Source organism: Cylas formicarius, unplaced genomic scaffold, assembly GCF_029955315.1.
Source record: "Cylas formicarius isolate icCylForm1 unplaced genomic scaffold, icCylForm1.1 PGA_scaffold_7__23_contigs__length_41026272, whole genome shotgun sequence".
Taxonomy (NCBI): domain Eukaryota; kingdom Metazoa; phylum Arthropoda; class Insecta; order Coleoptera; family Brentidae; genus Cylas; species Cylas formicarius.
Window position 1 is genome coordinate 21827779 of NW_026844352.1, and position 1153433 is coordinate 22981211.

The 1153433-nt window shown below is 33.3% G+C and overlaps 27 protein-coding genes, 1 long non-coding RNA gene, 1 other non-coding gene and 1 pseudogene across 50 annotated transcripts; 12 read left to right on the top strand and 18 right to left on the bottom strand.

The window, feature by feature from the left end:
- Positions 1-2044: 2044 nt before the first annotated feature.
- LOC132705751 (ATP-binding cassette subfamily G member 4-like) lies at positions 2045-49930 on the top strand. 2 transcript variants are annotated; one of them, XM_060676618.1, is made up of 12 exons: positions 2045-2266; positions 29338-29455; positions 34144-34333; positions 34402-34547; positions 34660-34783; positions 36806-36920; positions 38379-38531; positions 38798-39064; positions 39117-39217; positions 39270-39425; positions 48556-48768; positions 48831-49930. In XM_060676618.1, the coding sequence occupies exons 2-12, from the start codon at positions 29400-29402 to the stop codon at positions 49008-49010; spliced, it is 1701 nt and encodes a 566-aa protein (XP_060532601.1). In that variant the 5' UTR covers positions 2045-2266; positions 29338-29399; the 3' UTR covers positions 49011-49930. The 2 variants fall into 2 exon arrangements, with proteins under 2 accessions (XP_060532601.1, XP_060532600.1); XM_060676617.1 differs by lacking the exon at positions 2045-2266 and adding an exon at positions 11350-11488.
- Positions 20614-26232, bottom strand: LOC132705230 (G protein-coupled receptor kinase 2). Its single transcript, XM_060675702.1, has 2 exons — positions 25328-26232; positions 20614-25191 (listed from the first exon to the last, which is right to left on the bottom strand). The coding sequence occupies exons 1-2, from the start codon at positions 25693-25695 to the stop codon at positions 23805-23807; spliced, it is 1755 nt and encodes a 584-aa protein (XP_060531685.1). The 5' UTR covers positions 25696-26232; the 3' UTR covers positions 20614-23804.
- Positions 49931-50085: 155 nt separating the features above from the next.
- LOC132705752 (UDP-galactose transporter senju) lies at positions 50086-53958 on the bottom strand. 3 transcript variants are annotated; one of them, XM_060676620.1, is made up of 5 exons: positions 53556-53954; positions 53143-53506; positions 52105-52222; positions 51860-52046; positions 50086-51720 (listed from the first exon to the last, which is right to left on the bottom strand). In XM_060676620.1, the coding sequence occupies exons 2-5, from the start codon at positions 53225-53227 to the stop codon at positions 51085-51087; spliced, it is 1026 nt and encodes a 341-aa protein (XP_060532603.1). In that variant the 5' UTR covers positions 53228-53506; positions 53556-53954; the 3' UTR covers positions 50086-51084. The 3 variants fall into 3 exon arrangements, with proteins under 3 accessions (XP_060532603.1, XP_060532602.1, XP_060532605.1); XM_060676622.1 differs by having other exon boundaries at positions 51101-51229; positions 51583-51720; positions 53143-53958; XM_060676619.1 differs by having other exon boundaries at positions 53143-53954.
- Positions 53959-53992: 34 nt separating this feature from the next.
- Positions 53993-56705, bottom strand: LOC132705753 (aurora kinase B-like). Its single transcript, XM_060676623.1, has 6 exons — positions 56424-56705; positions 56182-56373; positions 55992-56126; positions 55280-55530; positions 55080-55219; positions 53993-55030 (listed from the first exon to the last, which is right to left on the bottom strand). The coding sequence occupies exons 1-6, from the start codon at positions 56558-56560 to the stop codon at positions 54935-54937; spliced, it is 951 nt and encodes a 316-aa protein (XP_060532606.1). The 5' UTR covers positions 56561-56705; the 3' UTR covers positions 53993-54934.
- A 581-nt stretch (positions 56706-57286) lies between these two features.
- LOC132705269 (uncharacterized) lies at positions 57287-62318 on the top strand. 2 transcript variants are annotated; one of them, XM_060675759.1, is made up of 7 exons: positions 57287-57358; positions 57514-57676; positions 57813-58007; positions 59121-59630; positions 61715-61768; positions 61859-62084; positions 62134-62318. In XM_060675759.1, the coding sequence occupies exons 2-7, from the start codon at positions 57597-57599 to the stop codon at positions 62239-62241; spliced, it is 1173 nt and encodes a 390-aa protein (XP_060531742.1). In that variant the 5' UTR covers positions 57287-57358; positions 57514-57596; the 3' UTR covers positions 62242-62318. The 2 variants fall into 2 exon arrangements, with proteins under 2 accessions (XP_060531742.1, XP_060531741.1); XM_060675758.1 differs by having other exon boundaries at positions 57311-57676.
- A 1891-nt stretch (positions 62319-64209) lies between these two features.
- LOC132704933 (uncharacterized) lies at positions 64210-89563 on the top strand. The gene is made up of 9 exons (XM_060675275.1): positions 64210-64443; positions 77264-77474; positions 80410-80540; positions 81159-81384; positions 82242-82427; positions 82508-82651; positions 82704-82885; positions 83100-83261; positions 86006-89563. The coding sequence occupies exons 1-9, from the start codon at positions 64261-64263 to the stop codon at positions 86294-86296; spliced, it is 1716 nt and encodes a 571-aa protein (XP_060531258.1). The 5' UTR covers positions 64210-64260; the 3' UTR covers positions 86297-89563.
- A 6317-nt stretch (positions 89564-95880) lies between these two features.
- Positions 95881-114016, top strand: LOC132704261 (uncharacterized). The gene is made up of 9 exons (XM_060674123.1): positions 95881-96230; positions 100062-100272; positions 100509-100639; positions 103823-104048; positions 104100-104285; positions 104405-104548; positions 110625-110812; positions 110937-111098; positions 112486-114016. Exons 1-9 carry the CDS (start codon positions 96024-96026, stop codon positions 112780-112782), a joined length of 1752 nt encoding a protein of 583 aa, XP_060530106.1. The 5' UTR covers positions 95881-96023; the 3' UTR covers positions 112783-114016.
- Positions 114017-116048: 2032 nt separating this feature from the next.
- LOC132704262 (cullin-3) lies at positions 116049-119095 on the top strand. The gene has a single exon (XM_060674125.1). It carries the CDS (start codon positions 116431-116433, stop codon positions 118741-118743), a length of 2313 nt encoding a protein of 770 aa, XP_060530108.1. The 5' UTR covers positions 116049-116430; the 3' UTR covers positions 118744-119095.
- Positions 119096-119534: 439 nt separating this feature from the next.
- LOC132704263 (leucine-zipper-like transcriptional regulator 1) lies at positions 119535-126145 on the top strand. The gene is made up of 11 exons (XM_060674126.1): positions 119535-119851; positions 119905-120057; positions 120451-120724; positions 120889-121049; positions 121226-121400; positions 121475-121605; positions 121671-121894; positions 122073-122247; positions 122986-123262; positions 123313-123522; positions 123584-126145. Exons 1-11 carry the CDS (start codon positions 119739-119741, stop codon positions 123998-124000), a joined length of 2310 nt encoding a protein of 769 aa, XP_060530109.1. The 5' UTR covers positions 119535-119738; the 3' UTR covers positions 124001-126145.
- Positions 126146-128097: 1952 nt separating this feature from the next.
- On the bottom strand, positions 128098-129009 carry LOC132705086 (uncharacterized). The gene has a single exon (XM_060675516.1). It carries the CDS (start codon positions 129007-129009, stop codon positions 128098-128100), a length of 912 nt encoding a protein of 303 aa, XP_060531499.1.
- Positions 129010-133541: 4532 nt separating this feature from the next.
- LOC132704694 (uncharacterized) lies at positions 133542-165213 on the bottom strand. Of its 5 annotated transcripts, none has more exons than XM_060674867.1 (5): positions 164983-165213; positions 146360-146492; positions 142372-142452; positions 141837-141860; positions 135068-136332 (listed from the first exon to the last, which is right to left on the bottom strand). In XM_060674867.1, exons 2-5 carry the CDS (start codon positions 146486-146488, stop codon positions 136072-136074), a joined length of 495 nt encoding a protein of 164 aa, XP_060530850.1. In that variant the 5' UTR covers positions 146489-146492; positions 164983-165213; the 3' UTR covers positions 135068-136071. The 5 variants fall into 5 exon arrangements, with proteins under 5 accessions (XP_060530853.1, XP_060530850.1, XP_060530849.1 ...); XM_060674866.1 differs by lacking the exon at positions 164983-165213 and adding an exon at positions 146979-147108; XM_060674868.1 differs by lacking the exon at positions 164983-165213 and adding an exon at positions 146972-147083.
- A 6290-nt stretch (positions 165214-171503) lies between these two features.
- Positions 171504-206920, bottom strand: LOC132704939 (uncharacterized). 3 transcript variants are annotated; one of them, XM_060675286.1, is made up of 11 exons: positions 206890-206920; positions 206618-206819; positions 195127-195575; positions 192257-192424; positions 185875-186249; positions 185537-185593; positions 180760-180822; positions 180623-180706; positions 180491-180553; positions 173992-174102; positions 171504-171630 (listed from the first exon to the last, which is right to left on the bottom strand). In XM_060675286.1, the coding sequence occupies exons 3-11, from the start codon at positions 195286-195288 to the stop codon at positions 171517-171519; spliced, it is 1197 nt and encodes a 398-aa protein (XP_060531269.1). In that variant the 5' UTR covers positions 195289-195575; positions 206618-206819; positions 206890-206920; the 3' UTR covers positions 171504-171516. The 3 variants fall into 3 exon arrangements, with proteins under 3 accessions (XP_060531269.1, XP_060531270.1, XP_060531271.1); XM_060675287.1 differs by lacking the exons at positions 206618-206819; positions 206890-206920 and adding an exon at positions 197524-197593; XM_060675288.1 differs by lacking the exons at positions 195127-195575; positions 206618-206819; positions 206890-206920 and adding an exon at positions 193829-194551.
- LOC132704969 (cytochrome c oxidase subunit 3-like) lies at positions 175495-176347 on the bottom strand (annotated as a pseudogene).
- A 4841-nt stretch (positions 206921-211761) lies between the features above and the next one.
- Positions 211762-256151, top strand: LOC132704269 (uncharacterized). Of its 4 annotated transcripts, none has more exons than XM_060674140.1 (7): positions 211762-211892; positions 230734-230844; positions 239318-239449; positions 239536-239799; positions 243251-243502; positions 254200-254367; positions 255253-256151. In XM_060674140.1, the coding sequence occupies exons 2-7, from the start codon at positions 230758-230760 to the stop codon at positions 255316-255318; spliced, it is 969 nt and encodes a 322-aa protein (XP_060530123.1). In that variant the 5' UTR covers positions 211762-211892; positions 230734-230757; the 3' UTR covers positions 255319-256151. The 4 variants fall into 4 exon arrangements, with proteins under 4 accessions (XP_060530123.1, XP_060530124.1, XP_060530122.1 ...); XM_060674141.1 differs by lacking the exon at positions 211762-211892 and adding an exon at positions 227592-227816; XM_060674139.1 differs by lacking the exon at positions 211762-211892 and adding an exon at positions 227592-227766.
- Positions 256152-259331: 3180 nt separating this feature from the next.
- Positions 259332-280029, bottom strand: LOC132704268 (arylsulfatase I-like). The gene is made up of 8 exons (XM_060674138.1): positions 279722-280029; positions 278397-278556; positions 278158-278334; positions 268058-268357; positions 266906-267212; positions 260222-260364; positions 259900-260167; positions 259332-259843 (listed from the first exon to the last, which is right to left on the bottom strand). The coding sequence occupies exons 1-8, from the start codon at positions 279842-279844 to the stop codon at positions 259678-259680; spliced, it is 1644 nt and encodes a 547-aa protein (XP_060530121.1). The 5' UTR covers positions 279845-280029; the 3' UTR covers positions 259332-259677.
- A 3735-nt stretch (positions 280030-283764) lies between these two features.
- On the bottom strand, positions 283765-296554 carry LOC132705403 (arylsulfatase B-like). Of its 2 annotated transcripts, none has more exons than XM_060675980.1 (9): positions 296423-296554; positions 292978-293137; positions 292750-292926; positions 292390-292695; positions 288249-288431; positions 288054-288180; positions 287897-287997; positions 286013-286274; positions 283765-285932 (listed from the first exon to the last, which is right to left on the bottom strand). In XM_060675980.1, exons 1-9 carry the CDS (start codon positions 296528-296530, stop codon positions 285776-285778), a joined length of 1581 nt encoding a protein of 526 aa, XP_060531963.1. In that variant the 5' UTR covers positions 296531-296554; the 3' UTR covers positions 283765-285775. The 2 variants fall into 2 exon arrangements, with proteins under 2 accessions (XP_060531963.1, XP_060531961.1); XM_060675978.1 differs by having other exon boundaries at positions 287855-287997.
- A 3450-nt stretch (positions 296555-300004) lies between these two features.
- LOC132705087 (uncharacterized) lies at positions 300005-301174 on the top strand. The gene has a single exon (XM_060675518.1). It carries the CDS (start codon positions 300005-300007, stop codon positions 301172-301174), a length of 1170 nt encoding a protein of 389 aa, XP_060531501.1.
- A 7516-nt stretch (positions 301175-308690) lies between these two features.
- On the bottom strand, positions 308691-890872 carry LOC132704399 (teneurin-m). 7 transcript variants are annotated; one of them, XM_060674368.1, is made up of 20 exons: positions 890558-890872; positions 608418-608493; positions 500878-501090; positions 348161-348337; positions 341319-341487; positions 338723-338865; positions 334664-334816; positions 333455-333667; positions 331644-331921; positions 331371-331587; positions 331068-331262; positions 330666-330875; positions 329997-330332; positions 327430-327637; positions 325513-325539; positions 324415-325217; positions 324107-324356; positions 317071-319099; positions 315252-317012; positions 308691-311424 (listed from the first exon to the last, which is right to left on the bottom strand). In XM_060674368.1, the coding sequence occupies exons 2-20, from the start codon at positions 608431-608433 to the stop codon at positions 310681-310683; spliced, it is 8142 nt and encodes a 2713-aa protein (XP_060530351.1). In that variant the 5' UTR covers positions 608434-608493; positions 890558-890872; the 3' UTR covers positions 308691-310680. The 7 variants fall into 7 exon arrangements, with proteins under 7 accessions (XP_060530351.1, XP_060530350.1, XP_060530354.1 ...); XM_060674367.1 differs by lacking the exon at positions 890558-890872 and adding an exon at positions 766155-766378; XM_060674371.1 differs by lacking the exon at positions 608418-608493.
- Trnak-cuu (transfer RNA lysine (anticodon CUU)) lies at positions 790949-791021 on the top strand. The gene has a single exon. It is a non-coding gene; the product is annotated as a tRNA-Lys (tRNA).
- A 61465-nt stretch (positions 890873-952337) lies between the features above and the next one.
- Positions 952338-954359, bottom strand: LOC132705302 (uncharacterized). The gene is made up of 3 exons (XM_060675800.1): positions 954251-954359; positions 952661-952820; positions 952338-952601 (listed from the first exon to the last, which is right to left on the bottom strand). Exons 1-3 carry the CDS (start codon positions 954312-954314, stop codon positions 952364-952366), a joined length of 462 nt encoding a protein of 153 aa, XP_060531783.1. The 5' UTR covers positions 954315-954359; the 3' UTR covers positions 952338-952363.
- A 1720-nt stretch (positions 954360-956079) lies between these two features.
- LOC132705064 (uncharacterized) lies at positions 956080-961837 on the top strand. Its single transcript, XM_060675496.1, has 3 exons — positions 956080-956180; positions 956856-957036; positions 961565-961837. Exons 1-3 carry the CDS (start codon positions 956123-956125, stop codon positions 961788-961790), a joined length of 465 nt encoding a protein of 154 aa, XP_060531479.1. The 5' UTR covers positions 956080-956122; the 3' UTR covers positions 961791-961837.
- Positions 961838-977621: 15784 nt separating this feature from the next.
- Positions 977622-981558, top strand: LOC132704980 (uncharacterized). The gene is made up of 3 exons (XM_060675348.1): positions 977622-977779; positions 980674-980839; positions 981281-981558. The coding sequence occupies exons 1-3, from the start codon at positions 977716-977718 to the stop codon at positions 981501-981503; spliced, it is 453 nt and encodes a 150-aa protein (XP_060531331.1). The 5' UTR covers positions 977622-977715; the 3' UTR covers positions 981504-981558.
- A 21844-nt stretch (positions 981559-1003402) lies between these two features.
- Positions 1003403-1017206, bottom strand: LOC132705695 (uncharacterized). The gene is made up of 3 exons (XR_009619490.1): positions 1017156-1017206; positions 1016823-1016982; positions 1003403-1003676 (listed from the first exon to the last, which is right to left on the bottom strand). It is a non-coding gene; the product is annotated as an uncharacterized LOC132705695 (long non-coding RNA).
- A 1585-nt stretch (positions 1017207-1018791) lies between these two features.
- LOC132704922 (uncharacterized) lies at positions 1018792-1020590 on the bottom strand. Its single transcript, XM_060675255.1, has 3 exons — positions 1020436-1020590; positions 1020218-1020374; positions 1018792-1019089 (listed from the first exon to the last, which is right to left on the bottom strand). Exons 1-3 carry the CDS (start codon positions 1020491-1020493, stop codon positions 1018843-1018845), a joined length of 462 nt encoding a protein of 153 aa, XP_060531238.1. The 5' UTR covers positions 1020494-1020590; the 3' UTR covers positions 1018792-1018842.
- A 5465-nt stretch (positions 1020591-1026055) lies between these two features.
- Positions 1026056-1032714, bottom strand: LOC132704916 (uncharacterized). The gene is made up of 3 exons (XM_060675244.1): positions 1032576-1032714; positions 1029327-1029465; positions 1026056-1026737 (listed from the first exon to the last, which is right to left on the bottom strand). Exons 1-3 carry the CDS (start codon positions 1032628-1032630, stop codon positions 1026503-1026505), a joined length of 429 nt encoding a protein of 142 aa, XP_060531227.1. The 5' UTR covers positions 1032631-1032714; the 3' UTR covers positions 1026056-1026502.
- A 3851-nt stretch (positions 1032715-1036565) lies between these two features.
- LOC132705088 (uncharacterized) lies at positions 1036566-1038486 on the bottom strand. Its single transcript, XM_060675519.1, has 4 exons — positions 1038251-1038486; positions 1037122-1037287; positions 1036749-1036984; positions 1036566-1036696 (listed from the first exon to the last, which is right to left on the bottom strand). Exons 1-4 carry the CDS (start codon positions 1038318-1038320, stop codon positions 1036566-1036568), a joined length of 603 nt encoding a protein of 200 aa, XP_060531502.1. The 5' UTR covers positions 1038321-1038486.
- Positions 1038487-1051872: 13386 nt separating this feature from the next.
- On the bottom strand, positions 1051873-1064587 carry LOC132705473 (uncharacterized). Of its 2 annotated transcripts, none has more exons than XM_060676062.1 (3): positions 1064467-1064587; positions 1052420-1052570; positions 1051873-1052138 (listed from the first exon to the last, which is right to left on the bottom strand). In XM_060676062.1, the coding sequence occupies exons 1-3, from the start codon at positions 1064534-1064536 to the stop codon at positions 1051904-1051906; spliced, it is 456 nt and encodes a 151-aa protein (XP_060532045.1). In that variant the 5' UTR covers positions 1064537-1064587; the 3' UTR covers positions 1051873-1051903. The 2 variants fall into 2 exon arrangements, with proteins under 2 accessions (XP_060532045.1, XP_060532046.1); XM_060676063.1 differs by lacking the exon at positions 1064467-1064587 and adding an exon at positions 1053419-1056431.
- A 12511-nt stretch (positions 1064588-1077098) lies between these two features.
- Positions 1077099-1082644, bottom strand: LOC132705528 (uncharacterized). The gene is made up of 3 exons (XM_060676149.1): positions 1082508-1082644; positions 1080735-1080903; positions 1077099-1077388 (listed from the first exon to the last, which is right to left on the bottom strand). The coding sequence occupies exons 1-3, from the start codon at positions 1082575-1082577 to the stop codon at positions 1077145-1077147; spliced, it is 483 nt and encodes a 160-aa protein (XP_060532132.1). The 5' UTR covers positions 1082578-1082644; the 3' UTR covers positions 1077099-1077144.
- A 998-nt stretch (positions 1082645-1083642) lies between these two features.
- LOC132705585 (uncharacterized) lies at positions 1083643-1086004 on the bottom strand. Its single transcript, XM_060676254.1, has 3 exons — positions 1085922-1086004; positions 1084280-1084445; positions 1083643-1083920 (listed from the first exon to the last, which is right to left on the bottom strand). The coding sequence occupies exons 1-3, from the start codon at positions 1085983-1085985 to the stop codon at positions 1083683-1083685; spliced, it is 468 nt and encodes a 155-aa protein (XP_060532237.1). The 5' UTR covers positions 1085986-1086004; the 3' UTR covers positions 1083643-1083682.
- Positions 1086005-1090763: 4759 nt separating this feature from the next.
- On the top strand, positions 1090764-1095505 carry LOC132705628 (uncharacterized). Its single transcript, XM_060676334.1, has 3 exons — positions 1090764-1090889; positions 1092092-1092135; positions 1095198-1095505. The coding sequence occupies exons 1-3, from the start codon at positions 1090787-1090789 to the stop codon at positions 1095420-1095422; spliced, it is 372 nt and encodes a 123-aa protein (XP_060532317.1). The 5' UTR covers positions 1090764-1090786; the 3' UTR covers positions 1095423-1095505.
- The last annotated feature ends 57928 nt before the right edge of the window (positions 1095506-1153433 follow it).

Sequence of the window (1153433 nt, forward strand, 5' to 3'; positions counted from 1 at the left end):
GACGCTTCTTTGAAAACAAGATTCGTTTCTAATACAGAACTACCGACACTAGATAGCAGGTTAAATTAGTTTGTAAATTTGGGAAAAATAACAGAAGATGGATTTTACTAAACGGGACTACATGCGGAGTATAAAAGAAGCCAGCGGGGCATCCAAACACATTTTATTTAGATGAGACATGTATTAATAATAATAACAATACAAGCTTTGGTAAGAAGAAACTGTTAAAAGTCAAAATTAAGCTTTATGAATGAATGAATGTTATAATAATCTTACCATATCTACCAAATTCTTACCCCCTACCTACATACGCATGATGTTGAGTCGGTTTATGTTGAAAGCAATATCAACACAGTAGCGAATTAGCGGTCAACAAATAGCGTGAAGTAGTGTGAAACAGGTTAAATTGTAGTTGTTTAATGGAAAATTTACTAATGCATAATAATGAGATTGATCTCTGTTATAGTCAACCAAAACTAATCCCAAGGCTAATCCAGTTAAAATCCACAAATACGTTTAACGTTTTTGTTTTTCTTCAAAGGTTAGATAGTTAGTCACGAGTTTGTTAATAAACCATTGTTTGAAGAAGTTTATTAACATCTGGCGCACCATACATTTCCTACTTAAGAAAATTGTAAAACACAGAGGGTGGTCCATTTATTATATATAAGAGCATAGAAGAATTGGAAGCTTAACTAAAAAGTAGCACATTAATCAACAGTTTGCGTGAATCTCACTTGCATTTTTCACCTACCCTTAACCGAACTATACCTACTAGTAAATACAGGATGTTCAATTATTTTGAAATATACAGGGCAATTCATAAATATGTGGGAAACTAAAATGTATATTATTGAATTAGTAAACACTCCCTTTGATACTCAATCGCCCAATGTAGCGTTGTTACCGAGTGTTTTCGGATTTATGGGCATTTTTGACGAACACGATATTTTTGACGGCATTTTCGACAGCTGTCATTTTATTATGCCAACAATTTTATAAAGTAGTACTAGTCATTTATCCAATACTTGTCTTGAGGTTAGTTTGAATACTTTATACAAGGTGATTTTTTTGGTCCATTTTAACAAGAAAACTTCATGTGCACATATGCTGCCATATTAACGATATTGTTATCACCATGCAGAGAAGAGGTTTTCATTTTTTAAGCGAATTGATTGACAAAAATCAAAAAAATATTTTTTTTAGAAATGGTTGGAAATTGTGAGAATAATTTTTATTTAAAAAAAATGTATTAAAAAAAAGTAGTACACTAAATAAATAATAAATAAATGTCATTGAAGTATCGAAAGTGGTATTACAGATATTAAGCAAATATATTTTGAAAACTTCACAACCCTGTATCTCAAAAGTTATGACGTTAAGCATAGGTTCATATGAAGTTTTCTTTTTAAAATAGACCCAAAAATTATTATTTCAATTTATTACATTTCTATCAATTACTTTCAATTCTATTCCCTATCAATAAACTTTTACAAAAAATTACTTTTCGAACCTTGCAAAAATATCACAAGAGATCGAGAACAAAATAACTATTACCTGAACGTGAAAAGTCTACAGAGACGAATTAAGTTTAATTGTTAACTGCTCAACTTTGGAAAAAAAAATTAAACGGCATTTTACGCTAGAAATAATATTTGAAATTATAATATTGCTAATAGTTCCTGAAAAAAAAACACTTAAAAACTAAAAACAAAACTGCAATAAAGAACTGTTTAATTAAGTTTTATTGTATTTATTGCTCGAAATGACTTTGAAATTAATTAATAAATAATTAAGTTTTGTATTTAAGATTTTTCTCAACACACTATTTGGACATCCTGTATATTTGAACTAGTTTTATCCAAATATGTAAATAGTTATAATTATTTAATGTTTTGAACGGTACTGATTTCGGCATCAATATCAAATGCGCACGGCTGACGTTCAGATTGTTTGTGTCATCAATTATGAATTCACCCGATGTCGTGTTCGAAATCTTTAAACAATACGATCGATGCGGTTTTCAGCGTTACCACTTACAGTGTCAACCGCATCGCAATTTTAGATTTTACATTCGGTTTTACAACACGTTTGGTTCCAAGAAATGTTTGCCGTTTAAGTCGGGGAATAGATAATTTTTGTAATCAGAAGTAAAATAATCAACACTAGCTAATGTAATTCAATGAACACATTTGCCGAGGTGTACAATGAAAAGCGAGTGGCATTGAGAATCCATGGACTCGCGCGGAGCTTGATGGTTACCCAGGTGATACGTTTATTAACGTTCAGTGTTAAGTAATTTTTGTCATGACAACTTTTCATATGTTTCATAGTCTCTTTGGCTTTTGCTTTCACATAAAAACAGACCATGTCTCCCTTGGATATTAAACACAGGTCGAGAAAAATGCCCATGCATCTCTTGTCACTTTGGAAAAAATTGTGTCTGTGCGTTCTCTGTTCCAGGGTTTTTCGACGATAACCTTCGAACGGTTTGAGCGACAAGCTTCAAATTTTTTTGATAGATTAAAACAAGATTGCTTTCGAAAAATCGTAGCTGGGAGGGGCAAGTTCGTCGCAAGTAGGCGCTTCGCGGTTTCTTATCCTAGAGGGACACATTGTTTTTCTATCGTGCTCCTGCGGACCAATATGGAAGTTTCGCAAAATTGATGTAATTATATTGTGCATACACCCTATATAAAGCGTCTTTCACGTATCGCCGAAATTGTACAAGTAATAACGATTTGTCAATGATATTTTTGCAAGTATCTCGTGCACCCTGTATGATAGACGAAACCTGAAACTCTCTCAATACAGTTTATGACACTGTTTATACCAAATTATATTTTGTTGTTTTATAGTTTTTTATTTACGGCTAATAATTTATCCACGAAAACGGCAATTTTCAGGGTCTTTTAGATATTTCTACCCAAAATCGACACACCTTGTACATAATTGAAAAAATAATAATAATTGAAGAAATGGAGGTTATGCTTTTTGAGCAAATAAGTTAAACCATGTGAAACCATGCAGTGCGCCGTAATAATCAATGACGTCATCGCGTCTTGACTGAACCCGAGTACTACTGATTTTCATATGGATTTATTTCAAATAGAATAAAATCTAAGCGGCGTGTGTGCCAGATGAAAACCGCAAATTCAAAAATTGTAGCTCTTGATGCGACCTGTGACACTGTTTGAACCAATTAGCCATATTTTCTACGACTTTTGATTCGCCGTAAAGAATTTACTCTAAGAAAAGAACAATTTTCTGGGACTTTTAGATTTTTGTTGATTTAATCGATTTTCGAAAGTAACTGGATTGAAAATGGAAAATTGAAATGATTGAAAATGGGGGGGACTGGGGGGTCGCGAAGTATTCTAAAAAAAAAAAAATCGCGTGTGCAAAGGTCTACAAAAAAACAAGGCCAAAAAAATTCTTTAACAAGAAGACTCCATAAACTTTTATTTTTGACAATTTTTCAAAAATATACAGGGTGCGCTGCAAATTCAAAAAAACTGAAAAATGGGTCCCCCAATTATTGAAAATTGATTATAACTGAAAAACTATGATTCAAATGTCACTTTCTTTTACAATGCATAGACAGCTAAAACTTTTCTATTTAAAGTTCTCACCTATTGTACAGGGTGTTCCCGATATTCGCTGCTAAATAAGAAATGTGTTAAGTGTCCCAAATTCGCAGATATCAACTTCAAATTTAGCAGAGAAGTAAAGGTCCGTGACCACATTTAAACAATAGGAATTGGGCGCAATCAAATTTTAGCAAGTATTTTTTAAAAACTTTTGATTTTTTTTTACAAATTTTGGATTCCAAAAAATATGTTTTTCTCCAATAATCGTTCACCCGATCGGCAAAATTCTATATCCAGCAGACGCGAAAGATCCAGTGCAATAATATTTAATTCAGACATTTTTTCGATTTTATACAGGGTTTTCAAGTTATAGTCAAAAATCTAAAATACCTAGAAAATTATTCTTTTACAGAGTAAATTATTAACGGAAAATCAAAAATCGTAAAAATATGGCTGATCGGTTCACACAGTGTCATAGACCGCATCAAGAGCTACAATTTTTGTAATCGTGGTTCTCGTGTATCACACACGCTGCTCGCGATATTTGAAAAAAGCCAAATGAAAATCACTAATTCGGGGGCTCAGTCAAAACGCAATGACGTCATTGATTATTACGGCGCACTGCATGGTTTCAGAAAAAAACTAATTTTCTCGAACCCTGTATTTTTTTGACATACAAAAAAAATTTTTTTCGACGCTGATTTATCTTTATTTTTATCGTAGAATTGAAAAATGAAACGACAACTATATACCCGGTCAATAATTTGATCCAAGCGCGTAAAAATATTTGCCCATTGATCATAGATAGATATTTCGGACGAACTAAAAATCTACTTACTCTCGATCGATTTTTAAAAATCTCGCCAAATCCTGTAAAACGTGACGGAATAAAAAAAAACGCGGTTTTATTGAAAAAGAACGAACCACCATCCGACCGCAGGAACGTGCTTCAACAGGTGCTCGAAAGCGCGTTTTTTCGTTTGTAGGCATTAATAGTTAGAAAAATAAGGTTATTATCCCCTAACATCCGCGAGTAAACACTGCTACCTGTTATATTCGAACGCAAAAGTTTTTCTCCTAACGAAAAGTTTATATGCACCGTCGTAATGTATTGTATTACACCAGTCCAAGCCCCTAAATTAATTAGTGTAACAGTGGTCAAAGTTTATGCCGCATTTGAGAACAACTTAGAAAACTTTGCGTTTCTTTTCCAACGAGATGTTTCCACAGTCTTTTTAACTAGAGCCTTTCGGAAGTTTTCCTTTTGATGCTGCACTTCGAAAATTCGGAAAGATCCCACTTTCCGGGAATATTTCAATAGCTTAAATTTAGAAAGCCGTAAAAGCGGTCACATATACGTCGGGTTATGACCGACCAACTATAGATTGTTGAAATGATGAATTTTGTATTCAATCTCAAGAGTATCATTTGTCTCAAATCGTATCATCTTGGCTTCCTACAGATCTCTTGCTGTGGATTTTCCCTACATTTATAATTTCGATATTTTTCTCCCTTCAAGGCAAGTCCCATGCAGCAGTTCTCTTAATGGTTGCTATAACTTCTGGCTTCTTATGCGTCTCAACACTTCCACATTGTTTACTGTCTCTATCTCGAGCTTCCTTTCCATAATATAACAAAATTCCACAAATAGAACATGAACATAACATCTCATGAATACGTAAATTACCCTAAAAAAGTACGTTATCATTAAAAATATCATTCTTATTCGCTCTTACAGTCTTCCAGATTGTCGATTGTTTATATATCCGAAATAATATTAAGAATTTTAGGAATAGGAACTTTTTAATTGTAAATGCTTATCTGGAACACGTTTTTCAAGTTTATGAACAAACGTTCACCAAACGCCATTATTATCACCGGTCATCGCGAATATGTTTATGAACGCTTTTGAGAAGAAATCCCCAATCTAAAAAAAAATAATAAAACGCTACGTTGATGATATTTTTGTTATTTGGCCTCAAGAACCTCTTCGAAATTTTCTTAGTCATCTGAACTCTATACACTCTAAAATACATTTTACCATTGAATTAGAAACCAACAATAATCTCACATTCTTAGATATTCTTACAAATAGAAAATCAGACCTAACATTGGATCATTGTTTACAGAAAATGCACACAGACCGGTACCTAAATCCATTGTTACATTAACAACCGCCCCAAAAATCATCGGTTATCAACTCTGTTATTTATAGAGTCGTAAAACTATTTTTTCTACTCCCGTAGAAAAAACCTAATTACCTATACCTAAAATACCTAATTACGCACCGATCTAGCGTGCGGGAAGCGTCGCTTTACCACGTCAGTTTCGTTTCCCACTTCGGACATTTCCGGGATTTTACCGCACGGGTTTGGGAGCAATCGGATGTTTTCGGAGATATTTGCCACGCTTTGAATTTTGACGTTTGTCAATTCTAACAGTCATGTCAGTGAATGTATTCGTGTTTTGCGAAAATGTACCCAAAAACTAACGGTCGTAGAAAAAGTATAATATGCAACACGTTCGGTAAACTTTTTGACTCACTCGTTTATTAAACACTCACTCCGCTCGTGTCAAATAAACTCGTGAGTCAAATGCCGTTTACCGCACTTATTGCATAATATACTATTTTGTATACATATACTATTTTGTATACAAAAAAATTATGCTGATCTGTAGACATAGTTCCTAGTATTCGTTTTTGTTTCATTGCTGATTAAATTACGAATAACTGGTGAAATTGCTTTATATAATCTTCTTATTATTCTAGAGTTTATTCAGGGTCCGAAGAAATAGAAAATTAGAACCTCTTATTTATTTATAAAAGCAAAATAAAATAAATTAAATCGCGACAATCGCTATCGTATATCGATCGATTGGTACTCTCGGGAAGCTGGAATATGTACTTATTAGCAAAGAGTATAAGATAGAGGGGAAGGCTCCCATCCTGAAAACGGAAAACGCGCGGGACGTACGGTTCAATTAAATTTAAAGTTTCAAAAAAAATTATGTCGAAATAGTTTTAAAAAAGTGCTGTTATCCGTTACCAAGTACTGTAGTACTTTCAGTGTGACGCATTACTTTAAACCGCCATGACAGTACTTTAGTAATTGGACAAAAATAATAGATGGCATTCCTAACAGTATACGCGACCTTCCCCTCTATCTTATACTCTTTGCTTATTAGAAGGATCTTACTAGAACAATACATATCACCTGAGGTTATAACAAACGCTTCTACTGATTCGAAAATACGCCGCAGTACCATTTCAGACAAAACCTATTTAATGCAGAATAAATATGTGTTGGGATGGGTTTTACCACTGTCCTGCGAAGGTCTGCGATGAAGGTACCGTAAAATACTTAAAACGTCAAAGCAATAAATGCACTATATTTTTGGTCTTATTGTACATCGCCGTCTTTCTGTCCATCGTTCCGTTTTTCTGTAGTACCCTTTTCATCGGTTACGCAACATTATGTAAATTGTTATGTAATTTTGTGGACACCGTTTGGGTTCGCCTTTAGTTCACCAAATAAATAAATAAAAACAATAAAAAAACGCAACCATCTCTAATATAATCTTAAATGTACTTTAAAATTGACCACTCTGTTTTAGTAACGACAATAATAAAGTATTTTTTTTGCGCCGGTCCTATAGAAAATTTCCGTGTAATATTTCAGTATCTAAACCGACATTGTCTATAATCTCAGATAGTTGAAGTCAGTGTCCCGCCGCCACACAAACAGCCTGCGAGAATGTATTGTTTGATGATCCTTGAATTTTACGCAGCAGATATTTAGTTTTTATTTATTAACTGCGATTGGTCATGACGGACATATTCGGACCATTTTTTTTGTGCTGGCCAATAACGATTACTACGTGTACCCGGTATTAAATTACTTCACACTTCCCGCAGTTACTATTAGAATCGCGAAAGTGACCATTTGGAGTGCACGAAAAATTTGGTAGGACCGAGGCAAAAAAAAAGCATATATGTATGGGTTAGTAAAAGGTTCGGGAACGCCTTAATATCTCCAAAATTGCCAAATCTGGAACGATAAAATTGAATATCGGGAGGTCCTTGAACATGAAGAATTCAACAATGCTAACAGCAATGTTGTCAGATTTACCACTCATATATGACACGTCATAATTTTGTTATTTTTATTTTTTTTCTTGCAATAAATTGCGCATGTCGAACTTAGCATTATCTCTTTTTTTTATTAATTGTTGACTAACTGTCCAAAACCAACCCAAACTGCCAAAACTGAAACGATAAAATTCAATAACTGAGGGTAGAGGGTAGAGAGTAATAAAAAGAATCTTAGTATCTCAGAATTTTGGACATTGTTTGCAACCCCCACGCACAGCTTCGGCAGTTTTGGAGATATTTAAGCTTTCCGGTATTTTTTAGTAACACGGTATGGTCGTACCTTGCCGAAGATATTGCCTATGACCGGGATCCCTCAAGGGTCTATGCTGGGGGCACTAACTTCACTCTCAATCACTCTAGTATTTCTCTCTTTAGGCTTTCTATTTGCAATATAAGAAAATCCGTAGATTTTTATTTATGTGCATAAAATACATAGGGCTTGATGAGGGTGTTGTCGAGTTTATGGGGAACTACTTACAACTTCGTACACAAAAAGTGGTTCTAAATGGACAGCAATCAGACAGCCGTGCTATAATATCGGGGGTGCCTCAAGGCTACATTCTGCGGCCAATTTTATACTGTATATATTCGTCCGTGTTTCCTAGTTTCATACAGCATTGCAAAACCCAAATGTATGCAGATGATACTACACAAGTTTATTACTCATTTTCAGGAGATAAACTTTTGGAAAGCTGTCAAATCATAATGATCTAGAAATCATTAACAGGATGTCCCTAGAACATTCACTCCATCTAAATCCAAAAAAATCTATCTTTGGATGGATGGATGTTGATCGATCGATCTCAACTAGTTGAAATAAAAATATCTAATGTGTGCATTCCTCTGAAAACGGAGGCTAAAAACCTTGGGCTTTAATGGTCATCCATTGCCCACTTAAAATGCTTATATGCTTCTAAAATATTTTAAATCAAGCATTAAAAAAGGTCCTGTGTGATTCGATGGTTTTATCTTCTTTTAACTACTGTGATGTCGTATATGGCCCATGTCTGACAGCGGCTGCCTCAGAGCGGAAACGCGGCAGGCCTGTTAGTCATAAACTGAAGGAAGTCCGATGGCTTAATATGAAAAATCGACGATATCTCCACACATGTAATCTTTATCACAAAATTATAAGATTAAAGTCTCCACGTTATCTTTTCAAAAAAATCAGCTTTCGCTTTCATAATTTAAATTTAAGATTTAAAGGCCTGCTCACCCCTCCACGTCACACCTCTGGAATTTTTGAAAGGTCCTTTACATATGACATGGCTACAACATATAATGCATTGGATCAGTCTCTTAAATTGCTAAACGATACCTTTTCCACACACCTTCGTGAAGTATTATTATTAAATATTTAAGTAATGTCTACTGTAAACTATTTCCAAAGTGTTAGTCCCTCTATTTGCACAGATCGTAATAGATATTTTTTTATGTGTATTTTTCCTGCCTTCTTAGGATATGTTTAAAAACGGAAGCTCAAAATATCTTATTTTGTTCATCTGAACCGTGTCCTATTCATTGGATATTAACACGTGAATAAAATTATTATTATTATTACTATTATTATTATTATATGATATGTTACTTCGGAATATTAAAAATTAATATGTTCGAATTCAAAATAAAAAGGTGTTTATAAGAATTTAAAATATAGTGTGCCACTTATTACTTACTCTAATTATTTTACTTTCTTATTATTAATTTTAAATGTCTAATTAATAGTAAGTGATAGTAGAGTGAGGAGGTGGCACTTGTTTTGCCAATATCTTGTGTACACTCCTCTCCTAATGCCAGAGACATAGACTAGATATCACTGTAGAGTTCTCCAAACAATATACCGTTTTTACGACATAATCCTGTATTTAACTTTGGTAAATTTTTATCAAGGTCTAAGCGCAGGCTTGCCTTGCTTGCGTTTCTGTTTGTAACCCTCCATAAATAGATTCGCAATTCCACAATGACGTTGCAGAACCGTACTTCGGTACTCCGTGCGTACAAATGCTGAAAGCTGACGGATTTGTGCAGAGTTTCATCTGTGAGATTCCTCGATTATTATTAGTCCATGCAGTGAAAAATCCATTCCAACTTTAAAATGTTTATTATAAATATAAATGAAGGAGTAAAGTAAAGCAATATTAGAATATTTATAAAAAAAAGTTATTCTACATCAAAATTATCACTATCGTCACTGTTAATTCTGGCACTAGTCGACTTCTGTAAACATTTTCTTCTTCGATGACATGTTCTACACACTTTTTCCAATTCGACGCAGATATTTTTTCTACTTCACTACTTCACTAAATTTCAGCCAGAGGTGTTCTTTTTTTCTTCAACTTCGAATCCCTACTCCATGGCCAACTTGTCCACATTATAGTTCATATCAAACGTTTCCGTGTCAAGCCAGGTCTCATCTAAATATATGATGGAGACGTTGTTAGTCATCTCGGACGTTAATTTTATTGCAAAAACCTACACAAATCAACCAATAGCAAACTGGGAAAACATGCATTATAAATCAATTATCTACATAAGATTGCTTTCATAAGAAAATATTTTAGGGTCATTATGTTAGACCTTAAAAATTTAAATCGGTTTGAGCTTTCTAATGTGAATTTAATATAGGAGATTAACCCATCTAATAGGCAAATTCAACTTGAAATCGAGCTACCTCAAATAGAGGTAACTCATCCCGAAGTCAAAACCATAAAAGGTTGTATAAACGGTATATGGTTCGGTGAACTTTACCAATCATGATTGTTAAGGATCCCGAGAGTAGCAGGTACACTGACTGGTAGTTGATCTACATGTGCCTTATTTTTGAATTTGTTACTGAGAAACAGATTAGTATAACTGCGCTTTCTAAAAATCGAAAAATGATTATTCACAATTGGTTTTTCGCTACCAAAACTCGACATTCGGAGTTGCAAACTTTGAAATGTCTTCGAATATGACTGGAGTTGGGCAATCAACAACTTGTGCACGAGGATAAACGCGATCCCTTTAGGTCACCAAAGAAGAGTACAGGATGAAAAGGAACTGTAATAAAAAAAGATGTACTTAAAAAATAAATTCCACGTTTTGGGAAGAAGAAATTGTAGAAAACTTTCAAATGTTCGTTACTTATCTGCAGGTCTGAATACAGAAAAAATATATGTTATTATGTTATTTTTGCAATGTTGCCTATTGTATATGGTTTTTCCTGGTACTTTGCATTTAAGTGGTCCTTTATGAGATAAAATAAAAAGCGGCGGCAGTTCCGAGTGAAAATCCGCAACATTGACCAAAATGCATACCGCTAAAGTGAAAGTACGTTTAAAAAACGCACACCGATAATACATCACTCGGGTCGCAATTTTTGCCCCACCATGTAAAAGCGTTGAACCAAATTCAGAAATCGTAAGGTAGCATACCCGCGTTTTGTGAAAGCATTATCAGTCTGCCTGTCGGATCGAAAGATTGTGTTCAGGCGCGTTTATTTTTTATGTCGTTACGCGCGAAAAATCGTTCTCAGTACCAAGTCTGCTTACTGGTTTCTTGCTTCCGGTATCGATTCGTATTGATCGTTCACTATTAAAAAATTGCCACTCTTGGTCTCGCCATAGCATGGAAGACTCATCAGTAAGGGTGCCTCTGAGGAGGGACCTGCCTCTGAAACATTTAAACAGAATCGCTAAGAGACCTCCCGTAGACATCGAATTTCAAGATTTGATATACTCCGTCAGGAATTCTGCTTCCCAAACTGGTAAGCTAAGCAAGAATATCATTTAATTAAAATCACATGAGTGATGTTAGAACTTACAGTTTTTTTTTACTTCCAATTTATTATTATTTATATTAATTTTTCTGTAAGGGCCAAAAATATATTAAATTATTTTTACGTATAAATCGATATTGACTACAACATTTAAAATAAATTACCTACCTTTAGTTTTGAATTATTTTTTCGTACAAATAAATAAGAGACCTGCTTATCTACGAAGGGCCACTTTGAAAAAGTAATGATGGAATGAAAAATAAATTATACTAAATAGATTGCAGTCCATTTATATTAAAACTCTTTAAATTCAAGATATATAAAAGAACACACTAGAATAGATACCGTCTCCCTAAATAGTTGCAATTATTTATTGATTGTATCAAAATTTTAATTGCGACTGTAGTGGGAGTATTTTGGTCTAGTATAAGACCTCTAATTCGAAGAAAAGCTGACATAATTAACGAAATTATAGAATAGAATAGAATAAAATCGTTGAGCTCGCTTAAGATACTAAACAGCAATGAATAAAAATAATAGTTTCCTTTTCGTATCGATTCAAACCTCTGTACTGTCCGAATTTGATTTTTTTTATTTACACACCGTCAGGCATTCTGATTCTAAAACTGGTAAGCTAAGTAAGAATATCATTTAATTATAATGACATGGGTGATGTTAGAACTTACAGTTTTTTTTTTAATTCCATTTTATTATTATTTATATTAAACTTAACGATTTTTCTTCCTCAGTTAATGCAAACAAAATCTGTCCGAATACCTTTCCATAAGGGCCAAAAATATATTAAATTATTTATACGTATAAATCCAAATTGACAACATTTAAAATAAATTACCTACCTAATGGTCAATAAGACTTATAAATGAGCTCAAAAGGAATGCGAATACAACCCCGTTAAGATCGTCTCCATAAAAAATCGACATGGAATAAATTGTAGTTTAGTTTTGAATTATTTTTTTCTTATATAAATAAATAAGACATCTGCGTATCTACGAAGGGGCACTAAATAGATTGCAGCCCATTTATATCAATATATTTCAATACATTTATACAAAAAAACACACTAGAATAAATACCGTCTCCCTAAATAGTTGCAATTATTTCTTCATTGTACCAACATTTCAATAGCGAGTGTAGTGGGAGTATTTTGGTCTAGTATAAGACCTCTAAGACGAAGAAAAGCGGACATAATTATCGAATCGTTCCTAATTAACGAACTAGTAAAATCCTTGAGCGCGCTTAAGATACTAAATAACGACGAATAAAAATAACAGCTTCCTTTTCGAATCGATTCAAACCTTTGTATTGTCCGGATTCGATTTTTTTTTAAAATTATACGGGGGAAAATTGCGTTCCGGAAATATGGTTAATAATTGAAAGTATAGTAGGACGGTACTCACGGTTATTTAGGCGATCTTTTTATCGTACGAGTAATTGCGGTTGTCGGGAATTCAACAGACTGTCCGAGGACGAGAAACAAAACATAAATCATGTAAACAAATTTCCGATAATGAATGGAGAACAATGTCAATGGCAAACGGAAATTTCTCGGACATTTTCCGACAAACGAGTTAGTTAATTTTTAGCACAGTAACGTTATTTTGTGCTTTTAGTTACGACCGGCAGTTTTCCGCACGGTTTACTGCAGAACGTTGTGGGATAATTTTGGTGCCCTCGCAAAAAAAATGCATTTTTCGCATTGATCAGCGACGGGCGTTTTTTTTTTTGTATAGATTACGAAATCGCGTTTAACGAAAAACGTGGTCTATTCGCTGACAATGGCGTTTTAATTTCTATCAGGCTTATAAGTTTCACAAAGCTTCATAAATGTTGGCTATGAATTTTAAACAAAATAAGTGTTGAATTTTAGAATCGTTGAAACCAATAGTGGGGAAAAACTCTGTTACTTTAATAGCGTATCAATTTCAGCAAATATAAAGGACGTCCATAAACTTTGAATTATGTTTTCTCATATAAAATTGATTTTGTGCTTTTAAGGAGAAAAACGTATAGGACATATATAATAATAGACATATTTTTAGCAAACCTTAAATGAAGTTTTTGTGAATCCCTGGTCCTCTCTAATTTCAATTATTCTGATTTTGTCTATGGTGTTTGTTTGAATCAGGAAAGTAAGAATCCTCTTCAGATTGTACAGAATGCATGTATTGGGTATGTCTATGGTTTGAGATAATTTGATCATGTATATATATATGTATTATATGTACGTATACAATATAATAAAATGGCTCAAAATGAATAAGAGCAGAATTCTACATTTCTCATTTTTTCAGATTTTTGTTTAATGTGATAAATAACCCTAATTCGCCAATTGTCGTAAAACAAGTTCTAATATTTAGTAATAATGTCTACAACATTAATATTAGAAATAATGCCAAACTAACTATGCCACATCACAACGCCGTAAAGTATTTCAACTTAATTCCCAACCAGTTCCTTGACATGTCATTACATAATTGGAAAATAAAATATAAAAAATACCTTTAAATCTCTATTAATGGGCTTAAACTAAAATGACTATCATAGTACCTACATATCATCGGGTTCAAAATGTTATAATAAACCAAAACCAAAAACCAATTAATTCTTCTCTAATGTTATAACCTAAAAATTGCTATAATGTATATATTTGTTTTTTCTTTAACTTATTTCTACAAGCATAGTTACAGTAATTTTTCTAGATATTTTTTTTATAAGATTAATATAGTAACATAACATAGGATTAACATAGTAACTATGTTTGTCTTTGTTTGGTTCAGTAGATTACCCAAAGGCTAGATTTGTGCCACAATTGGACAGCTAAATGAAATTATTTCTTTGTAATAACTTTGTCACATCATATTGTTCAAATAAAGTCAGTAATCTTATTATTATTATGATTATTTTGTCGCAAGAAGAAACTACCTTTTCAACTAGAAAAATAATCTATTTTTTGTGACCCGACAGCCGAATTCGAAATGTTATATACATATCAATGTACCATTCGAAATATGTAAAGCTTAATATTTAGGGACATTTTCTCGATAATTTTGACAGATTTTAAAAATTTTCCCAATATTACTAATTCAGCAAAAATTTGGAATTAAATAGAATAGAATAGAATAGAATTTATTTCCCTACTTCAAATAAGCACGTCAACAAAAACAACAAAAGAAAATATAAATGTTATAATTTAAATATAAAGAATGTATAGTTTACAGCACACACCAAATAATGTAAAAACACAAATAATAAGACAGAAATTATTTCTGAAATATCTGATAAAAATTCTGCAGCGAGTAGTAGCAGTTTTTGAATGAGGAATGCCTTTACTTTTGCTTTCAATTGAGAAAGCGTGAGGTTTAAATTTAACCACCAGGCCATCAGTTTTTAAAGAATGTCCATAATTCGTGGGTTTTGCTTACTAACAGATAACCTTGAGAATGGTTGAAACTTGGTTTAATTTATTTACTTTGTGTATAATAATTATTAATTTCGCTGAAGATACAAAGCAAATACTACATGAGGTTTTTGATTGACCATGATGCGTATTAAGTGTTTTTTTCACTAAACAAGCCACAGTGAGCTATTGCGCGTCCGAAGTATAAAGGCTTCAGACCTTCGTTTGAGACCGCTAGGTTTTGATCCAGTTTTATTTCTATGTCACCTTTGCTTCTCTCTCGGCCCTAACTAAAAGACGATAGTCCAATAGTCTTGTTTTTTCAATAAATATGTAAAATTTGTGATTTGGTGGAATTTAATGTCAAACTCGTTTCCGGCTTGTGTTACTTCAGATTTAGAATTGTTTGGTACCATTTGAATCGTCAGCGTAAGTTGCTGGTAACCCTATTCTCTCCATTTTAGTAGTATAGTCGTTTATGTAGACAATGAATAAAGTTGGCGAAATCCATGAGCCTTGAGGAGTGCCCTCAGAAACATTTAGGGAACCAAAAAACAACAATGTAGTGTTCCATTGACACCCACTTCCGGTAAATCTGGCTGTGCCGCCATTTTTCCAGAAAACACCAACGACGTTCCCGATGAGACACCATGTATATGTTTAGATAGGTAAATATACCAAAGCCGTATCTTATTTATTGGGTCTACTTTGGGTCAAAATAAAAACATTAAAAAAAATTAAATTTGTTTATTGGAAACTTGACGTAAAGTTTTAAGAATTACTTGTTTACCGGTAGAAAATGACGTAACGACAAACCTACTTGTTCATTTTTGCACTTATTCGTCAATACCGAATAAATATTAGATAATATAGTAGCAATAGCAGTGTAAAAATTGATGCGACTCGGTAGCTCTGATATTTTCGTAGCGGTGGGAACCTATCGAATTGACGAACTGTCAGCGGCCATGTTGGTAGTTAAACGCGGCTAGGTCTTATTGGTTGAAAATGACCGAGCATGCGCATATTAGATTGCAAATCTCTTTTTTTTTCATCAATTCTAATAGCTATATGGTCAATACAATCAAAATTAGTCTTAAGACGTGGTATACATTCGTTTAGTAGGTATACATAATTATTAGCACAAATATTTATGAAATTTTTAAACAAAGAATAATTAAACAAAACAAACAAAACGGGCCACATTTTGTCTAACACGTTTGTTTAATTTTAATTAATCTTAATGTGTATCAAATAACGTGCAGACAAATAACCTATATTATACATATTGTTATCTTGATACAAAAACTATTGAAATGTTAACGTCTGACACAAAATTTCCATTAATCGTGAGTTTAACTAAAATTTAAAAATTTACGCTTCAATGTTCATAGCTATATTGTCATTGACTTTAACCACGAACCAAATTATTACGAATATCATTAATATATAGTTTTTCACCAAAATCTGGGACCACATTTCGATGAATTGACGAGTATACAGCATGAGTCGAAAAGATGAGTCTTAACTGTCTTCATGAAAATATTGGGACTGTGAAGGCAGAACGTTAAACTTTATTTAACACTTTTATTTTTAAATCTTGCAGTTTGTCAAATATTTTTCAAATTTTCAGGTTACAGCATACTGCAAAACAAAAAAAGAGGAGTATGGTAACAAAAATTTATTTCGTTTATTAAACTTCTCACTTTGTCAAAACAAAAATCAAAATCAATTCGCAATATGTCAATTAAAAAGTTGACATTCACACCTGCTTGACGTTTCGGACTAAACTGAAAGTAGGTTTCTTTTTTGTAGAATTGGTTAATACTTAAACAGCATCTATAAAAATGGGAAAAAGTAAATATAAAAAGAGTTATTTTTTTAGTTTAGCCTTACTTATTTTTATTTAACCGTTGGTCAATTAAGAACTTAGATATCGTCTTCGGTTGTATGATTATTTTAATAATACTTATTTAAAAACCCTTCAGGCTCAACGTTAAAACAATATTTTATACGAAGTACTAACATTATTTTCAAGACACAATTTGTGCTCTGGTTTACTGCGAGGCACCTATTCAAATCGACACCGACATTCGAACACTGTTTTATTGGGTTTAATGTTAGTTAAGGCGTTATTAATTAGACCTGATAAATCATTCTCAACTGTGCCACTTTGACCTTATTGCCTACAGTTTTTTCCTTAATTTAATTTCAATTGTTTGCTCGGGCTAAAATAACGAATGCAAAGTTTCTACATTACTACATTTATTTTATAATGGATGCAGGTTAGACAAGGTAGATATTTTAAGAACGCAATTTTAACATGTTTTGACAAAATACTGCCGCATTCAAACTGAAAACTGTGGAATTAACTAACCGTCAGCGGCCATGTTGGTTGTCAAAAGCCGCTAGTTCTTAATGACTATAAGCGTGATTTGAAATGACAGTTCTTAATATTTTTTTCATCGTGGCTCTATACGTACACCCTGTGCTAAATAAAATGACCCACTATACAATCTGGAATCCCATAGGAGATACGAAAAAAGCTTTTTACAAAAGTTTCTTGGACTCTCCCGAAGATTTAAAATATTTATTTATTTATTTATCAACGGGCCAATATAACATATGATTCACATAAACAAAATAGTAAACAACAAAATAAAATAAAACAACATTAAAACAGAATGAAATAGATAGATGAAGACCTTACTCTAATATGACAAACATTGGTTTTCCAAAATATTAAATATTGGTATAGTTAGTCGACACGACAGTTGTAACAGTAGCGAGGCACCAACACAATACCATTGCGAAGAAAAGCGGGATAGTTTTACCGACAGCCTTTAAGTTCTTTCTTAAATATTCTTGCACTCTGGAAGCAGTCAAGTTGGTCAGAAAAGCGATTCGCTAGTGCAGCTGACGTAGTAAGAAAAGAACTCTGCCCATAGTTAGTACGACGGAACTCCACCTGGAAGGACTGGTTTAGCCCCATCTTACATAACAGCTCAGATCCATGGGAATTTGAATGCAGTAGATTATAAAAAAGAGTGAGGTCCCTCTGCATACGACGAATCTAAAGAGTTGTACGTTGGAGAGAGTTTTCCAATTCAGAGTAATCAACGTCCTCAAGTCCTTGGTACTCCTTAAATGCTATATACCGCAGGAACCTATGCTGCACTCTTTACATGTGGATGTTATACGAAGGTGATCACACACAGGAACAATAATCCAGGTGTGGACGCACGAAGGAGCAGAACAGTAATCTGAGAGACGGAAAACTCTGGAAGTCCATTTAATAAACCCCAAAATCTGAAGCAATTTAGACACAATAAACGAAACATGGTGTGTGTAAGTGAACTCAATATCGAGTAACACTCCAAGATCCCTTATTACGGAGGCCTGCAAAATGTATGGGGTTTCTGCTCCGGTAAAAGTTCATTTGTTGGCATTTATTAATAATTAGTTCCATTCCATTCAAATCGCTCCATAGCGATAGGTGATCTAAATCGGACTGGAGTTTTATACAGTCATCAGCATTGTGGACTCTCATATAGAATTTTAAGTCGTCAGCAAATAATAGGATACATGCGTGATGAAAACATGAGGCAATAGACACATCCTTGAGGAATACCAGAAAGCACTCTAATTTCGACGGATTTGAAGCTCTGGACGCGCACAATCTGCACTCTTTTTTTCCCTGGATTCCAATGTTTCGCAATTTTTTTATTAAGATTTGGTGATTTACTAGATCAAAAGCCTTTTAAAAGTCTGTGTAAATGGCATGAACCTGTGACCCCCCCTCCAATGATTCCAACAGAAAATCTGAGAATGTGAGCAATTTTAGCTCAGTGGAGCGATGGGGGAGCAATGCAAATTGTCGCAAACTAAACTTTCGAACACTTTAGGAACTCAGGATACTGATGGGCCTATAATTGTTGACTTGCGAGTTATCGCCGGATTTTAGGATAGGGGTAATGAAGCTTGATTTCCAGTAATTTGGAAAAGTTCCCGCTTTTAAAGAATGGTTAAAGATTATATAAAGTGGTCTGGAAAGTATGAAGCTGCATTGCTTAATAAGATATGGTGGGAGGCCATCGGGACCGGATCCTTTGTTTTGTCTAGAGTCAACAGTTTCTCGTAAATAGATTAAATCAAAATGTTCAAGTGTGAGAGGTTATCTACAGAAGGTAGTACATCTTCAGAGACACATATTATAATTTTGTTAATATAGGATCTTCCAAATGTGTCCCCTCCGACATAAACATTGTTAATTTAAAAGGAACACTCTGTATATATCGACATTTTTGGAATCCTTGGTTAAAATAAAGGCCACTTTCTTAAGAAATTCCTATTCGAATTTTGCAACGAAAATTTAACCACACACTAAGGAGATGATGCACTACTCAATCACTTTGACAGATGCGCCTCAGCTTATACAGGATGTCTCAGATAGGTGGAGCCGTCTTGGCGAATTTAATTAACAAAATCTCAAGATTTTCAAATGGAACACCCTACATTTTTATTCAGATATCATTCTAGGACAAAAAACAAGGTAAGTTTGTAATTTATCTAATATTTAAATTTTACTTACTGTTTGAGATATTCGAGGTTTAAGATAGCACCTGTACAAATTCTTGTTGGTTTTGGTTAACCTATAAACTTTAATTATTTAGCTAGATTGTTTCTTTAATTATGAATTCTGAAGTTTTATTAAATCTGTTAAAGTACGTAGTATAGAATCGATTTTCTCAAAATCTCCACGTATTAATGGACACCCTGTATTGTTAGAAATAGGTTTTATTCATCTGTCTGCAGTATTACATCTTTAAAATAAATAGTATCGCGTCTTTGCTATTTAAAAAATACCTAATATTGCCAACAAGTGAGCTAAAGTGGGCAGCTTTAAATTTATTAAGAATAAAGAATTTATAGGGGTGTTATCTTAAATCTCGAATATCTCAAAAAGTAAGTAAAATTTAAATATAAGATAAATTACAAACTTATCTTGTTTTTTGTCCTAAAATTGATAACTGAATAAAAATATAGGGTGTTCCATTTGAAAATCCTGAGATTTTGTTAATTAAATTCTCCAAAACGGCACCACCTATTTGGGACATCTTGTATAAGCTGACGCGCATCTGTCAAACTGATTGAGTAGCGCGTCATCTCCTTAGTCTGTGGTTAAATTTTCGTTGCAATGCCTGAATGAGTAGCTTCACAACACAATTTTATATGGTGCAAACAAAATATGAAAAAAAAATATCCTCAATTTCTGCCTAAACTTTGCAAAATTCGATAGGAATTTCTTAAGAAAGTGACCTTTATTTTAACCAAGTATTTCAAAAATGTCGAAATATATAAGGTATTCCATTTAAATTAACAAAGTTGATGTCGGAGGGGACACTTTTGGGGCATCCTGTATCATCAAAATTATAATATTTTAAATTTTTAGGAGAGTCCAAGAAACTTTTTTTTTTTTCGTATCTCCTATGTGTTTCCAGATTGGATAGTGGCTCTTTTTATTTGGCACACGGTGTACATCAACTATATCTATATGGTACCGCAACTGCTCTTTTCACGCGTTTAAAAGCTCCTAACAGGATGGGGTTCTATGTTGACTAAATGGGTTGATAAAAACACAGAAAATCTTATTTGATACGTTTTAATTGAACAATTTTATAAACAAAATTAATCAGTTTTATAAATTTCACAAATAACGACGTACAATATTATCGCGCATATGTTAGCGTATCCGGGCTAATAGGACGAGAAAAATTTGTCATCTACAGCCAACAGTAAACTCGTCCAAGATATTATTGGAACCGCAAATAAATGATAACATCCCCCCCCCTTGTACATGTTGATTTATTTTGGTTATTGTGGATAGTTTTTGGACTAACCCTATACTGCTTGCGATACTCGAAAAGTGCATGAGGTTAAGTAGTTTATTTTTAAGATATAATTGGCTGTCTTTTTTACCTACTTTAGCTTTTAAAAAAATATACAAATGCAACATAATAATGCTCTTGTTTTTCTACGCAAGATGTATCTATAAGTACTATTTTCTGCTTTGAGCTCAAATTTCATTTGTCACACTATAATCTAATAAAACATTTAAAAAATCGACATTTTGCCACATTTCGCTCTGTTCCAATTCCAATAGTTCAAATAGAAAGAAATAGCTGACTTTGGTGTTAGTAAACAAACTATTCAGTCAACGTACAATCATCATATTTTACATTTGCAAAATTCGCCAAATATATTCGAAACAGTAGACAATTTAAGTCAAATACTAAAAAATATGCAAATGTTAAGCGTCTGAGATTTTATTTTATATAAACATTGTTTACTCTGTACCGATAACTATATGTCTATTTACATGTTTTCTGTACCAAAATAATCCACATATTCGGCAGGTATTGAACCTGAAAAATGTTGTAAATCGCTTAAACTACAAATAGGTTACTACGTTTTCCAAGAACAAAAAAAAAGTTATCGAAATAAGTTTTTATTATTTATTTATTCTAATAAATAAAGCAAAATAAGAAAAATAGAATTGTATGAAAATAGTAAATAGGATACATTATACTATCACAATAAATACATCAATATTAATTTCTACTATTCTTGCTAAAAACAAAAATATCTACAGGATGTAAAATGTATACATGTTGTTTGTGAGATACAATGTTAGACAAGCGCGGAAGGAACATAACTAAAAATGCAACGGCAAACCCAGTAAATACTTGGCATTTACTTTAAACGCCACTATCAACTTAAAATACGTTCTGATAAAAACATCACCAAATGGTGATTTAATTCAGAACATATACAGGTATTTTGTGCGTCAGTCTCTTTTTTTACAGCAACGCTTCCTATATATAGCCTTTCATATTGAATATAGGATAGATGTTCCGCCATGCAAATCATATACTGTACATGTCTGAATCGCCATCTGACTACTAATTATTCATATTTTTGATCGATTAGTGTGCAGTTAATAAAAGGCAATATAACTGACTATTTGTTATTATGTGCGACTGACATTGTCATTGTAGCAGAAAAAAAATGTAAATAAGAGAAAATTTCAAACGATAAACAAGAATACCCTCTAGCAGGCAAGAAGATGGAGTTAATCCGTTGGATGAGTATACATTTTGGATCAACAATTGTATGTGGAAAGTTTAGTGACTCTGCCATCTACAGATGGATAACTGTACTATTTAAATTTGTCTAAGCAAATGACGGAACATCCACACCGGCATAAACGAATTTAAGTTGCCATGAATAGATTGGGCTAGTTATTGATATAAGTACGTCTCCAAAAATTTAGAAATAAAAGCCCCACAAAATCGATCGCCATTGTGTATTAGAACTGAAAACGTTAAACATTACACTTTGTACATAGGTTTGGCGCTACTGATATAAATATATTACTTTAGTAGTAGCAATCCAATTAATATAATCATGTACCAGCTTTAACATCAAACTTCAAAAGTTTCAATCTAATGCGACTTATAAAAGTAAACTTTCAAAGTATAGCGTTCCAATAAAACATCAGTAAAATGAATTTAATATTAATAAATTAGGTACTTTTGTTTTAAATATTTTAATGATAAATGTAGAGCATGAGCAGTTAGATGTTAGAACCCATAAGCTGGGACACCCTGTATATCGAATGTCGAACATTTTCTATTTTTTCTTTAATTAATTCTTCTGCTTTGTATCCTCACATCCTCCTTTTAGCTCAGTATACTGTTCATGATATGATTGAAGATTTCAAATAAATCAATTTGGTGGACAATAACAATATGTTTGAGAAGCACTTCTATGTCTTTAAGAATTACATATCTGATAACTATAAATACAGGATTTATTGAGTACATTTATACTTGAATAATCAAAATAAACACAAAACAAACAACTGAAAATAAGTACCTGTAGAACAACATTTTTTTACTAAAGACGAAAAATGTAATTTGTGTAGTGTTTAGTAAGAATAATAATAAAAAAACTGCTTTTAATTTTCAGCAAGTATAATTTGAACGGAAGACTAGTGACAACATTATTTTTCCTTCTGAGATTCAGCAAACAAATCACTTAAGTAACAAAAATATTAGGATACAAGTAGCTATATTAGATAAAATGGTAAACATGCAATATTATCTTCATGCAGACATTAAAAATTTCGCTAAAAAATTTACATCATTGTTTTTCACATACTATTGGTGAATCTTGCAAGTTAGGCACTAATCAATTGACAGTACCAAGTCACTACGTTTATCACAAAAGATTGTTAAAAACAGATATATTAAATGGTTATTACCGATTTTTTTAAAATAATTAATTTAACTGCCCACATGCAATTTGGAATTGTTTTCACCAAGAAATTTTGTAGCCATTTATTACAAAATTGGGAATATATCCCAAGTAGAGAAACATTCACACAAACCTAATTGTTTCAATGAAGGCTTTGCAAATTTTCTCTTCGCCTCCATTCTTGAGATAAAATATTCTCCCATTCACCATTTGTGGCTTTGTTTATCAAATAACATAAAATATGTTGTTGTCTGCCAGTAATTTATATGCTAAAATTTCTCATTTGATAATAACAATCTTTTTGTAAATCCCCAAGGTGCTAGTAATAAATGGAAGGGTTATATTGATCATAAGTTAGCTTTACCATTGTGCCATGTCAGGGTAAAAAGTCTGAGACTTTGAGTATCAATGTTAACAGATGCAACAATTGTATAAAAATAACATAATTAGTGAAATATGCTGTAAGCTTATTTTTATATATATACAAAGATAGGTTGAAAAGTGCTAACACGACAAAAATGATAATTTAAAATCTTATATAACTACAATGACACAATTAACAGAGTTATATCAGCTATCAATCACCTGAGACAATAAATTAGGATTAATAGGTACTGGTTGGGACCTCGGAAGTTGTTTTTTCTTCCGTCGGAATGGAAAACAACCTTTATTATCTATTGCGGCCGCTGGCTGTAATATCAAATCTGGCGATCTAGTGTTATTAATCCCAAACACATTCAATTGCCTAAAACAATCAGTCTCTATCATTTCTGTCTGCCAGGGTATCGACACACATCCCGTATTGAATTTGCTGTAAAAAGTGGTATCACTCTCGTCTATATCTACACCTTTAACTGTTGAAAATTGTTCAATATCTAAGACATCTTTTGCATAGACAGCATGAGGATCAGGAACAAATGGTGGATCTATCAGGCCCGCTTCTAATCGTCTCCAATTTATAGTCTGAAAAAATGGATGTTGCTTAACCTGAGCGGCACCATTTCTTCCAGCTTTTCCTCCCAGTCGTTGAGACGGATTTTTTGCTAGCAGCTGTTGGCACAAAGTCTTGCTGTCTTCACTAAACTTATTTGAATACTTCTCCTGTACAGTTTTTACCCTACGATCTACTTCTTCCCGTTTAACCTTTTCTTTTCTAGCCCTGAATGGTGCTTGACCTTCGATCATTTCATACAACAAACAACCAAAACTAAACCAATCAGGACTGAATGTATATCTTTCATTATCTATAACCTCCGGCGCCATATATCCTACTGTACCAACTCTACCTCTAACTGATTCACCTTCCGGAATTTCTACTGCTAAACCTAAATCTGAGATCCGAACATGACCTTCATCATCTAGTAATATATTTTCTGGTTTACAATCCCTATAAACAATACCCTGTTGATGTAAGTGTTCAAGACCACATATCACTTCAGCTGAGTAAAATCTTGCTCTGGTAATATCCAAACCCGGTTCGCTACCCATATTGTAAATGTGGAACTTTAAATCACCTCCATTCATTATAGTAAGTACTAGGCACAATACATCTTTGGTTTCGTAAGCATAAGATAAGTTTACAACAAAGCGTGAGTTGATTTTTTGCAAAATTTGTTTTTCAATCAATACCATTGCTTCACCCTTTCTCTTCTTAATGCGTTTTTTTTCCAATTTTTTGCAGGCATACATCTTACCTGTTGCTCTAACTTGACAGGCACACACTTCACCAAACCCACCTTTGCCTAAAACACGATACATTCGAAAAGTCTTGTAGGTAACTGGTTGAGATTCTAGCCATTTCCATTGCAAGTAACGATGAAAATACATCGATTTCGTAAATTCCAGAAAAGGGTCGCCCGCTAAATAATTCCTGACAGCCTGAACATACTGCGTTAGCAAGTCCTTGTCTTGATTGTTAGCAAGCCTGTCTCCAATGGCCAAGTCAGGGATATTAATTCTAGAAAACAAGAATACAAATAATTGGAAATGAGTATATCTATAACAAAGCAACTAAGAGTAAAATAATTGTAGCACAATGGTGCAGATTCTAACTACAGCAGCACTGAATTTGTTGTAACTATGTTGGTGCTTACCCTAACATTATACCCTCTGGACCTTCGGCACTAACCAAAAATTCTTTTTTGAGAACACTGACCAACTCTTCTTGTTGGTCATCTGTCTCTAGTTCATATCGTTTAACAGCATCTAAGAAACGTAAACGCTGGTGACATTGGGGTCCCTTAACCTCGCACCACTGCGCGAACAACAGTTTACCAATTGGTTGTTGTTCAATGACATAATCATACCGAATATCTATTTGATTTACTAGATCGATGCACTGAGATATGTGAGGAAACTGCAAAATCTTCCTCCACTTTTTGCTTTTACCTTTGTTGGTATCTGAACCACCCTCCCTCGCTTTTAGGTAAACAGTGTTGGCCACAATATTTTCTAATTCCATGAGTTCCAGTTTGATTGTGTTTGTTACCCGGCTTTTCGGGCCGAAAACGACCCGTTTCCATTAATTTTTGGGTCAATTTGTAAAAATGATAAGAGAGGTTATGACTTCCTCTACAGAGCCGTGGCACTGCACTGAGAACTTATTTGGAACCTCCGCATCCACTTTCATAGAAAACATTCGTGTGGGAGCAAGTCCTTGCTTCAATATGGTTCAAATACTCTATTAAACGATTCTCTACGCCACGAATTTTGCAAAATTTGTTTACAATTAACATTATTCCTCACAAAAATTCGATAAACACGAAGTTTTAAGGCGTTTTTATTATTTTCTAGGATATGCCATTGACATGTTGCCAGTTGCTCCGCATTGTGCTGCTTATTCTGTGTTAGAATAAATTTAATGCAAACCTTTTGTGAACGATAACGATAAATACAATCAGTCCATTGATATTAATTATAGTTTCGCTTCCCATAAAGTTTACAACCTAAAATTAACAGTGGAATCAAATTAATTACCCTAAAATTATGGGCAACCTTCATTCCAAAATAATTACTACCGACAACGTTGCGTGTTACGTCTCGCTTTACGTCAGCAACCGTCAATTCGCTTATTACCTCGTACATTTGAGCTACTTTCAAACGAACTACTATACGTGCGGCAGGTCCGGACTTCACTAATTCCTAATATTTTTGTTATTAACCCACACGAAAATGTTTTTCTACTTAGGTTTTTGCTTATAAAAATAAAAACAGCTTACTAATCAAAGTATAATAATTAAAAATTTAGTGCATGTATGCAGAGGGCGCTGTAACTTTCTGTGTATAAAGTACACACAAACGCAATTTATTAATTTATCGAAAAGCTAATAATCGTAGGTTTGCTAAGAATTTAGTGCCGTTATTGGAATAGGTATACGAAGTGAATTAAAATATATTGGACCCCAGTTCATTTTTTAAATAAAACACGCTGTACATTGGGCGTAATGGGTATTGCATAATGTGGACTTTTCAAACATATGAAGTTCACGTAGGTATAGTTATTAAAAAAAAACAACCTTAAGATTTAGACTTTTCAATAATTCACTAGACATGGCTGATTTAATTTAAAACACAAAGCTAAATACCAAAAATGGGCCAACTTCTTAAGCTTTGATTCCTTGGAAAATTTTTGTGGCTGCACCTACTCCGAATCTCTCGATTTTGTTTTGTTTCTATGGAATTTTATGCAAAATAGGATGTGTACAAGACACAACTGGAATCTGTCTGGATGTCTGTTCAGTTTTGATTAGTTTGGAATGAAATTTTCAAAAATATACACTTGATATAGTTATTTAAACCCAGGATTAAAACTAAATATCTTTAAAACTGATATATTTTTTTTAAATGGTATAATAATGTAGATAATTCTTCAAATTGAGATAAAAACTTGTTTTTAATCTTCTACTACATATGTTTCGCCTCAAATATAAATAAAATTCTTAGGTACTGGGCATAAAAAAAAATAAACTACATTAGATAAAACGAACGTACATATTTTGCTCAATCAATTTTCAATTAAAAAATAAATTAGGGTTAGATTACTTTTTGACCCTACCCCGTATATCTATTCTGACACCCCCACTTTTTATTATTGCATTCGAGTCATGTCAAATTTATAAATAAATAAATTTTGTATCAAATAGTCCGATGCAATTCAGAAGCGAAAATTACTGGTTTCGCTTACTATTGACGTAAAAGACGTAAAAGGTTTCCATCTTTGATTTTTTTCGATAGCTGTTAATCATTACTATTACTTCCCGGTTTCAACGTCCAAAGAACTGAACTGTGAACATCTGAATAATTTTCCAGTTCGAAATAATTATCAAATAAAATTAACGATATGTAAAAAAAATCCTTATTGCGGAAATTTCAGTTTCGCAGATGAGACGAATATGATAATTTATTAAAGGATTGATATCTAATATCTATATATTGCAGATGGAGGTGACTAGAAATGTAGAATTAAAGTCGCACAATCAGTTCTCAATAAACTACTTCAAACATTTTGTAACGTTAGTCACCCACGGCATATAAATTAGTTAGTTTTGGTTAGTTTCACTCATTATTGCGGATATCAGGGTGTCCCCAAATTAGTGAACGAAACTATAGGAGCCTAGTCTTCGTCGGGAGATATTAGACACCAAAATATTATGATTGAGCCCAAACGTATAATTACAAAAAATTGGCAGATGTAGATATTGAGGTAGATGATGGAAAATTCCAACACTTGAGTTCAAGTTTTTTTTATTACTATTACCAAAATTCTTATTGTTAAATATTGTTTTTTATTACTTCCCGTACGTTTTCTTTTCTTTTAATTTTTTTTTAATCGAAAAAGATAACTTGAATTTTATAAATGCAAATGAGCCAAAAAGCGAGAGATTAGACAGCATATGAAAAAATGTACCTTCTTTTAGATTTTCATAATGTTTCTACCATTACCTTTATAAGATACCCTGAGGATACCTGTGGTATTGTGTTGAATTTTATTCATTATTTTTTTATTTGTTATTTTTATTTCCTGCTAATAATATACCTAAGCGTTCACAACAAAATAATGGAAAATATAAAAAATGCAGTTACATAACAACTGTTACTCGGAGAAAGTCGATGCCTGGCATGGTTTTTGTCTACCGCTATCGGAAGTAAACAGATTATTGCAAAAGACATTCCTTAACCTTGTTTAATGTATGCAGTAACAACTAATGAGTAGGTTGCTAACCATTTTACAGGGTGACACATGATATTGATGGTGAAGGACAATACCTAATGTTTAAAAATTCTTTGTTATGTACGAAGAAAATTCTAGAAACGGGTGACTAAAAAAATTTTGCCTATTAACCCACCAAATTGTAGTTATTTGAAATATTATTATAAAGAAGAAAAAAATAACAAAAACAAATGACCTAAAAGGGCTCACTTTTCTCATTTTTTTTTCCTTTTTTCTTTTTCTTATTTTTTTTTTGTGAGAATTGCTTGATACGTAAAATTTTTGCTTTCATTTTTCGATTCTTCGCTGGATCTTCATAAATACAGAAAATAATGCGCTCCAAACAGCCATATTCTGCTAAGATTAATTTTGAGTTACTATTTTAAGTAGCATTTGATCTAAAAGTTTAGTTTCAAATTGATTGATCTTTAACTAAACCAAAAAATATAGGTTTAGACTCATTGATTTCATTTGAGTATTGAGGCACATGGCGCTAATTATTAAAAAAAACTGTATACATTTTTATTGAAATTGATCAGCAATTTCATTTGAAGTGATCATTTTGAACCACATTGAATTATTAAAAATTATTAAATGTGACGATTCATGAAGAAACGAAAAAAGGCTTAAAATTTTATGAAACATAAAAATTCTAGACGAAATTCAATCAACTAAAATCGATCCTTGGGCAATGTTTCAAATATGCCGTTTTTGCGTCGCATATAAGCAGTTTTGCTAAACACAAAGTCACTTCTAGTGAATTTGTTTGGACCTTATAAAGCTTTCGTGTTTATTACACCCTTATCTACTTATTTTCTTCTGCGTTATGTATGTACTTCCCCGGCTTCTTGCTTTTAATTAAATTAGTGACTAAATACGTTGTAATTTTTGCAGGATGGAGAAATCTACTTAAGTCCATCAATGGAAAATTCTGTTCGGGAGAATTGACGGCCATAATGGGTCCCTCTGGAGCGGGGAAAAGCACATTACTGAATATCTTAGCAGGATACGTGTGAGTAAACTGTATAATTAAAGTATTTAAAGCGAAAGTATAATTAAAACCGAGATTTTTAGTAACTGTTCTGTATTTAACGATAAACATGGACCACGTACTTAAAACTTCAGGATATTGTGGATAATTTTGGATGCAAAGAAAATCGCAAAATAGTAAATGTCAGTGGAAATTATATTTAAAACTTGCAACTCACTCAAATACGCTAAGCAAATTTGCTTTCAAAATTTTCCAGTGCTTAATACAAATTATATAATAATTAGTCGGCAATGATAAGTGTATTCTTTCACGTAGATAAACTAATTGATGTAGGTATTCGATGACTTTACGGAACAATATTTTGTTTGTTTTTACGATGCAATAACATTGTGTTCCCATAATCACACAAAAATTCTCTCATATTTAAATTAAATTACCTAACATGTTAAAAATTGTTGCTCCAAGCTCATAAGGCTTGCAGGAAGGGATAGAAAAGACCACAAAGTAGACATTACAGTTACTTGCACCAAATAACAAACTTAATACACGGAATGTTTGTGAAAGTCTGAAGGGAACTTAACCTAAAATATTAAAAATATTAAATACTAGGACTCTGGGAAAGCATAAAAATTTAAACAGGAGTAAACAAAAACAAAATATTTTTCTTACATGTTTATATAAAAACAATTATTTTACTAAGTGTGTAAAACTGTTTGACGTAGGGAATAATAATAATAAACTAAGAGCAATTAAAGAAAAATAATTAATTAAATTGATTAAAAATTACAAGAAGACTTTGTGCACTAACCCGACATTCTACTACTTATAACATAAAAGTGCGGAAACACCGCCTCAACTATAGCAACCTAAAGAATTCGCAAACATTTGCTGATCATACGTTATTAGAGTGCATGCAGCAAATAAGTTTTGTAACAAAATTAACAAAAACGCTAACCGTTTGACTTTATTATAACTCACAATATACGTAAAATCCCGGATCCATTAAGATTCCTGTTAGAGATTAAAAATATTGTACTAATGAATTCTTAGAAATATATTTTGCGTTGCATAACTTCTGAATACAATTTAGGTAGGTAATTAATTGTTAGTCTATTAAGTTCGCATTTTTTTCATAAACTCGAATTAAGCATCGATTCGGATCTATGAGGAGTTTCCACTTTGTTGTTATTACTATTGCGAAAATATTTAGTCCTTTTACAGGGCAGTTTGTTATATAAACATTTGGTCGAGAGCCAACCATTGGGGAGAGGTTGCGCTACAAGTATGGCGGCAAAAGAATGTTTTTATTTTTTATCTTAAAAATGAAAATTGATAGTCCTATAATTTCTTTACATTTTTTTTTTAATTTTATGTTTTAGCATGTTTATCCAAACAAAAACATATATTCTAAAGCAATAAATAATGAGATAAAAAAAAATAAATAAAAAAGACAGTGGGCTGCTGTCACGCCTGAAAGCGTGTCGTCAATTGAGATAATTAAAAAATTAGTCTACACTACACCAAAACAGGATATTTAAGACCTAAAAAATATACTACATATATATATTAGTTTACACACGACTAGATTATTAATTAAAAATAAAAAAATACGCAGAAAGTGAATTTTTAAAATAGCAATACTTCGGTAATATTTAATTTTTCTATTTTTGTTTTTAGGATAAAAAATAAAAAAAAAAATTCCGCCATACTTGTATATCTCCCTTTTGACCTGACGTCTATATAACAACCTAACCTCTATTTTAATTTTTTCGTATTTGTTTTGAAACACCCAGTATAGCAAAAAACAAAAAAAAAACAAAAACTATTATATATAGCGCGGAATCTAGTCTTAGGATCTCAAAAAATTTCGTGTATTTAAAAGAAAAGAACCAAAAATTGTGTTCCTTCTTTCTTACTACCTTAATATTTAGATAGGGGGAACACGTAACTCAGAACCTTCTTTTGGCGGTTATAAATGGGTTTAAATGGTTATTCATATTGTTTTTAGAAAAAACAGTCTTTCTCGGTTAAACTCATTTGGCTTTCAATTTTACTTTTAGTAATACTATTTCTTTAACACTTAGTATTGTTAATCTACTTTATATTATTGTTGTTATTTCCCATAGAAGAAAAGATATGTGAATAACAAATAGCTTTCGCTGGAGTATACTTAGTATATAGTGTATAGCATTGATGAAGTCGAGACTTGGGTGTTTTCTTGGATTCTAAACTAAGTTTTGTGACACATTTTGCGTAAACAGGTCCATGCGAGTTCTTGGGTTTGTTGTACGTAATAGTGGCCAACTTACTACACATTGCTTTAAACTCAACTATATTTCTTTGGTTCTCTCTAAACTGGAGTATGCATCTGTGTCTCCATATTATACCTGCCATATAGATAACATCGAAGCCGTTCAGAAAGTATTTATCTTTGGCTTCAGTGGCATTCAATATTGATACTGTAGAAACCTGAAAATTCAAGACCGATTTATTTTTTCTCTTTAAGTTTTGAATGGTTGGTATTATTGTCCAGCTCTTTTATATAGCATACAATTAAACTCAATGTTTCGCATACCTTACCATAGTGCAAATTATGGAATTTATTCACCCCTTACTAGAATGCTGAAAGCGTGCAACTGATATCCCATCATGTCAAAACCTTATCCGCTTATAAAATTCTTTGAAAATCTAGTTTTGCTTTACTTCGAGAAAGAATTCATCATTCCCGTAAAGAAATAGACCAAATCAATAAGGCTTTTCTGTCTCTACACCTTGAAATTGCTTCCATCTTGTCCCCATCCGAGTTCTATACCCTTTCATATATAACTCATGAAAAAGCTTTAAATCGTCGTTCATCTTCTATCCAAAATCACATTCAGAAATTTGAAAAACTAACGTCAATACTAGGAAAACCATAAAACTCCTTTCAACTACCAAACACTATAATAAATGTATAATCGCATCAGCTTTCGAAAACGTAAAAGATAGTTCGTTCAACAGGTTCCATCTTCGTCCTTGCGCCACGTATTATCCCAAAAGAGGAAATCATTTGAAATGTTGAGTCTATCCTGCCATCTCAAACAGCTAACGAAATTCGATTTTAAATCGCAAAAATCCTTAAAAAATCAAAACCTCCTAAATCTAATATTGCGAAACCTGAACGCATTGCCCTAAAATCTCTAAAATATAATTCAGACATCGTAATCCTAAAAGGAAGAGATAAAGGAAATTCTACGGTGGTCAACACAAATTAATATCAGGAAAAGATTCAAGATATTCTTACATACGGATAATATTGTCAACTTAAAAAAGATCCTTTGTCATCTATGGATCGCAACCTTAAATCTGTTATTATTATTAACTATCAGAAAACCTGTTACCTCCCCATTACTTTAAAATTCCTCGTCTCTACGAACTCGCAAAGAACCATAAACCAGGGTTACCCCTTCGACCTATTGTCAGCACCATTGGTTCTCCAACATATTCTCTAGCAAACTATCTAACTTCCTTAATAAAACCCCTTAGAGGGAAAACTGATAGTTTCGTACTTAATGCCTTTCACTTCATTGAACAATTAAAAAGCATTACATTAGATACACAAGATATTCTAGTTAGTTTAGACGTAGAATCCCTCTTTAATAAAATCCTATTCTTGAAACTCTCAACATCATTTCAGATATGTTAAAATCCGAAAATCTGGAACCAAACCTTCTCACCTTAATTGAAAAATGCTTGTCTGGAACATATTTTTCTTATAACGGTCAAATTTTTGAACAAACGTCAGGAACAGTTATGGGTTCTCCACAGTCATCGCGAATATATTTAGGCCTTTGAGAAGAGAGCTCTCGACACCTTTCATATAAAACCAAAATTATGGAAACGCTCGTCGATGATACTTTTGTTATTTGGCCTCATGGTCAAGAAATCCTAGTACATTTTCTTAGACATTTAAACTCTATACACGGTAACAAACGTTTTACCATTGAGTTACAAAAATTCCATTCTTAGATATTGTTATCAATAGAAAATCAGACCTAATATTGGTTCATTGTGCTTTACAGAAAACCTACGCACACAGACCGATACCTTAATGCATGGTCACATCACCATCCGGCCCAAAAATCATCGGTTATCAACTCTCCTGTTTACAGAGCCGTAAAACCGCCCGAGTCACTCAACGTTAAGCGTTCCATAAAAAAAACACTCCACCACAACCTTCCAATAGCAATGATGCCGAAAGCAATCCTATACTTTCCACTGTGGCCCTTCCTTGCATTCAAAACACCTCTTATCAAAAGTTCTAAAAAAGTATAAAGTCAAAATCAGATTTACCACTTGTCCAAAAATCTCTCAACATCTTCGACCCGTCAAAGACAAAATTCCGTTGGATAGGAGGAAAAAGTAAAGAATACATTGGAGAGACCGGACGAAAAATATCAACTAAGCTCAAAGAACACCAAAGAGTCTTACGACTAAGACAAATAATCATATAATCAATTATTCTACCAACGAAAATCTAGAATCCATAGAAATCTATAAACAACTTAACAATCTTAACGGCGAGTCAGGTCTTTATCTGTCATCAATATGGGAATCAGTCATTCGAGACGGTGTTTATGCCCGTCATTTCTGCAGTCTTTCTCTCGACGATTTGTTTTATATTGATCTTCTAGAAATATTTGCAATTAACAATGAAAATTCCTTTACAGAACCGCCGGTGTAAAGGGAATGATTAAAATCAACAATCGACCTAGGGATATGAAAATTTTTAACAAACTTTCCTCGTACATAATGCAAGAAGATATAATTCAGCCACGTCTAAGCGTCCGAGAGGCTATGATGTTTGCCGCTAGACTAAAGCTGGGGTCCGAAATCGGTGATACTGAAAGGCAATACGTGGTTTGTAAAATATTATTTAGAGCAACCGCTTGGAATTCAAAACATTTTTGATACACTATCGGTTGCAGGTAGACGAAGTAATCAAACTATTAGGATTAGAGAAATGCTACGATACAAAGAGCGAGTATTTATCTGGGGGACAAAGAAAACGTTTAGTCGTTGCCTTAGAGTTGGTTAATAATCCACCGGTTATCTTTTTAGATGAACCAACAACGTAAGTATTATATTTTTGACGAAACCTTGTTCTCTAGGACTCGGTTTCAATGTAGAGCTAAATAATATGTTGCTTAGAAACCACGATTTGTAATCAGTATGCCCCCTTTCAGAGGGCTTGACAACGTAGCAATTAAACAATGCATGGAGCTTTTGCAAAAAATTACAAGATTGGGACGGACTGTCATTTGCACGGTGCATCAACCTCCTGCTTCGCTGTTTCAAAACTTCGATCAGGTAATAATTTATCACACACCCTCAAAATAGTTTAGTCATAGACGTAAAAACAAAGCACACATTGTAGTATTGCGCCAAATGAATCTGTAAAATATACCAAATGTTTCATTTCCATAATTCAGACCTAAACAACGAACGCGTAATAGAATATTAGATAGGGAAATGTTATTCGCTCAGTATTTGATTGGTACTATCTAGGTTATCAAAACGATCGTCCAAAAGGTTGTGGTTGTAATCTCAGTATTGTATAAACACAACGGAGTTTTATTTAAAAAATACATCAACCGATGGATAGAGACATATCCTCCTCCTATTCTCTTACGATGTTGGCAACAAATATGGCAAAGTCTTCCCTAATGAAGGCTTGATCTTACCATTGGTGTGTGTTCAGTCTCTAAAGTTTCTGAGACACGATTGCTTCTTTCTGCCTAGTTTTCTCGTACCCTCATTTTTGCATTCTATGATTAGCTGTAATTATTCATACTGTTCATGGCGCATTATGTGTCCAAGGTAGGAAGTTTTTCTAATTTTAATGTGATCAGCTGGAGAATTTTCACTCTCGTTACAACTTCTTCATTGGTTGTCCTAGATATCCAGCTGATTCGAAGCATTCTACTGCGCATCCAAAGTTCTAGTGGGTTAAGTTTTTTCATGTCCTCTTGTTTTAATGTCCATGCTTGAATTCTCAGTCGAACTGGTGTAGACAGCTTGAGGTGGCATAACAAGTTACACATGTTCAGGAATCCAGGTCTTACGATCTCAATTCTTCTTCTTATCTCTTTTGAGTGGTCTAGATGGTTATTCATTTCTCTGTCCAGATATATGCAGCTCTTAACATTTTGAAGAATTTCGAAATTGAGAGTTGTCTGCGTATTGACATGACCATCTCTAAATCCCATCTAACACTATCTTTGGTCAGTATGTTCATCAATATTTGTAGGTGTTCTTGCGCTTCGGCCGTAATGTTATCGGTCTAATGTTATTATCGATTTTGGCGTTAATGCTTGCGCCTTCTAGTCTAAACAGCAAAGGATATAAAAGACAGCCTTGGCAGACTCCTCTCTCTATATTGATGTAGTTGGTGTTACCCTTTTCAAGTTGAACACAACCTTGGTGGTTCCAGTAAATATTTTGGATGATTATAGTATATAGTATAGTGTTCATTCATTTTTGTTGTTTAATAGAGACATATAGCTAATAATATAGTGGCCCTACCACGGTAAAATAAGATATTTTCTTAGAGGAGGGAATGGCTTTTTGCGCATGCTTCAAAATTTCACCCACTAATCTGCACTTTGTGCTCTTTTCTTTCCAAACAACAATTTCTGCACACTCAACTCGTTTTGCCAGAACATTTAACGAGGTCTCAGCATATTTTAAAAGATACTGCCACCAAAAAAACTACATATATACTGAAACCTGTCGAATTAACCAACTGTCAACGGCCGTGTCGATTATTGAACGTCGTACGTCGTAGAGAGGACCCCTAGTACATGTATGAGTAAATATTTTCAATGGAAATTTTATTTCGTTTTATTCGAAACATACTGAACAGCTTTATCGAGTTGAAAGCTTTACGGTTTTTAAAGAATTATTTAATGGTAAAAACAGCATTTCAATGCCTTCCCAATCCACCGCTAGCAAGATTTCTTGAATAAAAGCACTTTTTTGAGTCATTTGCAATGGCCTAACAGAATTTTTTCTTTATTTCCCGTTTTCTGAAAAATGAATATAATGTTAGTAGTTTACATAAAAGTCATAGTGGGCTATAATCTTAAAAAATGCCAGTGTTGAACCCTTTTCAATCATGTTGGTATCCGTCATAAAAGATGGCGGAGATATAAGGCATTACCTACGCCTATACCTACAAATTCTATTAGAATTTATTTTAACTAAACAAATTTTTTTTTAAATATTTATGACGTTAGGTGAAAACCGATTCATGTTTGGTTTAAAGAAATTGCAAATATTGAATACATATATAGGTAAATGCGAAAATTTATTAAATATTTGTTTTTAAAGGTTTATGTGATCGCAAATGGTTATTGTGTCTACAACGGATCTCCAACGCAGCTAGTCCCATTGCTGGCAAATGCTGGGTGCCCTTGTCCCTCTACTTACACACCTGCAGATTATAGTAAGTGTGAAAAATGGTTTTTTTCTTAAATATTACTCAAATGTGGATGGTAATACATTTTATATAAAATTTATCTTTTATTTATTTTATTTTATTAATGTCATTTTATAAAATATATATGTTTAGAACAGTGTTAGTAATAAAGTCAGCCAAATTTTAAACGGAAGCATAGCATATACCAAATATAATAAAAAAATAGATAAAACTACTGTTTGATACACTTCTATTGCAACATTAATTTTAATGCGGCCTTAAAAGTGCGCAACCATTTCCTTGTGTATATTTTTCAAGTTTGCATTTCTTTTCATAATTTTGATTTATTGCTTTTCAGGGAAAAACTAGTCATCATAAACCGCTATCTATTCTATCTATTCAATTATACTTTATACAATACAATACTATATACAATATATTCTTCTCTTTTCTCTACTTCAGATGGATTTTGCTGATACTTGATATTAATGAATTGTGATAAATACCGTAACATGTTTCATAAACTGAACTGTTCAACCATTGCTAAATTGCCGATCTATTTGAAAGTAAATTGTTACACTTCTTACAAAACTTCTGGATTCCTCCTGTGTTGGTTTTTGTTCAGACGTTTCAGAACGTTTCGCCAATCATCCTGTTGGCTTCTTCAAAGCTTGACTGAAACTGGCTCTCATTTTACTCTCTACCTGTTTATATAGATTGTTTGAGAGGAGCGGAGCTAAATGAGTGGCATAAACATCGTCTCGGATGACTAAATCGCATATTGGTGACTGGTAAAGACCTGAGTCACGGTTAAGATTGTAAGTTTGCATATAGATTTTCAAGAATTTCAGTTTTATCGAATAAAAGTGTATGTCCGGTTTCGTTAATAGTTCTTTCAAGTTCTTTGAGCCTAATTGATATTTTTCGTCTCCAATGTATTCTTTGCCGCATATGCATGGAATGTTGTAAACTCCTGGCATCTCAATTGGAATGTTGTCTTTGACGGATCGAAGATGGTGAAAGATTTTTGAACAAGTGATAAATCTGGTTTTGACGTTATATTCCTTTAGAAATTTTGATATGTGGTCAGTGATGTTTTGAATATAAGGGAGGACAATAGTGGCAAGTGTGGGATTGCTTTCAGCTTCATTGCTATTGGAAGGTTATGGTGAAGTGTATTTTGTGATGGAAGGCTTTAATATTTTTAATGTGGACATTATTAGAGAGAAGAGCAGATGGGAGGTGTTTTAATTCTGGATTCAGTGACTCAGACTGAGGTAGTTTTACGGCTCTGTAAACAAGAGAGTTGATAACCGATGATTTTTGGGCCTGATGGTGATGTGACCATGCATTAAGGTATCGGTCTGTGTGCGTAGGTTTTCTGTAAACACAATGACCCATTGTTAGGTCTGATTTTCTATTGATAAGAGTATCTAAGAATGGGAGGTTAATGTTATTTTCTAATTCAAGTTTTTTTTTAAATAGTTATAGAAATAGTTCAGTCGACTCCAGATACTGTCAGTGTTTTGAGCAATCAAATTCAAAACGGAAAAATCAACATGCAGGAGAAGAAAGAAAACAAATTTTCCACAGCGGGCATGGAAATTTTCGAAGTTTATCAAGATACTGCGCGCACTGGTACGTTTTAGCTCACCGCTCTACTGATTCTTATAACAATTCATGTTTAAGTTTATTTAAATTTTGTACCGATATATTATTTCATAATTAGCTTAAAAATTTTGCCTATCCACTTGTCGATTCTAAACTAAAATGTAAACTATTGAGAGGAATATCAATTAATTAAAATTAAGAACAATTTAAAATTCATTTCCGACTTAAAGCGGGTTTTTGTAAAATTTAATTGAATTGAATTGATACTTGCGTCTACTAAATTTGTTTGATAGCAATAACCAACGGCAGAGACTTGATGTTCCCTCTCCCGTTCAGCGGACAACTTCACATCCTCTTGGTGCGAATGTTCCTTCAGATGCGAAGAAATCATAGCGCCCTCTACATCCAGTTTTTTCACCATTTTTTATCGGGTTTGCTGGTCGGCGGAATTTACTTCGGATTGGGCAATGACGCTAGCCAAGTCATCGCCATGTTCAAATATGTGCTGAGTATTAACGTGTTCTTTATGTATACGTATGTGATGGTACCCGTATTACTATGTAAGTAACATTAAACTTCTGCAGCTTTACGACATTTTGAAAAAAATTTCAGTTCCTTTAGAAGTGAAATTAATGAAGCGCGAATATTTCAACCGCTGGTACAGTCTGAAGGCTTACTACATAGCGCTAACCATTGCAACTTTGCCGCTATTGGTGAGACTTTGCTTTATTAAATGACTGGATTCTAAATGTTATAATTTTTCAGATCGTATTTGGATTTATGTTTTTAAGTATAGTGTACCTTCTCTCGAATCAGCCAATAGAACTAAATAGATTTTTGTGGTTTGGTGCGATCGGATTGGCAGTGGGACTTTGCTCGCAGGGTCTGGGTTATGTTATCGGATCCTTGTTTAGCATTACCGTAAGTACATTGTGTCTCAAATGTAATGTAATCAGGGTTTGTCGGTAACCAGCATTGAGAGAACCTTCAGGTTCTCGCGAAACTTTGAATTGAGCAATTTTTGCACTCTTTGGGGTTGTCTCATATTTCTGACACCTGGTAAGATAGAAAAAAGGTGAAAACTACCACAGTGGTGTAATCAAAACAGAGCGTATTTGAGATATATCCCAAGCATAATATTTTTTAAAACACCCTGTATTTTTGGGTCCCAAAAAATGTTTCTCTTTAAACTGATCTATCGAGCTTCTAATGTAGACTAACTGTTATTAAAGTGTCCACAATCAAAATTAAAAATGCATCTTAGTTACACCTAGTTGCCAATAATAAAACATAAATTTGCAATGACAGGGGTCATGAAACAGGATGACCAACTTAACAGATTAATCGTTTAAGTTCAGATAAATTGCAATCATGGTGTTTTAAATTCCGTATTTCAGTTTTTAAGTCACACCAATTTGCATATAATAGAAAGCCGAGATGAAGAACATAACAATTTATATAGAAAATGTTTCAAAGAAACTTCCACATGCAACTCTATAATACTATTTACAAATTTTCGGGATTCCTCCTGAGTCGGTTGTTGATGAACTGAGGTTGCCGACGTTTCGCCAATCATCCTGTTAGCATCTTCAGTTTCAGTTAAGCTCTGAAGAAGCAATATGATGGGCGAAACGTCAGCAAGTTCGATTCATCAACAACAGACGCAGGACTCCAGAACATTTGTAAATAGTAACTTATAGAGAATTAAGAGTGATATGAAAATAGATACATTGTAATAAATGTAATTTATAAATAATGTAATAATGTTATTTAAAAATCTATTATTTACAATACAACTTCATTTGTAAATTTTGGTCATGTTCTTGTTAGTACGATAAACTATATAGTTGTTGAAGTCATCAGCTTCCGTTCTTCTATTTCAACAAAATGATTTTTCGGATTTTCTTAAGTGGCAGCTGGCATTACCCATGACTATAATAGACTTACAAAGAACAGGATCTAACATTTGCTAGAAGTAATCATGCTTTTTACAAAACTTCTGGATTCCTCCTGCGTCGGTTTTTGCTTAGTCGAAATTGCTGACATTTCGCCAACCATCCTGTTGGCTTCTTCAGGACTTGACTGAAACTGGGTCGTATTTAACTCTGTACCTGCTTATATATTGTGTGAGGGGGGGGGGGGGCGCTAATGAGGGTTATAAAACCGTCTCGGATGACTTATTCCCAAATTGGTGACAGGTAGAGACCTGAGTCGCGATTAAGATTGTTAGGTTGTTTATAGATGTCTATAGACTCTCGGATTTTTCGTTGGTAGAAGAACTGATTACATGCAAGAATTTTAGTTTTATCAAATAAAATTTTATGCCCGGTTTCATGAGTATGTTCGGCATCAGCTGATGAGTTTATTTGTCTTAGACGTAAGGCTCTTTCGTGTTCTTTGAGCCTAGTTAATATTTTTCGTCCGGTCTCTCCAATTCTTTTCCGCATATGCATGGAGTGCTGTAAACTGCTGGCGTTTCAAATGGAATTTTGTCTTTGACGGACCGCAGATGTTGAGAGATTTTTGGACAAGTGGTAAATCTGGTTTTGACGTTATACTCTTTAGAACTGTTGATATGTGGTCAGTGATGTTTTGAATGTAAGGAAGGACAACAGTGGAAAGTGTGCGATTGTTGTCGGCCTCATTGCTATTGGAACGTTGTGGTGAAGTGTATTTTTTGATGGCACGTTTATCTTTAATGTGAAAATTATTGGAGAGAAGAGCAGAGGTAAGGTGTTTTAATTCTGTTTTCAGTGACACGGGCTGAGATAGTTTTACGGATCTGTAAACAAGAGAGTTGATAACCGATGATTTTGATGTGTGATGTGACCATGCAGGTATCGACCTGTGTGCGTAGGTTTTCTGTATACACAATGACCCAATGTTAGGTCTGATTTTCTATTGATAAGAATATCTAAGAATGGCAGGTTATTATTAGCTTCCAACTCAATGGTAAAACGTATGTTATGGTGTATCGAGTTTAAATGTCTAAGAAAATCTACTAGGGTTTCTTGTTGTATGGTCCGACCATATAGCTACTCGGGATAGAGCTGATAATAATAATAAATAATAATAAGGGATTTTATTGCCCAACAGCTCACACAAATTACAGGACAATTTGTAATAAAACAATCACAATAGAGAATTAGAATACACTGAAACGCAACCTATATATAAGAAACGAGAAGGAAAAAAAGAGAAAAAGAAAAATACAATAACACAATATACACATAAATTAGGCATTTAGATGAATGTTAAGCCCATAAATTGGTTCAGGAATTCTTAAGCTGAACGTCTATATAAAAATACTAGACCAGCCGTGATCCAAGATTTGAATATCGACAAAATTTCACCATGAACATCCCTGTCTGGGTAGCCATCATCCACTCTAAAAGCAAGAAACTTTACAAAACGTCTTTGAACATACTCGAGAGACCGAATATGAGTTAAATAAATTGGTACCCAGATTACGGAAGCATATTCAAGCTTTGATCTAAAATTATTTTGCTCACACCACTTATAAACATTAGTGGGCTTTCACACCAAAGTAACTTGCGACGTGCGACTTGCTGGCAGGAAGCATGCTACTTGTTTTAAAACCTATACAAATGTATTGATGGTTTCACACCGAAAAAGCGCCGCAAACATGCGACTTCGCAACATGCAGCGTGAGACTCGAATATAAAACGAAGTCCTATAATTTTGATACTTTGCGACTTGCTTCCAAGCCGTGCAGACATTGTTTTGACTTCGCGACCAAATTTCTGGTTGTTTTTTTTCGTGATGTCTAGCAACAAATGTTTACTAGACGATGAACAATTTAATATAGGCTTTGTTCAGACTATCGAGATGTACCCATGTCTGTATGATCACACTTTAAAGGCGTATAGCATCAGATGTGAACAAGATAAAGCGTGGAACCAAGTTGCTGGGAAATACTTTTCTAAGTTCGTTATTTTAAATCATTTGAAAAATGGCCTTTCCTTTTCCATCCTGTAGAAGTTTTGAAATTTTTGAGGATGAACTTGTAGCTGCTGCGATACAATAAATGGGCTATGTATATCAGCATTATCTTTTAAATACGGATGAATCCACACTTTTCTTTTCTTCTTCCTCTTCCTCCTTGCAATCACAGCAGCAATCAGTGCAATATTGTCTTCTTCCGACGACATCTTAAACCAACATGGAATGGTCAATGCGGTCAAAAGCCTAAGCTACATCCAAATACACTACATTAAACTGAATTCTCCTGTCGAGCGATTCTGCAATATACTGCGTCAGTTGGAAGTAATAGATCGTCCTGTTGATTAAGCGAAAGAAGTTTAATGTGACGAGCCAGTGAGCACAAATCAGTTTTTCAAAGGCTTAAGCAAAGGTTGATAGGATCGTAATTGGCTGATAATTTTTAATATGACCGGGTTGGTAGCCATTTTTCATTACGGGAAAGACTCTAGTCAACTTTCAGCATTCTGGAACAGTACAGCATTTTATAATCCTGTTAGAAATAGAGAGAAGACGAAATTTTGAGCGCTATCCCTAACAATAAAGCCCGGAACCCTGTCTGCAAGTTTATTCCGCATAGGTCACAACTCTCTCAATAGCTCTTCCTCCGTAAAGCTATCAAAATGAATTGACCGTCTCGACGTACAAGTTCGTGGGAAGGTGATGTCACTTTTAGGACTATAAACACTACTGAAATACTCTGCAAATAATCAACGATGACCTGAGGGGTGTCAACAGTTTCACTATTAAATCCAAGCGGGATTGGTATCCTAGAAGTACTTCTTCAGATTTTATATGTCTGTTCATCGTACAGAATTCCTGATAATAGTATTGACTATTAGTTAGCCTCAGTTTTCTGTAATCAAAAGACTTTAACTTTAAACAGTAAACTATATCCCGCCGACGTTTGTTACTACGAAAAATAAGAACTGAACCGTCAAACGCAGTATAGAATTTCATAAAATGCTTGACACGTACGAGGTGTGTTCAAAAAGTAAAGAGACTTTTAAGTTTTATCAAAAAATATTTATTTATTCATGAAAATTAATGTTGCCCCCTTGAAAGTAATCTCCCCCAGATATGTGCCAACATTTTTTCCAATCCTCGAAGTACTTTTGGTAAGCACTTTCTGGTATAGCCTTGAGTTCTTCCAGCGATTTTTTCTTTATCTCCTCAATCGTTCCAAACCTCCTTCCCTTCATGGGTTTTGTGAGTTTTGGGAACAGGAAAAAGTCGCAGGGGGCTGTATCTGGTGAATATGGTGGTTGAGGTATGATTTTAATTAATTAATATCATTAAACAAATTGCACTGAACAACGGCTACAATCCGTCCATTATAGATAAAATTATAAATAAAAAACAAATACAGACAACAGTAAACTCTATTTATCCGAAACCTAATACAGAACACGAACAATTTAAAACAATTACATACATAGGAGAACCTAGTGAAAAAGTTTCAAAATATTTGTCAAAATGTGGTTTAAAATTAGCTTTCAGAACTAACAACACAATAGGAAAATATTTAAAAAAACAATAAAACGAAATGTCCAAAATCCCAAAAATCAGGTGTCTACAGGTTGAAATGTGGATCTTGTCCTAAAATGTATATTGGACAAACAGGTAGATCCTTCAAGAAACGCATTATCGAACATAAAAGAGCGTTTAAAAACAATAGTCTAGATTCTAATTATGCTACACACTTAAACACAGAAAAACACATTTTTGACGACAATTTTGATATTTTACATACAGCTACAAAAAGTAGAAAATTAAATGTATTGGAAGCCATGGAGATTAACAAGATGAGACATTCAAATGTATTGCTTAACGGTCAATTAGATTTAAATACCTCTCCTTTATTGAACTTAAATTCTCTCAACAACATTAATTAATGTTTTATGGTCATTTTTTGATTTGTCGAAACAATTGTCATGTCAAAAATATATAATTTCGTGAATATCTGAACTTATATTTACTATGATAATGATGAATGCTCGACGAACGCGCACTGTGTGGCAATTGCGCGTTTGAGAGTTTTTTCAGTCATGTGGAATTTGCTTATCAAGATTATTAACACTATACCGGCCGTTTAGAAATCCTAATTACGTACGGCGCTTGCCGAAACATTGTCCTGATACCTAACTACCGAATACCGTCAATGCTCAGTGATGTTGTTATAGCTGAGAGCCGGCATATTTTATTTTAAAGTAGGATATAATATTAGGGCTATTTGATTTCAATTGAAAAAACCGGTTTTATTTTTTCGATGGGGGGCAGGGGGGCGAAGTCGGGGGGGCTATCTCGGAAACGGTACGACCTGGGGGGTCGGGGTTCTCGCCATCGAATTCAGAAAAAAATCTCGAGGAGGAAGCGACCTCAAAAAATCGCTTTTGAGGAGGTAGCCCTTTTTCGGTTTTTCGAGGTTTTCGGAGTTATTTGAGGTCGGATCGGGGCGCGGACGGTATATTCGCGTAGAGGGGCCCGAGGCGCACCGGAACCCTCAAAAAGGACGCCCCTCAAAATTGAGGAGGTATTGAGGTTAGGGAGGGTCTCGTCTCCTATGGGACGGATCGAAAATTCGAGTACCTACGTCGACGCGCCTATACCCGGGCGTCGTTCTGAAGGCCCATGTCCTATACCCGTCTGTGGAGTTTTTTTTGAGGGCGCCTCCTCAAAGTTCAAAAAGTTTGCTATCTCCGAGGTTTACCGGCCGAATCGCTTCGAAACCGGCACGGGGGGGTTTCTCGGGTCGGAAACGCCGGATCCGCCCTCAAAAATCTCCTACCTCAAAAACTCAAAAATATGACCTTTTTCAATGTTGTCGTTGAACGCGTCGATTAAGGTCGCGTTAGGTCCGGCCGGGTTCGGATCGATACGGGAGGTGGTCGAAGGAACGGCCTTTCTTACGATACCCTCCTCCCCGATCTCCTCCCAAACGGGGGGCGACAAGGGGGGATCAAAAAAAAGGACCGCGTTTTTCACTTTCCCAAAATCGGAAATCGAAAATTCCGACCTCGGGGCGTGAGTGAGGTCGCGGAGGGGCGTCGAGCGCCGCCTTGCCCTACCTCCTCAAAAATTCCTCAATATTGAGGTAGCGTCGGATTTTTGAGTATTTGAGGTCGGGGGCGGACCCGACCCGGACGCCCCGAAAGCCCTATACTCAGGCCACGCGTCGAGCCCGAGATCGACAATTGGCGAATTTTTTTGTTGAGGTTTTGAGGAGGTCAAAGGTCAAAAAGTTTGCTATCTCCGAGACCGTCGTTCCGATCGGGACCCAACTCGGTAAAGTTCTGGAGGAGGTCGGGGGAGGAAGTACCCGACCTCCCTCCTCCTCCCTCCTCAAAAAAATTTTTGAAAATTTTTCGGCGGCGTCCCTTTCGAAAAATTCCCCCTCCCGCCCTATGGGACCGGGAGGGGCGCCGAATTTTTTTTAAGTAAAGGGAGGACGGGGCTTTCGCCTGACGCGGTCGGATCCGAGGTCGGTCCCATAGGGAGGGAGTGCCTCCCACAAAAAAAATGCTCAGTGATGTTGTTATAGCTGAGAGCCGGCATATTTTATTTTAAAGTAGGATATAATATTAGGGCTATTTGATTTCAATGCTACATATTTCTCAATTTTAGGTTTTTGTAGTATGATAAAATAGTTCACTCGGTTGCTAAGATGGATAGAAATATAGTTCTGTGCAGTGTTTCGATTAATAGATTTTAAAATATTTAATCTTAAAAAAAACAAGAAAAAAATACCAACAAAAATTATTTTTATTATATATTGATTTATTATTTAGATTTAATAATTTTTTTTTGTGTGATAATCCTCAAAACATTTTCCCATACATAAAGGAATTACACAATATGAGCACATGAAACAGGTTTCCTTCCTTTTTCCGTTTTTTTTGCAAACTCTGCAGCGCTTTTGAGGAAACTTCTTATTGCCTGAACTAGTAATTTTCACAATTTTATGTTGTCTCATGTCTGCAGAAAGTCTCATTGGTGCATCTTCGCGAGAAACTCTCTTGGATACATTTCCTGGACTCTCTGAATGAACATATCCTTTTTCAATCCAGTTTTGCGCAATATTTTTCAAAAAAGATGAAAATTTTATTTTTTTTCCTGGATTCAGAACCTTGAAGACAACAAATGAATTGAACAGTGCAGTATTTAATATGAACATAAAAGCCTTCTTTGTCCATTTCACAGTTTTTCTTATAATAGGATTATAAGCAAGGTATTGGTCTGCTATATCAACTCCCTTCATGTACTTATTATATTCCAAAATTGTTTCTGGTTTTTGTATCAGATCGCCAGTTTTTCGATTTATTTTCTGGGTTTGTATCATTCGAGCCTGGTGTATTGTTGAAATCATTCTTACAACTCTTTTATCTTTCCAAATATGTATTAGAATTTCACCTTTTCTACGGAAGTTGTGTTGTCCTTGTTTTAAAGTAATTTTTTTTAGATCGTGTGGTAGCCCGCGGTTCTCTCTTATAGTTCCACAAATTCTTATCTTTTTGTAGAGTAACTTCTGTGCTAACTGAACACTGTTGTAGTAATTGTCCATGTAAACATGGTGCCAAATATTTCCATAACCATCTAAAAGGTTTACGACCAGGTTTTGCAATGTTTCTCCATTGCCACTATATAATTTAAATTTGCATATATATCCAGTGTCGGATTCACACAACATTCTCACTAATAACCCATACTTTGTAATCTTTCCTGGGTTGTACACTCGGAAACTTACTCTACCTCTGCAAGGAATCATGGCTTCATCCAACGATAGATTTTGTTTTGGTTTATAGACTTTATCAAACTTCTCTATAAAGTATTGCATTATTGATTCTACTTTAACAAGTCGACTTGCGTCATCAGGGATTGCACTATTATCGCAAAAATGTAGTGATTGTAGTATTTGCCTGAATCTATTTCTAGTCATGATTTTACCAAAAATTGGTGTTTCCATGTACGGATCAGTAGTCCAATAATCGTTAACATTATTTTTTTTTACTTGTCCCATCAATATATTCAAAGCTAAAAATTTCTTGATTTCTGTTATCGTGGTATCTCGCCACTGCTTTGTGCTTTTTACACGTTTATATTTATGCATGTTTTGCATATAATATCTATTTGTCTCTGTTACTAATAATTGAAAAAAATCATCATCTATAAACAAATCCACCACGTCTGAAATATTTTCTGCATTTCTTGGGAACACTTTAACCCCAGAATTTCCCAAAAATGGGTTTACTGTAATATCGTTATCGATTTGGGACCAATTTGATGTTGAACAGTTCTGTTCGTTTTCCAATATCGTGTCTTCTGAATCGCTGCTTTCAGATTCACTTATAATTGGCAAAACATTTCTTTTTCTGCTACTTTCTGCTAAATCTGTATCGTCGCTGTTACATTCTTCATCATTTTCAAACTCAGATAATATATCGGCACATACCTCATTACATTTATTAATTAATTCAAAGTCGTCTTCTTCCATGATATCGCAGGGCAAACAATTAAATTAATATATAAATTACTTAATTAATCAGTCAATTCGTAAGTTAATTATTGCAGAACACAAGCTAACTCTTAAATTATCAGTTATAATGTGACATTTACTATGACAACAAAAAACGTACTACTACGTCAACGGCGCCTAGATTTACAACCAAAAATAACGTACCACTACGTCCACGGCACCTAGATTTGTCACAATTAATGACGTATTACTACGTCAACGGCTACAAGATTTTGGATGAAAAAAACGTATTAATACGTCAACGGGCACTAATGTGTTAAGTTAATCAAGTTGAGAGTGGCATAGTGTTGACTACACCACTGGAGTCTACGTAAAAACATTTATGCCAGTTTTTACCTTCTACTCTATCTTACAGGATGTCAGAAATATGAAAACACTCCAAATGGCGCAAAATTCCTATTTGGTCCTATACGTCGGGAACGAAATAATTTCGCATAATTGTGTTTGCTGCGTTCAAAGTTTTACGAAAAACTGCCACAGGCAGAAGGAAGTCAAAAATTAACGAATCATATTTAGAACGGATCGGTAGTAGGACCGTCGACTCTGGCACCGTTATTGGCACTGGCGTGTTACGGGATGGGTTACAGATCAGCAATTGAACCATTCATGAAGGTTTTGATGGGATTTAGTTACTTGAGATATGGAGTAGTAGGACTCACCAGCAACCTATTTACCGACAGACATTCCATGGACTGCGACGAGATATACTGTCATTACAGAAATCCCGAGGTACCCATCCTTGTATTTTTATGATGTATAGAGATCAAAGAATTCACTGCGTTATATTTTAGCTGATGCTCAAGGACATGGGGATGGAAGGCGAAGATTATAAGTACCAATTGCTTTACATTTTAGCTTTTATGGTGTTCTTTAGGATAACTGCTTATTTGACATTAAAGTATAGAATGACCGCAGAACTTTCGAATAAAATAGTATATTACGCTACAAAAATTGTTAAACAGAATCAGTAATATTAGCGGCAATTAGCTGACGGGTAAATACGTAAATAAAATCAAACTAACCAAAAGCCACCATAGTTCGTCGGTGTGGCACGTACATTAGTGGTGGTGTAAATGATTACTTTCTTGAAATCATTACAGATACCTTTCGGTACTGAATACAAATACCGATCATAAGTACTGGTTCCAAACTAGATAGTAATAACAATATCCACATACAATTGTATGAATACTTTGTTTTAGAAGAAGAATATACTTAGAATGTGAGTTATTTATATTGCACAGTTTTTTAGAATGTACTAATCCTTAACTTAATATTCTATTTATTCGCTTGGTACACTCTGCAGAATTTAGCTTAGGAACATATTTAGATCCTGAGAACTCAAACAAAATAGAAGATCTTCAAAAAAAAAAATTGTGGCGTTGAATCAATTAGTAATTTTATCTCTTGTATATTCAGATATTTTGCAAAAGTTAAAATAATTCATTGTTGCAATTTATTTACTTTTTAAAATGTTAATCAAACTTCATTTAGGAAAACGTTGATAATTGTTCAATAAAAAAAGAAACCTGCCCATAAAATTTGTCCAGACAACAAAAAGTTGCCCAATAAAATTTTAATTAGTTTCATTTATGTTCATTGAAAATGAACATTTTTAAATTCTGTTTTAGATTTTGGAAGAAATGCAATGAAAATGGTTTAAATTCCTTCATATCCCCTCAAGTTTCCAGATTTCAACTGATTATCTCATATTGTATGACCAAGTTTAACACAGCCAGTATTTTACAATATGAACATCGTTCTCATCACCAAAAATTACATAAATTACGACATGCACCTACTCAGACAATAGGTTTATTGAATAACTAGGTATCACAGGTAATATTTGACAATGATGGTCATGATCTGTTTAACTTGCAAGGTATAACTTACATGAAAAAACACCTTCCTACCTTCAACAAGCAAAAACTTAAAAATACCTTCCATTTTGAAACACATGCCGCGAATATATACGCGTCTCAGACAAAACTGAGATTGCCACCACAGACAAACTATTATCACTATATTGGTTAGTTGTTATGCCCGATAAAGTCTAGTCAATTCATAACATTTTATAACAAAACTAAAATTTTACAATTTTTTGTTTTACTTAGGTTCAAGGAAGAACCTCAGTCAGTTGTTTGGTAGTAGTAGTAGAATCATGATTATTTTATTCCTTCCCAAATGTATTTCATGTAGAAGACTTTTCCACCCGGTAGAATACGTAATTACAAATGTCAATACGAATATACTTCGCACATTCTATAGACCTATATATCTAAGTATGTGACGTACATTGGGTGGGTACCTTTAGTACTTATTATTAAAAACGCAAAGACAAATAAATATATTTTTTAAAGTACTCGAATGATATTAACAATATTTGTTTTCAGTATAACACAAAAAAAGTTAAAATCTTTTAAATTATTGTCAGTTTATCCAGTAAAACAACAAATTCCTGTAATCAGAATTTTTAATCATCAGTTATCATCACGATTAGTGACACTGAAAACTCGACACACCTCTAGTGTACGTGTAATATACTTACTTATTTTTTAAAAGATTAGAATAATTTCTGACTAGATAGGACAACACATTTAAAAAAAGTTCCTAGAGACTCTCTAAACCTGTTTTGGTTTGCTAGAGCCAGGCCAGTGGAAACAGTAAATTAGCAATTACAATGTTATCACGTAGGTTGTTTCGTTAAGTGTTGATAATATTATAACTGATTTTTTAAGTGTACTTTATTGTTAGAAAATAAATGTTTTTTTTATTAGCATGTGTATATCTCTGCGAATACATAAAAGAAAAATAGGTTACAAACTGTGAGTGTGTTTCTAACTTGCGGTTATCAGAACCAAATGCAAAGTGCTATTTGTTTATTACCAAATACCGGTGGGCAAACGATTTCCACAAAACCGATTTATAAACAAACGAAACAACTTTTTATAGGTTATGTCAATTTATTATATATCACAATAGGCGAAATATTTTAAACAGAACTTATCACTCTAATTAAAATCACAGAGGTTAAGGAATTTTTTATCACACTTCCTCCATTTGCAAAATTTCAACTTTATCCGAATTTTTAACATCTTTTTGTACATTAGATACGGGATTTTGCGAATATAAATATATCGCGTACATCACAGTCGCAATGGCAAGAATCGTATTTAAGTGAACCGGAATTCTAAAAAATATATAAGAAAATATGGCCGTTAGGACTAGTTCCAATGCGCTAGCGAACGTTTTCAATATCGAATTTAGGGTTTTTAAGAAAAAACTGGTTACTATTCCGACAGCGGCGTTATTAAACATTACAATAAGCACCTTCAAATGGAACACTTTTTCAATGTTATCATACAGAAATGCGTTTTCGAATGATCCATTTAAAATTAACAACAATATATTGCATACTATCGAGTCTAAGTACATGAAAACGTTTTGTACAAAAATATTGACGCTGGCACCTTTTCTCTTAAGCAAATATTCATTATATACACCCGCAAAACAAGAACAGAAAATTTGAATAAAAATAAATACCGCGTTTATAGATAACCCTAAAGATTGCGATTTGCCATCGTGGGATCCACTGAAATTCATCTGCTGTAACATACATCCCGCTGTTAGAATGACTAAAGAGAGCCATTGTTTCCTGCTGAGATATTTATTAAATATAACCTAAAAAATAATTATTCGTGTTATTATTAATTAATTAATCACTTTTCTTGGCAATAATATAAAAAGTGCTCCGTGAAAGTGAATAAGTGAAACTGTTTACGTATTGCATTATATGAGAAAGTACTAATGGCATATTTACCTGAAAAAGTATACCAGTTACAACAACTCTTAGCTGTAGCAAAAGATAGTAGGTGGTAGGATCAAAAGATGATAGATTGATAAATGATAAATTATTATATAGGCAATATAAAAATGCAGGTACCATATAGAGCAATAATACTTTCCAATGTTCGAATAATTCATTAATAAGTTGTAGAGGTCTATGTCTGCAAAAATAATTAATGCAACAAGGTCTAACAGGAAGCAGTTACATAACATTCTCACTTATGACAGTATAATATTGATGAGATAATTAATTTAAGAGCCTCAGTCAACAGAACCACAGTTACAATATTGTAATCATATTTGTTATTAGCCTCTTGCGATGCAGTTACCAAAATTCCTAAAAATAAAAACCTACTTAGTGATTCCTTCAATGAGTTTACTATGGATCAACAATATGTGGGAACAATAAGGGAAGTTCATGGGCAAAACCTAACTAGGATTTTGGCGCAACATTATTTTTGCAGCTTTTTTCGAATTCATTTTAATTCTAACCTTCTTGTGTTGAGTCGAAACAAAGTGCCAATGAATAAAAAGATCCAAAATAGGGGGGGGGGGGATTGAATTTGAATTATCCTGCGTTGTTTTTCTATAAATTCCTGTACACTTCTCAGACTTGTTCTATAATTCTAAATTCTATTAGTTACTGTTTGTGCATAACATAAATAAATAATAAATCATGCGAAATAATGGACATCTCCTTACCCTTACAAAATGTTTAGATTCTATATATTCAAAGTCAATAAATCTATATTTTCTAAAAATAAATTATTCTGTTAGTAATGGAAATAAAAAAAGATCCTCCTTAATCATTGAAAAAAGTTTCATTACCTTTTTTTGGGTTTTTTATTTTATTTTAAACGGGATAATTCAGTTCAAAGTGATATTAATCTCTTAATAAACAAATTTAAACATACATCCAGAGTCAACACAAGTAATACTTTATTTGAGTAATTTTAATCCAAAATCCCTGCGCAATGTCACCTTCATGATATATGCAGTTTTTATTACTAAGGTAACTTAATCTTTTTTCTGAGCAATTAAAAAACGAAAAATTGGCTCTTATAATTATAATTTTAAGTTTTTCTAGTGCTCATTTGTTACAAAACTGCCAATATCATTACTTATAACTAAGAATATTGTATTATGATTCAAAAAGATTAGTTATAACGAATATAAAAATAATTTAAAAATTTCTGAAAGTCGTGTTTCTAATTAAAAGTAAACTAATGCTCATAATAATAGGTATTGTTTTCTTACCTTGGTTAACAAACAATAATACATAAACAACAAATATAATTCCACTACCCGTTGAAGGAAATAGTTCACCCCATTCGGTTGTCATTTTCAATACTTCTTATTTACGTTGCCATTCTTACGAAATGGGGATATTATAATATCACCAATTATCACAAGCATAGTATATGCTCATAGTTCATTTTACAGCATTAACGAAATTTATTTTAAGAGAAAGTATTAAATAATTTTTGAAGGTTTATAAATATCATTTAATTTTTAATGTCAGAAAAGACAATCACACACAGGGTCTTTCAAATTCTGTTGTTCCATTTTAACCACCAGCACTCGATACGATGGTTTCACATTTACGGGAAACAAACATAACCTACAAAAATCTTGAAATTACAGACCACTAAAAAATGCACATAACGCACAAGGAATATTTCCTATCGATATCGGGCGTGATTACCATTTCGGCTTAGTAAAACCAGAAGCGTTTTATGTGCTAGTGTACTAGTGGCATACGTGGTAGTTGACAAAATGATCAATATAATGGGCTTGCTGGAAGAGACGAGTGCCCTTGGCCAAAAGCTCATAAAATATTGTTACTTCATATTGGTGGCAAAGATTACTATGTGGTTGTTGTATGCTGTGTATTTGGGATGTTGTGTGTCCTGACAGTTGACAATGGCAGGCGGCGCCATTTTTAAAAACCGTATAGAATAGACTGTTGTGAAGGCCCCGATATTTCCATTAATTCAAAGAATTATTTTTATTGTATTTGCAGCAAAAGCGTTGTTTGTTGTACTTTTTTACTATAATTACAAAATCTAAAAACTAGAAAAAAAAAGACGATATTATCATATAAACTTTATAAGATTTAGAAAATTTTGTATACAACTCAGAAAAAGGGTTTATTTAAATAATTATGATTCAATGAAGAATTAGATGAAACATGTAGTTGCTTTCAATTACTTTTTAAATCCAGCTTCCTTAAGCACCTGCCTTGTTACATTGTTTTTTTTTCTGGGACGAAAAAATCTGAAGTTTTTCTTTTTTTTTATATTTACAGGTTCCTTTGGAGTAAGTTGCCAATTATATCTAAATGACTTTCAAAATTACTGCATCATCATATTTTGTCAGTACTTTGCAATTTGTTCATTGTACTTAGAAACAATACAGTTTAAAAAATGACCTTTATCAAAGACTATTTATTCAGATTCTGACAATTTATGTTATTTGGACCAAAAATAACTACAAAATGAATGTGTTTGCATATAGAAAAATATAAAAAACCAATAAAGGTATATATGTGGTAATAAATTCCTAAAGTTTTTTGCTTGGCAAACAGAGTACTGACTGATTTTATGGCATTTTGGTTTGTCTTAAAACGAAAACCATCTCTGCGAGATGAAAACCAAATGTAATTGAAAGTTTTAAGTTCTAGTTTTATCAATAAATTTTTAATTACAAAAACTAACAAGGTCCGTTAATTTTATAAAACAAAGGACTATTTTGCGTATTTACCATAGAATAATCAATAAAACGACATTATAGAAATGACCAATCAAATTCAGCCTGACAATTTTTAAAAATTAAAATCCCTTAAGTAAATAAGATGATATAAAAGTAATGATGAAAAGTCTTGGCATGTAGAAAATATTTTTTCAACTTTCTTATTAATACATAAATTAATTTCCTAAATATTAAATACAAATACAAATACAAAAACAAAAAAAAATCATACTAAAATATAAAAATAAAATTGCATTACAATTGTTTAAGAGCTGACAAAGTCTACCTTTTAGAATGTTTAATTTCCCTTGGCTTCTTTTTTGTGGTTTATTACCCAGGGGTGTTTCATGACCTTCACTAAAGACATTCTTTTCTCACCTTTAAGTACTACAAGCTGCAAAAAATGTTATGGTCATTTTTTAAACAAAATTATCTCTACCTACATTTGTTATTAAATTGTGTGCTCCATCTGAGATAAAATCTGCAAACTTCAAGTTTCCTGATTTGATTCGCTGATGAGTGTCCTCCTGATCCTTTCCCTCAAATGGAGGATATCCATGAAGAAATTCATAACATAATATTCCTTAAGCAGAAATCAAAGTTGACTAGTTAAATAATTAATGAACCAGATATGGGTACTTGCCTAAACACCAGTTGTCAACGTGGTGCCTGTAATCTTTGCCATCAACCATCTCAGGAGGTAAATAATCCAATGTTCCGCACAGGGTATTACGGTGCATTGATGGTGAGTGAACCGACCAGCCAAAATCTGCTAGTTTAACGTCATTTGTTATTGTCAACAATAAATTCTCAGGTTTGATATCTCTGTGTATCACTTGATTCTGATGGCAATATTCCAAAGCGTCAGCCACTTGATATATATATTTTGCTGATCTAGAACAAAATAAATGTTAAGACCAAAACTGGCGGTCCTAGAAAAAATATGGTTGGCAACAGGTAGATAAAATTTCCTAAGCACTCCTTTATTTATATATTGTGTAAAGAGAAAAAATAATGTTAACCTCCAAATGGCTGCTAAATAAAATACCAACACAAATGATGTAGCAAACCCAACAAGTCATTCATCAATGGAGTAGAATGGAAAATAGTGATTGAAATTCATTAGAACAAGATATTTTCAAATGATCATATCATTGTTTTTAGTATTGCCTTTATAAAGAAATTTGTGTTCCGCACTTTAATAGGACACAATAATACTGATACATGATTTGCAAAGAAATGAACTTAAGGTCCAGTGCAAAATCCTTTTAAAATTAAATTAAATATGATATTGCAGAGTTTTACCCCAGAATAGAATTTGTTTTCATATCAATAATCTAATCATTGTTACTTACATAGATTCACTAAATCTTCCGCCGGGTGAAGACTTCAGATGACGGTAAAGTTCACCTTTCCCTGCAAATTCTAAAATAATGTAAATTCTATGTGAATCGTGGAACCAAGCAAGCAGTTGTAGAATATTTGGATGCCTAAAAATATTTACTTTAGTCACTTGTATTTTATGTATACAAATGATGATTTTACTTTAAATGACTTTGAATTTCAATTTCCCTCATTGTGAGTCTTTCTACTCTTCCCTTTACTATCTCCTTCTTTACTAAAGTTTTTAATGCAACCAGATAACCAGTCCTTTTTTCTCTTGCGATAAAGACCCGCCCAAACTTTCCTCTGCCAAGGCGTTTGCCAAGTTCAAAATCGTTCAAAGACCAATTGTAACTAAACAAAGAACGCATTAGTTAAAAATTTGCTTAATTACCTAACCATACCTGGGATTATTATAAGCGGGATGCTGCATCATATTTTTGACCAACTCCCTCGTCGGTTTTTCGAATCCGTCGGGAATCTTTAATTTTTGTAAATGTTTGTCGACTAATTTGTCAATACTTTTCGATGTGCTGCTCATGTTCAAATTAGAAGTAAAAAATATTAATTTTAATAAATATGAAAACAAAACAAGTCTATTTCCACTTTGCTGCCTGTAACCGTTATTTTGGATCAAATTTAAAAATCACAAATTGTCCCATAGATCTACTTCTTCTACTTTCTCGTTCAACAGAACGTTAAGCAACATCACCATGATTATTCGCCCACAAGTGACGTTCGTCGAAGTTGTTCGATAGTTCTGTAGCGAAGCACATGTCTAGGTCGAAATAAGCCACATACAAGGATTCTGTGGTGGAGCATTGCACGAGGCGGTTTAACCTCCGTTCGCTCCCGACAGAATCCCTTGTATTCGTCCTCAAAAGTTTGATATCGGTTTCCACTGTGTGGACTTAGTGTTGTTAGTGTTCAGTGCATGTTTTAAAGTTATAATCGTCGTCGGCCCCGTCGTTTTTCCCCGTTCACGCCGGTATGGAGGCCGGATGGGCCCGGATGGTCCGCGGTAGGAGCGGGGGGTGTCGGTTTTTTTTGGTATCGGTCAAATTTGTTTTTTTGCTAGTTGAGCAAATATTGGTTATATGTCTTCTTTGTACGTGTTGGTCAATGACCAAAAGCGAAGATCCTCGACGGAAGTCGGCAATGGGCGAATGATCCTAGCAGTCGAGCCCAACATTTTTTTGTGAAACGCATACTTGAACTTGAACTTGAAGCCACATACAACATACAACCAAAACATCAGCGGATTAACCTTTTGATTTTTATCTATGCTTCTTATAAGCGTATTGAATAATAAAACGAGATGATAAACCTTTTTCTTTTGGTGAATATATTTATAATTAGGACCAAAACGGAACACAAGTTTTCAATTATTTTCTCAATCAAAGAATAGTTGGCGCACAGAATAGCATATGCTTTTGTTTATTTTTGAATTATTATTCTGTGATTTTGATTGTTTACTGTAATTATTATTTACAGGCAATTGCGATTCCGGTCTTGGTACACTCTTCGGGTTAATTGGGGGTTTTGAGGTTTATTTTATATCTCACAAATTATAGACAATGACGAAGTGGAGAAAATGTTGTTTATGTGATAAACGAGAAGACACTGAAGTTAATGGGGAAATCATCTCTTTCCACAGGTAATGCTATGGAATGCTTACTTGTAAAGTGAAGCAGACACAGTGAAGAATTTGTTTCTCTTTGTTTAGTTATTTTTGTTTGAATTTTCTTCACATAGATGTAGAATTTGTTTTTATTGTCAATGTTCTTTTTTAGTTTTCCAACAAATCAAGATAAACGAAATATCTGGCTGAACTTAATTGGCATAGAGTCTATGCCAAGAAAAACATTAATGCTTTGCTCTGATCATTTTGATCCTAGTCATTTTTTTTATACAAACCGGGGAAGTAGAAAACTTAGACCAGATGCGACCCCCAAGCCAACCTGTGCCAGTAGCACATCCTCTAACACGTAAGTTTAATTGACATCAATTGTATATGTATATTCTATCTACCTTTGTAAATTTCATCTTTATGAACTAGTGAATGAAGTAGGCAATCTTGTTCACAGAACTGGAGAAAAGACAGAAAAAAATGGAAGTTTTCAGGAAGTACACAAAACAACGGCACATTAATGGGAAAACAAACTAGAATAACTAAAAATGAACATGGAAAACATCTATGTATTATATTTTATTGGTTAATGTGTAACCTTGTTAATTGATAAATATGAGACACATCATGTTTGTGAGATGTTTAGTTTTAGTGTTCTAGTCTATTTTACCTTTATTAGCTAAAAAAACGCGATTTTTTCTAATACAAGTTTATATCACTCTGAGATTGGGTTACTAGTTGTTTCAGGTGGCAAAATGCACAGAAAATATATTGTTCTAAACATTCTAAAAGTGAAGTTGTCTTGTTGTCCTGTCTGTATTAAATTACTTGTTAATTTGTGTTTATGTTTCATAGTTCTTTTTTGTTCCCAATGTCTAATCAACAAATGCAAATAGTCTCAATATATGATAAAATGGTGTGCATAGTTTTAATTATATAATGATTAAAACACATGTTGTGGACAGTTATATTTGTGTTTTATTCTGCTTTATTTAAAAACTTTATACTCTTTTCAATTCCCTCCTCTGGTGAAGGAAGTTACGTTTCTTTAAAATGAAAAAAAAAAAACACTATTTGTCATAATTTACAATTGAGTAGTTTTTCGTCTTGTTTTTATTTATTTAATTATTTATGTTATTCATTTTACTTTGGCATGTGCTCATTTTAGTTACCTTTATCGTCCCATTATTTTCTCCTTTGTTTTTATCATTTTTCCAACCAAGTATATTGACATTAGTTGTTTCCTTGTTTACAATAAAGAAAAAGAAAGCATACCAAGTTTACTAAGCCAAATTTGGTTTTGGTAAATTCCACAAATTCAACCCTAAAGCTGAGTTGCTGAAGAGTTTAACACATTGAAGAGTAAATCTGATCTTAAATATGTTTAATCAGTCCATATTTTTGAATACCTTGCAAAAAAATTTGTATGAAAAAGATTTGTTTGCTTCCTTATACAAATACTGTTTTCTAGAAATAATTCAATGGGGTTATTGCCTGCTGCAACTATAGAGTCCACTGAGTATACCCAAATTAAGATTGAAAGTAATGACACCTCCGATATTACTATTGAATATAATAAACTAATTCCTATTGCTGGCGGGCATGACATCCCTATGGATTTTCCCTCTTTTGTGAAAGTGGAGAAGGATCAGCCTGACTCCCCTCAATACGATAAAGTGAAAGTAGAAGTAGAAGATATGGATTTTCGTTCGTGTGCTACAAATCTAGGAATAAAAGTTGAATGCGATCAAACTGATTATGTGAAAAAAATTAAAGTGGAAGCGGATCTGTGGCCAGATTCTAACTTAATTGAAATGTCAGATGATGCACATGCTGGCGGTTCACTTGGGTCTGATCCAAATGAAGGTACAAAAATTAAAGTTGATGAAGATGAAATTCCAAGATTTGTAATTGACAACAATCAAACAAGTGATGGTTTGGATATTTGCAGTGGATCTGGTAAGGAACCATCAAAATTAAGGTAATGATTTCATGAATGCTAAAAAATTTTCATTGCTTTTTTTAAAAATCATTAAGTAGTTATTCTAAATGGTAAGCGAGTAACATTGATAATTTTAGAAGTTGTAGTCTTACATAGTTCTGAGTAGAGATTATCTTTGTTCAATATAATATTACTTAGCAGGAATAGAGAAAAGTTTGTATTGCTGAATAGATCCGCTAGGGGATGCGGCAAAAAGTATCTGACAACATATATAGGTCACGAAAAGGTACAAATTATTAATTGGTATTTCTCCCATAGTTCGCCCCGAGAAATTATTGGCAGATTTGCATTGAAAATATTCTAATTCCTGCCTATTGCACATTTTTACGAAGAATTAAAAATTTTGTTTACTGATGAGCAACCTGTTTCTGAGCATCCCTTAAACGACCAAAGGGAACGTCGCCAGTTGAAAGTTTTTGCTTTAGCAAATGTAAACTTTCCCTGTAATAGTACAGTCTAGAAACAAGTAGGAAATTTTACCAGCAGATCATGAGAAATGAATGAGCAACCCAATTAAATATTTTTTAGCGAATAACTTTTTATTCCAATTTTAATCTTCATTTAATTAATTAATTTAATCACATGTCCATTCCTTTAAGGACTCAGTATCCGGAAAAGCTCAACATATGGGGTGGTATTTTAAGAAACCATACCATTGGTCCTTTTCCTTTGATGGGAATTTAAATACAAACAAATATTTAGATCTTTGTTCAGGCTCCTAATATCCCTGTTCATAAAATTTGGTACCAACAATGCTAGCAGACTTCAGGATTTTCTGAATGCAACATTTCCTAAGGGGAGCAATCGAATGGCCACCTAGGTCCCCAGATCTAGCACCAAAGGGTTTTTTTCTTTTGGGTTACTTCAGACTTCAGGATTTTCTGAATGCAACATTTCCTAAGGGGAGCAATCGAATGGCCACCTAGGTCCCCAGATCTAGCACCAAAGGGTTTTTTCTTTTGGGTTACGTCAGTGGCACTATTTAAAGGCACACATACGATCGTGCACATTATTTAGCTGAACTTCACAGTAAAAAAAAGTCCTTTTAGCAATGTTACTGCAGGAACACTGGCCAGAGTTCGACAAGTATTTTATGATAGGTTGGGATATTGCCTGGACAAAACTGATGGACTTTTTAAACCTTTTATAAAATAATAAGTTTTAGTTTTATTTTTAGACCTTCTTTTATATTTTTTTTTTGACTTTATTAAACGTATTCCGGTTTTTTTAAATAAAATCAACATTTTTATTTTGGTGCAAACGGCACAAAGAACCATAAATCATGAGAATTGAATTATACTAAAAAGTTATCCTAGTCTACAATCGTATGAGCCCTATTTTATTGGAACTACGGCGACGTTTGGCAATATGGCAAAATATTTGCGTCTTCGATGCTTTTAAAATCTCCGTTTAACTTTGTCATACTAACGATAACATTAGAACCGAATAATATTTTTCGTGACCTGTGTAGTAAAGCATTAAGATGCGGTTTCTTGGCGCGTGACGTCAGTCTTTAGTGATCCTCGCTCTACTCTCTACTCACAAAACATTAAAAACAATTTTAATAAAAAATCGCGAATAATGGAAAGAAAATAGGACTACCAATTTATGATAAGGCATCCTGTTTTTTGAAGTCAGTCAGGAAATAAAGTAAAAGATACAATAGGCAAAATGTGAACGGCATTTTTGTTCTACTAGAAAAAAGAGGTGATGAAAGTTTCGTAGGCTACACAAACAATTTTAATCTCGCTGGAAGGAGCTTGTCCAAGCTAATGTGTTGGGTAGAAGTTATGTATAAAAGCCTAAATTCAAGAAATGGAAGTTTCATCAAGTTATTGCTTTGCTTAGATTATACCATTTCCAAAGGTTGTCAAAAGTTTTGTATTGGTTCGAAAGATTGATGTAAATGATTAATTTTAAACTTCTGGTTTTTGGAAGGTCGTTCAATATAGGAAACCTTATCCTAATGTTGACGTGATATCACTTGACTATTAGTTAATGCCAATAATCTTTCGCTAATATTGATGTTATAGCACTATATTATTACTCAATGCATTTTTTAGAGAAGAAAATGTAGCGTCCAATCTTGATAGAATGTACCACATTCCGAAACTAACGTAAGTAAGTTTTTTTTGTTTCGCATTTGTTCAAAGGTTATTAAAGTAGGTTTAAATGTTGCTACATTTGGTGCTTATTTTTCGGTATAGGGGTATCGAAATCGATAAGTTGCGGCCGGATGATTTTCAGGATCCCGGACTGGCAGAATATTATTTAACTAGCATGAACGCTGAACTTAATAGAAATACTGACGAAATACAAGTGTTAGAAGGAGTGGTGAAAAGTCTTAGACTAAAAGTCAAATCGTTATTGTCACTTCGCCGAGAACTGAAAGAAAAAACTCTTATTAAAGAGAAAAAGGGTGCTGCCCTAAAAGTTCGTGGTTTGCTGGATCGCAAAGGCGTTGTTTGATTTTTTTTTGCAGGCATCCTTTCGCAACGCTTATCGCAGGAAACTTAAACAACAGAAAATTGATGCATTATTGGATGACATTTGCACTAGTGATGACAGGATAGAATTGGTGAAGGAGTGAATAGAATATTTAGTAAATACTGTGATGTAAGAACAATATTTTTGATAATAAATTGTGATGAATACTCTTCTTGAACTAACGAGTTTTAAATATATTCTGGTAGGTTTTAAATATTATTGGTCGTTTAATTTCACCTTTTTTCTTCTAGTCGCTCATTTGCATCCTATAAAAGCACATGACAAAAAGTTTTTTGCAAAGATAACACTGAACAACTGAATAACTTTCTTTCTCTAGTATCATTATTTCGTGATTATTGGGATGTTGTTTGGACATGAGGTGAATAATCGTGTTATAAAAAATCAGTGGAAGTGCTCTAGCAAATAGTTGAAAACTTGGTGTTATTAACTATAACTCCATACATAATTATTTTTGCAATTTCTCAAAATTTCAAAATAAATTTTGTATATGTTGTCCTAATTACTCTAGCAACTTTTATAATCTAAAAATCCCAACTTGTAATAGATCTCTAATTTTTTAAAGATTATTTGCCACACAATGATACTTTTAGTCTTCAACTTCTAAAAATGAAAAAATTTCATTAACTCCCATTTTAGAAGAAATAGTGAAAGGAAGGTTGGTTGTTTTAGTTTAAATTGACTTTACTAGGTAAGAAAAATTTATATTATGATTTCAAAAAAATATGAGCTATCTTTAACTAAAGTTAAATATAGCAATTTTTAGAGCTAAGAGTACAGAACTTCAAACGATGTAGACAATTAAAGAAGTGTATTAGAGTTTACTAGTTGTTAGTAGTAAGCAATAACTGCTGCGGAACAATTTTCTTATCACTTATCCGCTATAGAATAGGTGATACTATAAATCGAAATAAAATTTCTTAAATCAGTGCACAGGTTAAAGGTTAATCGCAGAAAAAGTTTTTTTTTTAAATAAATGCAACGATATGATTTTTAAATTTTTTTTTATTAGATATAGTCAAATAAGAATCCAACATATGAAACTTATCGTTAAATTGCTCGATTTTACTAGTTGTTATTGATGTCTAATAATATAGAATTTGAATTGAAATGCTATTTTCTCTTTCTTTTTGCAGAATGTGATTTTTTTTTTTGCGATAAAGTTCACCTGGTGGCACTCATGCGTAGCCCGATTGATAGCCTGGAGAAAGTTCCTTTTAAGAACTCCAAGTTTAATAAAATGTATTAAGCCTTTTGGACGATCAGACATTTATTTAAAAAAGCATTTGAACGTATTTTTTTTACATTTGAACTTTTTTTTCAAATTTCTAGGACCTTCCTTTTCCTTAATAGAATCTCATTGGGATACACGGTATAACATCAAATAACAATAGCATAATCATAAAATTTGATAAAAATGATAAAGATTTGATAAAGACACGGTGTTGTCGAAACAATTGTCATGTCATAATATATAATTTCGTGAAAATCTGAACTTTTAGTTCTTATTTATTTTGATAAATGGATTTTCATCAAGTAAAAGCCACCTCAGTTCAATTCGTAAAGAGAATGTCAACTAAATTAATAATTTTATTATAACAATTTAAATTATTATTTTAATATATTCCCGGCATGTGCGATTCACGATATATTAACTCTACCCTTCACTATATTAACGACAGGTGTAACGATTGAAAAAAAAAGCGCTTCGGCATTTTCGTGCTGCACTTTTTAAAAACACTCTCCATTTCACAAGCCGTTTGGCGTGTTTTATCCAAATATGGCGGTTATTCGCAACTAGTCAACTCATTGTAGCTTGGCTGGTGTCAAGCCAGCCGCCAATTTTTTCGCAACCCAAGTGAGCGCCAACGTTAGTTTTTATGACTTTTGCGACTTAATAAATGCTAAATTGATTTAAAATATTTATAACAATAGCGTTAATTGCGACAATCACGGTATAGGTTTTTTTATTTTGCTACAGAAACCTTGAAAGTTGAAGAAACGATTTATTCAAAAACTAATTTCTTGGAGCGATTCAGTTTGCGAAGTACTTTTTAAAAGATCGGATTCTGAAGGCTTACCGAGAGCAAATCTTTGATCGAACATGTTAATATCGTGGTTTCGACGAATTCCGAAAAGTAGCCGTGTCGTGGGTGCCAGAAATTTTGGCGGAAGTAGCCCCAAATATTCGAACGTTCTGTCCGGTATACAGATGGATATACCGAACATGAATTTTCACGAATACCTTTTTTCGAAAAATGAAAAATTCTACGGATTAACGGCCTACGTAAGTGCAAAAGAGTTTTATTTGGAATTTTCCATGTTATCCATTGGCAATCAGCATCTAAAAAAATTGCGTTATTAAAATTGCGAATAACTTTTTTCTAAAAATGAAAAATTCTACGGATTAACGGCCTGCGTAAGTAAAGACCGAAAATCAGAAACTGGCACGTTTTTTTCTTTTACTTTAGCGGTTTTACTTGTTATTTTTTTTTAACATTATCAAACTTTTAATGACTAGTACCAAACTGCTTTTTGTATTTATTTAACTTCAAAGTTTTTTTTCGGTGTGCAAATAGTATTATTTGGACTTTTGCATATTATCCAATGGCAATCAATATCTAAAAAATTGCGTTATTATAATTGCGAATACCTTTCTTCTAAAAATGAAAAATTCTAATTAACGTCCTACGTAAGTTAACACGGAAAATCAGAAACTGGCACGTTTTTTGTTTTGCTTTAGTGGTTTTACTTGTTTTTTTTTTATAATATTAACAAACGTTTAATGGATAGTACTTTTTGTATTTATTTATGTTCAAACTTTATTTTCGGTGAGTAAAGGAGTTTTATTTGGACTTTTCCATATTATCCAATGGAAATTAGCATCTAAAAAAATTGCGTCATTCAAATTGCGAATACGTTTTTTCTAAAAATGAAAAAGTCTACGGATTAACGGCCTATGTAAGTTAACACAGAAAATCAGAAACTGGCACATTTTTTCTTTTACTTTAGCGGTTTTACTTGTTGCTATTTTTTTATAACATTAACAAACGTTTAATGGATAGTACCAAACTGCTTTTCCGTGTTATCCAATGGCAATCAATATCTAATATAAATTTATAAAAAAAAGAGTTTTTAACATTGCAAATAACTTTTTTCGAAAAATGAAAAGTTCTATAGATTAATGGCTTACGTAAGTTAATATTGAAAATCAGAAATTGTCACCTTTTGTCCTTTACTTTATTGGAATATTTGTTGAGCTAATTTGATAGACCACCATTGTTTGAAAATTTATTTTACTATTTTTTTTATAACATCAATCCAATGCCAATCAGTATCTAACTGCTTTTGGAATTTATTTATGTTCAAAGTTTATTTTCGGTGAGCAAAACCGTTTTATTTGGACTTTTATTTAGGATATAACAGGGTTATTAGCATTGCGAAATAAAAACTTAATAAAAAAGGCGAATATTTTCTCTATTCTTTTTTCGAAATATGAAATATTCTATGAATTAACACTGAAAATCAGAATCTAGCACGTTTTTGATTTGCTATATTATTATTACTTGTGATATTTTGGAAAAGTGTTTGGCTATCTTCTTTTTTAATAAAATCAAACAATTTTTCGTGGTTCGTACCACATAACTGCTTTTTGTGTTTATTTATGTTCAATGTTCATTTTCGGTGGCCGCAAGGAATTTTATTTAGAGTGCCCATACAATTCGCGTTGTGGAATGGCACCAGTATCTAATAAAACGGAGGCGAATATTTTCGCAAACTTAACCGGATATAATAGGTTCAACAACGACTAGAACATACGCGGGCACTGATATTAATCGAATGGTGTCATAAATTACAGAAAATGCCAAAGCATTACGTGCACATAAATCGTTTTCCCCTATTAAACTTAACAGTAAAAAGTAGATTGTCTATTAAATCTTTTTTTTTAAATTGAACTAACATTTACCGGGTGTTAAATACAAAAGTTCTTTATTATTATTAACTTTGCATTTTTAAACGCATTACTCTATATTTTACAAAAAAACAAAAGTAACTTTCATCAAACATTTAAGATTATTTGACTTCTTACTTTCGAAAATCGATGAAATCGAATTTTCGAAAGTATCTGCGTTCGTATACAAATTTTATATCTCGGTAACGGTGGGTCCTATGGGATCGCTGTTACAGAAATGATCACTGTCGAAAAAAAAAATTTTTTTGTCCGTTCTCCGTTCTGGTCTTTTGGTTTTTCCTGAATAACTTTCGAACCGTTGGAGTTACAAAATTGAAATTTGCCTCCTTTTTAATCCTCCGCGAGGCACATAAGCTTGTGAGAAATGGCCCTGATCCGACCCCGGTATCCATCTTTTTTTCGCGATTTTCGACTGTTTTTTGGACCTTGCTATGAAACACGATAAGTGTCCGAAATTTGAAGCAATCGACTTAATATTTGGCACATATATGCAGCTTTACCCCGTGACGGAATCTATTGAAAATGAGGGGTCCGTGGGGTCGGGAAGTATTTTAAAAAATTAAAAAATCGCGTGTGCAAGGGTCAACAAAAAAAAATTTTCAAAAACTATTTACATGACCAAAAAAATTCTTGAACCAGAAGAAGCAGAAGATTCGGCTCTATAAACTTTTATTCGAGACAATTTTTCAAAAATATACAGGGTGCCCTGCAAATTCAAAAAGACTGAAAAATGGGTCCTCCTATTATTGAAAATTGGTTATAACTGAAAGACTATGATTCAGATCTCACTTTCTTTTATATTGCGATATAGCCCGCATAGATAGCAAAAACTTTTGTATTTAAGGTTTTCACCTATTGTACAGGGTGTTCCCGATATTCCGTGCTAAATGAGAAATGTGTTAAGTGTCCTAAATTTGCAGATATCAACTTCAAATTTAGCAGAGAAGCAAAAGTCCGTGTTCACATTTAAACTGCAGAAATTGGGTGCAATTAAATATTACCAAGTATTTTTTAAATATATTTGAATTTTTATTTTTTTAGTAATTTTAGCTTCCAGAAAAATACGTTTTCCTCCATAATCGTTCATCCGCTTGGCAAAATGCTTTAACCGGCAGACGTAGAAGATCCAGTGCAATAACATTTATTTCAGACATTTTTTCGATTATATACAGGGTTTTCAAATTACAGGCAAAAATCTAAAAGACCTAGAAAAATCAAAAATCGTATAAAATTGGTTCAAACGGTGTCTAGGCCGCATCAAGAGCTACAATTTTTATATTTGCAGTTTTCGTCTGTCACATACTCTGCTCGGGATATTTGAAAAAATCCATATTGAAATCGCTATTTCGGGGGCTGTCAAGACGCCATGACGTCATTGATTATTACGGCGCACTGCATGGTTTCAGAAAAAACTTATTTTCTCGAAAACCATTTACTATTTTCAACAAATCCTTGAACCAGGACGCGTTGAAAATCCAGGGTTACAACCTCTACTTCGAACAATGATTGTATCGTTTATGGGCAAAAAATCTAAAATATCCTAAAAATTTCCGTTTTTGTGGCTAAATTATTGGCGATAAATGAAAAACAGTTAAAGATGGGATATCTAATTTTATTTGAACAGTATCGTAAATCGTGTCGTGAGAGTTTCAGATTTTGTCAATTGTACAGGGCGCGAGATATTTGAAAAAATATCATTCCACAACGCTATTATTTGTGCAAATTTTGATATTTACCGATGTTTGCTGTAACTTTGAAGTGAACGACATTTTATACAGGGTGCATACACAATTAAATTACATCAATTTTGCGAAAGTTCCATAGTGGTCCGCAGGAGCATGATGGAAAAACAATGCGTCCCTTTACCACACGAAATAATAAAAAGCTGCTTCGCGCTACGCGCTACGAACTTGCTCCGCCCAGTGACGATTTTTCGAAAGCAATCTTGTTAATAATAGTAATATTAAAACTAATATAGCATTAACGATTATTTATTCTTTTGATTACCAACGTAAAAACATTTCATCTTGTATTTTGAATTCGATCTTCCCACTTTACTCTTTCAAGCATAATTGCAACTTACCTATCTAATTACATGATTGACGAAACCACCTTAACTGGCATTTTATTCCTTGATTTCGAGTCCTATATTAACAAAACAATAGTAATTAAGTTTCCGAGAAAAGTGACTTTTAGTCAGCAACTGCAGACTTCCAGGGAAGAAAGCCTGCTATAGAATGTTCTAAAATAGGGTATTTTAATTTGATAAAATTTACACTTTCTGCGTATTCGTCCTTATAATCCAAAATTGAGTAATCTCAAAATTACCTTAAATGCAAACAACCTTGTATTCAAAATTTCCTGGTAACAATTACAGGGTTTGAGAAAAGTATATGTGTCACTTTTATGTGTGACACCCTGTACGCATTCTTTACGTTCTGAATTTGGTGTAACCACCGTGTAACCATAGTAAAAATTTGGTCTGTCTATCTCCCTTATATTTTAATAGCAGTTGCATAAAATTAATATTTAAAACAACATTAATAATTCTCCAGTGTGTTTCATGAGAGCGTGGTAATACAACACAAACTCCGAACTAATTTTTCTATAATATTCGTTTTTATTAATCATTTAGAAAAACACGTTAACTTACTTCTACTAGAAGAACTAAGAATTTGAATAACTTTTTTTTACTCCCTTCTGTAAAATACCTAATTATACACCGATCTAGAGTGCGGGAAGCGTCACTTTACCACGTGAATTTCTTGTCCCACGGATCCGAGCCACTTCGGAAATTTCCTGGATATTACTGCCCGGGTTTAGGGGCAATCGGATGTTTTCGGAGATTTTATCGCACGGCTTGATTTTTGACGTTTGTCAATTCTGACGGTCATGTCAGTGAATGTATTAATGTCGTTTTGCGAAAAAAGTATGCAACACGTTTGGTAAACATTTTGCATAATATACTATTTCCAAAATGTGTGTGTGGAAATTTGAGTAACGATTTCGGAAGCAGTGTTAAACTGGGAATTCAATAAGGTAGTAGGACTAATGAACTGACTACTGATTACTTGATTATTGATTTTGTGTATCTAATTAATGAATATCCTTCTAAAGCGGCTTATTTTTGTAAACGACTAAGAAAAACCAATAATATGGAAAACATGGATCAATAGGTATAGGGACACTTTAATGAAAGTGTTAGAGGTGATAACGTAATTAGTTAGAGGGTGTTCCTTTTAAAAAATCACAGAAAAAATACTTTAAAATTCGACAAAGGTGGCAAGACACCATGTGAAATAATTACTGAGACGCTCAACTAATCTAATATTATCACAACATTTATCAAAACATTTTTTCTAAATAATGATTAAATAACGGAGCTATAGTTCCCTGTATGTAACAGAACTAAATTGACACTGTTCAACACAAGGAATCTGCTATTTACTTGAATAAAAATTGAATTTGATAATAGAAATATTCCGTTGATTGGTAAAGTAATGCTGTTCAATTTATTACATTGACGAGATAAATAAATCATTGTAACAGTTAAATGTATCAAAATTTCCGCAGTACTGGCAACTATTCAAAAATAAATAAGCTAAATATTTATTTTTTTATTGTAATTTTTAATTAGAGATGAAAACAAAAAGAAAATGAGGATTAATGTTTACCAATATTTGCCATCAGAATTCTTCTTTACGTTATAAGTCGTGGTAAAAATAAATAAATAACTAATAAAATCAAAAGAGAAATTGATATATAATATAATGGACAATTATAAACTTAATCTTTTTTCAAACCATTCATATAAAAATAACGATATGCTTTCTGACTCAAATCTGTGACTTAAGACCTCTGGCCTCAAGATTTATATTAATAAATTAGCAGTGCTCGATGTAGCACTAGTGCTAAGTTTATCTGGGAATATTACGATAGTTTTTGCATTTTCCTAGATATATACTTGTGCATTCTTGTGTTGTGATTATGAATTTCGATAATCATTTTAAAAGTTAGATCTTTATATGAAAAAAAAAATGCGCAATAATGTTGATTGATTACTACTGAGTAGCATATTTTTGTAAGACAAGAATTAAATTTTTTTTTCCTTATTTTGTATTATTTTTAAAGTTGTACCGAATATTAAGTTCAGTGTTTGAGGAAAATAAATACTTCGAAGCTCTTTCTTTAGAGTTAAGAACTAAGAAATGATTTGAGAACAATTATTGCATCTTTTGGTCCATGACGTTTGCTTCAACGAGACAGTAAATGGAATAACGTCAAAAGAAAAACGAACAAAAGTCGTTTAAATCCATTAACAATTTTCTTAATTGGAATTCAAATTGTTTTTTTGAATTAATATTTTTCAAACTTAATTTCGAACCATTCGGTGTACTCATAATGCGGTGCTTTCTGAGAAAATAACATAACATAATTGAGTCCTTAGATTTCGGGCAGTTTAAAAAAAATATCCGCATATTTAATTCTGTTCCTGTTAACAAATTAATTAACTTTCAAAACGAAGGTAAGCAGAAACATTCTAAAATGTAATATGTAGTAAATCTTATTCATAAATTATTAATGTTCTCGAGTTAATATTGTTGTTGTCTGTCAACTCGAACGTAAATAAGAAACTCAGATGTGAATAACTCATCCAGTTAAATAATTATGAATAAAAAATGTGGTTGCATCGTTTTGACCTTACCAGTACGATAAAAATTAAAGGTGCTGGTTCTTAAATTCCCCCGTTATTATATAATTGCTGTTGATAAAACTCTAATCTAATTTAAACAATTTGATAAAAAAATTCCGATTTTGTGAGGGTCAATGGCATACGAATCATGCAAGTTTTCGGCCATGTACTGGGATCTAGCCAAAGATCTGTTTTTTTTCGAGGTTTTCCGTGTTTTAGTAAAAATGTTAGTTATAGTGTAAAGAATGGCATTGTCAGCGGGGTTGGAAGAGCTGAAATTCCAAACTGTAATATGATCGACTACGCATTCTCTAAGTATGAAAAATTCAGCAGCAAGTATACAATTTTTGTAAGTACAGAAATAGGAATAGGTTTTACAAAAATCTTACATTTTAATATTTGCAATATTTGAAAAATATAAAATATGTCCGCTAAATATATTATTAAATTATTATTAAATGTGTTGCATCAGCTTCCAGGAAGCCAGAATTTGGCCCTCGTAAAAGTGTCGCACTTTTAAACCTACAGAAAAAGCAATTATTAAGAGCCCAACCCACCCATTCAAAATGGGTATTGCACATATTTCAAACTGTTTGTAGGTCACCTTAATACTATTGCATTTGTCGAACACTGACTATCACTTTTGCTCTCTAGCTATAATAAATTTGTCTGGATAAGATTGCTTAAATAGTTCAGTTTGTGGCTGAACGTTTTAAAAATAACCATGGTTTGCAAATAAAAAAACAATAATAATATTTATCAACGAGTTAAATTATCAACAGGTAAATCGTTTTGACTTTGGTCTCTTTATATCCTTTAACTTGGAATGAATTTAATATCGAATCGATCAGATTCGGATTTAACGGTCCTTTTTCCATATCTAAAAAAATTCTTACGGGAAACAAGGTGGGCAGTTTAAAAATTTGTCATTGATGTTTAAGTTTTTGGATACCAAATTTTTTTTAAAACATTTTTATCTATTCTTAAATCATTCTTCAATTCAAAGTCTAGTCAAATTTTAAATATAAATAAAATGTGCATAAATTTTTTTTGTTTATTTTATTTGTGTTAAACACCACTATACTTTGTACACAATAAACTTCCGCCACCAGTCAATATAATCTCAAAAATTCAAATATCTTAGTCACAGTGGAAATTTGTAATCTAATTAAAGGCTATTGGCAAATATACAAACCATATAGCTTTTAGCTACTAACCTGCCCTTTGCTTCATTTTTTTTTTTCACACAATTAACACGCGAACTTATTGATTGATTAATTAAAAATAAATAAATAAAGGCTTTGTTTGCAAACAATACAGGGTTTATCAGTACAAGAAAAGCATATTAATATTTTTGCAAAAAGGGACAGAAATCAATTTAAATAAGATCAAAGTTCTAAGCTCGTAAATGACTGTATTAACAACAACAAAAATAGAGAAGGAGCAAGAACAAACACAACATAAACAACAACAATTTTTGCCCGAAAATTAGATAAGATTATTTGCAATGGTGTAGGAGTGTTTTATATATATTTTTAAATGTCTGTGAGCTTGAACGTTTCAAGGTATTAGGGTACCCAATTGTAATAATATTTAAACATTGAAAGTGAGTGATCTTTTATATATTTTTGTCTTATCGTATTTTAAAACTCAACTCAAAATCAACTGCTATGACAATCTATCATAAACTTTTCTTGCTTGTTCTATTTTGGATAAATTTAACTACAATTCCACCATTTGCGAATATATTGTTTGTTTATTACTCCCAATCATTCCAATTAATAATGTAACGATTATGTATTTAAATTTGCAGTAACAATAGGTAAACTAATTGTTAATTCAAAGCATTCATTATTTAATTTAATAACGAATTGAGACAGGAATATGAAAGGTCGTAGGCAAATTGTTTATTTATCGGTGATTCATTGATACGGATAGACGCTTACTTTGTTCTTATTAGCTACGACATTTTTTTTCCAATTCGTGTAACAAAAATTATACACAACTTATTTATTTCCATTTAAGATTATTCATAATCCCCCGAGATATTCGATTAGTGATGCTTTGATTGTTTGATACGTTTGCTAAAAATATACGCAATTTGATTTACTTATTTATTTCTGTTCAATGATAATATGTTAACAAAAAAAGCCCATAATTTGTAAGCTATGCACAATTACAAAAATGCACATTTCAAACGATAATTGGTAAGAAAATTTTCCAATAAAATGGTGTCCTTAACGTTCGTGATGAATGATGATCGATCGATGATCAAGGGGTACAAATATAAAGTAAAGTCTGTTCATAGACATAAGAAAGTGACTAACTGATACGAATTAAGGAAAAACCCGGGCATGGTGTAAGAATGAAACATGGCCGAATAGGTCCATACTTTGCTTAGAATTTAATTATTTGGGGTTTTGTTAGGAAAGATACTAAACAATGTTTATTTCTTTATGTATGTATTTATGTTTAAATCTAAAATAAAATTACATTTTTTTTATACCTACTTAAATTACTTAAAATTATTCACATAATATATCCGTATCACTATCGCTATCATCGCATGTTCTAATTATTATTTGTTCTATATAAAAATAAAAATAATAATATTTGCAATATGGATATACGATTGTTCTGCTTTTTCTATATATTTAACATTATTTTCCCAACTTTGTGGAGGGATGTTAAAAACTTCGGTTTCTATAAGTTTGAGGATATTGGAGTTAACACGGGAAAAAACATTGTTACGACGATTGGCAGATTTCAGTTGGTGCCAAACATGTTCAATGGTATTAAATATACAGTGGTAAGGTGGAAAGCCTTAAAACTGTATGCCCTAGATTTTTTGCATAATTTTCACAGACGTATTCCTTTTGTAGGTTCAAGCTTTGTAGAACCTCAATTAATTGCTTTTTGGTATAATCTTCGTAAAAATAAATGTCGTTATTATACATGTAGTTTTGGATTGTTGCTTTTTTGTCACATGAGGAAGGGGTTTTAGTCAACTGTCTACTGTGATAACTTGCATTGTCAATTACAATGACGCTATTAGCAGGAATGTTTGGAACTAGTTTGTTTTTAAACCAACTTTCAAATAAATCAGCGGTGGTGTCTTCATGGTAATCCAGAGAAGAATCTTTAATATTTTTCGCAGACAGAGAAAGTCCATTTGGAATCCAACCATCTTTAGAGCCAGCATGCAAAATAGTTCTTTTACCTCTTTTTGATGGCGCGTTTGTCTTACACTTATCAGTTTAGTTAACCCAACCCTTTTACGGGGTATCATAAGTGACGAACCAGGTTTTATCCAAGTAAACGATTGGCCTTTGTTGTTCTCTGTAAATTCTATTTTTTTATAGATATCCCAGCCGCAATTTCCGAATTCTAAAAGAATCCATTAAAACTTGCCTTTTGTCAATTTTTTTAAATCTAAAACCCATGTGTTGAATACACTTCCATAAGGTAGTTCTGCCACATTTAACACCGGTTTCATCTTTTTCAAGCCTCCTAATTAATATTTCTAATATAGGCACGTTTTGTTCCTCGTATAACTGGTAAATTTTACGCCGGATTATATCTTCATCACTTTCATCTACACTCGAGAAAATGGGATTATTCACAATTTTCCATAGAGTTGATGTTGGAATTTTCGTCAATATGGCCGTTTCTTCTAAAGATGCTTGCTTGCTGGCACCACATTCAATGAGAGTCAAATAAATATTGTTTATAACTTCCTTAGTCTCAATAGAATAGTGTTTTCTACATTTGAGCGGGAGCATCTCCTGAGATACACTAGACTCGCACATATTTTGCATAATTCGCACACGATTGAAGACTGTATTACACACGAAATAACAATAACTAATAAACTTAAACTAAGTAGTATACCAAACCAAAGAATATTTAACACAGGTAGGTATAAAATTATATTCTATTACGAACCACAATTTTACCTGAAGTCAAATTCCTAAACTTTAGGTAATAATCTTGTTGCATTGTATGTTAAAGACCACCCTTGGTTTGTTGGTTGGTTGTTTGCCATTTTCCTGTATGATGTTGGCCAGTGCTTTTTACATGCTTACTCCTTACGCAAAATCGGCTCGCTCGGCGGCAGACTACGTATAGCTTCAGAGAGATTTGTCAAATTTTGAACAATATTGTTCTCTGGACAGATTGATTGTTAACCCTGAGAAATGTCACAGTGTTTTGATTACCACAAGTACCACAATTGCCAATTAAAAGTGATCTCTACTTAGGTAACCACAAACTGAACTTTTCGGACCCTGTAAAAGACCTGAGAACTACATTGGATTCGGCTTGTTCAAAAGGCTCTAAAGAGTCTTAGATTTATTTTACGGATAAATAATGGGTATAACAATAAAAAATCTTTAACAATACTTTTTACAGACTTGTCAGGCCAGTGTTGGAATATACTACGCCAGTCTGGAATCCAATGTATTTTAAATATATCGAAGGCTGGAGGTGTACAGAAACATTTTTTTAGTTATAGTGAAAACCTGGAGTTCTATTGAACAATTGAAACAATTTGATTGAATCTCCCCGTTTTGGAAAAAATATACTTTAACTTTAATCCCTACATTCTTCGAAACAGGCACTCTCCAATTATCAGATGTACCCGTTTTTATAACAGGGTAGAGAACGCGTTTCCTATTTGTTCTGAACTTTGAAGCTTTCAAACGACACTTAAGACGGTATACCGATTCACATACTGTACTAAAAAGCTGTAATTAGTTCTTCATTAGATTTAACTGGTAAAAAATTATTTAAAGTAAAAAGTGCTTTCCTTTTATTGGACAGCTTCTTTGTCCGATAGAATTTCTTTTTCTCTCATTGATGACCAACAAATTGATTAATCAAACCTGCTCAAACTAGGTGGCTATGGTTAACTTTTGTTACCCAAACACAATGCGGAAATTCTCATTTAAAATACGTAATTTATTTGTAGCAGTACTGGCGTTAAGTCCCCTGTTAAGTCAAGAATTATAAATCATTTGCTTGGCATCGAGATGCTTTTCCTTTAACGAAACAGCGTGCTTAACAATAGGAATATCTTCTCGCAGACAGAAACATAACGATATTTCTAAAATCAATATTTGACAAAACAACATCGTTTTACTACAAAATTAATTCGGTACATAAAGTTTAGTTAAAAATGTTCCTCTAAAATGCTCGTTTCAACTGGCACCAAAACAATAAATAAATATCAAAATATTTAAAAACGTAGTTGGCTATGACATCACGATTTTTTTTTTGGACGCACTAAGGTATAAACAAACTTTGACATTTCCGTTTGTTTTTATTGATTTTCATATTTCTATTTAAAAAGTTCATAGTTGTCAAGTTTTTTGTTAGTATATATTTTATTTGTATTTTAAATAAGTTATAGTTTTTTGGTTAACCTATAAACTTTAATTATTTATTTGTGTTAATAGGCAATCAAGCTAGGTAATTAACTATTAAGTGTTTCTTTAAATATGCATTCTGAAGTTTTATTAAATCTGTTAAAGTGTGCAGTATAGAGAGTCGTTTTTTCTCAAAATCTCCACGTATTAATGGACACCCTGTATTGTTAGCAACAGGTTTTATTCGTATATCTGGAGGATTATATCTTCAAAAGAAGTAGTATCGTATCTTTGCTATTTACAAAATATCTAATATTGCCAACAAGTGACCTAATGTGGGCAGCTTTAACTTCAACAAAAATTTATACGGGTGTTATCTTAAACCTCGTATATCTCCAAAAGTAAGTAAAATTTAAATATAAGATAAATTACAAACTTAGCTTGTTTTTTGTCCTGGAATTGACATGTGAATAAAAATATATATATTTATAATAATAAATATATTTGAAAATCTTGAGACTTTGTTGATTAAATTCTCCAAAACCCTGTATAAGCTGAGACGCATCTGTCAAAGTGATTGAATATAAATATAAAATATGAAAAAAAAAAACACTTAACCTCAATTTCTGCCTAAATTATGCAAAATTCGAAAAGGAATTTTTCAAAAAAGTGACCTTCATTTTAACCAAGAATTCCAAAAATGTTTATTAAAATGCGGTAAGCATTTTAATATTCGACTTGCGGAAATAGAGCAAACAACATTTAACTTACTGGGATCCCAGTATATATAAAAAACATTTACCGTTTGTTAAGATGACTATGTTCAACCTCTTCGATTGTTTCCAAATGTTGTTTAATGAACCTTCTTGTAACGTATCTGTATAGTGGTTGTTTTCAGTTACAGATTGCCGTTGTAAGAAAAAATGTAACTCACCTTTGTAACCATCTAGAATTTTTCTCCGTTGAAATTGCGCAGAAACTGAAAAATTTAAATAAATTATTAAAAATTATTTTTAAAACCTTTTTTATCGCGATTACTGAGCGATTACTAAGTGACAGACATTTTTCTTTGCAGGAATGTGGCGTTACTGGGCGAAAATACACCTACGACGATGTCAGAATCATGTCGAGAAACTTAAGCAAAAATCTCAGGAAGAAACTTAGATTAAACAGGGGCGATGTCGTCGCGATTTTGTTGCAAAATATTCCCGAGTATCCAGTGGCGGCGTACGGCATTTACGAAGCGGGATTAACAGTAACCACGATGAATCCGATATTTACCGCAAGTAAAACGTTATTTCTTTTAACAGATGACATAAAATATCTACTCAATAGCTGTAAATTAATTTAAGTGACATTGCTTTCCTGGGTTTCGTATAAGGATTTTATAATTGATTAATTTATTATATTAGAAAGAGGGTGTAGAAATTATATTTCAAACTCACGGTGCCCAGTAATCTACATCAAGCCACCGAAGATGAGATGAGCCAATCTCCCTCCCTACTTTTTCGCACTCTTCAGTGAGACTTACTAGCACTCGGTGGGAACAAGCCAATACTTTTATGCGTGTTATAATAGTGCGTAATATAAACGCAAAAGCAGACAAGAAACGGGAGATCCACCTCTTCGATACCCAAAAGATAAGGTTGATAAGATGAGGTATTTTTGTAGTTGTGACAGTTTTTGTTAAAAACTATGGGCAATTGTAGTTTCTGGCTAATTATTTAAAATTTATGAGGTCCATTGTTTATTTAATAATAATTTTTATTTTAATAGTTTATAATATGAACTAATTTCACTTTTTTTTTTCTACTTCCTTCCGTAATTATATACAGCGTGCGGGAAGGGTCACTTTACCACGTGAGTTTCTTGTCCCACGGATCTGAGCCACTTCGGGGATATTACCGCACGGATTTGGGCGCAATCGGATGTTTTCGGAGATATTTCCCATGCCTTGAATTTTGACGTTTCCCAGTTTTGACGATCACGCCAGTGAATGTATTCGTGTTATTTTGCGAAAATGTACCCAAAAACTAACGGCCGTAGAAAAAGTATAGTATGCAACACGTTTGGTAAAATTTTTAAGTCAGGCGTTTATTAAGCACTCGCTCCGCTCGTGCCAAATAAACTAGTTAATTCAAATGCCGTTTACCACACTTGTATAATAAATTATTCTAGACAAAAAAAGCTACTTGGGTATCTTGGAAACAATATATATATATATATATATATATATATATATATATATATATATATATATATATATATATATATATATATATATATATATATATATATATATATATATATTAGATTAAGTACCTAGGTAGATAAAAATATGAATAGTACTCTGGACATCTAATAAATAAATAAATGTAGTAAATTGAACAGTATTCGGCATGACATAAGTCAAAATGGTTTTCAAAACAGCCTGTACGGGTTTTGTTTGATAAAAGAACATCTCCATGCATCGCAGTTTGCCAAACTCTTCTCACCTTCGTGTAGGATAGTTTTCTTGTAGCATTTCTAGTATTGGGACAATTAGGAACCACACAATAGCTAATAGGCACCTTCTTACTTCTTTTGGAGCTATTGGTGGTATTGATTCTGGGTTTGTGTCTTCTAATTATATTAATAAACAATTTGGTTCTAATTCATTCCGTTTTGCTAAAGTTTACCCTGAGGAAGTTAATAAAAGTTTAATTAGTATTAAAACTAACGCTCATGTCTCAGACAATATTGATATAAAAATTATTCTTTTGACTACTCCACATTTAGTCGATCATATCACTTTCCTTGTTAACAAGTGTCTGCTGACCGGGTTTTTTCCTGACTCATGGAAGCAGGCTGAAGTTATACCCGTCCCAAAGAGAGAGTGTCGAAGTAGCATTAACGATTTTAGACCAATCAGTTTGCCACCAACCATCTCAAAGATTATTGAAAAAATTGCAGCTAAACAATTTCGTCAGTTTCTATGCAATAACAAAATCCTCCCAGACACTCAATCTGGTTTTCGGCCTCTTCACAGCACTTTTTCTGCCTTGCTTCATGTTACTGATGATTTATTTAGAGCAGCGGATTCTAAATTAAACTCTTGCCTCATACTCTTGGACTATAGCAAAGCGTTCGACACCTTGAATCATTTCTACTGTACTAGATACTGCTCTTTCTTTTTTTTTTAATTTTCTTGGTCAGAGATACCAAAGGGTAGTTATAGGAAATACTCGTTCTAATGCCATTGCTTTGGAGAAGGGTGTTCCCCAGGGGAGTATTCTGAGCTGACTTCTCTAATTTTCTTAAATTTTGTAAATCTTATCTTATCTTATGTTTTTCTAAGCACGTTGGCTCGGTGTTACAAAAAAACTTTTATGAGTTGAGGACATTGTATATTCATAAATGTTTTCTCATTAAAGAAGTCAAACTTAAACTCTGTGTCTATTGTCTATTGGCCAGCTACACTTAATCGAGATAAGGAGAGATTCCAACGACTTCAGAATGCTTGTATTCGTTTTAGTTACAGTCTCAGAAAGTATGACCATATTTCAGAATGCCTCTCTGATTCGGGTTGGCTCAAGCTGGAGGAGCGATATATGGTTCAGTTAGCCACTTTTGTTTTTTTACTAAACTCCAATAAGACTCCTTCGTACTTGTTTGATAAACTTTGCAGAGGAAATGATATTCATAATCGAGACACCCGTCATTGTTTAAGATATTGCATCCCTAGACACACTTCGGTAACTTTCCAGAGATCTTTTAGCTATAACGCAGTTAAATTATTTAATGAAATTCCTATACGCTTACAATAAAGTCCTTCAAAAAAGCATTAATGTTGTTTATTAGACCCGCCCGTAACTAGCAAAAGCGTATGACTTATGATGTGACTCTATTTCTTCTGTTTACGATGTATATACGGGTGTGTATTTTTTTGACAATTATGGTGTTGGTGCTGTTGTTCTTGTGGTTACATGGACGAGCGCAAATTGCGAATGTCGCCACTCTTGTATTGTTACTTATATTGCGTATAATGTGTTCTAGTTTCGATTTCCAAATTAAAAAAAAAAGAAATAGTCCCATTGTATATTGTCAATTGTTTTTATTTTAGAACGAAATAAATTTTTGGTTTAGGTTAGTTTTCGCTACGTTTTTTTTTTGTAATAGTGTGTTGCGTCGGACCGTCTGTTTTTTAGTTGACAGTAACTGATTCAATTTTTCAACTTTTAGACGAAATATTTAGGCAACTCGCAAGTTCTTCTACCAAAGCAGTGATTACAATGCCAGAACACTTCGATAAAGTTAAATTGGCTGCTCAACATATCAAAAAAGATCTACCAGTCATATGTGTCAAGACCAAAGTAAGTCTACCCGCTCCTGTTATATCATAGATGTAAATATTTAGTTTCCTTGAAAATTCTATGCGAGTTTGCTTTTTGAGTTTTTGCAATGCATAACTGAACAAACTGATAAAAAAATTGCAACTGGAAAAATTTTAACACGTCTGCCTAACTTTTGATCACATTTTTGTAATAAGCAAAATCAAATTAACAAGAAGCTCAAAGTTCTACCAAAAGTATTCAAACAATACGAACTAAATACCCAATTGGAAACCAAAAGTAAAAATAACTTGATTTTTTTTGATTAAATTAAATTAAATTAGAAAGTATTTAAAAAAAGTACGAGGTCGCAAATGTATTTTTGGAAAACATTACGTTAAATTTAAACAATTTTATACCATAAAGAAACAAATTTCAGATTTTTTGATATTAATATTTTATTGATGGTGTAAAGTAAATTCTGTTTTCAACTATCAAACGTTACGTCAATTGTTTTTATTTTCGAAATATTTTTTATATAAATATATTATTTAATTAAAAATATAGCATTATCTTTTTGTGTGTTTAAAAATTTTTTACGAATGATTTTGAATGTACCTTTCGGATTGGAAGAAATGATGCAATTGTTATTAATTTCAGAATGGAGAATCGCTTCCGCGTGGTGGAATCGATTTTTTTGAATTCACTAGTACAGACCTGGATATGCCGAGTATTCAGCCTAGCAATATGGACGACGTATGCACGATTTTATATTCCAGTGGCACTACGGGCCTTCCGAAAGGGGTAGAACTCACTCATCGGAACTTAGTTGCAGAACAGAGTCAGTTCTGTCACACAGACGTATTGATGGTCCAACCACCAACCGGTACACACTATTAATTTGCTTTTTCTACTCCCGACTGTAAAATACCTAATTACCTACCGATCTAGCGTGCGGGAAGCATCACTTTACCACGTCAGTTTCATTTCCCACGGATCCGAGCCACTTCGGACATTTCCGGGATTTTACCGCACGGGTTTAGGAGCAATCGGATGTTTTCGGATATATTTCCCACACCTTGAATTTGACGTTTGTTAATTCACTGGCGGCCATGTCAGTGAATGTATTCGTGTTGTTTCGCGAAAATGTACCCAAAAACTAACAGTCGTAGAAAAAGTATACTATGCAACACGTTCGATAGACTTTTTAAGTCACTCGTTTATAAACTCGTGAGTCAAATACCATTTAACGCACTTATTGCATAAAATACTATTCTCTGCAATGTGAAAGAAAAAATGGAAAACGGAAAAATCTATTTCAGTTGCTTAGAGATCGCCGAATAAAACAAAACATTTCTGATTTCGAGATGTATATGGTAGCGTTGATTATTCAATTCATTCAGGAAGAATTTTGCGAACAAATTGGCAACTTTGTAGCCCCCATGCTACTGATAACCTTTTCAGTAGGATCATTTGACTTGAAAGTCTTGAGTTTGAATTAAAAAAGTTGAAAAACTTGGTGTATTTTTATTGATTGTTTTTTTTTTATCTAAATGTACTGAAAGTTCGTCAGTTATCCATAAACTGAACACACAATATGCGAAAACAAAAAAGATAACTTAAAAATTATGTTTAGTTTGAATAAGTCCAATATATTACTGCAGTCAGTCTTCCATACTTCTGTTGATTGTTATTTGTTGATTTTACTATTTTAGTTTTTTGATAAAAATTCATAATTTCTAGAAACCACGCAAGAAGTAATACCGGGTGTTCTTCCTATGTACCATTCGTTTGGATTTTTCATAATGAATATATTTATGTCAACCAATGGAGTCAAAGTGGTCACGATTCCAAAATTTACACCCGATTGGTTCATATCAACGTTAAGGAATCACAGAATGAGTGTGATGGTAGTGGCTCCTCCCCTCAGTAAGCACTTTGAAATTAAAATTATAGACTCTTTATCGGCACTGGAGCTTTTAATTTCACCAACGCCTCTTATATTGTAGTTTCATTTCTTACGAATTATCCAAACGTCAAGGACGAGTACCTAAAAAGTTTAAAATTTGTCCTAACTGGAGCAGCGCCACTATCAAAAGAAGATGAAGAACGGTTCCTCAAAAAAACTGGACCAGACACTTTTATTAGTCAGGGTACAAACTTAAAAAAAAACATATCGAAATTGTTGATTTACTGATTTTTCAGGTTATGGTCTAACCGAATGTCCATCGATTGCTTTAGTAACCAAAGGAGCAAGCAAGAGGAATGAGAATGCAAGGGGTTCTGTGGGAATTCCTCACGCCAATACGCAGATTAAAGTTGTCGCCGTAGATGACCCCACCGGCACTCCATTGGGTCCGAATCAAAACGGAGAAATCTTTGCCAGGGTAGGGACAAAATGTAGTTTCATTAAGATTTTTTTAAGAAAATGCAAATTGAAAAAGCTATTTCGTTCTTTGTTGGGTTACCTGTTTGTCTGAAAATTTTTCTGTTCTTCATTATCAGGATAGGTCGGTATTATATGGAAGTAATTTACTTACTTACTTTACTTACTAAATTAAAATATTTACAAATTGTTAAACTACTAATTTGTAATTTTAGGGGCCCCAAATGATGAAAGGTTATTTAAATAATCCAGAAGCGACGAAAAATGCATTTGTGGATGGATGGTTGAAAACTGGCGATATCGGATATTATGATGAAGATGGATTGCTTTATGTATGCGATAGATTGAAGGAGCTTATTAAAGTCAGTGGATTCCAGGTAACGCTTTTCTCACCTAATAAAGTTATAATGAATTTTAAACCATTTATCGCAAATTTAATGAACTATTTCATAGTAATGCGTACAATGAATCTTACCGTGTTTATTGAAATGTTTGTATACAGGGTGCTTAAAAAAAAAGGGTGTAATGCGGTGGTTTATAGAATATTAAGTATCAATAAAAACATCTTAAATTGGTATAACGCGCACATGCAATACATTTTATGCAACGAGGTGAGAGATATTTAATATACAGGCCGATTCACTGTAAATAATTTTTTCTACTCCTGTCTGTAAAATGCCTAATTGCCCACCGATTAAGCGTGCGGGACGCTTCACTTTAACACGTCGTTCGTTTCCCACGGATAAGAGCTTCGAACATTTCCGGGATTTACCGCACGGGTTTGGGAGCAATCGGATGTGTTCGGAGATATTGCCCACGCCTTGAATTTTGACGTTTGTCAACTCTCAGTCAGTGAATGTATTCGTGTTGTTTTGCGCTAATGTACCCAAAAACTAGCGGTCGTAGAAAAAGTATAGTATGCAACACGTTCGGTAAACGTTTGAAGTCACTAGTTTATTAATAATAACATTAATAAACTCGTGACTTAAATGCCGTTTACCGCACTTGTTGCATAATATACTGTATACATTTACGAAACAGAAGACATGGGATTGTTCTGAAAATTGAGTTGCTTAGGTTTATATATATATATATATATATATATATATATATATATATATATATATATATATATATATATATATATATATATATATATATATATATATATATATATATATATATATATATATATATATATATATATATATATATATATATATATATATAAATATTATACCATTAGGGAGATTCATTTGGCCCTCTCTGAACCGGTTTTGTGATTCTACCTAATTGTAGACTTAACGTAAAAATCTAAGTATTCAACACAGTCTTAATCTAAATAATATTTTATTGTAAGACACTTAACGAAGAGACATATAAACATAAAAAATGTCATAGTAACTAATGAGATACCGATACCCAGTCTAGAAAACATAAAAATTTCGAAATATAAATATCTTGCTGTTTTAGGACCTATAATCTACAATATAGAAGAAATTTGAGCAGCAATTTTAGGAGTTGATATTCAAATATAATTTGCATTGATTATTGTTATTTAAAAAAAAATGGTTATTTTACTGGTGATATGTGCTTGATATACTTATCAAAAACGAAACTTGCAACTTAACATTGTGGCAATTTTCATCATTTTAGGGTGAAAAAACACAAATGTCATCATAAATGACGTAGCCAAATTTTATCAAAATCTGGCAAAAAATATTTTACGTATTGTAAAAAAGTCGTTATTTTTAAAATTTAACACCACGTATCTTGAAAACAAAGCATTTCCGGACCTACGTTGCACATGGGCGGATGGGGATAAAATCTCAGAAAAAAATCCAGCGCCAATAATTCGAATAAAAAATAAGTTAAAATTAAAACAAATATAGATCATTAATAACCATACACTTTTTAATAATTTTACTGCAATCATTGTACAAAATGGCCACAATTTGTAAACTATATCAAAATAAATTAAAAAATAGGAAAAATGAACCCCCTTCCTCGCTTAATCGATAAAGAATGTTACTAATATGTCTAATAGCAGCTGAACATAGTAGGACTAAAATAAACTAGTAACTAGTAACTAGTATAGTATATAGGTTCTTCGAGCAAAGCTAAACCTTCTGTTTGATATTGTTACTGTTACTTTTTGCAGAATTATTTTTCATATTAGTTTAGTAATACATTTTCTGGCATTATCCTTCTACCTTTTAATTGTACCAGTAATTCCTGAGTGTTATTATATCAATTTTTCAAAGAAACCTCCACTGGCTACTGTAATACTATTTACAAAACTTCTCAATTCCTCCTGCTTCGGTCGTTGTTGAATCGAACTTGCTGACGTTTCGTCAATCATCCTGTTGGCTCTTCAGTTTCAGATAAGCTCTGAAAAAGCTAACAGGATGATGGGCGGAACGTTAGCAAGTTCGAGTCAACAAAAACCGATGCAGGAGGAATCTAGAAGTTTTATAAAAGGTAGTATTATTCACAATTCGAAATTTCTGAGGTTTTCTATTCTGAACATATTAATTTTTGCTGAAAAGATGGAAAAAATAAGTACCAAAAAAATATCGAAGAAAAAATACGGACTTTGCTTATCGTAATCTAGTGTTTTTGAAGACAAAAATTACCGCAACTCCGCAAATTACGGTAAGATTAATGAATCCAAATTTTCTTAAAGCTCATTGAATATAAGGTGGTCTCAAGCAAAAGTGAAAAAATAAGTACAAAAAAAATACTGAAGAAAAAATGCGGACTTTGCTTATCGTAATCTAGAGTTTTTGAAGAAAAAATTTCCCGCAACTCCGCAAATTACCGTAAGATTTGTAAATTCAAATTTTCTTGAAGTTCATTGAATATAAGTATTATTTATGAAAAATTCATTGCCAGAGAGGTCCCATTGCAGCTGTCAAGATTTTTATAAGAAACGAAGTCTGAAAAAATATTGAAAAACACAGATTTTTATCCTAACTCAGGTTGCCATTCCTTCTGCCATTTTTCGCCAGGATTTCACCAAAATCCGCCTTCCTACGTTGACCACCAGACTAGCGTTGGACCATATTTTTTTTAATCACCACGTATCTGCTAATGCTAATCATGGTATTTTATAAAATAGGTGGCTCCTGCAGAACTAGAAGCTGTATTAAGGGATTATCCTGCTGTTGAGGATGCGGCAGTAATAGGTGTCCCTCATGAGAGATACGGCGAAGTACCGAGGGCCTACGTTGTACCGAAAAACGGCAGCAAACTATGTCCCGTCGAACTCAACAACTATTTTATGGAAAAAGTCGCAAAGTATAAGCGTTTAATGGGCGGCATCGAAATAACCCATACGATACCGAAAAGCGCTTCAGGGAAAATCCTGCGAAAAGAACTCAAAATGCAGTACGACGGAGGAAGGAGATAATTTTTTTTAATGCAATTCGCGAGTCAGCCTAAAAATGTTGTAGGTCCTCTCATTTGTTGTAAATATTGTTTTTTTCCTAGCTTATGTTTTTATTCTTAATGCTTTCGATTAACGATTATTTTAATTTTTACCCAGAATTTTACAAATTCTTTTAACAATTATATATTAAAATGGGCGATTCACGTTGAGTGTCTTATAAGAAGTTCTGGAAAACTTAATTGACTTTGTTTTCAAATTTGGTATATGTGCAATGTTCTATCATTTTGAAATTTTTACACACCTGCAGTATTGCCGATTAACCTTGAAACAAACAACGTTGAAAATTCAAATGGATGCCATGTATATTCGTGCGTTTTCCGGTTTTGCGTAAAATACTGGATAACTTTTGTTAAAATTTACTATTCCAACGTATCCACTGTACAACATTATCCGACTACGCCGACTTGCTTTTCAAAAATCTCGGAGACCGCATTAAAATCACATTGCCATTGAGAAAATAAATAGTGATAAAAAGTGTTGGAAGAAATATGTAAAAAGATATTACTAGTTTTCTTACAGTATTATAAAGCAGAACTAAAGCGATGCTTTAACTTTTTCTTGAATGTTCCAACTGCATTATAACTAAAAGATCTCTAAAACATGGCCGTTCTGTGTCTAGGAACATTCAGAAAATATCTCTGCCTGGGCCTATAATAAACATTAAAGCCTCTGACTTGCTTAATAAATACAAGGGCTGTTGTGAAAGCGTAGTTTTACAAATAAATGTACATAAATGCAGCCGAAATCGAGTTTCCACTGTGAGCCAATAAGAATTTGAATATCAAGCAAGGACGTGATCAAACCGTCTCAATCCATAAAAAACCTTATACTTTTGTAATTTTTGGAGACTTTCTCTGTCTCCACGAAGAAGAGCGGGCCAACGTAGATAAAATAATGGTGTCAATTCAATTTCACTGAATGGGTAAGAAAATTCAAATGTAAGGTCTTGAGATTACAAGAACTTTGTTGAACTTGATAAGGCACGTGAGGTCTTATTAAATTATCTAAAGAATTATCGTTGCTATTTGCAAACAAAACGGACTGAGCTTTAAAGTTGTTAATTAAGGTGAAGATAATGATCCCAAAACACTACCCTGGGGAACAGCTCGAACCACGAAATCGGAGGCTAGCACTAGATGTGGAACAACTGCATAATCTTACACCTAGAGCCGGGTTTAAAACTTGGCTCCTTTAACAATTATGATTAAATAATAAATTTACTTTTGCTTTTTGCCTTTCATATCAGTGACGTTTTGTACGTAGTAACCTTTAGAGATCCTTGATAGCAACAATGAATAATAATAAGAGTGAAAAAGATTGTTGTACAAAAAATTTTGTCATTTATCTAGGAGTCCATGATTTATGTCCTCAGAACTTCTAATAGGCCACTCAACGTGATTCGCCCTTTATAGGGGATAAGTTGTGATTTGTGGTTCTTTAGATGCAACACATATCTATACGATAATAATAGCAAGAATAGCAAATACGGTAAAATTAATAAACATCGGCGTATGCACCTAAATTTCACACACTAACCTGCAATGTTCAGACTACGTCACCTATATTTATTTTAAATATGTTCAAATTTTGTTAAATGTTCTGTGAAAAAGCGAAAAGTCTGTGAAGATTGCTGTTAAAGAAAGCCGCAAAGTTCAATTAATTTTACCAGATTTACGACCCCTATATTATATAATGGTATCCACAATTAAAATTCTTAAAATAACTACAATAAATATTTTATGGAATTTTAAATTTAACACGACTATAGGTTCATTGGAAGTGTTTCGAAATGTCGAAAACCTACTCAAAATGGCTCAGTTGGTATTTGACGTCACTCATTGTCAGATTGGCTATTCGAGAAGCCTTTTTGAGGACACTTCAAATGATTTCTCGGTGCTTATGTAGTGTATATTTTTAAACCCATAGGTATATATATGTATATATATAAATATGTATTTATATATGATATTGATATGATACCAATATCTATTTCAAGAAATCTATAGCGGTCCTTTGTATGCCAGAAAAATAGTTATGTACTTCTCACAGTCACAAAAGAATACTGAATTTGGCGCGATTATAAAAAAAATCGAGTTTCTGGAAATTTGTTTTTCATTTCACTTTTCTTTAAGGTCATCCATTATAATTTTCTCATTACTCTCTTATTACATTATTTAACTATGTCAAATTAAATTCCTGCTGTGGATTATATGTCCCTTCATTTCTTAGGAATGGTTAACAGAGAGAAAAAATAACATAAAAAAAACGTTTCATAGACGAAGGTCGGAGTTATTTGGATTATTTAAGTTTGCTGTCGGCAAAGAAATACTCGAGCAGCGTTTTTGAATGAAAAAGTTCGTTATAAGTTGATTTCACTTGTACATTTTTTTCATTGATAAATTAAAAGTAAAAATAGGCTTTTTTGCACCATTTGACTTGAGAGCGAGAAAAAAAAATAGTTTATACAGACGATCAATCAATTTTAAATTTAATAAAAAAATAACTTGGCATACCTAGTTGATTTACATATGTTATTGGCTTTTTTGGGACCAGTTCTTGGGGTTTGTTTTACCTCCAACACCCATGCTTAAGTCTGGAAAAGTTCTACACAGGTAATTCCTGAAAATTATATAAATTGCCCATTCGTTGATATCGTTCCTTTAAATTATAGCATTATTATTTGTAATCCCACGTCATTATTGTAAGTATATCTAATGGCATCAAACGAAAACAACATTATTTTGATGACGCACTGTATGTATGTATTCTAAGTCTTCTTTAAAATTAACTTTGTAAAACCTGTTGCTTATTATAGCATTTTTATTGGTTTATCGTACTTACCCTTAAGGTTTTTCAAATAAACTAATCTAATTTTAAGGTTAACGACAATTTAGTCACGACTTATGTAGACACCGACATTCACCGTATGGCGTTTGCGTGCAGAACTGACATTAATCACGGGTTGGAAGCAAGGGGATGTTTGGCGTAGATTTAAAACACTGACGGTATTTTGACGTTTAGTCAAATTGCTTAATGCATCTGCATTCTTCCAGGCTTTTATAAAACAAACTATCATATCCCATTTATTTGAAAAATCACGCTAAAACTCAAAAAATCCCAAGCCAGTGAAAATCTCATTTTAGCAACTACCAAAACGCATTTATTTTCTAGTTGCCTATTTAGAATAGAATAAAATAGAAGATTGAGAATAAGACAATAGTTTCGATATCCGCCATCCGAATTAACCATGACTTCAATATTACAACTAAAAAATCTTGGGCTTGACGAGCTATGGCTCGGGTAAGCACAGACAATTCTCAGGTATTCACTGCATTGCTTATAAACTGGGAAAAGGACAGCTACAGTCAACTGCACAGATTCTGTGCATTATCGTCATGCGATAATTCTTGAAAAGCACTAGGTGCAAGTGTACAGGGCGGCCGGTTTAAGAGGGGCCTATACCTTATCTCTAAATTTATAGTTATAAAAAAAGTTTGAATACTAAAATTTTGAATTTTTACAAAATTAAAAATATGACTTGCAATGTTAAATCGCATTTAAGGGATTTAATTTTATACATCTTACTAAAAAGTTGCCATTATTAAGTGTATAATATGACTTTGCTTACCTTAAAAGGACTTAGGTTACTTTCAAAATAAAAATTTGTTTTGTTACAAAAAGTAAAAGAGCTTAAGTCCGTTACATATTACTTAGAAAATAGAAAAAAAAAACATTTAAATTATATTTTTAGATAATAGAAATAAATTTAGTAACAAGTTATTCGTTAACATTCTCAGTATGCGGGAGTGATTTGAAGTAGTTATGGTGTTCCGGAAGTATATAGCGCAATAAGTCCATCATGTGTCGGTATTTTAGTCATGTGATGCTTCTTATACTTTTATATAACGATGGCAATAAAATATTCCCAAAATTTTTAGGTCTACCCCGACGTGGCAATAAATCAAGAATTTTAAATTCTGCGTTCTCATCCGTGGTTGTTTTGTATAAAATTTTATATGGTTCATTTCTTAAAAATCGCATCCAGCATATTTGAAGCCAGTTTATTTTTTCTCCCTTTGTATTTTTGGATCTTTTGTAAACTTCTTCTTCTGCTTCTTGTTGACATAAAGTCCTCTTGTTTCATTTCATTTAGTATGAAAGTATTACATTTTTTAATTATATTATAATAATTATGTGGCACTAATTTCTTTTTAACAACATTTCTATAACGCCAAAATCTCTGTAATTAGGTAAAAATGAATTCCCCGATATTAAAAATTTGTGGTCTATGATTTCGACATCATTTCCCATCGATAGAATGTTTAACCATATTAACGATATTTTGATGTTTCTGTTTTGTCCTCCACATACTTCTTGGGAACCTCTAGAAGCTTTTATTTCATCGCAAACGTACATGTGTACATTATCGTTGTGAAAATTGTGTATGCCTAAATTAAAAATATACATGTTACATTTATAATAAGCTAATGAAGTAGTTAACTTTACGAATGGTAACGCTTTCTGCAAATCGAATGAAAAGCCAAAATAATGAGACCGATTACTTGATACTCGCTCTTGATCTTGTTTTAACGCATTTCTAGCCGATTCTGCTAGCTTCAAATAAATATCATGTTCTTCCATAAGTTTTTTCTGATCTTCATGGTTTTCTGATGCTTTGATTTTAATGTTTAATAGATCACATCTTTGACATGTGTCTTTGCGCGGTTGGTTATTTTCTTCACAGTGAAGCTCATAAAAATTAAACATTTTTTTTATAGTCATTTCAGGATGAAGATATTTTCTGTCCCTAGTATAATGGGATTCAATTTTCGGGAAACTGTTAATATGGTTTTGAACAATCATATTTGCTTCATCGCATATTTTTCTCGACGATCCAGGCAAACGCCCACGTAAATCGTTGCCAATGTTTCTAGATTTCAATACACGTTTCAATCGTCCTTCGCTTATTTAAAAAGTATCTAAAAAGATTTTTTTACAAACAACAACTTTGTCTGTTTTAGAATTTAACCAATACGTAAAACTTTCATTTCTACATGAGCCTTTTTCGTTTCTCTGACGACTTAAGCAATATATTTTGCTTATTAAAGTCTCCTAAGTTCCAAAACATTTCGAAAATACGTTTTCTTTCTGTTTCATTAAAATTTTTCAAACAGTCTTTTCGACATTGGGAATCTTCATTTTGAAAAACTTTGGCAGGAATAATTTTTCCCGATTGTGTATCGCATCTTTTCCCTGAATTCCGTTTAATTTTACGAATTTTCTGAATTTTGGGGGACCACTTCTGAGTTCTCTGAATTCTTCTTTGAAGGTGCTGTAAATTCTCATTCTCAATTACTTCCTCTTCCTCTGTTGAAGAAAAATTCAATAATATTTTTTAAATTTCATTTTAATATCAAAACGTAATTTAAATTACCTTCATCCCTGCTTTCAACATTTTGGGCCGCACTTTTTGACATCTTGAATAAAAAGTGGGCTTAAGTTATTTTCAAAATTAGGATTTTCAGTATTCATATTATTTTGAAAATGTACGTGATTTAAAATTTTCAAATGTACTAAGCATATTTCAATAGCGATTTATTTTTTTTGATAGTTCCGCATAAATTATAAATGTCACAAGTGCCAACTTGATAAAAGATGAAAATGGTCTTAAGCCACTTTCAAAATAAACGGCTCATACATAAATATCTATACTTCGGTCTCTAATGCATCGTTATTAGCGAATATCCTCGGGATTTAAGTTATGTTGGAAAGATTTTTGTTAGATTGCATATTACCTTTTAAAACCTTGTATATTTCTACATTTATGATATATATGAACATTGGTCTACGATGCTTGGTTTTGAATGTGTTGATAATTTTGATCAATTAACACAATTAACATTAATTTTGAAAGCGCGTCTAACCTTTTTTTATAAAATAATTATTTCGATAAACATTTATGTATAATACTGTAAAATTAACTGATTATTTTATTTTTAAAACAGTAGCATTTGTAAAACTTTTCAAAAGTATATATATGATATATTTATATTAAAATTTCCACATGTTAATTGCATCCCGAATTTGTTGTTGTAATGCAAAAACTTCTATGAGCTTATTTTTGTATACTATCCCTTTTAAAGTGCCCCACAAAAAGAAAGGAAGTGGGTTTAAATCAGGGCTCCTCGCTGGCCAGATGGTTTCATTTTGTCCAATTCGTTGTCTAAAATTTCCATTTAAATATTCACTGATATCAGCACGATTATAAGGAGCGTCATCTCAATATTATTTCATGATAAACCTAAAAATCGTACTACTATCATTTTTTTTTCAACAATTCGCGCGAAATTCTATCCCTTCAAATACCGCATCACACTTTAACCCATCTCTCCTTCTACCTTATTTATTTGTCTCAAATTCACAAAGTTCATTTTCGGAGCTCCAGTGATTGATAAAAATTGTCCATAAATTCGAAACGGTGCATCGAAGGCCGATGTTGACATATATCGTTGGAGTCGTATTTTAAAGAGCTATCCGAAAATGGCAAAATATACAGGACGTTTGATTTAAAAAAAAATGAGAGTAGTAACATTTTGCAAAACATCGCAACACCCAGTATTTGATAAAAATATTTCAATTTCGAATATTTTTCGAGTAATATTTTTCAAACTATATTATGTAGAAAAATGTTTTAAAAGTTAATGTGCAACTTAACAAAATTTATAGATTTATAAAGATATATATCGTTGAATTCGTCTTGTTTCATTTTTAAAAATGATATACTTGAGTAACAATTGAAATAATATAAGACTTTTACTCTCCATCCGTAAACCAGTCACACTACAGAAAACAGGTAACACAATGAAATGCCTTTTGCGGTTTTTGAACATAGTAATCTTTAGAAATCTGACAACATTGCGGTTAGCATTTTTGAATTCCTTATGTTCAAAAACCCCCAGATATTGAATTTTATCGCTTTGCTTTCGTAGTTTTGGAGATATTTAATGGTTCGGGTACTTTTTACTAACTCGGTATACAGCTATCTACACATACCCATCGAAGAAAGCCTCTTTTTTTATGAATACCTACCAATTTCGCGACCATCTGTAAATATACTACCCACAGAGTCAAACCTCTGACTTCAATTGATTCGAAATCAATTCTAATAACTTCAGGGTCCAAAAATTATACGAAAACGATTACTGTTTTGCAAAAATCGTTGAATTAACTGATCCAAATTTTTAAAAAACACTTCATTTCCGAAGAGATTAAATGGTGTGGGCTTCGAAAAAAAAACATTGGATCATAAGGCACTAGCAAACTTTCGGACAGTTTTGCTCACTTTGGAGTTTTCCCAGAAGCTCGCTACTAATTGTCATTGTAGCAGCATCTTTATAGAAAAGTTCTCTGTTCTACTGTAATAGCAGATAATAATAATAATAATAATAATAATAAGCAATAATAGTGACTTAATTTTTCTAGTTTCCGGCCAGATCCAAAGTTCTTTTCTGAAAAAAGTAAGTAAATTCCAGTTAATAAATTTGTTATGGAATAAATTTTTCATTCTAGGGAGGCAAGTGCGAGCAATTTAAAAAAATTAAAAAATGAAAATATTAAATCAACTTATTTTATTATTATTAATATTAGTTATTATATTAATTATTATTTTATTTATTATTATATTAATTATATTAATTACAATCATGATTCACATAAATTCGTGTTTTTGCTATACAGTATATTTTAAAAAACAATGTAACAGCTCATATAAACTTATGGTATTGAAATATAGCCAACATTTTTTTTTATTTAAAAAAAAATCTTTTCTAGTTTTGTTTTCAAACTTAGTAGATATTATTGCAACTTATAAACAAATTTATACCATAGATAAACTTATTTTTGGTTAACCAGTAATCAATTTTTTTCCTAAAATAAAGCGGTTTCTAGAAACAGAAAGTTTGTTTGCATGTGTACCTAATTAGCTTAGCACTTTTTAATTATTTAAATTAATTGAAATGGTCTCACGAATACCTAAAAGAAACAAGTTTATCCATGATGAATTTGTTGAATCGTTGTGGTAATAATTCCTACGAAATTTGACCTAGTGCAAATTATGAAAAATATTTCTTTTACTGCCGTCTGTAAAATACCTAATTACACACCGATCTAGCATGCGGGAAGCGTCACTTTACCACGTCAGTTTCGTTTCCCACGGATCCGAGCCACATCGGTCATTTCCGGGATTTTACCGCACAAGTTTGGGAGCAATCAGATGTTTTCGGAAATATCTCCCACGCTTTGAATTTTGACTTGTGTCAATTCTGACGGTCATGTCAGTGAATGTTTTGAGAAAATGTACCCAAAATCTAACGATCGTAGAAAAAGTATAGTACTCAACACATTCGGAAAACCTTTTAAGTCACTTATTTTATATATTTATCATTTTTACACTCTTTAAATCATAAATATATATACCCAGATTTATCACAACAAAAAAAAGCGCGCAGGTTCCAATCCTGTTAATCCAGTATCTAAATGTTTCAACAGTTTAATTGATACAATTAGATTTCCAAATTTTTTTTCTACTCCCGTCTGTAAAATACCTAATTACCTACCGATCTAGCGTGCGGGAAGCGTCACTTTACCACGTCAGTTTTATTTCCCACGGATCCAAGCCACTTTGGACATTTCCGGGATTTTACCGCACGGGTTTGGGAGCAATCAGATGATTTCGGAGATATTTCCCACGCATTGAATTTGACGTTTATCAATTCTTGCGAAAATGTACCCAAAAACTAACGGTCCTAGAAAAAGTATAGTATGCAACACGTTCGGTAAACTTTTTAAGTCACTCGTTTATTAAACACTCTCTCTGCTGCGGTCCGCTCGTGTCAAATAAACTCGTGAGTCCAATGCCCTTTACCGCACTTGTTGCATGATATACTATTGTTTGTTAGAAAATGTAAATTAAGATGTGAAGAAATCTAAACAAAATCAAATTATTTATATTATTATTATTATTTGTAAATTAGAAAAAAGTTGCAAAATGTAAAGGTTAATATAACGTGCTGTTGAAATTTGCTGATTTCGTTTTTATTTGTTTCTGGTGTTATTTAAAGAGATATAAAAAAATAGGGTCACTTTCCTTTTGAGAATTTTTGAGCTCTAGAAGATAACGATGACAGATTTTAAGTACGACTTTTTGTTTCGGCGAAATTATCATCAACTTTTTTTTGTCGGTGAAAAAACTATACCATGTATTAAATAGCATTTTTTATTACGAGTACAAACCCGAGAGAAGAAAACTGAGTACAAAAAATTTCGGAAGATTAACTACAAACTACTACAGCGATTCAAATCCCATTCTATGATTTTAATAATTTAAAATTCCCGTACCTACGTAGGTTTAAACATTACATAAAATTATTAAAAAGCCCTAATCATTATTAAACGTGAAAAAACTCCACTTATCAGTTTCGATAATAACTTGAACGCAGTACCTAAGCATTTAAACTCGACCAATTATCGTCAGTGTCGCATTTGGTTCTAAAACGAAACGAAAGCGGTCCTGCAACATTTACAATCAGCAAGCGTTGTGCGCAGGTACGACTAAATAGCGTTTGCAAACAATTCAGGCACTCAGCTGAGCAGTATTCCCGCTTGAATTCGGGCGGCAGCTAGCACCAGAATGTCTACTAATCCGATGCGAAACGTGCTAGTGAATGGAAACAAACTATTCAGGACTTTCAACGCCGCGAGAGGTTTGAGTGTGTCCCCAAATGAAAGTGGAACAAAGATCCTTAAATCGCCCCGAAGAGATGTAGAAATACCAAAACAAACTATACCGGAATACGTTTTTCAACGGATGGAACAATTTTCAAAGTACATCGCTTTTGTAAGTAACCATATAATCTGGTTAAATCGTGAAAATTCTATGGTCTGGGGTAATCAACCTTACGATGATGATGAACTTAAGATAGTTTCGAATAAAGCAATCTTTCATGGTCCAATAATTAATAGAAGAATAATATTGTTCAAAAGTCGATGTAAAGTAGTCCCACTGACGTATGCTCGACCACAACTTATAAAACATGTTACTTGGGTTACTGTTATCGGCAAAAGTACATAAATACAACCTCATTGTGTGATAAACGGATTGTTTAAAATTTATATGATAATGTAAAGCAAGTATACAGAGTGTACCAAAATAAGCCCTGGTTTTCTATATAAACATATATACACCAGCGCCCCCTTGCCGAGCAATGGATCCTAAAATTAATGGGTTTCAAAATATTTTTTTATTAACATTTTGAAGTTGTAGCGTTTTAGTAATTTTTGCGTTCCGAATCTGATTCCAAAAGGATGTGTTCTGTTACAAGAAACAGGTATACTTGATTGATGGACCGTTTTCGAGGAAAACAGATTTCAAAAATGCATTGTTTAGCATATAATCATCAAAAATCGAAAAGTTGGCCTGGAAACCGAACTGATAGGTTTGTTATTTGTCCATTTTCACTGACTAGCAGGCTATTTTTATGAAAAATAAAATAAAATTAACCATTAAGTTTAATTCATAAATCCGTATTGACTAACAATTGGCTAACAATGACAAATCACTAATTTACATAAAGTTCATATTTTTATTACTTTGAGTGCATATAGTCGCGATCTTATTCTAGCGATTGTACCTAATTTCGTTTCCAGTCACATTGATTCGCCTTAATAACTCTGGTGGACAATCTACTTCTGTGGCATAAATAGAATTACACACATTAATTTAAATTTTGTTCTTTTAGATAGTGGCAACGATGTTGTCCTTACATTTGGGCCATTCTACTAAGCTAAAAATAAGTTTTTGTACTCCTGTCTGTAAAATACCTAATTACACACCGATCTAGATTGCGGGAAGCGTCGCTTTACCACGTCAATTTCGTTTCCCACGGATCCGAGTCACTTCGGACATTTCCGGCATTTTACCGCACGCGTTTGGCAGTGATCGGATGTTTTCGGAGATATTTCCCACGCCTTGAATTTTGACGTTTGTCAATTCTCAGTCAGCGAATGTATTCGTAGTATGCAAAACATTCGGCAAACTTTTAAATCACTCGTTTATTTAAACACTCGCTCCGCTCGTGTCAAATAAACTCGTAATTCAAATACCGTTTACCGCACTTACTTACATTAGATACTATTATTATTAAAACTGGAAAATACTACGAAACTTCTTTTTTCATAGTAATTTATAGAGAAATATCGATGTCAATTGTTCTATAAATATATGCTAGCTGTCTGAATGCTATTTAAAGATTTTCCGAACTTCTGTTTAATCATAATTTCTCATAAGGCTGCTCCTAAGATCGAGTGAACAATCCATACGTTCTTCCACGTATGTTGAAATGTGAAAATGAAAATATTCCCCGATGTGGTTGTCGTTTTTTTGTACTCCCGTACAGCGACACAAGTATTACCACTGCAATAACCCTAAATAGAATGAATATCTCCTAATTATCTATTGCTCCATAAAAAACCAAATTAAAAAAAAAAGAACAAAAGACAAAATAAATGTCAAACTGAGAACTAAATAATAATCTTATCAATTCAAAGTGTATTCCTTAAATCCATTCATCCCGAAAACGGTTCATCTTAGTGATATCAATCAAGTGTACTTTTCTCTTATAACAAAAGTAAAATAGAGAGATTTAATTAGACCTGTAAACCTAACTTACTAAAATAAATTTCGAACTTGATTTAAAAATTAATTAATTAATTAATTATTAATTAATTAACTGAAAAACTTAAGTTGCAGAAATTACAGAGTATTCTATATAAAATAAGAAAATTGTAACTTGTTATACGAAAACAGAAACACCCTTCATATATAATAAAATAATATACTAATAAGTTTAGGTTTTTACTTCATATTTTTTAAAGTTGACTTACACGGCGCCCCAATTTTTCGGTATGTACATCAACTTTCCAATTTAAAAGGGAACACCCTATATTTTATTGCTTTTTTGAATGTGATTATTTGATTTCGGTACGGTTTAGATTATATTTAAGGTCATGTGACTTGTCATCAAAAATCAGGGAATTAAGATGTTAGGACAACTATAAATAGTTGCAAAAGGGACGTACACAACGAGATATAGGTTTAAGGAATTTTCCTGATTTTCGAATCTATAATTAGATCGGATTGTACTGTGTGAGTTTCAAAATTTGTAAATACAAGGATCTCATTTTATTTAATGACATACCTTGTATTTTGTATTTTTAGTAGGGCGCCTTTTTTTGCGTATTCTGCTTGGTGAAAAAATAAACTTGCACAGCAATATTTGTAAGTTAGTTTCAAAAAGTATGTGGTTTAAAATTAACGAAAACTGTAAAGAGGTGAGGAATGTGTCATAACAAGAAAGATTAACTTAACAAAAACACTACTAAATTATTTTTATGCTAGATAAAAATACTTTTCAAATTTAAATGCTCTAATTTATATGATTGGGTGAATAGTTAATTTGCCAATAACAACTGAATTTAAATGAATCAGAAATTTTGGGCTCTACATGCCTTTTTCAAATAATAAATATTGTCCTTCACGAGAATTCTGATACAGCTTTTCTGATCATATCAGGATTAATTTTCCGGATACATAGCGTCACAATTTCTTCCAACTGATCAGTATAACGAAATGATTTGTGCTAAAATCTAGGGGTGTAACGTCCGGTGACCTAGGTGGCCAGAGTACTTCTCAACGGCGCCCTATCCATCTGTGTGGAAGTTCTGTCCAAATGTTCGACAAGGAGTTCCATCATGCTCATATCAAAGAAACTGTTAATAAAATCAAAAACTTCGAGTCTTAGGAAATTTAAGTTAACCTCACTAGCAATATTTCGGCCAAAAAATATGTAGCCATTATTTGAATATTTAAAATACCGCAAACATTCGTTTCGAAATACTTTTGATCACTGCACTTTCCGTAAAGACATAGAGTAAAAAGGTTTTTACAAAAGAGATTCGAATTTACCTCTGTTGTAAAATGACACACGCTTTAGCCATCTTTAGTTAGTTCTGAAATAAATGTTTTCCGCACCTCTCCACCACTGTTAGTTTTAGAGATATAGCCAACGTCTTTTGTCGGTTTTAAACCCGGTACATTTTAATATGTCTAGTATATAAATATCTGTGTTTAAATTTATTTTCTCACCAAGCAGGACTTTTTAGGAAAAGGCACTTTTAATAACAAAGAACTTTCCCATTTGGCAAGAACTTCTGAAGACACGCTGTAAATAGGTATAGAAGGTATACGCGTTCTACTTTAGGTATAATTAATAAATGACGTTTTGGCATTTACAAATTTCGATTCTCATACAGTAAAAAAAGACACTCGGTATAACTCTAGACTACAAAATCACGAAAATTCATTAAACCTAGATCTTGTACTTTGAACTTGTGCATAACGTTGACCATTTTTTAAACCATGAGGAAATCAAATAGGTCCGCCTTGGTTTTTACCACTAACTCCAAAAACGTAATAAAATATAGGGTGTTCCATTTAAAACTCCAAGGTTTATGTTGATACCGAAGAATTGGGACACCCTGTATAATAAAAACATAAATAATTTTTGTATTTAAACTTGATTAGTGTTATAGGTTTTGAGAAAAGTCTATGGGTAGCACTATAAAGAAAGAAGTGAAACAATTACTATGTTTTCATCTTTTGACTTCATAGGAATGTTCGATCACGAAGAGAAACTACACGTTTGGAGAAGTCAGAACGAAATGTAGGAATTTGAGCAAAGCGTTGCGGAAAAAATTAAAGCTTCAGAAAAGAGACACTGTCGCTCTGTATATTCCTAACATTCCCGAATTTCCCATAGCTACGTTGGGATGTTTGGAAGCAGGTTTGGTAGTTACCACTATAAATGCATTATACACACCAGGTAATTCAATGAAATTTATACTGTATTTTTCCGTATATCGAGTGCAACGAGCGATGTCATTTCGATTTGAGAGTCAAATTATTGCATTGGCATTGACAGTTTTGATAAAAATTATGGTTATATTGTTATCGTAGGTAAATAATCTTTCATTTTATATCGTTATATTTTGCTAAAACTAAAACGGTTTTGTTCCTTTCCAATTATTCCAATTTAATTTTTTCCTAATGATATTACAGATGAAATATCTAGACAATTAAAAGATTCCTCGACAAAAGCGGTGATAACAATTCCCGAAATGTATGAAAACGTAACCGTGGCGATAGAAAAACTACAAAAGAAGCTGCCTATCATCTGCATCAACACTCAGGTACGTCACAAATTTTGTACCATACGCTCAGTTTCAGCGACGATCAAATCTCATATTACATTAATAAGCTTCGTTTTTGTGAAAACTTACCGTTTCGTTTCTGACTGTGGTGAAGTTGAATATTACAAAGAAAAAATAGTTAGTGTTCAAAGTAATTGCCATACTGTACGAGAAAATTGTGACTAAATATTCAATACCATAAAAATAGCGATTTCACTGCAATCACAATAATTATTCCTTATATATCGAAAAAATTTTAAATTGTATTTATTTTTTTATCAGGTGAATAGGAGTAACGTATAATCGAGTTTAAAACATTGAAAAGGTAGTAAGCGACTAGATTAATAGCATATTTAGAATAACATTGAAAAAAATATTGAACAAGTTAAATCATTTCACCCCATCACCGGTTTCTACAAAGGATTTTAAAATTAACTTTTTTTGCTCTATCTCTGCAGCACCGAAAAAGTTATTTCTCAATATATTTAAATTAAAATATGAATAAAAAAAATTAGCACTCAAAGAAACGTTTGATTTTGTAAAACATTTCAAATCAAAATAACATGTTACTATTTGTTAATTTTTCATAGAAACTTCCACAGGTTACTGTAATACTTTTTACAAAATTTCTAGATTTCTCTTGAGTCGGTACCTACTTATATATTTTGTTTAAGAGCGGGGGGTGGGGTGGAGCTAAATGAGGGGCATAAACTCCGTCTCGGATGACTGATTCCCATATTGGTGATAGATAAAGACCTGAGTCGCGGTTAAGATTGTTAGGTTACTTACAGATTTCTATAGACTCTTGGACTTTTCGTTGGTAGAAGAATAGAATAGTTTTATCGAATAAAAGTTTATGTCCAGTTTCGTTAATAGTTCTTTCAAGTTCTTTGAGCCTAATCGATATTTTTCGTCTCCAATGTATTCTTTACCGCATATGCACGAAATGCTGTAAACTCCTGGCATGTCAAATGGACTTTGTCTTTGACGAATCGAAGAGGTTGAGAGATCTTTGGGCAACTTTTGATATGCGGTCAGGGATGTGAGCGGCAAGTGTAGGATTGCTTTCGGTCTCATTGCTATTGGAAGGTTGTGGTGAAGTGGATTTTGTGATGGAACCCTTAATATCTTTAATGTGGAATTTATTATAGAGAAGAGCAGAGGTAAGGTGTTAAATTCTGGGTTCAGTGACTCGGACTGAGATAGGTTTCCGATTCTGCAAACAACGTTAGCAAGTTCGACTCAACAAAAACCGACGCACTAGGAATTCAGAAGTAGAATAGTATTGGTTATAATAAATTTTATAATAGAATAATACTGATTATTTCAATACACGTTTTAACACTTAAATACAATAAGTATTGAAATGTAATATTTTCATCTACTGGATAGTTTTAAAATTAAAAAAAAAAAAGTAAAAATAAAAAAACATATTTTGGTTTTAAATAATATCGTTTGGTATGCTAAATAATGATTTTTTTGTTTATTTGGAAATTCTGGAAAATTTGACCTTAATAACAACCCATAAAATAGATTTTTTTTCCAAAATCCAGCTTTAATTGAACGTTAATTTCTTTTTTTGCATCTTTTAGGTTAGGATATAGATATTGAGATATTGAGACTAACCAAAACTATGCTTAACATCAGAAATTCCTTTCGACCATTTCAGTTCTTTGTGCATATGAAATCGTAAATGTCGATAAGCTAACATTATGAACGATCCAATTGGGTCATAATAAAATTTAGTAAATAAAAATTGTGGAAAATGTATTTTTTCTGAAATATATATTTTTCTACCATTTTATTAGTAGTACAGTGACAATGCTTAGGGTTTATAGTTCCAACATCGTAATCTGTTGGATTTATAGTTTCAGTCTTAAAATAATAAATAAGAAATAAATAATAAGAATCGTTTTTCGAAACTGTTTAATCAGTGATCTTCACGCCGTGGTGTGTGTGTGTGTGTGTGTGTGTGTGTGTGTGTGTGTGTGTGTGTGTGTGTGTGTGTGTGTGTGTGTGTGTGTGTGTGTGTGTGTGTGTATGTGTATGTGTGTGTATGTGTGTGTGTGTGTGTGTGTGTGTGTGTGTGTGAGTGTGTGTGTGTGAGTGTGTGTGTGTGTGTGTGTGTGTGTGTGTGTGGGAGTGTGTGTGTGGGCGTGTGTGTGTGAGCGTGTGTGTGTGTGTGTGCGTGTGTTTATAGGAAATAATTTTTTATAATAAAAGCTGGGTATTTTTTGGATTTTTTCTTTTTTCTCGATCTTCATCTATTTAACAGACAGAATTCAGAAAAAATTCTTTTGTAATTTTTTTTTTAAACTTTGGATGAAGCCTATATATAGGGATTTGTAACTAGACATTCTGTACCTATCAATTCAATCAGAAGTCGATGATAAATGAATGACTCAACTTATTAACAATGGGAAATGCGAAAATGAGATAGACATCGGAAAGGAATACGAGCTCAATGATACTTGTTACATATATTTTTTTGTGATTAGATACTAGGTCCAAAATTCAAAAATGATGGACTACGATCAAGGTTCGTTTCGGTTGTACAGTTCTCGAATTTATAATTTGATTTTGATCTATTTTTTGACATCAAGTTCGACTAATCGACTAGTGAATTGTAAATTAAACGACTGTTTTTCCGGTGTGAACATATGTTTTTCTTATAGTATTTGTATATTACTTTTCGATTTTTATTGCTTCATTAATTTCTTCAATACATAGTAATACATAGTATTTCCTATGTTTAATATTGTTATGTCATTATGTTCCACGCTGATTTTTTAAAAGGGTAATAAAATTATATTTTGCTACTATTAGTATTCTGTGATAAACTTCAATAGCGTTTTAAAAACCTATCGTTGCATCTGTTTGGAAGGGACTTTCATTAGTATTCTTCGATATCTTCAAAAATTAAACAAAAATTTTTGACTACTTTGATATTCGTATAAATTTGTTTTTATAACACAGCGCAACTCTACCAGAATAAAAGTTGCGTTTTTTTAGATCCATTTGCACTTAATAAGGTTGATTGAACTTAGTAAGCAAAGGTTTTGTTTTTCTCATAACTGAATTACTTCTTGGAGTTTAATTTTGAATAACAGCGAAGTTCAAAGATTTTACTCTGATAACCACATTTGAGCAAAAGATTTGCAAATTAAATTGAAATTATTTTAGTCTGGTCAGTCTCTGCCGCAAGGCGCGATAAATTTCAATGAATTCGCGAACAATGTAATCGACATCCCGGATTTTGAAAATGCAGAAGCCAGTGACTTGGCTTTTCTACCCTATTCTAGTGGAACGACTGGGCTTCCCAAAGGAGTGGAACTGTCCCATTCCAACATAGTATCAAATTTAGCGCAATTTAATGTCCCAGAGATAAACTTTATGGAACAGACAACAGGTACGAGGATGAAATATTTGAGATGGAAAATTGTGACCGTTATTTTTGTAGATAGCTTTCAAGAAGTAACACCGGCCGTTCTTCCTATGTTTCACATATACGGCTTCACAGTTACGACGTTGAATATGTTGGTCAATGGGGTGAAAGTTATTACGTTACCAAAGTTCACTCCGGAATTGTACGTTGATGTTCTGAGAAATAACGATGTGTCAATGTTGTTTGTGGCACCCCCGTTACGTAAGTTTTTGTCTTCCGGTTCCTTCAGACATAATATCTTGTTTTTCATTTAATCGAATTCCAATTTGTTATGCTGTATATTTTATAGTTCAATTATTATTTCAATGTTTCCTTTGCAGTTTTATTTTTGAGCGAAAATCCGTCAGTGAAGGAAGAATACTTCAGATCTTTGAAAGTAGTTCTATGCGGTGCAGCGCCTCTGGGAGCGCTGGACGAAGAGAGATTCATTCATAAAGCAAAGAAGAATGTATATTTACTCCAAGGTACTATTTATTAATATTTTTATAACCAATTAGGGACTGTGCGAGAGTGAAATTTCTATTTATAGAATAATTAACCTCAATGGGTCCTACATTCTAAAATAAGATAAACGTTTTGAAGGTCAAGGAAACTTGTTACTTTCGAAAAGTCGAATTTTTCAAAAACCATTTACAGGATCGAAAAAATTCTTGAACTAGACTAATACGGCTCCATAAACTTTTATTCTTGACAATTTTTCAAAAATATACCAGCCGCAAATTAAAGAAAACTGAAATGGCCCCCCCCCATTTTAGAAAATTGGCAATAATTTAAAATCCGTGCCCCAAATTTGCAGCTACCGACTTCAGACTTGGGAGAGAAGTAGAAGTCCGGACCCGCATTTAGACTCTTTAAACTGGGAGCAATAAAATAACAAGAAGTTTTTTTTTAATTTTTGAATTTTTGTTGGTTATTTTGGCTTCCAGAAAAAACATATTTTCCTCCAAAACCGATCCGATCAGAAAAATATTACAACTGTAATACGTGGGAGATCCGGCGCTATAACTTTTGTTTCACGCATTTTTTCGATTGTATACAAGGTGTTTTCGTTATGGACGAAAATTTGAAAGACCCTGAAAATTGTTCTTTTAGGGAGTATTAATATCATTATTAATCTGTTCGAATGGTGTTATAGGCTGTGGCAATAGCTACAATTTTTGTATTTACGATTTTCGTCTGTCATGTACGCTGCTCTAGATATTTGAAAAAATCCATTTGAAAATCGCACTCAATCTAGACGGGATGACGTCATTACTGTGTACTGCATGGTTTCAGAAAAGAGGCATTTTCTCGAAAACTATTTATCCTATTGAAAAAATTCACATACCGGAAAACGTGGGAAATCTAGGGCTATAAATTTTACTTGCGATATTTTTTGGATTATGTACAGGGTAAAAAAACAAAGAGATCCTGAAAATTGCCGTTTTCGTGGGTAAATTATTAGCTGTAAATGAAAAACTATAAAACATGAGATAATTTGGTTTAACAGCATCGAGAAAGAGTCTCAAGTTTCGTCTATGATTCAGGGTGCGCCAGATATTTAAAAAAATATAATTGAGAATCGCTATTATTTCTAAAAATTTTTGAATTTATCCAAGTTTGCCGTAACTTTGAAGTTCGCAAAGATGTGAAAGATCTTCACACAATAAAATTAAATTCATTTTACGAAAGTACCCAAGACCATGTTATTTTCGGCAAAAAGAAAATCAAAATAGCATGCCACTCGTCTCCATATTATTACTCAAGTGTCAAGTTTTAATAAATGACGGTTGGTGTTTTTAATTTATCCGGTTTCAACCGCTTTTAATAAGTTACAGCCATCTGCACTGGTTTTAAGCACATGTAATCACTTATCTGGTGATACAGATTACTTATTTTTGAATGTTTTTAGACGTACCTAAGGCGTATTGTTGTCTAGATAATGAATTAAATTGGAATAGTGTGGACATGCAAAAAATAATTAATATCCTATTTGCGAAATTGGAAGCAGATTGCAAGAGTAACAGAAGATAATAGAAGAGTTAGACTTGGGCAGCACATTATGGTGAAAACAAACACATCATTAAATATGCAGACGATATTTACTTCATGATTGGAATAGATTAGAATAATTTCAGGTTTAATATTGAAGGTGTACACCAATATACTTGTGTTTAGCATTAAGTACTTGAAGGCGTTTGTATGGGTGAAAATCTTGATTGATCATCCCATATAAAACATTATCAAAAAACCCTATTTGCTATGGTATGCGAGTTATTCGCCAATTTCGAATCTGTTTTTAAATATGCCATCATATTTTGGACAAGAGATAACTTGATACGAAATATTTTTATTATACAAAGAAAGAAAATTTGGGTATAATAACGGTTCAATGCAGTGTTGAGTTTTTCTTTTTAACAATAAGTTTGATTTGTTTGATTATGAACATGGCTCTAGTACAAGACCCACAGAACTATGTAATGCATAGACTTGCTTTAATTACAACATGAAAAAGGATTTAAAACCATATGCGATTTTGTTCCAATTTGCAAACTGTTTTTGAAGTAATTTCATTTCGTGTATGGTTGTATCACATTAATTTTTGTTTGGGAACAGCATTGAGAAAAGGAAATGAAATGTGGTGAAAGTGATGTGATTCGTGTCTATAAAAATAGTATATCGGAACGATAAAATTGAGTATCTGGGGGTTTTCAAAACGCAAATGCAATGTTGTCAGATTTACTACTTTTACGTAACACATCATAATTGTATCATTTTAAATGGAATGTCCTATTTTTTTTAGTTGCAATGAATTAGATATGTCGAATTTAGTAAGGACTAATAATTTCAATATTTGGTTTTTATTAATTACACAGTTGTGGCAACACCACTTTTTCAGTAAAAAGTACAGTAACTCATAAATATCTCCAAAACTGGCAAAGCCGGAATGATAAATTTCAATACTTGGGGGTTCTTGTACAGAAGTCAAAAATGCGATGTGTCAGGTTTAGCGATGATATTTACAATTCAGGTAATCTTTCACTGACACGCTTCTGAAGTTTCCTATGTTCAAAAACCTCCGAAATTGTGTAATGTTAAGATTTTTTTATTAATAGTGGTAAATCTGACAACACTGCGGTTAGCATTTATGAATCTTTTATCGTGCTTTCTGCCACTTCCATTATGAAATGATGGATTTATTTAACGTTTACTGATTGTTACACAAAAAAAGAGACATCTGCAGATGCACTAAGCAGTACTTTACTGTTATTTAAAGGAAATGCATTTTTTTAAATGACATGAACAATATAAATAAATTATAAAATTCCAATTTATGCCGTGAGACTCGCATTGACATATGCTCTGGAAAATATTCCTTATACCTATATTATAAACTATTATAAGTTAAGTTTATACTAAGGTCTCTTAGGGTCATAAATTTTGTAATCACTTTGTCATAAACATTTTCTATTTCAGAGGTAAGCTGTTAAACGATCTTCGGTGATTACATTTCTCAGAAAAGTATTAATTTGATTTAATGTCGAAAAACTTCGTTTCTGCTGTTGTCATGGGAGTTGTCACAATTTCTAATAATTTAATGTCCTGCAATCATTTCTTAGATAACAGTAGAGAGTTCAGTTCGTAATCGGGATTATAGAAATATGCTGAAGTGAGTTTATCGTCAGGAAATTTACTGCAATAGTCTCCAAAGTATTCCGAATAGAAAAGTGACGCCACTACTAGATGTTCTTTAAAATACAATCGATTTTTGCATAAATTCCACCTCTAAAGCCGAAATCCGGTGATCAAATCTGCTGTTAGATGGACATCGGCGTTTTTCTGTTGGTGACTCATTACTTACTATATCCGATGCTTCACCGATGTTATCAATATTATTTTGAACTGCTGCCCCCAAAGTTGTCAATAGCGTCTTTTACCAGAATGGGTTCAATTTTTCTCCGTTGCAATTGGATCATTTAGCTGATGGGCAGGTCCTATTTTCGTACTGATATTAACTTTCCTACAAGTTGTGGATCTTCCTGTTCAAAATCTTGCTTAGCACTCCCACTCGTTGGGGCGAATTACTAAAAAAGCCAGGAATGTCTTGTACATTTCCAAAAAATACACGTACATAATAAAATTTAGCTGATGCGCATAGCAATGTACAGGGTAGGCCGTTTATCTTGGGACACTACCTTATCTAAGAAACCATAGGGGATGGAGCTAAAAGTTATATACAAAAGTTAATTGTAATTACAAATCTTCAATTTATTTGAATGTTGTGTATACAGGGTATTTCACTTTTCGAGGGCAAGTAAAAACTTTCTTATTTTAAATAGAACACCTGGTATATTACTTTATTTTTGAATTCTATATAAAATTCAACACATATTTTGTTTATAAAGTCTTATACCTAAGACTAACCGTTTTAGACATTTTTAATTGTATATGCGAAAAATGAAGTTTGCGAGACGGAAAATATCTGCAATTTCTTCATTTGGAATCATTTATTGTTTCAGTTCAGTAAGTTTTGTTGTAGACAATGGATTCGAATAGCGGATTGCAAAAGAAATTTCGATACGTATTAATGTAGGGCACGTGAAAAATAAGATTAAAAATAAAATTAAAAAAAATTGCCAAAAAACTTTTTGTTAAATGCCTATTTTTATAATGTCATATTTAGCATTAAAAATTAAGGCAATTTTATACAAGGTTGTATATGCCTAATATTTTTACCTTTTGAATTATTTCCTTTTAAACATTTGGCAATAACAAATAATATGCTATTGCCATATAAGTTCAGTCAGTGTAAGGTGGCTATGACGGCGTTTGAACAAAACAAGTGCTAAAGTGCTGTCACTATGATTTACCATTTCATAGTTGACGATACGCTTATGATGAAAGATTGTGAAAATGTATGTATGTATTATTTATACAGAATAAGACCAAGGATACGCGGTAAATATTTTATTAACGAACCATGAATAAAAAATTAATAGCTTACAAAGGATAATAATTATTGCTAACTAACAGTTGTGTAATATGTCCTCTACTTTGAGCACTACATGTGGTATAAAGGGTCTCTAAATACATAACAGATTCAGTTCTATTTAAATATCCGATACCTTATTTTATACGATGTTTAAATTCGTTGGCAGTTGACGGTTTGTTTGCATAGAAAAGCTTTAAATGTCCCCTCCCCTCTTTGTGCATTTAAATAAGTGCAAATTTCTTGACTTCTGTAATAAGGAGCGCCATCATGTTGCCAAATTAAATTTAGTCGTTTCCTTTCAGGCAATTCATGTTCAACAAAGGGATGGATAATATTTAAAAGCTCTAAGTAGCGTTGGGAGTTGAAGTGCTCATCAAAAAATACTGGACGTATTATTCTGATCCTCCAAATTATGCACCATACTTGGACAGAAGTTCTATCTGATCCTGTAACTTCCATATGTTTTGTATTATTCTTGTGGCTCCAGTTATCGGTAATTTTAGTTGAGGTTGTCAATATGGACTCATGTATCCAAATAATATTAGCAAACATATTTTCTGAAAAGTGTCTCTCCACAAGATTGTTGCAAAAATCTAACCTGGTGTTGTAATCCCGTTGCTCTAATTTCTGAACTGGACAGAATTTATAGGACCTCCAGTTGTTTATTTAAAGGCACGTTCCAAGCGTCGTTCTTTTAACACCTAAATGTAAAGATGCATTTCGGGTTGAATCTTCTTGAATTTTAAGTTGCTTTTCATTATTCAAAATATGACGACGTCTATTTTTTCTTTCTTCAAAGCTCCATATATTCTCAAGTGTTGGTAAATCCTACCGTAGATCTTTTTTCTAGGCGCCTCCTTAATGGAAATTTTCTAATATAATCTCTAAGAGCCAGGGTCCGGTTTTTATCATTCGATATACAACTTTCTAACATATCAATATTTTCCTCTGTGGTAAACATGACACACAAGCAAGCAAATAAATTAAGTTTATAAACAATAAATAAATAAATCAGTAATGTGTCAAAAAATATTTGAATTATGACAGTAATCAACAATAAAACACACGTCCAAGCAGGCAGCGTTCTGTTTGTTTAAACGCCGTCATAGCCACCTTACACTAACTGAAATTATATGGCACCAGCAAATTATTTGTGATAGAAATATTTCAAAAATGTTGTCTTAATCGTCTTAATTTTTAAAGCTAAAGCTAAAAGGAAGGTTATAAAAATAGGTAGTTTCCATTTAATTAATATGAATCGAAATTTCTTATGAAATCCGTTTGTCTACAATAAAACTTACTCAACTGAAATAATAAATGCTTCCGAATAAAGAAATTGGCAGATATTTTAGGTCTTGCAAACGTCATTTTGCGCATAAAAAATTAAAAATGTCAAAAACGGTTAGACTCGTGGTAGTTGCTAGTGAAACTGCGAAATTTTTGGAAAAAACATTTTTCACGTGGAAGAAGCTACCTACTAGTTTTGAAAATGATTCAAGACAAGCAAGACAGCAAGTGGCTTAGAGAGAAATATGTAGAATTTTCTCAATAGACAATATTTTCTGTAGGTTACGGTCTGACAGAAACATCGCCGGTCATTGCAATGACTACGCGGGACATAAAGGAAAAATTACGAGAAAAGACAGAAGGTTCTATAGGAGTGCCACTGCCTAATACACAAATAAAAATTGCGAACGTGAACGATTTATCCGGAAAACCTTTAGGTCCGAACGAATCAGGGGAATTACTGGTAAAGGTAGGTACAATCTAAATTAAATACAATATTCCATTTTCTTTAGACCGATTAGGCGGTTGCACCAATTGATTGTATTTATAACGTGCATTTTTTAGTTAGTTAGTTTATTTTTTTCCGTCATCAGGGACCCCAAGTGATGAGGTGCTACCACAACAACCCAAAAGCTACAGAAGAAATTTTCTTAGATGGTTGGCTGCGAACGGGCGATTTGGCCCATTACGACGATTTCGGGCTGCTCTTTATTACCGACAGAGTGAAAGAGCTGATTAAGGTCAAGGGTTTTCAAGTAAGTCTCGCCAAAGCACACATTTTATTCAAGAAGCACCAACTCATATTAGAAAAATAGAACGATCGCTATAAAATGTCGTATCCCATGATTTGTTTGAACTATTTTATTATCTAAAAGTTAATTGCTCTTGAAGAATATTGGATCACTCTACTAAGTATGAGTGTCCATGACTGTAATGAAATTAATGAAGCAATACGTCACTGTTTTCATTGGAAAGTTGTAACGAGAATGACTCTAGTTTAGATTAGTTAAATCTAAAATAAATGTTTTCAAGAATAAAACCAAATTATCGAACTTGTTACTTAGAAGTCAATGTATTTCAAACCCAAGTAATTGCAAACTATCTTTAAACAGGAATAAACATATCTTTAATTGTTACACAGCCCTACAAAATTAAAGTTTTTAACAGGTGTTTTGGTTTTGAAAACTGATTTTATATTATTTTGGTAGGCTGATTTCACAAATTTAAAGTAAAAGTAAAAAAGTGGAATACTAGTTAAAATAAAAGTGGAAAAAAGAGCTTTACTCGGACTTTTTTGAGTGAAATCTTCGTCTTTTTGCCCGTTTTAATATCCAGCAGCAGTCGGCCATCATCGTTATGCTCCAAGTGTGAAAACAGGAAATTCACTTTCAAACTCATATTATAATCTAGACGATGAAAGTGTTGTAACATATTTTGAACAATACTTCCGTAGTTTTAGTATATTATGCAACAAGTGTGGTAAACGGCATTTGGCTCACGAGTTTATTTGACACGCGCGGAGCGAGTGTTTAATAAACGAGGGACTTAAAAAGTTTACCGAACGTATTCATTGTCATGACGAGAGATTTAAAAAGTTTGCCGAACGTGTTCACTGTCATGACCGTTAGAACTGACAAACTTCAAAATTCAAGGCGCGGGAAATATCTTGGAAAACATCCGATTGCTCCCAAACCCGTGCGGTAAAATCCCAGAAATGTTCGAAGAGGCTCGGATCCGTGGGAAACGTAACTCACGTGGTAAAATGACGTTTCACCCCATATGCTGCTCATACATACAACACTTGTGCGATGTATTATCAATGATGATGTACTTTGTTCTACTCCCTACTCTAAAATACGAAATTATGCAATCGTGATTATGATCTTGCGCAAAGTATCACTTTAAAACTTCAGGTTCATCAGTCGTTAAGCATTTTTTTTACGGTCGATTATAAAATTTGCTGCGAAATATACTACAGGTGAACGGTTCCCGTAAAATTTGAAATTCATGGGATATGACATTTTAAAACCATACCGTCGATAACTAGAAATAGGAACTTTGAGAATCCCTATCACACGTCACCTGTCCATTAGACCTAGATCGGAAATTAAAATATAAATTGTTCAAATTTTATTTCTGCAGGTAGCCCCAGCGGAACTAGAAGAAGTAATCAGAGATTTCCCTACTGTCGGTGACGCGGCAGTAATAGGAATACCGCACAAGGAACACGGGGAAGTACCCAGAGCCTATGTGGTACCGAGAACCAAAGACGACAACATTAATTTAGAAGAGTTAAATAGTTTTGTAAACGAAAAAGTTGCAAAGTACAAACAATTGAGGGGAGGTGTGCAAATAGTCAGTGAAATACCGAAAAATGCCGCCGGAAAAATATTGCGAAGACAATTAAAACTTAAGTTTCAAAGTGAAAACATCAAGTAGAGCTTCGTCGGGTGATGGCACCCAACATTATCAAGATAAAAAGGGACACTTTCAATCTCGTCTTTGGATCTAACCCCATGGCTATTAGATGAATTCAATAGACACCTTATCAGCTACTTATCGCCTTTATCGCTTTATGTTTTCGTTGCACCGACGCCTAAACAAAGTTGATCTGACAGGTTTTGCACTCTAAAGTATTAATTAAACTGAGGTGGCTTTTACTTGACGAAAATCCATTTAACAAAATAAATTATATATAGTCACATGACAATTGTTTGAATATATATAATTTCGTGAAAATCTGAACTTTTAGTTCTTATTTATTTTGTCTAAAGCATTATTTGAATAAGAGCATAAAATATTTTTGGGCATTTCGGAAGTAACTACTTTCTTTCCATTATTGTCCTTACCTATGCTGATAGTAAAGTAAGTAAAAATTACTAAATAACATATTAATTCGTTTTTTATTTTGTCAAAACCTGTTTATTGTATTCATATTAAACTGGTGTGTACGTTTTTCCAATTAAAGTCTCAAGTGGCCCAAAAATATTTTTTGTTTGGGTTTTTACCATACAGGGTGTTAAAAAATTATCCCCTTGGATGTACGAAATATGAAATACGTTTATTACTATAAAAGTACTTTAAAAGTGGTTCAAGAAAAACTAATTTCCAGCGGCGTGTTTTAGGAACTTCGTTGGTCCACGAAAAAAAATTGTAGCAACTTGTCATCTTAGTTTTTCGTGTTGTGTCTTATTTCAAAAATATTCTCCACATTTTCCCGGGCGCCCTGTATAAAAACAAATATCAAATATTTTAACAATTTCTGAACGTTCAATTTTTTGCTCCTTAGGGCAACGAAAATAACCTGAACCGATAGCAGAAATATTAATTGCCATAAAAAAATTGCCTTTGGAGCATCGAAAAAAATTACTTGCCATTTCTTAGTATATTTGACCGATGCCCAATATACCTGTTAGAGCAAATACCACGTTTGTCATCACCAGGTGTCACGAAGTGTCTGGAATGAATGAGGAAAGAGTTTTACAACGTTCAGAGTAGCATCGAGAGTGTGCGTTTTTGACTTGTTAATGTTCGGTGTACTGTCAATGCATATGTGCTAGAATAATGTATACTAAAAAATAATTTATTTTTTTGAATTTCTACCTTGGAGTTGTAATTTGTGAATGGGTATAAATAAATTTGTCGATTTAGTAACGGATTTTAATGAAATAAAATGTATTTAGGGAGAAATTTTTTTTTATAGCCAGATTTTTTGGTACTAAATATTATCTCGTTAAATTAAATATCTGAACCTGATTGGTAGTAGCATCAAATAGTACTTTAACGACAACTTTTGTAAACGGCACTTTAGTCACGAGTTTAATTTCGCACGACCGGAGCAAGTGCAAACGAGTGTCTAAAGAAATTTATAAACGTGTTGCATACAATACTTTTTCTGCGACCATTAGTTTTTGCATCCAATTTTGCAAAAAAATACGAATTTATGTGTATGTTTTTTTTTTAAATAACTATGAAAACCTCAAGTCAAAACGTTATTCGGTACAGTCTAGTTGCGGACAAAATAATCATATCGTCAACTAAATGAAAACCATAGATAAAAACAAAGTTGTCGGTCAATCAAATTTCTCAAATTTTTTATTTCATTCGTCTTCGTGTTAAAGTTATTTGAAATTTTAAATTTTCAGTAAGGGAAAACCGCACGGTGGGCCACAAACCTCTTAAAATGCAGAAACATTAAGCTAGGTTTAATATTTTTGTTGTTGTAATGCGCTTAAAAAAACCTTGTTTAAGTAATTCTTGAAATATATTTGAACCTAGTCTGAAGTTTGTATATAAAAAAGTTATTCTTTCAAAAGTTTTAGATACAAAGGAAAATCTAAAACTATTGAAAAGTCACAGATGTTAGCTGCAATAGGAGTAAGAGTAGAGTACCCTTAATTTAAAAAATATACAAAAATGTATTTTAAAAACATTGTTCAGAATTCAATTTCAATTAAACGTAAAGGAAGTCTGAAGCACCCCATATGAACATCAAACTAATAAGGAGATCTATGATTGTGGAAATCCTGTCAAATTTCTGTTTCTGTTCTCTGTAGCTCCGATATTTTTTGTTCGTTGCCTCTTGGACTTCCTCGGAAAGTTGATCATTTATGTATTTATCGACATTCCACGCACAGTTCTTGAAAGAGTTACTAAGCCACTAATTAAATGGTTGATGAAAATTATACAACTTTGCAGGAACATAGAAATCTAACCGCCTGTCAAAAATAATTTAAATAATAATAATAATTTAAACCTGGCGTGAACGTTATTCATCATAAAATATTTTGTAATATGTGGGCAACTTTGGCAAACTTTTGTACATGTTTACGCTTTTCCATGGCAACGTATCAATAGGATCGATTGTTTTGGGTGCTACAGTGCCTAGTTTAGCTTGATAAAAGAAAATTGGGAAGATACTTGAAGTTTCATGTGTTTGAATTATTCACTATTTTAAGAGGTTTCATTTGCCTAGTTAATTATTAAATTTATCGGAGACGTCTACAGGAAATATATATTATATAATGCACTGATTACTGATGAATTTAAAAATACAGTATATAACCCAGCGAAACCGAAATAAACCATTTTAAAGCCATTTTTTGTTTTGGTTCACTTTTAACAAATATAACCATAGAGAGAATTATTAGTTTTCTCTGTGAATAAAACTGACTAAAACTAACCATTTTTTCATCCAACCGGACAACAACAGACAATAGTTATGCGCAGCGAACGACATGGTCATGACGTCACCTAGCCAACTCCGATATAGTTGGAATATGTGTATAGGAGAATCGATTAGTTTTGCATTTTGAACCTCTTTATCGGCTTTTAATGCTATAAATTTCGCTTCGCATGAAGGACAAATTTCTGTCACAGAAAAATGTTACCAAATCCATGCATCAGAGGCATAGTACGTCACACATCTTTCTTTGCAGTGGGTCTAATCTGGCGAATGTTGACCGCATTACTGTACTACTTCACAGTTGCCCATAAAAAATAGTTTTTTTGTTACACTGGAATGTTGATTTATTTTTATAGTTGAAATCTAGTTAATTTGTAAAGGTTGAGAATAGGAAAATTGATTGTTAATTCAACACAAAGTTGATATTTGTTAAGCATCCACCGTTAATTCAGGTTTCAAAATAGGGACTTTTAATCACTGCTGGTTGGTTTCTCTTCACTGAATTTCTTGCCATCTTTGCAATTGTATGCTGTGAGCTGTGAAGTTTATTTTATTAGTGTACGAGTCATAAACGTAAAAGCAAAAATTGCACTAATTGTGAATACGAAAATAATTTTCGGAAAAATATGATAATAAGCTTTGTGTTTTGTACTAAGCATATATTCGGCAATCAGCTAAAGGTTTTTACTTTGGTTGGTGTCCATCCAAATATAGTAAGAAGTTGATAATACATAAAGGATTTCATACAATAAATGACTGTGTTGATGTGTTGTGAATATTGACACTGTCACAGTGACTATTGTGGGTTGATCAAAAACAGGCCGAAATTTTTGGGTGAAAGTTATGATTTAATTACATTTTGTTTGCCTACTGGCAAGTGTACAACAAAATAAATTGGGGCAATGTCAGCTATGAAGAGTGGTGGTTTGACAAAAAAGGAAGGCAAAATGCGGATCCGGGCCTTTCCAATGACTATGGATGAAAAGTATGTTGAAAGTATATGGGCCTTGTTAAAAAATGCTATCCAAGAAATACAAAAGAAGAATAATTCAGGTCTTAGTTTTGAAGAGTTATATCGAAATGCCTATACTATGGTGCTCCATAAACATGGAGAGAGGCTCTACACAGGGCTTAAAGAAGTGGTTACCCATCATTTAGAATTTAAGGTTAGAGAAGATGTGTTGAAGTCATTACACAACAACTTTTTAATGACATTGAACCAAGCATGGAATGATCATCAGACTTCTATGGTTATGATACGTGACATTCTAATGTATATGGACAGAGTGTATGTGCAACAAAATGATGTAGACAACGTATATAATTTGGGACTTATTATATTCAGAGACCAAGTTGTAAGACATGGAGGAATTCGCGATCATTTACGAGAAACATTATTAGACATGGTTATGAGAGAAAGAAAAGGAGAAAAAGTGGATCGCATCTCCATAAAAAATGCGTGTCAGATGTTAATGGTACTAGGTATTAATTCAAGAACTGTTTATGAAGAAGATTTTGAACGTCCCTTTTTACAACAGTCTGCAGAGTTTTATAGAGTGGAGAGTCAGAAATTTTTAGCAGAAAATAGTGCTTCAGTGTATATAAAGAAGGTAGAGGCAAGAATAAATGAAGAGTCAGATAGAGCAAAACATTATTTGGATCAATCGACTGAACCTAGAATAGTAGAAGTAGTTGAGGAAGAACTTATTAAAAAACACATGAAAACCATAGTTGAAATGGAAAATTCTGGTGTTGTTCATATGCTGAAACATCAGAAGACTGAAGACCTTGCTTGTATGTATAAAATATTTGGTAGAGTTCAGGATGGACTAAAAACTATGGCAGATTGTGTGAGTCAATATTTGCGAGAACAGGGCAAAGCTCTTGTTCAGGAGGAAGAACATCAAGGAGGAACAAATGCCATTAATTTTGTTCAATCTTTATTGGATCTCAAGGACGGATTTGACCATTTTCTAAATAACTCTTTCAATAGGGACAAAATATTTAAACAAATGATTGCCACAGATTTTGAGTATTTCCTTAATTTGAATCCAAAATCTCCCGAGTATTTATCATTGTTCATTGATGATAAATTAAAAAAAGGTGTCAAAGGAATGTCAGAACAAGATATTGAACTTGTATTGGACAAATCAATGGTATTGTTCAGATTTCTTCAAGAAAAGGATGTTTTTGAGAGATATTACAAGCAACATTTGGCAAAGAGGTTGCTTTTAAACAAATCCGTGAGTGATGACTGGGAGAAAAATATGATTTCAAAATTGAAAACTGAATGTGGATGCCAGTTTACTTCAAAGTTGGAAGGAATGTTTAAAGATATTACTGTTTCAAATACAATAATGGAGGAGTTTAAGGAACATATTACTAAGACAGATGCTAGTCTAGGTGGTGTGGATCTTTTTATGCGTGTCTTAACAACAGGCTTTTGGCCGACACAAAGTGCAACACCTAAATGTCACATTCCTGCAGCACCTTTAGCTGCTTTTGAGTATTTTAGAAGATTTTATTTGGCAAAACATAGTGGACGTCAGCTAACATTGCAACCTCAGTTAGGTAATGCAGATCTGAATGCCGTTTTTTATGGGCCTCGCAAGGAAGAGAATGATGGTGCCTGTTCATCTACCAGTCTTGTAACCAGTTCCCGTGCTGGATCTCGTAAGCATATTATACAAGTATCTACATACCAGATGGTGGTTCTTATGTTATTTAACAATCATGATAAACTGACATATGAGGAAATATTGAATGAATCTGATATTCCAGAAAGAGACCTAATTAGAGCATTACAGTCACTTGCCATGGGCAAAGCAACACAACGTATCTTAATTAAAATGCCAAAGACTAAAGAAATTGAAGCAAGTCATGAATTTTATGTCAACGATTCATTTTCGTCGAAACTTCATCGTGTGAAGATTCAAACTGTGGCTGCAAAAGGCGAGAGTGAACCTGAACGTAGAGAAACACGTAGCAAAGTCGACGAGGACCGCAAACATGAAATAGAAGCTGCCATTGTGCGTATTATGAAATCTCGTAAGCAAATGCCGCATAACATTTTAGTTACCGAAGTAACAGACCAGCTGCGTAGTCGTTTCTTGCCTTCTCCTGTAATTATAAAGAAACGAATCGAGGGACTTATAGAACGCGAATACTTGGCTCGTACACCTGAAGACCGGAAAGTTTACACATATGTAGCTTGAATTTGCTATATGAAGACAGTTTGGTGCAATTTTGTGGTTTTCCAGTAAACACTCCAACATTAAATTTTGTTAATAATATTAATTGTTAATAACTCAGATAGACAGTACTTTACTGTGAAAATGACCTCTTGAAAGTGTGGTTTAATTAAATAAATTAATGTTATGGGCCTGAATTTCTCTGTTGTCACATTTTTTGATATAGTAATTATTTGCATTGGATAATTTGTATGGAGTTTTCGTAAAATTAAATTTGAGTAAGTGCTTATTTCTATTCATTAAATGTTTCCTCTAATAAGATATATTCATTACGTGGTAAGATATCTTAATATTTTTTACGTTGAATATTGTTCTGTTTGTTCCAATTTTTGTTTATTTAAACAAGCCAAGAAACTGGCAGATAAATTCAGTTCATATCTCTTCGAAGTAAAAGGTGTAAGTAAAAAAATAATTCAACATTATGCATTATTTTAAATAAATTAAAGCAAATGTGTGTCTTTTGGGTACCTAATTTTGTTCAGTCAATATAAATTTTGTTTTTTACAGTTGAAAGTGTTTGTTTATTTGATCAATATGGGTTTACTTGGAGGGGCACGCGCTAAAAATTTGGAAAAGTAATTTCTAACTTCCGTCAAACATTTAAGTAGTGTCATACTTATGTCCAAATGCTTTTAGGATTCACCCAACTCTCAACGGGTCCACTATTCAGTATTCCGTGAAATTGTAATGGTTTATTGACATTCTTTGTCTATGCTTAATCTATGCTATTATTTTTTTAGGGTTAAGTGATTTGATATGACATTTGAAAAATTGTATTTTGCGTAGGAGTCCTATACATTATGAAATTAATTTCAAGCTTTTAACAATTCCAGAATATTGAGTGCGGAGCAGGCTAATTGAGTTTTTTTGAATATCCATTAGTCTGCATAAGTAAATACGCAAATTTTGACTTACGGTACTCCATAAGAAATAAAAATAATTGGAAAATCTATCTAAAAATGAGCAATTTGAGTTCTGGAGAGGCTAGTGCCTTGACTCTAGAAATAGGACCTTTTGAAACAGTCCATCGCTGGAAGCGAATGCCCGAATGCGATGAATTTGTGGGCGCTAGGTAGTGATTATTATTAAAGTTCATAATGGATGTTTTTCCCACATCTTTTCTAGACGAAGTAAACATACTGTGGTTGCTTATAAGGATGCTATATATGTATTTGGTGGAGACAATGGAAAAAGTATGCTTAATGACCTACTTCGATTTGATGTTAAGGAGAAAAGTTGGGGAAGAGCATTTGCCACTGGGACACCACCTGCTCCAAGGTTAACAAATGTAGCAATATAGATCAGCAGCTGTTATACAGTTTTTCCACATTATGTGGGCATTTGTCTTATTTTTTTGTATTTTGAAGTCAATTTACATTGAATTATTTTATATTTTTGATCAGTTTTTACATGGTGTTATGGAATTCCTAAAATAAAATTTAATAGTGAATCTCAGACTCAAGGAACACACAAACACAACAATATTTTAGTTTTGATTCAACCTATCTATATTCAATTTTATTATATATTAAATATACCCCATTTTAACCATATTTACTTATAGCAGAAACTAACTAAATGGAGTAGTTTGCCCTTCCTGGTTTATTATTGAGTGATTGTGAAATTCTGAATGCTACTGGATTAGTTTTTTCAAAAGACTCTTGTTGATAGGTACCATCATTCTGCTGTAGTTCATAATACATCAATGTACGTTTTTGGTGGTTATACTGGAGACATTCATTCCAATTCAAATTTAACAAATAAAAACGATCTATTTGAGTATAAATTCAATTCGGGTCAATGGGTGGAGTGGAAATTTGCGGGTCAAAATCCAGTCCCACGATCCGCTCATGGAGCAGCGGTATACGATAACAAACTCTGGATATTTGCTGGATACGACGGAAATGCACGCTTAAACGATATGTGGACAATTTCCCTCACATATGTAAGTTGTGAGGAAATAGCTGGAACTATTTTGGAAATAATTTTTCACATTTTTTAAGAAATAATTTATTATTTATAGTTTTAAAATGATTCACTATAAAATTTTCACATTTTGCAGTTATAATTTTCTTATAATAGATCGATTATTGTACTTATTTTTTACAGGGGGAAAGGACATGGGAGGAAGTTGAACAGAGGGGCGAATGCCCCCCGACATGTTGTAACTTTCCCGTTACTGTTGCTAGAGAATCTATGTTTGTATTTAGTGGTCAAAGTGGAGCAAAAATTACAAATTCTCTATTCCAGTTTGGTTTTAGAGACAAGGTGTAAGTAACTGAGCAGTTGTTCCAAGTGTTTGTTACATATAATAATACGCTTTATAATACAACTTTTTATTCATATTTCTGTTTCCATAATTAGTTAATTATTTGAGGAATATCGAGAACTATCCATCAAACAAAAATTTACCATAAATTTGTATTCATTGTTACTTAATTATTAGATGGACTAGAATTTCAACCGAAAGGGTTTTGAGAGGTGCCCCACCGCCACCGGCAAGAAGATATGGTCATACAATGGTTGCATTCGATAGACATTTGTATGTTTTTGGAGGCGCAACAGATCCCACTTTATCCAATGATCTACACTGTTTTGATTTAGACTCTCAAACATGGGGGGTTAGTATTCCTTTGACTAATTGGCAGTAATGTTATCATTTAATTTAATTATAATCATTTTTAATTTTATTTAGGTGGTTCTACCCGATGCAGAGTCTTTTCTCCCATCTGGTAGATTGTTTCATGCAGCCGCGGTTGTGGGCGATGCCATGTTTATTTTTGGTGGCACTGTCGATAATAATGTTAGAAGTGGGGAAATGTATAGGCAAGCATTCTATTTATTTTGGTTATCAGGGTCTTAGTTTGACTGTACCCTACATTTTTTTTCAGATTCCAGTTTTCTAGCTATCCCAAATGCACTTTACATGAAGATTATGGAAAACTGTTGACAAAACCTGAGTTCAAAGAATTTTTTGATGTAAAATTTGTAGTTGGAGAAGATGAGGAAAGAGTGCTCGGGCATGTAGCCTTAGTAGCTGCTAGATCCGCCTATTTAAGAGATAAAATTAGACAAGCTAAAGAAAGTAGGGATAAACATTTAAAGAAGCTGTTTGGTGGGTTTATTTCATTTTATTTGTTTTATCACAAATGAAGTTTCAACAGCACATCTTCAGGAGGTTTCATTGTCATAGAACTAAGTGATCAACACCTTTTCTTGAAGATGGCCTTTTTTAATAGCCGTTAAATTACGTCTGCATTAATTTATGGTTGGGTTAATATGTTATTTTTTAGGTACTGCCAAAGTACCCTTTACAGATATTCCTCTTTTGGAAGTGTGCCTACCAAAAGCTAATTCTGACGCCTTTAAAATGGTTTTGGATTATATTTACATGGATTGCATAGATCCAGAAAAATACGCAAAAGTTTCCAAGGAAGATTCAGATCCAGAAAAAATTATATTAGTTCGGTATGTATGTAGGGCATATAAGTTCGAAACCAAGAATTGTAGAAATTTGCGGAAAAAAAATTATAACTAAAGTGACAGAAAGAAAATACTGAAATTAGTTCTGGTTTGAGAAGAAACCTTGCTTATTCTGAAAAAAAATTACCTGTGACAAACTGGTTTTTACTATTGCTCCCAAAACATTTATAATTTTCTCCTAAATTTCAAAAAAGTGATCTAATTATTTTAACAGAAACGGAAAGTAGACCAAATTTAGAAAAAAAAATCTTGAAATCGCATAAACACATAACTTCACACATTTAAGAGTTATTGCAAGAAGAACTTTTTTTAACATTTGAAATTAACAATTGTTCCTGAACAATGTTAAACTGAAAGAAGTACAAAATTATAAATTTTTAGGACTAATCTTAACAAATATACTTGAGTGGGACAAACATGTGAACCAAATCATAAAAAAAAAATGCTCCTGTGGTTGGTGCCATAAAATGATGTACAAACAGTTTAAACCAAAAAATCTAGATTTTTACTTTACAATAGTTTCATTGCACATCATATAAGGTACTTAATTCCATGCTGAGGTAGTCTTCCTATATATCTGCAAGATGAATTACAGAGAACTCACAAGACAGCAGTAAAAACCATATCTACAATAAACCGTCTCACTTTCATAGTCTATGAAACAACAAAAATATGGGACATTAAAAAAATATATAATTTTTTTTACCGCACCTTGTGTTATAGGATGATGGACGTGTATCAGCTGGCGGAACAGTTCAAAATGGCGCGGCTAGAACACCTTTGTGTACAATATCTAAACACCACAATATGTCTTAAAAATATAATTGAAGCGCTAAAAAATGCCGAAAAATTGAAGTTAGATTTCATAAAGGAACATTGTCTACGATTCATAGTTAAAGACACTAACTATAATCAGATTATTATGAGTCCCGATTTTGAAACATTGGATAGTCAATTAATGGTGCAAATCATTAGGCGGAAACAAATACCATATTCCAAGGTCAGTTTTGGGAGGAGGGGTCATACAAAAAAATAACTAAATTTTTTAAGGTTAACAACGAAAATAACTTCGATTTAGCTGGGAACTCCCTAGAACAAGACATGAATAACTTTCTTCGTTCAACTGGCAGAGAATTTTGTGATGTTAATCTTATTTTGGACGGGAATGTAATACCCGCGCATAAAGCTATTTTGGGAGCTCGATGTGGATACTTCGAAGCGATGTTTAGATCATTTATGCCGGTTGACAGCACTGTAAATGTAAGTATGCCAATGATTATCCCTACCTTTACTAATTTGATGTTTTTAATTTTGTTTTTAGATAAAAATTGGCGAGCTTACTCCATCCAAAGAATCTTTTGACTCTCTCTTGAGATACATTTATTATGGCGACGTGAAGATGCCGCCCGAAGACTCTTTATACTTGTTTTCCTCGGCATCATTCTTTAACTTTACTAATGTCCGTTTGCAAGCGTTTTGCAAACAGAATCTCGAAATGAACGTTACTTTCGAAAACGTTATACAAATTCTGGAAGCCGCCGATAAAATGCAAGCAACCGACATGAAGAAATATGCGTTAGATCTGATTGTTCACCACTTCACCAAAGTGGTTAAGCTTCCGAGATTTAAAATGCTCGACAAATCGCTAATTTTGGATATTCTGGACGTCCTCGCCGAAAGTATGGATATCAATCAGCGCAACGATGTCAGCAGTGTAGGGTTTAATTTGGAACCATGACTAAGGAGGATAATCGAGAATAAGTGCATTTGCAAACTGTGCTATTCTCGTAAGGTCTTACTACTTCACGGATGATTGTTGCATATTATGGCGTTTTTTTTGGCGTGGAGATTGGACGAGGACGGTCTGTAGCGAAATAAAACAATAAGGTTTTAGAAGAATTTCGGAAAAAATAAGATCGTAAGATTTTTGTATTGCCCATAAACTCCTCCATATTTTTCCCGTAGTTCTATTTACAATTTTTAATTTCTGTGGATATTTCCACAGAAATGTAGCTTACATGTCAGGTCTTAGCACTCCCAAATTTTAAGGTTAGTATATACAGGGTTATTTATGACTTATGGTAAAAACCAGAAATGTTGGTTACTTATGAAAGCGAATATGAGCTACCTATGTAAAATATTTTCGGCCATGCGGTGTTGCTAGATACACTCGTAACTTATATCAATTTCCGTTTCTTAAATGGAGCACCCTGTATATTATTACATTTTTAGATTTTGCGAAACGGACGGGAACTTTTTTTGTGTAACCTGTATTGAACATTTTCGGAGATAAAAAAATACTTTTTATGACTTACGTTTAATTTCAACCTGTTTTTTTATGATAGATAAGAAAAAAGATTTTTGTATCTGCAACGGGAATTTCAATAAGGGAAAATATCTGAGTTGAGCCCCGGCTCATTGCACAAATAGAGTAAGTAAAGAACTTACAATCATGTTTGAAAACTGACGAATATGGCTTGTAGGTTCGTGGACCTGACCACCGCATTCGCCAGATATTACACTGGTTAAAGAAGGAGTGTATAAAACTCCAGTTGGAATAAAAGACTTGTCAGACAGGCTTTTCAACAACTTGTTCCAAATAAAATTCAAAGAGCAACAGTTTCCAGTATTATGAAATCAATCCATAGGCGTCTTAGAGCAAATGTCTAGTTTCAAGCATAATGTCTAGTTCTATGTAATTAAAAACAAGTTAAAACCTTTTATTAGCCTTGAATATTTGTTTTGTGTATAACAGTTTCTATGAATATTATTTTTTTGTTGGCATATGCATTTCCTTCCAGTTTCATTGTTACAATTACTCATCTGAACATAACTAATAACGGAATATTAAGCTTAATTGAATATTTTGGTTTTTTGCTTATAACTCGAAAACCAGTAAAAATAGATATACCATAGTTTGGTACTTTTAGATGCCAAATTAATTGCTCATTTATGTGCCATTTAAAATTCTTATCTTATCTTATCTTATGAATGCCCTCTACGCGTTAAGTTAATTCTCATACTATATTATGATAACGCAATTTAATATGAAAGCGCAACCAAAAATTCAAGTATACGGGTGGCGAAAAAAATATTATGTTTGTTGCTAAATTTCTTGAAAAGTATTTTTTATCTTCGAAAATATTCAAGGTAGGTATAGTTCGTACATGTTACATTAAAAAGTTTCAGAACGTTTCACAGAATCTGAAGATGTAATAATATACAGGGTGTTCCATTTAAAAAACGAAAGTTGATATACATTACGAGTTTATTTGGCAATACAGTTTGGCCAAAAATATTTTACATAGGTAGCTCTTATTTGCTTACATAAGTAACCATCATTTCAGGTTTTTACCGTAAGTCATTCTGCATAAACATCTAATAGGACACCGTGAATAACCCTGTATACCAAAAATAGCTATTATTCAGAAAGGCATGAATTTTATCCATTAGCTCTCAAGAATCTTAATTCGAGTGTTCATTAATTACTTTATTCATCTGAATTTACTGTATCATTCACATTTTGCGTCAGGGAAGGAATTATTAAATCATAATAACTGTTTATAATGTTATCCAATTTAGAGAAAAACAATTGTTATTATACTTGTAATATTTGTAAATATTCTTCGTAACTTGATAGGGTGCGAAAATTGCTCCCTTCAAGAAGACTTGCAAAACTGTCAGTCCTGCTACTGTTGTATGTACTTACCTGTGAAAAACTTGTCTAGAGACATCAAAGTTGAGTCTGTTTAATGTTGTCATTTAATTCTATCATTTCAAATGACCTATTAACAATTATTAAATCATTTAAGACTCTATTGTAAAATGTGATGGACAAATAAAAAAACTAAATTGTAAATTATCTTTTTTTCTTTTTCAAAAAATCCTTCACGTTTTTTAGGCGGTCTATTAATATTAACATGTCATATTTTGAAAATAATACGCACATCAAATGGCGGAATAGACTGTTGGGCCCCGCCTCCGCTTTGAACGGTTAGAGAAGGTGACTAAAGGAGTCGTTCTCGACGTCATCGAATGCCTTGCGATTGAACGATGACGTTGAATGTGATGGTTCGGCAGTTGGGTTTGATGCGGATGCCGTTTTGCCGCAACTGCATTATTTCGAAATTATTTTTAAATTATCATTATATTTTTTAAGAAAATATTGTTTGATCATGAAAAAATAATATGTAAACTATTGTCGATGTCGATTAATAGCCCTTTTCTCCCATTTATATAAATAATCACTAGCAGTCTTTTTCTATTGTAAAATTCGTCTCACTTTTCTATTATATCAGTAGTATTCCAGTTTATCTCAAATTTACTGTTAAAAAGCGCCAATGGTAACGGTTACCATTTCCGGCGCAGGGTATAAATACCGCACGCACCACCGATAACCTCCCAGTGTTCGAAGTGTTTTCCCCAATTCCCTCCGTGGACACCGTTCTGTACGCGCTGCACACTCTCAGTGATAGCTTTCTTTGTAGTGTTGATAACACAGCTATTAGTCTCTTATTCTCGGTAATCTTGCTCCAGACTGGGGCCCCATACAGTATCTGAGAGTGTACCACGCTCGCTAGAAGTCTCCGTTTGGATGATCTTGGTCCACCTATGTTTGGCATTAGACACAACAGCGCAGAAGTCGTTTTTTCTGCCTTTTGCTCAGTTCGCTTTACGTGCTCAGCGAAACTTAGCTTTCTGTCAAGCCACACTCCCAGGTATTTGACAGCGTCACTCAAGCCAATCTCACTACCCATAACATCGAAAACAACGTGGCCTATCTTCCGTTTTGTGGTTAGCAACACTGCTTTGGTTTTCTCCGGCGCTAGGGCCAACCGTCTCTGCTCGAGTCATCGCGCAACTCTCTGTAGCGCCGTGTTTGCGTTGCACATCAGGAGCTCGTCGTTCTTTGCTACCACAATCATGCCGATGTCGTCGGCAAACCCTATTAGTATCACTCCGTTTGGCATCTCCAACGCAAAAAGCCCATCATAGAGCACGTTCCACAGTGTGGGTCCAAGGACCGAGCCCTGTGGTACGCCGCTTGTTATGCCGATCCCCTTTGCCTGTCCCTGTGCCTCCAGTAGGATCTCCCTGTCAGAGAGGTACGACGCTATTAAGTTTATTAGGCCTTCGTCCATTTGGCGCTTTCTTAATTCCTCCAGGATTAATTGCCACGAGGCACTATTAAAGGCATTTCGGACATCAAGAGTTATTATAACCGCCAGTCTACGATTTGCATGCGCGAAATTTGAAGCCTTGTTGGAGATTTCAATAACCCTTGCTATGGCATCAACTGTTTGTCTACCGCTCCTGAAGCCATACTGCCTAGCCGACAGACCACCAGTACGCTCTTCCCTGTGCAGGCGTGCAATCACTAGTTGCTCATAAAGTTTTCCCTCTGCATCCAGCAGGCAGATTGGTCTATAGGACGATGGGTTCTCCAGCGTGTGGTCGCCTTTCCTCAGCAGGATCATCCTAGTTGCCTTCCATTCTGCTGGAAAGCAGCTTTTTTCTGCTAGCTTATTATAGGTGGCTAATACATATTCAGGCTTTGTCGCCACCAGCTCCTTAAGGATTTCGGCCGGGACCCCTCCAGGGCCTGCCGCCTTCTTGTTCTTAAGTTTCGCAGCAGCGTTGCTTAGTTCATCCACGGTGAATACTACAGGCTTCGCACCATCGTCGCGAGCAAACGATACCGCGCCATGACACGGAAATAGATGTCGTACGATCTTCTCTGTTGCTTCCATGCTTAGGTTAGGTCGTGGCGGAAATCCAAAAAGGCTCTTCATCGCGATTTTGTAATCATCGCCCCAGATGTCACGATCAACGTCGTCAAGGAACCGCGTCCAGCACTCTTTCTTTGCCTTCTTGATTTTGTCTCTGAGCGCTATCTTGCTTTCTCTGTATTCCTCCCATGTTCTTAGTGTATCTCGTTCTTGTGTATTTCCGTCGCTTATTTATACAGTCTCCACGAAGTTCCGCTATTTCGCTGTTCCACCAGTACGCAGGCTGTTTGTTCCTGAAAGTCCTTTTCTTTGGCATTGAGATATCACACAGCTTTGCCAACTCTTCTGAGAAATCTCTTGCCGATGGTCCGTCTCCGCCAAGCAAGCCGATTGCATTGTGAAGCTTATTCCTGTCAAGTTTTTTGACTTGCCAGCCTCTGCATTCTCTTTGCCGTACCACTGTCGGGTCACTATTTTTTACTTCAAAAGTTATGTAGTTGTGATCACTTAACGTTTCTGTTTCAACTACTCTCCATTGTCCGATTTTCATCCTGATGCCTTCAGTCACTATGGTGAGATCAAGAATCGAACCGTAGCCTTGGCTTTGAAACGTTGGCGAGTTTCCCTGGTTTACAGTGATTAAGCCGTTGGCGGCCATCCACTCTGTGACCATTTCGCCCCTCGCGTCAGTATGCGTCATACCCCACTCCGTAGATTTGGCATTAAAGTCCCCAGCAATGATAGCCTTTTCGTTGTTGCCTTGCACCATCCTGCCGATTTCAAATAGGGCCTCGTCCAGTTGATCAATCTCGTCGTTGCCGGAGAAATAACAACTATAGATGGTAAAGTCTACCGTTTCTATAAAGCAATATCCGGAACCGCTACCCTGCCTTTTAATTGCTATGTTATTTCCAATTACTTTTATGGCAGCTTTGCACTCGTTATCCTTAATCCAGTCCTTTCTATTCTGAATGGCGATTCTGTTGGGTTCGCTTACTATCAACACTTCTGCTTGCATGTCTATCGCGGTTGCCAGCGCCAGATCTTGGGCTGCGCGAGTTCTGTTGGTATTTATTTGGAGGAATCTGATGATTGTGTGGGTGCGGTTGCTTTCTTTGGCGCTACCGCTGCCTGCACTTTTGATGGGCATCTAGGGGAGCCGGTTTGATGGCCCTCTGCTTTACATTGGAGGCAGAATGGTTTATTCGAGCATGCATCTGCTTTGTGGCCCTCGTGCCCACATTTCCGACATAGTTTTTCTCTATCTGGCCCTTTACATTGCGACTTGACATACCCTAATCCCCAGCATCTGAAGCATCGGTCTTCTCTCTGCCTTTCGTAAATTCGGCAACTAGTCCAGCCGATTTTTATCGTCTTAAGATTGATAAGTTTTTCTGCTTTCGCCTCGCTTACAATTAGGGTGGCATTTTGCCTGCCTCCGTAAGCTGGTCTGAGAGCTCTTACGTCTACATTACTGGGGTTGGTGCCCGTTGCTTTAGAAACAGCCTCTTTGATCTCGTCAGTTGTAGTAACTTCATCCAGGTCTTTAACGTGGAGAACTTTTTTGCTTTTTAGCAAATGTGCAGTGGCCCCGGGTACCTTTTCACCAATTTCCCTTTTTAGCAGTTCAGCTCGATCGGATCCATTATTAACGGTAAGTAAGACTTGACCGTTTCTTGTTTTTCTAAGTTGTCCAATGTCGACGCCTATGGCGCTAGGATCTACAGCAGTTTTAACGGCCTTAAGGAGGTCCGCAAAGCTTGTGTCTTTCATTTCTATCAGCAGCGCATCTTCCTTGGGTTTCCTCGGATTCGTCTCTTTGTTGCGTTTTATATGCTGGCTTGGCTGGTACTGTTCTCGTCGAATTTTTGCAATACGTACTGGCGTATCGCAGAATAAGAACTGCAGCATTCGTGTCATTATGGTTCCGGTGATCTCATCGTTATCGAGAATCGCTATATTAGTTCTATCCTGTTTTATAACTTGGATTTTGATCCTGCGTAGAGCCTCGAACATCTCTGAGTCGCCCACTTCTGACTGAGTGGATTTTTCGCTCAAGATAGGGTAGAATATCCACCTAGTGGACTGCACTAATTTTCCACTAACGTCAGGAAAGCTCACGGAGTGCACCATGATGGCAACTTCACCTTCTCTCTTGTTTTGAGACGTAAGACCATGTTTGGCCCCAAATTTGTCGATTGTTCTATTGATCTCTTTGTTGCGCGACTCCAATTTAGTATTACACGGCAGAATTAGGTACCACTCCGTTGCGGTGTCTTGCGCTGGTCCGTCGATACTTTCCAAATCGTAAAATACGTTTTCTTCCCAGTCCTCTTCACTGATGGACTGGTAGCACTCGAAAGTCTCCTCTTTTTTGAGCTGCTGTTGTCTCAAGACTCTTTTCTCCGCCCGTGCACACGCGTCACATTTTATAGTCTCTGATCTCTCTTGTCGTTTGTCGTTCTGTTCCGTTTTCATAGCGTGGCATTCATTCGCAGTTCATCATTTTCTAGACGAAGTTTCTTTTCTGCTTCAGTATTTGTACTCACATCATGCAACCATTTTTCGATATCCATCGCACGGAGCTTCTCTGTTAAGAAGGATAGTTTGCCACTGATCTCACAGTACTCCTTTTTTGGTTTATATGCTTCTTTGATTATTCTTTCCATAGTTCTTACCTGTGCGAATACTTTGCCTAAGGTGTGGATAAGGTCCTTTTGTTATATATATATATATATATATATATATATATATATATATATATATATATATATATATATATATATATATATATATATATATATATATATATATATATATATATATATATATATATATATATATATATATATATATATATATATATATATATATATATATATATATTTTTTTTTTTTGTATTTAAATGAGATACACGTTTTTGAAGGGTTTAACAAGAGGGATTAAAGTACCTACAAAACCCCTGTTTCGTTCTGCTGTATGTAGTACTACTTGAAATCAGAGCTGCTGGAAATTGCCAACGCATGCAAAACTGAGCATGAATAGACTAACTAATAGATGTTTTACTTTTAACATACACTGTGGAGCATAACCCTATCGAGATGCTATGGAATCAAGTAAAGCGATATGTGCCAATGAACAACTCCGATTTCAGTACGTTATGTTCTTCATGTCATAGAAAAAAAACATAAAGGAAATGTCCGCTGATAATCTCCAAAACAACGTGGATGAACTTATTGTAAGCGTAAATTCTGGCGACAGTTCTGATAAAGACAAATTTGGCCCCGAAATTTGTTTTAGACCGGACCTGATTATTGTTGCCACCAATGCTAGAGTCTGTCTCAATAAAGAAGTGACATCATTGTTCGATACGCGAAATAAGCTCTCCCTATCGCGTTCTTTATAGTGTAGGTGGAGCAGTCGCCGCACTTATTTCGATTACGTGTATTTTACTGTTCAATGTCCGGCGCTTTCACCAGATATATATACTATATATTATACCCACAATGTTTATTATTCTAGTACATTGCGTTAACTTTAATTCGTTATAACTGAAAATTTTGTTGGGTAAAGGTGTATAGGTAATAATTAACATATTGTTCTTTTCAATTTGTTATTGCTGCGAAGAATACTTAAATTTTTTATGAAAAACTAAAACAATTAAATGAACTAAACACAATACAAAGGTAAATATTACTAAGTCAAGGTTTCTAGAAACTTTCGGAGGCTTTTTTTGGAGAGTGCTGTATGAGCAACTGGGGTTGCCTGCAACTTTTAACGTTTCTTTTAAAATCCTTTTGTTGGTAGAGAGAGAAACCTTTGTAGCTGCTAAAGTACGTTCTCTGAAAAGTATACATATATTATTTTAAGGCAACAAATTTTAAAAGAGACGGATGTTTTAATCACATCTGACATTTAATTTTTTTTAAAGGAATATTAATATATATATTATATATATAATATATATATTATATAATAATATTAATATTTCTTCTGCTTCCATATGCATAAAATTCGATACATTGGCCACAATTTCCCTTCCCTTACTATGGACCTTTCTTCGAAGTTTCTTCGGCGACATTTAAAGAAATAATCTAAAAAGAAAACATATGTTTACTCACTTCATATATAAAAACACTGCCTTCGTACATCAATATGTAAAACAGGTACTTAAATTTAATAAAAAAAACTCACAAAATTACAAATTACTTCAAGCACTAGTTCAGGGTTATGTTTTAAATTTATTTATAAAGAAAAACGTATAATATTTACTTCCAAATTTTAAGCAAAACGTTTATACTACTGCCAATAATTACATCTTTGTGATAGAAAATTTAGCAAATATGATTGCCTGACTTATTCAATTTATTATATTAAAGTAGTACCGGTTTGGCGCAAATAATATTATTTCATTAAAATGCCTTACCTTAACAAAGATAGAACCAAAACGAAAATAATAGTTTATAAAAATGAAAGAAATATAAGCACCCACAAAACACAACCTCGAAACGTACACAATCGGAGCTATTTCATCCACGCGAATGGCGGCCGCATATTCGAACGACAGCTGATGCCGTTTCAAATTCGTCTTCTGCGCATCTGACGTCACTGGGCTGTTCTCTTTTGAGATTGACTGTACGACTGGCGACGGTGCGCTTGATAAGACTACCCACTGTATTCTTAGTGTGACATGGATTCTACTTTCAATCATTGATTTATATTCCTCATTATTTTGTTAAAATATTTTGATTTTACGCCAGATTTTGTAGTGTTGTCTCCACGTGTCAAGTGATATTGATATTTATGATGGATGTGTAAGGTGCACATAAAAAGAAAATAAAAGAATCTCTGCGAAAATAATTTTAGATCCTTTTTTTATTTTCGCGTAGAAAAATTCAACGGGACCAAGATTTTCTCGATTAAGAAATATTTTTAATATATAAATACGATCCAATGGATAGTCAGGTAAGTGCACTATAAAAGTAATGACAGGCAAAGCTGACATCGAAAAACAAAATTAAGTCTAAAAAAAAGCTTTAAAGAAATGTCGGGTTGAGGAAAAACATTTTAATTAAGAAGAAAATAATTAATTCTGTAACAAAAATGCTACCAGCATTCCGACCGTACCATAACATTACAGCTAATAGTATCCATATACTTATACTTATATATCCATATATATATATATATATATATATATATATATATATATATATATTTTTTATATATTTATATATATATATATATATATATATATATATATATATATATATATATATATATATATATATATATATATATATATATATATATATATATATATATATATATATATATATATATAAAAATGATCAGCTATGCTGCTGTATACTTTAAATAGTTAAATAAAAAAAAAATAGAAAAATCGTTTATTTTAAAACTCAAAACGAAATGTTTTCCAAACAAGATCGGGCTTTTTCCTGCGTTTTCTTTGCAAAAAGTATTTTAACAATGTGATTGTTAAAAAAATTAAATTTAATACAATGTGTGTGTGTTTGATAATAGGTACGGCAAATAAGAAAACGAAATTTATTTGACAGTCATTTAATGAATAAAAAAACATTTAACTACTGATCCGCTATATCGATGTTATGAATATTTTCTAATCTATTTTGTTCTCATTTGGATCAGAAAAAATTGGCTTGTCAGTACTGGCCTCTATTACAATTCCTTTGGCTCCGAAAATTCCTCTTAAAAATGGCCTCATAGATTCCAACAACCTTTGGGCACGCAAAGCAGAGTTCTGAGAAAAAAAGTATCGATTATTACTAAGTCAAATTGATTCGTTATCAACTGCACTTTTATGACCCATTACAACGGAAAATACGGCAACTTACAATCATGAAGTCTCCGACTGTATTGGACAAATTGGTAACTAAAGTAAAGGAAGACCCGAAGAGCTGATCCGGTACTTGCAGCGATACCGGTTTTCCGGGTTCGAATATGACGATATCCTCCGTTGTGGTGGGTCCTTTAGGCGTCGTGGTTCTTGGCTTGTAGCGGGGTCTGTCCCATGAGAATCCACTTGATCTTTTCTGAAAGGCAACGTTTTAAAATTTATTTTTATCAATGGTGGAATTGTCAATTGATTATGGCTTTATGAGTTTTATTCGCAATCATGCATATAATATTAACATCACTGGTACTATGTACATCGGTTATTTCAACTCAACTGAGCCCCATAAATATAAAGAACTAGGATCCCCCATTTTGCCTCGGGGAGAACAACTCTGTCTGGGCCTGCTAGGGTTTAGCAGTAGTAGCAGCTCATAGTTTTCATTCGTAGTAGGATATAGTCAATGCGAAATCAACTGGAACCGCATAGAATACAGCATAACAGCAGAATCTCAGGTTATAGGCGACATTTTCTTTAGGAAGATAATTTTCATACTCCCATCTACGCGGAGTCATATTATTTTATTTTAATAATTAACAACAGCCATGATAGAGCTTTGCAAATGTTCACCGACATTTTTATCGTAATATTTTCACGGGATATATTAAGAAATAGACTGTGTTGAGCATTGAACATTGAGTTGAGCAAACTTTTCAGAAGTCTATATGTGAAAAATTACTACATAATTTAGTAAACGATAAAGATCAGATAACAGAAAAAATGAAAGTCAAATTTAAAATTATTATTATTATTATTATTAAAATTATTATTATTATTATTATTAAAATTGTTATTATTATTATTATTAAATATGTATATTGTTCGTTCCTCATCCTTTTTACTTATTAGTTTTTGTAATTAGTTTTAAAATGTGTTTAACTACCTTGACTTTGCTCTATAATTTGTTGAATATTAAGATAATGTTTAAGCAGAGTAGAGAACCCAACCAAAGCTAAGGTCGAATTTTATACTATATATAATTTTTGATTAGAGATCAAAAAATAAAATTTACATGTAACTAATAGTGGGTTAATTGTTTTATATGTAATTTAGAATATTTGAATTTCCATAAATTTTAATTTATTCAATTTACCTTATTTGTTATTGGATTGATTGGATTGCACCGACGATTAAAACACAGTTTTTTATAAATATGAGTTTTAATAAAAACTTATATGTACAATATCTACAAAACAAAGATCTAAAAAAATTGCCTATTTAGATTTTCAAAGATTTGAAATTATTTACAAAACTTATAATCTCAAATAAAATATTGCGGAAGCATATGCATATGCATAAGCATATACGATAAAATTAATCCAAGAGAGCGTAACAATTGTTGAAAATTCCTAAAAGTCATGAGAAAATTGAGCAAAAACAATAAATAAAAGGGCACGCCGAGAAAGTAAGACAATTCAGATAATTAAAGATTACAACAAAGACTGTACTGAATAAGAAAAGGCCCTTAGCACCAGTTTGCGTTCTAACATGCGATATTAAAACTCTACTAAAATTTTATAAAGGGGAAACGCGTGATTTAATGACGTTTTGCCAACCATTATAAGCACCTTTAGTGAAAAAGTGCGGACTAGAATATAACTCAATAATTATCTTCTACTTTCATTTACATTCTGAGTAACATACACCGGGTGTATTTTTAACCAGTTTGCAAACGCTAAATTATACTTTGCCGGTAACTAATTAACACTAATTGTGGTTTTAATTGCTTTGTTGTAATCTTTAATAATAAACGAAGACACGTTCTCCAAAAAAAAAAAACATTCAGCTAATAATTTGGAACGTCGTTTAGGACACTGGGAGATTATATCACCAATTGAGTAATAAAATACGAAATAATTGTCGAACGGAAAGCTCTGTTAACCTAAAAAGTGTCAATGTACTTAAAGCAGAAAGAAGAAGAAGAACCATAGTAGCAAAAAGACCGGAATCGATAGTATTGGTTGGTGCTGGGAAAAGTCAATAGGAAAAAAAACAGGGTTATAACTAAGTAGTCGGTAGGTGCACAGACGTGAGTGTGAATGGAGCTTGAAGGCCGCAAAGGTGTCCAAATATATTTTTATATAATCTCCCGTTCTTAACATACTCCGACAGTGCCCGACGAAGCAAAGACTATCTACAACTTCGCTAATGTCCGCCGACCAAGGCGCCCAAATTGAACCCTCCTCCATGGTTGGAGCCTGATCCGCCACTCGATCCGCTTGCTAATTTGTGGAGAACAGGAGCAGCGGCCTCAATTTTTTGACCAAGGAAACCCGAGACCAATGAAGACAATTCCAATTTGGGATCCGCAGGAGGATATATGTGCTGAGCTTTGTTCTTGAGAATGTTTTGTTTGTCCAACTGTGCGACCCAGTGGGTCTTGTGGTCGATGAACTTGTTGATTTTCTGTGGAGGCAAGGCATTGTTAACACGGCGAGATGACGCATTCGATGAATTAGACAACAATGAGTATGTTACGTGCGAGTAAAGGATGATTGAAGCGATCTGATGTTATTATTTTTTGTACAAATTTGCTTGCGTGTTAGTAACAGATTCTCAGAACTGGCTACATATTTCAAAGCATTCTATAGTATCTCCCAACCGCGTTTGAAGATACTATTGGGAGTGAGTAAATGCTGGAGGCGTTGGTAGTAGGGTTCTAAATAACCAAAACCGACCAAATCTGGTTTCAAGTTATCTAGTCCAGTGACGTCTCGAAAAGTTTATTCTTTACCAATGTTATTTATAAATAAAGTAAAGAATTCGCTATAAATGTACAAAAAGGAGAAAGTGTAAGCTATATATTGGTGAAAAAATCTCCCTAGACGCCACTGGACTTGTTTGCCCTAAAATTAGACATAATGTTTAACGAAATTGGTAAAGTCTACTTGAAGTATCTAATAATAAACAAGCTGCATTTTGTGAATGAACTGAAATACCCTTTATAAATTCCTAATTTTGCAGATTTCTAATGAATCTTTTGCTTTGCCCATTAAACGTTAAGTCGTCTTTTATAAAATTTTGTTCGCATAAACCGATGACAGCTTCAAAATTGACTTTTGCGTATTTTGGCGCTTGATTGACATCCAGGTTTTGCAGAAATATATTATGCCTTATTTGCTTTAGTTCATATACTCCATTGTGGGTTTCTCAGTTTTATATTTTATATTTTACTGGCAATTCTTAAAAACGCAAAAATTGATGTCGGAGCAGCATTTGCGGAACTGAGAAAATGAGTTTAATTGTTTCTCGTAAATGGATTTTTTTGCATTTTTTGTGGTTAATATGTTATATTTTATCATTTGTTTAATCGTGGTTAAGGTAGTGCAGTATGTGCCAGCCCCTATAAAATACTAATGATACATCACACTGTTAGATTTTTTCAGAGAGGGTCTCTAACAAATTAGTTATTTAGATCAGTTGAAGCAACGGAGCCGTTGGTTATTATAAGAACAGTATCTCAAGGCTTAAGTTTTATAAAAGTCCCATTTGAACCAAAAAATCGAAGACTATACATGGTGCCCGCTACTGATTTAACTCATGTTTGAAAATATTGCAATTTTAGTACATTTTACTGAATATTAAAGGAAATTTCTCCAAGAATAAATTTTATCTGAAATAGTGAAAATTAAAGTTTTTTAGAATAGATATGCTTATTTATCTCGGAAAAAATTGAAAAGCAAAAAACCCCTCTAAATTGAACGAGGTCACTCAATTTAGTAGACGAAATATATCGTCCTATTAAGAAAATGTTTGGGCGAATAAAGCAGCGACCACCCCCAAAAATGCATCACCCTTTATATTTTTAAATTTTCGGAAATACCTAAAATAATTATCTTCTAGCAGGTATTAACTACTAATTAAAGTGAGAGATATTGTAAATAATAATAAAAAAATAAGTTTATCCCACTGTAGATCCGCTACCGACGAATATCGGGCTCATGTTTATATAAACTTTTTTGCTTAAAATGGTGAGATCTATCACTCCTTCCAGTTTATACCTTAAAACCAGAATCATCCCTTATAATAAGTTTTAATCAGCGGAATAAAAAATGCAAGTTTAAAATCTCTGTTGGCTGTTTGACCCCATTGCCTTAATTCTTGTAACGAGCTAGTTTACAAGGCAATGTCACCAATTTTAATGCCTAGCACATTCGCGTATCCACAAGACACGACGCGCTGATGTGTTTAAAAATTCAATCCTGTTTTTAATTGTCAGAAAAATTTCTTAATTGGTTATTACATAAGTGTTTCTTAATTTTTTAAAAATAAAATTTATTTTATTTAGTACCTACCTAACCTACATTTTGGAGGCCGTTTACTTTGAATGCGGTGTCATCACACTCGTGTAATGGAAATGTTTAAAATTTTATAAAAATAATTTTACAAATAGATTCCTGAGATGAAGGTCTTGGGGAATGGCGAGGAACATGTTCTTTAAGAGCAAGTTTAAATTTTAATTAGTTTTGAACCGTACCAAACGATTTAAGATTAAGTAAGTGTTTTTGTGAATAATTTTCTAAACCTATTATTCATTCACTGTCTTAAATAAAACAAAATGAAACAAAAGCGTACCAGATTGTCAATTAATAATCTCTTAAAGTTAGTAATGTTGGAAATTATTTTGAAGTTCCTAGAATGACCGCCAGGGGCCGTAATTGCATTCTTGAATTTTAAATCTCGTTTTTCGGTATCGATAATTTGGATTCTTTTTTGTTGACGGGTTTTTGTTCTATTTATTATAGAAAAACGCATTTCCATATCTTATACCTAACCTATAATATAAGTAAAAGAAATAATGACTCGAAATATTATCTAATTTTTGGGAATATTTTCACCATTTCTGTCATTATTAAATCCCAATTTTTATTTCATAATCAAAATGTATATAAATTTACTGTTAAAATACAAAAAAAAATATCTAGAATTATTAATACTCATTCAATATGATTGAATATTGGACATCTGTCGATACAACCTTCGAAATTTTTTGCCTTGGAAAACAAAGTAGCAGCCGTTTTGTTTAAGTGTAAATCATAGTAAGATGGCAGCAGCCTATAGTGTATATTGATGGATGGCCCTGTTTGTAAAAAAATGTCTTTTTGACCTGTAGAAGTACTTGGTATTTTTTTCTGCTAATTTTCAAAACATCGAAAACGCGACTCTTTCTCTTCTATGGGATGAAGTATATATTAAAATATAAAGTTTTCATTATTAATTATTATTGATATATTAAATATAATGTTAGGGTTTTAACAGTCAATTTATATACATATTACTAAAAGAGAGAATTTTAGTATTTAATATTGATATTATAGATAAGCAAAGACATATTGAAATGTGGTTTTCACTGGCTTATTAGATCGTTACTTGGCCAGCTTTTGTGATAGCGTTGCATTTATTTTTTGAGAAAATAAATTCTATTTTTCAAATAAGTTAATTTGTTCAAAGTGGTTTTGATAGCCCAAAAGAGCCATTTTTCCTTAAGTACTAAAGCCAAGAAAAACAATCGAGTTTATTCCCACTTTAAAACCGTGTTCACTTTTATCATCTGAAATGTAAGAAAATACGGGGTTTTAGAATTCCAGAATGCGATTACGCCCACTGACTGCCATTCTAGTAAATAAAAAAAAATAAGTTTTTTAACCCAAGTGTTTATGACAAGTAATTTTATATGTCATATTATAAATTAATGCTGAAATTCGAGATTTGAGAAACACGGTGTCAAAATTTTATTTTCATTTTTGGAGTTGGACATTTCCAACATTTACTGTGAGTTTGATCCAGATTTTCGCCTGGTATTCGTCTGATTAATGTTTTTTGGAAATAATTTATATTGTTTAAAAAAGTTATTTTAGAAAAATTGTTCCACCAGCCAACCAAAATATTTCGAAATGGACCCTTTTCACGTAAAAGTAATTGAGTAATTAATTTTTTTACCAAACACATACATACCAAACACCAACATAAATATGATATGATAATATGATATGATAGTGAGAAAAGACATTAACCCATTTTGTCCCAGTGGTGCGTTAATGCACCACCAGGAAATATTTTTGCACATCCATTTAGACATTTTATTATTATCATTACTAAAGGATATAAAATCGTAGAAATCGCTATTTTATGTGTAAAGGGAAGATTTTATATATGACTTCACAAGTTAACAAAAGCGGTACATAAATTTGTATCATATTTTCAAGTAAATCCAAAATAGTAAAAAAAAAGTATTTTGGATTTGTATCGTCATTTTTGTTAAGTCTATAGCATGTAGATCGCATCGCAGAAAACATTCACTGGAAATATTATATTGATTATGCTTTATTTTTTTGAAAATATTTACTGGTGCGTGAATGCACCACTGGTTTTATCTGTGAAACAAAACTTTGTTATTGCAAGTCTAGACAAGTCAGCACATGTAGAATAAACATACAAAAATTAGCGTGTTCTTTAGGATTAGTTTGTGCCTTGTACAGTGAACGTTACAGTTCGTGAAATATGGCATTTCCGAGGTATTTGACTCAAAAGGAATTAGAGGCGGCTATGGAGGAGATCGTGATGGATGAGAACAATAACAATGAAAGTGATAAATATTATTTGGATTTACGTATTCTTATGTATTGTGGCATGCCATTCCTTATAAATTTATGCTAAAAATAACTTGAAAAAATATATACAGAACATATTGACGCGGTCTATATTCCACCCGACGTGGACACCTTTGACTGACGAAGAAGATATGAACGAATAACATAAATCTGGAAGAGTTTGGGCAACCAACTGATATAGTTGAAAGAAATGTTGCAGCTGTCGTAGATGAAGTGGGTTATGGTAATCAAGGTCTCATGATCGTTCATGGTAATAAAGTCCGAAGGAGATGTAGAATCTGCCACAGCCACACAATTTACGTTTGTAATAAGTGTAATGTGCATTTACATACTTCATGCTTTGTAAAATATCACCAAAAATGAAACAAGATGCTACCAGTGGTGCGCTCACGGACCATAAAATATTATGCGTTTTTTTGTATCAAATCAGGTTCTACTTGGAAAACAATCTAGTTTTAGTTGTCTTCTGCCGAATTTGAACTTTCTTCTTTCTTTCTTCTTTACATCTTATGTGCCCCAAAACATTATTTAATGTTTTTTCCCAGTGGTTCGTTTTCGCGCCAGTATCTTTTTGTATATTTCGAGTTTTTATTTTTTTTTGACACATGTAATGTATTCTTAATTGCAACAATATAAATAATTTCAGAGCAAAAAAGTATTTTTTTTATTCTTGGCATAATATGGGTTAAGAACAAATTAAAATTTTTTATGTTAAAGAATCTCCACGTACCGATTTTCTTGCTGAAATTTTGAAAAAAAAAAAAGAAAAGAAAACTTTGGCGACTTGTGAATCAAATCACGTAACTTTTTACCTTAAAAGTACATGGGAAATTACCCTGTGGATTATCGGCCACTTATTAAATAGAACCCAATAAGACCTAGCGACGTTCAAGAACCAAAATGCCGGCTGACAGTTTATCAAATCGAAGATTTCAGTTGAGATGTATCATTTTTACAGAAAATTACCAAAATATTCCCAGATCTCTTTAGATGTTCTGAGAAACCGATTTAAGTGAGTGGACATCACTGTTTAGAAAATGGCCCAAAGTGTAGGTTACTGTGTGAACGAAAATGCTATCTCCGCCTGAGGGGCATCAATTTTTGACTCCCTTAGGCCACTACATTATCTAAAAGCTACATTACGTTTTTCCCAACATCCCGTATACGAGCAATTAGTTCTATATCGGATATTACGCAGTACATGCAGATTTAAAGTTATTTAGAGTGTGAAGAATGTATTCGATTTGCATTATAACGACCAAGGTACCAGAAATGGTGATTTAGTTAGTGTATACCTACTTGTTTCGCAATTTTTTTAAGCAACTGTAAAAGAAATTGCTTGTTAAAAATGATAATTATTTACACACATATAATATCGCGTCAACTGACCACGTAAGCGTTTGAAAAAAAAAATACGCTAGGAAATCATCAGCGGTACACTAAAGCAATTATTCGCAATTTAGCATTATCTGAAGCCTTTTCCTCGAACCTAGTTGAGGAGCATTCATAATAAAACCAGACGTCCTCGTAAATTAATTTCGACAAAAATTTGAAACATTTTTGGGTACGTATTTTTGGACTGAACTTTGAATATTTACAATTGAAATTGATTTTTATTTTATGTAAAAAATGTAGATGTCTGGTTTTGAATGGACGCTCTTCAGATTTTAAAACAAAAATGGTTAAAGCCGTTAGTCCTACATCTAGGCGTTCGTCAATATTTCAGTTAAATTTTGTGTTTAAATAAAATGTAAGTGTGCTTATTCTTGAGTAAAGGTGTCTGAATATTTTCTAAAGCAGTTTTAGTGTTAGACTATATTTTATTCATACTTACGTCGAATACGAATCCTATCAGTGCATTTTTCACTCCAAACGTAACTTCCACTTTCTTTTTGTCTTTGTATTTGTCTAGATCCTGTAAGGCATTTTCTTTTAAGATACGTTCGTATTCAGTATTACACAGTCAAAAAAAAAGGAAATAAATAAATAAAACGGTCGTTAAATTTCTGTAGTCTAATGATTTACAAAGTTTTCACCTACATGATCACTTTTCATGTTTCAAAAACAAGAATTTACAGTATGAGTGGGTTTCTTGTTTTGCTTATATTTAACATAAGTATCTGAGAGAATGGATCAATTTTTCAATTTTATTTTCAATATACATTTAATTTATTATCCTGGAAACACTTCGCAAAATTAATTAAGATATGAAATTTGGCTAGCTTCCGTACAGGTTAAGAAAATGGCGACTTAGTTGATAAAATAAACGTTTAATTTATTAACATTATTTCAGTTACGCACAGATGATTGATTTTGTGAGCCCTGGCATTTATTTTACGGTTATCAGGTAATTCCAAGGATTACTTTTGCTTACCTTTTTCGCAATATTTGTCGAGTTTAAGATTTACAATATAATAACGATTTATTGGACAGTCATATAATTATTGGAGAGATATAACTTGTTAGTAAATTTTGTTACTTTTCTAACGGTGTTATGAAATAGTATATTTTTTGTAAGGTGTTAGAATTTTTTTTTTTGCTTAATCGTTTTAAAAGTTTGATGGGACTCTTTACATTATTAGATTGCTTTTCTAAAAATAAATATAAAAATGACCGGTTTTAGATAAATTACACACAGAGTGTCCACTATGCGTTAAAACGGTACAATCTACCGAAAAGGAAACTTATTGTCCAAAATATCCCCATAGGTTCGAAATAGATTGATATTAATCACATAATTAATTTCAAATCATTTCAATTTGAAAATTAAATTCATACTTATAATGAATTATTTTGTTTTGTTCTCATAACGTTTGTTAATTATTAAATTTCCTTTTTATTTTCAATATAGATTCACTTGTTGCCATCGCTAACAAGCCAGGGGTATCATAAAAATTGGTAATTTCCCGTCTTCCTGTCTTGCAGAAAATAGCCGTTATTTTAGAACATCGATTGTAACATTGGAACAATTTGCATAAATCTGCGGCAATTAAATATATTACACCCGCCGCCACAAACCTCGCACTTTCTATACAATATAGCTGTTTCGGCATTAGCGCTATTTGCTTCTTTAATTAGCCATCCAGTTCTTTGCCATTGCGTAAGGTTTATGTCCCTCCCATGCTAGTACCAACCGGAGCTGCATGATTGCCCTGTATTTGCATTATTTTAATTATGTATTTTAGATCGTAACAGCCGTTTTAACGTTCTTGAAACTCGAAAGTAATAACCTTCAAAATGTATTGTTTGCGCATAACTCCTAAATGCATGTAAAAGGCGGTGCAACAATTAAGAGAAAAAAAGCGCATAATATGTAACTCGATCGGATAGAATGAACTGTGCGGCAACAGTTTAAATGTTCGCAATACGTCCAATTAACATATCCATAAAAAGGCACAAGTCTAAGCTTGCGGTTTACCCAGGAATTACTTTGGTAACGGATAAAATGGCCGCCGGCAGCGATTTGAACGTATATTAATCTGCTCTATTTATTGCGTAATTTGAAATTCGCATTAAATTCGTGAGCAAGTTTTGGGTAAGCTGCTAATACCCTAGTGATCGGGATCAGTTAGATTTGATCATGAAAATTGAAAAGGAACACTGTTAATTTTTAATTGGTTTCAGTGGTGTACCAAAAATAACGGGTGAGGAAAAGTCTCTTATGCTCGTCAGACTATTTAGAGCAAAATTTTTTACAAGCTTTGGCAAATACCAAAGAATTCTAGAAACGAAGTTAGATTTAGTATGGCAGGACTTCTTTATAACTCGAAATTGCCTTGAACTTAGCAATAAAGTAGCATTTAGCATATCATATTTATTTGTTATTGCTTTTGGTGGTTTCCTAAAAATAGCAGATATAATTTTTTTTTGAGGAAAAGCAAATTGTGCTTGTTGAACGATTTAAAGCAAAATTTTGGAAACGCTATGACAAATACCAAAAAATCTATAATTGAAGTTACAACTAGTGTGGTATGCACCTTTGGAACTGTTTTTAATCAGTCAGTTCATTGATGCTATAGATCCCATCTCAATTTTAAATTGCCTTGTACTTAAGGAATAAATGCTGAAAGTAGAGTTTAGAATATCAATGTAGAAAAGGAATACTATTCATTTTTTAATGCGTTCGGTGGTGTACCCAAAATAGCGGACTAGATTTTTTTTATCGAGCTATGTAGAGCCAAATTTTGGAAACCCTTTGGCTAATGCCTAGAAATTCTGTAGAAGTTTCAAATAGTATGGTATAGTATAGTATAGTTCGAACTGTTTTTAATCAGTCAATTCATTGATGCTATAGATCCCATTTCAATTTCAAATTGCCTTAAACTTAAGGAATAAATATTGAAAGTAGAATTTAAAATATCAATGAAGAAAAGGAACACTGTTCATTTTTTATTGGTTTCAGTGGTGTACCAATAATAGCCGATAGGATGTTTTCCTGTGGGGCTATTTATAAGTTATACCTCGTATGTTATACATATTTGGAATGTTTTTTGATGATTCTATTCATTGGTGCTATAGATCTCATTTTAATTTCAAATTGCCTTGAACTTAAGGAACAAATAATGAAAAGCGAATTAATGTTTATTTTTTAAGGCTCCTTATGGAGCTGTTCTGAGCAAAACTTTTAAAACGTTTTGGTAAATGTTACAAAAGCTAGACCTAGCATGCTATGCATATTTGGAATGATTTTTTATTACGCACTATATCGACGGATCCTATGTCTCCTTTTAATTTCAAATTGCATCTAATTAAAGGAGTAAATGATCAAAAAGGAATCTAAAATTTCAATGTGAAAAAGGAGCAATGTATTTTTTATTGCTTATGTTTACCAGGAATTCTAGAGCAATTTTATCTATTTTTATTGTTGTAGAACACCTGAAATAAAATTATGGCACTGGTTCAAAAATAAAAGAAGCCTGAAGGAATTGTATGGAAGGAATTTTGAAACTTATGGAGCCCAATTTAGAGTGCCAAACTTATAATTGAAATAAAAGTGTAAAAAAGTAAAAAAAAAATATATGACAAGTTTTGAAAGGATTCTAGTGGAAGTAACATTTAATTATTTTTTTATAGATATTTTCTTCACCGTTTTCGGCGTCCGAAAGTATTCGGGACCGTGTTAAGCGTGATTCAATCCATATATTATAAGAAATTGATTGCGAAAGATGCTAATCGGAACGCAAACAATCAGGAAGAAACCGCGAAGAATGTAAAAGTGCTGACCGACCGATTGGTGACGTAACGATTGTCGAGTGGGCTGTACAGTTATGAAGGTATCTTCCGAATAAGCTACCATCCGTTAATATCAACACAGAGGCGCGCATAAGTCTGCGTAATCTTTCCATGTAACAGCGACGAGAACAAACTTTGTTTTCTGCCTATTAAAGGATTCCATTTTATCTAGTCTAGACATATTATTTTATTATTATTTATATGTTAATTATATATGTTTTTTCGATTGAATTTTCGTTAGGTTCTACATAATTTTTGTTTTGCAATACGCCTTTTTTACGTTGCATATCTGTCTAAAAAAGTTACACTAATTTAAGAATAATTTGCAGATATTGGAATTTCAGTTAAGAGAATTATTCGGTAAAGTTTGCCGACCTCTAATGGCTACAAGCACAATCCGTTGTAGTTTCAATCCTGCATTCTTCGGTCAATTTAATCTAGTAATTAACTTTTTTAATTTAACTCTGACCGACGCCAATCAGAGAAACTTGACCTTTAAAGCAGATCGAACTGAATCGATTTTTGTTACGTGGTGCGATTAAGTAACCGTTGAGAGTCTTCTACTATTTTCGAAACTACGAAATACTTACTACGTGGTGGACCTCCCCGTGTTCGTACGCCGACGCGTAATTGGCTTCCCTCTTTGATAAGCTTTTACTTTCGGCAACAGTCGCCAAAAAGCAGACCAGTACGGCCGAACACCACAGAATTTGCCTCATGTTTCTAGAACAATAAGAAAAAACTTGTCACAGCAATCTTGACTTGATGGCGGATGCGCGGTGCATGCAATATCAAGGCATTAATAGTGTGCTTGACCGCGCACGCCGATGAACGAGATCAACCAACGGCGACTTCCTATCTCTATGCAGTGCAGCAAAGCAAAACCCGTTTTTAGAAAGTAAAAGTGAAGCACATGCACACACACACACTATACGACCGCTATACGACCACTATTATTATTATGAACGGCGTATTGAAATCTTATATGGTATACATGTTTAAAATATGGACGATACAAAATTGGAAAATTAAAATTGAAAAAAAGCGTGACCTCACGAAACCACAAAACTCGTCACAGCCGACGGACACTTGTTACGATGCGAGGAAATGAGGTATCGGGAAAGATCAAGTTTTCAAAAGCAAATTGTTAGGTTAGGAAAAAAGCGTGTTATTGTTATCGGAAAGCAAAAAAAACAACGAACTTCTTACACTATACGTGGTTGGACATGAACTGGTGAATGCAGCGGAATGTTAAAGAGCTTCTTATTTCAAAGACCGTATGTAGGTCGGACAAAGTCGAGAATGCTGGCGAGAATGGTCGATTGAAACTGCGGACCATCGAGGTCAAGGGAGGTAGTGGACGGGGTTGGTGGAGGATTGAATGATGGTGATGGTTGAGCTGTTCGCACATGTTAATATTGTAGGACACGTACCGAAAATGGTAATGAATCATGAGTAAATTTGTGGTAGGAAGAATAAGCTAAAAGTGTACAAAACAAAGTATACAACTTTCCTTTTTTACGTATGACATTTCGTCGCTTTGCTGGTGAACTATTCTAACCCACATAAACAAAAACTTGAGCTGGCGCGCTTTTAAAAAAGTCTGTCATTAGAGAGAAGGTTATGATTTTTACTTGCGTACTGTAATTTTTCGATTACATACATTATTTAATATGTAAATGTGGCTCAGCTCCATTCATTACAACAGTTTTTTTATTACGTATAAAAAATAAAAATTCTGCTAATCACAAATTATCCACAACAAATACCAACATAAACAAATAGAATTAATAATAATAAAAAACTTGAGTTTTCATCGATATCACTTTCAGTTTGAACTTCCATGCCATGAGAGACAGAGTTTATGGAGTCAGCTTCACAAGGTTTCTGTAGGCCTGTTAGTTGTCAAACTAAATAAGAACTAAAAGTTCAGATTTTCCCATGACAATTGTTTCGACAACACAGTGTATTTATCAAATTGATCAAACTGATAAAGACACGGTGTTGTCGAAACAATTGTCATGTGAACATATATAATTTCGTGAAAACGTGAACCTTTAGTTCTTATTCATTTTGTTAAATAGATATTGGTAAAGGCGCGATGTACAGATGTAAGTAGGCTATGAAATGCAAATAAATTACTATTATTATTAAATATTTTATTTAATAACTATAAATCACCATAAATTATATATTTAGTACTAATTTATTATTTTAACTTAAAAAGTTTTTCAAGAAGTGTTTGTATCCGTTTTTTCTATTTTCCTCTTGCAAAATTCTAGTCTTCGTTGTTGGTCCCCGGGATGCAAATTAAAAACTAGCTTAAATTTATAAGGTTTTTTGGATTTTGGAACGCCTACACTATCCTCAATTTTTCTAGAAGAATTTGTAGAAGTTGTTCTTACTGTCGCCAAAATATTAATTTATGTTATTATGCGTTTTTGGTCGACCTTTACGAAATGATCCAAAATTAAATAGGTTGGTTGTAAGCCTACCGGATATTCTTTTATTGGGCTGTCTTTGTTCTGGAAACTTTCAATATACATTTATCAAAGTTACATAAAAGTAAAACGTACTGTATTATACCTTATACATTTCTAAAGCCTTCTTTGACAGCTATAATATTTAGAACAATTTAATAAGACGGTCTAAGCAATAGTCAGTACTTTTGTAACATTAAAAATTCGACAGACAAAGCGTTTTTGTTTCGGTCAGAGCCAACGCTCTAAAATTGCAATTTAACAAATAAAATGCAATACAATGACGGAAAGAATATTCTGTCGACGGCATCTTTCGTTTCACAAAAAAGTATCAACATGACCAGTTTAGTTTTACTCATAACCGAGATATCGCGAATGACAACGAATTTCGGACACTGTTCATTTTTATTTATTTTTGAATGAAGAAACTTATTGGTGTAATGGTAAATAATGATGATTATAAAAATAAATAAGTATGAAGGCGACAAAAGTAAAGCAACATATTGTATGCAACGGTATTTTGTTGTATTTTATTTCAACGAAAAAATTAACATTAACAATTGAAAATAATACGAATAAGTAGTAATTGATAGAATATCCATTAATATCAATTATTTTCTGACAACGGCGTGGCATTAAAGTAATCTTCTTCTGAATGACAATTTCAGGAGTACTTGTCCAAATTTGACTAATTTTATTTATCAAGGATTGTTTATTTGGGAACATTTGGAGATTGTGCTGGCAAATCAATGTTGCACAGCTTGTGATGTATCCACATGAGGAACAGCCCCATAAAAATACAACCTTCACCATGTTTAATTGTAAGTGGTACGTTTTCAAACCTTATATTGATTGTTCACCGTTACGTCTCGTTCCATCAGAGTTGGATATTTTATAGCGCGTTTCATCACTGAATAGAACATTTATCCAGTCATCGGGCTTTATAGCTGACGTCTACTAAATACACCTCAATCTACTAACCTTCTTTGTACTGTTCGTAGACTAACCGTAATTTTAGGAAATTCGACAATAATTCTAGATGCGGATTTCTAAGGACCAATTTGAGCAATGCTTTTGACGCATCATTACTGTTGTTTCCTTCTCAGCTTCCACCTTTTAGCAACTTCTCTAAGTGTACTCTGTCATTATACGATGAAATTATTTTTGATATACTGTACCGGGGTAACACAAACTGTTGTAAAATATCGGCTTGTTTGTTACCTTTTGAAATTGGTATTAATCTTGGCATGACCATGGGTTAAAATATATAATAATCCTCACACAATTACTTTGGTCCTTACATTCGCTAAACCCTTCCTTTTTTGTACTTTTGACGCGTTACTATTAAACATTTAAAACTAAATGTAAAAATAAATTCATTTGTTTTGTTAGCGAAAATTCTTGCTGTCACCGATAATTATGCATGAATAATTATAAAATTAAATTAAAAAGAACATACCGCAAAAGGTAAAGATGTAGTTTTACTTCCTCGCTTAACGCACACTTACTTTTTATTATTTATTTAACATGATAGGAAAATATTACTCAGTAACATTTAAGAGTTAACAGTTAAGCCCGTACAATATATAAATTAAAAAGCATAGCAATACAAAAAAAGAAACGAAAATACATGTCAACATGTACTTATGATTATTTATATCAATTTATTTATATAAAAAATCTATATAACAAAAGCGATTTCAGTTCAGGTGCCTACCCATTTACGGCTTTTCTAATGTTGTAGGAGGTAAAATTTTATGACCACCAGAAACTCTGGTACAAAAACGATCCCATAAAAACTGATTTTTATGAGAGGGCGATATAATGTGTTTATACTTTAAGTCCAAATTATGAGCAACTAGTTACCGGAGCTTGAGAACTTTACAATATTTTGTCCATTTTTTTTTTCATTTTTCTACAAGATTTTCTATTAAAATAACGGATACATAATTTTTTATTTATTTTTTATTTTAATATTTGTGTCAACTTATTTGAAGCTATTGGTTACGTTTATTTTTATATTGAAATTAAATCAACCATAAATTATAATCCGCTTGGTTCTAGATTCATAGTCTAACCAAATCTAATTAGCATCCCATTTTCATAGTCATTAACGCTCCACCAGAAATTTTGCATTTTTGAAGCAAAAGTGAATATCTACAACGCAATTCTAGTATTATATGCATAGTACAGGTCCTGAATGGTCAATTGGCACATCGTTTTGCTATATTTTAAGTGATAATGTTTGTTTTATAATTTATTTTCAGATTTTCCGATTTTAATGTCAAAACTTCAATAAAAAATGTCTAATTTGCTGGTGAGTAGTAAGCATAATTTATTTCTGCATTATAGGAAACTTTCCTTACTAGTCCAATTTTTCCTTTAATTATGCGGAATGACTTTTAAAAATCTGAAAGTGCTGCTTTAAAAATAAAATAAATTATGATAATTTTAATCTATTTTGTTTAGCATGCTTACGTAAAGTAAAGTAATTATGACTATTTGCAAATTATAATAACTATTTTTGCAAAGTGTCTGCAACGACATGCAAGGTGTTAAAAATTGGCGAAACCTTTATGAAATATGTAATATTGACAAGTATGTGGTGTTGGCGTAAATAAATATGCGTCATTTACTTTTGGTTAGTTAGGCAACGTCATGAACCTATATGTTGTTGAAATGTATTTAAAGTTTGGGAGTACAGGGTGGTCGTAAGTGTATTGTTGTACCAGGAGAAGCATATTTTTCTATAATTCTGCGTTTTCTTCTTTATTATAAGAAATTGATTGTAATTTTGATGATATTAACTTATTATTATTGAATATTTTATTATTATTATTGAATAAAAAATATTAAACAGTTCTTGGACTTTGTACTTTTCATTTAAGTTATTTTTAATGGGTCTTCGGTTAGATATAAATTAAAGTATTTATTGTTTTGATTAATTGAGCATATTATTTCGGACACGCTGTATATTTTTCAACTGGTTCGCTATTTGCTTGTTCTCTACTGTTACCGTTTTGTAACAAAATAATTATTAAATAACGTTCAAAGACAGTCGATAAATTACAATTCATAGAAGCAGTGAGATAAGACCGATTGTTGATATATTTGCAAAATAATTATCAACTTATAGGATAATTAAAATTAACGTTTATAGTTCATTTACATGCACGGGATTTTTTTGTCGACAATTTTTTTCCGGAAAATCGTACCGCTTTAAAGGTCGTTTTATACTTTCAATTTTTTTCCCATCGGCTAAACGTTGCGAAATATAGGTTGACTCAATTGGAAAAAAAGAAAGAAAGTAATTAACCCTTTTTATCCATTCTGATACTTTAATAAGCAGATTTAGATAACCAATGTTTCAATGTTAAATTTAAGTGTTTATGAAAAGGTTTTAATTAATTAGGGATAGTATTAATTAAAACATACTCAATCTGTGTGTGTGGAGACGTAGTTGCAAGATTCAGAATTGTCATTTCTTCCTATTGGCTGAGTTTTAAGAAAATTTTACATACAGAGACATTCACGACATTCCTTTGCAATTTGTTCCTTTTCCAATATTTTCCAATACTGCTTTGGCACCGTTCTTGCTAGTTAGTTTCGATGCTAATAAAAAAATGATGAAACAAAATTAATGAAAAACTTTGTTACCTAATGGGGAAACGTCATTATTATGATGGGTATAATGGACCCGGATATGGTAACCTAATCCATCGCCCAAATATATTCGATTATGTAATATTTAAATAATCGTCTTGTCTAGCGCGTCTGATTATCGCTGTAGTTGTTTTAGTCACGTCTCGAGAAAGTTAATGCTCAGAGGTTTGTAAAAACATCATATAAATGGAGCGGAGAAAAGACAGCTGGAAATTATTTTAAAATTCGCAATTCCGAGTGTTCGAGGGAGCAAGTGCTCTGAAGAATGTAAAACTCAAACGATAATAAACCAAATTATGCTCTTATGATCTGAATACCGAAGCCTAAGAAACCATTGAACTTAATTTATGTTTAATAACTGGATATATAACAGCTTCACCTCATTAAAAAGAGACTACAAAGGTCCCAATACTGTCCAATACATCAATACGAAATTTTAATTAAAAAAAAAATTAAGCTCTAAGGAGAGTCTTATTTAAATAACCCCAATTCATATGCGATATTTATTTAAATAAAAACAAATTATTCTTTAGATATTGGATATTATAATAATTTTAACTTGATTTTAAAGAGTTGAAAGTTCAGATTCATTTCAATTTACTTCGCGTGTAACACCTTTATACAAACAGTATACGAATAAATTCGAGAATTCAAGTCTTAGGTTAAGGACAAGGTTATCTCGTTAAAATAATTTTTACATTATTATATTATATATGCTATTAAATCTTGTATAAAATATTATATTATGTAATATTTGTATATATTTTAACTATTGTGTTATTAAAAGAAGAATTAGTAAAATGAAAACCTACCAAACAAAACTGAACAAAAACATGGAAATGAAAGATATATCGAGTCATTCAACGAAGACTATAGTAATACAGTAGCTTTGAAAAAAACAAATTTAAAGTATTTGATTTCTTACTATCCATTAATATTTTCTCTATTAGATAAGATGACGCAATTTTGTTTTATGAGTTTTCTAGACATAGTTCGTCTTTAATAAAGAACCGCAAATAATTTGTTAGTAACTCTAAAATCGTCAAAATTGAGTTACTACATTCTTTGTTCCAAGAGTCGATGAACTGTTCGATTTACGAAGTCTCATATATTTTCTTTTAGTAAAACCAGAACCTAATTTAGGAAATAAATAACGAGGCTGCTCAGTTCTTCTAATGCGCTCTGTTTGGAAAAGTGTTCGGCCAGAGCCATATAAAGAATTACGGTGGTAACACAACGATGCAAAATATTCTTTAAAAATATATAAGTGCTATCATGCCGAAGGTAAAAACAGATTTAAAGGTTTTCTATTGCGTTATTCTTATATTAAACTTTTAAGAGAAGAAGCAAATAACCAAAAAGTAAGGTGACTTAAGTTTTATCAAAAAATATATATTTATTTATCAAAATTAATGTTGTCCCCTTCAAAGTAATCCCCCCCAGATATAATAGATTTGTGGCAATTTTGTTTTCCAATTCACTTTTGCTAAGCATTTTCTAGTATAACATTGAGTTCTTCCAGCGATGTTTTCTTTATCTCCTCAATCGTTCCAAACCGCCTTCCTTTAATGGCTTTCTTCAGTTCTGGGAACAGGAAAAAATCGCAGGGGGGCATATCCGGTGAATATGGTGGTGGAGGTATGATTATGGTTTTGTTTTTTGCCAAAAAGTTAGACACAAGCAACGATGAGTGAGTAAGTGTTTTATCGTGATGCAAAATCCATGAATTGTTTTCCAACAATTCCGGAGGTTTTCTCCGTATTTCTTCTCGCAAACGGCGCATAACTTCAAGATAATACTCTTTATTAACTGTAAAACTTTGGGGTATGAACTGTTGATGTACTGCGCCACAATAATCAATGAAAACAGTAAGCAAAATCTTGACATTCTTTCATCGAACTTTACGTGCTTTTTTCGGTCTGGGCGATTCTGGGTTCTTCCATTGGGGTGACTGAGCTTTGGTTTCCACTTCAGAACCATAAACCTATGATTCGACACCAGTTATAACCTTTTTGAGCATACCGATATGCATCATTGACGTGGTTTAACAGCTCTTGAGTGATGCTCCTTTGACGGTGCTTTTGTTCAAAATTTAGTATGTTTCTTGCCCAAAACGATATTTCATTACCATTTGTTTCACTGCTTCAACGTTTTTATCAGTTATTGACTTGCGGGGGCGTCCAGAGAGAGGTTCGTGAACGGCGTCTTCGCGGCCATTTCGGAACAGCTTGTACCACTTATAAACATTTTTTTTTGCTGAAAGTAGATTCACCATATGCCGTTGTCAACATTTCAAGTGTTTTGGAGCACTGTATTCCATTTTTTACGCAAAATTTTATGCAAATTCTTTGTTCCATTTTTTTGGCAGCAGAAAATCGCCGAGCATACAAAACACGGCTCACGCTTCTGTCTCACAAAAAAAAATAAACGTGCACACTGATTGAAACAGCGAACATATGTAAGGCCCATGTGTACCAATAACAAAAAAAAAAAAACTTACTTTTTGAACACACCCCGTATATCTACAAAATATAAAGTAGTTTCGGAACAAATATATTTCCACGGAAAATTATTATGACCTAATATACCTACTTATACTTTCTTTCGAGAGGCTTTGGAAGAGTAGTCGGCAGGAATCTTATTTAACGGTAGAGCAATAAACAATATTGCATACGCCGATGACACTGCCGAAGGGCTGCAGCGACTGGCGGACAAGTGACAATCAATCAACAAAAATGTTAGTAGTGGCCAAAATAGGAAATAACCAAGGGCAATTATTTATAGGACAGCAGACTGTTGAGCGGGTGGCGCAGTTCAAACACCACGGAACAATTATAAGTCAAGATATAAACCATAGATCTGAAATACTATCAAGAATAGAACAAGCTAGGACAACATTTATTAAGATGAACAAACTTCTTACAGCTAGAGATTTGTCGCTATCTTTAAGAACAAGGATGGTAGAGTGCTACGTGTTCCCGGTACTGTTTTATGGCCTATAGGGTTTTGGACCTTAAATAGCGAAACTTCAAAAGGATTAGAAGCATTTCAAATGTGGGTCTACAGACGTGTGCTGAGGATTTCGTGGATGGATCGGGTCACGAATCAAGAGGTTCTCCGTAGAATGAATAAATGACTTGAAGTCTTGTTTAGTATAAACAAGACTTCAAGTCCGTAGTCAATTCCGTGGTCACATCTCACGGGGCTCAAAATATGATCTGTAGCAGCTCATAATGCAAGGAAAGATCGCAGGTCGAAGAAGTATAGGTCAATGTAGGATATTCTGGCTGCGCAACCTGCGAGACTGATTTGGATTGTCATCGGTTGAACTGTTTAGCGCGGCCATATCGAAAATAAGAATAGCCATGATGACCAGCAACCTCCCAGGGAGACGCTCAAATCAAGAAGAAGAATACTTTCTGTCCATGCCTATATGTTTATGTACGTACAAAAATACGTTCACCGTTTAGTTAATTATATGATAATTAAATTACTCTAGCGCATTATTTGCAAAAGAAACTGTCATCGGTGCCACGACAAATTTTTGAACCGATTAAACATCGACCTTTTTATCTTCAGTGATTGACAAATAACAAGAATCTGCTTCCTCTTAGTTTTCATTCGAGTAGAAAATTTAAATTTAAAATTATTAAAAACTCATTTGATCACAAAAACTGTGGTTATATTTTCATTGAAGCATACGTTTAGGTTGGTTTAAATTATATAGTGATATTCACATCAAAATAATAGTATTTTGAGGTGAACTGAATATAAAACCTGTGATAACATCAATTCTTAACTTCTAATTATGGCAGATATATTTGATTGAATACATTTCAACTTTTAGAGGAAAAAAATTAAATATCTACGAAAAAGTAAAATAAATAAATGATCTCTTTATACAAAATAGTCAGAATAATTTTGCCTATACAGTATTTGGGGCTGGCGATAGTCCTATTCAATACGCTATTAGTATTCAAATAATAGTGAAAATAAAAAATACATTCCGAATCAGCAACAACGAATTATTAATTATGAATTAAAAACACAACTAAAATAGCAATAAAAATTTTAACCAGATTTTTTTGTGTTGGGAGATTTTGTTAAAATAATAATAATAATAACAAACTTGCGTATATATGAACTTTGAAGCCTTCGAAGGCTCTCTTTATACTTTTTTTCAATTTATTTATTGTCCGGGAGTTTTTGTTCAAACACAGATTTAATGAGCTTAATAATCAGATAGGAAAGAGCTTTATTTTTTTATAAAACTTGCGTAGTTCGTAGTAACGTATACATTAGTATTGAAGTTTTCGAAGGCTCCCTTTATACTGTTTTTTAAATTTATTTATTTTCTTTGGAGACTTTGTTGGAACACAGATTTAATGAGCTTAATATTCAAAAAGGAAAGAGCTTTATTTTTTTAATCAAACTTGCGTACTCCGTAACAACGTTAACATGAGCTTTGATGCATTCCAAATCTCCCTTTAAACTTTTTTTTTTAATTTATTTATTTTCCGGGACATTTAATATATTTTTTTTATCAAACTTGCGTCGTCCGTAGTAGCGTATACATTAGTTTTGAAGTATTCGAAGGCTCCCTTTATACTGTTCTTTAAATTTATTTATTTACTTTGGAGACTTTGTTAGAACATTGATTTAATGAGCTTAATAATCAAATAGGAAACAGATTTATTTTGATCAAAATTGCGTAATCCGTAATAATGTATATATGATTTTTGAAGCCTTCGAAGACTCTCTTAATACTTTAAAAAAAAATATATTTATTTTCCCGAAGATTTTGTTATAATACAGATTTTTTTATCAAACTTGCGTAATTCGTAGTGCATGAAATTGAAAATGCCTTCGAAGGCTCTCTTTATACATTTTTTAAAATTTCTTTATTTTCCGAGAATTTTTGCTATAACGCAGATTTAATGAGCTTAATAATCAAATCGGAAAGAGCTTGTATTGTATTGTATAGCTGACCAGTAAATTACTCCACATATAGCGACTTGGCAGAATATAAGACTGTTTTACATCTGCGTTTAAAATATGCAAATATTTCAGAAATATTTAAACACTATAGCAATGCGTAACTTCAAAGTAGTTAACGTTTATCTCTCTCGCCCACTTTAGTTATAAGAGTTTTTTTTGTGCAGCCTTACTAAGCTTTAACCGTTTTCGAGAAACAGCCACTCCTTCATCGGGACACCCGGTATTAAATTATAGTGATATAGTACGAACGATTTTGCAACCTTTTTTTAACAGTAAAATGAATATTATGCGAAGCGTGGACGTAACATTTCGCGAAACTGGAGTGATTCAGTTCGTTTCGAACACACAATCTTGAAGATAGTTGACGTCGATGAAGCACTTTTAATTTCTTCGGGTTACGTAAGAGCGCAAACCGGAATATACAGCGGGATCTCGCGTATTCCAAAATTTCCATCGACTACGTTATATAAACGCATTACTTGCCGGAGATGGCAACCATCTTTAATTTTATATGACTTTGGATATTTCGTTGCAATAGGTACGTTGTCACTTTGGGCGAAAACCTTAGTCGAATTTGGACTTTATAGTTCGTTGGGGATCATCACTGATACTATTTCTAAAACTATTAATGTATGGCACCCATTAGATGAAGGATGAAGGAAAACTTGAACCTAAGTTAACGTTAACGTAACTAACCATAAGTATAAACATTTTTTCCTTGTGAGCAATATTAGAACCATTCCTGGTATGCGTTTTAGTTGAAACTAATTTGTTTGGCTTCAATCAAGTACTATCATCATCATTATCTTGCTATGCCACATTTTTTAACAAAATTGAGTTTCTTTAAATGACGTGGTTCGCTTTCATTGGTTTTAGTATAAATTTCGTGGTTTTTCAAAACAACTTTTTAAACCCTCATTATCATTATGTATAGCTTCATGCTTTATTAAAGTGTGCGAAGAGAAGATTTCTAAAGTATCTAATGTTCAGGAAGGAGGGTTTCTATCCTAAGAGGGGAGTTAATAATGATCTTCTACTGAGTAGATTCGCTGTTTTACCTCTGAGCTTATGCAGCGACTTGCGATTTCTATCATTTCCCTACAAGTCAGTTTATTACTGATCCATTGATTTCGGAAAATAAAAATTTCCGTAATTCCGTATACAAGAAGGAGAAAGAATCGGATAAAATTGTAAAAATAGTTCCCATTTGAATAAACTGACTTTTTTCCTTTTTTTGTAATTTAATTTTTGTATTTCCTTTTTGTTCACCATGTATCGAAAATATCCACTCAATACATGACCATTGGCCCCAATCCACAAGAAATATATCCGAAATTACATAATTAACGCTCCATTATAGGAAAAGTTGTTAGCTTTAGGGTCTGCAAACGTCATTTTGGAGATACAATTCAAGATTTGACGATAACAGCTAAACTTAGGTATATGACGTTATTCATGAACTAGATCTAGATTTTCCCGGAGAATTCACAAATGCAATAATTGAAGGGCGTTCTATTTAAAATAAAAAAGCTGGTATTTACCTCAGATAAACGAAACAACCTGTATAGATGAAAATAAAAAACAGATGGAACTATGCAACTTTTCTGTTTTTTTTTCTTATCGTTCGTCGTTTTTTAGCTAAGGGGATTGAGAACCTGTATTTTAGTGCAACGTATAAGTAAAACTTGAATGTGTAGAAGTTGCTTTAAAGCCAAAGAACAATATTTTACTGCTTCGTTAATAATCTAATAACGCCGAGAAATTTCTAATCTTCTTTGCTGAATCACCAGTTTCACTTTCTTCCACTTCCTCAGTGCCCATGCCTTACGTAATGTCCAAAATTGCACTGTTACCTTATTAGCACAGCATTTAGAATGAGCGTGTTGCAATATTCGAAATGTTCGAGCAAAATTAACAATTCGACGAATAACTTCTAATGGCTTCCGGATTGTCGTCGAAAAAAGTGTGGCATGTCACTTGGAAGTGACTACTAATGGCAACCAAAAATATCGTGGTTACAACTAGATACAACTAGTGTTGTTGTTTTAACGCTTAAAATACAAATAGTAGTTTGATTTACTTATTTGTTTAGAGAAAAAAAAGCTTTTAACAAGAAATTCTCAGCTCATACAAACCGAACGATCGAAAAGTAAGAGGAATTTCGAAGGGACCTTAATTTTTGGTTGTGCGTTTAAAATTTGCACTTAGAGATTATTTCTAAATTTAATATTTCAGTTAATAAATAATACACACCGAAATATTATTTTCATATTTTGGTAGATATTATTTGTCATGTGTATTATATGATTAGTACAATTTTATTTTTTCGGTAAAAATCATTGGTTAACGCTTTCTCTCACCTCAAAGTACTCAACGTTAAGCGTGATTTAAACTTAAAAGACTGGAACCTGAAACGTCATAGTTTATATATTCGCGTTTTAAAAGAATCGCCATTTATGATTTGCATTTAAACTAAAAAAATAAATTATGAATTTTGTGAATTATTCTTAAAAAAACAGGACCTTTTGTATAAACTTTTTCTCATTGTATGGTATACACTTAGAGAATTATTTCTTAAAATTACGTAGTTAGAAATGGGTTATTTATACCCACGACTTCAGTCGGACATACTCAGCAGAATTATTTAAATAGCGTGAAGTAAATTAAAAACTGATTGAATATGCATTGCCATTTTATATGAAGCTCGCAGGAACATATCATACAATTACAATTGTAATTTAAGTCGCACTGGTGTTTTTATAGAGACTTTGTGAAATTATGTAATATATATTAAATACCAGAAATGAAATAATGAAAAATATATATAATATAACAAACTAACCAAAACAAATGCGATAAATCTAAAGGGGTGATTCTTTGTTTAATATGAAGATTGTTATGCAAACGTTGGGTCAAAAGCCAACTAATAGGGAGAGGGAGCGCTACAAATGTGGTGGAAAAATGAAGTTTTTATTTTTTATATTAAAAATTATTATTACTATTATAAAAACCCATTTTCTTCATATTTTTTTAATTTTTTTAGTTAATGCGATAGAATTTAATTTAAAGAAAAATTTAAATTAAAAAAAAAAACAAAATTTAAAGAAAAACTTTGCCAATGACATTGAAAAAATAAAAAATAAAAGAAATTTTGATAGACCGGTTTATTAGATTTTGTTTCAGGAAAACTTTTCATAAAACTTACCAGTTTCCTAATAAAAAAAAATCAAGATAATTTAGCTTGGTGCTGTCAGACAGATTCTTTTTGAGCAAGATTTATCACTTATGTTCGACATAATTACATTTTTTTATAGTAAGTGTTAACAATGAGATATAATACATGCATTTATCTTACGCATCATTGAGTCCCTAATAAACAAGACGCAACTTTTAGGTCTTCTTCTTCTTCTTCTTCATCTTTTTACATATCCCCAGGCGGCCAGTGATAAAGCCCACATATGTACGATTTAAAAGTCTTCCCACATTATTAAGTAAAATATGTTTTCTGCTTTAGAAGTACTCTCTGAAAAATGGCACAAACTGATACAAATTTCATAGGGTCTGTTTTACAACATATTTAAATGCAACTGTGTAAAAAAAACTTAGATTGTAAGTTAACAATACAAATAAAACTCATAATATATTTGTAAAATACATCTAGTTTCACAAAAATATGCCATTTATTAAAAAAATATGTCATATAAATAAACAAACCGATTAATATTTTAGAAGAATTTAGTTTATGTGTTGTTATATTTTTTGTGAACATTTCTTAATAATTTTTTCAGATCCCATGGCACTCAATTCTAGTTATCTGTGTTTCATGACTTTGTCCCAATCATTTCTGGCTCTTGCATATTTAAAGTATTTACAAATACTCTTGATTGTGAATAATGAAGATACTGATAACAAGTAATCAACGAAAATAAATGTCTTTAGCAATAACGCATTGCAGAAAATGAACCTAATCGACTAGTTAATTGACTCTATTGCAACGTTGGTCGAAAAATTTGTTAATAAATTATCAAAACGGCTTATTTAAACCGTGATGATAATTTGGTTACTCAAGTTTTTGATGTGTTAAATTTTTGGGGTTTCCGTAATGGTCGAATTGGGTTGAAATAGTTGATTGCCAAATAAAATCAATAAATAATGCAACAGGAAATCATGAAAATTTGTCGTATGCTGGTTATTAAAAAAAAATGACTCCGATGACGTTTCGTTATGCCTTTAATCTGATAAAATTTCGATAAAAATTGGGCAATCTTTAAAATCGATGGTTGTTATTTTTGTGCTTTTTCGAATCATCTAGACCGTCTTGCAAAATACCTTTCATGAATTTTAATGACTTTTATTTACTGGGTCAAAGCGGCGAAGGTGAGCGTATTTTTTGTTTGCTCACATAACATTCATGGAAAATTTTATCAACATGTGTTTGTCGGATGGGCATTTTTTCACGTTTTGCCTTATGTATTCGTCCAATATACAAGATGATTTACCTTAAGAGTCTTATTAAACGCTCTGGAGAACTAGATTAGAGGATTGTGTTAAATTCGGTATTCTGATTATTTAATAGTTTCATAAATATTTTCGAAATGAAACCTCTCCTAGACAAAAAGTAACAATTACACTTCAAATACCAAATTTGAAATACATTTAACATGTTTTTTAGATAAGATAAGCCTATGAAGTTTTTTGTTGTTCTGCGGTGTCTGCAAAAGTTGAAATGGACATTAATGGTAATTTTCAAATTGGATTTTTTTTGTATAAATATGGGAAAATTAGTTTAATTTTTTAATTAATTTTTTATGTCACTAATTTTTTGAGATAATTTGATTACTTTCTTCTAATAAGCATATTATTCAACAAAACAATTGTATTTGTGTGGCCGGGTTTTTGCGTGTGACATTGCTTTCACATTTTCCAATAACGTTACAGCAAAATTATAGCAAATTGCTGAAAAATAGGCAATATAATTTATAACCGCGAGTGTCCCACATTTATTTTTTTAAATTTCATGTTATGCGCCAAGAATTTTGTATATTTGCGTTGTTTTAATATTCTTCGTTCCTGTAATTCCTGTTTGATTGGCATTACATAACTAACAATTAGTGACCTTTTCGTATATAAGTTGTCCGAAGTCTTACTTTGTTTTTGACGAAAATATCGATAAAATATCCAGCAAGTGAAGATCAAACGTCATCGCTGTATGTAGATATTGATTATGAAATTTAATTAACTGGTATTCTAAATCAACTGAAAGATCGTATTCCCTCGTCCCTCAAAATTTGTGTATCTAATTCCGAAAATCCGTTCCTTGGTTTGAATCGATAAAAAATTATTTGTTCCGGTATCGGAGAAATCGGAGAAATTAAAAATTTATTTAAATTGAATTTGCAAATGCTTATTTTAGTTTATATAAAACTACCTTCGTTTTCTCTACCATCAGAATACCCGTAAATTTAGTTTAAAAATACCTTTTAGATATGTGTATTTGGTTAAATTACAATTTGTTTTCATGTAAAGGGTGTGACATTAAGCATCACATTTAACAATAATTATAATGAATACACCTTCATCAAGAGAAAAAGGAACCACTAAATAACTAAATAACTGTGAATATTATTATTAAAATAAAGGTAAATGAAATGACGCATTGTAAATTCAAATTCAATTAGATTGAAAACTACTACCACTACTAAACTACTATTTGCTACTATATACTTATTGCACTTACTTACTTATGATAACGGTTTTAAAGGTGAAAGATCTTCAAAGCAAAGTACTCGTGATTCTGAGTACTTCAAACACTCAGTCAGTCCCTTAAGAAAGTTGGGGATATTTTATTAACAAAATATTGATTAGAATGATCCTTAAACATAGAACTCTTCTGGATTCCATGTCCAAGCATTGTAACCTTTGAATGCGACATTTAAATTCATTATCGACCAAAAAACTAGAATCTATATCAATAGTTTATAGCTAGTTCATAGTACAAAATAAGCGAGTCTGTCTGTTACTGTATAGTTTGTTTCTGGAGCGCATAGTTTTTAGCTTTATTGTATAAGTAGCTTAAACATATTTTTATTTACAAATAATATTGGATTAGATTGCGATGAGTTTTCTGGGACAAAATTTTGAATATTTTAAAAGAACAAGCAGAGTTCTCAGAATCTCAGAAAAAAAAGTGATATTAGCCAGCAGAAATATACAAAGGTACTGAACAATTTCTTGTCTGTGACTTGAATAATATCGCTCTTTGTGAGAGCGGATACAGTATTTGATTTTCTTTTGTCTCTATCTGATTAATAGTTTACAAAAAGTTTATCCTTGTTTAGCTAATAGTTATCCAACTAATAATCTTGATCATATTTGGTTTTATGATTACAATTTTCTGTATTCTGAAGCACCTGCCAAAAGAAATGTCAGAATTGAACCCCAAAATTATTTAATTTACGTGGATAGTCCAAATGTTCTACGGTTATTTATAGTATACAATGAATCCAGATATGCCCACCTTCTTTTTCTTCTTATATTCCATCGCATTACAGTTAGAGTGAAGTCAAACAACATTAAGCTAATTTTTAGGGAAATGTAACATTAAAATACATCTTTAGTGTGGTTAATAGACTTGTCTGAAAACACAACCTTCAGAAGCTAATGGGTTCTGTAAAGGAGAATCCAAAAAACTTTTTTTTATAAATTAAATTGAAATGGTCTAAAGTTAGACCATAAATATCTCTGATATGGTCATAAAGGTTTGCGCTGACTAAAAGCAACTTAAATTTTTTTTGAAATATTCGTACTTCATGGTTGTTTCTAAACGATCATTATTCTCTGTATTTAAAATTACTTCAAATAATTTATCAATTCGGTTACTTGCCAAAATTTCAAATAACTTCAAAACGAGATTTTTTTACTTTGTGGAAAACTGTTTCAAAAAAATAATATTTTTGCCCAAAAACTAAAAGCATTCTTATAAAAAATGTGGGACAAAATAAGGGGCATAAATTATTTGAACAGCAGCAGCTCTTATGACACAAAATATCTTTTTTATTATCAGGAATATCAATCCAATACTTTCGATATACCCGTTTTAGAATGAAATAATTAGATTAACGATATAAAAAATTACATATTTCGCATAAACTGAAGCTTTAGCACATATTTTTAGTTGTTATACATAAAGTGAAAATTTTCTATTTTTCGAGCATAAAATCCCATATTTTTCACCCATTCCTTACTTTATTAATGGGATTTTCTAAACGGATAAGATTAAAAATGAAATCTATCTGCGATATTGTGGATTTTCTATTTATAGCTTTGTCCCTTTTCTTGTTTGACGCTTTTATCTAATGTGATTTTAACACCCTCTTCTGAAAATTATCGCTGATAGCGCTTGTGATTGAATGAAATACATTCTCTTCTTCTTCTCACTCTTCTTTTGAAATTTTCCAAGCATTTTAAACATTTTGTGTGCTGTCCGAGCGTCCGAGAGTAAACTATCATTGAATTCAAAATGACGAAAGTGAATTATCATTTGGTGTCTTTATACTCCTAATTAAGTATTATTATTTTTTTTCGTTGTATGACTATTCTGTCCTTGATTTTCACTAAACAATATATGTAAAAAATATAAAAGCACATAGATTGTAGAAAAAAGCATATATTTGACATATTTTTTGGAAATTTTTGGCATATTTATGCCCATATTTTATAGAAGAATTCAATCTTTCACAAATTATTCATTATCAAAATTGCCACACTAGTAGATTTGAAATTAAGTTTATCTGGTTTTCAATTTTCCTCCAGTATCAAACCAACTCTTTTTTCTATTCGACGCCCCTAATTGTAGTGGGGGTGAGAGGTCAAGGGAACGTTGGAAAGATCGCTATCGCCTTATAATTAAACGGTCCTCCCATTCTCAACTAGAATGAATTCAAAACTAAACAATGAAACAGAATTTTTTTTACTGGTACACTGGACTGCCATATCCACCCAAGTATACGGCGTACCGCATTCAGAATTACGGTCGCCATTACTGCTCTACATTCGTTTGTTTTATGGCCTACCTTTTACTCGCTTGTCCGCTGCCTATGTCGTTTATAAACCACTCGTAAGATACCGGGCGCGTAAATGGTCCATTTACGATTACGAAAAACGGAAATCGCGGCGGAGGAAAACTAACAACGACGTATAAATCGGGAAAGAAAATTCATTATCACAAAAACGACGACGTTGGATTTTTAACGACACGCCGCTTAAACTCTCACTTTAAGTTTCAATGTCGTCGACGAGTAACGACTTTCGTTCTTATTTGATGTTAACTGCTTGAATTTAAAGTGCTCGGTAGATCGTTAGAAATTCACTCGAGATACGCCGACGAGTGTTATCGACGAGAAGGTTTTTAGAAAGAACTTTTTCAGTTGAAATAATAAAAATAACTCTTTATTTCAAATCACAATGAAACGATGTCACAAAAAAAGAACTATTTCATAAGATTGCAAGTTTCGCTCCAAAAACTCTGTCTCTTCGTATGGTTCTATTTTAATAAGTAAGTCATCCTAAACCCTTACATTACTTGCACATTTGATTTGTTTGTGTCAAGAAATCTATTATATAACTCATACAATAGAGGCTATTTTTAGTCACCATTAATCGATGCTGTGGAATTAAAAGATTTTTAATTCTTGCGCTATACAAGTGAATTTTTAGCTCTTCAAATTCAAAATTGTACCTCATTCCTTGACACCGCTTTAATTTTCTTATAATTCTTTTTTTACATATGATTATAAGATTTTGAATATTAAGGTATGACGACACTATCTCGAAGTTCCAAACTTTAGGCATAAAGGGTGAGTTTTACCACTTTAGTTTTGTTTCCCACGGATCTAAACCACTTCGGACATTTCCGGGATTTTACGGAAATTGGTAGACTGCTTTGTAAAGATAGCGGAAATTTTCACCAAACAACAAATTTAATAAAAGTCAGTCAAAATACAACAAAAGTTTCCGAGGAAAAATTTAAAAAGTTCAAACCTCAGAGTTCAAATTGAAAAAAGTTTAGTTTGGTTTTAGTTAGACAATTAACTAGAGACAAATACAAATTAGTTTCTTGCTTCTTACTATTCTGATCGTTTCGTACTTTATAAATGATGTATGGAATTAAGTTTTATTTTTTAGGGAAAGCCGCGTAGTTTTCATGTTTCAATAGTTACGTCGGTTGATATGATTGTTTTTAATATATCTGTCCAAACAAGCCGTTCCTTCTTGTACAAGTTAAATTCTTCCCCTTAGCAATGGGTCAGTATAATTCAAATGGGTCGTTATTAGTTCTATAGTTCACTGAAGAAGAAAAGAAGTAAATATCATTAATGAACAACTCCACAAATATAAAATACGAAGAAATTACACACCGATCTAGCGTGCGGGAAGCGTCACTTTACCACGTCTGTTTCGTTTCCTACGGATACTATTTTCCTATTATAAAAAGTTATTTATTAAATTTATTAAGTTTAGGCTATGGTAGAGTAAGTTAATTCTATATTTAATCTTATTACGACTCTATCTGCTTTTTCTTGTATTTCTAGAAATACGGTACGTGATATCAAAAGTGTCATCTGCATAATTCGTTATGAAGTCATTATTCTCTAGCACAATTACATCGTGGGTATAAATCATGAATAAAATTCGTAGAGTGGTAACCCTATTTTTTATTCCCAACCTTGGTCTTCTCTCCGAGAGATATTTACCTAATTTATGCAAAAGTAATTTTCTATCAATAAAATCGATGGCCTAAAATCGCCTGATAGCGACTACTTAGGAGATTGCAACTTTACACAAAGCCCAATCTTGATCACCTATTTATTCTAAAAACTTTTGAAAAACGTGCCAATAAGGTTATTGGTCTATAATTATTGAAGTTCGCGTTAACAGCATTTTTTGGGAAGTGGTTTTATGTTAGGTAACTTATAATCAGTTATTTATATTGAAAATTAAAATTTTAGAATTGAACTGATAGGATGTATGCTAAATTTGTGAAATTTCTGCCTATTAGTGGACGTGGACTGATTATTTTTAATAATAATACACTGAAACGGCACGACTCTTATTTTTTAGGAGCTCTGGCACTGCGGTCACTATATTCTCCACAAACAGTTATTTTTATTATCGGATGTTTTACTTTTATGGTTAAAATGATTTTACTTCTCTGTTTTTAAAAGCGTATCAAAGCCATTCCTTGTTTCGTTGTAAAATTGTTTTTATCTAATTCTTACATTTCCTGATTTGTTATGTTATCAAATATTTGCATGCATTTAAACAAATATCAAATATTTGTTTAAATGCAACAATTCTAGAAACGCACCCCAAGCTTGTTATTATTAATATGTTCAGAGCAAACGCACTTAACTGCAAAATTATTTTCACTTTGTATGGTATGGCATAGTCAGATAGATATATGAGCTTCTATAACTTGAGCCTTGCCCTTTTCGCTATTTAAGTTATTAAAAATATTATTTAAGCAACTACTGCTATTACCAATTCTAGTATTCTCAAAGACTGTAGTCCTCATGTCCTACAAACTCAAAAATCAAAATGCTTCTCACATTATAGCTGGAAACAGCAAGTAGGGAAACCAAATACATAAAAGACAAAAGTAAAATAAAACTAAGTTACTTACTTATATAGGTAATGATGCGTTTTTGTAAAATGTTACGTAGTTGTGTGTAAAATTTCATTAAAACTACACATGTCCAGACAATAATTTTTACATTACCACAGTTGATAATGATAATTCGATGGTTATTTTGGTAAAACAAGAACAGGAACATTAAAATTTATATGTGACAGAAATTTATTTTTTCTACTCCAGTCTGTAAAATACTTAATTACACACCGATGGAGCGTGCAGGAAGCGTCAGTTTCGTTTCCCATGGATTCGAGCCGCTTCGGACATTTCCGGGATTGTACCGCACGGGTTTGGGAGCAATCGGATGTTTTCGGTAATTTTACCGCACGGTTTGAATTTTGACGTTTGTCCAAAAACTAACGGTCTTAGAAAAAGTATAGTATGGCAACACGTTCGGTACACTTTTTTTTCTACTCCACTTGTTGCATAATATACTGTTTTTCTATTCCCTTCCGTAAAATGCCTAATTATACAGCGATCTAGCGTGCGGGAAGCGTCACTATACCACATGAGTTTCTTGTCCTACGCATCCGAGCGACTTCGGACATTTCCGGAACATTACGGCACGGGTTTGGGTGCAATCATATGTTTTCGAGATTTTGCCTCAAGGTTTAAATTTTGACGTTTGTCAATTTTGTACCCAAGACTAACGGTCGTAGAAAAATTATAGTATGCAACACATTTGTTAAACGTTCCAAGCCACTCGTTTATTAAACATGTGATTTTGTTAACAGTAAAATGAAAGTAGAGAAAAACGTGATAACAACTATGTGTCCCAGTCAGGTCAAGTCAAGTCAAGATGAAGCCAGTTTTACTTGTACGAAATAAATGCCTCTACCTTCAAGCCGCTTACTCAAGCCCGCCTGAAAACGTCGACTTAAACTTATTAATATGTAATATTCGACTATGGAATTTCAGAACCAATGATTCGGCGTAAAATCGTATTTGCTATCTAAATCTAAGAATTATCTAGTAACTAAATATTTTCTTGTAGGCATTTCTTACCTCTCAACTTCAGGGTTGTGAAAAAGAAAAGCATTAATTAATTAAATTTCATATTTAATAGTGAGGTAAGACAATGCCCAGGCTAGCTCACTAACAAACAAGAAAATTTAATAAAGTAAAAAAAAAAAAAAACTAAATAGAAGCCCAAGTTGAAAGGCGGTGAAGGGTAACTCGGTTAGTGCCGGAAGGTGGTAGGTAGGCGCCACATGATTCAAAAAACGGTACACTTATTAACCCGAGGAAATAAAGGAAATAAACAAATGAATCACGAACAATAATTTATTTCCTCCAAATTCCTGGTAAAGGGTAACAACAGTCAAAGGTGTAAATGAAGCAAAAAGGTATATAAATCTCTACCTGGTGGTAGGTGTGAGTGCGTCAAATCTCACCTTCAAGTTTTGGCGGTGCAAAAGAATGTAAGGCACTATAATTCAAGAATATAAGTTCCGCAAACCGTTCTTGAAGAGAACAGGTCACTCGATTCGAGGGTTTTCTGGAAATGTGGGGCAATTACAATTGTTGAAAAAGATTCCCATTCCAAACAGAAAAAAAACTATGGTAAATCTAAATCTAAATTTACAAATCCCCCTCTTATTGTGGTAGCACTACCGGCTCAAAAAAGAAATCAGTCACACAAAAAAACCTGCCACAGCCCCAAGCTTCACTAGCGAGCGTACCAAATGCCGAACGGTCAGACATCCAATTTTTTTAAAAAGGCTAAACGGGCACAAAAAATTACGGGGAAAACGCCACTCTTGCCAACCTAGTCGACGGTACGCCACCAGTAGATCGAATAACCGAAATTTATCTGTGGTGTTGACCGTATGGCCCGTGCCAAAGAATCGAGGTTGCGTCAATGAGATCGAACTACCCGAACGCCAGCTGTGGTGGCAACCGGACGGCCATTCCCAGAAAATCGGGGAACAATGGGTTAAGAAAACAAAACAATGTTTATTAGGCCTAAATTTTGCTATTGAAATCTGAAACCGTCACACATTAATATTTGTTCATTAGAATTCTAATAACTTTTTAATAAGTGTGGAAATGTAATGTATACACGCTCGATTAAGAAAATAGCTATGCTGAACCGCGTTGACTTGAAAATTACAGTCGTTTCTATTCTATTCTGTCCGATATGCTATATATAGCTGTTTATGATTTGTTAAGTTTTGCAAACCTCCACAATTTTCTTTAGCTATATGACATATTTTAATTGTCTCCAGTCAATCGGGATTTGGAACGGAACATTCTTGCGAGACTGTGATGGCTAGTACCTGTGATGAATTTGTTGGGGCTGTCGATGACAATGGTTTCGGTCTGGCTGTCTTTTTGTTTTGTGTCTGAGTCTATCTTGGTGGATCATGGGGTACCACAGGGGACTGTTTTGGGGCCATTATTGTTTCTTCTTTATTTTAATGATCTAGCTCGAGTTGTGAAAAACAGCAAAATTTCATATTATTTGCCGACCATACCATGATATATGTCGTTGGTAAGAATATAGAAGAAATGCAGCGAGATATCAATGATGACCTGTATCGAGTGTTTGTATGGCTGTGCAATAATAATCTTAGCATTAATGTCATGAAGTCGAAGTTCTGTTTGTATGGCAAAAAACATAGATTGAGTGGTTGGATCTGAAGAGTGTTAATATTAACATAAATGGCGTTAATTTGCAGTATGAGAAACATATAAAATATATGGGAATTATATTAGATCCACAATTAAATTTTGATGCACATTGTGATTATATAATGAGAAAGTTCTCACAAAAGGTGGGTTTTATATCTAGAGCAGGCAAAAATTTAACAAGTCATACAAAATTGTCACTTTACAATAGCTTGGCGGCGCCACATCTGCAATATTGTTCAACTTTATTTTTTAATATACCTAACTATAGACTAACGGAACTTCAGAAAATACACCTGTGATGACTATGTTAAATGTTACAAATATTAACTGTAAAGCAAAAAGTAATGTTTGATGTCATATATTTAAGATAAAAAATAAAATGATGCGGCCATACATTGGCAATAGGGTTAATTACTTTAAGAATGTTCATGACTATAACACTAGAAACCGTACTGATTTCATCCTAGTCAATCGATGTAAAACTACACATATGTTGAACACCATTTTAAATAAAGGTTTGTTAGAGTTTAATAGGCTGCCAAACAATATTAAGGAGTGTGATAATTCAAATGCTTTTAAAAGATTAATTGAAACTTATGTATTGTCTGAAATTTTAATCTGATTTTTCTTTTATAATTGTTCTGCTGTTATAGACTTTTGTTTTGTGTACTTTTGTACTTTTGTACTTTTATACTTAATTAAATTTTCCTATTTTGCTACTGGCTCGTATATTTAATTTATGCTAAATAAATAAATAAATCAAAATTGAAATCCTTAAATCATTTATTTGGTCTATCGTTTAGTCTGCGGAGTTCGCTTTTGATTGAATATGGATTTGTGTGGGTTACAGTCTAAGCAGGAGAGACCAATCAATAAATTCTGATTTCTTAACTTTTCTCCTGGCAAGTCTTCAAACTGATATTTGTAAATCGTGTCAAAGGTAATGATGCACATGTTAAAAGTCAAAACCAATCGACTATTTTCGGAGGTATGCAAATAAAATTTGAAATTGTTATATATTTTCGGAAAATCGGTCTACAGCAGAAAAAAAATAGACGTTTACTAAAATGTTTATGTATAAATAGCTATATATCGATAAATTGATTTGGTGTTGACATTAAAATATATGGATTGCGTCATAGTAATAATAAGGATAACTGTTAATGTGTACTTGGAATGATTTCTTTACCGAACGCTTTAGTATAAGTACGGAGGGTAAGGACATAGGCGCAACGCACAAATAAAACTTTAAGGTTAAAAAAGTTTATTTTCAATAATATTTTTAGTTCCAGTCTGACTTCGAAGACAGGGAGGATGCTGCCGTGAAGACTCCCGTAACGAGGGAAAATAATCCTTTCACCAAATTGTATTTTGAGTTCCTTCCTCCATATCCATTCTGAAACGAATAGGTAATCATAGGTGATACAACAGTTAACAATTCAGAATTCACAGGTTCTCCCAAATTTACTGGCGAAAACTAACAAAAACTGCAATTAATTTTTCAAAGAAACTTCCATAGGCTACTGTAATACTTTTGGATGACCGACGCAGGAGAAATCCAGAAGTTTTGTAAAAAAAACTGCAATTACTTTTTTGTGGTTTGGTTTTTAGATTTTTTTGTTATCAAATCGGAAAGGTTGTGTTCTGTTAGAAAAAAAGAGCGCTAAGATTTTCCAGGAAAATGGATTTCCAAAATTCTCTGTTTAGGCATGTCATTTATTACAAAATTATAAATAGAATTGATAAGAGTGTTGACGGTTTGACGCTTGATAACAACATAGGATAGTAGATTGGCCGAACGTGGATCGTTTAGTAGATCTGGAAGACAAGGAAGGCCTATGGGAAATTATGAATATGAGAGAGTGCTGAGCAGAATTCTCGAATAGCATTAAGACCGTTGTAGAGACCACCAATATTCCTAAAACAAACAAGGTTTAATCTCGTCACATTTTTTTTTCGGTTATTTACCAGTTTTATAGGGCAGGTAAAAAATTTTTTAGCTTGGTAGAATGACCCAAATGCAAGGACTACATCCTTGCCATTTTATAGTAGTACCGAATTTAAGATCCGAAGATTTTTCAATTCTCAACCATCAAGATATTTTGGACAAAATTTTATGGCCGTTTAACACTCACTACATTTCTGGAGTGAGGGTTATTTTGAAGAATTAACTTTCAATAGTATATTATGCAACGGTAAACGGCATTTGACTCACGAGTTTATTTGACCCGAGCGGAGCGAGTGTTTAATAAATGAGTTCAGTTTATTGAACGTGTTGCATATTAAACTTTTTCTACCACCGTTAGTTTTTGGGTACATTTTCGCAAAACACGACAGAATTGACAAACGTCAAAATTCAAAGCGTGGGAAATATCTCCGAAAACATCCGATTGCTCCCAAAGTTGTGTGGTAATATCCCGGAAATATCCGAAGTGTGTGTGTGTGTAAAGTGACGCTTCCCGCACACTAGATAGGTGTGTAATTAGGTATTTTACAGACGAGAATAGAAAAAATTCATTTTCTATCAATCCTTGGACAAGTATCGTAGATAATACGTTAATCGCTTCTTTTATTGTGTCAAACAAATGATTTGACCTAATGAGTTAGTGTAGATAATAACATGTTTCAAATTAGATCTCTAGTTCCGAATGCAGTGTAAAACAAAAATATAACACAAAGCCTTAGCGCCTCTTTAAACCTTTCAAAAAAATTTGTCTCTCAAAGTGTTTTCTGAAGGTTGAAACAAGATAATGGAGCAAACTCTCAATAACACCAGTCAGACTAGTCGATTTTACACAAAACAAATATTTTAATTGTGCTTCAATAATTTCAATTATTTGGAATGAAAAATAATGAAATAAAATTTTATATTGAGTTAAAAATATGAAGTTTCGAAGTCCGATCTCGTGCAAGAATTAGTTGGCTATTGAATCATCACTTCTGTAATGGTATATAATAATAAAGTAAATTCATTGTTAATGTTATTGTATTTTAATTTGGTGCTTTCACGAGTGTACTGAGTCCAAAAAAAAATGGCATTCAATTAATTTTGCAAATTCATTCGGTTTATTCTTTTTTAATAGAAACATTTATAATTGTCGTTGGTTTTATAAATATTAGTTAAAAAAGAATAACCAATAGGGACGAAAAGAAAAATAAATTTCAATGTTCAGATTCACTGCCGTCCCTTTGTTCGCCACGTTTCATATTCTTAGACTTCCGCTGTTGTTGTGACTCATAATCTGTGCACAAAACAATACTATATGGATTGTTATAGTATAAAGTGTATATATATATATATATATATAGCCGACCATGCCTTAATCATCACAACTGAATTATACACTATATATCTTCCCAGCATTTGTGCTTACGTTTAAATTTATACATTACAATTTTATTTTATTGTTTTTTATTGCAAGTAATTGAAATTATTGAAAGACAATTAAAATATTTTTTGTTTGAAATTATTTTGGAATATCGATATATATTGAGTGAAGACCCTACGCGTAACTATCATTTTAGAATTTTTGAAATCCGTTTACCTTAATATCGATCAAGCGTACCTTTTTCCCAGTAATTGCATACAGGTTTTCCGATTTTATAAGCAAAAAAGTATAAAAGTCAACCCATAAAAAAGTTTGTGTTATCTGTAGCCTTCAAACCAACCTTTGACATTTGACAATTTCAAAAGTTTCTGTCAATCTGTTTCCGAACTATTAATTAATTAGTAATAAAAAACTGCGATAATACTAACCTGAGTGGAGTTTCCTCCGCTATTAAGTAAAGTTTTCAAGAAACCTGTCAAAAATGATCCCGAGTCCAATTTAGGTGGATACTTCGTAGATGTCTCCCCTTCCGTGGTGGCCTGCAGGATATTCAAACGGATATAGTGTCGACTAAAAGGTTGAGTTTTAATAATAAACCGCAGAAACAATTATTTACTTCGGTCATATAAAAAATATTTAGCGGACAGTATTAATAATTTAGAAAGGGTAATTCAAAGTCATAAAACCTCGAACCAGGATTTGGTAATCTGCGTAAACACGGTCGACGTAACTGTTTAAGTGAACAGTGGAACTGGCATTTCCCCGCATGGTCTGAAACGGAAGCTTTCACTGGTCATACGATCGCCTTTTTGAAACTTTATATCCCGTCCTTTTTCATTTGTCAAATTTATTTCACTTTTATTAATAATCTGACCTATTTAAACATATTTTTTTAAAAGACCAAGTTGCTGTAAGGTTATAGCTGAATTTTATTGGTTTATCTTTCCTGAAATATTTTATACAGGGTGTTCGGAAATTGAGTTCGGAAACTTGGAAGAAAGATTCAACATTGTACAATAATGGCAGTAAGTCATGCAACAAAAATTCGAAATTTTCCGAGTTATAGATTGTCAGAATTATTTTTTTTTAATTTTATTTTTAATGCAATGGGCTTAATTCTCAGAAATCTTTTTCATTTTCCCTATATTTTATTTATTTAGACTGATATTGCAAAATAGACCACATTTCCTTAAGCAGAAGGACAATTCCTCAAACATTTTTACTCTTGTATGTATATAAGTGTTATCGTTTAGCCACAAATCGATTTTTTATTCTCGCCTCGAATTCTACATGTAAACGTGATTTTACATGAAATTTGAAAAAGTCATTGTCACAATCCGACAAAAATTAGTTTCTATTAAAAGAGCTTATTTTCGAACTGCTACTGTGATAACCCATCAGGAATATTCAAATACTGAATATCGCGATATATGGAAATGCAGATTAAGCACGACGGCTTTATATCGAGGCTTATCCCAATAGAAACATCAACATACACAGAAGACTTGGTGAGAGAGGATCATTCAAAACTGATAATATAAATAAACCAAGTAAAAGAATAATTAAAAAAAAACTAATAGAGTAGAATAACCTAAAAATGTTAGAAAATTTTAATGAGAAGATAATAGGTAGAAGCAATGTTAACTCAATATCAAAAATTAAAAAAATTAAAGCGATTAAGAAAAAATGTAATGAAAATGGTATTCGAGAGTTATTATTTGGGTCAAATCCACATTCATAGGGACTACTTTTTTCACGATCAATCAATGTTTTTATAGATAAAAAATTAATTAGAATTACTAGTATCAGAGTAATTATTAAGATTATTAATGATAAATAAACAATTATGATTATTATTTATACTAAAGTCTAGATTTTTTGATTGGAAGTCAAATATAATAATTTATATTATTTAAATAAAATTATCTTCTTCACCAGTAGATGGTTAAGTATAAAAATAATCATACTACATCTACGATGTGTCAGTATCATGCAGGAGCCTCAAATCCAAAGTGATGATTTGAAGAAAAGTGCCTAACGAATAGACGAATTATTATAATAAAAAGAAATGTAGTACCAATAATAACGTGAAATCCATGAAATCCAGTTGCTATAAAAAAGCAAGTCCCATAAATAGAGTCTGAAAGTGAGAATGAGGCTTCATAATATTCAATAGCTTGAAGAAGAGTAAAATAAATTCCTAGTCCAATGGTTCATAATAGTCTTTGAAATGCTTGGGAATAATTATTCTCTATTAATCTATGATAAGATCAGGTTACTGTAATACCTGAAGATAATAAAATTAATGTATTTAAAAGAGGAATATTTATAGGATTAAAAGTATGAATTGATTTAGGGGGTCATATTATTGCTAATTCAATATTAGGGGAAAGGCTATTGTGAAAAAACCTTCAAAAAAATGAAGACCTAATTAAAGTTTGAAAGAGTGTAAGCCTTGGAATGTTCTTTCTCGTGTGATATCTCGTCATCATTGAAATAAAATTAATAATATAGAAATTAATCTAAAAGTTAATAGATCAATTTGATATAAATGAAATCAAGAAATAAGTCCTATTAATAAATTTAATAAATTAAAAGAAATTAATAGAGGCCAAGGCCTTGTTAACCCAAAATGAAAAGGATGATTTTGAGTTGTCATTAATGAATTTCTCTAGCATAAAGAGTAATAAGAATAGAAAATACATATGCTTGAATTAGACTAACTGCAGATTCTAAAATTAATAATAAAATTTGAATAAAAATTAAAATATTGATTGTTAATAAATTTATATATTGACCTATATTTCCTAGTAGGGTTAAAAGTAAATGTCCTGCAATTATGTTAGCTGTTAATCGAATGGCTAATGTTATTTGACGAATTAAATTTCTAATTAATTCAACAATCACTAAGAATGGTAATAAAGGAGCAGGAGCTCCCATAGGCACTAGATGGGCTAATATATTTATAGTATGAAAGGTAATACCAAAGATTATAAAAGTTAATCATAATCTTCAACTTAAACCTAAAGTAATTGGTATATGACTGGTTCTAGTAAAAATATAGGGAAATTAACCTAAGAAATTATTTAATATAATAAAAATAAAAATTCTTAGTAAAATTAATGATGATCTTTTTATATTTTGAGGGAGAAGAATTTTAAACTCTTTATGAATTCTATTACTAAGGATAATTCAAGATATATTATAGCGTGAAGGAACAAACCAAAAAAAATATGGTAATTGGACTAAACTTATAAGAATTCCTAATCAATTTAAGTTAAATAAATTTGTAGTAGGATCAAATGAAGAAAATAAGTTTATTATTATTTTCAGTGAATTTTATTGGATAAATTTAAATTTTTAAAGTGGATTTTGTTATTAATTTTAGGTAAATAAATATAATAAGCTAAGATAATAATAATAATAATAAAAATACTAATTGTATAAATGTAAAGAAATGATTAATTTAAAGGAGATATTTGAGGGAGGGAGAAACTCAACGAGTACGAGACAACTTGCTGCTTAGGAATGAATTGCTTGATCTACAGTTTGAGAAGTGTTGTATGAGGGTGATGAGCAATTGAGAGTAATTTTATGCAATCAAATTTTAGGAAAAATTCAAAATTACCCGCAAAAAATCACTGACGAGGCTGCATTCAGTCATGATGGCATTTCAAATTTTCGAAATATGCATCAGTGGAAGAGTGGAACATCAGCGCCTGTTTTCTTTAGATATATGGGCAAGGACTATAGAAGGTAATCTTATAGGACCTAATTCGGATCGCTTAATGGGGAAATGTATTTGCAATTTCTCTAAGAGGAACTACCACCTTTACTAGAAGACAGTGGAGACAAAACATGTGGTTAATGCAAAATGGGACTCCACGCGAAAACGAAATTTTTATTTTTCATCCATAATCGAAAACGAAAAACGGTTACCGGTTTTAACCGGTTTAATGACAATATTTTTGTAACCTTCTCCTAGTAGACACATCGGGGATGCAAGGGTCTTCTATTCACGTTGGCCCTTGAAGCTCCCGCTTCTATTTCCCACTACGTTACTGAAGATTCACGGATATCTACTCGCGTTCAGCACTAGTGCTCCGCTATAAAGTAGGAGAACCGAAGGTGACGTGATGGAAAACCAATCTCTCGCACACGCAGGCTATTCCCATATTATTGTTTCCATGCGATCGTCCAATATTTTCTTACACAAGTTCGTTACATTCAGTTATCGGTATCAATCTGTATTGTGTTTTTGCTTGTGTATATTAATCTTGTTAAGTTGTTATTATACATATATAAATGTAACATTTTAAAATAATAATATAATTTAAAGTTAAAATATTTTTAAGCCTTTTTATAATTACATAAAGAAATTTTTGACGTCGTTGCTGCAGGCTCATCATAACCATCCTTGTCAAATTCATCAGCAACAACTAAAAAAAGGCGGCTAAATATCCAACCTACCTTAGATGATGTCGTTATAAAACCAAAAACCAATATTTCAGTTAACATTACTCCTGATTTGTTGAAGGAAGCATGTACAAAACTGTTAACAATTTACGGCCGTCCATTCAGCATATTAAATGATTCGGGTTTTCGAAAAATTTTAGATCTGATAATAGCTGGACTAGAAAATAAAATGGCAAATGGAAAATATAAAAAAAATGTGTCGTTAAATGCTTTGGGTTTTTATAAGAAAAAATAACGACAGAATTAGAGGGGAAGTTCTTATCTTTCAAAGTTGATGGAGGAAGATAGAAGTATATTAGGAATCAACGTTCAATTTATTGGCAATAATAACTGTCTAGTTTTAAGGACGTAGACGATGCGGGAATTGAAGGAAAGATATGGTTCCTCATACATACAAAAATAATATTGGCTGTATTAAAAGAATATCAGGATAACAACAGACAATGGGGCAAATATGCTCAAAGCGCGATATTATTAGTGACGAAGAAGAAAATAAAGAAGAAGAAAATAAAGAAAAAATATTGAAGTAATGCAATTATTACGAAACTAGATCCTTCCATAGGTCACATTGCTACAAATTCAGGCTACTCATACTTCGCAGCTTTCCATGGATTATGTGTTAAAGTTAAAAGGAGACTGTATCCCAGCGAAAAGAAGTAGAGCTAGAAAGGTGACCAAAAGATAAATGTTTTAACTATAAGACAATAAGACTTAAGAAACTTATTATAGATTGTGCAATACGATGGCACAGCACACATGATATGTTGGAAAGATTCTTATTATTGAAAGACTTTTGAAGAAACATGGCCGAAAGCATTGAAAAACTATATTTAAGCGAAAATGATTGGTCAGATATACAAGATATCTGTAACGTTTTAGATCCTGCAAAAAACAGCAAAATTATTCCGAACAACGCATTTGTTGGCTGGAGATTTTTATTCTGTCTGGCTGAAGTGTAGAATGGAAACAAGTACAATTTGTAGCAGACTTTCAACAAATTTTGTGGAATCACTAAACGAAAGGGAAAAAGCACAATTGAATCAAGATGTGACCATGTCAGCAATATTTCTTGATCCAAGATTCAAAGTAGTTTTATCTACTTCACAAATTGACAAAAAATATGAATGGAGGTAACAATTTCGCTGAAGAGTCATCTCTAAACTCAACTTCAACAGAAGAAGATAAATTTTTAAAACAAAAAGAAAATATTTCTTCAAAATGTCATAATACAGCAGATATTCTATGGTTGTTAGATCGTCATTATGAAGAATCGCGCGAAAAGCGAGATACGTGTGTCCCAAAATTTTGGGCAGCAAAAGAAACGTCTTCAAATGAATTGTATAACGTTGCAAAAGAAAGTATTGGTTTACCTATGACACAAGTGAGTGTTGAACGAGCATTTTCAGCACTGAAATATATTTTAAATTGTCAAAGGTTGAATTTAACAGAATATTTATTGGAAGGTGTCTTGCTTCTTAGTTAAATAGTTTCAATTAATTTTTATACAAATATATTCATATATACAAAAATTAATAATTATCATGTAATTTAGACCACAATATATCTTTAGTTTAATTAACAATTTTTTTTATTTTTTGCTCAATTATTTATATATTATTATTATTATTATTATTATTATTATTATTATTATTATTATTTATATACTATAAAATAAATATGTTAACAATTTTTTTCTCTTATTTTTAATAATAATAAATTTAACCATGCCACAAAATTAAAGTAAAAGTTAATTGAAACAAAGCAAGATCAGAGAGAAAAAAACAAATATTATTATTTAAAATATGAAGCAAAAAAAAAAACAAAAACAAATCCCTGGCATACCACTAAACTGCATAACAGTTTGTGCGTGGTTTTCAAGTAACAAAATTTAATGGGAATAAATGAAAGAAACTAAGACAGATTCGTGTGTCTCCAATACAGAAACCCTCCCAAACAATTCACTCTAAACTTTATTTTTAATATTAATAAAAAGCACAAATGCCATCACCACTTAAAAAGCAGTTAATTGAAATTTTTAAAATTTATATTCTTACAAGCATAAATTTTATGTTAGTAATTTTTGCCAGTTTTGATTAAAATTATGACATGTGCCAAATATATATATAAAAAAAAGCATGTTGGCACACTTTTAATAGTAAAAAACGGATTTAACCGTTATTTATGTAGAAATTTTGTAAACACAAATTTGCCAAAAATGTTATCAGCTTTAATAGGCTTCTATCATTTAATATTGAAAGATTGGTAAAAGCTCAATTTCGAGGGGTTCTGCTGTAATCGATTGGCAAAGAAACACATAATTATTAACACAGTTATTAAACCAAATGACTGCGTATTAATTATTGCAATGTTAATGCGTCACCATTACGTAAACGGCGGCGCAAAGGCTTAAAAAAATGTGAACCTACGATATTTTCTCGGTACCATACTTACCGGTCCACTCAAGGCTGGTAAGAGACCGGCCACTACCTTTCCTGTGAAAATCCCGGCACCTTTCTAAAAAAATGAAAATGAACGAATTAAATCGCAATGTGCTGGTGACAAAAATATCAATAAAAAACTTACGCCACCCGGTGGGTTAGCAAATCCTCTTATTACAGCTCCTAGAATTCCACCAGTGAAGGCCCCAACATCTGAGCCTCCTTCACCCTAAAATGCGAAAGTAATCGGCTGTGGATTTTTTATATTTCATTGGTTCATACCCCGAAAAAGCTTCTGAGTAGTTCCGTTAGGCCAGAAAATTCATAAGTGCCATCTGGATTTTGCTGGAATTAAAGTCGGTTAATCAGGAGCAGGAATTTAACAATCGATAGCAGCATAAAACTCAAAAGAAACGTTAGGTAAGTTAAATGGGTTAGGAGCTGTTTATTTACATGCCTAATACCCTAATAAAATGAAAAAATCAAATGTAATAAATATTTTAGAAAAACTAAATTCTTTAATTTTAGTATTTATTTTCACTTCTCCAAAAAAAAAAGGTATGCCAAAGTAGTAGGCTTATTTTATAAAATTTATAAAGAATATCTTCTTAGAGTACTATGCAACTTCTTGCGTCTGCGTCTCTCATATGGTCCTGTCAATTGCAGCATTTTGGAAATCTTGAAAATAATATGTCGCAACTAGGATATTTTTCTACGCTTTATTACTCCGTAAAGCTCACGATCTTTAATTGTGCTTTTCGAACAATTACATGATTTCTTATATATTCGAGATATATATATATATATATATATATATATATATATATATATATATATATCTCGAATGCTTCTAATTCATGTGTAGAATTTGTTTTTAAGGTCACACCATACAAAAGAACTGACCAAACGTAACTTTCAAGGGTTCAGCATCATAGTTTAAAGTTTAGATTTTTATTTAACGATTATATCTCAGTATATTTCTGAGACCATTGATGAAGGTTCTCAAATGGACGTCATATATCTTACTTTTTCAAAAGCGTTTGATCGCCTAAATCTCAAGCTCCGGGCCTTTGAATTGTCGCTTGTTAATTTGTTTTTCTCATGTCTCTATGGTCACACTTCCTGTGAATACATTGGTTCCTCAGGCGTTCCTCAAGTTTCAATATTGCGGTCATTATTATTCAACATTTTCGTTAATGACATTATATATGCAGTGTCTTTTTATATGCGGACGACATAATTTTTTTACAAAAATCCGGTGTTCAGAGGATTGTCTTACTATCCACGAATAGGGAACGGAAACAAACAAAAACAAAAATTTTATGAAAATGTGACTAACCAGATAACACCTTTTTTAGACACAAAGGACAACATAAATATACATTCCAAAATATACGAGGAGATAGATCATTGTTAGACTATATCTTAACAAATTGGGAAACACATTACACACAAATACTAGATATAAGATATCTATGTTCCGTTAACGTAGGAAGAGACCACAATCTTCTTTTAGGGAAAATAACAATGAAAATAAGCAAACATAAAAAAACTAATAACAACAACGAGAACAACGACTAAAGTAGAAAAACTGCAGCATGGATCAATAAAAAGTCCCTATCAAAGAAGATTGGAAAACAAAATAAACGAAAACTCAGTAATAGAAGAAAAAGATATAGAAAACAGCTCGAGAAAGATTCTAGAAAATATCAAAAACGCAACAAAAGAAGCGCGTGGAAACATAAAATCGACAGAACATCAAAAAGAATAAAAAGTACACCTTGGTTTTCTTGCGAAGTAAAATTAAAATATCAATAGAAAACAAGAGCTCAAATATAAGTCTACAAAAACAGGAGAAGACTATGAAGAATATAAAAGAATTTGCAACGAAGCAAACACACTGCTAAGGAAAAGATAATTGGGAAAAATTCTCAAAAGAACACTTTTATGGTTTGCAAAAAGAGATTTGGAGAATGATACGTGGACAAGACAAGAAATGAAAAAATTGTAGGTAGAGGTAAATTATATAGACAAAGAGACATGGACAAACCATTTAAGACAATTGTACAATACGACGGAGAATTTAAGAGCATAAGGATACCACTTTTTAGAAAGGGGGAGAAAACTGATCCAAATAAATATCGAGGAATTAATCTCCTATGCACGACTTTGAAACTGAAAACAAAAATTATTACCCACAAAATAACTCCACTGTAAAACTCTCTGAAGAACGATGAGGTTTCAGAAGTGGAAAATTTTGTAATGACGCAGTATTTGTAATTAGACAAATTATGGAAAAATCAGTTGAGTACAATTGGCCAGTGTTTTTATGCTTAATAGACTTAGAAAAAACATTTGATAGAGTGCAGGTACAGCATTTGATATAATAAAACTAATCGAAAATATACAATATACAAATACAAATAAAATGTACTAAAGAAATACAATAGAAGCAAAGTAAATTCAGAGCTAACTATCGATGTAACTACAAATACTAGGCAAGGAGACTCACTAATCCCCTTACTATTTAACATTATATTATATGAAATAATTAGAGAAGTAAAAACAAGAAAGGCTATAAAATTGTTAAGAAACACGAATGTTGTGTGTGTGCCGACGATACTGTATTGGTAGCTGAGAATGAAGATGATTTGCAGAGATTACTACATCAGTTTAATATAAATCCAAAGACATTTAATATGAAAATATCGGCCAAAAAAACTAAACAATAAATTAAATAATAAATAAAACTTGATACCCAAATTATAGAGCATCAAATATTTAGGAATCAGATTATCATATGATACCATAGAGGATGAGATAAGAGAACAAACTGCAAAAGCCAATAGAATAGCAGGAAAATCTCGCATATATAAATCTGTAGTTCGATTAGTCATGACATATACTGCTGAAATAAGACCGGAAACATCTATGACTCAGAAATGCCTTTAAAGAAATGAAAACATATTGCACATATGTGGAATTGAAAACATGAACACCTGGACAAGAAATAGAAAGCAAGAATGGAATGAATATATAGACAGAAGTCTCAACAACGGATAGTGAGGACAGCACGAGATAAATCGCCTGCCGCTCGGAAGAGTATAGGACGCCCACGAAAAAGATGGAACAACTTGTGATAAAAATTACATTGAAGTAAAACAGGCAGATGTGCCTAATGTAAAAGAAGAATAAGATTAAATTAATAGAGCCAAGTGTAATGTTGTCTCTTTTATTATCTTTTTGATAAAACTCTCCCGTTCTAACACTTTTTATGACTTGGGAGTAATATTCGACTCGAATTTATCCTTTTCCCTCATGTCAATAAGATAATTGCAGAAGCTTCAAAAAGCTATGGATTTGCACCACGAACCTTAAAAATACAGAAGTGATAAAAATATTATGTAACTCATAAGTCAGATCTAAGTTGGAGTATGCATCAGTAGTTTGGTCTCCATGATCATCATTATTTAATGATTTTGTTTAGAATTTTAAATAGCTTGTTTGATTGCTCTGACCTATGACATATACTAAATTTTCCTACATTTTAGTTGGGCTTCATGCCTGTTAGGTAGACTACTTCAAATAAATAAGTAAATAAATTTGTAAAAAAATATTTAGTTTAAGGAAGGTTGTTCTTGATTGTTCTATTCTAGTTCCCAGTTTTAATTTAACATCTCTGATCATCACTTGTTTAATATTAACCTTACTAGCATTTTGAAACCCGGAATATCAGTCCTACTCACGACCTTACACTTATTTAGTTTTGTATTAATTTTGTGCTTGTTTTTTTTACCCGATTCAATAGTTCCTGAAGATCGATTGCATTAACCCCGATTAAAACAGAATCGTCTGCGTGTCTAAAGTTGTTAATGGGTCTCCCATTGTTCGAGACCGACCCACGAAACACTCTTTTTAAGTACAGATTATGCAGGAACGGTGATAAAAATGCAGCACTTTTTTCATATCAAACTGATCCGTTGTTGACAAGTCGCTCATTCGGATATCTGCTTTCGGATTCCAGTACAAATTGCTAATTAATCGTATGTCTTTGCCATCTAGCTCCACATCAATTAGGTACGATATCAGACGATCTTGAAACTGTCTTTTCTCTGGTCCTCATCATTTTGTACCAAGGTTTGTACGCTGAATATCGCTTCCATTGTTCCGAAAATATTTAAGAGATGAGAGTTTTTGAGTTTTTAAGTTCCTTATCGAGAAATAATCCGATTCTATTTTGGTAATTTGGGTCGTCATTATTGCTGGCTGAGTAGCAGAACACCTTCTCTCTTGAGTTAGGTTTCAATACAATGTTGGGAATAAATATGCTTAGAAGTAAATACTAAAATCAGTTAATTTGGGTTTTTTCAAATATCTCTTAGCTAATTTTGAGTAGCTTCACAGTACTATGCATCTAAGTACACCGTAATTTAATGTTTTGCAAAGTAACCTATATAAACCGATTGGACACCCCTTATTCCGGAGCACTAAAATATATAACATTGAAACTAAGAAAAAAATTAATTATGATAATGAAAACGACTTTATTTTTTAATTTTCTTGGAGAAACAAGTGGTATGTCATCGATTGTTCGTTAATCTGGCATTATTTTATAAAAACAAAAAACAATATGAAAATGAAACGTCGGTCGACCATTTTCCAAAACATTTAACCATTCGTGAAATTTTGGGTTCCGGCAACTACAAATTAAACTGCCATTCGTCCATTCACGTACGTTAAAAGAAAAATCGGTTTCGACGTCAAAAATTGCCAAGAGACTTTTGAGTCTTGTAATAATATTTTGAAGCAGTACCAAATTTTCTTAGTAAGTTAGTTTTTCTTTAAGAAACGTTTACGTAACTCGTAGTTTTTAATTACTTCGGGTTAACTGGAATTATACATCAAATATATTTTGGTGTTTGTTGTTTTTGTTGATTTTAAAACTACACTTTATTGTCAACTTAATGCTAGAATAAACATGCATAGGTTTATCCACGATAATAGTAATAATAATAATAATAATAATATTAATATGAATGTCTGGTTAACAAATACCAACCGTGCTCAAGCTTCCAAGTAGACCGATGATTGCTTCTACATCAATGCCCCCTTCAGGCTGAAATTTTGCAATAAGAAGTTTATTTAAGATCGTATAGTACATTCACGATAAGATACACCTTTATATTTTTATAATTTAAAAATTTAATTTAACTGACACTATGTAAATAGTAGTTTTAATTTAAAAAAAATCGGAAATTTTGTCGTTTAGGAGATTTTCACGAAAAATCTAATGAAATTATTGTTCTTATGTTTACGTTTTAAGTTCATAATATATAAAACTAGGTGTTGCTAAAAAAATAAGCAAGTTCAGTTGGGAAGGATATTTAATTTTTTTACCGTACTAAGTCCGCTCAGAAAGGATGATATTAGCCCAGTGACCATGTTTCCTTCTTCTTCTTCGCTGCTTTCTTCTTGTGAAGCGTTTTCCCTCGAATCGTTTTCATTTTTTGAACCGTTTTGTTCGTTCGAGTCGTTTTTCTCTTCCGAATCTTGCCTCGGAATCCTAGTTTCGTTAAGAGTTGTAGGATTATTAGCGATCGGGTTGATATTGCTTGTGTTCGAAGAGGCAGGAGTTGTTACGGTTTCGTTCGATGGAGATGATTTCGTTAACGTCCTGTTTGCATTCGTTTGCACATTTTTCGGAGAGTTACCTTTTAAAATTCTGGGTGTGGTTTTGTTGTTTTGTTTTTGTTCTTCTGGCGATAAATCGTCCTGAAAACACGTTGGTTCTTTGACGTAACTTCATTTCACGCATTTTATTTTATCTTGACGTTTTGGTTAGTTGCTGATGCTGATTGCTGATGCAATGCAATTATTTGAAAAATTAATAAATTTTAAACTAGGTTCTCGTGTTGTTGATTTTGATTAATTCTTTAATAGTTTCAGAATTTGGGTGAGTTTTGGTATTTTATGTACAGGTGTTAAAAGTTGGCATTAAAACCAGTAGTGAATTTTCCAGATTTTCAGAATTTTTGTACTTGAACTTCACACAAATATTGACAATCTAATCTCTGCCTAAGGAATTTGTTTTACTTTAACTATTTTTAATGGGACCTGATAAACAATTACGACTGATATAATGAAAACGAAATTTCTTATGCATCTAATTAAAACCGAAAAAAATATTTTACTAACAGCTTTAAAATATTATTTGAACCAACCATTTATTGCGATAAATTATTGTTTGTCAAACGTGCGAAAAATGCAGCGTCGTCGCTTGAAAATCATAATGATTATGAAATAATGATTATGAAAAATATCATCGATGGGGGATTTTGATGATAAATTTAAACACGCTCTAGTTAATTTCTTGCATTGAATTCTATATAAGAAGCTCTTTTTTAGCATATTTTAAATTGCCGTATGATCAAGAATGTTTTCGAAACGTTGCGATTTTATCTCACATCATCGCAAATTTTAACAAAAGTGTGTGGGACACTTGAGTAAACAATTGACAGTCTTCGCGAAAGTCGCTAATATTAAGATATAACTGTTTTAGAGTGCAAATATTACGTGCGGACTGTTACTTTAGATAAAATTAGTTCAAATTGACCATGAAAATCGTTTAATTGTCTCATTTTTAACATAAAATTTCCATACTGTTTGTATTATTAAGCAATAATAAATAAATAATAACTGAAACCACCGCAGTGCCATGTGAATTGCAAATCCTTCAGAGTTTGCGTTTAGTAATAGAAAAAAGATCACTTTTTGCGTGAATTTCAAATGTGACTACGGCAGTATAGTATAGTCATCATCGAAATGTCATTGCCATGTGAGATTGAAAAATTAAATATTTAAAAACATCCCAAGTAGCACATAAATTTTGTTCTTCGACTAAATAGTTATATATTTGCTATATGGTTAATTGTAAATAGTCTAATAAAGCTCGCCTTAGAAACTGATATAATTTATTAAAGTGCTTTTATAGCCGTTGATGAGACTGATTAATAAAACATTTCTAAAGACGGTTAAAATCAATACTTATAAAACTATTTATGCTTTAGCTAAATTTATTTTATAATTGTTTGAAACTTTATTTTTTGTAAGATCTTTATAACAAAATTTTATAGTTATTCTGGAAATTTACGTTGAAAGTAATTTTCCTTTTTGGCGTTCAAGACCGCGTTAATAAAATTATTTTACTATTATATTTAATGACGCTTGTAATAAAATAATTAAATCATCTAACAAAATCGTTTTAAGTGACGAAGAAGATACCACAGAGCTGTCCGAAAGCTGTAAAAAATTAAGGTGAATCAACGTTTCCGACTATGGCCTACTTCCTGTAATATTAGTTATTTTGCATTAAATGAGATAATAGCTGATGATAACCAGCTATTATTAAGACAGTAAACTCTACAGGAATTGATGATTGCACAACAGTACATCAGAGCCTAAATTTCTCAAAATAACTGACTAAAAAAACAAAAAGGCAATAATTTCCATACAAAATATAATTTATACAATATAATTCTGACAACTGAAATGAATAGAAATATAAACAAATTTCAAGCACAGTTTAATTTTATAGGTATTTCGTAATGGATAAAAATGATTTAATTCAAATCGCCCTGTCATAAATAAGAAAAATCACATTAATATCAATAAATTTTATTTAAAGCCACATTAAAAACAAATTTAAATTTTGTAAATATGGGCAATTTTGAAGCGCTTTAGAATTAGTGCTACAAATAAATTCGTATAATATCATTAAAGTTCACAATCAGAGGCGCAATATTGTCCATATACCTATTCAATTTAAGCGAAAGCCTGTGAATTTCACCAATCCGCCGTTAACCAAATAATTTGGGAGAGCATCATAAGGGCGTTTACCAAATTATCATTATCTAATAAAAATAAAAATAATTTTGGTCGTGATTCTTGCAAAAATGAAAATGTCATTGCTAAGATGTTAATGACCAATACAACAGAGATTGTTTACAATTGAAACGTTTTCAAAGCTTCTATAAAATTATTTTATAAGTATTTTGTAATGCTGTTTTACTGCGAATAACCTTTTGAAACGAGAATAATTTTATATTATTGTCAAAGAACACAGAAATGTTATTTAAAACCATCCAGGATTTCACTCACAGCTCTGTTAAAAAACTGTTATGTAACGTTTTTGTAAAATGGTAAAATGGTAAATTAAAATTGATCTCTACTACAAACTGAACTATTTGGACCCTGTACATTGGATTCGTCGCTACTTTTTGAGATACACCTAGAAAACATTGTTCAAAAGACTCTAAAGAGTCTTATATTTGTTTTACTAATGGCTAATGACTAATGGTTTTAATAATAAAAAATCTTTAAAAACACTTTTTTACAGTCTTGTCAGACCCGTGTTGAAATACGCTACGCCAGTCTGGAATCCAATGTATTTTAGATACCTCGAACGGCTGGGGAGTGTAGTTATAGTGAAAACCTTTTTTTCTATTGTATGCAGTCTTTGGGAAACCGTAAAACAAATTTTGATTTACTATTTCTTTCTAAAATTGGAAACGATTTTGTAATAAATATACTTTAATTGTAATCCCTATGTTCTTCGAAACAAGCAAACAGGCAAACCCGTACTTATAACAGATCTTGAAACGCTGTAATTAGTTCTTAATTAGATTTAGTTTGTAAAAACTAATTTAAACTAGTCCACTGACAAAGTATCTCTTTTTTGTGACATTTTCTGCTTTCCTTTTATTGGACAGTTGGGTCTGTTTGAAGGAAGGACTTGTTTATAATTAAATAAATAAATATTGTTATATAATTATCATGGGCGATCATTGTATAACATCTGTTAGATACAATTGTTTTACAAACTTGCGCCTCTTGCATTGCTATAAGCGCCATTTAAAGGTTACTAGTTATTTAAAAAAAAAAAAGAATTATATTATAAGTTGTGATATAGTATGGTATATGACAATTTTCTGTGCGGTTGTACTTCTTGGGAATTCCTTTAATATTTAACATTCTTGGAACTACAACTTTGGTGATACATCGTTAGCAAGGGAATAATTGCAATGAATATAACAATAAAACCTTTGCTGAAGGTTAAAAAAAATTGAAATAGTCATTTTAATGATAACCTACTTCTAGAATTAAAAGCAAAAAATTACTTAACCCTTAAACACACATTTTCAAAATCTAGTCTGTATCTTCATACTGGTTTCCGAATATGAAACGTTCGGTGCATAATTTAAGTTACCGCTAATTGTCCATGGATCGCAACATTAACGCAACATTGGCAGTCATTATCGGTAATGCATTATTTCCGCTGGGCATTATTATCTTAAGAACAATTGACACACAAAAATGCATTTTGAAATTGCACATAACTAACTAATCTAAATTACAAATTCATTTTTTATGTCGAAAATTGCCGAGATGTTCATACGCCCCGAAGTTTCCGATTAATAATATACGCGTAACGGGTGGTTTCGAAATTCGACGAACGGTTAAATTTTTCGAGTTAAATGTTACAACACGAGAAATTGCTCGGTTATGTTAGACAATTATTTTCAATACAAATACAGACACATGGGCGTAAATTATATGTCTGGCGGCAGCTTAATGTTTAGCCATATTTTTAAGTTTAAAACTTACGTAGAGCCCAACGTGTCAATGACTTTGTTAGCGATTTTAATAGCTACGAGATTAATTTTATTATCCCGTATTACAAACGTAACATTTTTCCTGCTATGTTCTATTATTAAGTAAGTAATCAACAGGCTTGCGCCCAATAACATATTACAATCATAAAAGAAATAAAAACAATAAATACTTGCTTAAATTAGTTAATACTTTGCCGTTAATTTTAGCGCCAATTTACCAAAATAGAAGTATAATAAAAAAAAAGGAATTACAATTTGTTAAAAATTTTTGTAGGAAAGCTTTGAAATTCAAAAGTAAAATTACTTCGCCTAAAATAAAAAGGTATATTGTATTTCATAATGTTCAAACCAATATTTTTATCCTTACAAACCATAATTAAGTTTTGGTTAGTTAAGACAGCAATGAATTTTGTTTTTCGCATTTACTCTAGAGTTGACAGCAATAGAATTACCTTTGACATTATTATGAAAATGTCTTATTAGATATTATAACAATTCAAAAACCCAGCGTTCGTACGATGACTCAATTCTATTTTGCACTAAAAATTTATAGAATAACTTTATATTGGGCGTCTGAGTGTCTTATGCTGTTGTGCAAATGTGAAATGTCAATTGTTCGGTCATAACGTCACTTTTCAGTTGCCTATTTATTTGTTCGTGTGTATATATCGACAAAAGTTTAAATTGAGTGTTTTGTAGGTATAGATCTCCGTCTTCTCGGGTTTAAATGAATCAGAAGTAATTGTCATAAAACATCCTACTAACCGCATTATTGTGGGAGATATAAACTTAAATGTTTTGTGTAGTAGTGTCAAATAATTATAAAATATTCAATAGAAATAGAAAATTGGTCTTGAGTATAAAAAAACCAGTAGGAGGTTTAAGCCCAAAATCTACATAGAAAATCTAAATTACTGCGCATACTAGATGTAATACGGGAAAAAATAAGGCCTATAAGTATTAGAAAGATTTTCTAATAACGAAAATGTCGTCAAAAAACTGAAAATCTTAAAAAATACATGAAATAGACCTTCGTTCTTTAAAAAGAAATCTCCCATTGGCTGACTCAAATTCTATAAAACAGTGAAACGTGATTAATTTGTTCATTAGAAATAAAGCTGTAGCAAAAAAAGGTTAGAAATAAATGTAAATGATATTAATAATAATTAATCATTGTATGTACAGCGCAACAAATTTCAGTATTTAATTTGACAAAGCTGAGATGGTTATTGGTGTGTCTGTGGGTTTATAGAAAGCGTTCGATGTTATTGGAGAGCACATATTTGCGGATGACACAGTAATGACATATTAAGGGGGTGTTACATCAAAACCTTAAAATTAATTTAGAGAAAAAAATAAAATAAAATTCCCCCCGAAAAAAGAAACAATATTCATGTAGGTATTGCTAGAACAAGCCAAGCTCTCTATAATCCTATGAGTGCATCCATCACATTTAATGATCTCCCTGCGATGATAACAATTTAAGTGTTTTTAAACTCATTTTTTAATTCAGTTAGAAATTAGTTTAATAAAAAAAAACAGTGTAACTGTTTTGGTTAGTTCAGTTCAGTGTAACTGTTTTTTTATTGTGCATAAATAAGCAACCAAGCCACAAAAAGAAAGTGTCTTTTGTTTTCTATAATATTCACATGCCTTAAAATTATTCAAACGAAAAAATCTTTGAAAACACCGTCTTTGACAGTCGTTCAAGGTACATGGCAGTCCAGGTTTTATATTTAGCTGTAAAATATTTATTACGTTCATTAAAATTTATAAAGAATTTGTGAAGTATTTTATAAAAAATATAAAAGGTTTTTTTTAACCTGAAGTAAAACAGCAAAGGCTTTATAGATGAAATAACGCGAAAGCGTTGATTTCAATTTTATGGCTTAACGGATTATTGTTAATTCCCATCTGATCAAACCGATACTTTCTACATGCTTAATTCTTATATAAATGGGTATTTTAAAGAAGGAAGTAGAAAAAATACTTAACCCTTCTCTGCCGTCATGTTCATGTAGGCTTTTCTGACCTCAATATTAGGTCGGAGAATATCAGTTTCGAGACGGTTTATGGTTATTATTATAAAATCTCGGCCCTCTACCCACCTCTTCAGAAAAATTTGTCGAAAAAGGAATGATTTGTTCCGTGTAATTAGCCCATTTCCATTCCGTACCGTCTTCCTGATGCACGCTGTTATCTTCTACACTTTGTGGGGCCAAATAAGTTAAACCATCAAGGTGTTCATCGTATCTTGGAAATCTGTTGTCACCCTCCTACAATATTTTGACGTTTATCTAATGTTAGTTATATACAGGCTGACCACAAATTAAAGTTCAAAGTGGTTAAATGAATTGGTGATTCAGTTAGATTGATAGAAAATTTATTAACAAATACAGTACAGTGGATGTTTCGTCAGAAAACAATCACATAACAGATTACAACTTAGTATATAACAAATCGGTATACCCATTATCTTTAAAAAATGTATATCGCCTAGCACTTTGACATAAAAAAAATCATTTTGAAAAGAAAACGTAGATCAGGCTGTAGAAAGCGTTGGCTGACAGGAGTCTCTTGATACTTTTTTAAAAATGCTTTGTTGATAAATTTTTTAGACTTGGAGGAAGCAAATTATAATACTTTGGTGCTGCTTAATTTACTAAGCGTTTATAAAACGTTGTTTCAATAACTGTTCTCCATTACGACTAATAGAGTAAGTAGCCTCTTTTGATGTATAGGATGACCCGGTATACAATGTTATATAAAATTAGTGGCCTTTCAAGAAACAAGTTTCTAATCGTTAATAACGCAAAGAAACATTTTTTTTAGCTTACTGAAGACACTATCATCGACATCTATGTCCTGATCGCACCTCAAAGAACCGTCAATATATGGACTAAGAAACTGTGATCTTATGTCTAAAGACAATTTAGCAGAACTAAATGATAAACCTGTTAAAGGTTTGGTATAACGGCCACTAAACTCAACCACAACTGGCTTCTCCAGTTCATTCAAATGTGTAATGACAAGAGGGACACCATTCATAAATCCTTCCAAATTCGTGTCATCATCACACAAAGACACGACCGTCACCGTTTAGAAATGTGGACAAATCAAACAAAAATTAACGGACCCAAAATTCATATCATATATGAGAAGATCCATTCGTTGAGAGGTCCTCGTATGCCTAGCTTCTTTGCCATAATGTCGAAGTTTATATGTGTTTAGAATACTAATGAATTAGTTAAAAATTACCTTTTACATAATGGCGTTAGTTGATAGAGAATTCTCAAAATTTACAGATAACCATTGTTTTAAATAATTTTGTATACGATTAATCTAATTAGAACAAAAATATTCAATAATCGTTTTATTTAAAGATATTGTGGTTAGGGTTGTATTAATAAGGTATTATTTTTCTAAATGAATTATATAAATAAGTACATGGCCTTAAACAACTAATTTCATTCATTGTGGAAAATTCCATTTAATACTGGGTGTCCTTTCCTTGCGGACTATAATTATGACTAATATAACTGTAGCAGAGTTTTAATTGTATTTTTTTTTGATTTAGTATTGTATATGTATCCCATTTTTCAATATTTCTTTATCTTACGTCTTTATCTTGATCACAGTCAGTGTGATTGTCTCCTTCAAAATAATGATTTCGATATTACCGTTAGTGGAATGTTATCCGCAACTTTATCTATCCAAAGAGATGGCAAGGCAAACACAGCGCTAACCCAAAAGATACACCGTAAATACATCGCTTCTACTGCACATAACACAAATCACTAATCAAAATGTCTACTGCATCTACGCACTGCTCCTGCCAAGTTATCCATCAAACTAACAAAAAGAAACAAATGAAATTACAAAAAGGATGATGGGGCAACGTCGTTAGAAATCTTTAAATATTGTCATTTTTCCTAATTCTACCTTTGCCGGTATTTAGTAACAGAAATATTAAAACCAAATTAGAATGGACCGAATTAATACACGCGTGCATTGTCCGCCGTCGAATTTTCGAATTTTATTTGGACGCTTGTTTCCTACATTAATAACGTATAATTTTTCCCTTCAATTGCAGTAAAACTGACGAAAAGGAAAGTATTTGCGTTCTCTACTTGAATGACTACGTTATTACGTTTCGATATCGATGATACGAGGTGGTGTCAATTAATTTAGATTTTTTTCGTCGGAATCATTTGAAATCCAGTTTTAATTTCATGCTGTTGTCACTCATTCTGTCGAAATCTTAGAAGATTAGTGCCGAAGAATATAAAATTAAATATTATGTTAATTAATAAGCTTAGCATTCATCAAAATTATTAAAAAATGTCAGTGAAACTTTTCTTTTTATAAGTTGCGGTAAGATTTTAAAAAAATAAATAAATTTCGTAGTCACAATATAGTCAAATCTGCAACTGCTTGCCGAATGACATCTAATCCAAACTATGAACTAATGCAGCTTCATGAGCTTGTTGTACTAAAATAATTTATAATGGAAAACTTCTACTAACTTCCAAAGAAATTTCACGAAATATTAATTGGCGATTAGACGAAGAACCTTGCTTATATAGGGTGACTCATAGTAGATAAATATTTAAAGAGAAGGGTGGAGTAATCCTCACTAGGTTCTGCTGCACAAATTAAAAAGCAAGTATGTCAAAAAAGTTAGTTTTCTGCAATTAAAACATTTCTTAGTAAAAATTGTTTCCTTGAAAAAGGATTTGACACAGGGCTTTGATTTTTCTCACACGCTATAATAAGATCATGATACATCAATTGGCAATGAACGTAACAGTATTTTGAAAAAGGCATGAAAAAAAAATTGAATTATACAAACGAAATTAAAACTAAATATATATTTCTAAATTACTGAACAAAAAGAGTTCATGTAGGCTTAAGCATACTAAGAACATTTTTTCTTAACTAAACTAACATTAGTAACTTCATTGACTTAAGTACATACATTAATCAAGTACCATCTCTTCCACGACTTTACTAAGGCCTTCCGATACAATAAAAATCGGAAGTGGTCTCCAAATATATTGTTTTTTGGGCGGCATTTCACTAACCAACTATTTAATAATTTTTGAAATTTAAATCTTGTCTTCCCTCGTTTGCCAATCATTCACTTGTCCTCCTTCTATCACATCCTTCCTATCACATTTTACAATGTGTTTTTCTAAAATTCTTGCTGAACAATCGGTTCTCTCCAAATTAAATTTGCTTCATCATCAATTCTTTGTAAGCATTTCTGCCTACAAGTCGCCTTATATGGTGGTTCACGTGAAGTCTCTTAGTTGTGGACAGTGGTCATCATGCTTATTTTCAGTGCAGCTTCATTTGCACTATCGGATCTTAAAGCACCAACGCTTTGTTGCGAGTCAAGATTTTTGGAGGGCATTTTCGTTACATCTGAAAAAACAACTGAATATGTGATGGCTGAACCAAATTTCTATGCGGCAAGGAGTCAGTCGGGAGTATAGTCGGGATCTTTATATGAATCATTTTCAGGTGATTTGAAAGAGGAGACTTACTCAATAGATGCACTATTTAAATAATAAAAAAGGAAAAAAATATTGTTTAGTGCTATTCGCTGTATTTCATTGTGAGCATTATGTAATATTACTAGTCTTCGTTTTGATTCAATGTTAGGCATTTATCCGCTGATGTGATCAATTTCGTATATACTAGTAGAAACATTGCTTGATTATACTCCTTGCTCGCCTAATTTGCCAGCGAACAATAGTTCAAATTAATCACGTATTGTAGTGTATATTCTTTGTCGACTTACTTGCTTTTTAGATTGCAAATTTCACAGAATAGTTTTTAACAATTTTTAAACTGTAGGCGGCTAGATCTTCCTTTGCACGGCAGAGATACCTGAATTGAAGCTAGTGGTGGTAATAACAATAAAATTAATTAAAAAATTTAAATAGATTTCCTGTGTATCAAAGGGGCCAAAAAACAAATGTTCATAAAAATACTTCCTGTTAATTTTCATGTTTTTTATTTATTCTCTCGAAAACTACTCAAAATTGCAAAAACGAAATTGTCGTATATCTCTTTGACAATACTATTCATCCCTGGACGGCAATATAACAAATGATGTTGCCAAATTTTTAAAAAACCGTGCAAAAAATATTTTCGGAAGACGCCAAAATTTGTATCAGACTCTTGTTTTGTAAGTTGTAGCAAGTCATAAAAATAAAATTTTAATACAGATGAATTGAATGCAATAAGGATATTTACGTAACTGGAAGGTTTTATGTGAAGTAGGTACCCTCTTGGTAAGGAAGAATTGAAATTTAAGGTGACAAAGTCGGAAATTATAAGCCGATGTAACCGAAATCATCAGAAGTTGTCCCTATCAATGTGGGAAGTTTTCTCTTAATTAAGCAGTGGATACTTATTTTTCTTCTAGTATATTGTAGTTTGCAGTATTACTCCAGTTGTACTTTTATATTTTGGAGCTCCTATAATCCAATATCCCAAAACTGAATTAAAAAAGTATTTCGGGCAAATTTTTTTGAAAAAAATTAATTAACTCTGTAGTACTGTTTGGGTTTAAGTTGTACATTTTTTATCGGCAATAGTCGTATGATTGAAAATTTAATAAAGAAAATATTTGTAGCGATTTAATCAAGAAACTTTAATGGACGATAAGACAGCGAACCTCTTTTATATATCTATTATCTCTCACTTTGAAAATTGACTTTGTGGTTGGTGGAATGTTTCTGGTAGTGTTTAATTTCTAGTTGTACATCGCGTGTTTGATATAGTTCAGTGGATAGTCCAATATCTCAAATTTGAAATAAAGAATAAGCCTACAGCAATATAAACACTTTAATGGACTGTCCGACGACGAACCACATTAATGTTTTATTTCCACTAAATGTACTGTTTAGAACGCTGTTTCGCGGTTATAAATTTGCCCTCTTAACTCTTAGATCTGGTTAGAAGTGAACCTAACCTAAGCAAATAATCGGCAAATTCCTTTAGTGTAGGTAAAATAAATAGTGTTATTGTTGTATATTTGGTCTAATTATTGATTTTGAATGTTTCGTTTTCGATCGATTGTTGCTTTGTTCATCATAATATTTAAGGATATTAATTTATTTGGTACATGGAAAAATTTAGTTTAAATTTCCACCAAATTAACATTTTTGCTGGGCCAGTACTCTAATGAAGCTTCGCCAATTTTTGTGTCTTATAACAAACTAAATTTCGAGAAGTCAAACCGCTGAAACCGTCTCCCGTGACACTTTCTGTCCGATTACGTGATAATCGAAAGCCTAATAAAAATCAAGGTCGTACTAATAATAGTGTCACTTTATCCTTTAAAACGTTGCATTTTTTTTACCTCGTTCTTCGCTTCACTTCCCCTTCTGCCCGCAAAAGTCTATTTTTCTTGTATCCCTTTCGATTTGCACCGACGGTTCCAGGCTACGGTCTGTACCGTTGGTCAATGATTGCACTTCAATGCAAAATCTGTTAGTTATAGTTCTACACGTCGCCGGCAGTGTCGTACCGGATGTTTTTGAAAGTTGCAGATCACATCAGCGACAGTATCGAATTCAATAAAAATATTCTTGCAATTAGTATTAATATTCATATTTCAATTTCGCATGTATTGGAATACCTAAACAAATCAGTAAAAATATCGTCTTATTTGCATTGACTTTTGACGGTCCTCTATACTCAATAAAAACTTCATAATTTATATCGCAACAAAAAATTAAAATTTAATAATGAAGTTTTAATTTGGACAACCGCAAAAATAAAATATATTCAGGCTTATCTCACCATACGAAACTGACTATAAGATGTTTCTTTGCATCAAATGTGCTTTTGTGCTGATTATTGTTTTTAACACAAAGTAAAATTTTTAAAATCTAATAACTTCTTTTTCCATATTATTTCCTTCTGTCCATTTTAATGAAACATCACAGTCAAATCAAAATTGCTAACCGCAGTGACTTCTTCGTTTAGAAAATAGTTATTTTAGTTTTTTTATCAGAAAAAGAAAAGGAAACAAGAAATAAGACATAAAAAAGCATAGTGGTGTGGGATGTTTATGAAAATATCATTTAGAAATATATAGAACAATAGAATATAGAAAATTGGAAATCTTATTTAATCGGTTTTGAATTAATCCTTTAGTAAAACATAGAAACCTGACAAGATAATGACATGATTTTTACGACATCCTGCAATGGCGAATAAAATAACACGTATTTAACTAATAAAACCGTCTTATTTCGCGCATATCATGGAAACTTTATAAACAAAAATGTATTTGCAACCTGTAACGCAGCCGTCAAAGTGACATTCATTCCGCTCGTGACTTCCCAACTTTGCAACGTTTTCCAAACTTGTTGCATAATTTATTATTGTTGGCAAATATTGTTAAATTTTTCAAGAAACGCTTTGAATGAATATTTTTTATTTGCCTGGTGTTTTAATGAACTCCCGTAAGGAGTTGATTATTGATAAAGTTGAGATTTGAGTTCAGATTCTTGGAGAGAGAAGATTTCACTTTGTCGCTAACTAAACTCAATGGCGTTAGAAAAGCTAAGATAAGACCGACTAAATTCCAACTTGTAAGGCCGAGGTTTTTAAGAAGTAATAGAATTTTAAAATGGCACCCTGAAGGATACGCCGCTGACTATCTCCTACAATCGTTTACACGGCCTTTGGCACTGATCTAAATTTTCCATCAATCCGTAGACGCAGTTTATTCATAATACCAGCCATTTGAGTATTAATTCATAATGCACCTAACTTTCAGTTAAAGCGTCAAGGCCGTAGGAATTGTTTTTCCAACAAATTATAACGCTCCGCGCTGTGCTAATTAATCACACATGTGAATATAATATTTTGCAATGCGACCGTTGTTTTTTTTTATGGCGAGTGAGTGAAAAGTCCGACGCGATCGAGATTATCGAAAGCAGCGATCATCAGACTGAAACGCGCCTGCGTGGGCGATTGTCTGGGATAGCTCGAACAAAAAGTGACCTACCGCAGAGTTGGTTGCTTTATGGACGGGATATTTTAATAGTTTCCAATAGACATTCACAAACGAACCGACTTTTTTCAAACTCACGTAGGTTTCGAAAAACGGTTAAATGAAAGCAAGTAAAATATAAAAAAATTGCAATTAATAATAGCTTATATAGAAAAAAAACATGTATAAACTAGATTTGGTTTATGTCGATAGCTAACCAACATTTATTGCTTTATAATCGCAACTGTTACATTTCGATTATTTATTTTATAAAACCTTGGAACCTGTCAATAGTTATCGAAATGTTTTAGTTCCTCTTATAGAACCGGTATAGCACTTAAACTTTTACTCCCAATTTATTTATAACTGAGAAGTGGCTGTTAACTTTATAAACCATAAATAAATTGTATAATTTCAAGCCCACTGTTTATAAACACCAAAAATGGCGCTCCTTATTGCTTTACTTGTTTCTATACAATTTCTTTACGATATATTTTATTTCATGTATTCATTTTATTTTGATTTTAACTCTAAAGCAGTGGATTGTTACTTATTGTTATCAATATATCTTAGTAAATATTATAACAACTCCAAAATTCAACTCAACTTTTCCTACGATGAGCTAAATTTATTTGACCCGAAAAATTTATGGAAAAACTTGGGTAAAACTGAAGCGCCCTAATTTTAAGCATTTCAACACATAATGTTGGTAAAGTTAAAGTTATGTCTTTATTAAATTAAAGTAATATAAATAAAATACAGAACATATTTTAGTCTCATATTTTTAAAGAAATATTTCCAAAAGTTTCAGTAATATACTTTTAAAACCCTAAGTTTTTTGAATGGATTTCCAAGTAATATTGAACACCATCGAAACTTTGACAAAACAAAACTATGTGCCTTGTGGCACAATTGTTCTTGCATAAACTGATATTGGAATACTTAAAGTTTTAAAGTTTAAACTAACCAAAAAGTTATTTATAAAAACCTTTGTACCCGCTGTAAAACTAAAAGTAACCTAAAAAAAAGAAAACTTTCGCTGACTCGGATTTAAAAATTTTCAAATTTGAGAACTTAAGAATAATTGTCCTAGAAGATAATAGATCACACCCCACAGATATGTTTTGACAACCTATCAACAAAATATAGTCTTGATGAACTTCTTCATTTTCTATTCTATTTTAGATTTTCTTAGTTTTGGAGCACTTTGCAAAATATTATCGCCGGTTTTGGTACACTTTCTCTAAAAGCACTATATATAATTTTTTGCTTGTTTCGCTTAGCTTTTGACATCTTAAATAAAAGAATGATTAAACATGATAACGTCAAAAACATTGGAGTCTATTTCTATTTATAAAGCTTGATACTAGACCATAAAGTTTAAAGCATTTTTGTTTCATGCCTCAAGATTTATAAAGATGTGTTAAAGCGTAAGTTATAAAATCCCAGGTTTTATAATAAGTTTTATAACAACGCCATAAAAGCTAGAAAAAAAATTGAAATGATTTGGATGCAATATTGTAAAGCTAAAACTGATTGCATATATATTGGAAGTGTTTCAATACTTGTAACATCTGCGGTGTCATATAAAATAATATTTTTTTTATAAGAGCTAAGGTTTCTAATAAATACTCGTTACTTTATAATGAAGTAAATAAAGTCATGTGTCTTGTATTACAAAAATCCTTATGTTGGAAAATGCATTTGTATTTTTTTATATTACGATTGTGCCACACTAGATAATAATAATGATAATAGTAATAATCGGGTTTTCTAGAATAACTTTATAAATTATATGCATAATTTAATAAAAATTGAATAGGGTGGGATGGTATTGTAGGAACTAATTAGTTTAATTTAGTGATTTTTGTACTTTGAACTTGACACTTCAAATTTATTGTATGAAATCGAAGTTGCACATTTAGTCAAAAAGAATTGTAATATCCAACATGTTACGTGTAAAACTATTTGATCGATTTAAAGCTAATTTTCGTTTAATAACCTTTAAGTGATGATGTGATTCGAGTTATATTCGTATCTATTCGTGCGTTGGGAAAAAATCAAGCGACATAATCCTGCACTTCAAAACTTTTCAACCATTTTTCTTGAATTATTCATGAAGAAAAAAAATTGGAAAAAGAATAATCTATCGAAATATGATTGGTTATTATTATTAAGCAAATTAAGTAAGTGATTCATCGAAATCGAAGAACCAGAATGCCAAACTTTTTTTTGTCATTTTTACGATTTATATAGAAGGTCTGTAAATTTCGAAATAGATCTATCGTCTTAAACGCACTTTTAAAAATAATATTCTTTAAGAAGCTGTAATTTTTTAAAACTGTAGTGGTGAACGCAATTAAAGCCTTAACATGGTTCAAAATGAAGGATATAGTCAACGTATTCAAAGTCATACACGTAGCAGTGGACATGAGACAAGCTTAATAACAATTAATTGCCTAATTTGTCATTGTATTATTATATTAATGCGTAAGAAAAGGAATAAACGAGTTAAACTAAAATTACTGCAAATTACGTATATAAGAGGCAATGAAACGTTTGTTATGGTTGGTTGATAAAATAATTAGGAACGTTTTTGAAGAAAGGTACACCAAAAACTTTTGCTTTGTCTTGTTTCCTTGTTTTGAAATAAAGATTTATTATTTCACGCTCGCGAGATTTACTTAAATGATGCCATGAAAAAATATCGCCCAATATACAAATATTTTAGGGTACAAATTCATGTTTCAACGATATTTAAAATTTAATTTTCCTTCGTGTTTCTCTTCCGTGCGCCTCTGTAAATCGAGGACTCACACTAATATGTATATATATATATATATATATATATATATATATATATATATATATATATATATATATATATATATATATATATATATATATATATATATATGTATATATATATATATATATTCTCACGTATTGATTCACGGATGGAAAAATGTGATGACACTATATTCCGGGATATCATCCGTTCGCTCGTTGAACTCCGACTGGAATCCTGCATCCGACTGGAATCCTGCAGTGTTCGAAGTGTTTTCGGAGCGCGAGCATTGAAGATGCCAAGTGAGATTTTGGCGAAACGTCTGCAGGATTCCAGTCGGATGCAAGATTTGCAGGATTCCAGTCGGATGCAGGATTCCAGTCGGAGTTCAACGAGCGAACGGATGATATCCCGGAATATAGTGTCATCATATATATATATATATATATATATATATATATATATATATATATATATATATATATATATATATATATATATATATATATATATATATATATATATATATATATATATATATATATATATATATATATATATATATATATATATACATATATATATATATATATTCTCACGTATTGATTCACGGATGGAAAAATGTGATGACACTATATTCCGGGATATCATCCGTTCGCTCGTTGAACTCCGACTGGAATCCTGCATCCGACTGGAATCCTGCAAATCTTGCATCCGACTGGAATCCTGCAGACGTTTTGCCAAAATCTCACTTGGCATCTTCAATGCTCGCGCTCCGAAAACACTGTGTTCGAGTGTTCGAAGTGTTTTCGGAGCGCGAGCATTGAAGATGCCAAGTGAGATTTTGGCAAAACGTCTGCAGGATTCCAGTCGGATGCAAGATTTGCAGGATTCCAGTCGGATGCAGGATTCCAGTCGGAGTTCAACGAGCGAACGGATGATATCCCGGAATATAGTGTCATCATATATATATATATATATATATATATATATATATATATATATATATATATATATATATATATATATATATATATATATATATATGTATATATATATATATATATATATATATATATATATATATATGCGCCTCTGTAAATCGAGGACTCACACTAATATATATATATATATATATATATATATATATATATATATATATATATATATATATATATATATATATATATATATATATATATATATATATATATATATATATGTATATCTGGTTTACAAAATATTAGTCAAAAGATAAATTATTTTTGAAAATGGACATTTTTTAAAACGACCCCCGTAAATATTTGCCAGAAAAATCTTGACTAATGTGTAGGCAGGGGTTTCAGTCATTTGCATTAACTGAAATGCTATATCACGTTATGTACAGGGTGTCTCAATCTAAACACCGCGTGTACTTAATAAATAAACATATTGTGTGACTCACATTATACTTTCTGCTAATAAAAACTAAAATGTAAATCTTTTGTTTATAAGCAATCACTTTTTTTTTAAACATGGGAAATTTCATTGAAAGTGTAAAAGCGGAAACAAAAAGTACACAATTTTTTAAAAAGATAAGTCTAATTTCCAGTTACTCGGAGTTTTTCTGCATTTGTTAATAATTTTTATGTGCACAGTTTAAAAAATGGCTAGTGCTTATCTAACAGTATATATTCCTATTAATTCTGTGTTTGAATATTCAAATAATAAAATACTTTCTATTATTTTTTGTCCGATTTAAATTTATTTGACCTCCAGAGGGGATACACGGCACAGTTTTAAAAGTTTTATTCATTTGCACTAAGCATTGATACTAATTTTAAAGCGTCTATTCGTAGGTAAATATTATTGTTCAGTCGATCCCAAACCAGATAATCTTAAAATTCCGCAAGTAGTTACTTAATATTAGGAAAAAGGCGGATAACTCTTGAATATTGTGTGTCTCTATTAGTAAAGTGCAGTAAAGTTTAATAAAAGGCAACTGTTTGATTCCAAAATTCGGAAATTTGGAATCCTCATGCTGTAAAATATAAAATAAAATCCAACATGACTAAATGAAGCCTTTTGCTTTTAAATTGCGTAAAAAGTAATAAATTGATTAAAGTTGCAAGACCCGCGAAATCTAAGGTCTGCGTAATTTTTAATTGTTTGGCAAATGTCCACAGTATCTCAAAATTTGTCAATCAAGACAACATACACATTTTTCAATTGTACTTTCTCAATCAAACACTTCGTCATTGAAAGATAAGCTTCTACGCAATCCAGTGTTAAGAAATCATCGTTCATTTGCATATCAACGTAGCGGCATCATTTGACTCTAAGCAATTAAAAATAAAAATAACCTTTAACGATATCCCCTATTCCGCAAGAATGGTACAACAAACAAAATCGAACTCAGCGCTTCCTTTAATTTAATCAATTAATTCTATTAATTTCCGACATTGTAATGCGTTTGTTGGGAAACCAGAATGCGGACAATTTGTTTCACATTAACTACTTCCTTTCTCATACTTGGTACAAAATCAAAAATAACATAAAAATATGTAAATCGTTACGAGGTGAACAAATACAGCGTAACATAGTTACAAAATATGTCACTTTATACGTGAAACAATTACAAATCATCTCTTAAACGATTTAACAAAATGGAATCGCCTTTTTTATATTAACATGAATTGTATTCTTGGCCATAAGTTATATGTGCAATTCGCAAATTGTGAAACACGAGCAGAATCTTTTTTCTGTGTTTGGTATTGTATATAAAATAATATTCCAAAACATCAATATAATTTACTAAAAATAGTTAAAAAAAGCTTTGAAGTAATACTGGTTTTTGAATACAACTGTAAATCCCAAAATGTGCCCCTCCTACAACTATCCAAAACTGGGCAAATAAATTGTGCATCTTTTTACTACATTTTTTTTATTAGTAACCGAAATGACAGAATTAAAATTAAATTATTCAGTATACCCTAGGAAGCTTCCATTTTTGAAAATGCTGGAAATGTAGTAACAACTGTGAGCATGTGTAGCCCTACCTTCTTTATTAATTCATAAGTGGCGAATAATAACCACAAGAAATTAAAAGCTTCACTTAAAGATTTTTTTAATTACTTTTTATTTAATGCTAAAATTCTCAAACTGTGCATTTAAAATGGGTGAAGCGTTTGATGGAGATTTGAATTTGACCATCCAGTTTCCTAGTTATTTTTTTTTAATACTTATTCAAAAATATCAAAGGAAATGACCAGGGAAATCAAAAGATTGCTTCGGGTATTTAAAAATTGCGAATCAATTATTTTGACTTTTCTTTACTAAAAATTCATTTATAATCCCAGGCTGCGCACCAAGCAATAAAAAATACGAGCATTTTGTATTTTAAAAATGTCCACTTGGTATAACTCTTCAACTTTCATCCTTTGAATATGTAGTGACTTAAAAAAATAATATGGCTGCATTTATTTTTATTATCAGAAAACCGTTTTTTCTTTTTTCAGTTTTTTATTTCTTTCTAACTTCAAGGTAAGCAATTCATTTATTTAAAAAAATATTTGAACACCCCCACCATTTTCTTTCCAGAGATAGAGCATATAGTTTTAGAACAGTACTCACGAGCTTTTTAGATTTTAAAAATGTCCACTTGGTATAACTCTTCAAATTTCATACTTTTTTATTTTTTAATAAATGACTGTTTTTTTTTTAAATTCGGGAAGTGTAGTAAAGTGTACCTCAAACTGTGCCGTTGCTCTCGCAGTTTTTAAGTTTTATGTCCTTTTCTTTATATATTAGGCTAGGTCGAAGATATTGAGATACGGGTTACATTAACTTAACGTAACTTAACAAAATAACTTAATAAAATAATATCGCTGCATTTATTTTTATTTTCAGAAAAGCAATTTTTTCTTTTTTCAGTTCTTTATTTCTTTCTGACTGCAAGGTAAGCAATCCATTTGCCATTAATATTTTACGAAAAGCCGATTTTAACGATTCATTTATCCCTAAAAAATTTTAAACACCCCCACCATGTTCTTTTCAGAGATAGAACATAGAACAGTACACACTATAGAGTCGGAACGATTTGCGATGGCATAGTCGATCTTAAAACCAAGAGAAAAGGTATTTTACATGCTTCCACTCGTTCCACTCATTAGCCAGGAAGTGGTCTAAAATATGTAAAAAATTGTCAAAATTTACAATACAAACAAGATTGCTTCCTCTGCATTATAAATTTAATGCCATAGAATTGGTGTGGGCTCAGTGCATTATATTTTTTAATAAAATTATTGTAAATGAGGTAAGGCACGAGAGACTGCGGTAGGCAGCTCTCTACACAGTTACGGAGAAGAAAAAGAGAATTCGCTTGTTATAAATGATAATTTTCTGGTAGTAGCAGTTCCAATTTTGGCTCAATATCGTAAATGGTTTACTTGTATATTTTCCAATTTTTTTTGGTATTGTTTTAATTTTTGTTGCATGGGCAGGGTTTGAGGACAATAATTTTTTTAATCAATTATCAACATTTTTTCACCTTCTTAAACATTCGCATATCGTAAAGGATCTGAATATTTTCAGAGAAAATAAAAACCTCAAAATCTACTTGAGAACTATTAAATACTTGAAAAGTAAAGGCAGTACCGCATCCACCAGAAGAACAATATTTACCTTGATGAGACGTGGGTAAACGTGTATTAATGAATATTATGATGTACCAAAATGTGGCAAGATATTATCATTGCTGGCGAAACTTTCAAGGAAAGCTGATCGACGGGTATTTAAGTACCTCTTGAATAGACTATGACGAGGGAGTTAATGCTGACGTTTTCCAGGATCTTCCGACAGACTCAGTAGTAGTTTTGGATAGTGCCTACAATCATTCACATGCATAGAAAAAAATTCAAAGTGATATTGGAGAGAACCAGAGATTATCAACTTACCAGAAAAGAATGAACTGTTAACCATGGTTAGTAGATCGTCTTTTTAAATATCCTGGAAGAAGGAAAAAATATTACTAATCTTACTATCTCCACCTCTAAATTAAAGCTATTAAAACTGAGCCCAAGTGATTAGGTCAGAGGAAGCCCGACATTTATAAAGTGAGAAAAATTGACCTAAAAAGTGCAGCAGAAATTAAATTTAACTCGAATTAATATACCAATAAATTATCCGAGTATATTTTTCATTTGGAAAAGGATGTTCTTTATACCTACAAACACATAAGGCTGTCACATTTCAAAAAGGAAAGTCGGAGACGGGAAGAACTTCTGAGGAATCAGGCACTCGGCTTAGCGAAACATTTTGAAACAATCACAAACCGCCGTCTTCATTAACCAGTAATAAAAGTATTTTATTTTTATATTGGGCTATGTGTTTAACTCGAAAATATACAATACATAACCAGATGTCATTTAATTTTCTCTTTGGCTTTTAGTTAATGTGGTGAAAATTAGATTGTCTGCTGTGACCAAATTTGGAATAAAAATGAAAATGATAAACTCTTATTACGTTAATATGTTTAATATGTCGACATCAATATTCAAAGCAATTCCAGTTGTAGCTTTTGACGGCAAACAACTTATTAAGCAATTTCAAAAAAGGCAAACATTTTAGAGTTTCAAATATAAATGGGCTTAGTGTTCAAGGTTAATTGACGTAGCGGAAAATTAAAGACCGCATAAAGACCCTTTTACCCATGAATTCTATAATTTCGTGTGTGTCATTAACACGTTCAATAGGCAACGATCAAAGTTGTGGTGTCATTGTTCAGAACCACTGTGCAAATAGTGGGAGTGTTTATAAAGCAACCTGTCACTCAAGCTTGCTAATTACCATATTACGTATTAGAAAATACACCAAGAAATCTTATTTGGGCTTTACCACTATGAACTAAGCTTAAGAAGAAGTCAAACTATAATCTAACAAATTGAAATAAGTGATATAATATTAAAGTAGGATTGTCCAGTAATTTGAAATCGAACTAGCTGAGCAATATTTTTGAACAGAAACTTAATAGATAGGTCGAGCGGTCTTGGCACTGGGCATTTCTTTGTCATGGTCGTTGTTTTGGAAGAAGTCCGTGCTTATGCGATATTTACAAGTATATGAAAATAATGTGCTTTGAAATTGGCTAAGTAATAAGGAAAAAAATCAGCAAAACGATGGACGAAATCCCAACAATTTTCAGTTTAATTATAAAATGTTTTAAAATTTAAATAAAAACAATGTTCAATTTTTGTCATTTCTCACAGCACGGCACTAACGGGAAATTAAAGACTGCTGATTTGTTACTACATAGAAAATACATGAATCCATGAGTTTAGGCGTACTAGTTGAATTAATAAATGCAAAGTACAACCGATTCTGTCTCTCCTACTCCCATAATTGTGATCGTTAGTGATGACTGTCTTGTGTACTGTACTGTACTGTAGAGGAAGCAAGACTTTATTCTGGCGTTTTATTGCCGACTCAGACATCACAATTTGTACCGTTGTGAACTGTTTCTTTAATACCACACTTCGTTACTGGGACACCCGGTATAGCACTAATCTACGTGAATGTGAATTGAATTTTAAAGTTTGTACCGTACACGAGCACTTGGGCAGAACCGAAACCAAACAATTTTTTGTTTTTTCTTACCATTATAGGCAACCAAGAGATTCAACAAAATCTATCACTACTTTTCAGTAAGAGGACATACGTTTCTGCCCTGCGACCGAGATTTCAGATGTGCCAAACGGAATTTCAGAAAACCGAATTGATACTCCAGAAGAATGTGAGAATTTAATATTGACTTCCAGAGAAAGGCATCCATTTACTGATTTTAAGAACTGGTGACCTAATTACTATAAAAAAAACGTGCAACACCGGTTTCAATAAGGAAACGTTTGCTCTATCAAACTATCCTCAGTTCCTGTAAGAAAGTGCTAATCCAGGATATGTTAAAACCTGGGAGTATATAGATGGTTTACACTCCCATATTTTTAAATTACTCAAAGAACATAAGAGCAGCCCACCTCTGCCCAGTAATAAGGCATATCAAGGACCCGAACCAATTAACGAAAAAAAAAAATAGTGAACATCAAGAAGGAAACGACTTATACCCACGGTGAAGTCTTGGAGTTCTATTAGCACATCACATCATGAAATACCACAAATGCAGAAAATAATTATTGAGATGTCTGTTTTGCTGATAATAATAATAATAATAATATTTCTTTATTAGCTGGGGATGCTACATTCAAAACCAAATGTTTACAAAGTTTTAAAAAATTCATGAACAAACAAAACCAACAAACAACACAACTATAACCAGAAATCAACATATAAGCAAAATTAAGATGAAACAGTGATTTGTACTAAAAATCTAGACATCACATATTCCCTCAACATAGTTTTAAAGTTATTGACATTATCACAATTTTTCAAGGTATTTGGCAGTTTATTATTTTCTAAGAGACCCTTATGCAGAATAGAATTTGTCATTTGGTTAAAGCAACACCTATCTACTAAAATAAAACCATTGTGGTTTCTTGTATAGTAACTATGCACGCTGTTAAAATATTTCACTTTATCACAGATGTAATCAGCTAATAGTTTATTTCTTAACTTATACATAAAAATATTTGCATTATAAATACTTCCTTGTTTAACCGTCATGACATTAACATCATTTGACATTTGACAATTTTTGTTTTTTCCCAAAAATACAAAATTTAGACTTTGACGTATTAATATTAAGTTTGTGTTTACATAACCATTCATATATTCGGTTCAAATCACTGTTAATACTACGTTTGTATCGTTGTTATGTTTGTATCATCTGTGAATAATTCAATTTGGTATCGTTAATTACCTTAACTATGTCATTAATATACAATAGGATTAATAGAGGCCCCAGTACAGTTCCTTGCGGCACTCCATACATTTTATCGACAGTATCAGACACACTATTTTTAAATCTAAATTTTTGGGTTTTGTTATACGAATAAGATCTGAACCAATTTAAAACTGAACCTCGTATGCTTAGCTTTTCCATTTTTGTTGACAACATAAATCTATCAATAGTTTCGAAAGCTCTCCTAAAATCAAAGAACACAGCCCAAATAAGATTATTACTATCAACAGCTTCGAGGAAATTGTCATATATATTAATTTAACATAATTTTTATCACAGAATGTAAGCAGTTTCTCTTTGACGACCATTTCCAATATTTTTTCATAAACCGGAACAGTGCTTATCGGTCTAAATTCTACGTGTTGATTTGTGTCTTGAACCTTTGGAGCTGGATCACAGTCTTCTACTCGTGCGGAAATATTCCGGTAGAAAGTGAAGTATTTATAATGTCTAAAAGAAGGTTGAATTTCAAGACATATCTGAGTACCCCAGTCGAGAATCCACTCGTCCCATCACCTACATTTTTCATACTATAAACATATTTTTTAAAAACTCTGTATAGGTAGGAATTTCTGCTGTGATATTTTCTAAGTCATCGAATTGTGCGATACTGGATAGAATCTCTGCAATACTATTTACAAAGTAGTCACTAAATTTATTGGCGATTTCCAATGTAATGTAATAAAAACCGTACAAATCCATTCTCTGTTTTTATCTGCGATTCGTAGTGCATTTTATTTTTTGAAAAACTACCATTAAAAATACATCGCAAACCAAGAGACCTAAAACTTTCCTATGCAAGCCGAAATCATATGTCGACTAGTTTCAATGTTAAAAGGTTTTTATTGATTTTCCGGAAACGTTGATTTTGGACTTGTACGGTTTTCGAAGTCAGTTGTAATCAGTGGTGATAAAACAACACTTCGGATTCATTTTGGAATAAGGATTAGGATAAGTCAATAATCATAATAATTGTAATACTTTTTTTCTACTCCCGTGTGTAAAATACCTAATTACGCACCGATCTAGCGTGCGGGAATCATCGCTTTGCCACGTCAGTTTCGTTTCCCACGAATCCGAGCCACTTCGGACATTTCCGGGATTTTACCGCACGGTTTGGGAGCAATCGGATGTTTTCGTAGATATTTCCCACGCTTTGAATTTTGACGTTTGTCAATTCTGACTGTCATGTCAGTGAATGTATTCTTGTTTTGCGAAAATGTACCCAAAAACTAACGGTCGTAGAAAAAGTATAGTATGCAACACGTTCGGAAACTTTTTAACTCACTCGTTTGTTAAATACTCGCTCCGCTCGTGTCAAATAAACTCGTGAGTCAAATGCCGTTTACTGCACTTGTTCCATAATATACTATTACAAAACTTCTGGATTCCTACCGGATTCCTTCTGGATTCCTTCTGGAGCTTAACTGAAACTGAACCCTTAAGAAGTCAACAGGATGATTGGCGAAACGTCAGCAAGTTCGACTCAGCAAAAACCGACGCAGGAGTAATCGAGAAGTTTTGTAAACAGTATTACAGTAGCCTGTGGAGGTTTCTTTGAAAAAAGATCTAATGATTGTAGTTGTGACTTTCATATGCTTAATTGTTTTCTATTAGCAATTGTTTATTTTGGTGTGCACGTGTTGGCCCAGAGATGATGGATTATAATTTTTTTTTTCGTTTTTTTTTGCGCAAAGTTTTAATTGCAGATTGGCGAATTAGAACGCTGGTACCGATTTCGACACTGCGTCGTTACATAAGAGTACCTTCCTCGCTATCAAAAAGATACCTTTAATTGCGCTCGCCACACGCGACCGTAAAAGAGGTGTCAAATGTACCAATCTTCGACCAGCGGCTAGTCGAAACCATTTCACTATCACCCGGTGTGGGGTGTTTCGGAAAGTGAATGGCGGGAGGCGTACGTACCACTCGGCAAGAACGTTCGTTTAGAAAACTCTGTCAATTATTCCGATTCAGTTTAGTTGTTTTCCGTGCCTCAGCGCAACGCGGTTCTTTAGTGTTAAACCTTTTTTATATAATAAAAATGTAAGTGTCAAAATACCGTTTGGATTACACCTGCCTGTCGCGCAAAATAACCAGCACGCTTTATTACTTGGGTAAACGGAAGCTTGTCTCGCACAGATGTATGACCTTGGATTTTTGTCAGTTGCGATGAGAGTGATGCACGATAACGATATTTTGCAAGCCGAGCGTTAAGAGAACGCGGTGAAATTTTTTAAGGAGCGTCGCAAGAAAGTGTTGTTTGTTTCCGCGTTGAGAACCCGACGCCCAATTTAATTTCGGCATATTGGCAATTGCTAGATCGCACTGTATTTATTTAAAGTATCGTTTATTGTTGAATTTCGTTATCTTAGCCTTTTTAACTTGATTTCTGCACGTATTTTCGGAAACAGACGCGGTGGTGGGGCACCCGTCCATCCCCACCAAAAAAAAGTGTTCAAGTAAGGACTTTTTATTAAAGACACGTTTTAAACATCATATTATTGAAAATCAGGTGTCCTAAACCATTGCAAATACTTTTAGCATTTTTGCTGCAACTTACTTGCCGCCAATGGCGTTATAACCAACAAAAACCTGTGTAAATAGTGGAGCATTAAAAAGATGAGACTTTGTTTTATTGCATTCAATTAGGAGAGTGCTGTGAACATTGTTTTATTTAATTTTTAAAACATTTGAAAATTTTTGGGGTTTCTTCCATCGTTTTGCTGATTTCTATCCTTACTACTTAGCCAAATTGCCAGCACATTATTTTCATATAATTGTAAATATCGCATAAGCACGGACTTCTTCCAAAACAACGACCATGGCAAAGAAATGCCCAGGGCCAAGACCGCTCGACCTATCTATTAAGTTTATATTCCAAAATATTTCTCAGCTTGTTCGATTTCAACTTGCTGGACTACCCTACTTTAGTATTATATCACTTATTTCAATTTGTTATATTTATAGTCGTCTATAACGTTAGGTAATAGTCAATGAGTCATTTTAAACGACAGTTGTAGAACTTAGTCTGATTTCCTTAGTTTTCTATTCTAACATTCTATTCAGAAAATGTTATCAACGCCCGGAAACCAGTCTGCTCTTCTGCATCTACAATTTTGCCTTCTATACGATTTTTCAATAAAAGTCCATACTGTCTACCAATAGAAGATGTCATACTTATCTCCCTGTAATTTTCGCATAAATTTTTGTTTCTTTTCTTATGAATTTCCACTGAACCGAAATTTCTCATACGGTTGTTGGTTCTTGGTTCTTTCTCATACGTTATGCTTCTGAATTCATTTCCGTTTTCTGTTAGTAGTAGTTCCTGATAATAGGCTTTCCATATAATTATTCCAATAGGGTCTATTATTTTTGTCTCCTTTTTGTTGGTCTTAGGAGATCAGTTTTCCAAGCATGCTTTGATTTCGAGCTTCCTATGCTTCTGTCAATTTCATTGAATATATCCTCCCATGACTGGTTTTTGGCTTGCGTTATTTTTTGCTTAACTTCGTATTTCATTCTATTGTATATTACAACTATAACTATAATCTAGAAAAAAAAAATGAGGTAAAGTATATACTTTACCTCGTTTCTTTTGCTACATTATAGTTTGACATCTCCTTAAGCTTAGTTCATAGCGGTAAAGCCCAAACAAGATTTCTTGGTGTGTTTTCTAATACGTAATATGGTAATTAGCAAGCTTGAGTGACAGGTTGCTTTATAAACACTCCCACTATTTGCACAGTGGTTCTGAACAATGACACCACGACTTTGATCGTTGACTATCGAACGTGTTAATGAAACACACGAAATTATACAATTCAAAATCCTTTTTTATTTGGAACTCTAAAATGCGTGCCTTTTTTGATGTTACTTAATAAGTTGTTTGTCATCAAAAGCTACGACTGGAATTGCTTCGAATATTGATATTAAACATTTTCATTTTTATTCCAAATTTGGTCATAGCAACCAATCTAATATTTACAGCATTAAATAAAAGCCAAAGTGAGAATTAAATGACATCTGGTTATGTATTCTATATTTTCGAGTTAAACACATATCCTAATATAAAAAGTACAAAGAACAGCCTTTTCCAAATGAAAAATGTACTCTGATAATTTTTTGGTTTAAAAAAGTAAAAGTGGCACGTATTTCTTTTCATCAAATGGCATTATGAACATTTCGGTTTTACTTCAATTGTAATTTATAAATGTCGTGTTTCTTCTGGCCCAATCACTTGGGCTCAGTTCTAATAGATTTAATTCAGAGGTGGGGGTTGAAAAAACGATCTGCCAACTATAGTTAATAGTTCATTATTTTCTGGTAAGTTCATAATCTCTCGTTCTATCCAATATCATTTTGGAATTTTTCTATTTATCGTGAATGATTGTAGGCAGTATCCATAACTACTACTGTGTCAGTCGGAATGAATATCTTGGGAAACGTCCGCATTAATTTCCTCATAATAAACTTCTGTTCAAAAGAATGTAAACGTAAAATTCTCTTTTAGATATACCTCTTCGCTACCAACGTGTACAATTATTTTTTCTGATGGCAATCAGCTATGGTTGGGATAATCATTATTACATCGATTTATAGCTTAAAAGTACGTATTACATACCCCATGTTCATGGCCTATGTGAAATATTGCCCAATTTATATAGTTTTTTGGGTTACTTTTCTATCTAAGCCTATCGACGACTCTCAAATTTGATAGTACCGAACGTAATCCCGTGAAGTATTACTTCACTCTACTTTGAGTTGCTAACTACTTAACTAATACAGTGGGATTCGCATTGGGTGTTCTATTAGAAGTTTTAGAGAACCATGATATCTATTCCTCTGAAATATTTACGCACCTGCAGTGTTGCCAATTCAACTGATTTCGCCCATAATTCTGAGTAACTTATGTTAAAAAAGCAAATTAAAACATATTTTCTTTTTTTTTTGTAGAAAAACATCCCTTCATTAAAACCTAATATCTATTCGAGTAATTAACCAAACTTTTCTAAAATTTTATAGGTATTAGCTGATATGTATTGTTGAATATCCAGGATGTCATTTTGATGGATGGTTATGCAGGATGTGTTAAAAATTTAAATATCTGATAAACAAATTGTAATTTTAAATTATGCAACTCGACATATGTGACATTACCGTCAAGAGGTTTTATAAATTATATACGAAATCTTTATAGATAACCCTATATCCGTCGTTAACTGTTAGTAGGACCTTGTATGGGATTTTTTTTGATAAATTATTGCACTATCAAATGCGTAAGGTGGCACTTTGAAAAAATGAATTTTTGCTGCAATTTTTAAAATTAAATCAAATGTTTCGTTTTTCTAACAAAAAAAACAAAATTAATTTTTTCTGAAGTAAATCAATGGGGAAGTATGGATGCAAGTTCTTTCACTAATTTGGCGCAAAATCAGAGAACGCACTAATATACACGGTGTCCCATTCGAATTGTCTTCGTCGTCGATGTTGTCGTTTGTTTCGCGTGGAATTGGCAAGGCTGTAGGTGTGTAAATATTTAAAAAAGACACACCGTAGCAATATGCCAAATTTGGGAAAGGAAAGCTGTTTAGTCTTCCAAAACATCCAATAGGATAGTCAACGTGAATCATCTTTTATAACATGGAATTTTTTTAACGCTTTTACCAAATAATCTGACGTTTTCCATTAGCGTTATGTAAAATGAAGAACGTTAGCATGTCGATATGCAAATATTTTCCCCAATTTTCGTTACGTAATATTAATTTTATAATATCGCAAAATAGAACCATTGTTTCAGCAATCGATATATTAAGAACAATGTAATTCGTCTGCTCCACGCGACACCGTTATAATACGCCGAAGAAAAGAATGGTAATAACGCAATCGATGATGATTCGTGTTGGTATTGTGGCAGAGGTTCACTTTCTTCGAAATACTTTTACTTTATCGGCGTGCTTCAGATTGGGACTCTGTTCACCCATTGACGCGCCTGGCATTTTAGAAACAAGCTTTGCAATTTTTGTACACCGTGTGCCAAATCGAACGATCTGGAAACTCATAGGAAATACGAAAATAAGTTTCTTGGACTCTCCGGAGGATTTAAAATATTATAATTTTGTTGATACAGGGTGTCCCAAAAGTGTCCCCCAAACATCAGCTTTGTTATTTTAAATGAAACACCTAATATATTTCGACATTTTTAGAGTCCTTGGTTAAAATAAAGATTACTTTCTTATGAAATTTGTATTCGAACTTTGCACACTTTAGCCAGAAATCGATGTTAGGTGTTTTTTTTTCATATTTTGATTGAACCATATAAAATTGTGTTGTGACGCTATTGATACAGGTATTTCAACGAAACTTTAGTTCCACACTAAGGAGATGATGCACTACTCAATCAGTTTGAGAGATGCGCCTCAGCTTGTACAGGGTGCCCCAAATAGGTGGTGACGTTTTGGTGAATTTAATTAACAAAAAATCAATATTTTCAAATGGAACATCCTATATTTTTATTCAAATATCAATTCTAGGACAAAAAATAAGGTAAGTTTATAATATATCTTATATTTAAATTTACTTACTTTTTGAGATATTCGAGGTTTAAGATAACACCCGCATAAATTCTATTGCTAAAAATACAGGGTGTCCATTAATACGTGAAAATTTAAATAAATCTATAAAAAAAAACAGAAACAAATAACTAAAAATAAAAATAAAATATGATAATAATAATATTGTAATATATTTTCAATATATTGTCCATCCTCTGCAATACACATTTCATTTCTAACAGCATCACTATTATTTAATGCAAGAATTTCTTGTCTAATTTTTTCCTTAAGGTCATCATGGCTATTTCTGCGATTTATACACACCATCCTTTAAAGTCCCACAAAAAAAATGTGTAAAATCGGGACTTCGCGGTGGTCACGCAATGTCAAAATTTTTTCATTATTCACACTTAAAAGAAATTCATGTCGTTCCATCCCGTACAATACCACACCACACGTTAACACTCCGATGGCCCTGCTTTTTTTTCATTAAAAACTTATTCTCTGTTGAATAATAGTGGCAATTTTTTTTATTGTGAACAACATCATGGTGAAACAAAAATTTAATTTCGTTTTATCTTAAATCTCAAATATCTCAAAAAGTAAGCAAAATTTAAATATTAGATAAATTACAAACTTATCTTATTTTTTGTCCTTGAATTGATATCTAGATAAAAATATTGTGTGTTCCATTTGAAAATCTTGTGTTTATTGAATTCGCCAAAAAAGCACCATCTATTTGGGACACCTTGTATAATCTGAGGCGCATCTGTCAATCTGATTGAGTAATGCATCGTCTCCTTAGTCTGTGGTTCAATTTTCATTTCAGTACCTGCATCAGTAGCGTCACGACACAATTTTATATGGGGCAATCAGAATATAAAAAAAAAACATAACCTCAATTTCTGCCTAAGCTATGCAAAATTGGAATAAGAGTTTTTTAAGAAAGTGACCTTTATTTTATCCAAAAATGTCGAAATATATTGGGTGTTGAATTTAAAACATCAAAGTTGATGTCGCGGAAGACACCCTGTATCAACAAAATTATAATATTTTAAATTTTTATTAGAGTCCAAGAAACTTATTTCCGTATCTCCTATGAGTTTCCAGATCGTATCATTGGTTATTGTTTAGGGAAATGTTTTTAAATATTATTAACCATTTAACCATTTAACCATTAATTTAAAGAAATTGCAATTATTGTAGCAAAGAAAGCCAAACGCCAAAGCAAACCAAGAAGAACTAATTCGTTTTAAAAGTAAAGATGACATAATTTTATAAAAATTAAATAATGAATTCATTTGGGCGAAAATTCTAACTGCAGTGAAATAATCTCATTGAAAAATCGACTATTCGTATTCCTGTTCCGATGTCTTGGAAGTTCGTCCTTTCCTGCAAAATTATTTATCGCTTGAACAATACTGTTGCTTTCAAAACGCATTCCAGCTTAAAATACTAGCATTAAATTTAAAAATGCTATTAAAATATAATCTCGTCCTAATATGTATTATTAATTCATGTGATCGTTACTTCGACATTTTCTCTTTTTACCACAGCCACAAAAAATTTAAGTAATACCTAGTACAAAGCTACTTTTCAAAATTCAAAATTTGTTTTAAAGTAAATATTTGAAAATAAAATATAGATATTTTTTAGTAGTAGTGCAGTTATGTGAAACAAATTTAATTCATAATGGTTCTACCATTCTACCAGGGGCGCACCAAATTCAAATATAAAACTAAATAATAATAATAATAATAATAATAATAATAATAATAATAAAATAATATAAAATTGTGTGCTGACAATTTAGTTGAAAATTTAACAACATATCGCTATTTAGAATAATTTGCCACTATTTAGACAATTAATAAGACGCGTCTTGAATTTAGAATTAGTTGTAGTGGATTCCAAATTTCAAGAATTTGTAAGTAATTATGCAGCATATCCCAAATTTCATACGACGTCATCGGTTATTGTTTTAAATGACCACTCTAATTTGTTTATATTTATTTTTAAAGGGTAAATCAAGTTAGACATGGGTACCAAAGCTTAAATTTTTATTTCTTGCCATATAACATGCAACTAAACCAATTTATCAACGTGTTGAATATTATTCTTTTTCTACGACTATTAGGTAAAATTTCTGCAAAACCTCATTAGTACATTCACGTGATGTTTCAATACTAAATTCTATTCGTGGCTTAACTTTACCGAAAACATGCGATCGCTTCTTCTTAAATGACACTTTCTTGGACGTTGGACGTAGACTGACATCGGAGATGGAAGGACCTCTGAAGAAGCTCGCCACTCGTGCTAGCGAAACGTTAGGAAGTAATTCCAACCGACGACAGCCTTTAAACCCGAATCAAGATAATAGCTTAATTATAACATTGTTGTAAATTTAAACAGTTTTTCTTGATTATCTTGAAAACGTAATTTTAGCACATACCTCCTTCGGCTTCAGCTGTTTGACGAATCGTTTATAGGCGATAAATTGGTAAACGTTGAAGATAATCCTTGTCGTAAAATCATAACTTCCATTATAAATCGTCGTAGTTAATAAAATTCTATTCCAAAATCGTATGGCGTAAAGAAAGTGGAACGTAAAATTATAGGTTGCCGAAACTGTCGGTTTTAGGCAGTCGAAAGTAAGTTGCGTGCGACCAAATTGATTTGGTTAGCTGAATTATACGTTGAAGTTAAATATACTATTTTAACAGGCGCGTAATGCATATCATTGTTTGTTAAATTGCTAACGTTCAGAATTGGGTTTGATGCTTGTCAATTCGTCTACGAAAAAACGCTACCATCTGATCAATATTGAGAGAATTTTCTCATTACGACTGTATTAATTTTCCAACAGACGTTGAATTAACTTTGGCGTAACACCCAGTGGAGCATTAGGCTAGAAAGGTTGTGAAACGTCGGTAATGCGGTTTTGGCGTGTCAATTGTCAAGGATGAATCTAGTGGTATATTTCTTCGTGTGTAAAAATTACATCTACAACGGCTATAATAAAATTGTTAATTTATTGTTAATTTCGGTGGCACGTATTGAAAGCCTGCTAATATCTTTATATTGGTAACTCCCATTATCCACAAATCTATTGCAACCATGAACGATGTCATACCGATGGTTGTGTCTTTAACAATTGCCTCATTTCATTTTTAATTAATTTTTGTTTTTCTATTTCCAACTTATTTTCCAAGTTTTTTCCATTTTTTGCATAAAATCTTTGAATTTAATTCAAATAGTTTTTTTTTTCAAAGAAATTTCCACAAGCTACTGTAATACTATATACAGATCTTCTGGATTCCTCCTCGGTTATTGATGAACGGAACTTGCTGACGTTTCGCTAATCATCCTGGTGACTTCTTCAGAGCTTAACTGAAACTGTTTCAGTTTATACTTGCGTTGCTAATTATACCATAGAATAATAGTGCACCCCATGTACGAGCCTTACTGAGATAGTGCGGCAAACGGCATTTGACTCACGAGATTATTTGGCACAAGCGGAGCGAGTGGTTAATAAACGAGTGATTTATACAGTTTACCGAACGTGTTGCACACTATCATTTTTCTACGACCGTTAGTTTTTGGGTACATTTTCGCTAAACAACACGAATACATTCACTGACATGACCGTAAGAATTGACAAACGTCAACATTCAACGCGTGGGTAATATCTCCAAAAACATCCGATTGCTCCCAAACCCGTGCGGTAAAATTCCGTGGTAAAGTGACGTTTCCCGCAGGCTAGATCGGTGTATAATTCGACATTTTACAGCCGGGAGTAAAAAATTATTGTTATCATTTACTATTTTTACTTATTTTATATTTGTGGAATTGTTCATTTCTGATTGGATTTACTTGTTTTCTGTTTCCAATGCTAAGAGGAACTAATTTAACTTGTACAGGAATGAACGGCTTGTTTGGACAGACATGTTAGAAACAATCATATCAACCAACGCAACTATTGAAATATCAAAACTGGGCGGTTTTCCCTAAAAATCAAAACTTACATCCATTTTAAAAAGTCCATACATCATTTACAAAGTACGAAACAACCAGAATAGAAACAAGCAAGAAACTAATTTGTATTTGTCTCTAGTTAATTGCCTAACTAAAAGCAAACTAAACTTTTGTCAATTTGTGATTTGAACTTTTTACATTTTTCCTCGGAAATTTTTATTTTATTTTGATTGACTTTTATTAAATTTGTTGTTGGTGAAAATTTCCGCCATCGTTACAAAGCAGTCTACAAATTTCCGTTTTACTATTTCATGTGTTTCGCTTTCTACCAGGCATATGAAGCCCAACATTGCAGATTTTGGTTGCTGTATTTGAAGCTTTTTCACTTTTAAGTTTATTTTTAATATCACGTCACAATCATTTAGTTCACACAGATCGAATAGTGTAAATCCATCCAGGCTTGAGTTAGATTTGCCACACGAATGCTGTATTTTTGTTTGATAATACTTGGAACCGTGCTTGGAACTTTAAGGCTCTTTTTTCTTTGAACGACTATATTGTTTTCGTGGTGAATTGACAATAAACACTTTTTTACAAAAAATTAATATTTTAATATTTGAAAAAAAGTTTAATTTTTTTCACCAAACAATGTCAAAAAATGCACAGCAAATATCAAGCGGCACGATTGCGAGGGAGTAGGTGTTCTTGCAAGTTTTTACAAAAAAAAAGCTGATGAATATAGTAGGCGTTGCATACTGACCGCACCTTCGGAACGTGATGGAGAGAATGTCGTATTATGTTGGACATGAAGTATGGCGTTTCTTCGTGTTTTTATTTTATTTCTTATTACTCGACTATATTAAATGGGGTAGTGGCCTATAGACAATAGGCTGTTGAAAGCGCTGCACTACGGAGAATTCAATTATTATTTTTTTAAAGATTATGAAGTGGAAAAGAATTCATGCTTTTTTTTTGGTAGACACAGGTGAAATATCATATAAAAGTACTATTTACAAATCTTCTGGATTACTCTTGCGTCAGTTGTTGATTTATCGAACGTTTTGCCAATCATCCTGTTGACTTCTTCAGAACTGAACTGAAATTGAAACTATCAATTCCATGCTACAATATATTTTGGTGATACATTTTGATGATAAAAAAACTGAGATGCCTGTTTCAGATGGTCTAAATATTAAACTGATTGAACTTTGTTGTCCCCACATTTGTGAATTCATTGTTCACATAAACACTGTTTTCCTGCATGCTGGAAGCAAGGCATTGTTTTACCCGTTCCTCAAATAAGTAGTCCTACTGATTACAGTTATTTTAGGCCTGTTAGTGAATTACCCACCAAGTCAAAAATATACACTCAGATTCTTGGGCAAGTTAATCAATTTTTTCTATTGTCGTAAAAGTAACCTGGTTTTCGAACTGGCTATAGCTGTATAGCTGCAATGATATGTTTCGTGTAGGAGGAATCTAGAAGATTTTTAAATAGTATTACAGGCTGAGTTTCTTTGGAAAATCATATCAAAGTGATTAAAATTTGGTTTTGCACTTATTGATTTTATCTTTATAAACTATGATCAAATTGTAAGTTAGTAGTAAGTCCATGACAAGATAACTAGAGACCAATACAAATCATTTCTTTGCTTCCTACTAGTCCGATATTTTCATACTTTGTAAATGATGTACCTATATGAAAAATATGTCTAATTTTAAAACGCTCCATTATAATAATTAGATTTTTTTAAATGGATGTAAGTTTTGCTTGTTATTGAAAACCGCGTAAGTATTTTGGCGTCGTTTTGAACAGTTTGGTTGGTTGAGATGATTATGAAAGTGATTAAAATTTGGATTTACATTAGTATTAATATCGAGTTTTTTACTTATTGATTTAATATTTACAAGCTATGATCAAATAAGTATAGGAGTTATTTATTCTGATAATTTTGACGACAAAAGCCAAAATAATTAACGCATTTGCGGCCTAAAATGACTTTTTCTTGAACTCAACTATATTGAACCTTCCCTTGGACGCATTGAACCTTCCCTTACTCCCATTTACTCTCGTGGAAGTGGATCGAATTCCAAAAAGAAAAAATAAAAATAAAGCGTCTGTTTCAGACGGTTTAAATATTACACTGGTTGGACTTTGTTGTCCTTCACATTTGTGAATTCGTTACTCACATAGTAAATGAGTGTCTGAAAAATCACAATTTTCCTGTATGCTGGAAGCAGGCCATTGTTATATCCCATTCTAAAATAAGTTATCGTACTGATTACAGTTATTTTAGGTCTGTGAGTGTACTGCTCACCATGCCAAAAATAGACACTCAAATTCTTAAGCGTATTAATCAATTTTTTCTATTACCGGAAAAGCAATCTGTTTTTCGAATTGGCAACAGCTGTACAACTCTGGTATTGGTAGATTTCTTAAAAGCTTTTGATTTTTTAAATTATGCGGTTGTAATCGTTTTTTTACCTCATATGGGTTTTGGCAAGAATCGATCCTTTTTAAGTAATAGGATCGAGCAAGTTAAAGTGGATAGCAATCTTTTGAATTGTCGTAGCCACTGGAGTTCCACAAGGAAGTATATTGTGCCCATTGTCATTTGGTATTTACACATCTTGCTTTCCTCAATGCCTTTTTTGTCAGCATCATCTGTCCGCAGGTGACACTCAAATCCATTACTCGATTTTGCCCTTTAACTATAGGACAGCAAAAAATAACACAAAATTAAATTTGGGTGTATCATTCAAATTTATGGAAAAGCCCGTTAACAATAGCATTTTTTTAAAAATCGTTCTCATCATATTGAATCACCAACTAATTGACTACTTTTGACATTTAAAAAGAAATAAAAAGAAACTTCTGTCAGAAAATGTGATCTTCTTCTCCTTACTGTAGCAATTCCAGTTTTTGAGTTTTCATCTCTCTATTATATGATTTTTCCTTGTTCATTCATTCATTCATTATTTAAAATTATAGAAAATTATTGATGAGATCCTTGATTGATTGATTAATTATTCTTTGTACATTTTGTTCAACTAGTTTGTTAGTTAAGTACTCTCGTGTATGTAGAACAGAACTTATCTTGCGCAATAACCTAATACACCGGCAATTAGTGTTTTTCTTGTTGTATTTTATGTTGTACCATAAATAATAAACGTTACTATAAATTACCATTATATCCAAAAGTAAGGAAAATTTAGTGAGCACACAAACGATGCATGCTCGGGACGAAAAATATTTTTCAAAAATATTCGTCATCATTGCGGTTACAACCCAAGTTGGATTATAATCTGAACGCAGAACAAGTTGGCCACCCAAAAAGCTGTTTAATTTTAACCAGCTATAACTGTAATTTTTTTTTGCCGGTATTAAATTTTTAGCCAGTTGGTGGTTGGTTTATGCGTTGTATCAGAGTTTAAACGATAAATTGCGTTGCTATGGAAACGTGGCCACTTTATCAAATTTTGTTTTTATTTTAAAATTGGGACTACGCAATAACAAACACCGTTTAAACAGAATGAAGTTTTAACTCGAAAATCAGCATCGAAGTTATAGATATTCGTAATTAGGCAAATTTTCATGAGCCGTTTAATTAAATTAAATGTAATGGCTCATTTGATTCCACCAAATCACCGCGAATTTTGTTGCCACGCTTATTTCTTGACACAATGGAGGATGCTTAGCTAGAAGTGATGTGATATTTTAGGACGCGTTCCTAATCATCCCGCTCCAAGCAGATGTGAACATTTCCTTGTTTTTTTTTTTTTAATTTTATTAGTATTTAATTATTTTAAATTTATAATTAAAATAATTTAATAATATCTTTCAAAATATAAAATTTCGTTTTTGCGAAACTTTATTCTTAATTTCTGTATTAAGATAACTAAAAAAATAGAAAGAAATATATTACCATTTCTCAATAATGGTAATAATTGTGAAAAAACAGCATAGTTCATGTAATATAGGCTAACTATACTAAAACTTGCAATGATGATAAAAAATTATGGAAAACATGAGAAAGATTTTTTTGTATTAATTAGATGATCAAGAACATATTTCATCGGATTTATATATAATATAATTTGTCATTCAGAATGAGCCTACAATATATAAGCTGAATGTCAGTACCGTATCATTTCCATTTCTACAATTTATATATAAAATTCTTATTTATTTTGTCGCAATCAATGATTTAAACCACATTTTGGTTAATGTTTTAAGTTATTATTCCGGTTCAATAACTTTTGTCTGTGGAAAGTACGTCATCTGAGTACTGTTTACAAACATGGAGTTGATGAAATAATGTTTATGATTTTTGAACTCAAAATTATTTTATCACAGCGCCGCGGAAGTTTGAAATTTGATATTTATTTGAAATTGTAGTAGACTCCTTTCAGGTTTTTATTTTTACAGTAAAATAGGTGAATAATATGGATAAAATTTTTTAAAGAAGTTTTAAAATCTTAGAAATGTTAACTGAAAAAGTAACAATTACAACGGAATCACCCATATCGTCAGAAATTTAACTTTCGTCTATTGTTTTGTATATTCTCGTAATACTTCAGAGACTAGAGATTTTTTCTTCAAAATTCCTGTCTGTGTCTTGACAGATAGTCTTCTTTATTTCCAAGGGGGTTCAGTTCCTGGCTATTTAAAAAAGTTTAGTTACAGAACGACTTTATGACCCATTTTAGCGATTTGTCTTCTTCATCTTAGCCTTCCATATTTTAAAGCAAATGAAGATGGTTCTGAATACGTTAGTATCGCAGCGATGGGTCTTTTTAGGTAGAAAATTCATTATTAACTTACATTAATTTAGCATAACTTATATTAATTTAATATTATGTTGTGCGTTTTAATAATATGCGCTGCAACGTTAACATTAAAGACACACGAAAATTGTTTTACGTGTAACCCAGTGCCGAAGCAGAGTAGATTGTTGCATTATTTGCTTCGCAATTAAAATGTTACCCGTTAAATTATTCGAAAGACCTAAATTACGCAAAACCGGGTATTAATCGCAAAAATGAGTCAATACTGTTTCAAGAGACATTATCGTAGTAGACGTTGAAAGTGATTGTGTGAACCACCTACCTACATGCGATACTGCATTAAACCCTTTTACTTTGGCCTGGCCTTTGTCCGAGCATTTTTGTGTTATACCGACAACAATGACCAATAAAATTGTCTGTGTGTCAATAAATAAATCATTGTGCAATTTGTTTAATAGTCTATCGCTTGGACGGTTAAGTCCGCTTTGCAATAACATTGAAATACTTAAGAAAATATATGGAGCTAAATTTGAAAAAACATACAAAAACACAACTTTCAGAACGTTGCATAGTAGAAATAAATATAAATCTATATATAATCTACAAATCGCAACAACGTCTGCATAGATATTTAAAAAAAACTTGTCCAGATTTATCAACAAAGTCACATTTAACTTTGACGTAATATTATGGGGAAAAGATAAACAACTTTCCATTAAACTAACTAAAACTATTTTGTAGTGGAAATCAAGGAGATAATCTCTCTGTCATTAGACAGTAATAATATAAATTTAAAACAATCTGCCAGAAATTTGGAATTTATTTTTTTATTTAAAATTGAATTTTGCTAATCATATTGACATTTGTTTAACTAGGCTCGTTCTATTTGAAAATCCCTTTAGCCACATGAGCATTACATGAATAGTAAAACTACAGTTATGATCTGTGATTCCTTGATATTGTCAATTCAGTTTCAATTTTTTCCACCATGGTCCGTTTTTAATTGTTTTTAGCAATCGGAGAATACAAAAAATCCAAAACTCGTGCTAGAGCTTTATTTTTTGAATACGTAGATATCAGAGCGTGTCTCATATAGTTTGCAATTTGCATTGGTTGAACATGTTCAACGGAAGAATATTTGCTTTGCATTACAAAACACAAGAAACCATTCTTTAAGAAGATATTTTCCTACCTACCTGTTATATATATTCGTTAATAAATACCAAATTTTTGAATTTGATCAGTCATACAGATACTTTGAGGAAACAAATTAAAACAGCTGTTACTTTAAGAGTTTATTAGATATTACAGATTTCTACCAGTTATGATAGAAAGCAAATATATATATTTTTAGTTAAATTAGATAAATGCTGAAAACCTGGCGCTTTATTCTATAAATAGTTTTATTATTTTTATAATATTTATTATTTAATAAAATAAATATTGAATAAAACTGCATATGCATATGCATCAAAATTTATAATATATTAAATAAGAATTGCTTTTACTGGAAGACATTAAGATTTTGCAACACAATATGGATAAGAATAGATAACAAAAAATGGCATTAAACCTTCTAATAAAACATATTGAGAAATAAAACACTCAAACAGTTTTTTGCATATATTTTGAAAGTGGAAATTTCTCAAAAAATAAAAATGCAAAAAAAAATGCGGTACATATAAAATTTATAAAAGTGATAAAGATAAATTGAAAAAAACCAAAGGAATCTGCTATTTGACAGTTTTCAATTCCCTTCGGGCATAAAATCTCCTGTGTCCCTTATAATCTGGGACACGCTGTACATTTTTGTACAATAAAAGCGCGTCAGGATGGTATTTACGAGAAAATCTGCATCACGTTGGAAGTAATTAATGAGCGTATAATAAATTCTCTTAATAAACATATGGCCGTTAACAAGACATTTAGTGAGATTTTGTGGTAACAGGGAAATTTTTGCTATAGGTTTTTGTGTAGATCGTAAAGAAAAAGCTTAATTCTTTAGAAACTATTTATAGTTTACTCAGAATTATTTGCAGAATTTAAGGATACACTATGCTTAAAAAACCTCAAAAAAAATCTTCGAAATAAACACAACCTTTAGAGTGTTAGAAAATGTTTGAGACCTCTTTGTTCTAGTTCTAAGAAATATGATAAACATTTTTGACTAATAAAATATATGTAAATTGGTCAACATGCCCAGATTTTTTTAAAAAATCCTTGAAATTTAAAAATAAGGCTAGAAACAGTTCGTTAAGCTCATCCAATTAAAATTGCCTAAACAATTATCATAATGTAACTTAAATGTCATAATACGAGACTACATATATTTTTAATGGGTCTAGGTCCAATAATGTTTCAATGAAAACTTCTTTTCACCTCCACTTCGAGCACATCGCACGTTGTGCGACTATTTATGAAATTTTAGTCGAAGTCATTCGACAGTTTTTATTTCGTACGGTTGTTCTGGCCGGCTGCGCATTAAATTCACGTTCACTTTTTTATTTGTTCAAGCAGCAATTGTTTAGAGGTTTGACGACAAAATTTTTGGAGTTGGAGTAGGAAGAGGCTGCATTTTGTCAGTCCAAAGCCAAAAATTTTAGGTGATATTTGTCAAGTGTGGTGAAAATTTGTGTCAGTGTTAGAAATTAAGGCAAGGGAAGGATCTGACAGGACCATAGGTCTTATGTCCTCTTGTATACGTTTAGTATCATCACCCCAGAATTACAGCAGTGTATACGACAACCTACGCTACTAAGACGTTTTTAGTTTTTCGGCAGCATTAAGAAACCCATTTCAAAATACAAATTTTAATAAATGATATCGTGACGATTACTTGAAAAATATGGGGTGCGTTTGTTCTGTCTAGTTTAGTGTCGTTATTATTTCATAGTTTAAGCAATGTTTTTTTTCCAACATCTATGGAATTTATTTCTATTTAAATCAAATTTTGATTCTTTACTTCGTTAAGGGGTTTAATTTTTATCGGAACTGCCTACTACTGCTTGCTGGATTTCTCATAATAATTCTGATGAGTTTATGGGATCGTTTATCATGACATGTGTGGGTTAGGATTACATTCAATTTGCGTATAAAACACAAAAATTAAATTAAAACAAATTCAGTTAAAAAATTAAATTGATGGTGTAATTTTAATTTTTATCTAAATTTTTAATTAAATCATTTATTGATATTCGATGAATTTTATATATTAATTAACAAATTTAATTAAAGAAATTAAATAATTCTGTGTTTGGATTAAATGATTTATTGAGGTTCGCAGCAATATTAATATTTTTTTAGTTAATAGGCTAAATAGTTTAAATTAATAGTAGAATTACTTTAAATAGTTACAATTGCATGCTCATCTGAGTTCTTAGTATCCCAGAAATTAGCCAATTTTTTAGGCAATCAAAAATATTATACAAATTTCATGGTTATTTCGCAACAAGGTTATCAGACTTTTAAGCATTTATCTTTACAATTTCTGATACGCTCGACCATTGTGAATTGCAGTAAAATAACGCGTAATTTCCTAAGTGGAATTCTTAATTAGATTTAGTTGTAAACTTCACAAGCGGAATTGGTTAATTACTTTTTTTTTGGGAGGATATTGCAATTAATTCCCATTTTAGAACGTTGAATTTCATAGAAACATATTTTTGTCGCCGTCTTCTATGCATCACCGATTATCTACGCTTTCATTTCGCAAAGATGTCAGTATTTTTTTCCACCAACCAGAGAAATTTCTGTGGTTTTTGAATATAGCGACCTGCATTTTTAGAGTGAAGGTTATTGTCTTTATATGAATAAAATATTTTGATATACTTTCTCTTAGGGTATTGGGAAATTTGAATGCGGACGGCCTTTTACTATAGAAGGATTGTGCCGCAGTTAGCAGATGCAGGACCGAATTAGAGAAGAAAATGTAAATTTTGGAGTTAATTTGCAAATATAAGCATATTCATAAATACAGCCTGCATTGTAATTGTATAGTCTAAAATTGGAAAAATTTGTTTTATAGAGTATTACAATTATTTTATTCTGACAATGCACAGGGTGGTTATTTATGACCTCCAAATTGATCAAAATAGAACTTCACAATTACTGCACATAAAAGTGCGTCTTTGTGTCATCATTTAATAAAATTTATAAACTCAAGTTCAATTAATTATGATGATATGTTTTCTATTAACTTTGGATGTAAAAGTTTATCGTCAAAAATTTACAAAATCCTAATTCGCCTTTGCGCTGTCAGATTGTAAATAAAAATTCTTAGTAATTAAAGAAATTTAAATTTTTGCCCTTTAAAAGCCTTTGCAATCATATAAGAATAAAAAGAAATCATCAAGAAATGTTCACTTTCCGAACTTTGGAATAACCGAAACCAGTAATATTAGAACTGAAACTAGCCAAATTCCATACAAATTTCTGAATATAATGAATTATCGTGTGGAAAAAAGTTATTCCAGAAAAACAAGGGTTCTTTTTCTTTATTCGTTCGCTTAAAAATTGAAAAATCAACTCACGTCAAGCGTTACTCATAACTTACAAATTTTTTACAACATCAAGTATTTTAATATTAAAAACAGGAGTATTTTGACAACAATCAACACAGACACCTCGTGACTAAAGTGGCGTTTATCAAACTTATTGAGTTATGTAATGTTAAGATTTTAGCTCAGTATTGGGTTATATCAATTGCCTCCACAGTATATTGTAATTAGGTTATCTAGATTATAAGAAAAATTACATGGAGTTTGGCAATTATTTTATTGAATGTATATTATATTACGTAGACGTATTTCTGCAGGTTTATATTGCTTACCTAAAAAGGAAATGACTCATTTACGCAGGAACATTTTAAAGTTTTTATGTTCAGAAAAACTTTTAAAATACAGAGCAAACATCAGTTCCATGGAGGTTTCTAAAGATGAAATTACAATCTTTATTTATATTAGAAATCGGGGGTAAAAGTAAATCGTAGAAGATTCTGGATCTTGGATCTCTATTTACGAATCCTTAAAAAAAAGTTAAATAAATAAAAATTAAATTAAATTAAATAAAAATTTAAAAATATAATTAAAAGTATAGTAAAATGTATGAAAAGATTTTAGATTTAACTTAAGAAACATAAATTAATTGACATCGACGTATATGGAATGTTATAAAGTTTTCATCGTATTAGATTTTATGAGTCTGAACGAGAACAATGAGAAAATAATGATATTTTTTTGTCGAAAGTGTTATTTTTTATTATCAAACAATGACATTTAACTTAAACAAACATTTCCTTAGTATTATCAATTGGCATTGTTGTTGCTCACCTGGTATACGAATTAGTCGCAATTCATTAAGTACGGACATTAAAATCGGATTAGCCGAAACGTTAATCGATATGTAAATGAAAATGAAAATGTTAATGCATCCGATGCATGTATGTTTCTTAAATTAAAAAAACATTCGGATATATCTGACGGTCATACATCGACTTCCATGGTGCAGGGAAGACTATGGGCGAAGGGTTATTTCAAGGTTCCCATTTTTAATTGATTGTTTTTCTTTTGCAGAACTATTAACCCAGTCTAGTCAATATGAAGTGTTTCGTTAGTTCCGCGTGTGTTTTAAGTGTGTTACTGGCCACAGCTTGCGCAGCGCCTTTAGTTTCTACTGGACTCCAGGTGAGTTTACGCCTCAGATTTTAGCTAATAGTGTTCATCTGGATACAAAAATTTCATTAGCAACAACAACAACCTTTTAATCTTAATATGTTATGACAATGTGGCTACAATTAAATTGAAGATATTTTAGCTTCTTGCACAATTCGTTCCCAATAAAATCTCTAAGGCTGCAGCATATAAGCAAGAGAAAAGCAAAGTGCTGTATCGCATAATGTCGATAAGGCATCCATTGTAATCAGAAACTTGTTTAGCTGAGTTACAACGCTTTGATTTTTACCTGCTTGCTCGTTTGCTTTGAATCATATTTTTCTGAATTTGTTTATATACAACATGGCGTATATCAGAATAATTATTGTCAAAATAATTGTTAGTATCGAATGTTATTCTTAGTGTTGACTATTTCTTCTGTGCATCCTATGTTGCAATAATTTTAAAATCCCCGTTCAAAAGGCATTGTTATTTTTTATATGTAGTATGTACGCTCTTGTTATATTTGTTTCCCAATAAACAGTAAAAAAGTCGTGTCTGTTTCGCACACTATGCTTATGGGGTAAATTAGAAATTTCATGAAAAGCTAGAAAATTTGGAATTCTTAGTAAATAGTTTCTAAATCTAGTCTTTCAGTTTTACATTATCATTTTTATTAGAGTAGAAATATTTAGGGTCAAATTGATGAATATATTTTAGAGGACGAATCCTTGTTAAAAAAATGTAAAAAAGGTTTTTCAAGACACTGAAACTGAAAAAAAACTTTTTTATTAATACAAAAATATTCACTTCATATTTATTTTTTATTTTAGCCCTAATAGATTAAACTTATCAAGTATATATCAAGTATATTGAAGATGCCAAGTGAGATTTTGGCGAAACGTCTGCAGGATTCCAGTCGGAGTTCAACAAGCGAACGGATGATATCCCGATATATATATATATATATATATATATATATATATATATATATATATATATATATATATATATATATATATATATATATATATATATATATATATATATATATATATATATATATATATATATTCGCACGTATTGATTCACGGATGGAAAAATGTGATGACACTATATTCCGGGATATCATCCGTTCGCTCGTTGAACTCCGACTGGAATCCTGCATCCGACTGGAATCCTCCAGACGTTTCGCCAAAATTTCACTTGGCATCTTCAATGCTCGCGCTCCGAAAACACTAATATATATATATGACGAAAATCCCCATGTCTAGGTACAATGTTGCCACCATGAACAATTTTATTTACATGTAACACTGGGTATTGTTGGCGACAATGTAATTATTCCTTTTTTTTAATTTTAACAACAAACCGCGAATCCTACTTAGCGTTTCTTCAACAAGAATTGCCCGTTCTCTTATAAGATATTCCTATGTGCACCAAGAAGCACCTCTTTATTTTAGTTACAAATCATTTGAATAACGGTGAAAATTAGATTATAAGAGGCGAGCAAATTCACTGGCCATCTAATTTCCCTGACTTAAATCCGGTGTTTCCAGAATTTTACCTTGAGTTGGTAGTTTAATAATTCGTCAATTGAGATGGTGACATTTCCAACATTTCTTCTAGCGTACTTTGTGTTATGGACGCCAATGGACTTGATAATTTTAGTCTATTGGGGCTAAATTTCCCTTTTAATACATCAAATAACAAATATGTAAATTTGTTCAGATACGTATTAACAGAAACATTTTTTTTCAATTTAGCCCTTTGAAAAAACTTTTTTCATATTTTTTATCAAGAAATCACTCTCAAACAGTCTGTACATATATTTTTGGAAAGTTCCTATAATTTAATTAATTCATTCATTTAACAACTTTTCGTCCTCATTCTGTATAGTTATTTTGAAAATTAAACTTAAACAGGTATGTAAGGAGGAGCTATTAGAAAATATAAAAGGAGCTACCTAAAATAAGATTCAACATTTTCTTCCATCTTAAAAGTAACATATGAATGCGAAAGCAGCATCTTTTTATTTCTAAAAATAAATGATCCAAACTAAAATGTGTAGTTATTGATTGGGTAAACCTACATCGTAACTGTTTCCAGTGGTTACACAATATCAATTCAGTTTCTTACAACAGTAAGTAAGTAAAAAAAAGTAAGATGTATTTTGTACTGATGATTTGAATTGAGGTGGCTTTTACTTGATCCATTTATCAAAATAAATAAGAACTAAATGTTCAGATTTTCACGAAATTATATATTTCGACATGACAATTGTTTGGACAACACCGTGTTTTTATCAAATGATCAAAAATCTGAACTTTTAGTTCTTATTTATTTTTACTGAGGATTTCCTTTTCTTACGGATATTTTACATCAGGGTATAATAATGTTAAGTGATATGCAATTGACTCAATTCGAATCCTCTGACCACAATCTAACAAATGTCGGGGTATATTGAAAACAATAAGATCATACGTTTTTATTCATAAAGGTCTTGTTCGTTCGGTTCGCAAGAATAAGTATTTCGATATCAATGGTTTACTTTTGCGTCGTTTCTGGGAAAATGCGTTTATTGAACGACTACATGATTTGTTATAACATTTGTTGCATTGCGAGTGTGGCGTAATTAATGCATAAAGCTGCAATGAAAGTAGGTTAGATAATGATTGGGTTTTTCTCGTGCAAATCGAATTCCTTTATGCTTACAACTAATCGAAAATTGCGTTTTACCTGGAAAGTGGAAACTGATGAACCTGACCACCTTAGAGTTAACTGAGTTATAAAAACTGTGTTGTTTTATTTGGAAATATATTCATGATCATCATCATGTTTTGCCAAATACGGTAGGTGGTTGGTCCACCTACCGTAGTATATTTAAAAGAGCAAAAAAAGAAATCGTTATTTTAACCCAATCTCGAAAAAATATGGAATTCGTATAGAACATGAAAAAATTACACAATCGTTTCCCAATTTTTTTTGGCCTATAGACCCTTCCTATTGAGATTCGCAAATGACGGCCGCTGTATACTGGTTTTCCTTTAATAAGTTTATTTTTTCTCCCTACTGTAAAATTTCTGTGCACCGTTTAAGCGTGCTTAAAGTGTCACTTTAAGATATGAGTTTCGTTACTCACGATCTCGAACCACTTCTGACGTTTTCGGTACTTTGGCCACGGGTTTGGGAGCGATCGAATTTTTTCTACAGATTTTAGCCACAGATCTTGTTTTGACGTTGTGACATTGTTTCTCGGTGAATGTACACCGTGTGCCAAATCAAACGATCCACTATAAGATCTGGGATCCCATAGGAATTTCTTGGACTCTACTGAAGATTTAAAAAATTATAATTTTGTTGTGTCTCCCGACATCAACTTTGTTATTTTAAATAGAATACCCCGACATTTTCGGAATCCGTGGTTAAAATAAAGGTCACTTTCCTATTTGAATTTTGCATTTGCAGTTTGGGCAGAAATTGAGGTTATGTGTTTTTTTTTCATATTTTGATTGCTCCATATAAAATTGTGTTGTAACACTGCTGATTCAGGTATTGCAACGAACATTTAACCACGGGCTAAGGAGATAATGCACTACTCACTCAGTGTGACAGATGCGCCTCAGCATATATAGGGTGTCTCAAATAGGTGGTGCCGTTTTGGCGAATTAAATTAACAAAATCTCAAGATTTTCAAATTTAATAGAAGTTTTTAAATTATCATATATTTAAATTTTACTTACTTTTTGAGATATTCGAGGTTTAAAATAACACGTATACATTCTTGTTGAATTTAAAGCTGCCCACATTAGCCCACACGCAATATTAAGTATTTTTTAAATAGCAAAGACATGATACTACTTCAAGATATACGAGTAAAAGAATACAATAATAATACTATAATTCGAATAAAAGAACACAACAATACAGGGTGTCCATTACCGTTAGTTATTGGGTACATTTTTCCATGACCGTCAGAATTGACAAACGTCAAAATACCAGGCTTGGGAAATATCTTGGAAAAAAGTGTTCGAAGTGGCTGGGAAATTAGGCATTTTACAGACGGGAGTAGAAAATTGTTAATTATCCAGCTTGATTGAAAATAAATAATTAAAGCTTAAAGGCTAACTAAACAATATAACAAATTTGAATAAATAAATCTTTTCATCTATCAGCACCAGATAAAACCCGTATAAATTCTTTTCGAATTTAACGCTGATCACATAAGGTCACTTGTTGACAATATTAGGAATTTTTTAAATAACAGAGACAGGATACTACTTCTTTAAAATATATAATACGTGGAAATTTGGAAAAAATCGACTCTATACTACACAATTTAACAGATTTAATAAAACTTCAGGATTCATATTTAAAGAAACATTTAATAGTTAATTATCTCGATTGAAAATATCCAATAACAAAAATAAATAATAATCAATATAAATAAATAAATAATGAATAATTGAACAAGGTAACAAATTTGAATAAATAAATCTATAAAACAAAAAGTTAACTAAAAACAGTTCGATAATTCGGTCCCTAAAGTTTAGTAAAAATGTTCTTCTTAAAATGATCGTATCATCTGAAATCAAAGCAACAAAGAAATATTAAAATATTTAAAAACGTAGTTGGCTATGACATCACAATCTTTTTTTTTTGACGCATTAAGCTTTGACATTTCTGTTTGTTTCTAATATTTCTATTTAAAAAGTTCATAGTTGTCAAGTTTTTTGTTAGTATGCATTTTATTTTTATTTTAAAGAAGTTACAGTTTTATGGTTGGTCGCAATATTCTGCTCAGGAACGGCTAAAATTTTATGAATGCTACCGGACCAATCGTAAAAGTGCATCCTTAGTATTAAATGAGTATCAAAGTAAGTTTTTCAGGGCTAAAATAACACCCCTTTTACTGAATTTCCCGAAAATTCTTTGCGAGCCCTACGACGTATTTTAAAAGTCAATAAAATAAAACCTTATAAATTTCTACCATTTAATTTTTATTTCACCATGATTTTGATCCCAGACGAAACTTCTGCATGGTCATGATGGACGAACATTTTGAGAGGGACATTTTAAAAAAAAAATTATGGCTAAATGAGGTGATTTTTAGGACGTCTGGCACGCACAATAAAAAAAATGCCACTATTATTCAACAGAGATTAAGTTTTTAAAGAAAAAAAAAGTGCCATCGGAGTGTTAAAGTGTAGTGCGAGATTATATTATTATTTAAACGGACAGAATTTTTTAATTTTTAATTCCAAAATATAATTGGTGAAATGGTGACATACCGTGGCCGCCGCGAAGTCATGATTTTACACCCATGGACTTTCTTTTGTGGGGCACTTTAAAAGATCGTGTGGATAAATCACGAAATAAGTTAGAGTTACAGTTGATCACCTTAACGAAAAAAATAGACAAAAATAGAAACTTTTGTTGGAAACTTTTTTTCGTATCTCCTATGGGTTTCCAGATCGTTTTATTTGGCACACGGTGTACTATTAGTAGGCAAATTGTGACTAAATTTAAATTTGATAAATTTTATGAAAATATAATATGATGACCACAACGATCAACCAAATGGTATCCTTGAAACATATTTTGCTTGTGTACCAGGGGTATAACAAAAAAATGTATTTTTGGGTAGCTCGAGTATTTAATTCAACGAATATAAATAAAATGGATCATTTTTGGTTAGTCAGTTAATGTTTTATTTTAAAAAATACAGCATTTTTTAAATTGGTGTGAGGTAATACTTTTTGAAAAATAGATAGAAAAACAATTCCAAATAAGGTTTTGTATGTTAAAATTCTGTAGGATCAAAAAATATAGGAACTTGCCAAATTCTGTTTTCATTCTAACTAACTGAGATAAATAATGAGATTGTCTACTCTTCAATCATTTCCATTTCTATTCATTTACCAAGTTGCTATTTGCCTACGACATAGCTATTACATAATATATTATAATTGTCTAGTAAAGTTTATCGAATCATTTGTATGGATGTGACGTTTGCGGTGGCATTGGGGATATGGTTTTCGCATGCCGAATCGCGCAGTATTGCATATTAATATCACTAATGAAGGAAATGTACAGGGACGAGAAGAAGAGGTACAGACAGAGATCGTAAAAGTAGCGCGTTGCTTAAACTAATCTTTCCCGTCGAAGAGGCGCGTTGCAAAGTAATTCTTGAAGGTGCTTCGGAAGGTCAAAGAAAGTAGGTGAAAGTGAAGCTAACTAGACGTTCAATACTGTTCGTTATGTAAGAAACGATGTTTAAAATGATTAATGTCAACAGGCGTTCCTAATTAAATAGCTGAAATAGCAAAGTTTTTTGGTTAACCTTTATAATACGTCGGCTTTCAATTTGATAAAAAGTCAATGGAAAATACAACACACACATCATTGTGGCAATATGAAGTCAAAATCATATTTGAAATATTGTCACTTTTTGTTTAGTATATTATATTCATGTACTTAAATGGCATCCATATGGAAGAAAGAGAACTGTAATAAGAACCTTTAAAAAATAAGTAAGTTGAAACAAAGAACAATACATTTCGAGTAACCCGATGGCATTTCTTAGTCGGATGTAGATTTCAATCACGATGTAAGGTATTTTTGTGACATTTTTGTTATTAATAATAATTTTTGTTATTCAGAATTAATATCTAATGGGTTTTCAATATTTGAATTAGATTCAGAGGGTAAAATTAATAATAAATAAGCAATGAAGATGATAATAATAATTTAGCAATTTTTTTTATGTCTACTATAAAATGTGTCACTCCCTGTTTTATTTTTCTGAATTTACAACACAGTTTTCCTAGCTCCAGATGGTACGGTTCATATCCTAGGTAAAATTACAATTTTCCTATTTTGATCGCCCAATATTCGAAAAATGTGGCCAATAAGCGTTATGCATTAGTTACATATTTATTAACATGTCGATCCTAAGTCGATGAAAAGATTTCATTAGACTTATTTTAGTGCTTTGTTGTTGAAAATCGGTGGTCGATCCTGAAATATATGCGCTGTTTTATTCTTTCCAACTTTTGCGGATTATCTCGACTTATTGGAATTTTCGCAGACTTTAGTTTTATATAGAATATTAAAAATTTGCCGTTATGGAATGCTATTCGGATTTCACCGGCTATCTGTTTGAACATGTAAAGGGTCTTTTTTAAGAGGTATAAAACTTTAAGTTAGCAACGCCTTTTTAATTGGATGCCATTTTGTCAGCTGTCAACTGATTTTTGTTCAGTTTGGTTGGTCAGTCTGTTGTTGTTTGACAACAACAGCAGACTGAGGCTTGATCAATGCTTCCAAATTGTGCAAAATTAATTTTGAAAGTCTTGGTTCTGTTCTTATAGCAATTAATTCGACCAACTACGGAACGTTCTCTCACTACGTTTGCTCTAAATGATAATAAGTGTCCACAGGGATGTAATACATTGCGTGCAGAAGAAGTCGTTGTTGCTGTAGAGCGTAGCGATCTTGCACAGGAATTGGATATGTGGCCTTTCACTTTTTGATAGATTTTGTCGAAAGGTTTTGGTTTGCGTTTTTACAAAATCCAACTCGTCCACGAATTGAAGCGACACGGTTACCTGGCAAGACGTAGATTCGGTGACCAAAACAAGATTGCCGTTGATCCCTTTTTTTTGATAAGCGAATTTGGTTTAGCGAAGAAGTTCACTTAACGCAGGAGGAATCCAGAAGTTTTGTAAAAAGTGAAGACGCTCACTTTTGGTTTAACGGATATGTCAGTATACAGAAGTGACGTATTTGGATTGACGATGATCCTCAAGTATATGTTGAGCCACCGTTACATCTTGAAAAACTGATTGTTTGATCTACTTTATGGGCTAGTGGCATAAGTGGCAGTACTTCTTTAAAAACGATCTTGGATCTTCGATGGTGATCGCTACAGAGCCATCATTATTGACTTTTTCTTTCATCGATTGAACAACTATGATGAGAACGTTTGGTAACCGCATAGTTTGACGTTTGGACCTGTGAATTGGCCTCCAAGATCGTGCGATTTAACTCCGCTAGACTATTTCATGTGGGGATATTTGAAGTAAATAGTTTACGCCGAATATACGGCCACAAATGTTGGGAAAAGTCATTGAAAATTTGACCTCCAGAATAGACTATGCCCGAGGAAGCCATGGAATATGTGACAAGTCATATTTAAATTAAAATGCCAGAAGATTTTCTTTCGAATAAAGTAAATTTCATGTCAATTAAATTTCAAAGTTGTATACCCTTAAAAAGAACACCCGTTAAAAACAATGTCGGGTAAGATTGTATTGCGCTTGGAAAATTTATAGATAAACTAATATTAATCGACATAACCCGCAAAAGTGTTGACAAGTGAACAGTAGATTATTATGTACTATAGTGTTAGAGAATAGTCATTGTATTTATACATCTGAAGGTCTTCGAGCATTTTACTCATTGACGTCGATTCTCATATTTAATCTAAAAACCCGAAAATCAGGTGTCAGGTGGTGCTTCGACGGGAGGAGGTGGACTCACCAATATACTATCAAACATTGATTTACCTGGATTATTACAAGGAGTCAACAGTCTAGTAAAATTGGTCGGGGCTTTCTGTCCGCCTCTATCGCAGGTAATTATCACTTTCTTTCATAAATTTCAAATAAAAAATATTGCGAATTAATCAAAGTACTACGATAGTGAACCAGTGTATTTTAGGTACTGGATAATGTCGTCCAAAATGTAACCAGTACGGCATTCAGGGTGTTTGGTAGAATCATTTTGAGGAGCGGAGGTTTGGGTGGCGGAAGCGGCAATAGCGGTGCTAGCGGCAGTGGCGGAGGACAAAGAGTAAATGTTGTTCTCCCAACTTTCCCACCAGATGACGACGAAGATTACGATGACGAAGATAATGCCTCGAGTACTGTTTCTTCTTCCACCGAAACGATCAATCCCGTTACTGCTGCGGTAACTCTCTACACCGTATGATCATTTATGTGTTTTCTGCTCATCGGGAATGATGATTCGCTTGGAAACTATGGCGGCGGTGTATTTTGTGAATGTGTTTGGACAGTCGCACGGCTCTGAATGAATTCGAATTAAAGTTCCAAAATAGGCAGTATTGGAAAGTGAAGTACAAAACTTTTGTGATATCATGAACTCTGGATATCCGCGAAAAAGGGGATATTAATTCTTTTTACAGTTAAGATAATATGAATATACCTATCAGAAATGATAGAGGAAAAGGCAATATGATTTAAAGAGTTCTTTAAAGATAATAATTATCTTTTTGGTTTAAGGTTTTATTCATTTCCTCGTTAGAATCTCCTGCTCCTCCTAAAGCCAAAACATCGCTCCAGTTGTAAATGGGCATTAGAAAAAATAACATTACTATATCTAAGATGCTACATCTGGAAGTGCCATGGACTCTGGATACCTGCAAAAAAAGGGATGTCAATTCATTTTCCAACTAACATAATATGTATATACCTATCAGAAATGATAGAGGAAAAGGCAATATGATTTAAAGAGTTCTTTAAATATGAATCTTAGATGCACTAATTTTGGATTATGTTGATGCTGAGCGAGAGGTTTAAGTTTGAAAGTTTTGGTTTAAGGTTTTCTTCACTTCCTGGTTAGAATATCTTGCTAATCCTAAATGCAAAACATCGCTCCAGTTGTAAACGGGCATTAGAAAAAATAACCTTTCTATATATAATATTTCGGGAAAATTGAATTTTAAGTAAACGACGTAGACTTGAAACGAAAGTGACTGCAATGGAAGTAAATGGTAACTAAGAAATTTACTTTCGTAAAAAGTGGGTCAGGCTGCATCGACGTCGTAATACATACCTACTGGAATTTTTATATGCGAGGAATAATCTTGAACTACATCAAAAACATGTCTGCAATTACAATTACTTCGTTAATCTCAAAACAAAAAGTTCATCTCTACCCGCCTTAAAATGATATAACGAAATATATTACAAACTCACGTGTTGTTTCTTGTTAGGAGACGACACATTCACAAAAACAACCGTTTTAAAAGTGACTAATTGAAATATCTACAACTCTTCATGTTATAACTGAAGACCGAGATATCATCCCGAAGAAGAACTTAAAGGGACCCTGCCACTTTTCTCCGCATACCTGAAATATCCATCAAAATATTCATTACGACTTCTTATATTCATTGTAGTAATTGTTTAACATAATTTAGTGTAGTTTGACGTGTAGTTGTTTTTTTTATGTTACGTGTTGTGTTGATGGTGACGGCTGTTTGGTAAACTCTTGTTGTTTCATTATTTTGCGATTATCTTTGTTAATTTTGTTATATACTTGTGAAAGATATATAATACAAATGGGATATTTGTTTAAATTCCTTGGGATATCCGAGCTGTTGTGTACGTAGAAATTTTCAGGTAAATAATTTGATCTTCATCTTCATAGACGGGGAAATGTAATATTTATGTTAAAATGTGTTTTCAGATAAAGCTGACAATAAAATATAAAATTTCGGTAAACAAGATTGTAAATTTGTGATAAGAGGTGCCGCACATTGGAACGATTTAGTATAAAATTAGGGATGGATAGGGTAGATTAAGTTTATATTTTTAATTTCTAACTTGGTCTATTCTTCAGAAAAAAATACAATTATTATTACATTTTTGTAATTTCCGTATTTGGCTAATTTTTTTGCAACCTTGAACAAGAATTTCAATTATTTTTCAATCTGATACAGAAAACATACAAATTCTTTTAATGTACAATTCCGAAATTAATTAATGTGACCCAAATTTTAACATTACGTAAGTAAGTCGGCAAATAAGTTAAGCTAAGGTAACACTTATCTGCTAAGTTCTGTTACAAAGGTGACTAGGATAATTAAGTGTTGAGGGAATAGGCAAAGCAGCTTTTTTGATTGATGATTACATCAGTAGATTTGCGAATGCTCCTAAATTAAAGGATTGGTAAGATATTATCCGAATATGTTAATATTAATAAGGGACGGTGCAATATTTTTTTAAGATTGTTAATAACGGATTATGTTAAAACGAACAATGACTTATTTTTGTTATTTAAAAATGCCAACCGAGATTTCATTCAATGAATTTGAATTGAAATTGAAATTACATTACATTACGGGTTAAGAATTAATAAAACCAAATCATATATTATGTTCTTTGGAACTAATACGGATCGTTTACAGTTTACAAATTGTGTCAAAAATGTTGGTCTAAGAATTAACACAGATTTTTGTTTGAGAGAGCTAGTTGGGTAGTATTTACAAACGGTATATATCTCTTTAAGGTAGCTCCATATATTGTGTAAAGTTCAAAAAATAAAAGTAGCAGTTTTTTCAATGTTAAGTTTCTTTAACTATTGTGACATTTTGTATTATCCATGATTAGATAAAATCTACACAATGAGAATTGAGAGAGTACAAAAAAACTGTCTACGATTTATTTATGGTATAAGGAAATATGATCCAGCCTCGCACGAACTACAGGATGCCAAATGGTTTCCATAACATTATTTTTAATAACAGTCCACCTTACTTGACAAATAAAATGATGTATAGGACAGATGTTCACAGTTTAGATTTAAGGGTCTTATTTCTGCACCACGAAAAGAAAAAGAAACTTTTCCTACAATATTTAAGTTTCCAATGCCATTCCTGTTTCTTTAAAAGTCTTATCGCTATTACTTTTCAAAACTAACCAAAACTAAATTTCGAGTTCGAAATTTTCTAGACTATTTTTGTTTTTTTTTCTTTTGTTTATATTATATTCCATAATATTCTACAATGATTGTGTGTTACTCAAGCGAATTAATGGTTAGTAGTAGTTGTTATGTATCGTTTGATAGGGGTTTAATTTTGAACAATTTTGAATTGCTTTCATCTCCTTTTCTGCAATTTAATTATAATATTTTATTACATTGTATATTGAATACAACAGAAGAAAATGTATTATTATTATTATTTGAAGTGGAGCTGAGTAATGCTTTCTTGAACAAAACAAGAAGTGTTCAAACCACACCTTTTAGAGTCCGTTCTAATGTATTTAGTTTTATTGTTAGGTGATGAATTTGTGAAAGCAAGTAGTTCTTTAAGTGAGTTAAATATGTCCGAAATTTTCCAAAAGTGCGTGCAAGTATTATTGCGAAAAAACAATTTCGGTCAAAATTTACGTGAACAGAAAATGTCCAAAAAGCGATAAAAATATGAATGTTTTCGTAAACGTTCCATTGTGCGACGTAGCTTTTATCGATAAACTCACTGTATACTGTAGTCGTTTTTAAATCCAGCTTTCTGGTTAAAAGAAATACGTTTCAGCTATAAAAACAATGTTTGTAGTCGTTTCTAATTTAGCGTATTAAGATTTGAAATCGTGTCTTGATTAATGTGGTTTTCCCTTTTCTTCTGTTACAGTCAGCCGGTCTCGAAGATGAAGCTTCGAACGCGATAGCGAAACGTCACGTTCGAGTGGTTCGCGAAGCTGAAGCCGAAGCCGAAGCGGAAGCTGCGGAAGATCAAGAAGGCGCGGAATCTGCCCCCGAGCCTGGTGAAGAAACCGCCGAGGCTGACGATCAAGATAGATTGAAACGTTTTCTTCCTTGGGGCGGTGGCGACGACCATGGTCACAATGCCGGTTCGGGCAATTTCTTGTTCGATATCATCAGGGTAAGCGGTGGTTCATAATGTCTGAGACGATTGTTGTCCGATGAACTGTATTTTGTCATACAAAATAGAGCAACGGAAGAGTCATGTTATACTGCTTTTTTTACTGTGTCGAACTAAGTAAAAAATATGGTTATTTTGTAATAAAAATTTTAGGAGTCAATATTTTATTTTTCATTTGGAAAATGTACTGGACTTTGTTACAGGAATTTATTGCAGCATTGCGATATTGTTGACAAAATTCGAGATTTTCACAAATTTTGCTTCAAGGAAGTGTAAAGTTCTATTATGGTAACTCTTTAAAATTACTTTCATACTATACAGGTTGTCCCAAAAGTGGTAACAGGATAAATGTTTTTTATTTAATGCAACTCAATGTATTTTAAAGCATTTTTGAATGACGTTTATTTTTGAATTTTGTGAAAATGCAACCTAATTTTAATTTCTCAAATACGTAAGAAACATTTAATGTATGTAGGCTACATCTACAGTAAAACGCAACCATAGACCCTCACTTATAAAATGCTTTACATATCTCATATTTTTAGCTTAATTACAGGTCCAAGCCAATTCTTGGCGAAATTATTTGGTCTTTAGGAATGACAGGTAATTTATTGTTGTAAAGTCAAGTAAGTAAAGTATCATTTATTGATCACTTTCTCTAGAACTTTATCATAACTTGACCCTGATTCAAATTCTATGTTTGAAAACCAACGGGTGCAATAACTAGGTCCTGAAACAATAATATGGATAATATCAGTTATTATGTATGAGATTTTTAGAAACGTTATTAAACTTGATAGATAATTTGTTATCCAGACTATAACCTCAAGAAAAACTAACCAAAACTAAAGATAAAATAAAAATGAAAGGAAAACATGTGTGCAATAATTTTTTGAAATTTTTCATTTCCATATACCTTATCGTAAGTGCGTGTCAGATAGCTTATGAATCATTTTGATACATAACATTATAAACAGTCCTAATTTGTTGGCGTATACTACTGGTGTACTTGGGTATTGGTATACCAAGGTTAAATTCGCACACTTAAGGCATTTTCGCTATTCTAGGGTTAGAACAAATGTGTTAAAATAATCTCCTTCAAACGTACCATGTTCTAATTGTAATAATTCTGTTTGAATTGAAAATCGTATCAAACGTTCTGGCGAATGATAATTTTGGAAAATTAATTATGCATATTAAAAATTACATATTTCTTTCAGAAAACTCCTCCGTTAGTAAGTTCAATATTTACACAGTGAGCAAGAAATATCCTTTTTTTACATGAAATATTGATGAAAACTATATTCTTTTAACACATCTTATATCTTATTATGCCTCGGAATAGACCTTAGCCACAATATTTTCCAGATTCCATGCCCATCTCCTCACTGTTATTGAGATACGTCCATTTATTATGAGCAGTTTTAGTAAAAACGGAAATACTTATTGAAATTAATCTGGAATTTTCACTATTTATAGAATCCGGTGAAAGTCCATATGTTTGAGGCACAATCGAAGAAAAAAAAATGTCTTCTCAAGAACCACAGGAGATAGGCATAGGTGTTTCGCTTTTGTGGAAAAAGTAATTGATATCCATACTTATTAAATATTTTTCTTACTATATTGTTGTCTAAAACACGACAATGATTTCAAGACAAAACAAATTTCGGCTTAAACTATTTTTATCCGTTCCACTTTGCAAAAAAGGAGAAGGGAGAACATAAACTTTCCTGATTCGCTAAATCACTTATCACTTCTCCTAGGTCTGGATAAATGGTTCTATATAGACCATATAGACTATATTAAGAATAAGCTTTAAAATATGGAAAAAATTTAATTTGAAGAATTTTCAATTTATTTTTTAAGATTAGCTTGTAACAACTGCAAAATCTAAAATTTTATTATAACTAAATTTTTACTTCAAATTATAGTGCATCATTGGTTTCCTGATCATTAAGAAGAAAAATTCTCGGAATTCCGTAAACAAATTCATTACGAATAGACTAATAACAAAAGGATTTTTTTTATAATCATTTTACGCAGATGTAGGACACATTTAAAAACGGTAACACAGTCAATGCGAAGTTGATAGGTTTTCTGTGTTGAAAATATGGAAAGCTTGTGCTGTTTTATTGCAAACTTGCAAACGTATACCATACTTTTCGTATTTTATGTGTAGGTCACCAACTGTAATGTAAAATATCAGTCAGTTTACATTAAAATCGTTTTACGCAAGTATCCGTTTAAATTCTGTTGCTTATTTATTTCTTTACTGTTGTCAATGAAATGTATGACATAATATGTTGCTGATAAGTAAAATGAAATGGCAGAAATACAAGATAAGTACTCGCCAGTAATTCACTAAACATTGATTTGACTTTTTGTTAACAATTATTTTCTTACTAACGTATTTGTTAAGTTATTAGTTTCTTAGTTTGTTTCAAATCTGTGTGTACAATAGATTTCATTAAGTATTTAATACCTTACCGATTAAGTTTATCAAATTCTGTGTTCCACTTCAAACGATTATGTCTAATACACTTTTGCCATTTTAGACGGTGCCTTGTAATAAAAGACGATAAAATCGCCATTAAGTATAAAGTTCTCTCAATTTACATGTTATTTTTTTATTGCTAAACGGTGTGGCAATTTGGTCGATAATAACGATTTTAGCGGCCTACAAGGTCTAAGCGTTTGAAAACTAAGGAGCCCCGTAAAAGATCGCTTAAGTCTTGTAATCAAAAACATGTAAATTTGGAAATAGTTATAACTCGATTTTTTTGGTGACGCTAATATTAGGGGCATTTAGAATTAACCGTAAGGTAGTATTCTAACTGATCTTGCGCTTTAATAGTTAACAAAGTCAGTTCGGTAAGAAATTTATTTAATTCACGAATCTCCGAAGTTTCTAGGATAGGGCGTCGCCCCGATTTGCTACATTAATAGAAACTTTGGGACACATTCTCTCTGTTTGTCCTACAATTTCATTTATCTTTTCTAATAAAGAAGAGTATTTGTCATAATATCATTTCCCTCTATGTATCGTTAAGCATTTAGTATTTGAAAACCGCGAGGAAGAAGGGTTGGGTTTCCTTACCTAGAGCGCAAGTAAGCAAATTTCAAAATCTCAAATATCGCGTCTGAAGTTCAATAATTTGCAATGTCTCCGGTGGTGATTTTTCGAAAACCAGCCAACCAAATGTCAGATTCAACTTTCCCTGCTATCAGAAACTGCGGTTGGAAAGACTGATAATTTCCTGATGATAGATCATATCTCCACAAGATTTGCATTACTTAAAATACCTTTATTTGAAATTGTTATTACTTTATACGTGGTATAATTTTTGATATTATTATTATCTTTCTCCTCTCTCTCTCTCTCTCTCTCTCTCTCTCTCTCTCTCTCTCTCTCTCTCTCTCTCTCTCTCTCTCTCTCTCTCTCTCTCTAAATCAGTAAAGGCACAGTTTCAGTTAAGCGCTGAAGAAGCCAACAGTCAAATGGAAGTTTCTTTGAAAAATCAGTCAAGGCATAGCATTTCTTCCCTAAATTAAATAAGTTAAAATTCGCCAATTCACTTTGCATACACACCATCGAATTACATTTCCCAAAGTTCATACCTTATTCAGAATAGTTATAGCCGGATTCCATAGAAACTATAAATTATTCGGTATATAATAATACAGGTTTCGCTCTTTGTAAATAAATACCCTAATTTTTCATCGTGAACTGGCAGTCAATATTTTTTATCGCCCTTTTAAAATGGTGTTTAGTTTCAGAAAAAAAAATCGCCAGGTTAACCAAACTTAATTTTTAAATAATAAAATACTAAAAACAAAAACTTTTCCAACTACTTAAAACACTTCTGTTTGAAATAGTTATTATTTTATATATCGTATTATTTTTGTTAGTATTATGTTCTTTTATTCCTTTTTCTATTTTTCGAAGCAGTCAAGGCTTTGCTTCCCTAAATCATTCAGAATAATTATAGTCGGATTCCATAAATTATTCGGTATATAATAATACAGGTTTCGCTCTTTGTAAATAAATACCGTAATTTTTTATCGCGAACCGGTGGTATTTTTTTTATCGCGACGCCGCTATACGCCCTCTTAAAACGGTGCTTAATGTCAGGGAAAGCGTTGTGTTTTACCAAATTAACCACACTTAATTTTACAAAAATTAAAAAACAAAAAAACAAAAACTAAACAAAAAATCACAAAATTAATATATAGCGGGGAATTTATGGTAGATTATTTTGAAGTTTCCTCAGCTCCCTTCGGATTAGAATGTGACATATTAATAATTTAATAATTCCTCATGGCCATTTTAAATGTATTAAGTTATCCTAAATCCGAAAGCTCCTTGACTAGATAGGAGGCAAGAATTGACCATATTGTTTGACTTCATGATACGATATCTCTGAGGCACGGTCAAAAATCGACATTCAATCTTCTAAAACTAAAACACAAATGCTTCCCCTTTTGCTAGTTTTTGATATATCTCTCGATTTTATTTTAAAATGTCATCAAATGCCATCAACCCGTTGCACTTCGAGCAGTTACATTATTGCCATCTTTCAGCACTTATTAGCTTAGTTTAATTTAGCTTAATTTGCAACGACGAAAAAAAAAGTTTTATAGTTTCTCAGTAATAATTATGTTCTGTGTGTTCTTCTACGCGACTTAAATTGTAAACGAAATTACACAAAGACTTTAAGTTTCAGATACACGATTCTATAATTAAAATAGATGCAATAACAACTGGTGAAGGTTATTTTAGGGTTAGGTCTTTGTTTTCGGAGGTCTATATCTATGCAAAACTGAAAATAGATGCAGAATACGTCTCTTATATTAACTTTTATTAACTTGATATATCATGGGGAATAAATAATAATAATCGATTTGGTGAATATTTGGCTAGTAACATATGTTATATGGTATGCGTGTTTAGTTCTAACCAAAAATTACCTAGTACTAATGCGACTATGATCAAGGAACCAGACAGACATCTTTACCTCACTAGGACTGATCACCGTTTTGAAAGAAAAACAAATTAAACAGTACCAAAAAGAAATAAAAATAAAACGTTTTGATGTAGTATCTTCTGGTAAAATTTTTTGCGAATGAGCCTTTTGAGTCATGGTATTAAAAGAAGAATATACGACCGAGCAAAGCGAAAACATATCACAAAGTTTTTTCTTCGAATGCCATACCTATATGAAGATATACCGACCTGAACGATTAAAAGTGTTTAGAATACTGCTGACAGAGCCGCTAGGACAGTCGGTACCGTCTACAGGATGGTCGCGGGAACGGAAAATTGGTTGGGGGGCACCTCAACGACGGCAGACACTCCAAAGACGTTACAGACTGCAGCCTCTTCTTTGATACCGACCCAGGTACTACCCACAAACTATGCAAGCCTGAACTTCCTTACCTTACTTGTACATTGACTTTCTTCTTGGTTGGCTTCGGAGTGTGGAAAACTTTTTGTATATAGACAGTTGATCCTGGTGGACTTGTACATACGGACTGTAATTTATTGTAGATTGAGCGGCTTTATATTCAAGAATTATTCTTAACCTAAAGTACTCCCAAAAATTGGAATTGTTCGAATTTTTTCTATTGACTCTGAATTATTTTCGGTGCTTGAGTCAGAGAGTTGACAAACAAGACACAGAAAATTCTAGTCTTCACAATTTGAGAATTCTTTCTCCGTGTTAAAATAGACCTGGATTTATTTCGTACTGTACATATTTCCAATTGTCATCGAAATCTACTGTTCTTGTTTAGTATCCTTGAAAAAAAGTTTATCCATTATGTAGAGTGTTTCAAAACAAATGATAAAAATTGAATGTGGTGATTTCTTGTTCAAAATCAAGGGTCTTAAAAACGAAAATGGAACTAGAAAATACTGCCAGAGTATTATTACTATTATAAAAACACACTTCCTGATATTTTTTTTATTTCATTCTTCTAACTAAATTTATCTCAAATCTTATGCTTGTACTAAGAAATGTTTTTTTTTATTTTATGTTTTATTTAGAAAATTGTGACTCCTCCAATTTTTTCATATTACTATTTCGTCTTTGTAAAAGAGGAATTACGTCCTTGCTAGAAATGTACGCCTGTTTGGTTTATTCTATCTGGGAACATTTTCCATTAGATTGGGTACTCCAGGATGCGTAGGATAAATGCATGCACTATATCGCAATTTGAATATACGCTATAAAAAATTATTTGTTTTGCTTATTTGGTGTGTTTTTATTGGAGTTATATTATTTAAGAAAAATGTTTACGTTTTAATGTTTACACGTGAACAGATCAATTAGTTGCAGAAATTTTTATTACTAAATCCTTTTTAAAATCTAATTGTTTCGAAGATAATTGATAAATATGAAATACAACTGTTTGACACCACACGACTAAAATATTTTTTGAAAACAATTATTTTTAACATACTATGCTTTACTTTTTATTTTTTACTTTATTTTTATTGAAATTTTAAATTATCATTATTTTTTCGCTATTTCACCATTTTGACTCAACGTTTATGTAATAAACTGTTAAACAAGGAATCGCCCCCCTTAAGTTTTTCAAATTTGTTTTAAAACACGTTATATAGGGTAATTTTTTATTTATGATTATGAATCCAAAGTGAAAAAAGTTGATCAGTTTAATATTTTGTTTAAATAGCAAGCAATCAATCCTCATGAATGAATTAACAAATCCGAGGAGAGTACCATAAGAATTGATTTTGCACAATATAAATTGGGTAGGTCTAGTGAAAATTCTCTATTTCAAACTGTCTGTCTATACTCCATACTCCTACGACATGAAGAAGAAAACTGTTGCACACCTAATGAAGAGAAAAGATGGAGAGATTTTACCAATTGAAGGACTGTGATATCGAAATGGATACCACATTCAGCATAGCGCCATTTGAAACGGTAATTGTGGATAATAAATGATAATAAAGAAAAATTGCATTTTCATTTTCATTGTTTAGGTAATTACCTTAAATATTTCTTGAGTTCTTCCCTTCCCTTTCGGCTAGTTTTGGTTAGACCTAGATTTTATGGGGCGACTCTGATATAACCAAACCTGTTAGAAACTACTTATGCATGGCTGATAAATTGTTTTTGCCTGTGCAACTAGCTGAGTTTTGTAAATACGGACATGTGGTGAACAGCAAGCATATAAGAAACAAAACAATTTTTAATGAAGCGCTAGTACCGTTCAAGGAATACATTACTAGCTACCTTTCCCTAGCATCTGTAATAAAAGTATATTATAATTAAATTAAATATGTATATATTCCACATAATTCTAAATAAAAAATATACTGCTGTTCTAATTAAACATTAATGTATAACAAATATCTACAAAAATATTCCTTGCTAGTTCAAAACTTCTAGCGATTTTGCTGCAACCAAAAAATATGTAAGAGAAGTTTAAGTGTGAAACAGTAAAATTTAAATTTTAACCTCTGGTAAAATATGCGGTAAAAAAATGTATTTTAAAAACAATACTTTCAAACCTCGTAAATTAAAATCAATTTCTTCGCCATAGGCACCATTTGTAGCTGTGCTTGCATATCGTAAATAATCGTACAAAAGCTCAACTTCTAAATTTTCTTTTCAACAATAATAGTATAATAACAACAAAAATTATGCAACATTTATTTGTTACACGCGCGACTAATAATAAACGTGTTAACTGGAAAACTAATATAGGTACCTATAATATTTTATGTATATGTATGTCAACCTGGGGAACAATTTGCGTCAATGAGTGGTTTTAACCTGTTTTTAAATCACATTTAAATGCGAGAACACGTCAAACAATATTCGACTTACGTTTTCTATTGAGAATTTTCAGACATGCATCGTCTCAGTTTAAGAGAGTCTTAAACAGTGATCGTACTACTTAAGACAAAGAAGAAAATACCTACATAATTAATACACGTCATAAAATCTTTTGCACTTGCAAATTTCGAGGACGAACTCTTTAGTCACATGCTGTGATTTACAAAAAATTATACATACGTAACTATCGATATCGATTTTAACGGTTTACTATATCGGTCACGGACCACCTACTTTCACTTACGTCGGTTCTAAGTATATCAAAACATATGCACCAAGCGGCGGACCGTCGACCTACGATTGGCCATCCAAAAGTATTACAAAATATAATTTAATTTGATTGAATTTATTTCCATATTAGTATTTGTTATAGAGAAATTGCGTCAGTAAATTTGAGTTTTTGATAATGTTTAACACCTTGTTGTGGTTCGATTAGATGCCCATGCATTTCAATGAGGAATATTTAATACAAATGCGTGATGCACCATCTGTGGCCTAGTAGTTGAAATTCAACTTATATATATATATATATATATATATATATATATATATATATATATATATATATATATATATATATATATATATATATATATATATATATGATAATACTATAATTGAAGTACATAATAAATTTTCTCTACGAAGCAGCACGAATGAACGGAAACAAAATTTCATATTCATTTGTGAAGCTGTAATTTGGCCCCATATATGTAATACTTTTCTAGTTTCTTGAACTTGGTGAGTAAAAAGACCTTTATTTCTCAAATACTCGCGACTAATGACAATCAAGGGGTATAACAGCTTTCAAATGCTGTATCTACACTGCATGTGGTAAAACGAATCATGAATATGGGCTAGCCCGTCTACTTCCTTACGAAAAGACAATTATTTGTATATATCTTTGTTTATCTATTTTTAACGATGAACAAATTTGAAAAACGGAATCATTTTTTCCAAAGTGCAGTTCGATGGCGATTTTCTCTATATTCCCGATTTTTAATCTAACGCATTAGCATTTATTTTCATTTTATTGATTTAAGACAGCATTCAAAATCCCCATAAAAAATGAAGTTGATTGTCTTGTAATCCTGTCAAATTAATAACTTTTTTTAAAATTAACGATCAATAAAAATATTTGAAAATGTTGTTGAAACTGACATTTACCAATCGTTTTTAAATTTTAACTTGGTGAGTATATTTCCATTACGTAACACATATAATTTTTTTCGCTGTGTAGGAGTTGGAAAGTGGGTTTTAAGAGTTACATGCTTAATAGGTTTTCGTAAATTGCTTTTTTAAGTCTGTGACATGCATGTAGATGATCACCTCCATTCTGGGTGTTGTATCGAATATGTTAAATATAGTGGAATGGAGTTCTAAACTTTTTGGTTGGGTACAAAATGAAAATGTTGGGCCCATTTTATATTTTCAAATAGAAACTTATAATCGACGTGCGGGAGCATTTTTCTTGAAATTCAATATCTGATTTTCAAATGAATTTTATTAAAATACTTCAAAAAATCGAATATGAAATACGCAAACTCTGAGGTGTATTTCTGAAATCTTTATAATTATTTCTTATCAATATAGTAGGCTATGTCGGTAAGAATGATTAATTCTGGTGTCAAAGCGTTTGTTTGACAGTTGTTTGACGTCAGTTTTTAAATTCAGTTTTTCGCGTCGTATTAATGTGGTGTTTAAAATATCCGAGCATTGTTATTTTACAAAAGAACGGGCCAGTTTACTAATGAGGAGTAGGCAGATAAGCATTTTATATAGTTTCTGTGTTCTACTTTTTTCAAAAAGGTTATTAATTCATTAATAAGCAGTTTTTTTTAATAAGAATCGTTTATTATCGTACTTGTTGGTAGTTGGTAAATAAAAACTGGATATCTTTTTGGATAGATATTTTATTTTTTAGAAAAAAGTTCTCGATTTACCCAGCGCAGTGGCGACGTAATTAACCAAAATATAATTTGTCGATAGATGGTCAGTGGCACTCCCCTGATTTCCTTAAAAACATAATGCCAAGTATCTCAAGAGTTAAGACGTTTAGGACGTCTGTTCATATGAAGTTTTCTTTTTAAAATGCACTCAATAATCGATCCCTTAATTATTGACATTCATCACACGTGTAAATGAATGTCAACAATTAAAAATCACCCTGTATATTTCTCAGAAGCTTGTAAAAAGTATTTTAGTATTATTTTTTTGATTTTATAGATAAAAGGCAGTGGCTTTAGGTGAAAGCCTTGCTGCTTCATCTAGCTATTCTCCAGTAGTATTTGAAAATACAGTGCAGTGTCAAGGAAGCATTCTATTTCTAATAATAATTTAGATAATCCGAAAAACACAGGAACGGGAACATGTACACGCAATTTAGTGATTATATCCTAGGGTGTGCTCAACTTTGTTTTTTTTTATCCAAAGCGTTGGTATGCAAAATTTCAAAGCATAAATAAATTAAAGTCAGTGAAAGGAATGTTTTTATTGTCGATTTTGATTGCAATTGCCTATATACAGACGCTAATTTGAATTATTCCGTATTCCAAATTGTTTGCGCTTGAAATATTTGGTATGCCGGAGAATAGATTGATATTGCTCATTAGGCGCATATTAAGGATAACTCGCTCAGGAATCATCAACAATCCATTCTGGAATTTAATATTTAGGCTTAGGTAGAGTAATTTTTGCATAACTGTACATATAAAGTAGTTAAAATGACGTTAGAATTAATTTGGTCTCAGGTTTTATTATTACATTTTTATATTTACATTTGTTATCGTATTTGGAAAATTTTTAACGTAATGCATTTTATTTTCGCAGCTAGTAGCAGGTTCTGGGGCAAGCGAAGGTTCCGACGAGCACGATCACGGAGGTGTTGCCGAAATTGACATCAAACACGACAACGGTGAAGGTATTCCTGGACCTATCACCAGGTTTTTCGTGATTGCTAACCGCGGCATTGCCAATGTAATACAAGACCTCATCTTGGTAAGTTATATTATTTCATGATTCAGCTGTAATTCTCTTGACAATGACGCTCTGTTACGGTCTGTACTGTGACATACTTTGCACACATAACTTTATTTTCATCATACAATAAATTATTTAGCTTATGCTTAGGCTTTTTTCTAGCTTGATCGACGAAAAAATTACTCTTGCGCCTTCACTGGAATCAATGGGTTCCTCAGGGTTTAGTTGATAATATTTTTCTGCTTCTTACAGTGACGTTTGGTTAACTCAATTTGTTAATTTATATGAGTCTTTTTGATTTGTCGGTGCAGACCCATTTGCCATTATTTCTCCATGCGGTATCAGCAGAAATTTTATTTCATAGATGGATCTGGTTGAACAAGAAACTAGTTTTCTCGAAACATGTAAACATTAAAAAATTGATTTGAATTTAGGGATCGGGCAACAAAGTACGTAGCAAACTGAAGCTCCTGAAGGCAATATTTGGTTGAATCCTAATTTTATACATACGGACAGACGAACAGACAGACAGACTTTTTTGTACGTTACAATTGAGGAGATATGCAGAATTATGTAAGAGATATTAAATTTAAAATTTGTCCTTGCCTTTCAACATCACTCGTTGGCAACATGCAGATCCACTTTCCGTTAATACGCATGCATTTGGACATCTATTAGGAGCATGTTTATTTTTTGACTTAAAAAATTCTAAAATCTAAACTGAAGAAGTTTTGTTGTTCAGTTTTCGTACCAGTCGGAATAGAATTATGCTAAAAACTTTCTTGCTTGTGCCTCTTGCCTACTTCTATACCTGTTTGCCTACTTATTTTGATATCGCATGTTTGTAAATATACGCATATGCCGACTGATCTTGGATTATTAATGCAATTTCTTATTTTGCAGCGTCTCGCCCAAACCAGCGAGAGATTAGTGAACTTCAAGGCTCGTTTGATCACATCCCTTATCTAAGCGAACACGTTGCCATCAAACACCAGTCAAAACTTAGGACTCTTCGAGACAATTTCAAAACGACATCGACAACAGGGACATTTCTTTTTGTTAGACTAACGGATCAAATTTGTCTTACAATAATTGAAAAATTTCGTTATATTTTATTATTTAAAACACGGTTTGTTGTAAATATTCTAGCTCTTATTTTTGCGTTTCCACTAAGCAATTTTTTCTTGCCATTATTTCAACTTTCTGTCACTAATTTTCAGGTTCTATTTGAATTTGGTTTTCCTTTGAAAACGGCTATTTGTAATATTTTCGCTTTGAATTGTGATTTGCTTCCAGCACCGCTTTCTTCGAGTCTAATTGGTAATGCAAGTTTTTAAGTTCCAAATGAAATGATCTAACTAGTTAACGGGCAATTTTAGGTTGTATAGTATTAATTCCTCTTCACTTCCTTATATTTATTTTAGTTCCTATTGCTTATGGCTTCGGATTATAATTTCAAACTTAAATAGGTACTCTAAAATGGCTTTTTTTCTTTTAATAATTGAATTGAGAATTATCGCTTCGTGGAACTTAAAAATTTTGAGAAAAGTGCATTTTGTACATAACCTGAACAATTGCTCACCTGTAAAATTTTCATGAAATCCTTAATTGTTGTATATATGAAAAGATTTCTACATCGAAATGTAGGAAAATTTTTCTCTCTTCTCTTATTCTATATAGTAGTTTTAGTGTAAATAGATCGGACAAAATTTAAGAATGCAGTCAGGTTCATAAGAATGTGTTGTTAAAGATAAGTAGGAAATGTATGTTTTTTAAATTAAGTTAATAAAATGTAGTTAGGATTTCGTTTTTGTTTTTGTCGAATGTCCTAATAACACCAACGATTTTTAGTTAAGAATACATTTCAGTATTAAGTTGATAACGACAAATATTATTGGCTGACAATTTAACCTTTTTGGAAGTAATAATAAAATCTTGAGATGTGTTGCGGTATTCAAGTTTCTACGTCCGCTGACGCATCCCACATTTCGACCTCCATTTTTTCCAATTTCCCCAGTCATCCTCTGTTATCGGCCTATCTTTCATTCTTCTTCTTATGCTTATTCTTAATGTTGTTATTATTCTAATCGAGGAGATGCCTTAATAACAGATTTAAGTTTGTATTCCGTAGATGTCGTAGGATCTTTTTTACATTGACGATGGGATCCGTCTGTAATAATATCTTGAAATTTTCCCTTATAGTCAGTTGACCACCGTCAGTCATGACTACCGCAGTATAGTAGTATCTTTTATAGTTAATTTTTCACAGGCTACTGGAATACTTTTTACAAAACTTCTGGATTCCTCTTGCGTCGGTTTTTGCTGAGTCGAAATTGATGACGTTTCGCCAATCATCCTGGTGGCTTCTTCAGAGCTTGACTGAAACTGGCTCATATTTTACTCTGTACCTGCTTATATAGTGTTGAAGGGAGCGGAGCTAAATGAGAGGCATAACCACCATCTCTGGTGATTTCCATAATGGTGACAGGTAGAGACCTGAGAATTAAAACACCTTACCTCTGTTCTTCTCTCCAATAATTTCCATATTAAAGATATTAGGCGTTTGATCAAAAAATACACTTCACCACTTAACCGCAACTCAAATCTCTAGCTGTCACCAATATGGGAATCAGTCTTCCGAGACGGTGGTTATGTCTCTCATTTAGCTCCGCCCCCCTCAAACAATATATAAGCAAATACAGAGTAAAATGCGAGCTAGTTTCAGTCGAGCTCTGAAGAAGTCAACAGGATGATTGGCGAAGCATCAGCAAGTTCGACTCAGCAAAAACCGACGCAGTTCCTCTAATTTCGCCAACTCCCATTCTTCTTCTGTTTGTTGGTTCATATTCCATCACTGCCTTTGGTCATCTTTCGAGGTTAGTCATCCTTACGTGGCCATATAACAACAGTAGCTGTACTCTTCCTATTCGTCCTCTTATTTCCTCATTATATGTATGTCCTATTCCTGAATGTTCTACAACCTCTAAGGTAAAAATACCATTTCAACTATCAACAACAAATCTTTTATTAAAAGCCCAAATCTATAGACTTTAGAGTCCCTATAGAAAGCAAAGTTTTTTTTAATTATTTTTATTACTTTTTTATTATTTATGGGGTGCTAGCTGTCTCAATAATAGAACTATCATTGCAAGATACTAATATGTGGATTTATAGTTCGCTTGAGGAGAGAGTTAGACTAAAGTAAGACACATTTAATGCCTTTATTAATTAAAATATTTATTTGCGACAGTTGCTTGCCGACGTTTTCATGATTCCCAAGCGAAAGCAGCTCCCAGTCATGTTCATATCTATTGAATATGTATGAATTTAGTGATCGCAAGCGTGCACTTACGAGTTTATTTGTTTGTGGAGGCATATAAAACTAATATAACTCATGTCTTGGATTTGCTATTTCACAATGGAAATATGAACATTTAGTCCTATCAAACCTAAGAATTGTATTTCTAAGTTCCATTCGTAGATAACACTTCTTTTCTGGTGGTTTCCTTTACCAAAGCTCATATTACTGCTTGAGAAGATCTCTTGTTACTTTCTTTAACGAGCTTAAGTAATTTTCGTCGAGATGGTTCGCCTACAGAGGGCAGTGCAGCATATTTAAGCTCAGACTATGGCACGGTGTTTTCAAAATGGCTCAGCGTCCGTCAGTGATGAATGACGAGATATAGTGAATTAATTAAGCAAGTTTAATGGAATATTTCTAACATTCACTAACAATGGAAATGGAAAAAACATGATAAAAATTAATAAAAATGTGATTTATTTTGTTTATCGAAAAATGAGTTTTTTTGTTTTTTTGTCTCATAAACCTTTTTTGAGCGATTTCATTTCTTAATTTTCGTAAGACGAGTAGACTTTAGTATTCCACTTCATTTTCTTCAGCCCATTGAATTACGTTGTTAATTGATTTGATCGCACAGTCAATTGTTATATGTTGCCTTATTACTTTCACTTCTTACCGTCCTTTATCTTGACCATTTTCACCCCTTTATCCTCCAAAATATCTTTATTCCAGTCTTCTATATCCATAGTATTAACTTCGGGAGTGAAATCTTGCAGTAAATCAATAATTTGTGATCTTACTGCATGGATCTTCTTATTCCTTATTCGACTTCTTAGGACACTTAAAGTGCCAATAGTTTTCTATAACTTCAGGTTTTTCCACGCCAGGGTCAAATTCAATTTTCTATAATGAACAGGATAGTTTAAATTTTGGAATTATCGGGGATATTTGGATTTTCCAATCACTACTGCTTACTCGCTCAGGTTGTGATGACAATTTTTCGCCTAAAATCTTTAAGTAACGTATTCAAAAACGCCTTTTATATTTTTGCAACCAGCCGCTTGCATGAAAAAAGGAGATTCACGGTCACGGGAATATTTTTCTTTCTTTGTTTTAGAAACCACTTATACAGAACCTTTACCATTGGTGGACACAGAATTTCTTAAAGTTTTCGTTTTTCCTGGTCCGTTGAGAGTATTAATGCTTTTGAAAATATTCCTTAGACACCTTTCTTTAGGTCTACTAATATATTTGCGTTATCACCTAGGCTTAAATGTTTTCTATTCTTTGCCATACTATACTCGCAAAACGACCTGATGCAAGAAACTGCTGTGATAAAATTACATAAAAGGAAACAAATTGTTTAAAATCCTTTTCACTTTGTGCACTCTATGGAATACAATAACAAAAAATTGTCTGTTCTCTGTTTCGAGTAGTTCACTTTATAGCAAATTCACTATACCACGAGTCTACTGTATTAATTTAAGTGAGCGAGATTTAATGAAACACCATTACGCAAGGAATTGTTCAAGAATACCAACATTTAAATAACGTTATCGATAGTAGGTAGTAAGTTTCTCTATTACCTTTTGTGGTAAGTTCTTTAGATTTGTGTGTGTGTGTGTTTCAGAGTCAACAGTCTTTCTGTTATGGGAAAATTGGAATATATTCCTAACTTTAGAAGTCAAATTTATGGTGTGGTTGTTTAAATAATCCAGTTACGCCATATACCTACAAACCAGGAATTATGCATTGTGATATTATTTAGATGCTCTTAAGAAAAAAAGTGTATATCAATTTTCATTGATCCTTCATTAGATATTCTGTTGATTGAACAATTTTTTGGGAGAAAATTAAAACAACAACATTAAAATTTGAACATGGCGCAATACACAAAACCAATTAATCAAAAATCAAATGTAATACGTTTTAATATATTAAAAAAGGTGACTAGATTTGTAATAAACTTATTAAAGTTACTTCCATTATTAATAGCAGCGAGCAGAATGAAAATAAAACTTCGTTTTTTATATGGTCCTGCAGTGGAAAGCATCTTCATCGCCAAAATTAGTAAACACATAATTCCAGTTCTTTGGATCTCCTCTGGGGTCTAACGGTAGATTACCAGGTGGTAACGCAGTCTTATTGTAACCGGCAAGAGTATCTTGCAGGTCGCGCAAAATGTCCTCATACCTAGAAAATAGATAATTATTGTTTAAAATTCAAAAGGAAATAAAATAATTCCTTACACATCGGCGACATTGTTGTCTTCGCAAGGATCGTCGACGATGTTAAACAAACAAGGTGCTTTAAGCGGATCACATTTCGCTTGACTGATCTTATTACACTTCACCAAGGCTTGGCCGCGAAGGATATTCATTTGGTCAACAGTGGCACCCCTGCCAATCGAAAGTAAGGCTTTATTTACTTGGCTTTCAACGACGAGGCTCACGTTGTAAGGATATTCCCGTCCCGACGGTCCATACCAACCGTCCCAAGCACCACCGTAGGTTGTTCCTAAAAGGTACACTTAAGCAAATTAAACGACTCAATCAATAGATTTGCCGAAACCTGTTAGTAATTTCCATTGTCCGACTGTTAAAGCTGCATTTCCGTAAATGTCGTCAATGTTGTGCAATATTTCGTTTCTGGGTGATGTCCTATTTTGTGACAATGCCTCCCATATGCTCAAACCGTCTAAGTTACGTAGATTACTGCCAACATGATAATAAAATTGAATGATTTGAAAGGAAGGCATAAAAATAAATTGACATAAAGTTCATCAACAATCTTAATTTGCATTTTAGGGGACGTTAATAGACTTAAAACAAATATATTAACAACCAGAATTAAAAAAAAAAAATACAAACAAACCAAATGACAGTATATGTCATAATTGGTCTCACCGTTACCTTATAAACTCTTAATTTAGTTTCCACTTTGATATTTTTATTTCGCCATATCGTGTCATTGAGGCATCCTGCTATTCCTGTTACTTTCGAAAATCGATGAACGAATTTTCGAAAGCATCTGCGCTCGTATACAAATTTTATATCTCGGTAACGGTAAGTCCTACGGCATCGCCGTTGGTACAGAAATAATCACCGTCAAAAAAAAATTTGTTTGTCTCCGTTTTCCGTTCTTCGTTCTCGTCTTTTGGTTTTTCCTGAATAACTTTCGAACCGACAGAATTGAAATTGGCCCCCTTTTTAACCCTCCACGAGGCACATAAGCTTGTAAGAAATGGCCCTGATCCGATGCCGGTATCCATCTTTTTTTCGCGATTTTCGACTGATTTTTGGACCTTGCTATGAAACATGATAAGTGTCCGAAATTTGAAGCAATCGACTTCAAATTTGTCACATATATGCAACTTTGCCCCGTGACGGAACCTATTGAAAATGGGGGGGCTGGGAGGTCGGGAAGTATTTAAAAAAAATCGCGTGTGCAAAAGTCTACAAAAAAAACCCTTTTCCAAAAACCGTTTACAAGACCAGAAGATGCAGAACAAACGACTCCATAAACTTTTATTCTTGACAATTTTTCAAAAAAACACAGGGTGCGTAGCAAATTCAAAAAAACTGAAAAATGTGTCCCCCTATTATTGAAAATTGACAATAAATCTGTGTTTTAGATGTCAGTTTCTTTTACATGACGATTTAGTCCATATAGACAGCTTAAAATTTTGTATTTACCGTTTTTAAGTATTGTACAGGGTACTCCAAATTTGCAGCTACCGACTTCAGACTTGGGAGAGAAGTTGAAGTCTGTATCCGCATTTAGACTCTTAAATTGAGAACAATAGAATAACGCGAAGTATTTTTTTTTTAATTTTGATTTTTTTTGTAGTTATTTTGGCATCCAGAAAAACAGCTTTTCCTCCAAAGCCATTCATCCGAAAGGAAAAAATTTACATCCGTAATACGTGGGAGACGCAGCGCTTTTGTTTCATGCATTTTTTCGATTATATAGAAGGTGTTTTAGTTATAGACAAAAATCTAAAAGACCCTCAAAATTGTTCTTTTAGAGAGTAAATTATTAACCGTAAATCAAAATTCGTACAAACAATAGCTAATCCGTTCAAACAATCTGATAGGCCGTATCAACAATTTTTGTATTTACGGTTTTCGTCTATCACATACGCTGTTCGAGATATCAAAATGAAAATCACTATTTCTAGCCCTCAATCAAAACGCGATGACGTCATTTAATATTACCACGTATTGCATGGTTTCAGAATACAAGTAATTTTTTGAAAACCATTTACTCCATTGGAGAAATACGGATACGGAATTATTGGCGATACATGAAAAACTTTTAAAGATGTGATAATTGGATTTGAATAGTTTCGTAAACTTGTTTCGAGAGAGAGTTTACGGTTTCGTCTATAATACAGGGGTCGCAAGATAATTGAAAAAATATAATTTTAAATTGCAATTACCAGTAAAAATTTCAATATTTACCGAAGTGTGCCGGAACTTTGAAGCTCGACGAGATGTGAAGGACACTTTATACAGGGTGTATTCACAATCAAATTACATCGATTTTGCGAAAGTTCCATAGTGGCCCGCAGGAGCACAATAGAAAAACAATGCATCCCTCTAGGACAAGAATCCGCGAAGCGCCTTCTTTTTAAAATGAAAAGGTGATTCGCGCTATTTGCTGCGAACTTGCTCCACTCACCGACGATTTTTCGAAAGCAATCTTGTTTCCTTTGTTGCTCGTTCTCTCACCTCCGCCTCAATATCACCTGAGATTCCACCTTGCATCTGGTACTTTTGATACGTCGTCATACATTTAGTTTTCTGGCAGTGCAGTTAAATCGATGTAATGGACACTGTAAATCGTTTTCATTTTCGGAAACTAATACGGCATCGCCGGCATAACACAGAATAGTAATTTCCTGATCGCCTATTGTGTATCTCTTTAGTAAGTACATTTCTTATTATTTCATTCATAATGATGTTGAAAAGAAGGGGACTAGTCAGGGAGTCGAATACCTCGACCTACATTTATTGGTTCGGACAGAATCCCGTTTAATTTTGGCTCGAATTTGATTCGCTTCACATTTGTTTTTTATTACTTACTGGCGCTGTTGTTTCGTTTCGGAATTTTTTATATATTTCGTATGTTCGTATTGTTTTTTAGTGTCTCCCAGGAGTTGTTCATGTTATCTTCTGCTTTTATTGGGTTTACTTGAATTTTTTCTGTTAGTCTTTTCTCGTAAAGCTGTTTGATCGAGAAGTCCCATAGGGATTCGATGTTTATTTTTGATTCTTGAGATACTTGTCCTATTTTCTTTTAAGGTTTGAATTTTAATTTGATTTTTGCAAGTAGCAGAAGGTGGTCGCTTTCTATATCGGCTGAATTAAGGGTTCTGACATTCAATATCTGGAGCGGGTGGATATATCTGTTTGTGATAATATAGTCTATTGTAGATCTCTGAGCTCTAGTGTTACCGAATGTGAACTTGTATTGCTTGTTATGGTCGTAGAACGTGTTGATACGTACGAGGTTAGCGCCAAAATTTCCCAGCCTGACATAAATGCAGCTCCAGTATCTCGATAAAACTTTGTCTTCTTTTAAATATATATCTTAGTAGGCTGCGAAAAAAAAAATTGAAGTCTTGCGTCAAATAGTTTTTTATTGACAGCATTTTAAACAAGACGTGTCCGAAGAAATGTCGCAAATAATGCAAATTGAGTATAGAGCAGTCATCAAGTTTTTGACAAAAGAAGGGTTAGCACCTAAAGTTGTCATTTGTATTCTGTAGTGAAAGAATGGGCAAAATGTTTTCGAATGGGGCAGGAGTCCCTTGAAGATGATTCAAGAACAGGCCTACCAGTAGGGGTCATAACGGAAAACATTGTTGCGATTGTGGAAGAGGTGGTATTGAGTGATCGACGTTTAAAGGTTAAAGAAATCCCAGAAATTACTAAGTTTTCTGATACAAGTGTTCGTCGAATCCTCCATGATCATTTAGGCAAGATGGGTGCCTAAAAACCTTTCAGCTATTCAAAAACAACGCCGTGTCAAGTGTGCGCGATCTTTTTTGGAACTCTGTGGGTCGGAACCGAAACCTGTGATGAAACTATTGTGACGGGAGATGAAACTATTGTTCTCTTATGACCCTCTATCGAAAAAAAAATCAATGAAGTGACGTCGTAAGGGTGAAGCACCTCCAAGAAAATTCAGAGTCTGCCAGTCAACAAAAAAGGTGATGGCCACGATCTTTTGGGATTGTGAAGGAATTCTTTTGACAGATTTTAAAGAAACTAATACCGCTGTCAATGGTAAATATTATGCAATATTATTACAATAAATTACGAGACTGCATACGTGTAAAACGTCGAGGAAAACTGACCGTGCGTCTTTTGCACGATAATGCACCTGTCCATACTGCTGGTGTTGCACAAGCTGCCATTTTAGAGTGTGGGTTCCAACAGATAGATCATCCTCCCTATAGTCCAGATATAGCTCCCAGCGACTATTATTTGTTTGGATATTTGAAAATGGACTCACGTGGACGGCGGTTTAATGACGAAGTTGAGTTAAAAGGGCTGTCTTAGCTCATTTTGCAGACAAACCGAAAGAATATATTATTTAAAGGATTGAGTTGTTAATAAAGAGATGTAATAAGCGTATTAAAGTTAAGGGGGATTATATCGAAAAATTAGGAAAAATTGTTACTTTACTTTGTTTCTTTCATATTCTGGCCGGGAAATTTTGGCGCTGCCCTCGTAGCTCATTGAATGCGCATAAGTCGATCATTGTTGTTCAGTATATTTTCATTGAACTTTTGCTTAACTCCAGAGATTATTTGATTTCCGATATGTGGCATTGAAGTCTCTAAGAATTATTATTTTCCATTTTTACAACCATGATACGCGACGATACATAACTGCAGTCTTTTATATTGGTTTGGTACTTTCTTGATAATGTGATTGCTACTCCTTCTTTCCCTATTGTTTACTTTTCGACTCCGCTGTAGATCAGTAGATAGTCATCGTATTGAAACTGAACTTTACCCTTCTTTTTGGCCATTATCCTTTTTTGTACCTGGGTTGTCATCAATTAATCAGTCATTTCCGAGGCAGAAATTCGGTTCTATAAGCTGTGGTTCTGTTTTACGTCGGGTAGGGAGCTAGCCTGGCCCGACAACCTTCCTCCTTTTTCCAGACTTAGGACCGGCAACAGAGATGTTAATGATGTTACGTGCATGCCTGCACTTTTTACCCTTTACTTTCTAAACAGCGATATCCACACACTCAACTTCTTTTTGTCCGAAGATTTAATGGGATCTGCACATATTTTGATTAAATAATGCCTTAAAAATGCTACATTCAAAATGATTGACTATCTATCAACGGCCATGCGGCTTGTAGAATGCCGGAATAGAAGATTTGTTTTTATCAGCATAACCACTACTCCTACAGACACCAGTAGAGATACGGAAAATTGGTATTTTTTTGCAAACGATTAAAGTACCTAGGTAGAGCTCAACAACTTTAAGAACACTGCGCTAAGATATATGTTTCACAAGCGGACGTTGTCAAACGACAATACCAACAAATCAGGAGGCCAGTTCATTTCCTTAAGATGTTAGCTTATACAATATGATTCTCAATATTCATAGATATTCTTGAACTCAATAAACTATGCCACCAATTATACGCTTGTCTACTTTTCTACCATCGTTGTGGAATTTTAATCAAGTTTGCTCGCAATTGCGGAAAAGAGCATTTTTATAATATGCGTGCACCATAACTGCAAAATTTAAGAGCTTTTCTGGATTTGAAATCTTTTTAAAAATTCATTTTCGGTAATTTTTTTACACTTTCCAAAATATCGCTATTACCAATGAATGTGTTTGTGAAATTATTTGCAAATTTTGAAATTAAAAATTATAAATAATCACGGTTATTTAGATTTTCTTTTTGCTCGATTTAATTTTATACTATATGTCTGATAGTATGAAACCCGGTTTTCAGCTGTAAATACTCACCCTCCATAAAATTCATTTATTTGGGATTGAAAATTGATTTTAAACCGAATTTAACAATTCTTGAAAAAGAAACTATATTTAGATAAACTAAACTGTCTCTATTTTTCTCGCCTTTTATTTTTTACGAAAATGTTAATAGTCCTTGATTGGATGTTTTTCACAGCAAATTCAAAAAGAGAGCGGCTAAACATGCGTAAAAAGAGTATCCTGGATGCAACATATGTTTTTTATAAATTATTGAATACAAAAGGCGTCCGTACCTCTTAAGAGGCGAGTATCCCAGTGAAATATTTTTAAAAATCCATAACACAATAAAGAACTTTTTAAACTTAACTTTTCTTGCTGTAGAGCATTTTATATCATTTAATTTACCGTAAATAATTTCTCATCTTCTCTTGCAACTTTTAAATAGAAATTAATGCTGGAACTATTTAGTCAGTAGTAAAGTAATTATAATAAAAGGTATTAGCTTTTATATTCCACACGTATACCAAAATCCTTCTTTTTTTCCCTTTTTCTGCCCGAACTTTCCCTTTTCCCTTTCGAATATTATTAACTAATACGTAGCAAAACTAGGAGTTACATATTATTCATATATCTGAAAACATAAATATTGAAGAATTAAATCAACATATCGCAAATTCTATAGTTGAAGCCACTAAAACTTCTGTCCAGAAATGAACAAAGACCAAAGGCATTGACTACAGACCAAACATTCAGAGGTAACAACTAATAGAGAAGAACTACTTCGAATCGTTGTTGAGTTTTATACCATACTGTATCAGAGCAGTCAACAATTGAAAAAAGAACCCAATGAAATAAGGAAATTCACTGGCATCGTCAATCGAAGAAGCTACAAATCACCAGATAACGATGGAAGCAGTAAAACTTGGAGGGAGAGTCCTATTAAATAAAATTAAAGAACTTTTAAATATATTCAAAAAAGTAGAATCGTAAATGTAGAAAACTACAGACCCATAAGTTTGCTTTTCTACGTATATGGTCATATGGTAACATTAATAGCGATTGATAAAATTTGAAAATTAATTCCGGACTCTACCATTGGTAGCCAAAAGATATTTGCAGTTCGTTCGTCATGTTTTGAGTAAACATGCATATTACCTGAATCTATAATAATCAAAATGAGATTTGTAGCAACACTTTTGAAGTAAATTTGGCTAAGCGAAGTTAAAATTTTTTCATTCTACTTAGTCCACACTCCCAAGTGAAAGAAAAATGTCTGTACAAACCTTATGTTATAGGAAGCTGCATCTAAAATCGTCGGCAACCAGTCAACTATATGCATCATTTGCTTGGAAATTCTATAAGGTTTTTCAATAAGGGGGCTCCAAACTAACGCCGCACCTCTGACGCCGCCCTCCCAAAGGGTGTTTTTTACTCCCCTTAGGGGATAATTTGAGGCCGCGTTCAAGTTGAATCCTGCTGCCGGTCCGCCATTGTCTGTAGTGAAGACAATTATGCTGTTTTCGAGCATGCTTTTGTTTTTCAAAGCTTCTACGACTTGCCCCACCGAACTATCTAAACGTGTCATCATTGCTGAAAATGAAATGGGATTAAACGTTATACTCTCAAATGATAATGCGTTAATAGTGTATTTTCTACTCCCGTCTGTAAAATACCTAATTACTCACAGATCTAGCGTGCAGGAAGCGTGACTTTACCATGTCAGTTTCGTTTCCCACGGATCCGAGACACTTCGGGCATTTCCGGGATTTTTCCGCACGGGTTTGGGAGCAATCGAATGTTTTCGAATATATTTCCCACTCTTTGAATTTTAACGTTTGTCAATTCTGACGTTCATGACGGTGAATATATTCGTGTTGTTCTGCGAAAATGTACCCAAAAACTAACCCGTAACTAGCCGTAGAAAAAGTTTAGTGTGCAACACGTTCGGTAAACTTTTTAAGTCACTCGTTTATTAAACACTCGCTCCGCTCATGTCAAATAAACTCATGAGTCAAATACCGTTTAAAGCACGTGTTGCATAATATGCATAATATACTATTATGCAACAAATGCGGTAAACGACATTTGACACACGAGTTTATTTGGCACGAGCGGAGCGAGTGTTTAATAAACGAGTGACTAAAGCTTACCGAACGTGTTGCATACTTTACTTTTTCTACGACCGTTAGTATATTTCGCAAAACAACACGGATACATTCACTGACATGACCGTCAGAGCTGACAAACGTCAAAATTTAAGGCGTGGAAAATATCTCCGAAAACATCCGATTGCTCCCAAACCCGTGCAGTCCCGGAAATGTCCGAAGTGGCTCGGATCCGTGGAAAACGAAACTGACGTGGCAAAGTGACGCTTCCCGCACGCTAGATCAGTGTGTAAATAGGTATTTTCCAGACGGGAGTCGAAAAAAAAATACCTGCGTATTTTCGTCTTTGAGTGTCTTCGATATAACCGAACTTTTGGATTTCTTCTTCTGGTGCCCGTAGAGGTTCATAAGGGTTGCCGGAATGAACGGCTGCGTGGGCTAAATATAAGAACAGCGGCTTGCTGGTATCATGGGAGTTGATCAATCTGACAGACTCCTGCGTAAACAAATCTGTGGAGTATTGTCCGTGAAGATTGTACGCTATGCTTAAATTTTCGCGCATATCTAAACCCCATCCTGGATTCTCTACTGCTGTGTGGTCGTAGTAGTCATGGTGTCCGGTCCAGTAACCTAAAACGATTTTTGATGATGAACATTTTTTACACGATACCACATTAGTTGAGTGTTATAGTTCGTCAAAAGTGCAAAGGCAAGGTATATTAGCAACAAGTGATGTTTATATTTCACTTTTTATTCTGAATTCTACAATTTTTAAGAAAAAATAGTTTGGTACAATCGTGCCACTAATTAAAGTAAAATTAATCAAAAATGATAAATATGCACTGTAACCTATTTAAAAAGAAAAATATAGAACAAATTCGTGTAAAAATACAGCATTAGATTTAATAATTTTTTCTTGCGTATTTTTTGCAGTAACGAGAAAATATACAGGGTGACCTCAAAAGTAAATTCTATACGAAGTTTATTCTTTTAAATGGAACACCATTTTTTAAAATCAATTTTTGAAATTTGTCTCACATTTCACAAATAATTGATTAAACATTACCTATACCTCTGACTTTTTATGAGAAAAAAAATAAAAAAACATAAAGGATCATTACAAGATCCACAATTGAGAGAAAATGTATAGAAATGGTAAATAAAACCAATGAGAATGCAAGATCAAAGTTTTTATTAGTAGTTAAGTATAGTTCCTGAAGTAGCAAGCAAGGATGGTATAATTCGTGTTGTCTCCCTTAAAACTAACCACGGGACCTTGCAACGCCTTGTCGCAAAAATCTGTCCTTTGCCAGGAAATTATGGTTCAAATATAAACGTTCGTGTCGCCATTAGAATTTTTTTTCTCGTACTTGAAAAACATTCGTTTTGGCGGGGAAAATGTTAAGGAATGTACATTTAAATTATGTTTATGTCTTATTTTTAATTGTTTTTTTTCTTTTTTAGTGTGACAACGGGGGGTTACAATATACAAACTTTTTTTTCTTCGGGTTATTGCAGTACCTCGTTAGTTTTTAAACATAAGTAGCGTACAGAACTGATCGCAGGGATCCTGCGTTAATTTCACGCCGACGCGGATGTACGGAACGGCAGACGCGAACGGCGTACCGAGCGAGTGGTCCGGGTTTTAATGGTCGCGATAGTTTCCCTGGTTCTTTTTCATCTCGTCGGAAAACAAGTTTTCCGGCCGTTTTCTTCCGTTTAACGTGCGCGAGGCAAGAAGGCGACGAAGCTGCGAAGGCGAATTGAGTAACATTCCAAACGACACAAGCCAGATCGATCCGCCGGCGGAACGACGGAACCGCGTGGTCTGCAGGGAGGATCTACTGCATTTTAATCTTTCCTGTACGTTTTTCTGAATAGCTAAATTTCGGGTTACAGTTTGCTTCGAAGGTTTATAAGAATTTAATCGGGATATAATTCTCCCTACAACATTTTTCATAGTTTCTGCGTCTACATTTTGGTTAGTTCTGAAGTAGCTTCAAATTATGAAGCCAACGAACAGCTTTGCGTATAATAAAAAAGAAAAGTGTAATCCGTACACGACTGCATTACTACAAGAGTATAATGAAGATGACCCGACCGTAGTTTTGTAAAACTATGATGGAAATGTGCAACTTAAATGGAATTATTATATCCTATTCGATCCAAATGTTACAGAATGGTGCTTTTTTCCATTTTGCTAGTCAAGAGCGTGAATATTTCGGTATTTGCCGGACAGTCTAATTAATGAAAATTTATTGTGTTCCATTTAAAAAAAGTACCTTGGTACGGACAATTACTGTTTGATCCACACTGTATATTTTCCATTTAATGCAAAAAATGCCCAAGATGATGAAGATGAATGATGTCCACATCCCTGTTCCATATTTTAGCCATTAACTGTATATTTTTAATCATCGCACTTCTGCAACGAAGTCTGTACACCTATTTTTACCTAGTGCAAATTTAAATTTTCAAAACTTTGAAGCAGTTTGGGCAGATGTCATAAAAATTGTGTTTTTACGGCTTGCTGTTTGTTGTGTTTTACAATCTTATACAACAAATACCAATAAAGGTTCAGAAATACTGAATATTTTTAATTTTCCACCCCTTCATATAATAAAAATACATTATTCTAATTGCAGTTTACATTTAAACTGTTTGAATGGTTGTCGGTTAACATTAAATTGTCGATTAAATTAATATTTGGAAGAAAAAATAGATATGATCAATGAAAGGGACAAAAGTAGTTTGAGTACTAGGAAAAAAAAAGAAAATTTCCTAAAACCAAAGGACTTACTGTGTACCAGTTTGGCAAAAGTCCTTGAAGTTGCACAGTACCTAGGACTAAGTGACTTCGAAGCTGCAAATGGATGGTCAAACAAATTTCGTCGTCGGTATCGTGACCTTTAAGGTGTGGATATTTAGAAGAAAAATTTGTTCGCAAATTTAAAAGAATAATCCCCAAAAAATGTCTGTAATGCAGACGGGATTGGACTCTACTGTGGTGTTTAGCCAGCAAACACATATGCTTTGAAAAATGAGTGTTTCGAAAAAAAAACTGCAAAACTCCGAATGACAATTTCATTTTGTGGAAAGCGAAAAGCAAGATCCGACAAACGCAAAAATCCTAGATGTTTTAAAGGATAGCACATCTGTAAGGTACCTCTTCGATCGGTATCTAATAAAAAGCGTTTGATGAAGAGAGAGAATAGAAAAGTGCTATTGTTGTTAGATAATTGAACATCGCAATTTAAAATTGCACTTTATAATGTGAAACTTATTTTTCTTCCACCAAACAGCTCACATTGTCTACCTTTAGACCAACGCATTATTCAGAATTTTGAGATATTCAACAGAAGCTATCTTATTGAGAGACTTTTAACGTATATAGATAACAATAAAGAAGTGCTCTTTCCAAAGCTGGACATGGATACTTCGATGAAGAGGATAATTGAAGATACTGAAGAATTAACAGGCTGACTTCCCTTTCTGAAAGCAAGTTTGAGAAACTTAAAAACTTATTTTCTTAATTTGAACTGTTTTTCAAATGTGAATCGGTATTTGATCAAAATAAATTAACATGTATCAAACAATCATTGATCTTGGACTATTATAAAACGTAACAACTGTATTTACTCTACTCTATCTACTACTCGTACGTATGCTCATTCGAAATGTTGACATATTACTATGTAGTATTTTGTGTTATGCACATAAAAAGTTCTCATTTGTTATTTATGTATATATTATATTATATAAAGAGCATATAATTACATTTATTTTTAGTAAGTTGTAATTAAAATTGTCAATAAATAAATGTTTTAATGTAGAAGAGCTTCCATTCGTTTCTGTGCTGTGATGGATATGTTTGGGTTCAGAAGCGTCGAAAAACAATACACACACTATGCTAACGGAGCGTATTACTATACGTGGAAAAAAACTCTGGTCCAGCCGATCAAAATTAAACAATCAATAAAATACAACGTCAACACTGTTCGTCTCGCTGGTTAGTCGGCACTTCTTCGCCGACCTCGTCTTTCACCTCTGGCAATAGAGGGCGCTCCGTACGTCACTAGCGCACAGTACACTCCGACCAATTTTTAAACTATCACGGTGCATTCATTTTAAGCGATTGCCCCTCCTAAACGACTAATAGTTGATTTCCAAGGATGGTCGCTGTATAAGGATTCTACCGTATTTGAGCAAAAATTGTATTTTTGTGAGTGAGCAAAGCGTTGTCTTAAACTATCAGCCTTATTAAAGTCTCGAGAGCCACTTAGTTTTTTAGGCACGAATGGTATTTTGACGTTTGTCAATTCTCATGGTCACGTCACAGGTAACTCAGTGAATGTATCCGTGCTGTTTTGCAGTTATTTTTCTTATTTTGTAAGTGTAATTGGAGTGGCGAAGTATAGCTTGCAGCTATTTATATCTCATTACAGTTTTTGTGCTCGCTGTACTCGCCCTACGTGGTACTTTTTCTCTGTCTGAATGATTAGCGTATTGGACTCATTGAGAGTGCAATTTAAGTTAACAAAATTAGTGCAGAGTGTATAGTAACATTTTTCTCTTCGTATTAAGTGTTGGCAACAGTCTCTGTTTTATCAGGGCTGTTTAAGGTAGTGCACGTGTGTTTTCATTGCGCGGAGTGAGATTAGTTTTTTGTCACCCCGGTGACGTTGATCTGTTGGGAACGGACTGTGCGCACTGAAGTTTTCGTGTATTTAATTGGTTTGTTTGAAGCGGAATTTTTTGAACTATAATTGCTTTATCATTGCAAAATGAGTGAAAAGTTTGGGAGTATGCAAAAGATGCAAGACCAGCTCCATTAAATCTGGTCTTAGTTGCATCAGATGCGGTGTTTGGCACGCATTAGTTGTCTACAGCAATTAAAAACTGCGAAGTGGTCTGTTGGTGGTAAATCGGTCACATGTTGTGAAGATGACGTTGCCAAAACTGCAAAGATTAACGTCGTCTCATGAGTTGAAATTACCGCTGAGGAAGTTAATTAGGATGGCACAGATAGGTTAAAAATCTATTATTTGGAACAAATTATTAAACAGCAAGAACTAACGATTCAAAATCAAGCTATTGCAGCCGAAGATTTGACAAATCAGATACGATTGTTGAAAACTGTCCAGCCTGCAGAAACGACTTCAGCGATGCCAAATCAAAAGGGTCTGGTAAACTGGAGCAACCCGAGACACATCATAAACATGACCCTAAACATCGAAATCAGTGTAACGATCCGCCTCACAATTCAAAAATTAGTACCAAATCTCGTTAACGGGAATAGTTCTAAGCGGTTTTCAAAAGCGCCAACAGCCACAAGGTCCACAAATGTCTTGATCGGTACATTGGAGAATCCAGTTTGTTCATTAAAAGCTGTCCAGAAAATCCATCAGTACCAAATTACCAAACTTGACTCCCAAACGTCGGAGGATAGTCTTAGTGTCTATTTGAATCAACTTTCTACCAATGCGTCGGTGTCCAAACTACAATCAAGATTTCCAACACAGTATTCTTCTTTTAAAGTTACCATCCCGGAGGTGGATTCGAGGAAGATTCTTGATCCGAATCTTTGGCCTGTGGGAGTAAGGATAAACAGATTTTTTCCATCCAAGAAGTTTGGATCCCGAGCAAGTGAGGTTTGTCACACCCAAGTGAATGAACAGTCCTTGAGGAAAAATACCGGAAATCCATACTGTGTCTACTAATAATTTCTACAGTATTTTACATATAAATATTCCAGCGTTACATAATAAAATTGATGAAGTTTCACTGTTTGCAAGATTAAATAATACTGATATTTTATGCCTGTCTGAGCATTGATTGGACGGCGGTGGGGTTGGTTCGGTTAAGATGGACGACTTTACTTTAATTTCGTCATTTACAAATACAAATATCTAGATGTCGGCGGATGTGCTGTTCAAAGTCATGCAGAATTTTGTGTAGCGGAAATTATTGATAATAAGACTGTTTTGCTTGTTCTTTGCAGATGTATCCATTTTCATTGATCATTTAAACAGAGGTATTATAAGAGGTATAAACGTTATGATAACTTTACTATTGCTGGCGATTTTAACGTAGACTTAACACAGAAAACCTCTCAATCAGAGGAGTTAGAAAATATATTCATTTCGTTTGGCTTAGAGTTTTTTGTAAAAGAACCTACCAGGAAGTGTAAATCAGTAAATTCCTGTATCCACAATGTAATTTCCAATATTCCTAGTGACTGGATAAGTGTCATAGTTTGTGATCTCGTTTTGTCAGATCATTTGGGACAATATTTGCGAAATTAAAAGATAATTAATAAATAAAAAACGTGTCACTGCCTAGGGCAGCTGTAGATAGTTTCTTTCCCATTGTTAACTCAACTATCCATCGTTCGCCAATTAAATGGTTCAATGATAACCTTAAAGTAATGCGCCAGCATCTTTGCTGTATTCAAAAAAAATACCATAGTTCAAAAAGTAACCAAGAATTTCATGCTTACAAACGGTTCCACAAAGAATATCGTCATACTAAAAAGGTGGAGAAAAAGAAAATTTATGATGACATAATTCACATAATAAGCACAGTAACTCTATTCAATGATCAATTACTCCGTTGGAGTTCAACAAATATTTTGCTTCTGGGTCAGCGGAGATAACGAAAACCATCAGACCTTCAGTAGTAGATGCTATGACCTACATCTCCAGATCAACTAGATCTAATTTCTCATTTTTTGTGTCAGAAGTTTTGGAGAGTGATGTTAGTGATGTTAGCGGTTTTGAAACTAAAATACTCTCATTTTCGTGACTATTATGGTCTAAATGCCAATATTACTAAGCAATTAATATCTTCACTTCTAAAACCTATTACGTTACTAATAAACAACAGCATTGAAGAAGGATTTCCGGATGAATTAAAAGTGACAAAAATTCTTCCACTCCATAAAAAAAGGGATCTTTGTTTCGTAAATTAGAGTGTGCCTATATATACCAAGTTTTACTTTCTGGTTACACTGGTTTAACTGTATATATCTATTATATTTATGTTGTTTGTACTCTTCGCGGCTTCAAAAATAGGTTTTTGTGTTTATAAGTGGTTAATAAACGATTATTTAAAAAGATAATATTGCAAATTAACACTATAAATAATACAAGAAACAAAGATGTCAAAAATTAAAACAAGCAATAACAGAGAAATATTACTGAAACCGCGTTCAAAATTATTTAAAGGTATGCAGAACGAGGAAGTGATCCATAAACCTTTTTTTGAATGTACCAACGCTGGAGCAAACCTTTTGTTGTATTGCAACTAAACGATATCTGAACAGTCAACAAATCCATATACCCCTTAGTTGCTAAAATTCTTCAGTCACTCGTTTAGTATTTAAATTGTCGCGCTATTCAGTAAGAAGGCTTACGAGTTTGATGGGAAGTTTTTGAACATGCTAGTTAAATTATAAATTAAAATTATTAATTTTTGATTGAAATTAGCAGGACGAGAATTTTTAACGCAACTTAGCGTTTTATAGCATGTACAGGATAACAAAACACAACAATTGAAAATAACAATAAGGATTTTGCCAGAACCTGTGTTAAAAATAATTTAGAAATAACAACAAAATTTCGTTTTAAAGATTTGTCACAATGCAAATATTGATTATTTAAAAAAGCTATTTTTATCACTTCGAACTCGTGTCAGTTGAATAAATTAGACATTGTGAGTATCCAAAACAAATTTGCTTATTATTAACACAGTGACCTTTTTAGGCAGAGAACACTTTCACGAAAAGTGACAGATAACATTGCCGATTCGTTTCAGATATTAACATAGTAAAATTTGCCAGTTTATAAAATACGGTATACACTATTTATTGTTAGAAAAATTTGTTATTAATAATAGTTTTATTGCGCAAACAATATTACAGAAAAACTCAAAATATTTCCACTACAAAATGGGAAAATAAAAGGTCAGGGAATTTCCCAGATGCTGTTTAAACTTCAATGTTTGATGGTGATGGATACAATCAGATGGTCAAGCTAAGTTAAACATGAGTAAAATCAAGTCAAGTGAAAATTAATCAATTATAAGATTTTTTTAAATTTTGATTTTAACAACATTTTTTTATAATGAAGATTTTAAGCACTTTTAATTAAAAAATGGATTAAAAATCAACCGTAAGAGATAAATTTACGAAATTTTCAGCATCCTTAGTCAAATGTCTATACTTTAAGAATATATTCACGACTTAAAATTTAAGTTAACAAATGAAAATTTAACTGATTTCTTGGTAAAAAAAATGTTATTTGTTTATAGGTCACATGATTTATACATTTAAGTTTAACATTTCGGAAGAAAATTTCACTCATTAGTTTAAACAAAATGAATTTATTTATGCAGCAATGCAATTCGAGACGCTCGGCAGCGCGGCGCTTCTACAGCCCTGTGCGCCCGGCGCTCTGTCATAAATAAATTCATTTTGTTTAAACTAATGACGAGCAGTGAAATTTTCTTCCGGAATCTTAAACTTAAATGGATAAAGAAATCAGTTAAATTTTCATTTAACTTAAAAGTTAGTTAATATTACGAAAATAAAGAAACAATTTTAATTAGTTAATATATTATTAAAATATAGACATTAGACCATAGATGCTAAAAAATTTATAAATTTATCTCTTGCGGTTGATGTTAAAACCATTTTTTAATTACAATTGTTGTTAAAAATGTTGTGAAAATCAAAATTTTAAAAAATCGTTTGGGGGATCAGTTTTCCATCATAAGTACTTATAAAAAATATATATAGATAAAATTTTTATGATCAAGTGGTAAATGAGGGGTACACTTGACCTGATCTCACTCACATAATATTCAGAAAAAACGGGGAAAGGAAAACCGCTAGAGGGTAGCAAGTGCTAAAAATATTCAGTAAGTATCAGGAGCGATGAAACCTAAAATTGTTGAGACTGTCGGAATATCCATTTTAGTTTATTCCAAAGCAGCAAATTCGCATAAGAGTAAAAAAAGTACAAACTCATGCACCGTTTATGATTGAAACCATTAACTCTCACTTTAAATAAAAGGCTTGTTAAATAGGAAAGGGGGTCACTTTTAATGATTGTATAATAAAATAAAAAAATAAATTTATAAGTAATTTTCCGAGATCTTTTTATACATGTCTTTTTCATTTTGGGTTAGGTTGTACAGCGGCGATAATACCAAGAAGTTGCATAGAAGCATTATTTAATGCACCAAATTTTAACGTGTTTTTAAAATCTACGTTTATAAAAAACTCTCTTTTTACTTTGTCAACCTAAAAGTCATTTCCGAAAAGTACAACAGACGACATTATGGGATTAATTCATAGTAAATAATCCTTATGTTTATTATATTATTTATGTATTATGATATTATATATATCGAAATTAATTCATTTATTAATTTGTTGATATATAAATAGTGAAAAGTAGTGGTCATAAAAAACGGCCTATTTGAAAGCGTTTCATGAATATGGATTGATTTCGATCAGACAATGATTTTCGCTGTGGACATTAATATTCATCTCTATGAATGTTAAAACATAGAAAATAAAAGGTCATATTCAATCCCCTATCAGCAGCTCTCTCTCTAATGCCTCTGGAATTTTCGAAGATGTGGGAAAATATCAATTGAGGATAACCAAATTTATATCCATTATTAATTTTTGTTCAGCTATTTCCGAATCAGTGGCAAGTAAGAAGAACATGATTGCACGACAAGATCAAATGACGGTTTTATTAATTTTATTTACTCAAAAATTTTTATTTTTTAACTTTAAGTAATTATTCAGCGGCTTTCTATGCTTTCCATTATATTTAGTTGTATCGAGCTTTTTAAGCTAACTTCATACTAAAATTTTGAAAATTATTTTGTAAATAAATCTTTTTTTATGACGGATGGCAGAAGTACTAAGCTTATGTAACTTTAAAGCTCTGTTTCTAAACTTCTGAAAAAAAATTATATACAAAATTTCTTTCATATGGTAATTTAAAATGACGACCTAGTGATAAATAATGTTATACCAGGAAATATTTTCTAAAACTCTCTTAAAATGATTAGTGCTCCGCAAACAGAGGAACCTCTTCGAATGCCGCAGACCAAGAAATTGAATTGAATATATGTTAAGAAGTGGCCAGCACTTCACTCTCGGAAACACTTGAAACACTTGTAAAAATAACACCTAATAAAATAGTTCCAAAGGAGGAAACGCAAGTCGTTTCATTAATATATTGTGTATATTGTATACACCAAGAGAACATGTGATGAAAAATTATGAGACTTTTCGCGAGTTTAACACATTTAACACTATCTACTCTTCAACTATTACCACCACCACTACACCTACCAATAATATGGTAAACCATTTATTGGCATTATCTCGATTAACATGCAAAACTCACCCAAATGGGAAACAAAACCTCTGTACAGAGGAGTGTATTCCTTCTTCCATGATCCCAAATGCCATTTTCCTACAATTCGGTTAACATATCCTAATTCTTCCAGATGTTGTGGCAAAATTTTTTCTGTCAACGGTAAACCTCGTGGCTCACTACCATAGAGCACCGTGTGCTGCATACCTAAAAAGTGAATATTTTTGAATCCTCCTGCGGTGATAACGTCCATTTATTAATAAATTTACCTGTATGAATAGGGTACTTCCCTGTCATAAGGGCACTCCTTGAAGGTGTGCATATCGCATTGACGTAATAATTGTTCAGTATTAGCCCAGAGTAAGCGAGAGCATCTATGTTGGGTGTGGGTATCTGGTTCGATCCGTGAAACCCAACATCATTGAAGCCCTTACGGATAAAAGCAAATTTATAAATTAAAAAATTGGAAATATTACTTTCTTGCAAATTGCAAGTTGTAGGTTCAAAATGAGACGCAGTGTCAACAAACTTAAATAAATAATCAAATAGATAAAAACCTAAGGCACGGTTGAAAAAGTTTCACTTTTGCTATATACCGGGTGACACAACTATAACTTTTAACAGCTTTCAGGTAGAGGTTTGAAACTGTGATGTTCAGTATGCAGTCTTGATAATATTTCTATGGTTACTTAATTACTTTCGAATTTTAAATATCACAACCGGCCTTTTTCTTTCTATGCCAAATAGTTGCCGCGTATTTATATTTTTGAAATTATCATCTACGCGGTTGCAATCACAAAAATATCTTAAAAGCATGTTAGTTTAATATTTAAGGTGTTACTTGCGGTTACATAAAATAATTCAAACTTAGAAATTTTCGCTAAAAAATATTTTGGACCAAAGCCGCCTAAGTACAATCTTCAAAATCAATTGAAATGGCAATGGGTGACATTTAAAAGTCAAGATTCAATTCCTCTAGCTATTTCCAGCCAAACGGGAAGTGAATTTATGATTAACGAATCTAATATAGCTTTAGTTTTGGAAAATCTATATCACTAAAGAACTGAGATTAATGTATGGCTGGAGCTCAAATAGAAAAATAACAATTCCAAAATTAATCGAAAGGTCCCCATCCTCATTATAGAATTCGTCATTTAACCAAACTCACTTTTTCATTTAAAACGACGCTGTTTTCATTAAACAATCTGCACAACAAAAACAATAATAACAAAGAATTTCGCTGTTAAAATGGAAAGAACATTAAGCATTAAGAAAATGTGAGGTACGGTAAACAAAACAGTTGATAACATAAAAATATTACACGTCATCTAAATAATATGCATAATGCAATTTTCAGATACAGCGCCTGCTGTACATTCAAACTTAATTTTAAAAATACTAATCGGTTCCTATTATTTACTGTGTATGTGAAAAATCAAAACATCAACTTAAAAAGCGGTATATATAAAAAAAAACGGTTTGGAATGCATTCGTTCTGAGGGCAAAATTCGGTCCCCTATGGCGTTAGAACAGTGCTTTATGTATACACCAGGGGAATTTATCTAAGTCTAAGTTAAAATCAATATTAACTTACCATATCGTCGCATAAAATGAAAATGATATGCGGCAGGCCATTGCATTCTCGAGAAACGCACAAACCAAACACCGTTGTGTAGATAAATAAATTAAACTTAAATTGGTTAGTGAACCAGTTCATGTTTACGGTACGACGTCGTCAAACTTAGTGAAAACTCCCGCAGTGCGATTTTTACCTGGCAGCGGACGATGCACGAGGGATACATATTAAAATCTATCGAATTATATTTGTCTAAAAACGCTTAGGAATCAAGTAATTAAACAATGCGGCTTTAAGTGGCGCGGAGGCGTGAAACACGTACACTTAAAAAATGTTAATAATCGGAAAGCGTGTGTTAAATTGTTACAATAACATTGTAAGTAGAGTTCGCCTAACGATATACCGTTTTAACGACATAATCCGGTATTTAACGTTATGAAGGGTCAACCGCAGGCCTACCTCGCTTTGGGTTTCTCTTTGTAATCCTCAATAAATAGATTCGCAATTGCACAATGACGTTCCAGAACCGTACTTCGGTACTTCGTGCATACAAATGCAGAAAGCTGTGTAGAGTTTCGTCGGTCAGATTCCTCGATTATTATTAATCTCTGCGGCGAAAAATTCCATTCATACTTTAAAATGTTTATTATAAATATACAAAAAAGCAAACTGGGAAAACATCCATTATAAGTCAATTATCTACATAAAATTTTTATTATTATTATTATTACAAAGAATAAAGTGCAGAGGAGAACCTATTATGCACATTAATAGTTAGTAGCATGATAATGTTATACGTATAATAAATATTTAGTTATTGTTGTGAAACAATACACTATCCAAGCGACGTTTAAATACAGACAAGTTCGGCGCACACACATCTGAGGGTAAACTGTTCCAATAATCGAAAGCCCTGTTACTTATAAAATACAAGCTATGTGAAGTCCTGAATTGTTCCTTTCTTATTTTAAATGGATGACCACGTAGGCGTTCATCATTGCTTAAGACCACAAAGGGCACGTCAGATGGAAATTGGTCATGCGCAAACCTATACATTTGAATGAGATCCCCCTAGACTAGACGGTCATCGTAAGGTGTATGTCTAAGTTGAAGTGGCCAGCGCCTAGCGGCTCGTTGCATTCTTTCCAAAACATCACAGTCACGCAATAGCCATGGGTTCCAGGCTGGGGAAGCAAATTTCAGGATGGGGCCAATGTAAGTGGTAAAAAGTCTGCAAGCCATGCGAGGACCAAGATATTTAAGTCTTTTTTTAACAAAAATAACGCGCATTTTGCTTTCTTTGCTATATTTGATACATATACAGACCACGCAAGATCATTAGTTACTGTCACACCTAGGTCCATCTCAGAATCGACACTTGACACAGAGTTTCCATTGATATAATAGTTCAAACCGGGATTGTTCTTGCCAACATGCAGCACAGAGCACTTTTGAGCATCCAGCGGCAATAGCCAATTTGAACACCACTTGGAAATAATATACAAGTCTCACTGCAACACGTCAGCATGTGTTGAAGGATTTTCAAATAATTTAGTATCATCAGCATAAGCGCCCACATGAGAATCAATGCTGGAGAGCTAATTCATAGTACATAGCACTGGTCCCAACACCGATCCCTGGGGAACACCACTAGGCACGTTGCATTCGATAAAGCCAATCATCAAAGCACTTTTCCCACATCGATTCGGGTACCTCCAAAACATGCTTTTGTTGCGTTGCCCACGTAATTTATTCTAAATGTATGGGAATAAAAAGAAGTTATTCATTCATTCATTCAAAATCAGTTTCCGCACTGCATCAATGTTTTCTTGGACAATCACCGATTTTGGACGACCTGCACGAAATTCATCCTTAAGAAAATTATGACCACTACTGAAGTCCGAAAACCAGCGATAAACAGTAGTCCTAGATGGTGTTTTAACTCCAAAAGTCGAATTAAGTTCATCGATGCATTGTTATTGAGTTAGTCCACGTCTAAAGTTGTAAAAAATTATTGCACGAAAATGCTCTTGATTAAGTTCCATTTTTAAGCATCATAATTTTTTTAATTTATTACAAAAGACACAAACAACACTCTGTCGCCAAAACCTAACTGAGTAAACCTAACCTCAAAATGTGAAACTTTCTTATAAAAACGTTAGTGGCAAGATGGCAGGACTAGTTTAAGAAAATCCCACAGCAACAATCCGCACCCCACAGTTCTGGTCGGCGAACATCTTAAATACACGTACTGAAAAAATAGTACATTCCGCTTCACAACAGGCGGGTCTTAAACGTCTTAAAAACGGTATATCGTTCGGAGAATTCCAACGTCTTCGTTTTTACAACAAAAAATTTCCAGAGACCCACGGTACCCCGGTACCCAGGGTAAATACGATTCCTAAATCGACACATTAAGCAGATATAGTCTGTCTCAATCTTCATCGTGTTGGCTTTCGACGGACCCTCCCGAATAAAACTTTAACGATGTTAATTGTTATTGAGTAATACCAATACCAGTAACAAAAAAAAAATTCACCTGGGTGACAAAGCAGGGGTGGGCCAGGTGTATTTCTTCCTTTCTGATATATTTCCTGAGTGTTGACCATTTGTGGCAGTATTGAATAATCGTTTCTACTGTACAGGAGTTGTTGAAATATGCGCATGAAACTTTAATCAGTAGAATACTTGTTAAACTACTTACAAAAACGCCAACATCGTCGATAAGCGATATTATTAATAGGGGAGAATTGAAGAAAATAAATTAACGTAGAGATTTTCACTCACCGTATGGATAGTAGTGATCAATACCTAATGAGAAGGAAAACATATTGTCTTGATCGAAGCGAAGTCGGTCTTACCTTCGGGAAACTGAAAAAAAAGCTAGAAGCAGATGAATAGAGTTGTTTTTAAAATTGGATTTAAGTACCGCAAAATAGGTAACAGACAAAAGGCAAATAGTAATGGCATTACACAGATTACGCACTTGGAGATTTAATTTCTTTCAAGAAATTAAAAGATCTGATTCGATACACACGACACTCTATCCAGGAAGATGGATTGATTCTACTCAAAAGTGTTAGATGAAAGCACATCTTTTAAAAAATATTCCAAATAACAGTGTTATTGTTATGGATAGCTGAAGCTACCACAGTCTGCCACGCGAAGCACCAGCCCCATCAAGTTCAAAAACCTAAATACAAAAATCATATTTTATATGATATATATCATTGCATGTTTAACGTCATAGAGTATTTATGGAGCCAAGTAAAATCAAAGGTAAGAGCAGAAAAATGTTACTTCTACTTTAAGTCCCAGTGTTATAAATTTGATAAAAAATGTCATTAACACGAATACGAATATATATACGAATACCAATTGAGAGCTGAAAAAATTCAGTACAACATGTTATAAAAACTGAGGACTCTCACATTACTATACAAAACAACATAAATAATCTCAATGACGACTCTGATAGTGAACATTTCGATATTAGTTATGAATTTATTGTATATGTTTAATGTTATTGTTTTTTTAGTGTAATTAAATAAGATTATACGCGCCTAAATAAAGGAAAAAAATATTTTCTTGCCGCCGGCAGGTAACTTCCATAATTGCGGGCAAAAGCCAGCACGACGAAGATTGAGATACTTAGAATAAAAATGACTCAACACGGCACAAACCTGTAAGAGGCCCTTAATTTTCATGTCCCATTTCGTCACAGAAATAAATTTTGCTAACATATACAAAAGACAAACCAGTAATTATAATGTTCTTGGATTTATTAAGTACAAAATATATATTACCGTAAAAACGCAATATATTAATCAAATATCATTATTTCTATCCGTTACCCGGGAATGTGTATGTTTAAAAGGATTTTTCATATAAAGAAAATAAAATAAAACTATATAGGTTATTTTTTTGATCAAAACATGGGATAACTTTTCAAGTAAACATAAGGAAACTGTTGAATTTAAAACAAACATATCTATAATTAATATAAAAATAAAATAAATTATATTTTTTAAAATAAAAAAAACAAAGTAAATATATGGCAACCTTATTTATTGTGACAACTTAAGCTAACCATGACACTTTCAATTACACAAAGCCTTCTTGTTTTTACAGCTACATTTAGACGTTGAATACTTCTCTTTGCTTTGCTGCTTGAGCCGGAATCTCATCCATGGAAATTAAATTATCTTTGCAAATTGCAAATTGATTACGGGTGAAAAGCTGCTTCAAGGTGCTATCTTTGTTTTTGCTAATTAATAAAAGTCTGTATCTTCTATTCCAACGACAATGGACAGCACGTTTCCGGGATCTGGACGACCACCAATTTATCACCAATTTGGGCAGCAAAAACTTTTTTGTTTTAAAGTTCGACACATTTTTGTTGCCTGTTGCAGCTGCTCTTTTAGATCAGTAAATACTTCAAGGACATCCTGGGTTGCGGATTAGTTAATACATGAGGTATCAATAGTATTTTGGTCATCCAGATCACTTACATCTGAAACATGGTCATTAATATCTACATAGCGTATCGCTCAGATATGACTTGGCTGCTAAAGGCAATGTAGCGGGAGAATCAAATATTACAAAAATGTGAAGAAGATGATATGCTTCTTCTTCCTTTCACTTGGTTTTTAACGGCTGTAACTGGACAAACTGGACAATCGCTGTGTGATTGTGCAATCGACTTGATATCTAGAGTTTAATTCGGAACTCACCATTAGTTTTACAACAACGCCGTTTTTAGGCGCCTTGAGTTGGATTTGACACTGATTATACAAATTAAAAAGAAGATACATTAAAGTGTAAGTGCAAGCTTAAACTTCTAAATCCAAAAAACTTCAAAATCTATTAACCCCTAACACAAATTGTCGACTGCAAAAGCTTTATAATTTTTAAAAATTCATGCCAAAAATTTTTGAAATTGAAACGTTAACGTTTTATCATCAAAAAATGCCGGGTGTTCCATACGAAATATGGAGGAATGTGTAAAAATAATTTTATATAGAGTGTGTAGGAAGTTTTTCCCCATTTATTTATTGAATATTCCTCGAATTAGTGGGAGCAAAGCGTTTGCATATATCTAAATTCAAATTTAAACTCAAGCATCATCTTTGGCGAGGATTTTGGCTTTAAAAAATTGAAAGAGAACGCATTGTGATGAATAGGAAGATCGCAGATCTTCCGTGGAATTCAAGAAATCCCGAAAATATCGAGTGAGTTTATGCGGCAGTAACAAACAACTAAATAACTTCAAAATTTCAGCTATATATAATTCTGTCGGTACCAGACCTTCAGGCCAGATGGCTTTGTAAGTAAGCAAAACTGTCATTACTTTTCCTCTGAAGATCTCCAGGAAAAACATCAAAGACCTGGGTATGGTATGGGCTGCAATAAGCGCCTCTGGACTTGAACCAAATTTTTTCCAAAATGCGAACTACTGCTTTTCGATACAAGGAATGCGTTGAACAATTTTTTGCGACCAGACCAGATCTCAATAATTTTGTTGGTTTCAATGAGAACACTTGGTTTCAACATGATGGCGCCACCTCACATAGTGCAAACCTTTCAAAGGAACTCATCAGAACCATTTTTCAGGGAAGAGTGACCTCTACACTTCTGATTTATGGATTTTTTTTGATCAGGTTACCTTAAAGAAATAGTATATAGTACGACTCCTAAAAATTTAAACTACTTGGGACAAAGATATCTGGATAATATTGTTTTCCACAAATATTTTTCAATCTTTTGGGACACAATGTATTTAACAGATGCTTTTAGTTATTACTGGTAGAAAAATGAGTGAAAAATTTTGGTTTATCCGAAATTAGTTATGTGAAGACAATTTTTTTGCCTTTCGAAGTACATAAAAATAAAAAAAATCTGCGAAAAAGCGTTTTTCATTTTCCTTCATTCTGTTCTAAGGCCTGGAAAATGGAAATGGTACATTTCAGCAAAAAAAAATTGTGTTTCTGTTAATGTTCATAAAAGATAAAAGTAGAATCCTTATTTATGCAAATGATGTCGGCTAAACTAAAGCGGAGCCCAGTAATATTCTTAACAAGCTGAGGAAACCACGTCACCCCAATTGGTCCAAACATTGTTGAATAATCTCGGATCTGCATTTGGATCTAATGCAACATTCCCTGGGAGCAGTGTGGTTTTGTTATAACTCGAAAGTTTTTGAATCAAGTGTTCTACTTTATTCGGATACCTAAAAAACGTAACAGTAGGTACGACCTGACAAATATGATAATAAAATATTTTAGTAAACAACTCCCTACCGTTACTTACTTGTCAGCAAGATTTGCATACTCGCAAGGATCACGTTCAATGTCAAACAAACAGAACGAATCGGAGTCGCATACAATTTGCGTTTCGTTGTTGCAGGAAACAGTTGCTCTTGTTCTAAGTTCTTTTATGTCAGCAGTTCCGAGCGAACTTGTCGGATGTAGGGTTCGATATGCTAAACTATATGTAATTTCGGAAACATTGTAGGGGCGTCCTCTTCCGCTGGGTCCAGACCACGCTCTGTACAAACTGTCTGAGGATTTACCTAAAATATATTGGAATATGTCCTGGAGTGTTAATAAAAAATACGATATAAAAATTTAGACGTACAAATTAAAAAATTTTCCAAATCGAAAAGTGATTTGGTAATTGAACGTAATTGAATGAAACGTTAATTATTATAACCTAACAACTATTACAGAGATAATTATAAAATTATTCTTCTTAATTGCAACAAATTTTCTACCCAACATAATTAAAATTCAAAATGCGCAGTATGTGTTGGATATTTTTATTTCTCTATTTCACCTTAAATTTTCCTTCACATTTTTTTATATTTTCAAACAATGAAATAGCCAATATTTCTGTCTCTTGGAAAAGTAGGTCGGTCGGATAGGTCCTTTTTTTACCATAAATTTTCAACAAGTATTTTTAGCTACAACTCGGTACCTTTAAATGTGAGTAAGCTACCCCATACCATCCTAAAATCCCATAGGTTAGATGGGTATAGAGAGTTGTGTTGTTATATATTAGGATTGGTGACCTGGTGCCCTACACATTTATATATACACTACAAAATAAAGGTGCCCTGTTCAACTCCAAAAATTATTTCTTTTGTTTCATTAATTAACATGTAGATTTCTGTATCTCCCATAAATTTTCCCCTCAAACCATACTCCAGTTTTGATAAGAGAATTTGATGTGAAATGATATCAAGCGCATTAGAAGCCAATAAAAATTCAAAGAATGCACTGACTCTTGTGAGAAGCATCAGATTATTTTTAAACTTAAACCTTTTTTTATAATTATTATGTTGGTATTTAATTAGTTGGGATCTAAATTGTTTGCGAAATTTTCGTAATGACTTTGACAAAGTTAATAATTTTTAGATCACTTTCTAACTATGTGTAATTAATATATTTCCTAGTGACGATTCCATTTATGTGTTTGAAATTGTGGTGTTGGGTATAGAAATTGCGATAGGATGGTGATTCGAAATTACATTGCTTTCAAAAACAAATGATTTTGAACTGAGGTGGCTTTTACTTGATGAAAATCCATTTAACAAAATAAATAAGAACTAATAGTTCAGATTTTCACGAAATTATATATATTCGCACGACAATTGTTTCGACAACATCGTGTCTTTATCAAATGTAATAAACATAAACATAAAACCCTGAATTTTATAGAATTTTATCAAATCAAGAAACCATAAAAGCCCTACAACGCTACGCCGTGTAGCTAAGTGTCTATGAAACCGCGTGGTTAAAGGGTATTTGCGTTTTTAGTCGACAAATAAATACAAAAATCATTTCCGACCGAATTTTATCGAAGTTTTTCGCTAGAAAAAGACATAATATATAAGTCATCCGTCTGCTGTTTCCGTCGGGTGCGTGGATCACCTTTACCGAGAATTTTAACAACAAACACGCCACACGTCCAGACCACGCTGAGCAGAATATCGGAAAGCAGTGACATTTTTCACTTGGCGTGGTGGTGCTTTGTGCACAGACCACAGATAAAACGGGAAAACAGGTAGTCGACTGTGCTTTCAATTTTGCAAGATGTCTGCATTTAATTTAAAATATTTATTTGTAATCTAATTTTATCGACAGAAGTTACCTTTAAAGAGTTTCCATTGGCCCATCCGCAACCCATATTCACCTAGCACTGGATCGATATTCAGAAGCATTTCCGTTCTCGGGGATATTTCGTCGTGGACTAAAGAATTCCATAAACTAACGCCGTCAACTTGAGAAACGCTACTACAAATGCCAAGATAGGATCCATTCAAATGGATTAACAGATTAAAGACCCTCACCTAAGATTGCCACCAGCTGCTTCTAATATCGTCGGCAACCAATCTACAATATTCATCATGTGATGGGAAACTCGTTGATTTTTTTTTATTAATGGACTCCAAATAGCTGCAGTAGCCCTAACGCCACCTAGCCCATGATGTTATTATTTACGCAAAGCAACAAAATTTGTCAATCATAATGCGGATTGTACTAACCCTCCCACAATGAATTTTTAGCTCCCCGAAGAGGCCAGTTTGATCCTGCGCTGCGATCGTAAGCCCCTGCCACTGAGGCTCCGTTATCAGATGAGAAAATTATAATGCTGTTTTCGAGCATGGTGTTATTTGCCAATGCTTGTAGTAATTGACCAACTGAATCGTCGAGTTTGCTCAGTATGGCTGTCAAAGAATGTGTTAACATAAGGAAACCAGTTCAGTTTTCATCAATCAGTAAGAATAAAGTTACAATACATACTCAATTGGCGAGTTAACACCAAACATATAAAAATTATTTTTTAAGATTAAGATTATAGTTATAAATATCGCTGGGCGTTGAAGTTGGAATTACATTTGTCAGTGTTTTAAAGTAACCAGTAACCTGTGTTTCGCGTGAGAAAATATGGCCATTTTGTTAGTGATTCTTGAGTATTGAAGAGTTATTTTGGGTAATGCAGGTTAATAGGGATTTAGGATATTACGTTTTTTATAATTGAATTTTAAATATGCCCACTACTGGGGCATCCTATCTTACTACAAACGCGGCAGTTATTGTCAAAATAGTATATTATGCACAAAGTGCTTCGCTCCGCTCATGCCAAATAAAAGAGTGACTTAAAAAGTTTACCAGACGGGTTGCAAATATTTATTTTAATTGTTTTTCATCATTTACTATTCAATTTAAACTTTTATTTACGACGAAGAATTGTCTTGTTAAAAAAACAACCTAGAAAAATTTCATAAATGTAAGGTCAACATTTTATGAGCCTATATATAACTATATTTAACTTATAATAATAATAATAGTAATAGTAGCGCTTTATTTCCCACAGGTAACATGACCCAATTACAACAACTGTGAAATATAAATCATACAATATATATACACAGGGGACGTAAAAACTAATCTGAAATGTACTAATCTTATAACTAAAAAAAACAAGAAGGAAAGAAGGAGAAGGAGGCTTGTCAGTATGGATAACCCGACGCCAATCCAAGTTGCCGAATAATAATATAAATCGCAGTGCGATGATAGTTTGTTGAAGGTAACACACATATTGTAAATAGGGTACATGAAAAGGTACTTGTTCCAAAAGAAACAGACTATCGACTCCGTAATGAACTAACTTGTAGAGAAATGAAACAGATTGAAAGTCTCTGCGCAAGCTCAGAGGCAGTACAGCGAACCTTCCCAGCAACAGATCGTGGTCAACTCCCCTCTCAAGATAGGAACCGTCCTCCCTGAACGTTAGATACTTCAGTAACCTTCCCTGCACACTCTCAATAGACTGAGCTTGGCAGTTATATATTGGTGACCATACCAGCTAGCCAGAGTCAAGCTTGGACCTAATGCAACAGTTAAATAACAATTTACCAATAGCTGAGCTACAAAAATGCCTGTAATTTCTTATTACGAATTCTAAAATTTGCATTGCACTGGAAACCGTATTAGTAATATGAGGTACAAAAGAGAACGTCTAGTCAAATAAAATCCCCACATCCTTTACAGTGGCAAGTCTATAGGAGTTTTTGTGCATTGCACTTGCTGATGTTAAGATGCAATTTATTTTTAGTACACCACTGACTGACAATATTGATGTTTTTCTGGAGAGTCATGCAGTCCGTGCCGGTTTTAATGCATCGATATAGTATCAGGTCATCCGCATAGGCAAGCTTATCGCAGATATCAGATAGTCTATAAATATATTAAACAGTAGTGGTCCAAGGTTAGAACCTCGAGGCACACTAGAAGTTGGAACAAAAGAAATTGATCCCAACTCCTCAATCTCAACGACCTGCCGACAGTTCATCAGATAGGACGTCAACTCTGTAATCAGAGAATCGGAGAAACCATATTTTTGAGATACTTTTTCAATCAGTATGTGATGATCTATTTGGTCAAACGCTTTTTGTGGGGAGTCACAGATATAGGAAGACAGGGAGCATAAGTTGGTGATACATGATCTTTTCGTATAAAAACCATGTTGTTGCGAAGATAGTTTATTTTAAATTTAAGCAAAAATAAATTTATTTAATATAATCTCCAATATTTCCAAAATTGCACAAGATCGAAATAAGTCGGTAGTTTTCATCTACGGAAGGTTCAACTTTTTTATCATATTATATTATATTATAAAATAATAAAAAAATTATGAGTTTGTAGATTAATTTTGCACCTAAATTAGTTTATCAAAGATATGAGAATAACGTTTAAATTTAATTAAACATACCCATTAGTTCAAAAGTTCGGTTCAATTGAAAAATACGAATTTTGTAATTAAACTAGTAGTCAAAAGCACACCAGTTACCAAGATATGAGCTAAATACTGGAATTAAATGCGAATGCCAATGCCAATTACTAAAGGATTATGCCAATAACTCAAAATTTAACAAACGTATTTTTCAAAAATTAAAAGTTATGTTAAGGTGATTACTGGTTTTAAATTTATAAAAAAGTGTTGGCAAAATTGTTAGTCAAAAGAACAAACGGGTTGCTTTAATTATAATGTTTTAAACACTGCAAATATTTTATTTATGGTGCGTTTCATAGTTTCAGGCTGACGGAGTAGGTACGCCAAATGTACAAAAATCTATATCGTTTAAAAAAAATCCGAATCGTCTTTACTCTTGCTGGGTAGTTATAGATACATTTTTAAAGTCTGAAAATGAAATCTAATTGAAATTGACAAAAAATTTAGTGTCCGTGTCAGTGGAATCATGATGTAGATTATGAAGGGATTCTGGTGATACTCCGAAGAATTGCGGTGGAAAGCCATGGAACTTAAGCATCAAAATGCATTTTGTGTTTCGATGGAACATTTTTGAAAAAAAGAAAGATGAGCTTCTAAGTTAAGATTTCTTTAAAAATGAAAATTATTTTCAAAATTGTTTAATTTGGAGTAAATTAAGTCCTTTCCTTTTTTTCGTAAAATTGGCCGGTGTAGCGTAAAACAAAGTTCATTTCTTGAAATTGTTATTTTGCTATTGGTCAAGCAGTTTTTGAAATATGGAAATAAAAAGTTAAGATTACATTCTAGTTTTTCACATAATATCTAGAGAGCTTTCATTACACTCTATCTAATCTTTGTCATTCCTGCACTGTATTTTTTAAAGTAATTGTGATGAACTAATAGTTTCTGGATAAAGAAAATATACTACATTTATTTCCATAAAACATTCTTTTCCAGCAATTGTCATTTTTTTGTGATCAAAGCAGATTTTTTCGAGATGGTGATGGCGATGATGATGAAGGTTACATTATATCTCTTCAGACAATGTGTGCTAGGGTGCTGGGTATAGCCTATAATCTCGGTATTTCATGCAATACATTTTTTTGATTGTACCACTCTAAAGCTTCCTTTTCAATATTATGGCACAGTGGCCATTTCTAAGCAAAAAACAAACTATATTTCTTTCGATAGAACACACCGTTTTCGAGATATGTAATTTTTTATTTCAAATAATTCGCTGGACAAAAAAAATTTAGTAGGATAAAGTAGCCTATGGATTAGAGAAGAACACATTGACGTTAGCTTTGGCCGTTATTTTAAAAGGAAATAAAAAATAATTTCAAGTGTTTTAACATGCCATTGACGTTAGTAAAATGTTGCTCATTATTGCATCTCGTATATGCCCAAATTAAATTGTGAAAACTCCGCTTTAGATTGCTTTTTAGAACATTTATTAAGAACTACTCTGTATAGTAATATACAAATTTCGCTATTTATGCACAATTTCGGAATTTTACTAATTCAATTTGAAATGTAGGTACCAAAACAAACATTGATTTTGTTCATTTAATTATTCTGTTAGACGATAAGTACCATGTTTTTTGAAATACATGAAATAAGACTGAACGAAAAATAATTTTAAAGGAACTCCTAAGAGTTCTAGTTGAATTTGGAGAATTTTCGTGGAATTCCGGCAAATTCCAGTATAATTACCAGGAATTCCGTCGAATAGTTGCCTGGAATTAAGGTGGAAGTACGTGGGATTCTATTGAAATATGATCTACAACTTAATTCACCAGCGTAATATAAATTTATATATAGGTATAAATTCTAGACGAAAAAATTATACTGCGCAGATTTCTGTTAAAAAAGGAAATGCTTTGACTGTTATTAACATCCCTAAACCTTACCAGCATATTTCCGTCTACTGTGACTGTCTTGTATGTGATTAAATTTGGCTACATATTCGTCAGGAGCAGGTAGTGGATTGTAGAAGTTCCCAGCATGCACAGCAGCTTGTGCGAGGTACAAAAATAGCGGCTTGCTTTGGTTGTGATTGTTTATTATCTTTATAGCTTCTCGTGTGAAAACATCTGTGGAGTATTGCCCGTGTAGATCATAAGCCACGTCCATATTTCTCCTCATATCCAGGCCCCAAGAGGGCCAGTCGTCATCCTTAGTGTGATCGAAATAATCGTGACCAGAATTCCAAAACCCTTGCCAATTTGGACGAGATAAAGTTTGCCTAAATACAATTTAAGTCAGCTTACCCAAATGCGAATCAAACCCTCTGAATGTGGGGGTATACTCCTTCTTCCAGTATCCCAGATGCCATTTGCCTATGATGTGATTTACGTAGCCTAAATCTTTTAGATATTCAGGCAGTAGTTTTTCTGAAAGATTTAGACCTCGGGGCTCTGCTGGTAACAACGCAAAGTAATGTAGTCCTAAAGGGATGCAGAAGAAATTTTGTAATCGGTTCTCTTTTTACATCTCACCTGTATGAATCGGGTATTTTCCAGTTAGAAGTGCTGCTCTGGAAGGTGTGCAAATGGGATTTACATAATAATTATTTAAAATGACTCCAGAGTATGCTAATACATCGATATTTGGTGTCGGTATTTCAGTCATCCCATGAAATCCGACATCATTCCATCCCTGTATGTCATTAAAATGAATAATAACAAATTGTTTAAAATTCATTTAAAAGATGTTCGTACCACTCGATCCGAAGAAAGAAAATAATATTTTTCAAAGCCTGCTCTATTTCGTGAAATAAGTTTTTAACGAGCATGTTTCAAAATGTTCGTTATACAAAGTGTCGTGAAGTGATGTATTTAAGACAAAAGGGTTTCTTTTTGTATACTTATATAAGTTTATCAACGGATTTAGCCAAAACAAAGCAAGCAACTTTATGCATAGTTTTTTTTTAATGAGTTGTGTTTAGGGGATTGAAATGGATTACCCCTATCATTCGCCTTAAATAAGTTCAAAGAAAAAGTTACCAATAGCATGAAACAAAAAAAAAATAATTTTTTTTTATAAAATTACTTGTGTGTGCTGTCAAACCGTTGTATTTTATACCAATATTTATGTATTATCTTCTAAACAATTACTTTTAAAAAATAGTTTATTAACTTAAATTTCTGAAACTTGTTGTATACTGCGAATAAATGTCTTCTTAAACAACATTTGATTTAAACAACGTAACTCAAAAACACAAAAATAAGCAAGTCATCTAAGTCAAAATAATAAAAACAAATTATTGACTTCCTAATTTGCTAATTTTTTTTTTATGACATACATGCACAACATGAACATTAAATGGTTAGATAGTTAATTCTGGATTGAATTAGTTGAATTTTCTATTCAAGCTAACTGAGCAATGTCAAATAAAGCAGTAATAAGAGACGGCGCAAGAAGTGATTACAGGTTTGTGTATTTTTTTAGTTCGAAAATATAAGTTTGCAAGAGACAAAAGTTTTTAAGCAGAACATAAAACTAAAAAAAAATAATGTCATTCCATTTATCCTTAAATTTAGTGAAGAAGAATCATAAGGGTGGTCTAATTCAATCCCTCCACTAATTGGAAAAATTCATGCGGAAAATGTGTTTTTATAACAATTTACTGGTACTGCTGCTATTTTTACTTTTAAGATAAAAATAAAAACGTTATTACAAATCTTCTGAATTTAAGTTAACCTCTGAAGAAGAAAACTAGATGATTGGCAAAACGTCAGCAAGTTTGTTCTATAAACAACTGACGGAGGTGGAACCCAGAAGGTTTGTAAATGGTATTACAGCATTACTGGGGAAGTTTGTATTAAATGACAAAAACATAATTTTTCTGCCATGTTTGTAACCCGATATCTCTCTAATCATTAGCTTTTCACCCAACTTTTATATAACAAACTACCCTTTATTTTAAACAAATAAAACATTTTCTGACATGGACATGCAAATCTAATGGATATTAGTAATAACCTTACAATTTACAATTGTTTCGGCAGGACGTAATTTATTTTTTGAGAAAATTAGCTGAAATGTGTGTTTGTGATTCGTTCAAATTGACTAGGACTAAGAAAATGTACTAAAAAAAATTTGAACAAAAGACGTAAAAGAATAATTTTTTTTTAACCATCCTGACTCATCATTATTTGTAAATTTCTCCTTGATCTTGAATTATACTTTATGCATTTGTAGATAAAATATGCACTTACTATTCTTCTATAGTTTGAATCCTCGTGTTCAAATGTTGATAATGGTGGAGCCTTAATTGTTGTTTATAAAAACATCATTGATATCTTCATTCAAAGGTAATTGTAAAAATGTCAAGGATTTCCCAAGTTCTTTTATCACCGTGAGAATATATTCTTATATCCTCCAAACCCATTATCCTCCTTTCAAATAAATAATTAATTAGAAGAAAAGGTTTTTCCTAGCCTCTCTGGCAATAGGAAGGCGAAAATTTGGTAAACATACAATTTTGTGTACTCTAAAATCGTAAAAGAGAAAAATTCAAGAAACGTGATTTGCTTAAAATTAATTTTTGACGTTAGATAAGATAAAATATTCAAGGCGGTACAGGTCCTTAATATTTATTTTTGGGAAATTATGGTACTTGTTAAAGTCTGTTCATAGATATAAGAAAGTGACTAACTGATACGAATTAAGGAAAGCTGTAAGAATGAAATATGGCCGAACAGGTCCGCATTTTGCTTAGAATTTAATTATTTGGGGTTTTGTTAGGAAAGATACTAAACAATATTTATTTATTTATGTATGTATTTATGTTTAAATCTAAAATAAAATTACAAATTATTCACATAATATATCAGTGTCACTGTCGCAATCATCGCCTGTTCTAATTATTATTTGTTCTATATTATTTGCAATATGGATATACGATTGTTCTGCTTTTTCTATATGTTTAACAGAATTTTTCCAACTTTGTAGAGGGATGTTAAAAACTTCGGTTTCTATAAGTTTGAGGACATTGGAGTTAACACGGGGAAAAACATTGTTAAATTTGTTCCTCGTACAACTGGTAAATTTTACGCCGTATTATATCTTGATCACTTTCATCTACACTCGAGAAAATGTCAGCATCGTTTCTTTTTTCACAATTTTCCATACAGTTGATGTTGGAATTTTCGTCAATGTGGCCGTTTCTACCAAAGATGCTTGCTTGCTGGCACCACGTTCAATGAGATTCAAATAAACATTTTTTATAACTTCGTTAGTCTCAATAGAATAGTGTTTTCCACATTTGGGCGGGAGCATCTTCTGAGATACATTAGACTCGCACATGTTTTGCATAATTCGCACACGATTCAACACACGCTATATTACACAAGAAATAAGAATGATTATTAGTAAACTTAAACTAAGTAGTATACCAAACCAAAGAATATTAAACATAGGTAGGTATAAAATTATTTTCTATTACGGACCACAATTTTACCTGAATTTAAATTTATGTTAGTGACCACCCTTGGATAATCCCATTCAAAATCAATTGGTCACTTTCTTATATCTATGAACAGACCATATCCAAATGTCCCCCCAGTAAACTAATTGGAAAGTTTAAAACAGAATCCAAGTACTACGACCCCTGAATATAAATAAATAAACGATTTTTATACTATTCCTACTCATGATATTCACTCAAAACTCACACGTTATGTGCTAATTATGGGTATATTAATGAAATAAAATTAAAATAAAAAAAAAAAGATTGCCGTTCAACATTTCAACGTCAACAATACACACTGCCATTTTTCCTAATAAGAAAAATCACAATAAGGCCTCCTATTCCAAAAAAATTGCAAATTAAGTTAAGAATGTATTTAATACTACTTTATTCCTAGTGTCTTAAATTTTATAGCATGCGAGAAATAAAACGAATTCTGAAACGGATCATGAAATTATATTGCTACTTACCAAATCATCCGCTAATATAAATATAATATTTGGTTTTATAGTATTGTCACAATTAATAGTTGTAACAATAACGGGCGCGAACGCAGCGAATAAAATCCACGTTCCCATGTTATATTAATTGTAGCGCAGACTGCCAACATCGAATGATCAAATTATTTTAAATTATTTTAAGAAGGAATTCATTTAATGTACTTCTCAATTGACAGTGGTTTATTCTATTATCTGCTCGAAAAGCCGCGCCAAATTGTTATTTTTCATAACAGGATCGTCTTCAGATTTTTTTTTCTAAACAACAAATCGTCGTTTCTGTCGATTCACTCAGTTCCAGTTGAAATAAAATTTCTATTTATTTCCATATTGATGGTGATGTATGTCTAGATGTTCCTTTACTAAACCAAGCCGGTGGTTGTGATATATTTTGACTATTTTTGATGATGACAATCTCTTGTCAATTACTTTAACACTTGGCGTGATTTTCGAAGCAATGTAAGTGTCTAGATTTTGAGATGACTGCACGAAAGAGAATTGTGCCAGATAAATGTGCTACTCCTTTTATAGTATCGAATTTGTTGAATGCAGGACAAAATTTAAAAATATTTTATTATAACCTATTTCTTGTTAGTTCTTTGGCTCATGGTATCAATGGAGTGGCAGAATGTATAACAGATCAGCTTCCATTGCACAGTGGTCCCTTTTTATGGGACATGCGGTCATGAAATTCTCGCGCTAATGGGATATTTTCAGTATGGGATTTTTGTGCATATTTCAACATTTCCAAGACAAATATATATTTTTAAACTTCGATATAAATAAAAAAAATTATTTCCTCCAAAAAAAAATTCACATTATTTTAATAAAACACATAAATATGAAAACTATACTAATATGGTACAATTAAGCCTAAAGAATCATTATAAATTCTTCCGGAACCCTCATTATGGCTATACCTATGGCTAATTACTCCCGAATTGAAATCAAATAGGATTTATAATTTTATAATGAGTCTTGTAATAAAACTGAAAAACTCATTACAAATAATCATTTATGGCTGTTAATTTCAGAAGTAAAATTCACTATAAAAAGATCTTTTATATCATTAGAAAGAGGGGTGCGGGATTACCATTTTATAATGAGTTGTGTTGATTGATTTAACTGTTATTCTAATTCTAATTAATCAAAAACTTCAGGTATGGACTTACTGCTTTTAGTTAATTTTCTTAAACTAGAAATAAAAGGGAAAGAAGATCTGTAATTGTAAGAACACGATACATTTTTCTTGTATTTTCACGTCACGCCACGATTCTGCAGCTTCTTCTGAAAGTTCTCCTATCAATAGAAGTGCATTTTCAATAACTTTAGATCCATGCACGAGAACTTTGTGCACGGAGGCAGGTAGGTAATACCACGGATAATTTTTTACAAGGTGTCGTGCTGTTTCTAAAACGTAATTCTAATATTTTAAAGAATTAATTTTATAGCCAGAGCCCAAAGCCTGCAAAAGAATACAACATCGCTTGATAAGATCTTTATCCACACCAGTTAGTTCAGCTGAAACTTCATAACTTGTAAAAAATATTTAATAATAATAATAATAATAATATATAATTAAACCCAACTTTTCCCTAAAATCTTTTTGAATCCGCGGTTTTCTCTCTGCAAGAAGTACTTTTTCATTTTGCAATCTAGTTTGCCACTTTTTAAAATCTAGCTTGTCTCAAAGGTGTATAAAATAATCAAAAAACCTAATCCATGAGTGAAGGGGTGATAAGAGAGATCGGCAGTTTTGCTTAAACATACCTCAATATCGTTCATTTCTTTCGGCGTAGCATCGCAAGTGCAACACCTACTTGACGATGTTTCCGCTAAGGAGCAACATACTTTACCGTCAACCATTGTCAATTGTAAAGAATCTTGAACCTTTTCTTCACGATCGCCATATTTAAAAATTGTTGGCTTCAATTTTTAATTTTGTCTTCAAAATACGCTCCTTCTTGCAAAGAGAGTTCTTTAATTTCCTCGGCAAACTGAAATCGCTTAATGATGCAAAATCGAGTTCAAGTTCTGCAGATGTCTCTGACACTTTTTCATCCGAAGGATAGCACTTTTTCTTTGTCTCCAGAACTTTGTGATAGAAAGGAAAGATATTTGAGGCCACTTTTGAATTAACAAAATCTTTAATTAATGTATATTGATGCCTGATCAACTTAGCTTCAACAAAAAGCGAGAGTATTTCGTCTGCATTAATTTGCGAACTGGAGGTTTTGGACTGATCTTGTTTTAAATATTTAATTGCAGAACTATCTATTTTAGATAACTCCATCAATCTTCGGCGTTAAGATCGTTCACTACATTCTTCACACTCTTTCAAAAATCTTTTTGGCTTGCTAGTTGACGGCTCTTGATAGTCGGGGACCTGCTGGATTTCTTCCACTTCATCCAGCACAATAAGTTGGGCAAGCGGAAGTTCACAAAGTTCTGTAATGTTAAGCCATTGGTGCTTAGCTTCTAGTTTTGATCTAGAACTAGAAGTTTGCCTCCTATACTCCTGTTAAGAACCTATTAGTTTTCATTGCTATATGTGAAACTCCGCTAAGTGTGAACATGCCAGAGTCACGTGGCTATCAGGCATCAATCACGGTCCAAGTGCGTGCCAGACCGTTTGTGCAGCCGAAGGGATGCCGCCCAGCGCGCCAGTACCGAACTGACCACCACACAGGAAAGTGCGTTTGACGGTACGAGATCAAGATACAGTCCACACACGAAGGTGTATAGAGGTTCTATACATTTTTTGGTCCATTCGATGGGATTTTTGGACAGAAACAAGAATTTCTTGGCTATTCATTTGGATTCACGGTTCATTGAACGGATTCGGTTAGTCAATTGGTTTTTTCAAGAGTCTTCACATCCACCAGCGTATCCTGGTCAAGCATTTGAAGTTGTATTCAGTCGGGTGAGAGATTGTTTTCGCAACGATAGAAACAAACTCGCCGTCGGACAGCAAAATCAAGGTAACCTCGTTGCATGCAGAAAACTGTCGCCGCGCCGTCGGAACTGTTTCATCGCGTTGTGCGTTCGCGGTACGGACAATCGGGAAAAAGTGCCAAAGTTTTCCGTTTTCTGAGACAAACTTACGATCGACTGCGTGTAGTTATTCGCGTCCATTCATTCATTGTTCATCAACGTTTTCCAAACAAAATTGTACATTTCATTAAAAGATCGTTGAATTTTTTTGTAAAAAGGAGTTCCAATCGTAAAGAAATTTGCCAATTATATTTGGAAAAACTGCAATTGCAATTTTGGTGTAAATTTAATCCAAAGAGTCATTTACGTTGTATTGGGATCGAGATTTCAGTGCATCTCAGTGATATCGAGTTCGCGCAAAAATAATTCACTGCTGATTTGATTTAAAAATTTCAAAAAATGCCAGGAAAAAGAAAATCAAAAAACCCAAGCACTTCTTGACAGTGCTTCAATGTCCAACTTTATTACTTCAGAATTTGTTAACAAATTAGGTGTTGAAAAACACAAATTCAATTCCTCAATTTTAGGCATTGTTCAAAGCAATTCCAGCATAAAACACTCATGCATTGTCAAATTCTAATCCTGTTATTCCAAGTTTTCAAGACAACTAACTGTTTAGTTATCCCACAAATTACGGGTGAATTACCGAATTGCTATTTCGATCCCATCCAGTTAGAAATACAATCCCACTGTCAGTTAGCCGATCCTAAATTCCATGAACCAGGTCAAGTGGATCTTCTAATTGGCGCAGATACATTTTGGGATTTACTGGATAATGAAAAGATATCTCTCGGGTCACACAAGCCTATTCTACATAACAGTAGATTAGGATGGTTCATTTCTGGTCCGTTAGGTATTTCCACCCCAAATCATTCTTTCTGTCATCTCTCCACTTTAGATGTTCAAAAACAGTTAGCGAAGTTTTGGGAAATAGAAGAGTTGTCATGTGAGCCGATCCTGTCGGATGAGAAATTTCAAGCCGAAGGACACTTCTCTGATAATTTTAAGCGCGGTTCAAATGGTAGATTCACTGTAGCCATTCCACTTAAGAAATCATCAGAAGTTTTAGGGGATTCCAAGTTACAGGCAACAAACCAATTCTTGCAACTGGAACGCAAACTTTCGAAAAATCCCAAATTAAAGGCCATGTACACAGATTTTATGACCGAATACCACGATCTAGGTCTCATGTCAATTTTTTCTTCATCCAATTTCAAACCTACATACTATTCACCACACCATGGCGTTCTAAAGGAGGATAGCTCTACTACGAAACTTAGAGTAGTCTTTAACAGCTCAGTTCCCTCTTCATCAGGTGTATCCTACAATTCTATCCAGATGGTTGAGCCTGTGGTACAAGAGGATCTGGTTTCCATCATGCTAAGATTTCGGCAAGACCAGTATATCATTTCTGCAGACATCTGTAAAATGTACCGACAAATATTAGTCCAAGAGGAGTTTCATCCTTTGCAGCTTATTCTATGGAGAGCAGATCCCATGTATGAACTTCAAACTTTTTCTCTTAATACTGTGACTTATGGCACGGCAAGTGCTCCTTTTCTAGCCACACGCTGCTTAAAACAGTTAGCTATCGAATACGAATCATTGAATCATCATGCATCTCGAGTCATCAGTAAGGATTTCTACGTCGATGATCTGCTATCTGGAGCTGACAGTTTCGAAGAGGCAGTACGTTTATGTCAGGAGGTTTCATCAATCTTAAAATTATGAAAAATAAAGTCTTCAAAGGGAAATCACAAACCTTTAACAATCTTCGAACTGCATCATGCAAAGGAAGTTTTAACCAAGTTGTCTCAACGCGAAAGCTTTTCAAGGGAAATACATGAACTTTCAAAGTCAAATCAGGTTTCCTCAAAAAGCAGACTTCTTAGTTTGACTCCTTTTCTTGACGATGGTCTAATTCGTGTAGGAGGTAGACTTAAACATTCATTCTACCCATTTCATAAAAGACACCCAGCACTTTTATGTTCAAAACATCATTTTACCTACTTGTTACTTAGATACGAACATAAAGTCCTTTTGCATTGCTGCCCACAGTTACTTCTCTCCCATATCAGGGAAACTTTCTGGCCAGTCGCAGGTAGAAATCTTGCCAAGCGCATTGTAAGAGAATGCATTGTGTGCTTTCGATTCAATCCCAGTATTCCGACTCCAATAATGGGTAATCTTCCAGAGGCGCTAATTTCACCAAGGCCACCTTTTTCAGACACAGGCATTGATTACGCCGGCCCTTTCCAAATAAAAGATCGCAAGGGACGCGGATGTAAAATACAAAAATGCTATCTCGCACTTTTTATTTGTTTGACTAGCAAGGCAGTTCATCTCGAACTTGTCACTGAATTGTCAACACAAGCCTTTCTAGAGACATTTCAACGGTTCATAGCTCGCAGGGGTAAACCAACCAACGTATATACTGACAATGGTACCAACTTTAAGGGGGCTAGTAATCAGTTGAAAGAATTGGGCGATTTTTTAAGAAACAACTCAGATTCTGTAGAAAATCAGTGAGGATTGGACTTAAATATACAGTGGCATTTTATAGCAGCCTACTCGCCTCACCACTCACATCAAAAGAATACTATCAAATGTCCTTTTAACATTTGAAAGTTTTTACACAGTTCTTACGCAGATAGAGGCCGTAATGAATTCTCGACCTCTAACGCCACTCTCTTCTGACCCAAACGACCTAGGGGTGTTAACTCCAGCTCATCTATTAATTGGTCGTTCACTTCAATCAATTTCCTACGCAAATCCTATCCTTTGAATCGTCTTTCTCACTTTGAACAATTGGAAGTCCTTAAACAACACTTTTGGAAAAGATGGACGAAGGAATATATTGGTCAATTACAAGAAAGGGTTAAATGGAAAAAGAACCAGCATAATCTTGTAGTTGGTACAATGGTTTTAGTGCGCGGTGACAATTTACCCCCGTTCAAATGGCGGCTAGGGCGTATAGTTGAACTTCATCCAGGTAGTGACAATATTGTGCGCGTCGTTTCAGTCAAGACCACATCGGGAGTGATAAAACGCGCTGTCCTAAAGTTGTGTCCGCTTCCAATTACTGACCTTTAAATTACATTTTTCATTTTTCTACCTGTCACTTTGTCATCATGTTTAAGTTTTATTTGACCATTGTTATAAGTGTTTAGTTTTGAACTTTCTCATTTTGAAACAACTTACATTCTTTCAAGGCCGGGGGCATGTTAAGAACCTATTAGTTTTCGTTGCTATATGTGAAACCCTGCTATGTGCGAACACGCCAGAGTCACGTGACTATCATGCATCACTCACGGTCCAAGTGCGTGCCAGACCGTTTGTGCAGCCGAAGGGATGCCGCCCAGCGCGCCAGTACCGAACTGACCACCACACAGGAAAGTGCGTTTGACGGTACGAGATCAAGATACAGTCCACACACGAAGGTGTATAGAGGTTCTATACAACTCCAATACTCCAATACTCCAATACTGAACTTCCTAAAAAGATAGGAGACACGGTAAAGTAACACGGCAAAGTAACTGTCAACTCGGCTAAGATTTCACGGATTTTTTCCGAATTTCTGTCTGCTTTCTTGGCTAACCAAGTACAAGAACGAAAGAAAAAAAAATAAACCTACGTTTTTTTTGTGTACATTTTTCGGCTATATATATTTTTAGTGTAAAATTGATAAAAATAAAAATTGGTAAACAACTTCAATAAATCGGGGCCCAAAAGTGCAAAAAATACCATATTTACCAGGTGACTACAGTTTGTTTTGTCTCTCGACGAATTGTAGCCCTCGCTAGGCTCGGGTTACAAATTTTTCACATCGGAATACACAGTGACATTGTAGTCCCCAGATATATAATGCACTATAACAAAAACAATGATATAAATAATTTTTTAACAAAACGCTAAGTTGATATTGCTATTGGAAAATACGTGCATTTAAAGCTAACTCTGAAGGGGTAAGATTGTAACAGTTTTTGACACATCTGGCGACATTTGGCGACATCCTTACTCGGTTTTAAAGTAGAGATTCCAAGCATTTCATCAATCGAGATATCGAGAGGTAAAGCATTTGAAAGTTTACATGTATTAACGTTTTAAAAAAAAACTAAGAGGGTCAATGGTGGGTCCTTAAAAAAAAGAAATATATATTAATTACATTAATTCTAAATATTAAAAATACATACCTTGGACAGTAATATCCATTATGGCACCACTTGTTCTCACAGTTTTTAGTGCGAAAGTATATAAATCCACACGAAAAAGTTCACTGACCTCCGCAATACAAAAGGTGCACAATTACGTTTGACGAAGTTCTCACTTTGACGAACGAAATTTTAGTGAGGGACTAGTAAAAACCGGATTTTCTTTTATAATAATCATAATTAGGCATTTCTGAGGAACTTAACGAGTTTTCAGGGCAAAATAAAATTATGACTTCCCAGTGCATTGCTAAATGGTTGAAGTAAAAAGTATTTCCAAAAACACATTCATGTATTCGATTTTATAAGGAAAATAGTCAATTAGCCCCACAACTAGTAATAGTTCAGTTCAGTTAAGCGACACATCTTATGTAGCTCTAATATAGAAACTCTTTTTTCTAGCCCAACAGTGAAAAAAAAAATTGAAGCCTGCCTATGTTTCTTTGACAAATTCAGTGGGTTTTATAAATCAATATAAGGTAGATTTGCAGTTATTAAAAAGATATATTTCATAAATGTTTATAGGCAATTTCACTAATTTCGAAAGAGAATTGAATTTGGATAGATTGGAAACACATTTAATTCAAAAACTAAAATACTGCTCGAAGACTTCTGCAGATATTATGCGAAGTTTTTCCATTTTTAAAATATATGTTTACATATAAAGGACACAATTTTTTTTATAAAATTTAAAAAATAACTAGTTATCAATAGTTTGTAACTTTACAAATTGCATGTTGTTCAAGCTGCTGTTATCTGTTATCTGTTATTTTATATAATTTTATATCGTTATATATTTATAATATTCTGTCACTGTAAGATTTTTGTGTTTTTGATTTATGGTTTGAAATTTGCTATGTAAGTATCTGTGTGTATCTATGAATAAAAAAACTTTTATTACGATTTTTTTTTGTTTTATATTTATTCAAATAGATCTGCGGTAATATTTATTTATTTAGCGTATGGCATAAATATACACAGTGCATAATTAAGTCACAATTTAATATCTAAATTATAGATGTATTCAATCGATGCTGGAGTCGCGTACAGGAAGTCCTCTGGATCACCGTCGTATCTTCTTATAGGACATTCGGTTGTAATGTGCTGGATTGTTTGCCTCTCTGCACCACAGTCACATTCGGGACTTTGGGTTTGGTCCCATTTATACCGGAAGTCTGCACAGTTTCCATGCCCAGTTCTTATTCTGTTTAGAGTGGACCAGACCTTCCGTGGTAGGCCAAATCCCGGAGGGGTAGTACTTATACCGGGCATGTCTCTGATAGCTGGGATGGCTTCGTTCTGTATGTTGCTCCACTGATTGTTTAACTGGAAGTCGTTTGTCCTCAGTTCTTCGGCTGTTCTCGTTGGCGGGTTTCTCGAACGCAAGCGATTGCGGTTGGCATCAGCAATTTTATTCTGGATTGGCAGGTTAGGGTTGTTCTGTATCTTCTTGAAGGTTTTCAGTAAGGCATTTTGCCGTCGTAGTTCTGGAGGTGGTATAAAACTTAGTAGCGGAAGCCATTGGGTCGGAGTGGATTTTATTGTACCAGATATTAACCGCATTGTTGTGTTTAATTGTGTGTCAACAAGTCTTGTGTGAGCACTATTCAGCCACACTGGCGCACAGTATTCAGCAGTTGAGTAGACAAGCCCCAGGGCCGAGCATGTTGTTCCGCATAATTTGTGGATTATGTTGTTCCTAGTTCTTAATTTGGCTGCTGTATTTTGGAGGTGTTGTTTAAAAGACAGTGTTCTGTCTAGAGTCACTCCCAGATATTTTGGGGTGGTGTTGTGTGTTAGCAGGTGGTTTTCAGCATAGACTTGCAGCTGCCTGTGAGCCATTTTGGTGTTTAGGTGGAAACAGCATACTTCTGTCTTGTTCGGATTCGGCTTAAGTCGCCACGACCTAAAGAATTCCCCTAGTGTCGCAAGGTCCTCTGTGAGTACGCGCTCGGTAGTTTCCATTGACTTGTCCCTGGTTACAATTGCCCAATCATCCGCATACCCGAATTTTTCACTTTGGGTAGGTGGCATATCTGATATGTACAGGTTAAATAAAGTTGGGGCGAGTACAGATCCTTGTGGAATTCCGTTGTTTAGGGTCCTATTAGAGCTTTTTGCACTTCCCATGGAGACCGCGAAGCACCTACCACTAAGCATGTTGTTCATTAGTCGATATATTGTTTTGCATGGGATTACTTTTAGCAATTTGAAGAGTAGACCATCCTTCCAGACCGTGTCGTATGCTGCCGTCAAGTCTATAAATGCCACTGAGGTCTTCAGTTTCCTTTGGTAGCCACCTTCTATGTAAGTTGTAAGAGCTAAAGCTTGGTCTATTGTGCTGCGCCCTGGTCGAAATCCTGCCTGCTCTATTGGGATGTGGCAGGACAGTACTGGGTTGATTCTATTAAGAACAAGTCGTTCAAGAAGTTTATATATTGCATTCAACAGTGCAATCGGGCGATAGCTTTCTGGCTTGTCGGCAGCTTTTCCAGGCTTTAGGATTGCAATTATGTTGGTTTGTTTCAGCTTTTTTGGGATTTGTTCTGATTGTAATATACTGGTGTAAAAATTCAACAACCATGTTCTTGCTGACTTTCCACAGTGTATCAAAAACTCTGGGTGGACGCCATCCAGTCCAGGTGCTTTGCCGCTCTTTGTGTCTTTGATCGCTGTGTTCACTTCCTCTGTAGTAAAGGGGCAGGAGAATGTTGATTCTTCCGGGCTGGTCAGTTTTAGGTGCTTCAGCTGCTTCTTAATGTTAGTCGTGAATTGCTTGATGCTTTTCCCCCTTGAAGTATTGACTATGTGGGAGGCGACTTTATTTGGGTGGATATCAGTGTTAGGGCGGGCAGTTGGGCCGTCATCTCCTAGTTTTCTTAAAAGAGACCACGCTTTGCGGCTCGATTTTTTGAAGTCCAGTGACTCGACTGTGCTTGTCCATTTATCCCTTCTAGCTTTGTCCAGGCTGTGGAGGAGTTCATCTGCTACCTCACCGTCGCCGCTGTCAAGGAATTGTTGGTAGAGACGGTCGCTATTTTCGTTCCAACCAGGAACGTACTCTTTGCGATAGCCCCTTGGAACATGTTTCTTAGCAGAAGAGATGACGGCACCAATGAACCTATCGTAATTTTTGTGCGTCGGCGGAATCCAGCGGAGGCACTTGTCAAGCTCAATGGCAAAGGAGGTCCAGTTAGCTCTGCCAAAATTCCAGCGTGGTCGAGGGACAGATGTGATTAGTGGAACTTGGATACCTATTTCGTAAATAATGGGTCTGTGCTGGCTATGAGGGAAGTTGTCGAGCACTTTTCTTCTAGTTGGTACAGGTTTATGGTACTGGTCTCTTGTCACAAAGCACAAATCAGGGTTGTATTCCTGCTTCCACGCAGCGGACCTGTAGGTGCCCTTGGCTTTAGCATCAAAAACGTGAAAAAGTTGGTTTCTCTCTGCCCAACCCACCAGAGTATCTCCATTTTCGTCGTTTTTGCTATATTTCCATTCCTGGTGGTGGCTATTAAAGTCTCCTAGGTAGACAGCTGGGTATGGGCGCAAGTCTGTAACCTGTGGTGGCCAAAGCATTTTTGGAGGCTTGTAAATGTTTGTTATATGTATACCTCCAATCTTTGTTACAACGGAGTGAGTGTTGTTCTGTGTGCTACAGGATTTGAGATGGGCATTTTCAATGCTGCGTCGAGCGTATGTGGCATTGCCATAAGCGTGATGGTAAGTGGCTCCCAGAAGGTCGTAACCGGGGATTTTTCCTCTGGTTTTTAGTTGTTCATCTGCAGCATGAGTTTCCTGAATGACTACCAGGTCGACATCGTTCGAGGTTAACAATTTAGATAGAATTTCACTCTTTGATCGGCTAATGCCCTCTATGTTTATTTGGCAAATTCGGACAATAGGCCCGAGAGTTCTAGTCATTGGGCCCTTAAAAGAGCCTGTGGTTTGCTGATGTGCGCCTCTCGTTGGGGAAAGAGGTTTCTGTGTATAGGCCAGGAGATCTGAGAGATAGTTTGGCCGCCTGTTCGCTCTAGCTGTAATAAAAATGAATGTTTGCTTTTTTTTTTCATTCCGATGCATACATCCTAAAAATTGTAAACATTTAAATGGGGTCTTTGCAAAGCAAAGCAAAAAAACATCATTAAAAGTTTTTATTCCAGATCATGGGCAAGACTTAATTAAAAATACATAAAAACAATATGCAACATGAAATAAAAATACTTTCTCGATTTTCAATACCTTCGAAAGATGGTGTATAATAAAAAAAAAGATTTTTGAAAAACGACCATTAAAGTGGCAAGAATCACGTGGTTTGAGTAAAGGCGCGAACATTTTTTTCTTTTGTTTTCCATACAACGACAAATATAAATTTTCTGAAATTCCATTCTGAAAAGTGTTCGTTAATTAAGGCTGGTAGACCAAATTTATTACTAAGTCTCTCTTTACGTTTGGTGTTAGAGTCAAGTCTTTAAACAAACATATTTATTGCAAAAGACAATTGCAAAACCAAAGTTTGAAAAGGCGGTCTAACCGAGATTTTATTTCAAAAAATAAAATATTATTATTATTTATAATTTATTATTTAGTATCATTTCTCTTAAGAACGTTTTATAAAACCTTTTCACGGGAATAGAATAATTCATTAACTTTAACATCACATATTCTTATTTTAAAAATAGGATATACTTTTGCTACACTGTTGCCTGTAGTAATGTGCTGCGAGTCGAATGGACGTGGCATTGCCCTGACCCCTGCGCTGTCTGCGTCCATAAAACTAGAACGTACGCAGGAATCGCAGCAAAATCACAAAAGCCGCTTCACGAGAAAACGGCTAGAAGTGCAGTGCCAGAAACCAAACAGTGGTTTATTTAAAATGCTGATATTCAAGCCCACTATGCTATTCCATGTTAGATAAATAGGTTTCTTGTGTACAATCGGCATTATTATATTTTTCTTGTTCATTTAAAATGGGATCCTGAGGGCAACTTAATCTTGGAGTCGTGGTAAAAAAAAGATTTCTTATATGTTTTAGTAAACTAATATATATATTACTGAATTAAACAAAAATATATTTACATATAAAAACAATGTACACAATAAGTATATACATACATAAAATATTTTATTAATAGTTCCGAGTATGGTCATGTCATAACGTTTACAGGGTGTTTGGAGATCTACCATTCGAATTGAGTATTTTGCGGTCTATGAATACAGCACGTGAACGAGTTAGAAATAGTCAGCGACCTCTAAATTGAATTCATAAAAAAATAGGGAGGCGTAATAAGAATGCACCCTGTATATCCATTGCAAACACAAGCAGTCCACCAAACAATTGCACGTAATTACAGTAAGATTAATTAGAGACAATTTAGTTTAAGAAGTATTGCTTTCAATTTTTCTAGTCACAGTATTAAGAAAATATCACTGTACTTGGCATTACATTGCCTAAGATCCACCTAAAATTAAGAAAATGTCGATTTATTGAAACGATCAAGAAGACATTTGAAATTAAATCAATGCACTAGCGAAGAATTTGATGAATATAATGATAAGAAATCTTTTGATACAGTTATGTTATCTATCATTACAACAGCAGTGTTTAAAAGTTATATAATAGAAACAACACTGACATTTTTCTGGCAAATCTTGGTTTATTATTATTCAATAGGGCATGTGGCGGGTGAAATTTTTATAATTCTTGACAACGTTCCAGCGTTAGTTACCCTAAAGAATTCAATCAGACCTCGACTTGACCTTTTATTAAATGGACAAATTGTACATGAATCTTCCAATCTAGGCCTCTATAAAAAAAATCCATCTATTCATCTAAGTAAGTACAACGGCTAGCGTAAAGTTGGTAATAAAACTTTGGAACATCACTATTAGCAAAATATTTAGGCTTCAAGTTCGACAGAATTAGTAGACCGCTATTCTAATGATACATAGACGAAAGTTGCGTTTAAATTAGATCCATGTCTACAACTATGGAAATCTTGCACTTCTTTGTTATGCAGTTTGGTGCGATTTCTAATTCTTAACCACCCGATTTAAAGCTATTCAAAGCTACAATCAGTTTACCAACAGTAGATTTGATGAGTATATCATCTTACTGTGGAGTAATACACTGAGTATTATATAACGATAAAAGATCCAATGAAACTGAAGTCGACAAAGTTACTTGCCCAAAGTGCAACAATTACATGTCTGTAAACAATGCACTGACTAATAACCAGAGTCATATCAAAAAAAGTTTGATACACAATCACCAAAATAATCGATAAATTAATTATGTACAGCTTTATAGTTTGTTCGCCCTATGTAATATATTACAATCATGAATCATTTTGGTTCCCTATCAGTCATTCTCTACCTCTATCAATTTTATTAATTTTGAAGTTCAATTAATGTGCAATTTTGCTTCTTCCTCGACGTATTAGATGGCAGAGGCGAGGAAGAATTATTATATCCAAATAGGCAAAACGATAAATGTAATGGGAGAACTCCAAAATTGATGACAATCAATTTTATTGAAAATGGAATATTTAAATGATTCTCTTTGCTAGTTATTCCTATGTCTGATAGCATTTGCCATAGTTTCGATATAAAAAAGCTTTTATTTACATTTTTGACCTTAGTATTGCCTTAACTATAATGTATGTATAGATTAACTACAGTAGTCTCTTAAATTTATTATCCTTATCTTAATCCGATCATTGTAAGAGTATCATGGTCTACCCTGTGGAAAGAAAATGGAAATTACGTGTTTAAATCCTTTCAATACACATAGGCCATTTGATTGCTTCTACACGATAAGTTTACAATGGACACATTTTTAATGGCTCTTGTTCGCGTAAAGAATTTCTTTAAAATATACGCCACGACTTATTAAAAATAGTAATTTGTCTCTATCGATTAATTAATGTACGGAGCGACTAGGAATTGATGACAATGGTATGGCACATAAAAATATTTCTGCTGTTCCTATATTATCATTATCACCACATGTTATCTTTTTCTTTTTTATTAAGACTCATGCCTATGTATTCTATTACGCCTGGTTCCGCTCTTCCGTCTTTTCCGTTTCGTGTCTCGCTGAAATGCTACATTGCCCGGATCATCAGCAAGTTGCGGATACTTGTGGATACTGTGTATGTCGATGCCCTCATATCCGTCTACGTCTCCGTGTGATACGAGCTCCTCCTTTTCCTCTTCAGTCCAATCCCCTCGTCCCTGGAACCCGGCGGCAACCAACTGTTTCTCGATCTCCCACGCCCTTTCTATAGCCCGCTTGTGTGCGTGCCTCAGAATTTTGTGAGTCTCTTGTTTTGGATCCGCACCGTACTTTATAATAACTACAGCATCTGGATTGTGTAATCGCAATTCTTTTAAGGGAGTCGCGGACCCGTGTTCGCTAATTTCGTGCGTCGAAACGTTGAACATTCCACCTAACCTACGCAGTTCCTCTAAATCGTCGCGGATTTTCAGGGCATTGTCTTTGACGAAGTAGAAAAAGTCTTGATCGTGTATGCTGAATTGCAGGTTCAAGAAGAAGGAGTTATTAAAAACTGAAGTCACTACGTCTTGCACTACACCATTGACACCTTCGACCACGCTAACCAAAGCGCGATTTCCCACTCGTGATATCAGAACTCCTTCGCCGAAAACTGATTTCCTGTAGGCCACGCGCGGCAAGAGGTTCCTCGTCTTGGGCTCCTTCTTTAACAGCGGTTTGGGCACAAAACTGATGTCCATGAACTTCTCGTTAACCTTAAAAAGATGTTTTCCGGTTAGTGTAAAATTTGTGCTCCGCCAGAAGGAGAAAAAAAACAACCTTTTAAAAATAAGATCCATAGAAATGGATTCCTGTAGTTCAATTTTTTTGAGCAGTTTTTAGTACTCTTGCAAAAAAATTTGGTTTTTGGAGAATGGTGTAACTAGAATTTCTGTATTTGTCAGATGAGAGATTTGACGAACCGACACGACCTCTACAATCAATGACTTGCAATCTGAACCTATGACCCCGCATAATGGCCAATAAAGCATTTTTAGTGACTGTTATCTCTTCTGTGGTGTGTGGAAAATGACGACAGAATCCATTTCTATGGTATTTAAAGTGTAACAATGAAAATCACCGAAAACTATTACGAGGATAACTGTTATTGAATATGTCTTGAGTGACATACACTAACAGAGCAATTTGTTCTGAGTTTGGATTTGAAACTGGTAAGCTTTTCATTTAATGTTGAACTACACCGTACCGTACCCAATTTTATTTGCATTATCTAGTAATCTATTTTTCCGCCATTTATTTTATTTAATACTGAAAAACGGACAAATAGAAAAAAACGCTATTCAAGAAATTGGATCGTCACGACAATCAGAATTAGGGTGTGAAATAAAAAATATTTGTACTTTTTATAAAACTCCTGCGTCGGTTTTTTTTGACTCGAACTAGCTAATGTTTCAGAGCTTGACTAAAACTGACTGGCCTTTTTACCTGCTGTTATATTGTTTAAGGGAGGCGGAGCTAATTGAGGGGCATAAACACCGTCTCGGATGACTGACTTCCATATTGGTGAGTCGCGGTTCAGATTGTTAGGTTACTTATAGATTTCTATAGATTCTCGGTTTTTCGTTGGTAGAAGAATTGATTACATGCAAGAATTTTAGTTTTATCGAATGAAATTTTATGTCCCGTTTCGTGATTGTGTTCGGCAACTTCTGATGAGTTTATTTGTCTTAGTCTTAAAGCTCTTTTATGTTCTTTGAGCCTTTTTTTTTTCATCCGGTCTCTCCAATGTATCCTTTGCCGCATATGTATGGAATGCTGTATACTGCTGGCATCTCTAATGGAATTTTGTCTTTGACGGATCGAAGATGTTGAGAGATTTTTGGTAGGTCTGATTTTCATTTCTATTTCAATGGTAAAACGTATGTTAAGGTGTATAGAGTTTAAATGTCTAAGAAAATCTATTAGGGATTCCTGACCATGAGGCCAAATAACAAAATCATCACTGACGTAGCGTTTCTATAATTTAGCTCCGCTTCCCTCAAACAATATAAAAGCAGATACAAAGTAAAATGCGAGCCAGTTTCAGTCAAGCTATGAAGAACCCAACAGGATGATTGGCAAGACGTTAGCTAGTTCGAATCAACAAAAACCGACGCAGGAGGAATCCAGAAATTTTATAAAAAGTATTACAGTAGCCTGTGGAAAGTTCTTTGAAAAAATTAAAAATATTTGTGTTTTTTTGTGTTTGTTTTTATAAGATGATATGTTAATAATCGTGCACCACGTGTGCGAGACATATTTAAACTAGAGACATCTCTACTGCAGGTACAATACGCTCTGTTTTACTGTCCACTACATGAAAGTGATTATTTAATTAAGGCTTTATTAAAGCCGAAAAATTCAGCTGAAAAGTAATATTAAAAGAAAATAATGATAAAGTCTCTATTAAAACAATGACACATTTAAAAATGTCTAGTAATGCTTCTTTAAGTGTTAATTTTCATATCAAAAATGTTTTTACACATGATTTATTTAGAAAAAATAAAATAAAATTTTAAAAATGTCTTTGCCAACTGTAAATTTTTATACCATTTTTAACTATTAATTTTTCAAATTTTTCCTCCTGCGTCGGTTTTTGTTGAGTTCAACTTGGTAACGTTTCGCTAATCATTCTGTTGGCTTCTTCATAGCTTAATTTAAAGTGACTCGCATTTTACTCTATACCTGATTATATATTGTTTGAAGGGGCAGAGTTAAATGAGAGGCATAATCATTGTCTTGGATCACTGATTCCCAATTTGGTGACAGGTAAAGCCCTGAGACGCGGTTAAGATTGTTAGGTCGCTTATAGATTTCCATAGATTTGAGATGCCAGGAGTTTACAGCATTCTATGCATATGCGGCAAAGAATACCTTGGGGAGACCGGACGAAAGATATCAACTAGGTTCAAAGAATATGAAAGAGCCTTAAGAATAAGAGAAATAAAGTCATAAGCAGTTGCCGAACACAACCACGAAACCGGACATAAGATTTTATTCGATAAAATTAAAATCCTTGCATGTAATTCATTCGGCTACCAACGAAAAATCCGAGGATCTATAGAAATCCGAGACGATATTTGTGCCCCTCATTTAGCTACGCCCCCTCAAACGATATATAAGCAGGCACTGAGTAAAATTATAATCAGTTTCATCTAAGCTTTGAAGAAGCCAATAGAATGATTGGCGAAACGTTAGCAACTTCGACTTAACAACAACCGACACAGGACGAACCATGAAGTTTTGAAAATAGTAATTGTTACCTATTATACATGTAAATGTTAAAAGAACGTAAGTAATTTATGAGAAACTTAAATGTTTGCCCATGTAAATAGTTTTTTAGACAACCAGATAATCCGACTCGATTTCTTTTCGGACATTTACCGCGATGTGGCACTAGATGTGCTTTTAACGATTTCCGTCATTTTAAATTTAGCCACATATGCGTGTTACATTATCTTGGGTAATTCAAATTAAGTAGCGTTCAGTTCGTGTGTGTGTGAAATTTTCGGTTTTGGTTTGTGGTTTCTGGATAATTGTCAGCTTTGTGCCTGAACTATAATGGAGACTTATATAGAACAAAAATGTGTCGTTGCTGGTTGTTTTGCTATATTCAGCAAGAAACATGGGTTTCCAATAAACAATGTTTCTCTGTACAGGTTCAATTTCGCACACAACAGCGAAGAACAAATTTGTAAATATAACAATATAATAAATATGACAAAGTAGTTGTGACCCAGTGGGGAATGTAAACAGATTTTCCAAGTCTGCTGTTACTGTATTCTAGAGAAGTTTAAAAAACGTGTTTATAGTACATGCATATTTAATTTACGTAACAATGACAAAAATTATTAAGGAATCATTGAATAGTTAAGGTTAAATTTAAAAAAATGCCAGAACTATATATCATGTTATATCTAATGGATGGCGTGCTGCTGCCAAAAAAAACAGAAATGTTTTCTTTATGAACTTTTTGTAAAAAGGTCTAAAGTTGAGACACCATCCGTAGAATGACGCTAACGCTTTCGTTTGTCATTTTCCCACATATTTTGGATGATATGCCGCAAGTTATTGGTTGTGGTTTCAGCTCTGGGCTGAGTAGTTTGGTAGCTATGGTTTGCTGTATTCGTCTAACAGCGACAAATTATTTTCACAGAAACAAGTTGGAGGATCAACCAGGTTAAACCATCTTCCGTTATTATTATTATAAATATTTGAAAATTGAGTCACACAATATTAACTAAAGGCCAAGTCAGCAGCAGGCAAGTCCTGTTTGGCATTAAATTTCGACCAACCTCAACCCTTTCAACCGCTGCTAATGAGGCCTTTATTTCATTGAATATCTATCTAACTTTTGAAGCCTTATACAACCAATTGTACCAAGATGTAAACTAATAAGTATTTGGTAACTATTGAGTTTAATATTTTAAAAACGTATAGGAATCAATTTATAAAAACGGTTAGTAAAAAATATACCTACTGAGTTTAGTGCCTAGTGCAACAATTTTTTTTGCCGCATTTTGAGTATTTCATTTTGACTCACCTTATCGACTATGCATTGCAATCCAGACATGATGCCAAAATCTGGAGCTAATTGGGGGGCGGTTACGGTCGCCTTGGGTTTGTAAATTTGGTTGGTTATGTAACGGAAGCCTAGCATTTTCTCGATGTCATATCCATAAAGTTTCAGCCACGTCTGAAGGTCGGTCATATAGTTGATGGAATGTTTCGCATTAATGGGATCATTATTATGGAACCTGTATATAAATATATCTGTCGGTGTTGTGAGTTTGGTTGCTAGCTTCTCCCAGTTCGGAGTTATCCATTGTCCAACGATTGGATCGTAAAGACGTTTGTTGATGTACACCAATTTCGTATTTGGATCTAAAATACCTCCGTGGAAATCGACGGGCAAATAGAAGTCCGGGTTGGAATCTAGGATAGTATTCCCAAACGGTGTGCGACGGATTTCTTTAATCAAATTTCCGTTTATATCGAACAGTGCCAAAGGAGTGCCAGCTTGATCCGATGCTACGTAAAATCTTTGCTCCGACGTTTCGACAGTAATGAGAACGTCTCGGGCGTCATACAAAAATCTGAATGTGCGGCCAGTCTTCGGGAAGTGAACGTGAGTAATCAAGTCAGGAGTATCGGGATTCGAGTAAAAGTATTGAGTAATATTGCCCTTGTCGTCGTTCCACGCGATGAGTCTGCGCTTATCGTCGTAGTAGTACCACGTTTGGAACTTATCTCTCTCAAACGCATGGATGAGCTGTCCCTTGGGATCAAATCTATACTTCTGCTCGCCTCTTCTTACCACGAAGCCACGATTATCGTAACTATTGAATTCCACATCTCCGTATTGCATCACCCTGTCTCCACTGTCGTAGCCCAAAGTGATTTTTTCCTTTTCTTTAATTATTGCGATGATATTACCGTTCTCATCATACACGTACTTCCAGTTGCTGGAACCGATCACCTCCAGAACATGACCGTCCGCGTTGTAGGAAATTCTGTCCATAAACTGCGTCCTGCCGACTAACAACTTTTGCATTTTTATCTTATTTCTGGAGTCATATTCCACTTCCAACCGGAATACGTCGAACGATTTGATGTTAATCAAAATATTTTTTAATCTTCCATGATCGTCGTAATCGATTATGGTGAAGAATTGTTTGCTGGTATCCTGCATAACTGATCGATTGAAAGTGTTTCTGTAAATCCTCAGGTCACTAATGCCCTCCAAACTGCCAAGGTTTTGATTATATTTCAGTCTTAGTTGTGGCAGTTCTTTGCCATTAATATCTACATCGATATTCGATAATCTAGCGTTCCCGTCATATTGGTACTTATAATGAGCGTTGTCCAGGCCACTTTTGATGTTAAATTTAAGTTTTTCATCTTTTAAAATTCCAGAATGATATCTGAATTCTTGTTTCAACTCGAAATTCGGTTGTACAATCTCTATGTTCTTAACAAGATCCAATATGTCGTGATATGTGTAGTGTGTGGAACTCATACCAGCAAGAGTGGTCTCCAGCCTTCCGGAGGAATCATATACATGCAGTACTCTTCCCGATTGGTGGGGATATACTTTGGCTAATATTTGCCCATCATCGTTGTAAATTATTTCGTAGGGATGGCGATTCATTGGTGAAAAATATTGGTACTTGAAGAAGCCAAGGGAGGTTTGCAATGAGAACGTGTGGATATGTCCCCTCGGTGTTGTCAAAGATTGAAGGGCGCCAGAATCGTCATATTGCAGCAAGTAGTCTGATCCCCTAGGAGTTGTCACTTTTAGAGGCTGTAAAAGAGAATCCATTAAAGCACATCAAATGATATTCAGATGATCTCCGACTTACCAGACTGCTGAACATGTCCTTGAACGCATAAACCAAAGAAGAGCCATCGGCGTATTTAATTTCGTACAACCGACCTGCTCGGTCGAAGCCATAAGTTTCGCTCAACTCTCCCCATTTCCAATTGCTGAGCCTACTGAATCTATCATAGTCAAGCTGGACCTCCGCAAATATTCCGTTCCTTGGACCCCAACGGACCGGCCTTGCCGATCGATCGTAAGTTACGTTTAAAAGTTCTATTTTCTCATCCATGAATACCGATACGGATGCCGTCTCTCTGTCATACTCCATCGTGACAATGTTTTCGCCATTCACTCTCAGTTTTCGTCCCACTTTTGATATGGCTCTCGGTATATTTTTATTGCCTTTGGCATTTTGATTCGGTCTGATATAGTACCTCCATTCGAATCTATTGGCTAGGTCCCCGCCGATTTCCATCCTTTGTTTGGCCGGTACCGGATAACTTTCTCCTAATATTGGATCTTTGTCGGCCAAAATATTGTACGGAATCGTATCTGTCGTAATTGAATGTTGCCAGGATGTTAAGCTGGAAACTCCTCCATCCGGGAAGACCGTTATTCTGTTCTCTACATCTTCTGCTCTGCCGGAAACGCTAGAGCCTTTGATCAGCATTGATACTTGCTTGATATCGTTCTCGCTCACTTTGACTGTCGCGCCCTTCAGACTTAAATCGAACGTGAGACTTATGACTTTTCCGGTGGGCGTGACGGCAGAAGTTAATCTTCCAAATTCGTCATAGTTGTAGACGTAACTTCTCCCGCTGCTATCCAGCTTCGTTTTTAACAATCCCGTGGGTCCGTGGTAGTCGAAAGTGACGTTGTAGTTTTCTGGGGTACTGAGTTCATGTAACATCCTCATCCTCGACATCCTCAGTCTACATTTCTGTCCTTTGGTGTTTTCTATGGAGTTGACCTGACTCGAATAATCTCTCATTAGAAAGACTTTATTACCGGCAGCATCCGTAACGGTACTTAATTTGCCGTTACTGGTATTGACGTTATATGTGAATACGTAAACGGTTTCCCCGGTGAGGATGTTTTTCGTGGCGATATGTTGCCCGAATCTGTTGAAGATGTAGATTTCCTGAGTTTCCGGCGAATATATTTCGTATTCTCTCGATATGCTGGCATCCGGGATACTCGCCATAACAGATCGTATTCTGTAATTCACCTGATCGCCTATATGAACGTGCCCGTCTGGGGTGATAGTAACTGCTGATATAGTATTAAATTTGGAATTGGAAGCGAGATAGTGGTCGGCTTCGAAGCAGTCGCATCCGCGCTCCAAGCAGTTACATTTAGATTCGGCGCCGGCATAGGGCGAAATTTTCCCATCGGTTCCGATAACTCTCACGCGATTAATCCGTTGCGAATCGCTCTCAGCCACGTAGAGATCTCCAACGGAACTGAACGCAATACTCTGCGGCATTACCAACGTGGCGTGTGCTGCCAGTTCGATATCGTAACCTACGAGAGGCGAAGGGCAATGCAGAGGCCTTCCAGCGATCACCTTCACCCGCCCGTCGAGGGTCAGTTGTAAGATCATGTGATCATCGATGATGTGGAGCGTATTGTCCAAGGGATTAATAGCGAGTTCTGTGGGCCAACGTAAATGAACTTCTTCGATGTTCAAAGTCCCTTCGCAGGGTAAAGGTTTCCAGTGGGACTTGTGCATGTGATTGCCGATTACGGTAGTCACGATACCGTCTCTATCGACCATCCGTATATTGGTTCCGTCTGCGAAGTACAATACGTTATCGTTGGATACGGCTACTCCTTTCGGGTAAGCGAGCTTCGCGTCGCGTGCTAGTGCTCCGTCGCCGCAGTGGGCCTCGTCCCCGGGAAGACATCTTTCTCCTGAACCCACCACCGCTTCCCAGTTGTGATCCGGATCGCCGTAGTCGTTTGTGCTGCGCACTTTAATGATTTGATGAGATTCGGGATCGGATATATATAGCGCGCCGTCCAGAGGACTTATGTCCATGTGATATCGATAAGACACTCGTGTGGCGCTGGAAAAAAAACACAAACGAAGTTAAAACAGAGTTGATTAGGGAGCTTCGTGATAGTCAAAAGTTATAAAAAATGTAATAAAAAATTATATAACAAGAATAAAGATAAACGCAAAAGCGGAAAGAATTCATCTATAGTAGGTAGGTACGATTGGCGATGGCATAGTCGATCATAAAACCAAGAGAGTAGTTTACCTGCTTCCACTCGTATAATAAGCAAAACATAGCAATTTACCTTCCAGTGCGTTTGTCTGGTAAGCTGTTTTTTAACACTTTAAAATCTGGAGACCGTGGAATAAAGCAGATGTTCTCTTGTTAGAAGAAGACATGGAAAACAACGCAGACTTTGAAGACGAAGTGGAGATGGTAGTCGTACATAATGATAATTTAGAAGACAAACTACCTCAGCGTTTGTATTCGGATGCTAAACAAATTGTTTTGAATGTGTACAATTTTATAAGAAATTCAGAATAAGAAGTAGAAGCAACGATAAAAACAAGATTGCCTTCGAAAAATCGTCACTGGGTGGGGCAAGTTCGTAGCCCGTAGCGCGAAACAGCTTTTAATTATTCGCGGTTATAGCCCTGGATTTTCCACGGATCCTGGTTCAAGATTTTTTTGAAAATAGTAAATGGTTTTCGAGAAAATATTTTTTTTCTGAAACCATGCGGTGCGCCGTAATAATCAATGACGTTATCGCGTCTTGACAGCCCCCGAAATAACGATTTCAATATGCATTTTTTCAAACAGCCCGAGCAGCGTATGTGATAGACGAAAACCGCAAATACAAAAATTGTAGCTCTTGATGCGGCCTATAACACCGTTTGAACCAATTAGCCATATTTTTTACGATTTTTGATTTGCGGCAAGTAATTTACTCTGTAAAAGAACAATTTTCTAGGACTTTTAGATTTTTGCCTATAATTTGAAAACCCTGTTATAATCGAAAAAATGCCCGAAATAAATGTTATTGCATTGGATGCGTCTGACGGTTAGAGAATTTTACCAATCGGATGAACGATTATGGAGGAAAACATATTTTTTTGGAAGCTAAAATTACCAAAACAAAGTTCAAACATTTTTAAAAAATACTTGGTAAAATTTGATTGCGCCCAATTTCTACCGTTTAAATGTGGACACGGACTTTTACGTATCTGGTAAATTTGAAGTTGATATCTGCAAATTTAGGACACTTAACACATTTCTCATTTAGCACGGAATATCGGGAACACCCTGTACAATACGTGAGAATCTTAAATACGGCTGTCTATGCGGGCTATTTCGCAAAATAAAAGAAAGTGAGATCTGAATCATAGTCATGAATCATGGACCCATTTTTCAGTTTTTTTGAATTTGCAACGTACCCTGTACATTTTTGAAAAATTGTTAAGAATAAAAGTTTATGAAGCGGGATCTTTTGCGTCTTCTGGTTCAAGAATTTTTTTGATTTCGTAAACGGTTTTTTGAAAAATGATGTTTTTTGTAGACCCTTGCACACTTTATTTATATTTTTTTAGATTACTTCCCAACTCCCCAGACCCCCATTTTCAATAGCTTTTACCACGGGGCAAAGCTATGCAGCTTGTATGCTGCATAGCTTTGCCCCGTGCATATATGTGCCAATTTTTCATAGCAAGATCCAAAAACGAAAATCGCGAAAAAATGATGGATACCGGCATCGAATCAGGGTCGTTTCTTAGAAGGTTATGTGCCGCCTGGAGAGTTAAAAAGGAGAAAAATTTCAATTTTGTAGCTCCAACGGTTCGAAAGTTATTCAGGAAAAACCAAACGACGAAAACGGAGAACGGACAAACAAAATTTTTTTTTCGACGGTGATCATTTCTGTACTAAAGGCAATCCCATAGGACCTACCGTTACCGAGATATAAAATTTTTATACGAGCGCAGATTTTATCGATTTTCGAAAGTAACAAGTGACATGACCAAAATTCCGAAGTCCACTGTAAGAAAAATTAGTGCAAATGGGATCGTCAAGAGCAATACACAGATCTAATTAGGCGTATACTCTACGACGGTTATAAAGCGAATAGTGTTTTAACCCTAGAAGAGCTGCATAAAAATGTACTGACAGACTTAAACATTGGTTGTGCCAAACAATTAATAAACGTTACGACATTAGCGATAGTGACGATTGTTTAAGTGACTGATACTTTATTATTATTATATTTAATATTTTGTATGTTAATAATGATACAATGTAGATATGTAATGAAATAGAACGTAATAAATTGTTACTTTGCACAATTTTTTTATGTACCGTTTTCAAAGAATTGCTCTTCGAAAAAGATTGAAAATTTACTTATATCCCGTGGTCCTGAAATGGTTACGGGTAAGGGTCTGCTCTGCAGGATGTTCTATGAGGGGCTGCTGTTTTGGAGTAATAAAAAGTAGGCAAAGTTAATCACGGCGTCCGTTGTAAAAGCCCTATATTTCTGGTGCAAGTATACACTCAACAGAGATAGCACCAATTACCGGATAATTACAGTAAAGTTCGTTAACAATATACGGTTTTTACATCCTCTTATGGTTTTGACTTCGGAATGAGTTTAAGACCCGCCTGTTGTAAAACGGAAGGGACCATTCTTTTGACCACGTGTACCACAAGCAAGGCCTTTATTTAATATTTTAAGAAATTTTCATCGATTAAACAGTTATATTAATTCATATTAGTGTTTTTATAAATCTTCTTAAAACAATTCCTGCTTGAGGCAGCTCGATTTCAAGTTGATTTTGCCCATTAGATAGATTGATCTCCTATATTAAAAATACATTGATTTATAATGGATGTTTTCCCAGTTTGCTATTAGTTGAGTTTTATGAAACAGTATTTTCTTGATCGTCGAAGCTTTGGAGTTATTTCTATTCCGTCTTTTGTTTGTAATTAGTAATTTCCAACTTACTGTTATTCAGTTGTTTTTCAAGACTCAGTGTGTCATTTTTTTTTGGGGTACCATATTTTATTCCAGTTTATTGATGATGGACATCTGTCAAATTTAAATGGACAAAAGACTCGGACTCATTTGACGGTAGCTGCGAAACTTATAATTTTAAATGTGTTCCTGTTTCTGAAATCGACATCAGGGGAAAGTGAAATCATAAAATTATCGATCGAGATAACTAAAACACCGTATGACAGAATACGTGACATAGTTGTGAATGTTGTCCAAGAAAAATAAATGCGGAAAGCTCGTGGGGTCCCAAAAAGTTTACTTGCATGCCGGTATAGTGAAACGGTTGACATACGATGCGTATCAGAAGAATATTGTTTCAACAATTAAAACTTTACATGAAGCATTGCGTAGTGTTTTGAACATTGACTGTTGCCAAGAGACTTTGCGTACGTTCGTACAAAGAATTAGTTTTTAGTACAAAACCATCAATAAAAGACAAGAAAAATTTCCTAGTGGAAGACAAGACATTTGAGAGAAATCCAAGAAATTGACCTGGTAACAGCAGGAATTGTTCGTTAGATGTGCCACTTGCTGCTTTGTGCAAAAGATGTACAAGAAGCAAAGGTTGACTATCCCGAAAAAATGACAGCAGAAATCTTTGAAAAATGGTTTTCTGAGAAATTACTTCCCAACATTGTACCAAACAGTCGTGATAGAAAACGCCAGCTACCATTTTGCACAAGCGGAAAAAATACCGAATTCATCATCGACTAAAGAACGTATTCAAAATTCTTTGCTTGAAAATGATATGTATTTTGAAAATTCCTAACCCAGGTCAAGAAGAAACAACACATCGCCGAAATTTAGTTCTGAGGCAATAGAATTAATCAGAAGTGAAGTAGAAAAAATATCTGCTTAAATATTAATGTGAGGGACGATACTGATTATTTTGATGTAGAATAACTTTTTTTTCATAAATATTCTAACGTTGTTTTATAGCTAAAGTTACTCCTTTATTTATTTATAATAAATATTTTAAAGTAATAATAGAAAATAATTTCATAGACAAACAATGGAATACTTTGAAAAATACATCCGAGACTAAAGATCTCTCGTAATATCGCGGAAATGTGCGGAGTGGATCGTAGTCGAAGCAAAAGAAACGGACGTGGTAAAATGGTACCTTCCGTACTCTAGATCGCTGTATAATTCTGTGTTTTAGAGAAAAGGGTAGAAAAAGATATTTGGAAAATCTATATACTCCAGAAAAAGAGCCTGAATTAGGTGAGGAAAAGAACATTCAGTTGGTAAAAACCACTCCAGCATTGAACAAACTATCTAATCTAACTATTTAATCGAGCTGCCTTGTCTTGCTTTATAGATATAACTAAGGCATTCGACAGAATACATCTGTCGGATGCCATCAAAATCTTAATGGAAGAAAATTTTGATACGATTAATATCAGAAGTAAACCAATACTACCCAAAGAACTAAATACAAATAAATAAATCAGAAAAGGGGATACCATCAGCCCATTAGTTTTCAATGAAATAATGGATAACATCATAAAAAACATGGGAGAAGCCCATCTTCATATAGTGACGCAGCATTTATTGCTGATTCAGGGAACAATCTACGATGGCTATTTCACCTTTTCAATCAATATCCGTATCTGAAATTTTAAAAGGAAAATACTTGCACAAACGATGAAAGCTTCTCGTATTTCTGGACGCCTAAAATATATTGTATGGGGGAACAAATATATGAACACTGAGAGCAAAGCCAAGATTCATAAAAGCGCATTTAGACCCATATTAACTTCTGCAGCAAAGACAAGATCATGTACCACAAAGGTCATGATCGGAAACAGAAAAGTCCATGTTATTAAAATCACCATACGACAGAATGAGAAATGAAACCCTAAAGACGTGAAAAAATGGGTTAGAATAACAGGAAAATGCTGGAATTAACGAGTAGATTGAATATCCTCACCAGAAGAGGTTTTACTAGGATAAACAGGTGCCATATGGAAAACCAAGTTGACAGGAAATGAAAAAAATATTGTTAATACTACTGCAGGAGGCGAATAGCTTACTTTAGTCGCAGTATGGTTCGAACCACGCCGTCTGTCTGAATTTTCCTGATGTGATTGAAGTCTCCAACAAAAAGTGAGCCGTCCCGGTCACTAGCCAGCGCAACGGGAGCAAGAAGTCGTTGTTTGGAGGCCGGTCCTTCGCAATCCACGCAGTCTAGCGGCCTTTGATGACCGTCACCCATCGTGGTCAATATAACCCTCGGTTTGTACTTTAGGTAAATGTTAGAACCGTCGCCCTTCTGCAATATGCCTGCGGACAGAGGTACACGAAATTAACAATACAAGAGTTAAGGGTGCATGAGCCGTACCTTCGTGGAAGTTGTACCGGTGATGGATATCCAAATTCCAACCGCCGACGTCCGAAATGCTCATGTCGTGACCACTCAGTTTTGTTGTCTGCACGTCCCAAATGACATCTTTGCAATCGCTGTATTCGTAGCCAACTTTTATAATTGCATTCGTAACGCCGTAGACTCGTTGGCGATAGACGTTAAGCCGATTCCACGCGTAAGTAAATTTAATGATGGGATCCGCTTCGAAAACTTTTTCGAACAAAATCCCTTCTATGGTAATCCTTAGGTGGATCAACTTCAACGTCGCCGGAATTACGTCGGGTGTTAGTTGCAATTGAATAGTCGACAAATATCCGGCAGCACGCGAACTGTGATAAACCAAGTTCAGACCGGTCCCAGGTATGTTTAGGCTCTCCTGGACGACTTGGGATTCGGCCAAGATGGCGCTTTTATCTGGACAAGCGCCTTGAAAGCCGTGCTTCCACGTTGCCAAAACTACCGGCTTCATGCTGTCGTAATTATGAGTGGCGCAAGGCTGAGGGACCAACGATACCGATTTTTCCTCGCCAGTAGTCATGATAACGTTGTTTATAATGACAACTTCGTTCCAGGGTATGAAGACGATGTAACTTTGCGGTCTGAACGGCGATCTGCCGAACTGGAGAGTAACGGCCCCTCCTCCGTTGACAAGCAGGTCGAACCAGCCGTCATCGCGGGTGAGAGTGAATCCTTCCAAGGGTGTGCTTGTACTTACTCGTACTCCCATGAGTCCCGTGCCCATTGGTGTGATCACCCTGCCTCTGACCACTGCCGATCGACTGTTAAAAGCGCAAAACCTTAGCTGTGTGTTGGAATAAAAGGTTCAGATCATTCTAAAACAGTACAATTCTACCACGACACACATCGACAGAAATTAAAAACATCTAATATAAAGCGTAACCAAAAAGAGACACGCCACAAGTGGATAAAATAAATATAAACGAATATATAACACGACAACACAAAATAGCACACGTAAGAAAATATCGATCTGTCGTGTTTAAAATGCAAATTAAATTCCTTAAATATAATAATCTACATTACTACATTTGTGCGTTCGGCTTGCAGCCTTACCTCGTATTGAAGTGATTCCAAAAGACACTGTATGAGCAGCAAGAATAAAAGGAAAAATCGGAAATGTTAAAAAAATTGTGCTGCCTAACTGTTAATAAATAAAGTGACTTATAGCGAAGGAGTATCATACTTTGGTTTGTTAAGATATGTAATAATAGTTCATACATATAAATTAATCTAATATTTTAGGCACTACAATAAAAGTAAGTTTTGAAACTATTTCATTTTTATTAGTCTTAATATAGTTTTTTTGTTATCTATGTTTAGTTAAGGTTTCGGAAAATTCAATGGTCGAAAAATGACTAGGAAAAGTATCGGACAACGGCACATAATTGTTTTTTTTTTTTCGTTTGGAACTGTATAAACATTTCTAGTAATTTGGGTCGTCCCTTTTTCGTCATAACAATTGAAGAGGCGTCCAAAATGAACTCGAAAAACACCTACTGAACACACAATAGATTACAAATGTTCTGTTAAAAGGTTTTTATTTGTTCGTCCTCTAATAAAAAAATCCATTACGGTACGGCACAGAGGCGAGTGAAAAGTGAAAAGATCATAATAGAAAATCACAACAATGGGATGTGTTTATAAACTGGGGCACAACAATGCGTCTATATGATAAATGTTTACATAGAACATATAGATTAAAAACATAATTAATAGTTTTAAAACTGGCGAAAATTTAAAATGAACGCAATTTTATCTGTTATGACGTCACGGGGCTATATAAATATAAGAAATTAATAGGGAGCCGGCCCACTGTGGAACTATCCTATCTAAAACTATTTGGTTTTAGCACCATATCCGTCAAGATTGGGTTCCCAATCTTTCTGCAGCATTATTGAATATTTGTAAAAAAGTACAAAATAAATCATTTGATAAAGCAAATAGTGCATACTATTTGCAAAACTTGTGGATTCCTCCTGCGTCGCTAAAATAAGTATCAATTTAAATAAAATTTTATGTCCTGATGTGGCTACTTGTCTTAGTTTTAAGGCTACTTCATATTCTTTGAGCCTAGTTGCAATGCAGCACACTCCTGGTATCTTAAACGAAATTTTGCCTTTGACGGATCGTAGATGATGAGAGATTTTTGCACAAGTGTTAAACCTTGTTTTGACTTATATTTCTTAAGAACTTAACTTTTAGTTAAGCTCTGTAGAAACCAACAGTATAATTGGCGAAACCAGCGAGTCCAGAAGTTTTGTAAATAGTATTACAGTAGCTTGTCGAAATTACTTTGAAAGATCAAGTAGTGCATACCTTCAAATGAAATAAACGTGTACTGCATTAAAACAAATACCATTGAATATTGAACTATCAAAATAAAATTAAAAATATAATTGAAAAATTATTCCACACATTTATTTTAAAAAACACCAGAAAGGGTTGTTAAAAAAAGGATAGATAGAAGAATATATGAATTATGTCTCCATATTCCAAAGTAAAAAACTATATACTTCAAATAAGTAATACCCGTGTACAGTAATACCCGTTGTTATATATTGAGCTTAAGAAGGTTTTTTATTCAAGTTAAATGCATTAAATGAAATGTAAAAAAAAAATTGACTGAATTACTTTCCATTTTTTATATTCACTGGTGGTAAAAAAAACCTTGATTTTTAAGATACGTGGCAGATTTTTTTTTTGATGTTTTAAGATTAATTTTCTTTAAAAAAAACATTGCACCTGTTATATAGGTTTAAACTCAACAATAAGGTAATAACCATCATAAAAATATAAAAGGAAATAGTTTTTAGTTTTTCTGCCCAATGTGCAATACTATACACAGAGTGGTTCCACTGTGCGGTCTCCATCATGAGCGCTTAATTAATTTTCGCTAGTTTTCAACCGTTAACGTATTTTATCTTTTACGAGGAAACATCTCAAAGGACTTAACTAACTTTTGCGACATACCTCTCGTTGAAAGTTTCCTGCCTGGCGTAATTTTGCAAGCTGCCTTCATCGATAAGAAATTTCATTCTTTCAAAGAAGGAGGCGGTGATTGCGGGGGGTTGCTTCCGGAGAAGAATGTCGATTGGTTTCGGGGATGAGACGCACAACTGGCTACTCTTACAGGCCGGGTTCGAACAACACTCGGGATCTTCGCAATCGCTCAGTCCATCTGCAGAAGTTTATTATTAATGTTTTGCTAATGCACACTGCCGGACTTATTTCTGGTAAAAGGTACTGATTTTTTATTAGTCTAAACCATATGATTTATTGAATTTTAGGATAGATTATTAAGAAAATGTTTTTGTGCGTTATTGAATGTTTAACATTTGGTATTTGATGATGATGATTTGGTGATTGATTAGGGGTTATCGCTCTACAAATTTAGTGAAAAATTTAATATTTATATATTATTTAAAATGAGTGCAACGGAATTACACTACCCTTATTATTTTTCTTACCAAAATTTATTAAAAAACTTAAGCAGTCATAAAATTGATTTTGTTTAGTATATGTTTTACTTGCAAACTTTTCTCTTCTGCAATTATTTTACAATACTTACCGTTTCCAAGAAAATTAAATAAAATCTTAAGCAACGCATAACACGCATCAAAAATTTATTAGTTAAATCTAAGGCGTTTCTAATTATGCTTCATTTATCTTTGCTCAGTTAGTTTGAATATAAAATACGACTAATTTAAGTACAGTATTTAATTGTTCAATAATAACGGTTTAAATTCAAGAATACGATACGCTTATTTTGTACGTTTTGTTTTAATACACAAGCATATCCTAATCGTTAACCACTTCATAAGAGAGATTGTTTACAAGACTTCATCAAGGGCTACATGAATCTAGAAGTTTAGAAAAAAGGAGTTTTGGTTAGTTACCGGCAGACACCTCGAAGTTCAAACATCCAGATTAGAAATGGCTGGGCTAAATATTATTGAAGGCAACCGTAGAGAAGTAACAGAAAAATTGCAGCAGAAATTAATACTGATGTGATGACGATATTAGAAGAACAATAGTTATATGAATACAGATGAAGACAAAAAAGTTTCTAACAAACCCGTCTGTGGATTTTCTTTCATGTCATTGCGTAAGTTTTTATTAAAATTTAGTTTAGAATAACAGGGGCAGACTAATTAACAATTCTTTCTACCCAACATTTATATGATAAAGTACCCTTTGTTTTAAACAATAAATCATATCTTAAGTTTTTAGCTTTTATTTTGAAACAAATTGTATACAGCGTATGCGTTATTTTCGTGAACAAGTAAAAACTTTTTTATTTCAAATATAACGTTCTCTACATATTAAGAAGTTTTTGAATTGCTCGGAACTCTTACACATATTCCATATATCCTTTGCCAAAGTCTTGCCGTTTCTGACAAGTGAAGATTATATCTATTGATTTCTCCGACTGAAGTCTCTTGTTATACATGCCAAAATACGAAGTTTTGAAAAAGTTTTACTTCTGGGGCATTTCAATTCCTATTATGGTTACTTGTTAAAATTAGTGTTATACGTATTGTCTCTTGTTGTTTTCTTTTAAATCGAACTAGCTTTATTACAGTAATTTTGGGTTTTATCATCAAAATGGGTTTGTGTTTCAATAAGGTTTTTGATACCTTAATCTTAAGGTTTTTTAAATAATACAAGTTTCGTGAAAAAGTTTATTTCCTCAAACACAAAAAAAGTATTTAAGTTAGGTCAGCGAAGTTTACAGTAGAGTGAAAAAATAACTTTCCATCCTATACAGGGTGGCTAAAAATGTATCCTAATCTAAGTTGCTACAAAATGACTAATTTTAATTAATTTAAGGTATTTCATAGGAATTACAATTGAGCTACAAAATGGTATTTGCCCGCACTTTATTGTAGATTTCACTTAAATACTTCTTAAATATTTGAGAAATTAAAATTACAATTTTAAAAACATTGAAATTATTTAGGCTTAGGTATGGAAATATACCTTATTTTGGTCGTAGAATTAAAAAATTAAAAAGGAATACAACTTTGATACTTTTAGGACAAGCTGTATATTAGGAAATAAAATTTTAAATATAAACCTTTTTTAAAACCTTCTAGTTTGGTCACAATATTCCGTTCAGTATAGCGTGACTAACAATGCAATCCGAGTTGATTTGGACGTAAAAGGGGATCCAAGTTACAGGTTTTTGTTGATTTTTAAAAAATAAATAAATACAGGGAAAAAATCGTTAACTCGCTTTTCTCAAGTGAGAGCACCCAATATCTTGTTATTATCGTTTCATATAAAAACTATCAAGAATTAGCGAAATGGCGTCGTTTGACAAATTTTTATTAATTAATTGATTTTGATACCTTCAAATCGTACAGTAGTGAGTCTATATATCTTATAAAGCAACAAGGTTATTTTTTTACATTAAATAAGGATGGCGTAGTAAAACGTCGAAACTTCGGTACAGGAACAAATTGGTTTATTGGTTTCATTTGACCCCCAATTAATTCATCAATTTGAAATTGACGCGTTATTAGGTCAGTTCATACCTTTATCGTTATCTCTGCCGTCGTTACAGTTCTGCTCCAGCAATATGCTGCAATCAGGTCCGTCCCATCCGTTATCACATTTGCACTCCCACATGCCGTCCGTGTTTACTCTGCACTGGCCATGTGCCGAGCAACTATTTGGACACCCTTCGATAGTGCAGTGTTTCCCGTTCCAACCGGTGACGCAAAGGCACGTTCCGTTCTTGCATTGGCCGTGTTCGTTGCAACGTTGGTCGCACTGTTTCAGATTGCAGAAATCTCCAGACCAACCCGGATCGCACTGGCACTGCTCTGACACGCAGTGTCCGTTGTTGCCGCAATCTAAGTCGCACAGTTCTGAAAACAAATTAACCCCGGGCTATTTGGTGTAGTTCGTGTTTAATAAATTTTAAAATTGAGTTGTTTTTATTAAGCGGTACAATCCCGGAGTTATCCCAGCCAGCGGTTAAAACACAGAGCGTAGTGATTAAGAAAGATTTAAGCAATTTTAGGTATTGGTAATGCTTTTTTACCATTCTTTTGTTAGATACTAAGCGCAAACATTAATCGTGCTGAATTCAAGTGTTGCTGATATACCCATGATATCAAATTTGGGGTCCGCAACCAAAATGGACGATTCCAGATGACCTGTTAAAAAAATTTTGCCCTTTCTTATGAAACGAAACAAACCTTTGGAACAGTCTTCGCCAGACCAGCGAGGTTCACAAGTGCATGTCTGGGATTCCAGATCGAACGAGCCGTGACCGGAGCAATCCGGTAGACACTGGAGCGCGTCTTTGTCCATTTGGGAACAGTCCTGACCCTTCCAGCCTTTCTTGCAGATACAAGTGCCTTCTACGCAATAACCATGGCTGGAGCACGTCGGGTGGGGACAATCGGCTAGGCACCAAGTAAAATTAGGTTTTTGATAGTCAACTAAGGCATTGAACATACAAATTTGCAAAAAGAATAAAGAGTCAGAGATGCAATGGTTACATTCAGGGTTTGGAAAATTGCAATTTATGTGGTTTCAGTTAAATATTTAACTCCATTTTTGACGCAAGTATCAAACGAAACAACTATTCCCCTTACCCTCCTCACAAAATTTGCCCTTATATCCGCGAACGCAGTTGCATTTTCCATTCGAGCAATGGCCATGTCCGTTGCAGTCAGGCACTTCGCATTCGTCATGCCTTAGCTGGCATTCCTTGCCTTTCCAACCAGGGTTGCACTGGCATTCGCCATTGATGTATTCACCCCGTTGGCTACAGAGCACCGGGCATACACCTAGTCCAAGAGAGGAAGTATGTATTTTGCATGCACGCATGGGTTTAAGTGAAAGTTAGTTTTGGTTAGTTTACGCAATCCTTATCAGTCAAAGGTGTAAGTTCTTACTTTCACTACAATCATCTCCACCAAATCCTGGATTACACTGGCAATGACCCATCAAACATTCTCCTTTGCCACTGCAACCATTGGGACAGTTGTGGGTCATGTCGTCGGCTACCGCGGCAACAAACGTAACTTCTTGGGGGTCGCCGTCATCGTTGTATAGGGACAAGAACCAGTGACCTTGCTCCATGTAGTGAGTAACTTCTTTCTTCACGTAAGACTGGAAATTCCTTGATGGTTCGAAACCCCTGCCAACTCCAAGACGAAATGACTTACGTGTGATGCCCTAGTAGTCCGGGCCTTGAACCCGCTCAACACCTCCAAAATATGGTACTGAGTGTGTGTGGGCAGAGCGTTTCTTCTCGCGTAGACTCCTATACTTGCTCCTCTCGGTATGCTGTAATCGAATTTAACGTACGCCGCCTCCGATTGGTAAAATTGCATGTTCCAATATCCGTATGGAGGAATCTCTTTTGACAGACGTTGACCCAACGCAATCTGGGAGAACGTAGTGCCGTCTGGAGGGAAGGATTGAGCTGGGAATGTGCGTGGACCTGGGAAATTGTAAAATTGTACACCGAATTCGATCAGAAAGGCTATTTAATTGCGAAGCCATTGGACGATGGGTTATTTAATTATTGAATGGTACCCTAATCAGATGATTTTATTAGCACAGAGCAACTTCAGCTGCTCGAATACAGATAAACGTTTACCAAAAAAATGGCGTGACTTTAAACTAGTGTGTACGGTGTCTTACATCGAAAACTAGAAACAAGTATCCACCGTGTTTGACATTGAAAACAAGTTTTCAACGATTGATAAGTTTCAATAAATATTACTAGAAAAAGGAATATTTCATTTATTTATCCTTCAGATTTTGTGATTATATGTATGAACAAGCGTACTACTATAGCTAATTCACTGGTATTTTCATTTTATCGTGTATCGGTACAATCGCTCCGCGTAAAATATTATAGGCAGCCATTTCTGAAGAAAAGAAATCGTGATTGTACAACAGCTATAAGAATAAATATTTTCCTTTTCTGAATCTCCGCCAACGATAACGTAATAATGAGAATCCAAGTAAGCATAACGTATTAAACGATAGCAATGAATACCTGTCACCCGTAAATGAAGCACAAGAAATACGTTCAAACCATATACCGCCTTATCTCGAATCGCAACACAACTACACAAGCGTCTAAAATATTATTTAAAATTACTATCATGCCGTTTGCAACTCCCAACACTTAACAAGTCATCATAAGCAACCAATCCCGTATACTAATCGAATAATGAGATCGTTAGAACGTGCATCTTGATAAATTACATCCACCATTAATGACATTCTTGCTAAACGAAACTATTATCAAAAATGAAGAGAGCCCGATCATTTGTCTTTCCAATTCAGTAGATGGCAACCTAAGTCAACGATGTGGAAACATGGCCGCGTTGTGAGATTACAGCCATTTTTAAAACTCTTTGCATTTTGCCATTTTTTTTTTAATTTATAGTTCGAAGAAAGCGAGAAGAAGTGTTTATACATCCTGTTTTATGAGTAGCCTATACTTGGTTGTCGTGAGAGAGTTAGTAGTTTTTGTTTTCATAAGTTATCATAAGTTACTTGAAAATATTTTAAACACATCTTTTGGCTGGTTAATTGCTTAGTTATTGGATGAATGAATTAACTATTCTTAATTTATCCCATATTATGATCTTGAGCGTGTTTATTTCAAGTTTGCGTGAACTAAGAGCAACCGAAGGTGAAAAATTTTATAGGGTATGAAATGATATTGTTGCCAGGCAACAGCTTTTGATTCTGTGAAACCAGTCTAATATGAATAAAATTTAATTTAATTGAAAATTTTATTATAATAACTACGGATCCACATGCACAAAGAAATGACTAATTGTCAAAAATATACTTCAATAAAATTTATGATCGGAAAACATCGCAAAAAGTAGTCTTAATTTTAGCGATATTAATATCAAAAATACGGGAATAACGTCGGAATGAAATGAGAAATACGTACTTGTTAAATGCATTACTAAGCGCCGTTGATTCGATAAAAATATTTACACTTTACCTTCCAAAATCAGAATCGTGGGTGGAGGAGGCATTTTTGTAGTGATCTCGGGACATAAGGTTTCTAAAGTCTGGGTGGACCCTGTAAAATCCGTAGTCGACATGGGCGATACCGTGGTAACACTCGGTATGCCGTGCGTACGTTTAGTCGTAACGCTAGAATCTTCAGAGTTGTAAAAAACGTCGTAGTCGTAATCTTCGCTACTGTTAGTGCCTAAAAATTCATTAGAAGTGTCTAAACAGGGACACGAGCATTCGCAAGCGCCTCCGCTTTGAAAATCAAGAGAAAGCTCAGGTTTATCTGACTTTCGCAGTTCTTGGGGGGCGTTACTCCCTGCCTTGGCACCCATATTCACATCTGGCTTATTCCCGTCTGTAGGAACAGACACAGAAAGCACATATACAGACTGCGCCGAATCGGGATTCTCTGGATCGGTTGAAATCGAGACGTTTACAAGGATGTGTTTGGACTGAGATGATGAGGTTGGGATTTGGAATACTTTAACTTCGGGTTGGGACGTATTAAATGCGTTTCCAATATCACTATTAGAGTTAGTAATGTTAGTCTCGTAAGTAGACTTGATTTTGATATTTTTCAGATCAACGATTGGTTTAGCTTCTGATGACATGAACGCCAGATTGGCTTCGGTCAATTCCTTTGAGTTGTGCTCTCCTTTGTCGGTGTTTAGCTGATGTTCCATGCTTTCACTATCTTTTTGGTAAATAAAAACTGGAGAGTCGTGCTGAACATTTTCTGACGATGTGCCATGATCCTCCAAGTCCAGCCTGAACAGTGACGCGTCATCTGTTTCCTCTGTACTAGAAATGTCCCCATATAGTTCTTCGAGTTGTTCTATGATTTCGGATTCATTGTGTGTTATGTGTGTTGTCGTGGAGATACCGTCGTCAAATCTGAGATTTCTATCGGTAGATTCGCTAGTTTTCAATGATTCAGTTTTGGAGTCGACAGTCGTGGGACTATTAGTCGAACTAGACACATCGAACACGGAAAGCGTGGTGGAACTAAACACAAAGTCATGCAACAAAGAGCCCTCCGAACCATTTGCTATAGCATGCAGCTGACTACCAGGTGGTGGTTCATGCGGACTAGAAGTAGTGATAGGTAGTTCGCTGGAACTCGAAAACGGAAAAGCATGCGGCTGTTTAACCTCTCTACGCTTTCTAAAATACACAGGCTCGCTGTATTTACCTCCGTTGCTACTCGACGCTTGTTTCGGTCGACTTGCACTCGAATTCGTTTCAGACGGTAGAGTCTTTGAAGTAGATACGATTTGACTATTCTCGCCGACAAGAACGGCGCACGGCTTCGTTCCTTGATATGACCAGCTGAGTAAACTCGATGCTATAACAAATGTAGAAAGAGTTGTGAAATGCACCAGCCCGTCAATGAAAAGGGTGAAAAGGGTGCAGACATGTTTCCCACTCTTACTATTGTGGGTTGAAGATTGCGAAGAATGTAGAACGAGTTCTAGAAATAGTGACAGTGGGGAAGTCATTAGTAAAATACATAAAAAATATTCGAAAACTTAAGAAGACTCCAAATTGTATTCATTGTATTGTAATATCTACATTGCGACCACTTTATTGATTATTTTCCTCAATTTCTGTTCACAACAGAGCTATAATAAAACTAAATTGTAATAATTACTGGAATTCGTGAAAAGATTAAATATTTAGAATATGGTAATAGTAGTCCCGAAAGTACCATTTTATTGGAAGCCAGTGAGACCCGTAGGAGCACTTTCAGGGCGTGTTACCTACAATATACATATTTTATAAAAATTGATGTAACTCTCGAAAAATCGTTTTTTTTTTCAGAATGTGAACCACCTAGTTTAAAATCCTATCTTGTCTAGAACTAAAATGAAAACGACCAAAAAAATAATTTCAAATTTTTACTACATAACAGAAGTTCCTGGTGGAACTGCTGTGTAAAAAATGCATACTTAAGTATTTAATACTTTTCATTTTTCATATTTTTGCATATAATCTTTCTTTGATCGTTTAAAACTTAGCCTTTTATATATTGGTTTTCATAGTAACGAAATACATAGACTTTGATATTTTGACATGTTATAGCCACTGACTGACTGAGTTCGACATTGTCGAAATTTTTATGTCAAATTGATTTATTTTTGTAAAAACGCAATATCAGTCTCTGAATTCCGAAAATTAGTGCCAACCATATAGCTACTAAAGACATAAAGAAACTAACCAATGAGCTGGAGACGTTGAACAACCAATATCGGCGCAGACAGATCGTCAATAAGCTTGGATGCGACATTTTTGTGGTAGTACTTTCTCAAAATGTACTTAGATCTCGTTAAATGTTCTACGAAAATATCAATGCCGCTGTAGTAGGGACACTGTATCATCTAATAGTTATATGGTGCCAACGCCCAGCCAAGTTACTGCTATTGCGACACTCTGTGTTATTGACGTTTTTATTTTTAGGTGTTTGGTGACTCTCTGTACATTTTTCTTTATTCTATGACAAAAATGCACACCCACCAACCAAAACTTGATGAAAGAATACAAGTATTGTTACAAACAATTTCCTGGAGGGTAAGTTAATAAAGTAAAATTTTAAAGAATTTGCAGATATTGTTCAGTCTGCAAACGTAATTTTCTACATAACCTGTTAAATATCCCACAAAACAGAAAAATTAGAATAAATGTAATACATTATTGAAAATGCTAATTAAACAGAGTTTTACGCAAAACGTTATATAAGGAACTAAATTGAAAGTTCCCAGATTCTCGATAAGTTATCAAATAGAAAAGATAAGTTAATATACAATGTTTTCAAAAAGTCCAGGTGATGCACATGTCTAAATTTTGATGTCCTTAGAAATAAGAAATTTAATGTCACATTTCCTATTTGGATGTTTCCACAATTATGGAAAATACAGGATGTTTTATATGTATGTTATGTATATTTATATAATGTATTTTTTTTTTATTTTCACTTCTCTCTTTGATTTATTTGCTTATTAAAATACAATATATTTGAGAAAATCTTAAAGAATTTGATTATCTATGCTTTCGGAAAATGAAATACAATCATTTTTATCGGTAGGCTTTTTGGTTAGTCCGGAGCATAAAATATTATCCCTCATAAATAAGTTGCTAAGCAAAATGAAAAAGCTCTTTGGATTATATTTTGAACCTTCGTTCGTCGAAATTTTGTTCGCAGTGTCGTGGGCCGTAAACAAGTCGTAAAATACGTAATTTATTTTAAAGCGAAAACGAAAACCAGAATTAATATGCGTTTGCCCATTTAACATAATAAAATTTTTATTTGAAATTATATGTTAAAATTTCATTTTTTATAAATAATTGAGACAAAGCGTACTCTCAAGTTTCAAGAGATTTACTTTAAATTATTAAGGGTCATGTAAGAGGAGGTGCTTTATCTCTAAAATTTTAAGTATACAGTGTTGCCGCTTCTATAAAAACAAGGCTATATCTTGCCTAGTTTAAATGACTGTATATCATTTCATTGTCAGATTCTATAAATAAATTTTTTTGCCCTTTTTCAGCTGTCCTCTTCAATTATTATCTGATAGAATCTAAATTGTTACCCTGACCACAAAGAAGGATTTGAAGCTTGACAGGAAGTAATGTTCTGTCTTGATTGATTCATTATGTACTATCGAAAAACAGCAACAGCAAGATAGTTGGAAAGAAACTAAAATTAAGTGAAAATAAGTTTTTACGAAGGTTATTCCTGTCTAAGTGTGAAATCTTTATTTCAAACACTGTCAGACATAGGTAGAAGGAAACTTGCTCAAAATTAGGTTACTTCCTATCCTAGTATTCAAAAATGAAAGAATATACAGGCAGGGTGTACTATTGAGATTTCTTCAAAGGTCCAAAATATAGGACATTTTTTCATAATTTAAAAAAAAATTCGTTGATCCATTCGTCATATACTTCTCGATTAAGACATACACAACATCAAAATAATGCACACATTTTCCCCCTGTGTTTAACCAAAAAAACAATTTTTCATACCATTTTGTAATGTGTAAATTTTGCCCAACCAACTTACACTGTTCATCGTAAAATTTGATTAAATTAGCTTTAGATATTTGTTTGACTAAAAAGGAGAGCTAGATCTCTTCTGAAAAAAAAAAGAAGAAAAATACACTGTCTTCAAATCGAACGGAAGTGCGAGAAAATGTACCATCTGAGAGGGATTATTATCTGGATTCAGAAGATGAACTAGAATATGCATCAAAGCACATTACTTTTGTCGAATTCGACTTGAGTTTACGCCATTTTATGGCATATTCGTATAAGCAGCACAACCTCTGTACAAAATACGACGACGCCAAAAAAATTGAATATTCGTTGCGCAAAATCATAATATTTTGGAGAGTTACAGCTTGCCCTAAGAAGCTGGGCAACATTTGAAATTGTTTCTGCTCAAAATGGCAAAAGATTCAGAGATTTTAATGTTACAAGAAAGTTTTAATTTCATCTTGCTTGAAGGGTTTCAATATTTGGAGCTTCATATTTTTCCCTAGAAAAGTACCCAAAATTGCGAAAAATTCAAAGAGTCTAATGGCACAATTAAGTTGAACTTACGGAGAAATTTTGAAATATTAGAAGGTAACTTTCTGCGGTAAAGTGCGCCAAATTCAATATAGGTTGCGAAATTTTAATTTCACGAGAAAGGTTAAATTTGGTTGGTCGGAGGGATTTTAAAATTTTGGAAGCAACTTTTCATTATTTAATGTGCGAGAGAAGTGTTGTTTGTTTGTTGAAGAGATAGCTGTACTGAAAAATTTGGGTTGAGTTTTTTTATACTGATGTTTCAATATGGTCTTATTTGTCCCAATAGCAGAAACCATGAATCAATCAAACACGAAACATCCTGGAGTTAAAGTTAACACTGATGTGCATTTGTTCCTTGCAAAGCAAATCCCAAGTATGTCGTTAGACCCTGCAAAGGGCTATTAATTTCCAAAGGAAGCGCAAAAAAGTTTTGACACAAATTTTATTTACGATCCGAGCTCTGTTCTAGATAATGCCATATGTTGGCAACAGCTGGTTCATCAGGGATCACCTCAGGTAGAGGCCGTGAGCCACCAGTATTATACCCGAAGATTATACGAGCATGACTTCCTTTGCTGAAAAGCGCTTTACAAAAAAACAGCGTTACCGATGCTTTTTTTTATAATCCTCTCGAGTTGCCGACCGTGCTTTAGGTATTTTATTAAAATTTAATAGTTGTACTTACCGGTAATATACGAGAGCGCTGCAATTAACGCAACGCACAAAACTATAAATATGATGGCGGTGCATTTCCACGTGCACCGATTTGCAAAGCCTTTTCGGAAGTGGAATCTGGACGCCGCTGGTGAAAAATGGCTCGAATTTGGTCTGAAACAAGCGAATCGGATTCATATTACTGAAATTGCTTCGATTATTTTTGATGGACACAAGCATGTAAATAAAAATTGTGGAGGGTCTTCACATGTCTATGCAACATATGGACACATTCGGTCAATTGTTTGATATTTTTACCGGTTTCTTTTTGTTTTAAGAAAACTACATCTTAAGATTGCTTTTTTTTAATCCGAACTTTTTTTTGTAAACTTTTAGTGTCTGACTTTCGAAAATACAGAAATACCATTTTTTAACAATTGACTCTGCAGTTATGACTGCAACACATTCTGCGTTATGCGGAAAATATTAAGTAGCATTAGGAACACAAAATATTTTTGTAAAAACAATTAACCTTGATAATTTCAGTAATTTGATAGAGATTAACGGAAATCAGAAAATAGGATTGTACTGAAAATTTGGTCGCTTAGCAGCGTCATTGAAATTTTATATAACGCAAACAATTATATCATTGAATTCTTGAATGATTATAGCAATTCCGCCTATGAATAGATCACACATATTTGTTTGTCTTGAAATTAATTTTGAAAAGTAAAACTATTTCATATTTAAAAACGTTCTTCTCATTAATTGTTTGGCATAAAAATTGTCACATATCCATACGCTTCCTTTGGTTTTGTCAAAATTTATTATTTATTGATAATTTATGATTGATATTCACGAAATGTCCAACTTAATATTTTCCCGCACGAGTGGAAGACATCAACTGTGATTCCAGTACCAAGGGTTCAAGGCACAAATCAGCATGGAGAATTTAGACCGATAAACACTGTTCCGGTTTATGAAAAAATATTGAAAATGGTCGTCAAAGAGAAACTGCTTGCATTCTGCGATAATAATGACATTTTAGTATCCAATAAGTGTAATTTCCGTCATCAACATTCGTGTGAGTCTGTGATAGTTAATATATGTGACAATTTTCTCAAAGCTGTTGATAGTAATAATCTTATTTTGGCTGTGTTCTTGGATTTTAGGAGAGGTTTCGATACTAGTGATAGGTTTACGTTGTTAAGAAAAATGGAAAAGCTAGGCATACAAGGTTCAGTTTTAAATTGGTTCAGATCTTATTTGTATAACGGAACCCAAAAAGTTAGATTTAAAAATAGTGCGTCTGATGTTGTCGATACAATTGTATGGAGTGCCGCAAGGAACTGTACTGGGGCCTCTATTATTCCTATTGTATATTAATGACATAGTTTTGGTTAGTTTTAGTTAGTTTATTGTAATTTAGTTAGTTAGAATTATTCGCAGATGGTGCAATATTATATATAGTTGGTAGTGACATAGATTAGATGAAACGTAGTATTAACAGTGATTTGAACCGAATATATGAATGGTTTTGTAAACACAAACTTAATATTAACACATCAAAGTCTAAATTTTGTATTTTTGGGAAAAAACAAAAATTGAGTACTGTTACTATAGAACACATAAAAATTTAAATAAATAGTGACATGCTAGTACCCGAAAATAAAATTAATTACCTTGGAGTCATGTTAGAATCAGAACTAACGCTACGACGGCATACTGATTATGTATTGGGAAAATTTTCACAAAAAGTAGCATTTATGTAGATTTATAGGCTTTCCATGTACACCAAATGATTATTATATAACAACATTTTATTATATAACAGCATTGCGACACTTCATCTCAAATTTCGCTCCACACTCCTGTATAACTTACCGAACTATAAGATAAATAAGTTTCAAGTAATTCAAAATAGAGCATTAAGATCGATCTTAAAGTGTAACAGATACACTCCTGTAAACCTAATGTCAAATGTTGTTAATGTTATGACGGTTAAACAAGTTAAGAAATAAACTATTACCTGATTACATCTGTGATCAAGCAAAATATTTTAACAGCGTGCATAGTTAGTATACGAGAAAACGCGATGATTTTATTTTAGTAGATAGGTATTGCTCTAACCAAATGACAAATTCTATTCTGTATAAGGGTCTCTCCGAAAATAATAAACTGCCAAATACCTGGAAAAATTGTGATAATTTCAATAACTTTAAAACTATGACGTCTAGATTTTAAGTATGAATCGCTGTTTCATCTTAAGTTTGCCTATATGTTGATTTCTGTTTATAGTTATGTTGTTTGTTGGTGTTGTTTGTTCATGCATTATGTAAAACTTTGTAAACAATGGTCTTTGTATGTAGCATCCCAAGTTAATAAAGAAATATTATATTTATTATTATTTTTCCGCTTTTGGTCCCATGCAATAACGATGTATTTTTATTGCAAGTAGATGGTCCAAGAAAATGAAGCTTTTTTGTTCGATTGGATTGGTATTGATGTCTTTCGAAAATAGTTTTTTATTTGACAAGCAAGCAAAGATTTACTTTTGCTGTATCTGAAATCGTTTTGTCGATTTTCTATATTCGACCAAGAACATTTGTTCCCTTTAAATCTCTTACCTTCGTAAATTGTTTCGGACGGGTAAGACGGGCATTTGTGCCCCATACGAAAGACCACCGACTCCGCCCATTCCGCCCACGCTGCCCGCGCCCGAGCTTTTCATATCTTTGGAAGGACTACTGCAAGATGAATTTGATTTGTAATCGATAGTCGAGTTCTTGGGGTGATCTGAAACAAATGACGTTCAATTAGTTACAGGGTTGCTAATTACTATCGAGGGCATATTGTTCTCAAAACTTTACATACACCAAGCAGTTAATTTATTTTTATGAATTTAGTTAGCTTTAATAATAGCTACGAAAGCGGCCTTAGAGACAAAATTAATTTCGTCCGTTACTTATTTGCGACAACCCATAAAGTCGCAAAGTCGAATTCGTTTTGTCGTGGGTGTCGATTCGAAAAGGGTACCTGCTTTTATGTTTATCGCTTTGCTTTCCGATATTGGCCACAATCTTTTAAGACTTTTATTGTAATGGAGTATTCCCCGAGTTTAGTTTTGTTATGTAAATGAGGCACCGCAGTGGTGTACCCTAACATATTTTTAATAATCTGTTAAGGAATGTGGAAGGTATGTTCTTATTAGTGGAATGATTATCATACGATTATTATTATTATTATTGAGTCTTTATTATACCAAAAGCAAAGTTTTTAATAATTAAATCATGACAAATTTTATAATTAGGTTAGGATAATTCGTTTAAAAAAATCTACTCATAATTTGTTGATCAAGGGGCCATATATGAAGAAGATTATATTAGTGCTATTTAGCTCCCTAAAAGATGGACGCCTTTTAGAAAAATAAGACGGCTGGTTCACCATTAATGTTTTGCAAATAAGATTTTAGGAGGTGAAGGTATCTCAAAGATTTAACCTTTAGACGTTTCTGTCTGTGTATAACGTTACTGATCCTGTCATATTTTCTAATATTATAACAAAATCTGAAGCAAGCATTCTGAGCTTTTTAGAGTCCGTCACCATCTCTGGACATAATGACTCACACTAACTTAAGGTTGGAAGTTATTAGTTCCCGATTTCGATAGAGTTTCTGGGTGAATCGTATGTAAGTATTCATCCATAACCTCATTCATGTTAGCTTTAGTTGATTTCTGACATAGTCTACATGTCTTTGTGGTCCAAAAAATATGGCCCACTGACTTACTGCCATTACTTATATTAAGGCTATGACCTGAAGATGTATCGAAAAGAGTAAAGCAATTGCGAATCGAGAGCGTAATTATTAACAGATACATGTTACAAAACAATCAAAGTCGGAGATATATATTGGGAAGAGCAGAGGTACTAAGGTCGAGCCTTGGGGTACTCCCTGTGTCACAGGTTTACTATTTACTGTTGCAATCTTCTGTCAAAGTAAGAATTAATGTAATGAAATAAAAAAAAAGAACTTTTGACAAAGAATTTCAGTACCAACAATATCAAAATCTCTGCCTTAACCCTAGCAGAATAAGAGAAGGGTCTCTATTGCGATCACCTAGACCAAGCCAGTCATCAGTTATTTTTGTAAGCGCGGTGACAGTTATAAAATATTTATGAATCTTGTTCTTGAGCAAGAACTCGCTCATTTGAGCATTCATAATTTTTTTGAAAACTTTGGATAGAGTAGTTTAGATACTAATTGGTCTTAACTGTGACACATCTATGTTAGTTTCGACATTTTTAGAAGTGAAATAGTATTGGCGCTTGTCCAAGAACCAGGAAAGTTTATGCTTTTTGCATTTATTTAAAGGTTGAAGTTATGATTCAGTTTTAGAAAAACAAGGCGTAAAAATGAAATTATGGTGGATTTGTTCAAGATTGATCAGGTGACATGGTAAAGCGTTTTTTTTTCCTATTTATTATTCCCTGATGTCAAGAAGCTTTAGTACATTTATTAGTATAGTTTCGAAGAGTTTTGTAAATAAACATCCAGAAAATACTTTATCTAGCATTAAAAAAAATATATTTTTTTTTAATTGAAAAAATCGTTTAGTCAAATTTAATTTTATATAGTCAAAGCAAATATCGGCTGATTACAAATTATCATATTAAAACCTACCAATCGATTGGACAGATTGAAACGTAAATAAACGCTGGCACTGTTACGTAAATATAAATTATTTTAAAATAAATATTTTGGTCTGTGTACTGACCATCGGAAGCATGCACGGAGGACATTCACAAATTAATAGATTAAAAGCCAAATAACTAGGGTAAATATAGACATGAGACGATGCGCATTCTCAGAATCACGATAAGATTGATTAGATAGAAACACAATCATTGCCTAGCCGAATTGAAATTACAGTGTGATAATTCGCAAAATTTTGAGTGAGCTTCATCGCAGCCTTCCTAATTACTTATAAATTGAAACAATACTATTTAAATGGTTGATTAACCAGCATGGATCTAGGGAAACAATTAAGATAAAGTGACGAAGGAATTTTTTGCAAAGTACTGTGCAGAACCAAAACATGGTCCTTAATACTTAACATAAATCAATAAGAATTTCAAAACCAAAAGATAATGCTCGGGCTTCTGATCTAAACCGAAGAATAAATAACAACAATAATAATAATAATAATAACAATAATATTAATAATAAATATATGTCGAAGTAAGTAGATTCAGATATTGTTACATCCCACAATTTTGCACAACAGAGGAACAGACAACCCTTGGAACCTTTGAAATGGCAGTGGCACTGAGATGAAGAAAATATCTAAGTAAATATTTAATTACATAGCAACTAAAATGACATCTTGCTGGTATGAATATTGCTTAACCAAAAGGCAATTTTTAAACTTATTTTTTACAGAACTTCTGGATTCCTCCTGCGTCGGTTTTTGCTGAGTCGAAATTGCTGACGTTTCGCCAATCATCCTGTTGGCTTCTTTAGAGCTTGACTGAAACTGAGTCAACTGAGAAGCCAACAGGATGATTGGCGAAACGTCAGCAAAATCCGACGCAAGAGGAACCCAGAAGTTTTGTAAAAAGTATTACAGTAGCCTGTGGAAGTTTCTTTGAAAAATTAATTTTTAAACTTATTTAGAAGGTCAATAGCGTCAGAGAAAATTCTATTGAGCAGACAGGTTGATTTATCATATGGTCTGTATTACTTGGACAAGGCGTGAATACGCTCTTATAGTGGTTAAACTGTGATAGTCCCATTGCATCCCAAAAAAGGTTTTTAGTATCCTGTGTAGTAGTAACTTGCTGATAAAGTGCTTTCTACTCTAAACTTTAGCCGGGAATCTAGTCATAAGCTCTGCCAATTGTTACAAAGAAACAAAACAGACAGAAGTGCAACTACCCTTGAGTACTCCCTTATTAACACCCAAAGGCCTAGAGGTTGATATGTTAAGTATGAATTTTCGTGTTCCGTCATTTAAAGAGGATGATACCAATTTACGAGACCGTTGACTGAATGCTATATGACAAAGAATTGGAATGAGCATTTCATGATTTGTCATGTCAAAGGCTTTGCTATAATCCACAAAAAATAATGGAGTTACTTCTATATAATCGGCAAGCCGATGCTGCTGGTAGTCGCTAAATCTTACCCTATTTGTAAACTAAAAAGCATAATATCAAAGAGGAGAGATTTTTATTAACTAGAAATTTTAATTATTAAATTTTATAATTTTGGGGATAGAACTGATGGGTTTCGTGAACATAAAAAAAAAAGCTTCAACTTGAGTGCTAATTGTCAGGTACTGGATTAAGAAGGAGAAATTAGATTGAGGTACGGGAATGTATTTTTCAGTAAGCAGAAGTTTTTTTAGTTGCCTTTTAAATATTTGCATGTTTAATTTTGTTAGTGTTAGGGGAAGTCCATTGTACAGGCTATACGCGCAGGACAAGCTTCTTTTTAAAAATGTGGTAGTATTGCGGTGTGGTTATCAGTCACACACAGACATGAGAGTGTTAAAAGGGCCACCACACATTATTAATTTTGTACTTTTTCATTCTAATTTTTATTTCGTTTAGTTCTCTATAAAAATTATGATTCTCAGTAATAGCGCAGAAGTCTAGCTATTCGAGCAACAGCTGCCCAATCATATAGTTTAGGTTTTTAAATCACAAACGCCAAACAATATATTCGTTAACACTTGCAGCAATTAGTGCCGAGTGCTCGAGGCGAACCAAAGAGCCATAATAATTACAACACAAATAAAGTTGGATTTAATATCTTTAAGTCTTTGTCTAGCGGTGACTCGTGACACCATATAGGCGCATATGCCCCATTTTCTCTTCCGTTAAGAAATTACAAAACGGCAAATAAAAAAAAATTGACCACATGTTGTGTCCGGCGGAATTAACAATACGCGCCACATGTCTGATGGGAAAATGAACGAAGATCAAAATAAGCAGGTACGACCCTTCTTTTTTATATAATAATCCGATCCGCTTCTTAAAGGAATCTCGGAAACGGTGTCCCGCTCACCATCTGATCTTCAACCCTAATTCTTTCTGGTCAGGGGCACCGGTCCGAAGAGGATAAATTGACAGCGCACGTTTGCGTTTAAAGATGCGCCGACAACAACGTCATTTATCATTTAAGGTATTGTTTATACCACTAAATATATTTCAGCGGTAGGGTTAATGGTTCTTCACGAAAATGGTCTTATGCAACTGGCGAATTGATAGTTAACCCAGCAGTCCCTTTTCGGGAGTATTTGGAGGAAGCGGGAGTGACCGCCACAGATAAAAAAGTTTCCATGTGAGCAATTCTGGGCTATTTTTTCATAATACGATTTGCTCTCAAATTTTGGGTGGAAAAATATCTGGAACGGCAATTTTATGATAGTGTAGGTTATTTTGTTTGGGACCAAAGAGGTATGCGCGCACTTAACTCTCGAATTTGTTCAACTGAATTCAGCGCAATATCTTTGGCGTACAACAATATGAGCAGTTTTTGCTCTCCTGGTAATTTGGTTCATAAATAAACATTTAGTAAAAAAGTACTCCAAAAATTCTCACAAAATATTTTGAAGATATCGAATGTTCGAGCTGGAAAATATGGAAAATAGCAGTTACGTTGAATGGCGGAAATTTACGCAAAAATTGAAATTTATTCACCATATTGTGCTTATTTTACACACTTTGGTTTAAAATGTATATAGGTAATAATTAAAAAAAGTAACGTACGTTCTCTGTCTATCTATAATGTAATTTCTATTACTTGTCGCGTTTCTATTAGTCAATGAACATAAAATTTGAAAAGAAATTATAGATGTTAAAATAAGGCAAATCAACTTATTCTCACCTAGAGATTTTCTGCCTTCAACATTTTTGAACCCTATATGCTTCTCAGGTATTTGATTTATATTTAAACTCTCCATTGATATTTGCTACTTTGAACGACATGTATGTATACTGAATATTGGCATGGCAACCATATTTTTTTGAAATTTTGAAAGAAATATTAATTCGGCTTTTACTTTAACACTGCATTCTAATAGTATATAATACACAACAAGATTGATACACGCCATAGACGCATAAATAAAGACAAGACAAATTACATGTGAGTCACACTCCAGAATTCAACTTTGAGGTGGTAAAAAGGTACAAATATTTGGAAAAACAATAACAGAAGATGATATAAATACAATAAGAATTCTCAGCGGAAACGTATGCATGTACGCAGTGGACAAGGCTTTGTGCACCAAACATCCATCTAGACTCTAGGCAATGGAAAGTTTAACAATATAAAATTATAAGACCGGTAGTGATGTAGTGAACTTAAATCTAGTTGTGTCCAGGAAAAAGTTCTAAGAAAGATGTATTTCCCAATAATTCATAGCACAAAGTTAAGGAATCAGAAAAATGAAGGCGCAGATATAGTTAATATATTCTGGTAAACTAATTCCAAAAGTAGAAGACCCCTTGAAAGACCCCGGCTAGCATGGCCGGACCACATCGCCAGTGACCTTAGAATCATGAGGTATGAGATAGAGTAACTAAGTAAGCAGTTATGTGCACAGCGGAGCGCGTACTTGAACTAACGTGACTGAAGATGTTTGTCAACGTGTTGCACACTATGTTTTGTACTATCAATATGTTTTTCTGTACATTTTTGCAAAACAGCACGAATGATATTCACTCACAACTCAAACGCAGTTAATAATTTCGCAAGCAAAATGCCAAAATTTTGGAAAACAGGATTTTAAATTGTTATTGTTTTTATTTTTCTAAGAATTTCTAAGAAAAAATGGTAGAAAAGGGTTCTCAATGAAAATGTCAACTTTGGTTACAAATAATCATACTTGGCTCGTTTAGCAATTCAGTACTGTTCCGATACTTAAGGATATTCGCCTCAAGATAAGAATAAAAGTTCATTACAGTTAAAATTACCAAAATATACCCAACTTTATTTTTTCGCATAAACCGTTTATCGCATCAAAAAAAAAAAAAAAAACAAAAGCAAGTTACTCATATCGCGATAAACACAGAGAAATATCACTGGTTTCGGAAAAACATTCGAATAATTTTCAAAACATCATCAAAACTCTTTGGTTTTCAGTGATTTTAACTCTGGAACCTCAGTTTCCCTTTTATTCACCTCCTTAAATGTCTAACCGATTGAAGGCTCTCTATTCACTAATCTCCTACACTCAATCATTATTTATAAAAATAATTCTTCACCAGTTCAGTCAAAACCTATCCTGAGTGGTCAGTACAAATTTTATATTCACACACATCGTATTAAAACGATCACAATATGATAAATCCAAAACTTAATCGGCTGTTATTGTTTTAGATTGCACTGCCTTTATTCCCGCTTTCACAGGCAGTATAATATTAAGCAAATGTTTTTGACTTTCTGCCTACTAGTACTTACTGAGCGTTCCACTTGGTATATACACATTTCCTGATGGCGTTCGCACTAAACAAGATGGTTCAAAATCCTGGTTCGGATCCTGTGGGGGTGCTGACGCCAGGCGTCCGTTGAGCCTGTTCATTGCTGGGTTTCTCGGTGGTACATCTGGAGGACGAGGCGCACTATCTAGCAAACAGCCTGAAATGAAATAGGTAATATTAATAAAATTGAAATTGTTTTCCAAGTTCTAAAATATCTTATCAATGATTATCGAATTTAATAGTCGAATTTAATAGTACACCCAAACACAAAAATGAAGCAATAAATTTTAATAACATTGCAGTTTTTGCTTGTTCCTAATATTCTGGGTCAGTAAGAATGTTCATATCTTCGGAAGTATCATGAAAAAATTTTCAATTTTCAACTTTGTATGGTCATTTTTCGCCAATAAGCTCAGTTGCACGCTTGATATTTTTACTATAATATCCTTCCCGGTTATTTACCTATAGGTTTCATGCTATTCTGTATGTTTTGCGTATTGTCATACTATTTAGCTCTTAATTCGTAAATAAAAAAATAGCGATAAAGAAAATGGTAAACATGTTTCATACAAAAAATTTTCTACAACCGTCAGTCTTTGGTACATTTTTGCAAAACAACGCGAATACATTCACTGATATGACCGTTAGTATTGATAAACGTCAAAATTCAAATTTTGGGAAAACATCCGATTGCTCCCGGAAATGTCCGAAGTGACTCAGATCCGTGGGAAACGAAACTAACGTGGTAAAATAACAATTAATTAATTTTACAGAAGGGAGTATAAAAAAGAATTTACACAACTAATACAATCTCTAAGCGATTTTTTAACACCTATAATTTAATAAAACTGTAATAATTCCATTCATCGAAGGAAATAGTCAAACAAGTGAGGAAGTAACCATAGGCAGTGTGTTAGAATAACTGTAGAAGTCTTTGTTATTGAAATTTATGGAATTTTGGAATAATATCTAAAATCTAAAATTTTTCTTACTTTGTCAGTCGCTATATGAAGGCAAACAAAAACTTTGGAATATTAATTGAAATATCCATTTTTGTTATCCAAGTAATGCCAATTTTTCCCAAATTGTGAGTATGTTGATTATTCAAACTCTTAGAAAAACCTCTGGTGCTATAATAGAATCACATTACGAACTATCGTTATAAAATTTTTGGGAACAATAATAGTAGTAGTAAACGTGTAAATATTTGTATAGATTGTATTGTGTAACTATTATATTGAAAAATCAGAAACGCTGTCTAGTATTCATAAATGTTACTTTCTTGTTTTCTTTGTTCGGAGCCCGGCATGAGAATTTTCATTAAGTTCTATAAAATACAATTTTCATTTATTCATTAATGTTCTTTAAACCAATGCACATCACAACTACATGCGCAACATATATCGTTCAGAAGTCCGCTGACAGCTTCGCTATCAGTCAATAGACTATAGCATGAACGTTCGCAATGATCGTTACCGGATATAAATTTTGTGTTGTGTGTAAAGTTCATTAAAATACACTCTCCAATTTGATAACCGCTTCTTAAATTCGATGTGACCTTCTCATTTTGAACATTAGACAACAACAATAACGCCTAACAACTAAGTAAGGTTTAATTGCAATTTAATAAGAAACGCAGAATCAATAACATAGCTGCTTCGATTGTTGTTGAGATAGTATTATAGTAGCCTATGGCAGTTTCTTTGCACAAAAAAATAACATATACACCTAAAATTCATTTAAATGTATAATTTTAAAAAAGAAAAGAAGGAAGGAATTTTGGTGCATCAATGCTGCACTACCAGAGCAAATAGGTTAACCAACCAACCAACCAACCAACAAAACTAATGTTCAAAGAAATTTAGACGAATTGTCTAATTTTTCATAATATACCGTATAGTAGAGACAACTGCAGAAACATTTTTCCATCTTTCCAGTGTCCGAAGGGATAATTCAAGCAGTCATTTGAAAACTACGCGTTCTAAAAAGTAAAAAACCATTCGGTCAATTCGGTTAGTTTTATTAGTCCTGTAATAAAAATCCGGCAAAGTTAAACCGAGACTTATTTCATTTCAATCTAGCGGCTCACAATATTTTCGTGCACCTGTGCCATCCAAAGTTGATTTGCTCAACAATTTCATAATTTCTCACAATTTTGCATGTAAATTAAACACCCGCGTATCGCAAATATTCGTATGCGCAACTCAAATATATCCTAACTACATCACAGGCACTCTCTCAAACGATAAACACGTTCCAAATCGAACGTTCGGCAAACTTATTACACACGCGAAATTAAACGAAAAGTTAAAATTACATTTTGAATACTGGGTGGCTTCGAAATATTGGGTTGGCGAGTACTCGGGCGGTGGATAACGTTCGTATCGTTCGTATGGCGAATATCGTTCGCTCTCGCAACCGTCACTGTCTGGCCTCTGAAGAGGTCCGTACGCGTAGGGCGATATCATGATACTGACAGGCTCAGGCTTTCGTGTTCGACGTCGAAGCCCGGTTGTTTTTAGAGACCCTAAGGGCACTTTAAATCGGTAATAGAAGACGGTAGTCGGGTCAGAATAGCCTTAAGAGTTACAGAGTGGGAGTTAGGATGGAAAGGTATTATTAGAATTGCCATATGGTTCGAAGAGTGTACTGAAAACGGGACCGCTCTTAGTGATGCGATTTCCGCTTAAATTCACCGAAAAACATCCAATCGAGATGAGCGTTAGCTTTGTTCCTGAATTACAATATATGGACAATGGAAAAAATGCACAATTCAAAAGTGCGGTCGTAGAGTCCCTGATTCATATTTTTAAAATAATTGTCCTTACAATGGAATGCCCTGTATATAAATAACATTTTTATGTTGAATGAAAAATTCGGTTCATCGGTTCAAAATGTAGTTGTCGCAGTTTTTCAGGAATGTAAATCTAGCGATTAATTCAATTGCATATAGTTACTCTTAAAAGACGTTAGGCTTTAAAAATGCTTTTTTTATAATTTGCCAACTGGTCCATCAACACAGACTAAGAGAAGTAAAGAAAAAGTACAAATAGCATTTTTGGTCTCTTCTATTTTGATATGTATTTGGTATTTTACCTAATTTACATCAACGTAACTTAAATCCCAAAACTACTTATGTTAAAAATTTAATACTGAAGACTGGAAAAGAAAAGCACCCCATTCAGTTAGACAACGAGCAAAACCAAAAACTGTAGTCGATAGCTTCGTTTTTGGTATGCTGGACAAAGTAATGCGTCCGCATAACTACGAAAGATATCTTGAATTCACCTGTTGTCGCACTTTTACAAACATCGGAATTAAATGGTACCAACCTATAAATACTCACCTGCCTCTGCTTCAGAAACTCAAGAAGCAATTAAATAATGGGTTATACCAATCAAAACAGACAGGCATATCCAATACATTTCCAAAATTATGCTAGTCAACCGATTTGGATGCAAAAGCCTATGCAAAAAATCTGCCCAATAGTAAGAAAGCTTTGGTAAATGAAATAATATAAATTTCTTCATAGATTAGCCCAACCAGTCAATTAAGGACGGAAAGTTTGTATAATTATAATAATAAAGTTTATTATAACCAAACTACACAAGACATATTGGACTTCCTTCCAAGGGAGGTGCAAGCCAACTAAGCCTAAAAAAATATCGTTCATTGGTTAGGAGAAGAGAAAAGTTGCTTCTCACGGTGGTATTGTCAAATTTCGCCATTTTTTAAGTTGGATCAATTTACAAACTCACAAAGCCGGCAGAAAAATTGAACGAAGGAATAAAACGTTAAAAGTAGACGTCACTAGACCGCCGTAACAACGAAGTCAAATAAAATTGAAGGTAACTGTCGAAAACATAAGCCCTTATATTCATCAATGGTTAGGCTAGATTTTATTTGTAAATAGTTGCCGATTTTAACTCTTTTTAACTTAATTTTTAAGTTAAGTTCCAATCCCAATTAATTAGTCCAAAACAGCTAGTTTAATTTAAGACAATTGTATCAAAACAATGAATAACACAATGGCTTTACGATATAATGATAGTGAATCGCTTGAACTACTGTACTCTTGCATCGAGATCGGAACAGATTGCAGATGATCCAGAACTTCTGCACTCGATTTAGTTATAAGTTAAAGATCCAGTTTTTTCCATTAATCTACAATCAATAGAATACATTACCTTATACTACCATCGCAATTAAAGCCTTGTAGCCCTGCGTGTGCAGTAGAAATCAAAGCATAGAACTGCCCGACACCAATATACCAAAGTTATTTTTCCTATAAAGGTGCTGTTTGAACCGCTACTAGTATTAGAAAATTTCCATCTACATCCCTATTTAAGAGACATATTAAGTCCCATAATAAAAACAAATTATCTATTATAGATCCATTTATGGAAGCCTCATCTATTTTTACCTTATTGTATATTATTATATATAATCGAATGAAAATTATGTATTAAGTAAAGTGGTTATGTGAATGTTGATCATCGCCAATTCACCACGTGTATAACTTATTGTTTCAGTCTATAGTCTACAGGTTTGGGGCTTCTTCCTTGTTTCCGTGGCTGACCTAACTTGTTTAATTAAATCCCGTGTTCATTGCAAATAAAGAATATCTTTAAATACATATTCAGTCTTCAGAAGAAGGTAAACACAGCTACGTAACAGTCGACGTCTTTCTTCACGATTTGCAGTTCTTCTTTTCGATCGGAATTCGAAACGAGTAGTTCGACCAAACACGGTCAAGTCGAGATGTGCAGTGTATCGCCTAATTTGGTGCCAGTATTTAATATATACTTTTTCAAGACACGTGAGAAATAAATAATTGAAATATATATGGAACGCGATATTACTTTGCTGCATCGATCGGAATGGAAAAGACGCGTTTAGACGAACGCAACAGTCAAATAGGTTTTCAGACATGCCATAAAATGAGTTTACTGTTTTTCTTTCCCGGCAGGAATCAATTTATTTTAAATATGAGGATTCGGAAATTGCTCCAGGCAATTTTAAGGAAAATCGAATTTTTATTGATAGAATTATTTAAACCACTGAATAATAAATCATACTACGACTTTCAAATAAAAAAATTTCCAGTATAAATTGAGAGAACATTATTTCCTCTTGACTGTACAAACACATATAAATTACTTGCCTTTTTAATCATATTTTTACATGACAATTGTTTCGACAACACCGTGTCTTTATCAAATGTAATATTTACAAACTACCTGTAATACATATACCGAAAATGACATTAAAACCTTATTTAAGTTTAATAATGGAGAAGTATTTAAATCTAATTGATCGTTAAGCAATATATTTGAATGTCTCATTTTGTTAATCTGTAATGGCTTCCAATAAATTTAATTTTCTGCTTTTTGAGGCTTTATGTAAAATATAAAAATTGTCGTCACAATAGGAAAATTTTTAAAAAACAATAAAACGAAATGTGCAGAATCTCAAAAATCAGGTGTCTACAGGTTGAAATGCGGATCTTGTCCTAAAATTGATATTGGACAAACAAGTAGATCCTTCAAGAAACGCATTAACGAACATTAAACAGGGTTTAAAATCAATAGTCTAGATTCTAATTATGCTAGACATTTAAACACAGAAAAACACATTTTTGACTACAATTTTAAAACAGGTTCATAAACTTAACAGACACAAAATTTTCTAAAAATGAAGTTAAATTTCTGGAAAAAGGTTTCAACTTTTCAATCAACTTTCAATTAGAGTGTTTAGGGATCGACTATAAATTAGCAATTAAGGACATTAACGATTCTAATTTAAACAAACATGTATTAGCAATAATAATAAACTTTTAATTAATAAATAACAACAAACACCAAGAAACTTCTCAAATGTCACTAGTAAAAACTATCAAAATCACAGCTTTTGAAAATAACATAATATTTACACGTGCAGATAAAGGGAAGACAGTCATAGCTATTGATCTCCGAGAATATATTTCAAAAACCAACAATTTTCTTAAACCAGAACTTTTCCAATGTATCAAACACGATCCTACCGGATTATATCAAAGAAAAGTCAAGGAAGTAATTAATGAAGTAATTAATAACACCACACTATTTAGTGACAAAGACAAGTATTTTTTAACAATTATGAATCCACAACCGCCAGAATTATATTCTTTAGTTAAATTACATAAACAAGATATGCCCATTAGACCAGTCCAGTCTTATGTAACAGCTCCAGCTGTTAAACTCTCAAGAAAATTAATAAATATTTCAAAGTTCCACACAGATTTTAAACCAAAATTTGCAATAAAAAATTCGTTTGAATTAATCAACAAAATGTTGTGTACAAAACTTATTTCCCAGTAATGCATCTATGGATGTGATAGATTTAGTAAATTTCACCCTTACTAGGAAACGGGTTAAACAAGATTTATTAGATTGCTTGATAGTATCTTTAGACCAAAATTATTTTGAATTTAATGGATAGATTTACATCCCTAAGGAAGGTTTGATTATGGGAAACCCACTTAGTACTTTGTTAGCCGAGATTTTTATGGATAATTTGGAAAATATCACACTAGAACATCCTTTAAGTAAAAGTTTTCTATGGTGGTATCGATAAGTGGATGATGTCTTTGCTTGATTTGTTGGAACGGATAGACAATTGAATTCCTTTTTAAATTACACTATCTCATTACATAATCGTGTAAAATTCACTATCGAGATTGAACAGAATAACTCTATTAATTTTTTAGACTTAACTATTACGAAAACGCGAAACAAATTAGATTATTTAATTTACCACAAACCTTCACACATGGACATAGTCATACATAACAGCTCATATCACCCTTATACCCACAAAATGGCTGCATTTTACTCTTTTATACACAGACTTGTTAATACGCCACTCTCAACAGAAAATTACAACAAAGAACTTAATATCATTAAAGAAATTGCACTGAACAACGGCTACAATCCTTCCATGGTGGATAAAATTATAAATAAAACACAAATCCAGACAACAGAAACTCTGTTTATCCGAAACCTAATACAGAACACGATCCATTTAAAACAATTACAAACAGAACCCAGTGAAAAAGTTTCAAAACATTTGTCAAAATGTAGTTTAAAAATAGCTTTCAGAACTAACAACACAATAGCAAAATTTTTAAAAAATAATAAAACGAAATTTCCAAAATCCCAAAAATCAGGTGTCCACAGGTTGAAATGAGGATCTTGTCCTAAAATTTATATTGGAAAAACAGGTAGATTTTTCAAGAAACGCATTAACGAACATAGAAGAGCGTTTAAAATCAATATTCCAGATTCTAATGATGCTACACACTTAAACACAGAAAAACACATTTTTGACAACAATTTTAATATTTTACATACAGCCAAAAAAAGAAGAAAATTAAATTTATTGGGAGCCATGGAGATTAACAAAATGAGACATTCAAATGTATTACTTAACGATCAATTCGATTTAAATACGTCTCCATTATTAAACTTAAATGGAAAATTGAACTTTTAGTTCTTATTTATTTTGTTAAATGGATTTTCATCAAGTTCAGTTTGTGATACACTCAGTGATTACACTATCATAAAAATTATAATTATATAATAATTTGCTAATAACTGCAACGAAAACTAAAACGTTAATGAAAATAAAAACTTAATGTTGTTTTACTTAAGTGTGAAGAAATATAAGCATGTTTTACTTTTCGAAATATTTTTGGTATGCTTTGCGTATTTGCGACTGCATGGTTCGGTTAAGTGTGAAGGGTTCCCTTAACGCACCTCAAAATTACTACTTGAGTTTACACAACAAGGAATTTGTAACAGCCAGCCGTTGCTCAAGCACGCTCCATTAACAAATTTCTTGAATGAGCGGCTTTTTCAAAACGATTGCATGATTCAAAATCGTATCGGATTTCCCTATTGACGGGGTTGCATTGTGTCGAGTCAAGATTTTTAGACAAAATAGAAAAAATGCTAATGCTGAGGTACCAAACCCAACCCAGTGGCGCCGTCATATATTTTCTGTATTCTCTGGCACAATATATTTTGAAGTACAAAGTCAGTTGAAGTAGATTGCCTAAAAACAGAGCTATTTTGTTTCAATTTACTTGGTTCAAAACTTAATCGCAGTAAAAACTAAGGACAGACCGGATAATAAAATCCCTTCTGCCCCCCTTAATCCACGTCAATGTACTTGTCCCGGATTGGAAGGTGCATGCGTTCATATCCCATAATGGATATTCTGGCATTCTAAAGTGGACCCTCTATGTGCGTATACCTAGGACCCTTACAGATGTTATTCATTGTAACGCTCCATCTAAAAGGCTCCTAACTCATTGTTATTTTTAAGCTTCTTAACGCCAACCATATATCGCCAAGACTGTACTAGGCGACGTTGTAAATATGTAAATTGTCATAGGCGGTCGCTTCTACTAAAAACGACTGACCGCTTCCTCAATTTCATTTCGACCAAAACAAAATATAGTTAAAAAATATGTTGTCCAACACATACACAATTATTAAACATATGTGACTGATTTGATTTAAGTAGAACTGTTTAGATTACCACAGATACTTGCAATAATAGGCAATAAAAATGAAACAATTTATTTCAATTTACTCAATTCAAGAAACAGCCGATCATTGTATACAATGTTGGTTATGGACCAATTCCACATAGTGAAAGTATATTCATCATACAGACCATGGTGCTACTTTACGATGGTCCATGGTTATGTCTAATTAAGTTCGAGATTTTTATGGTCCGTGGTTTGGTTATGGCACAGTAAAAGATACAAGGTACAATTTCTGTTACTCTGATTGATAAAATAATATCGATCCACATTAAAAATAGTGGTAAAATGATTTGATGAAGCGGAAAAGTTGCAAATTAAAAGAGTAAGTCATTGTTGTGACCATAAAATTTCAAATTAATATAATAATTATAATACTATCTAAATTCACCAACTTTCACCTCATTTCACCCTCCTTTCCGTCTAGTTTTCTGATAACTTATTGATTTCTCAATTTCATGAAGTTTAATTTTTATATGAATGTGCATTAAGCATATTTATATTATTAAAACCTGACTATCGACGGCGACGGCTATTATTAAAAAATAAACTCCGATTCACATATAATGAAGTGTAACCTGCGCAATTACTGTAATTTGATTGCGCGCGCTAATTTTCTCAAATCTATTATTTGATAGTATCGTACGCGAACGTCGTTTAATAAAGCTGCAGTTTAAACTGCTGCATAATACATCTCGAGTCTAGTATCGATTTTTATTTAATCCATTTCAGAACGTGCAAACGGATGTTTGAAAATATGTAACATAGAAAATTCGTAGGAATGTAATTTTTTCAGTGTTGTCTTGTAATATCACTTTCACAGATTCATAGTAAGACTAGCAAAATTATTTAATTAAAGTTAATGTTTTATGTATTTTAACGCTTTTTATAGTGTACATTATTATATACCAAACACAATAAATAATTAAATAAAATTGTCATGTCATTTTATGATAGTGCATATTTTTGCACACATAGTCATCGGTAAGTGATAAAAAAATGTAAATACGAAAATATGTTCAGTTTGTGGTTAAAATGGAATTTCCTGATATCATTTTAATTTTTACTGAATATGGAGACTAGATAAATAATCATTCAAGTGAGTAAAATTAAGAGAAAATTTATAGAAACAAGGTATGTAAAAGACCGTCTACGGCCAGGTCGCCCAAACACTAACAAGAACACAACATTAATCATTTTATTCGAAGTTGAGCATACTCCCCATCTTGCATCTTCTGGACTAGCTTCACATAATGAAGTTATTTATTTATTGTTATTATTGGACCGCATTTCTTAGATCAAAAGTTTACTGAAGCCTGATATTCACAATTTCTTTAATATTCCTACTCTCGCAGTTTCTTGACAAATTTCAAATCAGCCAAGATTATATCCCGCCGCATTCTGCGCGTGAATATTTAAATACAGTATTTCCTGGACAGGGTATGGGTTGACGGGGATTAATAGAATGACCTGCAAGATCTCCAGATATTACTGCACCGATTTTTTTTCTCAGGAGATGTTTACAATAAAAAGTGCTACGAAATAAGGCAAATTAATGAAAATATTCTGAGTAATATTTTGGCAGGGGTTCTAAACTGATTAGCATATTGTCACGCAGTTAATGGCGGGCATTTTCGTCATCTTACCAATAATTTCTTTGACATGCACTGTTTTTAATAAATTTTCTCTTAATTTTGCTTCCTGGGGATCTTGTAATGGGTCTTTCTGGATATTTTCTGTTAAACAAATTACAAAAAAAAAAAATACAACTTCAATTCTCTGGGTTTCATTTAGATACGCCATATTCACTGTCCCAATTTACAGAAATAAAATTGTGATGATTTAGGAACTTCACTGGTCGTGTAATAACCTGTTTATTTCGAAATATAATTTCTGATTTTAATGTTTTTGCTCATAAAATGTAAGAGATTGTAGGGTTTGGTACATGAATCATGCATGAAATTTAACGCAGACTTATAAAATTCATTTATAAAACGGTGTTCCATAAAAAATATATTGACATATACTTTTTGGCCACCCTGTAAATTTTATATTTACTGCAAACAATGCGCAAGAAAAAATTATGACGGACGTGTGCGAGCATTTTTCTTGAAATCTAATTACTGATTTTTAATAAATTTATTCTTATTTTTCTTATCTTGCTGACTGGCTAAAACTGGCTAAACGAAAAAAACATGAACAGCAAATGGAAATCGATGCAAATCCTATCCTAAGAAAATTGAGGTAAACAAAATGCCATCGAAGTTGCAAATTTAGGAATAGACTCTATTTGGTACCTGATTTTTTTTCTTACCGAATCAACAAGTTGAGTTCATAAAATATAACGGGGTCCCAGACAAAACGGAATCAGTTTCTTATCGATATTCTTATTGCCAGCAATCAAAGCAAAAGCTTTACACCCAAAACAATAATTTCCTTGTCCCCCAGTCCGTTTTTAAAGAGCCAATAATAATAAAGTTTTATTATTTCTTTTAAAAAGTATATAAAGCGAAAATGCCGCCATTCCAGTTTTTTACGACTCGTTTGATTCCTGCCGTTTGATGTGTCTCTCGTTATGTTTCTTTGAAATGGAAATCCCGTAACAAGTTATCGCTATTCACGCATTAAAGTGTTCAAAATATTCTTTTGTATGACGCTAGTTAATCCCTCTTAGACAAGGGAGGAAATTATGCATATACAACAATTTATGTAGTTATTAGATATAAAGGTCATGTCAATGTGCGGGACGTTTACATTTCTGGTGTTATTTGTTGTAATTCAAAGCTAGTGCGAATGGCAACCCTACGTGGTCGACAGAGGATGCAGTAGTGGCTAACATAAACAAATGTATAGACAAAAAGGCTCCATCATTATGTATATTTATTGACCTGGCTAAAGCATTCGACATAGTCGGACCACGGACAAATTTTAGCTTGCCTGCACTATAGTGACTTTAGAGGCATTCTATACCATTTATTACAAAGTTACTTAAATAATCGAAATCAATGTGTTCAAATTCAAAATGTTACTAGCGAATTTCAATTGATAAAACATGGAGTGCCTCAAGGAACCGTACTTGGCCCTATACTATTTAGTACCTGTATTAACGGACTTTTAAAGTTAGACATCAAAGGGCGGATTGTGAGTTTTGCTGATGACACCGGAGTTATTTATAGTGAAGTAAACTGGACACAACTTAAGTTAATCACTGAACAGGTCTTTAAAACTGTATTGACTTGGTTCGATAGTGTGTTGTTGACTACAAATTGTGAAAAAAAAATTCTTAGCCTTTACATCATATGCGAGAAACATCCCTGCTTATAATACATTAAGATTTACTATCAATCACAAAATTGACCAAATAAAATCGAGGCAATATATCTAGGCATATATCTGGATAGTCACCTAAAGTGGGATGTTCAGATCGCATATATTGTGAAAAATATTAGGGCAATTTTTGCCAATTCAAGATTTTGGCTTCGATTAAATCTGCTGTACCATGATTTTGTTGAAACCCATATTAGATATAGTATAATAGTCGAGGGAGGTTCAAAAATGGATATTAAAAGTAATTTACAAGAAAACACAACACAAGAATTATATGATTTGGCAAAAGTTAATACGCCAACACAAAAATAAACGCACAAAAGAACAAGCTCAACAAATATAAACTGCCAGTTCTTGAGAAGACTATAGCATAGCACTATACCTTGCTCCAAAATTGTATAACGGCCTACCTGAAGATATTAAAAAATTGAATTCTTTAAATTTATTTTAAAAAATGTAAACTTTGGATAACTGAAAAACCACGTAAACTTGTGCACGATTATAACTTGTGCAGTATATAAAAAAGAAAGACAGAGGAAATTATTAAAAACGCAAAAGACAAAGGAAATTATTAAAAATGCAAAAGACAGAGGAAATTATTAAAATCGCAAAATAAAGAGGAAATTATTAAAAACGCAAAATAAAGAGGAAGTTATTAAAAACGCAAAAGACAAAGGAAATTATTAACAATGCAAAAGACAGAGGAAAAAACGTAAAAGACAGGAAATTATTAACATCGCAAAAGGCAGAGGAAATTATTAAAAACGCAAAATAAAGAAAAAATTATTAAAAACGCAAATGACAGAAGAAATTATTAAAGACGTAAAAAACAGGGGAAATCATTAAAAACGCAAACGACAGAGGAAATTATTAAAAACGCAAAATAAAGGGGAAATTATTAAAAACCCCAAGGACATAGAGTTATTAAAAACGCAAGAGACAGAGGAAATTACTAACAACGCAAAAGAGAGAGGAAATTATAAAAAACGCAAAATAAAGAGGAAATTATTAAAAACGCAAAGGACAGAGGAAATTACTCAAAAAGGAAAAGACAAAGTTTAAATAAAAAGTTTTCTTTATCTGAGTAGATTAAGATAGATATATTTTTTTGTAAGTTGTAGGACTAACATGAGATACGGTCCTTTATTAATGGGTCACCTGGGTCATCACAACTAGCCACTGGAACTTAAGCAATTGTAACTAGATATATTTATTGGCCTATAAATAATTTCCAAAAATATATAAACAACAAGTACACCGGATAGGGTCCAAAGCCGTGTTTTCTTTTATCTGCATATTTTATTACAAAAAAAGGATAAGCAGTTTTGAGATTTTGCAATTTGAAGTGACAAAAGGGAATTTTCAGGTTTTTTGCATCCCCGAGCAAAAACATTAGATTTAAAATAGTTTTAAATAAAATCGTGAATGAATATCCAGAAAACAGTAGCGAAAGCACTGGGAATTAGTTTAAGAACTAAAGACTAAAAAGACTAAAAAGCGTAATCGAATACAGTTAAAGGATGAAAATGTGAAAATGGAATGTCGGAATGTGATTTATATAGATCAACAACCAATGTAATTGAGAAAGAAACTCCAAAAACACATAATGTTTTGGATATTGGACTTGAATCATTATCAAAAGTGATAAGATCATCAGCGTGTTTAGTTTAAAAAAAAAACGTAGTGAACATTACATCTCAACATTTAAAAAAGTGGAATTTTTAAACGAAACGTGGATATTTTCCAATGGAAATAGTTCCAAATTTAAAAAAAAAAGTGACAAGAGGAAAAGAGGATGTGTACGGAAAAAGGGTTCATTATTGTATTGTTACTAATAACAAAATTTGATTCACCAGCTCCAAATCAAGAGAAATAAAATATATGTTGGTTGCGACTTAAAGTACCAGAATGGTTCAAGCTAATTATAATTTCTCAACGTCCGATTGGTTGGACGGTCAAGACGTCACTTATTTCTAATGAAAATTGTTGGGACTTGGTTGCACTGGCTAACATTCAAATAGTATACAAAAACTTTTTATAGTACAATCATACATATGTAGTGACTATTGATATAGTGTGTACGAAAATATCAAAGCTATCCGATTTTCCAGTTTGGCCTAGTACAAACTAGTTTGATCTGTATTCGGGTTACGTTTGGCCCGACATAGGGTTTGAACCAATAAAACAAGTTTCATTTTTGTAATTATTAAGTACTTCGGATGTGTTTCTTTTTGCAGCCTTTTCTTCATGTGGTTTAGATCTAGATCAAGATGTTACTAGTGTAATATATCAAATCCACTTAAACCAAAGTTCCCTAATGGTACGTGCATCCTAAATTATAAGATAATGAATCTTCTCTGAATCTACAATTTACAATTAATATTGACCCCCCAGCTCTGTAGTTAACTATTATTTGGTTCAAGTTTTTCGTATTTTTTTTTTTAAATATAAATAAATGCACATGAAGAGGATGATGACTTTTCAAACGTGAAAATAGCACTATTTTTTAATGTATTCAAGCGAATAACAAATTTATGAAATTTTGAGGAACGCGGATGGCTAATTCAAATAACGAGGTGATTCAATCCTCTGACAGTCAATGGCATTTCCATATCATTTATGCAGAAAATTTAGTTATATATTACAATTCCACTTGGCTTATTAGGACAAGCCCACATACATTTGAAAATACGATTATTTTGGCACCGATATTAAATAAAAAATCAATAAAAGCAATTTAAAGTTCTAACAGCATATTATAATACAAGGTACCGGAAACTAACAATTAACAAAATTACAAGAAAACGTTTAGGTTTAATACTTGTATGTTGACTGAGTGTTTATAAAAAAGCTGTTTCATTACCTATAAAAATGAATACATATATTAAGTATCAAATTTCCTTAACTTTGAAAACGATAAAATCAAGCATAAAAACATCCATAATATGGTTATGTCCTCACTAAAGTGCGTAAAACTGTTATGTGGACTTTTAGGGTCCAAGATTTTAATCTTCTTATATTGTAGAGCAATAAAGATAATAAAGATAGCAGCATAAAGTTTAAGAAAATATTTGCTCTGCGGAGGGTGTTTCCTTACATTTTATAATGGAGTTCTTGGAAATATGTTACGCTAGCGATAAAAATGTTAATACCGTGGGTTCGTTCTAACGGAAGTCGCTTGCGTCAGCTTAATTTATAAAAAAAAAATACAACTTGCATCTAGAGAATATTTTTCTTATGCCTTAGATGGCTAAGGACATGAAAAGTCTGCAAATTTTTTCGTAACAACAAATTTGAAATCAGGACATTATATAACATATTAACAATTTTATTCCGGTAAAGCAATTACTCGACAAGTTAGGACAATGGTAGGCGAATTCAGAAGATATAACTATGCTTTAAGCGAAGGAAGAATATTGAAACATTTGCCTACTCCTGAAATAACAATAATAATAATAATGAAGGTCTTTATTTGAATTATATACAGTATAACAAGAACAAGATAACATTTTGGCAAAAAGGCGAGATTCAGTCTGCTAAAGATTAGTATACTGTTCTATCTACCCCGATAAAAGAGAGAGAAAAAAGTACGAGAATTTCCATTTTATAAGTTGCAACTTAAACAAAAAAAAATGATTGGTGTTCCCGCGAAAATCAAACACAAAGTAAAAATAATTAAAGCAATATTTCATTACATGTATGTACATCGTATATTCAGATTATGTACGTCACTGCGATAGCTTATTTTATTGAAAAGGTATGGAGGAGACTTTCTACTTAGTATTTTTGAATATAGAACTGCAGAATGAACAAATATTTTGTTTTTCATATTTAGTCAATTAACTCTTTGAAGTGTTTGACTCATTCTGTCGAACTTTCGGATCCCAAAAATCAACCTGACCCATGAGTTTTAAAGCTTTTGAAATCGGCGTTTATCAAAATAGTCTAAACAAGGGCCATACACTGCATCCCCGTAATTTAGTTGAGACAAAACCAGAGACTCACACAGCATTGTTCTATGTTTTCTGCTTAAAAATTCACGATTTTGGTATATAAATTTTAACATTAAATATGCCTTTTGTAAACATTTAAAAACATGCTCTGAAAATCTCAAATCCTTGTCCATTATTATTCCTAAGTTTCTCACAGAATCACAAAACTTAATTTTTTTATTATTAATCTCCACAGCATGGTAAGCCAATAAAAATCTCTCCCTGTCACAATTCGGCCAAAAATGATTACTGCGAATTTGCTAGCATTTATTTGTAAACAATGCTTAGTGGACATCTCATAAGCTATGTTCAAGTCATAGTTTAGGGCTGCAACGGCTTGCTTAGGATCACCGGGAAAAAAAGAAAGTTAAATTTGTGTATCGTCTGCATAATAATGATGACAACTTGGCAACAGGTATACCTTTATTAACATTTAAGAATGAAGGAGTTACAACATTATATATTACCGCTTGAGATCGGTGTTGTAGGTATGAAGCTAAAAGATTAATTGCGTCTTCTGACAAAACAATAAAATTTAACATTGAAATAAAAATTTGATGATTAACGGTATCAAACGTTTTCGAATAGTCTAAAGGGGTTAGTAGTGTCAGCTTGTCTTCATTTGTTGCTCTAAATATATCATCGGTTATATGTAGTAGAGCTGTAGTACGACTGTGTCAAGCTTTATATCCTGATTGAGTAACGGGGATAATCTTGTTATTATCTAAGTGAAACTGCATCAACTCCAAGATTTTTGAAAAGGTTGGTAAAATACTGTTAGGGCGAATATTATCTAAGGTTGTTGGATTTGCAAATTTTGGTAACGGTATGACGAGTGCCTTTTTCCACTGATCCGGGAAAATTGAATATTTTAAGCAATAGTTTTTAATTTGCGTGATATGATGCAAAATATGGGGAATACATAAATTGATCGTAGAAATATTAATACCATCGCAACCTACTGCCTTAGCCTTAATAGTATTTATTATCCGCAATACATCAGTTCAGTTACTGGGGTAAAAAAAATAGTACGTGGGATTGAACTACTTTCTCTGTTTGTATAATATGAAATTAAATTCTTATCAGGGGGCAAATCGGGAACAGACTTTATAAAGTGGCTGTTTATATCTTCAACACTACATATTTTTGCGGGTAAATCACTATTTTCAACCTTTAATAGTCCCATAGTCAACTATTGTAATACACCCATCAGTAAAACAAAGTAGGCAGATTATAAGGAGACCGTGCTGAATTTAAACACATAACTCTTCAAAATATGAAATTTCTAGTTGTCGACAAATGATTTATTAATATTCGTTCCGCTCCGTTCTGAAAAACGAGTGCTCACCCTTAAAGGTACCCCTTACATTTTCAAAAGCCCCTAGCAAATGTGCAGGCGAGAACTTTCTGGCTAATTAAAATGTATGGCCGAGTTTTAACCCTTAATTTTCAACCCTTATTTTCGAAATTAACATATTTGTGTCTTTCGCGCTTCCCTCCCGACCGGAATAGTTATTTTTGTTGCCATCAATTGAGGAATATTGTTAATTATATGAACATTTATATCAATTAGAGATATGCGTGGCTGACTCAAGCCTAATTTTGCAAAGTTTAAATTTTGACGGGAAGTGCATGTTTTCTACGTAGAATAGCGTTTTTCTGATATTTCCTTCCCTTAAAGCAACTAGAAAAAATTTGTGTTAATTAACTTTGTAAATAATAATAACAATGATTAATTTAAGTGAAGGAAATGCTATTTCCATTATTCCCATTGATATGCCAAGACTTTTTTGGGGGGATATTGGGTCCGCTGTTATCCATTGTTTATGTTAATGTTATGCCCGAATCCCTAAAGGGCCAGAGAATCACGCAATACGTAGATGATACTACATAGACTGCAAGTTCTACAACAGTTGAAGAATTATCAAGTAAATGTAGGAGTGTAGATAAGATGGCATTATGGTGTCTAGAAAACAATATCACACTAAATGCGAAAAAAACCAGCCTGATTGTATTAATTAATTGATTAATAAGCGTACAAACTTAAGTGAGTCTCTAAATCATTACCAAACTTAACATGTACAAAATTCTTAGGTCTTTATATCAGTATTACGCGACGAAATATCGATGAGGTTAATAGTAACCTTAACTCAGCATTGTATGCTTTAAGATACATACGAAATCAAGTGCCATTTTCTCATCTTCAATCACTATTAAATTATGGAATGGTGGTGCTAGATCTGCAAAAAATTTTCTAAAGCAAAAGCAGATATTAAGGTGCATCCTGAAACTGCCTGTTCAGACACCATGTAGAGGTCATTTTCTAGTACATCGAATAAACTTTGTAAAAAAGAACCTCGTGTAAAATAACCTGATAACAGTCTCGATACAATGTGTACCAGAGGACGGAATAATCTTTCCATTCCAGGTCATGTCTCCTCTTTACATGAAAAAACACCAAAATATTATGCTATCAGAACTTATAATAATAATAAAGAAAAATAGCATTCCAAGGATTTGTATTAATATTTTATTGTGAATGTTTTTTGTCTTGAACTAACCAATTAATGTAATAAATTTTGTACTTATATATTTTATATTATGTTCCTATATTGTTATTGATATTTTAATATATTTTTTATTGTTATTAATATTATTCTATTATCAATACTGCACTATTTACGTTTTTCAAGTGGTCCAGTCTCGTTTGTGTGTAGTTACAGTACGGACCGCTTTCAGTTTGTTGCAACATCCTCAGGAGAGTCAATTAAAGTTACAATTCCGTGTGGAGTACCCCAAGGCTCAATATTAAGGCCTCTCTTTTTAATACATGCAATTTGAGTAGTTGTTTATATGACGGCAAAATTAATTCCTATGCTGATGATACCCAAATATATGTTTTATTTTTTTTAATTTTGAATTATAAAACTTTTCTCTATAAACAATCTACTAGTCAAAGATAATTAGCTGAAGTAGATTTATATTAATAAGATACTGTATAGTTCTTTTGTTTTTTTTTATTTATTATTTTTAATAAATTGATCCATTCAGTATGTCTCATAATATGTAGCTATGAAATTGGGGACTGGGCTTTGATCTTTTTTAAAATTGTTCCCCAGTTGCTTTTTTTTGCGCTGTGCTTTTGCTTTAATGCTAATAGATAAATGTAAATACGAAGTGCAAAAAATTAACATATTATTATTAATGAATAAAATATGTGTGTTGTCGCCAAATGTTATATATTTTTTATTAAATTTCTATTCTGTTTTATTTTGTATATCATATGCCAGTCACTAAATACCTCAATAATTTCACTGATAAATTAAAAAAAAACTGTCTGAATAAAAGTTCTTGCAATCATACATATTTTGCAAAAATACTCCGAAATGAAACTGACATGATTGTAAATATTATTTACAAAATCAACCGGAGTGGCAGTATTTAATTCGGACCCTTCCAGAATCACAGACTGTTAAGCGTTCCTGTGTTGATGCAATTTTGAAAGTTTGACAAAATGCTGACTAGATTCTCCTCAACCTACAGACCATATCTAATGCTCTAATCTTCCTACCTCTTTGCCAGCATCATTTGCTATTTCACAAATGGTTCTTATAAATTCTAGTTCTAGTAGTTTTTCAAGAGTTTGACAAATGAAAGTTATTTTTAGCATAGGTCAATTTACTTCCTAAAATTAAATTGCCTTCTTTATAGTCTTAACTTACTAACTATGACAAAAAATTGAGATGGTCTATTCAACAACCAACATGGCCGCTGACATCAATAACTTTGGAAGCGCCATTTTTAGGGCATTATTTTCTCAGAATGTGACTAGATCAAACTAGATGGCATGCACGGAAAACGCTTAATTTTTAAAGCAGTACTGCCATCATCCTGTTATCCAATAGCTATATGGACTTATCTCTATTTCTGCAAATCAAACCACTTCATCGGGGACATCGGTTAAGCATCGACCTCCCATTTTCTAGAATACCAGCAGCTTAATTTATCAAAAGGCCCAATCGGTTCTCATTTGTCGGACCAAAAAGGAGACATGCGGTTGCAAATGTTTTGAAGTGTTTTTCGAGTACTGCCATTTAGATGGAACCCCTAAACAATACCATAAAACGCTTGTACAATCGAAGAGGCAATTTTAAAACTGCCCACCCAAGTCAAACGAGGACCCACCGTCGAGTCTAAAGTCTTCTTCGGGCTAAATAGATTTATCGGACGTTTGCAGGTACCTGAATGGTTAAAACGAAGTGCTGTTGTGAATGTTAATATTCCGGCTTGCGAGAGTCCGGTTTTCCCGCGCGAGAAGTACATTGTATCATTAATTGTTTTATTGAAAAATTTTTTACCCACTTTTTTTCAATGGCCGTCTCACCCGTTTTCCTTCCCCGCGACCAATTCCTTTCACAGATTTTGAAATAAAATTTCCCAAAATTTGTAAAGGATATACTTGTACAGGGTATTTTAGAAAGTTCCCATCATATGGCAAAACTTTTATTATTGTTTTTTTAATTTTCCTTCGAACAAATTTAAAAACTACCTCTTGGACAGATTATCTAACTTTCCCAACCATAAAAATGTATTCAAAAATCAATTTAGTTTTTTTAATTTTGTAAAATTTTGAAATTTAGCTTCTCGGATGATGTTTTACCCATAGAATTTTTAGAACATTTAAGAAATCTTTTAACTTTTATTTCGAAAACACCAAATAAAGATAATTTTTAATAAAAAATTGCAAACCCATGCTTTAAAATTTTCTTATGTCTGATTTCTGTTAACATATAATGCGAGCTTTCTGAACATCAATTATCTTATTTTTAAATTGCACCCAGTCCCGAGAGTTGGATCACATAAGTCTAAATAATATTTACTTTACAATTTTCCTGCATTACCTTTTATTCATTTTCTTTTTCTAACAATATTATTTTTTCCAATGCTCGGAAGGTAATAATACAGACTGTTGACAACTTTTCGTTTTCCATTTCACCACTTCTCTTTCATGTCTCCTGCATCTATTGTGGTCTTGCGATAGCGCTCTGCATTTGCTATTACACAGTATGCTCATCAAAAAAGTAGGGACAACCAAACCATACACTAACTTTCGAGGAATGTAATTACCCTCCATGTTCTCAAGCCAGAAGTGGCAATTTTGCGTTATTAGTGAAAGGCCCAGTTGCTGCTTGACTCATTACTAATGTAAAATCACCTGGATTTAAAATGTTTTGAGATATTGAATATGGCCTGGTCGCCCGCTGGTCCATTTCTTTCAAGATCTTTAGAGTAAAATAGTTATTTATACAAAATGAAAATATGCTTAGTGTGTGTTTCGTTTTGTTAAACATTGTTGTTCACTAAGACGTCATATTGCGAAATAGCCTCTATATTTCTGTTTCTATGGAAATGTTATAAACAGTGCGAGAATTACTATATTATGCAACAAGTGCGGTAAACGGCATTTGACTCAAGAGTTTATTTGACACGAGCGGAGCGAATGTTTCATAAACGAGTGACTTAAGAAGTTTATCGAATGTGTTTTATACTATACTTTTTCTACGACCGTTAATTTTTGGGTACACTTTCGAAAAACAACACGAATACATTCACTGACATGACCGTCAAAGTTGACAAACGTCAAAAAAAAATGAAAACATCCGATTGCTCCCAAATCCGTGCGGTAAAATCCAGGAAAAGTCCGAAGTGGCATTCGTGGGAAACGAAACTGACGTGTTAAAGTGACGCTTCCCGCAAGCTAGATCGGTGTGTAATTAGGTATTTTTCAGACGAGAGTAGAAAATTAGTATTTTATGCAACAAATGCAGTAAACAGCATTTCACTCACGAGTTTATTTGCCACGAGCGGCGCGAGTGTTTAATAAATGAGTGACTAAAGTTTACCGAACGTATTGCATACTATAGTTATTCTACGACCGTTAGTTTTTGGGTATATTTAGCAAAACAACACGATTGTATTCACTGACATGACCGTACAGTGTGTACAGATGGGAGTAGAAAATAGTATATTATGCAACATTGGCATTTGACCCACGAGTTTATATGACACGAGTTTTTAATAAACGAATGAGTTAAAAAGTTTACCGAACATGTTGCATACTATACTTTTTCTACGACCGTTAGCTTTTGGGTACATTTTCGCAAAACAACACGAATATATTCACTGACATGACTGTCAGAATGGACAAACGTCAAAATTCAAAGCGTGGGAAATATATCCGAAAACATCCGATTGCTCCCAAATCGGTAAAATCCCGGAAATGTCCGAAGTGGCTCGCATTCATGGGAAACGAAACTGACGTAGTAAAGTGACGCTTCCCGCAGGCTAGATCGGTGTGGTACATAAAAGTACACTTTAATGGCTTAATGTGTATTCCATTTTTTGAAATATATTAATAACGAATATCACTAAACATTATGTGACGGTATTCTAATAAATTTGTTTGATTTTGAGGGCGAATGATTTTTGTTTAATTGTTATTTTGGAGTTTGATAGTATTTTTTCAATATAAATTTTGATTGTTTTGCGGCTCTAAAATCACGCGTGTTGGATAAAATGCTTGATCTACAATAAAAACGATTTTTCGATGATTGAAACAAGTGAAATGAACCGGCGTATATTAGCTCGATGATCAACACAAAATTCTCTCTATAACGCGTAACTCACACATTGCTGGGCAATAATTTTTGTACAATTTAATCGGAACAATTCGCAATTGGCACTCTCCGAGTCTCCCTTCTCAGTTTACTAAATTGAGCGAAAAAGTTTTTCATTAGAAGCTGCAAAGTAAACGCCATAGTTTAGGAAGCGTTTTTTTAAAAGAATGCCGATAAGCGACGGATTTTATTAGCCCGAATGATTAAAATTTTCCGATGCGACCGTAAAACAATTCAAATATTTTTCAATACCATTGGTAGCTGGAGACCTGCTCAAATATGCATTACGCATAATCAAACAGTGCCACAAGTGCAATGTAAATGTCTTTTTAGGTTTTATTTGTCTTTGCTTGAATCGACTTTATTTACTTAAAGCTATAGGCTGGGTTCGAGGGATGATTATGCAGCTTCGATATTAACCTCCACACTTTTATCTTTTATTTCTTCAAAATGTTTGTTGCAATGACCTATGTATTTGGTTAATTTGGACTACACAATGCAGTTACCAAATGAGACATAGCTTCAACTAAATTTCATTTTATCCCCCGCTTTTATACTATCTTTGTAAATAAAGACACTTTCGCTTTAGTTTGATAGGTGTGTAGTACGGATTATTTAATCCATGCAGTGAAGACATTTAACATTGGAAGGAGCGGACGCTGAAATGAGCTAAAATCAGGTACCCACACATAAAACGTAATTTCAAGACCTTCAAGAGGTACCTGCCATTTTTTACGACTTTGTGGTATTATAGTGAAACCGGAACTTCAAAAAATGACACAGTATACAGCATACAATATAGGTGTAGCACCGAGACATATATCAGTAAAAGATATATTTACTCTACAGCTTTTAGCAAAAACGGTTAGCAAAAACGATTTTGCTAACCGTTTTGATCTGTCCTAAAAAATTACTATTTTAGTAAATTTGCAGACCTACTAAATCACTTAGTTAAAGCAAGGAGATTTTTTATTAAATGACACCATTTTTCCCCCAAATTGGATTTTGTGAGCAGATGCCATCGTAAGCAAATTTAATTACTTCTCAGTTTTCCTGACATTTGGCATTGTGGGTGTTGTGATTATTTCTATACGGTGGTTAGTAGTCATAAGATGTCTGGACATTAATACATACCTACGCACATATCATTATTGATGCTTCATTTCTTTGGGATAATTTAAGTTCTGTTATTTAATTATTCTGAAAGCGTCACTTTTATGAATAAATGGGGAATCAAAATACCAAATTGCATTACTAAAAAAACGTTTAGCCATCTATGCTTTTCAATTAAAATCTACTATCAATAGATGTCACTTTAGTGCTACAGCAAAGTAAATTTTGGGCTGGCGTCTTTACAAATGCAGTTTTTCAGCAGTAAATATTTTTTTTCTCCCAGTGTGGACACTGTTAGCGTAGTGTAAATATTAAGGTTGGTTAGGGTTAAGTACGGAAAGGATACAGTCACCTTTTCTATATTTGTTTACGTACACGACAATCCGAAGCCAAGTAATCGAATCGAAGGAATTAGAAATTATTACATATGATGGGCACCATAATCTGCAGGTCTAAACTCTATTACATATGCGACATGCTTCAAGGAAAGGTTATTCGTTTGGAATGAACAAGTTAGAAGGAAACTAGTCATTTATAAATATGTTTTAGAAAAAATTTAAAAAAATGAATTAATAAATATACCTACTTACGAGACGACATGAGGATCTAACATAACCAGTAAAGTCTCATGTTCTCAATAGGTAAACTGCAAATGGGTAGAGAGTGGAGTTACTTTTTATGCCTGCAAAGTTGCAGCTTTTGTTCTGAGTTCACCTATGGTCGGTTAGGCGGCAGGGCTTGATAGGGTGCGATATTACTAAATTGTTAGAAATATGAGTGATGCATTAGATCTATTAGGATTCACTTCGTTTAAACTGTGTTCCATGCACTCATACTCTGTTAATCCACACTGTTATGGTTTAGTTTTTTGCTTCCTTAATGCTGCTTTCAAACTAATTACGAAAATTACTTTAGAATTATTTGTTTAAGTACTTAGTAGAAGCTTACCTACCATAAAATGTAATGCAAGCATAATAAATAAACGACTTTTTTGGAGACGAACTTTCGATCCAACACTTAAAAAAAAAGAAAATTGAATATAGACAGAGGCACAAATCGCCCATCCCACACGGACAGGTCTACAACATAAGTTTGTAAATCGGAGACCCGCAGTAGATGTTATTATAAATTAGATGACTAACCAAACTAACCAAAGTCAATTTGGTCTTGTGTTATATCTATGTCCTTGTACTCTTTTACCAATTTTGTGTGCGTTTGTGAACCGTGATAGAAATATTTCTAACGGACTGTATAATGTAAATAACAATCTAAACAGCCGAAATAATTGAAAACAATTTAGACAATTGAATGAACATTTTTTAGACAAATTATACATGACTAGCAAATGGATCCGGCTAAATTCTACAAAACAGGGCGAATACATTCAATGAGTGTGAGAAAAAAGTAGCTGTTTATTGTGTTGTACGGACAATATGTTTTTTTAAGAAATAAAAAAGCGGATTTGCATGGAGTTACGGACTCCATTTTTTTTAGATACCAGTGTGACAGTTGCGAGGGGTTTAAAACTATTTCAATCTTTATTTGACTGACTGAAAACATTATTTATGTTTTCAAGATAAGGATATTTTAGTGTGATGATAAATAAATGATGTGTTGAATTTGGACCATAAAATCACAGTAACTGCAGTAAACGGGAGAGGCTTTGCAACAAAAACTGTTATAAAGTAAATGTTGTTCCATTTACTGACATGCTTCAAAGGTCTTCACGGGTACAGTCGCACATCAATCGCAAACCACATGGCACCCGTTCGTTATTATAACTAACCAGCAATATGGCTAAATATTAACAAAAACAATGCTCCATGTATTCCACTGGTTTGGGGTTTGGGCTTTTTAAAATTTTCCTTAAATTCAGCGAATAATGAGGTACGTTGGTTGGGAATGTTCGTTTTGTAGTTTGTTTGTTATGTCGTCGACTAATTGATTAGCAATTGTTTCTCGTCGGCTTACTCGGTGGGTTATAATCAACAAAACGTTGGTCATTAGATATTCTGGCTACTACTTGAAAGAATTTATCCATTTTACCCATTACTAGCAGGTAACGAAAATAAAGCTATCAAACCTTTTACCTAATATTAGGTAGGAAAATATCACTTCCAAAAAATTTAATTTCTGTCAAACTTTTCAAAAAAGAAACATTAAGAGTTTCAATGGTTTCAGTTGCAAAATGTAATATTTTTACAACTATTGTCTGTTCAACACATCCATTTTTATATCCAGGCGCCTATTACTCGGGTACCCCCAAGCTTATGCACCGGCTCGGCTACCCATAGACTTAGGGACATTTTAAAGTAATAGAAAATCTTCAAAAGCAATTTAGGAAATGTTAGGTTTTAAGAAAAACACTTTTGTTTTTTATTATAATTACCACAGTGACACAAATTTGTAGGGGTTTAAAACTATTTCAATAATTTAGTGTAATGATATATAAAATATGTGTTACTGGAATTTGACCAACAAACTGGGCGAAGCAAGCTTTCCAACAAAAGCGGTTATACATAGTCGCAGTGAACAATTTCTACAAAGTAAATATTTTTCTATTTACTGATTTCGTTCTGTCATCAAATGTTTATTCCCGCAAATTAAACAAAAACAAAAGTTTACTTTTACTTATAATGGTGGAACTATATATAGTGTCTATTTACCAAACAGTGAAACTTACCGTAAAAATTGGCAGCGCTCAAAGCATGATTTTAAGACTTTTCGGAGGACTCTATTACGGCCTGACCGTTTTCTGCACACCAAATCATGGTGCAGCAAATAATGTTAACAATAAATAACTTGCTCATACTTCCCAAGCGTTGAGGAGCCTGTGCGGAAAGAAGAACAAGTTGTTATCACTATCGGTTAAAGAACCAATACATTTTGTTGAACAATTGCTTGAGTACCTGTTGTTGGTACATGTCCAAACATGTCAGAATTTTGAATTAAAATCGTGGACGCTACATTCTGCAGATCAATTCCCCAAGAATGATAAGTCGTATGGAACGAACAGGTGAAAATAGAAGAAGAAAAGAATAAATGCAAGAACAAATAATGTACCTTAACTAATAAATCTAACAATCATTTACTTACGAGATGACATGAGAGTCTACTTTCACGAGTACAATCGCACATTGTCGACAGCACACCACAAGTGTCTGTCTGAAGTATGGACCGCACGTTTCTTTTTATACCTTAAAACTTCCCAGGCGGTCCCGTCTTTAATTGAATCAACATCGCTGATAGGTTGCTGATAATACCAAACAGCGCACTCAACAATTGCCTGGTATAGTCCTTTTTTGTCATTGTGCACTGCGCTTCGATAAATTGCCCCTTCGAGTACACCTAAATTGATTTTTCCGGCGACTTTGATCTTAAGATTGTGAAAGTATGAGTGGTTCATTACCAAGTCCCACAAGGTTTGACTTCATTCTAACTGTCCTTCCGTGTTTTCAAAGCTCGAGTTTGTGCTTGTTAATGTAGTGATGCTTTAAAACTAATTACTAACATTACATATTATTATGATGATACAATATAGGTGCTTTAAACTGCCTGGATTTTGAATTTTATCAGCTACCCAAATTTTGAAGCTAAAAAAAACAATGCCCTGTGAGTCATTTGGTATGGTTTATTTCAATAAAGTTGCTATTCTGAAAGAAGGTTTACCTATGTGTATGCTTGCTGTTTTTTTAAAATTTCCTAAGGTACTACGAATAAAGAAATGATGATGATGTTTTAAGTGTTACCCAAAGCATAATGTTTGTTACATCCTCAATTGGCATTTCTTTTCTCGTCGACTTGCTGCATGTGTTATAACCAACAAAACTTCATAAGAAAGTGATGCTTCTAGTAAGAATGTATCAATAATCATTTTAATTATTCAAAGAAAGGTCCACACGCTACTACTTTACTATTTACAATTCCTTTGAATTGCTCCTACGTTAATTGTTGATAAATCGATATTGCTGACCTTCCGCCAATCATCCTGTTGGCTTCTTCAGGGCTAAACTGAAACTGGCTCGCATTATACTCTGTACCTGCTTATTTATTTTTTATCTATTTATTATTGTACTTGAACTTTTGATATGTGTTCACTTATGAAAATAAAGTAAGTAAGTTTGGGGTTACTTTTCGACAGTTATTGGTGATGTATTTGGTGATGACTCGAGTTGAGATAGTGTTAGGGTTCTGTAAACAAAAGAGTTGATAACCGATCATTTTTAGCCATGAGGTCAAATAACAAAAGTATGGTCGATAAGAAAGTGACCAATTGCTTTTGAATAGGATAATCCAAGGGTGGTCATTAATATACAATGCAACAAAATTATTACCTAAAGTTTCGGAATTTAAATTCAGGTAAAATTGTGGTCTGTAACAGAAAATAATTTTATAACTACCTGTGTTTAATATTGTTTGGTTTGGTATACTACTTAGTTTAAGTTTATTAGTAATCATTCTTATTTCGTGTGTAATACAGCGTGTGTTGAATTGTGTGCGAATTATGCAAAATATGTGCGAGTGTTATGTATCTCAGGAGATGCTCCCGCCCAAATGTATATTGACTCTCCTTGAACGTGGTGCCAGCAAGCAAGCATATTTAGAAGAAACGGCCACATTGACGGAAATTCCAACATCAACTGTATGGAAAATTGTGAATAATCCCATTTCAGCGAGGAAAAAAAGAAGCGATGCTGACATTTTCTCGACTCGGCGCAAAATTTACCAGTTATACGATGAACAAAGCGTGCCTACATTAGTTATCTTAATTAGGAGGCTTAAAAAAGATGAAACTGGTGTTAAATGTGGCAGAACTACCTTATGGAAGTGTATTCAACACATTGGTTTTAGATTTAAAAAAATTGACAAAAGGCAAGTTTTAATGGAATCTTTTAGAATCCGGAAATGGCGACTGGAATATCTAGAAAAAATTAGGATTTACAGAGAACAACAAAGGCCAATTATTTACTTCGATGAAACCTGGTTCAACACTTATGATACCCGGAAAATCGTTGGGCTGACTCAACTGATAAGTGTAAAAAAACGCGCCATCAAAAAGAGGTAAAGAAATAACTATTTTGCATGCTTCTAAAGATGGTTGGATTCCAAATGGACTTTCTCTGTCTGCGAAAAATATTAAAGATTCTGCCCTGGATTATCATGAAAACACCACCGCTGATTTATTTGAAAGTTGGTTTAAAAAAAAACTAGTTCCAAACATTCCTCCTAATAACGTAATTGTAATGGACAATGCAAGTTATCTCAGTAGACAGTTGACTAAAACCCTTCCTCATGTGACACAAAAGCAACAATCCAAAACTATATGTATAATAACGACATTTATTTTCACGAAGATTATACCAAAAAGCAATTAATTGAGGTTCTACAAAGTTTGAACCTACAAAACGAATACGTCTGTGATAATTATGCAAAAAATCTAGGGCATACAGTTTTAAGGCCTTACCATATTAATATTTAGTATATTTAATCCCATTGAACATGTTTGGCACTAACTGAAATCTGCCATTCGTCGAAAAAATGTTCTTTCCCGTGTTAACTCCAATGCCCTCAAATTTATTGAAACAAATTCTGTTAAACATATAGAAAAAGTAGAACAATCGTATATCCGTATTGCAAATAATATAGAACAAATAATAATTAGACCAGGCGATGATAGCGATAGTGATACTGATATATTATGTCAATAATTTGAAGTAATTTAATTAAAAATAATTTGGAATTTTATTTTAGATTTAAACATAAATACATACATAAATAAATAAATATTGTTTAATATCTTTCCTTAGAAAACCCCAAATAATTAAATTATAAGCAAAGTACGGACCTCTTCGGCCATATTTCATTCTTACAGCTTGCCCGGGTCTTTCCTTATTTCGTATCAGTTAGTCACTCTCTTATATCTATGAACAGACTTTAACATCAACCTAGCGTTGCCATAATTTTGGTTTTACATGGAAGGCGTCCAGGTCTTTCTTCTCAAAAGCTTTGATAAAAATGTTTGCGCTGACTGGTGATAATGGAGAACCCTGATATTTGTTCATAAATGTGACCGTTACAAGAAAATTATATTCCAGGCAAACATTTTTTCATTCATCTTATCAACTTATCGGTTATCAACTCTTTTGTTTACAGAACCGTAAAACATCTCAACTCGAGTTACTGTACCCTGAATTAAAATGCCTTAGATCTGCTCTTCTGTCCAATAATTTCAATGATTTAAGTTTTAATCACAAAATACATTTCCCAAAAAAAAGGAGTCCCAAGCAAGTGATGTGTGGTCCTTCCTTACAATGAAGACATCACTGACCACAGTCTTAAGAAATATAATGTTGAAACCAGATTTACCACTTGTCCCAAAAATATCTCAACTTATTCGTATAGTCAAAGACAAAATTCTGTTTGAGATACCAAGACTTTACAGCAATATATGCATATGCGGCAAAAAATAAATTGGGGAACCAAGACGTAAAATATCATCCGAGACAATGTTCATGCCCCTCCTTTAGCTCCTCCCCTGCAAACTGCTTATAAGCAGTCAGTTTCAGTTTAGCTGTGAAAATATAACAGGATCATTGACGAAACGTTACCAAATTTGTAAATAATATCCATATTATTTCTTTCGCAAGTAAAAGAAATAAATCGCTAAAACCTTTCACCTAATATTAGGTAGGAAAACATACCTTTCAAAAAATGTACTTTTGTACCAAACTCTCCAAAAAACATTAGAAAAACTTAACAGAAACAGTTTCGATAAATATGATTGATCGATGACAAAAGCAAAATCACTTTAACTTTGCATACACATCATAAATATAAATGACAATGTAGTTGGAAAATATAATATGTTTATAATTATTAACAGTTGAACATCTCGGTTTTTACATCCAGATTCACCTTTTATTAAACAAGAAAACTTATGGAATTCCACCGGACATACTCGGTAACCCCATGCTTGTGCATAAGATATCCCCAGAGTTTAATGAGTTCAGAGGAATACTTAAAATAATAGAAAATCTTTCCCACTTACAGCCGCTAAAATATTCAAGAGGAATTCCTATTCTTGACCGATAGCCGCACAAAAGTCACCCGAATCGAAGGGCTTTTATGCGTCGAAATTCCATTTATCGGCCATTTCACCCTCGCCGAGGGGTTACTTACGCCTAGAAAATATTCCATTATATATTATATGCGCGGGGTTGTGGTATCGCGTGAAAGAGGGTTATTTTACTGTGCGAAACTGACTCTTCGGATAGCAGGAAAAGCGAAAGAGATAGTCGCGTAGCCGGATTTACGATAAGAAATGTCTGATAACAATGGTGATCGACTAAGAAATATGGAGGAAGCCAGAACTTTGTATGTAGTGGGACACACGCAATGGCATCGCGTTGACGATAAATTAAGGTGTCGCATTGGAAAATCGGAATGGATTAAATTTTTGCCCGTTTTTCGGGCTGCCTCGGTTTGTTTTTGGCTTTCGTTGGTATTCTTCATTACCGAAATATTTGGCGCAAATTTCACTGGTCCTGTTTAATATTTACATTAATTATTTGTGCAACTCTAAATGGAAAAGATTAATTTTTACCTTTGCTCATGACCACCGCTGCTATCACGGTGAATTGACGGAAAGTATTATGAAAAGTATCGACAGTGACTTTAAAATAATGGCTTCACTCTAACACCTAGAATACAATACCGCATTTAAATCCAATTGGTCATTAAGTAATAAATTCGATCAAATTTAGTTTTTTGCTTCTTGAATGATTATGTAAAATATCCAAATTATCGTCAAAGTTGTGCATTTCTGAATTTAAACGAATGGCATAGTTATAATCCGAACTTTTATATTTATACGCCCTTTCATGTTCGTTAATGCGATTCTTAAATGTTTTACCTGTTTGTTCGATATAAAATTTGGGACAAGATCCAGATTTCAACTTGTAGACTCCGGATTTTTGGGTTTCTCGTAATTTAGTTTTGATGGTTCTTTAGAAAAAGTCCTATGGTGTTTTCCGTTTTAAAAGCAATATTAATACCAAATATAGATAGATGTTTTGAAATTTTCTTGCTAGGTTCTCCCATGTATTTTATTGTTTTATAAATTTTGTTTTCGGTGTTATAGATAGAGTTCAGAGTAATTATTTGAAACTGATTTTAGTTATAATCTTATCTATCAAGGGGGTCGTAACTATTGTTAAAAGCTTTATAACATTTTATCATATTAAAGGTTTTTGAATATGTAGAATTCAAAAATGCTAACAGCAATGTTGTCAGACTGACGACTTTTACGTTACACATCATAAATTTGTTATTTTAAATGGAATGCACTATATTATTTATTTATTTTCAGTAGATCGATATGTTGGAAAGATTATATAAAAAAATTTCCATTTCCAGACAAATTTCCATTTCCAAAGAAAATATATTTGATAATATTAGTTGGACAGATGAGTCCACATTTACAATCTCAACTAAAATTTTTAATAGGAAAAATACCCGTTGCAAGAATAATAAAAAAGATATGGAAGCTTCAAGATCAGGTAGAACTTCTGTCAAAGTATGGTGCGCCATTTGGAGGTTTAGAATAATAGGTCCAGTATTTTTTCATCAGAATTTAAATTCCCAGAGCTACTTAGAGCTTTTAAATATTATACATCCCTTTGTTGAAAATAATGTGCCTAAAAGGGAACGACGAAATTAAGAGCCACCTTATCACTAACTGAACTTATAGGGCAACAGCATATTATTTGTCATAGAAAATATTTCAAAAAGTAAAAATATTAGGCACATATAACCTTATATAAAATTGCCCTAATTTTTAATGATAAATATGACAAGATTATAAAAAGACATAGTTTCCATTAAAACAAGTTTTTTGACAGTTTGTTCATTTCATTTTCAATCTTATTTTTCGCGTACCCTGTATTAATATGTATCAAGAATTTCTTATGGAATCCGTCGTTCGAGTCCCTTGTCTACAACAAAACTTGCTCAAGCGAAACAATAAATGCTTCCAAATGAAGAAATTGACAGATATTAAACTTCATTTTTCGCATAAAAAATTGGAAAGGTTTAAAACGGTTAGACTTAGGTAAAGGACAAAATATGCCTAGATTTTTGTATAGTATTCAAAAATAAAGTAATATATCATATTAAAATAAAAAAGTTGATTTTCGCGCACAAAAAATAAACACTCTGCATATACGAAAAAATAAATAAGTTAGAGTTTTGTAATACCTCAATTAACTTTTGTATTTAACTTTTGATTTCATCTTCTATAGTTTCTGAGATAAGGTAGTGTCCCAAGATAAATGGCTCACCCTATACAATAATATTAAGCTATTAGATAATGTATTTACTACACGGAGAGAAATTTTTCCCTGAGCTGAATTAAATAATTTTAATAACAGATATTTTAATACACCAAGAAAAATTTAATTGCTTAGAACGGCTTCACCATTTATTTCATTAACATATTGACTATAGAAGATAACTTAAGAAGTTAATTTAATGGATTAAATAAAACTGATAACTCGAAATTTGCATTTGCATTGAAATGCATCATAGGAAAATCTTATGTTGAAATTTTAGTAGAGATTTTCAACGAATATTGAGAAAAATACAAAATCAGATACAAAAAGCATTTAATTTTATGAATTATAAATATGAGGTTTGTATAAAAACATTATTTTAGTTTTTTTTTAGTCTCTATCAAGCTAGGACTCGTCCAATGGCAATTGCAATTAATAGGAAAAAAGCATTGATGGAAAAAATATAAAGCGAACAAACACTCGTATGTCAACTTACTATCCCAGTACCTCACAAGTTTCTTTCATCAAAAATGATTCTAGACTGAAGCCCTTTGGTTTTTGGAGAGAATATTAATTTATCATTTTAATTGCTAGTGAAGCAAAATACGATTTTATGGATGCCATGCGTAGTTGAAGGAAAAGTTATTTCGGGAATTATTACTATATTATAGAGAAATCTCTACTATTAAAATTTAATTACCAATCAAAAACATTCGCCGCAACTAGGGGCGGCGGTTTACGGATGACCATCAAAATTGCGCGACAGAAAGTGATATTAGGTTTAGCACAATATGTACATTCATGTTTAATTCGTTTTCGGGAAATTAAATGGGCAAGCAGCAACGCAGAAATAATTTAGAGGAACTAAATATAAATCGAGTGTAACTCTCTACATAAAATGACAGCCATTAGATAATACGGTGACATGTAATCATCACATTTCATCATAGTGGCTTCAAAAGTTCCTGTATTATCAGCATAAGCACGGCAGCCATATGTTTAGCTACCATATTGGTTGTGTCTATACATTTTGAGAATAGAAAGATCATCGCTAGCGCCATCTATTGGCATGTAAGAAACTAATAGCGAAGTTCAGAACCGAAATCCTTGTTTTTCGCGACTATAACTGCAATGTTTTTATGGGTATGGGATTTCATTGTTCAGGACCTCGTTCCTGTCGAATTTAGAGGATAACTAACAAGAGGATTTATTGTTTTATTCAATTTGATATTAACATTGTCCAATATACTATGCAAAAAATTAATAAACCAATATAATAATTATTATGGTAGAATTAAAATAATACCCAATTCAAACCTGTATGTCATCTTAAAATTTTTATGGAAATTTCAGGAAAAATTCATGTTATTAATATTTGGTATATTATTATAAAAGTTTTGAGGACATTTTTTATGGATACAATTAGACAACTTTTTTTCCCTTGATATTATTTTAATATACTCTCTCAAGAAAAATCCTTCTGTAACATTGGAGGAGAAATAATTTGTGTAATAAATAGTTATACAATTTTATAATATATATACCTACTTACTATATACTATATACTATAGGGTAACTTGTGGGAAGATTAATAAGCTATCTCAAATTTGTATTTTGAATGGTTCTTATAAAACATATACACTAGACTTAAATTAAGCTGAAACATAACCTCCCATTTTGGTTGTTGAACGCCGCTAGGTCTTATTGGTTCAAAACGAGATTTGAAATAATCGGGCCTAAACATATTGAATAGCTACGTATTTAGTAGCTATATGGGTTGCTCTTACAGTAGACAGGGATGAAGATTTTTTTAAATGAACCTTAGTCTATTAATATTACTATCTGCAGATAATTGTTCTGTTGATTAAGTTTATTTTTTGAAAAAGATGATGTCTGCCGTTCAAATAATTATCAAAACTGGAAAAGTTCCTATAATTATTTAACAAGATGCCATTATAAATAGAAGTCAATGATTAATTTTAAACTTTAAATTTACTGAATCAATTAATTTAGCTGTTATAATACTGATTCTGTTAAGGATAACTTTTTGTTCAAAGAAATTAAGTCATTTCTAAAGGCGTTGCTCTTTACTAATACCCGACTAATAATTAATGAAAAATAAATTCCTGCCAGCAATTTCATTGGCTTTGTTCTTCATCGGTAAAACCCAATAATATTTACTTAATTTTGAATTTCCTACCTAGCAAATTCCGCTGTTTGTTTTAACTCCTTTGTCTGGGAAAGTTTTTTAATTTGACTTAACGTAATGAAGTCTTACTTCAAATAAACCCCATTCATTTTGAGAGAAAGTCCTTTTCCGCGAACAGGGTACTCTATTAAAATATCCCGACGCCTTTCAGCAATTCCATTGTTGTAATAATTGAACTCGCATAAGATAATATGAAGTTCTGCTTAATTAAATTTCAGCTCTTAGGTTGGAGAAATTTCGTTTTTATTTTCATATTTTCATCGAGTTTTATTTCATTTTTAACGAGATTCCGGTTGAATTAAAAAATTTTGTCTTTCGGGTCGGAGCGAGACGTCTACGTGACTCGAAAACAATTCATTTGCCGTTGGGGAGTTACGTTTTCCAAAAGGGATACTCGAAAGTCTTAAATTTGTTTTCCTGTATCGAATTGCAAATGAAAAATTATTTTAATCAAATTTTTAAAAGCTTCCCTTCGCATTTAGATTAAAAAAACATGTAATAGATTAATTTGGACGGAGGAATATACACGTAAAATCTCAGAAACATCAATTAACGAAAAGGTAGAGTATCGATATTTATTTTAAAATAAACCTCAAAATTCAAAGTTACTTTTGTAGTGAACTGCTGACTCATTCTGCATATTAATAAATTATATCGTACATCTTCAGGTGGTCTACAGCTCAACCCAATAGAAATTTATGGGACCAAATGGGTAGGTAGCTTAGAGGTGTCAATGGGCCACCATCCTTCTTGGATGATGTGGAAGAGATTATGACTAATATCGATCAGACATTAGATGTTTATGATTTTATTTCTTCTTTTTATAATAAGCTATGTTTCTTACGTTTAACATTAAATGCTGTATTTTTTTAGATGTGTGAAGCAAAGACGTGAATTAAAAAACAAAATGTTCAGGAAAGATGAGACTGTGCATTAACTTAGGCAAGCATCTAATAGTGGTGGTGGGAATTTTCACAAAATATGACAAACATTGAGTATAAAAAATATGTTTTTTGTCAAATGTTTTATTAATATTAAAGGGTTTAGTGCTTTATAAAAATAGCCACCTAAAACTATATTGCCAAGTTTTAGAATCTCCAAATTTTTGCATTTTTAATGGAAAAAGCAAATTGCGTCCACAATAATAAAATAATAACAAATTAGGATCAATCCAATATTAATTTTCTAAACTGATGATATTTATAAATTGTATGTTACATTTTCAAAAAGGATGTTATGAAAAACAATTCTATTTAATTGAAAGGTTTTATGCCTGTACAGAGTGTTTTAAAACAAAACAATGTTATACTCAATGTTTGGCACATTCTGTGCCCTCAGCGCCATTAGGTGTCTGTCCAGTCTTGCCTTAACTTGTTTTTATTCACTCTCCATCTCAGAGTGCAAAAGCAGTCTTATAAAGCCTGTGACTATGGAGACTTTGGACCGGCCTCGACGCGGTACAGGCCTCAACCCAATAGAAACTTAGATGACCAAATGGGTATATAGATAATACATTAACAACTCCCCATCATTCTCCTTGGATGATGTAGAAAAGATAATGACTAATATCGATCAGGCAGGCATTAAACGTGAATCCGTCAATTATTTGTTTAATATTTATGATTTTGTTTCAAATTTCCTTAAGACTTAAATTAAAATAAATATGTTTTTTGTCAAATCGTTTCTGAGGATTTAAGAGACAATTTAAAAAATATATCCAAATCCAGTAAAGCACAGTATTGGCGCATTAAAGACTTTAGTGCTTTGTAAGAGTAGCGAAACATTAAGAACCTTTAGTCCACATTTTTGGGTTTTAAATGCGAAAGCAAATTGCGTCCACAAAAATAAAATAAAAATAACATTTCAAGGAAATGTTTTTTAGTTTAATCGGGTGCCCTAAACTCCTTAATTTCTTTAAACTCATTTTTAAAAAGTTTGTTTTCTGTAATTTCGTTAAGATTAACAACAACGTATAATTAGTCATCTCAATTAATAGAGTTCCATCAAAAACTTACCTTCATATCCTAATTCACCCTAACCTAATCCACTCCAAGCGTTTCCAGAAAACGCCGCGTTTAGATAGTTCAAGATAGATAACGGAAATATTTGCTCTAGGCCAAGTCGTTTCAGATGTAGCAAAAAGACAAAAATATAATTGGAAAATTAGAAAATTACCGAGAGAAAACAGTTCTCGCTCGTCGTAAGCGTAGCAGGTTTAAACTGAACTAAAAAATAAATAGCCATCTTAAGTGAATGTTAAGCAGGTAGCATATAAAAGCCTTAACGTATTCAAGATGCATACCAAATTGCTAATTATGTGTTACGTGTATGCTGTAGGTGTTTTATTTACAATATTTCATTTGTATTTCAATGTCGATAGAGATCTTTGACACTCTGTGCAAGAAGGTGATTCATTCAATACGAAACGTGGACCGGGCCGCAGTTAGTAATGAAAATCAGAAAATAAAAAATTTGTAGGAAAGGTCTGACATTTTACGGTTAAGACCAAAAAGCAGCAACTAACGACTTTTTAAAATAAAGTGGTTGAGCATTTACTTGGTTATAATGTAAAGATAAAGCGATTAGGCAACGGAAGAGAGATGATGGTTTGCCAGGAAAAATTCAAAATTAAAGATATTAAATGTTCAAAACTTGCAAATGTTTTTCTGCAACACCACAAGAACATATTCCCTAAATGATGTCTCAAAACATAATATAATGTATCAGAAGTGTTTATCTCTACTGGAATATCTCCTTTAACGTTCTTTATCAATATCTTAATATTATATTGTTAACATTAAACTATAGAAAAAACTTAAAAAGTCTTTCATAAATACTCGCTCTATGCGAATCATCAACCTTCAGGGGAAGTTCAATTCCTTTGGAAATACTTGAACGCAATATTAAATATAGAAATACTTTTTTGTCTGTAAAATAGTTGGGAGAGTTTTGATTAGCGTAGCAAAGTGAGAAAATAGGAAACTGGTGTCGGCTTTATTACAAAAGGAGAATATTTGGTGTGGTGAGTGTATAATACGTTCAAGTTGCTGAAACTTTGCAGTGGTAGAGCATGTATGTATGTATGTACTTAGAAGCAGAATTGATCATTTTAGTGGTAATAGGTACAGTCTAGGGTGCTTCAAAAAAATTTTAGTAATATTTAAATGGCTGTAATTAATATTCTTTTAATGATAATTATACTTTGTTCTATGGTTTTGGAAAGCTTAAAGACTCAACTTTAACAATATAAATTGTTTTTTTTGTAAAAAATTATACGTAAATTTAATTTTAGTGAAAAAAGAATTTTTCCCATGTTAATTAAATGGGAAACAAACATAAAAATAGCGGCCCCTTAGAGTTGAGCTACAGGGCTCATCTTTGGTGCGGATTTTTTTCTATATCAAAAAGAAACATTTGAGAGGGTAAGAGCTAAAAAAAAAAATTTTTTTTGAGACACCCGAGGGTACACAAGTCATAGAACAGCCTGGTTAGTTAGGTTGGAGTTATATAAAATCCAATACCGTTAAGGGAAGCAATAGCCTCTAACTTGTTTTCGAATTAAATTCCTTAGGTTTAAGAACCAAGTAATGCTTATGTACCCAATAATGCAGAAGTCCGCCTCTGTTTATCTCTCTCTTGGAACCGATCACAATAAAAGAAAAAACGAAAAGAGTAAATGTAAAAGTTAAGGCGAAAGCATTACAAAGAACCATTATAAATAAACATTATGCGGTCCGACTGACCGCTAACACCGCAAGTAAAACCTAAAGTGATTCAATGATTCATCAACTTCTTCCGTTATGTCCGATTAAAAATAAAGATCGTTTGGTGACAACGAGTTTCCAAGCGAACGGAAATTAGACCCTCAATAAAATAGAAAATATTTAATAGAACTGAGGTGGCTTATACTTGATGAAAATCCATTTATCAAAATAAATAAGAACTAAAAGTTCAGATTTTCACGAAATTATATATTTTTACATAACACTTTTTTCGACAACACCGTGTCTTTATCAATCAAATCACATTTGATAAAGACATTATATATATATATATATATATATATATATATATATATATATATATATATATATATATATATATATATATATATATATATATATATATATATATATATATATATATATATACACTATATTCCGGGATATCATCCCTTCGCTTGTTGAACTCCGACTGGAATCCTGTGTTCGAAGTGTTTTCGGAGCTCGAGCATTGAAGATGCCAATTGAGATTTTGGCATAACGTCTGCAGGATTCCAGTCGCAGTTCAACAAGCGAACGGATGATATCCCGGAATATAGTGCCATCATATATATATATATATATATATATATATATATATATATATATATATATATATTAGAAAATATTTATATATAAATAAAAATATAATTTCTATAAATTGGAAAAAATGCATGGGAGTTGGAATCTTAAATTTAAACTGCGGGATTGGTGTTACTTCGCTGGCATCAACATTTCATTTAATTCTAAAAAATAGGATAATCGGGTGGAAGTTGAGAAAATATGTGAGAAGATTATTTTTTGAATAATCTCTGGCACTGTGTGAGCCGCTGTGTATACGATTAGGACAAAAAAAGTTTTCGATTACAACACATGGAATTATTTATTCTTAATTATTATTAACCTGACAAAGTGGAATTATCCACACATAAGCATCTTTTGTTTTGATTTGGCGTTATTAATTTTAACAAAGTTGTTTATCTCTGTAATTAGTTGCCCGCAGATGGTGAAATGCGGGCAATGAAAACTTTTTTCGTCCGAAATTGTTGATTAAAGATAAAGTTGTTAATTACGTTTCAGATTGCTCCTTGGTTTGCCTTACATTGTTTCGTTGAATATCACGCAGCATTGATTGTGGTTTGCGATTATTCGGAATATGTATTGCGCTTCACTTAACTAATATGTATCTACCAAGTTATTTTATTAGTCATTTATTGGTTATTGGCGCTCTGCACGGCTGATCCACTATTTTTGCATAAAGTTAATGATCTAGTGCAATTATTTTTCAAAAACTTCCAAAATTCCAACGTATAACTTTAGACCCCAAATGCGAAAAATGCTAGAATACGTATTTCTGATAAAATTTAACAAAATCCCGTGAAAGAATTCAGTTACAACATTGTCTAATTATATGCAGATCAAGTAAATTCTAGCTGATGCAGCCGATGCAAACGATTTTTCTTTGCAACTTGAGTGCAATCAAGAAATCCAGTTTTCAATTTTGCAATAACCAAGAAACAGAGATGGAAAATATATATGAAAATTCTAAAGATTAAAAGAAACGTGATCTAACCTGAAAACTGTCAATTGTGAAAAACACTCCACTGAAATTTATTAATCAGCAAATATCATATGTTATATAGTTCAGAGTTTTCAAATGATCAAAAAATGTATTAGTTACCAGAATATTAAGTCTGTGAAAGATAAGAGGAAGCAAAAGAAACTGAACGAAGATATTTATTATTTGTTAATTATTATTATCATTTTTTTTCTAATTAAATTTAAACCATATATCGAATTACTATTTTCGTTTCCAAAAATACAGGGAAGTAACATATATAAGCCTGCTCAGTCCTCTTTAGCGGAGCTTGTGCAAGTATTTCTTGAAGACTTTATATCGCGTGCAATTCAACAAACAAAATCCCAAGTACATTTTACATAGTGCAATTTACAGGTGTTACAAATTGAAACTAAGGATTCTGTTTGAAATCAAGTTTTTTTTCACCAAAGGCTTTCTGCATTTCTCTTCTGGTTTAAAGTTTTAAAAAACATAGCTGTATTTAAAAATATCTAAGCCACATGTACCGTTTTTGACAGATGCGTACGTTAACACTATTAAACAAAAGTTATCACTCTACCAGAACACCAAAAAGTAGTTTGTAACGTCCCTTCTGAATGCGTTAATAAATTTTTTCATGAAAAGAAAAAAGAAAAAACAGGAAGAGAGAAAGAAAAGATAAAAGTACCTGCACTGCTAATTTTTTTTAAAATTTTCATATAAATGTTTGTGTGATGTGTCTTTTGTTATTGTAAGATAAGGGTAGAAATCAGACACGTCTGCCCTTTACTCTCTGACCTTGTTGTGTAATTTTCTGTCAAAGTTACCTGAATATTTTTGTTAATATGAATATTGTGAAAATGGTATTTGTGTACCCTTTTCTCGCAATAGAATACAACGTTATGGATTTTGTAAAAAGAATCTAAAAGTCAACCCACAGAAAAGTTATTGCGCCCTCAAAAGTTACGCCGCTGACCAAAATTATTAAAATATAAAACCTTTCAAGGCTTTCTGAACCTGTTTCGGAAACATTAATAAAAAACGTAGAATTTGCGGGTATAGTTTGAATCTCTAATTTCGAGGCACCCTTTATATATCGCGTGGTTTTCGTAAAGAATAATTTTTTTAAATAAATAAATAAATAATTACAATATAGGTAATAATACAATAATACAAAAACGGCACCAACACCATAATTGTCACTCCCGTATATACATCGTAAATACAAGAAACAGACGCACATCATAAACTCATACGCTTTTGTTAGATACTGTCGGGCCTAAGAAACAATACTAACGCTATTTTGAAGGACTTTATTGTGGACTTTATAGCACAAGGTTTTCCATTAAATAATTCATAATAATAGATTGTGAATATCATTTCCTCTGCAAAATTTATAAAACATGTACGACGGGGTCTTATTGGAGTTTAGCAAAAAACAGAGGTGTCTAACTGAAGTTTATATCGGTCCTCCAGCTTGAGCCAACCCGAATCAGAGAAGCACTGTGAAATATGGTCATATTTTCTGAGATTGTAACTAAAACGAATACAACCATTCTGAAGTCGTTTTAAGTGGCGATTAAGTATAGTAGGCCAATAGACGATACTGCAATAAGCGACAGGGGATGAAACTAAAATATCACAGAGTTAAGTTTGACTTCTTTACTGAGAAAATGTTTATGAATATACAGTGTCCTCAATTTATAGAAGGATTTTTGTAACACCGAGCCAACATGCTTAGAAAACCGCAAGTCACCGTCAAACCATGATCCTAAAGGTCCTGAAGGAAGGGAGATAATCTCATCATTTACCGTAATCTTAAAAGAGGCGTTTTTTACAATATCTTCCCTTTTATTTCAAAATAATAACATCTGCATTGTGTTAGTATTCAATAAGACGACCTCCGAAATTATTTTTAGATCTAAACTTATTTTAGTAGCGGAATTTCAAGCTTTACTGTGTTAGTATTCAATAAGACGACCTCCGAAATTATTTTTAGATCTAAACTTATTTTAGTAGCGGAATTTCAAGCTTTACTAGCAACAAAAGATAAATATAATTGAGTATAGTTCCCCTGGGGAACACCCCTCTCCAAAACAATGGCATCTGAGTAACTATTTCTCATAAATACCCTTTGATATGCCTGACGAAGAAAATTTTGAAAAAATGAAAGAGGAGTACCTTTTATCCCGAAGAATTTCAATTTAGTTAGATGATTCAAGGTGTCGAACGCTTTGATATAGTCCAGATTGAGTATCTGGGAGGATTTTGTTAAACTGATTGGTTAATGCCACTTGGACACTATTTTTTTGGAACGGGTATAATTTTAGATTGCTTCCAAGAATCCGGAAAAATCCCTGCCAGCAGACACTTTTTAACAAATAAAGTGATATGATCGACTAAATACGGAGTAGTTAAAAGAATCATTTTTATATCACTATTGTCTGAACCATGAGGGTTAGTTTTAATGCTAATAAAAGTTTTATTAACTTCCTGAGGGTAAACTTTAGCAAAACAGAAGGAATTAGGACCAAATAGTTTATTAATATAATTTGCAGGAACAAACCTCGGATCAATACCACCAACAGCTCCAAAAGAAGTAAAAGCAACATTAAAACTATTAGGTTGGCCTAAATTGTTTTTAAACATTAACGTGTGTTTTTAGGATCGACTTTAAATGTGCTTGCCAAATGTGCCCTTTTCTCGGCTCTCACACAGGAGTTGTCGGAATTCTCTATACTTGTTTAAAGCAATATCTGACTTAGCACCTTTTTATCTTAAACGTGATCTATTTTTAAGTTTTCTCAAAAGTTTAAGGTTCTCGGTAAGCCAAGGGGCTGGGGGTCTCTAACTCTCTTTAATGGAGCATGTATATCAAATTAATAATTCATATTATTAGTAAGAAAGTCAACTTGTACGTTCCTATCATCAAAAGAGTATAAAAGAGCCAGTTATTTGCTCTAAGACTTCTCATAAACAATTCAATTCAATTCAAACAATACAGTGATCTGAGATATCACTCATATCATCAACTTCAATATTATCACATAACATAACATGCCCTGTATATTCAAGCCATAAATTGAGAAGCGCCGTTAAGCGCGCCACTGGGAAAGCATCGCAGTGCCTTCGGCATCATCCCTCTCTTTCAGCCACGGGTTTGACCGGCTTCCATTATCTCTCCTGCTACAATTATCTGTTTTCTTTTTATTATACCTGAGTCGGCCGCGGCGCGCCGCACCTTGTGTTGTTCCCCGGCAGTTAAAGCAACTAATCTACGGTGATTGGTCTCCGGAGATCCTGCGGGCCTCCTGCTGCTGACTGCCTCCCGAACTATTATTACGCCCCGTTGCAGGGATCGCAGCGTGAGAATAGATTGGTTGTGGACGTCCTGTAATCATTGTGCTCGTCGTGAGCCTTGGGTGCTCTCGGCAGCAAACCGTATTTTTAGCAAACGTAATGCAGAAAATGGGATCTTGCCCTTCCGAAAAGAATATATAATATGTTTGTCGTTATTTTGCGCAAGGCTACTAGAAACCGTCGATCTTTTAATGACAAATTGCTTGGTAATCCAATATAAGACTTTCCAACCTCTTACTTTTATATTTTACATTGCAGAAAAAAAGTTTATACCAAACTTGTAGGGTTTAATGTATAGATTTAATTTTAAATATTTATTTATATGCCAAAAAAACTATAACTCATCTAAGGTATATTTTTCAAAATATGTTATGGCAGAATTAACTAAAATGCCAGAATTAACTAAAAACACAAACAATATGCCGTCACGCCAACGCCAAGTCTTTTGTTTAATTATGACACTTGTGCCTTATAAACATTATCGTTATACAGGGTGTTTAAAAAAATGCGAAAGACTTGATTTAAAATATGTAAAACATGCCTTTTAACATTAACAAATGTAATGAAATTAGAGTATGCCTCTGCCGTCTGGTCGCCTGGTTATAGCGTTCGTTCGCAGAACTTGGAGTCCATTAAAATGTGATTTCTAAAATATATGTATTATAAAACTTATGGATCTTATCCTGAACAGGGTGTTTCTCAGACTAAGTTGTTGAATTTGTTTTCGATGGACTCTGCGGACCAGGCGCGAGTATTTGTCACAAGTTTTGTTATACAAGCTGATTCATAATTGGGTAAATTGTCCTGATTTACTTGAGCAGCTGAATTTCATGGTTCCGCGGTTAGCATCACGATACTCTGCTACCTTTTACCTTCCCACCGCGAGGACTAATGTCTTGAAGTTCTCTCCCTTATATAATATGTGCAACGTTTCCAACCGTACCAGCGATTTAGACATTTTTAATTGCAGTTTTTATTAGGCTAAAATTCTGTTGTGCCTAGTGTTATTGCAATTTCGTTGCCTTCGCAGTTGAGTGATTTCCTTCATTAGTATTTTTCTTATGTTCAATATTTTGCAATATTAGTGTATTTGCGTGGTGGTGTTTATACTTTGTAAATAATTTTGTAATTCTGATTAAATGTACTTGATGTTCTCCTGCTCTATAATTGCGTTTGATCCTGTTGAGCAGTGTATGTAAATAAAGGGTAGTTTGTTGGTCAAGAGCCAACCGTGTTGCAAATATGCATTAAAAATATTTTTTTGTATTTTGCATCTTAACAACGACAATAAAACAATAAAATCTTGCAGAAGTATAACTGTTATAAAAACACAGTTTGTTCTTATTTTCTTTTGTTTTTTTAATGTGTGTAGGGAATTGAATTACTGAATCATTCTCCTTAACTAAATTTGGGGAAAATTTATGAATTAACATAAAAAATATGATATTTTTATTGTACACTTTATTTAGGAACTACTGCAATTTTTTCGTAATACTTTCGTTTCTAAATAAAAAAATGAAGGCTATGCGTAAGAACATAAAAAAAATTATTAGATAAAAAGAAAATTAACAACATTTACAGCAGGAATCACCTCCTTAAATTTTTCGAATTTGTATTTAAATACCCTGTATATATTACATAAAAAACATACGCATAAAACAAACAATTTTGTGATTTTGTGATTTGTGAAATTGCGCCTTTTTTAACTTATCTAAAGCTGTAATGATCCACTCAGGATGCAGATCATTAATATTATTTATTTCACTCCTAACTAGTTCGTTAGTGTCATTTATATTAACATGCCGACCAAAATAAATCCTAAATATCTCTAGAAAAAATATTTGTTATATATGTTATATATGTCACCTATACAAAATAAGAATATTTTGAAAAAGATCGAAATTACGATATATATATATATATATATATATATATATATATATATATATATATATATATATATATATATATATATATATATATATATTGTGCCGTGTCGCCCAATCAATGTTGAATATGTATTATTTAAATATTCTGTTACTGGAGCAACATTATAAGGGGCGCCATCTTGTTGCCATATAATTTCCGCCAATTGATCGATTCTGATATTTTCTAAAAGATCTTCTATTCGAGAATGTTTAACTCTCAATTATTTTTCGGAATATTCTATAGTGTTATTGGGCATTCCTGGTATATTAGAAATCGATTCGCCAGTCCATAACATTTTATAGTAAATTTAGATTATTATTTAAGATCTATGAATAACACATAAAATAAGAAAGTTGTATTTATTTGTATCAAATAAATTGATTCAGATCAGAAATTTTTATAAATAAAAAAGTTATCGGCAATTCTCTAATCGTTAGAAAATTCGATTTTGTTCTGGCTCAGAAATACGTTTTAGTCCGATTCAGTTAGAATTTTGACTAATATTTTAAGTAGAAGCATCTTTTCTAAAGGCAGCGAGGTTATAATTCAAGTGATGATATCAATAATATTTTTGGACTATCTCTCGTTGTTCATTCAAAGAACTTTTATATAAAAGTCAAGGTTTTTTTTTAATTTTATTTTTTTTTAAGAAACTTTGACAGGCTACTGTAATACGTTTTATAAAACTTCTGGATTCCTCCTGCGTCGTTTTTTGTTGAGTCGAACTAGCTAACGTTTCGCCAATCATCATGTTGGCTTCTTCAGAGCTTAAATGAACCTGTAAAAGTAAAGGCAAGGGTGTTTTAAGCGGTAATGGAATTTTTTATATTAGCGCTGGGAATGTATTTTTAGGAAGACGCTTGATGATGTTGAAAAAAAAACGTGGTCGACCTATCAAGGAAATCGTATTTCGTAATCCTATTAAATATTATCGAGAAGGACGCGTAAAGGAATTCTTCCCCAAGTCACGAAAGCGCCCTATATGTATTATACCTGTGCCGGGCGTCAAACTTCTTCGATCCCCTTTTCCAATATATGCTATCTGTCGTATCACATTCGATTTCGATATAAAAAATGCACGGGGTTCTTTTAATACCTCCATATATAAATTTTATTGGATATGAAAAACCGGATTCAATTTTATTAAGGGATGGGAAAAAGGTCAGATCCGGACAGATTCTGAAAAAAAAAATCACCCTACATCTACGAGGAAAACCATTTGTTAGTTGAAAATAAGTGGCAGGGATCATCTTGGGAGGGGGAATAGAAGAAACGCCCCAGCAAAATAATATTCCAAAGTAATTAATTTCGAGATAGTCGATATGGGTTGGGTCTAGATGATAAAGACTTTATTTGCTAAAAACATAGCATGACTGTCACGAAACAATCACAATTTAACCTATTAAAAATAATAACAAATCATCGGATTATTAAATTTCGTACCATTCAAACAAAATATTAACTAATTGCCATTAAACCTATTCGGTTTTGCTGTCGTCTCTTTTTAAATGTGTACGTTAGGCAGAGAGAGTTGTATTATTGGATAGGTCAAATAAATAATGGAATAAACACAATTTTAAAACGTTATATTGCTTATTTAACGTTTACAATTGATCATTAAGTAGTTTATTTAAAGAAAAAGACTGTATTTGGAAAAAAAATCATCCAAGGATAGAGCTGTGAAATGTTGATTTTAAGAGGATCAGATTTTGAAGATCGTATAAGCACGAACCGGCAAGTCCTAACCTAAAAAGGTACAACTAGTCTTGGCAAGATATTAATATAAAAACTGCAAAAAACCACATCAGAAAAGTATGTAAAATTTCTGTGGGAAACTTAAATTATAAATGTCAATTTTAGTTATCGACTAGTACACTAGATTATAATTTACAAACGGAAGTGGAAAATAGAATATTATGCAACAAGTGCGGTAAACGGCATTTGACTCACGAGTTCATTTGACACGAGCGGAGCGAGTTTTTAATAAACGAGTGAGTAATAAGCTTTACCGAACATGTCGCATACTATACTTTTTCTGCGACGGTTAGTTTTTTGGGTACATTTTCGTAAAACAACACAAATACATTCACTGACGTGACCGTCAGAATTGACAAACGTCAAAATTCAAAGCGTGGGAAATATATCCGAAAACATCCGATCGCTCCCAAATCCGTGCAGTAAAAACCCGGAAATGTCCGAAATGGCTCGGATTCGTGGGAAACAAAACTGACAGGGTAAAGTGACGCTTCCCGAATGCTAGATCGGTGGGTAATTGGGTATTTTACAGACGGGAGTAGAAAAAATTAATTGACAGCTCATGCTAGTGCCTTAGATTATGCAGCCGTGACGTACGTCTTATTAAGGATCTTCCTTCTTCACCTTCAATCTTTGCATCTACTATGAGATGCTTCTAACTTTTTTAATACAGCTTCCATCAAAGTTCAAGCCTCTACGGCGTGCAGATGAAAGAGACGCCCAAAAGATGTGGAGGCAAATTGACCTTAAGTAGAATAAATCGTTTTCTAAATCCGTCTTAACTTCTAAATTTAACACCGCGGCGTAGTAAACTAATGGAACATAAACTCAGAAGTTAGATTTAGCGGTATTTATAATCTATTATAGACCTCAACTCACCAATTGACTTGCACATTGGAATAAATATGAATCAAACAATAAAATGATCAGTTTTCCATATTCAAATTTTGTCTACAAATAGGTCAAAATAGAAGAGCGGCAATAATGCAAGTCGGAGCAAAATATAAATGAACTCCTCGCCCCATATAAATTTCAGTAATTGTAACAGTTCCCGGTAAGATAACGTACTTATTCTAGCACACATGCGTTATTTATGCACCATTTACATAGTTACATAAGTTAACAGAGTAGTAACTGTGACACGTGTGCAAATTCCCTTTGTTGCCGTACAATTTGTGGTCTTTTTACCAGTAAAGATATGACGACGTTCATACTGCTAAATACTTGCCCGAGGGTGTTGCCAAATGAGGTTCAATTCGGGGTGCATGTTTCCAAAAGACAACTGCAATGCGTATTAGCTTTATCGTATATTATTTTCGGTGTCATTGGATCGATCTAGCATTGACAATGTTACTAGCTATGTACTAATATTTAGTACGATTTCTCTTAATCTCCTTTTATATTTCACTACTACTGGTTTTATATTTTGAATAAAATTTTTCCCAACTTAAGAAATTACGAATACTGGAATCTACCATGTAAAAAAGTGTGTTAGTTATGTCAGCGTTTCGTGTGTATAGACGTAGAGTAATAGTTAAAGTCCTAGATGATTCCATTGAAGTCATGAAACATCTAGTCTACTACTTTGCACCAACAATATTTTGGTTAGTTCACTAAGTAGGCTGTGAATTTATACATTCTGACCATATAGCCCTTAGGTATACAAAGGCCCTGCCTATGCAGGACCTTTGTATACAGTACAGGAACTCGTGAAGCAACTATGCAATAAAATTTTGAAAAAGTTTGTTCAATATGCGCATGCGCGAGATTTGAAATTTCGTTTTTAATCAATGGCTTTAAAAGCAAATTCTGACGTTCGACCCACAAGGCCTTGCAGCTTTCAACAACCGCCGCTGGCAGGTTGTCAATGTTTGGATGCTGCATTTTTAGGGCAGTATTTTCTCAAAATATGTCGAAATCCTTTTAACTTTTCAGGCAAAATCGGAATGAAGGTGTGAAAAGCGTTGTTAAAAAAATTAGCGACAAGTGCAGGGTTAATATTATGCTGAATTACAGCATACGGATCGGCGTCTTTAATATAATTCTGCAAGTAGTTTGGCGTTTTGGTTCTTTAAGTCCTATAGAGACGATACCAGCTATTTTTTCCCAAATTTGTGCCCGTAAATCGGCGCAAACAGTTTGTTTTTATAAACTGATTGGTTTAACCTCCATTGAAAATGTCAATAACTGGAAACATCTAAGTGGAAAAAATGTTCAACGAGCACCTCATATAGACAGAACGCCCATTCTTTCATCGCAAGTCTAGTAATTGCAGAAAGTTTCGCCTCCCAAATATATAATTACGAAAAGTACCAATTGACAATCTCATTAAAAAACTGTAGGCATTGGAAAATGCAATCAAAAAAATTAAAAACTAATATTAGTCAATAAACAATTAGCCATAAATGTAACAGAATTAACATTACCAAACCCTAAAAAGTGTAATTTATTGTCTCAAAATTTAAAAAACATTTTGCTAGCAAAAATTGCATGGCGGCTACGGCAAAAAATTACCCCTTAAAAATATTTAACAGCAATTGTTAAATGCTAAAAATACACGTACAAAATGCATTGTGTCTACTGGGCTTTAGATACTAGTATCAATTCACACAATAATGTAGCTACATTTTATTGCAATTTGCATTGAAATGTAAATAACCAAAAATTACTTTTCCAGAAATGCTCGGGATTTTTTAAATGATTAAAAGGAAGATGCCCTATAAAGAAATATTTTTTCCCACATGCACTCTTAATACTGGTTTTGTAGACAAGATTGTGGTTTAGGCTACAACTAAGTTAATTAAAATAGCGTTTTATATAGTGTCTTATTAATTTGTTTCGGTTAGTATAAATAAATGCATGAATTATTTAATAAGGCCTTTATTGAAAAGAATAAAATATATTGTTGCTTATAAATACAATAAGAAATTACATAAAAATATATGCTGCATTTTTTAATAGCATAATAATATTTGTTTTTTATTTTTCAAGGAACTTTTATATTACTTGATTTGAGAGGAAAAATGTTTACTTATAATACAATGAAATATTGTTAATTGTAAAAATATTGTTAAATCAGAAGCACGTGTAGGCAATATGTAACTGTGCTTTAAGTTCTTTTTAAAAACGGATGACCGCTGGTTATTCTGTGCCAGGCTTCTCTATAACTTGTGATGTAGTATTCACTACAACTGAAGATTAAAGATCTGCTGGTTTCTGCTGTAGTTCTACCTAGGAAAGAAATCATTATTTTGACTTCTTGGAAATAAAGCCTAAAAACGCCCCCCCATCAACAAAAATTTCTCTTATGTTCAAGCTGGAAAATTTTCAGTCACAACATAACCGTAAAGTAACATATTACCAACAAAATAATATTTTTGGGAAATGTGGAATTATTTGATAAATTTTATCAATCTGTTAGAAAAAAAGGTACGATTTGGCACTTTAAATATGGGCTGTTAAGTACCATCGGCAAATAGAGTGACCAGAAAACAAATAACCCGATTTGCAACTGATCACAATATCTACCTAAAAGACACTGCACTGCCTACTTTATCAAGAGTTTACCACCTCTTCTATAGCTCAAAGGAGTGATGTGAGCCCCACATATGGATGATCTTCTAAAGCTATCAGCCTCCCTGGCAGCTCCTTGACAAGTAATGTTATCCAATGTTTCCTTACAATTTCATCTTTTGTTAAACTAAAAAATAAATGTAAACAACGTCACAGACTGTTAGTATTCTCTGGAAATAGCAATTCCTAGCTCGGCGTTGCCAATTAGTCAATTTTTTCAGAAAAATTACGGCAATGTGACAACTCAGTTAGTTGAGGGTGACGCATGCGCAAAAGATCCACACCTTCTCTACGAAAATATCATAGCCACCTGCGGCGCATCACTTTTTACCGTAGTAGGGCCACTATATTATCTTATAGCTATATGGTTCTGACAGGTACTTGTTGATGATAAAACATCTGGTCCGCTGTGGACATTAAAGGATCAATTTTGATATGGAGAGCCTCAGTAGTGGAGCATGTGATACACATAAATATGCTGAAGACTCTCTTAAGGAGAAGTTTTCGCAAGAATGAGGTCTTAGATTCTCTAGCTCTAGTGAATGAGAGTCTCAATTATATTAATCAATATTCTTATTTATTCTTTTGCTGCTATGTTTTTCTGGTCCGGATCGGGAATGGGATGGGGGAAATATTCAGTTTACTTTGGCCAACGCTTCGGTCCACATTGTCGCAGACTCAAAAAACTTCGGAATAGTTTTTGGTACTAACCTTGTTAGATTTAAGGGCCAAATCTCCACAATCAGAAATCTATATAAAAACAAGTCAACCAGTCAATTACAGCTATCTGAACATTTGGTTCTTTCAGATTGTAATTACGCGGATATGGCCTATAGCCCATGTCTTGATGTTCAATCCAGAGGTACGCTACAGAGTATTCAAAATTCGTGCATATGTTTTATATTTAATCTTAAAATGAGAGATCCTGTATCCTGTAAAACAAGACTCGGCAATATCTTCTCGAATTTACGCGCTCTTTTTCTTATGGGGATCCCAAAATATTCAGCTCTGAGATACAGATTCAATATTATGGCGTACAATTTTATGCCTTGCACTTTGGAATTGCAATTTCATTTGTTAAAATATGCATTTCTTTTAACTCACGGGTATTTATAAAAAGACAGTTTATGTCGTATAATAACGTGTGTTTGATATCTTTTAAATCATCATATGTTGATGTTTTGAGACTATATTGAAATCTCCCCTGAGGGAAAGATAAATATAATACACAAGGGATTTACGATATAAGGAAACCAGATTTTTGATTTTGATTTTGAATTTCTGCCTATAAAATTTTAGAATTTTATATAACATTTTTGTTTGATTTTTATTGATTCTCTTGTTGGTTGATTTATTATAATAAATACAAAGTATAAATTGACATATTTCAACTGCTTACAAGTCGATAACGAAAAATTATATCGATGTGCGATTTTCACAGTAGTACTCTATCAATTTTTATAGTTTTTGACGGTGTTACCAAGTTTTAAAATATAGCAGCAACGGGGGGGGGGGGGGGGGGGAAATGATGATTTTAAAGGTCGATTTTGCAAAAATTTTAAATGCATGCATAAAAGCCTTGTCAGCTCTTATTTGCGAAAATATATAGATTCTTTTTAATTGAATTCTTTTTTTTTTTCAGAGTCAATTTTAATAAATGACCCTTTTTGACAATTTCTCTAAGTCAATCAATAAATGATGCACATCTTAATGTACATACCAATAACAACTTTTACTTGTGGCTGTGAACCGTATGATTTGTATTGTTACTTTTAACTACCGTCAGATCTTGTAAATGTCGTCATTCATTTGCACTAAATAGTAACACTTTCGGTGTTACTATCAAAAAATCAGTAACGTAGATGAGACGAAGATATGCTGAATTCTGAATTCCGTCCACATTGTATAAGATAATCAGTCTGCTGGATGATATTTAGCTGGTAAGTGAAATGTTGTCTTTAACATTAATCGAATATTTATTAGGGAAATAGCTTAAAATAAAGTACATAAAATTCTCAAAATAATAAAGTTTAAATTGAAACGTTCCAACAAACTGATAAATAGATATTTATGTGGGAAACACTATTAGAAATGTGTGAATCTTAGTGGGCGGGTAAATAAGTATAATTACCGAATTCGGAGGGATGCTTTTTACGAAATTGAAGGAGATGTTTCTAAACTGGTCTGGTGCAGTATCGAAATATATAATTTACGGGCCATTTGATTTGCATAAGCAGGAATTTTAGACAATTTTTAATTACGCCCACCAGACTTCTCTAAGGTAGCAAGGGATTCCTTAGATACTACTTTTGCAAACAGATGGATAGGGATCTAACCAAACCAGATTTTTTGTATATGTATGTATGTATGTATGTAAGGGTGCATTAATGCAATTCAGCCCAAAGAAACCTAGTTGAATTACACAACAACATAGTAAACTTAAAAAAACTCCTCAAATTATACAAAAAACCTTCAACAACTTATTTCTGCTTCTACATATGTAATTGGACTGCTTTAACAGGAAAAACCTATTTATGAACTAGATGAAGCAAACTCGACCTACATGTCAAGAGCTCGATTTTTGTAAAACATTTGGTTAAAACCGCATGACGATATCTTCCCTACGAGATATAGGGCGTTTTTCAAATTTTCGGCCATTTTGAAAATTGCTCATAACTTTTCATTTAAGTGGTTTTGATTTTGCCATGGCTTTTTGAAAGTTCCGTAATTATTTAAATTATTTTTTAACTTCCGAAATATTCGCTTGTCTGGTCGATGTCCCTGACTTTTGGTTTGCCAAAACGTAACACTTTATCATATAATTCTTTTAATAATTTTGGTTCACTTAAAATTTCAAAACGAACTAATAGCTTAAGTTTGGAGAAAAAAAAAATGTATGACAGAACACAAAATTAACTGACATTGATTGATTTGAAGACCACAGCCAACTACGATTGCCATATTTGCCATTTACCATATGGTGAATTTTAATAGGACCCGACAATTGTAATTAAATAATTAAATAATAATTAAATGTTTCTCCATAATCCAGACCTTGACATGTAAGTCGATTTTGCTCCATCTAGTTCAGAAATAGCTTTTTCCTGTTAAAAAACTTCAATTACGACCACCCTGTACAGCAGCCAAATTGATGTTTGTTGTTAAAATTATTATAAGTAGAGATTATTGTCACTGTGGTTAGTTATTATTTATTATTAGTATATTTAATACAAAGAATACATACTTTTCATATACATGGCAAGGGGGCAATTCATTAAATCAGTCCTATAACATTAAGAAGTGCAGGGTGTTCGTTTTACATTTTTTGCCCAATCGGCCTGTTCAGGTAAATTTGGAAAGTTGCCAACACTGTCAAAGATAACTTTATAAAAATTAATAAAGTTCTGTGACTTATAAGCGATCAAAATCTGTCAGTTTTTTGATGGTCACCCAGTATAATAACCATTTGAAGATAAAGACGTATTACTCTTATAAGCGTTACTGAGATTTTAATTTCGTGGTTTTGAAAGTACGTTGCAAGTTTTGCTTGATCTTTGTTCAACGATGTTTTACATTTTTCCAAATTTAATTTTGCCATATGCCACTTATAAACTAGTTTGGAAGCTACAACGACCTATAATATTTTAGATTGTAGCTTCCGGTTTCCGTTGTTTTTATCTGCTCGTAAAATATATGCGCATTTATATAGTGGCAAAAAACAGCACCACACCACACATTCATGAAATTAATAATATTTTCGGAAAACTAATCCCGCCCAATATTACGAATAAATCAAATCGTTCGTAGCGGGGATGAAAGCCGAAGAAAAATATTTACCCTCGTAAAATTTACACTCTCGTCCGTTAGTATCTCCACCCACACACTCATTTATTTCGTAGATTACTCTATAGATACGTTCCGGTAATTTATATGGGAAGTTTGTCAACGTCGCGAACGTCGTGGAATTTCACAGTCTTGCCCGATTTCGCGTTGTCCTCCCTGTTTGAGGAACGACTTTTTGGCACGGCAGGTACAGGAAAGCGATTTGAACGTGTCGGGGAAAAACGGGTGGGACCTCCACTAATAAATCTGTTTTCGTACACTTATTGCGCGGAAAATCAATTGGGTAATTGCTGGTCTGGAGCTTACCGCAACGTTTGGGTAGTAACACTTCCATTCGCGTTATGGGGGCGTACCCCGACATTTTCTTTTACTATTTCAGTATTTCATAGTTCTTCGAGGCAACGAGAAAGCGTAAAGAAGAGATATTAACCTCTTCTTTCCTTGTGAAAATGTTTCTCGATACAAATGGAGTATGTTTTCGTTGCGTCTCATGGGAAAAAATCCAAATTGCTGGAAATTACTAATTGAATGATGAAAACTTATCATTCTGGGTGCAAGAAATAACTGAAGCAAAAAAAAATATATATTGTACTACAAAAAATATAGTGCCTTTATTGCTTTGATGTTTTAAGTATTTTACAGTACCTTAACCGCAGACCTTCGCAGGACCGTCATCAAACCCATCCCAAGGGATGTTTATTCTACATTGAGTGACGAATATTTGTAAAAACTTCAAATTTTTATTTAAAACGTAAATGGGCCATGTTAAATTTGATTAAGGATTGATGCTGCGAGGTATTTTCGGATATATATGTATATATATCGTTCTTAAGAGTTTAATCTAAATTGCAATACGTTCGTATATATATATATATATATATATATATATTAAGGACATATTTGAATGTGATCGTTCCAGTAAGTTACATATTTATGTACCTGATTCTTTGACACTGCGAGGCTGTTTGAAAGGTTTGAAAATAATCATTTTTGTCTTGTAAGCCTGTCGATTAAGAACATTCTTCTTCTTGTATTTTTGTCGATTTTTCTTCGATTTCTAAACAACAGTATTTTTTTAAGACTATAGATTATATTCGGGGTAGATAAAGGTGCGTCATAAGAATACAGATAAATATTTATTAGAATCTTACAATGAAACACTTTGTGAAGGTTCCTGTTTTTTAACATGAAGCAGATGTTCCCCGGTTAGAAGAAGACATGGAAAACAACGCAGAATTTGAAGACGAAGTGGAGATGGTAGTCGAACGTAATGACAATTATTTCGTAAAAAGACGGATCCATTTTGTACTAATTCTTTTATGTACGCTTCAAGAATTGCTCGGCAAAAAAGATTGAAAACATACTTATATCCCGCTTGTTAGTGTAAGAAAATTGTTTCCATAGAATATCTTAATATGTAATGTTTAAGTATTTCGTTTCTAATCTGCAATGGTTTGACTCTTCCTATAACAGTAGATTTTGATTTACATAATTTACTTTTCTTTAGATTTATTTTCAGACATCAAAAAATTTACATAAGTACCTACTTAAATAAATTAAGCAGGAATCAGGACGTTTTATGGTTCGACATGTTCACCACTGACTATAAAATAACATTTATGTACTAAGCGTCGCTAACAATGAAATAAAAAAGACTAGGAAACTTTAACTTACTGGACTATCTATACGAATTTTAAATTTACTTTTTTTTAAGTTAATTTAAAATTTAATCAAAGAGTTTTGAACTGAAACTTCAAAACTAAATATGAATGAAGTAAGAACACTTCCCAACCTTATATATAAATAAATTTTGAATACGCTGCTCTGGTGTTGCAAGCTTATAGAGGAACCATTTTTGTTTTGGTAATTTATCCCTTTAACTTTGACGCCTTAACCGCTGTCCGTTAGTGTATCTTACTCATTAAAACTAATGATTTGAAAGTGAATGTTCATACTACTTCCGTTAGAAAAAACGTGTTTGTTACCATCTTATTAAAAGTCCCTTCTCATATACCGCAGAAACATTATTAACTATTTACTATTGCAAATTAGTTTTTCTAGTTTTTTAGTTGTATTATTGGGATGGGCTAGCAATTCCTAAAGAGATTTTACAAATTCAGAAACAAAATAAATAAGAAATAAAAGTTCAAATTTTCACGAAATCATATATTTTCACGTGACAATTACACCGAAACTGTTTGTGTACCTTTTTCAGGGTGGTTCCAAAAGAGAAGCTTAACAAATAAAATTCTTCAAACACTTCTAAACTGCTTTCCTTATAGTCATATAGTATTTACAGTAGTTATAGAAGATTAAATTCAAATTAATTTAATTTTAAATCTTACAATACATTTATGTTTCTGAGTACAGTATTTTTGCATTTATTAACCGAAACTTTTACTTTTACTTACTAGACGCAGGTAGAGAGAGCGAAATACAATTTAAAATTTGGAAAAAGTTAACCTCTCTTTTATGAGGGAATTAGGAATTTGTTGAAAAAGTCAATACATTTCAGAAAATATCTTTAACAAGAAGCTATTACAGATCAAAAATAAGTAGAAACAAGTTACCTAAGATTTCTGGTTAGTTTTGTAAATATTTTTGACATGCGTCACTTCAATTTAAGTTAAGTTAGAAACCCGAACCCCTTCGCTCTATTTAGGTGCTACTTTAAAATGCTTGTTGTGCATAGTATTTGGATAAAGTAGGAGCTTAATACTGAAAATAATACAAAATAAAGACAAACTTTTGGTAAAAAAGGTCGAGGCTTTAGTTGTAAAACTGCTGGAGAAACAAGTTTATAATTTAATTCAATTAATCAAATCCTCAGGTAAGATTATCTAAATTTTCTTGACAGCGCTAAAAGAAAAAATATTGCATATTTTACAAATTTTCATTACGTGTCCCGAGAAAAAGCTATCCTTAAATTTTTTTTGTTATGGCGCAGGCGTTCAGACAAAAATTACTTTGCAAAGTAACACAAGACGTGAAGGAATTAAATGCTAAAACAAATCGCGAGAGGGAATAAATGTTTTTTGCAACAAACGCAGTCTTTTGAGTGCGTCTATACGACTACTTCGCCAACAAGGTAAATCGTTAGAAAATGGCGTTCTCATTTCGCGCGGAGTGAAAAATGCTTTGGGGGATTTTTTAATAATCGTACGTCTATTCACACTTCAAAGCGCCCGTGCATTCTCGGGAGATAAAAAGGAGCGGCTCAGAATTACAGCGCGGGTATTTTTTTTTGAGCTGCTGTTATTAATAAAAAATGGAAATTTCATGTGTGATATAAGAACCAAAAAAATTGCGGCCGATTTAAACGTCTTACTTACCCTATATATATCAACGTCAATTATAGTGTCACTCACCTGAAATAAAAACAAAAGTTTAATTACTCCAGAACATTTTCAAATTTGAAAAATTTGTCCGAGTTTCTTTGTGGTCGTAACGTTTTTGAAACCAAAATTTGACGACGCTATTATATACCAATTATATCTATTAAAAATACCTTCTTATTGTATTACTTAATATATACGTGGTCACCCAATAAAACATCCTCAACTTAAAATTATTTTCATGATTACAGAAATAAATGTGTTGAAAAATTGAGTTTTGTTTTTTCCTTATAGAATTCGGGATTGGTTAAAAGATGATGAGATAACCAAAGTAATTCATTGTAAGTTATGAAAGAATTTAAAAAACAGTTGATACTTATTGAAAAAAAAATCCAATTTTATGTAAAGGCGATTTCTACTCCTGTACAGATCACCAAAATGAAAATATTCAGATTTTTCTCCCGAATCTTGCTGATTTGCTGAAAACATTGTCCTTTTTCTTTCTTTATTTTGACGTAGCATTTCCGCTATGTACAACCATAATAAAGATTGAAGATTGAAGATGTCTATGTGTGGTACAAACTCACTGACTGTGAACACATTGCTCGGGTTTACAAAGAGAGAAAAAAATATGGAAAATTTCTACATGACTATGACAAGCCTCTCCATAAAAATAAAATAGCTAACGCAAATAACAAATATATATATAATATAAATAAATATAAAACTAACAAGATAGGTATTGAATTAAACATAAATGAAAGACTAGCTTAACTCTTTGCTAACCATTTCGTTTTTCAATTTCAAACATTAATAATAATTAATAATTAGAATAATAACGTTAGTTTCTTATAAATGCTCCTCTGGATTTGGTGAAATTTCTCTAGCCATGTATTTTCAGATGCACTCAAAAATGCCATGGTCGTTGGAAATTACAGACCAGTCTCAGTGTTATCGTCGGAGTTTTGAAAAAGCGGTAATGAATCATTTAATTAGGTACAATATGTTAAATAAAAATCAATTAATATATAACTAAAAACGTTGATAAGAAAGTGTGGTGTAGTATGTATTTTGATTTGCCCAAAGCCTTTGACACAGTGAATCATCACTTGATGTTGTCCATCTTGGACATTCTGGGACCTATTCTATTTGTATTGTATGTGAAGTTTGGCGGACCAACTTACGCTGGGGTTGGTGTGTCAGTTTGTGGACGACATCTCTAGTGTGTCGTCTGATATTTCCAATGATAGTTTGTCTGTGAAGTTCGGGTATGCCAGAATGGATGAAAAACTGGGACTTGTGGTTACATTTAAAATAAAATGAAAAAAATCCGGGATTGATGATCTTTTCTAAAACTCATAACATAGTTTTTACTGGTTTGACGCGATGGGAAGAAGATTCCAATGATGGACCAGATAAAATTCCTAGGACTTCATATAGATTCAAACCTATTCATATTTCATATCCAATCAAGATTGACAAGTTTATGTGGACTTGTCTGCAGGTGGAGGGAGATTGTTTAAATTACGTGGGTAACGATTTTTGACATCAGAAGAAGCGATTGATGCGTTTAAAAAGCATGTTTTCTTGGAGGTGCCCGACTCGATGCGGGAAAAGTGCTTTGATGATTGGTTTTATGGATTGCAAAAGTGTATTAATCATCAGGATGAATATTTTGAGAAACAATAAAGCCATATTTGTTGTTAGCTTATAGTTTTTTATTACAAATCCCGAAATATAAATGTAGCCCTCGTACAATAAGGCAAGCCACCACCCACCCTTTTTTTCCAAAGGGTGGCGTAATTTAATCACAGTTCGTTCCCGCTATCTTTCTACCATAAATCATGGGGCTGAGATACAAAAGCGGTTGCGCTAATCGAAGTGAGCCGAGTGTTTGGGTAATTTATTAGCAGTTAATTTTAAGGAGTGTTCGGTTCCTATAAAGTTGGGACAACGGCGGGCCGCCAGGACTTTTCCGAAGGCTCGCTTCGGGTTCGGTAAACACACCTTCCTTCGGGGAGATTTATTATACTGTTTTTTTACGTGATCATTTTCCCTCACGTTTTTTTTCTTTTCGGCAACTTTTTTTAGACCACTGCCGAAGCGAACTGTTAATCGGGCGTGAAAAGAAGATTTTTGTTGCTACAATTTCGCGTAATATTCAACGGGCGCAACATCAAACGCATGGCACCATAACAATTTAGCCATTTGGCCATTTTATTTAAAAAGAATGCAGTTAAAAGTTTTCTAATTGAATGTCAATAATTAAGAGGTCGATTTTTGTGTCCATTTTAAAAAGAAAACTTCATATGAACATATGTCCTAAACATCTTAACGTTTGCGATACAGGGTGGTAAACTTTTCAAAAATAAAATATAATTTTTTAATATTTATAATAACACTTTAGATATTTTAATGCAATTCGGCACACATGTGATGGATGTATCAAGAAACATTATGTAGTGTACCACTTTTTTTTGTAATTCTCCAGTGGTGGGCGTACGGAATTTCACATGTCTATTTTGGCAGATATTGATGGTACGCCACTGATTTCTCTTAAACTGAAATTTATTTTCACAATCTCAAACCATTTCTAAAGAAATTTAATTTCTTTTTTCAATCCGATGCACGGTTTTCGCATAAAAAAATAAAAACTTCTGCATGGTCATAACAATATCCTTAATATGACAGCATGCAGAGAATTATTATTATTATTATTTAGTACTTAAGTAATTATCTATCCATTTCATTAAAATACTTCAAAATTCGAATTACGAGTACGAAGTTCATAAACTTATTGTTCGTATTGTTCAAATCTTTATGATTATTTTATTATGTTATTTCATTAAAATTGTAAAAGTACAATCTTTTTTCTTTCTAAAGGACAGTAGTTGGTAACTAAAAACTTTGTATTTTGTTCTGGATTTACTCAGTGCAGTGGCGGCCTATTTAAACACAATATTATTTGACATTCTTAAAAAAATAACATTTACATTCATTCATCAGCAGATTTTATCTCTTAACTTTTTTTCTTCGTCGCACGGTTTTCAATTACCATGCGGAGAAGAGATTTTTGTATTTTTAAACGAAAAACGTAAATCACATTGAAATAGAATATTATGCAACAAGTGCTGTAAACGGCATTTGACTCACGAGTTTATTTGACAAGAGCGGAGCGAGTGTTTAATAAACGACTGACTTAAAAAGTTTACCAAACATGTTGTATACTACGCTTTTTCTACGACCGTGAGTTTATATTTGTAATAGTAGTGAGTAATATCTCCGAAAACATCCGATTGCTCCCAAAGCAGTGCGGTAAAATCCATAAAATATCCAAAGTGGCTCGGATTCCTGAGAAACGAAACTGACGTGGTAAAGTGACGCTTCTCACACGCTAGACTGGTGTGTAATTAAGTATTTTACGGACGGGAGTACAAAAAAATCAAGAGATTAAATTATTCTATTTCCGTCTGTAAAAGACCTACTTAAACAACGATCTAGAGTGCGTGAAGTGTCAGTTTACCACGTCAGTTTCGTTTACCACGGATCCGAGCCACTTTGGACATTTCCGGGATTTTACTGCACATATCTGAAGAGCAATCGGATGTTTTCGGAGAAATTTTCCGCGCCTTGAATTTTGACGTTTGTCAATTCTGACAGTCATGTCAGTGAATGTATTCGTGGGGTTTTACGAAAATGTACCCAAACACTGGTCGTAGAAAAAGTATAGTATGCAACACGTTTGGTAAATTTTTTAAGTCAGTCGTTTATTAAACACTCGTTCCGCTGCGCTCCGCTCGTGTCAAATAAACTCGTGAGTCAAATGCCTTAGTTGCATAATATACTATTCGTTAGAGATTATAAGAATAATTTGGTTTTAAGAAAAATCAATATGTGAAATTTTTTAAAATATCTGAAGTGGTTACCGATATTACAAAAAAAAATGTTTTATTTTTGAAAACTTTATCACCCTGTATCTCAAAAGTTAAGACGTATGAAGTTTTCTTTTTAAAATGGACCAAAAAATCGCCCCCTAAATTTTTGACATTTATGAAACACCTTGTAAATAACTTTATTTCACCTAAATATCGAACGCTCTATGATTCACACATTCATCACAACCAATATTACACTGCTCCGCTGGCTGGAAAATTGTTTAGTGAAACGAGCTGTATGAAGCACAAGATTTTATTAACTACGTTTTAAAATAAAGTAATAAGTAGATGGGGATATTTAAATACAGAGATCAAGTATAAAAAACAAAAAAAAAGAAATAAGATTGCAAACGACATAAAAAAGACAAAAAATAATGAATTAAATTTAATCCATGACGAGCTGTTTGTTAGATTTAGCCTGATCTATGTACTCGGCATATATCAAAGCAATTGGCAAGTAAGTACTCTTTAATTTTCTTTTTAAAAGAAACGAGATTTAATGAACTAATATTTATGCTTAAAATATTAAAAAAGTCGTATTGATATTTTTAATTTTATTTGTGGTTTCAGAAGATTGTTGCCAAATCAAATAAATTATGAGATACATCAAGATTTTTCCATTTAAAATGATCCAAATACATTCGTTTATTTTGAACACCCTGTAACATCTAATTCAAATTCCGTTACATATATCTTTTCTCCGAATAACGCCCATATCTAGTATTCAAAAATCGTGGTGCTATAGTGATTTTTGTGCAACTGTGAAAACTGGAACTGTATATCTTTTATCTAAAAAAAAGTATGTTTTATGCTACTCAAGTCAGAAGACCATGGATGCAGAGGGCTGAGGGATAACGATGATGTTGAGATAAATAGTAGCAGCGTTGTCTGAAAATATCCAAATATCATTTCCTATATTTGGCTTTATGTATTATTTCTAACTACTTACGTGTTTTTTTGAAAATAATCACTAATTATCAGTAATATTTCAGTAATCTCTTTCACAATTTGATTAAATGATTAACCATCAATGAAAAAGCTTGATATATGGTCATGAAGTTTTGACCGCCATGCCACTGCCATTACGAGACAATTGAATTGGTGTAGGGTATTAACAAAAATTATTATGACAAACTTGCATGCAAACATACCGATGAGGCCAGCGTTCTGAAATTAGTCGAGGCGTTTAGTGGCAGAATACCGAAAATATCATTCGCCAATCCTATTACATGGAACAGGTAAAATATCATTAATTATAATCAGAGACGATGGTGGTAAATAGGAAGATTCTCATACTTTAAATGTGGAGGAGAAACTATTTAGTGGATATATGTGTACTTAGATACGTAGTTTCCGTCTCTAATTAAGAAATTTTCCACTTTTTTTGCTTAAGCTGTTACAAAAATATGATATGGTGTTAATTTACTTGCGTAGATTTTTGGAAAGAACATTATATTCTGGCAGTGGCAGTATCTATAAGAAACTTCACTTACATTAAACTTCTATTGTCCTTTCTGTATTGTGTTTCTAGTTAGAATAGGTATCCTAATTTTGCTCAGCAAGCCTGGGCAAGAGCAGCCTGTTATATAGGTCTCTATGGGTATTAAGAGTTTCCAGAGTCGTCATATTTAAGATGGATTCCAGGTGCTGATAATTATAATCCTGGACATTCAATTTGTATGCGGTGTCACTAAATAAACACCCCAAATTTATGATGAAATGTTATGAAATTCTCCAGTGCATCACAATCCAACATTTTCGAAGACTTGGGTGTCAAGCGAACTGGGGTATAAAAAAGTTTACTGATTATTGTTTATGTTGCATGTGCATGTTGATATTCTTGCTCCTACTGAAAATGACAGAATGGAAGAAGTTCATCAGCAAAGAGAAGAAAATTACTTATTTATTGGGATCTTTTTTAATAAAAACGTTGAAGAGAAGTTTTCTAAGATGTTATCTCTGCAGTAGACACTGACCTTTGTTTTTCCTGCATTCGAAAAGCATTGAATTTGCATTTTAGTGTTAGCATTTTGCGTATGACACTATTCCAAATTTATAACTATGCCTCACGTATTAGTTTTGTAGATATGTTCATATGAGAAAAAAACCAAACGCCTTTTAGAACTGTATGGTGAAATTGAAAGTGATGAAGAGGTAGGTGGACTTCCTGAAGAGGAAGACGACGTTTTGGAGACTAACGATCAAGACTTTAATTCAGAACAGTCAGTAGGAGAAGAGCTACTAGAACTCGATAAATCTCAGACCTGACAAAAAAACGCGAAGTAGAAATATAGCGACTTACTCTTTTGTTGTAATTGGAAGAGACAAACAAACAAAATCGATTCTAGAAGCTTGACAATTGTATTTTGTCGATTTTGTTTAAGAAAAAATAGTTGAACACACAAACAAATACATTCAGAAGCTCAGAGCAAATTGTAGTAGGGAAAGGGATGCCACTAATACAGATATGGATGAAATGAAAGCACTTATTGGTCTCCCTTATTTGGTTGGAGTCTTGCGATCATCGCATCTTCACTTGGGCGATCTGTGGGCACAGGACGCATCCGGCGTAGAGATTCTTCGCCCTTCGCATGGACGACCTTGTTAATAGAGAAGGACGAAAAAAATACGATAAATTAGTTCCTATAAGGCAGTTTTTTGATACATTTATTGAGCGATGCAAAGCCCATTTTGCTGTAAGCGAACTTGTAACAATTGATGAAATGCTTGAGTCATTTCGCGGCAGATGTGGATTTGGTCAATATATACCGAATAAACCAGGAAAGTATGTAATAAAAATGTTAGCGCTTGTGGAGCCTAAATCATATTACACCTATAATTTGGAGGTGCATGTTTGGACTCAACCAGACCGACCCTACAAAATTGATAGTAGTGCCTCTGCAGTCGTTCAAAGATTAGTCAAACAATTTCTGGAACGGGAAGAAATGTTAGGTTTGACAACTGGTTTACATCAATCCTTTAGATTTACTGAAAAAACGCAGGCTCACTATGGTGGGAACAATTCGAATAAACAAAAGAGATATTCCTGACGTTTTTATTGCAAAGATGAGAGAGTGTAAGGTTAATTCAAGCATCTGGGCTTTACAGAAGATATGGCTTTGGAGTCCAACAAGCCCAAATAAAACAAAATAGTTGTTTTATTGTCAACAATGCATTTTACAGATCGATCTAGAAAGTGGTGATGTCTGTAAGCCAAACATGATTTCTTTTTACAATTCAACAAAGAGAGGTGTTGATCTCGTTGACGAGCTAAAAGGAATGTATTCTGTATCACTAAAAAGTTTTCGATGGCTTCGTTGAACATATCTGCAATAAATAGTCATATAGCTATCGACGCAAAACAACAGCACCGATATAAGCCGTGGACACTTTTTGCAGTCTTTAACCATGAACCTTGCCAGCCCCCAACCTGAGCGTCGCAGAGAAATGCCGATGTTACCAGTAACAATGAAGAATCGCATAAAAGAAATATCAGGTGGTGTAGAAGAGCCTGCGGAAACTAGCCAATACAGTCTTCCAGGCAGATGCCACTATTGTTCGTCGACGAAAAACAAAAAAACAAAAAACAAAGACGCAGTTTGTACAGTGCCAAAAGTACATATGCCGATAGCACACAACCCAACTGTATCTAGAATGTAAAAATGGTTAGCAATGAAATTCTAGAGAAGGTGGATAATATTGCATAAAATTATAAATAAGGTTTAACTTTTTATTGTTGTAGTTTTACTTCAATTCATTTTGTTTGTTTTTCTTTTGATGACATAAAATAAAGTAAATTCTAAAAAAAAAAGTGTTAAAAAAAAGTTAGTAAGGATTTTTAAATTTTTATTAACTTTTATTGATGGTATGTTGGCTTTATTTTTGTATTGAAAGTGAGAATAACTTAAAATTGGGAATGCCTTCGGATATATTGGATTCTATAATATCAAACAAACCCAATCCTGGGTTGTGGTTGCGTTGCATCCACATTCACTGAGGAACTACTTAAATTTTCCATTACGCGTATAATGTCATCTCAAACTAATAATTCCAGTCTTAACCCCACTTCTGATATAGAGCGAGTTTAATTACTTCGAAGGCAATGAGTTCCCCCGTTAGTTACATATTTTAATTTTCATTTCTAGGGTGTCTACAAAGGAAAATACAATGGCGCGTATAGCGAAAATGAAACTCGTTATTTTAATGAAACGATCTACTCGCTGTTTCCCGGGGACAATTTCTAGAAAAAGAGATCCTATTAGGCCTGGTAATGACAAAATCAAGGCGTCTTAGTGCGTTCAGGGGTTTCGTTGCGACGTTGCCGATTATATTAACGGCGGCTCCTTTGACGGTTATTTTCACTAGGCGTGTTTCAGAAACGAGGCGATGCCAAGGTGTAAAAATCACTGTTATATATATATATATATATATATATATATATATATATATATATATATATATATATATATATATATATATATTCTCACGTATTGATTCACGGACGGAAAAATGTGATGACACTATACTCCGGGATATCATCCGTTCGCTCGTTGAACTCCGACTGGAATCCTGCATCCGACTGGAATCCTGCAGACGTTTCGCCAAAATCTCACTTGGCATCACTGCCAAGTGAGATTTTGGCGAAACGTCTGCAGGATTCCAGTCGGAGTTCAACGAGCGAACGGATGATATCCCGGAGTATAGTGTCATCATATATATATATATATATATATATATATATATATATATATATATATATATATATATATATATATATATATATATATATATATTCCGCCTTAAAATTTCATTACACTGCGTCTTCTAGGATTAGGACTCGGATTGGTGGCGTAATCTACCTTTCTGGCGATTAGTGAGTTTTTCACGTCTCGATCGGACCTCATTTTTGCAAAAGAATTTCTGTATACAGAGTCTCATTTTATCCTATTACCATGGTTTTTTAAAAATCATTTTCATTTAAATTAATAATTTAAAAAATGGCTCCTATTGTATAGAAACCAGACAGGATTAATCACATGACAAGTTTATAGGTTCAAAAAGAAGTACGTTTATTGAAAATTGAAAAAACAAATTATCACCCAAAATATTCTCAAATTATAGACAAAAAAGAAACGAAACTCAAAATCGGGAATGATTAAAAATCACTGCAATTTGTTTTTTAACGTTAATGTTTTAGCAACACAGTTTAAACTACTAAAAAATACTTTGTTTTGTTTTACAGTTTTGGTTTTACTATGCCTTTTTGTGTTTTTTTTTTTTAATTTAAATTAGCAAATAAAAATAATAGTAAAGAAAGCAGATTAGATTCCCCAATTTTTTTTTGCTATTTAAGAGCACCTATCAATCATGTATAAGAAGTTTATGGGTTCAAAAAGAACTACAAAAATTAACACCCAAAAAAATTATAGCCAAAAGAAACGAAACTCAAAATCTGGAATGATTGAAAATCACTGCAATTTGTTTTTTACCGTTAATGTTTTGGCAATGCAGTTAATATGCAGGTGTAAAAAGCAATCTTATTTTGTGAATTTCGAATATGAAAATGAAAATGAATGATGGAATAATTAAACTAAAACCTTACCAAAACCGCCACTTAAATTGGCAGAAAAATTAATAAATTTAAAGACTTTAAACACTTCTAGGACCGTCCTGCATTAAATGAAAATTTTTATAAAAAACAACTAGAAGTAAATTTAAGTGACGGAAGCCTTGTTTCGCGAACAATGGACTAAATGCGGCAACGTTGACACGGTCCATTGCTCGGTCGAAAGTTAGGCCTTAATTTTTTCCTATCCCTCCGAAGATTAAAGTTTCCCCAGGGAGACTTTTTCGGCGGGCTTTGTTTTTTTGTTTTCGAGGCGTGGCCGGAATCGGCAAGAAAGTTGGCCTGTTGTCAGATCAGGGTCGTATTTATTGATGCAAAACTTGTTAATTAAAAAGTGAACGCGGCGTCAATATTTTCGCAGTTTGATCGAAATAAAAATACACTCTTCTAATGAAATCAAAACAATGTTACAGAGCGATTAATTTGTTTACTTGTTTACTTAAAATACTACGATATTTTTTTGAAAATTTATTAATCCTCAAAAAAAAATTACAATAAGTAAAAAAAATTAATTGAGAATTCTTTAAACAGTGCGTAAAGCACTCGTTCCAAGAATTCTAATAATAAATTACTTAATCTTATTACTACTATACGTTGTACTCATATTAAATTTACATTCAAGTGAATTTTTAACTGTTTTACAAATTTAATATATTTATTTATATTTCTTAAATTTTCTGGAAGCTTATTATAAGTACATGCTGCTTGGAATAATGGATTGAAAATTCTTGTATTTATTCTGATATCATAATCGTAAATATCGTTATGAGATATGGTGTCATACATGTGAACGTCTTTATTAAATATAATTTTCATGTTAGACGTTTGTATTTCATTTATCACCTTATACATAAATTTACATTGTTCTAGCTTAAGCAATTTGTCTATTCCACAAATGTCCAATTCTCTCTACAAATTTTTTGTATGCGTGCGACGCTCATAATTAAATAAAATTTTTAAGAATTTATTTTGTAGAGTTTGTATTTTATTGAAATAAATTGCGTCACGTACACCCCATGTTGTAGGTATCTCATATGTGATACAATATAAGAATTGTAAATACTCATTTTACTACCATAACTCAGATAAATGTCGGCTTTTATATTTGGAACTGAATTTTATTTCATATGAAATTAATATGCTCAGCTCAGTTTAAACTATCATAGATCGTTTAACACGTTCTATATTTATATTCTTAATACTTAATCTTGGCATCTGCATTACTTTTGTTTTTTTTTTTTTGGCTTGATTGATCCACAAATATTTATACCCTTTTTCATTTTTAGACCTTTGAGCAGCTTTAAACAGTTCTAGATTTTCGTTAAATCATGAATTAAATATATTTCATTATCTACCTATCCCCAAGTTTGAATAGTAAGATGCGATTTATTTTTCGATTTCATTAAACGGACTTTTGTTTCTTGGCTGTGAAAACTGACTTTAATGGGATTTACTTTGGCCATGTCCTTACAAAGTCGAACTGCTGTAAACTGGTTGTTTACTACTGTGACGTTAATAATTCAACAAAAAATAGAACTATTATGACCTACACATGTCATCGTTATGGCACCTTCTTTTCATTAGGTCAAAATGACTTTAAAAATATATGAAATTTTTGTTTTATTTCATATTCGATTTCTTACTAATAATATGGAATGAAATTCAAACAATGGCAAAAATTATGATTTTTAATATCATTTGCTGTTTAGTGAATGATGAAAACTTTAAGTGCAGCAGTAACATCAAGAAAGGAGCGGCATAGAACAATGGCGAATCTAAAAATCCTACTCCAAGAAAAAAACGATTAAGTCAGTCAAATTCTCGTGATTTTATCAAGTCAGCTTGTATCAAATTTCGCTTAAACAAATGAATTATACTTGTTTATTTTTAACGTGACTTTTAGGTTAGTGGTTTTGAAGTAAAAGCAAAAAAAACCCTAAAAATTGGAAGATTCGAATAGCGCTTCGAAAAATCATAAAAAATGTTTTAGAGGTATTGGTAAAATAATTACAAAATCACATTCAACTGTACAGTATGTAATAAATCAATACAAATCCACCGGATCTTATACAGTGCGGCTACGCTCTGGTCGTCTCAGGAAGTTAACTGCACGAGAAGAGTGTTCTGTTCTGAAAAAATTAGAATTAATTCTAAAACAAGCGCTCCAAAACTTGCTGAGAAAATCAGGGAAGAGTTTTCAAAAAATGTTAGCCCTCAAACGGTTAGAAACTGCTTGCATCGAACAGGTTATAATATATAAAAAAATCGAAAAAAACGTTTGGAATTTGCCCGAGAACACATTAACAAAACCAGGGAGTTTTGGGAAAACTTTATCTTTAGTGACGAAACAAAAATTAACCTTTTTGGGTCAGATGGTCGGGATAACATTTACAGGAAAAAATACAGCTTTGAAAATCGAAAATGTATATCCTACGGTGAAGCATGGTGGAGGTAATATTTTATTGTGGGGGTGCATGTCAGCTAATGGGAAAGATAATTTAGCTTTTACGGACAGAATTATGGACCAAGATGGCTATTTGAATATCCTAAAGAATAATTTAAACCAAAGTGTTGAAAAACTTAACCTTGAGGTGCATTATTTATTTCAACAGGATAACGATCCTAAACACACTGCTACGTTTGTACGTCACTATACCACCACAATATCTGGATGTAAACCCCATGTAGCACCTGTCAAGAATTAAATAGGCGAGTGAAAAAACATCAAGGTAAGAGTAAAGAAGACCTCAAAAATAGGATAAGAGAAAAGTGGGAAAACATCGCCAAGAAAATTTGTTATAAGCCTTCCAAAAAGACTCAATGCCATTATTAAAACAAGTGGCAATTCTACAAAAAATTAGGCTTTAAGAAACTTTTCAATTTATCATAAGAAATAATAGTGTAAGGAGACTAATTTGACATAGTTTCTTGATTCTAAAGCTGCCTTATTTTTTATCGTTTAAAGTATTCCAAATGATTTTTATTTCATTTTTTTAAATCTTAGTGAGATTGCCGATATTTACTTGACATATATTTCTCACTAAATGTAACTGAAAGAAGAACCTAAATGAAAACTCAAAAAATACTACGTGTACGGAGACTTTTTTTGACCGACTGTATCTCTATAGTATCGGTAAAAGCAAGATTTTTCTGCAGTCGCCTATATAATATTAAAAAAATCAATGAAAAACATTTTCCCATACGGTGTTTACAATCGATTTCGAAAAGACGGACGGCTGTTGACTGAATTTAATGCACATTAGGCTATCCCTTACGGCACGTGACCAATCTGGAACGTCAATGTGTCTCAAATCAACGGCTCTGTGCGTGTACCGGCCGCGCACGTGTGTGTGTGTGTGTCCCATATCACTGTCTAAACACATGAAAGCTTCCAAGCCAACCTAACGCTACGGAGGACCGTGCACCAGTGGCGGGAAAAAGTATTTTTCTAAGATAATGAACCGCATTTAACAGTTCTGATATGCTGACAAAGGTTGAATAAAAATTTATTTCAATAACAATTTTTACAAAGAAACTTCCACAGGCTGTAATACTTTTTATAAAACTTCTGGAAATGGAAAAATTAGTTATTTGAAAAGGTTCTAACTTTGTCCTTGTCCCACGTATTATCCCCAAAGGAGGAAATCATTTCAAATGTCGAGTGTATCCTAAACAAACCACCATCAAAATCTAATCCCGACATCGTAATCCAAAAAGAATATAAACTCTATGGTGGGTTTTAACGTAGGTCCACGTTATTTGCTGCGCTGATTCTTGTTCGATTGAGTGGACTGTATTTTTCGAATAACTTTATTTTTTAACTTTTACAACTTAACAAACTTTTACAACTAACAAACAAAGGAAAAAACATATGAAAATGAATAACGAAGCTTAACGTTTGCTAGCACGGGTTGTAATGTCGAGACCCAGCGTCCCGTGGTCTCTCTTAAGGGTCGGCAGCGCCGATCCCTTTTTTGCAGGCAACCTTTTTTTACGGTGCTCGCGATGTTGCCGTTGCTGGGCAGTTTTGAGGATTGACCATCCCGCCGGCCTTGAAATGTCCAGCGGACTTCAAAGCGCAGAAATATTGATCTCGTCCACGGGTAACGGGCATATCTTGTTGATTGACCGCTTGGCTATCCCGTTCCTTGTGCGTATGGAAACCACTCGCACCAAGTTGTCGGTTCCAGGATGGACTGCTACAACGCGACCCATTGACCATTGTAACGGCGGCAAATTTTCGTCCTTGAGTAGAACTAACGCATCCACTTTGATGTTTTCCCATTTTACGTGCCATTTTCCACGCTGCTGCAAAGTATGGAGGTAGGAATGACTCCAAAGCTTCCAAAAATTTTGAACCAATTGCTGCAACTGATGGAAATTTTTCAAACGATTGCTGGGAATTTCGGTTACGTCATGTTGAGGTGTGGCTAATAAATTTCCACCTATTAATAGGTGTCCTGGCGTCTGAGATTGTAGGTCCGTGGGATCACTTGATAAGGGAAGGAGAGGTCTCGAATTTAAGATAGCTTCAATTTGTACAACGACTGTATATAGTTGTTCGTAATTTAACTTTGTTTCACCCATTACCTTTTGTAAATGATTCGTAAATGACTTTATAGCGGATTCCCAAATTCCACCGTGATGCGGAGATCTCGCGGGTATAAAATGCCAAGTAATGCGATTTTCCAAGAAATAATTACTTTGAGTTTCATTGCTAGCAGTTTGAGCAACGCTTTCGTAGAATTTGTGAAAAATGTTATTCGTACCCACAAAGTTTTTAGCGTTATCGCTGTAAAGATTCTTTGGAAGTCCTCGACGGGATACGAAACGCTTAAACGCGTCCATAAAGGCTTCAGAAGTAAGATCTGTAATTATCTCTATGTGAACCGCTTTTGATGACAAACAAACAAACACCGTCAAGTAAGTTTTGATCAAAATTTTTGTTCGAGTTTTGGATGCCTTAGTAAAATAAGGTCCAGCTAGATAAATTCCGGTGAATGTAAAAGGTCTAGAGGGAGTAACGCGAGGTTGAGGCAATGAACCCATTTGTTGACTTATATTAAAAGGTTTTACACGAAAGCATACCATGTATTTTCTCAAAACGCTGCGGATCTGGTTTTTTGCGTTCAGCGGCCAGAAATCCTCTCTTATTTGCGCGAGAATAAATTGGGTACCAGCGTGTAAATATTTTCTGTGATAATGTTCAATTAAAAGCCTAGTGAAATGATGTTTGCTGGGCAAAACAATTGGATGCTTATGATTAAAAGCAAGATGAGAATTTTTCAAACGTCCTCCTACGCGCAGTAAACCAATTTCGTCGATAAATGGACTTAAAGCAAGCAACTTGCTGCCTTTTGGAATGTTTTGATTTGAATTTAAACATTTAATTTCCGTCTGAAAAACTTGATGTTGAATATTGATACATAATTTGGTAATTGCATTGTCAAGCTCACATTGAAGCAGTGTATCAAATCGCCTTGCCTTTTTGTGCCTTAAATTGTAGCTAAATCGCAATACATATGCGGTGATACGAATCAATTTTCGATAAGTTGAAAAACGTTCTATTAAGCCAAGATTATTTAATAAAGTAAAAGATAAAATGATGTTTTCTTTTCGCGCCTCAGGTAAGTCGGGCATATTAACAATATGCGTTTTAGGCCAGGAGCTTTCTTCCTCGATAAGAAAGGTAGGACCTTGAAACCATTTTTGGCAATTCTTTAACTCCGATGGGTTTAAACCACGTGAAATAATATCAGCTGGGTTATTTTCCGATTCAATGTGTTTCCACGATGAATTTTCACTTAATATTTGTATTTCCGAAACCCGATTCGAAACAAATGTTTTCCACTTGTTCGGTTCCGAATTAATCCATGAAAGTGTTATCATAGAATCTGTCCAACAGGTAACTGAGGAAATTGGGACTCGTAAAATTCGTACTACTTTCGACATTAACTGGGATAAAAGTAATGCGCTTGATAATTCTAGTCTAGGTAGTGTTTGTGTTTTTAAAGATGCAAGTTTCGATTTTGCACAAATTAAATTTGATTTTCTTTCCCCATAGGAATTTTCGGACAATGCATAGATGCATGCGCCGTACGCGTGCATGGATGAATCGCAAAAACCGTGTAAAGCAATTTTAGTGTAGTCCGGGCTAAAAATTTTGCGATCAATCTTTATGTCATTCAACGAGTGCAAGTTTTCCAAAAAATTTGACCAATTTTCTTTTATGCCTTGCGGTACTTCGGAATCCCCATCTGCTTGGATTTGCCAAAGTTGTTGTAGAATTAATTTTGCCTTCACCACACACGGGTTAATGAGGCCTAAAGGATCGAATAATTGTGCAACACCGGAAAGTATACTTCGCTTTGTAATTAGATCGGCTTTAATAGATAAATTAAAAGCATAACAAAGCGTATCACTAATCGGATCCCAAATAACCCCTAGAGTTTTGGTCTCCTCGCTGCTCCTTATGCAAAATTCTGAATTTGTGTTAAAATTATCATTTTCTAGAACACTTAGATCATTCGATCTCCACTTACGTAAATTAAAACCTGATTTTAACAAGGTAGCCGAAACATTTTGCTTAAGTTTTATCGCGTCAGAAACATTTTCTGCGCCCGAAATAAGATCGTCAATATAAAAATCTTCCATTATGATTTTTCGGATTTTTGGATCTGTTGAATTTCTCCCGATTTCATTGAGTGTACGCGTTGCTAAAAAACTTGAACTTTTTAGTCCATATGTAACCGTATTTAAATTAAAATGAGCTATTTCGTGCGAGGGATCCTCGCGCCAAATAATTCTTTGCAAAGGTCTATGAATTTTGTTTACTGAAACCATCCGATACATTTTCTCGATGTCCGCCGTAAGAGCTATCTTGTGAGTACGCATTCGGACAATAATATCAAATAAATCACTCTGCACCTTCGGACCTAATTTCAATACTTCGTTTAAACTTAAGCCTGTTGAGGTAACGCACGAGGCATCGAAAACTACGCGAGCGCGGGTGGTGCAACTTTGATCCTTAAAAACTACATGATGTGGAATATAATATGATAAGGCGGGTTCATTTATTTCCCTTTCAGTTAAGCGAGTCATGTGACCCATTTTTTCATACTCCCGTAAAAAGGAAATATACTGAGCCTTTGTGTCGGGTGCCCTGGCTAGCCGCTTTTCAAGAAAATGTAAACGTTTAATCGCCGTCGGCAGTGATTGACCTAATTCGACATAAGAATCTTTCAGCGGTAATTTTACCTCGTATTGTCCATTCGAATTGACTCGCGTATTTTCACGGAAATGGATTTCACAATCTAGTTCCTCGTTAGACAATTTTGAATGTGGATTATCGATGTTTTCGAGTTGCCAAAACTTTTCAATTTGTCGACTTAACTTGTCAAAATTAAGAAAACATTTACTATCCGATTTATTGTCAAAGCCGTTACATTGCATTGGACCAGCTAACACCCATCCAAGTTTTGTATTTTGCAATATGGGATTTTTCTTTCCCAGTTTCATTTGACCATAATTTAAAATGTCAAAAAATATAGTTGCGCCGAGTAAAACATCAATGCCTTGAGAAATGTTAAAGCAATCATCAGCTAAACGTAAATGGCTTGGAATACTTAGTCTAGTAACATCGAAAGAATATTGTGGCAATTCAGATGTTATCTGGTCGACAACTAGAAGTGGCAACGATGCCTGGTATTTATTGTCAGTAGAAATTAACTGCGTATCCACTTGAAAACAGATGTTGGAGGGTGATCCGTTTATACCTGAAATTGACAAGTCCAAACGTTTCCCTGGTAACTTAAGTCGCTCAAAAAATTCTTTAGTGCAAAAGTTAGATTGACTCCCTGAATCTAATAGCGCCCGACAGGAAATAAATTTATTGTCGCTGTCAAGAACTTTAATAACCGCGGTGGCTAATAATACCTGATTTTTATTTGGCAAATAAAAATTGGATGTTAAGGCGACCGTTTTGTCTTCGCTTATATTATCGATTTGTGGTTCGTTGTTTTTGACATTTTCATTTACTTTGATTTCGAGTTTAAAGTCAGGATCATGCAACATGGTGTTATGGCGTTTATTGCAAATTTGACATGTTTTTCCCTTGCAATCATCCGCTTTGTGGCCGATTTGCAAGCAGTTTGTGCATATTTGAGCCCTTTTTAATTCGCTTAATCTCTTTTTAATTGACATGGCAAGCAATTTGCGACACCTATATGTGACATGCGTGTCCTGTTTACAAAAAGAGCATCTGAATTTAAATTTGGATTGGTTTGAATGCTTTTCGTTATTAGTTACAACGTGAGAATGCGTTTTGTCCTTGCTAGCAGATTTATTGTCTATTGTTTCTAATAATTGACATTTATTTTTAAGAAAATTCAATAAATCTTCTAGTTTCGGGCTTGTTATCTTGGTAGTGGAAGCTTCCCATTCTTTGCGAGTTTGATTATCTAATTTGCTTATTGTTACGAATATTATTGGAGTGTCCCAATGATTTACAGGTTCATTTAAATTTTGTAGCGCGCGAGTATTTCGCTGAATCGTATCGATTAGCTTACGTGTTGCTACGTGCACCGGAGCTAAATCAAAAAGATTTTTCATATGATTGTGAATTAACATTTTTTTGTTTTCAAAACGCTCTTTTAAAAGTTCAATCGCGACGTCATAATTAGTTTCGCTTAGCTCTAATGAGTGTAAGAGTTGCGCTGCCTCACCTTTCAAATATGACTGCAAATAGTAAAATTTTTGAACATTTGACAGATCGATTCTGTTATGTATGACTGACTCATATATTTTGAAAAATGGTATCCAACCCTCGTAAGAACCCGAAAAAAATGGAACATTCATTGTTGGTAAATTTGGAAGTACATTATTAGAATTGCTTACTTGTTGAATTGGACTTTCGGTTTGTCTGCTTGCCATCGCAAGCTTTTCTAGTGACTCTGTCATTGTAGAAGCTTTAGAAACTACCCTGAAATAGTTGTCTTCAAATACATCGCGTTCGTTGACTTGCGAAGCATCTAGTATTTCTAATTCTGATTGAATTTTATCGAACTCTTCCCATGTTTCTTCTATCTTTTTTAGGCGTAATTTTAATTCGGATAAAGATATTTCTTGTTGCTCAAATTGGGAAATTCGAGACTCGAATTTTGTTAGCCTAGCTTTGAGAATACCCCTTTTATTTATGAGAGATTTCGCGTTTAATGATTCGTTAGCTTCCGTCATTTTTCTCGAAATTTAATACTGCGCAGGTACAAATCCGAATGACAAACTAGGAAAAAACTAACTAATAAATTGAAAATATTCGAGAGTGAAATGGAATTTTGGAAAATGGAATGGACCTACTTGCTCTTTGTCGACACCTGCCGCCTGCTGGTTGCCAACCGCTGTACTCGCTTCAATTCTCTTCAAACCTCTAATGGTTGTCTTCTCCACTCGCTGGGACTAGAAGACTTCTAAACGATATTTCCATCCGGCTCGAAGGACCAAAATGGTGGGTTTTAACGTAGGTCCACGTTATTTGCTGCGCTGATTCTTGTTCGATTGAGTGGACTGTATTTTTCGAATAACTTTATTTTTTAACTTTTACAACTTAACAAACTTTTACAACTAACAAACAAAGGAAAAAACATATGAAAATGAATAACGAAGCTTAACGTTTGCTAGCACGGGTTGTAATGTCGAGACCCAGCGTCCCGTGGTCTCTCTTAAGGGTCGGCAGCGCCGATCCCTTTCTTGCAGGCAACCTTTTTTTTACGGTGCTCGCGATGTTGCCGTTGCTGGGCAGTTTTGAGGATTGACCACTCTAAGTCGATGATACTTTTGTTATTTGACCTCATGGTCAGGAATCTCTAGTAGATTTTCTTAGACATTTAAACTCTATACACCCTAACATACGTTTTAACATTGGAATATAAAAAAATAACACCATCCGGCCCAAAAATCATTGGTTATCAATTCTCTTCTTTACAGAGCCGTAAATCAATCTCAGTTAGAGTCATTGAACTCATAATTAAAACACCTTATTCTGCTCTTCTCTGTAATAATTTCCACATTAAAGACATTAAGCGTTTCATCACAAAATATACTTCACCACAACCTTCCAATAGGAATGAAGCCAAAAGCAATCCCACACTTGCCACTATTATCCTTCCTTATATTCAAAACATCACTGACCACATATCAAAAGTTCTAAAAAAATATGATGTCACTTGTCCAAAAATCTCTTCATCCGTCAAAGACAACATTCCATTTGCGATGCCAAGAGTTTACAGCATTCCATGCATATGCGGCAAAGAATACATTGAAGAAACCGGACGAAAAATAACAACTATCCTCAAAGAACATGAAAGACAAACAAAATCATCAACGAAAAATCCGAGATTCTATAGAAATCTATAAGCAACCTAACAATCTTAACCGCGACTCAGGTCCCTACCTGTCACCAATATGGGAATCAGACGGTGTTTATTCCTCTCATATAGCTCCGCCCTCCTCACACAATATAAAAGCAGGTACATAGTAAAATACGAGCAAGTTTCAGTCAAGCTCTGAGAAGAAGTCAACAGGATGATTGGCGAAACGTTAGCTAGTTCGACTCAACCAAAAACTGCCGCAGGAGGAATTCAGAATTTTTATTAAAAAAAAAAAGATAACGATTTTTTCCAAAAAATGTATATAATTGACAAAAACTACGTACGTCAATAGGCGAAAATTTTCGCTTTATTGATGGCGGCCAGAGAGGTGCTTCGGCTCAACTACGGAAGCAGGAGAGTCTTCTTCTGCTCGGATAGTAGAGCTGCACTCATGGCGCTGAAGTCAGTGCGTACGCGCTCCTTGTTGATAAAGGAGTGCAAAGGGGTACTGAGGAGGGTGGCTGAGGAGAGAAAGGTCACGTTGGTCTGGGTCCCGGGTCACACCGGTGTCCGGGGCAATGAGGCAGCGGACGCCTTAGCCAGGGAGGGCTCCTCGCATAGGCATATAGGGCCAGAGCCCCGCTTGGGGATCGCCCCGTGTGTGAGGCGGGGAGCTCTCGAAGCCTGGGCGAGAGACCGGGCCGCGGGGGGCTGGAGAGTTGCTCCGGGAATGAGGCAGGCGAGGCTTATGATGGATGGGCCCGCCCTTCCTCGGACCAGGGAGCTGCTTGGACTGACCAGAAGGGAGTGTAGAGCAGTAACAGGGGCCTACACAGGACATTGCAGGCTTAGGAGGCATCTTTGCTTGCTAGGCATTGGAGACGACCCGGAGTGTAGGTGGTGCATGGAAGGAGACCCCGTATCATCTGCTCACCGAGTGCCCTGCCTTGACATGGGCAAGATTGGGAGTCTTCGGAACGGCCCTGATCGATCCGGACTCAGTGCACTGTATTGGGCTAAAGGAGTTGCTGACCTTCTACAGGAGGGGCGGCATTCTGGACGCCCTCTAGAGCGGCCTGGGGGCACAACGGGCCCATCTGGTGGCCTAAGTGCTTGGACGCCCGCGAGGGCGCCCCCCTTTAATACCAATACCAAATACCAATGTCAATAGAGTAATTACTTAATAGAACATTTTCCGATTTTTTTTTTAAATAATATAATTTTTTTTAGCCATAAAAAGTTTTAAAGTCAAAAAATACTTTCCAATTTTCTATATATTTTCTTATATTTCTATATGACTTTGCACTGTTTTTGTTTTTTTTAAGCTTTTGACTAAAAAAAGCTTTTTAAGCTAAAAACAACTATTCTGCATATTATTTGACACCACAACTTATCATATTCAATCATAAAGCAAGGGCAACCTTCGCTAATACATGTTGCCATTCAGTGAATATTTTATGACCTGTAGTATAGTGTAGTAAGTTGTCTATTTATCGTTACGACAATGTTTTATCGATTCTCCCGTCCTACGCCACTGAAACACCATAAACGGCGTAACGCAGACAACTCTAAAATGGCTTTTCTCATAAAATGATTTATTTATCTATTTTTTACATTGCTAGACGTCACATGGGAAACGATTTTTTTTGTTCGTCAGCTTTAGTTAAAGATAAAGAGATTATGAAGATGCATTTTTAAAGAATGTGTGTGTGGTGTTTATTGTCGCAACGAGGGGTGTTTTATCAGATACGTCTGATTGAATATAGTAATCCCATATTGGTTTGATATAATCCAGAGCGGACAATTTTCTTAAGAGATGTGGGGTGACTTAAATAAGATTTAAAGCGGGATTATCAGACGACGTGTTTATTTGTTCCGAAAAGAATGAATGCATAAGAGTAAATTCGACGCCTAAGCTAATCTAGAGATTTTTTCAGACGATTTCCACTCGAACAACGTTTTTTAAAAATTTATTGCGCTTGCAATTACATTTTCTCAAACCATGCTAGTATTTAATAGCGGTAAAGTTTATTTTATTTACGAGGGCTACCTCTTATATGTCGGGATTTTCTTAAACTGCTGACGAACGTTTTCATAGGTAAGTTTGACATTTTGAGGTTAGGTTTACTCAGGTTTTGGGCGAAAGAGTGTTGTTTATGTTTTTTGTGATAAATTAACAAAATTGTGACGGTTAAAAATGGAACTTAATCGGGAGCATTTAGACGTGGACTAACTCAACAACAATGCATCGATGAACTTAATTCCACTTTTGGAGTTAAACCACCATCTAGGACTACTGTTTATAGCTGGTCTTCAGACTTCAGAGTGGTGGTCGTAGTTTTCTTAAGGATGAATTTCGTGAAGGTAGTCAAAAATAGGTGGTTGTCCAAGCAAACCTTGATGCAGTGCGGAAACTGATTTTGCAGGATCGTCATGTGACTTACCACGAGATTGAGATATCTTTGGTCGTTAGTGGGACCAGCAGACATACAATTGTGTCGTGGTCTATGATATGGTGACGGGTGATGAATCATGGATCAATGCATATGAATCTGAAAGAAAGCAGCAGTCGATTGTGTGGGTCTATCAGAAACAAAAGTTGTTCGTGCGCGAAGCACCTCGAAGCCTCATTTTTCAGGAAAACTGGCCCAAGCTGCAACTGTTTCTTTGTTGAAAGGTAAAACAGTCAATTTTGACTGGTAAACAACCATTTGTTTGCCGAAGTCTTCGAAGAAATTAGAAAAAGCAACCGCAGAAGACGAATCATTCTCGACGACGACAACGCTAGCTAGCTCTCACCGATCAATGCAAACAAAGAACTTTTTGAGCATTAAAAACGTTGATTTTATGAGCCATCCACAACATAGTACTGATTTAGCACCTAATGACTTCTTTTTATTCCCATACATTAGGAAGAAATTACGTGGGCAACGATTTTTGACACCAGAAGAAGCGATTGATGTGTTTAAAAAGCATGATTCGGAGGTGCGCGAATCCATGTGGGAAAAGTGCTTTGGTGCTTTGGTTTTATCCAATGCAAAAGTGTATTGATCATCAGGGTGAATATTTTGAGAAACAATAAAGTCATATTTGTTGGTAGCTTATAGTTTACAGTATTATTATTAACAACAAATTATTTTCAGTAATTGACCACGAAGCAAAATATTTTATATAATTTTATCAACAACGTAATCTCAACCGCAGGTTTCCGCAGACACGTTGTTATATTAATTTGTCACGCTTAATGAAACATTTCTTTTAATTACCTTGTTACGTCCAGACCTTTTATATTTTCCATTCACTGTAAAATTATTGCTCATTCTGCATCAAATGTTTTTCCAGGCAACGGCATTTTATTGAATTCTGATCACTTAAAACGTAATTTGCCAATTAAACGGTCCCCCTCATTAAAATGGCACAACACAACGTTAACCAATTGTTTTAGGATAACTCGTTGCGTCAAAAAAGGAAATTTGGAAGGGTTGTTACGTGTGGAAATTGCAATTATAAAATTTAACAATTCACGTTGATTATTTCGATTTGATATATTGACGGGCAAAAATTAATTGGAATAATGTAAAGCACGCCAAAATAGCAAAATTTTTATTTATTTATTTATTCCTCTAAAGAAAAAAAGACAACCATTCGAAAATATGCAATTTTCTATGAAGTAAGACGCACTTTGTATAGGAAAAATTGAGAAACACTGTATCTGGAAAGCCCTAGGGTGAGTACCAGTAATTAAAGGTCGAACCTCAAATCGTAAGAGTAGCCCAAAAATAGCAGGGAGAATTCTTAAACCTCAACTCTTATACTGGCCTGGTATCTACCTGCAAGTGCAGGAGGGTAGCCTATATCACGTTACTAAGGCCTCATTATATACTAAGCCTATACAGAATACTCAGCTTTGCATCAAGCCAAGCGACATGGTCACAGTGCAAAGAGAGGACTTAACTGCTAGCATAACTATACTGTCTGTAGTGATCATTCGACTTAGAAGAAATATTATAAAGACTGTGGGAATATAGCTCTATCAATCGCATTTGGATGCCTTCCATGGCAATGAGAAGTCTTCTGAGGCTGATCCGAGATTCTGCAGTAATACTGTTCTAACAGAGCAGTCGGTCGGAGTAAGAGACGGTGCACTGTAAAGCGAGCTGTATAAATAGGTCGGCCTTCACTGGGAGAGACGAGAGTTCTTCGTCCTGGCATCAATTTTTTGACCCCTGATTTTGCAGTGGCTTTGGCCACCCCACAAAAGAGTTCTGGTCCAATGATGTGTCTTGTTCGCGAGCTACTCCCTTGGCACTTTCGTTACCTCTATGACCTTCGTACCTTGATAGCCAAGAAAGCGTCTTCTCTGACTTCAAAACTAATTTGAATATTGTTTGAGTAGGTTTTACTACCATTGGACTGTCGCTGTAGGCAGCAACCCTTTTGGTCTTTATTTCTCTTGTACAGTGTTCTAGTGAGGCAATCTTTGCTTAGAACACTGTTGCAAGATTGGCGATTGGAACATAATTTTTATTTTCATCGTGGGCTCATATTCTTTCCTTTCTTTCTTTCCTATTACTTCTTGAGTTTTTGAGCCGTCTGTGTACCAGATTATTGCTGCTCTTATTAGTTGTCCATTTTTCCTGTTTTCTCTGGTTGTTATTTGAGTGCTGTAATGTTCAACAAAGCAGTACTTCCATCTGCTGCTATTTTAAGATTTCGCATATCATGTATCATGTTGTGGCTATGCCCACCAAAACCAATTCGTTGAGAGGGATGTACTTTTTCGAGAGTACTCTTCTAGGGCAGTGGGAAACGGTGTGGATGCGAAGGCCTGGACAAGGATACACCGCAGGCAAGAAGAATGGGAAATATTTAAAGGCAGCTACTACAGCTACAGTTTTAGCCGGGAAAAGTGTTGCCAAGTAAATTATCAAAACATGGAATTTTTAAGTCAATACAAGCTGCCGATTCTTCCAGGTATTTTGCAAACTCTATTTTTTTACATTTAATCAACGTCTAAAAAAGAAAGTATTATTAGCTTATTACGCAAACACGAAGGCGTTTTGAACGACAAATTATCTAATAAAAATAAATTAATATTTTTTAATTCCGGTTTATTTTAGATTAAAATTATCTCCATTCTCGCGGGGTTTTATATCACTCATTGGGAATAATTTTCCGGAACAGTTCGTTTTATTGTGCATGATTAGATTTCCTCTGGCGTATTTTTATAACTTTCTCCATTTAAATTAAGACCACCGAGGAAAATCGAGACAGGATTTAATTTACGCAGCTGAAACCTGCATTTTCGTGTTCACAAGATATTAAGTTCTAACTTTTATTCGTCAATTAGAAATTTTCTGGAGTTTTAGTACTTCGGCGCAATTTTAAAAAGTTTTTCTGAAGCATTTCCCTTTCAGATTGGAATAACGTAACTAATGTAAATCCAAATGGAGTCATTAGCCAAACTGCTAATATCAACCTAGAACTACTTTTCTTCCTTTGTTATGAGGATTTACTCGAACCATTTGAATTGTACCAAATTTTAGACAGCATGATTAGAAGGAAAAGTCAAATTTAAAAGATTATTTCTTATTAATTGATTGTATTAAATTTGAAAGAATGTATTTTATCTCCCTTGGTCTACTTTTACAGGCCTTGGTAGTGACAAATGAAGTGGTGAAGGTAAAAGACAAAAACAACGGGAATCGATTTGGTACTCAGATAGATCCAAAACGAATTCCAACACCAGCATGAGATTAATCCAAACCAGATATAGAGCTTATGTGTTGCTGTGTGAGCTGAAAGAAGGGAAGTAAAATATAGACAGATAGTCAAGCAGTGGTTAAAAGTAGTACTAACTAATGAAATATGTTCTAATTTCATTTTGGAGTGCTTCAAAACATTATACAGAGTAAGCTTCATTGATTTTAATAATGGAATTCAGTATAACAAACCAAAAACTGGGCTAATTTTCTGGGATTGAAGCAGGTGTGAATATTCCTAGAAGCACCACACAAAGAGTGGTTACCTGTGACCTGAATAATCATAGCATAGTATAGAGTGAGTTGTGAATCTAGTTTATCAATTCACCAATTGTGATCAAGAATTATAATTTTTTAAAAGCGTCGCGCCGCATGCTGTCCAGTCAGTTCAAATGTGAAACCGTGCAGCGCGGAAATATAAGTAATTATATATAAATTATTAGTAGTGTGTTTAATAAACAGTAGTGTGTAAATAGATAGTAACTTTGCAATTGCTATTGTATTGAAATTAAAAAGCTAAATGAAAATTTGTTTGTTTTCTTGTCGGAAAATTAGTTTCGGATAGTTTCCGAAGTTGCTAGTCTCCAACTTTCTTTTCCAACTTTACTCTCTACTAAAATCTAACATTATTTCTGAAACGAGGAAAAAGGAAGACGTAAGAAGAACTCTAACCCTGATCAAGAACGGACAATTTCTACGAGGCAGGGCAAGAGTCATGACTCCGTCTAAGTAGAGGCAATTTTGTAGGCCAGAATTGAATATGTCCAGTCAATATAAAAACCCAATAGGTCGTTCAAATCCTTTAAATCCAAATATGTCCTTTGAACATATGTTGAAAGAAGCTGAAAGAAAAATGAGTTAAATCACTCTTTCCCCCATTTTCCCCAAATTTTACCATATTTCCAAATGCTGTTGCGGGTCTTGAATCATTCTTGATGTGGAGATACGTAATCGTTTAATATAAATGTTTTAATTGATTGCCAGACAAAAAGGAAATCATAATTTAAGTGTTGATGAGGAGGAACTGCAATCTTCCAGGAAGGCGTATGTTTTTGGGACGTTGATACTGATACATATTATTTCACATGTTATTACAATCAATTGATACCAAATGATCTGCAAAAAATTGATTTGAAATGTGTATTGGCCTGAAAATAACTCCGAAATATATTTAACCAACCGATCTTTGCATAGTTCGGAGGGTATGGGGCGAAGCAATATATAAAGGAAAAATCATTTACATAGGGTTACAGGGCTTGGTCATTGTGTGAACAATAGAAAACAATATGCGATACCTGAAGCTAAGTCTGTAGTGATGACAATATTAGAAAATCTTCCAAATAATGCACATTTAAAATATGTGGTGATAGATATTTTTCGTCTCTGAAATTGGAGAATTTTTCACAAAAGAATGGAGTACAATATGCAGGCGCGATTAATGGAATTAAGATTAGAGAATTGTTTTTTACGCAATAAAATGCGAGGCCAAAAAAAATGCAAGTGCAATTCCGGGTGCAGGCTTAATTTAAAAAATATGGAAAAGCAAATAAGCAGAACAGAATAAATAATAAATAACAGAATAAAAGTTCGACCAAAATATGTGAAAAATGTATTCTTAATTTGCATGACGTTGTTTTATGTCTTTTGATTTTAAACTTCATTTTTTGATATCATGTACAATTTGTCTTTAATTCCCATTGATTGATGACAATATTAGAAAATCTTCCAAATAATGCACCTTTTCAAATGTGTGGTGATGGATATTTTTCGTCACTAAATTGGAGATTTTTTTTCCAAAAGATTGGAGTACAATATACAGGCCCGATTAATGGAAATAGATTAGAGAATTGTTTTTTACGCAATAAAATGCAAGGCAAAAAAAGTGCAAGTGCAATTCCGAAGATAAGTGGTGCAGGTTTGCTTTAAAAAATACGGAAAAGCAAATAAGCAGAACAGAATAAATAATAAATTATAGAATAAAAGCTCGACCAAAATACGTGAAAAATGTCTTCTTAATTTACGTGAAGCTTGTTTTAAAACGTCTTACCTTTACAAATAATAACATTTTATGTCTTTTAATATTAAACAACATTTTTTGATATCATATACAATTTGTTTTTAATGCCCATTGATTCCCAGTGTTTCAAAAATCAAACGATATAAAAAAACAACTTGTAAAAAGTTAATTGTTTGCCAAATTTGGGCATAACAGATAGGCTCATTTTATTAAACATTGGGCAAAAACGGGTTAAAACTATTAAAATAGTACAGCATATTGAAGCAATGTTAAGATCAGAATTGCAAAATAGGATTATTAGTTAAAGCCACTACAAAGAGCCTTAACTAATCTAATTTTAATTTGATGCGCGCACGACCTTTAACCAGGGCCCTAAAATTATTGCAACAACGGGCCTTAAACTTTTCAGTTAAAGTTTCCACGTTACGCTTTTATTACAGGCGAAGTCTCTATCTACGTAACGGGTCTATAGTTAATAGTTTCAGTCCACTGCAAAAGAGAATTCGATACCACTGAGGTTACTTCGTTACTTTAAGTTAGTTGGTTAAAGATTAAACCATTATTTAATCACAAAGTCCGAGGATTAAACCCGGTTCCGGCCATACGGCAAAGTTATGGGGTCCATTGTATATCGTGAGCCAAAGTAATGAACGGGATTGTCCTGTTCAAAATTGCAGCCTAATGGAGGTAAAATTAATTCAAAATATTGCGAAATTACAAATAATAAAATAATAATTATGTGTATTTCGACGTTTTAAATCTGAATATATCGAAGTTTATAATAGAAATGTAAATTATATAGCTTGTTTCAGAAAGTGATTTTGACTGAATTTCCATGTGATTAGGTAGAATTAGCAGTACAGGGAATAAAGAAATAAATTATTTATATTGTATATTAAACAAGTTCTTATTTGATGTTAGGTCATATTGTAGACAGTGTTAAAGTAACGAGAAGCGCTCTAATTGATAATTCGAGATTACTATAATTTTTAGCAATCAGCTTTTAAGATTACGAAGTATGTGTCATCTACTAAACTTATATTTATAATATTTTAGTGAAGAAAAACAACAACTTATTATTTAATACTTATACCTATTAAATATAAAATATTTAAATGTTGTCAAGATAAGTTTGTTTACACTTATTATTCTTAGATGTTAGTGCTGAGAAAATTGTCCACTGGAAAGAAACATGGATTAGAAAGTTTTCTAAATATAACTATTTTACTACGAGACGCAAGAACAAGCAACACATGCGGTGTCACTGGAAGTCAGCAAATAAAATGATATGTGTATTCCGAAATTTATTTAGAAGTTACTAAATTTCCATATAAATAGAAATACAGCAAAATATTCACATATGTTTAGAAATTTTGGTTTTAGGTTTCGATATATTTCGTGGAGTGACGAATAGGTATGCATATATTGTCGAGTCTTCGGACAAAGGATATCAACGACAGGCAGCGAGCTTTCGAATATTTTATTTATTATTTGTAATCAATTATTATAATTACTTTTTACAAAACTTCTGGATTCCTTCCTGCGTCGGTTTTTGCTGAGTCGAAATTGATGACGTTTCGCCAATCATCCTGTTGGCTTATTCAGAACTTGACTGAAACTCCTCTGAAGAAGCCAACAGGATGATTGGCGAAACGTCAGCAATTTCCACTCAGCAAAAACCGACGCAGGAGGAATCCAGAAGTTTTGTAAAAAGTATTACAGTAGCCTGTGGAAGTTTCTTTAAAAAATTATTATAATTATTGCAAAATCTGATAGATTGAGAGATATGGGAATCTGTCTGTGTGCCTATCAAATTGACCATGATCTAGCTGTCTTATTTTTATCGAATTATTAAAATAGTATATTATGCAAAGTTACCAAGTCATATCACCAATAAACATTCTCAAAGCAAACTTAATTAAGAAAAAAAAAGAAAATTATACAAGATCATAAATCTTACTTAGGAATTTTTCATATTTTTCGTTTATATTTGGTCCCTTATTGTTGTTTATAAATACTTAAAATAATTTATATTATTAACTAAAAGAAGGGTTTAAAAAAATTGACAGATGTATAATACGATAAATAGGTAGAATAATAAAATTGATAAATGAAGTTATGTATAAGTAATTTACTTCTTATTTTTAGGAGTCCAAGAAAAAGATTTTTGATATTGATTTGTATCATTAATTCTAGAAATTTTACGCACAAGCACTCCCACTCTGTTTGAAGACTTGGGGTTTGCAACATTACTTTTCTTATATTCATTTCTTATTTAAACTAGGTTATTGGAAAAGAGGTGTCTTGGAAACATTTTAATTACTCTGAGGGGTACAACTGATGTGAATTATGATGTACAGTATGAAGGAATTCCAATGAATTGCCAAGAATTTTAGTCGAATTCCGAAGAATTATAACTATAATATGATATAAGGAATTACGTTCTACGCCCTTAGCTCTGTTGTTTACCCCTCCTTTAATAATTTGCAAGGTAGATATTTGTCACGCATGTGGCATAATTTATTATCAAACAATTCATCAAGTAACAATTAATAAAAAGCAATAAGAATATTTTCTATGAAATAATGTGGCATCCAAATGCACCTGATTTGTTTACATTATTAATATAAAAACATATTTTTTATTTTCCGTGAAAGGATTAATTTAAATCCATAAATTCAAAGCCTATGACCACTTAACTTTTTATGCGAGGATTTGAGGACACTCGAAACTAAGGAACATTTCCAAAATGGAAAACACCACTTAATATCAACAAAAGTTTTTAACTCCGTATTAAAGCTACATACTGGGCCGCGAATCAGCTATAAATAGAGCACGTAAAACCACGTAAAACCTGACGTAGGGCATAGTCATCCGCTTTATAGAAAACGGATACCGTAAAATATTCACGCGCTAACTGGAAGATTTACGCGATACATGAATTAGCAATCAGCAAAATTAAGACGCGGCGTAACCACGTTATCGATCAAACGGCCCTTATACGCCGTTGGTTTTACAACTCTTGCTCTATTATTATATTGAATCGTATGCGTATCGTCACGTTCGTGACATTCATGTCGTCAAAAACTACCGAAGGTTATGAAACGATTGCAAATTAAAAACTACAGTATCATAGACTGTTTTTTTTTTTGTTTTTTATTTTAATAGACGCAGTGACCAACCGAGAAACAGATGAGAAACTTACCACTAACGATAATTGGATTTAAAAACATGTTCCAATAGCCGATACATAGAAATAAATACAGTGTGCCCCTTTTTTGATGGTTTTACTTATTTACTAACGAAGCTTTCGTGACGCAAAGCTGCTTTTTTGTGAACTACGTTATCTTATCGGACATAGTCAGTTTTCCATTGACATTTTTACTATACAAACAACACATATAGCGACTAACAGCTTAACTGATGCAGTCGCTATAACAAAAATTAACTGGTCTAAATGTCCCTTTAGTTATTTGAAAAAAAAAACAATTTATTGAAATTAAGATAGCAAAGAGCCTTCTAAAAAAGCTTTTTGTCTACATATGCCTTACTTAGTTAAGAATAACATCTTAAATGATGCAAAACAAAATATAACCGAATGAATAGAGAAAAACAACTGCATAATTTGAAATACTCGTGTTAATATTTAGTCGGGCCTCCCTCACTATCGATAACGCCTTGTAGTCTTGATTCCACTAGTTTTCTAATATACTGCCGGCAAATTGTATTCCATAATTAAGTAATTTTTACTTTTAATTCATTCTTGTTAGATATTGGTGCACTATCTACTTTGTTTTTTAATGTCAACCACATATTTTCAATTACATTTAAGTCTGATGACTGGGCTAACCAACTGTGGACACGAAATGACGTGTGTTTGGATCATTGTCATGACAGAACCGATAATTGTTATCCATATTTAATTTTTGGGAACTAGCAACCAGATGGTGTCTTAATATATCCAAATACACATATAGGTTCATATTTTCTTCAATGAAATGCATATTACCTACTCCTGCAGATGGCATACAGCCCTATGACATCACTCTACCTTCACCGTACTTTACTGTAGCTCTTAAATTATTCAATTTTAATTCATCCTTAGACTTTCTCCTAACTGATATTTTTCCATCGAATCCAAATAAGTTTATTTTGTTCTCCTCGGCAAATATTACTGAATTCCGGAAGTTCAAATCTTTATCGATATGCTCTCCAGCGAATGCCAATCTCACGCCTCTATTTCTTCGGCTAATGAAAGGCTTATTTCTGGCAGGATTGATCGAATTGTTTCGTTCTCACAACTTTTTCCCAACTGTCTCTCCACCTCGACATCTTTGGAGCGCTTTTTTTGGATAATTCGATACCTCTCTTACAATCCATCTTTCTTCACGTTCATTGAAGATCTTATTTCACAGACATTTATTTACCATTTTGGCTATGCCTCTTTGGCTGTATCTATTTCTATGATGAGTAATAATTAAATTTCTCTCAGAAATTGTAGTTCGACGACCCAATTGCAGAAATAAATAAAAGCCACGTCGCCTTGGTAAATTTCAAACTGATAAGTTTTCACCCCGGTTATTATTTTTGATTCATTTAAGCTGTGACTTTAATATTGCATATAATTGAATTAATTCTTTATTGTTAACTAAGTAAGGCATATTTAGGACAAAAAGTAATTCACATTTTCTTCGAAGGCTCTTTACTAATTTAGTAAAATAAATAAAGAGACATTCAGACTAGTTAGTTTATGTTATAACGACTGCATCATTTAAGCAGTGAGTCACTGTATGTTTTTTAAATTACACACATCCTGTATGTTTTATTTAAAAAACTACATTAGAAGTGCTATGAGCTTGTCAGAAATATGCAAAACATAAGAGGTACGTCGTCTGTTCTTTCCCCTAATAAAATTTGGTTGTCAGTCATAACCTTTCAAAAATATGATTTTAATTTCTGTCTTTTACTATGGCTGATGTTTGAGCATTATGAGAAACTGGATGTAGTAAGGTGGCATTTATCTAGTACGAGTTTCTTTTGACTGGTAAACTAAATAATTTTTTATAAAAATCAACCCTTATTTTTCATGGCCTCTCATAGCAGAAAGAAAGGGTATTTGTTTTGTATGTGAAATGGCTATTATGTGTTATGTATTTTTTAAAAGCTTGCAAAAAACTGAATATAACTTAACAAACGATAACCGAAAGAAGACACTGACCTTTAGACTATTGGATCGACATTCGTTATCTGATAATAAAGTATCTTTATTTTTATTATATTTTTCTCTTTCATATTTTTCTTATGTATTGTTATCGTTATTAACTAAGCTTTGCGTAATATTATGTACTTATATTGGGATTCTTTAGAGGACATTGTTGTGTGTTTAATCCGTTTTTGTCCCAAAGATCAAGTAAATGAATAAAAAAATAAAAAATTAAATCCGTAGTCTCATTATTAATATCTAAATGATATTACACTTTACTTTGGTTTAGGAATATTATTTTCTAATTCTTGTTTCTGTTTTAAATAATTAAATTATCATTACTGAACTGGAAGGATCCGAGAATCCAGACTTTACTTGTTCGTTGACAATCTATGAATAAATAATAATTACAATTTGAATAAGTAACAATAAAAACATTGTTCTTCCTTTTTCTAATTGGCCAAAGCCAAGTTAACACCCCAACTTTCTTATAGAACTCTTACGATGGGGTAAATAACAAATGACATACGAAGAATGTGCAAAATGGAGCAAATATAACATTATGCTCTTAATTGTGTTATGAATGTAGGGGGTATCCTTTGTTTCATGAGGAAGTTAAAATTATTTAAACCTTGGCAGAAATTAAAGAAAAAAAAACATTGCGAATTTGTTTTCGAATCGCTCCAATTTATTATTGATTTTGATCGACGTTGTTCGCGTGTTTAATTTAAACCCAGTCGGACAGTTAATAATTTGATGCGATTGCAGATATTGCATTCAATTACGACCGACAATAGTGAGCGTTACTTTTTGCATTTCGTACCGCAGGAAATTGATTATATTACCTACCACTAACCGATAACAATCGGCAAAGTACTAGAGGCAAATTTAATGTTCATATACAGCCTGGCTTAAATAAGGTTGTGCTCTCTAAATATCGCAAAATTTGTATTTGCTTTTGTTTATTCGAAACCGAAGCTTCCGGTTTGGTTTTGGTTTAATTGAACCACCCCCAGAAACATATTTTAAATTTAATTTAAAAACTATTCTAGAAGTTAGGTATTTATCTTCATTAGACAAACATATATAGCGGGATATACTTAAAATTTGGGAATCGGGATGATTTGATGAAAAGTTTCTGAAGTACAAAATGAATAAAACTTAAAAATACGATTTGCAGGATGAGAATTTAATAACGCAACTTACAAATCATTTGCATAAGAGAAATGATTCAAACACAGTAACAAACAAAATATATAAATTGAAGCCTCGCAAAGCTTTGCACGCGTATTTACAAAACTCCACTTAACCCGGTTTCCGCTAAAACTTCCGAAATTTAATTTTCATCACGTATAATCCAGATACCATTATGGAAAGCTAATACGGCGTTATTTAATGGGTATTCGAGAATTATTTTCTTAAAGATTAATTACCCTAAAATTATCCGGCAGTAATTCAAAGTTGTTAACGGCTCAGTCGGGTATTAATCATCGATTAATAGTTTAATAATTAATGATTTGTATGTCAATATTTTACGTGTTTGATAAAACGATTTTCATTTCTAGCGTACAATTAATTTGATGTTCTTAAATATAAGCTGAAAAAGGGTTTGCGGTTATAAAAGGAGTATTGGATTATAGGAGTATTCCTTTTAAATTATTGTTGGTATAACAAATAATAGCCTGAATCCTGAATGCGGAAAGTGTCATTATAGCACGTCAGTTTCGTTTCCTACATCTGCCAGCCACACAGGTTTGGGAGAGATCGGATGTTTTCGGACATATTATCCACGGCTTTAATTTTAATTTTGACGTATGTCAGCTCGTGCCAAGTAACCTCGTGAATCAAATACACATGTTGCATAATATATAATTAACGCCATATATTTGAAGGAAAGTTACCCCCATATATTTGAAGGAAAGTTACCCCCAGCAAAAAAATAAATAAAGGCGTTTTAACCAATAATAATTAATTAACCAAATATAGAATTATAAAAAAGTACCATGACAAACAACTTAAGAATACTAAAAAAAGTTTTCACAATAAACTTCTTACAACCTCTGTTAACAAATCTCAAACGGCGTGCACGATTATAAAAAATGAAAATAACCTATCTAAACATAAAAAAAATTTAACGACTTTTTTGTGAATTCCGTTAGAGAAATAATAAATAATATAAAAACCACACAAACAACTAATAAAATATCCTCAGATCGAAGTTGAACCTCGATGCATTATTTCGTCAGTTACAAAAAAAGATTCAGCTGGGTACGATGAAATAACCTGTTCATTGATAAAACACGTTACAGATTTTATAGTTGAACCTCTTACTTTTTTGACTAATCTGTCTTTTTTAGAAGGTGTACTTCCCTCAGCCTTAAAACACTCCATTGTTGTGCCTATACATAGGAAGAACAATACCCATTCAATTGCTAATTACCGTGGAATATCACTTCTATCGGTTTTTTCCAAAATATTTGAAAAATGTGTTTAAATGTGCGGTTCGATGCCTTTCTAAACAAGGAGCAACTTTTCTCGAATTCTCAGTTTGGTTTTCGCAATGCATTATCTACTCAAGATTGTTTAGTTTTCTTATATAATCAAATAGTCTCGAACCTGGATCAGAATAATGAAACATTATGTATGTTCTTTGACTTCAAGCGAGCTTTTGATGTGCTTGATATTAATTTGTTGTTGAATACTGGGACTTTTATTATTTATAATATTTATTAATGATATATCTGATTCTTTTCCAGACAATTATGTTTCCTTATATGCAGATGATACTGCTGTTGGCTTCTTCAGAGTTTGACTGAAACTGTTTCATTCAAGCTCTGAAGAAGCCAACAGGATGATTTCTGAAATGTCAGCAATTTCGACCCAGCAAAAACCGACGCAGGAGGAATCCAGAAGTTTTGTAGAAAGTATTACAGTAGCCTGTGGAAGTTTCTTTGAAAAATTAAAATTAGATTTTAAATGAACAACAGAAGTGATAGAAAAAAAGAGAAAATAAAAAAGAACGTAAGGTTTAAATGCGTATTAACAATTAAAACATAATCCACTGTACTACCCATCACTCAGGAGGTACAGTTTTTGTTCCTTTTTTAAAGAATTGACCTTCAAACATTGAAATTGGACACTGTTTTATAGTTTGTAAAGGTTATAATATTATATTTATATATATTATTGTATACTACATTTTTATATAATATATTATATAATTCTGAATTAATTTATATCCAAAATACCCACGCATATATGTAGGAAAAAATGTTCATTATTTTAGGGCCAATAAACGGCCTTTATAGAGATAAGAAAGCTGGTATTTGCTCCATATGAACGATGACATTGACAGTAGGCTCCCATTCTACAAGCAAGCCATCCAAATTTAAATAATTATTGCTCCTTTATAGGAAAAAAAAATTAAAGCCGCTATTTAACCCATCCAAAATCAATACGAAAGAATGCAACTTTTATATTTAATTTTTTCCTATAGTTCGCAGTTTCTAGTTATTCTATACAACCGTTTATAGACTTCCTTAACTGATCTAAATAAAACTAAAAACGTCTCAAACTTTGCGCTTGTAAAGAACTTTATAGTTTGACTGATTTCAGTAATTACACTGAAATTTTCTCACACGTGCAAAAACGAAAAGCTATAATAATAATAATAATAATAATAATAATATCTTTATTATAATACCGGATTTTCTATTTAAAATAAGGACGAAAGGTGGGAGATACGGATGAAATATTGAAAGCGATTTTTATTTTGTTTTATTATATAAAAAATATATATCTGCATTAGTGATTAGAGGGTTGCTTTATTTCCACAATTTTCGCAACTGTATACAAATACGCATAATTAAAACTGTCGTTTTTAATCAAAACATTTGCATAAATTGTCACTGGAGAAAAAAAATATCTTTGGGGTGGCCTTTATCACTTCAACTCCTGCGGACGCACACGTTTATGGATAAAACGGATGGCAGCCATAACAGTAAACGCAACCGAGTAAAAGTAAACATAACCGCATTTTATTTTTTATTATTCGAAGGTGGCAGAGAAAATATAGCGCTCTACTTTCCATTAATGCAACACCAGGAGGAAGCGGACTTAAGAGCATTGCCATAACGGTGTGAAAATTATCTTGGGCGAGGTGTTAAAATGGCCACTCGTTTTTTTTTTCGCCGCGGGAGGCTGAAGCACAGCTAAGGTAGGGACGGTTTGTTGTATTTTTCTTAAAACTATTTAAAATGCCAAAAAATATTATACTTCCGAGTAACAGCTTGCAAAAATGAGATATTACGGCAGGCACGAAAAATTCCAATTCCAATTAGTTAATTTTTAACTACGCTCTTAAATAACTACACTTATGTATGACGTGATCATTAGAAACATCATCAGAACATCAGAAACGTCATTAGTCGCCCATCCAGTAACTAAAGTACCGAAAACCCTCGAAGTGCACTCTCCCGATCTGTATATAATTGAGTATTTTTAGAGACAAAGAAAAATATAAATAAATGGTTATATTTTATTATTTTTCGCTAAAGAGTTATGATAACTATCATCTTTCGGTTGGGCTACAAGTTTTAAAAAGTGTATTTCAATTGTGCACAAAAAATAATTTTAGAAAATAATCTTCTCGATAATCTTTGAAGTAGTGGTGATTAAGCAGAATAACAAAATCGTTTTAATAGTAAGAAACATAATATTTTTGATGGACCAATTGGTAAGTTGAGGAAATGGTTAAATGTTCATTTAATATTACATAAAAGATAACGTACAACATAAAACAAATGAAGAGGTTCTTAGGTAAATGCTAAGAAACAGGGAATTAATACTAACATTAAAATGAAGACAAACCACATATCTGAGAAATTAAAATGAAAGGTAAAATAGATGGAAAATAAGGTCTAGGCAGACTGCAACATGCATGCCTAAAAAACATTCGTAATTGAACACATATGAGAACAACCGCATTGCTTCGATGTTCTCAAGACCGACGTAAATATGATAATATTATTAACAATCTTCACTAAAGAAGATGGTCCTCCAACAAGAAGAATATGTAAAAATAACCTGACCAAGATTGCGTTTTAGTTTTACGATTAGCATTTTGTATTAAAATGATGCTCTGTATAATTTCTAATTATACAGTATAATTTTATAATATTATGTATTTTTGTCTAGTATTTTTATATAATGTATAGTGTATGTCTAGTATTTAAAGTAGTAGTCATTGACTCAGTTGAAATACCAAGAGATTATCTTATTATTATTATTATTATTATTATTATTATTATCATTATTATTATTATTTTTATTTTATTTTTACAAATTGGGCACTTGTATCCTCGTGCGTTATTAAGTGTAGATGATGACAATGAAAGTTCGATAATTGTTGATATTTCTTCTAGTATTTACTCTTACAATTAATTGATAATAATAATAATAGTAATAATAAGGTTTATTTGCCAGAAATTAAAAAAAACGATAATATGGAAATACTTATTACAAATCATATTAAGCAAAAAGGAGTTAAGACGATTTAGATCTATATAAATATATAAATTAGCTCAAAATATCAACTAGTTGCAGTTTGTACAATCCGGAATAACTAATGAGGACTATTAAGATATTATATATATAATAATACTAGAACATTACAACCCAATAAATAAGTTTCAACAGTGTGTTTAAAAGAACGAATGTTTTTAACTAAAAAATTTGATGACGGTCTTAAATTTAATTTTATTAAAAAAAATGGAGAATTCTGAGTCAATAAAATTATATGGAAACAAAAGAGTATGCGTCATTTCCTTCTATTTTCCATGGCCTTCTTCAGTCTGTAGAGCATTCTTTCGTATTTACGAATGCTATAAACCAACCTCGGTTATGTATGCTTTTTGAATGCACTGTGTTTTAAATCTTAATATGGTCATTAATGTGCTGCTTGAGAGTAGAGTTTTTCTTCGGTATGGAAAGTCAAATAGTCAAATACACTTAAGACAGCTTCCAAGGTTACATGTATAAATACTAAAAAGCTAAGACGACCTAAAATAGATCCCTGAGCAATACCACAGAACACATTTCCTACAGACAACACACCACTCGTCTCCATCTCTTGTCTATATATAATTCTATATAAGTAAATATCGTAATATATATAATATATAAGTAAATAAATAAATATAAATAAATACAATTCTGTATAAAGCGAACAGCTGCTTTAGAAAATAGGAGTTTATGAATTCATTTATCGTAAGCTTTAGAGTTGTCCACCATTTTTCGAAATAAGAGGATTAAATTATAAGGATTGTGTCGTTCCTTTCGCAATTTAGTTCAAGAAAACTGCGAAATGATCGGAAGCGAAATACGGAAAATAACTAACGGATTTACACCTCAGGAGTTTTTTCTGATCCGTGATGGTCGTAATATAAAAGCAATTCCGTCCGCCGAAAAGAAAAGTCGTACACAAAGAAATTTGCGACATTCTCGTCGGATCGGCCGTTGTAGACATGGCGGCCAATTTCAAGGCGTCCAGAACCGGAAAGAATAAAAAGTCGATTTTCTAACTCACCGACGACAATAACTAGCCTTGCCCGCATGATGGGGGGAGCCGGTTTCCCGCCCATCCCCACGCTCTTCAATTTCAACTCAAACTGAATTTAGAAAGTGGTTTTTCTTTTCTTTCGTTTTCACCGAAAGATGAGAATCTACGATTGAATGAGGGTGGCAATGTGGAAAGGGATTGTCGGTATAGCTGTTTTTTAACCACCCGTACTTTTGAGTTTTCAGACACCTGGTCTGAGATTACCATGAGTGAATAGGAAGATGGATTCTGCAAGTTTATTTAAATTAGTTAGAACAATCTGGAATAATTGGCATCTGGTTTTAAAATACGAAAAACTAGCTGGATTCAGCGAACAGATAATTGCGATTCAGTCAATCAAGTGGAAGTCACAAACTTTTGCCTGCTCTAAGAGAAACTACCATTTATAAAATGCAAATTATAGCAGCATAAAAGCATACATAAAAATAAAAAGAGCTGAAACACGTCGATTTGCTTTGCGTCGAGGACACATTTTGGCTTTTTTTGACGTTTTGACAGATTTAGTAATTAATTTGGATAGGCCTTTTTTTTCTACATTTTTAAACCATTTTTGCAAAGTCCTGAAAGACGTCAATTTAAAATAAACCACAATTTGGCCATTTTGTTTTGAAATGATTCATCCAGACTTAAATCTTAGTCACTGTTATATTTGTAGATTAATTCAAAAATTTGCAGCCACTGGAATCCTCTGTCACAAAAAACAAAGACAAGGTTGCAGAAATGACTGTCCTTGGTTATGTTGAAGTCAAAATAAATCAAAAGGCTGCTGCGACAGGAGTGCCTCACATTCCATAAATTTTTTCACTTCATAGAAATATCTCCCATACACAATTTAGCTATCACATGGACTAAATGTAGATGGGCGGTGAAAGAAGAGAACAATTTAACTTGTGCATTTGTGCTCATACACAACACCCACAAACACTAAACGTTTGGGCAGGGATACTGGGCAACCACATAATTGGGAAAATTTTTATTCCAGGTAAACTTAACCGAGCATGCACTTAAAGTTCTTGAAAAACCAAATCGACAACCTAATAACTGAAGCGGTTGATAATGATCCCCAGCACATGATAGTGTTCCTCCTCAGTACACTGTTTTTTTGAGAGAATTTTTCAATACTAGATCTCCACATTTAAACCTATTAAATATTTGTTATGGAGATTTCTGAAAATTAAGGTGTTTCTTAACTAGACTCCGCCTCTGCAAAAGCGAACGAATGTTACGGAAGAGTAAATCCAGAAATGTTGGAAAATGTCAAAAGGGCTTTTGAACAAAGTCTCTACTGTTGCATGGAAAAAGATGGTGGCGACTTTAAGCATTTCATTTAAACCGTTTGATACTGAAAAAAAATGTGTTATTTGTCGCACTGAACTTATAAATACTTATAATACAAATGTTTTAAAAATTGTAGGAAAAGTTAATTCTTGTTTGTTCTATTTCAACTTTTGAAGCAAATTGTAAGAGTAAACCCTTCACAAGGAAGCCATCTAATTCCAGCATGTTTTATATTTATCTTTTTTTTTTTGGAGGGAATAAAGGTGGATATTTTGAAAAGTTATACCGTCTATATATTCTATATTACATATACATGGCTTTTGCCAGTATGTGTCTGTCGCCGGCTTTCAGTGGGTGTGAAAACTCCAGTCTCAGGATGATGCCCAACAACGCAGATACGATTGCGAACAATAATTATTGTAATTATAATTATAGGGTATTAAATGGGGTATTAAATTTCGAGAAATGTTGTTTAACAAAAGTTTGGTATGAAGGTTTGAAATTTAACCAGCAGGCTGTCACTACGTCTGATTCACGATAATTTATTTATAGCGATGTATCGGACCCGATTTGGAAACAAGCGATTTGTTTCAATAGTTCATTGTTAACCGGCGATAATGTAGCATGAAAACATTGTTGCCCTGCAATACCTATAATTTCGGGAACATTCTAGATAGCCAAACAATGTGATTGTTTTTCAAAAAATGAAACATCAAAACGATATTCATAAATTGGTACATTGCAAAACAGCAGAAATAATTTTCATTTATTAGATATTATTTGATTCTTACATGTAGGGTGGCAGTTTCGTAGATGTATTGAAGTAAGCGAGTATATCTCAGATTTCGATTGAATCAAACGAGTGTGTCAAAGAGCAATAGAGAGAGCAATGCTGCAATGCTGGGTGTAAGCCTAAGAGAGAGGATCAGAAATGAAGAGATAAGGAGAAGAACAAGGGTCTGTGACGTTGTAGAGCGGATAGTGAGTCTCAGGTGGCGTTGGGCAGGACACGTTGCTAGAAACAATTTGAAATGGACCAAAACACTAATGCAATGGCGTCCAAGGAGAACGAAAAGAAGGGTGGGGCGTCCCCAAGCGAGATGGATAGATGACATTGAACGACATGCTGGGTAAAACTGGATGCAAACCGCACAGCAAAGGTTGGCATGGAAATCACTGGAAGAGGCCTATGTCCAGGAGTGGATGCCTAGAGGCTGAAGAAGAAAAGGAACAAGAAAGATAGTATATACAGGGTAATGCGTCTCTGGCAGATATACCAGATGGAACAGCCTATTTTTAGGTAACTTTAACAAGGTAACAAAAAAAAAGACGAAATTGGAAACAAAGTATAATATAACCCATAAAAACAAGTTCGGACTTGAAAAACTGACTGTTTAAAATTTTTCAGCTTGGTTTGTCGTAAATTCACTGGAAACGATGAAATTACAAAAAAAAAACATGAATTTCATTGACAGAACGTTTACAATACAATGACTAAGAATTTCTGGGAAATCCAAGATTTTTTTATTTCATATTAGTAAACACAAAATATAAGTGGCCTTCGCAAATACATTGAAACATAAAATGCTAAAAGAAATGTCTGCCCCGTGCCAAAAAAAATCTAACTAGAAGTAATAAAAATTAATTTGCTTTGCTGTTGTGTCTTCTGTCTGTCTGTCCAGATGACATCTTCATGTATTATCAAGATTTTTGGTCACAAAGTTGCCTTACATATGTACAGGGTGTTTTGGTTAGTTTGGTTATTTTGCACCATATCTATAGCCAACCCCCGAAGAGAAAAACTCTAAATTTAAAAGATTTAGGGATTTTTGGCTGTTATATTTTGGTAACTACAAAATAGATACAAATGAGAGCCAAATAGAATAGGAGTCCCTCAAGGAAGTATTCTCGGCCCCCTCCTTAATAGTGTTAATGACCTTCTAAACCCTGGCTTGGGCAATCTTTTAAAATTTTTGAATTGACACCGTCTTCAAATGAACCCATCCAAACCTGTGGCCCTGTTATTCTGCAATGATAATATTCGATAAAAGTTAACGGAATGTATAAAACTCAGATTGGAGAATTGTACATTTAAAAATTCATGCAGAAACATACGTGTTGTTATTAATGTAAATTTAAAATGTAAAGAACACATAACTTTATGTATAAAGGGAGCATTTTCATTCATTATCTCAAAAATCTTAGTTACTTCTGTGTGAAACTTGAATACTATCACATTTTAGTATTGCCGATACAATATAAATAATGATACAATTTCTGGATTCTGTTGACAGTAGAAGGATACAAAAAGTCCAAACTTCTATGAAGAGTTGGGATGGCATTCCAAGGTTCAACCACGTGTTTTACATTCGGTATGTCGGTATGTCTGTATATATAATTAAGTCAAAATGTCTTCCCTGTCTTCATGGAAAACTACCATATCATACCAATGTCAATACCATAAATATTCGTAGACAATATTTGTTAATTATACCTGTTCATAAAAAAGCGTTTCTCCTATTAGATTGCGTTTACAATTAATAAATATAAAATCTATCGGCTCATTGAAAAGACACATAAAATGCAAATTTTTGACACGTTGATAATTAGCACGGCATTTTAACGATGGTTCTCTAATTAACGAAGCATTAAATAAAGAAATATCTTTTTTGTCGTTTCCTATAGCCCTGTCTTCTTTTTTTTCTTTTTCTTCGTATCTTGTCATTCTTCTGTACCATTCTCTACATAGGATAAGCTTTCAATGATTTTATTTAAGGCGAATATGAAAGTTGGCTTCAACAGCACCTTCTTTTGGAAATCATTATTATTATTATTATTATTATTATTATTATTATTATTATTATTAGTATTATTATTATTATTATTATTATTGTTCTTATTGTTATTATTATTATTTTCATTATTATTAAAATTATGCTGGGTGTTACTTTAAAAGCGATGAAAGTTATTTAATTTTGATGTATTTGGAACTGACTTTTTCAAATTCAAAAATTGCCAAAATATGATAAATAGAAAAATTCTTCACCTTTTATATTTAAAGATTGTCTTCTTCAAGATTAAGCTGCAAAATTTGAACAAACACAAGGTACTTAACCTTCAATTGACTGATATTCGGAAGGGATAAAGTGGCAAATCATGAGAGAGAGAAATTTGTGTTTGGGCATTATTAGAAATCAATGTCTAAAAATTTATTCGTTGATGCCAGATCCGCTTTCTAATTTAAATAATACTTTTTGAGTTGCGCGACGTCTAGCTAATGAGTGCCAGTAACGAAATTTCCACGACAAGTGTCAGCATCCTAAAAAAAAATCTCTGCCGGGAATAATTAAAAGAAAAATGAAGTAAATGAAAAGCTAATTTCGCAGCTAACGAGAATTCTGATGACGGAAGGGGACGGGCGGAGGGAACGGGTTTATTTAGGACCTGTTATCGCATCTGCATATAAATAGAAATATTATAAAATTTTCGTTTGTTTCAAACGAATTGGAAGGGGACGTTGTAGGGCGTTTTTTTTAGGGACACGTTAAGGTGGCCCAGCAAGGAAAAAAAATTGCGGACGCAATAGGCTAATAGAAAATAACGGATAATCGATCGATTTGATTGGTTTACGTTTGATCGTGTAATCTTAAAATCCAAAGGTCCCTTTTAAATAATACAAATCTTAATCCTCTAAAAGGGCGAAATACAAATACACTTCGAATGATGTCAAATATTTGTTTGATATCGGTCCAATCACTTTTACCGTCCGACCTTTTCAAACAAGAAAGTTTGGGGATGAAATCGGAAAGCAGGTTACATTTTTGATGAGATATAACTTCTTATCCTTATACTTTCTGGAATATGGAGTTGGTTTCGGCCTAAATGAAAAACCCTTCGACATTGAGATTGCCTGATTGAGGTTAACTTTAACTTTTTGGGGTAGCTGGAAAACTCTAAATACATTTTAAGTGCAGCTGATGAATAATTAAATGTTTCTTCGACCGTTTCAAGTACAGGTCAATAAACAATCTCGGAGAAGCATTTTGTAACTATAATTTGTTTCTTCTAGTTTTAATGTGCCTCAGAGGTAAGAAAATGTTATATAGATGGTTCAGGAGAAATTTTGAATTCAACAAACCACAACTTAACCATAGCGTTTCGCAAAACTACCAATATGATACATGCATATCCTAAAAATTAACTCTTGACAAATTTGTAATAAAGCAGCAGCATCTGACTGTTGACCTCTGGTTTTAACTTGACTCATTTTCAGCTCCAGTCAACTTACATAGTTGGTTTGCCATTGTAGCTCCCGACTCTTCCTTTGCTCTCTTGTAAATATCATTCATGCCCCTAAGAAGTAGGAGCTAATGTTGAATTGAAATTAACATTGTATACAAATAGCATACGGCAAAGACTTTTTTCTCAGTTATACTAAAAAGGAATGCAAAAATCTTCATCTTAGCATCGAAAGAAATTTACATAGCAAGAATTTTTTTTATCAATGTTGGGTATCCAAATATTCTTCAACTAACCAAAACAATGATGCTGGTTTTCAGTACGTGATTGTTCGCAGTGAGGCTGTTCGAACTTCCCCCGTGTGGATACGGCCGGTGACCAGTGTTGGCTTAGAAATGATTCCTGCTTTCTGGAGAGAATTGGGATGTATTTAATGGCATTAGTCGATATATTGATTATCTAGCTTCTCCTTTGATAGATTATCAAGATGTTTTGGAGTGTTTCTCTCTTAGGAAATCATTTCCTAAAATACAGAAACCTATAGTAAGCTGGTTTAATAAGGAACAAGAAAACAAAAAAGGGATTCTGCCTACAATAAAAATAACATGTGATACAAAAAATGATCCCTATCTTTGGGAGCTATATAAATCGTTAAACAAGATATCTACTGCAAAAAGGAGTGCTTGAGAACAGTTTCAATGAAATTCGAAAAATAAATCCTATGATTACTGGAAATTGGTTAACGCTAAAAAAATCATAGAAAAACGAATCCAATTAACGACAACTTAAAACCAGATGAGTTAAATGTGTTTTCTAGCTCAATCGCTGAAAACATAATGAATTCCTTACCAGGGTTCATCAAAACATCAAAATTATTACTGGACTAAAATACCATCAGAGAGCATAGTTGGGGGCTTGGAGGGTGGGTCGCATATTGTTCTTACAGTGTGTGATTGGTAGAGCGTTTTCGATTGTGTTTCCTATGATTTACTACTCAAAAAACTATCAAACTATGTTATTAGAGGAACTCCTCTGAAGCTCTTTGAATCATATTTCTCCAATCGATATCAGTGCTCATAGTCTTTCAATCAAATATGTTCTAACTCAAGTATCAATCTTAGTAACCTAGGCAATTTTATGATACCAACCAACAGCATAATATTTGCAAACGATTTCGCCTTTATAGGTTATAGTTAAAAAAAAAAATTACCGGCTATCGCTGAGAATATGTTGGACGTTATTTCTAGTAACTCTAAGTCGGTCACAAGGAATACTGCTAGCCGTTTTTTCCGTTCTTTAAAGATAATGCCCCTTCCTAGTCTCTTTATTTACCACAGTTTGTTGGAGATTCATAGGAGGAGAGATTTATTAATTCTACATTCGGATATACATCATCACTAGACAAGATCAAGATTAACTTAGTAAGAATTCCATGTTGTTGTCTAGCTATAGCTGACAAAAACCTGAAACTCCTTAATTATGTTCCATTAAAAATCAGATTGTTAAATGTACAATGTACAAAAATATAATAAAAACAGTATTGTAGTGTAGTTCTTAACATGTTATTATAGTAATATGTAATTTAGTATTTTAAAAACAAATCTGCTTGATTTGTGTTATAAACGTATATGACCTGCTACAACCATATATGTGTAAAGTTGTCAATAAATATTATTATTACTATGTGCCATAATTTCAGAATAATTGAAAGGCTAATATATATTGCCGTATCGTCTGCATACTGCTGTTGATCATTCCACAGAATTTGAAATCATGATTAGAAAACAACATTGGATCCGAAATACTACCTTGTAATCTTCCTTCGTAAATTTGAATATATATTCAGAATAATTGTTAATATAAATTCCCTATTTGATCAGAGAACCAAGTTCTGAAAATGTTTGCGGCACTGGTTCCGACTCCAGAATACTTTAATTTAATAAATAATAAATGTGTCAAAGACTGTTGTAAGCGAGTAACAGTAAACATTTTATAAAGGGATTTTTTCATTCAATCGACAAGTTTTCGCAATCCTTTTACTTTAGGAATAATAAGTACAACATAGACCGGATGTTCAATAGAAAATATATCTATTTTTTGATATCTTTCAAATAGTATCCTGTACAAATGGCGTGATTGTCAATGAAGGTGACCTTTGCATCTTTTTTGCCAAAATTCATTGCCTCAGTTTTAATGGAAATTATTCGGGACTGTTGCTTGATCATGTTTATTTTTTTTATAATTTTTTGAATTGAAAAGCATGAGGTACGAAACTATCGGTTTTCCCTGTAAAGGATTCTAATGTAAAAGATAGATATTTTGCTGGATAATTGGCGCCATTAATATCAGTACTTTCGCGATTATATGGAACGTTATTTTGATGGTACCAAAAAAAAAAGGAATTTTATTATTAATTCAAAATAAGCCTTTTGAAAAATATGAGGTTCGTGTTAAGCAGCGTTGACTGCAATTTTGCCAGATGACTGCGTTAGGTAGTTATTCCATTGCTAAATGGCTAAAATGAGTATTACATAAAAGGGAATTACGGTTTGAGCTATGAACAGAGCAAAGCGCAAATGACAATTTGGGCTATTTTCGCAGCTCCGTTAATAATGTCAGTGGATTTGAGGACCATAGAGTAAAAATTCAGGGAGATTCTTTTAAATAAAGATATAATTGATATTAACCAAGATGCGCGTGGAATTCAAGGACGACTAATCACAACTGTAAGTTCAGATTCATTTATTCTATTTTTTTCTATATTCAAAGCATAACTTGTGTGACATGTAAGCAGTACGGGGCAAAAAAAGTTTTTAAAATAGTTCTGGTGAGTTTTTAAGTTTAATCTCAAAACAGCTTTCCTACTTTTTTGGCAAAAAAGTAAATGTGCTAAGAAGGAAATATTAGAATAAAAAAAATTGCCTTTTCTAAAATATTTCTTAATCCACCTCTAATAATTTAATTTTGGTGCTTCAGGTCATAATATACAACTTTTATCCCAATTAGCCGGATCTGTATTTTTAATGGTTAAAAAAAAAATCCCAAACAATCCAATTGAAAAGTAGCTGCTATATATATTCAAAACGATCTTGCAGTACTAGGCGTGATTAATATAACTAATCATTATTTCAGAAAGACAAGGTGGACCAAACCAATCGAACCGATAATTGAGGACAGTCACACTTATGATATCGGTTTTCTCAGCCATAGAGTGGATGCATATCAGTATCTGCTCAATTTTACATTAGCGGAAATTAACTTGAGTCATAAGTCATGCTTCCGCGTTCTATTTTTATTAATTTTCTCTTAATAAATAAAATCTAATTAAAGCGGGACGATTTTTGAATTCCAACTAACGCGAAGTAAAAAAACAAACGTTAAACTAACCTACTCTGTTTCGTGGCCCGTTCCATAAATTGTCCCAGGCAATAGTTTGCCAAAATTACGTGACCGCACTAACTAACCAAATAAAATTCTTGTTGGGAAGTTCTAAATTCGCATTTACGGCATTGCCTCTCATTTCCTTCCATTTGAGGAAATAGTCTCCAGACTGTCTCTATGTCGGTCCCCGAAATCAGGATGCCGGACGTCTGCGTTCATTATATTACTAGCGATAACGAAATGAAAGATTCCGATGTCAAGCTATAATCTGGTCATGACTTTCAAAGATCAAAAATTGTTCTTTGAACATTTTAGTGGTAGTAAACTGTAATTTTTACATTTGACATTAAATTCCGTATTATATGTACTATATAAAGACTTGAATGAGAAAGCAAAATGCTGAAAAAAGATGGGGCTACGCATTAACTTCCACGAAGCTCCTAAGAAGAAATTTAGTTCTAATTAGGTACAGCGTTCGGCTCTCTCAATGTTACTGATGATATTTTTAAATCATGGAGTAACGGCAATTTGACGTTGTTAGTTTTGTTGGACTATTCTGAATTGTTTAGTAAAATTAATCACTGGTTGGTATCTGCACCAAAGGCTTATTTAAAATTATCTAAACGACAGTGAGCAGGCGGTGCTTTCTTGTGGCAGAATGTCAAGTTCTCTGAAAGTATCCTATGGAGACAGTCAGAGTTCTACTTTGGGACGGCTGTTATCTATTAATGTATCACAATTCTCAAATGTGCCTGATATTTTATCTAGTTTGATCGTGTCTGGAGATGGAGATGACAATCAGACGTAGGTCTCATTTCTGATCGATGATTACAAGCAATTTCTGCGGTTATAATTTGCCAGTATTTTCTCAAAATCGTTGCCTCAACTTCAATACTGAAAAAATAATAAGGAACATTTTTTGGTAAAAAAAAATCAATTTTTGCAAACCTACATTAATGTATTAAATATAGGAGGTAAACAAGCCAATACACTTTAAAGATCAAATAAAACATTTAGGATTGTTAATTGATTAGTTGAGATTTACGCCATTTAAAATTATTTTTTAAAAACCTTTCAGCATAGACATATTTTCGGTAGATCCCTTATATTACTTAGTCATTCATTAGCCTTATCTCAAATCACATATTGTGATGTTGTCTATGGTCCTTGCTTAACAGCCCATGATAAGTACAGATTCGTATAAGTAAATTTCTACTTTAGTCACACTCTCGCTTAAAACAAGTGGATAACTACGCATAATAGGCGTTTTTTTTACATTCTGCATCTACTTTTTGAATTTAATTTCATTGAAGTGTCTATATAATTAAATCAACAAACCCATAGGAGATACGAAAGAAAGTTTCGTACAAAAGTTTCTTGGATTCTCCTGAAGATTTAAAATATTATAATTTTGTTGATACAGGGTATCCCAAAAGTGTCCCCCCCTCAAACCGCCATCAACTGTGTTATTTTAAATGGAACACCCTATATATTTCAACATTTTTCGTTGGTTGGTTAAAATAAAGGTCACTTTCTTAAGAAATTCCTGTTTGAATTTTACATAGTGTAGGCAGAAATTGAGGTTACGTATTTTTTTCTTATTTTGAATGTCCAATATAAAATTGTGTTGTGACGCTACTGATCCAGGTATTGCAACGAAAATGCGCTTATACAGGGTGTCCCAAATAGGTGGTGCCGTTTTGGAGAATTCAATTAACAAAATCTCAAGATTTTCAAATGTAACACCCTATATTTTTATTCAGATATCAATTCTAGGACAAAAAATAAGGTACGTATGAAATATATCTTATTTTTAAATTTTACTTACTTCTTGAGATATTCGAGGTTTAAGACCTCTTGTTGAATTTAAATCTGCTCACATTAGGTCACTTGTTGACAATATTAGGTATTTTTTTACTTCTTTTAAAGATCTAAAACTCCAGATATACGAATAAGACTTATTGCTAACAATACAGGGTGTCCATTAATAAGTGGAAATTTTGAAAAAATCGACTTTGTACTACACACTTTAACAGATTGAATAAAACTTCAGAATTCATTTAAAGAAACGTTAAATAGTTAATTATCTAGATTAATTGAAAGTACCTAATAACAAAAATAAATAATTAAAATTTATCGCCTGACTAAAGAAGTTAACAAATTTGAATAAAAAAATCTATAAAACAATAAGTTAACCAAAAAGAGTTCGTTGAAGTTTAGTTAAAAATGCTCGTTTCAGCTGGTATCAAAACAACAACGAAATATCAAAATATTTAAAAATGTAGTTTTTCATATTTCTATTTAAAAAGTTCATAGTTGTCAAGTTTTTTGTTAGTATATATTTTATTGGTATTTTAAATAAGTTATAATTTCAAAATTCTAAAATTACATGAATGCTACCTGACGATATATTGAAAATATGTTACAGTATCACCATATTTAATTTTTTTTTAGTTATTTATTATTTATATCTTTAAAAGAAGTAGTATCATGTCTGTGCTATTTAAAAAACGCTTAATATTGCGAACAAGTGACCGAATGTGGGCAGCTTTAAATTCAACAAGAATGTATACGGCTGATATATTAAAAATCGAATATCTCAAAAAGTAAGTAAAATTTAAATATGAGATAAATTACAAACTTAGTTTATAGAATTGATATCCCAATAAAAATATAGCGTATTCTATTTGAAAATCTTGAGATTTTGTTAATTTATTTCGCCAAAACGGCATCACCTATTTGGGACACCCTATATAAACTGAGGCGCATCTGTCAAACTGATTGAGTATTGCATCATCTCCTTAGTCTGTTATTAAATTTTCATTCCAATACCTGGATCAGTAGCGTCACAACACAATTTTTTATGGGGCAATCAAAATATGAAAAAAAAACACATAACCTCAATTTATGGCTAAACTATGCGAAATTTGAATAGGAATTCTTGTTTTCAGCGAGGATTTCAAAAATGTCGAAATATAGAGGGTGTTACATTTAAAATAACGAAGTTTGCAGCCGTCTCTTTGTCGTTTTAACATAATTTGCAGATCGTAGGTACAGTTCGCAAGAAAATTAACTTTGACTTTCTTTTATGACTACATAACCTAAAATTTTCTCTTAAAGTGAATTCCGATCTAACGCGTCAAACAAAAGTGTGTCAACACCATGGAAAAAAAAATTAGGACGTCACAATAGAATTTTGTTTGTCCATTTTGTTTTCTAGATAGCTACCCAAGCACGACAAAGGTAAAACGACAATATCGCGGAGACATTCTACATTTTAGGCGCAATTTTTGCCCAGGGAAATGTTTTCAATCCGATAAAAGGCGGAAAAAAAGGCATACCCCCGCGTTTTATGTAATAATCGGCTGGAAGTTTGCAACTCAAACGATAAGATAACAAAAAAAGCTTTAAAAGAGTTTATGGTTTGTTATAAAATTGAGAGCGGGAGCGTAAAATTTTAACAGGGCCGCGATCTTTTTGTTTACCGCAATTGTGGAGAAACTCGAAGGAAAACCATTAAAATCTTTCTTTCTTTAGGGAAATGGGGTTTTCTCCGTCGATATTGCGGGACGCGTACCAAGCGTTCTCGTGCATAGTACATCGATCGGGAGAATGCATACAATATGGTTTCGCTCTGGAGCTTTTGTTCAAGATCAGTTTTAATGAGGAAGCAGAACTGAGAGATTTTTCGGAATATAGCATTGTAAAGTTGAACGTTTTAAAACTTAACCTCATCAAGAGTATTTTGTTAAATGTGATTAAATAGAGGCCACCAGCGTTTAGTGAAGTGGGAGTTTGTTAAAAAGTTTCAAAAGAGAACGCCACTTTCGTCTGCATCTTCAACTCTGAACTTTGAAAATACGTATAAATAAAATTAGACTTTAAATCTAAAGCTAAGTCGATAAGCCATTGGGCACACATCATCATAACCTGGCAAAGACTACCTTTAATTCAAAATGAATGTGAGAGCAATGACAACTGCACTAATCTACACTTATAATAACCGGTATGATAATGAAAACCAGCAGGACAATCGTGGGGTTATTGCATAAGTAATAAACATGCAATATGTTGTCATAGTAATGAAATGATGAAATTCGTGGGATAAATGAGACAGACGTATACCACCTCTAATAATTTTCACATTAAATATATTAAGCGTTCGATCAAAAAATACACTTCACCACATTCTTCCAATAGCAATGCCACTGTGGTCCTTCCTTTCGACTCGACTCGACTCTACTCTCAAAAACCGACGCAGGAGGAATTCAGAAGTTTTGTAAAAAGTATTACAGTAGCTTGTGGAAGTTTCTTTGAAAAATTACTTTGAAAATTAAAAAGAATGTGAAAAATAGTCAACGAATATTCAGGAAAATGTACCGAAAGTACTGACAACCAGTTTAAAGAACTGTGAAAAAAAACAACTATACCGAAAAAGACTAAAAAGTGTAACCGAAGAAAGTCAAAGACCTAAGATTAAAGGGAAGATATGAAAACGGAAGTTGGGAATGTGATCATCAGATCAAAAACCGAAGGAGCAAGGCCACAAAAGGACCACAGAAATGGTGGGCAGACAGCGAGTTCCCTTCTTCACCTGAACAGTGAGAAGCAATACAAACAGGAAAACTTCCTACTGAATAATACAAGAAGAAGAAAGACCAATGAAATCTTGAAAGAAACTGGAAAAAAACACTTGCGTTTTGGATATTGGACTTTAATAATTATGAAATGGCAGCTTACTTCTAATATATCGTCGTACTTTAATTTTTTTTTTACCATTTTGTAGTTTTTCTGGTAAATCAGGAATATTTTGCAGCCTTTGTCGTCCAGAGTGATAGATGGGATCATACGACACCTGAGCATTTTGTGCTGATTCAACTAAATAGCGCCGAAGATGTTTGATCGAAAATTGATTTGTCGACAGAGCAGCCCCTTTGGAAAAACAAATGCAGGTTTTCGATCTAATCTAATAGCAAACAATAATCGCTCTTTAAAATGATCAACAAACAAAATGGAAATAGCTTAGGAATGATATTCCTCAAATATTTACTCAAGATGAATTACATAGTCTATTCGTATTGACATAAGCTAACGGAATTACGATGCGGTTCAATCTAACAATTTAGGGTTAAACAAGAGCCCTTAACTAAAATGTCTGGACAACGTAATGGATTCTTGTTTGCCTTTGTATTCCAGGCAAATATTGAAAGTAATGTGCGTAGCAAAGTTTAATGTAACCAAAATTGGATGTAATTCTAAGCATTCAGTCTTCTTAACTTTACTGAACAATATATGAATGGGTTAACTATCTGAATTTATATCAGCAGCATGTAATAACATTTTAAATTCCACAACTTCTACGGCATTTTCAAGCTAATTTTTGTTATGTCTATACCAAATTTAAGGCCGCATTGCACGTAAGTAGAAAAGGTTATATAATCATGTGTCGTAAAACGTTTGGTTTTGACTTTTTTTTTAACATTTCAGACATTTTTTTCTAGATATTGATAAACTTTGCCAGTGTTAGTCTCAGTAATAAGTAGCGCGTTTAGCCACACGTATGTTATTAATTAATGATGGCTCCGTTACCAATGACTTTTTAAACATTGATATTTCTTTCACATTACACTAAAAATTATGTTTTATGTCTCATGATTGTTCTTTATATCTTACTTCATCATTGTTAATTTAATGGGAAAAAAATTCTTCATAAGAAGTTGAACTTGGTCTTAAATATGAAATTTTTACGCAAGGTAAAATTTCAGAGAAATTCAAAAGAATTTCGAGAAGAGTTCCAAGGAATCCGATGTATAAAGGCAATTACGGAATACAGTTTTCCCTCTAAGATTTACGACTACGATGTACAGGGTGGCCCGTTTGTTAACTGGACGATAAGATATCTCAGAATCTGTCAAGAATATCAATAAATAAATACAAAAGTTGCTTGAACTCACTTCTAATTTTAAAATATTATATTTCTATATTATTCTGTATTTTACTAGCAAGGTTAAACTTTTTTATTTTAAATTGAAATTCCAGTATAATATGGCGTTTTTGCATTCCTCGGAATTTATTTTAAATGTAATATTTAAGTCTTTTTAATATTTTGAATTGATTTGAAAAGGTGATGTTTGCAGGTCTATTATTTAAAGATTTCACAGACTGAAAAGCTTTTCTTATATATTTGGGGTTGGTCGGATTGGAAATACTCTATTTTTATCTTATTTAGTATTTAAAAAGGATGACTTTCTATAGGTTTGCCTATTTGAAAAAATTGTAGATTTTAAAATATTACGAATAGAAAAACGAAACACGACGAACAAAAGAAACAATCGAGGATTATAGACGCGACGCCATTTTTGCATTGCTTGAAAATTACTGATCAACAGTTGTACGCCACTTAACCTGTCCATTTTTTATTAAAATAGTTAATAAAATAAGAAAACATCAAATCCAGAAAACGTTTTTCTAAAAAAAACTAAATAATGGAGGAAATTTTGATAGTAAATAAAGCATAGCAAATCATTGAGAAAATAATATGAATAACAATATAAAAATGCGTTTTTTTTTGTAAAAAGATTCGATTTACTTCCCTTATTTAACGGTCCAAAAATTTCTACATGTCCTATTCGTTATTTAAAACCGTTTTTTTTTGTATGTTTCTCTCAATTTTTTTCAACAAATGTCTAAATGTTTCAGTTTAAAATTAAAAATTTTTCAGAAAATTTGTGGTAATAATTTAACGGTTCATAACATTTATAAAAAATGAATTTTTCCTGCCATGTTTCGTCTTTATCCTCACTCTTGTCTGTAATTTTTTTTAGTCTTCTTTAAATATTCCTAGATAATGCATCACCCGTAATAAACGGGACACCCTGTATATAAGTCTACTTCACTACACATTTGTTTACCCAACGTAATATAAAAAACGGTATTTTCAACGACAAATTAAAGAGCTAAACAAAATTAAGTTCCTCCATCCGATTCTACAAATAAAAGGGCAACGGCGCGGGAACTTCGTAGCAGTCTTTTTCAATATTTGGCTCAGTAAATCCTCCATGACTCCGCCCGACAGGCCTTTTATTTACTACTTCTCCGATTTTCGGCATCGCGCTAAGTTATACGCTTTAGTTGATTTCAAGACGTGCATTACATATTAAAACCCCCAGGTTAGACGAAGACTGTTAAAAGCTACGGATTTGTGTATGCCGCGCTCGTAAAGACTACGGGCTACGTTTATTCTCAAACGTGCGCACATCGCGTTAAATTTTTTAAATTTACGCTAGTGGTAACGCAACTCAAATGGGTTTCGTTTCAAGATAATAAAATAAATAAAACCCATCGACATTCAATTTTGATCTGTTGATCATTACCAACATGTATCAAGTCAATCATGCATTTGGAAAACAAGGGACAAGTATTTGCAATTCTTCACGAATTCCTTCATATTGTGTGAACTTTAAATTCGTTTTAGTTTTTTTTTTCAAAGAAACTTCCACATTCTACTGTAATACTCTTTATAAAACTTCTGGATTTCTCCTGCATCGGTTTTTGTTGACTCGAACTTGTTAACGTTTCCATAATTATCCTGTTGACTTTTTCAGAACTTAACTGAAACTGGCTTGACTTGTTTTTACTCTATACCTGCTTATATATTGTTTGATGGGGGCGGAGCTAAATGAGGGGCATAAACACCGTCTTGGATGACTGATTGCCATATTCGAGACATTTAAAATTCGCGGTTAAGATTGGTAGGTTGCTTATAGATTTCTAAAGGCTCTCGTTGGTAGAAGAATTGATTACATGCAAGAATTTTAGTTTTATCGAATATATTTGTCCTAGTCTTAGGGCTTTTTCATGTTCTTTGAGCCTAGTTGATATTTTACTTTGCTGTAAACTCCTGACATCTCAGATGGAATTTTGTTTTTGACGTATCGAAGATGTTGAGACATTTTTGGAAAAGTGGTAAATCAGGTTTTGTCGTTATATTTCTTTAGAACTTTTGATATGTGGTCAGTGATGTTTTAAATGTAGGGAAGGACAACAGTGGCAAGTGTGGGATTACTTCGGAAAATATTAGAGAGAAGACCAGAGGTAAGGTTAATTCTGGGTTCAGTGACTCGGGCTCAGATAGTTTTACGACTCTGTAAACAGATGCCAAAGACAAAAGAATCAAGAATTTGAATTGACATTAATTTTATGGCAGTAATAATTAAAAAATAATTGGACTAGTCAAATTTTTGTAAATATTTCTATGGCTGAATCATATATAGGTGTAATTTTTCCAGTTAGAGCAATATTCCTTTATGCGCAGATATGGTCATCATTTTCATCTTTCTTGACATAAATTTTTTTTCTTATATTGTTGGTCGCTTATAAATGATAGAAAGAAAGGTATAGACATAAAAATTTTGTATTTATTATGGACCGCATTTACACACATTATCACGAAAACTTATGCACAAAAAAATAAGCACAAAAATTTTGTCTAGAGACTTTACATTTTGGTTTATTACTTACATTGTTATCTTTAAAAAAATGGATAACTGCAAAATTTTTAAAAATGAGTGAAGGGAAGGGAATTAGACTACTCTATCACAATTCTTAACTAACTGAATACCTATAAAGAAGTCACTTTTACAGAGGTTACGGCCACTCTTTAGATAGATTAGGTAGATAAAATGTTGAATATTTTTGGTTTAAGCGTGAAATTAATTCAATGAATTAAAAAATATTATTCGCTCATTCACTAAATAAATGAACCTTCATTTTCAACAGCATACATTTCCTGATGTTTTAAAACTGGCACTGGCTGTAGCCTTTTTTAAAAAAACCAACCCTGAGTTATCTCAAAACTAATCCCCCATAGCAGAATAATCTATCTCCATCATAATTATAATTACGACGCGTATTCAAAAGGTAAATTGACTTTTGTGCACATGTTTCTAACATATGTTTACAGTTTCAGCCAGTTTGCAAGTTTACTCCTGTTTTTGTGAGATTTTTTTTTGTGCTCTGCGCTTTTCTGCTGTCAAAAAAAGAATGGAACAAAGAATTTGCATAAAATTACTGATAGCAAATAAAATGGTTATCAATGGTACAAACTCAAAATGGTCATAACGGGTGACGAATCATAGGTATATGGTTAGGACGTCGAAATTTAAGCCCAGCCGTCCCAATGAAAGAATCCAGAATCGCCAAGACCGAAAAAAGCACGTCGAGTCCGATCAAATGTCAAGGTTTTGTTTACTGTTTTCTTTGATTATCGTAGCGCTTACCACAAAGTCGTTTGCTGCTGTGTTGCTTGTGTCTAACTTTTTGGCCAAAAACAGAACCACAATCACACCTCAGCCACCATATTCACCGGATACAGCCCCTGCGACTTTTTCCTGTTCCCAAAACTGGAGAAAGCCATGACAGGAAGGAGGTTTGGAACAATTGAGGAGATAAAGAAAAAATCGTTGGAAGAAATTAAGGCTATACCAGAAAGTGCTTACCAGAAGTGCTTCGAGGATTGGAAAAAACGCTGGCATAAGTGTATTATATGAGGGAAGGATTACTTTGAAGGGGACATTATTAATTTTGATGAATAAATAAACATTTATTGATAAAACCTAAAATTCACCTTACCTCCTGAACAGACCTAGTACCTTTAAAGCAAATGATTATTTCACAAACTGCCCGTTTAGATTTAGAAGGAATAAAAATGATATATTGGGAATTTTAGACCCTATGCCCTATATTCTTGATTAATTTAATGAAGCAGATTTTAAAGGTGCTTTGTCTCATCATTTAAGTAGGGCGTTGATTGTATTAGATGCTATCCCACTGCAGAAACTCTACTTTTACAGCTTCTCGAGAGTATAGACTTATAGAAGCATAGAATTATAGTTGGAGTGCTCCAAGGCGGCGTGCCAAATTAATTTCTAATGTATATATAAATGACTTGCCACTTGTCTATCCCGAGGCCAGGTTTACCCTATTCGATGATGACACCACTGTGTCCTTGTCTGCTACCGTCCGGATGATACCAATTAAGGTTTAGATGATGTTAAGGAACGAATTGATGCACAATAAATTACTTGCAGATAAAACATTGAGAGATATTGATGAAACCAATTTAGAATCTTCTGTAGTTGGGAGTGCAATTGGACCCCGTACTTAGTAAAAGGATTGATGCCCTCAGATATCTTCGAAATCGCGTATTTCAGGAAACATTAAACAGAGCTTATAATGAACAGTTTAATTTGTTGCTTTCATATGCTATTCGGGCTTGGGCACCTCAATCGAATAGAACATTTAGACTCTAGAGAAAGGCTATAAAAATTTTAACAGGGTTAGAATACAAAGATATTTTTGAAATAGGGATTTGTATAGAACTCACATTGATGTTTTTGAGAAACCAGCTTATCAGCGATTAATTCGTTGCTAGAGCCGCCCAGGGTACCCTGCCATTAATTTTTTCATAAAAATGCCTACAGAAATACTAAAGCTCTCTTTTCAAAAATTATATAATATAACTTTTTAATTAAAAATTCTTTTTATTCTTATTGCGAGTATTTGGCTCAAATATCTCATAGTGTAGTAGTTAGTAATTGTCTTTCAGTTTTCTTATCCTATAAACCAAATTTAGTTTGACTTAAATTTTACATGTACTATCTTTTATGCCTTTATTACTGTTTTATTTGACATTGCTATTGACTAATATAGTCAAAAAATTATTATCTAATCATTTAATTGTCCAACAGTTAGAGTTTAAACGTAATTGTTTCGAAGACGATTTATAGATTTTTTTGAAAAAAAAAATTGCGGGGGACAATAATAGTTTGTATTAAACCCGCCTGTCAATTGTTTTTTCATGAATTTATTGCGAAGAATTATGCAGGTATTCTAATTCAATCCACTAAAAAATTTTGTATTAGTAAGACTCCATTAATTTTTTATTGATTTATCTATTTTTGTTTTTAAAATAAAATATAGAAACACTTTTTGACCCAACGTTTATATAACAAAACTACCATTCATTTTAAGCAATGCACCACTCCCTTCAGTTTGTCGCATTTGTTTTGAAACACCTGTATATATTTCCATTGAAAGAGTTCGATCAAACTCTCTCGATATCTCCCTCTGCACACACCCTGCACGTGAATATACCTTTCACACCCTGCCGAGAGGTTGCGGACCATGGTTTGTAAGAACTAATTTAATGTTCCCGAATAAACTTCCGAATCCACGAACATAAACGAAGTTGTTGCACCGCCAAAACGCTAAAAGATAAATATTTAACGACTCTTTCAACTACAACCGCCGTAACTCAACTAACGATAAAAGTGAGGAACCGCTCCGTTCGTTTAAAGCATTAATCAAGACCCAAACTAACCGAGTATACGTCCCAAATCAAATTATTATTAATTTTTGTCGTCCAAACAAACAAAATTAAGCGTGTTTGAAATGCAAATTTTGCGTTGAGTTTTTGACGGGTTTAGTTGCCGCGCGGCCGCCTAATCCCCGGGGTAAAATTTCGAAAAGGGTTAAACGATTCGACGTGCCAGCGGAAATGCGGTTTACGGCGCATATATGCCGGCGTTTTTTTGTCAATATTGCAAAACAAAAATGGTGGCAGTTATTGGAATTTAATGGCGAACAGAAAATCGGGACGTAAATCATTTTGCATTACCGTTTTAATCTTTTTTTATAGTGCTGATTTTTTTCCATTGAATGGTTTAAAAACATAACCATACAATTAAAATTAAATAAATAACGAATCCAATTTATTAGGCGTACATTTAGGAGATAACGCTAATAGTGACCGACGAAATATTAGTTTATTAAAATGACATGACTGGATTTATTAATTTATTTAAAAATTCATTCTCAATTTGATCACTTACAAGAATATTCAATTGGGTTTGATTTTTTTAAATAATAAAGTGTCATTTTAGCACACCAATTTCGTTTCGCACGGATCCGAGCCACTTCGGACATTTGCAGGATTTGACCGCACAAGCTTGAGAGCACTCGGATGTTTTATTAGATTTTACCGCAAGGTCGAAATTTGACGTTTGTCAATCCTGGCCGTCATGTTAGTGAATGTATTCGTACAAAATAAATAATAACTAAAAGTTCAGATTTTCACGAAATTATATACATTCACATGACAATTGTTTCGACAACACCTTGTCTTTAACAAATTAAACAATTTCATATTAATATTAATATCTTGCCAAGACCAATTGTACCATTTTCAAATGTCCATGTCTCATCAGTACAAACAAAATAAAATTGAACGTTAGAACCTGCTTTTTCTTGCTTAGACGATCTTAAAAATTTAATCCTCTTAAAAGCTCTATCCTTGGATAATTTTTCTTCCAATTACAGACTTTTTCTTTAAATAAACTACTTAATGATAAATTGTAAAAGTTAAATAAACAACATAACGTTTTAAAATTGTGTTTACTCCGTTATTTATATATGACATATCCAATAATACAGCTCTCTCTGTCTAACGTACACCGCTATAAAGAGACAACAATAGTAGAACCGATCGTAACGATAAATGAGTGAGTTTAATGGCAACTGGTAAATATGTTGTTTGAATGGTACGAAATTTAGTAATTCAGTAATTTGTTATTATTTAAAAAGATGTATAGTACGCAAAACCTTTGGTAAACTCTTTATATTACTCGTTTATTAAGCACTCGCTCCGCTCGTGCCAAATAAACTCGTGAGTCAAATGACGTTTACCGCACTTGTTGCATAATACGCTATTACTATAAATTATACATGTCAGAATAAATACACTGAAGCCTAAAAATGAACATTAATCACAATAGAGGGGACACACGAATCAGAAATAGAACATACGGGAAGCGCTAAGAAAGCAAAAGAAAAGATGTTTTGCTCACATTACATCTACCCTTCATTTAGGTAGGGGAAACAGTTTTAATACGGCTCTTTTCTATGCTTAGGGGCAGTTTACAAATATTGTCGAGAGTTATTTATTTTATGTACGATATATTATTCATGAAAATGTTGTGGACATTGCAATTTAATTCTCATATAAAACAGACATAGAAAGTCATCCCAATTATTCAAGCATACAGGAAAATTTCTGGCTGCGCTTAATCCCATATAATAGTCGTGCAACAATTTGGAACTTTGTTTATTTTTTTTAATATCGATAGAATCCAAAAATGGCCCATAAATTATATCAGCAAAATTAAAATGTGATAAAATCGGTTTATCATAAAAAGACTTAGTTTTTAAGACAACCAATGAACCATAAAGAAATGTGATCTTTAAATTTTAAATTTTCGTCGATGATATGACCTAAATTTTAAGTTTTACAATTTCGGTTAGGTCACCTTGAACGTTAAAAATTTTTATTTTATTTTTAAGCAGAGAATGGTTTACTTGTTTCTTTTGATTTTGTATTTAATTACATTAAAGCATGGAAAAGATTATTTTAAAAATAACATTCTTACTTTAAGCAACATTTTTATTACCACTAGTAGTAATAAGCTGTGTTCACGAGTAATTTCCAATTACGGATGAATGATGAACAATGGGCTTACATTAAATGGTAGCTAGTCACAAATTTTACAATTTTCTGTAAAGAACAGTCTATTAGTTTAGTTTCTTAAATTCTAAAATAAGAATAAATTGTTTTGTCTAGACATCTGAAGCAACCGGTCTCAAAAAAAGTCCAAAAACATTTATACTTTATATATGAAGTAAATTAAACCTAGTTCAACCATTCTCTCTATCAAGATTTCCTGTAAATAGTAATTATGGTGGTTAAATGTTATAATAAAATGTGAAAGAGTGAAAGTGAAGCAATTCTTTATTCAAAAATGCTACTACTCAGTGAAGGTGTTGGACAATATTTCAGCAATCAGTCCTATTTATTTGTCTTTAACCGCAGTTAAATTATATTTGTTGTCAAATCTATGAACAAGTGATGAATTGGAGTGAAGAGCAAACTATCTCTTTTATAGAATGGGGATCGGCCTGTACTGTGGGATTCAAATGCTTACGAGTATAATAATAGAAACAAAAGCCATGATGCGCTGATTGAGATTGCGTTTGGCATTGGAAAACGATGTTAAAACCATGATAAAATATGTACAAAGCCAGTTTGCCGATTACAACGGATACGGAGGTAATTTTTACATTAACCTTAGGACTGCAAAAGCGAGGTTCCTCGTACCTACAGTTTTATATATTTTTTTATTAACTCCGTCCCTAATAACTCAGAAACCTGAAAAACATTATCATTCAATTCAATTCAAATTTGTTTGGATTACAAAAGTAGATTATTTTAATTTAGAATAAGTATGTATATGATCAGATTACAGTACTAATGCAATTAAACACAATAAATTTAAAAGCTTGAATATGCCGGTTTGAAAATAAGTTTTATAAAATGTCAAAAGTCAATAATAATAATGTATTTTTGAAATCCTACTTAGGATAATAGAAATATTTTTTTGTTTTAAAATACATTTTAAGAATTAAAAATACTTAAACAATGTCAATTCAATCTACAATTCAATCTGAGTTTAATTGTGCCGTTGGCGGTCGTAAAATGGTTTTTTAGTTTCATGTTTTAACCACCAATATAACAATTAGGTTAGATAAATACAAGCAATAAGTCAGATTGAAACCTGATTTTAATAAATGATGCGTTATAGGTTCAGAAATGTTTAAACTCTTGGAAGCAGGAAAATTCAAATAAACGGCTACTAAATGTAAGATTTTTAAAAAATATTGGAATGAACTGAAAAACCAACCAAAAATAAAAGCACGTTTACTTGAAAATTAAAACAAAAATGGAGTATCTGTTTACCATTCTCAATAATAAAAGTTATGCTACTTAAAAAACGTCAGTGTAACTAATAAAATACATGAAAATTCTTTCACAGGCTACTGTAATACTTTTTATAAAACTTCTGGATTCCTTCTGCGTCGGTTTTTGTTGACTCGAACTAGCTAACGTTTCGCCAACCATCCTGTTGGCTTCTTCAGAGCTTGATTGAAACTTTCAAGCTCTGAAGATGCCAACAGGATGGTTGGCGAAATGTTAGCTAGTTCAAGTGAACAAAAACCGACGCAGGAGGAATCCAGAAGATGTATAAAAAGTACATGAAAATTCCTTTCCAAATATTTTTTTAAGTTTTGCAACTATATATTTTGTACATAGGTTACCAAAAGCATCCAAATTTGGACATCTATGCTTTAATGGTTTGGACTAACTAAGCTTTTAATGTACTGACGGTGCTGGTGCTAAGTTGTGTAGTCAATATGCTAAAGTTGGTAATTCTATTCTATTTGAATCTTTGTCTATCATTTCGACACTTCCATATCTCCTTCTCTTTTGATTTTCTGTCACCATTATTGAACTATATTCTTATTAATACGTATAGACGAGAAGTTGTGGTATGCCAGAAAGATTAGAAGTGTAGTGGAAGTTTAGAGGACTTCCTCAGTCCGCTGCTTGAAAAACCTAACTTTTGTTGAAAGAAAATCCCTAGAAAATGACAAACATCACCGGGCCATAATTATATGAAATCTTGCATGAAAGTTAGTCAAATATTAATTTTTTAAAGTTTGTATAAGTACCACAGTACAACAAAAACTTCTGCATTCGTGTGGCAATATCATAAATTTAAAATTAAAATCTGATTTAGTGCGAAAGTGACAAGCATATTTACAGTCGTTATAATTGATGATCATTCTCCAGCAAACTTGACAATAAGGGGAAATTTATATTGCAAAAGGGACGATAACCGGTTTTCCTTACGTAACAACATCAAATCAAATTTCAGCCATCCGATCCGGTATATAAACGAACTTTCAACGTCAATTTCTCTCCATTATCAGTATAATTACTTTCGTGATAAAAGTTTCCTTAACCGAAATTTGTTGAAGGAAGTTCGGGGTCCCTAACTTTTCCAACTGTTTAGAAATGTTGATGTAGACTCCGCTCATTTCAGATTTAATAACTGTACAACGGATTTCCCCGGGGCGATTTGAAATAAGTCTGGAATTGAAGGGTCTCTATAGGCGCCTCGTTCGATTAAATTCGACCCGCTGACTGATTGCTTCTAATTCGATACCGAAACAGTATCGCCGTAATATATTTTTCTTCTCCCCCGAATTTCTAAAATTGTTTTTCCGCCGATGACGACGCAGCTTTAAGTTTGCATACTGAGTTTGCTACCACCTAAATACGAGTTCATCAGCAGATGGTGTTTACCTCATGAATGTTCTAATTTTTTACCCTATAAAATTTGTATATGTACAACGCAATAAGCAACCGCTTGAGAGCCAGATGTTTTCTTCAAACCTGCATTTCTCGCCCCTGGCTCTGTCAAAATATCGATTAGTAGGAGTACGTCATTTTATAATAAACCTAGTTTAGGGGTCAAGTAAAATTTTAAGAAATATCTTTCCGGCCATTCTCGGTTATGGTCTGTTCATAGATATAAGAAAGTGACCAAGTGCTTTTGAATGGAATTATCCAAGGGTGGTCATTAATATACAACGCAACAAGATTATTACCTAAAGTTTCGGAATTTAAATACAGGTAAAATTGTGGTCCGCAATAGAAAATAATTTTATACCTACCTGTGTTAATATTCTTTGGTTTGGTATTCTACTTAGTTTAAGTTTATTAGTAGTCATTCTTATTTCGTGTGTAATACACCGTGTGTTGAATCGTGTGCGAATTATGCAAAATATGTGCACCTCAAAAGATGCTCCCGCCCAAATGTAGAAAACACTATTCTATTGAGACTACCGCTGATTTATTTGAAAGTTGGTTTAAAAACAAACTAGTTCCAAACATTCCTCATAATAGCGTCATTGTAATGGACAATGCAAGTTATCACAGTAGACAGTTGACTAAAACCCCTTCCTCAAGTGACACAAAAGCAACAATCCAAAACTACATGTATAAAACGGCATTTATTTTCACGAAGATTATACTAAAAAGCAATTAATGGAGGTTCTACAAAGCTTGAACCTACAAAAGGAATACGTCTGTGATAATTATGCAAAAAATCTAGAGCATACATTTTTAAGTCTTCCTTACCTTACCACTGTATATATAATTACATTGAACATGTTTGACACCAAGTGAAACCTGCCATTCGTCGTAACAATGTTTTTCCCCGTGATAACTTGCCTTGTGTCAATTTTTTAAAATCTAAAACCCATATGTATACACTTCCATAAGGTAGTTCTGCGACATTTAACACCGGTTTCATATTTTTCAAGCCTCCTTATTAAGATATCTAATGTAGGCACGCTTTGTTCCTCGTATAACTGGTAAATTTTACGCCGTATTATAGCTTCAACACTTTCATCTACACTCGAGAAAATGTCAGCTACGCTTCTTTTTTTCCTCGCTGAAATGGGATTATTCACAATTTTCCATACAGTTGATGTTGGAATTTTCGTCAATGTGGCCGTTTCTTCTAAAGATGCTTGCTTGCTGATACCACGTTCAATGAGAGTCAAATAAACATTGTTTATAACTTCGTTAGTCTTTTCGTTAGTGTTTTCTACATTTGGGCGGGAACATCTCCTGAGATACACTAGACTCGCACATATTTTGCATAATTCGCACAGGATTCAACACGCGCTGTATTACACACGAAGTAAGAATGATTACTAATAAACTTAAACTAAGTAGTATACCAAACTAAAGAATATTAAACACAGGTAGGTATAAAATTATTGTCTATTACGAACCACAATTTTACCTCAATTTAAATTCCGAAACTTTAGGTAATAATCTTGTTGCATTGTATGTTAATGACCACCCTTGGATAATCCCATTCAAAAGCAATTGGTCACTTTCTTATATTTATGAACAGATCATACCTGCTTATATATTGTTTGAGAGAGGCAGAGATAAAGGAGGGGCATAAATATTGTCCCATATTGGTGAAAGGTAAAGACCTGAGTCGCGGTTAAGATTGTTTGTTTGCTTATAGATTTCTATATATTCTAGGATTTTTCGTTGGTGAAAGAATTGATTTTTAGCTTTCTCGAATAAAATATGTGATTTCCGGTTTCGTGATTGTGTTCGGCAACTGCTGATGAATTTATTTTGGTATTTTTGGTCTGGTTGTATTTGGTCTGGTTGTATCCAATGTATTCTTTGCTGCATATGCATGGAATGCTGTAAACTCCTGGCATCTCAAATAGAAGATGTTGCGAGATTTTTGGACAATTGGTGGTGGTTTTGACGTTAAATTTCTTCAGAACTTTTGATATGTGGTCAGTGATGTGTTGAATATAAGGAAGGTTGGTTTCATTGCTATTGGGAGGTTGTGTGGTAAGGTTTGTTTAATTCTGGATTCTGTGGCTCGGGTTGATATAGTTTTACGGCTCCGGTAAAGCATTAAGGTATCCATCCGTCTGTGTGCGCAGGTTTTCTGTAAACACAATGACCCAAAGTTAGGTCTGACTTTATATTGATAAGAATATCTAATAATGAGAGATTATTAATAATTTCCAATTCATTTTTAACATTCTAATAATCTTGGGACACTAACGTTTTCCCTAACTTTCAAAGAATGTATGTGGTGCTTTATCTTTTGAAAAATTTCGAAATGTTCAAAATATTTCCCTTATAAGACCAATTTCAATACACTTTTTGAAAAAGTGTTTTATTTGAGCACTCTCGGTTAGCTAACGCTGTGTGTTTTGAAAAAAAGACGCCTTCAAATAGATTATTCACTGGTAAGTTACCCGTTCCAATACAATGCGACCGTGATCAATACTCATTCAATTGTCAACAATCATCGAGCCACCTCAAAACGATTACGGAATATTTCAATACGAATTCCCTTATTTATAACCGGCGATGAAAACGTTACTGTTGGCCCAATGCGGCCGAGTGCTTATTGGACTGCACCATACGGTTATGATTTTCAAACGTAATGTAGTGGACGTCATGTCTTTATGCTCCCGTATTTACCGAACGAATTAATATGTGCTGACAGATTTCGGTTAATACCGTCAATAAGCAAACACACGAGACTATTACAACAGTCAAATATTAATTGGGTTATTATCCTCGGCATAAACAAGAACAGATTGCAAATGAAAATGCGAACAGTTTTCTGTGAGTCTGCGATACGCGAGTTCTAAAATTCGATAAGGGCTTCAATAAAAAATACAATTCTCCCAGTGTAATAAAGTGAAACGCATCTCTTACAAACCGTCAAGTCGAGTGGTCATTTAAAAATTTATATTTTGCATCGGCAAAACTACATCCTTATAATCCAGTCTTTCTGCAATGCACTTCTTTAAATGACTACACAGTCTACATGTCTGTGAATAGAAAAATTAATATAAACACAACAAATTTTTCTTTAATAAATGTTTCTTGCAAATATTTGAGAAAGGCAAACCCATTTTGCCAGACCGAAATGTCACTAGCAACAATTTCAGGGTATTTACGGTATATTGCCAGAGATGTGTGCAATGGCCAAAATTGCATGAACTCTTGAGATATTTTGTGAAAAAATGGATTATGGAATGATTAATAATAACACATTATTAACCACTTTCAATACAAATCTTATTTTTCGGGGCAAACCAACAAAATTTAGACGTTGGCTTATGTATAAACACCGTAACGGCAAAGAACACTCAATGGCCTTTACGAAGAACTGAAGAAGAAACCGAGAAAAAGAAAGAAAGTGCCATAGATATTGCTTTTAGGAGTCATTTAAATTTAATTTTAAGGGATTCTTTTTTTCTATTCGATAGCCTAATGCAAGGAGCTGGGGCTGACTTTTGACGAATTAATAGAACAAATTGCCTTTGGTTTGCGGTGAAATGAGCTCAGTGCATTTATAATGTCCAAAATTCACCACTACTAGGATATTTTATATCAGGATATGGTTAGAAAGGGGATCACCACTAAAGAACCAGAGAAATGAAGTGTTAGATGTTTTATCTGCAATTTATTCGGACGTTATTTAACGGTGTGCAAAAAGCTGAAGATTATGTTTGAGCATAAAATTAAAGAGTGTTCCTTGCTGAAAATATCGGTAACTGATCAGGTATTTTGTCAATCCTTTAACGGGTTTATGTTGGCGCCAAACTTTGAATTGGCAGACGGAAGTAGTAGAATGCAACGTTTGCTTAAAAAAAAAGTAGCGAAAAAATAACTACCAAAAGCGAGAGAGAGAGAGAGAGAGCGAGATCCTTTTAAAATTCACGCGCTTAGTTTATATCGGTTTATTTAACAAAATGCTTTTGTAATAACCGATAGCGATAGCATCATAATATGATACAGCAAACTACTCGGAAACAACATCTCAGATGTTTATCTAAAAGGCTTTAAATATAGATAATTATTTGCATGGCAAATTTTTATCTGCTAAACAGATTGAGAGGGCTCTATAATGCATGTTGCATAAAAACTATTATAATTTTGGTTGTGGTGGCTGTGGTGTGTGGTTCGAGTAGATATAGCAAATATGCAATTTTTAAAATGTACACCATAGTATCCTATGGTCGCTACCCAAGCGACTTTATGGATTAAGAATACATTGCCTTTTTAGGAAAGGCAATTTATTTCTTAAGGCAAGTACGAAAGTCTCTAATGTACACCTGACCTTCTCTTCTCACCAATGCAAAATATTTAGTTCAGAATAGTGCCGGGACAAATTAGATGAAACGTATTATTTGAAAGCGTATAGATTGTGTCCCGAGTTAGTGGACCACAATGTAACTGCATATTTTTATGTCGAATCGGATTTTTAAATTATAAATGTCAAATTTTAGTCATACTATTAATTCATCAAGAATTGAAAAGTATGCTTTCAAACCGTATTGATAGCTTTGTTATTGGTTAATTTATACAGCTACATTATCTTGAAGCAACACACACCTATAATAATCTAGTTGGTTTAAGTCAAGCGACCAAGCGGGCCAATTTATTGGGCCACCTCGATCTATAAACTTGTTTCCAAAATTTGCATCAGTCTCATGCACCCACCTCAAAGTGCTCCGTCATGCTGAAAGAACATCTTCAAGCGAGTATGTATGGGAATAAAGAACAATTCGTCCTTTTGTAAAGAAATTTAAGTAAGCCTTAGCACTTAATCTATGTCGCGAAATAAAATGACTTATGCACTTATATCTGCCCAAACATTTAATGTTGGTGCTTCGAACAATCCTCGGAATCCCATTATTCCATAAATGCGCATTGTGAGTAATAAAAACTTTATCTCTTGAAATTTCTCTTTAGCGCTCCCTCATAATTGTAATTTCCAATTTACCTGGCAGTAGTTTTGAAATCAATCTATCAATTTGATATCAACCAATCAAGTAAAGTATACTTATTTGAAGAAGTCTATTTAACAGGCATGAAGCCTAAGTAACAGGCAGTACAAATTATTAAATAGTTACAGGAATGATGGTATCACGAAACTCGACCTGAAGTCTGGCCTAACATAAGCCCTAATCTAACTATAATAAAAATCGAAGGAATATTGAAAGACTGAAATTAAACATAATAGTTAATGGGGCAATAGTGTTTTTACCTTGGTGATAGATTGCGAAAAAAAGTCCAATTGCTTTTGTTGTCAGAAACAGAGTTAATACGGGGAACCAGAAAATTTAGTCCATGTAATAGGTCAGAGCGATCAAACAAGTTGTTTAAAACTTTAAATAAAGTCATTAAGTAATGGTAATCACTAAGAGACACTTCTGTATTTTTAAATTTCTAGTGCAACGTACGATAAATCCATAGCTTTTTGAGGCTTCTGCCAGTACCTTATCATGAAGAATAGAGGATAACACACTTCGTAATATGGCACAGATTTTTCCCATTTTACAAGGAGTCTAAAGTTTATTATTGAAGTTCTTGTTACCTGTGCCCCTTAAGGGTTACGCCCCTGACCAAAATTTGACATTTATAATTTTATAATGAGATTCACCATGACAAAATTAGTAAAACAGTAAAATATCAGAAGTTTCTGTCAATCTGCTTCGGAAATATTCACGCAAAATCATTTTCAGGTTCATTTCTTTTAGGGTCTGTGACTGTGGTCCGTGTCATCTCTCGATAGGTTTATATTGAAAACTAAGAACACCCTGTAAAACGATTTTGATCATTCACCCTGATACGGATTTATTGGATTTACTTCGAATCCTACTGGCAGAAGAAAGAGTAGACTTTTTGATCCAAAGTTTCAATTGTTTTGAACAATATCATGTTTCGTGAGCCGGAATATCAGCGCCGCCGGTTCCAAAATCGGCGTCAAAGTTAAGGCTTCGTCGTCGCGATGGCGGCAGTGACGGACTTCCTGCGCCGGACTTTCGCGTCCGAATTAATCGGATTTCAAAACTATGAAACCGTATATAAGGGGGGCGCTTCGGTAGTAGGGTCGAATAATTATCTTTTGGCGCGACGCCGCGTCGAGCTCGAAACCAGAGAAATTTACATTTTAAGACGCGCGGTTCCCTAATCCTCTGTGAACCAACTCACATGTAAAACCTAATAAAATCCATTGTGCGCTTTCAGCCTAGTTATAATGCATATCCGTTGAAATAAAAGCCATGGCCGTAATTATATTTTGAAGCTTAGTCTCGTATTACGTTTCCCGTTTTCTATGTCGTTTTTGTCTCTTTCGCTGAATGCCGCGCAAGGAAACTCGTAGATATAGTTAATATATTTTTCTTTAGAATAAATTGCCCGATGAAACCAATTTAGGAATTATTTTCGGTGCCCTATTGTACCGTGCAACTTTTAATGCCTTTAAGACGTAAAAAAAAAATCTCTCTTATTCTTCTTCTTCTTCTTTTTATAAGGCTTTTGTCTTGTACTCTGTAGTCAGAGACGTAGCTGGGAAGATAAGCTCCAGCTCTCGTATGGGGGGGACGTCCAGGAGGTCTGCTATATCTTGGGAGACCACCTCTTGCAATTATTAGCAATCTGTGGTCATCCGTTCAACATGATCTCACCATTCGCGCCTTCTGTTTCGGGACGATCGTATATTCGCTTCTTTTGTGGTCCCCCAGTTTGTAGCCTGTTATAGATCTTAGAGTTCTCATCTCTGCTGTTCGGATGATTCTTTTTATTGCCGAGTTTTCCGCTCTTGTTTCTACAGCTGATGTCATAACGGGTCTCACACAGGTCTGAGATATGCGGGTTTTACCTTCTATGGTCATATGTCATTGTATATGGTCAATTTACATCTTCTGGGTTCTTTTGATATCGTGAGTGATTTAGATTTTGCTACCAAAATCTCCATGTTGTACTTGGAGACGATGTTTTTGAAAGCAGCAGGAATCGAGAAGTTTCGTAAATAGTATCACAGTAATAACACTAAAAGATTTATAAAAATTCTTTTTAGGTTACTTAAACATTGCTAATTATAAAAGGCATATTAACAATCATGATTTAAATAGCAAAATTTTTATTTTAAATAATTATTATTGCAAAAATCTACTAATCAAGAAAAACATGCAATCGCAGATGACCATAAAAAATTATGAACTATTCTTAACTAGTATATAACATATTAACATATAACAATTTAACAAAATAGGAGAAATGACAATTTTAACAAATTATGAATAAAAACATATTTAGAAGGAAAAAAAATAAAACAGTTCAAAATAAATTATGGGAGCGTTTCTGTATGGTCTGCTACCTGTTTGATATATGTAATTGTACGATCAAAAAATTCAATTGATCTCAGTACGTTTGGCGTAATACTTCTCCAATTGAATTTTCAAGTCAATTTTTAAGATTATTAAATGGTTGATCCCTATAAACTTTTTTTTCAAATACCTCCTAAAGAAAATATGGGGTGATATCTGGCCAACGGGGATCGGTATCAAATTCTGTATTTGACCATAGTTTATGGTATTCCAATAATTCCTTTCTCAAAAAATGTAAGTGCGTTTCAACAGTCAAGTTTTGACCCAATTAATTTGTCGCTAATAATTCCGACCACACATTTGATTTTTGGTAATATTGGTTTTTATTGTTAATAACGAAATTCTGATTTTTATCGGACCACCACCTAAAATTTTGGTTAGCTTTAGAAGTCGCAGTCGTAGCCAAGGTTTCGTTCTTGACATTCTTGAAAAGTGCAAACAAATTTTGATTTATAGGCTGGATATTTATTTTTCCTGAGAATGTTCTCAGCAGACCTTTTATTAACATCCGTGTGTTTACTTCAACGTTTCACCTCGTTATATCATGGATATTGCCGCTTATTTTATTAGGATTTTATGTTATAATGCTAATAATAATATCAATATGCCTACTATCATTAGCAAGTTTTTGAGTACATAAAAAGAATTTTCATAAAAATATTTTTTCCATAAAAACAAATTAATTTACAAATGAAAAAAAAATTTGTTAATTTTACAAATAAGATGGAATTTGTGGCAGTATTTAAAATTAGTGAAAAAAATCATTATCATCAATTACTAATGTTTTTAGAATAAAAAACTTTTTATTATCTTACATATAATATGTATATAATATTCGGAGGTATTCTTCTGCACTTCTGCCAACTTGCATCTAAGTCAAATCCACATCAATAACCATTTTTTTAAACAAAAAGTTACAAAGCGCCAATGGGGGATTCGATAATTTTCAACTTGAAACTTGCAAAATTCGAAATTTACAACCCCCAACACGAATCGTACAAGCGAGTGCAGCAAATTACGGCCAAAGCTACATAATTCCTGTCCAATTGTACCCTTGTGGCGTACATATTTTATTACAGCGGCCCCCGGTATTATCAGTAGCCAACCCTTTGACACTGTACCATGCAGCGCTTACCCTTTCATAAACACGGGATTTCAGGGCAGAAACGGGTCAAAGGCATTTAATCCTCTTCGAAAAGTCCGCCCGGAACACTTTTTCTCCCCAAAAGCTGAATTTATTCGTAGGATTAACTTTTTTTATGTATGAGAATGACAGTTTCGGTCGGGCTTAATTGGGTTCTGAGTTAGAGCGAATTCGTTAGTTTCAGCATTCATTTTCGCTGTAATTAAAAACGAAAACAATGCGCGAAAGAAGGCCAATATTAATTAATACGAAACTCATGCAATAACAAATTTTTCAAAAGTTTGGATGCAAAAATGTCCTCCCGCTGCAGCGCGTTAATTTTCTAACTGTGCGGAGCCAATCACAAAGCAGTATCATCAATCCGACGTTTTTGTTTTTGGCGATAGTATCGACATTGAGAGACTAACATCAGCCATACTTTAATTAAAGTCCTTAAAAACTTATCCTGACGCCCGAGTATTAATTATAAGAGTTCACCGAGAATTTTCAAGCGGACTATATGTTGTTAACTAAATTCAAAATGTATATAGCCAAATACCACTTTATACTATATTACAATTTGCAGATGGCAAAATACTAAGTGCAAATGACAAGCAAGATCTCTCTTACATGGCTCGAAGTCTACAACAGGAATATCAATCTATTTAGTACGAAAAAAAAAAACAATTGCTTGGCCTATTGGAGCCGATATGTCAGATTTAATCCTAGATCTGACCAGCATTATAAGATCTTCTCATGAATGTAACTATTTAAGAGTAATTTTCTAATACTGCAACAAACGACAAAGAAATCAGTGCTGAAATTAACCAAGTTGGAAAAACGACAAGTCTTATCAGCATATTCTGGTTAAAACAGCTTGGAAAGAAACTCTATACATTACCTATAGGGTGTTTACCCTTTGATGGTACCGTAGATGTTTACGGCGAGTGAAATATTGGATTCTCCTGAAAATGATGCTCTATCGGTTTAAAATAACGCTGCGCCGTTGCCACTTCTTCAAAAAAGTAGCACCAACGTTGAAATTAATGATTGTCTTTGAGTAATATGTTCAGGCTACGCCAAATAAACTCATGACTTAAAAAGATTACAAAACTTTTTCTAAGGTACATTTTTGCAAAACAACGCGAATACCGTCAGAATTGACAAACGTCAAAATTCAAAGCTTGGGAAATATCTCCGAAATCATCCGATTGCTCCCAAACCCGTGCGGTAATATCTCGGAAATGTCCGAAGTGGTTTGGACCAGTGGGAAACGAAACTGACGTGGTAAAATGACACTTTCCGCACGCTAGATCGGTGTATAATTGGGAATTTAAGAGAAGGGTGCAGAAAAACGCAATTTCCATATTTATTTTAAAACCTATAAATATATCGAGACATATTTGCCATGTTGGAATTTAGTTACTGTATACGTTTGCTATGGCCACCAACTAAGTACTGCACCTCCAGTTTTCGATTATTCGTTGAGGTATGGCCATGACGACGTCTATAAAGTGCGTATCGGACTTGCTGAATATTAACGAAAGCTTTGCCTATGCCCTCTAAACATTTGAAATTACATAAAAAGATCTAAGCCGAATCCACTATATTGAGGCCAATTATGATATATTCGAATAGTCCACCGGCAGTTCTCAGACCTGTATTTGTTAATAGTAACATTGAAAAACATATTGTCGAAGGCAAACTCGATAAATAATAATAATTAAGTTTGAAGTTATCACACCTTATTGGTGCTGGAAAATGGCAGTCACTGACTGACTAAAACTTAGAGAGAGTTCGATTGAAGCAAATATAATTAAAACTAGGTTTGGGGAATCCTGTTAATGTATAATCAAGCTTATGGACTTGGCAATATCATCTCGTTTGTTCCCACTGGGCAGATCTGCCGAGCGCAAAATTATATTTTCTGATTTGTGTATTTTCGTGTTAACTTCCACAAATTGGCAGAGCAGAGAAACGAACACTATTTCAAACATTTTATTTAGACAAGCAAATTGCGATATTAGCGACTCAACAAAAAGTGGCCCAGACTATAATACTATATAATATACGTACAATGAAAAATAGGAGTATTGTGTTTTAGTTGTGGACATCCGACATTCGTACGTGTCTTGCGGTTCCCGCAGTTTTACATTTTACCTAAAACAGCACAATTTTCGTTGATTGCGCCCAGCTTGCATAAAGAAAAATCCCAAATTTAATCAAGACGGCGTTTAAGCTGAAACGGCCTTACAAAGAGAGAATTATCCACAGAAATGCCGATTAATATGGCTCTATCTCAAGTAAAAGCCCTAGCTTGATTGAGCAAAAGGCCCGGTATGAGCTTGAATGAGCACCAATAGAAAATGATCCGTTTGAACTCGGCATTCGATGAATACCGAATTTATCAGAGAGATTTTTCCATTTGAAATTATGTTCGGTACGTATTGAGGGTGGTTTTTTATTATAGGGGATTTAGAAAAGCCCGGCAAAACGAAGATCCGGCGTATTTTTTGACAAAAAACTGCAGGAGAAGGCTTTTTCTACGGCACGGTTATCCAATATAATTTAATTGCTTCACGAGAAAACGTGTGAATCAATCTCGTACTTTTTAGAAGCTTTCGTAACGCATAAATGAAGAAATAATGACGGGGAAATAGTAAGCACGCCAAGTTGTCAACTTCGACTTCGATACTTAGAGCCTAAAAGTTTACTGGTATGTATATTTTATTAGTTTAACCCCCGTGTTTTATCGGTTCGGGCCCTTGACACTACGCTGTGAGGTATTTACCCCTTTATAGCTAAGAGTTACCCCATAAAACGAATTAAAGGGATTTATAATCCTTCGGAAAACCCCGGAGAAAAACAATGTTTTTGACGCAAACGAAGGGAACGTTAAATTTATCTGGCCAATTAAGTTTTTTTAAAGCCGGCCAGCCTTTTTTTAGCAGATTTTAAAAGCCTTAATTACTTCGCGAAAAAATAAATCTGTCTTACCCAAATAAATTTCGCTACACTTACTTAAAAAAAGAACGGGGCGAAGAATGCGAGGTATCAAATTTAATTGATAGAATTTTTAATTTATTTTTAATATTATTTATAGCATGAATCCCGACCTGCCCAATAGCCATATTAATTTAAGCAGCTTCTATGCACTCATACTTCTCCCGCTGTTCCTATTTTCTCAATCTTTATCGTGCTTCGGTAATAATAATATTTTTTTTATTTATTTAGTATACTACACTATACTACACTAAGAAAAAACGGCATTAATATATGCAATAAATCCATAGCTAGCAATATCTATACATAAATACATTTTTATTCCAAATATCTAAATCTAATTCTGTTTCACTATAAGAGTCGTCATTGAGATTAATTATAATTGGATTTACGCTGTTTTTTATAGAAATGTAAGAATCCTCAATTTTTACAATGTGCAGTACTGAATTTTTCCAGCTGCCGATTGGTATATTATTAATTACATTTTCTATCAAACACTATAACACTGGGAATTAAAGTAGGAGGAAAATTTTCCGACCTTTGACTTTACTTGGTTCTACAATTGCTCTATGGGTTTAAACACGCAATGATATAGAGGAAGACAAATTATCGCATACATATTGTTTTTTAATTGCATATGAATTTATTCCTTCCAAAAGTTGTAACTGAATTCAAAATAAATATCATTTTCTTAGAGATATTCCTGTATTTCAGTTTTTGAATTTGATGAGGCTGGTGCTTTGCGAAGCAGATGGGTGTGGTAGCTTGAGTTATCCATGAAAATGAGACTTTTACTGGGAATATCTTTCTATCTCTTCTATTTCTTCTTCTTCTTCTTTCTAACATGGGTACCATATTAGAAGGCTACTGCCTGTTTATTGGCAACACGTCTTCCCCGGAAGACGAGGTCCAGCATTCTCGCCACCGTTTTGGCGGTCTTCCTTGAGATCTTTTCCCTACTAGGTTGTTCATTTTTGCGTTCTTGACGAGTCGGCCATCTTACATTCTTTTTATGTGTTTGTTCTAAAATATTCGTCTTTGCCTCACCCACATTCCTATGTCTGGTATTCCGCACTGCTCTCTGATGTCCTCATTCCGTATTGTGACATACAAAGTTTTACCCCAAGCTAGAATACTTAATATTTTGCGCAGATAACAGCACCCAGTTTGTGACATATCCACCTTCTGACCCAGGGTGTATTATGGTAATGCGTTTTCCTTTATCTGAAAGTGCGTTCGTTTTGAGTAGAACCAACCCATCCTTTGGATACAGTAGCGCGTGTATCGAACCATGTTTCATCAAGGTAAATTATGGACCTCTTGTTACTTTCTAAAAATCGATGAAATCGAATTTTTCGACTTCATATTTGGCACATATATACAGCTTTGCCCCGTGACGGATCCTAATGAAAATGAGCGGGCTGGGGGGTCGGGAAGTATTGCACAGGGTATTCGCGATATTCCGTGCAATATTAAAAAAACGTAATAAGTGCCCTAAATTTACAGCTACCACCTTCAGACTTGGGAGAGAAGTAGAAGTCCGGGCCCGCATTTCGACTCTTTAAATTGGTAGCAATAAAATAACACGAACTATTTTTTCTTAATTTTGGACCAAAATCTAAAAGACCCTGAAAATTGTTCTTTTAGGGAGTAAATTATTACCCGTAAATCAAAATTGGTACTAAAATATGGTAATCCGTTCAAACAGTGTTATAGGCCGTATCAATGGCTATAATTTTTGTATTTACGATTTTCGTCTGTCACGTACGCTGCTTGAGATATTTGAAAAAATCTATTTGAAAATCGTAATATATCGCATTCAATTCAGAGGCGATGACGGTGTACTGCATGGTTCCAGAAAAGAGGTATTTTCACAAAAAATATTTATCCTATTGAAAAAATTCATATACCGGGAAACGTGGGAGATCTAGGGCTATAACTTTTACTTGCGGCATTTTTTGGATTATGTATAGGGTGTGTCGATTATTTGTAAAAAAGCAAAGAGATCCTGGAAATTGTCGTTTTCGTGGGTAAGTAAGTAATTTGCAGTAAATTCTATCATACAGGGGGCGCCAGATATTTTAAAAAATATAATTGGGAATCGCTATTATTTAAGTAATTAAATCTCACAGTGCGTAATCATTGTGTGATCCTATTACTACTTGCCTTTTTACATTTTACAAATAACTCTATGGGAGGCTTATATTTATATTGGCTCTTTTTCAGTTTATCCGAGATAGCAACAACTTCGCTTGGATAAAGACAATATATTTTCCTTCTTATTAGGTCTTGATCACTATTGTCTATATGGTGAGTTTGAAAATCACCACCTTTATTCGTTTTTTTCAGTTCTCCACTATTAATCCTTATCGACGTTATTGATGTTTTTGTAGTATACAGGTTTTTTTTAAAGTTTCTTGTGGAATAAGTGCTCTACTGATTAAAGTGTCAAACACATTCTTCACAACTTGTTTTGCATCACACTCAAGAAATATATCAGAAAGTAAGAATAATTTTTTGTTAATAGCTCTACTAGATAACAATAGGTAATAACATAGTTAAAGTTTTATTGGGGAGGACTGTACCATTGCTACAATAATATTATCCACTAGGATAAAAATATCCACAAATCCTTCGTGCTCTTTGAATCATTGCTAAAACTTCTTGTTAGGAATGGTGTTCCAATTTTGAGTAAAATTACATAGTTGATATATGCATGATATGTGATAATTTATTAATTTTATCCAATTCGGATCCACTTTTATATTATTTTCCAAATTCTATTGGTTAACAAAGACATAAGAAGACTAAAATTAAAACAATGGTAAAATTCTGTAAACAACTAAGTTAATTTCCGAGTTTTGTGATTTTATCTTCCATCAAACTACCCAAGTCGGTGTTATAGACATAGAGGACCGGCGTGACAATCCAGAAGACATTAAAGCCACGATAGCAAAACAAGTTTTTGAAAAATTGTAACACATAAACCATCACAATTCGTTTATTTAAAAACAAAGAGAAAACGTTACGCCTATAAGTAGCCATCTTCAGGTTCCACAACAAGTTTTGTTATAAAAAGTAATGAAGAAAACACAGTCAAAAATAGAGGGTTAAATTAATTTGTTAAATAAAAGGTGATTTACAAAAAAATTAAAATCGTTAGTAGAGAATTTATTTTAAGTTTGTGTAAATTTGCAATTTATTGTTAATGTTTAGCATATCATTGGTGATAATCGCTTTCCGAAGCTATGACATTAACCTATTCAGAGTCGAATTACTGGAAGTTTTTTAAAGAATGAGCAAGAGCATTATTTTTACAGAGATCCAGCTAAGAAGATGTTGTTTCTTCGTTGTGCGTTCTACTTCTTTCAATCAGCGGTTCATTTTCGTGAAGAACATTTTGCTGTCACTACTTAGTTTATAAGCAACTCCTATGTTATGTTTTTACTTTGTATGTAGATTGTTAACATTTTCTTTCAGTACTTTTTTATTTTGGTGTTAATATATTCGTTTTTTAGTGATTGGTACGAGGAATACGGATGGATATTATTTCTAAATAGAACATAACCTGTGTAGCGTATTTATTTATTTACCATATGGCTGCACATGATATAAAATAAATAAAAGTGTATAAAACAAACAATGAATTACTCTGATTTTCAAACACACATTTAAATTAGATACATAATCAATTGAGACGTCTCTTGCCATTAGAAAGTCTTCAAAATTTCCCTCATATGTTGTATTTCTCTATGATTCGGCTATGACGACGTTAAGTTTCTAATTTCAGAAATCGATTCAAGCGGTCACAATTTAACAATACACAACAATAAAATTAATTTTATTATTTCCTCTTCATTACTGTTTCTTGTTATCGCCTTTTATGTTTGTTATTTATGTAAGTATTTTGTTCACAATGTTTTTCTTTCTAAAACAAAAGGTTCTCGCATATATTTATAAACAAAGTGATGTGTTTCATTTACACTGAGCCTTTTTAAAACTAACAAGCTAGCTAACAAAGTTCATCCACATAAACACGAAAATTATAATCATTACGTTTAACTAATTTATAAACGAAGGTAAAATCAAGTTAACCAGATAACGTAACTAAAAACCAATATTAGTTACCATTTTACTTCATTCTAATGACAGTAACAAAACGTATATAGGAGAAAAATTAACATATCAAAAAATTGAAATATCCCCCCTATCTGGTGAACTTATCTCTATTAAACTAATTTTGAGAATACTTACCTAGATTTGGAAAAGTGATATCAAATATTAGATAGTTTAGCTAGAATTTACTCTCGTTTATAAATTATTTAGACATAATGATTGTACATTTTATATATAAATGAATGTCGTTAAGCAGTTAGTTAGTTCGAAAAAGTTTCTTACGCTTATATATGTGAAAATTGAACTGAGGTGGCTTTTACTTGATGAAAATCTATTTAACAAAATAAATAAGAACTAAAAGTTCAGATTTTCACGAAATTATATATATTCACATGACAATTATTGTCACCGTGACACCGTGTCTTTATCAAATAGAAAACGGGATACAAATAACGTTTATGTAAAGCTAATACATTCTGAATTGTCTCATAGACTTGATCCCATAGAATTTCATTTCATCTATCATTCATAAAAAGTTTCTTAGACAAAAACTAAAGTTAGACAAATTAATTTCTAATACAAAAATATCTAACAGCAAGCCAGTTCTTACAAAGTATACCGACCACCAATTTTGCTACATGTGCATAAACTTAACATTTTATAAAAATGAATTTGAATTTCTGGAAAAAGATTTCAACTTTAACTTACAGCACTCGAACATTAATAGGGAATTAGACTGTTTAGGGATCGACTGTGAATTAGCGATTAAGGACATTAACGATTCTAATTTAAAAAAAACATTTATTAGCGAATATAATAAACTCTCAATTAATAGATAACAACAAAAACCAAGAAATTTCTCAAACGGCACCAGTAAAATCTATCAAAACGAAGCTTCTGAAAGGAACATAATATTTACAAGTGCAGACAAAGGGAAGACAGTCATAGCTATCGATCTCACAGAATATATCTCAAAAACCAACAATTTTTTTAAACCAGAACTTTTCCAATGTATCAGCCCGATCCTACCGAGTTATATCAAAGACAAGTCAAGGAAGTAATTACTAACTTCACACTCTTTAGTGACAAAGACAAGTATTTATTAACAATTCTGAATCCACAACCTCGGAAATTATATTCTTCAGTTAAATTACATAAACGAGATATGAACATTAGACCAGTCGTGTCTTATGTAACGGCACCAGCAGTTAAACTCTCAACAAAATTAGTAAATATTTTAAAGTTCCACAAAGACTTTAAACCAATATTTGCAATAAAAATTTCTTTTGCAACGCAACACTATTGTCTTTTGATGTACAAAACTTATTTCCCAGTATTCCACCTATGGATGTGACAGATTTAGTGGATTTCACCCTCACTCGGAAACAGGTTAACCCATTGGCTAAACAAGATTTATTAGATTGCTTAATAGTATCTTTAGACCAAAATTATTTTGAATTTAATGGACAGATTTACATCTCTAAGGAAGTTTTGATTATGGGAAACCCACTTAGTCCTTTGTTAGCCGAGATTTTTATGGATAATTTGGAAAATATCATACAAGAATATCCTTTAAGTAAAAGTAGTTGTATGTGGATGATTTCTTTGCTTGCTTTGTCGGAACGGACAGACAATTGAGTTCTTTTTTAAATTACATTAACTCATTACATAATCCAATGAAATCCACTATCGAGATTGAACAGGATAACTCTATTAATTTTTTAGACTTAACTATTACGAAAACACAAAACAAGTTAGATTTTTCCATTTACCATAAACCTTCACACACGGACACAGTCATACATAACAGCTCAAATCAACCTTATACACACAAAATGGCTACATTTCACTCTTTTATATACAGACTTCTTAATACGCCACTCTCAATAGAAAATTACAACAATGAACTTAATATCATTAAACAAATTGCACTGAACAAAGGCTACAATCCGTCCATTATCTCTAAAATTATAAAGAAACGCATTAACGAACGTAAAAGACCGTTTAAAAATAATAGTCTAGATTCTAGTTATGCTAGACACTTAAACACATTTTCCACGACAATTTTGATATTTACACACATCCTCAAAAACTAGAAAATTAAATTTATTGGATGCCATGGAAGTTAACAAAATGAGACATTCAAATGTATTACTTAACGATCAATTAGATTTAAATACCTCTCCATTATTAAACTTAAATTATCACAACAACATTAATTAAGGTTTTGTTGTCATTTTTCGGTATATATAGTAGCAGGTAGTTTGTACATATTACATTTGATAAAGACACGGTGTTGTCGAACAATTGTCATGTGAATATATATAATTTCGTGAAAATCTGAACTTTTAGTTCTTATTTATTTTGATATGTGAAAATCCTGGTAAACGACGTTTCACCAAGAGTCGGCTGTAAACTTTCAAGTATTTCTCCTTCTTCATTATTCAAAAAAATTAATTATATCAAAAACCGTTGGGGAACCTAAAGATGGCTACTTATAGCGGAAACGTAAGCGGCTGTTAAATATATATATATATATATATATATATATATATATATATATATATATATATATATATATATCCCAATGATATTTATTTGACCGCGAATTTTGTCAGGAGGTAACTAGGAGGCAAATGTAAGAGGTCTAGGATTTTGAACTTGTTCTGAAACGACCCTCTTTGGGCGCATTACAATTAAAACTCATTTAGAAGTAACCTAAACAAAGACATCAGCTCAACGATTTTAATTTACGAAATCTCCTATAAACCATTGCTAAGAAAAAATGATAACTGCCGGTAGTTTTATTCGCTCAGTTTATGTGTTTATGTTTCAAATTTATTGCCGCGCGCGATTACGGCACCCCCTGGTGTGTTTGCATGGACGTAATCAATCATGGCCTGTCTATTACTCCCTCCCGCGTATTTTGCCGTAACGTTGGGAGGAGGATATTTTTCAACGTCCCTCGAAACGTTTTTGCGATAAGAATCCTGCATATGGGATTTTTGGGTCTGCGATGTTATTTGAAGGTTGTTTGACAGTATTTTAATCCTCCGAGATGCCGGGAGGTGGGTTTATATCAAGGGTGTTTTTGAATATGTCCACGTCAATTTTTATTACGCTATCGGTGTGAGGTAACTCATCACTGTGAGATTAAGGATTCTGAACGTTGGTCGTGCATCTGCTGTTTAGGAGCAACGTGCTATTTTTCGTTTTGGTTTTTTGTCAAACTTTATCCTTAATTACATGTAAAGAATATTGGTTTAACAGAAAATTTTATTACTTTTTGTAAAACGTCTGGATTACACCTGCTTCGGTTTTTGTTGAGTCGAACTAGCTAACGTTTCGCCAGTCATCTTGTTGGCTTTTTCACAGCTTGACTGACACTGGCTCGCATTTTACTCTGTACCTGTTTTTATATTTTTTGAGGAGGCGGGGCTAAATGCGGGGCACAAACACCGTCTCGGATAACTGATTCCCATATTGGTGACAGGTAGACCTGAGCCGCCGTTAAGATTGTTAGGTCGCTTATAGATTTCTATAGATTCTCGTTGGTATGCAATGCAAGAATTATAGTTTTATCGAATAAAATTTTATGCCCGGCTTCGTGATTGTGTTCGGCAACTGCTGATGAGTTTATTTGTTTTAGTCTTAAGGCTTTTTCATGTTCCTTGAGCCTAGTTGTTATTGTTTACAGAGGCGTAAAACTATCTCACCCGAGCCACTGGACCCAGAATTAAAACACCTTACCTCTGCTCTTCTCTCTAATAGTTTCCACATTAAAGATATTAAGCATTCCATCACAAAATACACTTCACCACAACTTTCCTGCAATCTCACACTTGCCACTGTTGTCCTTCTTTTTATTCGAAACATCACTGACCAGATATCAAAAGTTCTAAAGAAATATAACGTCAAAACCAGATTTACCACGTGTCCATAAATTTCTCAACATCTTCGATCCTTCATAAACTAAATTCCATTTGAGATGGCAGGAGTTTACAGCATGCATATGCGGCAAAGAATACATTGGAGAGACAGGACTAAAAATATCAACTAGGCTCAAAGAATATAATAGAGCCTTAAGGCTAAGACAAGTTAACTCATCAGCAGTTGCCGAACACAATCACGAAACCAATAAAACTAAAATTCTTGTATGTAATCAATCCTTCGAAAAATCCGAGAGTCTATAGAAATCTATAAACAACCTAATAATCTTAACCGCGACTCAGGTCTTTACCTATTATCAATATGGGAATCAGTCATCCCAGATGGTCAAACAATATAAAGGCAGGCACAGAGTAAAATGCGAGCCAGTTTCAGTCAAGCTCTGAAGAAGCTAACAGGATGATTGGCGAAACGTTAGCTAGTTCGACTCAACAAAAACGAACGCAGGAGAAATTTTTATAAAAAGTATTACAGTAGCCTGTGGAAGTTTCTTTGAAAAATTAAGAATATTTTATTTCGTAACTAACTTAGTAAATAAGAAATTTAATGAAATGTTACATACATATATGTTTTTAGAATAAACTTAAAATATTGTTGTATGATTATTATTTTACTGTTGCTTTTATCTGTCAGTATATGTAAATGAGCTTTAGAGCTATCTGTACTTGTATCAATAATAAAATTGTGATATTAATTATTTCAATTCAACCCTTTTGATTCTGATAAAGCATATTTTATATGATTACTGTTGATAATTCTAAGATATTTTAATAAATTTTGAATAACTAAATTTTTTATATTTATTATTAACTTTTTTATAAATATATTTTTTAAGTGTACAATATTTGGTTTCATAATTAATATTAGTTATATAACAGGTGTATATCGAATATTGTCTTTTTTATTAAGATTATTGATTATGAACTATGGATTTAGAAAAATTATACAGAAAGCTTAAACAAAGAGAAATTTGCACGAAAATAGAGTGGAATGTTCAGCATTTATATAGACATATTATGCAACACAAACTCTCTAGCAGCATAATTTTAATCAGATGTTTGAAATCATTTCTTTGTTTTAATGAGCTTAAAAGCGCTCATTATATCTTTTTAAATCAAAAGTACTAATCAGATCTTTGCAGAACCGGGTAGTGCAGATATTATGTGGGGCTAACCAACGCGCGCACTGTATTTCTCTCAATATGGCTTAAGGGGAAATGGTTTTTCACTTGGAATATTACACGGTGGCACCTCCAATCTAAAATTGATTAAAATGTTTGTATTTGGTGTTTACAATTATTTATGTTACTATGTTATTTATGTATCGGACGTATGTAAAATAATTGTATTGTTGATGACATGAAATAAAATGTAATCTAATCTAATCTAAAGGAATACATTTTTGCAAATAAAATTTTATTTTGGAAAGCCAACATTCGTAAATATTTGTTGTATGAATCGCAAGTCGTCTAATTCCCTGGATGAGCAATGGCTTCTTGCTCATGAAATGTGCTAGAATTCTAGATTTGTTACAACCCCAATCGAAAGCCGCTTCAACTTTGATAGTCAGAAGAACCCTGAATGATTATAATTTGTGTTCCATCCAATTCTCAGATCGTTCTTGTAGGTAGGAGCTTAGAGTTGCAAGTGCAACTCAGAGGAAACCCCATAGTATTCCGAACGATTCTCGAGGAAAGAATAATTTAAATCTGTGCAAAATTCCAGTGGTTTCCGATACGATGTTTAAGCAAAGTTTCTTTGGTCAGTAAATGTTACAACCTTACAGGATAATGTTGAAAAACATCGCTTCTACTGTGTGGCATCAAAAATAAAATGAACGTTAAATTCTCAATTAGGCGAATACCCAACCAAATGAAACTTGATCCTTTTGATGATGCTGACATGAAAATCCAGGATATTGTATAAGTTGTGAAGAAAATAAAGGAATTGATAGGTAATAAATGTGCTTATTGTAAAGGTGCAACCGATCTTCTGTGCTATGAAATATCAACAGAATAGTGTAAAGTTGAATAATACGACAATAGGATAGTTGGGATTTTCACAGTTCAAATTGCGAGTTTGTAGTATGCGATTTGGATACCTGTTGTGTTTAATAGTTCTGCGATCTAGCAAGCAACATTTAATATTAGAATAAATTAGATTTATTTGATGTTGTCAACACACCCAAATATATGTCAAAATCGGCACTTATTTTTAACCAGCAATATAAAACGTGCACAACATTGAATATCCATAGTGTATTAAACGTAAACAGAATAATTTATTTTGAAGCAGATTGAAGCAATGACGATTGAAGAAATCCCTTAAGTTGAAGAGGCATGAGTTGTGTAAAAGTTCAGACATTTTTCAGCAGCAGTACATTCATTTTAAATGAAACACTCAGTGTATTTAAATTTATGTTACAATAACGTTTAACAAGGACTGTGATTTGTAATTTATTTAGGATCTTTAGAGGGGCCAGGAATTTATCTATAAGTTGTGCTGGCGATAGCAAAAAATAAACGATTCTGGTGTAACTCGAATTTCCCAACATAACGTTTTTTGCGCCACTAACAGTAAAATTCGATGTTTTGTTAAATCAAAGTAGATATTATTAAGTTATATTATATATTATATATTATATATTATATATTATATAATATATATTATATATTATAGGAATGAATATTGCGTGTATATTTTGGGTAGAATTTGAAACTAAGCACGCAAGATCTTCAAAATCCAAATTACATGAAACTATAATAAAATAAATATAAAACCAGTAACTGTCTCAAATTCCTGGTGTCACATGGGATATAATTTAGCAACACCTTCGGTTTGCACTCATAAAACCGAAAAAATCCTATTCCTCGGACAGTTAAGCGAAACCGCTGGAACCATTAAAAATATTCTTAATGGCGGTTTTTGTAAAGCCGTTCGCGAGACAGCGGTGAATGCGAGGGAACCATTAAAAATATTCTTAATGGCGGTTTTTGTAAAGCCGTTCGCGAGACAGCGGTGAATGCGAGGCTCGCTGAATTCGGTGGCACACGTTCCGCGCGGCGAAAAAAAAAGTGATAAGTCGGGCCTGGATATGAAAAAGACGTGAAATCGAGAAACCATGAATAATTGGTCTCAGCCGCAAGCCCGTGGAGTGGTTGGTTCTTTTGTCGAGTAAATTGCGAGTAACCGTAGCGTACGGTTTCTAGTCTATTGTCTTCGTTCATTTTTTTGTGGATGGATTCATCATTTTACCTGTACCTATTGTTGTATATTAATTTTGGCTACATTGTTGCGGTTAATAATGCAACGAGTACGGGTAATGAGATTAAAATGTGCAGTTTTCGGGTATTGCCTACCAACTTCGAGGTTTTATGTAAGTTGTGGGGGAACTTTTATGGGAAAGTTCTTACTTGAGGGGATTTCGCGAATAGAAAGAGAGCAAAAGAAAGCGGTGTTGCCCTATTAACAATAATAATTTAAAGTTGCACGAAATAAGCTTTAAAATTTAAGCTAGAAATTTAGTGACGTGACAATCTCTTCTGCCGGGATATTCGTTGATTTTTTACACAAAGCGTCGTTGCCACATTTCTATTTTTTCCCTAAGCTCAAAAACTTTCTTATTTTAAATAGTTTTATGGAAACCCATAAAAATACACGACTACTTCTTCAAGGAAATTTATTTTCACTTGTCTATCGCACCGTATTATGTTGGATCACCTTGTTTCGTAATCGTTAGTGAAATATGCGTTACATTTCGGCAAAAAAACACAAAGTCAAAAGTCTCTGCATTTCCCTATGTCGTTCCAAATTCTGTCGATATTATTACCACATCTACTAGCCACTGCTTTTAAATTCATGATAGCCTTCTCCGGTTTCCTCTTAATGTCCTCACGAGACTCATCGAAACTAGCGCTAAGTTCACAGTCATTCAAAATCCTACCGTCACTTGCAAACATCAATTCATGCTGAGTATACTTGGTACTGGAATGTACAGTATTGTTCGTGCCAAATTTTGCAAAGTCTAACGCAATCAAGGCATGAAATCATATACTTTCTGATAAACCGCGTCATTTTAGAAAACCAATAAACCCTCTTCATTGTGTGCATAGCCAGACAACCTATTGCATGAATTTCCATCACGCTAATTTAGGAACTAGCAACCTTTCGCCGTATAAAGGTTTTCTAAAGAGTCTTTCATCTTTCTATCATCTTTCAAGCAATATTCAGGACACAAATCTGAATTTAGATCTTCTTTTAGTTGCTTGATATTATGCTGTATATGGACTGTAAGAAACCAGTCTTCACTGCTCACATCCTACTACGAAGGGTATGAGGACCGAGAGCATTCCTACTTGCATGGATGTTCCAGGTTTATGAATTATTTAGAAGTTATACTGAGTTTATAGTCACCAATCAAATCCCGTTTTGCAAAAATTTACCTTAATTTATTCCAACTGACGGCTCTTCGCCGGATCTACTTTGAAGACTTTCGCCATTTCTCCTCAGATATGCGCTCACTCTCTGCTAAATATGCTTATGCAGCAGATTTTTATACAGCTCAATTGCTTCTGGATCATCACTATCTTAAATGCTTTATAGCTTTTTTTTTATTTTATCACCAAATGTCACAAATTTTTCCGATGGCTTTCGAGGCACTACAGAGCTATTATCCCACTCCTAATTTTATGAAAACCGATGAAAATACACGACAGTACTGTCCCGCGAAGCTGGTCCCTACACAATAGTTTTGATCGTTAAATGATTAGTTTTGGTTAGTTTTGATTAGTCTTTCTATACACAATTTCAACTGTTTTTGCAGGAATGATAGAAAAAGAAAATACTTAATAATTAGTGGTTTTTTCTACTCCCTTCTAAAAAATTAGATACCTATCTATAATGCGGAAAGTGCCATTTTACATTACATTACCCACGGTTTGAAATTTGACGTTTCTCAATTCTAACCGTCATGTCAGTCAATGTATTCGTGTTGTTTTGCAAAAATGTACGCAAAAACTAACAGTCGTAGAAAAAGTATAGTATGCAAAACGTTTGGTAAACTTTTTAAAATGCCGTTTACCACACTTGTTGGATATTAATTAATTAATAATTAGTTAATAATAATTTATAATTAAAAATAATAATTAACCAATTGGTAAACTTAAATAACAATGAAGAGAGGGTTGTTATAGCTCCTGTGGTTTTGTACACTTAAAAAAAAAACTAGTGGAGTTCTTAAATAAATAGTCCCTTTTTGTCCTATCAACCGATTTGGAAATATTTAAATCAGGTATTCTCTTACCTTTTGTGTATAATGGGGAGGTGCCCTATCATCTTCAAACCATGTGCGATAATCAATCATCCATTAACGAATTTATTCAAACGAGTGAGATGTATCTTGTATGGTTCATACTTATTTTCAACTCAACATTCAACTCACTGACGACTGACTAAAATTATTATCCGCAGTCAGTTTGAGCATTTATTAAAATCAGTACCTATTTTCTTTGTTTTTAAACAGTTGTTAGAGTTATTTAAGTTTACCAATTCGTTACAATCATCGATTATCTCCTTCATAAGTTAAATTTTAGTTTATTAATTAGATCATTAATTATTTTAAGTCTACTAAATTTCATAAATTTAAGATAGAGACAGATATAGAGATGTATGACCGTTGCACGGCATTTGTATAAAACCTGTAACTAGCAAATAATTGAAAATAATTATTGAGACAAAATATCTTTAAATTGCCAAACCTTTTTTCTTTAACACTCAATATTTCGTCAATTTATTTGTTGACTTCTTCAGGAGTGAACTAAAATTTAATGAAAACAACAGGTCAAACTATATAACAGACAATTAAAACAATCGTGAGAAATACTTACAAAATTAGAGTCTACCACATAGTTCCTCAAAAACCATACTTTACAGTTAAGGTAAATGAACGAAGCGACATAATGAAACAAACGGATAAACACTTAGTATACAATTCTTAATAATGGTAGGCAAAAGTTGCGCTAACGGGGGTAGCGAAAAAAACAAAAAAAAAACAATCAAAAAATCAAAAAAAAAACAATCGATCTAAATAATGACAAAAAAAGGGGCATCAAAATAACCTACTCCGTGGATCAACAACGCAACGCGAATACGCTACTCGGTGGCCGAACATTACATTATCTGTGGTTTAACTGAAAAATGTTACAGTATATATTGCTTATTTGTTGTGTATCAGACTTGTAATTAATTGAATCTTTGTTTTTGTTAATATGGCACATTTCAAGAAACAATCGGGCTTTATAATTATTGACACGCAAAATTTTTGGATTGCTCTAGTCAAATTCATGTCCTGTTTTGTAATGCTCAACCACTGCACAAGTATTCTTATGAATACGGCAATCACTTTTGTGCTGTGTTAAACGTTGTTTTAACCACTGTGAGGTCTGTCCAATATAACAGCCTTGACAACCCAAACACGACATTCGATATATGACATTACAGTTATATAGTAGCGGAGTTGGATCTTTCACTCTAGAAAAAAGTTTAGAGACTTTTTCAGTATTATATTTAGCAATTTTTATTTCCTTGAATTCTTTGAAAATATTTATGATAGATTCTGTGAGGTTTTTAATATAAGGTATCTTTCTGTAACACATCCGAGCGTCTGGTTCCTAAACATTTTTTGAATGCACATCCTGACTTGTACATACTGCAAGCGGACAAGGGTGGTTGCACTGTTGCTATGGACAAAACCACATATATTCAAAAAACAATGGAATTATTAAACGATTCGACCACCTACACACGACTTAACCGCGACCCTACTACTTCGATTCAATTAACTTACAATAGGATAATTAAATCATTAAAAACAAAGAGAGAGCTTTCTGACAGTGAATGTAAACAACTATCGATCTATAATTCATCCTTTCCAAAGTTGTACTGTTTGCCTAAGATCCATGAAACAGATATCCCCCTGAGACCAATAGTAAGCTCGATTAACTCTGTTACGTACAACATATCGAGATTTATGGCTAATATCCTTAAAATTACGTTTACAAACACAAGTGACTATAATGTAAAAGATTCATTTACCTTTGCCAACATGATCAGCGGTTACGTACTCCCTGACAATTATGTTTTGATTTCATTGGATGTCGTATCGCTCTTTACTAATATTCCTCTCGAATTGGTAAATCAGATTTTGGATAATGAATGGAAAAAGATAAAAGAACACACTAATCTTACAAAGACAAATTTTTTCAAACTTATAAAATTTATTTTTGATAACACCTATTTTAGTTTCAATTCAAAATTCTACAAACAAATTTTTGGTACCCCAATGGGTTCTCCCATCAGTCCAATAATTGCTACCCTAGTATTGGACCATTTACTAGATCAAATTATACCCAAATTACCTTTCAAATTACCTTTTATTTATAAATATGTTGACGATCTTCTTTGTGTGGTACCATGTGACCAAACAGATATAACCTTGAGTATTTTTAATTCTTTCAACACCAACCTACAATTCACAATTGAACATGAAAAAGACTCCTATGTCCCCTTCTTAGATACCAAGGTTATTAGAACTAACAAAAATGAAATTATTTTGGATTGGTACCAGAAAGAAACTACCTCAGGTAGATTTATTAATTATTATTCCTCTCATCCACAGAACCAAAAATATAATACAATTATAGGCATAAAAAACAGAGTTACACATTTGAGCCATGACAGTTTTGTTCAAAATAACCTGAAAAAAATTTTCAACGTTTTTGTCAATAACGGATATCCAAAACATATACTTAAGAGATTAATCTATAACTCCAACACATTTGACGGTTCAACAGAGGAACCAGACGCTCGGATGTGTTACATAAAGATACCTTATATTAAAAACCTCACAGAATCTATCATAAATATTTTCAAAGAATTCAAGGAAATAAAAATTGCTAAATATAATACTGAAAAATTCTCTAAACTTTTTTCTAGAGTGAAAGATCCAACTCCGCTACTATATAACTGTAATGTCATATATCGATTGTCGTGTTTGGGTTGTCAAGGCTGTTATATTGGACAGACCTCACAGTGGTTAAAACAACGTTTAACACAGCACAAAAGTGATTGCCGTATTCATAAGAATACTTGTGCAGTGGTTGAGCATTACATAAAAACAGGACATGAATTTGACTACAGCAATCCAAAAATTTTGCAATGTGTCAATAATTATAAAGCCCGATTGTTTCTTGAAATGTGCCATAGCAACAAAAACAAAGATTCAATTAATTACAAGTCTGATACACAACAAATAAGCAATATATACTGTAACATTTTTCAGTTAAACCACAGATAATGTAATGTTCGGCCACCGAGTAGCGTATTCGTGTTGCGTTGTTGATCCACGGAGTAGGTTATTTTGATGCCCCTTTTTTTTGTCATTATTTAGATAGATTGTTTTTTTTTTTTTGATTTTTTGATTGTTTTTTTTTTGTTTTTTTCGCTACCCCCGTTAGCGCAACTTTTGCCTACCATTATTAAGAATTGTATACTAAGTGTTTATCCGTTTGTTTCATTATGTCGCTTCGTTCATTTACCTTAACTGTAAAGTATGGTTTTTGAGGAACTATGTGGTAGACTCTAATTTTGTAAGTATTTCTCACGATTGTTTTAATTGTCTGTTATATAGTTTGACCTGTTGTTTTCATTAAATTTTAGTTCACTACTGAAGAAGTCAACAAATAAATTCACGAAATATTGAGTGTTAAAGAAAAAAGGAGCTTTCTATTTTAACCACGGACCGCTACCCGATATCCTTTGAATTCAAATAAGTTTAGTACGGTCGATATAATAAGAAATTCCAAGTGTTAGTATATATATATATATATATATATATATATATATATATATATATATATATATATATATATATATATATATATATATATATATATAATTATTATATTAATATTTTTCGATGTTTACTTTTAAACTACTAAAAATGAATGTTTTAATTTACACCGATTATGACCTTTCTCTTGATTCTGATTAGATATCCCTCCTATAACCCCTAATTTCTTAATAAGTAATTTTATCGCGAACAAGCATTATGTACTGTGGTTCTGAGATTATTTCTTGTTCCATTGTTATAATTATAAAATGACTTTTTGTAAAATTTTACTTATTTATTGCAAAGTAGTTGATGAACATTTATTAATTCATTTTATGAAGACTTTTTCTTGCAAATTAACTTCTACTTTCAGCTTTTGTTAAGGGAATTAACCATGACAGACTAACCGCTTTATACAAAATTTCGGTTAGTTTTGAAACACATTATTATCGTAGTTTTATTTTTATTAATTTATAATTAATTAATAATAATGGGTATTGCTGACAAAGCTTATCAACAGAGTTACTGAAGTGACGAAAAGTTAACACTTACAAATATAGTTTCTTTTCGGACACAACTCTTGTATATTGTAATGGCGACAGATTAAATAAAATGAATACATATCTTTGCGAAATGCTGTATATAATGTATTTTACGCACATTTTATTCATTCAACAAAATTAAACAAAAATTCATATAATCTGTACGATATCCGCTTTAGTTAATTATAGATTATATAAGTGCTAAAAGATGTTTTCTGCTAGACTGGTCCAGTACAATCAGTATTTTTGCAAAAACTCAAAAATAGCGAAATTACAGGGTGGCAATAAAATTTTTCTTAATAACGTTTTTTCTTTAATTTGAAAGCTATTAAAATTTGCAAAAAATAAATTAAACCAAAGTTTGAGCAACTTCTCTTACGGTCTAGGTCAACTAAAGTCCTTTGGCATTAAGGATTTTAGGTCAAATTTGGTATGAAAATAAAAATAGTACAAACTAGAAAAAGAACACATTAAGTAGAATTCATTATAATAACTTTGACTTTTCGAAATAACATTATATCAACCTTACTGTCAATTTCTCCATTAGAGTCGGCCCTTAAGTTTTAACTTGTAGTAAGAATTTCTGAGTTAATGCGATATGACTCACCGTTGTGAACCAGAAGGGTTGAATCTCTTGCTAGGGCCAGTTCGGAATCAGTAAGGGTAGCGTCTGATGCGTTTTCGGACGAAGGGGTGTCACTGAGTCCCGCCGGTTGTTGATAGAGCGGGTGCTGATAAGTATGCGGACCCCCGTATCTCCTGGGAGATTCCTCACCTTCAGAACCACTTAGGCTATAGGCCGGATATAAGCGTCCCTTTCCTATAACAAAACAGAATTGTGGTAAAAGCGTGGTATCAATAGTCTTAGACTAGGTTCTTTTAAACTACAGCGTAGGGATAACCTTTCTCAAATCCAACATGGCATGTGTGGTTTTTAAGATTGATTTATTTGTTACCTATTTGTGTTATAATTCGCTTCGCTTCGCTTTCGCAATTCTAATGAAATGCTTCAAAAAACATTTTTTAATTATTTTATTATTACTATTATTATTATTATTATTATTATTCCAGATTATGGGACCAAACCGGCTAAACTTAATGAATGCAGATACTAGACAATTTTTGGATCGGCTAAAATTATTATACATTAGAAGTTAACGTCGATCTAATTCCAGTATAGTTTTTACTTTTTGCAGAGAGGTTTTCAAATCGCTTTATAATTTACAATGTACGATTTTTTTAATGGATTCCAGGGGATCAATTCATTTGTGACGGAATAAGGCGCGTTGGTGATGGCAGGCAATAGCTGGTTTTTCTATCCTCTGCAGGATGTTAGTATTGAAGTCACTATTAGTATCCCACAGACTTGGGAATGGTCTTGTATAGCAGAATACCTAATCATCCAAGTATAATTTTCGGCCAATGAGTCAATACATTTCGCTTAGTTTAAGTCCCAGCTGCTTGAGTCTAGTAAATGTATGTTTTCTCTCTCGCTTGTGGGAGATGACAATTGTTAATCTTCCCAGGGGGACATGTTTCCTTGCGTAGTGCGAATATCACATGCGTATTGGATTTTATTTACTTTGAAGCTTTCTTCAAGCTGATGCTGGGTGTAATGCGAGAATCGCAGTGCCATCATGTTGCTATGAAAGTAGTTCTTGTTGCTATGCTCAAGAGATATAATATTGGTCCAATCAGACTTCATTGGAGGAATATAGACGGGATAGACGCTTCTTTAATTTAACTTGCAGGCTAGTTTGCCACAACTTTTTAAATATCGAGGAAAGAGTATATTTGATTAACCAGCCTGATGATTTGGGCTACTTTCCATGTGCTAGAAAAGTGATTTATGCCCAGTATGGCGTTGAATGTAAATGTTTTAAACATTTTTCTGAGAGTTCTTGCAGAGATTGAATCGAATCTCGTTGCTTTTTTGATATTAATTTCTTTCATTATTGTTTGTTTGGTTTAACGTCAACTGAGCTGTAAACAATGCCTCGCAAATCAAGCGTCCGACTAGTTGAAAGTGATATGAGAGACAAATTGAAGTCCAAAATATCTCATTTCATCAACATAATTCAAATATAAGTATAATTAATAACGAAACCGTTAAGTTTCCGTTTAAGGATCCCCGAAATGTATTTTATTGGTATGCCGAGTATTTTTGTGCTTATGCAAGTTTCTGTTACCGTCACAAACAACAAGTCGAATTGGGTTTGGACGCGTTCGCAGAGATGGAGCCGTTAAAAAATCTCGTTGATGTCGGGAATGAAACGAATATCGAAAAGAATTTCAATTTTCCACGGATCCATATAAGCTGAGAAAAAAGTCGTGTATAGCACGCAGCGAAAAGGATACCGACACAAAGAGGAGTAGGCAGCATAACTCTTCGAATTCTAACCGCGTGCAAACGTGACGTGTAACTTATAACTTAGAAATAAAGGAGATAAATCATTTTCCCCGAGTTCAGTGCCGTAGACGTTCGCCGCATACCTTTATTGTAACGTATATGCGGTCGAATACCTGAAACTTCTCTTGCGCCTGGTTCTTTTTTTTTTTTGTAAAAAGCTCAACGAATTCGAAAGATATAGAAATGTTGTGTATCCGTGAAAGTTTCCGATACGTTCTAGAGTTCTTTAGTGGAGTACTTTTTAAGTGGTTTATGTTGTGTTGTAAATAGTTATTCACAAGCTATGGTATTTTATTGAAAAATTTGGTACACATATCTTTCTCAGTACCGATGAGTGGGGTATTTTAAGTATATCTGTGCTGGTATCATACCAGGTGCTATTGTAACAGTCTTCTTCTTCTTCTTCTTACTACGCCCTCTCCTTTCGAAGGTCGGCGATCCAAATGGCTATTGTGGCTCGGGAAACTGCAGCCCGGAATATTTCTATTGATGAGCGATTAAACCACCTCCTGAGGTCCTTGAGCCACGAGTTTTGACGTCTTCCTATCGATCTTTTACCTTGGACTTTGCCCTCTATTATCAGCCTCAGAAATTCATATTTTTCGCCCCTCATAACATGGCCAAGATACTGCATTTTTCTTTGTTTTATTATATTTAATAATTCGCGAGACCCGTGCATGCGATTCAAAACCTCATTATTGGTGATTTTCTGTACCCATGAGATCCGCAGTATTCTTCTATATATGTACATCTCGAACGCTTCTAGTCTCTTCTCTGTTTGAGCATCGAGTGTCCAGCTCTCGCATCCATAAAGCAAAACAGAGAAGATGAAGCATTTCACCATTCTCAATCTGAGCTCAAGACTTATGTCAGATCTTATGAAGAATACCCTCATGCTCATAAATGTTCTTCTCGCCTGCTCGATTCTCGACAATATTTCCTTCTTCGGATTACATTGACTATTGATATTGGCTCCCAGGTATTTGATTGAGTCGACTTGTTCAACTGGCTTCCCATTAACATTTAGATGTACATGAGTAACCGTTTTTGAGAACGCTAGTGTTTTGGTTTTGGCGACATTTAATTTCAATCCGAAAAAGTGGCTATAATGGACTATGCGATCTATCATGATTTGTAGCTCGGACGGACTGCTTGCCATGACAACAGTGTCGTCCGCGTACCTGATATTGGTTATGCTGATGCCATTGATCTTTATTCCTCCGTTAATTCCATCCATTGCCTCTCTGAATATAGCCTCCGAGTAGAGGTTAAACAATAGTGGGGACAGCACACAACCCTGGCGAACTCCCCTCTTGATCAGTATCTCATCTGATATGTTTTGCTCGATGTTGACCACTGCTGTTTGCCTCCAGTAAAGTTCTGAAATAATACGTAAGTCCTGCTCATCGATACCGGTTGCTGTTAGTATTTCGATCATCTTTTGATGGTTGACGCAATCGAATGCTTTGCGGTAGTCGATAAAACATGCATATACGCTTACATTCATGTCCCTGCATCTTTGTGTTAACACTTTCAGAGAGAAGAGTGCTTCGCGTGTACCTAGTCCGTTTCGGAATCCAAACTGAGTTTCGCCTATTTGCATTTCGCATTTCCTGTATATTCTTGTGTGGACAATTCTAAAAAATATTTTGAGCACATGGGACATGAGGCTAATCATTCTATAATCGTCACAATTAGAGGCATTGACTTTTTTGGGCAGCGTTATAAAAGTTGACTTTAGCCAATCGGCTGGTATCTTGCCCGAACTATAGATCTTGTTAAACAGTGATGTTATCAAATCCAAGCTTTTGCCTTCATTATCTGCTATTAGTTTAAGTGTTTCTGCATGAATTTTGTCTGGCCCAGTAGCTTTTCTATTTTTTTGTGATCTGATGGCGTGCATGACCTCATATTTGGATATTACTGGACCTTTTTCGTTTAGTTCGCTGTTATATGAGGGTGGGGTGTGTGTTCTTTCGTCGTTGTATAGCTGTTCGATGTACTCATGCCATCTTTTCAGTTTAGCATCTAATCCCGTAATTATTTCATTGTGTTTGTCCCTAAGTATTGATGCATGGTGTCGCCTGTGTTTGCCTGTCATCTCTTTTATTCTTTTATGCAGATTAAAGCTGTCATGTTTTGATTGTAGCTCCTCTATTTCTTGGCATTTTGTTATCAACCATTGTTCCTTTGCCTCTCTGCATTTCTTTCTAATAGTTCTATTTAGTTGTTTGTATTCTGTCGGCTTTGTTTTAAGTTTCCTTCTCTCATTCATTAGGTCCATAATTTCCTGTGTCATCCACTCTTTCTTCCTGTCGTTCTTTATGTAGCCGATGTCCTGTTCCTCTATGTTGGTTATTTTGTTTTTAAATATGTTCCATATCGTCTCTATTTCCCTTTCTGGTGCCAAACTGACTGCTGCTTCTATTTCACTTTCTATTTTCAAACTTATTTCTTGTTTCTTTTTGGTGTTATTCAGTTGTGCAAAGTCTATTTGTTTTGTGATCTTTTCCCTTTTGGTATTCATAAATCGTTTGAGTTTGAAGTCTATCACCACAGGATTGTGGTCACTATTAATGTCTGCGCCAGGGTATGTTTTCACTGCTTTTATGTATTTTTTGAATTCCTGTCCTATGAGAATAAAATCAATCTGGTTTCTGATAATCGTCCCCTCTCTGTCTGCAGGTGATCTCCAGGTATATAGTCTTCTGGGGTGAAGCTTAAAAAAGGTGTTAGTTATGATTAGATTGTTTTCTACACAGAACTGTATCAGTCTGTCGCCTCTTTCATTGCGCGTTCCAAGACCGTAATTCCCTACACTATCTCCATCAGAACCACGGCCTACCTTGGCATTGAAGTCACCAATAACCATACTTATTTCACCCTTCCTTGTCAGTCGCATGGCTTCATCAACTTGGGAGTAGAATTCTTCCATTTCTTGGTCTGATTTGTCCTGTGTTGGAGCGTAGATCTGGATTATGTTTAAATTTCTGTGGGTTGTTTGTAGTTTTAGCATCATGACCCTATCACTTAGGGGAATGAACTCTGTCACTGACTTTGCTATTCTCTCTGAGACAAGTATTGCCGTTCCATATCTATGGTCCGGATCAGTGCCTCCTGAATAGTACATGGTCCCTCTTTTAGTTTTTTGTTTTCCAGAGTTAGGCCATCTGACTTCACTCATTCCCATGATATCTATGTTCAATCTGTTCATCTCGCATTCAACGTTTGTAAGTTTTCCTGCCATAAATAAGCTGCGTGTATTCCATGTGGCAATGCGGACGATTTTACCGTAGATTTTGAATTTTTCGCTGTCTCTATCTGCATATTTCTCACTAGTGGAAGACGGGGGTATTCTTCGCACCCTCTCCCCACTTAAGGGGTGCCCCGGACTGAGGGCCGTTTTTGTGTTTTCTTCAGCCATTGAGATTTTTTGGAAAGTATAATACAGTAAGAGTTCCGTTTCTTTTCTGTATCGCAGTACCACAACTATTAAAACTGCTGCAGTCATACTTGTAGTGATCCAGCAATGAGCCGGTCCAGAATCATTTTCTTTGCGCCCCATCCTGGTACTGGTGGTCGCTGCTGCCCTCCACCAGGGATATTTATTGACCTCCCAGTCTAGATCCGTACTGTTCTGCGTTAACAGGATCACCTCGAGTAGGATGTGGCTCTGCACCACGCAGTACGGTCCTGGCTGAGGAGAGGCTATGTGTGCTTTTAGGCACGGACGCGTCACCCAGCCCTGGTTGTCATGAGGACCAGTGCCCAGTCATCCCGAAGCAAAGGTGCTACCTCTCTAACAAACCTTGAACCCATTGTAACAGTAGAAAACGTTTTTCTGCTGACATCAGATACTTTCTTTTTTTTATATATAAAATTTGGTCTTAGAAGGACTTTTTCAAATGACGCTGCGGCAGAGTAAGGAGACGCCTTTGAGAAGACTTCCGTGGATTGATTTTATATGAGATATATGAGATGTTACGCGGTTCAGTAAATATGATTTTTTTCCTGGATTTAAAGAAATGGTTTGAAATATACTTGTTCCTACTCCCGTCAAATGAAGTTTCCCGCACTTGCTGCATAATATACTATACCATACCAAAAATGTCACTATGTCATATATTTTCCGTTGGCATATTGGATAAGTGGTTTTTGATTAGTACACGTAGTTAATGAATCCCCATCCTACTAAGCAATAACCCAGTATGTGTTATTTACCGTGTACTTAGCTAGTATATTAGGGTGATTTGAGACTAATTTACTAAGCGGTGTCTTATTTTAAGTAAGTTATGTTACTTCTAGTTTTATAATTGTTAATAAATAAATATGATACCATGTTGTTTGTAACTCTAAAGTCGTTAATTTAAATTAATACAAAACATTTATTCTTCTGACTAAGGTTATAAATATTAACAACGCAAGCAGTTTTTAATTTCAAAGAATTTTATTTTTGAAATGTATTATATATTCAAAACAAATAAAAAATTGACCGTTAATTCTACAAAACAAGTAAATTTTCTCAGTATACCCTCCTGGATTCTGGCATTTGTGGAATAAGTTTGGTGAAAATGTCTTTCTTTTTATCCTCAGAAATTACATGTGAAGAACCCGGATTTGGTTTTGGTTTGGCCATTTTATTTATACATTTTTTGTGCAAAAAAATCCAATTTTTAAATACTAGAACACCGGAAATAATTAAATTGCAAATCGGAATGGCATTAAATTTTTTATTTCTATTTTTTATTTATTTTTATTTATATATTATTATCTGAAACATGTCATTTAGGTTTAAGCTTGTTTATTTTATATGATGATCAGCAAAATCAGTAAAATAATATATCTGGCCTCTATTTGATGGTAATAGTGATCGGCATTCATAAATGTATCGCCAGGTTCGAATTAATAGACTCAGTATATCCAGCACTGATTTCATTTGAATTTATTATATAAATTAGGAATCTAACCAAGACCCAGCTTCTATTTTGTCCTGCACATTTGTAAAGAATTTGTAAAAAGTGCCACAGACGGCTTCATTCCAAATAATAGAATATGCCACTTCTTTTGATTTATTTCCTAGAAGAACCGGTAAGCCGTTTGATGAACGCACTCTTTTAAAGCAATCAATTTTGGGCCACATGATCACACTTTAAACATCGGAAGACACTATCAAATTTACCGGTTGTATCTCATCAAACTTGCCTTGCTCTGTTATATTTCTGAATGTTCTGAGACCATTTGTTACAGACAGAACAAATACAAGATTGTGTAATTCAATACTTAATTTGCTTGTAAGGCGCTCTCTAAATGTTAGCCAAGAATCTAGAGTAAGTTCTAAACTTTTGCAACTATTACAGAGAGAAATACCATTATACATATTTTTAACTTGCTTTTTTCATGTTACCAATTTTATTGTCATTTCCATATATCGTTATCAGAATTATGTTGCTTGCTTCGATAAAGCGTTTCTCAAATGTACAGTTAAGTGTCATCCGCATAAAGATAATACAAAGATAATCACAAAACTATTATGCTGCAATCCTGGCTGTAAACATCGCAAACAGAAGTGGACATAAAATACTTCCCTGGAAAACTCTCTTGTTATCACCAAAATGCCTAGGGGTTGAGTTGTTAAGTATCACTTTTATTGGTAGTTCATTTAAAAGGATGATACGAATTTACAAGACACTTCACTAAATTCATGTGATGAAGAATTACATGAATTACATGAATTCGTTGCTAAAATGAAGTAAAAACAAGGCAGTAAATTTTAATTTAAATAGACTGATTTTTTAATAGAAAAAGCATATGACTAATCCTTCATGAAATCCTTTTAGAACTAGAGTTTAGCGCGATGTGCAGCTCACCACATAAAAAATGCATGACATTTTTTATAAAATAATATTATTCAAAAAATTGTTTAGAATTAACTAAAACCATAATATTTTAAATTAAATTTCCAATTTAATTTTATTTTCTGAAGAAAATACCTAAATAAAATTTGAAATTATATGGATGTTTTCGAAAATTCCAAAAAATTAAAAAAAAACAATATGACAGGAATTTTGAGTGTCGTTATCGAATTACAGTGAACGATGGAAACAGTCATACTTAAAATCACGTTAATAATTATATTAATATAAAGAACAAAAGCCAAAAATATTGTTATAATAGATACTCTGAAAACATGTGTTAATATAAAACGAGCAAATATGAACACTCAATTTTTTTATATGAATTATTATTTCTTTGTAATAGGCAACTTTCAGAATTAATAGGAGAGTGAACATAAAAACCAAAGCAAAACCTATTCGTTAAAGGATGCCATTCCAGTATGCTTTTCAAAACACATTTCAGTCAAACCTTTTGTAAATAGTTATCTAGGGAGAAAAAATTAAAGAATCAAGTAAAACTGGGTTTGGATCTCAGGATGTATTTAAAGCCCAATGATTTGGATTCGAATTTATGATAGGATTTCTACATGGTGTTGATGTGCTGAACGAAACAATATGTTCAAAGATAAGCTAATCAACTCTTTTAATTTCTCTGTAAACTGTTTACTTGGCTACTTACGGAATGAACTGCCAAGAAATTTGTGCTTTAAGTGATGAGTATTCTATCTTTTCCCGATACATTGCCTTCGCAGTGATTTAAAACGGAAATGTTCACAGTTTAACTTGGTCGTAGTAAATTAGGAATCATCGAAGAATTTTCACGGATCACATTGTTAACAAAGAAGTACTTAACAGTCAAAACTTATGTTGATAATTAAAATAATAAAATAAGAGTACTCTCGCCGTATTATGAGGGATAACTGTTCATCTTACAGATCATCGTGCAATGTAGAGTGGAATGGATGAGACGTCCAGTTGGAAGGAGAATTTCCTGGCTGGCAAATCTACGTAGACAATATATTGTTGCCCCCACAGAGCTGTTTAGTTGTGCTGCTAACAAGAACCGAATATGAACGGATGATCGCTAACACCCCAAACGGAAAAAGCAAAGGAAGAAGAAGAGGAAGTGAATTAGGGCAAAATCTAGAAATTGCTTACATCGATAACCCTAATCAACGCTTTATATGGTGGGAAACATCTGAGATTCTGGAAGTATAGTATAATGGACTCATGGAAACTTCATTTTCATTAGCCAAACCCTTTATATTACTTATTTATAGTGTATTACTTTCATAACCTGCTATATACATAAATAATATGCTTAGACAATATTAAGAAGAAAAGTTCAAAGAAACATGTTCTAAATGTCCCATGTTTTGCGTGTATTAGGTTTTAAGAATAATTTTTTTCCAGCATAACTTTAATAATCAGCTGTTTTTTTAAAAGACAATTTTCTAATTTTCTAACCAACGGAGGATATACATATACATGAAGTAGACATTTTTGAAAAGATATTATGTAGTCACAATTTTTGCAAATTTGAATTCTTGAGCTATTTTCCACAACACGTTGGGAATATTCCAACTCAATATAAAAATAAGATATCCGTTTCGCGTGTGTTCTTTATCCAGGAGGAAATAAAACGTTCACCAAAATATTCTAATTTGAATGTTACATTTGTGTTTAACTTTTATTCGGGTTTTATTTAGCAATTCTAAACTGTTTTCTGAACGGGATGCCGTTGTATCTTGTTGCTTTTACTGCAGCTGCAGTTATGGCGCTCCCGAACCAATAAATAATAACGTCGAAAGGGTGAGAAGTTTCCCGGTCCCGAAGAAAAGCAAACTCCAACCCTGGTGTACGGTGCTAAAAGTTTACGAGCGATCAGGAAAATGATGGTTTGCCGGGAAAATTTGTTGACAGCGCGAAATCGATGAAAACGAGGTATAAGTATCGGGATTTTCGGGTTGTTTAGTATTACAATAAAAGTGTCGTAAAGTTATTTGATAAATTGGTTGTTCCCGTTATTATAGCTATATCGAGATCAACAACGATGGTTATTATATACTAATAATCGTTTCTCTGCTTCGATTTTACTATAATACAACGTATGGTGAGCATCGGGAATTGTACAACTTACCAAGGAACAGGTTTCAGGCCTGACTCTTTCATTCCTTTAGCTTATACAAATCTACATCATATCAATTTTTTGTTTCGGTGTATTGTTACTTATAGATTTCTATAGACTCTCCGATTTTTCGTTGGTAGAAGAATTGGTTACATGCACGAATTTTAGTTTTATCGAATAAAATTTTATGTTGGGTTTCATGAGTGTGTTCGGCAACAGCTGATGAGTTTATTTGTCTTAGTCGTAAGGGTCTTTCGTGTTCTTTCAGCCTAGTTGATATTTTTTGTCAGTCTCTCCAATATATTCTTTGCCGCATATGCATGGAATGCTGCAAAACTCCTGGTATCTCAAATAGAATTTTGTCTTTGACGGATCGAAGATGTTGAAAGATTTTTGGACCAGTGGTAAATCTGGTTTTGACGTTATATTTCTTAAGAACTTTTGATATGTGGTCAGTGATGTTTTGAATGTAAGAACCTAAGTACTTTACGTTAAAATTATGATTCTACAGGAAACTTCTATGGATTTCTACATACATTTTCTGGATTCATCTTGCATCGGTGGTTGATGAATCGTTTTGCCAATCATCCTGTTGGCTTCTTCAGACTTTAACTCAAACTTCAGCAAGCAATTCATCAACAGCGGACGGAGGAGGAATCCAGAAAGTTTGTAAATTGATTCAAGATTGTCTTTGGGTGTGATTGTTGTTTATTGTAGAGCAAGAAAGAACAAACATGATAGACCAAGTGATTGAAAAGGAAAATTTTAGATTAAAAGGAGAATAATATGTCTCTATTATATTCTCTTCTATCCTAAAGAAAAACATTTAAAAAAACCATAATCAACAGATGAGATTATTGATTTTAGATTTTCAGTTGATGATGATAATTAAGAAGAAAGAGACAGATACTTTTGCTTCAAATGCCGCAGGTCATGTGGGGAAACGTATTGTCAAAAAAAGATCTAGGTTATAAAATACAAATGTCATACGTAATACATAAGAAGAATTTTCAACTACAAAAATTGGAGTACGTTTATTTTTTCTGGGCGTTATTAAACACTTAAGTACCATTCGGCGAAATATAAATATCAACAAATGGGGGACTGCTTTAATATCCTAAGCTAAACTTCTAGGATTGAAGTTTTGTTGACTTTGTTTTTGGAGTAACTCGGGCGTCTACATTATGGTTTTTGAGAATTCAATTTTGCCCATAGAAGAGTCGACAAGATCTTATTATTAACGAAGGCACACTTTACGTTATTTTGCGATCAGATCAAATGCCTTGGACCTCTCAGAAACGCGATTTGTAATTCATTAAATAGACAGTTATTTAAAACACAGCAATAAATCTTACGAATGCTATGTTGTTTTCTGAACGATTTCCAAATAGAAGCCAACATTTAAATAAAGCATTCGCTACGTTTTATCCATATCCATTGCATTTCCCATCGTACACAACTCGCCTTCAATATTCATTTTTATTTATCACGCTTTCGCGTATCTTCCGGTTTCCTTTGTTCTTCCTTAACGACATTATACTCAAAAACGCTGCTGACGTAAATTGGTTGGAGCCTAAAGTGATATTTTGTTTACATTTTCAAGATACCGTATATGGAATGCATTATGGTCACTTAATGATGGGCGTGGTAGTTGAGATAAAGGTGCCATGCAAGACATTTCAGTGTTTTACATAGATTGACTAGTCGGAAAATGTTAATATTCGACTATCCCTTACCATGAATTTCCGTGTTTTCTAATTTAGACAAAGGGTTCGGTTACAAACTTTCCTTTTTCAATAAGCATTAAACAAACCAATTGATCTAGATCTAGTTCTGGTAAAAATGGCAAAATAAAAAATTAATTAAAGCAGTCACATTTGATTAAAGATTTTTGCAATGTGAATCTTTTTGTTCTACTGGTGCTGTAAAAGAATTTTATAGAAAAATGTATACATCAACATTTCAAATAGATATTCTTCACTCTGAAGCCCGTTTTATTAATATGCCTCTTGTTATTACCGATCTTTAATCTTCTTAAAAAGGATTGTTTCGAAATTTTGCAAGTGTGTTTAATATTGCTGGAACATGAATTTTGTAATAGCCTAAAATATCAGTTTTTTCTCAAATTTTGAAATATGAATGATTTGGTTTTGACTAATTTATTCTAAACAACTTACTGAATTCTATTTAAGTAAAATGGTTGACTTGGAACCAATCTAAACGCGTCAAAAATGGTTTATCGCAAATACACGAACATTTCACAACTGTAATTTTCTCAAAAAAAAAAAAAAAAACGGGTTGACTAAATCAGACTATTCAAAACAAAATCAATCAATCAATCAATAAATCAATGTAGTTGGGTATGTCAGTCTCTCTCTATAAGTATCTGTCTGTAATTCCAACGTGATTTTTTAAACGAGCCATTTGTTAAGCATCTGAAAAGGCGAGTGTCAACAAGCACAGTTTTTACTACTAGTTGTCTGGAACATTTTTACCGCTGTAGTTGTTAGCATCGGGTCCGTACCTGTAGATGCGGTAGCCAAATTTCACACCTTGAAGAATAGGCATTTTTAAATAACTGTCCAGTGCTCATACTATTACCTTAAATACCAGGTTCCTAGGAGCATGCGTATGCATCTCTTTCTATGCTTATTATGCACATCCCGTTTGGTCCACTAATGTCATTCGCTCGGTTTTTCATTATATACCCCCTATATAACGAACAGGTTTTTTTGATCAACATATTGACCAGTACATTGCTCAAGTAAAGCAAAAGCAAAACTATTGGTGAATACTGACCAAATGAAAATTAAAGTGACACAACCTATTAATTCATTGGGACATTGGTAATAAATTCCGACCGGCATTGCGTACTTGTATTTTTTGATTGTGTAGACAAAGGATTAATCTTTGACCCGCTAAGTAAAATCTAGAAGACTTTTTTCTTGTCCTTTAGTCGCGAAGTCAGGTTATTTTTACTTTTGGAAAAATACGATTTTTTTATATTTTATAAATTTCCGCGTAAAAAATTATTACATAGGTTTTGGCATAAACAAACACGGAACATTAATTTTACACTTTTTAATATCCGTAATTAACTAACAGTTTTTTAAAAATTATTTTAAGTTTTCTGCAAATTAAATAAAAACAAAAATGCCAAGAAAGGACAAAAAATTGGATTTAAATGAATATTTAATATCAAAACTTACCAAATGATGATGATTCCTATATTTGTAGGGAAATGTGTTTTGTTTAACAATTATAGATACAGCCGGCATAACGAAATATTAGCTAATGTTTTATGTAATTATCCTCGTTCGTTCTCAAAATGCATATAATTTAACACAGCTTATTTATTTTATGTGGCAATTTAATTATGACCAACGTTTTTTGATGACAAATTTAAGTTTAACCTTTTAAGCCGAACTTGTAAATGATAAGCTTGGCATATTTTTGAAGCATTGAATAAATACATAAGTTTGTAAACAGTGCGTTGATTTGACGAGACTTTTTAAATAAATAACTGTGAAAATCCGAACATATTTTGTTCTAATTTAATTGGGTTAAATGGATTTTTATCAAGTAAAAGCCACCTCAGTTCAATTATATTAAGATAATATTGTGCCTATTTTGTCTAACTTCTGTATTTGTTATTGTTTATGATTTAATATAAAACAATATATAATATAATAATATAAAATAATAATATAATAATGTAATTTATATAATGTCAATGAAAAAAAAGTAACATAATTTTTTTAAACTCATTTGCGGTTTTCATCAATTTGTTTTTATCAACAATTGCTCATTTAAGCGACCATAATGATAAAAATGTTGACTGTTCGTAATAGTAAATTATGCAACAAATGCGGTAAACGGTATTTGACTTGAGAGTTTATTTGAATTTTGAATAAATGAGTGTCTTAAAAAGTTTATCGAACGTGTTGCACACTATACTTTTTCTACGACCGTTAGTTTTTGGATACATTTTCGCAAAACAACACGAATACATTCACTGACATGTCCGTCAGAATTGACAAACGAAGGAAACGAAACTGACGTGGTAAAGTGATGCTTCCCGCACACTAGATCGGTGCGTAATTAGGTATTTTACAGACGGGAGTAGAAAAAGTCTTTTTCTGGATGTGGTTCTAGGAGTCAAAAAAATAAGATTGCGAAAACTGCTGAAGAAAAAGAAGTGTTGGTAAGCCTGATATGTGAGTTTTTCAGAACGGTATGTTATTGTGTCATTAAAATTAAATCGGTTGCCCGACGTTAATTTTTTTTAATAACGAAAATCCCCGCGATAAGTCGACGTTTATTCCGTTTTGTCCTCTCCGTCTTCCGGAGACCCACTGATATATAAAATTGCGACTCCCTGATATTTAATTTTGTTTTTGCCGCGCCATTTCACATTCGAATGCCCGCCTCGACGTTCCCAAGGCGACCATAACGTCACGGTATTGCCACTTGAGACCTGCACAAGGGGGATATGCAGATTTTTTTAATTATCATTAATATTAATTTCGTTCTGAGTGTTCTCGTTTTCTCTCGACTTTTCATTTGGTCTTACCTATAATTTTTGAACGAATCGGGCGCTTAGTTGCCTGACGCCTAATTGAACTGAACGGAATTGCACAAAGGAAGAAATGAAAAGAAAAATTAAACTGGCTAAAGAAAATTTGCTCCCAAACTGCGTTAAAGAAATAGATGAACTCGGGAAAATGAGGTGGCCTCAATCTTTATAAAAAAAACTTCAATAACATCTCCGAAATTCAAAATCCAAAAAACGTCCAGCAATGCGAGAGATACATCACTAACGTCTTCGACGATGTGAAACGAGGAAACGTAACACACTGCTTGCGACAACGAAATTGAACAACTTGAAAACAGAAGTCAAAGAAGAAATACAACAAGCAAAAAGTAATAAGACGTCCACTCCGGACCAAATCCCTTCTTAAATTTCTAGACGAAGGAAGTTTGATATGTCTGAGGCTTTATTTGGTATATGCATTCTTTAAAAAAAGCTGTGAGTTCCTATCCACCTACCAACCAACCACTATACAAATCAAAGAGCACGTAACTCAAAAATTGCACATTAAACGTGGAGTACAACAAGCTACAAGCACCACTTCAACTCTTCAACATATACTGACAAGAAATATTCACGGAACCCTTGGATGGCAGATAAGGAGATGTAAGAGACACATTCTTGTAGAGAACCTAGAAGGGCGTCGTATTTTTTCGGTGTTAATTCGAAAAAAAAAAATTCAAATAACCAAGAAATTTTTACAGGATGAAATTGAAAATGATAGATTGGATAGTGATAATATTAGGGACGAAAGTGACTCTAGTAGTGGTAGTGATATTATAGTTACTAAACGACAGAGAACCAAACCTTTACCGTCAAGTTCCAGCAGCAGTGAAGAAAACGAGAATATAACACTACCTGGTAATTTTGGTCCATGGCAGGAAGTCAAATGCCATGATGGTAGGACCACAAATTCCTGATACTTGTACAAAAAGCCATAGATTTTTTCAAGCTCTTTTTCACCGATGAGCTAATAATAAATAAAGTGGAACATACAAATAACTACGCTAGACTTAAAATAGCACAGAAGAGAGTAGTAGATAGTAGATTTAAGGATAAAATTAGTTTTTTAAGTTTCAATCTTAACAAGCCTACGAAATGGGGGATAATAATTTATGTAATGTAATGTAAATAAGTTTATTCGATTTTGTCGTATTACGGAAGCTTGACATCGGAAGATTTAGTGAGACCTGATTTACCTGTAAGTACAAGGATAGCTACATCTGTGTCAAAAATTATTAGACAATAACCCAGGATGTAGAGGATATCATTTTTACACCGATACATACTATACGAGCTGGCCACTTGCAGAAGGATTGTTAAAACTAATTGTTCATTGGACGGGCACCATTCAAATCAACTGCAAATTTATACCTGATTCCACCAAAAAAACATTTGCGGAAGATAACACATTTGCATGCAGATCAGGTAATTTGATGTTATTGGCGTGGAAAGATAAATTGGTCGTCACCACACTTACTTCGTGGGATATTTCAGGAACACACAGCCTATCAACAGAAGGGTACGTGGAGGTAACTTATAAGTTGTAAATAAGTCATATTTAGTGGTCAATTACAATAAATATATGGGAGGTGTCGATCGCGTAGACTCTTATTCAGCGTCATACTGTTTCCTGAGGAAGTCTTTGAAATAGTAGCGAAAGTTATTTTTCTGGGGACTCGAAATGTCTAGTATCAATGAACATTTATTATACAAAATTTAACAACGGGGCCGACAAAACAAAAAACCAATGGTTGACGAAATGACAAAAAACTTTCGGCAAGGGTCCAAAATTTCTGGCAGACCATCATTTGTAGATACAGAAGAGAAATGAGAAACTACATATTATACGCCAAAATGATGGAAAGAAAAAAGACTGTGCGGTATGTGACACTTGCACCCGTAAGCCTGGACTACACATTAGCGACTGCTTCGAACGTTACCATACACTACAACATTACAGAATGTAATTTTTTTATATTGTGTATAAATTTATTTTATGATAATGGTAGTGATTATGATAATGTTAGGGTTTATTTGTGTTACTCTATCTTCAAGATTTATTATTTTTGTAAGCCATTACTTTTTATTTAGTGTTTTTCAAGTTTTTTTATTTAGTTATTTTCCATGCTATAATTGTAATAAATTTTAAAATATAAAAAATAAATAAAATTCCATAATTTTTATTAAGCGATTTTTCTTAATAAAAAAAAAATCCTAGTAGATAGAATAATAGTCTCGAGTACAGTGTACTCGAGAAAAGATATATATACGAGTTCAGAGGATTAAATATCCGGGCAATTGGGTAAATGCGAATGCGGACTCCGATGGATAGATAATATGTAATGTAAAAATATCGATACATTTCCGTAAAATAGTCCTAAATGCATGGTTGCTTTATAGTTGCGACACGTTGATATTTAAGGTCGCAATGGTCAACGAAATGAAATCATTTGAACTGTGATGCTATCGCCGGTTTCTGAAAATATTGTGGGTCGCGCACACATGAGGACGTCCACAGAATGATGGATACGACACTTTAATACTTTGGACATGAGATATGGAGACCCAAATACTAGGTACTGGGCCTTATAATACAGGGAAAAGTGGAACTCAGAAGATGGATCAAGTGTAAAAAGCTATCCTGGTTATGCAATGTCAGACAGTGGCGTCACCTTAAGGTCGAAGGACTAGTTCGGGCGTCAGCTGAGAAAGGTTCCCAGAGATCATAAACATATTATTTATGTTATTATTATTTATTTAATTTAATTTATTTCATATTCGTACTTAGATTTTTTGAAGTATTTTAAGCAAACAGATAGACAATGACTAAAGTAAGAAATAATATATTGTTATGATCACGAAGAGAGGAAGTTTTCATTTTTTTAAGCCAAAACCGTATATCGGATTGAAAAAAAATCAAGTAATTAAATTTCATTAGAACTTATTGGAGACTGTAAGAACATTTTTCTATTTTAAGAGAAATCAGTGGCGTACTATAAATTTCTGCCAAAATAGACATGTGAAATTTCGTACGCCCGGCACTGGTGTATTTTAAAAATATTGCGGTATACTAAACAATGCCTCTTGATACATAGTGCATGTGTGCCAAATTTCATTAAAATAACTAAAGTGATATTACAGGACATATGTTCATTTGAAGTTTTCTTTTTAAAATGAAAACACCATGTATGCAGCTCCGCTCAGGCGGATGTCATCCAAACTCCTATCCCCTCCTCCCTTTTTCCGTGAAGAGTTTTTCTCTATAGAAGTATTAATTACGAGGTTAGCGCCAAAATTTCCTGGCCTGACATAGATGCAGCTCCAGTATCATGATAAAACTTTGTCTTCTTTTAAATATGTATCTTAGTAGGCTGCGAAAAAAAAATTGGAGTCTTGCATCAAATAGTTTTCTATTGACAGCATTTTAAACAAGACTTGTCCGAAAAAATGTTGCACCTGAGTGCAAACTGAGTATAGAGCAGTCATAAAGTTTTTGACAAAAGAAGGGTTAGCACCTAATATTTTTAAAGAAAGGCTGGATGGTGTGTACGGCCAAAGTTCTTCTTCGTATTCTGCACTGAAAGAATGGGCAAAACGTTTTCGAATGGGGCAGGAGTCCCTTGAAGATGATTCAAGAACTGGTCGACCAGTGGAGGTCATAACGAAAGATATTGTTGCGATTGTGGTGGTTTAAATATCAAGAAAATCTCAGAAATTAGTAAGCTTTCTGATACAAGTGTTCGTCGAATCTTGCATGATCATTTAGGTATACATAAGGTTAGTGCAAGATGGGTTCCTAAAACCATTCGGCTATTCAAAAACAACGCCGTGTCGAGTGTGCGCGGTCTTTTTTGGAACTCTGTGGGTCGGAACCGAAGCTCTGTCGAAAAAAGAATCAATGGAGTGGCGTAAGGGTGAAGCACCTCCAAAAAAGTTCAGAGTGTGCCAGTCAACAAAAAAGGTGATGGCCACGATCTTTTGGGATTGTGAAGGAATTCTTTTGATAGATACGTGTAAAACGTCGAGGACAACTGACCAGAGGCGTGCGTCTTTTGCACGATCCTGCTGGTGTTGTACAAGCTGCCATTTTAGAGTGTGGGTTCCAACAGATAGATTATCCTCCCTATAGTCCAGATATGGCTTCCAGCGATTATTATTTGTTTGGATATTTGAAAAAGGACTTACGTGGACGGCGGTTTAACGATGAAGTTGAATTAAAAGAGGCTGCTTTAGCTCATTTTGCAGACAAACCAAAATAATATTTTTTTAAAGGAATTGAGTTGTTAATAAAGAGATGTAATAAGTGCATTGAAGTTAAAATGAAGTTGAAAAACAATAAAAACTTGTTACCCTACTTTGTTTCTTTCATATTCAGGGCGGGAAATTTTGGCGCTGCCCTCGTATATGCATATGCGGCTTATAAATCGCGTAGAAATTCAAAATTAAATAATTTAAAAATTGATATTTGTAAATAAAAACTCCGTTTACTCCCGTACCAGCATATTCGGCATATTTCGCATATTATTATACGTTTGGTATTTGTTGATGACCTCTGCGTTGGTTGACTTCCGTACTTAATTTCTGTGTTTCTGGAAAACAATGTTTTCAGTGCAATTAACTTTTTAATTTGAAACATGGTGCATTTTATTTATTATTGATTATGTACCGCTTTGTGTATCATTGTTCTTGGACTTTCAATCGGAGTTACTGCAAAAGCGTTTTTACGTCGTAATTGAAAAACAAATGTTTGGTGAAAATTTCGAGCCGGTACGCGCAAAGAAGAAGTGCAACTGCATTTTTTTTTAAATCCGCTAGCGCGGATAAAGGGGCGCTGCTTTCAGTGCGGAGAGAGCGCTCTTGAATTTTTTAACCCTATGAAAGCTCAATCCAGACGTATAATCCACGTATTACATATCCAGGTGCGCAAGATATCGACGAAAAATTCAAGTGGAAGTGCAATTCCCGACCACAAAAATCCACATGACTACGACGGATATGGGAGCTATTCCGCATTGCAAATTAGAATCGCATCTGGCGCAGACGGCAGCTTTTCACTCTGTAATTGCCATATCGAAAAATTCGAACTGAAGCGTTATCGATCGCCTATTCTATCGTTGGGTTGATGACAATTTCGGCAACTTGCGATAGAATTTGGACCGTGTCTCCGGTGGGCATAGAATTTTTGGGTTAAAAATTGTATTATATGAAAAATAAATTTAATTTAATTAAAAAAATTATATACATTCACAATTGTTTCGACAACACCGTGTCTTTATCAAATGTGGTTGATTGATTGAGTGATTGATAAAGACACGGTGTTGTCGAAACAATTGTCATGTCATAATATATAATTTCATGAAAATCTGAACTTGTAGTTCTTATTTATTTTGATAAATGGATTTTCATCAAGTAAAAGCCACCTCAGTTCAATTTTTAAAAAAATTACTTAATTCTATTTCAATTATCTACAATTTAATAATAAAAATAATAAGACGGTGTGAATTTTTTCTGTTTCATCCAAAGTCGACTACAAGACTGGTTATAACAAAATTAGGTTTGGGAACGAGACACCTAGTTGTGGCAAATGGGAAGCACCAAAAATACGAAATAGGCAGTTCTCATTACGAGAAGAGTGTTTCAAGAAATATGCACCAACGTTCGATTGGAGCTGCGCCATTCATTAAAAAAACAGTTCACAGAAACGTTCGATTTTGTTGACATTTGGTATGGTCATTTATAATGATAAAGGGATCATTAGTGCTGTCATAGAGATGTATGTTTTTTTTTTAACTTTAGTTGGCTTTTGTTATTTATTTGGGTGGAATATATAGAGTTACACTCCTTTCCTTTCTTAAGCTAATTTCTAACTAACCTAAAAAAACAATACTTTAAGGATTGGTATCGGAGGGACAGTAGTGCAGTAGTTTTAATTAGCTTTTAATTTTTAAATTTTTTTTTGTCAATTCTCGACAATTGCTTCTTAACGGTTTGAGCTAGACACTTCAAACTTTGCTCCTTTTAAACAGTCCATAGATATGAAAGTGGCCGCGGTCGAACTTCGACACGGTTCATATTTTAGATTAGATTTTCGACTGTTTTTTGGAAATTTCTATGGAACACGATAAATGGCTGAAATTTAAAGTTATCGACTTCAAATTTGGTACACGTATGGAGCTTGATTCCATGACGGAAACTATTGGAAATGGGTCGGTGAGGGACTTGGGGGTCGGGACGTGTTTTTTTTTAATAAGAAATTGCGCGATCCGCAAGATTCGGTGCTATAAACTTTTTTTGCTGGTAATTATTTTCAAAAGTATACGGAGTGCGCGCGGTATTCGAAAAAACTGAAAATTGGATTCTCCTTATAATAATAATTGACCATAACTAAAAATTTCAGTTGTGACTTCATTATACACAGCTAAAACTTTCGTATTTAAGGCTTGCACATATAGCATAGGCTATATTGAAAAATAGATTATCAAACTTGCAGCTATCGACATTAAATTTAGCAGAGAAGTAGAAGTCCCATCTAAACCCTAGAAATTAAGCAGTTTGTTTTTGGTTAAAATTTTTTTGGCTTATTTTGGCTTCTAGAAAATCATTTTCACGAAAACTATTAACCCAATAGCCAAAATTCTTTAATCAAGAAATAGCGGAAGATCGGAACTATAACTTTTATTTCAAGCATTTTTACGACTATATGCAGGGTTCATAAATTATGGACAAAAATCTAAGAGACTCTGAAAAATGTTCTTTTCCAGAGTAAATTATTACCCGTAAATCAAAATTGCGCAAAAAGTTGCTAGTTTCTCCAAACAGTATGATAGACCGCATCAAGAGCTACATTTTTTGTAATTACTGTTTCCAGCTACGACATACGCTGCTCGAGATAATTGAAAAAATCCATACGAAACATCCATTCCGCGCGCTCAGTCTAGACGCGATGACGTCATTGACCATCCAGAAAAAAAAAAATTTTTTCAAAAACTATATTGGAAAAATTCATGAAGAAGGAAACGTGATACATAAAATTTAATTTTTCGTAATGTCCGCAAAGTCATTTGTTTCTCTATAGTTTATCTGCTAGGGACAAACTTGTAAAGAAATTATCTGTAGTTATGCCATATTCGGTTCCTAGACCTCCGACAAGATCTAAGACGACTTCTTCGCCTGCTGTGTTATTAATTTTTCCCAAGTATGGTTGCATATTTATAGTGTATGAATTTTCACTTTGTGCTGCCGCCCAAATTTTCACACCATATTTATCTGGTTTACTTTTCATATAAGCTCTAAATGAACAACTAACTCTAAATCCTAACTAGTTGCTCATCTACTGAAATATGGCTTCTGGGATTATAACACCTTTTGAAATTGTCCACAAACATGTTGAAAACTTCTCTTACCGGTGCAAGCTTATCAGTTTTCTTTCTGACTACCCTTCTTTTTGGATCGTCAAAACGAAAAAAACTCATCAACAATTGAAAACGTGAGCGAGACATAGTTGCAGGAACAACTGGTCTAGTGTAACCTCTCTTGGTACACCACAACATTACTATCGGTTCTTTTGAGGCTTGAAGAGCACCTAGGATCAAAATGAGGTCAATGTATGCCTTTATTTCAACAGCATCTGTTGGTTTCTATATGTGTTGTAGAGGTTTTGTTTGATTTGTTGATTTGAAGTTGGAAAATCTGAAAAATTGGACAGTGATAGGTATTATTAGTGAATAGTGCCATATATAATTCGATAAGTTTACCTGTTCTGCCTTATCATTAGTATGCCGGACAATTATTTCTAGAATTTCGTCTGTCAGAAACAGTCTAAATGATTCAAGTCTTGAAGCAATATTGATTGTGTGTTGATTTAGTCCAGGCTTTTTTTGTCTAAGTAGCATTTTATACCATTTTGTGTTATTTTTGGTTCGATAAAATAATCTACCTACTTCTAAGATTTCTTCACTATCGTCAGTCTCTATTTCACTGTTCGCAGCACCACTGTCATTTTCTTCTTCTATAATCACATCTTCAGAAACTATTTCACTCATTGGAGCACCACCGTTATTTATTCCATCTATTACATCATCTTCAGAATCTATCATTTCCGGAACATCATCACTCTCTTCTTCACTATCACAGAGTTCTATTTATTTTGATTGCGAATATTTATTTTATCAGACATTGTGTAACATTTCACGCTAGCGTTATTATTTAAAAAATCAAAAATGTCTGACACCAGCTGATATTTGACTAATCACAATGAGTATCTTGGCATACCACACGGCGTACAAGTGTACACCACATTTTGCGGAACCCTTGTGTAAAGTACGACGAAGGTTAAGTACTAAAATTAACAGCTTTGCTTCATTTTTATGATATTCCTGTCTCATATAGCGAGACCCCAGAAATTGTGAAGATCGATTGCATTTTGAGACCGAACACCGCGAGAAGCTAATCAAAATGGCAATAAATATTCCGAACGAATCGATATCTCGTTGAAATCGCGTGCCCGGAAAAAATCCTTGACATCAAAAATATATAAACGGCCTCACTTAAGGTTTAACACGAGCTAAATAGTTAAAATTCGCCACCCACGACCGCGTAAAATTATTATTTCCACTTCTTCCGCTGTAATTATTTTTTTCCCTTTGAGCTAGCGGAAAATGAAATCCCCATATTAAAAACTGCCGTTTGATTACTGTTATATCGAAAGCTGAAAAATTTAACGCGATTGATTTTAGTTTGTCACGCGAGCCATCTGATTCTACACGATTATTCTTGCTTATTCAATTACATCGTCGTGGAAATTTCGCCCGTAATATCTGTGAAGGAAAATTGTTTGTTAATAAACTTCGTCGGATCATTTTTCAGCGGAAAACGAACGCATTGAATATATGGTTACCTAGTTGTTGTACCTAATTAACCTTTGTGAGTGCGTTGATACAGAAATATAAATGAGACCAATTTGTTGATAAATTTTTAAGTAGATGTTGAACTGACACGAAATTAATGACCTATACAGAACTACTTAAGGTCCATATAACCACAGAACCACAAGTGCTAAATATCACCAGATAAATATGATGGTGGACCATCGAGAAACCCATAAGCATCGTACCCATTTTTTTTTAGTTAATGTCAATTGTTTTTAGTTTTATACTTTATGTTTCGATGAAATATTGCATAAAATCTGAGAATGTATCAATTATTCGAGAAACCAACTTTCCGAAGGTAACGATGACCCACATAAAATTTTTACTCCCTACTTATCTGAAACCGAGAGGTTGCGGTTACCTTAATAAACTATTTACAATTTGGTTTCCTCTATAAAACCTACGTACAGTGTTTATAAACACAAAAAAACACTCCGCTTTCTGCTTCGCCTTTTTCTATGTCATTTGTATATAATTTTATCTCCTGTCTTGTCATTTACTCTAAAGCAACGGATTTATTGAACTTCATCCAATAATTTTATATTTCACTCCTCCTAAAACCCAAACGCCATATTCTTGAGTACTTTAAAACTCAATTTTGGTAAAAACCCAAAACTGTCTTAATTTTTCTAAGAAACTTCCACAGGCTACTATAATACTTTTTACAAAACTTCTGGATTCCTCCTGCGTCGGTTTTTGCTGACTTTTCGCCAGTTTCAGTCAAGTTCTGAAGAAGCCACCAAGATGATTGGCGAAACGTCAGCAATTTCGACTCAGCAAAAACCGACGCAGGAGGAATCCAGAAGTTTAGTAAAAAGTAAAACTGTTTTTTTTGCAAATAAAATTCAGAATATTTTTTCATCCAATATTTTCGAAGAAATATGCGATATGAATTTCCAGAAACATTCTATTAAATTTCTTCTTCATGAAAAGGAAAGATTAGACGAATTATCTTGGATATTTTCTATAATTATATAGTTAAGAAATAGTTAGAAATAAAGATGGACAGATTAGATAACATTTTATTCAGTATCGAAGGTTATAAATAAAAAAAAGATCCTAAAAGTTTGGAGGTTGAAAATTGAAGAATTTCAAAAGTATCTACGCTTAGGTTTACTAAGCGGTTTAAGCTATTTAGGTTTATTATTGTTAATTACCTTGCGATCCTTAACGGTTAATTCATGTGTTATAATTAGATTCGAAAAAAACTTCACCAGGTTAATTTTTTAAAGAGTTATAAATTTATATGAGCTTTCAAGTAATACTAAACAACTTAGAAACTTTAAAACTTATCTGGGTGTCTTGTAGCACTATTACTCTTGCAGTAAAGCCTACGCTGATTTTGGAATGAACTTATTTATTAATTAATAATTGTCTATAACAGCTTCGTAACCGCTAAAACTAAAGGTAACCGGAAAAGCAATTGGAAAGTATGAGTGGGCAAATGTTAAATTTTTTTAAAATAGTACCTGGCTGAACTTCGCAATTGGACTGCAATTTCGTATATTACAGATGGAACGGTTGCAATTAACACACTGCAAAATTTTTGCCCAGAATTGAAAATAGAAGAAGATCCCCACAAGTGCCCATTAACTACGTGCGAGTGCTACAATTCTACAAGTTTGGTCTATTTCTTTCAGATTTTCTCTAGTTTTCCACACGTGCTATATAGACTGCCCTATATTTAATTTTTAACAAGGTTGCTTAACTTGTGACAAACATAAGAAATAAATTGCTATACGCTATAAATTCAAAAACATAGCGGTCTCCTTCTAAATGAAAAAGCTATAGTTGTAAAATATTTATCAAACGCTTTAGGATTTATAAAGACACCCTACAAAACTTGTAACACCAGTGGTCTTTTATAAAACATTTAAAACCGTTATACATCCTAAGGTTTCTTATAATCCCCTTATAAATATCCATTTCCTTATAATAAAACATCAAACTGCGAAAAATGCTTGTTAAATAAGGGATTCTAATTCCTTATATATTGCAATATTTTCAAACCCTTTACTTACTTACATATTAAATAGGCAGTTTTTGTTTTTCTAGTTTTATCGAAATTTAATTAAATCTGGTTTCATTTTATACTAACCCAATTTTGAGAGGGTGGGCATTTATAGGTTATTTGTGAGAACGTAATAATCTCATAAACCGTCTCAAACTACTTCGTCGAATTAATTTTCGGGTTCCCCCTCTCAGTGCATTGTATATACGCATTTCCAACAACCACCTCCTCCGATGTTGGGATCAGAGACCCATTTTCTCAAGTGCCGAAGAACTTCAGTCTGCTTGAACGTCGTGTAAATGTGATATAGTAAATATCAGTTTTGGTTTATTTTAAACGATTTCCTATTGCTTGCGGTCTCTAATAATAATAATAATAATATATGGATAGTTATCACAATGGAACATTAACCAGAAAAGAGAGTTAAAAACAATTTATAGACATGAAGTAATTCCCAATACCCAATTTTTAAACGCCAGTAAGAAGTAGTAGCAAAACGAAATGGTATCAACAATAGTTTGTATAAACCAGCATCACATGCTAGCAATAGGTAATTTACGAATAAGTTGGTCTCATAAGGATGACGTCCTTGAAATCGAACGTCAAGCGAGTATACGTCAATCCTAAATTTAATTTTATTAATAAAGAGTCCATTAAATGTCCATAGAATGTTTAACCATTTGGCCTCCTTCATTTTATAAGAGACTCTTTCATACTTACGAATACCGAACATAAACCTTAAACACACTGGTGTACTGTAACTCATCATAGTTAAAATAACTTATAACAAAGTAGTCTGTAAGTCTGATTGTTAGGGGAGGAGCCAAGTGGTGATTTTTAAAAACATTTTTAAATTGAAATTTGCTTTTTTCTTTTATATACTATTCAACTATATTTCAAGATATCTAGATGAATTCGTACATGACGGATTTATATTCTAAATTTTTACATTAAACGAACTTCTAATGTCAACATTGCCCTTACCAAATACTACAACAAATGCACTAATTTCGTGTGATCCAGAGTTCTTTTTCTCCTTCTTCAGGTGCTTCTTCTCATTGAAGATATCTACTGCAAATTCTTCTCATTCAAGTTCATTTTCCGATATTTTTTATCCATGAAATCGGTCTTGATGGTCATTGTAAGTACTATTTATCGTTCCTGAGAATATGCTCAAAGTATGCCAATTTTCTTATCTTAATTATGCTTAGTACGTTCCTTTCGTGGTGTATACGTAGTAGCACGAATTCTGTTCAATATTCTCAGTATACGATAAGATGTCCACATTTCAAAGGCTTTAATTTGTGGTCACATTTTGGTCAATTTTAGGATCCGGTATTCGATTCCATGTAAGACTACAGAATACAGAAAAATGCTTGTTCGATTCTGGTTTTAACCGCTACGTCCTCTTCCAAATCATCAGCAATCCAACACTCAATGCACTTGAAGTTAGGTACTGATTGTAGCACTTTATTTACTCTTACGTTCATTGGTCATTGGTTCTTTCTTGGAAACATCAATGTTCATGTTCGGTTCGTATTTGTTTCTGGCTATTGTAGCTCTATTCAGTACTTCTGAAGCGAGGCTTCGCTATTAGTGCATTGTTTAAGATTTTGAATGCAGTTGCTTAAAGTTTGGATTTTTGGACAAGTGGTAAATCTAGTTTTGACGTTATATTTCTTAAGTACTTTTGATATGTGTTTAGTGATGTTTTGAATGTAAGGGAGGACAACACTGGCAAGTGTGGGATTGCTTTCGGACTCTTTGTCCTTGCAAAGTAGTTGTGAGAGATAGAGATGACTCTGATTAAAATAGTTTTAGACAACCGATGATTTTTGAGTAGAATTGGTTCTGTATGCGTAGGTTTTCTGTAAACAAATGTTAGATCTAATTTTCTAAAGATAAGAATATCTAAGAGTGAGAAATTATTATTAGTTTCTAATTCCATGGTAAAACTTATTTTAGGGTGTATAGAGTTTAAATGGCTAAGAAAATTTAAAAGGGATTCTCGACCATGAGGCCAAATAACAAAACTATCATCAACATAGCGTTTGCATAATTTTGGTTATCCCGAAGTCTGTTCCAAAATTAGAGCGTTATAAGAAGAATATGTTCAAGGCAAACATTTTTCAATTAAGATGAGAAGTTATGGTTCTAAATTCTCGGATTTTAATATATCTGACACAATCTTGAGAATTTCATGAATAGGAACTCTAATAAACAGGGATTCTACGTCGAAACTAACCAGAATATCTAATGTAATGCTTTTTAATTGTTCAATGCAATGAAACGCACTAAGTACCAAACTAGTAGTTATTTCTCCCGATATATTTAAACAAAACTAACCAAAACTATTTTATGAGTGTTATGGTCGTCATGCATCGTCTGTGGCTTCAATCTCTCAGTAGTCGACTGCTATTTCGCTACTTCGATTTTACATTTGTTTTGTGAATTAATCTTAAACTTTGTCTTATCTCCGTGTTATTGATCTCCTTTCTTTCATAAGACTTAATATTTCTCTTGTCACTTTGCCTAATTTTATTACCTAGGCATGTTTATTGACTTTTTACCATAGTATGCTTAACAGTTGCCCATAGGTTCAAGTAGCGATTTTTTGAGTGTACGGTTAATCTCTATAAATAGACATTGGTGGTTGCTTTTATTCATCAGGCTTGAATGGCAAAAAGACCTGAGTGTAAGAAGTGCTTAAGACATGTACCAAAACAGAGGATGTGGAATATCGAAAAACATTTTTTGGACATTGCTTATAGCTGTTGTTCTATTTACAGTCTCTAAACTACTTGCCTTAATATTGTGTCGTGTCGTTTTCTTGTAAATAGAAAGTATTTTTTTTATTTGTCATATGTTAGTCTAGGTATTGATTATTTTTTCTGATAAATGTTCTGATATGAAAATTAGAAATGAAAACTCTTGGTTTGTCCCAGGCTCCCTCACAAACAGCGTTCGATACATCGTACATAGAATAAAATAATATTTACGTATTTCCCTCCATCAATTATTACCCAACGAACCACGTCGCTTACCATTGTTCCGAAACACCATCATTTACTACCTACCCACGAAACGCGTTTTCCCTTCGTACACCCCCGCAGTCCACACCTACTTGATTTAAATCGGCGAATTGAATCACCGAAGAAGGAAAAAAAAAGTTAATCATAAAAATTGGCACGGCACCGAAGATTGCGCGCAGCCTATGCATACATATAATTTCTTATTTGATATTATACCGTGTGTGTGTATATGGGCGTTGGTGCCTTTGTTATAAAGTTGCGAATGGAAATATATGGTTTTTAATAACGTGGGTGGGGTACTTTTACGGAGACGGCGATGCACAAAGGCCACGGCTATAAGTTCTGCATCCTGCCTATAAGCAGATATGACACGATAGATTTATTCCTGCAATTTACACGTAAAAGGATCTGCGAAAATTAAAGGTACGTTAGAAATTACAAGCGCAATCCAGAAATATGACTTAATGGAATCTAAATTGAATAGCGATATTTTTTCTTTTTTTAAGTTAGGCTACAAAAATCTTCAGGTTATGTTCGTGGTGTTACTAATGAATCGTGCCATCAATAGATGGTTCAACTGAGGTTGTGTTTTATTCATTTTTATTTAATGCCTTTGTTTAATATCGATAAATGGCTTAGTTTTCTATAAAATCAAACTTTATCGATTTAATGCACGCCGACTTCAACAACCGGCATCATTCCTTTACAAATCAAAGTAGGCTTTGATGTAGATGGCAGGGCAATTGTAGACAAATGAAACTTACGTCTGTCATTCACAAATTTTGAATTGCGAGATATGATTTTTACAAAGTAATTTAATAATGGACCTTCAGCATCTAGAGGATATCGAATTATACCCATTAGGCGGAACGGGAGAATTTTACCCTAAGTGTAGGATCGATCGTCCGAAGGTGGTAACTGTACAGCAGGAAAAAGTAGTCGGCATGTAGCATATCATTTCCCCACTGTCTAGATTTGTTGGCCTATGTACCACCTGCTGCTTTTTTATGCAAGATATTGTTTACGGACGAAGTCACCTTTACCTGTTACGATATTTTATAATTATGCCATATAGCCCCTTACATTACTACTTTTGCGGAAACTTGAAGGAGGTTATAACCTGGTTTATAACATCTCAACATCTACTACTGAAGATTCGTGAAGAAACTGAGGCGATTCGGATCAAAGAAGGTCTCTTATTCGATGTAAGAAATAAATTCTTGTTACTTATTACTGAAGATTATTATTCTAAATTTGATACAAGTGTATGTAACTAGCGCTATGTACAAGCAACTTGAAAACTAAGTTCGAATCAGATTTCTCACCGCCAAAAGCTCCTTATTCCAAATTTTCACATCATTCAAAATGGAACATTAACACCCTGCATCTCTTAAATGAGCAACATTTTGTTAAAAAAAAATGTTGACTCGAATATTATAATTTGATGTCTAGAACCTACGGCCACTGCACCACCCATCAGAGAACAAACCACTAGCGCCCTACGCGTTTGAGCTCTCAACGAAAGCTGTTATTTGTTAAATAAATCTACGAAGTACAGTTAATCGATAAAGAGGGATCCAAAAAGTGTTAATTGTTAAAATTTCCAAAAAAGATATTGGGGTAACGAAGAAAGAAATAATTAAGTGCGCAGGGGTGTTTGATATTTTCTAAGCCTGAAAATAAACCATTCTGAAGCTTTTGTAACCATAATTCAAAGGTAATAGACTATATTGAAGTTTAAAATGATTACGTTGCACAATATGTCTTTTGCAAAAGCTTTGAAGCGCAAGTATCAAGCGCAAGCCGAGATCTTTTATTTTCTTGCATTCGGAAGTCCATTTATAAATAGAGCAAGGTTATTATTTAGGAAGGCAACTTTATTTTTTTCATCGAATCCCATTACGTCATCAAACCGCTCACACTCGTTTTGAAGAGACCTATTGTGCGATACAGAAAGGCAGTCCGTCCCAAGACAACACTATTTTTTGAGTGCGGTTGGAAAGATGAGATTGGAAAAATGAAACTGCGTGACAGTCCAACCCATAGTAACCAAGTTTCGTTGAAAGAATTTCATGGTGTCGGGTATCGGACCGCTTTAAGAAGTCGAACAATACTAAAACTACTGATAGTAGTGGTTTTGCGAAAGCCTCACTGCAAATTGAACATAACATCCATAGGTATAGCATACTCACATAACTGATGATAAATTACAGCTCCCAAAGCTTCAGCACACGCGCCGGTACACCATCGCATTGGACCTTAATTGTTTCATTTCATCCAATGTTGCCATACGAAGTGAGAAAGACAAAAAATTAATAATTTTGGAACTACATAGCAGCATTTGCAGTAGTACTCTCTAGTTGTGGGAGGATTAAAAACTAAGGAAAAGAAGTTGTTAATTGTATTGGCCTATAAAAAATGCAATAAATACCTCACGTTTCATTGCAACAACAGAATTTCGTCTAGCTTTGTAGTCAGAACAATCCGCAACCAAGCGTGTATTTTTACAAACAGTTAGGGCCTTGTTTCATTCGCTTATTATTTTTTTGATATTGTAGCGTTCTGCAAGGTAAATGTTTCCCAAATACCCTTAATATTTTATCTAGAAATATGGAAATCTTGTCCTCAATGTTATCAATACAATATGTTCCAGGCTACTAACTGAAGATAAAGTTAGAATTGCTGTTTATTAAGTTCTGTATGAATAATAAAATATAGAAATCTGCAGACTGACATTTAATCAAAAAGAATTTTTTTACACTTCCTTGAGTTGGTGAAAATTGAGTAGCATGTGAAATAGGATTTAACACAAAGAATAATTTCTGAGAAAATATTGGGAACCACAATTAATGAGTCAAAAATTAAAAAAAAATAACTAACCGATGGACAAACAATAAATGGAATTTAAAACAAACTTAATAATTATAATATGACTACGAAAAACAAACAGAAAATATAGAATCAATTTTATTGATAGATTAGTATTGAAAGAATCTAAAAATTTAATATTAAAAAAAAAACAACATAATCGAAGAAAAAAGATAGAGATATTCTTAGAAACACATCGGATTGGACTTTCAATTAATTCTTTTTTTAAATCCAACCCATCAGGGATTTTTGTTATTCTTTGTTTAATTCAGTACAAGCTTTACATGATAAGCTACATGAGGTTCAAGCCATTGAAATAATGGCCTCATGTTTTTATCGAATTTTCACTGCTCAGTGAGTCACGTTACCCGTTGAGTTTTGACGCCATTTTTCTTTGTTTACAAACATACTAAATTTGGGAAGTACAATGCGTGCGTAGATCGTGTTTCTATGTTCTACCCCTTATTACTTCTTTATATTAATAATAGAAAGCGTGATCGAAAAAGATAGGCAGTGCATGTACGTCAATTTTCAACGAAAGTCGTACACGCGATGCGACGTATCCAATCTCGTCCCTGCGTCCACGTTTAGCCTTTCCAACAGTTTAGCCTTTGTAACGAACACTGTTTACAAGAAAGGTCCGGAAATTAACTTTTCCCTCACACCCCTTGTAAACTTTAATAGCTTCTTTTGAAAGTGATGCTTTTTGAGATCCTGAAATTAACTCCACAGTCAACGCCCTCTGGATTAACGTCAAACAAAAAAGTGTGAGTGAGAATAATTATTCCAGTTACATTTTTTTGCCTTAGTCAGCAAAATGGCTTGATTATTACTAAGAGTAAGTTAAGAGTAAATGACACCTGGAAGATTCTCTATAAGAATTGAGCTATACCGTCGATAATAAAATTATAAATAATTCTTGTCGAAAAGCATCTGCCATCTGCATTCTGGCAGTGAACTGGATCTAACCTGTAATGAACTGGGAAATGCAGCGAATATGGATTTTCTGTGGCGGATAGTAATAAATATATGAGGTGTGTGATTTTATTTATTATTTATCCTTCTTTGAACTAAGTGATACGTTTGGTCTGTTATTGACTGTGACAATTTTGTGTGCGTAGAATATCTACTGATAGATTTTTGCTACCCATAAATAAGAAACACTTTTTAATATGGTAAATTATTGAGTTGCATATGGCGATATTTTTTTTTGTCTGTGCTACCTGAAAATCTGATACTTTATAGAAAATATAAAATATGCCGCCGGGTAAGAGGCTTTAAGTGCAATAGCGGCTTAGCTCATTTAAAAATTCATTTTCCTATTTACATAACACACAAAAAAAATTTTTTTTTCGGTTTTCACTTGATTTTTCGACGTGAAGCTGTATAGCATAAAATTTGCTACAAAAAGTTCCTATGCGTAAATTCTCCCGACTTTTAAGTTATAGAGGTGTGAAAATAAATGTTCATTATAATTGATATCAAATCATTTCTAAATTAGGATATATTATTAAAAAATTAAAAAATTACACTTCTACATATCACCATTTATCAATTAAAATTTATATTCGTTCACTAAATTTTAGAGTGGTCACTAGATTACAAACATGAATAGTTTCTAAATGTCTATAATTAATTATTATTTTATTATAATTAATATTTTTTTAATAATTCAATTTTAATTTTCTCTATTTGATTCCAAATAATTTTGGAAATTAGAAACTTGAATCATATAATAACTCAAATAAAGCGTTCTTTTGTTTATAATTAATTGTTATTTAATGTAAAAATAATAAATCCTAATTTAGAAATGATTGAATATCAATTATAATGAACATTTATTTTCACAGCTCTATAAGCTCTTTTAAAGAAGAAACTTTTTTAACAGAGAAAAAAAAATATCGCCTAAAAATGAAGCACCCTAGAATATACCCGACAAAAGAAAACTTAATTTGTATAATTCAGCGAAATTTTTAATTTTAATGTCTCACATGTATATTTTGCATGTTCTTTAGAAATAAAAAATTAATCGGCAATTTGGTTGTCTTTGTCACACAAAAAATGAAAAAGAATTTTTTTCTTTTCTCCGAAAATAAAAAATATTTCTTGATAAACAAATAGGTGAAAATAAATTACTCATGCAAAAATACACAACACAACAATTTGAAATTTCCATGTTATTTGTATGCATTTCATTCTGCAGATTTTAAAGAAGTTCTAACATTATAAATTTTATTTTTTATAAATATTTTAAATATTTTCTGATCATTAAATCCAAAGAATTCTAGAAGGAATTATGTGAACATCAGAACACCCTATTTTCCAATTCATATAAATGAGAAAGATAAAAATAGCAATGCTGCCTATAAGCCACCTTTTTGTATTGCAAAATTTATACGACATAAAAATGTTATCTATTGTGTTCAATACGTGCATGCAATCATAATTATCATACTTATCATACTACACGATTGGGAATTGTCTTATTCTTCTTTACTCAAAATTAATGAAGTAATGGTCATCCTTGGTAAAATTTTTTATTTTAGATAGATGATGATATTTAAAAATGTTGGCTTGAAATTCTTCAAAAAGACGAAGAACGCAAATTTGGTATCGCCGTAAAGGTGGACAATTGCTGCTAACAATAAAGAATTTCTGATTCTGCATTAAGGATTTTCACCTTTCAGATATCAGCTAACAGCTAAAAGTACGATTCAAAAATGTGAAACGACAAGTACAGAACCGAACATTTATCATGAAAATGTGTTTCGCAAAGTTTTTCGTTACGACTTTCCTGCTAAAAAACTATAAACTAATTCATATTATCCTGAGACTGATTATGAATTTACCCAATATTGCCTTTAGCGCACTTCTCGAGCTTACTTTATTAAAATCTCAACCCGTTTTCAACTAACCGAAGGAATATTTCCTTCAGAAACTTTAAATTGAAGAGGAAATTACATTTTCTTCTTAATGCTGCAAATTATACTACGTTTGACTTTTTTATAATTGAATATAATTTATTTTAATATATAAAATGTTATTGTGATAACTCGTATATTATGAGCTTAATTTCTAAAACTAAAACTAAAATTTCACAAGTTTAATCTTTAAACAGATCACCACGGCAACGGATGAAATTTAGTGGAAAGTTGAGTTGCTATGGAAATATGTCAACAAAATCAATTTTGCTTGTTTAAAAACTACTGGCGTGAAATTTTCTTACCGAATACTAAATGACCTCAAATTAAATCCTACAAATTTTTCAAACTCGTGAATATTTTTAAAAATACCAGTGAAAACATTTCATTTCATCATGATGGAACACCACTATGGGCAGTGTGAAACAAATCAACCCGCTTTCAAGGCCTACTTTTCAATTTCAATAGATAAATAAGATGCTCATTATAAACAGTGTATTTCTGAAACCGATTTTCCTCATAAAGGGTTGTTCCTGGCGATATCAACTAGGTGTATGTATTTTTCGTAGCAGAATAGAGATTTCCCGGTTTAATAAGAAAAATCTCTAAAGGTCGATTCACAAAAAGTTATTGCAGTTTTTATTACCTCCACTCTTCAAAATGTATGCTTCCGACCAAAATTCTTCACTTTTAATTATTCAGCATGGCAACATTACTGAAATGCTAAACTAAAAAAATTCTTAAACTGTTAAAGAAAGTGCATGGAGCTTTAAAGTGGTCTACAACCAGAACAAATTAAGAGAGCTACAACATTTTATAAGAAAATATTTTAGAATGCCTTGGGTTAAAAGGCAACCATATCGAATAATTATTGTAATAATTGTAACAATTGTGTTCTATTTTATGTACATAAGTCATTTTTTCTAACGATGTTCCATCACAATTTCTATAAAAACGATATACTCTGCACATTCCGGACAAAAAGCTTTATAATGATAATAATAATAATAATAATAATAATAATAATAATAATAATAATAATAATAATAATAATAATAATAATAACCTTTATTGTCTAACAGATTAATATTAATTTACTAGGAGACAATTTCATCTCAAAAATTATAACTATAACTATAACAACTAATCAACTATATTCACTCCAGCAAAGTAATAGTGAAACATACAATCCATTATAATATTTCAAAAATCATCAATATCATTACAGAAGTCATTAAATAATTTCAACTGGTAGAGAACACCTTCAGTCAAAAAATTGGTTCTTGGAGTTACTAGATGAATTACAGGTGATACCCTAAAAAATGGCTGATAATAGGTATAGGAAAATGTTAATAGTTTAGAGCTTATTACAGGGTATTCCATTTGAAAAAATATATATCATTCATCAAACTTGTAAAAAAGTAACAATTTTTGAGCACACTCTGTATAGCTTTAGCAAATGTTCAAACGCGGCTTTAAACAGCTCTATGGTCAAAGTTATTGCTGTATGAATCTTGGTTCTGAGTAGTTTATCCATTTCGAGTAATGTGATTTTAAAAAAAGTGCGGCGTCTGACAAATTTCACAGAAAATATGAAATATCCCACAAACTGTTTCTTCTAGACCTTGAACAAAAAGTGTTTAGAATTTTATTTACGATAAAAAAATCCAACAACATAGAGGGGGTTACATATAAAATAAGAAAGCTGCTTTTGACCACGGTTATATGACACACCCTGTATATTTCAGAGCATTTTTAAAGGATGTATCACTTTGTATATATACTCATGTACTTGTTTGGCCGTCTGGCTAGTGGCACACCCGATACTAGATTTTCAAAAGATCGAGAAACTTTTCTTGACGTTCTAAATATATTTCACCGAGAAACGGCTCTTATATTATTTTCCGCAACACCGCCGCCGCATCGCAGCAAAACCATGGCCGATATTCTCAATTATTCATTTTGGAAATGTGGGACACAGTGTTCAACAATTCGTCGATATACGGCGAGGGCTTTGCTCTATATCGAATGTCGAAACGGGGAAATAAAAAATTTAAACCTGAACAGAATTGGATTTTCCACGGTGCTTTCTATTTACAGGGACGTATGCGCCGTTTTTTCTTTTTGCATGTTGTCGGGGCAAATCGCAATTCATTTGAAAATTAGCCCTTTAATTTGTTTTTTCGGGCATCGAGGGATGTCGGGGACGTTGTGAGTGGTGCAGCTTTTAAAAAATGTTTTCCAAAAAACGCGGCGAATTCAACTCTAAATGAACGGTTTATTAGAGACTATTGTATTCTATCTTTGTAACTTTTTTGTTTGTTTTGAGTCGACCAGAATAGCAAAATCGTAAAACTTGTAGCAAACGTGCATATTGTTTCGGCCCTGAAACAACCACACGGACACACCAACGACAACTCTAAATCTAGGGATGAAACATTGGAGAATTGAAAAACATTAAAAAAAAAATAAAAATGTGGAATTTTGAATGAATTATAACAATAACAACTTGACAAAAAAAATATGACTAAATAAAAATACTCGACACAAAATCAGATATTAATTACACTGTATAGATTTGAATCAAACATCACAACATTAACTGAAATGTTATCCAGTTGATAATATTCGAAGTGCTCTTTGAATTTAAGGATGTCGGAACTTAAATTGCAAACTATGTGAGACCAAAATAAAAAAAAAACAAAGAAAAATTATTAAATTCGTGTTATATGGAAAGCCAATCTGCTTCTCGGCCAGTCAGATATACTTTAAATCTTAAATATCAATGAAATTTTTGTATGATTTGGATACTGTTCTTCCTCGCCATAAATTTTAATTGAATGTTTAGTTTTTGAAAAAATTATTATTTGACAAGATAAAAAATAAACAAACAAATTACTTACTAGTTTACTTTTATTGCTTATTACTTGGATTATTTTACTTGGCTGGTTAGTTACAGCCTAAAATTGACTAAACAGTATGTTAGAAGATAATCTTTAAATGAAAAATGATAAATTGACTAGGCTGCCAAATGTTGCTTTAAAGAGAATTGTGATGGATGTGCGTGTTTCTACCGAAGCACATCGGGTTCAGAAGCAGCGAAAACAATACACACACTATACTATACTAACGGAGTGTATTAATATACGTGAAAAACAAAAGTACAAATTGCATGGACCGGTTGTATCGACTCTGGTCCAGCAGATCGAAATCGAACAAAACAATCAATAGCACGTCAACACAGTTCGTCCCCTAAAAAGGAACTGGCCACTCCGCGCTTCTTCGCCGACTTCGTCTCCGACAATTGGCAATAGAGGGCGCTCCGCACAACACCACTACACATACACTCCGACCAATTTTTAAACCATCACAGAATTCAATATATAAGCTAGAAATGGCGGAAGGTCTATTTAACTTTGTTTTATTGATAAGACATGGATATTTAAAAATGGCACCATAGGTCGCGTTCTTGGAAAGATAGTAAAACAAAAAGTACTGAAACCACTAAAATTGATGCTGCTTTATGCCCATGATGAAATTGGGTTTGTTGATGATGTAAAAGTAATATTTTCATTGAGAACTCAACTGAGTGATTATTATGGCGAGCTGAATAATGAATATGAAATAATACCCAGACAAAAACTGTATTAATTATAATTAGAAATATACAATTTATTGTTTAATAAACCATTGGGCAAAAGAACGTGGTCACAACATGTCTCCCTCCAAATTATTCCATTTTAAACCCCATCGAGCATATTTGGTTCGCATTATAATGACAACCATATTAGAGAGAACTGCAGAAAATGCATGATTTTACTTCCTAGTCGAGATAAAAAATTTACTGTGAAATTTTAATTATTAGTGAATTTAAAATAATAAAAAAAACCGTTTCGTGCAATTAGTTCTTCATAACTTATACAACAAATAAAAATAGCAACCTCCATGGCGTTTTTGTGCTGTAATGTTGGCCCCGGTGTCAACTACACTTTTCTGGCCAAATCCCCAAGTCGGTTGATATCAGTAGGTTGCTTAGCACGAAAGTTTACGAAAAATCTGTATCTCACGCATTATGAAAATTCTCTGAAAATGGACATTATTTTTTGTATTGAAAATTCTATTTATTACCTGTAATTGCAGACCCTTGGGTCTTTGCTTTCGTATCTGTAATAACAAGTGCAGTTTGGAAGATATTCAATGCATGTAATTTCGATATTCATTAAAGACAAATTGAAATGTTCAGATTTTCATTTTTTAATATTTTATGACAGCTGTTTAGGCAACACCGTGCCTTTATCAAATACAAAATATATATTATATATGAAAACAGGTAGTAATGGATTTTTAATTACAAGCCTAAGGTTATACATTTAAATTTAACAACGGAGACGCATTTAAATCCAATTGGTCATTAAGTAATAAATTCGAATATCTCATTTTGTCAAAATAAATAGCTTCCAACAAATTTAGTTTTTTGCTTTTTGAAATAACTCTGAACTCTATCTATCCCATAATAAACATCGAAAATAAAATTTATAAAACAATGTAAACAACATAGGAGAACAAGAAAATTTCGAATCATCTCTTTAAATTTGGTATTAATATTGCTTTTAAGACTGAAAACACTATAGGACATTTTCTAAAAAACAATAAAACTAAATTACGAAAAACCCAAAAATCCGGAGTGTACAAGTTGAAATGTGGATCTTGTCCCAAAATTTATATCGGACAAACAGGTAGAACATTTAAGAAACGCATTAACTAACATAAAACGGCGTATAAAAATAAAAGTTCGGATTCTAACTATGCCATTCATTTAAATTGAGTAATGCACAACGTTGACGATAATTTTGATATTTTGTGTAATCATTCAAAAAGCAAAAAACTACAATTGTTGGAAGCTATGTAGTTTAACAAAATGAGAGATTCGAATTTATTATTTAATGACCAATTGGATTTAAATGCGTCTCCGTTGTTAAATTTAAATTTATAACCCTATATCTGTAATTAAAAATATATCACTATCTTTTTTATATATAAGTGTCGGAATGCAGTCATATTTAATCAACGGATATTATTATTATTAAGTTGACAGTTAAATTTTTCATGCTTGAGAATTCCGCGAAATGTCCAAACTCGCCGAAAACGGAATCGCTTTAATAAAGTAAACAAGAAAAAAAGTAATCTCGCAGAAAAATCTGTCCTTTCCAGTTTTTCGCAGCCATAAAGTTCCAGCCCCAAACATAGCAGTCGTGCGATAACATTATCCCAAATGCCTATTTATTTGTTTGTTCCCAAAATTGGAAAGCCTAAAATCTCGCCAACTCTTTTGCCAAATCGTTTGAAGATATTTAATGTTTTTTTTCTTTAGGCTTTGGGACGAAACGGGATCGGGGTTAAAGAGGGTGACGATCTGGATAAAAGAGGAGACACAACTTATCGTGGCTCATACTTTAGTAAAACCCTCTGCAAATTTAGATTGGCTGATATTTATGTAGGTTCATTCATTTCGTTTTGTTGCTTTTGTTGCTGGATATAAGAGCCATCCGACCAAACAAATCAAAATTACATTCTGTACGGCCTAAGTTCAGGCTATCAGGCAGTTATATTGGATTATAATTGTAATTGTTATTTAATAAGCAATCAAATATCTATCATTAATATGATATAAGTAATATTTAATAAGTATGTTTGTATTGCTCAATGATTCCGATATTATTTTACTTAAAGATTTTAAAGTTAAAGGTGACTGAGTACAAGTCGGAAGCAGAGTGAAAGCGACAATTTCCCTTACATTTGATCTCCAAAAAATTGTTTGAAAAGTAAACGTAACAACTTCTTTCAATCTGAAAATTCGTAAAATAATAGCGTTTAGTGACGGATCCATAAACTGAAAACCACATTGTTGGACAGCGTCCTGAGTGGCTACTAAGAATCCTGAGGAGTGGACGGATTATATTTTTGTATTTTGGTCACAAAATTTTGAGTGAGTATCACTTCTGCTCTTATGGTCTTTATAAATGTTATTCATCTATTTACAAAAGGTTTGCAAGAAAAATGGTTACATGAAAATTTAAGAAAGTAATTAACCAAACAAGAAAAGAAGAAGAACAGGAAATCAAAGTATCATTTATCATTATAGCTATGCTTCGGAAGGGAACGTAATCTTACCAAATTAACATGGAATCATCAAAAGCTAGTTTTCTAGTGGAATTAAGATATATGTCTCGACATAGGTAGAATATGTTTATGTGACTAAGGTAGTTATTGCAGTTTTGCATTTGAGTGATTGGTGTGTTAACTGCGTCTCTTGTTCTTCCTTGTCGTCGTCTGTTTATATCTGAAGAATTATGATGGTATGGCTATATGCAATAGGTGATTTTTTCCGCCTCTCTTCACCTGAAACTATTCCTACTTGGTCTATGGTGATCGGCCTCTGGATCTTCGGCTTCGTATTTTACCCTGCACTACTATTACTTTTTCAAGATTGTCTTCATCTCTTCGTGTGATATAACTCTCGAAAATATCCACAAGTACCTGCCAGTATCACATTTTAAATGCATCCATACGTTTTTTGTACTGCGTGATACATAGGAAACACCAAGGATCGAACAGTAGAGTCCTTTTGGTACTTTCACTTTTTTCTCTATGCTCATATCTTTTTTGGATTCATCCAAACCGTCTGTGACATTGCTATTCATCTTTCTATCTCCTCCTTACAACTCCCAGTGTTTGTTATTAGGAACCCTAAGTAGATAAATTCATTTACTCTATGTTAGGGAGAAGATTATGCAGGCGTACTGAGTTGCTTCTGTTAATCCGCGAGTTTAGTTTAGTTTATTTGCAAGACCAAGATTTCGATGGTGATTCTAAGGTTGTTTAGAATTTTGCAGTTGACTAGGATTCGTCCTGCCTCGCCATCCAAAGCGGGATTCAAGATGTATTTATGTATGAGGCATTAAATAATCTGGGTACTCTTAGGTTTAAAGAGACCCGACATTTTATAATCCATGTTGACAAATGCAGTATAATTATTATTTAAATTGGAGTAAGAGCTATCCGAGACTCCCATTTCTCTCAACACCCTCCATCTCACCTAGTCGAATGCCTTATTGTAGTCCATAAAGCATAGGTGCATAAAAGAACTGATTTCCAGAGATTTTTCTATGACGTATGCTTTTCAGGAGGTATCTGGTGTGTCAAACACTTTGCCGTTTTCGATCTTATCCTAAGTAAAATTTTGCAGGCGTGTGATATTAGGATATTGTATCGTCCCGATAAGAGATTTATGATTTATGCAAACTCCTCTTTTAAATTACTCTACATATATTAATTTATTTCGCGGTTTTTTCGAGCTCAAAAAATGACGACTCTTTTTCCTTGCGGCCGAAAACAAAGGTCAAAACTTTTAAATCGATCGACCGTCGAACCGAACGCATCACGGACAATTCCAAAGTGTAAAGCAATTAAAAGTGCAGGTATGTGTAAAACCCGCGGGTGCAGAGAACCAGCAACCCCCTTCAAGGGATCAAGGTAGGCCGCACCCTTTCGGAGTCGTCATTATATCGTCGATCTCGAAAACTTTATTAAAGGGAAAATCAAGAAATAGCAACCAGCCCAAATACAGTCCACTCAGATTTTCGTACAGATATCCTTCCAAAATTTTGGCATTTTTATGTGAAACTCTTTTTGTAGATAGGGTTGAAAGCAGAGTCAGTCCAATCTTTAGGCCATCGCCATATTCCATTGCAGATGCTATTGACACCTATTGACACCTCTTCTCCCAAAAACTTTATTATCTCAGGTATCGCTTGCTACTGGGCTTATTAATTAGAAATGTGTAATGGCTACTACTAGCTTGCTCTTCAGTATACTTGGTTGCAGTTCGTTGTTTGTGCTTGCTTTTCGTCCATTGCTTCCACTTTGTATAGTTCTTCACAATATTATTTCGATCATTGGAGTATGTTTACACCAAAATTTTCCATTCTTCGATAGCAAATGTCGTAGGTTTAAAGTTCTGTTTAAGTTCTGAAACTTTCTTATATAGGTCTCGTGTCTGGTTAAACTTTTTTTGTTTTTTGATTTCGGTGCATATTTTCCTTAAGTATTTATTTTTGTCCCTGAGTCTCATGTGAGTGTGAATTCTGTGTTGTTAATACTTTGTTTTTTTTTTATATTGTCGAGAGCCGTTTATGTAATTCAGTCTTTGCAGGGGCTGTTCTGTTCTTTAATGATGTTCTTAACAAGTTTAGGTTCTTGTTGGGGAGTAGTTTAAATTGTACTACGAGTTCCTACTGAAAGTAATTAAGCTTTGGATTGGAAGATATATACTTTTATGTATGTTTTCTATGCGTATTCCAAATTTGACCCGACAAGTTTGTTATATGAAAGAATCACACATTAAGGATTGTTGAAATTCCTAGAAACTCTCAATATAACTCAGGTACATTTGATCGTCTATTGATTCAATATGTATCTCAAACAATAACCTGAAGTCTAACATTACCCCCAGATCTATGACATAAGACGGGTTTTTATGTTATTTTATGGAACCAAAATCAAAATTATTTTGATATTAATCTTTAACTTGTTTCTGTTACAGTATTCGGTAAAACTATTCTGAATTGCAGTTCCCAGTAATCAGAGATCGTTTTAATTACCTCATCTAATTTAACATAATCCGGAAAGCATATATGCAAACTTAGAGTATTGGAAATGAAGAGGGGACCAAGATGAGATTCCTGAGGCGATTCAGATCAGTTCTTTCCCACATTCTGCCTTTTGCTGATCTATCACTTTTAATCAGTTTTCTTTAGTCTGCAATCCTTCGAATTGACTATACTCGACTATACTAGCCCTAGCTTAAAAAGCGACTGATGAATGAATTAGCTGCTGGATGTGTAAAAGTAGTAGATATAAATCTCGACAACTCCACAACGGCAATCATTCCTGTAAACTGGCCGATTTTTACGAAGCGACATTCATAACACGCGGATATACCAGGCGAAATGTTATTTAGATGAAAGCGTATCCTTCGAAAATAAGCTCGCATTCCTGCGGCACGCTGTCAGCGCTATTCCAACCCAACGGCAGTAGCGTCGCAAACTCCGTTGTCGTTTGATGAATATTTCAGCAAATACATCTTATTCTCAAAATTCTTTCGCGGCGCTTACGCTCAGTGTATAAATTACGCTTTAAAGTTTCCTCTAGAGGTATTCGAATTTGAAGGACAACATTTTATTCTGATAAATAATAATTACGTAAATATTTTTCTAAGCGCTAAGCAACCTTTAATGAAACAAATGTGATTTTCTAGTTTCATACCTTTTTCTTTATCCAAAACGGAAAAATAAAACGATTGATTGATAAGTGATATCATCCTGTTAATTCGAACATTAATATCATTTCTAGAAAAATTCTTGAGTATAAAATTTGCATGTATTTGGGACATGATAAAAAAAATAAAATAAAGGCACTTAGTAGGGATCAAATGTGCAGCAGCGTCACATTACATAATCGAACTTTCAGAGTCTTCAGCATACCGATGATTATCATCGAGTTGTATTTGATACGCCTATGACTATGAATAAAAGAATGGGCTAGATATTCAAATTGATAACTAGCTAGTAATGCTTGATCCACTAGAGTACGATAATGAAAACTGAATTAATTTTACAGTACATGAGCAGATAGCGATCGTTTTGACGACAGGACACACAGTGTGGTTCCATTGTCCAATCAACAAAAGGGGATGCACAAGGGAATATCTTTTATATATTACCCCCTATTTCGGGGTAGTATGATGTAACATATCATAAACTGTTTTTAGCTTACAAAGGGTAGAAGGATTAAAAATTAGAGTTTCTTGTATCCTTTCAGCTATCGATCTCGAAAAGTAAAAAAAATAAATACTTTGTACCGTGCGATCAATTTATCTTGATGACATTTTAATTCGCTGTAACTTTTTTGTTTTTGCAGATATGAAGGTAAACAAAAAAATTGCAAAATGTAGGGTTAGTAGCCAAGTTTTTTCAAGTGACATATAAAGCAAAACACTGTCAATTTTCTAACAAATAAGCCTACATCATATTTTTTAAATGGAACACCCTGTATTTCTTAGAATATTTTATTTCTATTACAATGATGTCACACACTTTATTTTTTAGTATACTCGTTTGTGACAAATCGACAAAAATAGGAATTTTTTATGAAATTTCAACGACTGGAATATTCCGTGTTAAGAAATTTTTTAACTTGCACAACATTGTGAGGAGGGGCACCGTCTTGCTGCTATATAATCAGCGCTGACATCTAGGGGTAAATCTTCAATTTGGTGCTCTAAGAGTTGCAAATAATGATCTCCAGTTAACTGTTGATCTATAAATATCGGACCCAAAGTATGCCGCCCACCTATAACACCACACCATACATTAATTGATTCGTACCCCTGGGATTTTATTGTTTATTGTGTATTTGACTAGGATTATTTAAAGACCAATATAACGTATTTTGTCTATTACAACCCTTGTAGTGAACGAACTTTCATCAGTCCATAAAATGTTTTTCGAAAAAAATCTCCGAGAAATACCTGTCTCTTCATATACTCTAGTAATAGAGGAAAATGGAGGTGCTACATAGAATCCTATGTTTGCCTTATTTTCTTCATTTAAAACATTATGATTTCAGCATATCTTTTTACCATTGAAAGCGTTTTCTGCAAATTTCTTTACCACTCCTTTCACGGATGCTAAATTCGCGAGAAACCATTTTAACAATAACGACTTGGACAATAATTCAACCATCAATGTTGTTTACTAATACGTCAAACATAAACATCTTTTTATTGGTCAAAAACGAGTGGACTAAAATATAAAGTGTGCGTATAAAGTGTCTTGTATGTCAGAAAATTGATAGTGTTTTGTTTTAGAGGTCCCTTGCAAAAGAACTTGGCTACTAACCCTACCTTTGATATCTGTAAAAACAAAAAAGTCATAGCCAATTCAAAGGTTATCAGGATAAATTGAACGCACGAAAAAAAAAAATAAGTAAAACGTCCAGCATAAAATGCTGTAAATAATTTTTGAAGTTCTGACATGGCGATGTTTTTTCCTCTATCTCCTCAACAGTTCTGAAAATAAGTTACGATAACTCCGCAATGGCATATACGCTTTTAAAAAATTTGAAGCGGTTAAGAAGGGCTTTTCCTAACCACAAATGAACAAAACAAGTAATTTTTTGAAAAAAAGCAATCATGTTATGTTTTTAAATCGTTAGATAGTCATGCAAGGGCGCGGTGATAAGCACATCTTAATATCATTATCCTATCCTAAAACATAAATAAAAGAATTTAAAACTCGGAGGAATTTCAATTTTGGTAAATCGAAGCATACGTCATGTTGGTGGCGAACTTTAAAAGACCACTGTCTACACCCTTATCATATTGAATTATATCATGCCTTGTAGAAACTAATTTTGATATTAGATTAGGCTGCTGCAATTGACTAAATAAATTCTAGATGAGGGTGAGGATCCCAATTCTTTATCTTGAATATTATGGACCGATAATGCTACTTTTTCGAGCAATGCAGAAGTTAATTTTTCTCATTTAATGCGTGAAGTGTATTAAGATATTCGATGATGGAGTATCAATGTCTGGTGTGGTATTTTGAATGACCGAATTATAGGACCATACTGTTTATCAAACTCGTCCTACCACCTCAGAAAATATGGTTGATCCTATCCTAGAGCTGACATTAGTAGAGCAGTATTTAATACACGACGGTGCATAAATTCCTACATAGAAACGACGGGAGGTACTTTGAGCATTTCTAAAAACCTTGGATTTTCCTTTTAGTCAATTTTGTATTCTGTTTTATCGTTATCAATGTTTAGTTTCCATAGTGTTCAAATTGAGTCATTAATTTATAAGGGTTGCGTTAAGTTAGGATAAAAATAATGGGTCGTTGAGCCATTGTTTGACTATCCAAAAACTTACAAAAAATTGTGTCGTTGCATTTAATTGTTTCAGAAAATTATTTGTCTTGCCATTATTGTCAGAAAACTTCATCTCGTGCGAGGGTACTCAATCATATTCATCTTACTTATTGAATGTGTGATAGCCCAGGAAAAGCCTTTTTTAACAACTCCAAGTTTATTAAAATCTATTAAGTCATTTTGTAGTAATCGACATTTATTTCCGGAAATATTACAGTACCCTCCACCACTTTTATTTTAGAGATAGAACAAAAGGCGTCTAACAAAAAATATAGCATTTGTGTTAACTTTAGAACAGTGTTCACTACCAGTATCATTCATATACGAAAATTTTGCAAGAAAACGAGTTGTAAAATGGCAAACTGCAATTATGCCCTCTGGTTGTAATATCAGAACCTCAAAAACAGTTTCCAGCATTACCTCGTTGACTTAATGGGACACCATGTACATTATCCGTTATTGTCCTAATAAGGTTTATAAGATAATGATAAAAAAATTGATTAGACAATAGCTACGTTTATAAAGCATTGCACAACCAGTAATGAGCTATTGCTGCAATACATTGATATCTATTGCCATCCCCAAAGGCGGTAATGGAGAAAAGTGGAGTTATTGTTATACTAGCATAGTTTCAGCAGTGTAGATTATTTATTCATTAAAAATCAGAGTTGTTTCATGTAAGCGATGAATGGGAAATTGCTTATGAAGCCAGTATCTAAAAAGTGATATTATCTATTGTTATCTGTACCTCTTTGAAAAACAAAATTTTGCTGTGATTAGATTTCAACTGAATTTCAAGACACGCCCTGACTTATTTCTATCTTACCGTCCAAAGAAGGAGAAAGGAGAAAAATGGAGTCTCGCACTGGCATTACGTAAGCTTAGTCAGTGTATACTTAAACCGGAGCAAATATTTAATTACTGTAAGAACAGTTCAGTGCAAATCTCAGGGATATTAAATTTTCATAGCCAAACATTCACGAGAACGACGTATTACAAATTTTACCCCTGCAGCAGCAGAGATTGAACAGTACAAAATTGATTACTGTATTGGAGAAAAATGCAATACCCGTGGAGTGCTGACTATTGGTGGCATCTCCGACATTATCGACGATATAGCTGAAAGTGCTATCAAAGCTTTGGCCAGGGAGAAAAGAAGGCGCAAATCAAGACGTAAAATCTTTAAGACAGAAAGGCAGCTCGACGACAAGCAACAAGTAACGATCCTTTGGACACGATTAGGAAGATTTTATTCAATAAACTATTTAATTGTATTTGCAGTTTTATTAACGCAGTCCCTGTTGGAATACCAATAAAATACAAATTCTTTACATGCACATTACCTTTATCTTTCCCTACCACGTCTCTAACTGTCTACCAAATTCGGTAACCTAAATATAACAATAATAATGTGAAGGTTAACCGAAATTTGCAAATTTCAATAGTTGTAGTAAAGCAAAAACCTGTTAATATTTTTATTTAATAGATTATTCGTTTGGATTAGAAATGTGTACACTAATATTTGTATAGCAATAAATGTCTTCACAAATACAGTCTCTTAATGCTGTAATAATAAATATCAAAATTATTACTTGTTGCATCAGCAGATTGTATGCAATGTGGTTTTTATGTTATCTTTATCTACTTGATAACATTTATCAAAAAACAATATTTATGCAGGAAACTTTCTGACCCATCATTGCTATCGGACCTTAAAACGGACATGGGTGGCGTAGAATAGAGTCATTATTGTAGTTGTAAGTTTAGTCAGTGAAAATCTTGTCAGGAACATATCTTCGATTAGTTGAAAATTTCAGAGAAACAAAGTACTCAAAGCAAAACATCAAAGAAAATGATGCATTACATATCTTACCGCCATACGTTTGAAAGAAAGCGTAGTAAAGAAATGGTAGTAGGGCTCTATGTGGAATGTTAAAAAATATAAAATTCTACAAAGGAATATATTAAAATTAGAATGAAGTAAGCTTTAATGTTTTAACATTGTTATCCGGAAGTTAGTCTGTGCTGCTAACTGTATACAAAAAAAATTAATTAGATCCTAAAATATATACTTATGCAACCAGACTGTATATAAATGTTATCTGTATTTGCTTGTTAAGATAATTATTTATCAAATAAAAATATCACTATGATTAGATATGACAACGCTTATAAATACAAACGCAACATGAAATAACCTGTTAATATCGCACTCCGCAAACACAGTAATGGAGAAACAGGGAGTCATTGTCATACTCGTATGTCTTGCACTGACATTACGTAAGTTTGGTCAGTGTGGACGTCACTTGAGACAACTATTTCCATAATATGAAAACAGTTGAAATTTTCATAGCGAAACATGTATTACAGATGTTACCACCACAGCTTCGGAAGAATATAAAGAATATAAAATAGATTATTGTATTGGAAATGGAAAATGCAACACCTATGGGGTGCTGACTATTATTGTTGACATATCGGACATTGCCAAGAAAATAGCTGAAGCAATTATCAACACTAGAAGGAGAAAACACACAAAAGCATAGTTGATGTATGAAGTGATCGCACAAAAAAAGAGATTGATGCTTTTATATAATTTTTTAGAAACTTCCCTCCAGACCTGAAATCGAAAGTTTTATTTAATAGATTATTTGTTTATATTTGTAATTTTGTATGATATCCATGTCGTATGTCAATATACTACGAAAACTATATGTTCGTTTTATTTTCCACTATTAACTATAAGTGAGTCAGCTTTGTAATAAATATAAAGGTAAGTAAATCTCAAAACCTCTTCTTGTGTTCTGATTTGATCTGCCAATAAAGATCTTACACACAAAACACGCACACGTGGGGAAAAGTACTGTCATAATAGATTATTCATCTTGGTTAGAAATGTATACATCCATATTTGTATAGCAATAAATATCTTTACAAATACAATCTCTTAATGCTGTAATAATAAATATGAAAATCATTACTTGTTGCATCAGTAGATTGTATGCAATGTGATTTTTATGTTATCTTTATCTACTTGGTAACATTGTGATTTATCAAAAAACAATATTTATGCAGGAAACTTACTGATCCATCATTGCTATCGGACCTTAAAACGGACATGGGTGGCGTAGAATAGAGTAATTATTGTAATTGTAAGTTTAGTCAGTGAAAATCTTGTCAGGAACAAATCTTCGATTAGTTGAAAATATCAGAGAAACAAAGTACTCAAAGCAAAACATCAAAGAAAATGATGCATTACAGATCTTACCGCCATACGTTTGGGACTTATCCTGTATTGAAGATTGCAACGTTTTTCGACTATTGACAAAGAAAGCGTAGTAAAGAAATGGTAGTAGGGCTCTATGTGCAATGTTAAAAAATATAAAATTCTACAAAGGAATATATTAAAATTAGAATGAAGTAAGCTTTAATGTTTTAACATTGTTATCCGGAAGTTAGTCTGTGCTGCTAACTGTATACAAAAAAAACTAATTAGATCCTAAAATATATACTTATGCAACCAGACTGTATATAAATGTTATCTGTATTTGCTTGTTAAGACAATTATTTATCAAATAAAAATATCACTATGATTAGATATGACAACGCTTATAAATACAAACGCAACATGAAATAATCTGTTAATATCGCACTCCGCAAACACAGTAATGGAGAAACAGGGAGTCATTGTCATACTCGTATGTCTTGCACTGACATTACGTAAGTTTGGTCAGTGTGGACGTCACTTGAGACAACTATTTCCATAATATGAAAACAGTTGAAATTTTCATAGCGAAACATGTATTACAGATGTTACCACCACAGCTTCGGAAGAATATAAAGAATATAAAATAGATTATTGTATTGGAAAAGGAAAATGCAACACCTATGGGGTGCTGACTATTATTGTTGACATATCGGACATTGCCAAGAAAATAGCTGAAGCAATTATCAACACTAGAAGGAGAAAACACACAAAAGCATAGTTGATGTATGAAGTGTTCGCACAAAAAAAGAGATTGATGCTTTTATATAATTTTTTAGAAACTTCCCTCCAGACCTGAAATCGAAAGTTTTATTTAATAGATTATTTGTTTATATTTGTAATTTTGTATGATATCCATGTCGTATGTCAATATACTACGAAAACTATATGTTCGTTTTATTTTCCACTATTAACTATAAGTGAGTCAGCTTTGTAATAAATATAAAGGTAAGTAAATCTCAAAACCTCTTCTTGTGTTCTGATTTGATCTGCCAATAAAGATCTTACACACAAAACACGCACACGTGGAGAAAAGTACTGTCATAATAGATTATTCATCTTGGTTAGAAATGTATACATCCATATTTGTATAGCAATAAATATCTTTACAAATACAATCTCTTAATGCTGTAATAATAAATATCAAAATCATTACTTGTTGCATCAGTAGATTGTATGCAATGTGATTTTTATGTTATCTTTATCTACTTGGTAACATTGTGATTTATCAAAAAACAATATTTATGCAGGAAACTTACTGACCTATCATTGCTATCGGACCTTAAAACGGACATGGGTGGCGTAGAATAGAGTAATTATTGTAATTGTAAGTTTAGTCAGTGAAAATCTTGTCAGGAACAAATCTTCGATTAGTTGAAAATATCAGAGAAACAAAGTACTTAAAGCAAAACATCAAAGAAAATGATGCATTACAGATCTTACCGCCATACGTTTGGGACTTATCCTGTATTGAAGATTGCAACGTTTTTCGACTATTGACAAAGAAAGCGGAGTAAAGAAATGGTAGTAGGGCTCTATGTGCAATGTTAAAAAATATAAAATTCTACAAAGGAATATATTAAAATTAGAATGAAGTAAGCTTTAATGTTTTAACATTGTTATCCGGAAGTTAGTCTGTGCTGCTAACTGTATACAAAAAAAACTAATTAGATCCTAAAATATATACTTATGCAACCAGACTGTATATAAATGTTATCTGTATTTGCTTGTTAAGACAATTATTTATCAAATAAAAATATCACTATGATTAGATATGACAACGCTTATAAATACAAACGCAACATGAAATAATCTGTTAATATCGCACTCCGCAAACACAGTAATGGAGAAACAGGGAGTCATTGTCATACTCGTATGTCTTGCACTGATATTACGTAAGTTTGGTCAGTGTGGACGTCACTTGAGACAACTATTTCCATAATATGAAAACAGTTGAAATTTTCATAGCGAAACATGTATTACAGATGTTACCACCACAGCTTCGGAAGAATATAAAGAATATAAAATAGATTATTGTATTGGAAAAGGAAAATGCAACACCTATGGGGTGCTGACTATTATTGTTGACATATCGGACATTGCCAAGAAAATAGCTGAAGCAATTATCAACACTAGAAGGAGAAAACACACAAAAGCATAGTTGATGTATGAAGTGTTCGCACAAAAAAAGAGATTGATGCTTTTATATAATTTTTTAGAAACTTCCCTCCAGACCTGAAATCGAAAGTTTTATTTAATAGATTATTTGTTTATATTTGTAATTTTGTATGTTATCCATGTCGTATGTCAATATACTACGAAAACTATATGTTCGTTTTATTTTCCACTATTAACTATAAGTGAGTCAGCTTTGTAATAAATATAAAGGTAAGTAAATCTCAAAACCTCTTCTTGTGTTCTGATTTGATCTGCCAATAAAGATCTTACACACAAAACACGCACACGTGGGGAAAAGTACTGTCATAATTGATTATTCATCTTGGTTAGAAATGTATACATCCATATTTGTATAGCAATAAATATCTTTACAAATACAATCTCTTAATGCTGCTTAATGCTAATAAATATCAAAATCATTACTTGTTGCATCAGTAGATTGTATGCAATGTGATTTTTATGTTATCTTTATCTACTTGGTAACATTTTGATTTATCAAAAAACAATATTTATACAGGAAACTTACTGACCCATCATTGCTATCGGACCTTAAAACGGACATGGGTGGCGTAGAATAGAGTCATTATTGTAATTGTAAGTTTAGTCAGTGAAAATCTTGTCAGGAACAAATCTTCGATTAGTTAAAAATATCAGAGAAACAAAGTACTCAAAACAAAACATCAAAGAAAATGATGCATTACAGATCTTACCGCCATACGTTTGAGACTTATCCTGTATTGAAGATTGCAACGTTTTTCGACTATTGACAAAGAAAGCGTAGTAAAGAAATGGTAGTAGGGCTCTGTGTGCAATGTTAAAAAATATAAAATTCTACAAAGGAATATATTAAAATTAGAATGAAGTAAGCTTTAATGTTTTAACATTGTTATCCGGAAGTTAGTCTGTGCTGCTAACTGTATACAAAAAAAACTAATTAGATCCTAAAATATATACTTATGCAACCAGACTGTATATAAATGTTATCTGTATTTGCTTGTTAAGATAATTATTTATCAAATAAAAATATCACTATGATTAGATATGACAACGCTTATAAATACAAGCGCAACATGAAATAACCTGTTAATATCGCACTCCGCAAACACAGTAATGGAGAAACAGGGAGTCATTGTCATACTCGTATGTCTTGCACTGACATTACGTAAGTTTGGTCAGTGTGGACGTCACTTGAGACAACTATTTCCATAATATGAAAACAGTTGGAATTTTCATAGCGAAACATGTATTACAGATGTTACCACCACAGCTTCGGAAGAATATAAAGAATATAAAATAGATTATTGTATTGGAAATGGAAAATGCAACACCTATGGGGTGCTGACTATTATTGTTGACATATCGGACATTGCCAAGAAAATAGCTGAAGCAATTATCAACACTAGAAGGAGAAGACACACAAAAGCATAGTTGATATATGAAGTGTTCGCACAAAAAAAGAGACTGATGCTTTTATATAATTATTTCGAAACTTCCCTGCAGACCTGAAATGCAAAGTTTTATTTAATGGATTATTTGTTTATATTTGTAATTTTGTATGATATCCATGTCGTATGTCAATATACTACGAAAACTATGTGTTCGTTTTATTTTCCACTATTAACTATAAGTGAGTCAGCTTTGTAATAAATATAAAGGTAAGTAAATCTCAATACCTCTTCTTGTGTTCTGAAAACACGCAGTCTGCCTTAGAACAGCTATGGTGGGGAAAAGTACGGTCATGGTAGTGGTGTACACAGACAAACACTGCTTCAGAGATTTTTTATTTAACTGTTTATTTATTTGTTTTTATTATTTTAGACATGCAGATTTGTTTGTAAGTAAAATTGGTGAAACTTTGAATGTATTGTTCATTTTTTTCCACTACCATTTCCTGTAAGTTGCTACTTTTATATAAATTATGTTTACGTCAAAAATACATATCGCTAACAAATCGAAAATCTAAAGAGCGTTGCCTAATACAGAATTAATTAATCTCTCATAAAGAGTGGCAAGGCAAAGAAATAAAATATTGTAATAAAAATTGACTTCCATAAACGTTGGTGTCCAATTAAACAATATTAAATTTAGTTCTCGATGGCCAGATCAATTAAAAGGTAATGCGTCCTGTAAAACAATATCTATTAAACAAAAGTTTCGTTGTAAAACTTGGAGACAAATAAATAAATAAAATAGATTGTATTCTAATGTTTCTGTTCGGTTTGATATATAAAAATCATAGCACACACGAAAGTGTCAGGATAATTCTTTTCTGATTTGTGGTAAATTTTTTTTATACTTAAAGTGACCAAAAGAAAATACTAGAAATAATTTTCCAGATCATATATACGCCGCTAGGGGGCGTTATAGCTATTGTTGGGTAAAAAATGCAGGTAACCAAAAAATATGTTATTATGAATTGATAAAAGAATACGACCTCGGTAAAATTCTCATCTTTTTGGATAATCGGTTTTAAGACATCAAATACGCGTAAGGAGAAGTAAGAATGACGATGAATTGATTGAAATGCATATATAATTAGTTTAAATCAACACATTTGTGCAAATCAGGTCTCTTTTGAGAGGGAACTGCGATAAATTGGTTTTCATGGCCCTCACTTTAAACATTCATAGTTTATTTACTGCTCCTTTGCAATTTCCAATAGAAAATAGGTCAAATTTGAAAGAAAATATCTAGACAACCCGGACAGTAAAGCCCGATATAAATAAATTTTTACATCCACGGTTAGAAGCACCTCATTTAGTCAGACACACCTTAGATATGTTTATCAATAGAAAATCAGACTTAACATAGGGTCATTATGTTTATAGAAGAGAGATATGTAAGAGAAAGAACAGATACAGATAAGAATTGAATTAGAAAATAAAAATAATCTTCCATCAGATATTCTTATCAAAAGAAAATCAGACCTTACATTGAGTTATTCTGTTTACAGAAAACCTACGCACACAGACTGATACCCTCATGTATTATCACATCACCCTCCGGCCCAAAAATCATCCGTTATGAAGTCTCTTGTTTACGGAGACGTAAAACTATCTCAATTTTCAGTTAAGATCTGACCGACCAATAGACTTAAGTTGATCGAAGAGGAAAACGGTTTGTAAATAGTATTACATTAGCCTGTTATATATTAAATTTACTAATTAGATATATGTTTAAAAAAAAATGTATTTACAATTGAACAATTACTGTACAGATGTTCTACTATGGCCGATAACAGATGTACAGCGTTTTTAGTTTAACACACTCTAGAAGATGGCAGAGTTCGCTTATGTCATAGCATGCTTTGTTAAAAAGGATTTATTTTACTTTTTTCTTGAAGTATGGGTTTATATACTTTTTATTTTGTCTGGAAAATTGTTGAAAAATTTTACCATCCTGATACCATGGGTCACCCTGACTTTTGCAATTCTTGTATAGTGTGGTCTCTAGTCCCTTCCGTTCTTTGTTTTCTAACTGTAAATCTCACTGTACGCTTGATATTTTTCTGTTTTAAAATAAACAAGACAATCCAAGGCGTACTGGGGTGGTTGGGTTAATGTTTGTAGTTGAATTGACCTCTACAATCTTCCCGATGTTTCAGCCCTGCCCTGATTGCTTTAAGTTGGAGAACAAAAATTCTCTTTACCTGGGACGGGTTTCCACAAATTATTATTGCAAATGATATGAAAAAGCGAATAGTATACAGTTGGAAGGGAACCACATCCACAAGGCTGATGACGAATTGGCTGCGTTCGAGCTTAGCACCCAGAACCACTTGGGCCTTTTAGATCAGGTTTGCATGCATATGCACTACCAAGAATTGTGCTGACAGAAATATCATGCAAGTTCATCAATGTAAATACCACTTTATGAGTTTTATTTTATTACGTGTGTACCTCCTTCTGATCTTGCTGTTTTATCTTATTTTCTTCTTAAATTAAAAATAAAATAGGTGCCAAAATTGCTCTTTGAGGATTTTGTATCATCCATTTCTCCTTGCTGTTTCATGTTGTGTTCGTATTAAACTGACCCCATGAATTTTCGGATTTTAAGTTATTCATTGTTTTCCTTATCCTTATCCTCTAGGTGCTCTTTATTAGTGGATGATATTTTCTCTGTTACGCTCGTTGCGAAGAACTCATTGAATCTATTATTTGACTTGTGAATTTCGTATTTTCTTATTTTCGGTTTCTTGTTCATTAATCCCCATCTCACATTTCTTGTTTCAGGTGTTATTAGTCTATCTTTTGTTTCTATTTTTGCTTTTTTTTATATCTTTAAAATATCATTTTGCATTAATCAATTCATTTTTTATTTGTGGATTTCTGGGACTCTTAATTGCATCATAATCTCAAATTTTTGCATATGTCAATATTCGTATCAATTACAAAATCCCATGAAAAGGTTGCTACTAAGTTGTGGAGTTCGAATAGCCCGCATTGCTAATTCTTTGAATAACACTATGAAAACCCAGACAAACTAAAGAAACAACATCAAAAAAATTACAGTATCACTAAAGAATCTCATTTCAAAAACTGCAGAAATGAACTTAAAGCTCTTTTGTCTAATGTTCATTCAACTAGTTTCTGATACTTTTAATGCAGAATTTTCAAATTCTTGCTAACAAGAATTAGAGTTTGGACAAGGATATCAACATGACCAACTTCTGTAACCAGTACCTACAAAGTATAGGTTCAGAAATGAGCAATAGTCAATGTATCTGGGGCCAGTGAGTTATAATGATATTGTGAAACATATTCACAGTTTAAAGTCCGCTGGTTCTCTCGGTTATTATGGAATTACGTCCAAAGAGATGAAAATGTTTTACAGATGCTGATGATACTGTCTTTCTCTTTAACAGTGCTAGCAGGGATGGTGTGAGAGCCCAGGCAATCGACAAACTTAGCAGAGTAAAGGATTTGATAGACTATCTGAATGTAGAAGGCTTTTTCAAACACCTTATTATTGACTGTTCTATTTTTAAAAGTATGCTGGTTAAAATTTAAAATAAACAAATTTTATAAGCAAAAACTGTATAATACTTGGGTATTTATACTGATTCAAATTTGAAGTGCCACATTAACTTCTTAACAAAAAAGCGAAAGTATTCAATATACAAATTCTATTTACTAAGGCAATGTTTAACTGAATAACTTTTGTTCCTGCTATACTATAGTCTCGTATAGTCGATTTTGAAGTATGGGATAAAACTGGGCAGCGCTGCACAGAAGTGCATTCAAAGCATTAATTGTGGTTCCCAAGACAATTCTTAAAGTGATTTACAAAAAACGTCACATATTTCCAACAAATATTTTCTACAGGGAAAAAGTTTACGACATTCCCACGTTATACGGTTTGTTGTTTTATTTATCAGAATAAAGTCTCTTTAAGGTACCGAAACCTAGAAATGAATTTTATGAAAAGAATATAAAATTATTGGGATGTAAATTATATAATGAGATTGATAAATACAATAGGTAAACTTAAGAAGGAGAGTCCTAAATGTATTTATTTATTGTGCCTTGTTTTGAATTATAGTTTGTTTTACTTCTGTTGGATTATTTGGGCATTATATTATGTATAAAACTTAGATTGTCTATTAAGGTATTATAGAGTGTTAGTATTTTTGTCTTTTTTTAAGAAAACCTATACGGGTTCCTGCAACCCTAGGAGCAAACAAAGAAAAATAAGCGTAAATAGAACTTCTTGGACGTTAATATCTGGACTTATTAGCCCAACATGTTAACGTCAACAATTTCGGCGTTGAATGACTGGTCTGCATTTTTTTGTTAATCTTATACGTTCTTTTTTTGCTACCGATTTACGTCGTGTATAGTTGCTTGGAAACTGTCTGCCTCAAAATTTATGAAAAATGTCAAAATTTTCCGATGGGGACCTGTATGTGTAGTATATATCCTGTGTTATTAAATATGAGCCGCATATTTTAAAGAGCTTTTCTACACAGCAATCTTTTTAGAAATTTAATTTAGAAGCGGTGTGTCCCTTTTTTCTGGGCTAGCTCTGCAGTACGAGCTGGGGAGTGCAAATCCTTTTAAACGGAGTTGTTCTATTTCATGATCCCTTAAACACTTAACATTCTTTCTTTCTTAATGCTTTTAGGCTGTGTAAGTTTGATGTATAAGATGGTAGAATGTTTAAGAAAACTATATAACTATTAAAGATACAGTGGCCCTGCCTATGCTGATAATATAGGAACTTGTACAGCAGTCTTTTTTCAAATTATGACTAGACCTCGCTAAATATTCTGGGAAAACGAGTTAAGAGTAAAATCATTTACCTTCTCTACGAAAATATCCAATCCGTTGTGACCATTATTATTATCTAGTGACCTAACAAAGAAACTTTTTCCCGTTTCATTACCAGAAATTTGAAGTTTTGTCGAGACTCGACGCGATATCCGGGGGCTCATTTAGTGGACTCAAAACTTTTTAAATATATCGGTTACCCTTTGGGTCGTCGTGCTATTATAAAATTACATGTTCCGCTAACGAAGATTTCCCAGCAAAATCGATCGGACGACGACGTGGTGTATAGTGCCGGGTGGCCAAAACGCTTGACTCCCGTTTCATAACTTCGGACAGGTGTGGATTAAGCCCACCCCCCACGAAATGACTGAGTCAATGTAGAATTGCGTCGGAGATGTTATTCTCACATTTATGATTTGGTGTTTTTTCGGATTCTTCATCTCGGGTACCTTGTTATCAGTATTTAATTCTACCGTGGTGTGCAAGTTATTAGTTGGTGTTACTAGCTTTACTACACGCACTGTTAAATGCAGAACTTTTAATTCAAATAAGCACCAAAACGTCACTTGTTGTCGATGGTACTGTAAGTAAATCTCTAAGTCAAGGCACGGAAAAACCCTCAGTTGTGTGTCGCGTTTCACCGCATGTAGAGAACGTTTGGTGATAATTTCGCGATGCAGGTGGTAGCGTCGTGCTGTGTGACGTAGCACCTTTAATCCCGTTTCAGAAAAAAAACAGAATGGGATCACCCTAACCCAAGTGGTTCTGATAATCCAGATCCTTTACTAGGGCGTTTTTTTATCATATAATAATAATAATAATAATAATAATAATAATAATAATAATAATAAATATAAATATAGGCATATAAATATATAAATAATAAACGATAGAAAACACACCTAACAATCAACGCGAAGGGAACAATCATGAAAGCAGGGACAATCAATATCAGGAGCGGCATATTTCAGCAAGACTCACTATCACCTCTCCTCTTCTGTATGGCCCTTATCCCGCTCTCAAATGAATTGAGCAGTACCAATAGAGGATACGTATTAGACAAGAAAAAGCGGCCGGCTAACCACTTTTTTTACATTGACGACCTAAAATTATATGCAAAGAATGACAAAGAACTAGAAGACCTTTTTGTGAGTGTCAAAGCATTTAGTGAAGGATGCAATTTGGTTTGGATAAGTACGCCAAAATAACAGTAGAACGAGGAAAAATATGAACATTGATAAAGAAACCGTAATCGCAAATCTGGAAGAAACACAAATGTACATATACCTCGGAATATTAGGAAATACTGGTGTGGAAGATATAAAAATGAAGAAAAAAGTATCCAAGGAAGCAGCAGGATCAGAAAAATCCTTAGGAGCCATCTTACAAGGAAAAACAAATTCATGGCCATTACAGTGCTCGCACAACCAGTCCTCACCTACAGTTATGACTGGAGAGAGGAGGAAATAACAAGAATAGATCGAAAAACCAGGAAGCTACTGACCATCCATAATCTACATTATCCGAAGGCGGACATAGACTATATACAGTAATGAGCATACTACTTAAGGGAAAACAAAGATGATAGGCTTGTGGAGTTAATAAATTACAACGAAATGGAGAGAAAAGGAAAATGTACACTGATGAACAAAGGCCAAAAACTAATAAAACAATATACAAACAGCCCAGAAAGCGAAAAGGCTCAGACAACGATCCAGGAGGAAAATTAACGAGGAAACAAAACAAAAATGGAAAAACAAAGCAATTCATGGACAGTATGCTAGAGAAGTCGATAAGTAAGGTTTGGACAAGAGGCAGACTTTCAGATGGCTGACAACAGGAATATTCAAGGGAGAAACAGAATCTTTCATATTCGCTGCTCAAGACCAGACCATTTCAACCAACTATACCAGGAAAAAATATTCAAAGAAAAAATAGACGCAAGATGCAGACTTTGTAAATAATATGATGAAACAATTAAGAACACCACCACAGGCTGCCTAGTCCTAACAAGGAAACAATATCTTGAACGTCACAATGAAGTAAGCTTAATATACTAATATACCACATTACAATATCTGTAATCACTACGGTATAGAGGTAGAGGATGCTTGGTACAAACACAAGCCAAAAAACGTTGAAGCCAAAGGGGAAATCACAATAATACGGGACACGCATGTATAAACAGACAGGACTATGATGGAAAACAAACCACAATATTATAATTAAGGACTTTAAAAACATGACATGCCTATTGGTTCACGTTGCCATACCATCAGACGCCACAATAAAAGAGAAGGAATCCGAAAAGATTATAAAATACAGAGACCTTCAAATAGAAGTACAGAGAATGTGGGGGCTTAAAACAACAATTGTCTCCGTCATGATCGGAGCGACTGGAACCATCCACAAAAACCTTGCGGAGACACTCAATAAAATACCGGGTAACAACGAAAACAGGATTGCGAATACAGAATAATAATAATAATAATAATAGTAAATGCCTTTTATTGTGTAATGTATCATCAAGAGCATTTTACAATAAATTCATCACAACTCAGGCGCAGTCTAACTTAAAAGCTACTCTACTGAACCGATTGTTCACATATTTAACCAAGACATTACGCATCCGCGAAATTCATAACAATAAATTTTTTATATTAACATTATTAAATTTTATTTTATATTAATAATATAAATTATTATACTAATTACATTAATTATATAAAACCATAAACAGTATTGCAATATGAAACTCTTATCGTTAGCTTAAACCGAATTTAACACAATTTTTCTATTTTTGTATTTGTTTTGTGTTTTAAAGCACTGCGTTATAAGAAAAAGAAACGTGGCGGAAACATGGTAGACTATTGTAAATGTAATAGTACCAATTTAATTTAAATTTATGTTATGTAAGTTATAACGAAATATTGATCGCTCACGAACAGAGGTGGCAGCGAGGTTTGTTAATAGTTTTAATTAAAAAATAACTAAAATGTAGATCTCTACTACCACTAACTAATTAAAATAAGAAAAGGCAAGTGACTCAAATAAGTTTCTTTTCAAACTTTTGCCTAGTATATGCCTGTTATTTTAAAGCATCTTTAGTGAGCTTTAGTGAGTTAGGTTAGTGAGTTAGGTTTTTTTTGAAAATAGATTCTTTGCAGTGGTTACCAATTTTAATTTAGTGTCACTTTAATGTTAAGTCTATCAACTAAGGGCATAGTTTTGATTTTACTTCCGAAAATCATGCCACATGATTTCGTATGGTTTAATTTGAAGTTGTGACCACTGGAAAGATGACATACAGTACGCAAATCGCGATTTATATTCGACTCGGCCTCACCATAGTCAACGGCATTAAAACAACATTAGAGCTGCGTATCATAGACAAATACCTATTCCCTACTGCACAGAATGGAGTTCAAAATGTCAGCAGTATAAACTAAAAAGAGCGGTGGCCCTAAAGTGGAGCCTTGTTGGACTCCAGAAAGCAAAGTAACCTGATCGGAATATGTATTATTTGAAACCTGGTTGATAGATATGATTTACACTTAAAATAGTATCTAAGTTGAAGAAGAAAGAAGCATTTGCGGAATAATCACTAAACTGAATAGTTTCACAGCATGACTCATTTATATAGGATTGTGTCGGTTGCTATGGCAAGCTGGGGGAAAATAATTTCACAGGGGGCAGTCAACCATTGGCGGGTGAGATTATAATATCACAATATTAAAATTTTCCTAATAATATTATCAAGAGTTAAATTAAACAAATTTGACCCAATTTTACAGATAATGCAAAAGCAATTACACAGAACAACAAAATACTTGATACTTCGGAATTGAGTTCTACTTACACTTTTTTCTTTTTGGTTCCGTCTAGGTTTCTTGAAAATAAAGACAAAAATACTAACAGTCTAAACTACCCTATTATTTAATCTAATTTAAGTTAATATATATAATAATGTAATGCAGTGTAATCCCCGTTCAACTAATCCAATAGAAATAAAAGAAACTATAATTAAGTTTTTCAAATTTAAATCCATTGATATTGTGATCATATGTATTCAGTAAATCATTTTTTTTTATTGTATATTATCTATTGACTATGTACATCAAACTATTATTCTCTGGATGGTGTGTCGGCAAAAGACCCGTGCGATAATCAGGGCTGGCAACATTGTCTTAGCCTATCAAAGTATTACTTTAATATCGCTTTAATACGGAAAAAATGTCATCTGCTGTAAAAATATTTATCTATGTTTTGCAAGCTATACTTTTTTGTTCACGACCATTAGGTTTTCAGTACAACTAAAAAATAACGAATTTATTTATTTATTATTATTATGTATTTATGTTGAGCTTTGATTGCATTATTTTTGGAAATCTCTAATAATATTCTTTTTCGGATTTGTTCTTCATTGCAGTATAGGAAGGAATTTATAACTATCGTTCGTCATGAGGCATTTAAATGTATCGCCATCCTCAAATTCGAGTCCTTCCGCATTCCGCATCCGTCATTTTTCCGCTGAGTATAGTGAGGGTGAGGCATTTATCAAAGCCAAACTCGAGCCTTCGATTTCCCTTATCTTCTTTCCATAAAGCTTTAGGTCATTCATGTACAACAAATGGCTAATTCTTCCTGCTTTTTGGCTGATCTCGTATCCCATTTTTGTTTTGTTTAGGATAGTTGTTAGTGGTATAAGCGCTATAGAAAACAAAAGCGGTGAGAGGAAGTTGCCTCGAAAGATGAAGGAAAAATTCGCCATTCTTTCATACTGCTCACTGCAAACTTTCCGATGTTTTCGCTTATCTTTTTTTTTCGCACTTCTTTATCCAGTTATGTGACAACGAGTAGAAGGCTTTCTTGTAGTCAACCCAACCCATATGTAGCCCGATCTGCCTCTTTTTACAGTTTTTTATGACTATTTTGTCAATCAACAGCAGGTCTTTAGTTTCAGGAGATTTGTTGTGATTTCCTTTTTGTTCGACCGGATAGAGCTGGTTTGAAGTCAGATGTCTGTATATGGCCTCTGAAAAAATGCCCGTTAGCAGCTTGAAAGTTGTTTGTAGGCTGGTAATAGACCTGTAGTTGTTAGGAGCTATCCTTTTTTCTTGGTTCTTCATGAGTAGGCTCGTTTTTCCAGCTGTCAGCCATTTTTAGTTGTTTGGATTACTCAATGCTTGGTTAAACTGTGAAGCTAGCCTTGTATGGAGATTTTTAAGGTGTTTTAACCAGAAGAATTGCACTGGTTAGAGACCATGTCAACTGTAATAATAATATAATCGATAGCGTTTTCCAGCTCTTTAATCCAAGATGCTTGCTCATTGTGGTGTTTTTCATCTTCCCACATATCTTTCCAAAAGTTATTTATATCTGATTTCGATATAGATATTGTTACTTAAACAGTATTCTTTAGGACTTTAGAACAAAACTAAATGATGCACCGTAACAAGCGTTATAAATTAAACTATCCAAAAGAAACCAAAAGGCGTTTCACAAATTATTTAAAAAAAGTGTTTTCATTTTTATTGTCAATATCTCAAACAACAGGGTCTAGAATAACTAAATTTCATTGTTTGTTTTATGATTTTCAATTCTAAAAACAATTTTAGTTTCGAACACAACCGAATCATTTCGATTTGTATCGTCTATATTTCAATGCGATCTCGGAAAATCGTTTTAATCCGTGCCTGACTTCAGTGGTCGGTCGGGATCAATACCCGGGACTCGGGAATTTTCGAGGGCACTAGGAATTGCGACGTCGATGGCGGCGGACGACTGGGATAATGGGATGCAGAAATAAGTTGCAAGGGATTCAGGTTCGAATAAGACGGATTCCGGTTTAAACCTCAATTCAATTTGAATTTGGATATTTGGGAGCATAGGTATGTGCCGTAGTCCTACTTCGTTTAGTATACCCTGTGCCGCGTCCACTATTTCAATTTCGTGTTTAAAATAGCGTGACATTTTCAACTAAAACATAAATTACATTATTATGCAATCCCGTTTAATGTAGGTAATTTAATATTAAACGATATGCAAACCGCATAAGCACTTAATCCTTATCAAATTTACCTCTCCCAACAAAATACATCAAATTCTAGTTCGATTTAAGTTAAACGTATATTTCTTGGCCACAATTTGCCAAAATCATTTTTTTTAATTGCTATTCAATAACTCATCGTCACTCAACAATCATTAAAAATTTGTAGCAAATTAAATTTAAATAAAAAGAACAAACAAGCCACATATTTCAATTTATGTATTTATTATTATTAATTTTTATGTAGCAGGCCCATAGTAATTTTGAGCATATAATTGATCGCCGAGTGAGTTTAATGAACTAACCAAAACTAACCAACCAGATTATTTTAACAGTGTATATACGAATACAAAATCTTCATATAATACAGAACTCTGTAATCACACAATTACATCTTGAAAATTGATTCCATCTCGGATATTTTAAATGGCATTAAAAAAAATGAAGCCCAAAAAGTCAGAATGTCCAGACAAGATCCCTCCAAACGAGTGTCTATCAGCTTCTTCGACCATTAAAAATAATTTTTAATCTTATTAAAACCAAAGAATACCCATTTGCGTGGAAAAGGTCAAAAGTGTGCCCAATTCGTAAAAGTGGGAAAAAGTCAGAAATTAATAATTATAGACCTGTAGTAATCACATGCATGCCAAGCAAAAATTTTTGAAACCATTTTGTATAAATATATCATCCTACAGCACGGCTTTATGCCGGGAAGATCGATAGAGCCCAACTTAACAAGCTTTTTACATAAAATGAATGAATCCATAGATAACCATAAACAGGTAGACGTTACATTTACAGTACTTCTAACAAAATTAGATGCTTTTGACGTCTGCGTCGATATTCTTAAGGTACGTGCATCGTACTTAATGTACGTGGTCTTTCTTTTTTTTCTTTTCCGTGTCCAGGATCACCATTATGAATAAAGTATTATTCTAAATATTTCGCTCCCAAAATTTGGCCACCTGAAGGGCCTTGTCGTTGCATTTGAGGAGGTCGTCATGAGAGCAATTTGTGCCAAGCAACCCGCACTGCAACAGATGATTGTAGTTCTGTTCCAAGCCGCAGTCACAGGTAGCATTGTCCTGAATGTATCCCCAGCGCAGCAGGTTTGTTTTGCATCTTGTGACTCCTGTGCGTAGCCGATTTAAAGACTTCCAGGTTGCGAAGGGGAGTTCGTCGCCACAGCTTATACTTTCTTTCAGATCTAAGAGCGGATTTTGCACTTTCTCCTGCCATAGATTTAACCTTCGTTGTTCAGGTGTGGTAGTGAGAGGTACTGTTGAATGGATAAAACTCCTCCTTGACTTGAGCCTTGCTGCTACTGGCTGGTGGTGGAACAGAGGATGCCTTGGGTCACTGATTTGCTTTTTCCGTTCTATTTCTGCCGCCACAGTTCTTCGGATGGGTGGCGGCGCTATTCCTATAATTGGGAAAATCTTTTCAGCAGGCGTAGGTTTGAGGCAGCCTGAAATTATTCTCCCAGTCTCATTAATTGCAGTGTCAACATGCCTGGAATGTACAGAATTTGCCCAAACTGGGGCAGCGTATTCTGCTGTGGAGAGGCAGAGTGCAGCAGCTGAGGTTCGCAGGACACCAGGTTTAGCCCCCCATCTTGTACTTGTTAATTTGCGTATAATGTTGTTTCTAGCAGCCACCTTCATCTTCGTATCCTGGCAGTGTGCTCTGTATGACAGCGTTCGGTCCAGTTTGACACCAAGGTACTTAGGCCAGTCACAATGCTCAAGTTCTTGTTGCATCCAATTTATTTTCAATTTCCTGTTGGCTTCTTTATTTCGAAGATGGAAAGCGCACACCTGAGTCTTAGATGGATTGGGTTTAAGGTTATTCTGTTCATAATACAAACCAAGGTTTCCAAGGTACTGGTTAAGCTCTTCCTCCACCTTCCCAAAGGTTTTCCCCTGTACAGCCACCGCTGTGTCATCAGCATATATGAAACGTTTCACCTTGGAACTATTTGGCTGATCATTCGTGTAAATGTTATATAATAAGGGTGCAAGAACGCTTCCCTGTGCCAAGCCGTTCTTCTGTTGTCTCCATCGGCTATTTTTCCCCTGCAACGTTACATAGAATCTTCTATTCTGGAGAGTGCATTCGATAAACTTTGTGAGCCTGTAATCTTTAGTGAGATTATATATTTTGTGCGTCAATTTTCTATGATTGATGGTATCATAAGCTGCACTTAAATCAATGAATGCAACTCCTGTCACCTGGCCCCTCTCATACCCATCCTCTATGTGCTGTGTATGTGGTAAAAATCTTTCTCCATTGTTTCATAAATGGCCTACCAAATGTTCGTCAGAATTCTACAGAGTTATTAGGGATTTAGAAGAGTGTCTTTTACTATAAGAGGACATGCATAGAGCACAAAAATGGGCCAATGAAAACAAGTTATCCTTTAATGTACAAAAATGTTTTAAATTAACGTTTACACTAAAAACAATCCATTAAATTATGAGTATCGACCCAATAATATAATATTAACCACGAAAAAGCAAATTAAAGATCTAAGCGTAACTTTAGACGCAAAAAAATGAGCTTCGAAACATATATACATAACACAACGAAAACGGATATATTTTAAATTACACTTCCACCGATTCATTCAAAAACAACTTGAAAAAATTAGCATTTAGAACCTAAAGTATTGTATTTAGTATTATCTGTAAATTTCACTTCGATGAGTGTGTATTTGCTTAGGCGCTGGTGTTTTTTTTTTATTTATAGAAGGAACTTAGTTTAATTTTTTGTCTTTTTGTGTGTTTGCAATCTGTTATTGGGCTGTGAAGTCTGTTGTAGAAAAAATTCAGTTTCAGACTTCACTAAACTTTGTAACATTGCTTCGATGTCGCAGATATTTAATATTTCTCCTGTAACTCTTTTATTGTGCAAGTTACTTTTCTCATTAAGTCTACTCCTCCAATCTTGCAAAAAATTTTAACAAAATAATAATAACTCTAAACAATAATTACATATTTTTGGAAGTAAAATGAAATAATTTAGTTTATTTAAAAAGTGCAGCCAAGTATCAATTATGAATACTTTATGGCGATTACTTATCTAATTCACATCAATGTTTGTGTTCAGTTAAAAAATAATTTTATTATACCACATTGTTGAAAAGTGCACGTAACGACCTTTTCTTAAAATTTTCGTCCCGTTACAGATTCGTATTGCATCTTGTATATGGTTACAGCAATTTGAACTTGACAGATTGAGGTTACTTTTCATATTCCGTTTATAAAACTATCCATTTTTTCAAAGGCGTGATTCTTCACTGAAATTAAATATTATAAGCAGGGCACTTAATTTAAAATCATATATTAGGGTCCAATTACTTTTTGAGTTAGCTACGGTCTCAAGTGTGAAATTCTAGGGAACAGTAATCAGCATTAAGGGGTATCTCAGAACTTAATATTTCCAAAAAGACCCTAAATCCCCAAAAAGGGCAAAGAAAATTTCGTTAATATGGCATATCTCAAAAATTAGCATACCATTGTCAAAACCAATATTTTTGAAGGTATGTGCAATATCCTGCAAAAGTTTCCAAAATTGGTTGTGGTTTATATAATAATCTGCTTAATCTGACAATTAAGTATTGGAATTCGGGCATTCTCCTGTTTACTTAAATTATTCAGCCCCACTACACATGGGATGTGAACTATGGTGATTGCAGATGAAACGAAGATTCTAATGCCTCCCGTGGGCACAACGCCCTTATTTTTCCGGGTTGTGCTAGGGCCGAATAAATATATAGATGTAGAGAGAGAAAGATGTTGACGAAACCGTAACCACTTCATCCGATTCGATGCAGTTTCCGGGGGACGGAAGCGACCTTTATCCGGAGGCGATAGATAAGCTTGGGTATCTCGACCCTATATTGGTGTTGGCGTTCGAGTGCGACGTTAGCGATCCAAAATATATTCAAATATTGTGCCCGAATATAGTCCGTGGAGTCTTCTAATAAGCTATTTACTTGGGAAAATATCTCAAGCTTCAAATCGTGGTTTGTTTGATTTTAAAATACCTGCTTGCTGAAGTCAGTTGTTCCAAAATATCAAACATATTTCCTTTGCCAAAAAGAGCGGCTTTTGGCGCATTACCCATTATGTTAAAAACTTTTAGAGAAACAGGATATTGGGTCGGCTCTTATCACCTAGTCAATCAGAGCTTCTGGTATCGAAAAAACAACAGCCTTTGCTCATTTTGATTTTTACTACGCTTCGGACAAGACAATTCATATTTTTTTCTATTCTTCTGTACTTAATTTTCAGATAGTGCGGCATTTTTGCTTGAATTGTATTATTTGTATCAGCGGTCTCAATTTATGCAAATAAACTTCTTCAAGGTTCAGTTTTTGGGCCCATTTTGTTCAGCATGTACACTTAAGAGTTACCAGAGATTTTTGGATCTGTTCTGTTCATTTATAAGCAGACGACACTAGTATATTATGATCTTGATTCAAGAACTACCGCCAAGCTGTGACAGACTTAAAATGTAGTTGATAAATGCAGAGAAGTAGTGCCTTTTTTTTTTGTAATAACAAATAATTTGGAACCAAGGTTAAACATTAAATTAATTTCATGTATTAAAATGCACCCAAAAAGCCTACCTAGGTATACTATCAGGGAAACATTTTGCATGGAAAGGCAAAAATCAAATTAGCGAATTCATTCGTTTTGTGCAATTTTAATGTTTCTGGTGTATGTTTAGGCAAAGAACAATGAATTCAGATGGTTCAAAAATCGTTTTGCGCATAAGTATGATACTGTTTCTTTGACTTTCGATAGAAAAAATACGAAATTGACTCTTAGAAATGTAACCCATATTTATTCAAAAAAATATCAAATCGCGCAGATCCGTATAGGATCTTATACTTTTAATATATACAAACTTTATAATAATGTTTAGGATGAACTAAAGGAGTTAAACCCATAACACCTTAAATTAAAATAAAAAGAATACTTAAAGGCACATGTTATATATAATCATCACTGTTTTCTTTCCTTCCTTCGCAGATCTTGTCAACAAACAGGACATGTAGCTTAGAATTCGGTACTCTATTTCTTTTCTTGTGCATTTTATTTAAAATCCGCTCGTAATTCATAATTTAGCTACAACATGGCTAAGAACGATGATCACGAAACCTTTTGCAACATGAAATTTTTACTATATTCATTTTAATCTTATATATGCAAATAAATCATTAATTTATAAAAAACTGAATGAGAGTTATCAACAAAAGAAGCAGCATAACATTTATGGGTATTTTCCTAACGCTAAAAACGTTGAAACAAATACAAGATGGACAATTCATTAGGGTCCTGTACCATCTCTCGGAAACCACTGATTTTAGAAAAAAAATTATACGAAATTTTTATGATTTAGGTAAAATTTTAAAATTATTTTTTTTATGTATACAGGGTGTCCGATAAGTGCCGGACCGGCATTAGCTTTAAAATTTTAAAAGGAGCACCTGAAAAATAAAGGTAACTTTTATAGAAACTATATAGAAATTTTGTGTAGTTTAGACAGAAATTGAGATTATATATTTTTTATGGAAAATTATTTTCTTAGTAAATATGGTTTTCCACGACTGGAAGTAATTTTTAAGTAGTATTAAGTATTTCTAACGATCTACGAGAGCTAGAAATTTTAAAATTATACAGGGTGTCAAATTAAAGGATTTTTTTTTAATTTCAACTCGCAATATCCATTTTTTTTTTAATGAGATGGCCAAGTTTTTGATATTTTTTCGCAAAGCGGGTCAAAATACCTATAATTTGGTATATATATATATATATATATATATATATATATATATATATATATATATATATATATATATATATATATATATATATATATATATATATATATATATATATATATATATATATATATATATATATATATATATATATATATATATATATATATATATATATATATATATATATATATATATATATATATATATATATATATATATATATATATGTGCTATACCTAAATCTAATAGTTTTCGAAATGTTTAGGAATAAACTCGCCGGCGAAAAATACTGACACCAAATTATTTTAAAGTATTTTATAATGGCATATCTTTCTCATATTTTATTTAATTTTAATGATTGTTTCAAGGAATGTAGGATATTTTATTAGGATTTCCCATGGGCGTCTCATTTAAAAAAAAAATGAATACTGCAAGTTAAAATTTTAATAAATGTCCTGTATTGAACTGATGTGGCCTTTACTTGATGAAAATCCATTTATCATAATAAATAAGAACTAAAAGTTCAGATTTTCACGAAATTATATATGTTTACATGACAATTGTGTCGACAACACCGTGTTTTTATCAAATGTCAAATCACATTTGATAAAGACACGATGTTGTCGATACAATTGTCATGTAAAAATATATAATTTCATGAAAATCTGAACTTTTAGTTCTTACTTATTTTTTAAATGTCCTGTACTTTGAGTCACCCTGTATAATTAAAAAAAAAATCAAGTTGTCATTACTGCCGCCAGTGGAAGACCATTTTTACTAAGAACATAATTTTCCAAAAAAAAATATATAATCTCAATTTCTGTCTGAACTGCACAAAATTCGAACAAGTAGTTTCTATAAAAGTCACCTGTATTTTTTAATTCTAAAAATATGAAAATATATAGGGTATTCCAAAACTTTTGTATCAACTATTTTTTTTTTCTTAAATCAGTAGTTCCTGAGAAAAGGTAGAGACCCCTATTAAAGTGCCCAAACTGTACGCCATGATAATATGGTGCGCAGCGTTCGACAAGACGATTCAGCTGCACGTAGAATCAAACGATGAAATGATAGCACATTGCGCACTCCAAAATTGCAACATTCACTACAAACAATTGCCCAAGACAATAACTTTAGCTCAACCATATACTATCTTGGCCAAACCGTTAAAACTTTTCGATTTGTGACTCGAGACCACTTTAAAGTAAAACTTTCAGACACGTCGTTCCAGGCACCGAGGCTGGTTTTCTCAGTAAACCCATTTTCGAAATTATTATTATTATTAATTTGAAACACGTTTCTGGGTATAATCTGTACTTATGTACTTGACTGAAAACATCTGTTCCCTTCAAAATTGGGGCGAAAGGTAACAAAGGAAAAGGGTTGAAAAGGAAAACAGAGCTATTCGTCAAGATGAAGCTTTCCTAAGGAGGGTCTCGGCTAATAAATGTTGCCGTACGAAAGGCCAGATTAAGACGATTTTCGCGTGATATTAAAGTTGGTTCTTAAGTTTATTTTATTGTTGGTTTAATTGCGTTGCTTTGGGGTTACATTGGCAAATATTAAGAAGAGCGAAATTTTTTTAGGTGTAAATCTGTATCCAGACTATCCAAATTGTTTTCACGAACAAATAAGAAAACTTTATAACAGTTGTCAGATTTAAACACCAAATAAACAAAAATTAGTAACGAACAACTGGAAAAATAAATATATTTTATTTCAGACTATTGCATCTGATATATTATTCGATAAAATAACAATTCTTTCTAGATTCTTTTTAGTTCGGACCGTTAAGAATGTGCATCATTGTGATTTTTAGAAGAAATAAATAGTACTAAAATAACCTGAGGCAGTTTCTTTGAAAAATTAACCACTATATACTTTTCCAAAAATATCCAGCTCACCACACGGATACCACATGTTAAAATATTAAAACTTTTCTTATGCATCCTCTAGCTTAAAAGGCTTATTTGAACTTTTCTATTCATAATTATGATTTACGATCACAAGTTACTTTTTATACAACTGCGTCGGTTTTTGTTGAGTCGAACTAGCTAACGTTTCGCCAATCATCCTGTGGGCTTCTTCGGAGCTCAACTGAAACTCCTCGCATTTTACTCTGTACCTGCTTTTATATTGTTTGAGAGGGCGGAGCTAACATAAACACCGCCTCGGATGACTGATTCCCATATTGGTGACAGGTAAAGACTTGAGTCGCGGTTAAGATTGTTAGGTTGCTTATAGATTTCTATAGACTCCTGGATTTTTCGTTGGTAGAAGAATTAATTACATGCAAGAATTTTAGTCTTAAGGCTCGTTCATGTTCTTTGAGCCTACTGGATATTTTTCGCCCGGTCTCTAGAATGTATTCTTTGTCGCATATGCATGGAATGCTGTAAACTCCTGGCATCTCAATTGGAATGTTGTCTTTGACGGATTGAAGATGGTGAAAGATTGTTGGACAAGTGGTAAATCTGGTTTTGACTTTATATTCCTTTAAAACTTTTTATATGTGGTCAGTGATGTTTTGATGTAAGGAAGGACGACAGTGGCAAGTGTATTGCTTTCGGCTTCATTGGTATTGGAAGATTGTGGTGAATTGTATTTGTGATGGAACGCTTAATATCTTTAACACGGAAATTATTAGAGAGAAGCGCAGAAGTAAGGTGTTTTAATTCTAGGTTCGGTGACTCGGGCCGAGATAGTTTTACAACTATTTAAACAAGAGAGTTCATAACTTTCTTGATGATTTTTAGGCCGCATGGTGATGTGAAAATACATTAAGGTATCGGTCTGTGTGTGTAGGTTTTCTGTAACCACAATGACCCAATGTTAGGTCTGATTTTCTATTGATAAGAATGTTTAAAAATATTATTATTAGTTTCTAATTCAATGGTAAAAAAATGGGGTGTATAGAGTTTAAATGTCTAAGAAAATCTACCAGGGATTCTTGACTATGAAGCCAAATAACAAAAGTACCCCCGACGTAGCGTTTCCATAATTTTGGTTTTAGATGGAAGGTACGACAGTTTTCTTCTCAAAGGCTTTCATAAATATTTTCGCGATTCCCGACAAGCATTTTTCAATTAATTCTAATATATCTAAAATGATGGTGAGAGTTTCAGCAATAGGAACTTTAGTAAAGAGGGTTTCTACGTCGAAACTAACTAGAATATCTCGTATATCTAATGGAATAGAGATAAAGATAAAGATGAATATGGTGCTGACAATAGATCGAACGGGTAATCCTGGTTTGTGAATTTTGGGAGTCCGTAGAGCAATTTTAGAGACATGAGGGGTGACACAACTTATTCTGGAACACACTGTATAGTCTACCGATAATTAGTTGAACCGGCTTACAACAAAAACCAAAAGTTTGCGTAATTGAAACCCTACACTTCGGATAAGAAAATGCTTCAAAAATCTTTTTCCGAAATAAAATTTTCCACTTTAAAACAAGATGCGGAGCCAAGGTTCCTGAAACATCAAAATAGTTATATGACTAGTGGACGATTAAAAATGCTACAAAACAATTTGCCGCCCTGTAGATCAAATTTTGTGCCGAGCCCAGCAGTTCATCATCTATTCTCGACCACCCTCCTGTTCCTCTAATAGCTCATGTATTCCAGACGAACCAGGAAATGGCCGATTCATAAATAATGTCGCAAGGAAAAAAGCCCGAAAATAAAAATGTCCCTATCAATTACTGACACTGCTTACTTGCCCCGTCTTTCTTTTGATTCCTTTTCTGTTCTTGCGGACGTGAGGGGAGTCATTCGGGTTATTTATTAAAAGAGATGACAATTAGGGGATCACCATTAACCGCGGACATGATTTATCTCGTTTAACATTTCGGCGGGGAGGACAATATAAATAAAATTACCTTTATAAAAGTTTAGCACGGCTTTTCGTTTGATTATATTTACGTGTGAGCATCAAGATCGCCAAAAACGAAAAGAGAAAATTGCGGGAGAAGTGTGAAACACGAACAAAAGCTATAAAAGTACAAGGGTTAACGGATATCTTCTTGTTCTTCTTCTTATTATTTTAAAACTATCTCTTGTGTTTCCAAGGAAGTAGCCTAAGTTGTGACTGCGAGGTCCAGCTCTCATACCAGCGCTTTGGTGGTCTTCCGGGAGGTCTGCTTGTATTGGGTCTCTCTTCCTATGCGATTTTCGCCAATCGATCGTCTTCCATTCTATTGACATGAACTCTCCCTAGTCTTCTTCTTGTTCTGGCCCATCTCACTATATCCGAAACGTCACACATTCTTCTAATTTCATTGCTCCTTATTCTGTCTCTTACCGTTTTCCCTGTGATTGAGCGTAATGTCTTCATTTCGGTCGTTCTAAGAATCTGTTTAGTAGTTGCAGTCTCCGCCCTCGTTTCTATGGCGTATGCCATAACTGGTCTAACACAAGTTTTATATATCCGTGTTTTGCTTTCGATACTTAAGTATTTATTCCTGCATATCACGGTTCGAAAGAATACCGATATCCTAAATGCTACTATTGTTTGCATTTTTACTTCTTGTTTCAGGTTCCTATTGCTCGTGATGTTAACCCCGAGATATTTAAAAGACATAACCTGCTCCACACTTTTATTATAAGTTGCCAGTTTGCATCTTCTGGGTTCTCTCGCTATTGTCAAGGATTGTGCCTTCTGTGTCGATATGATCATATTGAATGTTCCTGCAGCTGTTTTGAATCTGTGTAGTAGTTTTTGCAGATTATCCTCATCTTCCGATATCACAACCGCATCATCAGCGTAGCAAATTATCTTAAACTCATGTTTTCCCATTCTGTATCCTCTGCCTGCAAATTTGACTTCTTTTATTATTTCGTCCATTATAATGTTGAATAGTATTGGACTGAGGCTATCTCCTTGTCTGATCTCCGTTGATACTGAAATTTTACTGGAGAGTTCATTGTTACCCTTACATACGTGCTATTTCCGCTGTTCATGTCCTGAATGATGTCTATTGTCCTTTGGTTTACGTCTCGTTCCTTCAACAGCTCAATGAGGTCATGTAATCTCACTCTATCAAATGCTTTTGTTAAATCTATGAAGCACATAAACACGGTTTTATTGTGCTCTATGGCCTTTTCGGTAATCTGTCTTAAAATGAATATATTAACGGATGTTTGAGAAACAAACAATATAATGGGTGCACAAAGCAAGATAAGAACCTAGAAATCAACGATTAATGAGACCGACTGAAATGAAAACGTGAAGAATAATTAAGGGAGACAGAAGTCGGGATATTAGCGAAGAACTAGGAATTCGGGATGTGGTGAGAGACTCACCATATTCCAAGCACAGGCTGAGCACTAGAAGACTACCAAAAACATGGTATGAGAGCTGGAAGCTAAGGTAAACGTGAAGACTTAATCGTGACAGGGTCCTGTTAAAAGAAAAAGAAGAGAAGGAGAAAATTTGAACCTTGAGTGCAATACTTTCATCTTTTGTTAGATTAAACAAGATACACTAAACATATGTTATTGGATCAACATAAAATATGATTCCAGGAATGCCAAAAGCAAACATACATAGTGAAAACAGAAAAAAAAAACATTTTAGAGCAAAAACAAAAGAAATACAAGTTAAGTGCTCAGAAAAAGTTTACGAACAATACAAAAAATATGTTAAGAGGTCTATAAAAAAAATATAAAAAAAATATTGTAAGCTTTGAGAGCTTGGTAGTTAAGTAGCAAGCCTAAATTATGCTTGAGAACAGAGAACTGAGCTACTAGTAAGTTTCTCAAATAAGTAAGGTGTTTGAAGAGTTTTTGTTACTTAAAATTAAGAGATGCAAGTTAAACCGTTCGTCTAAAGTCAACCACCGTGAACTTATGAATATTCTAAGGAAATCTAGCACAGGCTATCTGACGCTGAAGGTTGATTTGGCCCTTTTTGAAATAAGGCTCGGAGGAAAACTACAATTTTAACTCGATTATGAACAAATAACAAATTTAGGAGATTACTGTCAGGAAATGCGTCTAACCTTTTACGGTCAACAAGAGACAGTGTACAACTTAAATAAATTTAAGCGTTGTTTTAGTCAATTATTTTTGAAAATTAAAGGCCGTGTCATATTTTCATTGAGTAAGAGGTTATGTATGCTTAATACAAATGTCCCAGAAAATACTGTCGTGGTTGATATCAGAATAACCAATTATATATATAACAGATATACGAACTATAAATAAGAGCGCAACATTGGACCCATTGTTGCCTTTGGAGATTTTGATATATTTATTCATATTGAGTAGTGCCCAGCAGAAAAGTAGCATTAAAAAAATCCACAACACTGGCGAAACTAACCAAAAGCGCTTCTCGTCCGGCTTAAATAAAATTCCAGTTAAACGAAAAAGGTAAAAACTTTATAATTGCATGGACATCTAAATCTATTTTAATTTCAATTACGAAATCGTTATTATACGAGTGTGAATGGGAACACAGAGTCGGATAGAGGATGTATATATCACCGTGTTCCAAAACAAATCCCATAACGCAATGCTTAAAGTTTCAGAGTAGGATTCGAGAGAAATTAGAAATGTGGCCAGATGATTTCGGAATTAAATGGATCGCTTTAGCTAGCCAAATTGAGAGCAAACTTTGCTCATTGGAGCACGCATCGGAACGAATTTTGTGGAGAAATATGTAGATCATTTGCTTAAAATGAGTGTGAGCGAATATACTATGAATTCATTTCGCAGTTGCCAACTTTTTCCAAAATTTTTAATTGCCTATTTGGGCAATTTAAAATAAAACGCGATTAGCGCCAAAATTTCCCAGCCTGACATAGATGCAGCTTCAGTATCACGATAAAACTTTGTCTTCTTTTAAGTATATATCTTAGTAGGCTGCGAAAAAAAAAATTGAAGTCTTGCGTCAAATAGTTTTTTATTGACAGCATTTTAAACAAGACAGGGTTCATGCGCAATAAAATTACATCAAATTTACGAAAGTTCCATAGTGGTCCGCAGGAGCACGATAGAAAAACAATGTCTCTCTCTCTAGGACAAGACTCTGCGAAGTGGTTTCTTTTCAAGATACCCACCGTCGATTTTTCAAAATCAGTCTTGTTACTTACCGTAACCCCAAAATTTGAAAAGCGCTTCTAAAATACACCTCAATAAGTTTTGTATGAACTGGCGAAAAGCCCTGTATAAATCATTCAATATTTTTGAGAGCCAGAACCCTAGTCTGTCAAAACGCAAACTAAAAAAAAACAATTTAATATAAATCAATAGGAAAAAATCCATAAAATAGTGCAAACATACGCGAATACTTTTTGACAGTATTGTCGTCGGTTCAGCGACACACATCGAGGTGGATAATATTTTTCTGGACAATTCATAACTCATTTCGGCTGCCTTCCTAACGGTGCAGTACGCACGTTCCTTCCTTAATCCAGAGGGAATCCAGACTACTGACGTAATTCGAGCCGTTCCCACAGGAATCCGCATGATTGCCGGGAGATGCCGGTTGAATACAGGCAGCCGAAATGTACTTGTTCCCATTGTTATGTAAAAATTTCTGGTGACGGTTCCCGAATATTCACGCACTTTTGTACGTCCAAAGGGGATTCTATACCGGAATTGTCAGGAAGTTTGTATTCCTGGAAGGCGCTTTTACGATTTGTATAGGTAATTTCGAATAAATGTGGGTCAATAAGTCCGGAATTTCCATTTTACCGGCGCGAAGCGGTTTTCATATTCGGATAAAAATTAGGCGAGGCATAAAAAGTGATTTTATTGCTATGGAAGAGTCGTATAACATATGGGCAAAAACTTGTTAAAACTAAATTCCCTTCTACTTATTTACTTTAGATGCCAAATTACCAAACTGAGCGCAAAAACGGATAAGGAAGTTGTAAAAATAGCTTCGATTATTTTATCTGCTTACAGCTTACGCAGAAATATATAAGGAGTTTGACTTTCATTGTGGGTTTATGGAGCTTTTGCGTCTTATTCTCGTTATGATTTCATTGAATTTGTATGGTACTCGGTACATCGTCACATATAACAAGTCGAATATACTTCAGATTCAATTATAAATCGAAACTAACAAGAAGTTAATTATGTCACCACTGCAATCCTCAAAGAAAAAGACATCCCGCTATCACAAATCCATTTTTATTGGCTATATTGCCGAAAGCCTTGGTTGTCGGTGTATTTTAACATATAGTGCGCCCCAAAAAGTTTGTTACTTTCGAAAATCAATGAAATCGAAATTTTCGAAAGTATCTAGGATCGTGTCAAAATTTTATATCCTACGGGATCGCCGTTGGTACAGAAATCACCGTCAAAAAAAAAAAAAAAAATTGTCTGTCCGTTCTCCGTTTTCCGTTCTCGTCTTTTGGTTTTTCCTGAATAACTTTCAATCCGTTGGGGCTACAAAATTGAGATTTACCTCCTTTTTAACCCTCCACGAGGCACATAAGCTTATAAGAAATGGCCCTGATCCGACGCCGGTATTCATCTTTTTTTCGCGATTTTCGACTGTTTTTTGGACCTTTCTATGAAACACGATAAGTGTTCCGAAATTTGAAGCAACCGACTTCATATTTGGTATATGTATGCAGCTTAACCTATTGAAAATGGGTTCACTGCGGGGTCGGGAAGTATTTTAAAAAAAATAAAAATTGCGTGTGCAAGGGTCTACAAAAATGACCATTTTTCAAAAACGGTTCACAAGACCGAAAAAATTCTTGAATCTATGTTTTAGATGTCAGTTTCTTTTACATGACCATATAGCCCACATAAACAGCTTAAACTTTTGTATTTACGGTTTTTAAGAACTGTACAGGGTGTTGGCTATATTCCTTGCAATATTAAAAAACATAATAAGTACTCCAAATTTGCAGCTACCGACTTCAGAGTTGGTAGAGGAGTAGAAGTCTGGACCCGCATTTAGACTCTTTAAATTGGGAGCAATAAAATAAAGCGAAGTATTTTTTTTTAATTTTTGCATTTTTTTGTGGTTATTTTGACATCCAGAAAAACATCTTTTTTTACATCCGTAATACGTGGGAAGTCCGGCGCTATAACTTTTGGTTCATGCATTTTTTCGATTATATACAAGGTGTTTTAGTTATGGACAAAAATCTAAAAGACCCTGAAAATTGTTCTTTTAGAGAGTAAATTATTAACCGTAAATCAAAATTCGTACGATAGGTGATCCGTGCAAACAGCGTTATAGGCCGTATCAAGAGCAACAATTTTTGTATTTACGGTTTTCCTTTATCACATACGCTCTTTCTCGCCCTCATTCTAGACGCGATGACGTCATTTATTATTACCACGTACTGCATGGTTTCAGAAAACAAGTACTTCTTTTAAAACCATTTACTGCATTGGAAAAATTCGGATACCAGGAAACTAAGGAGATCCTGAGCTATATCCTTTATTTCGGACAATGTTGGAATTATATATAGGGTACGTCGTTTGTTGACAAAAAATTCTAATAGATCCGAGAAATTTCTGCTTTTCACAGTAAAACACTTGATGAAAAGCTTTGGATTATTTGCAACCGATAACGCTTTTAAAATATGCCCTAAAATACAAAGAAAATAAAAAATATATTGTTTTGAGTGCACGACGAGCAGAATATGATCAAATTGCAAAGAAGCCATTTTATAACTTTTAAGTTTAGTTCAAAATACTATGATACTCAAGTTCTTGAAAAGAATTAGAAGGAGAAATTCTTCTGTCAGATCACCTAATGCTTATCGAAGAAGATAACACTATAAAAAATAAGTGGTTAAAAATGTTTGCAGTTAATTACTAGATCGCCAGTCATAGAACAGATTTAGCTTATATGTGTATAACATTAAATTCAAATAAATTAAAATTTATAGAAACTAAGGAATCTGATTGTTTAGTGAAAGAGTTTAATCCAAGCAAGCTATTTGTTATATTGTAAGATATTACGAAAGCATGTTAATAATTTATTAAAATGGACAATGAACAAAAGTGAAACCCCTTGCCTTTTGCATATGTAAAAACGTTATTTTTTTTAAATAAATTAAATAAAGTTACTATCAAATTAGTTACCACAAAAGATGACCTAGGCGTTACATTAGATACGAAATTTTTTAGAAATGCAAAAAAATTCTAATCGGAAAGAACTCTGGATATTCTTAAATATAGTCTGGTGGAGTCCTAGGATAATTTGGCCCCCTTTTTATATTAAATATATATATAGATGATTAAAAAAATTCAACAGAAATTCCTTAAACTTGCCGGCTATATTGTGAAAGAAAATCTGAAACTTATGTCAACAACATAGAACGTCATAGAATGCTAAGACTGTGCAGCAGAAGACTCGTGATTCCCTTAATGTATGAATTTCGGCCACACACATCTGTTAATAATAAAAATTATATAACGAAGCTATACAATTGGACACTTTTCGTAAGTAAGTGCTAGTGCTATTTCACGTGGCTCCTGCTTCACGAGATGAATTTTAAGCCAAATCAAATTCCCTCTAACTAATTTCATTTTAATGCAGATATTATTGTAGACTAAATAACCGAAGTACCCAATATCCAAGGCGGTTTTAATCCATTTTGTAACCGGAATTCCGGTCTATAGCCGAATCTTCAGTTGATTAATTTCCCTAAAATGCAGCGGAACATTCCTCCATTTTCAGGATCAATTAAAACCTGTTACCTGGCAAGGGAAATGCGGTTGCAGGTATAGTGACAGAAAGCCAGACTACTTGCTCTGCGAGGTGACCGATGCGGTCGAATGCAAGAGAGCCAAGGCGACTTTCGGAATTCAATTACCGTGTTCTCAGACGGTAACGATTCCAGACAGATACGGAAAACAAAGAAAATCGAAAAGCAAGGGGGTTTTAATGTTTTCAATTCCAGCAAAACGGATGACGGCTTGTTTTGATTAATCAGAATCGTCTGTAAAGTTACCATCCACTGATTTTATCGCAATTTATTTTCGATTTTTAAGAATGACATTTGAAATCTAATTAAATAACGAACGTACAAAATATGAATGGATAATGTCGTGTGTCAAAATTGTCGTATCTACTGTTATAATGGTTCAAGTTTTCGATATAGGGTAAATGTGGGTGAGATGCCGCAGTGGGACAGATGCCGCGGTGTACGTTTGGCAACACTGCGACTTTTTAAAAAGGCGCTTGTGTTTCCTTACAATTAGTTGATGGCTAACCTTGAGAACTCCATTACGCCGGTTGAAAATAAACGATTTTCTCAAGAAATATTTCGTGTGTTTGTTAAAATAACGTTCAGGTAAGTTACAAAATTTATTCAGTGTTTCTTGTAAGTTAAAATTATACCTCTAAACGAATAAAATTTGGTTTGCAATTAACTTATAGGAGATTTAGGATAAGTAAGGTTATGTTACCACCGGGTTTTAATTTCGTGGATCATAAGTGTCACAAAAAATGTGCTGCGGCATCTCTCCCATACATTTGGGATAGACGCAGCAGAAGTTTGTGGTAGAGATGACGCATTAATTCGATGTTTTATTTTAGTTGGATATGCCTCGCAAATATAAACGAAAATCTAATAGAGGAAGATGGACTCAAGAAAATTTGGTTACAGCCATAAATTTAGTACAACAGGATAATATTCCAGTACGAGAGGCTGGTAGAATATGCAACGTGCCAGAGCGAACGCTAAGAAGAAGGTTAAAAAACAATAATTTTGAAAAGGGTGTACAAGGGCCTTCGTCATCTCTTGGCCAAGAATCCGAAAAAAAGGTAGTAGGGCATATTAAAGCTCTTCAGAAAGCAGGCTTTCCTCCCACTGTAAGAACCGTAAAACAAATTGCCTATACCTTGGCTCAACGTTTGGGGTTAAAACACAAATTTAACACTGAAAAAGAAGAAGCTGGAGATCACTGGTACCGATCGTTCATGGAAAGGAATCGTGATTTGAGTTTAAGAAAGGCAGAGGGACTATCAACTGCAAGGGCGGAGGGTATGAATAGAAAAGAAGTTGAAGAATATTTTAAACTTTTAGAAAGCATTTATGAAGCTAACGATGTCTTTGATAAACCAGGTCATGTCTTTAATGTTGACGAGTCTGGCCTTCAGTTAAATAATGTGCCAAGTAAAGTTATCGCAGCAAAAGGTAGCAAAGAAGTTCACACAGTAACGTCTGGGGAGAAAGGGGAGACAATCACCGTTGTAGCTTGCTGTAACTCTGAAGGAAATTTCTTACCTCCCTACTGCATATTTAAAGGGGTAAATAAAAAAAAGGAATTTGAAGACGGCATGCCACCTGGTTCGGTTGTTGTTATGAACCGCAAGTCTGCTTATGTTAATAATGAGCTATTTTTTGACTGGTTGAAAAATCATTTTGCCCCTCGCAAGCCACCAGGGAAGACTGTTCTAATTCTTGATGGACATGGATCGCATATGAGTCTAGATTGCCTCGAATTTGCGACAGAAAATGATATTTCTTTGGTATGTTTGCCCAGCCACACCACACACTATTTACAGCCACTCGATCGTAGTTTTTTTAAACCGTTGAAAACGTTTTTTTATCAGGCTTGCGACCAGTGGATTAAAACACATCAAGGCAGACGAATTACTCGTATGCAATTTGGCACATTGCTAAGTAGTGCTTGGTCTCGCGCAGCTACAGCTGGAACGGCTATTAATGGTTTTCGTGCTACTGGAGCATTTCCACTTAATCCAGAGTCAGTTCCGGACCACGCTTTCAGCGTATCAGACCTGCACGTAGCTCATGCACACAATGTTGAAGACACTGCAACTAAAACCTGCAATACCGAAAAAGAAAACGCTGCGCCGAATCCATCATTAGAAATCAACGTTAAATCGCAAGAAGCTCAACCTCAACCTTCTACTTCGGCTAGCACTGATATCACTCCTGGCAAAATGTTGCAACAAATATCGCCCATTCCTATTCTTTCTAACACTACAAAGCGCAGAAAACAGTCGGCTGCACATCTAACAAGCCCCAGTTATATTGAACACAAAAAAGGGAACAAAACTAAAACCAAAAAGGACAAAAACCTAAAAGTTAAGCCTTTAGCTAAAAAAATAAAACTTAAACAAAAAAAAGATTTATCATCGTCTTCTGAGTCTGAGGAAGAAATGCCAATTTGTTCTTCAACCAATGACTGCAGTGATATTGACGAAAACGAATGTGTGGAGTGTCTTGAAAAATACTGTTTAACAAAATCACGTGCTGATTGGATTCAATGCGTTCGCTGTGGATATTGGCTACACGAGACTTGCTCAATATACAAAACCACTTGCAATCGATGTGGAAGGCTTTTATTAAAAGCCGATCAAGTTAGAAGAAAGATGTAATGTTATTTTTCGTAAGCCATCTCTCCCATGTACTATGCGGCGACTCACCCACGTTATGTAGGAGAGATGGCCAAATACATGGGATTATAAAATATATTTTCTTAGAATACTGTTTTATTTAAATTGGTTTTGTTACATATTTACTTTTAAATAAATGTTCTAAAAGTAAACATGTGTTTTTAATTTTATTTTATCTCGATAGGTGTAACAGTTATGAAAATCTATAAAAATGTGCGGCATCTCTCCCACATTTACCCTAAGTGGGTGACAGTCGGTTTTCGTAAGCTCAAGTTTGACAATTCATATACACGCCTCACAAGTTTTACGGAACATATTTGATTGGTATTTGTTGGTAATGAAGGGTAAAATAGTGTACCCAAGACAAGGAACTGGAATGTGAAATCAGTCCCAGCACCTAAGGTAACCATTATCCATGTCGATAAAAAGAATGCCATATATATAGACACCACAATTAAAGTTATTAAGCCAAATCTAAAAATTGTCGTAATTACCCTAATCTTATACTAAAAGCGTCCACTCAGACCTGAATATCCTTTTTTTTTTAATTTGCAGAGGCTTTGCAATGTTTATTCCCAAGCGACTTACATAGTAAGTGAGACTAAGAAATTAATGTGTATCATAAACGTCTTTGATTAGCTCAAAATTTTGATAATACGAGTAAAAACATTTTTCTGTTAAAAACTTTTTTATAGACATCTTGATCTCAGCTTATTAACCAACCATCTTTAGAATGTTACAGTAATAATAAATCAACAAGTTACAACAACAAGAGTCTAAGCTTCATTGTCGTTTAATAATAATTTATTTAGAGACTTTCGAACTAATGTATCCTAATTTTTTCTTAAATACTGAAACTGAACTGATCGCATGATAGCTAAAAGAGTTTTAGAATTATATCTTTAGAGGGCTACTAAAAACAGCTGTTAAAAAATTAAAATACGATCAAACTTTTTCAAAGTATAACCAAATTGGTCGAACCTGTTCTGGATTTTTTGCAATCTGGTTTTAGCAGTACCGAATAAATTAAGAAAAAACCTATACCTGGGATCTTGGACAATTTTTTCCTTAATTTTGTGTTAAAAAAATATTTTGTGAAATTTGCCCCAACATAGCATCCCATCTCTCAATAATGAGTTAAATCCATATTCAGGTTAAAACATGACCACTAAAAGCTAGCTTTGAAGTCATATGTTGCACCGTGGAATTTATTTTTTAACGATTTAGTCTTAATTTTTGAGAAACCACGTTCTAATTTAATTTAGGTACGCTTTAACTACACTCGTCTACAGTGGTTTTGATGTTTGGAAACTATATGCTTATTTGTATATTTTTCGAAGAAATGCCATATTTTTGCACGTCATTTTATAGCACTATATATCTTCAAAATATTATTTTATTAATATACAATAATAGACCAGCCCTGGGCTACTCATACTGTTTGTTCCGTTTGTGTTGGAACATTATGAAACTAGTAAAAAGGTAGGAAGAATTGTTTAAGCATTGATGGTATTATGGTATGGTGAGGTCGTATGAGGAATCACGATGATGATTGTTATTTCTGTCCGTGTAATGTTCAACGTTTCAACAGAAAAAATAAGAAATAAATTGTGTGTGTCAGAATCAGAGGAATCTAATTCCGACCCAGATGACTCAGATTTAACGATGCATTTCAGAGAGCTCGAAGTGTTTAAATGATTTAATTAGACTTTTACACCTTCCAAAGGATGCATCCGAAATGTTAGCGTCCAGCGAAAAAGAGTTATGACAATATTTTACTCAGGAAGGACCGCTAATATATTGCAACAAATGTGCCGTATATAAAAGAAGAATGGGGCCTGTTTATTGACTCAAGTAAGCGTAGTTTAAAAGACGTTTTATTTCACAATGGTAACGAACAGGCCTCGATTCCCGTTGCACAATCGGTACATTTAAAAGAAAATTTAAACAAAATGAACTACCAAGAACATCAGTCGATGCTTTGTGTTGACCTTAAAGTTCTGTGATTGCTCCTACGGCAACAGGGGGGTTATATAAAATATCCATGCTTCATTTGGCAGTGGGATAGTCTGGCAGAAGATAGGACTCAAATAGACTGCCCCTCTAGCCTTATACCTGGTAACAAAAATTTATTAAGAGATAGCTTAATTGACCCCAAAAAAGTTTTATTGCTTCCTCTTCATATAAAGCTTGGCTTGATGAAGCGGTTTGTTAAAGCCCTAGACAAAATGGACAGTGTGCGAGACATTTTCAGTAATATCTGGTGCCAAGGTAAAAGAAGGTATTTTTGTTGGGCTGAAGATAAGAGCATTATGCAAAGACAAAAATTTTCAAAACGCAATGACCAATGTCAAGAAAAACGTCTGGGTTTTATTTGATGAAGTAATTGATATGTTTCTTGGGAACTCTAAAGACGAAAACTACGAATGTATGTGATATGTTACAACACTTTTATCGTCAAGGTTGCAATATGAGTTTGAAAGTATATTTCCTGTTTTCATACTTGAACTATTTTCCTGAAAATCTTGGAGCACTTAGCGAAGCCTGGGTTTTATTTAAAGAAGTAACATATACGTTTCTTGGGAACTCTTTGGACCAAAAACTACGAAAGTATTGCTCAAAATATCTTAACACTCTCATCGTCTAGGTTGTAATATGTGTTTTCACACTTGAACTATTTTCCTGAATATCTTGGAGTAGTTAGCGAAGAACAGGGAGAGCGGTTTCATCAGGACATTAAGGAAATGGAACGGCGATACCAAGGCAGATGGAACATCACGATGATGGCGGACTACTGTTGGATGGCAAAAAATCAGTTTTCAAAAACACATGTTTAATTTTGTAGACCTGTGCTATCTTTATGGGTCAAATTTAAGAAATTTTGTGACTTCACTGGCTGAACAACATTATCTGCAAAAAGTTTCACGTGTCCGGGACATCACGTATATCTGGAACATAAAAATTATTATTATTAAGTTCCTCAGCCAACGACTGATGATATCAAAAGCTTTGGACATGTCATAGAAAATTCCAATACGTGTGCCACGTGATGCTCCGAAATTCTATACTGTTATGTTCCTACAGCACGGTCGAGACGAAATTAATTAATATGACTGAATGGCGGTGATTAAACCAAAAACTGAACTGAGGTGCCTTTTATTTGTTGAAAATCCATTTAACAAAATAAATAAGTAAGAACTAAAAGTTCAGATTTTCGCGAAATAATATATTTTCACATGACAATGGTTTTGACGACACCGTGCCTTTATCAAATGTAATATTTACAAACTACCTGCTGCAATATATATAAAAAAATTACAACACAACCTTAATTTATGTTGTGAGAATTTAAGTTCAATAAAGGAGAAAGAATACATTTGAATGTCTCATTTTGTTAATCTCCATGGCTTCCAATAAATTTAATTTTCTACTTTTTGTGGCTGTATGTAAAATATCAAAATTGTCGTCAAATATTTGTTTTTCTGTGTGTAAGTGTGTAGCATAATTAGAATCTAGACTATTGCTTTTAAACGCTTTTTTATGTTCGTTAATGCGTTTCTTGAAGGATCTACCTGTTTGTCCAATATAAATTATAGGACAAGATCCACATTTCAACCGGTAGACACCTGATTTTTGGGATCTTGGACATTTCGTTTTATTGTTTTTAAAAAATGTTTCTATTGTGTTGTTAGTTCTCAAAGCTATTTTTAAACCACATTTTGACAAATTGTTTTAAATTGTTAGTGTTCTGTATTAAGTTTCAGATGAATAGAGTTTACTGCTGTCTGGATTTGTTTTTTATTTATAATTTTATGGATAATGGACCGATTAGAGTAGTTGTTCAGTGCAATTTGTTTAATGATATTAAGTTGTTTATTGAAATTTTCTGTTGAGAGTGGAGTATTAAGAAGTCTGTATATAAAAGAGTGAAATGCAGCCATTTTGTGTGTATAAGGGTGATTTGGGCTGTTGTCTATGACTGGGTCCGTGTGTGAAGGTTTATGGTATTATGGTAAATGGAAAAATCTAATTTGTTTGCGTTTTTGGAATAGTTAAGTCTAAAAAATTAATAGAGTTATCCTGTTCAATCTCGATAGTGAATTTTATACGATTATGTAATGAGTTAATGTAATTTAAAAAAGATTTCAATTGTCTGTCCGTTCCAACAAAGCAAGCATCCACGTATCTATACCACCATAGAAAACTATACTGTTCTAGTATGATATTTTCCAAATTATCCATAAAGATCTCGGCCAACAAAGGATTAAATCTTCCTTAGAGATGTAAATCTCTAAATTCAAAATAATTTTGGTCTAAAGATACTATTAAGCGATCTAATAAATCTTGTTTCACCAATGGGTTAACCTGTTTCCGAGTGAGGGTAAAATCTACTAAATCTATCACATCCATAGGTGGAATACTGGAAAATAAGTTTTGTACATCAAAAGACAATAGTGTTGCGTTAGAAGGGATTTTGATATCTTTAATTTTGCTGATTAATTCAAAAGAATTTTTTATTGCAAATTTTGCTTTAAAATCTGTGTTGAACTTTAAGACATTTACTAATTTTGTTGATTAACCAAAAACTCCGAAACAATACTCCGAAAAACACTAACGAAATTTTAGAACGTTTCGTCGAGCAATAATTTTAACAAAAGCACAGTAATTTAATTACTTTCGAAGCTCCAAAAACTAACTACGCCATTATCCAAAGCACGGGTGCCTTATTCACGCTCATAATTAAGACAATATATTTAACTCAAGTAAGATTCGGAACTAGAGAATAGCGTTTTCCGAAAGCCAAATCTGTTTGTATGAAGTTAAATCGGGCAGAATCTATACGCGGCATTTTGGCAAGCCCAGAATTTCCTTTGTCGGGCGGAATTCCCATAAGACTTCCCTTGTTGCCCAGGCCTATTATCAGTAATTCCCGTGACGATTTAGTTGGCAATTCGAATTCAGCGACGGCGCGATCCTCGAATTTTCTGGTCGAACTCAAACATGGTTTCAGTCAAAAAGTTTGAACTACTAACCCAAACTTTAATTTTCCTTTAAAATTGTGGCTGTTTTGAGGTATTAAATTATTGTTATTATTATTGAAATAAAATAAAATGTGCCCTTTTCCTAGCAAAGGTTGGTTAGTATCTGAAAACCACCTGTCATAATAGTTATTCCTCTCCGCTCTTTTTTTCCCTTTATTTTTAAATTTTAGTTTTCTTCATTTTCTTTATTTCCTATTGGAAGCTTCAACCCGCTGGTAGTAAGTTGTAGAAGCCTCAACAAATATTTTATAGTAAAACATGTTTTGTTTTTTAATCCCTTCACTTAAAAAAATTATTAAAAAGATTTCCCCGATTTTAATCGATTTTGAATTGAGTTCTCTCTCTATTGCGAGTAGGTAAAAATATTCAAGTATCTAATTATAAATCTTATCACCCCTAGAAAACACGAAAATGGTGTTACTATTGGTTTAACAGATCGTACTATAAAACTGACATCGACAGAAGCCAAGAATTTTGGTCAAAAATCAATTGAAAATCCTTTTGCGAAAAATAAGATTAATATAATTTTCACATGACGAACCTCTCTGATATAGATTAAAAAGTAAATATTAAGAAATAGAGAAAAAGTTTTTCTGAAAACATTAAACATATTCTTTCAGCCAGAAATTTTACAAATTAGTGAAATCTATTTTACTGCATTCAATACCTTGCTCAAATTGCCCTGAAAAATATACTGGAATGGCAAGCCAAATTTTAGAAAAAAATGCACTGTTTTCAAGAAAGACAAAAATTTAACAAACCATCAATTTTAAGAAATGATTTATATTAAAAAAAATTAAATAAATGCTAAAAATTATGTAATAGATATTAAGTTTATTAAGTCAGTTATATCACAATTAAAAAACATAATCCAAATTAAAAATCAAGTCAAAATTTTATAAAAATAATTCAGCGTTGAAAATAGACCAACAATTAAACAAAGCCTTAATAATAAATAATATTCGTGTCAAATATGTAACATTTCTTCTTATTTAAATATTACAATATTCATTGAAAACGACACTAAGGTATGTAAATATTTATGCATTAAATATTTACTTTGTATCATATTTTGATTATTAAATGTTGATATTATTGAACCACCTTAACTAAGAAACGGCTCAAGCACAATATTTATGCATTTATTGTGAACTTTATTCATATAAAACAAGATAAGTAAATTTGCGGGTGAAGGTAAAAAAAATCTTAAGATGTTTCAACAAATACAGATTTTCTTATTAATCTAAAATCCTATCGTTCATATTAAGGTTTGACCATAAATAATATAATCGACAGCAACATTTGTATTATTGCAAAAATTATTCAATTTTTCTTCAAATTATTAGCAGTTAGCAATTTATTTAGTATGTACGACAGTTTTTTCCAATTACGTTAATTTTTCCATTTCCACAAAAATTTAAACATTTTAGTGTAAGAATTCTGTTCAGGCCTTGGAAAACTTATGTTATTAGCTCAATATTTTTATATGAATGGGACTCATGAGCATTCATTCGACTTCTAAGGGAGACGTGAGGCTTCTGAATGATACTTTTGGTTTTTTAAGACTTTAAACAACACTGAATCGTTTGCCACACTTCAAATAAAAAAGTTAAAAACAAAAACTTTTTTTAAAAGAATTATGTTTATACTAGACACGACCTGTTCACAATTCGGTGAACGGAGGTGATTTAAGCTTAACCTTCCATTTACTCAATGCGTTTTTCTCTAAACTCCCTTTAAAATATTAATTAAGAGCAAATTGGAAGACCCCGACGACGAAATGGCCAACTAACAGTCTAATATTACCAACCCTATCCATAAATTTACATATTATCTTAACTAAAATACTAGGAAGACTAGCTGTAATTACTTAGCCTCCCGGTTTAATGCTGTAGGTACGGTATGTTCTGTAATTACATTTTCAGGGAGGATCATAAAAGCAAATTGCTTCATCTTAAGAGCAAGTGAAGTTAATAAACGTGCTCCAAGATTGTTTAGCGTTTTAATTTTGCGGCTGAATTTAATAAATATACGTCAACGTTCATAGGGTGGCTCGTGCATCTTAAGACACTGCCGTATCTCAGAAATATTAAAACCAGCATATGGGCATGTTGTAAAATACTTTTAAACTTTTTAAAGCATTTAAAAAAGTTAATAGATATCGGAAATGTAAAATAACAGATTTAAAGGATAGTATGTGCATGTACATTCATAATGCAACAACCACAAAACTAAAATGTCAAATAATCAACCTTTTTTTTTCGAGAGAAGATCCAAACTAACACTATACAAGTCAATTATTAGCCAAGTAGTTACTGAGGACAGCGAAACCTGAACCCTCAATCAAAGGGAAATATACATACTTCTTGTATTTGGAAAAAAAGCCGCTTAGAATGGTATTTAGACCACGAAACAACAAGAACATGGAGAACCTGCCTCAATACAGAATTTGTTACAATCTAGTAAATAAGATTAGAAGACGCAGATTAATAAATACAGTACTTTTTTAGAGACCGGATGGCCAGGAAAGAAGAAGAAATAAATTTGAACTTAATTTAAAATCATATATTTCTAAAGATTTTCTTAGTTTCATTCATAGCCCTTCCAGTGTTTTCCAACTGAATGTCAACAATGTGTTTGCAAACTCCCCACGACTAACCACCAGAGTGTTAAAGTTTGAAGAGTTTTTTTTTTCAATTTTTCCTCTATACACTTGAGAATTGTACACTCTTGTAATATATTTGTTTACGGTTCGATTTTGCAAAAATGCACTAAACCCTTATTTTGCTCATTGCTTGAACCTAAAAGCATTCGCAATATCAGACTGTACAAAGTGACCAAAACTGCAATGAATTTTTGCTCTACAAAGCACAAACTTTGGTGCTCTATTTTTCAATTCCAAATAAAATAATGTTGTCGCATATTATGTATTCGCAAATGCCTCGTAACTAATCTAACGAGCGTTAAAGTTTAAAGAGTTTTTGATGTTTATTCTCTATACAGTGTGTCAAGTTTAAGGATTGTACACTCTTGTAAAATTCTAATCGGAAATAAGTACGGATTTAATCAAAATTTAATTCCAATTGACGCTCAGTAAGCAAGGGTCACATTTTTTTAAATATTTTTTAAAAAGTGTTTTTATAAAAATAATTGTGATAATAGTTTTTAAAAAGTTCTGTATTTGTATCTTCAAGATAATTTAAGCAAGAGTCTTTAATGTTATTCTATGAACTTAATCACTCAGTTGTCAAGTAACAAATTGACCATGTCATTTTGTCATGGCCAACTAATGTTATGGCAACAGTCTTCAACGGAAAGGAGGATAAATATTAAACAAGTTAAAATAAATCGCGAAGTATTAAAAATAGGTGTATAACATACCTAATAAACGTTTTAGGTTTTTGAAATATCTTTCAGAAAAAATAACAATATACATGGTGTGTCATTTTCAAATGATCAAATATATTCGTATATTTTATAATATATCACTTTATAAATAACGCTAACATCAAATATGAGTGGGGACCATTATTGTGTCCATTTTAGAAGGAAAACCTTATATAAACATATATCCTAAACGTCTTAACTTTTAAGTAAAGTTTTCAAAAATAAATTATATTTTTTTACCCTCTAGTGTCCTTCAGAAAAAAAACTATTTTACTTCTGTAATTTTAATGAAATAACAAAACATCCTAACTAATTCTCATTTAAAAAGAAAACACTACCTATTTTTAATAATTTTTAACAAAATTGTATGTTAATAAATTAATCCTTTTTGAAAAAAAGTAGAACACAGAAACTAGATAAGTTGTTGAAGTATGCACGCTTCAGCTCTTTTCCTCATATTGCCGAGCACTTTTTGAAGTATACTTTCGGTGTTTCTAATTAAATGGCAGGAAGCTCTTATACGATCCTTCAGTTCTTCTACCGATGGACAATTACTTAAGTAAAAAACGATAATAATTACCTCCATGACGTCAAATTAACGATATTGTTATGACCATGGAGAGAAGCGAAATTTATTTTTTTAACAGAGAACCGTACATCTGATTGAAATAAATCAAGAAATTAAATTTCTTTAGAAATGATTGGAGATTGCAGGAATAATTTTTATTTTAAGAGAAATTAGTCGCGTACCATCAATGTCTGCCAAAATAGATAGGTGAAATTCCGTACCTCGTCACTGGTGTATTAAAAAAAAAAGGTTAAGACAGTTAGGACATATATTCATATGAACTTTTCTTTTTAAAATGGACCCAAAAATCTCCTATTAATAATTGACAATGAATTAGAAAACACCCTGTATATTGGCTAATAAAATTAATTATAGATATTTTACGTGAAGTCGTTACAAACTCGGTTAAAGGTGCTCAATCTAGAGTTGTTTTGAATACTTACAGACAATAAAGCTTACGAAATACACTTTTAACACTGTTCCACGGGAGTCTGTCTCTATAGCCAAAACTTCGATGTTACCAGAAATTGTCTATAGTGTAGTGTCGGCCATAGGTGTCGTTAAATTTGGTAATAATAATACATTTATTGCCTGAGCAGAAAAAAAGTCTTACCGAAACTACAACAACAATAATGATAAAAATTGTTTCAACGACAATAGGCTTTACTAAATTTGGTTTCACACAGAATTATAATTATAGGTGCTGTTTAGGCCTCCTTTGAAGTTAGAAGAAATTCATATGCTATTTAAACCTAGACCGCGAATATAACAAAGCACAACCAAACAAAATACACAAATACAGTATACACTACATTAGAAAATCGAGATGGCGAGGGCCTGTTTCATTGAGACCGTTGCAACACGGTCCCAAATTTTGATTTGAAGGTGTGATTAGGGTGACAGAAATCAAGGATGCCGTCAATGTTTGGAATTGTCCAATATTTTGGTATATTATGGGATCCTAAATTTCGCAATTTTGTCTTTGAAATACAATAAATACAACCACAACTGATTATCACTGCCAAGCAATAAATCGTCTATTTGCCAAGATTGAGTGTTAAGAGCTGTTCACTAGAAATACCAAATATTCGCCTTAAATCTGCATTTATTCTAGAAATTTGTATATTATCTGGTTACAAAACTCCCTGAAAAATCCTCTATGATAAATTTTGAACACTTACCATCCTACCTGATATATTGGCCCTCATTATTCTTGAAAGCACCAAAACCGTTCTTCGAAACAAAAGTTCACTTACTTATTTTAAAAAGGAATCTAGTTTATTATGTTAATAACTAAAAAACGTTTATGAACCACTTTAAAAAATATGAATTTAGGCAGGGAAAACGATAACCGCAAAACATTATATTGGAAAACAGTGAAATCGTTTGCTGGTGATGAAAATACTTGAGAAGTATACAGCAGTTCCGAAGAGAGCATAAGAAAAACGTTTATCTTTATGAGACGCGGATTAGTGAAGTTTACTTATTAGATGAAATGTGTCAAGAAGTGCTAGCCCCGCTTGGCCAGATTGCTGTATTGTTTCAGGTGCACCTTTGCCTTTGAAGATATTTTGGTGAAATGATAAAATACCTTCCGGCTGATTCATTAGTAATAATAACCATAGTTTACCATAGTTACCGCTACTGACTGGATAAAGTATTGACTACACTTACTACTTACCAATTGCAAATTTAAACAAACCATCGTTTGTGAAATACTATGTTTTTTTTTATAATATAATTTCTGTATAATGTATTTTTTGTATTATGTTTAATAAAAAATACCTCGACGAAGACCATTTTCCGCAGATTAGAAAATTCGGAAGAGGATTGATTTGTGCGATTGGCAGTACTTATAAATACGAATTGTCCTTTCCAATGATGAAAGATAATAAATCAAAACATCGTAAAAGGTTGACTGACGATAGTGTGTTTGTATGAATGGAATTTATCCGAAAATCGACAAAAAAATCCCAAATTCTAGTTCAAATGTCTCATCGATTTCGGTGTCGCTAGTTTGAAATAATTTTAAATTTCATGATTTAATTATAATGTTGAACCATCTTTTTTTCATAAAATTTTGTCCGATATCTATCTTTAAAAATTATGAACATAAAGTTTCGAATACAAAATTTCAAAGGTTTATACCGCCTCTAAACCTTTCTGAAATAGACTGCAGTTTAATTAATGATAATTTCAATTTTATTAAGTAATCGTTGATTTCTTTTTGGTTCGACGGTTAAATTAATAATTAAATACTCGGAGAAAACTGAAAATCTGCTAGTTCATTTTTTATTTTTACCAAAGAGATATTTTTAAATAATCCACCCTTAGTTACTCTTTCGTTCTCTAAAGTCGCAATTCCTTACTTTAATTTCTATAATTTATTCCAATAGCGGTGACAACAAAATTTCGAAAGAAATGGATGTCGGATGGTTGTTCATTTATTTATTTATTTATTTATTTATATGTCGCAGGCCATTCAACAGGCAGACGCAGCTACCCAATTACAGAATGGCACAATATAGGATTAAACTATTTAAGAAAATCGAGAAAGTGAACAATAAATTTCTTATCTCTACAATGAAAGCAAAGGTTGGATTTAAGTAAACTATAACTACGAGCTAAAGAATTTTTTATAAGTTTGTTTTAAATAAACTAAGGCTTAAACTAAACATATCTATATCTATTCCATCTAGAGAAACACAATTATTATAAGTCCGAGCACATCTCATTTTAGGAGAGTTAGAAAAATAATTCGCCCTAAATCGCTTTATACAAAAAGAAGAATCCACAGGGTTATTTACAACTTCGTAAAAAGAAACAATATCAAAACAGTTTCTTCGAGTTTCAAGCGACTTCAAATTGTAAAATTTTAAGTTTTCTTCGTACGAGAGTGGTGTATCTAAATCTCTGTTGTATCTAAAGTTTAAGTTGTTAAAAAGTTGTTTTTGTTTGCTTTCTATTCTGATGATGTATTTACTATAAATAGGATTCCAAACTGTGGATGAGTACTCTAGTAAAGACCTTATCATGCTATTTTACACTGACTCAAAATGATGCCCAGATTTCTCAAACATTTGTTGACAATAGTTTCGATATGAGCCTCAAAGTTTAACTGTGAGTCAACAACAATTCCCAAGTATTTTACTTGCTTCACTTTTTTCAGCTGTTTATTATCAAGCATTAAGTTAATATCTATAAAATCATTTTTCCTTGTCAATGGAATATATCGACACTTTTCAAGATTTGAGAATAATCTGTGGTATCTGCAATAATTAGCAAATCTGTCAAGATCGCTCTGAAGCTCTAATACATCTAAATGTGCACGAATCTCTTTTTTTACTTTTAAATCAAAAGAAGCATAAACAGAAACCGGGAAACAAAGGCCAACATCGAAAACAAAAATATTAAAGAGTAAAGGACCCAGATGAGATTTTTTACCATTGACAACAACAAACTGAGTTCTTTCTGTAATATAGCTTTGCAATAGTTGGAAGAGGTCGCCGTGCACACCGAAATTAGAGTTGGATGATGTACTTTATCAAAAGGATTGGAAAAATCGGTATACACAGCGCACGTCTCAAAACTATTATGCATGGAAAAATTGATGTCATGGATGAACGGTACCAAGTTTGTAAGAACTGAACTATTTTTGTGAAAACCGTGTTGATTTGGATCTATGTCATTCTTTACCAAAAAAAAAACAACTGTGAATAAATTGCAGCCTCAAAAACCTTGGCAAAGTGACATAAGGGAGAGATAGGACGATAATTAGCAGCTTCTGTAGAATCTTTCCAGCTTTTTAGAAACGTTCCTTGACCTAGACATTTATTAAAGAGAATATTAAGAGGTTTCGACAAAAGTGGACAATTTTTGAGAAATTGTGCTGAGCCCTGGGCCCCTTTTAAGATCCAAGTTAAGCAATATTTATATATCTTTATTTAAGGCTTTTTTGGTTAAAGACATTGATTTGTACACTTCTCGGAAAGTTTTAAATAACGCCGTATTTATATGTATGTGGTATAATGAATATTCAGCCACTGATAATTATTCATCTTGCATCTTTTCTTATTAGGGGTCGAATTTGTAATTAAATAATTTTAAATATGTTGTATTCATTTAGTAAATTTTACTCACTACTACAAAGTACTGCCCCAAGATAAGACTTTTACAAAACGCGTTCCAAAAACGATGTGAAGGCGAAAATCACAGCCAACTTCTGAACAACGCGTAAACCGATTATTTTCATTGATAAAGCAGATCACCCACCTATTTCCGATGAAAGCACTCGAGTATGAATGAAATGCCTTGCGCTGTTGCTTAAAAGCCCGAACGAGAAAGCCAATTATTTGTTATTTCCTGCCGTAAACGTGTTAACACATGTTTGTTATCGTAAGTCTTCATCGGATAAACAGAAGACTCGAAGTTATTAAACCGGGAAATGGTCCTATTAGACTAAACGGTTTTATGTTTCACTTGTCATTTGGCATGTTCGATTGCTGTGCACTTCGTGATGTTGTGTGGAGATACATCGAATGCATTTCATAATCTTCAAATATTTAACGCTCGATGATATTTGATAATTGAGGTTATTTACTATTAGCTATACATGCATTATACGAATGTAGCATGAAATTAATGAAACAACTCCGTGTCAATGTAGAAATTGTTCAAAGTTTTCGTTGACAAGTGATTTTTAGTTTTGTGTTTTCATTAGATCGGAGTTTTTTACATGAATGAAAGAGGATGCCTGCCGGTGTGTAATCTAATGAGGAAAACTGAAATATGGCAGAAAAAGGTTGTACTTGCTTTTTGAATCAGTCCAATTCTGCATCTAAGTGTGTAACAAATGGAAACAACGTTGCTTTCGAAAAATCGTCGCTGGGCGGGTCAAGTTCGTAGCGCAAAACAGCTGTTTATTATAAAAGAAAAGAACTTAGTGGTTTCGTGTGGTAAGGGACACAATGTTTTTCTATCGTGCTCCTGCACTATGAAACTTTCGCAAAATCGATGTAATTTAATTGTGCATATAGTGTAGAAAGTGTCCTTTACATCTCGTCAAACTTCAAAGTTGCAGTAAACATCGGTAAATATTAAAATTTGAACAAATGATAGCGTTGTCGAATGATATTTTTTCAAATATCTCGCGCCTTGTATAATTGACGAAACCTGAAACTCTCTCTCGACACAGTTTACGATACTGTTTAATTAAAATTATCCCATAATTAACGATTTTTCATTTATCGCCAATAATTTACCCAGAAAAACGACACACCCTGTATATGATTCCAACAATGTTCGAAGTAGAGGTTATAGCCCTGAATCTTCCACGTTTCCTGGTCCAAGAATTTACGTTAAGATTTTTGATTTGCGGCTAATAATTTACTCTGTAAAAGAACAATTTTCTAGGTCTTTTAGAGTTTTGCCTATAATTTGAAAACCCTGTATCGAATCGAAAAAATGCCTGAAATAAAAGTTATTGCACTGGAAAATTACCAAAAAAAAATCAAAAATTTAAAAAAAATACTTGGTAAAACTTGATTGCACGCAATTTATACCGTTTAAATGTGGACACGGCTTTTACTTCCCTACTAAATTTGAAGTTGATATATGCAAATTTAGGAGACTTAACACATTTCTCATTTAGCACGGAAGATCGGGAACATCCTGTACAATAGGTGAAAACCTTAAATACAAAAGTGAGATCTGAATCATAGTCTTTCACTTATAACCGGTTTTCAATAATAGGGGGACCCATTTTTCAGTTTTTTGAATTTGCGGCGCACCCAGTATATTCTTGAAAAATTGTCAAGAATAAAAGTTTATGGAGCCGTACCTTCTGCGTCTTCTGGTTCAAGATTTTTTTTGTCTCGTCAACTGCTTTTGCGAAATGATGTTTTTTGTAGACCCTTGCACACGCGGTTTTTAATTTTTTTAGAATACTTCCCGACCCCCCAGCCCCCCGATTTTCAATAGATTCCGTCACGTGTTTCACAGCAATGTCCAAAAAACAGTCGAAAATCGCAAAAAAAAGTTTGATACCAACGTCGGATCGGGGCCATTTCTTATACGCTTATGTGCCTCGTGGAGGGTTAAAAAGGAAACAAATTTCAATTTTGTAGCTCCAAAGGTTCAAAATTTATTCGGGAAAAACCAAAAGACGAGAACGGAGAACGGACAGACAAAAAAATTTTTTTTTCGACGATGATCATTTCTGTACCAACGGTGATCCCACAGGACCTACCGTTACCGAGATGTAAAATTTTTATACGACCATAGATACTTTCGAAAAATTGGATTTCATCGAATTTCGAAAGTAACAAGATTCCGCAGGGAAGTGCATTAAGCGCCTTGTTATACAGGATTTTAATTATGAATTTGATTTTCTCAAAAAAGTATTTAAGGAAATAAAAAACGCAGAAACACGTCCACTCTAATCGTAAGGGTGACACACGGTTTTCAATGGGTAATTGCCATTTTTAAGTTTGTAGTAGCAACCGAAAAGTTATTAATTTTTAAATAGTATATTATGTAACAAGTGCGGCAAACGGCATTTCAGTCACGAGTTTATTAATGTTATTATTAATCAACGAGTGAGTTAAAAAGTTTACCGAACGTGTTGCATACTATACTTTTTCTACGACCGTTAGTTTTTGGGTACATTTACGCAAAACAACACGAATACATTCACTGACTTGATCGTCAGAATTGACAGACGTCAAAATTCAAGGCGTGGGAAATATCTCCGAAAACATCCGATTGCTCCCTATCCCGTACGGTAAAATCCCGGAAATGTCCGAAGTGGCTCGGATTAGTGGGAAACGAACTGACGTGGTAAAGTAAAGTATATTCCTTTCGGATTCAAAATAAACTGAACGCCTCCGTTTGTGGTTTTTGCTACGGATGGATCCAGTGGCTTCAAACTTTTCAATTGTGTGGCATTATCTAATGTTCAATTCAAGCAGCTTTTATAGCACAACTATTAGTTTGATAGTAAATAAAGACTAGTTGGGTATTGGGTGGAATGAACCATTTTAAAGAATTAATAATTGTTAGGTACCTACTACTACATAAAACTTAAAGATGGCAAAGAAAAACATTTAAATAATTACAAAAAAAAAGAACAAACTTAAATATAATCATAAAATTTTAAAATTCCAATTTTAGTTGTAAAGGTGTAACTGAAACCTTGGAAATGAGATAAAACTTAACCCCATGAAAAGTTCAAAATTGCGAAAATGTGTTCCCTTGCAAACAAAATCGACGTTTTTTAGTGGTTTTTATTTTTGGTTAAAAATGTTTATCTATTAGATAGCATGGTTTATACGAGTTTTTGAGAGATTTTAATTTGTGTGTTTCCTTAGAAATCCGTCATTCTTTCCGGAATATTTCATTTCCTACTCGTTCAGACATTGGCATTGGTCTATTTAAATAGTCGAGAATAGAAAAGGTCGACATCACATGGGCATTTTCCGTATTGTCAAGTTGCATGGGAGCATCACACACAAGTACTAATTTTATCTAGTCTGTTAATTATAAAATTCAAATAAAGAAACAATAAATATGATCATTTTGTAATCACAAGAAATGCACAAAAATTTGAACCGATTCTACAAGTAGATCGTATACAGTTAGAATTACTTCTTCAACAAATTTATGACCACAACCAACTTGGTTATTCTATGCTGAGGCATACTCCGGGAAGTCTATTTTTGGTGGTAATTAAGCGATAATGACTTCCGTATTCGTCTCCAAGTTTAATGTTTATTAATTTAAAACTACAGTTTTTACAAAAATTCATCAGCGTTTTCTTTAAGCCTACTATATTAAAACACAAACGTAAAACTCATCGCCAGTGGGATATTCTTCGTCGATGTCGAAAGCAAAGTTCTGTATGAATATTTTATTATTATTTGTTTACTTTAAAAACGGTTTCAGAATCACACCACGTAAAACTTGTAACTTCGTGAAAAATTCCCCTCAGACGATGTAAAGCAGGTGGATAGCCGTCGTTATAAGTGGCAAATGAAGAAATATGTGCGGTACAAGGTGCCGTGTGTAGAGGCTTACTAACTATGAAAAACGGTTCGTAAAATTGGGAGAAGCAGTGAATAGTCAAAGAGTTTTCGGATAACTTTCACGTATTCTTTAAACGAAAATATGCTAAAAACAAATTTGAAAACAAGTATAAATGCTTCTTATTCAAAATCTGTTAATACGACGTAATAAGGGAAAACTAGGATAAAAAAACACAGTGAGATAAAAATTGAACATTACAAACTTATGGTGAAAGTGAAAATTGAATATTATAAAATTAATTCATTTTTTTATTATTTCTTTTTAAGTAACATGACAAGTTTTATACGATGTTTAATACTATTGACATTTACTCTCAGACTTTCCATAACCCTTGAAGATCTTTCAACTTACTTCAATACTTTTCTAATATTTACCCTTCTAACATTTATTGTGATATCAGTAAATTAAAGAAAAAAGAAAAAATCGTGTTTATGTGAATCTAACTACAAAACCAGAAGGAAAGTAAGTTTTGCTAAAAAACGTTAAAAAAAAGAAAACATGTATATTTCGGTAGAAGGGCATATTTGTGAACATTAATTTTTCCATAATAATAATTAAAAATAAGACAAGTTAATTTGTAGCAATAGAAATCGCTGGTGGCTTCATCTGCGGTTGATGAATGAATGAAAAACATGTTGTTGGTTTTTGTAAGATAATATATATGGTGCGCCATTAAAAAAAAATGAGATTTTTCGATTTAAAATGATCCAAATATATTCGTTTATTTTAAACATCCTGTAGCATCTGATTCTAATCTGTTGCATATATCTTTTAAGTCATCTTTGAATAACGTTTATATTAAATTTGAGTGATCTACCTTCAAAAATAATTGCGCAATCGTATTTTTTTTGCAAGTGTGAAAACAAGTAGTTCTTTAGAAATATTGAAATGTTGGGAAAATTATTGGATTTAGGTATGTATTATTATTATTAATAAAAAAGTTGAACAATTACAGAACGAATTCAAAATATACTTTAAAAATATACGCCATGCTTGAATGATCCACCCTGTATAATTTAAAATAATTTTGAATAGTGCAGCCTAACAGTCTTTACAATTTTTTTATTTACCATTTTCTTTTGAAACCAATGAAATAATGAACTTTACTCTATGACCCACCTTGTACACTGAGTTCCATTGAAAATTCACATTACACTTACATATTTTGCAAAATGTCTATTTTTATTTATTCTCCATCTACTTCTAATCGAGTTTGTGGAACCCTGTATAAAAAAACTGCCGTAGCCCATAAACAAACCAGACGCATAAACTAATGTCCCCGTTTTCCAAAATGTCGTTTCAAATGTATATTTTCATATTATTTCCTCGTTTGTGTTTCCCAAAATAGGCCTTTTTCCGGCCGTAATATTCAATATAGAGACACAACTAGCGCGTTCGTTGTCCCGGAATTGAATCGGACGGACGAAAAAGTCGGATCGAGCCCGACAAACTCGAACAGTAAATGAACATTCGATTGGTATTTTATTATTTTGGAATAACGGCGCCAGATGGACGCTACTGCAATTTGTCTACGAGGTGACGCATTTTGGAAATTAAATATTATTCGCAATGTTCAGACCCGATGACAATTTTGAAATATTTTCCAGTATGGCAGACAAGGAGCCGGACGCTTTCGCGTAAATTAAAATTTCAATTTTCGGTTTAATAAAGGAAAATGATTCGAAATTGGGCATTTTGCGACGCGACACTGAAAATAATTCGCGGCGGTTCTATAAAACTTAACCTTAATTTATTTTGCTTTGCGGTCTGCCTAAAATTCTCCAATTAATTTGGGCGCCTTTGAGCAATCCGAGATGTTTCTCGCTTTAAAGGGCCAATTTAAGCTTGCCGTTTAATTTCTCGGTTAAATGTATGAAGCGAATACTTCAGCGAGCCGCGCAACTACACGCAATATTTTTTCGCTTTTGGCTTTCTGATTTTTTGAATTTATTGTGGGAAGTTTTTATTCGAAATTTTCAAATTTCACACAAAGAAGCATTGAAAGGACTGTTTTCCACCACAAAGTAATTTGTTAAAACCGGTGTGAAGTTAGAGACGAACGACCAGTGGCGGCGGAGATTTTTAAAGCATTTTAGGAAGCAACTGATTTAAATTAAATAGCTTTAGTTTCCCTAGAGAATATTCTCTTGCACTTGCTATAGAGTGAAACAAAAAAGCATTACACATTTTTTTTCTGCTTTAGAGGAAATTTACACACTTTCATTGCCTAATGAAAATGTTTCCACGAAGGTTAACTTTCGTTTCCAGTAAAAGAGAATATTTTTACTGGAAACGAAAGCTAACCTTTGTGGACACATTTTCATCAAGAAATGGAAGTGTGTAAATTTCGATTAAAGTAGAAAACAAATATTTAATAATTTTTTTTCACCCTATAGCAACCCGTATGGGAGTACGAAAGAATATTTTTGCTGGGAATAAAAGCTAACCTTTAGGGGCACATTTTCGTTATGAAATGAAAGTGTGCAAATTTCGATTAAATTTGAAAAAATATATATAATTATAACTTTTTAGTTTCACCCTATAGCAACCCTTGTAAGGGGCTGCAAACGAACAATTTCTCTGGAAACGAAAGCGAGAGATCTATTTAATTTAAATCAGTTGCTTCCTAAACTGGTTTACAAATGTCCGCCGCCCCTGGTTGTTCGGCTCTTTCCGTAATTTTGGACGCAAACTTTTAGCTGCTAACTTCACATCGCTGTAGCGTACAAGAAAATATGCGTATGCGACAAAAAGGAGCGCATAGTCGATTGAAATGCATAAAAAAAAACAAATTCTGCAAAATTTTAAAACGTAGCGCATTAAATATACTAACGGTTTTTGAACAGATTTACCACTTAGGTGTTACACGTTATAATTCTGCTATTTTAAACGGTATGAAATAATATCTGCTGTCTTGAGAACAATGTTGTTTGTATTTAATTGTTTTGCATTTATATTCTTTTGACTTGCTATAATGAACCTTGTACAAAAATAATCAATAAATGTATTTATTTATTACTTTTTACAAAACTTCTGGGTTCCTCCTGCGTCGGATTTTGCTGAGTGAAACAGTTTCAGTCAAGCGCTGAAGAAGCCAACAGGATGATTGGTGAAACGTCAGCAAGTTCGACTAAGCAAAAACCGACGCAGGAGGAATCCACAAGTTTTGTAAAAAGTATTGCAGTAGCATGTGGAAGTTTCTTTGAAAAACTATTTATTTATTTATTGTTAACTTCATTGTTATCAAATAGGGCATTGTTTATATTGCATAATGTTCTGTCAGCAAATTTTCAGTAGGTGTTTGTTAATTACACTTGATTTATTTTACATTGTCTTCCTCAAAAACTTCAACTTGTAAAAGTTCCCGATAAATAAAGTTTTATTTTATTCTATATATATATTCATATATCCAAAGCTGCCAAAGCTGGAACAATAAAATTCAATTCCTGAGGTGACAGCAATGCTGTCAGAATTCACGTTGATATTTATAATTCTGGTAGCTTTTGACTGAGGCAATTCTAAAATTTTCAGAGATCTGGAAAATTGAGAATTTTTTTATTATCTGACAACACTGCTGTTAGCATTTTTGAATTATGCACAACTAATCGTTCAATTATTGCATTCATTGGAAAAAATAAAGCACTGTAACAGTAGCTGTAACGCAAAAGTGGTAAGACTGACAACATTGCTGTTAGCGTTTTTGAACTCTGCAGGTTTAAAAAAACCCCAAGGCATTGAATTTTATCTTTCCAGTTTTGGCAGTTTTGAAGGTACATAAGCGTTTCGATATTTTTTACTAACCAGGGATATAGGTTACATACTGCGGATGTCTACCTGTATACCTGCTTAATATATTTTATAAATTCAGTGGCAATTTCATTCTTTCAAAACATTTACAATACGACAAAAAATGTATGAGTTTCTCAATGAAGTTGGCCGATTTTTTTTTTAATTTGCTACTCCAAATGAAGGGCTTATTTTACAAATTCACGAGAATTTGTAAAATAAATGAATGAAATAAATGAATTTTTCGAACATCTATCTAACTAATATCATTGTAGAACCTACCTTTGCATCGTTTCAGACAGAATTTTAATAAAATAATAATATTGTAAAATGAAAAAGCAAGTGCAAGGGTCTACATTGAACCATTGGCGCATTTGGCCAACTCTAGAAATAAACATCCTAATCAACATCTAGAACATGATTAATGAATTTTGGACAAAAATATATGAATGCTTTCTAGCAAATATGCTGTCCAGCAAATTAATGTCAATACGTCGAATTTCGCAGGCTTATCCATTGAATTTATCTCAAATCTTCTAGTTCTAATGCTGGTAGTTAGTTTGGATAGGAAATGTATTTAATTCGGCTTTAGTCAAATCTGAACATTTCTGCGCCAGAAATCTGACCGATAGCGGAGATCACGTAGAAACATTACAATTTATAGACCACACATTATTTGTATTCCTAACTAATAATTAGAAAAAATCATTATCATTCAATCATTAGCTAGTTTCCTAGTTGAATTAAGACTTTTGCCTTTGAGTGATTGGAGAGTTTACTGCTTAATTGGTATTAAAAGAGTCAAAAAATAAATTTGAGTATCTCAAAAATCATAGATTTTCTAATATCTTTATGCAAACTAATATTTAAGGACATGTAGTTAGAGAATAGTTTGTGTATCTATGGAGCGATCTGAAAGCGATCGTCTGGAGCTCAGTGTAATTAATTAAAGGCTCCTAAGTCTATCTTGAAGCGGAAAGTTTTGGATATAATTTGAACACAAGATAACGTATAAACTGTTTTTGGATGTTTTCTATGCTGTTAATATATTTAAAAATGATTGTTTGCTTGGATTGCGTACCGAAAAAACGTATTTCAAGTTTGACCTTTTAATTTTTGTTTCAATTGCGCAAACAATAACTTGGAGCCTAATGTTAACCCCAGATCATTTTTTCAAAGAAAAACATTATTTAAGCTGTAACTAAAAGCAATGTTATTTATGAGTCAATTCAGTAAAACCATTTAAGTTTGCTTCCAATTTTCAGCACCCTATGGACTATAACATATTTTATATAACATTATACGTATTAGAAACAATTTTTTATACCGTGTATCATGAGGGAAAAGAATAGGGGACCAAGGTAAAAGGTTTAGAATCTATATGGTTAACCTTAACACACTGATAACGTCAAACTGTAAGATAAGAGTGACACAAGCTTAAAACGCAACTCCTCTATCATGCAATTGGTTGCACTTAGCTTGATTTTAGATTTTGTACGAGTATATGGTCACTCCCCATATGTACTCTGAGCGGAATATCATATGGACGCAACACAAGTCTTTAAAGTGTTTCAGATATTAATCTACTTGTACTTTTGATACCATTTACAAATCTTCTGGATTCCTCCTGCGTTTATATACTGTTTGAAAGGGTAGTGGGGAAGCTAAAGGAGGTACTCGTAAAAATCTGAGTCGCGGTTAATATTGTTTGGTTGTTTAGAGGTTTCCATGGATTCTTGGAATTGTATTTGTTAGAAGAATTGTTTACCTGCAAGCATTTTAGTTTGGTGGAATAAGATTTGATGTTTCATGATTGTGTCCGGCAACTGCTGGTGAGATTATTTGTCGTAGGCTTCATTTTTTTTTAGCTTAGTTGATATAGATCGAAGATGTTGAAAGATTTTTGGACAAGTGGGAAATCTGGCTTTAACTTTTTCTTAATAAGTTTTGATATGCGATCAGGACCACAACGGCAAGTGTGGGACTCATTTTCTTTGGGAAATTGTGATGCCGTGTAAATCAAGGAGACGCTTATTATAGGAAAATACAGACTACTGTCTAGTGACCCTACTAAGACGATTGAAGGAAAAATATACCTATCTCTCCATAAATACAGACGCTATATTTCGGATAACATTAGAACCACGTTAACTCCACATCACACCAAAGCTCCACAAAATCCATAAAGATAATATACCACTCAGACCGTGTTCGTGGTTCGAACCTCATGCCATAAACGCTGCAACTATTAAACGTAAGATCTGGCTTCGATATGTTGACGATACCTTCATTTTCTGGAGTTGGACCGATAAACAGCTAGACTCTTTTCCCAATAATCTTAATTCTTTGCGATCATCAATAAAATTTACTATTGAGAAAGAAAAGAATGGCTGTCTACCGTTTCTAGACGTCCTAGTAAATAGTAAGTAGAATGGAAACCTATCCAGACAGCACAGTATCTAAATTTTGAGTCTAACCATTCTGAAGCAAGCAAACTAGGAATAATTAAAACACTGTGCAAAAGAGCAATCACAATATGTAGCGACCAAGCATCTCTCGATGCGCGAATTGAATAATATTAAAAACCTATAAACAAAATAATAACAAACTGCAAGCGTGAAACAACACCATAACATGTGAGGTAGATGCTCTTTCTCTGTTGACGATCCCATACGTGAAAGGAATATCAGAAAAGATTAGGCGAATTGCTAAACAATATCAAGTTAAAACTGTATTTAAATCTGGATCAACATTAAGAAGTGTACGCACAAAAACAAAGCCTGAAACATCGACTCAAGAGAAAGAATGGATCTCTACCAGATACCCTGTGAATGCGGAGAGTCATATATTGGCGAAACCAAACGTGTGAAACGCAAAAATCAGGTATCGCAGAACATGTGTGGACCAAACAACACAACATCCAATGGTCCAGAGCGCGGGTTATTCGCAGAGAGCAGCATTGGAGAAACCGCAAATTTAAAGAAGCAGTTTTCATTAGAAACAATGAAAACATCTTCAGCAATCCAAGCATGGATATACCAACAATTTAATTTAATTTAATTTAATAAGGCGCACCAATGCTGGCGTTCTAGTTAAACTTCATGCTTGACTACCCCCGACTCTGTCACGGATGAGCGCCGTTGCATGGTATATAAGTATATAAACGACGTGTATTTTCTGAAACGCTTATGAAAAACCGACGCAGGAGCACTCCAAGAAGATTTACAAATAGTATTACAGTAGCCTGTGGAAGTTTCTTCGAAAAATGGTACTTTTGATGTTCTACACTAGAACTATTCTTATTCGTAATTTCTAGCAAATAAACCAAGGCAAAAATACATACTTCTAGGTTGAGCAATATTTCTGATGATAATTAATTTGTTCAAAACTGAGAAAAATAAAATATTTGGGGGCGCTGTGATGGCAGACAAAGAAGCAGAATCAATTTGCATTTTCCTATGGCATGCAAACAAAAATGTTGCGCTATAGCTAATGTCCGTCGGTGAAAAATGGCGATCATGTGTTGGTATTCGATTAAAGCAGCGCCAAAAGCAACAAAAGACAATAATCAATCAAACAAGCGGCACAAAGGTATACCAACCTTGCGAATAGCTCATTGCGAAGCGGGCGCATGTGTCGAGAGGCAGTGGTAATTGGGCCAAAGGACACACACTCACCTGAAACAAAATGGGAAAACGTATTGTAGATTATATCGAAATTAATTTAAGCCGGTAAAGCGAACTACAAATTCGCCCCAAAAACTAAATTTCTAGGACACCTAGACTACTCGAATTTGTCCATTTTAGCAAACGGCATACTAAAGTACCTTTCAGTTAAATTACCTAGAAATCAATTTTAATATTCTATGTTGCTGACTGAAAGATAATGATAATAGCTTTAGGTTCAGTGAAGCAAGTGTCATATGGGGGTCGGATATGAAAATGTCACATGTGTCATCGAAAATAAGTTATTATTAATGTATTTATTCCCTTCTTAAATAAGATTGCACCCCCTGCATCATAAAAATCTGGGATGTACTTGTAAGTGATGTGATTTATTATAAACTTTTAATGTCACAAAGTGCTTGAAATTGAGAATAAGTATGGCTTTATCATTACCTAGTGGTCATTATTACAAAACAATGAAGATCTGTAAGAATACATTACTTTCTGCATTCCATGTAACTTTGTCTCTCATACTACATTATTTTTGCAACATTGCAACAATAGTGACTTTTCAGAATATCATTCAAGACCGTTACACTAACACCAATCATATTTTATATTATATTTGGAGAACCATATTGCCCGGAGTTACCATCCAATTAAGAGACACAGATCTTCCTATCGCAGAAGTATCATCTGCAAAATGACAAACGCTTTTCGGGTTTTTGTTCTTGAACAGAACATTGAATTAAATAGTAGTGGTGAAAATGTTCTGCGGAACGCCGAAGTAGATATATATTTGCCGTGCCATATAACGAAAGTTTTTGTATATCACAGTATCTCCATTAATTTGTACGTATGATTTTAACCATTCCAAATGTGGACCATAAGGGTCATAAGATATTCTAAAAAAGAATCTACACCAAATGAGCTTCACTATTTTTGAAGAAGAGTCAGTCAACCGAGTAACTCATCACATGGTAATTATTCGGGTTTTCACCTCTTAAAACTAACCAGAGAATACTTCCACAATTCATAAAACGTACCAGAAAAAAACGAACTTTAGAATTCATAATTTCGATGCCAAAGTTGTTGGCTATGCCTTTAAATGATTTCATACTTTTCCAGTCCTTCAAGTTCCTAAACCTTGCATTATAAAAACGATTGTAACCTCAATTAAATTCATATATGACGTAGTAAAGGGAGCTACTACGTTGTAATATCACACTACCATAGGATTGAGGATGACGGTAGCATTCAGCTTAGAGTTATTGAATTTTCCGACTTTTCGATAAGAAATAATTCCATTTTTTTTAGTAAAATTGATGTTCCACAACTTCAACTATAACTTATAGGCTCTACAGCCATTAATATGCATAAAATGTCTACGGAAGATGTCAGGGCCATTGGGATTTTTGACATTTTGAATTATTAGAAGTGTTTTGTTTTGAAAATATTAATTAAACGGCTATTTTAAATTATTTGAAACGTTAAGTTAAATGCTGGCAAACCATTAACCGATGTTTGTTTTTATTCAACTTATTTTATGAATGAGTTGTATTTGCTTTGGATAAATTGACCTTGATTTTTGAGGTTATAATCTGCATTGCCTCAAATAACAAGTGAAATTAAATAACAGCACTACAATCAGTCATGTTGATTAATTCTTGTTCCTATTGTCTAAACTAAAAACACGATCCTTTCGCGGCAAGGTAAAGTAAAATGTACAAACCTTCCAACGACAGGTATTGCAATATTATTAAACTATTTAAAAAATCCCATAAAAGAAATATCTCATACTACTTCGACTCTATGTCGCACCGATTCTGAGTTGATCTAATAAGCGTATATGCTCGTTGAACTTGTTTAAAACTAACGTAATATCCGCCATGATACAATTAAAGTCTGTTCATAGATATAAGAAACAAAAGACCCGGCCAAGCTGTAAGAATGGAATATGGCCGAACAGGTCCGTACTTTGTTTAAAATTTTTGTTAGGAAAGATAGTAAACAATATTTATTTATTTATTTATTTTATTAATGGATTTAAACATAAATACAAATTTAAGTATTTATATTTAAATTGAAAATAAAATTGCAAATTACTTTTATTACCTACTTAAATTACTTAAAATTATTCACATAATATATCAGTATCACTATCGCTATCATCGTCTGTTCTAATTATTATTTGTTCTATATTATTTGCAATATGGATATGATTGTTTTGCTTTTTATATATGTTTAACAGAATTTGCCCAAGTATGTGAAGGGATGTTAAACAGTTCGGTTTCTATAAGTTTGAGGACATTGGAGTTAACACGGGGAATGCCAGATTTCAGTTGGTACCAAACATGTTCAATGGGATTAAATATACAGTGGTAAGTGGTAAAACTGTATGCAATAGATTTTTTGCATAATTATCACAGACGTATTCCTTTTGTAGGTTCAAGCTTTATAGAACCTCAATTAATTGCTTTTTGGTATAATCTTCGTGAAAATAAATGTCGTTATTATACATGCAGTTTTGGCTTGTTGCTTTTGTGTCACATGGGGAAGGGGTTTTAGTCAACTGTCTATTCTGATAACTTGCATTGTCCATTACAATGACGCTATTAGGAGGAATGTTTGGAACTAGTTTGTTTTTAAACCAACTTTCAAATAAATCAGCTGTGGTGTCTTCATGGCAAGCCAGAGAATAATATTTAATATTTTTCGAAGACAGAGAAAGTCCATTTGGAATCCAACCATCTTGAGAGCCCGCATGCGAAATAGTTATTCTTTTACCTCTTTTTAATGGCGCGTTTGTTTTACACTTATCAGTTGAGTCAACCCAACCCTTTTCAAGGGGTATCATAAGTGTCGAACCAGGTTTCATCCAAGTAAATAATTGGTCTTTGTTGTTCTCTGTAAATCCTAATTTTCTCTAGATATTCCAGTCGCCATTTCCGAATTCTAAAAGAGTCCATTAAAACTTGCCTTTTGTCAATTTTTTTAAATCTAAACCCCATGTGTTGAATACACTTCCATAAGGTAGTTCTGTCACATTTAACACCGGTTTCATCTTTTTCAAGCCTACTAATTAAGATATCTAATGTAGGCCCGCTTTGTTCCTCGTATAACTGGTAAATTTTACGCAGTATTATATCTTGATCACTTTCATCTACACTCGAGAAAATGTCAGCATCGCTTTTTTTTTCCTCGCTGAAATGGAAATATTCACAATTATCCATACAGTTTTCGTCAATGTGGCTGTTTCTTCTAAAGATGCTTGTTGGCTGGCACCACGTTCAATGAGAGTCAAATAAACATTGTTTATAACTTCCTTAGTCTCAATAGAATAGTGTTTTCTACATTTGGGCGGGAGCATTTCCTGAGATACACCAGATTCGCACATATTTTGCATAATTCGCACATGATTGAACAAACGCTGTATTACACACGAAGTAAGAATGATTACTAATAAACTTAAACTAAGTAGTATACCAAACCAAAGAATATTAAACACAGGTAGGTATAAAATTATTTTCTTTTACGGACCGCAATTTTAATCTTGTTGCATTGTATCATAATGACCACCCTTGGATAATCCCATTCAAAAGCAATTGGTCACTTTCTTATATCTATGAACAGACCATACCTACTTAGTGTTTATAATGAAAATGTAACGCAATATGACCGAGTCGAGGTTATATAAATTTAGACCCAAGGTACATCGCTCAGATTTGTTTGCTACTAATTTGTCTCGATCAATTAGGCTTGTTTTTCCGCAAGCATGAACCTAAACGTCGTACACCGTAAGGCTTCTACTATTTCAAAAATCAATTTACGCCCTCCGTCCCCACACGTCACACAATTTTAACGACTCAAACGTTCAAAGTTAAAATAAACCGAAAATTGTTTTTACAACTGCGGAAATCTGGCCGTTAAACTTTTAACTAATTTATGTGAGATAAAAGTGTTTTGACTCCTTTCGCTGTGTTTCGAAATATATCATAGGCTGAGTGTTTTCGTTTAAGAGACGCTTCTGGTTTCCGCTTAAAATAATAAATTATTTCGTTTGAAGTCTCGTAGTCGGTTCCAGGAGCGAAAGACACCATACGTCAAAGAGAGAGGAGATAGAGGACATAGCGAGAGAGCGTAAAGCTTTGTTTAGGTTTAAATGCTTACGAGTAACGTTTTGCTATCAAAATCAGAAAAAATATGTTTATTAAGTGCGAGTTTAAGAAGTGAGGCTTCAATCGCATTTGAAATGTCCAGGGAAGCCTGGAGAACAAAGTTAGTGAATGCTTAATAACTTAAACATTAATAATTCCACAAAGTTATGAGAACCATATAAGTCAAAAAAACAGGCAAACGAAACAAAAAGGAAATCACAGTTTTTCTGTAAAGCATTTCAGGGTTTTGTGAAAGGAGGTTAGTTAAATTATTCACTTCAGAACGTTAGCACGAGGGGTTTGCAATTCGAGAAATTAAGTGCCATGCTAACATTGAAGTTTCTGTAGTAAAGAAGGGCAATGAATGTTATTATTGACCAGCTTGTAAGATAATAGTAATTGAAAATTAATCCAGCCAATTCACACTCATTATAAAGCCAATTTTGTCTAAAACTTGCTCGTTATAACCCTTTATAAACTATTGTATAACTTTTCTCCAGCTACGATCTGGATAAAATCTTTGGTAGAACGCAATAAAAAACCAAGCATTTTTGACGAATCCATTACTATAGAGTTGCAATGTGCCGTAAATGATCACATGTTATCAAATATTATTCCTGGGTCTTTAAAAGTGTCAGTGTGTTCGTGAAGGAAACGACATTCTACTTCTCAATATTAATTTGAAGTTTATTATTTTTCACTCAAAGATTAATTCACATTAAATATGTTTGCATATTAAAGCAATCTTCAATGGATCTAGCCTCCACAAGCAATTTAACATCATCCGCATACAACAAATAGTTGATGTCCAGTGAGTCGCCTATATCATTTGTAGAAACGTTAAAAACAAGGGGCCCCAGAACCAAGCATTGCGGTACCTCTGACGTAGCTATATGCTCTATAGATTGACTGCGATTAGAGAGTAAATAAAAAAAAAATACATATAGTTTTGGTATAAGTACCATATGACATAGCCTATGGAAAACCTTGAAAAAACCCAAATATAAGACGTTAGTTTGGTAACCTTCCCCTTAACAATTAATTTGGATGATTTACTGATTACAAAAATAGGTAATTTTTCCATAAACCACCAAAAACATCAAAGCTGCGTTTTTCTTACAGGGGATCAGTTTAATCCGCAAAGTCTGATTTTATTTTAATTATTGAAGAATGGACGCTTGTTTCTAAAAAGGAACGATACAATTTTCATCAGTTTCACAAGTTACGCTCAAACCCATTACTTAAAAACCATTCATTAATATTTGTTGATAAAACAACCCAATGCCCTCGCGAACCCTGAAACGCGGATATTGCGTTAGACGTGACAACGTCTATCGCCTCCCTTGATCACGCTGCATAGACGTGACTGACCGCCCCGACGGCGCCTGTTTTCCAGACATGCGTTGCGCGCAGTTAGTCAGTCGACCGCGACCGCCCTTGACGATAGAAAAGTGAAAATCGCCCTATCGCTAAACCCCCCTTTAAGCCCCTTTCACTCTTAATATTCCCTTATAAGTCGGTGTCCTCTTTGGACTAGCCCCTCAAATGGTTTCTTTCGAGGAAGTTTAATCTCTATTTTAACGCAAATTGTGTTTGTGATTAACTCAAATAAACCGATTGTTAAATGCCTTATCTTGTACCGTCGTCGCGTTGTGACAGAATATAGTTTGTGTTGTGTTAAACGGCTATCATTTAAAATAAACCAGCCCCGCAAGAATACAGTCCACACCCCCAACAAATCAACCCGTTAGATGGTGGTGAAGCAAGGATACGTTTCTCCCCCATTGTTTGGTCCATAGCAGCCGGATTGTTGGCCGTTTTGCCTATCAGAAAAATTGTAAAACTCCTCAACGCATCGTAACGTTTGGTTATTATTACCAAATCAGCTTGCTTGGTACTGAATTGACGCCGACGGAGACGCTCGGACGGAAGCAGCTTCCTTCGGTCTTTGAAAAATTACCGACACGAGTTTGGACTCGCTTTCGTCGCGGTTAGACAGGACCGTACTTCAGAAGTTTGGTGAGACAATTCCAATTTTATAAAGTGTTGTGCAATACTTCGCGTTTTGACGTTATTTCACGTGATTGCCTGGCTCTTCTGCGGAAAGCATTTAAAATTGCATTTAGTAAAGCATAGTTATATACAACTGTAGCGGTAAAAAATTCGTATGTTCATTTCGCTGTTTTGAAAAATCAATTCAAGTGAATACTTTTAAAATGTCTATCAATTCGCTGGAAGATTTAAAAAATCAAAGAGCCCATTTAAAAAGCTCGATAACTAGGATTTGTAACTGGGTAAACTCCAACAAAGATGTTATCAAAGATAAATTTGAATTTCAAATGCGCGCTGATAAATTAGAAAAAGTATTTTCGGAATATAATGATGTTCAGAATTGCATCGAGACGCTTTTACTTGAGTTACCTGTTGATCAAGGAGATCATGCTGAGGATAGAGATGCTGTAGAAAGTAATTATTTTAAACATTTATCAATAATTCAACATGTAATTGAACAATTATCACCTAATTTAAATAATTCCGCTGTAACCTCGCATATGTTAACAAATTCTAATTCTGTGTCAAATATACCGTCTGTTAAATTACCAGAGATCAAAATCAACCAGTTTTCTAATAATCAAAGTGATTGGGCGGCCTTTTATCAGCTGTTTGATGCGCTAATTATTAAGAACCCTAGTATAAGTGACATTCAAAGATTTTTGTATCTAAAATCTTACTTGAAAGGTGAAAGTTTAAAACTTATAGACTCCCTTAGTGTGACGAACGAAAATTTTGAAATCGCGTTGAAAATTTTAAGAGACAGATATGAAAATAAGTGTTTGCTTTTAAACCATTTGTTGAACTCACTATTAGACTTGCCAACTATAACAAAATGTAATGCGCAAAATTTAAGAGACTTTGTAGTAAATTGTAAGAAAAATATTGAATCTTTAAAAAATTTAAATTTGTCTGATAGACAACTGTTTGAACTAGTTTTGATAAATTTATTCCAAAAAAAATTAGACTACACTTCAAAGAAACTTTTTGAGGAGGAAAAAGGTAAAGACAAAAACGAGTTACCGACTTTAGAAGACTTCTTTACATTTCTTAATAGCCGCTGTGTTGTCCTCGAAAATTTACTCGCTTTCGAAAACAAATTCGTAAAGAAAAATGAAAGAACTAGTTTACATACAAATAATAACCCTCAGAATTCCAGAAATCAAAGTTCATGTATCTATTGCACCAAGGAAGGTCATCGTATTTATACGTGCTACGGATTTAAAAACATACCGATGTCTGAAAAACAGGAATTTGTAAGGTCAAATAATATTTGTTCGATTTGTTTAGGCAATAGACACGTTACTGAAAATTGTCGATCAACGCAGAAATGTTTTATCTGTCAAAAATCCAGTCATCATACCCTTTTGCACGTGTCAAATGCTCCCAAGCCTGTGCCTCAAACTAAAAATTCAACCTCTCTTCAACAAACATTCACGAGCACCTCTAGGAACTCGCCCCAAACCTCTGACGTGAGAAAAAATCAATCTCTTTCACACGCATCGACATCAAGAACTAGTTCTCAAATTCTATTAGCCACGGCTTTAGTCACAGTATACTCGAAAGAAGGAACTCCTATTCAAGTCAAGGCCCTATTGGATTCTGCCAGTCAAAGCTCCTTCGCGACTGAACAGTTAGTTTCAAGACTCGGGTGCCAACCATTCAAAAAGATATTGTCCATCTTCGGAATTTCCGAAAATTGTGTTGCGTCGCATAAAATGGTCAACATCTTTATTTACTCTGATGTCAATCCTGATGTGAAATTTAAGGTCACGTGTGCTGTCCTTAAAAAGATCACTTGTAAATTACCCCAAGTAGAAATTGATGTTCAATCCTTAAGGTTACCGAAAAATATCCAACTCGCAGACCCATATTTTCACATCCCCGAAGAGATAGACATGCTCATTGGAGCAGATCTGTATTACGACATTCTCGATGAAGGATTAATTAAACTAGGATCTAACCTCCCAGTACTTCAAAATTCCCACTTAGGCTATTTGATAGCGGGAAGCGTTCCATCGGTGACTGCTTCATCCAGTGTTACCACCAATTTCACGACCAGTGCACACGGAAAGGTCTCCTTACTCGCTCAAACCACTGAATTAGAAAAAACTATCGCAAAATTCTGGGAACTGGAGCAAATTCCGCCTAAGACCTTCCTGAATGAAGAAGAGTCCGCTGCCGAAAAAATATTCACTTCAACTACCAAGGTCTTAGAGGATGGTAGATATCAAGTTTCTATTCCTCTAAAAACTCCCTCAGAATATGAGAAACTCGGAAATTCCTTTTCGAATGCATCGAAAAGATTTATTAGTCTAGAAAGAAGATTCGAAAAGGATCCCTCTCTCTTCTTAGAATACAAAAAATTCATCGATGAATTTGTGCAACTAGGACACGCTAGGAACATCCCTTTAACACTAAAAACCCCTGAAGGCCACAATAAATATTTTATCCCTCATTTGTGTGTCTTGAAAGATTCGAGTGTGACTACTAAATTAAGAGTCGTTTTTGACGCTTCTTGTCCCACTTCTTCTGGAATATCTCTAAACGATACAACCATGAAAGGTTATCAAGTACAACCGGAACTCTATGATATACTTTGCAGATTCAGAATTTTTAAGTTTGTATTGACTTGTGATATAAAGAAAATGTATAGACAAGTTAGAGTTGATCCCAGACAAACCTTCTTGCAAAACATCCTTTGGCGTGAAAAACCGTCACTCCCTTTTCAATGTTTAGAGCTTTTGGTATTGACCTATGGAGTAAAACCTTCTGGTTTTCTCGCCACTCGCGTACTAAAGGAGATAGCTATTAACTCTGGTCACAACTTCCCATTGGGCACTGACACACTATTGAATCAATGTTATGTAGACGATATTTTATCTGGTTGTAATAGTGTGCAAGATCTGCGGATTTTGTTCAACGAACTCAATATGCTATTGAATCAGTCCGGATTTGAGTTACACAAATGGTCCTCAAATTCAAAGAGTTTTCTTAATCAGATTCCTGACGCATCAGATTTGACTCGAAACATGAATCTAGATGGTTCTCCAAGCAAAATTCTCGGTCTGACTTGGAATTCTGTATCTGATTGTTTTTTAATTTCGACACCGCAAGGCTCCTTGGAAGGTCCAATAACTAAAAGAAAAATTTTGTCCACGATAGCTCAGTGCTTTGACCCCCTCGGTCTCGTTAACCCCGTTATAGTTAGAGGCAAAATTCTCATGCAGAAGCTTTGGCTTCAAAAATCAAATTGGGATACTGAAGTTACAGAAGAATCGATAATCCATGAATGGACTAACTTCTGTCAAAATCTCTGTAAACTTAATTTTCTCAACATACCCAGACCGCTCTTTTCAGACAGTCCCGTCAAGATCCTTGAAATACATGGTTTCGCCGATGCTAGTTTGAAAGCTTATGCTGCTTGTATCTATTTGAGAGTTATGTACTTTGATAATGCAGTCTCTGTTCGTCTTGTGTCTTCCAAATCCAGAGTCGCTCCTCTCAAGTCACTGTCGCTTCCAAAATTAGAACTATGTGCCATGTTGCTCTTAGCCCAATTAAATGAGCGAATTGTGAATGCTTACTGTAAAAAACTAGATGTTGCTTCTGTCAATCTTTGGTCAGATTCCCAAATTGCCCTAAGTTGGTGCAAATCGCACGCCAGCAGGTGGAACGTATTCGTAGCCAATCGCGTATCTCAAATTCAGGAGTTGACACAAAGCTACTGTTGGAGACATATCAAATCTGCAGACAATCCTGCTGATATCGCTTCTAGAGGTTTAGCTCCTCAAGATATTCTAAAATGCGACCTTTGGTGGAATGGCCCCAAGTTCTTATTAAATCCCGAGTTAAAGTTGGAAAAGTTTGATATTGGTTACAAATTATCTGATTTACCCGAGGAAAGAAAAATCGCTTTAGTAGTCCAAGGCAAATCTTCGGTAAACAACTTTTGGCAACAATTATTCACAAAATTCTCCCGATTCTCTAAGTTACGTCGCACTTTTGCCTATTGTTTACGCTTTGTCCACAATTCTCGAAACCAAAATAAACTCTCTGGTCCCCTCTCGGTACAAGAATTGAATTGTGCGTTAGAAAAAATTATAACTATTATTCAAGAAGAAACTTCTCCAAAGAAATCTCCGATATCAAATCTGGTAAGCGGATTTCAAATAAACAAATTTTATCTTTGAACCCATTTCTAGATAATGATATTCTGAGAGTCGGTGGCAGACTTGAAAACGCTAACATTCCTTATGAGCAGAAACATCCCGCGCTGCTGCCTTCTAAAAATTATGTCGTCAAACTCATGCTTATTCAAGAGCACAATCGTTTGGGACATGCTGGAGCACAGAATGTCTTGTCCAATTTTCGGCTTCGATTTTGGCCGTTAAATGCACTTCGAGAAATAAAAAAGGTGATCAGAAGCTGCCAAACTTGTTTTCGTTTTAGAGCTCAAGCTGCCCAGCAAATTATGGCTAACTTGCCCAAGGACAGATTGCTAATATCTCGCCCTTTCCAAAGGGTTGGAATCGATTTTGGAGGACCTATCATGGCTAAGTCGTCATCTCTCAAAAAAGCCCCTCTCATTAAAACTTACATTGCCATTTTTGTGTGCATGGTTACTAAATCAGTGCACATCGAATTGGTTAGTGATCTATCGACCCAGACGTTTTTACTCACTTTAAAAAGGTTTATATCACGGAGAGGAAATCCATCTGTAATATTCAGTGATAATGCAACTAATTTCCAAGGATCTAGAAACAACCTCAAGGAACTTTATCAATTTTTCAAAAATAAAGACAATTTAAACTTCATCCAAGATTTTTTGACTCCTAATGAAATAATCTGGAGATTCATACCCCCAAGTTCTCCACACTGGGGTGGTATTTGGGAAAGTGCCATCAAAGGTGCTAAGTACCACCTTAAGCGAATTGTCGGAAACTCAATGTTGACTTTCGAACATCTTTACACTGTCTTGGCTCAGATTGAAGCTATAATGAATTCAAGGCCCTTATGTCCAATCTCCAATGACCCCTGCGACTTTGAAGCGTTAACCCCTGGTCATTTTTTAATAGGCTCTAGCATGACCGCCTTCCCTGATAGAAACTTTAGTGGTACGCCAGAAAATCGCCTAGCGTTCTGGCAAAGATGCTCTAAGATGCAGCAACAGTTTTGGAAACGATGGTCAGTTGAATACCTTAACCGACTGCAAAATCGCCCAAAATGGCTCCACCCTTGTGAAAACTTGAAAATCAATGATATGGTTCTAGTAAAAGAGGACGGATTGCCTCCCCTTAAGTGGTCGCTCGCGAGAATCATTGATGTGATTACAAGCTCTGACGATAAGGTTCGAGTTGTCAAACTTAAAACCCCTGCTGGCGAGCTAACCAGGCCAATAACAAAGATTTGTCCTCTACCGAGAGATGAAGCCCCTTTTTCCCATATTCACCCTTAAATCTCTTTATTTCTCCATGCTTCCTCTTTTGAAGTGTAACTTCAACCGGGGGAGAATGTTGATAAAACAACCCAATGCCCTCGCGAACCCTGAAACGCGGATATTGCGTTAGACGTGACAACGTCTATCGCCTCCCTTGATCACGCTGCATAGACGTGACTGACCGCCCCGACGGCGCCTGTTTTCCAGACATGCGTTGCGCGCAGTTAGTCAGTCGACCGCGACCGCCCTTGACGATAGAAAAGTGAAAATCGCCCTATCGCTAAACCCCCCTTTAAGCCCCTTTCACTCTTAATATTCCCTTATAAGTCGGTGTCCTCTTTGGACTAGCCCCTCAAATGGTTTCTTTCGAGGAAGTTTAATCTCTATTTTAACGCAAATTGTGTTTGTGATTAACTCAAATAAACCGATTGTTAAATGCCTTATCTTGTACCGTCGTCGCGTTGTGACAGAATATAGTTTGTGTTGTGTTAAACGGCTATCATTTAAAATAAACCAGCCCCGCAAGAATACAGTCCACACCCCCAACAAATCAACCCGTTAGATGGTGGTGAAGCAAGGATACGTTTCTCCCCCAATATTCATGTACTCCAAGGCAACTTATTACTTATTCCAAGTAGCCAACTAAGTTTGAACACAGCACACATTTAAAAAGTGCTTAAAGCCCAAAATGCATAATGTGTTTCCTAAAAATATACCTACGAAGACAATATCCAGTTAACAGGAAATGTCAGAATGAAGATTTTGAAGTTTTTTTACGTTTACCACAAATTTTTTTTATATCGAGCATATTAAGAAATGAGCAGAGATACTCGTTGCTCGATTTTTAAGAGTAAATCAAATCAAAACAAAAACAAGATTTTGAAGTTTTTTTTAAGTTTACTACAATTTAAAAAAAAATCGAGCATATTCAAAAATGAGTATTTACTCGGGGCTTGATTTTTAAGAGCAATTCAAATATGAAAACCCCACCTTCATACGAAACTTGTTTTCGAGTTCGAAAATATGCATTTAATTATTAATAAAAGTTCCGGATTTTGAAGAGGACTTATTTTTAGTGTTTTTTAGGTTGAACTAACCAAAACTAAATTTTTGAGATGTAACATAAGCATTCTTTTGATTTATTTATGTATAACTAATTTTTTTAAATGGTGTAGGGGAGGGTAGCCAAAGCGCCTCGCTTAAGCTTTTTATTATTTTTTGTGGCTTTTAACCATCAAGTCGATTTATTCTTGACTAACTTTAAATAAATTTACACAAATTTTGATGAAGCTTTTGGCCCTCGTGCCCACTTTCCCCTATTTATAATGTTATATATAACAATTATAATTATTTATTAAAAAGTATTTGATAAAAAAAAGTGACTGATTAGTAACTATTTATTAAAGAATTTGTTATTATTATTTGTAAGATTTTCGAAAGCTCTGGCTTTAGGCTAAATCCATATAGAGTTATTCGAAAGATAGCACTTTCAATAAATTAATTATGATTCTAGTCAAAAAAATAAGCGTGCCACGCCACTGCCTATTCCAACGTAATATCCTCGACAACCATCGGATTTCGACGTGGATTCACGGAATTTATAACGAATCCCCAACGGGTACATTATTAATGCGTCCCCAGGGTTGCTTGACGCGATTTCGTGGCAATCAATGGTGACGGGCGCCGCTGCCCACGAGGGGCTTAACGGGGGATGAATTACTGAATTCCCGTGCATGCCCGGTCTAACCCGTCGCGGTCAGCACGGGGATGCAGTCTGTATAAATAGGAAGAGTTAAATACCGCAGATTTATTTTTTTTATGAGCGAGGGAACGTTGTTTGTCGGATAAGCTCTAGCGACACGTTTAGATGTACGGAAAATCTATGGATGGATAGATGAATAATCCGGGCTCGACAAGGAAAAGCCCCTGATGTTCAACGGATAAGAATGCGTAAAATAGTCGAATAGATAGGGCAGAGAAAACGTAGGGTATTAGGTACTAAGGAAAGACTAAAAATAGGTATTTTTATTACGAGTGAGCAAAGTATATTTCTTTTGCATCGGATGACTAAGAAGCTGGCGTGTGATAAAAGTGATTTTTCTCAAAAAAATTACTTCCACATGCTCGTGTAACTGCCGAGTGCAAGTTTTGCACTAGTATCGAATTAATTTTTGCAGTTTTACAACAAAATAATGGAATTTAAAACACAACAGCTTTTAGAGAGGCTTCGAAAATCCATTTTTAATGAATCGGGAATTTTTTCATACTACTGAAAAATATGTTATATTGTTCATCAGTATGGTTTTCAATCGGGAAGGTCAATAACTTTAAATTCGATTACGTACCCTCACGTAATCGCTGGTGCTTTGGAGGCGGGATATTGGTTTTCTGCTGCTTTGCAAAGCCTTTGATAGGGTGGAACATGCAGTGCCGCTTAATAAACCGTGTGTGGGAAGGTGTAACTGGTAGATTTCTGGAGTGGATAGCGTGGTATCTGGAGGGACGCAGTCAGGTTGTTACACTTGGAAATTACTTATCGGACGCTTTCCATTTGCTTCGAGGGTGCCTCAGGGCTCTCAGTTGGGGCCGCTATTCTTTCACACATGATATGATGATATGATGATATACCTGCCCGTTATCTTCTGTTTGCAGATGACCTAAAGGTCTTCTCGGTTATTCGAACTCATAACAATGGACGTTTACAGGAGGATTTAGAACTGTTGGCCAGATAGTGTCCTAATGTTTCGAAATGCTGAAGTATCTCGTTTAATCGTCTTAGAGACCCTATAGTTTACGAATATATTTGGACGGATGAAAACCTAAACGCGATATCAAATGTTAAAGACCTTGGCGCGCTCTACAAAGGCACTTTACCATTAACGATCATATTATAACATGTTGGTAAAATCCTGATATTCATCCAATCGAACAAGTCCAACGCCGTTTTCTTTACTAAACAGCTTTTAAGTTGGAAGTCGACTTGGCTAAGATCTGCCACACTGTCAAAAATTAGGTTTTTGGCACCAATACCATTAATTAATATCTGATTCAAGCAAGTATAGGATAACATGATCTAACATAAACTTCAATCTGATTATTATTATTGTTTTTTGTCTCCTTAACTTGTAAAATAAGCTTTTACTTTTTACTTTTGTAGAAGCCAAACCTGTAATTGAATACTGCATTTTTCCTAAGTATTGTATGTAAAAATAAAGTCTGTCCGTGAAATTTGTCATAAATAAATAAATTAATGGATACATGACTATAATACCGAGAGATATAGCTCTGAAAGTTCTCAACGGCTTCTTAAGGTGGCCAAAAAATCATTACGTCATAAATCGGGTAGATCCGTTGTTTTTCTCTTTTAAATATTCAGTTGTTTGGCGTTCTTTATGGTATATCATTCTCACACCTAAATGTATCCAGAAAAATCGATTGTATTGCAGTCTGCGATATCCTACGAGACGCCCCTATCTGTCTGTAAGTCACATGCCGATCTTCTTTAATCATGTTGCGCAAGCATCGATGTTTCTCAGAATGACAACCGATCTTGGCCGAGTTTGATACATCACGATAACGCAATTCTGCCAACCAATTGTAAACAGTCGTCTCTGAAGGTGATTCATAACCACAACCATTGTTGTTGAGTAAACTCACAAAAAAATCATTTTTGCAAAGTCTTGTTTCTTTTAAATATTTACTATCGACAACTTTCTAAAATGCATCCCATTAACACCATGATTGGAAATACTTAACAGGCAAATACACGGGCAAGGTACAGGGTGGCCGTTACCTACGGGGGTTACAAAAAAAAATTGAAATACAAAAGTTGTTTCTATTAAAATGAACTTAATTTTTTTTGTTTTCCTAATCATCACTTTTTTATATAGCTACAAGGTGGTAAAATAAAAAAAATAAAGTTAACTTTTTTGAACAGAACACGAAACATTTTCAAAGACAAATTCAACGATATATATGAGGATGGGTTTGTGATGCACCGTTTCGAACTTATTATCGGTCATCTTCAGAATTCGGGTTATGTTTAAACCATCATTGCTGGATTACTTACTTAACTTTTGAAACTTTTTTCGATCTATTATTTTTAGGAAAATAGTGCAATGATTAAACTTCTGGATTCCTCCTGCGTCGGTTTTTGTTGAGTCGCACTCAGAGCTTGACTGAAACTGTTTCAGTTTTAAACGAAATTTTCAGAGAGTGTATTGGACAAAACGGAACCATCTTCTGGGGGGCTGTTTTAATATGACTTATTAACAAGTTGATAAGGAGCTAATTCCCAGTTTCATATCTTAATAATTTCAATCTTTTGAATTTATCTGCCCATTAAATAACGGTAAATGAGGGGCCCCTACTATGTTATATAGTTGAAATTGCTATAAAAGAAGCTGTTCGAAAATGAGAAATGAGAAAATTGAGAAAAGTATCATTTTGCGAAACGTGGCAACACCGCGCATTTTGAGAAAATATTTTAAATTTGATCATTGCCTAAAGAAAAGCATTATTTTCGTAAAAATCATAGATGAAAAAAAAGTTTAAACAGTTAATAAGCAACCCAACAATGATGTTTTAAACATAACCCGAATTCTGAAGATGATTGCTAATAAGTCCGAAACGATGCATCACAGTCGTAGGTTTCGGGATAAGGTATAGTCACCCTGTACATCTCTTTTGAAGCTCTCATTTTAAATTCTTCAGAGTAAAAGATCAACTAAAGCCTAAACGTAAGTAACGTGCCACCTAATCTCATTCAAAATCGTGTTCGTCATTTATTCAAATGACCGCAAATTAATAACGAGTGCCGCCACAATCGTGTGTAAAAAGAAATCTCCCTTGCCAGAAAAAAAAAGACCGTTTCAAATTTTATGGCGAGCTATTTTTGATACGGCTCCCTACTAAAATATCTCCATCCACATCGCTGCAAGTGAAACCTATGCGGGTATTTTAATCCACTTAGAAATGGCAAAGCTCTTTCTCACTGTACCGCTGCGCCGCAACCGCTTTGAAAGTTTTCTCTGGAGCGTCGACACACACTACATTACTTAGCGATATTGAAATATCGCGTACAGGATATATCAGATTGAAACATCCGGCGTTCGTAAAGAGAATTTTTTGCGCGCGATGCTACTGGCGAAAACTATCGTTTCTAGACGCCTCGCCGTATTCGGTTACGTATAAAACTAACAGTGTAAAAAATTAGAAGAGCTGTATTTTATTAACCCTGAATTACTATCGCCCGTTTACACTTACATAACTACTATCGTGGGGTCACAAAGGACCACCCAATTTTTAATTGGCTGTGGTAATTATTTAAATTTATAATTATGTAAATGTATGAGTATATAGAAGATATATATTTAGAAAAAGACACTTATATTTCAAAAAAATAAAAATATTAGAACAAATAAGCAACACCTTCATTTTTATATAAACAAAAACAAACGTTCATTACAACAAAAAAATATATTAAAAAATATTGTAACAAAAAGTTTATAGGATTCTCATAATACTATTTTCACCTGTAACAGAAAGAAAAAGATATTCAAATCTAAAGCAAAAAAAGGACACTTATGTTTTTGACATAATTTTTGAAAATATGATTGCAATAGAAATTGATTTTTTATATAGTGCTTACCTATTCTTGGCATGAAGTACAGTTGACTTGTTGACTTGTTATAGTGAATGAATTTTGCAGACTATCCTATGACATTCTGAGCATATGGTGGAATGTTTGGTATCTTTACCCCTAGGACACAAGTTGCATCTACGCCTTAAAATAGGACCTTCTCGTCCACGCTGATCGTCACAAGTATTTTCAGATCCTAAAGCTTTCGAGATTATTGAGCCAAGTTCTCTGGACAAATTGGGCATAGCAAATCTTATTTTCAAATGATCATTGATAAGACTGATTCCTAGCTCTTTGATAAACTCAGAGAGTTTTTTGTTTATTCCAGGATTAGCTGCATGAAAAATGATATGACTATTTACCATAGCAATATCCGTGATAGCGTTTGATACAAAGGACATCGACGACATCTTCGACCTTGGTCAAGGGCATCAACGCCTCCTTTCGTCTCATTGTAAAACATTATTATCTTAGGTTTTTTAGTTTCCTGATCAACAGAGTTGTCGTGGTCGTGGTTGTGGTTGTGGTGGTGGTGCGTGGTGGACAACATGATCACACATTGATTTTTTTTAGGGGCATATGATACTATTGTGTTGTCTCGAGTAAAACCAAATAAACATTTATCAACTTCGTAGTTTTTATTGTTTGAAACAGTTCTAATGAATTGCACCAGTGACATTCCTGTTATTATTAGCAATTGGATTCGCTAAAGTGAGTATTGATCTGGTAGGTATGGGCAGCTTCACAGGATTTGGTTCATTGGTATACTCATGGGAAGAATGTGTACTTTATAATTTAATATTGCGATATGCGTTATTTCTTGGATCGTTTTAGTACGATGTTCGTTTTTTAGAGCGACTAGACTTTTCTTAAGGGTAGAATAGAATCATACCGACTGCACCAATTTTGTTTCAAAATGTGAAACTCGTACTTTTAAAAACGATATTATTTTATATATTATTTATTACAAGTAACACACAATATTTACTGACGCAAAGCAACTTGAAGATTGTCTTATCTTATGAATAGTGCGCCTATTTATATAATTATAGTTGCTGAATAAGCATATATCTCGCGATACCATTCTTTATTAAACATGTTCATCATAAGTGGCCATATAACTGTACGAGTTTTTATTTTGTTTTCTGTTTGTTACATTTACTTTTAATGTACGAGGTGTGTTCAAAAAGTAAGAAGATTTTTGTAATTGGTCGGACATGTCCCTAACATATGTTCACAGTTTCAGCCAGTTTGCACCTTTACTTCTTTTTTGTGGGACAGAAGCGTTAGACATGTTTTGCGTGATCGGCGATTCTCTGCTGTCAAAAAAAAATGGAACAAAGAATTTGACCAAGAGTTGTTACTACAAGATCAATAGAGTGGTATTATGAAGTTATGAGTCGTTTGCGAGAAGCCATAAGTAGAAAACGTCCGGAATTGTGGGAAACCAATTCATGGATTTTGCATCACTATAATGCACCTGCTCACTCAGCAATGCTTGTGTTTAACTTTTTGGCCAAAAACAATCAAGAACGAGCCACCATATTTACCGGATATGGTTCGCTGCGACTTTTTTCTGTTCCCAAAATGAACGATTGAGAATATAAAGAAAAAATCGCCGGAAGAACTGAAGGCTATACCAGAAGTGCTTCGTGTATTGTAAAAGTGTATTATATCTTGAGGAGGATCACTTTGACAACATTAATTTTGATGAATGGTATTTACCTTTTCATAAAATTTAAAAGTAGCCGTACTTTATGAACACGCCTCATATAACCGTTGAGTTTTACTTAGGCTGTAAGTAATACTTAATTATACAGGGCACCTATAGTCATCTATTCAAGGGTAATTTTTGGGGGCATGAATCCATTAGAGTCCTCAAATTGTGTCTATTATATCTAGTTTTTAAAATAAGCTTTATTCTACTTTTACATACATTAGTTACTTATCAATAATTTTTTTATACAACTGTATAGAATAGAGTTTACTAGGCCAGTCGTGCTGAAGGCGTCAACATTAGTCTGTCATGACGTGGTGTATTTGCAAAACGAATCTTCCATGGCTTTTATGACCAGATGGACTGCGCTACAATCACCTATGTTTTAAGGTAAAACGATCTACGTGGCTGTTTATCCAGTAAACTTTTATAAGTAATACTTAATAGTACCGATAGTCATCTATTCCTGGATACTTTTTTGGACCACAATCCATAAGAACCCTCAAATAATTGTGTCTATTAGATCTAGTTTTTGAGATAGGCTAGATTCTTTTACATACATTAGTTACTTATTAATATTTTTATACAACTGCATACAATAGAATAGAGTTTACTAGGCTAGTCATAATGAAGGCATCAACATTAGCCTGTCATCATGTGGTGTATTTGCTAACAAATCTTCCATAGTTTTTATGACCAGATGGACTGCACTACAATCACCTGTGTTTTCCGGTAAAGCAACTTACGTGGCCATTTAAGCAGAAAACTTTAATGCTTATATTACAACCAAGAATCTCAAAATCTGAAAGCATAATTTCCACTAATTCTACGTAATTTGTGTTTACCGAGAAAATGTTGTACTACTTGAACAAATGATCACCAAACCTTAGATTTAGTTCATTCATCAGGCGAATTGAAATTTACGTGACCAGTATTCAAAACAATTTCCATCTCGATTTAAAGCCATGTGTTTCATCAACCCCAGCTTGACATTAAAGGGAAGGAAGAAAGTTTTTTCTCTAGAAATCATAAGTTCGTTGTAAGGTTTTGTTTTCCGTTGGATCATTGGAGGCCAATTCTGAAACAGCTCACTTTTTTTTTGTCAAAACTAGTGAAAATCTATTAGAGGGAGATTGGGTCAGGGACAATTTCAGATATTTATTTGACTAATTAGAATATAAATTTAAGTTTCAAATTTGTATTTGACGTTTGCCAGTTTCCACGGTTTCTTCCCACGTCACTTATGTATTGGTGCAGTTTTGTAAGAACATTTTCGGTTGTATGGTCGTATAAAAGGTACAGTAAGCAACATATTTTTTAAGTTTTTCGGTCATCCGTGTATAGTCCTTTTCGTTTCAAGATTGGTTCTGGTCTGAGCTAACAGATATTTTTCGAAATTTGTGACAGCGGGATAGTTGGGTTCCAATTGATGACGTAGGAAATTACACGTTTTTATAACTGCATTTTTCCGGGGATTTGGCAGATCAATGTTTTTTTATTTTTCAAATGTGTGTGATTAATTTATTCCATAATCTTTTCGAAATATTCTTTTTCATACGGACGGATACGGACCTCAAGTCTTCAACAGTTTATTTTAGCGTTCTATGGAATCTAAATTTGAGCACCGTTGCTTGGATCCAAATTTCAGTTTGAAAAACACGATTTTGGTATTGGATTCTCACGAAGAGCCCACCATCGTGTAAGCCTATCATTTTTCCTCGCTCAATATCACACGCTGAAAACCACAGCTCTAGAAAATCCACATAAAAACTATATATCAATTTTATTACAGCAAAACTGCACAATATTTCGGCTTTTGTAGGTAATTCGCTACCCTTATGCGAAGCAACGATCTCGTATGACATTCGCAGCTTCCACCCCAACACACAGCGCAACATTTGCGCCATTGGAATTTATTGATCATCGCATGAACCCACTTCGGGGTTCGGATATCGTAAAAATCTGTTACATTAAGTCGCCCCTCTTCATAATCCAGAAATCCGAAACATTCGGGTCACTACCCGATACTAATAGGGGAGTGGCTGATTCCGGCTAATTTCGTTCTGGCTTGGGTCTTGTAGGTAATGACTACGGCCCGACGCCGTTGTCCAGAAATTAATATTACATCCAGCGTTGCCAACGTCTAAGCGTTTTGTTGATTTTATTATTTCATTATCGATGTTATCATACTATTAAAAAATGAATGAAATGACTTGGTCATGAACTTACAATCAACCATAGATTAGCAATAGAAGAAATTATTGATCTTGAAGTCGCAATGAGTCACGAGTATAGTACATATCATCAACAAAGCAAAACAAAGCAAAATGAATGAAGTGACACAAGAGAACTTGGTCTTGAACTCACAATCAACCATTATGATATTATTGATCTTGAAGTCGGAATGAGTCACGAGTATAGCACATATCATTAACAAACCAATATTTATTTAATAGAGTTAGTTATAATAACCTTACGCTGTACTTAAATTGGCGACATCTAAGTTAATTGAGTCAGAGACAGAACAAATTCATAATAATAATAAGTGTCTCGGATCCGTTGGAAACGAAACTGGCGTGGTAAAGTGACGCTTCCTGCATGCTAGATCGGAGTATAATTATGCATTTTACAGACAGGAGTTGCAAAACAATTTAAAAAAAGATCAAGATCTTAACATATTATGATACATACTGAATATATCAATTCACTAACATGTATACATAAAAGAACAAACTGTACAGTATCTTATTAATAGAAATTATTAGAAAAGATTGATTGTAAAGAAAATATTTTTTTCTAAAAAATTTGTAAAGACAGTAAGAAATCGATCTTTCAAACAATGCCTCAAGATGCGGGGGAGGAGAAGAAGATTCAAAGTGTGGAATCAGTTCGGTATTTTATTTTTTCAAAGAGATATTTAAAATTTATTTAAAATTATATTATGGTAAAAAACGACTGCATGAAACTGTCTACGTTTGTCTACGCCAATTTGCTTCATGGAGTTTATACGATATAATATCACGTCGTTTGACACCGTAGATCAATCGTAAACACGACTTTTGCATTCTCTGTATTTTGGTTAGATCTTCTTGATTCCAACAAGGACCCTAAACCGCATCTGCATAATTAAAATGAGAAAGTACCAGCGAATCCATTAATCTCATTTTAAGGTTAGTTTTTAAAAGATGACTACTGGAATAAATGTTTTTTAAACTCATATAGGCTTTCTGAATGCACTTATATTGAGCCTTGGGGTACTCCACACGGAATAGGAACATTACTTGACTCTCCTTTAGATGATGCAACAATCTGAAAGCCGTCAGTACAGTAACTACGCGTAAAATTCTAGAATATGTCTCTTAATGTCGTTTTTTTGTTACTGTGGAAAAACCAAACAATCTATCAAACTCTTTCTTTTTATTTTGTAGTCAATTCTTATTCGGTGGACATCTAGAACCGCGGTTCTTAATGAAATTCTTATTAATTTCGCCAGAATTATTTAAAAGGTCACGAATATCAATTTTTGTTTACAATGTTTAAGTGTCTCAGTTTGCTAGATAATTGTTCCCTTTATTTGCATTACTAAAATGTTCAAGATATCTCTTCTGATATTAGTTTGGTTTCTAATCTGTTTGTAATAGTTTCATTGTGTCTTGTTTTTATTTATCATTACGAATATTATGATGACCAAGAAGTCAAATTCCGCACGTTCATACTCAACTTAACACTAAGTAATGTGTCTCTGTTAAGTTAAACTTTATGGCTTCTGTCCAAAGACCTATTCTGAGGCACAAAGTGGTATCCCAGTTTGAAATTGTTACGTACTGATATCCAGCGTAAACCCCATTTTGGTTAGTTTAGATGCGAGCAGCTCAAATTTCGAATTTTCTAATTTTTCAAAACTTTTTTTATTCTAAGAAATGTAATAACATTAACCCTAGTTCTAAATTCCAAATTTGTTTTTATTTAAAACTTTACCAATATTTACTATCGATACGCCACTGGGAAGAATTTCTCAAATTAAAGTTTAAGTACAATGTCGGTGCCAGAAACCCCATAGATCTCGTTCAGTTGCAGACAGACACACTACATTCCCCCGAAACAACTCCCTGCGTATTTTCATTATCTTTCCCCGTGAGTTACACCTTAGTTTGTTGCAGCTTCAAACTTCGAAAGTTCCCTTCTTTTCGACAATACTCCCCTCGTTCCCACGGGAAATTCCAAATCTCCTACCCCGGTCTCTGATTTTTTACTATTTTGGCATGGCACATTGCCGGAATTATATTTTCGAAAAATAGAATCAATTATGAAAAGGCATAGTGCAAAGCAAACGTTTTAAATGCAATAAAAAGAAGAAACGAATTCAATTCAATACACTTCACCACAACCTTCCAATAGCAATGAGGCTGAAAGCAATGCTACACTTGCCACTGTGGTCCTTCATTACATTCAATAACATCACTGACCACATATCAAAAGTTCTAAAGAAGTATAACGTCAAAACCAGATTTACCACTTGTACAAAAATCTCTCAACATCTTCGGTCCGTCGAAGACAAAATTCCATTTGAGATGACAGGAGTTTACAGCATTCCATGCATATGCGGCAAAGAATACATTCGAGAGACCGAACGAAAAATATCAACTAGGCTCAAAGAACACGAAAGAGCCTTACGACTAAGACAAATAGACTCATCAGCTGTTGCCAAACACACTCATGAAACCGGGCATAAAATTTTATTCGATAAACTAAAATTCTTGCATGGAATCAGTTCTTCTACCAACGAAAAATACGAGAGTCTATAGAAATCTATAAACAACCTAACAATCTTAAGCGCAAGTCAGGTCTGTACCTGTCACCAATTTGGGAGTCAGTCATCCGATACGGTATTTATGCCCCTCATTAGCCCCCCTTAATCAATATATAAGCAGGTACAGAGTAAAATACGAGCCAGTTTCAGTCAAGCTCTGAAGAAGCCAACAGGATGATTGGCGAAACGTCAGCAAAAACCGACGCAGGAGCAATCCAGCAGTTTTGTAAAAAGTATTACAGTAGCCTGCGGAAGTTTCATTTAAAAAATAACATATAAAAAGTTTTATTTGTAAAAACAAAGTAACATAATAATCAAAAATTTACTATGTAAGTACACGAAGAGCTTTTCCAAATTGTCTGCTTTCTAGAGTGGTAATATTTAACTAGACCACGACCAAATCAAATTTTTGTTTATGGAAATAATAATAAGACGTAATCTACTTGATCCCAGCATACAGTGATCAAACAATTTCATTGGGAAATGTTTCCAAACTAAAACAAATTGTCCATCCTCGAAGAGACCTGGAATTCCAATTTGTGTGTATCTGGAGTGACGTCTTTGTATGCCAGATGATGACCGTGTGGAAGAAACAAGTGTATAATTTTATAAATAATTGTTTTAGAGACGTTGACTTTGGAGTTTTTTTTATAGTTGTTGTCCTTAGCCAGATCGTAGACCTTTTTCCGCACGTTTTCTCTCTTCCCCTAAGTAAAGCCCTCTACCGTCAAGAAGATAAAGTATGTCTTTGAAGGGTCCTGCCAACACATTCGTAGTCGCACCATACTTTTGATCTTGAGGCGTAGCGGTTCTAGCTCTTGACTATCTCAGCCCCGGAACACTCGGAGAACTGTATCTTGAGTCAAGTGTTCAGCTTTCTCCAAATTAATACTGGGCCGTCCATTCAGTATTCCTTCCCGTTTCATGCCCATTTCAGACACATTTTTCGGTAATTAGCGGCCGTTTTGTTATATCCAAGAAATAAATCATCGATCGCACAGGGCTGTTTAACCATGGGTCAGACTGGGGTCCCGGATTGCATCTTGTGCCTTCGCTATCAAGTTATGTCCATTTGCATCTTGGAAGCCCAACTCTCATTCGATATAGGGTTCTCCAAACAGAATAAGGGCATTTTCTTTGGCAAGCAATTTGTTCCTTTATATTTTATGCGTTGTTCTGACCACCTCTCAAAGTGATTTTTCTCCACCTAGCCCTTTGAAAACGTTAGCTTTCTAGACCTAGACGTTTATTTGGTGGCCGTGCAGAGGGCCGTGGCAAATGTTGCTAAAGTTTGCACCAAAATACCTAGACGTTCGGTTGGACTACAAACTAAGTTATCAACATTTTTCAAATGATGTATAAGTATAAAATAAAGAAGTATTAAAATCGGACTGATCTGGTAAATTTTACTGAACATTAAGTAACACTAGCATTCCATTAGTTCCTCATTAGAGATTTGAGGAAAATATATTCAAGATACGGTTGCATCGCCAGTAACTGAATATAAAAAAAAAGGTTTTAAAACATTTATTTGAGGGATCTGGGGCAACATGTTTTTTATTGGATTGATCCACTAAACTTCCTCCCCTTAGTTCAATATATATATATATATATATATATATATATATATATATATATATATATATATATATATATATATATATATATATATATATATATATATATATATATATATATATATATATATATATATATATATATATATATATATATATATATATATATATATATATATATGATGACACTATATTCCGGGATATCATCCGTTCGCTCGTTGAACTCCGACTGGAATCCTGCAGACGTTTCGCCAAAATCTCACTTGGCATCTTCAATGCTCGCGCTCCGAAAACACTTCGAACACATATATATATATATATATATATATATATATATATATATATATATATATATATATATATATATATATATATATATATATATATATATATATATATATATTCTCACGTATTGATTCACGGATGGAAAAATGTGATGACACTATATTCCGGGATATCATCCGTTCGCTCGTTGAACTCCGACTGGAATCCTGCATCCGACTGGAATCCTGCAAATCTTGCATCCGACTGGAATCCTGCAGACGTTTCGCCAAAATCTCACTTGGCATCTTCAATGCTCGCGCTCCGAAAACACTTCGAAGTGTGTTGCAGGATTCCAGTCGGATGCAGGATTCCAGTCGGAGTTCAACGAGCGAACGGATGATATCCCGGAATATAGTGTCATCATATATATATATATATATATATATATATATATATATATATATATATATATATATATATATATATATATATATATATATATATATATATATATATATATATATATATATATATATATATATATATATATATATATATATATATATATATATATATATATATATATATATATATATATATATATATATATATATATATATATATATATATATATATATATATATATATATACTGGTTATGGCGACCGCTTGATTTTTAACGATACAAACCCCCACAAGCAAATGACACTTCCACACCAGTTCTCCTTGTAAAAAATAATCCATCAACAATATGTGAGACCAACTGTCGATTATTGACGAAGTCGCCAAATAATCCCGTGAGTCTACGATCCGTTTGGTCAATTATTAGGGATTAAACCTGATTAACATAACCTATTTACTGCCCCTATGCGTGAGGGGATATGGAGGATAAATCACCATTTTATACGAATGACTTACTCGCACTTGCCTGGCGTTTCGGATGGCTTCGGGCGACAGATGCATTGTACACAATTCGTGCTCTGGGAATATCGTCGGTTTGCTCTTTCGACGAGTCAATCGTAAAACACCGAACGTTCTTAATTTCGTCAATACAACGTTTACCAAAATTGCTTACGAAATGCGTTAAAAAATTTCCATGGAAACGCGCATGTAATATCGATTTAATAAAGATTGATGACGTTCGAATTTTATCTAGATAATCCCACTGCTGAATAGACCTGATTTTATGCGGTGATATATTAAAATACATAAATTTGCCGCGTATCTTGTCGGGGAGGTTTGAACAAACTTTAATGAAAATATTTTCCCCATTCATGGCAAATCTTATTAAATGCGATTGAAATACATCAACTAAGGTTAACTGAAGATTGGGTGAAATACATTCGCCATTAAGTTAAAAGTCATATAAATTTAACGTAATACAACCAACCAAGTTAAATACTTCTAACGACTGTATGATGGCTTTTCTGGTCATCTATGAACTTTCTTTAAGGTAGGGTTTAAAAATTCTAACTCAGATACTGGGGTTCGGTTGCTATAACTCATTAATAAGCCAACATATTAGGTCTAGTTCTGTACAATTTTAATGGCACTGCAAATTTTACAAATGTAGTAACAACTTTTCTCGAATTTGAAGTGCTTAGTATAGTATTTTGTAACAAATATTTTAAGGCAACTACTCCTACGCTTCTGTGTTGCGGTGAAGGTTTCTCCGCAAAATTGTTTTCTTCATATGATAGTAAGACTGCACCCGAAAATGCTAGAAATGGAAATTACTTGCGAAATGCAAAGAGATACTCAAGTAAGATGGAACAAAAAACAACAACCTGGCACCAATAATGAGTTAAAAAAAGTCTTCCAGATGTAATTGGTAGCGACAATAAATACATTTTCCTCGCTTTTTAAATATCATTTAAAATTAGCAGATTTCATATTCCATAATAAAGAGCCCGCCTTTTGCTCAATCTTTTAAATGTAGTATCCTAAAACTCAATTAGATTTTATTCTGATTTATTCCAGAATTCCTGAGGTGCGTTCAAAAAATAAGGTCATTATATGCACCTGCTCAGTCTAGGGTGCTTCATTTTTAGACGATTTTTTTCCTCTGTGCTACCTGCGAATCTGATGCTTTATAGAAAATAAAAAAATATGCCGCCGGATAAAAGGATTTAAGTGCAATAGCGGCTTAGCACATTTAAAAATTCATTTTCCTATATAAATAGCACAGAAAATTTTTTTTGCGCACGCGTGTATAGCTTTCATAGAGCGTAAAATTTATTACAAAAAGTTCCTATGGGTACATTATATCCGACCAAGAGCTTTTAAGTTATAGACCTGTGAAAATAAATGTTCATTATAATTGATATCAAATCATTTCTAAATTAGGATTCATTAATTTTTACATTAAATAAACAAACGAACGCTTTATTTGAGTTATTGTTTGATTGAAGTTTCTAATTTCCAAAATTATTTTGGAATCAAATAGAGAAAATTGAAAGTCAATTATTAAAAAATATTAATTTTAATTAAATAATAATTAATCATGGACATTTTTAACTATCATGTTTGTAATCTAGTGACCACCCTAAAATTTAGTGAACGAATATAAATTTTAATTAATAAATCATGATATGTAGAAGTGTAATTTTTTATGTTATTTTGGAGTTTCTGTTGAGTCAGCAGAAACTTTTTGTAGCAAATTTTATGCTCTACAAAAGCTATACACACGTTTTTCTTCACGTCGGAAAATCAAGTGAAAACCGAAAAAAAATGTTTGCTGTGTTATTTAAATAGGAAAATGAATTTTTAAATGAGCTAAGCCCCTATTGCACTTAAAGCCTTTTACCCGGGGACATAATTTTTTATTTTCTATAAAGTATCAGATTTTCAGGTAGCACAGAGAAAAAAAATATCGACTAATAATGAAGCACCCTACTGCTCACTCATCATTGCTTATGTCTACCTTGAGATTTTTTCTTGTTCCCGAAACTCAAGAAACCAATTAAAGGAAGGAGGTTTGGAAAGATTCAGAAGATAAAGAAAAAATAGCTGGAAGAACTCAAGGCTATATAAAAAAGTGCTTACCAGAAGAGCTTCGAGGATTGGAAAAAACGTTGGCACAAGTTAATGAAATCTGGGGGGGGGGCGGATTACTTTAAATGGAACAACAATAATTTTGATAAATAAATAAATACCGTTTAACAAAACTTGAAAGTCACCTTAATTTTTGAACACTCCTCGTAGATTACAAGTGTTAAATAATAATGTAATTTTCTTGGATTGGAGAATAAACTGTACCTTAAGTGGCGTAATATCAAAGTTTTCCTAGAAATGACATGTTCAGCAATGGTTACCTTTTGCACAAAGAAATGAATACTTTAGGGTTAAATTGCAAAATTCATCCATTCCATTATATACTGAAGAAAGAAGCGAAACCTTCAGTGTCATTTTTATAAAACGTAGAATTAAAATCAAAAAAAGGGTGAGATAGTCCGCCTTAAATGGCATCATTAAATCAATACAATTGAAAACAAACCACACACATCGTGTGTGACGGTTTGGTTTTTTGGGGCCATTTTAGGTAAAACATGTCATCCGTTTTTTAAATGAAATTTATGTTTCGACAAATAATAGAGTAGATTTCCTGTGTTTCTTGTTTTATCAATAGCTTAGTGTGTTGGGGACATTTACAGTTGAAATTGAAGGATGCGTGAGGGCAAAATCTCATAGAATACTACAACACATTTTTTGATTAAAGAAAAATCGAGTGAGACGCATTTCTGAAAAAAAAATTAAGAATTAAAACATAATAAAACAAGATTGCTTTCGAAAAACCCTCATTGGGCGGGGCAAGTTAGTAGCGCGAAGCAGCTTTTTCGCGGTTTCGTGTGGTAAAGGGACGCATTGTTTTTCTATCGTGCTCCTACGGACCACTATGGAACTTCAAAGTTACAGCAAACAACTGTACTGATGAATGATATTTTTTCAAATATCTCGCGCCCTGTATAATTAACGAAACCTGAAACTCTCTCACGATGCGGTTAACGATACTGTTCAAATAAAATTATCCCATCTTTAACGGTTTTTCATTTATCGCCAATAATTTACTCAAAAAAAAGGAAATTTTTAGGATATTTTAGGTTTTTTGCCCATAAACGACGTACCCTGTATATGATACAATCATTGTTGGAAGTAGAGGTTATGGCCCTGGATTTTCCACGCGTCCTGGCTCAAGAATTTTTTGAAAATAGTAAATGGTTTTCAAAGTTTTTTTTTTCACATATCCCGAGCAGCAGCAGCAGCAGCAGCAGCGACCTATGACACTGTTTGAACCTATTAGCCATATTTTTTACGAATTTTGATTTGGGGCTAAAAATTTAGTCTGTAAAAGAACAATTTTCTAGGTCTTTTAGGTTTTCGCCAATCGGATTAACGATTATGTATATATATTTTTCTGGAAGCTAAAATTACCAAAAAATTTCAAAAATTTGAAGTTGATATCTGCAAATTACACATGACACTTAACACATTTCTCGTTTAGCACGGAATATCGGGAACACCCTGTACAATAGGTGAAAACCTTAAATACAGAAGTTTTTGCTGTCTATGCGGGCTATATCGCAATATAAAAGTAAGTGAGATCTGAATCATAGTCTATCAGTTATAACCAATTTTCTATAATAAGGGGACCCATTTTTCATTTTTTTTGAATTTTCAGTGCACCCTGTATATTTTTGAAAAAAAAGAATAAAAGTTTATAGAGCCGTATCTTCTGCCCCTTCTGATTCTAGAATTTTTTTGGTCTCGTAAACAGTTTTTGAAAAATGATGTTTTTTGTAGACCCTTGCAGGCGCGATTGTTTTTCTTTTTTTAGAATACTTCCCGACCCCCAGCCCCCTATTTTTAATAGATTCCGTCACGGGGCAAAGCTGCATATATGTGCCAAATATGAAGTCGATTGCTTCAAATTTCGGACATTTATCGTGTTTCATGGCAAGGTCCAAAAAACTGTCGAAAATCGCGAAAAAAAGATGGATACCAGCGTTGGATCAGGGTCATTTCTTATAATTTATGTGCCTCGTGGAGGGTTAAAAAGGAGGCAAATATCAATTTTGTAGCTCCAACGGTTCTAAAGTTATTCAGGAAAAACAAAAGACGAGAACGGAGAACGGACAAACAGATAAAAAAAAAATTTTTGACGGTGATCATTTCTGTACCAACGGCGATCTCATAGGATCTACCGTTACCGAGATATAAAATTCTAGAATTCTATTTAATCGATTTTCGAAAATATTGAGCGTTTAACGTATGGAGATTAAAACTAGCTTCAAAAAATATTTTGCGGGTCTAAACTGGTATATAATTAATGCCCACCCAAGACGCCCATTAATTTTTGTGAATGGCTGCACCAAAAAAAAACAAACTATTATATTTACTAGTTCGCTTTTATAACGCGGCGAACATGTCCGATGCGCCTGTTCTTTGTTGTGGAATAAATATTTCGCAACACAATAATAATAGGCTTGGTATGCATGAAGACAACGCTCCGGTCCATATTTGTTTGTTATCGAGACACCAACGCTCCGTTTCCGTTTTTGTTTTGTTTTTAACTGCCTTCGCGATATTTAAACCGTATAATTTTATAAATTCTATTACGCCTACGCCGACTGGTGTTTCTGGGCGTGACATTTTCGGGTATATTTAAAGGACGGCATAATCGTAAATGTACGGCGGGAAATAAATAAGACGGGGAGTCACTAGTAATGAAATATATCCAAAAAGCAAATATTTCGTCAAAACTTTTGTTTTTGATATGACACGAAAATTATGTTTTTTCTGCTCTACGCATCCCTCAGAGTACAAATTTTTTGTCACAACAATGAACTAAGCGGTACATTTTTTTGAAGCAGCCTTAGTAAATAAAAATAATAAAATATAGATATTTATAAAATTTACATATTTGCTGGTCCCTTTGATAGCTTCGAGATTTAAGTGTTAAGTTTTACTAATTTTTATTTTGCATTTTTTTTTCAAAGAATATTCAGATAGTTTTCCATTTTTCAACCATAACGCTCTTCTGCTGTGATTATGGATTTCGATAACCGATTGAAAGTTTCTATTTGACTTTTGTAATTCATTCATTATTTTATATATAACCTTAGATTCATCGATTTCCAGTATACTTTCCAATAGTTTCCACATTTAATTTCTGATGTAAGACATCGGTAAGTGTAAGATAATCATAGATATAAGACTTTCAAAAATTTTGTTTAATCACCATCTGCCTCAGTTTCTTTGTTTTATGAGAGATATAATTTCAACACTTATAAATAATTGGAAACATAGGACTCACTTCATTCAATATTTTATCAATGTGCAACTGGCAGCTCAAATACTTATCCATATTTAAACCTAAATATGATGTTACTTTTTCCAAATTGATGCTGTTTATTTTTAGTTTATTATTGGTCACCATTTTGTTGTTTTTTGTTTAAGAATTATAAATTTTGTTTTGTCAATATTTATAAGTAAGTATATATAGTTGTAAGTCCTTATTTATTGGTTTTTCTAATTCCTCTGTATACTAATAATGTGTGTAGTATTAAGCTTTAAGGCTAGCAATTTGCAAACTAAGCATTTAAATGGAATAGAGTAGTGGTCCAAGGACAGAACCTTGTGGTACACCATAATTATTTTCCAGTGCCTCTCTACTGAAACGCTATATTATGTAATGCTTCAGTTAGAATCACACAACTACAATCGTCTTTTGCTCTAGGGCTTTTATCACATAATTTACCAAGTCAAAGGTAGCAGAGAGGGTATAATTTTTTTGTAGAAAACCATATGGAATTAATCTCAATAAATTACGTAATGATAGTTTCAAGAAAGCGGTTCTATTATCAAATCTTTAATGTTAATCAAATCCATAATAGATACTTCGTCACTTAAATGTGCAGAATTTTTTAAGTTTAATATAATTTTAATTTCTTCTTCTCATTTAGGCTATACTTATAACGAAATTGCCAACTTTCACAAAATATCTATTAAAATAATTCCCATAATTTATCATGTTATTGACTCGATTTCTATACTGTTGTAAGCTGTTGAGCTGTGTTGGGATCGACATTCATAGAGTGAATCAAGTTTAGTTTTCATATATCATTGTTAAGTCATTGGATGTAACAAAACAAATTATTACGTAAATGTTTTTTATATTCTGTCATTAATTTGTCATATGCACATAATATATAATGGTACACTGGATTGTTTTGAAATTTGGTTGATTCCATATCGATCTAAAATATTTTTAACGCTGCGACGTTGCCGCTTCGTCCAGAAAGTAGCATCAACATTGAAATTTTAAATGTTACATATGTTTGCATTGCATGTGGATTGAATAATACTGGTTTTCGAAAGACTATGGCTTCAGTTAAATTTTTATTACTACGCCAAGTTGGTAAGTAGAAGGAAACGTCATTTTGCGTGAAGTAGGAGTATCAATCCTGAAATGAGCCTTAATTTACCGAAAACCCTTGCCCTAATATCCTTTTAATTTTTTTTCCACCATATATGCCCTACTTTTGAAAACAGTCCACAATTTTGGAATTGTTTTAATAAGAAGAACGCAATCAAGTAGCTTTTGAGTCGAGCAGCATTTCTCAGCTAGCTCAATCTTTTAACCGTAGTGACCCAAACATCGCGACGCTTGCAATCTTCGAGAAATCGCTTTCAATATAAAACGTTAACTCGTCCGAATGCGAGTCGATACAATTGAATCAGACACATTGCACGAAGATACGATTAACCCCTTAATTTATCATTCAAATCCGCGAGCTAAGCTCCAAAACGCATAAACTGATTGCAATTTAGACTCAATGCTTCCATCCTATTAATTATTATTTTAAATTCGAACCAACGGTGCCATGTTCGCTTGCGTAAGACCTTAATCCATAGGAATGAAATTTCAGGGATAATTCCGGGGCAATATCGGGTGAAATGGCTGTTAATAACGTAAATTTATCGACAGGTATATTTTTTGACGGCTCATTTTTACTCGGTTGAGATTGAAATATATTCGGGATTATTTCTGTATATAAATGCTATAGATTCGAAGTTAGCGAGGATAAACTATTAGTACCACTAAACCATTTTACGATACGAACTAACTATAGTATGGTTTGTTCATAGATATAAGAAAGTGACCTTTGTGCTTTTGAATGGGATTATCCAAGGGTGGTCATTAACATACAATGCAACAAGATTATTACCTAAAGTTTCGGAATCTAAACGGCCACATTGACGAAAATTCGAAAATCAACTGTATGGAAAATTGTGAATAATCCCATTTCAGCAACGAAAAAAAGAAGCGATGCTGACATTTTCTCGAGTGTAGATGAAAGTGATCAAGATATAATGCGGTATAAAATTTACCAGTTATACGACGAACAAAGCGTGCCTACATTAGATATCTTAATTAGGAGGCTTGAAAAAGATGAAACCGGTGTTAAATGTGGCAGAACTACCTTAAGGAAGTGTATTCAACACATGGGTTTCAGATTTAAAAAAAATGACAAAAGGCAAGTTTCAATGGAATCTTTTGGAATTCGGAAATGGCGACTGGAAGATCTAGAAAAAATTAGGATTTACAGAGAACAACAAAAGCCTGGATGAAACCTGGTTCGACACTTATGATACCCCGGAAAAGGGTTGGGTTGACTCAACTGATTAGTGTAAAACAAACGCGCAATCAAAAAGAGGTAAAAGAATAACTATTTTGCATGCTGGCTCTAAAGATGGTTGGATTCCAAATGAACTTTCTCTGTCTTCGAAAAATATTAAATATTATTCTCTGGATTATCATGAAGACACCACCGCTGATTTATTTGAAAGTAGGTTTAAAAACAAACTAGTTCCAAACATTCCTCCTCATAGCGTCATTGTAATGGACAATGCAAGTTATCAGAATAGACAGTTGACTAAAACCCCTTCCTAACCAAACTAACCAAAACTGCATGTATAATAACGACATTTATTTTCACGAAGATTATACCAAAAAGCAATTAATTGAGGTTCTATAAAGCTTGAACCTACAAAAGGAATACGTCTGTGATAATTATGCAAAAAATCTAGAGCATACAGTTTTAAGGCTTTAAAGGAACATGTTTGGCACCAACTGAAATCTGCCATTCGTCGTAACAATGTTTTTTCCCGTGTTAACTCCAATGTCCTCAAACTCATAGAAACCGCAGATAATATAGAACAAATAATAATTAGAACAGGCGATGATAGCGATAGTGATACTGATATATTATGTGAATAATTTAAAGTAATTTAAGTAGGTAATAAAAATAATTTGCAATTTTATTTTATATTTAAACATAAATATTTATATTTGTATTTATGTTTAAATCCATAAGTAAAATAAATAAATAAATATTGTTTACTATCTTTCCTAACAAAAATTTTAAACAAAGTACGGACCTGTTCGGCGATATTTCATTCTTACAGTTTGGCCGGGCCTTTCCTTAATTCGTATCAGTTAGTCACTTTCTTATATCTATGAACAGACTTTAATAGTAATAGAAACTACCTCTTTTATCGCATAGTTTAAAAAATTCCTTGGGAAGTAGAACATCTCAGCTTTCCTCTATTGTCTCTGTGGGCTGTAAAACTTGATATCTCTCTACCCCTCGTTGAAATTTCAAAACTTCAATTTCAAACTTTCTACTCTATTCAATATATCCAGTTTTTGTATTGCATGAAGTGATCGTAGTCTTCAAACAGTGGGCACAGCACTATATTTTAGAAAATAATTATCTTATTAGTTGGCGATTGTTTCAAAGAGAGAAGTGCTGGTGTGATATTTTAGCACAACAATTCGGATGATTTAAAGACGGACGAAAAAACGAATTTCTAATTACTATCGGATGAACTCGCATTGTAGATACCTTAAGAGAACCAATATAGAAAACTAGAATAACAACTTTGGTTGTATATCTCTCACCTGATATTTAGCAGTTATATTGTCACGAACTACTAAAAGTGTATGGGTGCGTAGTAGACTCAACAAAAATAGTGGCTTTCAATAATCTTTGTTGGCTACTAGCCTTAAACAGCAGCACTTGTAGCGGTATATAATACCGGCATCATTCTGGGCAGCTGGGCAATCCAAAGGATATGTTGACTATGCAAGATTTGGATTGGGAGTCCAAAAAAAAGCCTAAGACAAGACTACAGACCAGAGCAAGACCATGGCTGTTGAATAACTGTTTGAAACTATGCAGCCAATTTTATGGAGCTGGCAAAATCCTACAATACTACCTCCTCACCACGTCAATGCCTCAGAAAAAATGCAAGCAATCCTAGTTTTCCGGATTAGTCGCAATCGTATTATTTTAATGTGTAGAGGCATCGGTAGCTTGCACTTCAGAAAATGTTGTTCGCGACGATTCATATACTAAACTTTTGGCATTTTCCAAAACGTGGTTTTCTTAAAACCAGCGCTGGTTTTTGGGGCGTCTTTGGTGAAGCAAAAAAAAAAAACGCTGGAACCAGTGGACAATAATTTTTACCCAGGCTGAGACAAGTGTTTATTTGTGTTGCTTCGTGGATTGATATTTTTAATTATTGGAAATAACAGCAACAACCATAAATTTTTTGTTAATAAATGACCTTCCCGAATACATAACATATGTACTAATTGCTAAATGATGTGTGAGATGATACGTCCAGTGTGGTGTCTGCAAATACAGATTATGACCTCCAACAAAAAAATTATCTTGATATTACATGATGGAATTTAAAAAAAAAACGTCGTAAGCCATTTTAAATGTGCGTAATGTTTGAGAAATTTTCCCAAATTTTTTACAATTTCGATTTACAATAATTTGTACTGTACACTAATAAATATTGTCTGCTCAAAATTAAATAAATGCTATTACATGATAAAATCATAAGAAAATTCCCTCAATAGATCTGTTTTGCTTAGTTATGGTATAACCGTATGGCCTAGTGCCCGAGACCCAGATGGGGTTTGAAAAGCTCGAAAGCTACTGATTCAATTATTATTTATTATTATAATTTGTCTATTCCCTGCGCTACCTGCAAACATGCACTTACAGAAAACAAAATGTTGGCGGTACAAAGCCTTTATCTACGTTCAAAAACATCAGAATCTGTTCACATTAAGGATATAACACGCGAAACAGGAACTATCTATATAAGGAACTAATCATGAGTTTGATGTCATTATCTTGGTCGAAAAAAATTTAAATTTTTACATAAAAATGTCAACTTCTAACTTTAATAAAAGAGGCCATTGTTGACCAATACATTAGAAAGCAATTGAGGAATTTGAAATATACCTGATGGGTAATCCGTAAATATCTTTTTTATAGTTTTGTCCATTATTTGTGGTATTTAAAGTGTAAACTGTTATTTATAATTAATATATTTTACCAATGTTTGGCCGTAGGTATTTGAAATGCATTAATGATGCCGAAAAATAAAGAAATAAAGTAAATAAATTAATTAAAATCCACCTTCTGTCAAAGAAGAAATACACCAAACTCTAACTGACGCAAAAACTACCTAACCAACTAGTCCAGTGAAATAATTATCAAACACACACACATCATTAAAACTTCCGACAAAGATGCTAATAACGCGAGAAATTTATATTATTTAATTTCTGAAATTATGTAAGCCCCGTCAAAACTTTCTGAAAACGCACGCTAAGTGTATTTAAATAAGCCCGAGGAATCCTTAATTACAATAATTAATTTGCATAAAGTACCGAAAGTTTATACAGCCTCCCGGAGCCTGAATTCTTGAGCCACAATAATTGATGCTGAGCTGTATAACTTTTGGTTAACTGGAATAATATTTTTGCGCATAAAATTCAGCGTCTCACAAAGCGACTTCGAAGTATTCCCAACAATTTAAAATCATATTTTTTCCTCTTAATAAATTGTTAGTTAAATGCGAGTTACTCGGGTACAAACAAAAGTACCGATTGAAATTTTTGTAATTATTTCATATTGTCTTAGCGCAAGTGTTTTGACTTTTTTACAGCGTCTCTACTGAATATTGACGTCGGTAACCAAGACTGAACGAATCCTGATAATCCTTGGGGAAATGCGAAGTGTCGTTTTTATTTAATAAGTGTTTTCGCTGCTCTCTTTAAACACGAATTTAAGTGGGGAAAGTCGCTTTATTCAAGTCGACCCAGAGGTGAAGTTTCAACCACAGTATGTAGTTTTCTTAAAAAGAGGAAGAAAAAGTTTTGTTAGGGGAGAGATCCTTTGAATTCGACATAATATGAACCGAACGCTTAAGATTCCCACTACATTGGACAGACAGTAATTTATCTAAATCTGGTCCTACGTCTGCAGCATCTAGCGACATCTAGCAGACAAAAGTGGTATTGATTCATTTCTACAAACCCTGCATTAAAAAAATCGCCAGATTAAAGTAAATATTTATGGGACTTTGAAAAGTTAATCACCAGACAACTATTTATTGGATATAGATATAATCAACGAAGACATATCTAGTACATCATATTGTTCAAATAACTATTCTCTCAAAAAAATGCCAAAAAACTAATGTAATAATCTTTGCGACAAAGGAAACTAAAAAAACTCCACTAATAATATATTTTCATAAAAGTTGGTAACGAAAATATACGTCCCATCCCACAAGCCAGAAACCTTGGATTGACATTTGACAGTTCATTGATATTTGAACAGCAAATAAACAATTGCAGTATTTAAATCTTTAGTATTGTCAAGATTTGATGGCGGAAATTTTATTTATGGACATCGATTAAATTCATGTCTAAGACTCATTTGTGGCATCAATCGAAGACAACCTATTTTCTCATAAATTATGTGGCGCTAAAATTCAATGGTCGAATATAAATGCAGCTTGTATGTTTCATAAAGTCGTATTAAACAATAAGCAAACCTATCTATATAACAAGATTTTTAGATTTCCAGAATTCTTCGACACAAAATAGAATGTTTTAAAAGATCATTTTCGTTTCAAATCAGTAAAATGTACAGTAACTATTCTAATTCACTCAAACAGAAAACTTTTCAAAAAAACCTTGAAAGACTCTGTCTTATCAGAACAGTGCTCAACTGCAGAACAATAATTAGTATTAAAAAAATAAATAAATAAAAATATAACATAGCATTAAAAAGCAAATTTGAATACTTCAAATCAATAAAAGTCTGCATTTCAAACCTCTTTGTATAATTCATAATTATTATATTTTTCTCTTTATATGTTCTATTAGTTAGTTAAGATGTTAGAATTTTAATAAAAGGTTTTTATTTCCTCCTCTCCGAGTTTTTATGGCACTTTATTCTATTTTGCAGTCTCATCAGTAAACAATTTTTTTGTATATTGTTAAATTGTGCTGTAAAATAAAGAACTATTTTTTTCCTTATGCAACAGCCTGCATATTGCAGCCTTACGGGAGAGTGATTTGAAAACTGATTTCAATAACATATAACACATTTTGGAAATATTTAAAATCTTGTATAACTTTTTTTCTAAAAAGTTTTTTTCTAAACTCTGAAACTAATAAGTTAAAAAGGGTAATATTCATAATGGATCGCTCGGTATGTCGCCCATTTTATACCGCCTTTAAAAGCTTTTTCCATTTCTCCATCCATTTTCCATTTCAGTTTGTAGATTGTTCGTGATGACTACTAGAGTTGAAAAATCAGTTAAACAAATCCAAGTTGCGATAGAGCTTGTTATAAATCAAAACGTTTCCATAAGAAGTATTGTCGAATGTACAGGCTAATCATTGCCGAAATTGGCTAACTTGTTAAAAAAACAGGAATAAAAGAGGAAGAGGAAAGGAATAAAGGGAAGGGGAAGGGTATCAAGGGCAAAAAAGTTACGAACGAAGATGAAAATTCAGCTCAAATAGAGCAAAAATGTTTTCTAATGAACAAGGCAAGAAATATTATGAGGAACCACTACATCTCTATTTTGTGGACGACAATATCGGTTAAGTAAAACGAATGGGCAGAAAATGCGCCCACCGATAATGTGGAATAATTAATTTTTTGTTGTTATAAAGAGTGCTTTTGAAATGTTTCTTCTAAATAATAAAGTGCTACCAGTTTTTCTAAATCCAACTCTCTCCTATGTCTTAAATGGTTTTAACAGTTATGGCCCGCAGAAGTAAAAAGGATCCTTGGATGTAACAAGGATACTGTACAGTATATTGTGCAATAAGTTCGATAAACGCTACTTGAGACAAAGTATTGCGTAATATACTTTTTCTACAAGCATTAGTTTTTGGGTTCATTTTTGCAAAGCAGCGTGAATTCCGCACGCTTGATCCGCTCATAATTGGGTATTTTAGAGTACGAAATGTAAATAAATCTATAAAATATCAATAACTACTAAGGGGTGTTTTTTTTCGATGTATAGAACTTTAAGTTGCAATAAAACAACCATAGATTAATTTACATTTTAAATATGATTTCTGGCATATGACCGCCAGGCTGGCGCGGATGTAGTCCAATCTGGATGTTCAATTTTCGATGACTTTTTCCAACATTTGTGGCCGTATATCGGCAATAACACGGCGAATGTTGTCTTTCAAATAGTCAAGCGTTTTTTTCTTATCCGCATAGACCAATGACTTTACATAGCTCCACAGAAAGTAGTCTAGCGGTGTTAAATCACAAGATCTTGGAGGCCAATTCACAGGTCCAAAACGTGAAATTAGGCGGTCACCAAACGTGTCTTTCAATAAATCGATTGTGGCACGAGCTGTGTGACATGTTGCGCCGTCTTGTTGAAACCACATCTCCTGGACATCATGGTTATTCAATTCAGAAATGAAAGAGTTAGTAATCATAGCTCTACACCGATCACCATTGACTGTAACGTTCTGGCCATCATCGTTTTTGAAGAAGTATTCCCTGAAGAATGATTCCACCAGCCCATAAAGCGCACCAAACAGTCAGTTTTTCTGCATGTAACGGTGTTTCGACATACACTTGAGGATTAGCTTCGCTCCAAATGCGGCAGTTTTGTTTGTTGACGTAGCCATTCAACCAGAAGTGCGCTTCATCGCTAAAAAAAAAATTCGCTTCTGAAAATCGGGAAAAACGGCAATCTCGTTTTGGGCCCTTTCGATGAATCTACGCCTTACTTGATGATCGTTTGGCTTCAATTCTTGCACGAGTTGGATTTTGTAAGCACGTAAACCAAGATCCTTGCGCAAAATCTTCCATAAAGTGGATGGACATAGATCCAATTCCTGTGCTCGATGGCGGATGGACTCATTCGGGTACCTTCCTCTTACAAACTGGCAATGTAGGTATGTTCAAATAAAAAAAGTAATGTATATAAAATTATGACGTTCAATCGTTTAGAGATATATGATGTACCAGAAGAAGGCTTTTAAAGGCTACAACATATTTATTTAAAATTGTCAGAAAATATATTGAACACAATGGCGAAGTCTTTGAACATTTCGTGTTGTAGTTAATTTTTTACGAAGAGAAATAATATGGTAATAAATTCAATCGTTTTTAATTTTAGACAAATATTATGCACGAACTTTTGCATTCCGTAGAAGATTCAAAATATAAAATTGCGTTTTTCTGATTTATTCGTAAATAAGACATTCGTTTTTGAATTGTTTTTTGGCAGCTATCTGCTTCTGCTCTGTTTAACATACATCCCTGACTTTAATTCTCTATTGAAACACGTATCTCTTAATCATTACGTTGAATATTCCCAACTGCTTTACTCTTTTTTCTTTAGCTGTAAAGATTAACGAGGGCTTAAATTCTCTATTCGATATATCTTCAGCACCAACAAGTCAGTGGTCATATTATTTGGACCACGAAAACAGGTAGATTATGGTAAAAATCATCTAAAATTAACAACGAACGAGGTTGACATAGAGTGTAAAACTGAAGCAAAAATTCTGAGACAATTTATGCATTTCAATACTCCTATGATAAAAGAAGACAATACTTCCATATCAATAAGGAGATAAAACAGACATAAAAAACTAAGTATGACAGGTCGGTGGCAGAAATACCAACAAACACCATATACCACTTTCCCAAGCATTTGTTGACTTCGAGAAAGCTTTTGACACCGTAAAGCACTGGGCTGTTAAAAGCGGGTACTGCTAATATCGGCATAAACAGAGCAACAACTACCATTAAGATACACGACAGAAGAGAACAAGTACCAATAAATAGAGGAGTTAGGCAAGGAGACTCAATATCGCCGAAACTTTCCAATATGGCGTGGGAAGACATACTTGCGGACAAAACCCAAGCCTTTCAAGATATGCTGATGGCATAGTACTAAAAGCAAACAACAACAATGATGAGAAACCAAAACAGTGACAAATACAGAAGATAATACTACAAACAGAATAGGACAACATACAATAGAACGAGTCAAAGTTTACATATATCTGGGACAACAGATCAAACTGGATAAAGAGAATCAAACAGGAAAGAGCTGAGTTTTATCCTAACGGACAAAAAATATCCCCAATACTTGTGTACTTTCAGTAATCAGATGTGGGGTACAAGTATGGACATTTATAAAAGGTAATCTAAACAATATGAAAAGGGGTGGAAAGACTTATATTAAAGGATAAAAGATATCTAAGCTAAATGATGAATGGTGGAACGAGATGATCGTACAATGGAAACCATAGGAAAACAAAAGCGAAAGAAGAAGATCGCAGACGCGGTGGTGAGGTGACATTAGGAAAATTGCGAGAATGATGGAAACAATTAGAGGGGGCTTAATATGTTCAAAATTGGACGGAAGAGGCTGAGTAGATAGAGATAAATAGAAATCGTTAAGCTTCTTGCTTTTTGGATGATAAAGATTCAATAATAATAATAGAAATTAGCCTCAAGAATAAAAATGTCAGCAAATATGCTATGTTCGGAAATTCAAATTTGCGCCCTTGCTGTAAAGCTTTTGTATTTATATCGCGAAATTCGCCTTAATTTGAAACATCAATTGCATTTTTCCGCCGTAGATCTGCAACACAATTCAACAGAAAGTGTAACACTCGAAACATTTTAATGAACTCGCGGTTGTTATGCCTTTGACTAGAATTTCACACCAGATAGCACCTACAAGTTTTAGTGCCGCAATTTTGCAGGAAATACAAAAACCCTCAAGTGCAGCATAAAACCGCTAATTTTGAAATATAACCAAGAAACTGCCCCACCTCTGCTAACGTCGATAACATTCGCCATTCTCTTTTTTTTACGTTTGACTTTAATCAACGACTGAACATTTTAATGAAACTCTCTCGCAAACTTCAAAGCAAAATGTCAGTCCATAAACAAAATTTTTCTAAAGCCGTATTCGCTTGTGGAAGGGGTTCTTTCCAAAAGATTTCATTACTTTTATGTAGACGTATAACTTATAATTGGATGAAGGTAGTTACATTCCATGCGGTTTACCAATCGACTCTAATTACGAAATATATCGGAATCTTCTAGGTTAAGGAAAATATTTTATAAATAAATCCAAAGCTTGTTATAAAAGTCGGTTTTATGTAGGGCCCAGCAAGTTTCTATTGAAACAACTTTACCCTCATTAGTGAGTTACGCCGAAATGTAAAAAATATACATGTTTACTTTCATTTGCGATTTGAATAAGTTACTACCAAGCATGAACAAAATGAAACAATCATGGTTACAAGTCAAAATCAGTATTTTTTTGTTTTTAACGGGAGTACTTTTTTTTGGGAAATCTTAATTTTTCCCAATAAATCAGAAATATCCGCATAAAAATGTTCTAAATTTTATATAGGTATCCAAATTGCAACGGAAATTATAAATGCATTAACGATATTTCTTAATATTCTTATGAAATTAGAACACTCTGTATAGTAATATAAAGAAAAATCTTGGTGGGTTTGCGAAAATGGTTTTTTCAGCCATTCTCTACAGAAATCAAAACCCAAATAGAGTTAAAGCGAAATTTTGCGTTAATGAAGAAGAGAGAAAAGTGAATTTCGGGAAAATCCCGGCCCAAAATAAGAAATCTCAAAGTCAGAAATTCAGACAAATCTCATTAGCACTTAATTACCTGGCTGCCTAGCTATTATACCCTTTCCTACTTACGTTACATAAAAATCTGTGTTTTTCAATAATGTCCTTTAAATTACTTTCTTACAAAAATGTTTAAGGCTGCGTCTTCCAGGTGATACCTAAATTTCAAAAATCTATATACAATAATCCTATATATGCGTTCTTGCTCAGATAATTTGGGTTACGCATTTTTTTTCTTTTCAACTTTGATTAAAATTTTGAGAAAAAAAAACCTCCGAAATTTTGGATAAGAGAAAAAAAAATTATTTGAAAACATCAAAATGGCCGATTTTGTTAGTAACTACAGATATGTTACCAAACGATTTGTATTAGGGATGACATAACACTCATGACTTGGATGCAAATTCATCAATAATTATTTGATTTTATGACATTTATGAAATATCATTGACTACGACATAAGATTAAAGAAAGTTTGGAAAAAACAAAGAATTGGGATTGGGTAGTAGAAACGGCAAAAACAGCGTTGAAAACGACATAATAGTTAGATTCCGAACAATTTTGCAAACGATTATTCGAATTGGTCATCCGAGTGCAGAGTAACTAAATAAGTATGTTAAAGTCTACAGGGAATTCAATGCTAGAAATTCTTATATAAAATAAAATATGGAGTATTTTTTTTATTTGTAAATACTTAGTTTTGAAATCTAATTGAAATATTAAATACCACAGAAAGAATTACAAATTTTTAAGAATTTGAAAGGAGAGGGGTGTTTATGGGTACTATTTTTGCTGAATTTTTTGTCACTACCAATCTTTGCGGTCCACTACAGTTTTTTTCCCTTTGCAAGTATTATTCATTTTCCTTTCTTTTTTCGCATTTTAGTCTTCAGAAAGTCAGTGGCAGAAAAATAGTGAGTAAATTTCACAGTTAGTTTAAAACTGACGCCATTGTTTTAAAGCGGCAATAGCCACGTTACATTCGTATTCCGTTTATTATAACTAGGCCTGAAATATCCTAGAAACGTGATATAAACATCTTATCATAAATTTTTGGGTGATGTGTGTGTGCCGATATTTTTACCGGGGCTCCGATACAAAATACTGCTTCCCCATTCTATCAATCAACCCTATTTTATAGCTTTAGCTTTAAGCGTTTTTAGAACATGATAAATACTTCGAGCAGTACGTGTCTCCACTCTCGACTGCTGCCACCGAAATATGCCCGCTTTGCCGCTGGAAAACTCTTAATAAATTTTCGTCCCATTTTCATCGGGATTCCAAAAGTGCTTTAAGCAAACGTTACAGTATTCCGTTGGAGATTAATTGCGATAAACGCTGTTCGCTAATTAAAAACGTTCCGAGTTTGTTTCTAATAAGATTTACTACGCCAAGTCAATTCTGAATCGAAGTGCACATTTTTTTATAATGTCTTGGTGGCGAGGCTTTGTGATTTTTTATTAATGATAAAAGTTTATTCCCTCTTTTACTCATTATTAAGTAACGGTATCTACGTTTAGCAGCAGCACGACCAGACCAAATATTTTTTTACATTTTTCTGTTGACGAAAAGCTACTTCAACAGAAAGTAATTAATTTAGCGAATTTCAAAATCACTTGTCGATACTATGTAGAAAGTGTTTTGCTAGATTCATAATTCATCATCACTAATACACTTTTCAGTATATGGTGGTCGTTATTGGAGTGTTTAGATAGAAAAAAAACCTATTCCTAAAGTAGTTAGAGTAAAAGCGATTCATACATCAGGGAATCGATTTTTGAGGAAATATTTAATTAAATTTAATTTAAAAACCACACGATTTTTTCCCTATTGGGGATAATTTTTTTACTTATTATTTATTATACACTGTTGTGGTACTTTTTTGAGTCAAATGCAGTGATGATGATTTATTCTTCAATTTTAATTTAATTTATGGTCTTGGCAAATTTATATAAGGCATTTCTTTTATTTAATGTATCAGAAGACAATGCATATAGCTGTCAAGTTTAAAAGCGAAGTCTTAAATTTACTCTTTATTGGATATTATGCTCTGCAACACTCATTTTTAATAGTCCAATTTAAACTTTAAAATCACTTAGCAGCTTAAAATGTACCCCAATAATCAAAAGTAAAATATATTAAACTCTTTTTATCATTTTTTCAAACGAAAACGCAGACGCAGCAAGTAAACTTGATTTCAAGACAAATCGCAATTTGAAATAAGACTTAATTTTTAATTTCATTAAGAAATCAAATAAAATACTAATAGAATGTTAATAATATCAAATATAAAATATTTAATAATTCTCATATTATTCCTAAAATTACCTTTGAAGTCTGTCCGTCTGTCTGTCTGTCTTTCATTGACATTGACAATCACGGCCTACTTATCGATGGTTGAAAAGTGCTCAACAAAGGTATTTTTTTAAGACCATGGGTAACTATGATTAATATATAAAAAAAGCAAATTGTATTCCTTTATGGGGAAACAAAAAAACAGAAGAAACAGAACTTAGTATGCCACTGACTAAAAAAAGTGCCCTAATAAGATTTTAATTAAAATCAGAAATTTTCAAAAATAAGGAAGTCACTTGCAATTTTACAAATAAAGAAAAGTTTTATATCCCTTAAAAACCGAGCTCATAGCATATAAGTATATTTTTCTCTATCTATTCTAAAAACAGGGATTTTCTTTCAAAACAATCAAGTTACGGCCCCTCTGATCAGATTCTGCGTTTTCAAGTTTTTGGGAAAAAAAATTCTATATTTGAAAACAACGCATGATACCTACAAATTTTCCAATTGTTTCCAAGCAGAAAACAACCGATTTTTTTATCAAGGACATACGTCTACACGTTTTATTTCGGTCCCTCTCTAAACATAGGGGAAGATACATCCTTTCACTAGCACAATTGATAATCTGAAAAACTGATTAAAGTTGTTAAGATTGGCTTCCACGTTCGGGGCGGAGATAAATGTGAAAAAATAAAGCCGCACCCCAGTATAACTAGGCTTGCAGCTGTTACATCAGACTGCATGCGCATTATCAAAGGAAGGGTAAATTAATTAACTTTTACGCTTGGGTGGCTGATGTGAACTACACACTTGTTTGTTTTTTTTGTCACGGAAAAAACTGATTAGAATTTCGGGTTGAGAAAAAAATTACTGAAATCATTTTGATTGTTTTTTGTATATAAATAAACATGTGATCATAATAATTACAGTCTGGCTTTGACGGAAACTCATATGTAATATTAATATCGACATGATTTATAGTTATGTATCATCAAGACATTTGAGCAACCTGTCATAATTGATACTTTGTAGTAGAGGACAGGACAATTTGCTTAAGAGGGTGGATAAGTTTCAACGTTGGCTATCGATATTTGGCGCCTTTCTTTTGTTTTACACACTTCAATTAGGATAGTCGTTTAAACAGGCCTGCGCTCATTGCAATGAAAAAACACTGGCAAAATAAATAAAATAATGATTTCTTTAGATAACTTCACTTCGTGCAAGTATCACATAGACGGGCAGAGCGATTCAAGAGTCGGAATAAATTAGTTTGATCGAAGAATACGAGTAGCACAAACAGAAATTATTGTTCTATGTAGTGTTGATTTCAACCGTCCAATATGACCAGTCAAATTAGATCAACATGATTTAAATAACAACTTGCAATTGTAGAGTGTCATCTGCCATTATTTAATAATAATGTGTATTTATTTATTTACGTATTCAAGGAATATCAGAATACGATACTTAGCGATTCGAGGAATCACAATAAAACCCATTTATTTATTTATATAAATAAATAAATATTAAGCAATATTTTTATTATTATTATTAATTGTGGATCAGAGGGTGCAAAGCTTGAGTAAAAAATCATGTAGAGTGAAATGACTGCAATGTTGAGATCGGCTTCAAAAAATTTTGTTTTACAACATTCTAAGATATCGTTCTTTTGCCGTCTTGGAATTTTGTAAATTAAGTGTGGGGAACCTGTTTCAAGGCGAAGCAAAGCACTTGACGTTGTTTGTTGATAAATTATTTTAAAATGTGCACTTTGCGGACATTGTGTTTACGTGCTGCTTTTATAAAATATTTTTTAAATTCGAAAAGTGCAACAACTATTAACCGCATGTCAGTTGCACTGTAGGTGAGCTATTTAGTATCATCACAAAATAATCTATTTTTTAATCTTTTGAACCTAACAACACAATTTTACAAGTTTCGTATTTTAGTTTCAAGGAACAACAAATAACGTAATAATTATGGTATAAATTTCGAAGCAATATACTGCGCCTATGTGTCGGATAGGATAGTGCTGTAGAAATCGGACAAAATGCAGAACATATGGTTCCATAATGGGTTCACCGCCCACTAGAATATAAACACCGAATACACGTTTTTGATGACGACGTATATAAGAACGCCTGTAGACGAAGGTTTGAATAGTAAAGGAACCGCCATCAAATTAACGGCCTTCAGTAAAAACATTTTATTTTTTACATAGGTAGATGTTAAACCGCATTATACCAGGTAGAGTGAGGTCGAAATGGTGAACCAAGTCATCTCACCGGTTGATCTTTATAATATAAGGTACATGCTACTATTTGGAGGTACGAGATGAAATTATTTAACACTAATAAAATAATGTCAATATAGAAAACCAAAGAATATGGCGATGGTGCATAATATATGGATTAGAATGTTTAAAAATATGGAGTACAGATCATGATCCACTTAATCCAGTACTGTTTTTGAAACTTCTCCAACATTTTCGCAGACAACATCGTGATGTCAAATTTGAAAACAAACAAAGTCAATTTTTTGAGAAATGTTGTTGTATGTATTTGGCAACTGGTCGTTAACCTTTTTTTTTTCTGGTTCTTTCCACATTGCTTATCCTTAACATAGATTCCGCGGAATAGCCCATGTTTCGCAGATTTTTAAATAACTCACGGGATTTTATGTTTCGACCACCAAATTTATACATACACATGTTCAGTTGAAAATATTCCTACAAATTCAGGTATTTTTTTAACCGAGCCATGAACTCTTTCTTGGTTCACTGTTTCAGTTTCACCAGAAATCACTTAATATGTCTAGCAATAGAAATATATTGCACGGTAAAATAATTCGTAAACTACTTCACTCCATTGCCACTTCTCATTCTTCTTCTAAAAATAAATTCAACATATTGTTAAAATGATTATCTCGGTTAGAAGCCATAGTTAATTAACTTACTGAATTTAATTTATTATAATTAATTTAATTAATTAATTTATTATATAAGTATTAGCCTTGCTCTACATTTTCTAACCCATATTCTGCCTTTTAGACTATCTTTATTGTTGTCTTTTAATGTAGTATTTTCCAGAAGTTGAATTATAAACAATTTTGTCACTGATTTCAAAGATGGTTTTAGTTTTACAAGTTTACCGTCCATGTTATCACTGCTTCGCCACATAAAATTATAAAATTGTTTTTTTCGGAACTGGGTGGGTGAAGGTTTTCAACTTAAAATTCTCTGATTCTATTAAGTTTGAAGAAAAGTTTCTACTATTTTGCAATTGTCAATTCGTACATGTCCAGTTAAATTTCTTCAATTTTGGGTTCGTAGGGAAATTCAGTATTCTTTAATTTATTTATGTTAGTTCTACCTTTCCTCGTGCTGTAACAAATAAAAATTGATTTTGTGGCGGTAAGTGTAATTTCTTTGTAATGCTTTTGTTGTTATTTATTTTGAGTAAGTTGAACTAAATGAGAGTAAGTTTGCTGGAAATTTAATAATGAATTTTTATTAGAGGTAATAGTTTTGGTTAGTTAGTTAGTTGCGATTTTTTGATCCAGAAAGTACTGTTATTAACTTACGAGGTGTGTTTTAAAAGTAAGTACAGTTTTTAATTTACGCCGCCCCAGCGCTGCGGTTGCCGTCTCGCGCATGCGCACCGTATAGCTGCATTCGTTAGGAAGGCGCATACACCATTACAGAACTACTCGATCGAGTCCACAGCTGTCCTGTCCTCCGATTGTAAAGTGCGTGCTGTAATGCGTTTTCTCAGTACTAAAGGTTGTAAGGTGAAAGAGAAAGACTAATCACGATTTCGTCCCTATCTGAAGAGTTTCCTGTTGTCTCAAGAAGTGTGCGGGTGTTGTGTTGCGCTTGAAGAAGCATCTGATGACAGAGTGAAAACGACGATGATGCAGTAGTTATCTAATCAGGCGACCACCTTCTTTGACAATGGAATACAAAGATGGTCCCATGGAAATTATGTAGAAAAGTAGAGTGCAGTATGGTCTTCAAAATGAATAAATTACTTTGGAAAAATACTTTCTTTTTTTATTCAAATTCAATATTGCAGACTAACTGAGACCGATGAGCTTACTAGAGCAGATAAGGCATTTTGCAGTTCTGCAGTTGCTTGGAAAGAGAAAATGACCTTTTAAGGAATATTAAAATTTGAACTCAATTTAAAGGCTCATTATAAAGTCTGCAGGTATTTTGATTTTTTTCACTTAACTTAACATCTATAACGCATTTGGTTCCTTCAAAACAAATGTCAGTTTACAGGAAATTTAACTCCGCGTTGGATTGCGCCATTCCTAATGTGACGTCAATCAATGTCGTCAAATTCGACTGCGGAACAACGTAAATATATAATCATATAATATATTGTTTCGACGGGCAACCCACAATAATCAAATAATTGAGCAATAAAAGCAAGAGTTTAGTCGTTAAGGAATGCCAGAAACTATTTCGTTTTTTTCGGAGTTGCACGGTCATAATTCATGTCGCCAGAAGGGGAACGCCCGCAATTAGTACGGATACGACATCTCTGGACTGTTTGCATCGCCGGCAAACGGCGCCACACACGCAGTTTTTTGTAGTTTTAAATAATAAATGGTTCTTATTTATAGACCACATATCTTACGTCTAGACTGATTTAGGGTCCAGAGATAACTGAACTCTGCGACACATTTCAAGTTTTAAGTGCCATCTTAGAATTCCTCGGTCTGTAAAGCAGAATAATACAAATTTAACTTGATAGTTGGGAATGACGATAAGGAATTTATAGATAGAATGGAAATATGATGCCAATACGATAATGTTGTATTTTCTGATGATAAAATCTGCAGCACTGCTGAAAAACACTCTCAAGCTGTAATAGCGAAACACAAACCAATAAAGTTGATAAGTATATAGATCTACACTTTATTAATAGAGAAATAATTTAATAAGAAATTGTATTGAGAGTTTTCAGGAAAATTCAAATCCATAACTCACATCTCATTATAATATGATTGAAAAAGAGGAAATGCACAGGAAATATTTAAATATAACTCGGAATCAAATCATCTCCAAGATTTTTTTTGACCTTTGTGAATAAGAGAGGGTTAGTTAACAATTTATCTCCCACATGGCATTTGCATAAATTTGGGCTAGTTCTAAAGGAAATTTTATGCTTGTCATAAAAAGACTGTTTACTATCCTTAACTCTAATATGTAAGAATCAAATTTAATGGTGCCAAAATTAAATGGTGCCATATAACATTTTATATTAGGTCCAAAGATCACAAAAATATTCCTGAATATAAGAATCATTTAATTACTGTTCTTCAAGTAGTATCCCATTGAAATCGACGATTCATATAAAAAAAAAGTTATTTAAAGTAAAATGACAGTTTTTTGTATTTTTTCAATTGTTACTTGATTATATAAAGGGTGGTCAAATAAAGTTACTTCCTTTTTGAAATGGAAAATTATTATATTTTATCACATTTTTAAAAACCCTTTAAAAAGACCAATCGAACGGTATATATATATATATATATATATATATATATATATATATATATATATATATATATATATATATATATATATATATATATATATATATATATATATATATATATATATATATATATATATATATATATATATATATATATATATATATATATATATATATATGACGTAAGACCATATTTTATTGGCCTCCGTATTCTGACGTTGCCAAGTCATTATATTTTACTGTGTCTTATTTACCTGAAGAAGAATGCTAATCTTTATACGACAAATACTAAAATCCACGAACATAACACCGGAGGTACAACTGATATAAGATTGGTGTTTACAAGATTGACTCATGGCAGGTACTTTCATAACTATTACGGTCCTGTCTTGTATAATAAATTACCCAACAAATTAAGGGATTTAAGTTTGAATGCGTTTATAGCGAAATTGAAAAAAAATCTACTTGAAAGGGCTTTCTACAATATACAAGAATATCTCGAGTTTGATTTTGGAATTATAAATTTTGGGTAGGTAAGCTAGTGTCTGTGGTTGGGATTGGCATAGTGTTATTTAAATTTTGTAAACTTCGTTTTTATAATTTTTTTTTGTACATTCTTCTGTTTTATACTTTTGATTAGTTGTCGCTTATTTATTAGTATTATAATATGTGATGCATAGACTGTGATATCTTTTGATATCTTTTTTTATTGTAAATATCACGAAATAAATTTGAATTTAAATTTGAATTTGGATTCAGGTTATGTTGGAAAAGTTTTTGTTCCGTTGCATATTAACTTATAAAGAATTTTTCTGCGTAAAAATTTTTGGAAAATAATACTTTTGCTCAGACTATATTCAAAATTGGAATATGTTCACCAAATATACGACGTTGTAATGTTTCGTAAAATCCTATTTCTCCCAATTTTTGTAAATCAAACACCCTATAAAAGACGAATCCAATTTTGATTTTGATCGATTAGGAGGCAAAAATTATTTAATTCAATTTAATTAATTTTAATCTAATCAAGAATCGATATTTACAACATCAATAACATAAACCTCTTATTCGGGATACTATCGAAGTGCTGATATCAGTAAATTAGACAATGATTTGGCGAAATGGCACCATCTTGTGGCCAGCAAGGAGCTCGGATCTAAACCCATTGGACATCTTTTTGTGACGCACTTTAAAAGAGACAGTATAAAAAAATAAGAAGTTTTGCATTACAGCAACAAATTCGGGATGCAACTCACCAATTAAATCCGACCAATTATACATTAAAACCAGAAATCATTTGGATGTAATATTTACTATTAGCATTATTGAAAATAGTGGACATCGGGAAAAGTTATAAATTTTATTTTTGAAAAGGTTTGTCAAATGTTTTTACTGTTTTAAAAATAAAATAATATGCAATTTATATTACAAACGCATTCAGAAGGTTAATTGCCCTAACATTGTCTCGGATAAAAATCGTCACTAAATTCAAAACGGTGCGTGGCAGGTCAATGTTCACATACATCGTTGGATTCGTCTTTTAAAGCGCTATTCGAAAATGCAAAAATAAACACGGTGTTTGATGCAAAAAAATTGAAAGAAGCAACATTTTGCGAAACATTGCAATACTTCGTAATTGATAAAATTATTTCAATTTTGCATATGGTCTGAGAAAAAAAGTATTATTTTTTAAAACTGTTGATGTCATGTGCAGTTGCAGATAGAGTTGCATTTATTAAAGTATCTAGTATATTCTATTCACCGCCAATAACATGGCAATATAGAAAGGAATAAAAAAAGGAAAAAATATATATAAAAACTACAAACTTTTCTAGTTGATTTCAAAATATACCTAATATTTTAAAATAGTGGAATACATAAAAACGGAAATAACTATAAAAAAAATATATAAAAAAATGATAAAAGCCCGAATACCGGACAACAATGTTACTCAGTTCATAGAAGACTTCCACGCTTAAATATTTTAAGAGCAGCAAACAATTGCGGCTTAATATCGGTTGTTACTGACCGATTTGCGATCAGTCAGAACTGCAAACACCGTATGTTTAACTGCGGGGTTTACCGCATTTATGGCCTTGGCGAAGAAACGAAAAAGTCACGTTCATACCACCCACGAAAACCATTAATTTCAATCGAAACTAGCCAATTTGCCGAAACGGGAAGCAATTTAAAATCGGTCTTGGAAAGTTTTATTACAGCGCAGAATTATTTTGGTTCCAATTTAATCCACAATAATGATTTCATTTTTTAAGTTGCTTATAATATTATAATGGTTACTTAATCAAACATGTTTTTAGAATTTTTTCAGAAATTCTCGAATTTTCGAAATCCCTACGTTGTATATCGATATTTTTACATACAAACACACATTTCGGTGTAACTTTGGGCCGTAATGGATTTCTTAAAATAACCCGCGTGGTAGCGTCGCTTTATCTTGAAACATAACAACTGTTTAAAAACCCATTAGAGAAGCAGTTTCATTACCAAATTAACAATAATTTATCGTGATTAATTCTGGGAAGAATGCAGTGAAATGAATCCGAGAAACTAGTTACCAACCATTAAGAGTGTTATCCGACATAGTAGAAGCCTTGTTGAGTCCTCTCTAAAATGATTGTAATGTTCAGATAAGATCGGAGACACGGAGGGCTTCTTTGAAAAACTACTTGATATTATTCTTTCAAATATTTTTACCATAAACAGACAATAGTCATAAACTCGTTGCTAAAATGGTTATAACATAGTAACTAATATGAGTACCACGTCGAGCTTTTTATTTTTGAATAGTAATGGGGATGTTAACCTAAAAAATGTAACTGTGTGTGAAAATATTTATATAGAGTGTTTTAAAATAAACGCGAAAAACTTTATAAACTGTTTATAATAAAAAGTTTTTTATTTTATTTTTAGTTATATAAAAGTTCGGTTAAAAGACGAGCATTAGGGAGATATATATGTTTTGGATTTTTTTATCTTATAAGTACTTTTATTATAAAAGCAACTTGCTGCTCACTTTTTTTGTAATGTGTGGATTGAATTATGCTCTTATCATTCTTCTGAACTAAATTTATTTAATACATTATTTCTAAAATATTATTAAATATATTTTTAAAGTGCACAGCGAAATTAAAAATTTATTAGATGGCTAAGGCATTTCTTATTATTGCTTTATTTGAATAAAATACATGACTAATTAAATCAGAAACTTATTATCTAATCATATAATTGTTTAATAATTAAAGCTTCATTACAATTATGGTGCATTATACTCATCCAGAAATGGCAGATATGCACTTTATCCATGATTGTGCGAACGCAAATTCCTTGGAAGGTGCTGTCATTATACACAAGCGTATCATACAGCATAGACTCCTCATCACAGCTTGTTTACAAGGCTTCATCAAAGGCTACATAAATGTGAAAGTTCTGAAAATGGAAGTTTTCGTACCGAGCGACACCTTTCGAACTCCTGAATTAGAAATTGCAGTTCCAAATTATTCAAAGGCAATCGGACAAGTATCAGAAAAACTGCATTTTTTACGAAGAGATCTTAAACCGAGGATGATTTTTTTCGTAATGGTTTTGAGGAATGAATACCATGATCCATTTTTTTATTCAAACGAAATGCCTTATCGAGGGACGCGATTCATCAATTCATCATCATATCATTTCCTACCTTTAAAATTTCCTGGGGATTCAGATTTTCATTTTTTACAAGAATGACGTCCTTTGGAGAAAATGTACCCTTCTTAACTAGAAAATATATTTCAGCTGAAATGTGAGGAACTTTTTAACCGTTAGGTAGGAAGAAGTGGGCTTTATTATTGGCCGCTCCGATTCCCAGATTTAAATCCTTTGGACTAACTAAATTATTGTTCCACAATAACTTTTTTTGATATGCAATTTATTTTTTTTAATTGGAAACTGTAAGTTTTATGAAAAAAATGCAGGTAACAAGAACGTGTCTAATAAACCCGTCTATCAATTTTTTTCTCCATGTAATCGCGTATTATTTTCTTATATTTTATTAAGAATTAAGATTAAAAATGAAAACATAATTTTCCGTCATATTTGTAAAGCCAAATCTCCCTAATGGCTGGTTTTTGACCCAACGTTTATACAACAAACCTCATTTTATTTGTTGCATTTGTTTTGAAACATCCTTTTTATCTGGACTAGAATCAATACACATATGAAATATATTTTATTGCGACAAGACTGGAAGATAAAAAAAATCACCATCCATTTCTTTGTTCACTGTAGCTGTATTTTATCAATAAAAATTTAATTCACAGTTATAATTATATTAAAACGATTTTACCGTTATCTGGCGACAAGAATATTTCAATTGTGAAAACAGTTAAATATCATTCAGTAGTGGTATCTAAATACTATCAGAAATTAATATTAAAACGTAATTATGTATCGCTAGATTCCAAAAGAAATTTTGAAACGTGGAAGTTAGGAATGTAATTTATAATTAATATAGAACAAAAAACAAATGTAACTCTTCCAGTTTTGAAACAAACTCTGAAAAACGTAGTGTTTTGGATATCGAACTTCAATCCTTATGAAATTAATAAGAATGTTAGATTCTCGCTAGAAGATTTTTATTTTAACAGTCGTAGATGGTTTTACATGCTAGTTGTTCAAGAGTTCTTGATTCTTGATGCAAGTTTAGTTATTTCTTTGACATAAAAAATTTTGGACTTTCATGACAATATCAACTGTAAAATGTGTCGAAAATGGCTAAAAGAAAAACTGACGCAGCTTCCTATCAGTCAAAGTTCTTAAACACACAACCTAGTTCGTCTTGGTAGATAAATAAATGAGTGGCAGAATCAAAATCCTTTACCGAATATGGTAAACTCGGAACTGCTTTAACGGCGTACGAATGCCGCCTTACCATTGCCAGTTAATATGGGATGGGCCCAATTCTTATTGCAAAAAACATGTAGATGATGGTCTTAAATCTGTGATTTAATATTGTTGCTAAAATAGATTGAACTGCTGGAAAATGCTACTAATAAGATAAAATTTAGTTTATTTCTAATTAAATTACCGAAATATTCAATAAAATTTAGTTCTTTTGCAACTTTTTTTCACCCACTGTAATATAATTGTTGCGAAAATAATGTTGTGGCTGTCACAACACTATTTAAAATAATAAAATAAATAAATAATAAATAATAAAAATATTTCCAGCTTGTTCTTTTTATCACTATACCACCATCACCATCCTTTGGTCCAATAAGTTATAGTCATCCTCACCGTGAACTTTTATAAATCGGGAATTCCGTTTTATGGAGGTATTACGCAGTAATATTTAATAGTGCGAAACACTTTTTTCGCCAGAGAACGAGCGCTTAGATAAATAAAAAAAAAGGCCGTACGGAACATGAATCAAATTTATTTATTTTATTTAAATTTATTTATTTTATTTAAATTTTTGACTAATCAATAGAAACGATGTGATCAATGATTACTGTCCTATTTTTTACAACGTCGGAATATTTTTTTCTCTTGGAATAGCTATTAGAACATCAATCACTAGAGAGCTGGGAAAGATACATCGCAGAAAATGGAATTTATAGATTTATAGGACCCTTGTTTTTGTTTACGGCGCTGTGCGGTGAATTTCGTGGAATCAGCAGCGGAGCCGAAAGAAAAAAGCGGAACGCGAGAATCATTTTTTTAATATTTATAAGATTTTATTATCTACAAAACAATTCTATGATTGCTGTGTATAGAAAGCACAATGCACAACCCTCCGAGGAAATTATATCCAAGGACAGAGTGAAACGACTTTCGATGACTTATGTTAATCGTTTGGTACAAAGCGGATTGTCGCGCCTACCAATAAATACCGTTACCAGAAATTAATAATGACGCTAGTGGCAAATAAACTATCCGATTTTATCGTCACGTAGAATTACGGTACATACATTGTAGATATACTCTCATTACATGGAGAATAATATTTTCCGTCAAAGCGGCATTAGATTTCATAACTGATACCTGGGTAACTCTATAAGGTTTCTTTTGTTGTCAGCCTAATGGTTATTTACCTTTTACGGCAAAATAGTTAGTTTTGATTAGTTTGACAATATCATAGCGTATGTAACCTATTAATCCGCCTCCCACAATTTGTAATCATGACTTCTTTTTTAGTTATAAAACAATTTATAAGTGTAAAAATCCGTTTTAATTTACAAAGCGCTAAGCTTCTATCTGTTTCAAAACATTAGCGGGAAGGTAGCGAACGCCACTGCGCGCAGCTTGAATCTTTCCCCCACTTTCTTTTCGCCCCCCGAAATTTATAACTTCATACAGTTTCGCGGAGAGAGCAATTATCATTAATCACAAGTTATGAATGGCAAAACTTGTACAAGGGGTGTTCACAACTTATCTGCCATAAGCTTTTAATTTTCAGCGTTGGTACTTGCCCCATTTGTAGCTACTAAAAGAATGGATGGATTCTGAGATAAGAACATTTTCGGAGATAAAAAATACTTTTTAACAAACTCGGCAACAAACAACCCGATATAAACTCATAATTTTTTCGCAACTCGTTCATAACATAAGGCCCAATCGGCAAGATATAAAAATCCGTGTTTCGTAGGAATTTTAAACAGAACACTCCATATTTTATATTGGCACGCAAACGAGCAATTACCAAACTATCGTATATCTATTTTCACTGGTTTTCGAGTTATAAACAGATAAACAAATGTGTCTTTGACATAAATAAGCTTAATATTCCGTTATTAGCCTGTTCAAATGAGTAATTAACAGTAACAGTGAAATAAGAGGAAACACATATGCCAACAAAAATTTAATATTCATAGAAACTGTTATATACAAAACTAATGCTAAAGACTAACAAACAATTTAAAGTTGTTTTTGGTTGAAATGACCTATATTTGCTGTAAGAAATGAATCGAATTTTTTGTTTGGATCAAGTTGTTAAAAAGCCGGTCTGGCACGGCGTTCCAAATCTTGAGTATTTAAAGACCAATTCCAGACCTTTATTAAGTTTCTATGCCGTTTCCACTGCATCAAAGCGGAAAAAGGAAATTTGTATCTGTGTGTCATCAAAAGCAACTCGATATATTTGCAGTGGTTGTGATAATTTTTTGACGGTGATAATTTTCTGTATATCCTACATACCTATTAATAATATCATGCTGGTGATATATATTTGCAGTATATATTCCACATGGTTATGTATTTTTGTTCAAATCATTTCAGTTTGTCGGTATTATTAAGCTAATATATTTATTTACAAAAAAGTTTGATTTTTTTCCTTCTTAGATATATAAAAGACTTATCTTGATTTATGTGCTTCTTAGATCAATATATTGTAAAATGTATTATCTAGTAATAACAGGACAGAATAGAAATAACAAATTAAAATATTTAAATTTTAAAATAATGAAGATCTTGGTTCATGATCGCCTCAAGACCACTATGAACAATTTGCGAATAAACAAACATCCCTTGTGTTTATGTAGTGTCACAGTGCTAATGTTGGTGATAAGCAAAGCGATTTGAAGCTTTACTGGCTGCTAAATGATTTTCGCCTACAAAGCGAAAACCAAAATTTAAAGTTTTTCAACCAACCAGGAGGTTCTGCGCCTTCCAGGTTCTCTTCTGCACTAGATCTTTCAATGGAGTACCAATTGAAGCATACCAAATATCTCTTTTGGTTCCTCATTAGGTGTCCGAAATATTATAATTTGCGTTTTTCAATTATTTCGGTCTATTTATTAAGCACTTGCAAAACGGTCTTGAAAATCGTCGGTATAACCACGTCTCGAAGAATTCGGATTTCTTTGAGGATGCTTCCATCGATGTGCACTATACAAGAGCACCGACCAGACATACCATTTAAGTAGCCTCTGCTTTTGATTTCCAAATGAAGACTCTATCCCCATTTCCTTTTTTAACGAAGACCTCTTGCTTTCTCCATACGGCAGAGTGATCCCACTGCTCATTAACCTTAGAGCCCAAATGTGCGTATGATTGGTTGATTCATCGAATATTTTTCACCATCAATTCGTTGCGAATAATATAAAATTTTGATATGACGTCAAATCCAGGTTTTGCTCACCAAAACTATCAAAACTTGAAGCAGTGTTTTACAGCTTGGAGAACTCCATGTCTAGTGGACAAAGCGTTCGAACTAACAGCTTTCACAACCCGATTTTATCAGCTCTACGCTCCCCCTTAGGGTATTGTGGAAATAAATTATCTTTTAATAGCTTTTGGCGCAATAGTGATTTTAACCTTAAACCTGCAGTGATCATTTCTCTCTAATGGACATTCGAATGACGTCGCATATGGCTATATCTAATTGCCAAGCCACGCTCGGTTATTTAATAAAAGCGGAACTGCGTATTCTGTATTGTTCTTTGCGCCATTTGCCTCGGGTAGATTAAAGCAAATAATGTTGAAAATAATGAGTTTAATTTTACGTTTATTTTGGTTCTAGAATTATCGTTTAACGCTAGTTGGGTCCAGCTGTTTCGTAAGCAAATTTAGTACAATATATGCGAGCTCGAATAAATTTTTCGAACGCAGGGCAATATCGCGCGATACACCGGGTTATTTTAGCAGCCTGGATATTTAGCAAAACTAATTGGTTGATAATTTAATAAATACATTATATACTAGGCTGCGGCGCTATATTTCTACAACATTGTTATATAGGTATATAGTATATAGGTAGTATATCCTAGTAAGGGCAACGAGGTCGGTATTCGGAAAAAAAAAAGAATTATGTAAATCTGTTAAGAGAAAATACTTAAAATTGATTTGGAATTTCTGAAATGGCTACTAGGAGCGTAGTTTTCATCTGGAATTTGAAAACTCAAGGGATTTTTTTTAAGCTGTTCGCTCTCTCTCTTCAAGGAAAGTGGTCTGCGGAATTCTAACATTTGGGTTAGTCTTCAACAATTTATTAATTCAGGTCAATCGACTGAACTTAATTACTAATAAAAATGTTAGTGATAATATTACCTTAATTGAAGGGTATCAAAGCGTAATAATGTAAGCAGCTGGGAACCAAAGATATTTTTACAAAAGTAAAAGGAGAAACCAAATTTTAATTATTGGATATCATAACAACCATTAAAATGAATTTGTTTCCCAAAATTCACCTTTTTTTGAGCATTAAGTTCTTTTAATCATATTTTAGGTTAGGTTAAAGATATTGATGATTATATGGGAATGCTTTGCCCTTATTTGTCTATGAATGACGTAAAAACAATCTCATTTATTCTTTTTTGCGAGCATGTCAGAAAACTCCACCTGGTGGCAAGATAAACAATCGCAAACGAGTCACACATAGCAAGAACGATGAGCTCAAGGAAAGCCCTTTTTAATTACACCATTTAATTAAATTGCGTTAAACCTTTTTGAAGATATGGATATTTATTTAAGATAATGTTGGAACTCCTATGATATGAATTTGTTTCAGCTTTAAAACAGTAGTAAGTTTAAGTTTGAAACATTTGAAATTTTTGAAGAAACAGAGTTTTAAAATTCAAGATACAATCACCCCCTCCGCTGTACATTTTAGAACTTCGAAAATAATTTCCAATATTTTCTGATTTATTTAAAACTTTTTTTTTAAGACGACACTTTCCTATACCTTGTTGCCCTTAGTGGGACACCTTTCCGCTACCCCGCCACACAATTATTTAGAATTTTATGAAGTTCATAGAACTTACTAGAATCTTTTCGACCTTTCTGAAAATTTATAGAGTTTAATTAGTTTTCTTTTGGACAATTTATTAGAGGACTTATTTAAAGCATTTTCAACAATCGGAATATTGTTTTGGCATCTGCAGCCCTTATTTGGGGTTTCCTTTACCTAATAATGCCGTAAGTGTAATAATTAAAAACTCAAAAAATAATTAATACACATAGCATGAAAAGATAAATTTGATATTTAAAAAATGAATGTTAAATAACAAAAGATAAAAACAGGTGGCAACAATGGCACTGTAAAATTATAACTTCTTTTGGCAAGGTAATAAAATTACCAATTCTAATTAATAATATTGAAGTGGACGACGAAAAATATCTTTTTATGAACCCATGGATCCTACGGAGTTATTTAGAATTTTTTTAATACAATAAGAAAAAACAAAAATTTCCATGCTTTTGGATTTGATCTTTGGATTTTTAGTGAAACTATGATGGAAATGTGCAACTTAAATCCATTTTTTCTTCGTCAGTTCGTTTTGTTCAAATGGTACAATAAATAAATCAAAATGTAGGTATCGGAGTACAAATAATTCCCGATGGATGAGAGAAAATCATACACAACATCCATAGGAAATAAATGTGCAAGGGTTTTGAATAACAAAATTATTGGAGCCTATTTCTTCCGTCAAAATCTTGGAGCACGATATTTACAATTTCTTCAAAATGACTTAACCAGTTAATTAAAGATCGCGAGATATTCCTCAACTATATTTTTTCTTCTGGGAGTATTTAAAATCAAAAGTGTATTAGGAAAAACCACAAAATTATTTATGATTTAAAACTTAGAATTGGATACAAAATAAGGCTAATTATTGAAAATATCCTGAGTAATGTTTTAAAAGAGTTTCTAAGCCGATTAGCATTAGCATTTTCAACACCAAAAACAATAATTTCTTTGAAATGACCTGTTTTGTTTTGTATCCATATCCAAAAAAAAAAAAATTCAATCCTCTGGGTTTCATTTAGTATTCTTTGCTGCCAGAAATGTAATTGTGTCAGTTTTAGAACTTTACTGGTACTAGCTACTTATCTGTTTATTTCAAGATTAAAACTGCTTTTATAGCTTTTCCGTAAGCCCCAGAATACTGTTTTTAGCATAGATAATTGTAAAAATAAGTAAATAAACTCCGATTTGTTATTTATAGGTAATTAAATATCCAGAATAATAAGAACATTGATTTGCTTTGCTTTCATTACAGATTCAAAACAGCTAACCATAACCAAATAGTGCTAGTCTGACTCTACAAAAACAGATTCCATTTATTTCCACACAAGGTTTTCGTGGTGAAACGATGTTATTATTGCATTATTTAGCAGTTTACCAAATAAGTGTTTATTTTTTCTCATATTGTTATTTATTAGATCCTACAATGCCAGTTGCATTGACATAGAAATGTAGAACATAATATTTTATTATCGACTTGCATTGTCTCCATGGTTTACGGAAATAAAGGTTACCTCGTCTATAGTTTTTTTACATATCGTATTCGAATTAGAAAAATCGGGAACCGGTAATCCAAATTATTATTGCCATAAAAACATCGGTTTAGTAAGCTAGGAAGCATGGTAAGTAGTGCAATGAAATTGCGAGTGGAAAAAACGCTCCTTTAGGGGTTTTGAAAACTGAAGGCTCGAAATCAGATTATACAATCAATCGACAAAAGTGGCAGTACAATCTTCGAACGGTACCAATTCAATAAACCTGCACCGATGCGAAGCATAATAAGCTTTGCAACATATAGAGTAAACGCCATAGTTTGTGCCGGAGTGTTCTAATTACTGATTCCCTTGGGAACCGGCATCTGATGCCACAACATAAGTGCTTTGGTTTAAGTAACCGTATAATGAATTTACATTGTGTGCGGAATGTGATGGTTATGAATAACTGACGGTAAAAGCATTTCGTGATACGAATATGGCGTGGAATCGAAGTACCAATAATAACTTGGGGATGAGCATGATAATTGAGCAATATAATATTTAAGTTTTGAAGGCATGCCTAGACCTCGAAAATCTTGAATAACGTTCTTGGTAAATTTATGTTTGCTTAATTGCGATTTAAAATACTAAATAAATAAAAAATAATGCAAAAAAAAATATATTTTTTGGTAGTCGTCTTTGGAATTATTCGTTGATCTTTTTTTAGATATTGGCAAAACTGACAAACTGGATAGTCACGGGAAATATTCAGCTCCTTAGGATTAGGATCCGCAGCTGTAGCTCGCTGCGTTTGATTTGGTTACTTATAGCTGATTTAAACGCATTGTCAATAGACCTATGATTATTTTTTCAGCCTACATTACATGCTATGTAATGTACACACATTACATAGCATGTCATGAACTTAGCTAATGGCTAGGTGGCGAATTCTTTTGTTTTTGTTTTAGCCTGTCGACCAATCTTCCTTTCCCATCTACTTTTCCAATGGCTTTAACAACACTTCAAACAGATTAGGGTCAAATCGTGCATTTTGGCGAGTCTTAAAATACTGTTGCTACCTTAGTTATTGGAAAAAATAAACTCCGATTTGGTAACTATATGTTATTAAGTATTCGAAATAATAAAAAAAATATATTCGCTTTGATTTGGGTACAGATTCAAAACAGCTTACCATAATCAAATAGTGCTAGTCTGAATCTACAAAAACAGAATCCTTTTTTCCGCACAAGGTTTTCATGGTGAAACCATATATTATTTAGCAGTTTACCAAATAAGTGTGCGTATATGAAGGAACAATGGAAGACATATTATCTGAACGAACAATAGAAGAAGTTAAGCATATACAACGGTCACAATGATATTTGGAAATAAAAATAAAGTTAAGCTACTTAAACAAAATATTAATATAATGTTAGTCGATAGTCGATTTAGCAAAAAATTTGGGGGTGATCGTAGCTTGTGATCTAAGATTCCGTGAATATTTAAAAAATATCTTTCAAAAGACGTATTTCTCACTAAAAATCTTATATAGTAATAGTATAATTTTAGTAATTAGCAATAATTTATAATTTTAGACTAAGAAAACAATTACGTCAGTCACTTGTTTTGTAGTTTTGTTTGTAGTGTATGGTTTTTTTATTGATAACGAGTGTAAGTGCCGTGTTCAAACGTTGCAGAATGCTTGTGTTCGTTTTATTATGGGTCTTCGAAAATATGACCATGTATCTGCTGCATATCGTCAACTTAATTGGGTTAAAATAGAACAAAGAAGAGCTTTCAACGTATTCTTTATCAAAATTATCCATAACCTCGATTCACCCACTTTGCTGAGAGAGCGCATTACTCCTAGGAGTACTATCTATTCTGTGAATGTAAGATACAGGTACAGACTAACGATGCCACATAATCAGAGTGCCTTGTTTCGTAAATCTTTCACATTCAACGCAATTCGTGTGTATAATTCTTTGTCACAGAAATTCAGTAACTTAAATTTATATTCATTTAAAAAAAGGTACAAATACAGTTTTCCTAATAATATTGTTACTAATTTTGCAAAGAAACTTCCACAGGCTACTGTAATGCTTTTTACAAAACTTCTGGGTTCCTCCTGCGTCGGTTTTTGCTTAGTCGAAATTGTTGACGTTTCGCCAATCATCCTGTTGGCTTCTTCAGAGCTTGACTGAAACTTTTTCAGTCAAGCTCTGAAGATGTTGTTGCTAATTATGTTAGTAGCAAGGGATTATATTGAGTTATCAAATTCTTTATCTTCAATTGCATTTTCTATAGTGTGTAGTAGAGTTTTGTTGTTCTTCCGATTTGGCAGGAATTTTTTCATATTTTATTTGTTGTTAATCCATTTTTATTTCAGTAAATAGTGGCCAATTTATTAATTATATAAATAGTTCTTTAGCGGTTAAAGCTAGACTGCGCCGCTTTTGAGCTATCTGTTTACTTTTCGTTGAAATATATTAATATGTATATTGATGTTTTTTTAGTTATAATAAAGGCTATTTATTATTATTGTTATAACAGTAAAGCGCCGGATAAAGAATACGTAAATATCGAAGTGTTAAAATGTGAGAGACAAAAACTACATGAACATTTGCTCACAATAATAAAAATAATCTTAGGGAAAAATGATAATAAAATTGGAAAATGGGCAAGTTGTGACAATACATAACAAAGGAGATCAACTACATTGTAATAATTACAGAGGGATGACACCTTTAAATACGGCTTTTACAGTTTTATCCACAACCACACAAAAAATATGTGTTGGTTTTTACAGGGAAAATCAAATCATTATGCGATCCACAATCTAAAACAAATCGTAGAAAAGTATATGAACACAACACAGAAATTGAGATGCTCTTCACAGATTGACGGCGGGCATTTGACTCAGTTAAAGGAGAAAAACTTTTAGGAGCCCCAAAGGATATGAGAATAACATTAAAATTGAGACGACCGATTACCATGACTATGAAATGAATTAAGTATTTAGTATTAGATGTCAGCAAAATTATTTAATCTTCTTGGAGTATAAATAATAGCGTATGAAGACAACCTCGTACTACCTACAGAGAAAAGGGAAGTAATGAAGAAAATGTTAAGGGAAGCAGAGAAAATGCGGATGCAACTGAATGAAGAGCAAACGAAAATAATGATCTGTGGAATAAGAACTAATAATAGTGAGGTCAAAATAGGCAGTAAACAGTAAACAAAAAAATACTTAGAAGCAATGACATGTAGTATAGGAGAAACAGATAATGAAATTGAAGAAAAAACAGCATCAGTCAATAGCGCCTTTCATTGCATATAAGAACCTACTAAAAATTAAGATTTTATCAAAAAACCTTAAAGCAAAGCCATAATAATACTAATTTCATTGTAAGATCCAGAAACTATAACAATGAGGAAAAAATAGAAGTGTCGGAAAGGAAGATTTTGAGAGCCTCTGAAGACGAAATAATTAACAGAATAAGAACCAAGAACCACGTCCTGGCAGAACTAAATGACAGGGATGTAGTAAAAAGGATAAGAACAAAAGGAAGATCCAGATCAACATGGTTGGAGGAAGTGTAAGGACTTGAAAATAGTAGGAGTCGTAAATTGACAAATTGGAATACAGGTAACAGAAAAGAATGGAGAAACATCAGTAAAAAAGTATGAAACAGAAGGAATGGGGACAAATCCAGCTCGTCAGTTGGTTCTAGAGAGCTTCCTAGAAACGGCGCAACTGCTGTGCTGTCTAAAACCACTATCTAAAAGAGACAAACTTTTAAGAGGATATGAGAATAACACTAAAATTGAGACGACTGATTACCATGACTATGAAATGAATTAATATCGGAACAAAGCGGCGAGAAACCGAAGAATTTGATATCAATTAAGATCTCAGTAGATGTCAGCAACATTATTTAATCTGGCCTGGGAGCATACATAATAGCGTATGCTGACAATCTCGTACTAACTACAAAGAAAAGGGAAATAATGAAGGTGATGTTACTGAAAATTGCGAGGGAACAGAGAAAATGCGAATGCAACTGATTGAAGATAAATTGAAAATAATGATCTGTGGGTCAAGAATTAATAATAGTATGATCGAAATAGGCAGTAAACAGTAAACAAAAAAATACTACCCAGCAGCTTACAACACATTAGCGAGCTATTTTTCAAAGAAAGATAATATATTAGGTTGAAATTAAGAATATATTTTTAATTTCTAAGAAAAGCCACTACCGCAAATAAAAACGAGCTGATTGGTTAGAAACATTGGAAATATGAAGTTCGAGTTCAATCAGCAAGACGACCAAACTTTCAACGCCGTCATTGTCAAGTTAAGTAGCCCCAACCGAACAAAACGAAATTGAAGGCGTAGCGAATCAGGAACTCCTTTCGACAACCAAACTGAATGACAAGCAGGTTTGCATGCGTACATCTAAGCCGATGAAAATTACAAAGTTCGCGATGGTAGCAAATTTCGCGTGTGAGTAGCAAAATTGATAATTGGAGTTGTTTATAGCGTGGTACATTGTACACGTAGCTAACACAAAACTCGTTGATGTTTATCGAGCTTTAGAAATGGGATACGTATAACCCGTCATATGTCAAAATTATTTTTCTACAGAGTGGCCCACTCATCTTAAGACACTAGCATAACTTGAAATATATAGTACAAATAAGTTTCTTAGAAAAATTAAATTGCTATTAATATCGTTTTCGATTTTTTTTATTATATCTGATACACACCTTTTAAGCATCAAAGAACCAAATATTATTTAAATCTTTTGCCGCTGGCATTCGTAAGGGGTTCTGACTGAACAATTTGGAAAAAGTAAAGCTATGCCACTATAAGTATTATTTTAGGAATTCCAAAGAGGGGTAAAATATAATACTGGTGTTTTGTAAGTTATATTCGCTTTGGACTATTTTTAATTAGAGTATAGTCAATTACTGAATACAAAAAATATTGGTAATGATTATTAAAACTTCTTTTTTTTTTAAATTTGGAACATCTTGTACCTTGGAAAAGAAAACTTTACATGCACTTTTTTCCATAAAAATTGATTTCATAACTGTAAGAGCGCGTCCTCAAATCTGACGCTTTAACAATCCTTTAAATAATCATTTTTAACTAGCTATAACGGTAAAGCAATCCAGTAGTAAATTGTGTAAGGTGTTGGAAGGAAATGAAGAAAATTAAACGAAAAATGAATCGGGATGACTCGGGTTTTTGGGTATAGCTTTTTTTCGAGAGCCACGTAGCAGAACGAATAATTTTTTTAAGAGAAAAATTGCCAATAATTTAAAAACTAGATATATCTACGATACAATACAATCTTGTTCAAACTTGTCTGTGATTTTATTGTTAAATCAATTTTTTGGCTTTTGTACTATGTACAACGCCTGGTATCAATAGTTATCAAAATATTATAAAAAGTCTACATCTTTTTCTCAACAAATAAAACCATAGCAGTAAAAAACAAACATAAAATCGTACTCAAAATATTAGCTATTCAAAATTATATAGTTATCTTAGGCTCCGAAGCTTAACACATATTTAATAAAAAAATTATATTTAAAAAAGAGTTAGACGGAGTAGCCGAATATGTATTAATATAAAGGAAATTAAAATAACACTAGGTTTTTATGAACGCCCTATATATTTTAAAAAAGTTTGAATTAAATTGAATTTAAATTCATGGTGGTATTACGGCTAGCCAAAATTCACCAAAACTAACCATCACTTTAGGGCTTTTGTGACCCAAAGCTACTTTTTTATAAAATACTGATTTTGTCTGTCTTTGCAGTTTGATCATCAAAAAGGTTAAAACTGGTGTGGATCGGGTTTTGTTACGTAAAATCCAGCGGCGTAGTAACTTTTTTTTCTGGAACTCACAAATTTTGATATATAAACTAAACTAACCTTTTTATTACTGACAGTGTTTAAATAATTTTAATAGGCTTTTATTATTATTTCAAATACAAAGCATTTTTTTTACTTTATTTTTTTTATGAGCAGGGCAAAGAAAATACCTTTGCGTAAATATAAACTAAACCTATTATATTTTTCCATAACTGTCATATTTTGAGTTAACATGGGCCATAGGTAAACGAAGGCTATCCGATTAAATAAAAAATGTAAATCTTAATATGTGGGTTTCATCAAGAAAAAGACTAAGTCACTGCATCTCATGTAAAAAATTTTACGCAGAGCAGTTTCTATATTTTCGATTAGTTCACCATAACCGAACTAAAAAGGGTGCCTAAAGATGCAACATTTTCAAAATTGCCATATTTCTAAAATAAATGCATAAAATTGCAAAAACATTTCTGTTCGTGACACCTTCAGTTTCATGAAAAAGAAGTCAGTTTTATTAGTAATAGAGATACTCCGCAAAACCATTGCAAATAGATACACTGTACCGTTCGTTCAATTTATCTTGATAACATTTTAAGAGTGCCGTAACTAACTAATTGGAATAAGATATTCTATTAAACACCATTTAAAAAAATGTGAAGTAGGCTTATACGTATACGTCACTTGCAAAAAAAAACTACAGCCAATTAAAATGTTATCAAGACAAATTGAACCCGCGGTACATTATTTCAAATATACCACCCTGTCCATTACGTATTCTCAGCAAGAGTGCCTTTTAAGGTCGATTCGCATTAAATTTCTCCCCGTGCGATCTCGACCCCGTTCACCGAGTAGCCCATGGTGAGTAAATCGTTAGAAAAGTCCATGGACCGTAAATAAACCGGCTTCGTGCGAGCCGCTTCTCTATAGCTACTTTAGAGGAACAGAAACAGCGTCAGAAATTCCATAGGATCTCAGGGGATGTCGGACCCGAAGTGTTGGGAATTTGGCCCTATCTCGCACTCTTATTCCTTTTATTGGTCATTACATTTGAAAGAGATTTTTTCTCTGGATGCCGAGAGGAAACAATTTTACGGCGCTTGAAGCTAAGTCGTTATTCCATTTACACCATACCAACGGTTTGAGCGTATCTCCCTTTCGAAATTTAACGGTAGTCATTTGATATTACCTCCCACATTAGAAGGGGATCGTCAGGAGGATCAAGACAATGTTTGCGCTGTAATTGTATCGAATATAAATTTTTATGGAACTAAAAAGCAACTAAGCAACCGTAGTGCATAGTTTGTAGGTGTTTTTGAACCACGAGCAGAATCTCCTTCTTCTTCTTCAAGGTGCTGTATATTTTTGTATTTAATTTAGGGGAGATCACGTCATCACTAGTGCCAGTCAACAACACGATATACGTAATTTTTTGGTAAATTGAAGTTGGCATAACTTGATTTCTATCTACATTAGTAATTTAAGTTTTATATAGTGAAATAATCACATATTAATCAGCTGAATAATAATGACGCACTTGGAAAAAGAAACCTAACATAATTTGTTTTTTTCCCTTTTGTTATTTTCGATTCCGTGGGGTATACGCAAAAATTCCATGAAGTTAGAAAACAGTCAAGGTCTGGAAGAAAACATTTATTTACAGACGATCAGGAAATGGAACTTGTCGATTATATCATCAAATGCAGTGAACTTTATTATGGCCTAACCATAAAAAAATTCGCATAATCGCGTATTAATATGCCGAGGATAACAAACTTTCTCAAAATTTCCACCGAGGAGAACAGCTAGCCGGAAAAGAGAATTTCATGAGAAGACTTCCCAGCATATGTCTGAGGTTGAATCGTGTTACTGAGTTTAATGAAACTGACGTTAACATTTTTTATGATAATTTGAAGGCCATACAGAACAAACTTCATATACAACCTGATAAAATCTTTAAAGTCGATGAGACAGGCATGTCAACGGTTCAAAGGAATCAGAAAATAGTGGCGGTAAAACAAGTTGGTAAGGTAACGAGTGCTGAGAGTCTACAACAGCTTGTTTGTGCATTTGGTGCAGTTGGTCATTATATTCAGATACTCACAGTCATAGATCCTGTTAATTAACAAAGTCATAATGCAAGCACGCATGCAGTTTCCCTATCAGAGATCGTTGAAGTACCTATTATTAGGAGAAAAAAATATATTATTCTTTCAGCCGCACCTATAAAAGATCAGTTAGAGGAAAAGGAAAACAGAAAAAGAGCTAAAGCAGAAGAAATTAAGAATAACCTGGAAAAATACCAAAAAAAGAACTCAAAAAAAAGATTGAAATATGAGAAGAAATCTTCAAACAAAGAGATAAAAGACTATTAAAGAATTTCAACAAAACTGAAGACTCCAGCGACTGAACAAAATACGAAAGAAGAAAGAGAGAAAGAAAAAGACGAAAAGGAAAATGAAAGACTATTATCGTATTTTTTGTGGTGATAAATGTATAGATCCCCCAATTGAGGACTGGATAATGTGCTACGTATGCAAAAAACATCGTTGGACTTTAAATGTGATCTCTCTCTTTAATAATGGTAGTTCGTATTTTATTATATGGCAATTTATTAAAAAAATATAAATATTGATTAGTGAATTCGTTAGACAGATAAGTAAACTTAATAATTAAAAAATAAAGAAACTCTGTGATTAAATTCCACTGTTTTATTTAAGATTTCCCTTAGGCGTTCCTATTTCCCCCACTTTCCCCTAACCATCCTTCATATTGTAGTAGATTTCCAGATGCATATACAACATTGAAGTTTTTTCTTTTTGATTGTTTTAAGTAGGTACTCCTTCCACTGTCTAGGTTCATTGGAAAAAAACGTTTTGGATGATGTCACCGTCCTTCAAATATTACAACTTAATTGAATTAAGAAATATGTATCACTATTGTTTTCGGTCATAACGTATAAGGTGTTCATAGGTTGTTTTCAAACTTTTTGCTAATTATAATAAAAAAAAAGACAATCCTTCTAAGAAGAAGTGGATGACGACAGCACTTGCATGATTTAGGTACAAGGAAAAAGTACTATTTGTATTACACTCTATAATGTTACCGGCGGTGACACCTTCAATTTTCTAAACCTGGGAAGCAGTAGGAAATTCCCCGACGTAAATAAATTATTTCTAACATATTTTCGGTCAAAAGCTTATGGAAGGTTAACATTTTTTGTGTTTCGTTGGCCTTGCTCGAGTGGCGTGTCTCACGAACAGAAAGTCCTACAGTCGAATATGGAACTATTCGTGCAAATAACCATTCATGCATTGAAATTCTTTTTCTTCAGGCTCGCGTTGCCTTTTTTTTATTTCGTTATGGTCTTGTTTTCTCAATAACAGTAGTATACGGCGAAAATGCGACACATTATTCAGATAATTATATTATAATTCCATATTTATTTTAAGGTGAACAGCATTCGTGACCCTAATGCTCCAGAAAGCGCGGATATTTTTCCCAGCTAAAGGTCAAATAGATTTCCTGATAAAATTTATATTTAAATTTCACTCGGTCGTTATTTATTGGTCGGTGCGAGTGAAAATATATGTAAAATCGTAAATTGTAGCTCTTGACGTGGCCTATAATACCATTTAAACCATTTTGATATATTTTTCATCAATTTTGTTTTACGGTTAATAATTTACTCTGGAAAAGGACAATTTTCAGGGTCTTTTAGATTTTTGTCCATTATTCAAAAATCCTGTATATAAACGAAAAAACGCTTGAAATAAGAGTTATAGTACTAGATCTTTCGCGTCTGTCGGATAAATAATTTTATGGAAACCAAAAAAATCAAAAGAAAAAATTATAAAATTTTTAAAAAATACTTCGTAGTACTTAATTGCGCCCAACTTTAATAATTTAAGTGGGGGTCTGAACTTCTACTTCCCTGCCAAATCTAAAGTTGGTAGCTGCAAATTTAGGGCACGTATTACGTTTTTTATTATTGCAACGAATATCGCTAAGACCCAACAGATTAAATACTTAAATACAAGAGCTTTAGGTATTTATGCGGCCTATATTGTCATGTGAAAAACGCGGTTTTTATTTTTTTTTAATACTTGTCGACCCCCCCCCATGTCAATAGGCTTTGTTGGGGTAATAAACTCTATTTGTTTAACCAAATTTCAAGTCCATGGCTTCAAATTTCGGGCACTTATCGTGTTTCATAGCAATGTCCAAAAAACATTTAAAAAATTTAAAAACAGTTAAAAATCTAAAAGAAAGATGGACGCCGATGTCCGATCGCGGCATTTCTTCATTGGCTTATGTGTTCCGTGGACTGCTTAAAAGGAGCGAAATTTGAACGTTGTAGCTCAAACCGTTCAACAGTTATAGGCAATTATTGGCGCGTCTACAAAGATACGGAGAATGGACGACATTGAGACAAATTTATTTTTTTGACCCTAACCATTTGTATACCAATGGGGGTCCCCTAGGACCTCCCGTTACCTAGATATGAGTTTCGTTGCCAAGCGCGTATATTTTCGAAAAATTCGATTTTAGCGATTTTTGCAAAAGTAATAATAATGAAGCGTGTTTATTGCTAAAAAAGTACATCTTCGAATCATTATATATAATATGATAAATTGACCAAAAGTTGAAGTTTAGCTTCCTTGTTGGAATTAAAGAACGAGTCGGACAAAAGGTGAAGCTCTTTTCGAACATTGCTGGTTTGTGTTTTGGTATACGCAATGTGGAACGATAATTTAGCGTTTGAGTGTTTATATTTTATTTTATTTGACAGATCAATTGACAGCATGAATTCTGACGTAGACGTAGAAAATTTATATATACGGTGTCCTAATAAACCAAATGAGACAACACTGATGCTACACAGAGATTGTATTCCAGTTTCCTTTTAAGAAAATGTCCACTAGCATAGAACAGCTTCAGTGAGTAATAAGTCGTGAATCAATAAGGTTTTTAATGCCATCTTTTCGGGCGATTTTTCGGTCATCAACGACTTAGATCCAAATGCATTTAAATTGCAAATTGTCCTTATGACTTCCAAATCCGAATTTAGAAGAGGAGACAAGAAATGTGCCAATGATGGAAGCCTTCTGGACGCGATCACCACATAGGGTCGCGACAGATTTAGAGTTTCGAAAGGGAAACCATAAATAGAAAGCATGGAACATTGAAGATCTTGCAAAATTGTGTCGAAAGCCTTAAAATAATTCAAATTAATGACAATGCCTGCCATCTACTACACGAGCAAAAAATATGGAAGGATGCTTCACAAAGGCGTTGTTACAGCAAATATATTTTTTTGAAAAGCAGATTACAGAAAGGTCTCATATATTTTTCGAAAACCAGTAAAATTTATTTATTTTTTTATCATTCTCGTCGGGGTCCAGTATGTCTAGCGATTTTCAAGGAATTGAAGAAATGAAAGACTAGCATTAGTAGGGTAATATAAAAATTGTTTATTATTTTTTTCATATTTTTAAGTACATTTCGGGTGGATGTATACACAACGAAAAATTTTGCAGTCCATAAATCAAACTTCTAGTGTAACAAAACTCTTAGAATCAAACAGAGAGGAGCGAAATGACATTTAAGCTGTTTGTGACATTTGTACAATATTTTCGCGTTGCTACATACTAGCAATCTTAGTAACTTTGGCACAGTTAAGAGGAAGAAACAGCACAAGTTTGCCGTCTTATTCAATTTTTCCGTATCATAAACCCATTTGCTTCAAAAAAACTTGTAACTAATTAGTTTTGCTCAGCTAGCTAGCACAATATATCCATTCAATAAACAACGTGAACGGAGTACAACATAGGAAAGAAAGAGAATGAAATTGTATTCAATGACTTTGTTGCAATTAACTTCAGCTTAAAAGGACCAAAATCTTGGAAGAACATAGCAATCTCTATCAATCAACTACAATATAAAGAGAAAAACTATATGACTTCAATACAGTCTACTTGATCCTTTAAGTATTTACATACAAAGAAAATGACAAAATATACACGACCCTCTAATAGTAAAATTACAAATGGCCGTGGTAAGCCCAAATTGACTAGCTCTATTGAACTTATAATGCTAAAACCTACTTATGCTTAGGCTTTTCAAAATGTGCATTCTTATTTAATTTCAACTACCAACTTACAAAAAAATACTAGCTCTATTTAGAGCGAGTGGAAAAAAGACTTTCCTCTTGTACACTTAATATTATGTTCTTCACAATGATAGGCAGTTGTTGAACTTTAAGAAATGACAGTCACATGGTCGCCAGTGCTCAAAGCCCATGACAAGAAGTAAGCGGTGCTAAGCGACGGTTTTAAAACGGAATAATTAATACCAACAATCTGGAAGTTGTTCTTTATCATATTTTTTCATACACCTTCAGAGGATATCATTTACTTCTTCCAGCTTGTAAAAAAAAACGCCACTTTGCTCTTTTTTTCAAGCAATTTGGCTAATAACTGTGGTAAAAAAATGTTTTGCCTATAATATTTAATATAATGAAATTAAAATTAATCGACACCATTGAAAATGATTAAGAGTTGGGATATGGTGCAAATCTAACACATTGAGCAACGGAATCAGAATGTAAACAAAAATAAAAATAAATTTGAACACATCATCTTTTAATCTTCTTTTATAACTAAACAACAAAATCAAATTTGTTAAAGTAATAGCTGGAGAGCAACAGTTGCTATTATTCAAATCCGAGAGTATGCCTGGTAGAAACAATGTTTGAAGAGTTCAGTTCCGTATTCCAGAACAGCAATTTCCTTAATTATTTCTTATGTTATATCTTGAATTTTTCAGTTATTTAATTATAGAGCATTGTTACACATTAAGAACATGAGAAGATTTTTAATTTTGATAATAATGTATAGCTCGTGATTATCAGACCTATCGCTTTAATAGTACGAAAAAAAAATTAAAACGATTTCGTTAAAAGGGACGGACGCCCATTGCTTTAAAATCAATAAGTCGAAGCTGAACTCTGGCAAGGGTTCAGCGAAATCTTTTACCCAGATCAGCGCCCTGAAAACCTTTAAAATGTTTATTGGCAAACAGCGCACTGTAATGAAGACTTTAATGGAGGTTTCCACTGTGGAAGCGGCTATCGATTGAGTTAAGGATATAGTTTTGCCTTGAATTTTCGGGTAAAACTTCACCGAAAGGAACTAATCCTTAAGAGGGTTTAAAGTAGCATTAAATGAAACACCGTGGCCCAGTGGTCCGTCAGAATTATAATAATATTCGCCATTATCGATAACACCACACTTTAAAACATTGCTGCAGGTACCTATAAAGTTTCTGTTGTAGGAAGACTCAAAAGAAAACAAATTTTTAACCAATCCCAATTCCGATTGTTAATATTTATATAATTCTTGATTCATAAACCTAAGCCTACGATATAACTGTGATTCGATTGCATATTGGCAATTAATTTAATTAAGTTCTGCTATAGTCCCAAGGTTGCCTTTTACAACAATGCATGGTTCCGACACGAACTATTTTGGCACTTTTTCAAGGATTTTACCTGAATTTTGTGGGAATTCGGCGCGCCATATAAAATATGAATTCCATCACATTTTGTCACAACGATTAGATATTATTAATCTTGGCAAGTCGTACAGTGTGTGGGATAGGTCAAGAACAAGTTCATCATTAATGGGTTGAGATACGTATGCCGTTTGGAATGTTACTAAAAATGTAAATAAAGTTCTTCAGCCCCTTCCTCTCATTTTCTCGGCTTTTATGGTGGCAATATAAATTATTATTATAAATTAATTTAAATATTTAACTTACGAAATGAACAACTGAAGTCGTGACAAGTGTCCTATCTCACATGCAAGTGTGACGATTAGTCTTCGTATGACTAAGTTCTCAGCTTTCGGTCTGTCAAATAACACTTTGTCGATTCAAAAATAAATAATGTCAATGCTATGACTTAATGGAATGACCACTTTTAAATACTTCTTCGCAATGCCTATCTGAATAGATTTTATACTTATGCAATTAAAATCAGTTCTAGTCAAAGTCAAATTCAAATGTTTTGTCCAATGTTGATGCCAAGGTGTCTGTTTCTGAGCTTGATCAACCACTGCAGATATTTTTATTGTTCAAAAAGGTTCTTTTGCTGAAAACCAAACACTAATAGAAAATATTTAAAAATGTAATACCTTTGCTTCTGTTCGAAATTTGTTTCGTTTTTAGAAATCTTGACATTTAAAAAAAAATCGTAAATAGCTTAAATACTAGCAGTCTAACTTACTTGTAATTCCAAATTGAGAGCTTACCATTCTCCTCGAAATGAAGGACTTCCTCCTTTTGAATAACTTCCCAAATAACAATTTTTCAACGTTATGTTATTCTTTTTATTAGAAAACAATTTCTATCCTGTACACACAACAATACAACACAACACAAAGCCTTTGCATAATTTTTTGTTTTTTTATTTTAGGTTAAAACAATACAAATAAATGTGTGTATCAGTAATAGCCATTTTTGATTATGCATACTATAACATACCTTTCTATTTTATGCTGCAATAATTGTTAAAATGAATATATAACTACTACCATATTTTAAATGTCATATCATATTACAATTTTAGAATTAAGCTTAATTAATAATAATAAATCAACCCTGCAGATCATGGTTTGTCTTGTCGGTTGCTTTCCCCTTCCATTTGCTGATCCCCATTCTTGCTCTACCTATTTCTGCTTTTACCTTCCATCTTGGTGTTCTATGTAGTTTTTTCCCACTGATTAAATGAGTAATAAGTAGTTTTGGAACATTTGAAGGTGGTAGAAAATGACTCGGTAGTAATACAGACACTGAACTTCTCCCAAGTGGTTTTCATATTCTATCTCTATGCATTCTCTGGAGGTGTCCCATCCCATAAAGATCTTTATTTCTTTTTTTCCGCCGTCTTACATAATACTTTCTTCTTCCAGGCTGCTTTGTTTAGTGTCCATATTTTACTCCCATATATAACGATGGGTTCAGTGACTGTTTTGTATGGTTCACTTTAGCTTTCGTGTATATAAATTTCCTCCTTAGTGATTTAATTAATGTATAAATATTACGGTTTCTTGCCATTAGTCTGCTTTGTACTTCTGCTGCCATATCCGGCTACTTCTTCGAATAGGTGGGTTTAATTTCGGTCTGTTACAACAGTCAGGTATTGGTTTCGTTTAAATTCCCCATCTGTCCAGCTCAGTACTTCGTCTTCTCTTCGTTGATGGTTAAACCAGCGATGCTGCTTTATATTCCAATCTTGTTACTTTCGAAAATCGATGAAGTCGAATTCGCTCGTATAAAAATTTTATATCTCGGTAACGGTGAGTCCTACGGGATCGACGTTGGTACAGAAATGATCCCCATCGAAAAAAAAAATTTTTTTTTGTCTGTCCGTTCTCCGTTCTCCGTACTCTGTTCTTCGTTCTCCGTTTTCGTCTTTTGGTTTTTCCTGAATAACTTTCGAACCGTTGGAGCAACAAAATTGAAATTTGCCTCCTTTTTAACCCTCCACGAGGCACATACGGTTATAAGAAATGGCCCTGATCCATCTTTTTTTCGCGATTTTCGACTGTTTTTTGGACCTTGCTATGAAACACGTCCGAAATTTTAAGCAATCGACTTCATATTTGGTACATATATGCAGCTTTACCCCGTGATAGAATCTATTGAAAATGGGGGCTGGGGGTCGGGAGGTATTCTAAAAAAATAAAAAATCGCGTGCGCAAAGGCCTACAAAAAAGACCATTCTTCAAAAACCGTTTACGCGACCGGAAAAATTCTTGAACCAGAAGACGACTTCATGAACCTTTATTCTTGACAATTTTTAAAAAATATACAGGGTGCACCGCAAATTAAAAACATAATAAGTACTCCAAATTTGCAGCTACTGGCTTCAGACTTGGGAGAGAAGTTGAAGTCTGGACCCGCATTTAGACTATTTAAAGTGGGAACAATGAAATAACGCGAAGTATTTTTTTTTAATTTTAGAATTTTTTTTGTGGTTATTTTGGCATCCAGAAAAACAGCTTTTCCTCCAAAGCCATTCATCCGATCGGAAAAATTTTACATCCGTAATACGTGGGAGACCCGGCGCTATAACTTTTGTTTCACGCATTTTTTTTTATTATATAGAAGGTGTTTTAGTTATAGACAAAAATCTATAAGACCCTGGAAATTGTTCTTTTAGAAAGTAATTAACCGTAAATCAAAATTCGTAAAAACAATGGCTAATCCGTTCAAACAGTGTTATAGACCGTATCAAGGGCTATAATTTTTATATTTACGGTTTTCGTTACACCTACACTGTTCGCGATATTTGAAATCATCCAAATGAAAATCACTATTTCTCGGCCTCAATCTAGACGCGATGACGTCATTTAATATTACCACGTATTACATGGTTTCAGAATACAAGTTTTTTGAAAAGCACTTACTCCATTGGAAAAATTCGGATACCAGGAAACTAAGGAGATCCAGGGCTATATCGTCGTTTATGGGCAAAAAATTCTAATAGATCCTAGAAATTTCCGCTTTTGTGGGTAAATTATTGGCGATACATGAAAAACTTTTAAAGTTGTGATAATTTGATATGAACAGTATCGTAAACTGTGTCGGGAGAGAGTTTACGGTTTCGTCTATAATACAGAGGTCGCAAGATATTTGAAAAAATATAATTTTAAATTGCAATTACTAGTAAAACTTTTAATATTTACCGAAGTGTGCGGTAATTTTTCGTCGACGAGGTGTGAAGGACACTTTATGCAGGGTGTATTCATAATCAAATTACATCGATTTTGCGAAAGTTCCACAGTGGTCAGCAGGAGCACGATATAAAAACAATGCGTCCCTCTAGGACAAGAATCCGCGAAGCGCCTTCTTTTTAAAATAAAAAGGGGATTCGCGCTATTTGCTACGACCTTGCCTCACTGACCGACGATTTTTCTAAAACAATCTTGTTATACTTCCTTCGACTTCTTGTTTACTTCTAATGAACAGTATCAGCAGTGAGTCATCGGCAAAATACCATTGCTAAGCACATATTGAACAGTACTGAGGATAGTGGGTCACCCTGCCTTACTCTTTCCTAGACTACTATTTCCTACTATTTGTCCTTGTTAGTGTGTCTTGTATCATTTTTATTAGTTTCTTACCTATTCCAATTTCTATCAATGCTTTGGTTTGACTATAGGATTAAAATTGATAAACGAGACCAATGTGGCTTTCCGCTTAAAGATAATCTTGGTAGGTCTATTTCAAGCAATAGTGATGGTTAATCTAACATCTTTCGGTATCTAGCGTGTCTCGGATGTTAAAGCTAACAGAACTTTGTTAATATTCATAGAGCTTCGAAGTTGCTTGTCAATTTAACTTTCCGATATGCCCTAAATATCGATAGTAGCAGACTACGCAATCAGTTAAGAAAATAAATTGCTTTGAGTACAACACTTTGAGCTAAGTTTATGATAACGAGATGATATCGAATTGAGGCCGCGATAAATTCTATTACGTCTTCCGTTTAACGGTGGAATACGTAATAAAATTTTCTGCAAAAAAAACGTCCGATAAAAAAGTCTCGAAATTCGGGATCAGATAAAAACCGCAAAACACTGAGGCGGTAATGCGAAACAACAAGATCATTATGAAGGAATCACCTCCAAAATTCCAACTTGCGAAACAATCGCATTAAGTAATCTTTCTCGGGATATACGCGACGCCTCGAGTCTGGAATTGGGAACAACTTTTTAATATCTTTTTAAAAAGAAGTATTCCGTGGTTTTAGATGTCATTTTCGATTTCGGGGAACTCCGTGCGGGAGTTTTCCCAGGGTGTCGCGTATTTTCTCCCGGGAATGGAAACTGTTCGTACGAAATGGGATAAATTTTGTTCCGTCGCATCGCCAGACATGCAGAATGGAGTTGCGGATGAAATATTTTTTACCGTTATTGTTACTTTAGTGGAAACTAATCGTTTGAAAATTATTTTCAGCGACGTTAGGAATTACAATAATTAAAATCTTTAAAATTAACTATTGAAATTAATTTAAATAACAACAAAAAATACAAATATATTTCATACAAATACTACACAAAACGCGTACAGCACATTAAACACTAATCACTTTACAATTGAAATATCGTCAATAGAATAATAACACTTACTGATTAAAAAATCTGGAGTATGGAACATTAAATAAATTTTATTTTTCATTATGTGTGGAACATATAAACAGACTATAAATTTTTTCAATTATCTTTTGTATGTTTGTATAGTGTCTAGGGTTGTGCAATTGGCAAGTCAAATTTTTTGTGCCAATTGACCGAAATAATTCTACAAATACAATAAAGTTTGTATTTATTTATTTAAATTTATTTATTTTGTGCGTTACGTCGCCGTTGCGTCGTTCTGAGAACTAAATGGAGTGGATATTCTTATTGTCTAATTTGGGTAAATATTATTATGAAATAATTATTGATAACAATTGCAGGATTTTATTTAAAACATTTTGATAGGATTTGACTAGTCAATTAAGAAGTGGTCAATCGAACCAAAATTAATTATAGATATATAAAATTTTCAAAAAATTATTTTGCATAATTTGCATGTGACTGAAAACATTCGTTCCACAAGAAATGCAATTCATTCAATATTTTAACTATGTGCAATTCCCAGCCCAAATACTCATGCAAAATTAGACCTAAATATCTTAGGGATGTTACTTTTTCCAAATTGATGTTATTAATTTTTATTATATTATATATTATATTATAAATTTTGTTTTGTCAATATTTATTTTCAATTTGTTGGAGTGCAGCCATGTGGGATATTTATTAAGATCTTTATCTGTTAGTTTTCCTAATTCCTTCTCATTTTCTCCTCTGTATACTAATAATGCGTCATCCGCAAATTTGTAGCATGAAGCTTTAAGGTTAGCACTTTGCAAACTAAGCACTTAAATCGAATAAAGTAGTGCTCCAAGAACTGAATCTTGCGGTACTCCATAATTATTTTTCACTGTCTCTCTACCAAGTTTATCAATTTTGACATACTGACTGCGCCCTTTTAAGTAAAATACTATAAAATCTTCCCTGAAACTCCATTTTATGTAATTTCCTCAAAACAATATCTGTGTCAAATGCCTTATGCAGATCGACTGACAAGACAACTACAATCCTTCTTTGGTCTAAGGCTTTTGTCACAAAATTTATTTTTGAGTAAAAAAAAACGAATTAGAGCTTCTTGAATTTCCCCAGTGTACAACACCATACCACATAGCTGATTGAACTAGTCTAAAATAAAGTATTCTCGAATTTTTTGTAGCTCCTGTTCTGGAAGCATTCTGAATTCTGTTGGAGAGACTCCAATTAATTATGGATGTCATAGTACGATTACCCGGAGCACAAAGTTCGCCTATATTGGAAGTGTCAACAGGGTTTCAGAACTTTCAGAGAAATGATTGGGTAAATCATTCAGAACAATTGGGTGGTTCCTTTTGTAAAACTTCTGGATTCCTCCCGGTTTTTGCTGAGTCGAACTTGCTAACGTTTCGAAAATCATCCTGTTGGCTTCTTCAGAGCTTGACTGAAACTGATTGGCATTTGCTCTGTACCTGCTTATCGTGGGCAGCTTTTTAAATTCAACACGAATTTATACAGCTGTTATCTTAAACCTCGAATATCTCAAAAAGTAAGCAATATTTAAATATAAGATAAATTATCTTATTTTTGTGCAAGAATTGATATTTGAATAACAATATTACTGCATTATCTCCTTCGTCTGTGGTTAATTTTTGTTGCAATACTTGGAACAGTAGCGTCACAACACAATTTTATATGGGGCAATCAAAATATGAAAAGAAAAGCACATAACTTCAATTTTTGCCTAAACTATGTAATTTAATGAAATAATAGAAATTTCTTAAGAAAGTTTCCTTTATTTTAACCAAGAATTCCAAAAATGTTGAAATAAATAGAGTTGGGACACCTTGTATCAACAAGTATATAATATTTTAAATCTGGAGGAGAGACCAACAAAACTTTTGTAAGAAACTTTTTTTCGTATCTTCTAAGTATTTCCAGATCATATATTGGATCGTCTTATTTGGCACATATTGATTTCATAAATATTTCTTGGGGTAGAGTTAAAGCATCAATCGTGAAGAAAGGTTTGGATGGCTAAGGGTACCACAAAGTAAGCTACGCAAACACTTTTCCTTCCCTCCTTCACCTAGTTTCCCCTGCTAGTGGATCGCACAAGAAATCCACTGTCTTCAAGAGCCTGGTTTCCGCATATGAATGCCGAATTTCAAGGAAAGCGAAATAAACCAACGGGGGAATGTTTGTAGAAAACCGGCTATTTAAGTTGCTCAATGTCCGAAGTATTTTTAAGCGGCTTTTTCAGGAGGGGTCGTAAGATTGATATCCCCTGAATGAGTGATGGAAAACTGCCACCTGAGAACTTTTAAAATTCCGAGGGTGTTTTTTAAGGGATGAGGGTTTTTTAATAGCCGTCGATACACGAGGGTTAAACTAAATAGTTGCGATAAAATATTTACGCAGTAGGAGTTTGGCAATCGTTTGATGCGCTGATTTAAAGCCGTACAAAAGAAATTAATCGTCGCTTTGCTGACAGTTTAATTTAAAAAAACTAATTATTTTCCTTGTTTACTGCATACACATTTTACTTCAACGAAGTGACGAATGTAATCTTCCCATGGTGTGAGCGACGAAGTATGAATTTTTGGCACAAAAATGAAAAATTCGTTTTAAGCAGGTGTGCAAGGTTTATTCGTCAACTCCGAAATTCCAGTGGTGTATTTATAAGATGAACATGCCTTTAATATTTCTGTGTCATAGTTTTCAAATTTTTTTTTGACATTTTTATAGTTACAAGTTATATATTTTCACGTGACAATTGTTTCGACAACACCGTGTCTTATATACCAAAAAATAACATTAAAACCTTAATTAGTGTTGTGAGAACTTAAGTTTAATAATGGAGAGGTATTTGAATCTAATTGATCGTTAAGCAATACATTTGAATGTCTCATTTTGTTAATCTTCCATGGCTTCCATATTGATTCCCGAGTTTATTTAACACAAATATCTCCGAAAACATCCGATTGCTCCCAAATCCGTGCGGTAAAATCCCGAAAATGTCCGAAATGGCTCGGATTAATGGGAAACGAAACTGACGTGGTAAAGTGACGCTTCCCGCACGCTGGATCAGTGTGTAATTAGGTATTTTACCGACGGGATTAAAAAAAAATAATTTTCTACTTTTTGTGGCTGTATGTAAAATATCAAAATTATCTTTTTCACAAAACTTCTGGATTCCTCCTGAGTCGAAATTAATGACGTTCCGCCAATCATCCTGTTGGCTTCTTCAGAGCTTGACTGTATATTTTTATGTGTATCAAAATTGTCGTCAAAAATACGTTTTTCTGTGTTTAAGCCTGTAGCATAATTAGAATCTAGACTATTATTTTTAAACGCTCTTTTATGTTCGTTATTTTGTTTCTTCAAGGATCTACCTGTTTGTCCAAAACAAGATTCGCAGTTCAGCCTGTAGACAATTGATTTTTGGTATTTTGGACATTTTGTTTTATTGTTTTTTAAAAAATTTTCTATTGTGTTGTTAGTTCTGAAAGCTATTTTTAAAGCACATTTTGACAAATGTTTTCAAACTTTTTCACTGGGTTCTCCTATGTATGTAATTCTTTTAAATTGTTTAATGATATTAAGTTCTTTGATGACATTTTCTATTGAGAGTGGCGTATTAAGAAGTCTGTGTATAAAAGAGTGAAATGCAGCCATTTTGTGTGTATGAGGGTGATTTGAGCTGTTATGTATGACTGTGTCCATGTGTGAAGGTTTATAGTAAATGTAAAAATCTAATTTGTTTTGAATTTTTGTAATAGTTAAGTTTAAAAAATTGATAGAGTTATCCTGTTCAATCTAGATAGTGAATTTTATACGATCATGTAATGAGGATGTTCCTTTAAGTAAAAGTTTTCTGTGGTAGTATAGATACGTGGATGATGTATTTCCTTGCTTTGTTGGAACGGACAGACAATTGAATTCTTTTTTAAATTACATTAACTCATTACATAATCGTATAAAATTCACTATCGAAATTGAACAGGATAAATTTATTAATTTTTTAGACTTAACTATTATGAAAACGCAAAACAAATTAGCCATTTACCATAAACCTTCAAACACGGACACAGTCATACATAACAGCTTATACACACAAAATGGCTGCATTCCACTCTTTTATACACAGACTTCTTAATACGCCACTCTCAACAGAAAATTACAACAAAGAACTTAATATCATTAAACAAATTGCACTGAACAACGGCTACAATCCGTCCATTATCGATAAAATTATGAATGAAAGACAAATCCAGACAACAGTAAACTCTATTTATGCCATACCTAATACAGAACACGAGCAATTTAAAACCATTACATACATAGGAAACCCAATGAAAAAGTTTGAAAACATTTGTCAAAATGTGGTTTAAAAATAGCTTTCAGAACTAACAATACAATAGGATAATTTTTAAAAAACAATAAAACGAAATGTCCAAAAATCAAGTGGCTTCAGCTTGAAATGTCGATCTTGTCCTAAAATTTATATTGGTACAGGTAGATCCTTCAAGAAACGCATTAACGAACATAAAAGAGTGTTTAAAAGCAATAGTCTAGATTCTTATTATGCTACACACAGAAAAACACATTTTTGACGACAATTTTGATATTTTACATACATCCACAAAAAGTAGAAAATTAAATTTATTGGGAGCCATGGAGATTAGCAAAATGAGACATTCAAATGTATTGCCTAACGATCAATTAGATTTAAATACCTCTTCATTATTAAACTTAAATTCTATCATCAACATTAATTAAGGTTTTAATGTCATTTTTTCGTATATATAGTAGCAGGTAGTTTGTAAATATTACATTTGATAAAGGCACGGTGTTGTCAAAACCATTGTCATGTGAAAATATATTATTTCGGGAAAATCTAAAATTTTAGTTCTTATTTATTTTGTAAAATGGATTTTGATCAAGTAAAAGCCACCTCAGTTCATTTTTTGACATTTTGATACTGCTCCACTTAATCAGAATTTTAAATGGAATGTTCGTGCTTACCATAAATAATAATAAAACTTTGATATTTCGATTCGTTTTTGCAAAACTAAGAGAATATGGTTCTGCTCTCACGAACATTTCCTTGACAGTTTCTGATTGTGTTGGTACATTTCACTTATAAGGTCCTTTCTCGGTTATCGAAAATTTCTGATTAGGTAACATGGTATTCTGGCTTCGAGTGTTGTAATGATGTAGGTATTATATTTCTGGGAACTCATTTCGATTATTGAATATAAATATTAGACATTCGTAAATGTAGATTGCATACACAGTCGTTACTTGCAATTGCTTACAGCTTCCTCTGCAGGACTCCTTTTGCTTATTTTTCCATTGGTCTTATGTGTAATAATGACTCCTTTTATGTCAGAAGCACTATATAAAATGAAAAAAAAAATCGGTCCCACTATATTACACTGAGGTATAACTGCCTTATTTCCTAAAACTTCCGATTTGATAGCCTCATAGCTTCATAGCTTTTATTTCAGAAAATGGCCTGCTGCTTTCTATTGGAACGGTGTGATATTATTCAGTTAAATGTTTCACCACTACTTTCATATCTCTTAATTTTATGGAACAAAAACTGATGGTCTAGCTGATCAGGACTGACACTCGGATGCGGACGCGAATAATTATACTCCACGTGTTAAAAATATAGAAACAATGATGAAGAAAATCCCAACCTAACCAAAAATCGTTTTTAATTTTTGTTGACTACTGTTTGTTAGTTCGTTTTTGCAACATGTAATTTAATTTAAATTAGCATAAAATATAGAACAGAATAACCGCATTACAGGTAAGTATATGTTATGTTCGTATTCTATCCTGAAACCTCTTAGGCCATAAACATTTTAAAAATTTGTTTTCATAATCCCCAACTTAAATTACAGATGTGTCCTGTTTTGAGACATTTACTGCATATGGAGGAGAATGGACGACAGTAATGAGAGATAGAAATGATCCATTCAATCTGCAAGAGAGAAGATTCATTGAGTTGTTTGGGCTAAATACATGGGTGTGTGAACTTGTTTAAATAAAAAACTTTGAGATATTCTGGTGAATCTGGAAAATTTCTGTTTATTTTTCCTATAAGTTGGCCACGAATTCATGCTTTTCGTTTTATTGCCCGACTTTTTACATATTTGTTTTTTTGGTTAAGTAAAAAGTTTTTTTTTTGTTTTTCTGCATAAGTACTTGATTGACTGATCGATTATAGCATTCTGATCTTAATCCACGAATTTAGAATTTTAAAAACGAAATATATTTGATTGAAAACGCAGTATGTGGTTTGTGAGTTGCCATTTATGATTACTTTACGTTCTGCAAAAAAAGCGACCATTCTCAATTTGCTCAAATGTAATCTTAATAACTATTTATTAGCCGTCGACGAAGTTTTCACCCAAGAAATGGCACGAAACAAATAACTTCCTAATCTGTTGTTCGGGTTTAATGGACCTTTTAATCCGAGGAGTGGTGTTTTCATAAATAAAACTAAAAATAAAGCCGAAGGGAATTCCGACCGCAGAAAAGCGTCAGCTTGAATTTCCTAGATTTATTAAGTCTAATTCTGTACAATTTATACACGCTCTCACATCCACTTTTAAAATCGAAAGGTTAATTTTAAATTTAAAATACGCTAACACACTCTCGTTTTGATTTCATTGCATTTTCGATGAAATGCGTATTGTGTATATTTAGTTTCTTAAAAAAAATATACCAGAAGAGTTTGTCTTCAAAAAGCCAACCAAAGGACAATCAGTTCATTATATTTTATTCAATATAAGATGGAGATAAAAGTTCTTATAAAATAGAATCGACGACATTATAGGCTTACCAAAACAGGACGGACATAGTGGTAGAACTCACCTGAAAAAAAAAACATAAATATTAAATATTTTAATTTGTTCAGCAATCTTCTGTAACAAATGAAATTATTTGGTGATTTATGGGTTTATTGTTTGTAAAACCATTGTTCCTATAACAAGAGTTTTTAAAATAACATACACACTGCTTCAGTCAGCTCTAACAGACAGACCTACGGGCTATTCAGTGAAATGCTTGTCCTAAAACTAAAATGCAAAAAACATATAGGCTAAGCGTCTTACACATATTTATAATTTCCTAGATGAAGATTTAAGACAGAGATTCATAGTGTTAATAGTATTAAGTGCTTTTAAAAAGCATTTCAAACAAGTGTTCTATCTGTTATCCTCGAAGTAATAAATGTAAATGAATAAAGAGCAAAAAGTAAACAGATATTAGAAAAAAAAATGTAAATCACGAAAAAACAGATAGAGAATGTCAAACTTAAAGTAATATTCTTATATTATCCAGGATGAACTTTGTATTTTAAATAAATTATGTAGAAGTTTCTGTAGACATTTATTGGGATTAACCAGTTTCTACAGTATGTGACAGTGAAAACTTATGAAATGTGATCCCATAAGGGTTTCAGGGAGAATGTGGGGAAAGTTGTACTTATCAATGTAATTATCGTTGTCCGCTATTATATTATAATTATAGTTATTAATATTACAAAGGGAATATGTATACAGTACAAAGTACAGTATGATGAAATTTTGTGAAATAATAGTTCGTCAGCTTATCTTGAAATACAATGCAAATTTTCTTACTTTTTTAAGAACTACACTTAATTACCAATAGTATTAATAACGCTTCGCAAAGGAGTGCGCAGCTTTCAGACAAGGGCATCCAATTACTAACAAAAAACTTTTGTATTGGAAGTTTTCGCTTTTATTTCAAGTGCTTTTTGTACTGCGCCTGCTTTGCTTATTTTCTCTGAAAAAAGTGATTTTTTGGAAAACTATTACAAGGACAAAAATGTCGCAATCATTTCACTTGTATGTAAACTGACAGAGGTTTGTTTCAGAGACGTGAGTTCTTATTTTCTCGTCTTGTGTATTTGGGCTCAGTATTATCTATCGTAGATTTGCAAAGTGCGCTCAAAAGCATCGGATGCGATTTGCATTATGCCTAAAAGTGGGTCAAATTTGTTTAGTTTAACTATTTACAATATTATCTTTCAAAGAAACTTTCCCAGGCTACTGTAAAACAATTTACAAAACTTCTGAAACTCGAGACACCGAATTAGAGATATTAAGCGTTCCACCACAGAATACTCTTCACTACAACCTTCCGAAAGCAACACCACACTTATAACTGCCGTCGTTTATATTCAAACATCACTGACCACATATCGAAGGTTCTTAAGAAATATAACGTCCAACGTCCACTTGTCCAAAAATCTCTCAACATCTTCCGATCTGTCAAGGACAAAAATCCACTTTAAATACTATTCCATGCATATGCGACAAAGAATACAATGGAAAAACCGGACGAAAAATATTATTTAGTCTCAAAAAACATGAAAAACTCATCAACAGTTGTCGAACACAATCACGAAACCGGCCATTAAATAGTATTTACTACCGGGAATTATATTACCTGGTTACCATAGCACCCATTCGTTCCTTGCGAAAATGCCTATATCACCACAGCAAAAAATACCATATGCTTCTTCTATCACGTCATTTTTTTATGAAGATGTTAAAAAATGTTATTTTATTAATATACATACCTGAAAATAGATGTGATTTTGCAACACTGCATAATATTAGGTTTCTCTTATATAGATTGTCTTCCTTGTTGCGTATATCTAATGTTCTAGAATGTATAAATATGAAAAGAAGGCATTGTGTGTCCTCCTCCTCCTCCTCATACTGTTTGTTCCGTTTGGGTTGAAGTATTAAGAAATTGGCCAAAAGGTAGCAATGTTTAAGCTTTGGTGCTCCTATGGTATGGCGAGAGCCTAGGAATCACAGTGATGATTGTTATTTTTGCCCATGTAATGATATAGGATTCAACAGAGAAAAATAAGAAACAAATTATGTATCACAATCTGGATTCTGCTATTCGATCAGTTCTTCATAGACCAGATGTATCGATACCTACCGCCCCAAAAGCACTAGAAAACGTCATATCGTCAGAATCAGAGGAATCTAATTCCGACCCATATGACGCGGATGTCATACCAGATTTCGGAGAGCCAGAAGTGTTTAACCATAGCTAATGAAATGCCTGTTTATTGACTTAAGTAATCGTAGTTTAAAAAGTGTTTATTTCATAATGGTAACGAACAGGCCTCGGTTCTCGTTGCACAATCGGTACATTTAAAAGAAACGTATACAAATTTAGAACTTCTTTTGAAGAAATTTAACTACGAAGAACGTCAGTCGATGCTTTGTGGTGACCTTATAGTGCTGCCCAGAACAAGATAGCCCAAGAAAGTGTTGCTGCCTCCTTTTCATATCAAACTTGGCTTAATGAAGCAGTTTGTTAAAACCGCAGACAAAAATGGACAGTATTTCAAATATTTCTCAGAGAAATTTTCAGTCATATCTTATATCAAGATAAAAGAAGGTCCGCAGATAAGAATATTATGCAAAGATAAGGATTTATCGTCGAGAAAAACGATACGTTTCTTTGGAACTCTAAGGACGAAAACTACGAAAATATTGTTCAAAATATGTTACAACATTTTCATGGTCTAGGTTGTAATATGAGTTTGAACGTGCTCCCGTTTTCACACTTGAACTATTTTCCTGAATATCTTGAAGTAGCTAGCGAAGAACAGGGAAAGAGGTTTCACCAGGACATTAAGGAAAAGGCAGATGTTGCTGCTGCCGAATATGCCGGGATATGCCGAATGCCCGCCCAACGCAGCTTCCTCACAAAAAGACGAAGATTTGACTGAAAAAAGTCGAAGTAAAGTTTTTTTATTTCTTTTTTTTTCAAAGAATTCCACTTTTTTACTGAACGAAAACATAAATTATTTTAGAAATGTAATGCACCTTTGCAACTATAAATATATTATTTGAACAGCCTGTATATAACTGTATTTTTTCTATAGCCGTCTGTTTCTAAAAAATATTTAAGTTAAGTTCGTCATCCTTGCTAGAATAATTACATTCACGTCATTGTTTCTTAATTTTTATACGCAAAATACTGATCATCTTCCGTTGCTTATCTTGCATATTTTAACTTTGCTCTTGTCAGTTAGCAATTGTTCCGTTTGTACATATTATAATGCATTTCAGAACTGTATTTAAGAGAATCGAAAACCTACTCATAGATAGAATAGATTCAATTACAGTACTGTTATTGCACAAATTGTCAAGTCACGTAGAGCTGAGCTGATTATCAGCCAGTGTAAAGGGATAAGCTGGAATTGTTTAGCAATCGGCCACAGAGGTCGCTAGGTGTGCACTTCTAAAAAAATTCTAAATCAATTTCTCACAAATTTCGTCTCTTGATTCCTTATCGGGTGAGAGCAAGAACTGGATCCACGTTTGAACTTAGAAGTTACATTAGTACCAAAAATATAGTGCATTTTTTGGTTTGACGTTTTAAGAATTTTACAGTACCTTTACCGCATACCTTCGCAGGACTGTGGTAAACTGACTAGCCAAAATAACAACAGTTGTCAAAAAGTTTAATTTTGTAGACTTGTTTTATTCATGAATTTTTAATCAAAACCATTTTTATTTATTTTCAATAAATAAATATGATACGAGAAATGCCCTATAGTTTTTATTTCGATCACTATAATTCACCTATCACCCATTAAAATGTCTATTATAGATAGAGACCATATGGGGAAATTTATTCTTTTATCTATTTCTTCTTTCTTTTGATCTATTTATTCTTTTTATTCTATTTAAGCACTGTTTAAAGAATTCTCAATTAATTTTTTGTATATTTTTTTGAATTTTATTATCATTTTTTTTCTAAATGCAAACTTTTCATGGCGTAGTCAAATCGAGGAGGTAACGGTCAAAATGAAGATTTGCCTCGAGACTATATAAGCCAATAGCCGTAACGTACCATAATTCTGTCGTGGTAAATGGAAAAGCGGGTCAACGACGTGGTGTCGGAAATTTCCACGCGTCCATTAGTGTAACAACAATTTTCCGCGCAATTTGACGTTCCTCATTGAAATTCCATAAGAGTACAGTACAAGCTTGTTAACAATGACCGACGACGTTTCAGCAATGAATGTTAATTTTCGCCATCTCTTCGCTTCATTCCACCCCCGGCGAGAAATTAGTAATGATTGCCGGGCCATTTATTAACCTAAATTACCCGACGTTGCGATCTATTTGAACCGGTCTGACGCTGCCGAGAGTACACCGTGTTGTAGCGGTAGCTCCGTAATTTATGAGAACTATCACGCGGTATATAATATTCGAGCAACATATTATTCGGAGTGAATATCCTGAACGCAATCGCGTTCTCTTAAGCCGGCAGCAACAACTGAATAGAATAGGTAGCTTTTAAACCATTAAAGATGTGAACTACCAAATTTAAATTATTTGTATTTATTTATTTTTGTATGTATTTATTTTTTCAAAGGGTACACCATTTTACAAATTTATCTTAAATATTAATAACCTTATGTTTACTTATTCTAGGACATAATAACAGAAAGAAAATAACAAACTATGGACAGTAAAAAACTACATATCATTCAGATGGCAGTACTACAAACCAATTTAACAAAATTTGTGGTAATTAAATTCCAAAGCAATTTAAAGAAACACCGAGGTAATCAATGGTATAATAATAATAATAATAACAATAATAATAATAATAATAATAATAATAATAATAATAATAATAATAATAATAATAATAATAACAATAATAATAATAATATTAATAATAATATTAATAATAACATTAATAATAATAATAACAATAATAATAATAATAACAACAATAATAATTTATTAACGTTAACAACCCTACGGTTTTACACAAGTCAGCAAAAACATTGAGCAAAATCTACATATACATCGACATAACATAAATGAGTAATAGGCCCCATCCAGCAGAAGTGATTTGACCTTAATAGAGAATTGTCTCTCCGGCAGCTCCCTGACGCTTAGAGGCAATAGATTAAAGAATTTAGGTCCATAATATTTCTTATAATTTCTAGTCTTTGCAATTTTTGAGTAGTTAATCAACATATCATTTCTGTTTCTGTCGAGGCAAACATTAATATGAAAGGGATATTAATCCTAGTTGCTTTTAGTATACTTTAATGCCGAATAAATGTGATATTTGATAAAGACATGGTGTTGTCGAAATAATTGTCATGTGAAAAGATATAATTTCGTGAGAATCTGAACTTTTAGTTCTTATTTATTTTGATAAATGAATTTTCATCAAGTAAAAGCCACCTCAGTTCAACGTTATACATCCCGCTAACTTCATTGAATTAATTAATATAATTTCATATAAATCACATGCGTGATCGCGAAGAATGTTACATAGCCAGAGTTTTTCCTCGGCAATCCTCAATAGGTTACCACAAATCACAGTTATTCTTTAACGCTGTACGATAATACATAAATCCACATATATTACTACTAGCTAAATACAGTCCAAATATAATTTTATTACGTCGTAGTTCCAGTCGCTCTGTCCATTGTACCCACTTATTATCACTGGTTACAAAACGGTCATAGGTGCAGGTAAACGTTGAAACTGTTTGCTGGTGAAAACATTTCCAGAATATAGAGCAGTACCGAAGGAAAATCTGTTAACTTGCTCGCCAAGCTTTGTGAAAGTGCCTTTGTAATTACAAATATTGGAAGCGAATTAGGATTCCTAAAAGGTTTGCTAACCTTTCAGTAGTGGACGAAAACTCGGATGTTTTTGAAGACTGTGTTGGTGAAATTATGATAAAAGAGGAACTTTTCCATACCACTACAAAATAATTCCGATAGAACTTATATAGCCGCAAGTGAATAATTTTGTAGAGAACTGGAGAAAAAGAGCCCAGCATATCATTAATGAGGGAAAAGGAGAAAACGTGGGTACTTCACTACTTTCAATATTGATTGGTACACAACCAAGAGAGATCGCAATTAAAGTTGTATAAAGCTAACATATATTTCTCAATAAATTCAGTCAACAGTTGAATATATCACATACATTTGACAAATGATTATAATTAGAACAAGTTACATTTATAGGAAAACTTTTTAACAGGTGTGATCTAACTATAATACAATGAAAAGTGTCTCAGTGCGAGAGTTTAACCGTGATATACGAATATCCAAGTACGTTAACAAATTCGGACAATTTATGACGACATGTAGGACCTTATGAATGAAGATAACTGACACGCACTTGTGTTTCAAGTGTTTTTATATCTTCTTTCTCGTAGGGTGTCAAGCAGTGTCATGCGTTGGTGTCCATTCTTCCATCAAATCGATTGCAGCACTCGGTACTTCTTGTATTCCCCCAGAATAGCCTGTCAATTCCTCTTCAAGCTCCTTGGTAAGAAAATTGATTACGCGCAAGAATTTTAGTCTGGTCGGATAAGATTTGATTAATCAGCTTTCTTCATATTTTTTTAGCCTAGTCTTAGCTTCTCCAATCCATTCTGCTGAAATTCTTGCGTGTAAGCTTCTACCAAACAAAAATTCGAAAATCAGAATGTAATTAAAATTAGTCTCGCTATTTTGCTTTGAAATCAATACCAAACAGTGGCTTACGTATTGGTTAGGTCATTATGTATTCCTATTGCATACCCAGTGGAGTTACTACTCTACATATTTCATACACCAACATAAATAGACTTTAGCAAATACATTTTTATTCGACTGGTAGGAAATTTAATATTCTAATATTTTGGTAAGTTGACGTGCAACGAATTTAGTTTTAGACTGTAACATACCTATCAAGTCCACTCACTCACCTCAATAAATTCGCAAATTAGGCCGATTATTTCGCGTGACCAAAAGGCGAAATTCATTTAAAGCATTCGGCAAGTCGCCTAATGAAATATCATCCCTTGTGAAAAAATAATCACGAATGACAGGGCGAAATTCAATTAAGTCCCAGAAAAGGTACCCGGAATTAGATATAAAATTGGACGTGAAAGATAAAGGATGGTTATCCCGGCACTTGCAATAACTCTTTTTTTTGTCACCGGTGAGAGTTACAAAGCCGTCCGTTTGTGGGTCAAACCCATTGTCGCGCGTAAAAAGAGTTCGTTTGTGTTGTGTAAAATGGAACCTGAAAAACAATTTAGCAGTCCCGAAGCCGCGAGTTTGTGTTAAGTTTTTAACAAATCAAATACGGTAGTTCTCTCACTTTTGTATACAGAACAACTTAAGATCAGCATAAATTTAATATTTCTAAATATCAAACCTCAAACGTGGCGGTTTATGTTACTATGGGTGTGGAGAAATATAATAATAATAATAATAATAATAATAATAATAATATAATACAAAATAATATATAATCTAAATAACGAGTAATATAGCAAATTCCGGTTGTAAGCTACTTTTGGCTGTAAAATTTGAATTGTCGGGCTTAGGGTTAGCGCATGCGCGGGATTACTGATACCATATTATATTCAAAATTATTCTTGCGAATTAATGGGAAAGTTCCATTGTGGGGATACCTCCTAAATAATATTTTTATATTTAAAAGACTTTCCAATAAAACATTCAATGACAACTTCTTTGTTAGGGAGTTGGTAAGTCGTTATAAATGGAAGGTTGCTGAGAAAGCCAAAATAGAGTTAGTTACTTTTAGTTATTAAATAATGTAAAATAAGAAATGAAGATGCTCGTATATAATTTAATATGTTCAATGCTTCTAAATCTAGCAATAGTAAAAAATAAATGTTTCCTATAACACTACTTATGTGATTTTATTTCCTTTTTTAAACCCTCTGGCGTACGTGTCCAACATAATAAGGATTTAATGAATATGAAGAAATTCACAACACCAAATATATTTTATTTATATTTATAATATTTTGGGTAATATTTTAAAAGAAAATTATCAATTATCAATATTAGAGTTAAAATAAAATCGTAAATTTAAGACAGTCTGCACTTACTAACGCATATATTACTAAGTACATTGTAGTTTTAAAATATTCTTTAATTCAATTGGGAACTTCTCGTCACTTCATTATAGCATAAACATTTTTCCTATTAAAACACAGAAAAAGTGAAATTGTATGTATGGTCTGTTCATAGATATGAGAAAGTGACTAATTGCTTTTGCATGGGATTACCCATACGTGGTCATTATCATACAATGCAACAAGATTATTACCTAAAATATCGGAATTTAAATTGAGGTAAAATTGTGGTCCGTAATAGAAAATAATATTATACCTACCTGTGTTTAATATTCTTTGGTTTCGTATACTATTTAGTTTAAGTTTATTAGTAATCATTCTTATTTCGTGTGTAATACAGCGTGTGTTGAATCGTGTGCGAATTATGCAAAATATGAGCGAGTCTAGTGTATCTCAGGAGATGCTCCCGCCCAAATGTACAAAACACTATTCTATTGAGAAGGAAGTTATAAACAATGTTTATTTGACTCTCATTGAACGTGGTGCCAGCAAGCAAGCATCTTTAGAAGAAACGGCCACATTGACGAAAATTCCAACATCAACTGTATAAAAAATTGTGAATAATCCCATTTAGGCGAGGAAAAAAAGAAGCGATGCTGACATTTTCTCGAGTATAGATGAAAGTGATCAAGATATTATACGGCGTAAAATTTACCAGTTATACGAGGAACAAAGCGTGCCTACATTAGATATCTTAATTAGGAGGCTTGAAAAAGATGAAACCGGTGTTAAATGTGACAGAACTACTTTATGGAAGTGTATTCAACACATGGGTTTTAGATTTAAAAAAATTGACAAAAGGCAAGTTTTATTGGACTGTTTTAGAATTCAGAAATGGCAACTGGAATATCTAGAAAAAAATAGGATTACAGAGAACAACAAAGGCCAATTATTTACTTGGGATGAAAAGTGGTTCGACATTTATGATACCCCGGAAAAGGGTTGGGTTGACTCAACTGATAAGTGTAAAACAAACGCGCTATCAAAAAGAGATCAAAGAATAACTATTTTGCATGCTGGCTCTAAAGATGACAATGCCAAATGACAATGCAAGTTATCACAGTAGACAGTTGACTAAAACCCCCCTCATGTGGCACAAAAGCAACAATCCAAAACGACATGTATAATAACGAAGATTATACCAAAAAGCAATTAATTCAGGTTCTACAAAGCTGGAACTTACAAAAGGAATACGGCTGTGATAATTATGAAAAAAATCTAGGCCATACAGTTTTAAGGCTTCTACCTTACCACTGTATATTTAATCCCATTGAACTGAAATCGTAACAATGTTTTACCCCGTGTTAACTCCAATGTCCTCAAACTTATAGAAACCGAAATTTTTACCATCCCTCCTCAAAATTGGGCAAATTCTATTAAACATATAGAAAAAGCAGAACAATCGTATATTCATATTGCAAATGATATAGAACACACAATAATTAGAACAGGCGATGATAGCGATAGTGATTATGTGAATAATTTGAAGTAATTTAAGTTGGTAATAAATATAATTTGTAATTTTATTTTAGAGTTAAACATAAATACATACATAAATAAATAAATATTGTTTAGTATCTTTCCTAACAAAACGAAAAATAATTAAATTCTAAGCAAATTATGGACCTGTTCGGCGATATTTCCTTCTTACAGCTTGCCCGGGTGTTTCCTTAATTCGTATCAGTTAGTCACTTTTTTATATCTATGAACGGACTTTATATTTTTTTTATTTAAATAATAAACGTTTATTATATACATATTACTCTATACAGACCACTGGTTCCTATCTATCACGATCCCTATCGATTCACACACACACACACACACACACACACACACACACCCACACACACACACACACACACACACACATATATATATATATATATATATATATATATATATATATATATATATATATATATATATATATATATATATATATATATATATATATATATATATATATATATATATATATATATATATATATATATATATATATATATATATATATATATATATATATATATATATATATATATTCTCACGTATTGATTCACGGATGGAAAAATGTGATGACACTATATTCCGGGATATCATCCGTTCGCTCGTTGAACTCCGACTGGAATCCTGCATCCGACTGGAATCCTGCAAATCTTGCATCCGACTGGAATCCTGCAGACGTTTCGCCAAAATCTCACTTGGCATCTTCAATGCTCGCGTTCCGAAAACACTTCGAACAGTGTTCGAAGTGTTTTCGGAACGCGAGCATTGAAGATGCCAAGTGAGATTTTGGCGAAACGTCTGCAGGATTCCAGTCGGATGCAAGATTTGCAGGATTCCAGTCGGATGCAGGATTCCAGTCGGAGTTCAACGAGCGAACGGATGATATCCCGGAATATAGTGTCATCATATATATATATATATATATATATATTGGTGGTAATCTGAGTATTCATCCGTTCGTTGTTTGAGCCTGGAGTAGGAGATCATTCGTCTGACGTTTCGCCAAAATATCACTTGGCATCTTCAGAGGCCGCGCGTCCATGTCACTCGCACGTGTCCGCAGTGTTTAAGTGAAATATGATATCAGAAGTCAAATTTGACACTTAATAAATATTTGATTATTTAAGTATTTTCATTGTTAAAATGTAATCTCTTGGTGAATGTATCTGCATATTAACTCCGCCAGTAACGGCATCAGAAGAGCTGCTCTGCTCACTTTTCCGAACTCTGCCACGTTTTGTCACTCGGTGAAGACAGGTTGTAGGGCGTAGAAAACGAAAATGAATCATCTAGAAGGACTAGATGGAAGGACAAAGAGTGTCTCTTCTTGTTCTTGTTGATGTTCAACGATATTATCTTACATTACTATTCTCCTGAACATGCTGATGCTGAAAGAGGATTTTACTTAAATGATAAAAAGCTGGAGAGCCAGATGAAAAAAAAATAGATTAATCAACTACACACATCAAAACTGAATAGTGGAAAAACCTAAAACTATTTTTACTTTGGAAAAATGTTATCGATAAAAACAACAAGCTGTAACAAGAAGTGCAATTGGTTACTTATGGTAACGATATCAGGACAGATTCGTCTAAATGAAAGCAATGAGAAACACATCCATCCATATAAGAAAATAGAGTAGAGAGTTATAGAATTCATGTGAGTCCGGTACGCGTGCCTATTCTTTCCGGAGGAAAGGGAGCTAGGCTATTTAAAATTGACCTGCGAACACTTGGAAGGGTTGGGGAGCATGTTCTCTTTACGGACGAGTCTAGATTTGGATTAAGGTCAGACTCGAGAAAAAGAAGAGCTTGGAGAACATCTGGAAATGTAGGTCACTTAGAAACTGTCTAAGAAGTAGACATATATCAAGGGAGCTTGATTGGGCAACAATCAGTTTAGTAAATTGTGAGAAGCTGGTATATGCTGATGCGATTTTAACGGAAAATCAGCGTCGCGAAAACATTTTAGAAACTGTAGTTCTTCCATATCAAGCGGAAGCGAACAATGATTTCATTCCGGTGTACGACAATGCTTGACCACGTACTGTGAGGACATTAAGAATGTGTTCAGAACCATTTGACATTTTATCGTGACTTATCAGAGACTGGTATTAGCACAAAACAAAAGAAAAAATACGTTATTAAATTGTTTACAGCTAAAAAGACTTTGATATCCTCATTGGAAGTCAGAGAAGTAGACGTGAAGTTGTTTGTATGAGAAATGAAATTTAACATTAGTGAAAATACTCATTTGGCTATAATTTTCGTACACTCTGCATATTTTACACCATGCCTTAATTATTTGAGTGCAGTTGAATAACAATTGTCTTATTGATATATATATATATATATATATTATATATATATATTAATATTATTATAATAAATATAATTTATAATATTATATATATATAATTATATTTATATATATATTTATATATATTATTATATATTATTATATATATTAATTTTATAATAAATTAAGATAATATATAATTTATTTAATATATATATATATATATATATATATATATATATATATATATATATATATATATATATATATATATATATATATATATATATATATATATATATATATATATATATATATATATATATATTGGTGGTAATCTGAGTATTCATCCGTTCGTTGTTTGAGCCTGGAGTAGGAGATCATTCGCCTGACGTTTCGCCAAAATATCACTTGGCATCTTCAGAGGCCGCGCGTCCATGTCACTCGCACGTGTCCGCAGTGTTTAAGTGAAATATGATATCAGAAGTCAAATTTGACACTTAATAAATATTTGATTATTTAAGTATTTTCATTGTTAAAATGTAATCTCTTGGTGAATGTATCTGCATATTAACTCCGCCAGTAACGGCATCAGAAGAGCTGCTCTGCTCACTTTTCCGAACTCTGCCACGTTTTGTCACTCGGTGAAGACAGGTTGTAGGGCGTAGAAAACGAACATGAATCATCTAGAAGGACTAGATGGAAGGACAAAGAGTGTCTCTTCTTGTTCTTGTTGATGTTCAACGATATTATCTTACATTACTATTCTCCTGAACATGCTGATGCTGAAAGAGGATTTTACTTAAATGATAAAAAGCTGGAGAGCCAGATGAAAAAAAAATAGATTAATCAACTACACACATCAAAACTGAATAGTGGAAAAACCTAAAACTATTTTTACTTTGGAAAAATGTTATCGATAAAAACAACAAGCTGTAACAAGAAGTGCAATTGGTTACTTATGGTAACGATATCAGGACAGATTCGTCTAAATGAAAGCAATGAGAAACACATCCATCCATATAAGAAAATAGAGTAGAGAGTTATAGAATTCATGTGAGTCCGGTACGCGTGCCTATTCTTTCCGGAGGAAAGGGAGCTAGGCTATTTAAAATTGACCTGCGAACACTTGGAAGGGTTGGGGAGCATGTTCTCTTTACGGACGAGTCTAGATTTGGATTAAGGTCAGACTCGAGAAAAAGAAGAGCTTGGAGAACATCTGGAAATGTAGGTCACTTAGAAACTGTCTAAGAAGTAGACATATATCAAGGGAGCTTGATTGGGCAACAATCAGTTTAGTAAATTGTGAGAAGCTGGTATATGCTGATGCGATTTTAACGGAAAATCAGCGTCGCGAAAACATTTTAGAAACTGTAGTTCTTCCATATCAAGCGGAAGCGAACAATGATTTCATTCCGGTGTACGACAATGCTTGACCACGTACTGTGAGGACATTAAGAATGTGTTCAGAACCATTTGACATTTTATCGTGACTTATCAGAGACTGGTATTAGCACAAAACAAAAGAAAAAATACGTTATTAAATTGTTTACAGCTAAAAAGACTTTGATATCCTCATTGGAAGTCAGAGAAGTAGACGTGAAGTTGTTTGTATGAGAAATGAAATTTAACATTAGTGAAAATACTCATTTGGCTATAATTTTCGTACACTCTGCATATTTTACACCATGCCTTAATTATTTGAGTGCAGTTGAATAACAATTGTCTTATTGATTTTTGTTTTTTAAAATTAATTATACACGTGTGTATAATTAATTTTAATATTATCTTAATAAGAATGGAACCATTTTTTTACATTTATGCAAATCCACAAATTAATAGCCTGCAAAATTTTCCATTAAATGAGCACGAGCGTCTATAAAATTTAAAAATATAAAATTGCGAAACGGAAATAGTTCGGATTATTTCCAAGGTGGGGTAAGTCGTCCGGATCGATTCAAGATTTGAATTTCAGGAAAATTGAAATCCTGAAATAATTGCGAAACTCAATATGGCGGCGATGTACCGCAATTAACGTTTAATTGGGTAGCGGGATTGGGAGACGACGGGAAAATCTGAATTTTACAGGGTCCCTCATCGAGACCACCAACTTGTTGCGGTACAGCCCACGAAAATATAAACTTTGTCCGACATTTAATTTTTTTGTTATCTACATTCTCCACATCAATATGAAAATTGAACGACATAAAGCACCACCTCAAAGGAAGTAAATATAAAAAAAAGTTTTCCGGAATTTTGCACTGAAAAAGAAATCGGTCTAAAAACTTTTTTAGATATTTTAGAAAAATATTTCTTTGATAACTACCGAACAAACATTTATTTGAAATTATGGAAAGATGTATTTCAATTATTTATACAGGTATCAAATAAATATTTACCCCCCCTATTATTTGTAGGCAATAAATTTGATTTGATTTAAATAACTGCTTATATTTGGATAAAACAAATTTACTTTACTTTCGATTTTTTCTATTTGGACCGAGGATCTCGTTGTATCGTACATTTTAATTTGCCTAGTTCATTCACATTTCTAGCTAAAAGTGATATTAAAAGATTATAACAAAATAAATTCGATTAATTTGTAATATCTTATCGAATTACCAATATAATCATTTGGTACGGAAATTTAGACTTTTTAAAATGAACTTTGGGGAATGGTTTGGATTTTGAAAAGTATTCATTAAATTTGGTAATAATGTTAAGATTTTTTTCGCTTAGGTATGACTCGAAGGATACCTATGATGCTCTGAAATAAGTTTGTTTTTATCAACTATTATCATCCTGCTCTAAAGTAAAAATACACATGCCATAAATTTAAACTTTGTTAATTTAATTTTATTTATTTATTTAAGCTCCAATTGACCAGAGTTGAAAACTAAAATATAAAGAAAACTAATCTCAAATGATTCTAAAACGTTCTAAAAGCGTTAGGTTTATGCATTCACATCAGAGCCTCCGCCGAATTTATTAGGGAGAGAAAACTAATAATAGGTCAAAATAAAAAAATAGTTAAATATTAATTTAAATAAAGTATCATTACTTTTGATTCCTAACAAAATTCTGAATAAACCATAGTTTGGTCTGACAAAGAATGTTTTTATTGTTCCTGAATATTTGTGATATTAATTCAGATCAAATTAATGTTTATTTAAACAGTGTGAACAGTTATTTAGCTGATAAGCTTCTAATTTGATGAAAATATGAAGGGATACGGCAACACGCCGTGGAAGATGCCATATTTAGTCGTAAAACTAAGAGCTAATATTTAAATTTAGCGTGCGAAACTGAATCAATTCACCATCTTTAGACCTCATAATATTGATCTATATACAAGACTACGTAATACATATTACACTTAAATGACTACATACTACATACTCTCATATTTGCTTTTCTTGATACTGATATTGACAAGGCAAATACAAACGAAAAATATTTTTTCACCGATGATAGCAATAAAAGTGGATTCTGGTAAAGTAGTGATGTTTTGAATAAAGCAACGGGCCGAGGCTTATTAACCTTGCAAATACATCAAAACTTAATACAACAAAAACAGAAAAATGGTTATTAAATAAAAATAAAAAAAAATATTGGGAGTTTACTGTGATTCCTTGTTCTATTATAAATGATTGAGTTATTTTCAATTGAACTAATTTTATTTGCTTTTAATAAATGTTTTCAAATCAAAGAAGCGATTTTTTGCCATAATGCCAAATTTTTTATTTGGTTTCAATAAATAACAATAAAAATCCAACAATCAAAGAAATGAATGAAAAGATTCAAACACATAAATTTATTTAATACAAAGAAGAATTTGTTTATTGAAACAAATTTTGTTCAAATAAATATTTATTAGCATAATTTTTTCAATTTCTTTTCAGTGTGTGGAGAAGGGATTGGACGTCGAAAGTGTAACTTAGTAATCATTAGTGATAATTTTATTCCTTTATTTTATCATCGATTACTATAAACATTTGTGTTTCTTATAACTGTGTGTCAGAAAAAATTGGGAAATTAAAATGAAAAGTGGAAGCAAAGCAGTGCATTATAGAATTAATTAATTTCCAGTATACCGCCCACCGATAAAATAAAATTAAAAAAGTAGTTGAAGAACCATTTAAATTGCTTTTTCATCGCAGTATTTATTTTTAGCCTGAAACTGAAACAAAATCCAAATAAATTTAAAAAAAGTAGAAATTATACAGGGTGTTTCAAAAAAATATGTTCCGACAAAAAAAAGAAGGAAATGTGTTTGTTAAATATTTTTTTCTGATTTTGTTGAAATTTGGAAATATTCTTTAAAATGATAATGGGCCTAAGGAATTAAACTAGACTCAAATTATATACTGTAGTATAGACTAGTGACTTGTTTGCCTCAGTTTTGTTGTTTACAATGCATCTTACTCTGAAAGTACAATTCTTTTGACTGTTGTTTTGATACCTTGATTATTTTTCGAGCATTATAAATAAAAATTATGAAAATTAGCAAAACAAACCTAGTTCTTAAGAGTATACACGCTGGAGTGTATATGAGCATTTCCAGAACATATACTATATTTTCCATCCCAGCATTGAAATACTGAATTGTGCATTGATCAGGCTTGGAAGCGTTTGTCAATTCTGAAGGCCACGTGACACGTCTTTCAGTGAATGTGTTGCGGTTTCTCTGCAAAAATGTACCCAGAAACCTGATGGTTGCCGAAAATTGTGTGGTATACTATTGTAAAGTATGACAGTGATGGTGACAGTGAGGCAATAATTATCACATTGTAAAAGCTTCAACTTTGATTTAAATTTAATTAATTAAATTTAAATTAAATATATATAATGCTAATAATTATAATAATAACATTTCTAAAATGATTTTAAATTAAAACCAACAGCATCGTTTCCAAATACTCGTTAGCAAGTAAAAAAAAACGGAGTTAATAGATTCCTTTCTACACCGAACGTATTACCTATCAGAACATAAAAGACTTAATTTTAAGTTTAATTTTGTCGTAACAAAAGGTTTTTTTTATTATAATTATTGCCGAATAATAGGCTTGTAATATATTTTCCAATTACCAGCATGACGGGACGCGAGGATCCTTTTCATCTCTCAACACTTTTTTAATGATACGGCCTCATCATCCTATCATTAATGCGCCGCGCAGTGGCGCGACGTGCCGTTTCTAAGCGTTGGATGAGACAGAGAACAAAATCTTATGAAAATAACGTGAGCAATCAGTTAAATAAAACTAATGACCCCATCCCCTTCTCTAGGAAAATAGAAGTAGTAAAAATAATTTAAAATTTTTTTCCCAAAGGAGTTTCGCGAAATATAAAAAAATCATTAGAAGAAAAATACTTTGATATGCTGATTTTCTGTGCGAGTGACTTTTGGGTATACTTTGGACGTCGAAATTGACAAACGTGAAAATTCAAGCAATGGGTAATATCTCCGAAAACAACTGTTAGAAGTGGCTCTTAGCTCTTAGAGGAAGAACGCAAACTTTTTATAACTTTTATAATTTATAATACCTTCCAAATGTTGAGGAGCAAATCAATTAATTCGACATTCCAAATTTAAAAAATTGTTACGGGCTGTCCTTTCAGAAGAAAACTTTGAAAAATAATTAGGTTTATTTGGGAACCGAATAAAATGAGTTCGGGTGATTTTCTTCGATTATATCTCGGTTATACCGGGTGACACAAGAAAGTGGAAACACTCTATAACTTTTAAACGGTTCAAGATAGCGATTCGAAATTTGGAAGGGTGAAAATTCTGTCTAGGAAACTGCGACCATCATAAATACTATTTACTGCGTCACCTAATCATAGGAAAAATTGTAAATGAAACTTTTCTTTAGTTGACAATAGCAAATAGCATTTAATGTAATGAACTATTAATTTTTTAGGATAACCTAGTTTTTTCAAATAGCACCCTAGTGGGAAGAAAAACTTTTTAAACCGGTACTGCATTCCCCGTATATCAGAAACATGATAATCCAAATCGATAACACGACAAAATCGATAATCAGATAAAAATTTGTCAATCATGTCAACAGGTGATGAATAGAAGCGAAGCCACCACATTTGTTTTTATAAGAATGTATCCGATTTTTTCCTACCTGTGAGCTTATTTTTTAACGGATTTTGAAAATTTTGGTGTCAAAATGTTGCAAAAAAAGTACCGGTTTTAAAAAGTTTTTGTCCCCACTGGGGTGCTATTTGAAAAAATTAGGTTATCCTAAAAAATTAATAGTTCATTACATTAAATGCTGTTTGCCATTAGACAAGTAAAGAAAAATTTCATTTACCATTTTTCCCATGATCAGGTGACCCGGAAAATAGTATTTATGATGGTTATCTAGGTTGTGCTATTTAAAAGTCAAAAGTTACTATCGCTTTCGCTCAAACCGAAAGTGCAACCATTGATTGTCAAAAAATTGAACATGCAGCCTATATTGATCCTTCCAAATTTCAAATCGCTATCTCAAGCGATTGAAACCGACAGCTATATATATACATTTTGTATTGCTGCGGCTTGAGAAACCATTAAAACTTTTTATTAAAAACAACGCGATTTTCGCATAAAATTTTTAATTTCTTCGAAATTCCCTTTTGAAAATTTAATCACCAATTACGATCCATTTTCCACCTTCTTAAACTCCGAAAATCTTTCAAACTGTTAAGTACAACTCATTTAGATTATAACTCAAAGTTCCCGGGAATAATTTTAATCCAAATGAATTTTAAATGGATTAAAACCTATTTTATACAATTTCCTTACTGGTTTATTACTTTCCAATTTTAATTCTTTAATCTTCAGCTGCCGTGGCTCTGCCTTAACGGACGTAATACTTACTAGTCGTACTTCATCAGGTGCTGCCTTAAAGCGAGCTTTTCCAATTCAAATTTCACCGTTGGGATTTTTGGAAACGGTAAGGTGGTTGAAATTGTACATCTGGTACTCAGTAAATAAAACCAAAAACTGCGAAAATTCCGAGTCTAATTTGGTTCTTTTACGAGCTAATTTGAAACGTTTGGCATAGCTGGCGATATAACTAAATGATAACTAAGGAGAAGAAATATTGAAAGCGAAATATATTTGTGTATTTAAATGCATAAAAGATGAACAAAAAATGCCAACAATCATTTTTGTTATTTGAAAAATTATGAACATTAATGTTAACTTAAATAAAGCCAGAACTATTTCTTTACAATTAAATACTTACTTTTTTAATTTATAATTATTATTATTGTTTCATTATTTATTTATTATAATACCTATACCACAGACCTATTTCAATTACAATCATAATATTTTTTTTATTTATAATAAAAAAAAAATCTAAGTGCCAAATATTATTTGCTATTATAAAAAAAAATTATAATACGCTTAACTAAATAAATAACTAAAATGTTGTCATCAACATCAACCATGATACATTCAGATAATCGCAAATATGCAATTCGCAAATTAAGTAATATAATCGTTATTTAGCATTATGCTACATAAAAAATACAAAATATAAATTCTAAATATAAAACCAAAACCAAAAGCTAAGCACACAAAAATCAGAATTTGTACAATACATGGCATCTTAAAAGTCTTAAGAATATCACAGTTTTTAATATTATGCGGTAAAGTGTGCGGTAGGTTTAGGCCTTTATGTATTATAGAGCTTTGTATATGACTATATCTCTGAAATAGCTAACCTTTTCCCAAACATAATTGGGAACACACTGCTATTCAATTTTAAAAATAAATACATAGACATTAAACATTACTTTTTGTTTTACAGACAAGAAATTAAGAACACTCAACATGCTTTGAATTGGCGTATATCTGTTACAATTTAGTATATTTCTCGTGAGCCTATTTTGAACAATCTGCAATTGCTCTAATTTATAATTAGGCAAATTGAACAAAAATGTGGAACAAAATTCTAAATGGGGAGCAGCTAGGCTGTCATACAATAAGATTTTGGTATCAATTGACAAATTTTTCCCTATTCTAGATATAAAATTAATCTTTTTAGAAAATGTATTCATTATGTAATCGGCATGCGTATGAAACGTCAAATTTGAGTCAAATATAACACCTAGATATTTAATTTCGTTTTCATGAATTACTTTTTTATAAATGTTTACATCGAAATTTAATTTACTTAGTTTATGTCGTTTACCAAAAATACAAAATTTTGACTTGCCCGTGTTTATACAAAGATTATTATTGCAAAGCCATTCAGAAGCCTTCTTCAAATCAGCATTCATTTTTCTTTGCATTTCATCCACATTTTCATCCATAATAAAACTCATAGTGTCATCCGCGAATAATACCGCTTTAGTATCATCTAAAATATTTGCAATATCGACCCCTGAGGAACACCATGTTCTAAAGTTCACATATGCAATTTTTATATTTCGTTTTTGTACCTTATCTGTTAAACACGAACAAAGCCATTTATATGCTGTTCCCTTAATACCCATTTTGTACCATTTTCTTAACAGTTTAACAATCTATACTTTGCAGTTATGAAAACAATTGACAACTAAATTTTTTTGTTAATTTCCCAAAAGAAAATTGTGTCTTTTATCTGTAAACATATATAGAAGTTATCGGACGGTATTTTTGGTTTTGGAATTGTGTGGTTCTAATTTATACAAATCCTTTGAAATTAGTGACTTTGAAATAACAACTTCTTTAATATTGCCTTTGATTTTGAAGGCTGTGTCATTTTCAATTACTGACATTTTTTTTTCTAATCGCAGCCCCAACAGTACCTGAACCTTTTTTGCAATCTATCTCAAATTGATTTATTAAAGCCACTGAATATGTCAGAGATAGGCTCTAATTTCGTGAAAACTATAGTTAAAAATGAATAATTTGGTTTTATAAATATCAAATTGTCTTTCACTGTTGAGCTAGAAAAAAGGGTTTTGCATTTGTTGGAGCAGCAGAAGATGAGTCGTTGAGATATTCGATAATTTTTTAACTAATTCAAAGTTCTCGGCATACAGTATAGCAGAAGCTAACCATTTTCCCCAGTGAGTTATTGCTGGTTTTGTTGGTAATTGAGTATTTCGACAATTTTCCTCATAACATTGAACACGTGAAGGTACTTTTAGAAATACCTTTTTATTTTATTAATTAAATCGTTTACCCTTATATATTCTGTCACCCTATATCGGATCTATGGATTTTTCTGTCGGAACACTCTTTGAAGAAAAAAGTTGATTAATGTTTCTTGAACAATTCTGGTTACACTTAAATTGTTTTTTTTTTCATATGTTTGGCAATTAAATAGGATCTACCATAATCATTGGATTAATCGACTTCCCCTTACACTCCAATCAATGCGTTTGCAATATATCTCCGATATGAGTAAGTTGTTTAATCAACCACAAGATAATAGTATATTATGCAACAAGTGCGATAAACGGTATTTGACTCACGAGTTTATTTGGCACAAGCGGATTGAGTGCTTAATAAACGAGTGAGTTAAAGATTTTGCTAAACGTGTTGCATACTATAATTTTTCTACGACCGTCACGAAAAAAGTACAATCTAACAAATTAAAAATAATAACAGTTTATCAGCATACTAAATTTCGTACCATTCAAACAAAATATTTACTAGTTGCCATCAAACCTATTCGTTTATCGTTGCGATGGGTTCTGTTATTGTTGCCTCTTTTTAACTGTATACGCTAAACAGAGAGAGATGTAATATTGTTGATATTATATAAACAACGGAATAAACATAATTTGAAACAGCTATGTTGTTTATTGAACTTTTACAATTGATCACTAAGTAGTTTATTTAAACAAATAGACTGTAATTGGAAGAAAAATCATCCAAAGAGAGGATTACATTTCTAATATCGTATAAGCTACAAAAGCAGATCTTAACCTTCAATTTTGTTTTGTTTGTACTGAGAAGACATGGATATTTGAAAATGGTACAACTGGTCCTGGCAAGATATTAATACGAAAACTGTAAAAACCACCAAAGTTTATGCAAACGGTATGTAAAATTTCTGTGGAAAACTTAAATTATAAATGTCGCTTTCCTTACCGAATAGTTCACCAGATTTCAATTGTAGCCTATAGCACGTAGTATTTAAATTTATATTAGATATTTTTCTGTGTATTAATTTTTGGGTACATTTTTACAGAACAACACAAACGTCAAATTTCAAACCCTGCGGTAAAATCTCCGAAAATATCCGATTGCTCCCAAATCCGTGCGTTAAAATCCCGGAATTTATCGAAGTGGCTCGGATCCGTGAAAAATGAAACTGACGTGGTAAAGTGACGATTCCCGCGTGCTAGACCGGTGTGTAATTGTAAAATGCCTAATTTGAAGTTTGCATTTGAGCGCCTAACTATAAGGTAAAACGCACCTTTTTTCATACACCATTATTACTTCATTTTTTTCTTACGGACATAATATTTAGCATTTTTATTTTTTATATTTGTGCATTAGCTTTTCGATGGTACCTTTGTCAGTCTACAAATTTCTAGAATCAAAGAAAATTAGCTTTGGTATAGAATAAGCAACCCCGCCCCATGTACTTGACTTTCACTGGTTATTTGTTGTGAACCAAAAATTATATTACAATTACGCAGAGGTTTTTTTTACTCGCTAGTTTTTAGTTTTCAGCATTTGATAAAAAGGGGAAAAATGCTTGTTTGCTCACTGAAGAAGGTTATTCACATTACCGTTGAGTTGATTTCGTTTCTGAAATTTATATCGCAGCCATTTTAAGGGTAAATGAACTGAATATTACTATGTTAATCAATCGACTATGAAACATGAAAGATATCGATGACGGTTGGAAGGCCAAATAATCTGCAACGGCAATTTAAACCCTGACTAATTTCGTTACCTATACATTTAAAAAGGAACGATTTTAATTCGCAAAGCAGCACAAATGAACAGTCTTTTTTATAAAGCACCCTTAACAAGAAACCTTAAGATTCCTTTGTTCGTCGCCCTTTTTGTTTTTATGGGGAATCTTTTTCGGCTTTTTGTGTACAAAACTTTTCCCATTGAGCTTCATGATAAAGTAAAGATTATCAGCAGCTAAACGAAACGTAGCCAAGGCATCGTCTTTATTTCCGAATCGTCCATTGGAAATCGCCTCTATTGTTTGTTTTCATTTCTTGTTCTTTTTAAGTTAAAATTCGAGTTATAATTAAACTACTATTAAAAATTAATAAATTATAAAGGTAGATTTAAATAAGTCGAATCGAAAATTAGCGCTGTTTCAGAATTGCTACCAAATAATTGGTGGAGACAATTAATTTTTTTTTGCTTTGATTGCCTTATATCACCTTACAGAATTTTCTAAGATTAATTTAAAGAAGAAAATACCTAACTAAATTTTCTAGATATTCGAAACTGATAAACAAAAATAGTGGACAGTTGTCAGAGGCAGCAAAAATTATTATCATCGATACATACTTTGACAAAAATTATTACATGAGTGTAAATTTCAATCAACTGACACCGAAGCCCAATCTTAATAAACAAGAATTGTATTTTAACTGGATTGCTGTCCGTATATATTAAAGTAAAAACAAAAACAAAATCGTATTATCACCACCATACCACCATAAAAAATTGCACCTTCAAACCAAGTTAATTGTTTTTAAACTTTAATTACGGTCGAATAATGTAGTGATTTTTTTTAAACGAACATAAAGTGCAATACACGAAGTCAAGTCAAAACAAAAAAAATTATTTGTACTGCTTTATAAAACAACTTGGAGGTAGTTACTTATATCGTTAAAAAATGGTTCAAATCCCCTATAAAGAAAAGAAACTTACTTATAATTGTGCAATTGAATTCAATCATAGATGTACAATTTACCCTTGTCCGCATTTTTTTTTAGTTTTGCAGTGACAGACCTCTAAAAATAGTCTACTTAGGAGAGAAATGAATTAATTGTTTTCCCACTTCCTAATCTAAAATATCCAGTTAAGGTTCGATCAAACCTGGGGAAAGCGTTACTTTAAGACGTAAGGTTCGTTACTTAGGGTCGCCAGCTTCTTAGGGCATTTCCGGTATTTTAGGCACGAATTTGGGAGCGATCTGATGTTTTTTATACATTAAAATCATAGTATTCTGACTTTTAGACCTGCCTGAAGGTCGGGTTATATATCGCTCGGCGAATATACTCCTGCCGTTTTGCAAAAATTGTACTCAACATTTTCGGACTCTTACCAAATCAAAACTTGTGGCTAAAATGCCGTGTATCAAACATAAATAGGGGTTTCTACCTTCATAAAACCTTTCCTCTAGTAAATCGAGATTTAGGTATTTATGTTTACCTGGTAACCTATTTTTATTAAAAATTTTGGATTTTGTTGTAAGTCGTTTTTCGAAAATATATGTTTTGATAGGAAATTATGGTTATTTTCTGTCAGAAAGTACAATTCATTCGGAAGGTCTAATTGGCTAGGTGTCTTGGGATCGCTTTAAATCCGGAGCTTCAAGCCCCCCTTGGGGATCCGACTAGACGTAGTAAAAACCATTCGAGAAGACCGTTAGCAAGATCGTATAACACCGTAATAATGTCCTCAGCGAGACGGTATAACTTTGTAAAATGACCGTCTATCATTGGACTACGGGCCGTTGGAAAAGCGCTTTTCATCGCAAACATGCAGAAATTTAATAGCGAATACTTTTGGGAAGATTTACGGACAGTTTGCGCATTTTATAATTTCTCGTAAATAACAAAACCCAGTAAATGTGCTGGGGCGACGATGAATGCACGAAATAAGTGTTTTTCGCCAGTCGTTTCCCGTTACACTGTAAACTACTAAATCATATTATGTTTGCGAGTTATCATCAGAACTCTCAGAAGCTACCGCGTATACAATTCGCGTATAACTCCGTTTTGATTATATTCCATAAGAATAAATTTGGGAAATTAACACGTTCGCTGCTGGTAAAAATTTGATGAACGCCCCCTAAAAACCGAAAAGTTTTTATGTGATAAAAGATTCAGAAAGACTCTTAAAAAATATTTCTTTATATTTTCAAATGTCACCTTAACCGATTTCAATGACATTTTGACCTGACACTAGGGTTGCGTCATCGGCAGGGCGCAAAAGTTTAAGAATTTTTTTTTCCAAACTTCTGTGATAACTTTTTACTATTTATTTTTAATCTGATAGATACATACATGTACATTGATATAAATTAAAAGGTAAAAAGTGGTAGAATTAAAGAAAACCTGGCTAAAAAACTAATACAAAAGAACGTCAAAATTTTGAAAGTTAAAAGTTTCCTAAGATTATTTGTGTCAGTGAAATTTTTTGAAGCGCTCTCCTAGGCAAAGTCCCGGTTTTTCTGGATAGGAGTGACAGAAATACACGGTGTCCTACCACGGTTTCTAGCTGTAGCACACTCGGCATCTTTTTATTATTTGCTTTCCTTTATCATTTTTATCGAACTTCAAAGATAGATGTTCAGTGCTTATATTTGATGTAGCTGGGCTTGTTTGTTTGCTTCAGAAAGCAGTTTTTTTATAAGAGTATGCCGAAAACTGTAGTAATCGAGTTTTTCCTTGGAAAAATATTTATTTAATAATAGTAAATTATTTAATGCTGCAATGGCCAAAAATGCACAAACAGCTTCTTGTACCATCTTAGAGCTTTTTTTAGAGGAATAATAACAAAGTATTTGGTCTTTACCATCTATTTCTGACATATTTGGCCTGTCTTTTCTGTCGCTTCTTCGATTCTTTTGTTGTTCCAATTTACCGTCAAACTCAGTAGAAATAAACAAAACTTCTCTCTTTTCTTTACACTTTCCAATCATTATGTTTTTTGAGCATTTTGTAAGCACTTCCCCCCTCTTGAGCTTTTCCCTTACAACTTTCTTAGGGTATCAGTTACAAATGTATTTCTTAAGAGAAGCTCTTTGTCAAGGGAAAAACTATTTAGAAATTATCCATGAACACACTATGTCCCATGCCTAAATACTTTTGCATCAATGCAACATTAGTAGCATGACCTTTGTCGGACCTATCATCTTCTGCATCAGTGTAAATTCTTACTTTTAAAACTAAACCGAAGTGTTCGCAATTTTACACCAAACTTATGTTTCTTATTTTTAATGTATATACGAAAAAGTAATCGTCCGCTCCAAAAAACTCATCAAGGGACAGATTTTTTCCGATTGAATGAATCTTAGGCAATCGATCTAAGAACCCACGTTCTCCTCTCATTGCGTTTTTTGAAAAATGCAAGCAACGAATTATAAGTAGAAATCGGTTTCCACTCATATGTTGCGGAAAATAACCCAAGTTGAAAGTTCGTCTGTCTTAAAATAATCCTGGGTTCTCTTTATTTGAATGCGAGCCATATGAAGCCCGAAAGTCAAAAACACTTTGATTTCAGACAGTATAAGTGGTTTCCAAGTCGTAATTAGAGATTACTCGGTGGTTTTCTCGCTGAGAAAAACTTCTTCTGCATATCGATTCGTCTCGTCAACAATATGTATCATCTGCGATTAATAATTTAAAAAATCCATGAGGTGAGTGGTCTGAGAGTGGAATTTGTTTCAAGTTTATCCTCCGTCAGTCCATCCAATATTCGACAAGTTATTACTATTTGCCAAGGACCAGGAGAAGGCGGCTGTTGATGAATTTCCTGGTCCGACTCTGCACTTTCGTTACTTGAGGAATGCTCATACTCACTTTCACTATCTATAAACGGTTCATCATCACTTTCTGAAGCGTTAGCCAGTGTCAGCAGTTCATCATCCGTTAAAGGTCTGTTTCTATACCACTCAATAGGGCTCTTTCTGCGCCCGAATCTTTTCTAAATTAGGGCACACTAGTTTGCATACAATAGAAAGATGATTTTGGTATTACTATATTACTATAGGCATATTATTGAAATAATAATTATTATAATAATTATACATGATTATAATCTCAGAGATGAGCAGATAATTGCGATATTAATTATTTTAAGATCTAGTAGTGCTGCCGAAAGCCCTCATATTTTGGTAGATGTTTATGAAAGACCGTCGAAAAAGGTTTAAAAAAAAATTGGGGATAGGAATTAAAGTCAAGCGTAATTGAAAAGCAATTTTCGATTTGTGATTTACTGCTTCAGCGGGTGAAAAGAAAAGGATTTTTGCATCGGATAGTCACGGACAACTAAAAGTGGGTTTATCGCGACAATTCTTAACGAAGTCTTGGATAAAGTGTTTTTTTTAACGAAACTTCATTTCCTTCAGAGTTTATCATAAATTCTTCTTACCCATGGGTAATTTTTAATTTCAGGAATTATTTTGTCCGAGGTGGGTATTTATTTTTTCCTAAGAAAAATTAGTGTATTATTCTTCTGATGGCAGTATTTTGATACTCATTTATGACACCTAAAGGACGTAAGAGGGATAAATTTGAAAAAAAACACAAAATAAATCTTTGACATCATGTAGGAAACAAAACATTTTCCAACCCTCGTTCATATATGTGTTAATGAATCACACTGTATAATGCTTATGCATATCAGCCGATTTATTTTTTTCCACACTCTATGTCTGACTTTACTGACTGCCTCTATATTACTTTTATAACGTCTTTTCGGGATTGGTGTCGAACCTTCGAGTCGTTGTCTCGAATGGTAAGTACTATAAACAGACAAGTGTTACTGCGTCATTGAGTTTCTTTGAACGCAGACAGGCCAGCGAGTTACTTATCAAAGTATCAAAACAAAAGTATATTAATGATAAAAGTTGCACACCCTGTCTGGAAGTAAGAGCATCTCTTATTTGCAGGATGGGTTTTCGCTATAATAGTTTATTCAATCACGAAATATGGAACAAATCGCAAATAACATTTTCAGGGTTTACTTTATTTTTCAATTATAGCACCAAATAGCTACTGGAGATATAAAGGCACTACCTATTCTTATAATACAGGAATTTAAGAAGCAACTATGAAAAAAAATGATGACGTCTTCAGGCAAAGAGAAGTTAAGGTGTAAAGTAACGACCAGTGCCGGGCTATAGTAATCGAAATTCTTCATTTTGGAAGTAATTTTGGGTTTTTGTACTTTTGATTCTAGTATCAATTCACACAATAATTTAGGTCGATAGTCGCTTCACAAACCTAAAAGGAGTTGCTAATTTGTTGCTAATTTGCAAATGTTGGGATAAGATTTCGCCCATCCTTTCTACTCCAGAAGTATTTGGGATTCATTGAAATGACTCAAACTAGAACTCGATCTAAAAGAACAGCATTTCACAAATTTGTCGAATTTGAATTTGCTAGCTTGTGCCGCAATCTATTACAAACAATTGAAAACAACAACGCATATAGGACATACGAGATGCGTTCAAAAATTAAGATGAATTTTCGACTGTCCTTTTGTTCAAAATTAAGCAAATTTTCATGGCACGAGCCAATAGAGCTGCCGACGTCTTCAGCGACTTCTTTAACAGTGATTCGACGATTTTCCGATACCATTTGTAGCACTTCTTCAACGCTTTCATCAGTTAATGACGTGGCGGGGCGTCCAGAGCGAGGTTCTTAATCGGCGTTTTCTCGGCCATCTTGTAACAGTTTCTACCACTTATAAACATTTTTTTTGCTCAAAGTAGATGCAAATTTTTTATTCCATTTTTTTTTGACAGCAGAAAATCGTCGGGTACACAAAACACGTCTAATGCTGAAACTGTGCACATATGTTGGGGACATAGGTGCTAACCTGACAAAAAAAATATCGAAGATCGAAAATATGTAGCCCTCCAAATTACAAAAGTCAACTTACTTTTTTTATACCACGGTACATCTCAGAATGGATGAGCTCGATTGTAATCCGAGTCTTATATAACTTAAAGTTGATTGTTTTTTTAATAAATCAAATTTCATTTTTCGGATGAATTGGTTTTTTTTTTGAAATTTATATTAACAATACTATATTAATTATAGTCTTCAATGTCTATGTGAATGATATTGCCTCATGTTTTCATCATGCATTTTTCCTATTACTTGCTGACGACCTAAAATTCTATATGAGAGTCCAAAATGCTGATTACTGTATAAATCACCAATAAGATTTAGATCACCTATCGCTATGGTGCGATTTGAATAGAATGAAACTAAATATTAAGAAATGCCAACTAATGAACTTCAACCGGAGCAGAAACCCCAGACATTATACGTACAACATAAAAAGGTCACTGTTATTGCAGGCCTCCGTAATAAGGGATCTTGGAGTGTTAAATTGACTTACACACACCATGTTTCATTTATTGTGTCTAAATCACTTCAGATTTTGGGCTTTGTTAAGCGTTGTACAGTGGACTTCCAGAATATTCCGCCTCTCAGATTACTGTTCTGCTCCCTCGTGCGTCCACACCTGGATTATTGTTTCTGTGTATGGCCACCTTCGTATAACGTCCACATACAGGCCATAGAAAGAGTGCAGCAGAGGTTCCTGTGGAATATAGCATTTAAGTAGCACCAAGGACTTGAGGACGTCGATTACTCGGAATTGGAAATCTCTCTCCAACTTACAACTCTCCAGATTCGTAGCATGCCTAGTGGTCTCACCATTGTTTACAATCTGCTGCACTCAAATTCTCATGGGCCTCAGCTGTTATGTAAGATTGGGGTTCGTGTTCCCCTCGCCAGACCAGAATAAACCACTACTCCTAGTTAGAGTTCCATCGTACTAACTATGGGCAGAGTTCTTTTCTTACTAGGTCAGCCGCACTGGTGAATCGCTTTTCGGACCAACTTGACTGCTTCCATAGTGGAAGAATATTTAAGAAACAACTTAAACACTGTCAGTAAATCTGTTCCGTTGTCTGACTTCTGAATAGTACTGTATAACATTGTGTTGGTGTCTTATTATAGTTATAAGTGTCGTGTCGACTAACAACATTAGGGTTGGGTCTTTATCTATCTATTTCATTCTGTTTTATTATTGTTTTATTTTATATTATTTTAATTTGTTTGTTAATATTTTGTTTATGTCAATCTTATTTTATATTGGGCGGTTGGACAGTTGATAAATAAATAAAAAAATAAACTTCATCAATTTTAGAGACGGCTTGCACTAACCAAACATATATTCTTATGTGTTATATAATTGATCATTCGACAAATGAGGTATATTTCGATACCCTCAAATAAGAAAAACATCCCCCAGAAAACACATGAAAATTGGACGCCCTGTGCATTCGCAAATTTTCAAATTAAATGGTATTGGAAAACGCGCCCTTGCGGTCCAGTGACCGTAAAAAAAATTAATCCGCAAGTGTAATGTTTCAGGCTTTTATGTAGCCCGTTTAAATCCTGATAAATGGGAGATGGAACAGTTTTGTTTAGTAGATAAATATTGGAACACTCGGCCATTTCAATTTGGTTTTTTATTAATAGGTTGACCTGTTTGGAATTGGAAAATGATTTCTATTAATTCAAATATTCATTAAATTTATCAAGGGGATTTCAGCGAAAATAACATTAAAACCGTTATTTCGTATATCCAGTGAGCCCACCCTAAAAGCTACGCGAATTTATCAAACATTTCATTAAAAATTTTGGGGCCAAATTGAAATTCAACGGTCTAACGGCAATTTTGCTTGTGCAAACTCTGGCAGTGCCAGCGCCGTCCGTGGGTAAATAATGTTTGGAACTCGGCCGATTGTTCAGTGCTCGATCAAATATAAGGTTATGGGCTACGACAAAATTTTCATATAACCTCTGCCAATTGATCTTATTAATTAAAACTATAATTTTTTCCATTAGCTGAAGTTGCACATTAATTCTTATTATGATGACAATCATTTATCTCACGTTTTGCGTGGTTTCAGTTGACAATTTCCACATACAGGGTGTTTCATATTTTCTAAGTACCTTACAGGCAAGGGTAATGACAATGACCATGACAAATATATTGTCACATTCTTGTAGTTTTGTGTTTTTCTGTTTTTTTTTTCAGTTTTCTTCAATGATAAATTGAAATTTGGTATAACCTCTGGAATGAAATGAAATAGTTTATTACCATTAGCATACATGCTATTACCAACAATAAAAATACGCTTGTAATTGACATAAGCAATGCATAATTATATATTATATATTATATATGTAAATTACATTTATAGAAAAGCAAAAGCTAGTTCACACTAATATTAATATTAGTATAAGAATATTTTGGTTTCTGTCGGCAGAGCATTAAACAATCGAAGATCATCAGTAAATCACCCTAAAGACCCAAGCATTACACGAATGGGAATATAACGTATACAGCCCAGAATAGCCTACATGGCGTTATTTTGCAGCACTTGTATTCTATGAACATCACTGTTTTGTACATGATATCAAAAGCGACTTAAAGTACCAAAAATGAGGGCTGATAATCGCAATAAAAACAAGACGTCTGCTCCAGTGGCTAAGCTCAGGCGAAAGTCTACGCAAGAAACCTATCTTTTTTTCCAACTTTTTTACAAATATAATCTACATGGGGTAAGAAATTTAATTGAGAATCTAGAACTACTCCCATATACTTCGTTTGTGAAACATTTCCTATTAACCTACTATATACATTATTCTGTTACTTACTTATATTATTATACTTAAAATTATAATTTGAGTTTATTTACGTACAACCAGTCACTAAGTAACCTTAATTCCGATTTCATATTTTCTACCACTCTCTACCACACAAAGTGTCATCAAGGTTGACAAAACAATTTTTCAAAATTCAATTCAATATAATAAAAAGCAAAGGTCTTAATACACTGAGCTGGGGCACACCTATATTGTTTTCTAACTTATCAGACACCATGTTATCATAGATAATCAACTATCCACACAAGCACGTTCCCCCTCATGCCATATGGAAACAGTTTATCCACCAGACGTCCCCTATCAATGGTCGCAAAGGCTCTTTGAAGATCAATGAACAGAGTTAAAATTATATTACCGTCATAAATGTTAGACCTCCATTTCGAGCTACGCACCTGCTTACACACAATTGTTTCTAAAACTTTGTCTATAACCGATAATAAATTAATTGGCCGGTATTCTCCAGGTTTGCTCGGAACTGGTAATTTACTTGGGTATACGACAGATACAATAACGGTTGTCTTGATCTCTTCAGGAATTTTTCCTGTCTTAAGTGAAGCATTTATTAAATATAAGAATGGCTATCTATTGTTGAAATATCTTCAAAACTTAATGGCGGGAATAATTTATTTTTCCATAATTTAAATTATTTTTATTAATGTAGGAAATCGTTTCTAGAAAGAAGCAAATTCAAAGAATGCAGCGTAGTTATTGACTAGCACTGAATTGTCCATAGTTTTCTGTTCAATGGGAGTACTAAATTTCTATTTATTAGTTAAAAAAATTCAGCAGAAAAAATACAAACCTATGCAACTCTATAGCTCCTAAAGCTTCGTGTATAAAACCTCGGGACATTATTAAATGTCATTATAAGTTGAAGGGATCTCCAGTCGCGAAACATAAACAGCCCAGTTTTTACATTATTCATTGTCTCTCTCGGATGACTAGAGTCTTGGTAAAAAGCACAGGAGTACCGTGTATATGTCAAATGAAATACCAGTGTTTAGTAATGTCAAATTATTTTAAATGAAGTGACTATCAAATTTTCGATACCTTATTTACGTGTCTGTTGTTTGAGTATATTTTAGCAACGGATTGTATTTTGACGTCTGTCAGTTCTCATGCTTAAGTCACTCCTCATTCGGAGAATTTATCCGTGCTAGTAGAAAAAGTAGTAAAAGCAAAAAGTAAAAGTATGTAACATATTCATGAACTTCTTCAGTCACTCGCTAGTGCCTAAACTTGCGTTATACACCTTGTCTCAATAAATAAATAAGCCTTTCTTGAATTTATCAGTTTGGTTTTTTATGCCAAAAAATCTAATTGCCGTATTCTATCCACGTAATTTTTCATGGAATAGCCGAAATCTCTGGAAACAAATTCGGATGCATTTCTTATAAAGTTGAATCCTTTATTATCAACATCAGTTCATACCGTATGCTTGCATTGTTGAGTTTGAACCTTTTCAACAAAAGTGTACCGTCATTTTTTGAAAGCAAAATTCAACCAATGTGATAGCACTTATTTAAACATATCTGACATGAACTGCGGTATCCAGAATAGTCCTACGATTGCGAGAAACTGTCAAAAACCAAAGGATAAGGACGAGCAGGTTGACAACATATAATCAAGACCGATGTTTGCGAATGCATTGTACTCCAGCAGACATTTTTTCTTCGACACAACTATCGTATTAACTACAGTGCGGAGAAGGTTAGCAGAAAGCAATATTACTTTTTATAGGGCCGAAACTGGTCCCTTACTAAAAATAGACAACCAAGACAATAGCATGGTCATCGTGAAGTCCCAATATGAACCCCATTGACCCCTTATGAGCCCCTGAAGATTTAAATGAACTCTCATTGAACCTAACTCAAATATGGCATCACATTGAGCGAGACGAAATCACATAATTTCAATTATACAAGAAGGCGTGAAGTAAACAAATACACTTTGTAAGCACAATTAAAATGTTGAAAATAATAATTATCTTTGGATAGAAATTCATGTCCCTGGATTAAAAATAATTTTCGATGTTTTTTCAAAATATGCGGAGCACTGTACATAACCTGTATATCTTCTTCTTCTTCTTCTTCAGCCTCTAGACATCCACTCCTCGACATAGGTCTCTTCCAGTGATTTCCATGCCAACTTTTGCTGTGCGGTTTGCATCCAGTTTTACCCAGCATGTGGTTGAATATCATTTATCCATCTCGCTTGAGGACGCCCCACACTTCTTTTCGTTCTCCTTGGACGCCACTGCATTAGTGTTTTGGTCCATTTCAAATTGTTTCTAGCAACGTGTCCTGCCCAACGCCACCTGAGACTCACTATCCGCTCTACAACGTCACAGACCCTTGTTATTCTCCTTATCTCTTCGTTTCTGATCCTCTCTCTTAGGCTTACACCCAGCATTGCTCTCTCTATTGCTCTTTGACAGATTCGGAGTCGATTTGCACTGCCCACTGTAAGTGTCACAGTCACGAGTCCGTATGTTGTTACCGGGATGATACACATATTGTAGACTTCCTTTTCAAATTCACTGGTATAGTCGGGTTGCGGAAGATATAGCTAAGTTTCCCGAATGCTATCCAGGTGAGATTGATTCTTCGGGTGATCTCTGCTGTCTGATTTTCTTTCCCAAGCTGGATGTTGTGTCCTAGATATAGCCTCTCCTTCTCAAAAGTCAACCTCACCTCCACGTGGTGCGCCCTGCTATTACAGACGAGGCTCTGATGACCGAGTCACGGCGGTATAACCGTTCTCTCGAGGCTGAGAAAATGCAGTCCTCTTAATAGACCCTTCTCAACCCGCACTGGACCAGCGTGAGAAGGTGGGGTCCAAAACCTTCCACAAATGGAAATGTCGAACCTGTATATAAGTAGACCAAAATTTGCATCTTCGCTTTCTCTATTAATTTCTATATAACATTTTTAAATTCTAATTGCTTCTAATTATTTACTATAAATTAATTTTAACTTAGTTATATTGATTTTTTAATTTTTTATAATTTTTGTAATACATATATTTTTTTTATATACAATTTTAACCATAAATATGGTTACATATTTTACACCAAAAACTAATTAGTAGCAACCGTAATGTTTTGAAAAAGCGGCTGTTTCATTCAAAGAGAATCACTTACGATAAGGACCCGATAAAGCATCTTACTATCGGTAAACATCTACAAGTCGTTAAAAATTCCGTGCATCTCATATCTATCGATTCCCTAATCAGGATCATCAAGATAAGCTACAGTTAATTTGAAATAAATAAGAAGGAAGTAGACAATGCCAATGAATTTTGTTTTCAAATCAAGCGTGAAATTTACATACAAATCCTCTCGCCTATAGTCATCTCGCTCGGTGCTTTGAATAGTTCGTAGTCCATAAAATACATTCACTACAAGGCAAGACGACGAAATTAAGCTCCAAAAGGGACATTTGTATAGAAACGAGATGATACTGTAAAGATTTTTATCAAATAATAGCGTTATATTTTAGGTCTACGAAAGACTAGATGGAGGCTGTTATAAAGATGGGAGTAGCTTTCTGCAATGTTGTATTATATATCGTAGTTTAAAAGAAATGCCATGCAGTTCTTTAGTATGCTGAGGTATCGCAAAAATGTGAGCATAGAAAATATAAAACGCATTTGATGATGAAAAATCCATCGAATGTGTTTTTGTTGATTTTGGCAATACGTACCAAAAGTTGAAAAGTATTTTTAGAAAAACCGACGTTTTTCAAAATCTCTGAATCAAAGAAGTTCACCAACGATATAGTAAGGTCATGTTCATGTATATTGCTTGCATAAATATCTGCAAGGTAAAATTTGAAATAAAACAAGCCAATAGTGTCTTGCAGAAGTGATTGACTCTGTTAAAACTAGAAAATTTTGCATTGACGTCATCAATTGACATCACACAGTAAACTTCCTTAATATCTTTTTTTTACCGAGTGGCCCACTGAATGGCTCTCTCTGTTGGATCTCGCACTCTGAAAGTATTAGCGGAAAAAAAATTACCAAAGAGTAAGTGAGAAAATGCTGGAAATTATTTTCCAAATCGTAGAATGAGCGCCAGAGCGCGGAACATCAATGGCGAATAAGAAAATGTTCTTTTTACTAAATATTGCCCAATCATCAATAAAATTGAGGTTTTTGTTTTTCATCCATTTTGTCTTATGTGCTAAAATAAAATGCTTTTATTTAAATGTTTTTTTTTCCGGACTTAAAAGAGTATTGACAGGAGCTGTTAGGGGGTGTCTTAAAATAAATACAAGGGTATGTGTAATTTTAGCATTATAGTAAAGAAGAATATAAGCTTAAAAAGTCAGGGAAACCCGCATCATGATATCTTTTTCCAAACTGAAGATACTGGCAAAAATATTACTAATTGAGAAAATTTGAGGCCTTAGCTTAGCTTTTTAAAACGTGTGTTGTAGTGACGCCCTTGATTATGATTCTCCTAATATTAATATTAAAAATGATCTGTTGAAATTATTGATGGGGTTTTTTTAAATTACCAAACACAAAATAGTGTTTTTAAAAGGTTCGTTTTATAAGACGTTATGCGACCTTTAAAAAAAATAAATTGCTGCTGTCCATCATGTCATGTCATGTCATCATTGCCTAGATGTAGGCTTGGGGGCAAAAAAACGGGGTCTTTTACCTTTCCTGATAGTCCAAATCTAGGCAAGTTAGGTCAGATGGCCTAGAATATAAAAATGATATATAAACTGTTTGTAACCTGTAAGATCATGGAAATATACTGCCCTTTCCTATCCATCTTGCAGAAGGTCCGCGAAATATGGAGGAAATCCGTCGAATTGGAATAATATACTTCTACGTATATCCAGGGGCACATCTTAGAAAAACGAATGGTAGTTCGTTATTCAAAAAATTTAAATAATTTTGACCAGTAAATGGATCACTCAATATATAAGGACCAATTATTATTCCATGGACAATGCCGGAATATGTATTTTTTACACTCCACCGTTACTATCGAAAGTTGCTTCATCAATCCATAGGATTCTTGAAAACAGATTCCTATCTTCCGAGATCATATTCAGCAATCAATAGCAATTATTTTTTCTTAAACCCCAAATGTCTTGGCAGCTTAACTAGTAGCTATTAATACACATTACATGAATGTTTAAAAGTTTATCTTTATTAAAGTAATTTAATAGTTTCATTTTTATATTTTATTAGAATGATTATAACCATTTAAAAATAAAGTAGGTAGGGCCATAATTATTAACATTTTACAACATTTTTTATATATATTTTATATCTTTGAAACATACGCGCCTTTGTTAAGTTGTTAGACGGCGACCCCTAGCGTCTACTGTCAAATGCATATTATTATTATTATTATTATTCCGGTAGAACATAGGGCTAGAAACGCTCTTTTTAACGAGACCTAGCTCATTCGATTCCGATTGCCCAATCCGGAATTAAAGGCATTTAAATAAAAACAGATAAAACTTTCTCCCATCACTTTATTTTAGCAGATAGGACAAAACGGTTTATTAAAGATTATAAAACCATTATTCATAATTCCTCTTACCTAGGTAAAATTTTGTTAAAATTATATTTTCTTATTCGCTATAGAAGTTCCCTCTAGTGGCCATTCTAGGAACTTAAAAATAATTTCCAGCAATACGGCAAATATTTCCCGAGATACAGGCGACAGCCATTCTTAATGGGACACCCTGTATATTGTTCAAAATGAAATTTTTGTTTCCACGTAATATCTGAGCATGAAAATTTTAGTAGTCATTTGCTAAAATAGGTTTTTTATTAATGTTTAATTTACAATGAGTACTGCTTCAAAAATATTCACTATAAACCCGCCGCCTGCGCTTTAATCCGCTTCAATCAAGATTATTTACATTTTACCGTCACTGTTGCGCTCTCAAACCTTTTAAACCTGATATACAAAATGTCGAGTAAGTAATAATAAATAATTCTTAAGTTCAAAAAGCGTATGAAACATGTAAATCTGATATGGATTTCGGTTTAAAGCTTCAACGGTCGATCAAAAAATTAATTCGACATGTCGAAAAGCCAAGCGTTACTAAAGAAATTAGTATTGTCAAGATATAACTGCAGAGATGTCATTTATGGACACTGCTTATATTCTTCAGACATACGGTGAATTCAGGTAGGGCAAAATTTATGTCTAACACTCATAATAGCTACCAAATAAGATACCTTGAAGATTTAGAATTTCCAAACAGAAAAAATAGAATTTTTGAAAACATCATTTTCGTTTCAAATCAGTAAAGTATACAGTAACTATTGTCATTCACTCAATCAGAAAATTTTGTCACCATTCAAAAGAACCTGAAAAGACTCTCCCCTATCAGAACAGTTTTTATCTACTACACAACAGTAATAAGTATTAAAAACAAACTAAGATAAAAATAAAACATAGCAATAAAAATCAAATTTGAAGTGTAGAAATCATTAATCAAAATTATTATTATAATTGTTATTATTATTATTATTATTATTCGTATTATTATTATTATTATTATTATTATTATTATTATTATTATTAGTATTATGCTTAAAAGAACAATAAAAGTCCATAATTCGAACCTATTTGTTTAATTCATAGTTATTATATTTTTCTATTTATATATTCTATTCGTTATTTAAGATATTAGAATTTTAATAAATAGTTTACGAATGAAACAGGGCCTGTTTCATTCGTAAAATGGTCAACTCATCTTCGGCGTTTTTCTATTCTCTTTTTTAGTTTAGTTAGAAAAATAAATTTTGTATTTTGTTGAATTGTGCTGGAGAATAAAGACATACTTATTTATTTATTTAAAGAAACTTCCAACAATTCTACTATAGGTTTCCGAATTCGTCTGTGGAAACGCTACTATGGTGTTTGTTGTCTAGGTGCATCCCTCGCAAACTTACCCGCACTTTTTAAAAGTTACGCCTGAGCCAGCGTATCGGGAACCAGCGACTCGTGAAAAAGATTCCGCAGGAGTTGAAACTGCCAAAGAGTCTAAGCTGTGCCTATAAACCTTCTCGTAAATGCGCCCTCTACCGTTTTATTTTACGGACCACTGAAGGTGAGTCTCCGAAAGGCTTATTCTCGTTAAAAGTTATGGTGGAAGTTTTCGGGCTAATGTGATTTAAAATGTTCGATTATCTTACAGGAACTAGAGTTCTACTTTGATGCCGCGTTTCATCGCGTTTATGGGTTGTTCCTTAATATAAACAAAACTTAGAGAATCGATTCCAAAGTACACCCTTTCCAATAAGTGGCTTATTAGAAATAATTGCATCAAATGAAACGGGAGACTAAGAAAAGAAAAGTGAAGAAATGTGATTAGGCAAATTCATATTTAAAACCGTCTACTAACCAAGACCGACGCTTCAAAGTCGATCTTATTAACCACAGGCACATTTCAGTAGCGCGATAAAGAGGTTTCCCATATCAAACGGTTTAATTGCAGGCCCGATCAGTCATACCCTGATCTCTGATGCCTTTATTCAATCATCGACTTGTGTTTGTTCGCCCTCGCATGCCTCCAAATACGATTGACATGTCATGTTTGCACTGTTAATGATAAGTTTATGGCAGATCAACCATTGAACGCGAAACTGTATGTTTGTTTTCTAGGGATCAATACTAATTCTCCAATTCCGCGATAGTCATCTATGCACTGATGGAATAGCAAGCAAGTGTTTGCCCAAGGCTTGACTCGGACGCATTAACATGGTTGACGCAAATCAATATCATTATCTAATAGAATTCTGTTTTCGGTAAGGACGTATTTGATGTTGCCGCTGGTCGTGTAAACTGGTTGTACTGAAGTGCTGTTATAAATACGGAGGGTGCTTATGTTCAAAGTAAAATTTGTCATTATAAATTGATAGCCAATACCGCAACAAGCTCATATGACGAAGTTCAAAGCGAATGCTATCAAAAATGATCGAGAAACATTACATTAGACGATATAGTATGCATTATGCAAAGTAATCAACTGTAAACAAAAGAACTAAATTGAAGAGAAATGTAGGCGCGAGCTAAACTACCTGGAAATAAAGATAACAGTATATTTTAAATGAGTTGAGTTTGGTTTCCGTTATAATATAGAGAAATGTATTTCATTTGGAACCCGAGCTTCAAAATAATGAGGTTATATGTAAGTAAACTGAATTTCACATATTCGTCTTTAAATATTACCTTTAATTCTTAATTAATTATTAATAAATATAACACATTTATAGAAAATTTAATAAAAATGACAACTTGACTCGTTTCATTGTTAGAACAATCAAAGCAATCCCTTGCCTACGCCGACTCACTAGTGATAGGAAGATGGATTATATTGATATTGATTGATTGATATTGATTTCTAAAAAGAAACTCGAAAAACAAAAATTTCCAGGGTGGTTTACACAATAAACAAAATGATTCTAAGCTTCGAAACCAAAAAAAAAATATCTATATTAAATTTGCAAATAAAACATATCTGTCGAATTGTGAAGAATGCATTCAAAAACCTAAGAGTATTCCAAAGCATTGTTTGTGGTGAGGAAAACATAGCTCTGCCTTTGCTGATCATTTTAAATCAGCTTATTTATCAAGTCAAGTGGAAAATTCCGAAAGTTCTTCTACAGCTCTCGCCTGTTCTCGAAAACGATGTTATTACTGCAATATCAAAGTTCAAAAAATAAGAAAACTAGAGGTCACTATTACTTTCCCCGTTATATTTTAAAGAATTACAAATACTGCCAAAAACCACTTGCCTTAATGTTTAATCTAGGAATAACGCCTCGAACATTTCCAGACAAGTTAAAAATAGCTCGAATAGCCCCAGTTGGCTTCAAAAACTGCCAAATTATTGTCCTACAGCTATATCGAACATAGCAACTATTTTCGAAAACATTTTAACTGCTAGGTAAAAGCAAAATTTTCTTCTTCTTCTTCTTTCTTTTTTTTTTGAGAGGCAAATCTACTGTGTGAAATAGATTTTACTGAATTTATTACAAATGTCATGGTATCTGGGAGGCAGGTGGATACTATCTTTACAGATTTTGAAAAAGCTTTTGACATGGTTCAACATATGACTATAATATCAAAACTGAGTCAGTTATCCTTGTTTAAGGACTGGTGCCTTATATTGCAGTCTTATTTATTAAATAGAATGCACTATGTCTCAGTAAAAAATAATCCCTATTCATTCCTTATTATATCTGGAGTGCCACAGAGATCACTACTACACTACGCCCATTATGGTTTCTATAATAGTGAATGAAAATGATTGTAGGTTAATGCAAGAAGATGTTAATAATATATTAAAATGGTGCAAAGATAATTTGTTATATTTTAATGTCACAAAGTTTAATCCTATATCTTTTACTTATGTGAAAAATCCACTTTTCTTTGAATATAAATTGAAGGAAATAACTATTAAATCAGGTACCCTAGAAGATAACCTTGTCGTTGCATTTGATACAAAATTAAATTTGAACATATTTGTTTGAGACTGGCATACAAAATCTTGGATTCTTAATTAGAAACGCAAATAAATTTTTATACTAAATATATACAGATGATTGAAAAAATTCACGTTAAATTCCTTAACTTTGCCAACTATACGTTAAAAAAAGAAGGTGATACCCACATCAACAACTTAGAACGTTATAAACTGTTAACACTGCCGAACAGAAGGATTACAACTCAGTTATCTTTTTAAAATCATAAGTAACCTAATCTTTGACAATGCAACATTGAGTTCTGTACATCTAAGTGTCTCAAATAAAACACGTTTAAAAGGCTACAGGACCTGAACCATCAAAAATACACCCAGAACGAATTACCAGTTGAAATCTCCAGTCATGACAATGGTGTCATCAAAGTAATACAAAAGCATTGTTTGTTAACTTCCTTTGGCATATTTTAAGTAGTAGTAATTAGTTTTTTAAGCAAGTCTTTCTTTAAGTTAGTTTGTTAAGTTAATTGAAAGTTGTTATTGGGTGACCAGCCTATCAATTGCACTAATAAATAAATAAAAATTTATTTGTTTAAACGTTATATATTTGGTAGTAGTTCTATCTTGTTTACTTTGTACTATCTTGTCACATATATTTATTTTTTAAACTGGTTTACTCGTTAAATAAATTAATACATAAATACAGTGTTTTCATTAAAGTCTATTAACCTATTAAAACCCATCTCAATCTGCATTAATTGGAATTTATTGGGTCACAAGAAGAAGATCTTTACAAAACAAAACCAAATTGGAATGATTATTGAAATATTTATCCGTTAACTCAGGAACACTGAAATGGTCCTTTCCATAGCGAAAAGAAAACTAGGAGACATGGTCGCACCGGAGCTCCTAATTACTAAACTAAGCTTAACCAAGGAGGCAAAATACTTTGGGGTGACACTCGATAGCAACATAACACATTGAAAACATCCTTACTTGGATGGATGAAACTTTTATAGAGTCGGAGCTTTCTGTCAGTCTGGCGACTTCAATTGTTAAAGCGCCGATAAAGGAGAACTCCCGGAAACAATTTTCAAAACAGAATGAAGAAGAAAGTTTTGGCTACATAGTAAACTATTTTTCGTCCAAACGAAGCAAGGTGTTCAGATTGGGTTTGAGTAGCACCTCCACGTGCAGGAAGATGAGATAGTAGAACACATTGATTTAAGTGAAGTGAAACCATGCTTGGCGAATCATACCAGTCCCCTATGACAACGAGTGAGAGGTCTCTTGGAGCTGTCATTCGCTACCTAGAGTCATTAGGCATGATATAAAGTGGCTGCTCTGTTTAGGAGCACAATGGACCTGCTGAGATCTAAATTCTATGTTCCACTTACAGATGCAGAACCCTCAAATTGTCGAGTTACTATTAGCAAAATCGCATTTTCTCTAAAATTTATATTGACCCTTGTATCCAGACCCGATGCTGTATAGATTCTGCTTCGATCGACATAACTTTAAAGTAGATTCACTCTTTTTTACGACCTCGTAAAAAATATATAGGAACTATAAACTAAAGCACTTAGGTGTTAAGATTCTCTATCTTAAAATAAATGTATCATCTACAATATTTCGCAAATAAGCTTTGAAAGATCTCAATTAAACTGAGAATGTTTATGCGACAATTTTATGATGCGAGTTATTGCTTCATAATAATACCACGAAGCGGTTGACAATTCCGGGTTTCTATTTGATATTCGCGTAGGTTTTTAGTATCAGCAATTTGAGAACATTCTGCACGGAACATGCGGGGCGACTGTCTAAAATTCTCCAACCACTTGTCGAAAACTAACCAAAACAAACACCTCCTCGGCAACATAATAGCCATTGTCTTATACCCGTCAGTCCGCCTTCCTTGTTACAAAATACTGTTTTACCCACAATATCCGGTATATAGTAACACTATCTGAATCCACATCAGCGGCCTTTTCTTGTTCGCTTTTGAATATGCCCAAAGAGATTGTGTAACTCGCGCCGCAATCTTTTATCGCTAGACCTAACCTTCCCTAAGACGCTTATCGCTGACAACGTCCATTGTTATCACTTATTTAACTTTACAGTGAGCAAAATACAAAAATACTTGGAGCAGAGCTATTAATTAAACATGAAAATTGTTGATAAGAGGTTACTAACCCTATCAACAAAGCGTTTGATAATCGTAATAATAACTTTCGTTTTATAGCCAATACAAGCCAGTTGCGACGAGCGTCCATTAACGTCAAAAATTTATATTATAATTTTGCGGTAAATTTTGTTTTAAGTATAATGGTTTACCCTACCATATGACATGCATTGCCATTGCAAAGGTCAGGGTAATAGCGTAAGAATATAACTTTAAACTAGTTTTCAATAAACGTCAAATAAAGGGAGAGATAAAGAGCTTCTGGAGGAATAAAACACAGAAGAACATAAACAACACACCTGTTCAAAAGCCTTCAAACAGCTACTGTGATTATAAGTGTCTATTTCTTGTAACTATTTGCAGATCAGTTAATAATATTTTCATGCAAAGAGTAGAGGGTGGGCATTTTACCTTTTCTCAGGAACTACTGATTTTACAAAAAAAAATGTATACAAAAGTTTTATGGTTTAAATTAAGTTTTAAAACTAATTATTTTTTATATATACAGGTTGCCCGATAAATTTTAAACTGAACACCCTATATATTTTTAGAATCCTTGCCAAAAATAAAGGTAACTTTTGTAGAAACTACTTATTCGAATTTTGTCTGGTTTAGACAGAAATTGAGATTATATATTTATTTATGCAAAATTATGTTCTTAGTAAAATATCAAAAACATCTCGAAAAAAATGAATACTGCAAGTTGAAATTTTAAAAAATTTAAATTTTCAAAAATAATGACTTATCGTACACCCTGTATATATATACATATATAAAATATAAAAAATTAAAATTTAATTTAAACCATAAAACTTTTGTATAAACATTTTTTTTTCTAAAGTCAGTAGTCCTTTAGAAAAGGTATAGTGCTCACCCTGTACATGGTACTGGCAGCGCTGCTCCGATTATTCGTTGAATATTACCAAGATATGATCCCGATAATCAATATGAAATTAAACTTGGAATGGTTGTTATCTATTTTAAAGTTTTTTTTTTGGAAACGAGAATATTCGCAAATTTCAAAAACTAAGAAAGAAAACACACAACACAACACAACACAACTATTCCAGTGGAGTCCATCAGACCCCTATAATATTTTCACAGACCGCTCGTTGATATTTAATTGCGATGACATCGCGTGACTCTAGGCAAACAAATCTTCTGCCGAACAACTGTGATTATCGCAATCATCGCGTCAGTATACATGGTACAACACAATTCCCGTGCTTAACAAACGGATTTAGATTTTCAATTCCGATTGCCCCGATAAAGAGTTATGGGCACGTGAGTGGGTTGTGGCAGTAGGAGTCGAACCCCAGATTCAAAAAGCACGGTTACTTTATTACATTACTCATTACATGGTACTATTGTGATTCTGCCTTTATAAAATCAAATTGAACGAAAGCAGGTCGTTAGGAGACTAGCAATATTCATTATTAAATTTGTTTTATTGGGGTGCGAGTTTTTCATTAAATATTTAAAATATTGTAGGCATATTTGACTTTATATGATCGATCACGTATTTATAAATTAATGTGTTTACAGTTGGTTGAAAACATCAATGTATCATGAAACACAAAATTCTTAATCATTTAAATGGTAGAATAGGACGGGCTTATTACTTATTCAATGTTTATTTATAATTCACAACGCCCCCTAAGACAACCAGTTTACTCATTCGGTTGGTTGAAGAATGATCTAACTGATCTACTAATGATGGCTTACAAAATGTACAAACGTTAGCATTTATAACAAATTCTATGTGGTCTCTACATCAATTAAAATATTAGAAACAAAAGATTATATTCACTGGATAATGCGAATTCGATAATTAATGCCCAAATATGAATCTATATATATAATGAAGAACGGTTTTTCCAGATTTCAGAACTTCGATTTCAAAATATTCGTGGGTTTTGAAAAAAATAACATTGAGAGATGGATTATTAGATATTTGGGACTTTTTGCACATTTTATGAAATTTCACCCCTATGTCCTTTTATTAATTGTCAACGGGTTACAACCTAATTTATAAGGTTATAAGGTTATATTTACTCTGGGTTTCGTTAGTTAAAAGAAAAGATTTTGTTTATATCAATGGAAAATGTGTCTAGTAAAATTTTAAGTAGCAAAAGGCACAATTACAACATTATTTTGCGCAAAATAATGTTAGAGATCGGAATTATATCGCATACCTTAGGATTTGAAAAAAGATTTAGACCTAGAACCTACCACTGCAGCCTTTGGAAATCGAATTGGCAACTATAAATGTGTTTGCGTCATTATTATCATCAACTTTTTGCTGTCTCGTCAACATTAGATGATTTATTAGCTTGTAGTTTCATTCTGACGTAATTATAAGTTGTTGAATTATTTTAGGTCATTAGCAAAATTAGCAAAATTATTACAATATTTAATATTTCTCAACTTATGTGTGCATTGAACTCATTTAACTAATAATCTGAAAGGACTAGTAAGATTCATTTGTTATTTACATTTATACGCGAATAACAAATGAAGATCGTAACCGCGCGTCTAGTTTTAACTTAAGGTGGAGTAACTAAATAGAAAATCAAAACATAAAATCAACAAGAAACAGTAAAAACAGAATACACAGTTTTGTAAAAATTATATCTAATTATTTGTTAGTTTTCCCTCATGAATTATGAATATTTTTTATTGTTGTTTTTAGTTCAGACCGGCATGAGTTAGAATAAATAAATTCATATTGTTTAAATTATTCTTGAGCAGTGAAATTCTCTTTCTGCGTCATAATCTTAAATCACGAATATAATCAGCGAAAGAATAATTAGAATTTTAATCTGTTTATTTAAAAGTTAATTAGCAATAGGACAATAAATAAATAATATTAAGTTTTCACTATTTTAGCAAAATATAGACGACAACTCGTGAAAAATTCGTGTATTCATTCATTCATGTATCACGAGTATAATCAGCGAAAGAAATAATTAAAATTTTAATAGGATAATAAATAAATAATAGTAAGTTTTCACTATTTTAGCAAAATATAGACGACAAAGTCGTGAAAAATTCGTGTATTCATTCATTCATGTATCACGAATATAATCAGCGAAAGAAATAATTAAAATTTTATTCTGTTCATTTAAAAGTTAATTAGCAATAGGACAATAAATAAATAATATTATTCATATATCACGAATATAATCAGCGAAAGAAATAATTAAAATTTTAATAGGATAATAAATAAATAATAGTAAGTTTTCACTATTTTAGCAAAATATAGACGACAAAGTCGTGAAAAATTCGTGTATTCATTCATTCATGTATCACGAATATAATCAGCGAAAGAAATAATTCAAATTTTAATCTTTTTATGTAAAAGTTAATTAGCAATAGGATAATAAATAAATAATAGTAAGTTTTCACTATTTTAGCAAAATATAGACGACAAACTCGTGAAAAATTCGTGTATTCATTCGTTCATGTATCACGAATATAATCAGCGAAAGAAATAATTAAAATTTTAATCTGTTTATTTAAAAGTTAATTAGCAATAGGATAATAAATAAATAATAGTAAGTTTTCACTATTTTAGCAAAATATAGACGACAACTCGTGAAAAATTCGTGTATTCATTTTTCGCGATTGATTTGTAATCGATTTTTTAATTATAGCTACTCGAAATATTCATTGTTAAAAACCTGTTGTTAAAATAAATATTTCTAGAAACTCTTGTTTAATAATAACTAACTCGGATGCCAGGTTTTTGTTAATAAGAAAAATAAATATTTATTTGAAAAAGATATGTTAAATTTTACAAATTCTGCTGGAGAATTAAGTGCAGCACTTCAAATTCCAGAACAGTTTCTAAAATTGAAAGATTTGTAATATATCACATTATCACTAAATTGTAACTAATACAACCAAATCTCAACTATTAGTACACATTCCTCGATAATACTGTACACCTAAATACCTCTGCAATTTACCCAACGTATTCCTCCTAAAATAAGTAGTAGTAGTAGTAGTAGTGACACAAGACTTTCTTAAATGTAGGCGATTTTCAATTATACCTGTCGAGGTTTTAGCAGGAAAGCGATCCAAAAAATACTGATTGTGAAAATTTTGGACAAAATCATTTCTCGTATTATGAAATAGGCATACCTACTTCGTGTCTTTCACATTCCTTTCCCCCCAACATTTCTTATATCCGATTGGAAGGAAATAAAAAAAAAACCATGACGCGCATAAAATTATTGAGGGAAACAAGGAAATAAATGGCTTGGTTACGGAAAATCACTAAAAATAGGGGATTTTGGCACTTCGAAACAGTTTGAGATGGTTTTCCACCCATTTTGCTCGTATTTAAGGCAGACATAAAAGTAAGCCATTATTATTTTAATTTAATCTTAGTTAGTCGTGTCGGATGAAACACCAAGTTTTACCAAAAAACCTTATTATATTCGAAAAATTTGATTTTTCTAAAGTATCTGCGTTCTTATAAGAATTTTATATCTCGGTAACGGTAAATCCTATGGGATGGTCATTGGTACGGAAATGTTCAACGTAAAAAAAATATTTTATTTGTCTGTGTGAACGTTGATGAAATGTGTTAAGTATCCTAAATTTACAGATATCGACTTCAAATTTAGCAGCGAAGCAAAGGTTCGTGTCCGCATTTAAACAGTGCAATCAAATTTCACTAAGTAGTTTTTTAAAAATGTTTTAATTTTTTTTTTGGTTATTTTCACTTCTAGAAAAAAAAATATTTCCTCAAAAACTATTAACCCGATATCCGGTACTATAACTTTAATTTTAAGCATTTTTTCGATTATTTACAAGGTTTTTCAATGATTTACGAAAATATAAAAGACCCTGAAAATGGTTCTTTTCCAGTGTAAATTATTTACCGTAAATCAAAATTTGTAGAATATATGGCTAATTGGTTTAAACGTTATTACAGGCTGCATCAATGGCTACAATTTGTGTTTTTACGGTTTTCGGCTATCACATGCCCTGTTCGACATATTAATCCAAATGAAAATGAAAAATGAAGAAACGTGGAAGATCCAGGGCGATACCACTATTTCAAACATTGGTTGAATTATATACAGGATGTGTCGTTTATGGGCAAAAAAAATCTAAAATATCCAAAAAATTTCCGTTTTCATGGGTAAATTATTGGGAAAATGAAAAACTGTTAAAGATGCGATAATTTGATTTTAACAGTATCGTAAACCGGGTCGAGAGAGAATTCCAGCTTTCGTCTTTAATACAGGGTGCGCGAGATATTTCAAAATATATCATTGGAAATCGCTATTATTTGTAAGAAATTTTAATATTTATCAAAGTTTGCCGTAACTTCCAAGTCCAGCGAGACGTGCAAGAGAGTTTATACAGGGTGTATGCGCAATAAAATTACATCGATTTTGCGAATGTTCCATATAGTGGTCCGTAGCTGCACGATTGAAAGACAATGCGTCCCTCTAGGACAAAGAGACGCAAAGCGACTTGTTTTTTAAAATACAAAGCTGCTTAGCGCTACGCGCTACGAACTTGCCCAGCCTAGCGACGATTTTTCGAAAGTAATCTTGTTTTTTTTTTTGGTCCCTTGAATCCATTTCCGAACCACCCAGGAGCGAGTTGGTTCCAAGAATTGTTTCTCAACCTGTCTATACTTTATAAGTGCTCAGTGCCCCTCAAGCCTTAAATTTGTCGCATAGTAATGCCACGAGCATAGCGACGAAATGTAATTCTATACACGTCAGTAACTTCCGAAAACGATCAAGTTCCGGCTCTGCGTGGAGCTCTTTCACACACCCCTGCATGTTCCCGAAATATCGTTAATTCGTTCGTATTAACAACTGGCGCGGACCGAGCAAAATTCGCCTTTCGTTATGGTCGTGTGACGTGTAATGACTGCGACGTTGCCAATGTTTTGTTAAACAGAGATTCTCTAAGTAAAGCAATCGCTTTAATTTCCAACGTCGCACATGGCTGCCGCAGCTTACATAGATTTAGAGCCAGTGCTGTCCCATTTGCAAAATAGCATATATTTGAAGGTAATGTCAAATATTTTTATTAAAAAAAAGATAAATTTACTATTAAAAAATGAACCCAATAGCATCTCTGAGCTCTTAAACTATACAATATAAAATGATTCAACTATGATTAACGTGGTAACTGGTTTTTTGTTTCTATTTAGTAATTTATGATTTTTATTTGTGCATGTTCAATTGACATTTGCATGTTTATGTACACATACTCTTTTTACTACAATTCATTTTTGATAATGTTTCAATTTTTTTGTAATAAGTAATACCCATGCCTAAAGGAACTTTGTCTGTTTATAATATTAATAGTATAAACATTTTTTTTATTTTTTTTTTTAAACGTTGTGATATAGGAATGAGTTCGAGTGGATCCTGATGGTCAACAAAGAAGACACGAAATTTTTAACGAGCCATTTAATTTTTTAATTTTCGATATTTTGCTTCGCGTTATAGATTTCGGGAAAACCTATATGAAAATGTTGTTCCGAAGAATATTGTGGTCAATATTTATCCAAAACTTATATAAGTTTATTTTTTTATTTAAATGAAAAAATCGAAATAAATCTATTGTTTGGTGATTTTGCTCGTAGCAGCAGAGAAGTTGCTATAGAATTGAACGGGAGACAACCGCAATAAATAAATAAATGAAACTGGCAGTGTTATTAAAATCCATCAGAATGGCCGACCTGAACACAACGTATCTTGAGGATAACGACGTACTTTTGGCAAATCGAGCAAATCCAGGCATGTGCCTTAGAGATTTATCATCTCGGCGGAATATTAGTAAGGGTAAAATCATTAAACCATGCAGTAAAAGAAAGTGATAAGAATAAAAGAGAAGAGAAGAGAAGAAGAAGATTATCTTTACCGATGAGGCTACATTCACCACCAATGGGGTTATATCATTTCAAAGTTATAGATGCTGGTCAGTAACAATCCCTGGGCTACAAATCGGAAAGAATCCTGTCAACAAATTAGCATCCAGAACTTAGACCAGTGTACAGAATCTTAAAAGAATTGAAAAATGTATTCAAATAAATGGAGGACTAGTCGGGCGTCAGTTACCTGTTGAAAATTAATGTTTCTTAAAATAATTATAAATTAATAAATTAATAATAATTAATTATTCTAGTATTAAATTAATTTTTATAATTTTGGTCCTTAATTCATTTGTGCTGTTTTCAAGGTCGTAGAAAAATGTACAACAGGTTTATAAACTTCTTCAGACACCTTCTACAAAAAGTCGTGACTAAAGTGTCTTTTATAAGACTTATTGACCTTTCGGCCAAATGGCATTCATAAAGAATATCGGGAGGCAATTAGGCGGACAGTCAAAACATCACGTGTGGCCCGCGATGCAACAATCGACTTAAATGCGGCAACACCGCAGAACTATTATACATCTAACCGAGGAAAGAGCCCCTATGTAAACCATCAAAGACGGTGTCGAGTTTCTTTGGTGTGGGCACTCCTCCATCCTGTTCTATTCAAAATTCATGCGGAGAATCTAATAGAGGTATCTACTAAGTAATGTAATTTAAACCGCCGCTGCCACAACTTTCGTGTATTGTACTCGTCTCGTCAGGATTCATTCGGCTATTCCTCGCCATCGACAAACAAAAGAAGCCACCTCTCAGAACGGATTTTATTAACAAGTTTAAATGACTTTAAAAGAATTTAATATTCGAAACGTTCGAGAAAAAATGTACGTACGTAAAGTTACAAAATTAGTAGACGGGGGTTATCAGTAGTGTCGGATCTATAAATACTATTTTTAACGTTTTCAGTTTTACAGTTTTCCATATGGACCCCTCAATTTTATTTTTTTGATGTAATATGACGCTGTAATATAAAATTTGGTTTCAACATTTTGCTAAGAAAAAGAACATTAATTTATTTTAAAAAAAAACCTTCAGAATGTCTTGTTTAAAAATATTACACAGGGTGTTTCAAAGCAAATACCAAAATATTCAGAGAGGTAATTAATAGTTTAAAATAGATGGCAGTTTGTTATATAAATGGTGGATCCTTAGGGAGATATCGACCTATAAATATTTCTAAAAAATAAAAGACAGAAAATAAAAATATTACGAAAGCATTACTATTAAATAGTATTAAAACTTCGATAAAAACACACTTTTGGCATATTTTTTAATTTTATTTTTGGTCGTAGGGATTGAACTACATTAAAAGAAAAACTTAAGAAAAGACATGGAAAAAAAATCGATATGATTGTGTTATAAACTTTTTCGTCTCCTGAATTTTTTTCATAAAAGTTTCCCACATAAGTTCCCAATATCCCAGTGAAAAAACAAAATGTAATTTAATTGCATGTAAAAAAATTACTTATTTTTGAAAAATAATTTTGTACGCTGTAAAGCAATTGTATTTTGTACGAACGTTTATTTACATAATGTTACTCGAATAAAAACACAGCAGATTAGTAGGATACCTAAGGCCAAACAAAAATACAATTTTTATAGTGAGTGTTGAAAATGCCATATAATATATGCATTTATCCTACGCAGCGAGTCCCTAATAAGCTGGAATATGCGTAGTTTATTTCTTATGGTATTCCAATTGGTAGTGTAGAATAATTCCTTTAGATATCCCCAGACATAATAATCCAGAGGATTGAAATCAGGGCAACGAGGCGGCCAATGAGAAAACCGACCTCTATCCAGATTTAGGATGAAATATATTGGGAGACCATGTAAGATATGCCTCTTCTAATTAACAGCGTTACATTTAAATGTTCATCAAAAATTCCAAACCAAAAGTTAACAACAAACTGTCTACATTATTTTATTGAATGCCGATTATCTTCAGCCCATACATGTCTGTTGTGAAAGTTTTCTATTACCTCCCTTAATTCGTTAGAAACTAGAATGTTTGAATAAAAAAGGATCATTGTTATACATTTGGTGAAATCGGTGGGAAAAAATTATCAAAAATATCTCTAAGCAAAAGAGCTTGAACTCTCTGTACGCGTTGTGGATTTAACGATTGTCGTTTTAATATCCTCCATATAGTTGAAACAATAGTATTTAATGCTGTTGCTATTTGCCTGCTATTTGTCTCCGGTCGTCTTTCAATAATATTTAGTGCAGCAACTTCAAATGCGGGCGTTTGAAGTTCATGGTGTGATTCGGTTTCAAAATTCCAGATTCGTGTACATGAAATAAAAATAAAATAAAATTAAAACTGTCATTACTGTGATTTTTTTATTAAGTTATTCGTAGTTCGTGTCCAAAATAACGTCGTAAGAAGTGACATCAGCCCACCACATTTTTTAAATCTGTATTTTTGTTTTATCTCGTTAAACATTGCTTTACATTTTTTTCTATTTTAATTTCCATTTCTATAATAAAAAAATTGCAAGGGACAAAAGTTTCTAAATAAAACATGATAGGGGTAGTCTAATTCAATCCCATCCACTCATTTAAAAAAATATATAAAAAATATGCCTAAAGTTGGTTTTTATAATAGTAATAGTTCTGTAATGTTTTATTATTCCATAATCCAAGTCCAATATATTAACTTTCATTAAAATATTAAAAATTTGGCACATTTACAAACGTTACGGTAAATAAAATTTGATGTTCTAGGATCTTCGAGATTTCAAAATGGCATAACGAATGCGAACCAAAAATAATGATGGCATTACATATCAAAATGTGTAATGGAAAAAGTGACAATGTAAATGTGCGTTTCTCCAAAGAATGACAAAAACTTGGATAATAGTACGTTAGTTTTTAGATCCGCTGTAGATCGAAGTTTTCGATTAGCGAACTTAATTATACCTTGGCTCGTTGCAACGTAAACATCGATGGCTAAAGCGAATTGGAACAACATACATCTAGCGAAACATCGCAAAACTTTCTACCGTGTACAATATATAATTTTCAAAATCCCTCTTAAGGCGGATGGATGTTCAGCTCAAGATAAGAACGGCAAAAGCTCGGGAAAGCACATTCTACACAATATCTTTTCGAGCAGCCTCGAATATAAAAGGCCCGAGCCGAAATGTATTCTTTGGCTTATTGGGAAGAAATCTCGCTCAACTTGTTTGCTGATTGCAAATTTCTGATTCATCTAAAACAGCAAGTTTTATTTTCCAGTTTGACAACCCAAAATTTTATTCTATGCGTCTCTCTCGTCCCACACTAACCGGATAGTGAGAACCAATCTTTTCTATTTCAAAAAGAAAATTATTTATTTCTTAAATCGTTTGACGGAGCTGTATAACTTTCTCCAAAATTTCAAGGTTGAATTCTCCCTATTCCCATAAGTTTTCCTCTTTAATTTTTTTGTTCTATAGGCGTTTGAAAATTCCACATTTTAAGGGCGTGTTTAGTTAGTCACTGCTGATCATTAGAACTTCGTAATTTTGCAAGTTCGCCGGCAGATAATCAAATTGCCTTATTATATAACATATCATAGATTGCTTGAGCTTCTTCTTCTAAATCGAACAACACACTAAAACAATTCCTAATCGAAGTTATCTACAATCTGTGAAGATTGTAATGCAGTATACATCGGACAGCCTGGCAGTAAAATCGAACATTTCAGTTTGGTGGAAAAGTACAAAAACACGGATGTAGCACAAACCAAATCAGCTTCCCTACTCATCTTTTGTCCATAAGTCATAAGATTTCTCCTAATAAGTGTCAAAATTCCACTTGAGACTCCAAAAAGTATTCTCAAGTTATTGGAAATCATCAAAGCCTTATTGGCATTAATAACATTTTTCTGTCAGTCAATGCAGTCGTATTTTTTTGCAAAAATGTACCCAAAAACTAATACAAAGAAAAATCTTATGCAATATATCAGACAATTTAAATACTACGTGCTATAAGCTACAATTAAAATCTAGTGGACTAGACGGTAAGTAAAGTGATATCTATAAATATACCGTTGGCATGAACTTTAGTGGTTATTGCAGTTTTTATATTAATATCTTTCCAAGACCAACTGTACGATTGTCAAATATCCATGTCTCATCAGTACATACCAAATAAAATTGAAGGTTAGGATGTGCGTAGACGTCCAACATCGGAGATGAAAGGACCTCTGAAGAAGCTCGCCACTAGTGCTAGCGAAACGTTAGGACGTAATTTCAACCGACGACGGCCTTTAAACCCGAATCAAGATAATAGCTAATCTGATATTATTTTTAATTTGTTAAGTTGTGATGTTTTCGTGACGGTCGAAGAAAAAGTATACTATGCAACACGTTTGGTAATAGTATATTATCCAACAAGTGCGGTAAACGGTATTTGACTCACGAGTTTATTTGACACGAGCGGAGCGCAGCGGAGCGAGTTTTTAATAAACGGCCGAGTTAAAAACTTTACCGAACGCGTTGCATACTATACTTTTCCTACGACCGTTAGTTTTTGGGTACATTTTCGAAAAACAACACGAATACATTCACTGACATGGCCGTCAGAAATGACAAACGTCAAAATTCAAAACTTGGGAAATATCTCCGGAAACATCCGATTGCTCCCAAATCCGTGAGGTAAAATCCCGGAAATGTCCGAAATGGCTCGGACTCGTGGGAAACGAAACTGACTTGGTAAAGGGACGTTTCCCGCACGCTAGATTGGTGGGTAATTAGGTATTTTACAGACGGGAGTAGAAAAACTTTATCTTACTCGTTTATTAAGCACTCGCCCCTATGCGCTCCGCTCTTGCCAAATAAACTCGTGAGTCAAATGCCGTTTACCGCACTTGTGGCATAATATACTATTTCAATTATGAGTTTAATAACTTCGGCCTAGCCTTATTTTGGGGTTTTATATTTCAGTTGCACTTTTTTGCTTCGCTTTCCAGATCTCGTTTAAAAATTTCTTTTAAGGGTTTGATGATGCCAGTGATCTTAACGTATGGGCGTTTGTCTATTTAGTTTTCTAATTATTGTATTAAATAAATGAATTTACTTAAATTTATTTTATTTCCAACAACATTAATTACAATTTAATGTTCCCTAACAATAATATGGTGCACTATAAACGGCACAGTCTGCGTGTGCACTTAACATGATGCTGAAAATGTTTTTGCTAATTCCTAAATTTAACACAGGTTAATGGTTAGTTTATGGTTTATGGTCAGGTTATGGATTACATTTGATTTTTGTTTTAATATTACCTAGAAGAGATACAAAAGGAATGAATTTTAAAGAACGTATAACAATAACAGGCAGAGACTATATCCAGCGTAGTTATACAATTCATACTAAGCAAAGAAAATATATTTTTGGCATTTGGTTAATCTCAGACCACATATCTTCTTTTCGCTATAACATTGGTTGACATGGTCCGGCAGGCGACAGCGTCTTCCAGACTAGAGTTTAACCTAACTGGTGTTCCATAAATACAGCTTTCCGAAAAATCAACTTAACTCCATCAAATTCTAACATGTTGTGATACACCGAACCCGCGTCCCATTAAGAAACACAAAAAATATTTCTGAAGTACTCAATTCTATGCAAGTATTTAAAACTTGAACGAATTTAAACGATGGGCAGGAAGAGGTTCGAAAATTTCCATGTATTAGGAATGGCATATATACGTCAATCTTCAAAGAGCAAGAGCATCGATCCAGATTACGGTCCCTCGGTAAATATTACTACATAATACAACGTCTCTGTTGTGACTTTAAGGTCAACGCCAGCATTTGCTCGAAACTGAGTAGAAAAGCAGGGTTGTCAAGCATATCGGAATACGTACAATTTACTGTGGCTACACGATAATGCTAAATACAAGCCGAAACTAGTTACCTTTTATGAAAATGTTATATCTTACTTCACATTTCAATGCTTATAATCCCTATAATGATAACTAAAATGATAATTTCAAATAGAGATCGAAATCATCCCTTTAAAATGACGGCAACGTTGCATTCCGCAGAAAGAACCCTAAGGGTATTGTTCGATGTAACATAGGAGTTTATTTGCAGGCGTGAGCAATTAAAATTTGTTTGCTCGAAGTAAACCTTTGTTTAGTTTAGACGAGTTTAGTTAAATTGGTTGACATCTCCAGTGTGACTTCGTCAGATCAATAACGCCGACGTTCTATGTACCTGTCTATCAATCAAAGTCTTTACAAAGAATGCGATAATGTATCAGTATGTCCAAAAGGAGTTTGAGCTGAGTTGCTTCAAAGAAACAAGGCCGCAGAGGAGAAAAATTGATAATTTTTGGAATCAAACAGCAGATTTGCAAATTTTGTTGTTTTATAAGGAACCTCGAGTTCACCCGTTCCATCAACTTTCGAAAGACTAAGTGAATTTTTTTGTAATTTGTAGTTCTGAAAACTTTCTGTATCGGTTAGTGAAGTTATTTGTAGGTAAAGGTTTCGTTAAATGTTTTGGGTTTTAGAGATAGATTAGAGATTATACATCATTAAAAGAATGGGGTCCTGTGGCTTGAATTTTCTTAATTCTGAATCCGGATGTTTCCAAACCCATCCCTTAAAAATTGTTAGATGGAAAAATCGATTTTATTTCATGAAAACAAAGACTCCGTATTAAAATCCAGTGCGTAGTAGGAACATAAAAATCTGGAACCCTAAACAATCGAGCAACCCTTAGAGCCATACATTCCGATCTTTCCCCCACAAGAGTAAGGAAAACACGGTTAAATCATCGTAAAATGCGTTTTGGCATAATAAGGGTTCTTAGATGCACTTTCAAAGTAATACATGTAAAGACCTTAACATAAATTGCTTTGTATGGCCAGGGGGCATAGGGGTTCAATATTTATATTCGGCAGACTTGTGCCGTAGAATATACCGAGCCTCAACATATATTGATATGTTCTTGCCAACATTTAGCGAAATAGTTCTCGTTTTATATAAACTAAAACCGCTCTTGAAAATAAGTTTTCGGATTTCTCAAAGTTATGGAGGAATAAATCAACCAAGTATCATACTAACTGAGTTTCTGCACACTTGTTTACAGTAGTCTGGACGAGACAAATGAAATGCAGTGTTAGCATTGAGTAAGATCACATCAAGTGGACTCCTCATTTACCACTTGATAATAAAAAATTAATCTATATATATTTTTTAAAAGTACTTATGATGGAAAATTGATCCCCCAAACGATTTTTTTAAATTTTGGTTTTAACAACATTTTTTTTATAATGACAATTTTAATTAAAAAACGGATTAAATATCAACCACAAGAGATAAATTTATGAAATTTTCTACATCTATGGTCATTCTTTAAGAATATATTAACGACTTAAAATTATTTGTTTATTTTCGTATTGTTAACTAACTTTCAAGTTAACAAATGAACATTTAACTGATTTCTTGATAAAAAAATCATGTGTTTTTATCGGTCACATGCTTTACAGACTTATGTTTAAGATTTCGGAAGAAATTTTCACTGTTCGTCATTAGTTTAAAAAAAAATAATTTATGAATAAAACAAATAAGCTTAAATAATTAAATTGTAAATTTAAAAAAAAAATAAAAAAAAATTGTCGTCAGTTATTTTTATTATTATTATCAAACTAACCAAAACTTATTTTTTAAAGAAACGAATACAACAAATGTAATAATGAATTTGGCTAGTATTTTTTATTGTAATTAAGCGTTCGAATCGTGGTTGGTATTTTTTTAAAAAGAACTTTGGGCCCACTAAAAAAAAGGAAAGTGGGGTTGTTATGTGGTTGTTTTCATCACGTTGGAGACTAGCACGATAAGCTTGTCTTTTTACACTCCCTGCTAAGCCATCACACGCTTCTTTGTCATGAGATGTAGCGAAAAAAGTCCAATCAGCATCAACACCTAAACCTAACTAAATTGGCAAAATTTTATTTAAATAATAATTAAAACTAGTTTCTTAATCACATAATTTCATAATTGACTAGGCCCATTTTAAATCATAGAAAATATTATTATTACAATTAAAAATTATAATACTAAAATAATAACTATAGAAACACAACTCAACAATACTTCAGCTTCTATTTTTAATAATTATTTCATGCTTTGCGTATAACCTTATGTCACGAATAGACAGGAACGACTTCTGAAATGATTTTGTTATTTACTAGGATACACGAAAAAAAAAATGAAAATCGTAATGTAGCGGTTTTCCTTTTGTTAACTAAAGATGGAGTGTTGACTAGTAAATTTAAAAATAATAATTTACTAAATCACCTAGAAAAAATAAATACAGACCATACAGTTTTAAAAATTTAAGGTTGATTATTTTTTTGTAAATTTACTCTGTTTGCTAAAAATAATAAAAAAAATTGCTAGTATTTTTTATAATATTGTTAAAAAAAAAATAAATTTTATTAATAACAATTATATTAAAATAACATAAATAATAAAAAAAAATGTTTTATAATAATATTTTATATTATTATTTTAAATTATCACTGATAAAACTTAAAATGCAGTTCGAGACGCTCGGCAGCGCGGCGCTTCCGCAGCGCTCGGCGCCCGGCGCGCTTTCATAAGTAAATTCTTTTTGTTTACACTAATAAACAGCAGTCAAACTTTCTTCCAGAATCTTAAACTTAAACGGATAAAGCATGTGACCCATAAAAAAACATGATTTTTTTTTACGAAGAAATCATTTAAATATTCATTTGTTAACTTAAAAGTTAGTTAATAATACGAAAATAAACAAATAATTTTAAGTAGTTAATATATTCTTAAAGTATAGATATTTTACCATGGATGCTGAAAATATCATAAATTTGTATCTTACGGTTGATTTGATTCCATTTTTTAATTAAAAGTGCTTAAAATTTTCATTATAAAAAAAAGTATAAATCAAAATTTTAAAAAATCGTGTGGGGGATCAATTTTCCTTCATAAGTACTCATAAAAAATATATATAGATTAAATTTATATGATTAAGTGGTAAATGGGGTCCACTTAACGTGATCTTACTTATTATGACTTCATGATTAAATGAAAGTTTGAAAAATTATTTTCTCGACATTTTTCCTATATAAATTCTATACAAATTCAATATTGTGTCTTCTCTAATTTGTTAGATACCTCTAGATACAATATAACTTTTTTATCGGACTATTTAACAGCAACAATACCAAAATAAGATTTGGTGTGGAAAATTAACCGATTTTCTTTTTAATTCAGTTTCGAAACAAAGCAAAGACCGAGTGTTCGAACCCACATACTACAACACACCAAACATTTTTCCGTAACCGGATTTTTACACCCGCAATACAATGCACATGTTCCTCTCCAAACTAATGCCGAAGTTTTAAACAGCTGGAACGCCGTACAGTTACTTTTTTCTAAGTTTCGTAGTTGGGGGATACTTTATAAAAAGTTCTGGCAACTTTCGGAACTTCTAGAGTGTGAGTTTCGGCACCTCAAGCAACTGTTTGGAATTCGGACCAACACATTCGCTCAGCGTTCAGACTTTTTTTTTAAACACAAAGTTTTTTGTTACAGAAATATCTTCTCAAATAAGAAGGTACGATAGGCGTAAGCGGCGAAGTTGTGATTATCAACTTACCGAGATTGAAATTACGAAACTCAAGGCTTCAACTTACCTGAAATAAAAAAGAAACAAATTAGAATAATTTGCTTTGGTTAATTACAGTTTTGAAAACAGAGTTTGTTAATATCCAGCTATAGTTGCTCGGTTGAAAAGCACAAAGACTTAGTTTCTGAATTGCAACAACGAACCAAAACTATAGTGACATTTGTCACCACGAAATTTATCTTGATTGTCTACCCAAACCCCCGAATCAGTGTCAAAAAATTTTTTTTTGTCTGTCCGTTCTCTGTTCCTGGAAATTTTCAACCCTAACTTGCTACGGGTTTGAGCTAGACGTTTTAAATTTTGCTCTTTTCTCACAGTCTATGGGTTGTACGAGATGCCTAAAAATTGTCGGGGGCGAACCTCAGCGGTCATCCTTTTTTTCGATTTTCGAGTGTTTTTGGATAGTGCTATGAAATTTCAAGCTATCGATTTAAATTTACTAAATTAAAATTGCATTTACAAGGGCCAAGAAAACCGTTTATCTACTCGACAAAAATTCTTAAACGAAAAGATCGGCGAGATCGATTGTTATAAGCCTTTATTCCTGATCATTTTTCAAAAAAATTTACAAAGTGTGTCCGGTATGCGCAAAAATTTAAAATTGTATTCTTGATCATAATTAGAAGACTATGCTTGAGTGTCCCTATTTTTTCACATGGCCGTATAGCCCGTATGGACAGCTAAAACATTTGCATTTAAGGTTTTCACATATTGTTCTGGGGGTTCATGATATTCAGTGCCTATATTAAAAAATGCAATAGGTGTCCCAAAAATGCAGCTATCGACTTCAAATTTGGCAGAGTAATAAAAATCCATACCGACATCTGAACTGTAGAAAACGGGCGCAATTAAATTTTTGAGAAGTATTGCTTTCCTTTAAATTTTTGAAAAAAATTTTTTGGTTACTTTCGCTTTCCGAAAAAAAAAATGTTTTCTCAAAATCTGTTTACCCGGTCGGCGAAATTCTAGAACCAGAAAACCCTGCTCGAGATTTTTGAAAAATTAATTCCATATGAAGATCGCTATTGCTACGGAGTGCACAGTTTCAGAAAATAAATATTTTCTCGAAAACCATTTACTCTATTGGAAAAATTCTTAGACCAGGAAACGTGAGAGATTCGGGGTTATAACCTTTACTTCGGTGCATTTTTCGGATTATGTACAGGGTTTGTCGTATTCGTGGGTAAAATGTCAGCCGTAAATGAAAAATTTGTAAAAAATTAAAATTGGGTTTAAACAGTATCGTAAACTGTGTGGAGAGAGAGTTGCGGTTTTTTGTCTGAAACTTAATGATTCACTTTCAAACGATTTGAATATATGCGTGATAACAACATCGAGAATAAGTTTAATTTGTAACAGCAAAATGTCTCTAGGCGAGCGTCCTTTGCTTTAAATATGTATATGCAAGCAATATCCCATTAAGTAATTTATCTTTCTTCCTCGTACCAAAAATTTATTCAAATGAGGCTTTGTGGGTCGTATCGTGTTTTGTCCCACCTAATGAGCACATAAAAAGCAACTTAACCAGTTTACTCCTTACCGAGGATCTACGGGCGAATTTTACAGGGCTTGCAAACAAACATTGTAGAGGAGCTCCCAAAGGTTTTGGAAACTTAAAAAACAGCCCACTTAAACGAGTCCTATTTCTCCACTAATATACAGTATTCCAAATTCGAAGCATATTCTTCAAGGGTTACCCCTAGAAATTTAAATACACAATGTTTAACTTCTGAATAATATATTTTATTATATTTATAAAATTATTTTTGGTTGTAGTTCTTATCGGTGAACAATGTAAAGTACCCAAGTTTTGTAAATGTGTACACTAATTACTTTCCATGTACATTTGCACTCGCCAGAGCTGTGAAAGCACTCTAGCCAGAGTTGTTTTATGATCTAACTAGACCATGGGAGGCAGTGAACACAGTTCATAGAGTGATTTGTGAGATTGAAGAGATTTTTTTTATTTAGTGACGTGAATTTTGAGAAACATGGCTTCCATTCCCTCCACATAAAAAAAAGAAATGCGTCGGAAGTTGTGTAATCGTGTTTGTATGAGATAGAAATAAGACGAGGGAACTACAAGAAATAACGAGTGCTTTAGGAATTACCTAACTAGAATTTAAGAAGTCAAATAAACAGCGAAAATACGAGAAATAAGAAAGAAGTCAGGTCAAGGAACTGTTAAGAATGTGCAAATAGTATTATAATATCTTGTAATATAATAATACATATTTTTTTAGTTTGAGTTTTAAATTAGTTTTAATTTGAACGGAAGTTATTTTAAAGTAACAGTAAGTATGTCAGATGATGAATGAATGATGAATCGTATCTTGTTTTTTAATCAGCATCTCCAGTTTCTTTAGTAAACCGTCATAACCTTCTTGTCACATTCGCAAACATTTCTGTATTACGTTGCATCTTGCATTTGCCTCACGCGTCTCTTTTATTTTTACTGTTTTTTTGCTGTTTTTTAACTTATTCAAATTAATAGCGGGTAAACGGAATTTGGTAGAGAGTTTATCATTCCAAAGTTTTGCGATTCAACTATATCAAGAAATTTTTGCTAAAAATTAAAAAAATAAAATGTGCCTAGCACGGAAACTGTTCGTTATTCTAATGCAGAAATTAGTTGCAATATAAAGACGACATTATATGCAAATAAAATTGCGTGGGCAGTAAGTACGGTTTGCATAGTCTCTTACCCAGTAGTTAATTACGTTAAATTAACTTCTTATCATTAGGAAACGAGAACGTATGTTCTACGTTTTAAATAAAAACACTAAACGAATTTATTTTGGTGAGACACTACGACTACTAATTCTGGCATTGTCTGGCTCGATATTGTATTTCGACAACTGATTCCTTTCTCTGTTAAAGTCCTGGCGACTTGGAAGTTTTCGAAATTTTGAGGAAGGCACAAAATCTTCGGATATTATAAAGAAATTAGTGTAGTGCTGGTGTGGTAATTTACGAGGTATCACTTTAAAATCGGTGCAAAATAAATGTTGATTAGATGGGTTCCTACTTACAATTTAAGGGAATAATCAAACATAGGTTGATGTATGAATAGGCTTATACCGAGTTTTGGCAGAAACGTCCAGGTAAAACAAAAATTTGCCCTAATTCGTTCCACGGCACATATCGGATAAGAGTAATTTTTCTCTATTTTCAAAAATATCCGCTATTGGTCGAATTTGGTCAGAGTGATGTCCAGAAATTTAGCCATTAACATCCCAGATAACTAACCAAAATAACGGAACCTTCTTTATTGATTACTTCGCCGCCTACCCCATCAGTATATACTGGGTTTTATAATTTTTTAATTTTCAATTTCTGCAATCGCCAAGAAACTTCCTTAAAAACTTGCCAGAGCGTTTTTTTTTTCTAAAATCGCCTTTTTTAAAACTATCTTAAATGTTTTAACTGAGTTCTCAGCTTGTCCATTACTAGATAGATAGGGTAGTGTCAAAATTTGACCGGTTGACAATAAAAATTAGGACACAATTTTAGTAGGTGAACTGTTTTGAAAACCTGGGGCCATTTATTAAACAAATCTCCTTTTTTCTTTGTTTATCCGTTCTCCGTTCTCGTCTTTTGTTTTTTTCTGAATAACTTTTGAACCATTGGAGATACAAAATTGAAATTTGCCTCCTATTTAACCCTCTACTAAGCTTACAAAAAATGGCCTCGATTTTCGACTGCCTTTTGAGCAATGCTATGAAACACGATAAGCGTCCGAAATTTGAAGCAATCGACTTGAAAATGCGGTGGCTGGGAGTCGGTGTGAAGGGTCTACAAAAAAAAACATTTTTCAAAAACCGTTTACGAGACCAAAAAAATTCTTGAACCAGAGGATGTAGAAGATACGGCTCCATAAACTTGTATTCTTAACAATTTTTCCAAAAAAAAACAGAGTGCGCTGCAAATTCAAAAAACCTGAAAAATGAGTCCTCATTATTGAAATTTGGTTATAACTGAAAGACTATGATACGGATGTCACTTTCTTTTACATTGCGATATAGCCCGCATAGACAACAAAAACTTTTGTATTTAAGATTTTCACCTATTGTACAGGGTGTTCCCCATATTCGATGCTAAATAAGAAATGTATTAAATGTCGTAAATTAGCAGATATCAATTTCGAATTTGGCAGAGAAGTAAAGGTCCATGTCTACATTTAAACAATAGACATTGGGTGCAATAAAATTTTACCAAGCATTTAAAAAAAAAATTGAATTTCTTTTTTGGAAATTTTGGCTTCCAGAAAAATATGTTTTTATCTTCTCAACATAAGTTTGCGGAATGGTGGAATAAGTAACTAAGTTATACAAATTTGATTTAAATTCGACTTTCTGATATTAATACAATTCGATGGTCCAATAGAACTAGATTAGTAAATAATAATAGGTTCTTGTGTAAATAAATTATGTTTAGCACTTGAACTGGAAAGAAAAAACATTTTTTTCAAGCTCGTTTTTTACCAGGCAAAATGTTTTTCCCAAAAATAACTAATCTTGGTAATTCATGAAAATGCAAAAACGATATATGCTTTGCGTAAGTATATTATGAAAAAACTCTAAATTTGTTAATTTGTGCCCTATAAAATTGTTCATAATATGGTCAACTGATTTGCGTAAAATTTAGTTTATTTTTAAATAAAACTTCAATAGGTTTATAAAATGGAGTCTTTTTGCGTTACAGACCTTATTATAATGGCCATCAAACTTTCAACGCACTTTCTGGAATAACTGATTATTTAAAACTTATACCGGAAGAACATGTGTAATAATAGTACCTATTTACATATTGTGTCGAGAGAGAGAGAGAGAGAGAGAGTTTCAGGTTTCGTCTATTATACAGGGTGGGCGAGATACTTGGAATAATATAATTGGAAGTCGTTATCACTTGTACATTTTTTTATATTTATCGAAGTTTGTCGTGACTTTGGCGACAAGTAAAAGACGATTTATACAGGGTGTGTATACAATATATGATTTTGCAAAAGTTCCATAGTGGTACGCAGGAGCACGATAGAAAAACAATGCGTCTCTCTATGACACAAGCGAAGCGGCCTCTTTTCAAAATGCAAAGCTGCTTCGCGCTACGAACTTGCCCCGCCCAGCTACGATCCTTCGAAAGCAATCTTGTTTTCATTCGCCCATAGATGCAACGGCATTTTAACTAGATTATTTTGAAACATATTGCAAGTTTTGCAATTTTTGTTGGATAGTGGCGCACCAAAAATAAGATTTTACCAGCCGTTTGGTGCGATAACACCAAAAAATGCGATCTTATTCGACGTATTTTGTCTTAAACAAAAATGTTTTTTAACTTTCTTCTATTATGATCTATAGGCAAGTATTCTTCAATCTATAAAAATCCAAAAAATCCTGTTTTTCTGGTACGGGTCAGAAGCAAACGCGAAACCATCTCCGTACTGCCGTACCTTGGACTTGCCGTTTTTGTCGCCAAATATTGTCGTTAATCCTTTTTGGTCACAGAGAAGTGTAAAAAACGCCAATATCAGTGATAATAAATCTTAGTAACAGAAAAAAATATAGTTAATGGTTCTTGATCGATTTAGGAATAAGATTTTTCGCCAGTTAAAAAAGTATGGAAAATAATTCATGCAATCACGTAAACACTGTCATCGCAAGAATTGTAATGGCATAAAACTTTATGTAAATAAGTGTGTGGTGCTGTACCGGAAGAATTGCGAATTTACTTCCTCTGCTTTCGAGATTGCTTCTATAATAGATGTTATTTAATCCTAATCTAATCCTTAGATTTTCGACTGAGTATCAATTAAATATGCTCAATGCATGTTTAACTATTTTAAATTCAAAGCAAATATAAACAACGATATTATCTCGATGTGTTATCACTTTATATACGGAAATTTCTAGCTCAAAGCTGTCGAAGTACATTAACCCAAAAATTTCTATGAAAATAGAGTTTCTGCATACCGCTATCGCTAAATACGAACACAAGGCGCAGTATCAAGCCACGTAAAATGCAGTCCAGTCCTTCGCATGTTTAAAGTCACAATGCCCATTCAAAGCAAAAACGCAGACTTCAAAGAAACTGCGTTATTTCTTAGCAAAGTCGCCGAGAACAGATTTATTGCAGCTTCAGCTCGGGAATTAAATGAGACACGGCTTAGGAACAATGTCGACATATGTATAAATTCCTTTTTTGCGTTTTATTTGGTCTATTTTGAAGCGAACGCTGTCGCCAAGTAAGTACTATGGAAATGGCGTGTACTGGTTGTCTTAATGTAAATGATGTCTACTCCCACATTTATTTTCCAAAAAGGTTGACTTTGACACACACTATCTTACAGAAATTGATTACACCAAACTTGTGTACACCTTCGCTAACAACTTGGGTTTCTTATATACTCAAGAAGCAAAGTTTCATCACGATTATAATTCTGTATCCGAAAATAGTCATAATAATATTAATATAATAATAAGTTTATTTATCAATCAATATCAGCCACAATATCACTACTACAATATAACGCTATTCGCTATTCGCCAACGCTAAAAAAAATAAAACAAAAGATTATTTAGTAGAAGTGGGAGTAAAATAATTACGATTATTTGATAAATAGACTAAAATAACACCAAAGAAATACTTCTTGTGGTGAGAATTAAACTTATAGGTCATATATAATTATGGAAAGTAAACAGTGTTAATGAAACATAACGAATACCTAGCTCAATTATACATGCAATTAAATATGGAAAAATCAATACAAATTGGAAAAGTCAAAAGGGTAATAAAAAATCGGACGGTAATAAATTGAATGAAAAACTAAAATGAAATGAAACAGAAAACGTAGTTTAATAAGCTAGCGAATGAGTGATAAAATTATGTTGTAATAACAAGCTTGTTTTGGAATGCGATTGTATTAAATTTATTAGCCATTGGTTTGTCATGATCACGTACAGTTTAGTCTAGTTCTGGATACGTTTTCTTGGTTAAGTGTTTTTATAATTGTTTGGGATAGTTTGACACATTCGAGAATTTAATTTTTTTTGTCGTACCTTTTAAGCTACAAAAAGAATCTTTGTCCTAATGAGGTGTTCATTCGAGGGAGGTAACATGTAAGTACTTTGTGCCTGGTGTTATGATTATGCTTTATGGTTTGTAACGTGTCTTTTTTCTTCTCACTCTGTATTACAGTTATATAAAAAAAGCTGCACATACACTGACCTTTCTCAAGGAATAACATAACATTTAAATTCAAAATGGTACCTCGCTCCACTTTTAATAAACCTTAATTACGTAAAATTGAAGCAAGAGAAAATTGAAATGAGGGTACGATAAATTTTTTAAAAGTTTTTTATCACAGACGAGGTCACCAATTATATATTTCTTATATATTCAAGTAATTTTTTAATATGAGCCGTTTAGAGGAAAATTGGTTCAAATCATTTTTGAGTTGCTTTCTATTAAAATAATTTACGCGGTAAATAAGCTCGCGAATAAAAGATATAAGTCAATATAAGAGCTGCATCCCATATACTCGTAAGATTCTATCTTCTCAACATAAGTTTGCGGAATGTTGGAATAAGTAACTAAGTTATGCAAGTTGGATTTAAATTCGGCTTTCGAATATTAATACAATCGATGGTCCAATAGAACTAGAATAGTAAATAATAATAGGTTCTCGTGTAAATAAATTATGTTTAGCATTTGAACTGGACCGACAAAATATTTTTTATAATTTTAAAGCTCTTTTCTACCAGGCAAAATATTTTTCCCAAAAATAATTAATCTTGGTAATTCGTTAAAATTCAAAAATGATATATGCGTTTTGCGTAACTATATTATCAAAAAACTGTATAGCAAATAACTTGTTAATTTGTGCCCTATAAAATTGTTCATAATATGGTTAACCGATTTGCGTATTAATAAAAAAAAACAATGACCGTATTAAGTTTATTTTTAAATAAAACTTCAATAGGTTTATAAAATGGAGTCTTTGCGTTACAGATCTTATAACGTAAACCTTCAAACTTTCAATGCGCCTTCTGGAATAACTGATTATTTAAAACTTGCATCGTAAGAATATGTATAATAATAGTATATACATACTAATAAGATTGTAATAACCCGTGAATATCGGGTTTTGCTATTGAAATTTCGAAAACGATAAGAAAAACAAGGAGACCACAATAGGGCATAACTGTGGGCTCAATAATATGCCGTCCAGAAATTGAATTTCAATTTCAATTCTTTACTACTTCCGGAAATACGACGGAAAACTGAACTTCAGGTTTTAGGTTTTATTTTTATACCCGTATATTTCAAGATTCCAAAAAAATTTACAAATTCTTTTCTCAAAATCATCAATTTAATTGTTTTTTTTCAATGATTTTATTTTTCGTTAATTTTATAATATAACTAGGTTCCATCAGCTTGTCATCTTTAGGGATAATTATTCGGTAACATTTTTAAGGATAGGATTGATAAGCTCTCAAAGTATTTGAAAAATGTTTGAACTACGGTTGAATAAAAATATTTAGTTTAATTCCTATTTTTGTTAGTATAACATTTTTAAGGTGATTTTAATTTGTTGTACAATGGCAACTGAATTAATACGTGTATATGTACAACGCAAAACGACTTAGGAACTTTAGAAACAAAACCTTGCATACATATAAGCACATAATCGATACATTTCTACAGCAAAATCATTTTACCATTTTACCAAATTTAATTAGGACGTATTATATCGCGTTCGTAGCATGTGGTTTAAAGAAAACAAAGGAAAAATGACCTCCACGCCGAAGTTTCGAAGGTTTATGATGGATTAGTTAGCTAGTTTTATGTTTACAATACCATCATCAATTTTGTTTTATCTTATTAGCAATTTTGAACTTTTTGCTTTAATGTACTTTTTAACTTTAGTAACCTTTGTAGAGCCAAGAATTTCAAAAATAAGAATATCTCCACTTGCTTACCACCAAGAAGGGCTCCAGATCTCCCACATGTGAGAATCGCGGACATATTGGAATTCTGGGGTGATTTTTATCTATTTTGCCATTACTGCCATCCATTTTGCATTAATAGTTTTGTACAAGTTTCTCAATAAACCATTTTGAGTCAAGTTGGTCTTCTTTTACTGAACAGAATTTGACCTATTTTAAAGCTCTAATAGAAAACAGTAACTTCTGCTAAATGTTATCGCCAAATATCAAAAATTAAGTAAAGCAGAAAAGTTAATTTTTACTTACGCGAGAACCTGAGCGAAAATGAAGAGCAAAACTCTCTGTTGAATTAATTATTCTTTTATTTTTCTATGAATTCTTAATCGATAGAAAATAAACAGCAAGTGTGCTAATTCAGTACACTGTGTGATCTAGAAAAGCAATGAATACTTAATTTGGATGAACTTGCATACACCCAAAGTGAAATAAACATTTCTAGGTACAGTTTTAATGGATTTTTTGGATTTCCATAGATCACTGTGTGCTCGGACTCAGATATCTCTAGATGTTTGTGGATATCGATGCAAGTCCATGGTTTTTCACTTAGTGATTTCCGCGATTTATTAGACAAAATTGGCTTTCAGGAATACACGCGACTTTCCTGCTGTAGGGGATTTTCAACACAAGCCTACAGGATAATCCTGCTCCAAATCCCCTAAACTAAACGAAACTTTCAGTTTTCATTTTTTAAGTGAAATACTGTCGCGATACCTAAGATACCAATCAAAATGGTCTAAGTCTAATTTGGAACGATTTGTTGCAGCGCCACGAGGTAGACGTACCAAAAAAGAAGAAACGTCGGTCTTGAGATACATTATTGATACCGTTAGTTAGGCCATTTCTGGGTAAACTCAAAAAAATCATTAGTGAACTTACACCAACAATTAAAAATATTCCAGTAGGTCAAATTAGTACCTTTGGAAAACTCCCATTTAAACACATACTAACAGATTTATATAAGAAGTCTAAGAAAAAGAAAGAAGTGTGGTATTTCACAAGACACGACATTTTGGAATGTTGGTATATCTCCATGTTTAAATGCTAACATGCCAACTGACACATGGAGCTTTTCGAAAATGGCAAACTTGTTTACCAGTTGTACCAAGTCCACATTTCCCACGCGTATATCAACCTCACGTCGACTCGAAACAAAAACACTTTGTGTTCATCTAATTAGTGAAACAATAACCCCACAGATGCGCTTAATTCCTAAACAGGAGAAACCAATCGGGAAAAAAATATTTACCCACGGTTCGAGTAAGGTCCTAACAGCCGACAAAGAGCCTAACGGACACTCGCTTAGTTAATCCACAACCACATTTATTTATTCAATTCACATATGATGCAGGAAATCACCAGTTAGTATCCTCCGTACATGCCAGATTTGTATCGCGTTGACAAACAATCGAAAAACGCACTCGCGCGCTGGCGCTTGTGAAACAATCGAAGGCGCGGGCGGCAGCTTCTACCGCGTCCGATTCCAAACGGCGACTGACTGAATCGACTGAACTGGCTGAAGGTCTGAGCCTGAAGTTAAACATTTTGGCTGAAAGCGTTTCAGGGGGGTGAGAGACTCGGATGGAGCGAAATATACGACCCTTTTCGGAGGGAGGGGTGATCCATATTTGGCAACCGCATGAGAGGGTGGAATTGAATGAGTTTGTGTTTTGATAGCAGCGGCGGGGGTGGCAGGTGGTTCAAGAAAATTAATTTTTGCGTGCGTCTGGAATTTTATCATTTAGATGACGTGAGCATAAATTTCTAATAGCCGCCATCGAGTTCGTAGTATTGGAACATTCAAATCGAAATAATTTACTTATTTTGAGATCGAGACAATTTTTTTTTACCTAACACCTAAAATGTTAAAAGGCTTAAACCAACGTCATTTAAGAGTCTGAGTCTTATTAGGTTGGTTCCAGCAAGCTAATGTTGATGGCATTTAACTGTTACTTCTTGATTGACATACTAGCAACTACCTAGAAAACTTGCAAATTTTCTTATTTTTTTTTAACATACATGTTTGCCACCAACTGATTTTTTTCTGCTTTTGTAACCAATAATAATAACAGTTTTTATTGAAATGTTTCTGAAAAAACACCAATGCAAACTAATACACTTACATACAAAAGCCGAATACGACAATAATAATCAGGCAACTAGCTGTAATAATAAGAGTATAAACTTCATTATTGGTAGAATAATAATATCTTTAGGACGGAGGCTTTGTAATTCCAACAAATGGACGTTAATTTATTTACTAAAAGCTAAAACTTGATTCACAAATGAGATTGAGTGCATTCCCAGAATGTTTTTCTTCCTTGGAAAAGCACTGTGGTGTGGAAACACTTAAAGTACGTTGGTAAAAACTATTTCATAATCTTAAATACAGAAATTAAAACGAGTATTTACTTTTGTGCTCTTCAACTTTAAAAAAGGATGTATGCCTCAGACAGTTTTTTCCTATTTTAAAATTGAATTTAATTTATTAATTAATTAAATTCAATTAACTAGATTAATTCAAATCAATTAAAATCAAATAATTAAATTATTTAACACAAATGCGTTAGTACACCTAAGTTTTCGTTTAATTTGTAAATTTCCATTTTCTACCCAGATAGCACAAATCCACTTGGAATGTTGTATAATCCATGTTTTTCGAACAAATTTCTGTTGATGAAATATTTTATGACTATACAAGGTTCTATTGTCATTTTCTAGAATATTCGGAATGTTCGTTAAATATTGGCAAAGTTACACCAGTTTTCATCAACGTAACAGTTCTCAGTTTATTGTTTTAAAATAAAATATTTTTGTACCTACAAATTAAAAATACCAATGAAAAATTTGTTTAAAAATAATAATAATAGGTAAAAAAAATAAGGATCTTATTAAAGCAATTAGCAAACTTCGCTCCCAACAATTTCATATGATCCCACTAATTGATTGATTAGTTAAATATATATTATTTTGATAATATAATTCCTATGATAAACAGCATTAAGCATTACTGGAATGATTCTTAACGAATGTCTAAACCACTGATTATTCTCAGAATATTCATAATTCTGTGTATTAATACAGGTATATCTGGTATACATAAATTGATTTTATAAATATTAGTAGCGGAATATTCTTAGGCCAACCTGTGTATATAACGCATATTTTTGTGTCATGAGAAATATTCCAAGAATCATTCGGGTTTGCAGTTGGTAATTGAATTTTAATATCGCACAAAAAATTGTACCTTCCAGGGGAAGTAAATAGCATAATTTGTATTTTTTTGACATGTTTGAAATAAAATTATTCTTAAGAAAATAAGTAAGCCCTTAACGACAAAACCATTAACGTTAGATGTTAATTCTTTCATAGGAATTAGCAATGGCAGTTTCATTTTTATTTAATGCGCAAAATCGCGCTAATGGAATTAATTTTCAAATGCGAACTTTGTGTTCTAAATTAAACATAAGAGGATATAATAATTGAAAGCCCCCACATATAAAACAAAATAGAAACGGGACTACTTCACCATTCACAATCCGTTTCTTATTATTATTAGCTGTAGGTTTCCAAACAGTTTATAAATCACAAACTAAGAATAAAGAAGTTCATTTTAACAACATGCTTAAAATTCATTGTTTAGAAGCTAGCAATTATTAACAATCGGTAGTAAAGAATGAACCAGTTATTCGTAAATTATTTAAAAATAGATTATCACAGACATGGAATCATTGTCCCGTCAGTGTGCATTGGAATCGAGTTTTTCATCTCCTATGGGGTATAATGCACCGAAACACGTCGAAGGAGCCTCAAAGACAGTTTACTTAATAGAATAATAACGGTATGTCACTGTTTGTGAGTGATATGGATTAAAGCGCATCTAGCAGAGGCCAGCAGGGTAATCAATCAATAAAATGCCTCTAATATATTCGGGACCCTTATTGTCATCATCGGAACCAGAACGGTAATTTACCGATGTATTCTATTATACGCCATTAATGGGAGGGATGATTTGAATGAGAATTAGTGTTATCAATCGTAAAAGCACCACGTTCGTTCATCGGCAGGGCGTAACTACTTGCTAGGAATCCTTACCTCGAAAATAATTTTTTAAGGGAATAGACGGTAGTAGTTGCGACTTCACTGGTTCTGAAAGTGTGGTCCCTAGTATTTTTCGTTTTAGTTAAAAAAATTACCAAAACTATTTAACCCATATTATCCCAAGCATAAAAAAAATTAAAAAAATGCTTTTTTGCTCTGAAAATATTTATTTTGTTGCACTTAAGAATACACTGGGAAAAATCATTAAATATTGTTTTGGGGCCAATAAGATGTAACATATAATTCATACATAAATATACAAAAGAAAGTTTAAATTTGAGAGAAAACAACTAAAAGTAGATTGTTTTCCAAATAGAACCTAATTTGATACAAAAAAACACAATATTTTAGGGTGCGTGAGCGTCCGACCGGTAACACCCGGTTTCATATTTGGTGATATTTTACAAAGCATGAAGTATGTAAATGCACATTACACTTATTACAAACGTAAATTGTATGGATGTGGCAGATTCTACATCACCTTCGCGCTTTATTAGCATGAACAATCATGAGGTGACCTTGATTATCATATCATGCATTCACTACTAAATTATCCAGTGAGTTACAAAATAAAGGCCACCACCATTGTTTTCCAAATACCTGGCACCTGTAATTAGCAATTCCGTTGTCATGTAAATCTACCCCGCACATATATCTATTGTATTTGGCAATTGGATAAGGTTGGGGTATATTTACATCTTTTTGTTCTTTTCTATTATAGGGTTTTACATTTTGGACAGGACTAGAAACATTACTTGCCACAGTTACAACTGAATTGTCGTGCCAACAGACAATATAAATTTTCGATCCAGATTCATATGCCGAAAGATAGGATCCGCGGTCTTTTTTTCCAAATGATTTACAATTGTCCATTGGACATGTATTTGTTCTTTTTTCTCGGATAGTACCGGTGGCCAAATAACTATTAGTTTTTAAATGTACAAATAGTTTGAATGATGAAAAAAAAATGCAAAAAAATTTGGTGATTTACTGGCTTATCTACAACACAAAGTAGACTCATGATGACGTCACCGCCAAGACCAAGGTCAGAATGAGCTTAATTTTGGAAGTGAATGAAATAGGTACCCATCAGATGAACAAAGGCACCGAAGCGTACCCCTTTATAAACATTTTGCAGGAATGGCGGCCAAAGTAAGGTACCATTTGTTCATCTATGGATAAGTTGAACGAAAATATACCAAACTGAAGATTTTTGTATTTATTACATCAAAGAAGGGTGTAACTTTTGAAAATTTACCATTTTTATCTAACAGATTATTGTCAGATAGGTGCAAGTTTTGCTTTATCAATTGGCATCTATTGCGGCTCATACATTTTTTTATAAGATCAAATCCTTTGTCTTCATCAGTAGGTAGATAATGCTAAATATGTGGCAAGGAATGATAACCCGAGAACAATACAATGTCTACAAAATTTAAAAGTTCATTTTTTGGCAAAGAGAATTCATGGTGGTTATTATATTGAGCATATTTTACCGAAAATTTTAAAATCAAATCAATCACTTCGTCATCAAAAAAAAAATATATTTCAAGCGGAGTTTTTCCAGAAAGCCTATTTTTTAGTTCATCATATGATCTAAATTCATCGGATATAGGTGCAAGGCACAAGGCACAAACTAATACTAAAGAACACGTTAATTGTTGCATGTTTCTTCTACATGCGCTGACTTGTGTAGACTTGCAATAACAAAGTTTTGTTTCACAGATAAAACCAGTGGTGCATTCACGCACCAGTAAATATTTTCAAAAAATAAAGCATAATCAATATAGTATTTCCAATGCATGTTTTCTGCGATGTAATCTACATGCTACAGAGTTAACAAAAATGGGAATACAATACAAATACAAATTTATGTAACGCTTTTGTTAACTTTTGAAGGCATAAGTAACATCTTTCCTTTACACATAAATTCCACATAAAAAGCACGGTTATATATATTTTTCTCATTTTTGACCAATTTTAAACACCCTTTATTCTTGTTTTCCAGCCAAAATTATTAGCAGCAATGATATTAGGGCAAGGGTAGCTCTTTTTTTATAATTCTTGTACAATTTTAATTTTTGTGTTCAATAGACTGGGGTATAACAATGTGAACTAAATATGGACTATTTTGAATATGCATTGTTCCAGTCAAATATAACCTCAAAATACTATGAGTTTGTGGAACTGTAGATGACATTTTGAAACGTCAAAGAAATTGACAAAATTGGTTCTCAGTGTAAAATCAATATGCTTCGTCATGTAAAAATTCATCGATTATTTCATGAATTTATTGTCATCGTAAAATTAGAACGAATGAATTTTTTAAAAAACATCGTTATAGTAGTCGATTTTTTGAGTTATTTTAAGTATCCTACAATTTTGAAAATGGATACCTCTGGTACACTTGTCAATATTTAAGGTTATTAAACGTTTTTCAGTACGCAGAGGATGATATGGTTTTGGGGATATTATTAAAAATTTACCCTCCTCTTGTACTTATTGCGGCATAAATGCCAAATAAATATTTTCTATGACAAAAAATGTAGAAGAAAAATATACCACAAGGTACTGAATTTTTGAAACATAGTAAGTGCACCGATTTTTAAAAAGTGTAGAAGGAAACTTAAAACCGCAAAAAAATTACAGACTTTGCCACCCTGTACGACACATATATATCTTAATGTGTTATTCTATATTAAGCGCAATCAAATTGTTAAAGTCGAAAAAATTGAGAATGGATGGATATACTGCCCTTTACGTGTCGCCACACTCAGAACATTTCAATAGCAATTGCCTTAAATAACGTCCAATTGAGTGACCTAATTAAAATAAAGTGCCTATATAAAAAACTAGCAGTCCCGATCTTGATAATGCTATTAAGCAGTTAGACCGACAGGTTATAGACGTTTTTATTGCGTGCAATTTATTAAAAAGGTTTTACGTTATATTTAAAGACTAACCAAACTTTTAATTTTATTGGAAATACAAACAATATCGAAATTACTTGCCCGAGAGAAATATTTTTATAACATAGATTCTGTAGAAAACTTTATGACGTTAACTTATAATGACGTACGTTCTATACTAAATGATGTTCACATTTCTGATTTAACTCAAATTTAGCGTGTAAAGTTTTAAATGCTCATATATACTTCTAATGCTACGCAATTTATGAACTTGACTGACAATTAAAAACATTAATGTTTATCTACGATTAAAATTTAATTTTGATTGGGTGTGGTTAGATACGATACCGTAACGTAACTACAGCGAGTTAGAAAATATATAAATCGATCAGTTATTTCGTTCTGGCCACCCACGGTACGAGACTTTTAAAAACCCTCCTATCTTTTGCTCCCATCAATACGATTAAGGTTATAATTTGATTTATGTTCCTCCTACGAATATTCTTGCCGGAACTGAGGCAATGAAATAAAAAAGAGGAATCCAAGTCGTCACTCGTATAATATCTGGAACTGCTTGATTTGATGACTGGTTCGCTGGCCTAGCGAATTTACCTTTTTTCGAGAAATGTTGTTTGAAAATGGTCAAAGAATTTTTGATCCTTGCTTTTTTGTTCTATGAACTCAGTAGATAATATCGACTTTGACATAGTCAATGATCCAAAAAAGGAGTAGATGTAATTTCAATCTGACTCTGCTGACAAATAAATCTATTATGCTACTAGGGGATTAGGAGAACCTGTCATTTCATGGCCCTTTTTCTAATAAGAATTTTTTAACCAACCCCTCAATTGAAGAATTATAAAGTTCAATTTGCGAAGGGAATGGTGGAAGATATTCAAGTTTTTTCTTATTGATAACCTAAAAGTCTAGTTCATTTGCCCGATATTTTCGAATAAATAGAAAACTAAGCTAAAATAAACTAAGCAAAACTAACGATTATATGAAAGGTTGTAATTATAGCCTATTTATTTGTATTTATTTATCTATATTTTTGTTAAAGAAAGAAGCATTTTGAAACTCCAACCGCCAACAACACATATTTTAAAGTTATATATAAAATGTAGATGTTTTTCATTACCCTGAAAATTAGGATAAAGCTACGTTTTGCAGCTAATATCAGACAACCTTTCAATTTGAGACACTTAATGTATTTTTAACATTTTATAAGTAGATGAATATTAAAGAAATTACACTGGTCATTTGTAATGTACAGGTTTTGAGTTTTTTGGTATAAAGTGGTATTTCTAGACAAACTTGTACTATTTAAATAGAACACCCGATATATGTTTTATTATTTAATCTATCGTCGGCATTTCTAGTTACTTGCCTGTATTTGAAAGAAAGAAAGAAACTTCAATATAACATCGGTGCTTTTTTTTACCGAAAAAATGCGGTTACCTCCAATCCATGACTAAAGTATCGAAAACGCTAGAATTGGCTCGCAGTGTTCATTCTTTTAATAACAATATAAACATGTCTCGGTTTCTTTTTAGTTAAATACATAAGATGCCGCGAAAAGCGCGGGAAAACTAGACACTCTTTAATGTAATATACCTGAATTGAATGTTCAATTGTAAACAAATAAATTAAAAAAATAATAAAAATAACACTTGAATCCACAATATCCACACAATCCACTAATAACTTTTTTATAATGTATAGTAAATCAGCTCATAATTTATATTTCATCATGTTCTGGATTCAGTTTTTCACTGATTTCGTCTGGGAGGTGTGCTTCCTTTTATAGAAGGCAGTGCTTTCTCGCAATGGGAGTCGAAAAGTCTTTTGATAGAGATACTACAGAACTGAAGAAACGGCTATCCGGAACGGAAAATCCGTCAAAAGCAAATCGAATACGTTGCTAAGGATTAATTAGGTATACTATTTCCAACCAATTATAGATTTGTATGTGTCATTATTGTTTGTTTTATTAGTTATTGGTTTTATCTTTGGATTTGTAGTATTTTTATTTGTAATTAACTTTTTAATAGTGGTGAATAGCTTTTACTATATTCTGCTAATCGCTTATTTTTATTTTATTTTTTTAATTATTTACACCTTATTTATTTTCATTTGCATTGTTAAAGTATTCATATTTCTTTAAAGGCTGCTAACTAACTAAAAGCGTATAACAGATGCCGTTTATTGGACATTTATTGTTACACCAAATCACAACCTGGGTGCAAAACGTTATTTAGAAAATTACGTACCTAAAAGTGGTACACGAAAGTGTGTACAAACCTTTCCTACTACTTTTTGCAGTGCCAGAAAAAAAATGCTAATGTAAAAAGCCCCGTATAGGCTGTAACTTTATTGTTATTTGAAATATTTCATATACGTTTCACATTTGCTTTAGCCGTTTCTGTATTATTTAAGTTGTATTGAATTTTCACTATCTTGATATAAATATTTGATTAAATTGCTCTCTAAATTTCAGAAATTGGTGGGTTGAGATCAAAGGTATATAGATATAAGAAACGTGACTAACTGATACAAATTAAGGAAAGACCCGGGCAAGCTGTAAGAATGAAATATGGCCGAAGAGTTCCGTACTTTGCTTAGAATTTAATTATTTGAGGTTTTGTTAGGAAAGATACTAAACAATATTTATTTATGTATGTATTTATGTTTAAATCTAAAATCAAATTACAAACCATTTTTATCACCTACTTAAATTGCTTAAAATTATTCACTTAATATATCATATGTTTTATCTATATGATTAACAGAATTTGTTTAACAGAATTTGCCCAACTTTGTGGAGGGATGTTAAAAACTTCGGTTTCTATAAGTTGGAGGACATTGGAGTTAACACGGGGAAAAACATTGTTTTCACGAATGGTAGATTTCAGTTGTTGCCAAATATGTTCAATGGGATTAAATATACAGTGGTAATGGTAAAACTGTATGCCCTAGATTTTTTGAATAATTATCACAGACGTATTCCTTTTGTAGATTCAAGCTTTGTAGAGCCTCAATTAATTGCTTTTTGGTATAATCTTCGTGAAAATAAATGTTATTATACATGTGGTTTTGGATTGTTACTTTTGTGTCACATGAGGAAGGGGTTTTAGTCAACTATCTACTGTAATGACTTGCATTGTACATTACAATTACGCTATTAGGAGGAATGTTTTTAAACCAACTTTCAAATAAATCAGCGGTGGTGTCTTCATGGTAATCCAGAGAAGAATCTTTAACATTTTTCGCAGACAGAGAAAGTCCATTTGGAATCCAACCACCTTTAGAGCCAGCATGCAAAATAGTTATTCTTTTACCTCTTTTTGATGGCGCAAAATGTCAGTATCGCTTCTTTTTTTCCTCGCTGAAATGGGATTATTCACAATTTTCCATACAAATGTTGGAATTTTCGTCAATGTGGCCGTTTCTTCTAAAGATGCTTGCTTGCTTGCACCATGTTCAATGAGAGTCAAATAAACATTGTTTGTAACTCCCTTAGTCTCACTAGAACAGTATTTTCTACATTTGTACATTTGGGCGGGAGCATCTGCTGAGATACACTAGACTCGCACATATTTTGCATAATTCGCACACGATTCAACACACGCTGTATTACACACGAAATAAGAATGATTACTAATAAACTTAAACTAAGTAGTAAACCAAACCAAAGAATATTAAACACAGGTAGGAATCCTTTTTGTTTTGTATTACGGACCACAATTTTACCTTAATTTAAATTCCGAAACTTTAGGTAATAATCTTGTTGCATTGTATGTTAATGACCACTCTTGGATAAACCCATTCAAAAGCAATTGGTCACTTTCTTATATCTATGAACAGACCATACCCACGCATTGTTTCGTTTCTCTATAGTGGTCGTATTCTGTGGTATTTTGAAGTTATCGGATTATTTAACGAACAGATTGGTTTTGGTATTGCCCATGGGAATTCGTAGTTGTGGTTTTCTATCATTCCATACTCATTAATATATTGAAAACAAAAGAAATGGTAATAGGATGGTATTGCGCATTCCCGCGCAAAACATTAAAGTCCAATGCATGACAGCCACGAAAACTAAAACCGAGCGTTAACGTACGCTCCGTCGAAATTTATTTAGCAGTCTGGGAAATTTATACAAAGCGGTACACAGTAAATTTTACGAAAACTTTGAACAGCTTTGCCCGGTATGCATATTCGCAAACGTTTATAATTAGACAATTACTCAGCGCATTTGCTCAAACTTTTATGTGAACGAAAAACGCAAGTGAAACGTTGTTTAACACTTGCGTTTAGCGAGTGTTTATGTGTAGTTTATATTATTTTGTGCATTTAAGCGGCTATTATTATTTTCCGCGAATTTGATAATTGCGGGCTTCGGGACAATAAAATCTGAACTGAAACACGTGCCTTTTAACGCTTTTTACGGCACATTCGGTATAAAAAGTTTTTCCATCTTGACCAATAGTTCAACTCGTCAACCATCTTTCCGTCTTACCTATGATTTTATTCCTACTGATTGGCTGTGTTATCAAATTGAAAACTTCAGGTTCGTGCGTTAGGTAAGATTGAAAAATGTGTCCAGCTTTTTCTGCACGATTCAAAAAACTGTTTTTTAAACTACTGTTCTGCATTTTCCAATATTCACGACACAAAATGCACAGATCAATACTCATCAGAATTGAATGACGATTGTGGAATAATATATTATGCAACAAGTATGGTATGCAACATTTGACTTAAAAAGTTTGGCAATCGTGTTGCATACTGTACTTTTTCTACGACCCTTACTTTTTGGGCACGTTCTCGCGAATCAACACAATTACATTCACTGGCATGACCGTCTGATTGACAACAGTAAAAATTGTAGCTCGCATTCGTGGGAAACGAAACTGACGTAGTAGGATGACACTTTCAGCACTTTGAATCGGTGTATGATTGGGAATTGTAGAGAAAAAAATATTTTTCTACTGCCTTCTCTAAAATGCCTAATTACACACAGATCAAACGTGCGGGAAGTGTCACTTTACGACGTCAGTTGGGAACACCACAAATGATCCAATGTTCAAATTATCGAAAATGCCGAAGGACATTCACTCCCGCTTCGAAAAGTCTCGGTGAATCTCGTCTCGCGAGGGATCTCGATGTAGCAGACGGTCAAATGGCAGACTTTGCAATTTGACAGTCGATATTAGATAGGTTCAATCCGAATACGAATTAGGCAAACGGTGATTGTTTTAAAGATACAGGATGTACGTCGGTAGCTAAATCCGCACAGGACCCTTGAATTCCTATGCATAAGGTCAATCATTGTTTCCAAAAAAATATAGGTTAATTTTATCGAAATGTGCTGCAACCCGCATTCAAAAGAATATTTGTTATTTTATATTTTGTTTTTATTATCGCCCCTATCAAATAAAATTTATAAAAATTTTATGATGACAATGTATATTATGCAACAAGTGCGGACACGAACACGGACACTACGAATTTGAGTTTTTTCACAAAACAACACAAATATATTCATTGATATGACTGTCAGAATTGACAAACGCCAAAATTCAAAGCGTGGGAAATATCTCCGAAAACATCCGATTGCTCCCAAATCCGTGCGGTAAAATCCCGGAAATGTCCGAAGTGGCTCGGATTCGTGGGAAACGAAACTGACGTGGTAAAGTGACGCTTCCCGCACGCTAGATCGGTGGGTAATTAGGTATTTTACAGACGGGAGGAGAAAATAGTATATTATGCAACAAGTGCGGTAAACGGCATTTGACTCACGAGTTTGTTTGACACGAGCGGAGCGAGTGTTTAATAAACGAATGAGTCAACACGCAAAACACGAATACATTCACTGACATGACTGTCAGAATTGGCAAACGTCAAAATTCAAAGCTTGGGAAATGTCTTCGAAAACATCTGATTGCTCCCACACCCGTGCTGTAAAATCCCGGAATTGTCCGAAGTAGCTCGAACTCGTGGGAAACGAAACTGACGTGGTAAAGCGACGCTTCTCGTACGCTAGATGGTGCGTAATTAGGTATTTTACAGACGGGAGTAGAAAAATTTCATTTTTTAGCAAAATAGGTAGGGTTTACACTTAATGATGGGAATAAAACTGATTATAAGCTGACTGAATTCAGTGCGCAATTTGTTCTAAGCAGTTGCGAGTGAGCCTTGGGTTAACACACATTTATGGGCCCCTATCCCTAGCCTACTTTACAAATAAGATGGGGCATTTTCCTATAGCCACATGAGAATCACATAAAAATGTACTTATGGTGATACAAAAATACTTTAAATCTACAGCATCGTGGACCTGGTTTCTGGACTCACGGCCCCAGAGCGGCCCAGAAATGTCCCTAGTGACCCCATCAAATCTTTTGTTCTTGAATTGGTGTAGCAGAAAATATTTGTACTGACTGTTTTCTTTTATGATGTAAAACTGTTCAAATGGTTGAAATGAAACAAAAATTTTAAACACAAGCATTTGAATAATTATTCCCAAAACATAGTATTTCCGCAATAATTTTTTTCCATCCACATTTTATTGTATTTGACATACAATCGACAGTACCTTGTCCAAGTAAAATCTTATAATAATATTTTTTATTTTTAGGATAACGGTAACTTCTACCTTTATACAGCTTATTAGGAGTTGCCAGTAATTTTTTTAATAAACATGAAACATATTTATTTAAGACTTCAAAAATTGCCAAGAAAGGTCATTTACCTATGATATAAAATACTTGCTAATCCCAGAAAAAAATCAAAATTTGTGATCATATTTGATGAAGGGTTGGTCCAAAAAATTGGTTAATATCCTTTCACACAGGGCCTTGCGACAAAAATGGCTCATGCAAAGCTTTTGTGCCAAACTGTATAACCAAACTAATATCTAGGTCACTCGCTTGCTCCCAGAACTCTAGTTAAGTCAAGTACCTCTGCATAGCGGTATATACTAAGTTGAAGGAAGTAAGGCACTTTTGGCATTTCTATAATTACGTTAACATAATTGAAATTTATTAATACTTATATATTTTCAGTCCTACAGTGTAATGTACCACACATTTCTACAAATATTTTTATTACTCATAACTTCTTTACCTTGTCGTAAACCTATTACATATATTCATTTAGTCTCCTTTCCACAACAATATGCTTGCAAATCCTGTCTTGTATTTGGTCCTTCAAGTGTTCACGATTATATTGTGTCTTCCTTAAGATGAATACACTATTCTCTTGAACTTTTCCTGATGCTTTACATTGTGTTTCTGTGCTTCTGAGATATCGTTTTGTAATAACTCGAATATACATATATTTATTAACATTTAATCCTATAAATTGAATAATGTTATAAAATACGACATTTTTGCACTAAACATGCAAAATGCCTTTTTTATGAGCTACTATAAAATATTAAATCAATTTTATCTCGTTCCGTTGCACCTTCTGCATGAATAATACATAAAGTTGTCGTGAAAAACTATTTGTTAAGGGGTTATGTTCCTGTTCTGCATTTCCCTATGAATTTACTACCCACAACTAACTGAATTCCTGTTTAAAAAAAGTAATAAAATGTTAACTTAAATTATTTTAAATAAGTTTCAAACTTGATATCCCTATAAAAATCGCTGGGTTCTAACCTAAACATTCTGTCACTCGATCACGTATACGTCACGTCTCAGCTGTTGGCGGATCGGCTGTTACAAACCATCCTCACGCCCGAACCCGAACGCCGTTCAGCATTTTCGGTCATTTGAACATTAGTTCATTTGCTACAATCTCAACGGGATTTGGACCAATCAGATGTTTTCGGAGATATTTCCACGTCTTGAATTGTGACGTTTGTCAATTCTGACGGACATGTCAGTGAAAGCATTTTCACTTCTGTCTATCTCTTCGTTAATCCACAAGCTTATTTCAGATCTCAGGGAATAATGATTTCCATTTTACAATTTTGCAGAAAATTGTGCATGTACGAAAATCTCGACAAGATGGATACCGCGTTTTCTTACAGCGGAGAGCAATTGCAATTCTGTAGTCGAATCTGAAGCTCGCTTGGCGAGGGATACATTACTACAGTCTAAAAGAAAAAGTCAAAATAGTGGATTTTTGACAGTGAACGGGGTGCAAAGAAGAACACTGTCTCAGAAAAGGGAACAACAATAACAGGAAAGTATTGTGTGTCATTAGTGGAACGACTGGGCAAAGAAATCAAGGAAAAACGTTCTCTTCTGAAAAATAGGGCCAAAATAATGCAATTAAAATTTCAATTAATTCAACATCCACCGTATTCACTAGATTTACCTTATAGCGACTATTTATTGTTTCCAGACTTGAAAAAACGGTTTGTTGGGCAAACATTTACTTCTAACGAGAAAGTAATGAACCAAGCAAATTTCTGTTTTGTGGGATTTCCAAACTTCTACTTTTTAAACCGCTTACAATATTGTATAATGTATAGACTTGAACGGAGATTATGTTGAAAAAAGGTGCACTATGATACACAACACAAATGATAATTAACCATTTTATACTAATGTACCAATGTACTAAAAAATTCCATGGCAACTGAAAAGATCCTTCCTTTTTAGATTTTAATTCCAAAACAGAATAAGAAAACTAGACAGTTAAAATTTTTCCTTAAACCAACTATCCGACTACCGGAATTAAGCTTATTTTTTAAAACGATATTCAAATTAATTAAATGAATTTTTGCCACTCTTGATAAATCAATTGATAATGAAATGAGTTCTTCAAACAAGTACGCTCTGTTTTCCAAATATTATCTATGGAGTGTTTAAAAAAAATTTATACAAACGTAGGTAAAAATTATCGTAGACCGGAAATATATTTTTTAATGATAGTTTCTGGAACTTCTTATTGACTATGAAAAGATCCAAATAAATGTTCATAATAATACTTTCTGTCAATTCTAATTATTTTTATTTTTTCTTTCGAAAAGGAATCGAGATCTTAAGAGGCACAAAAGTTGTGGTTTTAGTGGTTCTTTTTTTATTTTTTGGGTTTGCTTTCCTCCTTCTTTATTGTTCTTGCTAATCATTCTCGTTTACTTAATCTTACTATTATTGTAAAAAATGAGCTAATTATGGAGGTTTATCAAATCGGACGTGATTTATCTAATTTCAATCTCTATTTGTATACCTATGAGAACACGGAAATGTTAAAAATTCAAATAAGAACGTGATATTGTGACGAAAGGATTATGCTAAAGTTGGTAATGTGAAACTGGAAATGAATAATAACATTTTGTCATTTACGCACATATTACTGACCTGTGGACATGAATTCATCTGTCTTGCTGTGGCTAATTATACAGGTTGTCCGGAATTAACGCTGAAATCATTTCCTAGGTGATTATTCTACATGAAAAAACAAGATTTTTTTGTTGTCTGTTAGCAACAACTCATAATCCCTTCACATAAAGCTGCCACATTCCAAGCAACCTAGGTAACAGTTATTAAAAACATTAATTAAGAACCGATAGGAATTTGTTGGCTATTAGGGCCTATTAAAAATAAATCGGTTTTATTTTTTTTTCTGGAAAACGAAGAAAGACACAAAAAAAATTTATGAGACAAAAAAGTTGGTAAAGAAGCAGTCTCGCACAATTCTTTTTGTCAAAAATATTCGAGAAGGTGTCTCCCGATACAGCATTTCATAATTTTAATTTAATTAATCCTAATTGAGCCTCTTGTCATAATAAAAAACACTACCAAATTTCAACCAATACGGTCATAAGATATTTATTAAAAACTCATTTTATTTTGACACCTTGACAACTATGCGTTTCGGACCCATGTTCAGTGAGAAGATGTAGCAATTATTAGAATGAACACACTTCATGGTATAAAACTCTCGATCTAGTTGAAGTTTCACTAACAGTGAATATGCTTACGTTTTGTCGAAACAACTAACATAACAGATGTGTGACTTTTTGCTAACCAATGATCTAGAACACATCTATATGGAATTAAGGCTTAATTAATACCTCGTGATGTATACTTACGAATATTTAGATTTACGATGATAAGAAACCAAAGAACAGTAATTTCAAAGGCTGGGATGTGTTAACGTTTTGACCAAAAGTTTATCCATAAAAATCATCTTTGATTAATTTGAATCGTCATATAAACTTTTACAATAGAATATGAAAAAATAATTTTTTTTCCAAATAATTTTTAAAATGGGATAGCAAGGCACTTGCTAACAACATGGCCATTATACTGTGTGTTTTCAGTGAAGACATGTTTCTACTAGAGGCCCTGCATAATGCTGATAATGATGACTATGAAGAAAATGTTGAGAAGTCCATTCAAAATGAGCGCCCTTGTGATTTAAAACTTGGTTTTCAACCAATACCACTTGTAATTGCGAATTCTGGCTTTCTACGAAAGCACTTTGCAGCATTCCAAAGTGTCAGCTAACATATGGTAAATGAGCTTGGATGCGGCATTTTTACGGCAGTATTTTCATCTATTATTTTTTGTGAAAATAATGATTTTCTTTAAGCAGTGATCAACTTTAAAATATTTTCTTAAAATACGCGGTGTTGTGACGTTTCGCAATATTATCAAATGAGACACCCAGTTTATTATCGGATTTTCGAATAGCCACTTTATTAGCAATTTCAATTACATAACATAGTATGGGTCTCTGACTTAGCGGTTTGGTGTAATTAGCAATTATTTTCCAATAATACATAAATTCTTTTATATGCATAATTTAAGAATTTTGTAAATAAGGTCCTTTTGCCTGTTAAAAGACACAAACACAAAATTGATGATATTATTCATTTTGACCTTTTTGACATGATCATCGCAAGAGCTTTGAAAAAATAGTAGTTCTCTCTTCTGGTAATTTACTGATTTTTTGATAGGTAGGTAGGATAGATTTTTTCGGACTTCCACTATTTTCTATTTATTTTATTTAGTTGCATTTTTATTGAGTCTATTTTGTATAATCTATACGAAGCAGGAAAAATTTGACCTATTAGAATGTTAGGTACATCGCCAATAACAAAAGTCCTGCTCTTGCTCTCAGACAATATAGAGGCAAATTTCCCAATAGGCGATTGCCAGAAAAAAACATATTTGCCAAAATATACCAGCAGTAGGAGCCGAACAGCTAGATAATTTTCTGCATTTTGTAAATACTCCAGAGACCTCCACCAGCCTTGCCGCTTCAGATGTAGACGTAAGACGAACCACACTTCAAACATGTTGGACTTTTTTTTGCACACTGAAAGATATGATTTACAAAGCACAGTCTTGAAAGTGCAGCAATACACATATCTCAATAAAACAAATTACGCATCAAATTTCATATACCATTTAAAAATAGCATATACTATTTGTATTCTTCAAAACGGCGGACATATTAAAAATCTAATTTAATTAATTTAACTTGTAAGTGATGTGCATTAGTAGTTACTGTTAATTTTTGTAATCATATCGACGTAGAAATAAGTAATTTGCGAAATTTGGCAACATTGTGCAAAGCTTAATATTCTGTTTTTAACATGACTTCTTAACAATGCTCTAAAACGTTTGTGAACAAGTCGATAAGGAACCAATTCCCAGCTTCATATTTTAATAATTTAAATCTTATACCCAGTTTTTAATTTTATCTGCCAATTAAGCCAAAACGGTAAGTCAGAGACCCGTACTATGTTATATAATTGAAATTGCCATTAAAGCGGCTATTCAAAAATTCAATAATATACAGGGTGCCTCATTTAAGAAAATTTAGAAAGCATCATTTTGCGAACCGTGGCAACACCGCACATTTTAAAATGATATTTTAAATTTGATCATTGCCTAAAGAAAACCATTATTTTAGTGAAAATAATAGATGGAAAAAAGTTTAAAAAATTAATAAGCAACCCAACAATGATGGTATAAACATATCCCGAATACTGACCCATACTCATATATATCGTTGAATTTGTTTCTGAAAAGACTATCCAAAAGTGCAATAAAATGAAGGTGTTCTATTCGACAAAATGTAACTTTTTTTACCACCCTGCATATAAGAAAGTGACGATTAGGAACATAACAAAAATAAAGTTCATTTTAATGGAAACTACATTTATTTTTTTTTTTCAACCCCCATAGGTTTAGAGATAAGGCATAGACAACTCTTGAACGGGCCACCCCGTATATAAGGCAACAGTTACCCTTGTATACCCGCATTCTTTTAGTTACACCAAAAATTATAGTATTCTGTGCTAATAACCTAACTCGCCCTTGGCAATAATGTCCGGAGACTGACATTGTGCTTTTATATAAGTAAATCAAATTTCCATAAAAATTTCATGCAACTCTAACTTAGGATAAAGATAAAAACCAATATAATTGTATGAAAAGATCAGGCGAGCAATGTCGCGTGTGAACCACCTGTCTATGACATTGTAACAGGTTATAGAAACAACCATGGAGAATTTTTTGGGAAATTTAATTAAACGGAGGGTGTTAAATTAAAAAAAATGTGTTTTCACAATTATTTAATTCAGTTTTAGGACATCCTGATGATACCTTGAGGTAACGACATGGGGATGTGGCATTTCTTAACCCAAAGCTATAGTTGCTCACTCATTTGCGGATTTAGAATTCTAAGAAATTTTTTTTTTTTTTTTTCGAAAAACAAATGAAAACGATTCTTCAAATTGATATATTTACCAAGTTAGTTGCAAAGTTAGCGACATTTTAGTTAGGTCTATTTTCGAGCTTAATGAATTAATGACAAATTTTCACGCCTACCGCAACTTTTTCATCCATTTAACTTCGTTTCCAGTCGTGCATTCCGGTAAAACAGGAAATTGGATTAACGTGTGGAAGCGCACGTTTAAAGTTTCGTATTAAATTATGTTAATCCGTCGCTGTTCATCTCAAATGAAAAACATGGTAGCCTTACTCTCCGAAAGTAGGTTCATTACTCGGTAGGCTGAATGCCAATATTACATAACTTACTAACAACTTCCCCTCAGACACTTTTGTTCTCTCCCAGATTTTAATTTAAACTCGTTAACTTTCGGTGTCCCATTAAAACGAACTTCATATTATTAAGCCCCAAGTTTTCTTTCTACACACTTTAACCGGCGAAGCAGGACCGGATTGGACATAGAGCATTTTCTTACGTTCCAACGTATATTGCTGCAGGATGCTGCACTTCTTTTTTATTAGTTGTGAGTTATGTGACATGTACTTTTATTCACTGTAACATTTTTGAAGTTTAAGTTAGAACAACTTTTTCGTAAATACGGAATAATTGAAAGTTTATTTTGGAATTACTAAATCCGAAAACTTTTTCGAAAAAATATGAATTCGCTCTTTCCTTAAGAATTAAAAAATTGTTAATCTCTTACTTCTCTGTATAGAAATTTGATCTTTGATTTGAGATTTGATGTCCTTTTTCACGATTATGTTACGGTAACTATAGTTAAGTTTATTTGTTCCTATTCCTGAAGCTCTTACCATCATTTCAGATATATTAAAATCCAAGAATCTTGAACCAAACCTTCTCACATTAATTGAAAAATGCTTGCCTGGAATACATTGTTGCACAAACGTCGGTAACAGTTATGGGATCTCCACTGTTACCAGTCATCGAGAATATATTTATGGAAGCCTTTGAGAAGAAAGCTATCGACACCTTCCATCTAAAACCAAAATTATGGAAACGCGACGTTCATGATAATTTTCTTATTTGGGCTCATAGTCAAGAATCTGTAGTAGATTTTATTAGATTTAAACTATACACACCCTAACATACGTTTTGCTATTGAAATAGAAACTAAGAACAACCTCACATTCTTAGATATTCTCATCAATATAAAATCAGACCTAACGTTGGGTTATTGTGTTTACAGAAAACCTACGCACACAGACATATACCTTAATGCATTGTCACATCACCATCCGGCCCAAAAATCATCGGTTATAAACTCTCTTGTTTACAGAACCGTTAAACTATCTCAGCCCCAGTCACCGAACCCAGAATTAAAACACTTTAACTCTGCTGTTCTCTTTAATAATTTCCACATTAAAGATATTAAGCGTTTCATCACAAAATACACTTCACCACAACCTTCCAATAACAATGAAGCCGAAAGCAGTCCCACACTTGCCACTGTTGTCCTTCCTTACATTCAAAACATCACCGACCACATATCAAAAGTTATAAAGAAATGTAACGTCAAAACCAGATTTACCACGTGTCCAAAAATCTCTCAAACATCTTCGATCCGTCAAAGACGAATTTGAGATGCCAGGAGTTTACAGCATTCCATGCATATGCTGCAAAGAATACATTGGACAGACGGGTCGAAAACTATCAACTAGTCTCAAAGAAAGAGTCTTAAGACTAAGGCAAATAAACTCATCGGCAGTTGCCGAACACAATCACGAAACCGGATATAAAATTTTATTCGATAAAACAAAAATTCTTGCATGTAATTAATTCTTCTACAAACGAAAAATCAGAGAGTCTATAGATATATCTATAAGCAATCTAAGAATCTCAACCGCGACTCAGCTGTTTACCCAATGGGAATCAATTATCCGAGACGGTGTTTACGCCACTCACTTAGCTCCGCCCCCTTCAAACAATATAAAAGCAGGTACAGAGTAAAATGAGAGCCAGTTTCAGTCAAGCTCTGAAGAAACCAATAGGATGATTGGCGAAACGGATCTTAAGGCTCTCTAATATTTCTTTAGATAAAATTTTCCCCCATGTTTCGCAATAAACTCAGTATAGAATTTCGTTTTTGACGGATCGGAGAAATTGAAAGTTTTTTGAATAAGTGGTAAATCAGGTTTTAACATTAAATGTCTTGAGAATAATTGATGTGTGGTGAGAAAGCACCGCAGTAGCAAGTGTGAGGTTGTGGGACTCATTTTTTTTGTTTTGGTGAAGTGTATTTTGTAATGGAATGGATAATATCTCTAATCTAGACAGAGAAGATTAAATGTTAGGTCTCTTAGTGTTGGAATTTATAGCCGCATTAAGGTCTGTGCTTGTAGGTTTTCTATAAACTGAATGACCCATTGTTAAGTTAAGATTTTGTATTAATTATAATAGTAAATAATAATAATCTTTATTCAAAACATGTTTAGTTAAATATGCATGCATTGAAAGGGCAAGAGTGCAACAAAACCAATATAAATTAGTTCAATTGATTTTACACTTATTCCGGGGAAGAATAACATTTAAAAAAAATAACTATAAAACTTAATTAATATCATCACAAAAATTAACGAAATTAACTACATACCCAAACACTACCAACATGGAAATATGAGGACAATTCAAACTTTAATATATTTTTAACCCAGTAGTTGGAAACTACTTCTAGTTTCTACTTGTATTTTAGGGTGTGTATAGTTTAAAAGGTTAAGAAAATATCGGATTGGTTCTTGACCATGAGGCCATATAACAAAAGCATCATCAACGTTTTAGATGGCTTTCTTCTCAAAAATTTCCACAAATATATTTGCGATAACCGGTGATAATGCAGAACCCATAGCTTTTCCAGATATTTGTTTATAAATTTGACCGTTACTAGAAAAATATGCCTCAGAAAAGCATTCTCCAATTAAGATGAGAAGATTTGTTTTCAGATTGTATAGAATATAATGCTTTTAATAGTTCAATAAAGTAAAATGAATTAGGTACGAACATGTCAGTTTTCTTGTAAAGGCTATTAATAAAGAAGTTACATATTTTACTAGAGAATTATGGAGAACCAATGGTGCTTATAGGTCGAAGGGGTAACCCTGGTTTGTGAACCTTATGGAGTCCGTAGAAATGAGGAACTGTAAGACCGTGAGATGGCCGAAGGTAGGCGATAGGATCTGTTTGTAAGAATATCTTGAATTGTCTCTTGATAGTCAGCTCCTTTATCTGGTTTTAAAGTTAATATGTTGTAATTAGATTTTATTGACTTTACAGCTATGCGTCCAGGCTTGGGAAGTTTGATTTATTTAAATATTTTTGGAGTTTCTAATCGAATTTTATTAGCTATTTCGAACGGACTCGAGCGTTGACAGCGATTCAGGTATTTCCAATTTCACCTTTCAACAATATGGGTAATCAGTGATCCGGAACAATATTCATGCCCCTTCTTTAGCCTCGGTTCCCTCAGTCAGTATATAAGCAGGAGCAGACTAGAATGCAAATCAGTTTCAGTTAAGCTCGAAAGAAGTCAACAACAGAAACATCAACAAGTTTGATTCAGGAGGAATCCAGAAGATTTTGTAAATTATTTAAGGTGTGTATCTAAAATATTAATACACTTAAGTTTTAGTTTCCGATATTGAGATCTAAGAGTAACTTATTGTCAACGAATAAATTTGGTAATCCAAAATAAAAATGAACATGTGCTCGTGGAATACAGTTACGCTTTTCCTATTTTGTAATATTCCATATTAGGTAGAGCAGGATTTATTTTTTAAAGTTTAATGAAAAAAAAAACGTTTTTTAACTGTATTGAATTCTTTTATTTCAACCAATAAAAACTTCAACATTTTGGTTGGTTGGATTTATGGGAAAGACATATGTTTGGCTAATAAGAATCTAATTATAAGCAGAAAATTTGTATTTTCACCTTTGAGTACATATTTATTATTTTGTTTTTGTCCTTTGTGAGAAATAATACCTGTATTTTAGAAAACAAAGTTGATAGAAAAAAAAATGGTGGCTTTTTTCGAATTAGCACATTAAAACATTTAAAATCAGTCGTTGAATTTCGGAACTTAATTTTTTTTTTCGTTTTGTGACCATGTGTAACATTTCCTATTAGTGGACCACCAAAATGGAAATAGGTTGTACTATTTATAACCCAAAAGATGTTCAATATTAAAAATACAGGACAATTATATTGTTTCCTCTACAACCATTGAAATAATAGTATTGTCAGCTCTCCTAACCTAAAGGTCTAATAATATGAAAGCTCACTGTTTCATTTTGAAATAAAAAAAGTGGACAGTATAATCCAGAGTAGTTCTCACGCTAAATAAACGCCTGTAACTGGAAAGTTTTGGTAATAACAGCTTTACTTTTTATCCGTTTATATCCAGTTACTAACGAGAAAAACGGAGTGCTCCTTTGGCCGTCGCATAAAGCACCACTTCTTAACGTCAGCGCAAGTATTAAACACGCAGAAATATCATCATCATGCCTTGTCCATAATTCCACTCTGTGGATGTTCGTTCCCTTGAATATCTCTGCAGATTAAGAAACATAAATTTTCAGGAAGCTTCTGCCAAGACAGAGTCGTGCGCAGAGAGAAACGAGATAATTAATGAGCGTACGTGATTAAGATTATGTCTGCATGACTAAAAAACACAATGATTAAGAACAACAGAGTAGGATCTGTTAGTTAGACACAAGGGGATATATGTTGTTTTTTCTTTTTGGTTTTAAATTTGGAACTAATAAATGAACGACTCTGTAGCAAAAAAAGTGTCATTAATTTGAACGAAAGAACTATTGTTCTTTTCTTTCCACTTTTTAACAGTGTAATAGGCAATAAATTTGATAAGCGCCTCTTGCTAAGCAGGATCAACATATTCACTAAATGATTTGCGAAATCGTCAGAACTGATATATGAAATCATCCGATGACTCCTAAACACGTGGGTTAAGTACTGGAAAGACCCGAAGTGGCTGGATAGCTGTTTAACGTATTTAAAGTGACAATTTAACATGACATAGCTTAAATTTGGAACACGCTGTATAATTCTTTTTAGCAAAAAAAAGTATTTAAAATACTAATCGGGGACAACAGTTTACAGCACTGTGGCTGGATCCAGATTCAATTTAATGCAATGAAAATGGCCGTCTGCACGTCGCTAGGATTATAATCCAATTTTTAGAAGAACAAAAAAATTGACTGTGTTGCTTAATCCTGTTGAATCTAAATCATCATTAAAATGCATTAGAGATTCTAAAACTGAGTACAATTTTTTTATAATTAATAATATACAGGATGAGCTTTTATGTTTGGCACAGGAATCTCACAAACTGTAGTAGATATGAAAAAGTTTACATGGACAAAGAATTACTGTTTTGTAAGTACTGTCAAAACAAATTTTAGTTTTTTCCAAAATTTGACAGCTGTCAATAGACATTTCTAGAACCGCGTAAGTACAGCAGCACACAGCCAAGGTAGCAGAAAATGATGAATTCAAAAGTTTTAGGTCCTATTTTTTTTTAATGACAAAAAAATTGTCATTAAATAATTTTTTTATGTGACGTGTGGAGAAAAATAGTTGTATGTCTTTATTAAGAGAGCTAGAAGAATGAAACAAAAACGCTAAAAATCAGGACTTTTCAAATATTTATTGCGGTTGTCAAATTTTCAATAACCATAATTGTCCAGTTCCGTCTGCTTAACATTGAAATAAGACATCCTGTAGAAAATTAATCACATTGTAACTAATTTTTTCCTATTTCAAAAAGCAGGCTGTGCAAAAAATGGACAAACGTTCATAAAAACGTAGGTCCGGACAGTTTTCAGTATTTGTATTGGTGTTAAATAGTTTTTTAAAATGGCTTTTTAACAATATCCTCAATATTTTTGCCCGATTTTGTTGAAAAATGGCAACGTCATGTATCATGATGAAGGGCTAATTTTTCTTTAACTAGGTTAAAATTTCCAGTTGCAGTGCTGTTTCTGGAGAAATCTTAGCGAATTGTAATAGGCATTAGGCATTTCTTTAAGTTGTTTTCGTATCTTGCCTCGTTGTGAGACCAAAATAACTAGTGAAAATTGAAGATTGAAGAATCTTTTTTTTTAACATTTATATATACACGTTATTATAAATTATTATAAATATAAGAAAATTTTGTTACATGAGTTAGACATTCTTATAAGGGAATTTTTTGGGGATATTTTTCATAAATTATTTGTTTACTAATGTGCCTCAAAAAAACATTAAAATTTTGGCTGTCTTGTTTGTAACAAACTATAAAACGAAAAAGCAAAAGCCCGGCTAGCTCAGTCGGTAGAGCATGAGACTCTTAATCTCAGGGTCGTGGGTTCGAGCCCCACGTTGGGCGCAACTTTTTTTTTAAATTTCGCTTTATTATAAGAAAGAAAATGTTTTTTTCTAGTGTATGATCTAAAATCATAATCATAGATTGATCGAGCGTGCAGAAATTGTCATTTGAGCTGTCTCATGTTTGCTCCGATATTACCCACTGCTTGAATATCAAATTTCAAACTAACCAAAACCAATGCTCGTAGACAAAGTATAATATTCAACACGGTTGAAAAACTTTTTAAATCACTCTTTTATTATGGACTGGGTCCGTGCATGGCAAAACAAAAGTTGCGACCCAACTGTCGTTTACCAAACTTGTTGCATAATGTACTATTTAAACTAAAAAAAATAATTATTGCCTCACACAGGGAAACAACTTAATCAGTTCTTGAAGGAGAGGGACTATCGTACACTCACGAAAATAATGCGTTTTGAAATGCGCATAAAATCAGCTTAAAGTAAATGACAATGACAATTTAACTAATCAAAATATCACATTTGATATACGAGGGGTGTTTAAAAAGTAAGGTGACTTTTGAGTTTGATCTAAAAGTATTTTTCTACTCCCGTCTGAAAAATATCGAATTGAACACGCATCAAGCAGGAAGCGTCACTTTATCACGTCAGTTTTTTTTTTCCACTGATCCAAGCCACTTCGAACATTTCCGGGATTTTACCGCAAGGGTTTGAGAACAATCGGATGTTTTCGGAGATATTTCCCGCGCCTTAGAATTTTGACGTTTGTCAATTCTGACAGTCATGTCAGTGAATATTTCGCGTTGTTTTGCGAGAATGTACCCAAAAACTAACGGTCGTAGACAAGGTATAGCATACAACACATTAGGTAAACTTTTTAACTCACTCGTTTATTAAACACTCGATCCGTTCGTGTCAAATAAACTCATTGAGTCAAATACCGTTTACCACACTTGTTGCATAATATACTATTTTCTACTGCCGTCTATAAAATACTAAATTACACACCCATCAAGCGTGCGGGAAGCGTTACTTTCTTTTCCCACTGATCTAAGTCACTTCGGACATTTCCGGAATTTTACCGCACGGGTTTGGGAGCAATCGGATTATTTCGGAGATATTTCCCGCGTCTTAGAATTTTGACGTTTATCACTTCTGACAGTCATGTCAGTGAATATATTCGTGTTGTTTTGCGAAAATGTACGCAAAAATTAACGGTAGTAGAAAAGGAATAGTATGCAACACGTTCGGTAAAGTTTTTTAGTAACTCGTTTATTAAACACTCGCTCCGCTGCGCTCCGCTCGTGCCAAATTAACTGGTGAGTCAAATGCCCTTTACCGCACTTGCTGCATAATATACTATTATTTATTAATCAAAGTAACCCTGCAGATTTAATGCACTTGTGCCAATGTTGTTTCGAGTCCTCGAAGCACTTCTAGTAAGCACTCTCTGGTATAGCCTTGAGTTCTTCCAGCAATTTTCTTTATCTCGTTAATCGTTCCAAACCCCCTTCCTTCAATGGGTTTCTTGAATTTGGGGAACATGAAAAAGTTGCAGGGCACCAGATCCAGTGAATATGGTGACTGAGGCATGATTCTGGTTTTGTTCTTTGCCAAAAAGTTAGGCACAAGCAGCGATGAGTGAGCAGGTATATTATCGTGATGCAAAATCCTTGAATTGTTTTCCCAAGATTCCGGGGACATTTTTTTCGTATTGCTTGTGGTAAAAGTACTCTTGATAATCAAAGAAAACAGTAAGCAAAACTTACACTTGATCTAATTTGACTTGCTTTTCACGGTCTTGGCTATTCAGGGTTCTTCCATTGGGATCACTGGACTTTGACGTCGTTTAAAAGCTCTTGAGCGATGCTTTTTTGACGGTCCTGTTCTTCAAAAAAGCAGTTTTGGAATAAATTTTGCTGTTACACGTTTCAGGCCCAGAACTTCGGAAACAACACAAAAAAAAGTAAACTTGCAAACTTTCTTTAACTGTGAACATTTGTTCGGGACATGTGTACCAACATAACAAAAAAAAATCGAATATCGAATATAGGTGGTCTGACCAATTATAAAAGTTAGCTTACTTTTTGAACACACCGCATACGTTTGATATTTTGATATTGGTTTGCATGTAAGTCATTAGTTTAATCACTTTTAAACATGATTTTCTTTTTTCCTGCATTTAAAGTAAAAAAGTATTACAAAATGGAATTTTTATAATAAGATGACTATATTAATGAACTGGAACGTTTATATTTTAAGGTAGGCCGGTTGTTACTTCTGAAAGGTTTCCTAATATTTTAAAAGGAAAGAGGGTCTTCTGTCACGTGGCTTTTGCCAGCCAATAGAACAAAAGGATAAAGTCGCCATTAGCGTCTGCGTTCTAGACTCTATGGATAGCTTTAACAGAAAAAAAGCGTTTTCCTTACAATTTATAATGACGTCTCTTCGTTTTAAATCGACAGCAAATTGTTATTTTAAACATTAATATTAATAATATTTTGTGATGCTTACTTTGTTATCTGTGTCATTACGATTTGAATGGACAAATCTTTTGCTTTAATAATAATAAGCAATAAAAATGCTCACGCACACATTAATTTCAAAAAGATATTATAGAATCCTATAGCGTTTTGTTGATTTATTAAAAAGCACCAATGGAGCAGAATCATATCTAATTTTTGATCAAATCGTTAGGGCTTTTTTTCATGTCACAACATTTTTTCTCTGAGTGTAGCATAAAGTTGAATTAAATAAAATAACTAACTTATGATTAACTCACTCGAAGCTTCGGATGTAAATAGTCCTTTCACTTTATTGAAGAGAAACCGAAGTATTCGACCGATGTGGGACGAACTTTCCTCGCAACGAGCACACAAAATTCCTCCCGACACAATATGCAAAATTAAAACAAAAAGCGGAAGTGACGAGTTCAGAGTTCAACTCTAGAAGTCGATTGCCTTTAATTCATAACAATTGGTCATTATGCATCGCCGTTCCGAGAACAATAATTACTCCCGGTTAATTTATAAACTTCGTAATTTGTTTGGATATGTGTGCCTGTGAATCGCATTCTCCGCCACTATATCAAAGAGTTAATAGTTTAGTAGCCACGTCGCACAATTGTTGGCTGTGTGTGTGGAGCCTTCGTTTTCCAATTTATCATCTTCAGCGAATACAAATTAGTACTGATGTTTCGGTTCGGGTCTTTGTAATTGGGTATCCGAAACTGAAAACTAAAATCAGCAACGAACGCACACACATGCCGTAACAGTTTTATTTGCCTGCAGGAATCTCATTCGAAGGGACTGAATTTTTCATTATGCATCGCCTGAGACCCTCATTTATTGTTTCAAATTTCGGCAAATGGTGTAATTTGCGCATGTAACCTGCAATCGAAAATTAGAATACGTGCATATAGTTTACCGTTACGTGCACGAAAACCAGAAAGTAAATTACTCTTCAAAGAACACAATATAGGCTAAGTGCATGTTCGAAAAGTAAACTTTCGTTAACTAAATACGTCGAATTACGATAGAAGTAGTCCATATTTGAACGACAATTTTTCAGTTCGTGATTGTTTAGTGAAAATGGCAGAATGGACGATTTCATAAATTACAGAAAAATGAAATACTATTAATCAAAGTTTATAGAATAATGTAAATTTAAGAGGAAACTTCGAATGGCTCGGATACGATAATACGATAAAGGGAAATATTTCAAACATGCGACCCTATTGAAGATCGGGTGTTTTCAAACTAATAGCGCACTTGAACATTTATTGTTATTTATTTAATACTTTTGTTTAGGTATAGGAATAACGCATACCAAATATCAAAACCCAAAACCCAATATTTAAGTTGCATCAGGCTATTCCTTTGAAACGACACTAAACGTGAGGTAATTATAGTGACGTCATACCGCTGCTTTTCGATCGATACGGCCACATGTTGTAGTGTTATTCTCAGGTTACAGGCCCAGAATTATATTATTTACGTTTATTTTTAAGAAAATTTGTATTTGTGCTTAGTGTGCTTTACATGAAAATAATTGTTTGTTGTTGTTGCTTATTTGTTAACAATATGTTCGGGTGTCACTTTAGCCTTAACCGTGCAAACATTTTTAATCCTTCGAACCTGCACCCATTCCTGATTTATATAAAATAAAGAACATTTTAATTTATCAATGCCAATATTGTTTAAAATCCTTTTAGTTTTGTTTTTTGGTTGAATAATTTACATTTCATTTGATATACCATTTTAATTTTAAAAACTAGAAAACTTTATTGTAATGATTTTAAACTAGTGACTAAATTTTCTGTAACATAGCTTAGCTCATTTTCAAAACTTTTTATTTGATACTAGACAGAAGATAACAAAAGGAAGCGACAGGATCAAGACTAAAATTTACATTAAAACTATGGCTTCTCTATGCTAGCGTCCGGCTGGCGCGTAGTCTAAAGAGCGAATTGACGTCACAACCGGTCACAATTTTTAATTGCTTATATTTATGACATAGAATTCAGAATTCATTTTTTCGTGAACTGTGGTTCTTTCATAGTATACGCTTACTTTTATAAGCAGTATTTTACAAATTAAAATTTTGTTCAATTTCCCTATTGTTGATTAGCTTTTTAGGTTATCAAAATTAAGTATTATTAAACTATTACTATTTGAATTTTAAGATTACATTCAAAGGGATCCTTGAGTGTATAATGAGCATAAAGCTTTCAATTTTGAACTGTTTTTTTTATAATAAAATAAGCATTACAAAATATAGTACATGAGAAAATCATGTTTTTTTGCTTCAAACCTATACAATATTAATATGACAGGTGTTATGCATTGGTTTTATCATACATATATATCTTTAAAATATAATGTTTCCATTGAGGTTAAATTTGCCTCGAGTTTAAATTAACGATTAAAGATCCTTTAATTCAATCTGAAAATGATGCGTAGCTAATAAAACACCTTTTTTGAAAACATAACGCATATTTATTTGCTAACCTAGCAAAACAATTAAATAAGATTACAATTTACGCATGAAAAAAGAAATTTTTAAAACCGTTTAACTCAAACAAAACGAACTGATTTCCTCTTCAATCATACACAATTGGGTTTAGGTAATAAAATGCAAGAAAAGTAGGAATAATGTTGGTTTGGTTGAATCCGAACTAATTGTGTCAAAATAAAACACTTAGACCAAAACAGCTTTTTTCGGAATTTCGCTCTCAGGTCAATATCCGAGATAGCGTCTTTTGTGTCCTCTTTGGAAAGATAAACTAAACACCATTATCTAAAATAATTATGTAGTCCACATGACTAAAATATTTAATCATTGAACATAGTTTCAATAACTAACCCCTTTTTAAAATGTTCATTAATTGAAACTTGGTAGTTAGTTATTTACCTGTTAGTACTGGTAGCAGGTGCATCAGATTCTACTGTTGTAAAAAACTTGTCCTTGTCAAAGAAGATACCAAAAGAGTTCAAAACGTTTATACATACGTGTACTTTTTATACATAATATCACGAATCATGCATACTATCAGAAAGTATTTGGGGGCAATCGGATGTTTTCGGAGATATTTCCCACGCCTTAAATTTCGACGCTTGTCAATTCTAACGGTGATGTCAGCGAATGTATTCGTGTTGTTTTGCGAAAATGTACCCAAAAACTAACGGTCGTAGAAAAAGTATAGTATGCAACACGTTCGGTAAATTTTGTAAGTCACCCGTTTATTAAACACTCGCTCCGCTCGTGTCAGATAAGCTTTTGAGTCAAATGCCTTTTACCGCACTTGTTTCATAATATACTATTACGGAACAGATGTACCATAGCATTCTAATATTATGTATACATATAGTGCGGTTCATCACGGGGTTGTCCACAGGGCGGGGTCTTGTCCCCGTTCCTGTGGTGCCTAGTGGTGAACGAGATATTGCATATTCTGAGGGAAGAACACAGGGTCTATGCTCAGGCATATGCAGACGACCTTGTGATAATGACACAGGGGACGGACGTGAGGAGGATGCAGGGGCTCCTGAACGGGGCATTGGCAAGATTCTCACAATGGTGCCTGGACAGCAAGTTGGCTGTCAATCCTGGCAAGGTGGAGATGGTCATCTTCACTAGAAAAAGGAAGATGGAGTACAACCTCAACATTTCGATGGATGGGGTGCCTTTATCTGCAAGCGGAAGTGTCAAGTACTTGGGCGTATGGTTGGACTCTAAGTTGACCTTCCAGGAATATATAAGATCAAGGAGCAGGTCGGCCTTTGGAGCTCTGTGGGCGTGCCGGAGAGCGGTAGGGGGCACTTGGGGCCTGGGGCCGAAGATCATGCAGTGGATCTACGGTACCATGGTGGTGCCTATGCTCACGCATGGGGCAGTGGCATGGTGGCCGGGGACCAAAAGAGCGGGAGCAAGGCTAGTTCTTGACAAACTGCAGAGATTGGCTTGCCTCTGCATAACGGGCGCCATGAGAACGGTGCCCACGAGGGCCCTGGAGGCTCTGGTGGGGTTGCCCTCTCTGGCGGATCGGGTGCAGATGGAGGCGGCCAGGACAGCTGTGAGGCTGGCGAGCTGCGGGATCTGGAGGGTAGGAACCTTCAATCGGGGTCCGTACGACGTTTTAGATGGCTGTCGCGGGGATCGCGGGGTCATGGGCATGCCGAGTGACGTCATGATCCCCGAGATGACCTTCTTTGACAAATTGACCTTTCCATCAATGGAAGATTGGAGAGAGGGCAGAGTCGGCTCCTGGGATGGACTTGTCTGGTACACGGACGGGTCCAGAATGGGAGATCTGGCCGGAGCTGGAGCGTACTGCGAGACAACGGGATCGAGCTTGTCGGTCCCTCTGGGTCAGTACTGCACTGTGTTTCAGGCGGAAATTTTCGCTTTATTGAAGGCGGCCAGAGAGGTGCTTCGGCTCAACCACGGAAGCAGGAGAGTCTTCTTCTGCTCGAATAGTAGGACTGCACGCATAGCGCTGAAGTCAGTGCGTACGCGCTCCTTGTTGATAAAGGAGTGCAAAGGGGTACTGAGGAGGGTGGCTGAGGAGAGAAAGGTCACGTTGGTCTGGGTCCCGGGTCACACCGGTATCCGGGGCAATGAGGCAGCGGACGCCTTAGCCAGAGAGGGCTCCTCGCATAGGCATATAGGGCCAGAGCCCCGCTTGGTGATCGCCCCGTGAGTGAGGCGGGGAGCTCTCGAAGCCTGGGCGAGAGACCGGGCCGCGGGGGGCTGGAGAGTTGCTCCGGGAATGAGGCAGGGGAGGCTTATGATGGATGGGCCCGCCCTTCCTCGGACCAATGTGCTGCTTAGACTGACCAGAAGGTAGTGTAGAGCACTAACAGGGGCCTACACAGGACATTGCAGGCTTAGGAGGCATCTTTGCTTGCTAGGCATTGAAGACGACCCGGAGTGTAGGTGGTGCATGGAAGGGGAGGAGACCCCGTATCATCTGCTCACCGAGTGCCCTGCCTTGACATGGGCCAGATTGGGAGTCTTCGGAACGGCCCTGATCGATTCGGACTCAGTGCACGGTATTGGGCTAAAGGAGTTGTTGACCTTCTATAGGAGGGGCGGCATTCTGGACACCCTCTAGAGCGGCCTTGGGGCACAACGGACCCATCTGGTGGCCTAAGTGCTTGGACGCCCGCGAGGGCGCCCCCCGTTAATACCAATACCAATACGAATAATACATATAGTGCTAACAAATCATTTCTTTAGAAAAAGCAAACACCAGCAAAGTGGCCGTAAATTTTATCCTACGCGCAAATCAAAATCGCAGATTCTCTGGACGATTCAAAACAATATCCGAGACTCTTAAAATGTTTTATCTGTTCCAGTAAAATTTTTACCTCATAAATAACGGAATATTGTAAATACCAATATTATAGTCGATAAAAGGGATTTTATGGAAGGTGATTTTTTTATGAAATACGACTTTTTGATGGTGTCGTGAACTGAAATTTTTATTGTCCGCTTTTCCTGTTTTCGAAATAAATTGAAAATGTTATGGATTGGTTAAAGAGACTCCAAAATATAATACACCCGGAGCGGTTTTATTTCTCCATACGTCTCCATAGTAAAATCTATATAAACTTCCGGTTAAAATCTGAACAAAGCACGACTGCTCGATGAAGTTTGTAATAAAAGTAAATCCTCAATTCAAAATTGGCAATCCGGATGTTTTTATTTAATCGATGGACATTTAACAGTAACATACATCTTTGGTATAAGACAACATTTTCTTAGCATTTCTATGTTCTCAAACGTCAAATACGTCCAATTTCCAGAAGAATTTTTTTTCTGAAAATTTTATATTCGAAATTTCAGAATAGTTTGATTAATTTTTCAGGCCCAGAATATTTTCCTGAATAAAGTATTATTCTTTAATTTTTAATTGTTTAAATATCCATTTCTACATTTTGAACATACTTTAAAAAATGAAATAATATAAATACAAATAAACTAATAATAAAAAATAAAAAATATTTCATATACTGGTTGAGACATGAAAGTGAGAACACTCCATAACTTTTAAACGGCTTGAGATAGCGATTTCAAATTCAGAAGGGCTAATATAGGCTGAATGTCCAATTTTTTGACAATATGTAGTCACTGGTTGCACTTCCAGTTTGAGCGGAACGATAGTAACTTTCAAATTTTAACCTATAATTTTGTTGCATTGCATTTTTGGATTCAGGACTCTACGTAGGATAGGACGGTTTTTTTCATATCTATCGCACAAAACTCCAGTTCTATTTGCGTCAATATAAAACTTGTCACACTTTCAAATCGATTCTACCGACATTGTTGAGGTTTTATTTTCTAACAGATTTTCAAACTATTGTGTTGAAGTATTCCAGAAAGTGACAGATTTGAAAAAAAAAATTTAATTGCTTGTTCTTCTGAGTTTCCGGTAAAAAATGCTTGTAGCTTATGACGTACGTATACATACAACTCCTATGTTAGTTTTTGACTGTATACCCATATTCCAAAAGCATCTCAACTTTTTACCATTATAAAACTCTTTCAACAAAAAATTCTAATCGTGATTTCTAGAATCTCCAAAGCCCATGGTCTGATCTTTGATTTGTAGGCAAATGTAAAAATTTAGTAGTCTTTCTTGACAATAAGCTGCTTTTTGATTCTCACTTGTCTTATTTAGTGCAATAGTCCTACTGTAAACTGAAAGATTTTTACATGCATAAAGACTACTTATCTACTGAGATTAGACTTAAATTGTGTGACTTTTTTATACTTTCTCTATTGGGATATGCGGACGTTGTATACTGGCCGGCTATAAGACGGAAAGACCAATACAGCTTACAAAAATTACAAAATGCCTGTCTGATATACAGCTATGGTTTGCGTAAATTTGATCATATAATGCCGGCACTCAAGAGTTCTCAGTGGTTAAATCTATCTCAAAGGTATTTTGTGCATCTGTCTGTGTGCAATTCATAGCAGCAAAAAGTATATTAACATTTAGTTTTTAGCCATGATTATTAGAGTATTTAAAGACCGATTTCAGGCATTTATCTAGTGTCCTAGCCGCTTCCGCTGCATCGAACTGAGATAAGGAAATTTGTATTTGAATGCCAGCAGCATAGCAAGACTGTTGCGCTCACTTAAGCGACTCGGTATAACTGCAGTATAAGTAATGCAGAAATGAGGCATTCGATTTAACATTCTCAATCGAAACTAACTGATACCTGTAATCCGGACAGTTACGAATATACTTAATATTTTGGCCTGATTGATTGAGGGTATCCAAAGCTTTATTATAATCTAATAAGCCGACTTTTCGCTTATTTGCGGAATCTCATCATCCAAGACTATGAGGAAAGCTGTAGCACAATTCTGACCGCAATGGAGGTGATAGGTTGTTATTAATAAAGTAGATAAGAATTTAATTTTGTAAACCACCTCTTCAAACACTTTAGAAAGCACTGCTAATCGGACACTGGACAACCTCCTCCACCTTTATTTGCTAGAGCTCAAATTTTGTTTGTTGTTTTAAAATATTTGGCAATAGTATCAAAATCAACAATATTTATTACTAAGTTCAGGATTTTGCAGAATTTTAGGAATATTTACGTCCTTTTTTAATCTGTTGTAGATGTTCATAGAGTCATAGCTTTCCAAATTTCTTTACACTTTTTGTACGACATGCTTAATGAATATAAGATGTTCTTCAGTCCATACAGTGGCGTTGTAAGCCATCCTTGCGTATTTTTCCACAATTACATTTCAAAGGTCATTGCGATATCCTATCATTTTTCTTAAGGCGTCAATAAACTACCTTCTTGTTACCCTTTTTCGAGTTATTGGTACTTGTCAAAAAGAACGAAGATCATTTCAGAACTGGATAACATTGTGGCAATCAAAGACTTGCCACCAAGGTAGATTTACTAAATCTCTTTCAAAAGTATCCATAGCAATAGATCTATTAAGGATCCGATTCATCATGGTGATGGACATGGTCAATTAGTAGACGGTGATGGGGCAGAATAATAACGTCGATCAAGCTGAATTTATCTCTGGTGTATCTAGTGAGAACTGCTGGAAGGGTCAAGATGAACGACTACGATTTAAAGGATTTATATTGATATCACGCATCGCTATAAATTCTTTAGCTAACATTGTAATATAATATAATAATAATCATACACTAAGCATGATATTTGGTAATAGCCAATTCAGTATTTTTGATTAAAGAATTCCAACGACACAAGGGGAATTGCATCCAACTAGCTAAATTTAAGGTTTGCAACGAATTAAAGATCAAAACCATTAAAGATCAAAAATCCAATTGAAATATTCTGATCTTTCTTTTAAACTTCTAGATACACTAAAAAATATTCACTTACAACTAATGCATAGATATATCAAGTCGCCGAATTTAGTTGCTTAGCAAAAGTTACACAGGAAAGGTGTTTCAAAAGTGAACCTTTCTGCATGGTAACCAGATTCATCTATAAAAACATATGTAATTTTTCAGAAAAACACCGTGTTGAGCGATTTCAAAGAATCAACTAGTCACTACCGCTACCTTAATTAATAGAATTTTGCTATTATTTTTCTGACTTTCTATCTATATATTTGTTCCCGTGGTATCTGCACGCGACTCACACTATCTAGTTACAAGTATCGTCTTTTAATAAATGGAAAGACATATGTGTCATACTCTATCAAAATTATTTTTATAAATTCGTGATAAATTCTTTTGCGCAGAAAAAACAATAAATGTCTGCGACATTGAGATTTATGGGCGCTTACGCGAGATAACGCGACTGTCGGTTAATTTTTTGATTAACAGATTTATCTGTTATTTAACCTTTGACCCCGTCGAAAATACATTGACTTGTCTCTTCTGAAAACTGTTTAATTATTTTTAAATGCCTCTCCTTTAACTTCATTTAGTCTCATGAGGGGATGAGATTTCTCAACTATACACGGTGAGGTGGTCAAATTAGCACAAAAGAATCAAAATTACTCATGACCAAATAGCAAATAACGGTATCAAAAAGGTTTGTGAGACAATATTCTTCAAATTTTAAGCAATAAGTTCGACTGAATAAAATGAACGAAAAGTACCCAGGTCACGGAGGATTAAATGAATGGTCCACTAGTAATGGACTAATTGCGTAATGCCCCTAATGGAAGATTAATATTGTCAAAGGTACACGATAATCTATAATCTAAATTGCAGTTGCAAGTAAATACTGTTCCAAAAAAAAAGCGTTTCAAATACATTGAACTACTTTGCCGGAAAAGTATTTGAATCTGTTTTTAAATAATTTTAGAAATGTATTTTTAACACTCCTGATTATAATTTTGATTTTAGTTGACTTTGAAATTCTCTGTATGGATGTGTGTTTAAGTACAATATTGTTTATAGAAATATTAATGAACAAAAAATAAATTACACGTGCAATTTTAGCTCTGAAACTAGTTCACAAACTCTGCCAAGGGAGTTGCCAAAAATTTATTAAATTTTAATTTATTAATAATTAATAATAATATTCAAACAAGGATTTATTTATATAACAAACAAAATATACGACACAGTAATCCAAAACTGTGAGTTTCCCGAAAATTTTTAAAATCGACAGGCCAAAGAATTCTTTCTTGATACTTTATTAAAATCTGATTTAGGTCGCGTCATTAAATTATACTTATGGATTTTATTTGTCCTTAAAATGTACTCCATTGCCGTAATTATTTAAGTGCGATATTGTTTATATATGCGCATGAAAACATGCATGAAATTTATACTAGATTATAGTTTTAAAGCTTATTTCTATGTCGCTATTTTATTAATTTATAAAAACTAGTAAATGTGTGGCAATGGAATTAGACGACAAAAATGGAATAATTAATTCCAGTATTCTATTAAAAACTGATAAAAAAAATCCATAAAAAGCTTTTGCCCAACAAAATTTATTAACTATTTCTCGACCCACTTAAGTTTCTTAGTATTTTTGGTGGCTTTCAACCATCAAGTCGATTTATTTGACTTTAACTGAATTTACCCAAATTTTGGCGAAGATTCTGTATATATATATATATATATATATATATATATATATATATATATATATATATATATATATATATATATATATATATATATATATATACAGGGATTTTCACTTAAAACTCCGCACGCCAAAAGTCCAAAACGAAAAGAAATATTTAATTTATGTAAAAAGCAGTCAAAGTGTGGGGTCAAGTAGATATTTCCTAAAGTTTAAAAAATTCGACGCCTGCAAAGAGCTGGGCGTCGCGACGCGTCGAAAAATTATTCGATTGCAGAGACTTTGGAAATACGCGCATACAAAAGTAAATATTATTTAAAAACTTTTTTGTTATTTACTCAAACTTATTTACTTTACCCGTTTCTAAGTTATACCGATTTAAAGTAAACATTTCTTGATTAATAAAAAATGTGAATAACGCTTAACCATTGTTATCGCAGTTGTTTTAAGTGCAATTACAAACAATAGATTTCAACTATTTTAGTATGATTTTATTTATTATTTTTTATCGATTTAGTTCTGATAACATGATAAATAAATGAAAAAACAGTAAAATACCTACAAGTTAATAACCAAAATTATTATTGCAATTAACTACATAATAAGACATTTCAAAAATTTTGTTCAAAATTATGTCCATCTGCTCGAACACAACTATCAAAAACTTTTAACAGATGAGCTTGGGTCACTTGTAGGAGAGTCCTTCTTGTGATAGCGGCACACGCTGTACTAATTTTGTTAATGAGATCAGCCATATCTTCGATAGGTTCTTCTGGTGGTGTAATGTTCGGGGACCACGCCGGCCACCTTACCGGTCCATTAGTACCAAACCATCTATTGGGATATTCTCGGTTCAAATACCTCGTTACTATTTGGGCATTATGTGCAGGCGCTCCATCCTGCTGTAGCCACATATTCATTCTAGTGTCAAGAGGCACTTCTTCTAATAGTTCCGGAAGTGTAGTTTAAATAGCGATCTGCATTTAAAGTTCCTTCGTAAAAGTAAGGTCCAATAAGGAATCCATTTAATATGCCGCACCAAATATTGATACTAAAAATTCGTTGGTTACCTCTTTCTGTAATCCAACGAGGATGGTTTTCGGACCAAAAACGACAGTTGTGTCTATTAACGATTCCATTATTTTGAAATCGACTTTCGTCGCTCCATAAAATTTTCGAGAGAAAATTTGCATCTTGGCTATACAAATCGGACAATGTCGCTAAGAAATACATTCTTCTAGCATAATCGCCTGGTTCTAGTTTATGAACTAGTTTACTTTTGTACGGGTGAAAAGAGTTTCTATGTAGAATTCTCCACGAAGAACTTATGGTAACACCGGTATTTTCTTTTATCTCTGATAGGGATATCTTGGGGTTATTATCAACCTGCTGAATTACAGCAGCAGTATTTTCATCATTTGTAGCCGTCCTGTTCCTATCTCTTTTAGGTTTTATGAAGCTGCCATATTCTCTTAAGTTTTTACATAAACTTGAAAAGGTTTTTGCATCGGGGACTCTTCTATGCGGATAACGCCGTGCGTAAACTCATTTTGCTTCTCTACAATTGCATCTGCATTCTCCAAACACCAGTAACATGTCTACTTTTTCCTCATTGCTAAATTGCACCATTTTCACATAATAATTCTTAGTTTTTTTTTAACCGAACAAATTTGGATATTTCTTGTGACAAAATGTGACAATTTTTTGATACAGCAATAACAACTTACGTTTGTAATTGCACTTAAAACAACTGCGATAACAATAGTTGCCATAGTAACTAACATTCATGGCATACTTGTAAAAATAAGCGTTAATCACATTTGTTATTAATCAAGAAATGTTTACTTTAAATCGGTATAACTTAGAAAAGGGTAAAGTAAATAAGTTTAAGTAAATAACAAAAAAGTTTTTAAATAATATGTATTTTTGTATGCGTGTATTTCCAAAGTCTTTGCAATCGAATAATTTTTCGACGCGTCGCGACGCCCAGCTCTTTGCAGGCGTCGAATTTTTTAAACTTTAGGAAATATCTACTTGACCCCACACTTTGACTACTATATATATATATATATATATATATATATATATATATATATATATATATATATATATATATATATATATATATATATATATATATATATATATATATATATATATATACATCCCGCTATTTTCCGAGCGTCCTTTCATGGATCTGTCTCTGAGCGTCCAGTATCGTTTTCTTCAAAATCCCTACTTTAACAAGTGAATATTTTGAAGTTTTATAAACGAGATGGCGTTGAGTTTCCTTAGGACAGATTTTACGAAGATCATTTTTGTGAAATTTTATGATACTTATATGTCGGCGTCCTTTTATAGAGGTACCTTGCTAGCGTCCAATATACACGGGAAAACTTTTACATTTCAGCATCCTAGCGTCCGTATGTATATTTTTCATTTATTGGGCAGATTTCTGAGCGTCCGAGCAACGTTGCCCGATTGATTGTGTATTAAAGTACATATGAATAGATATGGTCTTTAGAACACGCTTCTCCTTTTTAACATGACGGTGCACAGTCGAGCGGGTATAAGGCGATTCATGTTTTCGCTATATTTTGAAAAATGTTTTGTTGCTAACTGTTTTATTTTTTATTTTATTTTTTTTTTTTGTAGATTTGGTAGTTTTTAAAGCTCATTGCTAAACTTAATTTCTTTGTGTAGATGTTTTCTTTAACACGTCGCCCGATTTTGGAAAGTAATTCTTGAATTTTTTGATTCTTGAATATGTTTGCCAGAAATATTGCACATGTATTTACGTTAGCCAGGCGCTGCTTGGACATAAACCTAACCAATAATAATAATAATTGAAAGCAAATACTATTATTAATTTTTCAAAGAAACTTCCACAGGCTACTGTAATACTTTCTACAAAACTTCTGGTTTCCTCCTGCGCCGGTTTTTGCTGAGCCGAACTTGCTGACGTTTCGCCAATCTTCCTGTTGGCTTCTTCAGGGATTGAGTGAAACTGGCTCGCATTTTACTCTGTACCTGTATATATATTGTTTGAGGGGGGCGGAGCTAAATGAGGGGCATGAACACCGTCTCGGATCACTGATTCCCATGTTGGTGACAGGTAAAGACCAGAGTCGCGGTTAAGATTCTTTGGTTGTTTAGAGATTTGTTTGATTACATACAAGAATTCGCGAACAGCTGATGAATTTATTTGTCTTAGTCGTAAGGCTCTTTCGTGTTCTTTGAGCCTAGTTGATATTTTTCGTCCGATTTCTCCAATGTATTCTTTGCCGCATATGCAACCCAGAAGTTTTGTAAAAAGTAAATACTAATATTTAAATATTATTTTTTTAAATTGTTTACTAAGTTCTTGACAGTTGACTTATTTGCAGATCAATAAATTATGGTACCAAACTAAGAAAAACTGTTAATTTAGAAATTATGTAATATAATTTCAACTGGCCAACTGAGGCAATATTACTGTGTTGTTTGTGCTTAATGTTGGTCTAAAATGGGCCGATGTTAGTTATTTGGAATAATTAGAAGTTACTATTTTAGTTTAATTAAAAAAAATTATAAAGAACACAGACAACTGCGATGAAAACGGCATTCGTTACTCGTTAAAATTAACATTTTCTTCAGAAGGCTATTTACAAATCTTCTAGATCCCTTCTGCATCTTTTGTTTATAAATAAAGCTAGCTGACGTTTCACCAATCATCCTGATGGCTTCCTCAGAGCTTAAGTGAAGCTTGCTCACATTCTATTCTGAACTCACTGATATACTGTTTGAGAGAGGCGGAGCTACAAGAGTGACATGAACATTGTCTCGGATTTCCATATTGTTGAAAATCAGAGTCGCGGTTAAGATTGTTTGGTTGTTTAGAGATTTCTATTAATTTTCGGATATTTCCCTGGTAGAAGAATCGATTACATTGATTAATTTTTAATTTGATCGAATGAGATTTCGGTGTCATTATTGTTTTCGGCAACTGCTTATGACTCTATTTGTCATAGTCGTATATTTTTTGTTCTGTTTCTCTGGTTAGTTTTGACATAGCTCTTTCAGATATATTGCAATTCGGGAATCTGGAATCAAACATATTCAACCAAATTGTAAAATGCTTGTCTGGAACATATTTTTCTTGTAACGGTCAAATTTATGAACAGGGCCAGCTGTGAGATCTCCAGAATGGTTGGCGAAACGTCAGAAAGTTCGATTTATCAACCACCGACGCAGGTAGAATGCAGAATATTTGTAAATAGTCTTACATTATTCTGTGAAAGTTTCCTTTAAAAAAAAATCTTCAGAAATCTTTGCTAAACAAGTTTGATAAACGCCATATTAGTTTATTTGGCACGAATGGAGCGAGTGCTTAATAAATGAGTGAAAGAAGAAGTTTACAAGGTGTTGCATACTATATGCGTGTACCTTGACCATCAGAATCGACAAACCAAAGCACTGGCTAATATATCACCGGAAATATCCGCAGTGGCTCGCAGCCCTACGTAACGTCTTTAAGCCACACTGTATAATGCGTATTTTGGGGCAGGAATGTAAAAGGGGATTTTTTTAAATCAATTTGGGAAAAAATTTAGATGATATCCAAGGAACTAAAGAGACACTTTTTATCCCGAGGCAAAACTTTATAGAGAATATGTCGAAAATCACCTAAAAAGATACTTTATTTCAGAGGTTCATTGTTAGGATTTAAGTTTAGGTACATTAAAAAAAGTAATATATGAAAATATTGTTCAGTGGCAGTGGTGATACATTATTGTACTTTACTTTTCATCCCTCACATTCCTTGTTTAACTTCATTTTTATTTATATCTTAGGGCACAATGAAGAAAAATAACTATTAAAAAGAACACTTTTATCGAATAACTTTTATCAAAGTTCATTTCAAAATAATAATTTTTACTAAAATATAGAAATGTTACTTTTCACATTTATTTTGGTTTGATTAAAAGCAAAAGTCAACAACTTAAATCGTTCAATAAAATAGTTCTTATATGTTGCGCACTTTAATAGGCGACCTATTAATATTAATGAAATATTATTAGACGATAAAATCAAAATATTTTATTACCTAATTATTTAGATAAGTATTTAGCAAATGATATTTTAATTTGCAAATTCCAACAACTTCTTTTCCTATTGCATTAAACAACCATTTATGTTCAATATTTCTATAATATAAATATTTATATTCGATATTTTTAATATTTCGAACACCGTTCTAAATAGCATTTAGCAGAAATTATCGGAAGAAAGTAATAAATCTAAAAATGTGCCCAAAAATTAAAAAAGATTCAGAAGTTATTGCATAGTATTCGCATATAAAAAACCAAAACTTGTTGGTGCCATTTTGTTTAATTAAAACATTTTAATAATGTTGCTTCATGGATCTGAAGATTATATAATGCAATAATAATAAAATAATCGAAAAATAGCAATTTGTGCAACTAAATAAAAAATATAATTTTTTTTAAGTGATCGAGGATGGCTCGGTTGGTAAGTCGTTAGACCTGCCAACTCGACTTGCAGTATAAGTTGTTGGTTCGATTCCCACCTGGAGTCTTGGGTGTTGTTATTGCGTTTGTTGTCCGACTTTAACGACTGACTTCAATCTAGTCAGGCTTCTAAGTAAAGACAGACGCGAGTTCATTGAATTAAGGTAAAAAAAATGCAACCGGCGGACAAGTAGTTGAAAAAAGAATAACTTTATGCAATGAGCGGATTTTCTCACGAAGAGAGCAAGCGAAACAAAAGAGTTTGGCGACGTGTCACAGAATGTTGTTTTAAATTCTAATATCATATAAAGCGTACGGCATTGGCAACAGGATATAAATATGATTTTTGTAAATTTTGAATTCTTTACCACACATTTCGAAAATAAACTTTTATTAATTATTTATTTTTTTAATAGAAAAAAAAAGTCTTGTGTATTGGTGCTACGTTTACGTTAATTCCAACTTAGCCTACTTCCGAATTCGTGGTAAAAAAATAAAATTCTTTATTTCCACCGTCTCTACATGCTCGAACTACGGAGCGCCAATCGAGTTCATTCAATATGAAAAACAAAACAACTAGGCGAAGCAGAGCCGTTACCCCACAATTTCGCGCCAGTCTGCAAAAGTTAATAGTGACAGTGTTGCCACGTAACAAAGGCGCAGAGGACGCCTGGAAATCGACGAGCTGAAAGTAGAATATATCTTGTAAAATATACAGAGACTGGGTCTCGCGCCTCTACCGAGTATACAGCTGAACTAACAATATACAAGAAAAATCAGTTTACTATGATCGTAGCGTCTTTGTGAAAATTTTAATTTAGACTACTTAGATCTTGTTTATACCGTTTCTATAGCGCTGCATCCGGGCGTCCATATATGGACGGATATATATATATATATATATATATATATATATATATATATATATATATATATATATATATATATATATATATATATATATATATATATAAATATATATATATATATATATATATATATATATATTTATATATATATATATATTAGGCTTGATGGTCACAAAAAATACTAAAAAGCTTAATTTTGCCGCCTTGCCCCACTGTGCGCTATATACATTTCTTAATTTGTATTTTAACTTAATATGTGTGTGTTAAATTTTAAATACTAGGTTTTTTTTGTCGACGATCCCGCATAAGTACACAATACTTTGTAAACATTGTCGTTCGGAGGAGTTGTTGCTTACTTGCTATTCTTCTGAACTTCTTTTCATTTATCGGTAGCAAATTTGGCTAGAGATCATTGAATTTAATGCGTGTTCTTGTTATAATTCTTTTTTTGCACTCATCGCGAGCACAAAATAAACGTGTTTTTAACTGTAGAACACATTTTATTTCGCAAAATGTGCATCATTTTGTAAACACCCTGTACGGGCTACCTGAAATTCTTAAAAATTCAAAATTGGAACTGCTGGAACTGTAAAAGAGAACTGCAACCTATATAAAGTTGCAGAATTTTCCACAGAATCGAAAAACTGAATACCATGCAGGGCATTCCATAAAAAAATTAATTTGGTATCTTGTCCGACTAGATATGGCAACGCTGCAGCATCCCGAATAGTCTCCTACACATGCAATTTATTTTTTTTAGTGGTAGTTGAAGCAGAGGTACAAAACAACAATTAAGAAAATTGTTTTAGTGTATTTTTATTAGCATATTGTTCTGCTAAAACTGTAAAAACAAATACCGGTTTTTGGCAGTCGCCAGCGATCGCTAAAGTGATTTGCGAAGGAATAAAACTATAGCCTCCTCCGCTTTTAATACGCAGGCCATAAAAACGCAATATCAAATGAAAATAAATTGAAAAACTTTATAAAAATGATTTACACCTTCCAGCGTCAAGAAGTACTTGAATTTATAGAGCCTCTATTATTGCGAACATTAACTAAAGCTGAAACACAAACAGAGTTTTCTTAAATTAATTCCAAAAGCAAACAATTTCGAATAAAGGCAATTGCTAGATCGCGTCCGGCCGAACTCCAATTCTCGCTGAGGATAGTTTATCGTTATTATGAGTAACGGCCTGTTTGTTTGCTTTGGGTGTTGCGGTCCGTCGAGGAAATAACGCGCAGACTTATTGATATTGTGGCAGGTAAAACGTGTCAAGGTTCTTCGGAAACCCGAAACTGATTGCCGCGATAGCGCTTCAAATCTTTAGTGGTTCGCCAGTAAATATTTTGTCGGCCAATAAGACGAAAATTTCGACCCGTTATAAGGATTTGTATTCCATTACTTGGAATTCTAGGCCCTTGTATAAGCGGTTTTTTAATTTCTTAAGCCTTCCATAAAGTAGCTCTGTCTCAAGAAACTATTTTGCCAAATCTGCAAACACGTATTATTGAACTTGAAACTTTGGATTTTAATGTCAGGTTAGAGCATTGCAATATTTGAATGGACAGAAATTTCCAAGAAAATATTTTTGATTACATTATTTGAACTGATGAATCTATATTTACTAGTTCAGCCTGGAAAATATAGTTTCTCGAAAAGGAACTAGGCTGCGTACTGACCAATAATTCAGAAACAGTGATTTGTAGACCCGTTTAGCTGAAATTTTTTTCACACCCAATTTTTTGTTCAAAAGTGAAGCCACTTAACTCTCTGGAGTTTAAACTCTTTTAACCAATTTTAAACAGTCGCAAACAAAGGACAAGTGCTACCATCATGTGCTCTCAACATCATTTCAGATGTATTAAATTCCTATCTGGAATCTGGAACCAAACCTTCTCACCTTAATTGAAAAATAACTGTCAAGTTTGGTCGAATATGCCTGATTTCCTTGTCTGTGATTATGGCATTGTGCCAGTAGATCTTCGCTTTGTTATTCTTGATGATTGGTGGTGGTTGGAGGCAGAAATATGGCTTTATATTTTCAAGGTTTATGTCATATTTCTTCGCCGATTCGAGATATATAATGTTTGCAACCTTGTTGTGCCTCTCTATGTATTTTGTGTTGACTAGTTTGGGGCATCCCGAAAGGATGTGTTCAATCGTTTCCGAGTGATCTTGGCACTTTCTGCATTTGTCAGATGTAATGTTTTCTTTCATGATGTACTTTCGATGGTTCTGAGTGCTGACAACCTGATCTTGCATCGCTACAACAAATCCTGTTCTGGCATTAAATAGCCTTTCCGCAGCCATTCAAGGGAAGCATCTTTGTCTGCGTTGTTTCGGCTTATATCTCGTTGGTATCGGTCGTGCAGTTCTTTGCTGGCCCCCATTTGAATTTTTTCAGAGTTGTATCTGGTTTTCCTAACTTAATTTCTCCACTTAGATTTAGCGGTGTAAACGCTTGGTCTGCTCTTGTGACCACTTGATGGAGGTTGTTGGTAGCACATGTTGAGTACGTCAGCTATACCTCTTCCTTCTTCTTGCCTAAGTAGGGTAGTTCTTTATATCGATGATCTGGGGTGGTGTTTTCGGAGCTTTGACATTGCTGTGCGCACTAATCGGTTCAGATTTTCCAAGTCAGTTTTAGACCAGTGTACAACTCCAAACGAATATTTCAGGACCAGCATGGCATAACTATTAATGGCTTTGGTGATGTTAATCGAATTTAGTTCTGTTTTTAGGAGAGCATTTAACCTTTGCTTGAATTTATCGATAAGGATATTTTTGATTTCAGCGTGTCCCATCTTGTTTGATTATAGCATTCCCAGGTATGGTGGTTATCTATCGCATGTATAGTGACGTCAGGGGGAGAGGAGCGTCCGTAAGTTTACCTCTTACTATTGTTACCGTCTGGCATTTACTTAGTCCGAGCGTCATACCTATGTCATTGCTGGTTTTGTGCACTAATTTTAGAAGGTTTTCTAAGTGATTTTTGGTTGACGCATATATTTTCAGCTCGTCCATGTAGAGGAGAATGGTTCAGTATATGTGTTCCGTCGTTTCGTTAGTTTTAAGTACAAAGCCGTAACTCGTGGTTTTCAATAGTCGTGATAGAGCATTTAGCGCCAAACAAAACCAGAGAGCACTAAAGTTGTCTCCTTGGAAGATACCCTCTCTTATGTTTATCGTTGGCGTTTGTTTTCGGGTGTTAACAGTGAAAGGTAAGTATGGTACTGCAATTTTTCATTGTGTCGCGGAAAAATTTTGTGATTTTAGGGTCGATATAGTAGTATATCTTAAAAACTTCCAATAACTAACCGTGTGGAATGGAGTCAAAAGCCTTCTGATAGTCCACATATTCCACGTAGAGATTCCGGTTCTTCCTTCTTGCTAGTTCGAGAACGACAGAGTTTATGATTAGTTGTTCTTTGCAACCCATGGCTCTGGAGATGCTCCTCTGTAAGTATTGCTGAGGATGTCAGGTAAGTATATATTTTGTGGCTGATTATTTCCGAAACTAGCTTGTATAACGTTGGTAAACATTATTATTATTATTAATACAATTTTACATTTAAGTAATTCTCTAGACGTTTACAACCTGAATTCAAAAATTCTTATACATAGCTTAACTTTTTTAGCTAACCCAATAGCTCATCTAATTAACCAGATGTTCGAAACTCCATTATTTCTAGAACTGTTAAAAGTAAGCAGGATTGTGCCACTACACAAGAAGGGAGATACTAACGTCCCCTCAAATTCAAGACATATTGCAATGATCCTTATAATAGGTAAGATCGATGAAAAAATCTTAAAAGATCGTTTTCTGAACTATTTAGAAAAATACAAACTCTTAGGGGCTGAGGTACACCACGCATGCTCTGCTGAGTCTTGTTGGGAGCATTGTTGAGGGCTTTGACGCTGGTGCAATGGCAGAGGCCCCCTTTTGCGATCTCACGAAGGCTTTTTATTGTGTGGATCAGTGCTGATGCAGAAGCTCTAGTGGTATGGCATCAGGGGCATGCCTCACAGATTATTGCGCTCTTATCTCAGCGGATGACATCTGTACGTCGACGTGGATTTAGTAGTTCTAGCTTGCCGGTATCGTTTGGAGTACTGCAGGGTTCGGTTCTCGGGCCTCTGCTGTGCGTAGTTTACATCAACGATTTGCCTTCCCAAATACTATGTACACCTACGTATGCTCTACGCGGATGATACAATTCTTTTATCCCGAGCTAGAAACCCATTTGAACTTGGTATTGATAGCGCTTGGATGGTTCGGGTCGAAAAAACGAACCGTCTTATTTTCTCTTGTAGCAAGGTGCAAAATTTAAATAATGCTCCGGTTAAGGTACTTGGAGTCTGGATTGATCGTTCCCTTTCTTGGAAAGATCACATTGAACAGCTTTGCCACAAATTGTCAAGTCAATTGTTTTTAATTGGATACTTAAACAAGTCACTCATTCCTGTCATGTCAAGACTTGTTTATTTCGGATTGTTCCATTCTCACTAATCGTACACTATTGTTTTGGGGAGCGATACGTGTGATTTACTTCCGTCCGCTCTTCTCAAAACTTAATATTTTGATTTTACCATCACTAATTATTTTTCATACAGTTACTCGCATACATGACCTAAAGAACGATATGCCTAAGCACTGTGATCGCCGCAATCAGTACACCAGGGGATCTTAATTAATTGTCCACTGCTATTCTAGGCTACATTCATCAGAGTTAAATAAAGCTGTCAAGGACCTGTCAGATACTAAATTTTGTAAAATAATAAAACAATTTCTATAATGCAGATGAGTACATCCGTGTTGCCTCACGAGTGTCTCCATAATACTAATTGGATGTTTTTTTTAGCTATTCTTATTTCAATGTTCACTATTTGTCTACCTGATAATTATTTTGCTCTCTATGAATTTTATTAGAATGTTTGATATTGTGTTAATTCGTTTTTATGGACAGATTTGACTTGTCTAAAGTCCATTCTTCTTCTTCTTCTTATTATTATTATTATTACTGTTATTACTATTATTATATTACTGTTATTACTATTATTATATTACTGTTATAACTTCAGTGAAGGTGGTATGTCCTTTTCGGAATACTTTATTATTTATTATGTTTAAATCATTGACTATTAACTTGTTGTCAGTGAATAAAATTTAAGCAAATAATAAAGTCAATTTCGAGACATCAACGATTTCAGAAATATCGTCACGACTTTGTCGCAAAATCTTCCGATACTACTGCGGAGAATTTTAAAATAGCCCTTTAAACTGTGTCATACATTCCTGGCAAGCACCTTAATTGAATATATGTCAAGACTGGAACTGTCTGGCAAGTATAAAGAGATATCTGAAAGATCTCTAATGGAGGCGGAACCCCTCTGCACTGGCGTTATTCAATGCATTTAAGGAAAACGTCGCAATGCAGTTTGCAGTTTCATTTTTCGGCGCAATTGATTCCTAAACTAAATCGCACTTTGAATGTGACGGCGCAAGGGGAATTTGTAACGAATGTCAATATAAAATCTGCTCCATTTGCGAGGTAAATCGGCATAAAAAGTGGACCTCTGTTTAATTTTAGCCTAAAAATGTAATGGGTTATGTACGAAACACTGCATTTTCATTATCAAATAGATTTTCTCAATGTGCTTTGGTTTGAAAACAAATCTATTTGCATTTACATGACATATATTTGAGGCTAGACGTATTTTGCGAAACGTGGATAAAGATTCGTTTCAAATTTGCTGAAGATGACGTGTAAATTCTTGATATTTTGATTTTCTATTTCTCAAGGAAAAAAAGTTCTTCTATGTAACTAAGCTGAAACTAAATTATAATTTTGTATGAACATAAACCCATATAATTCCTAAGAATCGTTTTCCATTATTTTTTTGTAATTATGGTTTCAGGTAGCTTCTAAATACATACGTGACGTTGCCAAATAGCTTGATTGTCATCCTTGATTGTGTTTAGTTGTTATAATTATACTTATAATTTATGGTGAATTTTGTGCTATTTTAAGCTGGAAATTTAATAATTTCAGATTTTGAAGTCAAAAATTGCTTTGTGTTACGAAAGGTAAAAGATATCGAAGCAGCTTAACAGGCATTGCAAAAACTCTTTGTTCCAATATTTCGAAAGAGTACTCAGTAAAAATGACCCTTTATGCCCTGTAAGTGCTTTTTTTTTCAAAATGGTACTATTGACCGCTCGTGGCAAGACAAGTGTTAAAGGTTGTAAAGTGGATGTCAAAAAGTGATTATTAACATGTTCAGATATAACTCGTATTAGATCTACAAATCAAATGTTTTTTTAGATATATCATACTTCTCGCAGGAAATAATAAGAGACTGTCGAACTTCCATTGGCTCGCATTTTATTATCACCTCAGACGGGTAAATTAATAAACACTTATATAAGTTTTGGTTAGTTTGGTTCCATCGCAAATAATAACTTGTATCATAAATGGAAATGTGTTTGCAACGTAGAAGAACATATAATTTTTTTTGTTTGTAGAGATCAATTTTGATTTTATTCATTTCATGCATTCATTTAGTTGATGTAAATTGAGAGTGGGTACATTGTTTGTATTGAATGAATATTTATGTCTTTATTTTTGTCTGTAACTGTTACTATTACTGTTATTTTTGCATCACATGATTTTTGATTTTTGATTGATGATTTTTTGCATACTTTATTAAAGGTTATTGTTCTCTTGTCAGTTTTATTTTTTTACAACTTTAATTTGTCTAGAATTAATATTTTATATTTTTATTATTCTACGTTGCATATATATTTTTATTGTTATAACCATTTACTTTTGCATCGCAAATAACTTATTACCATTATTTATTATTCGGATGCATGTTATTTGCAATATATTTATTGGCTAGTAAATTATCTGTTAGAATGTAATGTTTATCATCCTTTTCATGTTATTAGCTAATAAAATCTTTGAAAATGTTTCTCAATTTATTTTCGTCATTTACCAATATGTAAGAAGACATCCAAACAGACATAATGTTTAAGTTCAATTAAGATTTAAAAATAATATATAGACATACGTATCTAAACGGGCAGCGCATGTTTAACAGATATTACCGGAATTTTTTTTATCGATATAGCCCATCTTGACCTCGAATTTGGAAATAGTTTCCTGTCCACAGTGTGGTGGCACTGCTTTGGTGTCTCTAAGTTTGCACTTCTTAACCTTAGTATTCGGCGATATAGACCTTGACCATACTTATTTGTTGAACATCAAAAAATGTATTATCTCAATCTCAATATCAAATTTCGTTTCATCGAGGGAATTTAACAGATATCATTAAAATTAAACTTACGATTCATTTCGTGTATCTGTTTGTCTCAGAGTACCAACAAAAATGAGGTGAAAAGTAATTTTTACTTCACAGCTCAATTAGTGTTTATTTTCCAAAGCGGACATTTATTAATAGAAGAACAAAATGTTAATTAACAAAATAATTGATGCCAAACTATAGCAAAAATCCAACATTGTTATAAAACATATATAAGGAAGTTATTCAACGTTTTATGAAGATAGAGTTACCGAGTTATCCTACAGGAACAACTAAATTTGATCACCGAGTACGTTCTTCCATTTACGACCCTATAAAAACAACCGACAAACGGATGCATCACTTAAGGCGTAGTGTTTTTACAAGTGTAAAACCCATCAGATATTAACCCCAAAACTCTCTCTCGTGTTTTTCTATTCCACCGGGCGACACCGGCCACATATCTTATACTAATATGGTGAAAAAATTCGTGTTCTGAACAGACATGTGCACGATGGAATCCGACCACCCATATTATCGGCTAATCCCAGATGTTTTTACAGTGTTGCCGGCATAGACGTCAATTTCGTAAAAAAATATGTTGAAGTTTATGCTGAGAATAAGCCATTGCTTAAAAATTGTAAAGTTTCCTGGGAAAATTATGGGTTGCTAATTTTTAAACAGACTTTTCAAATAATTATTGAAATATTTGATTACCTTATACTTGTTAAGCAATGAACATGGGCATCTATGCTTGAGACTTTTCGTTACTCAAGTAGTTTCCAGCCCAGCGAATAAAAATTGTAATATTTTTTTCCAGCCTACTTTGTTATCTGCCGCTATATCCTTTTTTTCCATTTATTCAAAACAAAATACATTAAAATATCTGTATTAGTGCTATCTAAATTAAATATTTTTTTGTAAGAAAAAACAGAAAAAAAAAGTAAGAAATTAATATAAAAAATGCAATATGACAACTAGCTAGAGGCCGCCGTTAACTTAAATATGGTGTCACAGGATGTGTTTCATTTCATGTTTTCTATCTGTCCTAATTAGTGTTAATGCAGAGGACAGAGTGTTTTGACATCTGCCGTTAAACGGTCCATAAATCAATCCCTGACAAGTGCAATGTGTTTGGCTATAGAATGTCGATATATTTCAGTATAATAAATTTGCAAAAGTATAATTAAACTGTCATTTATACATTCATAGCATTAATAAAAATTATTCTAGTGTTGAAGCTGAGTGAGTATAACAATTATTCTTACCGAGGGGATTACAGTGCGTTTTGCAGAAGACACATTTATTCTCATTAAGGGAGAAATATTTGTAGATATGATAACTAAAGTAGGGAATGAAATGAAACGTTTCGTAATAATCTTTTAATTTTATGTACAAAGCTTTATTTGTGAAATGTGTAATGTGTCAAGCACAAATTCAGTGCCACTGTTCATTAAAAATAAAGATTTGAAAACTCATGTATCAATTCTATAAGTTAAAGAGTTGTTTGAAGAAGCTAGAGCATTGCAAATTAATTCAACGGTACAATAAGCAACTAATGATATAAAAAACATGCACAATGATACAAGGCAATTGGAAAATAGAAACATTCCTATTGCACGTTTATGCAAATATCAGACAAGCGTTTTTATAATATTAAACAAAAATTGTAAAATTGGTTAATTAGTAATGGAATTTCTGAGTATAGTTGTATTTTCTCTTCTTCGTATTATTTATTGAAATTGGACTTTCATAATATCTACATACTGCATGCATATATTATGAAAGAAAGAATTTTGATCCAAACAAAAAAATCAATAAATAAATAGACAGTTTTCAAAAAATCCTGAAATATAATCGAATTACATAATTAGTTTTCCATTTGAGAGGTAAGTATACCTTTTTCGGCATATCTGGAAAGTATTATCTACAGTATCCTATACGATACTGTATCCTATAACTTCGATGCTAAAAGAACATTGTTTGGGTACTTTTGGTTGACAATTTAATAATAATAAAATGTTTAATGGTTAATCCAAATTTGTAAAAATTATACATAAAAAAAAAATACACATCAGAGAAAAACCATGGAGCTTTTTTTACATTTTATTTGGCCATAAAAAATTGCTCAGTGGCTAGTTCGCCCTGTACATTTAAAAACAGTGGACTTTGTTTAACTAGCGATAAAGTCACTGATGTTGAAATATTCGTTTTACATACGAAGTCGCAGTGGTTCTACTTCAGAAGCAAATTAATTTTTCGAGGACTCATCCCCCCGCATAAACACGTCTTTTCATTTCGCTCACTTCAATCCGGATTCGTTTAAAAACACTTAGAAAATTGCAACGTTTCAACTCGACCATAAATATTAAGTTGTCGGGAAATTAATTGAAGCCATCATTGTCTCGCAAAAACACTTTCGAGTGGGTAAAAAGAACAGGGGTTACGAATACACTCGTAAACGAAGGGGTAAAACTCGCGTAACGAGTTTTTGATTGCAGACTTAATCTACTCGCTGATTGGATCGGCTGACTTAAAATCGCGGTGTTGCCGATCTTAAAAAGAGAGACCGAAAACTTTTGTGGTTCAGAAAAAATGCAATCAGATCGGATACACAAAATGAAAAACGTGGACAAATACAATCAAATAATATTATGCTTTTAAAAAGAATCACAAAAATATCTGACGCTTGTATGAAAATGTATTTAAAGTTTAGATTAGCCTAAGAGTGAAATTGATGATTTTGTGCCTGATTTATTTCAATTCTAAATAACACTGAATAGTACAACGTGCAACAAGTTCAATAGTGAAACGGCTTCATAAATGCATTGCATATAATAATTTTTGTTCATCATTATTTTCCTCACATTCAATGAGAGAAATTTGAAGTCATCATCAGAAATGACAAATGTCACTGTCAGTGACAGTGTCAAGTCACACGTCACTCAGTGATCTCTTAATCATATTTCATATTCTTTGATTGCTGTTTGAAGTCATTATTTTTAGAATCAAAGCATTCAATACAGTTAAAAAAATCTTAGTGTAGTTTATTAACTTCTAAACTAACTAACTTAACATACTTCATACAAACGGTCTTAAAAAGATATCATATTCAGAAGTACCAAAAAAGGACCAATAGTAACAGCAAGACTTTAATAGCAAAATACCTAAAAGATATAGATGTTAAACGTCCATTCACGAATGTGTCTTCATAAATCTCAACCTTATGTTCTACCTATCCTTTAGCAGTCGTTAAACTGTTTTGTTCCATATTTTAAAAAATATTCTGATTGGCTGAGCCGCACCGTATACTTTGCGATTTAAGTACGTGTAAACTAAATACACAAATATTATTATTATTATTATTATTTACATTTTTGTTTCTGTGATTTGCAAATATTGGTGATGCGATATTGGTAGAGTGGAGTTTCCTCCTATCCTACTTCACCTAAGCTCAAAAATTTTGGAACAATGTGGCATGTCTGGAATTTATCCAGGTTTTTCTTGTTTTTTTTTTTGTAACAATTCCCTCCATTGACATAACCCATGGACATATGGTTACTTCGTTAAGACGCCAGACTTGTTTTAGTTGGATAGGCAGGTCTTCATATTCTTCTTTCAAGCCCAGTTACTGATGTATGATTTTTGCCAGTTGATTGTGCCTTCCCAAATAATCATTATTATCTGCTAGTGCCCTGTTAGTGATGTATTCTATTGAATCTCCAGTATTGCTACATTTTCTACATTTATCAATGGTGATGACTTTCAATATAGTTCTAATTACCTTGCCTTGTAATGAAGCCACTGTAGTGATGATGTTTTGGCGATGAAAGAGTCGTAGAGTGTTAGTTCCTTTCAAATCTTTATTTCCTAATGTAGTGTTGATGTTGTATCGATTACTATTGGCATCCTTAAGTTGAGTGGTGGGAAGTTTTTATCAGCATTTCTTATAGACTCGATGATACGGTATGTGAATCCTAATAATTTCGCACTAACTAACTAAAAGAGACCTGGTTTCTGTAAATTTTGCTTATATTTACAAGCGCCCTGCTACCTTCTTTTCTAGGGATATAAAGCCGTGATGATGAGTTGGGGTGTAAACATCTGAATTTTGTTCTGGCAAGTTGTTCCATCTAGACCTTTTAAGTCAGTATTGGACCATTTAACTATTATATTCCAAAAGAATATGTGAGAATAAGTATCGTCCAACTATTAGTTCTAATGCTAATCCTAATCGTAGCATCCTAAAAATGCGTAACATATTAAAAAACCAATAGGTTAGTAATGGATTAAAGAATACGGGACACTGATTCAGAATTATTTTTCAATGCACTCGATTCAAATTTAAAAAAGAAAATGGCACAAAATTGAAGAGAACAAGCTTCAAAGCACTTCGACGCGGTGGAAATTTTTAAAATAAGGGAATGAAAATAAGTTGATATTACGCCAGAGCTTTGCCGCACTGGAGACGTTGTGAAGTTTCTGAAGTTGTCGACAGTTTAAAGTGTCTCGCTAGGCCGAGATCGGGGCTCCGAGTGGAAGAAAGTCGATATTTACTGCCATTATAATATATCGAGAAATTGTTTGTTTAGTTTCGGTTAGCTCGTGTTTATATTTTGCATTACCCCTTGATATTATTATTATTACAATTAAGTACATTGACAGATGGGTATGATTGGAGAAATACATCATATGGGTAATGCTACCCAAATAGCGCACACTATCCCCAGTATATCCGGTCAATGTCCCATTTAAGTCGCATGTCGCGGGACATTCATCGGAATATATACTAAGGATATTCTGTAAAATACATCAGAAGGATATCCTCTGAATGGATAGCTTGCGGATTTACTGTACACGACATACCAAAGATATGCGCTATATAGATGACCGGAGGATAGCCCCTTGCGCCATATGTACCTATGTGCCGATGCACTTATATATACTTTTTAGGTTGCATATCTTTTTTGATTATAGACTTCTTTTCTTATCTTATTGCTTGGTTTTTGGAAACAAAAATGAAATCAACTTTCTCTTCATGTTTTTTGAGCAGTTAAATTTACGAATACAAAACTAAACTAATTTTTTATTTGTGTAAGCAATATTAAAGAAGATCCCCAGAAAAAAATTATATTTTTAGCTATATATTTGCATAATTTAAAAAATATATGAATTATTTTATTTTCAGAAAAGTATTTTTTTCTTAAATTGAATCCAAGAATCACGCCCCTAAAAACAAAGTGTTTATTTTAGGAATCAAATTTTCACATTAAAATGTTGAGTTAGTTCATGAAAGCGTTTTCCTTTTTTTTAAGCTTGTTTTCATGGTGATAGTAGGTACCATCGCCAGCAAAGAAACTAGGAAAATTTTTAGGTTGGCAAAAAATATTGCATGAAAATAGGCCTTTACTGTCAAACTGAAAAGTCAAAGTTTTGCGCCACTCTAGTACCTACTCTAATAAAAGATATGTTACCAATGACAGTGTTATGAGATGTAGATGTAGAGGCGGATGTAGAGATTTTTTTAATCTGCTTTTTATACATATAAGATGCCAGTCTCTTTTTAATTTTTTTTATAAGGTACAGATTCATAACACCTGTCTTTTTCAAAATTGAAATATTTTCAGTGCGGATAAGACGGCAAACCTTCGCAAATGGTATGGTGCTACTTCCATCCATCTATTCAAATGTGCTGCCAATAAAGTTCGAATAACGATGATGATCGCCAACATCCGAAGTGGAAAACACATGAGAAGAAGAAGAAGAAGAAATAGACAACGTGGAGTTGATGTGTGTGGCTGATGTCCCGGCCTTCCGCTGCAACATGGTGATGTATTTCGGCACACCAAGTATTCACTCCCTCATCAGATTCAGCCCTCGTAAAGATTCGGGTATTCTTTGGGAGTGGGGGAGGTAATTTCGTTTCCCAATTCCCCCACCACCAGGCAAATGTACAATATCTGACCTACTGTTTCCTCATCTTCCAAGCACACCGAAGTAGAAAGTGTCCAAAAATATGCTAATTCTTATCCGGAAGAGTCAACATTTACGTCAAAGTTTACTCAAGGGGGCTATTCTGTGGTATACCACTAATATAATACTGGATTACTCTAGTCTAGTGCTAGTGTCTAGCAATTTAAACACGTATCCGCTAGGAATAAACCCATGCTGCGACGTTAGGATTATACAGCAAGCAGGGTAATTCTTGATCAGTTGGAAATGTCTAGCTTATCGTCTCCTTCGGAGTGTACTTATAGATTACAATTTTTTTTCAGATCCCCTTGTCCAAAGTCAATGTGTGCCAACAAATTGTCGTTCTCCATTTCCCCATAATGGCACTGTACATAAACGGCTCCAGCTGAAAATTACACAATTACGTATCGCGTAGTAACTTTTCAACGCTAAGCGACGAATTATCATACTGAAATAAAATCGACACTAGGGCGGCTGTTGAACAGCTCCCTGAAATGTTGTACAATGCTGTATGTGCAGGGAAATAACCTAGCCTAACCTAAAAACAAAATGCAAAATTCTCTAGTGGTTTTCAGAAAACAATGCTATCGCTGTTTATCATTCTCTGAAAACTCGTGCAACCAAAAGACATATAAGAAGTTATAGATCTGGTGCGGATATTGGTTTCCACAAGTCTTCTTTAACAAATCGTTCTCTTACTTTGCTATTCTGAACACGATGGAGTGTTCTTTTATCGTTATAGCAATGACATGATGAGGTCCAGACCTTATCAGATGATAAAGAAAGATTATGGGCCAGTTTCAAGTCACCTAGTGTGATCGTTCCAGCTGCCAAGAGCGTAAACAAGACGGCTTGGATGCCAGATAGTGTTGGGCGGCTTTCGTGAAAGGTACTAGCCCAGTTGGTATTTTGTTTATGCTTAAGTAATTATAACAATAAAACATGGCAGGTTATTTTCGTTTTTGCTACTGATGAGGGTAATATTTTAGTAAGAGAACTAAAGCATATCATTTAAAACTCGTCAAAAATAAACCCCTGGAGTTATTTTAAATACGCGAGGAGCATTTTAATTATTTATTCCCATTTTTTGTGTTTCAATGCATACATATATAAATCTAACCAAACATTTATTTTAGTTTTTTTTTTGTGCCGATTTTATGGACAAGATAACATCAAACACACGGTACGATAAATGCACGCAATTTCGACGCTAAAAGAGAAAATTTAATTAAAAATCCGGATTAACATTAATTAAAAAGTCGGACAACTATTTTCTCCGAACATTTTACGCGGCCCTATAAATGCGCGAATGGAAAAACTGTTGTGTGCCACAATGGTCTAGCAATTTTCCTAATGATTTTAGACTGATGCAATAAAATTCGCGTCGCTTTTTGAAACGGCGCCATACACTTTGCCCAATTACGAATAATCGATATTAGCATCGAGATAACAAATTGGTATCAACATTTCATTCCATTTACCGATTATTAGAGATAGTTTTAGAGATATATGCTAGCATTCATCCGGCTGGTAACATTTTATGTGTCAGGGTATCAATTAAATAATTCTAACAATGAAAAGAGAGAATCCATATTTAATTATGCCAATTTTAACGTGAACACAGTGTTAACGTTTATGGAATCTTTTGCTAAGAAGAGGGTTGTTTTTATTTTCCTGTCTTGGTTTCCAGTTTTGTGGATTTTCTATAAACATATTCTAAGACACTTTCAATTAGCCCCATTTGGCTTTCAATTTAGAATGTTTTTGGACGAATTTGCAGAATGCAATGCAGTATAGATTGTTGAAATTTCTTCTTCTTCTTACATCAGGACTGGATCCTATGTTTTCATCTAGAGTTTGCCAGGAGTATTTGGGATGCTGAGCACCAGCTTTCATACCATCTTATAGGTACTCGTCCAGGAGGTCGGGTTGTATCTGGTTTCTTTGCCTTAGCAATTTTTGCTAATCGTTCATTTGGCATTCGCTCAACATGGTCTCCCTTTTCTCTCTGCACACATTTCCCTTATTTCTTCATTTCTCTTCCGATCGAATAACGTATGTCCTGTTATTGATCTCAGGGTTCGCATTTCCGTTGTTCTTAAGAGCCGTTTAGTGGTTGTATTCTCTGCTCTAGTTTCTATTGCGTATGTATATTCCAACAACTTCTCGTACTCATATATTTATTTTGCCAAATTAAATCTCTTAGGTATTCTCATATTAATGTTGCCTTTGTTGTTTTGATTTTACTTCATTCTTTAGGCTTCTATCACTTGTTATGATTATCCATTGATATTTGCAAGACATAACTTGATCGTTAGTTCATCTTCTCGGTTCTTTAGATATTGTAAGAGATTTTGTTTGTTTTTATGGATATTTACATGTTGTACGTTTTCGCAATCTGCTGAAATTTATATCGGAGCTTCTGTAGGTTCTGTAGGTTATCTTCGTATTCCATCATCATCAAGCTTTGACTATCCCCTTGTCTGATGCCTAATTCGTTTGTCGTTCTCACAAAGGTATAATTTTCGGTGTTCAGTTTTTCGATAACTCTTATTATATCGGGGTGAATGTTCCTTTTTGTTAGTAGAGTTATGACATTATTAAGGGTACCCTATCGAACGCTTGGATGAGATCAATGAAGCACAGAAAGGCTGCCTTATTAAACTCCATAGCTTTTTCAGTTATAGTATTTTGGTTTATTGCAAGTTCAACGTGAACATCACCAACAGTTTTCCGGACAATATAAAAAATATTTTGTTCTTAGAAATTTAGCCATTGGCGGCAAGTTGAATGATAAAATTATTGGAACAGCAATTTTTGGAGGGATTTCAACAATTTTTTAAGGGACTTAACGGGCAATAATATGCATTTGCTTCAAAATGAAGCATAGATCGTGATAGAAAACATACACAATTAACTCGTATTATTCCAAAAACGGCTGAACCAAATAACGACAAACTATATACAGTGTACACCACAAATATAGAATAAATTAATTTAAAGATTAGTTATTGGATTTTAAATAATTCATAATTTGTTTTGCAGTTAATTTTTGCAAGAAAATATACAGGGCGGGTCAAAAAGCAGATGTCGATTTCAAGTTCCTCTTCTTAAATTGAACGCCATTTTTTAAATCCGTTTTCGAATGCCTTGTTAAATTTCAAGCATAATTTTTATCAGGAGAAGAATAAAAAACAGAAATTTATTTTATAATTACATTTCTGTCATTAAAAAAAGTAAATATGCAGCATCTAAATGACACCCACAGAATATGGAGACAAAACGACAACTCATGAAGAAGCAAAATGTCTAGAAATAAATTTATAGAAACAGGGCATTTTATTAGACTTTGAGAATAATTCCCATCGCATATCTTCTGAAGTAGCTTCAAATAAGGATGTTCGCCAGTTAGAACAACAAGTACTAAAAGAAGAAAAGATGTCATCCGTAAGAGCTCACAGGACCTCAACAAAGATGATCCCGATCGCACTTTGGTATAGCTATGCAGGAAATGTGCAACTTAAATAAAAAAATTTTATCGTCGAAAAATTGTAGACTACAAATAAACCTCGAAGGGTGAGAAAAAATGATACACATCATCCAACATCTACAAAAAATTAATGTTTGACTTTCTTCGATCAAGATCCTATTGGCGCCCGATATTTGCAATATCTTTAAAATGACAAAATTAATTGCTACTCTTGCAGTTTTTTCCTCAAATCCAAATCAGCCTGATATGCCAGATAAGCAAATTTACTTTCAACAGGATGATGCTCCGCTACATTTTGCTCGATAAGTGCGTGAATATTGAAACTCTAGTTTTGCTTTACATCCAGAAAGAATTCACCAAACCCGTAAAGAAAGACACCAAATCAATAAGACTCTTCTGTATCTTCATCTTGAAATTGCTTTTGTCTTATTCACATCTGAGTTCGATACCCTTTCAGACATGATTCACGATAAAAGCTAAAAATCTTTGTTTATCTTTTACCCAGAATCACATATAAAAATTTGCAAAAGGATAATTAGCGAAACGTCAGCAAGTTCGATTCATCAACAACCGACGCAGGAATCTAGATGATTTCCAAATAGTAAAAAAGGACCAGTTAGTTGTGGAATGGTAGAAGGGGATCAATAGAATAGCCTGCAAGATTTCCAGATATTACTCCACTGGATTTTTTGCTGTGTTTAAGGAAACACCACAAAATTTATATGATTTAAAATTTAGAAGTAGATACGAAGTAAGGAAAATCAATGGTATAGGGTATTATGCTTGAAATTTGCTATCGGAAATTAAACCACCTGCTTTATTATCTATTTACTCCAAAAATGGGCAAGAAAAAATCAGTGTCTTAAAATCCAGTACCTGATTTTTTAATTACTTTGTTTCATATTTTAACATTGAAACTTTCTCTAAAAATTTTTACCTTGCTCTTTTACGTTTTACCTTTTAACTTCATAGTTGTGCAAGAAGCAATTAATCATTCACACGAAAATAAATAATTATTCTTTGAACATGTCGAGTGACAACTCGGTAAATGCAAAACTTGGCTGCGTTCGATCGAGCGGTACTTTAAATCCGCTGCGTTTAAGTAAACCAAACACATAACGTATGCAATTAACAAATTTGGAAAAGTTTTTATTAAATTAACCACGTTAAACCGGCACCGTTTTGCACTTCACGTTGAATTGTAAAATCAAATGTAGAACAGCGGGACCTGCGTTGCACGTGTTTGTGTTACGAATTATTAACTTGGTCAAAAGTTTGTAACCCGAGCATTGTTCAGTCCGGGTAGCGAAACAAATGTTATAATTGCAAACGACCTAAAGAGGGCTTTAACTATTAATGTTATAGCGAAATCATTTTGTTAATTGACTGCATGAAAGATATATTTTAAAAGGCCGGTAAGCATTATATTATCGCTTTTCAAAAATTCATTTATTCCGAGCTGGATTTGGAAACCTTTCATTGTACAGGCTGGCTCGTTTAAGAGGAGCCTGTCTCGAAACCTAAGGGTGATAATGACAATTATTTATTTTTATTTTCCTAATTGTCACTTTTTTATATACAGGGTGGTCAAACAAACTTACATATGAGTATGGGTCTGTGATGTACCGTTTCGAAGTTATTAGGGATCATCTTCAGAATTCGGGTTACGTTTAAACCAGCATTGTTGGGTGGCTTATTAACTTTTTTCCATCTACTGTTTCTACGAAAATAATGCTTTTCTTTGGGCAATCCTCAAATTTAAAATATTTTCTGAAATACGTGGTGTTGCCACATTTCGCAAGATGATACATTTCTCAATTTTCTTCAATTTGTCTTTGTCTTTGTGTTTAATTTCGTCTTTAATAGCAATTTCAATTTTATATCATAGCACGGGTCTCTGACTTACTGTTTTGGCTTAATTGGTAATTATTTTCCAATAATTCATAAATTATTTTACGTTCATAACCTAACAATCTTTTAAATAAGGTCCTTAAATTAATAATATAAACCACATGTCTTTAAAAAATAGATAGAAACCTGCCTGTTGAAAGACATAAACACAAAATTGATGATATTAATATTGACCTTTTTGACATAATCATCGCAGTATCTTTGAAAACAATAGTAGTTCTCAGTTGTGGTAATATTACTGTTTTTTGACAGGTATCAGTGTATTATAATATTTGAAGCGTATATTTTCTATTACTGTACTATTCTGTACACACACTGTGGTTATATAAATAAAATAAATTGAAAGCCTTGCCTCTGCAGATTACACGGTTGAAAACAATAACTCGCTTTGAAACAATAAATTCAAAGTGCCACACTGATTCTAGACACTTTAATTTAAATTTTGGCAGTATTTTGTCAATCCCATTAAAATTATTAAAAAAAAAATAAAAAATTTATAATTAAAATAATAATATTAAAAAAAAAACAAACAAGTGGACATGCCTGGCAATGAATATAGTGCATAGCACCGTGTGCAAAAATTCAAGGACATTCCATTTTTTTGAAAGACTTATTTCTCCCGAAGGAATACAAAAATACCTTAAAAATATTTCCGTAAGGACCTGGATACTTGTAAAGATTGTTTTGTTTACAGGATGTTTGTGCTTTCATGGGCAAATAACAATTTTCTTATTTTGAATAGTAAACCCTGTATATTACAACATTTTTAATTCCTCTAAAAAATCAAAATACATTTCATATGTAACATCTAATACCAAAGTATTACTACTTTTCAGAGTGTTCGAAAATAACGTTAATTTAAAAGGTGATATGAAAAAAAAAGGATACTTTTTTCATATGAGGGTGGGTCCCGAAATGCATAGTTTTCAAAAATCTTGCTTCGTTTTCGAGAAAAGAAAAACAATTTATTCCATGCCTCTAATTGGCAACAAATTCTAATCGCTTTTTTTATTTAGATCTTTAATATCTAGATTGCCTTGTTATTAAAGACATTCATAAAAAACCGTTTAGAATTTGTTGCCACTTAGAGACGAGCAATAAATTGTTCATTTTAGAATACGAAACAAGATGCGAAAAAAATTCAGGAGACCCACGAGTTGCATTTTTACTTGCTTAATTTGAGAAAAAAGCTTAAAACATCGGTAGCACTCATTTTTTTGTCAAGGAAAGTCGATGGGGTGCCTCCCGCACTTTTCAACAAAATTTGTCAAAGGACATTTAAGATATTTATTAAAAAACCTTTTCTTTAAGTTTTCATCTTTTCATCACTTCTTAAATTATTAGTACGTTTTTCTAGTCACCCTCTATATTTAGGGTTAATTTCCTAATAAAACGGGTACATAAACTCTATTGTAATTATTCTCCATCTCGAACTAGATACAAATAGTCCAACTCCAATTTTGATTATTTAAATGAAAATCTATTTATTGTGGTACACCTTCAAGAAAGCAGAAAAAAATGATTTGAAGTCCAAAAATACAGAACGTTTGTACATACTCGGCAAAAAAAGTTGGAAAAATGCACATGTAGCGCAAAGAGTAATTTGTAGCTCATTCTATTCTAGAATTATATTAATATTAGAATATAAAATGTAACAGTTAATAATACTGTTTGAACCCATATTTAAGTCACTTATGCCCCATTTACAACTGTCCAGTGTAAATTCTAGCCATCAGTACGAGAAATTTCTGATTATTCGTAGTTCAGATTTTTTAATTTTTTTATAATTGCATCTTTTTAAAACGCAGTGTTTCACACAATCCGCATAAGAGATGATACGAGTTGGGAAAAATGAATAATATGTAAAAAGGCAATTATTATTGGATTAAATATTTTGAAAAAAACGTTAAATTATAATTTTATTTGTGGACATTACCAGATGTTATTAAATGTCATTTAAAAATTTCGATTGCTTATGCTTACATCTCGATCATTCAATAATTACAACCACGATTACTGGTCGATATTCTAAATTTAGAATTTATTTAGTGACTGCGACGCAATTACCTCAAAGTAGCGAACGAAAGAATGACAAACGACTTGTAAAAAGATTAGAGGAAAACGGGAACATAAAAATGTCAAACGAGTCTTCCAGTCGGCGTAGGTTCGATTGTTATTGTAAAGCGGGACAAAAGGTTAACTTTGTATTTTATTTTCTACCTAATTAATTTAATTAAAGACCAGTTCCGTTTTTGCCTCAATTTATTTGTCAACGGAAATTTTTAAGCCGTTTTGTAGAGCGTTAGCCTTGGGGATAATGTAACAAGCGCAGTGATAAAGGCAATTTTATGTTTGTATATATGGAACTTTTATTTTTTTTTTTTAGAACGATATACCCAAATAGCCTCAAGCCGTCAGAAAATCCTTGCCGCTTCAGGTATCGTAGAGTCGACAAGAATTTATTTTTACTTTATCATACTTTCAATGATGATATTAAAACTTGACTAGGACTAACCTGGATGCTACGTGTTTCTACCGATTCTTTCAAATTTTTCGTTGAAAGAGTGCAAACCAGATTTTTCGAGAAACAGGTTATCAGTTCTGATACAGGATAAAAATCAAATTTGAAATCAATGGTAAACCTTCGACAGCAGATTGATACAGAGAGATATATATTAGAAATTGTCTTCAACAGATTATATGAATCAAGAAATAATAAACTTGAGAGAAAAAATCTTTCTGCAGCATTTGGATGTCAATCTGGGGTTGTTGAAGCAAATTGTGGAGGCTTTAAATTGAGATACAAATTTGATTTGGATATTTGTCAGGTAAATTTCCTGGTATTAACACGGAAAAAACTTGAGCTACTTGTTCGAGACCCCCACATCAATGGACAAGACTGAATCTAACGCTTGGTAATTATTTGTTCAAGTAGTAGAATAAATTACTGATAATACCAAAAGTAGAAATTTATTTAAATATGCTCTATTGTAACATGAGTATAAAAGTTCATTATCTCTACAGTCATCTAGATGACTTTTCAGAAAACCTAAGTGGTTGAATCGAAGAAAAGAGAAAAGGATTCCATCAGGATGACTGGTCAAGTTTTCCAGGTCTTCATAGTAATCTGAATTGATCTGCGTTATCAGATTTTTAATAAAATAAATCATATGACTTACTAAAAAAAATTGGGGACACAAAAAGGTTGTAATGAGCTCTCAACATGAGCTAGGAACATTCCAGGGGTCGCAAGAAAGCGTTTCCAATTCCACTGTCAAGACCGTGGTTTAATCACAGAAACGAACCTAAATAGTGGGTGGTAGACAATGATTCAGTAAAAATAATAATAGACTGTCACACTTCCATCGTCTTTATTTTTTGTTTACACAACGTGTCGGGCAGATCTATTACTAGCCTTTATCAAGTGCAGATTAATTTGAATTCAATTAAACATTAAGGCTTGCCAAATTTCTTAAACTTTCACCTTTTCCAATGCGGACCATTTGATGTTCGGTTGTTTGGTCCATACATGTTCCGCCATTCTTTTGGATTTCACATTTAATTATCTGTTTCCTATATTCTTCAACCCTAACGTTTTCAGGTCTTTCTGTTTCTTCAATATATGGCTCTCCACATTCACAAGGTATTTGGTAGATACACTTTTTCTCTGGAGTCGATGTTTCTGAATTAGCTTTGTATTATTTTGCTATTCGACCGATCTTTTCTGAGATTCCTTCACCCATGGGATTATCAATACATTTTAGAGTGCAGCCATTATGAATCAAATCCTTTTTAATGCTGCATTATTCTACGTCGAGTGATGCTCATTTCACTGCATGTTGTGATGGGTGTTTTGCAGATGGATTGGATGATTTCTAGCTTGCTTGCGTCGAAATGGTTAGATTGGAAATTAAAATATTGTCCGGTATGTGTAGGTTTACTATGTACAGAGGTACTGATAGAGTCATTATATTTACTTACTAGGACATTTAAAAAAGATTGGCAACCGTTCTTCTCTTTCTCAACAGTTGTATTCCAGATGCTGCATCTAGAGCGTGAGTGTCAAACCATTTCATATATATTTTCGCCACCATCGGTGCGTAAAACTTATCTTTGACTGGAAAGTAAGAGTTATGCAGACAGCACCTAAGGAGTCCATCAAAAACTTTATAAATATGGAGTGGAAACCATAGACCCCACTTGACCTGCAAATTGCACTATACTTTTCAATTCCCTACTCTATCATTAATATATCAAGTGTGCGCAGACTTCGTTAACTACTGTTTAGAACTACGGGCGAAATCTTTGCAAGCCACTAATCTAATAGTCATAGAAATCCCGTTGATAAACCGCTCTCTTCGGTCGTTTATTAAAAAAATCAAACTAGTGTTGGGTTACAATACAATACTATATAAAAACTACGTTATAAAACATTAGGAAATTACAGCATTCTACGCCAATGCTTTGCCATACACACACATACACACATACAAAAAAGGTATCGGTTACCGACATCGGCCATGGCTAGGACAAGCTCCGCATGCACAATTAGTTGTCGGAATCTTCTTTCGCCTTTTGACAACGCAAATCGCGTACACTGTCTTCGCGAAACAAACGAAGAGCGGAAAAACACAAAAAAGGAAAGACTGTTTAATAGAATCGGTTTGCGGAAAATCAATTCTGAATTCAACCGCTCGCAGCCAACTTTTTGCCTGGCGTAGCCGATACAAGAATAAACGCTTTGTTCCGAATAAGACCCGAGAGGTAATTAATGTTTACGGAGCCAAAATATACCGGGTGACGTAGGATATTGTTAAGCCGCTTCACAGTGTCTGTCATCAGTTAATGCGAAACCGTATAGCTACTTGGAATATAGATATGTAATCCAGAAATTTATGAACCAAAGTATCCGGAACAGTGGTATCTGTGCTTTGTTGTCCCGGTCCTCTTTCTGCTTATAAAATTGCCTCCAACAAACCGTATCTTCATTGGTTTGCGACTTAGTTATTCTAATTTACAGGCTCTATTGTCATCGAAACTTCGACGTTTGTCACTTTTGCCATCCAAGGGATTTTCAACATTCTCCTGACTGTGGTTTAATAAACCACCCAGGATTCTGCACAATAAAGCAGAACGGAGAAGACTTTAGTAACCAGTATGAGGTTATGAACTTTAAAGGATTAAAGGTTCCTCCAGCTTTTCCTATGCGTACTTTTATCTCCTATAATTGCAGTTCCTTCCTAGTTGTAATGATTTTCTGTTTACTAATTATCATATGTCTCGTCTTATTTATATTGACTTCAGAGCCGTAGTGACTACTGTAATCGGTAATTTTGTCTATCTGGGCTTGTAAGCCTTAGATATTGTCAGCAAAGACGTAACTCCCGTTCCCTTTTATAAGAACTCCCTTGTCCATGGAAATTTTGGGTAATATGTATGTTTCTAATTTTCTAATTCTATTCTAAAATCTTTGTTTTCGATATTTATTTCCTTCAGTATTTTTACAATCACTTCCTATTTTCCTAGGTCAAATAGATCAGTCATGAGCCAAATTAAATAAAATAAAAGCCAAATTGGTTTGGATATATTTGACTTTCACACACGCTACATATTCTCTTTGGCCTTGTTTTCTTTTAACTTCAAATCTCAGCCATTCATATGGAATGTTTCTAGTGTTGTTTCACACTTCTTTTTGGAAAATTTCCAATGTGTTCTTTTCTGTAAACCTCAAACAGTTTTTCTAGGTATTCTTTGCAGGTATTGATATTGATATTGAGTTTATGGGTTTCCTAGTTACCTGTTTTTGAAGTGGCCAGTGACCTGTTAAACTTTGCAATGCAAGTTGTAGCTGTCGTATTTCTGTAGTGCTTCGATTTCCTCACACTTTTCTACCGCTTCTTTATCCTTAGCTTTTCTTATTTTGTGTCTGATAGCGATACCTGTAATTGTAAATTATGACTTTACATCATAACACAAGCATAAGACCTTGCTAGATTCAACAGCAAAATGCAGTTAAGGTATGGACAGCGTCGCAGGAATAATCGTGAAAGCAAAAATTAGGCAAGATTCTAAGGGGGAGTATTATATAAGCCGTCTGTAAATCCTGTAAATTTGCGTCACCAAAGATCAAACATAAAACCAACATAGCCATAGGCTCTGCGTAGTTATGAATACAAGACAACCTAAACCCTTTGTCAATAAAACAATTTGTATACTCGGAGAGAGTTCGATCAATTAAATCTTAAACACCTTGCATAAGATTTCAGACTTTCAGGTCTAACACGTTGCTTTTGTTGGCTGTAAGTTTTTAGACATATTTGATGTAATTGGTGCGCAAGTAAGTAAGCAAATTTGTCTGAAGTAAAGGAGTTACTGATATATTTTCTATTATAAGGGTACAAAAATATGCCACATATACAGGGTGTTCGCATTAAGTTATACGACCTTTTCTAATTCCCACGTGCTCGTATCTGGAAGAAATCCTACTTAATCTTCCTTCGTTAATCCATATTTCATCAAGAAAAAATATTTTCTTCGGTATTTTCGTCACCACGCAAAATCCGAACATTTGAGATGGTCCAAAAATGTTTTCTGTATATCAACGAAAAAATGTCAGCCTGACCAAGGTCCATTAACATCTTATTTTCAGTGTGAGTATTTTTTTTTTAAATAAAAAGAGTTAACTTTTCTTCGAATTACAACTTTGGTGTCTGTTTAACAGCAAACACTGATGCGTTAACAAATAAGCTTCTAAAAGTGCCCCTGCTTTCATTACTCTGTCATTCATTTCGTTTTATGCCGTCATAAAGGAATAATGGATTGCAACACATAAGGTAACATGATAACTCATAAATTGAAACGAAAGCTATTATTAGAATTTGCAATATACCGCACCATAGCTTAATTTGAGCGAAACTGGACGCAATGTCATATTTTATGACCTAAACTTTTTTCAAATAACGCTATGACTTAAAACGTATACTCGATATAGACGTTTTACTTTATTCTGATCACAATTAAATGATCCAAACCGATCACTAAATTTACGATGGAATTGGAAATCAACAAATAATAAATAATTCAACCTGCTACATAAATAACTACTTGAGATTTTTATCTGTCTATCTCTATGTCTGCGGCGACCTATATAATTTCCCGAGTATGCAGCGTCTAAACTCCCTTCCGTAAATAAAACCCCAGCGATTACTTATTCCCTTTCCATCTGCGTCTTTCAAATGGCTTTCTCTTCTTTTGAGCACCCTCTTTAAATATATTTTTATATGCAAGTAAACTGAAAACGGGGATTGAATTGAAAACTCTCGCCGTCGTCAAAGGAAAAACGCAGTTATCTGCCTGTAATCAATAACGTTTTCGCCTTTGACTAACACTTTTCTCAAATAACTTTGCCTATATTTTCTCCTCGCTGTGTTTATATTTTATCAAAGACGCGTCCGTAATAATGGTTGCTTAAAAGGACTTTTTTACAAACAAAATAGTTTGAAGAACGCGCTGCATAATCTCCGATTACGCCGTTGCTTATGTAATTTACTATCATCATTTGCTTGTGCTAATTTACAAGTCCGTTGGATGGTCAATATTTCTCTTCAATGCGTACCTATCAAAAAAAATCCAGGCGACATAATTGATAGTATATTATGCAACAAGTGCGGTTAACGGCATTTGACTCACGAGTTTATTTGGCACGAGCGGAGCGCTGCGGAGCGAGTGTTTAATAGATGAGTGACTTAAAAAGTTTAAAAGCCACTTCTAACAATTCCGGGATTTTAATAATAAATTATCCCAATCATTATTGAACAAAATTGACCTGGAGATTTTATCCAGGACTTTCTAATGTTGGCAATATCAACAAGCCACACACCGCTAACTAAAGATTGAAATCTGCAATCTTCAAAATGTCACCAACTTCCGTTACTATAACATTTATTTTTAATAATTTTGCAATTGCAGAAAGCATGAACATCACAGCTATTGTATATAGCATTGGTTGTGGTTAGTTTTGGTTAGTTTTGCAACGAATGATATGATATTATTATGATAATCTTTGTAACAGATCCAACCACATTAAATGTAGTGATTTTTTTTGGAACTAGAATTATTCATAATAATAATATTAAAATTCTAAGCAACATTTATGTGCCATACTTTTTTTTTTGTATGGGTTTAATTTATTCATTTAATTATAATATTTTATTTATAGAAAATAATTATTAAATACTTAGAAGAACTGAGCTAACGCAACTAATTAGGTCAAGTATGCTTTAGAGTATTTTTAAATATTGTTATACTTTTAAAAACTTCTAAATCATGGATATTAAACTGTCTGTGCACTAACCAATGGGCATGGATATGCCATAGTTAGCTTGTCAATATTAGTTTTATAAGAGATAGTTTGGTAACTTTTAACATCAGCACGATCACCAGGTTGGTGTAATCACATTTTCTTTTCAGAATTTCGGAAAAATTTGACTGTACAGAGACACTAAAACAAAAAATGCAGTGTTGTTATTGTAAATATACGAGACTTATGGATATACACTTCCCAAGAGTTGCAGAATTTCACTTACTTCCAAAACTCATTTTAATCAACGATATAGTAAGCTTCAACATGATTAGAATCCCAACCGACCATGTTCGCTAGAGCACGGAAAGATGTCGCATCAGTTCGCATCTCACGAATGAACTTAAATCAGATATAGTGTATTTCAAAGTCAATCGTGTTACCTTTTGACAGACCCTATCTCGATAAACCTTTAACGCTCTCATTGCCTACTGTTATTGGGTAAACCCATCAATAAATAATTTATTCATAATTCAGATACAAAGGCAGGGGCGGGCCAGATAAGAATCCGTCCCTAATATTGTCTTTAATACCAATGAGTCCCAATGTCACCACCAAAGCCAATACGATATAGGTCAACAAGGTAGTTAACTATATACGTATATACAAAGGTTTGTGAAATATAAGAATGTAAATACCAATACCCGAATATTTTCTCATACTGAGGCTTCTTTTTTAAAATAATATTTGAACTGAAATTCAAATACACAAAATGGATGAAACTAGGTGTGCAGAATGTAATACGAATTTTGCGTTAATTGAAAAAATCACTTTTCTTTTTTCAACACTTGCATAACTAATTTTTTTTATTTTGGGATATGTAAAATATGTGGCGAAAGTGAGGCGACATTATAGAGCTGCCGGTACTATATTTTTACTAAAAGTAGTGCAAGTACCTTCTCGTATAGTCGACATAAAAACATTCGAATAGTTACTAATTGTAATACTATATTAGACATATTAGGTAAGTATATCCGGATGTTTAGCTGAATACTGAAGTCTTATTAGAACCTCCATTTAAATGAGGCGTATTGGTTTACACAGAGATCATCATCAATCCGTTCATTAAAAGTTTAATGAGATGTCACCTCAAATGTCTTTCAACATTTGAGGTTAAGGTAGGTTCCAAGTTTACTTCTATGGACTCTATGACTCCACCGGAAGTCTCTGCCAAATAGCTCATTTTATTACATTATTACATTTTGTGATTCTGTGTCAAATTCTATATTACATATTTGTGCTCCCAGCTCCACTAAATTTGAAAATGCATATTTTTGTAGTTTTTGAAAATTTTATTCTCATATTTAAGAAAGTGTTAAAAAAGAGGCTAAAGTTCGCGTTTTTGTTATTGTCGTTTTCTACTTTTATGTCCAAAATTAGGACTTAAGCTTTCAGATTTTCAAAGTAGCTAAGCTCAGCTTTTCAAATGGGACACCCTACAACTTTAAGGTTATCAAGTCTAGAACTTTTTTCTCTATCAAACTCTATTGGGTTATCTATTCAAAACCGCATTTAAAATAATTTGTTTTTTTTATGGTATCGTATTCGTTCGGCTTCACGTACTTGGCTATGGGAAAACAATTATTGCGTTATGAGTTGTATGTCGACAGCTGTCACAAAGTAAAAGTTTACATTCATGGTGAATGTCAGAATGTCCTGGAGAGAACTTTTCATATTTTTAATTTCTTGCGTTTCGCAACGCATTTAGAGACCACCCCGTATAGATAATACATTCTCTTTTTGACATAACTAAAAATTTTTTCTGTCTAAAGGATTACTGTTGCTGCAAGCAAAGAAGAGAAAAAAATCGCTCGCAATATACTAGGCAACGCTTAATATGGTTTAAAGCAGTTCAGCCAGAAAGTGCCTGGGGAAAACGGAAAAAGATAGGTAACAGGGAATAGAATTTTAGTTTGAAAAACATTGCTTATAAAAGAACCACAGATCACAAAAAAAAAATAATTTTTTAGTTCTATGTAACAAATATAATAATTGTAATAATTGTCATTGGCTGTGACCGATTGTGACGTCAATTCGCTGGTTAGACTACGCACCAGCCGGATGGTAGCATAGAGAATCCATTTGAGAAAGACAACGTGTTCGTCTTGGTGGTTTTTCATTTTAATTTTGGTCTTGCTTCTGTCGCTTGCTTTTGTTATCTTGTCTTTAGTATCAAAAAGGAAGTTTTGAAATGGTAATTTACTCTACCTTACCGGTGTTAAAGCTAAAAGGTGGAGTCATAGAAAATTTAGCCATTAGTTTTGAACCAGTATAAAATTGTAACCAGCTTAAAGTTTTCCAGTTTTTAAAATTGAAATGTAAATTATTCAACAAAAAAAAAACAAGAACTTTTTTGAACTAGTGGAAACCTAAATACTGATTATAAAGTGTTAAAAATGTTTGCATGGTTAAGGCTAAAGTGACACCTGAACATAATTTAATAAATGTTTGTTAATATTGTTTTTATGTTGCTTCCATTATTGTTATGTAAAGCACACTAAGCACAAATACAAACTGGCATAGATTAAAACAAGCACACTTCTCACGAGTCAAAAATGTCGCCGTATCGATCGAAAAGCAGCGGTATGACGTCACGATCATTCCCGCGCCGAATAGCCGGGTGTCACAACATGAATTACTTGTTGCAACTTAAATATTAAGTTTTAACATTTGGTGTACGTTATTTCTATACATAAACAAATGCATTAAAGAAATGAAAAAAATGTTCAAATTTCCCACTGTCATCACGTTATTATATTATATTATTGTTTAATTAATTTTCGTTTATTAAAATATTTCGGTAACTAATGATGATTAATTTACGTCGCATTTAAATTTCAAACATGTGCGATATCTGTCGAGATCGGAACTCGGCTGCGGCTCCTCTGCAGATGTTTGAATAAATTCGTGCAGAAAATGCAAATGTGGAAGAGACGTGCCGTTTGGGATAAATACGGATTCGGAATCGAAAATGTCCTCGTTTACTATTTTAGTGTATGTTCCATAATTTTTCAACATTGCTTTTCTGGTTACATCCCAGATAATTTTTGCGGGGTTAATTATTGATATTTTCCAGTTCGCCTATCGTTTGATAACTTCATTTCCATAAACAACTTCAAACAACAGAAGTGTTTTTCTTTCGTTCTTAAACTAACTTCTGCTTTTTGCAATTTGCGTCCAGCTACGAAGTAACTTTTTACTTAATAGCAAAATTGCGGAAGTTTGCATTTACCTGTTTTAGAGCAAAAACAGTGAATGAATAATTTCTGGGGCGAGCTAGGTTTATTTGCACAAGCGTTCACGAATGAGCCTAATACTCGCGTTTAACGTCGTCTGTTTGCAAAATATAAATTACACTTTAAAGAACTTTAAACTCCCATTAATTCATTCCACAATTAACTCCCCCTCCGGCTTCACGTAAAAGAATGCACATATTTAATTGGAGTTGCCCGTAACACGATTTGTTAATTTATACCGTCTTACGTCTTAACGCGTATTATGCAACGTCATGTAAGGAATGAATAATGCATAAGTAGCAAAAATAAAAAAAAATCAAGTAAATTTTTAACGTGAGGCACGTAAACAAAGGCACGAAGAAGTCGAGTTGTACGATGCACTAGACTTTGTAGCTCGCTATACGTGCCCGCACAAAGAGGTTGATTATTTTTTAATAAGAATGAGGGTCGAACTATACTGACCGCTTGTCAACGTAGATGGAGACTGCGAAATAAAATATGTCGAACATTGAACTTTGACGTTTGAGAAAATAGGGCAAGAAAAATTGACGCTGCCATATTGTTTCATGTAAGATAGGATCTAGATGAGACATAATACCCACAAAGTTCTAAGTAAAGTTCTGATGGACTCATCTGGTCAAGCCACAACCAAGGCTCCGTTAAACAAAGGAATCCGGATAAAATAATTCATGCTGGGATGTGAACAGGATTTGTCCCGAACGCTTTAGTATTATCTGAAAAGAATATAACTAACAGAACTATTTGAAGACTGGCTTGACAATAAATTGTGAATACAAAGAGTGACAGCAATTGACAATGCGAGCTATCATAATCTTTGATTGAATAATGGTTCCTTGTCCCAATGGTCATTTACGATTTAGAGAAAAGCTATACCAAAAAGCGATTGCTCAATTTCAATTAGCGGAAAAAATTAGTCACACCGTGTTACAAATTCCTCCCTATCATTGCTTATCCGATTGACCAGATATGGAACTAGGGTATCTATATTATGGTAGATTTAATCCAGACGCAGAAGCAGAATATTCCACCCAAAAGCTTGGAAAATTTTGTAGGTGAAGAATAATCATCCTCAAATATAGGGGTGTTGCAAATAGACGCACATAGAAGTATAGTAGTGCATACTTATGTATATTTTCCTCGAATTCCCTCGAAAAAAAAGGCTTCACTTGGTTATGTCAGTCATATCGTCGCGTAATTGTTGCCAGATTTAATCAGTTGAACGTGCCAAATTATTAGATTACATATTGAGTTCAGAAATGCAACTATACCAGAAATATAGTAAGAAATAATTTTTCAAAGAAACTTCCACAGGCGACTGTAATGGTTTTTACAAAACTTCTGCATTCCTCCTGCGTCGGTTTTTCCTTAGTCGAAATTGCTGACGTTTCGCCAATCATCCTGCTGGCTTCTTCAGAGCTTAACTGAAACTGTTTCAGTCAAGCTCTGAAGAAGCCGGCAGGATGATTGGCGAAACGTCAGCAATTTCGACTAAGTAAAAACCGACGCAGGGGGAAGTTTTGTAAAAAGCATTGTTAGAAATATGTTACTGTGGAGCGAGTAACGCGTTGACGGTTAATGATTATAAGGAATATGAACTTGATTGATTCTCATCATATTATTGCATCTTATATGGCACTAAAAAAGTATCCTTTCAGAATAGATCAGAACAGCATTGGAAATTGGAAATTCGTATCCATCAGAGGTAATATACTGAGGATTATTAAAAAGCGACTTTGTGAAACTAATGGTAGCATTAGACGGACCTTAAATAAGTGCCTCAATGGTCAGGAAGTTCCATGTCAATGGAAAGTGGCATATATATCGGTCATCTACAAAAAAGCCACAAAGTCGAGTGTCAAAATTACAATATAAGTTGCAAGTTCAATTACCAGATTATATGGACAACATATTCTGTGTGAATCAGATACTACTACAGAAAAGGTCCGCAGTTAATTTAGAAACGCATATCTTCTTCATTGACCTCTCGAAAGCTTATGATAATGAAATAAAAACAGGAAATAAACTGTCCAGAGATTCCTTCGTAACAAAGAGGCTTCGCCAGTCGTGCTGTATATCACCGACGCTTTTTAAAATTTATGTTAAAGAAGCCTTACCAAAATAGAAACAAAAATATTAAGGAATGGGAATATCCCTAACAGATAGAATGGTATTTAGCCTATAGTTTGCAGACGATCAGGCAGTAATAGCAGGGGATGAAGAAGATCTAGAATACATGGCACGCAAACTAAAAGAAAGATTGGGGACAAATAGGACTTCAAGACACAATAATAACTGACATCGAAAGAAAATAACTGATCTGGAAGCATTATTTGGAAAACCTGATGGTCAGAAAGGCTATTTATTATCATAAATCAGAGTAAGATATGCAATAAGAACATGGTAGGTACATCAAAATAATCGTTACATATGTATATCGCTGTACAGCTTCACAACATTAAATTAGGTAGACAAAACTGGATTTCTGCAACAATGGTACGAATTTGCAAGTCTTTACTAATCTTAAATTAATGTTTGGCACGGGCGCGTTGTGCCTTTGGTGTGTACGCATTCACTTCAACCAGAAATCTCTGTGTTCGATTAATTGGTCGGATACGAAAATGGGGCGTGACTGCCTATACGTACGAAATTGGGTTGCTTCCAACGAGTCAAAGAAGGCTTTTTTCAATAATAAACATCCAGCCTATTTGTATGAAAAAATATAATTTAGGCACGATGCTATTAATCTGACGAAAGACCAATATAAAAGATCATTTAGTAAGCAAGTCTGCAGCTCTTATAATAAAGCACCAAGGAGTTTAAAATGTTCCAATAGCTTTAAACTTTATGGGATTTGTAAGATGGCCTCATCGCACATGTCCTTTGCCTCCAAGTAATTGTTTTTTTAATGTGTCTGCTTATCCACCTCATGAGGTTGCCATAAGGTTAGACGACATTAGGAAAAAAATTAAGATAGGAAGTTACAACCTACAACTTCAGCTTTTGTAATGTTCCATTGAAATAAATTGATATGATCATTTTTATCATATGTCAGTAATTTTTGGTATACACTGGCAATATCTGCAACAAAAAATATTTCGAATTTAAGATTAAAAAAAAAGAACTCCCAAGAAAAAATACTACTTAGGTTCAACCAACAAGATTACATTACCCGCATTTATAAAAGGGCACTCCATACTTTCATGAGGAAGGAATGACGAATTCAACGCAATTCCGCCATTATATCACATTTTAGGATGCGTATATCCGGATCCTGTGTTAATAACAATAGCCATATCACTAATTGCTACCAATTTTAATGACGACAGCTGTTTCCTGACCCAGATACCTCATAATTATAACAATTTCCACTATTGGGAATTTTCGGCGTTAGCGTCAGCTTTGTGCTACAACCTGTACCGAACCAAATATTCATATTTTCGTTTATTCGTTATGAATCTACGCATGCGAGCGAGGTTACGGACCACATTGTCGCACGAAATTACAACGAAACCGTTGCTGTAGATTTCAATTAATCATACTCAGCTAAACCAAAAGACCTGCACTCCTATGCAAATCGCCGAACCGCAACGAATTTCTTTCAACATGTGGCTAATTTAAAACTCGTTCAGTATTCCGTCCAGTAGTCGGTGGCAGTCATTAAATGCAGTATAAGGAAGGTCGCAGAATCATCGATCGACCATTAAATCACCCTGTACAATGGCCATTGTCCTGCTTTATAAGGGTACGTCTCGGTATAATTAATTGGGTGGAGATTATGGGGCTCTCGAGCGCTTAGATTTCTGGGTCTAGCCTCTACGAGGGTATTTCTCTTGGGTATAAGAGAGTTTGGGAATCTAGTTCGCCTAGGGTTCTGATGTAGGTGCATGTAACGAGCTTTGCAACTCAAATGGACTTTATTTATGTAATAACATTTGTTTTTAACCATTGAGAGAAAGAAATTGCCCAAAGGAAATTTTAAATTTTTAGTAACTCGGTTTCTACAAAAATTTCTAAAATGCAACAATTAGACTTGTTTAATGTCATTAAATTGTGAAATAAAGAGTCAACAACCTAGTGAAAATAGAAAAAAACTTTATCCTAAACTGAAACATGACCAAAGGAACTTAGTGCTAAAAAATGGGATTCTGGGAAAAATTTCCACTTTACGAGTTGCTATTGATGTCTAATTATGCCGAATAGGATTCCAAAATAGAATTTTCTATTTGTCTTTCTTTCGCATAAAATTATCCGGTAGCTGACATTATATTTTCATGTTCTTTTGCGTTTCCAGTTAGTTTATTTTTATCAAATTGTCTCAGCTTTAAAACAGTACTTACACTGAAAAAGAATGACCTGAAAAAAATAGAGTTAAAAAAATATTTGTTTGAAAATGGATAAACATAGTTTTCAATACATGACAATAAATGTTTGTTTCATTTAAATAAATATGATTTTTTGAAATCTCACAATTATTATTTAAGTGAAATCTTGGTTTATTTGTTTAAAAGGATTATTTGCTTATTAAGAATATATAATAAAATGACAAATAGTTGATGAACAAAATCCAACATTTGTGATAGATAGCTGCTGTTATTTGGATAAAACACATTTAGTTTTTTTTTTAAATTATAATTTAATATAAATAAATGAATTGTTGGCGTAGTTCACGCAATAATAAAGAGCAATTTTAAAAAATACAAGTAATTGCTTAATAAATAACTTTTTATCAATAAGCTGAAATGTTAACAAAATTTTTCATAATAATAAAATATCAACTCTGCTAGCATGCATCTAGAATACAAAATAAGTTGGTCAACTAACCAAAAATATAAACAATCTTTATAATGCAACAAGTTAAATGCTGCTAAATGCAAGTATAATAATTATTATAACAGATGCTCACGGCAGCTCCCATGCAGATGCTTCGTTTAAGCTGAATTCTGTCAACGTTACCTAAATAAATATTATATTAATTATTCTGATTCTGTTCTAAAGAAAAATAAAAATAAAATAAATAACCTTAAATAATTCTAAAACATTTTAAAAGCGTTAGGTTTGTGAATCCATTATATTTACGTTACAGCGTCCGACGACGTTAAAACATTAACTGACATGGAGATAAAACTAACAAAATGGTAAAATTGAAAAGAATTGTCACAAATTTTAAATTTCAAATTGATTTTTAAAATGGCAAAAAGGTTGGAAAGGGGGCGGGGGGAAAGCAGTTGGGGGAAAGGGCAACACACGTATCAGAGTAACGATAGTGCTGGGATAGCTACTATTTCCGATGTATTATGTATTAAACAGATGACATTTTAATAAAATATGTATAACTCAATTTAAGAAAATGAAGTATTTAATATAATGTCATATGAGTTGAATCAAAATTATGCACCTATTACCAGTTCAACAAAGTGAGTGTTAATTTAGCTTAAACAACTTAGAATTATTTGTAGTCTCACACAAGTTTAATATGAAGAAACAATAGTTTTGGTTAGCTTAATAGTTATTTGAATGAAAAACTAATAATTTAGATCAAAATTGAGTTTCTATTTAGATAAAAAAGTTGAAGACACTGTGGAAGACGCCATATTTAACCGATATAATTTAATCAAAAATATTTCCGTCTCCATACTAATTGTTACGAATGGTGACGCGTTGGGTTAAAGAAATCAGGTTGGTGTTTTCTTGAGTTCCGTGCTCTATAAATAATAATAATAATAATAATCAAATAAATGTATTAAAAACAAACAAGCAATTACTTCATATAACGAACTAACCAAATCCTATTATTTTTTATCTCGTTTATTTGTCATAAACGAAAATGAAAAAGAAATTCAAAAGAATCATTGAAAACATTCAAATATATGCATTTACTTGATACAAGAAAGAATTGGTCAATTGAAACAAATTTCGTTTAAAGCAAATAAAAAAGTTCCAAATAAATATTTATTAGGGTATTTTTTCGGATGTCTTGCAGTACTTGAACAATGGTTGACACAAGAAATATTTCTAGAAACAGTTTAAAAATTTCAGATTATTTTTTATTTGGGATAAAATAATTTTACGGGAAAAAACTAGCAATTCGACGAGTAGAAATTATTTTGAAAACCATAAAAACCTTCAAAAGTAGAGTAAAGTAGAAAGGTGCGCTATAAAGATATATAAATTAGGTCTTAGCGAAGAAATTCCCTTTGGGCCGCCGATAATTTTTTCTAATATAAACATATATAGGGTGTTCCACCGAAGGTGAAACAACGCGACTTACAGACATTTCTTATTTTGAAAAATTAAATTAACACCTTTAGATTTATAGTTGTCAATCTTCAATGAACAAACAGATTTGAAAAAACTTCTAGATCCATCAAATCACTTTTTCGATGTAATAAGAAAAACTTACAATACAGGACATAGTGCAACACAGATTCGTGAAAATAATATTGACAACTGCGGGAGAAAATAAAATTCCGCTTTTAAATGCCGACAGCGCAAATCCTCTGGCACGCCAATGTTATATCTATATTCCATGTGACTGTTTCGGTGGGAAATCCTATTTACATTTTGGGCCGCTGCCTTTGAGAAATCCAATACATTGTTCTCAGGGGCCCACTTCGGTATCACTTACTTGTTTCCACAAGCATTCGAAAAATATATTGGCGAAGGGGTAAATGGACCTTTCCATCTCAAAAGAAAACATACATCTTATTCTTTTGTATGCCTTCTGGTTTTTGTTTGGCTAGTCCTTCGCGGGAAGCGTTAAAGTAGTTTTGTCTTTCTAAAAAGGTTGACTTATATATGTACTTCTCGTTTTGCTTCATATAATATTAATTTTGCATCACTATATTTTGTACTCTATTCAGTATATTCATTTCATACTGTCATACTGCAAATACTATACCAGCGATATTGTTATTGGAGATAAGACTTTTTCCATTCATAGAGTTGGCACGAAAAGCTTAGGGTTTACTGTTAGGAATATCCGTTAATAATCCATTAATACTTTTTGCTCTACTATCTGTGTCACATCAATGAACATCAATGAGCTCAAAAGTGTTCAGAGAAAGTTCTTCGATTCAATATAGATTTGATATATGTAGGATAGATTAGAGCTAGCGATTTTTTTGGTTGATTCATCCTGTTTATTGTCCTGCAATTTTGAGGTGTATAAAATTTAACACAGTAAGGAGCCCATGTGCTCTGTTAAATGTGCCATTCAGGTGCACCAACAGTGGTTTCACGAGCCTTTAAATAGAATGAATACTCATGAAACTGATCCCCATTTGTAGGCAGCATTAGTGCGCTGAAGGACTGGTTCGGCGGTCCATTTACTGTGGTTTGTCTTCGTGTTTTCATCTATTATGTTTGTGTTTTAATGTGCGGTCTCCAATAAATAAGTAATGTGAATGAAATGTCTCCCCAATGATTGATCAGATCAGCCTGATAAATAAACAACTTCATTATACAATCGAAATGGGTGATTATGAATTTTCTTTCAAACACTCGAATTTTATTCAATTCAAAATTATATTCAACATTTTCGTTTTCCCGATGAATTCCGTGATCATGGGTCAAGATTCATGCGGTTGTGACAATGTCTAAGTTTCTGTGTAATTTGCTTAGTGTAATGTCAATTGGCTAGTTGCCATATACATTTAATTTCTTTTAACCAACTAAAACTATCCTTTTTTGAGATGAGAATTGCGAAGTTTATTCTAACTTTGATGCTGATTAGGGGAACCTATCATTTCATGTAGGAAAACACCCGAATAAATAAAGAAACTCACCCAAACTATGTACGTATGATATTATTCATTTTACTTTTATTTCATACAAAAAAAATATAGATCACAATGTAATATTTCTAAGAAATAAACAAAGAAAAAAACAGTCAACAAAAAAATTGGAGTCACACATCATATAAGACTGTTAAACATTATTCTACAATCGGTAATAATTACACCCGTGTATTTTAATTGTATAAAATGACACGCAGCGTTATCAATGCCTAATGTCTATAGTCAAAAACCGCCAAGAAAAAACTGAGTGTGGCTTCTCGTTGTACGTGAAACATATAACTCTTCTCTAAGTAAGTAGTCATTTGTCAAATGCTTTCATCGCATTTTTCGTTTCTTCACCCCCCAAAGAAAAAGTTGCAGTGGTAGTCATATTTTACTGAAACATATTGCCGGCATAAAAACGGTAAAAGTGCTTCTTTGCGGAAAGAGTCGGCTCTAAGAATATGGAAATTGGCTTTATTTTTTGAAACAGAGAAAAAATGCGGTTTGATAAATTTCTACATGTTACATAGTGGTAATATTTTGCTATCGCAATTTTTTTGGAAATTGAATTTGTTGCAATATGCGAATGGAATGCGCGACATATTATTTTATCGATACGTCAGATTTATTAAAAATTGTTGCTACATTCCATTGCAACAAATTTAATTTTTCCCATTATTTTTCCGAAATTTTATAACTCGGGCGCAATATATTATATTTCGTAAATCCCTGAGAAGTCAGTCACTGTACCAAAAATAAAACGCGACGATGCAATGCATCAGCTTCCAACGTACCTTAAAACCGGTCTTAACGAATAGTCATGATCCGGCTTCTTCTTGGCTTCCTGGAGCTTTAAGCTTGGCTTGACACGGCCAATCCTCTTGTAAGCTGTACTGCACCTGTGTCTCTACTGATATAAGATATACTATTTCATCATTCCACGAATCGTTTAAGCATTTCTAGAAATGTATGCGTAGAACCGTCATATTACGCAATGCAAATCGCTCTTTAGACGTTTTAGATGAAAACATACATGAATAATTTTATTATTTACAAGAAATGAATGAATGTTTGTCAATTCTGACAGTCATGTCAGTGTATTTGGGTTGATTTTTGCAAAGATGCATCCAAAAACTAACACACAGAAAAATGTTATGCAATATATCATACAATTTAAATACTGTGCTACATTTAAAATCTAGCGGACTAGTCGATAAGTAAAGTGACAATTATAATTTAAGTTTTCCGCCGAAATTTTAAATACTGTTCCTATGAACTTTAGTGATTTTTACAGTTTTTATATTGATATCTTGCTTATACGATTCTAAAAATTTCATCCCCTTAAAAGCTCTATCGTTGGTGATTTTTCTTTATACAACATATCCAATAATATATCTCTCTCTATCTAATGTATCGAATGCCTTCTAAAAGTCTAAAAACACTAAAATAGAACTCTTTTTTTTATCCCAAGCTTGAAGAATGTCATCCAATGTATTGGTCAATGTTATCATCGTACCAAACCCTTTACGAAAACCACACTGAGTATGGGGAATGATAATATTTTTTGTTTTGTAAAGTTATTCATAAAGAATTTTTTCGAATATCTTCGACAAGAATACTCATGATATGAATGTCATTATAATTTAAGGTATTTGATGTTTTAGGCAGCGGTTTACCAACAGAAATTTTCTATTGAACTGAAAAATAGCTTGCTTTATTGTAGCAATTTATAATGTGCGTAGTGAATTTGTTAATAAAAAGGCCCACAGTATTTGAAAATGCGTGGGGATGTTTCGTATCAGTCATTTTAAACTAGAAATTTAAATTGTTTTTATAGAAATTGTTATTATGAAAATTTATTTTTGTAGGACAGTCTAACTTTTTTTTGTAGGTATGTAGAAAAAAAGTTACTAATTTCATTAGCCGCTGATAAATGTTGTGGAATTATGTTATTTGTGCCGCACATATTGAAATTTTTTAGAGCTGACCAAGTTTTGTTGGTTGTTAGTTAGTTTGACTTACCTAAGTTACTTTGAACAAATAAATAAGCTTAATAATGGAGGGGTATTTAAATCTAATTCATAGTTTGAAAGTCTCATTTTGTTAATCTCAATGGTTTCCAATAAATTAAATTTTCTACTTTTTGTGGCTGTATATAAAATATCAAAATTGTCTTCAAAAATGTGCTTTTGTGTGTTTAAGTGTGTAACATAATTAGAATCTAGACTATTGTTTTTAAACACTCTTTTATGTTCGTTAACGCGTTTCTTGAAGGATCTACCTGTTTGTCCAATATAAATTTTAGGACAAGATCCGTACCAACCTGTAGACACCTGATTTTTGAGATTTTGGACATTTCGTTTTATTGTTTTTTAAAAATGTTCCTATTGTGTTGTTAGTTCTGAAAGCTATTTTTAAACCACGTTATTGTTTATGTAATTTAACTTAAATTAAACAAGATATGCCCATTAGACCAGTCGTGTCTTGTAACAGCTCCAGCAGTTAAACTCTCAAGAAAATTAGTAAAGATTTTAAAGTTTCACACAGATTTTAAACCAGAATTTGCAGTAATTTTTTTTTTGAATTAATCAACAAAATTAAAGACATCAAAATCCCTTCTAACGCAACACTATTGTCTTTTGATGTACAAAACTTATTTCCCAGTATTCCACCTATGGATGTGATAGATTTAGTAGAATTCACCCTCACTCGGAAACAGGTTAATCCATTTATGAAACAAGATTTATTAGATTGCTTAATCTTTCGACCAAAATTATTTTTAATTTAATGGACAGATTTACATTTCTAAGGAAGGTTTGATTATGGATTATGAAACCAACTTAGTACTTTGTTAGCCGAGATTTTTATGGATAATTTGGAAAATATCATACAACATCCTTTAAGTCAAAGTTTTCTACGGACAGACAATTGAATTCTTTTTAAATTACATTAACTCATTACATAATCGTATAAAATTCACTATCGAGATTGAACATGATAACCCTATTAATTTTTTAGACTTGACTGTTACGAAAACGCAAAACAAATTAGATTTTTCCATTTACCATAAACCTTCACACACGGACACAGTCATACATAACAGCTCAAATCATCCTTATATAACAAAATGTCTGCATTTCACTCTTTTATATACAGACTTCTTAATACGCCACTCTCAACGGAAAATTACAACAAAGAACTTAATATCATTAAACAAGTTGCACTGAACGCTTAAAAACAGTAGTCTAGATTCTGATTGTGCGAAACACTTAAACACAGAAAAACAAATTTTTGACGACAATTTTGATATTTTATATACAACCACAAAAAGTAGAAAATTAAATTTATTGGAAGCCATACAGAATAACAAAATGAGACATTTAAATGTATTGCTTAACAATCAATTAGATTTAAATACCTCTCCATTATTAAACTTAAATTCTCACAGCATTAATTAAGGTTTCAATGTCATTTTTCGGTATATATAGTAGCAGGTAGTTTGTAAATATTACATTTGATAAAGACACGCCGTTGAAGAAACAATTGTCTTGAGAATATATACAATTTCCTGAAAATCTGAACTTTTAGTTCTTATTTATTTTGTTAAATGGATTTCCATCAAGTGAAAGCCACCTCAGTTCAATTCGATATAGGCCCCTTGGTTTTGTGTTGTGTGTTTGTTAACCCTATCTATCGTACTCTTTCCAAGCATGTTATCCACATGGTCTTCATCCTCAGCAAGAATAACTTTTTAATTTTGATTGATTTTGATAAGAAGTGTGTATTTACATGGATTTGTTGGTGGCAATTTCGGACACCAGTGAAATTCATACCACTTAATTTTAGAAATCGACATTTATTTCTTGGATTAAGATAGTTGCAATGAAAAGGAGATTATAATATCTTGTAACTTGGACATGGAACAAGAGGAGAAATTGCTTACTAAATTATTTTCTCCTAGTCTAACACTAACTTGGGAGGCAAGTACCAGAAAGTAGCGTTGAACGACTTGCATAACTGCTCCGCCTTATCTCGAATAGATAATAAACTACGGTTTTAAAAGTTATATTCTAATCCTAACAGGCGGGACACGGCGTCCCTTATGCTCTCATGCAGCTTTTTTTTTAATCCAACGTCATTATTCAAAGAGCGTGCGTCACAGTGGGATTTAAAACTCGAATACCAGACATTCGTTTAGGTTTGAACGCCGTTACATACGAGATATTTTTAACCCCGTCCTCTTACCACTAATACCCGATTTACTCGTCGTTGATGTATAAATTAGACGTGGGCGTAATTGTGGTCTATTAAAAGGACAGCGAGAAGCTTATGAAATATGCATTTCGACCGAGGATTTGGTTTTAAAAAAGTGTTAGAAGCATCAACTTAATTGGCTAGTATAATATTTGCCGTCCGAAGAAATTGAACATTATAATTGTTAGTGTTTGGAAAACCTAATGATGCATTTTGCTGTGACTTTGACCCAGTCCACTGCAGATTTTTTTTTATAAAACTAGTCATTATACGATTCCATCAAATTACTTTACTAAACTAAAGTAATCCGACTGGAATCCTGCAGACGTTTCGCCAAAATCTCACTTGGCATCTTTAATGCTCGCGCTCCGAAAACACTTCCAACACTTTGCCGTTAAAAAAACTGGATTTTGGGAAAATTTTGCGCTTAATGAGTTGTTGTTAATGATTTTCATTTTAAATGATATTTAAAATGATAATAAAATGTTAATTTTTTTTCGTGTGTACGCAGTCGCTGAAATTTCTACTATTTGACATGAATCGGGTTCGGTCAACTAACCAAAACTAAATAATTAGTATTTTTCATCGTTCCTAACGAGTATTCTGGTCTCTAGATTACGATGAGTTTAAATAAGACAATCTCAATCATTAAAACGGTAAGGAATCAAGAGGCTTTGACAGGCGTCAAATAATAACATGACAGATGAAATTTATGTCAGAAAAATGCTATTGGATCGAGTCACGCATAACAATATTAACAGCCTAGGAAAAGCCCTTTTAAACAGCTTCATGTTTCTCAAAATGGAGATATCGACGTATATTTAAGAAAATATTCGAACACCCTCCACCATTTTCCTTGCAGAGATAGAACAATTTGTTTCAAATATAAAATTTACCAATTTTAACTATGGGTAACATTAGAAATTCTCGGAGAAACCGAGTTTTAAAGTTCAAGATGACAATTACGGCTCCTGATTGACTCGAGAAACCACAAAATAAATTCTTTTTTTTCAAATTGCTAGGACTGTCAGTTTTCCTAATACCGTACATAATAATAACTGTACAGAAACATTACTTACCTGTCATACTTTTTTAACAAAATATCACCTTAAAGGACAATGGCTGATGCCGCACCAAACTGGTGGGCTCACATGACCAGTAATGACGTTACGTAGTTCGTTTAGTATAAATCAGAGGTTTGACGTTTTGGTGGAATTTAGTCGCCTATTTTTATAGAAATATAGATGTAGATGTAGTTGAAAAAGACCTCTATAGACCCATACTAATTTAATACAAGAATTAAGACACTGACATTAAACGCGCAGTTACTCAAAGCGTTAATGTTTTTAATAATAGTTTCTTTTGCTTCTTTGCTTACTTGCCCATGGAACTCCCGCTTTTTTTCTAGTCATCTTATAAACTTGTAATTTCACATTTTGGTGACTATATCCTTAGGTCTTTCATAGACATCGTGGCAAAACAAAATTTAATCAATATTTAAATGACAAGACCAAAGAAAAAAACCCTCATATAAATTATTTTGGTGTGAACAAACAAAATGTTTGCTTTTCCACGCACACATTAACAAAACATCTTGGAGCGTGAAAAGGATTTTTCAAAAATAAAGTAAAATTACCAAATACTCTTATTTTATCGGTGCCAGTATAAGAACTGTCAAGGTTATATTTTAATAATTTAATATAAGCAACACATGCAAGTGGAATTGTAACCTTTGACACCTTTGACAAAAAATTGGCATATTAGCTTCCATACAGAAAATATATTCTGACAAAATGCGGTAAAACACACTTTGTTTTTGACGCCACCGGAACATCTATTCATATATTTTCGAAAATAAACTGTCGCGTTCCACATTTTCGTAAGAAAATAAACAAAACTGGAGGAAATAAAATATACTGAAGTCGTAATGTAAGCGCGCTACGAAAGTGGTCGGTAATGCGCTCATTCATGAACGGTGCCATTTAAATTTTACAATGTGTTTTAAAAAAGTGACGCAATCGTTTATTAGCTGCCGCCGTAACCAAAGAGTCAAGTACAAATTTCACGGGTGGCTTGCCGTAAACAAACGCTCGGTCTTATATCGGACGAGAAAGAATTTCAAGTGGATGAGTGCGCAAGGAAGTTAATTTATGTTTTAAAAATAGATTATTGTGTTTTAATTTATAATTGTCATTATAATTAATCACCGTATTTAATAGTTTCGCTGATGGATTTAATTAGTCGCGGTTTAAGCTCTCGGCGCCTACGGGAAATAAGCAGCAAAGCAGTTCACAATCATGAGCAAATGATGCTAAGGTTGTCCGTCATGTTATAGAGCTTGTTAGGCAAAATAATGTCAATTTTTTAGTAGTAATTTTTGACTTTTCTCTTAGTTGGGAGCAGCATTGCAAGATTGTCAATTCGAAACTTAAAGTCAGTGAGTCACTCGTTTATGAAACACTCGCTCCGATGCGCTCCGCTCGTACCAACTATACTCGTGACTCAAATGAAGTTTACTATTTATATACTATTATATTAGTCTACTATTAACCCAATGATGTTTTATCAGGGTTTTGCTATTACAGTCGTTTGACGTGACCATACCAAGTTGGTTACTTTCGCTTGAAATTTTATTTCTTATCCTGTCATTTCGGCAGTATCAACTATTTCCATTTACTTTTCGGTGATTCTATGGTATTCCATTAAGGAACTCCATGGTTGTTCTTGTTTGAATCAATCGGTTTTCGATCTTCTCAGTGTCAATTCTGCTGCCACCGAAAGGCAAGACGAAATACTCCTACTCTCGAGAGCTTGATATCATTGTCCAGATTGATCGGTTGAATTCGTACGCCCATATATTTGAATTGCATATCAACCTTGTCGTTAACCGTAATGACCTGATCGTGAATTCTCTTTTTCCAGTTTTTAAGTGCTAGTGCAACATATATCCTAAAAATGGTGATCCGCAGCACCTCTGTCTTAGTCTGTTGTATACCCCAGATTCCTTCTTCAGACGCTTACCTACTTCTACTTTTGACTTCGACTTACTCCGTGGCTACTGTAAAGTTGTTTATGTGCTACAATGCACGTCGATGTGTGTGGATGTTGGATTATTCTATGATCTTCCCCAATCTGGAGACGGGAACATCGTCATACGCTTTCTATGTTCCTACCTTTTCTTTTTTCTGTTCTCTGGTTTAGACAGAATCTTTTATCCGTACATGCCCGGAAAACACCCTGCTCTTTTTCTTCATTCTTTTTGAAGACTTTTTCGAAAAGGTCAAGCAAGGTTCTTCCGTAAAGTCCACTTAGTGTTGTCGCTACCGAAACACCTCGGTTGTTGTTACAATCTTGTGGATTGAAGTTTCCATTCTTCTGGGACTTGGTGGCATACATTGTTTTTTGTTTTATATTATTTCTGTTAGCGATTTTTGGAAGTACATCAGTTTGTATGAGTAACTTTTCAAAGAATCGTTTGCAAGCTGTAGAATTTGTAGGTATACATATACTGCAGGCTTCTTCAGAGCATTGCCTGAAACTGAGGGCCATGCATCTTAAATACCTTAAGGGAGACAGCAGATGATCGAATCGCAAATGGAAATAGAAACCTGTATAGCAGTTTATGTTAAAAATGATGATTTTCGTCAACTCTTGAATTGTTCTAGCATAGACGTGCAAGATATTTTGGTCTTATCGTATAAAATCAGATGTCCTATTTTGTGATGGTGTGAAAAAATTGCTGATATCGTTATCTGTAGAAATTTGGCAAGTCTCTGGTTGTATTTTAGGCTGGTTGATATTTTACGACCTATTTCTCCTACGTATTCTTTCGTCAAGTGCATCTTGACGAAAGAATACGTAGAATACGTGAATGAAATCTCGATAATTGAAATTTTTTGAAGGAAGAACTGAGGTGATATGTGTTAATTTCTGGTTAAGAGATTCATGTCGCTCTGAAAACTAAGAAATTTCTCAAAGATTTTTGGACTGGATCGTGCTGTGATGCCTGTGGTTAATTATGTTCAGAATTTAATATTAATGCAATTACCCCACATTTTCAGACAGCGCTCTGAAGAAGCTACATGGTTCTTGATGATGTTTATGATCATGATGATGATGTTGTTTACCGATGAAGTGTACCTACCTGTTTTGCGTCAGATTTTTCGCTTAATGCTTAATGAAAATGTTATTTTATCATCAAGTAATAGTAAAGTTATTAAATCGTGAGCACCCCATTGTCCCATTTATATAATTGAGCAAGGCAAAGGCAATAATCCAGATTATTAACTAGTTTTTTTTGTATCGTAAAATATGAATCACTTTTGTCACGCCCGGGTTATTTCAGATTAGATAGAGTTCACGTTATTATTAGGAACCAAGCAGTTGCAAAAAAGCAAATTTAATTAAAATTATAATTGTCTTAACAAAAATTTGAAAATAATTGTTTTAACCGATGTAAGTGGACAAACCAATTTCCATATCGGTTTTGTCGATTGATTGTCATAGTTTTTAATTCCCGTATTTTTATATAGCCTCATTATGATATTTAATCTCAAAATTGTCTAAATTGGTGAAATGACCAATCTGGAAGATTTCCATTTGCACGTACATTCAAAATGGTGGTTCTGAGTGTGAATATTTTCACCTAGAAAAAGTAGAATTTCTATTGTGATCGACAATCAAATATGTTCGCAATATGTGTGCATTTTACTGCCCGCAACCGCAAATAAAATTTCGAAATTGATTACATAAACCATATCGTGCTTAGTCCCTATTTTGCATCCCATATTAAATTCCATTAATGTGGAATGTGATCAATACGCCGGAAGGGTCGGATTTTCGTCGCATTATCAACAACCCAACCCTAAAAATCGTTCAATTATTTAGTCAATTACTTAATAAAACGATACATGCGATGGATATATAGCCTTTTTGGTTTGGACTAATAATGGTCTACTTTTGATGAAAAAAGGGGTGTATACTGTATTTAATAATATCCATGTTGAGATTTGAAATCGAATTTGAAATTAATAATTTTTAATTGTACTTAACTATCTTCAATGTACAGAGTGCGGAGCGTTTTAACAAGAAAATCATTTTTCAATTTTCGACCCTTTTGAAAAGTGCCCATAACTTTTTTATTTACGAAAAATTTGGATTCTCATGAAAAGGGAAATGCAGCCGCGTAGTCATATTTTTTCACAGTTCTCAGTTCACCCATGAATAGGTTTAAAAAAATGACCTTATGGAGTCCTTTTCAGCAATATAGATTGGTATCTGTGATGAAATATTGCCGAAATATAGGGCAGTTTTTGTTTGTTTATTAGTATTGAAGTAATTATATATATATATATATATATATATATATATATATATATATATATATATATATATATATATATATATATATATATATATATATATATATATATATATATATATATATATATATGATGACACTATATTCCGGGATATCATCCGTTCGCTCGTTGAACTCCGACTGGAATCCTGCATCCGACTAGAATCCTGCAAATCCTGCATCCGACTGGAATCCTGCAGACGTTTCGCCAAAATCTCACTTGGCATCTTCAATGCTCGCGCTCCGAAAACACTTCGAACACTCGAAGCGCGAGCATTGAAGATGCCAAGTGAGATTTTGGCGAAACGTCTGCAGGATTCCAGTCGGATGCAGGATTTGCAGGATTCCAGTCGGATGCAGGATTCCAGTCGGAGTTCAACGAGCGAACGGATGATATCCCGGAATATAGTGTCATCACATTTTTCCATCCGTGAATCAATACGAATACGTGAGAATATATATATATATATATATATATATATATACTATATATATATATATATATATATATATATATATATATATATATATATATATATATATATATATATATATATATATATATATATATATATATATATATATATATATATATATATATATATATATATATATATATATATATATGAACCCCTCAAAACTAGGTACCATATAGAAATCGACATTGTAGCATGGTCTAATAAACATAAATTTGTTAATCTACATCTAGGCTAACTTTAAATTTCAATTTGACAATCTTGCAATGCTGCTCCCGACTAAGAGTAACGTCAAAAGTTACTTCTAAAAAATTGACATTACTTTGCCTAACAAGTTTTATAACCTGACGGCCAACCTTCGTATCATTTGTTCATGATTATTAAGTTCATTTATAACTCGATTTGTAACTTCCTTTAGTGTATTAGTGTTTAAAGATTTTACAACGGCTGAATTTTCGACAGAAGAATATTGCAGTTTCTTTCAAGAGAAGATTAACAAATATAATAGAAAGAACGCTACCTCAATTTGGCCGAGGTACCACCTGCATCACTTACAAAATATGAGAGCAAATTAAATTGCACTTCCCCAATTCCACCCTTATCATTAGTTCTCCGGCTTATTCCGACTCCGGCGACTTGCCATAGTAGTCTATCTAACTGGTCTATCAAAAAATCTTCGAAAATCAGGACGTCAGAGCAATCGGTCAACAATGCTTAGCCACTGTTACATTGTTACCTTTTTAAACATTGGAATTATTTTCAATCATTTTTGTTCCGTATTAAAAACAATTGATTATTAAATCTCAATTCCCATAGTTCATATCATTTATAACACAAGCACATCATGAGAATATATATTTTAGCCACCACCAGACCCCTAATAGAATATGGGTAAGAAGAACCAAGAAGTGTACTATCTACAAAAAACAGAAAGATTACAAAAGTTTTATAAGAAGATCCAATTTTTATTTAAATTAATAAAAATGGTACCTTGCTATGAGAAATATACGCAAGTAACGACTTTGTATTCAAATACAAACGTTGCCTTATTAAATATGACCATATATAGCTACAATGTTATGTTATATAAATAATGGCATTACGCGAAACGAATTCATAAGTGTGAAATGGCAGTGACATACGTTTTTGATGGTGAACGTTCGTTTTTATCAGTGTTTAAGATATTAATAATGCAATTTCTTAGATTATGCTGAAATTAGCGAGTAAGCGGTAATATTCCTACAAACCGAGGCTTAATGTCAATTAATTAGGTGGGTCTATTTTAAGAAGAAAACTTCACATGAAACGAAACATTTCTTTATGGTGTCTTTTAGTGTCTGCTGTTGTGCAAATCTTCCCCTTCTTCTTCTGTTTATTGGCTCATATTCCTTCGCTGTATTTGGTTATCTTTCAGGATTCATCCTTCTTGCGTGAAAACAGCACAACAGTTGTTTTGTTTCTACTATATCTGGGATGTTGAATACTCTTTCTATTCGTCTTATTATTTTCTCATTCTGTAATTTGTTCAACACGCTCGTCGTAAAAAATCCATTTCAACTATTCCGATTTTCTTTCATTTTTGATGTTAATCGTATTTTTATTGGACCATAGTATCCCTTTTTCCTTGCTTTACTGTTTGTTGCCCATTTTTAGGTCTTACAAAATTGTAATTCATTTCATTCATTTTTTTTTCTACATCTTCTACTGCTCCTATTTTCAGATACTCCGTTTTTCCCATGTTTATATTTAAGATTCATTGCTATATCCAGTTCATCGCTGGCGATTGTCAATTCATCCGCAAACAATTTTTGTCGTCAAACCGTATCGCGTCATTTGTATTCCCATTTCAGCTATTTTTTGTAAACCAGATATTAAGTTCTTCTTGAAGCTATATCTTGAAACGTATTGGGGAGGGACTACCTCCCTGACTTAAGCCTTTGGTTGTCGGAAAAATGCTGGAAATAGCATTTCTCACTTTGAACGTATTATGATGTTTGTTAGTTCAGTGAATGTATTCGATGTATCCGTGCCTTTTTCTAATAATGTACGCCAAAGTGTCATATTTCGAGTTCATGATTGAAAAACTGAAATAATACTTGAAAAATGTTTGTTTACCTTTAGACGCTCTATATTTCACAAAGCTAATAATAGAAATAATGGGAAAAAGAAAATTCGCAAAAATGATATCAAAAATATAAGAATCGATTAACAAAGTTTACCTTTTCGTTACGTACGTTAGTAATTCGTATATCTCCAACAACTCCCTTTCCACCGATCTAATCAACCCAGTAAAACCTAAAGGGTAACTCCAAGACGAATTGTTGGTTAATTCCGTACAACTGCGGTAATAAACTGTGAATGCTTAGGCCACCAGAGACTGATGTTTTGGCATTGCGCCGTGATTTATATCTGACCAAACCGCAAACAATGGTTGAGGGCCCTCTATTAATATAACTTGAAACCGAGGCCGTTCTAAACTGTTCGTTTGAGAATACTTGCTTCATAGAAGCCTATAGATTGGTCGAAGTAATTACTGACTTCAATATATCGAATTTTCAGCAACTGATACCTTGTCACACGTGACAAGTAGTCGGAGCGTTTTAACCGGGAAAGTCTATATCCACGTCTGATTAAATGTCACTAGTAAACGAAAGACAAATCAAACTATCAACTGTAAATCTAATTATTCTATTTATTTACTGTAAATAACTTCAGATTTTCAAATTCTTCAGTCCAAATTACGAAAATTCGACAAACAAAGAATTTGGAGCAAATTTTTCCCATGCCTCCCCTGTGTTACCCATCCCTGAAGACAATCCAAAACTAAGTTTTAGTTCGCTAAATAGAGGCTAAAAATTTTAGTAGCTGTGCTAAATTTTATTTAAAAATATTTACGTGTTTCGAAAATATTTACAAAAAATCCTCTTCAAATTATGTTAAACCGTATGACCCTAGTTTATATGAACTTTTATCCTTGTTTTGGGTAACAAAATACGTGGTTAAAATATTGACGTCTAATTTCTGGACACCCTGTATACGAAAAATATACTTATCCCTAACTTTTTTGTTGATGAAATTTTAGATCTTTGTTTTTCCAAAGACGAATACAATTTTTTTTAGTTTTTTATGGTTAGTTGGCTGCGTCCTCAAATTCCCAGTATGAGTTCTTTTCAATCATGCAGGTTAAACTTTGTAGTACTTACTACGTTACACACTGTATATGGAGTTTAAGATTTAAGATACAGGGGAGTCTTTGGGCACTTTTGTTCATAAAGCCAAAAATATAATATACTAATTTAAAATTTTTCATTCGTTTTATCAAAAAATATTTTTTTTTTACATTGTCTCTAGTTATAATACAACTATCAACTCAAAATTTGAATACAAAAATTGTAATGCATTCACCAGCTTGTCAAGATTCTTTGGCGGTTGATTTACTTTTATGGAGAAAAAGCTGGTGGTCTAACTCTGAGATATTAATTATCAAGTATCAAGCAAATAAAAACTTGTATAAAAGTAGGAATAATATGAAAATATTAATAAAAATAAATTGTAATAATATTATTGCTTAAAAAAATGTACCATTTACAATGCGACTTCATTTGTAAATTTTAGTCATTAAGTAAATAAAAACTTATATAGTAAGTCACATCAACTATAGTTGTTGACGGTTTGCGAAATAATAAGGTCTATAGTGTTTTCTAGAATGTTATTAGATTCCCAAATTCTTTTTTCTATTTAAATGATATGTTCAATACACTTCCGGTCAATTTTTTTCGTGTAAATTGACCGAAATAATTTTTAAAATACCATGAAATTCATATTTATTTATTTATCAGTATTTATCTGTATTCGAGCCGATATTATTCGGATATTCTTTAAAGAGAGTTATAGGTAAATTGGACATCACAAGCTCATGATAATTTATTATAAAATACATGTCACTATAAAATAATGATAGGTAACCTCTACAATTGCAAGATGATATTTAAAACATTTTTTGACTAGTCAATTAAGAAGTGGTTAATTCAGAAGTAGTCAATTGACCAGTTCCAATACTACACTTACTCCACTCTTCACACCGCTGTTAGTGTTTCGTAACAAAAGTTCATTGGTTCATTGGTTCATTATTAATTTCAAACATTATTTCCTCTAAATTAGATATATATTTTTTTTAAGTAACTCGAGAATATTATTTTTCTGATGGCGTTATCGTTAATTGCAGTCTCTTTTCTTACTGTTCTTCTCTTTGGTAACCTGATGGGGACACGTTTATCCACGTGCACAAGTTTTGCTGACGAAGAGCTGCTTTGAACACATTGAGGATAACATTTTTGTCATTTTTAGAAAGCACAGTTTTACTAATCCGTTTCTTGGCAACAAATGTATGAAACTATCCATTTTTAGCATTGAACTACTACTGGAAAACAACTATAATTCAAATTTAAAGCGCAATGGCACAGGTAGTTTAATTACCTACCAGTCTCGAGACCCTTGACAATAATCATAGGTACACTGTACACCCACAGGAGATACGAAAAAAGTTTCGTAAAAAAGTTTTTTGGACTCTCCTGAAGATTTGAAATATTATAATTTTGTTGATACAGGGTGTCCCAAAAGTGTCCGCTCCGCTATAAACTTTGTTATTTTAAATAGATCACCCTGTATATATCGACATTTTTGGAATCTTTGGTTAAGTTAAAGGTCACTTTCCTAAGAAATTTCTATTGGAATTTTGCATAGTTTAGGCAGAAATTGAGGTTATGTGTTTTTTTTTCATATTTTGAAAATTGTGTTGTGACGCTACTGACCCAGGTATTGCAACTAAAATTTAACCACAGACTAACGAGATGATGCACTATTCAATCAGTTTGACAGAAGCACCTCAGCTTATACCGGGTGTCCCAAATAGGTGGTGCCGTTTTTTCGAATTCAATTAACAAAACCTCAAGATTTTCAAATGGAGCACCCTATACTTTTATTCAGATATCAATTCTACGATAAAAAATAAGGTAAGTTTGTAATTTATCTTATATTTTAATTTTTCTAATTTTTAATCACTAGTTGGCAACATAAGTATTTTCTAAATAGCAAAGACATGATCCTACTTATTTTAAAGATATAATACTCCAGATATACACTTGCTAGGAATACAGATGTAATAAAACTTCAGAATTAATATTTATAGAAACATTTAATGGTTAATTATCTATTTTGATTGAGAATACCAAATATCAAAAATAAGTACTTAAAGTTTATAGTCTATCAAAAAAATGTCCACCAAAAAGTATTTGTTAATTCGGGTTATGAAGTTTAGTTAAAAATCTTCCCGTTAAAATGCTCGTTTCATCTGGCATTAAAACAATAAAGAAATTTCAAAATATTTGAAAATGTAATAGGCTATGACATCAAAATCTTCTTTTTTTGACGCATTGACGCATGTTTTTGTTGTTTTCCATATTTCTAATTCAAAAGTTCATAGTTGTCAAGTTTTTTGTTAGTATATTTTTATTTTAAATAAGTTGTGTTTTTTTGGTTAACCTATAAACTTTAATTATTTATTTTTTTATTAGGTATCTGTTAAAGTGTGTATCTTAAACCACGAATATCTCAAAAAATAAGTAAAATTTAAATGTAAGATAAATTACAAACTTACCTTGTTTTTTGTCATAGAATTGATATCTTAATAAAAATATAGCGTGTTCTTCGCCAAAACGCCACCACCTATCTGGGACACCCTGTATAAGCCAAGGCGCATCTGTTAGCTGATTGAGTAGTACATCATCTCCTTAGTCTGTGATTAAATTTCCGAACACAATTTTATATAGGGCAATCATAATATGAAACAAAATACATAACCTCAATTTCTGCCTAAACTATGCAAAATTCGAATAGGAAGTTCTTAAAAAAGTGACGTTTATTTTAACCAAATATTCAAAAAATTCGATGTATACATGTATACAGTTCTATTTAAAATAACAAAGTGGATGTCGGAGGGAATTGCAATACTTTAAATCTTCAGGAGACTCCAAGAAACTTTTGAACGAACTTTTTTTCGTATCTCCTATGGGTTTCCATATCGTATAATGGGTCGTTTTATTTGGCGCACGGTGTACAATACTGCGCTTATGGAATACGGCCAAGAAGAATAAGGCTTACAGTTGAATAACGATTTATCACTCTCTCGCATTAAACATAGCATAATAATTATTATTTCATGCTGCTAGCTCAGCCTGTGTATAAAATTGTGGTAAAACTACATTGGTTGACAATTCTCGTGTTAAAGTTTGCAGTCAATATCCAAGCTGAATCTTAACAAATAGAAACTCTTAATTTGCACTTTAGTTACTTTAAGTTTGGATAATGCCTGTCTTTTTGGAAAGATTTCAAATTCATTTCAATTTAAGATAATGTTAATGTTAAAGTTTGTTAAAAAACGCCAATCGAATTGAATTATTCTTAGCCGGTGTTACACAAATGAAATTTATCATGCGCGCCCTAAGACATTACGAATAATTAAATGTAAATTATTATCGTCCGATAATTATCGAAATTTGATTTTGGGGCGCCGAACGCGCCAAACAAGTCACAACTGTAAATTCGATGTAACTGAAGGGTAAATTTTGGCCCACTGCCAAACTAAATTCTGTCGGAGTCGGCCGGGAAATCGATTTTCCACAAAGGGTTTCAAAATAGTGACTGAAGGAAACATTGCAAACGGCAAACGGTAGATATTAATCGTATCGAAAGAATGAAAATCGGGCGTTGTTTGCCGTACGAGAGTTTTATAAAAAGCTCAGCATTTTTCGATTTAACGTTACCGTTTCTTTGATAAAAGAAAATGACATTTGATATAAAAATATTTTTGTTGAACATAGAATCTTTGACTGGGGAAACAGCAAGGCTTAAACTATAGTAACTCTATTTTAGTTCCTAGTGAAACACCGTTGAACAAAATTTGAAGAGGTATAAGAAAACTAATAACCCTTTCCTCCTCTATAACATGAAGAGGGGCCTGTGAATCTAAATTTTTTTCGAGACATTCAATTTACTAAGAGACTAAAAGTATGTTCTGCTCGCGGACCTGATGAATCTTGAAAACATACGCCGGTGTGCTTGCGGAACCTATTTATATTATTTTGAAAAAATGTTTGGACTCTGGCTCAGTGGATATCCGCAAATGCGACATCGATTTATAAAAAAGGTGATAAGCTGAATGTTTCCAATTATCATCCTATCAGCATAGTGTGTATTATATGTAAAGTTCTTGAACGCCTAATATTAAATCAGCTGACATGTTTGAATCACTAGACATCATCATTTCGATAGAGTGCCACATCGTATATGAATTTAATCGTTCATTCAGGTAAATAGCTTATTTTCTCAAATCAACACGTTACTTATATTTTTTTCTACTCCCGTCTGTAAAATACCTAATTACCCACCCATCTACCGTGCGGGAAGCGTCGCTTTTCCACGTCAGTTTCCTTTCTGACGAATCCGAGCCACTTCGGACATTTCCGGGAATTTACCGCACGGATTTGGGAGCAATCGGATGTTTTCGGAGATATTTCCCACGTTTTGAATTTTGGCGTTTGTCAATTCTGACGGTCATGTCAGTGAATGTATTCGTGTTGTTTTACGAAAATGTACCCAAAAACTAACGGTCGTAGAAAAAGTATAGTATGCAACACGTTCGGTAAACTTTTTAACTCACTCCTTTATTAAGCGCTCGCTCCGCTCGTGTCAAATAAACTCGTGAGTCAAATGCTGTTTACCGCACTTGTTGCATAATATACTATTGATCAACTTAAGCGATTGAATGTGAAAAGCACGCATTTCTTTACATCCAGCACCTATTTTAATCAATATTATTAAAGTCTATTAGCTAAAATTAGCTTTACCAGTGACGGTGACCTACACAACATCAATTTTAAAGTAGTAAATATTCTGGACCCTCAAAATATTAAACACTAGACTTTTGCATTTCTCTCTTTCCCATGATGGTCAGTGTTGGTTTTAAAATTATCTTTTGTTAATATATTTGTCGCTGTGACATATTATACTTTTTCTATGACCATTTCTTGAGTACAAACGTCAGTCTTTTAAATCTACAAAAAACAGCAAAAGACTTCCAACCCGTGACTAAAATACTAGTTCTGAACCTGACCTTTTAAAATGACACTTTGCCCACCCCTGATACAGATATGTTTAAGTAAAATGATTACGAAAGTGTACGCTGACGTCATCGCTGCCATCGTGAACATTATTCGTTTCTCGTTCAGACCTCAGTTTTACAAGCACTGTATATCCATATGAAAGCAGAAGTTGGAACATAGCGAATTATCTATTTGATAAAGACACGGTGTTGTCGAAACAATTGTAATGTCATAATATATAATTTAGTGAAAATCTGAACTTTTATTTCTTATTTATTTTGATAAATGGATTTTCATCAAGTAAAAGCCACCTCAGTTCAATTATCTAAGTCAAAGAAAGGTAAGCAATGTCCAACATTTTGGATTAACCCGTTTGGATGCCCTACTGGTGATCAAAACCGAATTGGTCCTATATAATAAATAATTTGCAATGTAGCTTATTATTCCCACATAAAGTCATTATTATTTTCGAGAAATAAAATATACATAATGACCATTGCCTTCGTGGGCAGTTTCTATCTCCACGTCCTGTTTTTGTCACGGAAAATATCGGCAATTGATAATGTTATATTCAGTAACAAAGTAGTTGAATAATTTCTTATCGCGAATTTAAATTTGCTTTGAGTATGAGTGGTCGGTGAATCTGTTTCGCTTCTGCTTCTAAGATATTTTCTCTCTAAACGCGAATTTATTCTTCGGTATGTCGGTATCTTTACCTGATATTTTATGGTTTTTTGTTGTTTTGTTTTATCTTTCAAGCTTTGGTCAACCCAATTTATATCGAAAAGCGACAGATGCATTATTCGTGGACCCGTTAATAGTTTTTGTGTGTGCGGTTTGTGGGAAATGACGCAAGAACAATATCTTAAAATGAAACCCATTTTGTCACGTTTAAATTTTGATGTAGAAACTCTCTGTGTTGTAGATAGCGAATTATTATTGATTGCATTTCATGAAATATTAGATGGGTCTACTGCAGAGACCGATAATTAATAGGACATTAAAGAGGATAGGAAATTAAAATCATTCCTTATTCACCAAGAATATTTATCCTAGTTCTAAAGAGTAAATAAAAATATTTATGTAACCAAAAAAAGATAAGCTCTTCTTGCTTGACTTCTAAACGAATTGAGCGACAAAACAAAAATATCTTTGTGCAAAAAGTAACTGTTATAATTTATTTGCAAAAAAGGTGCTAGTGAAATGTTTTCGAAATTTGTACATAACAAGCAGGCGTTCTAGTCATTACCACTCTCTATCATTAAATGATAACGCGAGTCAACACAAAATTTTCGTTTTAAAGCATAAAATTTCGATATTCTAGGTCGTAATTAGACAAAAAAATCTTTTTTTTTTATATTTAGGATTATTATTATTATTAATAATAGTATTATTATCCCTCCTCGATACAAATGGAGTTTAAAGTGACCAACGGGATATTTGTATGAGTCGTGGCAGACTCATAAAAAAAAATCATAAAACGCCTCACAGATATCTGCGTCTGTAGTATAAGAGCTGTCTTGTACGTTACAGGCTTTCGCGCGTTCGCTGCTTTTTTATTTCCTAATTAAATATTGAGAAAAGACAAAAAGCCATAAAATAAGGCTGCAAAATTGGAAATCGTAAATCTGGGTTGATGGTTGCTCCAGTTCTAAAGTGTGCCAGGTAGCTTTAAAGAATAAAACTTTTTTACCTCGGAGTATTTCGTTTAATGTTCAACTATTCCAACTTTCAGTGATCTCACTAAGTGTAAATTTTAAAATCGACAATAGCCGAAAAACACTTTTATAAATGCGGCATGGCAATATCTTCACAAGAAAGTGGCAATATTGGAATTTCAAACGGAATACTCTCAATTCGAAAAAACCAAATTAGGTTCATTGAAAACGTATTCTGCCATATACTGGTACCTAATCCGGCTGAACTGAATGCAATTTGAGTAGAACCGAATATTTTAAATGTGAGAATTTGTTAATTTGTCTCAATTAGTTCATTTTCGAATAAATTTTGCCAATGTTTGCCATATATGTAGAATGTGTTTCGCGGAATGAATTTTAATAATTAAACCAAATTTACGTGTATCGTTTTATGTCATTAAATGTTTCAATTAATTGCAAATAATCAAACATTATTCATGAAATGAAGTGCATACATCCGATCATTAATTTGAAAAATATTAGCTTAAAAGGGACACACTGAAAAATAGAAATTAAAAATGTTACATTCTACTCTAAATAAGGCACTTGGGCAAAATCAGCAACTTTAATTTTAAAATATACTTTACATAGGATAACGGGTAATGAAAGTAGATTAAATAGATAATTACATATAGGGGCATGCTAATTTTTTAAACATTATTTGTAAGCTGCGCATATACGAGATGTGTTCAAAAAGTAAGGCGACTTTTGTAATTGGATGGGCTACCTACATTCGATCTTTGATAATTTTTTGTTATGTTTGTACAATGTCCCTAACATGTGTTCACAATTGCAACCAGTTTGCTCGTTTACTTTTTTTTGTGACACAGAAGTGTTAGACGTGAATTGTGGGAACACAATTCATAGATTTTGCATCACAATAATGCACCTGTTCACTCATCGCTGCTTGTGTCTAAGTTTTTCGCAAAAACAAAATCACAATCATGCTTCCGTCACCATATTTGCCGGATATGGTCTCCTGCGACTTTGTCCTGTTCCGAAAACTCAAAAAACCTATGAAATGAAGGAGTTTTGGAATGTTTGAGGAGGCTATAGCAGAGAGTGCTTACCATAAGTGCTTCGAGTATTGGCACAAGTGTATTATATTTGGGGGGATTACTTTGAAGGGGACAACATTAATTTTTATAAATAAATAAATAGTTTTTGATAAGACCTAGAAGTCACCTTACTTTTCGAGCACACTTCGTATATCTATCGCAGCGGAGGCAACTGATAAAATTCAAGAATTCTTCACAAATTTTCAAATAGGTAGGTTTAGTAAGAACCCTCTAGATAGAGTTTACGTAGACTGGCTGAGAGTGAATCCATTCGGTTCCTTTCTATTGAATGGGTACATTGCGAGATTGAATTGTACTGAGAGAGTTTAGTGATTTCATATTGTACCTTCGCAGTATCAATATGTGTATGCACATAATGTTTATAAATTAACAATACAATTAATTTAAATGCATTCTTATTATTGCTTACCATGTCATCCAAATTACTGATGCCTTGTGGACTGCCTTCCACTAAATATATAAACTGCAAATGATCGATGAACTCCCAATTACTATTATGCTATTTCTTTTTTTACTTCCGTAATTTCTTGTTGTCCTCATCTTCTTATCTCTATCCCGATATTTATTAAAACACAATTCCACAACTCCGAAAGCATTTAATATTTTTATATTAACTTTAGGGTTTCTTCTTTGTGCCCTTTGATGTTAGAAAATCGGAAATATTAGAAAGCCAGGTTTCTCAAACGCCATGCTCTACCTAGAGACAATAAATCTAATTGAGTTACAACGTTAACGACAACAAACGTCATCATTCAAAGCGTGGGAGTTATCAACTAAAATATCCGATTGCTCGTGTCAAATAAACTCGTGAGTCAAGTGCTGTTTACCGTACTTGTTGCATAATATACTATTACAGACGGGAGTAGACAAATACATTATCGAGATGCTTAAATAAAAATATGTTCACAAAAAGTAACAAAAAGGGACAGAAAAAAATTTTGGTATGGTCTGTTCATAAATATAACAAAGTGACCAATTGCTTTTGAATGGGATTATCCAAGGGTGGTCATTAACATACAATGCAACAAGATTATTACCTAAAGTTTCGGAATTTAAATTCAGGCAAAATTGTGTTCCGTAATGGAAAATAATTTTATACCTACCTATGTTTAATATTCTTTGGTTTGGTCTACTACTTAATTTAAGTTTATTAGTAATCATTCTTATTTCGTGTGTATATGTGCGAGTCTAGTGTAGCTCAGGAGATGCTCCCGCGCAAATGTAGAAAACACTATTGAGACTAAGGAAGTTATAAACAATGTTTATTTGACTCTCATTGCACGTGGTGCAAGTTATCACAGTAGAAAGTTGACTAAAACCCCTTCCTCATGTGACACAAAAGCAACAATCCAAAACTACATGTATAATAACGACATTTATTTTCACTTTTATACCAAAAAACAATTAATTGAGGTTGTACAAAGCTTGAACCTACAAAAGGAATATGTCTGTGATAATTATGCAAAAAATCTAGGGCATACAGTTTTAAGGCTTCTACCTTACCACTGTATATTTAATCCCATTGAACATGTTTGGCAACAACTGAAATCTGCCATTCGTCGTAACAATGGTTTTCCCCGTGTTAACTCCAATGTCCTCAAACTAATAGAGACCGAAGTTTTTAACATCCCTCCACAAAGTTGGACACCTTCTGTTAAACATTTAGAAAAAGCAGAACAATCGTATATTGCAAATAATATAGAACAAATAATAATTACAATAGGCGATGATAGCGATAGTAATACTAAAGGTAATAAAAATGATTTGTAATTTTATTTTTGATTTAAACATAAAAACATATATAAATAAATAGATATTGTTTAGTATCTTTAATAACAAAACCTCAAATAATTAAATTCTAAGCAAAGTACGGACCTGTTCGGCCATATTTCATTCTTACAGCTTGCCAGGGTCTTTCCTTAATTCGTATCAGTTACTCACTTTCTTATATCTATGAACAGACTTTACCAGCAATAGGATAACCAATTTCTTCCAACATTGGCAATTTGATAATGGAGGAATTAGAAAATGAAGTTAATTAATCATAAAAACGAAATATTTTGGCAGTCTTTTAAAAAATGTCATTTACTATGCAGCAGGGACATAGTGCGCATATTATGCCACTATAATTTTTGAAGTAAACTTGGTAGGTATATCCACCCTATAATTTCTTTGAAACAACTTAGAACTAAATGGTTTTCTGTGGGTTGAAAAAAGTACAGTATCGAAGCGAAAGTTCTAAAGAAGAACCGTTCAATCAAAACTAAATAGGCAGGAGGGATACGAACACCATTTTGTTGACAGTAATCTGCAGGTCGAAGTATATAATATATATTATATTCATTAAACTTTTGTATCAGTTAAAGGATTTTCTAGCAATTTTTTGAAATCATTTATCGTTTTTCCCAAAATATCTCGAAGTAAAAGAAAAGGGAAGCTATTGTTCGCTAAAGTCCACGTTCTCAATATAATGTAAATCGTAGCTAACTTTAACATTAACTCCGCATTGTAATCCACATTTCTCACTGGCAACTACCCTCTCGAGTACTGACACAATAAACTCGAAACTTTAGGGCCAGCCTGAACTAACTTTAGGGCAGTGTTTTATGTCGAAAACCACGGGGCGACGTAGAACACAATGATCTTCCGCCATTTTCAATCTCACTTTAACCACTGTTTAATCATAACCAGCCCGCCGGTTATTCGCAATGCCTGAAATATTAGTAATGTCAATACGACGAATGTGGAATACGACTTCGTTTAACTTAATTTAATGTTAGTCCGAGAAATTGCACATCATTTCGTGTACTATATTTAAATACTACTTTGACATACAGTGCAAAATGTTAATGTAAAGCGATTTCATGAGTGTGTTCGGCAACTGCTGATGAATTTATTTGTCTTAGTCGTAAGGCTCTTTTGTGTTCTTTGAGCCTAGTGAATATTTTTCGTCCGGTCTCTCCAATGTAGATGTCGAGAGATTTTTGGACACGTGGTAAATCTCGTTTTGATGTTATACTTCTTTAGAACTTTTGATCTGTGGTCAGTGATGTTTTGAATGTAAGGAAGGACCACAGTGGCAAGTGTAGGATTGTTTTCAGCCTCATTGCTATTGGAAGGTTGTGGTGAAGTGTATTTTTTGATGGAACGCTTAATATCTTTAATGTGGAAATTATTAGAGAGAAGAGCAGTGATAAGGTGTTTTAATTCTGTTTTCAGTTACTCGGGCTGAGATAGTTTTACGGCTCTGTAAACAAGAGAGTTATAGAGAGAGATAACCGATGATTTTTGGCCCGGATGGTGATTTGAGCATGCATTAAGGGATCGGTCTGTGTGCATAGGTTTTCTGTAAACACAATGACCCAATGTTAGGTCTTATTTTCTATTGATAAGAATATCTAAGAATGGCAGGTTATTATTAGCTTCCAACTCAATGGTAGGTAAAACGTATGTTAGGGTGTATCGAGTTTAAATGTCTAAGAAAATCTACTAGGGTTTCTTGACCATGAAGCAAAAAACAAAAGTATCATCGACGTAGCGTTTCCATAATTTTGGTTTTAGATAAAAGGTGTCGATAGCTTTCTTCTCAAAGGATGATTGGCGAAACATCAGCAATTTCGACTCAGCAAAAACCGACGCAGGAGGAATCTAGAAGCTTTGTAAAAAGTATTACAGTGGCCTGTGGATGTTTCTTTGAAAAATTAAGAATAAAAATTGTTGGGTTTCGCTTATTGCCATGCATGCATTTGTATTTTCCTGGTCAGTAAGTAAGAACTTTCTTATTTTAAATAGAAAAACACGTATTCTTAAGACATATATACCAAAAGTTTATCGGTTTTATATCAAACGTCTCATTTTCAGAAATGAATATATTCATCTATTCCTTCGACTAAAAGCTTGAAAGATTAAAATTCTTTTTGATTTCCTTGTTGATGGGGATCCACTTTAGTGACCTTGATATTTATAAATGAATAAGTACGGATTGTTTAAAATCTGACATTCAAAATTTACATCACAAAATCTTTAAAGGTCGATTTTTTTCAAACGGAAAAACTAAATTTTTATAATTTTATCGCACTTATCGTTGAAAAACAGGTAACTTACTAATAACACGTTTCTCAAGTGTAAAAATGCTGCACGGATTTGGCCGCCAAACATGGCCGAAAAAATAAATGACCACTACGGTGAGGGCAACTACTATTTGTTAGAGCAAGAAAATTTGTTATGGAATAAATTTTCAATTTTTAGAGAAATATCAAAATTGACTCAAAAACTGCTAGAACCCTCTGTTACACGAATAATACGAAAATTTTAGGACCGTTAGTTAGTTAGTTAGTTAGTTAGAGTTAGGCAATTAATTCAGATAACGTTTTCTAAAAAATCACAAATATTTTTTTCAGAAATTTTAAATAATATTCTAATAATAATGTACTTCTTAAACGGTTTTATTTAATATTAGTGTTTTCTCCATTATTTGGTTTTTCTTTGTAGAAAAAGTTGAATGGACGTGAGGTAATTTTTTTTGTAAAAATTGAAAATAACAATAACAATAAAACAAATCGTTTGGCGTTTCTATAGTCCTAAGTTATGTTGCCTGCTGGCACTGTTGCGTCTTCTACATGGCTAATATAATTTCATTTTTGTTAGTCTCTTGCAGTAAGAAATTAAATACAGTATAAGTTAAAAGAAAATCTCCCAATAATCTAATGTATTCAAAAGAAGGTGGAAGATGCAGTATGGTATCATCTGCAAGCTAAATCTCTAGAACAAAAATACTGCTGCAAATATTAAAATTAATTTATGTTATCCTATTATTTTTATATATTACCAAAGAAGCTACAAGTCTCGATTATAGAAATATAAAGCTTGTTTAATCACACCCCTGAAACTGCCGTATAGAGAAAAAACTTAGGTTAGTGGATAGAGGTCCATTTTGTGTATGTATACTTTATTGTCCAAGTTCGTTATTAGTCTCTTGCAGTAAGAAACGAAATACAGTATAAGTTAAAAGAAAATCTCCCAATAATCAAATGTATTCAGAAGAAGGTGGAAGATGCAGTATGGTATCATCTATAAACTAAATTTCTAGAACAAAAATATTAAAATTAATTTACGTTATACTATTATTTTTTTATAATAACAAAGAAGCTGCAAGGCTCGATTATAGAATTATAAATCTTGTTCAATCACATCGCACCACCTGAAACTTCCTTATAGAGAAAAAAGTTAGGTACGTGAATAGAGGTTCTTTTTGTATACGTACACTTAATTGTCCACGTTCGTTATTAGTCTCTTGCAGTAAGAAACGAAATACAGTATAAGTAAAACGAGAATCTCCTAATTATCTAAGGTATTCAAAACAAGGTGGAAGGAAGATGCAGTATGGTATCATCTGAAAAACTAAATTTCTAGAACAAACATAAAAAGATTATTGTAAATATTAAAATTAATTTATGTTATAATATTATTTTTATAATTACAAAGAAACTACAAGGCTCGATCATAGAATTATAAATCTTCTTCAATCGCATCGCACCCACTGAAACTTCCGTATAGAGAAAAAAGTTAAGTAAGTGGATAGAGGTCCACTTTGTATACGTATACTTAATTGTCCCAGTTCATAACATATAGATTACCGCAAGAAGCATTTTCATGGCTAGCCGCATACCCGAATCAAAGGCATCGCATATTTTTTTAATTAAATCACTCCAGAATAGCGAACTAAAAATACCTTCGTAGTAGAACAGTCGATTCGGGCGGAATTGGACATCGGAATAAGCGAAATTCGCGAATAACTCCGCAGGTATGCATTATCGATTACGTATTTTTGTACAGCGCTCTGGCATCTGACCCACATCGTTCGGTAATAGTCAGTTGGGTTAAGGGGAAATATTTTGTTATGAAAAACGGAAAATACCTCCAAGATATTATTACAAAATTTGTACAGTGCAGCAATTTCGATGAAAAATGATTAATAACATTAAACATAAATGAAATGCATGAATCATGTTCATTATAGGGAAGTAGATTATGAGTTTTTAAGCGAAGTTTGGATATAGTAAACGAAGGAAAAGAGTAAAGAAATTAAAAGTGCTAAATGAATGAATGCTTCTTAAGAGCTCGTTACAAGTTTCAAAACCAAATTTAATAGAGGCTCTCATTGTAAATTTGAAACAAATAAAACACACGGCAAAGGTAAACAACTAATAATAATTATTAACTGTCGTTATTGAAAATATTGCAATATAAGTTATGATGCAAGAGTGACGACATTCGCATATTGCGCTCTCTTCCATGTAATAAATAAATAATAAACTCATACGCTTTTGCTAGATACTGGCAAAACAATATTAACGCTTTTTTGAAGGAAAGTTACCGAAGTGTGTCTGGGAACGCAATGTCAATCAATTCCCCTGCAAAGTTTATCAAACAAGTACTACAGGGTCTTATTAGAGTTTAGTAAAAAAACCAAAGATGACTGACTGAACTTTATATAGGCACTGTTAAATATGGTCATATTTTCTGAGATTGTAACTAAAACGAATACAAGCTTTCTGAAGTCGTTGGAGTCTATTTATCTCGATTTAGTATAGCTAGCCAATTGTTTAAGTTTAACTTCTGCACTGAGAAAATGTTTATGAATTTACAATGTCCTCAACTTATAGAAGGAATTTTGTAACACCGAGCTAAGATGTTTTGAAATCCGCAAGACACCATCACACCATAATGAAAAAAATTTACACCCGTCTTAAGAAGGAGAGAGGTAATCTTATCATTTAGCGTAATCTTAAAAGGGAGGTTTCCTACAATTTATTCCCTTTTATTTCCGAATAATAACACCTGCGTTCCGTTAGTATTCAATAAGAGGTTATAAACCGTAGACACCGAAATTATTTTTAGATCTAAATTTATTTTAGTACCAGAATTTGAAGCTGCACTAGCAACAAAAGATAAATATAACTGAGATTTACAAAATTCAAGAAAAGTAAAGAAGTCAGCTGTATAAACTGAGACAGAACAAGGAATGGCATCTGAATGAATATTTTCTATAATTCCCTTATGGTATGTCTGACGAAGAAAATGAATGAGCAGTCCCTTTTATTCCGAAGAATTTCAGTTTAGCTAAGAGAAGGAAATGATCCAAGGTGTCGAACGCTTTGTTATAATCCAAGAGTATGAGACAAGACTTTCATATAGAATCCGCTGCTGTCAATAAATCATCAGTAACATGAAGCAAGGCGGAAGTTCTCTGAAGAGGTCGAAAACCTGATTGAGTGTCTGGGAGGATTTTGTTATCGCATAGGAACTGACGAAGGTTGGTAACAAACTGATTGTTCTAAAATCGTTAATGCCACTTGGACACTCTCTCTTTGGAATGGGTATAACTTCAGCTTGCTTCCAAGAGTCCGGAAAAACCCCAGAGATAAGACACTTGTTAATAAGGAAACACAAAGGTTAACAATTTGGCGTCGTCAGTTGAGAACTGAAACAAGAAAACGAACGCAAACAACACTAACAACACATCACAAGCCTTCTTCCTGAGTATGCGCAGAATGTGTGATGGACCAATTCACTCACTTTGATGTAAAATGAATATTTTTTCCTCCCGCGTTTTCTCAGAAGTCCAGAATCTCTGATATCAGGGTTCTGATTAATATTCGGGTCAATATTTTGAGTATCGCAAGAGGCAGAACCAATTGGAAAGAAAATTATCAGTGCTATGATAAAAATGCTATCAACTAATGGTTTGTCTCAAAGTATATCGTGCATACTTGTATACGTTTTTTTTTTTGGATACTCTATCGTGTGTACTGAACCAAGTTTCATCTAGGTAAATTATTAGATACGATGATGATGAATTAGAAGTTACGACGTGTCAATTATTTATTGGTGTATGATAACTGTTTCGGCAACCGGGCCTTTATCAAATTCATTATGTCCTATAAATCCATTATGTATCTCTTTTCTTATACTGATATCCAATCATTTAGTCTAACGTTGGAAATGCTTTGGGTATCGTAATAAAAGTTTAAAGTACCAAGTAGCCAAGTAACTATTTTCAGCTTCTTTGACAAATTGAACGGATGTTTATTTTATTTCACGAAAATCAATTTGCAGGTGCAGAAAAAGATGAATACCAAAAAATTCAAATTTTAAGTTTATTTCGGCAAAATATGCTAAAATGCTACAAAAATCGAATTAAATATTAAAAAGATAAACGTTAGCAGACAATAAAGGAACTTATAATGTATACTGGTATAGAAAAAATATATTTCAATTTAGTTCAAATATTATTTACCATATGAAAAAGAAGCCTGGATGTCACAAAAGAAGTAGGGGCAGTGCCTCAGAAATACAAAATTTTAAAAGTCTTAGGTCAAAGATAAAATCTGAGATTAGGGACTCCTATCTACTGAATAGGTAAATATGAAGTTTTGGTCGTTTGTTAAAGATAATTCTCTTTGCGTTTTATGTGTTTTTGGCAGTCGTTTTCTAATGGGGGTTCATTCAAAATTTTTAATGATATTTGAATATGAGGTGGAAAAAGCTGTTAAAAGAATTAAATTCGAATTTACAATATCCAAAATAGTTCCCGACCACAAAAAAAATCTGTTGAAAGCAAATCACAAACTATAGGTCTATTTCCCTTATCTGCAATTTTTGTAAAGTTTTCCAATGCCACCTACATGATAAAATATTTCGTGTTTCATGACTTTAGTTCAAATTTTAAATAACTTGTTTTATTGCGCTGACATATTATGTAGACTATTTTTTCTTTGTTTTGTTTTTTGTTGTTGTTAAAATTTTCCACTATTTTCTTAACGTGCAATGCGTAAAAACCGTATTGCCTAATTAACTATAAATATAAATTTCAATCTTTTTTTTCAGTATAATACAATATAACATTATTTTTATGCATTGTGCCCAAATTTGTACAATTCCCAAATTTTTTTTGTCACCCAAAAATAAAGCTATACACTCGCTAACTTTTATTATTAGATAAATTCGTTCAAAAATACGACTTTATCAACTATTTATTTAATCATAAAGTTCTTGTTGCACCTTTGTATTATTATTCTTTTATACGGAGCTTACAATGCAGCGAGAAATAAGGCTTTAGTAGTAAAGTCTAGATGACATGCTAATACACAGAAGCATGCCGCTATAAAAGCTTCTCGCTCAAATTCCTGTTTAACGCTTTGTGTAAGTTCCCAAACATTTCCAATGAAAAATATCGCTCCCAAATCGAAATCGAATGACAATAAATCGAGCGGGATTCTTGTTATATCAGATGCACTAAAAATGTGCGAAGAAGTTGTGATTGATAGAGATTTAATGTAGGGTTGGAAAACCGTAAAGGAAGAGTAGATATAAAGGGAAAAGTTGTGGCGGGTTCTATCCGTTTAAATGAGTCGAAGAATAAAGGCAAGGAATCGAAGCGTTTTTGAAACAATTCGAGCAGAACCGAATGGATAACTTTCGGGTATTGAGATGACAAGCACTCGTTGTAATGGTTATCTAAATCCGTCACGATCCGGGAGATTTATTAATGACGTTCTCAGTTGTAAATTTGGAAAGATGTGATACTACGAACGGGAAACGGAACTATTGGCAAATGTACGAATATATCGGTAAAAGTATCATTAACATATTTACCTAGATAGTTGAAGATAAAATAACTACAATTAAGGCAAGAAAAAATTGATTATAATGAATGTAATAGAACAAGGTTAAGAGACACGCAAAGAGTATTATATAAAAAAATGTAACTCTATGCCTAGTTTCAAGTTTCACGTGAATTGCAGTCATAGTTTTTCATGCTCCAGATTTTGTTGGTGAATGAAATTAATATTGAATAGTAAATACAATAATAATTATACATGATTATAAATTATAGAGGTGGGTGGATAATTGAGATGCTTAGTATGAAAATAAGCGGATTTTGTTTTGTTGAAAACGAGTTTGGCACCAAATAATTTCTCGAAATTTGACAGCGTACTAAAAATCTCCCTGTATACAGTACGGAATATTGTAAAGGCTTTGAAAGCGTTTCTTACAAAATAACTAAGTGAAGATGTTATTTTATGTTATGTTAGAAAAATAAGGATATATTTTAATTAGCCCTAAGGATTTTAACAGCAATTGATCTTTTTCAGAGCTTACCAGAATTGATTTAAATAGGTATAATAAACTATGCAATCAGCTTCACAAATGTGTATTCTAAGATACTGATATATTTTTTGAACTATATTTATATTTTCTATGTATCTTTGATGATATTCTCAAGAGATAAAAGTCGTATCGCTCTTTGTTTGGATAAATATACAATTGGATTAAACAACACAACACCGAGGACGTCAACAATTTGCAAACAAATCGATAAATAAAGATCTTTAATCCAATAAGAATATGCAGTTGCATATATTGTATATTTGTTAATAATATAAAATTTATGGGATCATCTGTAAGTCATCAATTAAAAATTCAGTTTATGTAATATAATTTAAGAAATTCATCTCACTTCTAGGTAAAATGGAAGTTCAAATTTGTTTAATAAATAAGTTTTCGCTTTTATCGATACTGGTCTTCCAAGTTGGAATGTCGATTTTTAATAACAATGTAAGCTAAACAAAAGGTTATAACATATGAAATCTAATTACACACAGTGATTTTGATGTTTGAAAGCTGTTTGCCTGTTTGTATATTTTTGGGGCCTTTTTTTCAAAAACGTTATATTTTTCCTCTATCGCGTTCTGTTTTTGATAGCGCTTTATATCTTAACAATAGTTCCATGTTAGGCATGATTTTAAATGAATTTATTTTTATTAGATTTATCTGCAAAGCAACAGAGTTGGCGCCGTTGTTGGGTATTTCTAGTATTCTAGAACGTATAAATTTAGACAGAAGACATTAAGATAGATATTGGACTCAAATAGAATGGCCCTCTAGAACAAGCCTTAGACCTGCTAGCAAAAATGTATTAAGAGATAGCTTAGTTGACTCCAAAAAAGTTTTACTGCATCCTCTTCGTATCAAACTTGGCTTGATGGAGCTGTTTGTTAAAGACCTAGACAAAAATTGACAATGTTTCAAATATTGTTGCGAGAAATTTCCGGCTATATCTGATGTCAAGATAAAAAAAAGTATTTTTCTTTGGTCGCAAAAACATTATGCGAAGACAAGGATTTTGGATTTCATTTATAAAATAATCTCTTGAACTCTAAGGATGAAAACTGGGAAAGTATTCTTCAAAATATGTTACAACACTTTCATCGTGTAGTTTAAGTTTGAAAGTGCATTTCCTGTTTTCACGCTTTATTTTTCTGAAAATCTTGGAGCAGTTAGAGAAGAACAGGGAAAGAGGTTTCCCCAGGACATTAATGAAATGGAAAGGAGATACCAAGGCAGGTTGAGCATAACGATGATGGCGGACTGTTGCTGGCTATTCAAACTAGACATGCCCTTAAAAACGCACAACCGAATATCTGGAAAACTCAGCTTTCTGGTAAAAAGACGAAGGTTTTAATCAAAAAAGTCACTAGGATTCCACTTTTTTACTGAATAAAAACATAAATTATTTTTAAAATATCTTTTTTTTCCTTAATATTTGGAAAAAAACCTTACGTGATACAAATAAATTCATAGAATTTTTGTAATCAGCCTACCAAAATTATAAAATCAGTTTTCAAAATAAAATCAAAAAGTTTAATTTTGTAGACCTGTGTTACAATCAGAAAAAACGCTTCAATCTTCAATCATCAAGAAATTAAAGTTGACATAAATGTTTCTTTGTAGAGAAACTTAAAAAAAAAAAGACAAAAAATAGGTTATGGACATATTACATGAACGGAATAAAACATAATGATTATATGGAAAAAAATTGAAGGCAGGCTATGCGTCTTCCATTGCAAATTACCTCTTGCAACGTTGTGCAACTTCCAAAAACTTATAGAAATTATCCTTATAACACAATATAGTGCCGTATCACTAATATCATATGCTTATATCAGCACAGTTTCATGAAGAAGAGTACCAATACCAGTCCCGTCTATATCACTCAGTATAGAGGCAAAATTGATCCCCAAATATTGCAAAAATATTGGACTTGGTTTTTTATCCAAACAATAGTACCATGTTGTTCGATTATATATTCAATGTTGTGCCTTTGGAGAGATCAACACATGTCATGAATAATGGCAGCCGCATTCAAATTACTTGGTCACAGTGTTAGAAACTGGTGAGGTCTGTCGAACATCCCTACCCTTAAACTATTATAAATACAGTAGCTCTTAATAAATTGTCTTAAAAATAACGCTTCCACAAATTTTCCTCAATTAAATTTTAAGAATTTTCACGAACGAGTACGAATATTCCAAAATAAACTATAAAATAAAACGGTAATTTTGTAGCGAAGTTGCTGAAAGTTCCGACTTTATTCGCAACTTTTTATATCAAACTGTATTTTTACAGTTTGGAAAGTTTGTGACTTGCTTGCTTGTTGGTTTATTTGCAAATTAATTCCCATCTCTTAAACGTACGAATGCATCTTTCATTAATTTTAACCAATCAAGCCACAACTCATTTTCTTATCAGATTTGTAACTTTGAATTGGCGCTCGATTTAGAATTAAGGCATCAAAGTCGGCTCTGATGCACAGCTAGTCGAAATTATATGTCGTTCCAATACCTATAGCCTACAACATGATACCACAAACCGAAACGCTTTTAAGCGTCTTGGATGTGCGCTCCATCAACGAACTTAGCGCTTTCAAGAGAAGATTAGATATAACTAAATTCTAAATCCAGTTCCAGCTGATACATACTAAGAAAAGAGCGATAACCTATGCCCTTTGAAGGAAAATTTTGGCTTACACCTAAAAAAAAATCAACCATTGCACAGAAGCCTCCCGGAAATACTCTTATCTACAAAAATGTACCTACACCATCATAAATTTACCCAGCTGAAGATGGCGCCGGTAGTTACTAAAATGTAGTGACCGTAGCTATGTACCTCTTGAGAAAAAATGTCTTTTATCATTGTATGGTAAGAAACTTTTCAAGTGACCCTCGTATATAACTATACCAAATTTGCTAAATAAATAAAAACAATTTCCATAACGCTTTTTTTCGTTTCCAATTATTATATTATTGGATAAAATACATATAATAAATATAAGACAATGAAATAGTGAAGGATTAAAAATATCGTCAAAAAATGAAACATCAAATGTATGTTTCACAATATGTTTTAAAACTACGCTTGGTAATTATTTAAAATCTATTATTTATATTCTTCTTTCTTTAGATATGCCTATTGATCAAATACTTCCACAGGATGCAAAATTAATGTTTCTGTTTAAGATTTTATTGCCATTAGACATTCAGTGTTGAGTTCTTAATTTGTTTCAAATTTTGATAAACTACAATAAGTGGCAATAAGTCAACAAAGTTGAAACTTATTACTTTATAATGTATCATAAAGTTTAAAATAAATGTATTGCGTTCTCGCGAATATTTCCATTCATTCATTCTGTATATAACAATTCGTGATTCGTAGTAATTTATTTCGTAATAATTTATTCCGCATAATTGACGAAGCGAAATGTACCATCTTGGTCATGTTGCATTACTGTAAGGCGTTTGATACCTTGAATCACCATATTTTGCTAACTATTCTCAAATACATAGGGCTTGATGAGGGTGCTGTCGAATTTATGGGCAACTACGTACAAGGTCGTACACAAAAAGTGGTCTTAAATGGACAGCAATCAGACTGCCGTGCTATAATATCTGGGGTGCCTCAAGGCCCCATTCTGGGCCAATTTTATACTGTATATGTATATACGTCCGCGTTTCCTAGTTCTATACAGCATTGCAACGCCCAAATGTGTGCAGATGATCCACGAGTTTGTTACTCATTTTCGGGAGATAAAATTTTGGAAAGCTGTCAAATCATAAATAATGATCTAGAAATCATTAACAGGGTGTCCCTAGAATATTCACTCCATCTAGATCCAAAAAAAAATCTATAACAATGTTCTTTGGTAGGCCCGTGGATGTTGATCGATTATCTCAACCAGTAGAAATAAAAATATCAAATGTTTGGATTCCTCTGAGAAAAAAAAAACCTTGGGCTTATGTTCGACAATAAGCTAAGATTTAATGGTCAGGTTACACAATGTATTAACAAATCAATTGCCCACTTAAAATGCTTACATGGTTCTAAAAATATTTTAAATCAATCATTAAAAATGGTCCTGCGCGATTCGATCGTTTTTTCTTCTTTTAACCACTTCTTCTAACTTCTTTTAAATACTGTCTAAGATTCATTCATAAGGAAGTCCGATGGCTTAATATGAAAAATCGACGATATCTCCATAAATGTAATCTTTATCACAAAATCATAAGATTGAAGTCTCCACGCTATCTTTTCAAAGAAAATTAGCTTTCGCACGGACGTTCACCCTTCCACGTCACATCCCTGAAATTTTTCAAAAGATCCTTTACATATGACATGACATATGACATATAATGCAGTGGATTAGTCTCTTAAATTGCTAAACAATACCTTTTCTACACACCGCGTGAAGTATTATTATAATTAAATATTTAAGTAATGTCTAATGTAAACTATTTTCAAAGTGTAAGTCCCTCTATTTGCACAGATCGTACTAGGTATTTATTTATTTTTTTTATGTGTATTTTTCCTGCCTAGCTCTGCTACCTTCTTCTTAGGATAGGTTTAAAAACGAAGGCTCAAAATATCTTATTTTGTTCCTCTGAACCGTGTCATTTTCATTGTATATTAATAAGTGAATAAATTATTATTATTATTATCATTATTATTATTATAACATTTATGAACAAAATATGCGTGAAAAATGAACTTGAGATTGTAATTTTTGCACGTACAGGCCGACAGTGATCAATGATTGGGAGCAGACATTTTAATATTTGAAGCATGGAAATGCCAAAGGAGGTATGTTCTAAAATTACATACTTTAGATAATCAAGCAAAACTGTTTAAATTTTATTTTATTTATTATTTTATAACACTGGTTATAATTGAATGATGAATTGAATTAAATAATCAAGACTCATAAATTGTATTATTTGTGAATGGTCGTTTAACATCTGTATCTTTTAGACATTTTGCTAGTTAATTGTTGTTACTCTGATGGCTTTTTAATTTATTGGTACTTCTGAATAATATAGGGCACATGGGTCTACGATGCACTTTTTAGGACCGTTTGTGGGTATTTATTTATGAACTCTTAACGAAGCAACGGCGTTGTTCTGTTGATCTGCATTTACTTTACCGTATTACATTTTTCACTGATTTTATTTGAAATAACTGCACTAAGATTTGTTTAACTCTGTTGAATCCTTTTATTCTAAACAATAAAAACTTTAACAGTAAAAATAAGGGAAATGCTGCAGAGCAAGCACGACAATTCTAACGCAAAATGTTAATATATCAAAAAATGGCACATAGCCCCTTTGACGAAGCCAGTCTTCATTTATTTTGCAGATACGTTTTGTGTCTTATACCCATAAAATACCGAAGGACAATCTTTTACACCTAGAAGCCTTAAAAAATATTATAATTAATATAATTAATATAATCAAGTTGTAAGTGACTTGCACCAATCGAACCAGAAATGGTAGACATTCGAATTACGTAATTTTATCCCTCAGGCGTAACGTTCGAGGTCCTCATTTGTCATATCACTTGTTACAAAATCAGCTTTCGGAACGATTCTAACCCATGTCAGTCAAAAGCCGAAATGTACGCTTGGATGCACTTAAAAATGTACCAACGTATATGTTGGATAACATTAATAATTACATTGATTTTTTTAACACAAACTGGGAGGTAATGTTTATTCAGTCGGGAAGAAACTGGACTCTGTAGTAGGAACTTGCGAAATCATATTAATTAACAATGTATAGATTTTACTCCTTTTTTTTACTCTAGGATCAAAAATTCATTTCATTACACTGGGCCCGGCAAAATATTTTAACCACTTTAAACGAGCTATAAAAAATTATTCGTCGCCATCTTAACATTCGCCATTACCCATCAACTTCAAACTGTTATGCTTGGCATCATATTGCCTGATATTAGCTGATATTTTCAAGGATTCTTTAGAACAAAAAACATCGAAACATAAATTATTTATACGCTTTCTCTACATAGATACCTGAATGACTTTTAATTTGTTTTACTGATACTTATAAACAGTTATCCAATTTTCCCAATCTTGTTAATAGCGTGCACCATTATATTAAATTTAAAACAGAGGAAGTTAATAATTCGACTTTCTAGATCTGGCCGTTAAAAAATTAAATATTTTTTACATTTTATCTATTTTTCTTCAATCTTCCGATACTGGTATAACTATTCCAATTCATCCATCCATCATGTCGTTCATATTCACATAAATTTGGAGCTTTTCACAGTATGATTCGTAGATTAACCTCCATATATTTTACATATGAATTAAATATCATCAAATAAATAGCCTTTAATAACGAATATTTGTCCAACATCATAGACAAAATTCAAAAGAAAAAAACAATGGCAGAGTTGTTTGAAAATGATTCTTCCAATAATCAAAGATTCTCATTCCAAATACCAAATTTTGATATATTTTGGATATTCCACTGAAAAAGTGTCCATTCTTTTAAGTGAACAAAATCTAAAAATATCTTTTAAATCTAGCAATTCTTTAAGAAAATTAATTTAAAATTTTAAAAATTAATGAAGTCCAGTAAATAAAATCAAAACATCAGAGTTATACAAATTTCCTTGTAATGACGGGAAAATGTTTTAGTAATCGAATAACGGAACAAATTCATTCATCAATGAAACGTTTGTTATAATGATGAACTCAGATTTCCCATTCTATATCCATGCGGTGGATAAACAGGACAAACTAAGCTCAAAGAACATGAAAGAGCCCTAAAACTACGACTAATGAACTCATAAGCAGTTGCCGCACACAATCATGAAACCGCACATCAAATCTTATTCGACCAAATTAAAATTGTTACATGTAATCCATTCTTCTATAAAAGAAAAATCCCCGAAACCATCGAAACTTTTAAACTAAACAGTCTTAACCGCGGGTCAAGATTTTACCTTTCACCGATATGGGAAGCACTTATCAGAGACAATGTTCATGTCTCAGAATTAGAATCAGTTTCAGATTATCAAACTCTTGGCTGGAACCTTCGGCACTGCGCTAACACACAATAACGCGTTTTACCATAAACCGAAACTCAATTTTACGTACTCGACACGCGTTTCGCCTTCCAAGTTGGCATCTTCAGGAGAAGATTAAAACTTTAAAACAGTTTTAATCTTCTCCTGAAGATGCCAACTTGGTTGGCGAAACGCGCGTCGAGTACGTAAAATTGAGTTTCGGTTTGTGGTAAAACGCGTAATTGTGAGTTTCAGATTAGCTCTGAAGATGTCAACAGGATGATTGGCGAAACGTCAGCAAGCTCTATAGATCAACAACCAACCCAGAAAAAATCCAGAAGATTTCTAAATAGTACCTCTTTCTGTGATCAATTAGACCCTAATAACTATTAAACTTATTTTGAGACTGACGTTGTAAAAACGGTACCTAATATTAACTATAATAGCTAAATCTAGTGTCCTTTATTATTTATCTAGATTGAATGACTACAGATATTTGATCATAAATGTATGTGAAAGCCCTAGTAAAAATTTTGTTTTCTTAAGAAACCGTTGTGAAAAGAACTCAGTTTTTAGTCACCAAGAGGAAGACCAAGATCTGCTTCTAGTAATCGTAACCAGGAAGAGTAAAGACGGCCGTGACTCCTAGCCCAACAAGATCATGTTGACATGCTACAGACCTTGAGGAACTAAAATCCAAGGCAATGAAGAAGATACTATTCAATTTATCAAAAAACCAGATAGTATTTCTAAGACCCAAACATCTCCCGTCGTTTAAAATTTGTATCATTTAATTTTATCAAAGTTATTAAAACTCTGTATACAAGACATTTGATTGAACCTAGCGCAGTGGCGTAGAAAATTCTACGTTTGCTGCAACGCTACATATTTCTGCCATTGAATAGGACGACAAAGGATACGCAAATCGAGCAACTACTATTCCAAGAATTTATTTGCGAAGTTGTATTTTCCACGAAGGTGATCGATACGCGATGATGCACAGTCTAGTTTTCGCGGTAAAAGCGTCGCATTATCTAAAATGCATCAATCGTCAACTTCTGACCTTTTCATAATAGAACGCGATACGTGCACAGCAAAATTTAGAAGTTCCTTTGTATAAATAATTCGCGAGAATTGAATTCACAGACACGAATGCTATAATTACACGAAAGAAGTAAAATTCGAGATTATTTCCTATAAGCGCAAAATTTATATTATCAAAAAATACAACTACAGGTAATTGTGAAGTTTGGTAAACTAAAATCAAAATTTTATCAAAATTTAAACAAAGTAAGACAGATCTTGACCTCCACCATGGAAAAATAATTTATTTTGACTGAAAGCCTTGTTGTCATTCCACGGCATATACTGTCAGAAGAAAGAGAAAATTAGAGAAAGTACAAGAACTTTATAAAGGGTTTGGAAAACAAATATTTTTACAAGTCTTCCTTATATGAAAAGTTTAATTAGACGGACAACTAACCACAAATTGTTTCCTGCGAAGAAAAATTTATGAACATACTTGTTGGTTAAGGGGATTTTAAGGACTGAAAGAAATAATAATCGTCCACATAAATTTAATTTTTTTAATCCTATTTGAATTATGGCAAAGCTCATACAATATACAAAAGTACTTCTTCTTGTAATGAGCATTTTAATTTACAAAAAAAAATTGACAAAATGCAAATTTAAACAATTTCGGTCAATTTGAAAGGTCCTTGCAAACTGCCTACTTGATTTGGATATATATTTTTAAATTGTTGTTTAATTTTTCGGAAACTGTTTTGTGAGAAATAATTTTATTTAAATTTAAGTTTATAAGTGTACGGAATATTTGAAGAAAAACCAGTTTTATAATAAATATTTATGACATTCTGCAGGAATTCTGACCCTATTAGGAGTCTAAGTCAAATGAATTATGGAATTTAAATCATAAGTAATCAATTGCAATGATAAATGCTCTATGCTACCTATCCATGTGATCCCATAACATAAGGTCTGCGCTGCGTGAAGGCCAGTCCAAGGTCTCAATATTCACCTCATTTGGATAATTTTGTACAGTTATACCGTTCGTGATCTATTTCATTCAATGACTGAGATAAACTGAAAACCTAAAGGGATATGCACTGGCTTAGACAGACGCCTAGTGGTGTTGACCGAAATTCCCACAGAATGTGACAAACATTGAGAATAAAGCTCGTTTTCCTTAAAACACTCTTTATATGCACAAAACTTAATTTTAAGTAAAATTCTATGGAAAATGTAAATATATATTCGACTCAGCAGTTCGCGAAAGAAATTATTTTGAATTTTACAATTGCGCTTTAGATTTAGAAAAATGTGTTTGTCCTTTTAACTTTCTTAGTAGTGATTTTAATGCATATTTGTGCAATCTGAATCTGGGCTTTTAACTTTTAAATATTTTTTCTAGAAGGACAACTCAAAATAACAGTTTTAGCTTGTCAATAATGCATTAAATGCTAAACAATCACTCATTGCTACATTTTTATAATGGGATAGCCTCAATAACGTAACTTCTACAAATGCTTATTTAAAATTCATGTTAGTAGTGTTTTCCCTGACTTTAATTCACCGAGAACACAGAAACTCTAAGCAGGACAAGGTTCGTGTTATATAATAAATTAAAGATGGCTGAGTGATCTTTCAAAAATTGAAAATTTTCGCGAGCCACAACTTAACAGGTATTTAAACTTTTTTTCACACGTTCCGTAACTTTTTATTGCTCTTAATAATTCTATAATATTTGGTGAATAATTGGTGACAGCACTCCTCAGTAATTCTACGAGATGCCGATTAGTTTTGGTTAGTTTGGCTTGCGCGAACTTTGGTTAATTTCAAATGGATTCAGAAAAAAATCACGGGACAATTTAAAATATTTGAAGTCTTCAAATCTGCTTTGGATTCCATCAATATTCTTGCTTTTTCGGTCAGTTTTCTTTAATGCTGTATTTTTTATTTCATTTAAACATTATATGAAAAAATTAGATAAACAAATAATCTGGTAACAATTAATTATTCTTTTTTTTTAATTTTAGCATCAAATTTTCAAGATTTTGAAAACGCTAAAGGCAATGATGAATATGATGAATATGAGTGCTTAGCTTAGCTTTACCTCGAATACCCACATATATTGTGTTCTATAAAACGCAGCTCTGGGTATACAATGCTGGAGTTCACAGCCGTAAAGAAAACTACGGATATTGATATGTTTATATCGAAAGAGAAGCTGACCGAGGGTCTCAAGAAGTGGGATCATGTATATTAAAGCAGAGTCAGGCATAAATTTCCTCAGAAGCGGAAAATCTTATTCTGTGGCTCAAAACAGAAATATTAAAGTGGCTCTTTTCCTTCTTTATATTTTACAAAATACCCCAAAACTCGAAAAAATTATGCTAAATTTTCTAATCTCGGGACACAATTTGTTACCGAACGACTCGGATTTCAGCGAGATAGAATGTAAATTAAAATCATTGCAACGTGTTGATACGCCTGATGAGTAACTTATGAGAAACTGCATTGAAAAATATAATAATTTTTATGGCGTTTTAAATACTGAAAAAAATATTGTAAACAGACTATTAACCAAAACAAGAGAAAAGGCTACATATTAGATCGATTAAATTGCAAAAGAATACAAAATATAAATATAAAACAATCTAAGAGGAAGACCATCCACATCTATTAGCTCACCCTTCACATCTCTAGTGCCTTTGTGGCCAAATAGTAAACCAATCTCTGAAGAGAATCTTAGGAACGAAATTATGCATCTTGCATCAGTCTTCTTATAGCGGCTTAAAATCAGATAAATGTATCATTGTAGATGTAGATGGATTCCACGTGGAGAGAGATTTCAATGTTGAAGCGGGGTAGATACTTAAGTTATCGAACTTAATATTTTTCCTTTATTACTCTTTAAATTTAATAATTTTGGTATAATTTTTGGTATTTTTGAAAAAAAAATAAATAAAAACCTGTCATTCTATAAAATAAGATGGTACTTATATTATTGCTGCAATTTTTTTGTATTTTTTATTTAGAAAAAAGTTCATTTACAAATATGGCCCAATTAGAATAGGTTATTTCCTTGTCTTGTAGCTGGATAATAAATTGATGTTATATCATTCTTCGTCCTTTATTTCTTCAAGGAAATAATAATTTTTTACATACGGCACGATAATATAATAAAACAGTTCCCATATAAAATCTGTCGACAAGCGTATATACAAGGAAAAAAGTAAATTCCCTTTAATGTTTCGTCGATATAGTCGTCTATAATCAGACGTCGCAGCAGGTGTGAATGGAACACTCACCGGCCACGATTGGAAACACGCCGTATACAGTTCCTCGAGCGAGCCAGATCTCGCTGTCAACAATCAAACTTAACCAGCACAGTCACACACGTGAACCAAGTTTCATCGGTCACCAAAATGTCAGAGAAAAAACCAATCTGGACTCGCACCAAGTACCAATGGGAACAGCATCAGCGGCAGGGAAAAGAGTTTCAAAGTCGACACGAGAGAAAGTTTTATTTTGTTTATATTTCGATTAAATCGCGTGCTCTGCGTGGCGGTAGTCAGTCGCGATACTGCAGGAAGCTCGTAACGTACTAAATCCCGAAATAGTGTCGATCGGCAGTGGTAGTTTCAGCATTTGAAGATGTCGACCGGCGAATCGATGCGTCGCGTATCGACGACGGTCCTGCGCCCCAGGGCGTCTTTTTGCAGGATTTAGCAGGACGACGACGGTGGCAGCACGGCGCGCGGTCGTGAGCGCTGCCGACGTCGACGACGATATAGAGATGCGGCTAGTGCAATTTGGGATTTGCGATGAGCCGCTTTCGAAGTTGTTATTAAAAAATTAAAGTAGTGGAGAGCGTCTCGACGCGAAATGGCCGATCGTCGATAATCGATTCGGAACGCTCAATGCGGAAGTATTACAGGATAATCGCCGGTTTCTTGGAATTATCGTATTTAACCCATATTATCGCAAGCATAAAAAAAAATAAAAAAAATACTTTCTTGCTCTGAAATTATTATTATTAAATCTTGAAACGAACAAAAAAATACTGGTGCGTAAACGAACTGCTGGGAAAAAGCATTAAATAATGTTTTGGGGCACATGAGATGTAACATGTAATTTATACATAAATATACAAAAGAAAGTTCAAATTCGACAGAAAACAACTAAAAGTAAATTGTCTTCCAAATAGAACCTGATTTGATAGAAAAAAAACGCATAACATTTTATGGTGCGTGAGCGCACCCCTGGTAACACCCGGTTTCATTTTTGGAGATATTTTACAGAACATGAAGTATGTAAATGCACATTACACTTATTACAAACGTAAATGGTGTGGCTGTGGCAGATTCTACAGATCCTCGGGCTTTAGTAGCATGGTCAATCATGAGATGACCTTGATTATCATAACGCACATCATCTATGACAGGTGCAAGATTTCTTTGTTTTATCAGTTTTTATAAGTCTTTTGTTGGTTGACAATATTATACAATTTCCGTGCAGTCACTACTAAACTATCGAGTGAGTTACAAAATAAAGGCCACCACCATTTTTTTCCAAATATCTGGGAGCTGTAGAAATTTTTGATTCACATTCATATGGTGAAAGAGGATTCGCGGTCTCTTTTTCCAAATGATTTACAATTTTCCATTGGGCATTTATTTGTTCTATTTTCCCGGATAGTACCGGTGGCAAAATAACCATTAGTTTTTCAATTTTTCAATGTAAAAATTGTTTGAATGATAAAAAAAATTGTCAAAAAAGTAGGTGATTTACTGACTTATTTACAACAGAAAGTAGACTCATGACAACGTCACCGTCAAGACCAAGGTCAGAATGAGGCTTATTTTGAGCACCACCCTATGGACATGAATAAAATAGGTACCCATCAGATGAACAAAGGCACCAAAGCTTGAAGCCAAAACGAAATGGCTTACCTCTTATAAACATTTTGCAGGAATGGCGGTCAAAGTAAGGTACCATTTGTTCATTTATGGATAAGTTGAACAAAAATATGACAAATTGAAGATTTTTTTAAATTCATTGCATCAAAGAAGGGTCTAACTTTTGAAAATTTATCATTTTTATCCAACTGATTATTGTTAAATAGGTGCAAGTTTTGCTTTATCAATTGGAATCTATTGCGGCTCATACATTTTTTTATAAGTCATCACTAGACCAATAATGCTAAATATGTGGCAACGCATGATAACCCGTGAACAATAAAATGCCTACAAAATTTAAAAGATTATTTATTGACAACGAGAATTCATGGCGGTTATTGTCTTGAGCATATTTTACCGAAAATTTTAAAATCAAATCAATCACTTCGTCATCAAAAAACATAAAAAATATTTCAAGCGGAGTTTTTTCAGAAAGCCTATTTTTTAGTTCCTCACATGATCTAAATTCATCGGATATAGGTGTGTGAGTGCACACAATTTGATCTTTCTTCCATTTGACAGTAGAAGCAAGCCTGTCGTTTGCAGAAAGTCTTCTTTTGATTTCCAGGGTTTCATCATCTGATGAGTCCCATCCAGGTTCAGTAGTTGATTGATTACAGGACTGTTGAAGGACAGCGGTATCATTCGATGTATGTAAGTGGGAAGTTTCAACTACATCAGTTGATTCCCCAAACTCTTGTAGATTTATGTTATCGTTCATATCTTCTTCGTCAGTGAAGGTATCCACGTGGGGTGGAATATAGACCGCGTCAGTATGTTCTGTAAATATTTTTTCACCTTAATTTTAGCATAAATTTACAAATCCAACTGATACTTAGAACTTTCATTGTTATTATCCTCACCTCTAATTCCTTTTGAGTCAAATACGTCTATTTTGGCAGACATGATGATACGTCACTGATTTCTCTTAAAAAAAAACTAATTTCTAAAGAAATTTAATTTTTTGATTTTGTTCAATTGTATGTACGGTTTTCGCTTAAAAAAATTAAAACCTCTTCTCTGGTCATAACAATATCGTTAATATCAGAGCATGCGGAGAATGTTTAAAATTATTAATTTTTACGTAAGAAATTGTCTATCTGTTTCATTAAAATACTTTAACGTAAACTTAAATAAATAAAATATATTCAATAGGAAAAAAATCAAAAAATTAAATTTTATTTTAAGAGAAATCGGTGGCGTACCATCAACGTCTGCCAAAAGAGACATGGGAAAATCCGTTTTAGTTTTCGTTTTTAAATTATAACCGTGCGACGGCCTAAAAAAAATAAGAGACCAAATCAAAAATTAGTGACCTGCCACTGAGTGAGATGGATTTAAGTGCAGACTTAAATAGAGAACTTTTTTTAGTGAACAATAAAATACCATTTTTTAATTTTTTCAAGAAACTTCCACAAGATACTGTAATACTTTTTATGAAACTTATGGATTCCTCCTGTGTCGGTTTTTGTTGAGTTGATCTTGCTGTTAAGATTGTTAGGTGGCTTATAGATTTCTATATACTCTCGGGTTTTTCGTTTTGTCCGGTTTCGTAATTGTGTTCGGCAACAGCTGATGAGTTTATTTGTCTTAGTCTTAAAGCTCTCATGTTCGTTGAGCCTAGTTGATATTTTTCGTCCGGTCCCTCCAATGTATTCTTTGCCGCATATGCATGAAAAACTGTAAACTCCTGGCATCTCAAATAGAATTTTGTCTTTAATGGATCGAAGATGTTGAGAGATTTTTGAACAAGTGGTAAATCTGGTTTTGAGGTTATTTTTCTTTAGAATTTTTAATATGTTTTTACTGTTGCTTTGAATATCAGGAAGGACAATGGTGGCAAGTGCGGCATTGCTTTCGGTCTCATTGCTATTGGAAGGTGAAATGTATTTTGTGATGGAACGGTTAATATCTTTAATGTGGAAATTATTAGAGAGGTAAGGTGTTTTAATTCTGGGTTCAATTACTCGGGCTGAGACAGTTTTAAGGCCGTTTAAACAAGAGAGTTGTGTGTGCGTAGGTTTTCTGTAAACACAATGACTTAATGTTATGTCCGATTTTGAAAAATGCTTGTCTGTTACATATTTTCCTTATATCGGTCAAATTTTTGAATACACTGCGGGAACAGCTGTGAGTTCTCCACTATCACCAGTCATCGCGAGTATATTTATGGAAGCCTTTGAAAAGAATGCTCTCGATACCTTCCATCTAAATCCAAAATTATGGAAACGCTAGTAGATTTTCTTAGACATTTAAACTCTATACACCTCAACATATGTTTTACCACTGAAATAGAAACTAATAACAATCTCCCAATAGAAAATCAGACTCAGACTGACATGTATATGTGAGAGAGGATTTCAAAAACATGGCACGTTATGGCCATTTTTGATATTCAAGACAAAATTTGCCAAAAACATAGTAGGCCATGGGTCGCCATTTTTTTTTATTTGTCGTTATTTAATTATTACTATATATATATATATATATATATATATATATATATATATATATATATATATATATATATATATATATATATATATATATATATATATATATATATATATATTTAGATTCTATAGGCGACGGAGTGCATGTGCATAAAAGTTTTGGAAAATTCTGGAGAATTAAAAAAAACTGGGACCCCTTTAAGGCCATTAAAATTTAGCCCTTCATGGACGAAAATAAAGCACAAAGACTAAAATTTTTCTTAGGAAAGACCAAAAATGGATCATATATGTTTCAAAAAAGTTCATGGACTAACGAATCTTCTTCTACAACAGCAGGGGTACCCAACAGAAAAAAAGTACGCTTTGGGTCTAGAGAAAATCCACAAAAATATTTTGAAGTCAATAGTTCTGTTAATGCTTGGGGTCGAATTAAAAAGAACAAAAATATAGGCCACCTATTTTATTACCACTTCATAGATTTCAAAGTGTTATATCAGAAGATGAAGAGTTTATAGATAATATGCCACTGTGTATATCGACTATGTGTCATTTTCAACATTTGTCCGAATACAATAATTAAATAAATAAATAAATAATGTGGTTAACCACGACTAAGTATGTTTTATAATCAAATTAATAATTAATGGTATTGTTTATGTAGCGGACATTAAATATTAAACGGTTTGACAAATGTATTTCTGTGAAAATGACTTAACAAAGACCGCCAAAACAAGCAATGAAACGATTAAAAAAATGACGATCCATGACCTACTAAATAAAAATTTATTTTTTGGCGTTTTTTGTCTTAATTTTCAGAAATAACCATATATTTTTTAAATAAACTTTTAAAGGGCTCTCAAATAAGACTAAAATATAACGGCTGTTCCATAAGAAAAAAATATGTTTACATATGCATTTTTTTGCTGAAGGAAAAAAGTTAGGGGGTATATAAAAATATTATATTACTTTGTGGACAGGGTGTTTGAATTATCGTAGAATTTCTGAAATGGCCATCAGGGGGCGTGGTTCTTAAATCAATTTTAACTCATTTTTTTTTAGTTTCTAATGTTAGCCATAGCTACAGATAATTAAAATGAACAGCGTATCAAAGCTGGGAAAATTTCGCTTTTATTTCGTAAAATTTTTTTTGCTCTCAGGGGAAGTGGTGGGGAAATAAATGTCCTGCGGTTTATTAAACACTCGCTCCGCTAACCAAAACGTGAGTCAAATGCCGTTTACTGTACTTATTGCATCAAATATTATTTTCTCAGACTGTTAGTTTTTGGCTATATTTTCGCAAAAAAAACAAGAATAAATTCACTCACATGATCACCAGAATTGACAAACGTCAAAATTCAAAGCGTGGGTATTATCTCTGAAAACATCCGATTGCTCCAAAACACGTGCGGTAAAATCCCGGAAATGTCCGAAGGGAAACGAAACTCACGTGGTAAACTGACGCAGATCAGTGTAATTAGGCATTTTACTGGCGGGAGTAGAAAGAAGAATTCTTTTATCTTAGCGGTTTTTATCATATCTTTACGAGTGCTATCAAATTACGATGAACCTATTACTAAGCTACAAAAAAGTACTATAATATCCGATTCGATAGCGGCCGAACAATAATAAAATATAATTGGCAAATTAACCTGGGCATCCACCTAGCTAATTATTTATACTCAGAGCTGTCGGATACCGTTAATTTAATGTCACCTCGAGCCTAATGGGAATAATGGAAACGACGACCGCACAGAGTGCATAACAAAAGCATAATATTTCATAATTAAAACTTTTACGTTAGTTTTCTCTATATAATATTTTTATTGCTAAGTTATTATTAATAACGATCTGCTAAATACGTGCTAAAAAATACGTTGTTCCCAGTGAGAACTATGTCGAAAGTCTATTTCAATTTGATAATATAATCGTTGGACGAGTGTTTCCGACTTTAGTTAAAAGGAAATTGAACTTCCGTACAAATTCAATGTCTGTTGATAGGAAAATACGGATTTGCGAGCATTATAGCAAAGCGAAATATTATTTTCCTAGTTACACTCTCATTCGCTTTTAACAGTGTGTCATTTCTTCAATTCAAGGTGATTAAATAGAAAAGCACAAAAGTTTCGGAATTATTATAATTATTACAACTGTTTGTAATTTGTAATAATTACGGTATTGTGATTAAGGTCTACGTGGTGGGTGTTATACATTATTATTTTTAACTATAAATGTTAAAACCATGACAGACACATAAATTAGTGGTTAAATTCTTCATCTCATTATCCAAGCAACCAATTAAGCAAGTTATATGACATATACCAAGTTCCCCTAAAAACAAAAAATTGGAGTGGGGGTTGTTCTATTTCTCGAAAATCTATAAAATCTTAACCAAATTTAAGGTAATGTTTAAAATAAAGGGTATACGTCAAAAGAGGAAAAAAATGGCGGAAAAATAATGTTTTTATTTTTTGTCTTAAAAACGAAAATAAATAGAAAAATAAAATATTAGGAAAGATTTATCAACGATTATATAACAAACTAAGCTTCATTTTCAGTTTTTCGCATTGTTTTGAAACTCCATGTATAGGCGCCAATTGAATTTATTATGAACATAAAATTGTTGTGATATCTTGAAATTATATGGTTAGTTTGGGTTAGTTTGCTTGAAAATTTATTTAAAAAAAAAAAGATAAGTGCGTTTATCTCAAAATAAAGCAGGAAATGAATTCTCGAAGACTATTGACTCTACAGTTTAATATATTTCTCTCTCTGCTTGTCCGACCTTTACAAATTAGGTGCCACCCTGGGAGATTTTCTCTAAAAAAGCCGTAGGAACGGCTCATCCTAACAGTGACGCTTTGAAAGTAATGACCCGCCCGTTACAAGAAAGCAGAGCGGCACTTTTGCGGTTCTTCGAACAGAAATTAGGCGCGTTCAAGGTAATAATGGATTTTTCCTTCCTTACCTTCATTTCGTCGCTATACGTTACTAAAACTACTAAAGTTTAACTGAATCGTACAGTAACAAAAACCGGAATTACGTCCAATACCTTCAAAAATTATTTTATTTTATTATAAAAAGAATGGAAGTTATATATTTGATATACCATATCACTAAAAGAATCAATAAAAAAGAACATGGCTCTAACGTTCTTTTTTAAAATAATTCATCATCAAAATGATTGGTCTTATCTTTTAGGCAACATCGATTTTAAGTGTATTCCCTATCTTACACGTACGTAATTTATTTAAATCTATACCGAATGTAAAAAATGACATATGTATTTTCAAATTGTATTTCGCTGACACATTTAAGAGGCATGTAAAAAGATTCAAAATTTAGATTACTGAATTGACTGTTTACAACTTGCAACTTTTTGTACCCATTTTATCGTAATTTTATTTGTTGGTATGGACTACATGTCTGTTGACTGCAAATAAACCAATAACTGACAATGTACGCTAATGCATGCCTTGTATGAAAATTAATAAAAATAGCAAAAATAAAAAACGAATAAATTATTTACTAGGTACAAAAAACAAATAGGAAAATATATGTAACTTTGCAGTCAGATTTGCTAATTAATTAATATAACATTACATATTAAGATATTGTAGCAAGGACTTATAAATGACAGGACTCTGCCCTCCCAACAAGCAGACTCAAGATGGAGAATTGAGAAGGCAAGGGCAAAGGGTTTTGCATAATGGAACAAGCTCGGGTATAAGTGAAAATAGCTTAGATAAAAAAATGGTTTGACTAACTTGCAACTTGCAACTTGCAAAGAGTGTAGTCCGTCGAGTTTTTGAATATAGACTCTAAATATATAATAAAACTAAGAAAACTTATTTACAATCGAACCTGTTATTGTATTAATTCACATTTTTCACAAACTTTCAAAAGATTTTTGTCCCCCAATTCTCCCTCGGTAGGTTTAATATTCTTTTTGTTTCAGATAGCCATACATTGTCCACAAATTTCTTATTCGAGTGATCGGTAGTCAATTACCTAAGACTTTTTTTCTACAGTGGGCACACTGATAGTTGATATTTTTCGTTGAGTCGCTTCAATGCATTATTTTCCGCATATATAAGTTTTAGCTGACATTCCATCTTTGTCAAATAATAACTTTGTATTATAAAACATATTATATACAGTTTGTTCCTCACTGGCCAACGGATGTAAACACTGCACGGGACACTTAAGTTTGCCACCTTTTCTTGTATTTAGTTCGCCAGGTATTATTTTTCTATCCCGTCCTTGGAATATCTGCACAACCCTTGGAAGTTTCCATGTCAAACGCAGTCTATCCTGTTCTCACTTATTGTTTTTTTTTCTGTTTTTCCATAAGTTGTAAATAATAAATAAATATATTTTTTTATTTCTTTCGCTTTTAAATTTGGACTATTTCCTATATCAAGATTTCAATCTTTACCAGGGGGCATGCCTCACAGAACATATGTAGTTCTACAGGTTCTTGCCGGTCAGGTAATACACAATGAGGTATAGCGTAATTTTTGAATTTGAATCCATTAATTCCATTTCATTACAAATTCATTGGATAACCGTTGATCCTATTTAAGGCTGCCTTTCCTCATTTTGGCACCAATTAAGATTTAAGATTTTTTCTATCGGTTTCGATGACGTTAAAATTTTCATTAAATTTATGCTACCATTTACAAATCATCTGGAGTCCTCTTGTTTAGATTTAGTTAAGCTCTAAAGAAACCAACAGAATTATTTGCAAAACATCAGTAAGTTCAGGAGGAATCCAGACGATTTGTGAATAGTATTACAGTAGCCTATGGAAGGGTCTTTGGAACAGTAAATCTACGTTGTTTGAATTCCACTTCCTTAATTTCATTCAGAGAGTATAATCTTATGTTTGGACTAGTAGTAATACCAAATCTCACTTTACACATTCTAAAAGTTCTATGGGTAATCTCAGAGGTTTCGTTCGTTCAAAGTGCACTCTTAAAGATAAATTTTTTCACACCCAATTGAAATCTTTCCCGTTGAGTCTTCTGTCTCAATTTTTTCTTAAAGCCGCATCGATTTATGAGAGTTTAAACATTTAATTTGATTTCCAAACAAACACTTCCAGGCTTTGGTGCACCGAAATGTAGATAATACGTTTCAATTTACAACTCTTCTTGATTCCTGCCGCGTGGATTGATTTTACATCAAATTTGTTGTCGGCTTCTTCAGAGCTTACCCGAATTTGGCATGGATTCTACTCTGTACTTTATTTAACTATTTCTCATATTGGTGCTAAAGACTCGAGTCGCGGTTAAGATTGTTTGGTTGCTTATAGATTTCTATGAATTCTCTGATTTTTCGTTCACTGGAGAATTAATTACATGCAAGAAGTTTTAGTTTTATCGAACAAGATTTGATGTCCCGCTTCATAATTGTGTTCGGCAACTACTGAGTTTATTAGTCGTAGTATTAAGGCCCTTCCATGTTCTTTCAGCTTAACGCGTTCTTTTTCTCCAACATAATCTTTGCAACATATTCATAGAACGCTGTTAGCTTCTGGTATCTCAAGCGGAATTTTGTCTTGGATGGATCGAAGATGTTGGGAGACTTTTGGACAAGTAGTAAATCTGGTTTTACCCTTATATAAGAAAGTATAAGAATAATACATGTGATGAAGTGTATTTGTGATGGAACGCTTAATATCATTAATGTGGAGATTATTAGAGAGAAGAGCAGATGTAAGGTGTTTTAATTCTTGGTTCAGTGACTCGGGTTGAGATAATTTTACGGCTCTGTAAACAAGAGCGCTGATAACCAATGATTTTTGGGGAGGATGGTGATGGGGCAATACATTAAGGTCTGTATATTACAGTAGCCTGTGGAAGTTTTTTTAAAAACTTAAAAAAATGCATTTCAAATTAGACCACAGGCTCGTTTAAAAGTGTAATGTATTATTTGAAAATACACTGTCATTTTTTCACAAAAGTGGAATGTCAGTCAAAATTTAATAATATCGATGACTTGTGGCATGGTCTACATTCATGGTATTTCAAAGAGAATTTTGTCTTCGATATATCTACGATATTTAGATATTTGTGGATAATTTTTGATGTGTCAGTAATGTTTTGAATGTAAAACACTACAAGTGTGGGGATTGATGTCGCGTACATTTTCTATGGGATCTTGTGGTACCGTGTATTTTGCAATGAAAGCGTAATATCTAGAACATGCAGATAGTTTTACGACTCTGTAAACAAGTGAGTTAATAACCGATGACTTCTGAGCCGGATATTGATGTGACCATAGATTAGGGTATGGGTTTGTGGGCTTAGGTTTGCTGTAAAAAAAATCAAAGAACGGGAGATGGTTATTACGAGTTTCTAATTTTTTGCTGTAATTTTACACGAATTCACTGAAAATGGAATTGATTATTTTGCAGTTTAGGTGAGATATGTAGACATCTATCTATAATAAAGAAGTAATCCATTAATATAAACATTTTAATGTATATTTCTTTTTGTCTAAAGGATATTCTTAGAGCGGCAATAATTCAACGATTCAAATATTATTATACATAGATTGTGATTGACACTTTTATATTTACATTTTTCTTTCGCGTGATATTTTACCAAGAAACGTCTATATGTATTCCAGATCTCAAAAGAAGTTTGTTTATTCATCACATTTTCTGCCTCAATTGAAAATAAAGTAACCGATATAATCTCTTACATTTTTACAAAACTTCTGGATTCCTCCTGCGTCGGTTTTTGCTGAGTCGAACTTGCTGACGTTTCGCCAATCATCCTGTTGGCTTCTTCAGAGCTTGACTGAAACTGGCTCGCTCGGATCATGAAACCGTAGTAGATTTTCTTAGACATTTAAACTCTATACACCCTAACAAACGTTGTACATTGAGTTGGGAACTAATAATAACCTTCCATTCTTCGATATTCTTATCAATAGAAAATCAGACCCAACATTGGGTCATTGTGTTTACGGAAAAACTACGCACATACACCATGCGCCCTAAAAGTCAACGGTTATCAGCTCTCTTGTTTACAGAGCCGTAAAACTATCTAAGCCCTAGTCACTGAACTCAGAACTAAAACACCTTACTTCTGCTCTTCTCTCTAATAATTTTCACATTAGAGATATTAAACGTACCATCAAAAAATACACTTCACCACAACCTTCCAATACCAATAAATCCGAAAGCAATCCCACACTTGCGACTGTTGTCCTTCCTTATATTCTAAAAAAATAAAACGTCAAAACCAGATTTACCACTTGTCTCAAAAATCTCTCAACATCTTCGATTCGTCAAGGACAAAATTTCATTTGAGATGCCAGTGGCGAAGGATACGTTTGAGAGACCGGACGAAAAATATCAACTAGGCTCAAAAAACACGAAAGAGCCTTATGACTAAGACAAATAAACTCATCAGCTGTTGGCGAACACAATCACGGAACCGGACATAAAATTTTATTTGATAAAACTAACATTCTTGCATGTAATCAATTCTTCTACCAACGAAAAATCCGAGAGTCTATAGAAATCTATCAACAACCTTAGAATCTTAACCGCGCCTCAGGTCTTTATCTGTCACCAATATGGCAATCAGTCATCCGACACGGTGTTTATGTCCCTCATTTAGATCCGCCTCCCTCAAACAATATATAAGCAGGTACAGAGTAAAATACGAGCCAATTTCAGTCAAGCTCTGAAGACGCCAACAGGATGATTGACGAAACGTCAGGAAGTTAGACACAGCAAAAACCGACGCAGGAGTAATCCAGAAGTTTTGTAAAAAGTATTACAGTAGCCTGTGGAAGTTTCTTTAAAAAATTAAAGATATAATCTCTTTGTTACATCCTGTATATTGCAGCTAATTCAGATTTTCCTTTCCGGTTGAGGGACAAATCGCAAACAGACAGGAAAAATGGGAGAACTAAGCGTCGTATCATCGCCGTTTCGCAGAGACATGTTTAATGCAAAAGAATAAACCGTCTATTTAAATAATTAAAAAGTACACAGCAGGTAATCCGAAACGCCAGCCTTGATTTCCTTCTTCCTTGCAGATGTCGGCAGCGGAGACGTATAAGATTCCCGCCAAACTTTTCGAGTTTGTATGCAAACGAAATCCTCATACCAATTCGAGTTTTGTCCTCCCGGAAACTCCCGCAACTAGCGAGAATAGAAAATTGTCAAGTCGAAAACATTGTTCGCTTTCTCTCTGTTTCTGCGTCATCTAATTTACAAATTTTTCACTAAACCACGCGTAAAAGTAAATTCAATGACCCATTGAATGTGGATATCAGAAGGTCACTAAATAAATTTAACTAATAATGTGCACAGCAAAAAAATCCCAGAATCACAGATTTGTGTTTGCTTTTTCTCCATCTCCCTACGAAGGTTGGTGTTCCAAATGGCTATGTTGACTATGACTTCTATCCCAACCATTGCCTTTCAGCCATGAATTCTGTCTTCGACCTACCAACTCTTTTTGTTTGATCTTACTTTTTATTATGAAGCGATGCGCAGTTTTCTCTAATTGATTGCCACCCAGAATTGTTTATGTTTACTTGCCATTAAAAACAGAAAGCAAATGGCGGTGGATTAAGCGTTTAATGCTAACCTCCGTGACGTATATGGGCAACGTTTACCAGCAGACTGTCAGAAATATTACAGCCTGTATGGGTCTCGGTTAATATAGAAATATGATTTTCCAAATATTTCAAGTCCGCCAAAGTCTAAAAAATCATGTGGACTAAAAAATATTCCAACCTATATTTTTAAAGCTTGCAGGGAGCTTTTGGTGAGACCCCTAGAGATCCTTTTTTAAAAACTCAAACATATCAGGATATCGGGAAAATTTCCAAAATCTGTCCAATACCCAAGAGTAACAAGCATAATAATATAAAAGAGTTCCGCCCTATCGCTTTGATATGCGCGCCAATTAAAATATTTGAAACGATCTTGTATAAAAAATATATGCTCATGTCAGACCGGTGCTTGCGAAGGAGCAGCATAGCTTCATTACGAAAAGATCCATTGTGACAAATTTAGCGTCCTTTACTTAATACGTTAACTCGGCTCTAGACGCGAATATCCAGATCGATGTAGTATACACTGATTTTGCTAAAGTATTTGACCGTGTGTGCCATGATGTTCTTCTGCGGAAGTTTGCGGGGTTTGGTCTCTCGGGGGATCTCAAGTTCATATTTAAGCTCCCGGAAACAATATATGGTTTACAGGGGTGCCTCTTCGGAGCCCTTTGCAGCTCGCTCGGGGGGTACCCCAGGGTTCGAACCTTAGACCACTCTTCTTTGATATTTTGATCAATGACATGCCACAATCTGCAGCAAATTCACTTGATTTTCTTTTTGCCGATGATTATAAATTATTTTGACTGTGAATTGCTGCAAATGAAGTAATCAAATGGTCAGAAACAAATAAACTAAATTTCAAAATCAGCAAATGTGTCATGACATTTAGCAGAAGATCAAGTTCTGTCATGTATCAATATAAAAGGGAAGTAATTATGTGTACTTTTTCATTCCGGATTAAAATTTAATAAATATATAGACAGCATAACCAGAAAAGGTTACAAAATGCTAGACTTTGTGGTTCGAAATTCTTCCGGTATTCAGAATTAGGAAACGCTGAATCTATTCTATAATGCATATGTTAGGATTATTCTCGAATATTGTTCGAATATCTAGAGTCCGTACTATTCTGTATATAAAGATGAATTAGAAAAGATTCAGAAGAAATTTTTGAAGTATCTTCATTATAAGAAGTATATTTATTATTTTGATGTACCCTATGTCGTTTTGACTGAGGAGTTTAGTGTTTGCACACTTGAAAAAGAAGGAAAATTGCTGAAGCAATATTTTTGCATAAACTGGTTTGGAGCAGAATAGATTGTTCTTTTCTAATTAGTGAATTGAGATTTATTGTGCCTACATATTTAACAAGGAATAATATCACTTTTGAACTTCCTAGAACTTACACTAATCTAGGGCAAAATAATATATTGTACAGAATGTGTAACTTAATAAATAGTGAATTGCATGATGTGGACAATTTTCAAATTGGTTTCTGCAACTTTCGAACTATAATATTAAACAAACTCTAATATCGCTGTATCTGCTCATATTTCTTTTTTCTATACTGTTGTTTACCAATTTACTGTTATTCCATAACTTATAGTCTAATTAACTATTAAGAAGTACCAGTGTTCTCTTTTTTTTGTTTGCTAACTGTTGATTGATTGTAATCTGTTATTGGGCGTTAGCCTGTTGATTGTTGAATGAACGTTGGACAAATTCATATTTGTTAACAATTGTTAATTAATCTTTATAAAATTTTAAAAATATGTTTAGTTTCCATATTAAAACATAATGCACACCTCCGTCACGTCACGTGGGATGGTGATTATTGGCATTCTCGGAATTGGCGTTTGCTTATACTAAGACTAGAGCCAGATGTTTATGACTCACATTATCATTCTAGAATAAGTTTTACGCTAGTATAACGATATAATATATTTTATCTCAGGTAAGATTTTTTTAAATTTTATTTTTGTATTATTAATTTATTAGAAAGTGGAAGTGACGATAGTGATGTAGAATCGTATCCGGAGGAAAGCGAAGATGATGAAAATTCATGATGACCATTCACCACGTTTCCAGCTTATTGGTGTCCCAGATTGTACATTTAATGCAGATTATTTTGCAGTTTTGGATTATTTCCAATTATTTTTTGATAATGAATTGATAAACTTATTGGTCACCTAACCTACTGGCTATCCAGAACAATAATCACGAAGATCATCTGATGTTCGATTGATTATAAAAACAGAAGAAAAGCAAATATTTTTATGTATAGATATAATTCAAGGAATACTAAAAAAACAGAAGAAAGAATGTACCGGACAACTAAAGACATTTTTGCTATTCCAATATTTCCAAAACTAATGTCTTTACGTCGATATTCATACATAAAAAAAAAATACATTTTTCTGATAATGACTGACAGAAACCCAAATAAGTTACACAATTACACCATATCAGGCCTCGATAGATTAGATCAACACTTACATGACTATCAACTAACTAAAAAACGGGGGGGAAATATTAAAAAATAATTACGCATTTATTTGATTTTTCTATTTTCTTCTCTCTTATTTTGAACAAAAAGAATGGGGGAGTGATGGATAATTTGGAATACAGAACAAAACTGATGGAATAAATGATAGAAAAATATCGCTTGAGTGCAAACGTCAAGAAGGCAGGGCGACAAAGACATATGGACCATTACGACTAAAGGAACTATATTTTCCTGACTTTTTTCCTCAAACTGAAAAGAAGGCTGTACCTTATAGAAATTGTGCTGTGTGTTGTTAAAGAAAAGACAGCACGGGCAAAAAAAGTCAGAAAAGAAACTGCGTAGTACGTTGTTTTAAAATTTACCATACACAATTAAAATAATAATTAAAAAAAATAAATACACGGTGTTGTCATATGAATATATATAATTTCGTGAAAATCTGAACTTTTTTTTAGTTCTTACTTATTTTGTTAAATGGATTTTCATCAAGTAAAAGCCACCTCAGTTCAAAAAAAATTGTTTTGCATAAATTTGTCAAAATAAGCTTAAATAATAACTATTTGCAAAAGAAATGATTTCTTTTTGTACCAATTTGGATTGGAATTGGAAAGGATTTGGAATATCATAAAATACAACCAATTTACAAGAAACGGAAAACTTGAAACGCAGTTCATTCAGCGAAAAGGAACTAACAGGCTGTTTTTTACGGCAGTCGGAACAATTAGAATTTTGAAAAATTATGAATATTTGAATGGTTGAGTTTGTTAAACAATGTGTCCAAGATAATTAATAGAAATCATAAGAGACGCGATGGTTTAATTAGATAAAAGTTGCGAAATTTAAAGGTTAACAAAAAACAAAAAATAGCTATTAGTTCTGAAGAAACGACAAGAAAACGAAATTTGGCGATTTCGACTTTCTTTTTTTTTTATTTGCCAAGAGAGATATAAAAAAATGAAAGTCACTTTCTCTTTGCCACTTTTTGAGCTCTGCAAGATAGACTGAGAGATTTGAAGTACGACGTTTCATTTCGACGAAATCATCATCAAATTTATTTTTCCATATAGTCCGTGAAAAAACTACACCATAGCATTTTTTCTACGATTACAACAATATGGGTCAGCATTGTTTAAATCTCAATTTGATATGATAAATTAAAAAATAAGATAAAATGATGTTAATTTAATTATTTAATTAAGCAAATTACCTAAGAAGAATTTGCTACAAAATAGAATCAAATTATGAAGGATATTTAAACAAATAACCATTATTTTTCAAACACAAGAAACACCGTGTAACTGTTGAATTTAAAACATTTATCAGCATATCAGTTATAATGTTTTGAAAGGCTTCACGAACTAGTCTTTTCAGTTAACCCTCAGTTAGTTTATTAAAGTCTTTAAGTCACTGGTTTATTCAATATTAGACCCGCCGGTGCCAAATAAACTCGTGACTCAAATACCGTTTACTACACTTGTCGCATAATAAATATACTATTTGGCATTACATCGACGCCACCATGTCAACACCTACCACACCAAAAAACATTGAAAATTTAATAAAAACCCTTTTATTGTGAATTAAACAATGTAGAATGTCGTACATCGTTTCTTATGAACTATATGAAAAAATAAACTTAATGGTGATTTGGCCGAAACGAAACGTCGTAGTTGTAATGGCCGCCAATAATAATACTCTGGTGGTGCATAGACTACTCAAAAACCAAAAAAGGAGTCGGAGCTGCAATATTCTGGAAACTACAGGATGCGAAGTGGTTGAATATGCAGAATAGGCGTAGACTACACTCCTTAGTATTTTTTTACAACATTATTTTTAATAACAGTCCTCCTTACTTGACAAGTATAATAACATATCGGACAGATGTTCCCAGATTAAAACTTAGTTTTAGGGGTCTTATCTCTTCACCACCATACGTTTACAAACTTTACAATACCGTTCCTCTCTCTTTAAAAGTCTTATCGCCATCAAAAAAATAAAATAAAATAAGACAAGAAGTGTTCAGCCAACAAGCAAATTGCAAGTGACTTTCGAGTTAGTTTAGTCCTAAAATTTTCTATCCAATTTTTAATTTTTATATACACGTACACATTTTCTTTTTTTGCCATAGTTATCTCATGCTAACTAATAATTTCAAAATAGTTGCTATATTTTATTTTATAGGGGTTGAAATTGGAACAATTTTAATTTGTTACATCTCCTTCTTTGCAATTTATGTGGTTTACTGCTATTTAATTTTATTGTAAATTGAACATTGCAGAATAAATGTATTATTATTATTATATATGAACCCAGGACGAAAACAAAATTTTTTATTCCAATTGGTACTTTAACAAGTTCCAAACTGTGATCACCGCAACAGAAGATTGTGAAAGAGAAATATAATTGAAAAAGATTAGTAATAATATCCAGCAACAGTGAGAATAAAGTGACGTTGTCATGGATGGACACCAACGCACTAAAACCAAAAAGTTAAGTAAAATGCCGACGAAGTAGAATACGAAGGTGTATGATCGGACCAGAACACTTCTGTCAGATGGCTAAACCTGTTGCGAAATCAGCTATCACATAATGGATGGGAAGAGAATCCAGAAACACACTAGGATGAAGACAGGCAAAGTTACAGAAGACCCAAAAGAAAGGCCTTTAGAATAATGGAAGATCTATTGAGGGGCCACTGCCTGCTTAAGAGACATCTGAGCTTAATGGGAGCACTGAATGTACATTCTGCCAAGCAGAGGAGGAAACAGCATACGCATATTAAGGCAGTGTGGAGGTCTATCAAAAGTGCGTTTCCATCTGCTGGGTAAATCAAGGCAATGAGTTACATCAAGCAACTTGTGAAGTCTAGTCAGAGAGACCAACATGGATAACGATCTACAACTTTCGAGAGTATCACAATAGATCCTCTGGATCACAATGATGGACAGGCAGATTGATGGCACTCACAATCTTGAATCTAATCTAGTCCACTACATCAAAACATTCAATTTTATATTTTAGAGGCCAAAAAGTGGTAATGAGAAAGTGACCTTGATTTTTTTGTATCTCTTTAAATTATACTAAAAAAAGTGATGGAAGTGAAGTGAAGCTTCAATTATTGCAACTTTTTTCTGATTTAACCAGCTTCGTATCTTTTATGGTTTTCAATGTTCCTATTATCGACATCTTTGTCTTGGACACAATTCCTATGAGCTTATTTTTATACAGGTTTGCAAAATGTTGGGTCAAAAAAAAAACACGAGTGTTTCAAAAAGTGTATGTCCCCACTGTTATGGTATTTGAACAGGAATAGTTCATTAGTTTATTATATTAAATGATGTTTGCAATTAGGGTGTATGAGCATATTAGTCCACCCAAAATATTTAAATCATTACTTTAAACTGTTTAAAAGTTATAGAGTGTGTCATAGTATATATAACCATCAATGATAACCCACGAAAGGTCATACAAACGTTCCGCACAGTCACGATGAAGTTTAAGTAGAAAAAAATTCAAAAAATCAGGATACTAGTCATAAGTAACCTGATGAATCTGAGAAGTCTAGTGGTTTTGGAAACTATACTGAGTTAATACAAATTAAAGTAGTTATCCTCTATTACACTATTTGCAAATTTTTTGGATTCCTCCTGGGTTATAAATCAATATTGTATTGCAAAACTTATTAGTCTTAGCCGTATTCCATATGCATGGTATTGTACCAATCATGGGTCCTGCATGTAGTACATAGACAGATAGTTGACATATCTGTGCTTAGTGTTTAAAATTAGTATTGTAGTTACTTCCCGGTAGTTGTTGGCAAAGTTCGTTCTTGAAAATGATTAGAAAAACTTCGATTTCTAAAAATGAGAAAATCTTCTTACTCAATGGGTTCGAAGCTTCTTGGCTACCAAACTGAACTGGATGACTGGAGTGTGAGAGTCAGCAATATGATTATGCAGGATAAACGCGTCCCCATAAGGTCAACAAAAATAAGCACAGAAAAAAAAGAAGCTGTAGTGAATAAGGATGGAAAGATTCAAAAAATAGTGCACTCGTTTAGTTTGAATTTAAAAAGCACGATGGAAGTTTCCAGGAAGGATGCTCCACTAGGCAAAAGGTACAAATTTAATAATTAGGTACATAAATTGCAAATGTTAGATTTTTCTCTCGTGCATCTGGATAATATTAGCTGCAACTCAAGAAAATTTGAGAAAAAAAACACGCCTTCTTGGAGAAAAAAATGACATCATGTATTTGCATGGAATTTGTTATTTGCGTTTGTAGCAAGGCATAACACCAATTTTAAAATAAGAAATGTTAAATCCTTCTTGCACAGTTCGTACTAAAAAGTAGATTAATTCTTTCGCTCATTTGAAATAGGACGAAAAATGGGGGAAGCTGACATTGTGGAATCGCTTATTATGTTTCTCGATTCCAACGTTCCTCTGACTACTCTGAACATGATGATTAAAATTTGCAATTGAAGCAGTGTTTTAAATATATATATTTTTTTAAATAATAGTGTTCATTATAATTTTTCTACTTTAATATTATTTTTGATTCTATATAAGTTTTTATTTACTTAATCTTAGAATAATTTTTCAAAGAAACTTCTGCGTCGTAATACTTTTTACAAAACTTCTGCGTCGGTTTTTCCTGAGTCGAAATTGCTGACGTCTCGCCAATCATTCTGTTGGCTTCTTCAGAGCTTGACTGAAACTGGCTCGTATTTTACCCTATACCTGTTTATATATGAGGGGTATAAACACCGTCTCGGATGACTGATTCCCAAATTGATGACAGGTAGAGACCTGAGTCGCGGTTAAGATTGTTAGGTTGTTTATATATTTCTATAGACTCTCGGATTTTTCGTTGGTAAAAGAACTGATTACATGCAAGAATTTTAGTTTTATCGAATAAAACTTTTTCTCTGAAATTTTGCTCTGAAGAAACCGACAGGAAGATTGGCGAAACGTCTTAGAATAATTGATATCACAATTATCTGCTCATTTCGATAATAATGATCATGCAAAGTTATGATTGCAATATTATTCTAATAAACTACCAGAAGTAACGGCTTTTTTTATATTATTGTCATTCACCAAACTGATCTTTCCAATGTTTGCAAATTAATATTAGCCTAATTTAAGAACTATGCTAGTGGTATAGATCTTAAAAATTGAAATAAGGAAAACTATAATTGCAATTTATCTCAACTTGACGATATTATTAAATTGTCCACCCTGAAACAATGAGCGCTGTCATTGCAAATTTGCATTTCATCACTCTCTGCCATTAATAAACTAGTTTCCAAAAAATGCGTTACCTGTCGATTGAACATCCAACAAAAAGGTTCACATAATCCTTCCCTGGGAATCGCTTAGTCTCTAAAAAAAAACGGCTTTTTAAGAATGATTGAACTGAGGTGGCTTTTACTTGATTAAATTATATATTTTCACATGAAAATTGTTTCGATAACACCGTGTCTTTATCAAATGTAATATTTACAAACTACCTGCTCCTATACGTACCGAAAAATGACATTAAAACATTAATTAATGTTGTGAGAATTTAAGTTTAATAATGGAGAGGTATTTAAATCTAATTGATAGTTAAGCAATGCAATTTGAATGTCTCATTTTGTTATTCTCCATGGCTTCCAATAAATTAAATTTTCTACTTTTTGTGGCCGTATGTCAAATATATATATTTTTTCATGTTTAAGTGTGTAGCATAATTAGAATCTTCACTATTGTTTTCAAACGCTCTTTTATGTTCGTTATTGCGTTTCTTGAAGGATCTACCTGTCTTTCCAATATAAATTTTAGGACAAGATCCGCATTTCAACCTGTAGACACCTGATTTTTGAGATTTTGGACATTTCGTTTTATTGTTTTTTAAAAATTTTCCTATTGTGTTGCTGTTATGTATGACTGTGTCCGTGTGTGAAGGTTTATGGTAAATGGAAAAATCTCATTTGTTTTGCGTTTTCGTAATAATTAAGTCTATAAAATTAATAGAGTTTTCCTGTTCAATCTCGATAATGAATTTTATACGATTATGTAATGAGTTAATGTAATTTAGAATAGAATTCAATTGTCTGTCCGTTCCAACAAAGCAAGCAAAGACATCATCCACGTATCTATACCACCATAGAAAACTTTTACTTAATGGATGTTCTAGTATGATATTTTCCAAATTATCCAAAAAAATCTGGGCTAACAAAGGACTAAGTGGGTTTCCCATAATCAAACCTTCCTTAGAGATGTAAATCTGTCCATTAAATTTAAAATAATTTTGGTCTAAAGATACTATTAAGCAATCTAATAAATCTTGTTTCACCAATGGGTTAACCTGTTCCCGAGTCAGGGTGAAATCTACTAAATCTATCACATCCATAGATCGAATACTAGGAAATAAGTTTTGTACATCAAAAGAAAATAGTGTTGCGTTAGAAGTGATTTTGATATATTTAATTTTGTCGATTAATTCAAAAGAAGTTTATATTGCAAATTTTTGTTTAAAATCTGTGTGGAACTTTCAAATATTTATTAACTTTGTTGAGAGTTTAACTGCTCCAGCTGTTACATAAGATACGACTGATCTAATGGGCATATCTTGCTTATGTAATTTAACGAAGGAACATAATTTCGGCGGTTGTGGATTCATAATTGTTAAAAAATATATGTATTTGTCAATAAATAGTGTAGAGTTATTAATTACTTCCTTGACTTTGGTATAACTCGGTAGGATCGTGTTTGATACATTGGAAAAGTTCTGGTTTAAGAAAATTGTTGGTTTTTGAAATATATTCTGGGAGATTGATAGCTATGACTCTCTCCACTTTATCTACACGTGTAAATATTATGTTACTTTCATAAGCTTTATTTTTGATAGTTTTCACTAGTGACATTTGAGAAATTTCTGTGTTTGTTGTTATCTATTAATTGAGAGTTTATTATATTAATTAATTTCCTTAATTGTTAATTCACAGTCTGTCCTTTTTTTAAGAATCTCATTTATAATGGGTTATTAAGTTATTTATATGAAGTCGCAATTAAGTTTAAGTGAGTGAAAATTAAATCAAGGAACTAACCAAAACTGTTGGGGGCAAAATGAAAAGTCTTGTTATTTTGTACAAGATTTCTCTTTGGAACGCTATTTGGGATTAGGAATCTGATGCAAAAAAGACACAAGTTAGTAGAGAAATTCCGACATTCGGTATATCGTGATGCTGTATCATAGAATTACGGGAATTAATTGGAAATGTCTCTCCCGAATAAACCCGCAAACGCGATGCCTTGTCGATAATTCATCTTGAACATCCGCAATAGGGGCATGACTGCCGAAAATTTGGTCGCGACCCCTCAATCCGGTTTTCTTATTCGTTGTTACTTTATGTAAGCCTACGACAACGGCGGGCCCTTTTCGTTGCATCAATACGGTGTTCATCAGCAAAAAGCCAATTTCCAAGATTCTGATCTTTCACAGTCGGGGCACGGGAAAAAATTCGTGAAGGGAGCGAAAAACGGTATTAGGATTTAATGATTTTCTTGTGTACGCGTGGAGGCTCAATAAGCTTTAATTTATCTAAGCTCCTCGTGCACATTGTGTTGAAAAAATAATATTGATGGTAGTAGTGTGGAGACAGTGAAGACTATAAAGCCCAAGAAAAAATGAATTTACTAAAGCAGCCTTTTGTAGGCTTTGCAATGAAATACTTGTACGCTATATTGCGATATGCAATAATTTGGAAACAAGTTTTTATACCATGACCAAGTATCCGTCTAAAGACACTTAAGTCGGTGGGATTTGGGCAGTCAAGTGTGCTTTTTTTGGCTGATATTGCGGTGTATAATAATAATTAAAACATCTTTACAATAGCCTGAATGGTGAGTTATACAAAAAACTGATATATGTGTTCTGTTCTCTTTTTTAATTATTTGTTTAATGGCGATCAGATCTACGATAACTAGATTGTTAGCAAATAAAGAGTACTTCAAAAAATTCCTGGGTTTGTATTATCACTTATCACTCGGTTATTTATGTGGATAATTTTCTATTAATAGTTTATTAATAGTTATGTAGAATCCAGTGGCGTGCTTTAGAAAAATATAGGCATTTTAATTATAGAGCAATTATTAAAGCTTTTTATTTAATTTTTTAAACGGTACTCCTTGTATGTTATCCAGGTGTAACAATATACAGAATGCCCACTGGGAACTTCGGCTGTCCTGTGTGTGAGAAAAAGCTCCAATATTTTCAAGATAGTGTTAGGGTTGTAGTTCATAATTATTTCTTGTTTAAAAATTTCCTATTTGTTTATTTTTCATTGCAACAAAATTAATGTTTATTAAAAAAAAATGGAATGCTACTACTTGGTTATCCATGGAAATGTTAATCATACTGCAATGGATTGGTTTCAAACAGAAATTTCTTTCTAAATCTAAAATCAGAAGTAAACAAAATAAAAATCGAATCATGTCTTATGCGGAGGCGAGTTTTCAACTCACATATCTCTTGTGTGTTTTTGTAAAATGATCAAATTAATATAATCATCGGTAGAAATAGTATATTATGCAACAAGTGCGGTAAACAGCATTTGACTCACGAGCTTATTTGACACGAGCGGAGCGCAGCACAGCGAGTGTTTAATAAACGAGTGACTTAGAAAGTTTACCGAACATGTTGCATATTATACTTTTTCTACGACCGTTAGTTCTTGGGTACATTTTCGTAAAACAACACGAATACATTGACATGAAATGACCGTCACAAATTCAAGGCGTGGGAAATATCTCCGAAAACATCCGAGTGCTCCCAAACCCTTGCGGTAACTGCGGAACTGACGTGGTAAACTGACGCTTCCGGCATGCTAGATCGGTGTGAAACAAACGGGAGTAGAAAAAATATTTTCCCCACTTTCATATTAATTATCAATTTTCAACATTCTGTATTATCAATAATCGAAATTAGTAGCTAAATTTATTCGACAGACCATTTTCTAAAGGTTATGTTAATTGAGTAAAATTTTAAAGCATTCTGTATGGGAAAAATTTATAGATATTGTTCGGACATAAAATGATCAATACCTCAGAAACGTTTAAGTTTATTTATACATGAATATTATGTATGTATATGAAATATGTCCAAAATTTTCCGGGTTATGTAAGAGAGTAAATATATTCCGGATATTCCGCTATCTTGAAAATATTTTAGCCCCATCAACGTTAGTTTATTTCCAAAATTTTCTCTACTTATAGTTTACCCATAACAGACCGACGAAGTTCCCGATGGAACACCCCGTTCAACCCTTAGCAATTCGTTAAGGTGGGGTAAGAGCATTTTTGGGGCAAGTGCAGTATTTTCAATTTTTATTCAAGTTTCGTAGCGAATAGTGCTGCCATCTATGAAAACTGTCTCTAAATAATCCGCCCAACATAACCCAATCACTACTGGCCATTTGTGTCTTCCGTTGTGTTAGTGACGCGTTCCTCAATTTAATTACGCATTTGAAATTTATACTCGAGTTGGGATTTTCTTTTAAAAATGTGTAAACATCAGTGAATTTGTGCATCTTTAATTCGCAATTTTTGGTGAGTACGTATATTAAGTTTGAGTGGTTTGTGTAGTCTAAGATGTATTTTCGCAGTTGCTAACATAAACTGTTGTTTTTGTTGATATGATGCTCTTGCCCCGTCAATTTTATTTAGTGGTTCAAGTGCAGCCAAATTCTAAGGGACAAGTGCGTCCTTGCAGCACTGACACAATGATTTTTTTAGCATTCATCATTGTACGAAATTATATCCGTAACAGTAAACGGGGAGCTGGATATTCTGCTGAAAGAAACCCTTAAGTTAGTCGTGAATTACGTAAGAAATGGTACTATGACGGCATACGGCGCAAGCGCGGTATACAATATCCCTATAAATACAATTAGAGATCATGTTAAAGGTCGATGGCGCCAAAGGAGCAGTACATACGGTTGAAAAACAGACCTTAGTTATGAACAAGAGAAGTCATTTGCTGGTTGTTTTCGCCTCTTGGATAAATCGGTATTCGGTTTAACCAGAATAGACCTGTTACAGTTCAAATAAATCAGATAAAAACTCTAGGAGAAGACTGGTTTTTAAACTTCAAACGTTGACACAATCTATAGATTAAAACACCGCAGGAAAAAGAACATGGATCCATTTTTGATTACCGATTACTTTGACTTAATAGAAAAAATCGTAAAGACAGACCTTGTCAGATTTGCAACATGGATGACAGCAGTTTTTGCTCCGACCCGTCGGTTTCTTTGACGTCCACCATAAAAGAACAAGATGAACATATATTAAATGAAAGTATTTTTTTACATTTTGCTTCAAGATAAAGTCGGATTTGAAGAACTTTTGGTGAAATCGTTGAAACGAGATCAGGTTTCATCAAAGAAACCCAGAAAACGTGTTTGTATAGAGGCAGAAGTAATAACAAACAAAGATGTTTTAGAATTACTAGAGAAAACTGATGTCAAAAGTAAAGGCAAATCGGAAGAAAGCAATCTTGAATCTTGGAAAAGCGAACATAGTGAGAATAGAATAACAGAATTTGATGAAATGTCAGAGGGTGAAGATCCTGAAGTTGACCATCATTTATTGAAGAGAATTTTTCTGCAACTCGGGAAACCAATTTTAATAAAATCCAAAACGTTTTACGTTTACGTAAAATGCGAAAACCGTGGGAATTCAGGCTAGAAGAAAAAGACAAATGTTCAATTTAATTGTCCGATACTATTCAAAAACTAGAACAACCCAAACTGGTGCCATACGGCGATAATCAAAAGTATATTTTCCCAAGTGCTGTAGACGTATCTGAATTGTAGAAAGGGTGGAAAGAATTTTTCATGAAATAAAGCTATTCCAGTAGCTACAGTTTAATATTTTTGTTTTGTTACACTTTCATATGTTGATTTTCCCAAGATTTTCCTAAGATTTTCAAACATTTTTCTGTTAATTTCTTGAGTTTCCATGTTTGCTAATAAAATTTAAAAAGTTTATAGCTCCTGTATTTTTTTTTGGCCAGTTTTGTGTTAATTTTGTTTGAAAGAAAACATTTCATTGAGATGATTGCTCTTGCTTCGTTTATAGTTCGGTACTTTTACGCTAAATTATTGGAGAAAACGCACTTGCCTCGAAATCATGGGGCGTACTTGGCACCAAAAAATTAAACATTTTGGTATTTGGAAAATGGTTAATTTTGCCGCGTTTTTTTTTTTGAAAATTTAAATTAGAAAATTTTAATATTTAGGAACACTGAAGTAAGCCGCGAGCAGGTTGTAACAGATGTCTAGGTGTGTGCAAATTTTATATATATATATATATATATATATATATATATATATATATATATATATATATATATATATATATATATATATATAACGGCGAAACGTCTGCAGGATTCCAGTCGGAGTTCAACAAGCGAATATATATATATATATATATATATATATATATATATATATATATATATATATATATATATATATATATATATATATATATATATATATATATATATATATATATATATATATATATATATATATATGTTTTGTTTTGTTTTGTTTTAGGCTTCCACGGGTCTTATATGTGTGTTGTAAATTCTTCCGGGTTTTACTCCGCGTCTGGTCTGGCTGGCTCCAAGTGGAGAGAAAGAAGAAAGCAATTAAAAACATAAAGTAAGATTAATTTGAAGGAAAGTACCAAACACACTATAATGGGGTTAGCACGAGAAGCGTCGTATAACTAATAAGACCCAAATACATAGGTAATTTTTTACTGAAAATATGACGTAAGGTCGAAATTGGAATGTAACAACTTTTTCTAATTTTTATTGACCTTGGTCAACGAACCATACTATAGCGGGTTTACTTTCATAAGCAGACAATCCCATGACAATAATATCATACACTTAATGAATTTAAAAATTCACTTATTAATTTTTTGGTGCGCTCTCACCCCACCTTACCTTAACAGCAATTGGTGAATTTTCAATATTCGGGTTACAACGAGTACTACCCAATCTTTAAACAACCTTAGATGAAGAGGAAATGATTAGATAGCTCCACGCAAGTCGATACTCGTTTGTTTGCTTGCCGCTTACCAATAAAAGAGAAATTGATAGATTGAAACGCACGTGCTATCGAATATTTTCGGTATAAATTAAACCGAAATTTCGCGTCAACCTTGTCATTTACACATGCGGCGCAGCAGGTGGATATGTCAATTTGTTCCATTCCGGTTACATATTTGCGAAACATGCACAGCCGCTGATGATGCTTTCATCGAACTGTGTGCATTATAATGGTCTATGATTGCTTTCTCACGATGCAGATGTTCTCTACGTCGGATCTTTTGTGGAGGCACGCAATATATTGGAAATTTCCGTGATTGAATGTCTATTTTTGAGGTACGCAAATTTACCGAAGTGGTTACTCCAGAGCGGCGTACATACAATATACTTGGATTGGGAACATATATACGCATAGGTTAAATTCAAACAAACAAAAAGAAGGAAAAATTGCATTGTTGCCGTTCTCAACTCCGCTGAGGCACACGCATCCAGTAAATATGTGTTCAATGTGCACCAACATTTTTCGGTGGCACCATAACTTATGTTAGGTGAAAATTTCGTTTGGTAGACTACGAAAGTTATTCACAACTCACTCTACTTAATCTTAGGCTGCCCAATGCTCGCCTAACTATACATTACTTCGGAGTTATGTCAAAACGGTTTTTATTTTCTTTAAAGAATTTTTTTTCACTTTTCATAATACGTTTAATACCCTGACGGTTTAAAAGCCCAATGAACGGCTAACCGACTGAGCTTTAATGTGTCTCATCATAGCGAACGTGTAATAATAATATTCGGTAAATGCTCAAATAGGAATCAACAGATGAAACACATGGAACATTTTGAGACAATGGCAACTAAAAAGTTAGGACCTGATGCAAATTTCCGCCTGGCAATCAAGTTACGTTGCAGAACAGATCATAGATTAAAATTTGGTATATCAAAAATGGCCATTCTATTAGCAACGGAAGCAACGGATACACTGAACCTCAGATCCCCAAAATTCAATTAGTTCTTAGGTAGTGGGAAGAGCCGCAAATTCTGGAGAGCTTTCACTGATATCTTCACATATGACTTAACTAAAAATAACCTAATAAAACTTGAAGGAAATATGTTGATGTGTCGGAGACTGTGAGAGAAAAAACTAGCTTTAGATAAGGTTTGAAAGTTTCCATTTTTTAATTGCTAGCACTAGTAGGCTTAAGCTAGAACTACAGAAGGATTCAGTCAGTATTTTTGACTGGATGAAACGTGGGACTAAGCAATAAAAAATCGACTAATTTTTAGTTGGTGCAGTGCAACTAATGCAACTAATTTGCCAAGTGTAGTCTGAAATAAAATTTAAAAAAATATATTTGACACGAGCGGGCCGCAGCGGAGCGAGTGTTTAATAAGCGAGTGACTTAAATGGTTTGCCCAACGTGTTGCATACTGTACTTTTTCTACGACCGTTAGTTCTTGGGTAGTAAGTATCCATGTGTCTATTTAGTCACTTTTAGTTCACATAATTGGCTGCAAAATTCAACACAACAAATATCAATGCAGTAAAAGTTTTAGTGACCAAAACTAAAAATATAATTAAAAAAGCTACCACTGAAGTTCTATATCTTTATAAATTACAATATATTTAAATATACATTTTATGAAATCCCTTATTATATACTTAATTATTAATGATAATAATGATAATAATAATAATAATAAGAAAAAGAATAAGGGACTTTATTGATTAAAAAAAACAAATAAAATGTATCTTATCTGATGCTCTACTGCTGCGACTTTCATTTCAGCCAGAAAACATCAATACTTCAGTTCCCTAGTTGTCTGCTCAACTAGACGCCAAAATTATATTATTTATAAAGGAGGATGACAAGAAATTTATACATTTAACCGTATTAAAGGTGCATTAATTGGTACTGAATAGGAAAAAATAAATATTGATTATGTAAAGAATAGCATGTGAACATTGTGATTTATGGTATAAAATGACAGGAGTAGTTATTATTCGTGACTTCACCATCCCCCGTCCCCCGGGGGAGATTTTGTGATTGCAAATTTACAGATTCCCAAGCAACCGAAAAAAAAAAAATAGTTTGACCATTCTACGAGAGATGTCGCCGCCCATTAAGAGCTCAGGTTTCGATCGCCAGATGTCACCCTTAATGGGGGGTAGGGGGTAGTTTTCGCGTTAGTGCCTTTTTGGCAATTTCGCCCCGCTAGGGGTAGTTTTTGCGTTAGTGCCTTTTTGTTTTGACGTATTTTTGCCCGAGGTGAAAAAAGCGACCGGTGTGTCGCGCGCGGTCGGGGGATTCGAACCTCGAACCCGTTTCGCGCGCTACGTTAGTCGAGCCTAGCCGAGCCTAGCCGACGACGATTTCGCGGCGGCGGCGACGATAAGAGAATTCAACTAATAAAAGGTCGTCGAGGTAGTATTGACATCCGATATGTTTAAATTTGTTAATCAGGGAAATATTAGAAATGCGCGAATTCAATAAACACATTTTTATTAACTTACAATGTATCTGATAACGATAAAAAACATTATAGGTAAATAAAGCATTTATATTCCATATTTGCCAATGTGATGAAATTTTGTTTAAATTCATCAAGTGTGACCCCGAGGTTAGCTACTTTGTGCGAAATTGCATTGTTCTGGTTCCGCATAAATATAATAACAGGTCGTCGAGGTCGCGTAAAATATAATTAAATTAAATAAATGTGCACCGATAAAATTTATGATGTAACATTTTTATGAAATATCGCTAACAAATGGCAAGTTGAGTTAGCCAGGTCCCTTTTTTGACTTAAAGTAAGTTGGTGGTGTATTTTGTTTTGCGGTCAGACAGAAACAAATTATAGAGCAGTATATGTTTAGGAATTAATGAAAAATGACATAAACCAAATACGTGTTACTAATAAAATTATTTATTGATTATATATATTTACATCTCGGTTATGTAAATTTCAAACAGCATATTTTCGTTAATCCTAACAAAATCAGTGGCCATTTTAATTTTTTTTTTTTTGGCTGCGTTAAGTACACTTTTTGAGTCACAGTCGATTTAAGAGTTTTGGAATATATGCGAACAATTTATACATCCACTTATCCCTACTTGCGAAGATGGGCGAAGCAATGAATTTTTGTCAACTTGTATAAGCACTTTGATAGTAATAGGAAACAAGCACCCGTCACTAGATACAGTAGGATCAAAACCTTTTGGAGGTCTGTCCCAAAATTTTCCTCCTTATCACTACGATAGCTGCTATTATTGAAAGCAATCGTTTGCCATTCGCCGTGGTCGCCGAAACTGCGATCAAAGAAAACCAAACGGACTTTGTAATTTAGATACTGAGCGGTAACGTTTGGTAACCTTGCTCCAAAAATGTGTAGCTTATCGTTACCGTTAACTGTCATGGGATACAGCTGACTTCCGGCCAAACGCCACTGATATTGTTATTTTTAAAACAAACGTACGCTTCGATAACCCCATTGGGTTTATTTAAGTAGAACATATTTTGCACTACCGCTGTTAATAAAACATATTGAGCATTTAACAAAGCCATGTTTCTCACTATATTGAGGCGATTTAAATCAATGAACTACTTTTTATAACACTCAAACAAAGCGGACATTTATTTTGTGGAGGCACGGGTCCGTCGATATGAGTTCTACTATCCGATCGATTATAGTGAATAAAACAAGGCAAATGAGTCTGCAGGTCGAAATTGTTTTTCTGCTTGTCGGATAACCTATGCCACATAGCCAGCAAGTCGTAGGATTTCACGTATTTGATTAGGTATTCCGCGGGAAGCTCATCGACGTTGCTTATGGGGCGATTCATCACTTAACACTTGAGAATTAATTTTGATTTGCTCGCTTTGCGTTAGTCTGTTTTATATGTTGCCGCTCAAAATAAAATTGCAAATTTTGAAAGCACATCTTTTTATTGTCATTTTCATATAGGAATTTTAGCATATAACCAATTGAATAATAATACAGAGTTTCGTAAGGCACACATGCGTAATCCACCATTCATATGAAAAGTGCACTGAGGTCGATCCAATTCAAATTTGAGCGGTATCAGCCAACTGTCGTCGAATTTTTCGATATTAACAAAGGAAGGTGTAGCTGTAGTTGTTGGATCTTCGAAGTCAAAAAATCAATTTTCGGTTGCCCTCTGAGGTATATAATGTCCGCGGTTTCAACCAAACGCCTAACCAGTTCGTCGATAAAGTTATAGTCTATAAGACCTCTACTATATTTTAATCCGTGGTGAAAACGCTCGAGCCAACGTACGCTTCGCTTATCAGCATGAGTCAACGTTAAAAAATCTCTCGGCGGCTTCATTATGTAGTGGGCCATTTGATTTCCGTCGTAAATTGCAATTTCTTTAGCGACGAAACCTTCACCGTCCTTCAGATTAAACCCTTGTATATCTAGTGCCACGATCCGCATGATGACAACTGTCAAAAATGTACTGTTTCGCCTGATATTTATGGCAAATTTTTTGAACATCTGCGAATCGGGTTTTTAAAATCCGTTACTTTTGTTTTACTATTTTAGTTAGCGGATTGTAACTAAATACTTTGTCATGTAAAATGAGACAATAAACCGATGTATCCTTCTTGATATTAGCGCTAGTTTCAAATTCAATTCGCATTACCACGGAACCAGTTTGTAGAGACTCTCTTTGATGAGAACAATCGATGTGTGTAATGGGACATTTTTCTTTGAAATGCTGCGGTGTGAAAATTGGCTCATTGGACGTCCCGTAATAAGAGTGTCTAAAATTAGCAAACATATCATACAGAGTCGAATACTTGTTTTCTTTAAAATTTAGGTTTAAATCATGGTACGGATATCGTTCCGAATTTAAAAATACTTTTAGTTAAATCGACGTCATCAAATTGACTCATATCCTTTTCTACTCGACCTTTCCTATTTTCGTGGAAGGCGATAATGATATGACGCGGAGTTTATAGTTTATTTGTTGTTTTCACGGGCCACGTGTGAGTTGTGGTTTCAGGCAGAGATGAATATTCAATAATTTCCCAAGATCTGAAACCGATTGTTTTCTCTTTATTAGACTCCATGATTTTCGTTAAAACAAGTTCTTCTGCAATATTTGTCATTATTTTTGGGATTTTCCAATATATCTTTTTAAGCGAAACTTTAGGTATTTCGGGAGTTGTGATTTTTGGTTCATTGTCGTCTAAAAAAAGGATCGCATCTAAGTCGTTGCTGGCTCGTATTAAAACTAACTCTTGCTTCATATTCAATACAATTTTTTGATAATCTTCGAAGAATCCTAATAGCATTTTCAACGGAATAGGGATGTTAAATTTTCCGTGATCGTCGACCGTAATTCTGTCACTTGCATTTCGATTGGGAAACCATCCTGCATTTTGAAGTTTTATACTTTCGTTGGTATTATAGGAAAGATATGCTTTTAATGTTGATGCCAAACCAACGTTCCTGACTGCGTCCAAGGTGACGCCATTAAGTTCGTACCGGATCTCTCTAAAGAGAAAAGCAATTCCATTGTTAATAAACCTTAATTTTCCAGTGTACTTGTCATCTTCATTAGTAAGGACCCCCTCGATGTACAACACACTTTCACAGGGTAAAGTGAAGGAATCTAGTTCCTGAATTGGTATGCGTATTTCGTCGTTATAGTCGAATTTTGAAGACACGAATGGTTGATAAGTATGAAACTCTGAACTTACGATGGAGTTGTCGATATAGAGTTTTTCGTTAACATCTAAAATTGTCATTTTAAGAGCACTTGGAATTCCAATGATTTCAAAAAGGTGCGGTTTGCACGTGTTAAACGTTGGCCGTTTCTAATAGCACTGGATTTGCAAACGATATTTCTCTTTTTATAGTTTTTTTTTTGTGGTTGTACTGTAACCACTGATGGTTCTCTTATAAAAGTCCTGTTATATCTGGTAACCATTATTGCTTTTTAAATGCAACCTCACTGTTATCGTTTCGTTTCTAAAATTAATAATATCTCCGTCTTGGTCGATGATTTTTATAGTGATATTATTAATTGTCTTAACACTGATTGGAAAATAAAGTATAGGTAGGGGCGACTCGACTATTTTATACCCAGGAGCTACAGCCGGAAAAAACTGATGTATTATGTGAACCGGTTTACCATTACTGTATGAGCCAACACATATATTACAATCGACGCAAATGGCATTGACTTTATTAATATTTACTACTTCATCCGACTGTTCTGTAGTCGATGCTTCAACTACTCGCTTTTTAAATCTAAGCAGTCGACCTATGGAATCATTCGAGGAAAAGTCAATTCGTTTAGAACAAAAAATTGAACTCTTTAAAGTGTTCGAATTTGATTCCAGAATAAAATCGACCTTCTCTTGAAATATCTTTTTCACTTGGTTTTTGACGTATTTCTCGATATCTGTTAAATCGTACGTTCCCTCTGGAATAGTTATAACTTTCTCTCCTATATGTAACTTGTTATTACCGGGTTCAATATTTGGTATGCTCATGTACGTCTCGAAATCTGCTAGTCCCAAAAAGTATTCCTTATCATCATCTAAATAAATTGGCGGATTGAAATCGGCGGATAATATAGAAGTTTTCCCACTTATGGAAATCGTAGTGGACATTACGAATCTAAATTAATCACTGACGTTTCACTTTAACGGCATGTTATTATATAGAAATTTTAGTGACAGATGTCCGCAATTGTAAGAACTGGACTTTTGTTTGGTTTCATAAGTGTAATATATGCTAACATTTCCGTTAGAATTAAGATATTTAACTAATTCTACAGGCGGTTTCAAATTTCCGTAACCATCATATGTAGCTGACCCAATGAGTTCCCTGGTTTTTCTCACTATCCAAGTTAACAATTCCGCATTCTTCAATTTTAATTTTTCGCGGTAAATTATCACGCATAAAAACGCCCCTGAAATGCGGAATTTCTAGTATTTTTGCATATTTTTCCAGATCGAAATTTGTCAAAGCTCTTCGAGGTAAATTTATTTGGACTTTTTTTTTCTCTTTTGGGTATTTTTCTCCTTCGACACAACACCGCCCTTATATGGTTTAATATAAAGACCTTTTCCTTCACTTCTACTGTTTTTAAACGGTTTTAGGTATAGTCCTTTGCCTTGGGCTTCGATGGCTCTGTTATGACGTTCTTGTTCTGCCAACTGCTCTTTTGCCGCTTTAGCATCGTTTACTGCTTTCGCGATACCTGCCGCTCCTCCGCCTAGCGCGCCAAGTGCTCCCAATATCGGTAGTAAAAGAGGTAAAAATCCATCAATTTTATTAGGTGTTTTTATAATACGCTTTTTTTTGCTCGCTTTCATTTTGCTTGCTTTTTTAACATCCATTCCCAATTTTCGCTTTCCTTTCATTACACCTGTTATGCCTAAAGCGGCTGTTTTTTCTCCAAACGAAGAGTCCTTTGCTTTAACCCTCTGCCAAGCTTTATCTTCTAAGATCTTGTCTGCTTCGTGTCTCTTTGTTAAATTGTTAGACTGAGAGTATGCTATATCGTGCTCTTTACAAGCAGCGTCTAAGGGATTTATACCTGGATCACCTCTATTTATTCTCTTTTGTAAATGAGTACCCGGTCCGCAGAATTGGTAACCAGGAATATGCAGTTCGATAGGAAGTTTGTTTATAAGTTTATTTACCAATCCTGAACCTTTCGCCCTGTTTCGATGTACAATCATGAGAGTGTTAGGAAATACTGTTTAAATATTTAGGAATTAGGAAATTCTTTTGCAGGTTCTTGTTAATGTCTCAGTCGAAATGAAAGTTGTTAAGCAAGCCTTTTCTTTACCCGTAAAAAACCATGACGCAAGCTTGGTCCGCGAATTTCAAAAGCACGGCGATCTCTTTGGAGGTAGTTGCAAGAGGGCACTAATTGTAGGACCCTCAAATTCGGGTAAAACCAACGTCATGTTATCATTGCTCGAACATCCTAATGGAATTAGATTTGAAAACGTTTACTTATATTCCAAATCCCTGCAACAGCCAAAATACGTGTATTTGAGAGAACTGCTAAAGCCTTTACAAGAGATTGGCTTTTTTGAGTTTGAGATCGATGAGAATATCGTTTCTCCTCAGGAAATTAAACCCAATTCTGTTATAATATTTGATGATATTCCTTGTCACGACCAAAGTGTCATTAGAGATTATTTCACTCACGGTAGGCATAAAAACACCGATTGTTTCTTTATTTTTCAAGGATATTCTTCTATACTCAAGCGACTTATCAGGGAAAACGCCAACCTTCTAATTTTATTCAAGCAAGACATGATGAGTTTAAAGCATATATATAACGATCACTGTATGTTGGACATGTCATTTGAGCAGTTTAGAAATATCTGTGTGTACTGCTGGAACGAACCTTATAATTTTCTTGTGATTGACAAAGATTGTGAGTTAGATAAGGGCAGATATAGGAAAAACTTCGATTCCTTCATTTATATATAATATCCCAAAATGGATAAACGCCTAGCGACGGAGCTAATAAAATCAAGAAACGCAGTTAGAGAAAAATATCAAATACTAAAACAAGCCGCAAGTGAATCCCAGACGCAACTCGAACAAACCTATAAACCGATAACTCAGCCTCTGCAGCAATTAATTTCATCAATAAATAAAACGGATATCAAACAAGAGCCGTTTGAAGAAAAAGAAAATATTAAACATGAAGTGTTAACCTCGACGCCTACCAAAATAAAGGAGAAAAGAACCGGAAAAACCCCAATTTTACCTTCAGAATTGCCCTCATTTTTTGATACCTCCTTTCCGTCAATCCAACAACAAAGCAATGTTGTAGCTGAAAGTACGGGTCTTTCGGACAGCGATACTACGTTGGGGAATCTGTCAGATATTTTAGAACAAACTAAGCAGGCTATACAGGATTACGTCGACACTCCCGCTTACGAGCAATGGTTGAATGACTTTGATAAATTACCACGAACATACATTGATGACAGCGTAAAAGATACCCAACATATATTTGACCATAATTATGGTATCGTTCATGACATAAAAAACGATAAATTTTTTCTGGGCTTAACCCAAAAAGCTGTGGAAATTGTCGGTAAAGATGTGAAGGTACAAGGTATTACATACCCTGGGACTGTGGGTTTGTATGAGTTACTTTTCAAGAAGGTGCCGGTCGGTTTCAAATCGCAAGATCTAGATAATTATATGGATATACTGAAAAGAACAAACGCGTATCGGAGAAACCATGATCCTAATGAACAAGTGCAAGGAAATGCATCATATAAATATATAAATATAATTGGACCTTATTTACAGGAGCGAGGAATAACAAAAACAAAAAACCCGGTGAGACGACTAGCTGACGCATTTTCTAAAGTGCCTCCGCCTTATAGGACAATCAAAACTGGGACGGGGCTAACTTTAAAATCAAATAAAGAAAATGCAGATTATATTTATTGGGATAATGTTAACGAGCTTGTCGATAGATTAAGACTGTTATTGGCATCTACTGCTGCGGGGCACACGGGACATGAGAACGAAATAGCTTCAATTATTGAAGAACTAAGAGAGGGAAAAGTTATCTTATAAAATAAGCACGACTGAGAGTTAGAAAATTATTTGAGTAACAACCGCTGTCATGACTATTAATAAATTTGGTACACACATTAATCACCACCTTAACGAGAAATAGAAGAGCTTGAGAAGACATTTAAGAGCTATCAGGCAGATATAAATTCCCAACTTAATAAACTTTTGCCACAACAAAACCGATATTCACAATGGGTGAACAAATACAATACGAGTTTGGACCAAATAAATCAGTTAGCGACAACAACTAATGAATGATTTAAAATGGTGTTTAATTCAAATTGACGGGCAATCGACAAAGTAATGAGCAGTGAGAAAGCACAACTCGTCCGAGAGCTGCACAAGCCGGCACGCAGAAATTACGCGCGTCGCAGAACTATAATACGAGGGCTGGATGATTTGTGGCAAGCGGATTTTTTCTCAGCTAGACCGATATGCGAAACAAAATAAAAACTTAAATTCATACTAGTCGTGATCGATTGCTTTTCAAAATACGTGTGGTGTCGACCGTTAAAAACAAAAACCGGTGTTGAAGTTACCAAAGCGTTTACCCAAATTCTCAAAGAAGGACGCCGGCCGCAAAATCTGCAAACTGATCTGGGCAAAGAGTTTTATAATATCCATTTTAAAAAAATGACGGGTAGGTTTGACATAAATCACTACAGTACATATAGCAACGTGAAAGCTGCCGTAGCCGAGAGAGTTATACGTACTCTCAAGGAAAAATTATTTAGATATTTTTCGTTAAACGGCACCTACAACTGGATAGATGTTTTATCCTCTGTTGTCGAAAAATATAACAGTAGCGTGCACAGGACCACCGGAATGAAACCTAAAGAAGTGAACAAAGATAACGCGCCTAGTTTGCTGAAATCAGCGTACAGTCACTTGAAAATTGTAGGACCATCTAAACCTAAACTGGACGACGTTGTAAGAATCAGCAAGACCAAGCACGCGTTTAGCAAAGGTTATACTCCCAACTGGACCACGGAATTGTTTAAAATCCTAAAAGTGCAGATTACAAATCCGGTAACTTATCTGTTGGAAGATATGAAGGGTAAGCCTGTAATGGGCGCTTTTTACCAGGAAGAATTGCAGAAAACCGTTAACCCTGACGTCTATCTCGTCGAAAAGGTGTTGCGCAAACGAGGAAATAAGGTTCTCGTGCGCTGGTTGGGCTTGGACAAGTCACATGATTCATGGATCGACACCGCGAATATCCTATAAATTTCTTCTATTATTTTTGATTTTGTGAGCGTCCGAGACAGACATGGAACAAATTGTGTTGCCGGATAATTTTTTAAATTTATTGCAAGAGAATGGTTTGATGGGTCCACCGCCTTCGCAGCCACCAACAGATATTCCAAAACGTAAGCGTACTGCTGCAAATTCACGAGTTAAGAAAATAAAAATTGAATCTCTACCGCAAGCACAAGGAGAATGGTTCGAGGCGTTCAAAGATGACAACGAAAAAAGGGTAGTTTGTGAGGCGTTCAATTTGAAAAACAATTTGGAAAATCAGCTGATGCAATGTGAAAAAGGTATCCAGCAGTTCGAAACTCAGATAGCAGTTGTTCAGGCCGATCTCCAAATACTGCGCTTACGTGCGGAAGAATACAAAGCAAAAATCGGATATTTCCAAAATTTGGCTCCAGGACATATTGTATAAAAATGAAAAAATATTCAGTAACTATATTTTGATATAAAAATAAAATCGCGTTAAAATATTTTCATTTTATTTCAAATGTTAGCCAGGACGCTTTTGGTCAGATTTAAATTAGGTCTAAAATATCTATGGAACAGCTCTCGAACAGGTCTAGGACAGCCTTAAACAGGCCCAAAACCTCTACGGAACAGGTTTCGACAGGTCCGACACAGATATGGACCATTTTGCTTCTTTAAACAGGAATGTTTATTTCGCATTGCGATCGAACAATTATTTTTGGTGACGCAAAGTATAACATACTGACAAAATGAAATTACGGAGTGTCTATATATATATATATATATATATATATATATATATATATATATATATATATATATATATATATATATATATATATATATATATATATATATATATATATATATATATATATATAGGGAGGGATGTGGTTGAAGTAATGCGGGGTGGATGATGCACCCTCCCTCATCGAACATTTAGATTCTGGTTTCGTTTAAAGATTTTTTTTTTGCGTTTTTGTTCGCGTCGAAGGAAATGCGACGATAAACTCGATGTCGAAGGAAACGCATGCGGTAAGAATATCAAACGTTTCGATTAAACCATTTCTTGTGTCGCAGGAAAACACGTATGCCGTTCCTAAGCGGTCTAATATGAAAGTCTCGTTTAAAACATTTTTTTTTTTGCGGCGAAGGCAGGCGACGCGATGATCTCACCCGCCAAAGTTTAGTTTAAACATTTCGCAAAGCGATGATGTCATGCATCCGCTGCCGCACACCGGCGACGCGGCGGGCGATGATATCAGCCAGTTGTCAAACTCGACGGCGGCGGTACGCCTGAATCATCGCACACAACCGCGCTGCAATTTACATTCACGCCGCGACCAACGGTCGAGTTTCGAAGCGAAGCGGCCCCATACGACGACGGTTTGGTTAGGTTAGGTCGCTAACTACGACCAATTTTATCAGCGGGTCGTGTTATATTGCGCAATTCTCGCCAACACAAATCCTAATTATTCTGAAGGAACGTTCTCGAATGTAATTTTAAATTCATTACCCCAGAAAAATTGGCTTAATTAACAAGTGACAGCCGCCATAGTGAAACTTCATTCTTTGGATTTTTGTTTGTGTTTCACCACTTAAAAAAGGTAAGTGTCAAGTAGAGATCTGGAACAGTTGGAGAGTGAGACGCCTATTCCTCGCAGCAAATAAAAATGTTCACCTGCGAATATTCCAACCGCTCGTTCAGCCGTAAAGACCACCTGGCGAGGCACGGGGACTGTCGCGCAGCAGTACAAATTTGAGACGTTTGCGGCGGGATATACAAATCCGAGGGGGCTCTCCGACGCCATAAACGCGAGAAGTATGAGTTTCCCAAGGCGAAAAGACCCGCCGCCGCCTCTATTGCTGCAGACGAACCCAAGCGCCCGAGACTTGACCTACCGGAAGGTAAGGATTTTTGATTTTATATCCCAAACAATTTTCATATTGTATTTTATAGCTTCGACATCATCATCATCACCATCATCCACGCGCCATTGTACGCAGTGTAACTTGACCATTCCTGCAATGAGATGGCAAGGACACTTGCGTACTTTGGCTCACCGCCAAAAATGCAGCGTGGTGCAGGAGCCAGGAGTAGAAATGATACAGACCTCCTTCCAACCGCATAGTTACATACCGTCTGGCGTCCACCGTTAACCCTACCGACGTTAAGGGCTTCTTGGACCACCTTAGGTCCAAAATCCTTACGTTGGTAGAGTCGAACGTCCGACGCTACGGCAACGTAAAAGTCGGTATGGAGCTATTCGGAAACTTCCTCTTGCAGACGAAGGAACAAGAGGAGGTCAAGTCCTTCAATACCAAATATCGGCTGGTGAGCGGAAACACCGATCTGGAGGAGCTATACGTCCAGTTCGTCGACATCTTGGCTACCAAAGCGTCCGAGTTTCAGGAAAGGGACAGCGGTATGATTCATAAAAATGTGTATTTCCGAACTAATTTCCTTCTCTTTTTTACAGACTGGGCGTTGCAGGAACTCCTCCATTTAGAAATAGGGATTAACAAGTACAATCCCCTAAGGGCGTCGTCCTATGTTAGCCTGCCCAAGGAAATCGAAGCCAAAAAAGCTGTTTTGAACTTACAAAATACGGACGAAAAATGCTTTATGTGGTCGATCTTGGCTGCTCTTCACCAAATTCACTGGACAAATAACGCTAACAGGGTCAGTAACTATGTAGAGTTTCAGAACGAGCTGGATTTTACAGGTATCGATTTTCCCGTTAAACTTAAGGACATATCCACTTTTGAACGACTTAATGAAATTTCGGTCAATGTCTATGGCCTCGAGAGAGTCTATAACAAAGTCCGTAATGAAGTTGAGGTCGTTGGTCCTTTGCATTTTACTGAATCTCGTAAAGAGAGACATGTAAACCTCTTATTAATTAGTAATGACTATGGATAAAATCATTATTGTTTAATAAGAAGTATGTCTCGGTTGGTTTCAAAACAATTAACTAAAAGGTCTACTACAAATTTTATATGCGATGGGTGTTTGGTTAATTTTTATAACTAAGAAAAACTAAAGCGTCATAAAGAACACGACTGCACTCACATTTCCATCAAACTTCCGACCACGGAATTGCGCAAGGATAAATACGGTAAAGATGTTCCCGCGAATAAGCTGAAATTTGAAGAATTTGAACAGAAATTAAAAGTGCCTTTTGTTGTGTACGCGGACTTTGAAACAGTCATGACTCCTTTACAGGTGGAAGGCGAACCGAATCCCGACAAATCGTTTACCGTCAAAACTCATATTCACGAGCCTTACTCTTTCGCCTACTATGTCAAATGTGACTTTGACGATTCCCAGTCTACTTTTAAACAGTACAGAGGTCGGGGCGCACACAAAATTTTCATTGAATGGTTGGAGAGCGACTGCAAAACGCTCTACAACAAGTTCATGAAAACTTCCGTGCCCATGACCACTCTATCGTTTGAACAAGAGACCGACTTTCGAAACGCTGCGGCTTGTCACATTTGCGAGAAGCCATTTAATGCAGAGGACGAAAAAGTAAGGGATCATTGTCATATGACCGGCGAATTTCGAGGTGCGGCTCACTCCACTTGCAACTTGAATTTCAAAGTTGCGCGGCATATCCCTGTCTTTTTTCACCATTTAGGTTTCGACAGTCATCTATTTGTAAAATTTATGGCTGAAGAAGGGGAAAAGATCGATGTCATCGCCCAAAACAAGGAACGTTACCTTTCCTTTACATGTCCTAGTCGATAACATTGAGTCGGAGAAAGGAGGCAAAGGGAAAAGGGTATTTTTAAAACTCTGATTTTTAGATTCATTTCGATTTATGGCATCCAGTTTGGACAGATTGAGTCGAAATTTGAACGATAGTCAGTGTCGGGAAGTCAAAAATTTTTTTAAAAATGAACAAGAATTTCAACTTATTCGACAGAAGGGCGTTTTTCCATATACGTATCTAGATTCTTTTTCAAAATTAGACGAAACCAAACTGCCATCGCACGAGGACTTTTATAACTCCATGCGAAAGAGCAACATAACCAGGGTGGATTACAAGCGTGCCTGGACTGTGTGGAATTTGTTCAAATGTAAAACTTTAGGCGAATATTCAGATATTTATTTAAAATCCGACGTTTTACTTTTAGCCGATATTTTTGAAAACTTCAGAGAGGTGTGTCTGAAAACGTACGGTCTGGACCCGAGTCAGTTTTATACGACACCGGGTCTATCATGGACGAGCGTCCTTAAGGCGACAAAGGTCGAACTGGACCTGTTGACCGACGTGGACATGATACACTTCTTGAAGCACGGTATCCGCGGAGGAGTCAGTCAGTGTAGTGTGAGAAAGGCCGCGGCTAATAATAAATTTTTACCTAATTACGACCCTTCCAAACCTACCTCTTACGTCATGTACTTGGACGCTACCAATTTATACGGGGCGGCCATGTCACAATACCTCCCAACGGGAAACTTCGAGTGGTGTGAGGAGGGCATAATTCAAAATTTAGATATTACGCGTATCCCCAACGATTCACCTAGGGGCTATATTTTCGAAGTAGATTTGGACTATCCGGAAGTGCTGCATGACGCACACAACGAATTGCCTTTTTGCCCGGAATCCATCGTTTCGCCAATCGCGAAAACCAAAATGAGAAAACTTATTAAAAATTTAAACAATAAACGTAATTATGTATTGCATTATAGGAATCTGCAAGAGGCTTTAAGCAACGGTTTAAAGCTTGTTCGCATCCATCGCGTTCTTGTTTTCGATCAATCTCCCTGGCTAAAACAATAGATAGACTTGAATACGGCGATGCGTAATACAGCTAAAAATAAGTTTGAAAAAGATTTTTTCAAACTTATGAATAACGCTGTGTTTGGAAAAACGATGGAAAATGTGGACAAAAGGGTGGACGTGCGGCTCGTTTCCCATTGGGAAAATATTGGGAAAAGGTTGGGGGCAGAAGCGTTAATCGCGAGACCTAATTTTAAAAATGTCGCCATATTTATCGAAAATCTAGTCGCTCTCCAAATGGAAAGGACTAAAGTCGTATATGATAAGCCTATTTACGCCGGATTTTGCATTTTGGACATATCCAAGACTCTCATATACGACTTTTTTTACGGCTATCTAAAGGCTAAGTACGGCGACAAAGCCGTCTTACTCTACACCGATACCGACAGCCTCGTTGTCCAAATTTTTTGCGATAATTTCTACGAAGATATGAAAGAAAATTTGGACAAATTCGATACTTCTAATTACTCGGAGAACAACCAACACGGCATTCCTGTAAACAAGTCCGTTCTTGGTAAAATGAAGGACGAGTACGCAGGACGGCCGTTGTGGGAATTCTTGGGTACGGGAGCGAAAGCTTATTGCGTAAATGTGGACGGCAACGAGTTGACCAAAAAGGCCAAGGGCGTTGCTGACTCGGTCATCCAGCGCGAACTTAGTCTCGACGACTATAAGCGCGCTGTCGACGAGGAAGGCACGCTAATCTTGCGCCAAATGTCTTCGTTTCGCTCACAGTTACATGATATGTACGTCGAACTGAAAAATAAGGTGGCGTTGTCTTACGCGGATGACAAACGACATTTTATACCCGGCTCAGAGTACACGCTAGCTTGGGGCCATCGAAATTTGGTTGGTTCAAAGGACAGCGGGAAAATCACTGACTGATCGTCCACATACCAAGCAGATATTTCTTTTGGTAAACTAATATGTTACGAATCCTTTAGATGATTGTAGTTTATATTTGTGTTTAATTTATGTATCTATTTATGTCCATATATGCTATTTATATATGCATATCGTTCGAATATATTTATTAATATGTGTCTATCCTGATGGGGTTTTGTATATGATTAATAAAACAATTTGTTCGATATTAGTGTCATTAAACATCTTTTTCCCTGTTGCATTTTATTTAATCCGCAAAAAAAAAATGTTGTCAATAAATTATTATATTTTAAGCGACCTCGACGACCTTTTATTAGTTGAATTCTCTTATCGTCGCCGCCGCCGCGAAATCGTCGTCGGCTAGGCTCGGCTAGGCTCGACTAACGTAGCTCGCGAAACGGGTTCGAGGTTCGAATCCCCCGACCGCGCGCGACACACCGGTCGCTTTTTTCACCTCGCGCAAAAATACGTCAAAACAAAAAGGCACTAACGCAAAAACTACCCCTAGCGGGGCGAAATTGCCAAAATGGCACTAACGCGAAAACTACCCCCTACCCCCCATTAAGGGTGACATATGGCGATCGAAACCTGAGCTCTTAATGGGCGGCGACATCTCTCGTAGAATGGTCAAACTATTTTTTTTCGGTTGCTTGGGAATCTGTAAATTTGCAATCACAAAATCTCACCCGGGGGACGGGGGATGGTGAAGTCACGAATAATAACTACTGACAGGGTAGGATAGTAATTTAGGAAAAAAATTCTTTTAAATCTGTATAAGGAACAGTTTAGGAATTCGGTGGACTCTTAACATTTGGATGAATGCTTAAAAACCCAAATTGTATATTTGTGTCCAATATTAATTATTACTAATTTTATTATAAAGATCCACCATATCTCAAATTAATTATTTTGTGGTACAAACCAAGTGATTGAATTATCCTTCTACGTTGAAAAGAGAGGCGCAAAGTTTCTTCAATTTTGTTACTAAACCTCTTATTCCGTATTAGTCAGAGACAGGTGTTTGGAATTGTTTGAATTCCTTCACTATCTGCAACTGTTATGCAATAATTCAATGTTACAAAAATAATATAATTTATTGTATTATACCCTACTGTCTCAGTGAGATTCACCCATTTATCATGAAATTTTTATGTATTTTTGAAATTTGTTTTCATTATTTTTGTATTCTTTTCGACTGACTGATATTCCAACAGGTTTTAATCGGCAATAGATCTGTACTACTAGGCATTCTTTTTTGGAACTGTGGTACAGTTTCTTATCACGTATTTTTTTACTTTTCTGACCGTATGATGAGTGGCATTAAGTTTTTGGAAGACTGATTAAATATTGTTTACAAGCATTTGTTTAATTTGGGTATGAATCATATTAATGTTCTTACCAGTATTCATAAATAACAAAGTGCAATTTTTTAACTCCACTTATTGACATGGATCCCCGGACCACCACTGAAGCCAAAGCTTAATCTTATTTTGAGTCATTCTACTTCAAATCACTCCGCATAATGTAGTTAAATTGGTTTGGAGACCATAATTTGTGTTCTACGGCCTAGGCTACTTATTTACTAGTATGAATCGTTGTCAGTGAGGGCTTCTCTCCTGCTAGAAATGCTAGAAATCTTTCTCAAACATTCAGAGAAGCCAAAAACATGATCATATATGAAATAAACTTATAATTTGCCGTCGAATTATATACATTTTGGTATGTTATGGATGAAGAAAGAAAATAACAACAAAATATTATTCACCAACCAGAAAAAGGACATTTTCATTTTCGTCTCTGTCTGAGTTATAATGCGATTGTTGCGTCGTGAATCTATAATCCGTAACCGCAAAAAACGTGCCTCGAAAAATGAAGTTGGACTCTCATTATTGATTTGGTCAATTGGGTTACGGGGTTCGGACCAAAAACGGCGACAAGAGAGAAATTAAACATGACGAATTTTGCGGCTCGCAAGCGAGATGTAGTGATTGTTCGGCGGGCGGAATTGAATTTTTATTAGAATGGATTTTTTCTACTGTCTACTGTCTCTTTTAGTTTGCTAGCAATGCGAATTTTGTTTAGTTTGTTAATAAAAAAGGATGGCTTATATATTTTCAAGAGGGCAAAATTTTGAGGTTCATTCTTAAAATTTAAGATTGTTTGGAGAGACCTTAAATTTTTTTAATAATAATATATTTATTCGCATCTTTAAAACTAAAGAAACACATATAAGTCAATATTTATAATATAATGCAAAAAGGAGGCAATTAAATTGTTCAAGTTCGAGCCCTTAATCTTACTTACTTACTAAAAAAAAACACGATATCACAGAGGGATTTTTTTTGCAAGTGAAGTCGAATGTCTAATTATTAAATTTTGTAACTGTAACCATAGTGCGATAGTGGAAAATATAAAGCTCAATTATTATTTTTTCAAACACTAATCGTCAGGTACTGGATTAAGAAGGAACAATAAGGTTGAGGTACGGGAATCTATTTTTCACTAAGCAGTATTTTCTTTAGTTGTCTTTTAAACCTTTGTATTTTTAGTCCATTCTACACGCTCTACACGTTGTAGGAGAAGCTTCTTCTAAACAATGTGTTAGAGTGTTTTAGTGGGGTTATCAGACCTCGAAATCTCAGATTTAATTAATGAATATCAGTCCTATGTTTGATACGATTCAACAAATACGCAGGCGTTCCCCACACTATGACCTTATGAAAAAAGACAAGTAAGTGGAGTCTTCTTCGTTGCTCCATGTCAAGTTATGCCAGATGGGAAGGTATCTTCTGATGCAATAAATGAATCTTATAAAGGATTTTTGAACTTTTTGGATTCTGTTTTTATCATTCTGATCCAAACATGGACCATAAACTACATCTGCAAAATTGAACTGGCTTAAAACAAGACGGTCAATTGGAGGTTTTTTTGTATTGTTAACATATGAATATATGGGTACAAAAGTTTGCATTCTTTACAGATTCATTGTATTATTGAGAGCATACTTGCCTATACCGAAAAAAAAGAACAATTTATTTGGTGGAATTAATCTTTAAACTATGTTTTTCTGAGAATGACACAATTACAATCACATTTTTAGCCTCATTCCACTCGTTAAAATTAAAAGAATACGAAATCTGGGGTATTGATGATTCATGACATGTTGTCATATTGAAAGGATATACGGAGGAAATCAGCCTCGCTAACATTGCCCCTTGAGGAATTCCATTCATAATTTGTTTTCGCTCAGGCTGACCCTGCGCAGTTTCGCCAAACTGAAATCTACGTTCCGAGTAACTCTTCATAAAATTAACTCCGTGGAAAATCCGACGTAATTCAAAATTGTCAAACGCTTTCGAATTGTCCAGTGGTTTCCTCAACTATTTTAAATATAAATTACTCATAATAAGTGGTATTGGTATTAAAGGGGGGCGCTTCGCGGGCGTAAAAGCACTTAGGCCCCCAGATGGGCTCGTTGTGCTCCCAGATCGCTCTAGAGGGCGTCCAGAATGCCGCTCCTCCTATAGAAGGTCAGCAACTCCTTTAGCCCAATATCATGCACTGAGTCCAGATCGATGAGGGCCGTTCCGATGAATCTTGCCCATGTCAAAGCAGGGCACTCGGTTGGCAGGTGATAAGGGGTCTCCTCTCCTTCTATGCACCACCTGCACTCCGGGTGGTCTCCAATGCCTAGCAAGCAAAGATGCCTCCTCAGCCTGCAATGTCCTGTGTAGGACCCTGTTGGTGCTCTACACTCTCTTTTGGTCAGTCTAAGCAGCTCCCTGGTCCAAGGGAGGGCGGGCCCATCCCTCATAAGCCTTGCCTGCCAGCCTACCGCGGCCCGTTCTCTCACCCAGGCTTCGAGAGCTCCCCGTCTCACACAAGGGGCGATCACCAAGCGGGGCTCTGCTCCCATATGCCTATGCGAGGAGCCCTCCCTGGCTAAGTCGTCCGTTGCCTCATTGCTCCGGATCCCGGTGTGAGTGGTTATGCATATAACAATACTATAGCCCTTTCCGGCAGTCTCACCATGCGAGCAACATTGTCAGTAAACCATGGAGGCCTTTGTTTTTTGATTAGTACAGTTTCACAAAAAGCCACTAAATAAAAAATATGCAATGAAAAGGGTGCTCCTTGTACAAGGTTTTGAAAAACGTCTTGACTTTTTCTAAAGGTTCTAAAGGTTTACGTCCATTTGGCATGCGACCATCCAATGCTCTGAGATTTCATCAATTGTTATTAGCAATTAGCTAATAGCGTGTTCCAAAGTACAGAGAGCAGCAACTTTGTAAGATGTCCATTACAAAAAAAAATGGGATAATAAATTAGAATCCTTCCGGTAGTGTTCTGATAATCATTTTATTTACATTCCATTAAAGGTATGAACACAATAGATTAACAAAATTATTTGTTAATTGTGGAAAATATTATAATATGTAATAGTAATTCGCTCGTCGGGATGCAACTCAAAAATGTTCACTTGTAATGCGATAACATATTATGTAATGAAGTTTCAGCGAATAATGAGATCAATTCCCGTACCATACATGAATAATAAAGGCAATGCTATGACATGTTAAAATTCGAAATAGGCCCAAAATTTTAAAATTTAAATTTAAAATTAGTGTTAATCCCCCCCCCCCCCCCCCCGATGACTACGTGATATGGAAATAAATCCCTAATTCATATTAAATATATCAACATGTAGGGTAAGTGACCAATAAAACCTCTGGTTTTGTTCTGGAGTCATCATATCTCTGTCATACACAACCATCTTATCTGCTGCACATATAGAAAACTCTGGATATAAATCAGGAATTGTATAAAATTTCATTACTAACCAAAACTATTTTTTCATTTTATACTTCTATTGTTAAGATTTAAAGTATTAACATGGTTTAATTGTATTATTATCACTGGTTCTTTGCAATGCCCTTTTTAGCCTCGCTGTAGATTTTGCTGCTGTTGATTAATTAGATAAGTAGTAGATGACTGGACGCAACTTTCTTTGAGTCTTTTGCTATAGATGTCTCCACATACGGCATATTTCTCCTAGGAATCTGCTTGTCCGTTGTTAAAAATAATTAAATATATCGACTGTTTCATTAATAAATTAAATCATTAAAAAAAGCGGAAAGGATTTTACCATTTACCTTTATTTTTAAAATTTTTCGTAAAGAATATTTTTTGTTTGTTGTTTATTTTTTGTCATTCTAAAGAACTGAGAGAGATATCGGTGTGAAATTTTGGTTGTGGGCATGGGTTGCTGTGACTTAAATTTTATAAATATTTTAATTATGACAGTGTTGTTATTCAAAAGAACATAAACATGACTTACAAATAAAAAAATAAAATTCTTCTTAAGAACTGAATAAATATAAATAAATAATAAATAAAATGAGTCAACTTGTTCAACTAGTTGAATGTTCAATAACCGCGATAACGGATTTTCCTATAATTTTTGGAAAAAAAAATTGATTAAGCGTTATTGCATATTGTAAGATAGGAAATGTTCGATTTAATATTAAATAAATTACCACTAAGATCACCAAAAAAAGCAAAACTAAAATTAACGAGTCTAAGCTTGCTTTTATTGTAGTTATTTTATTATTTATATCTTTTATTCACATATAAGAAAAATATAATATAATATAAATAAATAAATAAATATCTGGAGAATGTACAAATCAAAAAACAAAGGCATGTACGTTCTATAAAGGTAATATCATTACTACGCATTGGCTTAAGCTCGTAACAGAAGAAAAACACTCAGAAACAAATCCTCCATAAAGGAGTCAGCATTGTTATAACCATTCCCATATAGCAATTTATTTCCTTATTGGCTTTATTGTTCTTTTGAATTTTATATTCATTAGGATCAGTAATTGCAATATGTTCTTGAGTTCTAACATAATGCATTCGACGTACAATGAGACCACCTGCACTACTCGTGACAATACGTGTATAGTTTTGTATTTTAATGGTAAAGAAAACAGTCCAGCTTCGATAAAGAGCATTCTTGAATGCATGTCCCAGAACAGATTTTTATTTCATTTTTCTTATTATTTCTTCTAAGCTATTTTTTCTCTAATATTTATGGAGCAGAACTTCTAGGTATTTCACACAATTCTTGTGTTGAACTACAACCAGCCTCGTGATTTGTTAGGTACACTTTAAACAGGCTACACAATGAGTTTTTTCAGCATTTGATAATAATAACAACGTTTTTCAAGAAGCTTAAATAATATTTTCAAAAATATGTTTATGGAAAAGCCACAATATAAAGAATAAACGTTGAAAAATAGACAGAAAATTTTATTCTGGAATGCATGAACTAGATTATCTATGATACTATAGCACTAGCTCATTGAAAGTCAAATTTTTATATCTATTTAAATTTTTATTCCTCTTATAGACTAGCCTAACATATTATACAATCGCGGTGCCAAGTATTTCTATGTTTTCTATCCTTGCGTTTCTAAACTTGTGCAATATGCTTCTTTATTTCTAGTGATGTATGGTCTACGTTGTCCAAATAAATTCCGCCCTTTTTGATGTCCTTCAAAACATAAAAAAAAACAGTTTAATTGGCAGATATTAACAATTTCACTTTTCTGAAAAGTAAGTTGCTCGGATATTTTGTTAATGAATTGGGATTTCACAAATGATTTTCTGAGACTCCGCCCCAAACCAGCACACCATATGAAAATTGATATGTGACATATAAAGTTGACTCTGAGTTAACTAATAATAGCGGCCTAATCTTTTTCTAAAATCTACAGTTATACGAAGATAGTGTATTGAAGTTACTAAAAGAATCGATTTTACTGCCAACCTACAGTAACTAAATTTGTACTAAATTTGCCAAATGGCGCGCATTTCGTTTTTTTCAGGTTTAATGTGAGCTTATTTAGGGTTAATAGACTTTCATCCTACGACTGTTTCTGGTTTTTTGGTCCTGTACTCTTCGAATATACTTTGCAGCACTTAAAAAAAGATTCGGTAAATACGATACGATGATACGAATAGTTGCAAAATCGTTGTAAAATAATTGTAACCAAAATCAACTTTGTCAAAAAGCAAACGACTTTATCAAAGTTCATTATCCTCCAATAATTGAACATTTATTTTATCCGGTGGATGTAATTTTTGGATCCTGGTACGCTCGAACGAACACGGGGCCCCGTAATGAATTTTCGCCATCGATATGTATACGAGCAAAGTCGTGGCGCAGTGAAAGCGTTGGGCTGTGAAATTGGGGTGCCCATAGCTGCACAATCTCGCTGCAGCAAAGTATATTTACCGGCGTCATCGTTCAGTCGATAACTCTATTAGAGATACCGAGTGTCTGCAATATGATAGTTATTTTAGGCTGAAACTATTGCTAAAACAAAAGCATTTGTAACAGGCACTACGGTATGATATGGTGCAATATCTGGTTCAAAAACAATGCCTTCTTTAATATCGTCCCGCAGATTATCAATGATAGTTCTCTAACAAATCTCATAACTAATAAAATACTGGGCTTTTTGTGACCACCCAGTATACTATATTTGCGGTCAAAGCATTGAATATTAACTACTTCCATAGATCCAAAATTACAATTCCCAATTTTAGTTTTCAAATGTAAAAAAAAAAACATTTTTCCAAAGATCTGTTTTTTTTGGGCCAAACATGGAAAAGTTCATTTTTCTCGAAATCTACAAGCACGGCGGTACTAAGGTTTAAGGTTATGTCATGATTTCTGCTCTAGCTGTTCTTATCCACTTACCGCCTATAATTTAGTTCCCATGAGCATTTATTTCTAAAACGCTTCAAATTTTAATTTTATTAAGGCATTATTTCTGGCAAGCGAGAAAGTTTTTAGTTTTGCGGTATTTGCAGGAGGTTTCAGTTAGAACTAACATCAATGATAATTGTGCGGTACGGTACTAGAACAATTGAATAAAATAATTGGAAAGGAAATTAAAAACGAAACAAACAAAACAAAAACTACATTATTAACAGTTCTAGGGAATGTAGAAATTTATTTATTTTTTATGTAAATCACAAGTGAAAAATCTTGAACTCTAGGTGTCTGAGTGGTTACTATCGCAGATTGTTCTCTCTCAGTTGACTGAGTAGTTGCTATCTCAGTTTGTTCTCTCCCAGTTGACTGAGTAGTTGCTATTTCAGTTTGTTCTCTCCCAGTTGACTGAGTAGTTGCTATTTCAGTTTGTTCTCTCCCAGTTGACTGAGTAGTTACTATCTCAGTTTGTTCTCTTGGAGTTGTTGTCGTAATATTCGTTTGATTTTGTTGTAAAAACAACTGTTGTGTTTGTAGTTTCTGTCAAATTAGTGATTGGTGATACCGTCGTAGATGTTCCAACAGTAGTGATATTAGTTTGATTTTGCCCGCTCAGGGTGGTGGTTGTGTTATCAAGTGCAGAATGTGTTAAATTGTTTGGAAGAGATGTAGTCGAGCCTCCACCTTCAACAACCGTGCTTGCATTATTTGTAGTCAAAACGAGCAAAGTTGTCGCTCTAGGGGTCGTTGAATTTGCACCGCTCTCGGTTGTAGTGCCTTCTTGTGTACTAGATGGGATATCGGTGTCTGCAGTTGTGTTATCTTGTGTACTAGATGGACTATCGGTGTCGGTAGGTACGTTTTCTTGTGTACTGGATGGGATATCAGTCTCGGTAGTTGTATCATCTGTTCCTGTAACGTTGTCTTGAGTACTAGATGGGGTATCGTCATCCAGATTTGGATCAGCTGACCTTACGGACCGGGCACTAAAATAAAATGATATTAATTCAAAGCTACTTGAAAGACGTGTTGGTTTAACATCTAATTCCAGTTGTTATTTTAAAATCAAAATTAAATGGTTGCCTTTTCCCTATTGATATTTTAATAACTTATCGTGGTATTTCGGGAGTATTTTTGAACGGGCTGGAACCTTGCTTACGATGTTATTTAACGGCCGGCCAAGTTTGTACTACTTACTTATGGACATTTGTCAATTCTGACGGTCTTATTAGTGAATGTATTCCTGTTGTTTTGCGAAAATGTAATCGAAAAATAACGGTCGTACAAAAAGTATAGTGTGCGACACTAATTAATTATAATTGCAATAAATTTAACATTGACATTGAAATTTTTAGATTTTCCTCATCAAGGATAAACAAATGTATTTTAAATCCAACAAAACCATATTCTAGTATTTTGGCCTTTATCCTCCGTATATTTTAGAAACTGCTTAGAGTTGCAATTCTTTTACATATGCCGCCCCCCACACTTTACGGTTCAGATCAAAACAATATCATTTTCACTTTCAAAAACTACGCCGGCTCCTTTGAAAACAATTAATCGATAAAGTTTAGAAAACCGTAATATTACCTAAAAGAAAAAATGTTCTCCAATAACTTTGCTTACCATCTTCTGAGTCACCAGACCCCGAATGCGGTTCTTCTTTTCGACTCTTTACATTACTTCCAATGCAACCCGCATATTGGGGATGATCGCATGCACTAAGAGTTGGGTTAAAGTGTAATCCAAATGGACAACTGTAGAGATAAAGTTTTTCGTTCGAACAGACTCTCCAAAACTTGGTACAATCCTCGTGAGGCGCATATGCGGGATATTCGTCGTCATCGGAAGCACAATTTACTGAAAACATATTTCTGTTTTAACTATGACTTTTTATGTCTGTATGGGGTGTTATCACTGGTGATTAACTGATAGTCTAATAACGAAAGTCTTGTATTAATTAGATGACCATAAACATATTTCATATTTCATAATTTGTTATTCAAAGAGAACCTACAATATATCTGCTAAATGTCAGTACCGTATCATGTCCATTTCTAAAATTGATGTATAAATTCATAATCTAATTTTTGCTTAACGTTTAGAGTTTACCCTGAATTCTTTGTCTTTAAAGTTTGACCAATTTTTAAATTTGAATCTATATGACTCGGGTGCCATCTACTTTGAAATTTATGAAGCGTATAGAGAATCATGTTGAAAGTAGTGAGTACTGGTTACGAACATGGAGTTGATAAAATAGTGCCAATTATTTTAGAACTCAAATTTACTTTACCGTTCAAGAATGAATTGATGTATAAATTCATAATCTAATTTTTGCTTAACGTTTAAAGTTTACCCTGAATTCTTTGTCTTTAAAATTTGACCAATTTTTAAATTTGAATCTATATGACTCGGGTGCCATCTACTTTGAGATTTATGAAGCGTATAGAGAATCATGTTGAAAGTAGTGAGTACTGGTTACGAACATGGAGTTGATAAAATAGTGCCAATTATTTTAGAACTCAAATTTACTTTACCGTTCAAGAATGAGTCAGTCTCGTGGAACGGAAAATATGATATTTGTTTCTTGTTTTAGACGCTTTGAAGATGTAGAGAAATCCTTTCAGCACAAAAAGGTAAATAATACGCATACAAAAAGGTAAAACGTCTTTTTTAAAGATTTTAGAAATTTTAGACAAAAAAGTAAGGGTTAGAACGGAATCATCCATAAGCAGGAAAATAAACATAATATCCATGATTAACGTTAATTTTGTTCTTACTTACTAGAATGCTTAATTATACAGAAATAAAATAATAACAACAAATATTCTTGATTACTATTTAGTTAATTACATTAAATTTTCGTCAACTGGATATTGGGTTCTTACTTTTTTCCATAAAATTAATAGGTATGCGCATTATTGCCAATTTTAATCAAACCTAGGCACCTTTTTAGATTATTTCAGTCCAAAAGAAAGAAAAATAGTCTATCTGTTGATAAAATGTAATTGAAATCAGATCTATGTTTATCTGTATGATTTGAATGTTATTCGAATCAGGCTGATTCCTAAACAAAACAACACAGTAAAATTAAGGTAAATAATTAATTTACGTGATTTCCCACTTACAAATTTTCGTTTCAGTAACAAATAAAATGGACTAGACAGTTACTAAAAACGTCGAAACTAAATGAACGAATGAAAATGACAAGCTTATAATATATGGAACTGGTCAAACCAGGATCAGTTGCTATTAGAGATGTTGGCCTGTATCCTTACCTTTGGTGGACAAGAACTATCCGCAGAATGGAAAACAGCTTCCAGAATCAATATACATAAAAAAAATGGTGACAGAAAAAACAGTGCAAAATATAGGGCACTAAGTGTTACAAATTCAGTACATGGATTATACGGCAAAATAATTAAATAACCAATAGAAGGAGACATAATTGACATTGAATAAGAACAGAACGAATTTGGAGCTAGTACGTCAAGAATTGATAACATATTTGTCTAACAAATATGAGTTTTGTTATTAAAATAAGTCAAGGTATATGAAAATAGGAAGCAAAATGTCTTCCTATAATTAAGAATTTGAGACAAAAATTGCAACATTTTCTAAGATTTATTTAAATGCTGCATTATACCAGAAAATGTCGTAGTTGGATGAAACGTGTCAAAATTTCCATATACCACGGAGTTCAAAGTTACAGTAAACATCGATAAATATTAAAATTTGCACAAATAATAGCGTTGTCGAATGATATTTTTTGAAATACACAATTTACGATACTGTTCAAATAAAATTATCCCATCTTTAACGGTTTTTCATTTATCGCCACTAATTTACCCAAAAAAACGAAAATTTTTAGGATCCTTTAGATTTTTTCCCGTAAACGACACACCCTGTATATGACTCAAACAACTTTCGAAGTAGAGGCTTTAGCCCTGGATTTTCCACATTTCCTGGTCTAGGAGTTAAAAAAAAAAATAGTAAATGGTTTTCGAGAAAATAAGTTTTTTTCTGAAACCATGGAGTGCGCCCTAATAATCAACGACGTCATCGCATCTCGACAGCCCCCGAAATAGCGATTTCGATATGGATTTTTTCAAATATGCCGAGGACTGTATGTATGTATAACTATTGATGCCGCCTATGACACTGTTTAAACCTATTAGCCATATTTTTTACGATTTTTGTAGGTCTTTTAGATTTTTGCCTATAATTTGAAAACCCTGTATATAATCTAAAAAATTCCTAAAATAAAGTTTATTGCACTGGTTTTCGGCATATTTTTCTGGAAGCTGAAATTACCAAAAAAAAAATTTCAAAAATTTTTAAAAAATACTCGGTAAAATTTGATTGCACCCAATTTCTACCGTTTAAATGTGAACATGGAATTTTACTTCTCTGCTAAATTTGAAGTTGATATCTGCAAATTTAGGACACATTTCTCATTTAGCACCGGGAACACCCTGTACAATAGGTGAAAACTCTAAATACAAAAGTTTTTGCTGTCAACATCTAACATACTTGATGTAATATAAGCAAAAAGGTACGGACATGTGCGGCCATTGAATCCCGTGAGAAGCCAAAACAAAGATGGAAAACGGGTAAACCGTTAAAATTTGGAGTATACAAATTGAGAAAACGTGGTAATCTAAATGATAGAGACTGGACAATTCAATTTGACAACACCAGCTACACGGATATACGTGCATGGTTGGGCCTCTAATACAGAAACAAAAATATTAATGATCTTAGGAATCCAAAACATATTTTTGTGTGGCATTATATGCTAAATCATGTTAGAATATTTTATTTCGATTTTACAAGAACACCTAATATGTTACCAGTTTGACAGCGGGGAATTCCTTGTTTAGTTAAAAGTACAAATAAAATAATCTCCTTACTTGTTTTCGCACGGTGCGTATATTGAAGTAAAATAGTAAAAGTCGTTGAATAATTTATAACAATAATGAAACTATGAAAGCTAAGCAAAAGTATCTAACCCTAGCATCCAGGTGATCCAAAATGGCCTTTTCAAATTATAGGTATAGCAGCATAAGATTTTGCAAAATAATATACATACGTTGGTGAGTGTTACTATATCCTGATCTCACTACACTTAAAAGAAATATGCTTGCGAACCACAGATCCATCTTGAAGAATGTCAGATTCTGTTCGGAACCTCTTCTGGAAATAATCGACGAATTGGCAATAAGTCTCGAAAAAATCTGTATTTATAGGAGTTGCTGTTAATCCCAGTATATTTTTTTATATGATAACAAAAAAAAAATAATATAAAATTAAGCCGACTCTGGCACGTGTAGGTAAATGCTATTATAAAATAACCTAAAATTAAAAATAACCCAATTGGGATTGATTAGTTTTTGTGGCTTTTAATTCATTAATTTTTGTCCAATGTTACGATGTAAACGATTCTGAAAAATTGGATCCATTATTTATGTGATAATTCATAATTAAACTTACCTCTCTTATTTTCAACTCCTATTATTACTCCTATAGATACAGAACTTTCACAAAGCCTTTCAGAACTAGGAATTTAGGAAAATAGCTGTAGTTTAGCTGATAAGTACGTGTGATCTTTAAGATAATACCGGGCGGACTTTTAAGCAACTTTTATTTTTTGCTATTGCGCTTTTTATTATGGAAAAATTTTGTGTTTCGATGCAAGCAATATTTTACGCAAAATTTAGTTGCCTAAATATCATGTTTTTAAAAGTAATGTTTCATTAGTTAGTAACTAAGAATTTGATTTTTTTGTTATTTAAAAATACTTAAAAAGACCTTTCTAATAACACCTATCTCTTTAGTCGATTGCTTCGTTGGTTAAAGCGTCGTGATCTTATGACTGCTGTTACAGTATTTCTTGGGTATTTTTGTGATTTCTCTCCATTTCGGAGACCGTCTCCTCGCACTTTCGATTTTCTGCTGTATCGTTAGTTTTCCTAGAATACTTTATTTCTTTCATTCAGCTAATATGTCCAAAAAACTTGAGAACTCGTGTGATTTCGTATAAGCTCGAATCCAGAACCAGCCTTTATAAAACAATAATATACAATAAGATCGATACATTTTGAATTAAAAAAAAAAACGGAAACCACAACTTGCACTTTGCACTTCTGAGAAACTGGAACCATTTTTTTAATGTGAAAGTTGCTTCTGTTATTTTCGACTCCTATTTTTTCTCCTTTTTTCAAAAATTCTTTCTGAACGAGGATATTCGTCATGAACTCAATATGTCGTCAATTTTTTATAGCTGCAGCTCTGATGGTAAGTATGTGTTATGTTTATTATAATACCCTGCCTACCATTCTGGCATTGATATAGATAGCTTGACAACCCCTGACTGCTATGATGAAAGTTTTGTTACTTACCGCTGATACAGCCAACGGACTTTCCTTAATAAACTTTCATTGTTTGCCATTGATTTCATGTCATATTTCTTTCTTTTTATAGAGTGCAGGTAATAATATATCCATTTATTATTATTTATCCAACAACTTGATTTAACAGAATAGAAAACGACGTAAAATCGATGGAATTTTTTTATTCTGCAAAAATGTTGTTTCGTTTTTAAAACTAATGTTTTAATAGTTCAACTTATACAGGACATTCAGAATACAACATATATAGATCCAACGTATCTATTTAAACTCAGACTGGCACTTCCAATGTTTAAACGGGAAAAACATAACCTTAGAATTGCCGACATAGACTCGTCTCACACTGACTTTTGACAGCATTCAAAATAGCTGCGCCTCTTCTTTAGGACTAGGAATCCAAACCTGAATCACCCAGCTATTGAGTGATCGCCGCTTCGACACTCCTTTCTCGAGTAATCTCTACTCCATCGCAAACAAGAACAGTCCATCCTAAGGACAATAACGTCGTTCCAGATCCGCCTACCGAACCAATTCTCGTCACTTCCAATCCCTGCCGGTGGCCACATTATACCCGACGTTACAGCACCACACCAAGAAATGCCGGTTAAAACTAAACTACAAACTAATTACTATTGGGTAGAATACGGCCTAGTACATCGTTAATAACTACAAATTATATTTTTTATATGGGACACCATGTATATGTTTTATTCTTGAAAAGAACTTAGAATTATCATTCTAAAAATATCCGTCTCTTTAGTTTTGTTTTGTTTTAGTTTGATTATCATCTTTCTTTCACCTCACATGTCCAAAAACTTGGTAATTCGTGTGATTCGTGATGTGTGTGTGAAAAACGGCCTTTATAACACAAAGAATGCACAGCTAGTTTCATAGAAAACTGATCCGGCTTGAAAATTCCACTTTTTTTGACAAAAAAAATCTGTTGTGACGTCCACATTTTGGGTAATAGAAATTAATACGCATATTTTGATGAGTTGAGTGTTATTTAGCACTTTCGTCAACTCATAATTTCAAGAAAAGTGTGTTTTTATTACTAAAAACTCTTGCGTTAATCAGCCTTTACTGTTTGTTTGAACACGAAATTACCGAAAGCAGTAAGCGACATCCTCTGTGACAATATCTTGCAAAACATGTATGTTATGGTCAGTATCAAAATATTCAGTATTTTGTTCAATTTTATTGTTTATTGTTGTTGGTTCTCCTAAGTTTTCCAATAAAGAACCTCTAAACTAAACATACTTAAAAGTAATTAGGTTTTGCTAAATGCAAAATTTAGAAGATGGTTGATCCTTATCAGCATATTTTAACATAAACAGGACAAGAAGAAACAATAGGAAGGGGTCTAATATTTTGTGCAATCTCCATCAGCATCAATCACAGTTTGAACTCTTCGTCTGATGGTCATGAAAGGAGTTATGAAGTTTTCTTCAATCGATAATTCTTCCCATATTTCCCAAATACTTTGCTATAGCCGTTTCACCACTATCCCCCATATGTTTTCGATTGGTTTGATGTCAGGACTTCGCCATGGCGAGGTTTCAATTGTATAACAATGTTTTGCAGTATGGACTCGACAGTTGTAAAGCGGCTCTACACTGAGCACCATAACATTCTGCAATATTTCGGCATAAGTTAAACCAACAAATCTTCTATCAATCCGCATACCATTCCCATTGCTCTGGATGAAATCCATCCCCATGGATTTACACTGAAATGGTCTGGTTGGGGAGTGAGTTCGTTTTTTTTTGCCGCATGACAACGACATAGTTGTCTATAATGCACTGCTCAACATTTTGAAAAGAAAGCACTAAGAGTCCTATCAGTTTTTTAGGAAACTAGCCGTACCTTAAGATACTCAATAAGCGTACATAATGAATTACCTCACACGTAGGGCTTTCTAAACTCTTGGCAATTTGACGAACTTTATAATATTTTTCCTGAGATTTTTTAAATCGAAACATTGCATCTACCGACATTTTTATTAAGGATTCTACAACTATAGACTAAAGTCTAAAGAAAGGAAAGAGGAAAGAGATTGTTGGTCATAAAGGCACAAAGCGGAAAAGCCACCAAATATCAAATTGGCAAAGTGTAGCTGTAGAGATTGAAAACGTCAAGTTTAAAATTCAAATAAAATTATTTAAAGTTTCAAAAATTCTGTAACTTCGTGACCATATAATGAATATATCGGTTCGAATAACCGTTTTATCAGAATAATATGCATATTATAGAAAGTATTCCTTAAAGGAGTGGCAATACTAAAGGAAGTAATACTTGAGCACATTTTAAGGAAAAATGTTCTTATGAATGTATGCAATAAATATCTTAACTTTTGACATCTAGGTATAATTCACCATAATGACTAAATTCCAAAAAAAAATCAAATTAACTTAACGAAAACATTCAACGAATAATGATTTGAAATTGACGTTTATAAACTGTAATTTATTCCAATCTAATTAGATTTTTATTATCAAACATTATCATTCAATGCGGCGAAATTTTTAGTTTAATTGTAATGTAAAACGACACATCTGACAAGTAAAACGTAAAATGTGGCTTTTATGCAGAAATAATTAGGCGATCGAAAGAAAATATTCGCCTGAAAGAAGGTCGGTGGAGTACCATTTTTACAAAATATTCATTAATTAAGACTGCGCACTGTGTAGCATCACACAAAAAAGAGTGTACCATATACATAATGAAGCCTGAGTGAATCCTCTGTGATATAAGAAAGTGCTGTTTCACAGCTATAACCTTTTCGGAAACCGGTGAAATATTATGTACGTTTAAATACCACTCCGGTGCCCTTTCAAGAATCTTTTACACCGTTGGTAGTATACTAATCGATCGCATTTGATTAAAATCAGAGGGATTATTTACTTTAGATAAAGGAAAAACTATAGCCTGCTTCTACAATGTACGCAACAAGAGTGGAACAGCGCACCCGTAATAAGGCTACGTTATTTTAATCAGCCCTCAGAATTTAATTTAATTCGTTTCAGATAATGATTCACATGAATTTCTGTTATCAGTTGAAATGAGAAAAGTTCATAACGATCTAAACTGTCAATCTACTGTTTTCGAAGAAATTGATTATATCTGGATTAAGACGGTGATTATCAGCAGTGGAGAGCTTGAAAGTTGATTAAACTACCTTTATAGCATCTGCGAAAGCACATGTGAAAAGTTAATCCGCTCTACGGATCCGTAGAAGGATCTGCCGGGCTTGTAAACTAATTGAGACAATTTCAATCTGTCAGCTTAAAATAATGTTTAAAAAAATACGAGTAGGTTTTTTTTATAAGTTATTCAATCTCAAACGTGCAACGAAGCAATGCTAGGACCCAACATATTGATATTCCAGAATACATATTGATATGATTTTTCTTTTCTTACAATGTATTCAAGAATTATGCCCATCAGTACCAACACATCATTAAGGAATAACCGGTATAATTCAGTAGAATAGATCTTGTATCTAACATGTATTTTCTGACGACATTTTAATATACTGTCGAAATTTATAGAATTCGGGCAACAAATGATAAAACTCGTCGACCTTGTTTAATTTCAAGAGCGGAGGTGATATAATATACCTGGCAGTTTCTTGAACATATCTTAAAAACGAATTCTTTGACAATAATGAGTCTGCAGTTGAGTCCACGTAAACTAAGTAAACTAAATAGTTTACTTGAAAGTTTGCTTATTGCGGACTATGGCTGGAAATTGAAAGGAAACAAGGAAAAAATCTCATAGGCCTTTTATTAAATTTATCATTTAATACAACGGGTCGGTAATAAATTTAACTTCTTCTAAATCAGAACCGACTTCCCTAAGGATAAGTTTCTTATGATTTTCGTCGGGTCCCACGACTAAATTTTTGTCACACGAAGAAGCCATCGTGTCGTTAGGAGACTCATCGTCAATGAAAAACAGTTGCTCAACTGCATCTTTTTTTACTTCTCCCAGGGCGATGTCTTTGTTACCACATCCTCCTTTGACTTCTAAGTATTTTCTAACAGAAAGAAAACGAAATTAGTGACGGCTAGCCTATACATTTTACCCACGGCTTACCCCGCCTTGCTTACGATTTTCACGATATTCTCACTGCGGGGGCCATATTGGTCGAAAGTGAAAGTGGTGGCTTGATCTTTATTCTTCACTAGATTTGCGTCTTTATCCAGGTATAACTTAGACTTAACCAGTTGGAGGTACACGTTATCCGTCTTGACGCCTTTTCAAAAATTAAGATTTGGACATTATCGACAAATACAAGTTGATCCCTAAGATCATAAAAATTGGTTGTTTTCCAAATTCTTATATTTCAAAGGTGCTCTTAAGTTTATTAAAAACACTATAGGAATGTCACCATTTGGTACCTATTCCTAGACATACGAGGAAACACGGCCTTATAAATGATGCATTTAAACTGAAACCTTTGGAATTGACGGAGCATCAGCGGCCATATTGATTGTTGGACGCAACTTCATTATCACGAGCAGTTATTTCATTATTTCATAGAATTACAGGGTGTTAAATCGTGCTGATATGTATACCTAGGTCTCGTTAAATGTTCTGGGAAAGTATATTATGCAGCAAGTTTGATATACTGTCACGAGTGCTTAATAGACGCGTGACTTAAGAAGTTTATGCATACGTGTTGCATACTATACTTTTTCTATGACCATTAGTTTTAGGGTAAATTTTTGCAACACAGCACTAATACATTCACTGAGTGACGTGTGACATGACCGTCAAAATTCAAGCCCTGGGTAACATCTCCGCTCCCAAACCTTATATATTCCTTAAATGTTCGAAGTGGCTCGTAGCCATAGATGATGAAACTGGTTACTTTAGAAAAGGGACAAAAAATGTTGTTAGTCAACTTTATTAACAGATTTACTTCTAAAATTTGGGGCTTCTATTTCAAAAGCATTATTTCATTCAAGGTTCTATTTTTTGAGCACCATTTATACAAATATTATATAAGTATTTCAAAATTAATGTTACCATTTTAATCACAGTTTTTTTTTGGAAAGTTTATGAGTTTTTGGGCAATGGTGTGATAAATGCGGCGGCATACAGAGCCAAAGTTTCACAAACGCATGAAGTGACATACAACAGTGTTTAATAATGAAGCCTACATCTTAAACTTAGAGTTTGCACACGCCTAATAATTGGTTCCTTTTGTAGTAGGGAGGGGAGGAACTATACAGTGTCACCACTAAGGTCCGTGAATATTTCCTATTAATTAATTAATTTAAGTCGACCTCTCTGTCATTAATAGTTCCGTCAAAGCCCAGTAATAAAAGTAAAAATTTGCAGTTGTAGTTATTTTAGCAAATATTGGGCAAATAAAATTGAAAATGTTAAAAATCAAGTTATAGAAGAAAACAAAATTAAAAATTTTTAGTCAGATTTGACCCTGCATCATTTGCAAACTTTTGTAAATTTTCAATGGGGGCTTTCTGAATGCTGAATGTATACCACAAGATAACTTGACGAAACTATGAGCAGTATTAAAAATGAGAACTTCTTAAACAGATTTGGTCTATAAGACACACGATAGCGGCATTTTATTTAATTCCAACAGAAAGTTAATGTGCCGAAATTATTTGTATGGTTTAAACTTATACCAAAATTATGGGCCTAAACGGTACTTACTGCAACAGAAACACCATAACGCAGCAGCTGCAAGAAGTGCCAAAATGCATCGAGCGCCAGTCATTTTTCAGTAACGATCAGCGGGATAAAGAAAACGATTGTGTAATACAATCCTACCGCACGGTCATATTTTTATAGGTCCCACATGCTTTATTACCATCTAATTTCGTCCTAATTAGCCCCTTTTTCCGTCAGATAAGAGTTTTTTAATTTAACGCAAACTTTTCTGTAAATTAAAACAATAACTAGCACCCATTAAAGCCGGCAGCAATTTACAAGAATTTTAGAAAAATTGCAAATGACAGAGCGGCGTACTACAAGCACCTCCCCAAAAATAAAATCATCGACATCCTATCCGGTTGGTACTAAAAAAGTTACATTTTTCTGTAATTGACAACGAAAGATAAATTTCCGTGTATCCTTAGCTTCTCCCAAAATGACATGATGACATGCTTTTCTAATTGGGATCCTTAGTTGGGATAATGCAAACAAATTTAAAATAGGCTATATGATAATCCTGATGAAAAAGAAAAGTGTTGGCTAGCTAGGAAGCTATTGAGCTATCCAAACGAAACAGCAGCATAACAATACCTGACTATGTCCATGGAAAACTAAGTATGGCCAGACATATTCTTACGAGTCAGTGTTTACTTAACAAACTCCAATTCAGATTGGATTTGAGTAACACCCCTCCGTGCAGGGAGTGCAAATAAGAAGACGAGATAGTAGAGCACATCTCTCGTTTCTCTCATCTCATCTCATTTGGGAGCTTTGATGGGCTACATGGACTCACTAAGCTTGTTGTATGGCGCAGTGTTCTGTTCAGGAAGATGGACAACGTGCCTGCTGAGTCCTAAGTACCGTAGTATAGGCTCCACTTACAGATACAGATGATCGGAAATCAGTCACCCAGCTGAGACACGAATAGTTTCTCGTTTTGTAAAAATAATTCAAATGGAAAGGGTCCTTTTTGCGAAGGCAAGATTCATGCCACCATCATTATTCTCCAGATCGCAAGGTTTCTTCTTTTTGAAATTAATAAATTAGAACGAGCTCCTAGAAATTTTATTAGGTTATTGTGTGACTGCACTGCTTGTGTGGTATGCCAAGTAAATCATAAATGTAATATAATTGCAAATCATATAGCTAGGAGACATACAGAGCGTTATTTAATAAGTGTGTTATATTTCACTTATTTTTTAGGTGAGAAGTGCTACATGTTTAGGTGTGGGTTTAAAAAAAGTGAAACAATTCTTATAAATAGCAAATAGCTAAAATGAGAACAAATTAAACTATTTTATTTCCACAATACAATACAATACGCGCATGCTCCAGTTATTCAACCTGTCATTTCGGTTTGGATAGGCCATATTTCGGGAAATATGCCCAGATTTAATTAATAAGCTGTTTTGCAAGAAAGTATTGCAATTTAGTAGTGATATTTAAATTTAAATTAAAACTCTCAAACCACCTACATTTTTCCAGAATATTTCTTGTAAAAACCATTAGAAAACAGTGGTACTAGCATGAAGAGATCGAGATAAAAAGGGGAAAGACTGATGTTAACAAAAAAAACGCAATTCTAATTTTTATGACTTCCTGGTTCTATTCTGTAAATTTCGCATTTTTATGGAATGTGTTTTTTATAAAATTGAGGCAATTTTTGCGCCACTATCTGCTCTAATTAAAACCTAACAATAACGCTATCTAAAAATCGAGTAAGATAAAAATAATAATGCATTTTTCGCTAAGTGGTTAATTTAGGGTATTTTTAAAATCTAAAATAAAATAACTGGGCGACCTTTAGGTATATAAAAGCTCAGCTTTGTTTTCTTTTACGTTATTAATACGCTGCTATCCATCGAGAGAAAAATGAAGAATTTCTGGTTCCCCTTAATTGTTGCATTGGCTCTATGGGCATCTGCATGCAGTAAGTGACCTTATTATTTATATATATTTACTCTATAAGCCAAAGCAAAAACTTGAAACTTTCACAAGTCCAACACCATTTTTTCCATTTTGTTTCATGAAAGTATATATTTTTTTATTCTGATTTATATGTACACATACACGTACATATAAAATACACAATGGCATGTCACAAATGAAGAAGTTTTTCGACGTTTGTACTAGACTTTTTCTAACATTATTAGTTTTTGAATATATTTTTACAAAACGGGACGAGCACATTCACTGAGTAACGTGGACATCACCATCAGAACTGACATCTTACGTTCAGCTTGTCAATGTGCTGTGCAGGGCACAATTTACCATACTATAAATATATATAAATACTAGATCCGCGAACGCCATATAAATATATATAAATACTAGATCCGCGAACGCCATGTTTATTTCACAAAAATATTATTTCAATATTAAAGTAATCATCTTGAAATGCTTGAGTGTAACGGTAAATAATGTAGTTTGTCGTAGCTCATTATTTTAATTTTTACAATCGGCATCGCAGTTGGCACCGGAACAAAAGAAAATAAAAAAAGATATATGTAAAAGAACAATACATTCAGATAAGGCAGATATAACGAAACACTCTGTGCAAAATGTCTCCATGCAACTGATGTGAATATTTATTGAAACTTTCCAGCCGCCCAAGACAATGTTACCGAAAGCGTCGACGAGGTTTTTATTCAGCACGTGCAATCTAAACTTTTCCTCGATAAAGATGGAAAATTAGTAAAACCCAAAGGAGTAGCCGCACGGTTCACTTTCAGTCAATTTGGCGCAGCAAAGGACTACAACTATGCAGTTTTGGTTTACCTCTCGGGGTAAGATGGGTCTGTTTTAATTATTACAAATGTAATATATCCGCGGTGCGTCCGTGTATTTGCTCGCTAGAAAACCGTAAAGGAAGTACAGTACCTCTTAGTGGTGTGCAGCTGGTTACGACATGAATTGGAGTTTTCTCTTCTTTTAATCACAGCCTGCATGTGCTGTCGTTGGGCATTCCCTTCTTCTTTCTTAGTAGTGTCCTGTTAGCATGTCCACCAGCGTTCGTAGTCGCGTAGACTGAGAGACCATTTTTAGCCTCAGACATTTACTCAGCTTGCACTTGCTTAGCGAGTCAGAGCAGACCATGACAATATTTCATTCCGCCAGTCTTGTCAATGTTTTTCGGTAGTCGAATAGCAATCCCTAGCTCATCTTCACAGGATACGAGCATGGACAGTCGCTCGACTGTAGCTGCGTTGTTGAGGTTCTCGTGAGCACACGACCATGTCGTATGGTATGTGTTTGAAATATATTGGCCTAGATCCCCACTGGCGCAGATATCTGTGCCCTAGGAGAGCTGCTAGCTCTTGTTCCAGTGCCTGTTTTGAACCCGTCCGTGTATCAGACTTTTCTCCCGCAGAGTCAGTAGTCCTTCATAGAGGGGCATCTTGGTTCCCGCCCGAGACAGAAAGCAGTTGTCGGTACGCCGTCTTGCTTCCTGTGTACCCGACTTCCAGTTTCATAGAACCTGCCATCTAAGGGCCGCACTGTGAACCTCAAGCCCCACCCTAACGAGTAAGGGCCATCACCATATGTAGCCCAACATCTGTACTCACCCTAGAGCTGTCCTGATACCTACAGAGTAGATAACGCGTGGTCCAGAATTTGAACTAAATTCAGTAAATCAAAGGAAGTCGATTAGTATTTGATACGTCCTTTTTGATGCTCAATTTTGTTCACAACTAGTCTTAAATGTCAATTTTTTATTCATGCAATCATGTCATCATCATGACGTTCCATTCATTGTTTTTTGTTGACAGGTTTTCACATTTTTTTCGAAAAATTACACTAAATTCTGTATTTCTGTGTTTAGCAATGGAGAGCACAAAATGAATTTACTCAGGTATCATAAATCAACGTTATGTTAAATGATCAAAGTAAATCAATTTTCCGAAGTAGATGTTTGTTAAATACCTTTAATTAATAAATAATAATCGATCCATACTTTGTCGATCCATACTTTAAGAATTGATATAAAAAAATAAGATTGATATTTAAAAAAGTAGTTGAAAAGGTTATATGTCAAATTTGTGACGCAATACATAAAATTGTTTATGATCATTTTTGCACAATGATTGTTTCGTTCGCAAAGTCGACTAAAATTCATCTGAAGTTAATGTACGACTTACGTTTATTTTCACACTGGGAAAACTAAGTCATTTTCTGACAAGTGCGAAAAAATATTTCCTTACCTTGTTACTTACTGTTCTCCGTTTTTCTATAGACATTAATTGGCTATATCTCTTGAACGGGTTGCAACACGGCCTTAAATTTTGCTCTTTTTAAGACGTGGACGACGTACACAAACCAGTGAAAAATGAGTCTGATCAAACCAAGGCGTCCATCTTTTTTTTAGATTTTCGACTGTTTTTTGGACATTGCTATGAAGTGTCCGAAATTTCAAGCCATCCACTTAAAATTTGACAGATGTATAGAGCTTAGCTCCGTAACGAAATCTATTGAAACTGGAGGGGCTGGGGGTCGAGAAGTATTTTTAAAAATCGAAAAACTGAACTTGCGGGTTATCGAGAAGAAAATCCTCCAAGACGGTATATGCGATCGAAAAAATTCTTTAACCAAACGACGCGCAAGATCTGAACCAAAAACTTTTATTCTTGATGATTTTTTAAAAATGTACAGGTTGCTTCGGTAATTTACAAAAAACTAAAAATTGAGCTCCCTTTATATTGATAATAGACCATAACTAGAAGGCTGTGATTCTGTTGTCAATACTTTCTGTTACTAATACTTTTGTATTCCAAAACGTCATAGGTGTGTCAAATATGCAGTCACCTACTTCAAAATTGGCAAGGAAGTAAAAGTCCGTACGCGCATCTAAAAAGTAGAAATTGAGCGTAATGAAATGTCACCAAATATATTTTTTTTAATTTTGAAAAATTTTCTTTGATTATTTTGTCTTCCAGAAAAACATGATTTTCCCCATTAACTATTCAACCGATCGGCAAAATTTTAAAGCCAGAAAATGCGGGAGATCCGAGGCTATGACTATTGTTTTAGGCATTTTTTCAATTGTGGACAAAAATCTAAAAGACCGCGAAAATTATACTTTTTGGGAATAAATTATTAATCAAAATTCGCAAAATATATAGTCAATCGGTTTAAACATGTTTATAGACCGCATGAAGAGCCGCAATTTTTGTATTTGCGGTTTCCGTCTATCACATACGCTGCTCGGGATATTTTTGAAAAAAACCATTTGAGAATCGCTGATTCTCGCGCCTAATTTAGACGCGATGACGTCATTGACTATTACGGCGGACTGCATAGTTTCAGTAAGAAATTATTTTCTCGAAAACCATTTACTACTTTGAAAAAATTGTTGGAGCAGAAAATGTTTAAAATCCAGGGCTAAAACCTCTGTCGATTATGCACAAAAATCAAAGATCCTGAAAATTTCCGTTTTCGTGGGTATATTATTAGCCGTTAATAAAAAGCTATAAAAAAGGAATAATTTGGTTTAAACAGTATCGTAAACTGCATCGAAAGAGTGCCAGGTTTCGTCGATCATACAGTGTGCGCGAGATATTAAAAAAAAATATTACAAATACCTGTTACTTGCGCAAATTACAACATTTATCAAAGTTTGCCGTCACTTTGACATTCGGCAAGACTTAAAAGATGCTTTATACCGGGTGTCTGCAAAACTAAAATTACATCGATTTTGGGAAAGTTCCATAGTGGTCCGCAGGAGCACTATAGAAAAACAATGCGTCCCTCTAGGACAAGAAGCCGCGAGGCGCCTTCTTTTTAAAATAAAAAGCTGCTATGCGCTACGAGCTACCAACTTGCCCCGCCCGCCGACGATTTTTCGAAAGCAATCTTGTTACTTTCGAAAATCGATGAAATCAAAATTTTCAAAAGTATTTGCGCTCGTATAAAAGTTTTATATCTCGGTAACGGTAGGTCCTATGAAATCGCCGTTGGTACAGATCACCGTCCAAAAAAAATTTTTTTTGTCTGTCCGTTCTCCGTTCTCCTTTCTCGTCTTTTGTTTTTTCCTGAATAACTTTCGAACCGCTGGAGCTACAAAATTGGAATTTTCCTCCTTTTTAACCCTCCACGAGGCACATTAGCTTATAAGACAGTTTTTTGGACCTTTCTATGAAATACGATGTGTTCGAAATTTGAAGCAATCGACTTCATATTTGCACATATATGCAGCTTTGCCCCGTGACGGATTCTATTGAAAATTGGGGGGGCTGAGGGGGTCGGGAAGTATTCTAAAAAAATAAAAAATCGCGCGTGTAAGGGTCTACAAAAAACATCATTTTTCAAAAACTGTTTACGAGACCAAAAAAATTCTTGAACCAAAAGAAGCAGAAGATACGGCTCTATAAACTTTTATTGGTGACAATTTTTCAAAAATATACGCGGGGTGCGCCGCAAATTCACAAAAACTGAAAAATGGGTCCCCCTATTATTGAAAACTGGTTATAACTGAAAGTCTGTGATTCAGATCTCACTTTCTTTTATACTGCGATATAGCCCGCATAGACAGCAAAAACTTGTGTATTTAAGGTTTTCATCTATTGTACAGGATGTTCCCGATATTCCGTGTTAAATGAGAAATGTGTTAAGTGTCCTAAATTTACAGATATCAACTTCAAGTTTAGCAGAGAAGTAAAAGTCCGTGTCCACATTTAAACTGTAGAAATTGAAAAAATTCATAGTGAAATCGTTATTTCGGGGGCTGTCAAGACGCGATGACGTCATTAATTATTACGGCGCACTGCATGGTTTCAGAAAAAACTTACCATTTACTATTTTCTTGGACCAGGAAACGGGCTATAAAGTCTGCTTCGAACATTGTTTGAATCATATACAGGGTGTGTCCTTTATGGGCAAAAAATCTAAAATATCCTAAAAATTTCCATTTTTGTGGGTAAATTATTGGCGATAAATGAAAAACCGTTAAAGATGGGATAATTTTATTGGAACAGTGTCGAAAAACGCGTGGTGAGATAGTTTCAGGTTTCGTCAATGTAACAATTAAGTTACATCGATTTTGCGAAAGTTCCATAGTGGTCCGAAAGAGCACAAAAGAAAAACAATGCGTTCCTTTACCACACGAAACCGCGAAGTTCTTTCCTTTTATAATAACAAGCTGCTTCGCGCTGCGCGCTACGCGCTACAAACTTGCCCCGCCTAGTGACGATTTTTCGAAAGCAATCTTGTTCTGACTGGTTCATGGGGCTCACCTTCCTTTCCAAAGCATTGTTGAAAAGATCACGATTAGCACACGCGAGCGATATGATTTTTTGACTTGCCGGTTTTTTTTTTCAGTCAGCCACTTGAAGTTAAGGGAAGTTGCGAAAAAGGCAGTCAAGTTGGCATCGGCAAAATCGAGACGGATGACAAAAAGCAATTATTCCACATTGACGAAAAAAATGTCTGGCAGAGCAGTTGTAATCCGAAGTTGTATATCGCTCCTAACGAAGACAAGACGGGTTTGATTTTGAAGGAAAAAGGGGACAGCATGGATGAATTCCAATACGTCACCGTAATGTAATAAATGTTATTAGACGTTATTTGAAATAAAGAATTATGAATGAATTTGTTATAGAGTGTTTTAGTCGATGTACAGGGTTTCCAGAACTTATAACAGCATACTCGACGTCGAAAATAAGCCCTAGTTACTTTCGTAAATCGATGAAATATAAAAATTTTATATCTCGGTAACGGTAGGCCCTAGGGGACTGTCGTTGGTACAGAAATAATCAGCGTAAAAAAAATTGTTTTGCCTGTCCGTTCTCCGTTCTCTGTTGCACGATTTTGCAATGATCACTTCCGAACGGTTTGATCTAGACGCTTCAAATTTTTTTACAGTCCACTAGGTTCATAAGATCTTTGAAAATGGCGGCGATCGGACATTTGTGAACGAGAAGATCCGCGAGATAATTTTCAAAAATGTGGTATATATGGTATAATGGTAATTGACGATAACTAGAAGTCTGTGCTTCAGTTGTCAGTTTCTTTCACTCGGTCATATAGTCCATGTGGACAGCCAAAACTTTTGTATTTAAGGTTCTCACCTATTCTACAGGGTATTCAAGATATTCCGTACTTTATGAAGAAATGTAACACATGGCTTAAATTTACAGCTATCGACTTAAAATTTAGTACAGAGGTAGAAATCCACACACACATTTAAACTGTTGAAACTGAGCTCATCAAACATCGCGAAGTATTTTTTGAAAATTTTTGATAATTTTTTTTTGCTTATTTTGTCTCCCAGAAAAAGAATATTCCTCGAAAACTATTAACCCGATCGGCAACATTCTTTAACCAGGAGGTGCTGAAGATCCGGCGCTATAACTTTTATTTCAAGTATTTTTTCGATTATATACAGAGCTTTTCAATTATAGACAAAAATATGAAAGAGCCTGAAAATTGTTCTTTGCCGTAAATCTAAATTTGTAGAAAATATGGATAAGTGTTCTAAACGGTATTGTAGGCCGTATCAAGACCTACAATTTTTGTATTTACGGTTGTCGTTTATCATACTCCCTGCTCGAGATATTTGAAGAAAATCCATATGAAAGTCACTTTTCTCTGGCTCAGGCTGTAACCTCTATTTCCGGTATTTTTTCCATTATGTACAGGGTGTGTCGATTATGCTCAAGAAATCTAAAAATCCCTGAAATTGCCATTTTCGTCATTAAATTATTAGCCGTTAATAAAAAACTATGAAACATAGAATAATTTGGTTTAAACAGTACCGGAAGACCACCAAAACGCTAGCCTGAGAGTTGAACATCAGAGTCTCAGCTTGTGCGCATTTTTGAAGAAACAAGGTATAGTCATAGTCATATAATCGAAGACCACCGCGCATCTCATTTTTCACCAACTGTCATCCAGACGTGCAATGGAAACAATATATATTTAACACCGCTTCCTCCAAACAGTACTCACTTGCGATTTTTGCACCGATTAAGAAAAAATAGCGACAAATTCTTAGAAAATGACGGGGAGAAAGCCGGTCTACTACTGTACTGACTTATGAAATATGTTGCATGAAAAAATACGAGGGATCAGAGTGGATTTGTCAGATAACAACGAAAGCCACGATGAACGTTACAAACAGTTGCATTTGCGAAAATCCATTCTCTAACTCTGATTTGGAAGACTAAAATTTGCATTATTTTTAAAATAATTGTACGCCAGTAAGTCATTGTTTAGAAAATCTTTATTTATGACGGAATATATGCTTGTTTGTCGTTTTCGATTCAAGTTTATAAAGTAATATTTTTTTTTCATGTCTATTTATTTAGTTTCATGTCCCAAATAAAAAAAAATTCAAGGTTTCAGTAAACCAAACGAAAGATCGCAACCTCTACATTGATTTTGGCAACGCGCATATATAAAAAAAAATCTTATCGCTAAAAGCGTCCATCCCGCAGCTTGCGTGGCAGCCACCCTGAGTGTAAAGTTCTGGTGTTGACCTTGGTATCCTCGCGACGAATACTAGGAGGTTCCAGATGGTCTTGGGGTTAACGCTCTTGGACTGGTCTCCAGCGAATTTTCATAATAAATATTATCGGTGGATGTTTGATTTAGGGTTGCCTCCAAATACTGGCCGGTGTCGGGTGTATAAGAATTAATTCCATAATCGGAATTCGTGGTTCTATGTTGTTGCTATAATTCGGTTGCGATATATTTTGGGGTTTACTTTTTGTTGGAGATGGGATGTTCCTGACGAAATATCCACCCAAATTTTTTATTCTGAATATTTAGAAACTGATTAGGTACGAATTCATTTCAATTAAAATTTAGAGGTTAATTTTTTTTATTTTACTTTACCTTTGAAAAAAGTAGGGATGTTTCTGATATGGAAAATTAGTATTTGGTCTCAATGACGGTTGTATTTTATTGAAAGTTAAGAATAGTTCCTCTAAAATGGTAATTGGAAACATAAGAATACTGATTAGGAAAACTAAGAGTATTAGTTCGATATTGACCGTAAAGAAAATTTTCTTCTTCGATGACGAGATCGATTGCCGCTTCTAAATTCCGGGAACTTCGTATCCTAACATTATTTTGAAGAATTCCAGTTAAGCCTGTAATGGAAGTCGTCCAAATTTAATGAATTTTATTTAGAAATTACACGGTGTTTCATTTATAATAGGTGTTAAAACTATTAGATCTTGTACCAAATAATTAAACTTAATGCCCTACTTCACAACTTACTCATGATTGCAAGTACGGTAAAGTTATCATGAGCGTCATAACCTTCGCGATAAAAATTATTAATTAAATTTGCACAATTATTTAGAAAAATAGTCAATGTATTTTCCATCATATACGACATAGAGTCTGAAGTAGATAGTTTACGCCTATATTTTGATTGTACTCGGCAAATTTATTATCAAAATTGTAAAAAAATGTTACATATAAACCTGGCTTTTTTGAATTTCTATGCGGCGTAAAATATAAACATTTAAAACAATTAAAAACTTAAATTTTTCATAATTGTTAGTCACTGCGCCATGTTACCTGACACCTAGTGATTTAAATAGAATTCACTGTGAACTATGGAAGTAATCTTTAATTTAATTAATTTTTTAAATATTCATACAAAAAAAAATAGAATGAAAAGTACATTACAGTACATATAGTAGAGATATTTGCTCAAAAAATAAATGGATTTGTCGATGTAACAAAAAAAAAGTTCCCTATTGTTTTCCCTGGTTACTTTTTTGAGGCGACACAGCTTGGACGGAAATAGAGGTCACCGATCTAAAGCATTTAACTTCCGCATTCATAATTGTAGGCAATTTTGCTTTATTGGGATCCATGAATATTAGAGGTCAATTAGATTGTGCTTATTAGGTAAATATACAGAAATATAATGAAAAAGTGCCAAAAATTATTAGTTATATGAAATTTTGCAGAGCTTTTGGATTGGCTCTTCGGGGACATGATGAAATGAGATGAGATGAGAAACTTCCGAAAATCCAGGGCTATTTCATGTACTGATTAATTTTTCAGCCAAATTAGATGCAACTCTACCCAAATAGCACAAGAACGTCCGTAAAACGTCCTCGGGATATCTGACGGGACATAGCGTATATCCTAGGGATATACTGTTTCAGCTAAGGGACATCCTTAAGATGTCTCAAGAATATACGATGTTACCAATTGGAACGTCCACAGTATATCAGATACGTATGTCCGTAGGATGTTTCTTAGGACATGCTAAGGATATCCAGTTCTACTAGTTGAGATATCGTTAGTATATCCGACTGTGAGGATATAGGATCTTATATAGATATACCAGTGGACCTTACTTAATTATTAGGTTATTTCCAACAGCCTTTGAGAAATACTGGAAAGGTAATGTCCAGTAGTCCAATTGCTTGTACGACTACAAAAATTCAATCCCAGTATTTGGTACTCGCGTATGACGAAATTAACCTATCGGGTTGGTGAAGTTATCACTGGTGTAGCAGGCAAGATTTGAAATGCACAAATTTTTTACAATTAATATTTAATCTTTATAGAATATAGCAAAAATATAGAACAACCTAATCTAAAATATCTTAAAAATAGAGTAAGATCTTGAACTAAACTCTAAAAGAAGAACTGATAATTGACAGATTTTCTGTCATTCTTTGATGAAAGTAGCTCTTTTCAGTCAAGCAGCTATTAAATTCTCATATTCTTTCGATGTTTGTGATGTGTTTGCCTTCTTATCCGCATCTGAAAATATTTTAGTTTTGAGAAAGACGGGTTTTATATATCTGTACTTTATAAAAAAAAATAAAAAACGAGACTGGTATCTTATATGTTTAAAAAATCCCTACATCCGCTTTTTAAGAAAAGGCTTGATTTGACGCTGATAGTACTCATAAAAATGATCTTAGATGCTAATCTCCACGATGATGTAGGTATACATTTATGTATTTCATTTCATTAAATACAAGCCTCATTAAACTCTCATCGGTAAAATCTCTTTCATGAGAGTAGGTACTATCGTGCGCAAGAAAAACTAGATCAAATATGACTTTTCAGTTTGACAGCAAAGGCCTATTGTAATGCAATATAATATTTTTTGTCAACCAAAAATTTTCCTAGTTTTTCTTGCTCGTGACGGTACCTACTATCACCATGAAAACAAGCCTTAAAAAATAGGAAAAATGTTTTCATAAATTAGCCGAAAAACCATTTTAATACGAAAATTGTACTTTATGAAGAGTGATTCCTAAAATGAATACTTTGTTTTTGGGGGGTGATTCTTGCATCAATTTTAATAAAAAAATATACTAACTATATTATATAACTAAAACATTGCTTACTTAAATAAAAAATATTTTAGTTTGTATGCCTAAATCTAACTGGTCAACAAACACGAAGAGAAAATGGATTTTAGTTTTGTTTTCAAAAACAAAGCAATAAGATACGAAAAGAAGTCTAAAATCAAAAAAGATTTGTAGTCTGAAAGGTACATTATAGGTATATAGGCTACAAAAATGTCACTTTTATCTTAACTCGTACTTTGTTTATATTACATTTACGTCCTTTTATTTCTAAAAAAACATAATACCTACTGCACAGCACATAAATACTCAAAATAGACACAAAATCAAAGCTGAAAAGATGGCGGACGACGAGACGGAGGAGAAGCCGACGAGACTCGAGCGAGTCCGGCACGGCACGACCGCGAGTAGTTGCCGTCATTGGTTGCAGCCGAACAGTGTTTTCAAATGGGATCTTATAAACAAATATATTATTTTTACGTTTTTGTAATTTTTTTACTTTGATCAATCCGTATTTTCTGTGGTAGTTTTATTAAAATAGGGTTTCTTCGTGTCCAAAAATAATAAAAACAAGTTGATTTTATCGGTTTGATTTCGGTTTCTTTTCAACACTGACTTCGATGTAGATGCACAAAAACGTTGCCAATAAAATGTCTCCCAAAACACCACTAATCTAAAAAAACTAAGTATTTTCCTTCTCAGTTGTTCAAAATTTAACTTTTTAGGTTTCATTTTGTTTTACGGATTTTAAATTTTTTCCCTTATTTCTATTCTAATGTTCTCATTATGTCACAAAGGGATATCCTCAGGCTATCTATCTACTTGGACGGTATCGTGGTATATCGTGTACAGTAAATCCGCAAGCTATCCATTCAGAGGATATCCCTGGGATGTATTTAACAGTATATCCTTAGTATATATGCTAACGTATATCCTAAGAATATCCTCCAGATGTCCGGATATAATGGGGATATTGTGTGCTATCTGGGTAAGTGAACAATAAAATATTCTTCGATATTGAAGGGCAAATAAATTCATAATGATCTGTTACAGTGTTTGACGTTCGTCATGAATAAATACTTGAGGAAATTAATAATTTTCCGTTTCTGAATAAGGTAAATTTTAAACATTTTCCCTGAGTCGGTATGAGACCTGTTATCGAGATTGGTCAAGTGAAATTTATTTTTCTACTCCTGTCTGTAAAATACCAAATTACCCACCGATCTAGCGTGCGGGAAGCGTCGCTTTACCACATCAGTTTCGTTTACCATGAACCCGAGCCACTTCGGACATTTCCGGGATTTTACCGCACGGATTTGGGAGCAATCGGATGTGTTCGGGGATATTTCCAACGCTTTGAATTTTGACGTTTGTATAGTATAGTATGCAACACGTTCGGTAAAGTTTTTAACTCACTCGTTTATTAAAAACTCGCTCCGCTCGTGCCAAATAAACTCGTGAATCAGATGCCGTTTACCGCACTTGTTGCATAATATACTATTATAATGTAGTTGATTTCACTATCAGAGACAGAATCAGTCATTAATTCTAGAAAAACAACGAAAATGAGCAAATTTGAAATGATCTTCATTCCTCTAACACGCGCTCTGTTTCTTCTGTTGTCTTTAGTTTTCTTGAACCCAGTGCCAATAGGAAATAAGCAGTTTTGGTCCTCTACTCTCTGGTCTACCTACATGCTAAGAGGCTGGATTCGGCGATCTTGTAGAAGATATGAAGGGTTTGCTTCAAGCTACTCAATTTAAAGTAACCTGCCAATGTTATCTTCTCTTTCATCTTTCTTCTGCGTTATTTTTCTTCATTATTTCTCTTCTATCCCTCTATCATCTTATATCGTGATCGGTCTTGCAAATATTTTGAAAAACAGACACTAACCAAAATTTTACGGTATATATATTGCGAATTATCAAAAATTCTTTCAGTTACCTAGACCTAAGACTATAGAAATGTTTTTTTTTTTACTTTAATTTTACCGAAATGATAACTGCTTGTAATTTCTAATGTTTTACTTTGTATAACAGTGGGCAGCAAAACAACCATGCAGTGGATTACCCATTTTAAACAAAGGATAATCATATCCGTTTAGATAGGTACAACGGTAATTTCAAGTCAGTTAGTTACACAATTACCAGCAAATTATCACTGTTATTCGCAATATGCTTATTAAGGGCTACCTTTGCAAATAAATACGCGATAAGTGAATTTAAAATTTTCGATGAAACATATTTTTTGAAAAAGCGACTATTTGGTATTTTTGAAGTTTGCAGACCCGTCTTTTTCCTTTACAGGCGAGATGGGTGTTATAAGTAACATATTGATCACTTTATTTATAACGACAGTTCTGGGTCTGAACAAATATGAGATTTACATAGCTTCTACACAACTATCCAAATGACAATTTAGTTTAGATAGTTAGTAAATTACTTCTACTTTTCGAGATTGTAATATAGAATAGAATTTTTGGATGCCTAGTCTTTTTTTCAATACACATCTCTTAGATTGAGAAAAACTGCAACTTTTATTTAAAAAGTATTTAAGGCGACAACGATTTTTGATCGGGCAATTTAAAATTCCTACAATTTTACCTAACGATGCATCCCAAAAATAAATTGCTTATAATAATTCTTCTACAGATTGTTGTGACAACTTCAATATTAAACTATTTGGTTGAGCGTTTTAAAATGTTTTTTGGTGGGGAGAAAATCTGAGGGAAAATTTTCTTCTTTCTTTTTCTTGGATTCTAATTCAGGGAATGTTATTTTGCGTCTTTAGACCAGTAAGTTGTTTCTAGCATAAAATGACCTTTATTTTTTTTATTTCCCTAATCGTCACTTTTTTCTATACAGGGTGGTAAAACAAAGTTACATTTTTTTAAAATATAACAATCTACATTTTATTGCATTTTTGGACAGTCCTTTCAAAGACAAAATCAACTATATATATGAGTATGGGTCTGTGATGCACTGTTTCGAACTAATTGGTTTAAACTTTCTTCCACCTATTATCTTTACGAAAATAATGCGTTCCTTTAGGCAATAATCAAATTTAAAATATTTTCTTAAAATACGTGGTGGTGCCACGTTTCTCAAAACGAAAAAATGAGACACCCTGTATATAAATCGATTTTCGAATAGCCACTTTAATAGCAATTTCAGTTAAATAACATCTTACGCTCCTCTGACTTACCGTTTTGGCTTAATTGGCAGATGAAATTCAAAACTTGTACACAACCGTTTTAAAGCATTGTTAGAAGTCATATCAAAAACAGAATATTAAGTTTTTCACAATGTTGCCAAATTTCACAAATTACTTATTTAAAGTTTAAATGTCTCCGTGAAAAAATTGCCAAAAATTAATACCAACTACTAATTTATATTACTTACAAGTAAAATTAATTAAATTAATTTTTCAATATGTCTGCCGCTTTGAAGAATACAAGTAGTATAAGCTATTTCTAAATGGTATATGGCATTTGGGACGTTATCCGTTTCATTCAGATAGTGGATTGCCACGCGAACTCGTTGCTGCACTTCCAAAACTGTTGACGGTTTATCTTTGTAAACAATATCTTTCAATGTGCCCCACAAAAAAAAGTCCATCGGCGTCAAATCTGAACTCCTCGCTGACCAGGGTTCCGTTTTGTCCAATCCACTCTCTGAAATTTTCGTTTAAAAATCGAATGATTTCGATGGTAAGGAGCGCCATCTTGCTGTCAAATTAAATTTGAATGCTGTCTTTCAAGAATATTGTTATGTATAAGTGGCCGAATTTCGTTCCTTAATCAGTTTAAATATCGTAGGGATGTTTCTTGGTAAAATGTGGGTCCTAAAATTCTAGATCTCCAGATTGCGCACCATACTTTCACGCATCTTCGCCCGTGCTTGTTTACTTCAAAAACACATTTTTTATTTTCTGAACACCAATAATGAGTATTTTTTCTATCAAATAACACCGCCGACATTGTCAATATTTATTCATCGGTCCAACTTATATTTTGAAATATATTATCCATCACTGTATTGCAAAATTCGAGTGTTAAGTTAAAATCTGCTTTTTGTAGTTTTTGTACTGGTATGAATTTAAATGGCTTATAACTCTTAACTTTGAAACATGTTTGAAGTGGTTCGTCTTAGCGGGAAGGCGGGTGGGAGGTCTCTGCAGTAGTTTCAAAATGCAGAACAATATCTAGCTGCATATTTTCATTAAAAACCGTTCAGCTCCTACTTATTTTTTTTTCACTAAACACTGCTATTTGTTCGAAACTGCTGGTATATTTTGGCAAATATTTTTTTTTCTGGCAAGCGCATCTTACGTTTTTTTTTCACCATCATAATTTTGTTTTTTTATTTTATTTCAAAAAGCCTGCAGCGCAAGAAACATGTATCAATGAAATGGCATCTGGAAGTTGAAGACCAGTACTGCATTTATCCTAAAAAAAGGAAAATGGGGATTAGTGGAAACCGACGAAACTAGAGATTTATTATTAATAGAGCTTTAGCGTCTCGTTTTATTTGAACAACTGCAAGTGTTTCGGCTAGCGAAGGGACCGTTATATCAAAAGAAAAATGCTAACACTGAAAAGAATATATTGGATTTGGATAAAAATGAGTTAGCTGAAAATCCAATTCTCATAAACCTATTTCCGGGAAAGAATTGAAATAATTACCCAAGCAACTCATGACGAGAGAAGACACTCTTCCTATTTCGACGCGTATTGTATTTTGGTAAAACGCTGTTTTAATTGACTGAAGTATCTCAATATTATCACTCGCTCTGTTGTTAACAGCGTATTGTATGACCTTTGTTCTGGTGTATCTGCAACATTAGAAGGAGTCATGAGCCACGGAGTCTCCCAGCAAAAGAGCACCAGCCCGGTTCCATTGCATGACGTTGTGTATATATACACATCCTATAGCCGTATATAGATCCTAGTCAAGAGATATCCACACCTGTGAACTCCTCAGTAACCTGTTTATATATTCGTCTCCGTGAATACACGTTTTCAGTATACGAACACAGTTTATAGCACCAATAGCTGAAGGACAATTAAACTTTTCTTGCCACTTATTTTTAGTATTCTATAGCTCTTCATTTCATTTAATTTCTGTCCGATATGTGCTATGACGTAGGTAACGTTTCGGGATACCGCCAATTTGGAATCCTGGATCACCAACATAACGTAAAAAAACCCTACTTCTTTATCCATTACTCAACGCTCCGCCCCTATATTCTTCAGTATCTCCATGAAAATGGTTAGTTATCTACTGATTCCCTTGATTCCCTACGAACCTTAAATACCTTACGCTGATAAATAGACATAAATTCGATCATCGCGTACTGATATCAGTAATTCTTCTGAAGCCGAGTCTGCTACTAAGCAGCAGTAGATAAGAAAGTAGATACTCACTGGACGAAGTAGACACTCGCATTTATGCATATAAAAATAAAAGTCATTATTGAATGAGCGAGTACATCATCATGGAAAGAACAGACACTCAGAAGTTGGACCTTATACTCACGTTTTCATGCACATCAATTTAAGAGGCCTCTTTAAAAATGCGAGTAAAAAGTAGCCATTTAACATATCATATCTGAATAAAGATATCTGAATAAAAAATTATTCCTTTCGGTCAAGCCGGGCTGACAATGCTAAAGGCATTTTTTTTGCAACATTGTATTGTTCTTCAACGATACATCGTAACTTGACATTTAAATGCAAAATAGAGGCGCTCTTGGTAAATTTGAAAAAAATCAAGTTCAATGGCTTTTCTAATAATAGTAAAAAGGTGAACTGAGATAGAATAAGATGGCGTTAAAAATGTAGAAAGTTGTACTTATAATTTCTGAAAAATAGTTCGATCTAAACTGGACCCGGCAATGCAACCAGTATCGAGTTGTGAAGCAAATTTAATTTAAAGAAAGGCAGAGAGTAATGGGTATTCTGATTATAAGTGTAATAAGACACTGTGTTATAATATTTTTCAATTTTCTACCTGTTTGCGGATTTTTGGGGTGTCCAAAGCGAACATTGTGTAACTTAAAATGTTTTTTTTTATACCTTATCCTTTGTTTTAAGTAAGTTGTGGTGATAGTTTGAATAGTTTTGACGGCGACTGTCTTCTACAGAGTAGGATATACCTATTACCAAATAAGTTCTCGCTAATGTTAATTAATACACATTCTTCAGTATTCTTCAGTGATTTTTAAACTTATTGATCGAAAACATATACGGCCCATAACGAACCTCATTAATACCGTTTACGAAACGGGCATAATCCCAAAAGAATGGCTTTTATCACCATTCGTAGTTATTCCGAAAAAGCCGAATTCCAAAGAATGCAGTGATCGCAGAACCATAGGTCTGATGTGCCACATCCTGAAGATATTTTTTAAAATAATCTACAACCGTGTATACAACAAGATTGCTTTCGAAAAGTCGTCACTGGGCGGGGCAAGTTCGTAGCGCGTAGCGCGAAGCAGCTTTTTATTATAAAAGGGACAAACTTCGCGGTTTCTTATGGTAAAGGGACGCATCGTTTTTATAGCGTGCTCCTCCGGACCACTATGGAACTTTCGCAAAATCGATGTAATTTTATTGTGCATACACCTTGTATAAAGCGTTTTTTACTTATCGCCGAAGTTCAAATTCACAACAAACTTTGATAAATATTAAAAATTGTTCAAGTAATAACGATTTCCAATTATACTATTCCAAGTATCTCGCGCACCCTGTATGATAGACGAAACTTGAAACGCTCTCTCTCTCTCTCTCTCTCTCTCTCTCTCTCTGTCTCTCTCGACACCATATTCCAGACTAAACCAAATTATCCTATATTTTATAGTTTTTCAATAATAATAATATCTCCACGAAAATGGCAATTTTCAGGGTCTTTTAGATTTTTTTAACCATAATCGACACACCCTGTGCATATTTGAAAAAAGTTCAAGAATTTTTTTAAAATAGTAAATGGTTTTCGAGAAAATAAGATTTTTCTGAAACCATGTAGTGCGCCGTAGTGTGTCTTGATATTTCCTGGAATAGTGATTTTCATATGGATTTTTTCTAATTCCTCGATCAGTGTGTCTGATAGACGAAAACCGCAAATACAAAAATTGTAGCCCTTGATGACACTATTTGAACTCTTTAGCCATATTTTTTACGAGTTTTGATTTGCGGTTAATAATTTACTCTGGAAAAGAACAATTTTCAAAGTCTTTTAGATTTTTTGCCTATAATTTAAAAACCCTGTATGAAATCGAAAAAATGCTTGACATAAATGTTATAGCACCAGATCCTCCGCGTGTGCCAGCTACAGAATTTTGCCGATCAGGTGAATGGTTTTGGAGGAAAACATGTTTTTCTGAAAGCCAAAATTACCACAAAAGAAATTTGAAAAATATAAAAAAATACTTTGAGGTACTTAATTGCGTTCGACTTTAACAGTTTAAATGTGGGTCTGAACTTCTACTTTTCTGCCAAATCCGAAGTCGGTAGATGCGAATTTAGTGCACCTATTACGTTTTTTAATATTTCACGCAATATCGCGAACACCCTGTACAATAGGTGAAAACCTTAAATACGAAAATTTTAGCTGTGAATACAAGCTCTATCGCCATGTAAATAAAACTGATATCTGAAACAGGGTACTTTAGTTATTGCCAATTTTCAGTTTTTTTTTTAATTTACGGCGCACCGTAGACATTTTTGAAAAATTGACAAGAATAAAAGTTTATACAGCCAAATTCTCTACGTGTTCTCGTTCAAGAATTCTATCGGTTCCATAAACAGTTTTCGAGAAACGATCTTTTCCTTAGACCTTTGCAAACGCAGTTTTTAATTTTTAAAAAATATTTCCCGACCCCCCAACCCCCGAAATATCAATAGGTTCCGTTAGGGGACCAAACTTGAAGTCGATAGCTTCAAATTTCGGACACTTATCTTGTTTCATAGCAACTTCCAAAAAGCAGTCGAAAATCGAAAAAAGAAGATGAACGCCGAAGCTTGAACGCAGCCATTTTTACATATCTTATGCACCCCGTGGATGGTTAAAAAAGAGCAAAATTTGAAGCGTGTAGCTCAAACCGTTCGGAAGTTATCGAAACGGAGAACGGAGCACGGACAGACAAAAAATAAAAACGTCGTTTTTTTTCGATGCTGCCAGTTTGGGTTCAGGAATGCAAAGGCAACAGGATTGCTTTCGAAAAATCGTCGCTGGGCGGGGCAAGTTCGTAGCGCCTAGCAAGAAGCAGCTTTTCACTATAAAAGAAAAGAGCTTCGCGGTTTCGTGTGGTTAAGGGACGCATTGTTCGTCTCGTCGAACTTCAAAGTTACAGCAAACATCGGTAAATATTAAAATTTGCACAAATAATAGCGTTGTCGAATGATATTTTTTTAAATATCTCGCGCCCTGTATAATTGACGAAACCTGAAACTCTTTTTCGACACAGTTTACGATACTGTTCAAATAAAATTATCACATCTTTAACGGTTTTTCATTTATCGCCAATAATGAATCCACAAAAAAGGGAAATTTTTAGGGTCTTTAAGATTTTTTTGCCCCTAAACGACACACCGTGTATAAGATTCGAGCAATGTTCGAAGTAGAAGATATAGCCCTGGATGTTCCACGTTTCCTGGTTCAAGAATTTTTTGAAAATAGTAACTGATTTTCGAGAAAATAAGTTTTTTCTGAAATCATGCAGTGCGCCATAATAATCAATGACGTCGTCGCGTCTTGACAGCCCCCGAACTAACGATTTCAATATGGATATTTTTTAAATATCCCGAGAAGCTTATGTGATAGATGAAAACCGCAAGTACAAAAATTGTAGCTCTTAATGCGGCCTATGACACTGTTTGAACTAATTAACCATACTTTTTACGATTTTTGATTTGCGGCCAATAATTTACTCGGTGAAAGAACAATTGTCTTGATCTTTTAGATTTTTGCCTATAATTTGAAAACCCTGTGTATAATCGAAAAAATTCCTGAAATAGATGTTATTGTAGTGGATCTTCCGCGTCTGTCGGTGAAAGAATTTTACCGATCGGGTGAAAGATATAATTTCAAACATTTTTAAAAAATACTAAAAAGTTTTTTCTGTCTGTGCGGGCTATACCGCAATAATAAAGAAAGTGAGATCTGAATCATAGGTGTTCAGTTATAACCAATTTTCAAGAATAGGAGGACCCATTTTTCAGTTTTTTTTTTTAATTTGCGGAGCACCCTGTATATTTTTGAAAACTTGTCAAAAATAAAAGTTTATAGAGCCGTATCTTCTGCTTCCTCTAGATCAAGAATTTTTTTGGTCTCGTGAAATGTTTTTGAAAAATGATGTTTTTTGTAGACCCTTGCACACGCGATTTTTTATTTTTTTAGAATAATTCCCGACCCCCCAGCCCCCCATTTTCAAAAGAATCCGTCACGGAGCAGAGCTGCATATACGTGCCAAATATGAAATCGATTGCTTCAAATTTCGGATACTTATCGTGTTTCGTAGCAAGGTCCAAAAAATAGTCGAAAATCCCGAAAAAATGATGGATACCGGCGTCGGATCAGGGCCATTTCTTAAAGGCTTTTGTGCCTCGTGGAAGGCAAGCATTATTGACCCTGAATGTTTTAATGCAATGGTATTTGGATGTAAACCAGGGGCTTTTCGTCTCTTATTGTGGATTAAAACAAAGCTTTTGATCGGGTGAGGCACGACAGACTTATGGAAATCTTAAGTGAAAAACATATATACTTTAACAAGATTCTATATCTGAAGAAACAGCGTCATAAACAATATCCGTTTTGCCGATGACACCTTGGTAATAGCCCAGAGTGCCGCGGACCTACAAAAAATGATGGACAAAATTGTGAATAGTAGTGAAGAAGCTGGTCTTATACTTAATACCAATAAGACAAAATTCATGCTCATCAGCAAAGCAAATGTCCGCCACAGATCGCATGTTCGCAATGAGACAGTCGAGAGAGTAAGTGGGTACCATATTAAACTCTACTGGAGGACACACCCTAGAAATAAGATCTAGAATAGGAGAAGCTAAAACTCCACTTACTAACATGCGAAAAGTATTCTGCGCTAGAGATCTAAACATCAAACTTAAGATCAGACTGACCAGAGGTTGTATTTTTTCAATCCTTCTTTATGGAATGGAGCCGTGGACAACGAACAAAGACGACTAAAAAATACTCCAGACTATTGAAATGTGGGTATCTGCATATATCTGCGGATATCGCATGCTTCGAGTTTCTTGGACAGAGAGAGTTACAAACGCAGAGATATTAAGACGAATGGATTAAACAACAGAGATAGTGGAGACTGTAAAAACAAGGAAACTTGTTTACCTGGGTCACGTTATGCGCTGAAAAAGCTAGCGCGTGCTAAAACTAATAATACAGGGAAAAGTACAAGGCAAGAGAAGCTTGGGGAGAAGGCGCACACCATGGCTGAAAAACTTAATAGAGTGGTACTACTGTATATCAATGGAATTATTTCGAGCAGCTGTGTTCAAAGTGAGAATCACCATGATGGTAGCCAACCTTCTTAGAGCAGACGGCACATAAAGAACAAGATGTTCATTAAATCCACATGTTTAGGTAAATGGGGGTTGCTTTTATTTATTTTTTATAAAACAATCCTTCTGAAAAAATAGATAGGGTTCCTTGCTGACTAGTATATGTTGTAAAACGTTGCAAAATACTTAAATGTTTCAAGTTTTTTAATATGTCAATTTGTATAAGCTCCTTTTTTTCTCTTCCTTTTTTAAGAAGTTATCAATTTAATTTTTTGCAAATATTGAGGGAACAGATTGTTGGATTTTATAAACTTAACCCTGTTTTCTATTTTAAAATTTGTCTCACTTTTCTATCAGTCAGGACCGATTCCAGTTTATACTAAGTCTACTTTCGGAATTTTCCCCTAATTATAACAACTCTGCGTTGCGTTGGCCTATACCTGTTTTAAACGATGCGTCAATTATATCCATTTACAGCGGTACAATTCCATTTTCAAGTAAATTAGTTACCCATTCGCCAACAAATTATAACTTCTATTTCTAGTATGTTTATTAAGGGTTACCGTTGCTAATACACGATAAGAGAAACTAAAAATTCCGATAAAACATTTTTTTAGCGGTCTTTTTAGTTTATAGACGAGATGGGTGCCATATGCAACACATTCATCCTTTTCATTATTACGATAGTTTTGGGCCTTAGTCAAGGTGAGATTTACGTAATTTGCTATATTGCGGATTTATGTTTTTAATCAACTGACGAAATAACAACTACTTCTCTTTTTCGCGTTCTTGATATAGTTACTTTGGTAAATTATTTTTTTATTCCAGTGATGTATGTATCTCATAGCATTTCTGGATGCCTCGTGTTTGCTTCAATACTTCTCAACTTATATTTAAAGCGATTTTTACCGGGAAATCCGAAAGCGCCATAATTTTCAGGTTCTAAAAATACAGCTTTCACCGTTATTTTGAAACGACCTGTGTGATATCGAATTAATCTTATAATATTGTTTCGTGGTTCCAAAATGTAATAAATTTGTTAAGATGGTTTTTAAAAGCACTTAATGATGTTAACATTATAAATTTCTGCCTTAAATCTTCATTCAGGCAATTTTAAAAACTTGACTGGAAAAACGTGTAAGTCCATTTGTTTTTTACACTTGTTACTTTCGAAAATCGATGAAATCGAATTTTTCGAAAGTATCTGCGCTCGTATAAAAATTTTATATTTCGATAACGGTAAGTCCTACGGGATCGCCATTGGCGCAGAAATGAGCACCGTCGAAAAAAAAATATTTTTTTTGTCTGTCCGTTCTCCGTTCTCCGTTCTCGTCTTTTGGTTTTTCCTGAATAACTTTCGAACGGTTGGAGCTACAAAATTGACATTTGCCTCCTTTTGAACCTTCCACGAGGCACATAAGCTTATAAGAAATGGCCCTGATCTTTTTTTCCCGATTTTGGACTATTTTTTGGACCTAGCTATGAAACACGATAAGTGTCCGAAATTTGAAGCAATCGACTTCATATCCGGCACCTATATGCAGCTTTGCCCCGTGACAGAATCTATTGAAAATGGGGGGGGGGGGGGGGGCTGGGGGGTCGGGAAATATTTAAAAAAAAATAAAAATCTCTTGTGCAAGGGTCTACAAAAAAGACCATTTTTCAGAAATCGTTTACAAGACCGAAAAAATTCTTGAATCAGAAGACGCAGAGGAAACGACTCCATAAATTTTATTCTTGATAATTTTTTAAAAATATACAGGGTGCGCCGCAAATTCAAAAAAACTGAAAAATCGGTCCCCCTATTATGGAAAATACTCCAAAATTTGCAGGTACCGACTTTTCCTCCAAAGCCATTCATCCGATCAGAAAAATTTTACATCCGTAATACGTGGGAGACCCGGCGCTATAACTTTTGTTTCACGCATTTTTTCGTTTATATACAAGGTGTTTTAGTTATGGACAAAAATTTAAAAGACCCTGAAAATTGTTCTTTTAGAGAGTAAATTATTAACCATAAACCAAAATTCGTACAAACAATAGCTAATCCGTTTAAACAGTGTTATAGGACGTATCAAGGGTCACAATTTTTGTATTTAAGGTTTTCGTCTATCACACACGCTGTTCGAGATATTTGAAAAAATCCAATCAAAAATGGCCATTTCTCGCCCTCAATCTAAACACGATGACGTCATTTAATATTACCACGTATTGCTTGGTTTCAAAATACAAGTAGATTTTTGAAAACCATTTACTCCATTTGAAAAATTCGGATACCAGGAAAGTTAGGAGATCCAGGGCTCTATTCCGAACATTCTAATGGATCCTAAAAATTTCCGCTTTAGTGGGTGAACTTTTAAAGATGTGATAATTTGATATGAACGTCTATAATAATATAATACTATAATATAATTTCAAGTTGTAATTACCAGTACAAATTGTAATATTTACCGAAGTGTGCCGTAAATTTGAAGTTCGACGAGATGTGAAGGACACTATATACAGGGTGTATTCACAATCAAATTACATCAATTTTGCGAAAGTTGCATAGTGGTCCGCAGGAGCACGATAGAAAAACAATGCGTCCCTCTAGAACAAGAATCCGCGAAGCGCCTTCTTATTAAAATAAAAAGCTGATTCGCGCTATTTGCGACGAACTTGCCCCTCTCACCGACGTTTTTTCGAAAGCAATCTTGTTATATTATTCGTTCTCTATTTCTTGTATTGTGAGAATGACTAACATTTTGTAGTTCTGTTTTGTTTTTGAAACTATTTACCACAGTTGTTTCAAAAAATAATTGCATTACCGTAAAACATTTTCGACTCCCCAAACAGCTGGACAGAGAAGTTTTGGTTTTTGAAAATCGATTTTTTGGGAATATTTTTTCATAATTTCCCATTTTTTGGGATGTATATCCGGTATTCCGTAATACTGTATTGTAAACTTGTCTGCACTATTGTATAATAAAGTGTATATTCAAAATGTTTCTAAAATATTTAAATTGTCAAATCAGTGGCCTTAGGTTGTTTACTGATGTTAGCAAATTGATCATCATGATATTTGTAAAAACTATATTTTATCTGTTCACTTTATTGAATAGTGTTCATTGCTTATTGTTCATATATCGAAGGTGCTAAAATTCGTTTGTTGCACGAAAATTTCATGGAAACTGTTTTTTCTTCATTCACCCTAAGTGACTGTTTAAGTCAGCTCAACTGATTACTGAAGTCGTTCTAAACTTTGGTTTTCAAACTATCCCAAGAATCATCTTTTATAAGAAAACTTGGTTGTCCTCAAAATCAAGGATTGTCCCTGACGTCTTACATAATATAAATTATTTACGTAAAGAAGAATACCATTGGTCCTAAAACGGATCCTCTGTTGACGCCATGTGAACTGTTTTTTTAGAGCAATGCTTATTATTAATGTTTGTTTTCCGTGTGGCAATATATAATTACAAAAATATCCCAAAGAGAAATTAATTTAGAAATTAAATTAGAAATTAGAAATTAGAAGAATAACAATTTCTGCAATTTGGTCTTTCACTTGATGACTTCAATGTTAAATTATTAAGTTGAACATTTTGAAATGTTTTCAGGTGTGGACGTACCCGTGAATGTTCCAATATTCATTCAACATGTTCAGACCAAACGATACATAGCTGCCGATCTCGGAACCGTCAAATGTAGAAAATTTGCAGGAAAATTTGAAATAACAAAATCGGCTACTAAGTCAGGGGAATATTATTTTACTTCTTTGGCCGAGTAAGTTGCTCCAAGTAACAAAATTTTAGTTGCTAAAATCTGCTGATTTAGATGAAATTTAATTATAAGATTAAAATTGTTCAAGTTAAGAAATAACTTTCGTTCGCTATATTTCGCGTCAAAAATGTCTTTCTCAAATTTTGAAATTGTAATTTCCATCTTCGATAAGCTCTGATTTTTTTGTGGGCTAGAAAGTTTATAAAGCATTTTTTGATGCAATTTTGACTACACCATTGGAATTTATTCTGTGCATTTGGCAAAGAAATTAATTAATTACATACAAGGTGGTACGAAAGGGCTAAAAAAACGTAAGTTTTAATTTCATTAGGCCAATTTCTGACTTAAGTCAATATTTTAACGCACTCGTTTATTAAAAACTCACTTCGCTGCGCTCAGCTCGTTATAACACTGTTTACATAATATACTATTATGGTTTTTCAGGGTCGGCAAGGTGTTTGACATTAAAGGAGGGTGCGGCTATGGCAACAGTCTTATTCTTTATTCACGAAATTTTGGGACTAACCAGCGGTTTATCATAAATGACGATAAATCCATCAAAAGCGCATGTGAAGGCGCGTTTGCTCTAGGACTTCAGGACGGCAGACTGAAAGTAGTAAATCCGAATAACTCAACCAATCAATTTAATTTTATACAGGTGGTGTGATACACTGACTTAATGGAAATAAATTTTACAAAACAGTAATCTTCTTCTTCTTCCTCTTTTAGAAGGCGTATCGCCTGTTTAGTTCCGGTTTCCTCCTCGTCTAAGCAACTCTTGCGAGGTTGACTGCCAACTATCTCGCCAACGTTTAGGTGGTCGTCCAGTAGGTCTTCTGCCATGGGGTACGTTGTTGCGAATTATTATGGCCATTCTGTCGGGGCCCATTCTACTGACATGCTGGTTCCATTCTCTTCTCTGCCTTATCAATCTGACAACGTCATTTGTTTGGCACATTTCTCTTATGTCTATATTTCTCTGTCTGTCCCTCAATGTGTATCCAGTTATCATTTTTAAGGTCTTCATTTCAGTAGTTCGTAGGATTCTCTTTGTTACTGATGTTTCAGCTCTGGTTTCCGCACCATATGTCATCACTGGTCGTACACAGGTTTTGTATATTCTTGACTTACATTCTGCACTCAAATGTTTGTTTTTCCATATGGGATATTTAAGATGTCCTGATATTGCGGCAGCTTTATTGGCTTGTTTCCTTACTTCTTCTTCCAGGAATCCAGAGCTTGTAATTTTGCATCCCAGGTATTCGAGTGACATTATCTGATCAATAGTTTTGTTTTTTATTACCAATTTGCACCGTAGAGGCTCCTTTGCAATGGTCATGCATTTGGTCTTATTTGTGGAAATTTGCATGTTAAGTTTTTCTGCCTGTCTGTTAAAAGCTTGTAGCATTCTTTGGAGGTCGTCCTCTGACTCTGCAATAAGTACTGCGTCATCAGCATAGCATAATATGTTTACTTTATGTATTCCCATTCGATATCCTAATCCAGTATTCTTAACGGTTTTTATTAATTGGTCCATGATTGTGTTGAATAGCAGAGGGCTGAGACTGTCGCCCTGGCCCAGTTGTAGTTCGGAGATGCTGCGTTAAGGTAAAGTTTGTTCTTATTTGGGTTGTTGTGTTTGTGTTTAAGTCCTTGATAAGTTCTGTGAGTTCTTTCGAGACATTATTGCTTTCCAAGATGGTGATAATGTCTTTTAGTTGGACTCTATCAAAGGCCTTTGTTAAATCTATAAAGCATAGATAGGCTGGAGAGTTATATTCTAAAGATTTTTCAGCCAGTTGCCTGAGTATGAATAATGGATCGGTAGTGGGGCGGTTTCTTCGGAATCCTTGTTGTTCCTTGCTTATTGGCACTGTTGAGGATATTTTATCCGCAATGATCTTAGTCAAAAGTTTTAGCGAGGTGCTCAGTAATGTTATCCCTCGATAGTTTGCTGGGTCTGTTTTATCTCCCATTTTAAAAATGGGTATTGTTATACTTTGTTTCCATTCCTCTGGTATTTTCTTATATTGTAATATAATGTTAAACAATTTTGCATATTCCTCTATGATAGCCGTGCCCGCATTTTTTATTAGCTCTTTGGTATTTTATCTTGATTAGGAGATTTTCTATTTTTAAGTTTCTTTATTGTATCTTCTACTTGCTTGTAGGTAATTTGCGCGTGATCTTCTATATTATCTCTTTGGCTTGTCCCTTTTGCTTCCATTGGTTCATCTGTTTCTGCGTATAGGTCTCTGAAATATTTTTCCCACGTATCTTCTGCAATTGTTCTTAGTTGTGTTGTTTCATTTGTTTTTCGTTTCAGACCCCTCAACATCTTCCAAATACGTTTTTGTGCTCCGTACATATCCGCCTCCATTTCGTTACTAAATCGCTGCCAATATTCTTCTTTAATTTCTGGTACTCTGTTATTAGTCTTGTTCCTTATTTCGGTGTAGATGTTTCGGTTCTCCGGTGTTGGACATTTCTTGTATTGTAAGTATTTTTCCTTCTTTTCCCTTGTGATGTTCTTGACTTCTAATGTAAACCAGGGTTTAATGTTCGGTCTCCTATTGTGTGAAACAGTGCGTGTTCCTAGAGCTTCCTTAGCACCTTTGCAAATGTTTTCTTTCAGTTTGTTCCAAGCTGTGTTAGGAGTATCAAACTGTACTATGGGGTTAAGAGTGACATATGTTTGGCATGTTTGAGTAAAGTTGTTTAGTGCTTTCGTGATTGAGGGATTCTATATTGAATTTTTCAGTTTTTATCGATGGTCTTTTTTTGGATAGCGGCGTACAGCAATCTGTGTATTTCAATTGTTATTCGCCCGATTCTTTTCTTAACCGTAGTTACTCTACTCTCGCAAAACAACACCAATACCTTCACTGACATGACCGTCAGAATTGACAAACGTCAAAATTCAAAGCGTCGGAAATATCTCCGAAAACATCCGATCGCTCCCAAATCCGTGCGATAAAATCCCGGAAATGTGCGAAGTGGCTCGGATTCGTGGGAAACGGAACTGACGTGGTGAAGTAACGCTTCCCGCATACTAGATCGGTGTGTAATTAGGTATTTTACAGACGGGAGTAGAAAAAAATAATTTCGCAATACCTGACGTTTGTTTTTTTGTACAATTCTAGGTTCGCCTAGGAGCGACGATTTTATTCCGCCTTTCATAATTGTGACGTATTTCTCAAAATAAGATAAATATAGACTTTAGAACAAAGAATATTTATAATAATAACAGTGATTGTTTTATAGGGAAAATATTTTGCAAATTGCATTTTGAAATAAAAATAAAGATAATAGACATAATTTTATATTTCATAAACTTCCCCTCCGTATTCTACGCATTTTTTAATCGACGTTGAAATTTGCTAGAACTCCTTATTGTTTTCAGCGAAAAACTTCTTGGTCATTTTGGCCTTCAAAAAACCTTTGGCAAGATATCGAATCGAAAATCTTAGGCGGCCATAAAATTGGACCATCGCAAATTTTATATTTTTGCGGGTTTTTTGTACCGGTATTTTTAAGCCAAGCAAAGCACTTTTGAAAAGAATGCCCTATTTCTTTATTTTTCATTTTTTGGTCTATTCGTTCTCTTGTCCCCTCCATTCGTGGACGTACTGTATATTACATTATTATTGACCAGTTTTCACAGAACTTGAAGTATTTCGAAATGGCATTACCAAGTCGAATGTTTGTTCAACATTTTGAATTGGTAGAAACTTCAGCGACTCCAAAATTAAGAATTTTGAACAATCGCTTCATGTTTATTCCGAAACGGACCTGGATAGTGTTTTTCATAGTTTTGGTTAGAAATTAAAACGTCTTGTGCTAATTTAAAATATCTGTTTGTTCTTAAGTTGTGCAATTTTGAACGAGGTATATACCGAGGCCCGGAAGAAACAAAAATTAGTTTGGGAAACCAAAAATTTCGGCCAAATTTCGGATTCTGTCAAATGAATGTTGATACAGTGTCCAGAATTTTAATTTAATGAATAAGCAGAGTAATAAAATCAGGAATGAGCCTAATATTGTAGTTTAATAACCATTTTATAGAAGCAAAAATATTGTTAGTTCAATTCAGTTGGATAACAAAAATATTGGTCTGAATGTTATTAGTATTAGCTCTTGTATACTTTAAAAAATAAATCATAAAACAAAAAGTTTTTGGTTCCGATGGCATACCAACATTTTTATTAAAGTAAGAGTATTGGGTTTGACAACAAGACTGCTAACATTCTTGGTAAATTTATCTTTTCTTGGTGGCACATTCCCATCGCGACTAAAAAGAAGTCCGATTCACTGAATTAAAGCACCTTACTTCTGCTTTTCTCTCCAATAATTTCCACATTAAAGATATTGAGCGTTTCAACACAAAATAAACTTCACCACGACTTTCCAATAGCAACGAGGCCGCAAGTAATCCCACACTTGTCACTGTTGTCCTTTCTTACATTCAAAACATCACTGACCACATATCAAAAGTTCTAAAGAAATATATCTTCAAAAATAGATTTACCACTTGTCCAGATATTTTATTTTATTTACACGATTTTCTTATAAAAATAAACTTTATATTTATTTAAAATGTTTCGAAGTAAACCTTTGATATTTAACATAATTGGTTATACAGAACTTGCTGTTGAGGGAGAAAGTCCGTTCCTCGTTAAAAGTCATGTTCAAAAGTAGACTCGTGCTCCAAAAGCATATGGCTGTCTAGCATTAGTGGTTTTGCGTTCTGTAGAGCTCAAAAGTCACGTATAGCTATCCCGGTGTAATCTGATTTATATTTATTAGCATCCAACATTGTCGGAGCTGACTGGGCGACTGGTAGTGCAAGTTGAGGCGTTTCCATCGCTCACACACCTTATTATCCCGTAACGGGGTTGCGAGACCTTCTGCGTGCTAATTTCTGCATGCGTAATTAAATTCTAGTTCGAGCGTGGGTGTCTATTGTAATTTATGATCGGACGTCTGTAGGTGGGAACGGTAGCAATATTCGTGATTTTCATTTTCTCAATTAGGTCGGCCAAAATAAGTGTTATTAATCTATATAGGAGAAAGGTAAAAAATGACAAAATGACGTAATCTAAAACCAGTAAAATACTTATTTTAAATAGTTACAGGGATGAGTTAACGTAATTAGTTTTGAAAAAAACTTCAATATTAAACTTTTATCATTCTTGTCCATGTGTTTGCCTTATATATATATATATATATATATATATATATATATATATATATATATATATATATATATATATATATTTTTTTTTTTTTTCTTTCACGTATTGATTCACGGATGGAAAAATATGATGACACTATATTCCGGGATATCATCCGTTCGCTTGTTGAGTGTTCGAAGTGCCAAGTGAGATTTTGGCGAAACGTCTGCAGGATTCCAGTCGGAGTTCAACAAGCGAACGGATGATATCCCGGAATATAGTGTCATCATATATATATATATATATATATATATATATATATATATATATATATATATATATATATATATATATATATATATATATATATATATATATATATATATATATATATATATATATATATATATATATATATATAAATTTAAGATACCACAAATACATACACGAAAGTTTTTCAAAATTTCTACAGCAGATCAAAGATTTACTCTTTTGCAGTTTTTTATGTAAGTATATTCTACAAAAATCTTCAACAGATACTATTGTGATAGTCAGTTTCCCGGACACGAATTGTAGCAGTTAAAAAATTTAAGCAGTTAAATATCTAGAGTTAAAACTTGTTGGGTCTCATTTAAAAATGTACTAACTACATGCAAATCTTCTGGATTATTAAATTATACATGTACATTTATTTTATATTGTTTAGCAGTAATTACATTCATCAAATCAGGAAAACGGAGACAGCAAAATGTTCTGCAACTGCAAAAGTATCCGAAGAAGGTAAAATAGTTTGATTATTTTGCGTAGAGTGTGATGGCCATATAACATTATTTTTAGGAAAAACAATACTCCAAAAGATGTTAAAAAGCGACAAAAAAAATGATTATATTGGTACAGATTACTTGGGTAACTTAATAATAAACTGATTTTTTTATTATTAGTAACAATATTTCAATTTATTTCGGCAAATGACTGGAATTTAGTCCGAATAATTATCTCAAGGGTTTAAAGAAATAATAAAATTTGCTATTCAGTCTCCAAGAAGAAGTAGCGGAAACAATCAGTCAGTTTTAGAATCAAGAACAATAAAAAGTATAAAAAAAAACTGTTTAATTTTATATGCTTAAAATTTAATAACTTCCATCGTCACTTTCAAAATTTGAGAAGTACTCGTCTTCTAAGCTTTCCTAGAATGAAACAATGATCATCGGTGCTATATCAAGCACCTATCAGTCCCTTATTATCTTTTCTGTATGTCCCACGGACTTGTTCCATTGCTGGTACGTAATATGATTCAATCGATCTGGCCAAACTATTTCCTTTTGCTAGCTTAGATTTTACAACATATTTGGTGCAGGATATAGAATATGTATTTCAAGTAACTCATAAATGTTATTTAATTAATTATGAAATATTTTTAATTAAAGACCGAGCATACAGATTTGGTATCAGTTTTTCTTTTAGCCATTTCTCAAAACATCTCGCAGTTCATATTATCACGATAATCCAAATTTTTTAAGTGAAAGAAAAAATTATAATTGCACCTGAAATAAGTCCTGCTGAACAAATATCCACGTTTAATCTCAAAATTCAAGCTTTCTAGATTTTGATGTTTTTTTTTTTAATTGAATATGCTGACCCACTATCTGTACCTGTTCACATAAAAATAATCGATTGTAATGAAAACAAAATTAATATTTATTTTGTTAGTGATTCAAGTTCAATATGCAAAACGCTATGTTTTTCTAGAGTTTCAAGATATTACGAGTTACATGGGATTTTGATATATTAATCACAAACCACCTTTCCTCAATTCTTTAGTTAAAATTGCAAAACTGACATCTGTAAATCAAAACCCTTTAAAATCAGTTGAAATAATAATCTCACATTCAGAACAAAGGCCGACTTCCTCCAATCTACTGGGATTTTGTCGGCTTTGTATGCAATGTGTCCCACTTAAGAATAGGTCACCCTTGTGAAATCTTTGTTTATGGATTGATCTTCACATTTGCACTAAAACCTTGTTGTTCTTATTGCTTTACCCTAAAGTCATGACCAACTGGGACTAGATTGTACTTTTGTAAGCATGTTTCTAGTTGCATATGTGGGCTTCAAACTGTTGGGTTGTTCTGAATAAGAGCTCTTTAGCAATTTAACCTTTAAAAAATGTCTAATCTACTTCTTCTATCTTCTACTTTTTGTTAAATAGTCCGGTTGGCCATGACCTTAGATTGAATCAATAAGCGAAATAAGGTCTTAGCCCATTTTTGAGAGATCCATAAAAAAATTATCAAAACCGAATCATAAACAAAGAGTTTACAAAGACGTTCTTATGAGACAGTGCATAGAAGTGTATGAAGTTGTAGACCCTTATTTGATTTGTCGATCATTTTCGGAAGCGACCAAGTTTCCACAAGTATCTGGCCCGGTCTCGCGATTGTTTTTTTCGAACTTGACTGCATGTCTCACTCTCTCACCACCTCTTCCTTGACGTCACGGGGCTGTTTCAAATCGTCTGCTCGAGGTGGTTGGCAAGTGCAGACAATTTCTAATTTTAAGGCTACGAGGCTTATGTACTAGACTAGAGTATTCGACCTTGACGTAATAGGGTACAGTCAAGCTTCACGTTGTTCCGCTATGACGCCAACATTGATGATGTTTACATTGTTTTTTGTGCATACAGCTTCCTTAAAGCTTATAAATATTTGATATGGTATTCTTTGGTTCATACATGTTCCGCCATTCCTGACCTTTGGAATTTAATCCTCACTGTGTGTTTCCCATATTCTTTAATTGGAATGTAAAGTGCAAATATGTGAAGATGTCAGCGCCTGTATCAATTAAAAAAGGCGTTTTTATTCCAGCATTTTTAATAACTTTTTCCTGAACTGTGTTAAAAGTAGCTGCCTTTATTATTACCCTTCTAAGTTTGAATTCTGCGCAAAAGATCTTTCGACTTGATCTCTTTTTAATTTTCCAGCAAGCGATTCAATATCCTGAGAAACTATTTTGCTCGCTAAATTGAAATATTTAATATTGGATATATGTATGATTGCCCGTGTTGACAGTTTATTCTTCATCGTCTGAAGAAGAACTGGAATACCCTATGTCCTTAATAGCTTGGAATATGTCTTTTATTACCTGTTTTTTCTGACTATCCAATTTATCCCAAATGCCCATAATACAGTTTATAGTTTGATTCAATAATTGTACTGTGCATGCATCTACCCGACACGCGGCCGTATCACAAGGTTTTTCGCACTTTCATTTGTCTCCACAATGAGATGCGTATCCCCGCTACCAAATGCTTAGAGATTCTATATTGTCTAAGCCCGCAGAATCTCACTAGTTTTAGTTCGGTATTTAAAAAAAAAATTATGCAAATGAGAGGATTAGGTGATGCGCATTGTAATTTTGGATAGTTATGTAAAATATCAATTTAAATGAGAAACATAATTCCAATTGGGTTAGTTCTTTCTTTTGAAATTAAAAGACCAGAATGCATTACCATGAACTTCTCAAAAATTAGTTTTATTCAATTTTAAATTTTATTCTTCATTGTCTCAATGTATTAAATTTACGATATAATTCTAATAACAACATTGAACTGTTAAACTTTCTATGTAAAATGTCGCGTAAAATATACGGTGCATTCATTATTCTTTTTTGAAAATCCGAACCAATGTACGCACAATGACATCGTCATTAAATCGTTACAAGCTCTGAAAGATAAAAGAAAATGAAGCGACCTAAGGGATATTAACATAAAATATTTGCTCTTCATTACTACTAGATTTACAGATCTTCAATCTATTATATTCTATATTAAGTACTTTTATCTTTCTTTGCACTTTGCACACATATTTATTTCCTCTCCTGCATTATCTAGTGATATAAGGTAACTAGCTAACCTTTCCTTATACCTTGACGCAATTTTTTTTATTATCAGATATGCACTTCTTGTTCTTGTTCATACAAAAATTGAATGTTAGTTGTTCGTCCCACGGGTACCAAACTAACAAGAGACAATGATTTGCCTTTAGCGATGTCCTTGTTTAAAATTATTAAAGGTTTCCGGATAGGTGAATCGTTGAGGTAATTAAATCAGATAACTATCAAGTGACAACTTACAAACTTTAAGAAACAAGTTGTCATTAATGTTTTTTGGGAAAGAGGAGATCCGTTATTTTGGGAAAGAGGAGATCCGTTATATTACTCATGCTACTGTTGAAACTAGGAATTAACTATTTAATACACACAAACACATACTCATTTTTTTTTTACATATATGGAGGGGAGATAAAATATTGGAAAATTGCTGAACGGAACACAACGAACAGTTTTGAATATGGCACGCTAAAAGTGGCTTAGAAACGGCACTACCATACTACTACTGTGGCATTGTTGAGCATTTTCGAATCAATTTGCTTAGGCTGATTTCAACAATGAACTCAAAATGACCGCAAATCTCTTCTATAAGTGAATAAATTTTGCAGATATTTTTTGCCATGTCCCATAAAATGGAGTTGATCAGCGTGTATTTTTATTTGTAAAACGGAATAATAAAACACTGGCCAAAGCGCTCCCACCCTAACGCATATAGCATAAAGGGAGGAACAAATTGAAATATAGGCGTCGGACGTTTTTTTGCGACTGTTAACGTACACTACTCGAAACGTACCCCTTCGACCATACAACTGCTGCCGTGTCGAAATTAAAAGGGTGGTTGCGCGTCATTCCCTACGGTCGTTCTCTTTGTAACCTCTCGCGTAATCGACGCAAATGTTATTTTTAATAGATGTATTAGGGATATTTGTGATGTCCCATTAATCAGTTACGTGGGGCGAGGATAAAGTAGGGTGGGTTACTGCCATCGCCTTTAATGCTGGGTACTAATGGAGATGCTATTTTTGGCTTTATAATCTAACCGAAGGTCAGCTTCTGTTCGAAAGTAGTATAGTAGTGCCGGTTCTAAGCCACTTTTAGTGGAAAAATTTGAAATTTCGGGCATGTTTAAGTAAGTTCGGGTGTGATCGGGTATGTTCGGGTGTGTTCGGGTATGTTTAGGTAGGTTGAGGTTGCCGTATTTGTCCAAATGATCATTTGTCCAAATCGTATCGGGGGGTTCGGGGCTGGTTCGGGAAGGGGGCGGGCGTGGAGAAAGAATTTGCCTCGATAGAGTATAATTATGATTTGTTCAATTACAATGTTTTTAAAATACATCTGATAATATTTACAGTGACTCAGCTTAAAAGATTCAGTTGCATTTTAATTCATCAAAGTGCCAAACCTATCATAAATGTGTTTGTTTAAAGGTTCTCAATTATTTTAAATAAATCTTTGCGGTCATAGTAAAATTGTATTTAGGTACTTTTTATTTGGAAAATTGCTTACGGCGATTATCACTAATCCTAAAAGGTTAATAAAAACGTGTGACCAATTTTTCTGACAGCGATGATTTTTAAATTTATTCAATAATCAATATGATTTATAAATATATTTATCCAATACTTCAGCTGCAACTATTTTGAGGATATGGTTGTCAATTAAAACACTTTGGATTATGCAATAAATTAACCAGCTAGCTAGCTAGTTATCGGGATAAAAAGTATGAAAAAATTTAAATTGCATTGCTTAAAGATTCCTATTGTAGTATGTTTAAGAGAAGTTGTTAGTTTTTTTAGCTTAAATGGCGTAAATTGTTGTTTTTTATTTCATGTCCAATAACTTTTACATTATTTTGTAAACTGTTAATTTTATTTTGTATGTAAGTACACTGTATAGTGGAAACCACCTATATAGATAACAAACCAACATAAAATAATTTAACCGTATTTTATAAATTAATTTGCTCTCTGAGCCGTGTTTACACTTATATTTTAACCTCTTTCTTTATTTGGATAAATGTTTCGGCCGCTTTCGGGTGTTCGTCGGCGGTTAGGGTGTGTTCGAGTATTTTTGGGTATGTTCGGGTTTTCGCGGAAAATCTTCGGGGTCCGCATGCGCAGTATCAAAACTGTTCGTGTATATATTAAACCATCTATAAGTATGTGGGTGTTTGTGTTAAATAGTTAATTTCTAGTTTCAACAATAGCAACAGTACTATAACGATGTTCTCTTTCCTAAAAGGCATTAATGACAACTTGTTTCTTAAAGAGTTTGGAAATGGTCAAGAACTGAAGGTTGGGGACAAAAATCAAAATACTGACTTTTAGTAAAAGAACCACAGAGTTCGGTGAGGAAATCTGCGTGAAACTTGAACGATTCACCGAAAACTTCTATCCGGAAAACATTAATAATATTGTATCTTCTTAGTTGAGGATCGGTAGGAGGAACAACTAACATTCAATTTTTTTACGAATAAGAACATGAAGTGTATAACTGATAAGAGAAAATTAGCGACAAGGTATAAGGAATGGTTAGATTATCAGATAATGTAATAGAGGAAATAATAATGTTAGAAGTGGAAAGAAAGATGAAAATACTTAGTATAGAATATAATAGTTTGAAGGTCTGCAAATCTAGCAGTAATAAAGAATAAATATTTTACGTTAATATAGTTTAGGTCGTTTCATTTTTTTTATCCTTTAGACGCTGTAACAAACATGTGCAATTCAATGACGACGTCATTGTACATACATTGGATGATGAACATGAAGATAGATCTTGCCACTACCAAATAGACAAAATACGTTTTCAAAAAAGAATAATGCATACAACGCCTGCCGCTCAATGTTATTAGAATTATATCGTAAATTTCAAACTTTGAGACAATGAACAATAAAATTTAAAATTGTACGCTGTTATCACTTCTTAATACGTTTCTGCTAATTGATTTACTTTACATTGCTTAGTTACTAATAATTTAATCAAAAATTTAGCATCTAATCATTTAATTGTTCAATAATACGAGTTTACTTCAACAATGGTGAATTACACTAATGCACAACTGGCAGATATGCCTTTTAAGTACGTGCTTGCAAACGTATATTCTTTGGAAGCTTGTTGTCTTTATAAGTTTCTAATTTTCTTTACATTTACTTAAGAAGAATAATCGGAGTAGTCTAATTGATTCAGCAAAAATCATAAGATAATATTAATGGCGTATTTTTATAATAGTGAAATTTTCAAGATAGTATATATTATTTTGATTTTTACGATATAAAGAAATCATTATTTTCCCGCCATATTTATGTTCCGATGAATATTTAACAAACTTCCCTTCATTTTAAACAAGGAATTAAATTTTTCGGATTTGTTTTGAAACCTATACCTATATCAAATTATTTTAAACAATTCTGCATCAATTTGGTTCCAGAAATCTAATATTGTTAACACGTTCTTTCGTGGACTAGTTTTCCGAGATGATTCTTATTTCTGACTTCGACTTAAGTTTAACAGTTATATATACACAGTGGGGTTCCTACAGCTTCTGCCGCATCCCACATTTCGACCACTATTTATTTTAATTCCTCCACTCATTTTCTTTAATTGCTCTGTCCTTCATTATACTTCTTATGCCATCATTCCATGAGGTCATAGGTCTCCCTTTTTTCCTTCTGTTTTTTGGGGTATATTTTAGTGTGTTTTTGAATTACCTTCATACATTTACATATATTCAGTCTTCTACATATTCATATTCAATCCCCAATTCTCATAATGTTCTACTTTAACAGTTATGTTTTTCTAAATGTTATGGGATGCAAGGGTTAAGGGTCTTAAATTTAGTAACATTTAGAAGAAAACAGTTATTTGAGGGCATTGTTCGTTCTTGATAATAACTAATTTAAAATATTATCAAATCACAAAGAGCGAAGTTGAAGCCATGTCTACCATTGGTCTACTATTCTGACCTAATCTTATTGTTATAGTAGCTCTCATAATTGGCATACTCAGGCGTATGTTATATAAGCCTGACGACATTGCTTAAAAAAAGCAAACAAAAGGCAGAAATTATCTTATAATTACCTGGGTGTAATGTGTTATGAACTTTTTGAAAACCCTTTGCACCAAATATCCCGATGTTAGTAATGATAGCGACGGAATATAAAACAAAAATAAAAGTCCCTGTTAGAGCTCTTGCCTTACGCGAAACTTTTTCCATTAGAGCGATGACTTATCTTCAAAGGAGATCTGGTCGTCTAGTCATACATCGGAAAACTTTCTAAATATATGATAATAAACTCCTTCAATATATATTTTATAGGGGAACTTCTGTCCTTCATAAAAGTGACGTTATATATACGGCTGCTAGGGGATGATCACCGTTATCGAAGGAATAATGAGCTACAATCTTTTATTTTTACCAAGAAAGATAAAATTTAAATACGTTCCGATGAAAATAAAAACCTGAAAAATATTACAGTTATTTATTATAGCAGTTTGAAAAGAGGCTAGAACAAGTAAAAGAGATAATATGCCATTTTGAAATGCGATTGACTACGACACAGAGCCCTAATCATAGGAAAACAAGGGAAGTACGAAACATATGGTATAATTATCCAAAACATAAATTGTATTTAAGCCACAGTGGATATCTTTCGCATAAAATGACGCCATCAGACCTCTAAGAATGTTTAAACGTTATTGTCTATATGGAAAAGGGAAAATAATAACTAAAATCACTTAATGAGAACAAAAATATTCAAACCAATATAAATTTAGGGTCATCTATTTATTGTGTCGCAACTATTCTCGTAAGTCGAGCGAGCGATTTGAACATATTGGATTCAAGTTTGAATTAGCAAGATGTAAAGTTTTGCGTAGTTTTTGAGAGAAATGAACTTTTCGATTTTTTTGGAAAAATATTTTTTTACATTTGAAAACTAAAATTGGGAATTGTTATTATGTATCCATATTTAATGCTTCGAAAGATATAGACAAACGCTATTTTTAATGTAACACCCTGTATTTATCACTATTATTGGGTTTAGGGTTTAATTCTCTATCATTTAATATATATTGTTTTTATTACAAAAATTTATAGTTTTATGGCTTATGGCCAATTTCCTGCAACAACTCGAGTATTTTATTTTGAATCAAACTAAACGTATATAATAAGCCATTATAACTAATTTTTATGAACATTAATTACTTAAATTCAATATAAAATTAACATGTAATGCAAGTATATAGAATTTATATCTTATAACACATTTTCCACAAAAATAGGAAATTTTTAAATAATTTCAAAAAGTGCCTTGACTGACAAATAAAAATATGTTTATGTAAGAAATGTTAGTAAACAACATTCATGGTTGAAATGTTGTTCAAACCATTATTGTTAAAACGGTTTTTTGCAAATTTAGAATCCACGAAAGAAGTGATATGCTTCAAGTATAGATACTGTCTGAATAACAAAAGTGCAACCGCAGCTCGTCGTCAGTATTTTAGACTATATCCAGAGCGCCGAGCTCCTTCAAAACAGATATTTCCAATGCTGGCTAAGAAATTTTCAGAAAACGGTGAGGTAGTAAATTCTAAAAAGGTATGCCGGAATCACAATGTTTTAAGTGAAGAAAATAAGGTAAACATATTAGGATTCGATGAAGCACATCCAGTTTCCTCTATCACTATAGTATATGACGAGACAGGTATTTCTCGGGAATCAATTTGGAAGAATATAAATATAATGCATTTAAATTCTAATTCTAATTTTAAACTTTTTTTTAAATTCTAAATTTAACTTCTAAATTTAAACTCAAACACTAAGTGCAGAACAATGGTCAAAGGAGGATGCAGTTTTGTTTGGATTTTTTAAATAGACATAATGAGACTAATATTTTTCTACAACTGTCGACAAAATACCTAATTACACACCGATTTAGCGTGCGGGAAGCGTCACTTTACCACATCAGTTTCATTTCCCAAGGATCGGAGCCACTTCGGACATTTCCGGATTTTACCGCAGGGGTTTGGGAGTAATCGGATATTTTCAGAGATATTTCCCACGCTTTGAATTTTGACGTTTTTCAATTCTGACGGTCACGTCAGTTAATGTATTCGTGTTGTAAAACTAAAGTTCGTAGATAAAGTATAGTATGCAACACGTCTGTAAACTTTTTTAGTCACTCGTTTATTAAACACTCGCTCCGCTCGAGTCAAATAATCTCGTGAGCCAAATGCCGTTTACTGCATTTGTTGCATAATATACCATCTTTTGAAAAGCATTTTATGGACTGATGTTAGTTCGTTCACTACAAGAAAGGGTTGTAAAAGACAAAATACGCGATATTTGTCTATAAAAAATCCTAGACAAATACACGAAATAAAAAACCAGATTGGCATCCCTATTAATGTATGATTGTGTGTCATAGATGGGCATATTTTGTTTACGATATTTATAGACAAAAGTTAACTGGAGATAATATAACGCAATATAAATGCAAGATAATAATAATGCAACTTTTAGAGTACCAAATATATAGAAGATTTACCCCCAAATATATCAGCAAGACGGTGCCTCTCCTCACAATGTTATGCAAGTTAAATAATTTTTTAACATGGAATATCTCAGGGGTTGGATAGGCCAACTTTAATGGATTTTTTCTTTTGAAGACACATAAAAATTCACGTGCACAAAACTCCTTGCATTAATGTCGTGGAACTTTTGCAAAGGATTTCAGAGGCAATCAATCATTCAAGAGACAATCCGGAAACATAACTAAATGCAAGACCTCAACAATTACAGTGTATGAGAAATGTGTACAGGAAAACGGTGGTCACATACAGCAGTATTTGGAATAGTTAAAAAATTTTTTACTTTAGCGTGTCTTAACATTTTTAGAGTGTTCGTGTGACGTATAAAATAAAACACTGTCAAGCACCTTTTTTCGATATTTAAGTTCTTAATTAAATGTCTAATTTGACGAGCAAAAACTTCCGGCAGGATATCTATCGTGCCCATCTCACCAAATTAAATCGGAACATGCCCTAACAATAAAAGTTGCTTAAAAGTTTTACAGCACTACAACAATGTGACCCCCAACTTTGTCTTGAAAAACGTAGGAAAATCTAAAGCCGCCCTTTCGATTTTTCTTTTTCCATGCCATCAAAACTTTCCCCGCTAAACTCAGATTGCAAAAGATTGTACGTTTTCGAGTTTTAAACAAGAGAGCGGTCCAAAACTTCGCAACTCTGATATCTACCGGTGCCCCCGTTATTTTACTTTTATCAGTTGCGTCGCCTATATCTTACACTGTTTAATTTTATAGAAGATCTTGAAAGGAATGCCTAAATCCAAGTTGATCTCAGTCAATACTGCTTGGATCTATTTAAACCTTGCAATTATTTAAACTTTGGAGTAATGTGTGGGAATTATTTTTTTCAGAAAAAAAAAGGTACTTTCAAAAATTTAAATTATTCATTAATTGAATTGAGTAGAATAAGCCATTTTTTATTTCAAAAGTTGTAGATCTTAAGCTAAATGTTTTATTAGGAATAGTGAAAATAACAATAATAGGTCAGTTTTGGCTTTTTAATCTAAGTGAAGTTACAATTGAGTTCTGTAAATATTTTATTTTACTTTACTTACTTTTTTATTTAAAGATTGACAAAAAATATTTCAAATAGAATAATACAAAACAAAATAACTATTTACCCAATTTATTCTTTGCCGCATGTGCATGGAATGCTGTAAACTCCTGGCATCTCAAATGGAATTTATACTTTTATGTATTTTATATATACTTATACTTCTTTAGAACTTTTGATATGTGGTCAGTGATGTTTTGATTGAAAGGAAGGCAAGTAAGTGGCAAGTGTAGAATTGCTTTCGGTCTCGTTGCTATTGCAAGATTGTGGTGAAGTGTATTTTTTGATGGAACGCTTAATATCTTTAATATGGAAATTATTAGAGAGAATAACAGAGGTGGAAATCAGTTATCCGAGACGGTGTTTATACCCCTCATTTAGAACCGCCCCCCTCAAATAATATATAAGCAAGTGCAGAGTAAAATGCGAGTCAGTTTCAGTCAAGATCTGAAGAAGCCAACAGGATGATTGGCGAAACGTCAGCAAGTTCGACTCAGCAAAAACCCACGCAGGAGGAATCCAGAAGTTTTGAAAAAAGTATTACAGAAGCTTGTGGAAGCTTCTTAAAAGAAAACTGATTCTCAAATTATCGAGAGGAAAAGACCAGAGTTGCAGTTAAAATTGTTTGTTCGTTTAGAGGCTTCTATTGATTTTCGGGTTTTTCTTTTGTGGAAGAATTAGTTAACAATGCAAATACTTTAGTTTGGTAGAATAAGATTTGATGCGCGCTTTTATGGTTGTGTTCAGCAACTCCTGTTGATTTTATTTTCTCTTGAGGCTCTTCAATGTTCTTCCAGCCTAATTGATGATTTTCGTTTTGTCTTTCCAATGCAGCCTATGAATGGAATGTGGAAGATTAATAGGAAAGGCACTGTGTAAATTTCAGGGTTCAGGCTTCTTAATGTGCCTTCCAAATTAAGTAAGGAAGAGCTTCCCACAAAAAATTATGTTTAAATCTCTGTTCGCGGTTCTCTAAAACATAAAATAGTCCTGTCCGATTTTCTAGTGGAATCATAATAAAATATTACTTCATATTTGAATCTATAAAATTAGTAAATATCTAAAAAGCTTACAGCGTACCACTATTCAAATGGCAATCAGTGATGTCAGAGAAGACATAGCCACAGTATTTGCGACCAAGTTTTTACAATAGTCATTCTGTTGCAAATTCTCATACTGGAGTCGCAGGCCACTATTGATTTTCGAATCTTAAATACCAAGTCAAGTAAGAATCGAATCCTTGAATACAGTCATGTTATCTGAAATATTTGACTTTAGCATTTTTAGCATTTTAGTATTTGTATACGATGTTTCGGTAGACAATAAACATCTGATATACCCTGAACTGCCAAAAAGCGAGGCGAACCATAGAGTTACAGAGATATAGGCAACTTTATATATTATTCTGTAATCTTTGATAGTTATAATTGTATACCTTATTACAGTTTCCTTCAACAAACAAATTATGCAACCTTTATAGTTTCCCTAGGAAAATGCCATCGATTGTTACACAAAAAATGAAAAGGTTTGAAGGTTAAAAAGTCCGAGATTAGATTGTTCCATTTACGACAAAGTTGGTGGCTTGGACTTTACAATTTCGTATAGGAACAAATCTGGCAAACTTTATGCAGTGTGTGGCAGCGTCTAATTTACCGACCATGGCACATATCCGAGACTAAATTTTCCTTCGGTTAGACCCATGTAATTGGTTCTTCCTTTGGCTAATAAACTGCAAATAACATTTGGGGGCAAAAACCATTCGAGAGGGAGTAAAGTGCATTACCGGGCGCCCATTTATCGCAATTACCTTCATTATCTGGCTCTATCTGACGAAGAAAAAGTCAAACTTTTCAGAAAACGTGCTGAAAGCACACAGTGATAAATAGGAATGAGTTCCTATTACGTCGACTACGTCCAGGCTAGCAGTCCACCTATTTTCGATTTCGAAAAAAACTGGATTTAACTTTGCGTCTTTTCACGCTTGTCGTCTGCTTAGATAGTATATAGTATCCCCAAAAATATTTGCAACTTGCTTAAAGCAATTATCACAATTCTATACTACATACACACACAGAGAAAACGTTTTTTAATTAAAAAAAAAAACGTTTACCATTTGATAAAAATTAAATTTGGTTTTGCTTCGTTATTGCTTTTTAATAAATCAATGGTTGCTATATAACTCTATGTCTTCTTCAAACCAACATGTGTATGATAATTTCTATTGTTATCCTTATTAAAACGAAAGTATTGTGTTTGCATTTGAATTGAAAAGGAAACTATTGAAATTATGACACAAATAATAAAATGAGCATCAAAAATCATAAATTATAAGGCAAAAATCCTTGTATTTTTGGTTCCCGTTATCGTTACCATAGAAACTCCTTTATAGTATTTTCATTGAAATTAAATTTGTCCCGACTTTAAGTTAATGTGATGCGATCTCCCTATTCGTCCATCATTTCAGCAATATATTTTTTTAAGTATCATGACAGATACTACTACTACACCAATGCATTGAAAATTGAATAAAAACCCTTTTTTGTGATTTAAACAATATAGATTGAACAATTAAAAATGATTCACATTAGATATACTAGATACTCTAGTTAATTTCGAAGTAGAATCTCTTTTTACCAGAGTTCCTATTACTCATGCCCTCGACATCATTTCAGGTATATTAAAGTCCATGAATCTGGAACCCACCTTCTCACCTTAATTGAAAAATACTTGTCGGCAACATATTTTCCTTATAACGGTAAAATTTTTGAACAAACGTCGGGAACAGTTATGGGTTCTCCACCATAACCAGTCATCGCGAATATATTTATGGAAGCCTTTGAGAAGAAAGCTCTCGACACCTTTCATCTAAAACCAAAATTATGGAAACGCTACGTCGATGATTCTTTTGTTATTTGACCTCATTGTCAAGAAACCCTAGTAGATTTTCTTAGACATTTAAACTCTATACATACACCCTAACATACGTTTTACCATTGAGTTGGAAACTAATAATAACCTTCCACTAGATATTCTCATCAATAGAAACTCAGACCTAACATTGGATCATTATATTTAAAGAAAACCTACGCACACAGACCGATACCTTAATGCACAGTCACAACACCATCCGGCCCAAAAATCATCGGTTACCAATTCTCTCGTTTACAGAGCCTTAAAACTATCTCAGCCCGAGTCAATGAACCCAGAATTAAAACACCTTACCTCTGCTCTTCTCTCTAATAATTTGCACATTAAAGATATTAAGCGTTCCATCAAAAAATACACTTCACCACAACCTTTCAATAGGAATGAGGCCACTGCCGCTGCCACTGTGGTCCTTTCTTACATTCAAAACATCACCGACCACATATCAAAAATTCTAAAGCAGTATAACGTCAAAACCAGATTTACCACTTTTCGAAAAATCTCTCAACATCTTCGGTCGGTCAAAGACAAAATTCCATTTGAGAACACACTCATGAAACAGGACATAAATTTTATTCGATAAAACTAAAATTCTTGCCTGTAATCAGTTCTTCTACCAACGAAAAAGTCGAGAATCTACAGAAATCTATTAACAACCTAACAATCTTAACCGCGACTTAGGTCTCTACCTGTCACCAATATGCTAATCAGTCATCCGAGACGGTGTTTATGCCCCTCATTTAGCCACGCCCCCCTCAAACAATATATAAGCAGGTACAGAGTAAAATACGAGCCAGTTTATTGGCGAAACGTCAGCAAGTTCGATTCAGCAAAAACAGACCAGGAGGAATCCAGAAGTTTTGTAAAAAGAATGACTATTATAAGTCAACTTCTACTAGATCATCAGATCATCATGTTTTTTGTGTGAGTTGGACAGTAGAAACAGACAGTAACAATGGGTGAAAATCAATTAGCCAAACCTGAAAAATTTCTAGATCCTCAAATAATTAATTAATCAATTTAAGATCAAGACTTTGTGAATACCATGATCGAATGTGAACAGATTGCATGGGTTTAGTTTACTGATGTTTTGAAAGTTCTTCTAGGAAACAACAAATATCAAAATTACAAAGACATTGTACAAAAGATGTTAGAGAAATTTACTACGCTTTTTACACTAATATCTGGACTACTTTTGAGAAAATCTTATACATTGAACATACAAGAAAATTAAGGGTTAGAGAGAGAGAGAGATTGTTTCAGAGTCTGTAATTTTTTTTGTACAATAAAAATAATGCTCAAATCAAAAGAGATTTCCATTTATTAATTCTTTAAAGGTTGATAAAAACCCTTACCTCGTTTGTTTTTCGCAGGTTGTAAATTTTTAAATGCAAAATCCACTGCTAAGAAGCACAAACCTTCGGTTTTGCCGAATATAAAACTACTAATAAATAAGCACGTCACGAAAGAAATGACAAATTCATAGTCGTTGTCAGGTCAATTTAATAGACATGGCTTCCCAATACTATGCCGGAAATAAATTCATTATGGTTTATTAAAACGACCTCACAAAAAAATTAATTTTACCAGCACTTTAAACAAAACGAGCCGAAGATGGAGCATATAACTTGATATCTATTTTTAATTTTCTATGAATTTGTTAAAGACTTATCTTTCAACTAACTAAGCAACGGCACGAACTGAGCCTTGGTTAATGAATGGTCCGAATTGCTCAGTTTTTTCAGTTTCCTAGTTATTTCAACAACAAATTTTTCTGGTAATGGTAAATTTTGTTTTTCTACTCCCGTCTGTAAAATACCTAATTACCCGCCGATCTCCGTTTCCCATGAATCCGAGCCACTTCGGACATTTCCGGGATTTTACCGCACGGATTTGGGTGCAATTGGATGTTTTCGGAGATATTTCCCACGCTTTGAATTTTGACGTTTGTCAATTATGATGGTCATGTCAGTGAATGTATTCGTGTTGTTTTGCGAAAATGTACCCAAAAACTAACGGTCGTAGAAAAAGTATAGCATGCAACACGTTCGGTAAGTTTTTAACCCACTCGTTTATTAAAAACTCGCTCCGCTTGTGTCAAATAAACTCGTGAATCAAATGCCGTTTACCGCACTTGTTGCATAATATACTATTACATACGTCAAATTTCAGATTGGGCATAAAGTTGTTTTAAATATCCATTATTTAACTGTAATAGCTAAGTCATAATTAAGGATGTTTAAAACAAATTTATGCCTGACCTGAAATTTGACGTATGTAAACAACATTTTTATTTGTGTTATAAGTGCTTGTTTAGGTGAGAACCCAACTAACTGGGCAATTCAAAATGCCACAAAAGCCTGTGGAAACAAATAAGTGTTACCCTATTTGCTAATGCTAATTTCAGTATGTCTTAAAAAAGACAAGGCCTGCTACAACTACTACTACTACTAGTATGTCCTAGCAAATATGCAGGGTTTCTACTAATTTTAAGTGCTAATCTAGTATGATCTGAAAGCAGATATTTTCTGTAACATAACAAACAAATGCAATAAGCCAGCTAAATTGTATCCCACTTTTGCCTACAAAAACGAATTATCAATTTATATAACAAAATATAACCACTGTTGAACATTCAACATTTTTTACTGGAAATGTATGCATTCACCACACACCGAATATTTACAAAAATTTGATAAACTTGTAACTTGACTAGTTAAGTTAAATTTGAAATTCCAAGATTCCTAATCTTATAATATTGAAATGCGTATTGTCTGCTAGAAGAATTAAATAAATATAACAGTTTCGATCGTCACATAAGAAACTCCTGTATTTTTTAACGCTAAAATAACTATTTTGGCATAGACGAAACAAACCACGAAACTATGAAAGGGTTATAAATAAAACTACGTCGAATTCTGAAACGGTACTGTTATTCATGGAATCTCAAAATGGATGACAATATTTAGTTTGAAACCGAAATTTCAGGAGGCAGTTCCGCGAATATATAACGAGTCAGTTTTAACGGATCATATTTTTCCAAAATCAGCTTTCGGCCAGTTTTATCCGGCGCTACTACCTGATTTGTGTCACATTTGGAACGAATTGTACCGTCGGGGGAAAAATAAAACTTCTGATTGGTTGACTGCTTATCTTTGTAGGTTATTATTTCCGTGCCGTCGCATCCGCCGCGAACATCTAGTGCTTTACTGAAAAGTTGAAACATCTCATTAATAAAGAATTACAAAATACTTTATAACAGTAAATGTGTTTGTATGTACATGTGTATCTTTTTTTGACTATGCATGCAATGATTCGGACTTATGTGCTATCAAGTGTAAACTAAAAGAGATCTTAGTAAGAAGCAAGGGTTTTTATATATTATTTCATTTATATCAGTTCAGCTTATAAGAATGACGGAATTTTTACTATTAAAATTTAAAAGTTGCCAATTTGAGATAAACGATACAAAATAAACTATTTTATTTTTTCCTATTGTGTGTGATTTTAATACTCTGCAGAATATTTAGGTGATGCGAGTAAAGGCACCCCAAATTCACCTGATCATTTCACATTAGAGGCGTGTTGCATCAATTGGGTTATGATAAGTTGATAAACGTACTCTACAACTTCCAAAATACATACTCAATTAACGATGTGACTTCATCTACAACGTGGTGACTTCCGATTTCGGAAGTCGCAACGTTTCCTATGTAAAACTTTGCCAGTATGACCTTGAGGGCCTTAGCAACGTTCCTGCAAAATTTTCTAATGAAGTCCCAAGGTCGACCATTTATCCGTACATTATCAATTTTAGTTCAGGCGTAGATCGTTGGCGCTCGCATCGCAATTCGCAATGTAATCTTGGTATGTCTGTCGCATGTATTGACTTCCCTTTGAATCTTCGCGGTAAACCATACGTTAGGACTTCACAGTATGTTTCGTTGTATGGCTTACTACGAGGTAGTAAAATGGCAACGTAGCATTTTTTGCGTATTTCAAGGCCGTTATTTTAGGCGCACAATATACTGAAAAGGATTCGTTTCGACCGTATTTGCGGCGTATTTGCGGGTAACGAACGAAATTTTGTGACTTCCCTTAAAAATGAATGGAGTACTAAATTAATGCCTTCTCTGGTTTTGCATAAGAACAAGAAAATGTTGAAAAAGATATGATGAAGATATGATAAACACATTTTGAATATTGGCAGTTTAATTATTTTTCTGTCTTTAATAATAATAAAGGACTTTTATTATAGAAAATAAACAAATATAATTTTGAAAAATTTTCTTCCGCTTGTTCGCCTTGACTAGTTAATTTATACACAAAAGCTGCTTAGGAACATTAACTTCAATAAAATAAATGAATTAAATTAAAGAAACCTGAAATATCGTAGATTTCGCGAGATCAATTAAATAGGTAAATGCTGATAAAGGTTATTTTCAGACATTGTTTATTTGTATTAGTTCATTTTCAGTTCTTAATTTATACTAGAGTTTAAATATATTACTGCTCTATTTTTTTTAAATTAAATATTTTTTTAAAAAATAAATTCATTTTTTGATTGTAGCATTTTAGCGGGAAATTTATGCACTATTTTTGAATAGTTCACAATAGTGTTATAATATAGCCCGAAAACGACTAACTAAAATGCTAAAATGCAGTCAAATACTTTGTAATATGGTTTTTTATAATTATGAAAAATAAGGTCGCAGACTGTAAATATCGTGTAAGATTTTGGGATACCTTATGTTAGTCTTAGTCAATAGTTCTGCAATCGCTGAGCTCTGTAAAAGTTAATTTGACTTAAACACTGCGTCACAGCATTTTACTTGTCAGGACGACTGAAATTTCATGACTGAATTTGTTGCTTTATGAATTTCTTCAGGATTTTGGACAGAGTGGGCAAAATGTTTAGTGGAGTTGATTAAAAGAATCTGGTTTGTTTACTTTATTTAATAAACTCTGGAACTTAATATAAAGATAAGATAAGGACAATTTAAAATAATTTAAGTGAAAAACACGAAACCTAAGAACCATTTAATATTTTTATTGGAATTTTATTTATTATTCATAAATTATAGTTATCTTAATAAACAGAAAGCAATAAGTATTCGAATACAATATATCCTGAATACTTCTTATACACCGAACGTCAGTTTTCTTACTGAATGGCAACTATTCACTAACTCTATAAGATTGATGGGAGTAAACGCTTCCCGAGTGACTTCCTCTAATTGTGATTTGGTTTAGAAAATTCTTTAATATAAGATCTGTAAATATCCCCCATAAAAAAACTAGAGGAGTTAGCATCACACAATTTCGCAGGCCACTAGTTCCAATCCAACATTATCCAAACACTTCATTTAATACTCTTTTCAAGAAGTAATGCTTGGATTTTGCAACACTTGTGCAATCATATTCAATTTACGGATTTTCTCTTCCTCCTTTAAGTCGTTTTGATTTTGCCTTGCCTCCTTTTCTGGTTGTTGCTGCCCCGGATATTTATCGAAATAAAGTTTATTAACTGCCTCTGCGTTCAGTTTTTCCATTAAAATTATGTGATACAAAATTCAATAAAGCATAAAATTTATGCCCTTAACTGACAGCGACACAATACACTAATACATAAAAAGAATGCCCTTTACTTCAGGACTATGATTGCCATATAAAATAAGGAAGTTGAATTCATTAATGACATAACGAAGAACTGTAAAAAAAACTGAGTACGCTAGTGCATTTACTTTAAAATGCCATAATAATGTTTTTATCTGGATCCAAAGTTTTCATAAATAAAAATTTTATGGGCAATTTTCTAAAGGGCCGAAAATTTAAAAACGCTCTATATCTAGGTAGTGAAGATGTCGCCTTGCGGATTTAACAATTAAATGTTTCTCAAGAATGGAACCCTTGACATGCAAGTTGGGTTGTGAAAAGTCAAGATGTAAAAATGTCCCGACTTCGTTTATATTTTTGTAGTAGTAGAAATGCCTTTTGCATTAGTAGATTTATTAAGTTCGCAGAATTCTATTAAACTGGATTTTCGTTTGCACTTTCTTGCTAAAACGTAATAATCACTTTTTATCATTTCTTGTACACTAAGAATGCATCAATTGGTCGTATAAAAATCGTGCGGTGCAGGGGGTGGTAGGGGTGAATTTTCTAAAAATTGTCAAGAAATTATTATTATTTTGTTGTCTACACCATTCTGCTCTTAAATTGACAAAACCGCTTTTCAATATTTTTATTAGAAATACTTTATTTTTCATTTTAAAAACACCGCATAATGCTTTTATATGGGAGTCTCTAATGAATAAAAGCTTGCTCTGAAAACTGATTTTTATGTTATCGTTTACCTCGCTGTAACTTGAAAATTATTTGGCTTATCAAAAAAGTGTTTCCTATAATAGACATTTTTTTGAAAACCCCAATCTGATGGACAGTTTTTTTTTCATTAGCAAAATGTGAAACCATGTCGTGAATATCACGGCCGCCAGCGAAGCAGCGAGGAAGGGTCAGATTTGCGAGGACGGTCAGGCAATAAACGACTTTGCGGTTCCGACGTGCGCTTGTACACCCTCTTTCGCAACGAGGATGAATTTATTTATTTTTTATGTCTGCGTTTTAAGTGTCAAAATAGTTTTCTTTGAGGGAGTGAAGTTGTTTATAATATGACTAAAATATATTTATTTTTGTGTGAGAATGATTAATAATAACGCATTAGTTATAATTTTCATCCAAATGGATATTAAAATCAGTACATGTTCTAATTGCTAAAAGCTGCTAACACTAAAGGAAAAGTTTTGAACTTCCAATTATGTGTAACTTGTCAATAAGGCGGAAAGCTCGTAACGTCAAAACAAATATCCAAACAAAAATTAATTGAATTTGCAAAAATCCGCATCCGCATTCTGTTAAGGCAAGGATCCTAATGCTCTACATATTTTTTTGAATTTTAATGACATAAGGAAACAAGTTTACAATGACATAAAAACTGTTACAAAACCTATACGAGTTTTAAAATGCGTATTTTGCCAGAAACGTTTAAAAAATCAAAAGCTCTGACAAGTCATGACTAATATGGAAAAACAAAATTAAAACTCGAAGAACTACGAAATTAAATGCTTCATGCTATTTGACAGAATCACGTAAAACAATAAATAAACTCGCACATTGGGATTTTTGTTTAAAACAGTTAAAGGCAAGTTTGTGGATTGAATTACTGAATTCTCCAAGAAGAAATTTATACCTAGAAGAACTTAGAAATTTTTTGAAACGGTTTTCTAAGGAGGCAGTCATTGAAGCAGTAGTGCATCACACTAAGACGGAAACGTCCAACTATTTATCCTTTGCTTCGTTAGCAATGACGAAGATTTGCCAAAATATTAAAACGGAAATAAATGGCATAATTTAAATTTAAAAATTTGAAAATTAAGGATTACAAAACGCATATTCCAAATAATTTATATTTCTTAACAAGTCTTCTTGGCTCGAGCGAAACATGTAATGCCAGGAAAGAAACGGAAATACTTAATATTTGTCAAGATGATGAGTTTAAATGAAAAAAGAATATACCCCTAAACTTATTGGTTTGGGACTCTTAACCTATTAGGAGACCAAGTCATAAAAAATGGTTGAAACCAGCCACGCTTGTTGTCACACAGTATCTTACACGCATATTTCAATAAATGAAACTCTACCTGGAAACTTTAAACTTTTGCCATATAATGTAAAATTCAATCAAAAATTTCACATGTACTGATAACCGAAGTAATATTACAAGAGTATACCTCAGTTCTAAACACTTGTCAATATAAAAAAAGGTATAGAGACATTCAATTTTCTGTGAAATAAGGTTTTTTAATTTAGGCAAAACATTTCAGGCGTAACGAACCATTATGTTCCTGTAAAAGAAAATTTATGAAATGTATTGGTTCCTGTAAATGTGTAAAATCAATATGTAGCAATAAGCGAGACAAAAATGATCCCTGACCAACACGAAGGGTTTTTTTTAGACTAACTCTTTACTTCTACTTAATTTTAGTTGTTATTATGGATATAATTTTAATTTTTATTCTAGCTTCTATGTACACTTATGTACTATTGGTTTAATATGCAATGTTGCAATGTCAAAAAATAACAAAAAATTCGACTATGGGGGCAAATACGTATCACATGCGCTACGAAAGAGGGTATACAAACAAAAACGATCTTAGGCGGCCGCCGCCACCGCAAGTCTTTTATTACCTGACCGTCTTTGCAAATTTGACCCTTTCTCTCTGCTTCGCTGGCGACCGTGATGTTCACGACAGGGCTTCATATTTTGCTAATTAAAAATAAACGATTGATCCGATTATAGTTTTTGAAAAAGTAGCTGATTCGTTGATCTTCAATGCATATGATTTATAAAAAGCATTTTTTTGATAAACCAAATAGTTTTCAAGTTACAGCGAGGTAAGCGATAACATAAAAATGAGTTTTCAGGGCAAGCGTGTATTCGTTAAAGATATAAAAGCATTATGCGGTGTGTTTTTAAAATGAAAAAAAAAAAAGATTTCTAATAAAAATATTGAAAAGCGGTTTTGTCAGTTTAATGGCTGTATGTTGTAGATAACAACAACATAATAATATTTTTTTGTCATTTTTATTATAAAATTCACTCCCACCATCCCCTGCACCATACGATTTTTGTACGACCAGTTGGATTTGCATTCTTATGGACAGTGTAAAATTGCTACACATTTATGTTTTTAAAATAGGAAAATAATCACTCAGACCAGCCTGTAGAACTCCAGAGTTTTTGATTAAAGTTACATCAAAAACACAAATGTAATGCCAAGTTTTTGTAGTTCTCGTAATTTTTGTAAGGTTCAGAGGGTTCAAATGAATTTTTTAGGGGTGGAACTATTATAAAATAATTTTTTAAAAATGTATCTGGATTGTTAGGCCTTTAAAATTTCTTAAACAGCAAATACCCCTTACCCTACGAATTCATTATAAGAGGCAAAAATACATATAAACACAATTTCAGTTTGAAATGTTTGTTTGCGTTTTGTTTACGTTGACGCAATCAAGTGAATATCAATATTTTTGATCGCATTATTTAAAAGGAAGTTTGATTTAACATTCTAAAATTTGTTAAATTTCTTTCTAAAATTTTCCAAAAAAAGTATTTTGAAGTTACTCAAACTTTTTATTTAGCTTACTAGCGGCTGCTGCTTAATATAAGTAAGTTCTTTTTAATTATGAAAAAATTAAATATATCCGAAACAATACCATATGTTATAAAAGATTTGTTACTGTTATGTAGTTTTTTCATGAAGCAAAAGTTTACATCTTTTTAAAAAATATGCAGATCATCAAAAAGTGAGCCCCTTGCAAGTGACGATGCGGCTACAAGAAAATTAAGTTTAAACGCACCCGAAGCCATTCATGACATGCAACGGATTTAATTTTTTATGAACTTGTTTCATATATTCAGCGAAATTTATATATACGAGAAGCTCTTTGGTCACCGTGACTTCCCGAACATATAATCTAACTATAAGGCACACCTTGTCACTTAATTATTTTTCTGTCTTTAATAATAATAAATTACTTTAATTATAGAAAATAAACAAATTTAATTTTCCAAATTTTCTTCCGCTTGTTCGCCTTGACAAGTTTATTTATACACGAAAGGTGCTTAGGCACATTAACGTCAAGGAAATAAATGAATTAAAAGGAAAACATAAAATAAAGGGTAAGAAGCCTGAAATATCATAGAATTCGCGAGATCAGTTAAATAGGTAAATGCTGATAAAGGTTATTTTCAGGCATTGTTTATTTGTATTGGTTCATTTTCAGTTCTTAATTTATACTAGAGTTTAATTAAATATATTACTGCTCTTTTATTAAAGAATGAAATAATTTTGTTTAAAGGTAAATTAATTTTTCATTGTAGTATTTTAGCCGGAAATTTATGAACTATGTTTACAATTATATAAGAGGAGGATCTTTCGAATAGTTCAAAATAGTGATATGATATAGCCCGAAAACGACGGTTTGACGTATATACATCTATGCTAAAATGCAGTCTTTGCTGCAAATACTTTGGAATATGGTTTTTTATAATTATGAAAAATAAGGTCGCAGAGTGCAAATATCGTGTAAGATGTTCGGATACCTTATATTAGTCTTGGGCAATAGTTCTGTAATCGCTGAACTCTCACTCACAGCAATTTACTTGTCACAGGACGACTGAAAACCCACAAGATATTTTTCTACATGTGACTGAATTTGATGCTTTATGAAGTTTTTCAAGATTGTGGACAGAGTTTGCAAAATGTTTAGTGGAGTTGATTAAAAGAGTTGTTTGCTTTATTTAATAAACCCTGGAACTTAACATAAAGGAGCAAGCCATTGAAGCAGTAGTGCATCACACTAAAACGGAAACGTCCAACAATTTATCCTTTGGTCCGCCAGGAATGACGAAGATTTGCCAAAATATTAAAATGGAAATAATTGGCATACAGAATGCAGAATTTAAAAATTAAGGATTACAAAAAGCAAATAATTTATAGTTTTTAACTAGTCTTCTTGTCTCCAGCGAAATATGTAATGCCAGCAAAGAAACGGAAATACTTAATATTTGTCAAGCGATCATCTTTGCGAGTTCAAATGGAAAAAACTATTTATATATATAAAAAACTTGTTGAAACCATGCACGTTTGTGGTCACTCAATATCTTACACGGATAAGCGTCGCTCAAGAAGAAATTCAAATTTATTTAGAAAGCGATTACATTACTGTCTCTAGACAATTGACGATCCCTAATGAGTTCCGTTTAGATAAAAAAATTCAAATTCAATGAAAAACATGTACTGATAACCGAAGCAATATTACAAGAGGATACCTCAGTTCTAAACACCTGTCGATGTAAAAAAAGGCAGAGACATTCAATTTTCTGTTAAATAAGATTTTTTAATTTAGGCAAAACATTTCAGGCGTACCGAACCATTATGTTCCTGTAAAAGAAAATTTATGAAATGTATTGGTTCCTGTAAATGTGTGAAATCAATATGTAGCAATAAGCGAGACAAAAATGATCCCTGACTAACACTAAATATCTCTAATTTATCGGACACTGAAACAAACTCAGACTGAATGAAGAGTAAAAAACGTAATGACAATTTTCTTTATAAATCAAAAACCTATTATTTTTGCCGAAGATATACGTTAATATTGGATTGGAATGGGAAGAAGGATTTTTTTTAAGATTAACTTTTTACTTCTACTTAATTTTAGGTGTTATCATAGATATAATTTTAGTTTTTATTCTAGCTTCTATGTACACTTATGTATTATTAGTTTAATATGAAGTGTTGCCAATAAAATATAATACAAATAATTACTAATGTCAAATATAATAAAACGGTACCATCCCTTTGTAACAAGTAATTAATCAAAAAATTCAACTATGAGAAAAATACGTGTATCATATTCGCTACGAAAGAGGGTCTACAAGCAAAAACGATCCTAAGCGCTCTCCGGAACCGCTAAGTCGTTTATTGCCTGACCGTCCTCGCACATCTGACCCTTTCTAGCTGCTTCGCTGGTGGCCTTGATATTGACGACATAGCTTTGCATTCTGATAATAAAAAAAAACGGTCCATCCGATTGGGGTTTTTGAAAAAGTAACAGATTCCAAATAGTTTTCATGTTACACCGAGGTAAACGACAAAATTAAAATGAGTTTTCAGGGCAAGCGTTTATTCGTGTGTGTAACTAATACCTCGACCAATAAAAATGAGTGTTTTTAATTATACTGATTCTTTTTATTTAGTTTTAGAAAATAAAAATTGAAATAAACCAAAATAATACTCTAAAAATATTAAAAAAGGTTTGTGACTATTTGATTTCAAAAATTCATTGCAAACTCATTCAGAATTATTACTGTTCTGTCGTATTCTCACAAAATCTTAGCAAAAGTTGACATCTTTTTAAAAAATATGTAGCTCCTCCAAAACTAAATCCGCGGCACGTCACAAAGCGACCGCCAGCAAATTAAATTTAAACGCACTCGGAGCCATTCGTGACGTGCAAACGTGCAACGGATTTAGTTTTGGGTGAACCATGTTTGCAATATCGAGCGAATTCTATATACAGCCGAAACTCTTTACTCATTTTGACTTCCTTAATATACAGTCTAATAGTAAAACATACCTTGTCACTTCTTGTATATATGAGAAACTTCATCGCGGCATCATCGCGGAGTCGTATATGGCAGAAGTGAGAAAGAGTGTCTGATGTCCAATAATTTTGAAAAAAAAAATCATTACCCCTCTTATGCGAAACCATATATTTAAGCCCCCCTCATCATATATGCATAGAAAGTTTTATAATATACGTCTCGAAAATAGTGGATGTTAGGCCGCCCGCTTCACGTAGCGGAAGTCCCAACTTAACAAGTATCAATATATATATGTATATGTATATATATATATATAGTGTTCGAAGTGTTTTCGGAGCGCGAGCATTGAAGATGCCAAGTGAGATTTTGGCGAAACGTCTGCAGGATTCCAGTCGGATGCAAGATTTGCAGGATTCCAGTCGGATGCAGGATTCCAGTCGGAGTTCAACGAGCGAACGGATGATATCCCGGAATATAGTGTCATCACATTTTTCCATCCGTGAATCAATACGTGAGAATATATATATATATATATATATATATATATATATATATATATATATATATATATATATATATATATATATATATATATATATATATATATATATGTATATATAATTTTTTTTGTTGGATGGGTTTCTGAAAAGTTCACTAAATCACTGTTTGATTTATTGCTTCAACTTAAAGTCATGGCCAACTGGGACTGTTTAACCAAAAAAGTGAAGAGAGAATTACTATTAGGGATTTTTTTAAAAATAAATTGGCAACGAGTTCTTATTCGGGAGTACTTAGAACTCAACTATTTCAATTAATTTATGGGTCAATTTTGATAATTCTTTTTTGCTGGATAGATCTTACTAAAGAGAAATAAAACGGTTTTTTGGTATAGCATCGACTAGAGTCATGGCTAACTCACACAGTTTTTTGAAGCGGAAAATCGAGAAACACTTTTAGAGATTTTTTCAAATTGAAAATGGCAACAGATTCGTGTTCGGACTATCTATAGGTAACTAGACCTTGACGAAAGTTTTTAATGTTTTGAAACAATAAATATTGTAAACTTGTAAACAAAGATTAGTTTGTATTTCAAAGCGAATGACAAAAAGACATGTTAAGTGACACTTACTTTTTAGTATCATCTTAAAACAACAACATTAGTATATCTCAGTATTCGAAAGATGTAAACAAAATTAAGATCTAAATTAGCGATTGAATTTTACTGTAAAATATTAGCTTCTCCGTAGCAAACTTGGTTTTAAAAAATATTTATATTTTTCTGTCATTTTCATTATTAGATGAGAATTAAAAATCCCTTTTGATTAAAAAAATACAACGTTGTAAAGTCTGTTTAGTTCATATCTAATCGTCCCTAATCATATTTAATTTTAAGAAAATCGTTGGTGTGTTTCAGGGAAATCTATCCAACAAAAATGAATTATAAAAATTGAATTTCATGGAAATTAGTATAGTTAGGTTTTATGTAGTGCTGAATAAGAATTCGTTGACACTTTATTCTTAAAGAAGTTCCCTTTCGATATTCGACCTTCAAAATTGGTCCCACTTGACAATGACTTTAGGTTGATGTAAGAAGAAACATCAGAACATCAGGTTTTAGTTCGTTCTTGAGAGATCTATCCAACAACAAAAATTATCGAAATCAAACAGTAATCAAAGATTTTACAAAGGTGTACAGCCTTAAGCAAGGCGAAAACAATATTTCAAACACAATGTATTGTATAAAAATTGGTATAGTTGGGTTTTAAGTACTCCTGAATAAGAATTCGTTGCATATTTATCTTTTTAAAAATTTCTAATTGTGGTTCTCCCTTTTGTTTGGCCATGACTTTAAGTTGAAGCAATAAGCAAAACAAAGTTTCTTGTGTATTTCTCGGAGACTCTCCAGTTATCCAACAAAAAAAACTCAAAATCGAACCAAAAACAAAGATTGTACCAGGGTGTACAGTTCTTAAGTGGGTTACATCATATATAAGCCGGCAAAAGAATGACATCTTAGAATGTTTTAAAACAAAACTTTTTGAAGCAGATCTCAACATTGCTGTTAGTTCACATTACACGAATTTTTACTCAAGCTTTGCACCCTGATCTACCAGTCACCTATTTAAATTGCTAATTGTCAATGTCCAGTTTAAAAATTATACGTTAGATCAGATTTACTTCGTATGTAGCACTAATCAGTTTGAAACAATTTCCAAACTTTACTTGCCCGATGTACCGCCTTAAAACATTTGAATTTACGTGGGACAAAGCGTCTTGCTTATTTTAATATAAGTGTATTATAGATCTGCCTTTTTAAGGAACGATTAAACATAAAACTATATTTTGTAATAACTATCATATTTTATCTGTGCATTTCCAATCACATGTTGATAGATTTTTCGATATTTGTTTACTATTTTGTTTTTTCGGTTTACAGTAATGTCTGATGCTGATTTCTTGTTGTAGAAATGAAATTTCTTGCTAGCAATAACAAATTAGATTGAATAGTAAAAACAATATTCATTTTCAGTCAATTTTCATAAATGTAGGAAACACCGTTTGTATTGTAATTGTAAAAAGCAAGAAATGCAATATTTTGGATAATATTTGTTATTTTTTCTTTCCTCAATTTAAGAAACGTGTTTAAAAAATCGTGTGCTCTCTAGGAATACAGGTGTATACATTGAATTCCGAAATATCCATTACCGGCTAGTAGAAAGAATGCCTCTGAATATCAACTAATTAATTGTAGAATTTTTTTATTTAAATTGCTAATAAACTTTTATAAATGTGAGCTTTTAGGGCGAAATTTCCAAAAAACTCCATTTTTATTGAGCGGAGTTTCAATTTGTAACACTTGCTGCTAATACTTCTAATAGCTTCAAAAATGAAACGCTGGCTGACCAATCTTTGTATAATTTCTTTTTCTTAGAAATACATTAGTTTTTCGATAGAGTTTTCTATAATTGGCTAGTTCAGTTCAGGTTTCTTAAATTAATTAAGTGTACCGTTCAATTTATCTTGATAACATTGTAATTCGCTCTAACTTTTTTGTTTTTAGAGCAATCAAGGTAAATAAAAAAACAAAATGCAGGGTTAGTAGGAAAGTTTTTTTTCCAAGTGACGTATGAAACAAAACATTATCAATTTTCTAAAATGTAAGCCTGCATCATATTTTTTAAATGGTGCACCTTGTATATTATATATTTGTTTAATATAATATCGTATTCCCATTACAATGATTGCTAGTTTTTGACAAATCAAATTTTTATAAAATTTAAAATAATTATTATAATTAAATTAAACAAATATGTTTATGTTTGACATATTAGCAAACAATGTTGATGGTTGAATTATTGTCCAAGTCTTTATTTTTAAAATGGTTTTTAGCATCCGTGAAAGGAGTGATATGCTTCAACTATACTGTCTGAATATTAAAAGTGCAACCGCAGCTCGTCGTCAGTATATTAGACTTTATCCAGAGCGCTGAGCTACTTCAAAACAAATATTTCCAAGGCTGGCAAATACATTTGCAGAAAGCGGTAACGTATTAAATGCTAAGAAGGTATACTGAAATCATAATGTTTTAAATGAAGAAAACAATGCAAACATTTTAGGATTCGATGAAGCACATCCAGTTTCCTCTATTACTAGAATATATGAAGTATTTGTCGGGGATCAATCCAGCAGCAGTATTTATAATAGTTAAAGAATTTTTTACTTTACCTTGTCTTGTCATTTTTAGTGTTTTTGTTCTACTTTAATTTGTAAATAATTATTGTTGTTACTGTCAGTCATGGTACTCTTTGAAATTATATAAAAATTTCCTATTTTTGCCGATTTCTCAAAAACGAGTGGACAAAAATATAAAGTGTGTTACATCATTGTAATCTTAATAAGATATTATATTAAACACATATATAATATACATGGTGTTCCATTTAAAAAAATATGATGTAGGCTTACATGAACGAAAATTGATAGTGTTTTGTTTTATACGTCACTTGGGAAAAAACTTGACTACTAACCCTACATTTTGTTTTTTTGTTTACCTTGATATATCTAAAAACACAAAAATTACAGCCAATTAAAATGTTATCGGTACATTCAAAATTCTGAGTGATAAATATCAATCTATCTAAATTTTACATCAAGTCGTGTTCTTAGCGGGCAGAAATTTTACCCAGTATCGTAGCTGATGATTCTCCCATCCGTTTCTCCTACTTTATAGTGGAAGCCCCATTTGGCTAATTTTTCAGTCACTATATCCGCATTTTCGCCAATGAATAATTTGGATTGGACATGCTGTATATGGAAAGGGGAAACTGGCGTTTCGTTTTGGGCTGGAAAACATTAAGTTGTACTTAAACATTTTCTGATTATTGTAAATAAAAAATTTTGTAACACCCGCCTTATAAATAAAACTGCATTTTACACTAGAAAAGTTTCGTTACAAGTACTTAGGATAATTGGCGTCGACATTGGTTTTGCAATATTTTTAACATTATATTCTTACCATTTGTTAAACCCAGAATAAGCGGTAACCACCACAATACCGAAATAAAGCTCATGTCGTAGATTTAACTTTTTTGAACGTTGCCCTTATTATATAGAGCGTCAAAAACTCGTAATCGCTACCGACATCTTCATTTTAAACGTACAGGGTGTCTCAAATATTTTCTGTCCAACTCCTTAACGGAATATTTTGGTTAGTTGGAATTGCTTTATTAAATCTGCTTGACACTTGAATTTAGTTATTAGTCATTTTTATCATTGATTTAGGTATAGGTAAAATTCATTAAAATATTTTCCATATAAATACTTTTATATCACTATGGCAAATTTGACCAGAGTTTTTGCCCACATAGTGTCAAACACCTTGAAAATATTGTTCGATGTTTTTCACTTTATTTTCGAGTGATAGGTCTTAATGACCATACTAACGAAACTAACCACCAAGTACAAAGAACAATTACGAAAAGTCAAAAATAAATATCCGAAAACCCGTAAATTGACTTATAATTTTAAATTTAAATGATATTGATTCCTTTTCCAACAATTATTTCGTTACTTCTGGTCTTGTAACAGGAGTAAAAAAATCTGTTACTGTTACTACAGACAGACAGGCAGTTAAATGTTATACCTAATGAGACATTTTCTTAATCTTTTTGTTCTCGCAAATCTTGACTATACAGGGTGCTCGAAAAATACATACATACATTTCTTATTAAAAATTATCAAAAAAAAGTTTTTTATAAATATGGGTCCGGAAATGCAGGGTTTAGAAGTTACATTGTTATTATATTGAAAAATATATATATATATATTAGTAGCTTGAGAACTCGTGAGCGAATATTATTGTAAAAAAAATGTAAGCCACTGCTAAATTTGTGGCAGTATATTATATGCTTGATATCAAACTAAAATGTTTGGGCACAACATATTGCTTTTAATTTATACTGTGGTTGTTTTTTATACTATACTTTTATTATAGTCATAACTTTAGCATGCTAAAACAAAAAAGGTGCCCATAGGGCTAAGTCACCATAACCAAATATTCAATCACCCGTTTTTGCCATACATTTAAATTTTGTTGGTTATTTAAGAAAATTTCTTAATGTTTTAAAATAATTATTATGGTGTGAATATTTAATATTTTTTGAGCATCGTGATCCATTTGAAATTTTATAATTATGTTAACTCCACGAACTTATCCGGTATCCTCTGGTCTGACTTTTTTTTTTTCATTTTCATTTCAATCAGATTCAAGTAAATACCTTCCTGAAAATTAAAATTTAAAAATTAAAAATATGGAAAAGCAACATTAATATACTGATAAGAATTTTATCGAACATTCGATTTTTCTGGTTTTTGCTAGTTGGCAATATATAAAGGCCGCTTTGTATTATGGACGAATTATTTGCGATACTGAGTTCAGCCATAGTGTTATGGGCTGGTCTCCTCTTTATCTACCATAATATTTGAAAAGGATAATTTTGTAGAGATAAGGCTGTTTTTGTGACTCACTACTCTATTTCATATTCATGGACACAGAAGTCCATTGCCATTTTTTTATTTCAGTATTTTAACATATGTACGCAATTGGTATCAAAATAAGTAAGTGGAGTGGGCAGAATAAATAAAATTACATCGAGCTTTGAGACATTCCATTTCAAAGTACATCAACCAATTGTGACAAGTTCTCATTCATCCGGTCTGTCAACTCCAGGCCTGAACCTCTTGAACACATAACGAGCCAGTTTGGACCTTTCAAAAGTTTCCAAGATGAGCCCCCGCTTATCTTTGTCCGGAGCTATGACCTTATTTGTGTCACATTTGGACCGAATGGTACCGTCTTCATAAAAATAGAACTTCTGGTTTTCTGCTTGGTTGTCTCTGTAGGTTCCTATTTTGGTACCCCAACAACCCCCGCTAATATCTAGGACTTTTCTGAAAAAAATTGTGCGTCTTATTACGAGGCCATTATGTATAGGGTCTTTCAAATTCCACTCTCACAATAGAGGTTTCCGAAATTAGAGGATTCCGTATAGGTTATTCCCATAATAATTTATTAAAAATGGAATTTTATAGCACGGTAACACCAAATCTCGCTATATTCTAAAGATTTGTCAATGATACGTGACTTTGACAATGTATAATGATATAAAGAAGATCAAAAAACCCGAAGAAATTTATCTATACAAATACATTTTTTCAATTAAATTCAATAATTTGATCGGCTGATGGTTCAGCGATATATAAAAAATAGGTTAGACATATGTAAAAAAATGTGTATTGCGTAGAAAAAATAACGAAAGTACTAAGAATATTATGACAAAGTAAATATTGCAAATATTAACAACAGTAAGCATTGTTTTCTTGCCCATTTTCAATAATCTATACTCAGAGGATGTTTTTTTTAAAGCTTGAAGAATGTAACTGACAGTGAGCGGAGTATCAATATCAAATGTTCGATATGCAGATGATACTGTCCTCGTTGCTAATGATATTGAAGAACTCCAACGGATGTGTACCCGTTTAAATGACAGCAGCAACCAATACGATATCAACGACACAAAAAAACAATGATACGCGTTACAATGTAGAAAGAGTAAGACAATTCGGCAGCAGATATTAAATGCAGAAATGACGTGGTACGTGCGGCGTAGAAATCGTTACCTAAATATATCCTTTCAAATCCTATATGCGAGATAATTGGTACTTCTGAAAGCAGTGGGAGTCGTGGATCGTAAGAAGTGCCTTGGACAGAAAAAGAAGAAATATAAAGAGTTCATACAGATCGGGGAAAGAAGAAAAACGGCTTACCTTGGTTGCGAATTGGGAAAAAAATGATGTAATGGGCAAGAAATCTTAGACAGTCGACCGGATTAAGAACTATAAAAGAGCTTGTCAGCGCAGTTACTGACAGGGATCAAATTCCAAAATATAGTCACCAAAATTCCTTGAGTGGATAAGCAGTTTGATTGTTTTATTAAATCGTATTAAACATCTTTATATATCTCACTTTTTTTCTGAAAAAGTTTTTCAAAGTAATAAGTTAATAAGGATCAAGGTCACCCTGTGTCATAACTGGCGAGTCTCCCAAAGGTTTGACCTTCCAAATGACGAAAACCCCACATGTTACGGCTTTTTCCTAGCTTTGCGTCTTGGCCAATGAATAACTTGGTCTCAGCATGCTGAATATAGTAAAGTACGATTGGCGCCTGTCTCTGACCTGAAACACATTAATTTAATAAAATTTAATTGCGAAGTATTCATTCACCAAACAATTTTACCGTTAATAAAGCCGAAAATAGCCGAGGAACACAGGACTAGTGCCAGTAGAAATTTCATATTGCAAGAATAGCAATTTCATTAAACGCACTCCTATTATATCAACCTTTGAGAAATCCTAATAACTACCTTTAGCTTAACTATTAGAGACTTACAGGGTGCCCCAAATTTTTACCGAAAATTTTGATAGCGGGAAACAATGGGCTAGTCATCGGCAATCATAATATAATAAATTTATTTTATTTCCCTTTTAAAAGGCTTCTGATTCTAGTAATTATTAATGGAATGATTCGGTCTGACTTTTGCAAAATGTGCAAAACTCATTGTATTAATTCTTAATTATTTAAATATTTGTTTTTGATATTCCTCATATTTAGCACACACAATATTAAAGTACCTTGAAAATGAGTAGTAAATATATCTTATCACGTTCTCTAAAGGTGCTAATTACAAAACATACTAAACACATACAAACTCAAAAATAAATGTTTGCTAATAACAGTATAATCTTCATTACAACTATAGGAAATTCCCTACTCTAGGTACTTTAGTCACTAATTTGTTTGCGATCGAATATTGTTTGTAGATTTAACGTTAACGTTAAGCTACCAAACTCATAATAATGTAACTGCAACCTGCGATGGAAGACAGGAGGTATTAACTAAACTAAAATAAGCATATCCTTGCCCAGACGGAAGGGGTAAACTTCAAGTATACTACTTCATACACCTACTTTTTCCCTGTTGTAGAGCTGTAAAATGGAGGGCGTCTGGTAGTTGGCATTAAATGTACCAGCATTGATATGTATCTTAGAATATTCATAATTATTCTTAAAAATGGTGAGTTCAGTCGCTACCAAGATTTTTAACACGCACATTTTTAACAAGTTTGGAATTGTATACAAAATCTAAGCTGTATGTGAAAGGGACCTTTTCATTTGGAAATTTTAATGGTTTTCCCAATTATTCCACCATATGAAAAATAGAAAGTATTGTATATGGGACACGGGAATGCAGCTAAGTTGTAGAACCCTTGGGCTTTAACCAGGTTTAGTTCAATAGAAAAACTGCTTTTGAGATTCTTGAATTCACAGTTTCTAAGGCAGGCAGATTGTCAAACAGCAATTTTTCTAATTGTATCCTGGAAAAAGTAAAACTGCAACTGTCTTTCTATCTTAACATTTTCACAATGGTCAGCAATCCATTTGAAACTTGATAATAGCGTTTACATGCATAATCTGTGCAGCAATTTGAATCACGAGTTTATTTGACTTGAGCGGAGCGAGTACTTAATAAATGAGTGGGTGTAATTATATAATTAGGTGTATAATTAGGTATTTTGAAGAAGGAAGTAGAAACATATTTCCTTCATAAATTTGGTTTGTTGGTGGTTTGTTGGTCTGGAAGTGATATTTAACATGTCATTAAATTCACGAAATTAAATTCATTGGAGTAACAACACGACAAAGCGATGAAGCAAAAATAAACTGAATTTATTTTGATATAGTATTCTATTTCTCAAATTGTGACGACTGTGGAAACTCCACCTAAGAGCCACAATGGAAAAGAGTTTCAATTTCAATCGAAATATAATGTTATTACTTAACTAATACCCACAACAAATTATCTAATCATACCATTACCTTAGAGTTATGTTATTCTGTTATATCAGTTAGAAAATTAAATTCGTAGTGCTTCAATTTCGCAGAATCTCCAAAATTACTGTTCCATTATTTTTGTCCGGTATAAGCACTTTGTTTTTACCATATTTATTGCTTCCCTCTCCGTACTTCTCTGAAAATTTTAAGGAGATAAGAGCACTGTGTATTTTTCTATTTGATCTTGTTGGGGTTGGACGGGTACATATTTGAGTAAAAAATATCTGTTATTTATATTTTAAACCCCAAAACCAAAACTAGCACCACAATGTTAATCGAAACCATTCAATACCACCAACAGTAAAATTTACGAAATAAGTTACACGATCCCCTAAAATGACTAAATTTGCAGGACGTTCCTTTCCCCATCACTTGAACTTCGCACAGAGACAAAGAGTTACAGATATATTCTAACAAAAAATTTCTAATCTTACTAAACTTTGGCCAGGAGATTAAATCTGGCACTTGGGTGGCCCCTTAACTCTAGAATTCTGTATGTGTTAGTGCCGGCATTTTGCGCTGAACGTATACTTGTACTTTACCCTAGCAAGTTAATAATAAAATGACCATTTTCTTTTAATCTTTCACTCTAAAGGAACTTAAAGGAACTTTTTAACAGTACGAGTTAGTATCTAAAGTATAGATTATATTGCTTCATATGCCATCTAAGAGGGTATTTGTTTTCAAACTCTAATTGGTGCTCGCGAAGGTCACGCTGCATATTAGTTGGGGTAATCATTTCTAAATACCAATTTAGAAGATTTCCAATCCAGTGGAACAGACTAATGATTAATGTAACTAGCTACGTGTCAGAAACAATATTTCTCCTACTATTCAATTTAAATTACGTATTTATTATGATTGAAGTGTGTTTTCAAATGGTGCGGAGCAATGAAACCAGGGATTTCGCTCAAGACTACGAATTTTAATGGCAGAAAATATAACTCAGACGTTGTACATTGGGTAATGTTTCCTATACGTAATGAACATAGGTAAATACTCATAACGTTGGATCTTAATATTGGTTTATCGAACTATAGACCATTAAACAATATCAAGAGTAGAATATCGCTACGACGAATGGCAGATTTCAGTTGGTGCCAAACATGTTCAATAGGATTAAATATACAGTGGTCAGGTGAAAGCCTTAAAACTGTATACCCTAGATTTTATGCATAATTATCACAGACGTATTCCTTTTGTAGGTTCAAGCTTTGTAGAACCTCAATTAATTGCTTTTTGGTATAATTTTCGTGAAAATAAATGTCATTATTATACATGTAGTTTTGGTTTGTTGCTTATGTGTCACATGAGGGGTTTTAGTCAACTGTCTTCTGTGATAACTTGTATTGTCCATTACAATGACGCTATTAGGAGGAATGTTTGGAACTAGTCAACTGAGTCAACCCAACCGTTTTCCGGTGTATCATAAGTGCCGAACCAGGTTTCATCCAAGTAAATAATTCGCCTTTGTTGTTCTCTGTAAATCCTAATTTTTTCTAGATTTTCCAGTCGCCATTTCCGAATTCTAAAAGATTCCATTAAAACTTGCCTTTTGTCAATTTTTTTAAATCTAAAACCCATGTGTTGAATACACTTCCATAAGGTAGTTCTGCCACATCGAACACCGGTTTCATCTTTTTCAAGCCTCCTAATTAAGATATCTAATGTAGGCATGCTTTGTTCCTCGTATAACTAGTAAATTTTACGCCGTATTATATCTTGATCACTGTCATCTACACTCGAGAAAATGTCAGCACCGCATCTTTTTTTCCTCGCTGAAATGATATTATTCACAATTTTCCATGCAGTTGATGTTGGAATTTTCGGCAATGTGGCAGTCTCTTCTAAAGATGCTTGCTTACTGGCACCACGTTCAATGAGAGTCAAAGAAACATTGTTTATAACTTCCTTAGTCTCAATAGAATAGAGTTTTCTACATTTGTGCGGGAGCATCTCCTGAGATACACTAGACTGGCACATATTTTGCATAGTTCGCACACGCTGTATTACACATGAAATAAGAATGATTACTAATAAACTTAAACTAAGCAGTATACCAAACCAAATAATATTAAACGCAGGTAGGTATAAAATTATTTTCTGTTACGGACCACAATTTTACCTGAATTTAAATTCCGAAACTTTAGGTAATAATTTTGTTGCATTGTATGTTAATGACCACCCTTTTATAATCAAATTTAAAAGCAATTGGTCACTTTCTTATTCCTATGAACAGACCATGCCTTTATTAACTTATGTTAACTTATACATTCTGTGTGTTGCTGTAAAATTTACTGGGTGTGCTGGTAATATCTTCAAATCCATCTCGTGGTTTCGTATGACCTAAATCGAGAAATTTGTAAATGCGGAATTTGCAGTGTTTATTCTGCTATTTCGTTGATGCAATTTTACAAAAATTCTTAATATAACTGATGATTCAACATGTGCGTTAAATATCTTTTTTTTATATGCGCGAAGCATCTTTTCTCGTACGTATATAACAATAACAATAAAAAGTATGATCGATAATAATATATTTCAGTAATGTAATGGAAGCAGTAGTTGTGGAAACAAGAATATCAATTGGTTTTGAAAACAAAAACAATGCTATGTTTGGAATATTCCTCTGTCATTCGCCTAAAAGGATTGAATGAATGGTGTTAACATTTCATAACAACAAAATACAAACTTAAAAAATATATTATTTTCTTACAGCGTTGTCAATTTTATTATTAATATATTAAAATGCTATCCAGTTCAAAATTAGCTTCAAATTTTGTTATTACTGGAACTCTTTATGTTTTAAATCGGAGTGAAATTCTACAAAATATTGTCGGTTTATTCTAGAAAAGGTTTTCAACACCTTTAGACTTGCCCAAGCTCTCGTTAGGAAGCATGTTTCCGAATGCAAATCTGTAGTTGTACAAGTGACAAATGACACAACGTTCTGGACCTCAAACGACCTACCTAGAAGTTATGTTTCAAACTCTTCCTGTATGTATGTATTTATTTTTAAAAAGGGCACTTTAAAGAATGCAATTTAATTTGTGCAGGGCAAAAAAATAGTCATTAAATAATCATTTTTAAAAATCGCAAGTGACCCAAGGCGCCGTCTCTCTATGGAGGTGGGCCATCCATATAACCAAAGTCGCTTTGGAAACCGCAGCCCGAAAAACTATGGATCGTTTTCCTTGTATCTTGCCTTATTGTCTATCGAACAGTTTATAACGATTTCCTCTAATTATATGTCCCAGGTAGACAGTTAGCCTCTCTGTTATGATGAGCTAGATTTCTTTTTGTTTGTGCGTCCCGTTGAGAACCTCGCAGTTTGTGTAAGAACATTTCGAAAGCGTCTGCTTTTTCGATACTTCAGTCTAATGTCCAACCTTCACATCCATATAGGAGGCCAGAGCGAAGCAGCGTAACATGCGCATTCTGTAGGGTCAAATCAGATTTTACAAATCTTTTCCTTTTCCTAAAAGTTCTTTTTGCTTGCCCGATTCTGGACGTCACCTCTTGTTCGATGGTTCTACCATTTATCTGCAGGTCTTAGAAAAGTTCGCCAAGAGTCCAAATGCTTCACTATGCTGAACTATGCGGTCCATTATTCATTGGAGGTTTGGTAGCGTATCTGCTATGACAATGCGTTATATCGTAGATTTCTATTATATTGCCATTTATTTTATTACCGTTACTTTCTTGCGATAAAACTTTTTATAGATGGATTCAGAGTAGATATTAAATAATAAAGGAAATAATAGACAGTACGCTTCTGAGATCTGAGGGATGATTTTAGCAATTCTATTAGTTTTTCGTATCTGACACCATCAAACGCCTGCGTGTAATGGATAAAGCAGGCGTAAGTTGAAAAGCGCCTGCCTAGTACTAAGTCTAGTAGTCTTCGCATGCTATGAGAAAGGGATGAAAAAAAAGGAAACTACATTTATTTTTATATAGTTGAATTTATTTATCGGCGAAGAAAAAGCAAACTCTGTCAAAACGCAATGCTACAATGGGGAAAAGTCTCAAGTTCAATCGAAATCTTGTGTTAATGAGGTGCAGTCAGTTTCTAATTTACCGATGTGGGTTCTAATTGAGAGCCCAGAACAATATCTTCGACTGCCTACGGAAATAAATTTAGTCTGTTATTTTTTTTTAAATTAAATTTAATTTTAAATATATTTCAAACGTTTTTACTAATGGCAAGTGTATTTTCATACTTGATTTACCAAGATTTGATGCCAATTTATAAAAATGGATGTATAGATTACGTCATACCCCGTCATATCCATACAAACCATACTAAACAAATTTTGATTCTAAATTTCCAAATAGTTTGGTCTTATGATGATGCAAAAGTGACGATTCTCCATTCAGGCATTGCCTCAGAGTTATGTTGCTATTTTAAATTACCGCGAAAAAATTATATAATCAAATTTGTAGCGTTTTAATTTCGCAGAATCTTTTGTTTCCAAAATGACTGTTTTATTATTTTTGTCCGGTACAACCACTTTGTTTTTACCACATTTACTTTCGATGATGCCATTTTCATAAGAGAATTTTTGAAACGGGCGGTACTCCGGATCAGCTAATGTGAGTTCTGTGTTGCTTCCCTTGCATCCACCTTTTACTGCAACCGATTTTCTAAAAGAACGTCATAGAAAGTTTCCTTTTTACCATCGGTATCTACTTGCGACTATAAGGTCATTTGTTTATATTTGTGGCTAAAGATTTATCGACTAATATAGGAGTGTGCGATGGCGATGTGCATATATTTTGTGATTTCTAGTAGCTTTTCAAAAACTAACCCAAACCGAGGATATAGGTGTCAATATTGAAGAATATAAGAGTACTGTGTATTTTTTCTATTCGACACAAACTAAATTAGAACAAAAAATGTTCATATTTTCACAGTTTTTAATGCTTTATGACAGCTGTTTCGGCAACAAAGTGCCTTTATTAAATACAAAATATGACTATATTCCGACACTTATATATAAAAACAAGTAGTAATAGATTTAGAATTACAGGTATAGAGGTATAAATTAAATTTAACAACGGAGACACATTTAAATCCAATTGGTCCTTAAGTAATAAATTTAAATATCTCACTTTGTTAATCTCCATAGCTTCCAACAAATTTAGTTTTTTGCTTTCTGAATGATTATGTAAAATATGAAAATTATCGTCAAAGTTGTGCATTTATGAATTTAAATGAATGGCATACTTAGAATCCGAACTTTTATTTTTATACTATACTATAACTTTTTTTGACAGATTTTTGAGTTTTTCGTAATTTAGTTTTCTTGTTTTTTAGAAAATGTACTACGGTATTTTCAGTTTGAAAAGCAATATTAATACAAATTTTATATAGATGTTTCGAAATTTTCTTGCTAGGTTCTCCTATGTATTTTATTGTTTTATAACTTTTGTTTTCGGTGTTTAATATGGGATAAATAGAGTTCAGAGTTATTTGAAACTGCATTTTAGTTATAATCTTATCTATCAAAGAGGAGTGGTAACCACTGTTAAAAGCTATTTGTTTTATAATTATTAATTATTAAATTTTCTGTAGAAAGTGGTTGATAAAAGCATAAAATTCAGACATTTTGTGTGCTTACTGGTAATTTGAGTTATTACGTATTATTGTGTCCGTGTGTGAGGGTTTATGGTAAATGGAAAAATCTAACTTGTTCTGTAGTTCAGTTATAGTTAAGTCCAGAAAGTCTAGAGAGTTATCTTGTTTCGTCTCAATGGTAAATTTTATGCAGTTATGTATGGAGTTAATATGATTCAAAAAGGACTGCAGTTGTCTTTCGGATCCAGTGAAACCAGCAAAAACATCATCTGCGTATCTATACCACCAGAGAAATCCTTTACTAGAGGATGTTTATGTATGATATTTTCTAAATTGTCCATGAAAATTTCTGCAAGTAGTGGACTAAGTGGGTTTCCTATAATTAATCCTTCTTTAGCAATATAAAATTGACTATTAAATTCAAAATAATTTTGGTCTAAACAAACTATTAAACTATCTAGCAAGTCTTGTTTTATGATACGGTTAACTTGCCTCTTCGTGAGGTCTTTATGTCTATTACGTCAATTGGTGGAATGCTAGGAAATAAATTTTGAACATCAACTAGAATTGCCTTAGGAGGAATTTTTATGTCTTTAAACTTGTTAATTAGTTCCAATGAATTTTTGATAGCATTTCTAGGTTTAAAGGCAGTATTGTATTCTCAAATTTTAATTAATTTTGTTGAAAATTTAACTGATGGTGCTGTTGCAAAAGAAACTACATGCGTTATTGGCATATGCTGTTTGTGTAATTTAATTAAAGAATATAACTTTATAGGTGATGAATCGGTAATTACTGTCTTGATTTGTTTTTGATATAATTCGGTGGGATCATATTGTATACTGTGGTATATATCTGGATTAAGAAACTGTTTGGTTTTTGTAATAGATTCTAGACAATCGATAGTAATGACTGTCTTTCCTTTATCTGCTCTTGTATATAATACATTATTTTGGGAAGCCTTTTTTTTAATTGATTTTACCATAGACATATGTGAAAGATCCTTGAATTTGCTACTATTATGAGAAATTCGACTTTATTACTTAACGATAAAGCCATCATACAGCATTAAAAACTGTGAAAATCCAAACATTTTTTGTTCTCAGTCCGATTTTTCTATTCGATGCTATCAGGGTTTAAAGTGTACACATTTTTGTCAAAGCATTATAACTACAAAAGCACCCATATTGTAATTTAACAAGAAGACGAAAATATTACCGGAAAGTAACAAATATCTGCACTAAAGCTTTCTACGGAATCAGTTGATCAATATAGAACCGAAGACAAACATGGGAAGTCATCGTCTTCAAGTACATTGATTTTGTATAATTGATATGCAAAAGTTGAAATAATTATTTTTTATACGCAGATCTATAGTGATATTTTCAGAAGTACGAATTATCATTTTATATTTACTAGCGATTTTTTAGTTCAAATCTCGCAATGCAATGAGACCAAACAACCATAAAGGATATATAGGGATATATAGGACGTTCCTTTCCACCTGACTCCATAATTAAGTGAACGAGAAGAATAATAATCACAAAAACAGTAAAATTTTTTCAAAATTTCTCATTTTACTGATCTTGGACTAGGAGATAAAATCCTGCACTTAACAGGGATTAACACGTCGTTGTCAGATTGGTATTACCCACCCGGTATCTAAGCTATTTAGCCCGGTTCCATGTGTGAAAATTCCTGCTTTGTCCTTGGATTGTACCAAACTGACTGCATCTTTACCTATGTACAATCTGGTTTCAGCGTGCTGCAGATGAAACGGAAAATGATCCAGTCCTAAAAAAATATTGATAATTTATGTTTTAACAAACAGACCATAGGACATCCAGACTGGTACAGTGTAAACAAGCTTAAGGAGATCTCACGGAGGCCATACCTGCCGATGTCCCCAGGAAATTCGATCTCTACAGGGCGTTTTCTAATTGAATGTCAATTATTTATATGAACATTTGTAAATATACATAGAAGGTTGACTGAAAGAGGGACTCTGAGGGCAAATAATCATTTAAAAGGATCCCGTCGGACTCCAGACATTGAAGAAGCAATTTTAAATTCATGGTTTAGAAAATTTTGCACAATTTTCGATTGTACCCATATCATATTCAACGAGTTTAAGCGTTAATTCCAAGAGATTTTCTCTTGCGTATTAATTTTTGGCAATGGTTTTGGACAAAATGGCACATATTCTCTTTGTAGAATTTAAACATTAAGAACCGTTTTTGGTAAATGTTTGACCTGGAATTGTTGGAAATTACTTATTTGGATCATTTTCTCTGCCAGAAAAGCTAAATGGTCATAACCATTGCCGGTTTTTGAGAACACGATTTGCCAATGTTGCCAGAAGAAATACCATATTTAATTAGGAACAGAACGTGGTTCATGCGTACCAGCTCTCTTGTCCACTTATGTCTTCCAGTAAGAGAATATTTAAACCACGCATTTAATAACCGATACGTCAACCGTGGCCCTCCAGATCCCCAGGTTTAAATAGTTTGGACTTTATATTATTGGTATGGTTTTTTAAAAATGAGAATCGTTTATTACTTATCTTTTTGTTAGGATGTTATGTTATCTCATTAAATCTTTCATTAAGTCTTCAAATTTCCATGCATGGTTTAGTCATGAACTCCAGGACTTAATTGTTATGAAAAAAAACTGAGCACACAAAATACAAGCAAACTAACAACATTGATGATTATTTTTATTTCTGTGGCTTAAGCGATACGTGTAAGGCACTGCGTAGTGCTACAGTGCATATAGAATGGGAATTTATCAGGATGTCATGTATGACCCAAAATCTTTTTGGAAACATAAATAATTTGCATAAGTGCATATCCCGGTAATATGTATTTGGGTGAGGAGGTTGCCGACAGTGGTCATGATATTGCTACCTTGTTTGCAAAGCACTTTGCTTTTACTTATGAAAAGTGTGAGGGTGTGACTCCTAATTCTAGTTTGGACTATAGTTTAAATTTCAACTCCATGAGCATTTCGCTTACTGATTTTGTGTCTTATGAACTTACAGACTGGATTTTAATATTTAATCTGTCCTTGTCCTCAGGTATTTTTCCTGACTTTTGGAAGGTTAACTATTTGGTACCGATTCATAAGAACGATGTCGCTAATTATAGAGGCGTGTGCATACAGTCGGTGGTTCCTATACTGCTAGATAAGTTATTTTGTGAGATACTTTCGTGGCATTGCAAGGGAATTCTGGTTGATCAACAGCATGGATTTGTACGGGGTACATCTAGCGTAACAAATTTACTCACCTACCAATAATTTTTATTGAACGCCTTTGGGGGGCTTGGTCCGGTGTATTGTGTTTACACTGATTTGGGGCTTAGAGCTATGGGGCTGGGGGCTGGGGTGGTGCAGTGGATTCAGTGTTTCCGATCTGAACATACTCAGTTGGTTTGTATTCATAATTATGTCTCGGGTAAAATTTATATTTTTTCGGTAGTCCCCCAAGGTTCTCGCACTGAACCCATCCTTTTAAATTTGTTTATGAATAATTGGATCGTGCGAGGATGCTCTGCTGTTTCAGAAGGGCGTGGACAGTGTTTGCATGTTGTCTAACATGTCTTGCGCTCATTGTAAAAAATTGCTGTAGTATCAGCTTTAATTATTCGTTGAGTATGGTTCATAGCAGATATAGCATATAGATAGAGGTCGTCACTAGCATTGGAGACTTCAGTATTTTCTTCGACTCTAAACTAAGTTTTGTAGTGGTAAACAGGTCTATGCGAGCCTTTGGGTTTATTGTACGCAATAGCTTACTCCACATTGGTTCGCAAAATCTTTAGCTTAAAAGTCGCATATCGATATCTATAGTGGGTATCAGATCTACATTATTATAACTAAAACTTTCAATATTGATATTCCTCAAACCAGAAGATTTCAGAGTGATTTAGTCTTTCTCTTTAAGATTCAGAATGGTTGGGATTATTGTCCAGCTCTTTTACATAGTGACGCATTGACGCATATTCTAGAAACTGTGATAACTCAATGTTCCGCATACCTTACGATCGCGCAAATTATGGAGTTTTTTCATCCCTTACTAGAATGCTAAAAGCGTACAACTGTCCAAAGCTTGATCCTTTTGTCGGCAGCCTCTGCTCATTTCGTTGACTTAATTCTATTTATTGTTGTTTTTATATTTTGTTCTGATGTCTAGCTGTTACACTGCTGTCCTTCTCTCTCTTGGCCTTTAATGCATGTAAAAGTTTTGTAAATTTTTTATACCGCAAATAAATAAATAAAACAATTTTTTTTTCTGAAAGTCACTGGTTGTTAACCGAAAACTAGATATTTTATTTTTTTCAAAAAAATATCTCGATTTAACCAGTGTAGTGGCGACCACACTAACCAAAATATAATTTGTGGCACGCCACTAATTTCTTAAAAAAAAATAATGACGTCTGCCTCCATTTATGAGCAGATTTGATCTCTTAATTTTTTTGTCCATCATACAATTTTCACACAAAAATAAAAACTTTGCTTGCTATCGTATTGATATGACCGTGCAGAGAAAGGTTAAGCCGTTTAGGCCGTACGTTCATATAATGTTACATTTTTAAAATGGACCAAAATTATTGGAAATGGTTGATTTGAATTATTTTAAAGTGAAATGATAAGCAGGTAATGGTGGCTGTATCATCTTTTTGACAATTTGTAGTGCAGTTCTGTACTTTCTCATTTGATTAAGAAGTTCTAGTATTGTAGATATGTGGTCGAATAATGCTGACATAAGTTGGAAATGTTTTTTTGAGAGAGTACAAAGAAACACCAACTATCTGGGTAGGTCTTTAGTTCTCGAACCTTGCCTCGAACTGTGTTTGTGTTAGTGGTCGCATATCAGAACTAGACATAAATTCATTCCTTACCGTAGCAACTTTTACATAGCGCCAGTAGGGACAATAGGAACCACAAAAAGAACATTCTTTAAAAAATCCGAAGCAACTCTTAACAAGTTCAAGTTAGTACGTACAGCAAAAGTTACACTGACTCGTTACAGTTTGGTCATTGATTATGATGTGTGCTTATTGTTTACAGTGTATTAATTTGTTTTAAAAATCTAATTAGTGCGGACGAAGGCGTCATTACAAATTGGTTTGGATATATAATTTCTAAACGCTTAATGAGTGGTTCTCCTAATGAATGAAGTTATCTAGGCGATAAGTGAGGGCATATATATATATATATATATATATATATATATATATATATATATATATATATATATATATATATATATATATATATATATATAGGTTTTCAACAAAAACTGATAACAAACAAACTAGCTTTGCATACTTTGTCTATTAATTATTATTAAAATTTGTTTCCATATGGTGCGAGAATAGACAACTTAATATAAACAATAAAGCAAATAAAATAGACAACCTTAGACACTTTGAGTAATAATCTCAGATAAGAGAACTTTTATTAATGTGTAATAAATTTTATGGTATATATGGTTTTCATGATTTGTTTTGGCATTTATAAAAAAAAATGGTAAATGCAACAGATGGAAGATTTACTCTCTTATTTTATTCAAATAATCCAAGTAACTCAAAATAACATTTGTAAGTATGTCAAAATATCCCATTACAGCCTGTACATATATGAATCCCACAAATATTAATTTTAATGAAATACGTTTTGCATTATGCTCAACAAAAACGCCGCATAAAATCTTTGTGTTATGAGTATGTCATTAGACAAGAATGGGTAATACAAAACAAGTATATGAATTACGAAAGAGTTGTTTGTTTTAAATATTCACTTATTGATCCAAAAGAATTCAATGAGTTTCAAGACAAGACAGTAATTTTAGAATCACATGGGAATTATAAATACTACTTGTACTTTTGACTGGTTATAAAAGTAACGTATGTACGTTATATTATAAATAGTAGATTTTACCTATATTATATGTTACACCTCTTCTATGAAATTGATATACATCACCACACCACACCACAGCTTTCCAGCGTAGAAAAAAAGTGGAATACATGGTATACTTACCATCAATGATCTTAACCTCATTGCCCCTTTTTTTGTTTTGGTGGCACCTGTTCTTTTATATTCGGCGTCTATTTCTTCAGCGTTTTTAGTAGTTAAATTGGGAACTATATATCTACGGCGAAAGATTTAATCTTTTTGCTGGCGATTTCCTAATCGCAAGTGGCGTGGTTTCCGATGCGTTAGGTTTTCCCACGCTTCATCATTCGAAATCCACAGAATTCGAAAAAAACCCCGCCCCAGACAGGAAAAATTAATACCTTTATGTAGTCTGGTGTTTACGAAGATTGTCTTAGTGTCCTTTTGGGTAAATATCGTATCGTATTGTATCGTATGTACCAAAAAATTGCCCCTATTGACCCTCTTAAATTGAATAACAGACGGGTTGCTTTGACGGCGGTTGCAAGAGCAGTTTCGACGGTTGAAGGAGTGCTTAGTTTTTATCGTAACTTTGAGCAATGTATTTTAGGCAAAATACACCATTCAGATTGAATATATAGTAGATAGACTGTGTTATGCTTTGATGCTTCTTTGGACTCTTACTCATTTGGGAAAGATTTGGTTGATAGAATGAAATAGGAAAAAGTCATTGGCAGATCAGTATCCGAGTTGAAGAAATGTGTGTCCAGAACAATGTCTTTACAGCATAGCGAAAGTAATCGTACCCTCGTAAGTAAGCAAGTACTTTTGCTGAAGTATTACATGAGTTTCGGGACGTTGGAATTCTATAACTCAAGATTTTATCTCGACTAGATGGATATAAAATTTGCGAGGCCAGTTATACAGGTTAAACACCTGACATAAGGGTACCTTACTCTTGTGCAATTTTTATATATTTTGTCCTACCCTGTATGTTGTTTGACTTGAAAATATTTTAAGTGCACCTAATATGATTATGGAACATGCACCAACTTTTGGCAATAGCATTTGGGTTTGGCAGTAAAAAAATAACATATATTGAACACAGTACACTGATGATGTATAAAGCTATGAACGAAACCGCTTAAATTAAAATTTTGAGAACGCTATCAACTACAGCCTTTAATTTAGATTTTAGTTTATTTTATTCAAATTTATTGACAATACTAGTAAGTTAACTACAAATATAAAAAAAAGTATAATACTTTATATAATATTAAAAAGGAATAGTGATACATCAAAATGAATTTTTTAAAAATGAGAAAGTAATCGATAAATGGTAAAAAAAAGAAATGACAAAACCAGCTCATTAGACGTGAAAGACCAAGAGCATTCGTTAGTATTATAGAAGAAACATATGAAATTTTTGTTTAATACTGAACAAGCTAAACAAGAAGGAAAATTTTTTACTGCTTTATTTAGGCACCAATCAATACAAAAAGAAAAATTTAGCGATCAAGTTGTCCTGCGAATATTTTGGAAAAAACACTGGCGTCAGAATCCGTTGATGAGTCCACTAGTATAAGCCCGTCTTTATTTTTATTGATATTGAGAACTTTTTTTGTGTCACATACGGTCTCAATCAGACCGCTTCTATCAAAAACGAATAGTTGACTCTTTTCGAGATTTTTTGCTGGTTTGAATAGTTGACTCTTTTCGAGATTTTTTGCTGGTTTCATTGCAATCTTAGTTCCGTCGCATCCACCATCGATATCTACCGCATTTCTGAAAATATATTGAAAACTTGATTGTTGCTCCAGTGAATAGACCTGTTTATTGTTATATTTTATGTAACTATTTATTTAATTAGTATCTTGGTTAGTTATGCAATTGGGAATAAAATTGATCAGTGAACTGAGAAAGTTCAATGCAACAACATTTCAGTTACTGCTGTTATAATAGTAATGGGACATATATATAAAGCTTTTTCTTTTAGATCGATAATCTAATGTATGTATATCTAATGCTAAAATTTTCATCCGCAAAACAAACAGAAGAAACAAAGAAATTTGGAAATTAAAAACTTTCTCACGATAATTTAGAATATACAAGCTTACGCAATAAAATTTACGAAATCATTCATGACAATCAGGATAATGATATTACGGTATTGGTTGAAACAGTAATTTTAAATGAAAAAAATAAATATCACCTCAATAATTATTGGATGTTACCCCGCATACTAGAGATGATAAAGGAAAAAAAATAAGTCTATAAAAAGTTAAAAAGATTCCCTCATAATAAAAATGTCACCATCGGACTCATACAGAGTTTTGCTTTAGTATGCTAAAAGTTTAACTAATTTCTAATTTGCTAAACATTGAGCAATAAAACGAAGGCTCTCTATAATCCCATAATTGGATCATCAATTCCATCTAATAACGTACCAACGATCATAAAAAGTCAAGTTATCTATAAACCCGTTTATAGGAAAATTCAAAGCTTATTACTGTTGCCTCTAATAAATATCTAAGTGCCTCCAATACCGATACTTAACGTATTGTCTAGGAGGTGTTTGGTTTTTTTTAGGTTGGTTACAAATTAGTTAAAAAACTGTCACAATATACCGACCTAATGAATATAAAACCAAAACCAATTAAATAAAATAACATGATGAAAAGTGTTTTGTCGCCTAACATCAAATGAACCAAAAGTTTCATCAAGTGTACTGCGTCTTTTTACTTCATAATATATGATAACAACATTTACTCGGTTGAGTCTTTTCAACACAGAAGGAAGGATCCATCCCTTGGACTTCAGAAAAACACCATGAGAGGTTATAAAACAACAAATCCTATTTGCGGACCTTCATTTTATGGGTAACTCCGAAAAAAATTTGTGTAATAATGTATGGAAAAAACAAATCACAAGCACAACTAACCAAAACTCATTTTTAGTCGCACGATGATTATACAAATGTATGGAGCAACTCACCCCGTCTTTAAACTAATTAACTTAGCTCCATCATCGTCGCTGTAAACAAGTTTCGCATTTTCGTCGACGAATAATCCAGACTGATCATGCTGTAGTATATACGTATTTACCTTATCCATGTATAATTCTAACGATAAGATAACTATTATAATACAATTGTGAAAAAAGGTTTTGCTTACCCCCATAGTCTTGTTCAATTAGAGAAAATTTAGTTTGCTTCGTGTCTGTTGAGTCTTTTTCTACCACAATGACTTTCCTGCTGTTTTGGTCCCGAGACAGCACTTTTTTCGAATCACATTGGGTACCAATGGTGCCGTCTTCGTTAATAATAAATTTCTGATTTTTGGCTTCGGGATTCAATTTTTTAAAGACGACGTCGGTGCCAGAACAATCATTTTCGATTTCCAGTGCTTCGCTAAAAATACCGGTAAATGCATTTTTCCTTTTCAGACTATGAACACACATTTCAATACTACGGGGGATATATTTGTTATAAGAAAAGTTAGTTTAACTTACCACAAAGTACGATAGTCTAGTTTTTTGGCGACTTACCGAGAATCCTCTGCTACGATTTGAATCACTTTATCTCTATGGTTGCGGTAAAATTCAACCCGTACCGCTTTGTCTTCTGGTTGTATCAATCTTGCCCTTTTGCTTAGATATAACTTCGAATCAGTATGCTGAACGACATAGTTCTTTGGATATTTGAACCCATAATCTTCAGAAAGAGGGAATTAAAATCTTTTGTTGTCATCGGTGAAGTAGTCTTTTGTAATTCCAGACAAGAGTACCTTTCCAAACTTTGAAAAAAAACTGAAGTATATTTTTCTTCACATGATTTGCCCATGATATGCAGATTCAAAAAAATAGTTTGTGACTGTGTTTATCATTCAAATAACTAAAGTATGGTAAAGTATTCAAGTTTTAGCAGTTGGCAGTTATTTGTAAAACAAAAACCACAGAAATGTGCTTGATCTAAAAGCTACTGCTGATTCTCATTTACATGGTGTCCAAGTCAAGCATGCTGACAGTTACTTTGGGGTCTATTATTGATTACATTTTCTTCATAATTTTTAAAACATGGGAGATAGTATAGTGTATTCTAAGAGAGGAATCACCACACAATTTAAAAGTTTTCGTATTTAAGTTTGCCAAATTAATTGCTGCGTTTTTCCTTTCCATGACACATACTGCTGTCACATTAGAAATTTACATTAGAAAGATTCATTTCTTAACTAACTAAATAAAAAAATTACAATTCTAGCCATTCGTCGAAAGTACAAAAAGAAATACTAAAAAATTATTCGACATATGACAGAATTCAGAGTTTACTGTGAGTAAGTTGTATTTTGTATTACTCATTTTTCGTGCAGTCTGCGTCAATATTTTATTTCAATTTCGGGCTCTAAGAGTTATTTTCAGATTTGAAGAAATTAACGAAGATTAAAGAGAAATCAGAAAGAGGTCTAAAATTTTTATTCTTTCTGTGTCTCTTATAGTAAATATAGATGTATGGAAGCGGCAGTACTTCATATTTTGTAAAAAATGTATGACAAGATTGCGGTAGCAGAAACTTAACCACAAAGCACCGTGCAGTATTAATAGCAATAAGTATATTTTAAATATTTTCGCAACATTTTCCAACTCTAATAGAAACGAATGCAAATAATTAAATTCTTACCGCTATCGTCGCATAGACCATCAGAAACCAATAGGCAAAATATTAGGGTCACTAAATTCGAGGAGTCCATATTAAACTTCGGTGTGCGGAGTGGGTTCTGCCAAGAAATAGACTGCCAAATTCATATGTTAATAATGCATAATAAATTAAACCGACTGTTATTATTTTATAATAAAAAAAAATACCATCCTTGCCTGGTACTAATATGATAAAACGTGACGACTGAGCGTAAAAAACACACCTTTAAAATGCTCATTATACTCGAACTTCTTCCTACAAATTTGGCCTTAGCAATTAAAAAAGATACCAGCTTAGCTCAGAAATTACTTTTAATTGCTTTTTGAGTAGGCGACACCGACAGCGCATGAATTTTGAAAAGTATCGGTATAGAGAAGTTTGAATAAAATAAAACTGAACAAAAATTATTAAATAAACTAACCGCTGTCTTTAGGTTTGAAATAATTAAATCGAATAATGTTATAGAAGGTGTGTTAGTTTTGATTACTATTTGGCAACTCTGTTCTGTTTTAAACTCCGCATTCTGGATACTTTCACTGAAATTCGGAAACATATACAGAATGATTCATATTACAGCTACATTTTGAAAAACACGGCAATGTGGTTTTTTTATAGGGTTAGCGCTCTGTTGACAAACAAGTTGACGGAGTATTTTCCTAACAATCGTGTTTTCATTTTGAAAGTGTTTGAAGGCTGGTTTATTTATCCATAAGAAGTTTCTCTATACTATTTCGCCGTTTATTTTGATGCCGTTTTTTAAACCCTGTATTATATACAGGACTTCAAGCCTACAGCTTTCTTTGCCGCACCCCGCATTTCGTACGCTAAACTTTTCTATCCGTCCACTCGTCTTCCGCTTCTTTTATTTAGCGCTTTTTTCGGCTACCTGTCCTGCTCCATTCTCATCACATGTCCGTACCATAGTAATAGTGTTGTCTGTATTCTCTCTGCAGTCATGTATACTCTCCCTGTTCTTCGTCGTATGTTTTAAGTTCGTATATGTTGTGTTCTAGATATCCTTCAGGATCTTCTCAGATAGTCCATTTCAATAGCATCAATTTGTTTTTCCTGTCTGTCCTTCAGTTGCCAGCACTCGCATCCATAAGTTAGAATGGGCTCTACTATAACTTTTTAGATTGTCAATTTTGTATATAACCTAATTTTTTCTGACCGAAGCAATGAGTTTAAAATTCTTGTAGCGTTTTTTCCTTGTTACTGTCTATTTTTTATGTCTTCTTTTGTTGTTCCGTCTTCTGAAATTATGATTCCAAGATATTTATACTGTCATCCCTGTAATGCTAAGTTAAATATTTTATGGTCAATAATGTAGGCAAGAGGACGCAGCCCTGCCAAACACCCCTCTCTATTTCGATATACTCATCCCAAACCTTGATCTTGTCGGCTTGTCTCCAATATCCTATCCAGTTTTTTTGAGAACATTTATCAATATGTCATGTTTAGTTCGGTCGGAGGCCTTTGAGTAATGAAGTAATCAGATATATACATGGCTATTACCATCTCTGCATCGCTGCAATGCGAAGATATATTTTTATTCCCACATTGCACACATAAGTTTGCACTTCCCTAGGTCGACGATTTTTAAATATTCCTTGTTTAACTATGAGTTTATAATCATCACACAGTTTGCCAGATTTCTTAGAGATTGCCAAGAAAGTCAGGTAGTGCATATACACTGAACGGCTAAAACATCAAACAAATTAATTTAAAAATCTGCTTTTGGATGCTCCCACTCGCCGATCATATTTTTTGTTGTTCTTTTTTCACACTAAATAGAAAATGTACATGGTGTGCAAAGAAGTAGATGTGCATCATTTTTTTAAATGAAACACCGTTTTTAAAAAATTCATGTTCGGATACTGGTAAAAAATTTTGCTGTTCGCTGTATAGTCGTAGAGCCCAGTTAGCATGATAATGAATTTAGAATCACTCTCGCAAGAACTTTTAACATTTCTCCATGTATTTCATCGGAAATTTTTGTTGTTTTTTGCTTTATTTACAAATGTCATTAATAAAAGGTTAAACAATTTTTAAACCTAACTTATTAGGCGTCAATTACCTACAGCATTCGTTAGTGTTATGAAAAACCCAATATTGTAATCTCTGGATCCCTCCTATATCAGTTGTTTATAAATCAAACAAGTTGAAACTGGTTTCAGTTTAGTCCTGAAGAAGACAACAGGATGATTGGCGAAACGTCGACAAGTTTGATTTATAATCATGAGGAATCCAAAAGATTTATAAGTGGTCTCACAGCAACCTACGAAAGCTTGAAAAATTATAAAAAACACGTCAAATTTTGTTTAATACTGAACACACGAAACAAAAACGAAAATTTTCCAAACGCTTTATTTACGCAACAATCAATTCAAAAACAAATTTATCGATCAAGTCATCCTGTTGATATTTTGGAATATGCACTGGCGTCTGAATTCGCTGATTAGTCCGCTAGTATAAGCCCGTCTTCATGTTTATTGACAGTCGGAACCTTTTTCGTGTTCCATACGCTATCAATCGGGATGATTGGATCAAAAATGGATAGCTCTTTTCGAGATTTTTTACTGTCTGAAATTAATTAATTTGTGAAGATGTACTGAAAACATCATTCTTGCACAAAGAAGTAAGCTTGTTTTTTATTATTTTTTATTTAATTATTTATTTAGCTAGCATATCTTTAGATATGGAAGAAAGTTAAATACAATAGAGTAACAAAATTTTTTGGTTAATAATTTATTTATGAGAGTTGGTTTCTCTCCTGGCATCAATTGAACCTGAGTGCCATTAGCTGTACTAAGTACTTCAGAATTCTGCTAGAGAAGAAAGAAAATATACACACTGAATCGTACTTTTCCGTTTACGAATATACTAGGAGGTTTTTTAAAACACCAAATCCTATTTTCTGATCTTCATTTTGTAGGTAACTCCCAAAAAATATTGTGTAATAATGTATCGAGAAAATACATCAGTTCAGAGATAAGAATTTGCATGTAAGCACACATAAATTACAGTAACGATGATGGTAATCATTCAATAATGATTACTAAGCATTCGATAACCGGATTTTCAAAGATGCATTAATATTATTTAATCTGAAACTCTTGTTTTAGAATATTAAATATATAAATTTAATAATGCAATTGCATTGCAAAATCTCATTTTCGCTTGCACTGAGTATAGAAATGTTTTGGGCAACTCATCAGTCCTTAAGGTAATGAACTTAACTCCGTCATCTTCGGTGTAGTCAAATTCGAATCTATCTGCTTTACCTTTATGAGCAACAAGTTTTGCATTCTCGTCAACGAATAATCCGGACTGATCGTGCTTTAATTTATAGGTATAGGTTTGCCTCTCGTCTTTTTCTACCATAATTACTTTTCCTACTTTTTTTCGGATAGCATTGGGTACCAATACCAGTATCAATAGTGCCGTCGGCGTTGAAAATAAGTTTTTGATTTTTGGCGTAGGGATTCAATTTTTTAAGCTTCACCCACATGACATCTGGGTGGATTGAGTAGCCCAGAGACTGTGTTGCCGGTCCCAAGACCGGATGAACAGTTGTAGCGGTAGATCAGCTTCCTACCCTGTATAAAAACAGAACAAATTGGCAAATATAGCGGAGTACTCAAGGAAGAAAGAGCCAATACTCAATAAAGCATCAGTTAAAAATAAAATAACGGACTGGGAAACAATTAATGAAAATATGCTAAAAGTAAAAGTGTTAGTGGTATATCGCATATCAGATGATGAACCGGCAGCTAAAAAAGCGCATTTTTTGAAATCCTTAGTGAAGTTGGAAATTCAAAGCAATTGGTCATAATGGGCGATTTGAATGCATACACAGAAAAGCAAAAGAAAGGAAAGGTAAGCTAAAGAATATCGGAAAAGAAGAAGACCAAAATCCTATTGGAAAGAGGGCGTAACAAAAGCGATGAAACCTGCAAGACGTCGATTGGGAAGATCGAAACAGGTGGAGCCAAGGCGTCGGACAAGGACAAAAGACGTTCTACACCGAATACATACATTCAATTTTTTAAAGACGCCGTCGATTCCAGAAAAATCATTCCCAAATTCAATTGCTAAAAGTACCGGTAAATGTATTTTTCCTTTTCAGTCTATGAGTACTTCAGAGTACATTCGGTATAAGAGAAATTAATATAATTAACTACGAAGGATCAATAACCCAATTTCTTTTGGACTCCACTCCATGATTGCGTTATAGTTCAATCCGTATCGCTTTGTCCTCAGGTTGTATCATTCTGGCCCTTTTACTGAGATGTAACTCCGTATCTGTATTTTGGGTAATGTTATACTTTGGATATTTAAACCCCGAGAATTTACAGAGAGGAAATTAAAATCTGCTACTGTTATCCGTAAAGCAGTCTTTTAAATTTCCGTAAAAATATATACAAACTGCAAAGAAAAAAAATGTTTTTTATGTTTTTCTGTACACGACCGCCTTACTATAGTTTTTGTGACCGTAAATCTTCCTCCAGTTATTATAATTCAAGTTTCAGCCGTTCGCAGTAGCTCCTTGAAAATAAAAATCACAGAGATGTTTCATCAATAAATTGTCGATTCTCAATTACATGATGTCCAACAAAATGTTATGATGAAAATTACTTTGAGGTCCATGAGTGGCATAAAAAAATGCAATTGTAGCAAGCCGCTAGGTGTACGTAAATTTATAAAGAAAATACAAAAGAAATACTTAAGAAAAGCAATGTTCTACTCCAGTAAGTTGCAATTTTGGGTTCCTCATTTTTCGTAAAATCTCCGGCAATATATTGTACAATTTCAGCTGAAAGGACTACTTTCAGATCTGAATAAATCTAAGCTTAGGTCGTTAACGAAGATCTCTCGCATAAATCGGATAGACAGTGCAAGGTATCTTCAAAAAGTAAAGTGACTTTTGTAATTTTGCGATATTTTTTTTGTTATATTGGTACAAATGTCCCTAACACAGTTTCACTCAGTTTGCAGTTTTACTTTTTTTTTGTTGGACTGGAACGTTAGAAACGACATATGGTTAATCTATTTTCTGCAAAAAAATATGTTTATAAGTGGTACAAGCTATTCCAAGATGGCCAAGAAGACGCTGATGACGACCTCGACCGGGACTGATGAAAGCGTTTAAGAAGTAAAACAAATGGTGTTGAAAAATCGTCGAACCACTATTAGAGAAGTGGCTTGAATTGACTCGTGCCATGCAATTTTTTCTGAAGTTTTGGGTACGAAACCTGTAACAACAAAATTTGTTGCTTAATTTTGAACAAAAAGACCGTCGAAGGAGCATCGCTCAAAAGCTGTTAAACCACGTCAATGATGATCCTGATTTGCCCAAAAAGATCATAACTATTGACAAATCATGAGTATATGGTTATGACGTCGAATCCAAAGACCCGTCGTCCTAATGGAAGAACCCCTTCAGGTCCCACATCACACCACAAGTTCTTACGATCAATAAATAGTATTACCTTGAAGTTATGGGCCGTTTGCGAGAAGCAATAAGAAGAAAACGTCCGGAATTGTTGGAAAACAATTCATGGATTTTGTATCATGGTAATGCCCCGCTGCCCACTCAATGTTGCTTGTGTCTAACTTTTTGGCAAAACAAAATCATGCCTCAGCCACCATATTCACTGGGTTCGGCTCACCACAGCTCAAGAAACCCATGAAGGAATGAAAAAATCACTTGAAGAAGTCAAGGCTATACCACAAAGTGCTTACCAGAAGTGATTGGGAAAAACTTTGGCGCAATATTTGGGGGATAACTTTCAAGGGGACAATATTAATTTTGATGAATAAATAAAAACTTTATTATAAAACTTAAAAGTCACCTTACTTTTTGAACAAACATCGTATAATCTCGATAAGAAAACTGGTCTAAAGTTTTCATTTGTTCTATGTCGCTAGAGTAAATGCAGATGTAAGGAAGCGACATTACTTTAGGTTTTCTAAAATATGTATGACAATAATCGTTATAATATGCCATGCTGTTTACCATACGAATAGTTTTGATTTTTATCCTAAACAACTGTGTGGTAGGAGAAACATCCCAAAGAAAGGTGTAGTATTAATAACAACAAGTATTGGCAGAAAAATATATATTTTAACAATTTTTGGTGACTAATTACCAGCATCGTTGCATAGACCAGCAGAAACCCATAGGCAAAATATTAGATTCCATAACTTGGATTCGTTCATAATAAGTCTCGATTTGCGACGTGGGTAGTGCGAAGAAATAAACTAGCAAATTGAAATGTTAGCAGATATTGCGTAATAAATTAAGCCGTAGGCTGTTATTATTTCCATTTAGATGTTTCCTTAACGAGAAAATTGCCTTTCTTATCTGGTACTTTGATAAAGTGTGACAACTGAGCGTAAAGAACACACCTTTAAAATGCTCATTATACTCGAACGTTCTCCTACAAATTTGACCTTAGCAATTAAAAAAGATACCAGCTTAGCTCAGAAATTACTTTTAATTATTATTATTATCTTTGGGTGTGGGTTTCGATAAAATATAACTGATGACTTTGTTGGCTGTTTCGATCACTTCAAAAATTCTTAAATAAACTGACCGATTTTCTTCTGGCACAAACGGATGTGTTCTCATGTTAATATTCTTTGCTCAAGTCTGAAATAATAAAATCGATTAATATTCATCCAGCGCAACCACCAAGGTATTTCCTGTTATAATAGGTGTAACTGCCACAACATTGTCAAGAGATTAAGCCTTGTTGATAATAGTTTTGGTTACTATTTGGTAGCTCTACTATCCGTTTTAAAAAATCAGCCCTCTGGATACTTTCTCCGAAATTCAAAAGCATATACTGGATGATTCATATTACAGCTACATTTTGATATCGTCTAAATACTCTTCCCGAATCTTTATCTTGGCCGCTTGTCTCCAATGTATACCCTTACCATCCCATCCAGTTTCTTAAGGAAAATTTCAGGGATTGGCAGGAGAGAGTAGATGTGGATTCCAAATTCCTTTTTGAATGAAACACCTTATTTTTAAATCCCTTTTCGAATTTTGGCAAAAAATGCCCAAGAAGAAATTGTGATGGATGTACGCGAGCATTTTATATTTAAGCCATTCACTGTATAGCTGAAGAACTCAATTAGCATGTCAAGGAATTGTCTAAGCCTTCTTTACTTTCTTTATCTTTTTTTTATCTTTTTGTACATTTTGTTCAATTTGCCCGCATCTTTATCATCCTGTTTATCTCTGGGTATTTAAGTCCACTGATTCTTTTTGAAATGTCTTTGGTATTCCATAAGATCAATAATATCATCCATCATCTATTCCTTCTTTCTTTCTGTCTCTCCTCTTTTCCTATTTCTCCACTATGTTGTGCGTGTTGTGCCTACCTCCTTTTCCGTATCACTGTCCAATATGAGAAAGTCCTCTTCTCAAACTTTTAAACTAACCACAAATGTTAACTTGCATCTCTCGCTACTAAATCGATAAGATACGCAGTACCCAAAAATATCACTTTCTGAGTTGAACACTGGCTTTAAAATAACCACAAAAAGTTAATGAAAATGTGCTTTCTTGATAATTTCGATCAAATTTCAGTCAAATTCACCAACACGGTTTGCAGATATGCTCATCACATTTTTAAATGGTTTCTTTAGTGGAATAATTTCTTAAACATCCCATATGGAGGTTAGATTACTCAAAGCTGAAATATTTCCTTTTTTTCAAATCTTTTTTTTAATAACGATATATTCATCGTGAATATTAATAAAGGTGAGGACTCTATCCCTATCGCACCTCGTTCCGATAGTACCATAGCTCGATAGAGTTTACCTCTGATTTGGAGCTTTTGAGTTCTGCTGGTTCATTATTATTCTGTTTGTGTATCAAATATCTAAAGCGTTTCTGAAATAGAACGATGTGTTACAATATTTCATTTTCTTTCTGACAATTGTGGATAAAATTTACAAAGTAGTGACTTATAAATGATGCTGCTACTTCAGGGAAACTAGTGACCAAACTTTTAAAGATAAATGACCCATTGATACACAAAGCGATTTTAGATAGACAACATATTTTTTTTTACAAAAAATTATTTTATTATTATTAATGTTATATCCATTATAAACACAAGCTTTGGAACAGTGACTAACTTCCAGAAATATAAAACCAAGCAATCACTAGACACAAATGTAGTACGAGCTTACCTTTCAAATTTTGCCTAAACAATATTTGCAGTCTGTCATAAAAATGAATTCATCCATATCAGGATGTGGTAAAGCAACTGTCTTAACATTTGTTGTATCTGATAGCTTATAATCCCGACCTAAAAAGCATTTGGCTATTTAAAATTTAAAAGGCAAAGCATGGCCAAGATTATTGTGATTCCACTTACCAAATTACCATTTCATTCCAGCCTACTATTTTCAAATCTCGGTTGTTTATAAATGAAAGATGCTGACGTTTCACCAATCATCCTGTTGACTTCTTCAGCGGTAAACTGAAACTACCTACTCTAAGGAGTTGGCAATGTATCAATAAGTTTTAGGCATAACTAGGAAATCAAGTTAGCATATCAGCATTGTAAATTTCTAGCTATTTATCTCTAAAGATATGCTTTTAATCCGTAGGATCAAGAGTTAACAGTTATCTATATCATCGAATCTATCGAAGAAAGATAATCAGACAGCGACGTCAACAAAAAATCCCAAAAGGTGATTAAATAGAAAAATACAGAATGTTAGATCAAACCAGGTGAAGAATGCAACATACATAAACTCAAAAAAAGACCCGGTCTTGTAATTGATAAATTGAATGCCTTTCAGTGTGCCATTGTGGTCAAATTAAATCCTGCCGTTTGATTTTGGGAAGTAGCCAATCGCCTATACAACCATTTTGGACGTATTAAATATTCATTAAATTTTTGAGGTATAAAGAGGCAATACATTTTCATATTGAAACTGCGCATGCTACACTCAATTCAAACTTAGGGCTCGATTTCTTGAACCTAGTGTAGGAAAAATAGTTCTGTCCCTGCCTACTAAATGAGAAAAAACATAGGGCTGGCAAAGACAAAATATCATCATGGGAAAACATCGTTTCCCCATGATCATGGGAAAACATCGTTTCCCCTATTCAAGAACAATTTTTAGGTATATAAATTTATATAGTAGCTTGGAGTCATTCATCACAATTCAGTTTCACCATTTTAATAGAGGTTTTAGAAAGCCCAAAAATGAACTTGTTGAAATTTGAAAATCTGACTACGAAATTCCGAAAAGAATTTACTATTTGAAGACTTCTAAAGTAGTATAAATTCAATTATCAAGTGATTCGTTTTTAAGCTATAGAGGGATGGAGAAATAGAGTAATTAATCATTAACAGTGCGATGGTAATAGCATTTATTTAAATGAAAGGTGGTTCGACCTTAACTTAACTCTCATCTATTTGGGTTGGATATTTTCCACTGTACCCTTCAAATATATTTGAAATATAGATTGTGTTGTCGTAAGCATGTCTAATACGGAAATTTTCCATTTTTCGTTTTAGTTTCAGGATGTTTGAATTAGAAAAAAAAGGCGAAGATGAAAAATTAAATAAAAAACCTAAAAAAAATATAACCCAAAAATAGTTTAGCAGCAAAATGTTTTATGGATCCCTTACTTTACTGATAAAAATGGAGGAGCTATAATTTTTACTGTTATGGAGATTATTGTTGCCATTAAGAAGGATTAAGAGCACAACATGTCATTTTAAATGCAGATATGTCCTATTTTACGTTAATAAATAATGGTTTTAAAAATAAACTGAGTTTGCACGTCAATTATAATGATTAGAATGATATTTTCATATTTATTTGTATCGACTATCTACTAGTTTACTATAATTACATCCCAAAAGACAAACGTACATTTTTAAAGAACGCAAAAAAGCATACCAGCATGTAAGTAGGACACAAAAACATGTCTTTTATGCTAGTATATTTTTCACTTGGTTTGATCTAATATTCTGCATTTTTATTTTTAATCATTACATCTAATCTTAAGACTTGTCTAAGTCCAAGGTGGATTTGCCTATGTAAACTTGCCATTCAGCATGTTGGAGATAAACCTCATCATATCATAAAAAATGTGTAAAACGTATATATCGACATAGTAGTTTGAGCATATAAGTACATTGACGTACTACATTTTTACCCTAAAATCGCGTTGAGAAAGTAAATAAAAATTTGAACGTAAAAGTTTCTCAACTAGCAACAACCTTATACAATTGCGCTTAGAAACATATTTTATGCAATTTTTGATTATTGATTTTGCAAACGAAAAGGTAGTCGAATTATATTAAACACGCAATTTAGAAACGTTGAGAAAATATAAATTTATTCAGTCTTGAAAGATTTTCACACCGTTCTGTCAGTGCAAACGTCTTCTTACTATATTTAATTTGTCATAGTATTTTATTTAGGTACTTTCGGAAAAATTCGGATCCTTTATGCTGGTAATGCTTGATGAATAGCGATCGTAAGTACATAATATATTATATGTATAAATATAAAAAAAAACGTGATAATAATATTAATATGTTTAATATGCTCTTTAATTTTTGGTTTATTTTTTTGGAATTTTCGTTTCGATTATAATTTTTTTTCTCTCCAATTGATTTTTTCGTGAATCTTACAATGTTACGAAAAAGTTAAAACAAAACATGATTGTTTTCTTCGACTGCTTCTGATGCTGCAATACTGTGAGTGGTCACCCAATATCAAAAAACACAAGTATGCGAACGACCAGCGGCTTACAAGATTTTCTCTCCAATTGATTATTTTGGATTTTTTCGTGAATGTCCCATTAACCATTGGTTCCAAACTCCTACAATTAATTTTTAAAGGATTGGCAATTGTTCACCTTTTGACGATCTCTTGGCCTTTGCTTCATCAGTATGCCGTACATGAGTTCCAAGAAATCTTACACTGATAGATCCTAAAAAACATTGAATATATGTCCGTTAACAAGAACATTACCTATAGCAAGAGTTTTTACGGTCTACTAACCAAAACTATAATTTCCATGAATATTGGCACTGCCTTCAGTGTTATATATTTAGGTACTTATACATTACTACAAATGCAACCTTTGAAATCACTTCTGTTACACTTTCTCAATTTTTTTTTCTTCACCATGTGCGTATTGCCTTGTTGTAACACAAGCATAATTTACTTTAGTCATACTTATTCCCCAGGGCCTTCCAAGCTAAAAACTCGTCACACACAATTTTGAAGAATAATTTTAAAAAAACACACAGGAATGGGTATAGACGGGTTATATCAACAAAAATCAAATAACTCTGCCGTTGTCTATAGTATCCTGCTGTAGACGCTTACTCCAGAAGAAAAAAATCTAAGACTGTCTCAATTTTATCGGTTCAGATTTGTATTTTCCCAATATGAGCCCAGACTTGCTTAAGTGGGACCAGTTAAGTGTGCAGAAACCGCATTTTAGAAAGACAATAACGCAAAATGCCGGCTAGAATCAATTTATTCCGTCTTTCAGCCTCTATATTACCTAATAGCTATTTGGTTCATCAGGTTTGTAACGAAATAAATTTCTCTACAACGTTAGTCAATTATAAAATTTTCGATTCATCATGGCATTCGTACAATTCCTTAATCGGAAAATCGAAATCAGTTAACCAGTTAAACAGCTGCATGGCATTTTATGCAAGGTGGCAAGATTAATATCTTATTTAATATCTATGTTTCGTTTTTGTTGTAAACTATGGACTGTTTAGTAGTTTGCATAATTGGAATATATAATCCCTTTTGGGCTGCAATTCTTAGGTAGCCATTTGATTACAGTTAAAATTTAATTGGTTTGGTATATTACGGGGGTTTCTGCTGTCGCATATATTTCTTTGATTTGACATGACACTGCCCGTCCTGTTGTAGCGTATAGCCAACAAATAGCCATATCTTACAGTTGCTAGACGAATTTCTGGGCGCGTTGCTAGAACAGTTATCGACCGCCTCGGTTAAACGAAAAGCAGGCAAGTTCGACGTTTCTTGTCAGGATCTTCAGCGAGGGTACCTGCAGGCAACTGGTTATTTTTTTGTCTTTATTTAATATTAATTCTTAAGTGACTACTTTTAAAATACCGGCGCGTATCTTTTTGCTTCTAATATTGCGGGCACAAATATCTCTTTGCTCTGGTGCAGTTGTTTATAAGTTGCCTTAGCTGCCGTCCTTTTTTTTACATTGCGAGTACGGAGATTATTTGTCTATATTACGTCACCTTGGGGTAATTAATGCCCTGTAAAAGTAGCAATTGTTTTTGACCTTCGGAATTTGATCTTGTGCTGTTCTTACCTGTAACATCATTATTATTATTATTATTTCTTCTTCCCGTTTGTTCATTGATATTACTTTTCTATATCTTTCACCAGATTCAAATATTGGGTAAATCATAATATTCTCTGATATAATAACTTAATGAATTTCATCAAACCAGTTTTCTGTTGATAATTCAAAATTGTAAATCTTGTTAACTATTTAAGATTGCAATTTGTAAGCAAGAATTAGTGCGGAGTTTTTTTATACTGTTAATCCAAAGTCTCCTCGCACATTGTGATGAAAACTGACACATTATAATCAGTCATCACCTAGTCGAGTGACAAGGTTTGCCAGGTCAACAGCCGCAGTTACCAGGAGAATTTAGGGTAACACCCCAGGGAAAACAAGTATACAGTGCTTTGCCTGGGAGATGGCAATTTCCAGTGGTTTCGTCAAAATTTTGTTATTAAATCTTGTTATACTAATTTTCTTGTTTTTCTCGAGTTGGCCTTCATTGGTCACCGCGGTTAAAACAACGCGACGGTGGGTTTGTCCTTTTTTCCAACTTCCACTACTAACTTCGACTACTTGCATGTATTTGACCAGAGCTGGGTTTTTGTACATTGAGGCCCCTATACCTACTATACATGAGGTGGGGACCCACTAAGCTCAAAGCGGTGGATCCAGGTGCTGCGCAGGTGAGGCTACCTTAAGTATGCCCAAAGGCAGCAGTGAGAGTAAGAATTTTACGCTTAGAGGTTATAGAATAATGAACTGATTTATCAAGTGCAGATATTTGTCTTTAGAATTGGGTAGAGCCGATTTAATAATGTATTTTGAAGCCGATTTGAATATATTGTATAATGTAAAGTTATTAATTGATAGGCTAATCTTCCTTAGAGTTGAGAGTTTTCGTTTAAAAATTGGTGAGTCAATAATCTCTTTGATAAATTCCATTTTATTTATATGTGTGAAATTCTGACTGTTGATATTAAATTTAAAAATAGTGGGTTCTCGTGAAAATGCAACTAAGTTTTGTTCCAACAAAATTTTCCAGAACCGTTTTTACATAACGACAACAATCAAAAAGATATTTCAGGGTAAAATAAAACAGACTGAACTTTTTCCCAAACTCCAAAGCGTTTTATCTTGAAGTCATTGATCAAGCGTAGTGCTACTCGTCAATACCGACTAATATTTCTGCTAATTAAGAACCGAAACAGGAGAGAATGAACAAAGGATAGAATCAGGATTAAATAACTAGAAACACCAACAGAAATTGTAATATATATTTCATGCCAAGTTTAAATTGGAACTAAATTTATTTTGTAATAGTCTAGGTTCTTAGGATCCTTGACTACTAGAACGGCTTCTTTTGTTTTGGGATCCGGAGCAAGCACCTTCTTTCCTGATGTGCATTTGATTTCGAGAAATATGTCATCTTTATATTGGAATACTTTTTCAGAATCAATGCCTTTTGGTAACAGTGTGAGTCTCGCAATATTTCCTCTGCATCCTCCTTTTATATCTACCCACTTTCTGTATACAAATAAGTTCAAAGAATTAATATGAAATTTTTATGTTGCTGAATATATAACTGAATTAACTGCTCGTAAAGTGAAAATGCTTACCAAAATTAAAGTTTTTTTAGTTTTAATTTTTTTAATTCCTATCCTAGGAGAGGTTGAATATATTGAGATGCATTTCTCACTGGCTTGCTGAGCCCCTTTTTTTAATGTATTTTTTTCAAATATCTCCTTGTCCTTATTCGGGCACTCCATACTTGAGACTAAAATTCATACTTTAGTTTACATACATACCCAACGTCAAAGGTATAGAGAGACTGCATGGTATAAGCGTACGTTCCGGCATCATCCTTAGACTTGACAAATCTCGTGGCACCTTTTGATAGATACAGCTTGGATCGAGCATGTTGCAGATGGACATATGGACCAGATTCGCCTGCATTTCCTTAAATATATGTACACATCTAATTTAATGTGGTAATTACAAGTTCATTGCGATATTCTATGTCTATTCTATTAAGAAAATTTCGCAAAATTAAAAACAAAAGGCATAGTAGACTACTTGAGATATCCGTGATAAATTTACTTGGTTTACTCCCGCTTAATTGGAAAGTTTAAGAATAAAAACTACATGCGAAGTAACATACAACCCGATTCAAATGTAATAAAAGTCAAATTATTTAACTATTTTAAGTATAAACCAAATAACTTTAATAAAAAGCAAATAGTTGTTAAATTAAATATTTAGCCATTCTACAGTAATTTTAAAATTGTCATTCTCTATTCCTAAAGGCATAATAGAGATATAGTCCATCTATCATATCATATTGAAATGCATATGACATGAAATGACTAACTTTTTTCGAATATCAAAACACACTGAATACCTCTTAGATTACAAATAAATGACAATTAATTTCTTCGTGTTTGCGAAATTGGTTTAATTTGTTATTTTCAAAACAAATAACATAAAATAACTGATTTTTTTCAGGATTAAGGCCCTTTGACATCTAAGCTTCCTCAATGTTGTTTGCATCATTGTCAAACAGATTCATAGCTACTCACACGTCAATTTTACAGAATCTTCGATCACGCTGTTGATAACAAACAGTTTCCTACAGTCAAATAAATAGGGGATCGATCCTAATATTGACTTGTTTTGTTTTACGAAATATTATTATTGTTAAACGCTGGACTACATACAACTTACGCAAAGTTTTCGTCAGAAAATCGCTCCAGATGATATTAATTGTGCATGTGACTATCTTAAATTGTCAATAAATTAAATCTCACCAGCGATAAAGGCCAACGCCGACAAGCCAACAATAAAAGGCGAAAGAATCATCTTTGGATGACGTTCCTATATATATTCCCCTTATATACTTTGCAGTCTCTACCGGTCATTATTATAATCGTTAAATTGTTGAGTGTAATGAGCTTCATTATAAAATTTTAGTTACGGCCAATTTACAAAAACGAGTGCTTAGATTAACGTGTGTATGTGTGTTCCTTTGACATCTGACGATGGACCATATGAAAAAAGATATCAATCCGCTTCTCACTGACTACTTAAATTTTCCAACTATACAAAATGACGACCCAGATTTTTAATTATAATATTAATATTAATTATAATATTACACGAAAAAAAAAAGTCACAATTCAGACACATAGCAATAACTGACTTGCAATATTTTGATTAACCTTCCTTCCAATTTATCTAATATGTCATTTCGGAAAAGTTTTTGAGTCTGTTTTGTTAGAGCTATTATTTTTCCTTCGCCATGTGCAACCACCATAGTTCCTGACGAAACTTGCCCCCTTCGTCCAGTAAAGCTGCCTTGCTTATACCGACTTTTTCAAAGCCTTTTCCAAAGTCCATCACCCATTTTTTTAAATGTCTTGTAGACCTTTAAAAAATTATTGACAAGATGGGTTAATGGAAAAAAATCGACTTGCTTGGATGTGACTTATGGGGCTCAGCAGAGTTTACACTTGTGTTTCCTGCTCTTTCTTTTATTTGTATATGACCTAGGAACTTGTTTTCTGGACACCCAAATTTTTCTGAATATTAGGTTCTGAATCCACTCCACTTAAATGTTGGTGAATGTGACTACATAATCTTTTCTAAACTGAAACTCTCGAGAAATCCAAATATGAATCTAAAATCAAATAATATACAATTAATACGTGTTAAAGATTTGGGGGTCATTCTGGACTCTAAAATTTACGAGTCCCATATATCCCAACTCTCATTGGGTAAACATTCCGTAGTTTTGGATTTATTCTGAGACCCAGTGAAGAACCCATTACATTATAATGCAGTATGATAAGAAGTGTTCTGCAGTATTCGTCAACAGTTTGGAGTCCTATATACCATAATTACGAGCCTGTCCAAATAAAATTCATTAACACTCTTAATTTTCGCTTCGATAGACGAAGTTATAATGAGAATTTGAATTTTATATTTTTGATAATTTTCTGTGAACTATAGCCTTTTTCAAAAATAATTATTTTTCTAACTCTCTTACACGTTGCATGAGATAGTAGAATATTTTCAAAGTTGATAGTAGTATTCACTTATTTAGTAATTAATTCACGATCCTTCAAGAACAGAATTTCTATTACATTTTACTGAGATTTTTTTGGGCACCTCTACCGAATTTTGAAATTATTTCTTATTGGTTTTAATTCGTGTTGCTCTACAATTGCTAACCTTTCTTTTAGAAATAAATAAATAAAAATTTGGAATTCCAAAATTTTTTTTTACTTATCTGTATCAACGCTCGTATAAAAAATTTATATCTCGGTAATAGTAGGACCTATGGGATCGCCATTGGTACAGAAATAATCAGCGTCGGAAATTTTTTTTTTTATCTGTCCGTTCTCCGTTGTCGTCTTTTGGTTTTTCCTGAATAACTTTCGAACCGTTGGAGCTACAAAGTTGCAATTTTCCTCCTTTTTAAGCCTCTAAGAGATACATAAGTTTGTAAGAAATGGCCTCGATCCGACTTCGGCATCCATCTTTTTTTCGCGATTTTCGACTTTTTTGAACATTGCTCTGAAACACTGAAATTTGAAGCAATCGACTTCATATTTGTCACACATATGCAGTTTTATTCAGAGAACGGAACCTATTTAAAAAGGAGGGGAAGGTGGGGGAAGTATTTTTTAAAAATTAAAAATCGCGTGTGCAAGAGCCTACAAAAAAGACCGTTTTTCAAAAACTGTTTACAAGACCAAAAAAATTCTTGAGCCAGAAGACGCAGCGGATACAGCTCCATAACTTTTATTCTTGACAATTGTTCAAGAATAAACTGAAAAATGGGTCACCCTATTATTGAAAATTATCAATAATTTCAAATCTGTGGTTTAGATGTCAGTTTCTTTTACATGGCGTTATAGCCCATATAGACAGCTAGAACTTTTGTGCACCAAATTTACAGCTACCGACTTCAGACTTGGGGGAAGTAGAGGTCCGGATCAGCATTTAGACTCTTTAAATTGGGAGCGATAAAATAACACCAACTTTTTTTTTTTATTTTTGAATTTTTTTTGGTTATTTTGGCTTCCAGAAAAACATCCTTTCCTCCAAAATCATTCTTCCGATCCGAGAAATTTGAAAACCGTAATACGTGGGAGATCCGGCGCTATTATAGCTTTTGTTTTACGCATTTTTTCGATTATATACAAGGTGTTTTAGTTTAGTTTAGTTTTAGACCCTGAAAATTGTTCTTGTAGGGAGTAAATTATTAACAGTAAATCAAAATTCGTAAAAAGAATAGCTAATCCGTTCATTCAATGTTATAGGCCGTATCAAGGGCTACAATTTTTGTATTTACGATTTTCGTCTGTCACGTACGCTGCTCGAGATATTTGGAAAAATCCATTTGAAAATCGCAATATCTTGCACTCAGTCTAGACGCGATGACGTGATTCACTATTACAGTGTACTGCATGGTTTGAGAAAAGAGATATTTTCTGGAAAACTATTTATGCATGAAAGGATAACTGTTTTTATATAACTTTTGAGTAGGATTTAATTCATCTTTCAGTATAATTTTACTTTATCAGGAAAAACCTTAATTTTCCTCCACCTTCTCCCAATGTGTATATTTGTATGATTTTTTGTGGAGAATACGGACCACGAGACGAATTTCTAATGAAAATTCAATAATCGTAATAATCACCTTCCCGAACTTTGGTTAGTGTTTGAATTAAATTAATGTTATCTTTTCTTTATACAGGGCGTTCGAAAATTAACTTCGGAAACTTGGAAGAAAGATTCAACTTGCTAAAATAATAGTAGTAAGTCATGTAACAAAAATTCGAAATTTCATTCATTCAAAATTCATTTTTTAAAATTTTATTCTTAACGCAGTGCATTTAAATCTCAACGGAATAAGCTGATATTTTACACGCAGCCCTGTTTTAGTAAAAGTCATGGTTACATAATAAAAGTGTTACAAAAATCTGTCTCCAGAGGACACTTTATCTAGAGCATTTTTTTAATTTTCCCTGTATTTTATTTATTTAGACTGATATTGCAAAATACACCTGAAGCAGAAAGTCGATAGGTGTTATCGTTTAACCACAAATCGATCTTTTTATTCTCGGTTCGAATTTTACCAGTAAATGTGATTTTACCTAACAGGACTTAATGAAATTTGAAAAAGTCATTGTGACAATCCATTAAAAATTAGTTTTTATTAAAAGAGCTTATTATCCAATTGCTATTGTGATGGCCCATCAGGAATATTCAAACACTGAATAGCGCGATATGCATTTTTGCTACGGAAGAGCAAATGGAAATGCATATCAAGCACGACTGCATTATATCGAGGCTCATTCCAATAGAAACGTTCCATGTGCTAACACATTCATCAACTTACACAGCAGACTTGGTGAGAGAGGATCATTCAAACCTGATAATATGAATAAGGCTAGATCAAGGTTTAAAACACAGCTGCACACTTCAAAATGTGTCAACGAGTACTAGGAAACTTGCCTCCCCGGAAAGAATTGCTTGCTCTGCAGTTTGGGAAGTTTTGCATAAAAATGATCTGCGGTCTTTCGTGTTCATGCAAAAATTGAAGAATCGCTGAATCGGGAAATGTATTTGCAATTTCTCCAAGAGAAACTACCATCTTTACTAGAAATGCAAGATGGCGCTCCATTTTGCATTGGCTGTACGAAGGTATTTAAATGAGGCATTTGAACATCGACGGTGAACAGGATGAACATGGGTAGGGCCGAAACAGATATCAATGATGTAAAACAAAAAATAATGCACGGTTCCGAAATCATTAGTAATAAGCAATATGTAATAAGCGTATTTTTTCTTGTTCGGCAGCATTTTTTAAAATATATAAGAAAATGTTTAGAAACTAACGGTGGGCATTTTGAAAATGAACTGTAATTAGCGCTTGTTTAATTCCCGATTATTAATAATTTTTTGTTTTGGAAAATAATAATGATAATAATAATAATAATAATATGTCGTTATTTCTGTATATCCACACTTTCTACAAATAACCGATTTCTTTTACGAAATGAATGTATATATATACATACACAGAAATGGGCGAAATCCAGACATGTATAACATCAGTATGTTAGCCACCCTGATCTATTTAACCCAACGGATTGAGGAACAATAACTCGTTTTTTATGGCGACAGCGATAGCACAATAACAGAAAAAAAAATTTCTACTTCTTCTCACACTTATTAATGTATGTTATCTTGCTCACGTTTGTTAAAGGTAGACTGTGCTTTTTTTTAAACTTTGCTTTTCGAAAAAATATCTGAAAGCATAAAATTTAAATCTACTTGGAGTCACGGCTTTGAAGTTATTAGGAAGACTATTATACAATTTAGCTATATTAAAGGAAGGATCATGCTCAAATAGTGTTGTTTTATGTAGAGGAGGAGTTATGGCACCTCTAAATCTAATGTTGAAATTATGAACATGAAATCTGAACATAATCCTTCCGTACATATATTGAGGACTTTTGTACATATATTGAGGACTTTGTGTTAAAAACAGGCTTCATGTAGTTTTCTTCTGTTCTCCATGTTCAACCATTTAGTCTCTACTAGTTTATGTGATATTCTTTCTCGGCGTCTAATACCGTATATTAGTCGCAAACATGAATTCTGCACTTTCTGTATTCTTTGTTTTTGCAAACCTGTTAAACAGTTTCCATATAAAATAGCACAGTGATTGAACCCAGAAAGCACAAGAGCCTCGCACAATATAATTTTTATTTTTCTTGAGAGATAGTGACGACCACCATAGAGCAGTTTAACCCTTAAGAATCGAAGAAGACTCCCATGTTTTTTATGTTATTTTTTATAGGTTGAGTTGTGTCCCCAATGTTGATTGTAATTTGAGCCTCCAAGCATAATACAACATTTCTTAGCATTTAAGAATAGTGAGTGTTTCAGTCAAAAGTATACTTGCGTATCGTCTGCATAGTATTGTGCTCGGCAGTTTTCAAGGGCCGTAGCCAGATTTGACGCATATATTGCGTACAACAACGGGCTCAGTATTGATCCCTGCGGAACGCCAGTGACAACAGTCACCTCCGTGAAAATTTTATTTTCAATGCAGACTCTCTAGAAAGTAATACCGCTTGCTCGCTAAGACCAACATAATGAACAATTGCAAGCAGAATTTGATGGTTTAATGTTAAATGTATTTATATTACTTAAATTAAACATGTTATTGCATTGACTTAGGCCATTTTTTTCCCTTGTTTAATTTGTAGCATACTGTTTTGCAAAATTTTTGTGCGCGTCGCCTGAAGGTTAATAATGGCGGCATACATTTCCGCTAGCCATTCCTTAACAGAAATGCATATCGCGATATCGACTATTACCTTTCTGTAAATTAGAAGTTCAGGGTATTCGGCCCGAGAATAAAAAAGTCGATTTGTGGATAAACGATAACAGTTATCTACTTAAAACAAGAGAAACAATTTTTAAGGATTCGTGATTCTGCTTAAGGCAATCTCTTCTATTTTGCAATTAAATATGGAGAAAATAAAAAAATGTTCTAGATGAAGTGCCCTCTAGTGACAGATTTTATTTTGTAACGGTGACTCTTACTAAATCAGGGCTGTGTGTTAAACACCAGCTTATTCCGTTAAGAATTAAGGCCACTGCCTTCAAAATAAAATTAAAAAAAAAATGACATGTTATAACTCGAAAAATATTACGATTTCGAAGATTGAAGAATATGCGATCTGCTTCCATTTATGTAAAGTGTTTATTCCTATTTATTTACAAACCGATTTGAAATACTATGGGATATTTTAATAGCTAAGCTAGACAATATGGGTATAAAGCACTTAGCCCTGTATTGGCTAAAATTTTATTTATCTGGCAGAATACAAAAAGTAAAGTATGAGACATCTGTGTCTGAGTCTATCTTGGTGGATCATGGGGTGCCACAGGGGACTGTTTTGGTGCCATTATTGTTTGATTGAGTTGACTGTTACTTGATGATAATCCATTACATACGTAATTTAATAAAAACCAACACTTGCTTTAAGATTTCCAAACACATATTTATTGCTTTGACAATTGTTTCGGTACACTGTACCTTCTTCAGGAAGAATCTCTAAACTATCACAAGGTTGATTACAGACTATCCATACAGTAGGTAGAATCTTTACCTAAGAGTTTAAGGGGGAAGAATTATTTAAGTCGGTTTGATCGTTTAGTAGCAAGTTTGTATATTTCAGTTTATTAATTTCTATTGTTTCTAATAAGTTAAGTTTTTTGCTTTTGCCTTGACTATGTAATATTTTAACATCGTTATTGAAGGAATGTCCTGTTTCTATTAAATGATTACTATAATTAGAGTCATTTTTAGAATTCAAGAATGAACTTGTGTTCTTGAATCCGTTTCTTGAAACTTCTGCCTGTCTGACCTATGTATATTTTTGGACAAGATCCACATGTTAATTTGTATACTCCCGACTTACATAACTTATGTATTTTTGTTTTATTATTTTTAATTACAGATCCTAATGTCCTATTACATTTAAAAGCAATATTCCGATTTGACCTTGAAAGTTTTTTAGCGATTATTTCACTTGGTTGTCCAACATAAGTTAATGTGTTAAAATTTTTGTTTGTTTTATTAGAGTATTGTTTAGGAAAGACCAGATTCATAGCCTTGTTATATAGTTTCTTTTTTAATAGTGAGTCAAGTAAATTGGGTTTGTAACCATTGTTCAATGCAATTTGTTTAATTATATTTAATTTCTTGTCGTAATCTTCTTGATTGAGAGGAACCTGACGTAATCTATGTAAATAGCAATTAAAAGCGGCAATTTTGTATTGGTATGGATGGTTAGAACTATTGTGAATTACTGTGTCTGCATGTGAGGTTTATGATAAATGGAGAAATTTATATGTTTCTTTCTTTGTGTTAGTTTTAAATCAAGGAAGTTAATTGAATTATTATTTTCTAATTCCATGGTAAATTTTATTTTATGCAAGGAATTTATATAATTCAGAAAACTATGTAATTGCCTTTCTATTCCTACAAAAGAAGCCATAACATCATCGACATATCTATACCAAAATAAAAACTGTTTGGCAAGAGGGTGTTGATGTATAATGGATTCTAAATAGTCCATAAAAATTTCGGCTAGCATAGGGCTTAGGGGATTTCCCATAATTAGACCTTCTTTTGAACTAAATATTCTGTTATCGAATTCAAAGTAGTTTTGGTCTAGACATATTGTAAGGGTTCTTGTTTTATGATAGGATTTATTTTATTGAGGGTTAACATTTCTTCTGTGAGATCTATTGTCTCTATTTTTGGTATACTTGGAAACAAATTTTGGACATCAAATGAAATTAATTTCGACTTTTCTGGTAATTCTATGGATTTGATATTCTCTATTAATTGATAAGAATTTTTGATTCTATACTTGGCCGAAAATCTACAGTGGTAATTAATTATGTTAATTAGTCTTTTATATACTTTGTATGACGGTGTTGACATAAAGGATACTACTGGTCTGATTGGCATATCTTCTTTATGAAGTTTAACTAACGAATTTAATTTTGGAACTGTTGGGTTCATATTGATTAGATTTAATTTGTTAGAATGTATAAATAAGCTATTGTTATTAATACAATCTTTTATTTGTTTCTGATACAGATTTGTTGGGTCCGATGGGAGGATTTGGAACTTATTTGGGTCTAAAAATAGTGTTGCTTTCTCTATATAATTATTCTTACACATAGAAATTATTGTTTCTTCTGTGTAATAATGATCTAGCTTAAGTTGTGAACAATTTGCCGACGTTACCATGATATGTGTCGTTGGTAAGAATATCGAAGAAATGCAGCGAGATATCAATGATGACCTGTATCGAGTGTTTGTACTGCTGTGCAATAATAATCTTAGCATTAATGCCATGAAGTCGAAGTTCTATTTGTATGGCACATAGATTGAATGGTTTAGATCTAGAGAGTATTAATATTAATATAATTTGCAGTATGAGAAACATAAAATATTTGGGAATTATATAGGATCCACAATTAAATTTTGATGCACATTGTGATTATATCATGAGAAAGTTCTCAGAAAAGGTAGGTTTCATATCTAGAGCAGGCAAAAATTTAACAAGTTATACAAAATTGTCACTTTACAATAGCTTGGCGGCGCCACATCTGCAATATTGTTCAACTTTATTGTTTAATATACCTAACTATAGACTAACGGAACTTCAGAAAATACAAAACAGAGCAATGCGCGCAATTCTAGAATGTAATAGATATACACCTGTGATGACTATGTCAAATGTGTTACAAATATTAACTGTAAAGCAAAAAGTAATGTTTGATGCCTTTATAATCATATTTAAGATAAAAAATAAAATGATGCTGCCATACATTGGTAATAGGGTTAATTATTTTAAGACTGCCATACATTGGTAATAGGGTTAATTATTTTAAGAATGTTCATGACTCTAATACAAGAAACCGTACTGATTTCATCCTAGTCAATCGATGTAAAACTACACATATGTTGAACACCATTTTAAATAAAGGTTTGTTAGAGTTTAATAGTAAGCAGTGTGATAATTTAAATACTTTTAAAAGATTAATTAACTTATGTATTTTCTGAAATTTTAATCTGATTTTTCTTTTATAATCGTTTCTGCTGTTATAGACTTTTGTTTTGTGTACTTTTGTACTTTCATACTTTTCATAGTTTGCTACAGGCTCGTATATTTAAAATGTAAATACGATTGTAGTCTGCTATAGCTGTATGCTAAATAAATACAATTAATTTATGCCATCTAATAGGATTTTTAATTATTTTCAACTTTTGGTTTTAGTAATACATGTTATAATGTATGAGGTTGATAGCTGCCTACAGTTAGTATTTAAATTGGCAGTCATAGCTGCCCAAACCAACATTTTAAAAACGTTATCACCTGGTTAAAAATAATACTGCGTTTAATTTTTATCTTGCTTTCATTAAATTTACTTCTAGTAGGTTACATAACTACAAACGGTAATTCCAAAATACTGCTAATACAATATTACAAAATGTTACAGAAAACATTACAAATATTTTTAGTACTGAACACGCTAAACAAAGGGAAACTTTTTTTTAGTGATCAACTTGTCCTGCGAATATTAGTATAAGCCCACACAGGCACAATACTTTGAGAAAAAAAATATGTATATTTTTCTTGACTTTTCTTTTTCTCTTTCAAGGAACCAAAAGTTTTGCAAAGTCTTCAAGTTTCAGTAGTTGGCACTTAGTTATTGGTGTTTAACCCAAATATTATAAAAGTTCTCTAACGATATTAATAAAGCAAAATTACTTTGAGGACGACGAATGCAACGAGTCTGATAACTTTCTAATGTTGGAAACTTCAAACTCGCATATGTAGTATTCATTAGAATAATATAAGTTCATGGATTTTAGAGTGGGAAACTACCAAATTAACATGTTTTAGATTAATTTTCAAAAATAAATTTGCAGCAATGACATGTACTGATGGGCCGACCTGTATAAAACAAATTCACCTATTTTACATTCTACATTTACACAAGATTTGTATATAGGCTGTTGCTCTCGGCTGTATCTCGAGAAATATTAGCCGTTTGGCTTGTGGGAATATAATCAGTAAAGAGGCCATGAGAAATTGATGGAAATTATTTTCAAGATTTCTACAAAATTTTTTGTATTAAAGATAATGACATCATAAAATTCAGTAAATTTCTAGCTTTAGCTACTTTGTTTTTAAAACCTAGTGTTAATGACGCCCTTACGAAATGGATACGATTGAATAGCATTGAAATCGATAATATACCAGGATAACACAATTATATGTGTAATAATTAGGAGATAATTATTAAGATATCGAGGGAAAAATAGCTTGAAGTGATACTTTAAAGGTCATAGTACGACTAGAACAAAATTTTGATAGTCTCAGCAGCGTCTTGCTACATTTGATTGCTCTCTATCAATTGAAGATGTTTCAGTTTAGATGCAGCATTCTTTCATCGGATTGCTCCCAAATGGGAATGGGCTCGATGCGGTAAACCTGAATTTGAGTGAAATTTCATCGAAATTAACAATAATTGTATATTATGAAGGAAGTGCGGTAAACGACATTTGACACACGAGTTTATGTCACACGAGCGGAGCTACTGTTTAATAAACGAGTGAGTTAAAAACTTTACCGAACATGTTGTATACTATACTTTTTCTACTACCGTTAATTTTTTGATACATTTTCGCAAAACAACACGAATACATTTACTGACATCACTGTGAGAATTGACAAACGTCAAAATTCAAAGGAAATATCTCCGAAAACAAACCATTGCTCCCAAACTCGTGCGGTAAAATCCCGGAAATGTTCGAAGTGGCTCGGATTCGTGGGAAACGAAACTGACGTGGTAAAGTGACGCTTCCCGCATGCTTGATCGGAGCGTAATTAGGTATTTTACAGACGGGAGTAGAAAAAAAGTTTACCAAACGTGTTGCATACAACCCTTAGTTTTTGGGTACATTTTTGCAAAACAAAACGAATACATTCACTGTCATGACCGTCCGACTTGACAAACGCGCCGTGCGGTAAAATCTCTGAAAACATCCGATTGCTCCAGAAATATCCGATGGGGCTTGGATCCGTGGAACAAGAAACTCACGTGGAAAAATGAGGCTTTCCGCACTCTAGATTGCTGTATAATTAGGTAACTTACAAAAGGGAGTGGAAAAATAATATTTCAAAATTTTTTTGCAACCTTTTCCAACTATAATAAGAGTGAACGCAATTAATTATTTTCTTACCACCATCGATGCATAGACCAATAGGAACCAATAGGCAAAATATTAGAATCGCAAAATTAGACGCGTTCATATTAAACTTCTCACCAGGTACTCGTGGTATAAACTGTGACGATTGATCATAATGAACCCACCTTTTAAATGTTCATTATACTCGAACTTGCGCTGGCCCATAGCAATTAAAAAAAATAACAGCTTAGCAATTGCGTTTTTAGTAGGGGCCACCGACTACGTATGAATTTTGAAAATTATCGGTGTGGGTATACTACAGACGGGTTTCAAGGAATAATTTGACTTAAAAATTTCTTAAATACATAAACCAATGTGTCCTCATTGTAACGAATGAAATATTAAAATCAACATGCACTTTAAATAGGCGCGAATAGTAATCAAATTAAACTAAATTGCAGTCCAATCCGTTTTAAAATTTAATTTAAAGTTATTTTTGCTAAACTTAAATTTTCAATATTAAATACGCAAATAAGTTTCTTTCTTTGATGCATTAAGCCACATTCAGATTTTTGCCGATATTACAAATTTGTTTTTTGAATTTGCGTCAGCTGATGGGTTCAGCTTTTTTACGTTTTGTGAAGGAAAGCCTATTTAGTTGACTTATACAGACAAAGTAATTATTGCAAATTTTGTTGCTTCGTCAGACTGCAAAGTCGCCTTAGCTTGCATCAAATCGTCACCTCATCGTTGACATTCTCTCGTGGGCAATCGTGTGAGTCATACTCAAGCAAAAATTGCACCTAAGTTTTGCCGTCAGAACAGAATCCTGCTGACTGTGCCAGTGCCCAATCAATTGCTTTACCATCCCATGAGGTTTAATCGTCCAGAGTTTTTGAAAATGTTGTCTCAATATTGGCTACATGGCAGCTACATATGCGATGGACGAAGAAGGCAAAAATATGGTATTGGTATTAGTGAAAGCGTGAGAGTGAGTGAGCGTCATTAAGAAGTTTTCGTCTTCAAGAAAAATTCTGAGTATTCTTTCGTATAGCCTCAGATTTTAAAATGAATGTCGAAATAAAGATGGGAACGATTTGCAGCAAGTTGTAAGAGTTTTGGCAAATAAATTTTTAATATATGTTTCATCTAAAGTTTAAATTGGAATTGATTTTATTTTGTAATAGTCTAGGTTCTTAGGATCCTTGACTACTAGAATGGCTTCTCTTGTTTTGGCATCCGGAGCAATCACCTTCTTTCCTGATGTGCATCTGATTTCTACAAATATGTCATCTTGATATTTGAATATTTGTAGCGGGGAATACTTTGGTGGTAGCAGTGTGAGTGTCCTAATATTTCCTGCGCATGATCCTCTTACGTCTACCGTCCTCCTGTATATGAATAAATTCAAAGAATTAATATAAAAACTAGGCATTGCTGAAAGTTTATACGCACATAGCCTCCTGGTTGAAGAGGGACTGTTCAGAATAAGTGTAAATCCCCGCATCATCCTTGGACTCGACAAATTTCAAGGCATCTTTGGAGAGATAAAACTTGGATTGAACATGTTACAGATGGACGAGTGAATAAGCTCCGTCGATAACTCCTAAAATATATTGACATGTGTAAAATAATGTGGTAACTACATGTTCATATTCTATTCTATGCTATTAAATATATTTCTTAACACCACAGAATAAAACACTCAATAAAAAACACACCGCAGATGAACGCCTAAACACCTCTATCAATATTCTGTGGGTGGACATTTCAACATTAAGCAAAATTACAGCAACCTAAAAACTATTTAAGCCAAAACCCACAAACCACTAGCAATGGAAAAATTGTACCCCATTTTTGTAGTTCAGATACTTTAAAATCGAATAGGGATATTCCTCGTTTAAGGATAAAGTTTTAAAACTAAATGTAAAGAATCAAAAAAGGCGACTAAATTATTTCAAAAATTTAGATATAACCTAAATAACTTAAAAGGCAACAAATAGTTTAGTTCGTTAAATAAATACTTCATCTTTTTACAGCGGAGCCACATACATAAGAGTAAGATCACGTCAAATGGGGGGGTTACCACTTGATCATAAAAATTTAATCTATATATATTTTTTATAAGTACTTATGGTGAAAAATTGATCCCCAAAACAATTTTTTTAAAAATTTTATGTTAACATTTTTTTATAATGAAAAATTTAATTATAATAATTAAAAAATGGATTAAAAATCAACCGTAGGAGATAAATTTATCAAATTTTCAGCAGAATATATTAACGACTTAAAATTATTTGTGTATTTTCGTATTATTAACTAACTTTTAAGTTAACAAATAAAAATTTAACTGAATTCTTGGTAGAAAAAGTCATGTTTTTTTTTATCGGTCACATGCTTTATCCATTTAAGTTTAAGATTCCGGAAGAAAATTTCACTGCTCGTCATTAGTTTAAACAAAATGAATTTATTTATGACAGCGCGCCGGGCTGCCGAGCGTCTCGAACTGCATTGAAGGTTTTATCAGTGATAATTTAAAAAAATAATACAAACTACTATTATAAAACAAATTTTATTATTTACGTTTTTTTACCAAACAGAGTGAATTTAGAAAAAAATAACCAAATGTAAATTTTTAAAACTGTTATGGTTTATATTTATTTTTTCTATGTAATTTAGTAAATTATTTTTTTTAAATTTACTAGTCAACACTCCATCTTTAGTTAACAAAAGAAAAACCGTTCCGTTACGATTTTCGCGTATCCTGTTAAATAACAAAATCATTTTAGAAGTCATTCCTGTCTATTCGTGACATAAGTTTATACGCAAAGCATGAAATAATTATTAAAAATAAAAGCTGAAGTATTGTTGAGTTGTATTTTTTTAGTTAATATTTTAGTATTATAATTTTTAATTGTAATAAGAATATTTTCTGTGATTTAATATGGGTCGAGTGAATTATGAAATTATGTGATCAAAAAATTAGTTTTAATTATTATTTAAATATAATTTTGCCAATTTAGTTAATCATAAAAATGATTTTGGTGTTGATGCTGATTGGACTTTTTTCGCTACATCTCATGGCAAAGGAGCGTGTGATGGCTTAGCAGGGAGTGTAAAAAGACCAGCTTATCGTGCTAGTCTCCAACGTGATAAAAACAACCACATAACAACCCCACGTTCCTTTTTTCAGTGGGCCCAAAGATCTTTAAAAAAATACCCGCCCCGATTCGAACGCTTAACTACAATAAAAAATGCTCTCCAATTTCATTATTACAAACAATTGTAAAATATTTCACTAGAACGCAGGCTCGTTTCAGAAGATGAAAAAGAATTTATTTAAAAAAAAAAAGTTAAAAAAAAAATAAAAATAAATGACAAATTTACAATTTAATTATTTATTTAAGCTTGTTTGTTCTATTCAGTATGTTATGATTGTTAATATTGTAAAAAAAATTATTAATAATAATTATTATAAAATATCAAAAACTGACCTTTTTGTGGATTAAGGTCATGTGGTATTTAAAATTTCGCAGCGTTGTTTAAATCATAGTTGAATAGATTCATAGCTACGTAGGACATTTTTACTAAAACTTCGATCACACTGTTGGTACGCTTTGGAAAAATTTCAAGTTTTCAAATAAATAGTCACCCGAGACATTTGTTGCTGACGAGATATTAATATTGATAAAGATACTGGCCGCCATAGACCAAATACGATGACACAAATGCAAAGGTATCTTAAAAAAATCGTAAATATTCTAAACCTAGAATATTCAATAATCAAAATCTCACCAACGATAAAGGCCAACGCAACCACTGAAAGTTGAAAGTGTCATTTCTGCACGCCGTTTCTGAAAGACATTCCCTTATATACCCGGTTAAAATGATTTCCGCCAATTTATAAAAAATAACAATAGAGTGGGTGTATATCAACGCACTCGCATGTGTGTGTGTTCCTTAGAAATTAGGAAAGACTGATAATGCCCCAAATGAAAAAAAAAATGTTGTCATCCCCCTTCACAATTCCTCACGTTTTCCAACTAAACGCAATCACCGTGCGGCTTTTAATAAAATTTTAAACAAAATTGTCATAATTATACTGAATTTTATTATCAGTAACTGTCGAACAAAATTTACTAGCATAATTATTTAAAATAAGAAAGAAAAAAATGTAAAATATTTCTCCAGAAAAATTACCCATTATAACCTGCAACTTAACATAGTCAGGCAATTATGATGTTCTTTACATACTTTGCCAAGTTATTGTTGAGAAGAATATGCTTCTCGAGCAAATTTTTTAAAAAAGAAAAATAATTTCACTAGCCTTTGACTTAAATCCCGGAGATGGATACATCCATCAACCATCCAACATGACTAGATTTATAAAACGCGCTGTGCAGTATTCTCCTAAGAACATACGTTTTTAAAACATTGTTTTCTCAACATTATCAAGTTCTAGAAACTGTAAACGCAATTAACCGTATTTTTTTCACCATCGTCGCAAAGACACAGAATATTAGATTCGTAAACTTCTTCGTAGATACGATGAAGAAATAGCTGAGCGAATCAGGTATTTAATGATGAAATAAAACCTTACACTGTTATTTTTTCCATCAAGGTATAACCACTAAAATTACCATGCTTACCGGGTATTCATCTGATAAACTGTGACGTCCGAGCTTAACAACACACTCAAAAACATTTATTATACTATAATATACATCGACAAATTTTCCCTTAGCAATTAACAGCGATAAAAACGATCGTTTGAATTGAGATTTTTAGTGCATAATATCGCATGAACTTTAAAAATTGTCGATGTAGGACGGCGTTGACTATTTCTCTCACTTACAAAATATTTACTTCGGCTTCTTTCCTTTAGTGATCCAATGGAACTTTTTTGGGATTGTTCTTTGGTCGGGTATGAATGCACCAGTTCTGTGACTGGCGCAACGTTGCCAAGATTCCTGTTGCTGCTAGTTTTTTTTTTGTACTTGGTAGCTTTACGAGTATCTGTTTTAAAAACCCTGGCATCCAGATAGTTTCAATGAAATTTAGACACGTTGGGGTTTCGGAAATCGTAAAAAATGTAGAGTCTGTTAAATGGAGGCAAAGTTGCGCAATTTGATGCTCAATAAAATCCCGTACTGCATTAAAAAAAAATCCTTTTATTTTCGAAAATTTTGGTTTCTCTTATCTTCTGACTTTATTTGTTAAGATAACGTAAAATGAAAAATACGTTTTCATGGACACTTTTTCTGCTCTATAACTCAGTATTAGATTAAATATTGAATAGGACATTTCGATTTCTGGCTACCGTAATTTACGCATTGACGTTTTGTAGTCTGGGCATACTGTGATTTAGCTAAAAATGAATGCAATGGGAATTTTGTTTGAATCAGTTTAAAATTAGCTTTGTATTGATTTTGGAGATAATGAATATTAAATTCTCGGATTACAAATTGCAGTTTTAGCTATATTAGTGGTTTCATGACAACCTACATATGAACATAACTAACTTAGGTGTCAAATTTTTGAATATAGTTAGTTTACCGACTGAAGAGTTCAGTAAAAATTGTTCGGGTTAGCGATTTTGTAAACATTATCGAATAACGATTGACATGTTGCTAAACATTTTTTACGAAATTTAAATATTCCGTTTTAAAATGAGGCATTTAATTTTTGTGAGGAAAGTTATCAATTAAATGGTTGTAAATAATGTTTCTAGATTTGAAACAGAGTCATTTGAAAGTCTACGTAAACGCAAATTGAATATTCACAAATTATATCGTCGACACTTGTCATTAAATTATCAATTACACTCACATTAAGATGAATAGGTCAACTCTGGTAATGCTTTTCTAAAAGCATTCGATTTGTGTAGGCGATATTCGATGTGGGCAAGAACTAGACTGTTTTTCAAACAGATCTATTAGCGTCACGAAAGAAACAAATCGAATACATTCGATACGTATGAAACTGAACCATTTCGTAATTGTAGCATTTAAGAATAAAATTTAAATTTCAAATATTTTCGCTTGGTCTGATTCAATCGTCGCTTTAACATGGATTAAGGGAGCGCCTTATAGATGTAAAATTTTAGTTTGTAATAAGGTCCCGAGCATTCAAGATAAGGTTTCACCGTCCGCATGGCGTCAAGTTGCTTCTGTTTCTCCATATTCTTGAAAATTCAAGGAATTCTAGGTTATGTTAACTTATTTTTGAGATCTCCAGTCTCCCGGAATCTTTCGAAGCTTACAATACCCGATATGCATAAGTGAACAACTTCCCCCCAAATATTTTCGAAAATTAGATATCTTTTTAGACAATAAAGATATCGACGCGTTGGTAGTCGTTTGTGAATTCATTATCTTTACTATATGGTCGAGAACATCCTATAGTTTTACCGAGAGTTACTAGTGTAACAATTTTTAATTTTGATTGAGTATAATGGAAGAAGTCAGTAACAAATATATAGCTGTAAAGTCATTTTGAATAACAATGTTAAAATTTAACAATTTAAATAATTTACTTTATAATTACTGAAGAATTTTTAATCATGATTCTGAAATCTTCAGTTTTATTATCGAAATCCGTATGTGCATGTATATTATAGACTTCCTAGTACCATTTATTTAAAGTTTATGATCTTATATTTTCAAAACTGACTTATATATAATGCTTATACGCTCACCGCTTATAGCTTATATGTAAAGCTCGGACGAAACTGCTTTGAATTTTTAGAACATTGTAACTTGGTTAAAAATAACAATGTGTTTAGTTTGTATTTCGGTAAGTTTTAAACAATATTCGTTGATTATATAGAAAAAATGAGAGGGTAATTTCTTAAATGCTTTATTGGCGTAACATTTGATACAAAAACAAATTTTAGAAATAAACTTGCCCGGAGTATATTTTGGAAAACGCGTTTGCGCCAGAATCCACCGATTTTCATTAATAGTCAAAATATTTTTCTTGCCGCATACGCTATTAATACTGCCGCTTGGATCAATGCCGAATAGTTGGCTCTTTCTACCATATTTTGCTGCTTTCATTGTAATCTTGGTTCCGCCGCATCCATTATCGATGTCTATCACATTTCTGAAAATGTATCGTGTATAAAACAAATCGATTCGATAAGAACATTCGATGATGATTACAATCCACTCGATAACCCGACTTCCTGCTATGATGCTCTCTAAATGTAAATCCCATTTTTAGTTTCACGATGATAATACAAATGTATGGGCCAACTCACCCCGTCTTTACACTAATTAACTTAACTCCATCGCCTTCGCTGTAGTCAAATTCGAACCTCTCTGCTTTACCTTTGCAATCAACAAGTTTCGCATTTTCGTCGACGAATAATCCAGACTGATCGTGTTGTAGTATATAGGTATTCATCTTATTGTCGTATAAATCTAAAAATACAATAATTATCATGTCAAATTTATAATACATTTGAGAAATACGGTTTGGTTACCGCCAATGTCTGCATGTAAAGAAAATTTAATTTGCTTGGTGTCAGATGAGTTCTTCTCTACCAAAATCACTTTCCTCCTGTTTTCGTCCCGAGACAGTACTTTTTTTGAATCACATTGAGTACCAATAGTGCCGTCGTCGTTAACAAAAAATTTCTGATTTTTGTCTTCCGGATTCAATTTAGTAAAGATGATGCTGGCCCCGGAACAACCATTCTCGATTGCAAGCGCTTCTCTAAAAGTGTCGGTATATGCTTTTTTTTGCAGTCTATGAGCACACGTTTCTGCATTTTCAAGGGTACACTTGGTAAAGTATACGTTAATATAAATAAACCCAAAGGAGGAATAATCGAGTTTCATTTCGACTTTCCAAAATTATGATTATATCGTCATTCGATTCGGAAAATGATGTAGAAAGTTTAAGGAAAGGTTCCAAGGGGCTGAAAAAAATTGCAAAAGTTATAAACAATTAAGTGAAAAAAGAAATAAGGGTTTTGTTTTATTTTTGAATATCTCTGTTTTTATCTTAGGATCGATTATAGAGAAAAAATATTTATAACAAATTTTTTATTAAATAAACAAATAAAAAAATAAGAAAAAATTGTTTTTTGTATGAATCTAAAAGAGTCATGGAAATTATGATTTTTAGATAAAAAACGGTTCCTTAATTTTTAAATTTACTGACAAAAAACGATTGTTAATTAAGAAATGCATTTTTTAGCAACAAATAAATTTTTTTAAGCAACCATTTTTTCTCTAAAAATCATAATTTGTATCAATAAATAGATGACCAAAAAATTTTTCAATGTACAATGTACAATGCATTTGTTTATAACAATTTCTTATACAATGATAGTAAAAAAATGAAAAAAAAAATTATATACCATTAAACTATCAGAAATCACAACATTACAGATGTCAACAAAAAAATATTTTTTCAAAAACTTTTTTTTATTTTTTAATTTTCGATGGTTAATGAAAAAATTAAAAATCGAGATTTTAAATTTTTTCCAATTGTGATCTCCTTGTAAGCCTAATACCAATAACTCCACGAAGTGAAAAAATTCGTAAGGCTTTTGTTTAATAATTATCGTGGTTTTTATCTTTGAATTTGAAAAAATTCCTTAATTAACAAATCCATAATTTATGAACAAATTGGAATAAACATTTTTTTGTAGCGGATTATTGTTAATTTGTGTATCCCAATGCTACATTAATTTTTTTATTCCTTAATATTCATATTTAATATGTTTAAATGAGCCAGACCACCGGGTTTTCGCTCATTTTTCAGGGCTCCATAAAAATTATAAACATTGGAGGTACAATTCCGGGAGTCGAAATTTTTTTTAGCGAATTTGCTAATCTTTTCAGATCTTTTTTAACATTTCGAGAATTTTCATTATTTTTCGAGATATTAAAAAAAAAAAACAAAGCCCATATTTCTTTTTTCACTTAATTGTTTATAACTTTTGCAATTTTTTCAGTCCTTTTTGGAACCATTCATTAAATTTTCTACATAATTTTACTAATCGAATGACATCATAATCATAATTTTCGGAGACTATATGCTATAGATGCGATAGAGTTTAATCTGCACCGCTTCGTCTTTAAGCGGTATCAGTCCTGCCCGTTTACTGAAGAAATACTGCGTAGCAACATGTCGAATAATGTAGTTCTTATCACTTTTGAACCCATAGTCTTTAAGGAGAGGAAATTAGAATTAACGGTGAAATAGTCTCTTGCAATTTCCACAACAAATTATACAAAATTCATCAGAAAAGCACTGTGTGCCTACGAGTCTTCCTATAGTGAATGCATGTGAATGCGTATTTCAGGTTAAATAATCTAGAAATCATTCAAGTTTTGAAAAAAGCACACATAAAAATTGTAGTAACAAAAAACTTTTATGGTAGATCTATTTTATATATAACTAAACCCATTTATTTCGTATTTACATGACCTAAACATATTTAATTATTAATATTATTATTATTTGCAAGATTTGAGATTAAAAGAGCTAATTAGGTCGTTAAATACTACATCATGAATCGAATTGTCATTATAATTAGAGTTGGGTCTAAAACCTTATTCTCTGTCCATCCAATAACTGATAGAAGATATGAAGCGGAAAACAAATATGTGGTGGAAGAAAAGTTGATTTTTCAAAGAGTAATATTTGCAAATCTTGTGTGTTTTCCTTCCAATCTACCCAGAAAGAAACCGGTGTATTTGAAAATTGTAAGAAAAGTTACCCCTAAGCGCCGCCTAGTATTCCGCCAGAAACATATATTTGTAATATAATATTTTCTCAACCTTATGAAGTTCTTGAAACCGCAAACACAATTAATCATATTCTTTCCGCCTTTATCGCATATACCGGCAGAAACCAGTAGACAAAATATTAGAATGGTAGATCGTAGATCAACGTTAAGGTATAACGAATGTAATTACAATGCTTGGCGGGTACTCGTCTGATAAACTCTGTAAAAACACACCCGAAAATGCTCATTATACTCGAACCAATGGGTACAAATTTACCCTTAGCAATTATCAGCGATAAAAACGAGCATGTGCATTTACGTTTTTACTAGATGATACCTCTGAACTTTAAAAATCATAGATGTAGGCTGGCGTTGACTATTTCCCTTACTTAAAAAATATTTAAACAAACTACCCAATATCTAGGGTTCGTTCCTTCCTTTATTGATACAACGGAACTTTTCTGGGATTGTCCTTTGGTCGATAATGAATGCACCAGTTTGTTGACGGCCACCAAGACACTAATTCCTCTTGCTGTTAGTTTTTTTTTGTATTTGGTAGCTCCGCAGGTATCTACGCATTAAGATAGTTTCTCTGAAATTTAAAAACCCATACATTATTATTTACATTAAAAGTATTTTTTTAAAAATAGAATCAATAGAGCAGATGTTTTGTTAAAAAAACTGAATTATTGTTATTATTATTATTGTGATCGTTTTCGCTTGGTCTTTTTAAGCCTAACCAAAAATGCTTTGGCAACTTTGAGATCTTCTTGAACAACATAGCAAGAGAGCAAACAATAAAGGGTGCTTTCAATACTAGTGACTGTTGCCATAGTTTTTATTCATACGTAAATTCAATTATCAAAAAGTGATACCACCAATAAAATAGAATTTTTCGAAAGTATCCGCGCTTGGCAACGAAACCCATATGTCGGCAACGGGAGGTCCTATGGGACCACCATTGGTCCACAAATGATCAGGGTCGAAAAAAATTTTTTTTTATTTTGTCTGTTCTCCGTTCTGAATCCTCTGCCGACGCTCCACAAAAATCCGAATGATTTCGGAAACGTTAGAGCTAGGATACTGAAAGTACTCTTTTTTAAACAAGCCACGAGTTACATAAAACATAAAAATTGACGTCTTTTTTTCGAAATTTTCGTCAGTTTTTTGGAAGTCGCTATGAAACACGATAACAGCGTGAAATTTCAAACTATCGACTTGAAATTTTGCCAAATCATAGAGTCTGGTGCACTGACGGAACCTATTGAAATTGAGGGAGATTTTAAAAAATTTAAAAAACCTTTTTTTTTTCAAAAATTAAAAAAATATATATTTTTCGAGCACTCTTTTTCTAATTGAAAAAATGCATGATTGAAATTTCTATTCTTGATTAGTTTTAAAAAATATACCGGGTGTGCCAGTATTTGCAAAAAACTGAAAATTGATGTGCCTTTGGAAGGAAAATTGACTATAGGTTAAATGCTATAAGCCAGTCGACGGATTTGTTTACATTGAGTTTTAGGCCGTAGAGAGAGCTAAAACTCCCGTATTTAAGGTTTACACATGTCGTACAGGGTGTTCGAGACATATCGCATTATGTTGAATAATGCACCACGTGCTCGAAATATGCAGTTATTGACTTCAAATTTGGCAGGGTGGTAGAAAGCTACCTCCGCATGCAAATGATAAAAACTATGTCCAACGGGCGATTGGCAAATATTTTTTTGAAAACTTTTTTGCCGTCATATATGTATAAAAATTTTATTTTTTTGTAAAAAGTATTACAGTAGCCTGTGTAAGTTTCTTTGAAAAATTAACAAGCCTTTATGGAGAGGACATCAAGCGCAAATGCAGAAAGTTAGAAGATCACCTATTGAAACTGGTAAGATTACTCTGACCTTTACTGACCTTTTTGTTACGTTGTAGCGACCATAAAGTTATCCCCAATTTTCTTAAAATATCCCATCACGTCACAACCTCACATCACAACCATAAAATTCTTCGAAAATCTAGTTTCGCTTTACTTCAAGAAAGAATTCATCATACCCGTAAAGAAATAGACTAAATCAATAAGGCTCTTCTGTCTCTACACTTTGAAATTTCTTCTATTTTGTCCCCATCCAAGTTCGATACCCTTTCAAACATGATTCATGACAAAGCTTTAAATCTTCATTTATCTACTACCCAAAATCAATTTTTGTATTTACGGTTTTCGTCTATCATATACGCCGTTCGAGATATTCGAAAAAATACAAATTAAAATCACCATTTGTCGCTCCCAATCTAGACGCGATGACGTCATTTACTATTACCACGTACTGTATGGTTTCAGAAAACAAGTAATTTCTTGGAGACCACTTCCTGTATTGGAAAAAATAATATACCAGGAAACGTGGGAGATGCAGAGCTATAACCTCTATTTCGAACATTGTTTGAATTATATACAGAGTCTGTCGTTAATGGGCAAAAAAATCTAAAACATCCTAAAAATTTCCGTTTTTGTGAGTAAATTATTGGCAATAAATGAAAAAATATTAAAGATGTGACCGTTTGGTTTGAGCAGTATCGTAAACTGTATCGAGAGAGAGTTTCAAGTTTCGTCAATTATACAGGGCGTTCGAGATATTTGAAAAAATATCATTCGCCAACGCTATTTTTGTACAAATTTTAATATTTAACAAAATTTGTCGTAGCTTTGAACGGCGAGACCCGAAATGCACTTTATACAGGGTGTGCGCACAATAAAATTACACCGATTTTGCGAAAGTTCCATTGTGGTCCGCAGGAACACGATAGAAAAGCAATGCGTTGCTCTAGGACAAGAAATCGAATCTGCTTCACGCTACGCGCTACGAACTTGCTTTGTATGGCTTACAAATATACAAATGAAAACTACACTCCAAATGACAACCCAGAACTACTACTACTTAAATTATTAAACTATTCTGACAATCATTTATTAACACGTTTATATTTTACATAACGAACTAGGAATTCAGATATCCTGCAAACGGTCTTCTGAATAAAGTTTCTTCGAATCTTCTAACTCCCTTTTTAAGAACGATAAGTTCGTCTTGATTATTGGTAAGGGCGAGGACTCTGTCGCTATCGCACCCGGTACCAATGGTACCATCGGCCGATAAGATAAATCTCTGATTTCTTGCATTGGAGTTCGGACGGTACATCGATATTCTGTTTCCGTGGCATCCACCTCGAATATCAAGGGCGTTTCTGAAACAGGACGACGTGTTAAGATATCATTAACGTGAAACATAAATATTGCATTTTCTTTTTGTTTGCCCAACTTTGAAAAAAAAGCAAAAAGAATTAGCCCAAAAGGCCCAGTAGGAACGCGTAGATTTGATTTTTGAAAAATGCATGTGATTCAAAAAATGAATGTAACAAAATGCTTTATAATAAATATATATTCTTAAAGCACTACAGAACATCTAAAAATATGAAATTACTATTGTTATTTTGCTCAAAACATTGTTTCTAGACAGTCAAACCTTCAAACTTCAAATTTTTGGTTTTTACCGGTAATTATTATCTTAACTTTTCTAGCCTGTGAATAAAATGAAAACGTCCATGTTAATAGCATCATATAGAGTTAAACCCATCATCATAAAGTGTATTGTTGTGTCTAAATGCTAACTTTCTACCTTATATGTTTTCAACACTTATTTCTTTTTTCCTTTGTTATTTGCTGCTGCTGCTTAAGTAATCCAATTTCTGCCGACTAGGCACTTATTCGGTAAAGCATTGCGATCCACTCGATCAGGTTTCATCACTGTGATAGACAATGTCAAAAAATAAAAATATTTGATATATACAAATTTATATAAAATTGCCTCATTTTTAATGCTAAATATGACAAGATTATAATTTTAGGTAGTTTCCATTAAAACAAAGTATTGTGGCAATTTTTTAATTTCATTTTTAATCTTATTTTTCCAGTATCCTGTATTAATAAGTGAGAATCATGGTTTTGTGAAAATAATGTAATAGCAGATATGATGATATTGTTAGATTATTCTAAAGCATTTAATACAATTAATCACCCGCTTGTATGTGCACTAAAATTGATTAAAAATGATTTTATCAATCTTGATCAGTATTATCTGGAGACCCTCAGGGTTCAATTCTCCGACCTCCGTTATGCTCTGTTTATGTATCATATTTCTCAAAATTTTTCTTATCGTGTCTGCATCACTTTCATGTAGAGGACACTCAGATGTATCTATCATATTTATATATAATTAATAGAATTAAATCTTTACCAAACTAAAATAATGTATTAAATATAGAAGGGCGACACTTTCAAGATCAACTAAAAAAGTTACGGTTGTTAAATGGTTCAGAGTTGAGAAGAACGTCACATGTTAATGTACTTGAATTTAAAATTATTCTTTCAACCTAGATACATTTTCTGTAGGCTCCTCAGATCGTTACTTTGCGATGTTGCCTATGCTATCAGCTTAATAGCTTAAATTTTTTCTTCGCTTGATCTAAGACATTCACAAATTTCACCATGTTTGTCACACTCTATTTCAAAACAAGTCTTTAAATGTGCAAAATAACAATTGCACTGACGTCACCACAGTACCTATATAATGGAATAAGCTTTTAGACTGACGTACATAATATCAATGTGAGGTTTAGAGGTACACTACGCTCCTAGCTAACTCAATGAAAATTTTCAATTACTTATTGCGGGTCAAAAGTTCATTTCTCAAAGCAACTTTCACAGGCTACTCTAATACTATTTACAAAACTTCTGGATTCCTCTTACGTCGGTTATTGTTGAATTAAACTTGACATTTCGCCAATCATCGTCTGCCATCGCCATCATCGGGGCACTAAATCCTCCAGAGATTGAGTTTTTCTAAATAACAGTCCTATTGAAGAAGTAAATGATTATTCATATTTGGAAGTTTCAACATTCAATGCTTCTTCGTATCCATTAACATGGTTGTCTATAGTTAATGTCATTTTGATATTATTGATAGGATCGAATTTTACTTGTTCAAATATTTCCTAATGTTGCCGGAATAAACTCTGCTCTCTTGCTACCTGAGTGCGATATAGAGTCAGTCAGGTTCAGATTCCAGATTGTGAAAGTCCGTAATCTGCGTGGCACTGCGAACCAGAGGATCAGGGCTTAACTGAAACTGTTTGAACTGTGTGAAGCTTCCGTTAACATCAAAAGAAGCGAACAGGATGATTAGCGAATCATCAGCAAATTTAATTCAACAGCAACCGACAGAAGTATTGTGAATGGTGTGATAAAAATGTCACTGTTGATTAATTAATAATCTATTACTGAAAATTTTCAACATAATTTTCATATAATATAATGTAAAATAATTTTTGTGCGCAAAGTGTCATTTTACCACTACAATTTGGTGTCCCAGCCTCTCCGAACATTTCCAGGATATTACCTCACGGGTTTGGGAACAGTCGGATGTTTTCGGAGATTTTATAGCACTGTTTGATTATTGACGTCAATTCTGACGGCAATATGTCCAAATGTATCCAAAAACTAACGGTCTTAAATTATAGCATGCAGCACGTTTGGTAAACGGCATTTGAGTCACGAGAGTTATGTACAATGATTCCTACGTAATAAGGATAGGACACCGTGAGATCTACGATGTCAGCATTTGACCACGATGGTACTATGAAGAGATCGTGAGATTCATATTGTCAGCTTTTCGGATACGAACCTATAAAGTCTTAGTTTTAAGTAATATGATTATTCTTGTTGTAACTGCTGCTGCAGAAACTCTTAATTTTCGATTGTATTTTGAAAATAAAGTTTTTAAAAAGTCACCTCGTCTTCGCTTGAACATAATTCGAGTTTATTTGATATGCGAGAGTGCTTAATAAACGACGTAAGAAATACTTGTTGCGTAATGTACTATTGTTAATCAGAGAAAACCCACGATATATCAGCTAGATGTCAGCAGCTAAAAATTTCCGATTTTTTTGTCGCAATAAATGTACGTCATCTGAGTACTGTCTACAAACATGGAGTAAGTGAAATAATGCAAAGGGTTTATATAATTTGATAACTGAAATGTCAGTACTGTGGATAAATGAGTCACTATCGTGGAACAGAAGTTGTAGTCAAATCCTTTCAGGCTTTCATTTCTATAAAATTGATGAGTAATATCTATAAAAAGAATTGAAAAGTCTACTTGTAAAATATTAGAAATTTCAGTAAAAAAATCACAGGACGGAGTCGCCCAAATATGCTTTCAAGTCCAACCTGTACAAACTTTTGTTTTCAAAACAATAATTCTGTTATTTGAGTTGATGGTGTTCAACTTCATTTGAAATATCCATCAATGGGTCATATTTCTTGTTGCACCAAGTGTGGTTAACATATTCTCCGGATGCATTAAAATGCACATTTACCATTGACAAGTTATATGTTAAATCTAGTTTTATGTATACCTTCTGAGCATTTATTAATATTATTATCAACTCTAGTTGACAATACGACCATATATCCTGTCAAACTATCAAAATACAGTCAAAAATACAACTTGCCTTAACTGAGAAAAGCGCTTACCCCGTCTTGTAATTGATGAATTGAACGCCGCTCAATCTGCCGTTATGCTCAAATCGGAATCTTGCCGCTTGATTTTGGGAGGTAACCAATCCACCGTTATCGCTTATATACCAACCAGTTTGAACGTGTTGAATATAATAAGTCGGTTCATTCCAATTTTGCGGTTCGTCTAAATTAAATAAAATTGAAAAAAAAACAACTTTTCAAACATCTCATAGCTGTCTGGGGGCTCTAATTCTCTGATTCAGCGTAGCAAACATGGTTCTACCATTGTTAGTCCAATAAGAGTGATAAAGACAATACATCCGTTCTACGGTAAATGTCGCTTCCCAGTTTCTAGAATCGAGCCCTTTATACATTCAACAAAATAAATAAGAACTAAAAGTCAGCGTCTTTATCAAATGTAATATTTACAAACTACCTGCTACTATATATACCGAAAAATAAAGGAGAGATATTTAAATGTAATTGATCGTTAAGCCATACATTTGAATCTCTCATTTTGTTAATCTCCATGGCTTTCAATAAATTTAATTTTCTAATTTTTGTGGCTGTATGTAAAATATCAAAATTGTCGTCAAAAATGTGTTTTTCTGTGTTTAAGTGTGTAGCATAAGCAGTTATTGCGTTTCTTGAAAGATCTGCCTGTTTTTCCAATATAAATAATTATTAAAGTTATTAAAGGATGTTCTAGTAGCTAAGTAAAAGTTTTCTGTGGTGGTATAGACATAGACAGACAATTGAATTATTTTTTAAATTACCATTAACTCATTACATAATCGTATAAAATTTACTATCGAGATTGAACAGCATAACTCTATAAATTTTTTAGACTTGACTATTACAAAAACGCAAAGCAAATTAGATTTTTCCATTTATCATAAACCTTCACATACAGACACAGTCATACATAACAGCTCAAATCACCCTTATACACACAAAATTGCTGCATTTCACTCTTTTATACACAGACTTCTTAATACGCCACTCTCAACAGAAAATTACAACAAAGAACTTAATATCATTAAACAAATTGCACTGAACAACGGCTACAATAATAGATAAAATTATAAATAAAAAACAAATTCAGATAACATTAAACTCTATTTATCCGAAACCTAATACAGAACACGAAAAAGTTTCGAAACATTTGTCAAAATGTGGTTTAAAAATAGCTTTCAGAACAACACAATACTAAATTTTTAAAAAAACAATAAAACGAAATGTCCAAAATATCAAAAATCAGGTGTCCACAGGTTGAAATGCGGATCTTGTCCTAAAATTTATATTGGACAAACAGGTAGATCCTTCAAGAAACGCAATAACGAACATAAAAGAGCGTTTGAAAACAATAGTGTAGATTCTAATTATGCTACACACTTAAACACACAAAAGCACATTTTTGAAGACAATTTTGATATTTTACATACAGCCGCAAAAAGTAGAAATTCAAATGTATTACTTAACGATCAAGTAGATTTAAATACAACTCCTTTATTGAACTAAAATTCTCAAAACAACATTAATTAAGGTTTTATTGTCATTTTTCGGTATATAGAGTAGCAGGTAGTTTGTAAATATTACATTTGATAAAGACACCGTGTTGTCGAAACAATTGTCATGTCAATATATATAATTTCGTGGAAATCTGAACTTTTAGCACTTTAAGCCACCTCAGTTCAAGTTTATACATTCAATTTACCCAGTAGTTCGATTTAGTTTAATCATGCTTTTAAAAGTTTTAGAGAAACCATATATATAATAAAATCTTACCATAGCATTGAATATAACATGATGTGTACAGGATAGTACACAACACGTAAATAGTTTGCAAAGGTGTCATTGATTCTTTCAAATGCAAAATATCACCGGAACAACAGTTTAGCTGCAAAATATTTTACTTATCTCCTACTTTTTGTGGGCTGCCCAGAATATAAATATTTCCTGGCTCGCCAAAAGGTCATCATAATTTTTGGCTATACTGATAAAACAAATAAGCATTTGTAAAGCATTACTTTTTAACTACCATCATTAAGATTACGGTTGCACATAAGAAGGATTAAGAGCACAAAATATCATTTTAAATGCAGGTATATTGTCCTTTACGTGAATAAATAATGGTTTTACGTCAATTATGGTGCTTATTATATCATGTTTGTAATTCTGCATAGAAGTTTATAGCAAAGACCAAAATTGCTTGTTTTAGGCGGGGCACTAAATCCTCCATAAATTGACTTTTCCTAAATAACAGTCTTATTGAAGTAGTAAATGATCATTCATATTTGGAAGTTTCTTCTTAGTTTCTATTAACATGGTTGTCTGTAGTTAATGCTATTTTGATGTTATTGACAGGATATAATTTCACTGGTTCAAATATTTTCTAATGTTGAAGGAATCAACTGCTCTCTTGCTACCTGAGTGCGATATAGAGTCAGTCAGCAATCTATCTGAACTAGAGGATCAATTGTGACTCTCCCCATGGCCATACAGCGTTCGTCTCTCTGACCAGACTCCATAACTTGGATGGTGGATCCTTGGTATAATTCATTGCCTCTGGTTTGGTTGCGTCCAGCAGATGGAAACCCACTCTTGATAGGCCTTGACACTGACATAATATGTGGGTCGCTGTTTCCTCCTCTTCTTGGCAAATCTGTGAACCGATCATTTCATATAAGTTTCTTTTTATAATTGACCGTAATTTTGTACATGTCCACCTTTAAAAGTTATAGGAATAATTATTTTCTCAGAAATAGTTACTAGAAGAAATATGAAATGTTGCAATATCAAATAATTGTTGACATTATCAAAAACCTTGCGGTCATTTTGGATATGGGGTTGGTTTTTTCCGAAAACTCTTCCATAGTTTTATATTCAAACAAACATTATGTTTGCAGGAAAATGATTTTAACACTAGAGGTATATTTAGTGGTATATTAGCAACAAATACACTACATAAAGCCGGCATAGATTTTATCGAACTGATACATTTCCAGATGATTTGGATTTTTCTCAGCCAGGAACAAACGATGCTGGTTAAAATCTATTGCCACGACTTTGGCGGGGTTGCATTTGGATGAAATGGTTTTATCGCCGTTGTAGATAAACTGTTGGTTGTCAGCGTCGACGCGAAGTGGAAACAAAATGACGTTTCGCCCCGAGCATCCATTTTCAACATCAAAGCCCTTCCTAAAAAATGAACTCTATCAACTGAAATACTTGACGGGATATAATAAAGGAAGTCACCATTTTCTAAAGGATTTTTCTTTTAATTATTTATCTATTATCTATTTCATCTATTGGAGATTCTGAAACAACTTGAGAACTATGTGTTCAAATTTTGGCTACTTTTTAAGATGTAGATGTAGACAAAATAATACAAAATATTTCAATGTTATGGAACCAAGTATTAAATATTTGAAACAATTTCGCCCCAAACTATTTGAAATCGAAGTGATTATCAATTCAAAAGTGTCAAATAAAGACATTAAACTGTGCACAGTGCATACAAATTAGACTATCTCGTTTTACTTAATTGTTAAGCTCACTTTGTCGACGGGTCGAAGATCTCTACGTAGTTCAAAGTGGTACGCAAAAACGCGAACTTTGCGGCTTTTTGCTGGGACGGTACCATTTTTCCGTCGGGGTCGACGAATAATTTGGATTTGACATGTTGAATATTGAATAGGTTCTCATGGCCACTTCCGAGGTCTCCTAAAACACGATAGGACCGCTACAAGGAAAAAATTAATCTAAAATAACCCTAAATATTTCCATTTATTTTGCAAAGCCCTTGTAACACGTAACTGGAGAATCCTAGATCGGTAGCTTATTAAATCCCATATGAATTTTTTATAAAATAAACTTTAAATCAAATTATTTTAAAAATGCAGCACGAAGGTGTGCACAATTCTTAAGTTTTAGAAATACATTTTAATACTTATAGAGGTCTAAGGCTGGTTGTGCCACGGCCTAAACGGGTATTCTTTATCTATAACTAAATTTTCTATTTGCGTAGATAATGCTAGCCCAACCAGACGACTTTGCTCGATTTCTATATGTTGCAATATCAGAAAACCAGTTTTTTCTAAGTATAAGGCCGATATTAATAATGGTTGCCTATTTAGAAAAATGCAGTATGCACGGCATTTGGTACATCTGTTGCCACAAATATCGTATTTTAGGCCGTTTATGTTTGACTACTAAAAGTTGCTGCCGTTGGTAGCAACTTTGCATATTTCCGAAGACGTATTAGTACTAGAATAAATCCGGAAAAGATTTTAAGTTTTACTAATATTGTAGGATGATGTACTTTATCGAATGTTTTGGAGAAATCGGAATACACATTATCCAAGATATGTTGCGTTTCTAAGTTTAAAAAAAATGTTCCTCTGTTATGAACAGGTACCATTTTGGCACATTTGCAAATAGAAATTCAATTGGCTAAAAGCAAATTATTGTTAAATTTTATATATCACCTTCCTTAAAATGAAGGTACTTTAAACACTTAAGCAACTTAATTGAATTGAAATTGAAAATTATGCCTCTTTAGATTCTTTTTTGTAACTAACTTTTATCAAGTGCAATTGTAACTTCACTTTTTTTATGTTATTTGTTCGTCTATGAAAGACGCGTTCTTATTGTTCAATAAATATCTAGATAAAGTATAGGATAAAACGAAACATGACTTATAAAATTGTGTAAACGAACTAGGTTGGGAAAACGGCACCCACTTTCTTTGTCGGTTATAAAATCTTTTCAAGATACCTGAACTAACTAAAATTTAAATGTTATATTATAAAAATTTGTGGAAAGCGCCTTTTGGTTGCAATATTATAAATTTTGAAGTGTTATGGTATTTATTGGACATCTTACGAAACTAGTAACTCTACTGGTTTTCCTATAAAACGATTTAAACTGTGTTAATTCTCAGGTTTCTTATAATCCACTAATAACTATCCATTACCTTATAGTAAAACCTTAAACCGCGAAAAACGTCTGGTGAGTAAATTTGTATTTAGTTATCCTAAATGTGATTGGTAAACAAATTCAATTTTATCTGTTAAAATGGCATTGGTTTGGTTCAATACATAGCATTACCTTGTTTAAAAGCTAAACATGCTAAAATATATGTTATCTTAGCCTGTGTACAGCTTTAAAGAAAATTCTTATTCAAATAAAAATAATTACCCAGAGAAGATGGCAAAATTAACAACGAGGAGAGGATAACAAATTCTGTGGTTATAAAAAACATGACTTTAACAGTCGCAAGAAAAAATAGGCACTAATTTAATATGTGGAAAACTATGGCTCCTTAAATACTTGTGCAGGAATACGCATATAATTTGTTATCAGAATTTAACTTAATATTGTCAAAAGGCGACATTTTTTAAAATCGTTAGTGACTACCATAATGTAATATTATATATTAACTCATATAATAATTGGCATTCCTGCTATGGAGTTGAGTAGCTGACGTCATTCTTTTGGTAATTAGTCGTGCCTAAATACTTACACTGCTTAATTACAAAAAAAATCCAAATAGCCTCTCTTGTAAGAAAATGAAAAAAATCTCTATGGTATAAAAAATTAAACACATATTTCGAGGATTAGTCAACATTATTTAACTTGTAATTGATTGATGATCCTCGTCACAATGTAGCTAGTTTACCCCATTTCTTTTACCACTTCATACGACCATTGCACGTGTGTGTCAGTGTAAACTCAGTTTGAATCCAAATGGAACGATCTTTATCTAAGTTCCTTAGTCGATATTTTCTTGCTAGCGATTCGCCTTTTCCTTAATTTGGGCACTTACTCTAGTTAAAATTCTCGACAATAATAAACTTTCCTATGAACTAACGACTATGCCATTATGAGGTTATAATTATATCAAATCCTTGGGTTCACGAAAGTTCTAACAAGGCGATATGATTGATAATATAAAAGTAGTCTCACTTAATCTCTTAAACTTTAAAAAGATAACTTACAATTTTTTTAAAAATTAATTAAATTTTCTTTTATTTTTATTTCCACCCACGGCATTCATGTTCGATTTTGAAATAAAAATAAATTTCTTAATTTTGATATGGCTACTGTTCCAGGAAAATCTGGTAACGAAACACCAAGGATTTCAGTAGCACACTTTAAAGTCGCAATTACCTTCGTAATTACGTCAATTTTGTATATCTCTTTTTATCATATTCCAAGTGGCTGAGACAAAAAAGTTTTGAAAAAAAATAGATGGTTATGCATCTTTTATATATAGTCCGGGAGCCCTGGACCAGTAAAAAAATTAGCAAGTTGCTCATCACTTTTTATAAATAAATAATAGATACAACTTTTTCATTTTGGTATGTTAACTAAAATGACATGATTTGATACCTGCGCGTATAGTTAGCTACCTGATACAAGAATTTTCGTAGAGGAAAAGGTTGGGCACCTTGATGAAATGGAACGATTTCCAGATTTCCAAAGAATTAGCTTGTTGCTTATCATTTTGAAAAAAGGTATAGGGCTCCAGGCCTAATACCTTTACATCGCTGTTATCAACTTGTTCAAAGTTGCCTGAATGTTATCTATTATTGTCGAATATTGTATAGTGAAAATATGAGTGAATGTCAATTTGCAATCTGTAATTTGTAATAATCAGCAATCAACCGTTTTGGCAACGAGCAAGACGTCATTACAAATGGATATAATTCTGCCTGTTTGTAGGCATTGTAGTAATAATTTTAAAATTATTTATTTTTATAACATAACCGCCCTGTTTATAACTCTAAGTTTAGAGGTTTAGGAATTACGTTCATATGAAGCTGTCCAGATACAAAAGTCATCCTAAACTCCTTAATGCTTAATCCTATCGCTATTAAAGCCGAAAAAATTTGAAACATTTTTTTGACATTGACATTGAGCCGTTCATTTTGAAAGTGACTTAAGTCCATTTATCTTTAATTTGAAATACTTAAGGTTTTGCGTTTTTACAAAATTAAAAATATACATAAGATATATGGTTGATTTGCAATGTTAATTTAATTTTATACATCCTATTAAAAAGTCGTTATTATTAAGTGTATAATATGACCTTGCTTACCTTAATAGGATTTAGGTCACAATAAATAAGAACTAAAAGTTCAGATTTTCACGAAATTATATATTATGACACGACAATTGTTTCGACAACACCGTGTCTTTATCAAATTTGATAAAGACACGGTTTTGTCGAAACAATTGTCGTGTCATAATATATAATTTCGTGAAAATCTGAACTTTTAGTTCTAATTTATTTTGATAAATGGATTTTCATCAAGTAAAAGCCACCTCAGTTCGATTTAGGTCACTGTCAAAATAAAAATTTGTTTTGTTACAAAAAGTGAAAGAGCTTAAGACCGTTACATATAGCTTAAAAAAAGAGAAAAAAACATTTAAATTAGATTTTTAGTTATTCGTTAACATTCTCAGTACGCGGGAGTGATTTGAAGTAGTAGAGGTATATTGTGGGGTTCAAGATTGTCTTCTTTTAAATCCCAAAATGTGTCTCTTAAAAGGATTCTAAATAGAAAAAACCTTTACAAACAAGATCCCTAAGTGGCCATTTACAACGGATAATTAAATTGTATTCATTCATCTTAATGCTTCTTGCTCTCATTTCTTCGCTCTTCTAGGCCTTAAAACTTTGGGAATGGTAACACTTTCTGCAAATCGAATAAAAAGCCAAAATAATGAGATGGATTACTTGATACTCGCTCTTGATCTTATTTTAACGCATTTCTAGCCGATTGTGCTAGCTTCATATGAATATATATGTTCTTCGATAAGTTTTTTCTGTTCTTCATGGATTTCTGATGCTTTTACTTTAATGTTTAATAGATCACATCTTTGACATGTGTCTTTGCATGGTTGGTGGAAATGTAGATTAAAATCCTTTTTGAATATATTTTTTTAAAATTATTTTCTTCACAGTGAAGCTCATAAAAATTAAAAAAATTTATCCAGTTCAGGATAGAGATATTTTCTGTCGGGATTATGGTCCCTAGTATAATGTGATTCAAATTTCGGGAAACTGTCAATATGGTTTTAAATAATCATATTTGCTTCATCACATATTTTTCTCTACAATCCAGGCAAAGGCCCACGTAAATCGTTGCCAACGTTTTTAGATTTTAATACACGTTTCAATCGTCCTTCGCTTATTTGAAAAGTATCTAAAAAGAAATTTTACAAACAGCAACTTTGTCTGTTTTAGAATTTAACCAATACGTAAAACTTTCATTTCTACATGGTCCTATTCCGTTTCCTTGACGTCTTCATTTTGCTTATTAAAGTCTCCAAAGTTCCAAAACATTTCGAAAATACGTTTTCTCTCTATTTCATTTAAATTTTTCAAGCAGTCTTTTCAGCATTGGCAATCTTCGTTTTGAAAAACTTTGTCAGGAATAATTTTTCCCGATTGTGTATCGTATCTTTTCCCAGAATTCCGTTTAATTTTACGAATTTTATGAATATAAGTACAACTTCTGTGTTCTCTGAATCCTTCTTTGAAGGTGCTGTTTTGTAAATTCTCATTCTCAGTTCCTCTGTTGAGGAAAAATTAAATATTATATTTTAAATTTCAATTTAATATCAAAACATAATTTAAATTACCTTCATCACTCCTTTCCACATTTTGGGGCCCACTAGTTGACGTCAATAAAAAGTGACTTAAGTCACTTTCAAAATTAGGATTTTCAGAATTTATTATTTATTTATTATTTATATTATTTTGAAAATTGTACGTGATATAAAATTCTCAAATGTACTAAGTATATTTCAATACCGATTTATTTTTTGAGAGTTCACCATAAATTATAAATGTCACAAGTGCCAACTTGATAAAAGATAAAAATGGACTTAAGCCACTTTCAAAATAAACGGCTCCATTATTGTAATTTTAACTTCAAAAAAAGATCGAGTTTTTTAATAAAATTCAGTATGGCAACGACATAATATTATGTGTCATTGACAGCCTATAAAAACTTACTTCTGAATCACTTCATATGTTTTATTTAAAAAGGTAAAATGTATCCACTCTTCCATCCAGGTGAAGTGTTAGCAACGGGACACGGATGGTTGAAAATGTTCTAGATCTACAAGGGTGAGATACCCCAGCATTTGCAGCAAAAATGCTACATAACGAAAAAAAGTTTTTGTCGTGTTTAAAGTTAAAACTTTCCCAGTCCTTATAATGAATTTCTGTGCAATATTGTCCCGCCATTATTTTAAAATGTTCATTTCGCCTAAAACATCTGCTGCCCAAGCATGGAAATATTAAAAAGTACAACGTACGTACTTCATCACAGGGACGTATGAAGTGCTTACTTCGAAATGCCGAAGATTTATATAAACAAAAAATAAAATTTGCAACACATATCATCGTACAGAGTTTTTCACGCTATACGGCAAAGTAATAATAATTGCAGATGACGACGTTTCACTATTTCTTTTCTAAATTGCTCCAAAAGTATCATAATTGTGTTTTTAGAAAAATAAAACACGTTGACAAATAAGCATTTTTTTTTTTCAAATCTGAAGATGCGGAATGCTAAAATAGTGCTCCTTTGTGGGGTTCAAGATTAAGTCTTCTTTTAAATCCAAAAATGTGTCTCTTAAAAGGATTCTAAATAGAAAAAACCTTTACAAACAAGATCCCTAAGATGCCATTTACAACGGATAATTAAATTGCATTCATTGTTATTCTTCGCTCTTCTAGGCCTTAAAACATATCACAATTACAATTTCTATTGCGACAGATATATTTTTTAAATCAAGTAGAATAAAGTTCACCTGACGTTTTACCGTAACCTCGACAAATGTGTTTGCAAATTAATTTTCATAATTCAGCGATAATATTTTAAAACCATTAAGGAGTGCAAATATTATTAAGGAGCATTTGTTTGTGTCAAACGTGTTCCATAAGCCATTTATGGGCAATATCCTTAAATGATAGCGGATTAAAAATTCGAATCTAACGAATCCGACCGATAAAGCGACAATAAAAATCATCATGAAAAGTCCGAATGCGTTTTCCAATTATATCGATTTTGTCCAGATCTACACGCCTCAAGATATTTATAATGTCAATCGCTTTAGTGTTTTGTGTTCTGGTAGCTTTCGGAGCCGGTAAGTTCTTATTTAATTTATTACTGCGTAGTTGTGTTGACCATAATTTTAAATGGTAACCCAGAAACTCGATTATAACTGAAACGTACGAAAATGCAAGATAAGTAGTAAAACGATTATATTTTGCCTTTTTAATTTACGATATTTAAAAAACTATATGAATACGATGAGAAAAAATTCGTATATTTATTATTACTTTAATTAAGCTAACTGGTACACATGAGGTGGCTCACCATATTCCGGTCAATTTTTGCACGAAAAATAATCTGGGCCCATGAAGAGCATATTTCAAAATTACTTTTAAATATACAAGGTGCCCAAAAAATGTGCATGTATATATATATATATATATATATATATATATATATATATATATATATATATATATATATATATATATATATATATATAAGTATCGCTAGTTCTTATATCTAAACCTGTAACATGTAACGAGCTGCGCATAATCATATTAATAATATTAATATAGTTGACCACCACATTTTACTTTAGTTTTACTTTAGTATTATACACAGCGATAAAAAAAAATGCGCAAAAGTTTACAAACACATCTTATTAAAAAACCCAAAATTAAATTCAACATCCCGTATTTACTGGCTTGTTGTGACGCAGAATTAGGAGTCGTTTAAAGCCATATTAGTGCTTCCTGTACCCAAAACGCTTACTTGTCTCAAAAATGTATCATACAGCACCCTACTATTTTTTCAGTAATAGTAGGCGTTGACCTAGGTGACACTAATTATTTTTTGGAAACAAAAATTTGACAGTGACACAAAATTCTAGTCGTTGCCAACGATTGTTGCATTTTAATTAGGTAAAATGTGAAATTACCCTCAGGAAGAACGAATTGGTAAAATTTTGGTAATCGGTGTGAAGAAAACTATTAGCGTTCATTGGAAAAGTAATTTACCTTCATTGAGCATATAGTAATTAAAGACTTAAAAAAATATGTTGAATGTTGCGTAAGAAAAAATATAAATTCGATATGTACCTCTTTTGAGTAACTCTGCATATTTCAAAACAAACTTCATCGACCCACATAATACCGTGCGAAAAGAGCGATTGATGCCGGCCAACTCGAATGTCCATATCATCACATCTGTTTTAACATAGCTAACGATGTTTAAAAAAAAATATTATAAAGCAATCGAAAAAAATATGATATATAATACGCATTGTTTTAGCTGACCACATTATGATGGCAGACGGGTCACCACTGGAGATAGAGGTAAAATCAATTCATAATAAACTGCTCTTTACTTATTGTCCGGTATTAATATCGAACACCATATTTTTCGAACTGTTACCCTAGTTGTATCCATTCGCTTAGCTGAAGTTAGGGGCCATATAAAAATCGCTGGCTTTATACGTAAGATAATACGAGTTCATTTGTAATATAATTTTAAAAAACCATGTTGATCAATTTTATTGAGAAGAAATTCATCGCTCCTTCAAATTGTTCAAAATTGAAGTTTTTCCTCCAAACACTTATTTTAACTACTGCTTTATACCAAACAAATTCAGAAGAAATATGGAGTTTTCCAATGGCCCATAAAAGATAACTAATAGAAATGGATTTTTCTTATTATTGGTATATTTGATATTATTTAGGACTCCATATAACTATGTTCTGCGAGGACAAAGGCAGGATACATGATTAAGGTAGCATTTATTGCCCCAATAAACCATATCTAATCTATTGTTATTATAATTCAACGGAAAATATAAATAATACGAAAATAATGTGTATCCAAAATTTCTCTGCAATTATTAAATCTGTATATAGGTTTAATATTATACTAATTAAATTCTACAATTCTAGTAGTCGGGTGGATATATCCGAAACATATTCGAAAAGTAAAACGAAACAAAATTCCTTGATGAAATAAAATATATTTTACCAATGAGTTTAAATCGATAAAACACTTTAAAGAATAAATGACTTACTTTTCCATTTTGCTTACGTCTGTAGTGAATTTAAAATTTATCGACACATATTGGAAAAGTAAAACGAAACAAAATTGCTTGATGAAATAAAGTATATTTTGCCAATAAGTTTAAATCGATAAAAACACTTTATAAAATAAATGACTTACTTTTCCACTTTGCTTACCTTTGTAGCGAATTTAAAATTTGTCGACACATATTGGAAAAGTAAAACGAAACAAAATTGCTTGATGAAATAATATATATTTTAAAAATGAGTTTAAATCAATAAAAACACTTTAATGAATAAATGACTTACTTTTCCATTTTGCTTACGTTTGTAGCGAATTTAAAATTTATCGACACATATTGGAAAAGTAAAATGAAAAAAAATTGCTTGATTGCTTTATCACGTCAGTTTCGTTTCCGGACATTTCCGGGATTTTACCGCAGGGATTTGGGAGCAATCGGATGTCTTCGGTGATATTTCCCACGCTTTGAATTTTAAAGTTTGTCAATTCTGACGGTCATGTCAGTGAATGTATATGTGTTGTTTTGCGAAAATATACCCAAAAACTAACCGTCGTAGAAAAAATATAGTATGCAACACGTTCGGTAAACTTTTTAACTGACTCGCCGTTTACCGCACTTGTTGCTATTACCAATGAGTTTAAGTTGATAAAAACACTCTACAGAGTAAATGACTTACTTTTCCATGTTGCTTATGTTTGCAGCGAATGTGAAATTTATCGACACATATTGGAAAAGTGAAACGAAACAAAATTATTCGATGAAACAAAATATGTTTTACCAATGAGTTTAAATCGATAAAAACACTTTACACTAGAAATGACTTACTTTTCCACTTTACTTACATTTGTAGCGAATTTAAAATGTATCGACACACATTGGAAAAGTAAAACGAAACAAAACTGTTTGATGAAACAAAATATATTTTACCAATGAGTATAAATCGATATAAAGATTTTACAGAAGAAATGACTAACTTTTCCACTTTGCTTACGTTTGAAGCGAATTTAAAATTTATTGATAAATGTTGGAAAAGTAAAATGAAAAAAATTATTTCATAAAACAAAATATATTTTATCAATGAGTATAAAGCAAAAAACACTTTACAGGAGAAATGACTTACTTTCCCACTTTGCTTACGTTTGCTGTGAATTTAAAACTTAATGACACATATTGGAAAGGTAAAACGAAAGAAAATTGTTTGATGAAACAAAATATATTTTACCAATGTGTATAAATCGATATAAACAATTTACAGAAGAAATTATTTACTTTCCCACTTTGCCTACGTTTGTAGCGAATTTAAAATTTATCGACACATATTGGAAAAGTATAACGTAACAAAATTGATTGATGAAACAAAATATATTTTACCAATGAGTTTAAATCTATAAAAACACTTTACAGGAGAAATGACTTACTTTTCCACTTTGCTTACGTTTGTAGCGAATTTCAAATTTATTGATATATTGGGAAAGTAAAACGAAACAAAAATGCTTGATGAAATGAAATATATTTTACCAATGAGTATAAATCGATATAAAAAGTTTAACAGAAGAAATTATTAACTTTCCCACTTTGCTTACGTTTGAAGAGAATTTAAAGTTTATTGACGCATATTGGAAAAGTAAAACCAAAAAAAATTGTTTGATGAAACAAAATATATTTTACAGGAGAGATGACTTACTTTTACACTTTCCTTATGTTTGTAGTGAATTTAAAACTTATTGACACATATTGGAAAGGTAAAACGAAATAAAATTAAACCAAATAAATAAGTGCTAAAAGTTCAGATTTCCACGAAATTATATATATTCACATGACAATTGTTTCGAGAACACCGTGTCTTTATCAAATGTCGATCAAATGACTTCTGATAAAGACACGGTGTTGTCCAAACAATTGTTATGTGAATATATATAATTTCGTGAAAATCCGAACTTTTAGGTCTTATTTATTTTGTTAAATGGATTTTAATCAAGTAAAAGCCACCTCAGTTCAATTTTAGAAAGAAAATGGGATGATTAAACAAACTATATTTAACCAATGGTTATAAATCGATATAAACACTATACAGAAGAAATGACTTACTTTTCCACTTTGCTTACGTGTGTAGGAATTTACATACTTACAGCTCCAACGATTTATATATCTCCCCACACAACTATAACATTTAACAATCGTAGTCAAAACTGTTTCATTTAATGGGATAACATTTTGAAAGAATGAAAATTTTTATATCAGTCCTACAAAAAGTCCTTCCACCATCCCAAAAGTCATCTTTCAAATATCGAATGAAACTAATTCTGACAGTATAAGTTTTCTGTGTTGTAGGACGGACAGAATTTGACCCAAGCCGCCACCGTATTAAGCGAGTACGATCCTTTGCAAATTTGCAACCAATTTCCGGAGCGTATGTTCAGAACACAGTTTCACATCAGATGTGACGTGTTCGTATTTTGCGTTTTCGGAAGTGTTTTTATAATGGAATGTCCAAAAAATTTTTATTTTGATGGTTTTGTCGGTCAATGTGTCACCGACAATTCTGTATGCCGATAACAAGTAGAATGTTATTTGCTCTGACAATTGTTATTATAATATTTCCCGATTAGGATCAGTTGGGGAAGTCTTATAAGTAAGGTATGCTGAATTTAATAAATTTTTAATAAATTCAAACCGAGTTTTTTAATATTCATATACTTACTTTCGTTAATACCAAAACAGGCAAATGTGATAGTGATAGTGATTTCATGCTAATTATGCAAAAACATTCTTTAAAAAAACAGATACATCTTAAATTAATTTTCTGAGAATTTCTGACAGCGACAGTATTCAAGATAGCTTAATTAGATACTGGCAAATGAATAATTGAATCAGAAACTTTGAGGTTGCCAATTGCCAATCGAATCACACATATTCGGCTTAGGTACATAGTCGAAGTTTTAAGAGGACATGATCTTTCCTACTGCAGGACATGGTGACGGTGATATTCATAATTGAGTTTCCTCCCATCTTTGAAGATGCTAGTTACACAGAAAAAAAGAGGGGAAACAAGTTTGAAGTTTTTTTTACAAAACTGCTGGATTCCTTCTGCATCGGTTTTTGTTGAGTCGAAATTGCTGACGTTTCGCCAATCATCCTGTTGGCTTCTTCAGAGCTTGACCGAAACAGTTTCGGTTAAGCTCTGAAGAAGTAAAAATTTAACATGGTCTTTTGAAAAACTGATGGCACGCGACTCGCGTAAATTAGAGGTTAAGTTGGTACTTTTGAAAAATTACGTTATGGATGTACCCAGAATAGCAATCTATACTTATTCATACAAAGTTTTCTCAGTTCAACTCATTATTCACAAAGAAATATGATGCAGCTTTATATCTCAGAACCAAAGCTGGTTAGAAACAGTGATTTGGTTTCCAAATTCTACTCATTCACCTCTTTCTGGAGAAAGAATGCCCCCCGTTTTTACTAGTTCCGGCAAAAAATCTTAAACGGCGTAAAACTATTAGCTTAAGAACAACAGTAAGTACTTCAGAACTAATGTATGCTGCTCAGATGAATCTCAGGAAGGAAGGCACTGTAGTAGATACTGCTGCAGTTGTAAGAGAATCCCAAACCAGTACACCAAATAGAACTATGGAGTACACAAAATAGAAGCCTGTTGTTCAACTCACTGATGAATATGAATTGTCACTATTTTTGGTGGGCAATTTCATAATGCGGAATATCGGTTAGTTCCGGAAGCGGACAAAAATAAATTTCCTTTTTACAAAAAGATTCAAGGAGCGAAGAAACTTTGTTATCCCAACGATCTTGACATAACTGAAATATCAGCTGAAGTGAAATTTCAAGCTCAATTGAGCCACTCAGCAGAGCGTCTGATCCAGTTGCAGAATGAAGTCTTGGAAACGTTTACATTGACTATATCAAACTGGGACTGCGATGGAAGTTTGGGACATGACAGGTACAAACAATGTTGTGAAAATTCGGACAATTCTGTCAGCCCATAGCAAAAGCTAGAAGCTAAATTTATCATTGCACAAGTTTGTCAACACATATTACTAATTATAATGTAATAAATAAAAACAAAGGCACAATTGTTAATAAAACAGTGTACGTATCATAATGTATTAATTGATAGTAATGTTAACTGCAGAATTACATCTAGGGATAGTTTTAAAATCTATATTCACATATTTCACTCACGCCTTAATGTTCTAAATTGTCAAGTTTTGGTCAGTTGTGTGAATTCAGAAATATTGACCCGTAGTACCCCTAGTACTACTTAAACGATACAAACAACGGAACATCGAACGTTACTAATATCTGAAGATAAAATTAATTTAATAGTTATATTTTTACCTGTATTATGAGACAATTGCAAATACTGTTTCTACGTACTTAAAATTTAAAAAACTGCTTGAAATGAGATCAATCAACTTTGGTTAGTTAGACATAACATTCCAGAAAATTTAACACGTCAGAGGGCATTAGGAGGACAGTGGAGTTAATTGGCATTCCAAAGTCAACCTGAAGTCCATTCCTTGATATTGATTCACTAGGAAGCAACGAACGATGTGACAAAGGCATAATGAAAGTGTTTAGGTATCTTGATGCAAAGTGCATTCTCGAGGAAGCGTATGAGAGTAATAATTCCGTCACTTCAATTGCAACAGAAACAGGAACATTAAAAAAATGGTCGATTTACTGGGAATCGTGATTTATGCATAATAGTTAACTCAAATTCTTTACTTAAGAACTGTTTACCCTTGTGAAATCTTGGTCTATTTATTGTTTTAGATGATATTTTTTTTGTTGAATAGATCTCTGAAATATGCACTAAAACCTTGTTTTGCTTATTGCATCAACTTAAAGTCATTGTCAACTGGAACTATTTAACAAAAGAGAGAAATATACATCATTGTAAAATCTTTGCTTACGGTTTGATTTTGAGAATTTTTTTCTGCATAGATTTCCCAAAAAAACACTATAATCTAATGTTATAACATCAACCTGAAGCCATGACCAATTGGGACTAAATTTTTGATGTCAAATATCGGGAAGGACAATTGGGGATTTCTTTAAGAAGTGTCAACGAATTCTTATTCAGAACTACGCAAAACCTAACTATACTATTTTCCATAAAGTTCGCATAAACCTTACTCCCGTAGAATGTTTGTCTATTGCTCAATTTTGATAATTCCTTTCTGCTGAATAGATCTTAGTAAACAGAAATAAAACGATTTTTTCATATAGTATCGACTTAAACTCCCTCAGTTTTTTGAAGCGAGAAGTACTTTAGAGATTTTTTCAAATAAAATGACAACAGATTATTATTATCAGTATTCAAGATTACTTAAAAGTAACTAGAGCAATGACCAAAGTTTTCAATGTTTAAAAAGAAACTGTAAATCTTGTAAATAACGATTTGTGTATGTGATTTTAATATATTACAAATTTTAATTAAGCAACACGTTTCAAAAATGACAAAAAACACTTTTTAAGGTGCACTTATTTTTTAGTATCATCTTAAAACAACAGCATTAACAAATCTTAGTATTCTAAATGTACAATGTAAACAAAATTGAAATATAAATTAGCGAGTGAATTTGACAGCCGAACATTCGGCTCTCCGTGGCAAACATTGTTTTACAAAGGAAACAGTGTTCCGACCTCAACCAATTTTGATATTTCTGTTTTTGTCATCATTAGATGAGAATTAACAATCCTCTTGAATTAAAAAAATAGAGCGTTGTAAAGTCTGTTTAGTTCATATTTAATCCTCTCTAATATTGAATTAAAAAAAATCATTCGTGTCTTGCAGTGAAATCTATCCAACAAAAAAAGAATGATCAAACTAGTAAAGTTAAGTTTTATGTAGTCCTGAATAAGAATTGGTTGACACTTCTTAAAGAAATTACTAATAGCCATTGTCGATATTTGACATCGAAATTTAGTCCCAGTTAGCCATGACTTCAGGTTGTTGTAATAAGAAACATCATCTAAAAAAAAAAGAAAATCCAACCGAAAACAAAGATTTTACAAGGGTGTACAGTTCTTAAGTGGGACACTATATAATTGCAATTTTACACCACATTAACAGCATTAGTTCAGTCGTAACAATTTATCGAGCATCGTTTTGAAATAGTCTTTGGTAAGATAAGATTATGTAACGCAAATTTAGCCTAAGGAAACCGCGAAGAATTGTTCCGGTACATACGTGGCAATTATTTCAAAAACAGAGGCGGCCGATTTTCCAAAACGATTCAGTGTTAACATTGTCCAGTCGAAAAGCCAATCAAACAGAACAATCGTCGCTCGAATTATGTGGATCTTTTGCATTATAACGGTTGAATTGTGTTCTCTGTTTGCCCATCGATGGACACAAGTCCCCTTCAATAGGCAAATTCATAGAAATTACATTAACAATCACATTATTATTTGCACATCTGATTGTACTCGCCTGCGCGACCGGGTAACAGCCCTTTGTGATTACACGGAATTTCGTTTTTGCAGCCCGTTTTACGTGCCCGAGACGGGCGAAAATTGTCCAAATTATACGGAATTCCGTAGTTTGCCCAAAAAGGCATTTACATAAACGGATTGGAATATCGGCGCAAATCATTTTTAAAACCGATACGGTTTTGTTTTATTATCTGTCCCCGTTTGGAAAATTTGAATAATTTCATCCAAACGCATCGTTCTAGCATCTCGCTTAAAAACCAGGCCGTAGTTATACAGCTGCTATTAAATCAAAAGGTCTTGAACCTGCGGATTTTATATTTTGGATAATATTCAAAGATTATTATTACGTACACACACTAATATTTGTTCGGAATTGAATCCAATTTTTAGGAAATCTTATTATATAGCTTCTTATAGACTGTGTAAAAAATAAATAAAAACAAATCACCAACAAAAACTAAAAATTAAATAATAACAAACCCATTTTTAAAACTTTTTATAAAGAGCAATAAATAATCTGAGGTCTCTTATCAATTTTGTTACTGCTAAGCTAGTGGCTACCACGATGTACCTAGTTAACTCATCTTTTAAAGGAGATGAATTTGCCCAGGCACTAAAAAAGTAAGTTACGGTCACAATTCACGAGAGGAAACACAGACATTTGATGTTTAATTCTAATTTGTTCTTTAAATCAATTAATGTGTCCAAATCACCTTGGAAAATCATTAAAAGAAATTCTCGAACTTCAGAGTGTAACAAAAAGCAACCTGCTTAGTGAAAATTTTATTAGCTTTTTTTAGAAACTGTAAAAAAATAATAAAAATAAATCACCAACAAAATCTAAAAACAAAATAATAACAAAACCATTTTTAAACAACAAATAATCTAAGGTCATTTTTTCTGCTAGTAAAAAGCATTCGGCTGGCGAAGATAGAATTCCGTGCTCTCTTATCAAGTTTGTTACTGCTAACCTAGTGGTACCCACGATGTACCTAGTTAACTTATGTTTTAAACAAGATAAATGCACTAAAAAACTCAGTTATAGTAGCACTTCACGAAAGGGGAGACAGACATTTGATGTTTAATTCTAATTTGTTCGGTAGATCAATTAATGTATCGGAATTACCTTGGAAAATCATTTAAAAAAATTCTCGAACTTCAGAGCGTAACAAAAAACAAGCCGCTTCTGATAGAATCTATAAAGATAAATAATAAAAATAAATCACCTACAAAAACTAAAAATAAAATAAATCAAACCCATTTTTAAAAGTTTTTATGAAAAGCAATAAATAATCTGAGGTCGTTTTATCTGTTAGTAAAAAGCATTCAGCTGGCGAAAAGAGGATTCCATGCTCTCTTATCATGTTTGTTACTGCTAACCTAGTGGTCTCCACGATGTAACTAGTTAACTTATCTCAAAAATCTTCTAAAATTTCTGTTACAAAGGATTAAAATCGTTTTTTAATAAATGATTGATTATTTCATGACCAAAAATATAGTGCATTTATTGCTTTGACGTTTTAAGCATTTTAAAGTTCCTTAACCGTGGTAAAACCGTACGACCGTGACGATTACTTGTAGAAACTTGAAATGGCTCCTGGGATGGACTTGTCGGTACACGGACGGGTCCAGAATGGGAGATCTGGCCGAAGCTGGAGCGTACTGCGAGACAACGGGATCGAGCTTGTCGGTCCCTCTGAGTCAGTACTGCACTGTGCTTCAGGCGGAAATTTTCGCTTTATTGAAGGCGGCCAGAGAGGTGCTTCGGCTCAACCACGGAAGCAGGAGGGTCTTCTTCTGCTCGGATAGTAGGGCTGCACTCATGGCGCTGAAGTCAGTGCGTACGCGCTCCTTGTTGATAAAGAAGTGCAAAGGGGTACTGAGGAGGGTGGCTGAGGAGAGAAAGGTCACGTTGATCTGGGTCCCGGGTCACACCGGTATCCGGGGCAATGAGGCAGCGGACGCCTTAGCCAGAGAGGACTCCTCGCATAGGCATATAGGTCCAGAGCCCCGCTTGGGGATTGCCCCGTGTGTGAGGCGGGGAGCTCTCGAAGCCTGGGCGAGAGACCAAGCCGTGGGGGGCTGGAGAGTTGCTCCGGGAATGAGGCAGGCGAGGCTTATGATGGATGGGCCCGCCCTTCCTCGGACCAGGGAGCTGCTTAGACTGACCAAAAGGGAGTGTAGAGCACTAACAGGGGCCTACACAGGACATTGCAGGCTTAGGAGGCATCTTTGCTTACTAGGCATTGGAGACGACCCGGAGTGTAGGTGGTGCATGGAAGGGGAGGAGACCCCGTATCATCTGCTCACCGAGTGCCCTGCCTTGACATGGGCAAGATTGGGAGTCTTCGGAACGGCCCTGATCGATCCGGACTCAGTGCACGTTATTGGGCTAAAGGAGTTGCTGATCTTCTATAGGAGGGGCGGCATTCGGGACGCCCTCTAATGCGGCCTGGGGGCACAACGGGCCCATCTGTTGGCCTAAGTGCTCGGACGCCCGCGAGGGCGCCCCCCTTTAATACCAATACCAATAATACCAAATGTACTAAACGTCTTAACTTTTGAGATATAAGGTGATAATGTTTTCAAAAATGTATGTTTTTAATATCTGTAATATCACTTTAAATATTTTAATGAAATTTGGCACAGAAGCGTCAAGAGGCATTGTTTTATTTTTAATTTTATTATATTAAAATATCTAAAGTGGTATTACGTAGATTAAAAAAATACATTTTATTTTTGAAAACTCCACCATCCTGCATCTCAGCACACAAAATTGAGTTTTTACGGCAACCATGCTTTCCCAAGTATCACCTGAAGTGTCTATCATATTTAGAATAATTGGTATTGAAACCATTTTTTTAATAACTTGAGATTTGTTTCCGCCATTTCTTTCAATATTCCCCTTTATAGAAAATTGGTTTGGTATAACGACGGGAAAAATATTTTGTCATGGGTTGCCATGTATGCATTATCCGCATCATCTACGCTTAGTTTGGGAGTTATTGGAGAATAGGAGGTTGTTCGAGAATTTCGATGCATGAATTGTTGCAGGTTTTGTTCAATTTTGCATATATAATCATTGGGACTGCGTTAAAAAGTACTTACATAATGCAAACAAATACAACTTTATAATTGATTCGCTTTTAACATAGTTTAACAACGCCTCAATATATAAATATGGCTCTCCCTCTGTTTTACACATCCGAAACATTTTCTTAGACGAAACTAATATCGTCGAAATCGATATTCCATTACCATTGAAGGTTATGATATATCGTAAACGAACACAATAGTCTCTTGGGGAGACAGGCTATGGGAGGAACATAATTCATAACACGTGGTTACAATGATCTTATACCAGTGTCGTAGAATAAACAAAACGACTTTCTATATAAAATTATTAGAGATGAGGAAATAACAAAAGGCATGAATAGTTTTTCACGGTTAAATATAGATCCGTGCTTTCGTAGCAGTAGTAGTAAATAAATTAATAAGTGCCACGACCATTTGATCCCATCTACAAACTAAACCAAAAAATTGCTTTGTTTTCTTTCTGCCTTTTTTTTTCTCTCTCCACTCTCTTTCTCTTCTCTTGCACTCTTTCATCGATTCCCTCTAAACCCAAGAATAAAGTATAAAAATCCCCTCCTCCGTTGTAAAGTATGTAAGTGCTTTTTATAAAGAAAAGTATCTTCAATTAATTTCAATTAAATTCAATTTTTTAAATTGAATTTACGGAAACTGGAGTTTGAGTTTACTTACAAGCATTTTTTCTCTGCGCTACTGTTCTATCTTCTAAATCGTACAACGTTTCATTAAAGTATCCCTCTTAACGTTTGCCTGTTTTGTTTATGAATGTTATTCACCGGCCGGAATGATCTGGTAACAAATGAACCAGAATAAATTTAGCGATGAGTGCGGGTGTAGACAACGAGAGGGTGAGTGGCAAGTTTTTGGTATATCATATATACGATTACTTTGCAAATTTCGTTGTGCTGGGCATTCTTTGTTTGGTGATTTATCGTTGCGGATGGCGTTAATAAACTCTAAGAACAAGCTCAGCCTAAACGAAAGTGTAAGTATACAGATTGGAGATACCCCACTACTATTATAAGTCGTTGTTAATTTCAAATAAAAATGGTTTTAAGGAATGTAGAATTTGCTTTGAATCACTACTCCCATTTTTCTGCGTAAGAGTCTCTCCAATGGTTTGAATTTTTCGAAACAAAATTTAAAAGAAAAAATAAGTAATAATAAGAAATAACCATTGCCATCTATTACTAATTCGACGAGCTGAATATTCTTTTACCATTTTATCGGTAGAGTCTACAGCACCTTTTGTTTATTATGATGAAGTATTATGTCAGGCTTGTACTTTCCCACAACAGAAATATCATGATGCTCCGTAGACAACATAAGAACAGCCTTATTCTTGCTAGACACATAGGACACAATTGTATGTTGTTTCCGAAAACCAAACATTGACGAAAAAATGGATTTATAAGATTTTGGCAAGAGTTCTTCGGGAATATAAGATTTATTTTTTCGTAATGTAACGCAAAGAGTCATTTGTTTCTCTAATAGTTTATCCGCTAGGGACAAACCGGTTGCAAGATCTCCGACAAGATTTAAGACGACTCTTTCGCCTGGATGATTTTCTGCTGCTTTTTGCTTTTTCAATATCTGCTGCCGCCCAAATTTTCAGACCATATTTATCTGGTTTACTTTTCATATAAACTCTAAATGAAGCACGACCTTTAAATCTAACTAGTTGTTCATCTACTGTAATGTGGCTTCCGGGATTATAACACTTTTTGAAATTGTCCACAAACATGTTGAAAACTTCTCTTACCGGTGCAGGCTTATCAGTTTTCTTTCTGACTTCCATTGTTTTCGGATCGTCAAAACGAAAAAAACTCGTCAACAATTGAAAACGTGAGCGAGACATAGTTGCAGGAATAACTGGTCTAGTGTAATCTCTCTTGGTACACCACAACATTACTATCGTTTCTTTTGAAGCTTGAAAGGCACCTGAGATCAAAATGAGGCCAATGTATGCCTTTATTTCAACAGCACCTGTTGGTTTCCATATGCGTTGTAGAGGTTGTGTTTGATTTGGGTGTTTGTCATTCCAAAGTTTGAAAGTCTGAAAAATTGGACAGGGATAGGTATTATTAGTGAATAATGCCATATATAATTCGATAACTTTACCTGTTCTGCATTACATCAGTATGCCAGACATTATTTGTATAATTTCGTCTGTCACAAACAGTCTAAATGAATCAAGTTTTGAAGCAATATTGATACTGTGTTGATTTAGTATAGGCCAGGTTTTTGTCTAAGTGGCATTTTACACCATTTTGTGTTATCTTTGATTGGATAGAATAATCTACCTTTTTCTAAGATTTCTTCACTATAGTCAGTCTCTATTACACTGCTCACAGCACCACTGTCATTTTCTTCTTTTATAATCACATCTTCAGACACTATTTCACTCATTAGAGCACCACCCTTATTTATTCCTTCTATTATATCATCTTCAGAATCTATCATTTCCGGAACATCATCACTATCTTCTTCACTATTACAGAGTTCTATGTCAGCATCATCGAGATCGTCATTCAGTAATTGTTCTAACTCTAAATTTGGATTGCGAATCAGGTATTGGTAACATATCAAGCTAGTGCTATGATTTCAAAAATCAAAAATATCTGTCACCAACTGATATTTACTGTATTGCGCATGACCGTGACTAATCAAAATGAATATCCTGGCATACCATACGTGATACAAGTGTACCCCACATTAAAAATAATTTTTTGTTGATTTTTTTGATGCACCTCATAACTAAAATATAAAGAAAATGTGTGTAACGTTTTTAAAAAGATATAAGGTTAAGCAAAAAAAATGTTTATAAGATAACCAAGAAGGCGCCGATGACGAACCTCGCTCTGGACGCCGTTGCACGTTAATAACTGATGAAAACGTTGAAGACATCAAATAAATGGTATTAAAAAATCGTCGAATAACTATTAGAGAAGTGGCTGAAGACGTTGGCATCTCTATTGGCTCGTGCCATGCGATTTTTTCCGAAGTTTTGAGCATGAAACGTGTGGCAGCACAATTTGTTCCAAAACTGCTTAATTTTGAACAAAAGGACCGTCAAAGAAGCATCGCTCAACAGCTGTTAAACGAAATCAATGTTGGTGGTAACTGGTGACGAATCATGGGTATATGGTTATGATGTCGAAACCAAAGCTCATTGGACCCAATGGCCCAGGACCGAAAAAAGCACGTCAAGTTCGATCAAATATCAAGGTTTTGCTTGCTTGCAAGGTCGTACGGTGAATAAAGAGTATTATCTTGAAGTTATGCCCCGTTTGCAAGAAGCAGCATCGTTGCTTGTGTCTAACTTTTTGGCCAAAAACAAAACCACAATCATGCCTCAGCCACCATATTCACCGAATATGGCCCCTTGCGACTTTTTCATGTTTCCAAAACTCAAGAAACCAATGAAAGGAAATAGGTTTGGAACGATTGAGGAGATAAAGAAAAATCGCTGGAAGAACTCAAAGCTGTACCAGGAAGTGTTTACCAGAAATGCTTCGAGGATTGCAAAAAACGTTCTCACAAGTGTATAGCATCTTTGATTTGGGGGGGGGGGGTAGTTTTTGATAAAACTCTCGTATTTGTGTAACGGCGCTTTAGAGTACTACCGATGACATTATAAAATCTTTAGATTGAGGTCAGTCATCTGTTTTAGTGCTTCTAGTCTGTTCGAAGCCATTTGACACGAAATTTCTGATAATGCCAAAATGTTAATATCTTAGCTATCGAATACAGTATGTCCAGACAATTCTCGGTCAAGCAGCTAGAGAAACTGTTAGTTGCAGTGTGCTGCAAGCTTCTATACTGGGGTCTTTTTTATTTATAGTATTCGTTTGTCCCCAGTACTTTGTATATGGCACAAGAATTAATTAATAAAGATTTAAAAGAACTAACTGAATTCTCGGAACTTCGCGGATTCATAATTAATCGGACCAAATCATCTGTTATGCTCTTTGGAAAGAATAGGGATCTTTTGTTGTCTGAACTTAATATACAAGTGGATAGCAGAGTTTCGCAGTTTACAAATAGTGTCAAAAATCTTCGTCTAAGAATTAACACCGATTTTCGTTTTAGAGACCAAGTTGGGTATTATGTACAAACGGCATACATCTACTTAAGGTTGCTTTATCCGCATCGCCATTTATTGTCCGAAGTTCGAAAAATAATAGTAGCAGAATCTTTATGTTAAGTTATTTTCACTATTGTGAAATTTTGTATAGTCTATGCTTAGATAAAATCGACACAAATAGAGAGTACAAAAAACTGTCTACGGATTATTTATGGTATAAGAAAATACGACCCAGTCTCGCACAAACTAGAGAACAGGCGTAGACTACACTCCTTGGTATTTTTCCATAACACTATTTTCAATAACTGTCCACCTTACTTGACGAATAAAGTAACGAATAGGACAGATGTTCACAGTTTCAACCTTAGATTAAAGGGTCTTTTCTCACCACCACCGCACAAGATGTCTGTCTTTCAAAGAAGCTTTTCCTACAATATGTATAAACTTTACAATACCATCCCTCTTTCTTTAAACGTCCTATCACCATTACTTTTTACTACTTTATTTTTGTTTTTTTCCTCTATTCTTTATATTACATACCATAGTATCTTACTATAATTATTTGTTACTCAAGCGAATTAATAGTTAGAAGTAGTTTTTATGTATCATTTTATGGGGTTTGAATTTCGAACAGTTTTTCTGCAATTTATCTATTTATAATATTTTATTGTATTGTATGTTGAATGGAGCCGAACAAATGTATTATTATTATTATTATTTTCAACGGGTTGTTGTTCCCTAGATAAAGACGTGAGAAAAGTCATATCGTTGCACTTTTTTTTCAGAAAATTAGTTTTTTCTACTCCCGTCTGTACCCAAAAACTAAGGGTCGTAGAAAAAGTATAGTATGCAACACGTTCGGTAAACTTTTTAACTCACTCGTGAGTCAAATGCCGTTTACCGCACTTTTTGCATAATATACTATTTTTACTATTATGTCAGCAATCACAACTTTAGAAGTTACAGCATGATTTCAAGCATTTTAAAGTGTGACCTGCATCAGGACAGTCTCTTATGATACCAATATGATAAAAACCTTGTTTGATAGTGGCTTGCGCAAAGCAGTTTTTTACCCCATCGTTCTTATACCTGAAATTAATATAAAAATAAATCGAAAACCGTGGGGAAAAAGGACTTGCCTATTTTAACTGCACACTTATTTAAAACAATTGGCTAAAATCATTATTTGATATCTAAACACTTTGGTAACTAAATTAATCTTCCCATTCTGCACCAAAGTTCCAGTAACTATATTGCCAATTCTTAATGAAACATAATAATATTAATTGAACTGGAAGTCTGTGATGAAACATATAGCACAACATCCACGATGCTGCCAATGAAATTAAAAGTAGTCCAAAATTCTTGGCCAAAATTCGCAGATCTTTGGAAAAGTGCAAATAAAGGAGGTAAAGTATTTCGTGTAGGTTCAAGACAAGTCGTGATCAGAAAAAATAAAGTTTAATGGAGTGATATTTCAGACAGATTAATACTATTATATTACAACAGTTATCTTATTATAACAAAAAAAGTAAAATAAAACATCTCTTTTAATTTAAATATTATTAATATTTCGCAGATACCTCGAAAACAGTCTAAGAATTATTATATTGAGCAAGAACAATTTTCCAACAAAAATGGTCTGCTCTTTCAGTATTTCCATTTTTTTTAAATTTTATCGAAAAAAAAAGTACTACATATTACTACATAATAATAAAAAAATTGCTACTGTCACCATGTCATCAATTATTCTAAAAGAAAACGTTCACACTATGTGACCCGCAAAATATTAAGGCAATTTTCTGAATTTCTATGAAGTCTAGAATCACTCTGTATAAGGTAATAGCTTTTATCAGTTTTGCTGTAATTTGGTTCTGTAAGTACTATAATCGTACCATACTTATAGATAAATATAGTCGTTTTATTATGTACGATCTTATCAAAATGGTCGCTAAGTATCGTTTAAGAACGTTCGTCTGATAAATTACAATTAAGTTTCTGGGCGTCAAACATTCTTATGGAGGAAACTATATCTTAACAGCTGAAAAAGGTGTGTCTTAGTGAATACATTACTATTTTCAAGAGTGAACTCTGCGCGGTACATTTTCTCGTTGACTTTCAATCACACTCCCGGGTATTAAATAGAAAAACTCACAAATTTTGTTCCGTTCACATCTTATAGTAAATCATTATTTTCACTTTGCTTGTAAGCGACTTCTAAATATCCGGCAAAATCGCAGTTTGGGGAAAATTCAATTACCACGCGCGCGGGCAACTTAAATTTCCTAACTCGTTTCTTACCCGTTTTGTGTCGTAATCGAACAATTTTTAGCAAATGTTGTAGTAAGGTGCGCACTGAACTGTACATGACGGGAGCTTGATTAAACCTTTAGGATTGCCATATCAAGACAACCCTATAACCTGTCAAGGTGAATATTGGTGCCAATAGCTCAATAATTCGATTTTAGAGCCCAAAGTAGTAAACACCAAATATAGAATGTCGGAGACATATTAATAAGGAGCCAATCTGTGTACCCTTATTAATATTGTAATTTATTTTAGTTCTAATGGGAAATACGCTTTATCTCTATTTCATGAATATTTAAATGTTTTTCCAATATTTGTAAAACTCTTTATTATAGGATTATTCTTAACTGATTAAAAGCAGTTGTCGAAATCGCTGTGAATTAAGGGAAAATTGCCAAATAAAAGAACGGAAATCCGCAATTGTGAGCGTCGTTGCCATTCCCACGAGACTGCAACTGAACGAGGAGAAAATAGAAAATTGGACGAAGTAAAGGAAAATAAAATGAGGGGGAAAACGAATTTTAAACTCGATTCTAAATATTTTTAAAAGCGCACCCACCCAAAACGATTTTAGCCCGTACGAAAAGTTTTTGATAGGTGTTTTTATTTTGAAAACTGATTGTACATAATTTTGGTAGGCTGGTTTCAGAAATTCTGTGCATTTATTTGCATCGCGCAACGTTTTTTGCAAATATCATTTTTTCCTAGTTAAAAAAAGCGAAAAAAAATCATTACTCAGACTTTTTGAGTAAAATTTTCCTCTTTTTGCCAGGAAGCTGCGTTGTCTGGATAATCGGCTGTGTTTTTAAGGGCATATCCCGTTTTAACATCCGGCAGTAGTCATTATCGTTATGCTTCATCTGCCTTAGTATCGCTGTTCCATTACCTTTATGTCCTGGTGAAACCTCTCCCCTTGTTCTATGCTAACTGCTCAACGATGTTCAGGAAAACAGTTCTAGTGTGAAAACACGAAATGCACTTTCGAACTCATATTACAACCAACGAAAGTATTTTGAACAATACTTTCGTAGTTTTTGTTTTTAGAGTTCGAAAGAAATTTATCAAAATATCTTCTTTTATCTTGACATCAGATATGACGGGAATTTTATGGCAAAAATATTTGAAACAATGTCGTTTTATGTTTAGGGCTTTAACAAACTGCTTTATCAAGCCAAATTTGATATGAAGAGGACGCAGTTAAACCTTTTTGGGGTCAGCTAAGCTATCTCTTAATACATTTTTGCTACCAGGTGTAAGGCTTGTTGCTTGCCGGACTATCCCACTCACAAATAAAGCATGAACATTTTGTATAACCCGCCGTTGTCCGCATACATGCATACACAGCACTTTAAGATCACCATCAAAGCAACAACTGATGTTGTTGGTAGTTTATTTTCATCAAAAAATGTCCTAAATTTTCCCACATTACTTTTAATTGGACCGAATGTGCAACAGAAACAGAAGCCAATAGCGCTTAATTGAGTCAATAAACAGGCGCCATTCTTCGTTTACATACGGCGCGTTTTGTAATTTTGAAACTAAGTCAAGACTATTGTTGCGATACACTAGCGGTCTATCTATATTTTGACATAACTCTTTTCCGCGATCCCGGTAAAAGCTTGAAGGTGCAAATCTCTAAATAAATCATTTAATTCGCTCTGGTTAAATACTTCGGGCTATCTCAATTCTGGTGTGAAATCTGAGTCATCTGACCCTGATATGACCCTTTCTAGTTCTTTTGGGGAAGTAGGTATCCGGTACATCTGGTGCATGAGGAACTGGTCCAATAGCAAAGTCATAGATGGGGTACATAATTTGTTTCTTATTATTCCTATTGAACCCTTGAACATTACACGAACAAAAATAAAAATCACCGCTGTGACTCCAAGGCTTTCGCCATACCATAGGTACAGCAAAGCTTCCTTCCTACCTTTTTGCCAGTTTTCTTAATGCTTCAACGCAAATGGAACAAATAATACGAGGAGCCCAGGACTTCTCTTAGTCGCCAATTTTTACGACAAAATGAGCGTGGTATACATTTTTCACAAAAGAAGTTATTGTTTGCCATTGCTTCTGTACGACGTAACTACCACAGATATAACAAAAGTTATTTGGATTATTCATACAATGTCTTCTTTCCATATTTATACGCTATAGAATACGCTATAGAATACGCAACAACGAATACAACAGCCGGGAACACGTTAGCTCGACGGCCATACAACCAAACTGCGCATAAGCAGGTTACAACGCTGCATGAACGCTACTGCGGCAACTCTGTTGCTATGCAGAATAATTCCTCTTTTCCTGAATAGTTTCATATCATCCGCAAATAAATACTTTTAAATTCTCAACACAATCGACAGTATTATTTATATACAGGAAAAGCAACAAAGGTACCTGTTGCATCAGGGTTTTGTTCGGTGGTCTGTGGTGTTCTTATTCTATGGTCTTGAGAGGTTAGAATGTGGGACTCTGGGCCTGGTATTTCGCGCGCTTATGTCCGAACCTCATGACGCAGATTAAATAAAGGACTTTTAGTGGAGTTCTCTTTTATTATAAAAAGCCTCCAATACGACATGGTGGCAGCTGTAAATGTGAAAAAAGTCTGTACAGTTGTGAAGGGGATTTAAGCAGATGGTGGACCAAGAAAACGGCGAAGTTTTTCAACCAGACAAACACAACAGGCGGTCAAATACCAGGTGCTGGTGATCAAGCAGGCGCTGGAGGTGGTCAAGCTGGTACCGGTAGCCAAGGAGGTAACATTGTACAAAGGGGTGGCGCCAGCCGGGGTGCAGGTACTTCGACAATGTCAAACCAACGTGTGCACGTGCAAGCTCCAGAAAAATTCAATTTCCGGGAACCGCGAGATTGGACAACATGGAAAAGAAGATTTGAAAGGTATCTAGCGGTAACTGGGCTTAACACCAAGCCAGACAAAGATAAAATCGACATAATGATTTATATCATGGGGCCAGAAAGCGAAAACGTTATTTTGCAGTTCCCAAATCCAGCAAATACATTTCAAGAAACACTGGTTGGGTTCGATCATTACTTTTTTCCCAAGAAAAATGTAGTTTTTGAAAGGGCTCGTTTCAACAGGAGAAGGCAGCAGCTCGGGGAACCAATGGAATCTCTCATTACAGATTTGAATGTTTTATCGGAATACTGTGAATTTGTTTGTACTTGTGGCTCTACGACCATGAAAAACGATTTTATAAGAGATCGAATTGTTGACGGTATTCTAGATCAGAAAATCAGCGACAGATTGCAGCTAAAATCAGATTTAAAATTAGAAGACTCAATTTTGGAGGTCAAGCAGGCAAAAATGCTTTCACGACAAAGTAACATTCTAAGGAATGGCGAAGGCATGGGGAAAGAGGTCTGTGCCTTGGACAAGAGAAAATATCGAAGCAGCAAAGGCAGCAGTGGAAAGACAGCCGGACGGGCACGGAACAAAGAAGTGACAGGATGATGCTATTTCTGTGGCAAGGAATCACACTCACGGGAAAAATGTCCAGCTCCGAAGGCAACTTGTTCACATTGTAAGAAGATTGGACATTGGGCAAAGGTTTGCAAAAACAAAAGCGTGAGGGCAGTGGAGAAAGAATCTGAGGAATCAAATTCCGAAGAAGAAAACAACAACAAAGATGGATTTATAGGATTAATGGTAGGATCTAATTAAAATTCAGACTCAATGTCACAATGGTTTTGTAGGCTAGAAATTGAAGGGTTTTCAAATAAAATAAGTTTTTGGTAGACTCGGGAGCCGATGTGACTTGCATGCCAGTAAATCTTATTCTAGAAAATCTTTTAAAAAAATTAAAAACTCCTGAGGATGTCATATCGGGTCCAGATGGTCGACCTTTACATGTAATCGGTACCTTAAAGATGGAAATCACATATCGAGACAAAAAATCTCAACTTCAAGTATATGTTTTAAAAAATTTGCAAACTCCTATTTTAGGCAGATTAGGAATAGTCGATCTAGAGATCTTAAAATTCACAGGTCAGGTGAGTCTTCAAGAGATTACCAGATGAGAAAACAAAAGTAGATGTAATCTCTGAATTTCCTAACTTGTTTAACGGTCTGGGGGAATTCAAGGGAGAAATTGAAATTCAAATTAAGGAGGGAGCAAAACCGTTTGTTCAGGCAGCTCCTAAGGTAGTACCTTTACCACTTTTACCCAAATTAGAATCCGAACTTAAACGACTTCAGTCTTTGGGCATAATTGTACCAGTTGACGAACCAACTGTCTGGGTTTCACCCATTGTTGTAGTTCCCAAAGGGAAGGGGAATCGCTTGTGTTGCGATTATAGAAGACTAAATGAGAGCGTTTTGAGATCGCATTTTCCAATCGATAAAGTCGAGACTACTTTAGCTAAATTGGCGGGATCACGCTATTTTTCTAAATTAGATACAAATAATAGGATTTATCAAATCAACATTAAAAGAGAGTGCCAAGTTTTAACAACTTTCATTACACCTTTTGGAAAATTCAAATATACTCGTTTACCTTTCGGAATTAGTTGCGCTTCTGAATATTAAACCTTGAAATTTAACAAAATTTTATCGGGAATAAAAGGCGTTGTTCAGCATATCGATGATATTTTCATTTATGCGAGTACAATAGCAAAACACGATAAGATATTGAGACAGATCTTGACAAAGCTTGCTAGCGAGGGAGTTACGTTGAATAAAAGTAAATGTTTGTTTGGGGTTTCAAGAATCAATTTTTTGGGTCACTGGATTTCTGAAAAAGGAATAGAAACTGATCATTCTAGAGTTCTATTTCAAAATTTCCTGACTCAACTTGCAAACGTGAATTACAACAATGGCTGGGGATGGTCAAAATGAATTACTAAAAAATAACATAAACTTCACTTGGAAATCAATTCAAAAAGAGGCTTTTCAGAGAACAATATCTCTACTGAAACAGGCACCTTGTTTAGCTTTTTACTATCCAAATAAAAAGATAATAGACAGTTCAGATTCAAGTTCATATGGCTTAAGTGCAGCACTTTTTCAGGCGGACGACTCGGGAAACAAAGAAATTGTGGCATATGCATCCAGAACTCTTACGCAGAGTGAGGAACGCTATGCGCAAATTGAAAAAGAATGCTTGGGATTAACTTGGGCATGCGAGAAATTTAGGGAGTATATTTTGGGACTTCCAAAAATATTTTTAGAAACAGACCACAAACCGTTAATTCAAATTTTGTCTACAATAAATGTCACGAAGTTTGGTATTTAATAATAACAGATTATTATTCTTGCATTTTTGCAATTAGTACTCTTGGACAAAATATGACTTCACGAATAATAATTGGCAAAATGAAAGAGGTTTTTGCTCGCTATGGGATTGCTGAAGAGGTGCGAAGTGACAGTAGTCCTCAATTTTCGGACGAATTTAAAGAGTTTGCTAATAAATATAATTTTAAACATATCACTTCAAGCCCTCGGTACCCACAATCCAATGGAAAAGTCGAGTCTACTGTCAAAATTGCAAAAAATCTCATTAAAAAAATAAAAATTCTATTTTATAAGCTTTGCTTTCATACAGATTGCAAATGGTTTTACACCGGGAGAACTTTTATTGTCAAGAAAGTTGCGCTCAGCTTTACCGATGTTGCCAAGCAAATATGAAAAATTAATTGATACCCGATCATCCATTGAATTAGGAAAGGAAAGAAAGAGAAAAGAAAATCAAAATTATGATATGAGACATAGAGTTAAGGAATTATCTAAACTCATTCCTGGTGATGCTGTCTGGATTACGAATCTAAAAAAATATGGCTAAATAATTAAAAATTGGATGAACCGAGATCTTATTTGATCCAAACAGATCAAGGTGAATTTAGGCGAAATCGATGGCACCTTATTTTGGCGCCATATGTACAGTTTCAAAACTTTAATAAAAAACCGGCCCAGGTACCAATGCCAGAAACATCTAAAAGTGATGCGGAAGTTTGTGTTTCATCGCAGCCCGGTCGGTAGCAAATAGACATTCATTGCGCCAACAGAAAAAGCCCGCATGGCTAAAAGACTTTGTAATGTAATGTTATTTCGTTTAAAAGGGGAAAGATGTTGCATCAGGGTTTTGTTCGGTGGTCTGTGGTGTTCTTATTCTATGGTCTTGAGAGGTTAGAATGTGGCACTCTCGGCCTGGTATCTCGCGCGCTTATGTCCGAACCTCATGACGCAGATTAAATAAAGGATTTTTAGTGGAGTTCTCTTTTATTACAAAAAGCCTCTAATACGACAGTTCCAACCAAAGAGTATAAGATAGAGGGGGGTGGTCGCGTATACCGTTACGAATGCCAACTGTTATTTGTGTCCAAGTACTAAAGTATTCTCATGGCGGTTTATAGTAATGCGTCACACTGAAAATACTACAGTAGCTTGTAACGGATAACAGCGGGACTAGCAACCCCGTGTGGGGTTGCTAGTCCCCCATCGGGCGCCTCCCCAGGTGGCGGATAGGGGAATGCCTCTCAGATATGAGTGGTACCGAGGAAATGAAATACTTGGGGCGGACCAAAACTATCACTGAGCAACGGCAGCTGGTTGTCTCAAAACTGAACACGGGCGATAGTTTGAGAAACAATATTTGGCTGTGTTTCAGACAACAGACGGCGTAGTGGCATCCACTGAAACGGCGTTTGTACAGCGGTGTAGAAGGCAAAGGAAAACCACTACACTAACCTTTTCCCAGGAAAATCTTCATGGCTGGAAAATATTCAAAAACGGCCCTCAGTCCCGGGCAGACCTTCAATGGTCAGAGGGTGCGAAGAATCTCCCGGCCAGCACTGAAAATTTGCACCTGGAATATCAGAAGTATGTTTGAGGCAGGAAAGATCTATAACACAATAAACGAAATGAACAGATTGAATATTGACGTGATGGGTATCAGTGAGATGAGATGGCCAGGAAACGGAGAATGTCAAATGGAAGATCACATAGTCTACTATGCTGGAAACAGTGAGAGACACCATTTAGGGGGTGTTGGTTTCATCATAAATAAAAAGTTGAAGTCTTCAATTATTAGTTGTCTGCCATACTGTGACAGAGTTATTTTGCTAAAGCTCAGAGGAGAACCTTTTAACATAAATCTCATTCAAATATATGCCCCCACATCGGACAAAAGTGAAGAAGTAGTGGAAGACTTCTATGCTCAAATAAAAGAAGTGCTTAAGAACGTTAAAGCAAGAGAGGTAAACTTAATAATGGAAGATTTCAATGCCAAAGTGGGACGCGGAAAAGAGGATGATATAGTGGGTGACTTTGGGTTGGGAAAGAGAAATGAAAGAGGAGATAGACTCGTACAGTTCTGCAGAGAAGAAAGTATGATAATAACGAACACATGGTTCAAACTCCCACCAAGACGTTTGTACACTTGGAAAGCCCCAGCGGACAAGCCAGATAACATCGTAAGAAATCAAATAGATTTTATCCTAATCAACCAGAGATTTCGAAACAGTTTAGTCTCTGTCAAATCTTACCCAGGGGCTGACGTTCCATCCGATCACACTCCCATAGTATGTGTACTAAGAGCTAAACCACGAAAAGCTCATATCACCCGAACCACACAGAATAAGAAAAAATATGACATCGACAAACTCCAAGACAAGGAAATACAACAGGCAGTGGAAAAGACAATAAGTGAAAAACTACAAAAGACACCACTAGATGATACTCAGATAGAGAGAACGTGGACAACTTTCAGGGATTCAGTGACCCAAGCTTGTGATCAACATCTGACTTCTGACAAAAATCAGCAAAAGAAGAAACAGTGGATGACCGACAAGATCTTAAAGATGATGGAGGACAGAAGGAAAGTAAAAACTACGAACACCACAGAGTATCGACAGATTCATAACGCCATTAAAAAGGAAATTAGAGAAGCTAAAGAAAGATGGATGATTGAGCAATGTCAGGAGATAGAAGAACTTGACCGTAGGCATGACACGTTTAATATGTACAAAAAAATCAAACAAGTTACAGGCAGACATCGAAAAAGAACACCAGAAAACATTATGGATGAACAGGGGAAATTTATCTGTGAGGTGAACGAAAAACTAAAAGCATGGCAGAAATACATACTTGAACTCTTCAAAGACGATCAACGTCCAGTGAAACCTGAGCAAGCAAAGAATATGGAAGGGCCAGTTATATCAATGGATGAAGTTAAATTTGCCATTGAAATCGCTAAAACCAGAAAATCACCTGGTCCCGACTATATATCATCGGAAGTACTAAAGATTATGGATCAACGCTGTATTACCACCTTGACGTCATTATTTAATAATATATATGAAAGTGGCACGATCCCGACTGACTGGCTTGTTTCATCGTTTCTCACCATACCAAAAAAAACCAGCCCCAAATCGTGCGGTGACTACCGTACCATCAGCCTTATGTCACACGTGTTAAAAATCTTTCTTAAGGTAATTCATGCCCGACTGTATAAAAAATGCGAAGAACACATGGGCGAATCGCAGTTCGGGTTTCGCAATGGCTTGGGAACTCGAGAAGCATTGTTTGCAATACAGGTCCTTATTCAGCGATGTAGGGATATGAATTGCGACGTTCACATGTGCTTTATAGACTATGCTAAGGCTTTCGATCGTTGCCAACACGAGACAATGGTAAGAGTCCTACATGAAACGGGCTTGGATGGAAAGGACATAAGAATCATCTCTAATCTTTACTGGAATCAGAAAGCAACCATCAGGCTTGGAAATGATGAATCAAAAGCCTTGGAAATTAAGCGTGGTGTCCGACAGGGTTGCATTTTGTTGTTCAATCTCTACTCTGAGAAAATATTCAAGGAGGCACTAGAAGACACTACAGACGGTGTTAAAGTAAACGGCGAAGTAATTAACAACATCAGATATGCTGATGACACGGTTCTATTGGCCGACAGCTTGGAGGGACTGCAAGAACTTATCAACAGGGTTACACACACAAGCGAACAATATGGGTTGGAACTGAATATCAAAAAGACTAAATACATGGTTACAAGTAAATCTATTAATCAACACGGTGTGCTGTATTGTAAAGACGAAACCATCGAGAGAGTGAGCAGCTTCACCTACCTTGGCTGTAACATCAATGAATCGTGGGACCACTCCAAAGAAATAAAGTGCAGAATAGAAAAGGCCAGAACAATATTCACACAAATGAGGCGCTTTCTCTGCAGTCGAGACTTCAATATGGCACTCAAGAAGAGAATCATAAACTGCTATGTCTTCTCAGTGTTGTTGTACGGGGCCGAGGCTTGGACGTTGTCCGAAGCAACAGAAAAAAAGATAAGGAGTTTTGAGCTGTGGATCTATCGAAGACTCCTGACAGTTTCATGGATGGACCGAGTCACCAACGAGGTGGTCCTCAGAAGAATGAACTGCCAATTAACTCTCATGAATACCATAAAACAACGCAAACTTGAGTATTTGGGCCATATTATGAGAAACCCCGTCAAATATCGCCTACTACAGCTGTTCCTGCAAGGTAAAGTGGAAGGAAGAAGAGGACCAGGTAGAAGGAGAATATCCTGGCTCGCTAACTTGAGAAAATGGTTTGGCGTGACTTCCGTCGATCTGGTCCGCGCGGCAGCCAACAAAATAAGAATAGCCATGATGATAGCCAACATCCGGAACGGATAAGGCCGTCAAAGAAGAAGAAGATTTATATTTTAATGAAAAAAAAATTGAAACTATTTCGGCATAATTTTTTTTCGCATTTTACCTTTCAAACTTTAAATTGAATTGAACCGTACGTCCCGCATGTTTTCCGTGTTCATGACTGGACACAATCACTTGTGTACACTTTTTAACATTGCCACTAATGGGAGCCTTCCCCTCTATCTTATACTCTTTGGTTCCAACCTTTAGCTCTGTGACACTCAGCAAATTGGATTTAAAAAAATTTTATAGATGGAAAATAAGATCATACGCCTTGGTAAAAGCCTTAGTAGTATACTCCCCAAAATACTAAGATTGCCTACAGCATACCTAAGAAATCCAAATCAAAATTTCGCAAAATCGATCAAATCGAATGTTTGGAAGGTATGGCCTGTTCATAGATATTAGAAAGTGACCAATTGCTTTTGAATGGGATTATCCAAGGGTGGTCATTAACATACAATGCAACAAGATTATTACCTAAAGTTTCGGAATTTAAATTCAGGTAAACTTGTGGTCCGTAATAAGAACAATTTTATACCTACCTGTGTTTAATATTCTTTGGTTTGGTATACTACCTAGTTTAAGTTTATTGGTGTGCGAATTATGCAAAATATGTGCGAGTCTAGTGTATCTCAAGAGATGCTCCTGCCCAAATGTAGAAAACACTATTCTATTGAGACTAAGGAAGTTATAAACAATGTTTATTTGACTCTCATTGAACGTGGTGCCAGCAAGCAAACATCTTTAGAAGAAACGGCCACATTGACGAAAATTCCAACATCAACTGTATAGAAAAGTGTGAATAATACCATTTCAGCGAGGAAAAAAAGGAGCGATGCTGACATTTTCTCGAGTGTGGATGAAAGTGATCAAGATATAATACGGCGTAAAATTTACCAGTTATACGAGGAACAAAGCGTGCCTACATTAGATATCTTAATTCGAAGGCTTGAAAAAGATAAAACCGGTGTTAAATGTGGCAGAACTACCTTACAGGTTTTAGATTAGATAGCTTGAACCTACAAAACGAATACGCCTGTGACAATTATACAAGAAATCTACGGCATACAGTTTTAAGGCGACTGTATATTTAATCCCATTGAACATGTTTGGCATCAACTGAAATCTGCCATTCGTCGTAACAATGTTTTCCCCGTGTTAACTCCAATGTCCTCAAACTTATAGTTTTTAACATCCCTCCACAAAGTTGGCCAAATTCTGTTAAAAATATAGAAAAAGCAGAACAATCGTATATCCATACTGCAAATAATATAAAACAAATAATAATTAGAACAGGCGATGATAGCGATAGTGATACTGATATATTATGTGAATAATTTTAAGTAATTTAAGTATGTAATAAAAATAATTTGTAGTTTTATTTTAGATTTAAACATAAATACATACATAAATAAATAAATATTGTTCAGTATCTTTCCTAACAAAACCCCAAATAATTAAATTCTAAGCAAAGTACGGACCTATTCGGCCATATTTCATTCTTACAGCTTGCTTTCTTTCCTTAATTCGAATCAGTTAGTCACTTTCTTATATCTATGAACAGACCTTATCTACGCTCGTCTAGACGGCCATGGCAATTATTTTTTGGTTTGCAACTTAAGGTTTGTGAATCATTCAGAATTTATTTCGAATTATCAATGATACTACTATGAGTGAAGAAGTTTTGATTAAGTTTTCGTAGCTGGTGCCCTAAGAACAAGTTCGTCTAAACGTTGAAACTACGATTGCCGAATGACCAAACACTGTGCCTTATTGGAAAACGTGTGTAGGACATGTATATTTTAATTAGTGACTTTGTGATGTTGTTATGAGCAAGAACCTTTCGCTCTGCTGAAGGAAAAACTAGTTCCTTTGCAGTGTTAGTAGACAAAACAAAAAAGTTTTTTTCATATTTTAATGGTGGAGAAATCTTGACAACAATTATAATACTAAAATAAAATATTTTTGGGGTTTCAGTTCATGAGAAAAGCAATATTCTTGCTTAAAAAAATTCCGTTTGTAGCATTAGTGGTCAAATTAACAAGATCTCTTAATCAGTTTATTGCATAACAGAATGCAATGCTAACAGAAATCTTGCTAACGCTGATACTGAAACAGAGAAACTATTTTTTCTTTGGAGGTTGATTGTAAGACTAGTAAAGTCTGTGCTGAAAATTAATCCGGAACTCTTTGTAGTGCTGGTAGACGAAATAAAACGTCTGACAGTTTTGTATACATTTTAATATATTAAACACAATTTGGCAACATGGCACGGCACCGCGGAAATCCTTATGGCTGCGATTATTGTATCCCGCGGAGAGAACTAGTGAAACGACAATTATTTAATACCAAACCCAAAGAGTATAAGATAGAGGGGAATGTTCACATTAGTGGCAATATTAAAAAGCGTAAAATGCCAAAAAAAAAATTATGTAGACAAATACTTAAAAAAAAATTTTTATTACAATATAAATAAAGTGCTGTTATCCGTTACAAGCTACTGTGGTATTTTCAGTGTGACGCATTATTTTAGACCGCCATGACAGTACTTTAGTTCTTGGACACAAATAATAGATGGCATTTTGACCTAACCTTTGTGGAATATCAAGTTGCAACCATTATTGCAAGTATTTTCACCATTTCAATAACACCCAGTATATAAGTTCAAAATCAAATTTTCCCTATCGTCCGTTGAAAAAATCGACGTTTGGACGCGTAATTGGCGGCGAATAGCAATTGTCCAGGTAACAGAACGGCAACTTCTGTCGCAATGACCCAGCAAATAAATCCGAATTCGATTGATGATTCAATTGGCTCTGCCCACCTCAAACAGGGGGTTGTTTATGGGACTGTCACTTAGATGTCGCGCTCGTCTGGACATTCGATATGCCTGCCCCTCGTACCGTGGTTTATGGCGTCCAGAATTTATGTAGCGTTATGGAGTGATTTATGGGGTAGGTTATGCGACGCGTCGGTCTGCGCGCTGGCGCATTGCATTGGGGTTTTTTGATAAATGGCGAATACATAAAGTTAGTAATGATCTTTGATTTCACGCCATTTTAAACTTTATATAGAACGCGTTGGTATAACGCGGCGGCTGATATTAAAGTGAACGCGCACTACCGAATAAATATGTGGATGTGCACAGTAATTTGGGTATAATATAGGTGTACGAGGTGTGTTCAAAAAGTAAGCTGATTTTTGTAATTGGTCGGGTACATTCTATCGTCGATATATATATTTTTTTATATTTGCAAGTTTACTTTTTTTTTGTGAGACAGAAGCATTAGATGTGTTTTTTTTGCATAAAATTTTGTGTAAAAAATGGAATACAGTGCGGCAAAACACTTGAAATGTTGACAACGGCATACGGTGAATCTACTTTGAGCAAAAAAAATTTTGATAAATGGTACAACCTCGCTCTGGACGCCCCAACTTATCCATAACTGATAAACGCTATTTGAGAAGTGGCTGAAGACATCGGAATCTCTATTGGGTCGTGCCATGCGATTTTTTCTAAAGTTTTGAGCATGAAACGCAGCAGCAGCAAAATTAAGCAATTTCTGAACAAAAGGACCGTCAAACGACGCCAGCGATGATTATGACATGCTCAAAAAGGTCATATCTGGTGACGAGTCATAGGTATATGGTTATGACCTCGAAATCAAGGCCTAGTCGTCCCAATGGAAGAACCCAGAATCGCCAAGACCCAAAAAAGCACGTCAAGTTCGATCAAATATCAAAATTTTGCTTACTGTTTTCTTTATTGTGGCGTAGTACATCAAGAGTTCTTACCACAAGGTCATACGGCCAATAAAGAGTAGAATTACCTTTAAGTTATGCTCCGTTTGCTAAAAGCGTCTGGAATTGTGGGAAAACAACTCCTGGATTTTGCATCACGATAATGTACCTGCTCACTAATCATCGCTGTGTCTAAGTGTCTAACTGTTTGGCCAAAAACAAAACCACAATGTTGCCTCGACCACCTTATTCACCGGATATGGACCCCTGCGAATTTTTCCTGTTCCCAAAACTCAAGAAACCCATGAAAGGAGATCTGGATAAAGCAAAAATCGCTGGAAGAACTCAAGGCGCTACCAGAAAGTGCTTTCCAGAAATGCTTTGAAGATTGGAAAAACCGTTGGCACAGGTGTATTAAATTTGGAGGGAGGGGGAGATAACTTTGAAGGGGGCAACATTAATTTTGATAAACTTAAACTTTGTGAACACACCTCGTACATGTAATAGCTAAAGCATTAACTCATACTTATATGAAAATAGCTATGGATATTGGTTGGTTATTTACATACTACCCAGTTTGCAAACTATACAAGACTTACCGCCAATGTAAAGCCCACAAGAAAAGTATACAAATTAACCGGTGTTCTTGCTGTCCACAGTAAATGGATAAAATGTGAGTAATAACTAACTCGTAAGTAAACTAACCAATTTCCTTTGGTTAAAGTGAGATTATTTATTATTGTTATTGCTTTCTGCTCGCAAAAGTCGGAAACCTCAAAATTAATTAATGGGAGTGATTACAGTGAACTTTTGCAACGTATAATGAAAATAGGCGAGACTTAACCTAACAGTAGTAACAATAGCGATTATTATGTGATAAATCTGTTTCATTTATAGAGAACCGAATCATGTTATATATAATATTGCGTTGAACTTGGGGAAAAATTGTTTAAGTTAATTTTTTTGCTGCCATTAAAGCTGCTCACCAGGGAACCGGCCATGGCAGCAACAACAAAATTATGAAATGAAAAGTATTATAAAATATCATTAGAAATAGTGAATTTATTTTTCGAATACAGTTAGCTAAAACGGAACAACACCGAAAAAGCAATTGTTTGATATTTAAGATCTCGGTGTCAAATCGATCTCATCAAATATTCCTGATGGTGACTACAGGTTTACATTTTGTCTATCAAGACCGCCTAACCAAATACGTCAGGCTAAGGGCGCTGAAAACAAAGCAAACTAGAGACGTAGGAATCTTTCCAGACATATGATGCCCCTTGTGTGCTGCGGAGCGACAATGGCCGAGAATTTGCAAAACTGGCCATGCTTCGGGATAAACGTGTAAGAGCAATAGTGCAACTTGTTTCAATAAATAATATATTTGTTTGTAGATTCCATGTTTTGAAATTTACTATTACTTATATTTTTATATCACTATTGTTTGTTTGTTTTTTAATTTACATTTACGTAGTAGTAGGCATGTCATGTTTTAGCTTTATTTCCGACAAAGAATTATTTTACTATCCTGAACTAAATTATAAATTAACCAAACTGGATTGATGGGCCTACATACTAACCAACGAGTTAGTTATTATGGATTACTAGAAATATAAACTTCGCAAGTGATCCAAATACTGGCAGTTATTTTAGTTTAAAAAAATATACACTTGAATAGTTTGTATACTATCCAGCTAGCCCCTAAACTATCAAAGTCAACGCTCTTTATATTTGATACAATAGATTTTGATATACTGAATATAATTACAATCTTAAGCGGTGTTTACTGTACTGAGTGCAGTGAACATTTCTCTGACGTGGTCATAGTTTTTCAAGCTACCTACGTCACACTAATGACGTCACGCTCAGTTACCATAAACAAAGCACTAAATATACAGGGTGTCTCCCGCTCACCAGAAAATATGGACCATACTTGATGTACGCACCTAATATCCTTTATGTAAATTTCAACTTGAAGTGTACAGTTAATGGAGCTTTTCAGAACCATACCACATGGAGTAGAAACAATTTCTGTATTCAACAACTTAATAATGAGAACTTGTGAGCTGTTGTTTGTTCTTGAGTTTTTTTTTGGCCAGCTCATCCCATGTCCATGCCGTATTAATTGTCTGCTTTTAATTCTTTCTGTTTTGGTACAAATTGTTTCGCTCTTCTTCTAATATCTTCGTTAGGGATGTGGTTTAATCTTTACTTGCTTTGCTGAGAAATTCCATTTCTACAGTATCAATTCTTTTTCTGTTCTTGGTTGATAACTGACAACACTTTGATCCATAAGTTTTTATTCTTTCTACAGATCCCATGTAGATGATCAGTTTTATATTTAAATTTATTGTGATTCGATCATCATAGTAGTGAATTAAAAATTCGTAGACATTTTTGCCCTTGCTGAACTCTAAACACTATATCTTTATCTGATGTTCAGCGCCATTTCTTCACATCTTCCTTACAATTAGTAACATCATTAGCAAAAAATAGCGTTGTTAAGCAACATTATTAGATCTCTGTCCCCATTTTTGAACACTTTCTTCTCAAGCTTTATAATGATTCTTGAATGTAAATTTCAAACTGGGTTGGCGACAGACAGAAACCCTATTTAAGACTATTTGTGACTAAATGGTTTTGATATCTTGCTCAGGGGCAAAGTAACGTAGGTTTTTTTTCAAGATGCGTGGACATACAAATTTCGAGATTTTCTTGTTTCCATTACTTGCTGTAGGAAAACAGGATCGTCCTGAATAAAAGCCACTTGGTTTTTAAATTCATTAAACTCTACTTCAATTGTACTTTTGACAATTTTACGTTTCCAATTGAACAACCTAAATTTACTTCTCTATAACTAGCACATACTTCCCATCACCTGCTAGCAAATAATATATCCCAAGTTCCAATCTGACGGAACATCTTTTCCTTTCAGTAACTTAATAAAAATGTATGTTAATAATTCCCGCAAAATGTTGGGTCAGTTTATAAAAAGTTCAACAGAAATGTTTGTTTGTGGGAGAACGAAATTATTTTTATTTAACGGTAAACAGAAATTCTTTCAAAGAATAAAAAGCGTTAGATAGATGTCTCGAGGAGTTTTTTGAACTTTTTAATTGGCGGATGTTTTAACTCTGCTGGAGAACGATTGGAGAGACATAAACCTAATGGTTGTTTAAAGTTCTCATTATTAAGTGGTTGAATACAGAAATTGTTTCTACTCCATGTGGTATGGTTCTGACAGAAGAAAAAAAGGCAGACCAGTTATTACATGGATGAATTGAGTAAACGATACAATGAGGGACAGAGATATTGATAAGCAAGGATTGAAGGGTGGAAAAGAACAGCTAACTAATACGTTCTCATGGCTAAATAGCTTTAAAACCCACAAAAACAAATAGTTATTAGTAGTTATTGAATTAGTTCTGCTGTTGGCAACCTCATATTTGGGTATGTAGTGTACCGTTTATCAACTGTAATCCCCTTTTTTGAACACACTTAAAAAGTTCAACGAAATATAAAATTATAAAGGGATTGACTTTTCTAAATTATAGCCACACTTCATATTTTTAAATTTTAGCGTTAGGTATGGTTTATTTACGTTCTATTTTCTAAAAGTGATCTCAACTATTTGTCGAATGAACAATTTATAATGTGGAAATAGGTATAATAAAAACCGTATTGCTTATATGTGGTAAGTGAAGGTTTTGTGTATTTGAAATAAGATATTTTAACCAGTTGAAATGTCGTTGAAGTTACCAATGAAGACAATGGAAGTAAAAAGTAATTCTGCTGCAGATGCAACAAACAAATTTGTGATTTTGTTTATTATGTGCTTTTTAAAGGATTTAGTGTAAATGAATGATTTTAGTTAAAGCAACAACAGCTACTAATATACAGCCTGCCTCTCCTAAAAATATATTTACTTACCACAGCAAACCAAAGCGTGGAACAATAAACCGTTTCCACAAAAGGAAATATCCTGCAAAGGATTTCTGCAAACGGCAAATAATCGTATAAATCATTACGCGTTTCTCACTACAAAAGAAGAACAAATATATGTCATACACTCTAGTCGAAAATCCTCAGTTCGTTGTCTTTTTGTTAAGGAAGTGTAGAAGCTCTCAACACTGATTGCAACTGCACCATACTTCAAATGAAACCAATGGAGGTATACGTGATTCGACCTCCTGAAAAGTTTTTCTCGTCTTTTTAACGGATTCATTCTATACGACAGATAAAATTAAGATAAAACTTTCTGCGCGCCAGTCGCTCTCATGATTCTGGTGAAATTATCTGACTGAACTCGAAAATAATATATTTATTATTAGTTTCCTGCGAAATATTGACCAATAAAATCAGAGCGTCTGTCAATAGAAGACGAACTGCAGTGATCAATTGCACGACAATAAATAAGATGATTTCATTCATATTAAGAAAATAAAAATATCACATAAAACTTTTGTCGTTTCACCTATCTGTAATTTACCTTATGTCGTCTTCATTATTCAGCAAATACAAATAATCAAAAAATATGGTTGGCGGGTTAACTGGCTGAAAATTTTAATAAACTATTTCTTAGCACTTGGTTACATTTTTAATGATATTGGTTTTCATTATATCTGATAATTATAATTAGTACATTAATCACCCATGGTAAAAATAATAAATAAAGAATCGAGACAGTTTTTACATTAGCGCCGATCGAAAACAATTATTATTAATTTGCTGTTTATTGAAAATTTGCTGTGCACTTTGATAATTTAGTAAAGGGTAGTGGGCATATTTGTTATACTGAGCTATGCATTGGTCGTGCCTAATAAGTTTATAAATGATGTCGTTTCATGGCAACGTTCTGAATCGGAATCAGATTTTCAATTTGTTCTGCGCTGACTAATCCCCTCCTTTCAATACACAAAAGTTCATTTTGAGCCATATCTTGTATATGTTCCCGCAAGAACTTAAATAATATTCTATAGAATTACTAGCCGTAGGAGTTTACAATTACAATTTGCTGGAAATATTTTTAAACTCCTCTCTTTACCCCAATCGCAATTAAATTGGTCAAAATGCGGTAGGTCGGTCAATGTGCGATAATTTAAAAGTCAATCCAATTTATCTCGCTGTTTAAGAAATCATAAAACGATTTTTTTATTAAGAACGTTTTTATGTTTAATTTGATAGTCGTTAATTCTATTTGTTTAATATTATTTGGTAGCTTCTTGAATAATTTTGGAGCAAAATAGCTTATATTGCACCTAGATTTCTCCAATCGGAGAAATTCAGGATTTATATCTTCACTAACACGTCTTTTATAGAGGTGAAAGGCATCGTGTGTTTTGTGTGTTTTGTGTGTTGCATAATAACAGGCATAAAGACCAACTAACGGGTAGATTGTGCAAAGTATTAAACAGTTACATTGCAAGTAATGATGATATCACGAGACTTAACCTAAATAATAAAAAAAAACAAGAGAATAGAAAAAGACTGAAATTAATAATTATGGTTAATAGACCAATTTCCTTAGTAATATATTGCGAAAAAAAGTCCAAATCGGGTCGTGCATCATGCTTGGACCACAATGAGAAAAAATGTGAAAACTTTTGTATATTTGTTCTCGGTTTGGGCAGAAAGAATGTCTAGAGTTAATTTGAGGAACAACAAAATTTAGTCTAATTTAGTCTATATAAGTTACACGTTATTTAAAATTTTAAATAAAGTCATTAATTAATGGTAATCTTGGCACGGAGCTTGTGGATTATAATTTAGAATTTAGAATCTAAGATAAAGATATGAGCCTATTATTTTGAAAGTGACTTAAATCGATGTTGAAATATACTTAATACATTTGAAAATTTTATATCATGTACATTTTCAAAATAATATAAGTACTGAGAATCCTAATTTTGAAAGTGACCTAAGTCCACTTTTTATTGACGATGTCAAAAAGTGCGGCCCAAAATGTTGAAAGCAGTGATGAAGGTAATTTAAATTACGTTTTCATTTTAAATTGAAGTTTAAAAAATAATATTAAATTTTTCTTCAACAGAGGAAGAGGAAGTAATTGAGAATGAGATTTTGCAAAACAGCACCTTCAAAGAACACAGAAGTGGTACTTATATTCAGAAAATTCTTAAAATTAAAAGGGATTTAGGGAAAAGATGCGATACACAATCGGGAAAAATTATTCCTGCCAAAGTTTTTCAAAATGAAGATGGCCAATGCCGAAAGAGTTTTTGAAAAATTTAAATAAAAAAGAAAAAAAATGTATTTTCGAAATGTTTTGGAACTTAGGAGACTTTAATAAGCAAGCAGGCGACCGGACGCACTGTTGTAAAAAGAAGAAGTCAGAGAAACGGAAAAGATTTATGTTCAAATTGAGAATTTTACGTATTGATAAATTCTAAAACAGGCAAAGTTGCTGTTTGTAAAAAATCTTTTTAGATACTTTTCAAATAAGTGAAGGACGATTAAAACGTGTATTAAAATCTAAAATTGTGGGCAACGATTTACATGGAAACTGACTTCAAATATGCGGAATGCGATTTTTAAGAAATGAACCATATAAAATTTATTAATTTTATTAAATTATTAATTTATTGCCACGAGGGGTAGACCTAAAAAATTTAGAAATATTGTATTGCCATCGTTATATAAAGGTATAAGAAGCATCACGTCACTAAAATACTGACACATGATGGACTTATTGCGGTATATACCTCCTGAACGCCATAACTACTTCGAATCACTCCCGCATACTGAGAATGTTAACGAATAATTTGTTACTAAATTTATTTCTATTATCTGAAAATATATTTTAAATGCCTTTTTTTTCTATTTTTTAAGCTATATGTAACGGACTTAAGCTCTTTCACTTTTTGTAACAAAACAAATATTTATTTTGAAAGTGACCTAAGTCCTTTTTAGTTAACCAAGGTCGTATTATATACTTAATAATAGGATGTATAAAGTTAAATCCCTTAAATGCGATTTAACATTGCAAGGTATAATTTTAATTTCGTAAAAAAATAAAGATAAATGGACTTAAGTCACTTTCAAAATGAACGGCTCATATATCACATCCATTTGAGAACCTTCATCAATAGCCTCAGAAATATACTGAGACATAGTCGTTAAATCGGTAATGGTGAATCTTGCTTTAAAAAAGTTTGGTCTTAACATGAAATATTTTGAACTGTAGGAGAGATTCTAAAACTTTAGTAAAATAGCATTGTAGTTTGTGATTCACAATCAATAGCCTTTTTTCTGTACGAGAATAATGTTAGACATTTTCCTTATACCAGGAACGGCTTGGTTTCTCCGACACAGATTAAAAATTATTAAAAGCGGTTTAGCCTGAACAAAACTACAATCATGTATACGGAATGCTGTAATTAAATCTGGACCCATTGTGAATTTAGGTTTAATAACTTTAAAAGCTTTTTCCACCTCATATTCCGAGAACATCTCTATGTTTATATTTTCAGAGCGGTATGTATTATTAATACCATTAAAATTGGTCGAGAGAACCTCCGTTAGAAACTGACTGTTGAAAACCATAATGAAATAGAGTTGTGTATACGAGGGCAGCGCCAAAATTTCCCGGTCTGAATATGAAAGAAATAAAGTAGAGTAACAATTTTTTATTATTTTTCAATATAATCCCCTTTAACTTCAATACACTTATTACATCTCTTTATTAACAACTCAGTCCCTTTAAAAAAATATTCTCTTTGTTTGTCTGCAAAATGAGCTAAAACAGCCTCTTTTAACTCAACTTCGTCGTTGAACCGCCGTCCACGTAAGTCCTTTTTCAAATATCCAAACAAATAATAGCCGCTGGGGGTCATATTTGGACTATAGGGAGGATGATCTATCTGTTGGAACCCACACTCTAAAATGGTAGACGTTTTACACGTATGCAGTCTCACAATTTATGTAATAACAGTGGTATTAGTTTCTTTAAAATCTACCAAAAGAATTCCTTCACAATCCCAAAAGATCGTGGTCATCACCTTTTTTGTTGACTGGCAAATTCTGAATATTCTTTGAGGTGCTTCACCCTTACGACGCCAGTCCATTGATTCTTTTTTCGATAGAGGGTCATAATAGAGAACCATAGTTTCATCTGCCGTCACAAGAGTTTCTATCACAGGCTTCGGTTCCGACCCAGAGAGTTCCAAAAAAGACCGCGCACACTCGACACGGTGTTGTTTTTGAATAGCCGAAAGGTTTTTAGGAACCCATCTTGCACTAACCTTATGCATACCTAAATGATCATGCAGGATTCGACGAACACTTGTATCAGAATCCTTAGTAATTTCTGAGATTTAATTAACCTTTAAACGTCGATGCCACCTCTTCCACAATGGCAACAATATCTTCCGTTATGACCTCCACTGGTCGACCAGTTCTTGAATCATCTTCAAGGGACTCCTGCCCCAATCGAAAACATTTTCCCCATTCTTTCACTACAGTTTACGAAGGAGAACTTTGGCCGTACACACCATCCAGCCTTTCTTTAATAATTTTAGGTGCTAACCCTTCTTTTGTCAAAAACTTTATGACTGCTCTATACTCAATTTGCGTTATTTGCGAAATCTTTTCCGACACGTCTTGTTTAAAATGCTGTTAATAAAAAACTATTTGAGGCAAGACAATTTTTTTTTCGCAGCCTACTAAGATATATATTTAAAGGAAGACAAAGTTTTATCGGAACTGCATCTATGTCAGGCCGGGAAATTTTAGCGCTAACCTCGCATATCTTGACGAGCATGTAACTCAGTGTCATTAAAATGTTTATAACTGGGTACACCTGCGATTTCTCTTTTTATTTAGGATCTTTTTTAATGTCATATTCAATTTTCAGTAGATAGGTTTTATTGGAGGCCTTAACTTCAGATTTTATCTTCGACCTAAGGCATTTAAAATTTTGTAATTCTAAGGGACTACTCGTACTTCTGAACCTTTTGTGAAATCCAGCTTTCTTTATTATATTTGAATTAAACCAGGGAGTATACAGTTGATCATAGAACAAGGAGCAAGAGGAAATAAATGATTGGTTCAAGTTTAAAAACATATCGTACATGAGCAGAAGGTTAACTTTTTCAGAATTAAAATTATTTTCTAGTCACATGGGAAAGTCGAGTTTTCTTTTTAAGGAATGAGGAACTTAAAGTGACAGAAGAATTGCAGGATGGTGATCATCTTGATAAACTAACACATCTATTGCACGTTCTATCATGCAATTGTTGATAATGTTATGCAGAACTAAGTTCAGAATTTTATTGTTTCTCTTTCTGACAAAATTACTTTGCGAGAGGTTTATACAGTGCATGAAGTGCTAAGCAATCTAACACATTGGTTTACTGTACCAGGGTCTAGGAAGTCGGAGTATGTAGAAATATTGAAATCACCCAAAATACATAAATGTATACAGAATCTCTAAAGATACAATAAAATCAAAGAGTTTTTCCAAAGTGACTGTATTCATAGGTGGAGGCGGGTAAATCACCGAAACAAAAATTGTAAAATAATCAAAACTTACCCTCACCAGTAAAACATCTAGGTTATCTAGGTCATCTAGGTGCGGAAAACTTTTAAAGCACATAGTAAAAATATACCTTGACAAAACCAAATATCTGTCAGTGGAGTCTCCTCAGTACCATTTAAATATTGACTGACAATAAAAGTTAGTGTTGGTCATATAGCATTTTTTTTGTGATTGTTCTAGTAAAACTTGCGGCTTAATTGTTTTCTTATATTTTTTGTAATTCTTGTACACTAAAACATATTACCCAACTTTCCTATGTAGCTATTTAAGTGTACCTTGCAGTTTGTTAAAGCACTCGGGTTTGTCTAGGAACTATTAGGTCCTCATACTTGCCAAACTTGTAATTTCGTGAAGGAGCAAGTATTGAAAGCACAAATTATACAAGTTCATGAGTGGGAGTCCTATAGAAACCACTTTTAAATCTTTTAAATTAACTTATACAGAAGGCAACACTTACCCGTATATAGGCACATTCTTTTCCTTTCAGTTTCACAAACACAACAAGTATTTCAGAAAAACACGAAAAAGGTACGGAGAGAATCATAACCACCAAAAATGTAAACAATGGCACAGATTGTTAATATTCTCTGGTAATAGCAATGCCTAACTCGGCGTTGCCAATTATATTCGGATTCCAGAGACTGACCTTGCGTTCTTATGAAAATTAGTCAATTTTTTCAGAAAAATTACTGCAATGTGGCAACTCAGTTATTTCGTTATTTTGACGCATGCGCAAAAGATCCACACCTTCTCTACGAGAATATCATAGCGACTTGCGTCGCATCATTTTTTACAGCAGTAGGGTTATATGGTTTTGGTACTCCATGAAAGTTCGCAATTATAATATTTAACGTGTCCATCGAAAAATAGCTTTATCAAATATTATTGGTACGAATATAATTATAAAAATGAAGATAATGACTACTCTTAAATTATGCTATTTCCTTTTATTCGAGCAAACGTTTTTAGTACTAAGGAAATTAAATCACAAAATATATTAATACGTTCGGTGGTATTACGTACCGTATAAATAAAATAATAGAAATACTAAATACTAATTATTAGACTATATATAGATTCAGGGATTTCCTGGGGTCCTGTACTGACAGCATTATTGTCTTTACTATACATACATCAATGGTCTAGTCAACAAAGTTGTTAGGTATGAACCTGGTAGAATTATTTTGGTGGGAAGGTCCGCTTTATGTAGTGCAGTGTGCCAAAGAAGTAATTTTGATGCCTTTATGCACTCCTAAATTGTGAAACTTCTCCATGGGAAAATAGCTCTCACTGTCTAAGTACTTTATTTACAATATTGAGATAGCTGCAGCTGCTAATGCAATGTTAAAAATAATATGCGATGTTTATATTATACCACGCGTTATATGGGCATTGTTAAGAGTGGACTGACATTTTGTGTGAATGATTTTGAACCAACTAAACGGGGAGATTTTTACTATTACTACTGATTTGTTCAAAAAGGACTGTCATATAGCATTAGAGTATGATATAAACGAGGGATTTGGATATTCGCGAGTTCCGCAGAAAATTCCCCAAAATCCGTGGGACGTAGAATCCGAGAACACAGATATTGAGTAAGATTATCCGCACTTGATATATTAAAATTTAAGGGTGAGCTGGAAACATGGCCAGCTTTCAGACCTAATTATGAATTGCAAATTTACATATTTGAATTCCAAAAAATTCGATATTTCAACATTAAATCTGTAGAATAGTAGAATAAAATCTACACCAGCTGAAATTAGAAGAATGTACTGGATAAATCCTGGGAAGACAAAGAATTTAATAGGACGTTGTGTTGTTTGCACAAAAGTGAAACGAAAATCAGCTACATTCCTACATATTCAGGACATATTCAATTGACACTTTCTTTTTGCTTCGTAATCGACATTGTCTTCGAGCCACGTTATAAATATATACTGTAACAGAACTAATAGCACAGCGCAAATGATCTTAAAATATAAAATTTACAATACTGTACTGATAAACGCTTGTAAATCAACTTTTTATTGTCTTAGTCTAGTCTAGATTCTAATTATGCTACACAGAAAAACACATTGAAATCTAATTGAGCGTTAAGCAATTTGAATGTATCATTTTGTTAATCTCCATGGCTTCCTATAAATTTAATATTTTACTTTTTGTGGCTGTATGTAAAATATCAAAATTGTCGTCAAAAATGTGTTTTTCTATGTTTTAGTGTGTAGCATAATTAGACTATTGTTTTTTATGTTCGTTAATGCGTTTCTTGAAGGATCTACCTGATTGTCCAGAACCGCATTAACGAACATGAAAAAGCGTTTAAAAACAATAGTCTAGATTCCAATTGTGCTAGACCCTTAAACACAGAAAACCACATTTTTGACGAAATTTTTGATATTTTACATACAGCCACAAAAAGTAGAAAATTAAATTTATTGGAAGCCATGACAGTGCAGCCCTTCAATCGCATTAGATTTTGCTCCACCACTCTACAGCAAGAAGAAATACAAAGTATAGCCCGAGAAAACAGATACCTTTGAAATTTAGTCTAAAAGGTGGTGGTGGTGGTGGTGCGGCTTTTGGTAGAGCTTGGTTCGTACCCTAAAAAGTTCTCAAAAGTCAACTCCATCAAAGAAAATAGGTGGATTCAGCCAGTTGCGAACCATATTAACCAAAGTATAATCCACAGTTTTTAAATAACCTGTGGCCTAACTACTAAACTACTTATATATTCAGATCAGATTTATATTTTTCAGTTCTTCTTTCATTGCTTTAAGTTTCGCAAACTAATGACTGGCACTATATTGTGCAACTCTGACGCTATATGTGTACTTCTATTCTATTAAACCATATCAAATTATTTGGACAAGATGTTTACATTAATGGGCATAAATAATACTTTTCAATAGCACAACAACGGCATTCCTGTGCGCTACGCTAGAAATATCGAGGGCACTATCGAATAATAATCAAACAACTTAAAATTTCCTCTAGGTAAAATATACATTTCAACGGGATCTAAAAAACGAAAGCCCGGACTTCCACTCTGCAAATTTTATTTTTAGCCACGAAAAGATCGATGAACCTGTTTCCATCGTTATATTGCAGAAAATTACCCTATATACGGGGAAAGTATACAAAGGCGAAAGGATGTAAATGGAGCGTCGTCTGCGGGTCCTTAAGAGCGTCCTGGACCTTTTCCGACAGAAGCGGCTGGTCTTGACAGATAAGGCGTATCTCGCACCCTGTAGACCTATTAGAGGCTGCAATTCGAAGGCACCCCAGGGCCTCTCACGCAGGTGTTGGTGTCATGACACCATTAATGAGCGTGAAAAGCATTTTGCCCGACACTAATCTGTCTTTATTGCACTATAATTTTACAAGTAAAATATGGAATTATAATAATTTTTCCTTTTCATTCGGTGTTTGTTAATTACCAGCATAGAATCTAATAAATGAATTTCAACTTTATTCTGATCGGAATCAATCTTTTGTTCGATCATGATAAAAGAGAGTCGTGTTCTGAGCCTAAGCTGTCAAGAAAGATGATTCAGAGAGCGTTGAATTATTAGCAGAGCTTTGTAACGCATGTTCCTGTACACTGTGTCGCATTTTGGAGGCGACTGAGGGGTATGTCCGTTGTTAGTGAAGATAGAACCTTTTGTTTTTCGTACTTTTCGAACCATTTCGTTTTTTTGAAAGACAATAAAGTTTGATTTTTTTTAATGGAACTCCCTGTATCTTATAGGCAACTTGATTAAGCTTGGTTTGAGCTTCTCGAAAATATATTACAGTATGAGTTATTTGTATAAAAGACCTTATCAAAACTGTTTTTTTTTTTTTAATTTCCATGAAGATATTTGCGGCAGGGCTTGGAAAAATGATTTATTAAATATGACAATAATAATAATAATTATAGTAATAACAATATTAATAATGACTTTATTTGAACAATATGATATGACAAAGTTGTTACAAAGAAATAATTTCATTTGCCTAGCCTAGTATAGCCTCTGGCTACTCAACTGAAGCAAACAGAGACAAACATAGTTAACAATACTATGTTAATCCTATAACATTTTATCCAAAGGAAATTACTGTAAAAACACCTGTGGAAATAAGTTAACGAAAAAACAAATCATATACATTATAATAACTTTTAGATTATAACATTGGAGGGGAATTAATTGATTTTAAAATATTTTGGACTGACATGATTTATAGAAGCTATATTAATTATTATAGTTTAAGCTTGTCAATAGAGATTTTAAAGATATATTTTATTTTGAAATTATGTACTTAGATGTCAAGAAACTGAAACTGAAAGATTGCAGTGTTATGATGTGGGATACTCAATTTGTCATTATTTCTGGACAGTGTTACGAAATGTTACACGATTTTTATGAAAACTGGCGAATTAGGATTATTCATTAATTTTGAGACATTTTATATCACTACATAACTGTGTGCATTCTGTACTATCTGAACACGCCTGTTACTTTACTCATCCAAACAAAAACCATAGACAAAGTCACAATACACACAAATTAGAGAGGACCAGGGATTCCCACAAACTTCGTCTTAGTTGTTTATTTAAAATATGTATATTATTATATTAAATTTTGATGGAGGCAAAGGATTTTTCAAATATTTTTTAAGTGTTCTTTGAATCTTTGCTTTCTAAGAAAACTCCCAGGTTTTTGGCGTAATCTTTAAAATTTAATTTTGAGTTGCTGATCGCTATATTTAATTTGTTCTTTAGGAAGTTAAAATCCTTATCATCCCCAAATACCATAACACATGATTTGCTTGGATTAAGTTTTAACTTATGGTCTTGAGACATCTGATTTAAAGTTTAAAGGACATCATTAATGTTTGTTTCAAATTCTTTAAAATTGTGAGGGTTACCTTATTTATTCCTAACAGTACTTACACAATAACTTTTATAATTTGCTCGAAACCAACTTAGTTTAATATTAACATTTTATTTGTAATTTTGAAGATAATTGGATATGTACTAATTGGGCTAACATGTGGTGTGCAAGGTCCCCTGATTTAAGCGTTTTAGATTTTTTTTGTAGCCACATTTAAAAAGTAAAATAAATGTCAATCACTGAAGCAGCATTTGCGAATGCAACCTCTTGTTATTCTGAAAGCATTGGAGAGGATTAAAACTGTGTGTAGGTTGTGCGTTGGAGAAAATGGTCTATATTTCAATCAGTTTTTTTAGCATTATAAATTTAAATAATTATGCAAAAAAGGCTAATATTTAGTATGGTTATGATCTATCTTTTACTAATGTATAGGCCATAAAGCTATGCGAAATGTTACAAATAAAGTACTAAAATAAGTTGACTTACTGCAAATTATAAAAGTTATCGTGTAAGTATTGTCAGGAATAAATATGATAAATACAAATACAAATATTTTGATAAGCTGATACCAAGCGGAATCAAATTGGCTTATAAGATATCATGATGTTTCTTTGGTTTTTCAAAAAGATTTAGAAAAAACTGACTAAGCCACTGAATTCTATGCAATCTCTATGGGATGCGCTTCTCACCAAAATCACCCTGCATTTTAAAAACTAAGCAAGTCATGAAAATTTTGACAACGTCATCTTTCGTTTCACATAAAAGTACCAAAAGTTTGCGAAAAAGCATGGCTTTATCTTCGCTAACAACTGACTTATCCGTCAGTCGCAACCAAAATGGGACACATGTTCTAATTCATGTGGACCATGATGTAAAATTTCAATCAAGACGGCAGATCAAACTGCAGTTTGAAGCTTTGAGAAAATTTAGGGTTATATGGGCTACCTGGGGTCAACACCTATTAGCATTTTATGGGAGGAATACCTGTGAAATGAAGTTGGAACATATGAAATACTTAATGACCGCAAAAATGGCTTTAAAAGCAGCTAGCATAAAGGGAAGCAAAACTAGTGGTAGTAAGCGCCTAGAACTGAATCAACGTTTTTTTCAAGAAAGGGCATTTCAGCTTTGACACTTGCTGAAGAAACTCTATATTGATCCCGTGTTTCCCTGCTTTTTGTATCTCCTCTTGACTTTCGTTGACGTTTAAAATTTGAAGTTAAATAAAAATGAGAATAATTCTTGGCATAAGAGCAGATCTTCAGATATTTACTTGCTTCTTAAGGATGCTTCGATCGAATTCAGAGTTGGTTTTGGTGTACGAATTTCAAAAATTGTACTGGAAAAATTCATTTGTTTAGCTGACGTCTAATGCCGTTGGGCAAGCATTAGACTGGATTGATTTTTGCACCATTAAAAAAGCAATAATTTTCTCACATTCCGAAAGTTCTATGGAAGATATTAATAAAACGGTACAGTTGCTGGGTACGACTGAACGTCATTGACCAGACTGCTAATGAAATTCTGAGCGAGCAGCTTTGGATTTAAAAACGGAGATAGAAGAAATTCTTCCCCAAACTAAAAAATGGTGGCTGAAATGCTTTGAGTGCTAAGTGAAAGTTCATTGGTTTGGTGAAAGGCGATAATTACAGTTTCCATTTTGGGTTCCTCCGTCTAGACCACGCTTCAATAAATTAAAATTTAGTTGAAAGGAAATCACCATAATGTGTCGCCTTAGGAGTGGCCATTATTGCTCTCCTGCTCACCTTGGAAAAATTAAAGTTGAACCTTCTGGAGGATGCGAAAGTGAGAATTGTTTAATTCTGCCCTCTTCTGTGACGTCTGTACGACTCATTTATTAAGGCCAAATCTTCAAACGCCTGTGGTTTAAAATGATGGTCATTACGTGTTTTGTATGTGGGGTATTTGTAATTTTTGGACAAGTTAGATGATGTTTCAGCCAGACCCTTCTTACGAAGAAATCTTTATTGGAAATAGAAAATTTGGTGGTCATAAAAACGATTGCACGCAATTGTTACAACTCAATACAATCAAGATACATATACAAAAATAATACACAAAGTCCATAACTTTTTTTATTATATAATAAAATATGCAATAAGTTTTACATTAGACTCTTTACCCACGAATTTCCTTAAGCAAAACTGAAGTACAGCTAAGTACAAGCTACAAAATGTACAACAGTACAACAAAACAGTAACAAAATAACCATCAAGATTTGGAAGACCGTCTTTTACTTCAAGAGGATATGCACAGAGCACAAAAATGGACCAATGCATAAAAATGTTTTAAATTTACGTTTACACGAAAAAAATATCCATGAAATTACAATTATCGACTCAATGATATAATATTAATCACAACAAAGCAAATTAAAGATCTGGGCGTAACTCTAGAGACAAAAATCAGCTTCGAAACACATATACACAACACAACAAAAAGGGCATTGTAATGTTGGGGTTTAATCTTAAGAACGGATCCAATTTTAACCAAATAAAAACTTTGCAACCATGTACAACTCACTAATAAGAAGTATACTTGAGTATGTTAGTCTGGTCCATCCTTTACCAAAAATGACTGAGAAAACAGAAAAAATGTAGACGAAATTTTTACCATTTTTATTTGACATACCACATCAAACTCAACTTCAATAATTTCGTTATGAAATCCTAAAATTAAGACGGAAAAAATCTACATTACCGTTCTTTTATAAATTAGTTCATTATGAAATTGATTGATCTTTTCTCCTAAGTTTTTTATTTAGATTGACCCCGTACCAATGTTAATGTTAACTCTCCACTATTCCGAATGTGTAGTTTAGTTAAAAAACGGAAATTAAAATTTTAAATTGTACCTCCATTCAGAACCCACTTGAATATATTAGCATTTAAAACCTGAAGTATTATATTTAGCATTATCTATAAATTTAATTTCGATGAGTATGTATTTGCTTACGCGCTGCTAGTTCTTTGGTTAATGGAAGGAACTTAGTTTCATTTTTTTTCCTCTTTTTGCGATAACATGCGGTTAATGTAAGTAAGATTTTTATAATTATATTTATAATCTGTTGTAATCTGTAAAGTCTGCTGATTAAATAAATAAACAAAACACAATACGAACCAATGGCACTAGTCTTCAAAGAATATAGATTCATTAGGACACTGACTGCTTAATTTTTAAATTAGTATAGAGGTTAAGTAATTATGTTCCTTTTTTATTGAATTTATTTTACGGCATAAAAATTCCTTTCCAGTTGCAGCAAGACGGAAATCGAATAAGAATTTTTTAAATAAACAAAGATTTTCCGCAGTTCCGGAAAATTCTCGGAAAACAAAGACGACAAAAATGCCAAATAATAATCAAGCGTAATTTTATTTGTCATCTCTCCCTTAGTCCCGAGACTTTTAATCACATTAAGTTGCAAATTATCCCGTTTTAGTTAATGCATTTCTAGCGAAGGGGAGTTGGGAGTCTCGAAGATAAACATTCGTCAACACGGCTCGGTCAATGTTTTGATTTGTAGTTAGTCTAAAGGCCTTCCACTATCATCCCTCGTCAGGATGCAGACAATTTGCAAATATTTGATCTACCGTTTCCGAAGGAACGAATGTCTGAGGAATAAATTTCCAGTTGAACTCCAACAAAAAAGTAATAACTTTTGATTTTAGTTTAATAAACGTTATTTGATGAGAAATAATTCTGCGAACTTTACATTCCGAAGGAATTTTTGCAAGTCTTTAAAAAGTTCATAATTTCGACTTACAGGTTTATGCACGAAAGTAATTTAGATTTACTAGTTTGAAATAAACAAAAATATACTGCCCAGCTGAGCTATGGTGACAGAAAATTATACAGTGTACTTTACCAATATTAAACGTCAGAATGTAACAGTATTGGAAATGAAGAGGAAATAGCATATTTATTATTGTACCTCACATTTGCCGTATTTTGCATCTGAATATAGCTTAGTTATAATAAGTATGTTCTACAAGTTATGACATCAACTACACAATAGGAAATTTATGAGAGAGAAGACTAATCGAAAGCAGGTATGAATTACTTTGTAGAAACACACACGTAGCAATCTCAAATACTTCAAGGCAAACGTAACAATGATAACCTACCGCTGATATTATTGCAGCAATTAAAAAGTGGAAAAATTAAAAACGAACGTTTCTAATTGAGGAATCTCTTCATGAATTATCATTACTTATATGTGAATATATGTTAATCATAAATAATTAGTTCACTGTGACTTTAAATTCTAGCAAATTAGTTAAATTTGTTATAAACTGAAATATTAACTATGTCATTAAAAGCAGGTAGTATAAAGGATAATAAAACTAGATGTAATAAGCATCTAGAAATGAATTATAACAAAAATTAACTTTTTTTGGAAGAAAGGGCTTTTCAGCTTTGCAACTTGTTGAAGAAACTCTATATTGATCCAGTGTTTCCCTGCTTTTTGTATCTCCTCTTGACTTTCGTTGACGTTTAAGATTTGAAGTTAAAAAAAATATGAGAATAATTCTTGGCACAAGAGCAGATCTTCAGATATTCACTTGCTTCTTCGGAACGGTTCCAAGGATATCGAATTGAGAGTTGGTTTTGGTGTTTATATTGGCAGTACGAATTTTAAAATGGACCAAATTTTGCTAGAAAGATCCATTTTATTTAGCTGACGTCTAAAGTCGTTTGGCAAGCACTACACTGGATTGATTTTTGCACCATTAATTAGACAATAATTTTCTCACATTCTATGAAATATATTAATAAAACGGCACTACACAACGTCATTAACCAGATTGGCAATGCACTTCCAAGCGAGCAGCTTTGCATTTAAAAACGGAAATTGAAGGAATCCTTCCCCAAACCAAAAAATAATGTCTGAAATTCTTTGAGTGCTAAGTTCATTGGTTTGGTGAAAGGCGCTAATTATATTTTGGGTTCCTCCGTCTAGACCACGGTTCAATAAATTAAAATGTCGTTGAAAAGAAATCACTATAGTGTGTCGCCTTAGGAGTGGTCATGTCTTTTCATAATGAATAAGCTTGTAGAAGCACATACGTGGAAATGTAAAATACTTCAAGACAAAGGCGACAATGATAACCTACCTCTGTGGAAGAATTAAAATTGAATGCTTCTAATTGAGGAATCCCTTCATGAATTATTATTACGTATTAGTCAATATGTAGTAGTTAATCATAAATAATTAGTTTATTGTGACTTCAAATTCTAGCAATTTAATTAAATTGTTATAAACGGAAATAGTTGATTCTCTACTCGCTTGCCTTTAAGATGCTAGGATATGTAGCCAGACTAAGGTTTATCTCCATGCTTTATATAATAGAACACTAACACATTAAATCAGTTTGGAACCGTAAATGAATTAGGTGCTGTTTTGACTGTGATTTTTTACGTCTTGTGTTGTTTGTTCTAACTGGTGACTTCTAATCTAATAATGAATTTTATATTTTTTATATAATATGATTTGGCATTCAGAGAGAAACTACAATATATCAGCAAAATATCATTACCGTGTCATGTCCATTTCTAAAATTTATCTATAAATTTTAATTTTTTTATCGCAATGAATGATTTAAACTCATTACCTCATAAATTCTTATTCCTATGATCAAACTATAAAAAAATTACACTCTCGAATAATATTTTAATTATGAATTCCGGTATATTGAGATTTATGAATCGTCTAGTAAAGCATATTGAAAGTATAGTCTGTGTCATCGTGTTGGCCTTTGATAGACGCTCCCCAACAAAACTTTAACCATATTATTACCTATTGTTGCTGGATAAAACCATTAACAAAAAAATTACTCTTACTCTAGTGACAAGGCAGGGGCGGACCGGGTATATTTCTTTCTGATATATTTCTTGAGTGTTGACCATTTGTGGCAAGTTATTTTACGAGAATAGAACGATGTCGGGTCGAAAACATTTGTCGCTTGATGCAAAACAGGTTTAAAAAAATGTGTATGTGTCAGTAAAGGACTTATTCGACAAGAAGTTTTAAAGGAAACTTGTGTACTTACAATAACGGCAATACCGTCGATAAGTGGAGAATTTAAAAAAACGTAGTGATTTTCATACTCGCTGCATAGACAATAGTGACCAGCACCTAATAAAAAGGGAAATATATTGTCTTTATCAAAGCGAAGTTGTTCCTACCTTGGATAAACTGAGGAAGAACATAGAAGAAGGCGAAGCCGTGCCACCCTCCATAGAGTTTTTGGTAAAATGGGATTTTTCTACTCCCGTCTGTAAAATACTTAATTTCCTACCGATCTAGCGTGAGAGAAGCGTCACTTTACCACGTCAGTTTCGTTTCCTACGGATCCGAGCCACTTCGGACATTTCCGGGATTTTACCGCACGGGTTTGGGAGCAATCGGATGATTTCGGAGATATTTCCCACTTTTTGAATTTGGCGTTTGTCAATTCTGACGGCCATGTCAGTGAATGTATTAGTGTTGTTTGGCGAAAATGTACGTTCGGTAAACTTTTTAAGTCACTCGTGAGTCAAATGCCGTTTACCGCACTTGTTGCATAATATATTATTAAGCACCGCAAAATAGACAAAATGCAAGTAAGTAGTAATGAAATCATACACATTACGAACTTGTAGATTTAATTACTTCCAAGAAATTAAAAGATACAGATTTGACATCAGATCCATAATTAACCTTGACGAAACATGGTTCGATACTAACGGCACTGTATCCAAGGGATGAGTTGATTCCACTCAAAACTGTCAGACGAAATCAATTTCAAATACACTCTGAGTCAGAAGATGGATTTGTCCCAAACTGCTTACTGTTGTCTGGAAAGAATATTAAGGATTCTACCTTGGATTATCATGAGGATTGGTTTCAAAAAAATATTTTACAAAAAATATTCCCAAAAGCTGTCTTATTGTCATGGAAAACGCAAACTATCACAGCCGTTTGCTGCACCAGCCTCATCAAGTTCAAAAACTGAAATCCAAAAATATTTGTTAAAAAATAATATTTATTTAGTTATAATTTGGCTGAACAGGCTGGACATACAGTTTTATAGAGCGTAACATAGAGCATTTGCGGAATCAAGTAAAATCGAAAGTCTCATTGTTATAAAATTTGTTTGTTGTACATTTCTGTACAAAACAACATAATTCCTATTATAATTAATCCCAATGACTCCAACTCTGATAGTAATTAGATTTAGACATCTAGAGAATCCGTCCATAATGATCTGACGTTTAATACCTACCGAACCCGAGTTTTATTGCCGTTGGCAGGTAACTTCCATGATTACGGGCAAAATCCAACACGAGGAAGATTCGTACAGACTATACGTCATCTGAATGATGTTTACAAACATGGAGTTGATATAGATAGGCTAAGAGTGAATATGAGCAAGAAAAAAAATGTTTCTCGTTCTGGACGCTTTCGGGTTTTAGTAAAATCCTTTCATGGTTTCATTTTTACAGTAAAATAGATTAAAAATGTGCATAAAAAAATTTAAAAATGTAGTTTTAAAATCTTAGAAATTTTAAGTAAAAAAGTAACAAAACTCATATGCTCCAAACAGAGTCTAAGAAGCACGGCTACGGTGAGTAGCTCATTTAAGGAAATAGAGGAAGCCGATATCTCTCATTTAAATAACATAACGAAACCAGCAAGGAAATTAAAAACAAGAAACAGTATCATACCATGGTGAAAGATTACATTACATATAGAAGATTGCACTACAACAGCTTATGCTAACCAAAACTAACAAAAACTATTTTAACAATTCAAATATGGATAACTTTTTCATTTTGGTCAATAAAATGCTCTATGTATGTTTTATTTTACACTTAAATTCATAGTTTTTATATTAATAGTATAATCTACTTATTTTGAAAATAATAACATAATTAGCAACCAGCATTGTTAACAACTAGATAATAAAAATAAATCGGTTATTAATTAGGATACTGCAACATTCATTCTTAATCTGCAGGACTAGCAGCTGTTGTGGTAGCTCTATTTAACAACATGAAGAATTGATACTGTCTTTTTGGCATCAAATTTTCGTCACACAGGCTAACTATTTGGTATATTTAGTTTTTTATTGTATGACGATATATATCGCGTTCTCTTTTTTGGAATTTTTATTTCATTTTTAAAACTTTAAAATATTCTTGTGTAAAAGAGGTTTTTTTCAAACATTTTATTTGCTTAATTTTTTGTCGTTGTACTACCTCTTTTTTGTTTCATTTGTTGTTAAAAATTATTTCATGTAAATATTGGCAACAACTAAGTTTTAGGTGAGCCGCACGCAAAGCCCAATTTTGAGTTGTTCTTCCACAATATCGGCTGGCATCTAACTGACAACACGTGTGATGTAGTCTACTAGTACTTGAATTGTTGCCGCTTTATCGCTTTATCAATAAAATATTCCAATGGCTTCCAACCGCACGATCTATTCAGAAAAAAGAAGATATGAATTGTTCACCAAATTCATTGCACAATAGTCCATAGTATCCTGTGCTGTGTTGTAGATTCAGTACGTCTATTTTGACCAACAAAATCTTCCACTTGTTGAATAACACAATCCCAGTTGCTGAGAAAGGCAGCACCAATATTTCCTTCTGTACGCATCACTCTACGCCCATGAGTGGGTGATCCAATATCTAATAAAATTGGCGCACAACTTGGTCACCATGACTTGAATAGCCTGCTCAGTAAGGCGATTATGACCTCCACTAGATGCGACTATCATTTTTAACAAAGTTCAATGAGTTGTAAGCGTGTTCATTTGCAATTATTTCCATGATGAAATGGAATACCAAATAACTTTAACCAAGACACATGGCACGAATCTCCGTCTACTTTATTTATTACAGACATATGATGATGATGATGATGATGGACGAAGCAACAGAATAGAAATGTTAACTTGGAAATATGTGGGGTTCTAAAGGTAAAGAGTAAAACCGTTGGAGACATGGTTAAAAAAATTGCGGAGATCATAGAAGTTGTAATTGAACACTCATAGAGTCACCCAATTTCCGGGTGTTGCCTCCAAAAACACCCCTAAGAATATTGTGGTTAAATTTCAGTCAATTTCAAGGAAGCGCGATTTACAACCACCAGTCAATACCTCAATGTTAATAATTAATTGCCCAGAAAAAAAGCAAGATCTATATTATATATTCCTTTCTACAAGCGCATTCATAAGGTAGCACACACGTTGACCAAGGAAAAAAAACAACTACTGCTGCGTTCAAAATATGAAAATATTCTTAAGAAAGCAAGAGGATCGCCGTGTTATCCATGTTGAAAACGAAAATGTTATAGCGAACCTGAGTTTGTTTTCAAATTTAAACTCATATCTACTTATTTGGAAATCATAACTTCTTATACAATTTTTAAAAATGGCTCCAAACGACTTTTTTCGTTTTTGTATACCATCAGAATACCAGAGGACTACGAACAGAATTTAATGATTTTTACTTTAGTGTTACCTTATCTGAGTTGACTGAGTCTGTATAATAGAATCCTGGCTTAATTCAGATATCCCTAGTGCTGACATTTTTCCATCGACTTATAAAGTTTTTCGACAGGACAGAAACGCCGTGGTTAGTAGTAAAAAGTATGGTGGTGGTCTTTGGGTAGGGGTGCGGAATGTTAAAGTTTTAAAGTGCTAATATCATTGAGGGGATCTGGGTGACTTTCGCGTTGGAGGACGGTAAGCAATGATTTGGTTGCAATGTTTACATTCCTTGTTCCTTTTCTTACTAAATTTTAAAACTCGTTGTTGTCAATAGTAAGAAATCACGTTGTTCAAATGTTACCTAGGGTGTCCCCCAGGGATCCCATCTGGGCCCTTTATTGTTTAATATTTTTGTTATCGATGTTGGCCTTTGTTTTCCAGTTTCTATTTATGCCGGTTTTGCCGGTGAAAAAAAATCGATTTGTTCACATTTAGATAAACTAGAGCTTCAGAGCGACCTTGACAGATTTTCTGATTATCGCAGAAACAACAGATTATTTTCAAATCTTGAGAAATGTCGATGTATTCTATTTCCAAGGAAAAAGGAATTTTATAGATATTAACTTAAGGCTTGATAATAAACAGCTGAAAGGAGTTAAGCAAGTAAAAGACTTTGGAATTGTTCTTGACTCACTGTTAAGGCTCATATCGAAACTATTATCAACAAATGTTTGAGAAATCTGGGCTCCATTTTGAGTCAGTGATAATCGTGTAAAATGGCATGATAAGGTATTTACTAGAGTACTCATCCACAGTTATATTTATATAAAATTTATAGTAAAATTTATAGTAAATATATCATCAAAATAGAAAGCATACAAAAAAAACTTTTTAACAACTTAAACTTTAGATACGATACGAAAACTTAAGATTTTACAATTTGAAGTCGCTTGCAACTTGAACAAAGTGTGTGTTTTAATGTTGTTTCCTTGTACATAACCTTATGAATTCTTCTTTTTGTATAAATTACTTGAGTTTTAACGCTAATCCTTATCAGGTACGAACGAGACTGAAGTTTTCTATTGACCGATTTAGGTCGACTTATTTTTCTAACTCTGCTATAATAAGACGTGCTCGGACTTGTAATAATTGTGGTTTTCAAAATGGCATTGATATAGACATGCTTAATTTAAGCCTTAGTTTATTTAAAATAAACGTATATAAACTTCTTTAGCTCGTAAATAAAATTTATTTAAATCTAACCTTTCCATTCCATTGTAGAGACCAGAAAATCATTTATTTTTTCTGTAAACAAAATGTTAGCTCTGCTTTTCTATTGATAAAAATATCTAAGAGTGGAAGGTTGTTATTAACGTATGTTAGGCTATATAGAGTTTAAGTGTCTAAGAAAATCTCATAGGATTTCTTGAGACGGTGTTTATGCCCCTCATTTACCTCTGCTCCCCTCAAACAATGTATAATCAGGTACAGAGTAAAATGCGAGCCAATTTCGGCCAACCTCTGAAGAAGCTAACAGGATGACTGGTGAAACGTTAACAAGTTCGACTGAACAAAAGCCAACGCATGAGGAATTCAGAAGTTTTATAAAAAGTATTACAATAGCGCTTGGAAGTTTCTTGGAAAAATTAAGAAATTTATTGCTCAATTTCCCGATTTCGTTAAATAGTGTAAGCTTATATGGAGCCCTTCTGTAATTGAGTAGTCTGCCTCTTGAATGCCCTGTGAAATATAAATAAATATTATTCATTGAAACATGTAACAATGTTACACGTAATTTCGAACTACAGAAAAATGAAGATATGCCAAAATCTCGAATTCTAAATTCGTCACACTGCCGCCTTGAGACGACGCATCGCTCATTTGTCAAGTAAACGACAGAAAAATGCTAGTCTCTTGTTAAAAAAAAACAAATCCATTCCTGGAACGGGCAAGTACACTTGTCAGTTGAACGTAACAGGGAATTTCATTTTGCAAACTCGTTCGGTAAAAGAATTGCGTAAGAATTGAATCGGGAGTGGAACGAAAGGGGCCAAAATGAAAATTACAACATGGGATAAAAGCAACTTTGACAAAACTTGTTTATCCTTCATTTCGCTGGGCGCACAAAGACTTATCTGCTTGAGTTAGGACCGAATGACATTGGCAGATGTTCTTTATGTGTAGTTTGGAAGTGTTTACCTCGTGCGCGTTCTTTCTCGTTTTACTGCTTAATTTGGCATTTGTGAACCCGGAAGAAAAAGGAACAAAACGAATTTCAAACGCCCCGCGCAAATTGCTTTCGTGAAACTGGTCGCTAAAATTAGTATCGAACAGTAAGTGCTTCATGTAGGTATACGGGACTTAATTATTGGGAAAACGTGGGCTTTGAAATTTCTCTATATTTGTTACTGACACATACCAAATTTGTTTAATAATAGCTTGGTATCTGACAAATTAACATTATGAACTCTTTTTGATGCAAAAGTCATTTGAAAATTAAAAAACGTGTTAGAATATAAAGAAAAACGGAAATAACAAATTATTAATTTGCGGATTATTACAAGAAATGATTTTGTGGAAGACAATTAGAAACGTTAAAAAAAAGAAACATTCAAAGAACAATATTGAGAGAAATACTCAAGTGATAATAATTTTTGCAGGTGGCATATCACCATTACAAATAGGTACCACGCGTTCAATTTATCTTGATAACATTTGGCTTCGTTCAAAAACACTAATAACTATGGCAATTTTTTATAGAATATACCGCCGATTCGGCTCTTAATCAAATCCAAACTTCATATGACGACAGTGGTAAGATGAGCGTTCAGATAAAACGAATTAAACAGGAGACGTTGAGTATTATTCATCAGAACGTGCATAATCTGGGGAACTCGGTCGATGTGATTAATGATTTGCTCCAAACCCACTTAAACTGTAGAATTCTATGTTTGACAGAACACTGGAATACAAGTGATCAGTTAAGACAACTAACTCTAAAAAACTTTGTTCTGGTGAGCTGTTTCTGTCGCGAGTATAATGAGCATGATGGTAGTGCGATTTATGTTCATAAATCGGTTCAGTACAAGGCAAGAAACAAACTCACTAAATTCTCACTAAAAAATATATTTGAGTTTTCGGCAGTGGAGTGCACATTCAACAAGGAAGAATTTTTAGTGCTATCAATATACAGACCAAATCAGGGAGATGTAGACGCCATCCTACATTGCACCGAAAAGAGGTTCTGCCCCAAATAATTAATGAAAAAAAAATTGTTATGGCTGGTGACTTTAACATAGAAATGTTAAAGGATAATGCCAATAATACAAATTTAACTTCACTTCTGTCGTCTTTTAATATAGCGCTTACAATTTTTCAAAACACAATAATAACTTTAAAGACATCAAGCTGTATAGAAAATATATTTGTAAATTGTAATTTTGTACATAGCTTAGTATTAGATACATTTATCTCGGACCATACAGCACATAAAATTGTATTTTTATTAAAACCGTCGGACGAAAAGTCCCATTATTTGAGAATTTTCGTTTGCGAACAAACAAAAATTTTTAGAGTGTATATATGAAAAAATTGGAATGATGTATATAGGGTCCGTGTATAAAGTTAATAGAAAATGGTCTACTTTTTTAAATACTTTTGCTAGATCTTTCAATTATTATTTTCCGTTGAAGTTGATAAATAAAATAAAGAAGCACTCTCATAGAAATAACCAGCAAGTTCTAAATATTAAAATTAAAATAAACATTTTACTTGTAATCTCTAGAAATGATGCTGACTTTAAATCGCATTATAACCAAACAAAAAAAGAATATGACAAACTCTTAAAAACACCCAGAGCTGAAGAGTACAGACAGAAGATAGAATGTTCGGATAATAAAACAAAATGTATGTGGTCAATTTGCAAAGACATTTTGGGTAAAAACAACAACAGTAGGTTTCAAAAGCAATTAAAAACCGCTGTAATCAAGCCATTATGTCAGAAGGGTGACCCGGAAGAAATGGATAATTATAGACCAATCAGTCTTCTCTCTGGTTTTTCAAAAATGAAGTAGCAATTAGATTTCTTCATTGACTGTAACTTGTTTAGAGACCATCAGCATGGACATACGTCTGGCAAATTAACAGAAACTGCACTTTTTAAGTTTACTAAAACAATTCTAAAACATATCGAAAATGACGGTATGTCACTGGGTATTTTTTTGGATTTGTCTGCATCCACAGGGATCTACTCTACTCTACAGAAAACAGTCTGTAAAAATTATAAAAAATGGACGCACTCACTACTCACAATCTAAAGAAAGCTTATATGGTGTCGCACAAGGCAGTATACTAGGGCCAATTCTATTTCTAATATATATAAATGACATCTATTCGATTACAATACTGAAAGCATTGTATGTTATGCAGACGACACAAACTTACTTGTGGGAGGTGCAGATATTACTTAGGTTCTGAACAATGGTAGTCAGTTGTTTGGAAAAGCCGACAATTGATTTAAAGAAAACAAATTAATTTTAAATAAGATAAGTCACACGCTATTTTGTTTCGAACAAAACAGTCTAAATTGCATAAACCGCCTTATTTGGAATGTGGTAAGGAGATTATCAATATAGTAGATAGTGCAAACGTTTTAGGAGTAAATATAGTTGAATTTGTTGACTAGAATGGGCATATTGATAGTTTAATAAAACGGTTAAATTCTGTTTATTATGGAATTTGAGTAGTTACACCACAACACAACAAAATTTTTATATTTTTCCAATTTTCTGTTCATTTTAAAATATGCCATTATTTTTTGGGTAGGACACAGCTCAGTACAAATACTATTTGTTCAGAAGAGAGTTATAAGGTTAATTAAAAAGATGAAGGGTGGAGATAGTTGTCGAGGAATTTTAAAGATGGAAGGTTCAATGACAGTATACGGTGTCTATATTTATCAGTCACTCATTTTATACACTAGAACGCGAAATGTTAATTACCCAATACATAGATTAACTCTAACTGAAAATAGTCCATACTATATATGTAGAAGATTTTGTAACAAATTGCCCAACAGTTCAAAAGAAATAAATAGTTTGAAAAGATTTAAAAGAAATAATAGGACACTTCTGATAGAGTTAGAACCCTATTCAATAAAAGACTATTTTGAAAAAATAATCTAAGAGTTTTTATATATTATGGTTAATTCCATAGTATATCTAGGTGTTAGATGCTATTTCCGTTGTGCTTTTGTATTTTGTAATGTACTAACACAATTATTATTAATATTATTATTAATATTATGTGGGGTGTTCCGTTTGACGTAAGCAAGTTGACAGCAAGTGCCGGTTGAACCGAAAGCGGCAAGACGTTTGAAGAGAGGAAATACATTTGGAACTTACCTTAACTCCACATATTGAAAGGCATCTCTTAATTTTCGTCTCGTTAAATTTTTAATGAATGGGTTAGGTGAAAAACCCTGCATTTATTTCATTGGTAATTTCGGTAATTAAAAATTCATTCCTGACCTGGATTTCATAAAATTGGTGTAGATAGCAAGCGCCACCATTTTTTCGCACGAACCTGCTAAACGTAGAGTAACAATGGCGGACGTCGATCGTTGTCCACGGCCAGAAAACAGCTTTCGGAAACCGCTATCTCGATTAATTTATAGGGTGGGCTTAAGCATCATGACGGTAAATCTGGGTGTGATCGTGTTAATAGGCGACCGCATCGCAAACCGCACTGCGTCTAGCTATTTGGTACCTGAACGGATGCATCTTAATAGCAAGCCGATCAAGCGAGGCTCTGCCTGAAAATTCTAAACATAAATGAATTTTCACAATGTTCACTGTAAAAAATATTTACTACATTGAAATGCAATTTTGGTGGTTGGGATAAAATGGACAAGATCTGGACATAATTTGATCCTTTGATTATTTTCAAGTGTTTTTCGAAACTGTGTCACTCGAAATTTTAATTCCACTTGGAGAATGGGGCAGTGATTCGTGCTCCATTATTATTTTTATATTTTTTATAAAAATTTGGAGAGAAAATATAAGTAAGGAATATACCCCATTACTTATAAACGACTAACCCATAAATTCTGTTAACCATTGTGAAAGATATGAAAAATAAGTCACTTATTTATTTATCCCAGTGACTAGCGTAGTAGAAAAGGTAAGTACATAGTAAGCGAAGTTGTTTTTTTACCCTAAGTAATTCTCCTTATGCTGTGAGGGTTGCAAGGATTTAAATAAAACTAAAATTTTCGTCCTAAGTAAACTAAAAAATTGTAATTAATATACGCGAAATATATATTTCCTAAATTTTATAAGATACATTGCTGCAACACAGGGTCTCCCATATGTAATGGTACATGGCAAAACAGGGGATTCTTTAAGAAAAATATTACGAGTTAACGTAACTTACCTTAGTCAAAAAAGTTGCTATTACAGAGAGTCCAAGTTGCATTTTTTTCAGATAATTCCTGAAACAGTCGAGTTTTTTGAGAAACGAATTTGTCAAATCGGGGTTTTTGATGTGAAAAATCCATTTTCGTGAATATTTTTGGTGCTAATTATAGAGAGCGTTACGTATAGTACTTTTCGTGCATTTAATACTTCCTAACTTTTTTACGCCTTAGTCTATGCAGATTTTTAATAAAGTCATCACTTCTTAAAAATTTTTTACACTAAAATGTCACCTGGAGTCGCCGTTTTTAAGAATTTATTGAACAGTTTCATGCGAAAATGCAAAATGGTGCCGAGTAGACTTTGATTACCATAATTACAATAAAATACAGCAAAATAGAGCCATATCTGCAAAATTTTCAAACTAGGCTTTGGCTTAAACAAATGCAGTAAAGGCACTTAAATTGTGGTGAAATTCTTCGCTAATTGTAATTTGGGTGTTTGTAAATAGTTTTGGTTAGTTCATATCCTGGGCACTCTCTGAAATTTTTCTTACCGTGTTTAATTCCTTATATCCCTCCACAAGAATTTTGACCGAAGACAGAAAGGGACAGAAACGTTTAAAAATTTTGGGCCTCGTTCTCATTGTGAAGATGACTATTTTGCATAGTAGTGCGTTTCTTTTTTTTTTTTCGCAGTTGCAGTGATTTTGCTTCTTTGATAATAATCTCGCACGTGAGTACAACTAAAATCATAAAGGTAGCACCTTCTTATTCTCATCACAAGTTTAATTTTCTATTTTAAATTCTATTGTTACATAATAAGTATTGTTATTTGCAACTGTTATTAT

Excerpts from the sequence above, each read along its gene's own strand:
- LOC132705269 (XM_060675759.1), top strand. The coding sequence starts at position 57,597 with ATGACGAAGTGGAGAAAATGTTGTTTATGTGATAAACGAGAAGACACT. Across the intron at positions 59,631-61,714 it reads AAGGAACCATCAAAATTAAG|AGAAGAAAATGTAGCGTCCA; the intron begins GTAATGATTTCA and ends TGCATTTTTTAG. Across the intron at positions 62,085-62,133 it reads AAAAGGGTGCTGCCCTAAAA|GCATCCTTTCGCAACGCTTA; the intron begins GTTCGTGGTTTG and ends TTTTTTTTGCAG.
- LOC132705751 (XM_060676617.1), top strand. The coding sequence starts at position 11,350 with ATGGAAGACTCATCAGTAAGGGTGCCTCTGAGGAGGGACCTGCCTCTG. Across the intron at positions 39,065-39,116 it reads GATGGTACCCGTATTACTAT|TTCCTTTAGAAGTGAAATTA; the intron begins GTAAGTAACATT and ends AAAAAATTTCAG. Across the intron at positions 39,426-48,555 it reads GATCCTTGTTTAGCATTACC|AACGGATCGGTAGTAGGACC; the intron begins GTAAGTACATTG and ends AATCATATTTAG.
- LOC132704263 (XM_060674126.1), top strand. The coding sequence starts at position 119,739 with ATGAGCAATTTGAGTTCTGGAGAGGCTAGTGCCTTGACTCTAGAAATA. Across the intron at positions 119,852-119,904 it reads GATGAATTTGTGGGCGCTAG|ACGAAGTAAACATACTGTGG; the intron begins GTAGTGATTATT and ends CATCTTTTCTAG. Across the intron at positions 121,401-121,474 it reads TAGACTCTCAAACATGGGGG|GTGGTTCTACCCGATGCAGA; the intron begins GTTAGTATTCCT and ends AATTTTATTTAG.
- LOC132704269 (XM_060674140.1), top strand. The coding sequence starts at position 230,758 with ATGAAGTGTTTCGTTAGTTCCGCGTGTGTTTTAAGTGTGTTACTGGCC. Across the intron at positions 230,845-239,317 it reads TAGTTTCTACTGGACTCCAG|GTGTCAGGTGGTGCTTCGAC; the intron begins GTGAGTTTACGC and ends CCCGAAAATCAG. Across the intron at positions 239,450-239,535 it reads TCTGTCCGCCTCTATCGCAG|GTACTGGATAATGTCGTCCA; the intron begins GTAATTATCACT and ends AGTGTATTTTAG.
- LOC132705628 (XM_060676334.1), top strand. The coding sequence starts at position 1,090,787 with ATGCGTTTTCCAATTATATCGATTTTGTCCAGATCTACACGCCTCAAG. Across the intron at positions 1,090,890-1,092,091 it reads TCTGGTAGCTTTCGGAGCCG|CTGACCACATTATGATGGCA; the intron begins GTAAGTTCTTAT and ends GCATTGTTTTAG. Across the intron at positions 1,092,136-1,095,197 it reads GGTCACCACTGGAGATAGAG|GACGGACAGAATTTGACCCA; the intron begins GTAAAATCAATT and ends TCTGTGTTGTAG.
- LOC132704939 (XM_060675286.1), bottom strand. The coding sequence starts at position 195,288 with ATGATTGGCAAACGAGGGAAGACAAGATTTAAATTTCAAAAATTATTA. Across the intron at positions 185,594-185,874 it reads TTCTGAGCGGACTTAGTACG|CCTGAAGGGGGCATTGATGT; the intron begins GTAAAAAAATTA and ends GCAAAATTTCAG. Across the intron at positions 171,631-173,991 it reads GCGGAGGAAACTCCACTCAG|AATGGATATGGAGGAAGGAA; the intron begins GTTAGTATTATC and ends TATTCGTTTCAG.
- LOC132705302 (XM_060675800.1), bottom strand. The coding sequence starts at position 954,314 with ATGACTGGCGCTCGATGCATTTTGGCACTTCTTGCAGCTGCTGCGTTA. Across the intron at positions 952,821-954,250 it reads GTTATGGTGTTTCTGTTGCA|GCGTCAAGACGGATAACGTG; the intron begins GTAAGTACCGTT and ends ATTTTTGAAAAG. Across the intron at positions 952,602-952,660 it reads AAAATCGTAAGCAAGGCGGG|AAAATACTTAGAAGTCAAAG; the intron begins GTAAGCCGTGGG and ends TCTTTCTGTTAG.
- LOC132705086 (XM_060675516.1), bottom strand. The coding sequence starts at position 129,009 with ATGCAAGCAGAAGTGTTGATAGTAAGCGAACCCAACAGAATCGCCATT.
- LOC132705064 (XM_060675496.1), top strand. The coding sequence starts at position 956,123 with ATGAAGAATTTCTGGTTCCCCTTAATTGTTGCATTGGCTCTATGGGCA. Across the intron at positions 956,181-956,855 it reads TCTATGGGCATCTGCATGCA|CCGCCCAAGACAATGTTACC; the intron begins GTAAGTGACCTT and ends GAAACTTTCCAG. Across the intron at positions 957,037-961,564 it reads GTTTTGGTTTACCTCTCGGG|TCAGCCACTTGAAGTTAAGG; the intron begins GTAAGATGGGTC and ends TTTTTTTTTCAG.
- LOC132704262 (XM_060674125.1), top strand. The coding sequence starts at position 116,431 with ATGTCAGCTATGAAGAGTGGTGGTTTGACAAAAAAGGAAGGCAAAATG.
- LOC132705403 (XM_060675978.1), bottom strand. The coding sequence starts at position 296,530 with ATGGGAACGTGGATTTTATTCGCTGCGTTCGCGCCCGTTATTGTTACA. Across the intron at positions 292,927-292,977 it reads AAAATACCCGATTCATACAG|GACTACATTACTTTGCGTTG; the intron begins GTGAGATGTAAA and ends GCATCCCTTTAG. Across the intron at positions 292,696-292,749 it reads AGGGTTTGATTCGCATTTGG|GGTTTTGGAATTCTGGTCAC; the intron begins GTAAGCTGACTT and ends CAAATTGGCAAG.
- LOC132705473 (XM_060676062.1), bottom strand. The coding sequence starts at position 1,064,536 with ATGAACGCGTCTAATTTTGCGATTCTAATATTTTGCCTATTGGTTCCT. Across the intron at positions 1,052,571-1,064,466 it reads TGGTCTATGCATCGATGGTG|GAAATGCAGGCGAATCTGGT; the intron begins GTAAGAAAATAA and ends CATATATTTAAG. Across the intron at positions 1,052,139-1,052,419 it reads CTCTATACCTTTGACGTTGG|AAAGTGGGTAGATATAAAAG; the intron begins GTATGTATGTAA and ends ATTTGTATACAG.
- LOC132705088 (XM_060675519.1), bottom strand. The coding sequence starts at position 1,038,320 with ATGGACTCCTCGAATTTAGTGACCCTAATATTTTGCCTATTGGTTTCT. Across the intron at positions 1,036,985-1,037,121 it reads ATCGTAGCAGAGGATTCTCG|CGAAGCACTGGAAATCGAAA; the intron begins GTAAGTCGCCAA and ends CGGTATTTTTAG. Across the intron at positions 1,036,697-1,036,748 it reads AATTGAACAAGACTATGGGG|AATTATACATGGATAAGGTA; the intron begins GTAAGCAAAACC and ends TCTTATCGTTAG.
- LOC132704933 (XM_060675275.1), top strand. The coding sequence starts at position 64,261 with ATGTTAATATCGTGGTTTCGACGAATTCCGAAAAGTAGCCGTGTCGTG. Across the intron at positions 81,385-82,241 it reads GATGGTCCAACCACCAACCG|AAACCACGCAAGAAGTAATA; the intron begins GTACACACTATT and ends CATAATTTCTAG. Across the intron at positions 83,262-86,005 it reads TTAAAGTCAGTGGATTCCAG|GTGGCTCCTGCAGAACTAGA; the intron begins GTAACGCTTTTC and ends TTTATAAAATAG.
- LOC132704922 (XM_060675255.1), bottom strand. The coding sequence starts at position 1,020,493 with ATGAAATTTCTACTGGCACTAGTCCTGTGTTCCTCGGCTATTTTCGGC. Across the intron at positions 1,020,375-1,020,435 it reads TATTTTCGGCTTTATTAACG|GTCAGAGACAGGCGCCAATC; the intron begins GTAAAATTGTTT and ends AATGTGTTTCAG. Across the intron at positions 1,019,090-1,020,217 it reads CTCGCCAGTTATGACACAGG|AAAAGTCCTAGATATTAGCG; the intron begins GTGACCTTGATC and ends AATTTTTTTCAG.
- LOC132705528 (XM_060676149.1), bottom strand. The coding sequence starts at position 1,082,577 with ATGACACCTTTGCAAACTATTTACGTGTTGTGTACTATCCTGTACACA. Across the intron at positions 1,080,904-1,082,507 it reads ATGTTATATTCAATGCTATG|ACGAACCGCAAAATTGGAAT; the intron begins GTAAGATTTTAT and ends TATTTAATTTAG. Across the intron at positions 1,077,389-1,080,734 it reads TTCATCAATTACAAGACGGG|AAACGCCCTTGATATTCGAG; the intron begins GTAAGCGCTTTT and ends GTCCTGTTTCAG.
- LOC132705230 (XM_060675702.1), bottom strand. The coding sequence starts at position 25,695 with ATGGAATTAGAAAATATTGTGGCCAACACTGTTTACCTAAAAGCGAGG. Across the intron at positions 25,192-25,327 it reads CCAGAGGGTATAATGTTAGG|AATTAATATCCCTGACTTGG; the intron begins GTAAGCACCAAC and ends CTTGTTTTCTAG.
- LOC132705752 (XM_060676620.1), bottom strand. The coding sequence starts at position 53,227 with ATGACAACCGAATGGGGTGAACTATTTCCTTCAACGGGTAGTGGAATT. Across the intron at positions 52,223-53,142 it reads ATTATTGTTTGTTAACCAAG|GAATTTTGGTAACTGCATCG; the intron begins GTAAGAAAACAA and ends TTTTATTTTTAG. Across the intron at positions 51,721-51,859 it reads TAACTGGTATACTTTTTCAG|GTTATATTTAATAAATATCT; the intron begins GTAAATATGCCA and ends ATTATTTTTTAG.
- LOC132705585 (XM_060676254.1), bottom strand. The coding sequence starts at position 1,085,985 with ATGTTTTTTATAACCACAGAATTTGTTATCCTCTCCTCGTTGTTAATT. Across the intron at positions 1,084,446-1,085,921 it reads AATTTTGCCATCTTCTCTGG|GAGACCTCGGAAGTGGCCAT; the intron begins GTAATTATTTTT and ends ATCGTGTTTTAG. Across the intron at positions 1,083,921-1,084,279 it reads ATCTTCGACCCGTCGACAAA|GAAGGGCTTTGATGTTGAAA; the intron begins GTGAGCTTAACA and ends TTCATTTTTTAG.
- LOC132705087 (XM_060675518.1), top strand. The coding sequence starts at position 300,005 with ATGCATTGTCAAATTCTAATCCTGTTATTCCAAGTTTTCAAGACAACT.
- LOC132704694 (XM_060674867.1), bottom strand. The coding sequence starts at position 146,488 with ATGAGGCAAATTCTGTGGTGTTCGGCCGTACTGGTCTGCTTTTTGGCG. Across the intron at positions 142,453-146,359 it reads ACGGGGAGGTCCACCACGTA|GATCTAGACAAATACAAAGA; the intron begins GTAAGTATTTCG and ends AATGCCTTACAG. Across the intron at positions 141,861-142,371 it reads TGATAGGATTCGTATTCGAC|TTGCTTAAAAAAATTGCGAA; the intron begins GTAAGTATGAAT and ends TTTCTTTTACAG.
- LOC132704916 (XM_060675244.1), bottom strand. The coding sequence starts at position 1,032,630 with ATGTTCTTTTTGTGGTTCCTATTGTCCCTACTGGCGCTATGTAAAAGT. Across the intron at positions 1,029,466-1,032,575 it reads GCTATGTAAAAGTTGCTACG|GACTGGATCATTTTCCGTTT; the intron begins GTAAGGAATGAA and ends ATATTTTTTTAG. Across the intron at positions 1,026,738-1,029,326 it reads CTAAATAGCTTAGATACCGG|AAAATCGGTTGCAGTAAAAG; the intron begins GTGGGTAATACC and ends ACGTTCTTTTAG.
- LOC132704268 (XM_060674138.1), bottom strand. The coding sequence starts at position 279,844 with ATGAACTGGTTCACTAACCAATTTAAGTTTAATTTATTTATCTACACA. Across the intron at positions 278,557-279,721 it reads TCATTTTATGCGACGATATG|GGCTTCAATGATGTTGGGTT; the intron begins GTAAGTTAATAT and ends TTTATCCGTAAG. Across the intron at positions 259,844-259,899 it reads GACAACAATGTCGCCGATGT|GTATGAGGACATTTTGCGCG; the intron begins GTAAGGAATTAT and ends TCTATTTTCTAG.
- LOC132704261 (XM_060674123.1), top strand. The coding sequence starts at position 96,024 with ATGTCTACTAATCCGATGCGAAACGTGCTAGTGAATGGAAACAAACTA. Across the intron at positions 100,273-100,508 it reads AAATGCATTATACACACCAG|ATGAAATATCTAGACAATTA; the intron begins GTAATTCAATGA and ends ATGATATTACAG. Across the intron at positions 104,549-110,624 it reads GAATGTATATTTACTCCAAG|GTTACGGTCTGACAGAAACA; the intron begins GTACTATTTATT and ends TATTTTCTGTAG.
- LOC132704980 (XM_060675348.1), top strand. The coding sequence starts at position 977,716 with ATGGGTGCCATATGCAACACATTCATCCTTTTCATTATTACGATAGTT. Across the intron at positions 977,780-980,673 it reads AGTTTTGGGCCTTAGTCAAG|GTGTGGACGTACCCGTGAAT; the intron begins GTGAGATTTACG and ends AAATGTTTTCAG. Across the intron at positions 980,840-981,280 it reads TATTTTACTTCTTTGGCCGA|GGTCGGCAAGGTGTTTGACA; the intron begins GTAAGTTGCTCC and ends ATGGTTTTTCAG.
- LOC132704399 (XM_060674368.1), bottom strand. Across the intron at positions 325,218-325,512 it reads TGGAATCACTTCAATACGAG|TCGATCGGCAGTGGTCAGAG; the intron begins GTAAGGCTGCAA and ends CGCTTTTAACAG. Across the intron at positions 311,425-315,251 it reads TGCAATGCATAGTCGATAAG|GTTAACGAGAAGTTCATGGA; the intron begins GTGAGTCAAAAT and ends CATCTTTTTAAG.
- LOC132705753 (XM_060676623.1), bottom strand. The coding sequence starts at position 56,560 with ATGAGCAGCACATCGAAAAGTATTGACAAATTAGTCGACAAACATTTA. Across the intron at positions 55,220-55,279 it reads CGTTGACAACTGGTGTTTAG|GAATATTATGTTATGAATTT; the intron begins GCAAGTACCCAT and ends TTTCTGCTTAAG. Across the intron at positions 55,031-55,079 it reads CACACAATTTAATAACAAAT|CTTGTAGTACTTAAAGGTGA; the intron begins GTAGGTAGAGAT and ends CATTTTTTGCAG.